Here is a 1,147,138-nt window from a genome sequence, read left to right as displayed (position 1 = left end):
AGTTAGCCATCAGCATTTTTCATTCTTTAGAGCCTCCAGAACTTTTCCATCCAGGTATATACAGGAAATTAGTACGTGTATAGCAAACTAAGTGAACAGCTCCAGCCGCCTTGCCCAGGGATGCCACCCTCTCCAGACCCTACCCAGCTGCTCTGCAGGCTGTCGGGAGGAGGACCTCACTCCACTTAACAGGACACTGGCTGGGAAAGTCTTCAGAGAAAGCAGATTATTCTCAAAGACTTGCAGTGATCCTCCAGAGGAGACTGTCCCTCTTTCTCTTCTTGTGTCTGAAAGTCAGTGACAAAGTCATATTCCCTTATCCAGAGAAAACTGAAAAAGTTCTAAACTGAGCATTCCCAAACCTTCACCTAACTCTGGGAGCCTCAGGAATCATGGGCAGCAAGATGATTTTTAAAAGGTGGGGGTATTAGGCCGAGGCGGGCGGATCACCTCAGGTCAGGAGCAAGACCAGCTTGGCCAACATGGTGAAACCCCGTCTCTACTAAAAATACAAAAATTAGCCGGGCTTGGTGATGGGCGCCTGTAGTCCCAGCTACTCAGGAGGCTGGGGCAGGAGGCGGAGGTTGCAGTGAGCCGAGATTGTGCTACTGCACTCCAGCCTGGCGACAGAGCGAGACTCCGTCTCAAAAAAAAAAAAAAGGGGGCAGGGGGGTATTGTTAAAACATGGTTCACGCAACCCTTCAAGGAACCAGACCTTCAGGTACATTCTGTTTGTCCAACACTGTGATGCTGGAGGACTTGGGAGAGTGGCAGGGAGGCTGCAGATTTGACAGTTTTGGGTGCAGGGATTGGAGACATTATTTGACAGATTTTGAAACACAATTGGCAGTTAGGAATGTTTTTCCTCAATGTATGGCTCTGTGGATGTGTCTCAGATTGCTTCAATAAGGAAAAAGAGGAACCAATCTAACTTAAAAGGTCTTAAGTTCTAAAATATTGTGAAGGAAATGTAGATACCGCTTTAAAGTTCTAGTGCAGGATAGTGGAGCCACAGGGACTTCCAGGACAGGTTGGAACCTTAATTTCACTGCTTAATACTAAGCTGTGTGATCTAGACCATGTTCCTTAACCTCTCTGAGTGCATCCCCTCACCTTGACAGCGCAGTCTCACCGTGTTGTCATCTGCGTTGAATGACATAATGCACTTTGCACAGAGCCAGGCACACATAGGAGGTTCTGGATACATGGATGGTGACAGTGAAACAAGGATGATGGGGAATGAAATTGATTTTGAGAAATTATGATGATGACTATGTTTGATTCTCCAAAATGCTGAGTGTACATACATCAGCACACAGATGGTCTCCACTGTGCATGGGCAGGAAGGCACATTACCACCACTTAGATCGGTGCTTCCCACCGTCCTGAGAGAGGCCGGCAGGACGTGGTCTTTATTTTATGAAGAGTAAAGTTGAGGTACAGGTGGCAAGGAGCATCTCTGAGGTCACGTTGGCAGAACTGGGAAAAAACCCATATTTCTTGATTCTCCGCTCACCAAGCCCCAGGGGCATTCTACAAAAATAATTTGGAAGGTGAATGTAACAAAAGTGAAACCCACGTTCTTGTGACTGGGTTTCACTTTTTAAGAGATGGAGCCCAGTTATTTCACAGGGTGGCTCTGAGTTGCCCCTAGGTTCTGTTAGGAAGGGTCCCTGCTGCCTGCCCCAGGGGAAGGGGGGTGTTGATGTCAACACAGCTCAAGACACTGGAAAAACTGGTCTGAGGGATGATTGCCTCAGAGGGATTTCTAGGTGAGACCTTCCTGATTGTGCCTGAATGGATACCCCAGTCCCTGTCAGGTTCCCTCCTGTGAGCTATTTCTCTAGTGAGATGGCGGCCTGGTCACAGGGACAATTAGTGCATGATAACTCCTCAGGGCTGTGCTCCGCAGTCCCACAAGAGAAAGCTGTGGGTTTTGAATGTATTTACATTAGATCTTTCTTACCACTTAGGTTCCCACAAAAAAGGGAGCTAGGAAGCTGGGGTGCAGGATTCAATCTAGCATTTCGCAAATATTTTGCCCTCAAGACTCCTTATTTATTTACATGCAGGGTACTGCTCTGCCGCCCAGGCTGGAGTGCAATGGTGTGATCACGGCTCACTGCAGCCTTGAACTCTTGAGCTCAAGTGATCCTCCTGCCTCAGCCTCCTGAGCAGCTAGGACTACAGCCACGCACCACCACACCTGCCTAATTTTGTTTGTTTTTGAGATGGAATCTCACTCTGTCGCCCAGGCTGGAGTGCAGTGGCGTGATCTTGGCTCACCGCAGCCTCTGCCTCCCAGGTTCAGGTGATTCTTGTGCCTCAGCCTCCAGAGTAGCTGAGATTACAGGTGCCCGCCACCATGCCCAGCTAATTTTTTTTTTTTTTTTTTTGTATTTTTAGTAGAGATGGGGTTTCACCATATCGGTCAGGCTGGTCTTGAACCCCTGACTTCAGGTAATCCACCTGCCTTGGCCTCCCAAAGTGCTGGGATTACAGGTGTGAGCCATCGTGCCCAGCCTGGCTTCTTTTAATTTTTTTGTAGAGATGAGGGTTTCACTGTGTTGCCCAGGCTGGTCTTGAACTCCTGGCCTTGAGCCATCCTCCCTCCTCAGCCTTCCGAAGTGCTGGGATTACAGGTGTTTGTCACTATGCCCAGCCGGGATCCTTTTATATTTTGAAATTTTTTTGAGGACACCGAAGAGCTCTTGTGTATACCTATCTTACCTATTGATATTTAGCATCTTAGGAGTCAAAACCAGGCTAGGCACGGTGGCTCACGCCTGTAATCCCAACACTTTGGGAGGCTGAGGTGGGAGGATGGCTTGAGGCCAGGAGTTCAAGACCAGCTTGGGCAATATAGTGAGACTGTTGTCTCTACAAACAATTTAAAAATTAAAAAAAAAAATAGCATTCAGACGCAGTGGCTCACACCTGTAATCCCAGCACTTTCGGAGGCTGAGGTGGGTAGATCACCTGAGGTCAGGAGTTTGAGACCAGCCTGACCAACATGGCAAAACCCTGTCTCTACTAAAAACATAAAAATTAGCTGGGCATGGTGGCATATACCTGTAATCCCAGCTACTCGGGAGGCTGAGGCAGGAGAATTACTTGAACCCAGGAGGTGCAGGATGCAGTGAGCCGAGATCATGCCACAGCACTCCAGCTTGCACCTGAGCGACAGAGCAAGACTCTGTCTCAAAAGAAAAAAAAAAAAAAAAAAAGCCAGGCATAGTGGTGCGTGTACCTGCAGTCTCAGCTACTCGGGAAGCTGAGGTGGGAGGTTCACTTCAGTCCAGGTCAAGGCTGCAGTGAGCCATGATCATACCACTGCACTCCCAGCTTGGGCAAGAGAGAGACCCAGTCTCAAAAACAAACAACAACGACAAATCAAAACTGTTCAAGTGGCATTGTTCCACATGTTTTTAGGTTTCTAATGTCTGGATTCGCATGTCAGCTCTGCATTTGGTCTGTTGTATCACATGTCATGTAGGCTCTGGCAAACACTGTACACTCATAAGCAAATGAAAGTGAAAAAGGCAAATCACATCTTAGTATTGTGAACATGTTTTGACTCTGAAGATCCTTTGAAAAGGTCTTAGGGAGCCCTGCGGGTCCTCAGACTACACTTGCAAAACCACTGATTTAATAATATAAAAGTTGAGTGAGAAAATTCCTGCTAAATGGTTTGGAGTCAGGAAGAAGCTGACCCTGAGTTAGACCCCAAGTTTGGCCCACACCCCAAAAAGTGAACTCAAGAGAGGGTTCAACTAATTGTATCTGACATTCTTTCTAACTCTCACACTGTGTGTGTGGCTTCACTTTAATTCAACAGGTATCAAGCACCTACCAGGCACTGGGTCTCCAGAGGATACAGATAAAGAGATGGTCCCTGGAATCATGGAACTTACATTCACTTGATTTCTGGGGGCTACATCAGGGCAGGGCAAGGCCCACTGCCAAGTCTCTTGGTGTGGCATCAGGCTTGCAGGTGTGGAAGAAAGGGCCCGTTTCCACTTCCATCAGAGGGAGACACCAGGCATCATATCATATCCTCTCTTCCTTCCCTCTTGGACCAGTATGCTGAGTGGTCCCCATCTTGCTCCTAATTTAAAGTCCCTGTCGGTCAGTTTACCTGCCTTCTCTGAGTTCTGATTCACCACCCACTGCTTCCTTCCTGGATGATCACAGCACACGTTCCCTCCCTTGCTACCTAGCACTCAGCAGCTTTGAAGTCCATGTTGCTGTCTGAAATAATGGATTTCACAGGTCCCTCCAACCTCCACTGCACTGGTCTTCATCCCTGACACTGCTATCCTTGAGGGCCTGAGGTCCCCCTCTCCTTTACCCACTTAGCCTTCTGGTTGGTGACACTTTACTTCCCAAAGCTCTTTGAAGTGCCCTTAGCTCATCTTCCCTCCAAATAATCACTCCTTATTATTCCCTGGCTGCTAATCCTCTGCTTCCACTATCCTGAAAAATACTTCATGAGCCCCACTGCTCTCACCACCAAGCATTGTTTCTCTTTTCGTCCACTGCCAAACTTCCTGCCACCTCTGTGGCTCCACTGCCTGCTTCTGCAAACCTCAGCGTGCTCCCTGCTTTACTTTTCTCCTTGGACATACTTGGTGCCTGTATTCTCTATCAGAATATAAGCTCTATGAAAGCTGGGATTTTAAAATTTTACTTACTGCTGAATCCTCAGCTCGTAGATCAATGTCTGGCATAGTAGGCCCTCAAGTATTTGTCGAATGAGTGAATGACTTGTTCCCCACTAAACTGTAAACTCTGTGAGGACAGGAGCTTTGTTTTGTTCATGTTCTAGCCTCTGTGCCCACTACAGTGCCTAACACCTAGTAACTGTGCAAATTTTTTTTTTTTTTTTGAGATGGAGTCTCGCTCTGTCACCCAGGCTGGAGTGCAATGATGCGATCTTGGCTCACTGCAACCTCCACCTCCCAGGTTCAAGTGATTCTCCTGCCTCAGCCTCCCGAGTAGCTGGGATTACAGGTGCCCGCCATCACACCCGGCTAATTTTTTTGTATTTTTATAGAGACGGTGTTTCACCATGTTAGCCAGGATGGTCTTGATCTTCTGACCTCATGATCCACTCGCCTTGGCCTCCCAAAGTGCTGGGATTACAGGCGTGAGCCACTGCACCTGGCCACTTAATATTTACTGAATTAAGGATGAATCCAGTTACCAGGTAAATTACGTGATTTTTTTTTTTTGGAAGCTGCTTTGTCTAGTTTATAAGTTTGCTTATTGTCTTTTGCATCTGTCCCTGCTGTTACCTTACACCCAGGCTTCAGCAATAACCTTTAAAGCTCTGCAGCTGAAATCCATCCTGCATACTCCTGCCAGATTACTTCACTAAAATATTTTGAGATTGCTTTTTTGCTCAAAAACTTTCAATGCCTCCTCATCGTATTAATAGTTTCTAATGTGCAAACAGGTGGTACTGCAAAAGTTCATCTGTAAGTTAGCTGTTCAGAGCAGTGGAACAAAGTTTCCCATTACTGGACACACTGATCCTTTAGGTCACACAAGTTTACATATGTATACAGTGAGAAGGAGAAAGCAAGCTTAACACAACTCATCATTGAACTGTAGTTTAAATAGATGTCTAACAATGTTTCCAGAAAAAAATGTCCTGAGAGATTCATTTTGAGATGCCAGGAACATACCCTGGCCTGCAGGGAATTCCCCTCCTAGCCAAATGATGATTCTCATAGACTGTGACAGGGACTATCTAAATAGACACTCAAAGCTCTCCTATTCCAGTGCCATCATGACATCTTTATGATAAAATCTTCTCCCCATCATTCTAACTAAAAGCTATAGCTTTCCTCCTCTGAAGTCTAGACTGCATATCTGACAGCTTTTCTATCTACTGTATTGTCTTATACTTTCAATTTCCTCATGAGTATGTCTTAACTCTGATGAGGCTGTAAACTGGTGAGAAAAGGCTCTGTTCCTTTTTTTTTTTTTTTTTTTTAAGACGGAATCTTGCTCTGTCGCCTAGGCTGGAGTGCAGTGGTGATCTCGGCAACCTCTGCCACCCAGGTTCAAGCAATTCTCCTGCCTTAGCCTCCCGAGTAGCTGGGATTACCGGCTCCTGACACCGTGCCCGGCTAATTTTTTTATTTTTAGTAGAGATGGGGTTTCACCATCTTGGCCAGGCTGGTCTTGAACTCCTGACCTCGTGATCCTCCTGCCTCAGCCTCCCAAAGTGCTGGGATTATGGGCGTGAGCCACAGCGCCCGGCCTAAGGCTCTCTTCTTATATCCTCTGCAATCCGTGGCACATAAACACTCATTAAATAGTTACCAAAGAAATGAAGGAATTTATGCCGATTGCTTTCCAGATGACACATGCAGGCAAAGTCAGGAATCTGGTTTTAATGGCCAATTTGGATTTATTTCCCAAAAATATCCTACAGCCTTATTATCAGGAAGCTGCCTTGAAAATGTGTGCTAGAGTCTACAGTAGGAAATGGCTCAAAGTATGAATCAATGCAAAATGACCTTGAGTAACATTGGTTACAGTCTGTCACATGCCTACATGTGCCAGGTAATTTACAAACATAACTCTAAAACAACCATTCTGTGAGGAAACGGGGGCTTTGAGATAGTGTGATGTGACTTACCTAAGATCACAAAGCTTTTAAGGGATGGAGGCCAGGATTCCAAAGCCAGCATTGGAACGAGTCTTCCCGACACCAGCCCAGGTTGTGAAGATGAGCTGGGAGGACCTACTGCCTTGCTGGCTGGTTAGGGCTGGGCGTGCCTCCCTGGTGGAAGGAAGGTACATACCTTCCTTCTCCCCCTCTATTTCCTAAAACTGCTGAGTCAGAGGACGGCCCTAACCTTCCCGACCAAGGGGGACTTTCTATCGGGAGCACATGAGCAGCTCTTCTCCCTAGCCAGTACCTTCAGATTCCAAGCTCATGTTCTTTCGATATCACCACACTGATTCTCAGCTCCCGGAAAAACAACTCAAGGCTTGAGTCAGACACTCCATGTGTTGTTCAATGATCCCGCCTGCAACAATGTTTATTATAACCAAAAAATATAAACAACATGAATGTCTATTAATAGCGGAGTGGTTAAATAATAGTACAACCATCGGATGGAGTACCATGCCACGCAGATGTTAAATGATAAAAGTGTACTGTTAAATAGAAAAAGCAAGGTATGTACATATATGTTTGTACAGGCAAAGGAAATTCACTGGGGGGCACTTATTCATTCAACAAATATGTGTGAAGCATTTTAAGGTTACCTGTGAAACTAACAGGGGTTACCTGTGAGGAGTGCTTCAGAAGGAAAAATAGTAACTTGTACTTTTCAGTAAATTTCTGCACATAATTTTAAGGACGAACATTGTTTTTTTTTTTTGAGACGGAGTTTCGCTCTTGTTGCCCAGAATGGAGTGCAATGGCGAGATCTCAGCTCACTGCAACCTCCGCCTCCCGCGTTCAAGCGATTCTCCTGCCTCAGCTTCCCGGCATTGCTTTTTATAAAGTCAAAAGGAAGTTTGATAAAACAAGTAGAAATATCCAATAAATACTCGCCTGGAAAGGGACAGGATTATAAGAAACAGGTAATAAGGAGCTTAAAACCCTCTGCAGTTCTGCAGTGAGGATGGTCGTGGGGGCATACAACTTTCCGTTTCAGGTCAGTTTAGGTAGGGCAGGTGGGAACTCACTCTAAAACGAGAAACCGGGGGCTGATGATAAAATGCACACGTTTAGCTTCTGGCGGCCCAGATCTTCCTAGCCGCAGATTCTGAGACGTGTATCTGCAGGTGGTGTGAAATTGAAGCCGGGGGAGCTGTTGCTTTCGGTCTCCGAGGTGCGCCTTGCACACTGGGTCATTCAGCTCCCAGGCTCGGCTCGGAGCTGGACCGCTCCCTCCCCTCCACCAAAGAGGCAATGTGGGCTCCAAGAGGTCACAGCGCTGGGATGGGATTTCGACCCCGCGCTGCCCTCAAAGGCCACCTCCTCGCAGCTCTGCTCCCGCCGGCAGCTCCCGTTCTGTCCAACTCGGAAGCCGCCCGCCGCCCTCGGCGTCCACTCCACAAGCCCGGGGCCGGGGCCAGCTCCGCGGGGGAGGGGTCGGTGCGGAAGGGGCGGGGTACCGGGCCTTCCCCGCGCGACTCTGCCTTCTACGGCCCCGGCCTCTGCCTCTGGAAACCCGGAGCTCGTGCGAGCCCCGCCCCACGGTCGCGGCGTGCCTGTCATTTCCTCTCCGCAGGGCGTGCGGGTCTCGAAGATGAGGGAGCAACAACGTCCACGACCGGGCTTCTCCGGCACCTTGGGCTTCTTTCCGCTGGGACTCGACAGCGGCTCGGCTCCGCAAGCTCTCAGCGCCCAGGGTAGCGGCGGCGACGCTCCCCGAGGAGAAGCGAGGAAGACGGGCCCGCGCTTGCCGGGACTCCGTCAGGGCGCGTGCGCCGGGCGCGTGCGCGGCCCGGGCGCGGCCGGCTCAGGCTGCGGCTGCGCAAGGCGGTGCCAGACGCTGCGCCTGCGCAGTGGTGGGGCGGGGCGGGAAGGAGGGAGGCGGTGGTAGCGGCGGCGGCTGCTGAGGAGGAGGAGGGGGAGCGGAGGGAGGTGTTTCTGTCAGTTCCGGCTGTTTGTTCGGGAAGTGGATCCGCCGCTGCCGGAGCAGCCCGGAGGGAGCTGCGGATCGCGAGGCCAGTACCGACCCCGCCCGCCCGCGCGCACCGCCCCCGCCCGCCATGGCCCGGGACTACGACCACCTCTTCAAGCTGCTCATCATCGGCGACAGCGGTGAGGGCCGCAGCGGCCGGAGGCGGCGCGGGCCCTGCCGGGCGCGGCCCGCGGGGGCCTCGGGGCGGCGGGCGGGCGGGGAGGTGCCGGCCCGTGCGGGGCTGGCGGGCGGGGCAGCCCGGCGGTCTGGGCCCCAGGGGTGCGCCGAGGGGCTCCGGACCGCGCCGAGGGGAGGTTGGGGCGCGGGGCGGAGGGGCCAAGCGCGCCGGGTCCAGTCATCGCGCCTGTTCCTGCCTCACGTGTGACCTTGGTCAAGTCGCGCGATCTCTGGAGTTGGAGAGACGTGGGTTCGAGTCTCAGGACTACCACCTGCCTCGCGCTGACCTTGGGCAAGTTGCTTCGCCGTCCTGAGCCTCAGTTCCCTCATCTGAGAAGTGGGGATGTGCCTTGCTGGGTGGTGTGAGGATTCGATGGGATAAAGTAGGAAAAGTGCGTAGCGCCCTACCCGGTAAAGTAAGCTCGAAGTAAATGTTCACTATTGTCATTATCATCAGTATCCTTTATAAGCGTCAGTTTCTTCTCATCTAAAATGAGGACGTTCTCAGAACCTGCCTCATGGGATTGCCGTGAGGTTTAAATGAGGTAAGTCGGATAAAGGGCTTTGCACAGGGTCTGGCATATTCCTGCTGAATTATTATATCTCTGCGTGGTTCAGTTTCCTCATCTGTAAGATGGAATGATAGTTGGATCTGCCTTATGGGGTTGATGTGAGTATTAAGTGAGATTCTGCAGTGTTGCTCACAGCTCCTGGCACATAGTGAGTTGTCACTGTTTGCTGTTACGCTACTATATACAGAGGGGTCCTGGGGATGGGACAGCCAAAATTATAAAAGTGCTTTGGCCACACACACACACTGCTTGAGGGCTCCTAGCTCTGATCACTGCTCTAGCTCCAGTGCCTAGAACAGTGCCTGGCACCCAGTACATGCTTAAGACATATTTGCAGAAGGAATTAATGAATATTAAGTGTCCTTCGAAAAGGTAGACTGGTTTCTGGGAAAAGGTGGAGGGTTTTAGAGCTGTTTGGAGTGTGGCAGGTGAGCAGGTTTATGGAGTGACCAAGAGGTCAGGAAGGCAGGCCCCAGAAGGTTTATGGGAGCGAAACTGAGGTGCTGGGGTTGTATGTTCATGAAAGAGTATTGGGAGCATGCTCATTTTGTAGACCAGACCTGAGCTGAGTGTGGGGAGGGATGTCTTATGATTGGAGGCAGAGGCCAGGCTGGTGGTAGAGCCCATGGACTGTTAAGGAAAGGGGATCAAATCAAGTGAGCGGTATGACTTGGGATGTAGGAGTGTTGGGTAGCGATGTCAGAGCTAGGTCAGGGAAGTGGGTGGTTTTGGCCTCCCTTGTAAAGCTGGATGGAGATGTGGTTGGTGGTTTGGATCAGGTGAAGGATGGCTGAGGTTTCCGTGGTTGCTGGAGGAGGGGAGAGGTAAGGGGGAAAGCTGGGGGCTAACCAGGGAGATGGAAGAGTAACTGAGGTTGGGGAAGGAGGTAGAAAGGTGGAGGACTGACTGTTTATGGTTTGAATGAAGGGAAACCAGGCAAGCTCTGGAGTGTTCTCTTGGAGATGGCCTTTGGTATTCTTCAGGGTCTTGAGGCTTCTTCCTTTACATGATTTCCTTGCAGCCCTGGCCTGGGTTCTGAGGGACTGGCACTGGGGCCATTTCTCTCTTTTTGGAGTGACAGCCCGCCGTGGTCAGGAGCCTTTATCCCTCTGCAAGACATCTGGACCTCTGCGTTGATATCCAACAGTGAAAAGCCTAAACTCAGTAGGAAGATGCAGCTTGTTGGCTTTTCTCCTCTGTAAAGCCCAGGGGATGGGTTTGGCCCGCTTTCTCACAGTACATTTTGTGTGATGAATTGATTTTTCTCTCCGAAGTCAGGTGTGGGAGAAGACTCATTGGGTCGAGATTTATGTGGTCTAGCTCCTAGGTCAGCCATGTAGGCGTAGGTTGTGCAGAGGAGATAGATGCTGTGCTCTTTGATTTCTCCCGACATTGAGATCCTCAAAGCTGGGAGATGGTAGCCATGGAAATCCAGACTAAGCTTTGGCAGCTGAGCCCAGAGACTGACATTACACACTCCCCTGAACTGGGCTCCTTGTGTGAATGCCTCCTTAAGATATATCGAACGATTTCACAGACGCTTATTCTCACCCGCAGCCTGTGTGATTTGTCAAATAAGGAAACTAAGGCTTAAGGCCGGGCGCGGTGGCTCACGCCTGTAATCCCATCACTTTGGGAGGCCGAGGCGGGCAGATCACCTGAAGACAGGAGTTTGAGACCAACTTGGGCAACATGATGAAACCTCGTCTCTACTAAAAATACAAAAGTAGCCGGGCATGGTGGAATGTGCCTGTAATCCCAGCTACTTGGGAGACTGAGGCAGGAGAATCGCCTGAACCTGGTAGGTGGAAGTTGCAGTGAACCAAGATCGCACTATTGCACTCCAGCCTGGGTGACAAGAATGAAACTCCGTCTTAAAAAAAGGAAACTGAGGCTCAGAGGAGGTGACTTACTTGCCCCAAATCACACAGCTCAGCAGGGGCAAAGCTGGGAGCTACTGCACCTCAGTGCTAATACGTGTGCGAGCAGCTCATGTCAGGGCTGGCAAACAATAGGCCCTCCATGAATGCTGGTTTCTTTCTTCATAAATCTAGAGTTCTGCCCACTCTGCACATTGTGGATGCTTCTGCAATGGATTCCCTCAATCTCTGCATCCCTTCGTTATGCCGGAGGTTCTATATTTTCTTTCCTTTTTTTTTTTTTCTTTTTTTTTTTGAGACGGAGTCTCGCTCTGTCGCCCAGGCTGGAGTGCAGTGGCGCGATCTCGGCTCACTGCCGGCTCCACCTCCCCGGTTCATGCCATTCTCCTGCCTCAGCCTCCCGAGTAGGTGGGACTACAGGCGCCCACCACCATGCCCGGCTAATCTTTTGTATTTTTAGTAGAGACAGGGTTTCACCATTTTAGCCAGTATGGTCTCTATCTCCTGACCTCGTGATCCGCCTGCCTCGGCCTCCCAAAGTGCTGGGATTACAGGCGTGAGCCACCACGCCCGGCCAGTTCTGTATTTTCTATACTTTCCCTTATACTCTCTGACACTGGCTTTGATTTGTAACAGCATGTCGTCTGCATCCCTCAGGCCAGCCATCCTCATTTGGAGATGGAGTTAGCCCTTCACTTGACAGATGAGTAAATTGAGGCTCAGAGAGGGGGCGTGACTTGTGTGAGGTTATACAGTGAGGTGGTGGCTGAGGCAGGTTTAAAATTGAGAACATGGCTGGGGGCAGTAGTTTGTCCTAGTGCTTTGGGAGGATGAGGCGGGAGGAACACTTGAACTCGAGACCATAGTGAGAGCAACATAGTGATAGTGAGACCCCATCTCTTAAAAAAAAAAAAAAAAAAAGGCCAGGCACAGTGGCTCACGCCTGTAATCCCAGCACTTTGGGAGGCCGAGGTGGGCAGATCACCTGAGGTCAGGAATTCGAGACCAGCCTGGCCAACATGGTGAAACCCTGTCTCTACTTAAAACACAAAAAATTAGTTGAGTGTGGTGGTACGCACCTGTAATCCCAGCTACTTGGGAGGCTGAGGCAGGAGAATCACTTGAACCCAGGAGGTGGATGTTGCAGTGAGCCAAGATCGTGCCACTGTACTCCAGCCTGGGGGACAAGAGCGAGACTTCATCTCAAAAAAAAAAAAAAAAAAAAAAATCAGTTGGGTGTGGTGGTGCACATCTATAGTCCCAGCTATGTGGGAGGCTGAGACAGGAAGATTGTTTTAACCCAGGAGTTCAAAGTTACAGGGAGTTAGGATCACACAACTGCACTCCAGCCTGGGTGACAGAATGAGACACTGTCTCAAAAAAAAAAAAGTTCCAGGCACAGTAGCTCACACCTGTAATCCCAGCACTTTGGGAGGCCGAGGTGGAGGATCGCTTGAGCCCAAGAGTTTGAGACCAGCCTGGGCAACATAGGGAGGCCCTGTCTCAACAAAAAATAAGAAAATTAGCAGGGCATGGTGGTGCACGCCTGTGGTTTCAGCTACTTGGGAGGCTGAGGTGGGTGGATCTCTTGAGTCTGGGAGGTTGAGACTGCAATGAGCTATGATCACGCTGCTGCACTTTAGCCTGAGCAACAGAGCAAGATCCTGTTTCAAAAAAAAAAAAAAAAAATCGAGAGCAGTTCACTGAAAGGTCAGGGCTCTTCAAGAGGTGGAACTGAAGCAGAGGAGTGAGGGGGCCATAGCCCAGGCAGGAGCAGGGGGAAGGGAAGACATGTGTGTGGCTTGCGTGGTGAGGACCGGATACAGCAGCCAGGGGTAAAAGGCCGGGAGCAGTAGCTCACTCCTATAATCCCAGCACTTTGGGAGGCCGAGGCAGGTGGATCACTTGAGGTCAGGAGCTCAAGACCAGCTTGGCCAACGTGGTGAAACCCTGTCCCTACTAACAATACAAAAAATTAGCTGTGCGTGATGGCGGGCGCCTGTAATCCTAGCTACTCCGGAGGCTGAGGCAAGAGAATCGCTTGAATCCGGGAGGTGGAGGTTGCAGCCAAGATCGTGCCATCGTACTCCAGCCTGGGCGACAGAGTGATACTCCATTTAAAAAAAAAAAAAAAGAGAGAATGACAGGCTGGACTGGTTGGGGTCACGCTTATGTGCCCTTGGGCAGCCTCGGGGGTGGCTGTGGTGAAGGTTGGTGGGTGCCCTCTGCTCCTGCCCTGACACTGATGGTGTGGGGTAATGGCTGCAGCTTGTGTTTCCGAGGAAGCCTCTTCCAGGGATATTTAGGAGGTAGTGTTTCTTGGGGTGGGTTTCTCTTCCTCTCAAAGGGAGAGCAGTGTCAGAGGTTGGTGTCAGGTCCAAAGCAGCAGATAATGTGGTGATGGTTGTGGTCTTTCTGCAGCCTAGTGGCTTTCTTTTTTTTTGAGATGGAGTCTCGCTCTGTCGCCCAGGCTGGAGTGCAGTGGCACGATCTCAGTTCGCTGCAACCTCCGCCTCCTGGGTTCAGGCGATTCTCCTGCCTCAGCCTCCCGAGTAGCTGGGATTACAGGCACGCACCACCACGCCCGGCTAATTTTTGTATTTTTACTAAGAGATGGGGTGTTCATCATGTTGGCCAGGATGGTCTTGATCTCTTGACCTTGTGATCTGCCCACCTCGGCCTCCCAAAGTGCTGCGATTACGGGTGTGAGCCACTGCGCCTGGCCAGCCTAGTGGCTTTTAACTGCTCTGCCGAGACACCTGGGGACAGTATGGGGACCTGGAGAGGCCAAGCTGGAGGGGTTACTGCTGTGTCATTGCAGAGAGAGCTGTTTTACACATGGGATTTGGGTAAAGCTTGGATGAAGAAAAGGATTTTGCTGCCCTGCAGAAGTTTGGAAACCCCTGCTTAGGCGCCTGCTGTGCTGCAGTGGGAGCACTGGATAGCAGAGCTGTCAGTGTGGCGGGCGTTCGTTTAGGCAGAAATTCATTAAGCAGTGTTTGGTTGGCACCTACTAAGTGCTGGGCCTGGCTTACAGCACTGTGAATGCACAGGGCGGGTGAGGCGAGGGCTCTGTCCTAGAGGAACTCCCAGACTCAAGCTTTTAGCTGAGTAAGCTGGACCCAGAAGGCTCCAGGAGGAAGCAGAGGAGGCGGCGAGGCCAGTGGGGTGCTGGTGTTGGGCACAGCGCCGTGAAGGACCCAACCCGGGACTCGGGCTCTCCTTGAGCTCAGCAGGAAGCCTCACGGCGGAGCAAGGAGGAAGTGGCCCTGAGCATGAGCCCTGCAGGCCCGGGCTGAGCAGTGTCTGCCTGCTCAGGAGAGCCTCACCCTGGCCTGTCTTTAGGAAAGTAGGACCCAGGCTTACTCAGTGAAACAAGTTCTTCTGGGCATCCCGGGGCAGCTCACTCACCAGGAGAAGCTCCCAGAAGAGATCTTTAGAGGATTGCCCAGAGAGGATGCTGGGGTTAGGCTTAGGGAAATACAACTGCGACAGTGGTTTTCCGCTTTGGTTACTTGGTAGAGTGCAGGTGGAGGCAGTGCCCTTCTTGAGAATCTAATAAAAGTTGTGGAGCCGAATGCAGTGGCTCAGGCCTGTTAGCCCAGCACCTTGGGAGGCAGAAGCGGGCAGATTGCTTGAGGCCAGGAGTTTGAGACCAGCCTGGGCAATATAGTGAGAGGCCATCTCTACAAAAAATTTTTAAAAAGTTTGCTGGGTGTGGTGGCGAACACCTGTAGTACTTGGGGATTTCAAGGTTAGAGTGAGTTATGATCGCACCACTGCACTCCAGCCTGAGAGACAGAGTAAGGCCCTATCTCTCAAAAAAAAAAAAAAAAAATGCTGTGGGCTTCTGCCATGAGCAGACACCTAGGCTCAAATCTGCACTTTGTTTCAGGAGGTTTCATAGCTTTCGTGGCATTTTCATTAAAAATCTAACAGGAGTGAGATGTTGGAGACCCCACAGGTCATTTTTTCCAAACTTCCTGAACCAGATGCAAGACTCCCAGCAATGTGTATTGGGAGGAGTGTTAGCACTCTGGAGGAGTCCGGCCTGGATGCAGATCTCAGCTTTACTGCTGCTGGCAGAGGCACTTAGGCCGGCCACTCTGGGCCTGAGCTTCCTCATCTCAAGAGATGTGGCCAGAACTATAATCAAAGAGGCATCCAAGGGCTCACCACATACACAGCCCGATGCATGTGAATTCTTTGTGGTCAATTAACTTGGCTGGCCTCAGGGGTGTTGGAGATTGGGGACAGGATAGGAGGACATGGAACAGGTGCACTTGGCAGGCTGAAAGCACTGTGAGTTGAAGTCAAGGGGAGAGGTCCAGGCGCAGTGGCTCATGCCTGTAATCCCAGCGCTTTGGGAGGCCCAGGCGGGAGGGTTGCTTGAGGCCAGAAGTTTGAGACCAACTTGGGCAACATAGCAAGACCTCGTCTCTATGAAAGATTAAAAAAAAAAAGCCTGGGCAACGTAGCAAGACTCTGTCCCTACTAAAAATAAAAAAATTAGCTGGGCATGATGGTATGCACATGTGGTCCCAGCTACTTGGGAGGCTGAGGCCAGAGGATCACTTGAGCCTAGGAGTTGGAGGCTGTGGTGAGACATGATTGCACCATTGTACTCCAGCCTGAGTGACTGAATGAAACCCCATTTTTTTTTTTTTTTTTTTTTTGAGACAGAGTTTCGCTCTGTTGCCCAGGCTGGAGTGCAATGGCACGATCTCAGCTCACTGCAACCTCCGCCTCCCGGGTTCAAGTGATTCTCCTGCCTCAGTCTCCCGAGTAGCTGGGATTACAGGCATGTGCCACCACGCCCGGCTAATTTTGTATTTTTAGTAGAGATGGGGTTTCTCCATATTGGTCAGGCTGGTCTTGAACTCCCGACCTCAGGTGATCCGCCTGCCTCGGCCTCCCAAAGTGCTGGGATTACAGGCGTGAGCCACCGCGCCCAGCCTGAAACCCCATTTCTTTACAAAAAAAGTGGGGAAGGCCAGATGTGTACCTGTTTGTGCTCTAAGCAGCCAGGAGCTGCTGTGGCTGGTGCATGGTCTGAGCACATGTGGGCTGTTGCCCTGATGGGTATAAGGCAGACCCTCCACTCCACCAGCCCACCTGGCGGGGACATCAGCCAGAAAGATGGTAGCCATTGAGTTCTAGCTATGTGGGCCTTGGTTTCCTCACCTGCAAAATAGCCCTGATGATCTCAAGGGTCCTTTCCCGCTCTACAGCTCTTCATTTTGGGCGGCTCCCTAACTGATGTGCTATAACGTGCTGTGCACTTTTCTAGGGACCATGTTGTAGACGCACTTGGGGGCCGTTTCGTGTGGTTGACCTTCATTCTGCTTTGTCGTCTGGCATCTCCCTTTGGGCCAGCCCTCAGCCCAGGGCCTGGGCACCAGTCCCTTTCTCATCTCTCCCCCAGGGGATTTGGGAGCAGCTTGTCTTACACAAGGACGAAGGAAAAGGTCAGGGATCGAGTGGAAGAGATGTTCTTGGTGTATGGCCGCTCAGGGAGGTGGAAAGAGCATTGAGAAGTGAGCTGGGTCCCACCGAGCTTCTTAAGAGTTGGGACTGAGGCATCCTCTCCCGGAAGAAGGGCTGGGGCTGCGGGGAGGGGACCCACCTGCCCCCCTCATCGCAGTGCTTTCTCTCTTGCAGGTGTGGGCAAGAGCAGTTTACTGTTGCGTTTTGCAGACAACACTTTCTCAGGTGAGTCCTCCCCTGCAGTGCTGCTGGGGTGTCGTTTTTGTTTGTTTGTTGACATCCCCTCCCTGGCACCGAACACAGTTGCCTCTGCCTAATGTTGGGAACTGTCTCATTCTGGTTGCCAGAGGAGGGAAGAAGATGGAGTGGGGCTTAGGACCTTGTGGCGCTTCTGTCAGAAGCCTCTGTGGTCTGTCTAATGCACCTGCTCACCAAAACCCTTTGGCTGGCCCATCATTTTCCCACCCATGGTCCAAACAGGAAGGTTCCCATAACAGCGTCTATGGTGCCACCCGGGACACAGTCCCTGCTCCTGCCCCCTATGCCTCCCTGGCAGCCTGTGGTCAGCGTGTGTCTTTCTGATTTCTTTCTGCGCTCCACATGCAGGCCTTTGTGGTTCATCTGAGTGCGGTGGGCTTTCTGTGCTTGAAGGCACCACATGGTGCACTGACACTGCTGTTACTTCGTGCCTGACTTCTGGTTGTGTTTTCAGTGATGCTTAGCTACTTGGGATATAGGCGATATTTATTCTTTTTTTTTTTTTTTTTTTTTTGAGATGGAGTCTTGCTCTGTCACCCAGGCTGGAGTGCAGTGGCGCGATTTCGGCTCACTGCAACCTCTGCCTCCTGGGTTCAAGCAATTCTCCTGTCTCAACCTCCCAAGTAGTTGGGACTACAGGCACCTGCCACCACGCCCGACTAATTTTTATATTTTTAATAGAGATGGGGTTTCACCATGTTGGTCAGGCTGGTCTAGAACTTCTGACCTCAGGTGATCCACCCACCTTGGCCTTCCAAAGTGCTGGGATTACAGGCGTGAGCCACTGCGCCCAGCTGATACTTATTCTTGTGCACGTGTTTCTGTAGAAGTGGGGTTACTGGCTTACAGGGTGTATGCACTGAGAATTTTCATAGGTACTGCCAACCTGCTTTTCAGAGAAGCTGGAGTCATTTAATCCAGTCCCACTGAAGGGTGGAAAGTGCCCCTTGTCAACCCTGGTCAGTGCTGGATCTTAGTAGCTGTCTTCATTCTTGTTGAGCTGATAGGCAAAAAGGGCTAACTTGTTTACATTTGTATTTCCCTAATCACTGGTAAGATGGAACACATTTTTGTTTGTTAAATACATCAGGTTCAGCCGGGTGCGGTGGCTCACGCCTGTAATCCCAGCACTTTGGGAGGCCGAGGTGGGTGGATCATGAGGTCAGGAGTTTGAGACCAGCCTGACCAACATGGTGAAACCCCATCTCTACTACAAATACAAAAATTAGCTGGGCGTGGTGGTGCACACCTATAATCCTAGTGACTCGGGAGGCTGAGGCAGGAGAGTTGCTTGAATCCGGGAGAGGGAGGTTGCAGTGAGCTGAGATGGCACCACTGCACTCCAGCCTGAGCGACAGAGCGAGACTCCATCTCAAAAAACAAAAAAAAAAATCAGGTTCATTACAGATGCTTTGGGTGGGGTTGACATCTCTGATTATCTTGTGGAGAATTCCCTCTGACATGGCTGGGCTGCCTTTAGAAAGTGATTCCGTTGGCCGGGCGCGGTGGCTCACGCCTGTAATCCCAGCACTTTGGGAGGCCGAGGCGCGTGGATCATGAGGTCAGGAGATTGAGACCATCCTGGCCAATATGGTGAAACTCTGTCTCTACTAAAAATAAAAAAAAAAAATGAGTTGGGTGTGGCGGTGCGTGCCTGTAATCCCGGCTACTCAGGAGGCTGAGGCAGGAGAATCGCTTGAACCAGGGAGTTGGTTGCAGTGAGCCGAGATCTTGTCACAGCACTCCAGCCTGGCGACAGAGTGAGACTCCGTCTCAAAAAAAAAAAAGAAAAAGAAAGTGATTCCATAGCTGATGTCTCTTGGTGGAGAAGTGGGTTTTGCCCCCTTTGTTTCCTTGACACTGTCCCTGCAATTTCGCTAGTGGTATGGTGTTAGAATGAGATGGCTTCTCTGTGTGACCTTAGCCAGATCATTTGTAAAATAGAAGCCTCAGTTCATGTGTAAAGTAGAAATCATAATGGTCCTTTCCCCATGGGGTTGTTATAGGATGACCTGAGATAGTGCAGGTTGCAGTGCCTGGGACTAAGTAATTGCTCAATAAATACCAGCTATTTGTTGCGACTGGCTGTTAACCTTCTGTTTAAGAATGATAGCTGATTAACAGCCTCTAATTATGCTAAAAAATGTTCCTCTTCCTCCTTAATGGCCTCCTCCCTCCGCATCCCAATCTGTGTTCAGTGCTTGGAGGGCTTGTTGTTGCAATCTCTTCCCACCTTTCCATTTCTACGACCAGCATCTCAGTTTACTGTTGGTTCTACCTGGAAGCATTACGGCAACCCCTACCCACCCTGAACTGCTCATGTGTGTGTCTGGCAGGGTCTTTTCTCTGTTTAAAAACCTCAGTGGCCCCTCTCACCTGCACAGAGTTTACAGTAAGATTTCTTCACTTGGACACTGTTGACCCTTTGGGCCCTGTGATTTTTTTTTTTTTTTTTTTTTTTGAGACGGAGTCTCACTCTGTCGCCCAGGCTGGAGTGCGGTGGTGTGATCTTGGCTCACTGCAAGCTCCGCCTCCCGGGTTCACGCCATTCTTCTGCCTCCCAAGTAGCTGGGACCACAGGTACCCGCCACCACGCCTGGCTAATTTTTTGTATTTTTAGTAGAGACGGGGTTTTACCATGTGAGCCAGGATGGTCTTGATCTCCTGACCTCGTGATCTGCCCACCTCGGCCTCCCAGAGTGCTGGGATTACAGGCGTGAGCCAGCGCGCCGGGTCTGGGCCCTGTGATTTTTGTTGTGGGGCTATCCTGCGTGTTGAAGGATGTTGAGCAGCATCCCTGGCCTCCACCCACTAAATGCCAGCAACACTTCCCCTCCCCCTGCTGTGACAACCAAAAATGCCTCCAGACATTGCTGAGTGTCCTTTGGAGGGACAGTCATCCCGGCTGAGAACCACTGCGCTTGTAGTCTGTTTTCAGTTCGCCTTTCTGGCTTCCTCCTACCCCCTGGTCATTCTTTTGTTCTTTGGCTTGCTTGATTCGTTAGCCACCAGCTGTTTCTGGGGAGCCTAACTGTGCTAGGCAGTGGGCCGCACTCCTTGGCGTTCCCCTGGCTGGAAGAGCCCGGGTGCTGGCCGCTTTTCTGAATGTGTTCTGGTTGCGTGTCATCCTCAGCTATTTGCTTTTGAGTGGGATGTCGTTCCCCTACCTAATCTCAACCTTTGAAATCTTACCTGTTCTTTCAAGCTAGGCCCAGATGTGACGTCCTCCCTGAAGCCTGCCTTGTTCCCCACCCCACCTTGGAATTTGACCTTTCCTACGCCCTTGCCACATTTCACATAATTGTGTGTGTGTGTGGTGTCTCCTGCACTGTTATAGCATAAGCCCCAAATGGAGTGAGAAGCTGTGCTCTTCCCAGTGTCAGGCTTTGGAAAGCTGGACTGGGCAATTACACCGGCTAGAAATTCTCCTCAAATCCATCTTTCAGGCTGGGCACGGTGGCTTGTGGCTGTAATCCCAGCACTTTGGGAGGCTGAGGCAGGCAGATCACTTGAGGTCAGGAGTTCGAGACCAGCCTGGGCAACATGGTGAAACCCCGTCTCTACTAAAAACACAAAAATTAGCCGGGCGTGGTGGCGTGTGCCTGTAGTCCCAGCTACTCAGGAGGCTGAGGTGGGAGGATTATCAGACCCTGGGGGAAGGTCAAGGGTGCAATCCCACTTCACTCCAGCCTGGGCAACAGAATGAGACGCTGTCCCCCCCCACCAAAAAAAATCCATTTTTCCCACAGATGCTGCAAGAGAGCTATTTAAAATGCAGCAGCTCATGCCCCTGATTAAAACCCTTTGGTGCCTCCCCAGCACACACGAGAGAAAGTCCACGTTCTTGGAAGTGGCACACAGGTCCAAGATCTGGCCTCGCCACGTTCTGCCTGCCTTGGGCGGCGGGCTTGACCTCACGTGACCGCCCCCACTCACGGCTGTTTTTGCTGCTGTCTCGCCTGCCTGGAGCAGTGGCTTTCAGACTGCAGCTCATGACCTATTTGTGTGTTTGGAAGTGAATTTTGAGGGCCCTAAATTTTTTTTGAATTGAATAGAAAAGAAAAACCCAGAGTGCCCGTAGGTCTACCATTCTCAGACATAGGTGGTGTGTCCCCACCTAGCCACTCTAAAGGAGCCTGTCCCACTCCCGCCAGTCCCATCCCGTGTTATTTCCTATGTGTCACTTTTCACTCTCAGAAATTGTCCTCTTTGTTTGTTTGCTTGCATCCTGTCTCCCTCCTTCACTTGTGTGTGGAGGGGCCTTGTGAACAAGGATGTTCAGGGCTGTGTCCCTGGGACCTAGAATGTACCAGGCACATGTAATGAGTCGGGAGGGTGGGGGAGCCTGGGGGTGTGTTGTGTGCAGTGTGGGGCTCGGGGCCTGGGAGGATACCGCGCTGGGCCTCATTAACTGCCCTGTGTGTGCAGGCAGCTACATCACCACGATCGGAGTGGATTTCAAGATCCGGACCGTGGAGATCAACGGGGAGAAGGTGAAGCTGCAGATCTGGGACACAGCGGGGCAGGAGCGCTTCCGCACCATCACCTCCACGTGAGTCCACCCGCCCACTCCCACCCAACCCGCGCCACTGACCTGTGGACACAGTTGAGCGACTGGTGCCTGGTCATGGTGGAAATGTCACTGGTGGGTCCCTGAGGCTGTCGGGAAGTGAGCCTGTTGTTGGCTGTAGTAGGTGGCGTTTGGCTGCACCCTTCCCGGTCCTGAAGATGTGAGGGGAGTGCTGTGGGGGAGTCGCTGAGCACCCTGGCTGGAGTCTGGCCGGACAGTGGCCATGTTCTGTCTCCTTGGAGAGTCAGCCGACCCTCCGGCCCACTGCGCCGTCACCTTACAGAGAGAGCAGAATAGCATTTGCCTCGCTAGGGGGTTGCGAAGTGCCTTGCCCACCCAGGACTTAGTCACTGACAATTCCTCTTGGTAGGTGTCAGTTATGGCAGCTGGAGTTGGCCTGTGCAGGCTCTCGTCACCTGCACTGATGCCTTGGAAGTGACGCTGTCTAGAGACGAACACGGTGCATGTCAGCAGGCCCTTCCCTACCCTTAAAGCTGTTCCTGGGAAATCCGGCCGCCCACCGGTTGCCCACCTTTGTGGCTGAGCTGCAGGCCGGGGGGAAGCTGGGCTCCTGCGCAGATGGGCAGTGTCCTTTGGAGCGGCTCCTGGTTATTGGGTTGTTAATGGAGCAGGTTTTAGGGAAGAGCAGGGTCTGAAGGGGCTGATTTGGAGCTGTTGGGCTGTGTGTCCTTAGGCAAGTTGCCGAAGCTCTCTGTGCTCGTTTCCTGGAGGGCCTGCCTCTGGGATTGGCTTCCATGTGGAGGGTGCCGGGTGCTCTGCTGCAGGCGTCAACGTGCGTGCCGGGGTGTGGTGTCTGGCAGCTCCGTGTGCTTGGTGCTGCTGTCATCCCATTTGACAGAGGGCGCCCTGGAGGGTCCCTCCCAGCGGCCGAGCCTGTGCTCCACACAGTGGCCTGTGCAGAGTGAGGGGCGGCTGTCTGGCTCCACGGGCACCTCTTTGGCTCTCTCGAGCAGCTCCTCTGGAAGTGACCTCAGGAAGGCGAATGAGGAAGTCCCAGCCAGCGGCCCCCTTCCTTCCCACAGCATGAAAGCCGGGCACTCCCCAGGCTGGCTGCCGCCCACCCCGGGCCCCTCAGCATCTCCCGAGGGTGGGAAGTGTGGGGTGCAGCGCCCCCACGGGTGGCTGGGAGTATGGGGGAGAGCAGGGCTGCTGGAGAGGGACAGGTGTGCTGGGCGAGCAGCTCCTGGGGCTGGAGCCAAGGCGGAGGGCTTGTCACTGGGTTCACCCTATGCTGAGCACATTTGTGCTGTGGCCCGTGATGCCCGGAATCCCTGGGAGCTCCCAGTCCCGGGGTCGCCCGAGTGTGGTGCTGTGTGGTGACCGTTGATGAGCCCTGTGAGCGAGGGCTCTGTGGCCTGCATTTCTTGGCAGCTGCCAGTGAGAACCTGCGGAGGACACTGGGGCAGGGCTGGCATCAGTGCTTTGGGCAGCCTGGGGCTGCAGGCCCAGGCGAGGCAAGCCCTCATGCCGTTGGCTGGTCTGGGCGCTGACCTCATGAATCCTTGCTCTGGGTTGGTCCTGTCGCTAGGATTTCAGCTGCTTGATTTTGGTTAATCCCGGTAGAGAGACCTGTAACTATCTCCATTTTATGGACAGGAAAAGAGGCCCAGGGAGGATGAAGCCTCGTAACTCAGTGGGGCAGAGGTTGGGGGCACTCAGGGTTGGCCCTGAGTCTGCCGAGGCCCTGCATCGACTGGGCAGGTGGCGCCCCTGCCTTCCTGCCCCGTCCTGTGCCTTAAAACCAGGCAGAGGTTCAGGGTGGCAGAGGTTCAGAGGCCCGTGGCCATGAGGAATGAATTCCTGGGCAGGGCAGTGGGGCCTGGGGGGTCCGAGGCTCTTTCAGCAGGAGGAGCCACAGCCCCTCCCTGCCACCATGCAGTCAGCTGCTTTCTGGGCTGGGCAGAGCGGGAAGAGGGTGAACTCGTTCCTCCATTCCGTGGGGAGGCGGGGAGGAGTCACTTGGCTTCCTGGGAGCAACATGGGTTTTTCCCCAGGGGCTTGGGAAGGGGCGGCCTGTGGGCAGCGGCTGGGCCCCTGCTGCCGTCCCACCTGTCTGGGGAAGCAGACAGATGGCTCCATCTTAGAGTCCCGCTCTGGCCCTCATGAGGCAGGAGGCCCAGCAGGGCGCCCTAAGGGGCCACTGGAAGTCTCAACACCCTTTGATGGTCACTGGCAAAGAAGGAAGGAGTTTTGGGGAGGTGAGGAGTTTTCAGGAATAGGGCAGTCAGGATGCAGTAGCGTGACTTTTTTCCGATGCAGGGCGTTCAGAGAGAAACTGAAACCGCATCCTGTTAGCCTGGCGAGAAAAAGCCTTGTGGTCACCCCCTCTCGGGTTCTTGCTCTCAGAAGCTGAGGTTTGCCGGCCCTGAGAGGTGCGGGTGGGATGGAGGTGAGGGGAGAAGTGACAAGGAAGGCAAGGCCCTGGCGTTGGGCCTGGGAGTCAGCCCTGGGCGCCAGGACTTCCAGCTGGCCGCTGCACTCAGCCTCACATCCTTGCTGGTCACATGGCCATCCTGAGGTCTGCTGGATCAGGTGGCTGCAGACATTAATAAGGTAATAGATACCAAGCCCCCAGCTCTGTGCCTGGCCTAGAGCAGAGTCCCTGCGAGTGAAGGTGATTCCTGGTGGCCATGGGAAGCGTCGGTGCTCCGGTTCCTCCTAGCCAGAGCTCTGAGCCCCTGACTTCATCCCCAGACAAATTCTCTGCTCTCAGATAAAGCCCCTTTCCTGGGCCCCGGATGAGGTGGAGGCGCCCAGGGAGCCACGGGGGCTGTGCGCCGGGGCCACGGCTGCAGGCGTTTCTTGGCATCTCTGATCATCTTCAGCAAAGGAGAGTCTGCAGAGCCATCCACTCCTTGGGCTTCCTCTGCTGGCAGGGGACAGTCGCCTGTTCCTGTGGCTCCGGCACGCCCTCGCTCTGGAAGGCGTCTGACACGCCGCGCCGTGTGCTGACCCGGTGCTCTCAGCAGCAGCTGCCAAGGCCAGAGCTAGTTCTTGGGCCCAGTGCCAAGACAGCTTGATCGTCACAGCTACCCCGAAGCCAAGGAGCGATGCTGCCCTGGAAGCAAAGCTGTGGGCAGAATGAAGCCCTGGGAAGAAATCCCAGCGGTCGTGTTGCGGATGTAGCAAGGATGGGGCAGGAGCAGTGGCAGGGGCAGGTTGGGCTTTGTCCCAGGGCTGGGCAGGAGCTCCTCTGGCTCTGCAGCATCAGGGAAGATGCTCAGGGCTGCCCCTAAGCTGCCTGTTGGTTTCCTTCCACCACCTCTGTCTGGGACCACAGATTGTCCTTGAAGGCACATTGATGATGCTGAAGAACGGATACCGACTGTTTACTGCTCCCCCGCCTTGGGGTAATGCTTAGCTCCTTTCTTCCTCATGACCACCCCAGTTAAGGACTAGCCACCTGTGTGCTGTAACTGTTGAAGCTGCAAGGTGTGGCAGGGTGAATGCAGGCACCCTCCCAAGGGCCAGCCTTTCAGAGATGGAGCCAGGGTTGGTCTTTGTCCTTAGATCGGGCCTCAGATGTGAAGCATTGGCCAGAGAGCTGATGGGCAGGTGGACAGGAATGGAGCCGCAGCCACAAGTCAGCCTGGCTGCCCCATTCTTGCTCAGCCTGCGCTGACTTGGGCTGTTCCTGAACTGGGGCTTGGGCTGTCCCCATGAACCTCACGGGGGTGGAGGTAATTAGGGCTGGGGCAGGTGGCAGCCAGAAAGCTGGGAGGAAGCGGCCTGTCCACTCATGGTTTGTGTGTGTACTGTCCTGAGGAGCCCTGGGGTGGAGGTCCCTGCGGCTTTGGGGAGAGGGGACAGAGGGACAGCTCTGGCTGATTGCACAGTGTAGGGTGGGGCTGCTGCCTGGCCTCCGGCTCTTCGACAGCTCTCGGGGAAGCGGAGGCTGTGGTCCCCCTCCTCCTCCAGGGATTGATGTCGTCCTGTGCCACTGGGATGAATGGGGACATGGGGTCTGGAGAGGAGAGTTGGGCCTCCCCTTCCTTCCGGTCTTCCTGGCTGGCCCTGGGCTCTGCATGTTTGGGGTGATGGCTTTGTTGGGTGCCCTCTCCCCAGCCATCCCTGGATGCTTGTGTGGCTTCCATGCTTTTCCTGCCACCTGCACACATGAGCCAAGAGTAGCAGGAAGGGAGGTGCCTACCTGCCCCAGGGGAGGGGCACAGACTTTGCCAGGGCGTCATGATGGTGTGGCTTCTTGGAAAGGTTCTCTAAAATAGGTTTGAGGAGCAAATATTTTTTTGAACGTTCAAAGATAGTGATAACATGATGTCAAATACAAAAACTGCCTGATTTCCCAAAATAAAGCAAGAACTTCAAAGATGTTTCAAGCCTGCAGCAGACTCTGAACAGCAGGAGGTGACTCCTCAGACCTGCTCTGCTGCCCAGGGGCTGGCCCTCCTGCCCTGTTGGTGCCCCGGGCGGGCAGGGGGAGCCAGGGCTGCCGCAGTAGCCTCTCCTGCTGGCCTGTTGTGGCTCGGGGGCGTCTGCCGAGGCTGAGTGAGAGCCCAGGTTCCAGGGCCACCCTCACCTTTTCCGGGTCACTGTCCTGACGTGGGCAGGTGGGTCCCGGCAAGGGGGTGACTCCTGTCGGGGTTGACATGCTGCCGCACACTCTGGCCCTGCAGGTATTATCGGGGGACCCACGGGGTCATTGTGGTTTACGACGTCACCAGTGCCGAGTCCTTTGTCAACGTCAAGCGGTGGCTTCACGAAATCAACCAGAACTGTGATGATGTGTGCCGAATATTAGGTGAGGCTGCACTCAGGGCCGGGTCGGGGTTGGGTGGGAGAGAGGCAGCCGGCTGCGCCCCTCAGGGCTGCGCTGACTCTGCCTTCATTTGAAGTGGGTAATAAGAATGACGACCCTGAGCGGAAGGTGGTGGAGACGGAAGATGCCTACAAATTCGCCGGGCAGATGGGCATCCAGTTGTTCGAGACCAGCGCCAAGGAGAATGTCAACGTGGAAGAGGTGAGGCCCTGGGCCACTGGCTCTGCCACACACCCGTGGTCGCCTTCTCCCTGCTGCTGGCCTGCTTGAGGCATCTAAATGACCGACAGAAAATGTCATAGTAACTGCCATTTATTGAGTGCCTACTATGTGCCAGGCCCTTTAACGATCTTAGTTCATAGTTCAACAGTCCTCTGAGGTAGGTACAATTATTCCCACATTTCAAATAGGGAAACTGAGCCTCCAAGTGTTGAAGTAACTCAAGGACCACCACCCGGCTAGTAAGAGACTGAGTAAACCTCTGTCCCACACCAAAGCCAAGCACAGTTTCCACTCCAGTCCTCTGCCTCATTGGCCGCCTTGTGGTGTGTGGAGCCCAGAGGCCTGTGGAAGTCGAGGATCCCACTGCTTCAGGGCACAGGGGCCACACAGCGGCGGGCAGCACAGGCTCCTTTGTAAGTCAGGCTGGTGTCCTGATGCTGGCGCATCCACCTGGGCCTGTGGGCAAGGCTGGTATGACCTTGGGCGGTGACTTCACCTCTCTGGGCCCCACATGCCATGAGGTGGTGTGGAGCAGGCAGACCCCGGGTCACCTATGTCCGTGAACAGCAGGGGCACTTTCATCTGTCATGTCATAAGATTCCAGCTGGGCCGGGCGCGGTGGCTTACGCCTGTAATCCCAGCACTTTGGGAGGCTGAGGCAGGCGGATCACGAGGTCAGGAGATCGAGACCATCCTGGCTAACATGGTGGAACCCCGTCTCTACTAAAAATACAAAAAAATTAGCCGGGCGTGGTGGCGGGCGCCTGTAGTCCCAGCTACTCGGGAGGCTGAGGCAGGAGAATGGTGTGAACCAGGGAGGCGGAGCTTGCAGTGAGCTGAGATCACACCACTGCACTCCAGCCTGGGCGACAGAGCGAGACTCCATCTCACAAAAAAAAAAAAAAAGATTCCAGCTAAAGGAAAGGGGTTGGTCTCTCTAAAAGAAGGACTGGAAAACCCCTGTGAGATTGACTTCCCCAAGTCCACACAGCTCATGGGCCTCTGATGGTGTTCCTTTTTTCAAACTTATTTATTTGTTGAGTCAGGGTCTAACTCTGTCATCCAGGCTGGAGTGCAGTGGTGTGTTCACAGCCCACTGTAGTCTCGATCTCCTGGGCTCAAGTGATCCTCCCACCTTAGCTTCTCAAGTAGCTGGGACTACAGGTGTGCACCACCACTCCCGGCTAATTTTTGTGTTTTTTGTAGAGGTGGGGTTTTAGCAATGTTGTTCCTTTTTGACCTTTAAATAAAATAATTCACCACCTCCTTCTAGAATAGGCTTTGAAAACATACATACCAAAAATGCACAGGTAGAAAGAGCTGGGCCCCGGAAGGCGGGGAGGCAGCCGTGCAGGCCCGCAGGGGCCTCCTGGCCAGGTCTGAGGCGGGCCCTTCCTCTTTCCTCTCCACAGATGTTCAACTGCATCACGGAGCTGGTCCTCCGAGCAAAGAAAGACAACCTGGCAAAACAGCAGCAGCAACAACAGAACGATGTGGTGAAGCTCACGAAGAACAGTAAACGAAAGAAACGCTGCTGCTAATGGCGCCCAGTCCACTGCAGAGACTGCACTGCGGTCCCTCCCCCAGCCCGAGGCCCGCGGAGGTTCCTCGGGGGACAGTCTCAGTTTCGTGCCGTTATTTAAAGAATTCTCTCCATGTTTTTGTATCGGGAGGTGCCATCGGCACTTCCTCCCCCGCCCTCCTCGAGTGCCAAGAAGGTGTTGGACCAGCCCGCCCTTCCCTACTGGTGCCCCCTCCTCCCCGGCCAAGGCGCCTGGACCTGGCGAAGACGCTGCCCGCCGAGCGGACTGATTCGCAGAGTCTGTACATAGTGTATATTGCTCTACCCGGCCACACACCACGTCCTGCTCTGGCTTTTGCCTTCTTGATGCCAGCCTGCTGCAACGGACCCTCCCCGCGCCCCTCCCCAGCCCATCTTACTGCAAGCAGCGTCCTGAGGAGACAGCGGCACGTTCTAGCTGCGTCTGCGGCCAGCCCGTGCCAGTGGAGTGGGCTCCGCGTTGCTCATTCTCTCCGACAGGTTGTCAGCCTCTGTCCCCGCTGCACAGGGTCTTGCCCCTTCTCCGGGGCCTGTGCCAGCTCCCTTCCTTCCCCGTTCTCCTGTCCCCACAGCCATTCTGGGAGCTGGGGAACCTGGTCTCGAGGCAGGCCCTGCAGTTCCACAGAGGTGGCAGGTCTTGCCCTTTGGCCAACAGATTTCTTGTCCTGCCTTCTAGATGCCTCTGAGCTCCAAACCCAGGGGAGCCATGGCTTCTCATTTACACCAACAGGTTTCAGTTCCAACAGAAAGGTCGGGGTAGGTTCGTGCAGAGATGGGGCTGGCAGGGGGGCTATGGGAGCATTATTTTAACAGATCAAGAAAATGAAGCCAAATCAAGTGAATTAAATTCCTCACAATTATTTTCTTTCCCTGAGGTTTGATTGGCACAGCAGCAAAAGTTGAGGCCACCCCACTTTGTGTCCACTGTTTTTAGAAAAAAATGAATGGCTTCCTGCCATTGTGGGGCTGGACTCTTGGGCTTTCTTGGTGGGAGCGGAGAAGGCCTCCCACCCTTGTCCGAGTTGCCTCCCACTGGAGGTCAGGAGTCTACGCTGCAGCCTCAGGCACTGGGGAGTGCATGCCTGGGGCCTCTGGGTGGGGACCATGGACAGGCCCTGGTCACTGTCCTAACCTTTGTCAGGACAAAGGTAGCAAGAGGATTTCCTGGCGGGTGGCAAGGAATGGCTGGGGCGGCCAGTTTTGACACGCCCCAGTGCCCTGGAGAAAAACCAGGGTCATCTGCACTTGATGACTGCTCCCCCACCCCCAGCCCAGACACCTCATTCCCCTCCCACTACAGGGATCAAGTGACCTGGGAAGAACCCGAGTTCAACACCAGGATGTGTTTCCTTAGATTTCCTTTCCTAGGCGATTTCCAGGGAGAGCCCTGATTGGACAATCACATCACAGATCACACTGCAGTTTCCATGTTAGCACTGTGGATGGGTTTTTAATCAATAAAAACTGGGGGTTTCTTCTCACCGACTCTCCACTTGCCCAAACTGCCAAAAGCCAGTGATTCTGGGACAGGCCTTCACTTTGGAGCCACGGGATGGGGTGGGGGAGCTCCATGGGCCTGGGAAGGAGGGTGCTGTGGAGGGGGCTGCAGGGCTGACCAGCAGGCAGCCTCATCTGGTCGGGGGCGGGGGCGGCAGGAGCAGAAGCGGGGTCTCCGTCCTTGGGACTGTCCTGGTTGGCCATGGGCCCTGAGGATGCCCGGTGCTTGGGGCTCCTGTGCCGGTGGGTGGGGGACATGCTGGCCTCTGAGCGATCAGGCAAGGCCAGCGAGGGTGTGCTTGCAAATTCAAGCAATAAGGGGGGGGGTTCCTGGGAGCTTCCAGCCCAGGCTAGAAGCCCCCATGGCTTCTGGCAGCTGGACATCAGCCCCAGGTATTGGGGTGATTTTGGTCATGACAGTGTACCTGTCCCACTGTTACACGCATGAATGGGGGTTATGGGGTGGGGGTGGGGACTCAGGGCTGGACCGACGTCCTAGTGGACCTGATGTGAAATTCCTGTCAAACAAACACCACTTTTAAATGGTTTGCTAGGAGTATTTCTGTATTGAAAGTTTCTAATTATGCTTTTTAAAAAAATACTAAAAATAAAGGTTCAAGCTGCCAAATTTTCTTCCAGGGTCTGTTTGCTCTCCCTCCAGAGATGTGCTGAGTGGCCGTGGCTTCTTCCCACCCACCGTGTCCTGCTCTTCCCTGTTCTTGGCCTAAGTCTTGCACAGGAGCCTGTCGAGGCCCTGGGACACTTCCAGAAGCCAGGTCCATTTTCTCCATGAACAGGTGGGCCAGGGTTGAGTTTCCCCCTAGTTGGACTGGGAGCACATGTGGTAAGATGCCAGGGGAAGCTCCGTGTTTATCCTCCACATGCCTGGGAGGATGCAGTGGAAGCCTTTGCCTGGCGTGGTTTCTTTCTGGCTTGAAGTTTCTGCCAAGCTTTAGGGCCCTGCTGGCCTGGGAAGCAGCGCTGGCAGGCCTGCCTTGCGGATGGCACGCTGCAGCACTGGCAGGGGGCAGTGCCAGGCGGGAGGGGCAGGGGAGGATGCCCTTCCTGGCCGAATCCCTTGGTTAAGTAAGTACCAGCATCTGAGGTGGCCCGGGTGCAGGGGAGCCACTATCGCTACCTCTCCAGCAGCCAGTGGTGAGTCTGACATGTCAGCTGCATTCAGACCAAACCCGCCCCCAGCAAATACCCAGAGACTGCGGCAGGAAGCTCTGTAGAAATTCATTTTATTCTTATTCAGACTATTTTCAAAAGAAGCAGTGGTGTGCTGTTTTTCTAAAAATATGCCTTTATAGATTTTTATATATGTATATTATAAAATCCATACATGTATTTACATGATTGCTACATATAAAATTACAGCACTGTGGTATGTACACATCTACAGGTACATTCTTGCCGCGCATCCCTGCTGTGCTTTCCCCACGTGAGGGAGGGAGACTGAATCAGTTGCGAGCAGCTGAGGGCTGGCCGGGCCGTGGAGCCTCTGAGTTGGGGCCTGGGTGGAGGAGGAGGGGCGGCTGCAGAGGCAGGAGCAGCAGCCGCTGCAGGCTTCTGCAGGCAGGCAGGCAGCATCTGGAGGCTTCCGGCAGCCTCCCCCTCCCCTCCACCCCGTGGTGCCTGTGCTGCCCTCAAGGTGGGGTGGCTGACCACAGACCCCTCTGGTGCCATTCAGTGGCCTGGACTTGTTTGGCTAGACCAAGAAATTATGTATGTATGTGAGGGGTGGAGGAGGGAGCTGTGGGAGGAGGAGACCCCGTCCAACCCCAGCCCTGAGCAGGGGAAAGGGCTGGATGGCTAAAGCCTGCAGATGACTGGTGATAACACTCTGCCTGGCCCGGCCCTGCTAAGGGGCAGAGACTGAAGGCTGGGAGGGAGAGCAGTGGCGACAGGGGGACAGGGCCTTCTTCCTCCCTGGGGCTCGGGTGGCCTCAGTTGAGCTCGGGTAAGCCCCGGCTCTTAGACCCTGCGGCCAGAGGCTTGGCCTCCTGCCAGCTGAGGTGCATGCATGCGGGGGAGGGGCTGCCATCTCCCCTTTGACCCTGGGCCAGGGGCTGGGGAAGGAATGGAGGCTTAGGCCTGGCCGGCTGCCCCCACAGGTCTAGGCCCCTGGGACTCAGGCCTCCTGAGGCATGCAGAGAAGGGCCTCCATTCCTTCTGTTCCCCATTTGCTAAAATCAAGGAGGCAGCAGTGCCTGGGGGTGGGCTGCAAAGCCCAACACCAAGGGGCCCCTCTGGGAGGTGGCCTAACCCTGCTCAAGCACGGGGTCCTGGAGAAGCCCAGGCGTGGGCTTGGCCAGGCGGTGGGCCGAGGGAAGCCTTCAGTGGCCAAGGCAGGCCCCCACCTCTAGGTCTCCATCCCCACCGACGAAAGGGAGCAGGCCCTCCCGGACCCATGGGGCCCTAGCATGAGGGGCAGGGCAGCTGCTGAGGTGCAAGCTGCAGGGGAGGCCTTGCCTGCACCGCCTTTCCAGCTGCCTCCAGTCCACCCATCTTTGGTGGCCTGACTCCTCCCAACTTAAATTTTCCTGAAGAATGAGAAGAGTCGTTTGCCTTCAGCGGTGCTGGGCTCATCCCCCCGCCCAGCGCTGTGGCCCCTGCAGAGGGCAGCAGCCGGCTGGCTCCGTTCTTTCAGGTGCGTGTCCATCAGCTGCCGGTCAATGACCCTGTGCATGTCATCCTGCAGAGGGGAGGGGACAGTAGCCAGGACTGAGTAGCTGCTCTCACCTAGCCCTGGGGGTGGACAGGGAGGTGGGAACATCAGACAGATGAGAGATGAGGATGTGATGAGTGAGAGGCTGCAGCCGGGACTGCCCTGACCAAGAAAGCGGTGAGCGTGGGCAAGACACCAGGCGCACGCAGGAGCCGTATGGCACCTGCAGCCTCCTCAGGCTTGGGCTGGGTTCTCCTCAACAGTGTTACTCCTGCTGGGCCGCCACGGTCCTCAGCTGATGGCTCGGGTGGTCTGTCCCTGCAGTCTCCACACTAGCACTCCACCTGCTCTGACCAGGCCTCATGGCTCTGCCTCCTGTGTCCTGTGGGCCTGGCTGGTGCCTCCGGTTTGGCTTGCCAACCCCCAGCCCCGGCAGGCCCTAGGGCCACCTCAGCTTAACAGCTCCCCAGCCCAATGGCCTGGCCTCAGGGGCTCCTCCTGCCCTTTTTTCCTTTACAATTATTCCAGCCTGAGCTACTGATGCCCAGGCACCAACGGCAGCCTCACATGGCAAGGATGCCCTGGGTGCTGCCCTAGACCCTGCTGCTGAGGCTCCCATCTGTGGCAGAGGCCAGGGGCCTCACGGTCTTCAGGGGCCTCACGGTCTTCAGGGGCCTCACGGTCTTCAGGGGCCTCACGGTCTTTAGGGGCTGTCCTGCACCAAATCAGGCCCATTTCTTTCAGCTTCCTCACTGGGGTAGGACCATCCCCCAACTCGAATTCGTTCATGTGGTCCAGAAAATGCCTTCCTCCCCACAGCCCGCCCCACCATGTTTTACAGAACAGTAGCCTTTTTCCCATAGAGAAGCCTGTGGACAGCACAGCTCCACTCCCTTCCCATTTTGGTGGCTAGATTCTGACTCTGGGTAAGACTCCATTTGACAAAAGTTCTGCCACTAACAAAGTTGGAAAACAACTGCTTTAGAAATATGAGCAGCCTGTGTAATTAGCATCATCAGTAAATGTAACATGCGTCTGCTCGATTCCTTCATGACTTGAACCTGGCAGGCTCTGCGGCATCCTGGTAAGACCCCAAGCTTTTCTGGCTAAACCCCTGAGTGAGTCAGCCTGTGGTGTCCGAGCACAGGACAGGTGAGGCCTGTGTTCAGGGCAGGCTTCCTGTGGCCAGGGCAGATGACCTCTTTGGTTCCAAGCAGCTGCTGACGAGATGAGGGCATGAAGTTGGGCTGGCTGGGCCCCTCCATCTGAGCAGCTTGTCCACTCCTCCTCCCTCCCACCCATGGGTGTCATTCTAATATCTCTGCAGGTTTCAGCATGAAACAAAGGGGCCTTCCTGAGTCATCGTGGGGTAGCAGTGAGTGTGGACCCCTCACGCGCTCTGGCTCAGGGCCTGCTCTCCAGCCTCCCTATCCTCTCAACCCTGTCTTTCAGACTCAGCTCATTCCTGGTCTTCTCCTTGCCCTTGTCTTCTTCCCTTCTCTTCCATCCCCTTTTCCACTTGCCCCTCAGAGCTGGCACTGCGCCAGGTATTTGCTAACACACGGTCCCTCCTTACAAGGTTCCAGTGTATGATCCTTGGCACAGTGCCCTGCACTTACGACGTGCTCAGTAAAATCTACGCTAAATCCAATGTAGGAATGCTAAAGGGTCTTTCAAAAACCAACCTTTCAAAGCTGCCAATGTTTTGTTTGGCACACTGAAAACTGCATTTTTTAACTTTAAGCAATCAGGTCTGTCCAGGTCGCCCTTTAGAGTTTCCCAGACACACGCTGCTCATCATTCCAGGCCTGTTGGTCCCTCAGTGGATGGAACAGCCATCTATGAGAAGATGGCACCAGCCGTTAGCACTGGGCCACACACTGCTGAAGAGCTCACTGGACACGACTGTGATGGAGGAGGGAGCTGGGACTTGAGGGCATGTCACACTGCACAGAGATGATGCCAGGCTCCAGCACACAGAACACAGTGGGCCATGAGGGGAGGCGGCGGGGCAGCACAGCAATGGCAGGGCGAGACGGTGGATGGGATGTAGGGCTCAGGCTCACCTCAAAGGCAGGAGGGGTGTACAACTAAAGCTGTTGATACGGGAACTGAGAAAGGCCACTAGATCAGAAACCAAAGGAGCCAGATAGTAAAAAGCCCTGAGGAAGCAAACTGTAGCCAGGAGAGAAGAGAGAGAGCAGCGGTCAGCCAGGGTGCGGCCAGCTGGCTGCCATGCAGGAGCCGAGGAGCCAGGGACGGGCACCCTGCGGTGGGGCCAGTGTTCTGGCTGCCAGCCCCATGGGGCCCTGGGAGGAATGGTCACCAACAACCTGCCCTCCACGGGGGGCTTACCTTGTAAAGCCACAGACGGCTTTTCATCTGTCTGGATGAGAATTCTTGGGGAGAAATATTAATGTTTATACCCATATCCTAAAACTGTGCTACCTCAACCTCACGAACAAAACCCAGCCAGCCACAGCCCGGTCCAGTGGGGAGCCATGCTGGACCCTGAAAACAGTGGGTCTAGAGAGGGACCCACTGACTCTTCCCCAGGGCCTGCGCCAGCACAGTGCTCTTTGGAAAATGGAGCCTGGCCCTTGAGAAGGGGAAGGGCAGCAGCTGCTGGCTGCAGGAGGGTTGCTGAGCCGCATCCTGCTGTGAATTTTCATGCAATTATACTGAGCTTCCTGGGCCTCCATGTTAACCAGTTGTTTCTTTCCAGCTTAAAGCCCAGACAACCAGCTGAAAGGGGGCCCCATTCCAAGTCTGGAGATCACTACATCTCCAGGCAGCAGCAGCCTGGGCACTGTCGCTCAAAAGCATCCTTAAGCATTCTTCCCCAAGGACTAGGGGACATGAGCTCTGGATCTTGCCAGGTGAAGACTGGGATGTGCTGTTCACCCAGTCACATGGGACCCTCCAGTGGCAAACTCTCCTTACACTCTGCCTGGGTTCAGAGATTCCTCCTGGAGTCTCCTCTCACCCTGGATCTCAGGCTCCGGTTTACCTGCCAAGCTTCCAGTTGCTGCGAGAGGTTCAGTTTCTGCTGAATGGCATCCAGCAACTGGCTGTTCAGAGACATCATATCCATCCTGCACTTGGCAAGTTCCAGCTCCACAGCGTTCTTCCTGAGAACAGACAAGCCAGGGTGAACATGGACACCTTGTGCCAGAGGCATCTTGGTCTTTACTTGGGGCACCTGGAGTCCCAGGATGAGGAAACAGGCTCTGACCCTGAACTCACAACAAATAGCAGCTGCAACAATAACTATGATGTTGCCTGCAGAGGGTTAGTTTGCAACATGTTTTCACATATATTCTCCCAGTTTTCATAACCAACCTGTAGGTGAAAGGAATATTTGTCATCCCCACCTCATGGATAAAGAAACAGAAGTTGAGGCCACGCGTGGTGGCTCATGCCTGTAATCCCAGCACTTTGGGAGGCTGAGGCGGGTGGATCACCTGAGATCGAGGGTTCGAGACCAGCCTGACCAACATGGAGAAACCCCGTCTCTACGAAAAATACAAAATTAGCCAGGCGTGGTGGCACATGCCTGTAATCCCAGTTACTCGGGCTGAGGCAGGAGAATTGCTTGAACCCGGGAGAAGGAGGTTGCAGTGAGCCGAGATTGCGCCATTGCACTCCATCGTGGGCAAAAAGAGCAGAACTCCGTCACACACACACACCACACACACACACCCACACAAGTTGAAAAAGGACAATACTAAAGGACTGGAACCCAGAGGGGATCAAAAGCCTCATACAGCATAAAGGAGCTACTCATCCTTTCCCAAAATGGCCCATTCCCCACTGGAAGGCAGGAACCTTGTCCTGCTGGTATAGAAGGGATTCCTTGTAGTTAGCAATCCCCCTTAGGGGAACTGTCCTGAAGATACAGAGGTGTGCGAAGGTAGCCACACAGTGGTGATCACTACAGCTTAGCTAGTCAGAGTAGCCAAGTGGTCATGAATGATAGGATGGAATACAGTCACCAGTAAAAACCATAAAGTAGGCCGGGCGCGGTGGCTCACCCCTGTAATTCCAGCACTTTGGGAGGCCGAGGTGGGCGGATCACGAGGTCAGGAGATCGAGACCATCCTGGCTAACACAGTGAAACCCCGTCTCTACTAAAAATACCAAAAATTAGCCAGGCATGGCGGCAGGGGCCTGTAGTCCCAGCTACTGGCGAGGCTGAGGCAGGAGAATGGCGTGAACCCGGGAGGTGGAGCTTGCAGTGAGCCCAGATCGCGCCACTGCACTCCAGCCTGGGTGACAGAACAAGACTCCGTCTCAAAAAAAAAAAAACCCATAAAGTGTGGCCAGGCTCGGTGGCTCGTGCCTGTAATCCCAGCACTTTGGGAGGCCAAGGTGGAAGGATCACCTGAGGTCAGGAGTTCGAGACCAGCCTGGCCAACATGGCGAAACCCCATCTCTGCTAAAAATACAAAAATTAGCTGGGTGTTGTGGCACATGCCTGTAATCCCAGCTACTCGGGAGGCTGAGGCAGGAGAATCGCTTGAACCTGGGAGGCGGAGCTTGCAGTGAGCCCAGATTGTGGCACTGCACTCCAGCCTGGGCAATAGAGCAAGACTCCGTCTCAAAAAAATAAAAACAAAACCCCACAAAAAACCATGAGGTAGAATATTTATTGACAGTTCATAACATATTGCTGAGTGGAAAAAGCACCAGAAAACAAGGTCTAGTATAATACTAGTTTTGTAAAACAAAAACTGCCTGTGTCCGCAGGGTGCGGTGGCTCACGCCTCTAATCCCCAGCACTTTGGGAGGCCAAGGTGGGCGGATCACCTGAGGTCGGGAGTTCGAGACCAGCCTGACCAACATGGAGAAACCCCTCCTCTACTAAAAATACAAAAATTTGCCGGGCGTGGGGGCGCATGCCTGTAATCCCAGCTACTCAGGAGGCTGAGGTAGGAGATCACTTGAATCCAGGAGGCGGAGGTTACAGTGAGCCAAGATCACGCCACTGCACTCCAGCCTGGGCAACAAGAGCGAAACTCTGTCTCAAAACAAAACAAAACAAAAAACTGCCTGTGTGTTCAACGATATGCACAAAAATGTCTAGTTGGTTATCTCTGGGTGATGATTACTGATGGGTAACTCCTCCGACATTATTTTGCATTTTTTATTTTCACATTTGTGTTTCACGTATTACTTTGTTCACCTTTCCCAACATTCCTAAATCACGGCTGTTCAATGCAAAAAAAATTAATTTTTTTCGAGGGCAGGGGAACGGGAATAAAGGTGGAAGGACCTCTGCAGAGGCAGCCCTGGTTGCCCAACTGCAGAAACGTGTATTATTTAGCCCTTGCCTTCATTAATCGCTCCCTTAAGCACTCAAAACAGCAAAGCTAACAAAAGCGTGCTCCTTGTACAGGGCCAGCGACTCATGTGCAGGGCTCAAGGGCAGCTAGAGGATCCGCCTGCAGAGGCCGCCTAGCTCGAGCTTCACAACACCGACCGCACTAACCGAAGTGCGGCCAGAAAAAGGAACAGGTGGATCCCACTTGCAAAGTGCTCAGGCCACTGCTGCGACCAGCACTTCTTCTTTGGCTTCAGGTCTACCGAGCAATTAGTCACCTGCGCCGACACCGCAATTGCGCCCCGCCCGCCGGCCCGCCTGCCTTCCCTAGAGAAACCGCTCCAGACAGCTCAGCCACCGCGTCAGCCCCGCCCACTGCGGCAGCGACGGGACCCGAGCCCGTCCAATGGATGCTGAGGACTCAGATGCCGAAGGCTGCCTCCGTCACACCCACTGCTATTGGCTGGCAGCAAACAGCGGAAATCCTCACGCGGCATCGGTTGCCATGGACACCCCTCCAGTAGCGTCAGAACCCGTGGTGCCCCACGACAGCCACAGCCTCCTGAGCTTCCGGCGTCCCCCGGCAGGTGGCGCCGAGAGCAGCGGGAGCCCCAGGAATGTGCTGACTAACGTTGCCGGCGAGGGACAGATGGGCCCAGGGCTACAGCGGCGGCGCAGCGCCGGGCATGGTGGGGTTCCCTTCCTTCCCAAAAACGCCCTGAGGCAGGGGCTGCCTGGACGACCTCCAATCCTGGCCACGCGCTGCACCCTTGGGACATTTGCTCACCAAGGAATAAGTGCTCGTCATTCATGGGAAACCCCAGACCAGGATCAACACATTAATCACGTTTTAAAAATAGGAATATTCCAAGGGCTCGAATAATTCCTTTTTACAAATGAAACCACTAGTAACTGACTTGTTTTTGTAAGGCAGATTGCTAGCCCAAGATTTATTTTTGGTTTTAGTGAAGGCCTTTCACCTGCAAGGAGATAAAAAAATTGCTACTTAATTTTCCTGAAACTCATTTACTGTATAGGAGAAGGTGCACCTTAAGGTTTCTGCAGCCCAGTGACGAGAAGGAAGTTATATTTCTTAGGGATTCTCACCCCTGACTACACATTAAAATCAAGGGGGAAAGAAGTGAGCCCCACCCAACTGACCCCACCCCGTGATTTCAACTGTATTGTTCTGGTGAGGTTCCTGGTGTCTGAGCGCTCCCCAGATGATTGTAATGTGCGGCCAGGATGGAGAATCAGAGATAACGTATATGGAAGAAGTATCTGGTAAAACTAAGTTACTATACAAATGGGGGGTGTGGTTTCCTCTTTAAATGATTCCTTAGGCTTGTCGTCTCAATTCTTGTATAACAAAAATTCATTTCTAAGGTATGGGAAAAGAACTATCCTCCCAGAGTAACCTAACTGCCCAGCCAGCCCTGTTCTATAGGAGTCCAGGAAGGACAGGACCCTTGCTCCAGAGTTCTCCCTACTGGGGGCATCCTTCCAGAGGGGAGAATTTGCAAGTCTAATCAGACTCCTGGATAGTAACTGGGCCTCCTTTGAAAGCAGGCAAGAGCACGCATTACAAGGTTTCATGTAGATTTGCTCACCCAGGTGGCAGAGCTAGGTTTTACTTTTTTTTTTTTTAAAGGGAGAAAGACTGGACAACTTGCTTCTTCTCTCCTGCACCCTGACACTTTCTCTGTTTGTATCCCCCACCTTCCATCCCACCTTCCATGCTGATGACAGAATATGATCTTAATGTTCAGCCTCTTGTCTGAGAGAAGGTAACCAACCCATGTGTACTTCTATCTTCATTCTGCCTTTTTTTTTTTTTTTTTTTTTTTGAGGCAGGATCTTGCTCTGTCATCCAGGCTGGAGTGCAGTGGCATGATCACAGCTCACTGCAGCCTCAACCTTCTGGGCTCAAGTGATCCTCCCACCTCTGCGACTCCAAGAATGTACCACCACACTCAGCTAATTTTTTATTTGTATTTTTAGTAGAGACAGGGTCTCACTATGTTGCCCAGGCTGGTCTTGAACCCCTAGGCTCAAGCAATCCTCCCATCTTGGCCTCCCAAAGTGCTAGGATTACAGGCGCCCTTGCCTGGCCTCCTTCTGCTTTTGATTTCTAATGGACTTCCACGATAAGCATCTTCATTTTACCATTTTATTCCATCACACAATTTCACTGTTATTCATAAAGGTATGCTGCCTCCTCTATCACACTGTTACTTTTTTTTGAGACAGGGCCTCACTCTGTCACCCAAGCTGGAGGGCAGTGGTGCAATCTTGGCTTACTGCAACCTCCGCCTCCTGAATTTGTGATCCTCCAACCTGGCTACTTCTTTTTTTTTTTTTTTGGGTAGAGATGGGGTTTCACCATGTTGGCCAGGTTGGTCTCGAACACCTGACCTCAAGTGATCCACCTGCCTCAGCCTCCCAAAGTGCTGGGATTGCAGGCCTGAGCCGCCGCACCCCAGCCTTATCACACTGTTACTTAAGTATCCATTAACTAAATATAGTGGAAATCCAAGCAGCAAAGATACATCGTTATGTGGGATTCACCAAGAATAATTTCTAAAATGAACTAGAAACTGACAGACACCATGACTTGAGGTTCTGACCAGAAAGAAAAGGGGACCCAAAGGTAAAACGGAAATAGAGATAATGAAAATGATGAAAGAGAACAGAAGGGAGGGGGAAAGTGTGTGTGGAAGTGAGGTTAGAGTATGAGTAATTTTTTTTTTTTTTTTTTTTTGAGACAGAGTCCCCGTTCTGTTGCCCAGGCTGGAGTGCAATGGCGCGATCTCAGCTCACTACAACTTCTGCCTCCCGGGTTCAAGTGATTCTCCTGCCTCAGCCTCCTGAGTAGCTGGGATTACAGGCTCCTGCCACCATGCTTGGCTAATTGTTGTATTTTTAGTAGAGACGGGGTTTCACCATGTTGGCCAGGCTGGCCTCAAACTCCTGACCTTAGGTAATCTGCCTGCCTCGGCCTCTCATAGTGCTGGGATTACAGGTGTGAGCCACCGCAACTGGCCTGAGTATGAGGAATTTTAAAGTCAGAAGTTAAAATGTGTGTCATATTATTTTTTTTACAAAAGCATACAGTATCTTATTTACACATTGTTTCCAAGTAGCTCATTTTAGCTTCCCAACAAGTAGCAGTGTAGCAAAGGGAAAAGGGTGTCAGGAAGACGGGAATCAGAAGACTTGAGGTGGAGGCTCATGAGTCACTGCTGGCTGTGGCCCTGGCAAAGTATTTCTTAGTTTCCTCATCTGTAAAATTGGGATTAAAAATTTTTACTTCTTACTGTGGCTGGGAGGATTAAAGAATAAAAGTGTTGGCCGGGTGTGGTGGCTCATGCCTGTAATCCCAGCACTTTGGGAGGCCAGGGCGGGTGGTTCACAAGGTCAGGAGATCGAGATCATCCTGACTAACACGGTGAAACCCTGTCTCTACTAAAAATACAAAAAATTAGCAGGGCATGGTGGCACATGCCTGTAGTCCCAGCTACTCGGGAGGCTGAGGCATGAGAATCGCTTGAACCTGGGAGGCGGAGTTTGCAGTGAGCCAAGATCATGCCACTGCACTCCACCTGGGCGACTGAGTGAGACTCCGTCTCAAAGAAAAGAAAAAAAAAAAACAATAAAAGTGCTTTGTAAACTATAAAGTGATGTATAAATATTACTATTGGCTGGGCACAGTGGCTCACACCTGTAATCCCAGCACTTTGGGAGGCTGAGGCAGGTGGATCACTTGAGGTCAGGAGTTTGAGACCAGCTTGACCAACACGGTGAAACCCCGTCTCTACTAACAGAAAAATTAGCCAAGCATGGGGGCGCATGCCTGTAATTCCAGCTACTTGGCTGAGGCAGGAGAATCGCTCGAACCTGGGAGGTGGAGGTTGCAGTGAGACGAGGTCGTGCCACTGCTCTCCAGCCTAGGCGACAGAGCAAGACTCCATCTCAATAAATAAATAAATAAATACTACTATTAATATTTTGTAAATGACCCCAAAGTAGACACATTTTTGGTAACTATCTCCTCACACTCCTTGAACAGGGTGGGGCTGGGCACGGTGGCTCTTGCTTATAATCTCAGCACTTTGGGCAGATCCCTGGAGCTCAGGAGCTCAAGACCAGTCTGAGCAACAGGACAAAACCTCGTCTCTACAAAAAACAAAAACAAAAACTAGCCAGGTGTGGTGGCATGCACCTGTAGTCCCAGCTACTCGGGAGGCTGAGAGGTGAGAGGGATTGCTCCAGCCCAGGAGGTCAAAGATGCAGTTAGCTGTGACTGGGCCACTATACTACAGCCTGGGTGGCAGAGTAAGACCCTGTCTCAAAAAAAAAATACATAAAAAGTAATTCACAGGGGAATAGGGGATATGTAAATATGTTTGTTTCCAAAGTTTCTGAATGTAAGACAATGTGTTTATGAAGAAAATGTGGCCAGGCTGGGCATGGTGGCTCATACCTGTAATCCTAACACTTTGGGAGGCCGAGGTGGGCAGATCACTTGAGGCCAGGAGTTTGAGAGTAGCCTGGCCAACATGGTGAAACCCCATCTCTACTAAAAATACAAAACTTAGCCAGGCGTGGTGGTGTGTGCCTGTAATCCCAGCTATTCGGGAGGCTGAGGCATGAGAATAGCTTGAACCCAAGAGGCGGAGGTTGCAGTGAGCTGTGGGCATGGGTGACAGAGTGAGAATTTCTCTCAAAAAAAATAAAGTAAAATAAAATAAACACGGCTGGGCGCAGTAGCTCACGCCTATAATCTCAGCACTTTGGGAGGCTAAGGTGGGTGGATCACTTGAGCCCAGGAGTTCAAGACCAGCCTGGGTAACATGGTGAAAACCCGTATCTACAAAAAATACAAAAATCTGCCCGGCATGGTGGCACAGCTACTTGGGAGGCTGAGGAGGGAAGATCACTTGAGCCCAGGAGGTGGAAGCTGCAGTGAGCTATGATTGTGTCACTGCACTCCAGCCTGGGTGACAAAGAGAGACCCTGTCTTAAACAAACAAACAAAAAAACACAAAACATTTTTAAAAAGACCTAGTTGGCTGGGCACAGTGGCTCATGCCTGTAATCCCAGGACTTTGGGAGACTGAGGTAGGAGGATCGCTTGAGCCCAGGGGTTTAAGACCAGCCCTAGCAACATGGCAAAACCCCGTCTCTAACAAAAATACAAAAAATTAGCCAGGTGTGGTAGTGTGTACCTGAGGTCCCAGCTACTCGGGAGGCTGAGGTGGGAGGATCGCTCAAGACCATGATGGGGAGGTTGCAGTGAGCCAAGATCATGCCACTGCACTCCAGCCTGGGTGACAGAGTGAGACTCTGTCTCCAAAAAAAAGACCTAGTTTATTGGAAATATAAGGGACAGAGGAAAATGCTAAATGACGCTATGGGATGCAATCAAACCCAGAATGCAGCAAATCTGTGAGAGAAATGATCCACTTTCTTCAACAAATAAATATAATATGAAAAAGAAGAAAGAGGAGATGTTACAGACTTTTGGGACACATCAGTTAAATGGAATATGTAGGCTTCGGAGTCTGATTCTAAATCAGTTATCAAAAGATATTTATGGGCCAATTGGGGAAATTCTAACATCAACTGGATTCTGATATTTTAAGAAATTATTTTTTTCAAGTGTGATCATTGTATTGTGTTTTTTTTTTTAAAAATTCTTTCTGGTAGAGATGTATACTGAAGTGTTTATGGAGATGACACTATGTCTTGTGATTTGTTTTAACATAATCCAACAGGGAGGTGGAGGAAGTGGGTGAGGATATAGATGAAATAACACTGACCATATGCTAATTAGTATTGAGGCTGAGAGATGAAGTCATCTTATATCTTCTATTTTTGTGTTTGCTTGAAAATGTCCATAATAAAAAAATAGAAACAAAAAACAAAAAAACTGAAAAAAAAAAGGTGAGGTAGATATATACATACGATAAAACTGGAGGCCGGGCGTGGTGGCTCATGCCTGTAATCCCAGCACTTTGGGAGGCCAAGGCAGGCAGATCACCTGAGGTCAGGAGTTGGAGACCAGCCTGGCCAATATGGTGAAACCCTGTCTCTACTAAAAATACAAAAATTAGCTGGGCATGGTGGCAGGCACCTGTAATCCCAGCTACTTGGGAGGCTGACAGGAGAATCGCTTAAACCCAGAGGCAGAGGTTGCAGGGAGCTGAGATCGCGCCATTGCACTCCAGCCTGGACAAGAAGGGCAAAACTCCGTCTCAAAAAAAAAAAAAAGGAAAGCTCTTTAAGATACAAGTGCAAAAGGGCAAGACATGTAGAGTATCATCCTATTGATGTCTAAAAACACATAATAACTACATTGCCTACACACCTACATATGCATAAGAAAAAGAGCTGCAAAAAATGCACAGCTAACTTTCAATACCAGCATGTGTCTGGGGAGGAGAATGGGAATGGGGGTTGGGGTGGGGGTGGGTAGCGGGGAAACTAACTTTTACCTTTGTATTCTTTTGTATGATTTAATTTAAAAAATTGAGCGTATGCTCAATTCTATCTACTCAACTTTATCTTAAGAATAAAGTGAAGCCATCCCTACTCACTTTGCAATGGCCTCGTCGCGGTCCCTGATGGCCTTCTGAAGCTGCTCCTTTGGCTCCTTGTCCTCAGAAGTGACTCTGAGTCGGTCTCTCTCTTCTTTTAGGGCAGTCATCTCCACACTCAGCAGTGTCACCTAACAGGAGAATGAATATGGTATCACTGCTGCTGTCCTGGGTGGTTTTCCCTCCAAGAGGGAAAAAGGAACAAAGAGACCCCAGGCAGGACCAGGGTACATGTGTCGGGGTGCAGGCTGGTAGCATTCCACTGCCATCCTGCTTCAAGGGAAGGCCTGTCTCTCTTGAAGAAAGGGTACCACATCACATGCTAGGCTTGAGCTCAGCAGCAAGGGAGGTGGGGGGAATTTAGCTCTGGACCTGCAGCCGTAGGCCAGATCCCCCTTGCACTCAGCACGGCATACTACCTCCTCCATCTCCAGGCACTCCAGGTAACAAGTGAATGAAGACCATAAGTCATCATGACACACAGTTTTTAGGGTAGGGAATCCCGTTCCCTTTCCCACCATCTCCCACTCAACATGGATGCTGCTATCAACAGAGCCCTGGATGGTTCCAAAGCTGGAGACCCTGCTCCCCCGTGACAGCCCTTGGCACAGCCCAGCTCGCTTTAGTTCCTCATTCAGCTCCCCAGGTGAAAGCCACAGGGAACTTAGACACCTAAGTGACATTATCATCTTCCACCTCAAACCTGTTACCTTTTCTGTGGCCCATGCTTCAGTAAAGGGCACCACCGCCTTCTCAGGTCCTTGTGCCCCAGCTGGGAGTCAACCTTTGGCAGTGAGGCACCCCTCCAGTGGCTCCGTCAGGGACCACAGCTTACCCTGCCCCACAGTATGGTAACCCTGTGTACACCATGATCTGTGTGATGGCAGGAAGCATGTCACATCCATCTGTGCATCCCAGAGCCTGGCTGTGTAGGGTGCTTAATCCCAAAGCAGTAGACAATTGTCATTTTTTGGCTAGTCATCATCCGAAATCTCTTCCCATTTTGGGGGCATTCCTGGTTGTGTGAGACTTGGTGTGACACAAGGCTCGACCTCCAACTAAAGAAGCCAACAGTGAATAGACATTTCCTTTCCCAGGCAGTCTGGGCGTGGGCCTGTGACCAAACTTGCCAGTTACAACCCCTTCCAGGGACTGCAGCTCTGAGCACAGCAAAGCCCCAGGCGAGGGAGGAATTAGTGACAAGGGTGGCAGTTTGTTTCTGTTGTCCCTTTTCCCATGGCCCTTTCTTGTTTTGGAACCGGGTTCTCCCACTTTCCTGTTGATTCTGTAAGCTTTCAGGTCGCATACATTCTCTTTCTGCTTACATTAAGCAGAGTACATGTTTTGCTGTTTGCAACCAGAAACCCTGCCTGGTAGAGCTTTCAATAAATATTTATTGAATAATGAAAGGGTGGGAGCCCCTTCTCAGTTGATAAGGTCAGATGTGAGTCAGGATGCCTAGCCCTGCCTTCATGTTAAATATTACACATACTTTGACATTTTTCCAAGGGAGGATCCATCCATACAGGTCTGCCTCCCTCCCACAAGGGGACAGATGCCACCTTTCAGCATACTCCTCTGTTCTTCAAGTCCCAGGTCTAATCCTCTTCAGCTAGAATGAAACTGAGCAAAGGCCCCAGGTGTAAGCCTGAAGATCAAGCTTCCCTTGATCTTGAAGTGTCTGAAAATCAATACATTTCAGACATTCTCCAGAATGAGACGGCAGAGCTGCCAGCCCCTGGGGTAGCAGCCACTCTGGAGGAATTCAGAGGACACCCAACAGTGAAGAGGGACAGAAGGACAATCTGTTGCCACCATAAGCAATGGGTTTTATACTCTGCAGAGTCTAGCAGGAAACATCAGGGCCGGGGGCTCTGTACTGAGAACAGCCCAAAGCAGCAGCTTTCCTGGTAGGGACAGCTGGGTGAGGAGGGCAGAAGCCTCGGGGAAGAATAGGCTGGAGCACCTGCGGCTACCCAGCACACACATGCATCTAGCCCCCAGGCAGACAAGGCACCAGGGCAGAGCCCAGCCTCCCCCTATTTAGCAGCAGACTCTGCAGCCTGGTAGGCCAGGACTCAAGACCCACAAAGCACCTGGAAGAGACAGCCAGACCTCCTCTTAGGCCAAATGAGCCCTGCCATGGCCTTGGGCCAGCTGTGGGCCAGTCGGACGTTCTGCCAGCAGAGTAAGGGACAGGTAAAACTACATGCTAGGCAGGAAAAGCCAACATTTAATATGCTCCAGATAAAACTTCAGAAGAACTTTTTGCTTTGGCCTAAAAAACCTGGTCGAGTTACAGCCTACCAGACATGTGCCTTAGGAAAGAGGTGACAAGGCACTTGCCCTCTTTGAGCTATACATACTTTTTATAATAAGCAGAAATAAAAATAACTATTTCTCACCAGTAAGTTGTCGTTGAGGATTATGAGATAAATGATATCAAGGGCTCAATGCAGTGCCTGGCATATGGTTGTAAGCTCTACTCTCTCCTCCCTCCTGCAAGGTGGGACCTAATCACTGCTGTCATGATAACTGATCTGGCTTGTTTATACAAAGACTCAGGTTACATCCACCCCCAAATCCACTTTTCCCAAATAAGGTGGGTGTCTCCGCAATTAAATAGCAAAGAAAACATTCAAAAGTCAGATATTGAAGGCTTAATTTGCTCTTTTGTTCAACAACATTTGAGTGCTTATTCTCAGCAAGGCACTGTGCTAGCTGCTTTAGGAGAGGACACAGCTAGATCAGACCTTGAGCTCATCCTCATGGGGTCTAGGGTTTGACTGAGAAGATGAGATGTGAGCAGGGTAACTGTGACAAGACAGAGACAGGGGTGCTCCATGAGGAAGGGAATCAAGAGGGTTTCAGGAGGAAGTGATGCTAGATTGGGAACTTGAAGGCTGAATAGCATGGAGATATGAGCAGGTGAGAGGGAAGGCCTTCTGGGCACAGAGAAAGCTGGGGAGAAGGCCCAGGTGTGGGTAGCATGGGGTGCATGTGCCACTGCCCTTTGTATCCTATGTTCAGTTCTGCTAAAGCAAAGAGGGCAAGAGGGAAACCAGAGGGACGCAGGCTGTGCGGCTGGAATGCAGCCAGACTGCACAGCCACAAGGGCTCAAGGCTTCCTGCCATTTGATAATGGGAACCCACCCAGAACTTGTAAGGGGCGTCCCACTTTTAAGTCACGCTTCAGGAAGATCAATCCAAAGCATGTGAGGGTGGGCGGGCTGGGGGAAGGCAGATAAATTGGGAAGTGGTGACCATAGCCAGGGTGTGAAAGGATGCAGGTCTTGAAATAGGGCAGGAGCTAGGAGGACGGAGGATGGAGGATGGAGGAGAGGGCCATGCTGAGATTTCAGAGGAGAGGCACCCAGATTTGGCGAGTGAAGCCCACAGGCTCCCAGCACTCTCTGCATGTTCATGCCCCTTCTGGAGTAACAAGTGTGCACTCGAGTCAAGCATGAAGGATCCAAACAACAGAAATGGGATGCTTCTAACTGAGCCTCCTGCCACCTGGGTGATAGGCCTGAGAACTGGCTGAGGGCCTCACCGATAACGTGTTCATATTCTACAGACTAATCGCAGAAGACCCCCCTGCATCCTAGCAGCTGCTCCACACACACCAGGGGTGAGGGGTGGGCCACTTGGGGAACAGAGGAGGAGGCAGTTCCTTGCCACTGATGGGAGTGGGGTAGGAGGGGGCACACCACCACATGAAGGACTTTGTTCCTTAAGCACAATAACAGGTGCCAGCAAGTCTTCAGGTCTGGGTATGGATTTTGCTTCTAAAAAATAATTACCAGTCAAATTAAACCTATGCTTTCCTTTATTTAGAAGTTTGGATAGGCTTCCAGCCCCCACACCTTTGACCTCTGGCCTAGTTTTCAAGAGAGAAAAGAACACTCTCAGGTAACAGGCTCAGAGGCTGGGTCAGCCATCAGATGAGGTTTGAGCCCAGTCCAGGAGCTGTGTGCTAGAACCTCAGTCCCACCTAACCATGTCTGGGCCTTGCCCCCAAAAGGGCTCAGAGATGGCTCTGACTGTCCTCTTGGCACTGTGGGGTCCTAGAGAGCAGGGACCCTGCACATCCATCTGGTGCCTCTCAGGGCCTAGTGCAGCACCAGGCACGCAGTGGGTGTCAGTGGATGTTGAACCAACCTTGCATGCAGAACGCCATGCCTGCTGTGATGGCTGCAATTTCTGCAGTCATTCTGGGATTCAATCTGCACCCTACCCCTGCCTTGGGAGGCCAGTGTTACTCCCCATGAGGTGGCTTTGCTACGTGCAGTGTGGCTGAGAGGTTTTCTGCTTTGACTGAGCATCTGGGAAGAGATGGCCTACAGAAGTCCAATTCTATACCCCGTGTGGGACATGAGTACAACCTTCCACTTGGTGAACCATTTGAAAGAGAATCCACAGCAATTGGCCTAAACCATTATCAGCTGAACTTCTAAGAAAAATTTCCAGGTGGAAATGGGTTCCTAAATATTCTACAATAGAATCTTGGCAACCCACAATTTGCTTATGTTTCTGAATAAAACAATGCCCCCCGCATCCACTGTGGAGTTCTAGTTTTATAATTCTGAGAAACAAAACAACAAAACCAGTTAATATTAAAGAACTCATAAACAGAAGCACCCTATGGAAATTTAAATAGGCTTTAAAATAAGCAAAACTTTTATTAATCCAAAGACCTTACAGATTCAACTTTCTCCTGCATTTTATTTTTCCAGTTTAGAAGATCTGTCTCTGAGTCTGAATCACTCTCTGGCCAAATTACCCGCTGAAGAACTTAGGTTTCAGGCGGGTGAATGTCTGTGGCTGCCTAACCCAAGTCTCTAGTGTTTGGCTGTGAGCAAGCTACAACTTTTTGAGACAGAGTCTCACTCTGTCATCCAGGCTCAAGTGTAGTGGCATGATCTCAACTCATTGCAACCTCTGCCTCCTGGTTTCAAGCAATTCTCCTGCCTCGGCCTCCCAAGTAGCTGGGATTATAGGCGTGTGCCATCACACTGGGCTAATTTTTCTACTTTTAGTAGAGATGGGGTTTCACCATGTTGGCCAGGCTGGTCTCGAACTGCCGATCTCAAGTGATCCACCTGCCTTGGCCTCCCAAAGTGCTGGGATTACAGGCGTGAGCCACCGTGCCTGGCCAAGCCACAGATTGAAATGGCATCTTTGTGTCCTTGTTATCTGGTCACTCACAGAAGGAAGAGGACAGTAGATGGCTGGAGGTAGGTCTCCCGATATTTTCCAAGAAAATATCAGGAAGACTAATGGGATGACTCCCAGAAAAGGGGAGTTTCTTTCTATAAAGATATTTCAAATGTAGGAAATACTGACTGGGGCCACATGTGGTGGGTCACACCTGTAATCCCAGCACTTTGAGAGTCTGTTGTGAGTGGTTCTCTTGAGCCCAGGAGTTCGAGACCAGCCTAGGCAACATGGCGAACCCTCATCTCTACAAAAAATTAGTTGGGCATGGTGGCGTACACCTGTAGTCCCAGCTACTTTGGCAGCTGAGGTGGAAGGATTGCTTGAGCCTAGAAATCAAGGCTGCAATGAGCTGTGACTGCGCCACTGTACTCCAGCCTGGGCAAGAGTGAAACCCTGTCTCAAAAAGAAATAAAAAAAAAAAAGAGGAAATACTGACTGAAGTGAAAGGCAGGCTTAAATTCCATCTCAAAGAAACCTCATGCAGCAGCAAGGCATGAACAGCTTTGAGCCAGGAAAGGAGAGGGGCAGGAGCAAGGTTTAGATGCTGCTTGCTTGGTGCTACCCCAGCCCCTACTCCCAAGCAGCACAGAACCTCTACACATGACCACAGTCAACAGGAAGAGCCTTTATCTATCTCCTAGGATAGGTTTTAGAAGCTCCTTTTTGGGTGGGGCTGCCTATAAGTCCTTTAAAGTGTCTCAGATCAGAATATAAATGTCTTCTTTCAGCGTTCTCTAGAGAGATGAAATCGTGATCAAATGAGAAAGGAACAGCAAGGGTAGCAGTAAGTTCTTCTAAAGCAGAAGAACAGGCTGAGAGAAGTGATGGCACTTACAAAAGGGAACTGTGGTGTAAAGATCAATTGTTCCTTGGTTTGCAAACTTCCCTGCCCAGCAACTGCTGGAAAAGCACCCATAAGTAGCCCGAGGGCTGTCAGCATCTACCAGTCAAATTAACTTTGGCTCTGTGTAAGGCAGAGTGTCACTGGAGAAAATGGAGGACCAGCCATTCTCATCCCTGCCAATTTTACTTTGGGCTAAAGGACTGGGTTCTTCTCTTGAAGACATTCAGTTTACCTCAACTTCAGGTCACCATTCCTTGATGATCTGATGAAGGAGAGCCACTTCTCACACGGAAATGGGAGAGAGAAACTCAAAAGGGTCCCAAGAGAGCCAGGGGCAGGTGCACATGCCCTGCACTGAACTGAAGGTCGGGGTGCTCACCTGACTGTGGAGTCGCTGCAGCTCTTCTAGGCTTTGCCTCAGTTTACCCCTCTCTCCCTCCATGAGCTCCCTTAGGGCTCTCGAGTCCTCACTGGTCTGCCTTATCTGTTCTTCTAAGGAGTCATCATCAAGTCTCCGGGAGCCCTGACAGTAAAAGAAAGACAGCCAGACAGATATGGTAAGGGTACAGGAGAGATAGGGAAGGGGGAGAGAGATGGTTAGTTGGGGAGAGAAGGAGAGGAGAAATGGGGGAGAGTGGAGGAATGATGTGGGGAAAGATAGTGGGGAAAGATAGTAGGGAAGATGAAGGGAAGGAGAAAAGGAGGAGGGAAGAGACAAAAGGTGGAAGGAAGAAGGGGTCAAGAAGAGAGATCGTGGCCGGGAGCAGTGGCTCACGCTGTAATCCCAGCACTTTGGGAGGCCGAGGCAGCAGATCACGAGGTCAGGATATCGAGACCATCCTGGCTAACATGGTGAAACCCTGTCTCTACTAAAAATACAAAAAATTAGCCGGGTGTGGTGGTGGGCGCCTGTAGTCTCAGCTACTTGGGAGGCAGGAGAATGGCGTGAACACGGGAGGCAGAGGTTGCAGTGAGCCAAGATGGCGCCACAGCACTCCAGCCTGGGCAACAGAGCGAGACTCCGTCTCAAAAAAACAAAAACAACAAAAAAAAAGAGACTGCTCAATTTCAACCTGCAAACAGATGTTCACTTTTGTTTCAGGCTTGGGGGAAAGGAAGCCGTGTGGTGGGAATAGCACACCACCACATTCTGACAGCTCTCTTCTCCCACAATGACCTGGCCTCATAGTATAATACCTCCCACAGATCAATACGGCATGGTCAGACAGAACAGCTGCCCTTCATATTACTTTACCCAATACAGGCAGAAAGACACAAGTTTTCTGTAGGAGGATGAAACGTGAAGAGAAATAATAGCCAAAAAGCTGAGAGCGTGAGTGGAGGGTAAGTCAGGGAGAAATGTGTCATGACGCTGGAAGAAATGCCAGACTGCCCAGGATGCCCACGGGAACAGTCCTCTCCTCCACAGGTGGCCACATCTAGGATTCTAAAAGGCCCTTAGAGCTGATCTTCCCAACTTCCTGTGCTCACTTACATTCTTTTGGCGGAAGCTTCAGATCTTTTACTTTTGCCAATTCACAGCTAACCCTACCACTAGGACCAAAGGGCTATAGAATAGCAACTTACAGTTTTTACTTGGATACCAACTTCTATATGCAAAGTTTCCAAGGAAAGCCCCTAAATTGGAAGCTGCCATTGTCTGTACATCACTACCTGGAGAAAAAGGCTCTATGTGTACCTGGTGTGTGCAGGAAGCTGCCTTTGGAGCCCTGACACTTGGCCCCTCTGCCTCATCACAGCAGTAGTTGGTGTTCTCAAATAAGGGCTCACGGTCTGGCGTGGTGGCTCACACCTGCAATCCCAGCACTTTAGGAGGCCGAGATGGGTGTATCACTTGAGGTCAAGAGTTAAAACTAGCCTGGCCAACATGGTAAAACCCTGTCTCTACTAAAAATGCAAAAACTAACTGGGTGTGGTTGGTGGTGCATGCCTGTAATCCCAGCTACTCAGGAAGCTGAGGCACGAGAATCACTTGGACCTGAGAGGCAGAGGTTGCAGTGAGCCGAGATTGTGCCGCCTCACTCCAGCCGGGGTAACAGAGCGAGACTCTGTCTCAAAAACAAAATCCAAAACAACCAATAAGGGCTCAGAAGAATTCTTGCAGATATTTTATAGGGCTCCAGTTCCATGGCTGACCTCACCCTACGCACTGGGTTCTAACCTCCCACCAGCCAGCTCCTGTGGGGTAAGGACCATCTCAGACTGGCCTCTTACCGTGGGCTCCATGCCATCCACAATGCTCTGTATCAGTCTCTTGAGCTCATTGAGGGCAGTGCGCAAGCTGCCGGCTGGCACATCCTTGGCGGACGAGGTTTCTGAAGACTCGTCCATGGAGGAGTCCGTGGAGACGGCTGAGTCAGCACTGTCATTGCCTCGAAGGTGTGAGCACAGATAGCGAACCTGGCAGTAGGCTTCCCAGAGCTGCAGTCTCAGCTGTTCCACAGAGAATTACTATTCATTTCAGACTCTAGAGAAGACTGCTACCTGGCCATCTTTTTCTAGCATGTGAACCCAAAATACTGATACCCAAGACACCAGTTCTAGAAGAAAGGGTTTTTTGTTCTGTGTTTTTTTTTTAACTCATTTGTCCCAAGAAATAATACTTATTCTGAACCAAGTACATTTATACAGACTCCAAATTCTTATTCTCCCTGTTCTCTAGCTTCTTCCGTTCACAATATAAAGCACTTCTTTATATAATCAGTTATTTTGGTGGGAGTCAGAAAACAATCAGGGGAATGAATGGTTCTGTATTATGAAAAGTGTGAAAAGAAACCAGTTAGATGGAGAAGATGGATCATGACTGCTCTGGAACTCTGTCAGTATAACAGGTATGGAGCTGATGGCACAAGCATTTCCTAAGAGGAACTGGGGTGACAATGAGTGGGAATTGGCTGTGCCTATGATACTCTGTCCTCTAGCAATTCTGCTCAATGCCTTAATGGATAAGGTGGGTGGAAAATGGAGGGCCAGGGACATACTCCATCAGGGCCTGCCTCATGACACTCTAGCCAGCAGGCCAAGGGGCTGACACAGGCACAGGGGCACAGCCTTGCCAGGATGGCAGCTGAGCACTAGGGAGGAGGACGAGCCCTAAGCAACCCCAGGTAGCCTCGCCTGTGGGGTGACAGGCAGGTCAGCACCTGCTCTCGCTCTTGCTCCAGCTCCTCAGCCTCCATGCTCTGCTCGATCTCTGACAGGAGGGATGTGCTGGTGGCGGCAGAGCTCTGCAGACTCCTCTCCTCAGTGAGTTCTTCCACCTTCACCTGCAGCTGTCGGCAGGAGAGACGCACCTCCTGAAGCTCCAGCTGGCTTTGGTGCAGCTTTCAAAGAAAGAGCAAATGGTTTGAGGTTTACCAAACACAAAAACCAAGACAAATTGACCCTCAACCTGATCATGCTTCTGGATCCAACCACCAATTTATAGAAAAATAAATAGCAGAGAAGAACATGTTAAACTACATCAGGAGATGCACTCAGCAAAATCCAGATCTAGAAAATTCTGACTGGGCGCGGTGGCTCACGCCTGTAATCCCAGCACTTTGGGAGGCCGAGGCGGGCAGATCACCTAAGGTCAGGAGTATGAGACCAGCCAGGCCAACATGATGAAACCCTGCCTCAACAAAAATACAAAAATTAGCTGGGCGTGGTGGTGGGCGCCTGAAATCCCAGCTACTTGGGGAATGAGGCAGGAGAATCGCTTGAACCCAGGAGGCAGAGGTTGCAATGAGCTAAGATCACGCCATTGCACTCCAGCCTGGGTGACAGTGCGAGACTCCACCTCAAAAAAGAAAAAAAGAAAAAAAGAAAATTCTATACAACAAACAACTCCATTTCCTTAACAAAAACATTGCAAGGGAAAAAACAGATAAAAGGAGGAACACAGAAATAAAAAAAGACTTGAGTTATACCAACCAGGCCGGGCGTGGTAGCTCACGCCTGTAACGCCAGCATTTTGGAAGGCCAAAGGGGGCGGATCATCTGAAATCAGGAGTTCGAGACCAGCCTGGCCAGCATGGTGAAATCTGTCTCTACTAAAATACAAAAATTAGCTGGGCATGGTGGCGGGCGCCTGTAATCCCAACTACTCGGGAGGCTGAGGCAGGAGAATCGCTTGAACCCAGGAGGCGGAGATTACAGTGAGCCGAGATTGCGCCATTGCACTCCAGCCTGGGCGACAAGAATGAAACTCCGTCTCAAAAAAAAAAAAAAAAAAGAGTTATACCAACCAATCGCACTATGTAGGCCCATTTTAATCTGTATCTTGATTCAAACAAAAATGTGAAAAAATTATGGACGTTTATAAGACAAGTGAAAATCTGAACACTCACTGGGCATTTTATGATATTAAGAAAATATGCTAATTTTTTTGGCATAATAGTACTGTAGTTGCATTTTTTAAAGTTCTTATCTTTTAGAGTTAGTACTTTTTATTTACAGATGAACTTATTAAATTCTGAGATTTACTTCAAAATAACGTGAGAGAAAAGGAAATGGATGTTATGAAGATGGGACAGCACTGGGCAGCGATTGGTGGTTTTCAGAGCTGGGCTTCATTACACTGTGCCACTGTGGAATGTTTGAAATCCTTTGCAATAAATAATCAAACACACACAGGCACACAAAGTGAGATACCATTAGAGTCTCACCCAAGATGGCTAATATAAATAATACAAATAATATCAAGTGTTGATGAAGATGTGGGGCAATGCTGGTGGGAGCAGAAAATGTACGAATACTTTGGAAAATAGGCAGTTTCTAATAAAGTTAAATAGAATCTATATTCTATGATCCAGCAATTCCACTTTTAGCTGTAGACTCAACAAAAATGAAATGTGTACAACAGACATACACAGGATGTTCAAATAACCACAAATGGGAAACAATCCAAATGCTAATAAAAATAAAATAAGTGAATTGCGGTATGTTCACATGTTAGAATACTATAGAGCAATGAAAGAATATACTGCTACTATATGCCACAACATGGTTAAATTTCATAGACACAATGTTGAACAAAAGCCAGACATAAAAAGTATACATGAGTCTATAAAACGTTCCCAAACTTCACTGAGGTAGAAAAACGTTGGAGTAGAGGTTTGCTTTTGAGGAAGCGGCAAGTATTCTTTTTAGGGTGCTGATCGTGGTCTGTATCTTGATCTCCATGGTGGTTACACAGGTATGTATTTGTAAAAATCAATTGGGCTGTCCCCTTAAGATCTGTATGCTTTACTATATATACATTTTCATGAAAAAAAAATTAAGGGGAAAAAGAGTAGCTTGGAAAGGAGCCGGAGGTGGAAACGGGAGTAGCATCTGGATAGCAATACCAAGAGTTTCTACCCCCACCCAACCATTAGAGGCAAGGCCCTAGGCTGGCCCCTCGCTTCCACATCAGGTAGTTGAGTCACAGGTGAAAAGTGACTTTCCGAAAACCCTTGTGAAGCAGAACTGGACTCATGACTCCCAGTCCAGGGTTCTTTCCAGTTTCCACATACCTCATTTGTCCCAGAGAGATATTAACAGATGAGATAGTAACTTATTTTGAAGATCTTTGAGGGAGGAACTCCCACAGCTTCAGTTCTAACTCTCACAGGCAGAAATGTCCACAGTTTTGCCATGTCTAACATCAGTCCTTCATCCTGCACGTTCACCTGTTTGTTCTCTCTCAGTCCTTTTCTGAAGACTTGAAAAGAGCTAATTACTTGGAGACATTCCTTTTCAATAGCTTTCCAAATTGCTCTATTCTGCAAGCCAAATATATATATTATATGCCCTTTAGACTTTTCCCAGCCTCTCTTGATTTTTAAATTATCTCAGAGATTTTCACATAAGCCTACATTTTTAGAGCTAGCACAGCGACAGAGATCAATGAGTCCAACTATGTCAGGATAAAACTGAAGCTTAGAAAAGGGGAATGACGCCAGTGGTAGAGAGGAGACAGCAGCGCAGGGGTCAGGAATTGTGGGCATTGCTCTTTCCTTCTCTCTCCATGCTGCTACTTCACCCCCTCTACCCCACTGCATTCTCCAAGGTCCCTTCTGCGTGCAGTTCCCAATAGGGTACAACTCTCTGGGGAGGTTACTACTGCTAAATGTAAGGGGATGACCCAACCACAGCTGCTAAATGCTATTTTTTTTGAGTCTCTGTCACCCAGGCTGGAGTGCAGTGGCGCGATCGTGGCTCACTGCAACCTCTGCCCCCTGGGTTCAAGCAATTCTCCTGCCTCAGCCTCCCTAGTAGCTGGGACCACAGGCATGCGCCGCCATGTCCAGCTAAATTTTGTATTTTTAGTAGAGACGGGGTTTCACCATATTGGCCAGGCTGGTCTCGAACTCCTGACCTCAAGTTATCTGCCCATCTCGGCTTCCCAAAGTGCTGGGATTACAGGCGTAAGCCACCACGCCCGGCCTAAATGCTATCTTCTTATCTGTGCACTCCATCACTAACTTGCTTTTAATACAGCAGACCCTAGTTGCAGAATTGTCATCAGTTTGCTAGAAGCTAGACACATGACCACATGCCACATGCCACATCTGCCCAGAAGCAATGCTTCCCACTCTTCATATCTGTGGACTGCAACTCCCCACTCCAGGTCCTTAGAAGACTTTCAGAAAGTGGTGGTGTGGGGGAGAACTTCTTGGGATTTAAATTAAGCTAATTTATTCTTTTATAAAACAGCATTTCTGGGGTCACCTCTGTTCCATTAAAAAGAAGGTAGACACTGCACTGGTCTTTTTCAGACCTGTGGCCGAGTTGGCTTGTGGCTCCTGCAGAAATGCAGACTGGGGTGGCTGGCAGCCACTTGGAGCTCTATAGTTCTCATGAAGGGAGAAAGCTGCCTTGCAGAGCCTTAGGGGCCCTGGGAGCCTCACCTTCACCGTCAGTACTTGGAAATGATTGGCTAATGGCACCAGTGATCTGGAATAGCCCTAATGAGGAAAGGTTTGGAGCCTGGCTGCCCAGAGAATGAAGAAAGGATTGGCAAGCCTGCTCTGTGTAGTTCTGGTGGATCAGCAATACCTGCTGGCCCAGTGGGAACTTCTCCAATCCCAGTTTTGAGGAGACTCAGAAAGAAAAACATCAGGGTTACAGGAAAAAACAGACATTCCTAGGAAGCATTTGGCACAATTACAAATGGCATATTAAACTGGCAAAATGCTTCACAATTATTTTTTAGACAACTCCACACACATCTCAGCAGGAGGAAGTTTGGCACAGACAAGTACAAGTTCTTATGTACTGGACAAAATTAGTTCAATTACTCATGCACACTCAAAGGTGCTTAATTAATGATAACAGCAAGGGAACAAAAGACCAGGAGAGGTCTGCACTCTCCAGTCAACAACTGATTCACCAACTGGACAGACACAGGCAGAAAAACCAACCAAACAAGAGAAGAGTCTATTACATTTAAGAGCCCTTTAAAATAAGAAACATCATCCTTTATATGACAAAGATGACACTAAGTATACTTGTATGTATGAATAAGAATGACACCAAGTGCTTTGTGTTTGTACAGTACACTACATTTACGCTCATCTAAGGGAACTGGGATGGTGTGATGTTACGTGATTTGCCTAATGGTACACAATCAGCATTAGAGCAAGGTCTAGGCTCCAGGTCACCTGCTTCCTGGGTTGCCCCACAGTGAGCAGGGCCTGTGCTCTGCTGATGGAATCCACCCAGTCGCTGGGACGAGGCCCTGCACACATCTGTAAGATGCCCAGCTGAGTATGAGACAGGGCAGTTAAGTGGCCCTTAGAGGGACAAATAGATTTCCTTTACTGGATAGTAAGAGTTTGGCAAAATACTTGCTATATACTGGGTGTTCAATGAGTAATAATTTTTATGCTTATTCTCAGGTCTGAAAAAATTCAGAGTTGGATTTGATCAGTTGTTTCAAAATCTGTTTTTGACAGCAGGACCCCAATTATATAGTGACAGAGATCAAAAGGGAGCTCCTCTGGTTGTGACAGGCCTGTTGCCTTGCCTGCTCAGCCATCCCTCACCCTTGTCTGAGGATTTAAAATCAAAGGATTAAGTACATTCCAAGGCCACTAGCTTTACATTTTACAAATATGGTTTAGGATCATTCAGCTGCTACCTGAGTAAGCTGGATTTTTTATTTCTGTATCAGTACAGGCCATTTTAGCAACAGAAAGGACTTTCTGGAGGACACTGGTAATTAGTGGCAACTGGAGAGTTTCACATGAACTGAAGGACTATAATGATAAATTGTTAGAGAAGATGAGAATTCAGCCTATAAATGCAGATTTTCCAAATCAGTTGAGTACTGCCTGACTTGCTGCAGGTCCTTAGGTGAATGACACCTTCTCAGTCTTGAAGTTCAACAGAAAGACAGTGGATGTGCACATGGTGAGCAAGTGCATGTGGCATGACGGGATTCTCGCTGCTAAAGAATGTACAGCCCACAGTGCTGGTCAGGCCCCTGAAGGCATACTACTCCTGCCTCTTTCCCCCAACCCAGGTCCCCAGTTCTTGATTTGAAATAAGGACTTTTCACTATAAATTCATGCTGAACTGAAAGTTTCTTTCAGGCAAGGGCCATTTTTCTCTTTCTCCATACTTATTTTCCTTCTCCTCCCATACTGTATGTCAGCAACCCTCAGGAGAGCAGCTTGATAGGATAATAAATGCTGGTCAGGAACTGACTTTCGGAGGCAAGTGATACCAAGAAGTTATCACTGAGCTACAGGTAAAGCAGGTGAGAGGGTTCCAGTCTCGATTCTACCAAAGACTCACTACATGACTTTGGATAAACGATTCAGTTTTTCTCAATTTCAGCTTTATGATGTATGCTAAAAGCACCCTGTATGCCAAAGAGGCACACAAATGTTCACTGCTATTATTATCATCAACCTTGAAAAATGAGCAAATTCTTTTCCATCTTGAAAACTGCTGTAAGGCTTTAGCCAGCACCATTTTCTACTCAACATTGACTGAGGTACTACTACTAATATATGGAAAGTTACTAGCTGAAGGTACTAAAAACATGGAGAGATAAAAGCCATTCATTTTCCCTCAAAGCGGTTAATCACTCAGGTGTCAGCTTAGCTGATGGTGCCAGGGACAAGTAATCTTAGTCCAAGACATTATATTTCCTTATCCCATACCCCAAGGCTTTCAAACAGCCTACCTATGAGCCCAGTCGGACCTTCTGTGGCCTAGCCTTTGGGCAGAGACCCACCTGGTGCTTGAGTACACCTGGCTGACCACCTCTGCACAAACATCACTGTTGCAATCCAGTGCACTCCCTGGCATGCACAGAGAATGCCAAAGGGAAGCAATGCACTCCTAGTTTCTGACCCCAATTCCTCCTAGGCCAGCCCAGCAAAGCATCTTGGTAGCAGATGCTGTACTCTATTTCTGGGAAGACTGGAGTGATGATATCTTTTTGTTTTGGGAGTTGTTTCCTGTCAAGTGTGAGCTTGGGGATTCAGCTGAGGCCCGGTAGCAGTTCCCAAATAAGAACAAATATGGCCATGAAGCAATTTCCTTCAGAAAGAAAAAAAGAGACTGATGAGGCTCACAAAGGGGTCAGTCTATGCCTTTTCTGGCAACTGGCAGAAGCAGCATATAAATATTGCTGTGTTCAGTGGGCAGCTTCAGGTTTCTGCTCCATGCCAGCCAACTAAATCCATGAGCTTGGGAAGACAGCAGCAGAGAGCATTATGAGCTGAGTTAGAGAGTCACAGGCTCCCTCTGAAACCTTCTAGCAGATTTCGCAAATGCTGAGGCCAGAATAGCACTCCTGGTGTTCCAGCCATGTTAAGAACCCAGAGAGAACTCTGTGAAACTGCTCCGTGGGCCAGTGGCTCAGAACACATTGTAGAAATGATCTGTGGGTAGCAGTGCACTTCCTTTAGGCAGAGTCGGAAGAGCCAAGTTAGTGAATGCCCCAGGCCCCACAGCGAGACCTCAGCATCATCCACTCCCAGCTTACCCCAGCAGTGATGCTGGCCTCCCAGCCTTTTCTTTTTGGCTAAGTGCTCCTTTTATCTGGCTCTAGTCCTGCAGGACAGCTTCTCTACCCCAGTACCTGTAGGTCCTTGTCATGGCCCTGCCTCTCCAGGATTAGCACCCGGTCCTGTAGCTCCTCCACGGTCCCTTGGAGCAGGTCATTTTCCTCTAAAGTAGCGCTGAGACGATGCTCCAGCTCCCGTTTCCGATCTGACAGCATCTTGATCTGAAAAGGGTGGAGAGCCACAGGGGTGGTGTGGAGTTACATCCGGGCTGACAAGTAGGAACTAGGGACTAGCCCCAAAACATGAAGGCAAGTATCTTTCAGTATTCTGCCCAATGTCACGGTACCCCCATCTCTGAGAGAATAGCTATGAAACCCTAAGCTGAAGAGAAAACCCCTCCCCTCTAGAAACCTGTCTGGGAAGGAGTAGGAGTTGAGCTCTGGGGAAGCTGGAATGTGGGATGCCAGGTAGAGGAAGGGAAGGCTAGTGCTCTGGAAATTCCAGAGATAAGATAAAAAAAAAAGGGCTCCACCTTGCCTGCCCTCAACTTTACCCCATCCTTACAACTGGCAGGAGGAGTGGAACCTAACCTGCTGCACTCCTTCTCCTCCTCAAGTCATGAGCACAAGAAAATGCCCAGGAAATCCTCTGGAGCGCCATGTTTTCACACCCCGGGATTCCCCTCCGTCTTCCTTTCCCCGCTCCTGGCCCCTCTGGCACTAGAGGTCACAGCTCAGGTCCAGTGCCTTGAGTTAAGGGAAGAGCTCCCAGGGTACAGAAAACAAAGTAGTGCCTGCATCAGCCTGTGTCCTGGGATGGAGCAGGACACAGATACAAGTGAATGCTGACTTTACTCAGAGTAACTTTTACCTGAGCGAGTCATTTGTGAAGAGGCGCAAATTCTTTTTATGAAACAGGTTGATATGTTCGTATACACTGAATACCTAGTCAGTCTCCACATAAGTAAATCTTCTTTTAGGAAGGTCTGTCTAATCTCTTCAGTGTCAGTGAGAAAACAGAGGCAAAGAGGGAAGAGATGCCAAGTCTCCTCTGGCCTCAAGGTTTGAAGGGTGAGAAGCTGAGCCAGTGCTCCCCAAGGCCAGGGATGCTTCACTCAAAAGATCACCACCCTGGCTCAGGGGCTCCAGAAAGCCCTGCCAATTGGATCTGACTCCTAGGGGACCTTCTGGAATCCTGGAGGTCCTCGTGGACCCTCCCATTTATTTAGCAGTGCCCTGCTGGACTGATTCTTAACCAGTTTCTTGCTTGTAAATATTTTCTTGACATGGTTAAAATATTCTCCAGGCTCTCTAGTCCAGCTTTGATAACAATTCCTTAAGGCTTTTACTTGTGCAAGTTTTGGGGACCAACCTTAGAACTTTTCCAGGGGAAATCCTGAAATGAATGTCTAGCTTGTTTCAAGTCCTACGAGATACACTTTTCCCTTTACTTTTTAGCTGTTCTCATTCTCTGAACTAGAATTCTGCTCACAGGGCACAGATCTTCTCTGGCCACCAATTCAATCAGATAGGATGTTGTCCTGGGGAAACAAAGTATGTGGCCTTTGTCCAGAGAGATCAGATATCTGGCCAAACAAAGAAATATTGTCTCTCAAGTGTGCACCTGGGTAGGGGACCAAAAGGAGCAAGCCCCTTTTGTGAATGGGTCCACTATTTCCTACACTGAAGCAAAGTTACGCATGTGAAGACAATTCTTACTCTAGTTGATTTTCATTTAAATACCCTCTGACCTTTAAATTTTCCTTCCCATGAATCATCTTTGTTTCCCAACTTTCAGTCAGTGAAGTGATGGGGTAATAAGATTCTGATACACAACTGACCCTAAAAAAACTTAGTTCGGAGCTACACAAAGTAACTTACTTGAAACAAACAATTTCATAGCTTGCCTTTTAAAGTTAGCAGTGTTCATGGACAAAGCAGGGAATCAGTGTTAGGCCACCAACTCCCTCACCCAGCCCTATACACCCTGAAACTTGTGAAAAAATCTGGCAATAAACATTCCTGGGGATGACCCGGTTCATGAGGGTCTAGAAAAAATGAACGGGTAAGGAAAGAGGAAGACAGGAAACGTGAAAGAGTCAGAGGCTGGCAGAGGCAGGTGAATGGCAAGTCATGCACACAAATGGTCACACACAGGCATGCCAAACCCCACTGGAACAAACTCTACTTACTTCAAGGACCTGCTGCTCAATACCAGTAGGCATTCCAAGGGAAAGGGGGAAGGAAGGGAATAGGAGGCAGGAGAAAAGAGAAGATATTGACAGACTTTAGGAAAAACATCCTCAGGTCATTTACCGAGCAGGGGAACAGGCTCTCTGGGTTTCTCTGGCCTGACCATGATGGCAGATCGCTTCGTCACAGTGGAAGGTTACTTGTTCAACCTGGCTCTAGACTGTCCTTCAAACTCTGACTTAGCAAAGGGGCTGCTACTTGGCCCCTTTAGCCAGATACTTGGCTAAAGGGTCCTCAAAAGCAGACCAGGTGGAAGCCTCCCCCAGGGGGAGGCCTGGTTTGGGCTGGTGATAAGATCCTTACCCTCTCTTCACCTTCCACAACCAGATTCTCACAGTATTGTTCCCCTGCCGATACTTTCTTTTTCCCCTCATCCTGGCCCTCACATTCTGGCCTCTCCTATGGTTCCAATAACATCACTGTGTTCCAGGTATCATATAAAGTGCCTTGTATGCATTAACCCATAACATCCTTGCAAAAACCTGTGAAGTAGAAACTTCTATTTCTCTCATTTTGCAGATGAGAATAACAGTACACCTTACTAAGTTGGACTGAACTGGGCCTAAATGGAATAGAGAAAGGCGAGATGCCCTTTCCCACCTCCTGTTTGGGATTTGCAAGGATATTTTTGAAGAGATCATCATATTCAGTAAAATGTAGGTCATTCGTGATTTCAACACACCCAGCAGTAACTCTGAGCAACTTCATTTTTCCAGACAACAGTCTACCCAGAGAAACAGATCAAATGTTTCCCATTTAGTTTCGCACAGAAATGTCTTTCTGTAGAGATTTTAGGCCCTTTTACATAGAGCAGTTTTTTGTCTCCCAGTGAGAAAAGCACTCCACCTTCCAGCACTGCTGTGTCGGGAGGCTCACCTCGGCCTGAAGGCTCTCCAGCCGGATGATGTGCTGGTTGGTTGACGAGTTTTTCTCCCGAAAGTCTTCTCTGAGGGCGTGGACCTGCATGGAGAGTTGTCTCTCAACTTCTGATGCCTGAAACAGAGGAGACCTGCAGAGCTGATTCGGAGGTTATGCAAAGGAAGTCTGTTAAGGTTTCTGCCTTTCATTTATCAAGCATCTCTTGGCACTTTCTATTCTTTAAGGAGCACTAGATGAGATGCTGGTTTCCCATCCATTTGTTCTCTAGTCCAAAACAGGACAAACTCCCACCCCCACCTCTACCATTAATGACCCTGTCTAGGTGCAAGACCACTTTACTGATCAAAGGAAACAGCCCTAGGAAATAGTATGCTCTCAAATGTTAGTTATCATTATTACTCTACATATAGCAGAAACTCAGCAAATATCTAATAAATTGAAAGTCTGAATATTTTACATAAAAGAGTAAGATGGTTATACCTACTGCCTTAGAAATTCCTTTACTTCTCCCATCAATTTCCTCAAGTGGGCTCAGTCAAATCACGTGCATCTGCATTTCTCTCCTCTACTTAACATGGACACTATTTGAAATTTCTTGTCATACCTGTTAAGATTTTTGCCACTCATTCCTCAAGGACATTTTTGCAACTTTTAATTTTTTGGGGAGTGCCAGCAGAGGTGCCTGTTTCCCACCTCAATCCATTTATGATCTAATGCTAAAATACAGCAAACACCAAATACCATCTGGTGTTGCAGGAGGCTCACTTGGTAACACAAACTCCAGCCCTCCTCCTGAGGGTCCCAGCCCAGACCCTACTGAGGGAGCCCTACCCACTGTCCTGTGGAGAGGAGAGCCACGGGACAAATTAAGTAATTGCCTCAACGCTTTTTTGAGGCCAAATGGGGTCAGTAAGCTTTATGGGTTCTCTCGGGAGAGATCACCGTGTGCTGGAACGGCCAGGAAAGGCTTTCCGAGGAGGTGGGATGGTGATAATGTTGAAGTGGTAGGCTAGCTGTTCAATGAGGCTCTCACAGTAATGGTTACATGTTCAGTAGTTCTTTTTATCTTCAAGTACTATATAATCAATTGTCCATCTTTTTTATTTTTGGTTCCACATATTCAACAAATGTTACCTCACTGGACTACAGAGCCACAGAAGATTCTTAACCTACAGTGCTATTTTAAAAACAATTACAAAACACAAAACAAAATAAAATCAAACCATACTCTAGTTGATTTTCATTTAAATACCCTCTAACCTTTAAATTTTCCTTCCTATGAATCATCTTTGTTTCCCAAGTTTCAGTCAGTGAAGTAATGAGCTAATAAGATTCTGATATACAACTGACTCCTTAAAAAACTTAGAAGTTCAGAGCTACATGAAGTAACTTATTTGAAATGAACAATTTCATAGCTTGGCTTTATGATGCAAGGAATCAGCATTAGGCTGCCAACTCCCTCACCCCACCCTACACACCCTGAAACCTGTGAACAATTCTGGCAATAAACATTCCTGGCAATATTTCCCCTATATTATTTCTCCTTCGTATTCTAAATTTAATTTCAGATACCCACTAGGCTGTTTTAGACTTCTCAATCACTTAAAAACACATTAGTCATTCACTTTTGCCTAAGAATCACATTAGTAATATTTACTGAGTACATACTATGTGTCAAGAACTGTGCTAATTGCTTTCCAATGCATTATCTTGATTGTTACCCCCAATTAACAAGGAAATCGGCTCAGGAAACTGAAGGAACTTGCCCAGCATTCAGTGACAGAATCAGGATGGTAAAAACTTTGGTCTGGGTTGGGTACGCTGGCTCATGCCTGTAATCCCAGCACTTTGGGAGGCTGAGGTGGGTGGACTGCTTAAGCCCAGGAGCTTGAGACCAGCCTGGCCAACATGGTGAAACCCAGTCTCTAGAAAAAATACAAAAATTAGCTAGGCATGGTGGTATGTGCCTGCAGTCCCAGCTACTCGGGAGGCTGAGGTGGGAGGATCACCTGAGCCTGGGGAGGTCGAGGCTACAGTGAGCCATGATTGTGCTGCCACTGCACTACAGCCTTGGCAACAGAGTGTGAAAGCCTGTCTCAAAAATAAATAAATAGGCTGGGCAGGGTAACTTACGTCTGTACTCCCAGCACTTTGGGAGCCTGAGGTGGCTGGATCACCTGAGGTCAGGAGTTCGAGACCAGCCTGGCCAACATGGCGAAACCCTATCTCTACTAAAAATACAAAAATTAGGCCAGGCATGGTGGCTCACACCTGTAATCCCAACACTTTGAGAGGCCGAGGTGGGCGGATCACAAGGTCAGGAGTTCAAGACCAGCTTGGCCAACATGGTGAAACCCTGTGTCTACTAAAAATACAAAAATTAGCTGGGCATGGCGGCATGCACCTGTAATCCCAGCTACTTGGGAGGCTGAGGCAGGAGAATTGCTTGAACCGGGACACGGGAGGTGGAGGTTGCAGTGAGTTGAGATTGAGCCACTGCACTCCAGCCCAGGCTACAGAGCGAGACTCAGTCTCAAAAAACAAACAAACAAACAAATTAACCGGGCATGGTGGTGCATGCCTATAGTACCAGCTATTGGGAGGTTGAGGCAGAATAATCACTTGAACCTGGGAGGCAGAAGTTGCAGTGAGCCAAGATCATGCCACTGCACTCCAGCCTGGGCAACAGAGCAAGACTACGTCTCAAAAAGAAAAAATTAAAAAAAATTAATAAATAAAAAACCAACTTTGGCTGTCTTACCCTCAAATTAGTACTGTAATACTATCTTCTTGTATTTTGAAATAATTTTTCATATTTCTATTGCTCACTACTAAAACCAAACTTTACACGAGTCCAATTTAGCAAGGCTTTTCTTCTTTCTTTTTTTTTAATGCTAGGCATTTCATTTGAGACTCTTAAAATTTCTTCTAAGGCCAGCTGCAGTGGCTCACGCCTCTAATCCCAGCACTTTGGGAGGCTGAGGTGGGTGGATCACCTGAGGTAAGGAGTTTGAGACCAGCCTGGCCAACATGGTAAAACCCAGTCTCTACTAAAAATACAAAAATTAGGCGGGCGTGGTGGCGGGTGCCTGTAGTCCCAGCCATTCAGGAGGCTGAGGCAGGAGAATCGCTTAAACCCAGGAGAGGGAGGTTGCAGTGAGCCAAGATCGCGCCACTGCACTCCAGCCTGGGCCACAGGGCAAGACTCTGTCTCAAAAAAAAAAAAAAATTTTAACAGAAGGTAGGGCTGGCCCATCAGGAAATCATATGCTGCAGTTTGAGTGCATATACTGAATTCAGTTGACTGTTGAGATTTCAAACATACTTAGATGTGCAGAGCACTGGGTAATTCAGGTAGCTGATCTTATTCCTACCATCACCACTTTGACATGAATCACTCAACAACGAAGCCGCAGAGATACACCGAGGGCTGCAAATCTAGTCCAGCTGGTATAAAATGCTCCTGCAGACTACCTCTTCTCAAAGCGATCTTCTTAGAATTAGAAATTTGTCTCTTCCTACCAGAAAGTTAAACTCTAGAGCCTAAGCTGTTAAGCACTAAGCTATAATGCTCCCTTTAAATGTCTGACTCCTCAACTATGCCCAGGGATATGCACAGCAAAAGCTTTTAAACTCCATTTCTCATCTCAATCTACAATAGCCTTAAGAAGCAGGAATCGGCCGGGCGCGGTGGCTCAGGCCTGTGGTCCCAGAACTTTGGGAGGCCGAGGCGGGTGGATCGCGAGGTCAGGAGATCGAGACCATTCTGGCTAACACGGTGAAACTCCGTCTCTTCTAAAAATACAAAAAAAAATTCTCCGGGCGTGGTGGCGGGCGCCTGTGGTCCCAGCTACTCGGGAGGCTGAGGCAGGAGAATGGCATGAGCCCGGGAGGCGGAGCTTGCAGCGTGCCAAGATCGCGCCACTGTGCTCCAGCCTGGGCGACAGAGCAAGACTCTGTCTCAAAAAAAAAAAAAAAAAAAAAAAAAAGCAGGAATCGCTGGCCTCCTTTTGCAGGCAGGGAGATAGAGGCTCCAAGGGTGTGTACTGCACTGGCCTTTGGCCACCACATCACAGCCACCTTCCAGCCAGGGGGGCCAATCAATTGCCTGTGATGGTGATGGAGGGAATAGATAATCTGAGTTATAAACCTACCCTTTGCAAGGAGCTAATGCACCTTCCAAAATAAGTTATTTTCTTCTTTTTCAGAGACAGAATCTGGTTCACACCTTGGACTTGACTAACACAATGAATATTAGCTATTTCTGCACATAAATTAAATAATAACCTCTTAAGTTTATACATAACTCTTATGTTCTAAATGCTTTCTGGAAGTTAAATGCTAAATAAGGAAGCCTTAGCTCTGGAATGAATTTCAGAGGTTCTTTGAAGAACCTTTGAAGAAGTGGGAGAGTTAGCCAGGGTAACAGCAGTCTCTCTGAAGGGATACACTGTGCTCCTGAGAGGAGGGGTATCGTGGAAAGACAAAAAATTGAGTCAAATGGGCCAGGCACGGTGTAATCCCAGCACGTTGGGAGGCCAAGGTGGAAGGACTGCTTGAGCTCAGGAGTTCGAGACCAGCCTGGACAATATGGTGAAACCCTGTCTCTACAAACTTACAAGTCCTAGTAGTACTTGTCCATGAAATTTCTCTGTAATAATTGGGAACCTGTCATCCATGATAATGTCCTCTAAATATACAACCACAGCATCAAATTCTGCATCAGAGGTGGAGGAGGACAGCCTGAAGCTCTCCTCCTCTAAGGTATCCATTGCTGTTACCATTCCCACCTGCGTGGGCGAGAGGACCACTGGGCTCCTATCCAACCCAGGGCTTGGCACAGGGCCCAGCCTCCCCTCTGCTCTGTAGAGCCCTAACCTGCATCAAGGGCAGGCGGTCGGCTGGGAGGAGGCATTGCTGACCAGGCCACAGACTGCTCACTCACTGCCCAGCAGGGTCAGTGCTCATGCTCGAGGCCTGGCCTCAGGTTCCCCAGCTGCAGCCACTCTCCTGCCAGGTCTCCACATCCATCTAGGACACTCTGCCCAAATCTTTCTTTCACTCTTTCTCTTTCACTTTTTTTTTTTTTTGGGACGGAGTCTCGCTCTGTCACCCAGGCTGGAGTGCAGTAGCGCGATCTCGGCTAACTGCAACCTCTGCCTCCCAGGTTCAAGCAATTCTCCTGCCTCAGCCTCCTGAGTAGCTGGGATTACAGGCGCACTACCACGCCCAGCTAATTTTTGTATTTTTAGTAGAGACGGGGTTTCACCACGTTGGTCAGGCTGGTCTCGAACTTCTGACCTCGTGATCCGCCCACCTTGGCCTCCCAAAGTGCTAGGATTACAGGCGTGAGCCACTGCGCCTGGCCTCAATTCATTCTTATAGCAGAAAATGGCAGACACAAGTCTTATAGTTTAGTTATCAAAATGATGAGTTTTGGCTACCATGCCTAACTAAGCAGCCAGTAATTACTTGTGGCAAAAAACATTTGAAATCATAGGTGAATATAAAATAGATGGCAAGACTTTAGTTAAAGCATTTTTCTTTCCATTTTAAACTCAGGTTTCTTTCTATGATAAAAGTTACAACTGTTCAGAGTAAAAAAAAGTAAAGAAAACTGAAGAATTAAAATGAAAGTTAAAATCTCTACTTACTCCTAGTATCAGTGCCACCCACCACAGGTAATCACTATTAGATCTTTCTTGGGAGTCCTTTTAGAAATTTTCTATTCATATATATGTATCTATGTAGATCTACCTTATTCTAATTTAACTAGTCCCTAATGATGAGCATTTCGAGTGTTCCAATTTTTTTTGCTATTATAAACATTGCTCCAAAAAATATCTTTGTTCACCCATCTTTGTGCTTGTGGGTAATTTTCCATAAGTGGAATCACTGGGTAAAAGAATATGCACATTCACTCTGAACAAGGTATTGCAAAACAGTCCTCTCAAAAGGTTGCATCAATTTATATCCCTATCAACAGTACAAATACACCTGATGCCTGTTTCTCAATACTCTGCCACCACTGGGTATTATGAAATGTTTTAATCTTTAGATACTTATTTTTTGTTTGTTTGTAGATACTTATTTCTAATATCTTCAAAACTTAAGTCTCTTTTACTTTCACTGAATACAGATTGCATGATGAAGCAAAAAACATTTGAAAAATATCTCTAGTTCTGTTACAGAATGCTAAAAATTTTAACGCACACTCCCAAAACTATCTGAAATAAACTCTTTTTATAATTTGCTTGGGTTACTATTATTTAATGAATCCTCAAGTTGGCAAAACAAAGTAACAGTGTGTTCCTTTTCCTGTTGGTCAGAGTACCATCTAGGACAGATTACTTCCTCCCCACTGAACAAAGCTGTTTCATCATTACTTTGTTTGTGGACATGATTAATAACATGAACATTTCCCCAAACTAGAACCTTTAGATTAAGCTTGTTTAAACTTGCCAAAGCAGAACTGTTCACTACACACTTTCTTGTTAAATGGAGGGAAGGAAATTGCATTATTTACACATGAGTATCCAGTTTACTTATTTGTTGAAAGAAAACAAATGAACTAATAAACTTAGAAATTATCATAGGAAAGATCTACTATTTTAATATTTTGCCTGAATAATTGAGTTTTACCTTAAGAGAGAAATTCTCAAACTTTCTTTTGCCAGGGCATGATGGATAATGGGCACCTTTTGGGGTGGCAGTGACAGTGACAATGAGGATGACGACATTTATTTTAAAATTTAAATGTAACAAAATCCCACTGCAGAATATGGGTATTTTAAAAATGCTGCTAGCATTTTATTTTTTCCCCAATCTTTCTACATATATGTGTGTGTACGATTACTTACAATCCTACTGTTATAATTTTTTACTTAGCATTGTATCAATAGCATTCCTACATTATTATTATTATTTGAGATGAAGTCTTGCTCTGCTGCCAAGACTGGAGTGCTGTCGTGCGATCTCGGCTCACTGCAACCTCCGCCTCCCAGGTTAAAGTGATTCTCCTGCCTCAGCCTTCTGAGTAGCTGGGACCACAGGTGTGTGCCACCACGCCCGGCTAATTTTTTTTGCATTTTTAGTAGAGATGGAGTTCCTTCATGTTGGCCAGGCTGGTCTCAAACTCCTGATCTCAAGTGATCCGCCCACCTCAGCCTCCCAAAGTGTTGGGATTAGGTGTGAGCCACCACACCCGGCCTATTATTAATCCTCATTTTATATGACTGTAATATTCCATCAAGTATTTCCTTTACCATTCCCTTATTATTAGGCACGTGGGATTTTCCCATATTTTGCAAATTATAATGCATTGATGAAGACATGTCACTGGCGTAGTGGTAGAAAAACTTACCTGAGTAGTAGACTGGACAAGCTTACTGTGTCAGCAAGGTAGATTAATACTCTTCAGAAAAGAAAACCTGGCCAGGTGGCTCATGCCTGTAATCCCAGCACCAATTTGGGAGGCTGAGGCAGGCAGATCACTTGAGGTCAGGAGTTCCAGACCACCCTGGCCAACATGCACAAACTCTCTCTCTACTAAAAATGCAATAAAATTAGCCGGGGGTGGTGGTGCACACCTGTGGTCCCAGCTACTCGGGAGGCTGAGGCAGGAGAATCGCTTGAACCTGGGAGGTGGAGGTTGCAGTGAGCTGAGATCACACAACTGCACTCCAGCCTGGGCGACAGAGCGAGACTCTGTCTCAAAAAAAAAAAAAAAAGTTACAATTTTTTTGGGATTATAGGTGCCCACCACCATGCCTGGCTTATTTTTTTTATATTTTTAGTAGAGACAGGTTTTCACCATGTTGGTCAGGCTGGTTTCAAACTCCTGACCTCAGGTGATCCGCCCACCTTGGCCCCCCAAAGTGCTGGGATTACAGGGGTGAGCCACTGCACCTGGCCTTACAGTTTTTTATATACACGAATGAGGAGTCTGATAAACATACATGTGTTTATGAGCATACATATACTTATTCCCTAGCTCTGTCCTCTGAGAGGACCTACATACAATGACACTCTAGTAGCAATACACGCATAGCACCCAAATCTTGCTTTCCAAATACCATTCTCTAATAAATGAACGAAGGCTCCTTGGAGAAAAGGCTAGTTTCAGGGTTGGGGCAGGAAAAATACAGGATGAGCCTGGAATATCTCATGGTACTGGAAAGTAAGAAGTGCTCAAAAAATGATGGTGGCACATGAAAAAATAATGGTTGACACAGGAGTCAATCTGAAGGAGCTCCTAATGGCTAAGGCAAGGACCATTTAATCAATAAACGAATAATGACAGTAATGGATTATAACCCATAGGATAAATATTCCTGAGTCTACACTGATAAACAATTCAATCAACAAACGGGGAAAGGGGCTCTTCTCCCTTACAGAATAAATGTAGAAGAAATGATGAAAATAGAAGGCGCAGTAGCTCACGCTCTAATCCCAGCACTTTGGAAGGCCGAGGCGGGTGGATCACCTGAGGTCAGGAGTTCGAGACCAGCCTGACCAATATGCAGAAACCCTGTCTCCACTAAAAATACAAAATTAGCCAGGCATGGTGGCACATGCCTGTAATCCCAGCTACTCGGGAGGCTGAGGCAGGAGAACTGCTTCGCTTGAACCCAGGAGGCAGAGGTTGTGGTGAGCCGAGATTGCGCCATTGTACTCTAGCCTGGGCAACAGGAACAAAACACCTCAAATAAAAGAATGAAAATCAGGCTGGCTGCGGTAGCTCACGCCTGTAATCCCAACACTTTGGGAGGCCAAGGTGGGTGGATCATTTGAGGTCAGGAGTTTGAGACCAGCCTGGCCAACATGGTGAAACCCCACCTCTACTAAAAATACAAAAATTAGCCAGGTGTGGTGGCAGGTGCCTGTAGTCCGTAGTGCCCAGCTACTCAGGAGGCTGAGGCAGGAGAATCGCTTGAACCTAGGAGGCAGAGGTTGCACTGAGCCAAGATTGTGCCCTGCACTCCAGCCTGGGTGACAAAGCGAGACTCTGTCTCAAAAAGAAAACAAAAGAAAATCATCATTAGGCAAGCATCACAGTAATTGCTGCAGGCAAGACCAGAGAATGAATGCTAAAATTTGTGGGCAAAAGTTTCATGAGAAACAGGATATTTTCATATCCTCAAAGTATCTCTTCATAAGATTTACTGATTTATTAATAACAAAGGGAAAAATCATTTATAGTGGGGAGCCTGGCAAACACTACCTTAACCAAGCAGTCAACATCACATGTCCTCCATATGATGTACTGAGAAGGGCCCAACCGTACTTTTGTGCTATTCTCGGCAAGACTGAATAACCTCAATCTAATTATGACAAAACATTAGACAAACCCAAATGAATGACTTTGTACCAAATAATTGATCAATAGTCTTCAAAAGTATCAAGTTCAAGAGAAACAAAGACTATTCAGAATGAACTGTCATCAATTAAAAGGAAAGAAAAAGAGAAACAGAGAAAGAGAGAGAGAAAGAGAGAAAGGAAGGAAGGAGAAAGAGAAAGAGAGAGAGAGAGAAGGGGAGGGGAGGGGAGGGGAGGGGAAAGAAAAACAAGGCATGCCTGTAATCCCAGCACTTTGGGAGGCCAAGGTGGGCAGATCACGAGGTCAGGAGTTCAAGACCAGCCTGGCCAACATAGTGAAAACCCGTCTCTACTAAAAATACAAAAAAAATTAGCTGGGTGTGGCGGCGGGCAACTGTAGTCCCAGCTACTTGGGAGGCTGAGGCAGGAGAATCACATGAACCGGGGAGGCAGAGGTTGCAGTGAGCCGAGATCATGCCACTGCACTCCAGCCTGGGCAACACAGCGAGACTCTGTCTCAAAACAACAACAACAACAACAAAGACTGAGAAACTGGCAGAGATTGGAGGAGAGAAAAGAAACATGACAACCAAGTGCAACATGGAAGCCTGAACCAGATTCTGGAGCAGAAAAAGAACTTTGTGGGAAAACTGACAAAATTCCAATAGGTATGTAGATTAGTTAATAGTAGTGTCTCAATATTAATTTTCTGGTTTTGATAACTGCACTGTGATTACAAAAGATGTTAACATTAGGGGGAGCTACATGAAGGGTATTTGAGAATCCATGTTGCTTTTGTAGCTTCTTTTTTAAGCCTAACTTTTTAAAATCCTAGACTAGTTGTGCCCCCAAGACACTTAACAGAAGAAAACGCAAATCCTCTTTGGAGGATGGTACCTTCAATCCAAAGATCAAATAATCTCCATAAATAGTTTTCTAATAAAAACAATATTATAGTAAAAAAAATAAAAAACAAACATGTACCCATGGAAACAACGACTCATTAGGAAGTACTGGTAGAAACAGATTCATAAAAACTTCACATCCTGATATTATCAGATATAGATTATAAGACAACGCTGCTATGTTTAGAGAAATAAAAGATTAAAAATATCTCCAGGGGGCTGGGCTCAGTGGCTCACGCCTGTAATCCTAGCACTTTGGGAGGCTGAGGCAGGTAGATCACAAAGTCAGGATTTTGAGACCAGTCTGGCCAACATGGTGAAATCCCGTCTCCACTAAAAATACAAAAATTAGCCAGGTGCGGTTGTGTGTGCCTGTAATCCCAACTACTTGGGAGGCTGAGGCAGGAGAATTGCTTGAACCCGGGTGGTGGAGGTTGCAGTGAGCCGAGATCGCGCCATTGCACTCCAGCTCTAGGCACTCCAGCTCTGGGCGACAGAGCAAGACTCTGTCTCGGGGGAAAAGAAAAAATTCTCCAGGGAAGAGGAAAATGTAAAGTACAACCTTCTCAGATTTGGAAGAGATCCAAGATATCTAGAAATACAAAATAATAACTTAAAATTAAAAACCCAGGCCAGGCGCAGTGGCTCACGTCTGTAATCCCAGCACTTTGGGAGGCCAAGGTGGGAAGATCACTTGAGGCCAGGAGTTCAAGACTAGCTGAGGCAACATTGAAGAATTCTGTCTCTAATAAAAAATAGCTGTGCGTAGCACACAACTGTTAATCCCAGCTACTTGGGAGGCTGAGGCATGAGAATTGCTTGAACCTGGGAGGCAGAGGTTGCAGTGAGCCAAGATCGTGCTGCTGCATTCCAGCCTGGGCAACAGAGTAAGACTCTGTCTCAAGCAAAAACAAAAAATGTCACAAAACCCATTGGGTAGTATCAAAATTAAAGACTTCTAAGCATTAGAAGACATCATTAAGAAAATAGATCTAGGCCAGGCGTGGTGGCTCACGCCTGTAATCCCAGCACTTTGGGAGGCTGAGGCAGGTGGATCACGAGGTCAGGAGATTGAGATCATCCTGGCTAACACGGTGAAACCCTGTCTCTACTAAAAACACAAAAAAATTAGCTGGGCGTGGTGGCAGGCACCTGTAGTCCCAACTACTTGGGAGGCTGAGGCAGGAGAATGGCGTGAACCCAGGAGGTGTAGCTTGCAGTGAGCCGAGATCACGCCACTGCACTCCAGCCTGGGCGACAGAGTGAGACTCCATCTCAAAAAAAGAAAAAAAAAAAAAAAAGAGAATAGATCTATAAAGCTCAGACTGGGAGAAAACGTTTATAACACATATATCTGACTTGTATTCAGAATATATAAAAATCTCTAACTCAATAAAAAGACGCGTAATTTTTTAAATGAGCAAAACATTCGAACAGATACTTCAAAGACAAAAATAAATGAATGGCCAATAGGCACATGAAGAAGTGTTCCACATCATTAGTGACCAGGGAAATGTAAATTAAAACCACAATGAGATACCACTACATACTCATAAGAAGGCTACAATTAAAAGGAACAACAACACAAAATACTGGGAATGTCAACAACTGGAATTCCCACACACTGTTGGTGGGAGTGTAAAATGGCATAACCTACTTTGGAGGAATAAAAAGCTTTCCAGTTTCTTCTTAACCTAATGGACAGAGTTTAAGAACACATGTGACAACTGAAGAGAAAATTACCAAATTGGAAGACTAGTCAGAAGGAATTATCTACACTACCATACAGAGATAAAGATGGAAAATAGAAGCGCTACGTTAGTATAGTCCCCATAAATTTAAACTGCAGTTCCAGAAAGGACAGAGTGAATGGGACCGAGGCAATACTTGATGAGATAATGGCTGATAATCTCCTAACAATGAAAGACACCAATTCACAAACTCAAGATGCCCAATGAAAACAAAGCAGAAGAAATAAAACGAAATCCACACCTAGATATATCATAAAGAAACTGCAGAGCGCCAGACTAAGTAAGATAATCTGAAAAAGAAGATAAAAGACAACCTTTCCAGAGAAAACACTTGGTTCCCCTAACGACCACGAATACGGCCCATGTTAGCAGATCTCTTTAAAATAAAAAGACACATATAAAAATGTAATATGAAAAGACATTTTCTTGCTGAAATCTTTTAGTACTTCCCTATTACAAACAGGCACAGAAAGCCTTCCAAGGCCAGTCACCTGCCAACCTTCTATCTCCTGTAACTCTGTCCCCTTTATCCTTGTTCTTTCCCTAGGCATGCTTCTTCCCTATTTTTCACAGGACTAACTCTGTCTTTCTAGACTTAGCTATAGCATCATCTCTTCCCAGAAGCTTTCTGTGCTCCTTGGCATTCCAGAGGGACCCTCCTTTGCGTTCTCATAGCACCCCAGGCACAAACTCTAGCAGAGGACATATTACATTTTATGAGTTATCTTCTTATGAGTCCTTCACCTCATTTGAAGCTTTTTAAGGACAGTGACAGCATCTAATTCATTTTTGCATTCCCAGTAGCTAGTCCAGTACCTGGCCAAGAAATGCCTGAACTGAACTGAATGAAGGATCTTTCAAGGCTGAAACAAACTGTCCTTGAGAAATAAAAGTTTAAAGGTACAGTAGGTAACTACAGAATGAAAATAAGAAAAAAATCTCCAAGAAACTAGAGTAGACACACAGACCCCAAATTTAAAAAAAATGTCAACAAAAGTTTAATAAGCCTTTCTGTGTGGCTAGATTTATCCTAGGTACTGGGGATGAAACAGAGAAGACAGATCTGGTACCATCTTAGATTTCAAGGATGTCAGAGCTGGACCTTACCAAAATAAAAGAAAATCAGTTATGTGAACTCCTTCATTACACAGATGAGGAAACTGAGGCCCAGAGGAGATGCCTTGGTCACAGAGTGAGTAAGGGATAGGTAACCAAATGAGATAGGGAAAAAATGGAAAAGCAAATCACAGGAAACAAGAACCTGTAATTTTTTTTTCCCACATCAGACAGGCAATGTGCTGACACTATAATAAGGTTTGAGGAAGACACACCTCAAACAAGTGTGAAAGCCCAATCATCATGTCTATGAACTACAAAAAGATCAAGGACCTGTAATTTTAACAGCAATGCACTTGACAGTGAAAGGCTAAAGGAGAAGAAACTAAAACAAAACTTAAGCTTAGCAGAATCCAGATGTTTGCAAATATGGAGGTTGTATTATCTTAACAATCAGGAGAAATAAAGCCTAAGAGTTCAAGGCTACGGCAAGCTATGATCGTGCCTGCAAATAGCTACTGTACTCCAGCCTGAGCGACACAGTGAGACCTCTCCCTCTTAAAAAAAAAAAAGGTAAATTCATAAGACATCAACGTCTAGGGAGAAAGGTGAAAGAAAAAAAACTGTGTTGGTAACATCAAACAAAGATCAGGAATTTCAGTAAAATGAGGCTGGGGAGAGTGATATAATAATCATAACAAATTTCAGAAAGTGTAAGCTTAGAAAGACTGAGGGAGGAAAGGAGTCATTTGCTGTTTTTTTTCATTTTATTTTTAAAAGACCTTCCATTTTGGAAATATACAAAGTTTCATGTCCCTATGAGAGATATAAACTATAAGACACAATCTTCATTCTTAAGTAGCTGAAGATGAGATGAACCCTTATGAAGCAGCCAATATAAAACACAGAATAAATATTTGTATAAACTGGCAGGTGACTTGAGAAGTACACAAATAAGGCAAAAATACAGTAATTACCTTAAGGGAAGAATAAACAAAGTACATAGCTGTATGACCTTCAAAAATTATCTAACCACTCTCTACCTCAGTTTCCTAATCTGAAAGATGGTGATTAAAAAAAAAACTACCTTTCAAGTTATGCTAGCATTAAAATGCAATAATATATATGAAATATTTAGCACAGGTTAAATATGTAATACACTATAGCTATAATTATTTATGATAAAGTGAAAATTCCAAATAGAATATTGGCTTTAGCTCAAAGGAAAACATGCAGTTTCAGAGTTGAAACTTCAGAGATAATCTGGTTCAAAACCCTAATTTTGCAGGTGATGAAATTGAGGCATGGGTCAACAAAGTTAGGCCCGTAAAGATACAATTTGCATGAAGATTCCTGCCCAAGATCACAGAACTTGTTAGCTTCTGACTCCCATTTCAGTTTCTTTCCATTTCATTACCCCTTTTTAAGTCAAAAACAAATAGTCAGATATTGGATGATTTCCAGGGATGACAAAAACTCATCCCCTGGAATGAGGAAGGTCTGATGCCCCTAACAATTGTGAGGGAATGCCTGATAAAGTCAATGCTTTCCTGGTCATACTGTTTATAGAAGGCATGTATAGAAGCCACTATGTGCCATTTAGAAGGTATACATCCACTAGATAGGGGCATGTTTAATTTTGTTTCATTTGAACTAATGTCTAAATTAGAGCACAATAAAAGTTTTGTTATTATCCTTTCGGTCACTATCAGAAACGTAATCCCTCAGCATCAAAGACCAGCAACTCCAGCAGCACCAGCTTTAATTGAAAAAGAAAAAAGGACAAATGTTAATACTGCTTTTGTTTCTGGAAGAGGACTATTATTCAATGTCAGATCCCTACTGCTGGTTAATAACATTTCAGAAGTCAGAACAGATCTTTTAATTTTATTTTAAAATGTTCTATGAGGACTCATAATAAAACAGGCCCCAGATACTCCCAATACACCACACTGTACTCGCAATTGGAGATTTTGATTCAGTCTTTTTTTCTTAACCTAAATGACACTATCCCCTATGCTAACTTGATGGCCTGGCACTTTGCACTAATTCCAACATGGATGGAACACTACTATGCTTTGAACTGGGGATACAGAGATAAATAAGACATAGTTCTTGTGGAAAACTCAAGGTCTAAAAATAACATAGTCTCTTCTCTATCAGTTACTGTACTGTGTGACCACAAGCAAACTGCTTAATTCTCTGTGTCTCAGGTTCTTCCCTTACATTTAGGAGAAAGTAGTACCTACCTCATAAGGTTGTATGACTGAAATAAATATATGTAAAGTGTTTGGAACAGTGTCTGGTACACAGTAGTCAGTACGTGTGTTAGCTGTTGCTGTTACTATATTCACCTTCATCATTATTATAAGCCAGCTCTAATAACCTGAAAGATCAACTCTCACTTTAGAGCTGATGTTTAAGTCACTGGCACAGAAAAGTCTAACAGATTAAATGTAAGTAAGAGCAGACCTTAAGAAAATCTGGCACAGGGACTGATGGAGGATGGAGAGGACACCCCTAACAGAGGCAGAGTTGTAGGGAATTTAGGCACTTGCTTTCATCCATGAATGGTAGTTAGTAATAACAGAGAGGACTTGAAAGGTCTTGCAGCTAAAGGGGGAGAGTGGATATGAAAATGCAGCCAAGCTAAAATAATTACCACCCAGCTAAACTGAGGCACTGCATAGTTCCTAAGAACATGTCCACCTTGGAACAGTCTTCTGTTTCTTCAAGGGCGGAAATACTATGACTATCTTGGGCTTCCTGGAATGTGAAATGTTTATACTTTCTTTTTATTATTATTATTATTATTATTATACTTTAAGTTTTAGGGTATATGTGCACAATGTGCAGGTTAGTTACATATGTATACATGTGCCATGCAGGTGTGCTGCACCCACTAACTCGTCATCTAGCATTAGGTATATCTCCCAATGCTATCCCTCCCCCCTCCCCCCACCCCACAACAGTCCTCAGAGTGTGATGTTCCCCTTCCTATGTCCATGTGTTCTCATTGTTCAATTCCCACCTATGAGTGAGAATATGCGGTGTCTGGTTTTTCGTTCTTGCGATAGTTTACTGAGAATGATGATTTCCAATTTCATCCATGTCCCTACAAAGGACGTGAATTCATCATTTTTTATGGCTGCATAGTATTCCATGGTGTATATGTGCCACATTTTCTTAATCCAGTCTATCATTGTTGGACATTTGGGTTGGTTCCAAATCTTCGCTATTGTGAATAATGCCACAATAAACATACGTGTGCATGTATCTTTAAAGCAGCATGATTTATAGTCCTTTGGGTATATACCCAGTAATGGGATGGCTGGGTCAAATGGTATTTCTAGTTCTAGATCCCTGAGGAATCGCCACACTGACTTCCACAATGGTTGAACTAGTTTACAGTCCCACCAACAGTGTAAAAGTGTTCCTATTTCTCCACATCCTCTCCAGCACCTGTTGTTTCCTGACTTTTTAATGATCGCCATTCTAACTGGTGTGAGATGGTATGTCATTGTGGTTTTGATTTGCATTTCTCTGATGGCCAGTGATGGTGAGCATTTTTTCATGTGTTTTTTGGCCGCATAAATGTCTTCTTTTGAGAAGTGTCTGTTCATGTCCTTTGCCCACTTTTTGATGGGGTTGTTTTTTTCTTGTAAATTTGTTTGAGTTCATTGTAGATTCTGGATATTAGCCCTTTGTCAGATGAGTAGATTGCGAAAATTTTCTCCCATTTTGTAGGTTGCCTGTTTCAATGTCATCCCCATCAAGCTACCAATGACTTTCTTCACAGAATTGGAAAAAACTACTTTAAAGTTCATATGGAACCAAAAAAGAGCCCGCATCGCCAAGTCAATCCTAAGCCAAAAGAACAAAGCTGGAGGCATCACACTACCTGACTTCAAACTATACTACAAGGCTACAGTAACCAAAACAGCATGGTACTGGTACCAAAACAGAGATATAGATCAATGGAACAGAACAGAGCCCTCAGAAATAACGCCTCATATCTACAACTATCTGATCTTTGACAAACCTGAGAAAAACAAGCAATGGGGAAAGGATTCCCTATTTAATAAATGGTGCTGCGAAAACTGGCTAGCCATATGTAGAAAGCTGAAATGTTTATACTTTCAAAAGGAAATTGCATGAAAATGCTTGGAAAAGAAATTGAGAACCTTTTCGTAATAAACAGGAAGGCTAGGGGAAGACGGGCAGTTGGAATGACATTCTACTCAGCAAACTTTAACTTAGAACAGGGATGGAAATGGGCTGGGGTGTACCCTAAGGAGCCCTTCACTGGAGACAAGTGGTGACACAGGGACACATTCAGGATTCTCTCAGGAAAGAGCAGTCACGTCTAATCCTAATAAAGAAAGAAAATTTTAGTGTTTTTCATACTTCCCCACCTCACCCCGCCAGCACCTGTTTTGGTCATATGGCTCACCAGGAGACTTCTTAGACCTAAAAAGAAGGTTACAAAGTTAAAGTGTTCTTGTTTGGAATTGGAGAAGGGTTAGGGAAAAACTGCTTTCCAAACTGGTGGTCACTTTCTTCCCACCACCATAAAAACGACTATTAATCACAGTATGGCTTTTTCTTCCCTGAACATGCCTCTTCGACTTTGTTCATGATATACCCTCTTTTGGAATGTCTTTCCTCAAATTTTCACCTGATAAATTCTTAACCTTAACAGCCCAGTTCAGACATAACTTCCATATTGCCATTATAAGATCCCCGGTTAAAATGACTACATTATTTGCAGTGCTGCAATACTCTTATTAGAGAACTTATCACTCACTCTGTTTACATATCTGTTTTCTCTTAGACTGGAAAAGACTTAAGGGCAGAAATTATATCTCCTATTTATCTTTGCTTCCCTAATAAAGTACATGGCACATGGCAGGTATTCAAATGCGTACTGTATGAGATAAAATCTGAACACCTTAAGTGAGGGCTTCTTGCAAAAGTCAAGCTATGACTGTAGAAAATAGAAGTGGGATTAACTTTAAGCCCACAAGTGCCCCTTTAGCAAGGTTCCACCAGGATCACCAGAGAATTAATGAGATAATTCCCTTTGATTTACATAGCCCATCCACAGGAAAGGGCACTATTTCCTCCTATAGGTCATCTCCATGGCTCAAGTAGATTTACTTAGCCTTTGATGTAAATTACGCATGACTGATCCATGGATTTGCTGCTCGGTGTTTCTACCTATACCCTCACCCTGCTTTTGCATGTGCAATCTTTTAATACTCAGAACCCATGACTATTTTCCCTGTTCCCTTTATAAACCTCACTCAAGTCTTTTCTTTTATAAAGTCATTCTCATTTGATAACAGATGGATTTGAAATCCTTTTTTTTTTTTTGGAGCTTGTCATTAAATAGGCACGCCCCAAAATATGTGTACTTGGGAATAGGCTGTAAATTCAGACTTCCTTCATCCTGGAAGAGAAGCTCTTCCGTTAGTCTGGGTTGAATTCAACAAACTAAATCCAAGGAAAAGGAAGATGAATATTATTTAGCATTTTCTAGGTTGGAGCACTGCTCTAGGTAACATACCTAGGCTACTTCATTTTATCTTAACAATGCTACACGATGAGCATTGTTAACCCCATTTCATCGATAAAGAAACTGAAGCTAGCCAAGATTAGGTCACATAATTGAGGTCACTTAGCTAGTAAATGGTAGAGCTAGGATTCAAATGCAGGTCTGATCCCAAAGCCAATGAGAGTGCTACTACACCACCACACCCAAGGGAAAACACACCCCTTGTGTCCACCTCTGGTTAGGTTTAGCAGAAAAATAGACACCAGGCTGGCACTTCTTCCTGAATGCTTTGAGATCTAGTTTGTAATTTATCTCCAGCCCTCAGCCCTGACCTCTCCTCTGACTTAGGTTCTTCGTCTTTTTTTTTTTTTTTTGAGGTGGAGTCTCGCTCTGTCGCCCAGGCTGGAGCGCAGTGGCACAATCTCGGCTCACTGCAACCTTCGCCTCCCGGGTTCAAATGATTCTCCTGCCTCAGTCTCCTGAGTAGCTGGGATTACAGGCACCCGCCACCAAACGCAGCTAATTTTTGTACTTTTAGTAGAGACAGGGTTTCATCATGTTGGCCAGGCTGGTCTCAAACTCCTGACCTCAGGTGACCCGCCTGCCTTGGCCTCCCAAAGTCCTGGGATTACAGACGTGAGCCACTGCGCCCGGCCTGACTTAGGTTCTTATATCTAACTGCCTACTTACCACATCCACTTGGAACACTAATGTGCATCACACTCAACATGTCCAAACCTGAACTCCTGATTTGAGGGCCTCCACCCAAACATGCTCCTCCTTGACTCCTCCCTTCTCAGGAGACGGCAACTTCATTCTTAGGAGTTTTGGGCCCCAAACAGGAATCATCTTTGATTTTCCCCTCACACCCCACATCCAACCCATCCACACATCCTGTGGACTCTACTGCTGAAATATACCTCAGAGGACTATTATGAGTATGAGATGAGCTGATATTTATAAAGCCATTGGAACACTGCCTGGCATATAATAGGTGCTATATGAGATTTATCGAGTAAAATTAATATCCAGGATGCTATCACTTCTTCCCGCCTCCACTCTCCCATCCTAGTCCCAGCCAGCATCGCCACCCACCAAGACTACTGACTGTGGTGCCACCTACTTGGTCTCCCTGCTCCTACCCTTGCCCTCCTACAGCCTACTCTCTGTAGCACAGCAATTCTCAGAAACCCAAGTCAGACTATGTCACTGCTCAAAACCCTCTAGAAGCTTTCTTACTCAGAATAAAACATAATAAAGTCCTTACCATGACTTCTAAGATTCTACAGGATTCCTCCCTGCATCCCAATCTTATCTCAGATCTCCTCTTTTCTCCGCTGCATTCTCTTTGTTCCACTCATACTGGCCTACTTGCTGCCCTCAGACCTGCTGAGCAGACTCTTATTTCAAAATCTGTGTATATGATTCCCCTCTGCCTGTAACATGCTTTCCTCAGACATTCACGAGGCCTGTTCCTGCACTCCACTCGGGTCTCTTCTCAAATGTCATCTTATCAGAGAGGCCTCCTTTGCTCACCCTAACCCTACCTGTGCCGCCCTCCATTCCTTTCCTCTGTTTAATTTTTCTCTGTAGCGCTTATTACACCCGACAGATAGTTCTTTGTTAATCGAGCTATTGCCCCCGCCCCCTGCCCTTGATGTAAGTTTCAAAAGGTCTGGGCCTTTGTTTGTTGCCATAACCCCAGTACTCGGAAGTGGGCCAGGCACATAGCAGACAAATTTGAATGCAGGGAAAACATGTCTATATTAACTCATTTTTGGCTTAAGGTTGTCTGTAACAGTGAACAAAACGGTCTGTAAAACCCCCATATTACATAATGAGTTCAGGTTTCAGAGGTAAAATTTAAATATTAAGAATTTTATCTTTCAATCTTCCCTTTAGAGTAAAACTGATAGAAGAGGAATCATGTTGATTTTTGGCCCTTGCCCCTAACTATTATCAATAGTCACAAATTCTACATAATTAGATATAAAATCTTTCTCCTCCCTCTCAGTTTTACCTTATTTGTTATATCCACTTTATACAAACTATTCAACAAGAATTCAAACATAATGCTATTTCCTTACAGAAAAAATTCATGGCAAGATTTTTTCTTAAAAGTATTTCCTGCTGGCTAGGAGCGGTGGCTCACACCTGTAATCTCAGCACTTTGGGAGGGTGAGACAGGTGGATGACTTGAGGTCAGGAGTTTGAGACCATCCTGGCCAACATGGCGAAACCCCTCCTCTACTAAAAATACAAAAATTAGCCACGTGTGGTGCACATGCCTGTAATCCAAGCTACTCGTGAGGCTGAGGCACAAGAATTGCTTGAAACTGGGAGACAGAGGTTGCAGTGAGCCGGGATCACGCCATTGCACTCCAATCTGAGCGACAGAGTGAGACTGTCTACAAAAAAAAAAAAAAAAAAAAAAAGTATTTCCTATTAAATGTTCCAACATGGAAATATAGAGCCAGGTGTGATGGTTCACACCTGTAATCCCAGCACTTTGGGAGACTGAGGCTGACAGATGGCTTGAGCTCAGGAGTTCAAGACCAACCTGGGCAACATGGTAAAACTGTCTCTACAAGAAATACAAAAAAATTAGCCGGGTGTGGTAGTGTATGCCTATAGTCTCAGCTACTCAGGAGGCTGAGGTAGGATGGCAGCTTGAGCCTGGGAGGTGAAGGCTGCAGTGAGCCAAGATGGCGCAGCCTGGGCGATAGAGCCAAACCTTGTCTCAAACAAACAAACAAAAAAAACGAAAAGAAAAGAAAAGAAAGAAAAGAAAAAGAAGGCTGGGCTCAGTGGCTCACGCTTGTTAATCTCAGCACTTTGGGAGGCCAAGATGGGCGGATCACCTGAGGTCAGGAGTTCAAGACCAGCCTGACCAACAGCGATTCTCTACTAAAAATACAAAAATTAGCCGGGCGTGGTGGTGCCTGTGATCCTAGCAACTCGATAGGCTGAGGCAGGAGAATGGCTTGAACCCAGGAGGTGGAGGCTGCAGTGAGCATAAATTGCACCACTGCACTCCAGTGTGGGTGACAGAATGAGATTCTATCTCAGAAGAAAAAAAAAGAAAAGAAAAAGAAATATGGAATAACAGAGTTTAGATTTTGGATATAGCAGCTAGGTAGTCTGGTAACATCCCAGTGGGACATTCTACCAGTAAAAGTGGGTATTTGTTGATGAAAGTGCTTCTTAAATTTTGCCTTACTATAAGGTTCTGGATTGGCTGATGGTTGCCATGGAAACAGTAGTAATGCTAATATGGATTAGCCCCATAGGGTTTTACCACACTGGTTACAGAATTATTTTCTGTAAAGTCACTGAAAAGGTAATACTGTACGTGGGGCTAAAAAACTGGTGACACTCCCTGAAAGTGGGGGAGGGTGGAAGAGCCCAAACTCCTCCTCCAGGCCAGAATCTGTCCATTCCTTATCGTTATAATACCTACAGTTTGATAATCTAAGTTCTAGAGCCTCTTTAAATCCTACATCCTCCATGAAGCCTTTTCTTTCTTTCTTTCTTTTTTTTTTTGAGATGGAGTCTCACTCTGTCACCCAGGCTGGAGTGCAGTGGCGCAATCTTGGCTCACTGCAACTTCCGCCTCCCGGGTTCAAGCAATTCCCCTGCCTCAGCCTCCTGAGTAGCTGGGATTACCGGCATGCACCACCACGCCCAGCTAATTTTTGTATTTTTAGTAGAGATGGGGTTTCACCATGTTGGTCAGGCTGGACTTGAACTCCTGACCTCATAATCCGCCCACCTTGGCCTCCCAAAATGCTGGGATTACAGGCGTGAACCACCACGCTCGGCCCATGAAGCCTTTTCTAATAAACTCCAGCTCTCAGTTCTTGTTTTCTTTTCTTTTGTTTTTGGAGACAGAGTCTCACTCTGTCGCCCAGGCTGAAGTGCAGTGGCGCTATCTTGGCTCACTGCAACCTCCGCCTCCCAGGTTCAAGTGATTCTCCTGCCTTAGCCTCACAAGTAGCTGGGACTATAGACATCCGCCACCATGCCTGGCTAATTTTTGTATTTTTAGTAGAGATGGGGTTTCACCATGTTGGCCAGGCTGGTCTCAAACTCCTGACCTCAGGTGATCAGCCCGCCTCTGCCTCCCAAAGTGCTGGGTTTACAGGCTGAGTCACCGCGCCCGGCCTTGTTTTTGTCTTCTAATTCATATTTTTAAAAGTAGCCTTCATGTATTTTAAGAATCTAATGACAGTCTCTTGCATGGTTCTCTAGATGCAAGTGGAATTAACAACTGTACTGAGTACCCACCCTGAACCAGGCACCCGTGCCAATTGGTGTCACATGAACTATTTCATTAAATCCTCAAAATAATCCCTGTTAGACAGGTATTATTAACCTACTCTTTAGATGAGGAAATTGAACTTCAAAGAGGTTGTCACTTTCCCAATACAGTAAGTTATCTCCCTAAAATAGGCCTTATTACTAGCATTAAACTATAGACTCCTCAAAGGAAAGGGTCGCTCAACTTCTGCAACCTCTCCAGCATTCGGAAAAGTCTTGGCTCACAACAGTCAATCAATCAAAACATGATTTAAAGAAAAAAATCAACATAATGATTTAAAGAAAACCAACAATGAAAAAAATTCACTACATTTAATGTGAGCAGGTGGGATGGGAGAGACTTTTTAAAAAAGAAATCAAATGTATTAAGAGACTTCTAACAATGTCCACATACTATTTTGAAAAAAAAAATACAAACACTTATATAAAGCTCTAACTATGAACACATTGATGTTTGGTCATAATCAACTGTAGGATGTGTTATAAGTCATTTCTTATTACTGATAAAGTAATAAAATAAATCCTTTACTTCAAAAAATATCACTAAGAGCAAATTCAAAATGCTCACTATGTTTTCTCAGGCGGAAGGGAAAAGTGTAGTTACGGCTAGCCCTTTGCGCAAACTGAAGGTAACAAGCATTTGAGCATGTGTCTTGACGGAAAACGGGTTAGGAACCACTCACTGCTTTAGGAATAAGTATTGGGACAGGGATCACCTATTTTTGGACTCCATTCCCAACTGCTGCTGGCTCACTGGATGGACATGAGCAATGCATGAAGAATCTGGCCTCTGTCTACCCAGGGCTTCAAAAGCATGGGACAAACTACCCACTTCCAGGTCACCCTTCAGGGGCAATTAGACACTGCTTAATGTTCTGAGCAGGCATCTGTTTTCTTGTTTCTCTAGGATAGTGAGGGAGCAAGAGTAGTTTGCTCCCTGCCAAGTGAATTGGCTTGTGGAAATGAAACCAGTAGACTCTGAAGTTGATTAACTCAGTTGCCTACTTCTGAGAAGGATGGAAGGTCAAAGGACGAGTCTGTTAAAACAAACTCATATTCACATCCCTTGTAAGTTGGATTCCTAGGTATTTTATTCTCTTTGAAGCAACTGTGAATGGGAGTTCACTCATGATTTGGCTCTCTGTCTGTCTGTTGTTGGTGTATAAGAATGCTTGTGATTTTTGTACATTGATTTTGTATCCTGAGACTTTGCTGAAGTTGCTTATCAGCTTAAGGAGATTTTGGGCTGAGACAATGGGGTTTTCTAGATAAACAATCATGTCGTCTGCAAACAGGGACAATTTGACTTCCTCTTTTCCTAATTGAATACCCTTTATTTCCTTCTCCTGCCTGATTGCCCTGGCCAGAACTTCCAACACTATGTTGAATAGGAGCGGTGAGAGAGGGCATCCCTGTCTTGTGCCAGTTTTCAAAGGGAATGCTTCCAGTTTTTGCCCATTCAGTATGATATTGGCTGTGGGTTTGTCATAGATAGCTCTTATTATTTTGAAATACGTCCCATCAATACCTAATTTATTGAGAGTTTTTAGCATGAAGGGTTGTTGAATTTTGTCAAAGGCTTTTTCTGCATCTATTGAGATAATCATGTGGTTTTTGTCTTTGGCTCTGTTTATATGCTGGATTACATTTATTGATTTGCGTATATTGAACCAGCCTTGCATCCCAGGGATGAAGCCCACTTGATCATGGTGGATAAGCTTTTTGATGTGCTGCTGGATTCGGTTTGCCAGTATTTTATTGAAGATTTTTGCATCAATGGACCTCTTCAAGGAGAACTACAAACCACTGCTCAAGGAAATAAAAGAGGATACAAACAAATGGAAGAACATTCCATGCTTATGGGTAGGAAGAATAAATATCGTGAAAATGGACATACTGCCCAAGGTCATTTACAGATTCAATGCCATCTCCATCAAGCTACCAATGACTTTCTTCACAGAATTGGAAAAAACTACTTTAAAGTTCATATGGAACCAAAAAAGAGCCCACATCGCCAAGTCAATCCTAAGCCAAAAGAACAAAGCTGGAGGCATCACACTACCTGACTTCAAACTATACTACAAGGCTACAGTAACCAAAACAGCATGGTACTGGTACCAAAACAGAGATATAGATCAATGGAACAGAACAGAGCCCTCAGAAATAACGCTGCATACCTACAACTATCTGATCTTTGACAAACCTGAGAAAAACAAGCAATGGGGAAAGGATTCCCTATTTAATAAATGGTGCTGGGAAAACTGGCTAGCCATATGTAGAAAGCTGAAACTGGATCCCTTCCTTACACCTTATACAAAAACCAATTCAAGATGGATTAAAGATTTAAACGTTAGACCTAAAACCATAAAAACCCTAGAAGAAAACCTAGGCATTACCATTCAGGACATAGGCATGGGCAAGGACTTCATGTCCAAAACACCAAAAGCAATGGCAACAAAAGACAAAATTGACAAATGGGATCTAATTAAACTAAAGAGCTTCTGCACAGCAAAAGAAACTACCATCAGAGTGAACAGGCAACCTACAACATGGGAGAAAATTTTCGCAACCTACTCATCTGACAAAGGGCTAATATCCAGAATCTACAATGAACTCAAACAAATTTACAAGAAAAAAACAAACAACCCCATCAAAAAGTGGGCGAAGGACATGAACAGACACTTCTCAAAAGAAGACATTTATGCAGCCAAAAAACACATGAAAAAATGCTCATCATCACTGGCCATCAGAGAAATGCAAATCAAAACCACTATGAGATATCATCTCACACCAGTTAGAATGGCAATCATTAAAAAGTCAGGAAACAACAGGTGCTGGAGAGGATGTGGAGAAATAGGAACACTTTTACACTGTTGGTGGGACTGTAAACTAGTTCAACCATTGTGGAAGTCAGTGTGGCGATTCCTCAGGGATCTAGAACTAGAAATACCATTTGACCCAGCAATCCCATTACTGGGTATATACCCAAAGGACTATAAATCATGCTGCTATAAAGACATGCACACGTATGTTTATCGCGGCATTATTCACAATAGCAAAGACTTGGAACCAACCCAAATGTCCAACAATGATAGACTGGATTAAGAAAATGTGGCACATATACACCATGGAATACTATGCAGCCATAAAAAATGATGAGTTCATGTCCTTTGTAGGGACATGGATGAAATTGGAAATCATTCTCAGTAAACTATGGCAAGAACAAAGAACCAAACACCGCATATTCTCACTCATAGGTGGGAATTGAACAATGAGATCACATGGACACAGGAAGGGGAATATCACACTCTGGGGACTGTTGTGGGGTGGGGGGAGGGGGGAGGGATAGCATTGGGAGATATACCTAATGCTAGATGACGAGTTAGTGGGTGCAGTGCACCAGAATGGCACATGTATACATATGTAACTAACCTGCACAATGTGCACACGTACCCTAAAACTTAAAGTATAATAAAAAAAAAAAAAAAACAGGTTACAGAACAATATATAATATGAAAAAAAAAAATTTAGAGCAATAAATCATCATCTGTAATCCTCACAGCACTTAGAGATTTGCAAGTAATAATTAAAGCATAATAAAATGTAAAAAAAAAAAACAAACTCATATTATAAAAAAGTAGGAATGTATTACGTAGACCAGGCTACAAAGAATGTCTTTATGATTTTAAACAAATATAGTTGCTTCTAAGTGAACATCACCATCTCAGGAAGAGTTAGGAGATTAAAAGCATATCTCATTTGCTCAGCTATTAAATACATAATAAAAATCAATTTCCTACTTCTCCAAGGTGTTGGAAATTGATTAATGTCTGTGGAAGCTTTCAGGTATAAAGTTCTCTCTCATTGCTGAGCACTATTCTATTTAAACTCCTCTCTGCTTCTTTACTGTCAGTCAACTTCTTATGTCTATCTGGGATGCCAGGATGGAGAATATTAATGAACTGCATGCAGTCTTACAAGCCTGAAAATTCTCGGGAGCAGGGAAGCTTAAAAAGACAGAAATGAATATGTGAAACCTCCAGACCAAGGCTTATTTAAATGCCAGAAAAATTATTTCAAGCAAAAAAGAACCAGTTCCAAATAACGTGTCTCCTCAGATCTCTAGGTGAGAGAGAAGGTGCTTTAGAAATCAAAATGAACATTTATTAATAAAACTAACATACCAGAGAAGAGCACAAATACAACAAAGGCAATAATTTCAAATAATGCTGTACCCATTTCATTCAACATACGATTACTGAACACCTACCACAGGCAAGACAACATGTTAGGCACTGAGTAACTTGTAGTACTGCATTCAAGCATGACATGAAACCCTAGTGAAACAAATTAGGTGTCACACTTGCTAATGTAAAAGCAACAACACAGAAACACATATATTAAAACACTCAACTGACAGAACTTAAGTTCTGGAAAGTGAATCCTCAAAGCATACTGATTTAATTCCTTCATCATAGATTTGATTTTGGTAAACTTTCATATATGTCTGTGTAATAAGATTCACCAACAGTTGTCTGTTTGTTTTGTTTTTTGAGACAAGTCTCACTCTGTCATCCAGGCTGGAGCACAGTGGCATGATCTTGGCTCACTGCAACCTCCACCTTCCGGGTTCAAGTGATTCTTCTGTCTCAGCCTCCCGAGTAGCTGGGACTACAGGCGCATGCCACCACGCCCGGCTAATTTTTGTATTTTTAGTAGAGATGGGGTTTCACTGTGTTGGCCAGGCTGGTCTTGAACTCCTGACCTCAGGTGATCCTCCCACCTCAGCCTTCCAGAGTGCTGGGATTACAGGCATGAGCCACTGTGCCTGACCTAAGATTCACCAATAGTTCTAAGCTTTCCAGCCAATCAGCCATAATCACTACCCAAACCCAAAAGAACAGGCTTTAGACCAGATGAAAGAAATACAATTCCAGACAAAATTAAGAGAAGTCTAAACAAGTCTAACGCTCCCAGTACAAGGAAATGGCTTACTGATTCTATAGCTTGTTTCCACAGACTGAACAAAGTATAGCTGGTTTACACTGCAGCAGAAAGAATTAAACTAGAATAAAGGCTATCCCATGGATAACTGAGTAAATTCATAAAAGTCTTGAAATCACCTTCCATGGTTACACCTTCTGATCCATTAATTTTACTGCTAGGAATCTATCCTTAGAAAATAATTGGAGAAGCTGTCAAAGATATACGTACCCAGCAATTCCCTAGGTGTATATCCCATAGTAATGTGTGCTTATGTGCACCAGACTGTATGTCCAAGACTGTTTATAGCAGCATTATTTGTTAATAGCTAAAACCTATAAACCATCACCAGTGAAACAGATCTGTGAATATTCATACAATGAAATATAATATACCAAAGCAAAATAATTTACTAAGCTACATGCATAAACATAAATTGTAAAAACTAAATGTTAAGTGAAAGAAGACAGAAAATAATTCACAATGTATGATTCCATTTATATAAAATTCCAGAAAGGCAAAACAAAATGGTATTATTTATGAACATATACTTAGCAGGTAAAACTCACTATAAAGCAAAGGAAAGGAATGATTATTATAAAAGTCAGGTTAGTGGTTCCTCTTGGGGGAAGAAGAGGTCGTGCTTATGGAGGGAAATAGAGTTGTGCTGGCAACACTATTTCTTAACCTGTGTGGTGGTTACATAGGTTTTCCTTTTATTATAACATTTCATTAATATGTATGTTTATGTTTTATACTCTGTATAGAGCATGGTTTTTTGAAAAAAAATTCTTAAAAAAAGATTTTGACACAAGGGCATTTCTCAGAGCTCCATTTACAGTAAGTAGTTTAGCAGGGGTTTAAGAGCAGGGTGTTAGAGTCAGCTGCCTTTGATGTGAATTCCAGTTCAGCCACTTGTTCACTATATGTGGTGACCTTAGGTGATAAATTTAGCATCTCTGAGCTTCATTTTTCTCATTTCAAAGAAATAAGATAAGGCTACGTATCACATAGGGTTAACACGGGATCAAATGAGAGAAAGTGGTATCTTACATAATGCTTGGTACACAATAAGCAGTCAATACTTTTTCTCTATTTATTTATTTATTGAGATGGAGTCTCACTCTGTTACCTAGGCTGGAATGTGGTGGCATGATCTCGGCTCACTGCCACCTCCACCTCCCGGGTTCCAGCAATTCTCCTGCCTCAGCCTCCCGAGTAGCTGGAATTACAGGCGTGCACCACCACACCCAGCTAATTTTTGTATTTTTAGTAGAGATGGGGTTTTGCCATGTTGGCCAGGCTGGTCTTGAACTCCTGACTTCAAGTGATCCACCCACCTTGGCCTCCCAAAAGTGCTGGGATTAGAGGTCTGAGCCACCATGCCCAGCCTCTCCTTTTATTCTTACTCTGGAGCAACAATTACAGAAACAACCTAACTCTAAGTATCTTCTTTGTGCATAACACAATTATACTAAGAGCTATGGGGGAAAAACACACAGCAAGTGGAGCTAAGACAGACAATCATAAAAAATAAAAATGTAAAGGTTACATAAAACAGAGACTGGAAGTGGCAGGCCTGCACTGCTGCTGGCCTTGAGGAGGCAATCAGCTGTGTTGTGAACTGCCTATGGACAGGGTCAACGTCTAGGAGCCACAGGCCTCAGTCCTGTCCTATAGCAACAAGAAATGGGATTTGGCCAACACCCTGAATGAGCTTAGAAGAGGACACGGAGCTCCAGATGAGAACCTGGCCTGGCCAACACCTTGAATGCAGAATTGTGAGACTCTGAGCAGAGAACCCAGTTAAGCCATGCTAACTCCTGATCCTTGGCAATGGTGAGATAATAGTTAGCTGACCCCTGCACCCCTCGAAAGAAACTGGCATGTGAAGCCAAATCCCAATAAGGGAATTTCTGGGATGATCTTACATCCCAAACCGGGTCATAAAGTCACATGTCCTGCCCTCTCCAGGGATTAACTGCCCAAGACCAGATGCCTCCGTTCAAGCTCAGTGCCCCACTCCAAGGAAGGAGACCCACTTGCTAGACAGCCGCTCTAAAACCCCTCTGTGTTAATTTTAGTATCATAATTTTAGTTATACAAGTAGTCCAGTCACGCCTTCTTGAGTTACATTCAAGTAACCTTGATTGTATTTTGCATGTTCCTAAATCTGTACTCATTAAAAGACAATTCTTAGTTTGTTATTTCTACAGATGGCAGATCTCATCCATATTTGCAGCCTTCCTAATTTCATTCGTAGGGATAAAGTATCATTTCTATTAGTCTATAACTAATACTAGTTCATCTTCCAAAATGAGAACAGCAAGTTTATGAACCAAAAACCATGTAGTGAAGTTACTTGTGAAAACTTTCATCAAAATGCTCGAGTACAAAAGATGAGAAAGTATGCCTGTATCTGGCTGTGTTGAAATAAGTTATCTTTCAAAAGCCAATGCCCGAACACTCCAAAGATTACTTTTCTTGTCAATATGGAGAAAAAACTGAACAAGGAGGATCTCACATCACCACCACAGTCCAGGGGTCTCAGCACTGGTGACAGAGGGATGCCAGCTATGTGTCATCTGATGTAATACATCAGAAGTGCACATCTTCTAGCCAAAAATGTTTGACCTAAATCTATCAAGCTTATATATATATACTCTCTCCAGTTAATACAAAATATCAGGGAATAGAAGAAGAAGCTAAACGTCATTATGAGGAAACAACCAGGTAAATTTAAAAGCAAGAACTCTCGGCCGGCCGCAGTGGCTCATGCCTGTAATCCCAGCACTTTGGGAGGCCAAGGCAGGCGGATCACAAGGTCAAGAGCAGGAGATGGAGACTATCCTGGCTAACACGGTGAAACCCCGTCTCTACTAAAAATACAAAAAACAAAATTAGCCAGGCGTGGAGGCGGGCGCCTGTAGCCCCAGCTACTTGGGAGGCTGAGGTGGGAGAATGGTGTGAACCCGGGAGGCAGAGTTTGCAGTGAGCCGAGATCATGCCAGTGCACTCCAGCCTGGACGACAGAGTGAGACTCCATCTCCCCCACACACACACACAAAAAAGCAAGAACTCTCCACAGGAAAACTGGCCCAGTTTCTTCAACATGTCATTGGCATAAAAAAGGAAAAGGATTATAATAAAATAAATAACACTTAAAAGACTAGGCATAATGCACCAGACATAGAACAGTTCTGGTTTGGGTCTTGGTATGTGAACCAGCTGTAAAGGACATCTTTTGAGGTCCACTGGGGAAATTTAAATTTGACTTGGAATTACAATAATGAAAAATTACTGAAGTGGAAAGGTGGAGATCACTGATCTAAAAAGCAGGTTACAAAGTAATACATGCAGCATATTATATGATTTTGGCTTAAAAAAAATTATAGGCCAGGCATGGTGGCTCACGCCTGTAATCCCAGCACTTTGGGAGGCTGAGGCCAGCAAATCAGGAGGTCAGGAGATAGAGATCATCCTGGCTAACATGGTGAAACCCTATCTCTACTAAAAATACAAAAAATTAGCCAGCATGGTGGTGCCCGCCTATAGTCCCAGCTACTTGGGAGGCTGAGGCAGGAGAATCACTTGAACCCAGGAGGCGGAGGTTGCAGTGAGCCAAGATCGTGCCACTGACTCCAGCCTGGGTGACAGAGCAAGACTCCATCTCAAAAAAAAAAAAAAAAAAAATTATAGATGTATTTAGGTATACCTAGAAGAAGGTCCCTAAAGATTTGTACTAAGCTGTTTTCAGTAGCAATCTCTGGAAGGTGGAAATATGATGTTTTAAAATTATTTGGCTTGCCTCTATTTTTAATTTTTCTTCAGTGCACATGTAATGCTTTTGTAATAAAAGGTTAAAAATAAGTTAAATAAAATTTCCCAAGGCAGTGCCACATAAATGATAGTGACTTCAGAAAGTGAAAGAATCACTGTGGGCTACAATGGTGAGAAAAGCCTTCATAGAATTAATTTATCATCTGGTCTTAGAAAATGGGACAGGCAGAAACTGTCAATTCTTTAACCCACCAGTCAGCTTAAAAGTGACAGGGCTATGACAACTTGGCTAGGCCATAAGATACTTAGGCCAAAAAATAAAAAAATTTAAAAAATCTCCCTTTAAATCCTAGCTAGCTGCTCCTTGTTTCTGTCATTCTTCAGGACCCCAAAGCTACCCAATTCATCACCACCAGGAAGAGGAGCACCAACTTATTCTGGACTCATTTTCTCAAAAAGATTCTTTCTTCCTGACTTCTGAGAATGGAATGTTCTAACACAGGTAGGTGTGAGGTCCTGTATACACATAATGGGGTGAAGGGAAGATACAGTGGGAAATATTTTCTTTTTGAAATAGGGTCTCACTCTATTGCCCAGGCTGGAGTGCAGTAGTGTGATCATAGCTCACTGCAGCCTCAAACTCCTGGGCTCAAGAAATCCTCCCACACCTAAGCCTCCCAAGTAGCTGGGACTACAGGTGCACACCACCATGCCCGGCTAATTTTTTTTATTTGTAGAGACAGGGTCTCATTATATTGCCCAAGCTGGTCTCAAACTCCTGGGCTCAAGCGATCCTCCTGCCTCGACCTTCTGAAGGCTGGGATTACAGGTGTGAGCCAATGCACCCAGCCAGGAATTTTGAGACTGTCAAGACAGCAGACATAAAATGGCCTTTTCAAATTACACAGGGATCTACCACTTTCATGAATGTGCAGACTCTAGTCTTGATTTTGTTTTTTGATCTGATTAAGCCATTTATGCTTTCAACACACATTTGATAAGTACCCATCAAGTGCTTGGTGCACAAAGAGCTACACACACAAAAAGGAAACTTAAGTGTGTAGGAATAAAGTATACTGATATCTTCAACTTACTCTGAAATAGATAAAAAAATAAAATGAAGTGATTGATGAATACAGATGGATAGATGTGTGATAAAAAATAATAAAGTAGCCTGTAATCCCAGCACTTTGGGAGGCTGAGGCGGGCGGATCACGAGGTCAGGAGATGGAGACCATCCTGGTTAACATGGTGAAACCCCATCTCTACTAAAAACACAAAAAAATTAGCCAGGCGTGGTGGTGGGCACCTGTCATCCCAGCTACTGAGGAGGCTGAGGCAGGAGAATGGCGTGAACCCAGGAGGCGGAGCTTGCAGTGAGCTGAGATTGCGCCACTGCACTCCAGCCTGGGCGACAGAGCAAGACTCTGTCTCAAAAAAAAAAAAAAAAGGAACATGTTAATTATAAAATACAGGTGATAGGTATATAGTGCTCACTGAATGATTCTTTCAACTTATGGAAAAGTTGCTTTTCCATATGCTTGAAAAATTTTTTAATAAAGTGTTGGGGAAAAATACGTATACCTTGGTGCCTTGCCTGTAGCTGGTGGTCAGTTCTTAATAATTGGTTGAATTTATGAAAACCAAAACAGGTTAAACACAGTAGGTTCTAAACTCATATCTAGAAACGTGTTCTATAAGAGAAATTTGAAATTTGGTCAAGTCCAAGGTTTTTGATCCTCTGAGGCCAAAACCCATGCCTTGAGGCAAACTGGTTATTTGTCATACCCAGGCTGTGCTCTTCACTCAGTTACTGTTGAAAGTAGCAAAGACAAAAAATAGCCCAGGGGTAGAAAAGCAACTTGAAGTATTGTAAGGAAGAAAAATAAAGTGAATATGAGATGTGTATATTTCTATAAAAGAAACACTCATTAGCATATAATTCTAGGCAACTACTTTAGTGATGTGGGTCATCCTGAACTTGCAACCTGAAGCCCAGGGTTCCAGACAACATCAGTCTTGCTACCTATCAATAATGTCATGTGACCTTGGGCAAGTCATTTAGTTTGAGGTTCCTATTTTGTAAAACAGGAGACAATATAAGCCTTTCTACCTCCTGGGGTTTTGATCATGGAAACGCACATTTTTTTATAAATCTTAAAGCATAATACAAGTGTGAGGTATCTTCATCAACCTACTAGCTCCAAGTGACGCAAGCCTGTCTCATTTTCCAAAATACACCCATCTCTTCAGGAAAATAGCGCAGATAGTCATTATTAGGCTCTTTCTTGGGTTTAATGAAGGGTTGACCTTTCCTCTAAATCATGGGGCTACATTAATAATCTACATCTCGCCTCATTTCCAGATCAATCCACTTGTTATATAGCTATTATTTCCAGAGTATGTTCTGCCCCAACAGTTGTTTACTAAATATAGTTACTAATACAGTATTGTTTACTTGAAATTTGCTTAGAGACAATTTTAAGTGTCCTCACCACTCACTCACACAAAGGGTAACCAAGTGTGGTGACAGATGTGTTAATTAGGTTGTGGTAATCATTTTGCAATGTATACATCTATTAACTCATCATGTTGTACACTGAATATATACAATTTTTGCCAGTTATCCTTCAATAAAACTGGAAGAAAAAATACTATTTTAAAAGAAGGTTGATGGGTATTAGCAACAAAAAACAAAATTCTGGGCCGGGCATGGTGGCTCACTCCTATAATCTCAGCACTTTGGGAGGCCAGGGCGGGCAGATCACCTGAGGTCAGGAGTTTGAGGCCTGCCTGGCCAATGTGGCGAAACCCCATCTGTACTAAAAATACAAAGATTACAGCTGATGGGTGCCTGTACTCCCAGCTACCTGGGAGGTTGAGGCAGGATAATTACTTGAACCGGGGGGTGGAGGCTGCAGTGAGATCGCGACACTGCACTCCAGCCTGGGCAACAAAGCAAGACTCTGTCTCAAAAATAATAATAATAATTCTGGGGTCAAAAAAATTTGGGAAACACTGGATTAAACAGATATCTTTACTGCTAAGACTTACAAAAGCTTTTAGTGTACTAACATATACTGCAAATCTTTAAGAGATCGATTTATTTGACCATAAGACATTTTTAATTCTGAGATACACTGCTTGACATTGATGCTATTAAAGAAAGCTGCTGTAAATACTTTTGAAAATTCTAAATAGATCTACATTTCAATTCAGGGTCCATAAATGGCAACCAAGTTAAAAATAAAAAAGAACACTAAGTTATAATAATCAAGAAGTCATAGACTGTGTTCTATAGAATGAAGCTGAAGGGTCTTTGTCCTATTGAGGGGGGAAAAATGGTGCTAACCTTTAGGTAAAATTATAGCCCTACAATTCAGGGCACAGAGCAGAATACCGCCCTGGGGTTGCATAGTACATTCTGTTCATACCTGTGGAGATCTCAACACGTCTTCCCTTGTATGACTTAGAACAGGGTACACTTTGGGCCTCTAACCACATGCATTAGAAGCCATGGGTCTAAAGGCCCTGCACCCTCAGCTCAGGGCCTGCTTTTGCTCAGCAGGCAACATTAAGAGGATCCTCACTGACTTCTTGGATCACCACCACCTCAATGATCATTGTTACCTGCCTGCTTTTTCCTAAGTTAGTTGCCCTCCAATTTGACTCTTTGCTTACCTGTAACTTAAGAGATCTGTAGATTCTGCCTAAATAGCTAGGTTTCTGGCCAGTCTTAACTCTTTGTGGCCTCCTTCATAAAATAATACATTTTCTTGGTTTTTTCTTTTTTGTTTAGAGACAGGGTTTCACTATGTTGTCCAGGCTAGGCTTGAACTCCTGGGCTCAATCAAGCCAGAAGCTCCTCTAGCCTAAGCCTTCCAAGTAGCTGGGAATACAAGTGTACAACAACACACTCAGCTATTTTCTTGCTAATTTTCAATATCTTTTCATCTTATTATTATTATTTTTGAGTCTGAGTCTTACTCTGTTGCCCAGGCTGGAGTGTGCAGTGGGCGATCTCGTCTCACTGCAACCTCCACCTTCTGGGTCAAGTGATTCTCCTGCCTCAGCCTCCAGAGTGGCTAGGATTACAGGCGCCTGCCACCACGCCCGGCTAATGTTTTGTACTTTTAGGAGATACAAGGTTTCAGCATGTTGGCCAGGCTGGTCTCACACTCCTGACCTCAAGTGATCTGCCTGCCTCGGCCTCCCAAGGTGCTGAGAGTACAGGCGTGAGCCACCACGCCCAGCCAATATCTATTTTTTTTTTTGGAAACCAGTTCTTGGATATGTGATTGACAATGGGCCTTTGTAAAGGCCAATGAAACAGAAGAGCCTAAGAAGTAGAGAACAAAACAAAATTAGACATATTTTCTTATTAAAACTCGAGTGAAAATGAAACTTGGAGAAGATCTACCAAACCAGTATTTCTAATAAAGTGTGTAGTCCCAGATAATGACAGAGCTACATTCCAATTCTAGATCCTTGATTAAATCGATAGTCATGACCCTGATGACCAGACATTGAGAGAAAAGCAAAGCCATTTAACAGCTAGCCTTCAAAACAGCCAATTTCCCAATGAATTCTGAATCATTAACAGCATAACGGTATGGTAATGCAGAGTGAGATTAATACCCACCATTACCTCAATTAAAACTCTGCCTTAAAAACACCCACTTAGGAACACAACAATCAACGTTGTGGTGCCTCTGGACTGAATCTTCTTGCTGTTGGCCTTTCTTGTACTGCACTATAATTGCAAATTAAGAGTAAACAGATCTGTTAATTAGGAATGATGGTGTTAAGTGATGTTAGCCTCTGTCTTAAGATGAAAATAGCTAACCTAGTTCTGTGGAGACCAAACATATTTTGGATGCTTACTACACTATACCCAAGAGAAAATTCTACGACATAAATTGTTCTACAAGAAAAGTCATATTTTCATCATCACCTGCAGAGTGCAAATTGGATTTTTAAAGATCTCAAAGAAATCTGAGGAAAAACAGCCATGACAGAACACAAGAAAGTGACAACAGTATGAGTTTGCGCAGGACCCGGATGATCAACTTTGGGCAAATCACAGCCTCTCTGGGTCTTGGTTTCCTAACCTGTAAAACCGGGATAACAACACCTAATTCAATCCCCTTACCTGTAGAAAAGGGTAATATCTAATACCACCATTTTCAATCTCAAATGATATTTAATATATTAAAAAAATGTTATTACTAAGCATTTTCAAGGTAAAGTGGTGCCTCAAGAGGTATAGGGCAAGATTCAACTTTATTTCACAAAAGGATGTGAAATTACACCATTATTCCCAGCTGGGTGTGGTGGCTCACACCTGTAATCCCAGCACTTTGGGAGGCCAAGGCAGGCGGATCATGAGTTCGAGACCAGCCTTGCCAACATAGTGAAACCCCATCTCTACTAAAAATACAAAAAATTAGCCGGGTGTGGTGGTGTGCGCCTGTAATCCCAGCTACTCGGGAGGCTGAGGCACGAGAATCACATGAACCCAGGAGGCGGAGGTTGCAGTGAGCCAAGATTGCGCCATTGCACTCCAGCCCTGGCAACAGTGCAAGAACCCATCTCAAAAAAAAAAAAAAAAAGAAATTACACCATTATTCTCGTTCTCATTTCAGGTACTGGAATAGCCAATAATTCATATTCTTTCTATGATCCCAGTTTTCCCATGGAATTCCCACCTCAGTTTAATACCAAGTCCAATTCAGTTGGATGTGCGGGTAGGGTGAACCAACTTCCTATACTGCCAAGTCTTTGTCATGCCACTGCACTGAGACCTCACAGTAATGCTGGGCAGGTTAGTGGAACACATCCACAGAGGCAGTAAAGAGAGCAAAAAAGATGGCTGACAAGCTACAGCCTATGACACTGCAGCAGAAAACCCCTGCTCACAATTCATGCCAACAAGTGCTGGGAAGTTGCATCAGGCAATGGTCCTTCTTGCCACAGAAACCCATAGAACCCTCTGAGCTGAAGCAGCCCTTTGCCTCCATCATTAGTGTATTTCCTTGTTATAGGTACTTTAAATCTTGTGTAGTTTTTGTCCTTTTCCCTCAAGAGTGATTAGCTCCTGTTGGTCTAGACTTGGCAAAGCCTTCTGTTCCATTTTATCTTCCATGTTCTTATCTACCTAGCTTCTCATCCACTGCTCTAAATGACAATATTATTTTTTTTAGAACTTCACTTAAAAACTTTTGTTAGGAAGAAAACTTAAGCCTACAGGAAAGTAAATATTATACTATACAAATGACCATCTGTCCCTCACCTACAACTGTTAATGTTAACATTTTCCTCCATTTGCTTTATAAATTTTTTCTAAAGTATTTAAAAATAAATCACAGACATTAGGATAATCTTCTCTATAAATGCATATTTATATGCATTTCCATGTAAATTTCAGAACAAATTGATGAACTGCACTTGTCGAATTCTACAAAAAATACTTCAATATGAAACTCTAAATAAATAAATGTGGGTCGGGCACAGTGGTTCATGCCTGTAATACCAGCACTTTGGGAGGCCGAGGTGGGTGGATTGCTTGAGGCCAGGAGTTCGAGACCAGCCTGGCCAACATGGCGAAACCCTATCTCTAATAAAAATACAAAAATTAGCTGGGCGTACTGGTGTACACCTGTAATCTCAGCTACTCAGGAGGCTGAGGCAGGAGAATCGCTTGAACCCTGGAGGTGGAGGTTGCAGTGAGCTGAGGCTGAGCCACTGCACTCCAGCCTAGGTGACAGAGCAAAACTCTGTCTCCAAAAAAAGAAAAAAAAAAAAGTGGTAAAAGGAATGTGGTATATATAGAAATATATACCACAATACTATTAATATTTCACATACAAAAATGAAAAATAATTCCTTAATACCTGATACCCAGTGAAGATTAAAATTCCAACTATACTACACCTTATTTTGAAAATAGCTTTACTGATGTATAATTGATATATGGTAACCTGTACATATTTAAAGCATACAGTCTGGAGTGAAGGTGATCAGCAGTCAATGCTATGTAGTAGGGAGTCTGAGTGCCAGTGGGAAAAGGAAGACTTCAGAGTGTAGGGTCATGTGGAAGCCGCGCAGGACAGGTTGAGCGAGCTGAAGAGAGAACACGGGTGCAAACACCACATAGGGACCATGTTCTGGGGCAGGCTCCATGGGATGTCCTCATACCCACAACTGTGACCCCTGGTCTACACCAGAAACAAGAGCTTCTGTCTCCTACACTGTCCCTCCAGTTCCCTGTACTAAGAAAGTATAATATCGACAAGGCGCGGTGTCTCACGCCTGTAATCCCAGCACTTTGGGAGGCCAAGGAGGGCGGATCACGAGGTCAGGAGATCAAGACCATCCTGGCTAACACGGTGAAACCCCATCTCTACTAAAAATACAAAAAATTAGCCGGGCGAGGTGGCGGGCGCCTGTAATCCCAGCCACGCGGGAGGCTGAGGCGGGAGAATGGCGTGAACCCCAGGGGGCGGAGCCTGCAGTGAGCTGAGATCGCGCCACTGCACTCCAGCCTGGGCGACAGAAAGACTCCTCCGTCTCAAAAAAAAAAAAAAAAAAAGAAAGTATAATATCACACACACTTTAAAGAAGAAGGACTTGGCTGGGTGCGGTGGCTCGTGCCTGTGATCCCAGTATTTTCGGAGGCCGAGGCGGGAAGATCATTTGAGGTCAGGAGTTCGAAACCAGTCTGGCCAACATGGTGAAAACCCGTCTTTACTAAAAATATACCAACAACAACAACAACAAAATGCCAGGTGTGGTGGTACACGCCTGTCAATCACTTGAACCTGGGAGGCAGAGGTTGCAGTGAGCCAAGATCGTGCCACTGCACTCCACCCTGGCCAATGGAGTGAGACTCTGTTAAAAAAAAGAAAGAAAGAAAGAGGACTTAAATAAATTACTATATTTGAGAGTACATACTGAAGGGTACACTGGATGGTGAGAAGCAATAAAATTAGATAAATGACAGTGTAGTTTTCTTCATGTTTCTTGTGTTTGGCATTCAATGAACTTCTTGGATCTGTGGGTTTATACTTATCTTTGGAAAATTTTCAGCCATTATTTGTTCAAAAGTTGTTCCATAGCTCACTGCTAGATGTTTTTTTACTTTTCTGTGTTTCATTGTGGATAATTTCTATCACTATGTCCTCAAATTCATGAAATCTTTTCTCTTGTAATGTCTAATCTGCTATTAATGACATTTAGTGCATTTTTCATCTCAGACATTGTCATTTTCATTTCTAGAATTTCGATTTAGGTCTGTGTTTTTTGTTTTGTTTTGTTTTGAGATGGAGTCTTGCTCTGTTGCCCCAGCTGGAGTGCACTGGTGCAATCTCAGCTCACTGCAACCTCTCCATCCCAGGTTCAAGTGATTCTCCTGTCTCAGTCCTGAGTAGCTGGGATTACAGGCGTGCACCACCATGCCCAGCTAATTTTTGTATTTTTAAGTAGAGACAGGGTTTCACCATGTTGTCCAGGCTAGTCTCGAACACCTGACCTCAGGTGATATGCCCGCTTTGGCCTCCCAAAGTGCTGGGATTACAGGTGTGAGCCACCGTGCCCAGCCTTAGGTCTGTGTTTTATATCTTCCATGTTTCTACTTAAGTTTTAAACATACAAAGTACAGTTATAAGAACTCTCCTGTTCTTCTATGCTAAGTCTAACGTGTGTCAGCTCTGCCTCACTTTCAACAGATTATTCTCTTTATTACAAACCATATTTTCCTGCCTCTTTGCATACCTGGGAATCTTTTTTTTTTCCTTTTTTTTTTTTGAGATGGAATTTTACTCTGTCACCCAGGCTGGAGTGCAGTGGTACGATCTCAGCTCACTGCAACCTCTGCCTCCCAGGCTCAAGCGATTCTCCTACCTCAGCCTCCTGAGTAGCTGGGATTACAGGTGCCTGCCAGCACGCTCAGCTAATTTTTTGTATTTTTAGTAGAGATGGGGTTCACCATTGTTGGCCAGGCTGGTCTTGAACTCCTGACCTCAAGTTATCCACCCAGGTTGGCCTCCCAAAGTGCTGGGATTACAGGCATGAGCCACTGTGTTGGGCCCATACTTGAGAATCTTTGATTGGATGTCAGACATTGTGAATTTACCTTGTTAGGTGTTCAATATTTTTGTGTTCCCATAGCCTTTTTTGATCTTTATTATGGGATAGAGTTAAACTACTTGGATATAGTTTGATCCTTTTGAATCTTGCTTTTAAGATTTGTTAGGTAGGCCCAGAGAAGTACTGTTTAGATGCAAGCTTGTCCAACCCATGGCCCACAGGCTGTGTGCAGCCCAGTATGGCTTTGAAAGTGGCCCAACACAAATTCATAAACTTTCTTAAAATATTGAGATCTTTTTGCAATTTTTTTATTTTTTATTTTTAGCTCATTAGCTATCATTAGTGTATTTCATATGTGGTCCTAGACAATTCTTCTTTTGATGTGGCCCAGGGAAGTCAAAAGATTGGATACCCCTGGTCCAGAGCTAATGATTCACTACTACTAAGGCAACACCTTCCCAAGTACTGGCTGGTAGTAACAAGCACTGTTGCAACTACTGTCTGAACATAGGACCCATTCCATCAAATCCCCAGTCCTGAATAGTTTGCTCCCATGTTTATGTTGATTGGTCTCTGATGAATACTCAAGAGACCTGCAGATCTCTGGGGTTCTCTCTGTATCTCTCTCTTCTTTCTGCTACTCCCTCCTATGAATGGTAGCTGCACTGGTCTCACTGGATTCACAGTACCATGTCAACTTACAGAGTTCACTGGGCTCTGCTTCATTTTCTGCTTCTGGTGCTACAGCTTTGAAAGTCAAGGCAGTCTGGGGGCAATTGTAGGCCTCACCTCTTTTGTTTCCCCATTTCTCGGGGATCACTCTCCTGCATTACCTGATATCTAGTCTCTTGAAAACATTGTTTCATATAGTTTGTGTATGTTTTTATAAGTGGGAAAGTAAACCTGGTCTCTGTTATGCCAGCTTCACTGGAAGCAGAAGTCCCCAATATACCTTATAAAGCTCATTTGTTCAAACTAAGATCCAAACATTGCATTTGTTTTTCATGCCTCTTAAGTCTCCTTTAATATATATATACACAAAAATATATAAAATATATATATAATATATAAAATACATATATTATATACAATATATAAAATACATATATTATATATAATATAAAATACATATGTTATATATAATATATAAAATACATATATTATATATAATATATAAAATACATATATTATATATAATATATAAAATACATATATTATATATAATATATAAAATACATATATTATATATAATATATAAAATACATATATATAATATATAAAATACATATATTATACATAATATATAAAATACATATATATAAATATATATTTTTAAGAGACAGGGTCTCACTCTGTTGCCTAGGGTGGTCTCGAACTCCTGAGCTCAAGCAATGCTCCTGCTTCAGCATCCCAAAGTGCAGAGATTACAGGCATGAGCCACTGTGCCCAGGCTCTTTTAATTTTTAACAAATTTCCATCCCATATATTTCTGCTTTTCTGTGAAGCTGAATAGACCTAGTTTTCCTACAGGTTGTCCACTTTCTGGATTTATCTGATATGGCTTCCTCATTAAGTCAATTAACTTGTTCCTCCAACCCAGAGGCTGACAAACTTTCTGTAAAGAGCCAGAAAGCAAAACTGTGGTTTTTGTGAGCCACATACTACCTCTGTCATATACTCTTCTTTGGTTTTTGGTTGTCTTTTTTTTTTTTTTTTTGGTAAAAGTCATTATTTTATTTTATTGTACTTTACTATGATATTTTTATTATTTTTTATATTTTATTTTATTTTTATTATTTTATTTTTTAATTTATTTTATTTTATTTATTTTATTTTATTTGAGACAGAGCCTCGCTCTGTTGCCCAGGCTAGAGTGCAGTGGTGCAATCTCGGTTCATTGCAACCTTCACCTCCCGGGTTCAAGCAAATCTCCTGCCTCAGCCTCCCGAGTAGCTGGGATTACAGGCATGCACCACCACGCACAGCTAATTTTAGTATTTTTAGTGGGGACAGGGTTTTACCATGTTAGCCAGGTTGATCTCCAACTGGAGACCTGACCTCAGGTGATCTGCCCACTTCGGCCTCCCAAAGTGCTGGGATTACAGGCATGAGCCACACCTGGCTGATTCTCTTTTTTTTTTTTTTTTTTTTTGAGACGGAGTCTCGTTCTGTCGCCCAGGCTGGAGTGCAGTGGCGCAATCTTGGCTCACTGCAACCTCTGCCTTCTGGGTTCAAGCGATTCTCCTGCCTCAGCCTCCCTAGCGGCTGGTACTACAGGCACGTGCCACCACGCCCAGCTAATTTTTGTATTTTTAGTAGAGATGGGGTTTCACCATGTTAGCCAGGCTGGTCTCCAACTCCTGACCTCAGGTGATCCACCCACCTTGGCCTCCCAAAGTGCTGGGATTACAGATGTTAGCCACCGTGCCCTGCCTATTCTCTCTTTTTTTTTTTGAGGTGGAGTCTTGCTCTGTCGCCCAGGCTGGAGTGCTCTGGTACCATCTCTGCTCACTGCAACCTCTGCCTTCTGGGTTCAAGCAATTCTTATGCTTCACCCTCCCAAGTAGCTGGGACTACGGGCACATGCCACCACACCTGGCTAATTTTTTGTATTTTTAGTAGAGACATGGTTTTGCCATGTTGGCCTGGCTGGTTTCAAACTCCTGGCCTCAGGTGATCTGCCTGCCTTGGCCTCCCAAAGTGTTGGGATTACAGGTGTGAGACACCACGAGACCAGTGTTTTTTTTGTAAAAGTCCTTTAGAAACATAAACACCATTCTTGGCTCAAGGGCCATACAAAGATGGCCAAATCCAGCACAAGGCCTGTCTAAAGCCTTGAATAGATTCAGGTGAAATAATTTTCACAAGAACACAGCATAGGTGAGCTGTTTACTTCATACTGCCTGGTTATCCCCACCATTCATGATGCCAAGATGGAGCACTTGTTAAAGTAAACCCCTCCCGTTGTAAAGCTGTGTCTTTCTCCTTGTAATCATCAAATAACCTGTGGGATGATATGTCCAGTTCTCCATCTACTGTTCACCTAATAGTTTTATCATCTGTAGATGATTTTTGCCTGAATCAGTTATTTTATTAGGAGTTGGAATGGTTATTCCCCAATTATATCATTACTTCTATAAATATGAGCAGGCATTCTTATGTAAAGATCATACCCTCATCACCTAGAGTTATTTGGTTACCTTAAAAAAAAAGGTTGCTCCTAGAAAAATGCTTAATTTTTTCTTTTTATCAATATTTAGAGTAAGGAGTTAATGTTTAAGTAATTTTTAGTTCTGACAACTGTTGGGGAAGCTTTCTCTTTTCTGAGTATTATTACAATATAACAGACTCTGACGTTTTATATATTCATGTGTTTAAATCAATTGCAGCCAACTCTTCAGCCGTCCCGCCTTTGGCCAATTAAGAGTCCCTTCCAACTGGCTTCTCTGTCCTTTTGACACAACTCCATTAGTTCATCTGTTTTAAACTGCGGTATAATTATTCCATTAGATTTTAATAGTGTTCTTATTTCTGGCACAAGATAATGTGTCAGGCTCACCCTATCAAGTTCCTGTTTCAGACCTGGAATTAGTCATTTCTCCAGAGAGCCCTGGTTATTCAGAAATTAAAATATGGGCACTGGGGGTGCTCATTACTACTAACTAGTATTTCATTGCTTCTAAGCCCTTTGAGGACAGAACTAAGAAAAAAAAGATATATGAACAGCACTTCCATATTCTGATTCTGGTTTGCCTATACATCCTAACCTCTTTTGACCTCTCTCTCATTGCTTGCCTGGTTCTTCATCACAGCTGCTCCTCAAACCCATTCCCTTGCTTATATCATACTTGCTATAATTACTGAAGCCTCTCTTGCTAAATACTAAGGTGCTACTATTTTTGTTCTTAGGTTGTATGATATTGCATGACTTTGACCATGAATCTCAGTAGACAAAAATGAAGGGATATTGCCATCAAAATAATGTGTCTGCCAGTTGCAGTGGTGGACACCTGTAGTACCAGCTACTTGGGAGGCTGAGGCAGGGGGATCTGTTGAACCCAGGAGTTCCAAGCCAGCCTGGGCAACACAGAGAGACTCCCAGACTCCGTCTCAAAAAAAACAAACTAACAAAAACGATGTGTAGCAAGATTTACTTGCTGAGCACTAATGATATAATGCCACATCTCTGTTATTTACCTATGAAATCAGCAAAATTTAAAAAAAAATTAAGTTTTCTATTTTCTGAATCATCAAACTTTATAACCTTCTGCACACAGGGCACTAGTATAGGCAATGGAAATATAAATGACTCTAAAATACAATCTCTAACTTCATAGTCCTTTCAGCTTTAATGCCCAGGTGATGAGACACAATATGAGTTACAGTAGAGTCAGAGGATAAAAAGAAATATAAAGATAAATAAATGAGTAACAGTACAAATGCAGTTACAATTCACTAAGCCAGATAGACTTTTTTTTTTTAAGAGACAGAGTCTCACTATGTTGCCCAGGTTGGAGTGCAGCAGCTTTTCATAGGCACAATCACATTACTAATCAGCACGCAAGTTTTGACCTGCTCTGTTTCTAACCTGGGCTGGTTCACTTCACCTTAAGCAAGCTGGCGGTCCCCCACTCCCGAGAAGTCACCATATTAAGGCCATGGACACAAGACACAGACTTTTTTTTTTTTTTTGAGATGAAGTCTTGCTCTGTCGACAGGCTGGAGTGCAGTGGTGTGATCTCAGCTCACCACAACCTCCGCCTCCCGGGTTCAAGTGATTCCCCTGCCTCAGCCTCCCAGGTAGCTGGGATTACAGGCACGCGCCACCAAGCCCAGCTAATTTTTTTGTATTTTAGTAGAGACGGTGTTTCACCACGTTGGCCAAGAAGGTCTTGATCTCCCGACCTCGTGATCCACCCGCCTCAGCCTCCCAAAGTGCTGGGATTACATGTGTGAGCCACCGCGCCTGGCCAACACAAGACTTTATATGTAGTCTACAACCCTAACAACCCCGTAAGGTATATATTATGATTTTTTTTTTTAACAATTCCTATTTTCCGGATGAGGAAAATGTGCAACTGCAAACTTTCTGAACCTCAACCAACACAACCGGTAATCAACAGAGCCAAAATAAACCCAGGTTCATCTAGTGCCAAAACCTGCATTCATTTCACTATAGCATACAGCCTCCTAGAAAGAGTGATGGATGAAATATAACCTGACTTCAAGATTTAAGGTTTTGCTTTCATTCCACACAATCTTTCTCAGACACTGACTGTGCTACTTAGGTGGAAGAAAGGCTTACCTGAAAGGTTCCTCCAGTGCCTTGGAACTCTCAGATTCTAACAGGGAATCTGAGAGAGTCCATTTTGTTCAATTTCCTTACCAATGAAGGAATTAAGTTGTAACATTGGCTACTGATACTAAATTAGGCAAGAACAGCTGTCTCCAATCCTGGTTTCACATTAGAATGGTAATTCTCATCTTTGCCTACACATTACAATCACCTGCTTTTAAAAATCTAGATGCCCAGATCACATCCCAGAGCAGTTAAGTCAAATCTCTGAGGGTGGGACCAAGACATCAGTATCCAGCGCAAAAGCTGCCCAGGTGATTCTAATATGCAATCAGGGATGAGAATTACAGCTTTAGAATACAGGAATAGCATTTACTAAATGACTTTGACAGATTGCTGGTGGGGAGAAGGTTCCTATCAAAAAAGATGAAACCAAAGGAAACGGGTAGATATAAACAGCAATCTGAAGTCAGCAAGAATCAAGCACGGAAACAGGTGTTTGCAAGTATCCATACAGTCCCCATTTCAAAAAAGTTTGTGAAAAGCAGACTACTATTAATCTCACCTAATTCAGGTTAAGTTAGAATTCTCAGCTGTTGGCTCCACAGCCTATACTCGATTAAATCATACTGCTTTCTACTAATACTAGCTGCCACTAATTGAGCAACTATTATGCGGCCAAATCTTGACACATTTTCTTTTTTTTTTCAGGCAGGGTCTCACTGTGTCACCCAGGCTGGAGTACAGTGGTGTAATCATAGCCTACTGCAACCTTGAACTCCTGGGCTCAAGTGATCCTCTTGCCTCAGTCACCCAAGTAGCTAACAACTATAGGCCTGTGCCACCATGCCCAGCTTATTTTTAAAAAAATTTTTGTAGAGACGGGTCTTGCTATGTTGCCCACGCTGTTCTCAAACTCCTGGGCTCAAGCAATCTTCCTGCCTTGGGATATATTTTCATTTAGTCTTCAAACAACTTTATGAGGCAGGTCTCCATTTTACAGATGATGCATAAAAAGACACAAAATAACTTAACATTTATTTCTAAACAAGTCATCTGGACCAGTGGCTCCCAACTTATAAACCATGAATCCTTTGGGGACACTGAGTTGCTTTAAGAGCACTGCCTCTATACTGAACACATCATGTTAATATATGCTGTTTTGATTCTAGAATATAAATCCTTTTAAAAGTATTACTCAATCCCTGTGTTGTTTTATCAATCTGCTGATATAAAACAACATCTAGGCTGGGCACGGTGGCTCACGCCTGTAATTCCAGCACTTTGGGAGGCCAGGGCAGGCGGATCACAAGGTCAGGAGATCTAGACCATCCTGGCTAACACAGTGAAACCCCGTCTCTACTAAAAATACAAAAAATTAGCCGGGTGTGGTGGCGGGTGCCTGTAGTCCCAGCTACTCGGGAGGCTGAGCTCAGCAGGAGAATGGCATGAACCCAGGAGGCAGAGCTTGCAGTGAGCTGAGATCGTGCCGCTGCACTCCAGACTGGGAGAGAGAGCGAGACTCCGTCTCAAAAAATAAAATAAAATAAAGTAAAATAAATCTATTACCATGTGAAGGTCTACATTTTTTTTTTTTTTTACATACTAAAAAGGAGTCCTCTTGTGGAGAAACTGGAACTCTCATGCATTGTTGGTAGGAATATAAACTGGTACAAGCTTCTTTGAAAATCAGTTTGGCAGTTTCTTAAAAAGTTACAGACAGGACAGGTGTGGTGGTTCACACCTGTAATCCTAGCACTTTGGGAGGCTAAGATGGACAAACTGCTTGAGCCCAAGAGTTCAAGACCAGCCTGGGCAAAATGGCAAAACTGTCTCTACAAAAAAAACAAAAATTAGCTGGGCATGGTGGCGCACGCCTGTAGTCCCAGCTACTTGGGAGACTGAAGTGGGAGAATCACCAGAGTAGTGAGGCATGATCACGCCACTGTACTCCAGCATGGGCGACAGAGTGAGACCCTGTCTCAAAAAAAAAAAAAAAAAAAAAGTTACAGACATACCATATAGCAATTCCACTCCTAAATATCTACCCAAAAGAAATGAAAGTATAAGTCCAAAGACTTGTACATGAATGTTCCTAACAGCACTATTCATAATAGTTGAAAACTGGAAACAATCCAAATCTCCATTAACTGGTTATGGATAAACAAAATGCAGTATATTCACACAATGGAATACTAAAAAAGGAACTATTATGTGCTATAACACGAGTGAACCTCACAGACGTGATGCTAAGTGAAAGAAGCCAGACACAAAAACTATATATTGCCTGATTCCATTTATATGAAATATCCAGAAAAGGAAAATCAATACAGACAGAAAACAGATCAGTGTTTTCCTGGGGCTGCGGGTGGGGACAGGAGTGAAGACTGAATGCAGAAAGATACGGGGGAACTTTTTGGGGTAGCAGAAATGTTCTAAAATTGGATTATGGTGATGGCTGCACAACTCTATACATATGCTAAAAATTGAATTATACATTTATAGTGGGTGAATTTATAAACTGTAAATTATACTTCAATAAGGCTGTTTCAAAATATTGTAGAAGGTCATTGGATTAGGTTTTAAAAAGGGGGTTCCTTACACTGAAAGACTGGGAACCAGTGATCTGGACAATGGAAAAGGAATTCAGCAAGATTAAGTATATATTAAGAGAAGTGAAATAATTCTCTGGGTGGGTTCAACCTTTTAGTAAATGGTCAAATTTGCTATACATTTGAACCACAGAACTAAGTAACATATGCTTAGCTGGCTTGTGAATCTAGTTCTAACACATACGAAGTTTCCAGATAAGGTGCTCAGCCCTGTGGGGGAGGTGCCCTGAGTGCACAGTCCTTGACTCAACGGAGTCAAATACATGAATTAACCGTAAGAGATGACAGAATGTAAATGACAAAAGAAAGGTACTAAAGCACTCTAGTTGGTAAGCAGGAGAGATCAAAGCTGGTGGGAGAAGAACAGCAAAGTTCTCATGAAGGAAGTGGCAACTGAGCCTGGCCTTCAGGACTGGGGGAAATTCCAACAGTGGTACAAATAGAAAGCAAGAGGCAGGGCTGGAAATGTGTGCTAGGTCCAGAAGGTACAGGGCTTTGAATGCCATGCCCTTTCTTATTTGTTATGCCAAGGGAGTCCCCTAAACGCAGTAAGAGTTGTTTAGAGCTTCCAAAGAGGAAGGTATCTGACAATGGGAAAAAATGGAGGAGCAGAGCTTAAAGGCAAGGGGATGTTTCAGGTTATTGCATAAAGTTAAGAAAGCTTCAACAAGCTTTCCCTTCCCACTGCAAGTGGGAAGGGGCAGACTCTTCAATTCTCTGGTCTTGGGGCAAGGGAGGGAAGATCCATCTTGAATTATGTGTCCTCTCTTGAGGGTTTCAGCTTTGTCACTTTCCCTGACTCTCACGAGATTTGTCTGTCTCTCCCACTGACAGTTAAAAGTCCATAACCTATAACTTTAGCAGGCTGTATTTTCAGAAGACATGTTTTCACTCATTTTTTTTTTTCAAACAAAGGATTCTATTTGGTAAATAAATTCCTTTCATTTTAGGGAAGTAACATGACATACAAAGAATTTTTTTATTTTTTAATTTTTTTTTAGAGATGGGGGTCTCACCATGTTGCCCAGGGTGGTCTCGAACTTCTGGGATCAATCCTCCCACCTTGGCCTCCCAAGTGTTGAGATTACAGGTGTAAGCCACCACACCCAGCCAAGAATGGTTTGCTTTTTTTTTTTTTTTTTGAGATGGAGTCTCGCTCTGTCACAGGCTGTAGTGCAGTGACGTGATCTCGGCTCACTGCAACCTCTGCCTCCTGGGTTCAAGCGATTCTCTTGCCTCAGCCTCCTGAGTAGCTGGGATGAAAGGCACGCGCCACCACACTTGGCTAATTTTTGTATTTTCAGTAGAGATGGGGTTTCACCATGTTTGCCAGGATGGTCTCGATCTCTTGACTTTGTGATCTGCCCGGCTCAGCCTCCCAAAGTGCTGAGATTACAGGCGTGAGCCACTGCGCCAGTGCAAGAATGGTTTTTTAATTCAAACTCTGCTGGTTTTCAAAATAGATGTTACTTTTGAAAGATGCCTCAATCCGATGCTACATTAAATTTTATTTTGGTTTTTGAGGAATAATTCAAATACTAAGCAGAATGCAAGGCTTCGAGTTGACTTGAAGTAACTGGTAGGTAGGTTCTATGTAGGGCTCCTTTTAAATATTGAAGTTCTTCTTTAATAATAGCTTTCTGTCTGCTAGGTTTTTAAGTAAACAGACTGCATAAAACAAAACACGATCGTTTAAGTAAACAGAATTACTTTGCAAAGATTTTTACACCTTGTTTTTCAAAGATTTTTTATAACACACATTTACCTAAACCACAGGTTTACTGGCTGTGACCTTAGATGAGTCACATCCTCCTACGGCCTTAGTGCTTTCTTCAACTGTGAGATCAAAGGGTCAGACTAGACAAGAGCTAAATAACATGGGTTAACCTTGCCCTTCAACAACTGTAATATGCGGGGGTTTCCACCATCTTAAAACACTATGCTAGAAATCTAAAGTCAAATTAGTTATTACCTACATTTCAGTCTTCAGAACAAATCAATGAGACTTTTCTGGATCCCTGCCATAATATGCATGGCACTAAGTGTTGTTGGGGATAAAAACTGGTTAAAGGCTGGACACTGTGGCTCACGCCTGTAATCCCAGCACTTTGGGAGGCTGAGGCAGGCGGATCACTTGAGGCCAGGAGTTCAAGACCAGCCTAATCAACACGGCAAAACCCTGTCTCTACTAAAAATACAAAAATTAGCCAGGCGTGGTGGTGGGCACCTGTAATCCCAGCTACTCAGGAGGCTGAGGCAGGAGAATCACTTGAACCCAGGAGGCGGAGGTTGCAGTGAGCCGAGATCGCGCCACTGCACTCCAGCCTGGGTGATAGAGTGAGACTCTAACACACACACACACACACACACACACACACACACACACACACATTAAAGACATAGTCCCTGCAATTCATGGTGTCTAAAACCTAGCAGGAGAAGAAACATAATCATGTGACATTAAATGACAATAAAATTTGGACCACAGGCTTTATTTTATTTTATTTTTTTTTGAGATGGAGTCGCTCTGTCCCCCAGGCTGGAGTGAAGAGGTGTGATCTTGGCTCATTGCAACCTCCACCTCCCATGTTCAAACGATTCTCCTGCCTCAGCCTTCTGAGTAGCTGGGACTACAGGCATATGCCACCAGACCCGGCTAATTTTTTTTGTATTTTTAGTAGAGACGGGGTTTCGCCATGTTGGCCAGGCTGGTCTTGAACTCCTGACCTTAGGTGATCCACCCGCCCTGGCCTCCCAAAGTGCTGGGATTACAGGCATGAGCCACCGTTACCGGCCCACAGGCTTTATAATTTAGATAAATTAAGAGTTTGACAAAAAGCATCCCCAAATGTCCCTACCACTGAAGGCAATGTAAAGGATAATGGTATTCCATGTATAGCCCACCCTGTAGGAGGTGGGGTGCTGGTCTGTGTAGGGAATGAGCTGGACACAGTATAGCAGATCTTATATTCATATTTTATAATCTGTTAGTTCCATTTCTGCAGAATTATAATGGAATAAAGGCTTTCCCCTTCCTTTCCCTTCCCTTTCCTTTAAAAAAGAAAAAAAATACATAATGGAATAAAGGTTCTAAGTGGTGGACTGTTTGAGGGATTCCGCTAATACCTCATGTCCTTAATTCATATATAAGAACACATAGAATTGATATCTATTACTTAGATCTTATCATTAATGTAAAGGGAAAGACATATGCTAAAACATCTCTGACATCATAGTTACGTCTTGCCCGCCCTCTGAGCCTGACCAGGACAGTGTCATAGGAGGAGGTATAACTGGTATCCATGGCAACATCACCAGACTGGGACAATGTGAAAAGCTGTAACCTAGCAACTGATGACGAGAGGTGTGTATAGGGGGAATTCTTACAGTTCTGCAAATGACAAACATGCAGCATTGAATGCAACTAATCATACCAGGGCAATGCAGAAAATCTGACTTATTCGTGGAGAATTACAGAATGTCAACCTCATAAAACCTTAGTACTATGATGCATAATTTTAAACAGGAAAATCACATAAACACCTCCTCATTCCCCACACCGTCAGTCGTGTGCAGGGAAAGTACCTTATGTGTCATGACTGGAATGGAAAATAAATTTTGTTGTGGCACCAATCATCTCAACCTCTCTCTATTTCTCACTACACAAAGGAGTAAATTTGGGTGAGAGGAGAAGCCGCCCTCGGTCCCAGAGAAGGATGAATATGTTCTGCATGCAAAGAAGGCAGCATTACAAAGTTACCAGACATGATATACCACATCATGTGAGACTATCTCTCTACTAATTTTCTTTCCAACAGAGATCGCATATGTACATGTGGACATTTAGAGAGCGAAGGAATCATCTCGTTCAATCTCCGTGTTTTACTGACAGAAATTGAAACCCAGAGTGAGGATTTATTCAAAGTCAGAAAAATTAGTGACAGAACATGGGCTAGAACCTAGGTCTTCTGTTTTCCCGGTCAATTCATTCCATTAAAGCACAATGCTATTCTTCCTCATGTTTAAACAGAAATGCTGTTGGACTTTATGGGAATGAGAAAAAAACCTCTATTATGTAAAGCCATTGAGAGCTTAGGGTTTATGTATTATAACAGTTAATGTTATTCTACCTAATATAACCATGAAAGGGTCTATCCCACCCTAAGGCAATCCCTGAAAAAGATACCAACTTTTTTTTATTTTGGGGATTCTGGATCAAGTTATAACCTCAAAGGAATTTACCCAACTCTGTGATTATCAAAGATATTACTTGAGTACAAAAAGACCAAACAGCTTCTCTATCTGGGATAGAATGGTGAATGTGTACCAAAAAAGGTGATACTGTTACAACTATATCTGCCTTGGAATCCTGCCTAGTTAGAATAGGAAGGATCTTAGCAATCAGCCACTCTAATCTCTTTAGAAAACTGAAGCCCAGGACTCTTTCTACTGACTCCATTATGGCTGACACTGGCTAGTTGTTCACCAACCCATTTCTTCTCCTCCCTGGGCAAAAAGCTGGTCTACATTTCCCAGGTTTTCTTGTAACCGAGTATGGCCATGTGACTGAGCTCTGACCAGCAAATGAGCGGAAGCAACAGGCACCATTTCCAGGCATAGCCCACAGAAATCTTCCAGGTTCTTTTCCTTCTGCTACGACCTTAGAAGTCACCTGTTGAAAACAGCCGAGTCACAAGATGGAAGATGGCTGGAGAACTGAATCACTGCCTGAACTAAGAGCCACTGACCACTCAGGAATACCAGCTTTTAATTCCTGTTAGGCTACTAAAAGTTGGTGACTGATCCATCACAACAACTTCAGTATTAACGAATAAAACTGTAACTAGGGTTACTCTTCTACAAATAATGAATACCACCCCTTTTTTTCTTAATCAGTAAATATCATTTATTATCAAAGAGATGGCTTGTTTTACTTGTTAAGCCAGTAAGAGCCCCACTGGAAGCAGCAGAGGACTGGGACTGCAGACTTGAGCAAATCACTTAACTTCCCCGGGCTCAGCTTCCTTAACTAGTCATAGATCAGTGACTGCACATCATTTTTCTTTAAACTCAGATAAAAAAAAAACACTTTTTCCCTCAAATAAAATATTAAATAGAACTTCAATACATAAAACATTAAAATGCTCAGGTTGAAGTGAAAATGGGGAAGGGGACAGGAATCCACCAGATTAACAATCCATTCAGCTCTTCCTTGCAGCTATTCCCTGAGGCACCTCTTAGAGACCTATGGCTCCTCAGAATAGTTTGAGAACCGCTGATTGAAACCAATGGCTTTCCAAATTATATGGGATTTTTTTGTTGGCACCCACAGCCCTTTTCCATATGAAATCTTATGTGAAGCCTCAATAAACAGAACAGATAAACAGAACAAAGTAATCTTTTATTAAGTATTTTATAATGTAGATGTATAAAATTTATAAACTCAATTAAGAAAAATTAGACCTTTTCAAAATAATTTGAAATTGGAGGATAAGGATGATGGTGGCAATCTTACTCAGTATTCATGTATTTGTGAATTTAGTTGATTTTAAATATTGAAAACAAATTGTTTTATTCACCCAGTGAAGCAGTTACAAGCGCAACCAGTTTTACTCAGTCCACCTTACAACTGCATAATACTCTTTAGTTAATAGAAGTGGCATGGAGGCTGCAGGCTGGCATCTCCACACATTCAGGCAAAGCTGGCAGCACAGGCTGAGGCACTGGTGGTCTTGCGTGTGTTCTACATGACATCTCAAGAGGGTTCATGATGGCTATTTTGGTAATGGTTCTTTGGAGTGTTACAAATTTTAAAAACACATTCAAGTTTGCAGAATCCCTGAAGAGCAAACATTTTACAAACCACTGGTCCAGATAGACCAGAAGTTCTCTTTTAGCTCTAAAACACTTATAATAGCACTGGACTATTGGCCCAGATGCTAATGTAGAGAAATGGAGAAGATGCTATCTGTGTCAAAACATTACTTGCTTTTTTGTTGATGGTTCATTCACTGGATACAGATATTTTGTTTTTCAAAGCAACAATACTTAGGAACCAGAACTATGGGCTAATCAGCATAAGTAACAAAAGAGTATATAGTATGCTGCCAACTTTTTGTCTGCCTGTCAACTCCAACTTTCCTACCATCTGCAACCTTCCTACCATTTACCAAGTACAAAATTTGGGGGCCCCACCTCACATCAGGCAAGGGCAGCTCATTTAAACTCTATTTTTATCTCTCCTACACAATATACCAAGCTGTCTGCAAGGATTGAGTGAATCCAGATTTCAAGGTAAAAAGAAAGACTAACTGCCACATTAAGCCAAATCTAGAAGCATGAAAAAGATCTACCCCTACAGTAATTAATCTGAATCTTGGGCCTTAAAACCTCCAAAATTTAGGCCCAATATACTAGAACTTTAGGCGTTCCTCTTTTGAAAAAGAAAACCAGAACTAGATACTTGTAGCCCACACAACCAACCTGAAGACTCTTGAATCAGGCATGGCTCTCTCGGTAAATAATTAAGAACAGGCTCAGCCAGGCGCAGTGGCTCATGCCTGTAATCCCAGCACTTTGGGAGGCCGAGGCGGGCAGATCACGAAGTCAGAAGATCGAGACCATCCTGGCCAACATGGTGAAACCCCATTTCTACTAAAAATACAAAAATTAGCTGGGTGTGGTGGCGTGTGCCTGTAATCCCAGCTACTCGGGACGCTGAGGCACGAGAATCACTTGAACCCAGGAGGTGGAGTTTGCAGTGAGCCGAGATTGCGCCACTGCACTCCAGCCTGGTGACAGAGGAAGACTCCATCTCAAAAAGAAAAGAACAGGCTCAACTAATCAATACAAGAATCTACCAAAAAAAAAAAAAAAACACCCCTATGCCGGAAGAATAAGCAATTACCACCTTAATGTGTTTAACCTACTAATTAGCAATAGCACAATCTGGAAATGCTGGAAAATCTGTCTTCACAGAAGAGAGCTCCTATGTAAAAGGCCCTTTTCTGTTTTAGCTGAAGTGGTCCTCTCAACACACCATTTTTAATCCTTCTAGTACATCCTTAATATAACAAACATTGCTAAGAATGAATTCCAAACCTTTGGATTCATTTTACCTAGTGATGTAAAAGGCATCCAAAACAATACCACCTAGCAAATATCAACCAAAAAATCAACCAAATCAATGAGATAGAAATACATATGAAGTGGTTTTTATTTCCAATTGACTACCCATCCTGGAAGATTTACAAAAAGCCAATCCTCAAGCCAGTGGTTAACATGTAACCTTTGCAAGGCCTTGAGCAAGTGTCACCAAACTTCTGTCTGACCCTCAGTTTCCTTATCTGCCAAATAAAGAGTAACTACTGGCTGGGCACAGTGGCTCATGCCTGTAATTCCAGCATTTTGGGAGGACGAGGCAGGTGGATCACTTGAACCCAGGAGTTCAAGACCAGCCCGGGCAGCATGGTGAAACTCATGTCTATAAAAAGTATAAAAAATTAGCCAAGAATGGTGGCTTACAGCTGTAGTCCCAGCCACCTGGGAGGCTGAGGTGGGAGGATCACCTGATCCCAGGAGGTCAAGGCTATAGTGAGCCATGATGGCGCTGCTGCACTCCAGCTTGGGCAACAGAGTGAGATCCTGTCTCAAAAAAAGAAAAAAAAAAGAGTAATTATCATGACTTCCATCACAGGCAGGAATGGGATCAGAAGAGGTCACATATGAGAACGTCCTTTGGAAATTTAAATTGCTGTTATTTGGTTGAGAAATTATCTTGTTTTCATAACTTCTTTCAAGAATAGGATGACTAAAAATTGCCAGCCTCTGTAAACGAAGCAGACTTTTAAGAAAAAAACAAATAATATAGCCCCCACCTCAAAAGGAACAAAAGCCCATTCAGCAATTAAAACTACTTCTGATAACCAGCTGTTGCTCACTGTAAAGTGTTCTAGAAACAAAAATGGTTCTGCATCACTCAACAGAGGCAGAGTGGTGGTGACACTTACGGACACTGTATTAATGTCTTTAACTCCAAGAAAGGAAACGGAGAAATGTGCTTCCAGAAGTGTACCAGACGCAGAGTTGCTAATCCAAAATGAGCTGTTTAAAGAACAAGGATCTGTTTACCCTTCAGAGGAAAATTAGTCTTTTCAGAGAAGATTAGTTTCAGCTAGTATGCAAACTGTATTCTTTGTGTGTGGATAAGGCATTAGAGGCTGACTGAGGAAAATAGCTCCAAACAGGCAGGAAACAGACAAAGCACTTGTTTGCATTAACTTCCTCCTACACATCTCACCTCACAGGCATGAACTCAGAAGGTGGTTCTTCTAGGAGCTGAGAGTGTGTACGTGGGGGGTGGGGGACACTCTTGTCTGAATTCAACTTCCGTCACTGTGAATGAGGAAATTCTTGGTGACAACCTCATGAAAGGTACTAGAACAGAATCTCAGGTCCTGAGAGAGCTCAGATGGCTGCGGAAATTTAACTCAGCATTTCACCTCAATACAACAGAATTCTCATTTGTTCCACTTATGTGACACTAACATGGATATGTAAAGGGCATCTCAACCTTAATTATCCACACAGTCTAAGATGAATTATTTGACTTTATATTCCAACCTATCCCTCTTTCCTTCCTCTAGCCTTTGGTCTCTCAAGTTAATGATGCCACTATTCCTCCAGTAGCTCAAGACAAAAACCTAGGAGTCATTTTTGATTATTTTTTTCTTTAACCTTCCTTCCCACAACCATTTATTCCATTAGTAAGTCTTGTCAGTTCTACCTTCAAAACATATATCCAACCTAACCCGTTTCAACACTTCCATAATCAAAGCTACCATCAACTCTACCTGGGGAGTCGCTTCTTCATCTATCTCTATCCCTCTACCCTCAGCCCGATAATCCATCCTCCTAGAGTAACTAGAGTAATCTTTTAAAAGTTGTTATCAATCAGGTCATGATGCTCCCCTGCCAAAAACATATCACTGGCTTCCCAGCACACTGACTAAAACCCCTGGTAGCTGGCAAGGCCCTATGAGATCTGGCTGCTGATTACCTCTCTGATCTCATCTCCTAACCCTTCCCAAGCTAACCACACCCCAGTCATAGCAGCCTTCTTTCCACTGTTCTTAGGCTTTTACATGTTTTTTTCTTTGCCAGGAATACTCTTTTGCTCCTTTTTATCCTGCTCAAACTTCACCTCCCCAAAGGTTCCTTCCTGAGAATCCTATCAAAAATTGAGTTGTCTCTACAGCTACCACTTTCTCCTCCTTACCTGGTTTTATTGTATTCATAGTACTATCACTAGCTGATTTGTCTGTTTATGTATTTCCTTCTTTACTGTCAACTTCCTGCATTATTTTCAGACAGGGAATGCACCTTGTTCACTGTAGTATCACTGTTACTCAGAACAGCGACTTCATACATAGTAGGTGCACATTATAAGTATTTGAATGAATGAATGAATGATTTTTTCAAATTGTGAAATACAACATATATAAAGATAAATACATAAAACAAATACGTCTTGCTTAACAAATAATTATAAAGCAAACACCCACATAATTCCCACCAAGGTCAAGAAACAGAACACTGCCAGCTTTCCAGAAGCCTCCTCTCCAGGCACCATTCCATCATGATGGGGATCCTCCCCACCAATCACACACATTCCCCAGGTAACCATTATCTTGACTTTTGTGATGATAATTACCTCAGTTTTCTTTATAGTTGTACTATGTATGCATACAGAATGATAGGTTTTGCACTCTTGATGAAGGTAGATATGAGGAGAGTATAGACTATTAAAACATTCTTGGAGCAATATGATAGTATCTATTAAAAATTTAAACGTACATACCTTTTGACCTAGCTATCCTGTTTGTAGGAATCTATCCTAGAAAAATGTGAAGAGTGCAAAAATGTATGAACAAGGATGTTCACTGCAGCAGTATTTGTAACACTAAATCACTATAACCAACACATATGCCCTTCAATGGCATAGCTGTTACATTAGCCGTGGTACCTCCATATGTGCTATATGGAATACTATATACAACCATTTAAAATACTTTAAAAAAAAGTCCAAGATATAGTAAGTGAAAGAATTTTAAGAAAACCATTTTGTTTAAAATGAAAGCAAAAACGGCTGGGCGTGGTGGCTCACACCTGTAATCCCAGTACTTTGGGAAGCCAAGGTGGATCACCTGAAGCCAGGAGTTTGAGACCAGCCTGCCAACATGGCAAAACCGCATCTCTACTAAAAATACAGAAATTGGGTAGGCATGGTGGCACTCGCCTGTAATTCCAGCTACTTGGGAGGCTGAGACACAAGAATCATTTAAACCCAGGAGGTGGAGGTTGCAGTGTGCCGAGATTGTGCCACTACACTCCAGCCACCGCACTCTGGGAGACAGAGCAAGACTCTCTCAAAAACAAACAAAAAGAAAGCAAAATAAGTAGAAAAGTTATGTACAACATGTGTGCATGTGTGTATCACATATGAAGAAATACAAAAAAAATTAACACCAAACTGTGGCTAGTATTTTCTTTGGAAGAGGACCATGGGAGATTTTCACTGTTTGTACTGAACATTTCTCTATTGTCTCAATATTATTTCACAGTGAACATGAATTCTTTTTGCCATCAGGAAACACAATAAACATTTTTAAAATTTAAAAATCTATAGGCCAGGTACGGTGGCTCATGCCTGTAATCCCAGCACTTTTCGAGGCCGAGGTGGGCGGATCACCTGAGGTCAAGGAGTTTGAGACTAGCCTGGCCAACATGGTGAAATCCCGCTTCTACTAAAAATACCAAAAATTAGCCGGATATAGTGGCAGGCGCCTGTAATCCCAGCTACTCAGGAGGCTCAGACAGGAGAATCCCTTGAACCTGGGAGGCGGAGGCTGCAGTGAGCTGAGATCGTGCCATTGCACTCCAGCCTGGGCAACAAGAGCGACACTACGTCTCAGAAACAAACAAACAAACAAATCTATAAAACTTAAACTTAGGATAGAGACAAAACTAGAATTTCTGAATATCTACTAAGGAATATTCAGTAAAGCTAAGTTCCTTAAGAAGCCGACCCTATCCTAGCCAGATAAATCAAAGTTCATAAAAATAACACCCCATTGGGAGCCAATCTTTCATAGACATAGATTTCAAACTTCCTGGCTTCAGCTGAACTATAATGGATCTTTGTTTCTTTATTTCAGTCTCTCCTTCACCAATCTTTAGACCATTCCTCCAGGTATCTCTTGGCCTAATCCCTTTTAGTTTAAAGTACAGGCTTTGGATTCTCCTGGCCTTGGACCTAGGCCTAACTTCCTGTTGAATGCTCTTTATCACCCTCCCTATCTCAGTGATTCTATATAGAAACCCATCTTGGCTTCATTCAGCCTTTGAAGCAGCCCTTTTTATACAATGCTCCCAAGAAGCAGCCCTTTTTATACAATGCTCCCAAAACAGCTTCTCCCTTTGGGTATTAGGAAGTAATACCCAAAGTCATAGTGACAAGGCACATGACCCCAATTCTGGATGTGAGAAACTGGGGAGAGGTTTGTTAGAGACACTTGTAGCACTGTGATGAGGGGAAAGGGATAAATGGAGGAGGCTCTGGGAAAACAAATGCAAAAAGAATATAGCACAATACCTAAATAAATCAAAGAAAAAATAATTATTTTAAGGTGAATTCTCGAGAGTTTTACTCTTGAAGAAGCCATCAGGGCTGCATAGTGAGCAATTATATATCCTACGTGAGGCTCTGCTCAGAAGCAATCACCATTCAGCTTTCCAAATGAGAACCTCTGGCTGCCTCCTTCTCCATACTACAGACCATGTGGAGCATGAGAACAGATGAGATGACACAGAGTTGCAGACAGGGAGTTCTTTTGTCTAGTGTACGCTCCCAAGAAGGACAGGAAAGCCATAACGATACCTAAACCCAAATAATGGCCAATCGTCCCATGAGACGAGAATTTTTTGTAAAAGCTAAAAGGCTCATTTCCATACCCATCAGTAGAGTCAGACAACTACAGAACCAATCGCTCTGTAACTGACCAACCTGCAGACCATGGAGAAGCACAGTGCAATGCAAAAGGACCTGCAGACTTTAAAACAATGCACAAAAGCTCTGTCCATTCTCATATGTAGTCACTCTTCTCAATTCATTGAAGACTGGCTTTTTATGCAATTCCAGGAGTATCTACGATAATAATATTAGGTGTCTAGGCAAGTGAGTCACCATTAGCTATAGGTTGCCTGTCAAAGCACTGATATCCATGGCACCTTTGACAACTGGTTTTCAAACAGCATACACGCAGTGTAAGAGTGAGTGTGAAAGTCAGGAGTGCACTTCTAAAGAGTACATGGAGGGGTAGTGTATTCTTGACAGTTATAGTTCTAATAATCTCCTTATTGGGTATTTTAGATAATCATTTAACAACAACAATAAAACCCAACCATCTTTTATTGAATGCCCACTCTGCTAGATACCTGTTTACAACAATAAACAAGACAGAAAGAGTCCCTGCTCTCATAGAGTTTACAGTCTAACAGTATTCATCAAAGAATGCTGTTCCCTTGGCTCTTCCACAGCTGGCTCCTCACCCTTGGGGTCTCATCTCAGATGTTGTCTCCCCACAGAAGCCTTCTCTACCGACTGTTTTTTTTTTTTTTAAAGATGGGGTCTTGCTCTGTTGCCCAGGCTGGAGTGCAGTGGCACAATTTCGGCTCACTGCAGCCTTTGCCTCCCAGGTTCCAGCGATTCTCCTGCATCAGACTCCCGGGTAGCTGGAGATTACAGGCTCACGATACCATGCCCAGCTAATTTATGTATTTTTAGTAGAGATGGGGTTTCACTATGTTGGCCAGGCTGGTCTCGAATGCCTGACCTCAGGTGATCTGCCCGCCTCAGCCTCTCAAAGTGCTGGGATTACAGGCGTGAGCCACCATGACCCGGCCCCCTACCGAGTCTTTCTAAGGTAGAAAAAGCTCCCTGCTTTCTAGTCAGTCTCCATCAAATCACCCTTCATAGTACCTACTGCAATCTGTATCTTGTGGATTGTTCATTTATTTATACATCTTCTCCTACTAGCTTCATAAAACAGAGGACTTGTGTTCTCCACTGTATTCCCAGTGCCTTGATCAATAAATATTTGCTGAATGTTGAATTAAAGAAGATCTAAAAAAATAATAAAGGCTTTCATATTTTACTCAAGGAATAGAATGCAGGTTAGTCTTTAGAGGAGGGTAATGAGAGAGGTGGATTGGGACTTTTTCAAAGAATAAAATTAAGGGTTCTAAGTATCTTCCCATGAACCATGGCAGCTCTTAGTTATACGGCCAAAGGCTTATGTATCTTTGGTATGTAAATATGTTATTAAGTATATGCAACCCCCCAGAAAAGTGACACTACTGTGAACACCTCCCACAGACAGCACTGATTAACATCCAAGAGTTGTATCTGTTGGTAAGAAAACCCCAACACGTTTCTTATGGGTTGAATTATGTTCCCCTTCCCCTATCCATATACTGAAGTTCAAAACCCAGTACCTCAGAATGTGACCTTATTTAGAGACAGGGTCTTTACATAGGTAATCAAATTAAAATGAGGTCATTAGGGTGGGTCTAATCCAATATGGTTGGCGTCCTTATAAGGTTAGGAGAAATGAGTGACTGCTATGGGTACAGGGTTTCTTTTGTGGAGGGTGACATGTTCTCTAATTAGATAATGGTGATGGTGGCACAGCTCTGTAAATAACTAAAAACTACCCAATTATACACTTAAAAAAATTTTTTTTTAAGAGACAAAGTCTCACTCTGTCACTCAGGCTGCAGTGCAGTGGTGTGATCATAGCTCACTGCAGCTTCAAATTCCTGGGCTCAAGCAATCAGCCAGGACTACAGGCATGCACCACTACACATGGAGAATTTAAGAACATTTTTTTTGTAAAGACAGGGTCTTACTGTATAGTTCAGGCTAGTCTCAAGCTCTTGGTCTCAAGTGATCCTCCTGCCTCAACCTCCTAAAGTGCTGGGATTACAGACATGAGCCACTGTGCTAAGCCCCAAATTGTACCCTTTTAAAGGGTAAACGTTATGGTATGTGAATTATATCTCAATAAAGCTGTTATTAATAAAGAGAAGAGCAGCCCTGGAGGCCAAGGAAGCCAATGAGATGTATGTAAACTCTGGACGAAGGTATCAAAGAAATACTGTACATTTTAGATATTATACATTTCATACTTATAAAAACACATTTTAAACACTATAAGAAAAGTACAGCCTTTGGCCAGGCGTGGTGGCTCATGCCTGTAATCCCAGCACTTTGGGAGGCTGAGGCGGGCAGATCACAAGGTCAGGAGATCGAGACCATCCTGGCTAACACGGTAAAACCCCGTCTCTACTAAAAATACAAAAAATTAGCCGGGCGAGGTGGCAGGCACCTGTAGTCCCAGCTACTTGGGAGGCTGAGGCAAGAGAACGTCATGAACCCGGGAGGCAGAGCTTGCAGTGAGCTGAGATTGTGCCACTGTACTCCAGCCTGGGTGACAAAGCAAGACTCTGTCTCAAAAAAAAAAATAAAAAGAAAAAGAAAAGTATGGCCTTCTACTACCTCTGTTGATTATCTTGTCCTAGGAGAATCTTAATTCACTTCAAAATATTTAACTCCTCTAGTTCCTGGATACTCAGTTAATAAAACGCTATCTAAACTTGCTGCTGATGGAAACCCCAGGGGCTGGTCCTGCTTGAAAAAAGGGAAAAAGCTATAAAACTCACCAAGGGCCTATATTCAAGGCCAGAAAGGATAACAAAAATCTAGATCTAGTAGAAATGTTATCTTCCTACGTTCTTTTAGGAGCAGCTTATCAGGATTTTCTATAAGAAATTAGGCAAAGTGAACAAATTATAAAGACACTGCTTTAGTAAAACAACCATCAACACTGAAACAAATCCTTACCTTCACACGCTGTTTAACATAAACACATTATCTCATTTTTCATTTCAATAATACTTGTATGAGGCATAATTTTTACACCCATTTTAAAGAAAAGGAAACTGAGGCACAAACAAGGTCCCCCAGTTAATGAGTAACAGAGTCAGATTCCAAGCTCCATGAGCTTTTGCTATGTCATGTTGAAATCTGCTTTTTCCCTTCGTCTCTCTTGGTCACCTATCTTTCACGGGGCAGAGTCTGCTTTAGCTCATGTTATTTTGTAACATGAACTTAGCCCCCAAGAAATCTTAATTTCCCCTTTAATTTTTCTGGTTTGTTGCATTCATTCTGTAAGTCTCCGTAAGAAACACTTACTCAAAGTATGTATTAAATGTTTTTGAACAAATAAATCAATCTAGCCAGGCCTCTCTGGTTGAATCTTTCATGAATAATGAATGAAAAGTCAAAAACATAAAAATTTTTATAAGGATAGATTCCATTCCCAGTTGCTGAAAAAAGGTTTTAGAACTGAATCAGAAATCCTGTTACTGAGCTGGCTCTGTGAAGTGACTTCCTGAACTGTCCAATTCCTACTTCCCAGACAATCAAATGGTGACTGGATTCTCCAGATGGGAAACCTGCAGGCAAGATCTTTAGCTCTACCTATTGCCTGAATCCTCAGCTCTCACAAACATTCTGATATTTCCCTGCAACTATTTTCCAAGTTACTAAGCATCATTTTCCTTCTTTCTTTCTCCTTCTCCTCTACCTTTCCTTCTTCTCCTCCCTTCCCCATTGGTGGCATTTTCTTCCCATATTCTTGTGAGACACGTTTTTTCACTGGTCTCAGAATAACCACAGGAAGCAACTACAACACAAACTAGTGAAATAACTTCATACAGCATCACCCATCAAATTAGTGGAAGATCCAGGAATTTATGAAATGCTGCCCTATTTACACTTTTCCCTAAGACCAAAGCACCAAACACTAACCATGCAGACACGGCACTGCTCCCATGAGAACATCAGTGCTGAGGGATGATATCAGAGAAGTTCTTTTTCCTCCGGTAACTGAAGAGTTGGTAGTTTTATTTTCAATATACAAGAAGGGCTGAGGTAGAATAGTAAATCCAAGTCTTAATTTTCTAAAATAGATGGATTTATAGACCAGGGCATTAATAACATTCCTGCGTTTGTTTAAAAGGTATGTTCTGTATTTAAATTAGATTTCCATCTATTTAGCCTCAACCTCCTTCCTTGAAATGATTTTACAGCCTTGACTTTGGTTAATACTTCCACGACACCACCTTAGAAAGGTACAAATAAAGAATGTTTACTAAATGTGGAAATAAAACAAATTTTCAATACAGATACACATTTCTTTTCATATTTAAACAATACAAAAAGTGTACATTCACAAATGCAACATCAATAAAAATCAGTTGCTCTAGAAATTTTCCCTAAGCTTAAAAAGTTTAAAGATAGTACCTTTTAATATTTGAACTAAATGAATTAACATAATTTTGCCGGTGATAGACTTTCGTAGGTAAAGTAATCACAGACTTTTAGAGCTATAAAAACGTCAGAAGTCATTAAGCACAACCCCTTCATTTTAAAAATGAGAAAACTCCCAAGTTAAGTGATTGTCAAAGTCTGTGGCTTGTTAATCACAAGCATGCATCTTGGCTCCTGACCCCTAGTTCAGTAATACCAAAGTTCTTGTAGACAGAAATACTGAACTTTGTTAAAAACGAAGGCATACAAAATCAGAATTGCTCTTGTCACCTATATGACTGACATTATACAGAAGCTCTATTTCAACTTTTTTTTTTTTTTTCGAGACAGGCTCTCACTCTGTCGCCTGGGCTGGAGTGCAGTGGCATGACTGATCACAGCTCACTGCAGCCTTGACCTCCTGGACTCAAGCGATCCCCCCCCACCCCACCTCAGCCTCCCAAGTAGCTGGGACCACAGGCAGGTGCCACCATGCCTGGCTAATTTTTAAAAAACTTCTGTAGAGATGAGGTCTCCCTGTGTTGCCCAGATTGGTCTGAAGTGCTTCTCCCACCTCGGCCTCCCAAAGTGCTGGGGTCACAGGCATGAGCCTCCATGCCCAGCCTATTTCAACTTTTAGTATCTTACATCTTAAATTCTTAATTTGTGACTCACCCTGCTGAGCTGATCCAATAGCCTTTGGTTCTGTTCCGACAGCTCCTGGACAGCCCGTGATTTTTCTCGATCTGCTTCCCGCAGATGAACCTGCTGCCTCTCCAACTCATCCTGTAGCTGCTTCACATCACTCTCCAGCTCTGACACTCGGCCTTCCCACTCCCCTTCTCGGTTCTCAAATCGTCTTCTCAATTCATGTTTCTCTTGCTCTAAGTGCTGGGTGAAAAGTGAAGAGGATTTAAACACTGATAAAAATTCCACGGCCTTTTATTTTTTCTCTCCGCGCTGTCCTAACTTTTCTTTTTCCTAGTCAGTAGACACAATAAAACACCCTACCACATAGGACAAGTTGCCCAATTCACAGCTACAAAAATATTCCTTCTTCCAGAGCAGGGAAGAAGTTGGTTTCACAAAGAGAACGCCATTCTTACTGAAAATACTTAAAGTTATTATGTTTATTCTTATCCTTAGGCATGAGGTTCTAGACTAGGGAGTTCACTTGAAATTTGCCAATCATCTAATTAATTGGTGAACTATACATTTAAACAACTAAAAATGAGTCCCACAACTAAAATCCTTTTCGATTTTTTGAGATGGAGTCTTGCTCTGTCGCCCAGGCTGGAGTGCAGTGGTAAGACTCCATCGCCCAGGCTGGAGCGCAGTGGTGCGATCTTGGCTCACCACAACCTCCGCCTCTCAGGTTCAAGCAATTCTCATGCCTCAGCTTCTCAAGCAGCTGGAATTACAGGAATGCGTCATGACACTGGGCTAATTTTTGTATTTTCAGTGGAGATGGGGTTTTACAATGTTGCCCAGGTTGGTCTCGATTTCTTGACCTCGTAATCCCCCCGGCCTGGCCTCCCAAAGTGCTGGGATTACAGGTGTGAGCCACCGTGCCCCACCCCCTCCTTACTTTTTTTTAAGGAGGCTTCCTTTGGAGTCACCTATTATCCATGGCATAATACCAGATTCTTACTATCACAGAATTTTTCAGAGATGAAAAGAACTCCAGAGATCTTTTCAATTAACCATCTCGTCTTAGAAATGAAGCAACAGAAGAGGTTAAGTGACAATCTCAAGGTCACTACTAGTAAACGGCAAAGCGGGGATTGTCTAAGTCAGTTGACTCTGGTTCTCTAAGTCACAGCTCCATAAATATTTGTTGCTATATGTAGCAATGTAATTCAAAATCATTAGGGCAAGTTGAGGTTCAGGGCCACTTTAAATCATGGCCCATTAAGCCTTGTATATTTATTTGATACATTCATTCATTCTTGAGCACCTACTATGAGCCAAGCACAGTCCTAGGGACATTCTAATGAGCAAAACAGACATGGTCCTTGCCGGTATGGAGTTTTCATTCTAGTGGAGAAGACTGATAAAACAAATTGCATATGAAAGATGGTATGCAGGAAAAGTGCATATGGTTTAATGTAGCAGCTCAATAAAACAAGATTCCTTTGGATTGAAGGAAATAAAAACATCTTTTTGTGGCCAGGCGCGGTGGCTCACGCCTGTAATCCCAGCACTTTGGGAGGCTAAGGAGGGCAGATCACGAGGTCAGGAGATCGAGACCATCCTGGTTAACACGGTGAAACCTGATCTCTACTAAAAATATAAAATTAGCCGGGCGAGGTGGCGAGGGCCTGTAGTCCCAGCTACCCAGGAGGCTGAGGCAGGAGAATGGCATGAACCCGGGAGGCGGAGCCTGCAGTGAGCCGAGATCGCGCCACTGCACTCTAGCCCGGATGACAGAGCGAGACTCCGTCTCAAAAAAAAAAAAAAAAAAAATCTTTTTGTTTCTGAGATAAATATGCATGTCTCTGAAAAGAGTACGTTCTCCTATTTAAAAAGCACAGTATGTACAACAGCCAAATCTATACTTCAAGGACTCTAGGAAATCTAAGTGAAAGTAATGGTCCTGAACTTTTGGTGCTCTCAGAAACATTCTGGTGTAACTATTCAAAATACACCCTGGACCGCAATTCCTGAGATTGTGATGCAGTTAAGAATAGACTGAAGTCTAAGGCATCTATGCGTGTGTGTGTGTGTATCTGTATATGTATATATACTGGGTTCTACAGGAAATTCTGACACACTGAAGGTTGACATCAAGCACTGAGACTGTCTGAATGAACTAAAATGCACATATGAATCTTCTCTTTCAGACTACTCAGTCATCTCCTTATCTTGAGAGGCTATACTCTTATTCACCTGAAGTTCTCACCATTCAAAATATCTTTCAGAATGCTTCTTTCGGAAAGCCTTAAGGGACAGCTTACAGTCATGCAAGAAAATAAGTTCTATTACTTCACATCTGGGGTGTGTCTAAAAAACGAGATTAGCCTCCTTCATCCTGCCATCTTATTCTCCTTACTTTGTTGAGTGACTTTTGAATGTTTCTGAAAGTCATTAACCCCAAAAAGATGAAAATTTACCATGATTGAGAGCAGTCAAAAGAATGTGCCAAAAGATAAAAACAGCAGTAGAAAATTAACATTCTGAGCACACTGGCAAAGGCAGTTTTCAACAAAAACTCCCAAGTTGACAACTTTAAGGAGACAACTTATTTGGAGATAGCCTCTCGAGTGTATCTGTTGAAAAAGACACATTATATTTTATACAGTCTGTTTGGGGCAATGTGGGAAAAGAAATGACACGGGAGGGCCTTCTCATCAGTATGAGAATTTTTTGCTCTATGCATCCCTTGTATTGCTTAACTTCCAAAAATGAGAATTTTTTTTTTTTTGAGACGGAGTCTTGCTCTGTCTCCCAGGCTGGAGTGCAGTGGCATGATCTCGGCTCACTGCAACCTCCGCCTCCCGGGTTTACGCCATTCTCCTGCCTCAGCCTCCCGAGTAGCTGGGACTACAGGCGCCCACCACCACGCCCAGCTAATTTTTTGTATTTTTAGTAGAGACAGGGTTTCACCGTGTTAGCCAGGATGGTCTCAATCTCCTGACCTCGTGATCCGCCTGCCTTGGCCTCCCAAAAGTGCTGGGATTACAGGCGTGAGCCACCGTGCCCGGCCAGAGAATGTTTTAGTCACTGTAGAAACTTCAGCAAGATGGAATGCAGAAACAAATGCTAATTGCAATCCTAAAATTGTGATACTTGCTTTTATTCAATTTTTTCAAAATGAAAAAGATTCAGCAGAAGGCAATGGCAAGAACTCAGTAATCACAGTGTTACTGAGAGGCCAGATAAATTAGGCTTGTGTTCTAAAAGAACAGAGTGACTTAAAAATATTCAGCAAACAGCTGTTAGTGAAGAGCCCAACCAAGCAACTGAAACAATCCAATCCACTTGGGGGCAGGGCTGAGGACAGGTGGTGCTGATCAGTCTATTCAGTCCTTGTATTTCTTTGGACATGAGACAAACTTCCTATTTCATATTTCCCAATCCTTTGACAAATTCCAGGCTTTCCTATTAATAAACATACAGAATTTACCATTTTGTACAGAATTTACCATTTTGTACAGAATTTAGCATCTGCTCTGAGAAAAGTTTCTCCTAGAATTATATTTTCAATTAAGTGCTAAATTAACCAGAAAACTCTAGGGAGACTGTCAGGAAGTGTGAAGGTCAAGTTCTGCTTATGCTCTCCTTCGTTTCTCAGGGTTATATAGTATTTTAGAAAGTTAATATCAAAATTGTCAAGGTCATCAAAAATAAGGTTAAGAAACTGCCAGTCACAGCTAAGAGGAGCCTAAAGTGACACGAAAACTAAATGTAGTGTGGTATCCTGGAACAGAAAAAGGTATTAGATAAATGCTTAGATAATCTGAATAAACTGAAGACTTTAGTTAGTAATCACATATGAGTACTGGTTCAATAATTATGGCAGATGTACCATACTATTGTAAGATGTTAATAAGAGGAAGCTGGGTGCAGGGTATATGCAAACTCTCTGTACTATCTTTCCAGCTCTTTTGGAAATCTAAAACCATTTTAAAAAATAGAGTCTATGGCTGGACACAGTGGCTCATGCCTGTAATCCCAGCACTTTGGGAGGCCTAGGTGGGCGGATCACGAGGTCAGGAGTTTAAGACCACCCTGACCAAGATGGTGAAACCCCGTCTCTACTAAAAATACAAAAATTAGCCGGGCATGGTGGTGTATACCTGTAGTCCCAGCTACTCAGGAGGCTGAGGCAGGAGAATTGTTTGAACCCGGGAGGCGGAGGTTGCAGTGAGCCAAGATGGCGCCACTGCACTCCAGCCTGGGTAACAAAGTGAGACTCCGTCTCGAAAAAAAAAAAAGAGTCTATTTAAAACTAAAAAAACCCCACCACCCAAAATTAAGATCATTAGCTTACATAAAACAGGTCTTTACAGAAATGGATTTCTGCCAAAAAAAAAAGAACCAAAAAACTGACAATATGCTCAGAAGTCCAGTGCATGGTTCTGAAAAAGTACTGTTCTTTAAAAGGTCCAAGAACTAAATGCAAATCAGAACCCCTGGGTTTTCTTCCCTAAATCCACTAGTGACTCCCATTATGTATTCATTTTCATCTTTTGTTCTTCCTCTTAAAAAAATAGTACTGGACTAATGAGAATTGGCCTGGCCTGGGGAAGGAGGAAAATATAACTGAGGGAAAAGAACAATCTCTGCAGTAAAGAGATAATCCACTCAGCCATGATGGAAAAAAGGGAGATACTGTACATTAACAACAAATATTTAATTCCTGAAGAAAAAAAGTGTATAAATACAAGTTACTGTCTTACTTCATATTCTGGGGAAAAAGCTAATGACATGACCAGATATAAGTTTTAAAGCAAAACGGCTAACTGTAGATGAAAAGAAATTTTTAAAAATGCCTTCAGAACTTTAAGCATCTGGGCTGGGTGCAGTGGCTCACGCCTGTAATCCCAGCACTTTGGGAGGCTGAGGCAGGAGGATCACCTGAGGTCAGGAGTTCAAGACCAGCCTGACCACCATGGTGAAACCCCATCTCTAAAAAATAGAAAACTTAGCCAGGCATGATGGTGGGTGTGTGTAATCCCAGCTACTCGGAAGGCTGAGGCAGGAGAATCGTTTGAAAGGAGGCAGAGAGGTTGCAGTGAGCTGGCATCACGCCACTGCACTCCAGCCTGGGCAACAGAGCAAGACTCTGTCTCAAAACAAAACAAAACAAAAAAAAAGAAACAACTTTAAGCATCTGATTCAGTGAATGAGTAATAAAATACAGAGTCAATTCAAGAGCGGAAAAAATGGCCCAAACCTTACAGTTTTTCCAATTAACCTGAATTTTCATTTTAACCCCAAGAGACATATAACTAAAAAACTTCTATGTTAACCTTTAAACCACTGAAGACTTTAAATATTAATAGTATGCCTTTAATGACACAATAGTGTAGCATCAAGTACTTTAATGTTTGAAATGAAAACAACAAAATCTTGGGCTTGGCACACAGAACCGGAGAGGTATTTAGTATTAACTAATGAATAGGTAGAAAAGATCTTGAAAATGCCTTGTTTGTCCCGACATTAGAAAGGTGCCGGCCCAGCGCAGTGGCTCATGCCTGTAATCCCAGCACTTTGGGAGGCCGAGGCAGGTGGATCACGAGGTCAGGAGCTCGAGAACATCTTGGCTAACATGGTGAAACCCCGTCTCTACTAAAAATACAAAAAAAAAAAAAAAATTAGCCAGGCGTGGTGGCGGGCGCCTGTAGTCCCAGCTGCTCAGGAGGCTGAGGCAGGAGAATGTCATGAACCTGGGAGGTGGAGCTTGCAGTGAGCTGAGATTGCGCCACTGCACTCCAGACTGGGCGACAGAGCGAGACTCCATCTGGGGGGCGGGGTGGGGGGGTGGAAGAAAGGTGCCAATTTTGAAGTAGTAGAGAAGATGGGATTAAAATAAAACCAGTCTCATTATTCAATAGTGAAAGTGGCATTCCCTCAGTCCACTCACATGTTTCTCTTTCAAACCACCCTGTAAGAAAATGTGTTTGACTCCAAATGTCCGACAGTTTGTGGAAGATTATAAATTTTTTTTTTCTGGTCAAGTTCTCTCATGAATAAATGCGTCTTAAAGTACTGGTTTTATACTCCCAAGTGTTTGATTTAATTGAAAATACAGGCCAGGCTCAATGGTTCACTCCTGTAATCCCACCATTTTGGAAAGCCAGGGCAGGAGGACTGCTTGAGCCCCGTAGTTTGAGACCAGCCTTGGCAACATAGTGAGACCCCATCTCTACAATACATTTTTACAAAGTTAGCCAGGTGTGTAGTAGGCGCCTGTAGTCCCAGCTACTCAGGAGGCTGAGTGGGAGGTTAACTTGAGGGTGCAGTAAGCCATGATCAGCCACTCCACTGCAGCCTGGGGGATAGAGTGAGATCTTGTCTAAAAAAAAAAAAAAAAAAAAGAAAGAAAAAAGTACAAAGTACAGCAGTTTGTACTGAACGTTAGAAAGTATTGTCTAAACAGACATTCTAAAACCTACGTTGTTCAAACAATGCACTGTGGGGAAAACTAAACCGGAGGTGTCAAATAAAACAGTACTCTGTAAGCCAGGTTTGTCACTCTCACATTAACACTAGAAAGATTAACAAGCAACTAATGGTACTCTCTTAATATCTTTAATGAACGTTTTTAAAACTTTAAAATTTTTTATAATTTTCAAACCTACCTAGAAGAAATAATATAACTGACTCCCCTCATCGAGTTTCAACAATGATCAATATTTGGCCTGTAAGTATATGTTAAGTATATGTTAGTTATATTCACATTGTTGTGCGACTATCTCCAGAACTTAAAATTGAACTTTTAAAACTAGAGTTCATATGCTGACCTGCAGAGGAATGAAGGTTTTAAAAAATAGTTTAAAGAGTTTTAAACTATTGTTGTCCATTAAGTAAATAACAAAATGTCAAAGATAATTTATTCTTTTACAATACAACCTTTTTTTGTTACAATTCTGAAATCTTTGCCCTATGTTGAAGAAGTGTATAAAGGCTCCACATGGAACCCAGAATGTATGTAATTGCACACTCAGGATTACTATGAAATCTGGCACTAATCAAACTGATACGGTGCTCCTTTCAAGTCAGCTGTCTCTTCAATCAAGTCCTTCACTGAAGAAATTTCAAATCACAAGTATAAATCTCTGTAGTTGTACTTCTTTACAAAGTCGTACAACTGAATCTCTTTACTAAAAAAAAAAAGAAGGCTTTTTATTTCTAGACCTCTACTTCAAGTGAAAATTAAACAATTCAATTCATTAGGCTGCTTTTTGGCAGTCTACCTATAGGTTTCACAAACGACTTTTCAGAGAGGTATCTCAGGAGTTCATCGACTGGCAGACCTAGTTAGCAGGCCAACCGAACTACAGGGCACTCACAGGTTTCCTTTTTTTCTCCCGGATTTACTTTTACGTCGCTGGACTATAGGCATACTTAAATCTTATTACAGAGTATTTCTGAATTTCCATTCTGACTGTTCAACCAGTAGCAGAGACACCGAACCTGACTAGGGTCAATTTCAAACCTCATTCAGGTCTGTACTATTCTCTTGCTGTAACTAAGAATGAAAAGAGCTGGCTGCAACCAAACTAGGTAACAATAATAGTAAATGCACAGGCAGGAAAGGTAAGTCACAGGTGACTCCCTCTCCCCATCCCCCTGCCCCTTTTTTTGCAATCTAATTTTTAGAAATGCTGGCATTCTGTACTGCATTCAAGGCCCTTTTCTAGCTAAGGGCAAGAAAACAAACAACTCTGAAAGACTGCCTAGAGAACTGGCAGAAATATTACGGATACCTTAAGAGATATTTTATAACAGAAGTTAAAGTAATATGGTTCTCATAGGTTGCATTTGGTCATTCAATTGCAAGCCTGAGACCCAGAACACAGAAAAGTACTGTTTAAATACACATAAATACTGAGGCCCAAATTAAATCCACTACCAGCGGTCACATGTTGAGCCCTGGCTCGCCTGATTTCTGCAATGGAACCACATTTCCTAATCCCTGAGCATTTGAAGGCTATATAAAGCTCCTTTAGGGGCACTTGTTTCCCACAACTCTGAGCTGCCAGGAAGTTAAGACAAGGGCATCTAAAGGCCTTAACGCCCAAACTGGAAGGCTTTAGGCTAACACCCTGATTAGAGATTAACTACTCTGAAAACCTGCAACATATTTTAAATGCTTCCCGACTTTCTCATTTCTCTGTATACAGACATCACCTCAGTGGTATATAGTCATACTGTAAGCTCTATTTTACATGCTGGGTACAGTACGTATATAGAACGGCCCACAGAGGCTGGAGCCACGCATGGACCCATTTGCTGTGAGCGGGGTGGGGAAGTCAAGTGGGTTCAACGAAATCTGATAATCCTCCATCCTCCCTCCCCCATTCATTCCAGATTTTCTGCGAGGTAGGGTGAGCAACGAAGTGGGGGTGAGTGGTTCCCCTAACTGCCCAGGGCCGGGCGCGTTCCTGGGCGGCCCCTGCTCCCCACCCATCCCTGGCGGGAGGTCCTCACCTCGAGCTTGTCTGTCAGCTCCTTATGCATCTGCTCGTACTGCCGGCTCATGTCCTGGTTCCTCTCGAGCAGCGCCTTACCCAGCCGGGCCGCCAACACCAGATCCTTCTCCTTCTGTCGGATCACCGACAGCAGCTCGGGGTCCTGGGAGGGCGGCGGCTGCGGTCCGGCCCCCTCGGCCAGAGACCCAGGCTCGGCCTGAGGGTGTTCCCCGGGGTCGGACGGCCGCTCCCCGGCCGCCAGCAGCGCCAGCTCCTCCTCTAACGCCAGTTCTAGCTCCCCGGAGCCCCCGGGGAAGATGAGGGCGGCGGCGGCGGCGGGACTCCGGACTGCGTCCCCGGCCGCGGCGGGCAGCTCCATGCAGCAGGCGCTGTCCGGCTCGGCGGGTGCTGAAGCGCGGCCGACCAAGCCCAGGCAGAAAGCGGACATGGCCCGCGCGCGCGGAGCCCGCAGCGGTGCGGCCCGGCCCGCGCGCGCCAGGCTGCAGGGGGGAGGGGCCCTGCCGCGCCGCCCCGCGTCCCGCGCCTCGCCTCGCGCCGCGGCACGCGCCCCCGGGTCCCCGCGAGCCCTGGGCGCGGCGCGCGCCGGCCCGCCCCTCCCCCGCGCCGGCGGCACGCGCCCCCTCCCCCGCCCCCGGGCTCAGCTGCTCAGGCGCGCGCGGGAGGAGGGGGTGGGGGTAGTGGCGGAGTAGGTGGTGGGAACGGGAAGGCTGGGGAAGGGAGGACTCAGGAACGGAGACTGAGGGTCGGCGAAGCGGGAGGGGAGGAAGCGAGGAGGAACGCCGCCGCCGGGTTCTCAGCCGCCCTGTTGCCGCTGCCGCTGCTGCTGCTGCTGCCGCCGCCGGCCGGGCAGCGCCTCACGGGGCGGGCTGCGCTCCGCTGTCGCCGCGACGCTCGCTGCTGCTGCTGCTGCTGCCGGCGGCCGCTCTCTGCAGCCGCACTCCATGACCCCCGGCTCGGCGGCAGCCCCAGCAGCAGCGGCGGCGACGGCGGCTGCTGCTGCAGGGGCCGAGGCGGCGGCTCCACATCGCGCGCCGCGCAACCCGGCGAGCTCCTTCCTGCCTTCCCCGGCTCCTCCCGGCTCACCGGGCCGGCAGCGCCCCGCCCCGGGCTTCCGGCCGCGTCCCCTCGCCCCGCCCCTTGCCGGCGCCTGACGCGCGCGGGCACCTGTTCGCCCCGCCCGCGCGGGATTCGCCGGCTCGCGGGTCTCCTCAGCGACGCCCAGGTGGCGCCGGCGGCCTTAACCCCTGCGCTGCCTCACGCCCTGCGGGCGGCTGGCGCATCCCTCACGGTCCTGGCTGCCTCACCGCGCGGCCACGCCCCCAGCCTTGCACCCACTTCGGGGTGCGGTTCCGCCCCCAGCCTCGCTCACAGCTGGGGTGTGGCCACGCCCTCAGCTCTCGTACCTCGGGGTGTGGCCTCGCACCCGGCCTCGCTCTCATCTCGGACGGAGCGCGGCCCCGCCCACCTCCTGCTGCTCACCTCCGGGCGCGGCCCCGCCCCCAGCTACTTGGAAGCCGGGGCGCGCCTCAGAGTTCTGTTGCCACATTTCTGGTGGTCTCTGGGGCAAAGGGGGCTGAGGACATTCCTCCAAGACTGGTGACCCGGCCCCGAGAAAGACATACCGTCACGAAATTTAGGTCTGGGCCCCCAGGAGAACTAAGCAGTCAGGAGAGGGAGCCCTAGAGAGCAGTAGGAGGAGGGAGGACTTCGGAAACCAGGCATCTTCATGCTGATGACTCAGGGATATGAAGGACCAGATGCTTCGCAGATCAGCAGCCCGGAGAGAAAGGGTTTCTGTGGAGAAATAACGGAAAAAAACTGCTCACAGATGGGAATACGAAGCAAAGAACCTCCCTAATAATAACTACCGTTTATTCGGCACTCAGTGTGTGCCATGTCCTGTATTAAGTGCTTGATAGTCATTATTTTAGATAATCCTCACAAGAACTTTATAAAATCAGTACTGCCGCTTGTCATTTTAACAGAGAAGGAAATTAAAGCCTGAGAGATGGCATCGTCTGCCCAGGTCATTACAACTGGTAGAGTCAGGATTGAGATCTAGCCAGGCCGACGCCAGGGATCACGTGAATCATTATTCTTTATTTTCTTCACATAGAAGCAGTCTTGAGGAAGATAAATGGTCCTTTGTGACTAAGATGGATTGGGTGGATATGGAAGGAACATTTCCGCAATGATTAAAGGAAGGTTTGGAGAGCCTACTGGGTGACTTTCAGCCATTCCTTGGTGTTGACCTCGTTGGTGGTGCTACGTGTCTCCTATTTCCAGAAACAATCCCATCTAAAGCTAGAATTCGTCCCTATGCTTCCTTTTCCTCTTGGACAGACAACCCATTTTTTACTTGGATCATGCCTTTCTTCTTTTCATCCCAGTGAGATGGAAATTTCAGAACATCAAGAGGCTGAAATGGGTCAAATAGTTTCTCATGGTTTTTATCGCTTATTAAATTCAGAGCCTAAACAATATTCAAGTTTTAACATCGTTACCCTTAGACTGAAGGCCAGAATCTGAAAAGCTCCTGGGCCTCAGGGCTGGCATTGTTCACTTGTTGACTGGAAAGGAGACAGACAGTTGAGGGATTCCCACATCAATCTTAGAGCTAAATTTCTGCAGTTGACCATGTTACCATTCCAGCAAGGAAATGTTCTAACACTTTTTATTATGACCTCCCACCTTGAGCTGGAATTGTGGGCCAGAGGTGAGATCCAATTGCCACTTCCTTTTGTCTTATTTGAATCACAGAAGGACAAATTTCTCCCTAATCTGTCTGGAGACACATCAAGAACAAACAGGGCCAGGCTCTGTGGCTCCTGCCTATAATCTCAGCACTTCAGGAGGCTGAGGCAGGAGGATTGCTTGAGCCCAGGAGTTCAAGACCAGCTTGGGCAATGTGGAAAGTAAAAAGTTTCCTCTTCAAAGCTTCCCTTCTTGTTAAAGAATGAATAATAAGTGTTAGAAATAATGGTTTCTTTTAAAGACTAACTTCCTTCAAGCCACCTTACTTTATGCTAATAACTCTCTGTTAAGCCCTTTCCTATGTAGCTGTTAGATCTAAGGGGATGAGTACATTCTATGTCCATGTACTTTAACCAAGATATCTGTGCTGGACATGCTCACTGGCATGTCCCAGCTTGCAGCCTATGCCCCTTCCTTATTTGGGAATGTTACTACTTTTCTAAGTCTTTTCATAAATAACTTCCTCTTTTCCTTTGTTCTCCATTGCTTTTACCTATTTAGAAAAGTTTTAAGTTGTTAGCCTATCAGGTTCAGTTTAAATTGTAAGGTCTGGCTCCAGCCAATGGAGACAAGGCACAGTAGCAGGGACAAACTGCGTAAGGGATAAAAATTGCTTCTTTCCTTTATTCAGGTGTGCTCTTGCCATTGTTCCAGCTGCAAGGAGCACCCTTTCTGCAGAAACTAAAATTGCCTTCCTGAGAAAACTTTCTGTCTAAATGCTGATTTTTCCTTGTGGTACCGAGGAACAAGCATTCTGTTTCTAAATAAACATTTTACTTATAACAGGCAACATGGCAAGATCCTGTCTCTCCACCAGTTGGGTGGCTCATGCCTATGACCCCAGCACTTTGGGAGGCCAAAGTGGGAGGGTCTTATAAGCCCAGGAGTTTGAGACTAGCCTGGACAACATGGCCAAAACCCCATCTCTACAAAAAATACAAAAAATTAGCCAGGCATGGTGGTGTGTGCCTATAGCCCCAGCTACTCAGGAGGCTGAGACGGGAGGATGAGTTGAGCCTGGAAGACCAAGGCTGCAGTGAGCCCTGATCATACTATTGCACTCCAGCCTGGGTGACAGAGCAAGAACTTGTCCAAAAAAAAAAAAAAAAAAAGAGTTTCAGCTCTTTTTCCTTAATGCAGACATGCAGCCTATCTTTCAGAAAATGACTTTGTTTGCCTTCCTTGAGCCCAGTGGTCCTAATCTGTTCCACTTATCTGTTACTGTGAAAATGAACTGTTACAATTCTAACTCCAGCTTCTGAATTTCCTTCCTAACAATGTTCCACTGCTGAACCTTACTAGGAAATGTTCACTTCTTACAGTAGGTTTGGCTCTAAGCACTGTCTTTCTGGGAGAACCAGCCCAACTTTGCAGAACTATTCAAAATAGTGGTTCTTAAACATTTTGGTCTCAGAATCTCATTACACTCTTGGGCCGGGTACGGTGGCTCATGCTTGTAATCCCAGCACTTTGGGAGGCCGAGGCAGGCAGATCACTTGGGGTAATGAGTTCAAGACCAGTCTGGCCAGCATGGCAAAACCCTGTCCCTACTAAAAATACAAAAATTAGCTGTGCATGGTGGCATGTGCCTGTAGTCCCAGCTACTCAGGAGGCTGAGGCAGGAGGACCGTTTGAACCTGGGAGGCGGACGTTGCAGTGAGCCAAGGTCACGCCACTGCACTCCAGCCTGCGTGACAGAGTGAGACTCCATCTCCAAAAAAAATGGTTTTTAAATAATTAATTCATTTTAAATATTTATGATAAACCTATTATATGCAACTATAATGAATTTTTATGAACAGTAACTATATGGTCCTAAATGTAAAAAAAACTAGTGAGAAGAATGGCATTATTCTTCATTTTTGTAAACCTCTGTAATGTATGGCTTAACAGTAGAAAAGTGAATTCTTGTATTTGGATATATCTATAATGTATGATATTTTGAAATATATGAAGAAAATTTGGACTCACAAAGATATGTGGTTGGGAAAAGGAGGAATATTTTAGTAGCCTTTTCATTTTGGATATTTTTCTTTGATATTACACCCAAACTTGACAAGTTATAGTTTCTTTCTTTCTCTCTCTCTCTCTCTCTTTCTTTCTTGAGATGGAGTCTCACTCTGTTGCCCAGGCTGGAGTGAGTGCAGTGGCGCAATCTTGGCTCACTGCATCCTCCACCTCCCAGGTCAAGTGATTCTCCTGCCTCAGCCTCCCAAGTAGCTGGGACTACAGGCATGTACCCCCACACTTGGCTAATTTTTGTATTTTTAGTAGAGACGGGGTTTCACTATGTTGGCCAGGCTGGTCTCGAACTCCTGACCTCAGGTGATCAGCCCACCTCAGCCTCCCAAAGTGCTGGGATTACAGGCGTGAGCCACTGCGCCCAGACGACAAGTTGTAGTTTCTTAAAGGTTAGTTGCAATGTGAAATCTAAAACCATGTCAAGGAAATCCCATTGATCTATTTTTCACTTTGAATGGATTTTTTACACATGTATGATTGATTGTATAACAGCATGTATTTTTATTTGGAAAATGTCTAAGTTATGCAGATCTTACAAATATTGTCACATGTCATTACACAATATCAGCCTAATCACATTCATTAATATCACCACCACTGATCTCATCATAAAAGTCTTTAAGTATTGAGAAGTTATTAAGCTTGAGTTTTATCATTAGTAACAAATATTTTGAGTTGTTTTCCTTGAAGTAACAGACTTACTTCATTAATTCTTGAGAAAATGTCTGCCAAATACCCAAATCTGAATACCACAGTTTGTGTCACTCATTCAGGTAAAAACAGTGTTCCGTGAAAAATGTGGCTAGTTAGTTCCCAACTCAAATGGAGGTACAAGTGCTTCACCTCAAGATAACCATCATACTTCAGTACACAGCAGAAGTGCTTTGTGGGTACTTCCCATTTCATCACATGAAATATTAAAAAGATGTGCACTCAAGGGTCTGGACTTAATAGAAGTACTGCTTCGTCAGGGACATTGGTTAATGAAACTAGCTTCTGTTTTTCCTATGAGCACATGAAAGTGAAGATTACCATGTGTACCAGCACAGCTGGGTAACACTGCCTTGACTCATGCTAAGGTATCAGTGGTGTTACCTACCATTGCTTTTGCACCATCAGTGCAAATGTCAACATAATTACAAACAAAAATAGTATTAGACAATTAGCATTATTATGAAATTAGTTTGCTATTGTTAATAACATTAGAATGATAATCCTTACACTTATTATGAAAATAGTTCTTTTCTTGGTAGCCCTCTGAAAGACTCTAGGACCTTTAGGAGCTGGTGCACCACACTCTGGGAACTGCTGATTCAAGTCCATTAGGTCAGCCTTGAGGTAACAGAATGAATATATACCTGCCTATATGGAAATTAGTGCCAGGATTTAAAACTCATTAAAGCCAAGTTATGAAAACCATCAGACTTCTAAGAAGCTTATTAAATTTATTCTTCTTCATGCTAGAACAATAGCAGCTAAAATGCATTTAGCACTGTGCTCCTTAAATCCTTTATGTAACACTCTCTCATTTAATCCTCACAATAACCCTATAATGGTAGTGTGTTACACCAACATATACTAGTACATGATACTATGATGCTAGTGTTTTAGAACTGTCTGTCTCTAATGGACTTGCTCTTAGTTACTCTACTGCACTTCACTTTTTATCACTTATGTATTCCTTTAAAATATATTTGCGTTAGTGTTAGTTTTAGTACCTGGATAGTCTGGTAAACTTGAGTATGAGCACAGTTTACATACTTAACATACTATGGGTGAATTTCCACATAAGTGCTATTACATCACTAACGGCAAAACATGACATTTTTCCTTCTTAGAGATCCTGATATCTACAAATATGACAACACTCATCCGATTTCCCCAAGTTGTTTACTTTTATTAACATCTTGGTCCGTGAAAACTGGAAAGTGTAAAAGACAAAACATGTCTCGAAAATTTGCTTTTGAAAAGCCAAGTGTTGAAGAAACATGAGGAACTGGCAAAATGTGTAATAAAGCTGTTCTATGCTTGATATTTTCATTTAACTATGATGTGTGTGTTTGTGTGCACCAGCAGATCACGCATGTTTTAAGTTGTATATTTTGTCTATGAAATAATCGTGGAAACATACAAGTCTTGGAAATTCATCAAATGTTACCCAAAGCACTTTATATTTTTTAGAGAGGAGTGATCTCAACATTTTGCAGAATGTGGTGTGTATACCCCTGGTGGTTCTCACGTTGGTTTTTAGGGGAGAAATGTTAACATCAGTGGCTGGTGCTCACCGGTGTCAGTCTTCAGCAGAGACCCTGCCCTGCCTGATGTCGGGAAGTTCCTTCTCTGCTACTCAGAAGGTAAATAGAAGCCTCATTTTGTCCCTATATGTATACACAGTGTGAGTTCCCAACTTCCTCTCCTCCAGCTTCTATCCTTTCCTACCAACATCCTTGCCCAACTTTTCCCTTCCAGATGAGAACTCCCCTCTCCCAAGGATTTGCCTAATACCCCAGGTCTAGCTGCCCTGTTACCTCTGCCAGTTATTTTCTGACCACCGTCATTTCCAGCTTCTGACCCATTTTTCCTCCCTTCTGATTAGGCATCTTCAGTCTTTCCCCTTAATGATCATGAACCAGACTTCCTGGGCTGCATCTAGTTCTGCCACTTAGGAGTTGGATGACTTTGGACCTCTATGCCTCAGTTTCTTCATTTATAAAATGGGGATAATGGTAGTACTTACCTGATAAATGTGGTCTTAAGACAGAAAGATTTCAGATACGTACAGCTCTTAAAAATGAAGCCTGACATGCCAGGTGTGGTGGCTCACACCTGTAATCCCAACACTTTCAGAGGCCGAGGTGAGTGAATTGCTTGAGCGCAGGAGTTCAAGACCAGCCTGGGTAACATAACAAAACCCTGTCCCTACAAAAAAAATGAAAAATAAATTAGCCAGGCATGGTGATGTGTGCCTTTCATCTCAGCTACTGGAGAGGCTGAGGTGGGAGGATCACCTGAGCCCAGGAGGTCGAGGCTTTAGTGAGCTATGCACCACTGCACTCCAGCCTGGATGACAGAGCAAGACCCTGTCTCCAATAATAATAATAATAAGAAGAAGAAGTAATACTTACTTAATAAGGTCAGTCTTAAGACAAGAATATTTCAGATATGTTTAAAATGGAGCCTGGCAGGCCAGGTGCAGTGGCTCACTCCTGTAATTTCAGCACTTTGGGAGGCCGAGGCTGGACGATCGCTTGAGGCCAGGAGTTTGAGACCACGTTGAGCAACACAGAGAGATCCTCTGTCTCCCACCTATAGTCTTAGCTACTCCTGAGGCTGAGACATGGAGTTTGAGGATGCAGCGAGGCGGTGAGCTATGATCGCGCCACTGCACGCCAGCCTGGGTCTCAGAGCGAGACCCTGTCTCTAAAAACCAACCAACAAACAAACAATCTGGGCTTTCTGAATTAGATCTGTCATTAACCAGCTGTGCAGCTATGTACAATTGAACAAGGCATTTAATGTGCCTAGGCTTTGGCTTCCTTATCTGTATGGTATGAAGTTGGCCTGGTAATCACCCCTTTATGCTCCAAACCAGTAGTTCTCAACTGGAGGTGATTTTTTTTTTTTAAGATGGCATCTCACTGTGTCACCCAGGCTGGAGTGCAGTGGCATGATCTCGGCTCACTGCAACCTCCAGCTCCTGGGTTCAAGCGATTCTCCTGCCTCAGCCTCTCTAGTAGCTGGGATTACAGGTACGTGCCACCATGCCCAGCTCATTTTTGTATTTTTAGTAGAGACAGGTTTCACCATGTTGGCTAAGCTGGTCTCAAACTGCTGACCTCACGTGATCCGCCTGCCTCGACTTCCCAAAGTGCTGGGATTACAAACATGAGCCACCGTGCTTGGTCTGGGGGTGATTTTGACCTCCTCCTAGGACCCTAGAGATATTGGGCAATGTCTGGAGACATTTTGGGTTGTCATAACTGGGAGGAAGGAGGTGTTATTGGCATCTAATGGATGGAGACTAGAGATGCTGCCAAACATATTTTAATGTCCAGGACAGCCTAGCTGGCCCCAAATGTCAATAGTGCTGAGTTGAGAAACCCTAGTTTAAAATGACAGGCTTCGGGACAGGCGCAGTGGCTTATGCTTGTAATCCCAGCACTTTGGGAGGCTGAGGTGGGCAGATCACTTAAGGTCAGGAGTTTGAGACCAGCCTGGCCAACATGAAAAAACCCCATATCTACTAAAAATACAGAAATTAGCCGGCGTGGTGGTATGCACCTTCAGTCTTAGCTACTTGGGAGGCTGAGGCAGGAGAATCATCTGAACCTGGTAGGTGGAAGTTGGCAGTGAGCCGAGGTTGGGCCACTGCACTCCAGCTTCGGTGACAAAGACTCTGTCTCAAAAAAAAAAAAAAAAAAAAAAAAAAGACAGAATGATAGGCTTTGACCTTGCGTGGTGGCTCACACCTGTAATCCTAGCACTTTGGGAGGTCGAGGTGAGTGGATCACTTAAGCCCAGGAGTTCAAGACCAGCCTGGGCAACATGGCGAAACCCCGTCTCTACAGAAAATCCAAAAATTAGTCAAGCACAGTGGCTCACGCCTATAGTCTCAGCTACTAGGGAGGCTGAGGTAGGAGGATCACGTGAGTATGGGGAGGTTGACGCTGAAGTGAGCTGTGATCACGCTATTGCACTTTAGCCTGGGTGACAGAGCAAGACCCTGTCTCAAATAAATAAAATAAAATAAAATAAAATAAAATAAAATAAAATAAAATAAAATAAAATGACAGTCTTCTACAACTTAACCATGAGGTTTGTTGCCTGAGAAAGATATAAATGGGTTACATGCATGATGGGCTCTGATGCGAGCCCAAGGGTGCTTTGGCTGCTTTTAGGGATTCTCTTCTGGAAAACCAGCCCATAACACAGCCATACCACTCAGGCAAATAAATAACCAAAAAGCTCCTCTGCTTTGAGGCAATTGCTCCCAACATTGACTAAATTGCTTTCTACTCTCCCCTACCCTCTTATAATGATTTGGCTGTCACTGTTGCCCAAACTCATCAGAAATTGACTGCTTTATGCTCAGGTTGGCTATTTTTGGTTCTTCCAATGCCCACATCTAGAAAGATTTGTGGTTTCATTTTCTATGTGCTCATATTTTCCTGCTTCTTTTCAATGATCTTGGCTCTAAACACATTGTTGCTGTGTTTTGCTACATATATCATTCATCTCGAGCTATTTTAAAACATTTCCTAGTTTTATTTCATCTCAAGAATTTGCCAAACATTTGTTATATCTTGTTCCTTCCGCATTACATTCTGGTTTAATCTGTTGGCAGGCAAGTTATTTATACCTATTGATACTGCTCATACTAAAACTGTTTCTTAAGTGAATTTCCTCCCATTAGTGTTCTTTGTCAATTTCAGAGTACACTGATTATGGAAATTGTATATCATCCAGTTTCCAGGATAACTAAAAACTTTTGCTGGTGGGTAGGTAAAATGTCCCGTGAATCTGTTTTCCATGGTTTGTGTTAGCATTGCTACTGCTACACTTCTCACTTTATGTAAAAAGCCTTTATGGATTTCTTGGTGCCTTCCTATGATCAGAGGAATAGTCATCTTCTAAAGGGTCAAAATTTAATCATGTCCTAGAAAATGTAGCTATGTTTGTGTGGGAGGCACATGTGTAGGTGTGGGATATATATGCATATTAAGTGTTCTGGGAAGATAGTTGGTGTAATGCAACTATCTTAATAGTTAATTTTTCCATTAAGTAATGTGTGTATATATATATACACACATTTTATATATTTATACAAATATATATATTTTTTCTTTTCTTTTCTTTTCTTTTTTCTTTTTTTTTTTTGAGATGGAGTCTTATTCTTATTGTTCAGGCTGGAGGGCAGTGGCACAATCTCAGCTCACTGCAACCTCCGCCTCCTGGGTTCAAGCGATTCTCCTGTCTCAGCCTCCCCAGTAGCTGGGATTACGGGCGCCTGCCACCACACCTGGCTAATTTTTGTATTTTTAGTGGAGATGGGGTTTCGCCATGTTGGCCATACTGGTCTCAAACTCCTGACCTCAGGTGATCCACCTGCCTTGGCCTCCCAAAGTGTTGGGATTACAGGCGTGAGCCACTGTGCCTGGCCTTTTTTTTTTTTTTTTTTTTTTTTAGACGGAGTCTTGCTCTGTCACCCAGGCTGGAGTGCAGTGGCATGATCTCGGCTCACTGCAGCCTCTGCCTCCTGGGTTCAAGCAATTCTCCTGCCTCAGCCTCGCGAGTAGCTGGGACTACAGGTGTGTGCCACCACACCTGGCTAATTTTTTGTATTTTTAGTAGAGACAGGGTTTCACCATGTTGGCCAGGTTGGTCTTGATCTCCTGACCTCGTGATCTGCCTGCCTCGGCCTCCCAAAGTGCTGGGATTACAGGTGTGAGCCACCGCGCCTGGCCTATACTTATATTTTTTAGAGACAGGGTCTTGCTCTGTTGCCCAGGCTGGAGTGTAGTAGCATAATCATAGCTCTCTGCAGCTGCGAACTTGTTGGCTCAACCAATCCTCCTGCCTTAGCCTCCCAAGAAGCTAAAACTGCAAGCATGTGCCACCATGCCCAGTTAATTTTAAAATATTTTTCGTAGAGACAGGGTCTCACTATGTTGACCAGGCAGGTCCCAAATGACTGGCTTCAAGCAATCTTCCCACTTTGGCCTCCCAAAGTGCTGGGATTACAGGCATGAGCCACCACACCCAGCCAGCAAAATAATTTTTTAAAGTTTCTAAACTATAAGGAAATCTATTGAATTACATAGTTACCAAGGCAGTTGGCCAGTATTTATTGAGACACAATTGATGGTTGGTGTGCGTTTGGTATTATTATCTCATTATATGAGAATTTCAGGATTTTAGAAAATTTTAGAAAACATGTCAGGCATGGTGGCTCATGCCTGTATCTCAGCACTTTGGGAGGCCAAGGCAGGCAGATCACTTGGGGTCAGGAGTTTGAGACCAGCCTGGTCAACATGGTGAAACTCGTCTTTACAAAAAATACAAAAATTAGCCAAGCGTGGTGGCTCATGACTGTAGTCCCAGCTATTCAGGAGGCTGAGGCAGGAGAATCACTTGAGCCTGGGAGGTGGAGGTTGCAGTGAGCCAAGATCACACCACTGCATTCCTGCCTGGGTGACAGAGTGAGTTTCCATCTCAAAAAAAAAAAAAAAAAAATTTAGAAAACGTGATTCTCATCCTCAAGGAGTATTCCATCAGTGTTTGTGTAAGAGTGTGGGCTGAGCACGGTGGCTCACTTTGGGAGGCCGAGGCAGGCGGATCACGAGGTCAGGAGATTGAGATCATCCTCTCTAACACGGTGAAACCCTGTCTCTACTGAAAATACAAAATATTAGCCGGGCATGGTGGCAGGCTCCTGTAGTCCCAGCTACTCGGGAGGCTGAGGCAGGAGAATTGTTTGAATCCAGGAGGTGGAGGTTGCAGTGAGCCAAGACCATGCCACTGCACTCCAGCCTGGGTGACAGAGCGAGACTGCGTCTCAAAAAAAAAAAAAAAAAAAATGGACATGGCCTCACCAAGGCATGTCCATAATTCACACCACAGGAAATTTAATATAGTGGTTAAGAACATGGTTTCTAGAGTAAGCTCTGGTTTCAAGTCAAGGCTCCCTCAGTTACTAGCCAAAATAACCCTAGGAAAGTTAGTTAACCTTTCTGTGCACTATGTAAGTAAATAATTTTGTCACTAGTGGGTCTTAAGGCCCAGCACAGTTTCTAACATATGATAGGAACTTGATACTTTTTTTTTCGAGATAGAGTCTTACTCTGCCATCTAGGCTGGAGTGCAGTGACACAATCATTTTTCGCTGCAACCTCTGCCTACCAGGCTCAAGCAATGCTCCCACCTCAGCCTCTTGAGTAGCTGGTACTAGAGACAGGCGCCATCACACCCAGCTAATTTTTGTATTTTTAGTAGAGATGGGGTTCACCATGTTTTCCAGGCTTGTAGGAACTTGATACATTTTTATAATGAATGAATAATGTGTCTAAAGCACTTAGTACATTGCTAAGACACAGTCAGAGTTTACTCAATAAGATGTTAAAGACAAAAAACCAACAAAAACTCTTGATCTCAGAATGCCAGATTTGTTACATATTAATATGGTCCACATGGTTTGTGTTAACCTCTATACTCATACAAAACATTTATCGCATAGAGGCTATTATGTGATAAGTTGGAGATTATGTGGGGGAAACAAATATGTATACGCTGTGATCCTTACCCTCAAAATGTTTATAACTTAATAAACAATAGAAAACATAAACCAGAATTAGTTGGCCATGGTGTGCACACCTGTAGTCCCAGCTACTTGGAGGCTGAGGCAGGAGGATCGCTTGAGCCCTGGAGGCAAAGGCTGCAGTGAGTCGAGATCACGCCACTGCACTCCAGAATGAGACCCTGTCTCAAAAAGAAAGAAGAAGAAAAAAAACATAAACAGGACTGGGTGCAATGGTTCGTGCTTGTAATCCCAGCACTTTGGGAGGCTGAGGCAGGAGGATTGCTTGAGCCCAGGAGTTCAAGACCAGCGTGGGCAAGAGGGCGACATCCCATGTCTTATTTATTTATTTATCTCTTTATTTATTTTTTGAGAGAGTCTCACTCTGTCACCCAGGCTGGAGTGCAGTGGTGCAATCTTGGCTCACTTCAAACTCTACTTCCCAAGTTCAAGCCATTCTCTTGCCTCAACCTCCTTAGTAGCTGGGATTACAGGTGCATGCCACTATGCCCAGCTAATTTTTGTATTTTTAGCAGAGACGGAGTTTCACCATGTTGGCCAGGTTGGTCTTGAACTCCTGACCTCAAGTGATCCACCTGCCTTGGCCTTCCGAAGTGCTGGGATTACAGGCGTAAGCCGCCACGCCCGGCCTGTGAAACCCTGTCTCTACCAAAAATACAAAAGTTAGTTGGGCGTGTGGCATGTGCCTGTAAGCTCAGCTATACAGGAGGCTGAGATGGGAGGAATGCTTGAGCCTGGGAGGTGGAGGTTGCCATGAGCTGAGATCGTGTCACTGCAATCCAGCCTGGAAGACAGAGTGAGACCCTTTCTCAAAATAAATAAATAAATAATAAAAAATTCAGAGAAGGGAGACAGTGCTAGATACAATGGGGAGCCACTGGACATGTTGAAACTGTGAGGAAATCTGAATAAATCTGTACTTCAGGAAGACTAACCTGGCACTGGTGTGAAAGATAGATTCAAGGTGAGAGTCAGGAGTTGGGGAGAACAATTACAATACTGCTGGAAGAATCTATATGGAAGTTCTGATGGAATGGAAAACAGAGGTCAGAGATGTTATAAACAAGAGAAATAATTGCTAAATTTGGAGTCTGATCAGCTATTAGAGAGTGAGAATGAAGAAAAAGGAGGGTTCAGAGATGCCTCTGAGGTTACCAATGTGGACAACAAACAGAATGATGGTGTCTTGCCAGAAACAGGAAAACTGGAAAAATAGCAAGAATCAGATAATTAGGCCCTTTGATTTGGCTATGGCCAAGGACCTCTCACCTATATAGGGAAAAAAAGGCAAGCGTGAAATCAATATACACAGCAATAATAAGAGCAAGTTGTTCAGACAGACGCGGTGGCTCATGCCTGTAATCCCAGTGCTTTGAGAAGCTGAGGTGGGAAGATCATTTGAGCCCAGGAGGTTGAGGCTGCAGTGAGCAGAGATTGCACCACTGCACTCCTGCCTGGGTGACAGAATGAGACCCTGTCTCAACAAAACAAAACAAAACAAACAAAAAAAGGGTGAGTTGATGACAAATGTATCAGTGGGATTGAAAATGCAAAGTTCTTCCTCATCCAGCAGAAAGCATCCTAGAGAAAACTACAATTGATGCAGGAGAAGAAATGAGAACACTTGACAGGAGGAGGAAGATCGTCCCGTGTTTGGAAAACCATTGGGGTAGATCTGGCGGTGGGACAGGGAACTGAACAGGGTTCTGTGCCTGTGGATCAAGTGACCATTTCCCCATTTTCCTCAACTCCCATCTACATCAAAGTGCATGGGACTCCTCTTCCTGACAGCCAACTTCTCCCACCCACTCCCTATCTAATAAAGGAAGGGATTATGGAAAGAAGCAGGCCTTCCTGATGGGTTTAGAAAATAATTGCATAGAACAAAGCTATATGCATGTTTTATTATGCATTTGCATTTACAGAAAATCAAAACTTTGAAAAGGCTTATATTCAAGAAGACATATGAAATCACCCAATTAAAAGAAAGATGGCAAAGACTCAAAAACTGATTATAGAATTTAATTTAAGAAAAATCAAGAAATACATCAAAGGTATAAATCTGCATTTCCCTGGGGTCTCTATTCAGTGATTCAGCTTCTTTTTAGTAAGTGGGTCAGAAAACTGCTAATCCTGTAATGATTTTGTTCAACTGCACCCAGCTGGTAGATTTATTTCTTGCAGATCTAAAAAAAACAAGTATGTTAAAATTGTCAAAGTTAATGTCAACCCAATATCCAATTGCTTTGTTTATCAGCCATGAAACTTGATTGAAAGTCTGTTCTCTTAATTGGCAAGTAGTAACAATGTTGTTTGTATTTTTGAGATGCTGTGTTCCGTGTTGCACATTTCTATGGTATAGCTGATACAATGACACCATATAATAGGGAGTCTCAGGCAGGGCGTGGTGGCTGACGCCTGTAATCCCAGGACTTTGGGAGGCCGAGGCGGGTGGATTACGAGGTCAGGAGTTCGACACCAGCCTGGCCAATATGGTGAAACCCCATCTCTACTAAAAATACAAAAATCAGCTGAGTGTGGTGGCGCACGCCTGTAGTCCCTAGTCCCTGGTGCTTGGGAGACTGAGGAAGGAGAATCACTTGAACCCGGGAGGCAGAGGTTGCAGTGAGCTGAGATCGCGCCACTGCACTCCAGCCTGGGTGACAGAATAAACTCCTCCTCAAAAAAAAAAAAAAATAGGGAGTCTCATACTGGATGAAATTCAACAGGACAAACCGGTTGCACTACAATATGAGGGCAAATATAGGAGCCGATGTATTGGCCTTGTGAAAACAGCTCAGGTTTAAAAACAAAAAACAAAAGGCATAAGTCAACATAGAGAAGCTTTTTTTTTTTTTTTCTGAGACGGAGTCTTGCTCTGTCGCCCAGACTGGAGTGCATTGGCCTGATCTCAGCTCACTGCAACCTCTGCCTCCCAGGTTCAGTGATTCTCCTGCCTCAGCCTCCCGAGTAGCTGGGATTACAGGCACGCACCACTATGTCCAGCTAATTTTTTTGTATTTTTGGTAGAGACGGGGTTTCACCATGTTGGCCAGGCTGGTTTTGAACTCCTGACCTCATGATCTGCCTGCCTCGAACTCCCAAAGTGCTGGAATTACAGGTGTGAGCCACCGCGCCTGGCCTTTTTTTTTTCCCCCTTCTTTCTTTCCCTTCCTTCCTTCTGGCCTTTTTTCCCCTTCCCTTCCCTCCCTCCCTCCCTCCCTCCCTCCCTCTCTCTCTCCTTTCCTCCCTTCCTTCATTCCTTTTTTTTTTTTTTTTGAGACGGAGTCTCACTCTGTTGCTCAGGCTGGAGTGCAATGGCGTGATCTCGGCTCACTACAACCTCCGCCTCCTGGGTTCAAGCAGTTCTCCTGCCTCAGCCTCCTGAGTAGCTGGGATTACAGGTGCGTGCCACCACACCCGGCTAATGTTTTTGTGTTTTTAGTAGAGACAGGGTTTCACCATGTTGATCAGGCTGGTCTCGAACTCCTGACCTCGTGATCTGCCTGCCTCGGCCTCCCTAAGTGCTGGGATTACAGGCATGAGCCACTGTGCCCAGCCCCTGTTTTTGTTTTTGAGATGAAGTCTCATTCTGTCACCGAGGCTGGAGTGCAGTGGCACAATCTCGACTCACTGAAGCCTCTGCCTCCCAGGTTCAAGCAATTCTCCTGCCTCAGTCTTCCCAGTAGCTGGGACTATAGGCATGTGCCACCATGCCCAGCTAATTTTTGTATTTTTGGCAGTGATGGTGTTTCACCATGTTGGCCAGGCTTGGTCTTGAACTCCTGAACTCAAGTGATCCACCTGCTCAGCCTCCCAAAGTGTTGGGATTACAGGCATGAGCCACCACACCTGGCCCCATCTTAAACATTTTTAAGTGTAGTTCATTAGTTAGGGATATTCATATTGTTGTGCTACCGTCACCAAAATTCATACACAGAACTCTTTTCATATTGCAAAACTGAAATTCTGGCCGGGCGCGGTGACTCACGCCTGTAATCCCAGCACTTTGGGAAGCTGAGGCGGTCGGATCATCTGAGGTCAGGAGTTCGTGACCAGCCTGGCCAACGTGGTGAAACCCTGTTTCTACTAAAAATACAAAAATTAGCCGGGCGTGGTGGTGTGTGCCTGTAGTCTCAGCTACTCGGGAGTCTGAGGCAGGAGAATCACCTGAACCCAGGAGGCGGAGGTTACAATGAGCTGAGATCATTCCATTGCACTTCAGCCTGGGCAACAAGAGTGAAACTCCATCTCAAAAAAAAAAAAAAAAAAAAGAAGAAACCTGAAATTCTGTCCCCATTAAACAATAACTCCCCTTTTCCTTTTCCCTCCAGCCCTGACAACCACCATTCTACTTTCTGTCTCTAGGAATTTGAGTCTAGGTACTTCAAATATAAGTGGAATTATACAGTATTTGCCCTTTTGTGACTGGCTTATTTCAATTAGCATAATGTCCTAGAGGTTCAACCATATTGCAGCATATGTCAGAATTTCCTTCCTTTTTAAGACTAAATAGTATTCCATTGTATGTGTATATCGTAGTTTGTTTATCAGTTTGTCTGTTGATGAACACTTGGGTTGCTTCTACTTCTTTTTTTTTTTTTTTTTTTTGAGATGGAGTCTCGCTCTGTCACCCAGGCTGGAGTGCAGTGGCGCAATATTGGCTCACTGCAAGCTCCACCTCATGGGTTCACGCCATTCTCCTGCCTCAGCCTCCCGAGTAGCTGGGACTACAGGCACCCACCACCATGCCTGGCTAATTTTTTTGTATTTTTAGTAGAGAGGGGGGTTTCACAGTGTTAGCCAGGATGGTCTCGATCTCCTGACCTCGTGATCCGCCCGCCTTGAGCTCCCAAAGTGCTGGGATTACAGGCATGAGCCACCCGCCCGGCCGCTTCTACGTTTTGACTAGTGTGAACAATACAGCTATGAACGTGGGTGTTCAGATATCTCTTGAGTCCTGCTTTCTATTGGTTTTATACTCAGAAGTAGAATAGCCAGATCATATGGTCATTCTACTTTTTATTTCTTTCTCTTTTGAGACAGGGTCTCACTCTGTCCCTCAGGCTGGACTGCAGTGATGCGATCATATCTCACTACAGCTTCTGCCTCCTGGACTTAAGTGATCCTCCCACCTCAGCCTCCCGAGTGGCTGGGACCACAGGCATGTGCTAGCAAATCAGATTTCATTTTTTTTTTTTTTTTTTGAGATGGAGTCTCACTCTGTTGCCCAGGCTGGAGTGCAGTGGCACACTGCAACCTCCACCTCCCGGGTTCAAGCAATTCTCCTGCCTCAGCCTCCCGAGTAGCTGGGATTACAGGTGCCTGCCATCACACCCGGCTAATTTTTTTGTATTTTCATAGAGACGGGGTTTCACTATGTTGGCTAGGCTGGTCTCGAACTCCTGACCTCATGATCCGCCTTCCTCAGCCTCCCGAAGTGCTGGGATTACAAGCGTGAGCCACCATGCCTGGCCCCAAAATCAGATTTCTAAGACTTTCAGACCATGGCCAGGCACATAACAACTACTATATAAATGTTGAATCTTGTTATTGATGACAAATTCTCCAAGGTATTATTACCTTATGAAATCTCTTAATAGGCAAAGTCTGACCTCATAGAGCACATAGGCAAGCTTCTTTTCTGTTGAAATCTGCATAATTCTCTGTGTGTGTGTGTGTGTGTGTGTGTGTGTGTGTGTGTGTGTGGTGGGGGAACGACAGGGTCTCATCATGTAGCCCAGGGTGGCCTCAAACTCCTGGGCTCAAGCAGTCCTCCTACCTCAGGCTCCCAAGTAGCTGAGACTATGGGCACACCACTATGCCCAGCTTGCACAACTTTTTTTCTTCTTTTAGACAGGGTCTCACTCTGTTGCCCAGGCTGAAGTGCAGTGGCACAAACGTGGCTCACTGCAGCCTCCTGCAGGCTCACTGCAGGACTCAAGCAGTTCTCCTGCCTTGGCCTCCCAAATTGCTGGGATTTATAGGCATAAGCCACTGCACCCGGCCCCAGCTTGCATAACTCTTATTCTCAAAGTATAAATAAAATTGTGAAGGATTCATCTGGGCATGGTGGCTCATGCCTGTAATCCCAACACTTTGGGAGGCCGAGACAGGTGGATCACCTGAGGTTAGGAGTTCGAGACCAGCCTGACCAACACAGCAAAACCCCATCTCTACTGAAAATACAAAAATTAGCTGGGTGTGTGGCGGGCACCTGTAGTCCAGCTACTTGGGAGGCTGAGGCAGGAGAATCGCTTGAACCTGGGAGGCAGAGGTTGCCGTGAGCCGAGATCATGTCACTGCACTCCAGCCTGGGTGACAGAGTGAGACTCTGTCTCAAAAAAAAAAAAAAACATTACAAAAGATTTATTTTGGTTGTCTTCTCACCTCTTCTTTTGGTGCCTCTTCCCCTGCTTCCAAGCACGCTACACCCTCCAGATTTTCTACTATGGTGAGACAAATCACCCCCAACCCCAGGTAGTACCCTAAGATCCGGGCTTCCCACAACCCAGTAGAGTTACTGTTTGAGAAATTTATGATGTCAATAAAGACATTTATGATGTCAATATGAGAAATTTATTGACGTCAATGCAGTCATTACTGATAACGGCTGTGGATTACATATCATATGTTTTAACCTTCCTAGAAATTTATTGTCAACATCCAAAGCAAAGCTCTTAAGTTGTAGAATTTAATTGACTGAGAGAGGCCAAAAGGGACAAAACTTTTAGGTCATACGAGGCCTGTTTGTTGTCACTTTGTCTGTTGTTTTCTCTATTGTCCCTTTTAATAATTCTGGGCCAAGAGTGAGCACGGTGGCTCATGCCTGTAATCCCAGCACTTTGGGAGGCCAAGGAGGGCGGATCACCTGAGGTCAGGAGTTCAAGACCAGCCTGGCCAACATGGTGAAATCCCATCTCTACTAAAAATACAAAAATTAGCCAGGCGTGGTGGTGCATGCCTGTAATCCCAACTACTCGGGAGGCTGAGGCAGGAGAATCACTTGAACCCAGCAGGCAGAGGTTGTAGTGAGCTGAGATCTTGCCACTGCACTCCAGCCTGGGAGACAGAGGGAGACTCCGTCTCAAAAAAAAAAAAAAAGAAAGAAAGAAAAAGAAAAGAAATTATAGGCCAATGACAGAAAGAGAATTTTATGCCATTTTCAGGAGTTTGGATGAGACTGGGGAAATTCTGGGGCTAAATTAGGGGATCAGGCATGGGTGATAACCACTATATAAGATATTTCAGGGCTTGGGGGGCAGAAATAATAACATGAAATGAAGCTGATCAAAGCCTGGGACAGGCACCGACTGAATGAATGAAGCTGATCAAAGCCTGGGACAGGCACTGACTGTTTCTACTGGAGCAAAATCAGGCTTGGCCCAGGGGAACCGAAGCAGGGAGCTGGACTAGTCGCCATTTATTTTGTTACTTTCTAATTATGTGTTAATACATGACACCAAAACCAGCCAATGGTTCAGAGACTCACAAAATATGGCTAAAAATTGCTAAATGGAACTTACAAAGAAAATGTGAGTGAATAGGATTATCTAACCTGAGAGAAGTAATAACATACTCTGTTATTTTATAGAAGGTGGTGATCAATTACTCTTTTCTTTTTTTTTTTTGAGATGAAGCCTTGCTCTGTCGCCCAAACTGGAATGCAGTGGCCCAAGCTCGGCTCACTGCAACCTCCACCTCCTGGGTTCAAGCAATTTGCAGCTAATTTTTTGTATTTTTAGTAGAGACAGGGTTTCACCATGTTGGCCAGGCAGGTCTCGAACTCCTGACCTCCAGTGATCCACCCGCTTCAGCCTCCCAAAGTGCTAGGATTACAGGTGTGAGTCACCGTGCCCAGCCTCAATTACTCTTTAATTGCACTGAAGGATTTTATTAAATATCAAAGAACATTCTCTGAAATGCTGGTTGCCAGACACTAGAATTATTATTTATTTTATTTTATTTATTTTTGAGGCAGGGTCTCACTCTGTCATTCAGGCTGGAGTGCAGTGGCACAATCATGGTTCACCACAGCCTTGACCTCCCGGGCTCAGGTGATCCTCCCACTTCAGCCTCCTAAGAAGCTAGGACTACAGGTGCCCACCACCACGCCTGGCTAATTTTTGTATTTTTTGTAGAGACCAGGTTTCACCATGTTGCCCAGGCTGGTCTTGAACTACTGGGTTCAAGCGATCCACCTACCTTGGCATCCCAGAGTGCTGGGATTACAGGCATGAGCCACTAAGCCCAGTCCAGACACTAGAATTATTTACCGACTTTACAGGCTCTGGGCTGCTTTTAAAAATTGGGGTGGTAGGCTAGAATGTGGTTTAAATAGGATGGTTTGGGTGTGGTTCTGATGAACGTCCAGATTTGAATAAATGATACACAAAGAAGCTTATCATTCTATTATAATTAACCATAAAAGCAGAATTGAATCTGTGATGACTTAAGCTTATCTGCTATATTGGTAATTTACGTCAACCTGTAGTAACAATATTTACAGAAAGTTCTTGCCTTTAATTTAACACTTAGGTTATTACGGTAACTGGGCTTCTTTGAGATGTCTAAAAATAAATCTGGATACTTTGTTTCAGTGAGAGGAAGTTTTGAAAGTGAAAAGTGAAGGATACAATTTTATATCAAAGACAGCTGCAACTTCCATGATAAAAATTACTTTTCTTTTTATACGAATGGAATTTGACTCAAAGGCTAAGATTAAGTCTGCAGGACTCAAGCTAGGTTGTGGAATCTCATTAGACTCTTGTGTAATACAGGTTCCAAATTTGGTGTGACCACAAACTGTTACTATAGGAAACCGACCTTTGACAATTTCCTAAGGAAGGAAGGAGCTTTTTGTTTGTTTGTTTGTTTTTGAGACAGGGTCTCATGCTGTCACCCAGCCTGTAGTAGTACAGTGGTGAGATCACAGCTCACTGCAGCCTCAACCTCCCAGGCTCAAGCGATCATCCCACCTCAGCTTCCGAGTAGCTGGGGCTACAGGTGCGAGGGGAAGCTTTTCTATTTTGAAGCTACCTGGAGAAGAGTGAAGAGTACATTACTTGTATGGGCCTGGGCTGCCAACCTCACTTGCTTTTTGTTCACTTTTCTCCTGAAGTTCTCCATGACTGGTACCCACTTTTGGGTGGTTGCAAATACAGGAATCAAAGGAGAAAGAGCAGAAAAATTCAATGAGGAAATTGTTTGAGTAGGCTGTCAAATCAGCAGCAACTGTCTCAGTAAGCCAGGAAGCTTTTACAAGATCAGAAACTGAGAAACCTAAATTTTTCAACCTGGCGTTTTTTTTTCTTGCTTTTGGTATTTCATTTGTTTATTGGAATATCTTCTTTTGAAAATGACAGATGATCTCACTTTTGCTAAAGGGAATGTTTTAAGTTTGTCGATGGTTAGGCCAATGTTGAAAGGGAGAACTGTGGAGAAAGTCAGAGATGTACTGGGTTTTCTTGTTTGTGTTCTATTATTATTTGCCAATTTCTTTTTCTTACTGAAATGAACCTCAGGCAAATCATCTAAGGTATAGAACCATAATACGAAACTGAGAACAGGTACAGCGGCACATACAATTGCTCTCACAAAAATGGATATCCCAAGAAGATAATTTTACCAAAGTTGGTATCCTACAGCTCACTAAAAATTGAAACCTAACAATGTAACCTTTAGGGTTGACTGATCTTTTCAGAACACATTCTTGACAGGTCCTGCATAATCATCTAGTATCATTACAAATGCTGGTTAAAAATTAGTCTTTTACCAGCCTCAGCAACATGGCAAAACTCTGTCTCTACAAAAAAATAGAAAAAATTAGCCAGGCATGCTGGTATGTACCTGTAGTTCCAGCTACTTTGGGGACTGAGGTGGGAGGACTGCTTGAGCTCAGGAGGTTGAGCCGGCAGTGAGCTGTGTTCGTGCCACTGCACTCCAGCCTGGGCAGCAAAGTGAGACCCTGTCTCACAAAATAAATTTGTTTTTTAGCTGGCTGGCTAAAAAAGCTGGTGGTTCACTGCTGTAATCCCAGCTATTTGGGAGGCTGAGGCAGGAGGATCACCTGAGGCCAGGAGTTTGAGACGATCCTGGGCAACATAATTAGACTCCTCATCTCAAAAAAAAAAAAAAAAGGTAAAAAACAATTATCCGGGAGAACTGCCATGCGCCTGTAGACCCAGCTACTCAGGAGGCTGAGGCAGGAGGATTGCATTACTGCATCCTAGCCTAGATGACAGAGTGACACCCTGTCTCTAAAAAAAATGAGTCTTTTGTGGTATGAAGATCTTTCTGTTATTTATTTTTTAGCCTTCTTCCCAACTACCCATGGTACAATTCTGCTATTTTAGGAAGCATGAATACGATTTTGCCATTAATATATTCAGTATCAATTATCCACTCGCACATAGCTCTGTGTGGGTGAATTTCCGAGTTAAGAATTTCCTTAAGGAAATGAATTCTAAGGTTTTAAGTTTACTTTGATCACTTTCCCATTCCAGCTGGCTACCTGCAGTGAAGTAAAGCTCAAAAGACCTGACACCTCTTTCAACTTTTGGCTTGAGTCATGCCGATTAGGTTTAACCTTAACAAAAACAGAAGAAATAAACCCTGAAGTGTATGTGTTCTTCCAAATTTATAGATCCTAGACCAGAAGCCTGAGTTATTTTTTTAAAATTCATAAGGAGCACACTTTTCATTTTTTTGCTGTTTGAAATCTGACGATGGCTGGGTGCAGTGGCTCACGCCTGTAATCCCAACACTTTGGGAGGCCAAGGCGAGTGGATCACTTGAGGTTAGGAGTTCGAAACCAGCCTGGCCAACATGGTAAAACCCCATCCCCACTAAAAATACAAAACTTAGCCAGGTGTGGTGGTGTGGGCCTGTAGTCCTGGCTACTTGGGAGATTGAGGCAGGAGAATCGCTTGAACCCGGGAGGCGGAGCTTGCAGTGACCGGAGATCATGCCACTGCATTCCAGCCTGGGTGACAGAGCAAGACTCTGTCTCAAAAAAAAAAAAAAAAAAAAAAAGAAAAGAAAAAAATCTAAGGCATTGCTTAGCCTAGGTCTACAACTGGGCAACAAAATGATGTACCATTAGATTCTTGGCAAAATGTTCTTAACTCTGCCCAACCTCCCCACCTAGCGTTTTTCTCTCCCTTGCCAGCTCCTGTTTTTCCCTCATCACTCCAAAGATACCCTCATTGGCTTCAGTATGATTTAGTGAGCTGGTCTGTCTCTTTTAATGTCTTTGTTTTTTTTTCGAGATGGAGTCTCGCTCTGTCACCAGGCTGGAGTGCAGTGGCGCGATCTCGGCTCATTGCAAACTCCGACTCCCAGGTTCGAGCAATTCTCTTGCCTCAGCCTCCTGAGTAGCTGGGATTACAGGCATGTGCCACCACGCCCAGCTAATTTTTGTATTTTTAGGAGAGATGGGGTTTCACCATGTTGGCCATGATGGTCTCGATCTCCTGACCTCGTGGTCTGCCTGCCTCGGCCTCCCACAGGGCTGGGATTACAGGCATGAGCCACCGAGCCTGGCATTTATTTATTTATCTATTTATTTTGAGACAGGGTCTTGCTCTGTTGCCCAGGCTAGAGTGCAGTGGTGCAATCTCAGCTCACTGCAGCCTGAACCTCCTGGGCTCAAGCAATCCTCCCACTTCAGCCTTTCAAGTAGCCGAGACTACAGGCTCATGCCAAAATGCCCAGCTAAGTTTTGTATTTTTTTGTAGAGATGGGGTTTCACTGTGTTGCCCAGACTCATCTTGAACTTCTGGGCTGAAGCGATCCACCAGTCTTGGCCTCCCAAAGTGCTGGGATTACAGGTGCGAGCCACTGTGCCCGGCCTAATGTCTCATTTAATGAGCCTGTCTCTTAGCCTTATTTTCTTTCATCATAAAGGCTGTTTCTCAAAGTCCTGTTTGTGATTAACTAACCTTGGGAGTTGGGATAACAAAAGGTGAAGCAGGTTCCCGCAGCACGTGGGAAATTTCCTTTACGGGTGGTTTCTTTTTCTTTGGTGGAAAAAACAGAAATTATTGGATGGCATATGATTGCTCAAAATTAATTATGAACCAGGTTTTATATTCATCAACCTGACCCAACCACAGTGTTCGCTTTTTCTGTAGAGACACAGTCTTGTTATGTTGTCCAGGCTGGTTTTGGACTCCTGGCCTTAAGTGATCCTTTTGCCTCAGCCTCCCAAATTGCTGGGATTACAGGTGTGAGCCACTGCGCCTAACCCAGAATGTTCTGATTTATCAGACTTGCCTCTCTATGGAGACAGTAGACAGTTCATCCTCACCTCTATCTGGGCCTAAAAGAAATTAAGCCAATGAGAGATAAGCGCATCTTGGATAAAAACATTGTTGATACAGGCATATCCAAAAGAGTTGAAAGCATGACCTGGAAGAGATATATACTCACGTTCATAGCAGCATTATTCACAGTAGCCAAAAGATGGAAGTGACCCAAGTGTCCCTCGATGGATAAGTGGATATACAAAATGGGGAGATATATACGTATATATATATATATATATATATATATATATATATATATATATAAAATATTCCATCTTAAATATAAGGCAAATTTTAACAAGCTACAATGTGGATGAAACTTCATGTCATTATGCAGAGGAAATAAGCCATTCTCAAAAATATTACTATAGCAGGATTCCACTTACACGAGGTATGAAGAGTGGTCAAAATCATAGAGACAGAAAGTAGAATGGCGGTTGCAGGAGTCTGGGGGAAGGGAGAACGGGGAATTCTTGTTAATGGGTGTGGAGTTTCAGATTTGCAAGATGAAAGCACTCTGAAGACTTGCTTCAAAGCAATGTGAATTCACATAACACCACTGAACCGTACACTTACAAATGGTTAAGATGGGCTGGGCATGGTGGCTCACACCTGCAATCCTAGCACTTTGGGAGGTCGAGGTGGAAGGATTGCTTGAGCCCAGGAGTTCAAGACCAGCCTGAGCAACATAGTGAGATCCTGTCTCTACAAAAAATACAAAAATTACCTGGGCGTGGTGGCTTGTGCCTGTAGTCCCAGCTACTTGGGAGGCTGAAGTGGGAGAATTGCTTGAGCCTGGGTGATTGAAGCTGCAAGGAGCTGTGATCATACCACTTCACTCCAGCCTGGGCAATAGGGGGAGACCCTGTCTCAAAAAAGTAAATAAGGCCAGGCGCTGTGGCTCATGCCTGTAATTCCAGCACTTTGGGAGGCCAAGGCGGTTGGATCACTTGAGGTCAGGAGTTCAAGACCAGCCTGGCCAACATGGTGAAACCCCGTTTGGTGAAATTCCAGCTACTCAGGAGGCTGAGGTGGGAGAATCGCTTGAACCTGGGAGTCAGAGGTTGCAGTGAGCCAAGATCATGTCACTGCACCCCAGCCTGGGTGACAGAGCAAGACCTTATCTCAGAAAAAAAGTAAATACATTTTTAAAAATGATTAAGATGGTACATTTTATGTTATGTGTATTTTACCACAATAAAAAAGAAGTCTGGAAAGAGGAGTTGGTGAGGGACAACTCCGATGAGGAGCTGGAGAGGCAAAGAGAGACAAGAATTGAGTCGTGGACACAGATGGGGTTTATTGTGGTTGGCGCCACTCCGATCTCCCCTTTAGGACTGAAGGACTTTTGCCCTAGCCTCTGGGAATGCTGCTGGCAGATGCCACAGTTGCCAGTCTCAGCTGTCAGCCCTTTCTGGAAATTGCCCTTGGCTGAAGAAAGGCATCACACCCAGCATCACATTCAATCTCCCATGGCAGCCTGTATTCAAGGAAAGGCTGATGCAGAGATAATCAAAGCCTGGTCCTCTTGTCCCAGCAGAGACAGCTCTGATAGATGAGCACAGCTTCAAAGCTCCCTGTGGCATCAGCTGAAATCTAGTTGTGATATATCCCAACTTCTCTTTCTGTCCAATCCTGCTTCCTTCACTTCCCCCACAGATGTTGATGCCTAGAATGCTCCCTAAAAAATGTCCTGCATGTTAAGCTCTAGAGATGAGAGTCCGAATCATATCACCAGCTAAGACACTAAAGCCAGCAAAGGTAGTAGCTGAGGCTTGGGGAGGCATCTAGAATGGGTAGTGGAGGAAAGGGAGGATGAGTGTGAATTGCAGCCTTGAGACCGATCGCAGTGGCAAAGGCTGTGGTTCATCCCAGTAATCTTCTTTCTCTGAGTTCTTCCTTAGGAAGAGGGGCCCATAGCTGGGTGCGGTGGCTCATGCCTGTAATCCCAGCACTTAGGGAGGCCGAGGCAGGTGGATCACTTGAGATCAGGAGTTAAGACCAGCCTGGCCAACATGGTGAAACCTCACCTCTACTAAAAACACAAAAATTAGCCGGGCATGGTGGCGTACACCTATAGTTTCAGCTACTCAGGATGCTGAGGCAGGAGAATCGCTTGAACCCGGGAGGCAGAGGTTGCAGTGAGCTGAGATTGTGCTACTGCACTCCAGCCCAGGTGACAGAGGGAGACTGTGTCTCAAAAAAAAAAAAAAAAGGAAGAAGGGCCCACTGGACCCATGGAAGGGAGGGGCTAGTCCCTGAAAGTGTATGGAAACCTGGATCTGTGCACAGCAAGAGGTGGACTCTGGTAGACGCAGACATGGGCTACTCAAATCCTTTAAGGAGGAACTTGCCACCCCGCTGTGGGGAGTGTGGTCAGGAGATGGCCTCCAGCTGGCAGCTCCTTTAGGGTCAGCCTCACTTAAGGTCAGACCCTTCCTAGGGCAGCCTGCATCTGGGCTGAAGGATGAGGGCATATAAAGAGATGGCTAGGCTGTGTGCAGTGGCTCATGCCTGTAATCCCAGCACTTTGGGAGGCCAAGGTGGGAAGATTGCTTGAGCCCAGGAGTTCAGAACCAGCCTGGGCAACATAATGATATCCTGTCACTACAAAAAATTTTAAAAATTAGCCGAGTGTGGAGGTGCACGCCTTAGTCCTAGCTACTCAAGAGGCTGAGGTGGGAGGATTGCTTGAACCCCAGAGTTCAAGGCTGCAGTGATCTGTGATCGTGCCACTGCATGCCAGCTTGGGCAACGGAGTGAAACCCTGTCTCAGAAAAACAAAAAAAGTTTAAAAAAAAAAAAAAGAGAGAGAGAGAGAGATGGCTATCTTGGCCCAGGAGCTTCCTGCTGGGTTGACCAATACTCTGTTAGGCTTGCATTGCAGACTGACTTCTGCCTTTTTCCATTCTTTAAACATCTTGCCCCCCAAACTCCTTCTGAGTGTCTGTGTTCTGAGACCCCAACCTGCAACACAGGACAGATACTTTAGTTGGTTTTTTTTTTTTTTTTGGTTTTGTTTTATTTTGTTTTGCATTACTATCTGAGGAAGCCAAGTTGATATTCTTTTTTTTTTTTTTGAGGCGGAGTCTCACTCTGTCACCCAGGCTGGAGTACAGTGGTATGATCTTGGCTCACTGCAACCTCTGCCTCCCGGGTTCTAGCAATTGTCCTGCCTCAGCCTCCCGAGTAGCTGAGATTACAGGCACATGCTGCCACACCTGGCTAATTTTTTGTATTTTACTAGAGACGGGGTTTCACCATGTTGCCCAGGCTGGTCTCGAACTCCTGAGCTCAGGCAATCCACCCGCCTTGGCCTCCAAAGCAAGTTGGTATTCTTAACCTATCTCATTGTCTATCACATTGTAGGAGTTCAATAAATGTTGAATAAATAAATCAAATTAAAAAATATTTATTGAGTAACCACTATGTAAAAGGCCATATGCTGGTTAAACAAAAAGAATAAGACATTATATCTTCAATGCGTCTGGCTGCCTGATGCCCTCACAGCTTGCAGTGTGGGGCCATGAACATAGTGGCCATGATGGGAGGGATGGAGACCATGTGTGGATCCAACAACATGGGCCCACCAAGGATGCTCTAGGTTTGCCGTTGCTAAGTATCCAGCTGCTGGCAGGAGGGATCAATATGGTACCAATCTTCAGAGAGATCAGCATGGCCACCAGGTGGTAGGTCCAGGACATCTGTCTGACCCCTCTCCTTGGAGAATTAGAAATTTATCCTTTTAAGCTTTAAATGTATCCTTTAAGCAGGTTTGCCTGCCCTTTCCAAGTGTCTCTACTAGCACCAGCATCTGGTGGACTGCAGATGTCATATAGTGGCATACTATCTGTATTAGTCTGTTCTCACGCTGCTAATAAAAACATACCCAAGATTGGGTGATTTATAAAGGAAAGAGGTTTAATGGACTCACAGTTCCACATGGCTGGGGAGGCCTCACAATCATGATGGAAGGCAAAGGAGGAGCAAAGTCACGTCTTACATGGTGGCAGGCAACAGAGAAAATGTGCAGGGGAACTCCCATTTATAAAACCATCAGATCAGCCAGGCGTGGTGGCTCATGCCTGTAATTACAGCACTTTGGGAGGCCAAGGTGGATGGATCACCATCTGGTCAGGAGTTCCAGATTAGCCTGGCCAACATGGAGAAACCCTGTCTCTACTAAAAATACACAATTAGCTGGGCGTGGTGGCGCATGCCTGTAATCCCAGCTACTCAGGAGGCTGAGGCAGGAGAATCACTTGAACCTGGGAGGTGGAGGTTGCAGTGAGCCGAGATCTTGCTACTGCACTCCAGACTGGACAATAGACCAAGACTCTGTCTCAAAAAAAAAAAAGGCCGGGTGCAGTGGCTCATGCCTGGAATCCCAGCACTTTGGGAGGCTGAAGCGGGTGGATCACCTGAAGTCGGGAGTTCGAGACCAGCCTGACCAATATGGAGAAACCCCATCTCTACAAAAAATACAAAAAAAATTAGCCGGCCGGGCCTGGTGGCACATGCCTCTAATCCCAGCTACTTGAGAGGCTGAGGCAGGAGAATTGCTTGAACCCAGGAGGCAGAGGTTGTGGTGAGCCGAGATTGTGCCATTGCACTCCAGCCTGGGCAACAAGAGCAAAACTCCGTCTCAAAAAATAAAAATGAAAATAAAAACAAACAAACAAAACCATCATATCTCATGAGACTTACTACCATGAGAACAGTGTGGGGGAAACTGCCCTCATGATTCAATTATTGCCACCTGCCCCTACCCTTGACACTTGGGGATTATTATAATTCAAGGTGAGATTTGGGTGGGAACACAGCCAAACCATATCACTATCACACACAATCTTGGGAACCAAGAGACCCCTTTTACAGCAAAGAAAGTGTGGTGTGATGTGATAATGGGCCTGTGGCCATGGGCTTCACTAGTCTTAACCATGTACCTATCACTCAGAAATAACTGGTCTGATAGAATAATGGGATGGCCTATTGTATTAACTGTATGTTTCTGATTTTTTTTTTTTTACGAGAGCACAAATCCACTTTTATTTATTTAGTTTTCATTAGTTTAAATATTTGAAGGGTACAGCATCACATGGATTCCATGTCTAGTGGCTTTAGCAGGAAGTTTGCTTTGGAATTTGGCACAAACCACGCCACTGTTTCCATAGGTCTGAGTTACCTTTCCCCAGATTACTCTGGTTTGGTTCGGTTTGCCACCAGGAGTCACTGTGTTATTCTTTGCTTTGTATAAATAAGCAGACCTCTTGCCCAAACAGAATTCAGTTTCATCTTGGGCATAAACATCTTCAATTTTAAGGAGAGCTGTGTGCTCCCTTTGGTTCCAGAGACCCTGCTTATAGCCAGCAAAAATGGCCTCAGGACCACAGCCTTCCAGGCATATTTGCCTTTTAGAAGTCCTATTCCCAGGTGGGGCACAGTGGCTCACGCCTGTAACCCCAGCACTTTGGGAAGCCGAGGCGGGCAGATCACCTGAGGTCAGGAGTTTGAGACCAGCCTGACCAACATGGAGAAACCCCGTGTCTACTAAAAATACAAAAATTAGCTGAGCGTGGTGGTGCTCGCCTGTAGTCCCAGGTACTTGGGAGCCTGAGGCAGGAGAATTGCTTGAACCCAGGGAGGCGGAGGTTGCAATGAGCTGAGATTGTGCCACTGCACTCCAGCCTGGGTGACAGAGTGAGACTGTCTCAAAAAAAAAAAAAAAAAGATTGAGTCACTCTGGTTCAAATGCCTCTGACACTGGTGCTTCCCCTATGTGGCCATGTGGCCATGTATGGCCTGGTGTGCCCCCTCCTCTTGGGCCTAGTGAGACACTATCTTTTCAATGTCAATTGCCTCCTATATTGGCCTCGCCGTATCTGCATAATAATAAAATCTACATTTAATAGCATCTGTTGAAGGCCCAATTAATGTGCTGGAGAAGTATATCTTGCAGGATAGGTGCTATCTTTTTTTTTTGACACAGCTTGGCTGATTTTTGTATTTTTAGTAAAGACGGGGTTTCACCATATTGGCCAACCTGGTCTCAAACTCCTGGCCTCAAGTGATCTCCCTGCCTTGGCTTCCCAACGTGTTGGGATTACAGGCGTGAGCCAATGCACCCAGCTATGGGCTATCTTGAAGGATGTGGCTTATTCCTTGAGCTAACAAGTAATATACTATACTATGCCTCTCTAGCTAGTATATTGGGGTTGGGAAACAGGGGCTGACCTTTCTCACAATTGCACCCAGTGACCCACTTGCAGATTTTGTGCTTCTCATCCCTGTAACCTTGGGCTCTGTAGGATAAGAGTTTCTAATTTCTGGAAGAACTCTTAGGCCTGGGGACACAGTAAGCATTCCACTGAATTGGATGCTGTGACTATATAGTACTTAGTTTGAGTTCCTCGTATTATTGAAGTGACAAGCAGAGAAGGGAGTTACTGCACTGCCTGGGATAATCATTTCTGATTGTTCTGGGGAATTAAGGTAGCTGCTTCACAACAGGGGCAGGAGACAAAATGTCTGGAACCCAGAAGATTCACTAGTATATCATTTGATATTTTCATGCTTGGGATGACTGTTAATGGGCAGTTACAACAACTGTGACCTCGCAAGGGTTCCTAAACACCTATACTCCTTGGGGATGAATGTCTGGGTAACCCCAGTTGGGTCATGGAAGACAGAGATGATAAATTTCAATTATGAAACACTTTTGCAAAAATTATAGCAGTGAGAAAATTGTGACAGTGAAAGAGATCTGATCTAACCAACCCCCATCTTGCCTTTAACCTCCGAACTGCCCTTAATCATTCCTGCGATTGGGTCAAGCTAACTTTGGGAGACATTTAGTTTATTGTTTACATGGCAATTGCCCTTCTCTCAAACTAAACCACTTTGTAAAGCTAATGAAAGACCACTAGAATAGGCGCATGAGGGGAGCCTGAATTCTGCTAAGATCTAGGTGTAAATGATTGCTGGCCATTATTCCAGAGGTCACAAGATTTGCCACTTCCCCAATGACTCCTGCAGATAACCTCACTATTGTGAACCTAAGATTGGCCTTTTGAGATGTCTTTTCAGGTTTTTGCATTTCTGGCAACAAACGGTTCCACCCAGACCTGCCAACGGGTCATGCGGCCCCACCCAGAAGTGGACTCAGCATGCACAAGGACCATTTTCCACACCCCTATGATTGCATCCCCAACTAATCAGTAGCATCCATTCCCTGGCCAACCAAACTATCCTTGAAAAGTCTTAACCTCCAAATCTTTGGAGAGATTGATTTGAGTAATAAAACTCTAGTCTCTCATTCAGCTGGCTCTGTGCGAATTAAACTCTTTCTCTATTGCAGTTCCCCTGTATTGATAAATTGGCTCTATTTGGGCAGAGGGTAAAATGAACCCATTGAGTGGTTACAATTGTGGCCCTAGAACTAGCTATAGCAGTAGAGACTGTGTATCAATTTCCTCTTGGTGCTATAACAAATTACCATAACTTAATGGCTTAAAACAATGCACATTAATTTTCTTCTAGTTCTATAGTCCAGAAGTTCAACATGGATTTCACTGGACTAAAATCAAGGTGCCACCAGGGCTGTATTTCTTTTTGGAGGCTCTAGTGGGGAATCCGTTTCCTTGCCTTTTCCAGCTTCTAAAGGCTGCCCCCATCCCTTGGCTAGTGGCCCCTTCTCCATCTGCAAAGCCAGCAATGAAGCATCACTCTGGCCCTTCTGTTGTCATGTCTGTCTCTGAACACATCTGGGAAAGATTCTCTGATTTTAGGGACTAATGTGATTAGATTGGGCCCACCTGGATAATTCAGAATATTCTTCCCTGGGTGCAGTGGCTTATGCCTGTAATCCCAGCACTTTGGGAGGCTGAGGTGGGCAAATCACCTGAGATCAGGAGTTCGAGACCAGCCTGACCAACATGGAGAAACCCTGTCTCTACTGAAAATACAAAATTAGCTGGGCATGGTGGCGCATGCCTGTAATCCCAGCAACTCAGGAGGCTGAGGCAGGAGAATCACTTGAACCCGGGAGGCAGAGGTTGCAGTGAGCTGAGATCGCACCAGTGCACTCCAGCCTGGCCAACAAGGGCGAGACTCTGTCAAAAAAAAAAAAAAGAAAAATAGAAAAAAAGAAAGAACTCTTCCCAGATTCCTTCGATTATCTTCTTTCTTCTCTACTAGTCAGCACCCTATCCACACTGAATTACCTCTCTACTTCTGGATGTAATGCCACGCCATTGGAATTTGCCAGCCTGCATGGCTGCAAGGTGCTAGGTTACACAACCAAAGAGTATAGGGGAGTTAGTTTCCCCAGGGATGAATCTTGGCCACTGAGAAACGGAAGATAGGAGAGAGCTAAGCAAATACATTCCTTCTCCTTTCTCACTTGTGAGGATCTGTTCCTAGATGTGGCTCCTCCTCGTGGTCTCTCTGGAAAAGACTATGCACCAAGCAAACAAGGCTGGTGAGTAACCTGCTGTGCAGGATTGGGATTGGTGGCCAGTACGGCAATATTATACGACCAACAGGCTCATGTGCCTGATGTACAGTAACATACTAATTACACTGAGACAGTAGGGCTTGCAGCAGAGAAAGAGTGTAATGGTTGCAGGGCAGCCAAGGAAGGAGATGAAAGGAGACAGTCAAATCCATCTCCTCAAGGAGTTCTGGGCTGGGGTTTTTAAGGGGATCATGGAATTTGGGGTCATTGATCAGGGTAAGGGGGATAAAATCATCAGGACATGGAAACTGAATTCTTTTGTGACTCAGTTCCAATGGGGTCCTTCAGTACAGCTGATGTTAGTAACTTCACTGGTATGCAGGACCTGAAAGAATACCTCAAAGGGAAAACTTAACATTTCATCATGTTCAAGTTGTTACCTGTAGAGCAGTTAAGGGGAACTATAATTTTTTTTGTTTGTTTTGAGACAGAGTCTCGCTCTGTTGGCCAGGCTGGAGTGCAGTGGCACGATCCTGGCTCATTGCAACCTCTGCCTCCCGGGCTCAAGTAATTCTCCTGCCTCAGCCTCCCAGTAGCTGGGATTACAGGTGTGCACCACCACTCCTGGCTAATTTTTTTATTTTTAGTAGAGACGGAATTTCATCACGTTGGCCAGGCTGGTCTCAAAATCCTGACCTCAGGTAATCCACCCACCTCGGCCTCCTAAAGTGCTGGGATTACAGGCATGAGTCACCGTGCCCAGCCGGGAACTATAATCTTTTAACTGGGTATATACGATTCTAGGACAATAGGAGACAAACAGCTATGAGGAAGCAGGTCAGAGACCAAGCTACCTAATGATTAGTGCTGAGCGTGCTGCAAACTTGGTTTATTTTCATCTCTCCTTCTCTCTCCCTGAATAAATCTTTTTTTTTTTTTTAATTGAGACGGAGTCTCGCTCTGTCGCCCAGGCTGGAGTGCAGTGGAGGAATCTCGGCTCACTGCAAGCTCCGACTCCCGGGTTCACGCCATTCTCCTGCCTCAGCCTCCCGCGTAGCTGGGACTACAGGTGCCCATCACCACGCCCAGCTAATTTTTTTTCGTATTTTTAGTAGAGACGGGGTTTCGCTATGTTAGCCAGGATGGTCTCAATCTCCTGACCTCATGATCCACCCACCTCAGCCTCCGAAAGTTTTGGGATTACAGGTGTGAGCCACTGTGCCCGGCCTGATTAAATCTTTTTTTTGGAACAGGGTCCCCCTCCATTACCCAGGCTGTAGTGCACCATCATGGCTTACTGCAGCCTTGACCTCCCAGGCTCAAGTGATCCTCCCACCTCAGCTTCCCAAGTAGCTGGGACTACAGGTGTGAGCCACCATGCTCAACTAATTTTTTTATTTGTTGTAGAGATGGAGTCTCCCTATTTGCCCAGGCTGGTTTTGAACTCTTGGGCTCAAGCAATTCTGTCTTGACCTCCCAAAGTGCTGGGATTATAGGTGTGAGCCACTCCATCTGGTCCCTTGATTAATTTTATAAAGTTCACAGGGAAAGTTTTGGAAACACATCTTTTTTTTTTTTTTTTTTTTTTTTTTTTTTTTTTTTTTGAGACAGAGTCTACCTCTGTCTCCCAGGCTGGAGTGCAGTGGCGCAATCTTGGCTCACTGCAACCTCTGCCTCCCGGGTTCAAGCTTTTTTCCTGCCTCAGACTCCTGAGTAGCTGGGATTACAGGCACATACCACCACACCCCCCTAATTTTTGTGTTATTAGTAGAGACAGGGTTTTACCATGTTGGTCAGGCTAGTTTCAAACTCCTGACCTGAAGTGATCCCTCGGCCTCAGCCTCCCAAAGTTCTGGGACTATAGGCATGAGCCACCATGCCTGGCCAACACATCACATTGATTTGTATTTCACCTCACCTCTTTCCTCTTTTCTTCCTCATTCTCACCTCTATAGGCTTTCAACTCCTAAATAAAGTGTTAGCACTTCAATCTTGTCTCAGGCTCTGTTTTCTAATCAGGCTAGCAAAGTAGGTCCGAGGAAAATAATTATTTGAGCATGATAAAGGAAAGGTCTATAGTATTAGGCCTCTAGATGCTTAGAAAGAGGGTTGTAAGATTGTAGAGCCACTAAAAAGAAAGGTCCTAAAGACATATCTCTGTGACCTAACACTTCTGTTGAAGTATGCCTCCAGAGTGGAGGTGAAAATGGGGATGTGGCTCAGTCATACGTGACAGTGACACAGAGAAAGTCAGGACAGTAGGAATTCAGAGCCTGGAGAGAGAAGTTCCATGAAGGCTTCCCTTCTATAAGCTACAGCTAGTTTTATTATTTTCTTTTTTTCCATTTATTCATCCATCCACTCATCCTTCCCTCCCTCCCTCCATCCCCTATTTGTTGGGATACCTTCTGTGTGCTGGGCACCACACTAGGTTCTAAAGACACAGCATGGAAGGATAAATGATGATCCTTTTCTTCCTGGAGCTCACTGTTTAGCAGAGAAGACAGAAAGGATGCATCTAAATGAGAAGTGCAGGATGTAAGGGGAGAGTTTGTTTTAGAAGTTTTTGGTGCCAAGAAACAGATGGTCTCCTATTACTGTAAGGATATTAATGGAAATAAGGAAGGCAGGGATTTCAAAAGGCTGCCAGTCCTCATGGGAACTCAGGTAAAAGTGTGCAATTCAGCCTCCCTCAGTGTATCAAACCTGAATCCTGCTGGGTTTCTGAATGACTACCTCCTGGGCAGGAACTATAAGGCCCTTCAGATCCAACACAGCAATCCCAGCTCTATTATTTCATAGATAAGCTACTGTAACAAACAGACTCCAAAATACAGGGGCTTAAACAAGTTAGAAATTTCTCTTTTTTATGTGCTAGTCCATAGATAGGGTTCAAGGAGATTAGGCTGCTTTTATGGTTTGAATATTTTTTCTCTTCAAAACTCATGTTGAAATTGAATCCCCAAAGTGGCAGTATTGAGAGTCTTTAAGAGATTCTTAGGTCAGATTAATCCTTTCACGGATTAATAAATTAATGGGTTAATGGGTTATCATGGGAGTGGAACTGATGACTTTATTTATTATTATTATTATTATTGAGATGGAGTCTCACTCTGTCGCTGAGGCTAGAGTGCAGTGGCACCATCTCGGCTCACTGCAACCTCCGCCTCTCGGGTTTAAGCGATTCTCCTGCCTCAGTCTCCTGAGTAGCTGGGATTACAGGCATGCGCCACCATGCCTGGCTAATTTTTTTTTTTTTTTTTTTTTTGAGACGGAGTCTCACTCTGTCACCCAGGCTGGAGTGCAATGGCGCGATCTCAGCTCACTGCAAGCTCTGCCTCCTGGGTTCATGCCATTCTCCCGCCTCAGCCTCCCGAGTAGCTGGGACTACAGGCGCCCGCCACCACTCCTGGCTAATTTTTTTTGTATTTTTAGTAGAAATGAGGTTTTGCCATGTTAGCCAGGATGGTCTCGATCTCCTGACCTTGTGATCCACCCACCTCGGCCTCCCCAAAGTGCTGGGATTACAGGCGTGAGCCACCGCGCCCAGCCTAATTTTTGTATTTTTACAAAATACAAAATTTCACCATGTTGGTCAGGCTGGTCTTGAACTCCTGACCTTGTGATCTGCCCACCTCAGCCTCCCAAAGTGCTGGGATTACAGGCGTGAGCCACCGCACCCGGCCTATTTATTTTATTACTATTTTTTTTTTTTTGAGGCAGAGTTTCACTCTGGATTCATCCAGGCTGGAGTGCAGTGGGATGATCTCTGTTCACCGCAACCTCTGCCTCCCAGGTTCAAGAGATTCTCCTACCTCAGCCTTCCGAGTAGCCGGGATTACAGGTACCCGCCACCATGCCTGGCTAATTTTTTTTTTTTGAGACGGAGTCTCGCTCTATCGCCTAGGCTGGAGTGCAGTGGCGTGATCTTGGCTTATGCAACCTCTGCCTCCTGGGTTCAAGTGACTCTCCTGCCTCAGCCTCCTCAGTAGCTGGGATTACAGGTGCGTGCCACCATGCCTGGCTAATTTTGTATTTTTAGTAGACACGGGGTTTCACTATGTTGGCCAGGCTGGTCTCGAACCCCTGACATCAGATGATCTGCCCGCCTCGGCCTCCCAAAATGCTAGGATTACAGGTATGAGCCACTGCGCCTGGCATGGTTTCTTCCTTTTCTAGGAAGGTTTAGTTATCCACCTCTTCCTTTGCTTCCATAAAATGCCTCCAACATCCTTTCATTAACTTCCTCCTTCCCTTCCCTCCCTTCTTCCTTCCCCTTCCTATTCCTCTCTCCTCCCCTCCCCTTCCCCCCCTCCCCCCCTCCCTTCTTCCTTCCCCTTCCTATTCCTCTCTCCTCCCCTCCCCTTCCCTCCCCTCCCCTCCCCTTCCCTCCCTTCTTCCTTCCCCTTCCTATTCCTCTCTCCTCCCCTCCCCTTCCCTCCCCTCCCCTTCCCTCCCTTCTTCCTTCCCCTTCCTATTCCTCTCTCCTCCCCTCCCCTTCCCCCCCTCCCCTTCCCTCCCTTCTTCCTTCCCCTTCCTATTCCTCTCTCCTTCCCTCCCCTTCCCTCCCCTCCCCTCCCCTTCCCTCCCTTCTTCCTTCCCCTTCCTATTCCTCTCTCCTCCCCTCCCCTTCCCCCCCCTCCCCTTCCCTTCCTTTCTCCTCCCTTTCTTTCCTTATGCTAGCCATAGGACATTCCCATTACTTGCAATCAAAAACTTGCAAACAAAACATTGCACACAGCCAAGTTTAACCTTGAAAGAGGCATAAATGACAGCAACTCTTTTGGGAATATGTGTTATTTCTTCTGAGGCATCTATAAAAGCCATCACTTTCATCAGCAACAGGATTGAATGTGCTACCATGGTTTGTATTTTATTGTTGTTCTTGTTTTTAAAGAAACTATCCAAGGCCTATGTTATGAATAAGCAAGAGAGGTATAGATTTATGCTGATAGCTCTCGCCTCAATATTAGAAAGGCAGATTTTTTTTTTTTGAGACACTGTCTCACTCTATCACTCAGGCTGGAGTGCAGTGGTGCTTTCTTGACTCACTGCAACCTCGGCCTCCTGGGTTCAAGTGATTACAGGTATGTGCCACCATATCCGCCTAATTTTTATATTTTTTAGTAAAGATGGGGTTTTGCCATGTTGCCCAGGCTGATCTTGAACTCTGAGCTCATGCAATCCACCCGCCTTGTCCTCCCAAAATGCTAGGATTACAGGTGTGAGCCACTGCTCCTGACCAGAAAGGCATAATTTGAATACATTTGTACTATTGGGCTGGCCAAGAAAAAAGTGGCCAATGGAAATTTTATTTTACTCTTCTCTCCAATCTGATAAAGGAGACAGCCCGGCACAGTGGCTCATGCCTGTAGTCCCAGCACTTTGGGAAGCCAAGGTGGGCGGATCTCTTGAGGTCAGGAGTTTGAGACCAGCCTGGCCAACGTGGTGAAACCATCTCTACTAAAAATACAAAAATTAGCCAGGTGTGGTGGCATGTGCCTGTAATCCCAGCTACTCGGGAGGCTGAGGCAGGAGAATCACTTGAACCCTGGAGGTAGAGGTTGCAGTGAGCTGAGATTGCACCACTGCACTCCAGCCTGGGCGACAGAGTGAGACTCCATCTCAAAAATAAAAATAAAAATGATAAAGTAGAGCGAGAGCGGAAAAAATGTAAAGGGCAAGCAAGAAAGACAAACGAGGAGAAATAGTCAGGCAATTTACAAACTGGATAATTCTTTTTTTTTCCTTTTTTTTTTTTGAGATGGAGTTTCGCTTTTGTTGCCCAGGCTGGAGTGCAATGGCGTGATCTCAGCTCATCGCAACCTCTGACTCCTGGGTTCAAGCAATTCACCTGCCTCAGCCTCCCGAGTAGCTGGGATTACAGGTGCCCGCCACCATGCCCAGCTAATTTTTGTAGTTTTAGTAAAGACAGGGTTTCTCCATGTTGGTCAGGCTGGTCTCAGGTAATCCACCCTCCTCCTTGGCCTCCCAAAGTGCTGAGATTACAGGCATGAGCCACTGCGCCCGGCCAAAAATTGGATAATTATATTGAGATGTAGAAGCATCAAAAATGAGAAAATACTAAAGAGTTATTTCCAAGTAAAAGGTCCTGACATTCAGGGAGCAGCCATCATTAAATGATATCCAAGTTAGCAGACAGGTTTGAAAGATCAGCTAATAGGAGAGGTTCTGATAAGACTTAGAGAAACACTTCTTGACACCTGAGAGGTACGATTCAGTGCAATGAGAAAACAAGGGCTGGTGTGGATCTTTATCTCTTGGGAGTTGAGAGAAAAGGGCAAATTGCTCTTATTCATCCGGGATGGACCAGGTGAGCTCATCAGATACTTCAGAGTCTAATGAATTATCCTTGGGGTTCTTAAGATTTGACATCCCTAATCATTTTAACTGCTCTTTTTATATGTCTTACTACCAGCATGGTCCCTCTGTGTGAGCTCATTCCTCTTCTCTTATTCTGCAACTCTCTAGAGGCGAGGGCTGCAGGGAAACATGATATGTCGCTTCTTGAGACACAGACCACTGGCTTCTTCTTTTTTTTTTTTTTTTTTTTTTGTAGAGACAGGGTCTCACCATGTTTCGAGGCTGGTCTCAACCTCCTGGGCTCAAGTGATTCTCCCACCTCAGCCTCCTGAGTAGCTGGGACTACAGGCATGTACCACCATGCCTGTCTAATTTTTTTGGTGAGATGGAGTCTCTCTATGTTGCCCAGCCTGGTCTTGAACCCCTGGGCTCCAGTGATCCTTCCACCTTGGCCTCCCAAAGTGCCGGGATTATAGGCGTGAGCCACTGCACCCGGTCCAGACCAGTAGCTTCTTGATGCTTCATTCCCTTCAGAAAAAACGATTACAGAATCACAACCTGCTCCGAAGTGTGGCAAACCCAACAATCTGTCACCCCAAACGTGCTAATCATGTGGAACAGTAGCAATCAGATTCATGGCTAGCTCCTGTGAAATAGAAACGTGACACTTCAGCGGCTGCCAGGTGGTGCTTAAATAAACTGGGACACTTCACCTTGAAAGCTTTTGGCAAGTGCTGGGAAGTCAAAACAGAAATAAATGATTTAAAAAGCTATACACGTTGCATAGGAATAGTCAAGTCACATGTCCTGTAACGCCATAGCCTAGTGCTATTGAGCACGTGGATTGTGGCTACAGTGTGACTGAGAAACTGAGGTTGGAATTTTATTTAAATTTTATTAATTTTAATTTTAATTTTATATATATACATATTTTGAGAAGGAGTCTCACTTTGTTGCCCCCAGGCTGGAGTGCAGTGGCGTGATCTCTGCTCACTGTAACCTCCACCTCCTGGGTTCAAGCAATTCTCCCACCTCAGCCTCCTGAGTAGCTGGGATTACAGGCACCCGCCAACATGCCCGGCTAATTTTTGTATGTTTAGTAGAGACGGGGTTTCAACATGTTGGCCAGGCTGGCCTCGAACTCCTGGCCTCAGGTGACCCGCCCACCTCGGCCTCCCAAAGTGCTGGGATTATAGGCGTGAACCACCAAGCCACCACACCCGGCCTATTTTTTATATTTTTTTAGAGACGGGGTCTCGCTCTGTCTCCCAGGCTGGAATGCAGTGGCGGATCAAGGCTTACTACAGCCTTGACGTCCCAGGCTCAAGTGATCCTCTGGCCTCAGCCTCCTGAGTAGCTGGGACTACAGGCATGCGCCATCATGGCCAGGCTAATTTTGGAATTTTTTTTCGTAGAGAGAGGGTCTTACTAAGTTTCTCAGGCTGGTCTTGAACTCCTGGGCTCCAGAGATCTTCCCACCTCAGGCTCCCAAATTGCGGGATTATAGGCCTAAGGCACATGCCTGGCCCAAAACAAACCATTTTTTATTATTTTATTTATATATTTTATTTTATTTTATTATTTTATTAACTTTCTGAGACAGTCTCACTCTGTCACCCAGGCTGGAGTGCAGTAGTGCAATCATGGCTCACTGCAACCTCTGTCTCCCAGGTTCAAGCAATGCTCGTGCCTCAGCCTCCCAAATAGCTGGGATTACAGGCACGTGCCACCATACCCAGCTAATTTTTGTATTTTTAGTAGAGAAGGGGTTTTGCCATGTTGGCCAGGCTGGTCTCAAACTCCTGACCTCAAGTGATCTGCCCTCCTTGGCCTCCCATAATGTTGGGATTACAAGCGTGAGCCACTACACCTGGCCACAAAATTAACCATTTTAAAATGAACAACTTTATGACATTTAGTACGTTCACAATGTCATGCAACCACCACCTTCGTCTAGTTCCAAAACATTTTTATCACCCCAAAAGAAAACCCCATACTCATTAAACAGTTGCTCCCCATTCTCCTCTCCTCCCAGCCCCTGGCAACCACCAATCTATATTTTGTCTCTATGGATTTACCTATTCTGGATATTTCACATAAATGAAATCACACAATATGTGGCATTTTGTATCTGGCATCTTAGGCTTAGCATATTGTAATTGATTTCCATTTTAAATTACAAAACCTAGGCTGGGCGTGGTGGCTCACGCCTGAGGTCAGGAGTTCGAGACCAGCCTGCCAACATGATGAAACCCCGTCTCTACTAAAAATACAAAAATTAGCTGGGTGTAGTGGCATGTGCCTATAGTCCCAGCTACTCTGGAGGCTGAGACAAGAGAATGGCTTGAACCCAGAAGGCAGAGGTTGCAGTGAGCTGAGATCATGCCATTGCACTCCAGCCTGGGCAACAGAGCGAGAGTCTGTCTCAAACAAACAAACAACAAACAAACCAAAAAAACCACCAAGACTTATTTGGCTAAGTTTGAATGAGTGATTTTTGAGGACAGTGGGGTAGCTATCACTCAGATTAATTATCAGGACCATTCCTTATTGCCTAACCCATGCTTGAGTTTTATGTGATTATGGCTGTAAGTAAAAATTAAAGGAACTTTAGGGGTTATTTAACGAAAACAGGATTGCTTAATGAAAACTACATTTTGGCCCCCAAGCAATGTTGTTCTGGCATCTTGTCCACATGGCAGAACACAGTGTGGGTACCCTCTACTGACCATCACCATTGAACGTCATATAGCTTTGGCATCTTGGGCCAGTTAGTACCCAATAAAAGCCAACAGTGCCTGATAGCAAAGATGGTACCCAATGGTACGAGGTGCAGATGTTCTTTGGATAAAGTGGAAGTCAACTGAGATAGTCAAAACCAGCAGAAATAGGCTGGGCATGGTGGCTCACACCTGTAATCCCAGCACTATGGGAGGCTGAGGTGGGCAGATCACTTGAGATCAGGAGCTCGAGGCCACCCTAGTGAAACACCATCTCTACTAAAAATACAAAAATTAGCAGTGCATGGTGGCAGACGCCGGTAATCCCAGCTACTCTGGACGCTGAGGCAGGAGAATCACTTGAACCTGGGAAGTGGAGGTTTCAGTGAGCCGAGATTGCACCACAGCACTCCAGCCTGGGTGACAGAGTGAGACTCTGTCTTAAAAAAATAAAAAACAAAACAAAATAACCAAATAAAAAAACACCCAGCAAAAATAGCAGCATGCCTGGTTAATGTCAGTGTATCCAGAACAGGAGGAAAGGAGGAAAAACCCACAAACCTGAGGTCAACAAGACTCGTTTCTATGTGTGATCCTCTCCTGGGCATTCCTGGAAATTCTGACAGGGAACAAACTTTGCAGGAGCCTGGAGTTCTACATTAAATAGCAGATGAAGGCATGGTGCATTGTCTTGGGTTGGGCTCCCCAAGAATCCTTGCTGAGACAATAATTCAATTACAGGCTGTTTATTTGAGAGGTGATCCCAGGAAACAACAGTGTGGGGACAGAGAAATGGAGACAGAGAAAGGAAGTCAGCCAATAAAAGGTCTGTTACCAAGCGGGTTACTACTGTGGGCAGCAGGAGCTCGGTCTCACTGGGGAGCCCTGGAAGACTGTATAGAACATGCCTCAGGGTTATCTCAATGGAGGATAAATATGGAACTGGTTTTTTTTTTTTTTTTTTTTAGTTTTTTGAGACAGAGTCTGGCTCTGTCACCCAGGCTGGAGTGCAATGGCACGATCTCAGCTCACTGCAACCTCCGCCTCCCGGATTCAAGCAATTTTCCTGCCTCAGCCTCCTGAGTAGCTGGGATTAAAGGCGTGCACCACCATGCCCGGCTAATTTTTGTAATTTTAGTAGAGATGGGGTTTCACCATGTTGGTCAGGCTGGTCTCAAACTCCTGACCTCAAGTGATCCACCCACCTTGGCCTCCCAAAGTGCTGGGATTACAGGTGTGAGCCACTGCACCTGGCCAGGAGCTGGGGTATTTATCTAACAACTCCCATCCCTCACTGGGTGAGGGCTATTTCTAGGGACTTGAACTTTCTGGGACTTCTAGGCTATCCTGCTTGCAGACCAGGTGTGCGTCCACAACCAGAACAAAGCCTTCGTTCAGAGAGTCACAAGGAACATTCTTTGGCATTTAGAAATGAGTGTTGAGGGTCTCTGGTCAGGGCCCCAATAGCATCCACCACACCTGTGATTGCACCAGGCTATGAGCACAGAGGAACTGATCATAGATCAGTTCACAGATGAACATAGATCACAGATGAACAGTCTCATCTCTGGCCCCATTTCAATCCTCACTCTTGTTTTGTTTTTCTTCTTCCTTCTCTCTTATGTATAATTTATGCTGTCTAGCTATGTTTTATGTATCCTTGTAAGCTGCCTTAAATCTTTTCTGGAACACAGCAGGGTATAAATAAATAAATACTAGTGAGGAGTAACATTTTACCTTTATTTTTGACCATTTCCCCCATTCTGTGTCTTCTTGGAACAGACCCTTATTCATCTGTGCCTAGCATTGTGTTGAGCACATCGAAAGCATTTGACTATTGTTCTGTAAAATAACAGGCAGCACAAAGACACAATAATGGTTTATAAACTGACTCTGTGACCAGACACAGATGCAGAGGCACAGTCCTCTCTGGCCTCTGACTTCTTAAACCCGGTGCCTAGAACAGTGTTTGCCACATAGTATAGGTGTCCAGAAAATTTGTGTTGAATGAATTAATGAGACTTATAGGGCCTACATTGTATTAGCCCATTTTCATACTGCTGTGAAGAAATGCCCACAACTGGGTAATCTGTAAAGAAAAAGAGGTTTAATGGACTCACAGTTCCACATGGCTGGGGAGGCCTCACAATCATGGCAGAAAGCGAAGGAGGAGCAAAGGCATGTCTTATATGATGGTTGGCAAGAGAGTGTGTGCAGGGCAACTGCCCTTTATAAACCCATCAGATGGTCTGGGTGCAGTGGCTCACACCTGTAATCCTAGCACTTTGGGAGGCCAAGGTGGGCAGATTGCCTGAGCTCAGGAGTTCGAGACCAGCCTGGGCAACGTGGCAAAACCCCATCTCTACTAAAAATACAAAAAATTTGTGGGGTATGGTGGCACATGCCTGTAATCCCAGCTACTCGGGAGGTTGAGGCACGAGAATCGCTTGAGCCTGGGAGGTGGAGGTTGCAGCGAGCTAAGATTGTGCTACTGCACTCCAGCCTGGGCGACAGAGTGAGACCCTGTATCAATCAATCAATCAATACATAAATAAAAATAATAAAACTATCAGATCTCATGAGACTTATTCACTATCATGAGAACAGCATGGGAAAAACCCGGCCCCATTATTCAATTACTTCTCACTGGGTCCCTCCCACGTCACATGGGGATTATGGGAGCTACAATTCAAGATGATATGTGGGTGGGGACAGAGCCAGACCATATCATACATACAGTAAGGCCTCCCTTAGACCACCAATTAGAAATCCATCAACATACTGGAATTGTGTTGCGTTTTTGTTTGTTTGTTTGATACAGGGTTTCACTCTATCACCCAGGCTGAAGGGTAGTGGCATGATCACAGCTCACTGCAGCCTTAACCTCCTGGGCTCAAGTGATCCTCCCACCTAAGCCTCCTGTGTAGCTGGGACAACAGGCATGTGCCACCACACCGATTTTTTTTGTGTGTGTGTTGAGACAAGGTCTCACTGTGTTGCCCAGGCTGGTCTCAAACTCCTTAGCTCAGATGATTCACCTGCCTTGGCCTCCCAAAGTGCTGGGACTATAAGCATGAGCCACAGTGCCTGGCCGGAATTGCATTTTTTGCAAGGTCAAGGTTGCCCTTGAAATTACTATCATGTGGATGTACTTAATTTCATGAGCACAAGCTGAGGGGTAGGGACTAAAGATAGAGCTAGAGATGGTGCTTCAAAATGTATACCCAGTAGGCTATGAGCGTCTAAGAACACCCAATGGCAATTCAGAGGCAGTCTGTTTATGAGCCTAATCTTTGCTTATAGATGTCCTGGCAAATTGTTCTTAATAACACCCCTATTGAGCAAAGAATTACCAGCAATGCTGGAAAGTGAGCTCCCCAGGAATCTCACATGCTAGAAATTGAGGGATTGCTTTACATCCCATGAATCTCTGAGGAACATGTTCTATTTAACTCCGTTTCCCCATAGGCATGGTTTGGGGCTAGGTTCTCTAGAAGCAGATGCTTACATGGAGTTTGGGGTACAAAATGCTCATTAGGAATCAATCAGCCAGGTGCAGTGGCTCACACCTGTAATCCCAGCACTTGGGGAGCCCGAATGGGGCGGATCTTTTTTTTTTTTTTGAGACGGAGTTTCGCTCTTGTTGCCCAGGCTGGAGTGCAGTGGCGCAATCTCTGCTCGCCGCACCCTCCACCTCCCCGGTTCAAGCGATTATCCTGCCTCAGCCTCCCGAGTAGCTGGGATTACAGGTACGCACCACCCTGCCCGGCTAATTTTGTATTTTTAATAGAGACGGGGTTTCTCCATGTGGGGGGTGGATCTCTTGAGTCCAGGAGTTCAAGAGCAGTCTGGACAACATGATGAGACCCTGTCTCTGCAAAAAATACAAAAATTAGCCAGGCATGGTGGTGTGCACCTGTAGTCCCAGCTACTTGGGAGGCAGAAGTGGGAGGATCACCTGAGCCTGGCAGATCAAGGCTGCAGTGAGTTGAGATCCCACCACTGCACTCCCGATCTCAAAAATAAATAAGTAAATAAAGGAATCAGTCCCTACGAAAAAAATGAGAAGAAGCAGGATTGGGCAGAGAGAAATATCCAGCCACAGTGCAGGCTTGACCCAGCTTTGGCTAACCCAGAGGGGAGCTCCAGAGCAACACTTTGACACTGCCTGTCAAAGTGTTCCAAGTCAGGTGGAATGGGCGACCTTTATAAATGACTTTCCTGGCTGGGTGTGGTGGCTCACACCTGTAATCCCAGCACTTTGGAAGGCCAAGGTGGTTGGATCACTTGAGGTGAGGAGTTCGAGACCAGCCTGGTCAACATGGGCGAAACCCCGTCTCTACTAAAAATACAAAATTAGCTGCACGTGGTGGTGAGTGCCTGTAATCCCAGCTACTCGGAGGCTGAGATAGGAGAATTGCTTGGATCTGGGATGCGGAGGTTGCAGTGAGCCGAGATCGCGCCACTGCACTCTAGCCTGCGTGACAGAGCGAGACTCCTCAAAAAACGAAACAAAACAAAACAGAACAAAACAAAACAGACTTTCCTTGCCCAGTCAACAGATGCAGGCTACCCTGGGAAGGGCATGGCCTTGGGCTGGGCAGGGCTGTACAGCTGAGGCTGACCTTGAAGGAGGTGACAGCTGCAGTCTGTCTGCTGACTGCACTCCCTGCAGTCCCTGGACAGCAAGTCCTCCCTTGAGGGGGCATGTGGGTGGCCCAGCTCTGTGGCCAGCACAGGGATCACGTGGCAGTTGCCCACAGTAACAGCTAGCTTGATAACACACTTTTTTGAGAGAGAGTTTCGCTCTTGTTGCCCAGGCTGGAGTGCAATGGTGCGATCTCAGCTCACCCCAACCTCTGCCTCCCGGGTTCAAGTGATTCTCCTGCCTTAGCCTCCTGAGTAGCTGGGATTACAGGCATGTGCCACCACACCCGGCTAATTTTTTTTATTTTTAGTAGAGACGGTGTTTCTCCATGTTGGTCAGGCTGGTCTCGAACTCCTGACCTCAGGTGATCTGCCCGCCTTGGCCTACCAAAGTGCTGGGACTACAGGCATGAGCCACACTCTTATCGGCTGCCTTTCTTTCCTTATCTTATTTTCCTACTCCCCTACAAGGTGCTTCCTTCACTTCCCAAATAAACTAACCCAAATCCTTGTCTCAGGATCTGCTTCTGGGGGAGCTAAAACCAAGACATATCCAACTTGCCTTCAGAATCATGTTCCCAGGGGCAGGGCTGTTGGTTTCTGGTTTTGTAAACTTACTTTTCCTGAGTTGCATAGACTTAGGGTAACTTAAGTCCTGTTTTGCTCAACACAATTCCTGTTTAATATGTGGCCTTGGTGTTCCATTCCCTAGATGTTCCCTTTTGTCTTAAGAGTATCCTGGTTTGGCTGGGCACGGTGGCTCATGCCTGTCATCCTATCACTTTGGGACGCTGAGGTGGGCGGATTGCTTGAGCTCAGGAGTTCAAGACTAGCACGGGCAACATGGTAAAACCCTATCTGTACAAAAAATACAAAAAAATTAGCCAGGCATGGTGGTGCACGCCTATGGTCCCAGCTACTTGGGAGTCTGAGGCAGGAGGATTGCTTGAGCCCAGGGGATCGAGGCTGCAGTAAGCCGAGATCATACCACTGCACTCCAGCCTGGGCAACATAGCAAGATGCTGTCTGAAAAAGAAAAAAAAAGTATCCTGGTCTGGATGACACATTTTTTCCCCCTTTCTTTCCACAGGTGTCGATGGATGACACTGATTTTTTTTTTTTAGACAGAGTTTTTGCTCTTGTTGCCCAGCCTGGAGTGCAGTGGGGCAATCTCGGCTGACGGCAACCTCTGCCTCCCGGGTTCAAGCAATTCTCCTGCCTCAGCCTCCCAAGTAGTTGGGATTACAGGGGCCTGCCACCACTCCTGGCTAATTTTTCTGTTTTTAGTAGAGATGGGGTTTCACCATGTTGGCCAGGCTGGTCTTGAACTCCTGACCTCAGGTGATCCATCTGCCTCAGCCTCCCAAAGTGGTGGGATTACAGGCATGAGCCACTGAGCCCGGCCCCGATGACACATTTTATAATCATCCTACAACTGTTTGAAGTGAGTGATCCTTGGTCAGATACATGGACAAGGAAAAGTGGTTAGTTTTGATTTGAATGCCATCAACTCATTGTTTACTTTGGGTGAATCATCCCATTGTAGAGCTGGAAGCAGCTTTTGGAACTGGCTATTCCATGGACTCTCCACCTTTTTTTCTGTTACGCTGCACATGGTCAGGCATTCATATGCATAACACTCCCAGGGGAAGTCTTAATATGCCAGCTGTAACTCTGCTCCTTTTTCTCCCAGTAGGGAAAGTATATTAAATGCTGGCAAGAATTAGGTTGGTATAGGGATAATGTATTATTTAAAAATATATGAATCATCCTCCAGCTAACGGTACTTTAACCATTAGCATCAGATCACTCATGGCACAGGTCATGACCGATCGAATTTGAGAACAGCTGATCTCTTCTCAAATCCTTGAATTACATGAAAAAAATCATCTAGCCTCATGGTGTCTTCATTTTCTCACCTGGAAATGGGGATGGTAAAATCTCCTTCTCTGTCTGGTTGGGATGTGGCAGAAGGCGAATGAGATAATGATTGTGAAAGCCTGGGGAAGTATAAAACCTTAAAGGAATGGAGGCGGTGTGGTGGCCACGAGGCAGCCGCATCTACTGAGTTTGCAAGCGTCACACCAGGATTTACACAGTAGGCTCGCAGGGTAATTGGATCCGTCTAGTTTGCACAGGGATTCTCTCCTCAAGACATTTACAAGTCAAAATTTTACCAGTGCTCCTGGTCATTACATAAATTCTCTACATCTTTGTCAAGATGTGTTAGTCAGCGGCCGAGCGCAGTGGCTCACGGCTGTAATCCCAGCACTTTGGGAGACAGAGGCAGGTGGATCACAAGGTGAAGAGATCGAGACCATCCTGGCCAACACGGTGAAACCCCGTCTCTATTAAAAATACAAAAATTAGCTGGGCGTGGTGGCGCGTGCCTGTAGTCCCAGCTACTCTGGAGGCTGAGGCAGGAGAATTGCTTGAACCCGGGAGGCAGAGATTGCAGTGAGCCAAGATCGCACCACTGTACTCCAGCCTAGCGGCAGAGCGAGATGCCGTCTCAAAAAAAAAAAAAAAAAAAAAAAAGATGTGTTAGTCAGAACCCTACAGTTGCAAGATACAGAAATCCAATATAAATTAGCTTGAATAAAAAGTGAGAATTGGGGCCAGGTGCAGTGGCTCATGCCTGTGATCCCAGCACTTTGGGAGGCCGAGGGGGAGGATTGCTGGAGGAGTTTGAGACCAACCTGGGCAACGTAGCAAGACCCCACCTCTACAAAAATTTTTTTTAATTAGCTAGGCATGGTGGCATGCACCTGCAATCCTAGCCACTAAGGAAGCTAAGGTGGGAGGATCACTTGAGCCCATGAGTTTGGGGCTTCAGTGAGCCATGATCGTGCCACTTCACTCCATCCTGGGTGACAGAGTGAGACCCTGTCTATTAACAAAAAGAGGAGGGGGGGTATTTATTGGCTCACACGAGGAAACTATGGGAATGTCCCGGTTGGAGCTAGCCACAGATGGCCAAACTCCAGACTTGAACATCACAAGGATTTTCTGTGCCGCTTACCCATCCTGCTGTCTGTATACTGGTTTCATTTTCCTTAGAACAACTTCTTTCTTAGGTGGGGGCATGGCTCTTTGATGCTGGGCTTCCATACTTACAGCCTTGTGACCAGGGAGAAAAGATACCCTTTTCTCTGACCCTGGCCCCTCAGTCAGTTAACCCGACCCCTCAGGTTAAACTAGAAGAACTCTAGAGAAGCACTCTGATAGGCTCATCTTTGAACCAATCACTGCAGTCTAAGCCAGGTGAGACTGATGCCCACACCTCAAATGAATTATCCGGTTTCTCATGTACGAAGCTACTTCGAGGACTGTTGGCAGCTGGCAGCCATCACATCTGTGTCTATTACTTGGGGAAACTACAGTCTTATATATCGTCAAACCTTTATTCCTAATGAATCTATTACACTTCCAGGGCTATAAATAATAAATTCTCTCCCATTCCTCCAATGCAAATATTTTGAATATTTTAATGATTGCTTTCCAAAGCCTACTTTCAAAATCACCCGTCTAAGATTTGTGCCAATATATACTCCCACAAACAGATGGTGGTGGGCATCCTTGAATTATAAGCTGTCATTGATCTATACTGGTGGTTCTCAACTGAGGATTTTGCCTCCCCAGGGGACAATGGCAATGACTGCAGACTTTTTTTTTTTTTTTTTTTTTTGGCAGAGTCTCTCTCCGTTGCCCAGGCTGGAGTGCAATGGCGCAATCTCGGCTCACTGCAACCTCCACCTCCTGGGTTCAAGCGATTCTCATGTCTCAGTCTCCTAAGTAGCTGGGATTATAGGTGTGCACCACCATGCCCAGCTCTTTTTTTTTTTTTTCAGACAGAGTCTCACTCTGTCACCCAGGCTGGAGTGCAGTGGTGCGACCTCACCTCACTGCAACCTCTGCCTCCCAGGTTCAAGTGATTCTTCTGCCTCAGCCTCCTGAGTAACTGGGATTGCATGCATGCACCATCATGCCCATCTAACTTTTGTATTTTTAGTAGAAATGGGGTTTTGCCATGTTAGCCAGGCTTGTCTTGAACTCCTGGCCTCAAGTGATCCGCCCGCATCAGCCTCCCAAAGTGTTGGGATTACAGGTGTAATCCCAGTTACTTGGGAGGCTGCGACAGGGGAATCGCTTGAATCCAGGAGGTGAAGGTTGCAGTGAGCCAGGATCAGGCTACTGCATTCCAGCCTGGGTGACAGAGCGAGACTCCATCTCAAAAAAAGAAAATGCCTCATTATTGGTAAAGGAATATAAAAATGTGAGAAATTATTTATAAGTTGCCTGGTACAGAACTTTGAACCCAGTAGGTGCCACATAATTGTTGGACAGAAGTTTTTCCTGTGAGAACTGCTCCAGTAACAGCCACCAGATGGCAGCAAAGAGCAAGTTTCCCCTCAGAAGTTCCCTCCGGTTAGCCTATGGGGTTTGAAAGGGAGAAGAAAATGGTTGATTTATTTTCTTTGCATTTTTTTTTGTTGTTGTTTGTTTGTTTTTGAGATAGCGTCTCGCTCTGTCGCCCAGGCTGGAGTACAGTGGCACGATCTGGGCTCACTGCAACCTCCGCCTCCTGGGCTCAAGCAATTCTCCTGCCTCAGCCTCCCGAGTAGCTGGGATTACAGGTGTGCGCCACCACGCCCAGCTATTTTGTATTTTTAGTAGGGATGGGTTTTCACCATGTTGGCCAGGCTGGCCTCGAACTCCTGACCTCAAGAGATCCACCCGCCTTGGCCTCCCAAAGTACTGGGATTACAGGCGTAAGCCACTGCACCCGGCCATAAATTTTTTGTAGAGAGGTGGTCTCCCTATGTTGCTCAGGCTGGTCACAAACTCCTGGGCTCAAGTGATTTTCTTGCCTCGGCCTCCCAAAGGGCTGGAATTACAGGCATGAGCCACCATGCCTGGCCCCTCCCTGATTGCTATCAAAGTGATTCCCCATCGCTAACTCCTCCCCTCCTCCTCAACACTTTCCTACCTCAAACCCACTCATGTGTGTTTTTTTTTTTCTTTCTCCCAATTTCTACCATGGGAATGATTTCTTTAAAATGCACTGAGGGGCAAATTGAAAGTGACAACAATCTTTGTGTTCAGAGCCTGAAGTTAATGTGTTCTGGCAATGGGGATTAAACCTGAGAAATTCACAAAACATGTTTCAGGCAAAATGAGTGAAAATGGATGAGGTGATGGGAAAGAATGAAAATATTTAAACAGATTACTTACACCGTAAGTGCCTGTCCCAAGTGGGCCTTCCATCCACCCATTGTCTATTCTGCAAATATTTATTCCTGACTTGGGAATACAGACACAGTCTTAATCCTCATGGAAAAAGGGAAGACAAATATTAGAGACGTAATTAATTACACATGTGATGTAGGCTAGGATGGGGAGGGGACCAGGACCATGGTGATGTGTAATGGGGTGACCTAATTTTTGGAAAGAGTCAAGACAGGCCTCTCTGGGAAAGTGATGTTTAAGGTGAGACTCAAGTATGAGTAAGAGTTGGCAAAGAAGGAAGGGGAGGGAGTGGGCTAAGCCCTCTAGGCTGAGGGAACAGGGTACTTGAAGGTCCAATGGTTTCCATGTAATTTTAGAGCACTCTGGTTGAGAAAATACATGACTAAAAGCTACCATGATTTAAGGACTCTTCAGATTCCTGTTTTATTTATTATAACATCATCTACACATTTTGAAAAATTCTTGGCTGGGTGCAGTGGCTCATGCATGCAATCATACTTTGGGAGGCCAAGGCTAGAGGACTGCTTGAGCCTAGGAGTTGGAGACCAGCCTGGGCAACATAGCAAGACCTTGTCTCTACTAAAAATAAAAAATTAGCCAGGTGTGATGACGTGGTCTTGTAGTCCCAACTACTCAGGAGGCTGAGGTGGGAAGATCATTCATGCCCAGGAGTTTGAGTTTGCAGTGAGCTGTGATCATGCTGCTGTACTCCATGCTGGGCAACAGAGTGAGATCCTTTCTCAAAAAAAAAAAAAAAAAAAAAAAAAGAAAGAAAAAGAAAAAAGTCTTATGTGGGTGTGCAGGAGGCAACATTTATTCAGTCTATAAATAAATGTGGTGATGGGTTGCATTAATTTCATAGAGTCCTTATGACTCTACAACCCCAGTCCATGGTATACATAGGACACAATCCCTGTCCTTAAGGGGCTGATAGTTTAGTCGGGACAATGGTTGCCCCTCCGTGCACTCCCTTTGTCTTAACACTTCAGGGCATCTCTTATGAAACATTTGCATGTTTGGTCACGTTTTTCTTGGATCTGTCCCTATTCCTCTGATCACTCTCTGTCACCTCATCTCCAACACTCATTAAACTAGAAGTTCCTAATTCAGATCCATGAACCCCCAAAAGGGGACAGTGGGTAGAACTCAGACATCCAGAGCCGGACGCGGTGGCTCACACCTGTAATCCCAACACTTTTGGAGGCCGAGGCGGGTGGATCACGGGGTCAGGAGATCGAGACCATCTGGAGTTTGCAGTGAGCCAAGATTGCGCCACTGCACTCTAGCCTGGGTGACAGAGCGAGACTCCATCTCAAAAAAATAAAAAAAATAAAAAAAATTCAGACATCCAAAAACGTGGGAAAATCACTTCTCTATTTTCACAAATTCTAGCTGAAAGACAGCATTTCTCCTTCCATTGTGAATGTAGACAACAAACCATGCCTGTGATTTTTTTTTTTTTTGACACAGGGTCTTTCTCTGTTGCCCAGGCTGAAGCGCAGTGGTGTGATCACAGGTCACTGCAGCCTCCACCCGCCGGGCTCAAGTGATCCTCCCACCTCAGCCTCCCAAGTAGCTCGGATCACAAGCACACACTACCACACACAACTAATGTTTTAACTTTTTGTAGAGTCAGGGGTCTCACTATGTTGCCAGGGCTGGTCTGGAACTCCTGGCAGTGCCTGTGATTTTGTCACCAGTAGAAGTCACAGATATTTGTACACTACATGTACAGCTGCTGCTGATGTCTCAAAATTAATGCTCATAGCTACTTTAAAATCATGGCAGTTTTTAGACTTGCTGCTAGATCTTATTATTTAGTTTGTTAATAGAGACACATATTGCTATAAAATGTGTTTATAGCAATTGTTTATAGCAATATAAAAACCATGTTGCTATATCCCAAGTTGGTTTTGTAAAGTATTTTGATAACTTGTATTTCAATATAATTGGTTCCTTTGTAACCCTGTGTGTTTTCTTTTTGGCATTTAAAGCTGTTATTCTGACCAGGAGCGGGTGCGGTGGCACATGCCTGTAATCCTAGCACTTTGGGAGGGCGAGGTGGGCTGATCATCTGAGATCAAGAGTTTAAGAACATCCTGGCCAACAGGGTGAAACCCCATCTCTAAAAAAAATACAAAAAATTAGCTGGGCGTCATGGCGTGTACCTGTAATCCCAGCTACTCGGAGGCTGAGGCAGCAGACTTGATTGAACCCGGAGGTGGAGTGTATTAGTCTGTTTTCATGCTGCTGATAAAGACATACCCGAAACTGGGAAGAAAAAGAGGTTTAATTGGACTTACAGTTCCCCATGGCTGGGGAGGCCTCAGAATCATGGCGGGAGGCAAAAGGTACTTCTTACATGGCAGTGACAAGTGAAAAATGAGGAAGAAGCAAAGGCGGAAACCCCTGATAAACTCATGGGATCTCGTGAGACTCAGTCACTATCACGAGAATAGCAGGGGAAAGACCAGCCCCCACGATTCAATTACCTCCTCCTGGGTCTCTCCCACAACACGTGGAAATTCTGGGAGATATAATTCAAGTTGAGATTTGGCTGGGGACACAGCCAAACCATATCACGGAGGTTGCAGTGAGCTGAGATCGCACCACTGCACTCCAGCCTGGGTGGCAGAGTGAGACTCCGTCTCAAAAAAACAAAAACAAAAACAAAAACAAAAAAACACAAAAAAACCCATTATTCTGAGAAGAGTCCTTCAGCTTCACAGGGTTGCCAAAGGGAATTCACACATAGAAAATGCGAAAAAAACCTGCGAAACTCAATAGTTCTTTGAGCTACGCTTTGATTCGTCTCTCTTTGGGTGGACTCAAGGCCACATTATGACTTTTGTGGGCCTGAAGCACTTTTGTTGCCTGTATGAACCCATCTTCTGTAAAAGATACTAAAAATTATATTTTGGCCAGACGAGGTGACTCACGCCTGTAATCCCAGCACTTTGAGAGGCCAAGGCAGGAGGATCACTTGACTCCAGGAGTTCAAGACCAGCCTGGGCAGCATAGTGAGACCCTGTCCCTATTGTTTTAAATAAAAATTAAAAAAAATAAGCCAGGTGGGGTGGCTCATCCCTATAATCCCAGCACTTTGGGAGATTGAGGCGGGCAGATCACTTGAGACCAGGAGTTTGAGACCAGCCTAGCCAATATGGTGAAACCCCGTCACTACTAAAAATACAAAAATTAGCCAGGTGTGGTGGTGGGTGCCTGTAATCCCAGCTACTCAGGAGGCTGAGGCAGGAGAATCCCTTGAACTCAGAAGGCAGAGGCTTCAGTGAGCCAAGATTGCACCACTGCACTCTAGCCTGGGCAACAGAGCAAGACTCGATATCAAAAAAAATTTTTTTAAATAATATTTTATGACTGCGTTGTAATCCAGACTCGATTCATTCTTCTTCTGTTTATTTGTGTTTTTTTCTGCTTTCAAAAGCAAAACATTTTTGTGCCAGGCACGGTGGCTCATGCCTGTAATCCCAGCACTCAAGGTGGGTAGGTCACTTCAGCCTAGGAATTTGAGACTAGCCTGGGCAACACAATGAGATCCTGTCTCTACAAAAAATACAAAAATTAGCCAGGCATTGTGGGGCGCGCCTGTAATCCCAGCTCCTTGGAAGGCTGAGTTGGGAGGATTTCTTGAGCCTGGGAGGTTGAGGCTGCAGTGAGCAATGATCTTGCCACTGTACTCCAGCCTGAGCAAGAGAGTGAGACCTTGCCTCAAAAAAAAAAAAAAACAAAAAACAAAAATACAGATTTCTGGGTCCCACTGCAGAGATGGGCTTTCCTCATTTACTGTCAGATGGAGAGATCTGCAGTCCAGGCTGGAGTGCTGTGGCGCAATCGTGGCTTAATGTAACCTTGAACTCCTGGGCTCAAGCAATCCTCCTGCCTCAGCCTCCTGAGTAGCTGGAATCACAGGCAGGCACCACCACTCCTGGCTAATTTTTTATTTTTAGTAGAGATGAGGTCACACTATGTTGCCCAGAGTGGTCTCAAACTTCTGGGCTCAAGTGATTCTCCCACCATGGCCTCCCAAAGTGCTGGAGTTACAGATGTGAGCCACCAGGCCCAGCCTGGAATGTGCCTTTTAAGCCAGCATCAGGTAATTCTTTGTTAGGTCATTCTTGGACCATGCGTTGAGAAACAGTGTAATACTGGCTAAATATAATGTGACATTCAATTTTCTTGCAGACCTGGCTGCAATCCACCTTTTAGACCTTTTTCTTGTCCCACACTGTAATGACATCATACTACCCACTACCTCGTCCCCACTGTTTACCCCCCTCTGTCTTTGCTCATTCTCCATGTCTAAAATGCCTTTATTTTCCCTGCCTAGTCAGAGCCGCTTATCTTTTGGGGGTTTACTTTAAGGCTACTTACTTTTCAAATCCTTCTTTGACCCCTCCAGGTAGAGTTAATCATTCTCTTCTCTATATTTTCATACTGCTGTGTGCAAACATCCAGCGTGAAAAATTTGTTACAGAGAGCAGTGGGTGGGATATGTTTTCTTTCTTTCTTTTTTTTTTTTTTGAGATGAAATCTCACTCTTGTCACCCAGGCTGGAGTGCAGTGGCACGATCACGACTCACTGAAGCCTCCAACTCCTGGGTTCAAGAGATCCTCCTGCCTCAGCCTCCTGAGTAGCTGGGACTACAGGTGTGTGCCACCACTCCCAGCAAATTAAAAACGATATTTTTTGTAGAGACAGGGTCTCACTGTGTTGCCCAGGCTGGTCTTCAAATCCTGGGATCAAGCTATCCTCCCACCTCAGCCTCCCTAAGTACTAGAATTGCAGGCATGAGCCACCACACCCGGCCAAGGGGTATTTATTTATTTATTTATTTGGAGATGGAGTCTCGCTCTGTCACCCAGGCTGGAATGCAGTGATCTTGGGTCACTGCAACCTCAGCCTCCCAAATAGCTGGAACTATAGGCGCAAGCCACCACACCCAGCTAATTTTTGTATTTTTAGTAGAGACTGGGTTTCTCCTTGTTGGCCAGGCTGGTCTCGAGCTCCTGGCCTCAAGTGACCCGCCTGCTTCACCCTCCCAAAGCACTGGGATTACAGGCATGAGCCACCGCGCCCAGCTTCAAGGGCTATTTAAAATATTTAACAACAGTATGGCTCATTGACCAGACCCATGAGAACTTAGAAGATTGAGATACTCTTGTGCCTGGTTTGTGGGGAGAGTCCTTCCACGGGGGAACTGAGTAGTCCTGGCATGGAAGTGGAGAGGGAGGAATAAGGTCTTGAAAGTAGCAGCTATTGGCCAGGTGCAGTGGCTCATGCCTGTAATCCCAGCACTTTGGGAGGCCGAGGCGGCCAGATCAGAGGTCGGGAGTTTGAATCCAGCCTGACCAACATGGAGAAACCCCGTCTCTACTAAAAATACAAAATTAGCTGGGCGTGGTGGCGCATGTCTGTAATCTCAGCTACTCAGGAGGCTGAGGCAGGATAATCACTTGAACCCGGGAGAAGGAGGTTGTGGTGAGCTGAGATCGCGCCATTGCACTCCAGCCTGGGCAACAAGAGCAAAACTCTGTCTCAAAAAAAAAAAAAAAAAAAAGTAGCAGCTATTTATTAGTTGGTATGGAAGTATTCCTGCATTTTAACAATCATCAGTACAAACATACTGGGTGAATGTAGCCATTCATGTAGAAGCGTGTGTGTGTCCATTTGTGTGTGTGTCCTGCTAGGTTGAGAGCACGGATAAGTGCGATCGTCCCATCCTCTTCATAGTCAATAGCTTCACCTAGCTCCCTCAATGTGTTTCGGCATGTCTGCAAAACTAATGGATTCAAATGTCAACTCCTTTTCCTCTCTGTTGCAACTATGACTCGGTACGTTAAAAAAACAAAAAACAAAACCTTAAAGTAACAGCAGAAGAGGGCGTGAGAATTATTTGGACTGGTCGTTTAAAATGCGTATTCCAGGGCTCCTACCCCAAACCCACCAAATTCGCCTCTCTGGGTGGGAACCAGAGCCTCGCATTAAAATTCCTCCAAAGGATCTGAATGCACATTAAAGTTTTCACATTAGAACTACCTAGAGAGTTTTAAAAAATACAGATTACTAGACCCCATTCAAACCACTTAAAGTAGAATCCTGTGAGTGCGGCTTAGGCATTTACAATTTTTTTTTTTTTTGAGACATGGTCTCAGTCTGTCACCCAGGTTGGAGTGCAGTGGCAATGATCTTGGCTCGCTGCAACCTCTCCCTTCCAGCCTCAAGTGATCCTCCCACCTCAGCCTCCCTAGTAGCTGGGACCACAGGTGCACACCTGTGTTGTATTTTTGGTAGAGATGGGGTTTCGCCATGTTGCCCTGGCTGGTCTCAAACTCCTGAGCTTAGGCTATACTCCCCCCTCGGCCTCCCAAAGTGCTGGGATCATAGGTGGGAGCCACCGCACCCAGCTGGCATGTATGTATTTTTTTGTTTGTTTGTCTGTTTGAGACGGAGATTTGCTCTCGTTGCCCAGGCTGGAGTGCAATGGCATGATCTTGGCTCACTGCAACCTCTGCCTCCCAGGTTCAAGCGATTCTCATGCCTCAACCTCTTAAGTAGCTAGGATCACAGGTGTGCACCACCATGTCCGGCCAATTTTTGTGTTTTTAGTAGAGATGGGGTTTCACCATGTTGGTCAGGCTAGTCTCGAACTCCTGAGCTTAGGCGATACACCCGCCTCGACCTCCCAAAGTGCTGGGATCATAGGCAGGAGCCACCACACCCAGCCGGCATCTACATTTTTAAAAACTTCCCTAGGTGATTCTAGTTTGCAATCACGTTTGAGAACTACTGGTTTAGGAAATTCTTAAACTGGTTAAACAGTCCCTGAACAATGGAGTAGAATGTTTACTGGAGTTAATAGGCAGTTTTCTCTCTGGAACCTGATCTCATATGTTGCTTTTTTGTTGGGAAGGAGGAGAATTCATTCTTATTTTTACTGCTATCAGTAGGAAACTGCATAGCCAGTCAAGTCACGCATTTCTATTCTGTGCTAGGCACGATGATTATTAAGGTCTTGAGATTGTCTTGAGTGTTGGCAGAGCTGGAGTCTGCGACTTAACATTCAGTGACTTCATGTTAATCAGGAGGGCAGATGGCTCTGAGCCTTTCTGCAGGGCCTGATGTGCACAGACTGCTTTGCACAGCCCCCTTGTGAAATAATATACCTCTTCTCCTGCACAGTTCATGAAAGAAAAACAAGGCACAGAAATTTAAGGGAGCTGCTCAAGGCCGCAAGTGCCATAGTGAAGGATAGTGTCTGATGTTAGGTTAGACAACACGAAATGGTGTGCTGATAAAATTCTAGGCAGCTGGGCATTCAGGATAGTATTTTGGGTGACACAGTCTCTTGCTTTCACCTGTTATCTCTGCTCCCTTTCAACGTTTTTATTATACAAGTTGAACTCATAGACAAATTCATTACTTGTTTGTTGCTCACTTTGTTAACATAGACCCAATTTAAGGAGAATAGGTTAAGTTCTCACCATCAGAAGTAGAATTTGGAGGCCGGATGCGGTGGCTCATGCCTGTAATCCCAGCACTTTGGGAGGCCAAGGCAGGAGGATCACTTGAGGTCAGGAGTTCGAAACCAGCCTGATCAACATGGTGAAATCCCTTCTCTACTAAAAATACAAAAATTAACTGGTGTGGTGGCAGGCGCCTGTAATCCCAGCTACTCAGGAGGCTAAGGCAGGAGAATCGCTTGAACCCAGGAGGCGGAGCTTGCAGTGAGCCGAGAACATGCCATTGCACTGCAGCCTGGGTGACAGAGTGAGACTCCATCTCCAAAAATAAAAAATAAAATAAAATAAAAACATAATCAAGCTCACTAACAATTAGAGAGATGAAGACTAGGGGCAGTGGCTCAAAAAAAATTAGGGAGATACCATAGAATATAATTTTTCACCTTTTAGATTAATGAATATTGAAAAAAATTTATACTACCCAGTGTTGACAAAACAGTAGAGAAATAGGCACTGTCATACTCTTGGTGAAAGTGAAAGCTGGCACCTGCTTTGGGAGGGCAATTTGGCAGTATCTAACAAAATTAAAAATATATTATGAAATTTGCATTTTATCAACTTATTAATTTTGTACCTAAAAATCTATAGATTTGCAAAGTATTCATAATTAAGTCAAAGGAGATATGCAATTTAAATTTTGGTAGATAGTGCCAGTTTTTTTTTTTTTTTTTTTTGAGATGGAGTCTCACTCTGTTACCGAGGCTGGAGTGCAGTGGTGTGATCTCGGCTCACTGCAACCTCCATCTCCCAGGTTCAAGCAATTCTCCTGCCTCAGCCTCCCGAGTAGCTGGCACTACAGGTGTGTAGTGCCACCACCAGGCCTGGCTAATTTTTGTATTTTTAGTAGAGATGGAGTTTCACCATGTTGGCCAGGCTGGTCTTGAACTCCTGACCTCAACTGATTTGCCTGCCTCGGTCTCCCAAAGTGCTGGGATTACAGGTGCAAGCCACCACGCCCAGCCAATATTGCCCAATTGATCATCTCCATATATATTATTACCTACAAATATATATGAAGAAACACACACACACACACACAGCACGTTACTATATGTGGGCACTGTTGTAAGCATTTTACAAGTTATATATATATATGTTTAATATATGTGTGTATATATAGAGATAGAGTGAGAGCGCAAACATTTCATCACTGTATGTAATATCAAAGAATTAAGAAATATGAATTTTTCATCAAGTTTCCAGGCATGGTGGTTCATATCCTGTAATTCCAGCAGTTTGGAAGGCTGAGGCAGGAGGATCACTTGAGCTCAGTTCAGGTCCAGATTGGCAACAAAGCAAGAGCCTGTCTCTATTTATAAAAAATAATGATAATAATAATAAAATATATTGCATACTTACATAACAGAACACCATACAGCCATAGAAAGATATTTACGATGTGTTGTTACATTAAATAATAAGTTGAACAATAGTATTGTGTGATTCCCTTTGTGTATATAAAAGCCTAGAATATTCTGGAAAGATGTACAATGCAAGAAACCTTTAGTGATAGAAGTGTTATGAAGTTTCTTTTTCCTTCCTGCTCTTCTGTTATGTAATATTTTTTACCATGATATTTTTATATAATTTAAAAGTATTTAACTAGATTATAATATATAAACACTTTATAGAATAATATTAAACAAATAATAATATCCATGATATGCCACTAAGTGAAAAATTCTACTCTGAAACATTTTATATGATACAAATTCATTTTTAAGGCATTCATAGAAATAGACTGGAAAGTACATGCATCAAAATATTTCACTGTTTGCAAGATTGGTGTTTCCTTTTGTGCTTGTCTCTATTTTCCAAATTTTCTGCAATGAGCTCATGATTCTTCTGAAATTAGAAATTCTAAAAACTTACAATAAATGTTATTTTCTTCCTGAAAGCACATCTACACATGACTACGAGGACATTGTGCATAGTTCCAACGTAGTAATGTGCAAAAATAATTTGGCCATTTGTACAATATTTTGCTAGGCATCTGCAGCGAGGTTGCAAAGCATATCAGCTGAAACAGTGACCCTGTAAGTCCTTTGTTAAAAATGGCACTTCCTCGCCACATGGCTGCCAGATGCACTTCATTTCTGGATCTATTGATTTCACGTGAAAATGTGGCTGCTGCAGAAATTGTTATCTTTAGTTTATAAAGAAGGTATTTTCCTCCCACAGAGCACAATGTCAATACCTCAAAAGAGAAGCAGAGCCCCGAGCCCTTCATTCAACGTACATTTATAGGGTGCAGATGTATGCTTCGGGCATTGTTCTAGGGGATTAGGTTCCAGGGATAAAGGAGACATATAAGGTCCCTTCTCTTAGGAAGATGGCATTCTACAGGCAGTGAACAAGACTTCCTGGTTCATAGACAGCCATCTTCTCACTGCATCCTCAGACGGTGGAAGGGGCAAGGGAGCTCTGTGGGGTTTGCTCCCCTCCCCTCCCCTCCCCTCTGCTCCCCTCCGCTCCTCTCTCTTCTTTTTCTTTTCTTTTTTTTTTTTTTTTGATTAAGTCTCACTCTTGTCCCCAGGCGTCCCCAGGGTGGAGTGCAATGGTGCGATCTTGGCTCACTGCAACCTCCACGTCCCAGATTCAAGTGATTCTTCTGCCTCAGCCTCCCAAGTAGCTGGGATTACAGGCTCTTGCCACCCCTCCCCACCCCCGCCCCTGGCTAATTTTTGTATTTTTAGTAGAGACGGGGTTTCACCAAGTTGGCCAGCCTGGTTTGGAGCTCCTGACCTCAATTGATCCTCCTGCCTGGGCCTCCCAAAGTGCTGGGATTACAGGCGTGAGCCACTGCACCCGGCCAGGGAGTCTCTTTTCTAAGGGCACTAATCCTAGGCTGGGCACAGTGGCTCACACCTGTAATCCCAGCACTTTGGTAGGCTGAGATGGGTGGATCACTTGAGGTCAAGAGTTGCAGACCAGCGTGGTCAACATGGTGAAACCCCGTCTCTACTAAAAATACAAAAAAAAAAAAAAAAAAAAAAAAATGAGCCGGGCATGGTGGTGGGCGCCTGTAGTTCCAGCTACTTGGAAGGCTGAGGAGGGAGAATCGCTTGAACCAGGTAGGCGGAGGCTGCAGGGAGCCAAGACTATGCCACTGCACTCCAGCCTGGGGCGACAGAGGTAGACTTTGTCTCAAAAAAAGAAAGAAAGAAAGAAAAGCCTCTTCATGAGAGCTCCATCCTCTGACCTAGTCACCTCCAGAGACCCCACCTCCAAATACCATCACATGGGGGATTAGGTTTCAACATATGGATTGAGGGGAAGAGGACCTTCAGCCTATAGCACAGAGAATGCTGAACCCCTTCTCTACAGTTCCTGATTCAGCAGGTTTGGGGTGGAGTCCAATAAATTACATTTCTAGCAAGTTCCTGGGTGCTGCTGCTGCTGCTAGTGCCAGTATAACACTTTGGGAATCACGACCTGGCCTACCCTTACCAATTCGGTATTATTCCAAGGGAATCAAAGCTTAGGCAAAGCTTGTTCCTTCCTTCATGCGCTCAGGGAATATTTATTTATTTATTATTTTTTAGACGGAGTCTTGCCCTGTCGCCCAGGCTGGAGTGCAGTGGTGTGAACTCGGCTCACTGCAACCTCTACCTTCTGGGCTGAATTGATTCTCATGCCTCAGCTTCCCAAGTAGCTGGAACTACAGGCACGTGCCACCATGCTGGCTAATTGTTGTAATTTTAGTAGAGACAGGGTTTTGCCATGTTGGCCAGGCTGGTCTCGAACTCTTGAGCTCAAGTGATCCACCCGCCTTGGCCTCCCAAAGTGCTAGGATTACAGATGTGAGCCACTGTGCCCAGCCAGGGGAATCTTTATTTAAAGCCTGCTTTGTGCAAGGAACTATCCTAGGTGCTCCATAATCAGTGATAAAGTTCTTGTCCCCATTCTTAGAGACTAGTGATTTGCTCGAGGTAGCACTAGCACTTGAATTTTCGGCTTCTTACTCAAAATCCAGCACTCATTCCATTATGCAACAAGCAGCATTAACAAACACCTTGGTTGCTATTAATTACTCCCTTTGGAATCACTTGAACTTGGGAGGTGGAGGTTGCAGTGAGCCAAGATTGCACTGCTGCACTCCAGCCTGAGCGAGAGAGCGAGACTCTGTCTCAAAATAAATAAATAAATAAATAAATAAATAAATAAATACTCCCTTTGATATCTTCTAAGTAGATGTCCTTGAAGGTGACCTCAGAGGTGGTGTGCAGGCATTTTCTTTGTAGATAGGTTTGCATTTGTAAGTTTGGAGAAAAAAGCTTCAATGGGAGCAAGGAATGTGAGGGTCCCTCAGCACTGTGAAGAGACAAGAGCAAAAGGGAACTCTCCTGACAACTGTGGGAGAGAAATGACTAAGAACAGAAGGAATGACTAAAGAGATGCTGAAGACACCATGGTGCCCTACCCAGATCCCCCTTCAAGGATGCAGGATTATTCTCCCAGATGCTGGGAGTGTTGCAGGCTGGTAGCCTCCTCTGGGGACTGCCTTTGCTAAAGAGAGTGGCTTCACTCAAGTTCACACCCCCTTCCTGGGAGGCCCACAACCAGTAATCAATGGGGGACATAAATCTCTCAGGTTCAAGTAATCCCCCTGCGTCAGCCCCCTGAGTAGCTAGGACTACAGGCGTGCGCCACCCAGTCCAGCTAATTTTTGTACTTTTTTTTTGTAAAGATGTGGGTCTTTCCATGTTGTCCAGGCTGGTGTTGAACTCCTGGACTCAAGTGATCCACCCGCCTCAGCCTCCCAAAGTGCTGGGATTACAGGCGTGGGCCACCATGCCCAGCCTTCCAGAGCTTTTTGAGGGGTCGTCTAAAGCCTTTGGTGCAGCTGCATCACAGCTCAACTTCCCCCTGTAAGTCCTGCTTCCTTCCTCAACCTTCGCAAGGACTGGGATTCCAGAGTACTCCCTAATAAACATCCTGCATGCTAATCTCCATCTCAGAGCCAGCTTCCGAGCAACCCAACCTGCAACAGGGATTTCAAGGTGTCTATGGTGGGTTGAGTAACCTCAACCTTCTCTTCCTTCCTTTCAAAAACTTCAGTGACATTAACATTGCTCACTCACATTTTGTGACACAGTATTTGTAGTGGATTAAATAGTGTCCACCTGGAACTCCGAAATATGGCCTTATTTGGAAGTAGGCTCTTGGTAAATGAAACTACTTAAGGATCTCAAGGTGAGATTATGACAGGGTCTCACTCTTTTACCCAGGCTGGAGGGCAGGGGCACAATCATGGCTCAGTGTAGCCTCAAACTCCCATGCTCAAGCAATCCTCCTGCCTCAGCCTCCTAAGCAGCTGGGACTACAGTCATGCACCACCATGCCTGGCTATTTTTTTTCCCTTTGTAGAGACAGGGTCTCAATATGTTGCCCAGACTGGTTTTGAACTCCTGGCCTCAAGTGGTCCTCCTGCCTTGGTCTCCCAAATTGCTGGGATTACAGATATGAGCCACCATGCCCAGCCCAGTATCTTATAAGGAGTGGAGAGACACACACAGATGATGATCATGTGAAGACATAAGAAGAGACTGAAGTGATGCAGACACAAGTTAAGGAACAGCTAGCACCACCAGAAGCTGGAAAAGCCAAGTAGCAATCCACCCTTAGAGCCTTCAGAGGAAGCCTCCCCTGCTGACACCTTGATTTGGGACTTCCAGCCTCCAGAACTGTGAGAGAATAAAATTCCATTATTTCAGCTACCCAGCTTGTGCTACTTTGTTATGGCAGCCTTAGGAAATGAATACAGTATTTTATTTGGAAGCGCTTAAAGGGGAAAATGAGGTGACAGCTGACCATCATGCAAATGGAAATGCAATGCCCGTTGCACGTCATGTAGCAAGCATTCAAAAAGTGCTTGTTGAACTCAACTGAACTGAATGCTAATAAAGGGAAAAGCAAAGTTTATTGGAAGTTATCTTAGGATAGCTGCTTGATTTATTTTCTTTAGACCCTGGGCCTGTGGGCACCTGCTAATTTGCATACTTACTCATGGTATTTGATTCTATGCGTGGAACTGTGGAGGGAACACTCTTCATTTTTGGACAATTTTAGTACTGCTTTAGAAGTCAGTCACTAATGAGGTCCCTGCACTGTATCACTATAATCCAAGTCCTGATCATTTAAACTAGATGTAAAATTTAAAAATGCTTCTGGCCTTTTTTCCTCTGTTTTGGGCTGCTCCTCTTGGCTTCTGAGGAGCCCCCATTTCTGTTTTTAGGTGTCTAGGTAGGTAAATAATACATGATTTACAAACGCGATTTAAGAGCTCAGCAGAGCATCAAATGTGAGTGCCCTTGCTAGTTATTTGTTTTTTCTTTCTTATAATTAAAAATTTTAATTTTCTTTTTTTTTTTTTGAGACAGAGTCTTGCTCTGTCGCCCAGGCTGGAGTGCAGTGGTGCGATTATAGCTCACTGCAGCCTCGAACTCCTGGGTTTAGCTGATCCTCCCACCTCAGTCTCCCAAGAAACTGGAACTACAGGCATGCACCACCATTCCTGGCTGGTATTTTTATTTTTTGTAGAGACAAGGGTCTCACCATATTGCCCAGGCTGGTCTCAAACTCCTGGCCTCGAGTGATCCTCCTGCCTCACCCTCCCAAAGTGCTGGGATTACAGGTGTGAGCCACTGCCTTTGCTAGTTCTTATCTTGTCACTGTAGCTGATAAATCACCACCATAAGCCTCAATTTGTCTTATCTATAAGATGGAGCTCTCATTGCTTTTTTTTAAGTTACCAATAGCAGGAGAATAAAGTGAGTTATCTGATCAACTCCCACAAGCTGAGGTGTTCCTCAGGTCACATTTGGAGGTCGAAAATCACTTTTGAATCCTGCAGGTTGAGCCTCTGGATCAACATTGTGCAGAGGAGGGTTGCATCTATCTTTTTTTTTTTTTTTGAGATGGAGTCTCACTCTGTCGCCAGGCTGGAGTACAGGGGTGTGATCTCGGCTCACTGCAACCTCTGCCTCCCAGATTCAAGCAGTTCTCCTGCCTCAGCCTCCTGAGTAGCTGGGATTACACGCCTGCCACCACTCCTGGCTAATCTTTGTATTTTTACTAGAGATGAGGTTTCACTAAGTTGGCCAGGATGGACTCGATCTCCTGACTTTGTGATCCACCTGCCTCGGCCTCCCAAAGTGGTGAGATTATAGGCGTGAGCCACCTCACCCGGCCGAAAGTTGTGTCTATCAATGGCCAGGGGTACAAAAAAAATGAGTTCTGAGCTTTATATGTTATTTTTTCTTTTGTTTCCTTTTTCTTTTTTTTTTTCTTTTTTTTTTTTTTGAGACAGGGTCTCAGTCTGTCACCCAGGCTGGAGTGCAGTGGCATGATCACGGTTCACTGCAACCTCTGCCTCCTGGTCTCAAGTGATTCTCATGCCTCAGCCCTCCCAAGTAGCTGGGACTACCATGTCAAGCTAATTTTTTGTAATTTTAATAGAGATGGGGTTTTGATATGTTGGCCAGGCTGGTCTTGAACTCCTGGCCTCACGTGATCCACCCACCTCAGCCTCCCCAGATGATGGGATTACAGGTGTGAGCCACCAAGCTCAGCTCTGGCCTCTCCATTCTAACTTCCATAGTATTCGCGTCATCTTCACAGTCCACCCAGTGGTCTTATGGCTGCTCCAGATTTTACTTTCTTTTTTTTTTTTTTTTTGAGATGGAGTTTCACTCTGTCACCCAGGCTGGAGTGCAGTGATGCAATCTTGGCTCACTTCAACCTCCGCCTCCTGGGTTCAAGAGATTCTGGTGTCTCAGCCTCCCGAGTAGCTGGGACTACAGGCACGCACCACCATATCCAGCTAAGTTTTTGTATTTTTAGTAGAGACAGGGTTTCACCATGTTGGCCAGGCTGGTCTCGAACTCCTGACCTCAGGTGATCCGCCTACTTCTACCAGACTAGCCAGGAGAAGAAATAATATGTTTTCTGATATCTCTTATGTTAGTCCTAGGATTCTCTCTCTCTTGTTGACCTGAATGCGGTCATTTGCTGATTCCTGAACCAATTGCTGTGGCCAGGAGACGAGAACTAGGGAACAGAAAGCTCTCAGGAGTAAACATCTCTCAGGTTTCCCTTTTTATTTTTATTTTATTTTATTATTATTATTATTTTGAGACAGAGCCTTGCTCTGTCACCCAGGCTGGAGTGCACTGATGCCATCTCGGCTCACTGCAACCTCTGCCCCCGAGGTTCAAGTGATTCTCCCGCCTCAGCCTCCCGAGTAGCTGGGATTACAGGCGTGTACCACCACACTCGGCTAATTTTTTGTATTTTTAGTAGAGATGAGTTTTTACCATGTTGACCAGGCTGGTCTCAAACTCCTGACCTCAAATGATCTGCCCGCCTTAGCCTCCCAAAGTGCTGGGATTACAGAGGTGAGCCACTGCGCCCGGCCAGGTTCTTAGATGCCACACCATCTCTCATCTCTATTCTCTCAGTATCTCTGCTCCTTCTTTCTGCACATCAACCATCTCTATTTTTCTCTGCATAGGGTGGAAGGTGACCATCCTCAGTCTTTGAGTTTATGTGGCCTCATTCAAGGGATAGTATAGTCTGACAGATTCTCATGTTCTGATTTTAAATCCTGGCAGAAATAATCTGATTGGGCTTAGTAGGATTAGTTTCTTTCTTTTTTTGAGACAGAGTCTCGCTCTGTCATCCAGGCTGGAGTGCAGTGGCATGATATCAGCTCACTGCAACTTCCGCCTTCTAGGTTCAAGCAATTCTCCTGCCTCAGCCTCCCTAGTAGCTGGGGTTACAGGAGTGCACCACCACGCCTGGATAATTTTTTGTATTTTTAGTAGAAGCAGGGTTTCACCATGTTGGCCAGGCTGGTCTCGAACTCCTGACCTCTGGTGATCTGACCACTTCAGCCTCCCAAAGTTCTGGGATTACAGGCATTCACCACTGGTCAGTAGGGTTAGTTTCAACTCTGGTCCCAACAAGTATGGTCAAGGAGTTGGGATTACATTGTCCAGACATGGCCAAAAGGAGCCACCACGGGAGTTGGGAATGGGGACAAGACAGGTCTCAGGGACTTGGTGTTGTTCCCTTATCACCAATGAGAAGAAGTAAATGTACACCCTGATATGCCAAAACCTGAGAAAGGCCTTCCACTCAATAGCCCTGATACATATATCAGTTAGGATATTTTGGTTGCAAGTGACACAGAAATCAACTCTGGCCAACTCAAACCAAACATTTATACATATATGTATATGTATAAATATACACATGAACACTCTTACACACACATATGTATCTGGAATCCCAAGAGACAGTGTCTAATTGGAGTGGCCTGGGTCACATGATGTGCTAGATCATTATAATAATGGCTCTCTGCAGTGGCTCACGCCTGTAATCTCAGCACTTTGGGAGGCCGAATCAGGAGGATTGCTTGAGCCCAGGAGTTCCAGACCAGCCTGGACAACATGGTGTAACCCGTTTCTACAAAAAATGCAAAAGTTGGCCAAGTGTGGTGGTGTGCACCTTTTAGTGCTGGATACCTGGGAGGCCGGGGTGGGAGGATCACTTGAGCCTGGGAGGTTGAGGCTGCAGTGAGCTTATGATTGCGTCACTGCACTGCAGTCTGGGAGACAGAGTGAGACCCTGCTCAAAAAGAAAAGTAAATAAATAATGGCCCTTTACCCACCCCTCTTTGCAATGTGGTGTTGCTGTTCCTCCCTTCAAGAGGTGGACTCTATTCTTCTGCTCGCTTGAATTGAAACTGGCCTCATGGCTCACATTGACCAACAGAACGTGGCAGACTTGATGCTGTGTGAGCTTCAGAGCTCAGGTTTTGAGAAACTTTGCAGCTTCTGCCTGGCCTCCTGGGGGACAAGCGGTCATATGGAGGAAAACTGAGGCTCCTCAGGGGACAGTCAGCACCCACTGCCAGATACTGAGGGAGGCTGTCTTGGATCTTCTAGCTCAGCCAAACTTCCGGTTGAATGTAGCCATGTGGATGAGCCCAGGCAAGATCAGCAGATTTGTCCAAATGGCCAACCCTAGAACCATAAGAAATTAACAATGATCATTTTAAGCCTCTGAGTTTGGTGTTGTTTGTTACACAGCATCAATAATTGGAACACATGCCCATCCCCCTGGGCCTGGAGAGAAAGGATCTACTAGGAGAAGCCTCTAGAAACCTCTTTTGGCTTCCACAGTGTGAGGGCTGCATACTTAGACTCTCTGCCCTGTGAATTTCCCACAGCCAGGGAGAAGCAGTTCTTCAAAATGCAAGCAGGGTGCTGTTTGGAAGAGAAAAATATATATACCTGGCAGCTCAAAAACAACAAATATCCACTCTATTTTGCTTTGAGCTTTTGTAAGCACAGCTGTATAAACACTCCAAATACCTATTACATGTTGTCTTAAACTCATACTTTTGAAAATAAATACGACCAGGATGGGCTGATTTGAATTAAATAGACAGAGACTACAGTTTGTACCATCTGCAGTCCCCCACTTCTCTTGGCCCAATTTGAGAACAAACACATACACACCGAACCACAAGAGAACGACTGATTTAGAACAAATTAAATAAAGTAACATGTAGGATGTCAACACCACGCGCTCCAAGACAGGACCCAGCACACCTACTCTGAGTGTGGAAGACAGGCCAAACCATGTGCTACACCACCAAGTACCCTGAGGTCAGAAGCAGGATTGGCAGCACTTCCACTTACCGAGTGAATTCAAACTCTGTTGATTCTCATCCAGGGGTGATTTTGCTCCCGAGGGGACATTTGACAATGTCTGAAGACATTTTTTTTTTTAAATTGTTTTTGGAGACGGAGTCTTGTTCTGTTGCCCAGGCTGGAGTGCAATGGCACGATCTTGGCTCACTGCAACCTCTGCCTCCCGGGTTCAAGTGATTCTCCTGCCTCAGCCTCCCGAGTAGCTGGGACTATAGGTGCCCGCCACCACACCCAACTAATTTTTGTATTTTTAGTAGAGGTGGAGTTTCACTATGTTGGCCAGGCTGGTCTTGAACTCTTGACCTCAGGTGATCCGCCCGCCTCAGCCTCCCAAAGTGCTGGGATTGCCGGCGTGAGCCACAGCGCCCGGCCTTAAGACAGTTTTGGTTGTCACAACTAGGCAGCGGGTGGGAGTGCTACTGGCATCTAGTGGGCTGAGGTCAGGGAGGTTCCTCAACGTCCAGGGCATCCCCCCACAACAAGGAATTATCTAGCTTAAAATAGCAATGGTACTGAGGTTGAGAAACCCTGATTTAATAGAAATAGAATTTCCAGAGGGAACAAGAATCATAACCACATCCCTGGACGTCAGAATAATCACGGATGAATACAAAGCCCCGTTATTCAACACAGCGTTGTATACAACACTCTACCAGGCTCTAGAATCTTGCTGCCCACCAGCGATCCCACTCTTAGGTATTTACCCAAGAGAAGTAAAAACATACCTCCATACAAAGCTTTGTGTGTGAATGTTCATAGCAACATTATTCATAATAGCCCATATGTGGAAGCAACTCAAAATGTTTACTGTGTAAACAAAATGTGGTCTATCGTTACTACTGAGCTATAAAAAGAAATGATGTACTGATATACGCTACGACGTGCCTGGGCCTCGAAAACGTTATGCTCAGTGAAAGGAGCCAGATGCAAAAGACCACATATTACATGATTGTTTTTATGTGACATACCCAGGAAAAGCAAATTATAAAGACAGAAAGTAGAGTCGTGGTTGCCTGGAGCTGGCGGTGGAAATGGCGATTAATTGTAAATGGGCATGAGAGACCTTATTGGGGTGATAAAAATATTCTGGCCGGGTGTGGTGGTTCACGCGTGTAATCCCAGCACTTGGGAGGCTGAGGTGAGCAGATCACTTGAGGTCAGGAGTTCGAGATCAGCCTGGCCAATATGGTGAAACTTCGTCTGTAATAAAAATAGAAAAAATTAGCCAGGCATGGTGGCATGCACCTGTAGTCCCAGCTACTCGGGAGGCTGAGGCATGAGAATCACTTGAACCTGGGAGGCAGAGGCTGCAGTGAGTGGAGATTGCACCGCTATACTCCAGCCTGGGAGACACAGCAAGGTTCCGTCTCAAAAAAATAAAATAAATAAATAAACCTGGTGATGATATGGTGATGATGCATAACTCAGCAAACTTTCCAAAATGTATTAAACTGTACACTCAGGATGGCCAGTTAATCTCTTGGTGTTCTTAGCTGCATCATCTATAAAATGGAATATATAGTACTTACCTCACAAGACCGTTTTAAGAAATAAATAAAATTTATTTTCCAAATATAAACATAATGGCCAAACTTTTTCTTCTTCTTCTTCTTCTTTTTTTTTTTTTCCTAGAGACAGGTTCTTGCTATATTGCCCAGGCTGGTCTTGAACTCCTGAGCTCAAGTAATCTGCCCGCCTTGGCCTCCCAAAATGCTGAGATTACAGATGTGAGCTACTGTACCTGGCCTGACCAACCCTTCTTCAATCTAAGTTTAAGTTGCATCAGAGATGCTCTCTTTCCACATTTTGCTGGGATCAGCAGGCAATACTCCAGGGTCCTATTACGATATGGATAGGAGTCATTTTTGCCCAAAGTTATGATTGGAATGGATTTGCTTCCACATACTTCAGCCAAAACAGAATTGAAAAAAAAAAATAAAAAGGAGTTTTTGGGAGGTTATATTCTGTAACAAAAACCCTCTCTCTAAACAGACCCGACTGATTTAGGTGACATTCCAGGACTTGATTACTTCCTAGAAGTGCCTCCTTGCATTTAGAGAATCTCTGCCATGTTCTACTGAGTATGGTAAGAAAGTTCTCTCAACTCTGTGTTGACAGAATTATTTGAGTAATTAGACACAGTTCTCAACACAGAGAGAACTGTGTCTAATTACTCAAATAATATATGCTCATTATTAAATAAATCAGGTGGGGCATGGAGGCTCATTCCTGTAATCCCAGCACTTTGGGAAGCCGAGGTGGGAGGACTGCTTGAGTCAAGAAGTTTGAGACAAGGCTGGGCAACACAGTGAGCCCTTGTTTTGTTTTGTTTTGTTTTGTGGGGGGTGGAGTCTGGCACTGTCGCCCAGGCTGGAGTGCAGTGGCGCTATCTTGGCTCACTGCAAGCTCCACCTCCCAGGTTCATGCCATTCTCCTGCCTCAGCCTCCCAAGTAGCTGGGACTACAGGCACCCGCCACCACACCCAGCTAATTTTTTGTATTTTTTAGTAGAGACAGGGTTTCACCATGTTAGCCAGGATGGTCTCGCTCTCCTGACCTCGTGATCCACCGGCCTCAGCCTCCCAAAGTGCTGGGATTACAGGGGTGAGCCACCGCGCCCGGCCTGAGTTACTTCTTAAACAATTACCAGCATACAACTGACTCACTCTGCAAGATGCACACCAAAGTCTTTTTTTCATTTCTGTGGAGAATGGGGTCTTGCTATGTTGTCCAGGCTGGACTCAAACTCCTGGGCTCAAGCTATCCTTTTGCCTCTGCATCTCTCAGTGTTGGGATTACAAGTGCGAGCCAATGCACCCCGCCCAAAGTTTTTACCTAACAAATAGGTCCTGTTCTGCAGAAGTCAGTGCCAGGGTCTTGGGTGGGGAATAATTTTTGATGCCAAACTGAAATAATCGGAAGCATCAGAATCTAGTCTTAAAGAGTTTATTCAAGCGAAGAGCTGGGAATAGCCAATCTGGGAGACAGACTCCAGAGAAATGAGGTGAGAGTTCGGAAGTTGAAAGTTAAGTTCTTGGTTATAAGCAGAAAACAGAGTCTAGTAGAATGGTAACATTTTCTACATAAGCCTGGTTTATGAGTTACAACAATTTAATTAGTTACAGTTTCTTTTCTTTTCCTTAAGGCTTGTTTTCTTTTCTTTACAGCTGGCTTGCATTTCCTTTCCAATTTAAAAGAGTATATTTAGCATTCCATCTTAAGACAATGTGATAGCTATGAAATGTTTGTGTGAGAAAGGTAAGCAGGAAGTTAATCTATAATGAAAATCAACAGTAAAGAGGCAAGGGGTCTTCTCTGGTGCCCTTTAGTCATTTGCAACATTTTACAAACAACATAGTTTAGGAAGATGGCTAATCTGGCTAGGCACCGGGGCGCGGTGGTTCACACCTGTAATCCCAGCACTTTGGGAGGCTGAGGTGGGCAGATCACAAGGTCAGGAGATCAAGACCATCCTGGCCAACATGGTAAAACCCCATCTCTACAAAAGTTAGCTGGATGTGGTGGTGTGCGCCTGTAGTCCCAGCTACTTGGGAGGCTGAGGCAGGAGAATCACTTGAATCCATGAGGCAGAGGTTGCAGTGAGCTGAGATTGCATCACTGCACTCCAGTCTGGTGACAGAGTGAGATTCCGTCTCAAAAACAAAACAAAAAGGCCGGGCCTGGTGGCTCATGCCTGTAATCCCAGCACTTTGGGAGGCCAAGGCGGGTGGATCACGAGGTTTGGAGATCCAGACCATCCTGGCTAACACGGTGAAACCCTGTCTCTACTAAAAATACAAAAAATTAGCTGGGCATGGTGGCAGGCGCCTGCAGTCCCAGCTACTCAGGAGGCTGAGGCAGGAGAATGGCGTGAACCCGGGAGGCGGAGCTTGCAGTGACCTGAGATCGTGCTACTGCACTCCAGCCTGGGTGACAAAGCGAGACTGTCTCAAAAAAAAAAAAAAAAGAAAAAAACTAAAAAAACAAAAACAAAAACAAAAAAAGAAGATGGCTAATTTATAATCAGAGAAACAAAGGTTACAGCTGTCTAGGTTACAGCTGCCTATCACATGACTCAGTCCCCATAATCACATTCCTTTAAGGCTCAAAATAGGGTTTCAATGGCTTAGATTTTGAATTACTTATTTTTACATTTTGTATATAATGGATAGAATGTAATCCTCATTTCTTTCCCATACCACAGTAGGCATTTCACCCAAGATAACCACTGATACATTTTATATATATTTCCCTAACTTTTCCCAAGCATATGTCAATAGATCTTTATCTTATTTGTATGGGATGGCACTGTACATCCCATAAGATGCCTTGGCATATGTATCTTAGATATTTTTCTTTGTACACACAGAGTCATTATTTATTTATTTATTGAGATAGAGTCTCGCTCTGTTGCCCAGGCTGGAGTACAGTGGCATGATCTTGGCCCAGTTATTATTATGATGTTAGGAAAAGTTTTTTACTGTAAGGCAAATTTCTAGAGGAAGAATTGTTGGGACAAAAGGTAAAAACATTTCTCATTTTCATAGATGTTGCCAGATTCCTCTCCAAAAAGGTTTGTGCCGATTTCAGTTTCTACCAACAGTGTATGATAAGAATTAAAATATATATATATATTTTAGGCCAGGTGTAGTGGCTCAGCCTGTGATCCCAGCCTTTTGGGAAGCTAAACAGAAGGACTGAGGCCAGGAGTTTGCGACAAGCCTGTACAACAAAGTGAGACCCCATCTCTAAAAAAATATTTTAAAAATGAGCTTCTAGATAAGATGTAATGTTCTAATTGCTGTTGGCAACCATAGCTGAGACTTAGTAGTGATGATGATTGATTTCCTCATGAGCCTTTTGTTCTCTTTCCCTGGTACCTTTATTTACATCATTATCTCTAAGTACATCCCACCAAGTCTTCCAGATTTATTATATCAGTACCTCCCAACAAGTCTTCCAGATTTATTACAAATACCACCTCTAGCCCAGTGGCTTTCAACTGGGGACAACTGGAAATATTTGAAGACCCCTTTGGTTGTCAGAACCAGAGGTAAAGGGTATTGCTGGCATCTAGTGGGTGGAGGCCAGGGATGTTGCTAAGCATCCCACAATGTGCAGGACAGCACCACAAGAAAGAATTATGCAGCTGAAAATGTCAAAAGTGCTAAGGTTGAGAAACCCTGCTACAATTTTTTTTTTAATAGAGATAGGACCTCGCTATGTTGCCCAGGCTAGTCTCAAGTTGATTTATCCTTTCTCTGCACACTTGATGCTTACTGTCCCTTCTTCAGTTTTGGCACATAATAAATTGCTTTATATCATCGATCACTCTCTGTGTCCGTTGAGATTCTTTTGTTGGAAGTGATAGGAATTTCAACTTGAATACATTTAAACAGTAAATTGAGCTTATTGGCTCGCATAACTGAGTTTCTGAGGTCATGCTGATTTCAAGTGAAGCTTGAGCCAATGACTCCAGTGATGTCAGTGAGGACCCAGTTCTTTTTTTTTCCTATTAGTTGTGGTCAGTTTCATCCTAAAATCCTCCTTTTCCACCTACTTGTGCTATGAGTAAAGCAGATCAAGTTTCATATCCTTATATTTTACTGTCCAGAGCTTCATAGTAGCCACTAGTCACACGTGGCTCTTGAGAAATCTGTTTAGGTCTGATTTGAGATGTGCTGAAGGTATAAAATACACATGTCAGATTTCAAAGACTCACTGTGAAAAAAAAGAATGTAAAATATTGATTTTTTTCTACTATTGACACACTGAAATGATAATATTTTGGTTATATTGGATTAAATAAAACATTATTAAAATTAATTTCACCTTTTCCTTTTCCTTTTTAAGCTGCAGCCAATAGAAAATTGAAATCTGAATATGAAGCTCACATTATATTTCTATTGGATAGCACTGGTGTAAGAGAAGAACCTCTTCTGAAATCTTCCTCAAGAGAGAGGAGACTTTTCTTTCCCAAAGACCACAGTAAGCATCTCCTTACCTATCGTTGACTTTGGTTGGATTTCTGCTTCAATTGTGAACCAATCATCAAAGGGAAAATGTACGGGATAAGTTGATTGGCTGATGCTGGATACAGGCCCACCCCTGGAGGAGGAGTTGGATCAATATCGCCTAAAGTTTATGGCTGACAAGATGAGGACTGAGAAGATGAGGGAGGGAGGGAGGGGGGTTTCACACAGGATTTTTTTTTTTTTTGAGATGAGTCTCTATCTGTCGCCCAGGCTAGAGTGCAGTGGCACGATCTCGGCCCACTGCAACCTCCACCTCCCGGGTTCAAGTGATTCTCCTGCCTCAGCCTCCTGAGTAGCTGGGACTGCAGGCGTGTGCCACCATGCCCGGCTAATTTTTGTATTTTTAGTAGAGACGGGGTTTCACCATGTTGGCCAGGCTGGTCTTGAACTCCCGACCTCAGGCGATCTGCCCACCTCCGCCTCCCAAAGTGCTAGGATTACAGGCGTGAGCCACTGCACTGGGCCCACACAGGATATTTTGGATTCTGTTTCAGAAGGTAGGATAAGGGACGTTGACTCTCAGCTCTTAGCTTATGCTCTCAGTTGCAAGTAATTTATAAAAAAAAAATGTGTTATTACACAAACGACATATGCGGATTATTTATAACTTTAAGAGCTGTCCACTGTGCCCTTTAGGTTGACAGTTCTCCCTTGGGTAAGACTTAAAGCAGTTTTCATCTGGATTGTATACATCTTGAGTACCATGCCTCATTATTCTTTGTGTCACAGTCCATGTCTGACACTGTGCTTTCGCCCGTGGAGCCAATGAACTGTAATGGTGATGACAGTGGCAATGGTGGGGACCTCCATCTACACAGTTACACTTCTAGAGATGGACGCACCTCCACTGGGAAGCATCCAAGCAATGCTCAGGGAGCTGTGCCCACCAGAGCAGCAGTGTGGATTCCTGGTATTTGGAGGGGAGGTAGACAAGGGAAGGAGAAAGAGGGAGCAGATAAGAAAATACAATCATCCAAGATCGTCCTCAATTTGGGGTAAATGCTATACTGGAATTAAAGGATTCACAGCAGAGGATGGTCAGCCATGGGATGGAGATCTTGATGTTTAAGCTAAAGTGATGTTAGCAACCAGTTTGGACAGTGCAGAGGACAGACTGTAAGGTGGCCAAGGTGGTCCCCATGATCTTCATCTCCTGGTGTTCATATCCTGTGTGATCCCTTTGCCTTGAGTGTGGGCAGGACCTGTGATTTGCTTCTAACCGGGTGACTATGGCAAAGATGATGGGTTACCACGTTACATAAGATTGTCGTGTGTGTCTTGCTGAGAGACTCTCTCCCTTGCAAGCTGCCATCTTGTGAGCTGCTCTGTGGACAGGGCCACGGGGCAAGGGAAACTGGGAGTGGTCTCCACTGACAGTGAGTAAGAAGCTACAGCTACAGCTTTCAAGGAACTGAATGTTGCCGGCAATCATGTGGGCTTAAAAGCAGATTCTTCCCCAGTCAGACCTTGGTATGAGATCCCACTGCCGTGGCTGGGACTTTGATTGCAGCTTTGCAGAGCACCTACCTAGGCTGTGCCTGGACTCCAGACTCACAGAAGCTATGAGATAATAAATGCAGGTCGTTTTATGCTGCTAAGTTTTGGCAGTATTGTTATATAGCAATAGATAATGAATACAGATAGATCTGGCTGGGAGTGGTGGCTCATGCCTGTAATCCCAGCACTTTGGGAGGCTGAGGTGGGAGAAGTGCTTGATCTCAGGAGTTCAAGACCAGCCGGGGCAACACAGCAAGACCCATCTCTTAAAAAAATTAAAAATTAGCCAGGCATGGTGGTGTGCACCTGTAGTCCCAGCTACTCAAGAGGCTGAGGTGGGAGGATGGCTTGACCCTAGAAGCTCGAGGTTACAGTTAGCTATGATCATGCCACTGCACTCCAGCCTGGGAAACAGGATGAGGCCCTGTCTAAAAACAACAACAAACAGACCTGAGTGATATGTCCATTTAATTTTCAGCAGGCATTCGGAGCAGCTTATAGGGTTGTTCTTGTTTTATTGACTAGTATCAGTGAATAGAGAGACACTTCAGTAGCTTAGAAAACACAAGACTCTCTCCATACATTATTTTATGATGGATAGACCTCAATTTCTGTCATTGATTGGCTGCCATAAATATTTCCAAAAAATGTTCAATCTTAATGATTTCTTGTTCCTTGAAGAATCTTAGTTACACAGGGTGAAAAACTGGTGGAGAATCTTAGGTGAATTACCCTTTTGTTAGTGCTAGAATTAGTTTTTACTTGGCAAAGGAAAGGGAGCTGGAAACTGTGCTCTTGAAGGCACAAAACCTGGATTTTCAAAGGCTGTTTTTTTAGACCGTGCTAATGGGGAACAGAGAGAAAACTGCCTTGGAAGGGCAATCATCTTCAAACCACACCACCCCTAAAGGACAAATTTCGGTTCTAAAAATACACTACCAAGCACGCCAGTTGAAAGAGAAATGCCTAATGGTTGTGGAAAATCTTTATGCCCAGAGAAATTGGTCACATGAAGGTCCTGTCTTGCTTTTATCTGCTGTGAACACAATGTATGTTGATGCATCAACCCATTGTTCTCCCTTTTCAGGAGTTTCATCTTAGATAACAGCAAACTGTGGGAGTTCGCAAAATCAATTCATTGCTGTTCTCTTATTTCCTGTTTAGCATGTGCCAGAATCTGCCCTACCGTCTAAGGTTCGCACATTTCTGCTTTTAAATTTTTAGAATTTATTTTGCCTTTTTTTTTTGAGATAGGATCTCACCCTGTTGCCCAGGCTGGAGTGCAATGGTGCGATTTCGGCTCACTGCAACCTCCCCCTCCAAGGTTCAAGCGATTCTCCTGCCTCAGCTCCCCGAGTAGCTGGGATTACAGACACCCACCAGCATGCCCGGCAAATTTTTGTATTTTTGGTAGAGATGGGGTTTCACCACGTTGGCCAGGCTGTTCTCGAACTCCTGACCTCAGGTGATCGACCTGCCTTGGCCTCCCAAAGTGCTGAGATCACAGGCATGAACCACCATGCCTGGCCTATTTAACTTTGTTTTTGTTTTACAGACAAAGTCTCGCTGTGTCACCCAGGCTGGAGTGCAGTGGCATGATCATAGCTCACTGCAGCCTTAAACTCCTAGGTTCATGCGCATACGATCCTCCCGACTCAGCCTCATGAATACCTGAGACTACAGGTGTGTACCACTAGGCCTAATTAATTAAAAAAAATTTTTTTTTTTTTTTTTTGTAGAGATAGGGTCTTGCTATGTTGCTCAAGCTGGTCTCAAACTCCCTGGCTCAAGTGATCCTCCTGCCTGGGCCCCCCAAAGCACTGGGATTACAGGTGTGAGCCACTGCAGCCGGTCCATGTTTTTATGCCATGAAATAATATATTCTTGAAGACCTCCATGATATAAGGTGCATGCCAAAGGAGTTTGATCCTTTTTCTTGCCTTTTGTCACAGAACAACTCTGGAGGAGGCAGCCAGGGCTCAAAAGCTGATAAAAATCTTCATGGACTCCATGGTCCAAAGAAAGAAGAAAATAACTGGAGTCCCCTCTTCTATTAAGAAGTAACCAAATAGGCTGGGCATGGTGGCTCATGCCTATAATCCTAGCACTTTGGGAGGCCGAGGCGGGCAGATCACTTGAGGTCAGGAGTTCAAGACCAGCCTGGCCAACATGGCGAAACCCCGTCTCTTCTAAAAACACAAAAAAATTAGCTGGGTGTGGTGGCATGCACCTGTAATCCCAGCTACTTGAGATGCTAGGCAGGAGAATCGCTTGAACCCAGGAGGTGGAGGTTACAGTGAGCCAAGATTGAGCCATTGCACACCAGCCTGGGCTACAGAGTGAGACTCAGTCTCAAAAAAAAAAAAAAAAGTAACCAAACTACTTTGCTATCCACAGCCTCACTCTATCCCATCCTGCATCCCAGCCTGTGTATTGGGGGAGGGAAGGTGTTAAACCGAACTGAGTTCTGCTCGCCTGGCACGGTAAGGCCAGATATCCACATGGAGATTTGCAGCAGGAGAAGGGAAGGTATTTATATGCAGGGTGCCAGGCAAGGAGAATTGGGCAGCTAATGCTTACGTCCTGACCTCCCTGATGGTTTTTAAAAGCAGGGGTAAATTTTAAGAAAGCAGAGTTATAGGCAAAATTGTAAATCAATACATGGAGGGTACACCTTGGTTTTTGGCCTAAAAGGGCAGGATACCTTGAAGTGGGGCCCCCAGGTTATAGGTGGATTCAAAGATTTTCTGATTTGCGTTGGTTAAGGAAGAGAAGCTTTGTTTAAAAATTTGGGGTCAGTAGAAAAGAACGTTAGCTCCTGGCTTCCTCCAGGCCCTTCAGGAACAAATTTAGAACAAAGAATGGTGGTCAGAGGTCGGTCATCAGTCTCCCCTCATCTGAGGTCTGTGCGCCCCTGGATGCCATTTGGTAGGGGTCTGGGTTTTTGAAAAACAACTTAGGGATGTATGTTTTTTTTACTTTTATTTTTTTCTGTTTTTGTTTTTGTTTTTTTGAGACAGGGTCTCACTCTGTCACCCAGGCTAGAGTGCAGTGGCGTGATCTTGGTTCACTGCAACCTCTGCCGCCGGGGTTCAAGTGATTCTCCCACCTCAGCCTCCTGAGTAGCTGGGATTACAAGAGTGAGCCACCATGCCCGGCTAATTTTGTATTTTTAGTAGAGACGAGGTTTTGCCATGTTGGCCAGGCTGGTCTCAAACTCCTGACCTCAGGTCATCCACTCTCCTCAGCCTCCCAAAGTGCTGGGATTACAAGCGTGAGCTAGAAGCTTTTCTTTGAGTTGGAGGGCACCCGGCAGAAGTGAGAACCAAAGGCATCTCATTCCTAGGGTGGCCAGAGTGGCTGCCTACTTGGGCTGCAGAATTGTCGATGGACTCTCTGGGCTCACGGTGTTTTTCTTGTCTGTTCTCATGCATTTATTCTTCCTGAAGAATTTCATTTTCAGTTCTCTTGTCTCTGCCATACCTCTCCCTGAAACCCTGAAGTTGGAATTCTTTTTATTTTTGTTTTTGAGACAGAATCTTGCTCTATCGCCCAGGTTGGAGTGCAATGGTGCTATCTCCGTTCACTCTCTCTGCCTCTCAGGCTCAAGTGATTCTCCCACCTCAGCCACCCAAGTAGCTTGGACTACAGGCACGGACCACCACACCTGGCTAGTTTTTGTATTTTTTAGCAGAGATAGGGTTTCATCATGTTGGCCAGGCTGGCCATGAACTCCTGACCTCAAGTGATCCACCCACCTTGGCCTCCCAAAGTGCTAGGATTACAGACATGAGCCACCACGTCCAGCCTGGAATTTTCTTTTTGAATTGCATTTCAATTTTTTCTTTTCTTTTCTTTTTTTTTTTTTTTGAGATGGAGTCTCGCTCTGTCACCCAGGCTGGAGTGCAGTGGCATGATCTCAGCTCACTGCACCCTCTGCCTCCTTCAAGCAATTCTCCTGCCTCAGCCTCCTGCGTAGCTGGGATTGTACGTGCATGCCATCATGCCTGGCTAATTTTTGTATTTTTAGCAGAGACGGGGTTTCATCATGTTGGTCAGGCTGGTCTTGAACTCCTGACCTCGTGATCTGCCCGCCTGGGCCTCCCTAAGTGCTGGGATTACAGGCTTGAGCCACTGAGCCTGGCCATTTTTTTTTTTTTTTAATTAAGATAGTGTCTCACTCTGTTGCCCAGGCTGGAGTGCAGTGGTACGATCTTGGCTCACTGCAACCTCCAGCTCCCGGGTTCAAGCGATTCTCATGCCTCCACCTCCTGAGTAGCTGGGACTACAGGCATGAGCTACCATGCTCAAGTAATTTTTGCATTTTTAGTAGAGATGAGGTTTCACCATGTTGGCCAGGCTGGTCTCGAACTCCTGACCCCAGGTGATCTGCCCACCTCAGCCTCCCAAAGTGCTGGGATTACAGGCATGAGCAACTATGCCTGCCCACATTTCAATTTGAATTACATTTTATTTTTTCCCACTTTATTGAGCCATAATTTACATACAATAAAATGGACCATTTTAGGGCTATATTTAGATGAGTTTTGACAAATGTATACACCATGTCACCGCCAATGCAATTAAGCTATAGAACATTCTTGTTAGACCCCCGGAGATCCTTTTGCAATTAATCCTTAACTTCATCCCCAACTCCAGCTGCCGTCATTTTTTCCCCTCTCTAGAATTTTATATAAATGCAATCATACAGCATGTATTCTTTTGTTGTTTGTTGCTGTTGTTTTTTTGAGACAGAGTCTCGCTTTGGTACCCAGGCTGGAGTGCAGTGGTATGATCATAGCTTACTGCAACCTCAGCCTCCCAGGCCCAAGGGATCCTCCTATCTCAGCCTCCCGAGTAGCTGGGACTACAAGTGCATGCCACCATGCCCAGCTAATTTTTATTTTATTTTTTGTAGATACGGGGTCTCACAATATTGCCCATGCTAGTCTCAAACTCCTGGGCTCAAGCAATCCTCCTGCCTTGGCCTCCCAAAGTGGTGGGATTACAAGCATGAGCCACTGCCTTCAGTTTTGTGCTCTCTTCTCAATCTGGCTTCTTTCACTCAGCCTAATGGTTTTGAGATTCATTTATTTTCATTTATTGTATTGTTTGTATCAATAGTACATACCTTCTTTTTTTTTTTTTTTTTTTTTGTGAGAGAATCTCACTCTGTCACCCAGGCTGGAGTACGGTGGCACGATCTCAGCTCACTGCAATCTGCACCTCCAGGGTTTATGTGATTCTTCTGCCTCAGCCTCCTGAGTAGCTGGGATTACAGGCGTGCACCACACGCCCGGCTAATTTTTGTATTTTTAGTAGAGATGGGGCTTCACCATGTTGGCCAGGCTGGTCTCGAACTCCTAATCTCGGGTGATCTGCCTGCCTTGGCCTCCGAAAGTGCTAGGATTACAGGCATGAGCAACCGTGCCTGGCCGCACATACCTTCTTAATGTTGAGTAGAACTGCACTGTATGGATGGACCACCATTTATTTATTCTGCTTTTCCTTTTTATGTTGAATTGGGAAGAAAAGGAATTCTTACAACATTGGCACTTCTTATTTAGGAACAGATCATCCCCGTCTTTTCTTACTCAGGCCTTGTTTGTAAGTCTGTAGTCAAGCTTTGCGGTTTTCTTTATGAGCCCCTTGCCCTTTTCTTATTGTGTTGATTTCTAGGAACTGGATAGTTTGTTGTTACTGGAGGAGAATAATTTCTCTTTAACATTAGCTCAATGGCTGTTACTAGTGTAATGGAAAGCTATTGATTTTGTGTGTATGTGCATTCATCTTATATTGGGCTATCATTTGGAACGCTTGGTCTACAAGTGCACGCCACCCCACCTGGCTAATTCTTAATTTTTTTGTAGAGAAGGTGGGGTCGGGGAGATGGTCTCACTTTGTTGCACAGGCTGGTCTCCAACTCCTGGACTCAAGCAATTCTCCTGCCTCAGCCTTCCCGGGCTGTGATCTCCTTTTCTAAGAGTGATACTTACTCCTTTTTCTTATACGTGTAATCTCTGAGGAAAGGGAGAAAAACGGGAGGGAGATGGTTGGGGTACAGGGGTAGAGAGACAGAGAGAGGAGGCGAAATGAGGCAGCTTGAACTCCTGATGTTGGGTGGGACAAGAATGAATTAAGTGGACTCCCTGGAGCTTAGCTGAGAGAAGGGTAATTGGAAAAGTCCAAGCAAGAGTCCATTTCCTATGTCAGAAAATTGTACAAGGTGTGGCCCTTTTCCTTTATTTCTAGTCTCTGCCCCAAGCATCAGAGGAGCTTTGAACGAAGGAGGGTGGGGCAGCATGTAAGAGCAGATCACTCCCCACGGATCATTCTTTCCCCCCACTCCAAAGCTGGGCTTATCGGGGAGGGGAGTAGGAGATGATGCATCAGACACACTATCAGAGCCTTTGGGGCTGGGGCGGTGGCTCATACCTGTAATCCCAGCACTTTGGGAGGCCAAGGCAGGAGGATCGCTTGAGTCCAGGAGTTCTAGATCAGCCTGGATAACAAAGGGAGATCCCATCTCTACAAAAAATATTTAAAAATTAGCTGGGAGTGGTGGTGTGTGCCTGTAGTCCCAGCTACTCGGGAGGCTGAGAGGAGAGAATTGTTTGAGCTTTGGGAGGTCGAGGCTGCAGTGAGCTGTGATCACACTGCTGCATTCCAACTTGGGCAACAGAGCAAGATCGTATCTCAAATAAAGGGGGTGGGGTGGGGGGACTTTGGGAAAGTTGAGGACATGAAAGCCACGGGGTTTGCTAGGGATGTCTCTTAAGGGTGGAAAAGGAAGGTTCCATAGAGAGTGGTTGAAGGAAGAGACTGGAAAAATAATAAATCGGGGGTTTTTTTGGACATAATATTTAACCAGTTGCTTTTACAATGTCAACTGTATTTCTATCATCCCTGTTTTAGGAATGGTGCAATTAAGACCAGAGAAGACATTGTCATTTGGGGCGAAAGCCCATCTATCTCATCCTTGTAGAGACATCCCTCTCTGAGTCAGACTTGGATCTTGACTTTCATGGCTCTACCAGATCAGCAGCACCAGATAAAGCATATCAAGGACCTTGTTACTAAGACAGGCACTAGTGAAAATGGGGGCTGCCCCTGCAGCTACTCTATTGGGCCACTAGATAGCGCTTCTGCTTCGAGGAGGTAAAATGCTAAACCAAGCAATGGTGCTTCAGATGGTTTAAAGATAAGGAAGCAACTAACGGAAGTAATTTCCAGGGCAGGACTCTAAAAAGCCTATTTGGAAGAGAAGTACAGGTGCTCATTAGGTAGTGTGGAATGAATGTGATCTAGAAAATTGCTTGCATTCCACAGGAAAAATTTACATTGCTAAACAAGGAAATTAAAAAGACACAATGAAATGCCACTTCATCCCTATTAGGATGGCTATTATATATAATATAATATAGATATTAAATGGAAAAATATATATTATTTATTTATAATATATAAGATATATAATTTATAATATATTATTATATAATGTAATTATATTATATATTATTTATATTTATTGTTTTATATATATATAAAATGGAAAATAATTTAAGTGTTGGTTAGAATGTGGAGAATTTGAAGCCCTGATTCATTGCTGGTGGGAATTTCAAATGGTGCAGCCACTTTGAGAAACAGTTTGGTGGTTCTTCAAAAAGTGAAACAGAAGTGATGTATGATCCACTCCTACGTATGTAAATATACCCCAGAGAATGGAAAGCAGGGACTCAGGTATTTGTACACCAACATTCTTTCAGAAAACAGAAGCAACCCACACGTTTACGAACAGATGAATGGATAAACAACATGTGGCATCTACATGCAATGGAATATTATTCAGTCATACATGGAATGAAGTTCTAATACATGTTACAACATGGATGAACCTTGAAAACATGCTAAGTGAAATCAGCCAGGCACGAAAGGCTGCTGTATGATATCATTCCACTTACATGAGGTGCCTAAAATGGGCAAATTCATAGATACAGAAAGTAGAATAGAGGTTAAGAAAGCAGAGGCTGGGTGCGGTGGCTCACGACTGTAATCTCAGCACTTTGGGAGGCCAAGGCAGGCAGATCACTTGAGGTCAGGAGTTCGAGACCAGCCTGGCCAACATGGTGAAACCCCGTCTCTACTAAAAATACAAAAATTAGCCGGGGGTGCTAGTGCACGCCTATAATCCCAGCTACTTGGGAGGCTGAGGCAGGAGAATCACTTGAACCCAGGAGGCACAGGTTGCAGTGAGCCAAGATTGTGACATTGCACTCCATCCTGGGTGACAGAGTGAGAGGGAGACTCAGTTTAAAAAACAAACAACAACAACAATAACAAAACAGAAAGCAGAATGGATGTTGCCGAGGGAAAATGAAAAGATGTAGTTTAATAGGTACAGAGTTTGTTTGGAATGATGACAAATTTCTGAAAATGGGCAGTGATCATGATTCATTGCACGTTATGAATGTACTTAATGCTACTGAATTGTATGCTAAAGAATAGTTAAATAGGCCAGGCACAGTGGCTCACGCCTGTAATCCCAGCACTTCGGGAGGCCGAGGCTGGCAGATCATCTGAAGTCAGAGTTCCAGACCAGCCTGGCAAAACTAATGTCTATACAAAAAATACAAAAATTAGCTGGGTGTGGTGGCGCCCGCCTGTAATCCCAGCCACTTGGGAGGCTGAGGCAGGAGAATCGCTTGAACCCGGGAGGCGGAGGTTGCAGTGAGCCGAGGTCGCGCCACTGCACTCCAGCCTGCGTGACAGAGCGAGACTCCGTCTCAAAAATAAAAGTAAAAAAATAAAGAATAGTTAAATGAAAAAATTATGCTGTGTATATTTTACCACAATAAAAATAAATAAATAGCTGGCCAACATGGTGAAACTCCGTCTCTACTGAAAAAAAAAAATACAGGCCCGGTGCGGTGGCTCACGCCTGTAATCCCAGCACTTTGGGAGGCTGAGGCGGGTGGATCACGAGGTCAGGAGATCGAGACCATCCTGACTAACATGGTGAAACCCCGTCTCTACTAAAAATACAAAAAATTAGGCCGGCACCTGTAGTCCCAGCTACTCAGGAGGCTAAGGCAGGAGAATGGGCGTGAACCTGGGAGGCGGAGCTTGCAGTGAGCCAAGATCGTGCCACTGCACTCCAGCCTGGGCGACAGAGAGAGACTCCGTCTGAAAACAAACAAACAAACAAACAAAAAACAAAAAAGAAAAAAAAAACAAACAAAAAACAAAAATTAGCCAGGTGTGGTGCCATGTGTCTGTAATCCCAGCTACTTGGGAGGCTGAGGCAGGAGAATCACTTGAACCTGGGCGGTGGAGGTTGCAGTGAGCCGAGATCGCGCCGCTGCTCTCCAGCCTGGGCAACAAGTAAGACTCCATCTAAAAAAAAAAAAAAAAAGAAAAAAAATTAATAAAGCTATGCCCTCTGATATTTGTTCTTGGCTAAGAAAGCTGCTCCTGACATTTTATTAGCTAACTTGCAGTTGGCTGTAAAAGCCTGTAATCAAAATACACCAAGGTGGGCAGATCGCTTGAGCCAGGAGTTTGAGACCAGCCTGGGCAATATGGTGAAACTCCATCTCTACAAAAAGTACAAAATTTAGCCGGCCATGGTGGTGCATGCCTGTAGTTCAAGCTACTCGGGAGGCTGAGGCATGAGGATCACCTGGGCGTGGGAAGTTGAGGCTGCAGTAAACTGAGATGGTGCCACTGCATTCCTGCCTGGGTGACAGACTGAGACCCTGTCTTGAAAAACAAACAAACAATCAAAACAATCAAAAACAAAGAGAAAAGAAATACAAATGGCTTTTAAATACATGAAAAGATGCTCAACTAAAACTATACTGAGATAGCATTTTTTTCATCTATCGCATAGCATAGACAACACATTTAAATAACATGCTGCATCAGTAAAGATGAATAAAAGGCAGCTTTGTACAACTCTAGTAGGGCTATAAACTAGTACTGCCCCTCTGGAGGTCATTTTCATCTACCAAACTAGGCTGAAGAGAACATTTGACCCAGCGAAATTGCACTTAAAAATTTATCATACAGGGTCGAATGGTATTTCTAGTTCTAGATCCCTGAGGAATCGCCACACTGACTTCCACAATGGTTGAACTAGTTTACAGTCCCACCAACAGTGTAAAAGTGTTCCTATTTCTCCGCATCCTCTCCAGCACCTGTTGTTTCCTGACTTTTTAAATACCATTCGACCCATCCATCCTATTACTGGGTATATACCCAAAGGATTATAAATCATGCTGCTGTAAAGACACACGCACACGTATGTTTATTGCGGCATTATTCACAATAGCAAAGACTTGGAACCAACCCAAATGTCCAACAATGATAGACTGGATTAAGAAAATATGGCACATATACACCATGGAATACTATGCAGCCATAAAAAATGATGAGTTCATGTCCTTTGTAGGGACATGGATGAAGCTGGAAACCATCATTCTCAGCAAACTATTGCAAGGACAAAAAACCAAATGCCACATGTTCTCACTCATTGGTGGGAATTGAACAATGAGAACACATGGACACAGGAAGGGGAACATCACACACTGGGGCCTGTTGTGGGGTGGGGGGAGGGGGGAGGGATAGCATTAGGAGATACACCTAATGCTAAATGATGAGTTAATGGGTGCAGCACACCAACATGGCACATGTATACATATGTAACTAACCTGCACATTGTGCACATGTACCCTAAAACTTAAAGTATAATAAAAAAAATTTATCATACAGATAAACTTGCACGTGTGAAACATACATAAAAGTCACTCTTTGCAGCACTGTTTGATGTAGCGATACATTAGAGACAACCTAAATGTCCATCATTTTTAGGCTGATTAAATAAAGTTTGATACAACCATTCCATGGAATGCTATGCAGCTATAAAAGATAAATAAATTGTAGCACTATCAGAGGCTGAGGCAGGAGGATCGCTTGAGCCCAGGAGTTCAAGACAAGCCTGGGTAACATAGCAAGACCACGCCTCAACAAAAAAACACAAAAATTATTTGGTTGTGGTGGCAGGTGCCTGAAGTCCCAGCTACTCAGGAGGCTAAGGTGGGTGGATTGCCTGAGCTCAGGAAGTCGCAGTGAGCCATGATCATGCCTCTGCACTCCAGCCTGGGTGACAGAGAGAGACTCTGACCCCCGCACCCCCCTCCAAAAAAAAGAAGGAAATAAAGCAGGAAGAAAGCTAGAAGCTCTTTATGTAGTAATAGAGTTGCCATATATATATATATATATATATTTTTTTTTTTTTTTTGAGTCAGAGTCTCACTCTGTTGCCCAGGTTGAAGTACAATGGCATGATCATAGCTCACCGCAGACTCCAACTCTTGGCTCAAGTGATCCTCCTCCACCTCAGCCTCCTGAGTAGCTGGGTCTACAGGCACACGCCACCATGCCTGGCTAATTTTTGTATTTTTAGTAGAGACAGGGTTTCATCATGTTATTTTTTTTTTTTTTGAGACAGAGTTTTGCTCTTGTCACTCAGGCTGGGGTGCAATGGTGCAATCTCGGCTCACTGAAACTTCTGCCTCCTAGGTTCAAGCGATTCTCCTGCCTCAGCCTCCTGAGTAGCTGGGATTATAGGCGAAAACCAACACGCCTGGCTAATTTTTTTTATTTTTAGTAGAGATGAGGTCTTGGTATATTGCCCAGGCTGGTCTCAAACTCCTAGACTCAAGCAGTCCTCCCTCCTCGGCCTCTCAAAGTGCTGGGATTACAGGCATGAGACACTGCGCCTGGTCAAATATGTGGTTTTTCTATGGAACGTAATTCTGGGAGGAATCACATAAAAGTTGTTCATTGATACCTCCATGAAGAGGAAATGGTAGTCTGGAGGGAGATATTCTCTTTGGATGTGCCTTTGGAGTTTGAACTATGTAAATGTACATATTGCCCAAAAATAAGTAAATAAATGAAAAAGCGGATGACTAATCCCTAAAATTTTGCTCAAGTCTAGTTGCGTGGAGTTAAGGTGAAAAGGCAAACAAGATATCTTAGATAGTAATGATTTTGACATTGGTAATGATACTAGTAGCCAATATTTATTCAATGCTCTCTGTATGCCAGGCCTTGATTATAAAATGCATTTTTTTGTGGTAGGCTGCAGAATAGTCCCTCAAAGGATGGCCATGTCCTAATCCCTGTAAATGTTACCTTATTTAGAAAAAGCCTCTTTGAATGGCCGGGCGCGGTGGTTTACGCCTATAATCCTAACACTCTGGGAGGCCGAGCCGGGTGGATTACCTGAGCTCAGGAGTCCAAGACCAATCTGGGCAACACGGTGAAACCCGTCTCTACTAAAAAATACAAAAAATTAGCCGGGCGTGGCGGTGCGCACCTATAGTCCCACCTATTCAGGAGGCTGAGGCAGGAGAATGGCTTGAACCCGGGAAGCGGAAGTTGCAGTGAACCTTGATCGTGCCACTGCACTCCAGACTGGGTGACAAGGCCAGACTCCATCTCCAAAAAAAAAGGAAGGAAAAGCTTTGAAGATGTGATTAAGGATCTTGAGATGGCCAGGTGCAGTGGCTCATGCCTGTAATCCCCACACTTTGGGAGGCCGAGGCGGGTGGCTCACCTAAGGTAAGGAGTTCAAGACAAGCCTAGCCAACATGGCAAAACCCTGTCTCTTTTAAAAATACAAAAATTAGCTGGGCGTGGTGGCAGGTGCCTGTAATCCCAGCTATTTAGGAGGCTGAGGCAGGAGAATGACTTGAACCTGGGAGGCGGAGGTTACAATGAGCTGAGATCTCACCACTGCATTCCAGCCTGGGCAACGAGCAAGACTCTGTCTCAAAAAAAAAAAAAAAAAAAAAAAGGGTCTTGAGGTGGAGAGATTGTTCTGGATTCTATCAAGTATTTTTTTTTCTTTTTTTGGGACAGAGCCTTGCTCAGCCATCCAGGCAGGAGTGCAGTGGTGCAATCGTGGCTCACTGCAGCCTCCACCTTCTGGGCTCAAGTAATCCTCCCACCTCAGCCTACTAAGTAGCTGGGACCACAGCATGCACCACCAAGCCCAGCTAATTTTTTGATTTTTTTGTAGACAAGGTCTCACTGTGTTGCCCAGGCTGGTCTCAAACTCCTGGGCTTAAGTGATCCTTCCAAAGTGCAGGATTAGAGGCGTGAACCACCGCGCCCAGTCACATATATTCTTTTAAGAGGGAGGCAGAGGGAGATTGGACAACATACAGAGAAGGTGACATGAAGACAGAGCAGAGGGAGACTTAAAGATGCTAGGCTTGAAGATTAGAGTGAAACAGCCACAAGCCAAGGAATGCTGGCAGCTACCAGAAGCTAAGTGAGGAAAGGCAAAGATTCTCCCGCTAGAGGCTCCCGAGGGAGTGTATCCCCTGCTGATGCGCTGATTTCAGTCCAGCAATAGTGATTTCATGTTCCTAGCCTCTAGAACTGTGAGGGAATAAATTTTGTTTGCTGTTAGCCACCATGTTGCTGAAAAATTGTTATAGCAGCCATTAGAAGTGGACACGCATTTCAAAACCAAAGTATTCAACTAAGCCCTCATCTTCATCCGTCACTGTGTTCACAGCTTCAGGGACACTGCTTTCTTTCAATTTGATACTCAAGGCTCTCTTGCCCCTCCTCCTCCACCTTTATTCAGGTATAATCAACAAATACACATTGTGTACATTTACAGTGTGCAACATGAGGTTTTGATGTACGTATACATGTGAAATGATTAAATCAAACTAATTAACATATTCATCACCTCACCTTTATTTGTAAGGAGAACATTTAACATCTACTCTTTTTTCTGTTTTTTTTTTTTTTGAGGCAGAGTCTCGCTCTGTCACCCAGGCTGGAGTGCAGTGGCACGATCTCAGCTCACTGCAACCTCCAACTCCCGGGTTCAAGCGATTCTCCTGCCTCAGCCTCCCAAGTAGCAGGGATTACAGGTGCCCACCACCATGCCCGGCTCATTTTTGTATTTTTTGTAGAGATGGGGTTTCACCAGGATGGACCAGGCTGGTCTCAAACTCCTGCCCTCGGCCTCCCAAAGCGATGGGATTACAGGCATGAGCCATCACGCCTAGCCAACATCTATTTTTTAGCCAATTTCAAGCATACAGTACATTGTTATGAACTAGAGTCACCATGCAGTACAATAGCTCTCCTGAATTGATTCATTCTATCAACTGAAACTTTGTACCTTTTGACCAACATCTTCCTGTCAGGGCTCCTTTTCACTGCTGGGTCTTTGAATGTGCTGTTCCCTCTGCCTGGAATATTTTCTCCCACTCTTTCCCTGGTTAACTCCCACCTTTCCTTCTGATATCAGCTCAGAGAGCACTTCCCCAGAAAAACTTTTACAGCTTCATTGCCTAGCTTCAGGTTTGTATACTTCCAGATGGACATTCTCTAAGATAAAGACCCCTGGAAGAAACCCAGGTCGGAGGCAAATTATGTAACATATTTCTTACAACAGCCCAGGGAGGTAGGTGTTATGTTCTTATTTTATAGATGACGAAATGGAGACAAAAAAGAGGTTACATAATTTGCCTACACACAGGTAATAAGGGGCATAGCTAGAAGTTAAACCCAGGTCTGCCAGCTTCAGAGATGTCTGTGTGTGTGTATATAGGTGTGTATGTATATTGTGTGTGTATATATATGTGTGTGTATGTATATATGTGTGTATATGTGTGTATGTATATATGTACAGATATGTTTGTATGTATATATGTATGTGTGTGTATATATGTATGTATATATCGTGTATGCATATGTGTGTATATTTGTGTACATATGTATGTATAAATATGTGTGTATACACGTGTGTATGTATATACATATGTATATGTGTATTCATGTGTATACGTGTGTATATGTGTATTCATGTGTATACGTGTGTATATATGTTTCTGTATATGTGTGTATGTGTGTATATGTGTATTATATAGGCATATATGTGTGCATATGCGTATGTGTGTATATGTGTGTATGTGTATGTGTGTGTGCATGTGTGTATACATATGTGTATTATATGTGTGCATGTGTCTAAGTATATGGATATGTATGTATGTGTGTGTGCATATGTATGTATGTATATATGGGTGTGTATGTATAATAGGTGTGTATGTATGCATATATATATCTTTGATTAGTTCTGCATCTCTGCATCTCTGGAGAATCCTGAATAATATAGTCTCAGTTTTTTTGTCATTTTAATTTCATTGCTTTTATGAAGTCATGATAACAGATGCTCTTTTAAAATTATTTGAACATTTAGAAATATTAAAATACATATAACTTTTAAATAAAATAAAATAATGGAACCAGGTGCTGTGACATGCATCTGTAGTCCCAGCTACTAGGGAGGCTGAGGCAGGAGGATTGCCCAGGGGTTCAAGGCTGCAGTGAGCTATGATCATTCCTGTGGATAGCCACCATACTCCAGCCTGGACAATATAGTGAGGCTCTGTCTTTAAATAAAACAGAATAAAATATTATAAAACAAAAATATTATAAAATAACATTAAACATTTTAAAAAATATTCTTATTTTGCAAAATAAGTTGTTGAAATCCTATGTCAGTCACACACACACACACACACACACACACACACACACATTTGGAAATTTGATCATCTGTAAAGTCTCCTAGCCTAGCTTGGGAATCAGCTGGCTTAAACCTATTTCCTTGTGCTTCATTTTGGAGAACATCACGACTCCTTCAGTTTCTGTCCAGTTCTCCCGGGGTGGACCAGGAAATGGAAGTCAGGAGTTCAGAATTAAGGCTATGGAGGGCATATGCTGGCACTCTCCCTTTATGTAATACGTGGGAAGTAAAGGGCTGATGTGACAGCTTCGAAGAACTATGCAAGGAGATGCCACTTCCCACCCATTAGGACGCCTACTGCCAAACAGAAAACAACAAGTGTTGACGAGGTGTAGAGAAATTGGAGCCCTGGTGCATTGCTGGGAATGTAAAATGATGCAGCTACTGTGGGAAACAGAATGGTGGTTCCTTAAATAACTCAAAATAGAATTTCCTTATGATCCAGCAATTCCACTTTGGGAGATATATCCAAAATAATTGAAATCAGGGATTCAAAGAGATATTTGTACATATTATTCACAATAGCCAAAAGGTAGAAGTAAACCCAAGTGCTCATCAACAGATGAATGGGGGCCGGGCACAGTGGCTCTTGCCTGTAATCCCAGCACTTTGGGAGGCCGAGGCGGGTGGATCACCTGAGGTCAGGAGTTCGAGACCAGCCTCGCCAACATGGTGAAACCCCCATCTCTACTAAAAATACAAAAATTAGCTGGGCATACTAGTGCACACCTGTAATCCCAGCTACTTGGGAGGCTGAGGCATGAGAATTGCTTGAACCTGGGAGGTGGAGGTTTCAGTGAGCCAAGATCACACCACCGCCCTTCAGCCTGGGCAACAGAACGAGACCTTGTCTCAAAAACAAAAACCAAACAAACAAACAAAAAACGATGTTGTGGTGCATGCCTGCCATTCCAGCTACTCAGGAGGCTGAGATGGAAGAATTGCTTGAGCCCAAGAGTTGGAGCTTGCAGTGAGCCCTGATCACACCCCTGCACTCCAGCCTGGGTGACAGAGCAACACCCTTTCTCAAAGCAAACAAACAACCCCCTTCCCAAAACAGATGAATGGATAAACAAAATGTGGTCTATCCATACAATAGACTATTATTCAGTCTTAAAAAGGAAGGAAATTCTGACACATGCTACAACATGGATGAACTTGTGTTAAGGGAAACAAACCAGTCACAGAAGAACAAATATTATATGATTCCACTTATATGAGATATCTAGAGTAGTCAAAATTTCAGAGAGAGAAAGTAGAACGGTGGTTTCCAGGGCTTTGGGGGAGTGGAGAATGGGGAGTTTGTGTTTAATGGGGATGGAGTTTTAGTTTTGCAGGATGAAAACCACCATATACATGTATGGATGTATGGATGGTGGTGATGGTCGCACAACCATGTGAACGCATTTACTACCACTGAACTGTACGCTTAAAAATGGTTAAGATGGCATGGCGTGGTGGCTCACACCCATAATCCCAGCACTTTGGGAGGCCGAGGCAGGTGGAGGACCTGAGGTCAGGAGTTTGAGATCAGCCTGGCCAACATGGCCAAACCCCATCTCTACTAAAAATACAAAAATCAGCCGGGCATGGTGGCGCATGCCTGTAATCCCAGCTACTAGGGGGGCTGAGGTAGGAAGATTGCTTGAACCTGGGAGGTGGAGGTTGCAGCGAGCCGAGATTGTGCCACTGCACTCCAGCCTGGGCAACAGAGCAAGACTCCGTCTCAAAAAAAAAAAAAAAAAAAAAAAAGGGTTAAGATGGGCTGAGAGTGGTGGCTCACACTTGTAATCCCAGAACTTTGAGGGGCTGATGCCAGCGGATCACCTGAAGTCAGGAGTTCAAGACCAGCCTGGCCAACATGGCAAAACCCCATCTCTACCAAAAATACAAAAATTAGCCAGGTGTGGTGGCAGGCGCCTATAATTCCAGCTACTTGGGAGGCTGAGGCAGGAGAATCACTTGAACCCAGAGGTGGAGGTTACAGTGAGCCGAGATCTCGCCATTGCACTCCAGCCTGGGCAACAAGAGTAAAACTCCGTCTCAAAAAAAAAAAAAAAAAGTTAAGATGGGCCCGGTGCAGTGGCTCACACTTCTAATTCCAGAATTTTGGGAGGCCCAGGTCAGCAGATCACCTGAGGTCAGAAGTTTGAGACCAGCCTGGCCAACATGGTGGCCCTCTCTACTAAAATGCAAAAATTAGCCGGGCATGGTGGTGCATGCCTGTGGTCCCAGCTACTCAGGAGGCTGAGGCAGGAGGATCACTTGAACCTGGGAGTTGGAGGTTGCAGTGAGCTGAGGTTGCACCATTGCACTTCAGCCTGGGCAGCAGAGTCAGACCCTGTCTCAAAAAAAAAATTAATTTAAGCAAAGAGCTATGCAAGGCTGGACAGTGTTTTTGCCAATATATACATGCCCCAAATAGAAATCTTTGGGTTCTGTAGATCTTTCTCACACAGAAAGCTGAACTAATGCATCTTGCAGTCAGCCTCTCCAAGTGTTTTCACTTTATTAGAAGTTGAAAAATAGAGAAAACATTACAAAAGCAGTCTAAAAGCAAAAGGAGTAGAAAAGTGCAACCCAATATTATTTATCATGGAAAAGGCCAATCCAGTTAGTCTTAAAGAATGAAACTGCAAACATAATTCTTTGTAATGGATAAGCGTTTAGTCATTAAAAAGGAATGTTTTTAAGGCTGGGCACGGTGGCTCATGCCTATAATCCCAGCACTTTGGGAGGCTGAGGCGGGCGGATCATGAGGTCAGGAGATCGAGACCATCCTGGCTAACATGGTGAAACCTCGTCTCTATTAAAAAATACAAAAAATTATCCAGGCGTGGTGGCGGGTGCCTGTAGTCCCAGCTACTTGGGAGGCTGAGGCAGGAGAATGGTGTGAACCCGGGAGGCAGAGCTTGCAGTGAGCTGAGATCGTGCCACTGCACTCTAGCCTGGGCAACAGAGTGAGACTCCATCTCAAAAAAAAAAAAAAAAGGAAAGTCTTTGACCTCACCTACCTATTCTTGCCTGCACTAACTTTTCTTCAACCTTTCCAGTAGGCCCAATATTAGTGCTTCAAAGATGTCCACATTCCATTCCCTAGAACCCATGGGTATATTACCTTATAACAAAAGGGATTTTTCAATTGTGATTAAATTTAAAATCTTGAGATGGTGGAGTTATTCGGGATTATCCAGATGAGATACAAGAGTCTTTATAAGAGGGAAGGAGGGACTGGGTGCAGTGGCTCACGCCTTTAATCCCAGCACTTTGGGAAGCTGAGGCCGGTGGATTACTTGAGGTCAGGAGTTCGAGACCAGCCTGGTCAATCACCTCTACTAAAAATACAAAAAATTAGCTGGGTATGGTGATGCATGCCTGTAATCACAGCTACTTGGGAGGCTGAGGCATAAGAATTGCTTGAACCCAGTAGGCAGAGGTTGCAGTGAGCTGACATAGTGCCACTGCACTCCAGCCTGGGTGACAGAGTGAGATTCTCAGAAAAAAAATAAAATAAATAAAATAAAAAATATTTTTAAGAAAGAAGAAAAGAGGAAGGCCAGAAAGATAAGGAAATAAGAATGTGACAAATAAAGGGGTCAGAAAGAGAGAGGGAATGGGAGAGAAGGAGAGAATCAAGATGCTCTATTTGCTACATTATTCGCTTTGAAGATGGCAAATGAAGCCATGAATCAAAGAACGTAGGTGGCTTCTAAAAGCTGAAAAAGGCAAGGATAAGGATTTTCTCTCAGAGACTCCAATACTTTGATCTTAGTATGTGATACCTGTGTTGGTCTTTTGACTTCTAGCACCATAAGAGAAGAAATTTGTATTCTTATAGGCTGGGCATGGTGGCTCATGCCTGTAATCCCAGCACTTTGGGAGGCCGAGGCAGGAGGATTACATGAAGCCAGGAGTTCAAGATCAGCCTGGGAAACATAGCAAGACCCTGTCTCTAAGGGAGGAGACCACCCGTCATACTGTCTTATGCCCAATTTCTGCCTCCAAAGAAAGAAGAAGTAAAAACTAAAAGGCAGAAATGAAATCCACAGGCAGATAGCCCTGCATGCCCTGGGCCTAGCAGTTAAAAATCAACCCCTGATCTGCTTGTGTTATCTATAGATTCCAGACATTGTATGGAAAAGCATCGTGAAAATCCCTGTCTTGTTCTGTTCTGTTCTAATTACCAGCGCATGCAGCCCCCAGCCACATACCCCCTGCTTGCTCAATCGATCACAGCCTTCTCATGTGGACCACCTTAGAGTTGTAAGCTCGGGGAGCTGGGCTTTTTGAGATGCAAGTCTGCTGAAGCTCCCGGCAGAATAAAGCTCCTTCCTTCTTTAACCTGGTGTCTGAGGAGTTTTGTCTGCAGCTCGTCCTGCTACATCTCTACAGGAAAAAAAATTAGCTGGGCATGGTGGCATGCACTATGATTTTGTCACTGCACTCCAGCCTCAGTGTCAATGTGAGACCTTGTCTCAAAAAAAAAAAAAAAAACCAACAAGGCCATGCGCCATGGCTCATGCCTATAATCCCAGCACTTTGGGAGGCTGAGGCAGGCGGATCACCTGAGGTCGGGAGTTTGAGACCAGCTTGACCGATATGGAGAAACCCTGTCTCTACTAAAAATGCAAAATTGGCTGGGCGTGGTGACGCGTGCCTGTAATCCCAGCTACTCGGGAGGATGATGCAGGAGAATTGCTTGAACCCCGGAGGCAGAGGTGAGCCAACATCGTGCCATTCATTGCACTCCAGCCTGGGTGACAAGAGTGAAACTCCCTCTCAAAAACAAAACAAACAAACAAACAAAACAACAAAAAAACTGTGTTGTTTTAAGCCACTAAATGCGTGGTCATTTGATACAGCAGCTATAGGAAGCAAATACACCCACCTCCTTACTGTTTCTTGAGTACATCAGCCTCCTTCCCACCTCGTGACCTTTGTCCTTGCTGATCCCGCTCTACCCCAGTTACCTGCATGGCTTTTTCCCACATTTGGGGTCTTTACTCCATCAAGCTGCTCCTGACCACTTTGTTTAAGATTGCAACCCTCCCCTGTATTCCAGGAGCTTTCTCCTGGTTCACTTTTCCCCCCATAACATATTTTACCTCTATTTAGTTTTTATTTTTTTTTGCAACAGGGTCTCAGTCTGTCCCGCATGCTGGAGTGCAATGGTGCAATCTTCAGCTCACTGCAACCTTCGCCTCCCAGGCTCAAGCACTCCTCCCACCTCAGCCTCTCAAGTAGCTGGGACCACAGGTGCACGCCACCATGCCCAGCTAATTTTTTGTATTTTTGGTAGAGATGGGGTTTCACCATGTTGCCCAGGCTGGTCTCAAACTCCTGACCTCAAGTGATCCACCTGCCTCAACCTCCCAAAATACTGAAATCACAGGCTATTTTACTTCTTAATCTTGCTTGCTGTCTGTCTCCACCCACTGGAACATGAGCTCCACAGGCCAGAGATGTTTGTGTGGTTTATCTCCTGCTGTCTTTCCAACACCAAAAAACAGTGTCAGCAAATAGTAGGCATCCAATAAATGTTTGTTGAGTGAGTGAATGGAGAAATGAATGATTGAAGTCTTACAAAGTCTTCCTATTCTTCCTACTAAATAAATAGTCCAGTTACTTTAATCCCTGTATTTTCTATTCATCTCTCTTTTTTTTTTTTTTTTTTCTTCTTTTTTTTGGGGACGGAGTCTCACTCTGTTGCCCAGGCTGGAGTGTAGTGGGGTGATCTTGGCTCAGGGCAACCTCTGCCTCGCAGATTCAAGTGATTCTCCTGCCTCAGCCTCCTGAGTAGCTCGGATTACAAGTGCCCACCAACATGCCCAGCTAATTTTTGTGGTTTTAGTGGAGACAGGGTTTCACCATGTTGGCCAGGCTGGTCTCAAGTGATCCGCCCACCTTGGCTTCCCAAAGTGCTGGGATTACAGGTGTGAGCCACCGTGCCTGGCTTCTACTCATCTCTTCAAGGGCTTTTACTGATGTCTTCCTGTGTTTTTTTGTTCTTCCCCAGGATGACAGCTTCTAGATATTTATTCCATGTTCCAATTCAAACCCATCAACAGTCACAAAATTCTTACATGAAAACTTAAAGCAGGGTGTCCTTTACACCTGACCTTTATATCTAGCACTTTATTGACTTATAGATGCATTGATTCATTTAGTCACACATTAATTCAGAGAATACAAATTTATTGAGAGACTACCAAAGGCCAGGCACTGTGTAAGATATTGAGGATTGTCGCCTGCACCAAGACAGGCATGATTCTTGCTCTTGGCTGGGCGAGGTGGCTCATGCCTGTAATCCTAGCACTTTGGGAGAATGAGGTGGGAGGATCACTTGAGCTCAGGAGTTTGACACCAGCTTGGGCAACATAGTGAGATCCTGTCTCTTAAAAAAAAAAAAAAGAAAAGAAAAGAAAAAAAGGATTCTCTCGTGCAGCTCGAGTGCGTGGGCATAGGAGAGGGACTTAAAAAATAAATATTAGATTGACAGGAAAGGTTAGGAGTCAGTTATATTAATTAATTAATTTATTTATTTTTGAGATGAAGTCTCACTCTGTCACCCAGGCTGGAGTGCAGTGGCACAATCTTGGCTTCCTGCAACCTCTGCCTCCTGGGTTCAAGTGATTCTCCTGCCTCAGCCTCCCGAGTAGCTGGGATTATAGGCGTCTGCCACCACACACAGCTAATTTTTTTTTTTTTTTTTTTGTATTTTAGTAAAGACCCCATGTTGGCCAGGCTGGTCTTGAACTCCTCACCTCAAGCGATCCACCCGCCCTGGCCTCCTAAAGTGCTGGGATTACAAGCATGAGCTACCATGCCTGACTGAGAGTCAATTTTATTAAAAAGTTATTATTATATGCAGGCCTAAGACAAGCCCAGATGAAAGATACAGGGCATATATATGTATACAATTAAAAAAATTTTTTTTTTAGACAGAGTCTTGCTTTGTCACCCAGGCTGGAGTGCAGCTCACTGCAGCCTCCACCTCTGGGGCTCAAGCAATACCTTCACCTCAGCCCCCCAAGCAGCTGGGACTACAGGCACACACCACCACGTCTGGCTAAATTTTGTGTTTTTTTTGTAGAGATGGGGTTTCGCCATGTTGCCCAGGCTGGTCTGAAGCTCCTTGCCTCAAGTGATCTGCCCACCTTGCCTTCCAAAGTGCTGAGATTACAGATGTGAGGCACCGTGCCCATCCAATGTAGGGCATGTTTAATCATATTCCTAGGACAAGATATTTGGCTTATTGGAGCTTAGCCAAGGTATGAGACACAGTTTCCAAAAAGTATATGCTTTGCATCAATTTTGAGAGATTGACATTAATCTAGTCTCTTTCTAGTAGATTAGACATCAGTAACAATTATGTTAAGTATACAGAGCGGGGACCCGGATCACTGTATGAATTTGATGACTTTTTTTTAAGCTGTCCTTAGAGAATAGTTGGCATGAATCAGGTGCCTGAGTTTCTTGCATTATAAATGGATTGGGAATTATAAAACACTCCTGAAGTCAGTGGGCTGAAGGATTAGAGATATGTTTTTATGTCTTATAACATTTGAAGAAACACAATTAATGAACATACCCAAGCACCATAGAAAAATTGCCTAAATCAAATGGCAGGGAGGCTAATTACCATTTAATTGAGTTTTGAAAATTTAGCTTTTCTCGTTAACAGCTTTGTCTCAGGTCAAAGAGGGAAAAACCCATCGGAAATCATTTGTTCAAACTTGGAGAAAACACTGGGAAAGTGATGGGATCAGAATGAAAGTTCTAATAATCAGTTAAAATTGTCATAATATTTAAAAACTGGGCAATGTATTTTGGTTGTTTTGTGAGCTCTGCTGGCTTAATTAAAGTATATTTAATGAATTCATTGAGAATGTTCACATCATACAGTTATAGCAGGTGCTTTTCAATCCAGGATGATTTTGTCCTCCAGGGGATATTTGACAATGTCTACAGACATCTTCGGTTGCCATGGCTGGGGTGTGTGTGCTAGTGGGCGGAGGCCAGGGATACTACAATGCACAGGACAGAGCCTCGACAACAAAGAATTATCTAGCCCCAAATATCAACAATCCTGGGACTGAGAAACCCTGAGTTAAAATGATGTTTCACATTTATATACTGGCATTAGAAATTTTTTTACATTAAAAAAATTGAGGCCAGGCACAGTGGCTCATGCCTGTAATCCCAATGTTCTGGGAGGCTGAGCTGGGAGGATTGCTTGAGGCCAGGAGTTCAAGACCAGCCTGGGCAACAAAGCCAGATCTTATCTCTACAAAAACAAACAAACTGGGTATAGTGGCATGCACTTGTAGTCCTAGCTATTTTGGAGGCCGAGGCGGGAAGATCACTTGAGCCCAGGAGTTCGAGGTCACAGTGAGCTATGATTGTGCCATTGCACTCCAGCCTGGGTGACAGAGTGAGACCCCATTCCTAAAAATATTTTCAAAATTGAGATATAATTCACATACCACAAATTTTACTCTCGAAAAGTGTACAATTCAGTGAGTTTTAGTATATTTACAAAGTTGTGTAATCATCACTACTATCTAATTCCAGAACATTTTTGTCACCCCAAAAAGAAACTCTGTACACACCTATTAGGATGGTCAAAATTCAGAACACTGACAATGTCAAGTGCTGACAAGGATGTGGAGCAACAGGAACTTTCATTCATTGCTCGTGGGAATGCAAAATGGTACAGCCACTTTGGAAGACAGTTATGTGTTTTCTTATTAAAAAATAGTGCCGGGCGCGGTGGCTCATGCCTGTAATCCCAGCACTTTGGGAGGCCGAGGCGGGTGGATCACGAGGTCAGGAGATCGAGACCATCCTGGCTAACACGGTGAAACCCCATCTCTACTAAAAAATATAAAAAAATTAGCCAGGCGTGGTGGCGGGCGCCTGTAGTCCCAGCTACTCAGGAGGCTGAGGCAGGAGAATGGCGTGACCCTGGGAGGTGGAGCTTGCAGTGAGCTGAGATCGTGCCACTGCATTCCAGCCTGGGCAACAGGGTGAGATTCCGTCTCAAAAAAAAAAAAAAAAAGTAAACATATTCGTACAATATAATCACACTCCTTGGTATTTACCCAGAGAAAATGAAAACATGTCCACACAAAAACTGGCACACGGCTGTCTATAACTGCTTTATTCACAGCTGCCAAAACTTGTAAGAAACCAAGAGGTCCTTCAGCAGGTCATGAATAAATAAATCGTGGTATATCCAGACAAAGGAATATTATTCAGTGTTAAAAAGAAACGAGGTATCATGTCATGTAAAAAACACAGAGGAAACTTAAAGGCGTATTCCTAAGTGAAAGACACCAATCTGAAAAGACTACATACTGATTCCAACTATATGACATTCTGGAAAAGGTAAAACTATGGAGACAGTAAAAATATCAGTGGTTGCCAGGGATTGGAGAAACGAAAGAATGAATAAATAGGCAAAGCACAGAGGATTTTTAGGGCAGTGAAAAGACTTTGTATGATACTATAATGGTGGATACATATCATTATACACCTGTTCAAACCCACAGAATGTATAATACCAAGAATGTAAACCATGGATTTTGAGTGATAATAATGTTTCTTCCTCTTTCTCTCCCTTCTTTCCTTTTCTCTCTTTTTTCTCTCTGTCTTTCTCTTTCTCCCTCTCCCTCTCTTTCTCCTTCTCTCTTTTCCTTCCTTCCTTCGTTCCTTCCTTCCTCTTTCCTCTCTCTTTCCTTCCTTCCTTCCTTCCTTCCTTCCTTCCTTCCTTCCTTCCTTCTTTCCCTCTCTTTCCTTTCTTTTTTGATCGGCTCCTGCTCTGTTGCCCAGGTTGGAGTGCAGTGATGCAATCATAGCTCACTGCAGTCTTGACCTCCCAGGCTCAAGCGATCCTCCCATCTCAGCCACCAGAGTAGCTGGGACTACAGGTGCGTGCCACCATGCCTCAGTTAATTAAAAAATTTTTTTTGTAGAGACACGGTCTTGCTATGTTGCCCAGGCTGGTTTTGAACTCCTGGGCTCAAGCAATCCTCCCACCTCAGCCTCCCAAATTGCTGGGAGATAATAATGTTTCATTCAATTAATCAGTTGTAACAAATGTACCACCCTGGTGGAGGATAATGATAATGGGGCAGGGTATGTATGTGTGGGGACGGGGGATGTAAGGGACATCTTTGTACCTTCTTCTCAATTTTGCTGTGAACCTAAAACTTCTCTAAAAAAATAAAATCTGAAAACAAAAACCACAGTGGATCCACTACACCACCTATTGAAGTCACTAAAATAAAATACGCTGACAATACAAGAAAAAAGATAGAAGGAAACTCTGTACCCAGTACCCATTAGTAAATCACTTCCTATTTCCCCATCTCCACAGCCTACTAATCTACCTTTCATCTCTACGGATTTACATATTCTTACATATTTCATGTAAATGGAATCTTACACTATGTGGCCTTTTGCACCTGCATTCTTTCACTGAGCATAATGTTTTTGAGGCTCATCCACATCTTAGCATGTTTAAGTGGTTCATTCCTTTTTATGGTCAAATAATATTCCATTGCGTGGTGATACCATCTTTTGTTTATCCATTCATCAGTTGACGGATATTTGGGTAGTTTCCACTTTGTGGCTATTGTGAATAGTGCTGTCAGGACCATTTGTATACAAGTGTTTGTGTAGATATATGTGTTTATTTCTTTCTTTTCTTTTTTTTTTTTTTGAGATGGAGTCTCGCTCTGTCGCCCAGGCTGGAGTACAGTGGCGTGATCTCGTCTCACTGCAAGCTCCGCCTTCAGGGTTCACGCCATTCTCCTGTCTCAGCCTCCCGAGTGGCTGGGACTACAGGTGCCCGCCATCACCCCTGGCTAATTTTTTGTATTTTTAGTAAAGACGGGGTTTCACTGTGTTAGCCAGGATGGTCTCGATCTCCTGACCTGGTGATCTGCCCGCCTCGGCCTCCCAAAGTGCTGGGATTACAGGCGTGAGCCACCGCGCCCGGCCATGTTTTTATTTCTTTTAGTTATATGCTTAGGGAGGAAATTGTTAGGTCATACTGTAGCTCTATGTTTAACTTTTTGAGGAACTGCCAAAATGTATTCCAAAGTGGCTACATCATTTTACATTCCCACCCGCAGTTTAGGAGGGATCCATTTTCTTACACCCTCACCAATACTTGTTATTGTCTTTCTGTTTATTTATAACTATCCTAGGGGACATGAAGTGTTATTGTGATTTTGATTTGCATTTCCCTAATGACTAATGTTGTTGGGCATCTTTTCACGTGCTTTTTGGCTATTGGCATATATTTTTTGGAGAATTGTCTCTTTAAATCTTTTGCTCGTTTTTAAATTGGGCTATTTGTTTTTTATTGTCAGACTGTAGGAATTCTTTGTACGTAATGGATGCTAGTTTCTCATTAGATATTTGATTTACACATTTTTCTCCCAGTTTGTGAGTGGCTGGCTTTAGATTTTACAAAGCGTTTCACATCTCTTAGCTTTTAAATCTCCCTATAGCTAGGCATAAATTTAGGCTCAGAGGTTAAATGATGTGTGCAGAATCAGAAGTTTGTTCATATGTGAATTCAATAAACTTTTATTGAGAGCCTACAAAGTTGACTGTTGCTAGGCTAGAAAGATCAAGTGTCTAGAATTTGATTTCCATTTCAGTTAATTTTTTAATTTTTTAATTTTATTTTTTGAGACAGAGTCTCACTGTGTCACCCAGGCTGGAGTGCAATGGTGAGATCTTGGCTCACTACAACCTCCGCATCCTGCGTTCAAATGATTCTCCTGCCTCAGCCTCCTGAGTAGCTGGGATTACAGGCATGTGCCACCCCGCCTGGCCGATTTTTTTGTATTTTTAGTAGAGATGGTGTTTCACCATGTTGGCCAGGTTGATCTTGAACTCCTGACCAACTTCAGGTGATCCTTATGCCTTGGCCAAAGTGCCAGGATTACAGGCATGAGCCACCATGCCCGGCCTCCATTTCAGTTTAAAACCTCAAATGGAACACCATTGGAATGAGAGAAAGTGAGGGGAAGGAAGAGAAAAGGACAGAAGAAAGAGGAGAGGAAATCAAGTTGTATGTCCTTTGCTTGTGTATAGTGCTTGGGAATCTCTTCCTTTTGTATACCCATCTTCACTTAAGGCTCCAAATATGAAAACACGAAACACTTATTTTAGAATTCAGTCCTTACTTAAGCTGAGTATAACCCATACGCCCCAGTCTCCTTCTGTTAAATTACTTAGCCATCACCCTCTTTGGTTTCACCATGGTGGATCACAGAGCAAGGACTGGAAGGCCCATTCTGAGGTCTCCGCTTTGCATCTGAGCCAGTGCTCAGATGCACTGGGTCCTCTCCATAGGGGCAGACTCTTGTTAACAAAGACTGATAATAAAGCCACATTGTCAGTTTATTAAATTACAATGAAAAATACACTTTGACATTTGGTTAGTAGTATATTTGCCCTTTCTAGGCAAGTGGTTCATGACATTGGCTGCACATTGGGGTCACTTGATGTATTAGTCTGTTTTCACACTGCTGAAAAGGACATACCTGAGACTGGGCATTTAAAAAAGAAAGAGGTTTAATGGACTTGCAGTTCCACATGGCTGGGGAAACCTCACAATCAAGGCAGAAGGCAAGGAGGAGCAACTCACATCTTATGTGGATGGCAGCAGACAAGAGAAGAGGGCTTGTGCAGGGAATCTCCCCCTTATAAAACCATCAGATCTCATAAGACTTATTCTCTATCACGAGAACACCACAGGAAAGACCTGCCACCATGATTCAATTACCTCCCACCAGGTCCCTCCCACAACACGTGGAATTCAAGATGAGATTTGGGTGGGGCCACAGCCAAACCATATCACTTGGGGAGCTTGATCAACTTCCAATTCCTAGGCTTGAGCCTGGAACAGTGAAATGAGGATATCCAAGGATGGGGCCCAGGTATCAATGTTATTTTAAAGCTTCCCAGGTGATCTCAATGTGAATGCAAGGTTGTGAACCACTGCTTCCAGAATACCTGCACCATGAGAAGGTATAATAAATGGTGTGTGTAGAATCAGAAGGCAATTCATTTGTAAATTCAGTACACTTCTATTGAGAGCCTGCAAAGTTGATTGTTGGTAGGCTGGAAAGAAGTAATTAAATTGTAATCAAATGGACATGGAGTTAGATTTCATCATTTAGTCCACAAATATTTATAAATATTATGTGCTAGGTGCTGGGATAAACATAAGTCAATACAGTTTAGTGGTTATCAAAATGGGCCTTAGAATGAAAGAACCAATTGATGTCCTGGCTCCACTGTTTACTAGTGTGTGACTTAATTTCTCTAAGCTTGAATTTCTCTGCTGGTAAAATGGGGTTGCTAACAATAGTGCCTACTTCAGAGGCTTGCTTAAGAATTATGTCAAATGATGCAGTGTTTCCCAAATTTCAAGATTTGTTCTAAAGCTATACCCATGTACAACCTGTACTACTGTTTACTTAATATTTCCTTTACTGGCTCATTTTTTCTTCTTAAATATTTACTTTGGTCTCACTCCAAGTGGTATCATCTATAAAATACTTGGTTTGATGGGCTAGCTATAGTTTTTCTAACATATAGTAAAATATATAATTTAACAAATAAGTGACTTTTTTTGCCACTTGAAAGTGTTGCTCATACCAGTTGTGGGGACACATCTTTGGGAAACAGGGAATATCTGGGATATTTGCATCTGAGCCAGCGTGAGAGTGGCTCCTTTCCATAGGGGTGGATGCTAATAATAGTGCCTACTTCAGGGGCTATTGAAGGCTTGCACCTAGAAACCTAGAAAGCACTCAGCTAATGATAATTCTTCTTTTTTTTTTTTTTTGACCGAGTCTCACTGTCTCACCCAGGCTGGAGTGCAGTGGCAAGTGACATCTCGGCTCACTGCAACCTCCGCCTCCCAGGTTCAAGTGATTCTCCTGCTTTACCCTCCTGAGTAGCTGGGATTACAGGCACCTGCCACCTCGCCAGGCTAATTTGTATTTTTAGTAGAGATGGGGTTTTAACCACATTGGCCAGTCTGGTCTCAAATTTCTGACCTCAAGTGATCTGCCAATCTTGGCCTCCCAAAGTGTTGGGATTACAGGCATGAGCCATTGGGTCTGGCCAGTTATTTTCTTTATATAGAAGTTTCTGGGCTGGGCACAGTTGCTCACACCTGTAATCCCAGCACTTTGGGAGGTCGGGGCAGGATGATTGCCTGAGTACAGGAATTTGAGATCAGCTTGGGTAGCATAGGGAGATCCCATCTCTACAAAAAACAAAAAAAAAAAACCCAAAAAAACAGCCAGGCATGGTGGTACATGCTTGTGGTCCCAGCTACTGGAAGGGCTGAGGTGGGATGATCACTTGAGCCTGGAGAGGTGGAAGCTGCAGTAAGCTGTGATTGTGCCACTGAACTCCAGCTTGGGTGACGGAGTGAGATTCTAAGAAAAAAAAAAAAAAAAAGAGGTGCTTGATAAATAGTAGCTATCCATTATTGGCCCAGGGAACAAGAAGTAAGTTATGTTTGGGGAAGGAAAAAAGAACAAATGTGTATTAAGCAAGCCTGTAGCTCTAATTATGTGCTGGTGTGCGTGTGTGTGTGTGTGTGTGAGAGAGAGAACACATCTCCAGTTCTGTCTACTGTAGAATTAGGAGAGTACAAAAAGGACTTTACATATATAAATAGAACATACACACACACACATGCGTGCACACATATACACACAATTTAATCATTATGAAACCACATCCATATTGTTGCTACCTAGTTTAAGAAATAGATCACAACAGCACCCCAACACCCTGAAAGGCCTCCATCCCAACCCCAGGTAACTACTATTCTGGCTGTTGCTTTCTTTATGGTTTTGTCATTACTTTAAACAATGACAAAAACTGCAATGATTTGCATCAACCTAATACATCCCTCCTTAAACAATGTTGCTTTGTTTTGTCCTGTTTTGGAACTTATATGAATGGAATCATAATGGAATCATATGTTATTGTCTTGCTTCCTTCATTAGGCCTTGTTTTGAGACTCATTATGTCATTGTGGTTAGTTGCAGTTTATTCTTTTTCATTGCTTGTGAAAACACTGCAATATACAATTTTGTCTTTTCTACTGCTGATGGACATTTATATTGCTTCCAGTTTTTTGCCAACACTATTTTGTATTCTTATACACATCTCTTGGTGTACTTAAGTAGGAGTTTCTCACCAGCGCGGTGGCTCAGGCCTGTAATCTCAGCACTTTGGGAGGCCGAGGTGGGCAGATCACTCGAGGTCAGGAGTTCAAGACCAGCCTGGCCAACATGGTGAAACCCCATCTCTAACTAAAAATACAAACAATTGGGCATGGTGGCATGCACCTGTAATCCCAGTTACTTGGGAGGCTGAGACAAGAGAATAGCTTGAACCTGGGAGGTGGAGGTTGCAGTGAGGCGAGATCGTGCCATTGCACTCCAGCCTGGGAGACAGAGCAAGACTCCATCTCAAAATAAATAAATAAATAGGAGTTTTTCTTAGGTAGAGAAACTACACCTAGCAATAGTCATAGAATGCAGAAATCTTCAATGTTAGCAAATAATGCCAAACTTTTTTTTCAAATTTCAAAGAGATTGTATCCATTTACACGCCTACGGGTACTGTATAAGTGTGTGTACTTCCACATGTTCGCAAACACTGTCACATCCTTTTTTGTTGTTGTTCTCGAATTTGAGTGTTATTCTTTCTCACTGTGACTTTATTTTTCATACTTTCTGATTATGAATGAGGTTGACAACTTTCACACATTTGTTGGTCATCTGGATTTCCTTTTTGGTGAAGTGCCTGTTTAAGTATCTCGTCTATAATTTATTTTAAAGTGTCCTTTCAGACAGTCTCAATGACTGTCACCAACTCCTTGCAGGGCAGTCAGCCCGGAGATAGAGTAATCAAGGTAGGTTGAAGTCAAGCTCAAAACATTCGCTGCCTCAGCTGTAGCAGAGGACCACTGGGCTTCCCCAGGTAACAAGTACTTCTACCTTAGCCACATGAGAGAGAAAGAAGACCAGGCAGAGCAGCCTGGCTGCCTTCCTCCTTGCAGGTGGCCGAGAGCAGGGGACAGCGCCCTGGCGACCTCCTCAGGCATCTTAGATTAACAGTCGCGTCCTCAAACGCAGCATCCTGCGTAACCGCCAATTTCAAACTTCCAAGACCTGCCCTGCTGATTTTGCCCTTCCCTTTTTCCCGTTGGTCGCGAGTCAAAGGAAGATGCAATTTGATTGGCTCTCCCCTTCACTTTCCTCCATGCCTTTAAGGACATGGGCGGGGCCTGGCTGAGACGTCCATGTCTATCATAGGAGCGGAGACGCTGATTGGTCCAAACACGGCTGAGACCCGCCCGCGCCGTTCTTCGGGTTCAAACGCGGCGGCGGGAGGCGCGGGGCGGAGCAGATCGCAGACCTGGGGGTCCGCAGAGCGTGAGTCTGATCCCCCAGACCCAATTCTACCGCACCCGGCTCTGCAAGGCCAGGGGAGGGCCGCCTCCACCCATACAAGTCCCGGGTTTCCCTCCCGCCGCGGGGAGGGCGGCGATTCCACCCCCAGGGCTGCGGGAGGCCTGGAGGGTCTTCCCAGGCTGGCTGTGCGCGCGCCCACCTTCCTTGGGAGCCGAGGGGTCAGACGAGTGGTGCTGGGGCAGGAGGCTTGCTCCTCCCCTAAACCAGGCGGAGTCCTATGTCTCTTCAGCTCTGCCTCCTGTCAGCACTAACTGCATTATTCTGCCCAGTGTAGTCGGCCGGTTCCTTATTATCTGCGTGAACTTAGCCATTTACTTAACCTCTCTGTTTCAGCGTATTCATACCCCGTGCCCACCCCATCACTTCATGATGCCCCCGCCTCTTTCGCTCTGCTCCAGTCCCTCTGGCCTCGGTGTTGCTGGAGAGGCCAGGTCCTGCCTCAGTGCTTTTGGCTTGGCTGTTTCGTTTGCCACGGATATCTTTCTTTCCCCAGATATCAACATGGCTTGCTGGTCACTCGCTTCAGGTCTTCAAGTCTTGGGTCAAATGGTGGCTTCTCAGTGAAGTCTTATTTGACCACACTAAAAATTGCACCATCTCACCCCCATTGTCCTTTTCTTGCTCGATTTTGTTTTTACCCCATAGCACTTAACACCTTACAACAAGCTATATATTTTGCTTATTTCAGTCATTCATTTAATAACTATTCGCACCTATTTATGTGCCAGGCTATGTGTGCCCCCACTTCATGGGGGCAAACATCTCTGCCCTTGTGGAGCTTCCATTCTAAGGGGGGAGATAATAAACACATTTATAAGTAAGAGAGTATGTCAGATAAGTGTATCATCTCCTGTCACAGTGAGTTAAAATCTGGTGTTTAATCTCCATGATTAGACTGAGCTTCCTAAAACTGGAGTGGTAGCTGATTTTCACCTCCTTGTCCCTGATATCTTGAGGGAGATCAGGATCTCTCAGGCCCTTCCTGCTCAAAACATAGGACACACTTGACTTTTCTGATATCCTTTCAGCACCAGTGGGGAGATGTTGAAGTTCAAATATGGAGCGCGGAATCCTTTGGATGCTGGTGCTGCTGAACCCATTGCCAGCCGGGCCTCCAGGCTGAATCTGTTCTTCCAGGTAACAGCCTACCCTGCCAACTTTGCTCACCTGTGTGTGTCCTTGGAATCTCCTTGTCACTCACCTTTGCTTTTATTTATTTGTTTATTTATTTAGAGTCTCACTCAGTCTCTCAGGCTGTAGTACAGTGGTGCAATCTCGGCTCACTGCAAACCTCCGCCTCCTGGGTTCAAGTGATTCTCCTGCCTCAGCCTCCAGAGTAGCTGGGACTACAGGCGCCTGCCACCACACCCGGCTAAATTTTGTATTTTTTTTTTTTAGTAGAGACGGGGTTTCACCATGTTGGCCAGGCTAGGGTCAAACTCCTGACCTCAAGTGATCCACCTGCCTTGGCCTCCTAAAGTGCTGGGATTACAGGCATGAACCGTGCCCGGCTTGCTTTTATTATAGGACCGGGGATAATATTTTAGGGGAAATTCTGTTTTGTTTTGTTTGAAACAAGGTCTTCTGTCGACTCTAGGCCTGTGCCACCATGCCTGGCTAATTTTTTAATTTTTTGTAGGGATGGGGTCTCACTGTGTTGCCCAGGCTGATATTGAACACCTGACTTCAAGTGAGCCTCTTGCCTTGGCCTCCCAAAGCACTGGGGTTATAGGTGTGAGCCACTGCACCTGGCCCTCTATTTAGAGTTTTATATGCACTGATTCTTTTGGAAAAAAGGCACTGTGCAGAAGTAGATAGCTGAACTTGCCTTAGAAGGGAGATCTTTTCATATTTCTCACACTTTACACTTCTGTACTAAAGTTTATTCATTCATTGATTGATTGGTTGATTGACAGGGTCTTGCTCTGTGGCTCAGGCTGGAGTGCATTGGCACAATCACAGCTTACTGCAGTCTTGACCTCCTGGGCTCAAACGATCCTCCCACTTCAGCTTCCCGAGTAGCTGGGACCACAGGTGTGTGCCACCATACCTGGCTAATTTTTGTATTTTTTGTAGAGATGAGGTTTCACCATGTTGCCCAGGCAGGTCTCGAATTCCTGGGCTCAAGTGATCTACTTGTCACAGCTTCTGAAAGTGTTGGGCTTACAGGCATAAGCCACTGTACCAGGGCAAGTTTGTCCTTTTATTGAAGAAAGAAAAATAAATGAACAAAGATGCTTTTTAAAACTACAATTTCTGTGGGTATAATCCTATTCATTTTCATTGCAGGGATGTTTATTTTTTAAGATTTTTTTTTTTTTTTTTTTTTTTGAGACAGAGTCTCGCTGTCGCCCAGGCTGGAGTGCAGGGGCATGATCTCGGCTCACTGCAGGCTCTGCCCCCCGGGGTTCACGCCATTCTCCTGCCTCATCCTCCTGCGTAGCTGGGACTACAGGCGCCCGTCACCTCGCCCGGCTAATTTTTTGTATTTTTAGTAGACACGGGGTTTCACTGTGTTAGCCAGGATGGTATTTTTTAAGATTTTAAAAAAAGTTTTGATGAATACCACACTTGTTTAACCCTCATTCCTCTCAAGATACACATTTCCGTCACCCCAGATGCGTTAAAACTTAATGTCATAAGATTACTTCCAAATAGATTTTTAATTTTTTTGTTTCTGATGTATGTGGAACACTGGTGAAGTAGAAATCCTTGTTTGATTTATGTATTTGTAAGTCAGGGGGACAATAGAGACCATGAAGATTTAGAATTGAATCCCAGTCCTAGCACTAGTTAGCTGCATTACTTTGGGTGAGTCAGTTACCTTTTCTGAGTCCATTTGCTATTCTTTAAAATAGGTTGTAGCCTGTAATCCCAGTATTTTCGGAGGCTGAGGCGGGCGGATTACTTGAGGTCACGAGTTCGAGACCAGCCTGGACAACGTGGTGAAACCCTGTCTCTACTAAAAATATAGAAAATTAGCTGGGCATGGTGGTTGCATGTACCTGTAATCCCAGCTACTTGAAAGGCTGAAGCAGGAGAATCATTTGAACCCAGGAGGCGGAGGTTGTCGTGAGCCGAGATGGTGCACTGCACTCCAGCCTGGGCGACAGAGTGGGTGAGACTCCATCTCAAAACAAAACAAAACAAAAGAAAACAAAAAAATAACATAGAGGTTGTAGTACCTAATTCACAGGGTTGTTGTGAGGATTAGATGAGATATTCCATTTAAAGCACTTAGCACCTTGCCTGGCTCTTAGTAAACCCCTTATAAAAAATGGTAATTATTGTTAATACTCAGCATAGAATAGTATTAGTTATAATATTAATACTAAATTTGTTTCCTTAATAGTAATTATATTTGGGAAGGTAGTTATGTAGGATACCTGTAAGATGATGAACAATGAATTATTCTTGATAACTTTTTTTTTCCCCCAAAATATTGGTATTGCGTGTTTAAACAGATGAGAATGGAAACAAATTGAAAGCTTAGGTTTTTCTGTGGGACCATCCCCATCAGCATTTTAAGTCTTGACATATTTTTCACAAATGAATAGTCTGTCTTTAACCTAGATGGCTGGAGTGCTGCCACTTTTCAGCCCCTTTATCATGCTATTTCAAAATATCTCCAACTTGCTGGGCGTGGTGGCTCATGCCTGTAATCCTAGCACTTTGGGAGGCTGAGGTGGGCAGATTGCTTGAGGTCAGGAGTTCGAGACCAGCCCGGGCAACATGGTGAGCCCCCCCCCCGTTTCTACTAAAAACACAAAAAATAGCTGACTGTGATGGTGTGTGTCTGTAGTCCCAGCTACTCGGGAGGCTGAGGCAGGAGGATCGCTTGAGCCCCAGAGGCAGAGGTTGCAGTGAGCTAAGGTTGTGCCACTGCACTTCAGCACTTCAGCCTGGGCGACAGAGCAAGACCCTGTAAATTTAAAAAAAAAAAAAAAAGGAAAAAAAATTTCCAACTTACTTATTAAGGGCTTATAATGTGCCGATTATGTAATAGTTACAGCTTCCAATGTGTCTGGCATAGAACTGGCATGTTTCTGAGTATCTCACTTCAGCCTCATGACAGAGGTAAGGACTATTTTTTATTTAAACTTTAAATAGGAGGCAACAGGCCAGGTGTGGTGGCTCACACCTGTAATCCCAGTACTTTGGGAGGCTGAGGCAGGTGGATTGCTTGAGTCCAAGAGTTCAAGACTAGCCTGGGCAAAATGGTGAAACCCCATCTCTACAAAAAATATAAATATTAGTCAGGCATGGTGGTGTGTGCCTGTAGTCCCAGCTACTCAGGAGGCTGAAGTGGGGGCATCTCTGGGGCCCTGGAGGCAGAGGTTGCAGTGAGCTGAGATTGCAACACTGCACTCCAGCCTGGGCAACAGAACGAGACCCTGTTTGTAAATAAATACATAAATAGGAGGCAACAGATATAGACAGATATGGAGGTAGGTAAGGCCTTGCCCAAGATCATACACGTTGGGTTTTGCAGATGAGGCCAAGATCAGACTCCGTCTTTGGTTGGTCTGACTCCAAAGGCTGACCACATAGCCATTGGGCCACAGTACCTGTGCACGTCAGAATTTATTAAGTATATCTTGTATTTAGTCATTATAACAGGAAGACTTATGGGTAAACCCTCAGTTCATCTCTTTTTAATGCTGAGTTCCCCCAGCCCAGTAAAGCTATTATTGCAGTATACCTATCATTTGCCTTGAGTGATCAGGTAAGGATGCTGTTTGTTCTTTTCCCATATAGTGCTGTTTGAATGAGGTTGAGATACAGTAGCAATTTTGTTTTCCATTCGGGTGAGTACCTTAGACTGAGTGTCATTTTGTCTTTTTTACTTCTACTCAACAGGATTTCCTGACATGTTCGAGGTCAGTGATTGTCAGACTTTCTGAGCCAGCAAAATTTCCCAAATTGCTGGGTAGACACAGGTTTTCCAACTTTTTATTTTGCCAAGTAAGGATATATTAAAAAAAAATAAAAAGAAAAACCTATTATTTTCTGGCCCTTTTATTTCATAAAGGGCATTTTAAGAAACAACAAGACAGGAAGAACATCATCTCAGAATAAAGGACCATTTTTAAATTTGAATACATTTTGTTTTATAAAAAAGATATCATGTGTTCATTTTTTCTCATTTCACTGCAGGCTGTTGGAAACTTTGTTAAGAACCAGCACTATATTTGGGAACCCCTGCTTTAATTGATCTAAACTCTTGAAGAATAGAAGAAACAAAGCGGTTTATTTTTCTGAGTTACTGGCAACTATTACTAAAGTGACAGATATGGTGGCCTTATGCAGTGCTTCCCAAACCTGATTGAGGTCTGACTCTCTTGGGGACCAGGGTCTCATTCTGTTGCCCAGGCTGGAGTGTGGCAGCACAATCTTGGCTCACTGCAGCCTTTACTTCTTGGGCTCAAGTGATCCTTCTACCTCAGTCTCACAAGTGGCTAGGACTACAGGACCATGGCACTACACCTGGCTAATTTTTGTTTGTTTGTTTGTTTGTAGAGATGGGGTCTCGCTGTGGTGCCCTGGCTGGTCTTGAACTCCTGGGCTCAAGTGATCCTCCCACCTTGGCCTCCCAAAGTGCTAGTATTCCAGGTGTGAGCCACCTCTCCCTGCTGGAGAACTTGTTAATAAAACAGATTCTAGGCTACAGTCTGGAAAATTCTAATTCATTTGGTTGTGGGGGAGGGGGGCATAAGACCAGAGAATGTGTTTGTTTGTTTTTTTTTTTTTTCTTAAATTCTCCAGTGCTGTTGTGATTCAAATGCAGCCGGTCTGTTTCTGTTACCAAGTGCTGTGTAACAAAGCACTCACAAAGTTTAAAGCAACAATGATTTATTTTTTCTTAGGATTCTGTGGGTTGGCTGGACTCAGCTAGGTAGTTCTGCTTCATCCTGTGATGTCAGCTGGGGTCACTTGTGGGGCTACATTCAGCTGGGATTATGTCTGGGACTGGAACATGTGGGTGCTGACTGCTGGCTGGGGCACCTTAGTGTTTCTCACATGGCCTCTCTTCTCCATGAGGTCTTTCAGTAGTGTAGCCCAGGACTCGTAACTTTTTTTTTATTTTTTAAGACAGACTGTCGCCCTGTCACCCAGGCTGGAGTGCAGTGGCACGATCTCTGCTCACTGCAACCTCCGCCTCCTGGGTTCAAGCAATTCTCCTGCCCCAGCCTCCCGAGTAGCTGGGATTACAGGCACGTGCCTCCATGCCTGGCTAATGTTTGCATTTTTAGTAGAGGTGGGGTTTCACCACGTTGGTCAGGCTGGTCTCGAACTTCTGACCTCGCGATCCGCCTGCCTCGGCCTCCCAAAGTGCTGAAATTACAGGTGTGAGCCACTGCACCTGGCTGACTCATAACTTTTTTTGTAAGTAATAAATATTTTAGGCTTTGTGGGTCCTGTAGTCTCTGTTGCAACCACTCAACTTGGCCATGGTAGCACAAAAGCAGCTAAAGACAATATGTAAATGATGGGTGTAGCTGTGTTCCAGTAAAACTTATAAAAAGTCCGTGGGCTGGATTTGGTCCAAGGGCTACAGATTGCACACCCCTGGTCTAGCCCAAGCATCTGTGCATGGTGGCTGGCTTCCCAAAAGTGGAAGCTGCTAAGCTGCCTTTTTTTTTTTTTTTTTTTTTGAAAGGGAGTCTCACTGTGTTGCCTAGGCTGGAGTGCGGTGGTGTGATCTCGGCTCACTGCAACCTCCATCTCCCGGGTTCAAGCAATTCTCATGCCTCAGCCTCCCAGGTAGCTGGGATTACAGGCGCCTACCACCACGCCTGGCTAATTTTTGTATTTTGGTAGAGACAGGGTTTCACCATGTTGGCCAGGCTGGTCTCAAACTCCTGACCTCAAGTGATCCACCCATCTTGGCCTCCCAAAGTGCTGGGATTACAGACGTGAGCCACCGTGCCTGGCCGCTTGACAAGCTTCTTAAAGGCACTGCCCTGAACTGGCACAGTGTCACTTGTGTCACATTCTTTTGGTTGAAGAGAGTCTCAGAGATGGCACAGATTCAAAGGCAGGAGAAATAGACTCCAGCGCTTAAAGGAAGGAGTAGCATGTGCCTACAGAATTGGAGGAACTGTTGGAGGCCATCTTTGAAGAGAGACCACCACTATCCATGGCTTGGCACGTGGGAATCACTGCTCTATACCAGGGTTGCAGACTCATGTCTGGGGGCCGGGCAGTGAGTATAAATGAGTCAAGTGGGCCAGTTGGAAGATGGAGTCAGACCTGCAGTGAACTCCCAAACACATCTGCTACCGGGAGGGGCAGCATTACTCAGCTCCAGCTCAGCGTCATCAGGCAGGAAGGCGAGGCAGTGTTGCCGGATGTGCCAGTGTTTCAAAAGAAGCCAGAGACTCCATTTTTATTTTTTTGTATGGAATCTCCTGATGTTGAAATATTGGCAGATAATTCAAATTATCTTAAACACTACAGGCCAAACAAAACATATCTGTGGGCTAGAGACAGTCTGCCAGTTTGTAACTATTTCTCCAGGTCATGAGTAAATTTGGCTTTATGATAGTCACTCAGTTCTTACTACTCTAGGTTGTTCAAATGAATTTAAAAAGCTGAAATTATATGAATAAACCCCTGGGCACACATGAAAGAAGTGAAAAACCCATTGTTTCCTATTGTAGAAACATGGAAGCATGTCAGAGCCAGAGGATCCAGAGGAAATATTCTCACTAGCCTCAGACCCTCAGGAGTGAGGGAGCTTTTCTTGTTAATGGCCACGCTTGTGCAGTTTTCCTTCCCAGGTGCTGGTGAAAGAAACCCACAGTCTTGGAATCATGGAAGTGATACCATAATGACTGTCAGTTGACGTTGCTTTAAAGAATGAAGCCACAGAATTGTGCTGTTAGCATGTCGTGAGCAGTTAGTTGAGTTGGTGGCTTGTAATTTACTCTGTGTGGATGTTATTGATCAAAGCTTTTCATTATTGACAGTGTCTCCATCTGCTGTTTGCTGTTTTTAGGGGAAACCACCCTTTATGACTCAACAGCAGATGTCTCCTCTTTCCCGAGAAGGGATATTAGATGCCCTCTTTGTTCTCTTTGAAGAATGCAGTCAGCCTGCTCTGATGAAGATTAAGCATGTGAGCAACTTTGTCCGGAAGTGTAAGTTTGGGGAACTTTTTCTTGAAAACTGTCCTGAGAGAGAAAACTAGAAAGATGCTTGAGGCAGAATGAGTTACTGGTTGATAGTAGTCGGTAAGAACTCTGGTTCTATATAAGACAGATCCAGGTTCAAATTCAGGCTGCACCTCTTATAGCTGGGAGACCAGGTAAGTTGGGCTTCTTGGTTGCAAGCGACAAACTTAATTCAAAGACTGAATTTAGGCCAGGTGCAATGGCTCATACCTATAATCTCAGCCCTTTGGGAAGCTGAGGTGGGTGAATCGCTTGAGCCCAGGAGTTCAAGACCAGCTTGGGCAACATGGTGAAACCCCATCTCTACAAAAAATACAAAAATTAGCTGGGTATGGTGGCTTGCACCCGTGGTCCCAGCTGCTGAGGAGGCTGAGGTGGGAGGATCACTGGAGCCCGGGAGGTTGAGGCTCAATGAGCCGTGATTGTGCCATTGCACTCCAGTCTGGGTGACAGAGTGAGACCCTGTGTGAATAAAAGAGTGAATTTATTGGCTCATGAAACTGAGAAATCCAGGAATGAGTTAAGTTTTAGCTTTAGGCATAGCTAGTTCCAGAGACCTCAATAATATCTCGTGGCCCTATCCTTATACTCACTCAGGGCTGACTTTCTATTAGGCAGAGTAGGCACGGTGCTTAGGATCTGTGATATTTAATTTTAATGAATTTAATTAGTTTTAATTAACTGAATTAAATTTTAATTTGTTTTAAAATTATAGGAAAAATGAATATAATAATGTATAATGATTCTGGATGACATTCATCTTTATACTAATGTAGTCATAAAATATAATTTTTGTTTTTTTTTGGAGACAGAGTCTTGCCCTATTACCCAGGCTGGATTGCAGTGGTATATCATGGCTCACTGCAGTTTCAACCTTCTAGGCTCAAGCAATCCTTCCACCCCAGTGGCTGGGACTACAGGCTCACACTACCACGCCCAGCTAATTTTTGCTTTTTTTTCTGTAGAGATAGGGTCTTACTATGTTACCCATGCTGGTCTCAAACTCCAGGCTTGAAGCAGTCTTCCTGCCTCAGCCTCCCAAAGCTTTGGGATTACAGGTGTGAGCCACCATGCCTGGCCCCATAAAATATAATTTTTGAATTCTTTTTTTTGTTTTTAATGGAGGAAGGGGCTGAGGAAGGCAAAAGTACCTAGGGCCTATGAAGTCATATATTGGCCTTGCCTTCACCCTGTTTCTGACTTTGCTTGACTTCCATGTGATGAGGCAGTTGGCTGTTAGTGTCCCAGTTTCATACTCTTACATTAGTGTTTTTCAACCAGTGGGTGATTTTGCCCCCTGGAGATGTTTTCGGTTGTCAGAGCTAGTTGGGGGTGGTGGTGTGTGAGTTTGGGGGGAAGGGTCCTACTGTCAGTTAATGGGTGAGGCCAGAGATGCCACCAAACACCTTACAGTGCACAAAGCAGCCCCCATAACACAGAATTATGTAGCCCACAATGCCAACAGTGCTGAATTTGAGAAACCCCACCTTGTACAACATTGCTGTGCAACCAACCACCCTAAATATTACTGACTTAAAACAATAGTCACTGTGGCCGGGCGCGGTGGCTCGTGTGTAAGCCCAGCGCTTTGGGAGGCTGAGGCGGCAGATCACTTGAGGTCAGGAGTTCCAGACCAGCCTGGCCAACATGGTGAAACCTTGTCTCTACTAAAAATACAAGAATTAGCTGAATGTGGCAGCGGGCGCCTGTAATCCCAGCCACTTGGGAGGCTGAGGCAGGAGAATCGCTTGAACCTGGGAGGTGGAGGTTGCAGTGAGCCAAGATCTCACCATTGCACTCCAGCTTGGGCAATGAGTGAGACTCTGTCTTAAAAAAAAAAAAAAAAGTTATCGTATTACCTCTTGTGTGTGTAGGTTGATTGGACTCAGCTGGGGATTCCTCTGCTCTGTATTACATTGGCCAGGATTGCAGTCACCTGGGGCTCTCCTGGGCTGGAATGTGTGAGAGGGCTTACTCAGTGTTTGGTGCCCTGGCTTGGAGGCTGGGCCCAGCTGGGCCTCTCTCTCTTCATGAAGTTTCAGGGCCTTTTGCTGTCCACATGGCACCTCTATGTGGTCTCCAAATCAGAAGTCAAGGAACTATAGCCTGTGATGCCTATTTTGTAAAGAAGGTTTTACTGGAACACAGCCCTACCCATGTGTTTGTACAGTGCCTATGGCTGCTTTCACATCATAACAGCATTTTATTTCATTTTATTTATTTTTTTTAGAGACAATGTCTCACTCTGGCTGGAGTGCAGCAGCACAATCATAGCTCACTGCAGCCTCCAACTCCTGGGCTCAAGCAATCCTCCTGTCTCAGCCTCCTCAGTAGCTAGGACTACAGGCCCATGCCACCACTAATGGCTAATTTTTTAATTTTATGTAGAGATGGGACCTTGTGAGATTGCCTAGGCTGGTCTTGAACTCCTGGCCTCAAGAAATCCTCCCACCTTGGCCTTCCAGAATGCTTGGATTACAGGCATGAGCCACTGTACACAACAGCATTTGAGTAGTTGTGATAGAGACCAAATGGCCTACAAAGCCCAAAATAGTTCCTGTTTGGCCCATTTCGAAAAGGCTTGCTGACCTCTGAGCTACATGGTCTCTCTAGCAGGACAGCCTCGACGGTAGCTCAGGTTTCCAAAACACAAAAGTGGAAGCTGCCAGGCTTTCTTAGGGGTTATCCTAGGAGGGACATAGGATCTCTTTGACTGCATTTTATTGTTTGATGCATGCTCTGGGGCTGCTCAAATTCCACCTGAGAGGAAACTACACAAGGTCATGAATCCCAAGAGGACTGGGGCATTGGGTGCTATTTTTGGAGACTGGCTACCACACCCTGCCCAATGGTAATCTTCCCTTATCTAGATTAATACAACCCCAGGGAAGATTCTAACTTGGCTCTGCTTTGGGTCATTTGCCTCCCTGGAGGTGAGGTGTTGTGATCGGTTTTGTTGGAATGCCCAAAGGGGTCAGGGCAGTGTGATTACCAGGACCTCATGGAATGGGGGATGCGTGGTTATGCAAAGGAGCCAGGGATGCTGAGTAGAAAAAAAATCAGCATATGTTCACTATAGTGCTCTTCAGTATTTTACATGTACTTTGTTCTCAGTTTTCTCATCTGTAAAATAAGAATAATGTATATCCTTTTTTTTTTTTTTTTTTTGGAGTCTTGCTCTGTTGTCCAGACTGGAGTACAGTGGCACAATCTCAGCTCACTGCAACCTCCGCATCCTGGGTTCAAGTGATTCTCCTGCCTCAGCCTCCTCAGTAGCTGGGACTACAGGCGTGCACCACCACACTCAGCTAGTTTTTGTATTTTTAGTAGAGATGGGGTTTCGCCATGTTGGCCAGGCTGGTCTCAAACTCCTGACCTCAAGTGATCTGCCTGCCTCGGCCTCCGAAAGTGCTGGAATTACAGGCATGAGCCACCACGCCCGTTGGGAATAATGTATATCTAATGAGGCTGTGTTGGGATTGAATGAGTTAATGCACAGACCAGATTTGTCATGTTGCCTGGCCCGTAGGAGACAATAAATGGTACCCAGTATTAATAACTGTGAACGTCAACAACATTTAATATATTGTATATCTTCAAAATGTACTTGAGGTATTTGTTCATCATTCTGTTTTTGTTTGAATAAGCTCCTGCCTTCTTTTTGTGAATATTTAAATTTATAAGTAGCGAGTGGGAGGGGAAGGAAATTATGTGATGAGGCTAGCTTACTGAGCCATCTGCAGGCACCTTCATCAGTCTTGAGACTGTCCTCTGGTTACTTAACAGCAGTGAATTATCTAGAACCATTTAGTGATCAGAAGACTTGGTTTAGTGGAATGTAGATTTTTTTCTAATAGAACCCTCTTCCAGGGAAATGTTTCATATTTTTGAAGAGGTTTCCTGGGGAGTGGTTAAGAGGCCATGATTGAAAATGGGTGATTACATTAGTATGTTTTCTATTCCTCACCTTTTTGAGTTTCTGTTTTGGAATGTAAGCTTTGTTTTTCTATGTGGAGAAGGGTCCGTCAGCTGCTTCTGCCCAGGTTTTTTGAATCTTCCTATAGGGATGGAGATTTTCTTTGGGGACTGTTAGAGAAAATGGAATAGAGTGTAGCTCTGAAGGAGAAGGATGTCTCCAGCAGAAGTACCCCTAGCCTTGGGCCAAGGGAGGGAAGGGAAGGGAACGAGCATCTGGGAACCAGGGAAGGGATTTTTGTCTTTCTTAATTACTCTTACATCCCCAGTGCCTAAAATAGTGTCTGGCATATGTTAAGTCCTTAGTAAATACTTGTTGAATGAGTGTATTGCTCAGTGAACAAAATAAATGGCAAACATTAAGCACAGTATCAGATAATTTGTGTAAAAAATATACAGCAGTGTTATACTAAAACTTGCACAGAGGCCAGGTGCAGTGGCTCACGCCTGTAATCCCAGCACTGGGAGGCCGAGGTGGGCAGATCTTTGAGCTCAGGAGTTTGAGACCAACCTGGGCAACATGCTGAAACCCTGTCTATACAAAAAATACAAAAAGTAGCCGGGGCATGGGGACGCACATCTGTGGTCCCAGCTACTTGGGAGGCTGAGGCTGGAGAATTGCTTGAAGCTGGGAGGTGGAGGTTGCGGTAAGCCAAGATTGTGCCACTGCACCCCAGCCTGGGTGACAGAGTAAGACCCTGTCTCAAAACACAAAACAACACCCCCTTCAAAAAAAATCCAAAACCACCACCACAACAAAAAAACTTACACAGAAAAGTGTTGATAATTGTCAAAATTGGGCTGTTATTGGCAATTTGACAGTAGCTGAATTACTACCATTTGAGCTATATTCACTATAGATAAGATCTTCAATATATTTACAACTTTAGTACTAATGGGCAAATGATAACTTTTGAAAAGTTTTTTTTTTTTCTGTCTTATTGCAAACAATACACAATACAATGTTAAATATAGAAGGTTAAACGTGCATCTGAGTCTGTTTGGGCTGCGATAATAGATACCTTAGACTTGGCAATTTATAAACAATAGAAATTCATTGCTGACAGTTGTGAAGATTGGGAAGTCCAAGATCAAGGCGCCAGCGAATCTGGTATCTGGTGATGGCTCCCTGCTTCAAAGATGGCGCCTTCTTGCTGCATCTTCACCTGGCAGAAGGGGCAAACATGATTCCTTCAGCTTCTTTTTTTTTTTTTTTTATGTTTAAAACTTTTGGTCCGGCGTGGTGGCTCATGCCTGTAATCCTAGCACTTTGGGAGGCCGAGGCAGGTGCATCATGAGGTCAAGAGATCGAGACCATCCTGGCCGACATGGTGAAACCCCCCATCTCTATACTAAAAATACAAAAATTAGCCAGGCATGGTGGTGTGCGCTTGTAGTCCCAGCTACTCAGGAGGCTGAGGCAGGAGAATTGCTTGAACCTGGGAGGCAGAGGTTGCAGTGAGCCAAGATTGCGCCACTGCACTCCAGCCTGGCAACAGAGTAAGACTCTGTCTCAAAACAAACAAACAAAAAAAACAAAAAAAACTTTTATTTTAGGTTCATGGGTAAATGTACAGGTTTGTTATGTAGGTAAACTTGTCTTGGGGTTTGTTATAGATTATTTCGTCACCCAGGTACTAAGCCTAGTAACCAATAGTTATTTTTTCAGATTGTCTCCCTCCTCCCACCCTCTGTCCTCTAGTAGGCTCCAGTGTCTGTTGTTCCCTTCTTTGTGTCCTTGTGTTCTCATCCTTTAGCTCCCATTTATATGTGAGAACATGTGGTATTTGGTTTTCTGTTCCTGCATTAGTTTGCTAAGGATAATGTCAGCCTCTTTTTTTTTTTTTTTTTTTTTTTTTGGATACAGAGTCTTGCTCTGTTGCCCAGGTTGGAGTGCAGTGGTGTGATCTTGGCTCACTGCAACCTCTGCCTCCCGGGTTCAAGTGATTCTCTTGCCTTAGCCTCCTGAGTAGCTGGGACTACAGGTGCGCACCACCATGCCAGGCTAATTTTTGTATTTTAGTAGAGATAGGGTTTCACCATACTGGCCATGCTGGTCTCCAACTCTTGACCTTGTGATCCGCCGGCCTCATCTTTTTCCCAAAGTGCTGAGATTACAGGTGTGGGTCACTGCACCCGGCCCAATGTCAGCCTCTTTTTTAGGGAAGTGATTTAATCACTTCCCTAAAAGTCCTACCTCGTTTTTTTTTTTTTTTTTTTTTTTTTTTTTTGAGGCAGAGTCTTGCTCTGTCACCCAGGCTGGAGTGCAGTGGTGCGATCTTGGCTCACTGCAACCTCCACCTCCTGAGTTCAAGCACTTCTCCTGCCTCAGCCTCCTGAGTAGCTGGGATTATAGGTGCCTGCCACCACGCCTGGCTAATTTTTTTGTATTTTTAGTAGAGTTGGAGTTTCACCATGTTGGCCAGGCTGGTCTTGAACTCCTGACCTCAAGTGATCTGCCCAAAATGCTGGGATTACAGGCGGGAGCCACTGTGGCCAGCCCCTGCAAGTCCTACCTCTTAATAGTATTACACTGGGGATTACATTTCAACATGAATTTAGTAGGGGCGAGGGGCACAAACATTTAGAATATAGCACATCACATACATAGTGAGAGAAAAATCCCTCAAAATCTTACCTGAGACAATCACTGCCAACAGATTGCTGTATAGTGTGCCAATTTTGTTTGTGTGTGTGTGTGTGTGTGTGTGTGTGCCTTAAAAATATTTATTATGGAAATTTAAAAACATACCCAAGGTGGCCAGGTGTAGTGGTTCACGCCTGTAATCCTGGCACTTTGGGAGCCCGAGGTGGGTGTATTACTTGAGGTCAGGAGTTTGAGACCAGCCTGGCCAAAATGGTGATACCAGTCTCCTAAAAATACAAAAATTAGCCGGGTGTGGTGGGCACCTGTAGTTCCAGCTACTCGGGAGACCAAGGCATGAGAATCGCTTGAACCCCGGAGGCAGAGGTTGCAGTGAGCCAAGACCATGCCACTGCACTCCAGCCAGGGTGACAGAGTGAGACTCCATCCTAGAAACAAACAAACAAAGAAACCAACCAACTAACCAACCAGAGAAAACTCCCTGTCTGTAAGGAGTATGTGTTCTAGTGGAGACTGAGCCATCTTGTTCTGTTTAACATGTGCCTAATGTTCTTTTATATGGGCGGACTTGTAGGTTGTTTCAACTTTTCTGTTGATGAACCTTTAGGTGGTTTCTGATTATTTTTGTGTTACAACAGTTTTCATCATTCACATCTTTGTATGCATCTTTTTTGAGCACATGTGCAAGTATTTCTGTGGACAATGGATGATTCCTAGAAATTGAAAGTTTGGATTACTGTGTTCCAAAAAAGGAAGCAATACACCCAGCTATGTTGGCTTTTGCTCTTGGGTCCAGATGATTATCTGACAAAGTTATTCTCTGATTGCATTTTCTTTTCTTTTCTTTTTTTTTTTCTGAGACGGAGTTTCGCTCTTGTTGCCCAGGTTGGAGTGCAATGGCGCGATCTCGGCTCACTGCAACCTCTGCCTCCCAGGTTCAAGCGATTCTCCTGCCTCAGCCTCCTAAGTAGCTGGCATTGCAGGCGTGCGCCACCACACCCGGCTAATTTTTTGTATTTTTAGTAGAGACGGGATTTCTCCATATTGGTCAGGCTGGTCTTGAACTCTTGACCTCAGGTGATCCACCCGCTTCAGCCTCCCAAAGTGCTGGGATTACAGGCGTGAGCCACAGTGCCTGGCCCTCTGACTGCATTTTTGCAGTGTTTTGGGTCCTTATCTCTACCTCAGTACCTCAATATTCAGTGCCCACTGGGCCCTTAGATACTGCAGCTAAAAGTGCACAGGGGTGGAGTGATGTGATGGTTTTGGGGTCACAGAAGCAGCTGGTATAGAGAGAAGTTGTGAAGTTTTTTTTTTTTTTTTTTCCTGAGACAGAGTCTCACTGTATCCCCTAGGATGGAGTGCAGTGGCTTGATCTCGGCTCACCGCAACCCCTGTCTCCCTGGTTCAAGTGATTCTTATGCCTCAGCCTCCCGAGTAGCTGGGATTATAGGCATGTGTCACCATACCCAGCTAATTTTTGTGTTTTTAGTAGAGATGGGGTTTCACCATGTTGGCCAGGCTGGTCTTGAGCTCCTGACCTCAGGTGATCCGCCCACCTGGCCCTCTCAAAGTGCTGGGATTACAGGCCTGAGCCATTGCGCCTGGTCTTTTTTTTTTTTTTAAGTAATCATAGGCTTGAATGTAGCCTCTCATCTGTTCACCTTAATAATCCAAAAGCCTTTAGATAAAGAAATGGAGATTTGGAATGGCTTCTCAGAATTCCAAGAGAGTATTGTCATGGTTTTGCCTGCAAAGCACCGTGGTCTGTCTCCTTGTGCAGTTGAGAAAGCTGGTGGTCGCCATTGACAGGCCCAGAGTTATTAAGTTGGACACTGCTTTAAGCAACTTTGTAAACAATCCAAGGCATAATAGAGAATTAGGAGAGATTGGCTTTGTGTATGAGCAATAACAAAATCAAGTTCAATCCAGCAAGTTTTTGGGGAATTATAATTCAAAACTCAAATACTTGACCTGGAAGAAACTTGGAAAGAGGGAAGGAAGACGGGCTTGTTACAGCATTGTCAGGGTAAAAGGAAAATACCGTGCAGCTTTTAATTTTGCTTCTTCATGGCATTCCCCATGTAGGTGCCCTAGATTTGTTTTTTACAGTGGTCACGACTTCATGCGGATCCACCCACCACTCTTGCCTGGTTCCCCAAGGGACCAAGGGAAGGTATATTCAGGATGATTGCTGAAGTGAGGGGTGGGGTCTGTGGCTGAGAAGACTCTCAATACCGCGGCACTCATTATAAGCCTCTGACACAGGAGATTTCAACTCCACCCGTGCAACAAAGGAACAGGGTGGGCAAGAGCAGTTACAGTTGCAGGCTGAGTGCGATGGTTCATGCCTGTAATCCCAGTGCTTTGGGAAGCCAAGGTGGGAGGATTGCTTGAGTCTAGGAGTTTGAGACCAGCCTGGGTGACATAATGAGACCCTACCTGTACAAAAAATTTTTAAAAATTAGCCAGATTGGTGGTGTGCGCCTATAGTCCCAGCTACTCTGGAGAATGAGGTGGGTGAGGGTCCCTTGAGTCCAGGAGTTCGAGGCTGCAGTGAGTTATGATTCTATGATTTCACCACTGCATTCCAGCCTGGGCAACAGAGCAAGATTGTGTTCTTTTTTTTTTTTTTGAGACGGAGTCTCACTCTGTCACCCAGGCTGAAGTGCAGTGGTACGATCTCTGCTCACTACAACCTGCACCTCCCAGGTTCAAGTGATTCTCTCCCTCAGCCTCCCGAGCAGCTGAGATTAAAAGCGGCCGCTTGTGTGCAGCTAATTTTTGTATTGTTAGTAGAGATGGGGTTTCATCATGTTGGTCAGGCTTGTCTTGAACTCCTGACCTCAGGTGATCCACCCACCTCGGCCTCCCAAAATGCTGGGATTACAGGTGTGAGCTACTGCGCCCAGCCATTTGTGTCTCTTAAAAAAAAAAAAATAAGAAAATGAAAAAAATGACATTGGCCAATTCATTAAAATGCCACTCACTGACTGTGGTATGAAATGGCTCTCCCTTTGATGGACCGAGTCTGTCTCATTGTGTGAGCCACTTGCAGGGCTGAGTATGACTCTAGAATGTAGCTCCTAACCTTATCTGCTGCCCAGCCATTGAAATGGCAATCCCTTCCAGTTCCCAGAAGATTCCAGTGTGTGTTTGGGATTTTAAGACAGTCTCTTGGTCTTCAGTGTGGCATCTTTCTGCCGGATTCTCCAGGATAATTTTGATTATAAGCATTGCATTGCCCTTGGTGTGTAATGCCTGTGTATGATGCTGTTCCCTTGTAACGTGCAGGATTAAATTTTTGGGTCAGCCACTGCTGCTCCCCTTCATTCCTGCAGGTCATTAGAGTCATCGTACATCTAGCAATGTCTCAGATCAGTGTATCTAGAGTGTTAATAAACATGTTAGATTCCAAATCTACTGTCCATTTAATCCATACTTCATACGTTGAGGATCTCTGACTGAAAGATTAGACTTGGAAAAAGAATAAGACTGTATGGTAAGAAAACTATAGTTGCAAATCCATTTGGACATGTAGTATGTCAGCCCTGCAGAGCAGATGTCAGAGCCCCATTTAGTTCTCTGAGTGCTAAGCCCTTCTGCCCACCACGCTGTTTTTTTTTTTTTTGAGATGGAGTCTTGCTCTGTCGCCCAGGCTGGAGTGCAGTGGCGCGATCTTGGCTCACTGCAAGCTCTGTCTCCCAGGTTCACGCCATTCTCCTGCCTCAGCCTCCCAAGTAGCTGGGACTACAGGTGCTTGCCACCATGCCCAGCTAATTTTTTGTATGTTTTTGGTAGAGACGGGGTTTCACTGTGTTAGCCAGGATGGTCTGGATCTCCTGACCTGGTGATCCACCCGCCTCAGCCTCCCAAAGTGCTGGGATTACAGGCGTGAGCCACTGCTCCCAGCCCCCACGCTTTTTTTTTTTGGAGACAGAGTTTCACTCTGTCACCCAGATTGGAGTGCTGTGGCACAATCTCAGCTCATTGTGTCCTCTGCCTCCCAGGTTCAAGTGATTCTTGTGCCTCAGCCTCCCGAGTAGGTGGAATTGCAGGCGCGCACCACCACACCTGGCTAATTTTTGTATTTTTAGTAGAGATGGGGTTTCACCATGTTGGCCAGGCTGGTCTCGATCTCCTGACCTCCAGTGATCCACTTGCCTAGGCCTCCCAAAGTGTTGGGATTACAGGCGTCAGCCACCATGCCTGGACCCCTCTGCCCCTTTAAGCACTGCCACATATTAGATCTACGAAGACTTTACGGATACAATCCAAGGAAGATGAACCTTGGGCTAGTGGGATAAAACTAAGCGCATATAGTTAGAATGGAATGATCTGGAAACCAGGTCCCAAGTTGGTCTAAATTAGACTCATGTTGACTATGTCACACTGTAAACCAGTCTAAATGCTAATAAGCATGCTTGACCAAACACTGCCCTGCAGCCTTCAGAGAGGAAGAAGGAAAACATAATTTGTATCCTCTCTCCCTGTTTTCTGAGTCTATGGGATTCAAATTGTAGCTGCCATGGAAACTGTACTTTGGAATTTCTGGAGCCCTTAATTTTAACTTAACATATAAAAACACTTTTGTACTGATTTTATAATTATTCATGATGGATGAGAAAGTGAATGTCTTTGACAGTGAGGGAAGCTATCCGAACGCTATTTTCTTTTTTTTTTTCTTTCATAAAGATGCATATATTTGCATGCTTTATTTACCTGGGGCTAACTCTTGCATCTTTTGCAGATTCCGACACCATAGCTGAGTTACAGGAGCTCCAGCCTTCGGCAAAGGACTTCGAAGTCAGAAGTCTTGTAGGTTGTGGTCACTTTGCTGAAGTGCAGGTGGTAAGAGAGAAAGCAACCGGGGACATCTATGCTATGAAAGTGATGAAGAAGAAGGCTTTATTGGCCCAGGAGCAGGTAGGAGGATTTTAACATCATGCTTTTCCACTTTCTGTACCGGAGTGTTCATTGCAAAGACGATAATCTGCTGCACTGGCGTCTAGGATCGAGCACGTTTTCCTCTGTGACTCTATATTTAATTATGGTTGGGGCAAAAAGGTCTCTCATGTTCTTAGCTCATCTTCTTGAACTGATGCTGGCTAATTTTGAAGGCTCACAAATTCCTCTTGATGTATCATGTTTCTATCGTTGTAATTTATTTCAGAACCAAGGTGGCCTTTTAACTAATGAATTTAAGATGATCTTTTATGACCATTAGCTGAGGACTCAGGATATACATATGGTGGGGTGAATCAGATTGCTTTTGTACACGCTTTAGGTATTTGTGTTGTGGGCATATGGATTTGGTTTTAAAACAGGCCTTTGAAGAAATCAAATAAAATTCTTTGTTATGTGGCTAGGGAGTTGCTTGTTTGAGAGCAGGTAGAACGTTATCTTTTTTGTTGTGGTATTTTTCTTTCTTTTAAACAAGGCTACTGTCTCTAGACATATTGATTCATTTGCTGTGTTTTAGAGAGATGGCCATCAGCCTTGGAATTCAGAGAGTAATTTATTACTTACAGACATTTTAGTGCACATGATATGTCTGATAATGTACCCAGCTCTGCAGGAAGCTTGCAAAAGGAATAGAAGTCCCGTGGTTGCTATTTTCAGTGTTTAAAAACAACCTTGGAAAGTGGAGGAAAAATGCAAATGTATAAAGCAGGTGCTTACCAGCTAAAGTATCACAGAAGTGGGAGAGCAATTAGCAAATTAATTAACGATGATGTGAGGGGAGATGTTGTGGGTGAGCAAGGGACAGTTAGGGACAGTTCTCACCGATGGGGGGAAATGTAGGTTCTCGGCAGAGAGAAGTGATGAGAACATGTTGGGTAGAAGTGTGACATTCTGGAGTACTAGAATGCTATGCAAGTGTGTGTGTGTGGGTGTGTGTGTGTGTTCAGTGGTTCAGAACAGACTGGGAAATGGCGAAATGAGGACATTTGGGTGGGGAGGGGGAAATGGGTGGGAAACTCAAGAACCTTTTTTTAAAAAATTGTGGTAAAATATATATAACATAAAGTGTACCATTTTAACCATTTTTAAATGTGCAACTGAGTGGTATTCAGTGCATTCATGATGTTGTACAACCATGACCGCTATCCATTTCTAGAACTTTTCTATCATCCCAAACAGAAACTCTATCCATTATACAATATCTCCCCATTCCCCCAAGAACCAGTTTTTGAATTGTAGTTTACTTTGTGAGGCTGGTGGGGATTATTTAGGCCTCTGGAAGGAGGAGGTTGGGATCAGAGTCTGGCCCTGTGGACTTCAATGACTTTGTGTGGCCTCCAATCAGAGAAGCAGCAGAGGGCAGGAAGCTGCTTGTCAGCATCTGAGAGTGATGTGGCTTCTTTGTTTAGCAATAAAATGTGAGCACATAATAGAAAGGAAAAGTGACAGGACATGGCAGATAATTTGGAAGAGAGGAGTGGAAGATGCTCACTCAGCCTCCCAGCTCCTGAGAAAGAACTGTGTCTCATCAGTTCACACTACCTGAGCATCTGTTGTATCTGGTGTGTTTCTAGGTCCTGGGGAAGAGGCATTACATGTAGCCCTGACCTTGTGATGCTTATGTTTTTGATGGGAAATAGTGCGTGTAAAAAGAAAATAATCCAACAGACCACACGGCAGGCAAACAATAGAGATATTCAAATAGGTATACCTTCCTCCAGGCGAATGGCCTGAAATGACCGTGTGGAAGTGTGGGCTGGGGGCTTATAAAATTATACACATACAGGCGCTAACTAAAGCCGCCTATTCATTCCTTAAGAGGATGCATAGAAAAGAAAAGTAGGGTCCTTAACTGAGCCATTTGGAATTTAAGGGCATGAGAGAAGCCAGCAGAAGGAGTGAAGGAAAAGAAGTGCCCGAGAGGAGGGAGGGATGCTGTTCTGCAGACAAGGCCTGCTGCCTGGGAGAGGCCCACACGCCCACCCAGGGTTCTCTGACAGCTGGAAGGGGTCCTCAGAGACTGTTTCTATTTTATTTATTTATTTATTTATTTTGAGACAGAGTCTCTGTCTCCCAGGCTGGAGTGCAGTGGCGCGATCTCAGCTCACTGCAAGCTCCGCCTCCCGGGTTCACACCATTCTCCTACCTCAGCCTCCTGAGTAGCTGGGACTACAGGCGCCTGCCACAACGCCCGGCTAATTTTTTTGTATTTTTAGTAGAGACGGGGTTTCACCTCGTTAGCCAGGATGGTCTTGATCTCCTGACCTCGTGATTCGCCCACCTCGGCCTCCCAAAGTGCTGGGATTACAGGCGTGAGCCACTGTGCCTGGCCGACTGTTTCTACTATTTTAGAGAGAGGGTCTCACTGTCATCTGTGCTGGAATGCAGTGATGCAGTCATAGCTCACTGCACCCTCAAACTCCTGGGCTTAAGCGACCCTCCCGCCTCAGCCTCTTAAGTAGCTGGGACCATAGGCATGTGCTGCCACACCCAGTTAACTTTATTATTTATTTATTTATTTATTTATTTATTTATTTAGAGAATGAGTCTCATTCTGTTGCCCAGGCTAGAGGTGCAGTGGCACGATCTCAGCTCACTGCAACCCCACCTCCCAGGTTCAAGCGATTCTTCTTGCTCAGCCTCCTGAGTAGCTGGGATTACAGGCACCTGCCACCACACCTGGCTAATTTTTGTATTTTTAGTGGAGAGGGGGTTTCACCATGTTGGTCAGGCTGGTCTCGAACTCCTGACCTTGTGATCTGCCTGCCTCGGCCTCCCAAAGTGCTGGGATTACGGGTGTGAGCCACTGTGCTCGGCCCACTTTATTATTTTAAAAACATTGTTTTATTTTTATTTTTTTGAGACAGAGTCCGCTGGAGTTCAGTGGCCGGATCTCACTCACTGCAACCTCTGCCTCCTGGGTTCAAGTGATTCTTGTGCTTCAGACTCTCTAGTAGCTGGGACTACAGCCGGGTGCCACCATGCCCGGCTAATGTTTTTTGTATCTTTTTAGTAGAGATGGGGTTTTGCCATGTTGGCCAGGCTGGTCTCGAACTCCTGACCTCAAGTGATCTGCCTACTTCAGCCTCTCAAAGTACTGGGATTACAGGCGTGAGCCACTGTGCCTAGCCCCCAGCTAACTTTAAAAAAAAATTGTGTGGGCTGGGCGCGGTGGCTCACGCCTGTAATCCCAGCACTTTGGAGGCCAAGCGGGGCGAATCACTTGGGGTTGGGAGTTTGAGACCAGCCTGACCAACATGGAGAAACCCTGTCTCTACTAAAAATACAAAAAATTAGCTGGGAGTGGTGGTGCATGCCTGTAATCCCAGCTACTTGGGAGCTGAGGCAGGAGAATTGCTTGAATCTGGGAGGCAGAGGTTGCAGTGAGCTTAGATCGTGCCACTGCACTACAGCCTGGGCAACAAGAGTGAACACTCCGTCTCAAAAAAAAAAATTATGTAGAGGTGGGATCTCCCTATGTTGCCCAGACTGGTCTTGAACTCCTGGCCTCAAGTGATCCTTCCATCTCCCCCTCCCAAAGTGTTGGGATTACGGGTATGAGCCACCCCTCCTGGCTGAGACTGCTTATTTTATTTATTTTTAATTTTTTTTGTTTTGAGACTGCTTATTTTAATGGAAGCTTCAGGGGTCAGACAGAGTCAGTGGTGAACAAGCAAAGGTGTAGACTGTTCAGTTCAGCCTTCCTTGGACACCCTTTATGTGCCAGACAAAAGAAGGATCAGCATATCAGGTGCAGTAAATTATTGGGGTTAGGTTGGTGTTTCCCAAATGTATTAGATTTATCCCTGGTAGTGTTAAATCTCATGATTTTAGGTAGTACATAGACAACCTATGTAAAAACATTTAATAGTTTAATATTAACTAGCATATCAAAACCTGTGACTTTGCTCACGCCTGTAATCCCAGCACTTTGGGAGGCCAAGGCGGGAGGATGGTTTGGGCCCAGGAGTTTGAGGCCAGCCTAGGTAACATGGTGAGACCCTGTCTCTAAAACAAAACAAAACCGAACAAACAAACAAATAAACAAATCCCCTGTAACTTGTTCTAACAATAACCTAAACAATTTTTTATTTAAAATTAAATAAAAAAAATTGAAACAGTAACCATTTTTTTTTTTTTTGGAGACAGAGTCTTGCTTTGTCACCTAGTCTAGAGTGCAGTGGCACAATCTCTGCTCACTGCAACCTCTGCCTTCAAACAATTCTCCTGCCTCAGCCTTCTAAGTAGGTGGGATTACAGGTGCACTCCACCATGCCCAACTAATTTTTGTATTTTTAGTAGAGACGGGGTTTCACCATGTTGGCTAGGCTAGTCTTGAACTCCTGACCTCCAGTAGTCCACATGCCTCGGCCTCCCAAAGTGCTGGGATTACAATCACAAATTTATAGAAAAGTTGCAAGTACCGTGTAGTCAGGGTTCTTAAGAGAAATGGAACCAGTAGGAGATAGATATATAATCATCTCCTAGGATTATAAGTTGACACATAAGACTAACCGTCACATACAGTATAAACAACTTTTTTTCTTGAACCATTTGATAGATACACACACACTGATATACATAGAATATATATATACACACACACAGAATGTATATACACATAGAATATATGTGCATACAGAATATATATACACAGAAATATATATGTACACATGCATAGAATATATTTACATATATATGCATATATATAATTTATTTATTTTAAGCAGTTGATTTACACAGTTTTTGTTTTTGTCTTTTTTTTGAGACAGAGTCTCACTCTGTCACCCAGGCTAGAGTGCAGTGGCGAGATCTCAGCTCACTGCAACCTCTGCCCCCGGGTTCCAGTGATTCTCCTGCCTCAGCCCCACAAGTAGCACACCACCATGCCCAGCTAATTTTTGTATTTTTTTAGTAGAGACGAGGTTTCATCATGTTGGCCAGGCTGGTCTCGAACTCCTGACCTCAAGTGATCCGCCCGCCTTGGCCTTCCAAAGTGCTGGGATTTCAGGCGTGAGCCACCACGCCTGGCTCCCATAATGTCTTTTAGAATAAAACGATCGAGTTGAGGATCACACGTGACACTTAATTATCCTGTCTCTTTAGTCTCCTTCAGTCTGGAGCAGTTCTTTGATTTTTCCTGGACTCTCATGACCTTGACAATTCTGATGATTATAGGCCAGTTATTTTGTAAAATTTGAATTTGTCTGATGTTGCTCATGTTTAGATTTAGGGTCTTGGTCTTTGGCCAGAATATCTCAGACAAGATGCTCTGTTTTTATTGCATCAGAGCAGAAGACTCTCTGTTTCAGTTGATCACATTTATGTTGATGCTCACTTTGATCACTTGATTAAGGTGGTGCCAGTTATGCCTTTCTACTTGTGGGGTTACTCCTTCCTCCTTCGTGATTTTATTTATTTTATTTTTCTTAGAGACAGGGTCTTGCTTGGTTGCCCAAGCTGGAGTGCAGTGGTGGGATCTTGGCTCACTGCAGCCTTGAACTCCTGGGCTCAAGTAATCCACCTGCCACAGCCTCCTGAGTAACTGGGAGTGTAAGCGAACACCACCACACCCAGCTACTTTTTGTATTGTAGAGATGGGGTCTCACTGTGTTGTCCAGCCTGGTCTGTAACTCCCGGCCTCAAGCAGTCTTCCGGCCTTGGCCTCCCGAAGTGCTGGGATTACAGGCATGAGCCACTGCACCCAGCCTCCTTTGTAATTAAAAAAGTATTTTATGGGGAGTTACTTTCAAGTGATGGAATTATTTTATATCTATGTGGACTTGCATTTTCCTATTTCATTCAGTGAGTTATAATCCATTTCTCTAGTTTTATACTTAAATTGTTCCCAACTTGGCCACTGAGAACCTTTTTAGGTTAGCTTTTGTGTCCTTTTCACATGTCTCCAAGATTCACTGAATACTTTCCTGCTTTCTGGTATAGCAAGATGTTCAGGTTCTTTTGGTACTTTTACTTTCTCTGCCCTGGCTCTGGCATCAGTCATTTCTCAGAGGAGCCCTGTTCCTTTCAGTGGACAATGGTGTTTAGAGGCCAAGATCTGGACATTGGGTGTTTTCATTGCTACCGGGGTGTCACTACTCCCAGACCCCTTTCAGTGGACAGCACTAAGGAATACACATATGTATATACAATATATCCACCCACACATGTGCGTGCACTCACACACACACATATACATTACATCTATATTTGTGTATCCATGTCTATATATTGAAAACTGTGGCTGGGCACAGTGGCTTATGCCTTTAATCTCAGCATTTTGGGAGGCTGAGGCAAGAGGATCACCTGAAGCCAGGAGTTCAAGACCAGCTTGGGAAACAGAGAGAGACTCTGTCTCTACAAAAATAAAAAGGGAAAACCATGAGTTCACACCAGTGCCCCCAGTTCCAATCCAACTTCACAGGGTTCATTTCAGTTTTAACCCTTTCCATGTTTGTAATTCTCTTCTCTGACATTATACCCTTAATATGTTTACTTATTTTATGCATCTGTATGCATCCAATCTACTGTCTTTGTTGGTATCCCACCTCCCCTTGGTGGGTCCAGATAATCTGCTCTGGGTTGCCCTTTCAAGTGGATGTCTTCCTCACCCTGTGTGGGCCTGTGATACTGGGCTGCCCCCACACATGAGTGCTGCCCTCCTCACGTTGCTTGGGACTGGCACTGTGTCCTGGGCCACCATGACTTTTCTCATAACCAGTGTGGATGCTTACCTTGTTCCACACCAGTGAATGGCTTCAGGAAGAGAAGAGGAAGAGAAAAATATTTACATTTAAAGAAAGGTAGTTTAAAGAAATATGTTAGGTAAAGAATTGAGCAGGTAATATACGGAGCTGGCAAAAATTGTGACCAAAGTAGGTGAATGATTGAGATTTATGCAATTCTGGGCTAAGTGACAGCCCCTTCCCTTTCCCTTCCCTTCCCCTTCCCTTCCCTTTCCTTCCCTTTCCCTCTTCTTCCTTCCTTCCTTCCTTCTTTTTTCTTTTCCCTTCTTTCCTTTGCTTTTTTTTTTTTTTTTTTTTTTAAAGCTAGAAACATCAGTTTAGGCATAAAGACAGAGGAAAAGGCTTCTTTTTCCTCTCACAGTTCTTTATAATTGTCTAAGCAGTTTCTTTTTTCCCTAGGTTTCATTTTTTGAGGAAGAGCGGAACATATTATCTCGAAGCACAAGCCCGTGGATCCCCCAATTACAGTATGCCTTTCAGGACAAAAATCACCTTTATCTGGTGAGTCTTTACATCTGTCTCTCTGGAATTAGCCTAGCACTCTGACACTCAGATGCCTGTGATAGAACTGAATGTTGTTCTTGCCCATGTGGTCTCATTCATGCAAAGACTTTCTTGCCTTACAGGTGTCTCCCTGGTTTCCTTGTTATAAAGATCAAGAGCTAACCCATTTAGAAACAGCCTCATTGGGCTGAACGTGGTGGCTCACGCCTGTAATCCCAGCATTTTGGGAGGCCGAGGCGGGTGGATCACGAGGTCAGGAGATCAAGACCATCCTGGCTAACACAGTGAAACCCCGTCTCTACTAAAAATACAAAAAAATTAGCCGGGCATGGTGTCGGGTGCCTGTAGTCCCAGCTACTCGGGTGGCTGAGGCAGGACAATTGCTTGAACCTGGGAAGCGGAGCTTGCAGTGAGCCGAGATTGCGCCACTGCACTCCAGCCTGGGTGACACAGCAAGACTCTGTCTCAAAAAAAAAAAAAGAGAAAAAAAAAGAAACAGCCTCATTGACGGTTGGATATTATAGCTGTGGCTTTCAGGCAATAATAGGGAATCATTTATTGGGGAATAGTCTGTCATTATGTATAAGATAATCTTGCTTTAATTTTTAAAAACTTCCTGTGTTAGCTTGCTTAGGATTAAAAAAATGATAATAATGCATGGTTGTTATAAGAAAATGCAAACACTGCAGACATGCATGAAGTTGAAGGGAAAGCCCCCCATTTTCTTTTCCTTTTCTTTTTTTTTGAGACAGAGTCTCGCTTTGTCACCCAGGCTGGAGTGCAGTGGCACTATCTCGGCTCACTGCAATCTCTGCCTCCCAGGTTCAAGAGATTCTTCTGCCTCAGCTTCCCTAGTAGCTGGGATTACAGGCACGTGTCACCACGCCCAACTAATTTTTGTATTTTTAGTAGAGACGGGGTTTTACCACGTTGGCCGGGCTGGCCGCAAACTCCTGACCTCAAATGATCCACCTGCCTCGGCCTCCCAAAGTGTTGTGATTACAGGAGTGAGCCACTGTGCCCAGCCCCTCCGTTTTATTTTCTAATCCTCCTCCCTAGGGGAAGAAATGTTAAATGGTTACATTAGCTTTCCCTTTCTGACCCTTAACTGTGCTCTGTAGGAGCATGGTGGGGGATGTTTCTTTTCTTCTCTTCTTTTTTTGAGACCAGGTCTCGCTTTGCCACCCAGGCTGGAGTTCAGTGGCATGAACATGGCTCACTGCAGCCTCGACTTCCTGGGCTCCAGCAAACCTCCCACCTCAGCCTCCTGGGCATACACCACTGTGCATGGCTAATTTTTGTATTTTTAGTAGAGACGGGGTTTTGCCATGTTGCCCAGGCTGGTTTCGAAGTCCTGAGCTCAAGTGATCTTCCTGCCTTGGCCTTCCAAAGTGCTGGGATTACAGGTGTGAGCCACCATGCCCAGCTCCGGTGGGGGATATTTCTATATCCACATGTGTATAGTTTACTTTATAAAAACGGTATGTTACTCTGTGCTTGGCTCTCCAGCTTGCTGTTGCCTTTCTCCAGTGTATCCCAGACATCCTTTCTTCCTTGTCAGTAACGCAGGTCTACTTTATTCTTTGAGCAGTGGCATAATTTTCCCTGATGTGTATATATCATAAGTTAGAGAATGCTAAAATTCATTTTGGGGCCTTGTTTAGGTTCTTGAGGGATTAAATTCCTAAATTTAAAAAGTGTATCCTAGAAACAATTTTTGTTCCTGATTCAGCCCTTAAAAGAGGACTATCACGTTACCTTGAATGGAGATAAACAGGCTCACGTAAGAGAAAAGGGTAAGAGGGATGAACTCCCACTTATCTTAAACTTCTACTGGCCAGTTTTTGGGGAATTTGCTGCTTTTATTTCTGACCTAAAATAAATAAGTTTATTTGTCTTGGTTTCATATTAGTTGAGAACCCAGTGCCTGGAGAGAAGTTTTCCTTGTCCTCTGAGTGAGGACATTCACATACGAATCTACTGGCAGACTGGCTTTGACTGACCACACGTGCCTTCAGAACCAATGCCACAGCTCTTAGGTTTATGGCCTGAAACACCCTTTCCTTACATATTGCCTTAGAAGCTTTCCTTCCTTGAGACATGGGGCATGGAACCCTCACCTTCACAGATGACCTTGGTGTGTTTCTAGGGTTGCTGGTGTTCCAGGACATCTGTTGCAGATGCAGTACTTACCTTGTGCTCTCTGCATCTTAAGCAGCTTCTCATGTTTGAATGTATTAACAGACTTTAAATTTTTTTTATTTTTGAGACAAAGTCTCAGTCTGTCACCCAGGCTAGTGTTACCCAGGCTGGAGTACAATGGCTGAATCTCAGCTCACTGCAACCTCTACCTCCTGGGTTCAAGCGATTCTCTTGCCTCAGCCTCCTGAGTAGCTGGGATTACAGGTGCATGACACCACGCCCTGCTAATTTTTGTATTTTCAGTAGAGACGGGGTTTCGCCATGTTGGTGGGGCTGGTCTCAAACTCCTGACCTCAGATGATCTGCCCGCCTTGGCCTCCCAAAGTGCTGGGATTACAGGCGTGAGCCACTGCGCCTTTTCTTTTCATTTTTTTTCTGAGATGGAGTCTTTCTCTGTCACCAGGCTGGAGTACAGTCATGCAATCTCAGCTCACTGCAACCTCCGCCTCCTGGGTTAAAGTGATTCTCCTGTCTTAGCCTCCTGTGTAGCTGGGACTACAGGCGCGTGCCACCGTGCCCAGCTAATTTTTATATTTTTAGTAGAGACGGGGTTTTGCCATGTGGGTTAGGCTGGTCTTGAACTCCTGACCTCAGGTGATCCACCCGTCTTGGCCTCCCAAAGTGCTGGGGTTATAGGCGTGAGCCACTGTGCCCAGCCTCAGGCTTCTTTATTAAGAAGAAGTTCGGTCCGGGCGTGGTGGCTTACACCTGTAATCCCAGCACTTTGGGAGGCGGAGGTGGGCAGATCACGAGGTCAGGAGATCGAGACCATCCTGGCTAACATGATGAAACCTCGTCTCTACTAAAAATATAAAAAATTAGGCAGGCATGGTGGCGGGTGCCTGTAGTCCCAGCTACTCGGGAGGCTGAGGGAGGAGAACGGTGTGAACCTGGGAGGCTGAGTTTGCAGTGAGCCCAGATTGTACCAGTGCACTCCAGCCTGGGTGACAGAGCGAGGCTCCGTCTCAAGAAAAAAAAAAAAAAGAAAAGACGTTCCCTTGAAACAACAGGGCTTTTGTTTGTTTTGGTTTGTGTTTGTTTGTTATTGTTTTAGATACGTATTTTTTTCTTTTTTTTTTTTAAGTGATGATGTCTCTGTTGCAGTGGCATGATCATAGCTCACTGTAACCTCAAATTGCAGGGCTCAAGTGATTCTCCTGCTTCACCTTCCTGATTAGCTGGGACAACAGGTACAAACCACCATGCCTAGCTAATTTTTAAATTTTTCATAGAGACTAGGGTCTCACTATGTTGCCTAGGCTGGTTTCGAACTCCTGGCCCCAAGTCATCTTCCTGCCTTGGCTTCCCAAATTGTTGGGATCACAGGCATGAACCACCACACCCAGCCTATTTTAGATATTTTAATTTGAGCTCTACAAGAGGTTTAGAACACTAGCTTGTGAAGATAAACTTCATTTTCAAGGCCACACAGAATCTAAGTGGTCCTGGAATTAGGAAGGGTTTTGATTTTTTGGACCAAAGTTGAGAGTCCACAGTTTTCTGGTCTACCTTGCACTGCTCTATAAACTCATATTTCTTTTCTCTGAGCTGAAGAGCTCCCCTTCTTGGTGTCTAGTCTCAGGCAGCTTATTCGTAAAAGTAAGCATTATTGAAATGCTTTGGGATTTTCACATCATCAAGGTCCATTTTGGTAGAGGCACTGACAGATTTTGAGTGTTCTGTGTGAAGGAACTCAGTTGAGGATTAAGTGGTCCATGTGGCAGGCTACTGCTCAGTAGCTTCAGGGAAACCACTGCTTGCCTCCCCTGTGGCCAGTGAGGATGATCAGAGGAGTCCCAGCAGGAATGCCCAAATGTAGTTTTCTTACATGTTGATGGGAGTGCATTGTTTCATGTCTAAACAGTTCTCAAATCACATCTTCAGGAGGGTACTATCTGGGCACTCTGATAATTTCTCACTTTGATGTCACTGTTCTTATTACCATCACCTAGTTTTGACATAGTAGAAATAACTTTCCTTTTTCTGTGTGTGTGTGTGTGTGTATGTGTGTGTGTGTGTGTGTGTGTGTGTGTGTGTGTGTGTGTTGAGATGGAGTCTTGCCGTGTTGCCCAGGCTGTAGTGCAGTGGCGTGTTCTCGGCTCACTGCAACCTCTGCCTCCCGGGTTCTCCTGCCTCAGCCTCCCGAGTAGTTGGGATTACAGGCGTGTGCTACCACGCCCGGCTCATTTTTGTATTTTTAGTAGAGATGGGGTTTCACCACTTTGGCCAGGCTGGTCTTGAACTCCTGACCTCGTGATCTGCCCGCCTTGTCCTCCCAAAGTGCTGGGATTGCAGGCGTGAGCCACCGCGCCTGGCTTTTTTTTTTTTTTTTTTGAGACAGAGTCTTGCTCTGTTGCCCAGGCTGGAGTGCAGTGGCGGGATCTTGGCTCACTGCAGCCTCCACCTCCTAGGTTCAAGCAATTCTTCTGCCTCAGCCTCCTGAGTAGCTGGGATTACAGGTGCCCACCACCATGTCCGGCAAATTTTTGTATTTTTAGTAGAAACAGGGTTTCACCATGTTGGCCAGGCTGGTTTCTAACTCCTGACCCCAGGTGATCCTCCCGCCTCAGCCTCCCAGAGTGCTGGGATTACAGGCATGAGCCACTGCGCCTGGCCACCTTTGTCTTCTTAGTTGTGGATTTAACTGCTGTGGACATCTGCTTGGGCATAGCCTTCCTGGAGTACCTCTTGGATTGGGACTGTCTGTGGGTTTCTGTGCTAGGACAGGCTCCCAGATGTAGGAGGCTTCTCCAATGATCTCACCACTGGCATCGGCATCCTTAGCTTCTACTCAGCTTTTCCATCTGCCATCTTGAAAGATGGAAGGTTGTTTTGTTTTTGTTTTTGTTTTTTGTTTTTTGTTTTTTGAGACAGAGTCTCGCTCTGTCGCCAAGGCTGGAGTTCAGTGGCACAATCTCGGCTCAGTGCAACCTCCACCTCCTGGGTTCAGGTGATTCACCTGCCTCAGCCTCTGGAGTAGCTGGGATTACAGGCGCGTGCCACCACGTTCGTTTAATTTTTTTGTATTTTTAGTAGAGACAGGGTTTCACCGTGTTAGCCAGGATGGTCTCGATCTTCTGACCTCATGATCCGCCTGCTTCGGCCTCCCAAAGTGCTGGGATTACAGGCGTGAACCACTGTGCCCAGCCTAGGAGGGTTCTTAATGCAGCTGTTTTTTGGAGTTCTGGTTGCCTCAGCACATTGCTACTTGGGTCAATGACATTTTTACTCCCTTGTTTTGTAGCTCAATTGGGTATTACTGATGGGATTTTGTAATTATTAATATTTTCTTGTCTCCATTTTCTTCTCAAGTACTTTGTTGCTTTTGAGTAAAATGCTTGCTAAGGGTATAGTTTTCACATAAAAGCTCAAATTTAGCATGGAAATTAAGATATGATCATACGTCTGCCATCCCTTATCTGTAATTCTGAAATACCTAGAGTTCTGAATAACCTCAAATTCTTTTGTTACTTGTTTATCAGCAAAACCTGATTTGAACTCAGTTTTTGGCAAAACTTGATCCAAGCTCTCTTAAGGCTCTTTTTAGTCTTTATTCATTCCCTTTAGTGTGACTTCCCATTTTGCTGTAAAATTATGAGTGTGTTTGATTACAAGGTGATGTCCCAGACCCTACTGAGGGTGTTACATAATATAAACTGTATGTATGGCCGGGCGCGGTGGCTTATACCTGTAATCCCAGCACTTTGGGAGGCTGAGGCGAGCGGATAACCTTAGTTCAGGAGTTCAAGCCCAGCCTGGCCAACATGGTGAAACCCCGTCTCTACTAAGAATACAAAAATTAGCCAGGCGTGATGGTGGGCGCCTGTAATCCCAGCTACTCCTTAGGCTGAGGCAGGAGAATCACTTGAACCCAGGAGGTGGAGGTTGCAGTGAGCCAAGGTCATGCCACTGCACTCCAGCCTGGGCGACAAAGCAAGAATCTGTCTCAAAAAAAAAAAAAAAAAAAAAGTGTATGTACCACTTTACCTTTCTAAAATCTGAAAAATTCTGAATCTGGAAACCCATTCTGCTTCAAGATAAAGGGATCCTAGATTTATATCGGTACCGTACAGTCCTGAAATTCCATCCTATCTATTGGCCACTTTTACATCAACAAACCTTTGAAGTTTGGGGAAACTTACATATCACGCTCCCTTGGCAGTTGAATATTATTTATTTATTTATTTATTTATTTTGAGCTGGAGTCTCGCTTTGCCTAGGCTGGAGTGCAGTGGCGCGATCTCGGCTCACTGCAACCTCTGCCTCCAGGGTTCAAGCAATTCTCCTGCCTCAGCCTCCTGAGTAGCTGGGATTACAGGCATGCAACACCATGCCCAGCTAATTTTTGTCTTTTTAGTAGAGACGGGGTTTCACTATGTTGACCGGGCTGTTCTCGAACTCCTGACCTTGTAATCTTCCCTCCTCGGCCTCCCAAAGTGCTGGAATTACAGGCGTGAACCACCACGCCTGGCCCTGAAGATACATTTTAAATCAATGAAAAAAACAGCAGGATTCTACCTCCTATGGTATATCCCTCCTGGCTGTCTCTTCTCTCCAGTCTTGCCTCTGCTGTGTGGGTTTCAGGCATCCATCTTCTCTACCCTGAATTACTGTGATAACCTCTGAAGTATTTTCCCTGCCATCTGTCTGGCCCTTCTCCCAGGTCTTCCACATACTGCAGCCAAGTCAACCCGCTGTTGAAACCCTTCAAGACTCCCTGCTGTCCTCTGGATCAAGTCCAGACTCTTCCACGTGACTTACCAGGCCTTTCTTGCACTTGCCCCCAGCCACTTACTGTTTCTCTCTTTCTACCTTAACATCCATCCTGAGCTTCCTTTGGTTCTTTGACCTTGCCTCTGACCTTTTTCCATGCTGTTCACTCTTTCCCTGTTCACCTTGCTAACTCCTCTTTCTCTTTCTGGGTTGGATCAGATTTCACTTCTTCCAGAAGCCCTTCCTAGACCCTATACTTCTGGAATGGCGCCTTTTGACTGTACGTACGCTCATTGCACCCTGTACTTCTCCTTTATGAGTGGGTGCTGGTCTGTCCCACTAGGCTACTTCATCCATAAAGGGAGAGTAGAGCTTTACCAAGTCAATGCTTAAGCAATATTTATTGGATGAATGTGTGATTAATTTCATAGAAATTTGATGTGCATTCAAATTTACTTATTGTATTACAGAACTTGCATTATATTCTCAGCGGAGTTATTTTCTTTCACATGTGTAATTCAAGATAGACTCAGTGAGATTTTCAAAATTTGGAATGCAGTGCAACGAAATTGAACTTGAGTTCTTTTGCATTTTGATGGTTAAAAATTTCCCATTTGTGGTGACATACCAGTGAATGTGGCTTATTGTTTTCTGGTCTATAGAAAATTGTCGCAAACTCTGTCATAATGTCTGGTTCTATATAACAAAGCTAGTCCTGTATTCTGCATGTGGCTGATGGAAACAGTGCTCTGTTGATCTGGTTCATGAAGAAATCTGTTCAATTCTGCATAACAGATGCCTTCATCAGTGTCCTTCCATGAAGGAGCTGATCTTCACAAAGAACACATAGTTTTGCATCCCAACACTTGCAGTATTGTTTTTTTTTTTGTTTTGTTTTGTTTTGTTTTGTTTTTTTTTTTTGAGATGCAGTCTCGCTCTGTCACCCAGGCTGGAGTGCAGTGGCATGATCTCAGCTCAGTGCAACCTCTACCTCCTGGGTTCAATTGATTCTCCTGCCTCAGCCTCCTGAGTAGCTGGGATTACAGGCGCACACCACCACGCCTGGCTAATTTTTGTAGTTTTAGTAGAGACGGAGTTTCACCATATTGGTCAGGCTGGTCTCAAACTCTTGACCTCATGATCCGCCTGCCTTGGCGTCCCAAAGTGTTGGGATTACAGGCGTAAGTAACTGTGCCCTGCCAGTATTGTTTTGTCTAAATTATTTGTGCTGATGTTTTTCCTACTGTGGTTTTCTTCAGATTACCCTTGCTCTGAGCCTGCAATTGACTCATGAACTTCTTTTCCATGTTCTGACTTTACAATGACTTCCTTGTGTTCACTCCAAATGTTTTTCCCTGGTTGCATGTAGAGATGTATTAGCTAAGGTACATGCTTAGCTGCTGTATCAAAGAGACCCTAATGTACAACCCAGGCTGGTAGAGCAGCTCTGCTGTATGTGTTAATTCAGGGACCCAGGTTCCTTCCATGTTGTGACTCCCCCCTTCCTTAGGATGTTGTCTTCTTTTACGTGGCTGAAGTTGGGCCATTTCATGTCTCTGTTCCAGCTGGCTGGTAGGAAAAAAGAACAGAAATTCAGAGTAAGCAAATTCTTTTTCTATAGATGGATGTGGAAGTTGGACACATCATTTCCTCTCACATTTTCTCGGCCAGAACGTAGTCATGTGACTGCACATCTAGCTGCTAAGGAGACTGGGAATTTACTGTCGGCTGTGTGGCCTCTGTCAAGCTGAAATTCTTATTACTGTGGAATAAGGGAAGGATGGATTTGGGGGCACGATTAATAGTCTGTCACAGAGGCTAAAACAGCTGCTTTTGGCTGGGCACGGTGGCTCACACATGTAATTTCAGCACTTTGGGAGGCCGAGGCAAGTGGATCACTTGAGATCAGGAATTTGAGACCAGCCTGGCCAACATGGTGAAACCCTGTCTCTCCTAAAAATACAGAAATTAGCCGGGCATGGTGGCGGGTACCTGTAATCCGAGATACTCCAGAGGTTGAGGCAGGAGAATTGCTTGAACCTGGAAGGCAGAGGTTGCAGTGAGCCAAGATGGTGCCACTGCACTCCAGCCTGGGCGACAGAGCAAGACTCCATCTCAAAAAAAAAAAAAAAAAAAAAAAAAAAGATTAAATAAACAGCTGCTTTTGTAGGTGATACAAGGTACAGCTACGCTTTGAAGGCAGGCCTGTAGTTTCACCTTCCATATTCTTACTCAAGGCATTATACTTCTGGATCTGAAACCACTGGATCTGATGCCCTGCTTGGGATGAGTTCTTTATATTATCTTGCTTTCAACCCACACCTGTGCAATTTTATGGGCAGCATTTGTTTCCTATATAGGAACAATTTGAAAGTGGGCTGTTTCTAGGCTTTCATGAATAGCAGCCTATGCTGTCATTGGGAATCTGGAGGGAGTTAATGAACACAACTTCATTGTTTACTTTAGTGAAATGTGGCAGCTTATGATAGTTTTGACAGTGAGACATGTGCTGTTTTGATCTCTCAGCTAAGATTATCTGATTTTTCAGGCATGTCTCAAAACTCACCAGGCCTGCTCACATGCTGCTGCTTCTGAAGCCAGGGTTTGGAAACCAGCTGCCCATCAGAATGAGGCTGTGACTTAGAATATTGGTTCTTGTTTTATTACCATTCCTTGTTTGGTCTCTCCAGAGTCACTGGCCTTTTCCGCTTCAATTTTCTTATCGGTGAAATGAGATATTAATTCCTCTTATTGACTTCAATTCAATTGCTGAGTGTATTGTTGCCTTTGGGAGGTTCTTTGAGTTTTCTGTGCCTTTGAAATAGTTGATTTTTTTTATTCTGGTGTTTTGAGGCATGTTTCAAGTGAGCGCATTTACACTTCTACCATTTTAGGAGCCACAATTCAATTACATTGTCCCAGCTTGCTTGGCCCCATCCCCAGAGTTTCTGATTCAGTAGGTCTGGGGTGGGGCCCAATAATTTGCATTTCTTCTTCTTTTTTCGAGACAGAGTCTGACTGTGTCATCCAAGCTGGAGTGCAGTGGCACGATCGTAGCTCATTGTAGCCTCAAACTCCTGGGCTCAAGCCGTCCTCCCACCTCACCCTCCTGAGTAGCTGGGACTACAGGCATATACTACCATGCCCTGCCACCTTTTTAATTTTTTGTAAGGATGGGGGTCTCACTGTGTTGCTCAGGCTGGTCTTGAATTCCCGGGCTGAAGTGATCCTCCTGCCTCCCCAAATGCCGGCATTCCTGGCATGAGCCACTGCACTTGGCCAAGACTTTGCATTTCTAACTAGTTTCCAGGTAATGCTGCTGCTGGTGTAGGGACCTCATTTTGAGAACCATTGTTCTATAGCTGTAGCTATAGTTAGTTTCTGGTTATAGCTTCTTCCTTTTGTCCCTTCAGTAATAGTGTACACATCCGAAATCCCTGTCCTTGCTCTTTCAGGCCCAGGCATGGTATCTGGTCCCCTTCTGTTGCTAGCCCTGGGGTGCTTCATCATCCCATGTTTATTTTTCTTCTCCTAACCCGAACCTTTGTAAAAGCCCCTTCCCTAATGAATGTCCTCAATTCCCTGGTTTGCGTGTCCTGTCTGTTTCTTGGCAAGACTCTGGATGATTCAGTACTCAATGAGGATTTTTTGCATAGATGGATGAAACAGGCTGGGTTTCATGTTTTCGAAGATAAAGGTGCTTCTCTCTTTTTCTCTTGGTCACTTTGACCAGGAAGAAAATAACAGAGTTTTTATTCTGAAGAAGAGTAATATCGGGGCCACTTTGCTCAGAGTGGCCTCAGAGGCCACTCTGCTTTGAGGACCCCTTCTCTCCTCCCTCATGCCAAAGATCAGGAACATTGGGCAGAGCGGATAACGATGCCGCCAGCGTCATTACATTTTCACGGCACTTTCAGTTGTGCTGAGCGTGCAAACATTTCAAGGAGACATTTCTAAGAGGTGGCTAGCACAGCATGCCTCTAATGCCCTATGTGAATTGGAATAGAGTACTAAAGAACTGTTCAATATTCACCCCATCCCCGCATATGCAAGCATGCACGTGGGTTCATTGTATATGTGTGTGTGCAGGTGTGCACACACACATTTGTCCTTCGTTTCAAATGCAGCACAATGGATGGAAATTGCCTTCCTGGTACTGGGGTATGGATGCAAACACCAACAGAGAAGCAGCGGCTACTTCCAAACTGAACACATGTGAGATTTGCCCTTTAATTAGCATCTGCAGCTGCTGCCATCAGAAGGGTCTGTCTCTGTTGGCCTGAAAGTCTTTGCTTTAAAAGAGCAAGTCCATTATAGCTCCAAGCCAGGCTCGTCTGTCAGCTGCTGTGCTTTCTCTGCCATCAGCGGGGTTGCCACATTGTTTTGGGCTGTTTCACTCTAGGACTCTTTCCTCCTCCTGTGCCCCCAGCCTTTGATTACCATGCCTTGGTGATCCTCATTTGGGTGACCTGCAGCTGCTCATTGTGTGTGCAGGAGACATCTCCAGTCCTCGTAAGGAGGGAAGATCACTGGCTTCAGTGCTGATGGACTGGTTATTTTCCAGCCCTTTGTCGTCAGTGATCTTGTCTTGATATGCAGAAAGGCTCCAGGTAGTCACTGAAAAAAATATAAGCAGCAGAGGTGATGGCTATGTGAAAGTCACGTTTCATCAAGGGCATTGCTGCTATGGAAACTTTAAATTCACTTGGAGTAGGGAGCCATATTGGTTCCACAGCCTCCTCAGCAGTGGGTCCCAACACAGTGCTGGGCTAGCTGCATCTGAATCACCGCAGTAGCTCCTTTTACTGTAGATTCCTGGGTCCCACCCATGGAATGTGATCCATGAAGTCTGGGGTTATTCCCTGGAATCCTTTAAGCTCCCTAAGTGGTTGGGATGGGAAAGAGATATGCTTTATGTTACTATACTGCTTATTATTATTATTTTAAAATTCTTGCCGGGCGCAGTGGCTCACACCTGTAATCCCAGCACATTGGGAGACCGAGGCGGGTGGATCACTTGAGGTCAGGAGTTCGAGACTGGCCTGGCCAACATGATGAAATCCCGTCTCTACTAAAAATACAAAAATTAGCTGGGCATGGTGGCGCATGCCTGTAGTCCCAGCCACTCTGGAGGCTGAGGCAGGAGAATTGCTTGAACCCTGGAGGCAGAGGTTGCAGTGAGCCGAGATCGTGGCACTGCACTCCAGCCTGGGCAACAGAGTGAGACTTCATCTCAAAAAAAACCCAAAAAAACAAAACTCTTTTTCATTATACCGGAACGTCAGCTGTATGGAGTCGGGGATTTTTCCTGTTTTATTCACTGCTGTTTCCCTAACATCTAGAATAGTGGCTGGCATGATAGGCACTCAAGTATTGATTTAGATGAGTCTATTTTATTTTCTTTTAAATTTTTAATTTTTATTAGAGGTGGGGTCTCGCTTTGTTGCCCAAGCTGGTCTCAAAACTCCTGGCCTCAAGCGATTGTACTGCCTCAGCCTCCCAAAGGGCTAGGATAGGCATGAGCCATCGTGCCTGGCTTGTCTTATTTTTAACAAGCACTTCTGATGATTCTGATGGACAATCAGGCTTGGGAAGTTCTAACCTAGAGGACCTACAGTTGTCTTGGGGTAGAAGCCAAGGCTATCCTGGTTTTTAGAATCAGTGCCTTACTGGGCATCTCTGAAGAGTAAAAGTCAGGGACAGAGTTACATTTTTGGACAAAACCAGATGCTGTGAATGGACTCTTGGTCACAACCTGGGTGGCGACTTGGTCCTTAACTTCTTCATCATTTTCTGCTGACCCTGTTCTTTGGTTCACAGCAAGTCACCTGATAAGAAGACTCGAAGACTCCTAGTTTGTTACTTTAGATGATGCTTTTGGAACCTCTTGGTACCATTTTAACAATCCAAACGTATTTTATGAAAGAGCTCAAGTCCTGGGTCTTTATTGTATCTTTAAGCTCTAACAGCATGATGATTGAATAAGCTGTGGTTGGCCACACACAAGCCATCTTCCCCATGGCCTCCATTCATACTAGAATGAGCAGCTATACCCCAGTAGTATAGTTTTGGGATATGGGTAACATCTTGGGATAGCCACATTTACTCAGTAAATGTCTGGCTTACATTCTCCTAATGGTGCACTGTTGGAATTTTTGGTGTGGTAACCTGGAATAGTGTTGGTGGGTCAAGTTTGATTAGCATCTTTGATAAGGACCCGGTCTATTTAGAGGTTTGTCATTGAGTGTGTCTGTTTTGGCCTCATGTTGTGCAGCGTGCTGTGTAGCAGCTGTTGTAATTTTTGTTGCTTGTTTTCTCAATCAACCCTGGTTTTGAAGAAATGGGAAGTTGTTCCACTCTTAGACTGATCTGATTTGGGAGGGGATTTTCAGTTCAGGAAGTTGGATCTTCTGAATGGAAGCAAAGAATACATGTCTTTTTGCCACTTTACAAGCTGGCTCTTGTTTTCTGAACTATTTTACTGGTCATTGCAAATAGAATGTCAGGAGTAGCTGCCAAATACTAAGTTGTGTTCAGTTTGTCAGTTCTTAAGAGTTGCCGGTGGCTGCTCTGCTATGCGTATGACTTTCTCAGCCTTAAACTTACAAGCCATACTGTTTTTTTCACATCTTTAATACAGCCATAGGAAATTTATAACTGTGGCGTGTCGTCATAAATATGCATTGTTCTTATTTTAAGACATTTCAGTACTAAAAGTATAAGTACTTCTGTTATTATCTGTGAATTTCTTTCCTTTTTCTTTTTTTGGATATTTAAGACCTTTTTAATGTCAATATATATTTAAAACAGACATATAAATTAGCATTCACCCACATACCCAGGGCCTATGGAGAACCAGGTTGGGATGAGTGGGTGAGCTACAGGCAGCCAGGTGGCTCCTGTGGGCTCCTCGAGGACTGGGGTGAGTAACTAATGTCTGCTAGGAACTTGGGGGAAAGAAGGTGTGTATGTTAGGTGCTGCCCCCTTCTAAGTGTTCCTCTTGTTCATAAATCTTTTTTTTTTTTTTTTTTTTTTAGATGGAGTCTCGCTCTGTTGCCAGGCTGGAGTGCAGTGGCGTGATCTCAGCTCACTGCAACCTCTGCCTCCCGGGTTCAAGCGATTCTCCTGCCTCAGCCTCCCGAGTAGCTGGGACTACAGGCATGCACCACCATGCCCAGCTAATTTTTGTATTTTTAGTAAAGACGGGGTTTCACCATGTTGGCCAGGGTGGTCTCGATCTCTTGACCTTGTGATCCGCCTGCCTCGGCCTCCCAAAGTGCTGGGATTACAGGTGTGAGCCACTGTGCCCAGCCCATAAATCAACATTTTTTCAGCAATTGTTATACAAATGGAACCTTACTCTTCAAATGCAATTGTCCAGTGTCTGGCTTAATGTCTGCTGTTGTCAGAAACCATGTGAATGGAGTAGATTCTCAGGTTATAAGGACCCCCCGGGGAGGATGCGCGAGTCACTGGCTTCTCCAGGGGTCTCTGGTTTGGGGTTGCCTTGGTGCTGGGCACATTTCCTGGAGATTTTACTGGACCAGCCTGAGGCCTTTGGGGCTCTGTGCAGATGCTCTACTTCTGACTTGTCTAGAGCTTTCTTCTAATTCTGGACTAAAAGCAAGCAGGAGTTTGGAGGATGATGGTGAGAATTCACATCCCCGAGTTGGCTTTTGGAATGCAGTAGTTTGTGAGATTTAGTGTTTTTTTTAAGAAGTATATTCAGATCTTGCCTTTTTCCCAGAAAGCATATGAGACAACTTCCAAGACATTTATAGCATGGCTAATAAAATGGGAAATCAGGGCGAAGGACAGGAGAACTCAATAAGGGTTAACATGGCTACAGCGATTGTCTAAATGGGTTCTTTTTGCTGGCCAGAGCAGAAAGGATCATGCAGTAAAGTTGGGGGGAGGAAAGGGAATTGAATGGTAGGTGAAGACTTCATGTTGGTGCCAGGCACTGTGCCAGGCCCTCCTAGGACCTTGTCTTACTCAATCCTCACACAGTGCTGCAAGAGGATTAGTCTTATCCCTGTTTTAGAGAGGATGAAACTGAAAGGCAGAGAGGTGAAGTCACCAGCAGGAGGCTGAAGCCACCCAGGCTAACTGGCCTTATAGCTACCTAGGGACTCAGGAATATCACACCTGTTTATCATCAAAAGGAGAAAGGATTTCAGTTCCTTGGGGTAGAAGAGTTTCTTTTTGCTAATCAAACATTTTACTTGAGGCTTCATATTCTTCTTCAAGATTTTTTTCCTGTGTATGTACCAACACATGTAATAATTCCTTATTTATTTCAAAAAAGGGGTTGTACTTTATTCTTTAGAAGATTTCACTTTATATTGTCGTGGACAATTTTCCATGGCAGTATGAATAAATGGAATCTGTTTGTTTTTAATATCTTTGTCTTATCCCGTTGTTTACATATGCCATATTTTAGCCAGTCTCTAACTGATGGATAGCTGAATGATTTCCATGTTTTTTCCCCCGTTACAAACAATACTGCAAGGAATCTATTTATCTTTCTATTTATCTGCAAACTATTGTAAGTACCTGTAAAGTAAATTGTTAGAAGTGGAATTACTAGGTCAAAGGGGATATTTTCACATTTAAATTTTGAATAGAGGCTGTCAGTTGCCTTCCACACTGACTATAAAAGGAAAAGATTGTATCACATTTATTGCAAGCCTTCTGTATTCTGCTGGGTGCTGAGGGGAATACAGAAAGGATATAAGAGAGTGGTTGCCCTCTAGGAATATCCATCTACACTGTACCTAATCCTAGGGAATGTCTGGGGTGTCAACTTGTGGGTGGGAAAGTGGGTGGATTTAATTCGACTGTTCAAGCTTGCCTTGCAAACACTGTGCATGGTGTCTGGGACTAGTCTTTCATTATATTGATTCCCCTGGGTAACAGATGTAATTTCCTTAGGGCAGGGACTTCATCCTACATGACTTACAGTGTGTCTTACACATCTTCTTTGCTTTGTGGATACCTTGTTATTGTAACACGTCGGGTGATATTCGAGGATCTAATTGAGGCATTCCCTATTTTTGGGTGTGTGAAGAATTAATAACTTTGGCATTCTATACAGGTCATGGAATATCAGCCTGGAGGGGACTTGCTGTCACTTTTGAATAGATATGAGGACCAGTTAGATGAAAACCTGATACAGTTTTACCTAGCTGAGCTGATTTTGGCTGTTCACAGCGTTCATCTGATGGGATACGTGCATCGGTAAGTGAGACTCTGGTAGCATTTTTATGCTGAGGATGTTCCTGTGTCGCATAAGAGTTCCTGCATGGAAATGAGTGGATGAGTGATTTCAAGATCAAGGTAACGCCCCATCCAGTTTTTAGCCAGTCTACCAATAACTGGCTGAAAGCAAACTTTCCAAGATGGAGGACATTTCAGCTTGCTTATCCAGCAGTGCAATAGATCTAGAATTGTAATGTGCTCAAGTTTGCTAGTAATATCTATTAATGTAGCTAAATAAGACTGGGAACTCTTGCATGGGTTCTTTGGGTTATATGATAGAAGAACTGAATTTGGTTTGCAGAAGGAAATGTCATACCACATAGTAGTGTAAGACCATGGAGCTGTACTTCTCTAACTCTGCCCGTTAGAATTTACAATTTTTTTTTTTTTTTTTTTTTTGAGACAGAGTCTAGCTCTGTTGCCAGGCTGGAGTGCAATGGCACCATATTGGCTCATGGCAACCTCCGTCTCCTGGGTTCAGGTGATTCTCCTGCCTCAGCCTCCCAAGTAGCTGGGATTACAGGCACGCACTGCCATGCCCAGCTAATTTTTGTATTTTTAGTAGAGATGGGGTTTCACCAGGTTGGCCAGGATGGTCTTGATCTCCTGACCTCATGATCCACCCACCTTGTCCTCCCAAATTGCTGGGATTACAGGCATGAGCTACCAGGCCTGGCCTACAAAATCCTCAGTTGATAAGTGGTTCTTCATGTCTTCATTCATCTGATGTTTTGTGTACATCTGAGAATGTTGTGGGAATACAATGATTGTCAGGCCAGGAATCACAAAATTTGAGATAGAGTCTCAGCTTTTCCATTGCCTAGCTACATGACCTTGGGAAAATTTCATAGCTCCTTTTGGCGTTAGTTTTCCTCATGTGAAATGTGTGTCTCTAGGAGAAATAATCCATTGAATAATATGTGTTTCATTTCTCTTCCTTTTCTTTCTCTCCTATCCTTCCTTGCTCCCTCTCGCCCTCTTTGTCTTTCCCCCTCTCTCCCTCCCTCTCTCCTTCCTTCCTTTCGGTTAAATTCGTTTTGCAAAATGTATGCTCATCATTTATATACACCAATAGAGGAGGTCTATATAACAGAATACATAAACAAAGATTTTTGGCTCAATTGAGATTCTAGGTTAGCACTTGCTTGCTGATTGGGATGGAGGAGGCAATTCATGGTCCTGATTTTCTTACAGAGACATCAAGCCTGAGAACATTCTCATTGACCGCACAGGACACATCAAGCTGGTGGATTTTGGATCTGCCGCGAAAATGAATTCAAACAAGATGGTAAAAAATGGAATAAGATAGCTTAATAGAGTTTATACTAAAAAGTATTCTTGGTCCTCCTAAGTTTGGGAAGTGTTGGGATAAAATGGTGAACAATGTTTTGGAGCCTTTGGCAGTGTATGGGGGTGGGGACAGGGACACAGAACCATTTCCCAGACCATGGCACCTTTTTATGTATAGTGCCTGTTAATACCCTCCAAGACATTTTTAGGAGCGTTGTTATAGTTTGGTTAGAAATAAAGGAAAATGCTTATTTTGTTTCTCTCTTCATTTTCCTTGCCTGTTATAGACTGTCTTTTGTTATATTACCTTTTTTACTTTAAAATATTTTGATGAAATGGAAACTCCTGCATGTCAAATCCTCTATTTCCTATGCAGCAAAATTGAAATTAATCACTGGAGCATTTGAACCAAATATCCTTAAGTGTTAAGAACCAAGTGCTCAAAATATCATTTTTAAGTCTTGGATCTTTGGTAGAAATTAAACTGTATTCCACATGCTAAGTAGGATGGCAGGAGGGTAGCTACTGAGATCAAGAGTGAGACTACTTTAGGAAAAAGATGACAAAGTAAAAAAAGATTAGAGTTTAAAAATCTTCTAATAAAGTTGGTATGTACTAAATATGAATTTGGAAGTCAACTCCGCAAAAAAGGATAGGTCTAAGAGAAAATCGACTTAGGTTTTAAGACTGATTTTACAACTGAGCCACTTGGTGACCTAGACAAATCCTTGGGAACTTGATCTTTTATACTTTCTCTAGAAAAAACTGATGCTAGTTAAAATGCATAATTTAAGAGGTTAGAGAAGCTGCTCTTCAAAATGCCCCCCAAGTCTGAGAGTTAAATCCTTTACATAAAGGACAATATGTAAAATTTTCTTTTTCTTTTTTCTTTTTTCTTTTTTTTGTTGAGACGGAGTCTCGCTCTGTCCCCCAGGCTGGAGTGCAGTGGCGCGATCTCGGCTCACTGCAAGCTCCGCCCCACTGGGTTCACGCCATTCTCCTGCCTCAGCCTCCCGAGTAGCTGGGACTACAGGCACCCGCCACCATGCCCAGCTAATTTTTTGTATTTTTAGTAGAGACGGGGTTTCACCGTGTTAGCCAGGATGGTCTCAATCTCCTGACCTCGTAATCCACCCGCTTCGGCCTCCCAAAGTGCTGGGATTACAGGCGTAAGCCACTGTGCCCGGCTCTTTTTTTTCTTAAACTGCTTCCAGAAAAGTGGAAATTATTAGGTTGATGTTAAGAAAAGGCTTGGAGTTGCATTAACTTTTTGCTTTCTAGCATCTGGCCTGTCTGTTCTGCAGACCTGAGACCTACTTGAGATAATTTTCTTGGTGTTCAGGCCCTTGGAAAAATAAGTTCCCTATGTTGTCCAGTGTCAGTTTCTCAACCTCAGCACTATTCTTTTTTTCAGGTTATTTTCTTGTAATCTGTTCACTTGATCATTACATTAAGAATTAGATTATATTGCTGTAACTACAAAGCATTTTATGTTTTAAAAAGTATTTACAATTTAGAAACAGGCATGAAAACTTAGGTATTAAATTTAGTGGAATAAAGCACAGAAAAAAAGTTAAAATAATGCAGTTTTATCACTTAGGATTAAACATTTATATGGGCCGGGTGTAGTGCCTCACACCTGTAATCCCAGCACGTTTGGAGGTTGAGGCGGGAGGATTGCTGGAGTTTGAGACCAGCCTGGGCAACGAAATGAGACTAGTCTCTACAAAAAATCAAAAAATTAGCCAGACATGGTAGTACATGCTTGTAGCTCCAGCCACATGGGAGGCCAAGACAGGAGGATCGCTGGAGCGAAGGAGGTTGAGGCTGCAATGACCATGTTTGCACCATTGCATTCCAGCCTGGGCGACAGAACAAGACCCTGTCTTAAAACAAATTTATATGCTGCATTCATGAAATTAAAAAAAAATCATGGATTTAGAAATAAATTGAAGCATAGGTACATTGACAATGTAACCTCAGCACTACTGACATTTTGATCTGAATAATTCTTTGTTGTGGGGGATGTACTGTATAAGATGTTTAGCTGCATCCCTGACTCCTACCTCCTAGATGCCATTAGCACCCTCCCCTCCAGATGTGATAACCAAAAATGTCTCTAGACATTGCCAGATGTGCCTGGGGTAGGAGGGTTGGGGGAAGTGGGGTTTGAGAACCCTTAGTTGATCATGCCTGCAGTAGGTTGAGAAGCGTCAGAAAGCTAATTAATTAGACAGGAATATGTGTTTGCAGTAAGAAAACCTCAGCAAACTAATCAAGTTCCAAAGTTACTGCTTGGTAAATAAATAGGAATCAAGAATAAGACCCTATCTCTGTGTCTGGGGTCATTCTCTTCGGAGCTCTTGGTGGAGAGACAGGGTTCCCAGTTTCTATTTTTTAGTGCTTCAGACTGCCCTTTTCAGTTATAATTGTAACCACCTTCACTCCAGGTGGGGAGCCTCCCAGGTTTATTTACAACAAGGCTCAATCTCTGATTATTTTGGTCAAGGAGATATGACACTCAATACCACACACTTGAGAATATTGCCTCTCTTTTTCTCTTGAGCTTTTAGGGTTGGAACGTGACAAGCAGATAAGGAATTTTTTGCATTAAGTGCAAAGTCCTTTTTCTTATAGAAGAGCAATAATCTGCACACTAGATCAAGTCAAGTGTGGATATAAAATTATAATTTTTGGGGGGATATTTTTAATAGTGGTTTTGGGTTAACGTATTTCCTTTAAATGAAACGTCTGTAGGCCTAAAGTAGGTTCTAAATGTTGCCTGTACTCATAGTATACCATATAAAATATAATCCACATTTACTGGAACTACCGTATATTATTTACCCCAAATCAATCAGTCCCTTCCCTATCACCCCCACATAATATCTTCGTATTTTGGATACCTGTGAATCTTAGATCTGTTCAGTTTTCCATTATCCATTGTCTTATTTCAAGCTTCTCATTCAGAATGTTGCTTTGGAGTATTTTCTGTTAGTAAACACAGGGCCTAGTGACTCTAGGACCTGCTGTGTGACTTAGGTCACCCACTTGACTTTATTAGAATCTCAAAGAATGGTGAACAGCTGAGTTCCAATCTGTCTCATTTGGCTCTCATGAAAACAGTCATAAGGAGATTGTAGATAAACCACATTATATAGCATAGTAAGTGATAATCAACCCCATTTGGCAGTTGCAACCCCACAAGAGATAGCCCTTTTTAGATTTATGTAGGAGTGAAAAGCTTTATTTTCCACAAGAGGAATGACGTAGTAAGAACTCCTTTTCCCCCTGCTTCTGCAGGTATATACTTATGCCCTAGGCAACTTGATGGGTAAAGTTAGGTTTAAATAGTTTTATTTGTAAGCTCTTCTCTTCTCTTCTCTTCTCTTCTCTTCTCTTCTCTTCTCTTCTTTTCTTTCAAGACAGAGTCTTGCTCTGTCACCCAGGCTGGAGTGCAGTGGGCGACCTTGGCTCACTGTAACCTCTGCCTCCTGGGTTCAAGAGATTCTCCTGCCTCAGCTCCCCGAGTAGCTGGGATTACAGGTGCCCGCCACCATGCCTGGCTAATTTTTGTATTTTTAGTAGAGATGGGGTTTCACCATGTTGAAGCATTTTATGGAAAGGGGTTAGGAGGAGGAAGACATTGGTTTTCTTTCTTCCTCATCTGCTTTTTGTTAGTGAAAGAACCTGCTAAGCTAACTCTTTTCTTTCTCCCTCCCTCTCTCCCTCTTTCAGTTCTTCCCCCCTTTCCTTCCTTCCTTCCTTTCTTTTCCTTCTCCCCCTTTCTCCCAAAATATGGCAGACTCTTCTGTCCGCTAGTCATTCTCATATAGTCTTCTGAACTTGTTTATTTTCTTTCCTGTTAATACAGTAAAAATTAACTAAGTTGGCCAGGAGTGGTGGCACATGCCTGTAATCCCAGCAGTTTGGGAGGCCGAGGCGAGCAGATCACCTGAGGTCAGGAGTTTGAGACCAGCCTGGCCAACATGGTGAAACCCTGTCTCTACTAAAAAAAAATTGTAAAAATTAGCTGGGTGTGGTGGTGCGCACCTGTAGTCCCAGCTATTCGGGAGGCTGAGGCAGGAGAATTGCTTGAACCCAGGGGCTGGAGGTTGCAGTGAGCCAAGATCGCGCCACTGCACTCTAGCCTGGGCGACAGAGCAGTCTTTAAAAAAATAAATAAATAAATAACTAAGTTAAGTAGTACTTGGGCCCTATCAGGTAGTGTCCTCCTGCAGGCAGGCTGGGCCCCTACTACAGTTTCACTTTTAATATCTCACCCAGATTAGCTGGCTGAATTGCCACCAGAGGAGAGTGAAAGCATATTGCAAAATCATAATCAGGACATGTGAGATTACGTGTTGAACAGGTTTAATGTGCTTGGGGGTCAGTGACTAATGGGAACTTAGCAGTCATTAACTGTCATTAAAAATGTTTGTTAATTACTATAACACACTTAGAGATTTGTTAATTAACAAAGAGTAATGCCTTTGCTAATCACTATTATGCACTTAAGAGGAAGCCAGTGGGTATTTTTCCCTTCATAGCTTTCTAGTACAAATTAATAAAATTTAGAAAATTAGAAAATGATTGTGCATAAATGTGTATAATCATGTGTCTGTTGGGGGCAAAAATTAGTTGGGGAATTATCTTTCTTTGATAAGTCTTATCATTAGTTTGAAAACGGGGCATTGGCAATTCATACTGTTTGGCTGGGTTGTCCTGAGAAACACTCCCCAGTCAATTCTGTTTTTGCAACTCTTTGGTTGTGAACAAGTGACTGCCCTGTGAGCTGCAAATAAGGAGAACTGAATATTCCTAAACAGTCTGTGGCAATAAAAACAAAATCCAATTAAATGCAAATGGTATGTATTCAACAATTGCGTAGTTAGGTCCTGCAAGGTAATTAGACATAAAGGATAAGTATTTAATCAACAATATAGTAGCATTTTCATTACCTAGTCAAATGAAGATGTTACAGTTTTCCTTCTCTTGTTTTGTTATTTAAAAAATATCTATTGTGGCCAGGCTCCATGGCTCACACTTGTAATCCCAGCACTTTGGGAGGCCAAGATGGGTGGATCACGAGGTCAAGAGATTGAGACCATCCTGGCCAAACATAGTGAAACCCCGTCTCTACTAAAAATACAAAAATTATCTGGGTGTGGTGGCATGCACCTGTAGTCCCAGCTACTCGAGAGGCTGAGGCAAGAGAATTGCTTGAACCTGGGAGGAGGAAGTTGCAGTGAGCTGAGATCGCAGCACTGCACTCCCGCCTGGTGACAGAGCGAGACTCCATCTCGAAAAAAAAAAAAAAATCTATTGGTTATTGTTGGTGCATTTTAACCAAAACCGTTTAGTTTAACCCTAACCTGTGCTGAGCTCTTTAACATTTACATACATATTAAAAAACAGAATCAGCCCAGATTTCCCAACATATTAAGTCTTCTCCTTGACTTAAGCTACTTTCAGTTCTTCAAGCTTAAGTCACCCTGTGGTTTTGTCTTAGGCCAAATATTTTCCCCTTTGTCTCCCCTTCTGTCCATCAAGCCAAGCCTGCCTGTGGGTTTTGGATGGTGTGACCATCTAGCTTTCTTGAAGGGGCACTTACAGGGGAAGTTTTATTGCCCAAACCGGTGGACAATCCATGTCAGGAATGATTGTATCACACTGCTTTCTGGGTTTAGGGCTTGGAAAAACCTGTATCAGAGCGTGGGCCCGAGGGAAGGGGTGAAAAGAGAGGAGAGGGAAGAATAGGTCTGTTTCATATAATGAGAAAGTCTCATGGCAGAGGAATGGATGAGATTCAAGTTACAGGCTGGAAGAGCTTCATCCAGAATCAGCCCCGGGGAGAGGAGACCTCATCACGTCCTCATTAAACATTCACTTTCCTCTCCACACCCAGTTAAAGTAAAGCAAATTTACTTTCTTGATGTAAAGCCCAGCCTTCAAGGTATGTGGACTTACCCACAAAATCTCTTGGCTCACTCAGGTTCACTTACCATCGTTTAATGAGGAAAAAGTTCTTTTCTACCATGTAACTGCTGACCTGAGAGAAGCCCATTATGATATAGAGTTATAGGACAGCTGGCCAGCACACTATATAGCTAAAATCAGGGCCTCTCTGTTTTGATGGGGAGAAAAGTTAGAGAAGAAATCTTTAGACTTCGAATTTCATGGCTCAGTAAAACGTCAAAATAATTTTGAAGACCAAAGGGGTTGCCAGCTTACTAGGCTGCCTAGACAGGGGTGGGTATGAGGGGAAGAAAGCCTGCTTCTTTCATCAACAGCATATCCAGAAACAAAGGACATTTAAACACTAAAAAAGTCAGAAGGACAAATTCTCAGAAAAAAAGGACAGTCCTTTAAATGGGTTACATTTAGCCTTATAAAATGCCCTCCTGTATTGTCCTAATCTTTCTTTGCCAAGGTCAAGTGCTTGGGTGCCATTGGATTATAAGCCGCTGGGTTTCTGAACGGTGGGGGAGGGAATCACAGGAACAAGGGTTAGGGGTGAGGAAAAAGAACTCATTAACCTTGGGCCCTGCATGGAAGTTAATTATCATGTCTTGCCCTGCGGGTGGGTTGAAGTAGGAACGTTAATTCCAAACGCAGTTTTCCAAATTTTTGAACTTGAGATTTGTAATATTATCTTGCCAGTTAGCCACCAGTTCTCTTCTCTTCTCTTCTCTTCTCTTTTTTCTTTTCTTTTCTTACAGTCTCGCTGTCACCCAGGCTGGAGTGTAATGGCGCAATCTTGGCTCACTGCAACCTCCGCCTCCCAGGTTCAAGCGATTCTTGTGCCTCAGCCTCCCGAGTAGCTGGGACCACAGGTGTGCACCACCATGCCTGACTAATTTTTGTATTTTTAGTAGAGATGGGGCTTCACCATGTTGGCCATGCTGGTCTCAAACTCCTGGCCTCAAATGATCCACCCACCTTGGCCTCCCAAAATGTTGGGATTACAGGCATGGGCCACTGCACCTGGCCAACTGCCAGTTTTCTAGTAATGGTTAGGTTGATATTTTAGATTCATTTTTAGAGTTTATTATCATTTTGCTGTTATCATAAGAGAAGTTCCATCATGTCAATAACTTGTATTAGGAAAGACATCTTCCATTCCCGGTATATCCAACTCATTCGTATAACCGAAGGCTGTGTGTATATCATCAACAACTCTTGCCCTTTTGCCCTTGGATTGCATTATATACTGTGTGCTTTTTTTTTTTTTTAAATTAGTAAAGCGTTTGCATTTCCTGACAGTGTGCCACTTGACAGCTGGTTTAAGTGCCTGGGAGAATAGTAATCAGTGGCAAATCAGCTTGTGTCTGAAATGTGGCTGTTGGCAGTCTGCTTGAGGATAATTGAAAGTTTGCTGTATTCGTTTTATTGATGGGATTCTAGGTGAATGCCAAACTCCCGATTGGGACCCCAGATTACATGGCTCCTGAAGTGCTGACTGTGATGAACGGGGATGGAAAAGGCACCTACGGCCTGGACTGTGACTGGTGGTCAGTGGGCGTGATTGCCTATGAGATGATTTATGGGAGATCCCCCTTCGCAGAGGGAACCTCTGCCAGAACCTTCAATAACATCATGAATTTCCAGGTAAAGAGTCCTTAGAAGATTTCGAAGTCACATTGAGAAACGTTATTTAAAAATTGTGCGAATGAGGCTGGGCGTGGTGGCTCATGCCTGTAATCCCGGCACTTTGGGAGGCCGAGGTGGGTGGATCACGAGGCCAGGAGATCGAGACCATCCTGGCTAACACGGTGAAATCCCATTTCTACTAAAAAATACAAAAAAATTAGCCAGTTGTGGTGGTGGGCGCCTGTAGTCCCAGCTACTCTGGAGGCTGAGGCAGGAGAATGGCATGAACCCGGGAGGCGGAGCTTGCAGTGAGCCAAGATCGTGCCGCTGTACTCCAGCAGCCTGGGCAACGGAGTGAGACTCCGTCTAAAAAACAAAACAAAACAAAACAAAAAAACAAAAAATTGTGTGAATGAATGTTTCTAGAATGTTGTTTAAAAATTGTGTGCATGAATATTTTATACGTGTTGTGTGAATGAATGTTTATAGAATGTTAGATGTTATTTAAAAATTGTGTGAATGAGTGTTTCAGCAGTGGTGGAAAATAATAATAGCAAATACTTATATGGCACTTAACTCTGTGCCAAAGGCTATTGTAAACATTTTATTAATTGTATTTCACGGAATCTCAGCTGCCAGTAATGATAAGACTACACCATTATTTTATGTACTGCTAAGGAAGAAAAACTGTTGCCAGTGAGTCTATGATATTTTTATTGATTATAGAATGCATCTTGATTTCAGTGCTGTTAACTGTGAATAACTGTGAGTCTTAGAATTGAGGAGATATAGTTTAGTCAGTTAGTTAATCTTCAAACAACCTTGTGAGGTAAGTATTATTATTTTCATTTAAAGATGAGGAAACCAAAGCACTGAAGGTGAAGTAACTGGCCTGAAATAACACAGGCAGTCTGGCCCTGAAGTCCATGCTCTTGATTTTTCGATATACTCCTTCTTAGTACTAACTGTTGAATATGGTATTACAATTGAATGAGGAAATGAATTAGAAATACAATTACATATAGATATGTGTTTTACTGTATAGGTATATATACAGTAAAACTATTTTCTAATAACTGTGCTTTCTACTACATTAAGCCTATTTTTTTTTTTTTTTTTGAGATGGAGTCTTGCTCTGTTACCCAGGCTGGAGTGCAGTGGCACAATATCGGCTCACTGCAACCCCTGCCTCCTGGGTTCAAGCGATTTTCCTGCCTCAGCCTCCTGAGTAGCTGGGATCACGGGTGCCCACCACCATGCCTGGCTAATTTTTGTATTTTTAGTAGAGATGGGATTTCACCATGTTGGCTAGGCTGGTCTTGAACTCTTGACCTCCGGTGATCCGTCTGCCTCGGCCTCCCAAAGTATTGGGATTACAGGCATGAGCCACTGTGCCTAGCCTGTGAAGCTCATTTCTTAAGGCTCTGATAAATGTATATGTTTTAGTTTCAACCAAAAGGAAAAGGAACGTATTTCCTAGATTTTTGTATCTCACCTAATTTTCATCTTTCTGGAATGCTTAATACATATTTTTATGTACATAACATTATTTGTTATTCTTGAGCCTCCTCTTGAGTGAAAATTTCCCCTTAGATGACTCTTGGAGCTAATTTATTTCCTTCCCTTTAGCTCACTCACTCATTCAATCATTCAATAACGAGTGCGTTATCATACCAGGCACTGTTAGGTAGCAGGTTTACAGGGATGAGCAGAAGAAGCAGGCCCTCTCTGCCTTCTTTCTTTTTCATCACACTGAAATCACAGCGCATTGTGTGTGTGCAAAAGTAGAGTGCAGAGGGAACATGCAGAAAGGAGTTATAGGATAGAAAAGGTAGCCAAGGAAAGCAGCAAGAACAGCGTGATTTGTTCAGGGATCTTAAAATAGCTCATCATTGTTGGACAGCAAAGGGAGAGATGGGGAGCGTGGCAAGATGAGATGAGAAGGGGAGCCGGGGTCAAGCCATGGAGGACGCTGAACCCCTACAAAGGAACTAAGCCTATTGATGTGAACAGGCCACTTATTTTGGGAACACGCCTTTGATCCAAAGGGAAGAGGGCACGAAACTTCCTTCTCTAAAAAACAAAAAAAAAAGAAACTTGCATATATGAGAAATACTTTCTTCACTTTGCGGCATGAGAAACGGAATCCCTGCTAAGGAAATAATTCTCTTATTTTTTTTGGAACAGCGGTTTTTGAAATTTCCAGATGACCCCAAAGTGAGCAGTGACTTTCTTGATCTGATTCAAAGCTTGTTGTGTGGCCAGAAAGAGAGACTGAAGTTTGAAGGTCTTTGCTGCCATCCTTTCTTCTCTAAAATCGACTGGAACAACATTCGTAACTGTAAGTAGGGCCGTTTTCTTTAATTTGGGATGTTGGGAGTATGAAACACTCAAGAGAGATGTGAGATTGTTCTGGCCCAAAGAAGCTTCTGTAGATTACATAAATAAAGGCTTTAATTATCTACAGGAGTAGTAAAGGCTAATGATGTAGCTGTCTTTGAGTAATAATTCTGCTTTAAAATTGTTTGTGTAGAACTGGGTCATTTATCAAACTCTGTGTTTATGTGGCCTTTAGAATATTATCCCTCAGTAAGTTAGAGGCACAGATTAATGGAGTTTGAAGGTTGTCACTTGGTTTGACACAGTTTCTTCCAAAAAAGTGGATCTAGGTATTTCATTCACATATCAGGAAAAAGACTCAGATTAGGCAACATGCCCAGGTTGTTCTGCTAATGGCTGAGTTTAAACAAAAACCATAAACACCTCCCTGTGTTTATTCATTTGTTTCCCTCGATAATATTTGTCTTTGCTCACAAGCATGTAAAACCTATAATGTATATGCACAGTAGATTCATTCATACATCACTTTTTATAATCAGTTAGTACAAACTGAATGAATTCATTAAAAACAAAGACCTGGTTTATTATCAACAGAAACCACACAATGCTCTTTTTTGTTTTACCAGTTGGTGATCTTTTAAAAATCCTTTTAATTCTTGGATGTGTTGTTCATTGAATGTGTTCTACTGAATGATCAGCACGGATTAGAGCCAGTAGGAAAGCAGTTATCCTGTTTGAGTATGTGTTTTGTTTTTGGTGATGGAGGGAGGTTGGGAAATGGAATCTGTTTCTAGGTGTCAAAACCAGGCTTCTGATTGGAGATGTGTTATAATTATAATTGCTTGCACCTTCAGCTAGGACATAGTATGGTAAAAAATCAGTATTGTCCAGTTGTAAACCATTTTGATGGTTTCTCTAACCTTCTGCTGAAATATTTAAGTAGGTCGCATTTCCATAAATCTTTCTTGGCAAATGTTTTTATTATTCGGGTGGCCACATTGCTTTATTTTTCTAAATAAATAGACATCTCCCCCCAAATCTTCAAGGTTCAGACCTTTTAATCAGTAATATATTTTCAGGGCATTCTTCCTTTTATGCTTTTAGAAAGATGTAATAGACTTTCTTTTAGATGCTGTTCAAGTACTTAATCTTTTCTTGTCTTGCCTTTTTATCTCTGTAATCTTCTTGAATAAGCAGTTAATTTTTTTTATTCATGAACCTGCTGATCATGCCTAAGAATGTATCTCCACTTAAGTAAGTCAGTGAATGGTGATTACCTGAGTAGAGTTAAAGTAGTCCCCCACCCTCCTATCTGTGGCACATATGTTCCAAGTCTCCCAGTGGATGTGTGAAACTGATGATAGTACTGAAACCCATCTACCTTTTTTCCTGTGCATACATACCTATGTTATATAAAGCTTAACTTATAAATTAGGCATAATATATTTGACTCCCAGCTCCCAGTGTAGTGGCTCTGAAGACTCACAAAATGTATTTGCTTTAAAAAATTCTTTTTTTTTTTGAGATGGAGTTTTGCTCTTGTTGCCCAGGCTGGAGTGCAGTGGTGCGACCTCAGCTCACTGCAACCTCCACCTCTTGGGTTCAAGCGATTCTCCTGCCTCAGCCTCCCAAGTAGCTGGGATTATAGGCATGCACCACCACACCCAGCTAATTTTCTATTTTTTGTAGAAACAGGGTTTCTCCATGTTGGTCAGGCTGGTCTTGAACTCCTGACCTCAGGTGATCTGCCTGCCTCGGCCTTCCAAAGTGCTGGGATTGCAGGTGTGAGCCACCACACCTGGCCAAAAAATTCTTTTAATTTAAATAAATCTTTATTTATTTACTTTTGAGACAGAGGCTTACTCTGTGGGCCAGGCAGGAATGCAGTGGTGTGATCATGGCTCACTGCAGCCTCGACCTCCCACGCTCAAGCAGTCCTCCCACCTCAGCCTCCTAAGTAGCTAGGACTACAGGTGTGTGCCATCACACTCTGCTAATTTTTTTGTATTTGTGGAGACGCGGTTTCACCAGGTTGCCCAGGCTGGTCTTGAACTCCTGAGCTCAAGTGATCCTCCTGCTTTGGCCTCCCAAAATACTGGGATTACAGGCGTGAGCCATTGCACCCAGCCCTAATTTTAATAAATCTTTTATTTTGGAATAGTATTAGATTTATAGAAAAGTTGCAAAGATAGTATGGAAGAGTTCCCACATACCCTTCACCCAGTTTTCCCCAACGTTAACTCTTTTTTATATTTATTTATTTATTTTTTGAGACACAGTCTTCCCGTCGCCCAGGCTGGAGTGTGGTGGCACGATCTCGGCTCACTGCAACCTCTGCCTCCTGGGTTCAAGTGATTCTTCTGCCTCAGCCTCCGAGTAGCTGGGACCACAGGTGTGGGCCACCATGCCCGGCTACTTTTTGTATTTTCAGTAGAGACAGGGTTTCACCATGTTGGTCAGGCTGATCTCAAGCTCCTGACCTCAGGTGATCTGCCTACCTTAGCCTCCCAAAGTGCTGGGATTACAGACATGAGCCACCGCACCCAGCCCCCAGTGTTAACTCTTACATAACAGTGTCACTGTCTAAGTGTTTGAAAAACCATTTGTCAAAACTAATATTGGTACATTATTGTTAACTACACTTCAGACTTTTTTTGGATTTTACCAATTCTCCCACTCATGTCCCGTTTCTGTTTCAGGAATCAATCCGTGGTACCATATTGCAGTTAGGGTGTTTATATTTGATGGGACTGGTCCTAGTTTAGACACTTAGTGTAGCTCAGCCAGCAGGTGGGATCTTCATGCCCACCGAGGATTGGTATTGTGTTTTCCTGGTGGTTTTATGGCATTTCCGACTGTGCAGAGAGGCATGGTATTAACTTCAGTGTCTCCTAGCAAATTTTCCTGTTTTTCACCAACCTCTGATCCCTGCATTATTTGCAATCAACTCAGAGATTTGTGATTGAAAACATTGCTTGACTCCATGCTCTTTAAGCTATTTTCTAACTAGGTAACTGTAACATAAATTATGCTTTTATCTAGCACTGTTTTTCATAAACACATGTTGAGTGATTTTCATCAACCGAAATACTTCGAATCATTAAGTTTCCCAAGTTCATGGATGCTGCTTAAATGCCTGGTGGTTCCAGGCTGTCGAATATTTCCGCCTTCTGCAATAAGAGATTGTCCCTTGTTAAAAGCAACATTAGCCTTTGTGCGGTTTCACCCCCAATTCTTCTTTTTCTTGTTGTAACCAATGAAAGGAAGTACTGCTTAACACAGCAGGTAATAATCTTCTAAAACTCGTTATCTCAAGAGGTGGTCCTGGCAGGATATATAAATGAAATTTAAGAAAGGTCTTGGCAAATTTATGAATGACAGAACTGGGAGTGGCTACCGAGAGAAACTAGGATGCGCCTTTGCTTTGACACTGAGGTCAGGCGTAGCTTCTGTACCCTCCTGGGTCCTGCCTCTTGGGGTTGCTGCAGGCAGCACCCCATGAACCAGGCATCTGACCCAGTTCCAGGATACTTATTCTTCCAGCAAGTCGAACACTCTGTGATGAGTGACTGCCATGCTCATGGGTCACCAGGCTCTCATTATTCTGTTTCATTTCCAGCCTCCCACAAGATTGGTTTTTCAGCTGCTTATTTATTATTATCATTATTTCAAGGCTGCTTTCCAAGTTTCAGTGGGGGGTTTCCTAAGCGTACCAGCTGCCCTGGTTGTGCAGTTCCGGCGATGTTTCAGATGCTGGGCCGGATTCTGGCTGTACCCAGCCTGATCTTTCTGGGCTTCAGGAAAGCTGAAGCCAATCAGAGCTCCTCTTTCATGCCTTTGGGATTGTGCTTACCTTGCCTGGCATCGTGTACCTGCTCCCATCCATGGGAAAGTTTTGCTGTCTGGTACTGTCTTCTATCAACATCTTTTAAGATATCTTCCCCCGAGGCATCGTGATGTCAATGGAACCAGCACACTTGTACCTTTTATCCAAGACTGCCATGTCTCAACAGTGAGAAATGCATAATGGAAGTGGTGATCACGGATTATTTCCTAGGACATTTATGGCTAATGCGCTAGAGAACTCGGATGGTCTGTTGCGTCTGACATGGGCTTTTTCTCTTGAGTTGTCTTTCTTTTGCTATTCTCTGAAAGAAACAATTCTTACCACATGATCCTGATTTTTCAGGTCCTCAGCATTTGTTAGCAGAAAGTACATTTTGTTTCCATCCGGCAGTGACTCAGTGGTGGTCCCATGCTGATGAAACGCTGAGATAGTCTTCTTCCAAATAGGTATCGTTTTGATTGTTGCTGCTTATTTGCTAGCTGGCCCTCAATAGTGACAATGAAACCTCAAGTGTATAATATGGTTGCTCAATAATCCTGAGGGAAGACAGTCTTTGGTTTGGGGGATAGGGATTCTGTGCCTACTTACTTAGCTTCAGGTGAAAGTCTTACAAATTTTTGTGTGTAGAAATAAGCACCATGTACCTCCTTGGGTTTTTTTTTTTCTAGTCCTTTAGTATGGTCAACAATATTGTTTAGGGAGTACCTATTCTGTGCTAACCACTAGGCATTCAAGTATATTACACTATGCTCCTTCAAAACACTTCTGTCAAATGTAAGGATTATTATACCCATTTTACAGATGTGGTTACCGTGGTAACTTGGCCAAGGTCATATGGCAAGTGAATAAGGGATTCTGGATTTGGGTGGAGGTCTGTGTGATTCCAAAGCCCATGCTCTTTCTACAATACTATATATGCCTTTGCATAAGTTATTGTTATTAGTAATAATATTTGTGATGATGGCAAATAATAAACCATGTCACACTAGAGAGTGATTTAATCTCTAGGTCTATTTAAGAACATTTGGAATTGCAGGAATTGGATTTTTTTTTTTTAAGTGATGGAGTCTTGCCATCTTTGCCCAGGCTGGTCTCAAACGTGTGGGCTCAAGTGATCATCCTCCCTCTGCCTCCCAAAGTGATGGGATTACAGGCATGAGCCACCATGCCCAGCCTAGAATTGCAGGAATTTTTGAATTGATGATTCATTCTGATATTTGAATTTCTACAGTATGTTAAGTGCAATGTCAGGTGCTGGTGCTGTGGCTCCATTGATGAACACATTTGGGTATGGCCCTACCTTCATTGAATTTAGAGTCTAAGAGCCTAACCGGTCATTTGCTGGAATAGAGCTGTAGTCCTGTTAATTTGCTGTACCTCCAAATGGTGGGAAGTTTAATGCTTCGTAGGCCTCCCCTCACTAGTTTACTGAACCACATGTGCTTGATTTTTTTTTGAGATGGCGTCTCGCTGTGTTGCCCAGGCCGGAGTGCAGTGGCGTGATCTCGGCTCACTGCAAGCTCCGCCTCCCAGGTTCACGCCATTCTCCTGCCTCAGCGTCCCGAGTAGCTGGGACTACAGGTGCCCGCCAACACGCCCGGCTAATTTTTTTGTATTTTTAGTAGAGACAGGGTTTTACCATGTTAGCCAGGATGGTCTCGGTCTCCTGACCTCATGATCCACCTGCCTCAGCCTCCCAAAGTGCTGGGATGATAGGCATGAGCCACTGTGCCTGGCCCCACATGTGCTTGATTTTAAGCAAAATACAGACTATAGGCTGTGACCTGGTGATCTCTTCCCCATATACAGCATCCTGCTAACCTATAACTCTCCCCATGTCTCAGATCTAGCCTGGGAAAGGACAATGTTGGATCGATGGCCCACTTCTAATCTTGGGATTTCTAATCTCAAGATGAGTTGAGAAGACTCAGGATGTGTCCTGTTTTCTGTTTATTTAGAACAGGGTTTCTCAGCCTTGGCACTGTTGACATTTGGGGCCAGATAATTCTTTGCTGTGGGGGCTGTTGTGTGAATTGCAGGATGTTGAACAGCATCACTGTGCTTTCTCCATGGATACCAGTAGCACCCTCCCCCTGCAGTTGCAACAAACAAAAATGACTCTAGACGTTGCCCAGTCTCCCCTTGGGGGCTACAGTCACCTTCAGTTGAGAACCATTGATTTAGAAGAATTGGCCAGGTTATTATCAGGAGAGGGAACATCACAGTAATCTGAATCTCTCAATACTGCCACTGTTACTGTTAACGAACAGCAAAACTATTACGTGGAGGCAGTAGGACCTTGCTACTCACAGTGTGGTCCGTGGACCAGCAGCATCGGAATCACCTAGGAGCTTGTTAGAGCTTCAGAGACTCAGGACTACTGAGTCAGAAGCTGCATTTTAATAAGGATCCCCAGGGGATTTCTGTGCATATTAGAGTTGTGAAGCCCTGCAAGAGGAAGAAATTAGATGCTAGCCTCAGAGTTTCTTGCTCATCTTTGTGGGTCTTCCTCATTTTGTCTTCGGGCTTAAGGTATGGGGAGGCCACTTTTTGGCTCAGGACTCCTATGGGTGAATGGGACTGCTTAGAACTGCTGGGTTTTAGGCCTTGCTTTGAGGAATTTAAAGCTTTTCTCTTAGATGGACATTACATCGTTCATATACTTCAAAATGGTGGTTTGACCTAATCTCTGCCTTCTGATAGCAAAAAGATATTTCCTTGACTCCCTGAACCCCACTTTACTGTTGTCCCATATTGGATTTTAATTAAGGGTGGAATAAGTATTCTTCACTAACATGTTTATACATGTATGATATTACCATGCCATTTATTGAGTGCCTACTATGTGCCAGGAGCTCTGCAAAGTGCTTTATGCTTATTATTGTTCCATTTATTCTTCCCCAAACCTCTATGAGGCAGGTCCTATCACTAGTCCACAATACAAATGAGGTCATGGAGCCCGAAGTTGGCAGTGGTAGGAATCAAACTCAGGTCTCCCTGACTCTAAATTCTCTTTGCCTTTGTTTTTTTGAAAAAGTGGTATAGCCCATAGCAGAAAATTCACATTATACAGAAGGTTATATGGTGAAGAATGCCTCCTTCCCACCCCACGCCCAACCCCTCTCCCTCAAGCAAACCACTATTGTCAGTTTCTCATAGAACTTTCCAGAATATTCTATGCTCCTATAACACTAGCACAACCTATCCTCTTAACAACATCTTTATGCTGCCTCCCAAGAATTCAGTAATTTTTTTTTTTTTGAGATGGAGTTTTGCTCTAGTTGCCCAGGCTGGAGTGCAATGGTGTGATCTCGGCTCATTGCAACCTCTGCCTCCCACGTTCAAGTGATTCTCTTGCCTCAGCCTCCCGAGTAGCTGGGATTACAGGCATGCGCCACTACGCTTGGCTAATTTTGTATTTTTAGTAGAGATGGGGTTTCTCCATGTTGGTCAGGCTGGTCTTGAACTCCCATCCTCAGGTAATCCGCCCACCTCGGCCTCCCAAAGTGTTGAGATTACAGGCGTGAGCCACCGCACCCGGCCAAATTCAGTAATTTTTATTGGCAGGTTATTTTCCCGCATCATTGAAATGAATGAAGCAATCTTTATACTTCATTCATTTAAGCATGGCCCTACCATGCTTATCCTTCGAATCTGCCACTCAGCCATTGGTTTCTGATAAGCAGTGTTCTTCTCAAATGAAAACCCCTTATGGCTTTTTTTTTTTTTTAAACAAGGCCACAGGTAATATCATGGTTTTGACATTATTTTTTCATTTATTTTGTTTAGTGTCCTGCCTTTAGAATCGCATTATCTCAATGGCTTGTGCATTTAGTGTGTGTGTGTGTGTGTGTGTGTTGTGTGTGTGTGTGTGTGGTATGTGAGCACGCATTTATTTGTTTTGGGCCTTTTTTTTTTTTTGAGACAGAGTCTTCCTCTGTCAGCCAGGCTGGAGTGCAGTGGCACGATCTCGGCTCACTGCAACTTCTGCCTCCTGGGTTCAAGCAATTCTCCTGCGTCAGCCTCCCGTGCAGCTGGGATTACAGGCATGCGCCACCACGCCTGGCTAATTTTTTTGTATTTTTAGTAGAGACGGGTTTCACCGGTGTTGGCCAGGCTGGTCTCGAACTCCTGACCTCAGGTAATCTGCCCGCCTCGGCCTCCCAAAGTGCTGGGATTACAGGCGTGATGTTTTGGGCCTTTTAAAGTTCATGTTGTTTGTGTATTCATTTGTTTGGGGCCTTTTAAAGTTCTTCTTGTTTGGGGCTTCCTGTCATTTGAAGGGTTATCTGGTCATGTTTTGTTTTCTAAGCTAGTTCCATGAGGATGGTAGATATGCTTCTCTGTTAGGCTTGGTTGGCGCTTAAATTTGTCTTCCTTTTGGACACTCACTTCAGGGGCAGGAGGAAGTGAGGAAGAGGAGTTGGGTCTGTTTGGAGTATCAGCATGGACGGGAAGGGGAGCAAGAGGGATGGGATGGTAAAGTAGTGATGGTAGAAATTCGACTTACTAGACCAGGAGCGTGTGGGCGCCACCTACTAAAACAAAAAAGGAATAATGAAGAGCTATAGTCAGTAGCTCTTATAATCTCTTATGGGATATGTAGGCAAATATTTATGTGTCTCTTGGGGGCTGTTCTGTTTTTAGAAGGTAAATGATTGGTAAGAAAAAATAGGCCAAAAAGAGCTAAATGCTTATGAATTAGGATTATAGGATTTTCCCCCGCTAGTCTGAATTTAGAAGCTACTTCCAGAGATGTCAAAAATATGTAATATTCTACCTTATTCCAAGATAAATTGAGGACAACTTATTCTAGAAATAATTGCAATATTAAAAATATAACAATGAATAAATAGAGAAATCTAGATGAAAGGAGTATGAGGATAGGGAAATAAAGTTAGGGTTGAAAGTAAAAACAAGGAGGTTCCTGTTAAGTTGCCAAAGGAAGAATGATTTGGGACTCTCAGTCTCCCAGTGACCAAAGCAGAAAGGAGAATATAAACAGTTACAAGAGCCCCAGTCACATGAAAAAAAAGTCCAGAATGCTCTGCTCAGAGGAGACCCAATTTTCTGAATACTGAGCCCTGGGGAATTTCACCACTGGGTTTCCCATAAATGAGACCCCCTGTGACCTGGTGGGCCCCATCCCTCGGAAATGTACCCTGGCATTTCCATAGGACTGCTTCCTTCTGGGCCTCTTAGTGCAAGCCAGCAGTGCAATGCCAAATCCAACTTTGGTAAATCAATTCTAAGTGAGATAAATTAATGCCTTTTTTGGGGGAAGATGGGAAACAGAGTGGGTTTGTTGGAGAGCCCATAAATTGGAGTCTTCAACCCTTAAATTCTCACTTGTGGGAAAACCTTTCACAACCAAGCAAACGTGGAAATGATTTGGCCAAAGATTCAAAATTATATTAAACATCTGGGACTATATTCAGCAGCCAACTTTCTAATCAATTCTATGAGTGTGGTGATTGCAGTTATGCTCATTTTCTGAGGGTGAAGTTTGGATAGAACTAAAAAGGGCGGTTGGCAGGAATCACAAGAGATGAAAGCCTCAGGACAAAGAGTTAGAGGCCCAGGTGGTTCATGACTGAGAGTTTGGAAATGATTTCTGGTGTCTCACTTCAGAGAAAATAAATATAGCCAACTCTGTTCATCCGTGGTGATGGAACATTCAACTACAGCACTGGCAGTTTGGGATCTAAGACCACCCTTCCAGCACTTCAAAATTCTGACTTATAAAGGACACACACAAAGAACAGATAGCCAGATAGAGACCAAAATACCCACTTTATTCTTGGCAGGGCAAGCACCCAGTAAGCTCTGATGCAGGGCTCTGGTAAATTTGCCCATCCTACCAACAGAGAAGAATGGTGGCCTCCCTTCGTGAACGGGGTCGGAGGGGGGCCTTGCCACAACAGGGGGCCTGATGGAAATAAGGGGGACAAGAGTGTTCGGTTGGTTGAGTGCCTGCAATGCCTGTGCCTAGGCAGTAAAAGGGGAAGTTTTAAGTTTGGCCCTTACTTTCAAGACATAGTAATTCTACCTTCTAGTAAAACATGGCCAAATAAATGTCTGCTTTTCATGAGCCAGATAACCTCCTTCTTCCTTATTGGAGGAGTGAGTAGAAGGGTGAGACTAGCCGGGTGCGATGTCTCCAACCTGGGAGAAAGAGCGAGACTCCATCTCAAAAAAAAAAAAAAAAAATTAAGAATAAATCTTTTCACTGTTGGAGAAAAGTTTTGAGAGGCCAAGGTGGGAGGATCATTTGAGGCCAGGAGTTCGAGACTAGCCTGGGCAACATAGCAAGACCCCTGTCTCTACCAAAAAATAATAATAAAAAAAGCTAGCTGGGTATGGTGGTGTGCACCTGTAATCCCAGCTAGTTGGGAGGCTGAGGTGGGAGGATTGCTTGAGCCCAGGAGTTCAAGCTTATAGTGAGCTATGATTGCACCCCTGCATTCCCTCCTGGGCATCAGAGTGAGACCCTGTCTCTAAAAAAAAAAAGTTGGAGAAAAGGATACTAAAGAGATAAAAGGGTACTAAAGAGATCGGGAAGGCAGCAAAGAATGAATCTAGTCTGATGTGTTATTGGGTGTAGGTAATTCATGGCAGAAGGTGCTGATAGGGAAGGTTGCCTGGGCCTACAGCAAGCAGGTGCTGATGAACTAGCTCCTTTGCTATTATTTAAATGTGTCCTGGTTGGGCCAGATGTGGTGGCTCACACCTGTAATCCCAGCACTTTGGGAGGCCAAGGCGGACGGATCACTTGAGGTCAGGAGTTCGAGACCAGCCTGGCCAACATGGTAAAACCCCGTCTCTACTAAAAATACAAAAAAAGTATCCAGGCTTGGTGGCAGGTGCTTGTAATCTCAGCTACTTGGGAGGCTGAAGCATGAGAATTCCTTGAACCCGGGAGGCGGAGGTTGCAGTGAGCCGAGATCATGCCACTGCACTCCAACCTGGGCAAAAGAGCGAGACTGAGTCTCAAAAAAAAAAAAAAAAAAAATTCCTGGGGAATATCCACCAGGGTGAAAAATTGGGTATATCCAAATTCAGCTTTGCAAAGAAATGCACTCATGACTAGTTGCAATTTGAAACGTTCCTCTTCTGAGTATTTCTAGCCTATGTAGGTGTTTCACAGATTGCTGAGTACCTAGACTGAGAGGGAGAGAAAAAAACAAAGTAAAGCTAAAATGTTGAGAAGTCTGGTTAAAGTGCAATCCAGAAGTGAGGGAAAGCATCTCTAAAAGTATGAATCTTTGGGGAAACATAACTTGATTACCAAAAACTTAATATTAAGCAGCCTCATAGGAACATGGCTTTTGGGTATGGTGAGAGCCAGCTAGAGCTCACATCTCCGTTGAAATCCACCACCAGAGAGGTTATCTGCTTAGTTGTTGGCAGCCAGACCCTGGCATTGTTTAGATTGATTGATGGAAGACTACTTTGGGAATGCTGGCTTCCTTATTCATTGACTTTAAAGACAGCATTGTAAAAATTGATCACCAGCCCAAATCAATGTTACCCTGAAGTATTTTTATGACTTTTTGGGGAGGCAAAGAGATGGGATAATTTTTGATTTATTTAAGTCTATTGCAAACAGGATCTCCTTTGTCTTCTTTTTGAACTACCTTTTTTGTTTTTTTGAGAGAGAGTCTTGCTTTGTTACCCAGACTAGAAAGCAGTGATGCAGTCATAGCTGACTGCAGCCTTGACCTCCCAGACTCTGATGATCCTCCCATCTCTCCCATGTGCATCACCACACCTGGCTAATTTTTTGTATTTTTTGTAGAGACAGGGTTTTGCCATGTTGCCCAGGCTGGTCTTGAACTCCTAGACTGAAGTGATCCACCTGCTTTGGCCTCCTAAAATGCTGGGATTACAAGTGTTAGCCACCAGGCCCGGTCTTGAACTTCGTATATACAGTGTGTTGTGTGGGCAAGTCATGCCTGACCACTTCCTAGTGGGAGGGGAGAAACTAGAGGGCTTGCCTGAGGCTTTAGGCAATGTAATCTGTTCTCTTGGGATCAATTACTTATGCATATTTAGTAGCCAGCTCTATTTGCTGATCCCCTAATCTGTTCTCTTCCTTCATTCCCATGAGACTTCGATATGGGATATCTTCCTCTTCTTCCCATTGCAGCCTTTTCTCTCAGAGTTGTTCCCATGATAAGAACTCCCATCAAAATCTCTGCTCTAACATCAGTTGTCAGATTTTGCCACTGTTTTTTTTTTTTTTTTTTGAGATGATGGAATCTCACTCTGCTGCCCAGGCTAGAGGCAGTGCCACCATCTCGGCTCATTGCAACCTCTGTCTCCCGGGTTCGAGGGATTCTTCTGCCTCAGCCTCCCGAGTAGCTGAGATTACAGGAGCACCCCACCACTCCAGGCTAATTTTTGTATTTTTTTTAGTAGAGATGGGCTTTCACCATGTTGTCCAGGTTGGTCTCAAACTCCTGACCTTAAATGATCTGCCTGTCTCTGCTTCCCAAAGTGCTGGGATTTACAGGTGTGAGCCACTATGCCCAGCCACATTTTGCCACTTCTTTCTGTAACCTGAATGTGGAAAAACTCAAACTGTCTTTCCTCCACTCTCACACCACAACTGTCAACACCACAGAAGACTTCTGTGACCAAATATGTGGTCACCACCAAGCAAGCAGTAAGTTCTGCAGTGGACCACTAGGCATCCTCCAGTTCAGTCCCGGCACTATCCGCCTGGAGATAGGGCTCAATCCCACAGGCGGAGGGCTCAGTCCCCAAGAATGTCCCCTCTTCAGGCACCAGTTGCAAGTCCAGGCCTCTGGAAATTCTCGCTGACTGGCTTCAAATTGGGGTTCCTGCAGCCCCCTCTTTGAGTTCAATTAATTGGCTAGAGCTGCTCACAGAACTTGGGAAAACACATTTACTGGTTTATTCTAAAGGACATTGCAAAGGATAAAGATGAAGAAATGCATAGGGCGAGGTATGGGGGAAGGGTTGCGAGCTTCCACGCCCTCCCTGGTCGCCCTCCAGGAACCTCCACGTGTTCAGCTATCCGGAAGCTCTCCAAACTCTGTCCTCTTGGGACCTTTCATGGAGACGCCATTGGATAGGCATGATCAGCAACCATGTAGAAATGGGATTGCACGAAAAGGCTATGATCTAATCCTCATAGGCTGAGTGGGGAATCCCAGCAAGGCCTGTTTGTTCAGATCCTTCTGTAGCATTCATTCCTCCAGGTTATGGGGCAGGACCCCTTTTGAAATGGGGTCTTCTGACCTACAATCAGACAAGGCAGAGGAAATTTCTTTATGGCCAGCTCCAAGTCAGAAAGGTGGGGGAAGATTAGAGTCCTGCCTTGAGCAGGTGAAAGGAGGGCTGGAGGAGGTCAGAGAGAGAGAGATTCTGTTTTTCAAGGCCTGCTTCTAAAGCCAAAGCACCCCTAAATAACAAAAGATTGTAACCAGGACTATGGGAGTCATGAGCCAGGAACTGTGGACGAAAACCTATATATATATATATATATATATCTCATAATATTTCAAACCTGTCTCCTGTTAATCCCATCCTCTCTGTTTCTGTTATCATTTCCTTAGTGTAGAATTTGTCATGTTGACTATTGTAGACTTGTCTTTTAGAGTTTCTAGCACTAGCCTCTTCCACCCATCACTATTGAGATGATTGTATCTGTCTCAGTACTGACACTAACCCAGCACTCTGGTTTTACATCTGTCAATCCATCAAGACTTCACTTTCACTTTCTTCCCTGCCTCATTATTCACTATGCTCTTGGGCCATTGCTCTGGCTTCTGGGGCTTTTCTAAAGTAGCACTTTTCCCCACTCCAGCCCATGAAGATACCTTTTAACCAGCTCTTGAGATTAAATCCCCTCCGTTACACTTTCCTGCAGGAACTTGCAAAAAAGTACTGCATTCCCCACTGGCAAAACTTGCCATCAGCCAGTTTATGTATTCTCTGCTTTTCACACCCATATCTTGACCTCTAAACAACACACATATTCTCCTCTTCATTTATTTCACAGTTCTGTCTTCATAACATTGATAAGTATGATCACATTAGTGCTCTAGATTTTAAGCAACTGGAAGATAGCTATTTTTTTGGTACTCTTCCTTTAAATTTGAACATAGCATCTAATTAGTCAATTAACATTTTTTTAAAAGGGTGAGGGACATCATGGTAGAGAGAACGAAGTTGAACATGTTTTTGCTTGAATATTAGCGTGTGCCCACTGTATTCTAGGCACAGTCCTGATTCATTATATCATCACACAATAATTATTTATGTGCCTTCATCCTTTATGACACAGTGCTGGCTCTTATTCATCTCCCATTTCTGCAATCCATGGTGATGATTAAAAGTCTTAGGAGTTTTACTAGGCTCAGTATTTTTTTTTTTTTAATATGCTAGTTCTTCATGAATACATTGGGTACTCTGAAGCATATCATTTCCTGGGTTTCCTGAAGTGGTATGTTGCGTGGAATGGCACATTAGGTCTAAATAATTATGCCCTATGTAAGGTTCTTGTTTTTCATTCATTCTCTTAAAAAATAGATATTAAACATTAAATAAGGACAGCCAGGTATTGTTTGAGGTGTTAGTGGGCCATGCTAAAAAATCAAAGGTGGGAATGAGGCAGCTGGAGCTCAAAGGAGCATGTTAGAAGGAGTCCCAAGAGGACAAATCCATTTGGTTCTTCTTTCCTTGTTTTTTTTCGAATATTTTTGAGGATGATAATTTTTCCCTCCCAAAAGCTTTTAATGAATGTTAGGATTAAAAAAGAGAGAGAGAGAATTTATAGAAGAGAAATTAACTATAGCTCCTAAAATAGCTCTTTGTTTCTGAAAGCCTTGATTCTGCTATCTATTTTATAACTGAAAAACAAAAACAAAAACAAAAAACGACCTCAAGAAGTTACTTGTATAGCCTCTGCCACTAAGGAGACTGTGTTCTGATGTTACCTCAAACAGGCTGATTTATTAAAATATTTAAAAATATATATGGAAATATTTTTTTCTATTTTTTTTTTAGTGGCTTTTCCCAGTGAACAATAGGTCTTACTATATGATTTCTTATTTGTCATTAGTGAATGTGGTGGGTATGTGGCAGCGGGGGGAGCTGATGATTTCATAATACTGTATCAGAAATGATTAGTGTAGGTACTTATTAACATATTTCTCAGACAGAACAATCTTGACTTTTAAAACCTCTTCATTTAATTCAAACATCAAGTACCCTGTTTGTGGCCTGTGTTATGTTAGGTGCTCTCTTTACAAGACCTATTTTCTTGCTATTTAATTATATATTTGCTTAGCAAATATTTACTCTGCACCTACTAGGTACCTGGCACTGTGCTGTGTACTGAGGTGCCGTGTGTACCTCCATCAACATAGACTCAAGATCAGTATGATTTCAGTGAACTAAAAATACCTTTATTGAAGCAAAAAAAAATCACATTTTGTAAGGATTAAAAAAGAGACATTTTATATAAGGTACAAGAAATAGAAGAATTATATCCCCAAGATATATGTGATCACATACTTGTTAGTTTTTGGACGTGACCAGATTTTACACAATCCTTAAAAAATGCAGCAACCAGATTTTAAAGTAGTTCTCTAATCTCTCTTTCTGTGCCCCATTAGATGTATATTGGATCTTCTCATTCTGTCTTTGTCTTTTGACCTCTCATGTTTTCCGTCTCTTTGTCTCTGTGTGTTGCATTGTACACAAATGCTTCTTGAACTGTGGTGTGCACATGAATCACCTGGGGACCTTGTTACAACGTAGGTTCTGATTCCATGGGTATGGGTCAGGGCCTGAGATTCTTAGAGAATTAAATTCTAACCAGCTCCTGAGTGATGGTGATAATGCCAGTGTGTAGACCATAGCTTAAGTATCAAGGTTCTATGTGATTCCCTCAGATCTAACTGCTAGTTCACTAAGTTTCTCTTCAGCTGTATCTAGTCTGCTATTTAACATATTCAGTGAATTTTTAACCTGAAATTCAAGAACAAGACTTTTTATTTCTGGAAGTTCAGTTTGGTTCCTTTCAAATGTACCTGGTTCTTTTTCAAAGTGTCATGTTCTTTGATAAGAATTTCTACTAATTTACCTTGATAATAAAAACTTGTTTTATGGCTCATTTTAGATTGTTCTTTTATCTGCAGTTTTTGGAGGGCTAATTCTCCCATTTCTTGTATCTGTTGTTGCACCCGTAAGGTGTAGTTGTTGATTTTTACTTTTTAATTGTGAATTTATTTCTGGTAGGGATTGGAAGGAGGTTGTTGGGGTGGGGGTGGGGTGGGGAGAAAATCCTGTGTGCCCTGGGTTGCAAAAACACCCCTACAAGTTGTTCTCCACTTGCATCTGCCAGTGCTCCAAGGGCTCAGTAATCCTGGACCAGTAGTCATGTTAATTTCTTGAATTGTAACAGGATACTGTAAATGTGGACACTCTACCTGAGGTTACTGCTTCTTCCTGTCTGCTTTATTTCCTTCCCACTGAAGGGCCCTGGACAAGGGTAAACATCTCATCACTTTCTGGATGGCAGAATATTTCCAGTTCCCCCACTTCTTTTTGGCTTAAGGCTGTGGCTTTTTCCTCTGCCTGAATGTGGCCCTAAGAAGCCCTTCTTTTCAAACTTTCCTCTTGTACTTGACCGACTAGCTGTCTAGAGGTTTATATCCCTAGCTTTTAATCTTTGCTGTGAATATCTTACCTGTTACCAGCTAGTATATTTCACATTGACTTCTCTTTCCCTTTTTTTTTTTTTTTGAGACGGAGTTTCGCTCTTGTTCCCCAGGCTGGAGTGCAATGGCACGATCTCGGCTCACTGCAACCTCCACCTCCCAGGTTCAAGCGATTATCTTGCCTCAGCCTCCCAAGTAGCTGGGACTACAGGCATGCACCATCACATCTGGCTAATTTTTTAATATTTTTAATAGAGATGGGGTTTTACCATGTTGGCCAGGCTGGCCCTGAACTCCTGACCTCAGGTGATCCACCTGGCTCGCCCTCCCAAGGTGCTGGGATTACAGGCATGAGCCACTGTGCCTGGCCTACTTCTTCTTCCTTTTAACTTGAAGATTATCTGCCCCTTTTTCTAATCTTAACCGCATTAAGCTGGCTTTGAGCATGGCAAGAGTTTTATAGATGAATCTTATTTTATAGTACAGGATTTCAAAATCATAATTATTTCACTGAGGGTGGCTTTTACCCTCCATTAATTATACTTCTCACTCAGAAATGGAATTCTATTTTGGTCTCCTAAAGATAAATTAGTATATAGTGGAAAGGAATTAAAGTTCTACTAGGAATTAAATGATATGATTAACACAAACATCCACATGAATGTGTCTCTGCCCTGTGCAGGAAAGAAGAACATTCAGTACAGATTCTGCTGTATGTCACTAGCCTTCAAGACCTGCAGGTTCTCTCCTAAGCATGCAATTCCTGTGAGCAGTAGCAATAATAGCAGGTCATCTTTGTGGAGTGATTACTGTATGCTAAGAACTGTGGTAAACACTTTTATATGGATTATTTTATTTAAACCTCCTAATAGTCCATTGAAATAGATATTGCCATGTTGAAAACTGAGGTTCAGAGAGGTTAAGTGACTTACCCAGTGTCACAGAACTAGTAAGTGGTGGAGCTGGGGTTTGAACTGAGATTCCAGAACAATTGCCATTAACCACTTTGCTTCCATATTAGTATCATCTGCAAATCTCTCTCCATAAATTTCCTCAGTCTTTATCTGAGTTTCCCTATTTCAGGAAGGAAAACTTCTCTTTTTGATCCTTATGAAATACAATTTCCATTAAAACTTTTTTTTGCCATTAAAAAATGTACCGGATAATTGAAATCAGATTGGATTTGAGCCTGTGTTGATGGAAGTACACATGGGATGTGGGCTGAAGTGTTCAATCTAATTTTTCTTTCCATCAGCTAATTTTTAAAGTATTAAGCAAGTAGATTCTGACACTAACAGGGAAGATTTAAATTCTCTTGAGAGACTGGAGGTGTTAAATAATTTTCTGGTAGTGCACATTTTACATCTTAAATCTTCCTCACTCTCCCACCTCATCTCAATGTACCTGAAGCTCTGGAAATGTTCTTTTGTACTTCTCAGGAACAGCCAGACCTCTGGCTTCATCTCCTCTCCCCTCCACATCCCTTTCCTGCTCCAATTACTTCCCAGCGCCACTTGGATGTTGTTGTCATCGGGGAACTTTGGAAACAGCCAGATTTTTTTGGAGTCTGTAAGCAGAAAACAGACTGCTTGCTGCTCATATCTGGCACCCAGCTTTGTCCAGAAAACGAGGAGTTAAAAAGAAGCCTGGGCTCTGAAGGGCTGTGACAACTGTCCTAGGGGGAGCTCTAGCGAGCCCTGGCGGGCAGTGACTCATGCTGCTCTGTCACTGGGATCAGCACTGGCCCCTGGCAGGCAGGCGGCAGCCAGGTGGGGTTACAGCCAGAGCACGCACGCACGGAGCCGGGAGCATGCAACCTGCACTGCGGGGTATGTGATGCTCGGCTCTAACTCGCCTGGCTGGCCCGCCACGGACGCCTCAGCTTGCAACCATGGTAACGCTTCTGGCGGGGGACACCCCCGGGAGCCCACCGCGATGGGCAGCCTCCTGGTGACTGATGGACGAGTGTCCACCTCCCTGACCGAGAGCGCTTAGTAGGTCGGAGGAAGTGGAGAGGATGTAACACGCCCCCAGCCGGGAGTGAAGCCCTAAGGAGGTAGGAGCCGCATATGTCCATCCGTGCATTCCCACCGTCAGCGCGCAGGGGTGCTGTAGATCACCGGTAGGAACTTTATTTGGCTGGTGCTTCATTATGCTGATTAAACTGCAGTGGATTTGATGGGCATGATTGCGCTGGGGAAGATGCATAATGAACTAAAAAAAAAAAAAAAAAGTGGTTAATAAGATCTTGGAGTCGACTTGTCCGGGTGTGAATGAAGTAGACTGCAGTGGTATCCTAACAGGAGTTCCAGAACCTCACACATCCCTTTTCCTGGTCCTTCCTCTCATCCCGGTTAATCCACGAAATGTAGAAGTTCCATCTTATTTCAACGATTAGTGCTAATCATTAATAATTTAGACCTGTCTGGAGGAGGGAATCCATAGGTTTAGGTCTCCTAGCATCCTGGCACTAGCCAGCAGCTGCTCTGTAGGAGCCTTCTGGAAACAGCAGGAAGGAGCGGCTTCCCCACGAGTTCCCCAAGTGCTTTCGTTGGCCCAAGTGCTTTCGTTGGCCCAAGTGACCTGTTTGAGTTTGCTCTTCAGTTTACCCCAGGCGGGAAGGCAGCCTGTCTGCGGGTTGGTGGCCATGTTGGCAGAGAAGGGGTTAATCTCTTGTTGCTGTAGGAGCCGAGGTTGCGAGCTAGATTGAAAGCAGGCGCTGCAGTGCCATCGCCAGCGCCGAAGGAGTAAGACGATCTTCTCCGCAACAGTGTTGAATCCGGCTGAAATTTTTTTTCCTCCCCGCCTCCTTTCTTGTTTTTCTTTAACCAGCTCCTCCCCCCTTCGTTCCCACCCTCAAGTCTGACGATGACACCTCCAATTTTGATGAACCAGAGAAGAATTCGTGGGTTTCATCCTCTCCGTGCCAGCTGAGCCCCTCAGGTTTCTCGGGTGAAGAACTGCCGTTTGTGGGGTTTTCGTACAGCAAGGCACTGGGGATTCTTGGTAGATCTGAGTAAGTGAAAATTTGACTTTCTAAAGGGACCTGCATTGATGCAAGGCTTTTGGAGCCAAAGGTGGTGGTGGGGGGGTGGGGGAATAGGTCGGGGGAGTGCAGTGGAGGGAAGCTGCTAGTCGCCTGCATTGGGAAAGCAGTCTACCTGTTAGGGCTTTGCGGGGGTAGCCTGTTAATATTCTCATTTTGCACTGTGTAAGGTACCTGTTCCTGTCTGTGGTATGATAATTGTCAATTGGGTACTTTGGGTTAGTTTTCCAATCTTTGGTCTTCTTTAAAGGGGAGAGAGTGGGAGATTTCCAGCAGTGCAGATACCCGGTCAAAGGAGAAATGTGCAGGAGTTAAGATGAGCTGCCCATCTATCTAACCATCTATGTATCTGTCTCTCAAGTGGGTGGATGGGGGTTGCTATCTTGGCTGTATAAAGAATCCTAAAAACCTTGTCTCATAAGCTAGAGGTTTCCTGATGGGTTTAACTGAGCTGCAAGTGGCTGAACCAGAGCTCTAACAGAGAGATGGTGCTCGGCTCCTCTCCAAGTATGCTGCAAGATCAGGGATCTGGCAGCTGAGCCTCTCTGAGCTGGTGGAGCGCTGGCGGCCAGAGAAAGCCCCGTTACTGTGAGCCACCAGGAGGGAGTGTGATGTAGCCGAGTCATTGATTCACAGAAACTGGGCTTCATAGGGGGAAAAAAACCAGGAGACTAGAAAATGGAAATATAAATATCACTGTAAACCTCTTGACCTGGTAGGTCTTTCTCCATTCTCATAAAAGCTATTGAAAAATGCATTAACAGAGCACTTGGAATTAGAGGGTCGAGGCTTCCAGGAGCCTCCTGGAATTTCTGTAAAATGCAGTAGCTTCTGTGGATGTGGGAGGTCAGTGTCTTGCCTCATTCTGTCATGATACAATGACATTCTGTTTTCAGAGGAGTGAGTTCCCCAGAAGATCTTGGACTGATGGTGTTATTTGCCAGCCACCCTGGTCCCTGCACTTTCAGGTTCTCAGAGGGTAATGTTGGGTTAGTTGCTGCCCACTTAGGAGACGAGCAGAATTTGATATTCTTCCTGGCAGCATCTTTCCCTCTTTGTGGTATTTGTAGCTTAGATATCGATTTATAGGGATGTTATGTTGGTTCCTGGATGGTGTCTCCCTATGGGTGCTATTTTGACAGTAACGTTCCTGAAAAGATTTCAGAGTGTTGTGGGGAATTGGGCATTTGATATGAAATAAGGTTGTGGGCTGTGATTGAATGTGAGGGAGGTTTTTATGTTGTAAGATGTTGAAGTGGTCTTTCTTGATCCCCTCTCTGGGGGCTGGGTTTCAAATTCGGGTTGGATTTTGGTAGTGTTAGATGTGCCTCTCTGTCTGATTTGCTCCACAACCCCAAAGCAATCTGGATGGTGGTGGGAGAGGCAGAGAGCTAACTAGCTGTTGAATGTGCCATCAGATGGGTTTGAAACGGCTCAGCAGGATTGGGAGGTTTTGCCATTGGCATCAAAGAGCAGGGCAGAAGCGGAGGCCTGATGTTGAAGGATGCATGGTTAGTGGGCAGTATAACCTTGACACACGCAGCACACTGAAGGTCACACGTCGGACTGGAAGGACATGTGTGGAGAGTTCTAGTTCTGGTTAGCAGCGGGCTGGCTGGGTCAGAATGCAAGCTTGCTTAGGGTGTTGGTCAGTGATCTGAAAGACCAGGGAGGATTCGAGGGAGTTAGATTTCAGGGGAAAAGGCAGAATGATATGGGAGATCTTAGGCATTGCAATTAATCTGAAGCAGTGTGTGATTAATTGCTTATTTTTCAGGAAGACTTGAATGACATCTTTCTGTTTTTCACAGAAAGCTCAGTTTAGGGAGCTCTCTGACAGGGACATCTCAGTATTAAGGCTGAGGCACTCGATAAATATTTGTTGATTTAATTTACCTATGATCCTTTCCTCCAGAAGTGTTTATATTGCTTATTGTATTTGAAGATGTGCTATCTCACCTCTGGTAGTTTAAACTATATCCTTAGAGCACAAAACGAGCTGCTGTTCCTGACCCAACAGAATGTTTAATAAGATTCTTATTTCAAAAAAGGTCCATGCAAATAAAACTGTGTATTTCTTATTTGGACGATGGCATCAGAGTATTCCTATCATTGGGGAACTTTAACGTTTTTTCAAAGCCTGGCAACGGGGTTGGAATCAGAAAGATTTTCTTTCATCTTGCGTCTTGTTATGTGATATTGCTATTGGACTTGGCTACTCTGCTGTAGGCAGCCCTGTGGGTGATACCTACAAGCATCATTTTAGAAATTCATCCACCTGTTGGATGTAGATGACCCTGGACATATCAGATTGTGATTAATTAGAAATCTAATAAAAGAGAGGCAGTGATGAAATTACTTAGCAGCTCCTGCAGTTTTATTGACAAAATTTACTTGGAGAGAGGGGGAGACATTTTCTGGGGGTACCACCTTTGCTGCCAGCGACCCTGTGTTTCTTCCTGAGTTTCTTTTTCTTTTCTCACCGTTTTCAGCAGCACAGGTTTTTATTTACACGCATTGATTACCTGTGCTGTTACTCATTCTTCACACCACTGAGGAAATTGCAGATGCTGCTGTACTGTGCTAGGTAAATTGACCTCAGATTTGTTACCAGTGAATTGAATGAAATGTTCAGAGGTGGAGCTGAATGAAAGAGGAGTTTTTGTGGAGAAATTGGCAGTGAGAATGATTTAAATTCTGTGATAGCTCCTCGTTTTTTGGGATCCTTATTTTGGGACCCCAGACTATTTTTAAGCCATTGAGTGCATCATTATTTTAGGCTGAGCAAGAATCTTGATGACAGCGTTTCAATGGCTGAGGCGTAGTGGGAGTTCCTTGCAGCTTGAGTTGGTGGGAGCTGGAGAGTTTCTAGAGAACTAGGTTTGGTTGTCTTTGGGGTGGGGTTATGGTGAAATTAGTCTTGGAGAGTGAGTAGCTGTCTGATGCTTCTTTTCCTTTTTAACCAGCAAGAACCCAAACCGAATCCCCAAGCTCTGAATGCCTGGCTGTTCCTCTCAGCCTTTCTTTGCTTGAACTTGACAATAGTAGGGTAGTAACAGGAAACAGCATGTTAAAGTTTTAAAAATAAAATAGGTCTCAGCTCTTTTCCTTCCCGTTAGCAAGGGGTACATTTAATTAGGTTTTTCCTTCTAGATTGAGGCACTGCCTCATTTAAGTTCTTGGTGAAGCCGTGCATTTCTGCAAACCATAAGTATAAACTCTAGAACAGGGGTGTCCAATCTTTTGGCTTCCTTGGGCCACATGGGAAGAAGAAGAATTGTCTTGAGGCACACATAAAATACACTAATGATAGCTGATGAGCTAAAAAAAAAAACTCATAAAGTTTTAAGAAAGCTTACAAACTTGTAAGTTTTGAGCCACATTAAAAACCATCCTGGGCTGCATGCAGCCCCCGGGGCCGTGGGTTGGACAAAGCTTGCTGTAGAAGGTAAAAATCAGTTGGTTTTATGTTTTTGTTTTAAACATGCTGGTTGTATGCTTTTGGAAGAGTTGGGGAACACTGAGGGTAATGGGATCTTGATGGGGCTGGAATTTGTGGGAAGATGGTGTCTGGGCAGGCTGTTTTTAGGAAGGGGCGCTCTCTTCCTTTTGATTCAGGGATTTTTCCTTTCTTTTCGGGTGGTTCTGAAAACACAGCGATGGATCCAGGAATTCAAACACCATGGAGGAAGGAAGAGTGGCTGTTGCCATTGCTTCCCAGATTTTCTGGGAACCAGTTTTTGGTGCCTCTTCCTTGCTCTACTGGGGCTTCTCTGCATGTCTGCCTCTTCAACTGCGAAGTGGAAGGACAGCGATACTTTTCTTACAGGACTTTTGCGGGGATGGATGAAATATGTAAAACACTTGGTCTAGTACCTGGCACATGGAAAAGCCTTGATAAATGTTCACTGTTGTTATTTTTGTTATTACTAATACACTAGTCCATGTATGTATAGTGTCCTCCTATACACACCAAGAGAATATGGAAAGGACTCAGCAATGATTAGGTAGTCCAAAGTCATACCAGATTGGAAACCAAGCTTCCCAGGCCCTGGGACTTTTCTGCTAGAGACACTTCACGGTTCTGACCAACTACAAACAATTAATATGCAGTTGCCAAATACCTGTTGGTAAAAGGTGGATGTTGGGGAGGAGTGGATTGGGGAACAGAATTAGAAGGTCCAGTCCCAGAATGGGTACCTTCCCATCAAGTTGAACAAGTCAAAGCAGGTTATGTTGAAACAACTGAGAGAAAGGAAAGCAAACACCATTGCTGCAGAATATCATGGTACAAATTGGACATCTTTGGGAGTTAGCAGAGTAAGGCAAAATCCAGTGAGGGACACTTAATGGGTAATGCCAATTCACAATTCTTGTTAAATTACATTGCTGATCTTCCTTGGAATGTCTGTCCATTCCCCCAAGTAGACTGTGATCTCAAGGCCAGGCTGGGTCTTATTCATCCTGGTTTTCCTGGAGCAGTAAATACTTGTGCTGGGACTGGGCTTATAAGCATACTAATGGAAAGTAAAATATTTGGGTTGGCTTTTTAAAAAGACAGTGGATTTGGATCAGTGGAGAGGAAGGTAGAGGGAATTTCAGGTGGGCAGGGTGCTAACAACAGCCCATCCTTACAGGGCATCAACTGTGTTCTAGGCTGTGTTCCAACCACTTTACACAGATTAATTCATTTAAATTGCACAACCAGCCCAAGAGGAAGGTACCATTATTATTCTCATTTTGAATGTGAGGAAACTGAGGTGTGGGGAGATCAAACAACTTGCCTAAAGTTATGTAGCTTTGAGTGGCTTAGCTGAGATTTGAACCCTGTGGGTATAAACGCCACAGACGGGAAATTTGTCTGGGGTACCCAGGTTCATGTGCTTGTCAGAAGTGGAAGCCATTTGTAGAGAATCACGAATGATGAGGTTGGGGCAGGGTGTGATGGGAGCTGACAGGCAGGTCTAAATGCTGGGATTCATTTTCAGTCTCTGTGTTTATTGAGTAGGTAGACTCTATAGCTCTTGGATTTCTCAGATTTTTTCCTCTTTTCATTTAGAGACTCTTATCTGGTGTGTGTGTGCCCACACACATACATAAACCCACGCGTATATACTCTTTCCCTGAATGTTCTTATTTGCTAAAGCTTAAGCTTGGCAAAGAGAGGAAACTGCACTGACCTTACTCTCCACCATATCTTCAGGCTGATCATACACAAGTTGCTTAATAAGCATTTGGTTAATCCATCTAAATCATTCTTATGGCTGCAACTCTCATTTTGTTGGTGACTATCTATGTCTATTCACATCTACATTTTGTACTTTTGTTTGCCTCCCATCTGTCCTGGGATGGCTGATACCAGTGGAAGACAGCCTGAACTCTCCAATCAGTCCTGTTTCCTTTTTATGAATACTTGGAGGTTGGAGGATCTTCCCTTAAAAAGTGTTTTCCTTTCTACATCCAGCCAAAGGCTCTTGGTCCTTGTGCTTGCTACCTAGATCCCTATTGGAAAGAGTCTTGCCTGCAATTTGATTTTTTAAATAGCAGCAATAACAGAGTCTTCTCTGCTACATGAAGACATGCATCTGCTGTATTTCCCAGACAAGTTCAAAAACCTTAACTAGCTTCTGCCCATGGTTATTGCTCTCAAGTGCCTTGTGTTGTTCCCATCCCCTCATTATCTGGATTAGATGTTTAACATTCGCCTGTGTGTGTTGTGTTGGATTTTCTCCTCTCCTCTTGCTCATTCAATTTCTTCCTTCTCTTAGCCAAGCACAGCTTGTTCTCCTACTTGCCTTATTCTGTTCTCTATTTAGACTGTGCGTGCCTGCCTTGCAGCCCTGGCAGGACCATTCCACCGCCTTCTCATTTGTCTTAAAGATACCTTTAGGAAATCTAATCCAGACAATCCTAGCCCAGTCCTGAAGATTAGGCTCCAGAAGATCTGTCAAGTGTGTTTTTTGCTGGCCTACACATGCAAATTTGCATGGTTGCCTGGGATCCCTTAAGAAGACAGTCATTGACTAAATGGCGCTACATGTTCCCAAGCTCTGCGCCAGTCTGGCAACTCTTCCTTTGCCTACGTGAATTTCTCCTAGTTCTTTTTGCTTTGCTTGCTGTTCATCTCCTGACCTCTCTCCGACAAACTTCCTGAAAGAAGAGCCTGCACTCAACACCTCTTTTTTTCCACCTCTTCAACAATATTGAAATGACTGTCTCAGAAGCCGTTGATTGTACCTAACCACCAAATCTGGTGATTTCCATCTCACCACGTGATACCATTAATATACATTTCTTCGAGACAACGTTCTACTTTCTTCTCTTCTGTATTATGGACACTTGGTTTCCCTCCTACCTCTCTGACTGTCATTCTCACTCTTTTGTGGCTGCCATCAGGCTCTTGCAATGTACGTACCATCTCCTCAAGTTCCATCCTCAGTTATCTTTCTAGTTGGTTCTTGGTGATCTCATTCAGTTCCTTGACTTTAGTTCTCACCTCCCCATGGCCTCCTCCCATCGTACACTGTGTTCCTCATCACCAGGATGTTTTACCAGTTTCTCACCATGCCATCCTCTGTTCCCTTCCTACATAGACAGACCCACTCGCTCACTCAGTAAGCCACTAGGTGCTAGTTTTGGCTTCTTCATTTTATGTAAGAAACTACCACCTTCCCTACCCTTCTAGGCAAGAAAGCTGAGTCATCGTAAATTCTTTTCTGCCTCCCCCGCCATCCCATCAGTTGCCAATTTCTCCAAGTAGTGCCTCTAGGATGCCTCTTGCATCCATGCCCATCTTTCTTCCTCATTGGCACCCATCATTGACTCTTGCTTGGACTGTTGCAGTAGCCTCCTCACTGATTCCCTTGCCTCTGGTTTTCCTGGCTGTAATCCATTCTCCACAAAGGGTGGAATTCTTCCAAAGCATAGGTTGGATGATGTCATTCGCCGGCTTACACCTTCAACAGCATCCCAGTGTGCTCAGAATTAATGGCTGCTCCTGAACTTGGTATTCAGTCTTGGTATGCCAAGACCCCAGCCTGCCGGCTCATTTGTGTCTCCTTCTCATCCCCTACTGAATCACTTCAATAGTGTTGTCTGGCCAAGCTGTTCAAGGCTCATTAAGGACAGGACCAGGTCTTCCTTCTTTTGCCTGAAACAGTGCCTTGCCCCTGGCAGGTCTTCAATGAACATTTGTTGAATTGAATTAGACTAAAATGGCCAGGGATTATACCAATTCCTTCTGCACAGTGTAGACAACTGCTAATGGAACCTGTTTTCTGTAGAGCACTTCTTGTGTTCCCAGAACTATGCGAGTACTTTATGTGCATTATCTCATTAAATCCTCACAATCTCACTGTAACTTTATGAGGTAGCTGGTATTATCCTCATTTTACAAATGAAGACACTGATTCAGGAAGATTAGATTATTTTCCTGAGGTTCTGAAGGTAGAAACACATTTAAGACTTGGAGCAATATCTGGTTGCCTCTAGACCAGTGTACTATCTACCCTGCCTCTAAGAGCCATGACTTTGCTAGATTATGCAGGAGTTATGGACTTGTCTAATAGTAAAGGTAAAAGAATTGGTTTTAATGAGAATCTACTCTTCCAGGTACTATTCTGAGTGCCTGACAAGCATTCTCATGTAGCCCCAGCAATAACTCATTATTTTACAGATAGAGAAAATGATGATCATGATGCTTGGGTTACTTCTTAGGTTCACTCAGCTCACACCTGGCAGAGGGTGGTCAACTTTTCCAAGTTTTAACTTATTTATTTATTTATTTTGAGACAGAGTCTCATTCTGTTGCCCACGCTGGAGTACGGTGATACAATCTCAGCTTATTGCAACCTCCGCCTCCCAGGTTCAAGCGATTCTTGTGCCTCAGCCTCCCGTGTAGCTGGGATTACAGGTGCCTGCCACCACGCCCAGCTAATTTTGTTTTTGTATTTTTAGTAGAGGCTGGGTTTCACCATGTTGGCCAGGCCTGTCTTGAACTCCTGACCTCAAGTGATCCGCCAGCCTCGGCCTCCCAAAGTGTTGTGATTACAAATGTGAGCCACCACGCCTGGCTCAACTTTTAACTTTAGAACTGATATATAAACATGCCTGTTTTTTTGGGACTGACTGTAGCATACCCATTCAAAGTCCAGGCTTTGGAATCAGACAGATGTGGGCTGAACTCAGGGTTTCACCCCTTGCTTATTGTGTGAATGAGACATTTCACTGCTTTCAGCCTCAATTCCCTCATCTATAAAGTGGAAGGTGTAAGGTCACCTATCTGATAGGTTTGCCATGGGGATATGAAGCACACTTAGTGTTGGTGCCATCAGCAGAATGAGTGTTCATTTCGTATTTGTTAATGTTATTTAGGTCCGAGGATGGGTATGGGGTGCTTTTGACTCTCTTTTTCTCCCTGCTTCCACCTTATAAAGACATCTTGCTGGTTTCTGCCCATTGAGAGAATCCAGCTCCACGTGGGGGGCCTGACAGATGTCCTAATATCTCCATCCAATTTTTTACTCTGAATGGAGTCTGTGATGTATCACTTCAACCTGCACTTTCTATAAAATGCTCTCCAGGCTTCTGGTAGGATCCAGTGCCAGTGGGAAGTGTGCATGTTCCCAGCCTAGATGTCACATGCTCCCACCCACCTGGAAGCACTTGGGTATCCCCTGGATGGGTAAGTCTGTGTGTCATTGTGCCATTCCTGTCTCAGAACCAATGCTGGGCATCTCTACTTGCAGGTGCTGGAAAGCTTTTTCATGCCAGCATACATGCAGCACACTTCTCATTTTGGATTCCTTTATCCCACGGTGACCTTTAAACTGGCTGCCTGGGGGCACAGAAGTACTAGCACACCATTCACTTATTCATTCATTCATTCATTCATTCATTCACTCAACAAATATATTGTTCTAGTCCTCACGGCACAACTCTGAGCAGGACAGGTAAGGTCTTTACTCTCAAGAAGCTAGCATTTGGTGGGGAGAAACAGAGGAGAAATAACTACTGTGCACATGTGAGGCAATTGCAGATGGTGGTCTGCAGAATTGGGATTGAGAGTGCCTGGGGGTGGCCACTTTAGACTGGGTCCGCAAGGAAAGGTTCTCTGAGCTGAGCATGGGTATTTGTTCAAGAAGGCTGAGTTGCATCCCAAGGTGACACAGCTTTTAAGCCCACACTGAGCAGCTCTGAGGTCCTAGGGGCTGTTCGAGAACCTGGGATATAGCACTGACTATGAGACAAAAATCCCTGTCTTCATGGAGCTTACATGATGGGGGCAGATTCACATTCATTCATTTGTTCATTCATTCATTAATTCATTCAGCTATTTGAGAGCCTACTATGTGCCAAGCACTTTCTAGGCACTGGAGAAGTAACAGTGAATGCAAAGGGGCAAGCATCCCTGCCCACACAGAGTGCATTCTTCCAGAATATCAATAAGGAGTCGGTTAGCAAAAATAAGTGGGAAGAGTATTCCAGAGAGAGGAAAAAAGGGCAAAGGCCCTGAGGCTGCCACTAACCTATGGGTGCTCAATGAACAGAAAGCATGTTTGGGTAGGGGGATCTTAAGGATACACAAGGAACATGGTCTGAGTTGAGGTCATCAGGGCCTTTAGGTATGGACTTTGCTCTAAATTGCTCTGAGTAGGAAGCTTTTGCAGGATTTTGAATAGGGTCATGGAATATCTGGGTCTTATTTCACAAAGTGTGCCTCTGACCATTGTGTGGAGGGTGGATAGTGAGGGACAAGAGTTGGATCCAGGGAGGTAAGTGTGGTTATTGCAGTCATCCAGGTGAGAGGCAATGAAATTAACCTGCAAAGTGAGGCACTGGCTTAGAGGTGGGAACTGAATTAAAAATCATGGGACTAGCTATTCTTTTATTAATAGCATGATTTTTGATAAATGATTCTGGAGCTACATATTAATCATTTCAAAGCAAGTGCTCTAATTTAACTAGAGACCACTGCTGGTTATGTGTGTGAGTGCATATGTGTGTATGTATATGAGTATGTGTGGTGTGTGTCAGTATGTATATGTGTGTGTGGTATATATATAAATATATATATTGTGTGTGTGGGGGGGGAGGGGAGGTGCCCCAAAGCTAGACAGACTCTGACTGTCTTTAGGGGAATAGTGTTTTTGATATTTCCAGGTGTTCCTGATGGGCACCATTGCTATTTTATTTTATTTTTATTTTATTTTTGAGATGGAGTCTCACTCTGTCGCCAGGCTGGAGTGCAGTGGCACTATCTCGGCTCACGACAACCTCCGCCTCCCAGGTTCAAGCAATTCTCCTGCCTCAGCCTCCCGAGTAGCTAGGACTACAGGTGCATGCCACCACACCCGGCCACCATTGTGTATTTTAAAGTGTGCTTATAAAATTAGTTCAGAGGCCAGATGTGGTGGCCCATGCCTGTAATCCAAGCACTTTGGGAGGCCGAGGCGGGTGGATCATGAGGTCAGGAGACCGAGACCATCCTTGCCAATGGGGTGGTGAAACCCCATCTCTACTAAAAATATAAAAAAATTAGCTGGGTACGGTGGCGCGTGCCTGTAGTCCCAACTACTCCGGAGGACAAGGCAGGAGAATTGCTTGAACCTGGGAGGTAGAGGTTGCAGTGAGCCGAGATCGCACCACTGCACTCCAGCCTGGTGACAGAACAAGACTCCATCTCTAAATAAATAAATAAAACAAGTTCACAAATTTCAGAATGCTCAATCTTAAAAGCCAGTATATTTTTGGAAACGGAATGCTGATGAGTTTTTTATTTTTTGCAGCATATTACATCTTGCAGTTGCATGTATTTTTAGTGCTGTTGGCCAGCGCTAAAGGTGGGGCCCTCAGCTGAGCTAATTTTGAGTCCCCTCATTTTGGCTTCAAGTATACTCATTCTTGGTTTTCCCAAGAATATCTGGGATTTGTGATCTGTGTTATCTGTGGTTTGGTGTCGTATTTTGCAGGCATAGGGTCCTATTCCTAAGGGAATAAATGGATGGCTTGATGCTTAAGCACAAACTTAATCATCACAGTAGTGATTAGAGAGTATTCAACATGTACACTTGCTTGTAGGAAGGAGTACACATTGTATTCTCTTTTGATATGCAATATTCTATTCATAGCCCTATTAAGTAATTTTTTTAACAAAGTTATATGGATTATTTACAGGTACATCATCGGGAAAACTGCATTTTATAATTTTTCACTGAAATGTTGAGGTTACATGTAAAGCAATTTTTGTGTCATATCTGATACATTTTAAGAAAACATGTCTTCCTGTTACAGCGGTAATGACCACGCCTGCTCTTTCTTCTGTGTCATATACCATTACCCCTATTAATACTCTTTGGGCTTCTATAATTATAAAGCAGATGTGTATATCAGGGAGAGATGTTGATTTCAGAGTAAGTTTTTCTAGAAAATAGAAGCTGGAAAAAAAAGGAAAACCCAAACTTGGCTTCGTGCTCGAAGAGACAGCACTGCTGTGTGTGGGCGGGTGGCTGCGTGCACTCGCTGCTCAGAAGTGCCTTTTCTCTCCATGGGGATAACTGGCTGTGTATCCGAGATGTGGCCAGGAGTAGGCAAGCAACGTGTGGGCAGGCTGCATGTTCTTTTATTAGCATCTTCATTGTACTGCATCTCGTCGAGCCCAGAGCATGAACTGGCCTGGGTTTCTAATATCTACCCTGCTTCCCACCTAATTACTCCCCTGAACCCTAAAGTGAGGGAGGGAGAGTTGCTCTTGTGGGGTGAGCTTTCCCTGGGGTGGCTGTGAACCAACCTGGCATGTGGATGTTCTTGGGTATCCAGAGCTGTCCTGGACTCAGGCTTGGAGTCAGCTTCTTAGCACCGAATGCAGCCAGTCATGGATGGAGGTCACTGTATCTCACATGTTCCGTTCTCCCTTTCCTCCATGACCTTGCACCTCTGAGCCTCTGTAGCACTTTTCTTGAGTGTGTCCAAGGCCATCTAGCCAAGAAGTAGCAGAAATGGGATTTGAAGCCATGACTGTTTGGTGATAGAGCCTCAGCTTTGAACTGGGGTTCTACTGCCTGGCACCCCTGCACAAATCATGGTAACGTGGTAGGAGAACATAGAGGTATAGGGCAAGCCCCTCCTTAATGCCATTAATAATACCCATCTTATAGGATTGTGGGGAGGACTCAGTGAAGTAACCCGTGAAGCACTAAACACGTGCCTGACACGTGCTCAATAAATGAGCACTTGTACTGATGTCAAAGGTCGTGGCATTAATTCTCTCTCCTAGATTGTTACTTCCTTGAGGACAGGAATTGTGGCTTCCTTAATAGCCCCTGCAGCAGAGTTTCTCAAGTTGGCACTGTTGACATTTTGGGCTGGATAATTCTTGTTGTGGGAGCTGTCCTGTGGATTGTAGGATGTTGAGCAGCATCTTTGGCCTCTACCCACTACATATTAATAGCACCCCTAGTCATGAAAATAAAATGTCTAGACATTGCCAAACTGCCCCTGTTGAGAACCACTGGTCTGCAGGTATCTGTCATGGGGATCACAGGGCTTTTATATTCTCTTCTCTGTCTCTCTCTCTCCCTCTCTGGGTGTCTCTCTCTCTCACACACACGCTTAGAGAAGGTGGTTAAAAATTTTTTTGTTGAAGTTTGAGAATTTTGAGAACAAAGGAAAAATTTTGGAAGGCATTTTAATGAACAGATAGACTCTGTCCCATTCCATGGTCAACAGAACTTCATAATTAGATAGTTTGTTTACTGCAACTCTGCACCCCATTGCCCATCATTTTAGAGTTCCAACCAGTTAGAGGATTTTTCTTGCAAACTTTCCTTAAAGCAGTGATAGTATCAGCTCTTTAAATAATACTATGCTTGATGAAGTGGTACTTTTCGGGATAATTTGAGACCAGCAGACTTGCTGCTTGAAGAGGACAGGGCTATATTTGGTAATAATATATATGTGATAATATGTATGTAATATTATTATAATGTAATATACAATAATATTTGGTGTAACTGGTGACTCTGAGGCCAGTCTTTGATCGAACCTCTCAAGCTATGATTTACATTATGGTCAATGTTAGCATAATGCAATTATCAGCAATCACTTGCTGTTGCTTTGAAAGTCAGAAGGATGGCTAATAAAAATCTTAGAAAAAGAAAACAGGCTGGGTGCAGTGGCTCACGCCTGTAATCCCAGCACTTTGGGAGGCTGAGGCGGGCAGATCATGAGGTCAGGAGATCGAGACCATCCTGGCCAACATGGTGAAACCCCATCTCTACTAGAATACAAAAAAAAAAAAAAAATTTGCTGGGCGTGGTGGCGTGGGCCTGTAGTCCCAGCTACTCGGGAGCTGAGTCAGGGGAATCGCTTGAACCCAGGAGGTGGAGGATGCAGTGAGCCGAGATTGTGCCACTGCCCTCCAGCCTGGTGACGGAGTGAGACTCCATCTCAAACAAAACAAAACAAAACAAAACAAAAAACAAAAAAAGAAAATCTTAGAAAAAGAAAATAAATTGTAATATTTCAGAATATTTGTTGGGGAGGATATGTGTGCTCAAGAAATACATACTGAGAACTTACCATTGATGCTAGAGATTGAATTGCCCCATGTCTACATGAAAAATGAATAGAATATAAACATTTTAAATTGAGCCATGTCTATCTGTATTATATTTCTTTTATAGAAATTCACGGAAATGGTATATTTTAACTGAATTATTAACACTGGGGACAATAGGCTTTAATCATTATCTAATACCTGTATGTTGTTTTGAAATTCATAGCCCACCACCATTAATTTCAAAATTGGGTTCTTACTCAAAGAGTGACGAAAAGGCACCAGTACCAAATGGTCTGGCCAAAATCCCACATGGAACTAAATGCTGGGGATGGTCATACAATGAGTTTTAAGTGGCTAGACCCTAAATCAGAAGCACTTTCTTCTAATTAGCACCATGGTTCTTAATCCTTTCTGTACATTACAATCACTCAGTAGCTTAATACAAATGTTGCTTCCCGGGGCCACACTCCACATCTTTCTGACTTTCTGATTTAATTGGTCTGAATGGGGCCTACACATCAGGTGTTTTTTAAAAGGTCTCCAAGTGATTCTAATGTGTACCTGCATTGAGGACCAGGGAAGGTGTAGGAAGCCTGATAAACTTTACTCTCCAGCCTCATCCTCCAATCCCATGATTGTTTATGGGATTGTTGCTACACACCCAGCTTAGTCATAGCATTCTTACTCTAGCTTTTTTTTAGATGCAGTTTTTATTTATTCTTAAAGAAAAAGATTTCTTTAGCACCTTTATTCTGAAGAGTTCTTAATTGCTGTGCTTAGAACTTCTAAACAGTGAGCATTTGTCAAACATGGAATAGCAGAATGAAGGGGTTGGACCTCGGGTGAGGAGGGCTGTCGCATGGTCTCCTTCGAGTGCCAGCGGGTGGGGGCTGCACATCTCCTCACTTCTGGGCCCATTGATAAGTGACCTAAAAGTGCCTTTCGTTTTTTTTGGTGGGGGGTGAAAAAGCAATCTGTTTGGTACCCACAGCAGTGCACTTTAAACAGGAAGCCCTACTGGGGCCAGCCTTCTATGTGTCATTAAGTTTTTCACGCCACATCCTACTTATCATCATGCACCCATGTCATCGTTCTTTTAAAGGGTGCCAGTTTTTTGCTTAAGCACAAGGAGGTGTGACCTGTGTTGTCATCCCTGATGCATGTCATGCATGTGACTTCATGACATGTGGGTGACTTTTGATCTCTGAAGGACCAGGGATCCAGTCTGTGGATCACCACTCTCTCCGTGGGTGGTTTGGGTCTTGTTCTCTAGCCCACCCAGCCAGGTGCAATTAGGAATAAAGGAAATAGCAAAGGAATTTTGCTCAAGGCCATGCCAAGCATTTCATCTTATATGAAGAGGAAAAGAGAGAGAGTGTGTGTGTTGGCTAGATTTAGGTAGAAAACAGGCTGGTGAGAAGCGTAGAACTTGGTTAAAATTTCTAGCCAAAAGTAAGATTTTTAAAAAGATTTATTTCTGGATCCAATCCCTGTTGCCCATTTCTATGAATAATCACCATTTGTTTTAATGTGAATAATAGCACACAGCAAATTCAGCCCCCTGAGTTTTACCATTTTAAGCAATTGCTTTAGGCCCGTGAGGCATGTACTATTTATGAAGTTGCATGGGTAGTAATGGAAAACACAACAATGACAGTAGTAACAGGTGACATTTGTCGAACACTTGCAGTGTGCCAGGCACTGTGCTGAGAGCATTACATGCATTATTTCATTTAATCCTTCCAAGAACTCTTTGAAGTAGGTTGGTAATTATGGCCATTTTACAATTGAGGAAACTGAGGTTCGGAGATGTCAAATAACTAGTCAGTGGTGGGGTCAGATTTTTCTTTTTTTTAAAATTTATTTGCTTTTTTTTTTTTTTTTTTTGAGACGGAGTCTCGCTCTGTTGCCCAGGCTGGAGTGCTGTGGTGCCATCTTGGCTCACTGCAAGCTCCGCCTCCCGGGTTCACGCCATTCTCCTGCCTCAGCCTCCGGAGTAGCTGGGACTACAGGCGCCCGCCACCAGGCCTGGCTAATTTTTTGTATTTTTAGTAGAGACAAGGTTTCACCGTGTTAGCCAGGATGGTCTGGATCTCCTGACCTCGTGATCCGCTCGTCTCGGCCCTGCAAAGTGCTGAGATTACAGGCATCAGCCACCGCGCCCGGCCTATTTGTTTTTTTTTTAAGAGACAAAGTCTTGCTGTGTTACCCAGACTGGAGTGCAGTGGTACAATCGTAGCTCACTGTAGCCTTGAACTCCTGGGCTCGAGTGATCCTCCCACCCCAGCCTCCCACGTAGCTGGGACTAGAGGCATGAGCCACTATGCCCGACTCATTTTTAAACATTTTTTATAGAGACGGCTGGGTGTGGTACCTGTAATCCCAGCACTTTGGGAGACTGAGGCAGGCGGATTGCTTGAGCCCAGGAATTCGAGACCAGCCTGGGCAACATGGAGAAACCCCGTGTCTACAAAAAATACAAAAATCAGCTGGGTGTGGTGGTGCGTGCCTATAGTTCCAGTTACTGGGGAGGCTGAGGTAAGAGAATCACTTGAGTCTGGGAAGTCGAGGCTGCGGTGACCTGGGACCACCACACTCCAGCCTGGGCATCGGAGTGAGACTGTCTTTCAAAAAATAATTTATTTATTTATTTTAAAAATAGAGACAGGGTATTGCTGTGTTGCCCCGGCCCGTCTTGAACTTCCGGCCTCAAGTGATCCTTCTGCCTCGGCCTCCCAAAGTGTTGAGATTATAGGCATGTGCCACTGTGCCCAGCCTGAGATTTTGAACAGAGGAGCATGATGCTGGGCGTTGACTCATTTGGCTGTGAGTGTGGAAAGCTGTCACTGGAGTACAGCAAGTCAGCACTATCAAGCCAGCCCTTGTCATTGCCAGGAGCTGCGGGGAGAGAGGTGTTTTGCATTGCTGTAGGGAACTGACCTCTTTTAGTCAGGGAAGTAGTTTGGGCAGCAGAAAGCAGAACTTGCACCTGCTGGTAAGATCTGAGTGGTCACTGACAACCAGCTCTGCAACCCTGTTACCAGGGCAACAAAGATGGGCCCAGGGGTAGTAGAGGGCTCTGCCACATCTCTCTGAGTGTAAGAACCTTTGGCCACTGTTGCTCTGGCCTTGTCTTTCACCAATCCCAGTGTTCATATCCAGTGTACCAACCACTGAGGGCAGCTGTCCTGGAATCTCTGTCTCATCTCTGCCCATAATTAACTGCTTCTGGGCACAGTGCATGAGTTACATAGATGAGTGTGGGTAAGTTTGCCCTTTCTGTGGGGGGAGCATCCTTTTGGTCCACTCTCAGGAGGGCATCCTATGTTATTTTTGTGATATTTTCCTAAGAGTTGTATAAGCAAGTGCATCAAGCCAACTTGTCTACCCCAGCTCCCTCTTGAGACCAGCAGAAACTATTTATCAACTGGCAGTTTACGTAACCTCTCTGGGCCTCAATTTCCTCATATAAAATGAGGATAATAAATCGTATCTGCTCATAGAGTTGCTGTGGGGAGTAAAGAGTTCAAATGTATCTGTCAGTGAAGGAAAAAAGAAAAAAAAACAAAAACAAAGAGTTCAAATATATCTAGCATTCAAACAGAACCAGGTATGCAGCCAGTGCCCAATAGGTGTATGAGTTTCCTATGGCCACTGTAACAAATGACCACAAACTTAGTGGCTTAAAACAACACACACTAATTATTTTACAGTTCTGGAGGCCAGAAGTCTAAGATGATGCCAGGCTTGGTGGCTCAAGCCTGTAATCCCAGCACTTTGGGAGACTGAGGTGGCAGGATCACTTGAGGTCAGGAGTTCCAGACCAGCCTAGCCAACATGGTGAAACCCCATCTCTACTAAAAATACAAAAATTAGTCAGGCACGGTCACGAGCACCTGTAATCCCAGCTACTCAGGAGGCTGAGGCAGGAGAATTGCTTGAACCCAGGAGGTGGAGGTTGCAGTGAGCCGAGGTTGCACCACTGTACTCCAGCCTGGGCAACAGAACGCGACCCTGTTTCCAAGAAAAAAAAAAAGTCTGGGATGAGTTTTACTGGGCTGAGATCAGTGTAGACAAGGCTGCACTCTCTCTGGAGGCTCTAGGGCAGAATCTGTTTCCTTGTCTTTTCCAGCTTCTAGAGGTTGCCTGCATTCCTTGGCTTGTGGCCCCTTCCTCCGTGTTCAAAGCCATTGGTGTAACATCTTCAGGTCTCTGTGACTCTGATCCTTGCTTCCATCTTATAAGGATCCTTGTGATTTCAATGTACCCATCCAGATATCCCAGGAGAATCTTTCCATCCCAAGATCCATAACTTAAATCCCATCTGCAAAGTCCCTTTTGCCATGTGTGGTAATATATTCACAGCTTGCAGAGATCAGGACATGGGCATCTTTGGGAAACGGGAAGGGGGCATTATTTGACCTAACATCAAGAGCATGAGATGTTTTTGTAAAATGAAACAAATGTTGCAGCTTCCTAATGCAGCTTCTTAGGCCCACCTGCAGGCCCCCTTGACGTTGGTTTTTCTCTCCCTAGGTCTGTTGTGTCGGGTCTGGACTCCCCTGTCAAGACTAGCTCCATGGAAAAGAAACTTCTCATCAAAAGCAAAGAGCTACAAGACTCTCAGGACAAGTGTCACAAGGTATTTATTTCCGCAGCCGGCCTCCTTCCTTGCTCCAGGATCCTCCCGTCCGTATATGCCAAGGGATCCGCCCGGGGCCGCTGCTGGCTCTGAGCCGCCTGATCCGTAGAGAGTGAGGCGCTCCTGCCCTCGCTGAAGTCGCGCCTCCAGCAGCTCAGAGGGAGATGAATTCAGGCCTTGCCGTTGCTGTAAATCCTTTAAATCTAAACCAGAGGAGGCCCTGGATTTAAACAGTCCGTTTCTCAGCATGACCCAGCCAGATGTCTGCTTCTTCCGGCAGGTGGCCTGGGTCCTCACCTGTGGCTGAGATACATCCCATCTGCTTTGAGTGATGCGAAGTCTCTCTTCCTAGTCTTTTAAAACTCCTGCTTATGTCACTGCGGCCACTGTGTTGATTACGCTCAACGTCTCTTAACATTCACTGTTCCTGCCCAGAGGCAACGCTCTGGAAACTAATAAGTCACTGCTTGCCTGGGACTCCTAAGAGTGCAGACGAATAAATATCTCCTTGCCCTGTCCTGGATTTGTCCTCTAGATCTTTGCAAGGAGATGGGGGGGGATCAAGATGGATTTGGGATAAAATTAAAGTGACGTCTGCAAAAACAAAACAAAAACAAAAGCAAACAGGTGAAAAATGATGATTGTGGCTTCCTTGCTAACTGGGTTAGAGAAGTGATCAAGTGTGAACCGGGACTTGAATGAGAGGAGTGACTTAGCATTTGGTGACTGTCCTTAACGAAGAACTGTGCGCTCCTGGGCGAAGAAACAATGGTATTTCCATCCCAACTTAACTTTTGGAGAATTAGCCTTAGCCCAGACCACCAGGTGGTTTCGGAGGCTACTTGAGATGTGATTGCTCCTAATGAATCTCCACGGGCCTTTTTAACCTGTCGATGTGTTTATTTCAGATGGAGCAGGAAATGACCCGGTTACATCGGAGAGTGTCAGAGGTGGAGGCTGTGCTTAGTCAGAAGGAGGTGGAGCTGAAGGCCTCTGAGACTCAGAGATCCCTCCTGGAGCAGGACCTTGCTACCTACATCACAGAATGCAGTGTGAGCCTTCCCTGAAGCCCCCTTCCCTTAGAGGTGGCACTTCCTGTTGTGTGTGTCTCATCCTGTTTCATGATGGCTCCATGAGGCACATCACAGCCAATGGCAGAGAGTAGAGAGAGGGAGAGCACAAAAGCAAGATCTGTGTTTTGCAGAGTAGTGAGAGCCAGGCGTAAGGTCCCCAAGAAATGAGACTGGACTCATTTCCAGCAGAAAGTGCAGGTAGACGGCTGGTACCACGGAGTCTGGAGATAGGAGTAATCCATCTTTGCTGCAAGTTGCAAAAGATCTTAACATCTCCCATCCCAGCCTCTGTGGTCTGCGTTGTGTCTGACATAAGCAGCCTTGAGAACCAGACTCCCAACTATGTACAAGAAAACTTACTTTCAATCTTCCTGACATCAAATTTTCCATTGGCCAGAACCAGTGTAGTGACAAGAAAATAGCCTTGAAAACTCAGACCCTCTGTCATTATTTACCATGTGACTTTCATTTTTTCTTTCCTTCACAAGAGTAGACTGTCTTCTTCTCCATTGTCTGTTAAATTTTTCATTCAGGTGTTTTTTTAATGTGCCCAATTAAACAGTCTTAAGAAGTTGAATCACACATTTCTAAAGTTTTTTTCACAAGGGAGAGGAAATCTATAGAACGTGGCTGATTAAGAATAACTGCTATGTTTCCATTCCAGACTTGGCTGCCTTTCAGTGGTGGGTGAAGTTATTCAGCTATGTATTTCAGATATAGATTTCAGTGCCATTGAAGCATTAAGGGATTCTTATGGATGAAAGGTGTCCAGGAAAAATAAGCCAGGAGGTAGAAATAGACCACTTGGAGTCTTAAATGACAACTGGGCAGAGGATATGAAGTCATTGCTACTTTGAAAGAGGCATATGTACTTTAGGGCCCACAAATAACTGTAGAAAACACTTTGTAGCCATCCACATGGTGGCTGTAATAGCTACTGGGTCTTAATAGGTTTTAGTCCTGAACATGCAAGTAAATATCTCCTAGGACAGGTAGATGGTGGCAGGAGACAGGCTGATGCAGTTTCCGGCTGGATCCCTAAGTTCACCAGGTTGAGATGATGAGATGATGTTTCTTGAACCAAGGGGTTTTACAGGATGGAAACCGGAATCGGCAACCAACTGGAAGTTGTGAACTGTGGTCCGTCACTCGAAACCGTCCTGGTGTCTGCGAAGCAGCTTGCAGCCCTCTTAATGAGTCTTTTCAAACAAAGCAGGATCCACAGGGCATCCCTATTAAAATTTTTGCTTTCTGCAGAGCTTAAAGCGAAGTTTGGAGCAAGCACGGATGGAGGTGTCCCAGGAGGATGACAAAGCACTGCAGCTTCTCCATGATATCAGAGAGCAGAGCCGGAAGCTCCAAGAAATCAAAGAGCAGGTAGGCCTGCTTGCCTGGGAGCACAGCAGCATCTCGGCTCGCTTGGACCTCTAATTTCAGGAGAGGCATGTTTGAGAGAGAAATAGGAAGAAAGGGAGAGAGAGAAAGGGTGGGGGCAGAGTGGAAGAGAGACAGGTATGTAGGTCATTCAGAAACTTCAGATTTCTCATAATTTATGTACATCATAGAATGCTTGTTCCAGCTCCTTTTGAAGCTGATACCCCATAATGTCTGCTTTTAAAAATAAAGATGTAGGTTTAGAGCAAGAGTGGGCAAACTTCAGCCTGTGGGGCAAAGCTGGTCCAACACCTATTTTCTATGGCCCACAAGCTAAGAATGGGGTTACGTTTTTAAACAGTTGGAAAAAAATCAAAAGTAAAACAATATTTCATGACATTTGAAATTTATATGAAATTCAAATTTCAGTCTCCATAAATAAAGTGTTTTTTTTTTTGGAACACAGCCATGCTTGGTAATTTGCATATCGGCCCTGGCTGCTTTCAGGCTACAGAGTCAGAGGTGAGTGGTTGTTACAGAGACCATGTGGCCTGCAAAGCTGAAACTACTTACTATCTGGCTTCTTACAGCAAAAGTTTGTCAATCCCTGCTTTAGATGGTTAAAAACAATTAAATGTTTTAATAGCTTCTCAGATGCACTTTTAAGTTTTTGAGTGAAGCCAGGCTAATTCATAGTTTTACTTATATAAAGAAATATTCTAGAAGAGAAATTTGAACCATTCTGGTCAAGGTCAAGTCAGGATTAACACTGCCTATCTGAGTGCAGAAGGCTGTCCCCTGTGTTTTCAGAAAGGAGAATCGAGACCTTTAAAAAGCCCACTCTTTTATTTTCTTTCTAAACGGGTTTTCTTTCTAAATGGCTCGTTTCTGTATTGCCTCATTGTTTCCTTTTTAGCATGGATTTTTGTGTCTTTTGAAAAACTGTAAATAGAGACTTTAATGAAGAGATGGCAGTGAGCAATTGGAGATCTGAACTATCAGCTGCCAGGCAACTCTCATTCACTTCAGAAAATCTAATGGAAACACTGATAGAAATGAACATTTCTGTCTCTGGGTAGCACAAACTTAGCCATCTGGCTGGAGCTAATGCAAGAAACTTCTGCAAATAACTCTATCCATTAATTACTCTTTAAAAAAAGAAGTACTGTCTTTGGAGTTTTGTTGGCATATTTATCATCTGAATATTTTAAAGTTGTGATCAGTTAATATTCTGTTGCTTGATAAAAACATTATAAATAAATGTGCATAGGACGGAAACCCTGTAAAGGATCATCAGATCTCTGAATAATGCAGTCTTAGAGGTTTTGAAGGCTGCACATTGGCTTTGAGAAATCTGCTTTGACAGCTGACTCATGCTCCTTTTATCAACATAGTTTTTCATCCTAAAAGTTTCAAGAGGTAGGAATCATTTTCTCCCATTAGTTCAACATACCTGGAAATTTACTTTTGGTGACATCCTGGGGAAATGAAAGCTGTGTTTGGCCACCAGAGGGAGCAGCTGGTGTCCATAGATTCCTTAGAAACGGAATTAACAGGACATTTTGAAAAGGTGTATGTTGGTGGCCGAGTTCAAAGACACGTCTTTTATGATTCATACCACAGTTGGCATGCATGTGGAGTCTTAGATTTAATGACTGCTAAAAGTTCCACTGTGGGGAAGAAACGTGGTTTCAGATTTGATTTTTCATTGGAACAAGGATTTATTTTATGACTTTTGGTCAGTTTTGTGAGAGCAGGATGTTTGCAGACTGGGAGAAAGCTTTTAATGCTTGCAGCAAACTTTCAGTATTTGGTTTGTGGCATATTGATTTTTTCTAGACTTGGGATTTATTCCCTGATCTTTCTCTTAAAAATCTAACTTTCTATATGGCTCTTTATTTTTTTGAGATGGAGTCTCGCTCTGTCACCCAGGCTGGAGTGCAGTGGTGCAGTTTCGGCTCACTGCAGCCTCCACCTCCTGGGTTCAAGTGATTCTCCTGCCTCAGCCTCCTGAGTAGCTGGGACTACAGGTGCACGCCGCCACACCCGGCTAATTTTTGTGTTTTTAGTAGAGATGGGGTTTCACCATGTTTGTCAGGCTGGTCTCGAACTCCTGACCTCCTGATCTGCCCGCCTTGGCCTCCTAAAGTGCTGAGATTACAGGCATGAGCCACTGCACCTGGCCGACTCTTCATTTTTTAAAAAAATATTTTACTTCCACCTAGCTACCCCCTCTAGAATATTTAGATTTGGTTTAAAAGAAAAACACCTCAGAGACTCATGTGAAATTTGATTCCTAGATCATTACTAGCAATTTCAGCTTCTTCCTTGCTCTCCTACTCAGGAAAGGAGACAAAAGTGTGGGTAACACAGAAGTCACTTGTGTTCCATGGTTTCTGAGTGAATTGCATCATACCTGATCCTTCCTCCCCACAAAATTCTGAAGCTCCATTCAGAAGACTTGCGTTAGGTGGGCCTTGAAACCTGTCTGCAGTTCCCCGTCCTGACCTGACTCACACCTACCAGTCTTTCATTCCATCCTGAGATACCACAGCCCTCTCTCAGCTGATCTTGCAAACAGACCCAATGATCACCTCTCAGGTTTTTCCTGAAGCAGGGATTTGGTTAGCTGCTAGATTTATAGGATTTCCTTGAAGTATCCAGCACAATATCAAAGGATCCACAAATGAGTTAGAATTTTCTTTTGATGCTTGTAGCAGACTGGGTGCCCCGAGAGCTTGGAGAGCTGACAGAGTGGTTGCCTGGTTCCTGCCTTCCTCCCTCTTATGTGCTGACAGCTCAGGGAAGAGAGATGTTGGGGGGAAGGAACAGACACTCTGTCCTCGCTCTTGACGAAACACAAAAATTACATTCCCTTCTCGCCGACATAAATTCAAGAAAGAAAAGTGAGCTTGAGGACAAAAGATGCTCAAGATTTGGTGTCCATGCCTGTAGCCAGGACTGGCTTTCCCATTAGCTCTAGCAGGCACGGTATCTAGGGACCACTTTACTTTTAGGGTCTCACAAAATGTTTTAATTTTTTCATCAGAAGAAAAAAGTTGGGCTTAGGTCAAAGACACTGTTTTCATAGATGATGTTAATATTTTTGTATTTATAGGAGCACAACTGTAAAATGCAATTTTTAATTTTGATTTTTATGGAGGAAGGCAAGACAGGCTCAGTGCTCACAGTTATGAAAGCCATAATATGGCTCTGCTTGAGGGAGTCCAGAAAAACCGATGTTCCATTTCACATACAGCTCATGTTCTGGCCTGTGAATTAATTAATTAATTAATTTGAGATAGAGTCTTGCTCTGTCACCCAGGCTGGAGGGCAGTGGTGTAGTCTCAGCTCACTGCAACCTCTGCCTCCGAGGTTCAAGCAATTCTCCTGTCTCAGCCTTCCAAGTAGCTGGGATTACAGGTGCCCACCACCATGTCTGGCTAATTTTTGTATATTTTGTAGAGATGGGGTTTCACTATGTTGGCCAGGCTGGTCTTGAACTCCTAACCTCAAGTGATCCGCCACCTCGGGCTCCCAAAGTGCTGGGATTACAGGCATGAACCACCGTGCCCGGCCTGCCCTGTGAGTTTAGATAATTGCGAGCAGGTTATAAAGACCTTTGCTTATATAATCCAGCATTGCCTGCTTAGTATGCATGACCCAGGAAACCTGTGTGCCCCATGATTCTGAGGATTGACCTTCAATAACAGTATGCTTTTGGGCGGGAGAGAGTGAAATGAGACCCGTGTTCCATTTTGGGCTGTTTTTTCCTTTCTCCTTTACAGACAATAGAGGGAGAGGTGTGCTTGCATGGAAACCATCCAATTTTCATAAGAGCAGCACATCCCCTTTAATATGCTCTGGGGGGGGGGGTCACCTGCTACAATGGGATAAAAGGTTTCCTTTATACCCTGTTATTCAAAAATTGCAATTTATCAGTTAAAAGAATATCCTTGCTCAATCGATTATTTCTTGGGAGAAATATTCAAATATTCCTCACCAATTATTTCTTGGGAGAGTGGATCTCAGAGATGTTACTGAATATCGTGATTTTCAAAGACATTCTTGATTCAATTCCTTGTTCATTTCGTTTTGTATCTCTCTCGTCCTCACCCCACAAGTCACCTTGGATTACATAAATGCTCATTCATAATCCTTATACTTAGCCTTGATTTTTGCTAACACAGAATATTTTTATACTTTGTCCAGAAGTTTTCAAAATCACCGGCCATTTCTTTTGGTGAGCCCAGTTCTGAGAAACTTCAATGTAAATGTTTTGATTTTAGAAATGCATTTTGGAAAAGGTTGGGCTGTTTGGATCACTTAAAGGGTTTGCTCAAGGGAACAGGAAGGTTCTTTCCTTGGAATTTTTCTCACAAGTTATTTTGACAGAAGCCAGTGTTTTGTGACTCTTCCAGATTTCAGGGTGACTTGCATTGCAGGAGTGATGTTACGGTCATCATTCAGTTTTGGGCCCAGAAAAATTAATGGTGAGAAACTGACTTGATGAGTTTCACCTCCAGAATTCTTTCCACTGAGATTTTCAATTACCCTCTTGTGCTGTCTGAAAGGTTAATTTTAAAACTAGTACCATATCCAATTTGTGTTAGGAGCACATGACTTCTAAAGGACAAGTCTATATAAATGATTACCCTTGGCGGAAAACTACATGTAAGCAGTTTATCCTTGTTGTTTAAAGAACATCCCTTTTGGCTCTCCTGTGTTAGGCCTTGAGGTTCTGTGCATATTGTATGGTGTGATTTGCATGTGTGTTCCCGGTGGTTTTGCTAATGACATATGCTCTACATTAAAAGTGTTTTTTTTTTTTTTTTTTTTGAGATGGAGTCTTGCTCTGTCACCCAGGCTGGAGTGCAGTGGCGCGATCTCGGCTCACTGTAACCTCCGCCTCCCGGGTCCAAGCGATTCTTCTGCCTCAGCCTCCTGAGTAGCTGGGATTACAGGTGTCCACCACCACGCCTGGCTAATTTTTGTATTTTTAGTAGAGACGGGATTTCACCATGTTGGCCATGCTGGTCTTGAATTCCTGACCTTGTGATCCGCCTGCCTCAGCCTCCCAAAGTTCTGGGATTACAGGCATGAGCCACAACACCCGGCCAAAACAGTTTTAAAGTTTAATATTTTTTTCTCCCTCATCTTCACCCCACACTTCTCACCTTTGCCTACTTGGTACCTCATTCTGGGTCCATCTTTCTACTCCCCTCGTCTCTAGGTTTGTAGGTCTTTTTTTTTTTTTTTTTTTTTTTTGAGACGGAGTCTTGCCCTGTCACCCAGGCTGGAGTGCAGTGGCGCGATCTCAGCTCACTGCAACCTCTGCCTCCTGGGTTCAAGCGATTCTCCTGCCTCAGCCTCCCAAGTAGCTGGGACTATAGGCACACACCACCACACCCAGCTAATTTTTGTATTTTTAGCAGAGACAGTGTTTCACCATGTTGGCCAGGCTGGTCTTGAACTCCTGACGTCAGGTGATCCACCTGCCTTGGCCTCCCAAAGTGCTGGGATTACAGGCGTGAGCCACTGCACCCGGCCAGGTCTTTTCTTTGCCAGTCTCTTCACTTTGCATCTTCCCTGTGTGGTTAATACTCTTCCATCCTCACTGCCTGTCTATTCTTTTCGGAGTTCTAAAGTTCTCTTTTATTTCATTGCCTGCTCTTTAGGAGTACCAGGCTCAAGTGGAAGAAATGAGGTTGATGATGAATCAGTTGGAAGAGGACCTTGTCTCAGCAAGAAGACGGAGTGATCTCTACGAATCTGAGCTGAGAGAGTCTCGGCTTGCTGCTGAAGAATTCAAGCGGAAAGCGACAGAATGTCAGCATAAACTGTTGAAGGTAGTCAGCCACCCTCCAGGAGGGTGCTTTTTGGGTAAAATCGTACATGATCTTAGCAAGAAAAAGGAGAACCTAGTTTAATGAGAAACAACCTAGTTTGAGAAATAGTAGGGATACCTTGGAAAACTCTTGGTCTTTATTTACAGAAGATAACATTATTCTTATTTACTATTATTATCTTGGTCACAGAGACCAAGAAAGTAGTCTACATGACTTTTTTAGGTTGTTGAGATTTCCCAATATGTTGTATCTTTTTAATTACAGGCTAAGGATCAAGGGAAGCCTGAAGTGGGAGAATATGCGAAACTGGAGAAGGTATACTTTCCATGATTGGTTTTGCTATTAATATTTTGGGTAGATAACTTTTTTCATGTTATTATCAGTGGCCCATCATTGATGAAGAGTGTTCTTCATCAATGAATAGAGACCTCTCTTCGAGGCTTATTTTGATAGTCCACCTCTGGGTGACCACATTTGACTTTATGGCTCTAAAAGAGGTAAAAGACAGCTCATTTTTGTCACGCCTGCCCACAGCAACAAACCCAGACACTTAGTAAAAAGTATAGGAAAATTTATTGTCTTAAAGGACTGAGCGACTTTCTCTTTTTGCCATTTGTATGTTGCTGGTCCTACATGCATCATCAACATGGAGCTTTGCACTAGGACAAAGTCTTCCCTGAGAGGCCACTGTTCTTCCTCTCCCTTAATAGGTTCTGGAAACCCAAAGAAAAAGACCCCATAGAAACCTCAAGAGAATAGGACTGCAATAAATGTAGCAAGATGTTAATACCAATTTGCCTTTTGCTTTATTTCCTGGGATTTTAATTATAGATCAATACTGAGCAGCAGCTCAAAATTCAGGAGCTCCAAGAGAAACTGGAGAAGGTAAGCCCAAGGTGATTTTTCAGGAACTTAACCCCCCCACCTCCTTTCCAAACATGTTTGCCTTGTCCCAGAGCACGAAAGATGAAAGAAACAGAATTAGTCACCCAGTGCTGAGGAAAATGAAGGGGGAGTGAGCGATTACCTGAAAATATCAGAGTTCTGAATATAGTTTTTCCTTTTGAGACATGTCAGCAGTGTTTATTTTTAAAAACCAAGCTGTGTGAGACTCTCAAGTAAAAGTTCTAATTATACTACGACAGAACCCAAGAGGCCTGCATCTCTCGCCTCAGGGGGCCTGGCACCTCATTTATGCACATTTGTAAGAGAAGTAGTTCCCCACCCAAACTGCTTTCTGCCAGCAGGAGGCCTGCCCTGCAGAAGGCTGGAGGAGCCATGGGGTTGTCACGTGATTGGGAAGGGGCGTGGATTTGGTTTATAGCATCCTGCAAAGTTTGTGCTAATGGCCCTTTTATTTCATTGTTTAATTATTTAATTAAAAAAAAATTTTTTTTTGAGATGGAGTCTTGCTCTGTTGTCCAGGCTGGAGTGCAGTGGTGCGATCTTGGCTCACTGCAACCTCTGCCTCCTGGGTTGAAGCGATTCTCCTGCCTCAGCCCCCTGAATAGCTGGGATTACAGGCATGTGCCACCACGCCTGGCTAATTTTTGTATTTTTAATAGACACGGGGTTTCACCATGTTGGTCAGGCTGGTCTCGAACTCCTGACCTCAGGTGATCTGCATGCCTCGGCCTCCCAAAGTGCTGGGATTACAGGCATGAGCCACTGCACCTGGCCAACTTATTTAACTTTTTTGAGACAGGGTCTCACTCTGTCACCCAGGCTGGAGTGCAGGGCATGATCATGGCTCACTGCAGCCTTGACTTCACAGGCTCAGGTGATCCTTCCACCTCCGCCTCCTGGGTAGCTGGGACTACAGGTGGGCACCACTACACCCAGCTGATTTTCTGTATTTTCTGTAGAGATAGGATTTTGCCATGTTGCCCAGGCTGGTCTCAAACACCTGGACTCAAGTGAACCACCTGCCATTGCTTCCCAAGATGCTGGGATTACAGGCATGAGCCACTGTACCTGACCATTTTATCTTGTTTTTAAAATTTTTATTAATTTTTTCCCTAGCTTCATTAAGGTATAATTGGCAAATAATAATTGCATGTACTTATAGTATGCAATGTGATGTATACACACACACACATATACATTGTGAAATGATTAAGTCAAGCCAGCTAACAGATCTATCACCTCACATTCTTCTTATATTTTTTGTGGTGAGAACATTTAAGAGCAATTTTCAAGCCCTTTCTTTAGTTGAACACTGGAAATGCTTAATGGAAGGGCCAGGATGAATGTGGTTGTGGGACGTACCTTTGGCATTGAGAATGTTTGTGAATGTGTTTGCTGGCTTGGTTTAATAGAGTTCCTCCTCCTCCTCCTCCTCCTCCTCCTTCTTTTTTAAAATTGTGGTAAAAAAAAAAAAACACATAACATTAAATTACCATCTTAACCATTTTTAAGTGTACAGTTCAGTTGTGCTAAGTTTATTCCCATTACTGGGCAATGGATCTCTGGAACGTTTTTGTCTGGTTACACTGAAACTCTATAACCACCAAATACGAATTCCTCTCATTCCCCTACCTTTCTGCTTTCTGTTTCTATGATTTTGACTACTTTATATACCTTATAAACTGGAATCATACAGTGTTTGTCCTTTTGTGACTGGCTTCTTTCATTTAGCGTAATGTCCTAAAGTTGCATTCATGTCTCATGTATCAGAATTTCCTTCCTTCTTAAGGCGGAATCATATTCCATTTTGTAGATATACTGCATTTTGCTTATCCACTATTTGCTCCCTGCTTCCTTATTCTTGAGCTCTCTAATGAAAGCCCTCATGGCCCTCTTTAGCTAAAAGCTTGTGAGAGGACACGTGTCTCCATCTAGAACTCTGCTCTCCAATCAAAGTGTGAGGGAGCCACAAATATTACTTACAGATGTAATTTAAAATTTTCTAGTAGCCACATTTAAAAGCAGCAAACACAGGCCGGGTATGGTGGCTCACGCCTGTAATCCCAGCACTTTGGGAGGCTGAGGCGAACTCCTGAGGTCAGGAGTTCGAGACCAGCCTGACCAACATGGTGAAACCCTGTCTTTACTAAAAATACAAAATTAGCTGGATGTGGTGGCGCATGCCTGTAATCCTAGCTACTCGGAAGGCTGAGGCAGGAGAATCACTTGAACCTCAGGAGGCGGAGGTTGCAGTGAGCCGAGATTGCGCCATTGCACTCCAGCCTGGGCAAGAAGAGCAAAACTCCGTCTCAAAAAAAAAGCAAAACAGGTGAAGTCATTTGAATGATATATTTGTTTTAACCCAGTATATCTCAATATTTCCCATAGGAAAATTAACAAATGAGATAGTTAAAATAAGGAAAAAATTAATGCTTAGAGGCAAATACATTGATACCTGGGTAGATCAATCCATTTAGATCTTTCTGTTTCCATTCATTACGTTGCATCGAATCGAAGATGCTAATGATGGTCAGATACACCATTATCTTATATACCCCAAGAAAGAAAAATGCATCAATTTTAATTGTGGGGTGGATTTCAAATTCAGTGATGTTAAAAAAAGTGCACCTTAGAATAATGAAATATAGAATTAAATGATTGTGTATTTGTTTTGACAAATGGTAAATTCAGTATTACCTGCTTTTTAAATTTAGGACACTGTCACTATCTTTTTTTTTTTTTTTTTTAGATTATACTTTAAGTTCTGGGATACATGTGCAGAACATACTGTCACCATCTTTTTATATGAATAAATTTGGCCACCTATCTCCTTTTCCTTCTCTCTTCCTAGGCTGTGAAAGCCAGCACAGAGGCCACCGAGCTGCTGCAGAATATCCGCCAGGCCAAGGAGCGAGCCGAGAGGGAGCTGGAGAAGCTGCAGAACCGAGAGGATTCTTCTGAAGGCATCAGAAAGAAGCTGGTGGAAGCTGAGGTGAGCAGGGAACCTCCAGCCCAGGCCCCAGCGGCCTCGGCCTTTGGCTGTGCCCAAGGAAAGAAACTGCCAGACCATCACTTGCTTATGTTTGACCAAAGCTGCTTTCCCTTCTGAAGATCCCTTTGAAACCTGAGAGGCTGGGAATCATTTCCTCCCAGGGGAAAGAAAGATTTGTCATAGCAGCTTCAAGTAGAAAGATGTCTTTATAGAAGCTTTTTCTTTCTGTTTATTTTCCTCTGACCTACCCACTAATCTGGGAGAATTTTGATTTTTATAGGTAAACCGAAGCTCCATCACTGGGTTTTTCTTTCTCTTCCCTCTGTTTTTTCCTTGCCTTTCCCCTCCATGATATTAATAGCATATTAATTTTCAAGGCTTCACCTATTACCTGCGTGTCAATGACTCTCAGATCTATATTTTTGGGCCTCTTCTCTACTTCAAATTCTTTGTTGTTGTTGTTGTTGAAATCATTTGTATAATTTTACCAGAACCACATGAGTGCCTTTTTGTTGTAAAAAACTTAAAACAGTACAGAAGAATATAGGATAAAAAGTGATTCTTCTCCTTTACTCGTATCTGCCTCCTCTGCCCCTTGGTGTTTGTCCCACAGAAGGGGTGTGCCGTAGTCGATTTCACCCTCCTCCTATTGCTGGGTCTTTTGCTTTTTCCTGTCACATTCTTGGTTTGAACCTTCTGGTACATGTCTCTTTTGGGCCATCCTCACCCACATTCATCTGCATTTCCCCCAGCTCCCCTAAATTCCAACTGAGTGTCTGAATGGTGCATCAGATTTAGAATGAGCTCAGTCTCTTCCCCGGCAAGCTGGTTTCCCTTCTCACTTTCCTCATGCCAGGCAGGGCCACCATCATTCATCTCGTCATTCCAGGCTTGAAACCTTGGTGTCATTTCGTTTTCTCTGGACCCCGCTATTCAGTGAGTCCCTCCATCCTATAAATGCAGCCATACATCTCCTGTTCATCTCCTGCTTCCCATTTCTGTAGCCCTCCTTGTAGTCCAAGCCCTCTCCTCTTGGCTGAGCAAATCTAATAATTTCTTGGCCATCTGCCTCCAGCTTCTCCTTCCTTCCAGCTAGTTCACACAGTGAAAGATTCATGGACCTCAAGGACCAGATTTCTCAGAATTCCCTGCCCCATCCCAAACCTTTCAGGGGTTCCATAATGCTCAGGTGCACCCCTGAGCCTGGTACCTGAAACCCTCAACCTTTGACCTTTCCGCTTTTCACCTGCCTTCCCCTTAACATGTGCTGTGCTGTAGCCATTCCAGGCTTCTCTTGGGGCCCAGACTGGCTCTTGACTACCGCTGTGTTTCTGCTAGTGTGTCTCCTTTTGTCTGAAACATCTTCCCTCTCCTCTCCTGTCCTTCCTCCTGCAAAACACCATATACCACCCCCCTCCAGAGCTCACACCTCTCTGATGTCTCTGCTCAACTGTCCAATTAAAAGTCCTCTTTCCTGCCTGCAACCTCCTGCAGCACTTTGTACCTCTTTGCTTTATGGTTCTTCCTCCTCTTAACCTATATTATGATTATTTGTGTTTATCTTATCTCCTCCAAAGGCAGGAATGATGCCATCTTTCTCTGTATTTTCCGTGATGCCTAGGTGGCACTTTGCAGATAGTAGGTGCTTGGTAAATATTTGAATGAATGAATGCACTCTTGTAACCTACACAACTGAGTACCTGGATTATAGAGTCTTATTTTCTCTGCTGTTGCTTTGGGTGCCTGAGACTTTTCTTCCTGACTCGAGTGTATGCTTCTTGAGGGCTCTTTCCCTCGGTGCAGGTGTTATGCCCATAGCGGTTACTCCATTAAAACTCTCTGATTGATTCATGATCTACAGGAACGCCGCCATTCTCTGGAGAACAAGGTAAAGAGACTAGAGACCATGGAGCGTAGAGAAAACAGACTGAAGGATGACATCCAGACAAAATCCCAACAGATCCAGCAGATGGCTGATAAAATTCTGGTGAGCAGGAATGAAAGTCGCAAAGTTAAAAGATAACAGGTTAGAGTTTGCGAAGGGAAGGGGGTAAGAAGAAGAATTAACCGCCACAATAAGGGAGGTATCTCCAAGTAGATGAATTAAGTGAGGTGGTTTCAGCATATGCCACATCGTAGAGTAGTATGAATAACCAAATAACGGACATTTCAGCACTGGTAACAGATCCGTAAATATCATTTTATGCTCTGTTTGCTACAGCCTGGCTTTTTTTTTTTTAGTGGAACGTGCATCTATCATTTTCAATACATTTTTAAAGGCGTGTTGACATACTTCTATCAGCAGAGCTTTGGATAGCTGTCAACTTCGCATTGCCAATTTAAAAAGCTGTAGGGGTTTAGACCTTTAAGACCGAAATTCAGATTCTTGCTTTTAGAGAAGAAAGCAATTAGTCATACAGAATTGTTTTGCTAGGAGTAGTATTTGTCATAGATCCATGTTCACCCACTCACTTTCTCTGCTACAGTTGGTTATTATTATTATTATTTTTTCAATTTCCTTAGATATAGCAGGTCTTTTTTTAGGGTCTGTAGTCATCCTGATTCTGTCTCAGGCTCTGATCACCAAATTAACTTGATCAAGGAAGGTTCGGGTGGTATTTGCAGATGTGTTGACGTTTTGCCCCTGCCAGGGTGGAAGACAGCACCTTTGAAGGGTTCTCCTTGGACCTCAGTCCCACAGCCAGAAATTTGACATCATGTTTGAGACTCAAGGATGACTTGGAGTCCATTCCTATCCCACCTGGGGAGAGTCTCTGAAGTCATTGGTCATTCCTCTCCACCCTAAGGAGGCAAGGTTGTGAGCAGGGCACTTCATCTCTCTCTCTTCACATCACTTCTGGGAAATGAGTCACCAGCAACTATTGGAATTCCAGAGTGGCCAACTTATAGGTCTATACTTAATACCAAATCAAACTGTTTACAACTTTGTATTTCTGTTTGTGTGTATTTATAAATATATGGATGTTCTTGAATCAACAGGTAAAAGAAAAATGGGTTAAATTGTTTTGCTAAGACACCCAGTCTTTGTATATATGTCTGCACACAAAGACAAATGTGACTGTTAGTCTACCCTTTCTGTTCTCTTGTTCCGTCATCAAAGTTTCTCTTGGCTATTGTCAAGTGTTTGAATTTTATCATGAGTATAAAATTAGATCCCACTGAGATCCCACCGCTGCTGTCCCTTGCTTGGTATAAACGGAGTGGTTAACTCTCTTGTGGTTGCAAAGTGTTTCTCTGTTTAATGGTGATGTGTTCATTCATTCATTCAACAAATATTTAATGAGCTTCTACTATGTGCCAGGCACTGTTCTAGGAGCTGGAAATTTAGCAGCAAACAACAGTATTTGCATAACAGGACTGAAGAGTTGATCCAATATATCTAGAAAATACCTGTTTAAAAAATGACAACAACAACAAAAAATGCCAAACCACCAAGGAGTCAGATTTTTAGAATATCTGCTCTTCCTAAGGTTCACTTACAATTAAAATGGAGGAGTAGAGAGTTCTGCATTCTTGGATTATGTGTTATAAACTCCCATTCACAAATAGACCAGAAATTTGGTCTTAAAGTTGTCAGTCTCAGATACCTGAGTTTTTTGATCTAATTTTAGATTCTGATTTCCATTCCTGTGCTATCTTATGAAGACCGAAACTGGAAAAAAAAAAAAAAGGATGATTATCAAATGATTTCTAACATAAAGGAAAAATAAGCGGATTTCTTCATCCGAGTGTATCTTGCCACCCGCCGGAGTACCTTTGTGGTTGTGACTTCATTTATTAGAAGGTGCCTTTTGCTCAAGAACCCTGTGCTTAGGCTGCAAAGTATCTAGGAGGTGGGCAAAGAGTGGTCCTTAGTACCATTATGTAATGATGATGCCTGAACATACATCGCCAAATGTCATTGGCTTTCAAATATTTGCTATTCTGATAAGAACTTTCAAAACAGATAATGGTACAGTCAGTACAGTAGAGTCCTTGGCCTTAGTAAAAGAAGTTACTGCAAGAGATCGTTTAGCCAAGTACATATAGAACCTTTTAAAATATGTTTTTATTAATCCTGTTTATTTTCAACTCTTCAAGATCACATCTATTGAATTGCGGTAGATCTTGTGCACCTGGTCTTAAGATTGAACTTTAATTGCCCTCAAAGCAAAGCCAATGCTTGGAGACTTTAGAATATCAAAAGCTTAATCACTAACATTTTAAGTGTGTGTGAATCTCAAAGTACTTTTTCACCCCCATTTTATGAACATATCCTATATAATTTCCTCATTCTTCAAAACCCTCATAATTGCTTCCACTTCAAAGAAAAATTTCATAATAGTATAAAGAGTTGAAAACTTGGAGTAATGACTTGATATTAGTAATTAACTGATGGGTCCAGATTCAAAAGAATTAATATAGATGCAGCTGTGCATTTACAGAATGTTTTAGTGAATTGAATGCTGCCTTTTATAAGGTCAGTTTATAAAACATTGGCAAATGAACTGCTGTAATTTTCAAGTGAATTACAGTTTTGTTTAAAAGCTGGAAACTTGGTCAGGCATGGTGGCTCATGCCTGTAATCCCAGCACTTTGGGAGGCTGAGGCGGGTGGATCACCTGAGGTCAGGAGTTTGAAACCAGCCTGACCAACATGGTGAAACCTCGCCTCTACTAAAAATACAAAAATTAGCCGGGCGTGGTGGCGCATGCCTATAATCCCAGCTACCTGGGAGACTGAGACATGAGAATTACTTGAACCTGGGAGGTGAAAGTTGCAGTGAGCCAAGATTGCGCCAGTGCACTCTAGCCTGGGCAACAAGAGTGAAACTCCGTCTAAAAAAAAAAAAAAAAAAAGCTGGAAACTTAATGATAAAAGAATTAAGAGAACATTAAATGTAGGCTATTTATATTACTCCAGATTCTCTTCTAATCTTTAATATGTCTGTACATTTTTATGTCATTATTATCAGTGTATTATATGTTTGTCTTTGTCCCCATTTGCATTGTATCATATGAACATTATATCACATGCACATCTACAGATAGTCATATATGCCACTTACCAGTCAGTTAAAATCATCATTCAAAACTTGAAGTGCTTGGATCATAACATTAGTTTTCCTTTTTAGCTAGGGTTCTTGAGCAATAATTCTGTTAATGAGGAAAATACAAAGTATTTTTTAAAATCATAATCATATATTAAAATGACTTTTCTCATTTAAGGCTCAAGATAGTGGTCAGGGCTTTGTCATGTACTAAACTTTCCAATGTTGCCTTGTTACTCTTATTTCTCTATGCAAAGATGAAGAGCTGCCTTTGTTCGACCTGTCACACTGACGTATTTGTGGTCTCAGGCCTTACAGCCCACCAGCTATGTGTGTATGTGTGTGCGAATACTTGGACTTGGAAAACCCAGGGCCAAGGCATGGTGGTGGTTTCCTTCCCAAGAGCCTTAGGCTAGTAATGGAGGACCAGATGCCCGTTACCGGTGGTACCTGTACCAAAGTCATGTTTCCTGTGAATGTCTAACGTGCATTGGCGGTGTCTTGCCCTCTGCACACCTGACTGTCTTTTCTTTTGTGTCTAGGAGCTCGAAGAGAAACATCGGGAGGCCCAAGTCTCAGCCCAGCATCTAGAAGTGCACCTGAAACAGAAAGAGCAGCACTATGAGGAAAAGATTAAAGTAAAGACATTTTCTGATCTTCCCTGGCCTTGCTCCTATAGTACCATGTAGCTTCCATCTCTTCCTGGGCCCTTGTGGCCATTTCTTGCTGGACCAAAGTACTGTTTGGGGTGAATAATATGCTTATTCCATGGTGAGAGATTTCAGGGTGTTACTTATGTGAAGGATTGGAAATCTGAAGTTCCAAAAAAAAACTTTTTTTTTTTTAAATGTGGTCATCATTTATCTCAATTTCATCTTTAAATTGATTTTTTAAACTCATTGTCATTTAATCCATGATCATTTCTATAATCCTTTTTCTTTTTTAATTTTTGTGGGTACATAGTAGGTGTATATATTTATGGGGTACATGAGATGTTTTGATACAGGCATGCAATGTGAAATAAGCACATCATAGAGAATGGGGTGTCCATCCCCTCAAGAATTTATCGTTTGAGTTACAAATAATCCAATTACATTCTTTAAGTTATTTTAAAATACACAATTAAGTTACTATTGACTATAGTCACCCTACTGTACTCTCAAATACTAGGTCTTGTTCATTCTATTTTTTTGCAGCCATTAACCATCCCTACCTTCCCTACAACCCCTTCTATGCTTCCCAACCTCTGTTAACCATCCTTCTATACTCTATGTCCATGAGTTTAATTAAGTTGATTTTTAGATCCCACAAATAAGTGAGAATATGTGATGTTTGTCCTTCTGTGCCTGGCTGATTTCAGTTAATATAATGATCTCCAATTCCATCCATGTTGTTGCAAATGACTGGATCCCATTCCATTTTATGGTTGAATAGTACTCCATTGTTGTATCTGTACCACATTTTCTTTCTTTTTTTTCCCCTTCAACTTTTAAGTTCTGGGGTACATGTGCAGGATGTGCAGGTTTGTTACATAGGTAAACAACGTGTGCCATGGTGATTGGCTGCACAGATCAACCCGTCACCTAGGTCTTAAGCCCAGCATGCATCAGCTATTCTTGCTGTCTTCCCGATGCTCTCCCCACCCCACCCCCGCTGACAGGGTTTGTGTTGTTCCCTGCCATGTGTCCGTATACCACATTTTCTTTATCCATTCATCCGCTGAGGGACACTTGGGTCATTTCCCAATCTTAGCTATTGTAAATAGTACTGCAGCAAACATGGGAGTGCAGATACCTCTTTGATATACTGATTTCCTTTTCTTTCCTTTCCAGCAGTGGGATTGCTGGATCATGTGACAGCTCGATTTTTCTTTGGCTTTTTCTTTACAATTTTACTTTGCCTTTAATTTTTCTGAGGCTTACTGTATTGTGTCTAAATGTGGATTTCTTGGCTAGGTGTGGTGGCTCATGCATATAATCCTAGCACTTTGGGAGGCCGAGATGGGTGAATCACTTGAGTCTAGGAATTCAAGACTAGCCTAGGCAACTTGACGAGACCCCTGGCTCTACAAAAAATACAAAAATTAGCTGGGTGTGGTGGCACGCACCTGTTGTCTCAGCTACTCAGGAGGCTGGGATGGGAGAATTGCTTGAACCTGGGAGGCGGAGGTTGCAGTGAGCTGAGATTGCACCACTTCACTCCAGCCTGGGTGACAGAGAGAGACCCTGTCTCAAAAAAAAAAAAAAAAAAAAAGTCTGTTTCTTTTTACTTATCTTATTCTGCTTGAGATTTACTGGGCTAAATATATATAATACGTATTATATATTATGTATAATATATAATACGTATTATATATTATATAATATATAATACGTATTATATATATGTATTATATATTATATAATATATGTATTATATATTATATAATATATGTATTATATATTATATAATATATGTATTATATATTATATAATATATGTATTATATATTATATAATATATGTATTATATATTATATATAATAATATATAATATATATAATATATATATTATATATATATTTAGAGACATGGTCTTGCTCAGTGCAGTAGGCTCAAGTGATCTTCCCTCCTCAGCCACCCAAGTAGCTGGGACTATAGGCATATGACACCATACCTGGCTATTTAAAAAATGTTTTTTGTAGAGATGGGGTCTCCCAGGCTTTTGAGTAGATTCATATCTTTTTATTTATTCTAGAAAGTTAGTGGTCATTATATCTCAAATATTGTCTCTTCTCCCTTCTCTCTTTTCCTTTTAAGAATTTGATTGGGGCTGGGCACGGTGGTTCACGCCTGTAATCCCAGCACTTGGGTGGCAGAGGCGGGTGGATCACCTGAGGTCAGGAGTTCAAGACCAGCCTGGCCAACATGGTGAAACCCCACCTCTACTAAAAATACAAAAAAATTAGCCAGGTGTGGTGGCGTGCACCTGTAGTCCCAGCTACTTGGGAGGCTGAGACACGAGAATCTCTTGAACCCAGTGAGCAGAGGTTGCAGTGAGCCAAGATTTCACCACTGCACTCCAGCCTAGGTGACGAGTGAGACTCTGTCTCAAAAAATAAAAAAATAAAAAAGAATTTGATTGGGCATCAGTTAGATCAGCTCCAATTTAGCCTTTTTAAATATTTTCTATTTCTTTGTTTCTTTGTGCTACATTTTGGGTAGGTTCTTCTGACATATTTTCCAATTTGCAAATTCTTTCTTAGCTGTGTCTAATCTGCTGTCCCATTGAGTTTTTTTCTTTTCTTTCTTTCTTTTTTTTTTTTTTTTGAGACAGGATCTCACTCTGTCACCCAGGCTGGAGTGCACTGGTGCAAGTCATAGCTCACTGCAACCTGGGCTTAAGCAATCCTCCTACCTCAGCCTCCTGAGTAGCTGGGACTATAGGTGCATGCCACCATGCCTGGGTAATTTTTAAATTTTCTGTTGAGTTTTAATTTCGGTTGTTATATTTTTTACTTCTAGACATTCTATTTGGGTCATTCCCAAGTTTGCTAGATTATTTAAGACAATCATCTTCTGTTCTGTGCATTCATTTTCAAGCCTAACTTTTCTTTCTTTAAATGTACTGAGCATAGTTATTTTATCATCTGTACCTGACAACTCCACTATGTGAAGTATTTGAAGGTCTGCTTCCGCTCTGTTGTTTCTCTTGGTTCTTTGTCATGGTGACTGTTTTATTTTCCTTGGAGAATTATTAATGGAAATTCTTTGAGGCCTTGGATGAAATGTGTGCCCACCTTGGCGGGTGATCAGGGGCTTTCATTTCTGCCTTTTCTTGACCACAGAGGCTATAAAAACTGAAACTCAAGTTAATTTGTTTCAGTAAAATATCTCAGGTTAAACCCTTCTTACCTCTCCCTGCTTCTGTTTTACTTAGTTTTTGGCAATTTCGTACTCTCTTGCCAACTTGTAGGTGCTTTTGGGAAAATGTTTTTTATATTTTATCTAGCATTTTAAATCATTTTCAAGAGAAGGGCTGGCCTGACATGTAGCCCACTATGCTATTAGAAATGGCTGCCGCTCTATCAATTTCCTTTAAAATCACATCCCATTTTCATGACGATTTGGATCAAGCCTTTAATTCATTCTTATGTCCTTGAGAATCAGATGCTGTTTATTATATCTTGAATATTGTCACTTCCCCTTTCCAACCAGACATTGCAGGGGGATTTCAATTTTTGTGATATCTTGTTATTGATTTGGTTGGTATTCTCAAAGAATTGAGTGGTCCTTTCTTGGAGAATCTAACACGTACATGCTCACACAGTATCATCACCATCACCACCCTGGCATCTTTTACCGCTGGCGTTATTTTTGGTCGTTTTTCAGTAAAAGAAATATAGGAGGCCAGGCACAGTGGTTCACATCTGTAATTTCAGCACTTTGGGGGGCCAAGGTGGGCAGATCGCTTGAGTCCAGGGATTGGAGACCAGTCTGTGTAACAAAGTGAGACGCCCTTCTCATCTTGTCTACAAAAAATACAAAAATTAGCCAGGCAGGTGGCACACATCTGTAGTCCCAGCTACTTGGGAGCCTGAGGTGGGAGGATCGCGTGTGATCAGGAGGTTGAGGCTGCAGTGAGCTGTGGAAAGACATATGGGAAAACAACCCAGAAATGACCTCAAAGTGTTCTCCTGTGACCCCTGGTACTTCAATTGTTAGAAAATTGTGAGAATGTATACAGTAGTCCACTGGCACCTTTGCATGATGAAAGTAACCCTTTGTGAAACATATTCTATGATTTGGTGATATATTGATGTTCCTACCAAAAGCCATATTCTATCTTAAATTGATTTAGATGTCTTTAGTGGAATCTCTTATTTCAAATAAACATTTTGCTCCCCTTCTTCCCCATACATCTTGTTCATCTTTCTGCCAGTTGAACCCTATGAAAGCTAAGAGAGATCCGTATGTTCTTTTATTTATCTGTTTATTGTTTTGAGACAGGTTCTTGCTCCATCACCCAGGGTAGAATGTGGTAGTGTGATCATAGCTCACTGAGGCTTCAAACTCCTGGGCTCAAGCAATCCTTGCATCTTATCCTCCTGAGTAGCTGGGATTACAGGTGTACAACACCATGCCCAGCTGATTACTATTTTTTATACTTTTTGTGGAAATGGGGTCTTGCTATGTTGCCCAGGCTGGTCTCAAACTTCTGTCCCCAAGCGATCTCCACCTGTGTCAGCCTCCCAAAGTGCTGGGGTTACAGGCATGAGCCACCATGCCTGGCCTAATGCGTACGTTCTTGATAGAGGCTTATCCCTTCTAGCTCATACTTACCTCTTATCGGTATCCTTCTTGACCAAAGTTGAGGTCTTATTTTGAGCAGAGGCATCCTGAAAATGTATTTCATTGCTTTAGCACCTCATAAAATATAAAGGGCATATGTGGTCTAGATATTATGTGGTCTCTGCTAACTTCTAGATGGAAAGAAATTTGTTTTATAGATCCCGAGGAATGTCAGGGAAAGATCTGTCTTTCTTCCCTACTGGAATCTTTATGAAACCATTTCTTTTTAGCCTGTTCTGCTTTGTGTTTCCTGTTCCAGCCTCTATCAGGCCATTTTAGTAATAATTATGATCATACCCTCGATTCTACCCTGTTCTTGCTCATAATTTTAGAATCATGCTCAGACATCCAAGAGAGTGGGCCATTTCTCATCCTTTTGAGCTTCTTCCTTTCTCTCATGACCCTGTTCCCACCTTTTGGTCTTCTCTTCCAACTTCCATTCTATTTTTTTTTCATCAGTCAGTTCTAGTTTAAAGACCTCTTTGAAATCTGTTCTTTCCTTTCTTTCTCCTGTGGACTCCCTCCCCGCTGACTGGCTCTTTTTAGGGACGTCGTCCCCATGAGCTGTGACAGTCCTTTCACAATAGACGTTGGAAAGGCAGATTTTAGCCCTCTCTGTGACCCCAGCTCTTTCAGCTTTATTCCCAGGATCCTGTTGTCCTCCTTGATGTCGTTGGTGTTCTTTGGAAAAGTCGAATGGAGCCTCTGTGGTGAGGAACGTAGGGTTGTGGTCAAAGGCTCGGGTATGTTATGATGTTGTCTTCTTTTTTCCTTCCTTTTTGCTTGTTGTTTTGGCAGCTCGTAGGGCTGTGTGTGCCCCAAAGAACATTAGATCAAGTTGGCGATTGGTGATACCATTACTGTTTTATGTTTCCTCTTGGGAACAGTAGGTGCTTACAGTGGCATTCTGAGCACTGAGAACACATGATCTCTCTTCCCCTGGGAAAGGTTTCTTTTCCCAGTGACTTTTTTTTTCTCCCCCTAGTTGGATCAGAGGAAAGAACCAGGGAAAGAGGCATTTTTTTCTTTCTTTTATGTTGTCTTTTTAATCTGTTGACCATCCATCTACGTTATTGGTGGCCAAAAGCCTCTTGTCCCTGGTTGTTTCTGAGCATCATCCTTGGTCACATAGACTTCCTCTGTCTTCGGCTTCTCTCCCTCTTGCACACAGCCCAGGAGTATCTAGAATTAATTTGTATAAATTGGGAGTGAGGAATATTCTGAAAACTACGGGTGCACTGGCGAAGAAAAAGTTGTCCCCAGGTAATATCTGCAGATTATAAGAAATTTATTCTCTAGGTCTGGATCTAGAGCAATCTTGTTTCCTCCTCCCTTCTCATTCTGGAGTCTGCCTCATTTTGAATATATCTCTCTGGTCTTTGGGCTGCTGATTTTAAAATAAGTTCTTGGTTCAAGTCAACCTGTTACTTGCCATTGGATGGTAATATTTGACGTTTTAATCTTATCCTGATTGATAAGCGGACTTCCAGTTTTTGCCTTCTCTTTGCCCCAGAATTTGGAGACCTCGGGCCTCTCCCCTGCTTTTCTCCTCTTTCCTAGATTTTCTCAAGTGTCCCCGTTTAGTCTTCCCTCCTCAGCTTGGCTCCTGAGAACATTTGCTGCTGCTTTTGTTTTTGTAGGTGTTGGACAATCAGATAAAGAAAGACCTGGCCGACAAGGAGACGCTGGAGAACATGATGCAGAGACACGAGGAGGAGGCCCATGAGAAGGGCAAAATTCTCAGCGAACAGAAGGCGGTAGGTAGAAGGAGTTGCCAAGCCAGTGTTCAAAGGAGGGTTTTTGAAATATGCCAAGAATCACCCCTGATAAGACTCTATTTCACCTGGTGAAATTCCTTCTGTTGAGTCCTGTGGAGTTGTTGGTAATAGGAGGCTTTCTCTGAAACTGTTTACTTTCCTAAAAGCAACTGAGGTGGTGGCTCTGGATGGCCAGTTTTGTGTTTTTCAAGAACTCATGCTGTTCTGCTATCTGCTAAAATACTGTCCTTCTAAATGCCCTTGACAAAATGGCCAGTGGCTCTTGGTCTTCCTGCTCTTTTTTTTTTTTTTTGAGGTGGGGTTTTGCTCTGAAGCCCAGGCTGCAATGTGGTGGTGCAATCATGGCTCACTGCAGCCTCCAACTCCTGGGCTTAAGTGATCCTTCCACCTCAGCCTCCCAAGTAACTGAGACTACAGGTGCATGCCCCCATGCTTACCTAATTTTTAAGTTTTCTGTAGAGACGAGATCTTGCTATGTTGCCCAGGCTGGTCTCAAACTTCTGGCCTCAAGCAATCCTCCCATCTTGGTCTCTCAAAGTGCTGGGATTACAGGCCACCACTCCTGTCCCTACACTTCTCTTCTTTTTACTTGCCTGTTTGTCTCTTTTCTAATCCACGTAGGCAGTTGTTTCAGAAACTTGTTGCCCCTAAGGTTTACCTGTGGTGCTTATTTATCTGCACCCCACCAAGACTTACCATATCAGAATCTCTTTTTTTTTTTTTTTTGAGATGGAGTCTCACTCTGTCACCCAGGCTGGAGTTTAGTGGCATGATTTCAGCTCACTGCAACCTCCGCCTCCCAGGTTCAAGTAATTTTCCTGCCTCAGCCTCCCGAGTAGCTTGGGATTACAGGCATGTGCCACCGTGCCCGGCTAATTTTTGTATTTTTAGTAGAGACAGGGTTTCACTATGTTGGCCAGGCCAGTCTTGAACTCTTGACCTCAAGTGATCTGCCCACCTCGGCCTCCCAAAGTGCTGGGATTACAGGTACGAGCCACCGTGCCCGACCCCACATCAGGATCTCTGAGGGGAGATCCTGGGAAATTAAATTTTTAGTTAGTACCCCCACACCCCAATTCTTATGATTTTTTGAGTTGGGGAAACTTTGCTGTAGAGAAGCTGTCCCCAACCTTTTTAGCACCAGGGACCGGTTTTGTGGAAGACAATTTTTCCACAGGGGTGGGGGGATGGTTTTGAGATAAAACTACCACCTCAGACTATCAGGCATTAAGGCATTAGATTTTTTTTTTGTTTTGTTTTGTTTTTGAGATAGAGTCTTGCTCTGTCACATAGGCTGGAGTGCAGTGGCGCAATATCGGCTCACTGCAACCTCCACCTCCCGAGTTCAAGTGATTCTCCTGCCTCGGCCTCCCGAGTAGCTGGGATTATAGTCATGTGCCACTGCACCCGGCTAATTTTTGTATTTTTAGTAAAGACAGCATTTCTCCATGTTGGCCAGGCTGGTCTGGAATTCCTGACCTCAGGTGACCCACCTGCCTTGGCCTCCCAAAGTGTTGGGATTACAGGCTAAGCCGCCGCGTCCGGCTGGTGGCATTCGATTCTTATTAGGAGCACGCAACCTCGATCCCTCGCTTGCGCAGGTCATGATTGGGTTCACACTCTGAGGAGAATCTAATGCCACTGATCCCACAGGAGGTAGAGCTCAGGCAGTAATGCTCGCTCGCTGGCCGCTCACCTCCTGCTGTGCGGCCTGGTTCATAACAGGTGGCAGACCGGTAATGGGGTACTGCTCTGTGGCCCTGGGGTTGGAGACCCCTGCTGTGGAGTCTAGAGCAATGGTGGCTGGGTGAGAAGGAATCACTCAGAAAATGACAACCCTCGAGGTGGTGATAAATGCGAATGTGCAGATTTGAGTTAAGAGACTCTTGCAGGCCCAGGTCACATGCAGATGAGATGGGGTTTAACAAGGCCTGATTACTCCCAGGATGTTAGGTTCTTGAATAGGTCCTTATGTCTGTTTTAAATGCAAGCCACTTAGCCAGTGTGGGGAGATTTCATCACTGAAAAAACAACCAAGTACCATCCATTTGAGTGGTACCATCTGTGATCCTCAGAGTACAGACTAGTTGAGTGCCTTGTTACCTCTAGCCAAATTGCCATCATTTCAGATGAAACTTTTACCCTGGCCCGCACTGCCCCTATTACTCCTGTTCTGGTGTGTGAAGTTTCATAGGTGCCCTGTGTTTCAGATGATCAATGCTATGGATTCCAAGATCAGATCCCTGGAACAGAGGATTGTGGAACTGTCTGAAGCCAATAAACTTGCAGCAAATAGCAGTCTTTTTACCCAAAGGAACATGTAAGTATTCAAATTCTAACTGCCCTACATTATTACACTTTGGTCTCCTCTCCTGTGGCATAAACTCCCTTCTTCTGTTTGATGGAGCTGGAGTGGATTGAATGACTTCTGTAGCTCAGCCCAGCCCTCAGATACTTACGTCATCTTGCCCTGTCTTAAGTGGTCTCACTCTGCCACTTTTGAGTCGGGTTTTCTTAAATGCCTTCAATTACCATCACATTACAGAGTGTTTTGCTCTCTCTAATGAGGCTATTTATAATTTGCTTGTGGAAAGCTGCAGTTCTTGTCCCCTAGACTTGCATCCTGTAATTAGTAAGAGGTAAAATTGTGTGTGCCCAGTTGGGCCATCCATTTAGTTGTCACTAGGTTAGACCCTAGGGAAGGAAGTTTGGGGTTCAGCAAGGGCTGTGTTCCAGGAGCACTTTGATCTGAATCTTTTCCCCCAGAGAATTACAATCTCCAGGATTTTTTTCCCCCTTAGGTTTCTCTCTTCAGAGATCTCCCAAAACAGTCCCATCTTAATCTAAACCAGCTTAGTAGGCTGTGTTTTGGGTCTTTGAGTCGTTCTAGGTTTTGATACTTCTAAGCAGTTTGCTGGAGAGGTGAAGGAGATCTACAGAGAAGTAGAAGGAATACCATTCTTTCTCCTTGGTCCTTTTTCTCCAGGGCCTGCCTTCATGAGTTACTGGGGTGCCCTTGTACAATAATCTAAGGAGGCCCCCTTCTGTCCCTACACAGACTCACAGAAGAAATAAACAGGCCTGTCAAAGGAGTGAAATGTTAGTATCTCTTGCATCCTCCTGGACCTTACTTAATCCCATATGTGAGGGACTGACACTGAGTGGTGATGAGTAAATGGTCCCCATGTTCGTCATGCCGGGATCATGCTTATGAGGCCAGATCAGGAGACAGCTAACCCAGGAATGGCCCTAGTCCACTTAGTGAGGAGACATGTCTAACTCCGCGTCCGTCTACCTCCCGTGGAAACGGGCTCAACCCTAATGAGACTGTGATTTTGTTTGGATCCTCCCACCACCCCCACCAGGAAGGCCCAAGAAGAGATGATTTCTGAACTCAGGCAACAGAAATTTTACCTGGAGACACAAGCTGGGAAGTTGGAGGCCCAGAACCGAAAACTGGAGGAGCAGCTGGAGAAGATCAGCCACCAAGACCACAGTGACAAGAATCGGCTGCTGGAACTGGAGACAAGATTGCGGGAGGTGAGAGCGAGGAGTGATCTCCTGGGAGGATTTGCTGGGCGATTCGGGCTCTGAACAAGCCAGCTTTTGAGCATAGATCAATATCTATGCAAGAGACATTGTGCTTGGTGGTTAAGGGGGCAGACTTGAGGCAGGAGAAAAGGGTCTGGAGGCAAGGAACCTAAGGCCAATTCATGCTGAATCAAGGAAAAACACCAAGGTTTATGGGCAGGGAATCTGAGGCCCTTGTGCTAACCTCTTTTTTTTTTTTTTTTTTAAGAGAGAGTCTTGCTTTGTTGTCCAGGCTGGAGTGCAGTGGTGCAATCTTGGTTCACTGCAGCCTCCGCCTCCTGGGTTCAAGTGATTCTCGTGCCTCAGCTTCTCGAGTAGCTGGGACTACAGGCGCCTGGCACCACACCCAGCCAATTTTTGTAGAGACAGGGTTTTGCCATGTTGACCAGACTGGTCTTGAACTTCTGATCTCAAGTGATCCACCCGCCTCAGCTTCCCAAAGTGCTGGGGTTACAGGCGTGAGCCACCATGCCTGGCCAATTTGTGCTAGCTTTCTAAAAGAGAAAACACCAGGTTCTGTGGGCAGGGAACCTAAAGCCCATTCCTGCTGACTTCCCAGAGCTGGATCGAAAGGAAAACACCTGGGGCTGGGGGGCAGGGAACCTGAGGCCAATTAACGCAAACTTCCTAAAGCTGAACCAAAAGGAAAATCCTCATCTTCCCACGCCCCAGTAGCGAAAGATGGAAGAGGCTACTCTCCCTGCAATGCTCCAAAAGATGGAAGACTACTCTCCCTGCAACCCCCTTCCCCCACCTTCCACCATTGCTCAGATGGAAAGGAAGAGCACCTTGGATGGGCGGTGGGCCAAGGAGGGACTATCCCTTCATCTGCATAGGGCACCAGTTCACCTCAGCCTGCAATTAGCCACAGACCAAATCCTTTATTCAGATAAGGAGTAACCAATAGGAACCCCAAAAGGAGTACTTAAAACCCAGAAAACTTTGTAACTGGGACCTTGAGCCACTTGCTGGGGCCACTGCCACCCTGTGGAGTATGTTCTTGCTTTAATAGATCCCTGCTTTCGCTGCTTCATTCCTGTGTTTCGTTCCTTTGTGACTTTGTGCGTTTTGTCCAATTCTTTGTTCAAAATAGACAACTTAGACCCCAGGCCCTCCTTCTGGTAACAGACTGGGCCATGGGGATCTGGGTTAGAATTCCACCTCCACTCCTTACTGGTTTTATGACTTCTTACTAGTTTTGCAAGCTGCCTCATCTCTCTGCTGGGCTTCAGTTTCTTCATCTGTAAAATGTCAGTGATAATGTATCTCCTTTATAGGGTCCTGAGGGGAGTGTGTCAATTTGTGCATCTGTCAAATGGGAGCAGAGCAATTCCTCCTTTATCAAGATGTAATGACAGCCCCGTGTCCTAGTCAGAGCTTAGCCATGGTGGCCCAGTGCTGGTGGCAGAGGTCTGTCTGTGGCACAGATGGTGGCACCATCTGTGACGGTGGAAGATTAAAAGACAAAACCAAATTTAGGTGTGATTGATGAAAGGTAGCTCTCTTCAAAAACATAAGGAAGCTGGGAAGAGTGGCCAGGTTTTGGGGAGGAAAATACAACAAATTGGGTTGTAGACATGTTGAGGTTGATTGAAGCCATAAGGTTACATTTATGTAGTCACTGTATATTTGTCAAATGCCTGCTGTATGCCAATTTGTAGCCTGGGTCTACAGTGGCGACAAGACAGACCTGTTCCTGACACGAGGGCTTTTAGCCTAGCAGCAGGGTTCGCTGGCACCAGCAGAGACACAACTGGAGTTCAGGATAGTGGTTGTTGGAAGCTGGACACCCAGGCTGGGAGGGAAGATACAGTGTCTCATGTAAAATAGTTGCTCAAATATTTGTGATGGAATTTTTCAAAAAGCAGATGATCTTTCTTAAGGAAGGGCCTGTTAAGCAGGCAGCGGTCTGAGGTCTAAGCCTTGGGTAGTACTCATGTTTATGCATGTCTTTATTTGTCTTGGAGTATTAAAATGAAGTCATTTCTCCAAGGGACAGTAACAATGTGTTATCTCATGTTTTTTAGGGGTTGTCAAGGTGTGAACTCCTCCATTAGGGTCACCTGGAGTGTCTGGTTTTATTTTCATTTTTTCTAGCAATGGGGTCTTGCTATGTTGCCCAGGCTGGTCTTGAGCTCCTGGCTTTATTTATTTATTTATTTTTCTTTTATTATTTCTTAGGTCAGGATTTCTCAGAAGGAGGATATCTGGCTTTAAGCAGTCCTCCCTCCTTGGCCTCCAAAGTGCTAGGATTACAGGCATGAGCCTTAAGCCTTAGGCGATGGTTTAACTTTTATTATCCAGGCTATGCTTTCACTCTTCTGTAAGTTTAACAGGAAGATCACGGGAGACTCGCCCTTAAGTTTGAGTCTAAACAATCCAGATGGACTTCTCTAGCTTGGGGGCCTTGACTGGCTGTCTCTTGCCTTCCCTTTGCACAAATGTTCCTCTTAGGAGCCTGTCCTGCTGCTGTAGCTCATCTGGGCTATTAAAGTGTCCCAGGGAAGCTGTTGTTTTTCACTTGAATCAGTAGAGCCAGCCCCTCAAGGATGGTGAGAGAAACTTCAAACGTTTCACGAGAGGTTCAGGCTCTATATTCTCCCTGGGAGTTTTGCAGTTTAGCTCTAAATATAACCAGATCAGTCCCTCTTCTTTTGGCCACATGCTGCTACTGAGATTGAGGGCAAAGGCCTCCACCTGGAGTTTGATCCGCCTTAAAGGACCTGGGCCTTCCCCCAACTTTGTGTGTGCAGCGTTAGCTCTTCTCTAGCCAGGTGTGTGGAGTCACAAAGATGCAGGCTCCTGGGTTCTTCCTTCATTGTATAGCATCCAGCTCCCGCTCCTCCCCTTGAGTCACTGTCACCTGCCTCTCTTGGTTTTGCCAAATGGCATCGGAAGCATTTTCAGGCTTGCTAGTAGAGGTCCACTCTGCTGTGACTGCTGGTGTTTTAGTAAGACAGAAGGGTACAGTGTTTACCCTGTACATGGTCAAGTGCAATGGTCAGGACACGTAGGGATGTTGCAGGAATACAGCAACATGTTACATGGACTCTTGAGCCAGACTTTCTGGGTTTGAATGCGAGTCCTGCCTTTTAAAAAGATTTTTATAGCTGTGTGACATTTGCTCAGTTACCTAATCTCTCAGTGCCACAGTTTGCTTATCTGTAAAATGGAGGTAATAGTAGTACCTTCCTCAGTGAGTTGTTCTGAAAATGAAATGAGTTAATTCAGGGCCCAGTGTGTTGTGAGGACCGTATTTGCTGCTGTGACATCATCGTCATCACCATCATCACTAGAGAGAGATAATAGCCATGGCTTCAGCTGTCACTGATTTGTTAAGGCCTCCCGGATCCAGGTTGCCAATCCAGACCTTTCTTTTGAGTTTCTGACCCATTGTCTTACTAGTAGACTACTTATTAGTAGACATTAGACATCTCCACTTGGATGTCTCCCACAGGGCTCAAGTTCAACATGTTAAGACTGAATTTCTTATCTTTTGCCTCAGACTGGCCCTTTCTCTCCTATTCTGTCACAGCAATGGTCTATTTGTGTAATTCACCTGTCCAGAAATGTGGGAGTCATCTTTTTTTCTTTTTTTTTTTTTTCTGAGGCAGAGTCTCACTCTGTCACCCAGGCTGGAGTACAATGGTGCAATCTTGGCCCACTGCAACCTCTGCCTGCCAGGTTCAAGTGATTCTCCTGCCTCAGCCTCCTGAGTAGCTGGTACTACAGGTGTGTGCCACCACACCCAGCTAATTTTTTGTTATTTTTAGTGGAGACGGGGTTTCACCATGCTGGCCAGACTGGTCTCGAACTCCTGACCTCGTGATCTGCCCACCTCGGCCTCCCAAAGTGCTGGGATTACAGGTGTGAGCCATTGCACCCGGCTGGGAGTCATCTTTGACTCCCTTATGTCCTTTGTTCTCTGCCCCACATCAAATTCACCACTAAATCCTGTTGGTTTTCCAGGTTACATCTTTTGCAAGTGTTTCTTCTCTTCACCCCTATGGGCGTCGGGATGTGGGTGCCACCTTTTCTAGGGAGGAGCCTTCTCTAACCCTCTGAAGCTGGGTTGGAGGTCCCCTTTTTATCCCCACAGCTTTCAGGGCACAGCTCATCACAGTGTGTTCTTCTTGGCAGTCCCCTTAGACAGCGGGCTGTCTGAGGGCAGCAAGCATCTCTGAGTTGCTTGACATTGATCTTTAGGACCACACTGTCCATGTTTGTCAGGTCAATAGATGTGTCGTGGTCTCCTTCACCCCCATACCTTTGGATGTCTTGCTTCCCCTGCCTGGAATTTTCTTTCACCTCTTACCTGCTTGTTTGACTCCTGCATATTCTTCAACAGAATTTAACAGATCCAGAGTTAGCTCCTCTACCCCTCTGCGGTATTCCTGCAACATCCCTACATGTCCTGACCATTGCACTTGACCATGATATATGGTCATGGTTGGTTTTCATTTTTCTCCCCACTTGAAGGCAGAGACTGTCTTTCATCTCCATATTCCATTTTCCACAGAAATTGCTGAGTAAATTTTTGTTAAATGAATGATGAAAGATTGAATAGATAGGTGGATGGATGAGCAGATGGAGGGAAGAATGATTAACTTCTAATGTGACATTAAAGCAGATTACCTAATAAGGACACATCAGAGAAAGCGTGTTTAAAATAAATAGAATTCAGTCTGTTGCTTCATTTACAATCAAATTGAAAAGATGTCCTTGTTACTAATATGTTGTTATTTATATCTGCTTAGCTTTAAATGTTTTTCTAATAAGAGTAATCATCATCATTTTCATTCATGATTCTTGCTGTGTGGCTTTTCCTTTTAAAGTCTTCCCAGGCATTTGAATATATGTAAGTAAGGGGTGGTTAGGAGATATAGCCCTTCCCTGTTCTTACTCCTGTTGAATTCAGAGATGCATGGAAGTCAGGCCCATTTTGTTGCATTTTCCTCTCCTCTATCGAGTGCCGAGAAGGTGGTTCCAAGACCAGGTTTCAGCTGCAGGTTGAGTAGCAGGTCATGTCTTCACTTTCTCTTTTGTTCAGACCAAGCAAGGGTTTATCTCTCTCTCTCTCAGGTCAGTCTAGAGCACGAGGAGCAGAAACTGGAGCTCAAGCGCCAGCTCACAGAGCTACAGCTCTCCCTGCAGGAGCGCGAGTCACAGTTGACAGCCCTGCAGGCTGCACGGGCGGCCCTGGAGAGCCAGCTTCGCCAGGCGAAGACAGAGCTGGAAGAGACCACAGCAGAAGCCGAAGAGGAGATCCAGGCGCTCACGGTAGGTCTGGGGAGCAACATCTTCAGGTTGCTAAAGGCCTCAGCTAGGATGAGTATGGAACTGGCACTGAGTATACTGGCTCACCCTTAGAAATTCCAGGAGGGAAAACATGATCCACAAAGATATTCAGTGGCTAGGAAATTGGCTTACATAGGCTGCTTCTTCACTGGAACTAGTAGATGAGCTTGGTTGGTTATATTCAAACTTTTCTTAGTATCTTGAAAAGTTCCTCCTTTACTTATATATTTTCCTTCTTTTGAAAAAATCATCATTATATTTTAAAGTTTGGTTTCAGTTTGTTTAAAAGTTTGTTTACCTTGGCCTTCTACTTTAGTTTTCAATAATCATTTAAAATAATAATAATAATCTTATATCTTATAGTAGTTTTTCTACCATATTTTTACTTTTTGTTTTAGTTAACCTTACTCATGTTACTTCTTTTTTTTTTTTTTCAAGCTGTAGATTCTGCTTCCTGTCTTTTGTGTGCATCTGGTATGAACTGGATGGGAAAAATTCTACTGAATGAAAGATTCTTTCTCTAAAAGGGACCTGGCTTCCTTGTTCTTTCTGAGAGACTAGTTTACTTAGCTGGAGAGTATTCTCAGGAGGTAGAACTTGGAGCGGGGGTGTTACTGCATTTAAACCTTAGTTCTTTTTAGAAGTCTGAAATGGATTTTTTGTGGGGCCATTTTCCCCACATTTGATCATTCCCACAGAGACTGACCCAGAATAACAAAACTCACAAAAATCTGATATGTGAAATGCCAACTTAACTTGAAGGGGGAAATGCAACTGCCAAGTTGACTAGGGTACTCTGGGTGGCCAATCTTCACATTTTCTTTTTCCCATTCAGGGAAGTATATTTAGAAAATCCCGTTAATCTTGGAAGGATCCCTGGAGGACCTAGACTGTGAGCATAGAAGGCCAAATGAATTTTAATGGCTGGTGTCAACCAAGCTCATACATTTCTCATAGTATCATACTGTACCTGCCAAGCAGACAGGCATACACCTGCCTGCTGGTCAGGGTGCCCTCTCCTGTGGGCCAGTCACAATACAGCTGATTGGGTTTAGTGTTTTTTTAATAAGCCACCTAAATAGGTACCTTATTCAGTCTGACTCAACTTAGATGCTGTCCCCATTTCCGTCAGTGAACATCTCTAAACCTCTCTTTGATTGGGGTTACTTCCGTGGAATGAATGGCCATGTACATTCATTGCTTACAATTTACCTAGATGTAATGCACGTGTACATCTCTATCTATCTATCTATCTATCTATCTATCTATCAATCGTCTATCTATCTATATCTATATATATTTAACGTAGTTTCATTCTTAGAAGTTATTGCCCATCGTTGGGTTTGGGGATCCCAGTAGCTGAACCAAACTGGGAATGTGATCTGACAGTGCCAGGGTCTGTATAGGACCAGTCCAAGGTTTAGTGGCTTCCAGTATGTTTGTGCATCCTAGATTTTCTAGGACTTACACCAAGTTCAGATATTGACTGCACATTTAGGTCCCATAGTCTCTATGAGAACACTCATTAAATGATGCCACATCATGCCCCCAAAATTTGCTTTGGCAGAAAATAACCACAGTATGTCTTTGTGTATACTGTCTTGTTTCACAGTGGACTGAAAACCGCTTGGAAAGATGCAACACAGTAAAACAGAACAAAATAAGAAACAAAAGGCAAAGAGAAAATAAGTCTGTAGAAGAAAAAATGGAGCTAGGAATGAAGTTGATATATAAGAGTTCATGCCAAGAAGGCTTATAGACTTGCTGGAGTTGGGAGTTGGGTGGGTGGAGAGAGAGAGAGAGACAGATAACATTTCTTAGCTTTTAAAGGGAGGCACCTAAATTTCAACCACTATTATATTTAACGCAATGTATATTAATATTTTCCTCCTGTACCTATACCCAACCTCTGAAAGAAAAAGAGACATCAGCAATTTAATCCATATTTAATAAGCCCTTGCTATGGGCCCAATGCTGTGTCTTTAGCTTTTTCTCCCCAGGAGATTGGTCTGTAATTCCTCAAATCCATTTATTTCAGAGCAGCCGAGAAGGACACATTTATCTTGCTGCTCTGTTGGAATTGGGAAGGAGGGGTGACTGTGTATCTTATCCTGGCCCTGTTTGGAAGGAAGAGGGCATAAAATAGAGCACGTGTCACTGCTCTTTATCTATGGGGAAATTAGTCCTTTAAATCCTTTCTTGCTGATGGTTGGAATGTGCTGTGTCTGATGGCTGCTGGAAGCTGAGCACAGCAGCAAGTCACGACTTAATTTAGTTAGATGAGATCACTGCCTCAAAGCATCTTCTTAAAAAAAAAATAAGGAAACAAACCTCCCTTGGTTTAGAAACTAGGGCTCTGTTGCTCTTGCAGATGAAGATGCTGTGGAAAAAACAGGGCTTCTTCAAATGATGGCAGAAGTGCCTTCCTCCAACAGCTGTTTGCAAACCCATCATACGGAAATCCAAACTCCATTTCCATTTGCTTCCGTTCAGTTTCAAGGCTGTGGGCTTTTCCTTCCCCCTTCTCTTGATTATGTTCCATAAACCTGGTTATGGACAGCATGTGTTTGTTGCCTGAATGGGTTAGTTGAATTTGTTCTGAAAAACGTCTTTTCCAAGAAAAAGCGAAAATGGTCCCAAAATGCCATACTTTCCAACTTTCTCATTGTTTGAGACCCAAGTGGAGACCCTGCACAAGGATCAGTCAAATGAAATCAGCTGGATCTAAAATGATCACCTAGGAGATTTGTGAGTTTCACAGCAGGCTGTTTTGTCAATAAAAGGGAATAGTCAAATGTGCTATGATTGTTTAATTGTAAGAGGCAGTCATCTCCTAGCCTGTGAAAGGGAGCAGTTACCTTGTTTGGCCTCCATCCCTGGGCCAAATGAGATGGAGCGCAGTTAAATTAAAGCTCTCAACTGAAGGGTCTTGGCGGTGCAGCTGGGAGGCCTTTGTTGCCGTTTCTAATGCTTGCCTCTTCTCCACTTTCACTTCACCCATCCTATCAAATTTAAACAGAAACATGCTTTTAAGATACTTCCGTACTTATTGCTGGAAAAGAGACATTTCAGCCTGAACTTGATATTTAAGACTCCATCTCAAGGGAGATAATTTGAGTCTGCACACCTTATAGCACACGATGTGTGATGTGGTATAAGCATCACTCTGAAGAGGACCACCAGGCAAGAGGCGTGCTGTGTGCTCTGTGTACACTGGCCAGGCCTCACGAACACATTTTGTGTTTTCGCTCCTCTGTTCTTCTACCGATTCTGTCAAGTGACTAATGTTGAATAATCAAGAGTTGAAAGCTAGAGACACTAATGAAAGGAATCCTTCTCCCTGCATAGCGTGATGATGGGATCCCAAAGTCATCCTCTTTGATTTGTTAAAATCATGAGTCAGTGCACATTCTCATTCTCGTACATAAATATCAAGCCCTCTGTTTAATTAATTAGTAAGCCATCGGCATGATAGCCAAGATGTGAAATCGGGGCACGTAAGGTGACATTCTTGCCTGGTGCCTGCCTTCACCCGGAAAGGGGGTGGGTGCACAGAAGCCTCACCGTTCTAGAATCCTGACTATGGATCCCAGAAGGTGGTCAGACATCTACACGCTTGTTTCCTTTCTTCAGTTCTGCAGATATTTTGCTCCCTCAAGGCTACATTGTAGTTTACTTTTCTTTCTTCTTCTTGTAACTTTCCTGAAAATTAAGGCATAAATACTTCCAAAAGAAAGTATCTCTCTGGTCTTAGGGGCAGACTGGCTGCAGCCTGTCCGTCCACATTTTTGCCACCCAGCTCCTAGGTTAGTGTTTCCCAAAGTGGATCTGTGGACTCCTGGGTTTCCCAAGATCAGATGGTTTTTTCCCTTTTTTTTTTTTTTTTTTTTGAGACAGGGTCTCACTCTGTCACCCAGGTTGGAGTGCAGTGGTGCAATGTCAGCACACTGCAGCCTTGACTCCCGGGCTCAAGAGTGATACTCCCTCCTCAGCCTCCCAAGTAGCTGGGACTATAGGTGCTCGCCACACACCTGGTTAACTTTTGTATTTTTTTGTAAAGAAGAGGTTTCACCATGTTTCCCAGGCTGGTCTTGAACTCCTGGGCTCAAGCAGTTCGCCTGCCTTGGTCTCTCAAAGTGCTGGGATTACAGACATGAGCCATTATGCCTGGCTGTCAGACTGTTTTCATAACAATACTAAGATGTCATTTGACACTTTTCACTGTGTTAATATTTGCACTGATGGTGCAAAAGCAATGTTAGTGTTATTTTAAAAGAAATAAAAAATAAATATTTGAAAAATATCTGTCTTAATTTTTTTTTTTTTTTTTTTTTTTTTTTGAGACGGAGTCTCACTCTCTTGCCAGGCTGGAGTGCAGTGGTGTGATCTCTGCTCACTGCAACTTCCACCTCCTGGGTTCAGGCGATTCTCCTGCCTCAGCCTCCCGAGTAGCTGGGACTACAGCTGCTCGCCCACCACGCCCAGTTAATTTTCGTATTTTTAGTGAGTCACGGGTTTCACCATGTTGGCCAGGATGGTCTCGGTCTCTTGACCTTGTGATCCACCCGCCTCTGCCTCCCAAAGTGCTGGGATTACAGGTTTGAGCCACTGCGCCAGGCCTAATTTTTTTTTTTTTTTGAGATGGAGTCTCCCTCTGTTGCCCAGGCTGGAGTGCAATGGCACGATCTCGGCTCACTGCAACCTCCACCTCCTGGGTTCAAGCGATTTTCCTACCTCAGCCTCCTGAGTAGCTGGGATTACAGGCGTGCGCCACCACTCCCAGCTAATTTTTAAATTTTTAGTAGAGAAGGGGTTTCACCGTGTTGGTCAGGCTGGTCTCGAACTCCTGACCTTGTGATCCACCTGCTTCAGCCTCCCAAAGTGCTGGAATTACAGGCGTGAGCCACTGTGCCTGGCCATCTCAGTCTTAATTTCTAATGTTGCAAGTGTGGGTGGATACTACATAAACAAGAGCTCTTTGGGGTCCTCAGTAATTTTTAAGAGTGTAGATATTTATTCTCTGTAGCACCTAATATCTAATTAACACTCACACATTTCATTGAGAGCATCCAAAGCTTGTCTTATGTGTTTTGCTGTCTTTATGTATATATTCTATTGCATGAGCTTTTGCCTTTTTGTGTATTTGTTTTATAACTTATTTCAAAAAACATAAAACATATGACTTACCATTTTCTTACTGTGACTAGTTCAGTAGTTAAGTGCTTACAGTGTGTCTAGCAACCACAACAGGGTCAGTTCTACATTTTGTGTTTATATTTCATAAACAGTAATAAATCAAAAGCCATAATGACTGTGGTTCATTATATTAACTTTCAGAGAGGATTGCTTGACATTATCCAAAGGCCCCATAATGGTTAATTTTAATGGAAATGGATCAGTATTAATGACTGAAATTTCAGACTCCAGTGGGAGAGTTAAATGAGTTTTTAATGGTGCTGTGTTATTTGAAACTTTGCTATTAATAAGAAAGTGGAATAGGGCTTCTGTCCCTTTGGATAAGCCAGTGAGCTTTTTTATGGTCACCACTTACGTTTTGAAGGAGCTAACTCCACTCTCAGCTTCCTGTTTCTGTTTTTGAGAGATTTCACACCAAATAGTCATTTAGAGCAGAGACTGGCAAATTACAGGCCAAATTTTAGTCTGTCACTGTTTTCTGTAAATAAAGTTTTATTAGAACACATTAGAAACAAGCATGTCCGTTTGTTTACATATCGTTTGTGGCTGCTTTTGCTCTAGAAGGGTAGAGTTAAGTAGTTCTAACCAAGACGATGCTCTGGAAATTTTATGGAAATTTCCTTATCTGGCATTTTAAGGAAAAAATTTGCCGATTCCTGACCAAGAGTCTGTTAACATTAAGGGCCTTATTCTTTCTCTAGGAAGAATCCTTGCCTTTGGTTTTTGGTGATCATGGAAGACACTAAAGGGGGCTGTGTGGTCCTTGGGTCTAGGCTGCTTCTTGGTCACAGATGAGATTTTGACATAGTGCAGATAGCCACAGTCTTACTTTGGATAAGCAGTATTCTTATCTTAACAAAGGAATAAATCTCTCATTATTGCTGGGCAAAAAGCAGGTAGATTTTTAGAAAAAAAATTAAGATCTGTTAAATTAGTCCATAGAATATAGGCTAGTTATTTAGAAAGTCAATTCTAAACAATAACTTTTTATTTATAAATCTGTCTGTGATTCTGTCTATGCAACTATCTATTTTTTGGTATTTTATACATTTTTTAATTGATATATCACAGTCGTACATATTTTTGAGATACATGTGACATTTTGATACATGCCTACAATGTGTAATGATCAAATCAGGGTAATTGGGATATCCATCACCTCAAACATTTATCTTTTCTTTGTATTGGGAATATTATAATTCTCTTCTGGCTATTTTCAGCAACTAATCTATTTTTGTTTTGTTTTGTTTTACCATCTCTCCAGGGCTCTTCATTCATTTGTGTAGATCCAAATTTCTGGTTGCCATTTTCCATCTGTCGGAGGGACTTTCTTTAACATTTTTTATAGCACAGGTCTGCTGGTGTCAAATTCCTTCAACTTTTGTATGTTTGAAAAAGTTTTTATATTACCTTCATTTTTTAAGAGGTATTTTTGCTGGGTATAGAATTCTGTGTGGACAGTTTTTTTTTTTTTTTTTTTTTTTTTTTTTTTTTTTGCTTGTTTCTTCTGTTTTTTATTTCAGCACTTTGAAGATATTGCTTTACTGTGTTCTGGCTTTTCATGCCCACTCCTTCTCCCCATCTTGGTGAGAAATCTGTCTTTCTCATTTTTGTTTCTCTTAATGTAACATGTATTTTTCTCTGGCTTTTTTTTTTTTTTAAGATTTTCTTTTTATTATTGGATTTAAACAGTTTCATTATAGTGTGCTTTAGGTTAATTTTCTTCACATTTCTTATGCTTGGTACTTACTTGTTGAATATTTTGCATCTGTGGGTTTATGGCTTTCATCAACTTTGGAAAATTTGTGTTTATTTCTTGAAATATTTTTTCTGTCTCCTGTACTCCTTCTGGGTCTCTAATTGCATGTATGTTAGGCTACTTGAAGTTGTCCACAACTCCCTGATGCTCTGCATTTTTTGAAAATGCCTTTTTCTTTTCTCATTGTGTTTCATTTTGGTTTCTACTTCTTGTCTTCTACTTCTTTGTTTCTATTTGTCTTCAAGTTCACTAATGTTTTCTTCTAAAGTATCTAATCTGCCATTATAAACTTACAACAGTATTTATGGAAAAATAGACATATTAGAAAAAACATCACAGCTCTAAAATTTTTGATTCAGTTATCTTATAGACTTTTTTTTTTTTTTTTTTGAGATGGAGTCTCGCCCTGTTGCCCAGGCTGGAGTGCGGTGGTGTGATCTCAGCTCACTGCAAGCTCTGCCTCCCAGTTCACACCATTCTCCTGCCTCAGCCTCCAGAGTAGCTGGGACTACAGGCACCTGCCACCACACCCGGCTAATTTTTTGTATTTTTTAGTAGAGACCATCCTGTTAGCCAGGATGGTCTTAATCTCCTCACCTCGTGATCTGCCCGCCTCGGCTCCCCAAAGTGCTGGGATTACAGGCGTGAGCCACTGCGCCTGGCCTCTTATAGACCTTCTTATGGAAACTTTTTTTTTTTAAATAATTAAATAGAAGGATCACTCTTACATCTGCCCTAAACTGGGTTCCGGGTTCTTATTTGGGTTTTCATACATAAGCAGATGGGACCATATCCACTTTGTCTATCAAGTGAAAAGTCTGTTAGGGCATCTTTGACTCCTCTCTCCTCTTGGCCACACATCTATCAGTAAGTCCTTTTCCTTATGTTTTCAAAGGAGATCTCAGTTTCATCCACTTTCTATTTGGTTTGTTTGTTTGTTTGTTTGTTTTTGCCACCATCCTTCTCCAAGCCACCATCATCTCTCGCTTGAATGACAGTAACAATACCTTCAGCGGTTTCCCTGCTACATTCTACCTTTGTTCTATTTTGATCCTCTTCTGCCTGTAATATCTACAGTGATCTTAAAACAACAGTAAAATCCGTCACTTTCTTTCTTAAAATTTTCCATTGGTTTTCAATTAATTGAATTTTGAATGAAACCTAAATTCTTTACTGGACCTTCAAGATTCTTGGTCTCTGCCTTGGTCCCTGTGATCATCTTGGGCTACTTTTTTTTCTTCTTTGCTGTGCTTTTTCAAAAGTTGACCACAACCCACAGAATACATTTTACTTGCAATCCAATAGAAGGGAGTATATATACTGTATTTCACTGTTTCTAAGGTATCTGAAATCAAGGTGCATATTACAGTCATATACAGACATAAACATGTCATAGTTTAACAGCACTTTTTCTTTCTTACTGTTACATAAAATTAGGTTTTACCATGGAAAGTACCTTAAATTTGATTAGTTATAGTATCTAAAGCAGAAGTTTCCTATAACAGACCTCATGTTTACTACTCAAGGCACATTCTGATGTTTTCAATTCTATCTTTTTTATTCTACTTCACTGGATACAACAAACCAAAAAACCCCACTTGCCATGCTTGCTATTGGGTCACAGCTTGCAGTTTGAAAAACTCTGCTCTAGCCACTCAGTTTTTTTGGTTGTTGTTGTTCATCAAATGCACCAGACCCTTTCCTGCCTCAGGGTCTTTGCAACTGCTGCTCCCTCTGCCGTCTCCTGTCCATTGCATGGCTGGCTCCTCATCATCCTATAGGTTTCAGCTTACATGCCACCTCCTCAGAGAAGCCCTCCTTGACCATCCCATCTAAGTAAGTTTCTACCTACCTTTCTTATTCCTTTTTTTTTTTTTAAACTGGTCCCTATTTGTTTTCTTTATAACATTTGTCCCAATCTCTAATCACGCACTTGTTCATTTCTGATCTTCCCTCACCAGAATGAAGGCATGGGTCATGGATGCCTATATCCTTCCACGGTGTCAAGCATATAGTATGCACTAAAAAAGTCCTTGTCAACTGAAAAAATGCTGCTGGTTTAAGGCAGCTTTGTCCTGGAGAAAGCCTATATATATTTATTTCAAGGCCGATGTAGAGTTTTCTGAATGTCCGCAGCTTTTAATGAAAAAACAACACACACACAAAGTCCCTTTGTCTTGGCTATTGTCCTGTGTGTGCGTTTCTGTGTGTATGTGTGTGTGTGTGTGTGTGTCAGGGAGTAGGCTGGGGAGGAGTCAGTTGGAGGGAAGAGGGAAAATACTCATCTTTTCAGAATGGGAATAGGACAAATGAAGGAGAGTAAAACTTCATCCTTTATTGCTTTTTTTCCCTTTTCTCCTAATAGTCTGTAGGTGTTAATATAAATGTTAAAAATATTTGTACAGGGTGTGCATGTGTGGTCTAAAGAATTAATTGTTATTAACACAGCATTGTGTATTCCTGTAACTTATTTCTGGTGTTGGGGATGATTTGATTAATTAGTTCTTAGAAAAACGGATGCTGGTGCCGCATTCTCAGCTTTCCAGGCAAATTGCTATTCTCTGTATTTGACCCGTAGCGTGTAGAATTGTATTCTACCCTATGAAAAATTTATAATCAACTTCTTACCTTTTAGGCACATAGAGATGAAATCCAGCGCAAATTTGATGCTCTTCGTAACAGCTGTACTGTGAGTATTAATTACCCAAAGATGATTAAAATAACATGAAACTAAAACAGAGAAGGAAAAGGGGACGTCTCTTTAAAATATTGGTGACTGAGTTTTGATACGAACTTGCAGCTTGAAGAAGATAATGCAATCAACCTTATTTGGAGTTTTTGAGCCCTAGATAACCTGTTTTTGGGGGTTCTTCCAGTTTTCAAAAACTGAAACCATTCTTCATGTTTTGGGGAAGAGGATAGTTGGAAGGGTCAAAATAATTCTATTAGTGGAACAACTAATAGGTTTCAGCAGCCGCAACAAAAATCCCAAGGCAGTTCCACCTCCTGCCCCAATGTAGAAGGTTCCATGGCTAGCCCAGGTCAGAGACTCCCCTGTCACCAGGGCAGTTGTATCTGTGAGACTTCTCCAGATTGCTGCCCCTGCGGAGGAAAGACCAATGAGCTCTTCTCCTGGAGACCTAGAAATTGTAACTTTCTACCAGGCAAAATTTGGCTTTCCAACATGCAAATTCAAAATCTAGGACTCTTTGGGAGATGTTATTTATATTGAGAGAAGTAAATTCTATGAGTGGATAAGCATCTTCCGTAGGTTATATAATAGAGTAGGGTCAGTGGGAATTCAGTCTATTTTTGATCAGAGTGAAGAACTGAAATAGGCCCCTTTCAGAAGATGGGGATGTTCTCCTTGTTCATGTGCCCTCTCTTTTCTTTGGCCTTTTTGTCACTTTATTACCTTCTTAGTCCTCAGTGATCTTGTCCTTGTTTGTATTATTTGCATTTGTGAATTTCCAGAGACACCTCCCAGCCTCCACACACGTACATATTTTATTTTCTTGTTATGAGCCGTTTCTTTCCTCTTTAGCTACTGTAAATGAAATATTAAGTCCTAATGGTATTTTTTTCTTAATTTAGATATAAAATGTATCTAGTAAAGCACATAATAATGTAGTAATTTTAAGTATACAGCTCAATAAATTTTTTACACAGATAGACAACTGGGTAACCCCAATGTAGATCCAGATACAGAACTTTCTTAGTCCCCAAAGGCTCCCTCATGTCCCCTTCCCATCATCATCCTTCACCCAAAGGGTAACCACTATGCTGACCTCTGATAACCATAGTTTTGTCTTGCCTGTTCTTGAATGTCATATAAATGGAATCACAGAGGATGTGCTCTCTGGGGCTTAGCTTTTTTTTTCGCTTAAGTGTTTTGTGAGGTTCCTCCATGTTGCTGTACCTATCAATAATTTGTTCTTTTTTTTTTTTATCACTGTGTGGTGTTTCTGGTGTATGAATAGAACTATAGTTTGTTTATCCATTCTCCTTGTTGGTAGACATTTGGATTGTTTCCATAATGGATCAAGCTGTTAGGAAACCCCGTTACACAAGGCCTTGGGTGGCTGTGAGCACTTACGTCTGGTGAACATATCCCCAAGAATTACTAGGTCATGAGATTTGCCTCTGTTTGACTTTAGTAGGGAACTGACAGACCAGTTTTTTGGTCTGTATTTCCTGATGTGATGGTGGATCGGGATGGGCCTGCCTTAAAATGTCTGTGGATTTCCTCCATCCCTCCTCCCTTCCTTGAGGAGTTGGGGGGTGACATTCTGGTAGTTTTCTGCCCTAGGATTTTAGTTTCTTGTTGTCTTCATTTCTTATTTTACACAAGAGTTATTTGCTTATATTACATACATGCACGTGAATGATCACTGAATAAAATGTAGATCATTTTATGACTATGGAATTTTTTATATTACTATTTTTTCCTTATATAAGCTTGGATTTTAAAAAATGTGTGCATTAGTAATCCTGTTCCATTCATCTGGAGTTCTTTTTTCCTTTTTTAGTCTTTTGGCATAAGAACTTTCTAAAAAACTTTTTTTTACAGTTTTATTGAGGTATAATTGGTGTACTATAATCTGATGCGTTTTAAAATGTGTGTATAACTGTGAAACAGCAAAACAATCAAAATAATGAATTTTGTTATTATTTTGGATAATAAGGTTATCCAAATTTTATCCTTGAGCGATAAAAACAAAATATTTATTGTATTCAAGACCCTCAAAAGTTTCCTTGTACCCCTTTGTAATTCATCTTGTCCCCCATTTTAAAAATTGGAAGTTCAGTTTTAGTGGAATACACTAGTATGTAGAATGCATTTGGTTACTTTCTCATGTAACTCTAATGCTCTCCAAATTTGCATTTCTGGAACGGTGACTTCTAATCTTTGCTTCATTTACCTCTGTGTTCTGTGGCGAAGCCTATGGGGGCCTTCCCAAGTGTGTGTGTGTGAACCTGAGAGAGATGCCCTTCACCCACATCTCAGCCAGAGGAGCTGGGTAACTTAGTAGTCTAAGTCATGGGCTCTGGAATCAGATAGAGTTCAGATTATAAATTGGCCTCTTAGAAACCTATGTGTATTATCCTACTAAGCCTCTGTTTCTTTGTCTGTAAAATGGAGATAACATTGCATACCCTCAGTTCCAATCAGTACGCTCATCGATTGTAGGATGCATAATTTATTTAATAACTGCTCTTTGGGGGCTGGGTGAGGGAAGAGAGAGAGCTGCTGGTTCCAGTATACCATGTATCCACATTTCAGAAACAATACAAGTTATGGAACACTGAGTCATGGGATTTGGTAGTAGTACCTCCCTCATAAGGTTGCTGCGAGAATTAAATGAGATACGTGCAAACTGCTTGCACAGGGCCTGATCCATAGAAAGTACTAAACAACATTGGTTACTACTATTATTTTATTCTCCTGGGCTTATAATATAATCTTTTGTTTGGAAAATGGCTCTGCTGCTACTTTAAAAAGTTTGAAAACCACTACTTTAGAACAACATTTGGCCACAATAGTAGGTCTCAATTATACTTTTGCAAGTTCAAGACCGCTTTAAAGACACTTCAAAGGAGTGTGTTGGAGGTTCCTTTCTTTTTTGGCATTGCCGAAGATTGTCTCTGCTAGGAAATGTCATCTTTGTCATTTAAAAATGAGTTATTATGGGAGTTCCCACAACTCCCATAATAACTCAATTGATAGGAGCTCTCTTCAGCTTTCAAAAAGCTCATGCACAGTAAGATTTTCAAGCTCAGACCATTTCTATATTTTGAAGACATTTAAAAAGGATTTGATTCAATCTGGCACCTAAAACCCTACCTAAGTCTGTTTTAGAGGGGAGTTGGTGGGCAAACATATGACACAGTTTTAATTATGAATCAATCTGTCAGCTATAAGATTAAAAATAAATAATATGCAAATAGCTGCCTTCAGAAGAGAGAGAACCAGGCATTAAAATAGGATTTCAGTCCTGTGTCTGTTTAGCCTGATGCTCATTATCTGACTGGTTTCTTCACCCCTAACATGCCATTGGACATTTACCTGGTAATTTTCCTCTCCTGGTCTTCCAGTTAGGTGTGAGAGGTTCACATCTTCTTCTCAGAACCATGATGGCACTGAAAAACAACAGATAAGCCCAAACAGAGTTCTTTTTTTTTCTTTTTGACACTGAGAGTAGATCTTTTTTTTTTTCTTTTTCTGGAGATAGACTTTCGCTCTTATTGCCCGGGCTGGGGTGCAATGGCGTGATCTTGGCTCACCACAACCTCTGCCTCCCGGGTTCAAGTGATTCTCCTGCCTCAGCCTCCTGGGTAGCTGGGATTATAGGCATGTGCCACCATGCCCAGCTAATTTTGTATTTTTAGTAGAGACGGGATTTCTCCATGTTTGTCAGGCTGGTCTTGAACTGTCAACATCAGGTGATCCACCCGCCTCAGCCTCCCAAAGTGCTGAGATTACAGGTGTGAGCCACTACGTCCAGCTTAGATCTTTTTTTTTTATATCTTCTGTCTTAGAACTGTACCAAGACCTCTCATCTGTAAAAACAGCATATAAGAAAGCTCTGCTGGCCCCTGCGTTGTGAAGATATTTTGCTCGTCTTTTTTTGCTGCTAAGATGGAATCAGCCTTTCAGTTTCTCTTTTTTACCCTCTATCTTTGGGGTTAAAAGGTTAGCAGACCCATAGTTAACAAATCATTTGTCCTTGGTGGGTAGAGAATATACCCAGGACCAGAAAGTGGACCTAATCATTTTCCTTGCACATTCCCTGGATCAAAATCAAGAGGGGTTGTCCTGAATGGTCAATATATCTTACCTCCATCATTTCAGTTTTCAAAGATCTGAATAAAAAAGTGAATAAACACTTCTATCCCTATTTTAGACAGGCAGTATGGTTCAGGGGGCAAGAATGTAGATTCTTGAGTTTTAGTGTTGGGTTCAAATTCTGGCTTTGTTATTTACTAGCAGTGACCTTGGGCAAGTTACCTAGCATCTCTGTTGCCCCAATTTCCCCATCTATAAAATAGAAATAAAATAATACCTACTTCAAAGGACAGTAGTGAACATTGCCTGTTGTTATGCTTTTTTTAAAAAAAACCACGAAGACCATTAATTTACTGCCTATGTCATAAGTCAGTTTAATATCTGTAAACTCAGTAACGTATATGTGTGTGTGTGGGTGTGTCCAACATTTAATATCATGACTCCAGCAACTTGAAACAAGGTCACAAGCTAAATGTGTTATGGCTTGGGTAGCTAGAATATGTGTATAAAAAGTCCAAATCAATTAAAATGCCTTAAATCTCGGCATGGGTACTTTACAAAAACATGTAACACTTCTCTTGTCAAATGGGCAAAATAGAGATGATGACCAAATATAGAACCAGCAATCACAAACCGGAAATATAATTAGAGGCGTGAGAACCCTTGAAAACTGGATGACAACAGGGAAATAGAAAGACCCTTCTTATTCCAATGGGCCCATCTCAATTGAGTGATACAAAATTGCCCTTTTTCAAGTGTTTCTTCTTTAGCATTTTATAATATAACTTTGGGAGAAAAAGAAGAGGTGGCAGAAGTGGGCTACCATCACAAATGATAAATTGCATTTTTTTCGTGAATCAAAGAAAGCAGGTACCCAAAGTCTTAAGTACATCCTTGAATGGCAAGTAAATTATTTTGGCAATGATGTATTTTCATGTGAGTAGACTTTCTATAGTCTAGTCTATTTATTCCCCAAGAGGCTTTTTTTTTTTTTTTTTTTTTTGAGATGGAATCTTGCTCTGTCACCCAGGCCGGAGTGCAGTGGCGCGATTGTGGCTCACTGCAAGCTCCGCCTCCCAGGTTCATGCCATTCTCCTGCCTCAGCCTCCCGAGTAGCTGGGACTACAGTTGCCTGCCACCACACCCTGCTAATTTTTTGTATTTTTAGTAAAAAAGGGGTTTCACCGTGTTAGCAGGGATGGTCTTGATCTCCTGACCTCATGTTTACATGATGCATTAAGGTCAAATAACATACAAGAAAATTAAAATAATTAAAAAGGTAAAAGCAGATGAGTAAATATAGTGTTCACTCCCATGTCACAGATGGAGAAACCAACCCAGCAAAGGTCAGATGGCTTATTGGGGGTTCCAGAATCCATTTTATATCTTCCAAGCCCCCTTGCCTGTCTTATTTTTCTTTGGGAAAGATGTAGGGGGAGGAATTAGTAGTTAAATGGAGACATTATGAAAAACATCTTAAGGAATGGGTTTACTACGTACAGGAAGGAGACCAGTTGAACTAGTGGGCATTGTTTATTCATTGTTTCTGGTTTTAGGAGATTTAACATGCCACAGAAAGGGAAAGGCAGGGACCCTGCAAGTCATAAGTGTCTGTTAGGAATGGCAAACGTACAGATTTTCCTTATTTGTCTTCCTTGATAAAGAATGTATCTGAGCTAAAAACCTGACCAGATAACTTTTATTCCCCCTCTTGTAGCTGACAGTGTACTTCAAAATCGTACATTAGGAATTAAGGTGGCTTTTGACATTAAAAAGCAAATTACTAGACCATTAGACCATACACTAAAAGGTTATCAGCTCAGTTAACAAAATGAAAAGTTGTATCTCCTCTGAGTACATTTGTGGACAAGTGTACTTAATTGATGTTCTTTAATTTCATGTGCGTGGGAAGATTTTTTTTTAAATTGATAATCAAAGAGGGTTAAAATACGGAATTAGTCATGAAAGCAATGGCAACATTTCATAAACGAAATCGACTCTAGGTTTGAAAATTGGAAACAATTAATAACTGTAGGCTTAATGGCATTTCCTTTTAATTTCCTTCTTTTTGTTATGTAAAATTTAATTTACTGCCTGTGTGCCTCAGTCCAACTATTATTAGAAAATTGCCCTTAAACTTCCAAAGTATTATACATAAAAGCTCTCTGCAAGCCGTAATACTAAATCTCAGCAAAGAGAATAAGAAAGCTAAATGTTCTGAAATTGAAGTCATTCTGCTACTGAGCAGGAGAGTAATTTAGCAAACCCCGATTAAATCTCTCTCAATAAAATAACAATTTCATATACATGGCTTCCCATTATCTGATAGCCAACTGTATAGTAAAATCCATTAAAGTCATGCTATAGTACAGTGTATTGTATTTTCAGGGTTTTTCTGAGTTTCCCTGAAGTTTTTTTCCTTTGTTGTATGAAATTAAATTTATTGCTTGTGATATTATCGAAATAACTCCTGGTGTCTTTCCCTGTCAGTCTTCCTTGATAAGAACTTCATTTTGCTTCCTAAGACTATGGCCATCTCCAATAATAAGGTCCTAGTGATAGTGTCATGGGCATTTTTAGCTTAATTAGTGGATGGTGATACCAGTCTATTCTTAATTTGCATTTTCTTTCCACATTATATTATTTCCGTCAATTTGATCTCATTCGAAGTCGTCCGTTTCATGCAGTGATTACTTTTGATTGCTTTTGCCATATTTTTTAGATGTGTCCTGAGTTAGAGAGAAACTGAGTCTTTTTCTTCCACTGCTCGTGTTTAGAGTTAAGTGGCTGGGCATAGGAGCTTGGACATGGCTCTCAAGGTCAGGTGGGCAAACTCATGAGCAGCACGTTGATTGCCAGTGTCACGTGGGTTCAGAAATCCATAGCCCTAGAAGCAATTTCTTATTTGAAATGAATGTGCTTGGTGTGTAACTGGATTCCTTTCCTCTTTTAGGTAATCACAGACCTGGAGGAGCAGCTAAACCAGCTGACCGAGGACAATGCTGAACTCAACAACCAAAACTTCTACTTGTCCAAACAACTCGATGAGGCTTCTGGCGCCAACGATGAGATTGTACAACTGCGAAGTGAAGTGGACCATCTCCGCCGGGAGATCACGGAACGAGAGATGCAGCTTACCAGCCAGAAGCAAGTAAGGAGGGTTAACAAGGTCGTGAGATCCCTGGAGGACTTTTAGAAGGATTTTAGGAGGAGTGCTTGGTGCATTCTCCCAAGGGTTCCAACACTGAACCTCATACAGTAATTGAGCTCTTTTTAAAATCATGTCTTGTTTCCAAGTCTTTAGGGTTTTAAAAATGTATTTTAAAAGTGTGTAGTTCTTATTAATTTTGATTTTAAAAAATAGGGCCAATGTGGCAGCTCTTCCCTGTCATCCCAGTACTTTGGGAGGCCGAGGCAGAAGGATCACTTGAGCCCAGGAGTTCAGGATCAGTCTGGGCAATATAGTGAGACCCCATCTCTTAAAAAAAATAAAAATAAAAAAGATAAAAATTAGCTGGGCTTTTGGTGGTGCATGCCAGTAGTTCCAGCTTTTCAGGAAGCTGAGGCGAGAGGAATGCTTGAACCCAGGAGCTCGAGGCTGCAGTGAACTGTGATCATGCCACTGTACTCCAGCCTGGGTGACAGAGCTGGACCCTGTCTTGAAAAAATAAAGATAGATAAAAACAAAATCACATGCTTTGGGGGATCAATGTAAATGGCTTGATTTTAAGCTTGGTCACTTCCCCTGGCTTTGCTTTGGGTCCTGCCTCTAAGGTGGCTGCAGAACTGACCCTTCATCCATTCTTGCTTGGTCCCCTTGGGCTGCAGAAGCAAAAGACAAACCGCATTTCAAACTGTAGTTAGAAACTTGTGCTTTTCTGAAACTGACCCGACCAAAGTAATCTCCAGGAAATCCTTGTTTAAAGACAAGGCACAAATCAGTGCTACTGATTTGCAGACGATGGAGGCTCTGAAGACCACGTGCACCATGCTGGAGGAACAGGTCATGGATTTGGAGGCCCTAAACGATGAGCTGCTAGAAAAAGAGCGGCAGTGGGAGGCCTGGAGGAGCGTCCTGGGTGATGAGAAATCCCAGTTTGAGTGTCGGGTTCGAGAGCTGCAGAGGATGCTGGACACCGAGAAACAGAGCAGGTGGGGCTTTGTGTTTGTGGAAAGCTCATGACAGGTGACCGCAAGAGGATCGGCCTGAGAGTTGTGGACAGGGTGATCAGCTATTCCCACCGAGACTGAGAAGTTTCCTGGGTCACAAGCCTCCTGGTGCTAAAAACCAGGAGACTCTTGGGCAAACCAGGATAGGGTGGTCACCCTGGTTGTAAACGTAGATAGTGTGAGTTGGATTCTGTGGCTATGACTGGTATCTGTTTTCCCCATGCAGAGGCCTGGGCATCAGGGCAAATACCTGTTTTCTGTGCAGAAAACTCTCATGAGGTTTCTTGTCAGAGTGACCATAGCAAGACCATAGCAAGACCATTACCATTTTAATCCTGGTCTTCCCTCCACCCCAGGGTTCCTCAACCTTGGCACTATTGACATGTCAGGCTGGGTCATTCTTTGTTATGGGGGCTGTCCTGTGCATTGTAGGACAGGACAGCATCCCTAGTCTCTACTCACTAGATGCCACCAACAACCCCCTTCCCACATTGTGACAACAAATATGTCTCTAGACATTGCCCCCAATATTCCCTGTGTCTCCATTGTCCCCAGTTGAGAACCACTGCTGTACAAGAATAGTTTAGTGGTTTTTTTTTTTTTTTTTTTTTTTTTGGTGACAGAGTCTCTGTCACCCAGGCTGGAGTGCAGTGGCACCATTGCAGTTCACTGCAACCTCCACCTCCAGGGTGGGAGGAATTCTCCTTCTTCAGCCTCCCAAGTAGCTGGGAATACAGGTGTGCGCCACTATGCCTGGCTAATTTTTTTTTGTATTTTTGTAGAGACGGGGTTTCACCGTGTTGGCCAGGCTGGTCTCAAACTCCTGACCTCAAGTGATCCACCTGCCTTGGTCTCCCAGAGTGCTGGGATTACAAGCGTGAGCCACCACACCTGGCTGGGTTTTTTTTTTTTTTCCTTTCTTAGTAGGAAATGATAATAATCAGTTCAGGCAGTATCGTTCCTCTGCTTTCTCACTTTTGTTTCCACCGTTCCCCTAGTATAGATTTCCCTTCCTGTGGGGCCACAGTGGCACAATTGCGTACTCCATAGCTCTAAGGGTTGCTGGTCACATTAAAGATGTCATAGACTGGAAGAGTTGTTATGACAGTTTTACACAGCTCATGGCAGAAAAGTGTTTTCTTTCTGACAAAATTGGTACGTTGTGACATTTCACAGATGGAAAGAAATGGTCTAGAAGGACGGGTGCCGCTTTCCAGTTTGTACAAAGGCACGATATGGGCTAGTGTGTGCCCCGTGACTTCCTGTCTGCATAGCTGAATCGGATCCATTTTTCATCAACTTGCTCATGTCACCTTCCTCTGAAACTTACCTTCCTGTGATTCTCTGAACTCCTTAAGCAAGATTAGCTATCCATAGAAATATCGATCAATGAATTAGTCTGTATTACACTCACTTGGGTATCTCTCACATTTGCTTGGCCATAGTAGACTTAACTAAATATGTCAGATGGATTATGCAAAGTTCAGTTGAGTTCCAAAAGTTTGGAGGTAAAAGATGAAAACCCTTACATTTCAAAAGAAATGGTAGAAATAGTTCTTTTTTGTAGATCCTCCCAGCTTCCCCACTCAGGGTATTTGTTGATGTGAGGGACTGCTGTTTAAGTCTCCTATTCCAGCTTCCTTCTGAATCCTTAGACTCCCCCATCCTCATTGTAAGTTCTGGTTGTTTTCCCACAGACCCCTTCCCTCCCACCCTCAAGTCCAGCTCCTATCCTAGCTGTTTCTAGGGACCTACAGAGATCATTTTTGGTGTAGGATCTGGCTTCAGCATCAAGAAATACACGACCATACATGGAAGGTGTAATTATGAACTGTTCTCAGGAAGACTAGCATTAGTCTGCTTTCATTTCATGTCTGCTTTCAGGGCAATTGTGGAAGATCGTGCCTTTCTTTTCCTTTTTTTTCTTTTTTCTGTTTTGGTATTATATGGGATACTGAGATGAGTAAAATATAATTGTTAATCTTTGTCCTCAAGAGCCTAAGAGTCTACTGGAGGAGATATGGATTCAGATATTTAGGAGAGATGGGGAGGCCGAAGTGGGTGGATCACTTGAGGTCAGGAGTTTGAGACCAGCCTGGCCAACATGGTGAAATCCTGTCTTTACAAAAAATACAAAAATTAGCCGGGTTTGGTGTCACGTGCCTGTAGTCTAAGCTACTTGGGAGGCTGAGGCAGGAGAATCGCTTGAATCTTGGAGGTGGAGGTTGCAGTGAGCTGAGATCGCGCCACTCAACTCCAGCCTGGGCAACAGAGTGGGACTCCATCTCAAAAAAAAAAAAAAAGTATATATATCTATATTTATTTAGGAGAGAAATACAGTTATGCTTTGGTTACAGAACAAGGTGAGGTTGCTCCTGAGAAGAGAAAGTGGGAATAGTTTTATGGAGATCATAGCATTTGAATTTATCCTTGAAGGCTGAGTAAGATTTGAGTTTGCAGAGTAGCAAAGGAGGGAATGGCCAGTGGAGGAGATTGTATAAGCCAAAGTGTGGAAGTAGGAAGCATGATACCTAAATGGGGAAAGGGAAGTGATTTTTTTTTCCTATTTTGCTTCTGGTTTTTCTATTCTTTAGCATTATTTATGGAGACACTCATCAGATTCAAGTTTCACTTTCGTTGTTTCTTTTTTTTTTTTTTGAGAATGGAGTCTTGCTTTGTTGCCCAGGCTGGAGTGCAGTGGTGCCATCTCGGCTCACTGCAACCTCTGCCTCCCGAGTTCAAGCAATTCTCCTGCCTCAGCCTCCTGAGTAGCTAGGATTACAGGCATGCGCCACTATGCCTGGCTAATTTTTTGTATCTTTTGTAGAGACGGGGTTTCACCATGTTGGCCAGGCTGGTCTCGAACTCTTGACCTCAGGTGATCTGCCCACCTCAGCCTCCCAAAATGTTGGGATTACAGGCGTGAGCCACCGCACCCAGCCTCAAGTTTCAGTTTCTTGATGAGTACCCAAAAACATTTAACTTTGTTTTTGTTTTTGTTTTTGTTTTGTTTTGAGACGGAGTCTTGCTCTATCGCCCAGGCTGGAGTGCGGTGGTGTGATCTCGGCTTACTGCAACTTCCACCTCCTGGGTTCAAGTGATTCTCCTGCCTCAGCCTCCCGAGTAGCTGGGTTTAGGGGCGCACGCCACCACACCCAGCTAATTTTGTATTTTTAGTAAAGATGGGATTTCACCACGTTGGCCAGGCTGGTCTTGAACTCCTGACCTCAGGTAATCCACCCACCTTGGCCTCCCAAACTGCTGGGATTACAGGCATGAGCCACCGTGCCTGGCCTGTTTTGTTTTTCCTTACCCAAGCCTAACATGGGTCAAATCTTTGCTTGGTAAGCTTTTGGAAAGGAAGACAGTTTGGAACTAAGAGTGAAGGTTGGGCATCTTTCTGGCCTGCAGCCTGTTTAGTTGCTCGTCAGGATTAGAGACGGACCAGCCTTCTTTCCGCAGGTCAGCTGTTGGGGGGCTACCAAAAGCTGACCTGTGTCTTTCTGGCAGGGCGAGAGCCGATCAGCGGATCACCGAGTCTCGCCAGGTGGTGGAGCTGGCAGTGAAGGAGCACAAGGCTGAGATTCTTGCTCTGCAGCAGGCTCTCAAAGAGCAGAAGCTGAAGGCCGAGAGCCTCTCTGACAAGGTCAGCGCCCACCCCTTCTGCTTTTTAGGAAAACATTTTCGTTTCCTTCTTTTAAAGGCACGCTTGATAAAAATTCAAATGCAATCCATGGCAAACATATTTCATAAACATATGTTCATGCACTCCAAAAATGTCCCATGGTTTTGCCTTGCCATGGGACATTTTTGGTTGGCAGTAGCGTGGGTGGGTGCGGTGGGTACCCAGTGATCACAGTCGGCCAGTGACTTTTTAAAATCTGTGTGTCTAGGCCCTTGAAGTTCGAATTTTGATCTGGGTGTTCTACTCTCTGGTTGTCTGGCATCTTATTTCCAGAAGGCTTTATGGATTGAGTGCTGTGCATCTTTGGGAAGTTCTTGGTGGCAGTGACTAATGCTCATCCCATTGCTGCAGTAATAGGCAGCTCAGCTTCTCCGTGTTCCAAGTTCAGGGTTGTGATAGGGTCTGATGACGCATGCTGGTTCTCAGTATTTCACATCGGAAATACACGTGTTCCATCCATGTGCCTCTCCATATTACATTTATAGTCATAAACGATGTTTTGGAGATTTTAGCTAATAATCTTGAGAGAGATACAGAATAGGCGCTTCAGTGTTACGGATCACCAAAGTGAAGATCAGAGGACTTTTAGGTATGAACACACAGATGCATACATAGACACTCTTTTTCATGCACATACACACACAAAATAAAATAACGATCTGATTTTATATTTTCTATAACTTTGTTATCTCATGATAGAAAAATAATTATTTGGGTCATTGTGGAAAATATAGAAACCACAGAAAAGTAAAAGAAATAATGGCTGGTCACCCATCACTGTTGTTTTATTGGTGTATTTATTTGCAGTCTCTGTGCTTATGTTTATGCATACACACATAAACATAGACATACGTATGTATTTTTATAAATTAGATTTTCATTATATATACAGCTTTACCTGTTTTTATTAAAAATCATTTAACTTCAGGTTTTTTCTGAGTTGAATATTTTTTGAATATGTGATTCTAAAAAAAATAAATTGCATGGAAGTACCTACTTGAATCATTATACTTGTATTGGAAATTTGAGCTTCCAGTATTTTACCATATAAATAACAATATGGTAAACATGAATCTTTATGGACATCAGTGATTATTTTCTTACCAGATACTTATATTAATAGAAGCAGAATTATTAGATTTAAGGCCAGAGATCTCTAGTCAGGAACACTCCTGAGTTCCCTGAAACTGGGTTACCATTTTTTTTAAGCATGAGGAAACTAGATTTATTAGAGCTATGTGAGGTCTTTTATGTTTAATGTGAAAAATATTTTTTTCTAGTTGACTGTTCTTAAAATGTTAAGCAGCAAAGTCCTTCATATCTTTTAAAGCTCCAGACTTTGCAATACCTTATTGTCTTGATCTTCTCCTAATTGGGTTGAATTTCTTTCCCAAGCCTTTCTTATCAAACTTATAATCTGACAGAGCAGTCATTATTTGCATACATGTCTAGTTATGGGCCTTTCTGACTTGACGTAAGATCCTTGAGAGCTTGGTTATCCTTTCATCCTAAAAGCTATAATGTAGGTAGTAAGCATTCAGCGTATGATTATTTAATTAAATTCAGCCAAAGCATGTCAGATAAATAAGTCCTTGAGCAGTTATCCTCCTAGAACTTGTCACAGCCATATTTAAGAGCCATCCCTTAGAAATAATTTCCATCCTCATATAATAACCTATGGAAGACTCACCAGTGACAGGGACTTCTGTATTTAGAAAAAAGCAACCTTTACGTTCTGACCTTTAGAACTCAATATTCTTTCTTCGTGAAGGTTCGTGGACATTCATAAACGTTGTCAGCATCTAACATTCCTAAGTGTGGCATTATGCCAATCTTTCCAAATGTCTAGCTCAATGACCTGGAGAAGAAGCATGCTATGCTTGAAATGAATGCCCGAAGCTTACAGCAGAAGCTGGAGACTGAACGAGAGCTCAAACAGAGGCTTCTGGAAGAGGTGAGTGTGAAACACCTGGGAGAAGGGCCAAGTGGATTTTTTTTTTCTTTTAATAGGCTTTTTTTTTTGGAGCAGCTTTAGGTTCACAGCAAAATTGAGCAGAAAGCACAGAAAGTTCCCACATACTCCCTGTCTCCTCCTCCCACAGTGTCCCCAGCTATCAACACCCTGTACCAGAGTGTCCGTTTGTTACAATCAATGGGCCTGCACTGACACATCGTCATCACCCCAAATGCATAGTTTAAATTAGGTTTGCTATTGGTGTTGTATGTTCTATGGGTTTTGACAAATGTGTAATGACAGTTATCCAACTTTACCGTATCATACAGGATAGTTTCACTGCCCTAAAAACCCTCTGTACTCTGTCTGTTCATCCCTCCTCACCCTCAACTCCTGGCAGCCACTGACAGCTCTTTTTGCTGTCTCCATAGTTTTCCCTTTTCCAGAATGTTGCATATCTGGAATCACACAGGATGTAGCCTTTCAGATCAGCTGCTTTCACTTAGTCATATGCATCCAGGTTTCCTCCATGTCTTTTCATAGCTGGTAGCTCATTTCTCTCTGGAGTCTTTTTTTTTTTTTGGTCTTGCTCTGTTGCCCAGGCTGGAATGCAGTGGAGCAATTACTACTCACTGCAGCCTTGACTTCCTGGGTTCAGGTCATCCTCCCACCTCAGCCTCCTGAGTAGCTGGGACTACAGGTATATGCCACCATGCTCGACTAATTTTTGTATTGTTTTGTAGAGATGGGGTTTCCCCATGTTGCTCAGACTGGCTGGTTTCAAACCCTTGGGCTCAAGTGATCTACCTGTCTTGGCCTCCCAAAGTGTTGGGGTTACAGGCATGAGTCCCCGTGCCCTGCCTGGACTTGTAAACAAATTTCTTTAAAATATTTTTTTATTTCAATAGCTTTAGGGGTACAAGTGTTTTTTTGGTGACATGGGTGAATTGTGTGGTGGTGAAGTCTGGGCTTTTCGTGTACCTGTCACGCAAATAGTGTATATCGTACCCGATAGGTAATTTTTCATCCCTCACTCCCCTCCTCGCCTTCCCCCTTCTGAATCCACAGTGTCTATTATACCACTTGTATGCCTTCATACTCATAGCTTAGCTCCCACTTGTAAGTGAGAATGTGCAGTAGTTAGCTTTCCGTTCCAGGTGGAATTTTGAAAGTGACAATTTGTCAGATCCAAATTAGATATTTTGAAATTAGAATTTTCAAGTAAGAGTATGGGGGTCATATAATACTTGTCTTAAGGTATTTAACACATTAAAAGACTATGTCATGAAGGCCAGAGGGTCTCTGTCATTTTTATCCTTCTATGTGATGCTTAATGGAGTGTCAAGCACATAGTGAGTGTGTGCCAAATAGAAGTTTATTAAATACATGGGCTAATGAATATTGAGTTAAATGGTTCTTTAGAGCTGATATCCAAAGTATATTAAGTTTCATGCCGATAGGACATCCATGCAAATTAGCTTCCTGCACAGGGCAGAATTTTATCAGATTATTCTGAGTACCAAATTTCATGAAGGTTTTTGAACATTGGGTAATTCAGTTAAAAATAATGTGTGCCCTGCTTTTGAAGCATAATAGACAAGCTCAGACTGATCTTCTAAACCCATCCCTTACGTGATGGCTGGTACCTTTTCACAGAACTCTGAGAATGGCTATTTAAATTGATGACTACCTCCCACTCCCCAACCAGAGCCCTCTGTGTTGAATCACTGATGATTCCGCTCTGTTCTTTAGGATTGACCTGCAAGGACAAATGCACTTTATAATGAAAAATTGGACTCCAAAGAGTATTCTGTTTAACCCTTAGTGAGCCTGACAGTTTAATTAACCAGAATGCCCTGTTCTGGCTGATGAGGTTTTGTCACGTGATACCCGTAGCTCCTGAGGCACTTTGCTGATAGAAATAATATTGTTATGCTGTTAAGTTTGAAAAGTATAGTGACATTTTTGCGGGTGAGTATAAAATATTTTATTGAATGATACTTTAAAAAATATGGGTAGCTGAGGCATGAGGATTGCTTGAGGCCGAGAGTTTGAGACCAGTCTAGGCAACATAGTGAGACCCTATCTCTACAAAAAAAAAAAAAAAAATTAGCCAAGTGTGGTGGTGTGCACTTCTAGTCCCAGCTACTCAGGAGGCTGAGGTGGGAGGATCACTTGAGCCCAGGTGTTTGAGGCTGCATTGAGCTCTGATGGTACCACTGCACTGTAGCCTGGGTGACAGAGTGAGAGCCTGTCTCAAAATAAAAATTAAAAATTAAAATGAAAAATATGGGTGGGAGTTTGGGAAAGTTCTAGAAATGGATGGTGGTGGTGGTTACACAATAACATGAGTGTACTTAATGCCACTGAACTATACACTTAAAAAATGGTTAAAATGGTAAATTTTATGTCATGTATTTTGCCTCTGTAAACAATTTAAAAAATAAAATTAATACTAAACACACACACACACACACACACACACACACGTATATTTGGTGAACACACATAGGAATTCACCCTGTGGCCTTAAGAACAACACTACAATGGAAATGTTAAATGTACCTCGTGGTCAAATAGAGAATTAGGGTCTTTTATCTGGAATGAATAGACAGTGTTCCCACTTAGGCACATCCTGGAAACAGAAAGAACAGAAATAATCAATGCTCTTGCCTGTCCTATTTTCCTTCTGAGAGGGCGAGTTGGCCCTGACAGCCCAGTACTTTGGTCCAAGGTTATGTGGTGAGTCAGTGACGACTCTAGGAATAGAGTGCCGGGATCCCAATTCAGTTCCCTCCTTCTCACTTCTAACCTATATGAGAAAATTTCCAGTTTCCCAGGATGTTCCTCACAGAAAGATATTTGAGCACAGACATCTGGCTGACATTGAGCCGGAGGCAGATTTCAGCGACAGTTGAAACCATTCTGGAACAAAGAATGCTCTTTATTGTCCACATTGTGATTGGGCCTCCTGGTTGGTGTGTGCTGTGTAAGCATATGTGCCCAAGGCTTCCACCTAAGTATCCTCTTTGTAGGTGCGGAGACTTTTATTTTTTTTTTTTATTTTTATTTTTTGAGACAGTCTTGCTCTCTCGCCCAGGCTGGAGTGCAGTGGCGTGATCTTGGCTCACTGCAACCTCCACCTCCGAGGGTCAAGCAATTCTCCTGCCTCAGCCTCCCGAGTAGCTGAGATTACAGGTATACACCAGCACTCCTGGCTAAATTTTTTTGTATTTTTCGTAGAGACGAGGTTTCACGATGTTGGCCCAGCTTGTCTCCAACTCCTGGCCTCAAATGATCCGCCCACCTCAGCCTCCCAGTGTGCTAGGATTATAGCATGAGCTACCATGCCTGGCCTATAAGGAGACTTTTAAATGGAGCCAGAATCAAAGTCTCAGAATTGAAAGAATTTTTATATCATTCAGTCTGAATTTCCAGCACTATTCCCTTTATCCTTGCTCCTGACAAACTTTACTAATGGATCTTTCACATTTTTCCTCCTGGGCCCAAAATGGTTTCAGAAGCTTTCTCAACATGACACTTTTTTTTTTTTTTTTGAGATGGAGTCTCGCTCTGTCGCCCAGGCTGGAGTGCAGTGAGCCGAGATCACTGCAAGCTCCGCCTCCCGGGTTCACGCCATTCTGCCTCAGCCTCCCGAGTAGCTGGGACTACAGGTGCCCGCTATCACGCCCGGTTAATTTTTTGTATTTTTATTAGAGACAGGGTTTCACCACGTTGGCCAGGATGGTCTCGATCTCTTGACCTCGTGATCCACCCACCTTGGCCTCCCAAAGTGCTGGGATTCCAGGTGTGAGCCACTGCACCTGGCCAGCATGACACTTTATAGCCACCATCTGTTCATTGGAAGTAATATCAGTGATCAAAGTCCATTTGCTAGTCCTGGTCAAATTCATCTCTCATCCAAGGTAGAAGATCCCTTCCCCAACACTCCTCATAGGTAGGCCCCGTTGAACCTTGGCCTAAATACTTACAATGACTTTGGACATCCCAACCCATTTTTCAGCAACTCTCATTCTTAGAACATTCTTATTTTGAACTAAAAACCTTCCACTTTTACCTATTGGTTCTATTACGTTAAAACACATGAAATTAGAAAGTAGTCTGATATCTCCAACCAAAATGGGAGATTAATATTGATTAATAGATTACTTGATTAATAATTAAAATAACTTCATGTTTAATTAGCACTTACCATGTGACTGACTCTCTGAGTACATGAATTAACTCTTACAGTCCTTGCAACGTTCCTGGGAGATAACTAGTTTTATTATCTCTGTGACAGTCAACTAGATATCCAAATAGCTCTCCCACTCCAAATTGCCTTCTCTTTTATTTTTTCAAGTATTTTTGTGGAGACGGCGTCTCCCTATGTTGCCCTCAAACTCCTGGGCTCAAGCGATCCTCCTGCCTTGGCCTCCCAAAGTGCTAGGATTACAAGAGTGAGCCACTGCACCCGGCCACCTTCTCTTTTTTAAGTGAAACATTTTAGATCCCCTCAAGCTTTGGATGTTCTTTTCTGGTAGATTTGTCTTTCCACAGAGAGTTTCTACAAGTCCATGTGGTCTGAATAGCACTGAATACATTGGGGTCTTTCTGTCTCCATACTGGGCTCTAAACCTCTGCCAATTACCTGTGCTCCTTGGGTGGTTTTGATCACATCATTGACACCACTGGTCTGTTAAATCACTACCTGCCCTTCCACAAGTTTGCTTTTTCTTAAAAACATCTGTATGTTCTAGATTTATTCCACTGACAATTTAAAAAATACCCCCCTACTGAAGTTTTTCTTGTTGGTCTTGATCCATTCTTCCAGCCCACGGGGGTTGTTTCATGCTCTTGTTCTATCATCCAGGCCCTTTCTTTTTCCTCCCAGTTTCCTGTCTTTTTCCTTACAGTTTCCTCGTGAAATTGTTGGACAGGTCTAAACACACAGCTAAGACTCCCCTTTCAGTCTAACACTGGCCCATGAATATACCTCTGTTCGCTTCTTTCTGGGAAGCAGGTAAATGCTTCTGAAAAACATTTCATAGAGTACAAATGCCCCGCTTACTTTTTTTTTTTATATATATATAGGGAATAACCAGCCTATTTCTTGGAAAGCTAATGGACAGTTGATGCATTTATTCTAGAAAAATATTTTGGGCTCGGCTGTCACCAAACAGATTCCCGTCTCCAGCACTTGTTTCTCTGGTTTCTGCCTAGTAATTAATGTTGTCCTAAAATAGTGGGAAGAAACTAAAGAGGGTAATTTGCAGAAGAAATCACTCATGCTGCGGAGGAGGGTATCTTAGCTGTTTCTTTCCTTTTTTCCTGTATTTTAGGGGGCTCTGTGGTTTGATTGAGAAATTCCAGGTTATGCACACGGGCCAAATGATTTTTTTTTTAATTTTCGTTTTTATTTTTTTAGAGACAGGGTCTTGCTCTGTCACCCAGGCTGGAATGCAGTGGCATAATCATAGCTCATTGCCACTTCGAACTCATGGGCTCAAGCGATCCTCCCACCTCAGCCTCCCAGAGTCCTGGGATTTCAGGTGTGAGCCACTGTGCCTGGCCCCAGGTGATCTTTAGTTGGTAGCTCTTCCTTTGTGGCAGTACTGTTAGGGAAAGGCAGACGGGAGGATGAGAGGGAGCACCTTAACTGAATGGAGGGAAGAAAGAAGGACAAAGGAGATGGAGAGGACAAACATTCAATAAGCACCTACTGTATACTGGGCACTTTGTTCAATATGTCATCCAATGAGGCAAGCTAGTATACCCACTTTCAGATGAAGAAACTGAGGCTCTGAGAGGTGATAAATACAGATTTTAACAGGTATCAGTGATATGATAAGTGTAAAAGTCAGGATTTAAACCAGGGTCTGTAAGAATCCAGCATCCAGGTCTTTCTACTGCAACACGATGCCTTAGGGAATCAGCTACATGTTAAGAGGAAGGGCAGGTGAGGAATATAAATGGAAAGAAAAACAGAGGTAGAGAGAAGCAAAGAGACAGAGAGGGCCAGGAAATGCTGAGATTATCAGTGGCTCTGGGCCTGCTGGGATGGAGGAGTTTGGGGGCTGCCATAGGCCTTTTGGAATCTCCAGTGATGATATTTATTGCTTTGAGTAGCTCTCTGTCCCTAAGTCTGCAGAGGACCCAGGCTACCAGGGAAGAGATTATTTGGGCCACACTAAGTGTAGTTAAGCTATAATCCAGGGTTTGGATAAAATCAAGCACTGTCTCATCAGGATGCCTGCTCTCTCCTGCTTTTTTAGAAACGGATGCATTTTAGGAAAAAGAACCACAAAACCAGCGTCTTTATAGCCTGTCCTATTTTCTGGTTAACTTCCATTTTAAAAATTGGAGCGAGATTTGCAGCACAAAACTATTTTCAATATACTTAATTGAATTTCTTTTCTGGGTTTTACCAACACTCTGTACTATAACTGGGATCTTCTTCTTTTCCCCCAATGTTGTAGAAATATGTCTCATGATTGTGGTTATTCATGTACTTGTTGGGGTCTCTTACCCTGATGGGACCTTTATTAAGTAAGGGATGGTATGATTTCTCTTTGTGTATCCCACACTGCCTGCATGGAGTAATTTCTCATAGCAACAATTAAGATCTTGAAAACAGAAAATAAAGATATTGGAACTTAGTTGTCATGGCACTGAGTCGAACTGCCTTAGATGTCAACTTGGATGGCTCATGCCATCCAAAATATCCTCACCTTAATGTACCAAAATATCTTCAATTGGAACGCTGTCTGGGAAGGCCATCCCTGTAGCCTGGACTTCCTGTAACAGTAGGGATCCTCGGACTTGTTGGCCGGCAGAGGTTTCTGTGCAAATTCATTTTAACTGTGCTTGCATCCTTTTGGAATAGATGACAATTGGTAATTCTGAATTGAGATGATTTCAAAAGCTGTACTTCTGGTGCCATGCCTGAAATTAGTTTGAAATAGGAACAGCAGGGGAACAAATTGTATTGTGTGCAGTATCAAGCATTTCCCTGGCCCTTCTCCCCACTAGCAAGCCAAATTACAGCAGCAGATGGACCTGCAGAAAAATCACATTTTCCGTCTGACTCAAGGACTGCAAGAAGCTCTAGATCGGGCTGATCTACTGAAGACAGAAAGAAGTGACTTGGAGTATCAGCTGGAAAACATTCAGGTGAGGACTGGCAGAGGGAATCTGCTTAAAAATGGTCTGCACGGCTGGGCGCAGTGGCTCATGCCTGTAATCCCAGCACTTCGGGAGGCTGAGGAGGGCAGATCATTTGAGGTCAGGAGTTCGAGACCAGCCTGGCCAACATGGTGAAACCCCATCTCTACTAAAAATACAAAAATTAGCCTGGCGTGGTGGCGGGTGCCTGTAGTCCCAGCTACTCGGGAGACTGAGGAAGGAGAATGGCTTGAACCCGGGAGGTGGAGGTTGCAGTGGGCTGAGATCACGCCACTGCACTCCAACCCGGGCAACAGAGCAAGACTCTGTCTCAAGAAAATAAATTAAATAAATAAATAAACAAATAAATAAATAAAATGGTCTGCAGAGGCAAAGCATGATTGTACAGTCATCTGGTAAAATGGTCAGTATCTTTGTGCTGCATATTGTGTGTATTTTCCCCAATATTTTGTTTTCAAAGATTGCAAACATTCAGAGAAGTTGGAAGATTTCTATAGTGACCATGACCTACAAGGAACCTGTTGCTATTTTTACTTTTTCACATATTTATCTATAAATATATCTTTTTTCTCTTTTGCAGTAAAATTGGACTAAATAAATACGGACTCAGTACTGTTTGTGTTGGATTTTCATATATTAGTGTCCTAACAACTTCACTTTTTAGTTTCTTAAAGTACCAACTTTAAAAGCATACTTCTGTCTGGGTTTGAGGTTAGTTTGTTTTCTTGAATTTTAGGTTCTCTATTCTCATGAAAAGGTGAAAATGGAAGGCACTATTTCTCAACAAACCAAACTCATTGATTTTCTGCAAGCCAAAATGGACCAACCTGCTAAAAAGAAAAAGGTGAGTCAAAGTGTTTGAAAAGTGGGAATTGTCAGTTTCACTCATCATTCATGGCTCAGTGGACACCACTGTGATATATAATCATAGGAACATAGAAGAAAACAAAGTATACTTTTTTTTGTTGTTTTATTTTGGGTTGAAAAATAGATTTTGAGATAATTATAATAGGTCTTACTGAAAGATATCAGTGATCAAGTCTAACAAACTACTTTTTGTTTATGACCATTCAAATCATAGTATCTTTGTTAAAGAAGTAATCCCTCCCCAGCCCACACACATAGCAGTTGGGGCAGAGGGATGTATGCAGAGAGAAAGATTTATACCTAAGTCATGCATACATGACTCTAGAGGGAGTTAGCAAGTCACAAGTATGGGGCTTCAGCAGTTCAGGTCTCTCGTACCACACTCCAGAAAGGACTTTAACAGTGATCTAGTCCAGTCCTTTTGATTGACTCACAAAGAGACTAGAACTCAGGGAGCTGGGGTGACCTGCCTGAAGTGTCTGACTGGACACTTCTCCCCTCTGCCAAGTACTGAACATCCCTTTTAGATTGCAGGAGACAAATTACAAACTAGGGGCAGGGTTATACATAGTGCATATGAGAAGATTGTTTTTCATAAGCCTGATCTATACGTGCTTTCCCAAACCACTAAAGCCTTCATACTAGGTTTGGCCAGGTGTTCTCAGTTCCAGAAAAGTCTTGAAGAAGCTTGCAGTTTCCTTCCAAATGCAGAAGCATACGATAGCGGCAGTGGCAGTGGTTTTGCAGGAGAGGCCTTGATGACTTAGAATACCTAGGAGGAAGGAGTGGAGGGCTGAAGTTGACAGTTGTCTCAATATTTCTGGTGCCATCTTCGCTGTAAGGGGATGAGCACAACATTCAGAGGCCGCCTCCCACTAGACGTTGGCTGCACGGGAAGGATTTTCTTGCATGCTGCGTGACTGTATATGGTTGTTATGCTTATGATATTTAATCTTTTTTATTTTAGCAGTGAACTGTTATCTGGTTATGTCACTTGATTTAGTTAGGGTGTTTCCATGTGTTATTTTTTTTTAGTTACCTTTTTTTTAAGTTGCATTATTCTGTTTTCCTTTTTTTCCATGTATAGTAAATATTTTCATTTGCATTTTTTTTGAGTAAGCCCCTTGTTTTGACCTCATTTTAGCATTCCTTTTAAAATTTTGCTTCCTTTTACAAAACACTCATCTCTGTGTCTTGTAACTGAGCATCATGAGATATATTCCAAGGCAAGAGTGACCTCTGAACCATCTCTCCTGACTCCATACTCCATACTCTCCTGATTCCATTTTTTGAATGGGAAAGACTCAGGACATGACTCTCCTGTCTTGGCAATGCTAGAGGAAGAGGTGGTGGCCATTCAAGCATCTTTAATCCTCTTGGTGAAAACTTCCGCACCCCTATTTTTTTCAGCCGGCTGGAAGGGGCTGTGGCTCAGCCTACCCTTCCCCCCCTTCACATGCCATTTTTACTAAATACACTTACAGTGAGTATGCTCCTGGCTTTTGTGGTTTGCTCCTCCCGAGTCAGATTTCCTTTAGCTAGTTTCAAGTGCCAGTTTCCAGGAGTTAGGAGATATCTCTGTTTCCATTGCTAGGGTTTATTTAGTCGACGGAAAGAGGACCCTGCTTTACCCACACAGGTTCCTCTGCAGTACAATGAGCTGAAGCTGGCCCTGGAGAAGGAGAAAGCTCGCTGTGCAGAGCTAGAGGAAGCCCTTCAGAAGACCCGCATCGAGCTCCGGTCCGCCCGGGAGGAAGGTAGGGGCTCACTCTCTCCAAAATGCTCAAGGATGTGGAAAAGGCAGAGGATTGATCTCAGTGAGATCAGCGAAGACTAACTAGCTCAGTGTCTTTGTTTATGGCCTATACGCTTTCAGACCAGACATCCCATGTCTGAAAAACGTATGGCCCCTGTGCATTGCCAAGTTGATGTGACGCATATTCTTTTGGTCTCGGGTCCTTGAAAGATAGCCCAGGGACAGTCGGCTTAGTTTGGTCCTCTAGGCGACCCAGCTAACCAAAAGGCATTGTCCTGGTCTCTCTGCAGCTGCCCACCGCAAAGCAACGGACCACCCACACCCATCCACTCCAGCCACCGCGAGGCAGCAGATCGCCATGTCCGCCATCGTGCGGTCGCCAGAGCACCAGCCCAGTGCCATGAGCCTGCTGGCCCCGCCATCCAGCCGCAGAAAGGAGTCTTCAACTCCAGAGGGTACGTTGGAGTTGTATGGGAATTTCTTTTAGTCAACTAAGACATGCGGGCATATGGTAAAAATTACAAGTAATACTAGGGGTTAAAGATTAAAAAGTCAGTCTTGGCCAGGTGCGGTGGCTCACACCTGTAACCCCAGCACTTTGGGAGGCCGAGGTGGGGAGATCACCTGAAGTTGGGAGCTCAAGACCAGCCTGACCAACATGGAGAAACCCCGTCTCTACTAAAAAAGCAAAATTAGCTGGGTATGGTGGTGTATGCCTGTAATCCTAGCTACTCGGGAGGCTGAGGCAGGAGAATTGCTTGAATCCGGGAGGCGGAGGTTGCGGTAGCCGAGACTGCACCGTTGCACTCCAGCCTGGGCAACAAGAGGGAAACTCCATCTCAAAAAAAAAAAGAAGAAGTCAGTCTCCTGGCTCCCCATCCTCAGATCCCTTACCCAGAGTCAACCATTGCTTTCAGCCATTGTATCCTTCCAGTGTTGGTTCATATATGTGACCACATGTCTATATCATTCATGTATCTTACATTGTGTGATTATATTTAAAGAATATGAGAAAATAGGCTGGGCGTGGTGGCTCACGCCAGTAATCCCAGCACTTTGGGACGCTGAGGCAGGCGGATCACCTGAGGTCAGGAGTTTCAGACCAGCCTGGCCAACATGGTGAAACCTCATTTCTACTAAAAATACAAAAATTAGCTGGGTGTGGTAGCATTCTCCTGAAGTCACAGCTACTTGGGAGGCTAAGGCAGTAGAATCATTTGAACCCAGGAGGTGGAGGTTGCAGTGAGCCGAGATCAGCCCACTGCACTCCAGCCTGGGTGATAAAGTGAGATTCCATCTCAAAAAAAAAAAGAAAAGAAAAAAGAATATGAAAAAATAAGCACATCTCTCTCTCAGGCCTTTTTTCTTTTATAAATATTATAGTGGTGGCTCACGCCTGTAATCCCAGCACTTTGGGAGGCTGAGGTGGGCGGATCACCTGAGGTTGGGAGTTCGAGACTAGCCTGACCAACATGGAGAAACCCTGTCTCTACTAAAAATACAAAATTAGCCGGGTGTGGTGGTGCGTGCCTGTAATCCCAGTTACCTGGGAGGCTGAGGCAGGAGAACTGTTTGAACCTGGGAGGCAGAGGTTGCAGTGAGCCAAGATAAAGCCATTGCACTCCAGTCTGAGCAACAAGACTGAAACTCTGTCTCAAAAACAAAAACAAGAAAACATAAGCATATCTCTCAGGCCTTTTTTCTCTTATAAATATCATAGCACACTACAGTATACACTGCAAGACACCTTCATTTCATTAAAGTGCTATCTTAGAGGTTTCACATTAGTACATAAGGACCTACCCCATTCTTTCAGAGAACCACACAGTATTCTGTGGTGTGAGCATGCAATTCACCTGTTAAGCCAGGCTCCTGTTGATGGCCATTTAGGTTGTTTCCAATCCCCTGTTACTGTAAACACCTTGCAGAGGCATCCTGTGCCTCTGTGGGTGTTGTGCCTGGAGAAATTCCTGGGAAATGAATCATTGGGTTAAAGGTCATGTACATTTTGAGTGCTGGTAGTTTGTGCCAATGTTTATTTCTACCAACAGTGTGAGGAGTTTTCTTGCTGGTCTCAAATGTACTCCATTTACCTAGAGATTAAAAGGACTTAAGAAAAGGCCAAGGAAGCTGTTTGGAATGTCTTAGGAACACTAGGGTAGAGCTGTGGTTTAGCATTCATGGCATTGCAATCAAACCTGTTTTGGCTGTAAACCAGATGGTGTTTTCTTGTTGCTGTTGTTTTTCTTTAGCCTGAAGTCATTTTCTTCCTCCTGTGTTTATATAACTCCTTGAATCAAAGAGCTTTACTTTTTTTTTTTTTTTTTTTTTTTTTGAGACAGAGTCTCGCTCTGTCGCCCAGGCTTGGAGAGCAGTGGTGCGATCTTGGCTCACTGCAACCTCTGACTCCCAGGCTCAAGTGATTCTCATGCCTCAGCTTCCTGAGTAGCTGGGATTATAGGCATGCGCCACCATGCCTGGCTAATATTTTTATTTTTAGTAGAGATAGGGTTTCACCATGTTGGCCAGGCTGGTCTTGAACTCCTGACCTCAAGCGATCCACTTGCCTTGGCCTCCCAGACTGCTGGCATTACAGGTTTGAGCCACTGTGCCCAGCCCGAGAGCTTTACTTTTAAACTCATTAAAATGGTGATGACAAGATAGAGGAAAGCATTGCTTCTGGCTGTGGTGTCCACTGAAATGTCCCTGAATAGTGATAGTACTACAGTATATTGCTCCGTTGTGTATACTGCACCACACAGTTTCAAAGTGCATTCCTGTTATTTATTCCTTGCACCTTTCCAAGAAAGGAAGGGGGGTGATGTTGTAAGGAGAGCCTACCGTATAGTCAGTCAATCTCCTACCAGTGACATGTTCTTAAAGACTGATTCCTAATCACTGGATAATGGAGATTTTAAGTTGAGTCTTATAAATCTAGATGCATCTGTTAGTGTTAATAGTTTCAAAATCTGTAACTAACCTGTTCTAATGGTTTTAACAGTTTCATTCAGATGTAATTTGCATACCGTACAGTTCGCTCATTAAAAATGTACAATTCAGTCTTTTTCAGTAAGTTTACAGGGTTGTGTAACCCTCATCACATTCTAATTTTTGAACAATTTTGACACCCCCCCACCCAAAAAATACTCCATACACATTATCAGTCCCCCGCCATTCTCCTTCCACTAATGTTCTTCTTAGCAACCACCAATCTACTTTCTGTCTCTGTCGATCTGCTCTCTTAGACATTTCATAAAGATGAATCATACTGCATGCGGCCTTTGTGTCTGGCTTCTTTCATGGAATGTAATGTTTTCAAGGTTCACCCATGTTGTAGCATGTATCAGAACTTCATTCCTTTCATGGCTGAATAATACTCCATTGTGTAGATGGCACATCTGATTATCCATTAATCCATTTTTATTAGTCCATTTTCACACTGCTGATAAAGACATGCCCAAGACTGGGTAATTTATAAAGAAAAAGAGGTGTAATAGACTCACAGTTCCATGTGGCTGGGGAGGCCTCACAATCATGGTGGAAGGCAAAAGGCATGTCTCATATAGCGGTGACAAAAGAGAATAAGAACCAAGCGAGAGGGGTTTCCCCTTATAAAACTATCAGATCTTATTCACTACCACAAGAACAGTATGGGGGAAACCACCCGCATGATTCAGTTATCTCCCACCGAGTCCCTCCCAACACATGGGAATTATGGCAGCTGCAATTCAAGATGAGATTTGGGTGGGGACGCAGCCAAACCATATCACCATTGATGGACATTTGTGTTGTTTTCACTTTGTAGTTGTCATAAATTATGCTGCTGTGAACACTTATGTACAGATTTTTGTGGGTACATATGTTTTCAGTCCCCTTGGATATATAGCCAGGAGCGGAATTGCTGGGTTCTGGGGTAACTATGTTTAACCTTTTACGGAACTACCAAACTGAGTTCCAAAGTGGCTGCACCATTTTTACATTCTCACCAGGAATGTGTGAGGGTTCCAGTTTCTCCACATCCTCGTCAACACTTATCTTCCTTTTTTTAGACTGTAGACATCCTAGTGGTTGTGAAGTGGTGTCTGCTTGGGGTTTTGATTCGCATCTCTCTAACGACTAATAATGTTGAGCATCTTTTCATTTGCTCGTTGGCCATTTATCTTCTTCGGGGAGGTGTCTATTTAAATTCTTGGCCCATTTTAAAGTTGGGTTGTCTTTTTATTATTGAGTTGTAAGAGTTCTTTATATATTCTAGATATGAGTCCCTTATCAGAGATTTGATTTGCAAGTATTTTTTCCCTTTCTGTGGGTTGTCTTTTCACTTTCCTGATGGGATCATTTGCAGTACTCTAATGATTTTTTAAAACATTTTCCTCCAGAATTTAGTCGGCGTCTTAAGGAACGCATGCACCACAATATTCCTCACCGATTCAACGTAGGACTGAACATGCGAGCCACAAAGTGTGCTGTGTGTCTGGATACCGTGCACTTTGGACGCCAGGCATCCAAATGTCTCGGTAAGATCAGTAGTTGTGCATCTGTGCTGGGCACCTGTGCATCTCCAGCTTAAAAAGTCTATCAGGTGGAGGTGATTTTTTTCTAACTCATCATATAGTGCATTCATTTTCGAGCTTCTTATTTCAGTAGGAGGATGCTATTTTTCCCCTGTTGAAGCTGTGAGTTTATATATGTCTGCAGCTCATGACTCCAGCCTGCTGCTCAAAGTGCCTTAGGCTTTGCTAATTTCCAGCCCCTTTTTGTCAGGCTGGTCTCTCCCTACCTTTCCGCTGACTCCAACTGAAACATGCAAACATGTTCTTTACACACCTGTTTGTGGGCGGCCTGGATTGAAGCCTGGAAAACTGGGTCAAGAGCACTTGGCACTTTTGTTTTCCCTTTCTGCAGGGGCCTGGCACCAGGGGAAGCTCAGGAGACTACCTGCAAGCCAGGGCCAGACTCTCTGGGCCCGGCTGGGGTAGAGAAGCCCAGGGGTTGGCTGGCAGAGGAAGGGAAGGGTCCGGGGTCGGCTGAGCATGCCCTCAGGTTGCTCACTGTTCTTCCCTAGAATGTCAGGTGATGTGTCACCCCAAGTGCTCCACGTGCTTGCCAGCCACCTGCGGCTTGCCTGCTGAATATGCCACACACTTCACCGAGGCCTTCTGCCGTGACAAAATGAACTCCCCAGGTCTCCAGACCAAGGAGCCCAGCAGCAGCTTGCACCTGGAAGGGTGGATGAAGGTGCCCAGGTACCATGGCAGGGTGGCTTGGGCTGGAGCAGGTGCTGGCACAAGCCACTCTGTCCCTGATGTTTTCTAGGGAAGTGTCTTTTCTAGGAACTCTGCCACCCCCTCATCCTATCCTCCAGCCGGATGTTTCTTCTGAGTTCAGACATTTTTCTTTTCCATCTTTCTTTCCCCAGGAATAACAAACGAGGACAGCAAGGCTGGGACAGGAAGTACATTGTCCTGGAGGGATCAAAAGTCCTCATTTATGACAATGAAGCCAGAGAAGGTAAATTAATAATTCAGGGGGAAGGTCATTGCACGTGGCTAACCCAGGTCTCCCCAGTGCTGGCGCGAAGGCTTTGTTTTTTGGACTGCCTTGCAAGCCTTCTACGCTTTTCCATTTTTGAAACTTACAAACCAAATGACTTCTCTAAAGGTTATTGGTGCGATACTCACATCTATAGGTCTCCCCCCTGAAGAACCCGCAGGGCGCTGCCCTGAAGATTCCACCTGCTAATACACCTTCCGAGAACTTCTGCCTCAGTCAACTAACCCATAAATCCGCATCGTCATCAGAAATTTGACTGTGCTACTCATCTGACACACTTTATTTTTTTTTATCTTCCCTCTCTGCCTTCTCTGCACACCTCTGTCCCTTCCTTGTTCTCGTGCGCCTCTCTTTACACACGTACCCTGTCTCTCTCTCCCTTGCTGTCTCTCTCGCTCTCTCTTCTCCTCTCTTCTCCCCTTGTTCTTGTTCCTGTTCTTTTGTTTTTCTTTCTGCCCTTCCTCTTTGCACCAAGCTGGACAGAGGCCGGTGGAAGAATTTGAGCTGTGCCTTCCCGACGGGGATGTATCTATTCATGGTGCCGTTGGTGCTTCCGAACTGGCAAATACAGCCAAAGCAGGTGAGGAGGAGCCGGAGGAGCCCCGCCCTGAAGGTGGGCCAGGCTTGGCCAATCAGCAGGGACAGAAGGGGTGGTACAGGGAAGATTGGCTCTGCAAAGGAGGCCCATCTTCCTCCGCTCCCCGCCTTGGCGGTAACTGGGATTTGCGTGGTTTGGTGGGCATCTTTGATCTCTCAGGCCCGTCCCTCCCAGTGGGAACGGGGGAAATCCACACCCAATGCTGTGCTCTCTGTGAAATCTCCTAGATGTCCCATACATACTGAAGATGGAATCTCACCCGCACACCACCTGCTGGCCCGGGAGAACCCTCTACTTGCTAGCTCCCAGCTTCCCTGACAAACAGCGCTGGGTCACCGCCTTAGAATCAGTTGTCGCAGGTGGGAGAGTTTCTAGGGAAAAAGCAGAAGCTGATGCTGTGAGTATGAAAACGGGCCCTGGAGGTTGTCTTTGTAAAGGGGGCTGACTTGGTAACTGGTGTTAACGACGAGAATCCCATTGGCCATTTTGATTCCCCTCAGGCTCTCTCTCTGAGGGCTGATGGCTCTAGACTGTGTCATGGCCAGGAGTCTGGTGGTGATGAAGGCACAAGCACCAAGGTAGCTTGTGTGGCATCATGATCCATTTAGAATGTGGGAATCAGGGATGCAGTGGCTCATGCCTGTGGTCCCAGTGACCCAGGAGGCCAAGGCAGGAGGATCACTTGAGCCCAGGAGTTTGAAACCAGACTGGGCAAGATAGCAAGATGCCATCTCTTTAAAAAAGAAAAAGAAAGAAAGAAAGTTAGCCAGGTGTGGTGACATGCACCTGTAGTTCCAGCTAGTAGGGAGGCTGAGGCCGGCGGATCGCCCAGGAGTTTGAGGCTGCAGTGAGCTACGATTGTGCCACTGTACTCCAGCCTGGGCAACAGAGCGAGGCATGGACTGTAAAAACAAAGGAAAAAGAATGGGGGAATCGGCATCAGTAGCCTGCTCTGGTGGCATTGTAGACCTTGGTTGTGGCGATGCAGCAGCAAATGTACTTATAAGGAAATCCTCTCTCCTGTTTACTCAAATGAGTTTGTCTGGTTTGAAGGCTTGAGTTAGAAGCACTTTGGCCACGAAGCAGCACAATAGGCTGCCGGCAGCTGCGTCCCCTCCAGGAAGGCTTTTCATAAGCATCTCAGTTGTTTTTGCAGTATTTGCTCTTCCGTAGGCAGGTTTGGAGTCCTACTTATCCTTAAGCTGTTAGAAACGTAGGTGTGCTGTGATTGGCATCACCCCACCTAAAATGTTCCAGGATACAAACAGTGCTCATTGCTCATTGACGTTTGCTCCAGCGAAGACCAAACAGCTCTTTTCAGACTCTTCACTCCTAATAAACACTTTATGTGTTAGCAATTGGCAGATTCTTAACCACAAGCCTCCTGAAAAGGGCTTTACTCAGTGGTTAGACCTGTTTGGATGACTTGTTGGTCGTTTCACACGTGAGCCTTTTACTGAAATCTTTGTTAATATGTGTACAATAGGCCCGCGACTGTGTTTCTTACGAGCTTCTGCCTGCCTGGGTTCAGGTAAAGAGATGCAGAGGCGTGCTGGCTCGCTGCTAACACGGCGCCTTTGCACTTCTGCTGCAGCCTTATGGTGGGAAGGAGTCTTTCATGTGTCTTATTAACCCTGCGCAGGTGAAATCTCCTTAGCTTCAGCTTATTTCTTATCACAGAATAGCTTTCCATGTCTACTACGCTCCCTTATTTCTGCATCCCAGCCAAGTTATAACTCAGATGCTAATTAACAGCTGCCCCAGAGATGCCAATAGCACTCACATTTTGCATTTGGAGCTCAGATCAAAGTACGGGCTGAGCTAAGAGCATATGTGCGTTTCTGAGCATTTCCAGGAATAACTTGGCCTTAACCTTCTCTTGGTTTCTCTGGATGGTTTGGTCATAAACAGATCAGCCTCACGATGTCTTCTGTTTTTCTTTTCTTTCACCTATGAAAAGAAACTGCTTGGAAACTCCCTGCTGAAACTGGAAGGTGATGACCGTCTAGACATGAACTGCACACTGCCCTTCAGTGACCAGGTAATGCTTGCATGGGCATGGCCAGCTGGTGTCTGGTTACAGCCACACCCCATCAAGAAAGAAAGGGCTGTGGAGGCCTTGTTGCTCTTACTAGAGATTGTTCTGGTGACGTGACCATGCTTATGTTCTGCCTTCGGACTTCTGCCCTTGCAGGTGGTGTTGGTGGGCACCGAGGAAGGGCTCTACGCCCTGAATGTCTTGAAAAACTCCCTAACCCATGTCCCAGGAATTGGAGCAGTCTTCCAAATTTATATTATCAAGGACCTGGAGAAGCTACTCATGATAGCAGGTGTGAGGCCAAGGACATGATGTTTTTTCTTTACTTTCAAGGGAGCCAATATGTTGAAGCCACATTTCATGCTCGTAAAGCACAAAATAGTAGAGAGGAGCCATTGTAGCTCTTATCTCTGTGTCCCCATAGATGCCCAAGCCTCAGCTAATGGACTCCCTCTGTCCAGATTCAGTTCCCTTCTAGTATCCAGTTTAGCACAGTCTGACATTCCCAAAGAACATCCCACTGTTAGGCCAAGTGAAGAGTGCTAAGCCTCAAAGACTCTCTAAAGCCAAACCCTTTGTCCTGATTGCAACGAAACCACTGTGGGCCCTGACCTTCTGAGAGCTTGCTTGCTCTGTTAACTCTGTGATCTCTCTCAAGTCACCATTTGCTAATATTTTGTCATAATTTTTTTCTCTGTCTTCTTAACACACACACACACACACACTCTCTCTCTCTCTCTCTCTTTCCTGAACCATTTGAGAGTTAGTTGCAGGTATGACGCCAAGTTCTTCAGTATAACAACCTAAGGATTGAAGACATTCTGTCACATAACCAGGGCACAATTTATTTCTCTCTGTCTGTGTTAGTGACATTATTTTTAAAGGGGAAAACAGTAATATATCGATTCAGTGTTCAAAACATCAACAGTTAGGTCTTGTTTCAGGCATGGCTGGATCCAGGGACTGACATACTATGGACAAGAACTGGCCTTTCTTAATCTCAGCTATTTTTCCTCCGTCTCTTCCTCTCTTCCTTATTTTATTCTTTAGAGCAGTTTTAGATTCACAGCAAAATTGAAAGGTACAGAGAGTTCCCATATACCCCCGTTCTCATATATGCATAGCCTCCCCCACTACCAACATCCCCCACCAGAGTGATACGTTTGTTAGAGTCAGTGAACCTACATTGACACATTGACAATGACACATTGTTGTCACCCCAAGTCTACAGTTTACATTATAGAGTTCTTTCTTGGTGGTATACATTCTATGGGTTTTGAAAAACATATAATGACATGTATCCACACATAGAGTATCATATAGAATAGTTTCACATACTATAATTTTTGCATTTAGGAAATTTACCCTTACTATAATGCAAGTATCCACTATGCTGCCCATAGTTGGATTTTACCTGTGGCTTCTATAATGTCCCAGAATTTGCATTGCATTTAATCATGTCTCTCTAGTCTCCTTTAATCTGAACGGTTCCTCAGCCTTTTGTCTCTCCTGACATCCACATATTTGGATAGTCTAAGTCTGTTTTTTCATAGAATGCCCCCTCATTCCTCCCTCACACATTCGTTCTTTACTTTGCTGGGGAGCATGTTTGAAAGTACAGTTCACATTCTCCAATTTTATGTCTGCAGAATTCCACCCTCCTCAGAATCTTGACTAAAAGGCCAAATGTTATTGTCTTAGATTTAAATCATGGACCTGGGCTGGGCATGGTGGCTCACGCCTGTAATCCCAGCACTTTGGGAGGCTGAGGCGGGCAGATCACAAAGTCAGGAGTTTGAGACCAGCCTGACCAACATGGTGAAACCCCGTCTCTACTAAAAATACAAAAAAAAAATTAGCCAGGCGTGGTAGCATGCACCTGTAATCCCAGCTACTCAGGAGGTTGAGGCAGGAGAATTGCTTGAACCCAGGAGGCAGAGGTTTTAGTGAGCCGAGATTGCAGCATTGCACTCCAGTGTGGGCAACAGAGCAAGACTCTGTCTCAAAAATTTAAAAAATAGATAAATAAATAAATCATGGACCTAAAATGTGTTTATATGGATTTGTGGAAAACTCAGATCATCTGTGTGGCCTCTTATGACTTTTACTTGTGACTAGAACTAGAACCACCATCCCGTACCTTTACTTAACGGCTTCACGCTGACGAGAGGTTGTTCCTTTTCCTGTTCAGGAGAAGAGCGGGCACTGTGTCTTGTGGACGTGAAGAAAGTGAAACAGTCCCTGGCGCAGTCCCACCTGCCCGCCCAGCCTGACATCTCACCCAACATTTTTGAAGCTGTCAAGGGCTGCCACTTGTTTGGGGCAGGCAAGGTAAGCTCCCCTCAGAGTCCTAGCTGGTGGAATGTTCTGGAAATTGACACTACTTCTCTTCCCACAGAGCTCATTGATTTGACCTTCAAGATAGTGTCAACTTAAATAACAAACAGAGAGGGGCTCTCTGAAAGAAAAGAGATTGATTTGGGAACAGGGCTTTGCAATGGGAATACACGTGCCATTGTAAACTATGTGGGTATCTAGGGAGATAAAGGAAGACAGAAGTTTGTAAGTGAGGATTCCATAGTCTTTTTGAAATAATTATCCTTGGCTTCAAAGATTAATAACAAGACTGACGCTTGTCTAAGGTTGGACAGGTAGTCACTGGGCGGATGTCCTTGCAGAAGTATTGTTTGTGTAAGATTGCAATGGCCTGGCCGGGCGCGGTGGCTCATGCCTGTAATCCCAGCACTTTGGGAGGCCGAGGCGGGTGGATCACGAGGTCAAGAGATCAAGACCATCCTGGCCAACATGGTGAAACCCCGTCTCTACTAAAAATACAAAAATTAGCTGGGCACGGTGGTGGGCGCCTGTAATCCCAGCTACTCGGGAGGCTGAGGGAGGAGAATGACTTGAACCCAGGAGGCGGAGGTTGCAGTGAGCCGAGATTGCGCCACCGCACTCCAGCCTGGTGACAGGGAAAAAAAAAACAGATTGCAATGGCCTTTGTGGTTTTCATCGAGTCTCTTTTTTATCAGGCACACAAGTGTGAGAATCCTCTCTTCATGGCCTCCTCCTGCTCTAATGTCAGGGTTTTGTTAACATTGGCAGCTCCATTTTGATTCTGACAACTTTCACAATTGTACATCCTCAAACTAGGTTAAATTTCTGTTGCCTCCTTTAGGCATGTGAAATAATTTGTGTAGCCATGAAATTTGTACAGGTTTTGAATCTAAAATAAATGTCTGAGAGCAAAATGGGAATAAAATTAACAAAACTAGAAGGATGATCCATAATTTAAAAATAAGTGTGTGTGCATGTGCGTGTGTATGTCTGCTGTGTCTGTGAGAGAGAGATGAACCTTAAAAAAAATCTAATGTGGATCTCCATGTCTGAACTAGATGAAAGTATGTTTCATTACTAGAAATTTAAAAATTCGAATTTATGACATTTACATAACAAAGTCAGTTCATGAGAACTCAAGTTAATTCATTTGTAGCTTCTGTCATATTGAAAAGTGGCACATAAAATACCTTTGTTTGCTTCTTTAATCAAAAAGTCAAAAAATAACAGATGCTGGTGAGGTCGTGGAGAAAAAGGAACACTTATACACTGTTGCTGGGAGTATAAATTAGTTCAACCATTGTGGAAGACAGTGTGGGGATCCTCAAAGACCTAAAAATGGAAATACCATTCAACCCAGCAATCCCATTACTGGGTATATACCCAAAGGAATATAAATCATTCTATTATAAAGTCACATGCATGTGTATGTTCATTGCAGCCTACTCATAATAGCAAAGACATGGAATCAACCTAAATGCCCATCAGTGGTAGACTGGATAAAGAAAATGTGGTACATATACACCATGGAATATTATGCAGCTCTAAAAAAGAATGAGATCATGTCCTTTGCAGGAACATGGATGGAGCTGTAGGCCATTATCCTAAGCAAACTAATGCAGGAACAGAAAAACAAATACCACATGTTTTCACTTATAAGTGGGAGCTGAATGATGAGAACACATGGACACATAGAGGGGAACACACACACTGGGGCCCATCAGAGGGTGGAGGGTGGGAGGAGGGAGGGGATCGGGAAAAATAACTAATGGATACTAGGCTTAATACACAGGTGATGAAATAACCTGTACAACAAACCCCCATGACATGAGTTTATTGATACAACAAACCTGCACATGTGCCTGTGAACTTAAAAGTTAAAGTAGAAAATAATAAAAAAGAGTGTTTGCGGGTATATATACATGTACATGTATAACTTTAATTAAGTCTGAATCAGGTGTTTATAGACCCCCTGAGGCTACTGGCGTTCTGCTGTTGAAAACCATCGCATTTTGACCCTCAGAAGAGAGCACACTGCACATTTGTTCATTCAGCCGCTCAATCAACATTTTTTTTTTTTTTTTTTTTGACACAGAGTCTTGCTCTGTCACCCAGGCTGGAGCACAGCGGCACGATCTTGGCTCACTGTAGCCTCCGCCTCCCGGCTTTAAGCGATTCGCCTGCTTCAGCCTCCCAAGTAGCTGGGACTACAGGCACGCACCATCACAGCAGGCCAATTTTTGTGTTTTTAGTAGAGACAGGGTTTGACCATGTTGGCCAGGCTAGTCTCGAACTCCTGGCCTCAAGTGATCCACCCACCTTGGCCTCCCAAAGTGCTGGGATTACAGGCATGAGCCACTGCACCTGGCCAAAAATTTTTTTTTTTTTTTTTTTTTTTGAGACAGAGTCTCACTCTGTCACCCAGGCTGGAATGCAGTGGTGTGATCTTGGCTCACTGCAGCCTCTGCCTCCCGGGTTCAAGTGATTCTCCTGCCTCAGCCTCCTGAGTAACTGGGATTACAGGCATGCCCACCATGCCCAGCTAATAAAAATTAGTTTTTTAAATTAGAAATTATTTTCATTCTAATATCTGAACTGTTCAAAAAATGTATGGAACATATATGTAAATCATAAAGCCTAATAATGTCATAAGCATCCACACACTCACTACCCAGTCCAAGAAATAGAACATTGCTAACAATTTCCCTTTTCTTGTGTGTTCCTCCCTTATCCCGGCCCATCTTCATTCACCCACTGTACCAGCTGCTGACCTTCGTGCCAGGACTGATTTGAGCAGTAAGCCTCATTTGGTGACTGATAAACATCTGGTTGTAGCGGGAGACGTAAAAGGGTTTCAGCTGTTTTAGAAAAAGAGCGTTTTGATGTAGAACTCTGCATGTGTATGAGTTCTTAGCTAAGAACTTTTCCTTTTGGATTGAAATTTTCTCTAAATGTGGGCCGGGTGTGGTGGTTCACACTTGTAATCCCAGCACTTTGGGAGGCCGAGGCAGGTGGATCACTTGAGGTCAGGAGTTCGAGACCAGCCTGGCCAACATGGCAAAACCCCATCTGTACTTAAAATACAAAAATCGGCCAGGCATGGTGGTGTGTACCTGTAGTCCCAGCTACTTGGGAGGCTGAGGTGGGAGAATGGCTTGAAGCCGGGAGGTGGAGGCTGCAGTGACCCGAGATCATGCCACTGCACTCCAGCCTGGGCGACAGAGTGAGACTCCGTCTCAGAAGAAAAGAAATTTTCTCTAAATTCGTTTAGCAGTCTCTACCACCTTTCCTCTCCCCTCCCTCTTTCTGTCTTCTCCCTCCTCACAAGGTAAGCTTGTCAAAAGATTCTGTCTCCAGCAGAAGGCACATGTGTGGGAAAGGTGTGTGGTGTCAGGTGCCTCCCTGAGGCCTTCTCTGGATCCCAGGTAAAGCCTTGGTTCTCAACCAGGGGTAATTCTGCCTTACCAGGGGACATTTGGTAATGGCTGGAGACATTTTTGATTGTCACACATTGAAGTGCTGCAGGCATCTAGTGGGTCAAGGCCAGGGATACTGCTCTTATCCTGCGATGCCCAGGACAGCCCTCCCCCCACCACACAGAATGATCTGGTCTGAATCATCAATGGCGCTGAGCCTGAGAGCTTTTCCTAGTTTTGCCCCACAGCCGGTATCACACTGGTGACAGTCTTTTTCTTTTCTTCGTTGCTTTTCAGATTGAGAATGGGCTCTGCATCTGTGCAGCCATGCCTAGCAAAGTCGTCATTCTCCGCTACAACGAAAACCTCAGCAAATACTGCATCCGGAAAGTGAGTCCTGGGCCTTGCCGTGGTTGAACGTGGGAAAGCCAGTCCTGCTCTCTCAGCGAGCCAGTGTGGAAAGTGCACTGTCCTGGGACGCAGCCTGTACTGGGTTCCTTCCACCCTGCAGGCCTTTAGCCTGGGGTGACCTCTGTCGTCAGCGAGATCCTTCCTTTATGGAGGATTCCCCAGGGCCACTAGTAGCTGCGGTTTCCCTCCTGCTTTTCTTCTCACATTTGCAAACTGCCTCCCCATCCAGCCCAGTGAATTCAGCCTTTTGTTAGAACAGAAAGTTGACTGATAGGAAAAACCAGTGGAAAAAAAAGGGGGGGCTCTTTCTAAGATCCTAGCAGCCCCAGGTAGCACTTATCAGAATCTTTCTCAAATTCTAGAGGTGTCTATTAATATAACCTTCTGCAATAACCAGTGCTAGCACTATTTTGATATGTAATTAGGGAGCTGCTGCTTCTCGGAGCAAAGTGAGCTGTGATGATGACTGCAATATGGACGAGATGTGTGTTAGATCCTTAAATCTGCCTGGCTTCTGGAGAATGCTGTCTGATGTCCCTACCTAGGAGTGTCCCACTCCTCCTAAGCCTGATATATTTCTGGTGCTTTCATGATTAGTCTCAAAAATGAAATGAGGCTGGGCATGTTGGCTCACGCCTATAATCCCAGCACTTTGGGAGGCCGAGGAGGGTGGATCACTTGAGGTCAGGAGTTTGAGACCAGCCTGGCCAACATGGTGAAACCCTGTCTCTACTAAAAATACAAAAATTAGCCGGGCATGGTGGCGGGTGCTTGTTATCTCAGCTACTTGGGAGGCAGAGGCAGGAGAATTGCATAAACGTGGGAGGTGGAAGTTGCAGTGAACCGAGATTGCACTACTGCATTCCAGCCTGGGCAACAGAGCAAGACTCCATCTCAAAAAAAAAAAAAAAAAAGTGAAATGAAGGGTGAATGATATATAAGGGTCATTACCTGTTAGAGAAACTGTTCCATTCTGGGCAGGGTGGTGTTAGTTTAGTTGGTGTGTTCATTGGGTGCCCACCCTATAAGGGACTGAACTGGCTGTTTTACAAGCACCTTTCACCACAGTTCTGAAAAGCAGAGACAGTTATTCCCAATTTTCAGGTAAGACAACTGAGGCTGGCAGAAAATCCTCAGTTACAAAGTTGAGACCAGAACTGAAGTTTGATTTTTTTTCCTACCATTTCACTATATCGTGCTTCCTCAAAGTTTTCCCATACTTAGTAGGTGACCAAGAAATATTCAGTGATGATGATAATGCTCACTAGAATTTGAACTGTTAGCTTCAGGAAAATTCTCAGAAATCATTGCTTCTTTATGATTCCCGGCCACACATTTTGAATAGGTGTGCCTGGTTTTTTGATGACATTAGGATTGGCCTAAAAACAACTAAAAATAATCAGGAAGCAGGTAATTAAGATGACAGTAATGATGATCATGATGATGACTGCATAGGTAATATAGGTTCAAACTAGAAACTTAGAAGCTAGCAAAAAGAAGGAAACCAAAACTATTGCTGCTGACCACCACTGTTAATAGTTGTTGTATTTTTCCTGTCTTTTTTTTTCCTCCGATAAGAATGTTGTATTGTTCAAGTTCTGTCTCTTCATTGGAATGCTGTTTCTTTCTTTTCTTTCTTTTTTTTTTTGAGACAGAGTTTTGCTCTTGTCGCCCAGGCTGTAGTGCAATGGCACTATCTCAGCCCACTGCAACCTCTGCTTCCCGGGTTTGAGCGATTCTCCTGCCTCAGCCTCCTGAGTAGCTGGGATCACAGGTGCACACCACCATACCTGGCTAATTTTTTGTATTTTTAGTAGAGACGGGGTTTCACCCTGTTGGCTACACTGGTCTCGAACTCCTGACCTCAGGTGATCCACCTGCCTCAGCCTCCCAAAGTGGTGGGATTACAGATGTGAGCTACTGCGCCCAGCCTGGAATGGTGTTTCTGATCCCACCTTTTTTTGGCTGCAGTTTGACCTTGTTTTCTTAGTTTTGGGTTGCATGGAATAATAGGAAGAGATAACAAATGGATCACTGTTCATCCTGAGAGGCATGAAAGGTGAATGGGGCGTGTGCAGTGGCTCAAGCTTGTAATTCTAATGCTTTGGGAGGCTGAGGTGGGAGGATTGCCTGAGCCCAGCAGTTTGAGGCTGCAGTGAGCTATGATCGCACCACTGCATTCTAACCTAGGTGACAGAGCGAGATCTTGTCTCCAAAAAAAAAAAGATGAATGGCTTTCTATGACAACGTGAACAAGCTTGGTGACAATGTTCTCCAGGGCTTGGCTAGATGCTGTAGGCAGAAGCAGAACAGCTGTGGACCTTGGCTGCCCTGTGTTACCTCTCACGTCCTTCTCTTCTGCTCTCATGTCTCAGGAGATAGAGACCTCAGAGCCCTGCAGCTGTATCCACTTCACCAATTACAGTATCCTCATTGGAACCAATAAATTCTATGAAATCGACATGAAGCAGTACACGCTCGAGGGTAGGACCCACCTCCTCTTTCCCACCCACCCATGGCTCAGGCCGCACTGAGACTCAGAACTCACTCCTGAAGTCCCGCTTCTCGCCTGCCTTTACAGAATTTCTGGATAAGAATGACCATTCCTTGGCACCTGCTGTGTTTGCCGCCTCTTCCAACAGCTTCCCTGTCTCAATCGTGCAGGTGAACAGTGCAGGGCAGCGAGAGGAGTACTTGCTGTGTTTCCACGGTGAGTCGTGGCTGCGCCCACTGCCCTTTTGGGTCCTCATGGACACTAGGGACCCATGAGGGGTTGGAGGAGGGTACATGGAGCTCTGGGGCAGGATAGGTTTGACTAGGGGTACAGAGAATGTCCTTCCAGCACCACCAAGTCCCCCTGGGGATGCTCCCCTCCATCACCAGATACTAGCGTGGTCTAACTCTATCACATTCTCTCCAAAGAGCAGGCAGTTTTTTCCTCATCCATCCCTTGCCTTTCTTTCTCTCCCTTTCCTTTCTCTTACTCTGTCCTCATTTCGTCCTCCCCTCCCTTCCCCTCCCTTTCCATCCTTCTATCTGTCTTTTTCTTTGTTTCATTCTTTCTTTTCTTTCTTTCTTGGGTCCTCCCCTCCCCCTCCCCATCCCATCCCCTCCCCTCCCTCCCCTCCCCCTTCCCTTCTTTCCTGAGTCTTTCCGTCTTTCCCTGTCTGTCCTCCTTCCTCCGGATCGCTTCATCCCCCTCTCTCTCTGTCTCTTTCTCTTTCCCTCTCCTCCTCTTATTCCTTTCCTTCTTTTCACTTGAGTTCTCTTTCTTTAATACAATTTAATAAATTAAAATAAATTAAATTTAAAAAGTCCCTCATTTTTAATAAAGCTGAGAGCTGGCTCAGCAGAGGGCCTCTGGTTTTCACAGTCAGTCCCATCTGGCCAGGGGTCCCTGGGCTCTGCTCCTCATTCTTCCATCACCATGTGTGTCGCTGATGCCCCTGCTCTTGGCTGTGCTAATGCCCGCGTGCTCTTGACACCTTGCAGAATTTGGAGTGTTTGTGGATTCTTACGGAAGACGTAGCCGCACAGACGATCTCAAGTGGAGTCGCTTACCTTTGGCCTTTGGTACGTGAGGCTCAGTGTGGGGGCTTCTCTTTTGCCAGCAGCTGGTGTCCTGGAAAAGAATTGCATCCGGGTGCGGTGGCTCACGCCTGTAATCCCAACACTTTGGGAGGCCGAGGCAGGTGGATCATGAGGTCAGGAGTTTGAGCCCAGCCTGACCAACATGGCGAAACCCCGTTTCTACTAAAAATACAAAAATTAGCCAGGCATGGTGGCATGTGCCTGTAGTCCCAGCTACTCAGGAAGCTGAGGCAGGAGAATTGCTTGAACCCAGGAGGCGGAGGTTGCAGTGAGCCGAGATCACACCACTGCACTCCAGCCTGGGTGACAAAGCGAGACTCTGTCTCAAAAAAACAACAAAAAAACCCGCAATTGCAAGTGGAAATTTTTTTCTTTTTTTGGCCTAAGCACTGTGCATGTGAATTCCATTAGATGCCAAGTGCCATGTGTAACAGTCACCCGGAGAACTGTTCATGGAAAGATTCTGAGGCTCGATGAAGAGCTGCCTACGCCAGATTCACCAGCCCACAGTCCCAGCCCTGGGAAATATTTGCTAGGCTCTCATGATAGAAAGGAGCCCAATTCCCTGTAGATTTATTTCAGTCATTTCCAAAGGCTGCAGAGTGTCCCATGGCATAGCTGAACACCTGTTCACTTAACCAGTTCTAATTAGGCAAAGCAGTAAGGCCATGCCCATTTTGTTTGTAAGTGTAAACAACACTACGATGAACATCCTTGTATAATCTTTTTGCACTTGTTAGATAGCACCCCCTGATTATAAGCCCCTAAAAGTGGAACTGTTGGATCAAAGACTAAACACACACATACATACAAGTATGTACATACGTATCTGTGTGAATGTTCTGAAATGCTGTCGTGGCCCAAATACCCTTCGAGGCTATTTTGTTTCTCTCTTGCTGCATAACAAGCCATCTGAAAGCTTAGTGACTTCAAACAACAGCTTATCATTGGCCCCAACTCCGTGGCTTGACTGGACAGTTCTGCTTCATGTGGTATCAGCAGGGCCACTGGGACAACTAGAAAGCCCAAGACAGGCTCACAAACATGGCACGCAATGAGTGCTGGCCATAATGTGGGCGCTCAGCTGCGGCTGGTGGCTGGAGGCCTTGTTGCTTTCCACGCTGGCTTCTTCCAAGAATATAGAAGCAGAAGCTGGCAAGCCTGCTCACTTCCACCACGCTGTACTGTTTAGAGCAGACCGCAGAGTCAGCCCAGATTCAAGGCCAGGGAACTGCACCAGGGCACGCATACCAGAACCCATGACTTTAAAAGTCTAATACCAAGTCTTGCCACAAGGAATAGTAGTGCTTTTTCCCTTTAAGGCAGAAAATATTTCCAGTCCTGTGTGCTCTAGTTTCAGTGACACTGTCATACAGAGATAGAGTATTAAGAAGATCAGCAATGTCTAAATATCTGTGAACCCAGTCTTTTTTTTAAAATGGAACCCAGTCTTTTTTTTTTTTTGAGTCGGATTTTCACTCTTGTTGCCCAGGCTGTAGTGCAATGGCACAATCTCAGCTTACTGCAACCTCTACCTCCCGGGTTCAAGTGATTCTCCTGCCTCAGCCTCCCAAGTAGCTGGGATTACAGGCGCCTGTCACCATACCCGGCTAATTTTTTCTATTTTTAGTAGAGACAGGGTTTCACCATGTTGGCCAGGCTGGTCTCGAACTCCTGATCTCAGGTGATCCACCCGCCTCAGCCTCCCGAAGTGCTGGGATTACAGGCGTGAGCCACCGTGCCCAGCCCGAACCCAGTCTTTTTTAAAATTGAATTCTTTGAAGATGTTTACAATCAGTTTTAAAAGGTATACAATGAAAAGTCTCACCCAGAGAGTCCATCTCCCAAATTCTCCATCGCTATTCCTCCAAAGAAAAAAAAGCTCATATGAGTTTCTTGTCCTTCCAGTACTTTATGCAAATACTAGCACATAAAATATATATATTCTTTTTCCCAGCTTTTTAAAAATCAGTAAGGCAGAATACTTCCCACATGATTCTGAACCTTGCTTTTTGCACTGAGCAGTGTACCTTGGGCGTTCTTTCATATCTGTACTAAGAGAGCCTTTTCATGCATGTTTATAGCTGCACAGAATTCCATAGATGTATTATAATTTTTTTTTTTTTTTTTTTTGAGACGGAGTCTCCCTCTGTTGCCCAGGTCGGAGTGCAGTGGTGCCATCTCAGCTCACTGCAACCTCTGCCTCTTGGGTTCAAGTGATTCTCCCGCCTCAGCCTCCTGAGTAGCTGGGATTACAGGTGTACACCACCATGCCTGGCTAATTTTTGTATTTTTAGTAGAGATGGGGTTTCACCATGTTGGCCAGGCTGGTCTCGAACTCCTGACTTCAGGTGATCCACCTGCCTTGGCCTCCCAAAGTGCTGGGATTACAGGCGTGAGCCACCACGCCCAGCCAGATGTATTATAATGTATTTAGCCAATCCCTACACTGTACACTTGAGTTGTTTTCCATCTTCTGCTGTAACAAACCACACGGCAGTGAATATCCTCGAACATGCGTGACTGTTCTGGCGCATAGATACGTATTTGTTGGGTGAGTTGCTTTACACAGGATTGCTGGGTCAAAGAATGCATTGCGGCTAGATTTTGATTTTCCCTCTTTTCACCATTCTTTGGCCCACACTGTGCCTGCATGGTGATCACACAGCCTACAGAGAACCCTATCTGTTTGTGACCCACTTCAACTCACTCGAAGTAATTGAGATCCAGGCACGCTCCTCAGCAGGGTAAGCATTGTCCTCCCATGCGTGGAAAACTTCAGCTGTTGGGGTAGGTGCTGGGGCCGGCCGCATGTTCCTTCCTAACTTGCCTAGCAATGGAGGTAGCCTGCAATGAAGGTAACTGGAACTCTGGGACTCTGCAGGACCCCTGCCCGAGCATACCTGGACATCCCAAACCCGCGCTACCTGGGCCCTGCCATTTCCTCAGGAGCGATTTACTTGGCGTCCTCATACCAGGATAAATTAAGGGTCATTTGCTGCAAGGGAAACCTCGTGAAGGAGTCCGGCACTGAACACCACCGGGGCCCGTCCACCTCCCGCAGGTAACCAGCTTCTCCTCTTCCTCAGTACCAGGGGCAATGTGCTTTTCTGCAAGGCAGAAGGAAATGATACTAAACCAGCAGAATGTTTCCCAATCTTCATTTTGTTCTTAAGCTCAAACCACTCATTTGTTTGCGATCTGCGGCACTGAAATAACACAGACCATTATGAGCATCAGGAGAATTAGAAAATACCACCTTGCAAAAGTCAGAGGGGAGAGGTCTGATCTTTCTCTCCTGGGTATTTTCATTGGCTTGGTGAGAAATGGAGCACAAATTAGGCATTTATTGCTTTAGCAGGTATTCTGCGGTGCTAGTTGTTGGGCTTGTGGGGGAGGGAGAATGGTGAATAAAGCAGACGTAGCCCCTCCCTGATGGCACTCACAGCCCAGTGGGAGAGATGCTGGCAATCAGAGATTAAGGTATGGAAGGATGAGGCCCTGGTGGGGTGGTTGAAAGCCTGGACGTGGAGGTGAGGGAGGATTTCCCATCAGATACGAGGTGGGGGCAGGGAGACCAGTGAGGGGTGCTCAGGCAGGAGGGAAGGCAAGCCATGCCTGGAGGTCCAGAGGTGTGAGGTCGTGAGAGCAGGTCAGGGACTCCTGGCTAGCCTCGTGCCTTCCCTGGAATGCGAGACCTCCTGAACAGGATTGGACTCAAACAGCCATTGATAAAGAAGCAGTTAAATAAATTAAAGTACAGCCCTGGGAAGGAATGTTGTGCAGGCATCTGGGGAAAAGAATGAAGAACTCACACTGACATGGAGCAATCGCCAAGACACATCAAGGTACAGGAGAGTATGCAGATATGCTGCCACTTGTATTAAAAAGGAGGGGAGGTGGTGCGGTGGCTCACACCTGTAATCCCAGCACTTTGGGAGGTGAGGGCCGGCAGGTCACTTGAGCCCAGGAGTTCAAGACCAGCCTGGGCAATGTGGTAAAACCCCATCTCTACAAAAAATACAAAAATTAGCCAGGTGTGGTGGTGTGTGCCTGTAATCCTGGCTACTCTGGAGGCTGAGGTGGCGGGGACTGCTTGAGCCCGGAAGGCGGAGGTTGCCATGAGCTGAGATCACGCCACTGTACTCCAGCCTGGGCACAGAGTGAGACCCTATCTCAAAACCAAAAAAGGATGGGAAGGGCACTTCCAGAATTTCAGAGTAAGGACCTCTGATAACCTGTTTCTCCATAAAAGCAACGGGACCACTGGCAATTATCAAAATCAACTTTTCAGAGCTCTGGAAATTAACCCTAGCCCTTTGAGTGGTCACTGTCAAGGCAGGGTCAAACCAAAAGAGTCAGGAGCACGTGGGTATTTGGCACCTCTGCTTTTCCAGCAAGTTCCTGGGATCAAAACCACATTGAATAAGCATGTTCCAAAAAAAGGCCTCTTCTTAAAAGGCATTCTTTTTAAATTTTACTTCTTTTTGAATTGATAATCTAACCACAGGGCACAGAATTCAAAGGATAAGAAAGGTGTACAGTACAGAGCCTCTCTTCTGGGTCTCTCTTGCCTCCTAACTCTCCTCACTCCCTCTCCCCAGGTCCCCACCTGGGAAGGAACCAATTTTTTGAAGTTTTTGTGTTTCCGTCTAGGGATCCTTTATGCCGATACAGCCAGCCCTCTGTGTCTATAGGTTATGCCTCTGTAGATTCAATAAGCCATGGATTGAAAATATTTGAAAAAATAATTGTGTTTGTACTGCACATGTTCAAGCTTTTACAAATTGTCTAAACAATTTGTATTCCCTAAACAATATAGTATAACAGCTATTTACAGAGCATTTACATTGTATTAGGTGTTATAAGTAATCTAGAGATGATTTAAAGTGTACAACAGGATGTGTGTAGGTTATATGCAAATACACTCCCCCTACTTTTTTTTTGGGACAGGGTCTCTGTCATCTAAGCTGGAATGCAGTGGTACCAGCTCACTGCAGCCTCGACCTCCCTGGGCTCAGGTGATCCTCCCACCTCAGCCTGATGAGTAGCTGGGATTACAGGTGTGCGCCACCACACCCAGCTAATTTTTGTATTTTTTGTAGAGATGGAGTTTTACCATGTTGCCCAGGCTGGTCTCAAACTCCTGGGCTCAAGTGATCTGCCCGCCTTGGCCTCCCAAAGTGCTAGGTTTATAGGCATGAAGCACTGCGTCTGGCCCTACACCATTTAATATAAGAGATGTGAACATCTATAGATTTTGGTACCCACAGGAAGTCCTGGAAGCAGTCCCCCAGGCCACCAAGGGACAACTGTACAACCAAATGTACAGTCAGATCCACTGCCCTGAGAATGGGTCTTTTCCATGGAGCGTCGCTAGGCAGGTCAGATAGTGACAGTTTTCTGGGGATGGGGCTTTTTGGGGAGCTTCAATCCTGATCTGCTCCCTCCAGTGGCTACTAGACTGCTGGTTTTCACAGCTACTGTGGTTCCAAGGACATTGGTTTCAACTCTTCCGCAGATCTGGGGAGAGGGGAGTGGGTATGGGGCAAGTTGAATGTCACAAAACATTCGGTTCTTGCTGAGATTCCTTTGTTTTTCTTGCATAAACACTCTTTGAATTGTTGCAGGCCTTTTTTGCAACATGCTTGTTCAGTGTGGTTTTGATCCCAGGAACTTGCTGGAAAAGCAGAGGTGCCAAATACCCATGTGCTCCTGACTCTTTTGGTTTGACCCTGCCTCGAGAGTGGCCACGCAAAGGGCTAGGGTTAATTTCTAGAGCTCTGAAAAGTTGATTTTGACAACTGCCAGTGATCTTGTTGCTTTTATGGAGAAACAGGTTGTGAGAGGTCCTTAGTCTGGCATTCTGGAAGTGCCCTTCCCCTCCTTGTTTATTTATTTTTTATTTTTATTTATTTATTTTTTTTCGAGGTAGGGTCTCACTCTGTGCCCAGGCTGGAGCACAGTGGTGTGATCTCAGCTCACTGCAACCTCCGCCTCCTGGGCTCAAGAGAGCCCCCGACTTCAGCCTCCCCTCGAGTAGCTGGGACTACAGGCGCCTGCCACCACACCTGGCTAATTTTTGTATTTTTTGTAGAGATAGGGTTTTACCACATTGCCCAGGCTGGTCTTGAACTCCTGGGCTCAAGCAATTTGCCTGCCCTGGCCTCCCAAAGTGCTGGGATTACAGGTGTGAGCCACTACACGCAACCACCCCTCCTTTTTAATACAAGGGGCAGCATATTCTGCATACTCTCCTGTACCTTGATGTGTCTTGGCGATTGCTCCGTGTCAGTGTGAGAAGTAGTTATTCATTCATTTCTCCCCAGATGCCTGCACAACCTTCCTTATCAGGGCTGTACCTTAATTGGTTTAACTGCTTCTTCATTAATGGCTGTTTGAGTTGTCTCCAATCTGTTGCTGCAATAAATGACTTTCTCCTTACGTCATTTTACATGCTGAGGAATCTATCTGTAGGATAAATTCCTAGAAAAGGAATGAATGGGTGACGGCTGATGTGGATTTGTAAATCTGATGGACAGTGTGGAGTTTTCTGCCCTGAAGGCTTCTCCCATTTGCCATCCCACCAGCTGCGTGTGGAAGTGGGACTGGCCTCGTCTTGACACAGTGCTAGGAGCTAGATCCAGCTCGAGGTGTAGGAAGTTTGAAACCCTGGCCTGCAAAGAAGGTCTGAGATTATTTAACCCAGGGAATAAATGACCTAAGATAATCTTCTGGATTATTATAAGGTGTGTCTACATTATAAATAGTTATGTGGACTCCATACCATGTGCCTGACATAATGTCTATGGCTGGGGACACAGAGATGTAGAAAGCATTGATTGTTCTTATATTCCAGGAGCCCATAATTTGGTGGAAGAACCACAACTAATATTACAAAATACCAAGATCTTGGGCAAGACTGTCCTAATGAATAATCTCTCTTTTGTTGATGTATAGGAGTTAATTAATCTGAAATGTTTGGTTAGTGTGGTTTTAACCTGAGGAACTTGCTGAAAAACCAGAAGTGCCAATAATTAAAAGCTCCTAACTCTTGGCTTGGCCCTGCTTCAAGAGTGACTGCTTAGTGCACCACAGTCCTCCCCTGAAAATGTCTAGATCTTTTTAAAGTAGTTCCCAAGTCATGCCAGAAACACATTGAAATATTGTAATTAGATTTTTTTCCTCCATTGCCTCACTGGATAGGTGGCCAGGCACCTTGCTTTTGAGATTATATAGTCTCTCAAAGGAGTTGCCTACTGTGCGATCAAAACAGTTCCAGTTCCTGAGAACGAGGGGCAGAAAAGTGTTTGCTTTCCTGTGGCATGTCTGGAAAATCAGTAGTTGGTTATCTCTTGGCTTATAGAACGATCTTTTGGTCGCTGACTTCTTTGGGCAGTTGAGAATGTAGAAGGTTGGCTTTCTGGGTCTGATTCACTGCAGGCTTCGTTGCCCTGGTCTGTTTAGCAGAGCAGGAAACGTAACTCCTTGCCAAAAAACCATAAAATTGATGTGGTAGATTATGGGTCATTAATGGATAAGGAGATGGAAGACTGCCCACTTGGCTTGGAATGACGGGTGTGTTCCTTCCTCCCGTTAATCTCAGCTGACGTCCTGAATGGCCTTCCCTTGAGCAATCCTTCTTCCCCTGGGCAGTGAGCACCTTCTCATTTGTTTTATGATAGTTCCTTGTGGACACATCTTATCATTTCTTTTCCATTACAAGTAGGCTTAATGTAGTTCTCCTACTCGGAATTTATTTTTTTGTTTATCTTCCAGATTTCAAAGCCATATGGCTAGAGATGAATATAAACCTTGATTTCAAGATGTTGAAATCTGGGTTATCTTAAATCTTACTGCTGCAGAGACAGGGGTTCCGGCCTTCTGAGCATTCGTTGTCTGAATCTCCAAACGTTACAGTTGCATGGGAAAGCAAGAGCATGGCATGAAACTATTCACTATGAACTGAGCCCTTATGAAATTATCTCTGCACACCAACTTCTCTGTTATATTGTAGAGGAGGAATTGGCAAACTTTTTCTGCACAGGTTTAGATGGTAAATATTTTCGGCTTTGTGAGCCATATGGTCTCTGTCTCAGCTGCTCAACCCTGTTGTGGTCATGCGGAAGCAGCTGTAAGACAATGCATAACCAGATGGGCATGTCTTCATTCCAATAAAACTTTATTTATAAAAACAAGCATCTTCCGGATTTGGCCCTCAAGCCTGTTCTAGAGTCTCTCCTTCCACAATAAACACTGTCTTTGCTGTTGCTTCTCAATTACGGACGTTGACAGAAGAGGTTCTGATACAGTTAGACCAATAATTGAAGAAAGAAATGAACAAGTTGATAAAATTATAGCCTCTTCCAACGAGAAGGATTTAAATATCAAGGATTAAGATAGTCCTTTGGAAAAACACTTTTCTTGTTTTAATTTTTAGTTTTAGTTTTTTAGAAGCGGGGTCTTGCCATATTGCCCGGGCTGGTCTTGAACTCCTGGGCTCAAGCAATTCTCCTTCCTTAGCCTTCCTGATAGCTAGGACTACAGGCATGCATCACTGTGCCCGGCTTTTTCAAATATTTTCGAAGAGCCTTCTTTAGGATCTCACTGCAAAAGTCCAATGTGTCCAACGTTGGTGTCAGAGCATGTTAGCAACAATTTTGTTGAGACAATTAGCACAAAACAAATCATTCTGTGATTCATGCTTGGTTCATTTTTGGAATCAGCATGTAATTGCATTGTAATTTAAATACTAAAAATATCTAGCATAAAATAAGTTTATATTCCAAGATAAAGCCTCAATCAAACAAAATATGTTTTCAAGTAATATTCACTGTAATTTTTTTCCCCCATTTTAAGTAGGGCCTTTTCCAAGCACAAATTATGCTGAGATAATAGGGACCCTAGTACTTTTAGAGCTGATCAAGGGTGGGAAAGAATTGACTCAGAAGGCCACATTTCAGTTCTCTCTGTGTTTGTAGGTCTTACTACATCTTCAGAGAGGGAGTTTGGCCCCTGGGTCTGCTGAAATCTTCATTTGAAATATCCAGGCCAGGAGTGGGTGGAGGATTGGGTTGGGTTGTACAAAAAGGCCCCAGTGTTTTCAACTGTTTGGTTACTAATTATCAACCTTTGAGGCCTGGGACGTTTTCTGAGCCCGCTCTACTGTTTTTGTCTGCCCTGCTCAGTTTCCTGACTCTATCAGGCCTGATCCCTACACCTCTCGGTCATCTTATTGTCATGACTGAGAACCATCCACCTTCTGAGCATCTGCATTTGCATCAGGTGTCAGAGACTCTTGGAAAGCCACATGGGGGCAGAGGTGACCAAACACCAGGCCCAGGAGTGGGACAGACATGGCAGTTGACAGTGATCAGTACAGGGTTTCTCCAAACTGCTTCCTTGCACTGAGGGCCTTTGTGGGTCCCTGACTTCTGGGTCTTAGTAGGCTGACCTCCTAGTTGAAGATTTCCTTTTGTGCCTTCTAGGCTCTGGGAAATAGTAGGTCAGTAGGATATTATATGGGGCTTATGACATCAAACTGGTCTTTTTTTTTTTTTTTTTTTGAGACGGAGTCTTGCTCTGTCACTTAGGCTGGAGTGCAGTGGTCCGATCTTGGCTCACTGCAACCTCCGCCTCCCCGGTTCAAGCAATTCTCCTGCCTCAGCCTCCTGAGTAGCTGGGACTACAGGCGCACGCCAACATGCCCGGCTAATTTTTGTATTTTTAGTAGAGACGGGGTTTCACCACGTTGGCCAGGCTGGCCTCGATCTCCTGACCTCGTGATCCACCTGCCTCGGCCTCCCAAAGTGCTGGGATTACAGGTGTGCGCCACTGCCCCCGGCCTATCAAACTGGTCTTTATTGGAATCCCAGCTCTACCACTCATTAGCTCAGGCAAGTCACCTAACTCCTGTCTGTCCCCATTTTCTTGCCTGTACAGTGAGGGTCATGCTTGTTCATAGCTCAAGAGCTGCTGTGATGATTTAATGAGATAATGAGAGATGGCAGGTGAAGAACTTAGCACAGGCCTGGCACACAGTAGGTGCTCAGTAAATGAAGGCCTGCACTGAGGAAGGTGGGTTGTCTTTTGTTGCCATCTTTGCTCTCTTCCCTGTCTTTGCTACCAAAATCAAATGCAGGCAAAGTCCAAAGAACTCCAGGTCTAATCTCTTGATAATCGGTGGTGAGGCTGGGTCAAGGAGGGGGTTGCTCAGGTAAGAAGGAAAATGCCCCTCTGGGGTTGTGGCCTCGCAGCTCCCTACGTTCGTCTTGTGTCGCCAGCAGCCCCAACAAGCGAGGCCCGCCCACGTACAACGAGCACATCACCAAGCGCGTGGCCTCCAGCCCAGCGCCGCCCGAAGGCCCCAGCCACCCGCGAGAGCCAAGCACACCCCACCGCTACCGCGAGGGGCGGACTGAGCTGCGCAGGGACAAGTCTCCTGGCCGCCCCCTGGAGCGAGAGAAGTCCCCGGGCCGGATGCTCAGCACGCGGAGAGAGCGGTCCCCCGGGAGGCTGTTTGAAGACAGCAGCAGGGGCCGGCTGCCTGCGGGAGCCGTGAGGACCCCGCTGTCCCAGGTGAACAAGGTGAGGCAGCATTCCGAGGCCTGTGTGTCTGTTGCGGAGGCCAGGAGTGACTTGGGGAACTGGGGCCCCCACGGGGCCACTGTTGTTTAAAAAAGGAACTCCATGACTGTAATTCAGACTTTGTGAGACACAGGAATTTAGGAAGAAAATGTACGTTAAGAAATAGCTTCCTGGCCGGGCGTGGTGGCTCACGCCTGCAATCCCAGCACTTTGGGAGGCCGAGGCGGGTGGATCACGAGGTCAGGAAATCGAGACCATCCTGGCTAATGTGGTGAAACCCCGTCTCTACTAAAAAAATACAAAAAATTAGCCGGGTGTGCTGGCGGGCGCCTGTAGTCCCAGCTACTTGGGAGGCTGAGGCAGGAGAATGGCGTGAACCCGGGAGGCGGAGATTGCAGTGAGCTGAGATCGCGCCACTGCACTCCAGCCCGGGTGACAGAGCGAGACTCCGTCTCAAAAAAAAAAAAAAAAAAAAAAAAAAAGAGCTTCCTAAGCAAATGGATAACGTGTGTGTAATTAAATAGGGAAATATGTATGCGTATAACTCAAAATATAATAGCTACCAAAAAATGTTTTGCCCTCTCCAGAGGCAAGTGGTAGCAGTTGCTAGAGATATTCTGTGCGTACCAGCAAATATATATGTGTGCTCTCCTTTTGAAACCCAAATGATAGCATCCTATATGAAATGTTCCATGCTTTTTTCAAACATACATGTAGATTCACACACATACACACATATGCTTTTTTTTTTTTTTTTCTTTTGAGAGACAGCGTCTTGCTCTGTTACCCAGGCTGGAGTGCAGTGGCGTGATTATAGCTCACGGCAGCCTCAAACTCCTGGGCTCAGGCGATCCTCTCACTTCAGCCTCCTGAGTAGCTGGGAATATGGGCTGTAGCTACCATGTCTGGCTAACTTTTTCCCCCACTTTTTGTTTGTTTGTTTGTTTGTTTTGTTTTGTTTTAGAGACAGGGTCTTACTATGTTGCCCAGGCTGGAGTGCAGTGGTGTGATCATAGCTCACCACGGCCTTGAACTTCTGGGCTCAAGTGATCCTCCAGCCTCAGCCTCCTGAATAGCTGGGACTACAGGCTCAAGCCACCATCTGTCTGATTCCCACCCCCACCCCCGGCCCTTTTTATTTTTTTTAGAGACAGAATGTCGCTATGTTGCCCAGGCTGGTCTTGAACTCCTGGGCTCAAGCAATCCTCCCACCTTGGCCTCCCAAAATGCTGGGATTACAGGCGTGAGTCACCACGCTCAGCCCACACATGTGTATATATAAATTGCTTTTCTGGAAGGCTACACAGAAAGTGTTCACAGTGGTTGCCTTCCAGAAGAACTTTGAACTTTTGGAAATGTTTAAATCGTGAGCATGAATGATCTGTGTAATTTTAGATTTGTGATTGAGGAGAGGGATGGGTGTTGAAGACCAGGGGCTCCCCCAGGCAGGGCATGGCTCAAGTGCTTGGTGCCTCCTTAGCAGGCTAAGCAGGTCAAGGAGCCACCTTTCTGCCATTTGGGGCTGATTTTCTGGGTGGCATTCTCCTTCTGATGCCACCTGCAGTTCACCTGCTGGTAAAGAAAGAAGGAAACACCATCCATATGGCTTCTTATCCCTCCCAATTGACCGATGAAACTGTGTATGTGCATGTGTGTGTATCACATGCTTACAGCATCGCAGGTACACACACGGCTTTGGGATTTTCCAGTGAGTTTCACTCCCTGGCTTCCCCAGGCTCTGGAGCGGGTGCTGCCCTGCCAAGCACTCACTGCTAGCTGCTGAAGGGGATAGCCCAGGGGCTGCAGATTCCCATTTGCATCATGCAAGGTGAGCACAGCAACTTCTGGCCTCGGATGGCTAACACTCCTCCTCCTTATTTCACTCCTAGGTCTGGGACCAGTCTTCAGTATAAATCTCAGCCAGAAAAACCAACTCCTCATCTTGATCTGCAGGAAAACACCAAACACACTATGGAACTCTGCTGATGGGGACCCAAGCGCCCATGTGCTCAGCCACCCTCTGGCTCAGCGGGGCCCAGACCCACCTCGGCACGGACACCCCTGTCTCCAGGAGGGGCAGGTGGCTGAGGCTCTTCGGAGCTGTCAGCGCCCGGTGCCTGCCCTGGGCACCTCCCTGCAGTCATCTCTTTGCACTTTGTTACTCTTTCAAAGCATTCACAAACTTTTGTACCTAGCTCTAGCCTGTACCAGTTAGTTCATCAAAGGAAACCAACCGGGATGCTAACTACAACATGGTTAGAATCCTAATTAGCTACTTTAAGATCCTAGGATTGGTTGGTTTTTCTTTTTTTTTCTCTTTGTTTCTTTCCTTTTTTTTTTTAAGACAACAGAATTCTTAATAGATTTGAATAGCGACGTATTTCCTGTTGTAGTCATTTTTAGCTCGACCACATCATCAGGTCTTTGCCACCGAGGCGTAGTGTAGAAGAGTCCCGGTCAGTTGGCCAACCTCCCGCAGCCAAGTAGGTTCATCCTTGTTCCTGTTCATTCTCATAGATGGCCCTGCTTTCCCCAGGGTGACATCGTAGCCAAATGTTTACTGTTTTCATTGCCTTTTATGGCCTTGACGACTTCCCCTCCCACCAGCTGAGAATGTATGGAGGTCATCGGGGCCTCAGCTCGGAGGCAGTGACTTGGGGCCAAGGGACCTCGAGACGCTTTTCTTCCCCACCCCCCAGCGTCATCTCCCCAGCCTGCTGTTCCCGCTTTCCATATAGCTTTGGCCAGGAAAGCATGCAATAGACTTGCTCGGAGCCCAGCACTCCTGGGTCTCGGGGTTGGGGAGGGGACGGGGGCACCCACCTCCTTGTCTGTGACGGCGTGTTGTTCCCCACTCTGGGATGGGGAAGAGGCCCGTCGGGAGTTCTGCATGGCAGTTCACTGCATGTGCTGCCCCCTTGGGTTGCTCTGCCAATGTATTAATACCATCCCATAGCTCCTGCCAAATCGAGACCCTCTGACGACTTGCCGACTAACTGGCCACCACAAGCTGCAGTCTGTAGCACTGAACAAACAAAAAACAAAACGCTCAAGCCTTACGACCAGAGAAGGATTTCAGCAAACCACCACCTCCCACTCAGTGTCCCCTCCAAACTTCACACTTCCCTGCCTGCAGAGGATGACTCTGTTCACACTCAATCCAGCGCGGTTCTACCCCACGAAACTGTGACTTTCCAAATGAGCCTTTCCCTAGGGCTAGACCTAAGACCAGGAAGTTTGAGAAAGCAGCCGCAGCTCAACTCTTCCAGCTCCGCCAGGGTTGGGAAGTCCTTAGGTGCAGTGCGGCTCCCACTGGGTCTGCGGACCATCCTATTAGAGTACGAAATTCCTGGCAACTGGTATAGAACCAACCTAGAGGCTTTGCAGTTGGCAAGCTAACTCGCGGCCTTATTTCTGCCTTTAATCTTCCACAAGACATCTGTTGCTTTGGGTCCTCCACGACTCTTAGGCCCGCCTCAACAACCCAGGCACCTCCTAGGTAGGCTCAAAGGTAGACCCGATTCCACCGCAGCAGGTGAACATGACCGTGTTTTCAACTGTGTCCACAGTTCAGATCCCTTTCCAGATTGCAACCTGGCCTGCATCCCAGCTCCTTCCTGCTCGTGTCTTAACCTAAGTGCTTTCTTGTTTGAAACGCCTACAAACCTCCATGTGGTAGCTCCTTTGGCAAATGTCCTGCTGTGGCGTTTTATGTGTTGCTTGGAGTCTGTGGGCTTGTACTCCCTCCCCTCCCATCCCCAGGGCAGATTTGATTGAATGTTTGCTGAAGTTTTTGTCTCCTGGTCCACAGTATTTGGAAAGGTCACTGAAAATGGGTCTTTCAGTCTTGGCATTTCATTTAGGATCTCCATGAGAAATGGGCTTCTTGAGCCCTGAAAATGTATATTGTGTGTCTCATCTGTGAACTGCTTTCTGCTATATAGAACTAGCTCAAAAGACTGTACATATTTACAAGAAACTTTATATTCGTAAAAAAAAAAAAAGAGGAAATTGAATTGGTTTCTACTTTTTTATTGTAAAAGGTGCATTTTTCAACACTTACTTTTGGTTTCAATGGTGGTAGTTGTGGACAGCCATCTTCACTGGAGGGTGGGGAGCTCCGTGTGACCACCAAGATGCCAGCAGGATATACCGTAACACGAAATTGCTGTCAAAAGCTTATTAGCATCAATCAAGATTCTAGGTCTCCAAAAGTACAGGCTTTTTCTTCATTACCTTTTTTATTCAGAACGAGGAAGAGAACACAAGGAATGATTCAAGATCCACCTTGAGAGGAATGAACTTTGTTGTTGAACAATTAGTGAAATAAAGCAATGATCTAAACTAATGTGTGCTTTAGTGCAATGACCTCTTCTTTTTTTGAGAGACTGAAAGAAAAACTACCACCAGTGTGTCAGTGTAGGTGTATTATCATGGATGGGACCTTCTTTACGTTGTGGGGAGGGTTTTCCTCTGGAGTGGGATAGAGGAAGCCACGTGGTGGTTAGGGCACACTGCTATCCTGGAATTAAGCGATTGGTGATATTCTCTGCCAAGAGTTTGACTGTGGAAATTTGGTCAATACTTCCAGTGAACCATGAACTGGCTATTAAGGTCATTTTATAGGACTGCAGAGCTGGAAAGCTCTTCAAGCAGTCACACAGGACATTTGGAAAGGATTACTGAAGAATGGATTACCCAGTTCTATAATCAGCCAACCAGGAACAGGTCAGCTCAAGATTTCTTTCATCTATTAAAAGGCCAACTACAATTTAATAATGTAGATTTCTTTGTAGAGAAGAATTCAAATCAAAGGTAGTTAAAAATGAAAATACTTCCATTTTTAACTACAGGAACTTTTACAGTCTGCAAGATAAATTTTTTCTCATTCTTTAGTTTGTTAGTATAAACTTGCTCGATCCAGACAAACAAGGGTTTTGGCAAATGGTGATGTTTTTGTTTTCATGGTTCCTGTGGGTTGTAGTCTTTGAATTTTTATTTTCTAATGAAGTCGTCTGACCACGGTCAAAATTGGACTCCCAGAGTCGTATCTGTCTTTGTTGCTTGTGATGGGAACCACAGATGCAATTCTGTTCTTTTCGATGTTACTGTTGGGCATGAAAATCTGCCACAAGGTCATAGTTGTAAGAATGAAAATAATTCAGAAGATGAAGAAGTGAAATGTGGAACCTTTCTTTCCTCGTAGCATTAGAAAAACATCTGTTAAATATCAACCAAGCATTTCAGTGATTGTCCAGAGGATTGTGGGAGGTCACAGAAAACTGCCAAAGCTAAGTCAACATAGTTTGGTTTCAAAAGGAAGTGCCAAGGAAGAGTGTTTGAACCCTAAGGAATAGCCCGAAAGAAACAACCAACCAATTCCACAGCCACACCGTAAAATGAGGCCTAACTCTTCATGCTGGCCACTCCTGTTTCATAAGCACAAAATTAGATGTCATGTTTTCTGCGCTTACAACTTAATTGTCACCAGACTAAAGAGGTTGATTGCATAGCAAATTCCATAACCATGGAACTTTAGGATTTGGAGGGTTAGGCCAAAAGAGAATTTGCTTAATAGGACTGCCTTCAGAATTGGACCTCTTGAATGTGATTTGCTATAGAAAGCATTCGTGGGGGCCAGCTCAGATTCCATTCTCAGAATACAGTGGTTACACTGGCTTGTTCCACTGGTTCTAAGCCATGGGGAGATTTTGCTTCCCTCCTCCCAGAGGACATTTGACAATGTCTGGAGACATTTTTGGTTGTCACAACTCCAGAGTACTACTGGTATCCAATGGGTGGAGGTCAGAGATGCTGCTCAACATCCTACAAGGCAAAGGACAGCCCCCACTGTAAAGCATTATCTGGCCCAAAGCCTCAATAGTGCCAAGGTTGAGAAACCTTGGTCTGTTCTAGTTTTAGTCCCATGTCTTCCTTGGCAATTTAAATACTGCTAATGATGTCTAAAGCATGTAGACCGTGGCTCTAGGCCTACGGTGTTAAATGAGAAAAATAGTTTCTTATTTGCCCACTCAAATGCTGAAGCTGTTTCCTGAAGCTGGGGAGGGTGGGGGTACTGGAAATAGAGTCCAGTGTTGATCACTTTGTTTTCCCTTGAGTCTGCTAATGATGAACGGAACTCTGTTTGCCCTAGAGAGATTGTTAGAGGTAGATGAAAGAGCCTTGAAAATGACTTTATTACTCTGCATAACTCAGGCTGTCTTTCAGAGAGCCACAAAAAAGGAAACATAAAATCGACCAAGGGTATACACATCTTGGCCTGTTCTCACTGGCCACTGAGTATTTCAGATGGGATGGGTGAATTCTTCTAGGGGGAGGTAGCAGTAAGAGCTGGCATCCTCATCTGGGGAAAGGCCCTTTAGTTGTATGAAAGACAAGACGACAATGTAGTTGTGGGAGCCCACCCTGAGGGCAGAGCCTGGTGGCTTGTTCTAGAGCCAGTGGCTGGGGTCCCAGAGACGGGGCTCCGGCTGCTGCTCCAGCTTTTGGGATCTTCTCCAAATGTCTGACTCACTATAGTGACGACGACTCTTAGGAGGACCCTGTGGATGTTTTTACAATTAATAGGGATGACTGGGGTTTTAGAAGAAATGTATGCGTATCTACAACTTCCATGTTTTCTCCTGAAGACAATTATAGTTGGCATACCAGGGCACAAGGCTCTAGTTTGTTTCTCCACTAACTTGCTGGCCAAGATAAGTGCTGAAGCTTTTATTCCTCAGAAACTTTGATTTGATGAGTGATCCATGTCTTGGGTCTTCATCAATTCATTCAAACCATTTGTAAACATTGGTGGAGGTCTTAGCCCATTTAGTGCTGCTTTAACAAAATACCTGAGAATGGGTAATTTATAAAGAACAAAAATTCATTTTCTCACAGTTCTGGAGGCTGGGAAGTCCAAGATTAAGGCATGGGCAGGTTTGCTTGTCTAGTGAGGGCTACTCTCTGCTTCCCAGATGGCGCCTTGTGCTTGCGTCCTCTGCAAGGGAGAGAAGCTGTGTGTCCTCACATGGCAGAAGGTGCCAGCGCACATGAGCTGAATGCTGCCTGAAGCCTCTCTGATAAGAACCTCAATTTCATTCATGAGAGGAGGGGCTCTCATGACCTAATCTCTTCTTAAAGGCCCTACCTCTTAATACTATCACATTGGGGACATTTGAATTTTGAAGGTGACACAATAGCAGAGGAGGATCAGATATGGGAAGTAAATGCTTGAAAGTGAAACTGTGCTCATACAAAAGGAACTGAATTAAAATGAAATTTTGTTCTTTCCTAGACTGGCTCGTTCAGTCTCTGACCTCAGCCACAGATCGTATCATGATGTTCCAGGTTTTTTCTCTCAGTCTTAGGAGCCTTGGAGGAGATTTCCTAATTGAGCTAGTTGAGGTGCAGGCACAATTTTCTTGTCTGGCCTTTTGACTTCCTGTTTGTGGCCTTAGCCCTGCAATACTGATTTACATTTTAGTAATTTTTAGGCTTTAATTTGGCTCTATAAATTCATCTGTATATCAGCTTCTAGAGGGAAAAATATATCTTCATTGAAAAGCAATTTGAGTTAAGCTTTAACTAACTCTAAGTCCTCACCCATAAAGGAAATGCTAATGAAGAAAGGATTACTTGGTCATAGGACACGATTTGACATATGGCTTTGCCCCTGTGATTTGGGCAAAACAAGGTCTCCTTTTCCACCTTTGTAAAATCACCATTAACCTTTAGCTTCTTGGGTATGGAGGCTTTCACTTGGTGGGCAGGCTTTCCGACTATAATGTGCTTTTTAAAGAAAATGAAATCCTTTAAATACGCACAGAGATGCGTTGTCTCTGACCATGTCCTCTTGTTTTGTGTCTCCTCCATCATCTCAGCAGTGACCTCACCTGGAAGTCCCCTGTGGCCCCAGGGCTTGGAGAACTCATGGGGTGACTGGCTCCAGTAAACCAGTCTTATTTTACATAGCATTTTCAGCTTGGGTTTTCTGCACCAGTGGGTAGAGCTCATTAGCATGCTTTTCTGCTAAATTTAAAATGTTTCCTGATACCTGAGAAGGCTTAAAGGGACACCCATAACCTTCCACCTTTTTGGAGGAGGGACACGGCCTCTTTTAGTGGATGAAAACAGCTCTGACTCCACAACGTCCTGCTCTCTCACACGCCAGGGTCACGATCCCAGGCTGTCCCACCGGGCTTGTTTAGGAGCAAAAGGAAACAAACCCTCTGGCCTGGGGACACCAACAACTGGCCGAAGCCAGGAGCCTCTGCTGTTACCCCTCTTCAGCTTCCCCTTGTGACTTGAGCTGTTCAGAGGGGCTCAGTTTTAGGGGTCCCTTAAGCTTCCAAACTGTGTGAATGGGTGTGAGTCACAGTAATGGTTCTCAGGCCTGGGCAGCTGGAGTAGCCCTGTCCGCTCAGAGCCACAAGAACGGTACTGAAACGCAACTCTCGAAGAGTTCCAGTCTCTTCTCCAAGGGACTGAATAAAATCAGAGCTCCTCCAGGCACATGTCCAATTATTTTTACAAAGTTTTATTGAAACTTGTACATCAAGGTGACAGGAATTCACTGTTTTGAAAACAGTCACAAAAAAGGGTACCCCCAAACTCAGGTATACCAAGTAAATACTGGAACCCAGGGAGCTCACTCCTCCCTCTCCCACCAGGAGCAAAGGGCATAACGGGAGCTTCCGCTGACTCACAGCAACCTGGGCTAGTGGGTACATCTGTGGCGACTCCCGGTAAACTGAGCTGCGTATAAAGAAGTCTGCTTTGGTCCAAAGGACATCTTCCTGACCCAGACTCAGAAGGCTGCTGTCAAGTTCTACATTCCTTTCAGAATAAGCAACAGCAACTGCTGCAGTCTTGCTAACTAGGGGCAGAGGTCCTGAGCAAGGTGCCACGAGACCTTGTAAAATCACGCTGTGTGATTTTATAGGGAAGAGGGCAGAGTGCCTCTCAAGTTTTCACGGTTAACACTGTCACCTATTATGACTGGAATAAAAAGCTGGACAACCTGCCAGCTAACTGGTCAGTCCTGAGGATCATCCAGCTGAATGGACAAATCCGGCAGCAGGTTGAAAAGTCTGTTCTGAGAACAGATTATTGCTGAGCAGAGTTCATGTGACTTCTAGTCGTGGTGACTTAAAAAATGGTCTTAAGGCTGCAGAGCCAGCCACCTCTGCTTACAAAGAGTACTTAGTGCACATGACTGTAAGAAACAATTGTAAAACTTCATCTAGAAATCAGAAAGTGTCTAATTTCTATAGAAATGACACCTCCCTGGAGCCGAGAGAGAATCTATTGTTGATTTTGAAGGAGAGGCAAGGCCGACACTGTATTTAGTTCCATAGCCAGGCCTCAACAGGGACAAGTGGCTGGCCTTAAAAACACACAGACGACTGGAAATGATGTGTGGCCTCAGTCCCCGTTTCCCAGAATTTTACTGGCAAAGGAGTTAGCATTCATTTTTGGCTTAAGAAAAATCGAGAATGTGGGTTTAGAACTGCACCCGGCCTCATGCACCGCGGGGCCAGGGCTGCAGATCCTCTGCCACCCCTCCCACTTTTCTTGGACTTGATGAGTCCCCGAGGCTCAAAGCCATGGGGGTGCTAGGAGGACTGTCACAGACCAAGGCGCTGCAGGAGCTGCTCTGCCTGGACAAACCTTCAAGCAGGACCAGGGCAGGTATGAAATGTCTTCTGAAGAGTGTGAAATGAGCAATGTACAGTCCATTCCCTCTTGGGGAAAGCATGCACGTGTGGAGCCTGGTGGTGCGCTGTCTCCTGGGCCACCATCGGCCCCCAGCTCTTCATATGGGCTTGTATAACAAGGTGGTGACGTACTTCTTCTTGTACCGGTGGGTTGCGCTGAGCACCATCACTCCATCCTAAGGAACAAGGTGGAAATGATCAAAGGCTGGACTAAGGGGCTCAAGCCTCAGAGTACATGAGAATCATTAAGGGCTTCATAAAACCACAAATTCCCGCGCCAGCTTCAGAACCTGAGCCTGATGGCCTGTGTCAGACCCTGGAAGCTGCCCTTTAAGTCAGTCCCGCCAGGTCATTCCACTGCTGGGGGTCCTCAGAGCACACACTGGGCAACACAGCTCTCACGGGGACAGACATGTCATTACCTTGATAGACAGCGCGTATAGGTGGTTCAGCATGACGTGATTGGGCTCAGGAAGCAAAGCTGGATCACACTGTGAGGGAACAAAGGCAGCGGTGAGCATTTGGGATTTGGAAACCAAGATTCTCCCCTTTACTTCCCAGTGCCAGACGTCAAAGGACAGGAGGCAGCGCTCAGGCCGACCTCTCTTCCCAAATCAGGCAGCGCAAGGGCTTGTCCAAGACGACAGGTGAGATGAAGGTCATGCCTTCTGACCTGAAGGGAGCTCCCTGCATGCCTGCTGGAGGCATCGGTGTGTGTCTCTGGCCAGGCATTTACCCCGGCCTCTTTCAAGTGTGGGCCACGGCCCTGTCCTCTTATGGAGGGAGGGGCAGGAAGAAAGCAGCTATTAAAAGCACTTTCAGAGAACACAGGAAGAGACCATCTGCACTAAACGCTCCTGAGCAATGGATTCAAAACTTTTATCTGTAAGACTCAATGAACCTGAAGAATGAAACGGATACCTGGGCAAGACACCACTACTCTGGAAAAGCTCCCACCGGGCTGGCACTCAGAGCTGCCCGCCGCACCTTCCTATGTTTTAAGAGAAGCCAGAAATCGGGATTTATTTTTTCATTGTATACCCCCAACTTTTATAAATGCAATTCAAATGGAAAAAAGTGTAGAACAACTGCTGTAGGCTTAGGATCCCAGAGGCTGGGCCAATCATTGTGTCAACAGATACTCAGCAAGCTCCCGCTGGGAGGCCGTTCAGGGTGGCTGCTGAGAGCACCAACTACCACGGATCTGGTACCAGCCAAGCCTGATGTGACTGCTGGCTCAGCCAGTTGCTGTGTGAGCCTAAGAGGGGTTTTTAAAAAATTAATCAATTTCAAAGATTGACAGATAAAATTATGTATATTTACCATGTACAATATGTTGTTTTGAAATATGGACACATTGTGGAATGGCTAAATCGAGCTCATCAACACACGCAGAACATGCTTACCATGTTTTTGTGGTGAGAACACTTAAAAGCTACTTTTAGTGCACTGCTGATGGGCATGTAAATTAGTACAACCATTATGGAAAATGGCATGAAGGTTCCTAAAAAGTTATAACTAAAATTACCACATGGTCTAGCAATCCCACTACAGGGTAGATATTCCAAAGAAATGAAATCAGCATGTCGAGATATCTGTACTCCCACGTGCACTGCAGCTCTATTCGTAACAGCCAAGACGTGGAATCAACGTAGGTGTCCACAATGGATGAATGGATAAAGAAATGAGGTACTGATACACAATGCGGTGCTGCTGAGCCTTACAAAAGGAATCCTGTCATCTGTGACAGCATGGATAAACCTGGAGGACATTAAGTGAAATGAGCCAGGCACAGAAAGACAAATCCCATGTGATGTCACTTATGTGGAATCCAAGAAAGTCGAACTCACAGAAGTAGAGAGTAGGGTGGTGGCTGCCAGCGGCTGGGAGTGGTGGGGGTAGGGAGATGCTGCTCGAAGAATACAACATTTCAGTTAGACAGGAGGAATACGTTCAAGAGATCCACTGTACAACACGGTGACTATTAGTAACAATGTATTCTTGGAAATCTCTAAGACAGTAGATTTTAAGTGTTCTCCCTACTACTCTGTGCCTCAGTTTCCCCATCCCTAAAATGGGGGTAATAATTGCACCTACTTCACATGGTTGTTGTGAGGCTTGAGTAAGAATACATGAAAAGCACTTAAGATTAGTTTGGGGCAAAATAAATGTTAACCCTTTAGTAGTGACAACTGTAACCACAGTTTACATTAGAGCTTAGTGCTACCTTGGACAGAGGGGTCCTGACATTCTCATATTCCCAGCCCCCTGGGCCACTCTCAGCTGGTCTATTCCCAGCAGCAGTCTCCATCAGAGAAGATGGCTAGTGATGCCTCCCTTTTCTAGAAAAAACAAAACCTGGCTGGGCACGGTGGTTCACGCCTGTAATCCCAGCACTTTGGGAGGCCGAGGCGGGTGGATCACGAGGCTAGGAGATCGAGACCATCTTGGCTAACATGGTGAAACCCCATCTTTACTAAAAATACAAAAAAATTTGCCGGGCGTGGTGGCGGGGGCCTGTAGTCCCAGCCACTCGGGAGGCTGAGGCAGGAGAATGGCGTGAACTCGGGAGGCGGAGCTTGCAGTGAGCCAAGATGGCACCACAGCACTCCAGCCTGGGCAACAGAGCAAGACTCCGTCTCAAAAAAAAAAAAAAAAAAACCTCACTAGCTTAGGAGGGCACTGAAAGTCATCTTACCCACCAACCTTTGTAAAGTTAGAGCTAAGGGAAGCACTGTCGACTAAGTGCTTCTAAGGCAGAAGCTACATGTCCTTGAAACTCTTCACCTGTGACCTATTTGAGACTGTTGCCAACTCAGTGCTGGAAAGATGGTGGGCCCTGCCAGCTGAGGCGTGCTGTCCTTACCACTGGCCTCTTCTGGGCCTATACCAGGATGGCTACCCAGCTGCAGGGGCACTCCCAGCACAGGAGGTGACCTGAGAAAGGCAAGCCCTGTTGGGTACCCTGTAGGGTAACAAGCACTGAGACCCTGTCCTGGCAGCCCGGCAGGGACCACTGCAGGGACACCTACATGTGTACACGTGCATTCCTCGTCTCAGCACACATGTCCTCCACTTCAGGGTGGGGTATTCAGTAGCAGCATGGTCACTTTAAGCACCTCATAAACAATGCCTCTTAAGAGGTAGCTTGGACCAAGCTGAGTTCCTGGATTCCCAAGAATTACGGCTGTGCCATGCATCCCAGAGCTAGGTGGACTGGGCAGGCAATCCAGGTTAGATGGAACAGAAAACAGAATCACAACAGAACTGGCTGTTCTTCAAGATCCAGGAGGACACACACTTCTTTTCTGCATGTAATAATTTCCCGGAGGAGAAATGTGTGTTACCTAGATATCCCAAATTTTGATCCAGGAGTACTGATATTTCTAAAAGCAATCGAATGATTAAAACTAGATTCTAAAATGTGGGGGCCAGAGCATGAGTTCCAATATGTAGCTTACTAAGAAGAGAAGGTGATACAGTTTGTCATGAAATGTAAATCGAACAGGGCTTAGACTGAGGCAGGCGTGAAGGACAAGGAAGAGAAGTGCAGAAAGGCTTTGCAAGACGAAGCAGCGGTGTCCACACTGGGAACCTCTTGTTACCAGCCCATCCCCGCAGCAGAGGTGAACGGCACAGTTCACACTAGGGGGTGACACTGAGCTTGCTCACTAGCTGCTTTGCAAGAGGTGGACACAGGAAAGAAAGCAACTGAACATGACCCACGGAGGATGGTCTGGGCAGATGCCCACATACTTACGGAAATGCCCGTGTCCTTGTTCAGGATGACCTGGAGGAGATGTGGGGGGAGAATAGGGGGTGCCCGAAAGCGCTCTTCGGGTTTGCAGACGTAGGGCTCCTGATGGTAGGGTCCTGGGGGGGAACTGGACAGCTCTGTTGGGAGATGGTAACAGGACATTTACTCTGAAAATCAGGCATTCTAGGAGCAGCCTTACTTATGTTGTCATCATCTCATTTTCCTTGTCTCTTGTTCCCTCAATGCAGATTTACATTCTCTTGAAGGATGCACTGGTTTCAAGAGCGCAGAACAGAGGAGAGGAGAAAACCCTTTTGGAATCTGGGTGACTAGCATACGACTCAGTAGTCAACTCAGATGCCCTGGTGGAAGACACGGCCCAGCCAGTGAGTCTGCGTCAGATCACAAGGAGGCTGTTCTCGATAACTTAATCCCACACGCACGGCAGAGTGAGACTTCCTTCTCCCTTCAGGCTGGGCTGGCAAAACCACAAAGAAGCTGGAGGCTAAGTGAGGATTAAGTAGCTAAGTCCAAGTTATGGGCACCCCCGGCCGCAATGCAACAGAAGATGAGGCAGTCTGTTTACACAGAGGCCGTGGAGAAAACAGGCTAAACGAGGCACATTTCAAAATGGGGGGGAAAACTGAAAGCCCAATATCTAAAGGCTCTTTAACTCCATTACACTCAAGTTCCTTCCAAACTCTTGCTTGAGTATCTGGATTATTCAGATACACTGAGAAGCTGCTACAAGAGCAGGATTTCATAATGCTAGAACACTAGATGGTGACGTTTGGCCAGCCAGAAGGTACCAAGCCATCATCCAAAGAACGCGTGGGATGGTTCTGGTCGCCAGATCCCGGGACTGGTCCAGGGAAAATCTGCTATGCCCCAGCTCTGCCAATTCCCTCAATGTCATTTTTTAGGGGACAAGCCCCGTTTATGTGACCCAACCACATCACAGCAAGAAACTGAGAAAAGCATGAAGTGCAGAAAACTGAGCCATAAGGAGTAAATAACATTTTGAGGAAGTAAGTGTTGAAACAGAAGTCTGTAGAGAACGTGGAATTAGCTTCGTATCAGTGAGGGGTCCGTTTTCTTTCCCTAGGTGGAAACTTGACTAAAAAGCTTGTAAGTGGCTTAAAATTACATGTATCAGTAAGTGATATATTTTGGAGGATATTTGGGCACACTTCCTCCATTCCCTGATTCTCAACTATCTGCAACACAACTAGATGCTATCTCTAAAAGACTAGTTACCCAGATAAAAGCACAGATTTTGGATTTCCAAGTCCTGCTCAACAAACTGTCAACCACAGTGAGCCCATTGTGATCATTTTACCGCTGTGATTTCTGAACTGGTAACAAGAAATCCTGGTGGCAGAACTTCCAGGCCTAACTAGACAATGATGAAGAACTGTCCTGTCAACGAACGGAATCTGTTTTCTTAGGGCGCCAGATATTCTCCCAGGGCATCTTTCCACTGCCTCCCTCAGAGTCCAGGAATTGTTAAGCCCCCGCCTCCAAGAAGGGGAACACTTTAGATCGCAACCCTTTTCCCCCGAACTGTATGAATCATGTTCCAGGTAGTTTCTTCCTGTGGGGCTTGGAGGGAAAGCAATTTATTGAAACCTCGATGCCTGAAAGGCTCTTACAAGATGGAGAAGTTTTACTGGGTCTGTATTTCTGTACCAAATAGCTTCCCATCAAGGAGAGTTGCGCTGTGCAGGCTGTTTCCCGTGGGGAGCCGCATCCTCCCCCAGTGGATTCTGACAAGGTGCTAATGTACCACACAAGTGACTGCTAAGGTCACTGAGGTGTCCATTTACACCTGTCAGGCTGAAATTCTTCAGGCACCACAAGTGGGATGAGACACAGGCTTCCCCAGTGCTGGGCTGTCACTGACTCAGTGCGACCCTCCAGGGCCTCTTCAGCCCTGCCCTTGGCACAAGATCAAGCTATGGTTCCATTTCTGCTGTCTGCGTTCTGTGGCCAAGCAGGCCTACTGAATACCTGAGATGACCAGGGAAATGACTTGTAGCTCCCTTAGGGCTAAATTTCAACAACCTGACAGGAATTAAGTTCTGTGGCCTTTAAGGGGGGGGGCTATAAATGCCTATCTGACTGGGCAGCTTCAGCTCAAGAGAGGCAAGAGAAACAAGAGTATGTCTAGACTGTACAGCCCCCACCTGCACGCATGTGGTATAAAATAACTGTGTTCATACCAGACACATCGGAGCACTTTTGGGAATCCACCATTAAAGCATCAAATACTTCAAAGTCAGTTTTCTTCACTTGAATGATGTTGTTAACTGTGCCAAGCTGGCTGGTTACTATGGGCTGGGAAGAGACAGACAGGCAGAAATCATAACGTGGAAGGTCTGCGGAGTTATTCTTCAGAGGACTTGGAATTCCTGGCTGGAAGGCCTCATCTCCTGGCTAGCCACCCTGCTCATCTTGGTCAAGTATGCCAACTGTCTGACAGGTAGTGCTGCTACTCAGCTCTGCCACACACGGGGACTTTTACTAGCTGGGCAAAGGGACCTGGCGGCAATCTCTTGGGAAGGTGATTTGTTTGGAATGTGCGGGCACCCAGAGGACCAGAGGTGGGAGGAAGATTACCTCGGAAGGGTCGTGGGTCCACTGACCATCCACAAAGAACTTGTACTGATGCTCTCCTTCCGGCAGATCCAGGATGGCTACAAAGTTATTGTGGCTGCAAGGAAAAAGGAAGCAGAGGACTTCCGTGGGGTGGGCTGCCCCCCGAGCTTACTTGCCAAACCAGCTACAGAACAAAACGTTTCCACATAAAACCAAGAGTTCAGCTGCAGGAGAACAAACATTTTTAGCCCATTTAGACAATTCAGCATAATGATCTCAATCTGACAAGGCTATAAGGAAGCAGCAGTGCGACACAGTTTCCTGAAAACTCACCTTACTCAAATACCAGGAAACCACATCCCTAATGTTAAAAGGTCAACAGTCAGGCATTTGTGCGTCTCAAGCTCGCAAGGCTCCTGGATGCCAAGGAGGATGACAACACAAGATAAACAGAAGCTGCCTCGTTTTACCCTTTGTCACTTTGCCTTGGGCAGGAGAAGGGATCAATTGAATAGGAAGCTCAAATGTTCTCTAAAGAAACTTGCCTAACGACTGAAAAACCAAACTCTGGAAGAGCCCTTTCACTGGGTTGTTTTGTCCCCTGGCTTGAACTGACCTGTGACTGCTGTGCTGAGTGGCTCCCTCCTTCTCCAATGGAACCGCTGGAAAGCAGGCAGCCCCTGACAATAGGCCTGACACTTTCTCCCTCATTTTATCAAGAATACTCACTAAAGGTGTTCTCTCACTGACAACTTAAGATAGAAGTCCATGCTGGGGTTCCTGGTAAAATGTCTTACTATAATCCTTGCTAATGACACCTACATAGTATGTATTTTTCTTTTCTTTTTGGAGACAAAGTCTTGCTCTGTTGCCCAGGCTGGAGTGCAGTGGTGCAACCACTGCTCACTACAGCACTGACCTCTCAGGCTCAAACAATCCTCCCATCTCAGCCTCCCGAGTAGCTGGGGATACAGGTGTGCACCACCATGCCCAGCTAATTTTTAATTTTTTTGTAGAGATGGGGGTCTCACTATGTTGCCCAGGCTGGTCTTGAACTCCTAGCCTCAAGCAATCCTCCTGCCTCAGCCCCCAAAAGTGCTGAGATCATAGGCATGAGCCCCCATGCCCAGCCAACATGTACTTTTCAAACAAAGTATTACGCAGAGTCAAAGTTAGATGAAACCTCAGAGATCATCTGGTCCAATATTCCCTCTTTACAGAAAGGAACGCTGAGGCTCAGGTTAACGTTAGGTGACTGACAGCATGGCCAATGTGGGCTCAAATGTGGGTTTCTAAGATTCCAGCCCAGTGCTCCCTTACTGCATTAAGACAGATTTTTGTGTTTCTGTGGAAAAGTCCTGACTGAACAGATAGCTGAGGATCTGAAGTGAAAGATGTCTGTGACACACAAATACTCTCTTTCTTCTGTACTCTAAACCTAGAGACCACCAAGGTTTAACATTTGAACCTTAAGACTTATTAAGCAAAATTATTTTTCCATTAGGCATCCATTTTATAGAAACATCCATTTACTGTTCTCTCTCAGAGATGTTTTAGAAAGAAGAGAATTTATGTTAAGACAAATATGTGAACACTCCCCAGGCAATTACCTTCTGGTGAGGGGAAGTTTACTCCAGTTGTTGAAGGACCCAGATAAGTAAACTTCCTTTCCGCCCCCCGTCCATCGAAACACCGTTGGCCGAGCCTGGGCGGGAGCTTTATCATTCACTTCCAGATCATGCTGCCAGGCCAGGAATTCCTCCTTCTCTGGTGCCTAGAAGCAGAGCAGTTTACTCAGAAAGCCATAAGCGAGCTCCCTACAACAGACAATATTGACAATTCATTCTAAAGAGGCAGCTGTTACTATCTTGGTTCATGGTTAGGATCGGAAACTTACTAGTGGTGCCTCAGTTTCCTTGCCTGCAAAATAGAAATATATTTTTTAAGGTTGTGAAGACTGAGACAGTCCATGTAAGTGCTCTATATAGTGTCTGACACAGTGAGTGCTAATTATTAGCTATTGTTGTCATTAAAGAAGTTGACATCAAAATTCTAGAAGCTATGAAACACACTTGGAAGGGGCTACTACGAATCCAAGACTAGCTTAATGTCATGTTCCTCCCTTAATCAAGCAAGATTTGAAGTACAGTCATGTGCATGATGTCTTAGTCAACGATGGACTGTGTATATGGTAGTCCCATAAGATTATACCATATTTTTATTGTATCTTTTCTACGTTTAGATACATTTAAATACACAAATCCTTAAATACACTTGTGGAATAAGTGTCTACAGTATTCAGTAGAATAACATGCTGTACAGGTTTATAGTCCATGAGCAACAGGTTACACCATATAGACTAGGTGATACGGTTTGGCTCTGCGTCCCCACCCAAATCTCACCTTGAATTGTAATCCCCATAATCCCCACGTGTCAAGGGCAGGACCAGGTGGAGGTAATCGATCATGGGGGCGGTTTCCCCATGCTGTTCTCTGACAGTGAGTGAGTCTCATGAGATCTGATGGTTTTATAAGCATCTGGCATTTCCCCTGCTTGCTCTCATTCTCTTCTGCCGCCCTGTGAAGAGGTGCCTTTTACCATGATTGTAAGTTTCCTAAGGCCTCCCCAGCCATGCGGAACTGAGTCAATTAAACCTCTTTTCTTTATAAATTACCCAGTCTTGGGTATTTCTACATAGTAGCATGAGAACAGACTAGGTTTGTGTAAGTACACTCTATGATGTTCACACAATGATAAAATCACCTAATGATGTATTTCTCAGAACATGTCCCTGTCATTAAGTGATGTATGACTGTACATGAAAATTTAAGAGGAACAATTCTAGAGCTGTCAACTTGAAAATAGGCAAATCCAGATTTTGAGGAAGGGAAAAACTACTCACAAAGTTCTGTCTAGGGACTGGGGAATAAAGCAAGACAAAGACTGAACCCTCATTAGGATAAATGATAACCTCCAGTGTGGTAAGCTCCGTATAACTGAGGTATTCCAGAATAAGAAATAAACTCATCCAAATCTATCTGGATGACATATGTAGTCATGCACCTTTTAGATTTTTTCCCAGTCAGAAGCCAAAGACTTAAACAGAGCAGAAGGTTCAGGCTGGAAAAGACTGTTCAGGGAGTTAAGCAGGCTTCTAGCACCTTCATTTCAAATACCGACCTCAGCTTATCCAAATGATGCATGTATTCTTTGAATTCTAACAAGATCTACATATTAAATAACAGACTGGAATCACTTCACACTAAGGATAACTAATTATACCCAAAATAGCACCCTAGTGTAGTTAAAAGAATTCACGACTTTTTTGGTATCTGGGGATTTCAGTAACTTCTAATGAAGTGAGAATGGACGCTGCTTGAAATCATTCCCATAGATTATGTGTGTGCTCAACATTTCCTGGAGGAGTTTTGGAATAGTAACAGAACAAATACTTCTGAAGAAAGTAGTTTTGATTCTTTTGGTGTCTTAAATAGCCTTCTTGGGACCAGGGACCAAAATTACCTCCTGGGGAAAGGACGTCAAGTCATTAGAGAAACATGATTCTAAAGTTCACTTTGCACACAGCTCTTCAAGAATGCAACAAATTCAGAGAGCAAGTTCAAACCACAGGTTGTAGGGCCACATAAAAGCAGGCTCTTTGTAGTCAGGCTCAAAACTAAGATCCAAAAGAAGGTGTGAGATGTGATCACCTCGCTCAACATGAGGACAAACACAGATGGAATGAGCTGCCAGGCAATTAAATGGATGATGATTAACATGAAATTGGATACTAACAGGGTATGTTGGGCAGAGGGCAGCTTTATCTTTCCTAAACCTACTTTGTTCCTTGAAACAATTAGTTCCTTTCGGACATAACACATAAATACCAGCTGCCAGAATCACTAAGTGTCCTTGGACTGAGCCCTGCTGCTGGAAATATCCACCATATGAAGGTGGTTAACAGGAGTGTGGTTGAAGCAGCAGTTAAGTCACCTGAGTTTTTGAATTTAAACAGGCTGCAGCAGGAAGAAAAATGTTTGCACTGGCCTGCTTAAGTGCGATTAAATCATATTTAAACAACACTAGAGAGAAGTTCAGTAGCTGCTGGCTGCCTCCTTCAGACAGACCCTCACCGCCCACTGACCTCTAGAAGCCGAAAGACTTTTCTATGTACGCTTTAAAAAAAAGCAGGGTGAGGCCGGGAGTGGTGGCTCATGCCTGTAATCGCAGCACTTTGGGCGGCCCAGGTGGGCGGATCACTTGAGGTCAGGAGTTCAAGACCAACCTAGGCAACATGGTGAAACCCCACCTCCACCAAAAATACACAAAATTAGCCAGGCATGGTGGCACACGCCTGTAGTCCCAGCCACTCAGGAGGCTGAGGCAGGATGGTTTGAGTCCGGGAGACGAAGGTTGCAGTGCCCCGAGATTGTGCTACTGCCCTCCAGCCTGGGCAATAGAGTGAGACTCCATCTCAAAGAAGGAAAAAAAAAAAAAAATAAGTAGGGTGGGTGCGGTGGCTCACGCCTGTAATCCCAGCACTTTGGGAGGCCGAGGCGGGTGGATCACGAGGTCAGGAGATCGAGACCATCCTGGCTAACACGGTGAAACCCCGTCTCTACTAAAAATACAAAAAATTAACCGGGCGTGGTGGCGGGCGCCTGTAGTCCCAGCTACTCGGGAGGCTGAGGCAGGAGAGTGGCGTGAACCCGGGAGGCGGAGCTTGCAGTGAGCCGAGATCGCGCCACTGCACTCCAGCCTGGGCGACAGAGCAAGACTCGGTCTCAAAAAAAAAAAAAAAAAAAAGTAGGCTGAACCGGCCAGCACCGTAGCTCACGCCTGCGATCCCAGCACTTTGGGAGGCCAAGGCATAAAGACTGCTTGAACCCGGGAGTTCGAGACCAGCCTGGAGAACATTGTGAGACCACCGTCTCTTTTATTTTTATTTATTTATTTTTTTGAGACGAAGTCTAGCTCTGTCGCCCAGGCTGGAGTGCAGTGGCGCGACCTCGGCTCACTGCAAGCTCCGCCTCCCGGGTTCACGCCACTCTCCTGCCTCAGCCTCCCGAGTAGCTGGGACCACAGGCGCCCGCCACCACGCCCGGCTAATTAGTGAGACCACCGTCTTTTAAAAAATAAGCAGGGTGAATCAAAAGTGTTGGGCAGAACTAAACACCTCTGGCAACTGCCGTCAGCTGTTCCGCTCTACTTTCAGCTTGTATATGTACCTGGTTTGCCTCCAAAATGGATAAATTCCCAAACTAACTTTTACAAAAGCTCCAGTTTGTGTAAAGGTGAGGGAATTTGTCTCAAAGCAGTGCAATTAATTACACCTAAGAGAAAAGCAGAAGCTGGGGCTCAATTACTGTTAGCTCGACTCTGAATTAATTAAGAATTTGAAACTCTGTCCCAGAGCTGCTTTCTCCTTAATGATGTTAAACCAAGTGAGCACCTCCTCCCTCAGGGTGACTTTCTTATATTGGTAATTAGACACAGGTTCTTGGACCGCTAAGAGAACTCTTACAGGACCATCTGGCTTTTAAGTGCACCGGGTAACGTACCACCCCCCTCCCCGTTCTGGTGTTTTTCGAAAGGATGTGACGGGAATCTAGTGGAGGGTTCCTCTCCTCAACATTAGTCAAGGGGAATCGGATTCCTCCACACCGCTCGCACCTTGATTTCCTCGGAGTGGAAGAGGTCGGCGTCTTCAGGGCTGTCCATCAGGATCTTGGGCCTGTCCCCGTCCTTGGTGCCCCCCGAGCTGTCCCTCCGGGGCGTCTTATGGCCACCATGCCGCTCCAGCGCGGCGCGCTCACTGCTGGTATTGCCCATGATGGGGGTCTGCGGGGACACAGGGAAGGCGGACGGCGCCTCACTGCAGGAAAGGGACCCTGAGCAAGGGACTCCCGGAACCGCGGGTCCCAAGGAGCCGGCGGAAGGAGTCGGAGCACCAGGATACCACGCCCCTCGGGCCGGGAGCCGGTTCCGGCTGAGTCGGCAGGGTTGCCGAGCTCTCGCAATCGCGCTTTACCTGCCCAGGCAAGCGGCGGCAAGAACGCAAGGGGCGCGAAGATAAACCGACACTTTCCCAACCGCTCCACCACCCCTCAGCGACTTCCGCTTCCGGCGACTCCGTAAGTCGGCCCGGCCTAGGGCGTGGAGGTGGCAGCGGCCGGCTAAACGCGCGAGGCTATCTCGATTCCATTTCCGCTTCCGGTCTTGAGCGGTGCGGTAACAGGTGCCCCGGGCTGTCTCTGCAGGCCTCGGAGCGCGCAGTCGCAGTCAGCAGCCGGCCGCCCAGGGCCAGGCCCAGGACGAAGCGCTGCCGAGGGCCGGCAGGGGGCACCCCAGCGCGCGGGCAATCTGAGCCGTTCATGCGCTGGGCTGAACAATGCCATTTAGCTATCTTTGCTCACTTCTAGTTGATTCTACACTCTGCAGCCAGAGGGATCTTTCTAAAATGCAAATCTGATTCAGAAACTCCTCTTCTTAAAGCCCTTTTAATGCACGTGTTCTCACGCTTTACAGTGCATTAGGTTAACCTGGAGCGCTTGTTAAATGCATCCCCCACTGCAGACCTGCAGAATCATGATTTCTGCAGATTAGGGTCGGGGGTGCAGGCAGTCTTGCAGGTATTTCAGAAAATGGCAGACCATAAGATCTCTGGAAATTTCTTATGTCTAGTAGGTTGGGGGTTGTAAAATGCTGGAGTTATTCGTGTATTTTTATTGAGTGTGCAATCTTTTGATAGGTAATTTTGCAAGATATCTTGTAATCACTTCGGAAACATCCTTCTGCATAAGATGCATTAGCGTTTGTCATTTACTCTGGTCAGTGCTTCAACAAGAAGTGCATACAAATACGGTAGTAAAATATTCTCATCTTCTCACTGTCAGTCATTGTCATATTTTGTGGGTTTTTTGGTGTGTGAATATCTCAAAATACTTTGCATTTGCCGGGTCAGGTCATGCATTTCACCCACTGAACATTTATTTAGTACCTAAAAAAGTACCAGACATTGTGCTAAGGAAATGAGGAACACAAGATGACTAAGATAAGCTTTCCTGGGGGGAATTCAGCACTATGCATCAAAATTTAAAAATGCACCTTCATTTTGACACACAATTTTACTCCTAGGAAACTTGTGCAGAAATACACACATGAAAATTATTTACAGGCATTATTTACAAAATATTTACATGCAAAAATATATTCTAAGATGCACTTGTCACCCCCCATACCCCCATATATTTTAATTTCTGAAATTGGATGCTTTTTACAATAATGGAATCTTACACTTGGTGAAATAAGGAAATGAAAAACTACAAAATCCTAAAAGTTGTTCAGTAGGAGAATGGCAAAATGAACGGAATACATTCATTTTGTAGAATACCAAGCAACTTTTAAAAAGGGAGAAACAATTTTTAGGTCACTATGGGGAAGTGTCTATGATATTGCAAGGTCTGGAAGCAAGTGAGAGAACAAGTTCAAGGGCAGGAGCTCTGATCAGCCTGGCCAGGTTCAGATTCTGGCTTTACCATTTAGTAACTGTCACCTTAGTCTCTTCTTTTGTGAAATGGGAATAAAAATAACACCTACTTCATAGGCTTGTTTTGTGAATTAATTGGGAATGTGCATAAAAATACTTAGCATAGCACTTGACTCTTAGTAAACACTCAATAACTGTTAACACTTTTATTAGCACTATTAGGCCAGCAAATGGAAAGTTCTGGAAGGGTATACAACACATTGTTAACAGTGGTCTTCTCGGGGGAGAGGAGGGAGATTGCAAATAGGAGCAGACAGAAAAGGGACTTTCACTTTTCATTTATGTAGGTCTGTATTTGAAAATTTTTCTATTGTGAGGATGTACTACTTTTTAATTAAAAAAAATAAGATATGGTTCCAGCCCCAAAGGAATTAATACAGTACAGGCTGGCACCGACCCACAGAAAAGCAATAGTATAGCTAGGTAAGGGATCCTGTGGGAGCCCAGAAGGGACTTAAGCCAGGCCAGGAAAAGGGATGGGAGCCAGGAGGGTCTTCCTGGAGCTGATGACTGATAATTTGAATGTATTCAATATAATCAGAAATGTTGAATGTGCTTGCTGAATTAAATAAGCTAAGATACTGTGGATGACCCAGGATATCTTCTTTGAGCTGCTTTTCTAATAGTGGCCCTGACTTGGTTACCTGAGACAGTGGGGTGTTGAGTTTTGAAATCTCTCCCAAACAGCCGGAGAGATAAGAAAGAACACATGAGCTGTGGATTCTTTATCTGAGCTATGCAGATGCTTTGATGCATGAAGAAAGTTTTAAGACATCTGCTCTAGCTTGAATAAGATAACAGTGAAAGCATGGGCGGCCCTTGATGTCAAATACAATCAACAATATCCTGAGGATGCCGCCAACTGCTGATTGGAAAGTCTTACCACATTGTATCAAGATTTCATGACAGAGAAACTAACATTGGTATCTATCAGCTATTGACCCCATATTGAAAATCATGGGTAGGGTAGACTCGCCAATTACAAGTGTCTACTTGGGTCCCAGCTGTGTCTCTCTTGGGTCATTTTGTGTTACTTATCTGTGTAACAATGGTTTGTGACTTTCCTAAGCATCAGAGCGTCCCATCTTTCTCTGATTCTCTGCTGATATGGATGTCAGACCATTCCATCTTGGGGGCTGGAGGTGTGCCAGGAAGTATAACTGTTAGCACATTGCTGTGTAAAAGGCATCATCTACTCACTGCTGTCTGTCTGGCACCAGGGCAAAGACAAGTGACAAATACCCTAGATTCTCCCCCAAACAAACCAGGGCAATTTTAACACAGCCACAGCCAGGAGCATCCCTCCCCCACCCCCGCAACCCTGACTTCAAATTCACTCCAGCTCCAAGCACAAAAAGAAATAGGTTTTCAAGTCCTTAAAAGTCACCCAGAGTGAGATAAAAATCTCATTTATCCTTAAATTTATAATGTTTTGGGGCCTCCTCCATAGGATGGATTAGAATCAGTATAGCACTTCTGAACTGACCAACCCATTTGTTTTATATAAGGAAGAGTCTAAGGCCCAGAGATCAAACAGTTTTGCCTGAGGTCACTCAGATGATCATAGGTCATACTGAGACTGAATTCTGGATCACCTGGCCACTCCCCACCACATCATGGTCATGGCACCTCATCAAAAAGACCTTTGGTTCCCCAGCTGGCCTGTCTACAAACATTTGTACTGTTCTGAAGAACCCTCCCCATCTAAGAACAGCCAGGGCTCTGATCACAAATAACTCAGTGGCAATATTGAGTGCCAATTATGAGCCAGGCACTGTTGTACACTCTTGGTTACAACAGTGAACAAAACCAAGTTCTTGCCCTCCAGAGGAAAGAGTCCACACACATATGCACATGTGGTGAGAACATGCAGTGTTCTCACTAAACGTCGGTAGCTGGAGGAAAAAATTTCGCATTTGGAGTATGCTGTAGACTAAATTGTATCCCCTTAAAATTCATACATTGGCACTCCCACTCCCAATTTGATAATGTTTGGAGGTGGGGCCTTCAAGGGGTAATTAGGGTTAGATGAGCTCATGAGGGTGGGGCCCCCATGATGAGATCAGGGTACTTATGGGAGGAAGAGACGCCGGAGAGCTTGCTCGCGTGCTGTCTATTCATGCCCATGCTCAATGGAAAGACCATGTGATGACAAAGCAAGAAGGTGGCCATCTGCAACTCAGGGAAAGAGCCCTCACCACACATCAACCATCCTGGCACCCTGATTGTATTAGGCCATTCTTGTATTGCTATAAAGAAATATTTGAGGTTGAGTAAGTTATAAAGAAAAGAGGTTTACTTGGCTTATGGTTCTGCAGGCTGTACAGCAAGCATGGCTCTGGGTATCTGCTTGGCTTCTGGTGAGGCCTCAGGAAGCCAAGGGGGAGCCAATGTATTGACGTATCACATGGCAAGAGTGGGAGTAAGAAAAAAAGTGGGAGGAGGTGCCGCACGCTTTTAAACAACCAGATCTTGTGAGGGCAGCAGCAAGACGATGGTGCTACACTATTCATGAGAAGTCCACCTCCATGATGCAGTCACCTCCCACCGTGTTGGAGGCCTCACCTCCAACATGGGATTACATTTCAATGTAAGGGGGAAAGGTATCCAAATTATATCACTGATATTAGACTTCCAGCTTTCAGACCTGGGAGAAGTAAATCTCTGTTGTTTAAGCCACCCAGTTGATGATTTGTTATAGCAGTCTGAGCTGACTAAGACAGACTCAAATGTGTGTGGGCTGCTAGGATAGAATTACAAGCTTACTTTTAGGGCTTAACCAGATTTCCACCAGGCCTTCTGAATTTTGCCTAGCCAATGTAAGTAACACTGTCAATGTTTGAGAGACTTGTCCATCTTTTCTTGCTAGACATTCTTGTGTTCTGTTCTTACTGAGATGCTAATATTGTGACAGAGAGTCATCAACATAGAAGTAAAAGAAGTTCATTCTACAGCATTTGGTCTACAACCTTAATTGGCAAATAGCCTCATTTTGTGACTTTTAGGTTGTCTGAGAAAATTCTGTTTCTTGACCTGGGTTGGTAATTATTAACATGTTTGCCTTGTAGTAACTTACTAAGCCATACATTTCTTTTGCGTAGTTTCCTGTATCTTTATTTTATTTTCAATAAAGTTTTTTTAAAATAAATAGCTTCACTCACAGGGTAAGCTGAAACCTAGAAGGGAGAAGTGCCCAGTTCAAGGTAACACAATGTTCTTAATAAAGTTCACCTCAAGTCTATCCTCTTTTTTTTTTTTTTTGAGATGGAGTTTCACTCTTTTCACTCAGGCTGGAGTGCAGTTGTGCAATGTCGGCTCACTGCAACCTCCGTCTCCCGGGTTCAAGCGATTCTTCTGCCTCAGCCTCCCAAGTAGCTGGGACCACAGGCGCACCCCACCACGCCTGGCTACTTTTTGTATTTTTAGTAGAGACGGGGTTTCACCGTGTTGGCCAGGCTGGTCTCAAACTCCTGACCTCAGGTGATCCGCCCTCCTCGGCCTCCCAAAGTGCTGGGATTACAGGTGTGAGCCACTGCACCTGGCATCTCTATCCTCTTTTAAGAGCTTTGGAGGAATGGAGGAGAAAAGGATGTACACTTTCTACCCCTTTTCTAGAGGACAAGTGACAAACTAAAGCAGTATCCAGGCAAAGATCGGCTGACAATGAGAGGAAGTCTGTCTCTGTCTCATCTCTTTAAAATGTAAGCTCCCAGGGATTTGAAGATCAAAGTTTCATAATCACTTTAACGTATGCTGTTGGGACCATCATACCCCATCTGCATGTGCCCTTCTGCGCATGCCCCAAACTTCCTAACTGTGAGCAGGTGCAACTCTGAGGGCCTTCTGGAGAAAGCTTGGTCGACACAAGTGGGAACCCAAGGGGACCAGAGAAGACACCCTGAGAGAAGCCCTCAGCCAACCACAGAGGAGCCAGTTCCCTTGCCCCTTGGATGTGCTAGCTCTAATGAAGCAGCGTCATTTTTCTGGGATAACACCCGAGGTTCGATGTCTCATGCTAAGGAAATTGAAGACATGGACATGCAAGGAGTGGGTTTAAGAGTGGAAAGTTAAATAGATGAAAGAAAGAAGAGAGCTTCCTCATGCAGAAGAAGGGGTCCTGAGTGGGTTTCCCTGGTTTGGGGCAAGGTGTGGTTGGTTTTAGGGATGAGCGTGAGGAGACGGTGTATGATTTACATGGGGCGTAGTGGATTGGTTGGACCAGATGTGCCATTTTCATAGCCCGTGAAGAGGCTGGTCATCCCACTCTAATCTTTTATTATGCAAATGGGATTTTAAAAAACCTGGCTGGTGCCATGTTATCTGCACACGTGGCAACAAAGAAAAGGGAAGAGGGAACCTCCATGTTGAGTATACCTGGTTTCCAGCTATCTGTTTTCTATTGGCACAGCTGCTGGTATTTACCTATGCAAGCCTCTAGCTTGCTTATCTATGCTTGCAGCTTGATTTTTCAGGCTGCTTTTTGTTAAAAAAGAAATGATTTGGAGGCTGCGTTTTTATTAAAAGAAAAACCTTACTGAGGACTCTCTTACCCTCACTAACTGTCTAAATAATTTCTTTTTAGCTCTCGTATAACTAAGATATATTCCCTACCGTGTCTCAGAGGTCCCCAGTGGAAATGCACTGTAGATGTCCACAGCAGTAACTGGATCAAGGAATTCATTGATTATCTTCCTTTCCTTTTCTTTTATCTCTTTTTAGGAGCATCTTCCAAATAAATACTCAGAAACACCTCCCAAGATAAACTAATTGCATGAAAATCCTAGTTCAACCACATAGGTTACAGATGAGGAGGGACAATAGCTTGCTGAATTACAGAAAAAGTTAGTGGTCATAGATCATAATTTGGATCTTGTGTCTTGGTTTCTGGTCCAGGGTACTGTGAGATTATCATTCTTCATGATATGATGAACCATGGAGACTTTTAAAAAACAGGGATCGGCAACATTATCATAATAGACAGAAGGTGGAAAGAATCCAAATGTCCACCAAGAGATGAGTTTGTAGGCTGGCACAGTGGCTCATACCTGTAATCCTAGCACTTTGGGAGGCCAAGGTGGATAGATCAACTTGGGGCCAGGAGTTCGAGACCGGCCTGGCTAACATGGTGAAACTCCATCTGTACTAAAAATACAAAAAATTAGTTGGTTGTAGTGGCGCACACCTGTAATCCCAGTTTACTGGGAGGCTGAGGCATGAGACTTGCTTCAGCCTGGGAGGCGAAGGTTGCAGTGAGCTGAGATTGTGCCACTGCACCCCAGCCTGGGCGACAGAGAAAGACTCTGTAACAACAATAACAAAATGAATGTATAAACAAATTGTGGTATGTTCATACAGTGGAATATTCTATCACAAAAAAGGAATAAAGTACTGTTACATGTTACAATGTGGATGACCTCAAAAATATTAACATTATGCTAAGTGAAATAAGCCAGACACAAAAGGTCGTATATTGTATGATTCCATTTATATGAAATATACAGAATAGATATATCCATGTCAATAGAAAGCAGATTGGTGGTGACCACGGGCTTGGCGGAAGAGGGAATGAGGGCTTTCTTTTGGAATGATGAAAATGTTTTAAGACTTGGCATAGATGGTGGTTGCACAACATTGCGAATGTACTAAATGCCTATGAATTGTTCACTTAAAAATGTCTACTTTAAAATTAACATTTATGTTGTATGAATTTTACCTCAAAGAAAATAGGGTTAGTCCTAGAACAAATGGTAGAGGTGTACAGCTTATCTTTTTTCCAATTTATTTTCTGCAACTGTCTTACAAAATAAACCTCTCTGCACCCTGTCCTTCCCTGTAAGTGTCTCATGACTCATGTCATCTAGCCCATCAGAGCCTAACTAGTTCATGGCACTTGTTCTAGTTAACATTGGTTTTTTCAGAGGGCTTCAGTTTTCTAACTGCGTTAATTCATTTCTTTATCAATAATTTTTTTATGGCAAAAACTCCTATCCACCGGGCACTGTGGTAGACACTGGGGAGAGAATTGTCGGCAAAATCAAACCCGGGCTCTGTCCTGAGTGTTTACGATCTAGTAGGGAAGAGAGAAATTAATCGAACAATCATCCAACAGTCTTCTGTGACAAACGCTAAGAAGGAGAAGTGTGACCTAGTGAGAAGGATGTGACCAAGTCCTGAGGTCAGAGGAGCCTTGCTGAAGGAAGTGACAATCAAGTTGAGATTTGGAGATTGTAGGTGTTAAAGTGAAAGTTGTTTATCAATCCTTATTATGCACCCGGCATTGTGTTTGATGTATGAACTCATGTAATGCCACCAACAGTCCTTTGAGGGATCTACTATTATTACCACTTGCATTTTTCAGAAGAAAATGAGGCTCGGAGAGATGAAGTGACTTATTCGAGGTCACACAACTAGAAAGTCATGAAACCAGCATTCAAATGCAGGCAACCAGACAGATGTCAACATATTAGCCACCATGGACAGATCACTGAGTGAGGGATGAAATCATTTTGGGTGGGCCAATGGATTGGGCTGATCTAGATTATAAGTATAAAGCTGGAATGGTCATTCAGAGAGGGAGAACAAACTAGGTGTTCAATTGTTTTAATATCTATTAAATTTTCTAGGCTAGATGCAGTGGCTCTCAGCAGCTTGGGAGGCTGAGGTGGGAGGATAGCTTGAGTCCGGGAGTTTAAGACCAGCCTCAGCAAGCTGACGAGACCCCATCTTTATTACATTTTAAAAAATAAAAATTAAAAAAATAAAAAATTTTCTAACTACGAATCCATGTTCGTTTTTTCTTTTCTTTTTTTTCAAAACAGCATCAATTTCTCAACCATGTTTCTTATTGTTACAAAACTCAATAAAAATCTGAAAGTTGGAAGCCATGACTTGCTGGGTGTAACGTACTAATCAAGAAGGTGGAATCAATTATTAAATAGTCAATAGGGGTAACAGCAATGAGTGATCATGGCAGGCAATGCCCCTAGCATCCCCTAGGTGGCAATAAAGAGCAACAAAGATTATTCCTATGGCCTTTCAAAAAATTAAATGTACGTATTTTATTTTTTTTATAGTTTTTAAAAATTTTTTTAATTAAAGTTTTAGGGTACATGTGCACATTGTGCAGGTTAGTTACATATGTATACATGTGCCATGCTGATGCGCTGCACCCACCAACTCGTCATCTAGCATTAGGTAAATCTCCCAATGCTATCCCTCCCCCCTCCCCCCACCCCACAACAGTCCCCAGAGTGTGATATTCCCCTTCCTGTGTCCATGTGATTTCATTGTTCAATTCCCACCTATGAGTGAGAATATGCCGTGTTTCGTTTTTTGTTCTTGCGATAGTTTACTGAGAATGATGACTTCCAATTTCATCCATGTCCCTACAAAAGACATGAACTCATCCTTTTTTATGGCTGCATAGTATTCCATGGTGTATATGTGCCACATTTTCTTAATCCAGTCTATCATTGTTGGACATTTGGGTTGGTTCCAAGTCTTTGCTATTGTGAATAATGCCGCAATAAACATACGTGTGCATGTGTCTTTATAGCAGCATGATTTATAGTCCTTTGGGTATATACCCAGTAATGGGATGGCTGGGTCAAATGGTACTTCCAGTTCTAGATCCCTGAGGAATCGCCACACTGACTTCCACAATGGTTGAACTAGTTTACAGTCCCACCAACAGTGTAAAAGTGTTCCTATTTCTCCACATCCTCTCCAGCACCTGTTGTTTCCTGACTTTTTAATGATTGCCATTCTAACTGGTGTGAGATGGTATCTCATTGTGGTTTTGATTTGCATTTCTCTGATGGCCAGTGATGATGAGCATTTTTTCATGTGTTTTTTGGCTGCATAAATGTCTTCTTTTGAGAAGTGTCTGTTCATGTCCTTCACCCACTTATTGATGGGGTTGTTTGTTTTTTTCTTGTAAATTTGTTTGAGTTCATTGTAGATTCTGGATATTAGCCCTTTGTCAGATGAGTAGGTTGCGAAAATTTTCTCCCATGTTGTAGGTTGCCTGTTCACTCTGATGGTAGTTTCTTTTGCTGTGCAGAAGCTCTTTAGTTTAATTAGATCCCATTTGTCAATTTTGTCTTTTGTTGCCATTGCTTTTGGTGTTTTAGACATGAAGTCCTTGCCCATGCCTATGTCCTGAATGGTACAGCCTAGGTTTTCTTCTAGGGTTTTTATGGTTTTAGGTCTAACGTTTAAGTCTTTAATCCATCTTGAATTGATTTTTGTATAAGGTGTAAGGAAGGGATCCAGTTTCAGCTTTCTACATATGGCTAGCCAGTTTTCCCAGCACCATTTATTAAACAGGGAATCCTTTCCCCATTGCTTGTTTTTCTCAGGTTTGTCAAAGATCAGATAGTTGTAGATATGCGGTGTTATTTCTGAGGGCTCTGTTCTGTTCCATTGATCTATATCTCTGTTTTGGTACCAGTACCACGCTGTTTTGGTTACTGTAGCCTTATAGTATAGTTTGAAGTCAGGTAGTGTGATGCCTCCAGCTTTGTTCTTTTGGCTTAGGATTGACTTGGCGATGCGGGCTCTTTTTTGGTTCCATATGAACTTTAAAGTAGTTTTTTCCAATTCTGTGAAGAAAGGCATTGGTAGCTTGATGGGGATGGCATTGAATCTGTAAATTACCTTGGGCAGTATGGGCTTTTTCACAATATTGATTCTTCCTGCCCATGAGCATGGAATGTTCTTCCATTTGTTTGTATCCTCTTTTATTTCCTTGAGCAGTGGTTTGTAGTTCTCCTTGAAGAGGTCCTTCACATCCCTTGTAAGTTGGATTCCTAGGTATTTTATTCTCTTTGAAGCAATTGTGAATGAGAGTTCACTCATGATTTGGCTCTCTGTTTGTCTGTTGTTTGTGTATAAGAATACTTGTGATTTTTGTACATTGATTTTGTATCCTGAGACTTTGCTGAAGTTGCTTATCAGCTTAAGGAGATTTTCGGCTGAGACAATGGGGTTTTCTAGATATACAATCATGTCGTCTGCAAACAGGGACAATTTGACTTCCTCTTTTCCTAACTGAATACCCTTTATTTCCTTCTCCTGCCTAATTGCCCTGGCCAGAACTTCCAACACTATGTTGAATAGGAGTGGTGAGAGAGGGCATCCCTGTCTTGTGCCAGTTTTCAAAGGGAATGCTTCCAATTTTTGCCCATTCAGTATGGTATTGGCTGTGGGTTTGTCATAGATAGCTCTTATTATTTTGAAATACGTCCCAACAATACCTAATTTATTGAGAGTTTTTAGCATGAAGCGTTGTTGAATTTTGTCAAAGGCCTTTTCTGCATCTATTGAGATAATCATGTAGTTTTTGTCTTTGGCTCTGTTTATATGCTGGATTACATTTATTGATTTGCGTATATTGAACCAGCCTTGCATCCCAGGGATGAAGCCCACTTGATCATGGTGGATAAGCTTTTTGATGTGCTGCTGGATTCGTTTTGCCAGTATTTATTGACGATTTTTGCATCAATGTTCATCAAGGATATTGGTCTAAAATTCTCTTTTTTTGTTGTGTCTCTGCCTGGCTTTGGTATCAGAATGATGCTGGCCTCATACAAAGAGTTAGGGAGGATTCCCTCTTTTTCTATTGATTGGAATAGTTTCAGAAGGAATGGTACCAGTTCCTCCTTGTACCTCTGGTAGAATTCGGCTGTGAATCCATCTGGTCCTGGACTCTTTTGGTTGGTAAGCTATTGATTATTGCCACAATTTCAGACCTGCCTTGCTAGATTGGGGAAGTTCTCCTGGATAATATCCTGCAGAGTGTTTTCCAACTTGGTTCCATTCTCCCCATCACTTTCAGGTACCCCAATCAGACGTAGACTTGGTCTTTTCACATAGTCCCATATTTCTTGGAGGCTTTGATCATTTCTTTTTATTCTTTTTTCCCTAAACTTCCCTTCTCGCTTCATTTCATTCATTTCATCTTCCATCGCTGATACCCTTTCTTCCAGTTGATCGCATTGGCTCCTGAGGCTTCTGCATTCTTCACATAGTTCTCGAGCCTTGGTTTTCAGCTCCATCAGCTCCTTTAAGCACTTCTCTGTATTGGTTATTCTAGTTATACATTCTTCTAAATTTTTTTCAAAGTTTTCAACTTCTTTGCCTTTGGTTTGAATGTCCTCCCGTAGCTCAGAGTAATTTGATTGTCTGAAGACTTCTTCTCTCAGCTCGTCAAAGTCATTCTCCATCCAGCTTTGTTCCGTTGCTGGTGAGGAACTGCGTTCCTTTGGAGGAGGAGAGGCGCTCTGCTTTTTAGAGTTTCCAGTTTTTCTGTTCTGTTTTTCCCCAATCTTTGTGGTTTTATCTACTTTTGGTCTTTGATGATGGTGATGTAGAGATGGGTTTTTGGTGTGGATGTCCTTTCTGTTTGTTAGTTTTCCTTCTAACAGACAGGACCCTCAGCTGCAGGTCTGTTGGAATACCCTGCCGTGTGAGATGTCAGTGTGCCCCTGCTGGGGGGTGCCTCCCAGTTAGGCTGTTCGGGGGTCAGGGGTCAGGGACCCACTTGAGGAGGCAGTCTGCCAGTTCTCAGATCTCCCGCTGCGTGCTGGGAGAACCACTACTCTCTTCAAAGCTGTCAGACAGGGACATTTAAGTCTGCAGAGGTTACTGCTGTCTTTTTGTTTGTCTGTGCCCTGCCCCCAGAGGTGGAGCCTACAGAGGCAGGCAGGCAGGCCTCCTTGAGCTGTGGTGGGCTCCACCCAGTTCGAGCTTCCCGGCTGCTTTGTTTACCTAAGCAAGCCTGGGCAATGGTGGGCGCCCCTCCGCCAGCCTCGCTGCCGCCTTGCAGTTTGATCTCAGACTGCTGTGCTAGCAATCAGCGAGACTCCGTGGGCGTAGGACCCTCCGAGCCAGGTGTGGGATATAATCTTGTGGTGCGCCGTTTTTCAAGCCCGTCGGAAAAGCGCAGTATTCGGGTGGGAGTGACCCGATTTTCCAGGTGCGTCCGTCACCCCTTTCTTTGACTCGGAAAGGGAACTCCCTGACCGCTTGCGCTTCCCCAGTGAGGCAGTGCCTCGCCCTGCTTCGGCTCGCGCACGGTGCGCGCACCCACTGACCTGCGCCCACGGTCTGGCACTCCCTAGTGAGATGAACCCGGTACCTCAGATGGAAATGCAGAAATCACCGTCTTCTGCGTCGCTCACGCTGGGAGCTGTAGACGGGAGCTGTTCCTATTCGGCCATCTTGGCTCCTCCTCCGAGCAAATGTATGTATTTTAAAGTATGGATGAACATGGTTAAAAACTTCAAGCAGTATGGGAGGGGGTACAGAATCAAAAACAAAAGTCTCCCTTACACCTTCTCCTACATCATTAATTCCTTTCCCTTCAAATAACCTGTTGAGAGTTTCTTGTATGCTTTTTGGGGGTATATTTTGTTACAATTATTATAAAATTTCCTATAATTATAACTATAGAAAAAGTACTTACATCGCTCTTCTTTAAAAATGGAAGCAATTAGTACTTTTTTCCTTAGCATATCTTTCCATATCAGTATATACAGCTCCACCTCATTTTAAAATTTTAATTAAAAAAATTTTTAAGTAAAAAAAAAAATTTCTTAAAAGAGACAGGGTCTTGCTATGCTGCCCAGGCTGGAGTGCAGGGGCTAGTCACAGGTGCAGTCATGGCTCACTGCAGCCTCAAAGTCCTGGGCTCAAGTGATCCTCCTGCCTCAGCCTCCTGAGTAGCTGGGACTACAGGTGTGTGCCACCATGTCCTGCCACCTCAGTTTTGTAATGACTGCAGATTTCATAACAAGAAGAGGTCTATGTATAGAGTGCTTACTGTACACCTGCCACTGTCCTAAGCACTTTCCTTGCTTTAAGCCATTTACTTCTTACAAAGCTTTAAGAGGTGCATTTTGTTATTATCCCCACTTTACATAAGAAAAAACTAAGGCACAAGTGGAGAAGTAACTTGTCCAATGGCACAAAGCTAGTAAGTGGTGAAGCCAGGATTTAGATACAGGAAATTTAATTCTTGAGTCTATGCTCTTAGCCACCATGCAAAACTACTGCTGCATAGATGTACTATATTGCAGTGGTCCCCAGTGTTTTCGGCACCAGGGACAGGTTTCGTGAAAGACAATTTTTCCATGGACTAGGGTTGGGGGAATGGTTTTGGGATGATTCAAGCACATTATATTTATTGTGTACTTTTCTATTATTATTGCATTGTAATATATAATGAAATAATTATACAGCTCACCATTATGTAGAAACAGTGGGAGCCCTGAGCTTGTTTTCCTGCAGCTAGATGGTTCCATCTAGGGGTGATGGGAGACAGTGACAGATTATCAGGCATTAGATTCTCATAAGGAGCATGCAGCCTAGATCCCTCGCATACGCAGTTCACAATACAGTTCGTGCTCCTGTGAGAATCTAATGCCACCACTGATCTGACAGGAGGCAGAGCTCAGGCAGTAATGTGAGCGATGGGGAGCAGCTGTAAATACAGATGAAGCCTTACTTGCTCACCTCCTGCTCACCTCCTGCTGTGCGGCCTGGTTCCTAACGTACCATGGTACTGGTCCGTGGCCTGGCAGTTGGGGACTGCTGCCTTAAGGTACTGAATCTATCATTTCCTTAATGTATTTTTTAAAATGTTGTAGGATATACTGTTCTAGAATGTACCTGGGACTTTGGGTTTATTCATGTATGGTAAGGGCAATGGATGGGAAGACCATTGCCATTAAAAATATAGTTTTATTGCTCATAGTTCCTGATATGCTTTGGCTGTGTCCCCACCCAAATCTCATCTTGAAGTGTAGGTCCCATAATTCCCACGTGTCGTGGGAGGAATTTGGCGGGGGCGGTCATTGAATCATGGAGCCGATTACCTCTATGCTCTTCTCCTGATAGTGAGTGAGTTCTTATGAGATCTGATGGTTTTATAAGGGGCTTTTCCCCCTTTGCTTGGCACTTCTCTCTCCTGCCTCCTTGTGAAGGATTTGTTTGCTTCTCCTTCTGCCGTGATTGTGTTTCCTGGGGCTTCCCAGCCATGGGGAACTGTGAGTCAATTAAACCCCTTTTCTTTATAAATTACCTAGTCTCAGGTATTTCTTCACAGCAGTGTGAGAACAGTCTAATACAGTTCCCAAGGGGCAGGAGCATGCCATGCCATGCAGAACCACAGGAGAGAACTTTGAGGTTGGTCACAGCCAGAGAGGATGAGAAGAAAGCCTAGGAAAAAGCCTTTATTGTGGTTTTTGCCAGGAGGAATGGGCGAGGCAAGGTAAGCAGCTGAACAGGCTTAGGATTGGATAGTCTGAATAATTCAGGCCAGCTGTGGGCTATAGGTGTAGTTCCCTAACTGTCTGACACCCGACCCTGGGATGATTAGGGCTTAGGATTGGATAGTTTGAATAATTCAGTCCAGCTGTGGGCTATGGGGGGGGGGGAGGCGTGGTAGTCTCTAAATGTCTGACACCTGACCCTCGGATGATTAGGGCTTAGGATTGGATAGTTTGAATAATTCAGGCCAGCTGTGGGCTATAGGGGTCGTCTCTAAATGTCTGATACCTGACCCTGGGATGATTAGGGCTTAGGATTGGATAGTTTGAATAATTCAGGCCAGCTGTGGGCTATAGGGGTAGTCTCTAACTGTCTGATACCTGACCCTGGGATGATTAGGGCAGAGGAAACTTGCCTCTCGGAGTGGAAAAGCCAGAGAGAGGAGGTGGTTCAGAGTATGGGCTCTGAATTGGTTGGACTGCATATTGCGGGAAGGTCATCTGCTATCTCTTGGAATGAGCTAACCCTGGGACAAACAGTCTCCTTCAGGTTGGTGAGTCCCCAAGATGTCAAGCCTCATAAGATATAGAAAATGAAAAATGTGATTAATACATATACATAGCATAAACTTTATTATTTTATCCATTTTAAAGTGTACAGTTCAGTGACATTAAGTACATTTACATTGTTTTGCAGCCATCATCACCATCCATCCGCAGAAGTTTTTTCATTTTGCAAAACTGATACTTTATGCCCATTAAACAGTAACTCCTCATTCCATCTTACCCTTGACCCCAGCAACCACAATTTTACTGTCTGTATAAATTTTGCTGCTGCAAGTATCTCAGATGTATGGAATCAAACAGTATTTGTGCTTCTGTAACTGGCTTATTTCACTTAGCATAATGTCTTTGAGTTTCATCTATGCTGTAGCATGTATCAGAATTTCCTTCCTTTTTAAGGCTGAATCATATTTTGTATGTATACACCACAGCTTGTTTATCCATTCATCTATTGATGGACAGTTGGGTTGCTTCTACCTTTTGGCTATTGTGAATAATGCTTCTAAGAAAACAGGTATACAAATATTTCTTCATGCCCCTTTGAGTTGTTTTGGGTATACAGAAATGGAATTGCCAGATCCTATGGTAATTCTATTTTTAATTTTTGGGGAATTGCCGTACTGTTTTTCATAGCTGCTGTACCATTTCCCACTAACAGTACACAAGAGTTCCAGTTTCTCCACATCCTCCTATATTTTCTTCAGAAATTGTATCATTTTAGGTTTTACACTTAGCTCTATGATCTATTTTGAATCAATTTTTATGTATGGTGTGAACTATGAGTTGAGTTCATCTGTGGGCACATGGACGTCCAATTATTCCAGCATCATTTGTTGAAAACACTATTCTTTCTCCATTGGATGACCTTTGCACCTTTGCCAAAAATCAATTTACAGCCAGGTGCCGTGGCTTATGCCTGTAATCCCAGCACTTTGGGAGGTCGAGGTGGGAGGATTGCTTGAGCCAAGGAGTTTGAGACCAGCCCTGAGCAACATAGTGAGACCCCATCTCTACAAAAAGTAAAAAAATTAGCTGGACATGGTGGCATGCACCTGTGGCCCCAGCTACTTGTGGGGCTGAGGCAGGAGGATCATGTGAGCCCAGGTGGTTGAGGCTTCAGTGAGCCATGATCGCACTGCACTCCAGCTGGGAGACAGAGAGACACCCTGTCTCAAAAAAAAAAAAAAAATCAATTGGCTTAGTCTAGTGGTGGCTCACACTTGTTGTCCCAGCTACCTGAGAGGCTGAGGTGGGAGCATCACTTGAGGCCAGGAGTTCAGACCAGCCTGGGCAACATAGGGAGGCTCTGTCTCAAAACAAACAAACAAACAAACAAACAAACAACCAAAAAACAATCTATTGACTTAATCTAGTGGTGGCTCATACTTGTTATCCCAGCTACCTGGGAGGCTGAGGTGGGAGGATCACTTGAGGCCAGGAGTTCAGACCAGCCTGGGCAACACAGGGAGACTGTCTCAAAACAAAACAAAACAAAAACAATTAACCATATATGTGTGGGTCTATTTGTGAAGTTTCTGTTTTGTTCCATTGATCTATGTGTCTGTCTTATCAATACCACACTGTCTTTTTTTTTTTTTTTTTGTGAGACAGCGTCTCGCTCTGTCACCCATGCTGGAGTGCAGTGCATGATCATAGTTCACTGTAACCTTGAACTCCTGGGCTCAAGCCTCCTAAGTGGCTAAGACTATATTCATGTACCACTATGTCTGGCTAATTAAAGAAAATTGTAGAGATGGAGTCTTGCTATGTTGTCTAGGCTGGTCTTAAACTCCTGGCCTCGTATAATCCTCCCACCTCAGCCTCCCGAAGCTTACAGGTGTGAGCCACTGTGCCCAGCCTCACACTGTCTCAATTACTGTAATTTTATGGCAAGTCTTGAAATCAGGCAATGTGACTTCTCCAACTTTGCTTTTCTTTGTCAATATTGTTTCAGCAATTCCAGTTCTTTTGCCTTTCTATATAACTTTTAGACCCCACTTGTCAGTTTCTACAAAAAGTCTTGCTGAGATTTTGATTAGACCATAGATTTATGATCTTTAATATTTATTCACAAATTTAATATTCCTACTACTTTTCTTTTTTTTCCTTTAAATACTAATTCCCATCTGGTTTCATTTCACTGTAGGCCAAAGGACTTCCTTTAGCATTTCTTGTAATGCAGATCTGCTGTCAACAAAGTCTCTAAGTTTTTAACTAAAAATATCTTTATTTTGCTTTCATTGTTGAAGAATATTTTCACTAGAGCTTGACACCTTTTTTCTTTCAGCATTTTAAAGTTGTCATTCTACTGTATTCTGTATTTAATTGTTTCTGATGAGAATCAAGTCTTGATTCCAAGACTCGAAAAAAAAGAGAAGTCAATTATCATTTTTACCTTTGTTTCCATGTATGTGATGTATCATTTTTCCCTCTGGCTGCCTTTTAGATCTTTTCTTTTTCCAGTAATTTGCCTAGGTGTGTTTTCCTTTGCATTTATCCTGATTGGGTTTTTTTTTTTTTTTTAAGTTTCTTGGATATGTAGGTTGATATTTTTAATACCATTTGGAAACATTTAAATAAATTTTTCTTAAGCAAACTTTTTAAATGCTCCATTCTTTCTCTCCTTTTATTTTTAGGACTCTAATTACATATATGGTAGAATGCTTGATACTTCTCTGCAAATCACTGAAGCTCTGCTTATTTTTTTCTTTAAATCTTTTTTCTTGCTGCTGCTTCAGTTTGGATAATTTTTATTTACCTGTCTTCAAGATCATTGCTCCTTTCTTCTGTATGTTTAATCCCATACAAATAATTTATTTCAGGATTTGTTTTCTTAGTTCTAGGATTTTCAGGGTTTTTAAAAAATTTTTTTAATTTTTTTTTACATTGCATAGCTTCATGAAACTCATCACCTCTTCACCTATTATATTAATCTATTCCTCTAGATTCTTTAACATATGTATTGGAGTTATTGTAAAATATTTGCCTACTTATTTCAACATCTGCATTGTCTTTGGGTCTGTTTCTATTAACTATTTTTTCTCTTGACTATCACAGTTTACTGCTCCTTCACATGTTTAGTGATTAAATTTTTTTTTTTTTTTTGAGGTGGCGTCTCACTCTGTCACCCAGGCTGGAGTGCAATGGTGTGATCTCGGCTCACTGCAACCTCTGCCTCCCAGGTTCACACCATTCTCCTGCCTCAGCCTCCCAAGCAGCTGGGAGTACAGATGCCCACCACCTTGCCTGGCTAATTTTTTGTATTTTTGATAGAGATGGGGTTTCTCCGTGTTAGCCAGATGGTCTCCATCTCCTGACCTCGTGATCCATCCACCTCGGCCTCCCAAAGTGCTGGGATTATAGGTGTGAGCCACTGTGCCTGGCCCAGTGATTTTAAAATTTTATACTGCACATTGTGGATAATATAGCAGAGGCTCTGGATTCTATTATCTTTCTCAGAAAATTGTTGAGTTTTGTTTTAACTGGTAGTGAAATTACTAGTGACTCGTTCTTATGTTACGAAGGTATGGTTTGGGACTTCTTTTGGGTGGATCCATTTTGGTTTTGTGCCTTCTACATACTAGTTCTTGGATGTGGTCTTTCTGACTAATTTGTGACCCCTCTGGGTTTCAACAGAAAGACTGAGGAGTTTAAGCTCCTCTAATTTGGTAGAACTTGAGCTCCAAACTCTGCCTCCCCAGCACTGATCAATGCAGTTCTTTGCATTCTCCTCCAGCTTTTTGGTTTGGTTTTGTTTTCTGTTGGGCTTCACAAATACAGTTTGAGTCAGCCAAGGATTTGAGGGAAGTTTATATTCAGATTTTTTAGGTCCCTTTTCTGTGGCTCTATCATTTCTGGGATTTCTCTCATCAAATTCCAGCCACCATGGGGGCCCCAAACTCTAACCTGTGATTCTGCCGCCTAATAAGACTATTGCTTTTGGCTTGAGCTCTGTTCTCTGTGTGCTATGCAGACTGGGTGACCCTTCAGAGGAAAAGCTGGGTAAATGTGGATGATTCCCATTTTATGAGGATTCTTACTGACCCTCCAGTTTTTGGTTGTTCTCAAGTGTCTTTAATTTGTAAAAATGTTTTGTTCAGAGTTTGTAGCTGTACTAGGCAGTGGAATTTGCCCAATATAAGTTACTCCTCCACTACTAAAATCCAGAAATCTAATTAGTCTCTATTGATGGACATTTTTGCTTCTCATTTTAAACTTTCACACATAACACTGCCTTGGTATATCCATACAATGTGACTGATTCACATATCCTGGCTCACATATCATAGTTTTCCGAGTAAAATAGTGGGAATAATTTCTAATATGGAATCACTAGGTCCAAGGGTACATACCTTTACACTTTTGCTAGAAATTGTCAAATTTCTCTCCAAAAGTGTTGCAGCAATGATGTTTGTGATATGTTTCTCACATCCTCCTCAACACTAAGCATTATTAATTTTTAAATTTTTTTGGTAGTCTGATTAATAAAAGTTGTATGCCATTGGTTTCCTATGCTTTTGTTGATTTATGAGTGAGGTGGACTAACTTTTCATTATTAGTCATTCTACTTATACTTTACTTGGGTACAGAAATTTTCATTTATTAGAATAAAAATTTCTAAGAGCTACTGTTTACCGAGCAATTCTTTTTTTTTTTTTTTTGAGACGGAGTCTCACTCTGTCGCCAGGCTGGACTGCAGTGGCATGATCTCAGCTCACTGCAACCTCCGACTCCCTGGTTCAGGTGATTTTCCTGCCTCAGCCTCCCGAGTAGCTGGGATTACAGGCACGTGCCACCACATCCAGCTAATTTTTTTTTTTTTGTATATTTAGTAGAGATGGGGTTTCACCATGTTGGCCAGGATGGTCTTGACCACCTAACCTCATGATCCACCCACCTCTGCCTCCCAAAGTGCTGGGATTATAGGCGTGAGCCACTGCACCTGGCCTACTGAGCAATTCTTAAGGCAGGTCCTGACTGGACAATCCTACCCTTCTTGCTGCAGTTTTTTTCGGAATGGGCACATAACCCAGACTGGAGCACTGGGTTCAGGAATGGTTGTATGACCTAACTGTTACAGTGAGAATACAGTGGGGCTTTTGTCTGAAGGTTTAGGGTAGAGAGGCCTTCCTTCTCTCAGGACATTGATGAGGAAGTTTGTAGCCTGAAGAGCTACTCCCATGAGAGAAACCAGTTTGAGGTCAAAGAATACACAAAAGTGGACAAAGCTGAGAAAATCAAAGGGAAACAGAGCCATAGCCTATTGAATTTGTGATGTGCTGAATCAAACCAACCTTGAAGTTTGTCTTCTATCTGAAATTTTCCATTGTGAGAACTGGTAACTGCCCTTATTAAAGCCAGTTGGATTTTCTGTTGCTTACAACCCAAAGCATCCTAAATCATATACTCGGATGGACTCATATCCTTCAACAGTAGAAATGTAGCTGTTTTTTCTTTCCTGTGTATATTAATTATTGTGCGTAGAAAATATATCTTAGACATTGAAGTGAAACCTCAGAGCTTCTTAAATATCGAATAAGCAGGCCGGGAGCAGTGGCTTGTGCCTGTAATCCCAGCACTTTAGGAGGTCAAAGTGGGGAGATGACTTGAGTTCAGGAGTTCAAGACCAGCCTGGCTAACATGACAAAACCCAATGGCTACTAAAAATACAAAAATTAGCTGGGCGTGGTGGCTCATGCCTGTAATCCCAGCTACTGGGAGGCTGAGGCAGGAGAATCACTTGAATCTGGGGGGTGAAGGTTGCAGTGAGCTGAGATTGTGCCACTGCACCCCAGCCTGGGCAACAGAGCGAGACTCCGTCTCAAAAACAACAACAACAACAACAAAATCAAATAACCAATCCCAAAAGGAATGTGTTATAATTAATGCAAATCGGCTGTAAAAGTTCATCTCACAGAAATTTATGTCAAGCTTGCAACGAATTAGGGACAATGGTATTAGGTCATTGCACGCTGTTATGCGTAGAAAGTAGTTCTGTTATTTTTGCTTAGTTATGAACTAAACTCTGAGAGTTAGTTTATCATTTATGGGAGTTAATTGAGTGTAATGATTAAGATCATGGATTTTAAAATCAAATGGCCCAACATTCAGCAGTTGTGCCTCAGACAAATTATTTAACTCTTCCATGACTCAGTTTCCTCAGATGCAAAGAGAAGTTAATGGTATTTATATCTAGGGTTGTTAATAATGATCAAATGAGAGATCATGTCAAAGGTTTAGCAGAATGCCTGGCAAATAGCAAGCCATAATGTTTGTTATTATAGTTACCCACTTTTTTTTTTTTTTTGAGATGGAGTCTTGCTCTATTGCCCAGGCTGGAGTGCAGTGGCGCCATCTCTGCTCACTGCAAACTCCGCCTCCCGGGTTCACGCCATTCTCCTGCCTCAGCCTCCTGAGTAGCTGGGAGTACAGGCGCCCGCCACCGCACCCGGCTAATTTTTTGTGTTTTTAGTAGAGACGGGGTTTCACCGTGTTAGCCAGGGTGGTCTTGATCTCCTGACCTCGTGATCCGCCCAACTCGGCCTCCCAAAGTGCTGGGATTACAGGCGTGAGCCACCGCGCCCGGCCCTTTTTTTTTTTTTTTTTTTTTTAAATAGTTAAACAACTACTTTGGGACAGAAGAGCTAAGTTTATAATTGTAGAATATAGAGACTGAAGAACAAGCCCCGCTGAGCCAGTGTTGGCATTTGATGATCTCATCCACCTTGAATTTCTAAGGAACAGAGGTGTGACTAATTGAATCTACATCATTTTTGAAAAGTTCCAGATCAGAAATAAGTCTTAGAGTGAGATAGCCCAAAAATTACCATCAGAGATCAGCCAAAAATCTGGTTCCAAAGCAACAGTTGCTCAGTTTTTGTTTTACTGGAAGTTTATTACTCTAGAACATCTTGCTTCTTTGCTTCATCAAAGCTGTGTGATTTTCTTCCAGTTTGTTTCTGGATCCTACACTAACTCAGAGAGTATAAAAAGCCAAGAAATATGATATTTGTCAATTTGTTAGGGAACACTCTAAATTGTCTTTCTCCATTTTTTCCACTAGGGGGCATCCCAGGCACAAAGGAGGCTGGGGTTCATTTGGGTCTCTATCTTTTCTTTTTCTCTTCTTTTCTCTTCTCCTTTTCTTTTTCTTTTCTTTTGTTTTTTTGAGACAGAGTTTTGCTCTTGTGGCCCAGGCTGGAGTGCAGTGGCACAATCTCGGCTCACTGCAACCTCCGCCACCTGGGTTCAGGCGATTCTCCTGCCTCAGCTTCCCGAGTGGCTGAGATTACAAGCATGCACCACCACGCTCGGCTAATTTTTGTATTTTTAGTAGACATTGGGTTTCGCCATGTTGGCTAGGCTGTTCTCGAAGTTCTGACCTCAGGTGATCCTCCTACCTCGGCCTCCCAAAGTGCTGGGATTACAGGCATGAGCCACCGCGCCCAGCCGGGTCTCTATCTTCTTGAAATTATTTTTTGGTATAAGTCGATTTTCATTTCTTCCTTTTTCTAAACCATCACGATAAGGAATATGTGAGAAAGTTTTGAGACAGGATTTACAGCCAATACCTTGGTTAGCTTCATCTTGCTTTAAAATTCAAGTTTAAATCTTGTCAGATAACAATGTAAAAATAAAGCTATGATGATGGAGGAAGCTTTGACTCAGTTTTCTTCTTCCATTTCTCTCTACCTCATTCATTCATTCGTTCATTCATTCATTAAATAACTATTGGAAACTTATGTGCCAGGTACCAAGCTAGGGACCAGGAAGACAGAGGTGAACAAGATGAACATGGTCCCTGCCCTCATGGGGGCTCATGATCTGCTGGGAAAGACAGATATTAAATGGTAATTGTGCAAACTGTATCTAACTACCATTGTGATATGACCTTGAGTGAAACCACGGGGAAGTGTGAGCGTGCAAAAGGGAGACCCTCATGTTCTTGAAATGTTGGCATATCAGAGAAGGCACCTCTGAACAAGAGGCACTTAATCTGAGATAAAGGAGTGGACATTAGCCAGGAGGAAGGGCACATGGGGAAAAGAACCTTTCACTCATTCAGCAAATAGCTATAGAGTATCTGCCATGGGCCAAGCCGTAGTCTAGATGCTGGGGACACATCAGTGAACAGAACAGACAAGGTCTCTGCCCTCACAAGGTCAACATCCTAGGGGGAGGAGATAGATAATAAAGAAGATAATAAATAAGTAAACAGTTAAATAAACAAAAATATTGTTAGTGGTGGCAAACCCCATGGAGGAAGTAAAACAGGGTGGTGTGATAGCAAGTGATGAGGGGTGGGGTGGCTGCCTTAGAGATGGGGGTTAGGTTGGTCCTCTCTGAGAAGCTGTGACCTAGAGCATGGGGAAGAAAGGACCAGCTATGTGAAAATCTGGAGAATGGTGTTATGAATGGAGGAAACAGTACACATAAGGCCTTGAGACCAGAATGATCTTGTCATGTTTGGGGCCAGTGTGTGGCTGCAGCTGAGTAGAGTGGGGGCGAGGTAGAAGATGAGATCTGAGAGGCAGCCAAGGGTCTGATCATGTAGGGCTTTGCGGGGTATCATTAAAAGTTTGGATTTTAAAACACCACATGTTCTCACTCATAAGTGGGAGTTGAACAATGAGAACACATGGACACAGGGAGGGGAACACCACACACTGGGGCCTGTCGGGGGGGGGGGGGTGTGGAGCGCAAAGGGAGGGAGAGCATTACGATAAGTACTTAATGCATGCAGGGCTTAAAACCTAGATAATAGGTTGATAGGTGCAGCAAACCACCATGGCACACATATACCTACGTAACAAACCTCCACGTTCTGCACATGTATCCCAGAACTTGAAGTTAAAAAATAAAAAAAGTTTGGATTTTAGTCCAGAAGAGTAGATGCTCCAGAATGAGCAGTCCTTTTGACACTGAAGAAGAGAACAGACTCGCTGGCACTAGAGCCCATATCTAGGGGACCATCAACTTGTTAATGTCCCTTGGTCTTTTACTCCGAAGACAAAAAAAATGAAGAATAAACAAAGTTGTGGAAAAGGTACTGATTTTACCTATCAAGGATGAAAGGGCAAAATTACAAGAACGGGTTCCTGATCACTGGTCAACGAGGGCAAATGCTTGTCTTAACTACAAAAGAGACACCAACTCAACTAAAAAGCCTGCTTGTCGAGGCAAAGTAGCATTTTGTGATTGGGGGTTAAAGACTGACCTTCCAGCTTTTAATAATAAAGACCTTTTTAAGGACACACAAAAAAAGTTTGGATTTTAAAGGCTGGGTATGGTGGCTTACACCTACGATCCCAGCACTTTCGGAGGCAGAGGTGGGAGGATTGCTTGAGGCCAGAAGTTTGAGACTAGCCTGGGCCACGTAGCAAGACTCCCATCTCTTCCAAAAAAAGAGAAAGTTTGAGTTTTAATTCCGTGGGTGGTCACTGGGTGTGTGGGTTGGGTTTCAGCAGAGGAATGATGTGATTAAGTCTAGGTTGTGAGATAACCCTGGCTGCTGTGTGTGTTTTTTAAGCGAATGGATGTCAAAGCAAGATGTAGTAGACAGAATAATGCTCGCCAAAAGATATCCCCATACAAACACCTGGAACTTGTGAATATGTTGGGTTACATGGTAAAGAGGAATTAAGGGAGCAGATGGAATTAAGGTTGCTAATCAGCTGACCTTAAAATAAGGAGATTATCCTGGATCATCCAGGTGGACCCAAAGTGATGACAAGGGTCCCTAAATGGGGAAGAGAGAGGAAAAGGAGTCAGAACAAAAGAGATGCAGTGTGAAAAAGGCATCTTAAGGGGAGGAGGTAGATAATAAAGAAGATAATAAATAAGTAAATGGTGACTTTGCTGCCTTTGAAGATGGAAGGAGGCCCTGAGTCAAGGCATGTGGATAGCTTCTAGAAGGTGGAAAAGGCAAGAAAAGGGATTCTCTCTACGAGCTTCCAGAAAGGAATCCAACCCTGCCGCCATCTTGATTTTGGTCCAGCAAGACCCGTTTTAGACTTCTGACCTCCAGAACTGCAAGATAATAAATTTGGGTTGCTTTAACTCACTAAGTTTGTAATAGTTGTTATACCAGAGAGCCCTGTAAGAAAGCTACTGTAGGACTGGCGCCGTGGCTCATGCCTTTAATCTTGGCACTTTGGGAAGCCGAGGTGGGCGGATCACTTGAGGCCAGGAGTTCGAGACCAGCCCGGCCAACATGGCGAAACTCCGTCTCTACTAAAAATACAAAAAATTAGCTGGGCATGGTGGTGCTAGCCTGTAGTCCCAGCTACTCGGGAGGCTGAGGCAGAAGAATTGCTTGAACCTGGGAGGCGGAGGTTGCAGTGAGCCAAGATCATGCCACTGTACTCCAGCCTGGGCAACAGAGCAAGACTCCATCTCAAAGAAAAAAAAAAAGCTACTGTAATTGTTTAGATGAGCTTTGGTAATGGCTCAAGAAATATTTATTTACCTTCCCTTCTAGGCGTGCGTTAGGTCCTCTTTCTTGGGGGTGATCAGGCAATTTCTATACAGGCAGAATTTGGCCTTTTATGAGTTCCTCCCAATACTTTCACTCCAACTAGTACAACTAGTACAACTAGTCCCCATGCATGGGATTCCACGTGACCTGGGGGAGTAAACACTTGGTCACAGTGCCAGGAGCAGACAGCTTGGGTGCATCAGTGAACCAGTGTGGGTGCAAACTGGGAAATTCTACACTGGGACAGGAAGAGAGATGAATGCCGTGACTGGGTCATTGCAGGTCTGACTGGCTGCTCACCCGAGGTTTGGAACAGGTACTTGAGATGAAACTCTCTGATGCCTCATGCAGGCAATGCACAGAGGCAACTTCGTACTTCCCTCTCCTGACCCCTGATAAATAGATGTCTACTGGAATGAATGAATGAATGTATTGGAAAGGGAATTCCTTCTTTCTGTGGCTTCTCCAGCAAGTGTAGGTGATGCCTGAGTCATCTTTATGCCTGCCTCTCTTTGTGCTTGTCCAAACCGGAATCCAAAGTGTTTTGGTGCAGGGACCTATTTTTATAGGGCAATTCCCCAGACTTAAATATTCAATATTCGTGAGTATTTTTTAAGAATTGGTTGTAACCCATGAGTATGAACGTTATCTTACAAGATTTTTTTTTTTTTTTTTTGGTAATTGGTGGCCCAGAACTGTCTCTTATATTTAGACGCCTGAATCTAGGGTTACGTATCAAGATACGTGCATCATGCTGTTTTGCTGAATGCAGCTGTCCTGCTGTAGGCCAAAGGTAATTTGCTGATCCAGGAGCTGAGGCCAGCGATTTTATATCTGCATCTGTTTCTGCCCATAACTTGTGGGCAGAGACAGGGCAACTTCAAGAGCTGTAGCCCTATCAGCCTCAGCAGTGCGAAGAATGGTAGGACAGGGACTGAGTCTTCCTTCCCTTCAGTACAGCCAGTGTGTTCTCCTGCAAAGTGACGGCATAATACTTTGTTTATGCCTCTGTCTGGGCACTCTCATGTTTCCTTCTCATTGTTTGTGTGTGTCTGTTCCCCCCACTAGACTACTGCCACCTTCTCAGGGGTCTGTCTTAAACATTCCGGAATTTCCACCAGCCCAGTTTCTGTGGTTGAGCAGGTGCTCTATAAATACTGGTCAGAGAAGGAGCTGGATGAAAGTGACAACACCACGGGGAAATTGAAAAGCTATGAGGAGGCTGGGCGTGGTGGCTCACACCTGTAATCCCAGCACTTTGGGAGGCCGAGGTGGGTGGATCACCTGAGGTCAGGAGTTCGAGACCAGTCTGGCCAACATGGTGAAACCCAGTCTGTACTAAAAATACAAAAAATTAGCCAGGTGTGGTGGTGCACACCTTTTGTAATCCCAGCTACTCAGGAAGCTGAAGCAGGAGAATCGCTTGAACCCGGGAGGTGGAGGTTGCAGTGAGCAGAGATCGTGCCATTGCACTCCAGCCTGGGCAATAAGAGTGAAACTCCATCTCAAAAAAAAAAAAAAAAAGAAAAAGAAAAAGAAAACTATTAGATTACTTTGCCCTGCATATGGAAGGTATAGTAAGAAGCAGCATGCTTAATGTGGACGCTGTGTTTTTTTGTTTTTTTTTTTTTTTGTTTTTTTTTGCCTAGCAAATTTCTCTCCTTCTTCTGGTAAGAGTACTTTGGTTTTCCTTTGGGGAACCACCCTTCCCGCACCCTCAATCTATAAGGTTTGAGTGGAGCTGACCTCACATTCAGTTCCAGTGATTGAATCCTGACTTCAAGCCTGGCCAATGAGGGCACCACACACCCCTGGCCACAGTATCCATTTATGTTGGTACAGTGGCCACACATGTTTGTTAATGACTGGTATCCATTTTGATAGGTCGGTTTCTGATTTGTATCAGTTGTTCATTATATTGAATTGAACCATTTTTCCCCCCTGGAACTATTAGGGAAGAAACACTGTCTTTCCACAGGCATTGCTAAGCTGGTAGGAAAAAGTCCAAAGCTGTTGGCAGTCGTCTTGTCCCTATTAAACTAAAATGAACTCAGCAAGTTGGGGCTGAGACATGGTAAGGGACACGTTCCCAAAAACCCTGTGCACCAGGATCCAGCTGCCTCTGAAGCTATCCCTGGAAGTTTCCGTCTTGTGAGGGTAAACTCTACTTTTTCTGCTCTATTTAGCCAGTTTTTGTAACTGGCTGATGAAGGAGTCTCTTGGTTGATAATACACCTTTTTTTTTTTTTTATACGGAATCTCACTCTGTCGCCCAGGCTGGAGCGCAGTGGTGTGATCTCGGCTCACCGCAACCTCTGCCTCCCGGATTCAAGTGATTCTCCTGCCTCAGCCTCCCGAGTAGCTGGGACTACAGGCGCCCGCCACCACGCCCGGCTAATTTTTTGTATTTTTAGTAGAGACTGGGTTTCACTGTGTTAGCCAGGATGGTCTCGCTAGCCTGACTTTATGATCCACCTGCCTCGGCCTCCCAAAGTGCTGGGATTACAGGCGTGAGCCACCGCACCCGGCCACCAATCTCTTTTTAAACTGTGCTTTTGCGAGTGGAGCAGGGGTAGTCTTAGCTTTGGAGGAAGCTCTGGACAAGCCCATCATCCCAACAAAGACCATTTTGTCGTTCTTAGAGCTTAGGACCTGGGGACGCCCAACAAAAATCAGTGGCCCTCTTGACCCCAAGGAGCACATTTTATGACAAGATTTTTCTTATTTTATTTTTTTACTTTAATGGGACCAACATTTTCAGTGCCTCATAGAGGGACATTTCTGGCCATAAATTAGTTCAGAGTGATGCCTCTCTAGCGCCACCTCTGGCCTCTCTGGGCTCTTCCCTGGGGACTGATGCTGGACTAGATGAGCTTATTTTGGTTACGGAAATCTCTGGAAGGTGGGAAACCCCAAGAAAACACAATTCACACACTGTGGTACACAGGCTTACTTAAAACCATTTTTATTCTGCCTCTCAGCAACACTTTTCATTTGATTTGGGTAAAAGACCAGGGACCTAAACACGCACAAACAAAAAACAGGATGTCAGAAACAGAAATCAGGATCCAATCTATTGGAATGATGCTAGAATCTCTGTGTGCTGAGATTTTGTGTCCCTGATTCAATGTCCTCCTGGGACAAGTGCTGGCTCATCACAACATCCGGGTAAAACGACAGGTAGAAGCTGATGTTCATCAGCATTTTTTTTTTTTTTTTTTGCTAGGGTTCAGTATATGAAAAAATGCTGAAATTTGTATTGGTATAGTACTTAGAATTCTCCCCGCCAATGGTTAGTCACAACTATTACAACAATTAATTCTCATAACAGCACTGTGAGGTAAGTAGGCAGACATTCTTATCCCCATTTTGCAGGTGAAGGAATTTTAGGCACAGAGAGGCTATGAAACTTGCCTAAAATCAGCTTGCATAGCTAGTTAGTGGCCAATAAAAACCCTGCAAAAACAAAAGGGCATTGGAACTCGGGTATTGACTCTCAGCCTCTTATTCATTCAATTAGAATAATCTGCCTTTCTTTTTTCTTTTTCTTTCATTTTCTTTTCTTTTTTTTTGAGATGGAGTCTTGCTCTGTCACCCCGGGCTGGAGTGTAGTGGCGCAGTCTCAGCTCACGGCAACCTCCGCCTTCTGGATTCAAGTGATTCTCCTGCCTCAGCCTCCCTATTAGCTGGGATTACAGGCATGCACCACCACGCCTGGCTAATTTTTGTATTTTTAGTAGAGATGGAGTTTCACCATGTTGGTCAGGCTGGTCTCAAACTCCTGACCTTAAGTGATCTCAGCCTCTCAAATTGCTGGGATTACAGGCGTGAGCCACCACGCCCGGCCAGCATAATCTGCCTTTCTTTTGCTTCATTATCACCATCTTTCTGACATTAATTCTTTGAAGTGGCTTTTGCCACATATACTTATCTGGTGTGTTAACTACTTGATATTTTCTTGAGTTCTCTTGTTTTTCTTAATTTATTTGAACAGAAACAATATGTCACATCCCCCACTGTGGGAAGCTGTAAATGGAAGGTAATAAATAAAATAAATACCATGACACAAAATAATATCATTAAATTCTATCTAGACAGAAGACTCTGAACCTGAGGCCTGCTCTTTCTTTGCTAAAAAGGGAAAAGAGCCATAGTGTCTGAAAGGTGTAAAGGACCTGCTAGCACTAAACAGAGACTTTTTCCTTGCTGTAATCAGGATGAAAAAAGAATAGAAAAGGGGAAACATTCTTTGTGATTTGGTATTACTTAATGTTGTTCCTAGAAACAACTTAAAAATTATCTTGGGTATCACCAGTGGCACACCCCTTGTGCTCTGTGAGACACTGGGTTACTGCGTTCTGGCAGGCAGAATAATGGCATCATTAAAGCAGTACATTCACATCTAAAGGGTTTACATTTGACAGAAAAGAAATACAATGGGTGGCATTTCCAGGTGGCATCCAGGAAAATCAAAGATCTTGCCTGAGACTTGCTAGAGATAGAGAGGAGAGAGTGAGAAATTGAAAAAAAAAAAAGCACATTCTATAAATACAGCCAGTTTATTCCCAAAACTGGGATACAGGAAGTGCTCATGTACCTAGAATTGACCACTAAGTCCATTCTCAGAGCCTGTTTGAGTGAAGAGTGAGGTTTTGGTCAAGTTGACCAACGTGGATGCAAGCAAGGGAGGGGGCCTATTTGGAAATATAAGGATCAAGACAAAAGGCCAGAAAAGCCCCTTCTTTGAGTGTTTGATGACCAGATGGGTGAACTCGGCATGGGAGTGCCGACTCCCAGAGGAGGAGTTACTGAAGGTTATAAGAATAAAAGGAAAAGCAAATCCACAACTTGAACTCTACTAGACAATTTTAAACATGCTGCAAATGTTTGTGCTCAACATTGTAAATACCAGCACCTGCTGCTCTTCCTAGAAACCTCCATCTCCCCCTATATGGAGACCCCCTGGATCCCCTCAGTGAAAAGTTATGTGATTTCCTGAGGCTCGCCTCTGGAGGACAGGAGCGGACACAACGGGATTCGCTAAACTGAGACAGTGAGACTTCATTTTTCTTTTTTCTGTTTTCTTTTCATTTTTACAAATCAATGACTTTGGCTGATCCGGCTGTGCAGCTTGGATTGCCTAAATTTTGGAATTTTTTTTTTTTTTCTCGTTCATTTGCCAGGGACCTGCCTCTGGAGAGTCCTGGAGGAAAACATCTCACAGTCTGAAGTCAAGGATCCATTCCTTAGAAACTCCTTTGGGGTGTGTGTGGATGAGGTCCATCCTCCATGCTCACAGCCCACTGACCGCTGGTTCCTCAGGCACTGTGTGGTACAGACAGAGAGAGAAAGAGAGAAAGACCGTGGGCTGAGCTTCTGTGGTTGGCTTTCCCAGCTCGATGCCTTCCTTATTTGATGACGATGACTCTGGTTAAACACATGTTGAAATGTACCAGCCTGCGTGCACACTTTTGACTCTAAGCAGGGGCTTCCTTTTGAGAAACATATTCTATTTGTAAACTTATTTTATCTTACATATGGTACATGCAAAAAAACAAAAACAAAAACAGGCCGGGCATGGTGGCTCACGCCTGTAATCCCAGCACTTTGGGAGGCTGAGGCGGGTGGATCACGAGGTCAGGAGATCGAGACCATCCTGGCTAACATGGTGAAACCGCATCTCTACTAAAAATACAAAAAAAATTAGCCGGGCATGGTGGCGGGTGCCTGTAGTCCCAGCTACTCGGGAGGCTGAGGCAGGAGAATGGCATGAATCCGGGAGGCGGAGCTTGCAGTGAGCCGAGATTGTGCCACTGCACTTCAGCCTGGGTGACTGAGCAAGACTCCATCTCAAAAACAAAACAAAACAAAACAAAACAACAACAACAACAACAAACAAAAGGCGGATATGGAAAAATGCCTCTTGAGCATTTCCGAACCTCACTCTCCTCCCCAAGGGTTAGTATAGTAGTGCTGTTAGCAGTTTGGTGTAAGTTCTCCAGGCGTTTTTCTCTGCATTGAAACTGATCAATAAGCATGTAGAAATTATATACTCATCATGTGTATGCATTTACATAATGTGATCATGCTGCAATTTCTTTTTTTGTTTTACTCATTCATTTATTCAATGCATATTTACATGCTGGGCACTGCTTTAGGTGCTGATGATAGTAATAATACCCAACAGTTACCTAGTGAGTACAGTGTGCCAGGCCCTGTAGTTTGTGCAATTTAACCCTCACAGCCCTATGAGATAGGCACTGTTGTTATCCCCATTTTATGTATGAGAAAACAGAGGCACAGACTGCTTAAAAGATATACCCAAGGGCACACAGCTACTTAGAGGAAGCACCTGGACTGGAACTCCAGCAGTCTAGCTTGTAAATAGGTCCTCTTTTTCTTTTTTTCTTTTTTTGAGATGGAGTCTCGCTCTGTTGCCCAGGCTGGAGTGCAGTGCCGTGATCTCGGCTCACTGCAACCTCCGCCTACTGGGTTCATGCCATTCTCCTGCCTCGGCCTCCCAAGTAGCTGGGACTACAGGCGCCTGCCACCACGCCCGGCTAATTTTTTTTTTTTTTTTGTATTTTTAGTAGAGACGGGGTTTCACCGTGTTAGCCAGGATGGTATCAATCTCATGACCTTGTGATCCACCCGCCTCAGCCTCCCAAAGTGCTGGGATTACAGGTGTGAGTCACCACACCTGGCCATAAATAGGCACTCTTAAGGGCTGTGCTCTATTATTATGGGCAGTAACAGAAATGAAAATGTCCCTGGAGTTCTCATGCCAGTAGGGGGGAAACAGACATAGATATATAATTTGTCAGGGAGTGGTAAGGAAGAGAAGTAAAACTGGCTAAAGGGATAGTCTCTTTGCTAATGTAATATATGAACAAGTACCAGAAGGAGAAATGGGAACCAGCTGTTTGGCTTTTAGAAGGAAGAGAGTTCCAGGCAGAGGGAACGGCAAGTGCAGAGGCCCTGCCTGAGGCAGGAATATGCTTGCATTGCTCAGAGAGGACTCTGATGTGGCTGAAGTGGAGGGAGTGAAAGGGAGAGAGAGGGGAGATGAGGATGTGGGATGGGAGATGAGGATGGGGAGGCGGCAGCCAGATCATGCAGGGCTTGTAAAGTCATAGTAAGAAGGATGTCTCCACCTGTATACTTAAAAAAAAAATAGAGACGGGATCTCAGTATATCGCCCAGGCTGGTCTTGAACTCCTGGGCTCAAGTGATCCTCCCACCTCGGCCTCCCAAAGTGCTGGGATTACAGGTATGAACCAGGGCACCTGGCCCTGTCTCCATGTTTAAACTGCAGTGTGGCGTCCCATCATATGAATACATCACTCCTAATTTAACCTGCCTACTGATGGACATTTAGGTTGTTTCAAGGTTTCTCCTATTGCAAACAAAGCTGCAATGAACATCGTTGCGCGTCCGTGGTTCCCAACCCTGGCTGCACATTAGAGTTACCTGGAGAGCCCCACAGTCTACCAATTCCTGGCCCTATTACTGGAGATTCTAATTTAATTGGTCCAGGGTGGGCCCTGGGCATTGTTTTTAAAAATTTTTTTGTTTTAATTTTTTGAGACAGGGTCTTGCTCTGTCACCCAGGCTGGAGTACAGTGGCACAATTATAGCGGACTGCAGCCTCGACCTCTTGGGCTCAAGCTGGCCTCACACCTGAGCCTCCCAAGTAGCTGGGACTATAGATGCATGCCACCAAGCCCAGATATATTTTTTTAAATTTTTAGTAGAGATGAGATCTTGCTATGTTGCCCAGGCTGGCCTCCAGCTCCTGAGCTCTAGTGATCCTCCTGTTTCTGCCTCCCAAAGTGCTGGGATTTCAGGCATGAACCACAGTGCCCAGTGGCATTGGCATATGCTTAAAGCTCCCCAGGTGATTCTAACACATAGCTAGGGTGAAGCATTACTGTGTTACATGCATTTCTGTGCACCTGTCTCTAAGGTGGATACTGAGCAGTGGAATTGCTGGGTTGGTAGGTGCCTGGATTTTACGTTAGATACATCCAAATTGACTTTCCAAAAGACTGTCCCAATTTTCTCTTTCACCACCAGTATAGTGTCCAATTTTTCATATCCTGGCCAACCTTGATATTACCCATCTTTTTAATTGTTGCAATCTGCCAGACAAAAATATGTAGGATTTTTGTTGTTGTTGCTTTAATTTGTGCTTTCTTGATTACCAGTGAGGTTGAACATCTTTTTAATGTTCATTCTGATTTCTTCATCAATGTGCTGCTAGCTTATATCCTTTTCAAAGCAAAAATTCTTCCATTGTTGCTGGCAACTTAGGTCTGATTTGTCTCTACCTGAACTTATCTGAACCAACAGAGAAAGACCCTTCTAACCTTCTAGAAATAGGTAATGATTCCCATTTTTCATTATGGAATCACAAAAATTCTCTGATCAAAACAATTCCCAGAAAGCCTTTCCCCAGGCAACAATATAGAAAAGAAGAGGGATTTGCTTTTAAGCTTTTGCAACAAGGTCAAGTTCCACCTTGATATGTATGTCTCCTTCCAATTCTGATGCAACTGAAGGATATTTTGAGACCAGGAAAGGATTCATTTCCATTTGCTTATGAGAGAGACGCTTTCCCAGTACAGAGTGGGTCAAGATCTTCTAACTCTGTGCCTGCTAATGAGACACAGTCATGGGACCCTAACCCCTGTTTAGAGGTAAGTTTTTCCTTAATGAAAACCTTGGAGCACAAAGGCTGTTGTTGTTAAGAATGGCAAACAAGCATTTTTAACACACAGGTGTGTACCTGGCTGTTTACACCTCAACAAGACCACTCAGACATGTACCTTCAGGGGAGTTACATTGTATGTGCATTTAACATATGGCAGATCAACTATTTTTGTTCCTCAAAAAGAAAAAAAGCAACTGTTTAAATAGAGCTGGAGTTTCTGACTGCCGCCCCGCTCAATGATCATGAGCACGGATGGGGATGTCATATCTATTCCTTCTATGTGAGCCCAGAGTGTGGTTCCAGTGTTGAAACAGATGCCGTGAACCCTAAACCCAGCCACATACTTCAGTGGGCTCTTAACCCAAGGAACAGTCACCTGTTCCAACACTGGAAACACTCACTGGCTATGATGGGCTGATCAAGATACCATGTGTGAGTCTCCAGTAGGGCGCCCTCCTTGGATACTTCCAAGATTAAGTTTGATTATACTCAAAGCTCACCTTGTGCCCTGACATGAGAACCTTACTCCTGAGTAACATGAAGCTCCACAGTATTAGCAGGGTCATCTGAGAATGTCATATTTGTCACAGAGGACATTTGTCTCATACCCAAATGTTGTCGTGGTCAACTCTTTCTGCTGCTAAGGACGTTCCGCCGAATTCCACAGAGCATCAGATAAGTGACCATGAGCCTAATCTCAATGAGAGATGAAAAGAGCTGGGTGTGGTGGCTCAACCCTGTAATCCCAGCTAACTCAGGAGGCTGAGGTGGGAGGATCACTTGAGGCTGGGAGTTCAAGACCAGCCTGGGCAACATAATGAGACCCCTGTCTCAAAAACAAAAACAAAAAACAAAAGGGAGGGAGGAAGAGAAAATTTGGGAGGTGTGTAAACTTTCCAGGGAAGCAGCAATAACTGAAGCTTCTACCAGGTACCTTAGGCGTGATATTGTGCTATAATAAGAATAAGAAATATCTGATCCCTGCATCTGGTTCCTGACACAGAGCTCCTAACACCCTTGTAGACTGGGTACTAGGAGAATCTTTTGTTTTGATGTTTTGTCTTTGACTCCAGTTTCTGACACAGAGCTCCCCAATTTCTTGGAATTTCCTGGGTGATAGGACTACATTTGTTCTAATGAGGCAACTGTTGGTGGGCTCCTGGATAGCCTCAGGTTGGGAGTGGGTTGCCAGGGGAACCAGCCATGTAATTAGAAGGTTGGAACTTCCAGTCCCACCCCCTGGACTCCAGGGAGGAGAAATGGCCTGAAGGTTGATTTTGAGTTGGGCACCAATGGCCAATATGTAATTGATCATGCCTATGTAATGAAGCCCCCATGCAAACCCAAAAGGACAGGGTTGGGAGAGCTTTTAGATTGCTGAATGTGTGGTGGGACCTGGAAGGTGGCACACATGGAAACACCACGCCCCTTCCTCTATACCTTGCCCTATGCATCTCTTCCATCTGACTGTTCATCTGTATCCTTTGTAATATCCTTTGTAATAAATGGGTAAACATAAGTAAGTGTTGCCTTGAGTTCTGTGAGCCACTTTAGCCCATTAATAGAAACTGAGAAGAGGGTGGTGAAAATCTCCAACTAAGAGCCAGCCAGTCAGAAGCGCAGGTCACAACCTGGGGCTTGCAATTAGCATCTGAAATGGGAGGCAGTCTTGGGGGACCAAACCATTAACCTGTGGGATCTGACTCTAACTCCCAGTAGATGGTGTCATAATTGGGCTAAATTACAGAATACCTAGTTGGTAGTCACTGGACAATTGCTTGGTGTGTGGGGGAAACAAAACACACCTGGTCACAGCTGTGTGTTGTGTTGAGTGTATAAGAGAAGAATGTTTATCTTTTATCTTAGGGATGCAAAAAAGTCTTGTTTGTTGGCACATGTCCACACAGGCAAGAATGTTCTTCATTAAATGCAAGGCCCTAGGATAGTAGTTCTGCAACTTTAGAATATTTAGAATTATTTTTGGGGGAAGGTGGCTTGTCATGTTTCCAGGCTACTCAGGAAATGGGGTCCAGGAACTTGCATTTTTATAAACATCCCAGATGAATCTGTCATAGGTGGCTCTGAGATTTGTGCTTTGAGAAGCATCACTAGAATAACCTAACCTTGCTTGAGTCCTCAAGGTATTAGCAGGAAGCAAAAGCCTGCAAATAGGTTGGTTTTGACTAGGGGTTTGAATTACTAGGATTGATAAATGGACAGCTACTATATTTAAACCTTTCACCTGTGTGATTTATTTCTTCACTTTCCCTAGCAGCTTGAGGGCAGAGAGTTTTCTGACTTTGAAAGACTGCAAGTTCATGATTCTGTCTGGACAAGAACAATTCCCTGCTGTCAATGCAGGATTCTATCCAAAATGGTTTAATATTTCAGTTGAATAATTCCGAGCTCTTAGGAATTTGATGTCATGAAACCCCGTGTTTCATTGCCCCAGCCACCATGTGGCTTACGTAGATATCCTGTAAAATAGGACGAATAAGAGCTTTTTATGAGTTTGGGTAAAGACTATCATGATCTGAGACTACGCCAAGGAAGTAAACTACCCGGGATTTCAACCATTTGAGATTTCAGTCTGTTCTCTAACACATTGGTTACAGCTTTCTTGATAAGGATAAAGAATGATTTTTTTTAAAGACAGGGAATTTACAATTTTTAAAAGGCAGTAATTTACTTCGGACACTTTTTTTTTTTTTCTTTTTTTTTTGAGACAGGGTCTCACTCTGTTGCTTAGGCTGCAGTGCAGTGGTGTGATCACAGCTCACTGCAGCCTCAATCTCCTGGGCTCAAAAGATCCTCCTGCTTCCGCCTCCCAAATAGCTAGGGTGACAGGTATGCACCACCAAATCCAGCTAATTTAAAATAAATATTTTTTGGAGCGACAGGGTCTTGCTATGTTGCCCAGGCTGGTCCTAAACTCCTGGCCTCAAGAGATCCTCCCACCTCAGCCCAAGGTATTGGATTACAGGTGTGAGCCACCACACCCAGCCCCTAGACAGCATTTTGGAATGAATACATTCAGAAAACTCACAGATTCATGGGTTTTGGGCTCATCTTCAGGCTTCGACTCCTCTAATGTCAGATTTTCCAGTCCCTCTGTGGAAATAGATTGTTACAAAGGAGACTCCCTGTGGGTAGACCTGCTAGGTGGCTACTTCATTCCCCTCCCTAGCCTTGGGTTAGACATAGCAGATTAGGATGATGAGTTTGCTGTAAATGAAAACTGACCAGTCCATGAATGGCCACCATTCGCACGTTCTTCCTTGTGGACTTTGGTGGCAGGATATTTGCCAAGGTTTGGCAAAGACCGTTCTGCCCGCCACCTGCATCTGAATCCTCAGGTTGGGAGCAGGGGCAGCTGAAAGATGCAGATGTTCTTGAACCCCACTTCTGATTTAGCAGGTTGGAATCTTTGGAGGTGAGGCTTGGATGCTAACTTTTTTAAAACCTCTCCAGGTAACTCTTATGGAGTCTAAAGCTTGGGTACTTTTGCCTTAAAAGTTTCATATTGCCATTTAGTTACTCCTGTAAATGAGGGCTGGGAGATTTAATTTCAAAGGATTACTGAGAAATTGGCCATGTTACCTGGAAGAGAGAATTGATTTCATTCTCTAACAGCTAGTTCTTTTCTGCCTCTTTACTTCTTTCTCTCTGTCTCTCTCTCTCTTGCCCATACATGCATATGACAAAGCCTTTAAATTTGGGTCTCTTTTAAAATTTATTTATTTATTTTTTGAGACAGGGTCTCACTCTGTCATGCAGGCTAGAGTGCGATGGCGTGACCATAGCTCACTGCAGCCTTGAATTCCTGGGCTCAAGTGATCCTCCCATCTCAGCCTTCCAAATAGCTGGGAATACAGGTGTGTGCCACCACGTCCAGCTAATTAAAAAAAATTTTTTTTTGTAGAGATGGGGTCTAGCTATGTTGCCCAGGCTGGTCAAGGAACTCCTGGCCTCAAGAGATCCTCCCATCTTTGCCTCTCAAAGTGCTAGAATTATAGGCATCAGCCACTGTGCCTGGCCTGTTTTCTTTAATAACAGAGGGAAAGGCATCTAGAATGAATTTGACCTTACAGATGGGGAAATAGTTCAATTCTCATTTTATAGTTAGGGAAATTGAGGCACAGAGAGTTTAATAATTTGCCCAGATAGCCTGTGTGGTAGAAGTAGGATCTGAATCCTGATAAAGCTGGTATTAAATCATAGGCTCTAACCTTTGTGAACAGTGCCTTTTAGGAAGAAGGATCAAAGGGGCAACTCCTTCTCATACCTTTTATTCCTAACGAAGCTTCAATCACAAGCAGAGACATCAACACTTCATCCCCAGATAAAAACACTTATATTAAGGCTGGAGAAAGTCTAACACACGAATGCTTCTAGATCCCTTCCAACACTTCTTGGATGGAGTTGCCATGAGCAAACTGATCTTTGAAAGCAAACTGTCCACTAGAGACTGCGAAGTAGATAGTGTCTAGGCTGCAAATATTGTTTTTGTGTTTTAGTAATGTGAATTGCTCACCATGTGTTTTAGTAATGTGAATTGGTTGTCAACATCTAAAAATCTGGAGATTTTACATAAAATCCCAGATTTCCAACATCTCTTGAAAAATGAGCCCCATGAGGCCTGCATACTAAGTGGTTACAATTGGAGCAGAGTGGTGGCTGCTTCCTTTAAATGGTGCTTTTGAAATTACCATGGTCCCCACCACTTCCTATTGTCCTATAACCAGGCTACCTCATGTATGTCCTTCCCCTGACCCCTGTACTCCTTTGATTTTGTGAACCTTAGCCCTGACTCATCACACATTTCTGTAGGATGAAACCTCACCATACCATTCCCCCGTAAATCAATCCTGGAGTTAGCCACAAAGCAAGTACCACTTACTGGCCTTTGTTACTGGGTGTACTAGCAGGAACATATTGACTTAGCGGCAGTGCGGAGTTTGGCTAAGAACACAGCGTGAAGAGCGACACTATCCTGGTTTTAAATCCTCCCTTTTCCACTAACTAGCTGTGAGGCTTTGGGCAAGTCACTTTACCTCTCTGAGTCTCGGTTTCCTCATCTACAAAATAGGGATAATAATACCTATCTACCTCTTTGGGTTGCTGTGAAGACTCAATGAGGATTAATTAATGTTAAGAGCTTAGAACAGTACCTGGCATATGTCAAGGTCTATGTTAGTGTCAGCTGCTATTATTATAACCCACTTAGCTCAAACACTAATCTAGGCAGTATGCATTTTCCCAAGTTCCCAGGAGTCAAGCCAAGGCTTGGTCTCATTCCCTTAGAACACTGTCCTTTGTTTGGCTCATAAATATAAAGCCTTGAATTCTATTTAATGGCATCTTGAATTCTGAGGTCCTTTCTCAGTAACATTGATAATATTAGTAATAATGGGATTAATAAATGGTTTACATTTTTGTGCAGCCACTAAAGAACAGAGACACCAACCTACACATTCTGTGGGTCATCCAGTTAACCTTTACAATAGCTTTATGAAATGGGTTCTACTATTATTCTCATTTTACAGGTGAGGCAACTGAGGTTCAGGAATGTTAAACAATTGGCTGAAGGTCTCACAGTGAATAAGTGGTGACTGGGACCTGGGTCCAGGCAGTCTGGTGCCAAAACTGCACCATTAAACCCACACTCTGTGGCTCCCCTGCTCACAAGTTCACAAGCACCTTACACCTTCTCTTAAGAATATAGTCAGGTTCATTCATGTGTATTCTCTAACCATCTTCCTCTTCATAGGCCAACATCAAATTTGCCATCCTGCAGGCAAGAAACCTTGAGTTTCCTTTCATGTTTGAGTGTCCTTTTCTCTTTTATTTGGCCAAAGCCATTTAATTTTCTTTTGCGACACTTCTGTTTTGACATCTTCCCCTCTACCCAGCTGCCGCTGGTTGTTCCTGGGCCTGCCTTCTTTGATAGGAAGTGGATCTACCATGACATCTGCTACCGTCTTGGTTGCCAAGGTTGGGTTGGCTGATCTGGAATGTCAAAAGAGGTCTCCTTCCTCCCTCACCCATCTGGGTGAGCCTCCTTTGTCAACCAAGAGAAAGAGGTTGACCTTCTCAGCTCGATGGGTGTAGGACTTTGGTCAAGGGTATAGGAGTAGCCATGCCGCTCTGGCAGAAAAGTGAAAGAATTTCTCAGCATTCTTATCTGTCTTACCAGAAATTACACAGCAAGACAGAGATGGATCTGGACTTGTCATTTCTGGGTCTGGGTTGTCTATCACATGACCTTGCTGTCTGTCAAACCTCTGATGGAAAGTGTTATTGAGTCTAGCAGATGGAGCCCATCTGAGCTGGTTAGAGAAATCAGAATAAATTTGTCCCAGTCCAGAGGGACAACACATCAGCAGCATCCATCTCTTCATGAGATGAGAGCTCCTTGTCAATACCAAAAATATGTGGTGACCCTTCTGCCCTTAAACTAAAACAGTTATGCTAGATTGATGCAAGTAGGAGTTTATTTAGCAGATGATGTGCTAGGGCAGAGCAAATAGCAATCCTAAATATCCCATTTACTCTCCCACATTTCCTACCCTCTTACAGTTAGGTGGGATTACGTGACTGATTTCAGTCAATGTGAGCCTAAGCGACATTTGTCGCTAGGCAGTAAAAAGCCCATGTGGGATTCTCCAGTCTTCCTCTCCCCCGCCTTTGCCTGAGGACACCTCATGTTCTAGATCTGAAGTTGGCAAACTACAGCCCACAGACAGATGCCTGTTTTTGTAAATAAAGTTTTATTGGAACACAGCCACGCCTGTTCATTTCTATATTGTCTATGGCTGCTTTTGTGCTAAAATGGCAGAGCTAAGTAGCTGTGCCAGAGACCATGATCGGGACCATATGGCCTGCAAGGCATAAAAGATTTACTATCTGGCCCTTTACAGACAAAGTTTGTTGACTTCTATTCTAGATAGAGCAGCTACAAGGTGGTGGAGCTTTGTATAGCGTGGGACCCTGCATGACTGTGTGGAGGAGAGACCTTCCACTGACCTATATGATCCATGTAATGGATCCATATTGTTGATCTGATCCAAAGAAGCATCCAAACCTTCTTTTTTTATAAATCACTCAGTCTGAGGTATTTCTTCATAGCAATGCAGAATGGACTAACACACTACTTTTGTGCTACAAAGACTGAGTTGAGTAGTTGGGACTATGTCCCTCTGTCCAGAGGATGTACGGCCTGTAAGGCCAGAAATATTAACTATTTGGTCATTTACCAAAGAAGTTCACCTGCTCCTGCACTAGAAGATCCACACTGTTGATGTGTCCCTCTGGACTGGGACAAATTTATTCTGAGAAGAAAACATGAAAACCCTTTGGCTTGGGGTTGTTACTGGAGCATAACCTAATCTACCCTAACAGATTCCAACGGGCATTCGAGAAAGGGCGTTTGACATGGGGAGGGATTCAAAAAGCCTACTTACTTCCTTGTGAAGTGAACTGCACAAGAAATGCCGATGATGAGAAGGCCAATGATGATGGAGGCGATGGCTACCCACTTAGCATTCCGCCCAAGCCGCCTGGCTCCTTCGTAGTCTCCGTCGTTGTAGCTGTTCAGAGACTGGGGGAAACAAGGGAAGAGCTGGTGATGACAGATAACCCACAGGGAAAGGGATGGAGGTCCTCAGGCTGTCCTGATGAAAAGGCTCCAAGAGCTCTCTGGTGACTTTGCTCATCTCACTGACAGGCTGCTAAGCAAACAACACAGTCATCCCCTCCTCCAGGAATCCTTCCCTAAACTCTAAGAATGAGTTATCTGCCCCCTCTGTATTTCCTGATGACTTTTGTCTTAGCATTTACATAACAAGATTTTATCTCTCCCACCAGCATGTAAGTGCAACGTGGGCAGGGGTCATCGTCTGTCTTTTATCTTTTCTTTTTTTTTTGAGACAGAGTCTCACTCTGTCACCCAGGCTGAAGTGCAGTGGCACAATCTTGGCTCATGGCAACCTCCACCTCCCGGGTTCAAGCAATTCTCCTGCCTCAGCCTCCCAAGTAGCTGGGATTACAGGTGCCTGCCACCACGCCTGGCTAATTTTTGTATTTTTAGTAGAGACAGGGTTTTATACCACATTGGCCAGGCTGGTCTCAAACTCCTGACCTCAAGTAATCCATCCACCTTGGTCTCCCAGAGTGCTGGGATTACAGGCATGAGCCACCACGCCCGGCCTTCTGTCTTGTTTGGCATACCAGTGTCCAGTGCAATACTTGCCATGTAGAAGATGCTGGATAAGTATTTGCAGCATAAAAAGACAAATGAGTATGTCTGTCTTGTTCACTAGAACGGGGTTTGCAAATCATGGCCCATGGGCCAAATCCAGCCTGCTGCCTGTTTTTGTAAATAAAGCTTATTTGGAACATAGTCACATTCATTTGTTTACTGTTGTCTGTGGCTATTTGATATAGTTTTGTTGTAGGGCAGGTGAGCCCCAGAACTGGGGCCTAGCCTGGGAAGGTTTTTGACCTCTCTCAGGAAAGAATTTAAGAGTGAGCTGGTGGGCCGGGCGTGGTGGCTCACACCTGTAATCCCAGCACTTTGGGAGGATGAGATTGGCAGATCACGAGGTCAGGAGATCAAGACCATCCTGGCTAACACAGTGAAACCCCGTCTCTACTAAAAATACAAAAAAATTAGCCGGGTGTGGTGGCGGGCGCCTATAGTCCCAGCTACTTGGGAGGCTGAGGCAAGAGAATGGCGTGAACCTGGGAGGCGGAGCTTGCAGTGAGCCGAGATCGTGCCACTGCACTCCAGCCTGGGCGACTGAGCAAGACTCCGTCTCAAAAAAACAAAAAGAGTGAGCTGGTGGTAGAAGAAAGCAGCTTTAGGCCGGGCGTGCTGGCTCACGCCTGTAATCCCAGCACTTTGGGAGGTCGAGGCAGGTGGATCACCTGAGGTCAGGAGTTCAAGACCATCCTGGCCAACATGGTAAAACTCTGTCTCTAATGAAAATACAAAAAATTAGCCGGGTGTGATGGCAGGCACCTATAATCCCAGCTACTCGGGAAGCTGAGGCAGGAGAATTGCTTGAACCTGGGAGGCAGAGGTTGCAGTGAGCCGAGATTTTTGCCATTGCACTCCAGCCTGGGCAACAAGAGTGAAACTCCGTCTCAAAAAAAAAAAAATAAAAAAAAATAAAATATAAAAGCAGCTTGATTGAGGCAGCAGCATTAGAGCCCTGGTTGAGTTACAGCTCCATGACTGCTCCTGCAGAGCAAGGCTACCCCATAGGCAGCGTGTTGAGAGCAGCAGCTCAGGGCAGTGCTGCAGTCAGATTTATACTCACTTTTAACTATATGTAAATTAAGGGGCAGGTTGTTAAGAAATTTTTAGATAAGGGGTAGTAACTTCTGGGTCGTGGCCCTGAAAAGGGGTGACAACTTCCAGGTCATTGCCCTGGAAAGGGATGGTAGCTTCTGGGTGTTGCCATAGCAATGGTAAACTGTCATGGCACTGGTGAGCATGTCTTATGGAGAGGAGCTTTGAGTGCCTTTTCCCTGTTTCAGCCGGTCTTCGATCTGGTCTGGAGTCAAGTCCCGCCTCCTACCTCAGTTTGGATGTTTGTTCCCTCCAAATCTCATGTGGAAACGTGATCCCCAGTGTTGGAGGTGGGGCCTGGTGGGAGATGTTGTGGTCAGGGGGCAGACCCTCATTAATGGCTTGGTGCCCTCCCTGCAGTAATGAGTTCTCACTCTGTTAGTTCATGTGAGAGCTGGTTGTTTAAAAGAGCCTGGCATCGTTCTCTTGCTCTCTCTCTCTGTCTCGCCACATGACACAATTGTTTTCCCCTTGCTTTCCACGATGAGTAAAGGCTTCCTGAGTCCTCACCGGAAGAAGATACTGGCGCCATGTTTGTTTAGCCTGCAGAACCATGCACCAAACAAACCTCCTTTCTTTATAAATCATTCAGTGTTAGGTATTTCTTTATAGCAGTGCAAAATGGACTGACACACTACTTTTGTGCTACAAAGACAGAGTTGAGTAGTTGGGACTTTGCCTCTCTGTCCAGAGAATGTAGGGCCTGCAAGGCCAAAAATATTTACTATTTGGTCATTTAGCAAAGAAGTTCGCCCACTCCTGCACTAGAAGGTCAATCCATGAGGTCGGGGACCTTGGCTGAATTTTTCATCTCCATGCCCAAGCCACGGCTGTCATTCCCAGCTGCTAAAATGTTGAAATACTCTGTACTCATTGATAAATAGCAGCTACTCTGAAGCTTGTCCGCCTTCCCCAATATCCCAGCCATCCCACTTGCTCCTCTGCATTTTCCCCAGTTTCCCCATGATCCAGCAACTTAAGGGTTATTGGGCTCAGCAGAGCATCTTCTCTGATTCTGTGCTCATGCCAAACTTGTTAAATATTTAAATATCATCCTGTTTCTAGTACTTAGAGTGGTGTCTGGCACATTGTTGGAGCTCAAGAAATATGTTATTGACTGAATGAGTGCATGAATATTTCTGTTTCCCCACAGAATGTGAAGTTTTTGAGGGCATCTTTGAGGTCTGCAGGACATAGCACACTGCCAGGCAAAGAAGAGGTATTCAGAGACTGCTTGCTGCTGAAATGAAGGCCAGATACTGTTCTTCTCCCTTTAATAATAAGAGACCGAATGACATCATGTGTCTTCTGATAAAATACCCTACCAGGGACATTTTACCTGTGTAGTTTTCTTTTCTTTTCTTTTTTTCTCTTCTCTTCTCTTTTCCCTTCTCCTCCTCCTCCTCCTCCTCCTCCTCCTTCTCCTTCTTCTTCTTCTTCTTTTTTTTTTTTTTTCCGGAGACAGAGTCTTGCTTTGTTGCCCAGGCTGGAGTGCAGTGACGTGATCTCAGCTCACTGCAACCTCTGCCTCCTGGGTTCAAGCCATTCTCCCGCCTCAGCCTCCTGAGTAGCTGAGACTAAAGGTGCCTGCCACCACGTGTGGCAGATTTTTGTATTTTTAGCAGGGAGAGTTTCACCATGTTGGCCAGGCTGGTCTCGAACTTCCAGCCTCAAGCAATCCACTTGCCTTGGCCTCTCAGAGTGTTGGGATTACAGGCATGAGCCACTGCACCTGGCCCTATGTAGTTTTCTCAATATACCTAGCTTTTTTTAATTAAGAGGGAATAATAGGGTAAATTCTATTTGAGCAACTTTCTGCAAGACAAATGGCTTGAAATTATTTTTAAAAAGTCAATGTCGTGAAAGACATGCACACCCACCCACCCACACACATCAGGAGACTCTCCTAGATTAAAGAAAACTAGATGAACCTAACAATTATATGCAATGTATGATCCTTGATCGTGTCTAGGATTAATAAATAAGTAGCAATTACAGATATCTTCAGGATAATTGGGGAAATTCGAGTGTAGAGTAAATGTTAGATAATAGTAATGTTAAATTTCTTGAGTGTGATATTTGTATTTTAGTTACACAAGAGAATTTTTTTTTCTACAGAAGATACAAGCTACATTATCTAGAACTGATATTATTGCAACCTGTACCTAAATTTTCAGCAAAATAAGAATAAAAATGGCAAAAAATGTTAACTATTGATGCATTTTGGTGATTATATAGGTCTTTGTGTTATTTGCTCATTTATATTTGAGGCCTGCAATTTTTCAAAATAAAAAGAACACACAGTTTTGAAAAATAAGCTCTCTTTATCATCCCATGGCTAAGAGTCACCCAACGGTTGTGCTGTAGCCCAAAGAAGACTGGAAATATTTATTTAAAAGTTATGTATGCGCACACCTGTAGTCTAAGTTACTCGGGAGGCTGAGGTGGCAGGATCACCTGAGCCGACGAGTTTGAGGCTGCAGTGAGCTATGATCGTGCCACTGCACTCCAGCCTGGATGACAGAGTGAGACCTTGTATCAAAGGAAAAAAAAAAAAAAGAAGAAGTTATGTACAGAAGGACTCCATCAGTGCTGTGAATTACAGATTTCACTGAGAACCTCTTCCTTGATTCTGAAATCACAGCACTTCAGTAATAATTGCTCCTTTTCCTGGACTATTAAGGGGGATTAGACATATGCAGACAATTACAAGCCAGAGAAATACCCAGTATACCACAGAGCTTTCTGCTTCCGGAACCTTCCATTAATTCTTGGATCTGGGCCACCTTAGCCAGCAACAGGTGGGAAGACTCAACAATGAAGAGGAATTGCTTTTACGCCTCTTGTGTGAATGAGAGAGCGAGAACTAAAAACAATGTTAGGGACTTCCAGCAAGGTGAGTTCCCGAATTCTAAGTCATGAATTCTGGAGTTCTCCATCTTGGGTGTTCATTAGAACCACCTGGGTAGTAAAAAAAAAATACAGAGAACCAGGCTCTATCATGGAGAGATTCTGATTTAACTGATGTGGCGACCAGGTGGCACATGTTTTTTGTGTGTGATTTTTTTGTTGTGGTAAAATATGCCTACAATTTAATCTTTTAATCATTTTTAAGTATACTGTTTAGTGGCATTATGTACATTTGCACTGCTGTGCAACCATGACCCACCATCTATCTCTGGAATTTTCATCTTCCCCAATGGAAACTCCATACCTGTAAAATACTCACTCCCATTCATCCTCTCCCCAGCCCCTGACAACCACAATTCCTTCTGACTCTATAAATTTGACTATTCTGAGTACCTCATGCAAGTGAAATTATGCAGTATTTGTTTTTTGGGGGGACTGGATTCTTTTACTTAGACATAATAATGTCTTCAAAGTTCATCCATGTTATAGCATGTGTCAGAATTTTTTTCCCCTTTTAAGGATGAGCAATACTCCATTGTAGGGATATATATAATATTCCATTGTAAGGATACATTGCATTTTGTTTATCCCTTCAGCTGTTGATAGATGGTTGAGTTGCTCTTGCATTATTATTATCATTAAATTTTTTTTTTTTGTTTTGAGATGAGGTCTCATTCTGTCACCCAGGTTGGAGTGGAGTGGTACAATCTTGGCTCACTGCAGCCTCGACCTCCTGGGCTCAAGTAATCCTTCCACTTCAGCCTCCTGAGTAGCTGGGACTACAGGTGCATACCACCACACCCAGCTAATTTTTGTTTTTTTGATTTTTGGTAGAGATGAGGTTTTGCCATGTTGCCCAGGCTGGTTTCAAACTCCTGACCTCAAGCAATCCACCTGCCAGAGCCTCCCAAAGTGCTGGGATTACAGGCATGAGCCACCTTACCCAGCCTATTAGTATAATTTTTAAGCTTCACAGGATTGAAAACTTCTGGTCTATGTAACTATCCTTAATGTCCTTCAAGGTCAAGATGCCCACCGTCTTTAAATTTATTCCAAGGAAGTATGTAATAGACCATGGGCTTGAAATTCAGAGATCTGAGTTCAAATTCCATGTCTTATCATCTGCAAGAGCTAAGGCAAGTTTTCAACTTTCCTAAGCCTTAGTGCCCTCATCTGTAAATTGGGGGCAATAGTAATAGCACCCACTTCACATTGAATTAATGTGTGTCAAGTGGTTGGTATTGGCTCCGCACATAGTGTGTGCTCAATAAATGTTAGCTTTTGCTGTGAATTGCCACTTCCTGCCTTGCTCTTATTCTAAATCTGCAATCTTTGGGGTGTACCAGAATCTTCTCTACCCTTGCTGGATCTTTGGGGAGAGTAATCCTTCCACCTCAGCCTCCTGAGTAGCTGGGACTACAGGTGCATACCACCACAACCAGCTAATTTTTTTTTTTTTGTATTTTTGGTAGAGATGGGGTTTTGCCATGTTGCCCAGGCTGGTGTCAAACTCCTGACCTCAAGCAATCCACCTGCCTCAGCCTCCCAAACTGCTGAGAAGCTGTTTTAGAGGCTTTACAATCAAAATCACTGCATAGAATATTAGAACCCTAAATTCTGAGCTCATAATCCAGTTTAGAATTATATAAATTCAGACCTTCCCAAACCGACCTATTGTGCTGCCTTGGAAAACACAGTTCTGAGATGATAGCTATGATGATGCATTCATGTTGCTGTAACCATAGGAAAAATAATGAAGTCCCCTCTCTTTTCTAAATGGCAACTCCTGGCTGTTTGGATGAAAAAACAGTTTCGTGTTCTCAGTAGCAGTGACCAAAAAAGTGGGAAGAACAGCCAGTCTGTCACGTAGAAGGGTACATCTATCACCTGTGCATTGCCCATGAGCACAGGTGAAATGAGGGTCCCTGGCCATTTGAGTTGTTTGATACAAGGCAGAGAGGCTGTGCTTGGTGACCTGGCTGAAGCCAGGTGCAAGCCACAGGTGAATCCTGCCCCACCTTCATCACCTGCTGCCACTCTGGCATCTTGTATGTGACCCTCCTTCTTTCCAGGGACATGTAAGGGAGACCTTGAGTGAATCTAGGAATGGGGCTGCTGTTGGCTTGAAAAACAGATGAAAAGCCTCTTTCAGTATTAAGTGTGGAAGCTCCTCTCCCCACAAATCCTTTTCTGAATCCATTTTCTCCCCTGGTACTTGGGAAAAGGGCTGCCCACGGGTAGATCTGCTGGGTAAAAGTAAGAAGATGCGGGGAGGGACGAGAGTGGGAGACTTCAACTCTGAGATTTCATTGGCTGGGGAAATCTGAGATTTCCATGGCTGGGGGGTCTTGGGCTTAAGGGTAGAGAACTAACAGTGAAGCAGAAATAATTCTTTCCCTGCCTCCCCAACATGTCACTGTAATTCTTTTCCTCTTTTAATTGGAATTTTATACTGAGGTTCTCCTGGCAGATGTGACAGACTGAAGCGGTGGAAATGGATTTTAGAGAAAATGCATGGTTTATAAATCTTTTTCTGAAGAGCTTAGAATGTAAACTGTTCCATCTGGTGTGGAAGAACTAGGAAGAAACAGGGCAGCTTTAGATACTCAAAATTTATATGACCTTATTTGTTCTTTTAAAAATTACTAATGCAATTTGTGAACATGTAAAACATTTGGATGCTACAGAAGCACATACAGTCAATAGTAAATCTCTTTCCCTAATCTTACTTCCCAGAGATAACCCTTATTAGCAGTTTGGTGCATCTGATTCTAGATTTTTCCCCCGCATGAATAATATGAAAAGAAAACTGACACTTTCTCCTGCTTCCATTATGACTAAGCACATCATGTATCACAGTCAGGAGAGAGAAACAGCACTTTTCACCCTGAGGTAAACCAAGAATAACAGAGTCAGTCTGTCTAGTCCTGATCCCTAAAATATTAAAACCTTGAGTACTTCCCATACATTTTGGCAAAGACAACTTCATCACTACCTTTTGCAACTATGATGTCTAAACACGGGTTACTTCCTTTGTGGATATTGTAATATCTTCAGAAAGATACTGTTTTGTTTTCCAGAAACAGATTAATATAAAACAACTCAGTCACCTTGGCAACTTTGCATCTGTTTTCTTTTAAATACTTGTGTTTTGCTTTGGCTAGCTGGTCTTTTTGAAGGTGGATTCTCTTGTATTTCTTTTGAAGTAAAATCTTTTCTTCTCTAAATGTTTTGGCCTTAAGTCTTTCTTTGACAAAATAACAATGATAACAGATAATATTTATGAGGCATTTCGTATATGCCAGACACTGTGTTAAATGTTTTTCAAGGATTATGGTATTGCTCCTCACAACACTATGAGCTAAGTGCTTTGTGGTTTCCATTTTACAGATGGGAAAACTGAGGCACAAAGAAGTCAAAGCAATTTGTCCATAGTCACGTGGCTAGTTTGGTACAGTGATTGTACACGCACACAGGCACAGACACACAGAAGTTTGTGTTTTTTTTTTCTCTCTTTGTTCTAAGCATATGAATAGGCCAGGTGCAGTGGCTCATACCTGTAATCCCAGCACTTTGGGAGGCTGAGGCAGGAGGATCGCTTGAGTCCAGGAGTTCAAGACCAGCCTGGGCAACATAGCAAGACCCTTGTCTCTACAAAAAAATTTAAAAATTAGCTGGATGCCAGGTGTAGTGATTCATGCCTGTAATCCCAACACTTTGGGAGGCCAAGGCAGGGGATCACTTGAGTCCAGGAGTTCAAGACCAACCTGGGCAAGATAGGGAGACCCTGTATCTACAAAAAATTAGCTGGCATGGTGGCACATGCTTGTAGTCCCAGCTACTTGGGGATGCTGAGGTGGGAGGATTGCTTGAGTCCCAGTGTTCAAGGCTGCGGTGAGCTATGATTGTGCCACTGTACTCCAGCCTGAGTGATAGAGAAAGACCCTGTTTCAGGAAAAAAAAAAAAAAAAAAGCCAGGTATGGTGGCATGTACCTGTAGTCCCAGCTACTCAGGAGGCTGAGGCGAGAGGATTGCTTGAGCGCAGGAGTTTGAGGTTACAGTGAGCTATGGTTGAACCACTGCACTGTAGCCTGGGTGACAGAGCAAGACCCTGTATCTGAAAAAATAAAAAATATAAAAATACAAACAGTATCATACTACATGTGTTCTGCAATTTGCTTTTTTTTCCACTTAATATAGGGTGGGCAACTTCCCAAGCTAGTGTGTCCAGGTCTATCTTATTCTTGTTTCCTTTCCCCCTTCGTGATTAAAATAATGAGTTATATTGATAGACTTCCTGATGTTACATCATCCTTGTATTCTTGGGGAAAGTCTTGATTTGTTATGGTGCAATCTTTCCTTTGTAACTTTTTATTTTCAAATAGCTTCAAACTTATAGAAACACTGTGAGTTCTATAAACATTGTGAGTATGGTTCTCTTATTCTTTTTAAGGCTTCCTATTAGTTCATTTAAATGGTCATGCCTCACCTATAACTATAGACATTTAGTTATTTAAAATTTGTTGAGATTGCATAATATGCTGCAGTGGACATTCTAATTCATACATTTTTGCATACGTTTGAGCCTCTGCTTTTGGTGAATTTCTAGGAATGGAATTGTTGTGTCAAAGGGTATATGGATTTACATTTGGAGAGATAGAGCCAAATTGCCCTGCAAAAAGGTTATCCAAATCTATGCTCCCACTGATTGTATTTAAGTGCTCTTTCCCCGACATCATTGCCAATACTGTATATTATCAATCTATTGTTTCCCCATTCTGATGGGTGAAGAAGAATCTCAAGATAAGATTCCATTAATTAATGGTGAGGTTGAGCCATCTTTTCACACGTCAGATCTTAGCTCCAGTGTTATCTCCTCACAGAGAACTTTTCAGACCAGTTTATCTAAAACTGGCCAGCTCTCCCTGGTGACCCACACAGTGCCTGGAACATAGAAGGAGAGCAATAAGTATGTGTTGAATTAACAAATGTATGTATAAATGAATATTTATTGATCCTATGTATTTCTTCTTGATGAGTTTTGTACCCATACCCTTTGTCTAGTTTTCTGTCGGTTTGTGTTTTCTTACTGAGCTGTGGGAAACTTTTACATATTATGGACCAGCACTGTGCAACAGAAATATAATGAGAGACACACAGGTGATTTTAAATTTTCTAGTAACCACATCAAAAAAGTAAAAATAAGTAGGTGAAATTAACTTCAATAATATATATTTTATTCAATCCAACATGTCCAAAATGTTATTCAAAGCTGTAGTACTAGCCATTTTTCAAGTGCTCCATAGTCAAATGTGGCTAGTGGCAACTGTACTGAATAACTGAATAATATTCCTTGATCTGTTACATATTTTGCAAAATTTTCTCCCACTTTCTCCTGGTCTGTCTTCAAAAAATATTTTAAAATATTATTATAGTGATATTATATTAATATAACTCCTGAGTGAATAGATGTGTACCAGTGTCAGTGTTTTTTTTTTTTTTTCTTGAGACAGGATCTTGCTCTGTCACCCAGGCTGGAGTGCAATGGCATGATCTTGGCTCACTGCAACCTCAACTTCCCTGGCTGAAGTGATCTTCCCACCTCAGCCTCCCAAGTATCTGGGACTACAGGTGAGTGCTACCACTACCAGGTAATTTTTGTATTTTTTGTAGAGATGAGGTTTTGCCATGTTTCCCAGGCTGGTCTTGAACTTCAGAGCTCAAATTATCTGCCTGCCTCGGCCTGCGAAACTGTTGGTATTATAGACATGAGCCACCATGCCTAGCCTACTCTTTTTTCATATGTGTATGCTTCTGTGGAATTTTGTCCCATTGTATTCGTCCATTCTTATGCTGCTAATAAAGACATACTTGAGACCGGGCAATTTATAAAGGAAGGAGGTTTAATTGACTCACAGTTCAGCATGGCTGGGGAGGCCTCAGGAAACTTACAGTTGTGGTGGAAAGGGAAGCAAACATGTCCTTCTTCACATGGCAGCAGGAGAGGGAAGAATGAGTGCTGAGTGAAGGAGGAAGCCCGTTATAAAACCATCAGATCTTGTGAGAACTTACTCACTATCACATGAATAGCATGGGGGAAACTGGCCACATGATTCAGTTACTTCCTACCAGGTCCCTCCCGTGACATGTGGGGATTATGAGAACTACAATTAAAGATGAGATTTGGGTGAGGACACTGCCAAACCATATCATTGCACTCCTGGCCCCTCTCAAATCTCATGTCCTCACATTTCAAGACAAAATCATGCCTTTCCAACAGTCCCCCTAAGTCTCAGCTCATTCCAGCATTAACCCAAAAGTCCAAGTCCAAGGTCTCATCTGAGACAAGACAAATCCCTTCCGCCTATGACCTTGCAAAACCAAAAGCAAGTTAGTCACTTCCTAGATACAATGGGGGTACAGGCATTGGGCAAATACATCTGTTCCACAAGGGAGAAATTGGCCAAAACAAAGTGGCTACAGGCCCCATGCAAGTCCAAAATCCAATAGGGCAGTCATTAAACCTTAAATTTCCAAAATGATCCCCTTTGACTCCATGTCTCACATCCAGGTCACACTGATGTAAGAGGTGGGTTCCCATGGCCTTGAACAACTCCACCCCTGTGGCTTTGTAGGGTACAGCCCCCTTCCCTAGCTGCTTTCACAGGCTGGCATTGAGTGCCTGTGGCTTTTCCAGGTGCATGGTGCAAGCTGTTGATGGATCTACCATTCTGGGTTCTGGAGGACAGTGGCCCTCTTCTCACAGCTCCACTAGGCAGTGCCCCAGTGGGGACCTTGTGTGGAGGCTACTACTGCATATTTCCCTTCCATACTTCCCTAGCAGAGGTTTTCCATGAGGGCTCTGCCCCTGCAGCAAATTTCTGCCTGGACATCCAGGCATTTCCATACATCCTCTGAAATCTAGGTGGAGGTTCCCAAACCTCAGTTATTGTCTTCTGCACACCCTCAGGACTAACACCACATGGAAGCTGCCAAGACTTGGGACTTGCACCCTCTGAGACAATGGTCCAAGCTGCACCTTGGCTCCTTTTAGCCACAGTTGGGGCTGAAACAGCTGGGATGCAGGGCACCATGTCCAGAGGCTGCACACAGCAGGGGGGCCCTGGGCCTGGCCCATGAAACAATTTTCCCTCCTAGGCCTCCAGGCCTGTGATGGGAGGGGCTGCCTTCAAAGTCTCTAACATGCCATGGAGACATTTTTCCCATTGTCTTGGTGATTAACATTTGATTTCTGCAGCTGGCTTGAATTTCTCCCCAGAAAATGGGGTTTCTTTCTTTCTTTTTGTTTTTTTGAGATGGAGTTTCGCTCTTGTTGCCCAGGTTGGAGTGCAATGGCGCGATCTTGGTTCACTGCAACCTCCACCTCCCAGATTCAAGCGGTTCTCTTGCCTCAGCCTCCCTAGTAGCTGGGATTACAGGCATGCACCACCATGCCTGGCTAATTTTGTATTTTTATTAGAGACAGGGTTTCTCTATTTTGGTCAGGCTGGTCTCGAACTCCTGACCTCAGGTAATCTGCCCGCCTTGGCCTCTCAGAGTGCTGGGATTACAGGCATGAGCCACCGTGCCCGGTTGGGGTTTTCTTTTCTATCACATCATCGGGCTGCAAATTTTTCAAACTTTTATGATCTGCTTCCTCTTGAGCGCTTTGCCATGTAGAAATTTCTTCTGCCAGATCCCCTAAATCATTTGTCTCAAGTTCAATGTTCCATAGATCTCTGGGGCAGGGGCAAAATGTCGCCAGTCTGTTTGCATAGCAAGAGTGACCTTTACTCTAGTTCCCAACAAGTCCCTCATCTCCATCTGAGACCACCTTAGCCTGGACTTCATTGTCCATATTACTATCAGCATTTTGGTCAAAGCCATTCAACAAGTCTCTAAGAAGTTCTAAACTTTCCTACATCTTCCTGTCTTCTGAGGCCTCCAAGTCTCTAGGAAGTTCCAGACTTTCCCACATTTTCTTGTCTTCTTCTGAGCCCTCCAAACTGTTCCAACCTCTGTCTGTTACCCAGTTCCAAAGTTGCTTCCACATTTTCTGGTATCTTTATAGCAGCTCTCCACTCTCTGTGGTACCAATTTACTGTAATTGTCTGTTCTCACGCTGCTAATAAAGACATACCTGAGACCGGGTAATTTATAAAGGAAAGAGGTTTAATTGACTCACAGTTCCACAGGGCTGGGGAGGCCTCAGGAAACTTATAATCATGGCAGAAGGAGAAGTAAACATGTCCTTCTTCACATGGTGGCAAGAGAGAAAAGAATGAGTGCCGAGCGAAGGGGGAACCCCCTTACAGAACCATCAGATCTTGTGAGAACTCACCCACTATCACAAGAACGGCATGGGGGAAACTGGCCCCATGATTCAATTACCTCCCACTGGGTTCCTCCCATGACACATGGGGATTATGGGAGCTACAATTCAAGATTGAGATTTGGGTGGGGACACAGCCAAACAATATCACCCATGTAGATTTTAATAACCATGACTACAATCAGGAAACAGAATTGCTCCATCACCACAGAGAAATTCTCCCTGTGACTCCTTGTAAGTCGCACCTTTCCTCCATGTCCATTGTCTGTTCACTTATATTTGTGGTGTTTGGACATTGTTGAGTTCTTTCCTATGATATAGAGCTCATAATTTCATAAGCCAACCACCCGTATTTGAGGGTGCTAAGCAGCCAGTTGCTGTCTCTCTTCATCCTGCAAAGTATTTTAAAAAGAAGGGACTTTAGTTTCTTTCTGGTTTTAATTTTCCTCTGTTATCCAAATGGACCTTAGAGTATAGAACAAGAGCATAGTCTAATGTTCTAAGAATTCATGACACTTCACTCTTAGAATATAGAACGCATGGGTTCTCATCACGTATTTCATAAGGCATGCAGGAGTCTCCTGCAGTGACTCTTCTCTTTGCTCTGGGCCTAGGCTCATGTTGGCAAAACGGAATAACAGTGTTCAGGTCTTGACCAGATGCCTTGAACCAGTGAAAGCCACACTTTGATAGAAGAGTGAGCAAGGTCCTCTCTCCTGTAGTAAATGCTAATGATCTCACGGTCACTGCAGCTGGTTATTTCAAACTTATTTATACACCCCTTCCCTGGATGGACACATGATACCTAAATACCCACGGGGGGGAAAGCTGGGCAGAAGTCAGAAGTGACGGTGACCGTTTCTGTGCTGAACCTCAAAAAGGTTGCTGTGGGGGACAGCAAGACAGTCATGAGGCTGTGCAGTGGAGACTCCCAGGCACCTGTCAGAAGGCACAGGCAACTCCTGGCATCCACACCTCAAAGAAAAAGAGTCCAGAGTAACCCCATAAATTTTGATAACTGGCACTGAATACCGGTAGGTCTAATGTTCTGAGAGTTCATGACACTTCACAGCAGACGGCAAAGCTACTCCACTGCCCTAAGCCAGGAAAATGTGGAAAGTACTTTGTCCTTTCCTTCTGGTCTTCAGATCAGAACTCTTGCTACATCCCACATGATACCCTGGATGAGACAGCAGTACCTATGGGATTGCTGCCAGTGAAGACCGGAGATGAAACTCTCCAAAGTTATATTTTTATATCTCCCTGTATTCATGGTTCCCAATTCTAGCTGCAACTTAGAATTACCTGGGGTGGGAAGCTTAAAAAATTCCTATACCCAAGTTCCTTCCCAAACCAACTGAATCAGGCTCTCTGGGGGTGGGACCTCAGCATCAGAATTTTTTTTGAAAGTTTTTCAGGTTATCCTGAGTGCAGCTAGAATTGAGAACCACTGTCCTAGATAGACAGCCATTCATTAATTCATTTATTTGAAAACTACTTCTTGAGTATTACCTGTGTGGCTGGCACTGCTCCCTGCCCTCATGAGGCTTACTTTCTGGTGGAGATAAAAAATAAGTAAACATGCAAATAAATAAGATGAATACAGAATATTATTAAGGCAAAGAAAGTGGGGTGGAGGAGGCAGTTTTTTTTTCTTTTTTTTTTTAGCAGAAAGCGGGTAGACTGAGACCTGAAGGCTTGAGAAGAAGCCAGGCCTGCAGAGAGCAGTGGGGAGAGGATGCCTGGCAGGGAGGATGGCAATTGTAAAGGTCTGGAGGGGGGAAAGAACTTTTTTATTGAAGGTTCCCCCAAAAATGCAGTGTGGCTGAGCTGTAGGAGTGAAAGAGAGAGGAGAGGGTACAAGAAAGGGAAGAAAAGAGAGGAGAGAGGAGAGAGAGATGAGATAAGGCCAAAGGGGAAGCCAGGAGCTATATTAGTCATAATAATGAATCATCATATTAAAATTATAGTTAATATTTATTGAATATTCTGTGCCAGGCCCTGGACTAACCACTATATGTACATCATATAATTGATTCCTTACAATAACCCCCATGGGGATAGAAGTAATCTTATCCCCCATTTTACAGATGAGAAAACTGAGACTCAGAGAGTGGGACACCAACAGTCAAACAGTGTTTCTGTGTTCAAAAGCAACTTTCTGAGGGGACTACAAACGTAACCAAAAGTTAGTGCATCCGTCCACAAAGCCCTTAGGATAATTATTTTATTATGCCCAAAAGAAATTAAGAGCAAGATTTGATGCACTGTTTGATGCACAGCACCAGGTAGATGACTTGACTTATATTTAATAAAAATTTGGTTACTGATAGAGAACAGAGGGCAAGTATATCTAAGCTGTGCTACTAATTTTACTGTCAAAAATTCATTTTCTTTGTTCTTGCCTCTCTCTCTCTCTTTCTCGTTGAGATGGAGTCTCACTCTCTCACCCAGGCTGGAGTGCAGTGGTGCAATCTTGGCTCACTGAAGCCTCCGCCTCCCACGTTCAAGCGATTCTCCCACCTCAGCCTGCCAAGTAGCTGGGATTACAGATGCACGCCACCATACCCAGCAAATTTTTGTATTTTTATTAGAGATGGGCTTTCACATGTTGGCCAGGCTGGTCTTGAACTCCTGACCTCAGGTGATCCGCCTGCCTCAGCCTCCCAAAATACTCCCTGCTGGGATTACTGGTGGGTAGATGGGATTGAAACATTGTGCTTCCTCAGCTCTAAAACCTTCCATGGCTCCCTATTTCCCTGGGAGAAGCTCACATTCTTCATTCTGCCCTTCCCAGCTGTGCAGGAGTGGCCCCTGCAGGCTCTCCTATCTCGTTTGGAGCCTTTTCCCTTGCTCAGTGTCTCCCCGTTTCCTGCCCCCATCTGTGTCCAGGTCATCTCCTCTCTACTCGTGGCCCTCTTCTCTCTCTGTCTCATGTGGCCAGCATCTGCTCATTCTGGTCTTGGCTGACCTGTTGGCACCTTCAGGGCAGACTTCTCAGGCCTCCTCATCTCTTCATGTTTTATTTTTTGAAACAAGGTTTTACTCTGTTGCCCAGTGGTGCAATCATAGCTCAGTGCAGCCTCAAACTCTTGGGCTTAAGCAATTCTCCAGCCTCAGCCTCCAGAGTAGCTGGGACCACAGGTGCATGCCATCACGCCCGACTAATTTTTTCATTTTCTGGTAGAGACAGGGTCTTGCTATGTTGCCCAGGCTGGTCTCAGACTCTTGTGCTCAAGTGATCATCCTGCCTCAGCCTCCGAAAGTGCTGGGATTACAGGCATGAGCCACTGTACTCAGCCATGTCCCCACATCTTAAGTAGGTCCTGTGACCATAGTCAGTGGGTTCTGACTCAGCTCCTGATTTATTTCCTTTGTGCTCTTCACGTGAGTCACAGTCATTTGATTCAGCGGCCTGTTGACTTTTGAGTGTTTGTTCTGCCACCTGACTGTGAGCTCCGTGAAGGCACAGACCATATCTCAATGTATTCATTGCTCAGGTGCCTAATGGAGGGTCTGACACCTAGCATTCCCTTAATATATATTCCTAATAAAAAAGAAAAAATTCATACAGCTAGGTTTTCATTTTTCAACCTGTAGCCCTTTTTTTTTTTTTTTGGAACAGGCTTCTTAGGAATTTGCCCAAATATCTAGCCATTTGGACAGTTGATGATTACTGGTATGTAAAAAGAATGCTTGGTTGACCAAACAACTGGGGGGCTAGGGGAGGCATAGCATTAGGAGAAATACCTAATGTAAATGACGAGTTGATGGGTGCAGCAAACCAACATGGCACATGTATACCTATATAACAAGCCTGCACGTTGTGCACATGTACCCTAGAACTTAAAGTATAATAATAAAAAAACAAAAACAAAAAAACCCTTTAGTTTTCCTCTTTTTTTTTTTTTTGACAGGGTCTCATTACATCACCTGGAATGCAGTGGTGCGATCATGGCTCACTGCAGCCTTGACCTCCTGTGCTCTAGTGATCCTGCCACCTCAGTCTCCTAAGTAGCTGGGACTACAGGCGCACACCACCACGCCTGGCTAATTTTTTTTTTTTTTTTTTTTTTTTTTTTGAGATGGAGTCTCGCTCTGTCGCCCAGGCTGGAGTGCAGTGGTGTGATCTTGGCTCACTGCAACCTCCGCCTCCCGGTTCACGCCATTCTCCTGCCTCAGCCTCCCAAGTAGCTGGGACTACAGGTGCCCGCCACCACGCCTGGCTAATTTTGTTTCTGTATTTTTAGTAGAGATGGGGTTTCACCGTGTTAGCCAGGATGGTCTTGATCTCCTGACCTCATGATCCACCCGCCTCAGCCTCCCAAAGTGCTGGGATTATAGGCATGAACCACTTCGCCCAGCCAATTTTTTGTATTTTTTGAAGACGGGGTTTTGCCATGTTGCCCAGGCTGGTCTGGAACTCCTGAGCTCAAGCAATCCACCTGCCTTGGCCCCCAAAGTGCTGGGATTACAGGTGCGAGTCACTGCACCTGGCCTCCTCATTTGTAAAATGGGGATAAGAATATCTATGCACAGGGCTGGGCGCAGTGGCTCACGCCTGTAATCCCAGCACTTTGGGAGTGCGAGGTGGGGGAATCACAGGGTCAGGAGATTAAGACTATCCTGGCTAACAAGGTGAAACCTCATCTCTACTAAAAATGCAAAAAATTAGCCGGGCATGGTGCCACGTGCCTGTAGTCCCAGCTACTCAGGAGGCTGAGGCAGGAGAGTCACTTGAACCTGGGAGGTGGAGGTTGCAGTGAGCTGAGACCACACCACTGCACTCCAGCCTGGGTGACAGAGCGAGACTCTGTCTCAAAAAAAAAAAAAAAAAAGAATATCTATGCACAGGTTGGTTGTGAGGCTTAAGTGAGATGATGGTGGTAAAGGGGCCCGACACTATCTCACTTAATTTTGAAAACTGAAAGAGAGGTTGGCATTAATATTCCCATCGTATAGGTGGGAAAACCTAGGCTCAGAGAAGCTAGGATAAGAGCAGAGCTGGGATTCAGACTTAGGAGTTGAGTTCAGAGCCTAGCCCAACATGATGTTTGCCTTTGAATCTGTACCCCCTCCCAGTGTTCATGTTGGGAGCCAAAGGAGAAGATACAAGCAAAAATGGAAAGCAGTTTTGTGAAAAACTCTGGGATACATAAACAGACCTCTCAAAAAAGGTTCACAAAGCAGCGAAAGAAGCAAGGGCCAGAAAACCCACAAAAAGGAGAGAAAATATTTGCAATTCACATATCTGATGAAGTATTTGTATCTAGAATATATATATATATATATATCTTAAACTCAACAATAAAAAGACAACCCAGTTAAAGAGGGGCAAAGTCTCTGAATGGACATTTCTTTGAAGAAAATATACAAATTGCCAGTAAGCACAGGAAATGCTCAACATCATTAGTCACTGGGGAAATGCAAATTAAAACCTCAAAAATATACCACTTTGCATCTACTGGGATAGCCACAGTAAAAAAGATAATAACATGTGTTATTGAGGATATAGAGCAACTGGAACCCTTGTACAGGGCTGGTGGGATTGCAAAATTGTGTGGGTGCTTTGGAAATGGTCTAGCAGTTCCTCAACAAGTTAAACATATCGTTATCATACCACCCAACAATTCCACTCCTAGCTCTACACCAAAGAAAATTGAAAACATAAGTTCAAACAAAAAAGTTGTGCATGAATATTCATAGCAGCATATTTTTAAGAGCCAAAAAATGGAATCAATCCAATGTCCATCAATGAATGAATAGAAAAACACAATAGAGAATATCCATACAACAGAATATTATTCAGCCTTAAAAAGAAGGAAGTACTGATTAATGCTACAACATGGATGAACCCTGAAAACAGGATGCTAAGTGAAAGAGGACATATGTGAAAGATCACATATTGTATGATTTCATTTATAAGAAATATCCAGAATAGGTAAATCCGTAGAGATAGACAGTAGATTAGAGATTGCCAGGGGTTGCGGGGATGAGTAGTGACTGCTAATGGGTTGTATTAGTCCATTCTCACGCTGCTATAAAGAAATACCTGAGACTGGTTAATTTATAAGAAAAGAGGTTTAATTGACTCACAGCTCCACATGGCTGGGGAAGCCTCAGGAAACTTACAATCATGGTGGAAAGCACCTCTTTACAGGACAGCAGGAGAGAGAATGAGTGCTAAGTGAATTGGGGAAGAGCCCCTTATAAAACCATCATAATGTCGTGAGAACTCACTCACTATCATGGGAACAGCATGGGGGAAACCACCCCCATGATTCAATTACCTCCCACCAGGTCCCTCCCATGACAGGTGGGGCTTGTGGAAACTGCAATTCAAGATGAGATTTGGGTGAGGACACAGCTAAACCACAACATTCCATCCATGGCCCCTCCCAAATCTCATGTCCTCACATTTCAAGACACAAAAATCATGCCCTTCCAACAGTCACCCAAAGTCTTAACTCATCCAGCATTAACCCCAAAGTCCAGATCCAAAGTCTCATTGAAGACAAGGCAAGTCCCTTCTGCCTGCGAGCCTGTAAAATCAAAAGCAAGTAAGTCACTTCCTAGATACAATGGGAGTACAGGCATTGGGTAAATACACCCATTTTAAATGGGAGAAATTGACCAAAACAAAGGATGCGAGTCCAAAATCCAATAGGGCAGTCATTAAACCTTAACGTTTCAAAATAATCTCCTTTGACTCCATGTCTCACATCCAGGTAATGCTGATACAAGAGGTGGGCTCCCATAGCCTTGGGCAGCTCTGCCTCTGTGGCTTTGCAGGGTATAGTCCCCGCCCTGGTTGCTTCCATGGCTGGTGTTGAGCGTCTGTGGGTTGCACCAAGTGCATGGTGTAAGCTATTGATGGATCTACCATTCTGGGGTCTAGAGGATAGTGGGCCTCTTCTCATAGCTCCACTAGGCAGTGCCCCCATGGGGACTCTGTGGGGGGCTCTGACCCCACATTTTCCTTCCACACTGCCCTAGCAGAGGTTCTTCATGAGGACTCCACTCCTGCAGCAAACCTCTGCCTGGACATCCAGGCATTTCCATACATCCTCTGAAATCTAGGCAGAGGTTCCCAAACCTCAATTCTTGACTTCTGTGCACCCTCAGGCCCAACACGATGTGGGAGCCCCCAAGGCTTGAGGCTTGCATCCTCTGAAGCAATGGCCCAAGCTGTACTTTGGCCCCTTTTGGTCATGGCTGGAGCTGAAGCAGCTGGGATGCAGGGCATCACGTCTGAGGCTGCACACAGCAGGGGGCCCTGGGCCCATAAAACCATTTTTCCCTCCTAAGCCTCCAGGCCTGTGATAAAAGGGGCTGCCTTGAAGGTCTCTGATATGCCCTGGAGACATTTTGCCCATTGTCTTGGTGATTAACATTTGGCTCCTGGTTACTTATGCAAATTTTTGTAGCCAGCTTGAATTCCTCCCCAGAAAATAGCTTTCTCTTTTCTGTTGCATTGCTGGGCTGCAAATTTTCCAAACTTTCATGCTCTACTTCCTTCTGAATGCTTTACTGCTTAGAAATTTCTTCTGCCAGATACCCTAAATCATCTCTCTCAAGTTCAAAGTTCCACAGATCTCTAGGGCAGAGGTAAAATGCATCCGGTCTCTTTGCATAGCAAGAGTGACCTTTACTCCAGTTCCCAAAAAGTTTCTCATCTCCATCTGAGACCACCTCAGCCTGGACCATATTGTTCATATCACTATCAGCATTTTGGTCATTCAGCAAGTCTCTAGGAAGTTCCAAACTTTCCCACATTTTCCTGTCTTCTTCTGAGACCTCCAAACTGTTCCAACCTCTGCCTGTTATCCATTTCCAAAGTCGCTTCCACATTTTCGCGTATCCTTATAGCAGTGCCCCACTCCCTCAGTACCAATTTACTCTATTAATTCATTCTCATGCTGCTATGAAGAAATACCCAAGAAAGGCAGGCATTTATCTGCAGGGCTGCCATCGTGTTTGGCATATAGCAGGTATTCAAACATTTTTGAGTGAATAAATGAATGTAGGAGAACGTCCCTCCCTGATTTCTACCCTTGAAGGATGGCAGTAGAAAGTTTCCCACATGCTGTGGAACCTTCTCTGGGGACCAAGCACCCTGTTGCACACTCAAGTGACGCTTCTTCATGTTGACTTTAAGCTCTTCCCCCTCATCTGAATTCCCTCTACCAGCTTTGCTCTTTAAATATAAGAGTCAACTGCCACCCCAACCAGCTTCTTAACCATGGCGGCAGGGGCTAGAGATTGCCATCATTGGAAGAGAAGGCTGGAGGCCCAGGCTTTCTCTGTCTTTGGCCTTGCAGATTTCTATTTGCCACTCCCTCAGCCTCCTTCATTTCCCTTCTCAGTGAAAATGAGCCTTGGACTTTGCTATAATCAAACATGAATGTGGACAAGAAATCTGGGGGGATGTTTGAAGTGATGGAGACATTGTCGCTGCTGTCTGCCATTTCCTCCTTTTGGTAGATACTTTCTACAGAATAGTGAGTAAAGGGAATCTTTTCAAGGGAAAAGATCATGGGCCACATGTCTTTCAAAAACATGAAGAATTTATCTCAGGAGCAACAGGTGCCCTCTGGCTGGGAGATAGATCCAAAAAATGGGCTTATATTAGAGTGAGCTTCTACTTGGGTAGAGAAAGAGCTACTTCTTACCATTGCAGGCTAAAAAACCCCACTGGAATTGGAACAAAACAAAAACAACAGCAAAACTTCTGTTAACTCTCCAAGCATTAACTTTGGGGCAGGAGTTGTGCTAAGCTGTAGTTTCTCTGTCCTCAATGATCTTCAAGACTAGAATAAAATATCAGAATAAAAGCGTTTTTCTTAACTAGAGAGCTGACCATTTCAGCTCTGGAATGATATATGATTTAGAGCAAGAATCACCTTTTGGGGTGGATAAGAATGCATCTAATTACTAGTTGGGCATGGTGGCTCACGCCTGTAATCCCTACGCTTTCAGAGGCCGAGGTGGGAGAATCTCCTGAGCTCAGGAGTTTGGAGACCAGCAAGAAATACAAAGATTAGTCGGGTGTGGTGATGCATGCCTGTAGTCTCAGCTACTTGGGGGCCTGAGGATGGGGCAGGAGGGTCGCTTGGGCCCGGGAGGTGGGGGCTGCAGTGAACCATTTTTGCACCACTGCACTTGAGCCTGGGAGCCAGGGTGACAAAGCGAGACTCTGTCTCAAAAAAAAAAAAAAAATTGCATCTAATTACTAACCTTGTTCTCCTTGTTGAATTCCTTTTTATCTTTAGAAAAATACTCATTTCAGACTAGAAATGAGGTCTACATACTTTTTACGGAAACTTTGGAAAATATTAAAACTTTTGATAGGAATATTTGAAATGATAATAGGCAAGATTCGTCAAGAACTTTGCATATATTATCCCATTTAATTCAGACAACAATCCCTTGGAGGTAGGTGATGTTGTATAAGTACCGCGCGCTAACCGATTGCGCCACTGGAGCTCTGAGGTAGGTGATGTTGTTTCCAATTTACAGATGAGGAAATAGAGACTCACAGAGGTTAAATAATTCAATGAATTTCACCTAACAATAAACAGTAGTGCCAAGATTAAAACCCTGGTGGGTCTGATGATAGAGTTTGTGCTCTACATATTATAACTCTTTATACTGTAACTGTCCAGAATCCTGCTACTTAGAGGAAATCATTGTAGACAGTTTGAAATACTTTCCAGCCTTTTCTTCCCCCATGCACGTTCATGCTTTTAAGGGTAAATGTATGGGTATATGGCTACTTTTAATTGATAAAGAATGAAGGATCTCTTTGCACAGACAATTTTGTATTTTATCCTGTTTTTCCACTTGGCCCTTCACCCAGGCATTTCCCTGTATCATAAAAATTCTTCAAAAGCACTATCCTAACTGTGCTGTAACACTCTATGTTATAAATAGACAGATTATTATTTGGTTTGCCAATCTCCTATTTTGCAATCAATATTTATGTCTCTTTTACATTTATAGCAACAATAATGAATATTAAGCAGTTACTCTGTGCTAGGCACCATGCTTTATGTTTAGGAACTCATTTTATAATTTATTTCATAACTAATGCTGGATGCACATCTAATATGTAAATACTATACTCCATTTAGCTCATGGTTTTTCATTTTAATCTCTTGGGGAGGCTTTCTTTGTATAAACCTTGTGTGTTTCCTAAATTTTTTCGGGAACTTTAAATTTTGTTTGCTATTGCTAATGCCAATATTCTGATCTGTTGAGTTCAGTCAATACTGAAATCCTAATTTTAGAACAAATTTTTTTTAGAACCTTTTTTCTTCAAACAACGTCTTCTAATTCTTCAAATTTTAGACATGTCTTTTTTTTAGAACATGTTTTTTATTCTTCAAACCACATCTTCTCTCTTTCAAAACCATCCTCATCGTCTTCATTCCTTTATGTCTAGCACATATTTGGTTAGTGAGAAGTGAGTTTTCTCCCTCTCTCTGTCTCTGTTTCTTTCTTTCCCAGTGTCCCCTCCTTATACTCCCCTCCATCTGTAGACTTACATAAATTTCTGAACATAGTCTGATACTTTTTTCCAGGTGCAAGAAACTCTTTTTAAGTAGATCAATATTGTTTTAAATTCCAAACTCCTAGATAGCAGGCTCCTATCAAAATAGCTTGATGTATGTGGGCACTTAGTAAATATTTTTAGGAATAACATCTGAATTTTTAGATGACTTTGGGATTTCTAGTTTAGATTTTGCTTGCTCCTGTTTCTACACCTAAAAGTCGTGCTGGGCATTCTGAGACTGGGCTTCCAGACTACAAGGTGCATTTCCTCTTCAGCACCGTTAATTCATTCATGCTCGTCTCTCTTCTTCTTGGGCTTTTGGGCTTTTTCTCTCCATAAATATTTTCGGGACAAGTGAGAATTGTCCTTTTGGCTGTCTATGGTTAGAGCCAAAAGCTAGGGAGGAATTCTGCCAGGCTTGATTGAGAGTATTGTATGATGCTTCTTATATTGATGGGGGTAAATCTGTTAAAAGAGAAAGCTTCCAGAACAATCAAAGCTGTTTCCTATCAAAGGATAAGGCAGGGCCAGACGTGGTGGCTCACGCCTCTAATCCCAGCACTTCGGGAGGCTGAGGGGGGTAGATCCCTTGAGCACAGGAGTTCAAGACCAGCCTGGGCAACATGGTGAACCATCTATACAATAAATACAAAAAAGTTTAGCTGGGCATGGTGGTACATGCCTATAGTTCCAGCTGCCTGGGAGGCTGAACCGGGAGGATCAACTGAGCCTGGGGAGGTCAAGGCTGCAGTGACCTGTGGTTGTACCACTGCACTCCAGCCTGTGCAACAGAGTGAGACCCTGTCTCAAAAAAAAAAAAAAAAAAAAAAAGGAAAGGCATAGCTGTCTGATTATAATGCTTCATGGGGGTAAGGACTGTCATGGTTGATTTTGTTGGAGAGGCTTACCACATTTCTGATCCTCAGTTTTCTTAAGGATAAATAAGGAGGAGAGCTTTCTTATGTCCCTTGCTGGGATTTTTGCAAGGAACAAGTGAAACTGTGTCAATATGAAATGCTTTAAAAAGTAAAGACAAATGTATAAATGTTATAATAACAATAGTAATAGGAATACTAAACTACTATAAAAATTACCCACAGCAAAGAACAAATAAAGTTATCAAAAGAGGGAGTAAAATAGAGAAAGTCTCCTTTAGTTGGGGGAATAGAAGATATGATACAAAGGGTAAAGGAAACAGAAAGACAAGTTTCTGAATTTCACCCGTGGCAGAAAAAAAAGAGAGTGAGGGAAGAAGGAAATTAGCAAAAGTTTGGCTAGGGAGACTCATTAAAAACACCTAACTTAGCCAGGCATGGTGTCTCATGCCTGTAATCCCAGCACTTTGGAGGCTGAGGCAGGAAGATCACTTGAGGCCAGGAGTTTGAGACCAGCTTGGGCAACACAGGGAGACCCTGTTTCTAAAAAAATAATTAAAAAATTAGCCAGGCATAGTGGCTCATGTCTGTAATTCCAGCACTTTGGAGACTGAAGTGTGAGGATTGCTTGAGCCAGAGACTGAGGCTGGAGTGAGCCATGATTGCACCATTGCACTCCAGTCTGGGTGACAGAGTAAGACCCTGTCTCAAAAACAAAAACAAAACAAAAAAACAACAAAAACCAACCAAACCAAAAAACACGCAAGTTGGAAGAAAGGGGGAGAGGTGGGTCTACAATGCAAGAATGTTAAGGATGGAGTACCATGCAATCTTCCCATATCAATAGCAGCTGTACTCATTAAAGTGAGACTCAAGGTATTATTAAGAACAGTATTTCCCAAAATGTGTGCTGTGGCATATTAGCCTTACGATCCAAGAATCCAGGAAAATGCTTAGTAAATGCCCCATACTATATTATTCCATTAAAGAGCCATAATGCACAGGGGTTTGCCAAAGGCTCCAAAAAGCTCCAAAGGAAAGAAAAGACTTAACTTTTGCTCAACTCAGCATTTGGTTTCTCAATTTAATCCTCTCCTGCACCTGTACCTTTTTTGGTAAAATTTGTTATCACCACACACAACTAGTTTTCTGAGAAGCACCATGTTGGAAAGTCTGGCTTAATTCTTGAACTTGAAGACCTGGACGTTCTCAGGTATGTTCAGGCTCACATTTTTGGATGAGGGGCTTTGAGCTGAAGAGTGTCCTGCCCTGAACTAACGAGCTGAGAATAAAGACAAATTTCTAAACATGGACCAACTGGTCTGCAGTGTGAGCATATTGGTGAGCTCTGGACCAGCCAGGAAAATTATCCTTGTGAACCAAGACTTGGCCAACCTCTCAGTGACCCTTGGCATTTGCCTGAGTCTCCTGGATATTTTCCAAAAAAGGTTTTGGCAGGAATGCAGAACACAGTTGGGGAAGGGAAGCAAACCCTCAGAGATAAAGGTAGGAGCGGACTTTGGCCTATGTAGTCATTCATTCATTAATTCATTTATTCATTCATCAAATGTTTGTTACATGTGGACTTCATGCTTGACATTGTGCTAGGTGCTGGGGCTAACAGTGTAATCTTAAGGGGCTCACATACATAAATCAGTGCAAGGAAGTAAAGATGATCCAAGAGGAAATCTGTTTAGAGTAAAGAGGGCACAACCTTCAGTGAAAGAGAGGAGGCAATCAAAAAAGGCTTCATGGAGGAGGTGATTTTCTAGCTGAGCCTTGAAAGAGGAGTGGAGTCTGCATTTTAACAAGATCCTTAGGTGATTAAAGTTCTAGGATGTGAGTCCTACCTGGGCTCACCTTGATGATTATTTGAAGGTATTCTTCAAAGTCATCATTGACATTCACACATAAGCCAGAAATAGTTTTCTTACTATTTAATGACAAGCTCTACCTCAACCACAGCCTTTTTGGCCAACTCATTTAATAGCTGCTGTCTTGTTATCTTATCTGCCACTCATCTGGGCAGATAATGACTTAGGAGGGGAGGTTCTATCTGAATTTCTTTCTTTTTACTTTTTTTGTTTGTTTGTTTTGAGACAGGGTCTCGTTCTGTTGCCCAGGCTAGAGTGCAGTGGCGTGATCTCGGCTCCCTGCAACCTCTGCCTCCTGGGCTCAAGTGATTTTCCTGCCTCTGCCTTTTGGGTAGCTTGGATTACAGGCACTCACTGCTGTGCCCAGCTAATTTTTTATTTTTATTTTTATTTTTGTAGGGACTGGGTTTTATCATGTTGTCCAGGTTTGTCTCGAGCTTCTGCGCTCAGGTGGTCCACCCACCTCAGCCTCCTAAAGTGCTGGGATTACAGGCATGAGCTTCTGTGCCTGGCCCTCTTTTTACTTCTTATTATGGAAAGCTTTAAATGTATACACAGTTTGACAGGGTAATATAATAAATCCCCATGTTCCCTTAACCCAGCTTCCACTGTCATGCATTAGTGGCCAATCTTGTTTTATCTCTGTCCCCACATATTATGTTACAACAAACCCAGCCATTACAGCATGTCATCAGTAAATTTAAGTGGCTCTTAAAATGTATTTTTTAAAATTAGGAGCACACAGATTTACATCTTGAAATAGACATAGTCTGTACTGCTAATGATCTGAAAGGACTCTAAAAACAGTTTAAATTCTAGGTTCCTAAATACCAAATGTCAGTGGCCACCAAGTGGCAAAACTTATGAAAGTAACTGATGAGGCAGGGCTGCTGGGGAAATGTGCATATTTGCAAAATCTGTGGGTATCTGGAATGCGGCCTTCCCATGATGACACACTTCAGACAGGGTCTTCATCATCTGGAACCATCTGAATGCTCTTCAGAGCTTCAAGCAAGAAATTCACAAGAAATAATTCACAGGGGTCTGTAATTTTAATACGCCATTTCTCAGGTGACAATCTCAGCTGTGGAAAGAGCCAGAGAACACTGGGAGAAGTGACAGGGAGAGATCCAATGAATCAGCATTTGGTGCTCCAACTAGTGGGCAGCGTCAAGCTCTCTGGATCAGTTGCCTGCACCAAGACCTGTTATTTCCAAGTTCACAGACACACATGATCTTCTCCCTACACCTAGCTGAAGTCCACTTGAAGCAGTTTTGACGTGTGAGCAGTCAAAACTATGTTTCAAGCTCTGGTGGAGCTCCGGTCAGATGGAAAAAACATGTGGTTTGTTTTGTTTTTCATCCTGTGAGTATTTACTGACCACTGACCTTATCATCCACAGCAGGTATGGTCAGACTTGGGGCATGGCTGTGGCTTACAGTGCCAGACCACAACCAGATAATGGGTTGTGATAAAGCCTTCAGGCCAACCATCCACTATCAACTGCATCTTCTGTGGGGGTGAGAGACTGGTTGCCTTGTTTTCAGGAGCATTTCTCTGTCTCTTTTCTATGTTGAATCCCTTTTCGGGATCCTGTGTCCTTTTCTTGACTTACTCCCTTCTTTTTGGGAGGCACATTCGCCCATGACTTTCTGAGAAAAGATGTATGCAAGGCAACTTATTTGAGATCTTAAATGTCTGGAAATGTCTTTATTTTTCTCTCTCCCTTGAATGATTATTTAGATGTGTCTAGAATTGAAGTTGCAAATAATTTTCTTTCAGGATTTTTGAAGTCATCTTTTCACTATTTTTTTTTTTTTTTTTGAGACAGTCTCGCTCTGTCGCCCAGGCTGGAGTGCAGTGGCGCGATCTCGGCTCACTGCAAGCTCCGGCTCTCAGGTTCACGCCATTCTCCTGCCTCAGCCTCCCGAGTAGCTGGGACTACAGGCACCTGCCACCACGCCTGGCTAATTTTTTTTGCATTTTTAGTAGAGACAGGGTTTCACCGTGTTAGCCAGGATGGTCTCAATCTCCTGACCTCGTGATCCGCCCGCCTCGGCCTCCCAAAGTGCTGGGATTACAGGCTTGAGCCACCGCGCCCGGCCTTCACTATTGTTTAGCCTTCAGTATTCCTGATCAGAATTCTGAAGCCATTGTTAATCCATATGTGGATTAATAATGTTTCCTTTCTTTCAAAGTTTACAGAATTGGAGAGAAATTTTACCCTTGAACCTCTGAAATTTCACCAAGATGTGCCTTGGTATGTCTCGCTTCATTCACTTTATTGAGTATTGGGGGATTCTTTTAATCTGGAAATTCATGCGTTCAGTTCTGGGAATTTTTTCTATATTACTTATTTGATAATTTCCTCTCTTTAATTCTCTTTGTCCTTTCCTTTTTGTGGAACTTTCCTTTTAGATGTTAGATTTCTGGGAATGAGTATCAAATTTTATTATATATATTCTTGGCTATTTTTATCTTTTTTGGAGAATATTTCCCTCCTTTATTTTTTATTGTGGTAAAATATGCACAACATAAAATTTACCATTTTAACTATTTTTAAGTATACAGTTCAATGGCATTAAATACATTCACATTGTTGTACAACCATCACCACCGTCCATTCCCAGAACTTTTCTATCTTCAGAATTGAAACTCCATACCCATTAAACAGTAACTCCCCATTTCCCTCTCCCCATAGTCTCTGGCAACCATCATTCTACTTTCTGTCTCAAGAATTAGACCACTCTAGGTATTTCATATAAGTGGAATCATATAATATTTGTCCTTTTGTGACTGGCTTCTTGTATTTAGCCTAGTATTTTCAAGGTTCATCCAGGTTGTAGCCCATGTCAGAATTTCCTTCCTTTTTAAGACTGAATAATATTCATTATGTATGTAACACACTTTGTTTACCTATTCATCCATCGATGGACCCTTGGGTGACTTCCATATTTTCCATCTTTTTGATTTTTGCATTACTTCTTCAGCCTCCCTCAACATTAACTTGCAATCTTTCTCTATTTTTATTTTATTTTTTCAGCTCCAGCTCAAAGGAGCTTCTGCTGGTTTTTTTTTAATCTACCCACATGTTTTTTAATTCCCAAGAGCTCTGTTTTGCTTCTCTGGCTGTTTTATTTTTTTCAGCCCGTTCTTGTCTTGTGGACACAATATAGTTTCTTATTCTCTGGGGATGCTACTCACCTATTGTTGAAGTTTTCTTCTACATCTTGTATTATTTGTTACCTTACATTTCATTTTTTTTTTTGGTAAACTGCAGGTCTTTTATTTCAGAAGAGTTTTTCATATGTCTGATAATCTTTAGTTGACTCATCATATTTGAAAGTGAGACACTGAAAAGCTGCTTGGAAGTTTTTTGCATGAGGATGGAGCTTGTTAATGGGTGGGTGGATTGCATCCTCTCTCTGGAGGACTCCTAAAGATTTTTTCTTTTGGACTGGTCACATCCTTGGAGAGAAATTCTCCGATTTCTGTCCAGGAAACCAAGTTGGGGAAGGAGCTTCCTTGTTCAACATTGCAGCTTTCCATTAATCTCGTTTTCAGCTTGGCACCTAAACCCTTCTCTCAGCTGTGCCTGGTGTCTAGAGTCATTCTGTTTAATCTTACCAGAGAGAAAATCTCTAATCTTCTGTCTGAGTTGGTGAGGAAGTGGGGGCCTGGCTGTGTGGGGTGGTAGGTGATCTCTGGCAGTTCCACGACTTCATAAACAGACTTTCAAAGATTTTCCCTACCCTTTATTCCTAACATCAAAGGCAGTATCTTCAGCTAGTACCTCCAATTTCTGAGCTTTCCTAGAGTTTTGCAGAGAAAATTGACTTTCTTCTTGTTGGCTACTATTTGTGCAGGATTTAGATTTCAGTGTCATGTACTACGTAAAATTAGTTGATGCCCAGCCAGCTATTTTCCATCGTCTAAGATTTTGTCACCATCTCATTTCTTCTTCTGTTTTCCTAATTTGTTCTTGAGTGTTTATATCCTTTTAAATTCATTTACTACGATTTTTTTTTTAAATTCTGGGCACATAGTAAGTGTATACATTTATGGGGTACATGAGATGTTTTGATACAGGCATGCAATGTGAAATAGGCACATCATGGAGAATGGAGTATCCATCCTCTCAAGCATTTATCCTTTATGTTACAGACAATGCAATTACACTCTTTAAGTTATTTAAAAATTACAATTAAGTTATTATTGACTACAGTCACCCTATTGTGCTACCAAATAGCACTTACTATCATTTTAAGTGGTCTTAGAAGGGGTGGGAGCAAAACAGGTATGTTCAATATTTCACGATTAATCAAAAGTCCTCTTTGCTTATTTGTATGTGTTTCAGTTTGGCATTAATATTTACCTTTATGCTGCAACAAATTTTTATTCCAGTGACATGTCTACTACTGATCATTGTTTTATTCTTATCAAATTTGCTAGTCTCAGTAACAACAGAAAAACTGGGAAAGATAATGGCTTGTATCTCTAGAACAGACACGTCTTCCATCATCTACATCACCATCATCAACATCAATACTTATTGAATTCTAGCTGTGTTCTAAGCAGTGACCTGAAAACTTTTAACTTTTATTATCTAATCTCCACAATTGCACTTGGGTAAATACTATCACAACCCCCATTTACAAGGTGGAAAGACCAAGCTTCAGAAAGATCGAGGCACTTGCATAAAATCATAAGCACATCAAAGAAAAGGATTTGAACCTTAATGGTTGGTCTCTAGACAGGTTCTCTAGACAGGTATGTGTGTAAGACATCTCAGGCAATGGTGTGCTTGAGAATCTCGACTAGGGGTTGCACCATTCCCCTTGAAGGCATTTAGAAATGTGGGAGCATCTGTGGTGGTCTCAATGATTTTGGGATGCTACTGGCATTTGGTGGAAAGACTCAAAGTACTACTGTCCTGCCATGCCATGAATTGTCCCCCAATAAAGGGTAAATCCCCACACACCTATTGGTAGGTGTGAGACAGATGTGCTAATGAAAAGCTTATAAGCCATCCAGTCAAAAGTCATTGGTTATTGTGTATCCATAATTAGAGTGACCAGTTGGTTCAGTTTTGCAAATGATTACATCATGATGTCATCAAGAATTGAGGGTGGGCACAAACTCGTCTTCTGAGTCAGGTAGCAAATTCCAGCTACAAAACCAATAGACAGTGAACTAACCCTAAATTTGCTAACACTCTTGCAACTTGCCTAGAGCCCCACTTCTTTGAGATCCAGGAGGGCAGAGACCTTGCTGATCTTATTTGCCACTTGATAGAGATAAAGGAATAGCTGGAATAGAGCCTGGCACATAATAGATGCTCAATAAGTATGTGTTGAATAACAAATAAATATTCTTTCTCCAGGGTTGAGGGCCACATTAGGAAATTATAGGGTTCTTTCACATGGAATAAACAGATAGCCAGGGATGGGTGGGATCATGGTGAATGAGGCCTGAAAGCCAGCTTGTGCTCCTCACCAAGCTATGTGCCCTGGTGGAGGGCTGTGTCTGCATGGAGAAAATGTGCCATATTCAGATTCACACAAAGATGCAATATGAGCTACCAGGAACCCTGTCTAGGGGGAAATTCTTGAGACATGCGTACCTCAAATTGAGGTTAAGTATGCTTTCAATAAATAGACTTTCAATATATAGAGGAAGAAACACTTCTGTGTCCCTGACAATGCTTGACCCATCAACTTCCAATACCACATGACATGTTGGACTAGAGCTCGTCTGTAGTGTGCCACCTCCTAACCCCCAGGACCCCAGGACTCCCCTGGATCTACATGGGGTGGTAGAAAGAACACAGAAATCCACAACTTGAAGAACACTCTTCTTGAATGTGTATTTTTCCAAAGTAGTTTTCTTTGCCAGCACCTACTCTAATTTGGTGATTTTATAGAAAGCTTCTCAGGCTTGGTGTAATAAATATTTAAGCATTGATTGTTTTGAGATTGTTGGCTCTTTTTTTTTACCACTCTGGAAACTAATTATTTTGAGCCTTGTCAATATGTTACACACATCCATGTTTATATCAATTTGCATCATCCTACAGTGCTTCTTCATTGGGATGGTCTTGGTATTGGGAATGTGCCCATTCTTCACTGGGGGACAGCCCCTAGCATGGCAGACATTAGTACTTTGGCTCTTTCCACCAAATGCCAGTAACACCCCAAATCATTGAGGGCACCACAAATCATAAATTACAGAGAAGTGACAGTTGAAAATTGCCAGGACTGAACATCACAAGAGACCCTAGGGGAAGCAAACGCCTGGCAGAATTGGTCTCCCACCTTCCTACTGCACATCCTTCCTCTTCCTCTTTGTCCTTTGTCCTTTGGAGTCCTTGTGATGAAACTGATCAAGCCCAGAGCTGCACTATATATCAATGGGAAAAGACTTCCAGTGCAACAGGAAGGGTGTAGGACACACTGTTTAGAATTTCTGTTTGTTTTTATATGTAACATGATGTCTCCAGGTTCCAAATCTGTACATCTGTCTGACAATTATTGCATGTACCTAGCATAGTGCTAAGAACTAGAATGCTTTGTTTTGTTTCATCCTTAAAACAGTTTTGCTCAACTTAAAACAGCTTTCACATTCCCATATTATAGATGAAGAAACCAAGGGTTTAAAAAGGTACAAAACTTGGCCAGGCGCAGTGGCTCACCCATGTAATCCCAGCACTCTGGGAGGCTGAGGCGGGCAGATCACTTGAGGTCAGGAGTTTGAGATCAGCCTGGGCAACATGGTCAAACCCTGTCTCTACTAAAAATACAAAAATTAGTCGGGCGTGGTGGCCGGCGTCTGTAGTCCCAGCTGGTTGGGGTGGCTGGGGTGGAAGGATCGCTTGAACCCGGGAGGTGGAGGTTGCAGTGAGCCGAGATTGTGCCACTGCACTCCAGCCTGGGTGACAGAGCAAGACTCCGTCTCAAAAAAAAAAAAAAAAAAAAAAGATACAAACTTGTCCATAGTAAAATGTCTCCAGTGGGGGAGGGAATGGGGAAGAGGGGATTAGAAAAGGAAGTTTCAATTCAAAGCATGTGCAAACCTCATCTCCCAGGGCATACCAAGCAGCATCATTAATATCTGACCTGTCACTACCAGCTGGAGTGCCAGTTCATTTCAGACCAGTGAGGGAAAAAGCCTTTGCAGGCAGTTTTCTAAGTGGCACTGGGAAAGGAGTGAATTGGCTGCTTCATTAATAAACCAGGACAGAATGTGGGCACCAGTGCCAGCCAGACAGTCTGCTGCTGCCTGGAGAATTTGGCTGCAGCATTGTTTCCAGACTCTCGGCAAAAAAAGTCAAGACCGGATATATGGGGAGAGGAAGGAAGGGAGGAAATTGGCTGGTTGGTCGGAAGGAACCGGATGCGACGGCTTCCGGGCCTCCAGGATGGGAAAAAAAGGTTAATGATTCATCCACACCATTCATTCATGCATGCATTCATTTCATGATACTTATTAAGCATCTACCACGTGCCAGATTTTCTTCTAGATGCTGAAGATACAGGAACCAACAAATATTCCTGCCCTTATGGAGCTTATATTCTAATGAGAGGGACACAGACTGTAAACATACAAATAATTAAAATACTATATCAGATGGAGAGAAGTAATTTGGTCAAAAGGTAGCAGGGAAGGAAGAACAGAGCTTGCGCGGGGTGGGTGGATGGGGGTCCTGATTTTAAACAGTAATCACAGAAGGCCTCATGAAGTGAAATTTGAGTAAAGATTTTGTAAAGATACCGTGCTGGTCACTGTTCTAAGCACTTTACAATTATTTATGTCATGAATGCTCCCAACAACCCCAAGAAACATGGCTATGATTATTCTGGTTTTACAAAGAGACTGAGGTTCAGAGATGCAGTGACTTCAGAGATCACACAGCTAGAAAGTGGGAGAATTGGGATTTGAATACAGACTTGTCTGAACTTCAGCGGCTGCACGCTTTCATATCGGTGCAGACGCCGTCCACAAACCGGGTTTGGGAAAGGGCAAGTTACGGGTGCAAATGGAACCTTGCAGGTGCCTACGAATCGAATATGGTGCCACCACCCGTGGGCAAGTGTGGGCGGACTTGATGGGGGACGGGTGGCTCGCGATTTTCACCGCGCTGAATCAGGGCTCTGCGTCTGTGGCCCGGGAGTTCCGTGGCCCAGCTGCAGGCGAGGTGAGCCGGTGGGGGAGGGAGCGCAACTGCAAGGGTTGTCCCGGGACAGTGCCGGTACGAACCTCACCCCGCCGCCACCCCCGGGCCAGCTGCTGCAGTCAATAAGGCGAGGGCCTAGCAGGCGCTCGTCGCCCTCCTGGTGGGGTTCGCTCGGGTGTTCCTACCAGGGTTGAAGAGGGCTAGGGAGCTGAGCTCCGGAAGGGCGGACTAGAGGCCCCAGCGGCCACTCCTAGAGAGGCGGGCAGCTCGGGAGGTCTGAGCGCAGAGGGCGGGCGGAGCCGCACGTTGCGTGGAATCCCCTAGTTCATTCCCGGGAGAGCCCCGGGCGCAGGACAGAGCAGTGGAGGGGCGCCTGGGAGCTCTGGGGGACACCAAGAGAGGCGAGGTTAGGGCCAGTGCGCAGCAAACGGGGAGGAACTACGACGCGCTGGGTAGAAAGAGTAAGAGAGACGCACCCACTTTGCTGGTGAGGGGGGCACACGGGGAGCCCAAGAAAGGCCTAAAGAGGTAGTGGGTGTGAGCCAGCCTCGGGCGCGTTAAAAAGCGTGTGCCGGAGGGAGGCAAGGAGAGGAAGTTGGGTGTAGGAAGAAGCGAGAGGAAACTGTTGCCTGGACAGAGCGTGCCGTGCCAAAGCGCGGAAACGGGATCAAGGAGGGGGCATCAGGAGTCGCCTGGGGACCCCCCGGAGAGTGGCGGAAGCGGTGCCCTTGGGCGCAGCAAAGAGAGAAGGGAGCACAGGCTGAGATAGAGACAGTCCTGGGCGCTGGAGAGCAGGAGCCCCCGGAGCGGCAGGGAAAGGAACGTAGAGCCTGCACGCTCGGGGAATGAGCTTACTGCGCTCGCTAGGGTGGCGCGCACTGGGGCTCTAGAAAAGAGGGTTGAGAAGCCCCGGGCAAGTGCCTAGGAAGGTCAGAGGAGTCAGCAAAGTCCACGGAAAAACTTACCCGGGTTGGAGAGGAAACGCACCCTGGGAGCTGGAAAGAAGAGGAAAGCTAGCCTGGGGGAAGCTTGATCAGGGCTCTGAGTACCACGAGGAGTGCAGAGGAGGTGCTGATGATTGCGGGGAGAGCTCTGAGAGCCCGAGAAAGGTGAGGAGGAGGTGCGAGGACAAAGAACACCTAGCACGGGCGGGGCCGTGAGGAAGGGAGCCGCAGAGAGCGCGCAGACTCCCCTGCAGGGGCTCAAAGCCGCCCGGGTCTCTCCTCCCAGGCTGCCTCTGGCCGTGATTCACTCACCATGATGGAAAAGACCAAAGCCACGATGTTGATGGGGTACGCAGGGCAAAAACACGAGACGATGGTGAGCCACAGGTAGTTCTTGGGCATGGGCACGTCCTCCTCGGTCTTGTCATCTTCAGTGTTGGCCTCGGGACTGCTGTCCAAAGCCCTCTTGAAGTCCGGGCTGGGGGCGTACTGAGACATGGGCGAGGCCGGCAGCGCCGGGAGGGCGGAGGAGCGCACGGTCTGTGTGGTCTGGGGCTCTGGCCGCCGGCTTGTGGCGAGGCTCTGAAAAGCCAGCGGCTCGGGGCTCAAGGGAGACGTGACCTCACCCCTTCTGCGTCCTCTGCCAGCACCCGCCCGGGCTCAGGGACCCTGGCCAAGAGCCTCCCCACAAGGAGGAAGGGAGGGAGAAAAGGAGTGAGGGGAGGCGGGGAGGACAGCGGGAGCGTCAGCCTGAGGAACAGGGAACAGGCAGATGAAGGCACCCCACTCCCTGAGATCGTCGGAGGGACGCACAGACTCACACTGAGAAGTCTGGAATAAAAGGAGGCTCAGGGAAGGAGGACTCATAGGCCCATTAAGTTACAAATTGGCCAGCCCGTGGGCTGAAGATGACCAGCTCATTTTTAAAAGCCACTTAATTCTAATACATTTAGATGGGACAGGACCAACCCTATCCAGTTGGCAACAGACTCACTACTTCCTCTTGACTTCAACGTTTTACCTTAACTGTCTGGTACCTTGGCATTTGATTTGTCTCCTGTGCCTCAGACCTTGAACACTGAGCCCCAGGAATTTCTCCTCCCCCCGACCCCCTCCCCCAGGTGGGGTGGGAACCAGGTGCCCAGCTTTGGCCTCAAAGCTTTCCACATTCTACTTGGGGCTCAAGAGACTGGAGTCCAGTATAGTCAGTCAGTGGGCACTGCCCGGTCCATGCCCGTCCAGGTGCCCTCCCCAGTGTGGAAACAAGGAATTCTTCTTTCCACTTTTCCACCTGCAGGACCCCTGGGGAGAAATGCAGGTAGATCAGGCTGGCCTAGGCAACCTAGATGGATGAGTGGGCTGGGAAGAAGAACAAGGTATCCACTCTGGGGACTAGTGTGAGAAAAGCAATTGTATCAGTGTCTAAGCTATTCATGAGAGGGCCTTATGGGCCAGAACTGAAGCTTGAATCCAGACAGAACTCGGAAATTGTCACTTCAGGAAAGCCCCTTCATCTTGCTAAGCCCCTATTTCTCCATCTGAAAAAGGGGAAATAATAATAGTCCCTGCCTCATAAAGTCGTAGTGACTCTTCTATGAGATGGTACATTATCCAGGTCAATCCATGTGCTCAATAAATATTAGCTATTATTAGCATACCATTTCTCCTTATATTCTGAAACATAGTGCATTATACAGTATCCTAAACCTGATATCCCTTGCAAATATTTCACCAAAAATCCAGGTATTCTGGGCTGCAGGACCACAAAGAAATGAAAATAATTTGATCATGCAGTGTCAAAAGCAATTGCTCACATCATCATACTCGAAACTATTAATCATCTTCTTGGCTTTCTCAGAATATGAGCTGATTGCCTGGGAGATTCTCACTTATCTCATGAGCCATACTTATTTTGTTATCTGCCTCCCTCATTGGACTGCACACTCCCCGAGAGAAGGGGTCATCTGGCTCATCTTTGTGTCAGCATCTGGCACAGTTCCTGGTACAAGGGATGTGCTTAGTATAGCTTGCTGGGTGAACACACAAAGATGAAATAGTACATTCTCTGCCATGCCTTCTTTCTCATTTTGATGGATTAATGGAATGGGAGTAACTAAAAGATTAGATTCATCTACTGAATTCTCAACCAAGTCTTTGCATTGGCTGTTCCCTCTGCCTCGGCTGCTTTTCCCTGGCTGTCACATGGCTCCTCCTTCTTTTTTTTTTTTTTTTTACTTTGAGTTGGAGTCTCACTCTGTCACCCAGGCTGGAGTGCAGTGATGTGATCTCGGCTCACTGCAACCTCCACCTCCTGGGTTCAAGCAATTCTCTGCCTCAGCCTCCCGAGTAGCTGGGATTACAGGTATCCGCCACCACGCCCAGCTAATTTTTGTATTTTTAGTAGACACAGGGTTTCACCATCTTGGCCAGGCTGGTCTTGAACTCCTGACCTCATGATCCACCCGCTTTAGCCTCCCAAAGTGCTGGGAGACTCCTCCTTCTTATTCCTCAGGTGACAGGTCAAGTCACTTCCTCAAAGAGAGGTCTTCTTGTAGATTATCTAGTGTAGGTCTCCATCCTTATTTTATTCTTGCCAGTTTATTATTTTTTTTGTGTGTAGTGTGTCACAATTGTAATTTATTTCTTTACTTGTTCACTGTCTGTTCTATCTCTAGACTATAGCCTGTCCAACCTGTTCAGAACTATATTTCCAGCACTTAAGAATTGTCTTGGTGCATAGTAGGAATGCAAGAAATGTTTCTTGAATGAATTGACCAAAATTACCTGGATGTATTGAAAAAAATAATTTTCAGGTTTTGATCAAGACCTACTTGGATTAGAATTTCTCAGGTAGCACCCCAGAAATCTGTACCTTTTTTTTTTTTTTTTTTTTTTTTTTTTTTGAGATGGAGTCTCGCTCTGTCACCCAGGCTGGAGTGCAGTGGCGCAATCTCGGCTCACTGCAAGCTCTGCCTCCCAGGTTCACGCCATTCTCCTGCCTCAGCCTCCCGAGTAGCTGGGACTACAGGCACCCACCACCATGCCTGGCTAATTTTTTTGTATTTTTAGTAGAGACGGGGTTTCACCGTGTTAGCCAGGATGGTCTCCATCTCCTGCCCCGTGATCTGCCTGCCTCGGCCTCCCGAAGTGCTGGGATTATAGGCATGAGCCACCACGCCCGGCCAGAAATCTGTACTTTTAATGACTGAGAAAACTGTATTTTTAGAATACTCCCTGGTGATTCTGATGCAACTGAGCAATTTCTCAGATCCCAGTTCTGTCTCTAATTCTTAGGACACAGTCCAGGATCTTTAGCTTGGAGATCCTCTCAGGTGTCCCAAACTCAATGTGTCAAAGAAGAACTCATTGTCTTCCCTAAGAACTTGCTTCTCAAGGCTTGGTCCTTGGTCAATGAGCACTGCTCACTTTTCCAATCTCTTCTGCCAAGTATCTCCTTTCTTATTTATTTATTTACTATTTATTTTTTAGAGACAGCCTTGCTCTGTCACCCAGGCTGGAGTGCAGTTGTGCAGTCATAGCTCACTGCAACCTCGAGCTCCTGGCCTCAAGCGATCCTCCCGCCTCAGCCTCCCAAAGTGCTGGGATTACAGGCATGCACCACCATGCCCAGAATTCTCTCCTTTCTTACTGCACTTCAATTACATAGACATTTTTCCCCGTTTCTCTAACATACCTAACCTTTTCCCACCCCAAAGTCTCTGTACCTACTGTTCCTTCCTCCTGGAATGCTTCCTCTCCTCTCTAACTATTGGTTCCTTCTCATCTTCCAGGACCCACTAACTCACATGTTACCGCCTGACAGAGGCCTTCCCTGACCATCATATATAAAGTGGACCCCATCCTCTTATTCTCCATCCCATTACCTTGTTTATTTTCTATGTCAGACATGGTCTTTTTTATTTATTTGTATTCTTATTTACTGTCTTTCCCACTAGAAAGGAAGCTCCACAAGGGCAGATATTTTTTTCCATTTTGTTTGCTGTGTTGTCCCAAACACCCAGAACTGTGCCTGGCCATTAGCAGGTGCTCAACAGATAATTCATTGAATGAATAAATTGTGAATTTAGTCCTCCAAGTTAGGTAGTTGGCAGCATTCGTCTTCTCTTTCTTTCAGCCTCTCCATGAACTATTCATCAAACTATTGATTCATTCTCAAATGTGACTCTTCATTCCATGTCTTCTTTTTCCCGTCCTCCTGGGCTTCCAATTCTGGCTCTTATTCACAATGAAAAAGTGCTCTCTGAATCATATTTGTGATCTGAGCCTAATTTATTTTAAAAATATTTGTATTTTTATTTTTCCCCCTTCTTTTCACAGGTGTTGTTGAGGCTAGTTAATTTCGTTGGTGCCAGTAGCCCAAGGTTTGGGTACCAAATGAAATTTTGCTTTTCAAAGTTTTGAACTATATTGTTCACTGTAACCCACTAGTGTCATCTAGGGAAAGCCAAAAGAAGGGATTGTTGACTCATTGTAGACTGTTTCTTCTGCCAGGAAAACAACTGCTTAACATGAGCCGAGCACTCTAGAATCGCCAAACATTGACCGAGCACCACTGTTGCACTAAGTGCATTCCCTGTGTGTATCATCTCATTTAATTCCTACAGCAAATTTTCTGAGGGAGGTGATGAGGTTTTCTTTTTCCCAAATGCGGAAACCTAGGAACAGATAGGTAAAGGGACTTGTGTAAAGTCTTCTGGCTAAGAGGAGGTGCCAGAATTTGAACTCGGTCTGAGATATTTGTTCAGCTGGCAGGTCCAGGCCAGAAAGTTAAATGGATATCTCTGACGTTCATTGGAGTTATTATGCTCTGCTCAGGGAAGATGGATTAATAGCTTGTTGACTGGTCTAAGATGTAGCAGTGAAATTGCCATCACTTGAAACTTTTCAAATTAAATTGAAAAGAAAGTGCCTACACCAGAAAGTGTAATGTATATGGTGCTGATTCTTGAGGGATGCATTAGATCACTCAGTGGGGGTTTCCAGCTCTAATTTCCTGAGCTTCACTAATTTTCTCTTGAGAGGTCAGTTTACAGTTCTTGGATGAACCCTACTGGCTGATTGCTTAATAATGTGGCAATACCTACCCTCTTTCAAATGAGACAGAGGAGAAAGCAACTTTCTAATAGCCAGCCTAGGAGAGGGGAAAGGCTTACTGTAGCTTTCTGGATTCTAGTGTAGCAACTTGCCTTTTTGATCTTTGAAACAAGTTTATTTCCAAATGTAAAAGTAATACGTATTCATTTAAGAAAATTGAGAAAATGAAGAAAAACATAAACAGAAAGAGGTGTCATCCAAGTAACCACTACAAACAGAAGGAACTATTTCCTTCTGGTCTTCTTTGTATACGTATATATCATTTTCCACTAAAATGGAATTATATACAGTTTTGTTTCCTCTTTTTCTCACTCAACATTATATGATGGTTAACATCCTTTGCAGATATTTTCATGGTCTCAGTAATTTCCCATTGATTAAAAGAATTATTATTTATGTCACCATGCCCTGATCACTAAGTATTGAAGTTATTTTTAGTGTTTATACACTGTTATTTTAAAAATTGCTGTGATGAATCTCTTTTGTATCTGAGTGTCTGCATTCATGATCTTTTCTTTGTGAATTGTGATCTTACAGGGTAGATATCAGTCTTTGAAAGAGCAGAGAAACAATTCAGATTGGCTGGTTGAGAAGTTGTATCATAAGATATGTATGAAAGGTAAAATTAAAATTTAGGCCAAGGAAACAACTATAGATTCAATAGACTACAGACATGAGATGCTTCATAAGAGATGAAATGAGATGGATTCAAAGAACAACTTCCCAATGCCAAATGGATCCCCGAATTTATAACATTCAATGGCAATGGATTGGTGTTGAATCTATGAATGTGTGCTGGAAATCTGTGCATTTGATCTTAGCTATGTCTAGGATTCCAAAATAAAAGTGGGCTGGGGTGGAGGGGTAGGGGGTGGGGGAGGGAGGAGGAGGAGGAGAGAGAGAGAGAGAGAGAGAGAGAGAGAGAGAGAGAGAGAGATTCTGCTGATCTGTGAGAATATAAGAGAGAGAGTCCAGATCTTTAGGAAATGGTAAGAGGTTGAAAGCATTTGCTGCCAAATTTCGCATTAGTCTCAAGTGCCGGCCGTTAGTAGTCATAAAGTCATAAAGTAACTGCTGTGGTCTCAGGGGTTTGCTACAAAATAACAGTGTCTTTTTGGCTAATATTATTAGAAAACCATGTACCTTTCCACTTTCCAACAACTTTGGTCCTCTCACAAAAAAAAAAAAAAAAAAAAGGAAAAACAGAGGAGAGGAAGTATAGGGGGAAACAGATTTGGTTTCCTTCCTTCCTTCCTTCCTTCTTTCCTTTCTTTTTTTCTTTTTTCTTTTTGAGTCAGAGTTGCCCAGGCTGGAGTGCAGTGGTGCGATCTCAGCTCACTGCAGCCTCCTCCTCCCGGGTTCAAGTGATTCTCCTGCCTCAGCCTCCTGAGTATCTGGGATTACAGGCGCCTGCCACCATGCCTGGCTAATTTCTATATTTTCAGTAGAGATGGGGTTCTACCATGTTGGCCAGGCTGGTCTTGAACTCCTGACTTTAGGTGATCCACATGCCTTGGCCTACCAAAGTGTTGTGATTACAGGCATGAGCCACCACACCTGGTCTCGTTAATTTCTTAAGCCATACCTTTTAATGAAACTACTTCTGGACAGAGGACCGTATTAAATAAAACTCAGCCTTTCAGGCTTAAAATGCAATTCTTTCCCTATTTGTCCTTCATTGTGCCAGATACTAAGAAAGCGTCCACCTGTCACTCTTCTTGCTGAATTGATGATACAAAATGCTGTGTATTGGACCATACTCTGTAGCTCATGGATGAGCTGCTTATAATAATTAGCAAATATAGCAGTGGTAATGGAAATCAGAGGGAAACCACCCATACTCTAATATACTAGCATTGACATTCCTCATACTCTCTTCTAGTCCTTGGATCCAGGTGCAATTTTCATACACTTGCAATAAAAGTACATACACAATTTGGTATCTTGATTTTTTAAAAACTTAATGCTCTATACTAAACCCTTTGCAAATTGTGATTCTCTTTTTGATTGCTTTAAAAATTGATGATAATCATTTTTGATCGCTTTAAAAATTGTATGATAATTTAATTGTTTTCCTTTTGTTGGATACTTTTGGGGAATTTGTCATCTTTTGTATGAAAAATAAGAAAGCATGGCTGGGCACAGTGGCTCATGCCTGTAATCCCAGCACTTTGGGAGGCTGAGGTGGGAGGATTGCTTGAGCCCAGGAGTTTGCGACCAGCCTGAGCAACATGGCAAAACCCCGTTTCTACAGAAAATACCAACAAAATTAACTGGGCTTGGTGGTGTGTTCCTGTAGTCCTAGCTAGTCAGGAGGCTAAGGTGGGAGAATTGATTGTGTCCAGGAGGTTGAGGCTGCAGTGAGCCATTTTTGTGCCATTGCACTCCAGCCTGGGTGACAGAGTGAGACCCTGACACACACACACACACACACACACACACACACACACACACACACACACACACACACACACACACACACACACACACACACAGAGCAGGAATTTTAGAGAGGCTTCTAAGCCCTATTTCCTTTCTCTCTTCCCTCACCACCTACCCAGGAAAGTACTGTGGCATCATCAGATGAAATGGAGACACTGAAAGCAAGTCTGTCTATGCTGGGAGGATTCGGGAGAGGTCTCATGAAGCAGAATTATTTCCAAAGACTCTGAACTCCAAACCACTTAGGGCTTGAAGGACTGAAAGTTGGGCAGGGAATTGCAACCAGAGTGATGGATGGTGGAGGCACTGAGAGTGGTGGATGAGCAGAGTTGGTCTGGAGAGGGTGCTAGGAAGACTGGGAGTAGACGAGAACTGCACTTTGGTGTGGCCTCGAGAGGGAGAACAGAGTTCCTATTTGGAGCACACTATCTGGTGCACCTAACTTAAGGAGAACAGATATTCTGGATTTTTTGTCAGCCTGTATCGTACTTTATTAGTTACATGTTATTATTCATTAAAAAATATTTATTTGAGGCCGGGCGCAGTGGCTCACGCCTGTAATCCCAGCACTTTGGGAGGCTGAGGCGAGTGGATCACGATGTCAGGAGTTCGAGACCAGCCTGGCCAATATGGTCTCTACTAAAAACTACAAAAATTAGCCAGGCGTGGTGGCACGCGCCTGTAGTCCCAGCTACTCAGGAGGCTGAGGCAGGAGAATTGCTGGAACCCGGGAGGCAGAGGTTGCAGTAAGCCAAGATCGTGCCACTGCACTCCAGCCTGGGCGACAGAGCAAGACTCCATCTCAAAAAAAAAAAAAAAATGTATTTGGCTACCCTGTGTCAGGCAGTATTTGGGTTGGGTGCCAGAGATAGCGTGATAAGCAAGAAAGCCATGATTCCTACCCTTATGGACAAATAAGATAATTTGTGATGAAGGAAATAAAATAGGATAATGGCCGGGCGTGGTGGTTCACACCTGTAATCCCGGCACTTTGGGAGGCTGAGGCAGGCAGATCACGAGGTCAGGAGTTCGAGACCAGCCTGACCAACATGGTGAAACTCTGTCCTTACTAAAAATACAAAAATTAGCCAGGCATGGTGGCGTGTGCCTGTAGTCCCAGCTACTCAGGAGGCTGAGGCAGAATAATTGCTGGAACCCGGGAGGCAGAGGTTTCAGTGAGCCAAGATCACACCATTGCACTCCAGCCTGGGCGACAGAGCAAAACTCCGTCTCAAAAAAAAAAAAAAAAAAAGGGATAATGTGATAGTGACTTGGGATGCCCAGCAAGGGATGCTAGGCAAATTCTGTTTAACCTGAGGGCTATGCTCCACCTTTCTCTACCTTGTCCTCTGCCCCAGAAGACCATCATGAATATTCTACATCAAGGACCAGTAAATGATGGCCTGCTGCCTGTTTTTGTAAATAAAGTTTTATTGGAACACAGCCACACTCATTTATTTATGTATGGTCTACGCTACGATGGCAGAATTGAGTAGTTATGACAGAGACTGCATGACTTGAAAAGCTGAAAATACTTACTAGAAAACATTTGTCAACCCCTATTCTACATCAACAAGCTTTCTTGCCTTCTAGTGTCGGATGGGTTTGGCCAACACAGAGTCCTCGAGAATGGAGAAGAATGGAGGGAGGGTGGAGAGTGATGTCAGGGTGCTTTCCTCCTTGGCCCCCTCCTTTCTGAGTTGCCTTGAGCTGGGTGAATCACTGGGTTGAAGGCCACACATCCTCTAAGGGCAGCTGTCTTCATAGAGCTCTCCTTTCGTATTCTGGAATGCTCCTGCCCTCTTCGCTTCAGGCCTAACAGGGGTAACAGCCCCTCTCTTGCTCCTGGGGTGCTTCACTATTCCTTATGGTTCCCCCGCTTTTGTAAATAGTCCTTCCTCTAACATTCCTATTGTGAATGTGCCGACTGAATCCTGCTGGGTGCAGGACTGCTTGAGAATGCCTGCCTGGGGATGTAGTATTTGAGCAGAGATCTGGTGACTAAGGAGAAGCCAGACATTTGAAGAGCTGAGGAAATAGCATTCCAGGCAATGGGAATGGGATGTGCAAAGGCTCTGGGGTGGAAAAGAACTCAGAGTACTTAAGAAACAGAAAGAAAGCCATCGAGGGTAGGAGATAAGATAGAAGAGGTAAGTACAACCAGGCCATGTAGGGCCTTTCCAGCACCAGTAGAGTCTGGATTTTATTCTAAGAACAGGAAACATGGAAACATTTTATTTTAATTTGTTTATTAAAAAAATTTTTTTAGAGTCTCACTATGTTGCTCAGGCTGGTCTTGAACTCTTGGCTTCAAGCAATCCTCCCAAATTAGCCTCCCAAGTAGCTGCGATTACAGGCATGTGCCGTTGCACCTGCCCTTGAAGCATTTTAAACCAGATTTGGATGTGAGCTGATTAATGTTCTTTTTTGCTAATCAGTTGCATTAATCAATTGCCAGATATAGAGAGTAATTAAAACCGACCTCGGGAAATTTATGGGAAGGAAGCTTTATTTCATCAGCTCCTAGAAGAGTTAGACTACTAGGCACTGGGACAGGCAGGAATGAGACAGGGCAGATGTGGGGACCTCACCATAAAAGTTCGTCTCTTCTCATCTGGCTCCCAATCACTAATCTGTATCTATGGATAAAACTCCAAACTCAAGTCTAGTGTCCCTTGGATTCCAATCAATTGGTAGTCAGCATGTGAAGTGAAGGGATCATCTATTCCTTGATTTGTTCACAAATGCTGTGTGAATGCATGCCTTGCACTAGGTGCTGGGGATGCATATGATGATGAACTAAACAAACCTTGCTCATGCTCTTTGTGGAGCTTATATTCTAGGGGTAAGTGAGTCCCTCCCTCAAAAAAAAAAAAAAAGCAAACAAAAATTAAGTTATTTCAAGATGTACAAACAAGTAATTTCAAAATGCTCCTCAAGGACGGGGTCACAGTTGTATGTCCTAAGACTGAACAGTGCCTGGCACATAGTAGGTATTCAACTAAGATTAGTGGACTGACAGCCTGAGACAGATGACAGTAGCAAGGTACTTAGATAGAATGGTAAGGGAAGACCTCACTAAGATGTTAACATTTAACCAGAGATCTGTGGCATGAAAAGAAGAAGACATGTGAAAAGTAGGGATTTAAGCCTGTTAGGCAGGAGGAATAGAATGACCAGAGGTTTTGAAGTGAGAACGTGCTTAACGATGCATAAGGCATGCACATATATCTTAGGGAAAGCGGAATTGATGTCAACTAGACATATCCCCTCCAATAAGGTGTAATTCCACAGGCATTTCTGGAAGTGGCTGTGGCATCCTTTAATTCAGAACCTCAAGTGGACTAACTGTAAAGTGAGTTGCCTTGTGAATGACTAAATTGCAGTAACCCTAAAAATGGGGCTTTCACAATGGATTTTAGTGCTTCAGAGTTGAAGAAGGTGGAACGTTTTTTCTTCCCACACTCACTCTTACGGTTTCTGAAATATTTCAGAGCAAAAGCACCTAATCTTGAGGTCATATGAAGTCGAGGAGCCCTTTTGGGCTGGATCTCTGCTATCCTGTAACCACAGGGAAGAGCGTAGTCTTTCATTCTTTCTGGCTGGCTTTGCTCTTTGGTTCCCTGAAGCCTCACCTTTCTGCCCTCTTTCTTTGCCTCTAATTTCTTACACCATCTTCCACTGGTCAAAGTGATGATGGGCACTTTCCATAAAGCATCAACTTTCCTCTCAGAGCTTGTGCCTTATACACCTGTCATCTGCTTCTCTAAATATGACACACAAATCTCTTTACCCCCTAATTGTTCTCTGGCATTATTTGTGCATTGTCAAGGTTTACAACATGTAAATTTTGTTTTCTATGATATAGAGAATGTAATTCTTTTGGGCTTTGTCCAAAGGTGGTATCACCAATGGATAGTTTCAATAGTGTTACCTAAGTATGATTTACTGCAGAATCAAGTAGCATGATTGAATTTATAGAGAAGAACCTAATCCTATTTCATTACAGTTGAGTCTTTTAGAGGAGAATATAATTAATAAAAATTGGGAGGAAGGATCATTGGGAGAGCAGAAGTGTATTAGTTCATTTTCATGCTGCTGATAAAGACATACCTGAGACTGGCTGATTTATAAAGAAAAACAGGTTTAATGGACTCACAGTTCCATGTGGCTGGAGAGGCCTCACAATCATGGTGGAAGGCGAAAGCCACATCTTACATGGTGACATGCAAGACAGAATGAGAGCCAAGTAAGAGGGGAAACCCCTTATAAAGCCATCAGATCTCGTGAGACTTATTCACTACCACAAGAACATTATGGGGGAAACTGCCCCCATGATTCAGTTAACTCCCACCAGGTCCCTCCCATACACATGGGAATTATGGGAGCTACAATTCAAGATGAGATTTGGGTGGGGACACAGCCAAACCATATCAAGAGGATACAGCATATTGTAACCATATAGCTATTGTTATTTCTATTATATGCCATTCAATTTCATCAAGTTAATCTAGATTATTTGTAAATATATAATTTATCTATTTTGTTTTTAGAGTTCTCTAACATTGTGATCTAATTTAGACCATTTTTTTCATGCCCACTGCGTACGTGTCATCCTGAGACTTGATTTTATTGCACTCCTGTCTTAATTTCTATAGCTTTACTAAAAGCCTTGATATTTGATAGGACAAATCCAACCCCGTGCTTGCTTTCTTCGTATCCTTTTGGCTATTCTTGGCCCTTTGTTCTTCTTTGTGACGTGCATTTTTTTTTAATCTCAGGTGCAAAGGGCTGGTTAATGGTATTCCTCACTTCATTTTACATACTGTCATTGGTCCATTCGAGGCTCTGGCCTTGTTTTGCTTGATTCTTTTTATCCCCTGCATACCCCAATCTCAGGCACCCACTTAAATGTCTTTGGTGTATGTATCTGGATACATGTGTATCACAATACATTATTTTATGTGTATATGTGCTTAAGTGATACAAACAGTGTTTTGTAACAGAGACCATTGTTTCTTACCTTTTAAAAGCAATATGATTTTCAGATGTATTTTTGCTGCTATATGTACATCTAGTTAATTCCTTTTAACAGTTGCATAGTATTTCAAAGCACGCATCTATTACAACTTACTGTTAGATTTCTTCAGTAATGGACATCTAGTGGTCTTTAGCTCCCTATAGCACAAACACTGTTGCAATTCACATTCTTATAAATGCCACGTTAGAGTTCTGTGTGAGAGTTTCTATAGAGTACATATGTTCAGGGGCAGGGTTGCTAAGTCCTAGGGTATACACAGATTTTCTTTCACTAACTATTGATGGATTGTTTTCTAGAATGACTGTACTTGTTTACATGCCCATCAGAATGCATGGAGATTCCTGTTATTAGCTTGCTTTCCAGCTTTTGCCAGTTTTATGGGAGTAAATCAGTATCTAATTGTTTTAATTTGCATTTCTTTGATTACTAGTGAGATTGAACATTTATTCATTTACTTTTCAGCCATTCAGATTTCCCTATATGTAAATTCTCTGTCAATATATTCTTCTGAATTTTTCTATTTCTATTGGGGCTTTCTTCTTTTCTTGTTGTTTTTGTTTCTTTTATTTTCTAGATGTTAATTTCTTGTTTTTTTAAAATTTTTTTTGTTATACTTTAAGTTCTGGGTTACATGTGCAGAATGTGCAGTTTTTTATATGTTGCAAATACCTTCTTTCAGGCTATCATTTATCTGTTAACTATGTGATATTTCTTTAAACAGGGAACATTAATTTTGATGTACCACCAGTTTTCCACCTATGGTATAGGTTTTAAATTTTATTTAATAAGTCATTCTTCATTTAGAAGTCACAAAAATATTCTCTGACAATTGCTTCTATTAGATTTCTGGTTTCACATTTTACATTTACATCCTCAAGGAATTTGGAGCTCATCTTTGTAAAGGTGTGAGTCAGGGATCCACTTTCAGTTTTGTTCAAACAATGAGTTATTAGGTTGGAACAAAAGTAATTGCAGTTTCACATTACTTTCAATGGCAAAAACCACAATTACTTTTGAACCAACCTAATAGTTTCCTCCAAACCATCCATGATTATACATGGCTCTAGTAGCCACTTCCCACACCACTACTGCATGTTTTTTTTTATTGCTATGCATTTGTATGATGTATTAATATCTGATAGGGTGAACCCTACTTTTCTTCTTCAACTTTTAAGTTTAGGGGTACCTGTGCAGGATGTGCAGGTTTGTTACGTAGGTAAACATGTGTCACGGTGGTTTGCTGCACAGATCAACCCATGACCCAGGTATTAAGCCCAGTGTATATTAGCTGTTCTTCCTGATGCTCTCCCTCCCCCCACCCCAAAACCCCCACCCTCCCACCCCACCTCTAGGCCCCAGTGTGTGTTGTTCCCCATTGCTTTTATTTAAAAAACTAGCATAGACAATTCATATTGTCTTTAAATAAGTTTCGTGAAGCACAAACATGTGTATTCCATGGATGGAAAAAAAATGGAAAAGTTATTAAGTCTTCCCAAATTTGTCTGTATTTATTCAAGGCTTCATCTATGTATTTCAATAATGTTTTATAATTTTCTTCATAATTATAGTCATTGTAGTTTTTCTTGCTGTTTAAGTGGGATTTTTTTTTCTATTACATTTTCTAACTGGTAGTTCTTAGAATGTCGAAATTATACTGATATTTGTATGTTGTTATTCTGGATACGCTTATTGGTTCTAACAGTTTGTCTATAGATTCTCTTATGTTTTCTGTATAGCTAATCATATTGGTTGAAGAAGCTTCTTTTCCTATTCTTAAACAACATTTATTCTTCTTAATTATAATTTTTATAATGTTAAGCAAATATTATTTTCTTGTTACTGACTTTAATGAGGATGCTTCTAAAGTTTCACCAGTAAATCTATTTGTGATAGATTTTTAAAGAAAATGTTAATTTACTTTTTAATTGAAGTTTTGTTATAATTTTAAAATATAGCTTTACATGAATATCATTCACATTTGGCCAGAATAGACATAAGTAAACCTAGGTGATTCAGAGTGAGGTCTTATAATCAGTTGTTGTAGTTGTTTTGGCTTTTCTAAAATCATATTAAGAAAGTTTCCATTAGCTTATTAATGTAAAAATTATTTATAACTGTTGGATTTTGTTATCTTTTCTGCATGAGTTGAGAATTATTCTATTATTTGGTAATTATTTTTATCACTTCTATTTTCTGTTCCTCTTTTTCTGGGTCTCTTATTAAATAAATTTTGAATCTGCTGGATTGTCTTTTGTGTCTCTTAGTGTTTATATTTTGCATGTCTTTTCCCCTTAGGTTCTTGACAATTTTCCAGGCTGTGCACCAAATTAAAAATTTAGGTAGTATAACTTTTAATTTTTTAGAGGGCCTTCCTATTTTCTGATAATGTCTTTTCTGTAGACCTTATAATTGTCAACACTAATTATTATTTTAAAATGAATGTCTTGGCCGGGCGCGGTGGCTCACGTCTATAATCCCAGCACTTTGGGAGGCTGAGGCAGGCCGATCACGAGGTCAGGAGATCGAGACAATTCTGGCTAACACGGTGAAACCCGGTCTCTACTAAAAATAATAAAAAATGAGCCAGACATGGTGGCGGGCGCCTGTAGTCCCAGCTACTCAGGAGGCTGAGGCGGGAGAATGGCATGAACCTGGGAGGTGGAGCTTGCAGTGAGCTGAGATCACACCACTGCACTCCAGCCTGGGCAACAGAATGACAGAATGAGACTCCATCTCAAAAACAAAAACAAAAACAAAAAGAATATCTTCTTGGTTTTCTCTGAAGACACTACTAACTATAATTAAAAAAAATTTTCTTGGCTGGGTGTGGTGGCTCATGCCTGTAATCCCAGCACTTTGGGAGGGTGAGGTGAGATGATCACTTGATCCCAGGAGTTTAAGACCAGCTTGGGCAACATAGTGAGACCCTATCTCTACAAAAAAACTAAAAATTAGCTGGGCATGGTGGTGCAGCTGTAGTCCCAGCTACTTGGGAGGCCGAGATGGGAGGATCAGTTGAGCCCAGGAGGTCGAGGCTATCATGAGCCATGATTGAGCCACTGTACTCCAGCCTGGGCAGCAAGGTGAGACCCTGTCTCAAAGAAAAACATTATTTGTTTTCTTTTATACCTTCTCTTTTTTTGGTTGAAGTTCAGTTGTGTTATTTGTTCATCTTAGTTCACAAATGTCTGAGGATCCTTGGTTGTCCATTCATATTCATAGTGGAATTCATTGATTAATACTAGCAGCTATTGTGGATTTTCTCCACATCGTATAATGGTGTTTCCAGTATGACTTTTCCTTTGAATGGGGGGCCATTATCTTGTATAACCTTCACAGTAGCTACATTAGTTATCTATTGCTGCATAACCAATTATCCCCAAACTTAGCAGCTTGAAACAACCAATATGTATCATCTCACATGTAGGTAATGTCTCATAGTTTCTGTGAGTCAGAAATCTGGGCACAGCTTAGATCGATATCTCTGACTCAGGATCTCTCACAAGGCTGGAGCTGCAGCCATTGCAAAGCTTGATTGGGTGGTGTGGGTGGCAGATCCACGTCCAAGCTTACTCACATAGCTGTGGTTGGCCTCATGTTCTTGGTGACTTTTGGCTGGAGACTTTAATTCCTTGCTATGTGGGCCTCTATAAGGGTACTCACAGCATGGCAGCTTGCTTTTGCAGAACCAGAGCAGACAGAAAGAGAGAGAGGAGTGAAAGAGAGAGAGAGAGAGAGAGAGAGAGATTCTTTTGCAACCTAATTTCAGAAGTGGCATCCCATCATTATTGCTGTATTCTATTGGTTACAAGCAAATCAGTAAGTGCTAAGTCCAGCACACCCTCAAGGGGACTCAAGGGAAGGGGATTATGCAAGGGCATGAATGTCTGAAGGTGGGGATCACTGGGGCCATCTCAGTGGCTGTCGTATTACTAACTCCCAATGAGAAACTGGGGCTTACCAAGGTTAAATCACTTGCCTAGTATCCAACAGCCAATGAGTGGTGGAGCTGAGTCTTGGACCCAAATGGATCTGTTCCAAAGTTTGCCCACTCAATCTCCATACCGTGATTTTCCAAAGGGTAGATGCATCCCACTGATGGAATGTAAGACCATTTAAGGTGGTACAGAAAGTCTCAAGTTGGTGCAAATATACCTTTAGCCTTCTAACCTTCATTCATCTCCTTTTGATCAAGAGGGGGCTGGCCTGAGTCTCAAAGTCTTGGGGGACAATGTTACCTAGCTAGAATTTAATAACATGGATGTCTATTAATTGTGTTTACTTCCAGTTTTGTGAAGTAGAAGTGGCTTTAAACTAATGGCAGTGACATAAAATTTTCTCTTAAAATACAGTTTAAAAACACGAAATAGTTAAAGTAAAACCTTAACTAACAGAGATGGCACTCAGATATGGAAAACATAGTGAAGGTGATCTATAGATTACTCAAGTTTGCAAAAGACTACCTAAATTATAATGCGTCTATCCCGAAAAGAACCTTGTAGATAGTAATTCTTTTTGGCTCAATTTTATTTTTCCCCTTCATTTTATAAATGTGTAAAATGAAATCAAGAAAGGGTAAGTGACTTCCTTATGGGTACACAACTTCCATGATCACAGCCCAATTCCATGACTTGCTATTACTTCTATTATTTAGCAGGTTGAAGCAATTTCTCTTTACTCTCCCTACTCCCAACCCACTATTTCCCATTCACTTTCCCTCACACCGCACGATTTCCCATTCACTTTCCTCTAAATCAGGGTTTCTCCACCTCAAGACTGTTGACATTTGGGGGCAGGAGAATTATTTATTGTGGGGGCCTGTCTTGTGCCTTGTAGGAGGCTGAGTGGCATTCCTGGCCTCTACCCACTTCATGCCAGTAGCACCCCCATCCTCAGTTGAGACAACCAAATATGTCTCCAGACATTGCCCAATGTCCCCTAAGGGGCAAAATCACCCTTGTTGGGCATCACTGCTCTAAAGCAGCATTTTGTATTTCTGCAAGCTCTCAGGTGCCACTGGTCTGTGGACCACACTTTGAATAACTACTTTAAACTATGCAACCTAAAAAGGTAACTGTTCCTGCCTTCCCTCCCCACTCCCCCATTGTTTGGAGACGGTGTATATCACAGTTGTAATGCAAAATAACACTCCAGTGCAGTATTTGCTATGAATTAAATTAGGTTTCCTACATGGAAGATGGGGATTCTAGCATTAAACTTTTAGAAGCAAATTGTTCCCGAAGGGTAGGGAACACACATAATCTAGTTTTATTTCCTATACTTGGTAAATTAGAAACCAACTGGACAAATTAAGAGGAAATGCTTATCAAAAACAATCATTGTGTTATTTGGGAAAAAAGATGACCCTAACCTACATATTTAGCAAGTGTGGTTTGGGAACAGTTTGAAGAATGAGCATGCTTGAAGTGAATGATTCCTGAATGTGTTGTGCCGATCACGCAGAGGCTGGGATGAGCTCAGACTCTTGCTCGGCAGCAGAATGGACCATTTTTAATTGCTTAAGAGAGCTTCCTGGGAGCGCTGCACATTAGCCAGGGATGGGGGGCAGATCCGTGTATAAGCAGGAAGGGTTGTAATGTCATCCTAAATGTCTTCAATTATACATGAAGGAGTGGGCTTTCTATCACAATCCAGCAAGAAAGCTCTTCTTGGGCTCCTAGGGAATTTTTGTGCATTAAGAATTAAAACTTTCCTGCATCTTTTTGGCCAAGGAAGGTTTGACATGATTTTGCTAAGGGATGATTCTTTCTCTTGTTCTTTTGTGAAAGATTGAAAGTGGGTTTTTAAAAGAGCCACAGATCCCAATATTTAACCCATTCTCCCTCTCATTTCTTTCTATCATAGTCAACTACCTCCTTCTCCAGCCTCCCTTTTCACATCTCTGTTCTTTCTGTCTCTTTGATCTTTTTGCACAGTGAATCTGACGAGGGACAACAAGTGTGTTTCTTTATGACTCGCACTCTGAGGTGCTGGGTTGGTTGGTTTGTGTTCCTTACAAAAACCAAAACCAAACATCAGTTTCAGGAAATAGGATGTGAAATTGTTTATAGTTATAAGAATTTTCAATCTTATGGCCTTGGATGACTTCCGTTTCTTTTTAGGCAGCCCAAGTTTGAGAAGAGCAGAGTTCAGGCAACGAAGAAAGAAGTTTCCAATATTAAGGCTAAAATTGGAATGTGATGAATTCCCGGTCTCTGAAAGGTTTTCTGAAGATGTTGTGTAGGCTAGGGAGGTCGGGTTAGATGGGCCAGTGCTCTTCCTGGCTGCTCACCAAAGTCACCTGGGGGAGCTTTTCAAAAGGGGAAGATGTATTTTTAGCCTGGGTTCTAATCCTAGGATCTTTGTTTATTAAAATCCTCCCTTGTGATTCAGATGGAGCCAACCTGGGTCTGGTCCCAAATGGCTTTTAGGAACAGTATCAGCAGAACTGTAAGGTACCTTAGAAAGGCCTGAGGACTCCCTGGGATCCTCCATGATTTTAGAAACTAACTTAGGTCAAAGGTCACCTACTCGTGTCTGGGATAATGGTAGCCAAAAATGGCAGGGCACATGCCTGGATAAGTCAAATCCCCATCCCCTCACTTCTCATTTGGGTGACCTCGGACAAGTCAATCTGTGAGAGCCTCAGTTTTCTTGCCTATAAAATGGGGACAATAATGCCAATTCTAATGCAGTTGTTGTGATGATTAAAGGAGACAGTGCATGTAAATTGCTTATCACAGTGCCTGGCACCTGATAAGCACTCAGTAAGTGTTAGTTGTTGGAGTCTTTAAAAGGACAAAGTGACTTTTATCAAGAGGATTTGAGGTGGCATGAGGTAAGCCAGAGCCATCGGGATGCTTCAAATTAGAGGGTGGAAACTTGAGAATAGTTGCTATCAAAACCTGAACTCATGAAAAGAATAATGGAGAAGGTGTTGTGTTTACAAGAATGAATGCCCTTTCCTAATTCCCAAACACTTGGGAGAATTCAGCTTAAACCATGAGACAGAAAATATTATTCTGGACACTTAGTGAACTTTTGATATTGGGAGACATACTGGTCTTTTTTTTTTTTTTCCTTCTGTTCCTCTAAATACCCTTGTTGCCACCACAGGGCCTTTGCATATGCTCTTTCCGCCATCTGGAATACCATCCTTCTGATTCTTTATGTGGTTGGCTCCTTTTTGATATTCAGGCCTCAGCTCCCATGTTGCCTGCTCAGCTAAGCCTCCTGTTAGCACATGAGCTAATGTTGCCACTAAGTCACTATCACATCATCTCTCTCCCAGGCACTTAATATTGTTTGAAATAATATTTTCCAACTATTATCCTCCTCCTCATCAACAATCATCATCATCATCATCACCATCACCATCATCATCATCATCATCATCATCATCATCATCATCATCACCATCATCACTATTATTTACCCAGCATCCGTCTTCCTCACTAATATGTAAGCCTCACAAAGCAGAAACCTTCCTTTACTATTGTATCCCAGGAATTAGAACAGTGCCTGGCATGTAGTAAACACCCACTTAATATCAAGCAAATGAATGAGTGAATGAATAAAGTGACGTATAAATGTCAAAGACATAATTGTTTATTAAGAAATCAGGGTGTCTAAAGACAAGCAGTCTTAGGAGTTGAAGGAACCATTCAGATGATTAACCTCAAAGCATTCTTTTTTATAGGTAATGGCACTTTTTTTTTTTTTTTGTTGAGGTGGAGTCTTGCTCTGTCTCCCAGGCTGGAGTGCAGTGGTGCAATCTTGGCTCACTGCAAGTTCTGCCTCCCGGGTTCATGCCATTCCCCTGCCTCAGCCTCCTGAGTAGCTGGGACTACAGGCGCCCGCCACCACGCCCGGCTGATTTTTTGTATTTTTAGTAGAGATGGGGTTTCACCGTGTTAGCCAGGATGGTCTCGATCCCCTGACCTCGTGATCCACCTGCCTCGGCCTCCCAAAGTGCTGGGATTACAGGTGTGAGCCACCATGCCCGGCCTATAGGTAATGGCGTTTTTAGAGATTGGGGCCGGGCTTAGTATTCTGGTGTCCAGATTTGGGCAAGTATACATAGGAAGACAAGGGAACTACATATCTGAAATTAGGACTCTGGCCACAGTGGTTGTATTGACATGGAAAAATTGAGAATAAATGGCCATAGGTTTTGGACCAGATAAACTCTCTACAACATATCCCGACAATGAAAGCCTTCCTTAGGGTGATGGTTGTCTGTGCTTAAATACCTTCTCTGACATTTAGGGATCAGTAAGGGTTAGTTTCAAAAGGTGACTGAATTTGACTGGGGGAGGCTCCTTGGCACTTGGAGAATTGACCTCAATGTTTAGTGCTAGAAGATTGAATATATCAGAGCACTAGCAATAAGTAGATTGTATTAGCACTTAGCTTGGCTCCCTGGTGTCCCACTGGGAATGGCCATACCCTACACTTTGCTTCACTGGTTTAATGGGAGGAGTTCAGGACAATAAAAAAGCCCACATATCCTCATCTCAGGCATCTGGGATTCACATCTCCTTTCACAAAAGACATGTTATAATGGAGGCTTCAACCATTCACTCATTCATTCATTCATTCATTTATTTAGCATATAGTCATCTAATGCCTACGTTATGGGCTGAACTGTGTCTCCCCAGAATTTATATGTAGGAGTCCTAGTCTCTGTATCCCAGAACGTGACTCTATTTGGAGATAGGGCCCTTAAATAGGGAATTACATTCAAATGAGGTCAGTGGGATGGGCCCTAATCTATTGCTATGCTAGAACTTAAGTCTGCCATTTTATTATTTGTTTTGTTTGTTTCCTCTTCTTTTCCCTTCCTTCCTTCCTTGTTTCCTTCCTTCCTTCCTTCTTTCCTCCTCTCCTCTCCTCTCCTCTCCTCTCCTTCCTTTTCCTTTCCTTCCCAGTCTTGCTCTTGTTCCCCAGGCTGGAGTGCGATGGCGCGATTTCGGCTCACTGCAACCTCTGCCTTCCGGGTTCAAGCAATTCTCTTGCCTCAGCCTCTCGAGTAGCTGGGATTACATGCGCCTGCCACCATGCCCGGCTAATTTTTGTATTTTTAATAGAGACGGGGTTTTATCATGTTGGCCAGGCTGGTCTAGAACTCCTGACCTCAGGTGATCCACCCGCTTCAGCCTCCCAAAGTGCTGGGATTACAGGCGTGAGCCACCGCGCCCAGCCTCCTCTGTTTTTCTTTACTTGCCTTCCTATAGGTTACTTGAATACTTTTTGAGATTCCATTTTGATTTATTTCTAGTATTTTTCAATATCTCTCTGTATAGTTTTTGTAGTGGTTTCTCTGGGTAGTGATGTACATGTATTATTAATGTATAAATATATATTATATATGCATATCTCCACACACATACATGCATATATTATAAATTACATATATATTTATTATAAATTTCCTGATATAAAGGATGTGTAACATTCAACTTGCAAATAATTAAAAATATACAATATTTTAGTAGCAAATTTCAAATACCCAGTTCTTACAGAATTCTTATTGATTTTTATCAAATTCTTTTATCTTTAGCCAACCTAGGGTTGCATTGATGAATGAGTGTAGTTTTGACATGAATGTTAGTTGATATTTTTATTTAGGTTAATGAGAAAGGCAAAAATGAAACAATGAAGACATGGGAATTTCACTTATTTGTCAATGATATGAGCAACTTTTTTGCTAAGCTGGATAATAGTTTCAATACTGGAAGAGTATTTCTTCTTTTTTGTTATTCATAATGTGATGACTCCTTTTAAGTTTAATCTACATTGTTAATATTTTATGTATCACTTTTAAAAGTCTAGATCTGGGTTGGCAAATTACAGCTGTGGGTCAAATCTGCCTGCCATATGCCTGCACCCATTTGTTTACATCTTGTTTATGGCTGCTTTTGTACTGCAGTGGTAGAGTTGTATAGTTGTGACAGAGACTGTGTGGCTTACAAAACTGCAAATATGTATTGCCTGGCCCTTTACAGAAACAATTTGCTGGTCCCTGGCTTAGACAATCAACAAAACAGTTAATCAAGGTATTATTTGTAATGTTACCAATTTCTGTGGTGTAAATATTCTCACCAACCTGAGGTCACTAAGTGTGATGTTGGAAAGAGATGTATAGTTAGCACACCATTATATAGTGTTTCTACCATATATATGCTATAGAAAGAAATAACCTCAAAGCATCAATAATAATAAAATATTGTAAAATAATTAGAAAACATTGAATTTTTATTATCTTTGATATATATATATATATTTATTTATTTTTGAGTCGGAGTCTCACTCTGTTGCCCAGGCTGCAGTGCAGTGGCACAATCTTAGCTCACTGCAAACTCTGCCTCCCAGGCTCAAGTGATCCTCCCACCTCAGCTTCCTGAGTAGCTGGGATTACAGGTATGTGTCACCACACTTGGTTAATTTTTGTATTTTTAGTAGAGACAGAGTTTCACCATGTCAGCCAGGCTGGTCTAGAACTCAAGCGATCCACCCACGTTCGCCTCCCAAGGTGCTGGGATTACAGGCAGGAGCCATAGTGCCTGGTCATCATCTTTGTTTTAAATATAATTTATTTAATTGTAAGTTCATATAATCATTTTAAATAATGGCTGCATTTAACAGGTAGTTCACAGAATTAATGTAAATTTAACAACTGGCTCCTCAGAAGTTGATATGAGCCAGCTCTGGCACATCACTGGGTTCAGTCTTCATGAGGGTTGTGTTATTTCTGGTTTGCCCTCACTTTTGGCGTCTTATTTCCGGTTTGCCCTCACTTTTGGCCTATAGCCCTTTTCAGTGAAAGGGACAGCCCTTTCATTGAAATTCAAGTGAAAGCCTGGGTGTGCTTTCCTGTGATATGGTTTGGCTCTGTGTCCCCACCCAAATCCCATCTCGAACTGTAATCCTCACGTGTGGAGGAGGGGAAGTGATTGGATCACGGAGCGGTTTCCCCCATGCTGTTCTTGTGATAGGAAATTCTCACAAGATCTGATGGTTTTAAAAGCAGCAGTTTTTCCTGTGCTCTCACTTCTCTCTCCTGCTGCCACGTAAGATGTGCCTTTGCTTCTCCTTTACCTTCTACCATGATTGTAAGTTTCCTGAGGCCTCCCCGGCCACTCGGAACTGTGAGTCAATTAAATCTCTTTCCTTTATAAATTACCCGGTCTAGGGTAGTTCTTTATATCAGTGTGAAAACAGACTAATACAACCTGTGACCTTTCTCCTTGTTAGATCCTGAGCTCTTATTTTGATTCTCCAGTCCTGTTGTGATGGTGGAAAGCTTTGCTAAACTTCTCAACCTCTTATATCCACTTTCTTCTCAGTTTCTTAGCTTGGTGCTATTGACAAGTTGGCAGAAGATGGCATAGAATGTCAGACTAACCTCGGTGGGCTCAGAGAACTTTAACCTCTTAAGCCCTGGCTGCTTTGATATCTTTGCAATGCCTTCAGATAGATTTTTTGGGCATTTATTAATCTTTTAAAATTGCTTTTGCCAGGAACATTCTGATACAGGCTAGTTCATCAGAACCAGAAGTGAAGTCCCCTGTTTATGATGTTGTAAGTAGAAGTTTTTATATTGCCAAATATATCTGAGCATAGAACTCAGTTTTCCTTTATGATAACTCGTTTAGAAATCCTTTATTAAACTCAAGGTCATTCATATTTTCTTCAAAAATTTAGACTTTTATTTTCACATTTAAGTCTTTTTTTTTTTTTTTTTTGAGACGGAGTCTCATCATCCAGGCTGGAGTGCAGTGGTGTGATCTCAGCTCACTACATCCTCCGCCTCATGAGTTCAAGTGATTCTCCTGCCTCAGTCTCCTGAGTAGCTGGGATTACAGGTGCACACCACCAAGCCCAGCTAATTTTTGTATTTTTAGTAGAGATGGGGTTTGGCCATGTTGGCCAGGCTGGTCTTGAACTCCTGACCTCAAGTGATCCACCTGCCTCGGTCTCTCAAAATGCTGGGATTACAGGTGTGAGCCACCATGCCCGGTCTCACATTTAAGTCTTTAATCCATTTGGAGCTGTTTTTTTTAATAGTGTGAAGTAGAAATCAAATTAAAATTTTTTTTTTTACAGATAGCTTATTGTCCTAGTGGTGTTTATAGAGTAGGGGTATACTTTTCCTAGTGACCTGTGATATTTCTTTTGTCGTATGTCTAGTACTGTGTCTGCACTCTCTACTCTGTTTAATTAAACTATTTTTAATTTTTTTGCACCAATAAAGTACTATCTTAATTGCTATAGTTTTCTAAGGTAAGTCTTGATTTCTTTTTCTTTTCCAAAAAATGTCGTGGCTGTCTTTGGCTTTTTTCTCTTTTGGAATTAGCTTTTCAAGTTTCACAAAAATCTTTATTAGAAATTCATTTGAAATTTTATGACTTTATATAATCAATTTGGGGAGAAATATCTTTCTTGATATAAATATGTCTTTAATGTCTTTCAAGGGAGTTGTATAGTTGTATAATTTTCCACTTGAGGCTCTGCTTATTTTTAAAATATCCGTATTTCTGGCTACCAGTTTATTTTGCCATCATCATTGAGTATTTTATTTTATTATTTATTATTTTTTAAGAAGGAGTCTCGCTCTGTCACCCAGGCTGGAGTGCAGTGGCATGATCTCGGCTCACTGCAACCTCTGCCTCCTGGGTTCAAACCCAGCTAATTTTTGTATTTTTAGTAGAGATGCGGTTTCACCGTGTTGGTCAGGCTGGTCTCGAACTCCTGACCTCAAGTGATCCGCCCGTCTTGGCCTCCCAAAGTACTGCTATTACAGGCGTGAGCCACTGTGCCTGGCCTGTTGAGTATTTTAAATGTTATATTTCTGTTTGTTGTTGATGCAGAAAAATAGTTAAATTTTTTATCACTATTATATTCAATTACCTTGCTAAATTGCCTAATTTATTCTAATAATTTATAGAGTCTTTGCAGTTTCTATGTGAATAATCACATTCATTGCAAATAATTCATTTTGTTGCCATATTTTAATCATTCTACCTTGGTTTAATTCATCTCATATTATTGCATTGGCTGGGGTATCCAGTACAATTTTGAATGGAAGAAGTGAGAATGAGCACCCTTCTTTTGTTCCCTCCTCTAAAGGGAATGCTTCTAAATTTTACCTGCAATTATGATTTCTGTTACAGGTTTTAGGTAGACACGTTTATCAAGTTAACTATTTTTTTCTCCTATTCCTAGTTTGCTAAGTGTGCTCTGTTTTTTAAAACAAATTACAAATGAACGTTGAATTCTATCCAATGCCTTTTCTTCATCCATTGACAAGATCATATAGTTTTTTTCCTTTGATCTGAAAATGTGACAATTTACATTAAAGGATTTTTAAAGGTTAAGCTAATCTTACGTTCTTGGTATAAGCCAAATTGGCCATGAAGGATTTTATTATATGATATAGTTTACGATACGATATATGAATGATATATTTCATGAACATATAGCTAGGTTTTGCTTTCCGATATTTAGGATTTTTGCACATATATTTATTTGCAAGATTATCCTGTAACTTTCCTTTTTCATTTTCTGTCTGGTTTTGGTATCGGAATTATATTAGATTAACGGGTACATTTCCTCTCAGGAATTCTTCAGAAGCACTTGTATAAAATTGGAATTATCTGTTTCTTGAAAATTTGCTGTAAGTTTTTACAATTCTATCTAGATCTTTTTCTTTCCTTTGAGGAAATATTTTAAATTACTGACAAATTTTCTTCGTTTTAGAACTATTCTTGTTTTCTGTTTCTTTCTGAGCCAGTTTTGTAAAATATATAATTTTCCATATATAATTATCCATGTAGTCTAAACTGTCAAATTTATTGTCATAAAGTTTTTCATAGTATTTCATTATCTTTTAAAATCTCTCTTTTAGGTATTTTTAGACATATTCTCCATTTGTGCTTTTTCTCTCTCTTTACTAGATCAATCTCACCAGAGACCTGCATCTATTATTATTTTTTCTTGAAGAACCAACATTTGGTTTTTTAAAAAATCATTTTTTTATTTATATATATAATATATATAATATATAATATTATATATTATATATATTTTTGAGATGGAGTTTTTGCTCTTGTCGCCCAGGCTGGAGTACAATGGCATGATCTTGGCTCACCGCAACCTCCACCTCAAAGGGTTCAAGTGATTTTCCTGACTCAGGCTCCCGAGCAGCTAGGATTACAGGTGTGTGCCACCATGCCCGGCCAATGTTTTATATTTTTAGTAGAGACAGGGTTTTACCAGGTGGGCCAGGTTGGTCTTGAACTCCTGATCTCAGGTGATCCACCTGCCTTGGCCTCCCAAAGTGCTGGGATTACAGGCATGAGCTGCTGCACCCGGCCTATTAATTTATATTCTTTTTACTATTACTATTGCCTTCTTTCTTTGAGCTTACTTTGTTATATTTATAACTTCCTAACCTGGATACTTAGTTCACTAATTTTTAGCCTTTATTTTTAATATAAAAATTTAAGAATATACATTTTTTGAAGTACTTCACTAGATGCATCCCATAAACTTTAATTTATAGCATTTTCATTATTTTCAATTGTAAGTATTTGTACATTTTCATTATGATTTTTCTTGGATTCATGTTATATAGAAGCATGTTCTTCTTTTTAAAATTGAGAAGCACATTCTCTAAGGTCAGCATTTTTTGTTTTCTTTTTGTTATCGACTCCATTACATTGTGATCAGAGATCATAATCTGTATGACATTAATTCTTTGAAAGTTGTTGAAACACTTTACTGCCTGAAATGTGGTCAATTTTTGTAACTGACATATGTAATTGAGAAGAATGTGTGTTCTCTAATTGTTGGGTACTGGGTTCTGTATATATCTATTAAATCAGATTTTTAAATTGTGTTGTTCAAAGACTCAGTTACTGCAAGGTATGTGTTGAAATCTTCCATTTTGAACACCTGGATCCTGCTATGGCTGAAACTTCTGTCTTTGGATTTCCTTTTTTTCATTTGAGCCAATGAATTTTTGTTTTTTTGCTTGAGTGGGCTTGGATTGGGTTTTGTTCCACAAACCTAAATGGCTGTCGGTGGACAGTTCGGTTGCTTCCACCTTTTGGCTGTTGTGAATAATGCTGTGAAAATAGGTATACAAGTCTTTTTTTGAGACCCTGCTTTCAACTCTCTTTTTAATGTTTTGAAGAACTGCCATACTGTTTTCTGTAACAGCTACACTATTTTACATTCTCACCAATGGTACACAAGGGTTCCAGTTTCTCCCTATCATCACTAATATTTGTTATTTTCAATTTCTTTTGACTATAGCCATCCTCATGGGTGTGAGGTGATATCTCATGTGGTCAACAGGTTTTTATCATGCATCTGGCACTGTGCTAAGTGGATTACAGCACAGCAAACACACTTACAGAACTTGAAGCCGTGTGGGTATAAAATATACACACATACCGAATTACAGTTTTGCAAATTGCTCTAAGGGAGAACTTCTCCACGGGAGAAGTTACAGGGAATGGGGTCGAGGGCGTGACTTACTCCTAGAGGAGGAGCATCTCTTAAAGAGATATGTGGTAGGCTGGGCTTGGTTGCTCACGCCTGTAATCTCAGCACTTTGGGAGGCTGAGGCGGGTGGATCATCTGAGGCTGGGAGTTTGAGACCAGCCTGGCCAACATGGAGAAACTCCATCTCTACTAAAAATACAAATTAGCCATGCATAGTGGTGCGTGCCTATAATCCCAGCTACTCAGGAAGGCTGAGGCAGGAGAATCGCTTGAACCTGGGAGGCGGAGGTTGCAGTGAGCTGAGATGGTGACACTGCACTCTAGCCTGGGCAATAAGAGCGAAACTCGGTCTCAAAAAAAAAAAAAAAAACAAAAAAAAAACATGGTAGCTCGCTCCCATGCATCCTCCTGGGATGGAGAACTTTTCATGCTGTTTCCTTAACAGGCTTCTGGGGAGGTGACCTTTTAGCTGCTAAGTTTTCAGAGGCCCACAGGTCCTTTCTTAGCACACAGTAGCCTTTGGGACTGGGGCTTGCCAAACATCTTCAGAAGTCCCCAAAGAGCTGTTACTCTGGCAAACAGTTTGCCATCAATAAACAGGGCAGTGCTTCCTGCCCAGATGCCTGTTAAACTTGCCTCTCTGCCACAGTGAGTCACTCTTAGCAAAGGTTGCCTTGTTGGGCGGGATGGTCTGGTGACCCAAGGCCACTTGGTTTTCTGTGATCCCTTTTGCCAATTTGTGACCAGAAGTTAGATGGTCACTGGGGCAAGGGGAACTGGTGGTAAATGGAGTCACCAGAGGTGGCAGGATGGTTGCTATGTTTGGGTGCATTTTCCATTAATTCTGTCTAAATAGGTTTTTTAAAACATATATATATTTATTTATTTATTTTTATTTTTTTGAGACAGAGTCTCACTCTGTCTCCAAGGCTGGAGTGCAATGGTGCGATCTCAGCTCACTGAAACCTCCACCTTCTGGGTTCAAGCTATTCTCCTGCCTCAACCTCCTGAGTAGCTGGGATTACAGGTACGCACCACCACGCCTGGCTAATTTTTTTTTTCTTTTTTTTTTGAGACGGAGTCTTGCTCTGTCGCCCAAGCTTGAGTGCAGTGGCGCAATCTTGGCTCACTGCAAGCTCCGCCTCCCGGGTTCACGCATTCTCCTGCCTCAGCCTCCCAAGTAGCTGGGACTACAGGCGCCCACCACCACACCCGGCTAATTTTTTGTATTTTTTAGTAGAGACGGGGTTTCACCATGTTAGCCAGGATGGTCTCAATCTCCTGACCTCGTGATCCACCCTCCTCGGCCTCCCAAAGTGCTGGGATTACAGGTGTGAGCCACTGCGCCTGGCCTAATTTTTGTATTTTTAGTAGAGACTGGGTTTCACCATGTTGGCCAGGCTGGTCTCCAACTCTGGACCTCAGGTGATCTGCCTGCCTTGGCCTCCCAAAGTGCTGGGGTTACAGGTGTGAGCCACTGTGCCCAGCCACTAAATAGTTTTTAAAATATATATAGAGAGAGTGGCAAGATTGGACCCAATGATCCTTTCTTGCTTGGCATTTGGAGAGCTTGAGAGGAGGTGCCCAGGGCAGTCATTTTGACATTTTCTTTGAAGAGACAGGATGACACCACCCAGTTATGCTAAATTCTTGGAAAATTAGTGCAATACCCCTCTCTTCTTTCTCACTCAAGAAAGTCCAGAAGAAAGCCAAATTATAGGCTGGGTGCAGTGGCTCATGCCTGTAATCTCAGTGCTTTGGAAGGCTGAGGTGGGAGGATTGCTCGAGGCAAGGAGTTCAAGACCAGCCTGGGCAACATAGTCAGACCTCATCTCTACAAAAAATTTAAACAAATCAGCTGGGTATGGTGGCATCTGCCAGTAGCCCCAGCTACTTAGGAGGCTGAGGTGGGAGGATCGCTTGAGCCCAGGAGTTCAGGGTTACAGTGAGCTCTAATTGTGCCATTGCACTCCAGCCTGAGTGACGGAGCTCTAAAAAAAATTCCAAATTATAAGTGTAATATCATTATAGCAAAGCATACTTGGCATAGCACCTGGCACTTAGACCTGTGCTCAAGACCATAAGCTATTATTATTATTATTATTATTATTATTATTTTTGAGATAGAGTCTTGCTCTGTCACCCAGGCTGGAGTGCAGTTGTGCGATCTTGGCTCACTGCAATCTCTGCCTCCCTGGTTCAAGTGATTCTCTGCCTCAGCCTCCCAAGTAGCTGGGATTACAGGCACTTGTCACCACGCCCAGCTAATTTTTGTATTTTTAGTAGAGACGGGGTTTCGCCATGTTGGCCAGGCTGGTCTCGAACTCCTGACCTTAGGTGATCCACCCACCTCAGCCTCCTAAAGTGCTGGGATTACAGATGTGAATCACTGTGCCCAGCTTATTTTCAATTAATTATTATTATGTATGTTTTAGGCCTAACCTTCAACCAGGAGTAGCCAAACCACACCCCATGGTCCAAATCCATCCTGCCACCTGTTTTTGTATGACCTGAGAACTAAGAATAATTTTTGCATTTTTAAGTAGCTAAAAAAGAGAATAATAGTCTCTGACATGTGAAAATTGTATGAAATTCAAATTGCAGTATCCTTAAATAAAGCTTAATTGGAACACAGCATTGCCTGTTTGTTTATGCATTGTCTGTGACTGCTTTCACACCACCATGGCCGAGTTCGGCAGAGACCGTGTGACCCACAAAGTCTCAAATATTTATTTTCTGTTCCTTTACAGAAAAAGTTTGCCAAAACTCTTACTAGACTGTCACATCCATTGGAATCCACAAGTACATACTTGTTGAATATTTGTTTTATCTGTGAGGTTCAAGACCATGTCCATCTTGCTCACCATTGTCTTTCTCTCTCTCTCTCTTTTTTTTTTTGAGATGGAGTTTTGCTCTTTCGCCCAGGCTGGAGTGCAGTGGGTGATCTCGGCTCACTGCAACCTCTGCCTTCCGGTTTCAAGCAATTCTCCTGCCTCAGCCTCCCCGGTAGCTGGGATTACAGGCGTCCACCAACATGCCCGGCTAATTTTTGTATTTTTAATAGAGATGGGGTTTCACCATGTTGGCCAGGCTGGTCTTGAACTCCTGACCTTGTGATCCACCCTCCTTGGCCTCCCAAAGTGCTGGGATTACAGGCATGAGCCACTGCGCCCGGCCTCATCATTGTCTTTCTATTTCTGAATACAGAATTGATCTCAGTCGTTTCTGTGGAGTTCATTGTAACCCAGATGTCTTGGGATTTTCCGGCTTTCATGGGTCATCTTCCGTTACAGTTGTTATATAATTGTTTGAGCTCTGTTTTGCGTTGATCGAAAAAAATTGCAGTTTTGTACCAGGCAGTCCTCCCTGGGCATTTCTGGGGGTCCTTGAGGAATGCTTTCATGTTCCCACATTTGTTTTAAGAGTATTCCCCTGGAGCCTCCTCCTAAGTTCTCTGCTAGACACCTTTCATAGCCCTAATTAGCCCCACTTCTTTTACTGGAGATCTGGAGGTGAGAGCAGAAAAACATCATAGGAAAACCTGGACCCTAAATCCCGGACTTCACATATTTTAGAGCTCATGCATCGTGCTCATGAGCACCCCAACTGGTGAACCTTTTTCTCCTGCCGTGGTGTTGTGGGCTCATCCTGTTTCCCATGTCGGTGGTGTCTTTACTATCTCTCCTCCAAATCACAACTTCTGCTTTGTTCCAGAGAGAGAGAAGGAGAAGCCTTTCCTCTCCGTCACACAAAGTATTCTTTAGAGAGATGCATTTCTTCCCTCCATGACCTTTTCAGAAGAGGAGATTGCGGGCAGGTGCGGTGGCTCACACCTGTAATCCCAGCATTTTGGGAGGCCGAGGTAGGCCAATTGCTTGAGGTCAGGAGTTCCAGACCAGGCTGGCCAACGTGGTGAAACCCCATCTACTAAAAATACAAAAATTTAGCCAGGCATGATGTTGAGCACCTATAATCCTAGCTACTCAGGAGGCTGAGACACGAGAATCACTTGAGCCGGGAGGTGGAGGTTGCAGTGAGCTGACATTGCGCCACTGTACTTCAGCCTGGGTGACAGAGCGAGACTCCATCTCAAAAAAAAAAAAAAAAAAAGAAAAAAAAAGAGGAGATTGTTTACCCTTTGCTTAACTGAAATGCCTCCAGGAGTCCAAGAGTGTTCTCCCAAAACAAAACAGAAATTTTCCTTCCTCTTCTCTTCAGACCCACTGTGATGAACTCAATCTCTGTCTGATGGGTAGCTGAAAAAAATGCTGGTGGCTTTAAAATACCTGTTTGTCCCCCACTTTGAGCCTATAAGATAGTATAAAATATCAGAATTCAGTTTCACAGCACAAATGAATAAATGAATGAACCTCCTCTGTCTACATTTATATATATATATGTATATGGTAAATACAATGTTCTGTATTTACATTGTAAATACATTTTATATAGCACATATATGTAGTATATAAATACATGTACTTTTCTCTATATAGCATATCATACAGTAAAATATTATAGGGTCAGGCACGGTGGCTCATGCCTGCAATCCCAGTGCTTTGGGAGGCCAAGGCAGGAGGATCGCTTGAGGCCTGAAGTTCAAGACCAGCTTGGGCAACGTAGGGAGACCCTGTCTCTACAAAGCATTTTAAAAAGTTAGTCAGGTGTGGTGGTGCACACCTGTGGTCCTAGTTGCTTGGGAGACTGAGGCAAGAGGATTGCTTGAGCCCAGGAGTTGGAGGCTGCAGTGAGCTATGATTGTGCCACTGTACTCCAGCCTGAATGACAGAGCGAGACTCTGTCTCAAAAAATAAATAAATAAATAAAATAATATATTAAATTACCTAAAAACATGGATACTTTATTATTAGTGGCTCATGTCTTTCTTCATAGGGATTCAGACCCAGCCTTGGTTAATCTCTGGTTAAGAAACACTGGGCCTAACAGCCAGGTGCTGATGCCTGAAATTATGAGATGAATTTCTGATTGGGCTTCTTGGCTTCACTCGTACTTTTCCATGCCCACAGCCTGGTATCCTCCTCCAATGTTAGCCAGCTCTGGTGTTTAAAAATGATCTCCAAAGTCCCCAGGACTGGGGGCAAGGGAGGTGAGAAGAGAGGATGGGACAAGCATGGGCATTGATCGATGACCTCCTCTTCCTGGAAGAGTCTTCCAAGTATCTGCCCTACCGGTAGCAGGTTATTCTAGGCTCCTAAGTCTGTGGGGGTGCGATGGTGTTAATAACATCCTGTGCTGAGTGGGCACAGGTGGAGGAAGTGGATACCCAGGAAGCTGGAGGAAGGGAAGAGAGGCAGTGAGTGGGTTCACAGGCTGAGAAAAGCACTTTGATGTGCTAGTGGGGTCTGGTGTTAGAATCTGGCTTTGAGGTTCTTTTAGGGGTAACAGCTGTGATCAAAGAACCAGTGCCATTGTGATGGTGGTGAGAATAATGCCTGTTTATGTCTCTTCTTTTTGCTACTTTTTTTATGACAAAAGTCATAGATTCCTTTTTTACATTTAAAAAATATATGTAAGAGAATAAAAATGGATCCCATCACTAAAAGATTTCATCAAAAAATATCCATGGAGCTTCACCTGTGGCTAGATTCCAGGTTCTGGGAATAGAGAGAGAACAAAACAGATACCCTCCCTCCTTCCTGGAATTTATGAACAGATGAACAAATGAATAAGATATTTTCAGATAGAGATAAAGGCAAGGAAGAAAATAAAAGAGAACATACAAGTATCTTGGTGGGAGGTTAGTTTAGCAAGAGGTGATCATTTTTCACATTTGCGTGTGTGGTGTTCAAGGTCTTTTTTACCTTTAGTGTCTGTCCTTCTCTTTGCATTCTGATCTAATTATGCATCATCTATCTAAAAATGGGATCATGATGTACACGCTGTGTTGTAACCTTATTTTTTTCATTTACTTGGAAACATCTGTTTCATTTATTCATCGGCATCATTATTTTTACAGATGCAGAGCAATTCATCACATAGGCTATACCATGCTTACATAACCAGCCCTTTATGATTGCATATAGGTTGCTTCCATTGTGTTGAAAAGATGATGTGTCTGGAAACTGTCCCTTTCCTTATATTGCCACTACCACCTCCCTGGCTCAAGCTTGGGAGGTGGCAGGTCCCTTGCTTGGACCATTGAAGTAGCCTCTTAACTAGTCCTCTGGCTTCATTTTATACTCCTCTGCCAAGATTTTATATTTCTGGTCATGCCACTCTTCGGCTTCCAAACTATCATTGGCTCCCTACTGCCTACACAATGAAACCTAAACATCTTGGATTTATGATGGTTGGTTGTGCACTCGTAAAACTGGATGGCTTGAATAAGCATGTGAAAAGATGCTAAATACCCTTAGTCATTACAAAAAATGCAAATCGAAACCACAACTAGATACTACTTCACCTTTATTAGAATGGCTGTTAAAAGCAACAATAACAACAATGGAATATAATAAGTGTTGGCAAGGATGCAGAGAAATTGAAACCCTTGTACATTGCTGGTGGGAATGTAAAATGCTGCAGCCACTACAGAAAACAATACGATGGTTCCTCAAAAAGCTAAACAGAATTACTATACAGCCCAGCAATTTCAATTCTAGGTAGATAACCAAAAGAATTGAAAACAAGGACTTGAACAGATACTTGCTCATCAGTGTTCACTGCAGCATTAGTCACAATAGCTAAAAGGTGGAAACAAACCAAATGTCCATCCACCAATGAAACGATAAAGGGAATGTGGAATATTCATATGATGGGATATTATTTAGGTGTACAAAGGAATGAAGATACAGTACATCCCTCAGCATGGATGAAACTTGAAGGCATTATGCTAAATGATATAAGCCAAACACAAAGTGATCAATGTTGTATAATTCCACTTACAGTAAATATATAGATTAGGTAAATTTAAGGAGACAGAAAGTAGATTAGAGATTACCATGTTCCTGGGAATGGGGAGTTATTGCTTAATGGGTATGGAGTTTCTGCGAGGGTGATGGAAGAGTTTTGGAAGATGGAAGAGTTTCAAGATAGTGATGATAGTTGTACAGCAATATGAATGTAATTAATGCCATTGATGTCAACTTAAAAATGATTAAAATGGCAAATTTTATGTTATGTATATTTTAGTACAATTAAAAAAAAACCTGGATGATATGTCCATCCCTGCCTCCATGCCTTTGCTCACATGGCTTTGCTCTTGCTGGGGAACACTTTTCTTACATTTTTGTCTATTGAAATCTCATTCTGTTTTCAAGGCCGATCTCAAATAGGACCTCCTTCCTTGATGACTTTTCTAACTTATTGTCTCCCTATGTGTTCTCAAACCCATGTGATCTTCCATTTGTTTGAGCTCTCAGACTATGTTCTATGTCCCTTTGGGGCTGTTTCTTTGCCTTCATCACTTACTAGGCTGTAAGTTCTTTGAGTAGAGGGACCTTGCCTTATTCATCTTTGCATTATTCATCCAACAAATATTTACTGAGACCATACTATGTGGTAGCCTGGAATATAATGCCAGTACACTGTAAAAAGTCAATTAATGTTCAATTGAGTTGGCATGCCATATGTGGTCTGGACCTCGAATTTTTGGAGGACTTTCAGAGTGTGTAACCTTAAGGAGGAGTCAGTTTTCCTCCCTACTTAATAGTCTTGTTGGTGCTCATTCTTGGAAGTAGTGGACTATGATAGGTAGTTTTCTCTTTCTTCTGGGAACATATATCATTCTTCTTTTTGGGAAATCATTTTCTTTCTTCTTCCCTGACTCCAACCCATGTGATTTGAGTGAACTGCCATGTTTTCACATGATCTTGCTCTCTTGGTTGCTGTTGATTGGTTCAAGGTGAACACCTGACCCAAGATGGACCAATCACAGCTTTGCCCTCGGATTTTTGAAACCAGAACAGAGAGGAGAGCCTGGGGAGTTGAGAAGCCACATTGCCACGTGTGTTAGAAGCTGGCATGCAGCAGGATGTGGCTGATGCACAGAGAGAAGAAGAGAGGAGCAGAGAGAAAAAAACCCTGGTTCCAGTTGCATCAAAGATCCATCTGTATCTTTATCCCTTTCAGAGCTTGATGTTTCAACACTTCATTGTATTCCTCAAGGCAACAAATTCCCCTTTAGTCTAAGTTAGTTTGAGTTTAGACTCTGTCACTTGCAACCAAATTGCTGCACCTCTCTGAGCCTCAGTTTCCTCATTATAAAGTATTGATAATGACCCCTTCCTCATATTTTAAAAATTTGATGCATATAAAATGCTTATGATGGTTCCTGGCACATAACACACACCCAATAAATGTTAACAATGATTACTATTGGAATTAGCATTCATAGTGCCTGCAGACGATGTGAATTCTGAGAACATAAGTCTATCAAATAAGAATAGAGATGGCTCTGATTTTTCTTTAGGCTCTATCCAAGACAGAAGGGCCATTTTTTTTTCATGACTTTAGTACCTCTTTGCTTAATGTCCTTGTAAGGCCCGGACATGCCTCCTTCATTGATGACAAGGAGTTCTCACCACCGTTAGCCAGTTCTCATTAAGGTGTCTCCACTATGGGGGTCTGAGACACAGATGGGCTTGTTCCATACTCTGAAAGGAGCCTCGCTTCACTACATTCCCCTTTGGCTCCAGCTGATAGACACTCAGTACACAGTTCCAAGACTTAATTGCATTCTGCTTGTATGTTGCCAAACACTAAAACCTTGTTGTTGGAGTTAAGTGTTTTGGGAAATGGTCTGTAATATTTCACCAACCGAGACTTCAAAAAGTTGGAATTGCTGAATGAGCTGCCAGATCTGAACTTGATCTCCAATTGGCCCACCTGTGCTCACTGGAGAGGACGTGTTGAAACCTTTCCTGTGAGCTCTGTGAATTCATTTAAGAAATATTCTGTCCCTGCAGTGGCATTTAGTGGCACATAGTAGACTCTCAATTGTGGATTTTAAATATATTATGCATTTTAAAGACACTAAAAATATAATAACTTCAAGTACTTAAATCATGGTTACACTGTGTCAGACACTCTTTCAAGCGTCTACATATACTAATGCAGTGGTTCATGAACTCTCCTGCACATTAGAATCACGTGGGTAATTTAAAATAGTCCCGATGCTCAGGCCACACCCTACACCAATGAAATCAGACTCTCCTAAATTGAGTTTTAAACACTCCCCAGGTGACTCACATATGTAGTCAACTGTGAGAATCAGGGAATCAACTCATTTAATCTTCATAACACCTTATAAAGCAGGTTGCTGCTACTACTCATGTTGCATAAGTGAGGAAACTCAGGCACAAGAGACAGGTTAAGTAAGTGACTTGCCCAAGGTCACACAGCTGACAGATGTCAGAGCCAAGTGTCGAACCAGGCTGTATGGTCCCAGAATGCCTTTAATCACCAAAACCTATAACCAGAGGCCCGCATATTCTTTTTATTTGAAGAAATTTATCTTAAAAGTATTTGTTTACACACACACACACACACACACACACCACGTGTTTACGTTATACAGATTAATTGTATAATGAAAATCTGTGGCCCCATCAACCAAAGAACTAGGGCATTGCCAATAAGGCATACACCTGATGCTCTTTCCCAGTCCAGGGCCCCAGGTCCCCTCCACAGAGGTCATTGTTATCCTGAGTTTGGGAGTGTATCACTGCTTTGCATATATAAAGTCATACCTACACAGCATGTGCTTTACTCTTGCTTATTCTTGTTTTATAAAAATGAGATCATGCTATTATATGTAGTCTTCTGGTTTTAATTTTTTTCCTACTATTTCCCAAATTTTATTTTTTTTTTTAATTTTTATTTTAGGTTCAGGGGTACATGTGCAGGTTTGTTGCACATTAATAGGTAAACTTGTGTCTTGGGGGTTTGTGGTACAGGTTATTTCATCACCCAGGTATTAAGTACCCAGTAGTTATTTTTTCTGCTCCTCTCCCTCCTCCCACCCTCCATCCTCAGGTAGGCTCCAGTGTCTGTGGTTCTCTTCTTTGTGTCTACGAGTTCTCGTCATTCAGCTCCCACTTATCAGTGAGAACATGCAGTATTTGGTTTTCTGTTTCTGTGTTAGTTTGCCAAGGATAATGGGCCTCCAGCTCCATCTATGTTCCTGCAAAAGACATGATCTCATTCTTTTTTATGACTGCATAGTATGCCATGGTGTATGTGTACCACATTTTCTTTATCCAATCTGTCATTGAGAAGCTTGCGTATTCTCTTATTCTTATTCTCTGTCCCCATCCCACTGTCTGGTTCAAACTCCCATGCTCTCATAATGTCTCCTGGACATTTCGAAGTCTCCTCATTGGTCTTCTTTCTTGAGTCTCAGGCTCTCTAACTCAGCTCTGTCCAATGGAATTATAATGCGAGCCACATATGTAATTTTAAATTTTCCACTGGCCACATTAAACAAGTAAAAAGCAGGATAAATTAATTTTAATACCATATTTTATTTAACCCAATATATTCCAAATATCCTTTTGACACATAATCAATATTAAACAATATTAACGAGATAGTGTACATTCCTTTTTTCAAACTCAGTGTTCAAAGTCCTGTGTGTATTTTATACTTATAGTTGTTGAAAAATCACAAAATCCATGCATTTAGATAAAGAGACTTTATTTTTTTAAAAAGGGTTACAGTCTACAAGGTGGCCATCCCACAGGCTGGGAACCATACTTCTGGCCAAAGTCATTAGCAGGCATTTTGAAGGAGGTGGGGTTGGTTTTTTTTTGTTTTTTTTTTTTTGTTGTTGCCCAGGCTGAAGTGCAGTGGCGTGATCTCAGCTCACTGCAAGCTTCACCTCCCGGGTTCATGCCATTCTTCTGCCTCAGCCTCCCTAATAGCTGGGACTACAGGTGCCCGCCACCACGCCTGGCTAATTTTTGTATTTGTAGTAGAGACGGGGTTTCACCTTGTTGGCCAGGATAGCCTCGATCTCCTGACCTCATGATCTGCCCATCTTGGCCTCCCAAAGTGCTGGGATTACAGGCGTGAGCCACTGGGCCTGGCCAGGAGGAGGAGGGGTTGGACAGGAATTTTAGCTCACTGGGGTGGCCAAGTATGCGTATTCAACAGGTTATGAGAGGGGTTATGAATATTTACGAAGGCAGTTATGACACGTGTATTGAACAAATATGCATGTGACATGTGACGTATCACCCCACCTTGGGGTGGGGCTTGATATTTAAATGTATTATAATTAGATCCTATATGTCAAAAGGTCTTTTTAGAATGAAGGCACTCATGTGCACAGCCTCTGTAAACTGGCCAGAATCAGTCCATGGTCAATGGTCTTTTTTATTAGGAGAAAGTTATTGAAATCAATCTCTTGCCTAATCAAAGCTGTAGTTACGGCTGGTGGAAAGGGAACGGTGCGGGGGAGGATCAGTTAGTCAGTGTCTGGTGGTTGGTTCGTTGCAGTTGCTTTAACACTGCTTATCTCAAGGCCAGCACTTGTTTAGCTGCTAGAGAAAAAGAAAAACCTTGTGGCAGTTAGAATATAGTTTATTCTTTAAGTGAAGGAGTGTGTGACTTAACCCTTTCCTGGCATGGCCTTAGGACCTGTTTATAACTTGGTATCTTATTACTACGAAGAGTTCATTTTGTCGGTCTTGTGATCTCTATTTTAACATTAACGCTGGTCAGTTGTCTGTAAACTACACAAAAGAGGGGGTATAACGAGGTGTGTCGGACCTCCGGTTCTTGTCATTGTCATGAACTCAGTTTTTAAGGTTTTTCTGGGGGTCTCTTTGGCCAAGAGGGGGTCTGTTCTGTCAGTGGAGCAGGGGGCTTAAGATTTTATTTTTAGTTACATAGCACATCTCAATTTGGACTGGCCATGTGTCCAGTGCTCAATAGCCACACGTGGCTAATGACCCTCATATTGGATGGTGCAGCTCTAACCCATTCCCCACCCTGCAGACAGAGCAAACTTTCTAAAATGGAAATATCACCAGTTTTCTCAGCAATTTAGAACATATCCCTGGCTTCCTATTACTCTCAAGACAAATTCCTCAAGGTTCTTTGTGATTTATTTCCAACTCACCCTTCTAGGCTATTTTTCTGTAACTTCACATAGGGACCTTCCAGCCCTATCAAACTTCATTTTTCTCCCCGAATACGTAATTGTTTTTCAGGTCACCGTGACTTTGCACAGGCGGTTTTCTCCACCTGAAAGGTCATTCCTGTTCTCTTGTTCTTTCCACTTCTTCACCTACAACACTCCTCTTCCCCTCAAATGCCTTCTCGTTTATTTAAAAAATCTTCGAGGATTCATCTGGGGTGGATTAGTCCAACCCTCCTGTGCATTCATATGGAACCTTGAATACAGCTTTTATCATATTTGTTGGTAGCTGCCTATGTGCTCACATCTCTCACAAGGCCAAGTGCTTCACCAGAGCAGGGATCATGGCTTGTCTCCCTTTCTGCTCCCAGTACCTTTCTCTCTCAGTGCCTGTCAAATATTCGGCACATAATATTAGACCCCATTCCCTCCATTCATTCGTATTACTTGCCTGGTCTTGGTTGAAATGTAGATTTGGGACCCTCATAATCTAGCTCTCTGATTTTACAGATGGGGAGACTGAAGCCCTAGAGGAAAAGAAGACTAAATGTATCACCATCTGACCCACTTCCTGGCCAGCCTGTTCACCTGTCTGCTGTTCTTCATTGGTGAGTTTTCTGCAAAGGTAAAATGGCATTAAATTGAAGACGAGAGGAGGAGGCCAGTTGGCCTGCTTTATGCAATCAGTGGTTCATGAAATCATGAAGTGTAAACAAAATGTTTGTAAATGAGACCGCATTTCAGATGCCCTAGAGTTGCTAGACCTGTAATGCAATCCTCTTACAAGTTCTGGTATAATGAGAAAAGGGTGTTAAATTTATTGTCTTTGTAAATTTGTATCCCTTTCCTCCTCTATTGGAACTGCTTTACAAGTGAGATCCAGCTGCTGTTTTAGCAAAGTTGGATGGCGACGTTTCTGTGTCACCCCAAGTAAAAATGGTTTGGGGTGGGTGATCTGTTTCTTTGATCCCTTGAAGCCTCAGCTCTCTTTTTTTTATCATGGGGTCGGGGTGGGGAGAAAGAGAGAGAGAGATTTAGAATGTGCTCAGAACAGCCAGTTTGTGGGGTGAACTAAAGAACATTGCAGAGCATTATTTCATGCTCCTTGATTTAGGCACTTGGCCATTTGACTCCCATTAACCTGGAAATTGCATGTTTAAAAAAACCTCTTTGTAAAGTTAAGTTTTCTATGCACAAGTTAGGTGCACTGTTTCTCTTGGCAAACTCGCTTTTGTTGGGAGAGAAGCTAGAGAACCAAGGAGGAGATAGAGGAGGGGTTAATTAGGATATCAGTTGCCTGGGGTCATTTAATGCAAGGGAAGATAACTAATCTTTCAGTATCTGAGAGCATCACTGGGGTACAGAGAGAGGCATGCCAATTCACAGGTACCCTTGATGCTCTAGAATTAATATTAGGAGATTTAAAGAAGAGGCATTGGAAGCTTATCAGAAGTAACACTGGGGATGAGAAGACAAGAATGCCACTATTATCCCTTTCATATTGTGGAATGCCCAACTTCTCCTGGGTTTCTTAGCTTGCCTGATGCCAGACACCTGGTCTCTTTCTCAGTATAGACTGAATGAGGGTGCCAGGGTCAATCCACGCCCAAACTACTTGTAAAACTTCAAATAGACTTTTGCTAAGATAGCTATAAATATAAGTTCTAATATTTTTTTCTGCTCCCTAATGGATCATCTTGTGCAGCCCTTCCACTTTGAAGACCATTGAGCTAGGAAATATACTTACCCAGCGCCTCTTTTCGCAGTGGTAGAGACATGAGGGTTGGCTCTGATAACAGTCCCCACCTTGCATTTGTTTCATGCTCTTTTAAATCCAAATTGGCACTTTCACACCTGCTGCAAAACGGAGTGATAAAACATCTGGTTCTTAGTCTTTCCGTTTTCTGTTGATTGATGTTGTGAATTTAACTCAGGATTTCGTCTTAGCATTACCTGCATGATATATCCCATAGCAGTGCCTTTCTCTACGACCTCACTCGCCCTCTTAGAGGAAGAGGTGTCTAGAATTTGACTATGCTTATATACAGATCTCTTTTCTTTCTCCTGCTGCATTAATTGGGAATCAGTTTGTTGCAAGTGAAGGAAATCAAATTAAATCTGGCTTCCGAAGAAAAAGAAGCTGTTAGCCACCATAACCAAAAGTTCAAAGATCTGGCTAGAGAGCCAGGGGCCCGAATGATGCGACCAATATTTGATCTCTCTTTTGCTGCATTTCTTGGCTTTGTTTTCCTCCCTTTGTTGGCAATTTCTCTCTGTGTGTTGGTTCCCAGAAGCTGTAGGCTTGTTTTATCCTTAGTGTCAACAGTTCCAGAAAAAAGAGGGCTTCTTGTTCTCTCTTCCAGTTCCAACATAAGTTCGGGAATTGAGCTTTATTGGATTACTTTGGGTGTCTACCCTGAGCCATTTGCTATGATTAGGGAAATGTCATGCTTGCATTATCCAGGTCTTGGTCACATGCCCACACCTGGCACTGGATTGAAGCACTGCTCAATCCACAATGAATGAGAGTCAGGAGGAAGGGGTTGCTGCCTAAAGAAGAGGGAGTGGGTAGACACAAGCTACACATGTGTTCCACCTTTGAGTGAGGACTTTCCTTGACAGAGGCTCAACCACAGGGTTGGAACAATACAGTCCTTTGCCTGAATCACAGCTTTCATTTTGCTATGCAATTGTGACGCCAACTATCCGGAGGTAGGTCAAAACTTTCAGATTAAGGGTACACAAGAATGTCTTCAATTAAGACACCATTCATAGTGGTCCCAGGCCACCTATACTTCTGACCAGCTGGCTACAATTTGAGGGTTCCCACTAGCCCCTCTGGTCCATTAATTCACTATCATATATATCATACTTTGTTGAGTTCTTATCTGTTTATAAGACAGAACAACCCACAGAACTCAACAAAATATGATATAGATGATTACAATTTTATTATGAAGGATATAAATCAAAATGATCCAAATGAAGAGTGACACAGGGTGAAGTCTGGGAGGGTCCAAGATGCGGCATTTCCATGTCTTCAGGATATCGATATATGATTATCGAATAGGGAAACTCACTGGAATGTCGGATGTTCAGAATTTTTATTAGGGCTTCATCATGTAGACATGCTTGGTTGAATCAATGACCATGTGATTGAACCCCACCTCCAACCCTCCTTCTGTCCCCAGAGCATAGGAAGATGAAAGGATATAACGTGGTTCAAAACCCCAACCCTCTAATCACATTGTTGGTGTTTCTGGCATGACCACCTTCCAGCCAAAAACTATCTAGGGACCCACTGTGGATCACCTCATTAGCATAAACTCAGGGGTGATCTGTGGGGCCCACTATGAATAACAAAGAAACTCTTCTCACTCAGGAACTTCTAAGGGTTTAGAGGCTCCCTCCCAGAAACTGGGGATAAAGACCAAACCAATTCCTTATGATACACCACTCCTCTATGCTGGATCCCAAACTCTTCCCAGGCCTGGAAACTAACACTGTCCAATATTCACTGTCTCCTCTGCTGCCACCACTTCTGGACCCAACACCAACTCTGGCTGAGGCTTTCAGCCTCTTCCTCCCTCAGCTCATCAGAGATCTCCTTTGGGGTCTCCTCCTGAACCCTACTGTCCCCTATTCCAAGCCCTTCTTTCTTTTCCTCCCAAAGCTAGTGACTTTGGAAGAGTCCACCTATCTGTGTCTCAGTTTCTTCATTGGTAAATGTAGGATGTGGATTGGTTTCAACTCAGCTGTTACTTCTTCCAGTAAGCCTTCTCTAGAGGACACTTTTGTTTTTTTGTGAGTAGCATCTGAGTCCTTTTCCTTTTCTTGGGGAACTTTCACTCTATGAGATTAATATTTCTTCTATTATGAAAGTCAAACAATCCAGATACTTGCTTTCTCAGCTTTTTTTGTCAACTAGGATATAATCATGTGACTTAGGCTTTGCAATCGGATTTTTATGTTTTCAGAGGCAGTAATGTAAAGACCCAGAGTTAAATTAGCCAGAATCAGATTCTATTGCTTGCATATAAAGACATTGGCTGATGTACCTTTTTTGACTTGCCAGACTCGGGTGGTGGCTTTCTGTGTGCTCCATCTTTCTCTGACATTGTTGTCATAGCTAAGGTGTGTTGAGTCTTTACTGTAAGCTGGATGCTTTACACAGCCTATCTCACTGAATTTTTTTTTTTTTGAGATGGAGTCTCATTCTGTCATCCAGGCTGGAGTGCAGTGGCGTGATCTCGGCTCACTACAACCTCTGTCTCCCGGGTTCAAGCGATTCTTCTGCCTCAGCCTCCAGAGTAGCTGGGATAACAGGTGCCTGCCACCACTCCTGGCTAATTTTTATATTTTTAGTAGAGAGGGGTTTCCCCATGTTGGCCAGGCTGGTGGTCTCGAACTCCTGACCTCAAGTGATCTGCCCACCTTGGCCTCCCATAGTGTTGGGATTACAGGTGTGAGCCACCAAGACTGGCCCAGGCTATCTCATTGACTCTTTAGTGGTGTTCTCATTTTACAGATGAGATATATAGAAGTGAAGATACCTCTCAAGGTCATACAGCCAATGACAACACAACTAGGATCTGAACTTTCTCAGTCTGACACCTGAACGTTCTGTTTTAACCATCACACTATAACACCACTATTTAACCTTTGGAGGACACAGGCTCTCTTTATACCTCTGGCGTCTCTCAAATAGCCTGGAGCATGGTAGGTACTCAATGATATGCAAGCTCAGGTTGATGACAAGGTCTCACCTGGCTCAAACATTCTATGAGTTTCCTACCTCCACCTGTCAAACTGCAGCCCTTCTTCTTTCAGCCCCCTTCTCCCACTTGTTACCTCCAGGACTTACCATCTAATCAATATAAACTATTCTTCACCTCCTTCACGCCCCTGTTCCCGTGAACACCTTAAAATGATTGTTGAAAATCTTCCCCAGTCACCAGTTTTTCATTTTCACCCCTGTTCCTAGATTATTTTGACTTTGGGGATGAAGATGTCTCTGCCATGTGAAGGGCTTTGTACTGTGTCATATGTTCTCTGCCTTACCCCCAGCTCCTTAGTGACCCCTGAGTTTCACATCTTTGGGAAGGTTTTAGCAGAGTTAATGTTGCCATTTGCAAGACACACTGCAGCCTTTTTGTGGAGTCCCAAGTATAACAAATCTGGGTTCTCTTTGGCATGATGACATCTTGCTTGAAAGAGTCAAAGGCTTTCTCTGAGATTTGCAGACGAGGGAGTTATCATTCGAACAGCTATGAAAAGAGCAGATGTTAGTTAAGGGCGAGGCGTGAGAATGATATTGTTATTGGTTTATGCAACTGAGTATTTTCAGCTTCAAGTAGCAGAAAACCCAGACTCAGCTGCTTTGGGCAATGAAGGTTGTATCAACTCACTTCAAAATGTTCCAACCAAGGTGATTCTCTTGAATCTGCCCCTTGTTGGCAGCAAGGTGCCTGCACAATTTAGTGAAGACATGATAACTTCCAGGAAAGGACTGTTTTCCTCTGTGCTCTGTGTGTTTTTTTTTTTTTTTTGAGATGGAGTCTTGTTCTGTCACCCAGGCTGAAGTGCAATGGCGTGATCTCGGCTCACTGCAACCTCTGCCTCCCGGGTTCAAGTGATTCTCCTGCCTCAGCCTCCTGAGTAGCTGGGATTACAGGTGCCCACCACACCCAGCTAATTTTTGTATTTTTAGTAGCGATGGGGTTTCACCAGGTTGGCCGGGCTGGTCTCGAACTTCTGACCTCAGGTGATCCACCTGCCTTGGCCTCCCTAAGTGCTGGGATTAAGTGATTGCGTGAGCCATCGTGCCCGGCCTCCTCTGTGTTTGTTTTAAGAAGAAACAAACCTTTCTCAGGAGCCTCCTCTTGCAAACCTGGGGTAACATGACCACCTATAAATCAACCCTAGCATGGGGAATGGAATTGCCAATATAGATTTAGACCAATCAAGATTTATCCTGATTCACATGGGAAGGGGTAGACACTTGAACAAAATCAGGACTCCTAGCAAAAGAAGAATGGGAAATGGCGGTTGAATAGCATCCGTGGTGATAGATACAATCCCAAAAGGCAAGTGGGAGAGACTTTTCATCAGAACATTAAAAGTGAATTGGGACAAAGGATGGGGGTATTTCTGGCTTAAGTCATGTGATGGAAGGGACTAGCTCTGTGATGTTTAATAGAAAACCTGCCCCAAGCTCTGAAAGTAGACTTTTTACTTTTAAAAGTCTAAGGTCAAAGGAATGCCTCAGCTCTATTCTCGCCAACCTGTTGGGTCATTGAGAGAACTGTTTGTGCTGGCCTTGCCTTAGGACACTGAGCTGTGAGCTTATTTCTTATACTATCAGGCTCCACCTTTGCCAGGATGGGCAGTCTCACATCTAAGCCAGCCTCCTGGACATCTCTATTTCCTAGAAGGCAGTGGGGATCTGAGGAATCCTGATGAGTCTAACCCTGATGATGGCTTCTTTTAGTTTCTCTCAGTCATCCGTCCGTCCATCCATCCATCCATCTATCCATCCATCCACTCAAGTATTCATCCATTTATCCACTCAACTGTTCATCCATCCATGCATCCATCCATCCATCCATCCATCCATCCATCCATCCATCCATCCATCCATCCACTTAACCATTTTTCCATCCATCCATCCATCCATCCATCCATCCATCCATCCATCTATCCATCCATCCATCCATTCAGTTGATGCCAGAAATGTTATGAGAAATTCTGGGAATACAATAACAAATAAAGCAGATGTAGTCCTTGCCCTCATGAAGGCTAAATCTAGTTGGGAAGACAGATAATAAGTAAACAAACATAAAAAAATTCAGAGCTATTTTGAGACTAGGCCAGAAAGGAATTTGTCCCCTCTCCACTTTTCACTAGTGTGGTTCCTTTGCCCCAGGGTAGTGTGGTGGAGAGAGCTACAGAGTTAAATAGCCAGACCCAAATCTCAAATTACTTGGTGTGTCATGTCTTCAAAATGTGGGTGAGATTTGCTTTGCACATCTCAGAGGATTGCTTTGAAGATCACATGGTGCTAATGGATGTGAACACCCCTCAAAAATGTAAATGGTTTCTAAATTTTATTATCACTAAAGCTCGAGCTCTGATTCCCCCCAAAAGATGACCAATTTGAACCCCAAGACAAGATCCTTTAAGTAGAGAGGCAGTGTAATGTGGTTAAAACAATATTGCAAAATTTCAAGACGACCACGATTTGAACTCTTGATTAATTGCTTGAAGGCGTGTGACTTGGGCAAGCCACTTCACCTCCTTTAGCTTCAATTTTCTGTCATCTGTAAATGTGAATAAGCATAATAATGCTAGCTTCACAGGATAATTACAAGGAATCAACCAGCAAATGCATATGAATTACATAGTGCCTAGCATAAGGCACTTAGAAAATTTTCATGTTTATTAAATTCTTACTCTACATTATCTTTATCTGACTTCCCCTGGCTACCTCCAGATCCCAAAACAGGGAAGGACACTCAACCTCAGCCATGCAGGTGAAGCTCAGGGACTGAAATGAGCAGTATTGGGTAAAGAGGAAGTGATGCAGGCGTTGTTTTAACATTAGCTTGGGCTTTTATTTTGATATAGTTCTTTACAATTGGTCATAGCTTTTGGTCCAGGTCCTCCCTTACCTGCAAACCTTTAAATGAAATGCCAAGGCAGGGTGGTGACAAGAGTCTGGGTATTGGTTTTAATGCACTGGTGTGAACCTTCAGCCTCTTTCCTCCTTCATATAAAGTAGGAAGATAGGAAGTGAAATGACCACCAACATAGCAAATTAATGCAGAAGTTTGTATACTAAGTTCACTATGTCTGTTAAAAAGAAAAAAGGTTACCTACCCCAATTATGTAGCTTTGGGCAGGTTTCCCAACTTTCTGCACACCAGTTTCCTCCACAACAAAGTGGGGGTCAGAGTGATATCTACCTCATAAAGCTGTGGTGAGGATAAACTATAATTGAATGCAAAGCACTTAGAACAATGCGTGGTATACAGTAAGCACACAATGAACACTTCATTTTAGTTAATTAATTAAAAATGTTTTGCTTATACATGCGGAGAATATCCCTGGAAAGTAATACAAGTTACTGGATAGAGTGTGAGTGCCTCTGTAAACCGGAATGGGGGTCTGAGAGTTGGAGGGGGAGGAATACTCACTACTTAGTGGAGATCCTTTTGCACTGCTAAGATTTTTACCCTACGCATACATTCCTTTTCCACAAAAATGACAAAAACTATTCTGAGTAGTGCCAACCCCCCGTTCATCTACATATTTACCATATTACGTTCACCAGTCCTCCCTGTCTCTGTTTTTTGGGGAAGACTAGAACATTCCTCTTCACTCTTAAATTTATCCTCAAGCGGGATCAGCAAACGATGACTGACGGCCCCAATCTGGTCTATGGTCTCTTTTTGTGTGACCTCTAATTTACAGTTAAAAGTTTAAAGGTGTAAAAAAACAGTTTTTACACCTTTAAAGGACTATATAAATAAAAAGAACATGCAACAGATATTTAATATCCAGTCCTTTACAGAAAAAAGCTTCTCTAGCGCACATATAGTTTAAAAAGCTCTCATGTTAACCACTTAGATGGCTTGGTCAGAGCTGTGGGACAGTGACTCCTGGGGACCCAACACCTAGTAGTTGTTCAATTAAGATTATGATGGAGAGGCTAACAAGCCAAAAAATTTCTTCCTGTGGCTCTTCTTAGAACCTGGAAGCTGGGAGGGGATGTGTTGCCTCGTCCTGGTCCCCAATCTATTTTAGTAGTAAAAGGTCTTCCTTTGTTTGAGTAAACACTCTTTGTCTAAGCAGAAGAGGTCTTGTTGCTGCTGTTTAATACTTGCCTTTTTTTTTTGGCAGGAAAGTGACATTCTGCTGGAGGGCAGGGTGGGAGAGTAATACTGATAAAGGCCACTAGATGGAGCTACAGCTCTGAGAAACAGGCTCAGAAACTGCCAAGCGGGAGGGCGGAGTGAGTCTTGCAATTTCAGATTGCCCCTGACTGGGACAGACAGACTTCAATTTAGGCTTGGCTCTCCCACTTACCTGCTATGTGACTATTGGACAATCTTAAGTCTCGATATCCTTCTTTGCAAAATGGGGATTATAATAATGCCCACCTCAGAGGGATGCTGTGAGCATCGAATAAGATAATACTGGAGAAGGCACTCTGGAAACAGTGGAATACAGTACAAATGTGAGCTAATACAATTCATGAAAGCCTCCTCATTAGATGAGCTCAATTCCAAAAGCGCAATAACTCTCGTGACCTCCTTGTTTCATAGCAGAGGGGGCTGGAGGTCGGAGGGTAGGGATGGGGAGGGGGTTCATAGTCAGCTGGACATGCGTACAAAACATTTCTCAGAGCCTCTATTCCATCATCTGCAAAACAGGAAGGATATAAGAGCCCTTCTTTGCAGGCTTGTGAAGATGGAATGAGATCATATATGCCAAGCATTTTGCATGAGGTCTGGAACTAAGCAGCCCTTCAGTAAATGTTATTTAAAAATTTTTTTTTAATTTCTTTTGAGACGGAGTCTCACACTGTCACCCAGGCTGGAGTGCAATGCCATGATTTTGGCTCACTGTAACCTCTACCTCCCGGGTTCAAGTGATTCTCCTGCCTCAGCCTCCTGAGTACCTGAGATTACAGGCATGCACCACCACACCTGGCTAATTTTTGTATTTTTAATAGAGACTGGGTTTCACCATGTTGGTCACGCTGCTCTTGAACTCCTGACATCAGGTGATCCGCCCACCTTGGCCTCCCAAAATGCTGGGATCACAAGCTTGAGCCACTGCGTCCAGTCAGTAAATGTTATTTTCTGAGTAGGCTTCTTGATGCTTTTCGTTATTCTGTCCTCAAGACCCCTCTCTCCTCTCCTCTTCTTGCCTCTCTTCCCATTTCTTCCTTTGACCGTCTTGACCTGTGGGATGTTGCTGCTATGTTTCTGTCTCCAGTGCAACCTCCTTTCCTGAGTTATGCATCCCCCCACCTGACTGTCCCTCAGGCATCTCCAACTCAATATGCTTAAAACATAACTCCTCACCTTCTCATTATGAATTTCTTTTCTTCCTGTTCTCCTGGTACATTTAAGGCATCACCTTCCACTCGTGATTCCTGATATTCCTGCCCTCCCACCCCTTACTTATAATCCATCACACCAAGTTCTGTTGATTCTTCTGTTTAAATATCTTTCCAATGAATGTCTTCACCCCTTCTCCACCACCATTGTTCTCCCCACAATCATTGCCATAGCCTCATCTTAGCTCCTTGTTCCTTGTGAGTGCCATTTTTCTCCCTTGAAAGCAAATGCAATTATTCCCTTCCTCAAAATCCTTCCATGGATTCCTATTTCCAGGCAGATAAAGCCCAAACTTCCTAACATGGCTTATAAGGCATCTGAAAGATCTGGCTTCTACTTCCCTCCCCAACCCCCCTCCTCCCTTTCTCTGTGCTGCACTCCCAATTCGAAATATGGCCCAGCTGGACTTACGTTTAGGTCCTCAAATGACAAATTAAGCTTCTTTTTTTCCTCTCGGCCTTTGCACATGCTGTTCCTTCTGCCTGGAACATTCTTTCTTCCCTCCTTATCTGCCTACCCATCTCTCTATGGCTAACTCTAGCTCAACTTACAGGTATCAATCACCTCTTCTCAAAAGCCTTTCCTGACATCTCAGGTATGAGTTAGTGCTCCCCTCCCTCATGTCTACTGGGACCTTTTTGTGCTTGCTTTAATTTGGCACCATTGCACTGATTATCTTGTGTAATTAAATGTCAGCTGTGATGGTCACCTGACATTTGAGATATACATCAATTTGGCTGGGTTCCTGTCCCATGTCTAGTGAGAAGCCAAATGTCCGTTTAAGATTTCTATAAACCTAGAGAGCTCATGTAATAGTAGTCTCTCTAACTTTGACTTCCTGTTCCTACTATACTCTTTTATTTTTGAGACAGGATCTCGCTCTGTTGCTCAGGCTGGGGTACAGTGGCATGATCATGGCTCACTGCAGTCTTGACCTCCTGGGCTCGAGGGATCCTCCTGCCTCAGCCTTCCGAGTAGCTAGGACTACAGATGGTGCCATCAGCTTTTTTTTTTTTTTTTTTTTTTTTTTTGAGACGGAGTTTAATTTTGTCACCCAAGCCGGAGTACAGTGGTGCGATCTTGGCTCACTGCAACCTCAGCCTCCGGGTTCAAGCGATTCTCCTGCCTCAGCCTCCTGAGTAGCTGGGACTACAGGGGCGTGCCACCATGCCTGGCTATTTATTTATATTTTTAGTAGAGACAGGGTTTCACCATATTGGCCAGGCTGGTCTCGAACTCCACCAGCTAATTTTAAGAACAATTATATTCTGTAGAAATGGGGTCTCACTATGTTGCCCAGGCTGGTGTTGAATTCCTGGCCTCAAAGGATTCTCTCACCTTGGCCTCCCAAAACACTGGCATTACAGGCCTGAGCCACCTTGCCAGGCCCTGAACTCTTTATTGTGTTGAGGGTCTGAGTACCTCAAGCTCTTTTTTTTGCCCCCAAGCAGCCCAGATGTAGAACACAGCGCCTTTTCTTTATTTCTTCAAAACATGGCTCACAGAAGACAGTTGGGTATGTAACAGAAACTACTAAAGGTCCAGAGGGATGAAGAGGGTTGTTTGCATTGTAGTTCTTAGGGATCCACCAGCCAGCCCTGCCCTGTTTTATCCCCCCGATTGGTTTTCTCCTGAAGTCCCTTCTCACGCTCCTGTTACTCAGCTCCCTTTTCCTCCTCTACCTCCTTTGTCCTTTTTCTTCTTCTTTATTGGCAGCTCCCTCTTTCTTCTCTGCTCCTCCCTCACTCGAATTCCTATTTAATACAGAGACCTGTAGGGTCTCTTAATTTTGTAGTTTCTCTGTGGAGTGTATCTTACCTTTGCACCCCAAATAGCTTTTCAAGGTTTACTGTTAAACATAGGGTATCTCTGTGGAGGGACATGGGATGTTACATAATGCCTCTGACCTCCCTGTTGCGTTTTATTGACTTCTCTGTTTTTATGTGAACTCCATGATCTCATCTTGGACCATGTGTCAAAAAAGAAGAAATTTTAAAAAATGACAAACTCCATGAGAACAGAGACCTTGTCTGCCTTGTTCATTGCTGTATCCTTAACACCTAGAACTTGGTTGGTGCATATTGGGCTCTTAATAAATATTCATTAAATGAATAAATGACTGAATAGGTGAATGGATGAGTGTAAGATTGCTTAGACTAAAGAATAATTCGAATTTAACTCTCCTTCCCACTTTTAGATTGCCAGAGGGAGAGATTCAAGCCTAGTCTACATAAATGCTCTGATAATCCAGGCACAAGAGCAAATCAAGTCCAGTTGTCCAATTGTTAATTCAGTGTGGCCATCACTAAGGGAGTTAAAATGCCTACAGTTCCTATAACTTAGTGAGAATGTGGGTGAGCATAAGACCAATATGAGAGAAGAGGTTATGAGAGTCTACACACATTTTGAGATGACAGGAAGATAAGCTTCCTTCTATAACTAAGACCCACAGAAAATATACGAGGATTCAAGGCTAAAATTTTTTTGCATACCATTGCCTTGTTGGGGAATGTGCCATCTGTCCATTCATCCATCCATCATTCATCCATCCATCTATCCATCCATCCATCCATCCACCATCCATTCATTCATCCATCCATCCATTCATCCAACCATGCAACCATCCAACCATGCAACTATGCAAACCATCCATCCATCCATACATACATACATACATACATCTACCCACCCACCCATCCACCCATCTGCCCATCTGTCCACCCACCCACCCACCCAACCATCCATCCAAAGCAATATATATATAATATTGATAAATATGCTGTAGCTTAATTGGTGTGAAATTAAGTTAATATCAGTGCCTACTTAACCAAGTTATCATGAGATTGAAATAACATTATCTAGGTAAAGCACTCAGCACTGGATCTATTGCATAATAGAAACTCAATAAATAGTAACTATTGTTATTAGGATCTAAATACCACACCTGAATTCCACGGCCCCAGCTCTTTCCCAGACAGACATCAAACATTCAGTTCAATTTTATTCTCCAGTATTTGAGGAAGGTAAATAGGGTGAAGGAATCTGAAGAGGAAGTAGGTAGAGTCAGGCTGGATCATTGAAGAACAGAGACTGGTAGGTTGGGTCTGGGGTGTGGAATTGAGGGGAGGGCCACCTGGGACCATCCCCCTCTAAAAATGTTGCTGGAAGTCAGTCTCCAGGTGACCCTACTGTAAAGGGTCATCCATAAAGAGCATCCATGAGGGTAGTCAGGAGGCAGGAACACAGGCAGGATACAGGAACATGATATAGGCAAACACTCCTCCACTGAGATAGCTGGTCAACCCAGGCCCAGCCTACCTCAGGGCGCTGTAGGGCCCAATGGGTATGTTGATCCGGCTCTGCAGCCAGCTGATGTAATCCTCTTGAGGCATATGGATGATGTGTTCTCGCACAAACTGTGAGGCAGACACAGTGGCAATCTCAGAATTTGCTCTGAAAAGTAGACTCCACCTTCTCTCCCTCCCCTCAAGATCCTGGAAGATTTGTGACTGAGACTGGTGGCCCCAGGAATACCATTTGGGCATTCATAATCTTGAAGCATCAGATTGGGGTGGTCCTTTGGTGAAGAGGACCCCTTTCCAGCTTCCTGGCTCAGCAGGCTAATGTTAAGCCCCTTCTTGTTGCTATTGATGCAAGGAAATTTGGGGAGGACAGGAAGTCCCAGCTATCTGCATTTTTCTTTCTTTTCTACTGCTTAATATCTTTTCAAACAGTCATTTGTCGTTAAACGTTTTTGGTTTGTAAATCCGTTTCAGAATTGATGACAGCTATGGGCTTAATTTCCTGGAAAGGGTTTAAGACACACAAAAGGAAGAGTTTCATGTAGACCCCCACATCCAGATTATTAGAAATTCTGTGATGTTGGGTGGCTAGCAAGATGGCTGAATAGGAACAGCTCCAGTCTGCAGCTCCCAGTGAGATCAACACAGAAGGTGGGTGATTTCTGCATTTCCAGCTGAGGTACCTGGCTCATCTCATTGGGACTGGTTAGACAGTGGGTGCAGCACAGAGGGCAAGCTGAAGCAGGGTGGGGTGTTGCCTCACCCAGGAAGCACAAGGGGTCAGATAATTCTCTCCCCTAGCCAAGGGAAGCCGTGACGGACTGTGCTGTGAGGAACAGTGCATTCTGGCCCAGATACTACGCTTTTCCCATGGTCTCCACAACCCGTAGACCAGGAGATTCCCTTAGGTGCCTACACAACCAGGACCCTGGGTTTTAAGCACAAAACTGGGTGGCCATTTGGGCAGACACCAAGCTAGCTGCAGGAGTTTTTTTCTTATACCCCTGTGGCACCTGGAATGCCAGTGAGAGACAACTGCCACTCCCCTGGAAAGGGGGCTGAAGCCAGGGAGCCAAGTGGTCTAGCTCACTGGATCCCACTTCCACAGAGCCCAGCAAGCTAAGATCCACTGGCTTGAAATTCCTGCCGCCAGCACAGCAGTCTGAAGTCGACCTGGGTTGTTGGAGTTTGGTGGGGGGAGGGGCGTCCACCATTATGGAGGTTTGGGTAGGCAGTTTTCCCCTCACAGTGTAAACAAAGCCACCAGAAAGTTCAAACTGGGCAGAGCCCACAGCAAAGCCACTGTAGCCAAACTGCCTCTCTAGATTCCTCCTTTCTGGGCAGGGCATCTCTGAAAGAAAGGCAGCAGCCCCAGTCAGGGACTTATAGATAAAACTCCCATCTCCCTGGGACAGAGCACCTGGGAGAAGGGGCGGTTGTGGGTGCAGCTTCAGCAGACTTAAACATTCCTGCCTGCCAGCTCTGAAGAGAGCAGTGGATCTCCCAGCACAGCGCTCAAGCTCTGCTAAAGGACAGACTGCCTCAAGTGGGTCCCTGACCGCCATGTCTCCTGACTGGGAGACACCTCCCAGGAGGGGTTGACAGACACCTCATATGGGAGAGCTCTGGCTGGCATCAGGCTGGTGCCCCTCTGAGATGAAGCTTCCAGAGGAAGGAACAGGCAGCAATCTTTGCTGTTCTGCAGCCTCCACTGGTGATACCCAGGAAAACAGGGTCTGGAGTGGACCTCCAGCAAACTCCAGCAGACCTGAAGCAGAGGGGGCTGACTGTTAGAAGGAAAACTAACAAACAGAAAGGAATAGCATCAACATCAACAAAAAGCACATCCACACAAAAACCCCATTTGATGGTCACCAACATCAGAGACCAAAAGTAGATAAATCCATGAAGATGAGGAAAAACCAGCACAAAAAGGCTGAAAATTCCCAAAACCAGAACGCTTCTTCTCCTCCAAAGGATCACAGCTCCTCACCAGCAAGGGAACAAAACTGGGCAGAGAATGAGTTTGACAAATTGACAGAAGTAGGCTTCAGAAGATGGATGATAACAAACTCCTCTGAGCTAAAGGAGCATGTTCTAACCCAATGCAAGGAAGCCAAGAACCTCTAAAAAAGGTTAGAGGAATTGCTAACTAGAATAACCAGTTTAGGAGTCTGTTCCAAGATGGCCGAATAGGAACAGCTCCAGTCTGCAGCTCCCAGCATGATCGACGCAGAAGACAGGTGATTTCTGCATTTCCAACTGAGGTACCTGGTTCATCTCATTGGGACTGGTTGGAAAGTGGGTGCAGCCCATGGAGGGCAAGCCGAAACAGGGCAGGGTATCGCCTCACCCAGGAAGTGCAAGGGGTTGGGGGTTTTCCCTTTCCTAGCCAAGGGAAGCCGGGACAGACTGTACCTGGAAAATCAGGACACTTCTGCCCAAATACTGTGCTTTTCCAATGGTCTTAGGAAATGGCACACCAGGAGATTATATCCTGCGCATGGCTCGGCAGGTCCCATGCCCATGGAGCATTGCTCACTGCTAGTGCAGCAGTCTGAGATCGACCTGTGAGGCAGCAGCCTGGCAGGGGGAGGGGCATCCGCCATTGCTGAGGCTTGAGTAGGTAAACAAAGTGGCCGTGGAAGCTCGAACTGGGTGGAGTCCACCACAGCTCAGCAAGGCCTGTTGCCTCTGTAGATTCCACCTCTGGGGGCAGGGCATAGCTGAACAAAAGGCAGCAGATACTTCTGCAAACTTAAACGTCCCTGTCTGACAGCTCTGAAGAGAGTACTGGTTCTCCCAGCATGATGTTTGAGCTCTGAGAACAGACAGACTGCCTCCTCAAGTGGGTCCCTGACCCCCATGTAGCTTCACTGGGAGACACCTCCCAGTAGGGGCCAACTGACACCTCATACAGGCGGGCGCCCCTTTGGGACGAAGCTTCCGGAGGAAGGATCTAGCAGCAATATTTGCTATTCTGCAATATTTGCTGTTCTACAGCCTCCGCTGGTGATACCCAGGCAAACAGGGTCTGGAGTGGACCTCCAGCAGACTCCAACAGACCTGCAGCTGAGAGACCTGACTGTGAGATGGAAAACTAACAAACAGAAAGGAATAGCATCAACATCAACAAAAAGGACATCCACACCAAAACCCCATCTGTAGGTCACCAACAACAAAGACCAAAGGTAGATAAAACCACAAAGGTGGGGAGAAACCAGAGCAGAAAAGCTGAAAATTCTAAAAACTGGAGCACCTCTTCTCCTCCAAAGGATTGCAACTCCTTGCCAGCAATGGAACAAAGCGGGATGGAGAATGACTTTGACGAGCTGACAGAAGTAGGCTTCAGAAGGTCGGTAATAACAAACTTCTCCAAGCTAAAGGAGGATGTTTGAACCCATTGCAAGGAAGCTAAAAACCTTGAAAAAAGATTAGACGAATGGCGAACTAGAATAAACAGTGAAGAGAAGACCTTAAATGACCTGATGGAGCTGAAAACCAAGGCACAAGAACTACGTGAAGAATTCACAAGCTTCAGTAGCCGATTCAATCTAGTGGAAGAAAGGGTATCAGTGGTTGAAGATCAAATTAATGAAATAAAGTGAGAAGAGAAGTTTAGAGAAAAGAGTAAAAAGAAATGAACAAAGCCTCCAAGAAATATGGGACTATGTGAAAAGACCAAAACTATGTTTGATTGGTGTACCTGAAAGTGATGGGGAGAATGGAACCAAGTTGGAAAACACTCTGCAGGATATTATCCAGGAGAACTTCCCCAACCCAGCAAGGCAGGCCAACATTCAAATTCACAAAATACAGAGAACACCACAAAGATACTCCTTGAGAAGAGCAAGCCCAAGACACATAATTGTCAGATTCACCAAGGTTGAAATGAAGGAAAAAATGTTAAGGGCAGTCAGAAAGTTCAGGTTACCCACAAAGGAAGCCCATCAGACTAACAGTGGATCTCTCAGCAGAAACTCTACAAGCCAGAAGAGAGTAAGGGCCAATATTCAGCATTCTTAAAGAAAAGGATTTTCAAGCCAGAATTTCATATCCAGCCAAACTAAGCTTCATAAGTGAAGGAGAAATAAAATCCTTTACAGACAAGCAAATGGTGAGAGATTTTTGTCACCACCAGGCCTGCCTTACAACAGTGCCTGAAGGAAGCACTAAACATAAAAAGGAACAACCGGTACCAGCCACTGCAAAAACATGCCAAATTGTAAAGACCATCGATGCTAGGAAGAAACTGCATCAGCTAATGGGCAAAATAACCAGCTAACATCATAATGACGGGATCAAATTCACACATAGCAATATTAACCTTAAACGTAAATGGGCTAAATACCCCAATTAAAAGACACAGACTGGCAAATTGGATGAAGAGTCAAGATCCATCACTATGCTGTATTCAGTAGACCCATCTCACGTGCAGAGACACACATAGGCTCAAAATAAAGGGATGGAGGAAGATGTACCAAGCAAATGGAAAGCAAAAAATGGAGGGGTTGCAATCCTAGTCTCTGGTAAAACAGACTTCAAATCAACAAAGATCAAAAGAGACAAAGAAGGCCATTACATAATGGTAAAGGGATCAATTCAACAGGAAGAGCTAACTATCCTAAATATAGATGCACCAAATACAGGAGCACCCAGATTCAAAAAGCAAGGCCTTAGAGACCTACAAAGAGACTTAGACTCCTACACAATAATAACGGGAGACTTTAACACCCCACTGTCAATATTAGACAGATCAAGGAGGCAGAAGTTTAACAAGGATATCCAGGACTTGAACTCAGCTCTGCACCAAGCAGACCTAATAGACATCTACAGAACTCTCCACCCCAAATCAACAGAATAGACATTCTTCTTAGCACCACATTGCACTTATTCCAAAACTGACCACATAGTTGGAAGTAAAGCTCTCCTCAGCAAATGTAAAAGAGCAGAAATTATAACAAACTGTCTCTCAGACCACAGTGCAATCAAATTAGAACTCAGGATTAAGAAACTCACTCAAAACTGCACAACTACATGGAAACTGAACATCCTGCTCCTGAATGACTACTGGGTACATAACGAAATGAAGGCAGAAATAAAGATGTTCTTTGAAACCAATGAAAACAAAGACACAACGTGCCTGAATCTCTGGGACACACTTAAAGCAGTGTGTAGAGGGAAATTTATAGCACTAAATGCCCACAAGAGAAAGCAAGAAAGATCTAAAATCAACACCCTAACATCACAATGAAAAGAACTAGAGAAGCAAGAGCAAACAAATTCAAAACTAGCAGAAGACAAGAAATAACTAAGATTAGAGCAGAACTGAAGGAGATAGAGACACAAAAAACCCTTCAAAAAATCAATGAATCCAGGAGCTGGTTTTTTGAAAAGATCAACAAAAGTGATAGACTGCTAGCAAGAGTAACAAAGAAGAAAAGAGAGAAGAATCAAATAGACGCAATAAAAAATGATAAAGGGAATATCACCACCGATCCCACAGAAATACAAACTACCATCAGAGAATACAATAAACACCTCTGCACAAATAAACTAGAAGATCTAGAAAAAATGGATAAATTCCTGGACACATACACCCTGTCAAGACTAAACCAGGAAGAAATTGAATCTGAATAGACTGATAACAGGCTCTGAAATTGAGGCAGTAATTAATAGCCTACCAAGAAAAAAAGTCCAGGACCATACGGATTCACAGCCAAATTCTACCAGAGGTACAAAGAGGAGCTGGTACCATTCCTTCTGAAACTATTCCAGTCAATAGAAAAAGAGGGAATCCTCCCCAACTCATTTTATGAGGCCAACATCATCCTGATACCAAAGCCTGACAGAGACAAAACAAAAAAAGAGAATTTTTAGACCAATATCCCTGATGAACATCGATGTGAAAGTCCTCAATAAAATACTGGCAAACCGAATCCAGCAGCAAATCAAAAAGCTTATCCACCACGATCAAGTCAGCTTCATCCCTGGGATGCAAGGCTGGTTCAACATATGCAAATCAATAAACATAATCCATCACATAAACAGAACCATCGACAAAAACCACATGATTATCTCAATAGATGCAGAAAAGGCCTTTGACAAAATTCAACAGCCCTTCATGCTAAAAACTCTCAATAAACTATGTATTGATGGAATGTATCTCAAAATAATGAGAGCTATTTATGACAAACCCACAGCCAATATCATACTGAATGGGCAAAAATGGGAAGCATTCCCTTTGAAAACTGGCACAAGACAGGGATGCCGTCTCTCACCACTCCTATTCAACATAGTGTTGGAAGTTCTGGCTAGGTCAATCAGGCAAGAGAAAGAAATAAAGGGTATTCACTTAGGAAAAGAGGAAGTCAAAATGTCCCTATTTGCAGATGACATGATTGTATATTTAGAAAACCCCATTGTCTCAGCCCAAAATCTCCTTAAGCTGATAAGCAACTTCAGCAAAGTCTCAAGATACAAAATCAATGTGGAAAAATCACAAGCATTCCTATATACCAATAACAGACAGAGAGCCAAATCATGAGTGAACTCCCATTCACAATTGCTACAAAGAGAATAAAATACCTAGGAAACCAACTTACAAGGGATGTGAAGGACCTCTTCAAGGAGAACTACAAACCACTGCTCAACGAAATAAAAGAGGACACAAACAAATGGAAAAACATTCCATGCTCATGGATAGGAAGAATCAATATTGTGAAAATGGCCGTACTCCCCAAGGTAATTTATAGATTCAATGCTATCCCCATCAAGCTACCAATGACTTTCTTCACAAAATTGGAAAAAACTACTTTAAAATTCATATGGAACCAAAAAAGAGCCCGTATTGTCAAGTCAATCCTAAGCAAAAAGAACAAAGCTGGAGGCATCACACTACCTGACTTCAAACTGTACTACAAGGCTACAGTAACCAGAACTGCATGGTACTGGTACCAAAACAGACTTATAGACCAATGGAACAGAACAGAGGCCTCAGAAAAAACACCACACATCTACAACCATCTGATCTTTGACAAACCTGACAAAAACAAGCAATGGGGAAAGGATTCCCTGTTTAATAAATGGTGATGGGAAAACTGGCTAGTCTTATGTAGAAAGCTGAAACTGGATCCCTTCCTTACAACTTATACAAAAATTAATTCAAGATGGATTAAAGACTTAAACGTTAGACCTAAAACCATAAAAACCCTAGAAGAAAACCTAGGCAGTACCATTCAGGACATAGGCATGGGCAAAGACTTCATGACTAAAACACCAAAAGCAATGGCAACAAAAGCCAAAATAGACAAATGGGATCTGATTAAACTAAAGAGCTTCTGCACAGCAAAAGAAACTATCATCATAGTGAACAGGCAACCTACAGAATGGGAGAAAATTTTTGCAATCTACCCATCTGACAAAGGGCTAATATCTAGGATCTACAAGGAACTTAAACAAATTTAGAAGAAAAAATAACCCCATCAAAAAGTAGGTGAAGGATATGAATAGACACTTCTCAAAAGAAGACATTTATGCAGCCAACAAACAAATGAAAAAAAGCTCATCATCACTGGTCATTAGATAATTGCAAATCAAAACCACAATGGGATACCATCTCATGCCAGTTAGAATGGTGATCATTAAAAAGTCAGGAAACAATAAATGCTGGAGAGGATGTGGAGAAATAGGAATGCTTTTACACTATTGATGGGAGTGTAAATTAGTTCAACCATTTTGGAAGACAGCGTGGTGATTCCTCAAGGATCTAGAACTAGAAATACCATTTGATCCAGCAATCCCATTACTGGATGTATACCCAAAGGATTATAAATCTTTCTACTCTAAAGACACATGTACACATATGTTTACTGCAGCACTATTCACAATAGCAAAGACTTGGAACCAACCCAAATGCCCATCAATGATAGACTGGATAAAGAAAATGTTGCACATATACACCATAGAATACTATGCAGCCATAAAAAAGGATGAGTTCATGTCCTTTGCAGGGACATAGATGAAGCTGGAAATCATCATTCTCAGCAAATTAACACAGGAACAGAAAACAAAACACACGTTCTCACTCATAAGTGGGAGTTGAACAATGAGAACACATGGACACAGGAAGGGGAACATCACAAGCTGGGGCCTGTCAGGGGATGGGGGTCTAGGGGAGGGATAGCATTAGGAGAAATACCTAATGTAGATGATGGGTTGATGGGTGCAGAAAACCACCATGACACATGTATACCTATGTAACAAACCTTCACGTTACGCACATGTATCCCAGAACTTAAAGTATAATGATAATAATAATAATAATAATAATAATAATAGTTCTGTGATGTTCTCACTAGGAAAAGAGCTTGCTAAATTTTATTAGTCAGGGCTGTGAACTCACCTCAAATAAAAGAGGAGCCCCTAGTACTCCCTCTTCTTACCCATGCAGGGACTAGCTTTTCCAAGTCCTCCATAACTTCAAGTGGAAGTTGGACCCCATAACTGGTAAGTAGAAGGTGGAAGTTGCCCTAGAGTTAGTTTTGGCCAAACCTGCTAGAATCTTTCCTGAAGGAGCCTCACGGGTCATGGGAAGTAGAGTCTTGGCATTTGAATTTGTCTACAAGGTCATCCCCCTCCTTCCACTCCTAACCTTGCCCTCATTAACACACCCAGGTCATTCTGTGGAAGGGCCCTCCTGGTATGAAAATGTCAAACGCTCCATAGCCTGTCAAGGCCTGGGAATTTGACCTTTTGAGTCACTTCTTTACCAGGAGGGAGGCGTTGAAGGCCCTGTTAAAATGCACATATGCTGTCTGATAAAATTAAAGAAGTGACTTCATTAACCTCTGCTAACACCTTACTGTGGAGTCCTTGTATTGCTGATGCATTTTGACAAACACCAGGAACTTCTTCTGGTGATGGTGGTGAATGACAATGGAAAACTGTTTAGTGGCTCCTAAATTTTTATCTTGACCTTCAAAGGTTTGCACAGACTGACCTCTCCAATCCCCTGGGAACTATGCACTCCTTGCCTGCTTCCTTCCATACTCACTGACTGCCAGTGAGTTCTTCCAACAAGTCAAGTCGTGTGCTGCTTTGGGATCTTTGCACACACTGTCTTCTCTTCTTGATCTGCTCTTTCCCTTACTCTTCATGGTGCCGTCTTCTCATGATTCTGGTCTTGCCTTAAAAGTCACCTTCCCAGTTGCCTGAGTTAAGGTAGATCCCTTCTAACTTACATACGGGGCTTCTCAAACTGTATTGTGCATACAAGACACCTGGAATCCCATTAAAATATAAACTTGGAGTTGGCAGATTGACTTGAAACCTGCAATTCTGCGTTTCTAACAAGCACCCAGGTGAGGTCCATGCTGCTGGTCCATGGAGTACACTTTTAGTAGCAAGATAAAGGACTCCTTATTACTGCCCATTTTTTATGCCACCCCAAAGCCTCTGAGTTTCCAGGGGGTACCATTTATATAGAATATAATGTCCCTTGCAGTTGGAGTTGGGCAACCAGGTAATGGGACAATCCCTCTACTATTAGAATATGAGCTCCATAAAGGCAGGGGACTTTGTGTCCCCAGCACTTAAACAGTGCCTGAATGTTGAGAGGTGATTGAATGAGGACACCTGAAACACTGTGGAGGGGAAGGAGGTGGTGTTTACCTCAATAGCCACAGCGATGTCAGGGGAGCACAGTTCCCAAATCCTCAGATCCTGCAGCACCTTCAGGAGGACATGGGGTCGAATCCGCAAGTCCAGGTTTTCTCCAAACTTCTGCAGTTTCACCAGGATCTTTTTGGCGGGGCGGAAGTTCTTTAGATCCTCTGGCAGTTTGGACAACAGATCAAAGTACCTTCAATTCCAAAAGGAGAGGACAAGTTAGGAAGCTGCTGGAAGATCTGAGCACCTCTGGCCATCCATTTCCACTTTCTCTTTCTGCTCTCTGTGATGTCTCCAGGGCAGCAGTATTCTTTATCTAGGGACCTTTCCTCTGTGACCCACAGATCAGGCATGTCTTTACTTTTAGGGATAGAAAAAGATGGAGAATGACTTGCATTTCATTAAAAAATAAAACAAAGGTATGATTTCAAGGGATGTATTTGTAATTTTTCTGTCAGACAATGTGAAATGTTAGAAGAAAGGAATGGACTTTGGGATCTGAAACTTCTCTTCTGAGGGTTAATCAGGTCGGAGTTGATGTACGCACATCTGTGGGATGTCTACTAGGATGCCGGAGGCTGTCACTCACAAGACGGTGTGTGTGTGTGTATTTTCTATCTCTTTGATTAATGAGCAAGGTTGGGTCAAAGCTTTGTGTATTTCAGTGTTATGTGAATGTGAGAGTAGTTTTGGAATCCATCCTTGAAGAACCTACTTGGTCTAATCTACCTTAGGTCTAACCTAAGGAGATGGTTCAGATGTGATCAGGTTTAAGGCTGGTAGATCTCTTAAAAAAAAAAACTCCCTCACCCCTTGCTGTATATGTGCCCATTGTGGAAAATTTTGAAGATGTAACTGATCATCCATTATATGTTTTGGGCTTCTCATACTGCTTTATATTCTAGGATATATATTTATTATATTGATTCCTGTCTCCTTGTTTAGAATAAAGTCTCGTTGAGGAGAAGAGGAAACTTGTCTGAGTTATTCAGTATTCAGACTGCTAGAATACTGCCTAACTCATAGTAGGTGCTCAATAACTATCATTTGAAAAACTGAATGAGTAATTGGATGAATGAACAACTACAACTCAACATCATCCTTACGACGCTGTGGTTTGTTTGACTTGATTTTAATGTTACTATGGAGGGCAATTACTTCCCCCATAATAATGACAGAAATTCCACCATTAGATTTGTGGGCTGAATCTCACTGTGGGAGGACCAGCATTAATTTCCTTCTCTAATACCTTTATGTGAGTTAGTTCATAACAACCTTTCCTCCTCCCCCCAACTACCCTCCCACAGAGGGAAGAGGGTTTGCAGAAGACCCTTTTCTCCCTTTCATAAGAGGGTCCCTCTTAAAAGACTCATGTATCTTCAGGGCCAGACATTGCTTGTGAGAAATTGATGTTCTGGGATGTGAGGATGTGTAGAAGTTCCAACAACTCTGCAAAGACTCCAGGGACCTGCTTGTAAGTTCCTGTTTCACATTATAAAACTCATGGAAGGGATTCTGGGTACATTTTTTACTTTCTCATCTTACTCTTAAATCTTAGTGTATTCACCCTGCTAGGATGGGGTTCGGGACACCACAGTTCAGTAGATTCCAATTCTGTATTGCAAATGAGCACACAGACTGAGGTTAGACAGGAGTTCGAATCCTAAATTCACCAGTTAACTGATGGTGTGACCTTTGACAAGTGAATTTACCCCTCTGAGTCTCTGTTTCCTTGTTTGTGAAATGGGGGTTAATATGTATCTTTCAGGATTATTTTGTTGGGGGGGATACAATGGACAATTTATGAAAATTGCTTATGTAGTGACTGCCATCCAGTAATCACTCAATTCATGTTGCTTTTTTTGTTGTTACTTATCATCACCCTTATGCTGTGGCACAGTGTTTCTAGGATATAACTGCCTGGTTTTGCACTTTTTAGGGATTACGTTACTTGGGGTGATGCAGTGATCACCCCCATAGACCTCAGAATCTGTAGAAATTTTCAGGTTGATATGCCTCATCTGCCTGTCCCACAGGGCCTGGCAAGGTTGTCCTTATTTGCAAGTCTGAATCAAACAGCAGGTAAATATGGAGAACGCAATGGGTTGGATTATCTGTGATTTCAGAAACCAGGAGTTTTGGGCCTGATTGTGCTCTGGATTTAGTGTGTCTGGGGGGTGGGGGATCCTGTTGATGGCCAATGACAGTTTTGGAGTAATGCCTCTCTATGCCTTGAAGGACAGTGGAATCAATAGTGATCTTGTAATAACAACACCCTGTTCTCTTCCAGGGACCATCTTATCTGGTTCTTAGGATATTTACCAGTGGTCTGCAATTTCTTCTGCATCTCCTTTTACTACAGATATGTGATGTCTCATTTTTGCTATGTCCTTTTGAAAATTTGAGACAAGGACAAAAGCACGGAACTTCTGGATACCTCTCTCTTCTTGGCGCCTACAAGGTTGTATGAGAAAGAGAGAGAAGAATGAGATCCCCTCCTCCTGTAACCATCTTAGCTGCCCTTTGAGATCTGACTTAAACACCTTTTCCTTCATGAGGCTTTTCTTAACCCTGTCAGCTAGTCTTTAACTTAGGCTCTGGCTTTTGCCACAAGAGGATACAGCTCTCTCCGAGGTCCTGAAGCACTATTTAAGCACAGTTAAATCTAGTCACTTTTTATTAGCTTTCATTCTCTTCCTACTTCTGATTGTATTTACATAGCTTTTCAGTCTCTAAGATGGGGAATAATAATGATTCCTATTTGCCAGAGGTGAGGATTAAATGATATAATGTGTGTAAACTGTTGAGATTCATGCCAGACACACAGTAGGTGTTAACTTGTGCTGGTTCCTCTCTTCCCCACTCCCCTTATCATCTTGTGCCTATGTTCTGTCTCTCCAATGAGACTTTATATTATACATATCACCATGTCACCATGCATACAGCTTTCAATGGCTTTTCAGTTTACTCAGAATAAATTCTTCTCTAAGGCTCTAAATTATTCAGCCCCCACATTTTCCAGCTTTATCCTCATCCTTTCCATCCCTTCTCTTCCAGAATTTTATCCTTTGGGTCATGATCAAAGTCTCTGAGATGCCGGGCGCAGTGGCTCATGCCTGTAATCCCAGCACTTTGGGAGGGTGGATCATGAGGTCAGGAGATCGAGACCATCCTGGCTAACATGGTGAAACCCCGTCTCTACTAAAAAAATACAAAAAAAAATTAGCCGGGCGTGGTGGTGGGCGCCTGTAGTCCCAGCTACTCGGGAGACTGAGGCGGGAGAATGGCATGAACTCAGGAGGCGGAGCTTGCAGTGAGCCGAGATTGCACCACTGCCCTCTAGCCTGGGCGACAGAGCGAGACTCCATCTCAAAAAAAAAAAAAAAAAAAAAAAAGAAAGAAAGAAAGAAAGAAAAAACAAAGTCTCTGAGATAAAGCTCAACCTCCACAGCTGGGCTGTCACAGCCTTTTATAATCTGGCTTCTCTAGCTCTCTGATCACCTTGCAAACACTGTATGCCCCAGCCACACCTGACTACTGGCAGTTCCCTGGCTCTCTGTGCCCCTCTGACTTCTGGGACCTATCTGTTGCTTTTCCTTGAAACTCCCTTCCACCCTACTTTTCCAGCATGACTTTTAAAAAATTTGTTTTAGATTTGGGGCTACATGTGAAGATTTGTTACATAGATAAACATGTGTCACGGGGGTTTGTTGTACATATTACTACATCACCCAGGTATTAAGCTCTGTACCCAATAGTTATTTTTTTGCTCCTCCCCCTCCTCCCACCATCCCCCCTCAAGGTAGACTCCAGTGTCTGTTGTTTCCTTCTTTGTGTTCATAAATTCTTATCATTTAGCTTCCACTTATAAGTGAGAACATGTGGTATTTGGTTTTCTGTTCCTGTGTTAGTTTGCCAGGATCATAGCCTTCAGCTCCATCTATGTTCCCCCAAAATACATGATCTCATTCTTTTTTATGGCTGCATAATATTCCGTGGTATGTATGTACCACAATTTTTTATCCAGTCTGTCATTGATGGGCATTTAGATTGATTCTGTGTCCTTTCTATTGTGAATAGTGCTGCAGTGGACATTCACATGCATGTGTCTTTATGGTAGGATGATTTATATTCCTTTGGGTAGTATATACCCAGTAATGGGATTGCTGGATTAAATGGAAGTTCTGCTTTTAGCTCTTTAAGGGATAGCCATACTGCTTTCCACAATGGTTGAACTAATTTACACTCCCACCAACAGTGTATAAGGATTCCTTTTTCTCCGTGACCTCACCAGCATCTGTTATTTTTTGACTTTTTAATAATAGTCATTCTGATTGGTGTGAGATGGTATCTCATTGTGGTTTTGATTTGCATTTCTCTAATGATCAGTGATGCTGAGCTTTTTAAAATATGCTTCTTGGCCACAATGTATGCCTTCTTTTAAGAAAGTGTCTGTTCATGTCCTTTGCCCACTTTTCAATGGGTTGTTTTTCTCTTGTAAATTTCTTTAAGTTCCTTATAGATGCTGGATATTAGACTTTTGTCAGATGCATAGTTTGCAAATATTTTCTCCCATTCTGTGGGGTGTCAGTTTACTCGGTTGATAGCATCTTTTGCTGGGCGGAAGCTCTTAAGTTCAATTAGATCCCATTTGTCAATTTTTGCTTTTGTTGCAATTGCTTTTGGTGTCTTTGTCATAAAATCTTTGCCCATTCCTAGGTCCAGGATGGTATTGCCTAGGTTGTCTTCCAGGGATTTTATAGTTTTGGGTTTTACATTTAAGTCTTTAATCCATCTTGAGTTGATTTTTATTTACGGTGTAAGGGAGGGGTCTAGCTTCAATCTTCTGCATATGGCTAGCCAGTTATCCCAGCACCATTTATTGAATAGAGAGTTTTTTCCCCATTGCTTGTTTTTGTCACCTTTGTCAAAGATCAGATGGCCATACATGTGCAGCCTTACTCTGGGCTCTCTGTTCTGTTCTATCAGTCTATGTGCCTGTTTTTGTACCAGTATCATGCTGTTTTGGTCACTGTCACCTTGTAGTGTAGTTTGAGGTCAGGTGACGTGATTCCTCCAGTTTTGTTCTTTTTGCTTAAGATTGCCTTGGTTATTCAGGCTCTTTTTTGGTTCCATATAATTTTTAAAATATTTTTTTCTAGTTCTGTGAAGAATATCTTTTTGGTAGTTTGATAGGAATATAATTGAATCTATAAATTGCTTTGGGTAGTATAGCCATCTTAGTGATATTGATTCTTCCTACTCATGAGCATGGGATGTTTTTCCATTTGTTTGTGTCTTTGATTTCTTTGAGCAGTGTTTTGTAATTCTCATTGTAGAGATCTTTCACTTCCCTAGGTATTTTTGTGTGTATTTGTATTAGCTGATAGCAGTCTTTCCTTTCTATATTTAGTGCTCCTTTCAAGATTTCTTGGAAGGCAAGTTTGGTGGTGATTAAGTCCCTCAACATTTGCTTATCTGAAAAGGATCTTATTTCTTTTTCACATAGGAAGCTTAGTTTGTCTGGATATGAAATTCTTTGTTGAAGATGTTTTTCTTTAAGAATGTTGAATATAGCCCCCCAGTCTCTTCTGGCTTACAGGGTTTCAGCTGAGAGGTCTGCTGTTAGCCACATGGGGATCCCTTTTTTGGTGATCTGCCCTTTCTCTCTAGCTGCCTTTAACATTCTTCATTATGACCTTGGAAAACCTGATGATTATGTGTCTTGGGGATGATCTTCTTGTATAGAATCTTGCAGGAGTTGTCTGTATTTCCTGAATTTGACTATTGGCTTCTCTAGCAAGGTTGAAGAAGTTTTCATGGATGACATCCTGAAATATATTTTCCAAGTTGTTCAGCATGACTCTTTGGGTTTGAATTCTAGCTTTACTACTTAGCCATTGGAGAACCTTTGACAAGAGGCATCTCTGAGCTCACTTTTATCATCTACAAAATAAGTTAATGATAGCACCTACCTCATAGGATTGTTGTGAGCATTAAATGATACATAAATACAAAGCTCTTACATCCATGATTGGTACATAGTAAGTGCCCTGGAAATATCATCTATGTTTATTAAACTGAAAATATTGTTTCCAGCTGTGTGTGGTGGCTCATGCTTGCAAACCCAGCATTTTGGGAGGCCAAGGTGAGAGGACTGCTTGAGGCCAGGAGTTTGACACCAGCCTGGAAAATATAGCAAGACCCTATCTGTAAAAATACCCCAAAAACCAAAAACCAAAAAACTTATCACTCGAGGCTGCAGTAAGGTGTGATCATGCCACTGAACTCCAGCCTGGGTAACAGAGCAAAACCCTGTCTCAAAAAAAAAAAAAAAAAAGGAAAGAAACTGCTGTTTCCTCCAAGGAAACCTTTCTGAGGGCTGTCCTGGGCCAGGTGGGGCATCCCTTTTGTGTTCAGGCTGCTTCCTCCCACAACATCCAGACCCCTGTGTGCTAATTTCCTGTTTACCTTTCCATCTTCCCTACCGGACTGTTAGCTCCCAGAAGGAAAGGGCAAGGATTAGTCTTCTCCAACCCTAGCCCCAGAGCATTCAGCCCATCAGTGCTGTGAGAATGAGAGTGCAACGGGCCATCATGCAAACTTTGTTGTATAGATGCATTCATCGGGATGGATGGTCTCTGGAGTCAAGGAGTAAGCTAGAAAGGGCAGAAGTTATTGGGTTATCAGAACAGGGAAGGAAAACTTTCAGTGGCTTTCTGGTGCTCTTAAGATCAAATCCCGCATCATAACTCTGGCATTTGTGGCTTGCATGATGCAGCCCTCATCTACCACTTGTCCATCCTCTTCAAATTCTCCATGTCCCTTCTGGACTTGGGACTTTGCATGCACTTTTCCTTCTACCTGGAATGTCATTCCACCTTCTCATCGCACTGCTGGCTCTTCCTCATCCTTCAGGACTCATCTAAAAGTCACCTCCTCAGAGAGGTCTTCCCAGATTTCCCCATCTAGATTAGGTACCTATGCTCTCTATCTCTGTCTCATAGCACCCTGTTCTCTTACTGTAGGACAGTGATTAGAATTTGTACCTATATATTTATGGATGCAGTTATTTTGTTTCTGCCCATATTTTCCAGAAGACTGTGAGCTCCCTGAGGACAGAGAACAAGTTCTTCTTGTTTGTGATATAGCCCCAGCACCTGGCACCTGGCAGGCATATAGTAGGTACCCAGTGAATGCTGTTTGAATGAATGGATATATATGTGTGCTTACTTCATGAGGATTTCCATCTTGTCCTGCAGGCAGAAGCCAGCCTCCTGGGCTACGCTGTAAAACTTGGCCCTCATGGTGTTACACACCCCACTCTTGTAGTGGATGTTGATGTCACAATTAGTGCGGCTGTGGACACAGATAAGAAGGGCTTGGGGAATGGAGCCCAGGGATGTCCCCTAGTAACCTGGGTCCCACTCTGGCCCCCCTTGGCCCCAAGGTGCTCTGCATGGGGAACTCCCTGTAGCCACCTGGGTTCTCTGCCCTCACCTGGAGCCTCCCTAAGCATCTCCCTGGATGTAGAAAGGACAGATCTTCCCAATAGCTTCAGGATGGTCGTTCAGACCCTATTAAATGAGCCCACAGTGAGACAACTGGTCACTGGAGCCCAGCAAATGTTAAGGACGGGAGATGGAATTTGGAGCTGGGAGATTCAGGCTCAAAGTCCAGCTTCACCACTTCTTAGCTGTGTGGCCTCAGGCAAGACATTTCACGTGGCCAGGTTTCAGCCTGCTCCTTTGTAAGATGGGTTAGTCCTCCTGCCTCATAGGATTGGTTTTGAGGAACAAGCAAGGTAATGAAGACAGAATGCTTTTCATGGTGCCTGGCACAGTGGAGGAGTTTCTTGCCATTGTCTGCATTGCTGCTCAGCTTCTTGACTATAAGTCCCTAAACCTGGGGGATCCCTTGTCCTTCAGCATCATCTACAGCTTTAGGGAGTCTGGTCTGCATTGGGTCATTTCTACACCCCTGGGAAGATAGAGGGTGTGGTCACCACATTCCCTCTTGCGTGGTTCCTTCCATTGCCCTCCTGGCTTACTTTTTAGACTTCTTCTGGACTGGTTGGATGTGGCTTTCTGCACTTGTACTGCTGGATCTCTCACTGAAACACAAAAGGATGGTTTCAAGTTGCTCAGAGTCTGCTTTTCAAGAAAAGGGTGCCCCCAGTGCTCCATGGCACCTGCTAGCTTCCAGGATTCAGACATGGGAGGTGGTTCTAATCAAGGCACCAGTCACAGAACTCTATGAATTTCTTCCCACCTCTTGGCCTTTCCTCCTGCCATATCCCTGCCTGGAGGGTCCTCTTTGTTTCTTTTCTACCTATTTAAATCCTACCCTGCCTTATGGTCCACAGCAAGTCCTGTATATCTGAACTCTCCTGTGTCTAACTTTGACCTTCCGCCTCTGCATATTGTCGGGATTACATCTTTTCTGGATCTCAGTTTCATTTGTGTAAAACTGTTCTCTTTGTCTGGAGGGTGAATTGACTTAGGACCTTTCCACACTCCTCTCCATGCCCAACACTTAACACTGGGCCAGGTGCAGTTTAGTGAAGCCCAACACCCATTTTACCCCTTGTCAGTCTGTGAGCAAGCAGCTACCTTCTGGATGGTCAGTTTCCTCATCTGTGACCCATCAACTCATCATGCCATCCAACCATTTCTAGGTGTGGATGACTGAATCCTCGTATGGATACCCCCTCCTGTGACTCTGCCTGGGCAAGCTTCCTAGAGGGGGATGAAGAGCCCCTACCCCTGCCCACCACCCCCTTCATGCCTTTCTCCAGGATCCTTGTTTAGGGACTTGGGCTTTCAGCACCATTGTCTAGCACCTTCTCTCTGACCCTGTTTCCCCTTCTTTCTTCCAAATGCTTGGAAAACTGTCTGACCACTTTATCTGTGGCTCTGAGGGAGGGAGTGGTAAGACCGTTTTCCTTTTTAATATGATGTGTGGGTAACCCTTTGCTTCTAGCCCTGTGGCATTTGGGACTTCTTTAGGCAGGCAGGCCTGGCCATTTTCCAGACCCCTCCCCATAGAAAAGGTCCTGCCTTTGCTGGTTTCCCCAGAAGCTCACAGGACTAGACCTGGAGGTCTTAGGCCTAGTAGGCAAATCCTCATCCTACTTGGGTAAGAAGCAGGCCCCCATTAACAATATCCAGATAGCCTTGATTTTGGATTCCAACCAGCTGCCCTAATCCCTGCAGATGAATCCTTTGGGGGAGCGTGGTGGCCCTGACCTTCCTCCTGTACATGGCTCTCTTCTTTTCAAGAGCTTTGACAGTGATTCAGGGAGGAGGTGGGAGGTAAAGAAAGTGGTGTTATTAGGGAGTGATAAGCAAGAGACAGAAATAACCAACAAAAAACCCTTCTGCCTGTCTCACTCTGTGCCCCCCACCTGGCCCTCTTTGAGTTTCAGCTGCACTGGTCTTTGCTTGGTGCCCCTGAGCCTAAGCTTCCTCCTGCCGCAGGACCTTTGCACACACTATTCCCCCTGCTTGGAACAGCATTCCCACCTTTTCCACCTCATAGCCTAGTCAATTCTCCTTTGTCCTGAAGTTCTCAGCTTAAACATCAGACTCAGTGTTGGTTAGCACCCAACACCCCTACTTCTTTTTCAGAACACTTCACAGTCATGATGTTATGGCTAGCTGTAGGATTATCTGAGAAATGCTTGACTCTCCCATTAAATCAGCAATTCTTAAGCATGGGTAGAATTCCAGGGGTCCATGAATGCAGATGGGAAAAAAGTTGCATCTTTAGTTGAACTAACTTTCAACCAAAATGGAAATTGCAGATATTTGCCTATCACATTACAATTGTGAGAGATAATTTGAAAAATCATTTATACTCAACACTAATCCAAAATTACAGGAGTTAAGTCTTGTTATATAACACATTGTGAAAGACACGCATAGATTACCATATTCCAAATTTGATTGTAATATAGCAATCTAGATTACTACAAATTTCTTAGTGATCTTTTGTACTGTATAGTATGCATTTAAAAGCATTTTTCTTAAAGGAGTCCATAGATTTTCTCAGACTACCAAGGAGTCTATGGCACATAAAAGTTTATAACCCCAGCCCAGACACAGAGATCCATGAGGGCAGGCTGTGTTTGTTTGTGTTTGTTTCATTTGCTACTGAATCCCCCAAACCTAGCACAGTTACTGACACAGATGGGGAATCTAAGAATATTCTCTAAATGGGCTGGGCTCATGCCTGTAATTCCAGCATTTAGAAGGCCGAGGGAGGCGGATCACTTGAGGTCAGGCGTTTGAGACCAGCCTGGCCAACATGGTGAAACCCTGTCTCTACTAAAAATACAAAAATTAGCAGGGCATGGTGGTGCGTGCCTGTAATCCCAGCTGCTTGGGAGGCTGAGGCAGGAGAATCACTTGAACCCAAGAGGTGGAGGTTGCAGTCAGCCGAGATCACACCACTGCACTCCAGCCTGGGTGACAGAGTGAGAGTCCATCTCAAAAAAAAAAAAAAAAAAAAGAATATTCTCTAAATGAACAAATAAATTGGGGTAAGATCTCCACCTCCTCCATTATAAATTACCCAAGTAGAGAGAAAGAGACATAGTCTTGTACCGCGTCCTCCCCACCTCACTTCTCCATGACTAGAAGATTTTAACTTGATGGTATATAATTGTTGGGGAGAAATACCTGAATTCCCACGCCTGGCCCTGCAGTAAAGGGGCTTGTTTCTAGTGAGGTCATAAGAAGGAAAAAGTTCCCTCTTTCCTGTCCCACTTTCCATAGTCTGGGGAGGAGCGTCCCTGCGGTGGCCCCTGTAAGTGTGGGCTGCCTTCGGAGGCACCTGCTGCAGGCTCCAGGCTTTCCTACCTTGATTTGAGAGTGGTCTGCATTTCCTTATAAGCAGAATTACTCTTGTTTTGTTTCAGCACTGACAAGATGCTGCAAGGCAAAAGGAGTCCTTTAACAAGGCGCTGAATTCATGAAGATTTTGTGCAGTAACTACGTGTGGGAGGAGGGGGATTTCTCTTTCTAGAGCAAGAATCTTCAGACTCTACTGAGCACAGCACTCACCTGGAGAGTTTGCTATGAATACAGATTCCTCGGCCACATTTCCTGGGACTTGAATACATTGGGCCTGGAGGGGGGCCCCAGAAGCTGCATTTAGATCACACACATAGGTACACACACACACACACACACTCTCTCTCTCTCTCCTAAAATTCCCCACCATACAGCAAAATACTGCGACATAATGCCCACCTGAAGTGCTTGTTAAAAAAATACAGCTACTGGCCAGGCGTCGTGGTTCACACCTGTGATCCCAGCACTTTGGGAGGGCAAGGCAAGCGGATCACTTGAGGTCAGGAGTTCCAGACCAGCCTGGCCAACATTGCGAAACCCTGTCTCTACTAAAAATACAAAAATTAGCCGAGTGTGGTGGTGCATGTCTGTAATCCCACCTACTCGGGAGGCTGAGGTGGGAGAATCGCTTGAACCAGGGAGGCAGAGTTTGCAGTGATCCGAGATCGCGCCACTGCACTCCAGCCTGGGTAACAGAGCATGACTCTGTCAAAAAAAAAAAAAAAAAAAAAAAAAATATATATATATATATCTCACTACCTCTGCATATTCTGATTCAGTGGGTTCTGGGATGAAGAGGCATAGAAATTTGTATTTTTCACAAGTACCCTAACTGCTTCTAATCGTCAGGGACACTGCTACCAGATTTTAAGAAAAGCTGTATTTTTAGATGGCTAGGGGGCAGCCTGGCCTTGAGGCTGGGGGCTGGATGTGCTGGCTTGTAGGGATTTCTGCAGGCCCCTCAGTTCGATGTCAGCCTTGATGGGAGCAGATTTGCGATCTAAAGTGAGGAAGGAATCCAGCTTCTAAAGTGAGGGGCAAAAGAGTATCTGCAGCTTTTCCAGCTTTTCCTAGCTGTCTGTCTGTAGCTCTGCATTGAAGCTTTAATGTCTGCTGCCTTAGCAAAAGATTAGGGAGATTTTTTTCCCAGAGGAATTAATGAGGAAGGGAAACTTCAACACATTCTTGCTCTGTAACCATGGTTATTTTATCATTAAATTGAAAGCAGAGGCCATGTGATGGTCTCATGAGAACCATGGTCTAGAGTGGTTTTGTCTTTGAAGACCTTATGGAAGTCACTGCTTGTTGCTCTTTGACATATATGGGATGGGGTGATGGTAATGGTGAATGTACCTGTCTCAGCAGGAGAAGATTCCGTGGGGCAACATGTGTGAGATAAAAGTAACAACCGTCCTCACCACCATCCCCACCACCAACCTCACTGCCATTTATTGAATACTTACTCTATGCCAGGCACATGCTAATATGTTAAATAAATGCATTATCTGATTAAGTGCTTAAAATGTTTCATTGAACTAGATGTTATTTCCATAACATTAGTAATATTTTACAGGGATAATATTATCTAATTCTCACTACAACCCTTTGGGATAGGCTGCTAATGAGCCTCATTTTACAGAATGAGAATCAGACTCAGAGAGGTGAAGCAACTTGCCCAACATCACCCGACAATTAGTCATGGCCATGGAGCCTGACCTTAGTTTGTCTGGTTCCAAAGCCAAGCTTTGATGCGACACAATCTCATTTTACAGATGAGAAAACAGAGGGTTAGAGAAAGGCTAGATGGCTTGTCCAAGGGCAGCAGGTTTTGGATCCACATCAGTCTGACTCCAAAGCCAGTGCTTGTGCTGTGAGTTCTTACAAAGGAAGGAGCCTCATTGAGCTGATGCTTCATTATTATTGTCTGTCTCTAATGCTTATAAATCAGGCACAGCAGTGGGGGCCTTATGGGTCAACGTTGTCTCTGAGTGCCTCCAAGTGCCACCTTCCAGAGCAGCCCCAATGAGAGTCGAGGCAGCAGCCAGCGAATTCATCATTCACAAGCAGAGGCGAGGTGTGATGCATGTGAAAGTGCGCAGTGAACTGTAATTGTGGTAATAACAATAACCAACAAGTCATAGTTGGCATCCCAGTGGGCTGAAGGCGATGATGAACCTCTTCTAGTGCCTCATTTATTTTCAGGAAGGAATTTGCTTACTCAAAGGAATCCACACCTGGGAAGGGAGCTCTGGCTCTAGGCTGTGTGCTCTCTGGGGCTTTTAGAGGTCAGAAGTCTGTGGACGAGGCTTCCCACCAGAAAGCGGATGTCTTAGGTTCAAGTCTGATAGTACCTCCTTACGAGCTAATCATATCGGTTGCCGGCTTGAAACTTCAAAGGATTCCCGCTGCTCTTAGAATAAAAACCCGAATCCTTGAGTTTCATCCCTTTTTGGCTGCATTTCAGTTCCCTGAAGGTGTTGTGGTCCCTTTTGACCACGTTTGCACATGTGCTGCCTATAATTCTTCCCCACCTCCCTACCCGCCCATGCCAGCCTCATCAGTCTGGCTCATTTACATGCTTTATCCAAATCTCAGCTTAAAGCTTCTTCCTTGGAGGAAACTTCTCTGATCCCCATCCCCAACCCAGACTAGGTCAAATGCCATTATTATTTGTTCTCACAGTTTCAAGCTTTCCTTTAATGGACACTTCTCACAATAATAATGAGTACACAGCCCATACATGTTCATAAGTATTCACTCAAAGGAGGAATGAATAACCAGAAGATTCCTGAGGAGCAGTGTGGCAGAATGGCAAAGAGAATGGTTTTTGGAATTAGAAATGTCTGGATTTGCCAGGTATGGTGATTCACATCTGTAATCCCAGCATTTTGGGAGGCTGAGGTGGGAGGATCACTTAAGCCATGAGTTTGAGGCCAGCCCGGGCAGTATAGCGAGACCCTGTCTCTACAAAATAATAAAAAAAAAATTAGCCAGATGTGGTGGTGTGTGCCTGTAGTCCCCGCTACCTAGGAGGCTGAGTTGGGAGGATCACTTGAGTCCAGGAGTTGGAGGCTGCAGTGAGCTATGATTGTGCCACTGCACTTCGGCTTGGGCAACAGAGCGAGACCCTGTCTCAGAGACAAAAATAAATTGGTAAGAAAGGTCTAGATTAGAGTCATGGCCTTATCATTCACTAGCTGAGTGACCTTGAACTAGTCACATAGGCTCTCTGAGCCTCATTTCTTGATTTGTAAAATAAAGATAATAGTACCTACCTTGTAGGATTATTGTAAGAACTCAGAGAGGTGATACACATAAACAACACAGCTCAGTGCCTGTCACAGAGAAAATGCTCAACAGTTGGCAACTACTACTGTTAATGTGATTGCCATTATTCTAAGCTTTATTTGCCCCAGGAGTCAAGAGCACATACCTGGGTGCTTTTCTTTGCATCCCATTTTCTATTGTGACTGTCCTCCGGGCATCTTCCCGAACCATCTCCAGGAGCTTCTGCAGATCTGATGAGAATATGAGAGGTCACCCTTGACCAGAAGCCACCCCTGAGACAGGATTGTGCAGAACAGGGTGCAGCCCCCAAACTGGGGTCACCTCTGCTCCTGAGGGTTGGGGATCTGAAGAGGGATTCCACTGGGGTCCGGAAGAGGTGGCTGATAGTGTTGGGCATGTTGCAAATCTGACCATGCCACGCCCCTGCTTAAAACCCATCAGTGGTTCTGTGTTACGTTTGGCTAATGCCTGTAATGCCAGTACTTTGAGAGGTCAAGGCAGGTGGATCACTTGAGGCCAGGAGTTTGAAACCAGCCTGGCCAACATGGTGAAACCCTACCTCTACAAAAAATACAAAAATTAGCTGGGCGTGGTGGTGGATGTCTGTAATCTCAGCTTCTCAGGTGGCTGAGGCATGAAAATTGCTTGAACCTGAGAGGCAGAGGTTGCAGCGAGCCGAGATCGTGCCACTGCACTCCAGCCTGGGTGATACAGTTAGACTCTGAATCAAAATAATAACAATAATAATAAAATAAAAAATAAAACATAAATAAATTCTTTCAACACGGCCTGTGAGGCCTGCCAGGATCCAGCTGCTCTTTTTATCCCCCGTTTCATCTCCCTTCCCTTCCCCACCTTAAACTCTACTGCAGCCAGAGAGAACTGTTTCCAAAGCTGAGAATAAATCATCTTGCTCAGGAAACCTTCTCTGATCTCCATAGGCCTGAAGTTTTAAACAAGCAATCCACAGGCTGAATTCAGCTTACAAATGTGTTTTATTTGATTCCATGTGGATGCCAACCTTTTAACACTGGAAGATTTCACATGAAAATCCAGACCTCCAGCTTCCCTAGAAAGGAGTCTGAGATGGGAGTACACTGCCCCCATTCCTGCTGCATGCTGGACGTGCCTTTAGATAGGCGACTGTTCTCCAGCTCCCCACAGCTCCCACCACCCCTCCTTGCCTTGGCCTAGCTTTTATTTTCATACTTAATATTGATTTTGGCTGGGTGCAGTGGCTCACACCTATAATCTCAGCACTTTGGGAGGCCGGGGTGGGAGGATTGCTTGAGTTCAGGAGTTCGAGGCCAGCCTGGGCAACATGGAGAAACCACCATTTCTACTAAAACAAAAATATAAAAAAATTAGCTAGGCATGGTGGGGTAAACTTGTATTCCCAGCTACTCAGGAGGCTGAGGTGGGAGAATCACCTAAGCCTGGGAAGTCAAGGCTGCAGTGAGCCAAGATCACACCACTGCTCTCCAGCCTGGACGACAGAGTGAGACTCTGTCTCAGAAAAAAAGAATATTGTTGATTTTTGTATAGTATAGAAATATTTATTCATACCTGACTGTTATGGGTTGAATTGTGTGACCCTCTCTACCAAGATATGCTGAAGTCCTAATCACCAGGACCTCAGTCGATGACCTTATTTGGAAATAGGGTCACTGCAGATGTAATGACCATTGTGTCATTTAACAATGGGGACCCATCTTGAGAAATGCATCATTAGGCGATTTTGTCATTGTGTGAACATTATAGAGTGCACTCATACAAACCTAGATGGCATAGCTTACTATACACCTGGGCATAGCTTACTATACACCTGGTATATACAGCTTATTGTTCCCAGGCCACAAACCTGTACAGCATGTTACTGTACTGAAGGCAATTATAACACAATGTTCAGTATTTGTGTATCTAGGGATAACAGAAAAGGTACAGCCAAAATAGGGTATGAGATAAAAAATAGTACACCTATATAGGGTACTTATCATAAATGGAGCTTCCAGGACTGAAAATTGCTCTAGGTGAGTCAGTGAGTGAGTGCTCAGTGAATTCGAAGGCCTAGGACATTACTGTGGACTTTATAAACACTGTACACTTAGGCTACAGTAAATTTACTAAAAATATTTTTCTTTCTTCAATAATAAATTAAACTTAGCTTACTGTACTTTTTTACTTTATAAGCTTTACATTTTTTAAATTTCTTGACTCTTTTGTAATAACACTTAGCGTAAAACAAACACATTGTATATCTGTAAAAAATGTTTTTTAATATCCTTGTTCTATAAGCATTTTTCTATTTTTTAAAATTTTTTACTTTTAAAACATTTTTGTTAAAAACTAAGGGCAGATGCGGTGGCTTATGCCTGTAATCCCAGCACTTTGGGAGGCTGAGGTGGGTGGATCACCTGATGATGGGAGTTCAAGATCAGCCTGGCTAACATGGTGAAATCCTGTCTCTACTAAAAATACAAAAAAAAAAAAATAGCCAGATGTGGTGGCAGGTGCCTGTAATCCCAGCTGCTTGGGAGGCTGAGGCAGGAAAATCACCTAAACCTGGGAGGTGGAGGTTGCAGTGAACCGAGATTGTGCCACTGCACTCCAGCCTGGGCAACATGAGCGAAACTTTGTCTCAGGAAAAAAAAAAAAAAAAGAAAAAAGAAAAGGAAACTAAGCCACAAACACACACATTAGCCTAGGCCTACGCATGGTCAGGATTATCAATACTGCTGTCTTTCACCTCTACATCTTGTCCCCTGTAAGGTCTTCAGAGGCAGTAACAAGTAACACACATGGAGCTGTCATCTCCCATGATAACAATGCCTTCTTCTGGCATATCTCCTGAAGGATCTACCTAGGGCTGTTTTACAATTCGCTTTCTTTTTATAAGTAGAAGGAATACACTCTAAAATTACAATAGAAAATAAAGTGTAGTACTTATATAAACCAGTACCATAGTCATTTTATCGTTATCAAGTACAGTACTGTGTACTGTATATAATTGTGTTATACTTTTATATGCAGTATAAAATGCAGTAGGTTTATTGACACCAGCATCATTACAGACCTGTGGGTAACATAGTGTGCTATGATATCATGATGGCTAAGATATATTAGGCAATAGGAATTTTTCAGCTTCACTCTAATCTTATGGGACCACTGTCGTATATGTGGTCCATTGTTGACTGAAACATTGTTATGTGACACGTGATTGTAGTTAAGTCATGTTGACGTCATATTGGGGTATGATGAACCCTCTATCCAATGACTAGTGTCCTTATAAATAGGAAAGAGAGATATATAGGGAAAAGGTGGCTATGTGATGACAGGGGCTCTAGATTCAAGTGATGCATTTATGAACCAAGGAATGCCAAGGATTGCCAGCACCCACCAGAAAAGGAGAGAACTATTCTCTCCTATGGATTTCGGAAGATGCATGGCCCTATGGACATGTTGGTTTGGATGTTTAGTATCCAGAACTGTGAGACAATAAGTTTCTGTTGTCAGAAATTTTACAGCAGCTGTAGGAAACGCACACACTGACACTCCAAAAAGTTGGAAAATGAAATAGAGATGGAGTAAGTTACGTGCCTCAAGAAAAGTGGGAGAGTGGAAGTGAATGGTCCTGTCTTATGTGGATACATATTTGCAAATCCCTGGATATCTCAATTCTTCCCACTCCCTAAGGTGGAATCTGCTTTGATACAAAACCACTAGCTTTGGGACCGCTTTTTCCTAATGTTTGTAGCTGTCCACGGTGCTGAAACATCACAGTGTGAGGTTGTCCCTTGATGACTATGACTACACCAGAATTTCTCCCCAGATTTATGAACAAGAATTGGGAAGAAGGGACTTGGAGTGAGAAGAGGAGAAAATACACAGACAGAGAGCCATTGGAGATCAGAGATATGTCAAGAAATAAAAGAGGGGAGACTTTTGAGATGGTTTTTAAATAATCCCAGGAACTAAGAAGAAAACTACGACAGCCAACTACTGGAACGTGAGCAACCAAAGGGAGAGCCTTAAACACATATTCTTAGCGGTGCAACCTGATTGCATCTCGAAATGAACAAATATGCTAGATGGCTGTCTCCACTGGATAAAATAATTTTTGATTTTTATTTTCTGTCTTTGTGGGAAATATTGGTGGCTTGCACCATCTCAGAACAGAGAGCAGTGTGGCTGATGTTGGTTTCATGCACTTTTGATAGATCTATCACATTTTCCTCCCTCCTCTGGGGTTCTGGAAGAATGCTATCTTCCCATCTCCGTCCATTGCACCTGGTAGGGTGCCCACCTGTGGATTCCTGCAGCACACTGTCCTTCTGACCCCCATCACAGCATTGATTTCATGTGATAGCCATTTTCTGTTCACTTGCAGGTCTTCTCCTCAGGCTGTGAGTTCCTTGATGTCAGGGGCCACATTTTATTTGTCTTTTTATTGATAGCACCTGGCAGCATGCTTAGCACATGGGGTCTCAGTCAATAGTTGGCTAAACGTAAAAGTGAACAACTAGGGAGGAAATGGAAGGATTTGGGACTATGAGTTAGATTTGGATATCGATGAACGATGGCAATACCAGTGCAGACACCTCATTCCTTAGTGGGTACCTGCAGTTGGCTCAAGCTCAGGCGTCAAAAGCCATACCTGGAAGGGAGGCGTGAAGCCCAGTGCTTCCCAAGACCATTTGTGTGTTGTGTACATCCAGCTTTGCATATTAATGCAATTACTGGATGCTAGGGAAAGAATGCCTTTCCTTAGTGACTTTGGAGCCATCTAGGCTGTGATAAATGTCAGCATTAAGCCATTTTCTACTCCAGCTCTCAATTTGTGGGCATGATTCCATTTAACCTGAACTTGACCTTTATTTTTGTCTTGTCATGCCAACCTTCCCTAAAGCCACAGATCCTAGAGTCCTTGGAGTGTGTCCAGAAGCCTATTAGCAAGGGAGCTGTGATTGGTTCTCCAAGTTTCTTCCCTTCTCTTTAGAACCAAGCAGCAACATCTGACTGCTCCACCACTCCTACCCCCAACTCATAAGCAAACAAGCCTAAGGGTGGGTGGATATGGATATCAGCAAATGACTACAGCGACCTGACACATCAAGCTGCCCTTCTAGAGCACCAAATGTCAAATTATACCCCCAGAGAAAAAAATCCTGACTTCCTTTCTCCATCTTCCATGCCCAGCCTGTCTAAGAATCTCACCCTTGAATGCCTAAATCCATTTCTTCTTTTTGGGGAGGGGGAATAGAGGAAGTCTTTTTGTTGTACGGGGCTGGTTTGAAGGGAAACATGAGATGGCATAGGACTCATGTTTTTGAGTTGTTATTTAAGTGAGTTTCTCCTCTAATAGTTCCAAGACTCAGAGCTTCAAGACCAGCAGGAGGAGTAGCCTGGGCTTTTGTTTCTTGGGAATCTCCCTGCCATTGATTTGGGGAGGGGATCATTCCCCAGAGAGGCTGCAACCTGCTGTCTCCAGTGATTTGCATCCACAAAGACTTCATTATGCAGAAACCTTGGAAATTAGACCTTGGTCAAATAGTATGTCTCTTAGAATAGGACTCCTGAATTCAGAATCAATTTGAGGAGGTTTTAGAAGGCAAGAGAGGCTGGGAAATTAATCTACTTTTGTCAAGGCTGTGACAAATTGGATGGAGGTTAAGGTATAAATGGAGGAAAAGGTTTGGGAGGCTAAAGTAGCAAACTTTTCCTCCCAGAGGAAATTCATTTTTTTTCAGTCATTTTTGTGTTCCTACTGTGTGCTAGGATGAAGGTAAATAAGATGTTACTGTTGCACACTTGCGGGGAGCTCACATTCCTTTTCCCCTTCTTTCTTAGTAATTGAACTGTGATTCTTTCTATGCATACAAGGGGAAGCATTTGCTAGCTCATTTTTTCAACATCCTTTGCAGCTGGGCGTAGCCCTCTGACTAAGTTCTAGGCAATGAGATTTTAGTAGAAGTGTGGTATGGGGCTCCTGAGAGGATTGCTTAAACTCAGCTGGGAATGGGCACTTTCGTACTTTGCTTACTTCCTTTTTCTTCCATCCTAGAATGTGAGTGTGATGGCTGGAGTTCTGGCAGCCATGGTGGATTATGAAGTGATGTTAAGGATGACACAGAAGAAAGAGGGGGAAGTAGGATTCCTGATGATCTATGGAAGCCACCTTACCAGCCCTGGACTGATCTTCTTTAATCTGTACAAAAAATAAGCTTTTATCTTTTTTTAAGCCACTGCTTTTTAGGTCTCTGTACTGAGCCATGAGAAGGGCCTACTGGATACAGTGAGATGCATTTTAAGTTAAAATTAATAATTCAATAAAAGCAAATACCAACTACTAAGAGACAAGAGAAGAGGAAACCTGGGTGAATCAGAGAAGGCTTCACAGAGGAGGGAACATTTGAACTGGGTCTTGAAGGTTCAGCAGGAGTCCACCAGACTGAAGGGTCAAGCATGAACAGGCATTTCAAGTAGAGAAAGTCATACAAGAGTGTGCATTGTTTAAAAAGAAGAAAGTGTTTTGATGAGGTTGGAGTGCCCCACCTAAGGTGTGAACTAGCAAGAGCTGACCTGAGCAGCCTGGGGCAAGATCAGAGGTAATGTATTAGAGAAAAGGCAGAGTCATTGAAAGATGTTGAGCTAGAGAGAACTATATCAGATTTTTCATTTAGAAAGTCCCTTCTGACGCAACATGGAGAAAAGTAAGTGGGTAAAGGCAGGACAAGAAGCAGGGAAACTAGTTAGGAGGCTGTTGTTTTCTAGGTGAGAAGTGAAGAGATTCTAGACCAGAGGTCCAAAACTCAGATGGCCTTCAGGGGCCAGGTACCAAAAATGAGTGACACAAGTTGATGTAAAAAAAAATCAATTTGCTCTCTTGGTCCATCGTTTATTTTTTATTTTTTCCTGAAGACTTGGGTAAAGCGGAGCAATCAAGTCTGACTTGAGGGCCAGATTTCCTCGGTTCAAATTATGTCTTCATCACTCACTAGCTTTGTGACTTAGGGCAAATAACTTAACCTCTCTGTGCCCCAATGTTCTCATCAGCAGAATAGGCATGAAGAAGTTCTTGTGAGGATTAAATGAATTAATGTACATACAAAGGAGCTGATACAAAAATACTTTTAAGTGTTAGTTATAGTTTTATCATCACCATCATCATCATCGTCATCATCATCATTCTAAAGAAAACAATAGGGCAAATGTGATAGTAAATGGTCACACACTCAGCCAACCAGAGCAATTAGTGGGGCAATAGGGAGTGATGAAGACTGTGGAAAACTGGAGAACACAAACCCCACTTAAAGGGACCAAGCTCCAGTTGATCGTTGTCATTCAGGGTTGCAGGCCCACTGTTACCACAAGGAGTAATTTATTTTATCTGTAGAGATGGGGTCTGGCTATGTCAGCCAGGCTAATCTCGAACTCCTGGCCTCAAGTGGTCCTCCTGTCTTGACCTCTCAAAGTGCCAGGATTACGAGTGTGAGCTGCCATATCTGGCCAAGAGTGTTTTGTTTGTAAAAAGTAAGATGTTTTAGGTAAAACATCTTAATCTTTAAAAGTCACAGCTACTTTTCAAAAAAACACAAATTTTTGTGTATGCTAAACAAAACATAAGTGTCAGGATCTCCGTATGTGCCCCTAGTTTTCTATCTTCAAGACAAAAGCAATAGGTGTGAAGAGGGTAGGATTTGAGGGACTTTTAGGAGACAGCACTGATCAGAGCAGGTGAGTGATTGGATGTGAGAGGAAGGTGGCCACTGGGGACAGGCCTGCAGTGTTGCAGGTGCCTAGAGAGATGCTCCATTTACCCCTCCCCTCATTGCAAAGTCTCCTTCCTCTGCTACTCCCTTCTGCCACCAGCGCCAGTGTTCTGTTTGCCCCAGGAGAACCATGGGCAAGCTCTGGGACTGGGGTGGGGCCTTGAAGCTGGGCTATCACTCTACTTTTCTTATTTAAGAGCAAAGCTTTTAGAGTTGAAAAAGAAAATGAAGACATGGATATAACACCAATAACCACAAAAACACCTTGGAAAAGTAGATCAGGTCTAGTCCCTCCTGTACTGAAAACTTTCCAGATACTTCCTCTTGCACCTGGAATAATTCTGAAGTCTTACTTGCTCCACAAAGGCCCTGCGTGCTCTGACCCCTGCCTCCCTCCTCAGCTTCAGGTCTTCAAGTCTCAGTTCAAACATCAGACCTGAGAGAGGCTCCCTTGATCACCCTTGCTAATTTAGCTCCATGCCCACTAACGGTCTCTCTCTATCCCAGCATTCTGTTTTGTTCTCTTCCCAGCTCATACTATATGCAACTGCCTTGCTAGTTACAATTTCCTTTTCTTTTTTTTTTTGAGACAGAGTCTTGCTTTGTTGCCAGGCTGGAGTGCAGTGGTGTGATTTCAGCTCACTACAACCTCTGCCTCCAGGGTTCAAGCGATTCTCCTGCCTCAGCCTCCTGAGTAGCTGGGACTACAGGCACGTGCCACCACGCCCAGCTAATTTTTGTATTTTTAGTAGAGACGGGATTTCACCCCATTGGCCAGGATGGTCTTGATCTCTTGACCTTGTGATAAGCCCACCTCAGACTCCCAAAGTGCTGGGATTACAGGCGTGAGCTACCATGCCATGCCATGACTTTCTTCTTTATTACTTTATTTTTATAGACATGGTCTCACTCTGTTGCCCAGGCTGGAATGCAGTGGCACAACCATAGTTCACTGCAATCTTGAAATCCTGGACTCAAGTGATCCCCCTACCTCAGCCTCCCAAGTAGCTAGGGCTACAGGCATGTGCCACCATGCCTGGCTAATTTTTAAAATTTTCCATGTAGAGATGGGGTCTCACTATTTTGCCCAGACTGGTCTCAAATTCCTGGACTCAAGCCATCCTCCTGCCTTGGCCTCCCAAAATATTGGAATGACAGGCATGAGCCACTGTACCCAGCCTAGGGATTTCTTATTTATCATTTGTCTCTTCTAAAATTTAAGTTTGGGAAGGGCAGGTACTCAAGTAACTCAGTTTTCGGTGCACAGTAGGTGCTCAAAAAGTATGTGTTAAATGAAAGAAGAATCAAGAAATCCGTAAGTGGCCAGGAAGCTGAGGTGGGAGGGTTGTTTGAGCCCAGGAGTTTGAGGCTGCAGTGAGCCATGATTGTGCCACTGCATTCCAGCCTGGGCAACAGAGTGAGACCCTGTCTCTAGGAAAAAAAAAAAAATATATATATATATATGTATATATATGTGTATATATATGTATATATATGTGTATATATGTATATATATGTGTATATATGTATATATGTGTGTATATATGTATATATATGTGTATATATGTATATATATGTGTATATGTGTATATATATGTGTATATGTGTATATATATATATGCGTATATATATATAAGAATCGCATATCTGCTGATGGTCTATCTTAGTTTCTTCCCATCTCAGATACTACTACTTCTGTTCAGAAAACAGCTTTTCGGGGCTTGGGACCTTTCCCAGCCCTGTTGACAGGCAGGGGCGGTGGGGATTTTTCCTGTTGGCAGTCATTACGCTGAACCCTGACCACCCAGTGGACTTTTGCACTTCTGCTCACTTCCATCTTTGACCATCAGGGCCCCACACAGATTCTTGGTCTGCCTTGACCTCCTTTTTCGCCTCCTCGAATCTATGCGACACACAATCCTTGTCACTCAGCCCAGCCTTGGCTGCCACAGGCATTCCAGATGGTGTGAGAGAGAACACTGGCCACCAGTGTTGTCTCAGTTCTGTCTCTGGACACCACTGAGGGGACACAGCAGATGGGGAGAAAACAGGAAGATATCCCATGCATCAGAGTCAAGAATTTTGTGGTGGGCCATTCCTCCTTCATGTCCCTGTCTTACCCTCTCTTCTTTCTACCTTCTCCATCTTTCTGTGTGAATCCTTCTGGATCCTTCTCTTGCTTTTCCTATCTCCTTTTACTATACAAGCTCAAGCCAGAAAGTTCTGAAAATGAATGTTTTATATGACTTATGGAATCCAGTCATGATTCTATCTAGTGGAGATCCACAGCACCCCACTCAAAATATTGTGCAAAATTGTGTATATGTGTGTGTTTGAATTTTTTTCTTGTGTGAGGGCTCATAGCTTTCAATGAATTTTCCTATTTTCCTTCCCTTCCCCATTCCCCCTTCCCTTCTTCTCTTCTTTTCTCTTTTTGAGACAGGGTCTTGCACCATTGCCCAGGCTGGAGTGAAGAAGCAAATCACAGCTCACGTCAGCCCGTACGTCCAAGGCTCAAGCGATCCTCCCACCTCAGCCTCCTGAGTAGTTGGAACCACAGGCACACACCACCATGCATGGCTAATTTTTTTTTTTTTTTTTGAGAGATGAGGTTTCACCACGTTGCCCAAGCTGATCTCAAACTCCTGAACTCAAGCGATCTGCCCACCTCCATCTCCCTAAGTTCTGGGATTACAGACATGAGCCACCATGCCTGGCCTAATTGGATATTTTTAAGGGACTTGTCTCCCTAATATTTTGAGCCACTGAAAAGACTTTTTCAGGGTGAAGATCACAGAGTGATACAACTTCCATCTATAAAATGTTCAGAAAAGACAAATCAGTAGAGACAGAAAGCAAGTTTGTGGTTGCCTGGGGGCTCTGGGTAAGAAGGGCAGAAGGTTTTCTTTCAGGTGGTTGGAAATGTTCTGAAATTAGATTGTGGTGATGGTTACACAACTCCAAGTTTACTAAAAATCACTGAATTGCACATTTAAAATAAGCGAATTTTATGGTATGTAAATTATATCTCAATAATAAAGCTGTTTAAAAAAGTAGACACCGAATTTCAAAGACTTAGTATAAAAGAGGATATAAAATATCTCATTAATAATTTTTACATTGGTTACACATTGAAATGATAATGTTCTGTGTAAACTGAGCTAAATTTAAAAAAATGCTTTTTTTGAGATGGAGTCTTCCTCTGTGGCCCAGGCTGGAGTGCAGTGGCATGATCTCGGCTCACTGCAACCTCGCCTCCCAGGTTAAAGTGATTCTCCTGCCTCAGCCTTCCAAGTAGCTTGGATTGCAGATGTATGCCATCATGCCCAGCCGATTTTTGCATTTGCAGTAGAGACAGGGTTTCACCATGTTGGCCAGGCTGGTCTCAAACTCCTGACCTCAAATGATCTGCCTGCCTCAGCTTCCCAAAGTGCTGGGATTACAGGCATGAGCCACAGTGCCCAGCCTAAATAAAAATATTTTTAAAATTAGAAAAGGGCAGTTGGTGACCACAGGCTGTCTCTGTAGGAGAAATGGCTTGGGGCAACCCAAGTTATGGAGTATATTTCTGATCTCCACTGGGGAAAACAAAGAGGTCCAAGGACATTGAACAAGGATGCGGGATCCCATGTCACCTTTAAATGAGTGGAGGTGGACTTGAGGCAGGAGGGTTTCTTGATGTCTGGCTTAAAGGCAAAGGGTCAGGGTAGATGAGTCAGATCTCAGGTAGGACTTACTCATATACAGAGGTTCTTCATCTAGCTTGGTTGAAGATGACTCATTGTCCTCAATGTCCTTGCTGCTGGTCACCTGGGTGTTCACACTTGGGGGCTCATCTGAGCCAGGGTTCACAGAGATCATGCTGCTCTGGGGAGAGGACCCCCCACTGGCCCGACTCAGACTGAGTGTGGAGCCTCGCCGGCTTGGTTTGCGGTTGGTGACTCGCATTGTGGGAATTTTGAATTTCTTGGTCTAAAGGAAAGAGAAGAAAGAGTGGTTTCAGGAAGGAGGGGGAAAAAGATGGAAGAAAGAAAGAAAGGAGGGAAGGAGGAAGGTGGGGAGGGACAGCAGACAAAAGCAAAGCCTGGGTCTGACTGTGAATTCCTTCTGGCTCTTTCCAAACACCATGAGATATATTCTGGATCTGGAGTGACCTTTTGTCACAAATCGAGATAATGTTAAAATGTGTATTATTTGAAGCAAATGTGGTGGAGTATATTCTATTGAACAAGCTCATGGTTGCCCAAGAAGTCACCATAGGAAGCCAAACGTGTTTTCCATGATGATGTCAAGGCCCAGAACAGGTTTTGGCTTTTCTTTTGTAATAACTATTGGAGTTGATTTTCAAACTGTATATGAGGATGGGTCTAATTTTTTAACCACATCTTGGTTTTGGCTCCAAATTCCATGTGTACACTTCCTAGTCCCCCAGTTGACACCTGGGCCTCAAAGAATAATTTGTAATCATGGAGGTTTTCTAAAGAACACAGAATAGGGAAATTGTAGGCCTGACATTTAGGATGTGAGTGGGAGGAAGCAGATTTGTCTGGTGCAGTGGCATTCTTGGGGGAGGAGCCATGGTTGTAGTGGGCTAGGAGAATTGGATGATAAGTTCTGGAAGGAATTGAGAGGTAGGTAGGGAAAGTCCTGTGGATTTTTAGAAGGAAAGGAGTAAGAAAGAGTACACACAGACTGTCTGTGTGTGTGTCTGTGTGTACCTTCCTGTGAGATTGGTGTCACTTCAGAATGCACTGTTTGGGGTTATGTCCTCGTATAACTCATGATCCAAGTTTCAGCAAGGCTTCCTAACCTCCTCAAGGGCACAGCAATAAAATAGCAGAACCAGAATTCAGACCTAAGTCAGGTTAATGCCAAACCTCATTACTATGCCTGGCTTCAAAATACTTCAAAAGTTTTTTTTCAGTGGCATCGAAAATGCCCTTTATCCCATGCTAATGATTCTTTATGACATCTAAAATGCCAGGTTTACAAGGGGGAAGAATAGGCTCTCAGATGCCCCAGAGAAAGAGCTCAACACAGAGTGGGCTATAGTTTATATTCACTTAATAGAAATAATTTTATCTGAGCACATTTACAATGAAAGCTCTTGACGGATAGACTGGTGTTTTCTTTAGATGAAATTCATAGTGTTTGACACCCTGGGAAAGGTGATAGGGAGAAGAGACAGCATTGAAGACCACACCAACATTTAATACACATTGTGCAGGGTGGAGAGAATTGTATTCAGCAGAATTCATTTCAGGGAGTCCACTGTATGTGATCAGAAGCAATATTTTGAATGGCTACCTTGTAGGGCACTGAATATGGGTGGAACCTTCTTGCACTAGAAGAGGGGAGGGATTTCTTGGTTGCACAGGAGAGGGAGAAGTTTGGGGAAGAGGAGGGAGAGGCTGTGGGCCTTAACATATGATCTCTCCCTGTGCCTGCCTCATCTCTCTCAAATCTTCAGTGAAATTCTATACAAACGACAGAATGCTTCAGAATATGATAGACTGGAGAAATGGAATTTGAACTGGATTTGACCAGATCTTCAAGAGGCCATGCAAGTTACAAAATGACTGATCAAGAAATGCCAAGCACCCAAAGCAGGCATGTCCTCTCCTTTGATAAATTAGGAGCTTGGTACAATGATCCTGTTGTCCTGACACTGCAACTGGTCAAGAGCTTGCAAAACTGACAGAAGGCCCCTCTACTCTTTGTCATTCTGGGGAGAGATGATATCAGAGCTCAGGGATGAAACATGTAGAAGTTGCCTCTTTCCATTTTATCTAGAACAATATGAATTCCTGACTCTAGGAACCAGGCTCTTCAGATCAACGTAATTTTTTTATTTTTATTTTTATTTGACAGGGTCTGACTCTGTTGCCCAGGCTGGAGTGCAGTGGCGCAATCTTGGCTCACTGCAACCTCTGCCTCCCAGGTTTGAGCTATTCTCCTGCCTTGGCCTCCCAAGTAGCTGGTATTACAGGTGCCCACCACCATACCTGGCCAATTTGTTGTTGTTATTTTTGGTAGAGATGGGGTTTCACCATGTTGCCCAGGCTGGTCTTGAACTCCTGAGCTCAAGCAATCTGCCCACCTTGGTCTCCCAAAGTGCTGGGATCATAGGTGTAAGCCACTGTGCCTAGTAAAATCAACGTAATTTTTGAAGGGTGGACAGATGGTGGCATGAGGCAGCTTGGAATCTTGCAGTGAGCACTGGAGTCAGAGTCAGGGCACCTCAGGGGGGCCTTGAATATGTCACTCTGCCCTGCCTCAGTTTCCTCATTTATAAAACCTAGGGGATAGCCTGGGACAATTTCAGAAGAGCCTTCCATATCCAGGGGTGTCTTCCTTGAGCTAGGATTTCATCTTATGCTCCCAAAGTTGCCATTAATTAAAATTTAATTAACCATCCTAGCCAGGAAATCCAAAGTGAAGGGCTGACACTTGTGATTAATTGAAACTGGCAGAAAAATAAAATGTAGGGGGAAGATGTGACAGGCACTGGCTTGCCTTTTATTGAACTGAACCTCTCTGAATTGACTTAAATCCCTAAATGCTGCTTCTCTATTTTTTATATTTCACTTAGCAGTTGTGTTAACCAGTTGCTATGTTCCATCTCAGTAGGGATTGATTTTTGGCAACGGAGGAAAAGAATTTGCTGAAAGGTTCCTTACACTTTCTGTGAAGTAGGGGTTGCAGACTGGTGGCCCATGGGGAGACATGTTTAGCTACCCAGGATTTTACAAATTGGGAGACTTTTATATAAAAATGTAAGTTTTTTGTTTCTTTTGAAAATGATAAGCTCTGGGCTCCCATTCTCACAAGGCAAAATGAGCTAAAGCTGCACAAAGGTTCTTCCCTTTAGCTGTGCAGGAGTGCTCCAGTTTGCCACAGACTCCACCACTCCCTACTGTATCACACTCAGCCTGATCTTTTCTTTTATTAATAACACAATTTGCCTGGCCCCTATGAACACTGCCTAGACATACAGAAGAGTATCAGGGGAAAATAAGAGTATTGTGGGAGCTGGTTGGATTCCCTCCTTCAAAGTCCTCATTTTATAGGTAGACAAACTGAGGCCCAGGACAGGGGAAAGGATTTGTCTGAGGTCACACAGTGAACTGAGTCAGCATGGCTGAGCCAGGTCTCCTGCAGCCTAATTGAGTGCTCCCCCATGCCCAGAGTGGAACGTGCTGCAGCCCAGGATTTGACCCACAAACTTGAATTCAGTTTTGCAAGAGTTCAAGCACAGCTATTCATTCTCCCCCTCCCCTCCTCCAATTTTAGTGGTGAATATCCCTGAAGGACTTTTTTTAAAGGTTTGTAGCTCCCGCTGCTTTTTCTGTGCATTTCTGAAGACGGATGCACACTGTATCTCCATAGCAACTTTCTGCCATAAAAACCAAGGCTCTTCTTAAATCTACCCTGATGAAAGAGTAAGAAAATGGTGAAATTCTTCATGAGGGGCAACTATAATCATGGGGTCAGGAAGACCAGGCATTGGATGTTTATATGTTTAATAAACCTATTGATGTTTATATGTTTAATAAACTATGTTTAATAAACAGACCCAGAATTAACTTCTGGCTCTGCCAGTACCCAGCTGGGTAACCTTACGTAAGTTACTTAACCTCTCTGAGCCCCCAAATACCTCCTCTCTCACCTGGGGGTAAGAATAGTGCCCCATAGGGTTATTAAGAGGGCATAACTGGATAATATTCCTACAGAAGCTTCCTTAGCACAGAACCTAGCCCATTTACAATTATGTTGAATAGTGGCCTCTAAAATTTACATAACCACAGTAATGCTAAGCATTCTCACATTTTCAAAGTGTGTTTGCCTTATATTTATTTCCTGGGATTCTTCACTAAAGTTGTGAGGTAGGCAGGAAAGGGCATTATATCCATTTCATGGGTTAGGGGACAGGTTCAGCAAACGCTCTAGTTGTGTGCTCTATTACCTTTACCTATCTCAATATTACCTTTTGCCATTATTATTATTATGATTATTAGGCTTGTTTATTGAGTAGATGAGTTTGGGAGGTCCTGGGTTTGGAATACTTTTGGGTAAAAAGAATCTGTATCTTGGTGTCCTCTTAATAACTGCACAATCTAGTTTGTAGAAAATCTTTGTTGAATCACTCACTTTGTCTTTTCTTTTTCTTAGAGACAGGATCTCACTCTCTTGCCCAGGTGGGAGGCTGGAGTGCAGTGGTGGGATCATAGCTCACTGCAGCCTCCAATTCCTGGGCTTAAATGATCCTCTCACTTCAGCCTCCCTAATACCTGGGACTACAGGTGCACACCACTATGCCCAGCTAATTTTTAAATTTTTTGTGAAGACGGGGTCTTGCTATGTTGCCCAGGCTGGTCTCAAACTCCTGGGCTCAAGCGATCCTCCTGCCTTGGCCTCCCAATCCTTTGGGATTACAAGCATGAGCTAGTGTGCCTGGCTTTTATTTTCTGACTGGGTTAAAGCGGGGTAGGGGGCGGGGGCGGTGAGGGAGGAAGCGAGGGAGGGAGGGAGAAGGAGAAAGAAATGACTGTTATTGATTTAGAAGATAGAGTGAGGTGAGTCCATTTCCTTCTGGTGACATCTTGTTAAGCAGCTGCTTAGCACCCCCTCCTGTCCCCATTATGTAGTGTCCAGCCAAATGTCGTTTCTCCTATAATCCCTAGATAACTGTTTTAATTAAAATTTACAAAAACCATCCAACAGCCTGTGGCTCTGACTTCCCTTCACTCTGAGAACCAACTAGGAAAAAAAAAATCCCATCAGAGAAAAGACTGGCAAAAATACTCCTCAACACAAGCTGGGACCTAGGAGCCAGAGGGTTGAGTCGCGTGTGGTTGGTTACCTTTGGCGCTGTGACGAAATGCTCCCATTTCTGTCCCATGGACTTGTCCTTATTGATTTTTTTAATGGTGCTCTTGCTTCCACCCGGGTCCCTGAGTGAGAAACAGCTTAATGAGTTTTCCGTTTCCAGAGCCTTGGTTTATTACAAGTTCTTTTAAGAAATGCAATACATAGAGGAGGAATGGTGGCTGGGCTCTGTTAGGGTTTCCTCCCTCACTCCTGTACTTGTGAAGAAATGGGAGGGATAGTTCTCCATAGCTGGCTCTTTTGAGTGAAATCGAGGTTTGGAGAGACTTTTGCTTACTGGGTGGAGGAGGGAGGTGGTATATATTTGCATGTTTTTTGCATCTATTTGTATTTTAGACTCGGTCCTCTCCTAGAATCCTGGGCAGGTCTGCGATTACTCCTGGGGGGTGAATTGAAAAGCATGTTCATTTCTAAATCTTTGCTTTTTATGTTGCCCTAGGGGTCCACCATCAGGGACATTTCTGAGAGACACACAGAGAATATTACTGGGTGGGATCGAGGGTGGGGCTGATGGGGGTGGATTGCACAATGAAAATCACTGATTGGAGGTTGACTGGGCAAAAGTTCTCTACGACACTATGTGCAACACCTTTCTGTGCCTTCTCTCTGTATCATCTCAATCACTATAACCTTGTGATGTAGTCATTGTCATCCCGTTTTCAGATGAGAAAACAAACTAAGGGAGTTTAAGTCACTTACTTACAGTGGAACGAATGAAGCTAAAGCTTCAGGGCTCCTCACTTGTGTGGGTCCCTCTTCCAGGATCCTGTACCTAATTTTGTATTGTAATTTTGTATTTTTTTTTCTTAAAATGCCCTCTCCCCAGTTAAATAAGCTTCAGGCTCCACAAAACCTGGATCCTCCTGTCATGGGTTGGGAATTTTCTGGATAGGAGACTGAAGCCCAGTAGGTTCTGTTGGTGACACACCCGTAATCCCTTGTATGAAATCTGTGGGACCAGGTTTGTTGCCAAATTAATAATTTTGGCATTTTGGAAAGGAAACATGCTGCATATACTGTATGTTAACATAATCCCTCTGAGGGGGCTAAGGGGACAGCATCCTGTAACCAAATACATGAATATTTCTGCAATGAAACACATGGATATTTACACTAGGTGGGAGAAATAAAGACCAGAAGTAGCTTCAAGTCAAATTTTGCTGCCAACTTCGATTGGTTCCTGTCAGATTTTGCTGCCAAATGAGTTATGAAAAAACTGAGTTTTCAGAGCTTGTGGATTTTGGACTTGTGGCTATGGGGCAGTGGGTCTCTACTGATAAGAAAGCAGGGAGTCTCAACGTGTGATCTCTCAACTACCTTTACATATCCATTGATCGACTGATTGGTCTATCAATCTCTCTGTCCATATATATCTTTTCATCCATTCATCCATCCACCTATCTGTTTCTTTATTCCCTTTTTCTTTGCAGAAAGAATTTTATATCACAAGGATCCTTTTAATTATTTGTCTAGCTCTCGCCTAGCAGAGAGCAGGAACTTGAAATAAGAAGACGAACCGGGCTCATGCCTGTAATCCCAGCACTTTGGGAGGCCAAGGCAGGCAGATCAACTGAGATGAGAAGTTCGACACCAGCCTGGCCAACATGGTGAAACCCTGTCTCTACTAAAAATACACACAAAAAAATTAGCCAGGTGTGGTGGCGCACACCTGTAATCCCAGCTGCTCTGGAGGCTGAGGCAGCAGAATCGCTTGAACCTGGGAGGCGGAGGTTGCAGTGAGCTGAGATCGCACCATTGCACTCCAGCCTGGGGGACAAGAGTGAAACTCCTTCTCAAAAAAAGAGAAAAAAAAAGAGGATGAACAGAACTGCTTTGGTTTAGGGAGACAATGACACGGGTCTAGGCTTGTTAGGGGCTGCTGAGTGCTGGTGGTTGTGGGTAGAAGGGAGGTGCTCAGATATAGAAGGCAAAAGGTGATCAAGATAAACCTAACTTAAGGCTGACTTCTCATGGCATGGAGATCTGAGTAGCAGAATCAAAGGCTTTTCCCAGTCCAGATAAGGAGTTGGGGGTGTCCTCTCTTCACCAGTGGGACTTTGCTGAAGATCTACCAGCGAACAGCCACCACACAAGAAATGCACACAGACCCAAAGTGGAAGTCGGGCTGGTGAGGTGGGGTGAGAATGTGCCTCTAAGCTTTTTGTAAGACTTTATGTTTGATTACACAATAAAAAGCCCTCTGAATAATTAACAGTGAAGCTCATTTAAGTTGGTTCTGCCTGCCTCTCCCCCGAGTAATCAAATTAGGGGATATTTAAAATCCAGCCAGAAGAAGGAGCAATACTTCAGTCCTATAAACAATATTTAAACTAGCAGTGCTTTTGAAGTCTGATTTAAGGTTCACCCACTGGAAGCTTTAGTGTTTTTTTTTTTTCACTTTGGAGCATTTCTTTCAAGACCACAGGGCTTTTCGCATTTCCCTTTGCTAATGCAGCCCCTGCTGAGCCTCCAGCCTTCTTCTTGAAGTTCAAAAGCAACCCCCTTTCCCCTTTTAAAATTAAATCTGGTCCCAGCAAAGCTTTCCAAATCTTAACTATTCAGGTCCAATCGGGAAGATGGAAGTTTTCCACTAATGCTGACTTCCAAGATGACCTGAAATCTATTGCGACTTCAAGCAGCAGGCTAAATGAGTTCAAAATGCAGCAAGATTCCCACAGACCTTAAAAAGCTCGGAGCCCTTGCTCTTGCAAACCCATTGATAAAGAAAAGGCCTGGTTAGACAGAATCGGTCTTTCTGATGTTTCATTTTCAGTAGCGAATAACCCAAAAAGGAAGATCAGTAGGGGAAGGAAGAAAAAAATAAAACCACCTAAGCTGCATCATCCATTGCATACTTTGTGGAGGAGGGCAGAGCGGGTTGGTGGTCATTCCCCCTGGCCTGGTGGGGTAAGCATTAGTGCCATCCACCAAATAGTTCCAGGCCTTCTCTGCTCTCTGAAGGCAAGTGTAGCACTGTGACTTGCTTTGTTCAAAAATACATGAGTGAAAGTGACATGTGGGACTTTGGGTAGATGATTTAATAGCTAGTCCTGAAGTCATCAGATTCCTTTTTCTGCCTCGTTGATGGTGGAAGCTTCTATCAGCATGAGTCCCTGAGTAACTACAGAGAGTAGAGCCTCCCTGTTGGATTTGAAAGGTGAGCCAAGGAACAAGCTTCTTTTGCCTTAAACTGCTGAGATTTGGGGGTTGTTCATTATGGCAGCCTAACTTACTTAGCTCACCCATTTAATATCCTTGTGATTTACTGTCTGTGTGACCTCGGGCAAGTCTCTGAGTATCAAGGCCAGAAAAGTGTTATCTTAGTGGTTAAGAGTGAATTTAACAATAGGTTGGACCAGCTGTTCGAGTCCTCTGTCTTCCCCACTGCTTCCTACATGTGTGACTTGGTGTAAGTAATTTAGTCTCTCTGAACCTCACTGTCCTCATCTGTAAAATGGGGGAATAATAGCAGCTATGACAAAGGATTGCTGTGAAAATGAAAAGAAATGGGGCTTATTAAGGGCTTCATGGGTGCTGTGTACAGAGAGCTGAATACAGTTCAGCTATTAACAACAATAACCTTCTCTTTTCAACAGAGATTTACTGTGGCTTAGAGGAGGAGCTGATGGTGGACAACAGGGTACTAGGGCAGATCCTTGGGGGAGATGGAGCTATAACTTTCAGACCGTAATTTTCCCCTGCCGAAGCTTCCTAGGGGATCCTATTTGCCAGAAATCAAGGGAATAGGGCGCTGAGCACTGTCAAATCTCTTTTAACTATATCCGCCAAGCACATTTTGTTCCAGGCTGTCACTTGAAGATGTCTATCCACAGTGGCAATTCAGAGCAATTTTCTCAAATACTTCGTGCTCTCTTTCTGAACTCCCATCTGGGGTAAAACATCTGCTTCCCAGGGTGGAAAGCTGTAGGCTAGGTTAGGACGTGCTCATATGTCCATGACGGAGGGGAAGAGCTGCTGATTCTGCAGCAGGGAGGGGGCAGAGGTCAAAGCTCTGGGGACTTCCTGGACCAGGTGGTTCCATCCTACCTCCTGAGTGATGATCTGATCCTCCTGCCACATTCTCCCACTCCGTAGAGATGTCCACTGGAGTACCACAGTGGAGGAGCCATGCAATTAAATCAGTGCAAAGAGGAGAGCAGGGGAAATCAGAGATTTCACTCATATGTCACCGTCTGAGTGAGTCTTTCCTTGATGATCCAATTTAATACTCCCTGCCCATCACTAGCACATCACCCATCAATTTCTTCATGACACATTGCTATCTCAAAGTATCTTGATTATTGCATGTTTATCATCTGTTGCTTCCCTCACCCCCTGTAGAATGGAAGCTCCTGAGAGCCGGGGTGTTGTCTGTTTTCTTCACAGCAGTATTCCCACTACTGCCTGGAAAAGGCAGGTTTGAGGAAAATGAGATTTTCTTGGTTGTGGGGGAAGGAGTACCACAAGATAAGGGGAAACTAATTTAAACATAAACAATTTAAATTTTAAAAATGCTATTATGAGTGTTGCTCAGAACGATTGCGACAGTATTTCATGGAAGCAAAAACTTGGGAAAGAGGTAAAGGTCTTGGAATATTGGTTAAATATGTTTCAGTACATTCGTATGCTGACAAACGCCACAGCAGAGGTTCAGATCTGGAGAGATGCTCCTTATATACTAAGGCAAACAGCAAAAATTTAGTTTCAAAACAGTGTGTGCAAAATGGCACTTGAAATTATTTTATAAAAGAAAATTGCAGTTTATATGTGATAACATCTTGGTAAGTCGAGTCCCTTTTGTATCCTGGGGCCTCCCAGAAAGTACCACATTGTAATAAGATCTTCTTTTCTTCGAGGCGGGGCATCAGATTATTCTCTAAATTGATTAAAGACTTTGGGATTTACCTACCGAGAAACAACCATTTGGGGGTGAAGCACCCATACTTTGCAGCAAGGTTACCTGGGTTCAAATCCTGCCTCACCTTTTGCTAGCTGTGCAACTTTGAGCAAATTAATTTTCTATGCCTCAGTTTCCTTATTGGTAAATTGGAATGAGGCTTAAATGAGGTAATACACCCAGAGCTGTGCTTGACATAGAAAGCACTCAAGTGCCAGCCATTTTCATCATAAAACAGTAGATGGATTTTGATGTTTGTGTCATATTTGAGACGGAGATTTGCTTTTGTTGCCCAGGCTGGAGTGCAATGGCGTGATCTCGGCTCACCGCAACTTCCACCTCCCAGGTTCAAGAGATTCTCTTGCCTCAGCCTTCCCAAGTAGCTGGGATTATAGGCATGCGCCACCAAGCCTGGCTAATTTTGTGTTTTTAGTAGAGATGGGGTTTCTCTGTGTGGGTCAGGCTGGTCTTGAACTCCTGTCCTCAGGTGATCTGCCCACCTCGGCCTCCCAAAGTGCTGGGATTACAGGCGTGAGCCACCACGCCTGGCTGATGTTTGTGTCATATTTGAAACCTCAAAGTGTGGTTGGTTGCCTTTTACTCATATGTGTATTTCTAAAGGAAGGGTGGATTTTTTGTGCCTGGACAGCCCAGCCCTTGAATGTCTGGTGTCTCTTAAGAGTAAGGATTACAAGAGTCAGGATTATAAGAATCAGGATTGTAAGCGTAGGGATTACACCCACTTGGTCTCCCCACTAAACAGTGGGCCCAGTGGTGTCTCTCTGGACAGCCTGAAGCAATAAGACGTAGACAACTGTACTGCCCCTGTGGCACCAGGGGAGAGCACAGGACTCTGGGGACTCGAGCCTGTTGGAACAACTCCTTTGAGGTGTGTGCTGTACCTGCTGGAAGGTTAGTAGGTAACTCTTCACTCCCTTCTTTGGCCAGGGGTCTGGCCTGTTTCTTCTCCACTGTAACTAGGGAAGATGGCCACAGGGGTAGGGGAGGCAGCATTAGAGCTTGTCAAATTTCCCCACAGCTGATGTCTGTGACTCTGTAAAAGTCTACACATTTCTAGGTAGGTCTTCTGGTTGGTTCTTGGAAATTTGGTCTCTAATAAGAATAAAATCAATACAGGTTCACAACCACTTAACCAATTCCAAAATCCAAAGAGTCTTTAAACCAAAACAATTTAAATGGCTTATTTGGTAGCAAAGCATGACAAAAACTGATGGGAGGCTGTTAGTGGCCTTTTTTTGACCTTTGTTATGCACTTAAGATAAATATTCACTTATTTGTTTTCTGCAGAAATATTGTGCTTGATGACAGGCCCCTCTGGGAGTGTGATGTTCTATATGGCACATGTATCATATTTCCTTTTTAAAATGCAAAAACAAAACAAAACAAAACAAAAAAAACCCCTCAGAATTCTGAAATGCAGTTGGCCCTAAGGGTTTGAATAAATACTTATGGGCATTCATGAAAAAAATCAGATCCTACTTTGCCTAAAAAGAGGCTTATATCTCTTGGAGAAACGTAATTGGCACATTCATTATTGAAGGGTTGGTTTCAATTTCTATTGTGGACCCGATCATCTTGTCAATTGAAATAAACTCTCTTGTTAGCAGTGGAATTAACAAGGATGCTGAGAAATGATAATGATAATGTGTTTAAATTGCCACATGATGAAATTGGGAAGTTGAGGAGTTTTTTTTTTCTCAATAAAGCGGAGACTCAGATGCAACTCATAATGACACCCTAAAATCTGTCATCTGTCCATTCACCCAAACATCCACCGATCCATCCAAATATGAGATCATCCTGCAACTAACAAAGATTGTTCTTCTGCTTGCAGCACAGTAACTGCCAGTTAGTGAAATTTTGCTGCCTGTAGAAAGCCCTCATTGAGGTATCGAACCACTCCGACTTTCTTCCTATAAAATCCATAAGGGGGAGGAATTGGGTCTACAGCTGTCATTATGCCTAATTGAAATGGAGCCTCTGGGATCTACAGGTCCCCAAGGATGGATATCTCCTTTTGGAAAATGCATGGTGGGTGTCAGTGCTCAGGGTTTAAGTGTCAAAATGCTTTAGTAACAGGAGATACTGGTTGCTGATGATGGAGACTCAGAAAAGCACAGTCAGGAGAACTGGAGATTAGGTATTACCTTCTTGGGCTCATTACCTGGGTTGTTTATCTTTGCAACTAGGTTTTGGGCGACCTTCTGTAGCCTTTTTTCCCTGTTTGCATACTTGTCTGTTCACCCAGTGAACATAGATCTCACCTGTTGGTAAAATTCTGCTCAGAAGTTCCTTTCTTTCCTAGCCTTCAGTCTCAATGGTACTGATAATCATACACCTAACTTCTCTTTAAAATAGGGATTTTTACATTTTATAGCTGTTATTTAATGAACATTCATTGTGTTCCCAGATATTAGGCTAAATCCTCTATGGACTTGATTTTGCTTAATTCTTACAATAACTTCTGAGGCAGGAACACATTTAACCAATGAAGAAACAGAGGGCCAGAGATGTCAAGTGACTTGCCCAAGGTCACACAGCTATTAAGTGGCAGAGCTTTGACTCATCTGGGTTCATCTGATGCTAAACCCTTTGCTCTTAATCACTCTAATCCCTCTGGGTTTAAAAAAATGCACTTGAAGATTTGGGGAAATTCACACTGCTGCATAAGGGTGAAACGTCATAAATAGGGATTAAGCATTGAAGAGAAGAGCTCTTTCTGCTTTCTTATAACTGAAAAGGTGTTTTCTTATACTTTATAGGGAACTTAAACTGCCCCCCAGATTCATAATTTTTAAAAATGAATCCCGAACAGTGGTGTGCTGGAGCTGGCTCATACTGGCTCATAAGAACGGATTCTGTACATCTCTTCCCAACTCCAGGTTCAGTGATACCATGTTGGTAAGATTGAAATCAGCCATGGTGGGAGTATTTACACCATGGAAATTGGCATTGTCACAAATCATCGTTCTTCACCTCCTAGAGAACTGGTTGTTAAAACATTTACCAGCATTGTCATTGACCCTAAACTAAAATGCCCACCAGGAAGAAATGGTCAGCTAGAAAAAACAAACCCCAACAAATACCCTGACTTCCTATGTTAATCTTCCTGGACTGCATTTTTTACCTCAGGTGGCTAGGTCTGGTTCAGGTTCTGATTTTATAGAGCTGGGCATCCTCGGAGCGCTGATAGAATTCTGCCACTACAAGTCATGGTAGAACATCTGCTACTCTCAATGTGACCACTACGTCTTTTTACTGCAGTTAACAATTTTTGGTCATGTTCTGAGCACATTTCTAAAACCAACCAAAGGAAAGAAGCGTGGCCCTTTTTCTCTTCTCATTCCAAATTCCACATGATGTTCTTTTCTCAGTTTTGGAGAATGGGTGCCCACATGTAGGAGGAAAGTGTTGCTGTTGGTGGTTTGTTTAGGGAGACGAAATGCTGTCAGGAGCCCTCTGGCTCAGAGGCCTTTTTCTTAGAATGTAAGCAATCAAGTAAGGAAAAAAAAAAAGATATTGCTTTTACCTAGTGATTCTCCTTCCTGGAATCCAGCTAACAGAAACACTTGTAACTGGGCATAAAAGATATGTGTAAGGGGCTGGGCACAGTGGCTCATGCCTGTAATCCCAGCACTTTGGGAGGCTGAGGTGGGCAGATCACGAGGTCAGGAGATGGAGACCATCCTGGCTAACATGGTGAAACCCTGTCTCCACTAAAAATACAAAAAATTAGCCGGGCGTGGTGGCGGGCACCTGTAGTCCCAGCTGCTTGGGAGGCTGAGGCAGGAGAATGGCGTGAACCCAGGAGGCGGAGGTTGCAGTGAGCCGGGATCGCACCATTGTACTCCAGCCTGGGCGACAGAGCGAGACTCCATCTCAAAAACAAAAACAAAAACAAAAACAAAAACAAACAAACAAACAAAAAGAGATGTGTAAGGATATTCCACACAGTACTACTTGAAATGTCAAAAATTTGGAAATGACCTCAGTGTCTGTTAATAAAGAAATGGTGTATACTCCATCCATGTGATAGAATATTCTGCTGCCATTGAAAGAATGTGTAAACCTGTGTGTACCATCATGGAAAGATGCCCATTAGTTATTGTAAAGGGGAACATCATGTAGAGAACAATATGCAGATATGATCCTATTTCTGTTAAAAAATGTGACTGCGTATGTTTATAAAAGGAAGGCATTAGAAAGATTTGGAAGGACATATCATAGACTTTTAAAAGGAGTTTTCTTTAAGAAGGGGATTTCAGGGAGGGAATAAAGGCTTTCATACTTTATATACTTATACATTTTTTGAAAGATTTCCATAAGCATAAATTGTATTCACTTACTACTTGAGCAGTTTTATTTTAGAGAAAAATAAATAGCCTGTAATCCCAGCTACTTGGGATGCTGAGGCAGGAGGATTGCTTGAGGCCATGAGCTAGACACCAGCCTGGGCAACATAGCAAGACACCATCTCTAAAAAACTTAAAAAACAATTAGCCAGGTATGATGGCAGGTGTGGTGGCATTCACCTGTAGTACTAGCTATCTGGGAGGCTGAGGCAGGAGGATTGCTTGAGCCCAGGAGTTCGAGGCTGTGGTGAGCCATGATTGTGACACTGTACTCTAGCCTGGGCAACAGAGCAAGACCCTCATCTCTTTAAAAAAAAAAAAAAGAAGAAGGCATGAAAAATGTTTTAAGGCTGTGGTTTTCAAGGAAATTCTGGAAGCCACAAAGACATTTTGGAAATAACTAGGGTGCTGTGATGGGGATAGAAGTAAGTTGGAGGGGTCCTAGGTCTCCCAGGCTCCCAAACCTCTTGCTTCATGAAGAACTTCCATTTAGAAAAGTCTGTTTTACATTACAGAGGCTTCTATTTAAAAAAAAATGAGGTCTGCTGCTTAAAAAAATAAAGTCTGTCAACCACTTGTATCAAAAGAGACTATAGTTTAAAAATTATCCCAACCAAAAACACTGAATTGATTGGAGTTACTGATCTATCAATGGATGCATGATTTATATTGCTGGTTGCATTTGAGGTTAGTTTCTCTGGGTCCTGGTGTAAGAGATGACTTGGGGGTGGAGGAGATCTAGGGGATGGGTAATAAATGTCTTCAAGAGGAAGAAGTTAATTAAGACTTAACGTTTGGCCGGGCGCGGTGGCTCACGCCTGTAATCCCAATACTTTCGGAGGCCGAGGCAGGTGGATCATGAGGTCAAGAGATTGAGACCATCCTGGCCAACATGGTGAAACCCCGTCTCTACTAAAAATACAAAAATTAGCTGGGCATGGTGGTGCGCGTCTGTAGTCCCAGCTACTCGGGAGGCTGAGAAAGGAGAATCGCTTGAACCCGGGAGATGGAGGTTGCAGTGAGCCGAGATTGCGTCACCGTACTCTGGCCTGGCGACAGAGCGAGACTCTGTCTAAAAAAAAAAAGACTCAGGTTTTGGGAAGAGGAAGACTGGATCCACCTGGGAGGCAGGACTATGAGAGGGCATGGGTTAGCACGGCTGGTGGGGAACTATTTTATTTAACTCAGCCTCTGATTTTCACAGTGAAAAACTGATTCTTCAAGTCAGGGTTCTTTACTTTTGTTTGTCCTCTTCTTGCAAACAACCTGACCCTTCTTAAAGAACCAATGCCTTTACATGCCTGTCTGTTCTTTGTTCTGCCCTGTGTGTACAATGCTGTTCCTGCAACAGTGGCCTCCAAGCTTTTGTGTGAGCTCTCTCCTCTGGTGCGGACACCTAACGCTTCTCTTGACCTAGACAACATGTTCTGGAGCTTCTGCCTGTACAAACCCAGCTGCTCCAGGGAACCGAATACCAAATATTCCCTTGGGTCCAAGTGGAAAAGTAGCCACCAATGTATATTAAGCAACAAAAAGACCAAAGCAAAACAAAACACAACCTTGAAAGAAAGGATAAAAACAAAAACAAAAAGAAAAGAAAGATTAAAAGGGAGGGAAAGGAGGAGGAAAAGGAAGAAGAATAAAGAATAGTGTAGGGAGACGCAGTCCAAGAAGAGAGTTGGAGAGCAGTCAAGCTGTGGATCCAGTGATGTGCTTCCATAGCTTGTCAATTTCTGTGGTGTAAATACTCCCATGTGGCTGGCTGATTTCAGGCTACCCATGTGATGTCACTGAATGTGGAGTTGGGAAGAGATGTGGGAAGGAGATGCACACAACCGGCTCCCACGAATCTGCATAAGCTGTCTCTAGTTCTCCCCTGTTCAGATCCCACAGAGCACATAGAAGAGGAACTGAAACAGCCCACCTACCAAAAACAGCAAAGGGAGTGGAAGAACATACAGGAATCTCTTCCCCACTGCCCAGCCTACTGCTAGTCTAAGACAAGTTGAAGGGCTGAGGCATACTTTGGGTTCCAGCAGGTGATCACAGGCTTCATGGTGTGGTGGGTGTGGTCAATAGTCAGGGCCTCCAGAAGCCAGTGGAGAGCACAGAGCTGGCGGAAGAGGGGCTCGCTGCAAAGACAGAGAGAGGGAACACAGTGGGATCCTGTTAGAACAACTTTCTTCGCAAAAATAGCCACAGAAATAGTAGTGGTACTTGCTCCCAGTGAGGGAGGAGGCACCATGCTCCAGGCATGCGTAAGTATTTTGCATGTATCATCTCATTTGGCCTTTGCAATGGGCCCATGAAATATTCTGTAGCCCATTTTACAGATGAGGAATCAGAGGCTCACAGGACTTAAGGAAGTTGTGCCAGATCACCAAGCCAGTAGGTGATAGAGCCCATTTGAAATGAGATTATCCAATGCCAGTTACTGAGAATTTGTGTATATAGCAGGGAGAGAAACAAGGAGGGGTCCCCCAGCTGGAAGTCTTGACTCAGGCAAATGAGAGGCTTCAAGGAAATCAGCATCCTATGTATGTCCAATTGTTAATCTGATAAAAGTACAATAAATAAACTAAGAGTGTGTAAGAAGTCTGGAAACTCAGGGAAACTAGTGTATTAATTGTTCTTCTCCCCTCAGATTAAAAATGGGATGTATTGCTTTACATTTATGAGTCCTTTGCCTGAAAATGTAGCTGGGTTTTGAAGAAAAACACAAAGAGCATATTACTTGAAAATGTTCACTAAAACACTGTTTAAAAATATGTCTCAGGCTGGGAATGATGGCGCATTTGTGTAATCCCAGCACTTTGAGAGGCTGAGGCGGGTGGGTTGCTTGATCTCAGGAGTTTGAGACTAGCCTACAAAAAATACAAAAATGAGCTGGGTGTGGTGGCATGCACCTGTGATCCCTGCTACTTGGGAGGCTGGGGTAAGAGGATTGCTTGAGCCAGGGAGGTCAAGGCTGTAGTGAGCCAAGGTCACACCACTGCATGCCAGTCTGGGTGACAGAGTGAGACTGTCTTAAACAACAACAACCACATATGTCTCACCTACATTTTCTGATTTTTTGGACACTTTGTATTAAACACCTACAAGGAGGCAGGTATTGATGGGGGCACTTTATACACATTACTTAATTCTTCCTACAACCTGCTGGGGTATGAATTATTATGCACATTTTAGAGAAGGGGAAACTGAGGCTCAGAGAGGTGCCATCACTTTGCTTAAGGTCACAGAGCCTGTTGGTGACTGAGATGGTTCTCAGTATCTCATTTAAAGCTCACAACGAGGCCAGGCACGGTGGCTCACTCTTGTAATCCCAGCACTTTGGGAAGCTGAGGCAGGTGGATTACTAGGTCAGGAGTTCAAGACCAGCCTGGCCAACATGGTGAAACCCCCATCTCTATTAAAAATACAAAAATTAGCTGTGCACGGTGGCAGGCCCCTGTAATCCCAGCTACTCGGGAGGCTAAGGCAGGAGAATTGCTTGAGCCTGGGAGGCGGAGGTGGCAGTGAGCCGAGATCATGCCACTGCACTCCAGCCTGGGTGACAGAGCAAGACTTCATCTAGGAAAAAAAAAAAAAAGCTCACAACAATCCTTTAGGTAATATACCGCTCCCACCTCCTCTTTACAATGGGGGATGGGAGGCTCAGAGAGGGGCAATGAGTGACTTGAGGTCACACTGCTAGGATTAGTGAGAATTTGAACCAGTGTCAATTTAACTCCATGTCTGTGCTCTCACGGGCCTGGGCTCTGAGGAGGTGCTGATGAAGCTGATGCAGTGGTCACCCCAAGAGCGAGGTCAGGAGAGGGTTAACCTGCTGCCTGCCTTTTTCCTGGAAACAAGGTGGAGTCCTGGCCAGCCACCCCCTCCCCGCAAGATTTCTCCTCTTAACACTAATGGGCCAGATGCCTCCATTAAGAACCTGTGTAATTGCTCTTCTCTGAAACTGCATCCTGCCCTCATCAACACTCCCCAGGGTTCCTAGGCCTGGTGTTTTCAGGGTCAGGAAGGTATCTCTACTCTCTGTTTCCAGGAAGGCACCACTTCAGAAGGTGATACCCAATCCTTGGGCTCAAGTGTGGAGCTGGCCCAGGGTTATCCCGGCTAATCCTTGAGAGGCATGCATTTGCTTAGCTTGAAGGGGAACAGCCCTGCCCTACCCCATTCCCTCACCTCTGTGTACTAGGGTGGCTGTATCCACCAGGTCTTTGGAAAACTACCATGAGAAACTCTCTTTCCTTTCTTCCCTGGAGTCTTTTCCTTCTACAGATTATCTACTAAGCGCCTACTATTCCTTTACTTCTAATTTAAAGGACTTGTAAGCCCACAGCTTTTTCAATTTTTTTATTAAATAAAACATTTGTTTAAGAGACAGTCTCTCATTCTGTCACCAGGCTGCAGCCTCCAACTCCTGGGCTTAAGTGATCCTCCTGCCTCAGTTTCCAGAGTAGCTGGGACTACAGACATGCATCACCATGCCCAGCTAATTTTTATTTTTATTTTGTAGAGATGGGGTCTTCCTATGTTGCCCAGGCTAGCGTCAAACTCCTGGCCTCCAGCGGTCCTCCTGCCTTGGCCTCCCAAAGCTCTGGGATTATAGGTATGAGCTATTGCACCTGACCCCTTTTCAGTTATTGTCTCTTTCTTCTCCCGTAACACCTTCTTGGGCCCTACAGGTGACAGAATTTTGGTAGGTCTGGGCACATAGGCCATGTCCAGCATTTAGCAATAGCGGCAGCTAGCTGTGCCACATGCCTGGCACTGGGCCATGAGCACCTCACTATACCCTCCCCATAACCCTAGGAGGTTGCGAGAGGCCGGGGGAGAGGCCTATGGGTTCTTCTGTTTTGCAACTTGGAGCCCCTGCAGGCCTGGGCTTTGGGATACGTGGGTGGGGAGGGAAATGAACAAAGGAAGTGAATTGGTGAGATGGAGTCTGCTTGGTCACAAGGTGGTGGAGGGGATGTGGGGCATGTGAGCATCAGATTCATTTCTGCAGATGACAACAACAGATGCAGACCTGACCCTCTCCCTCTCTTGCTTAAAATCTTCAAACTTCCTAAATAATTTGTAATTGGCTGAATTGTGGACATACCAGATTCATTTGTTGAAGTTCTAACCTCTGTACCTCAGGGTGTGACTGTGTTCGGAGATGGGACCTTTAAAGAGTGGATTCACTTAAAAATGAAGCCATTATGGTGGTCCCTAATCTAATCTGACTGGTGTCCTTATAAGAGGAGGAAATTTGGACGCCTAAAGAGACGCCAGGGCTGTGAGCACTGAGAAAAAGACCATATGAGGACACAGAGAAGACAGGGAGAGAGCGATCCTCCAACCTCGAGAGGGTTGGGAGGAACCAACCCTGACAGCACCTTGATCTTGGGCTTTCAGCCTCCAGAACCGTGAGGAAATACGTTTCTGTTCTTTAAGCCGCCTAGTCTAGTAGTTTACTGTGGCAGCCCCAGCAAACGAATGCACTGACACACATGAGGCCCCGTCCGCCTCTCCAGCCTGGAGTTGTCCTGTCTGTTCCTTGTGCTACCACCTGCAGCCTGGCAAAAATCCACTCAGTCACTCAAGCTCACCATGCTCGCTCTTTGCACCATCCATGTTAAACTTCTAGCTTTGCCATCTACTGGCCCTGTGGCCTTGGCCAAATTACTTAACTTCTTTGAGCCTCAGTTTTCTTATCTGTAAAATGGTGGTAATTGCAGTACCTCTCTTAAAAGGTGAGCGTGAGGGTGAGGTGATGTGCTTAGCACTGTTCCCTGCTCCTGATACATATTCCTGCTCCCCTTCCTTCTTGACTGTCAGTGATTGGGCTTCAGCTCTCATCTCCATCTGGAAGCCTTCCTTGATTGCTCTGGGTCTGGGCTGGGCTCACTCTAAGGAGGTTCTAAAGCATCCCCATCCCTACAATATGTCCTCCCTGTCCTCACCTTTGGGTTCCTGCTCTGCTGTAACTACCTGATTACTTGACTTTCCAGACCGTGAGCCTACAACCTACAGAGTCCTGTCCACCACAGGGTGCTCTGTGCTCTGCACAGAGTCAGCTCAATAGATTTTCAGTTACTGATGGAAAATGGTGGGAATGAATTGGTTCAGATCTGATATTTTTCTGAACTGATAACTTGAGCACAATTCTTTTTTTTTTTATTTTTTTTGAGACAGGGTCTCACTCTGTTGCCCAGGATGGAGTGCAGTGGTGTGATCTTGGCTCACTGCAGCCTCTGCCTCCTGGGCACAAGCGATCCTCCTACTTCAGTCTTCTGAGTAGCTGGGACTACAGGCGTGTGACACCTGCCCAGATAGTTTTTGTATTCTGTAGAGATGGGGTTTTGCCATGTTGCCCAGGCTGGTCTCAAACTCCTGGGTTCAAGTGATCCACCTGCCTCAGTTTCCCAAAGTGCTGGGATTACAGACGTGAGCCACTGCACCTGTACTTGAGCACAATTCTTATACACAGAACCATTGAGATAATAAAGAGTAGTAACAAAAACAACAACAGAACAACGAAGTAATACTAATGGTAAATATTTCCCATAAGAGTCCTTACTCTATGCCAGACACTGTTCTAAGTGCCCAATATCCATTAACTAAGTTCATTCTTATAAAATCCTGTGAAGAAGGTACTATTATTATCCCTGTTTTGCAGATGAGGAAACTGAGGCATAAAGGGCCTCAGTGACTTATCCAAGGTCACAAAAGACAGCAAATGGCAGAGTTGGAATGTGAGCCCAGGCAGTCTGGCTTCTGAATTCGTGCTCTTAATGACAATGTGGATGTTGTCTCTTGTTACAGGGTAGAGACTCCCTTTTCATCAGAATAGGGTTTCATCTGATAGATCTGGTCCTTTTTCTCTGTTTATAAAAAGTGCCCCAAACCTGATGATTGCTCTTCTAATCTGCAGTGAAACAAACTTTAAAAAAAAAAGTCCCCAGAAGCATGCTTGATAGAAATCGGTCTTTTCTCATAATGATCATGTGTCAGGTCATAGCATAGTATCTTGGATTTTATCAAATTAGAAGAGAGAACATTTATTTTTTTAAATGCAGGGAATAAGAGGTGAAAATGCTGAACAGGGATACACAAAGCCTGCTTCTGAAGTCCCTGAGCTCAGAACTCCGGGCGAGTGCCAGCGGTCAGCACACCTGAATAGCTCACTCTATTAAAACTGCTGTACCAACCAGAATCCTAGTGGGCATAAACATCTCTGAGAAGAAAGCATTTTTTTTCTTTTACAAGAGAAATTGGAAAATGCATTCAAAGCCATTCCAAGCACCCCGTGCTGATTGCCAAGAGCAAATCTGGACACAGGTTGCAGGCATTGCCCTTGCTGCCCAGTCACTCATTAAAGGCTGTGGGGCACAGCCCAGTCATCTAAGAGGGAAAAAACGAGAGGCTGCTTCTCATTCCTAGAGACCGCTCCCTTCCCTTTTTAAAGATAAAGGTCAGTCTCTTGTTACATGATTGAATTGATCCCTACACAGTCGATTTGGAATTATCAGCCACTTTTGGGATCGATCACACAGGGATTGAAGGGACTGCCCAGGCTCTGATCCGCATTGGCTGACGTGACAACTGAAAATTCAGGAATTACCAGGCAGGGCCAGCCCTGGTGCCTTTTGGTAGACTGATTACAACAATGCCATCCCTCTCTGCTTTGCACACTTTGGGATGTGACTTTGCTGCTTCCCCCCCACAAGAAGGGAAGTCTTTCCCCATACTTCTTGTATCTAGGCTGGCCTGGTGACTTGCTTTGGCCAGTGGAATGTGGTGAGAGGGTAACTGTGTTCATTCTGAGCCTAGTTCACAGATGGAAAATGCAATAATCATCACCAGCACCATCATCATCACTGTCATTGCCCTCAAGGGGCTTTGGGTACTTAGGATCTTGTTCTTGGAACCCTTTCTGCTTGCCGTGTGAACAAGTCTGAGTTTGCTTGCTGGGTATTGAGAGACATTCAGCATCTCACCCATGTCACCCTGGCCACCGACCAACTAACCAAGACTTATGAATGAGACCATTCGAGATCAGCCAACCTCCAGCTCACCCATCAGCTGGGTGTACACACATAAGCACATCCAGCCAAGATCAGCCGAGCCAACCTGACCAGCAGAACCACCCAGCTGACATGTAGACTTAGGAGCAATACTAAATCGTTGTTTTAAGCCACTCCATGTTGAGGTGATCTGTAATACAGCCATAGCTTACTAATAAAGTCATCAAATGCAGCCAGAGCCTTTGAACAGCTGAGGATAAGAAAAGGCAGCCTTCAGTGCTGGACAGGGACTACAGCAAACTACAGCCTGTGGGCCTGCCACTTTGGTTTTGTAATTAAAACTTTATTGGAACATAGCCACATCCATTGTTGTAGTTTTCATGCTGCAACAGCAAAGTTAAGTGGTTGCAAGGAATACCACCTGGTCAGAAAAGCCTAAAATTTTTACTGTCTGGCCCTTTAAAGAAAAGTTTGCTGACCCCTGGTCCAATACGAATATGAACCACATCCACTGTGATAATAATAATAATAATAGTAATAGCCTATGTAACAAACCTGGTGTAAAGATCTGACTTAGCTGTCAGGAGATCAAGATTCCTGTTGTGAATTTGCAATTGCAAAAATGTGGAACCAACCCAAATGGCCATCAATCAATGAGTGGATAAAGAAGCTGTGGCATATATATATACATATATATATATATGTGTGTGTGTGTGTGTGTGTGTGTATATGTGTATATATATGTATATATGTGTATATGTATGTATATATATGTGTGTATATATATGTGTATATATATATGGATGAGTAGTATTCCATCATATATATATACACATATATATACATATATATACTATATATATATATGATGGAATATTACTCATCCATATATATATGTGTATATATATATGGATGAGTAGTATTCCATCATATATATACACATATATATATACATATATATATACTATATATATATATATGATGGAGTACTACTCATCCATAAAAAGGAGTGAATTTATGGTATTTGCAGCAATTTGGATGAGGTTGAAGACTATTATTCTAAGTGAAGTAACTCAGGAATGGAAAACCAAACAGTGTGTTCTCACTCATAAGTAGAGCTAAGGTATGACGATGCAAACGCATAAGAATGACACAGTGGACTTTGGAGACTCAAGGGAAAGGGGTGGGAAGGAGGTGAGGGATAAAAGACTACAAATTGGGTGCAGTGTATATGGCCCAGGTGATGGTTGCACCAAAATCTCACAAATCACCACTAAAGAAATGATGTAACCAAACACCACCTGTTCCCCAAAAACCTATGGAAATAAAAAAATTTAAAAAAAAGATTCCTGTTGTCAGACTTTTGGCAGGTTCTTCCCCCTTTCTGGGCTTTAGTTTTCCCATATGACATTGACAGAAGATGGGTAAGAAACTCTCTTCATAGCTGATTTAAGTAAGCCTCAATGGCTCAGACCAAATAAATTGTGGATGGGGCTCAGGAATTTGCATTCTCGGAAACATTTCCTCCCTGCTCTCCCCCACCCCCAGACGATTCAGATGCAAGTGAAAGCCCACTGGTTCTATACCAATTGGTTTCAGAAGTCTTGTCCATGGGAGAGATGGGCAGAAGTGCAAGTGTATTCAAGAGACATCATGAGAAATTGCAAGGCCTATTTTTGCAAGGAGATGCTTTAAGAACATCAAGCTTAGGCTGCCGGCTGGAATATTATAATCATAATACCAATCAAAGAGAGGTAGGGGGACAGTGGGATGGGATGGAGTGGGATAGGGCTCATTAATGACTGAAATATTAGGGAGGGATAAGGATGTGTCCAACACAATGTGATGATGATGATGGTGATGATGATGACGGTGATGATGATGGTGGTGAGGATGATGGTGATGATGATGGTGGTGATGATGGTGGTGGTGAAGATGATGGTGATGATGATGATGGTGGTGAAGATGATGGTGATGATGGTGGTGAGGATGATGGTGATGATGATGATGCTGGTGATGATGATGGTGATAATGATGGTGATGGTGATGATGGTGATGATGATGATGGTGGTGATGATGATGGTGATGGTGGTGATGATGGTGGTGATGGTGGTGATGATGGTGGTGAGGATGATGGTGATGATGATGGTGGTGGTGAGGATGATGGTGGTGATGATGATGGTGATGATGATGATGGTGATGGTGATGATGATGGTGGTGATGATGATGGTGATGGTGATGATGATGGTGATGATAATGATGGTGGTGAGGATGATGGTGGTGAGGATGATGGTGATGATGATGGTGGTGGTGAGGATGATGGTGGTGATGATGATGGTGTTGGTGATGGTTTTTGCATCTTCCATTCATGAACTAAGTACTCTTATTAGTGATTTTCTTTTGTTTGCCATCTTATCCTATGATTTCACTCTTGTATTCTTTTACTCTTCATGTATAGGAAACTTGGCTTGCCAAATATATTATGAGCTCCTTAAAGACAAGGCTTTGGGATATATGTTCTATGTAGTGTGTGGCGATGAAAGCTTGGGCTTTGCAGTCAGACCGACCTGACTCAGCAACACACTGACCTCTGTGTCCCTGAATAGGTGAGTATATGTCTCTGAGCTTCTGCTTTCCCATCTGCAGAGAGGGGATAATGATACACCTACACAACAGGGAGGCTGAGAGGACTGAGTGAGATAATGCTACAGAGTGATGAGGAGTGGCCATTATTACTGCGAACACTGTAGAAGCCTAATAAATATTTGACAAATGAGCAGACAGAGAAGTCTGGAATCATTGTATCACAGCTCTAAATGAATCCATTGCCCTAAAGCAGTGGTTCTCAATGTGGAGTGTGTGTGTGTGTGTGTGTATGATGTGGGGTGGGGGCTCTTGCACTTTTGCTCCCAGGGGACATTTGGTAATGTCTGGAGACATTTTTGGTTGTCAACACTGGTATCTAGTGGGTAGAGGCCATGGATGCGGCTAAACATCCTACAATACACAGGACAGCCTTTCACAACAAAGAATTAATTATTTCTCTCAAAATGTCAGCGGTGTCAAGGCTGAAAAACCCTGCCCTAAAGTCAAAAGCTTGTATCCCTGTGCCTGAAATCTTCCAGCTGAAAAGTGCTAACTGGTGAAAAAGAAAAAGTTGGGCTTGAGATTTGGAATAGACACAAGGGGAACAAGACGTCAAGACTTTAGAAAGCAAGAGTGTTCTTTGGAAGGTTGATTAGTTCCTATTGCACCACGCAATGATGAGTTCATGCCTCGGGTCAGAAAACTGGAGGGGCTTCTCTGGGAAACAGCTCCTTGAGTCTTGGGGAAAACATGCCCCTGAGCACAGGCTGAGATGTTCTCACACACACTCGATGAGGGCTGTAGACAGATTTTATCAGGCTTTGCAAACTATTTGACATTAGAGCTTCTGGCTTGGCAAGAAATGAAATGACTCAGTCCCAGCTGATTTGCCACTTAGCTGTAAACCACTGTGTCTACTTTCTGTTATTTTTATATGCCAAATAGCTTTGCCAGCTCCAGGCTCCATGTCCCTTTCAAGAGGACAAAGGAACAGCTACTGACATGACAGCTTGTTGAGTCATTTCAGTTCGGCTTCAATTTATAAGCTAGCAAAGCAAATGAGCCGGAGGTGAGACTACTTACACGTGAGCCTCGGGTAGCGAGGCAGAAATGATGCAGCTGTGGATGGGAGTGAATGGGCGATGTGTGACTCTAGCTCCCAGTGTCTTCAACTTCTCATCATCATATGTGCTGAAGGACAAGCAGACAGAGAAACAATGTGAACAATGAGCAGTAGCTTTGAACACCTTCTTCTCTTGCCACGGTCTATTTGGCAGATATGACTGGACACTTACTATGTATCAGGCAAATAATTTCTGCTGGAGGGATGAGGGTTTCAGATGCAGTTCCTTAACAGAGCATATAAAAGTCCCTGCCCTCGGTCGGGTGCGGTGGCTTATGCCTGTAATCCCAGCACTTTGGGAAGCCAAGGCGGGTGGATCACAAGGTCAGGAGATCAAGACCATCCTGGCTAACACGGTGAAACCCTGTCTCTACTAAAAATACAAAAACAGCTGGGCGTGGTGGCACGTGCCTGTAGTCCCAGCTACTCGGGAGGCTGAGGCAGGAGAATCTCTTGAACCCGGGAGGCAGAGGTTGCAGTGAGCTGAGATCGTGCCATTGCACTCCAGCCTGGGTGACAGAGCGAGACTCTGTCTCAAAAAAAAAAAAAAAAAAAAAAGTCCCTGCCTCATGGAGTATATAATCTGCTAGAAGAGCCAAGAGAATAAACAAGATAAATCATGCGGTATACTAGTATATTATACTAGGGTTGGAAATGTTTGCTTTAAGGGCCAGACAAGGTATACTTTCAGCTGTGTTCTGGAAACAGCAATTTAATACCATATTGAGGTGTTTTTTCTTTCACCACTACAGCAGAGCAAATCATTTCCGTTATAGAAAATAGGATTTTTTTTGGGGGGGGGGGTTGTTGTCATGCTTGAGTCATATGATATATATAGTTTGTTTGTTTGAGACAGAATCTCACTGTCACCCAGGCTGGAGTGCAGTGGCGTGATCTTGGCTCACTGCAACCTCTGCCTCCTAGGTTCAAGCAGTTCTCGTGCCTCAGCCTCCCGAGTAGCTGGGATTACAGGTATGTGCCACCATGCCTGGCTACTTTTTTGTATTTTAAGTAGAGATGGGGTTTTGCTATGTTGGCCAGGCTGGTCTTGAACTCCTGTCCTCAAGTGATCCACCTGCCTTGGCCTCCCAAAGTGCTGGGATTACAGGCGTGAGACATCGCACCTGGCTGTGGGGTATATATATTTTTGTCCATGGCCAAATTCAGCCCACAGACATATTTTAATTAATCCACTCTCTTTTTCTCTCTCTTTCTTTCTCTCTCTCTGGGTGTGTGTGTGTGTGTGTGTGTGTGTGTGTGCAATTGAATCAATTGTCTGTATTTTAAAATTGGGAGATGTCACATAAAAATGAAAAAACTTTGGCCTTCAAAAAATTGAAAGCTCTGGCCACTCGGGACCTGTGTTTCTACACAAGAATGATGGGCCACAGACTGCTTTGAATGAGGTGTGTGCTTCTTCAGTTACCCCAAACACAAGCATCCCTGTTCTCACTCTCTGCCTTTCTTTCTAATTCATGCCATCTGCCTGTTACCTGAAGGCCTTTTAGTTTCTGAGCTGCAGTGTAAGTACTTTCATTGATTGGATCATTGATAGGTTCCCTGATTCATTCATTTCTACCAATGATTATTGAACCTCTTCTCTGAGCTGGGGGCTGCCAATACAGCAATGTATGAAACAGATGCAGCCTCTCCTCTTCCGAAGCTGAGTCTAGTGGGGGAGATGGGTACAACCAAACACACAGTTGTGATAAGTGTCCCAATAGAAAGTGCTTTAATAGCCTAGAATCGTAAATTTGACTGAAATGGAAGCCAGGGAATACTGTACTTCCTTGAGGAAGTTGTGGAAATTTCAAAACATGTCCCCCAAATTCTTTGAAACTTCTCCAATCGAGAGGTAGGTCTATGTTCATTTGGCTCTGTGACCAGCTGACCTAATAGAATATGTCAGAAGTCATGTGATTCTGGGCACCAGGAATAGGCAACCTCTCCTTCCTGTGTCCTGGGATGCTCACTCAGCATTCAGCTGCCATGCTGTGGGGAAGCTGGCAGCCTGTGAGGAGGCCCACAGGGAAAGGAACCAAGCTCACGAACTGACAGCCAAATACAACTTGCCACCAATGTGAGTGAGCTGTCTTGGAAATGGGTCCTGTGAGTTGCCTCTCTGAGCCTTACTCAAATTGCAGATTTATGAGAGAAAGAAGTTCTGATTATCTTGAGTTAATAAGTTTTAGAGTGGGTGTTCATGGCAATAGTAACTGTAGCAGAAGTAAATATTGAGCTGAAATCTGAAGGTTGAATGGAAATTAACTGGGTAAATGGAGGAGGGAAAGACCTTCCAGCCAGAGGGAACAGCATGTGTAAAGACTCTGTAGAGGAGGCCATGTCATGAGTAAGAAAGCAGGAGAGTGTGGCTGGGGTAGAGGGAGTAAAAGGAGGCTATGAGCTGGGGTTGGAGAGGCAAGCCACAGGCTAGACCATCCAGGGCCTTGGAACCCCTGCTGAGACTTTTGTGTTTACCCTGTGAGGAATGGCAACCATGGAGGGTGTTAGGCTGTGTGCAATTTATATTTTGAAAAGATCACTTAGCTTGGGGCTTAGTGTGGGGAATGGGATGGAGGGGGCCAGTGATGATGCTGGGACACAAGTTAGGCGTTTACCTTCCTCCTGGGAATGTGAGGATAATTCTGGAATCACAGAGTTAACAAGAATTAGGACCAGAATCTAGGTCCTCCAATGTTCACTTCCACTGACTCTTTATTCAACCCTAGAGCTGAGAAAACCACAGCAAATGCCTTGCTGTGACCTTTTCTTACTGGCTCAACCATGCTTCCAGTGGTTTAGGATATGTGGAAATTAACCCAGCTTTTACATCCCTAATCTCTGGTTTTATGTCTTCTCTCAACCGCAATAATAAAACAAATTTTACCCATCACTTTTTTTCCCACCTTTTCAGCTGAATCTGCAGCTGAGAAATGAGGTCACTGAGCACAGTGGGAAAGACTGCTTGCAGGCAGAAATCTTTGGGGATGTGCTTGATTTTTTTTTTCCCTGCATAGTTTGTCAGACTTAAAACTTTTGTCTAAAAGAATGTATTCTATGGTCTTAGATCCAGAGAGGAGAAAATAATTCCTTTCACTTTTATGATGCACAAGATCAAATACTTTGTTTAAAAAGTATTTATAAATGAAACTTGTATTTTTTATACTTTTGTGATTGGATTTTTATCTATAGAAGCATTGCTGTTAGATGTGAGATGCTTTTCAGCTTTCATGGAAATTAAGATTTTTAGCCATACATTTAAGGATTTTAGGTAACTGAGGCTCAGAGAGCTCAAACTCACTTTATTGCATCATAATAGGAACAATTACTGAGCATGTCTTATACGTAGACTCTAGGCTAAGTATCATTTCATTTAATCCTCATAATAAGCTTGGGAGTTTGGTACCATTTATTTATGTACGTGAAGAAAAGGAGACTCAGAGAGGTACAGGGATTTGTTCAAAGTTAAACAGTTGTATGGGGGAAGTCCTAACTGGTTCCAAGGCTTGTGTGCTTCACCACCACTACCCTGTCTGGGTGTAGACAATCTCCTAATGCTGTTTTATAACACCCTCCCACCCGTGCATTTGATGGCTACATTGCCGTAATGACTTCCAGTTTTTTTTAATAACCAGCCTTGTATAACTCATAGAACCTACCAGATAAGACATAACCAGACCAAAGTCTACAAGAGGAGCGATCTCATGCATATTTAAACTTATTAAACTTTAAATAAATCATGTCTCACACACTGAAACATGGATTGGAGAGGGGAGAATTGCGTTCTACGACCATGGATGAGAAACTCCATCCAAACAAGTGGAACAAGACACCCAAGCCATTTAAACAGGCACAGGAGTGTCTTTCATAGACACCATCTTTCCCCAGTGCTTTTTGGGTTTGCCTGTCAATCTGAGCATAGCTCCTGAAAAAAGAGCCATGAGTTCATGCCTTCTCTTTATTCCAGGGAAAGGCTGCCAGTCTGTCACTAGGAGTATCAGAATCTATGGGTGCCATTGAGTTCGGTCAGGAAGGCACAATTTGTGCTGATCCCAGGGTCTACACCAATGAGGAGTCAAAGAAGAGACCCTTTCCACAATATTCTGGGATCCCAACAGCCATGATTCTAGGGGAGGTGACTGGAAATATACCAGCTCCATCAGGTCTTGCAGTCTGGGTTTTCATCCATCACCTGGAACCCTGGGCTTTAAAGAGGTCCTGTTCTCCTCTGACTAGATACCCCAGGCCTCACAGACAAGAACCCTTGTTCTACTTGAAAAAATTGTATATATTTTTCTTTTTTTTCCTTAAAGAGAGATGGAGTCTCTCTATGTTGCCCAAGCTGGTGTTGAACTCCTGGGCTCAAGTGATCTTCCTGCCTCAGCCTTCCTAAGTGCTGGGATTACAGGTGTGAGCCACCATGCCTGGCCTGAAGAAAAATTTATTAAGGTGAAAGTCACAGAACATAAAATTAACTGTTTTAAAGAGTAGAATGTAGTGGTATTTAGTACATTGCACCATGTTGTACAACCATAACCTCTTGTTACAAAACATTTTCATCACTCCCAAAAGGGGACTCCAGACCCATGTGGTCACTTCCCATTCCCCCTGCCCCCAGCATCTGGCAGTCAACAATCTGCTCTCTGTTTCGGATGAACCTCAAATGCACTATAAGTGAAAGAAGCCAGACACAGAAGAGTCACATAATATATGATTCCATTGACAGGACCCTTGTTTATAAGAAGCACACATTCACATTCTGTAAATTAACATTCTCAAGAACAGAATTTGGGAAATGGTGCAGAGGAAAGTGGGTATCTGTCGTGGCTTCCATTTCATTTTCGGCAAATGACCTGGCAGTTTGGATTCCTGAAGGCAGCCTTAGCCTAACGGCTCTCAACCGTGGCTTCCACTGGATTCGCTTAGGGAAACTTAAAAAAATTCTGTGAATATCCAAGCCAACACCTATTCCTTTTTATATTATGGCCGTTCTTTGCAGGAGTAAGGTGGTATTGCGTTGTGGTTTTGATTTGCATTTCTCTGATAATTAGCGATGTTGAGCACTTTTTTTCGGGAATGTAAACTAGTACAACCACTGTGGAAAACAGTATGGAGTTTCCTTAAAGAACTAAAAGTAGAACTACCATTTGATCCAGCAATCCCACTACTCAGTATCTACTCAGAGGAAAAGAAGTCATTGTCTGAAAAAGACACTTGCGCATGCATGTTTATAGCAGCACAATTCACAATTGCAAAAATATAGAACCAGTCCAAATGCCCATCAATCAATGAGTGGATAAAGAAAATGTGGTATGTATATACTTATATGTATACACCATGGAATACTACTCAGCCATAAAAAGAAACAAAATAATGGCCTTTTCAGCAATCTGGATGGAGTTGGAGACCATTATTCTAAGTAAAGTAACTCAGGAATGGAAAACCAAACATCATATATTCTCATTCATAAGTGGGAGCTAAGCTATGAGGATGCAAAGGCAAAAGAATGATATAATGGACTCTGGGGACTCCTGGGGGAAGGGTGGGAGGAGGGTGAGGGATAAAAGACTGCACATTGGGTACAGTGCACCCTGCTTGGGTGATGGGTGCACCATAATCTCAGAAATCACCACTGGAGAACTTATTCATGTAACCAAACACCACCTGTTCCCCAAAAACTATTGAAATAAAAAAAATTAATCTATGAACAGCTAACGTACATTAGAGAGCCTAATGTAACTGACCTGGACAGTGGTGTTTTTAAAAACTTGCCAGATGATTCTAATATGTAGCTAGGGTTGCAACAGCTGCGCTCACAGGAGAGTGGCTACAGCTGCAGGCCATTTTTCTACCCTGCATTTCCTCCCTGGCTGCTTTCCTTTCCATCCTTGGTTTGTGCCTCATTCAGTCTGCACAAGCTCAAAGTATCCCAGGATTTTGTCCACGCCAAATGGTGCAGTTGATGGATTTTGGTGCCACTAAGTTTGGGACTCAGAGCTGCTTTCTAACTACTGACCTTGGGGGAGATTAGTTAACTTCTAAGCCTCATTTCTCCATCTCTAAAATGGGGCCAATGATAGCACCTATCTCAGGAATGTTTTGAAATTTAGCCGAATAGGTGTGCATAAAGCACACAGTAAACATCATCATCTGTTTTTATTGTTATTTTGGTTATTACTATTATTATATGCATGGGCATTTCATAATGGACCAGTCTATTGATAGTCCTTTTCCAACCAGGGGAAAGTCCTTTACAAAAAAAGAAGGCCGGGCGTGGTGGCTCACACTTGTAATCCCAGCACTTTGGGAAGCTCAGGTGGGCAGACCACAAGGTCAGCAGTTCGAGACCAGCCTGGCCAACACAGTGAAACCCCGTCTCTATTAAAAATACAAAAAAATTAGCCAGGCGTGGTGGTGGGCACCTGTAATCCCAGCTACTTGGGAGGCTGAGGCAGGAGAATCGCTTGAACCTGGGAGGCAGAGGTTGCAGTGAGCCAAGATCGCGCCACTGCACTCCAGCCTGGGCAACAGAGCGAGATTCCATATCAAAAAAAAAAAAAAAAAAAAAGGAGGCATTTTTTATGCACCTGGTTTCTGTGGACAATGAGCCAGGCCCTGGGGCTGCCACTGAAGGTATGGAACAGAGATACTGATGTGGACTAAAACTAGCATATAAACACGTATTATGGGGACCTGGAGTGCAAATGGGTGCAGGAGGTGGTTGGACTGAAATCCAGGAAGTATTCGGAGAGAGCAGCATTTAAGCTGGGTGGTTAGTGATAAGTGGAAGATATTCCAGCGAATACCAGAAAGCGAGGCTATCAAGGTTGGTTGGACCACACTAAAGAAGGTGTTAGATGCCAGGCTGAGAAGGGGCACGTGCTCTGAGATAGCTGCCCTCGCTTGACCTTACCAGGCAGGGTTCACTCTCAATGGTCGTTCCCAAAACCTTCAGTGCCACAGCTACTGCATCCACTTACCTCAATAAGGTGTCCCCATAGTGGATTTCTGAGATCTTTTCGGCTGGCTGGAATTTATTTCTTTCCTCCTCTTTCAGTTTCTGAAGTTGTTGTTGCTTCTTTTTCTTTGCAGTCTCTTCCCTCAGAATAGCAAAATATCCATGGCCTATCTTCACAGACTGGATCAAAAAGCTGGAGACATGCAGGGAGGAAGAGGGAGAGAGGGAGGAAGGTGGGAGGGTGGAGAGAGAGAGAGAAGGAAGGAGAAGGAGAGAAAGAAAAAGAGAAAAAGAGAGGAAAGAGAAAAGAGAGATAAAGAGGGATAGAGAGAAGGAAACAGGTAGAAATAGAGAAAGAGAGAGAGAGAGTGAGAGAGGGAGAGGGAAGGAAAGAGAGAGAGAGGGAGGGAGGAGAGGGAGACACAAATTTAAAAAAAAGATGAGTTGACTCTTATTGTCTTGGGAACAATAATCTCTGAGTGTGCCCTCGTGCCTGCAGGGCAGGAGCCTTCCCACCTGTAGATTTCCAGACTCAGCCAGACCTGAGTTTGAATTCTGGATCCACCTTGTACTAAAGACCTTGGCCAAGTCCTTGAATCTCTCTGAGCCTCATTTCCTTCATCATCCCATCACTCAACAAATGTTTATGGAGTGCCCACTTACAGCACCAGGCACTCTGCTAGGTGCTGTGGAATGAACATAACAATTCACAGCCTGCAGGATCAGATACCATCATGCATGGGAAGGGGTCAGCAGTGAAGTGGCTGGCACAGAAGATGGGCTCTTCCATGAAAATCAATGGCATAGCAGGCACTAAAGGGCCTCGGCTCCTGGCTAAGGCTGCCCTCTCTTTGATTTGCCTAAATGCTCACATCTATGAGCATGACTGCTACAGAAGTTCAAGTACTAGTGTGTGGGTTCTTGCTGTGTCAAGTAACATATGTTGGGACTTCATTATTCTTTTCATGCCAACTCAACCACTATTTCCTAATCAGATGTCTTGATGCTGGCTTGATGTGAAGACATTCTCAGCCCTGATGGGCTACACACCTCCCTGCGCTTTGCCAGTCTTCACCTTGGGGTTGGAGTTAGCAGCCCTGTGGTGGAGAAGGAGTGATGCAGAGGTGTCTACATGTTTCTTTCTGTCTGCCCACTTTGTTCCTAGATGTAAATGTTGGTTCTCAAATTCAGTTTTATTTGTTCTCCAAATTCCTAATAAGCAACCATCAATTTTATTTGTTCTCCAAATTCCTAGTAAGCAAGCAATGTGTGTTGGGTATTGTACTGACTGTTGGGGATACAGTGATGAACAAGACATTGGGTCCCTCAGGGTTCATGGTTCAGTAGGAGAGAGAGAGAGAGAGAGAGAGAGAGAGAGAGAGAGATACATGAAGTCAATAATAGCACAGGGTAATGGGAGAGGAAGGACTCCGGGCTTTGGGGAAGGGGGCACCTAATTGAGACTAGGGGGAGGCTGGAGACCTCTTCCTGGAGAAAGTAGGATTTTCTTTCCCTGTTTGAAGGTGGCCTCTTCCTCTCCTCTGGTGTCTCTCGTGCTCAGTTTTGCATGGGAATATTCCCAGCCAGCTGTCATGGCCAGACTCATATGATTAGTTGACCCCTGCTTATTTGCTAAGACGAGCTAAGGTGTTATGAAGGGCATTTCATTTCATCGGGGGACTCTTACAAATGTCCATTGGGAATATGCTGGGAGGCGGGAGGTCGGGATTTTCCAGCATTTTTCAAATCACATCACATGGGTGGCAGCTAAGTGATAACATTTCATTCATTCATTCCTCTGGCTGACCTTGGCTGAGAACCTGCTATTCCAGGGACCAGTTCAGGGGACTGGGGCTGCACAAAGCAATAAGATAAAACATTTACCCCCCAAGGAGTTCACAGTGTCATGGAGGAAGAACACCCACAAACAGATACTCTCAACCTAATGTACCAAAGGGCTATAGGAACCTAGAGAAATCTTGGAAGGCTTTCTGGAGGAGGTAGTATTTAGGCTAAGTAGGAATTCACCAGTAGAACAAAGTGGGACATGGCATACCAGTGGACGGAATATCAGGTGTAAATGCAAAAAGGTGAGTCTGATGATGGCCTCTTTAGGGAACTATAACTATCTTTAAAACACTGGAGCACAGAAGAGTGGCTAGAGCTAAAGCCGACAGTGAAGGCAGGAAACATGGTGCAGGGCGTTGGGTTCTTAAGTGAGCCTGGATTTGGGAATTGCTTGGACTGTACGTAAAAATGCTTCAGGAATCTGCAAATGTCTGAGTTTTCATTAACAGCTTTTAAAGCTATTAACAACACCCACAACACAAAACATTCTGTTATATACTAGATCAATTCATTTTGTACATTTCTATTGCATCGGTCTGTGTTCACTAATTCTGAAAGGCCCATTTTTTCGCATCTCAACTTCCCTGACGTGAAACTGCGTCTTACAATCATTGGCCATTCACAATCACTGCCAGCTACGTGGCAGTTGCTTTGCAGTTGTTGTGGCCTCTATAGGTTTAAATTTGGTTGTTACTCCTGGTAGCCTGACTGCACAATTGCCCCCGCTGGGCAATAAATCACTGGACCAGGAGTTTGAAGTCTGAAAAGTCTTTTTCTTTGACATATTCTTGTAAAATCAAGAAAGTAGGCTTGGTGTGGTGGCTCATGCCTATAATCTCAGCACTTTGGGAGGCCGGGGCGGGTGGATCACTTGAGGTCAGGAGTTTGAGACCAGCCTGGCCAACATGATGAAACCCCGTTTCTACTGAAAATACAAAAATTAGCCAGGGTGGTGGCGGGTGCCTCTAATCCCAGCTACTCGGGAGGCTGAGGGAGAATCACTGGAACCCGGGAGGCAGAGTTTGCAGGGAGGCGGAGGTTGCAGTTAGCTGAGATCACGCCACTGCACTCCAGCCTGAGTGACAGAGTGAGACTCCATCTCAAAAAATTTTTTGAAGAAGCAAGAAAGTGCCATTATAAAAACTTTCAGACTTGGGTCTGCAGCTGGGAAGAAATCTTGGAGACAACAGAGGAGCATCCTCTTAAGAAATGTTCCGCAGGACATTGTCGACTCTGAGTGGAAGAGTGATTCTGAAGAGTTGGGCTTTGAATGTGAAGAAGTTTGAGGAATACCTTAACCAATGTATTTGACCTGTGTTTTCCTTTTGGTTTGAACAGAATATACAAATATAAATGGAATATTAAAAAATTATTTAAGTAGGTAAAAAAGGAGCTTTTCTTAAAAATTAGGAAATAATATATATATTTTTTAATTTTTAAAAAAATTTTAATTTTTGTAGAGATGGGGGTCTCACTGTGTTGCCCAAGCTGGTCTCACATTCCTGGCCTCAAGTGATCATCTTGCCTCAGCCTCCAAAATGCTGGGATTACAAGCATGAGCCACTGCACCTGGCCTAAAATATTTTTACAAAATAAAAATTCTAAGTGATAAGAAAGAACCATCTTATTTTAATTGGCAGTGTTTTCATTTTGTTATGTTAAATCTTTTAAATAAAAAATTCTTTTCATTGTTTAATTTTTCTTTTTAGTGGCATATCTTAGATGTGATGGTGGTTTAGACTCAATAAAATGCTGTATTTTTGCTCTTTATGAATGTGCTCCTGGAAGATTACCACTGAATGTTTTCTAAATTTAAATCCTGCTTCTCAGCTCATGTAAAACTTTTTGAATGTTTATGCCACATGTCATATATCCATCCCAGACAGTCAGTTGCAGGCAAGGATCAGTCATATCTGCTCAGCTCATGTTCTTGTCATTGCAAAATAATCTCTCAGTTTCCTTATGTATAAAATTGTGCAAAAGCAAATGAGTGGGTAACCTGTTATCACTTAGTAATGCCATATTGTCAGTTATAGGTGCTTTTGCCTGGCTTTTTTTTTTTTTTAATTTTTATTTTTTAAGACAGCGTCTTGCTCTATCACCCAGGCTGGAGTGTAGTGGTGCAATCTCGGCTCACTGCAACCTCCACCTCTTGGGTTCAAGCAATTCTCCTGCCTCAGCCTCCTGAGTAGCTGGGATTACAGGCATGTGCCACCACGCCCGGCTAATTTATTTATTTATTTATTTTATTTTTATTTTTAGTAGAGACGAAGTTTCACTATATTGGCCAGGCTGGTCTTGAACTCCTGATCTTACGATCCACCCGCCTCGGCCTCCCAAAGTGCTGGGATTACAGGCGTGAGCCACCGTGCCTGGCTGCTGGCTTTTATATTTAAGTTTAGGAATGTGAGCAGTTAATATGAGGTGGAATTCATGTTTGAAACAAAAATATGCTTCCATTTTGCTTTCAAGCTTCTGAATCGGTGAGAGTCCTGAAGCTGCAAGGGAACTTGATAAAAAGAAAACCGTTAGCGTTTGCAACCTCTTAACTTCACACATGAGGATTTTTCTCTGTGTAGCACAAACAAAGCAAATGCGGAAATAACCTGGGAGGTGAGACTGATGTGACAGCAACTGCTTTTCATTGTCGTGCCACTTTACAGAGATGGGATGGACTCTGTTTCAGTCTGCTTTGGCTGCTGCTACAAAAATACCATAGACTGGGTGGCTTAAACAACAGAAACTTCTTTCTCACAGTTCTGGAGGCTGGAAGCCCAAGATCAGGGTGCCAGCATGATTGGGTTCTGGTGAGGTCCCTCTTCCAGGTTGGAGACTGCCATTTTCTCACTGAAGCCTCACATGGAGGGAAGAGAGCTAGAGAGCTCTCCAGAGTCTCTTTCATAGGGGCACTAATTGCATTCACAAAGGTGGAGGCTAATCACCTCCCAAAGGCCTCAACTCCTAATATCATATTGGGAGGTGGGTAAGGATTTCAACATATGAATTTGGTGGGGGGACACAAACATTCAATCTGTAACAGACCCTTCACTGAAAATTTGTTCAGAAGTCAAGACTGATACTGATGCAGGGCAGGCATGCCCAAAATTGGGGCTTAGCCTAGGAGGGTGCTTGGCTTCACCCAGGAAAGAATCAAGGGTGAGCTGGTGGTAGAAGAAAACAGCTTTATTGAAGAGGCGGTGTTACTGCTCCATGACTGCACCTGCAGAGCAGGGCCACCCCACAGGCAGTGTGCTGAGAGCAGCAACTCAGGGCAGTTTTGCAGTCGTATTTATACCCACTTTTAATTACATGTAGGATAAGTGGTAGTTTATGCAGGAATTTCTAGGGAAAAGGTGGTAACTTTTGGGTCATTGTGTCATTGCCATAGAAAGGGGCAGTAACTCCCAGAGTGTTGCCATGGCAATGGTAAACTGATGGACGTATCTTATGGAAAGGTGCTCCTTCCCTGTCCCTGTTTTAGCTAGTTCTCACTTTGGTCCGGTGTCCAAGGCCCACCTCTGGTGTTAAGTCCCACCTCCTACCTCAACACAATGCACACACCAAGAGAGTATGAAATGGGTTATTACTCACATAACTATATTTTCTGGGGAGAGCAGGGAAGTCTCCCAAGCAGGTCTTCAAACTGCCTGAAAGAGCAGGAAGGGACCAGTGGCTTGGGGTTTTATGGTGGTTAGGGGGTGAGGTAGTGGTTCCACATTTGGAGATGATTTGAACTTCCCACCAGCATCAAAGGAGGGTGCACCTGGGCTTTCTTATCAACTTGCCCAGATATAGGGCAGAAGGGAATGGTGTGGTGGGTGAGGATGGAGTGTTGGAGCTTGAAATCCATCAGTAGTCAAATATCAAGAATGGAGTCAGATTCTTTATTACACGGATTAATCCCAATTTCCAATTTGTGTGTTTGCCTAAATAACTGCGCCATTATCAACCATTCAATGAAAATGTTCAACAAATATTTGGTGAATGCTTATTACATACCAAGCACTATGTGTTGAGGATGCAGCAGTAAACAAAATAGCTGCAGAGTTCTGGCCCTCATGAAGCTCGTATTCCAGAGGGTGGAGACACATTGAAAACTAAGAAGTAAATGGTACCCAAAGTGCCAACTGCTATGGAGGAACAGAGCAGGCAAGTGGGACGAGATGCCAGGGATGAGGGGTGTCAGTGCATTTAGAAAAAGATGGTCAGTGAAACCCTCACTCAGAAGGTGATGTTTGCAGAAAGATGTGAAGGAGGTAAGGGAGTAAACCATGCAGATACTTGTTGGGGGAAGAGTATTCCAGTAGCAGGAACAACATGTGCAAAGGCTCTGAGCAAGTACGATTTTAAACCAAGAAAAGTTTAGTTTCCATTGAATAAAATGTTATATGACATCATATAATACGATGTGTGCTACCAAAATGTTGGCTTTGCATGTTTTAGAAATTGGTGTTGTTGATGGAAATAAAACCAAACTCTGTAAAATATTCCAAAGAGGTTTATGCCAGTATGAGTGGCCATGGTCTGGAGAAAACACAAGCCCAAGGAGCCTTGAGTAAGTGGCCCAGAGGCAGTCAGAATGCAGCTCTGTTTTATACATTTTTTTTTTTTTGAGATGAAGTCTCCTTCTGTCACTGAGGCTGGAGTGCAGTGGCACCGTGTCAGCTCACACTAACCTCCATCTCCTGGGTTCAAGCAATTCTCCTGCCTCAGCCTCCTGAGTAGCTGGGATTAGAGGTGCCCACTACCACGCCTGGCTAGTTTTTATATTTTTAGTAGAGACGGGGTTTCACCATGTTATCAAGGCTGGTCTTGAACTTCTGACTTGAGGTGATCCACCTGCCTCGGCCTCCCAGAGTGCTGGGATTACAGGTGTGAACCATCTCGCCCGGTCTGTTTTATACATTTTAGAGAAGTAGAAGTTACAGTCAAAGTCATAAATCAATACATAGAGGTTTTACATTGGTTTCACCCAAAAAAATGTGGGATATCTTGAAGCTGAGGCTTATAGGTCATAGGTGGGTTCAGAGATTTATTTTTTTTTATTTTTATTTTTTTGAGATGGAGTCTCACTCTGTTGCCCAGGCTGGAGTGCAGTGGTGCGATCTAGGCTCACTGCAACCTCCGCCTCCCGGGTTCCACGCCATTCTCCTGCCTCAGCCTCCTGACTAGGTGGGACTACAGGCACCCGCCACCAGGGCTGGCTAATTTTTTTTGTATTTTTAGTAGAGACGGGGTTTCACCATGTTAGCCAGGATGGTCTCGATCTCCTGACCTCGTGATCCACCCGCCTCAGCCTCCCAAAGTCCTGGGATTACAGGCATGAGCCACCGTGCCTGGCCCAGAGATTTATTTAATTCGTAATTGGTTAAAGGAGCAAGAACTTTATTCAAACACTTGGAATCAGCAGAAAGGAAAGTTGAAGTTCCTGGGGGTTGGACTTCAGTGTATGAATTTGGGGAGGACACAATTGAATCCATAGCACACACATTTCAGGATCCAGTAGGTTGCAGTTTCTGCACATCATCATGTAATATTTTGCCAGAGTTGGGTTGCAAGAGCAAGACATAATACATTGGATCGGAGTGACCTGTAGTTCCGCATGACTTAATCCTTGTCCAGTGTAGCTTTAGGTCCTGTTTATAATTTGGTATCTTATTGTCACAGTCAGTTTCATCAGTCTTCTGATCTCTATTTTAACATTAATGCTGGGCAGCTGTTGTGGCTAATTTCCAAAAGGGACCGAGTATAATGAGGTGTGTCTGACCTCCCATCTTGTCATGGCCAAGAAGTCAGTTTTTAAGGTTTTTCTGGGGTTCCCTTGGCCAAGAGGGGGTCTATTCAGCTGGTTGGAGGGGGCTTAGGATTTTATTTTTAGTTTACAGTGTTCTACTTAAGACTTTTGTTTGACAGAAACGTTCTTCTCTGGAAAAAGAAGAAAGGAAAGATGGAAGGGAGGGAGGGAGGAAGAGGAAAGGGGAGGGAAGGAAGGAGGGAGGAAGGGAAAAAGGGAGGGAGGGAAGAAATAAGGAAGAAGGAAGGAAAGAGGAAGTAAGGAAGGGTGGGGGGGGGTTGCTCTTGCAACCCAAGTCTGGCAAAATATTACATGATGATGTGCAGAAACTGCAGCCTACTGGATCCTGAAATGTGTGTGCTATGGATTCAGTTGTGTCCTCCCCAAATTCATACATTGAAGTCCAACCCCCAGGAACTTCAGCTTTCCTTTCTGCTGATTCCAAGTGTTTGAATAAAGTTCTTGCTCCTTTAACCAATTACGAATTAAATAAATCTCTGGGCCAGGCGCAGAGGAAGGAAGGGAAAAAGGGAGGGAGGGAAGAAAAAAGGAAGAAGGAAGGAAAGAGGAAGTAAGGAAGGGAGGGAGGAAAAAAGAAAGGAAGAGAGGAAAGAAGGAAGGGTGGGCTGTGTCCTAAGCTGGAAACGTAGGGAGAACCAGGTAACAGTGATGGTCTGGGCACCTGCCTCTCGACTCCTTTACTCCAGGGTCCTACTCCAGGAGGCCATAGACTTTACCATTTGAATTAAGAAGCTCATTTCTAATAACTCAGTCTAACATCTTCATGTGCAGGGCCATAAGAACAGAGCTGTGGAGGTCTCTCTCTGCCACTGGATTTCAATGAGACTTCTCAAGTGTTTCCAGTGTACACTTGAGATGCTGCAAAGCATTCACATAAGAGCCCTTTTTAAGGTGAACTCGGCACTGTTGGGATTTCGCGTCTGCGGTAGACCTTAGTGCTTCTTACCAGCAGTTTTGTGCCTCACTCTCCTGATCTCTCCATTCTTGGGCACGTGTGTTAATGTGTTTGTCCTCACAATGACTCTGTGTTTTAGGTGCTATTATTATCACTTCCATTTGAAGATAAGGAAACTGTGGTCAGGAAAGACAAGGTCACAGAGCTGGAAAGAAGCAGAGCTGAGGTCCGAACCCAAGTGGTGAGTTCACTGTAGAGCCCAGCTGTGCACTGCGCTGGTTGGTAGATGGTCAGGATGTTTCTGGATGTGGCTGGTCACTCTGTCCTTTCGGAAGTCCCACCAGCATGGGCCTTGATCTTGAAGTTTCCATGAGCCACTGGGTCAAGGACTAACTTGGGTGGTTTATCACTGACTGGTAGGTGCCAGGGATTTGCTGTTGTCCAGATTCTCTCATGGATTGGAAGGCTGTCAGAGTGACCTGTTGGATCCTGAGACAGACTGTGGTCTGTAGGGGCAGAGAACAGAACAGGCACTGAGGCTAGGCGTGGCGGCTCATGCCTGTAATCCCAGCACTTTGGGAGGCCAAGGCGGGTGGATCACTTGAGGTCAGGAGTTCGAGACCAGCCTGGCCAACATGGCGAAACCCTGTCTCTACTAAAAATACAAATATTAGCTGGGCGTGGTGGCAAGCGCCTGTAGTACCAGCTATTCAGGAGACTGAGGCACAAGAATCACTTGAACCTGGGAGGCGGAGGTTGTAGAGAGCTGACATTGCATCACTGCACTACAGCCTGGGCAAGAGAGCAAGACTCTGTCTCAAAAATAAATAAATAAATAAATATATAAATAAATTAAATAAATAAATGAAGTTAGTTGGGCATGGTAGCATATGCCAATGGTCCCAGCTACTTGAAAGGCTGAGGCAGGAGGATCACTTAAGCCAGGAGTTTGAGGATGCAGTAAGCTATGACCGTGCCATTGCATTCCAGCCTGGGTGACAGTGAAATCCTGTCTCTAAAAAAATTATCAGTCTTTACCTCTGTATCTCAGTCATTTACCTTTTTGTAGTAATTAACAAGTTGGTAAGAGATTTTTTTCAACTTATTCATGCTCTTATTCTAAAAAGAATTAGAAACAAGAAAATTTTTTTTTAAGTGAGACAGGCAGAAGGCAGAAAAAAACAAGAAAACCAAAATCAGGTAAGACAGGTAGCAAAACCCATGCCACATAATCTGGTGCATAAATTTGGCCCTGAGCATCCTAGTGGCTGAGGCAAAGAGGTAAACACAATCCTAATGTGATTCCTAATGGCTGAAGATTTTTAAAAAGCTGTTTAGGAGATGCTGGGCTGTTCCTGGTGCTGCATCTAGGAAGAGACTTCTTTCAAGGAGCTGTACAGGGAGCATACTGTAAAAAGCCAAGTCTGTAGCAAACCCCTAGATACAAATAGAGTGATAAATGCTTGTCTTATCAATTAACTCCACAGAAAGAGACAGGGCAGTCACTGTTGGACAATTTGAGAAACCTAGCAAGCAAATCTTCTGGTGGAATTTCAGCCCCTCTTCAAGCAAGGCAGTCAGATGTCCAGCTGCCAGATCTTCTGGAAAGGCCCGAGTGACAGATGAATGTGGTTAGGGGGAGGGTCTGGGCCTTCATGTCAGACACACCAGTCTATTCTGGGAACTTCAGACTGCAGGATGTTCATTCAACGAGCTTGGGAAGTGCTCCCTTGATACCGCGGAGGCCCATTTAAAAACGCTTAATATTTTAGCAAATTCTCATTTAATTCCCTGTGTGTTCCCTACATTTTCTTCATCATTATTGCTGATTACCAGGCTATTTGTGTGAAGGGAGCTATTTGCAGGGAAGAGCAGTTTTCGCCTTTGAATCCACTCACCCGGGGCCTCCTGCTCACTGCTTTGTGCGATGTAAAACTCCCCTGGCTAACATCACAAGAGGAACGATGGGGAGTAAAATAATTAACTGCATCAGGCAAGAGGAGGAAAAAGCGGATTATAAAATGGAAAGTTTTCTCTATCCAATACAATTTCTTCTCAACCAGTGCATGGGAGACGGTGGGTTGTTATTATTAAGGGACATATGTTCTCTGTATGGGAGTCTGTGTGTGAGCTGATGAGAGGATGCTTACTGCAGCAATAGGAGTATTCTCAGCAGGGCTCGGCCAAGACAGACCAAAGGGACAGAAGGAAGGAAGCCTAGGTTCCATTTCTAAGCAACTGTGGACTTGAGGAGCACTGTGGGCGATGGGAAGGTGTTAGAGGGGATTGCCTCTGGCTGGACTCTACTTTTTCATTCCCTTAGGGTGGTTTTAAACCTCTCTGAATCACAACCCCTTCATCTTCAAATGGGGAAAATATTAGTTCCTCCCTCAAAGGGCTATTGGGAGGATTAAATGAGACAGTAAAGATAATGAGTTTACTGTAGTGCCTGGTACATAGGGCTCCATAATGGGAAGCAGTTGTTATTATCGTCAGCTTGCTTAACAGTCCTGAGAACTTGGAGTGATTTACAGATGAGAAAACAGAGAAAAGGTTAGGTAAATGATGATCATAACAGCTGGAATGTGGCCAAGCAGAGATTGGAAGCCAGTAGGGTTGATTCCAGAATTTCTCTCTCTCTAATTGCATGCTCCAAGCATAGGTATGTTCAGTAGAAAGCTTTGAGGCTTTGAGTTTATGTACCTCTGGGCTGTTTGTTTTGCAGATTTCATCTCTAGGTCTGTAGAATAGGAACAAATGGCTTACCTTTTCCCCCTTTAGACCATGTTTTTACCCAATCCAAAGCACCATCTGTGGCAGATTAGGTCATTATTGAGCAAATACTCTCTTCCTCTCCCATCCCCTACATTCAGGGTTGGGATGTATTTTCTCAGTGTCCAGAATTGGACTTGGACATGTGTCTCCTTTGGTCGATGGGATATTAGCAGATATGAATTGAATGAACACATAAAATGAGCTTTCTCAGCTGGGTCCGTGTGAACAAAATCCACGACGGACCCAGAAGAGTAAGAAAGACATGGAACAGACCTTTCTGAACCCAGCAATTCTAGCCTAGCTCAGTGAAGGCTGGAGCAAGAAAGAAATATGTGTTGAAAGTCATTGAGTTTGGGGGCAGCTTGTTACACAGCATCATGATGAAAATAGCTGACTGGTGCCTCATCCATTGTAAAATGCACCATTATTTTATGAACCACAAAGAAGAAAACACAAAAACACATGTCAATTAAATTAAGACATGATTGTACATTGCATTCCAAGTTCAGAGATGATAAAATGTGCAAAAAATGTGCTTCTTAGACATGATAAAATATAGTATTAAGAAAGAAGTTGCCTCAGACCTAAGAAAGATGGCCTGGAGTAGGACCTGGAGCATGATGTAGTGAACAGCTCCTTCTGAGAAGTATCTAGCAATTGTGATAAAATATCTGAGCAATTTTCTGATATTCTCTGTGAGATTAAGAGTCTTTTCTGCAGCATTGGATTTACCCGTGGTGCTGGCCCGACAGACTTACAACAAGACTATTAACTATTAACTAACCACTCCTACTTCAGGTGATGCTATCTAGTTCCTTACAAATCAAAGTGTGGTCCAGCAGCATCAGCATCACGTGAGAGCTTGTTGTGTAATTGCCCCATGGGTTCATCTTACCCACTGCACAGATAAAGCCACTTTACTGAGATAGCATTATTGCAATAGAGAAAAAGTTGAATAAATGCAGTCAGCTAAGTGGAAGGACAGCACAGTAATTTATTATTAGTCAAATCAGCCTCCCTGAAAATTCAGAGTCTAGGATTTCTTAATGATAGCTTGGTGGGCAGGGGCTTAAGAATGGGGAATGCTAATTGGTTGGGTCTAAGATGAAACCATAGGGAGTTGAAGCTTATCTTCTTGCACTGAGTCAGTTCCTGGTTGGGGGACACAAGACCAGATGAACCAGTTTACTGGTCTGGGTAGTGCAAGCAGGGCCATCAGAATGCATGGTCTGTAAAATACCTTGAACACCTGTCTTAGGTTTTACAATAGAGTTGTTATCTATAGGAGCAATGGGGGTGGTTAGGAATCTTGTGGCCTCTGGCTGTATGACTCCAGAGCCATAATTTCTAATCTTGTGGCTAATTTGCTAGTTTTCCAAATCATCTTTGTTTTAAACTAAATTCCTACTATGGTTACCTAGATCCATCCCCAGGAATGAACAAGGGCATCTTGGAGGTTAGAAGCAAGAAGGAATCAGTCAGGTCAAATTTCTTTTATTGTCATAATTTTCCTATGTCAGATTTTTCTCACTGTCATAATTTTCACAAAGGCAGTTTGGGTTAGAATTGCAGAATCTTGGGCCCCACCCCAGACCTCTTGAATCTGAATCTGCATTTTAACAGGATCCTCGGGTAATTCATGTACACACTGAAGTTTGAGATGCACTTGTCTGGATACCTTTTCCCCCCTATTGAAAGGAACTCTTTCCAGAAAAAAAATCTTCCAGTTGGCTTTACTAGAAGGCTAGTCCCCTTCCTGCAAGTCTGAACTAAAACTCTGCCACATGCTAGCAATCAATTAATCTCAGAAGTTCTCTAAGAATCTCTTGGCCGGGCGTGGTGGTTCACGCCTGTAATCCACTTTGGTTCACTTTGGGAGGCCGACGGAGGTGGATTACCTGAGGTCAGGAATTCGAGACCAGCCTGACCAACATGGTGAAACTCTGTCTCTACTAAAAATACAAAAATTAGCTGGGCATGGTGGTGGGTGCCTTTAATTCCAGCTACTCGGGGGGCTGAGGCAAGAGAATCGCTTGAACCCAGGAGGTGGAGGTTACTGTGAGCCGAGATCATGCCATTGCACTCTAGCCTGGGTGACAGAGTGAGATTCTGTCTCAAAAACAAAAACAAAAACAAAAACAAAAATAAATCTCTCTATTGGACATTCTTATCTTGAGGGCACTCTGCCTGAATACATCTCCCATGACCCGAATCGGCCTCCCTCCCAAGGGCCCTAAAGAAAACTAGGATTGAACATCACCCAAACAGACCTTCCCAGCCCTCTTCTCAGGAACCTCACAAGAAGCTGCAGAGTATTGAAGATTTGGGAGGCAGTGAGGGAAACTCATGTTCAGCCTTTCTATTATGGGGGGCATGGGATTAACTAACCACAAATCACTGTGTTAAAAACTAGTAGCCCAGATGTACTTAAAAAAAAAACAAAAAACTTTTAATGGTATTATGGCTCTATATCCAGCTGGTTTTCACTTACATTTTCCAGCTCTGCCTACAAGAAATATGGGGCTATAAAGCCAGGAGTGCTTTGACGGGAAAGGCAGAATGACATTAAGATGAACAAACACTCTTGGCAATCTGATTTCAGGGATGTCCTGCTCTTGCAGAAGGGAATTGCCTACATGGGAAATTTTCACTTAACAAATTTTACTGTTTTCAAATAATAGCAAATAAATCAGTTTATTCCCAATTGGTTGAGGCTGGAGGCTTGGGGAGCCCACTTCATCTGGCTGGCTCAGGCCTTGCTCTGTCAGCCCACCCAGCCATATTGATTTCAGAGGAAGAGAGGGCAAAAATGATGGAATGAAGGGATCTGAAACACCATCCTTAAGTTCTTGAATTTTCAGGCAACCCATAGAGGCAAATTAATAACGCAGCCCCAGTTCAAAAGCACCAAGCAAATATTTTGCATTTAAATTCCTGCATTTGAATGCCCTGTTTATACAATAACTTAATAAATCTAGCCTGGCTGCCAAATTGACAAGAAGGTGAGAATCATTCATTAAAATGCAAATGCAATTGAGGTGAAATTTGGAATACATTTATTACAGTAATTGAACTTCAGTCAACTGTAGTCACAACACAGATTTTAAACTGCCTTTCAGACAAAAGGACGTGTTGTATTATTCTCCCCCCGCCCACCACCAAGTTAATATCTTTGTCAGCATGCAAATTAAAGCTATTTCCTGAGTGCTAATGATTTGCAATGGAGGATTTCACTCTTCTTTATAGGACAAGATTGCCAGAGATAAAGGTCAACTACATACACAAAAGATTGCTCTGGTAGCATATTGTGTATACAGCAAATTGATTGCAAACATATTCTGAGTGCTTATTGCAACCACATTCTTATAAAATCACATCCAAACATCTCCTTGCTAGCCCTGGGTCATTTGCTAATTGTAATGCCCAACAATGGGAAATTTGCTGAGTCAGGATTTCACCTCTCAGATCAAGTTTCAGATGGATTTCTCTCCTTTCTGAATGACTCAGCCCAAAGAGAAAGACCCGTTAATGGGTTCTTTTTGATCATAAATTGGATGGAAGAAAGATGCTACTGGAACTTTTATAATGGCTCAGAAAATTTGACTCTCAGTGGAGGAGAAGTCCCTTTAGTTGCTGCAGTTTTATTCTCTCTGGCACTTTTGCAAAACTCTTGGGTCTGAGCAAAGTGCTCACATGCACCTAGCAGACTTCGTTTGAGTTGGAAGAACATAAGGTGTTTCTTTGGCTAAGGGTAAGTGTGCTGTTTAGAAATCACTCTAGGGTGGTAAAAACGAGTTTGTTCCAAATGTAGAACAGAAAGATTGCTTGTGTCAGAGGTGTATAAACCAGAGCAACTCCATCTTGAATGGGGCTAGGTAAAATGATGCTGAGACCTACTGGGCTGCATTCCCAGACAGTTAAAGCATTCTAAGTCACTGGATGAGATAGGAGGTAGGCACAAAATACAGATCATAAAGACCTTGCGGATAAAACAGGTTGCAGTAAAGAAGCCAGCTAAATCTCACCAAAACCAAGATGGCGACAAGAGTGACCTCTGGTCGTCCTCACTGCTACACTCCCTTCAGCGCCATGACAGTTTACCAATGCCATGGCAATGTCAGGAAGTTACCCTATATGGTCTAAAAAGGGGAGGCATCAATAATCCACCCCTTGTTTAGCATATCATCAGGAAATAACCATAAAAATGGGCAACCATTAGCCCTTGGGGCTTTACTTTTATTTCTTTACTTTATTAATAAACTTGCTTTCACTTTATGCTATGGACTTGCCCTGAATTCTTTCTTGAGCAAGATCCAAGAACCTTCTCTTGGGGTCTGGATCGGGACCCCTTTCATGTAACATCTTTCTAGTGACCATGAAGGGACTGTAGTGCAGAAACCCCCAGGAAGTGTTGGGGTCCTGTAACACTTGTGTCTTTTGACCCCTTTCATATCCAGTTAATTGATCATGAAGTGATGTCAACTCTATTTTCTGAATATTAGTTGACTCTCTTCCTTAACCTAGCCAGAAACCATCATTTACTTTAGGTAGTTTCCCACCAGGTCTTTTCCTTCCTATTGGCCACCTGGCTGCCCCAGGGCTTTTTTGAAAAGGCAAATCTCATCATTCCTATCTTAACGCTCAAAATCCTCTAATGGCTTCCTACTGTTCTCAGGGTGAAGTCCTGAGTCCTTCCTTCTCCTCCTAGCAATGTCCTCTAAGATCTGGGATTTATCTCTAACCATTCACCCTGCCATTCCTTTTATCTCTCTACCCCCTTGAAATTGCACATGCTTTTCTTTCTTTCTTTCTTTCTTTCTTTCTTTCTTTCTTTCTTTCTTTCTTTCTTTCTTTTCTTTCTTTCTTTCTTTCTTTTTCTTTCTTTCTTTCCTTCTTTCTTTCTCTCTTTCTCTCTCCCTCCCTCCCTCCCCTCCCTCCTTCCTTCCTCTCTCTTTCTTTTTCTTTCTTTCTTTCTTCCTTCCTTCCTCCCTCCTTCTCTCTTTCTTTCCTTTCTTTTCCTTCCTTCCCTCCCTCCCTTTTCCTTCCTTCCTTCTTCTTCTCCTTCCTCCTCCTTTTCTTCTTCTTCTGTTTTTCTTCTTCTTTTTCTTTCTTTCACTCTTTCTTTCTTTTCTTTTTTCTTTTCTTTCCTTCTTTCTTTCTTTTTCAGAGACAGAGTCTTGCTCTGTTGTCCATACTGGAGTGCAGTGGTGCCATCATAGCTCACTGCAGCCTCAAACTCCTGAGCTCAAGTGATCCTCCTTCCTTGGCCTCCCAAAAATTTAGGATTATAAGCATGAACCACTGTGCCCCGCCTGCACATGCTTTTCTTTCTCTCTGCAGCATCTTCTCCATTGTCTTCACTTGGCTTGATTTCTATTTGTCCTTCAAGGTTTGGGTAAAACTATCAACTGTTGGTCATTCAATACCTCTTCCCTTCTCTCCTCTCAGTTCCAGGCTACGTCAAGTGCACCCACAGCTCCTTGTACCTATGTACTTCCTATTATTGCACTCAGCACACTACATGGTGATTGCTGATTGACTTGTCTGCTTTTCCTACTGTCTGTGGGCTCCTTGAAGTAAGACTCTGGCATGTAGAAGGCTATCAGCACTTGGTTTTCCTTCCCTACTTCTCTCTATTGTTCCCAATGACAGAAAGTGCCAGTTGCCTACCAAGTATCAACTTGCCTAGCCTCTTTAGTAATAGACCACATTATCTTGGGCATCAATATGCCTAGATTAACAACCAGCAAAGCAAAGCAAAATCAAACAACAACCACCACAAACAAAAACTATATTTCCCAGCTGCCTTTCCAGATAGGCTAGGCCAATGAGGTACAAGTGGAAGTCATTTAAAGAGGCTTCTGGGAAAATTCTTTAAAGGAAATTGGCAAGCTGGGTAACATATGCCCGTTAGCCCCTTTTTCAGTTCCTTTCTGTTGCCTGAAGCTGCTCCAGCAGCCATTTTCTGAGCATGAGGAATTCTGGCAGATGGAAGCAAATACGGAGAATGGTGGATAAAACCTAGAAGGAACCCAGGTACTGGATGACCAGGAAGCTGCCATACCAGTACTAGATCACCTTCATCCAAATGTAAACCCTTTTTATGTGAGGGAGGTAATTCTTTATTTTGTTTAAGCCGTAGTGATTTCAGGGCTCTGCTATCATGCAGCAGAATACAGTTCCAAGAGACAATATCTCTTTCTCTGCCTCTTTCTTTTTTCTTGACCAAACTATCACAATTCACACATTTAAAATGCTATTGTCCTTGGCTAAATCAATGGCCATGGACCAGAAAAGGATATTGGGAGAGGCTGGTTTAGATAATTGGGTAGTAACAAGGAAACTTAGAAACATGAAACTCTGTCAAGAGAATTTGGCCTGGGAGAGTCTCCACTGAGGGTGTCCAGGGCAGCTGGTAAATAGGCAACAGGTGAGTCTGAGCCTGTAAGAAATGAGGGCTGGGACAGGAGGGGGTGGTGGCAGTTAGAGAGAAACAGGAGGTTTCTCTCTATAGTGATGGCTTGAGTGAGGCACTGAGCTAAGCACTTTATATGCATTATCTCATCAAACTCTCACAACATCCTATGAAGTAAGTACTATTATCCCCGTTTTGCTGATGAGGAAACTAAGGCTCAAAGAAGTCAAATAGTCTGACCATAGGGTTAGTAAGAGGTGGCACTGGAATTTAAACACAGGCAGGCTAATTCCAAAGTATTACATGAGAAAAATACACTGGTTTTGGAAATGGTCTGTTCTAGGTTTAACTGGCCATGATTTCCTTATCACTCAATGTCTGTGAGTCATCTTACCTCTTTGAGATGTCCTTTCCTTACCTTTAAAATTTGGATACATTAATACCCATCCTGGGACATTGTTGAAAATCATATATGAGAGGCAATTAGTATGGTGCCTAGCACACTGGAGCTGTTCAATACATGGTAACATCATCAATTTTTTCTTCTTATTTTTCATCATCATCATCATCATCATCACAATCATCAAATTATCATCGACTTCTCTTTCTCCTTCTTCCCCTTTCCCTTCTTCTCCTCCTCCTCTTCCTCTTCCTTCTCCTCCTCCTCCTCCTCTCCTCTTCCCTCTCCTCTTTCTCATTCTTCTTTCTTCTTCTTCTTCATTGTAGTCATCACCATGAATGCCTTCTGGTACAACTTTCTTGCTTTGCACACGACCAGGATGGTGGTTTGGCTGTAAGCCCCACAGACTTCTGGGAAGTGGCACTTAGTTCAAGTGGTGAGCCTAGGAGGTTCTCTTTTCTGGGGGTGATGGGAAGAACAGTCTAATTAGATTACAATTATTTGGGGATTTAGTAAATTGCATTATGAAGTAATTCACAAAGGTCTGTGAGTCCACTGTGCCTAGTGGTGGTAGGACAAATGCTTGGTTATCATGTAAGTAATGAAATGTATTAAGCTAAGGGGCCCAGGAATTAACCTCTGCTTTGCTGGATAGGAAATGGCATGCAGAAGCCTTCTAATTATTTTAAATGGTTTTCTTTTCTTAATTCTTCTTTGATTTAATCTCTATCTCAGATCTTCATTAAAAAAATGACGATGGAAGAAAAGGAGGAGGAGGGAAGAGGGGAGGATAAAGAAATGGAAAGAAGAAACTGAAGATCCCATATCACAGCCTGTGAACACACAGGATGTTTCACAGGAAGACATTGCTGATAACAGTAAATTACAGTCAAATCTAAGGGTTTAGGCCAAAGTGGGATATACATTAATGTCAGTTAAAAAGCCAAGTTCTGGCTGGGTATGGTGGCTCACACCTGTAATCCCAAAACTTTGGGAGGCTGAGGTGGGCAGATTGCCTGAGATCAGGAGTTGGAGACCAGTCTGGCCAACATGGTGAAACCCAGTCTCTACTAAAAATACAAAATAAAATTAGCTGGGCATGGTGGTGCGTGCCTGTAATCCCAGCTACTCTGGAGGTTGAGGCAGGGGAATTGCTTGAACCAGGGAGGTGGAGGTTGCAGTGAGCCGAGATCACGTCACTGGACTCCAGCCTGGGTGACAGAGTGAGGGTCCATCTAAAAAAAAAAACAAAAAAAAAAAACCAAGCCAAATTCTAACTCTAACTCTACCAAAAAATTGCTGTGGGATTTAGACAGATTCGTGAACCACTCTGTTCTGTTATCTAGGAATGAATAACTATTACTACTACCATCTCCACCATCACCACCACTATCGCCATTTCCACCACCATCATCACAACTAGAATATGACTCATTACCATGTGCCAGTAACTGTGAGAAAGCTTTTGCAGCTACTGATTTCTTTAACTTCTGAAAACAATCCTTCAAGGCAACCCTCAGTAGTGTTGCTAGCCTCATTTCATTGAGTGGAAACTGAAATGCCAAGAGGTTCAGTGACTTGATCAATGCAAAGGTACCCAGTCTGGGTGGAGCAGAGTCTGGACTGGTTCTCGGGCCTAAGCCTGTCTTGCTCAGCCATTCTTCAAGACAATATTGTCTTATCTGAGTAGTTGTGAAAGACAAAAAAATCAGAAAATAGATGCAAAAGCAGTTTGGAAGGTCTTAAAACATGCCATGCAAAGAGAAAGTACAATTCTAAATTGGATATTCAAAACTGCTTTATAAAGAGGGAGGACTGGTTCTTTTCACCTAATCACATTATTGCTAATTGTCAGGGCAGCAATTAGAAAAGCAAGCCCTCCCGTCAGTGTAGGATATGCCCATAGATGAGTAGGTGATGAGTGAAATTAAGATGCCAAAAAACTATATCTCTATGCAAAGCAGCTTCAGAGTTTTGGCTAAACGAATCTCTAGAAATTACATTCCTTGGAGGCAGACACCATATTATACTCATTCTTCCACCCCTCTCCTCATCCCTTTGGCACATCGTGGGGACCTAATGCTATTTTTGATCAAATGGCTAGTTGATTCAGTGAAGAAGAAAAGATGATGTTGGTAATTTGATCTCTTGGTGAGGGCCAGTTCTATTCTTATCTATCTCTAAACTTAGGGACCAACATCTTCAGGCAACATTTCTCATGATTCACAAATGTACTCTCAGTAAGTATTTATCTAATCTAAATCTCTTCACTGCTTGCCAATCCCATTTCCATGTGTTCTGCCTAATTTTGAATGCAATTCATTTAATTCCTTCCTTCCTGATATCTTTATTGGACACTGACTGTGTAAAAGGTGCTGTGCCATGCTGAGGAAAGATACAAAAGTTGAGAGGATTTGGACTTTGCCGCCAAAGAATCTACATTCTAGATGGCATTTGAGGGCCGGAGACTTCCACTCCTGATGTCCATGGCTTGGCATTAGGGATTATTTTTCTGACCTGAATCATAAGCTAGACTGAGAATTTTGGAGTGAAAAGACCCTTCGGGAAAGCCCCAAGCCCCCATTTTGCAGATGGGGAAACTGAGGCCCAGAGAGGTGACATATCACATGACAAATTACAGGCAGACCTAGGACAATAATGGTGCAGGGGTTGGGGTGGGGCTGGGTGGGGGTCTCTGGATTCCCAGTGCAAGGCACTTTGTTCTAAACCCCCTATCACCCTACACACCTCTTAAGGAACTGAACAGCTAAACAGGTATGTTTAGCTGGGGCTTTGGAATTCAAAACTCTTGGCAATGTAATGGCCAAAATGATTTTGCTCTTCCACCTTGCACCAATTATCTCCCTAAAGGTGCAGATGTACATCTTGTGAAAAAATGCATCCCTGTTTTAAGTCCTTCAGTGGTTCCCCTCCCTTCATGTTGGCTGGACCTTGCTTTGTTTCAGGACTCTGCCCACCATGGGGCTGAGTGACAAAAGTTTTCAATTCAGTTTGCCTTGCTCGAAAATCAAGCTGTCATCATCTCTCCCCTGCACAAGGGCCACTCCCTCTTAATTGTTCTCCCTGCCTCAGACTTCTTTCTCCCAATGATGCTTCCCTATATAGTACACACCCTTTCCAGACTCTGCAGTCCAGGCTGCAGGGCTCTGTGAGAGCTGGATTTGTCTTATCTCTCTCTCTCTTTCTTTTTTTTTTTTTTTTTTTTTTTGAGATGGAGTCTTGCTCTGTCGCCAGGCTGGAGTGCAGTCGCGTGAACTCAGCTCACCGCAACCTCCGCCTCCTGGGTTCAAGTGATTCTCCTGCTTCAGCCTCCCAAGTAGCTGGGATTACAGGCACGCACCACCAAGCCTAGCTAATTTTTGTATTTTTAGTAGAGGTGGGGTTTCACCATGTTGCACAAGATGGTCTCCATCTCTTGACCTTGTGATCCGCCCACCTCGGCCTCCCAAAGTGCTGGGATTACAGGCGTGAGCCACTGCGCCCAGCCTCTCATGTCTTTAACCTCTTGAGGCTCTAGCGATACCAGATATTCTGCTGCACAGCCATGCGCTGCTTCATCTCAGTGCCTTTGCTTGTCCTGCCTAGAATGCTCTGCTCTTCTCCACCTGGCAAACTTCTACTCATCCTTTATTTTTAAAATTTTTTAAAAATTTGAATGGATTTAGGGGGTAGAAGTATCATTTTGTTACATGGGTGTATTGCATATATATCAATGAAGTCTGGGCTTTTAATGTAGCCATCACTGAATAATGCACATTGTACCCAGTAATTTCTCATCCCTAGCCCTCCTGCCACCCTCCCACCCTTCCTGGTCTCCAATGCCCATTATTCTGCTCTCTATGTACATGTGTGCACATTGTTTAGCTTAATGTAAATAAGAACACGCAATAATTCACTTTCTGTTTCTGAGTTATTTCACTTAAGATAATGGCCTCCAGTTCCATTCATGTTGCTGCAAAAGACATGATTCCATTCTTTTTTATGGCTAAGTAGTATACCACATTTTCTTGGTCCAATCATCTGTTGATGGACACTAGGTTGATTCCTTGACTTTGTTATTGGGAATAGTGCTGCAATAAACATATGAGTGCAGGTATCTTTTTAAAATAATGATTTATTTTTCTTTGGGTGTATACCCAGTAGTGGGATTGCTGGATTGAATGGTAGATCTATTTTTAGTTCTTCCCAACTCATCCTTTAGAACTTGATTAGGTATGAGCCTTACCTGCCCGCCCCCACCACCAGAAGTTACTTCTGCTTTTCCTGGGCTAGGTTAGACACCCCTGGTCTCTCCCATGAACCTGCTGATTGACCTGTCTGGCCATGCACTCTCCGTTCCCACACCCACCACTAGACTGAGCTCCTTAAATGCAGGGCAATTTCTCAGTCTTTCCTGCGTCCTCAGAACCTGGCACAGTGACTAGCACATAGAGACTACTTAAAGATTATCTATTGCACGATTAACTAAACCATTTGAAATTCTTGAATTTAATGCTAATTAAATGCACGCCTTTTTTTTTGGCATGTAATAATGGCACCTTCTTACACTGATGTGGTGTATTCGCATTTTCTTTGGATGGAGCAGGTTATAGGACTGTATGTGCAGAAGCTGAATGATCCAAACACGATAGAGATAAATGGATGCCTTTGAAATATATATATTTTTTCCAGCTAGGAACCAGAATATAGCTGTGTTCTGGAAGAAGTGATCAAATGAAACAAGCTCCCTACATGCCTCTCAGGAAAGTTATTTCTTTCATTTGTAATGCAGTCTCTGACCTACCTTATGCCACATGACTAGGAGTGGTGTTTAAACCCCCCAAAGGGAAGGCAGATCTGGCATTTAATATCAAGTTACACAAGTGTGCACATGTTGTGCTTTGATTGACGGTAGAATCTCATGGACTTGGCAAGCTTTTGTGACCTGTTCACATATACACACACATACACATAGACCCTCAGGCCACAGAGCATCCTGCCTGCCCCCAAAAAAGTCACCCCATACCTTGGGAACACAGTGACAGCAACCTAAAATGGTCAATGGATTACAGGATGCTGACCAGGCTGCAATCCCCACCGCCTGACTTCTATGTGGTTAAAAGGTGCCTTGGCTCAGGGCTTCTGTTTAATTAATGTGAGTCAGCGTTTGTGTAACGCTGTGTAAGAGGACTGCATTTCTTCTGGAAGAAGAGGGATAAAAACCTGCCAAGTGTCAACAAACAGTTCTATATGCATCCCAATTAGGGTGATTTCTGGAAGGCAGCAGAAGCCCACCACAGCTCTGGTTTCTAGGCAACTGCTATTAGGAGTTCTGAAGCTCACTGGAAAGAGAATATTGCCAAGTCTGCCTTGTTAAGGAACGTAATGCGCCTCTTCCTGACCCCCTCACCTCCCCACCGCCATTCTTGTCTATTTACCCCATCATATTTAGAAGCAAATTATGTCTTAGAGGGGTGTAGAAGAAGCTAAATATCTTCGAGGGCAAAAGCCCTGGGGAAAGCTCAGGCTTGGAAAATCATGCTCTTGATAGTTACTGTTTCTAGCTCACTCTCTGTGTGTCAGGCAGGTCTCTGAAGCCTCACATGGGTTACATCATGTAATTCCTACAAGAGCCCTACAGGTAGATACTATCATTTCAAAGATGGAGAAACTGAGGCTCACAGATTGAAGTCACTTGCCCAAAGTCACACTATGAGAAGGTGGCAATGCCAGGATTTGGATTTTGGTCTGTCTGAATCCTGGAGTCATCGCCTCTTTAAAATAAATTTGTTTATATTTAAGATATACCACTTGACGACTTCATATGTGTATACATTGTGACATTATCACCACAATCAAGATAATTAATATATCCATCACCTGTCATTGTTACCTTTTTTTTTTGGTGATAAGAGCACATAGAATCTACCTGCTAAGCAAATGTCAAGTATACAGTAAAGTATTATTACTATAGGCATCATGCTGTACATTAGAGCTCCAGAACTTATTCATCTTGCATAAGTGAAAATGTGTACCCTTGACAAACATGTCCCCATTCCACTCCATCCCTCCCCCACCCCACCCCTGGCAACCATTCTTATACTCTCTGCCTCGATGAGTTTGCCTGTTTGCCTCTATTAGATTCAGTAGCCACTTTCTTTTCTTTCTTTTTTTTTTTGAGACAGAGTTTCACTTGTTGCCCAGGCTGGAGTGCAATGGCGCGATCTGGGCTCACTGCAACCTCCACCTCCCGGGTTCAAGCGATTCTCAGGAGCCAGTTTCTTAGCCACCTGTCAGCACCCAGGCAGCTACCCTACATGAGAAAACAGAAGCAAAGTATTGTGCATAGTGGTGGTTCAGCAGTCAGTTTTCAGTTCTGAGATAAACCGGTTCAATATGTTTTTTTCGAGAATGCAAGCTCCACCCTGCCATCCCTGTTATTACCTATTGTGCTTAATGACTAAATGGAATGGGAGGGATTGCTCTTATGGACCTGCCATTGTGGATATAGAAAAATGCATTAGCAGGGAGAGAGGCTTTTTCCAGGGCACACCAATAATTTCCAAATTACCCCCTGGTTTATAATTTCAGGACAAACAACAGACAATGGAATAAGGCACAAGACCACCAGCCTGTGATGGTTCGATCGGTGTTCTTCTGCCTGATTGATGGCAGGGACTGCTCACTGGAGACCCACAACTCCTTAGGAATTCACAATGGCTCCTTCACTAAGCATCAGTACAAGGGGAAGTGGGAGGGGTCTGAGGCGCAATGCAGTTGCAAGGAGGTGTTGTCAAAGCTTCCCTTTTGAGTTTACAACTTGAGTCTTGCCTGTCACCGTGCAAAGAGGGCTTTTGATTGCCTCCTGGACATGGGGTGTTTACCTGACACTTGTCCTCACTGCAATATATTCAGAGGGATCCCAGCAGATGTAAAACCTCCTTCCAGGACCACGGGCCAGCTCTCTTCCCTTCTTCCAGAGTTTGCTGAGCTGTGTCAGTATGAAAGCTATTCCCTTAACTGCCTGATCCCCAGGATTAAGCTATCGCCTCTCATCTTCTTCTCACATTTGAGATGACTTTACATCAATCCTAGCCCAGTGCCTGACTCACAGCAGGAGCTTAGTAGAAGGCACCCAGCCTTCCAGGTCCTTGCCTGTGATCATGTGCAGATTGCTTTCTCCGTCTGGGATATCTCCACCAACTCCCTGTGACTTTTTAAAAATCTGATTATTGCCTATTATCTTTTCTAGACCAAAAATATCCAAAGGGTACAAATTAAAAAAAAAAAAACAAAAAACTTACAGGGGTCATGCAGGTAAAAGGTGAATGAACCCAAACACACACATCCACACAGGCACACACAGCTTTTAAAGCTATATCCAGTGAACCATCATAGACACTCTGACTCATAATTTGGCCTGTGATTCATTCTCTCTGTCTCCCGCCCTCCCTCTCCCTCTCCCTTTTTTTCTTCCTGTATCCTTCCTTCCACATCCTTCTGTAATCCCCCCAACCCAGCTCTTTAAGCTTTTATTTTTATCTTTGTGTAGCTACCAATAAAGGGCTGCTCAGTTGTACGGCCCCAGGGGCATCATTGACACTGTACTCTACAAATTGTGGCGACATTCACCCTTGAGCATATATTGTGAATGATGCCCCCTGGAACTGTGCAAAAGGGCAGTCTTGCCCTGAACATATACTGCTCCCATCTCCACCCAATCCTTGTGCTTGTGTAATAGTAGACCTTCAGGAAAGGTTCATGAGATTTAGGAATTGCTCTTCAGTTAATGTGCATTTTGAGCTGTCTCAGAGTAAGGATAGAGATTCAGATTCCTGTTTTAACTAGTTGTTTAGATATGGCTTTATTTAATGGACTCCTATATAAGCTTTTTTTTTTGAGACTGTCTTGCAAAACAATGCTCTATTTGGTTTCTTTAACTTTGCACCCATATTCTGCCAGGAAACACTATTTATTTATTATTTTTAAATTTTTCCATAAGTTATTAGGGTACAGGTGGTGTTTGGTTACATGAGTAAGTTCTTTAGTGGCGATCTGTGAGATTTTGGTGCATCCATCACCTAAGCAGTATACACTGTACCATATTTGTAGTCTTTTGTCCCTCACCCCCGTCTCCCCATCCCTCCAAGTCCCCAAAGTCCATTGTATCGTTCTTATGCCTTTGCGTCCTCATAGCTTAGCTTGAGAACATACGATATTTGGTTTTCCATTCCTGAGTTACTCCACTTAGAAGAATAGTCCCAAATCTCATCCAGGTTGCTGCAAATGCCATTAATTCATTCCTTTTTATGGCTGAGTAGTATTCCAGGAAACACTCTTTCGAAGCTAATCCAACCCTGAATAATTTCTAAAGCTTAACACATAGTCATAGATGCTGAAGGGTCAGGCCATTCACTATTAAAAAATGGGACACTGCAGGCACGATGACATCAGAATTTCCTGACCCCCAAACTCTGTCTGCCTCAGATGCAACCTTCGGGAACTTGTTGAAGAATTGTTCTCAACACTTTGCAGCCTGTTTGATTTGGTTGTCCTGCATTTTTTTTTTTTTTTTTTTTTTTTTTAGCTCAGGGCAGAAAAATGCTTCTCAGAGCATTCCTTTTTTTTTTTTTTTTTTTTTTGAGATGGAGTCTCGCTGTGTCACTCAGGCTGGAGTGCAGTGGTGTGATCCCGGCTCACTGCGACCTCTGCCTCCCAGGTTCAAGCGATTCTCCCACCTCAGCCTCCCGAGTAGCTGGGACTACAGGCATTTGCCACCATACCCGGCTAATTTTTGTATTTTTAGTAGAGACGGGGTTTCACCATGTTGACCAGGCTGGTCTCAAACTCCTGGACTCAAGTGATCCACCCACCTCGGCCTCCCAAATTGCTGGGATTAGAGGCGTGAGCCACCGCGCCTGGCCTCAGGGCATTCTTATTGACTTTGTTCTCATTTTCATGGGAAATTTAGGGAAGATAAAGTTCAGGTATATTTTTAAGGGATCTTTCTATTCCAGTTGTATGGTAAAGTGCAGCTGTGGTGAGGTTGAGGGTATTTTCACTTTGGGGAAACATTGCCTTCCACATCACTGTTCATCTATTAAAATGCTTTATGTACTATATCTGGGCACCTAATAGAAAAAAAAAAAGCCATTTTGCTCTTCCTGTAAGTTTTTCAGCAAGAAAGGGCCAGAAAATTTCTTTGGTTAGACATTAGAGCAACTTCCCTTAGATCGAGCAGGGATAAGGTATCCCATAGCTCCTAAAGGTAGCCTCCCTTGTCCAGGTAGCCTGGTTGTCTGGGGGAAGGTATTTAATCAAACAAACGCTCTGGGTTCTGAGAGCGATGATGGTGTGGATCAGCGAGATGTCAGAGAAGAGTGGCCAGCGTGGTCTCTAAGACCTTGGAGGACCTGTTTTTGTACAGCGCCACCTTGTGGCCGTGAGAAGCAATGGCAGTGGAGGACACAGCGCCAACTTTCTGTGGGATAACAAACTTCAGCTTATTAGATAATTCAAGGGAAAGATGAGGCTCCTAGAGGGAGACTCTAGACTTCCCATGAATAATTCACGTAATGGCCTATGGCTAACTGGAAAAATAAAAGAAGCGAGACTTGAATTTGTAGCTCAGTTCATGTTACAAAAGAAATGGCCCTTATGATGTTCTTATTCACTTTTCTCCCAGTGACGAGACTATGAGAAAGGAAAGGAATTAACTCTTATCTAGCCTTTTCTTTTCCCATTGATTCAAGCCATTGGCTCTACTTCTAATAAATAGTAATAAGAAGAACTCTGATGATGACAAGAGCCAACACGTACTGTGACAACTCTATTCTAAACGCTTTCATTGTGTTAACTAACGTTATCCTGAAAACGATGTCTGAAAAGTATCTAGCTGTTTGTCTTTCAAGGCAAAGAACAAACTATAGAACCTTAAGTTTCTTAGCTGTATGCTTTCTGGCATCTGATTGTCCCATCAGACAGGAATGAGACAACTTTGAGTCCCTGCACAGATAATAAGAAAATCTCACCTGCAGAGTGGACAGAGTCCTGATGGTATAGTTAAGCAGCTGGAATTGAGCCTTCAGAGATATTGGTGTATGTGTGTGTGTATGTGTGCCTGTGTGTAACACTTATGTCATCTATGTGCCAGGTATGTGCATGTTAACTCATTTAATTCACAACCCTGTGAGGCAGACTTTATTATTGTCCCCATTTCATAGATGAGGGCAGTGAGACTCAGAGAGATTAGGTAACTCATCCATACTCAAAAAGCTAGTAGGTGGTAGAGCCAGGATTCATGCTGGCTCCAAAAGCCATGTTTTGTTCTATTGCCCGTGAATACATTAGATCAGGTAGGTGATTGGGAAGCTGGTTTTAAAGACAGTTTTTGTTTTCATACACTTTGGAATAGAGCCGTGAGGAAATTAATACCTGTTGAAATATATTTATTTGTAAGCAATATGTTGGAAACAATGGGGTTCAAACTGCCTGCTGTTTTATTATTATTATTATCATGACTTTGAACTCTTGTAGGTTGCGGGTTGGAAAAGTGACAGACGTGTCCCTTTCCCCACAGTGGGCTGCAAGGCCATTTCCCGTGTAGCATCCCAGTTGTTACTCCTGAGAACTTATACAGGTGTTCTGAGGTTAGCTTGGTGAGCTTGTGAGATTTCTGGCTTTTTAATATAACTTTATTTTATTTTACTTTTAAGCAAAATCATGACTGCAAAATATCAGTTAATATGACAGAGAAGACCCAGACAAAGAGGTATTCAAAGGCTACAGTCTTTTCAGGAAAAATAGAAGTTTCCACCTGCATTGAAAAAGGCAAATAGATTGGAGACATTGGCAATTAGCTCAATGGAGTAAAAAACCATCAGAACAATCATTAATGAAGTTGCTGGTATTAAAGAAAAGGCTGAGCCTAGGATGTTACTGAGTAGGACAAAGACTTTAAATAAAGAATCCTACAGGTAGAAAGTGATATTCCTGATGCACGTTGGCACTGTCTGTGTGGCTCAGCTGGGCATTGCCAGTAAATTTAGGGGGAGAGTTACTTTCATGAACACTGTCTCTTTTCATTTTGCTTTCCATAAACTGCTTACTTGCTGCTGATGACTATACTAAAGTCAGAAGAGCAAAAAGTCAAGTCTGAAGTACTTTCAGCTTCTTTACACCGTATTTCTGGCTTTTCTTTCATTTCTTATGAGAAAAGTTTATTTTGTTTCAGGCATTTATGAAGTTGTCAGCAATGGAAGCACCGTGTAAATTTAGACAACTTCAGTTAAGTATTGAGAGTCTTAAAGCTGCATGCTTAAAAATTTAAACTGGTTAGGTAAATAATGCTACGTTCTTACAATGAAATAGAATGCATCCATGCAAAGATAGTTATTATGTTTGCATGGATATTGGATAGTAAAGAATTTTTTTAGATATAATAATGTTATTGTCGTTATGGTTTTAAACAGTCCTTATCTTCTCTAAATAGTTGTTTAAAATGTTTACAGATAAAATGATATAATGCTTCAAAATAATGAGAGAGAGGATAATGCATAAATGAAATCAGATTGGCTATGATATGATTATTGATCTGAGCAATGGGTGCATAGGAGTTTGTTATATTATTCTTTTTCATAGAGACGTGGTTTTGCCATGTTGCCCAGGCTGGTCTCGAACTTCTGGGCTCAAGGCGATCCACCCCCCTCTGCCTCCCAAAGTGCTGGGATTACAGGCATGAGCCACCGCACCTGGCCCATTTGTTATATTATTGTCTGCCTTCGTAGATATTTGAACATTTTTATACTAAAGAGTTGAAAGAAATGAAGTCACATATAGCTGTACATTTATTGAGGTTGTGAAAAATGCTTATAATCTTTTGCTATAGAAAAGCAAGTAGTCTATACGGAATGATTTTTTTTCTGTAAAAAATACACGTGGATCCATGAATGCACAGAAAATTGTTGAAAGTTGAGATGCCAAAATAGGGGCTATTCCTGCCTGGGGTAATTATGGATAGTTTTATTACTTATTTATACATATTAATTGATATTTTCTAGCTTTTCTAGATTGTATTATTTGTGCGTTTTAAACTTTAAAAAAAATGGGCTTGGAAAACTGGCAGTATCTTCTACAGCTGAGCATATGCAAACTCTATGAGCCAATTATTTCACTTTTAGGTATCTTCTGAAAAGAAGTATGTACATATGTTCAGCAAAAAAAAAGTATAAGAGTGTTCATAGCAGCTTTATTCATAATGGCTTTAAAGTGGAAATGACCCAAATGTCCATCAATACTAGAGTGGATAAGTTGTGCTATCCTCACGCAATAAATACTACGCAGATACTGAGAGAGAACAGACTCCAAGTAATAGAGACAATATGGATAAATCTCAGAAAGACAATATTGAGTGAAAGAAACCAGGTATAATAAGAGTGCTAACTGAATAATTCCATTGATTTAAAGCTCAAGACAAGAGGAACAAATCTAAATGTTAGAAGTCAGGAGAGTGATTTTCTTTGGGGTGTTAGAGACTGGAAGGGGACATGAGGAGGTTGCCTGGGAGGCCTTCGTAATGTTCCTTCTTCTGATGCTGATGTGGGTTACATGGGTGTGTTTGTTTCATGAAAATGTATTGGGCTGGATGCTGAATGATTTGTGTGCTTTCCTGCATTATGTTATATTTCAATTAAAAGTTCAAAAAAATTATAGAGCTTATTGCATGTAGTGTCCACTCTAAGTGGTGAACTGGTGCTTTACCGTGCAAGCCTGTGGTTACATCCATTAGTGTAATGTCTTGTTCAACAATCCCAACAGGAAGAGATTTAAAATTAAATATGGAAATCCCAGATGAACAGCTGCATTTGCACAGCTTCCGCTTATGAACATCCTGACTCCCCCCGCCCTGTATCATGTTTGCTCCAGCTGTCCCTAAAACATGGACCTCCAAGTTTCAGAATATGGGGTATCTGGTGAATACACTGGACCTGGTGCTGAGCTCTGCCTGCAGCCCCACAGCTGGGGTCAGGGAGAAATTAATGAGATCATGATCATATTGTAAAATAGTTGCAGCCACTCAGGGAACGTGAATGATGTAATACACAGAGCCACCATTTACCAAGCGCTTACCGTGTGTCAGACATTGTTCCAAGTGCTTTGCATGTATTAGCTTATTTAATCCTCATCACAGCCTTGGGAGAGAGAGTGCTTTGCATTCTCCACTTTGGAGATCAGAGAAATTAGGCAGCTTTTTCATTGCTGTGTCTCAGTGTGGTACACCTCTAAAGGGCAATCCAGCTTCAGAGCTGCCCTTGAGATTGGCCAAGGTCTCTTTGTGGCTCCATCACAGTTTACCTTCTCCTTCTTCCCCACTCTGTATTCCCACTCCCTCACAGGTGTCGATCCTGAGATTACTTCCCGGTAAACCCCTGCACACAAACTTCCATCTCAGATGCCGTTTCCCTGGGAACCCATCCTACAACACATACTTAATGTCAATGGATTTTATATTCAGATTTTATTTTATTTTACATTTATTTATTAATTTATTTATTTTGAGATGGAGTCTCACTCTGTCACCCAGGCTGGAGTGCAGTGGCGCGATCTCAGCTCACTGCAAGCTCCACTTCCCGGGTTAACGCCATTCTCCTGCCTCAGCCTCCCAAGTAGCTGGGACTACAGGTGCCCGCCACCATGCCCCGCTAATGTTTTGTATTTTTAGTAGAGACTGGGTTTCGCCATGTTAGGCAGGATGGTCTTGATCTCCTGACCTCATGATCTGCCCGCCTCGGCCTCCCAAAGTGCTGGGATTACAGACGGGAGCCACCGTGCCCGGCCGGATTTTATTTTTTATTTTAATTTTATTTTCAGTTCTGGGTTACATGTGCAGAACATGCAGGTTACATAGGTATACATGTGCCATGGTGGTTTGCTGCACCTATCAACCCGTCATCTAGGTTTTAAGTCCTGCATGCGTTAGGTATTTGTCCTAATGCTCTCCATCCCCGGCCCCCTACCCCCCGACAGGCCCCGGTGTGTGATGTTCGCCTCCCTGTGTCCATGTGTTCTCATTGTTCAACTCCCTCTTACAAGTGAGAACATGCGGTGTTTGGCTTTCTGTTCCTGTGTTTGCTGAGAATGATGGCTTCCAGCTTCATCCATGTCCCTGTAGTTATTTTTCCCTCATTGGGAGAATCATCCAAGGTGTCTAGTCGGCTATTTGGCCAGAAATGGAGGTCATGCCTTAATGACTAGGAAATGCTGGACTACCTATATTTAAGTAGGCTTCTTTGCTATTGGACTTTACTGAGCTTGAAAATATCACTGTGCACTAAGAGTCTCTGGGATGGGGGTGCAGTTCACAGCATTTCTTAAACATCTGTGACTACAGAACACTTTTCTTCATGGTGCATTTTGTAGGACAGGTGCCCTGCTCAGTATATACTGGGAAACTTTGAGCAAGATGACCTGTTTGCTTATGGAACTAAAATCTAATTGGTCTCTTTAAATCATTGGCTCTCTCTGTTCATGACTTGGGAGAACAGAGGTCAGCATTGTTGCAACAGTATTGAAAATGATAGAAGAGGGATAATTGCCATTCTCTGTCAGCATTTTATCTCCTGAAATTTCCTTTCTGACGGTAGCTGATCTGGACTCTCCCACTGGTAAATTAAGGATGTAAATGAATCAAATTCTGACCTGGGTACTCCCTTCTCCCCTCCAGGTCTAGGGGAGTTACATATAGTGTGGAGTCTACTTTGGATAACACACACACTCTGTCTCTCACATGTGTGTGTATGCATGCATGTGCACACACACACAAGTTTGATCAACAGAATAAATTCACCTAAGGACCCATGTAGCTAAGTGTTTCCTAGGGCAATGCAGGGACTGAGCTAACTTTTTTTTTTCCCAGAAAAGGGATGTATATACTGTTTGTACTCTACAGAGTAAGATCTCATCCTGCATCTTCAGTGATGAGGAGCATGTATTCTCATGGTCCAGGACCATGGAAGCCTGGAGAGCAGAAGATGCTGGAGTGATGTCCTTTAGTTAATTAAAGATAGGTGGGGCTACTGGGCTCTGAATTCCTTGGCCTCATCTCTGTTCTCCAGGCATTGTAGGATCTAAGAAAGGGAAGCAGAACGGGGGTTTTTATGTACATAATCTCATTCTGTCCTTATTCATACACAAAAATCCCTGTAGGAAGGCACAGTCCCATCCCAAGAGGAGAAACTAAGGCTCAGAGAGGTGAAATGACCAGCCCAAGGTCACCCAGCTGACAGGAGTCTGGTTGAGTCTCTCTGTCTGCATAGCTCATGTTCTTTGTTGCCACCCATGAATATTTTCAGATACTTTCAAGACAGCTAGCATAAAAAAGACAGCGACTTCCTTTTATTGGTCTAGTCATATATTCCTCATCCATATTGTTCTCAAAAATCCCAACAGTAGTGTGGAATGATCTTGTTATCTCTCTCTCCCATAACATAGATAAAGTAACTGAGGTCTAGAGAAGTGAATTCATTTGTGTACAGCCACCCAGCTAATAACTGGTAGAGTTAGGATTTGAACCCACAGCTGACTCCAGTGCCAGAAGACTTTTGACTATGCTCTGTGAGCCTGCCAAGCCTGGCTATAAAACTGAGCACATTGCTTGTCATCTGGAAAAGAATTTTGGAAAACAAAGTTTTGTGCAAAGCCCTGTGTAACAAAAGGTTCAGAAGTTCAAAATATTTTTGATGGTTAAATTTGAAAGCATGGTCTTCTAGTTAAATTCTCTTTTACTGGGGTCTCCAAGGCAGACTTTGACACAAGTAAAGGAATAAAAAAGATATTTACCCTCAGGAGAGAGTAGTGTAAGAAAGGCAGAGAAAAAAAACTCACCCTAAAACTATGGTTAACTACAGGTGTCAAAGATACATGAAGATACCAGAAACAGAGAAAAATAGGTAGGGCCTCTGGGTCACATCCAAGATGATAAAGCCGCAATTAACTTGAGACAGGTCCCTCCAACCCATAGCAGCAACCTACCCATGGGGTGTGCAGTTGTGTTTACCAGTTCTGGGCTAAGAACATGAGGTCAAGTGTTTGTCCTTATGGGACAAACTAGTGACTTGTTAATGGCCACTTGCTGTCTGCAGGGTGTGAGGAAGATGTGACTCAAGAGGACTAAGGTCTTCTTTGAATGATTCACAAGATACATTTCAGGAGCCTTAACCATGCCTGCTTCCAAGATACTGAACAACTTATAAATCCATGATCTTAAACAATCCTGGGGCTTTGAGGCAAGGTCTCAAGTCTAGGGGAGGGAATGGTGGGAAGAACCAGGGTTGAACTTCTAAATGAAGTTCTGGGCTACTGGCTATGGATGTGCGCATCCTGAGTGTTGAACGATGAGATGCAGAAGCGACCGAGAGCAGTCAGTAAATGCCTGAGATCAACAATAATTTTTCCAACTACTTAAATTCACTTAAAAGCAGCCTCATTCATAAAGGGATTTGGGTGAGGTCTGTTCCTCCTGCTGGTCCCTCATACTCCAAGCCTCAATTTAAGTTAATAAGATGCCATTATAGATATCAAAGTTTCCTTTCGAGATTTCTAATTTGGAGATGACAAATTAAATCCCATGTAACCATTCTACTCCATGGTGGTAGCTGCCTGGAATGCTAGGCTGAGAAGGTTTTTAGAAAATCTGGGTTCAAATAAAAGAGTGCTGTGATCCATTAGCGATGTCTGCCCTGGGCACAGGAGAGAGAAGTGGGGTACATGTGCCACATGACTGTCATTGAACTTGCATTGTTTCAATGCAATTATTAGTTTTTTCCCTTCTTATTTCAAAAAAAGTTAGGAGAAGCTCACCCTACCTGCCAGCCAAGACACAAACCATATCTCAAAGTGACCATGATTAACACTGTTAAACACTATTAATGCAAAAAGAAGGCCAAGAAATAGGGCTGTTGGGATGATAAAAGTGCCACATGTCCTCTTGATTTCTCTGCACTTTATGAACAAGGAAATCATTTTTGTTGGGCTCCTTGGTTGGCAAACTAGCCTACTGGAGAGGTGATTATTTTAAGAGTACATAATGGAGTCATAAGGGATATGAAAGGTCTCATGGAAATCCAAGATCAGAAATTCACAGAGAGAAGAACTGGAGATTTTCTATAGAAGATAGCTTCAGGGACCTGAGTAATGCAGTTAAAAGTATTGGCATCACTCAGCCGGGCACAGTGGCTCACGCCTGTAATCCCAGCACTCTGGGAGGCCGAGGCAGGTAGATCACCTGAGGTCAGGAGTTCAAGACCAGCCTGGCCATGGTGAAACCCCATCTCTACTAAAAATACAAAAAATTAGCTGGGCAAGGTGGTGCACACCTGTAATCCCAGCTACTTGGGAGGCTGAGGCAGGAGAATCACTTGAACCTGGGAGGCGGAGGTTGCAGTGAGCCGAGATCGTGCCATTGCACTCCAGCCTGGGCAACAGGAGAGAAACTCTGTCTCAAAAAAAAAAAAGTATTGGCATCACTCAAGGGGACTCGCTTGCTTCTCTTTGCTTGCTGTGTTCTCTAATTTCCTAGTTGGCTTCTTCTCCATCTTTCCTTAATTTAAAGCATCTGCTCACCTATAGTCATTGTTCCCTGGAACCTCTGGCTCCAAACAGCTCACCATGGACCCTCTGGCATCCCTTTCTCTTAGTGTTTCAACCTCTGTGCCCACTGCTGGCTGCTTAAATGATGTGCTTTCCACTTTACATTCCCAAGAGTGAGACTCTGATTTGTACAGATTATCTAATGATGCTAGCTCATGTCTCCAAGGCCAGTGCAGAATTAGCTGTATGATTATGGTAGGCTGAAAAAATGGCCCCAAATCTCCATCATTTGTAGTCTGAATTTGCAGCTGTTCCCATTGAGAAGTAGAATCTATTTTTCCACCTTTAACTTGGTCTGGATTTGTGACTTGCTTTGGCCACAAGAATATGGCAGAAGTGACGTTTTGCCAGTTCCTAACTTAAAGCTCAAAAGGTCTCACATACTTTCATTCTTTCTTAGGACTACAAGTCCTAGCTTACCTACCTGAGAGCAAGAGACCATGTTGCTCTGCCCAAGACTATCCTAGACCTGCCTAGAGCCAGCTGACCTCCAAACATATGAGAGAATCCAGCCAAGATCAGCAAAACCACCTCCCCGATCCTCAGCTGATTACAGGTGCACAAGGGAGCCCATCTGAGGCTGGAGAACCTCCCAGTGGAACCATAGCCCCATAATCACTAATAAATGCTCATTGCTTTAAGTTACTGAGTTTTGGGGGTAGTTTGTTATGCAGCAACAGCTGACCGATACAATGACTTTGAGTAGATCTCTGAACTTCTCTGAATCTTAATTTTCTCATTTGAGGAATTAATCAACAAGACTTTTCCTGCCTGCCTTGGGGAAGATTGTAAGATGCTATGTAAATATAAACTTCAGAATATTTACTTAGTGCCCACTCTGTGCCAAGCACTGAGCTAGACCCTGGGGATTTGCAAGACAGGTTAATTCTTTTGTAGGGCAACATTACTACCTCCTCCTTCCAGCCATAGACCAGTCATCGAAAAGTCAAAGTGGACACTCCTGTTTGAATGGCAGTGGAAAAGGCAGAAGTTATCAGGCTCACCTGGAAGGCCTAAAGCAATGGGCTAGCTATCTTATCTCTTGATTAACCCACAATTTAATTTATAAGCCCTCTCACTTATTCACTTTCCCTACTAAGTTAATAAGCCTTCCCCCTTATTTCAACTGATAAATTCTAGAGATGGACAAGATAATTAATTCATCCCATCAATAAACACTTTCTTGGGACCATGACAGTGGACATGACATGGTGCCTACTGTGAGATCGCTCACATGCTAGTGTGAGAGATGGAAACAGGTCATTGTAGAATGTGGATGCACAATGCAGCCTTTTCCTTAGGCTCCCACATCCAATCCATTAGCCAGTCCTGTGGCTCTACCTCCAAAGGAATCCTGAATCCATCCACTTCTCCCCAGTTCATTGCCGTTTCCCTCATTGAAGCCATTGTCATCTTTCACCATAGCCTCTATGCAGTGGATGTGATGCTCTTTTAAAAAATCAGATTATATCCATCTCTTGCTCAGAATGCTCCTATGGTTCTTGTGGCACTTAGATTCAAACCCATACTTTTCATTCGCAGCCTACAAGGCAGCGTGTGGGCCAGCTCTTACCCAACTCTTCAATTTTATCTCTTGTCTCTCTTATCCTCTCTCACTCTGCTCTGGCCACCCAGCTCACCTCAGTTCTTCCAGCATTTCCAGCTTGTTCTGACTTTGGTACCCATTCATTTGTTGTTCTCTGAAATACACCACCTTTCACCCTGCTATGTCTTTATTGGGATGGTTCTTTCTCACTATTCAGGTATTGGGCCCAGGGTTCCCTTTATAAACAACTCTTGTCTGACGGCCGTAGCTAAAGCAGCAGCTTCTTCATCACCACTATTTATACATCATCTGGTTTTAGATCCGCACCTTCAAATTCTGCTTATTTACTTGTTAATTTGATTGTTGTTTTTACCTCATTATAATGCAAGTCGTCATCTCTTATTCATCAAAGACAGGAGTCTTGTCTGTTTTGTTCATCTCCAATATATACAGCAGTGCCTGGTGTACACCTGGTGATACCTCATACTCAATAATCATTTGTCAAAAAAAATGAATGAGTACAGGCTAAAGAAGTACCAAGAAGAAGTGCCTAACCCCCCCGCCAAAAAAAAAAAAAGAATAGCTTCTTTCTCTGCCCCAAATTCCACCTTTGTTATTTCTAATTACTTTGCTTCAGCTGTCTACCAAACACAGCTGGAAAGCAAAGTCTCAGACCCTTTAAACACGTGCATCACCTGGACCCTGCTGGGGGTAGGGGAGAGTGGATAATTCATCATTGTTTATTTACAGTTGCCTGGACCTAACTAAACTTTGCCAATCACGGCTTCATGTTCAACATTGCAGTTGTTTTCATTGCAGAGATGTTTATTTTCCTTAAAACATTCACAATAAAAAGCGCTGGCACCTTTGCAGGAAGGTACGTCATCGCACTTCAAGAGTCAGCCAAGAACTGGGCACATGCAAAGAGACCCTGATTGTCAACTTCCGCTAGAAATTCGGCAAGTTTGTGCCTAGGGTGCTGCTTAGTGCCGCTGAACATCTGACGGAACAGGCGAGGAGGAAAGCAGTTAGAATCTTATTCTTTTTAGCATCAGGTTAAATTGGCCATGAAACCAGGGACGGTGCCATTGAATTACAAGAGGGCTAAAATATTAAACAAAAATCCAGGAGACAGTAAAATAGTTTGGCTCAAGGTGAGCTAGTGTCTAACAGGAGGGGAAACAAAGTTAAGAAACAATGGATGGAAAAGTCAACATCATCTTTGTTAACAATTCGCCTCATTTAATACTGGGATATGGGGTCAGGGAGTTTGCGTCACTTGGAGAGATGACTTCCCTTGGAAAACATGGTGTTTCCTTCTGAAGGGGAATCCTGATTCCTTCCTTAATGTTGGTGGGATCCAGAATTGTGGCCAGATGGAACATCTCGTTGTCGTTTCTTTCTTGCTTGCTTGTGGCTTTTCTGTTTGGCCTTTTCCCCATTCTCCTTTGTGTCTGGCAGTGGGAGAGGCTAAGGGTGTCCGAGCAGAACGTTAAATCTCAGCTTTAACATTTAATGCGTCTGTTGGGAGTGACAGACTCAGCTGACCAACTGAAGAGTGGCAGAACAACTGTTGCCTGTATCATCTTTTATTAATAATTAATCCCCTCTATTCTACTGGGTTTGTGGGAAGTGGAACCTTTGTCGTTCTTGGGGCACGTCCCCCGTGGTGTGCTGGTGAATGTTTAACAACCGACTCTCTGTCGGGGGAGGTGAGCCCTGATTTGTAGTGTTTGCTGATTTCCACGGTGCAAATATTGTCACCGTGGTGCAGATATTCCCACCAGTTGCTTTCGAGCTACCAAAGTGGTGACGTCAGTGAACACAGAGCTGGGAAGAGATTTGTTGTAGCACTCCTTATATACTATTTCCACCACATAGATATTACAGCCATTGATAGCCTCTAGGGCATAGATATTAGCAAACTGTATAAAACAATTAGGAAGGGATGTGTTCTAAGTATTTATTACCTGTGCTTTAATAGAATTTATTTAATTGTATTTAATTGTAAATTCATGTAATTAATTTCTAATAATAGCTGTGTTTAACGATCGGTTTGCAATTATAGATATACATTTATATAATTAATCTTTAACAATAGCTGTGTTTAATAATTGGTTCAATAATTTTCCACTGAAAATTTAGTAGTGGGCTCTAGTTACAAGCTGGCACGCCACTGCTTTGTCGCCCTCCTTAGGCTGAGTCAAGTCTAGGTCAAGGCATCTATTGGCGTCTATCTCATCAACAGCCATTTGTCCACAGTGTACAGATTCTTGTGGAGACCCTCATTCCTCAGGCTCTAGAGATTCTGATATGTCTTTGCATCTGGGGCTCTTGGTTGGCCTCATCTGCCTGGAGGCTGATAATATTCAGCTAGTAAGAACTAACATGGTCATGATGGTTGGGTATGGCCAGTGTCTGTTATGACTGATTGATGCCCATGAAATTCTGTATTTGGAACCTCTCTTCTGATCCAATGTCCCTGCTGCACCATTCCTTGTGAAGCCTGGAACATCTCTGGGCAAAGCTGTGGAACAGAGTGCAATTCCCTTTTGGGAGGCTCATCCCTCGCCATGCCATCTTCTTTCTCAGCTGCCTGCCACAGTTGCTGTCCCTGCTCAGATGGCTCTTGGCTTCTTGATCCTACATGTCACAGTCCCTGGGGCTCCAAGGTTCCCAAGGCATCAGCCTCAAAAGCCCTCTAACTTGGGTTCAAACACTGTAGATGAAACTGTCATTGCAAAATTGTAACAGACAATGAAAGCTATCTCACTTAATGAACTCCATCTTGCTTCTAACCTCCAAGCTGTCCTTGTTCATTCCTGGGCATAAGCTGAACTAACTTTGGAGGAACTTAGTTTATGGTTTAAAAACAAAGGGCCGGGCATGGTGGCTTACACCTGTAATCCCAGCACTTTGGGAGGCCGAGGCGGGCAGATCATGAGGTCAGGAGATCGAGATCATCCTGGCTAACATGGTGAAACCCCGTCTCTACTAAAAATACAAAAAAATTAGCCAGGCATGGTGGCGGGCTCCTGTAGTCCCAGCTACTCAGGAGGCTGAGGCAGGAGAATGGCGTGAACCCGGGAGGCGGAGGTTGCAGTGAGCTGAGACTGTGCCACTGCACTCCAGCCTGGGCAACAGAGCGAGACTCTGTCTCAAAACAAACAAACAAACAAACAAACAAACAAAAACACACAGAAAAACAAAAAACAACGATGATAACAGCCCTCTCTCAAAACAAACCTCTTTTTTGCCTGGGGACTAGATTGCCTTTGTAGGACTAAAAAACTAGCCAGAAGATTAGAAATTATGGTTTAGGAGTCATGCAGCTGGAGACTACAAGATTCTGACCCTCCCTAAGCCACTTCTAAGATCAGTGCTTGAGATATTTTGCAGACCCTGTACTTGATGGATCAGCTGGCACCATGCAGATAGATAAACTGGCTCATCTAATCTTGTGGTCCCCACCCAAGAACTGACTCAGCACAAGAGAATAGCTTCAGTTCCCTATGACTTCATCTCTGACCCAGCCAATCAGCACTCCTGACTCACTGGCCTTCCTCCACCCTCCAAATTATCCTTAAAAACTCTGACTCCCTTATGCTCGGGGATACTGATTTCAGTTATAATAAAACTTTAATCTCTCACGCAGCCGGCTCTGCGTGAATTACTCTTTCTCTATTGCAATTCCCCTGTCTTGATAAATCGGCTCTGTCTAGGCAGCAGGCAAGGTGAACCCACTGGGCAGTTACAAATTCGGGTAAGGTAAATCCACTGGGCAGTTACAGAGAGGCCAGTATGTTTGAAACTAACAGAGGATCCTTGTGGCTCTAGGCCCTCAATTTGGAGATCCAAGTTCAAATGCTGCCTTTGAGCTCAGCTCTGCAAAGGAATATGAGACTGAGCCCCGCTGGCCTCTTTGAGCTGGATCATTCTCTGAAAGAACATCCCAGCATTGACTCTTATGTATTGTCTCTTATGTATTAGTCTGCTGGAGCCACCCTAACAGAATACCACACCCTGAGCAGCTTAAACAACAGACATTTATTTTCTCACAGTTCTAGAGGCTGGAAGCTGAAGGTGCAGGTGCCAGCAGGGTTGGTTTCTCCTGAGGTCTCTCTCCTAGGCTTGCAGACGGCTGAGTTCCTGCTATGTCCTCATGTGACTTTTTTTTTTTTTTTTTTGGAGACAGAGTCTTGCTGTGTTGCCCAGGCTGGAGTGCAGTGGCATGATCCCGGCTCAAAGCAAGCTCCGCCTCCCGGGTTCACACAATTCTCCTGCCTCAGCCTCCCGAGTAGCTGGGACTACAGGTGCCCGCCACCATGCCCGGCTAATTTTTTTATGTTTTTAGTAGAGACAGGGTTGCACCATGTTAGCCAGGATGGTCTCGATTTCCTGACCTTGTGATCCGCCCGCCTCGGCCTCCCAAAGTGCTGGGATTACAGGCTTGAGCCACCGCACCTGGTCTCATGTGACCTTTTCTCTGTGTGCTTATGCCTGATGTCGCTTCCTCTTTCACCAATCACATTGGATTAAGGCTCCACCCTTTGACTTCCTTTAGCCTTACTTGTTTCTTTAACGGTTGTATCTCCGAAAAAATTACATTGGGGCTTAGGGTTTCAACATATTAATATGTGTGTGTGTGTGTATGTGTGTGTGTGTGTGTGTGTATGTGTGTGGCAGGGGCACAATTTAGTCCATGACAATTACTGGGCACTTGAAATGTTACTGGTCCAAATTGACATGTGTTCTAAGTATGAAATACATCCCAGATCTTTCATCATTCATTATTTTTCATCCCTTCATTACTTTTCATCATGTATGAAAAAACATAATGAAAAGCACCTCATCAATACATTTTTAATACTGATTACATGTTGAGTGATAATATTTTGGAGATACTGAGTTAAAAATATTATTAGAATTACTTTCACCTGTTTCTATTTACTTTTTCTAGTGTGGCTACTCAGAAGCTTAAAATTACACACAAGGCTCAAATTATATTTCACTAGACAGTGTCTAGAGACCCTCCGATAGCCGACACAGCCACCCCCTGCAGTCAGTGGGGCCCTCTCTTCACCTCTCCCCTAGGCCCTTTAACTCCTTTCCCTTCCTCTACCTTCCAGGAGTCCTCTTGGGCTCAGTCATCAGTTCCATGAAGTTGTGCTGCTGGAAGGGGCAGGGTGGAGATTCCGGTAGTGGTGGAGAAGGGTGGCTTTCAGAAGATGGAGGTAAAGGGAGAGGGTGTCTCACTTTGCCTCTCACTGCATCTGGCTCAGAGTGGGAGACGTCTAAGATCAATAGAACTTCCCCGCTACCTAGATTACCCCTCTCAGCACGCGTCTTACGTGTTTTGTGCTAAAAGAGTCTTCATCTCTTACTCTGTCTTGAGTTGCTTTACCAAAAGTCTCATTTTAGGATCCTACCTTGGGATGTTCCAGGTCTCAGGAAACAGTTAAGGGGTAAGGGAAAAAAATTCCATCTCACTAGACAGAGATGGCTGAAACATGGTCCTGGGCCTCAGTCATCAGGGAGGAAAGGAATAGGGAGTGAGGAGAGGAAAGATAGGAACAGCCCTGTATTCAAGGCCATATGAGGGACACTTTATCTGCTTTATTTCCCTCGGTTCTTCTAACAGCCTCCTATTATTCTCATTTTACAGATAGGGAAAAAGAGTCCCAGAGAGTTTAAATAACTCCTCCAGCATCCCAGCTAGCAGGTAACAGGACCAGAATTTGAGAACGACTCTGACTCCATGGTATCATCATGTGTGTCTGGAGTAAAAAAGGGAAGGTTTTCTGGAGCATGGGGACACTCTCTTGAGTTGGATTCAGGTCCAGGAAGAAAAGCAGAGGGAATTCTAGACAGGCGGCTGGAGGCTGGCATGGCATGGGTACTCCCTGGAAAGTCCAGCCGAGAAAGCGATCTTGCCCTCTGCTCCTCCCAGGGTTACCCTCCTGTAAGTCTTCTGCTTAGTGTTCAGAATTGGGGGATGCTGGGACTGGGCAAGGACTTGTAGGCAACACCCCATAGCCTGCTCATGCCTGTTGGGTTGTCTATGGATCATTCCCTGCTGGGCTCACTCACCGGCTTCGTATAAGGTTCTTTTTGAGGTTTATTATTTCCTTGTCCATATACTTGATGCTCTTCATTGGCTTGTCTGGGACCTGATGAGAAGACAAGGGGTGAAAATAAAAGGAGTGTTAATACAACACTTCCAAATGGAGATAGGCACAGGAAGCTCATGGGTTTATCTGAGACGTATGGCTAGGTTTAAGGAGTCCTGGGCAGCACAGAGTCTACCTTGACACCAAAGAGGGGGCTGCTGTGTGATACAGTGGACATGGTAAGGGTTTTGGGGACAGGTGGACCTGAGCCCTGACCCTGGTTCTGTCTGGTGACCAGCTGTGTGACCTTGAACAAATTACTCAACCTCTCTGAAGAATTTGGGCTTCAATTTCTTCAGTAGAATGGGGAATCACTCCTACTCTGTTTTGAGGATTAAATTAATTGCTAAATTCCTCACTGATAGCAAGCATTAGATAAATGGAAGCTACTACTATTAGCATTACACTTTAGAGCAAAAAATTAGGCATTAAAAATAATTATTATTGGTGGTTTTAGCAGTTGATCTGGAGAGCTGAATCTTGTCAATGTAAAGATGCAAATGTACTTCCCCTCTCTTCCTGCTCCCATAGCGGAGGTTTATGAATGAATTATCCAGATAATTGTTCGTGGGTTTTTCTTTCTCCCTATTAATTTGCCTTGTCTATGCCTAGAGGAAATCTCACATTACTCAGAAGTTGATACATGCTCAATATAAAGAAGAGAGATAAATTAACTATATTATATTTTTATTTATTTATTTTTTTTAGAGACAGGATCACACTGTCACTGAGGCTGGAGTGCAGCTCACTGCAGCCTCGAGCTCCTCGGCCCAAGTGATCCTCTTGCTTCAGTCTCCCAAGTAAGGTTAGGATTACAGGTTCAAGCCATCATACTTGGCAAATTATATTTTAGTATAAAAGTCATTTTTCTCAACCTGCAGTTTGGAGAAACAATAATCAGAATATTACCTGGATTATCTTGTCTTGAAATTTTCCTGCACCTTAGGATTTTTTTTAAATAAAAAAATACTTAGAAATTATGGGAAAATGGGTGCTCTCAGATAAATCTGGTAAATACTTTGTGCTGGCATTTCAGAAGGGCAATTGTCAATGCATACCAGATGCTTTAGAAATGAGCATGTCCTTAGATCCAACAACTCTGCTGTCAAGAATCCTAAGGAAATATCCTTTCATGGACATAGAGATTCATCAACAAAACTGTTCACTAGCATGCTGCTTGTAATAGCAAACTATTGGAAAACAACTTTACATCTCACAATAGAAGACAGGTTAAATAATTATGGTGTATCTACACAATGGAATACAATGCAGCAATTAAGTATAAAGGCAACATAATGTAAGTATGTTTATTGATATATAAAGATGTTTGATTTTTTTGAGTCAAAAGACATGTTACAAAGTAATATTTATAGCATGATTCTATTTTTGTTTTTGAAAAATGATCTATGTGGATATACACATATCAAAGATATGAAATGACATAGCTCCAAAATGCAGTGATTTTCTCTGGGGGTGAGATTATGGCAGGTTTTATTTCTTTTTCTTAGCTGATGTGCATTTCCTATAACTTTGCAATAAATATTAATTAGTTACAAAATGAAAGAGAAAAGATTTAAAAAGTAAACGGCAAAGTGAAATTTGACAAAGGCTGGTTGGTAGTACTGTACTGAGAGTGTTTTTTGAAGGCAGGGTGAGAACAGGTTGGCTGCTCACTAACAGAAATCCCAATATCGATGTGTGGGAGGAGGCAAAGTGTTTTCTCTGCAGTCACCATCAATGAAATTGGGCTATGGTGCCTACTGCTCTGAGGCTTTGAAGTGTAAAGTGAAAGTTGAGAAGCATTGTTGTTTCAAAGTTGAATGATGCTTGTGGAAGAGTTGGGTGGGAGGCAGAGTGGGAGATGAAGTGGAGGAAGGAACTGCTTCTGGCCTGCTTGATTCCATTTTTCTCCTGGGTTGGCCAATACATGTTCCCATGTAAGGCAGCACAGATGAAGGGTGAAGAGTCTATGGCAATTCTACAAAGTATTTGTAACTGCAGCTATTACTTGCCCACTTGACAAAGTGGGGCCAGGCGCGGTGGCTCATGTCCGTAATCCTAGGATTTTGGGAGGTTGAGGCGGGAGGATGGCTTGAGCTCAGGAATTTGAGACCAGACTGGGCAACATGACAAAACCCTGTCTCTACAAAAAATACGAAAAAATTAGCCAAGCATGTGTGGTGCATGCCTGTAATCCCAGCTGCTCAGGAAGCTGAGGTAGGAGGATCGCTTGAGCCCAGGAGGTCAAGGCTGCTGTGACCTGAGATCGCACCACTGCAGTGCAGCCTGGTGACAGAGCGAGACCCTCTCTCAAAAAAACAAACAAACAAAAATAAATAAAAATAAAAGAAAAAAGAAAAGAAAGCAAAATATAAAGGATGCAAAACAAAACAAAACATATGGATGGCTTTGAATCAGGCCAATTGGATAGGAAACAATGAAATAATTTAAAAACTGTCTCTTTGGCTATTCTTGGTAATGAATTACAGGTACTTTATCATGCTCATTTCAGTATACCAGGGGGCCTCAACTCCTTGGCTGGAAATTGATGGCAGACCCATCAGTGTTCATCTTGAGGGATGGGTGAAGCGGGTGGAGAGACCACCCTCTGATGAGGCATGTAAGGAACTCTAGGAGTACTTTCCCATGCTTTTGCATAATGAACATTCGTTTGTCTCACACATACAACATCTGTTCACCCTCCCTGTTAATACCAGTTAGTTCCCCGGTTAGGCCCTTTGCCTTTCCTTCACTGGGCACTTGCATCTTGGGAGATGCTCATGGTTATCAGCAGCAGGGGAGGCCCTGAATGACTGAAGCCAAACAGCACAAACCATCCCCTGTCAAAGTGGTTAGTTTATGGATGGTCATGTGACCCAGTTTGGGCAAATGAGATGCAAGCATTTTCTAGGGGCTTCTGAGAAGCACAGGCAGAGATGTTCTCTTTCCTTACTGACTAGAAATGCGGAAGCAGAGAGCCCCTGGGAGTTGCTTGCAGCCATTTCGTGCCCATGAGGGTAGCCAGCCTTGGGCAAAGATGATATGGAGGAAAGGCAGAGAAAAGAGTCAGAGAAAAACTCGTTCCACGGTGCCTTGTTGAACTGATCAAGCTTCACTGGAATCTTGACTTTTCATGAACATTTCCTTTATTATTTATAACAGCTTAAATTAGGTTTTCTGTTACCTGCAGCCACAAAATTCTATCTGAAATACGTCCCTCTCTTGGGAGTGGCAAAACAGCTAAGAGACTGAGACTTCTTTTAACTAGTTCTTCTTCTTTTCCCAACACTGCTTTTGAGGTATCAAGATCAGATGACCCCCATTCTGTTGTATTTTATAGTGAAAGCAATGAGATTGGCCATGTTGAGATCAAATATTTGAAAACAAGGTTGCCTGTCTTTCTAATCCCACTTATTTTGGAGAACCTCATTATATATTTCCTGCAGGCCCAAAGTAACTTTCCAAAAAGATGCTGTGAACTAAGCATATTTATAAATGAAGGAAAAATAAGCACATCAGAAATTTTCCTGCCAGATAACTTGAAAACACATGATTGAAACCCTGTTTTATGCCACGGTCATGTCTTTACCACTCTCCTAAACATCCTAAATTTTACCTTCTTCATGAAACAACTATGATAATGTCCAACATTCAAGCATTTTTTTTTTTTCAAATGTCACCTAATGATAGCTGCCTGTGCACCAGGAATTCACATCATTGTGTAAGAGTGGCTTTGTGTTGACTGGGATTGGTACTGAATTGCGTCCTCAACTTGACACCGACTTTAGCAGCATGGGATGCACGCACCCCCCAAGCCTCACAACTATGTCAGCATTTCAATGGATTCTCAGGAAACCATTTTTGTCAAAGTATAATTTTATAATTATAAAGGTAAGTTTATGATTATAACTTTATAATTATAGTTTTGTTTAATTAAAATTATAATAAGCCAGCAGAAATAACAAGTTCTCAGGACATTTACAAACATCATTTGATATTAAGTGAAAAATAATAAGTTAAATTAAAAGTTAATAAGTTAAATAGTAGGTTAAAAAGTTTATAAAACATTCAAAAATCACTCTCTCTACAACCTTTCTAGAGGGCAATTTAGACATATGTGTGACAAGCTTTAGAAATACATATCCTCTTGCCCCAGCCAAGGAAATTATGTCGCCAGGATGAAGAGATTTATCCCCGAGGATGTTTATCACAGCAGTGTGAATAATAGTGAAAAATACCTAAATGTCCCACCGTAGGCATTGTGGGGATAAATCATGGTCTATCCAGACAGTGGTATGTGATGCATTTGAGTCTTGGTGCTACCACTTAGTGTTGCTATGGCTGTTTATTCACTAATGTGGGAAGGTGGTAATGGAATGTAATTTCAGATGAAAATGCATGCTACAAAACGTAAAGATAGTAGATCATAGAGAAGCTCTAAGATTTATGCTTATAAAATCTATAGACATTTCCAGAAATGCATGTGATCTGATACAAATTAGGTTTTAAAATATTGACATATGACAAGGCATATATGTACTAATATAACAAGCTGGAAGTAAATACAATAAATTGTTAATAGAGATGTTATCTCAGGGCATTTGAATTATAGGCAATTAAACAGTAATTTTTTGTTTTGGTTATCTTTTTTCCTAATTTTTCTACAATTCACATAGATTAATTTTAATAAAATAATAGCGTTTTTCATGTTTGTAAAGCAATTTTGACTAATTCTCTCAAGGCAGGCAAAGTAGAAATGTTTAATGCCAATTTAAATTGAGTCATCTAAGAGTCTGGAATGATGTAAGCTAATAGTTTATTTTAACATACTGGATCAGGCAGGGTCTAGGCAGGAAATCAGAGCTCATGACAGGTAGTTCAGCAAAGGGAATTTAATACAGGGGAGCGGTTACAAAAGTGCTGGAAGAGCTCAAAAGTCACATAAGGAATGATGAGGCAAGCTAGAGATTAGCAAAAGGAAACCTCTACCATCTCCAGGGCTGGAGGAATTAAGGGAAGAAGAGGTGGCCTTCAGAAGCCCTGGAATAGGGCCACTTGGCATAAGCTAGACTCATGGAGGAGATGTAGTTTTAGCTAGAGGTGCCACCATAAGCCGAATGAGAGAAGGGATGAAATGCCCTGGCTTCTGTTTAACTCTCACCCTTCAGTTCCTGATGGTGCCTGCTATTGGCTGAACCTACTTGGAAGCCAGCTGCAAGGGCCCCTGGGAAATGTAGTTTGCAAGGATCAGCCCCCCCCCCCAGTGGGAGCAGGAAATGGAAATAAGAGTGAAAGCAAGTAATTATCGGTACACCTTATGCAAATGTCTTGGCCCCAGGCCACTTTGGGACTATAAAGCAGGTCCTCCCCTTAATTTAATCAAGGATCCCTTTACAGATGATAACTTTGGATACTCCTTTTGATCTTATGCCTGAGGTTCCCAGAGTTTTCCATGGCTAAAATGCATATCCAGAATTGTGGTCATGCACCTCGCCCCCCCAAAAATTATCAAAAATCACGATTCTAGGGTATTCAGAACCCTCCTACTTCTCCAAATTTCTCCAGATCTTTGTAGATCAACTCCCTTCCCATCAAAACTTACCTGCTCTACTTCCCACACTGTTAGGTCTTTATACTCCTTACTGACACTCATTCATGTGTCTCCCTACTCCGGTAACATATTTGTAATACAACCTCACATTTAATATTTTAATCTGGTTTTGACATTAATGAACATTGTATTATGTTGTGTTGGTGCAAAAGTAATTGCGGTTTTTGCCATTGAAATTCACTTGCCATTGAATGAATGCCGAAAATTCATTTGCCATTAAAATGGCAAAAACTAATTAGTTTTGCACCAACCTAATAGAAAATCAGGAAAAGATAAAAAAAAATAGGAGAAAATAAAAACCAAGCAAAACCCCATCACCATCTGATACGGTTTGGATCTGTGTCTCCACCCAAATCTCATGTTGAAATGTAATTCCTAATGCTGGAGGTGGGTCCTTGTGGGAGGTGATTGGATCATGGGGGTGGTTTCTCATGGTTTAACACCATGCCCCCTTGGTGCTGTCCTTTCAATAGTGATTTCTTGTGAGATCTGGTTGTTTAAAAGTTTGTGGCACCTCTCCCATCTCCCTCTTGGTCCTGCTCCTGCCATGTAAGATGCCTGCTCACACTTTGCCTTCTGCCATGAGTAAAAGCTCCCTGAGGCCTCCCCAGCACCAGATGCCAGCATCATGCTTCCTGTGCAGCCTGCGAAACTGTGAGCCAATTAAACCTCTTTTCTGTATAAATTACCCAGTCTCAGGTATTTCTTTGGAGCAGTGTGAGAATGGACTAATACACCGTCTCTGCAGATATCCTTTGTTTTGTGCTCTGTGATGATTCCCAGCCTGGTTGCATAAAAGCCATCTTGGGGACAGTTGATTTTGATTTTCTGTCTTTGCTTCCCTTGGATGTGCCATTGGCTTCAGAGCTTTCAGTGTTTCCATTGCTCTGCAGAGCACCGGTGATGACTCCGTTCTTTGTTTCCTAGAAAACAAAGTCAAGTCTCTGCCCTGCCCACCTTTCCTACAGCATGTGTGAACAGCATCCTTTCTCTTATCGACCCAATGAGTTTTTGAGAGCAAGATCGTCAGAAACACCATGTGATGTCGTGTAATGTACCAGGTTAAAAGGTGGTAAATGGAGGTGGGGTTCTGGGAGGGGTGGAGCACGCATGGACTCACAGTGGACTCTTAGATGGGGATGGTTTTCTTGGCAGATATACTCATATTTAATATTCATGTGCTGGGGCTGTTTAAATAGTAACATCGGGAAGTGGTGTGGTTTAACCTGACAGCTGAGAAGTGAAGTGTGGCAAGAATGGATGGAAAGATGTTTGCTGTCAGAAAGACCTAGGTTTGAGTCCTGGCCCTGTCACTCAGGAGTTCAGTGACCTTGAGTGAGGTACCTTTACTCCCCAGTCTCAGTTTCCCCATCTGTGAAATGGAACTAATGCCAGTCCTACCAGAACGAATGCCAATCCCCATCTGTGAAATGGGACTAATGCCAATCTCCTATGTGCTCTGCACTGTCCCAAGTGCATTCTTATATGAAATAGATGAGTCCATTGAGTCCTTGCCATATTATTATTCCCATTCTATAGGACAGCAAATGGAGGCTTAAAAAGGTGAAACTGACTTGCTATTAAGTGGCAAAGCCTGGATTTGAACTCATGTTCAAGTGACATTGAAGACTGTGTTCTTATTCACTATTCCATTCTGCACCCCCATCCCACTTTGCCCTATTTTGCATAGTGGGAACTACCTGAGGGGTAGCGATTGCTAGCTATTGATTTACAGATACTACCTCCAAAACTCTTCCACTGAATTTTGTTAGATTTCATCATAAAGAATTTAATATGGCAGAAAATCAGAATGATTTGTTGAAGGTCACGGCCGGAAAGCCAATTTTCTAAATATCTGTTGTTCTCTGTGTTTTATGAAAGAATGTTCTGAACTCATCTTTGTTATTCCTTAAAATATGATCTACTTCCTAGAATAAGATTAAGATGGAAATGAATTCCTGTTAAATGTGCCCGGGCTGATACAGACATCAGGGAAACAGCTGGGATGCTCTGTCGAGGGGTGAGGGGGAAGGGAGACTGAAAAGACAGCACTGAGAAGCGAGCACGCTGATTAACAAATTTCAGACTCATTATGGAGAAGCTGTAAAGAACAGAGTAGGCGGGATCATGGCAGGAGTACACACATGAATCCGGAGACCTTAGCTTGCACACAGATGTTTAAGTTTTTGGTGGTTTTAATATTTTATTTTTTATTTTTGTGGGTACATAATAAGTGCATATATTTACGGAATACATGAGATGTTTTGATACAGGCATGTAATGTGAAATAAGCACATCATGGAGAATGGGGCATCTATCCCCTCAAGCATTTATCCTTTGAGTTACAAACAATCCAATTATACACTTAGTTATTTAAAAAGTGAGTTATTATTGACTATAGTCAACCTGTTGTGCTATCAAATAGCAGGTCTTATTCATTCTTTCTATTTTTTTTGTACCCATTAACCATTCCCACCTTCTGCCCCCCATCCCCCACTATCCTTCCCAGCCTCTAATAACCATCCTTCTACTATCTATGTCCATTAGTTCAATTGTTTTGATTTTTAGATCCCACAAATAAGTAAGAACATGTGATGTTTGTCTTTCTGTGTCTGGCTTGTTTCACTTAACACACTTAACATAATGATCTCCAGTTCCATCCATGTTGTTGCAAATAACTGGATCTCACTCTTTTTTTGTAGCTGAATAATACTCCATTTTGGTGGTTTTATGGTGATGATAGGCAGTTCCTTTTGGGGAGAGTGAGGTATTTTTTTTGTCATAAGAATGTAAGATGTGTACCTACCTACATAGAGATACCCAGAATTAGTGACCTCATCCACACACAGATCCTTCAAACTGAAATAGGAAATATACTATAGAATTACTTAACAGGCCGGGCACGGTGGCTCACGCCTGTAATCCCAGCACTTTGGGAGGCCGAGGCGGGTGGATCACGAGGTCAGGAGTTCGAGACCATCCCAGCTAACACGGTGAAACCCTATCTCTACTAAAAATACAAAAAATTACCTGGGTGTGGTGGTGGGTGCCTGTAGTCCCAGCTACTCGGGAGGCTGAGGCAGGAGAATGGCGTGAACCCGGGAGGCGGAGGTTGCAGTGAGCCGAGATCGTGCCACTGCACTCCAGCCTGGGGCGACAGAGCGAGACTCTGTCTCCAAAAAAAAAAAAAAAAAAAGAATTATTTAACAGCTCTCCTTGTTGAAGACAGGTTGCATCTTTTATAGGAAATTTTGATTGTCGGGGAGAGGTGGTGGAAGAAGAGACTGTCATCTGGGGAGACGAGCAAGTCCTCTACTGAGAACTTAGGGGAGACAAAGCAGCAGGAGTCCTCTGGGAAGAAGAGGAGAAGGAACAATGATCCCTGGGAAGGAAGCTTCTGATACTCAGCACCTGGTACAGGTGCTGGCTCTGCATTCTTTCTGTCATTGCTGAATGAATGAGAAGATGAATGCATCACAGTCTCAAGGTTTAACCCCACAGGTTAATGATTCGTTACAAAGGAAACGAGATACCCATATAACGGTGAGGTCTGGTGGACACCACTTTAACCATCATGGCTATGCTTAGCATCACCAATGACAGGACAAACTCTTATCAGGTGAACCTGAAGTGATGCACTGGGAAGGGCACAGCATCGCCTACATGGTTACATCACCTACATACATGTCCTGCCCGAGAGGTCCAATCTGAATCTAATCATGAGAAAGCAATCAGAAAAATAAAAAGTGAAGGTCATTTTACAAAATAGGTGATCTGGACTCTTAAAAGATGTCAATGTCTGTGTCTGTTGGGGCCTCTGGGAAGCAGACACGGAGAAAGGAGTACAAAATGCTCATTGCGGGTAAGCCCATGAAAGAGAAAAGGAGGAGGAAGTGGGATTTGGCAGGGGAGCCCTAGACCATGATGCAGATCTGACAGAGTCCAGCCAATGCAACAGGGAGATCCAGAGCAAAGATTGCTTGATTGAGCCCAAGCACAAGGCAGAAATGGCCAGTGCCCACTGATGGGGAATTTCTGGGGAAGCTTCTGACTTCCGCTGCATGAAAGCTGCTGTGGATGCTGGCAGTGTCAACAGCTGGAGACTCTCAGCTACCTGTGCCGCCTGCTGGCAAGTTCTTTCTTGGAGAGAAATCCAAGGGATACACCTCTTTGTGTTCTAACAATGTCATAAAAGAGGAAGAAGGCAGAAGATCTGTTTCTCTAGGACACCAAGGGGACACAACAACTAAATGCAATGCATGGTCCCTTGATTGAATGCTGGACTGGAGACAAGGCTATAAAGGGCATGACAGGGATAACTAGGGACATCTGCACATGAACTTTATGTTAGATAATAGCATTGGGGCTCATGCCTGTAATCCCAGCACTTTGGGAGGTTGAGGTGGGTGGATCACCTGAGGTCAGGAGTTGGAGACCAGCCTGACCAACATGGTGAAATCCCGTCTCTATTGAAAATACAAAAATTAGCTGGGTGTGGTGGCATGCACCTGTAGTCCCAGCTACTCAGGAGGCTGAGGCAGGAGAATCACTTGAACCCAGGAGGCAGAGGCTGCAGTGAACTGAGATTGTGCCACTGCACTCCAGCCTGGAGAACAGAGTGAGACCCCGTCTCAAAAAAAAAAAAAAAAAAAAAAAGAAAAAGAAAGAAAGAAAAGGAAAAAGAAAGAAAAAGATAATAGCATTGGGTTAATGTGAAATTTCTGTGTTAACTGTATTGTGACTATGAAGGAGAATGTCCTTCGGTAATACATGCTGAAGTGTTTAGGTGTGAAGTGTCTGTAACTGACTTTCAAGAGGCTCAGCTTAAAAAATTGTAAATATACACACATATTATATATATAGTACACACATACATATATACACACATGTATGCATACACACACACATATGCATACATACATACACACGCATGCATACACACATGTATGCATACATACATATGAAAAATATCATGGCAACATGTTGAAACCATGGCAAAAAGATAACATTGTGAATTTAAGTTAAGGGTATTTGACTGCCTGTTGTACTATTTTTGCAAACTTTCTGTAGGTTTGGAATCTTCTACAATCTTTTACAAGTTGGGGAAAAAATATGAAGTGACTGAAACCCCAGTTTCAGGTTTTCCTTTGCTGCAGTTAATTTGCTTGGGTCTTCCGTAAATGTCAGTGAAGCAGGACTGCCTTATGGAAGCCGTGCTTTGGGAATAAAGGAAGGGTCTGGGCTTCTTGCTGACATTCAGGGTGGGAGCTTGGATGAAGTTGGGAAACAAAGGTAGGACCCATGCCCCTGAGGCTGGAGAAATTGTGGCCCAGCAGAACCTACAAGTCACCACCTGTCATAGTTTTTTGGTTGATTTGTTTGTTTTGGCTAAGTGTTGAGGCCCTGGCTATGTCAGTACCTCTTCTTGAGGACTTAATTAAGGTCACACCTTAACCACTTCCTTTACTGGGCTCTCTGGGGCCACTATGCACCTGCTCAGGACCAGGTACTAGTTAAATAACTAGGGGGACAGAGCCTGATTGTATCTAATAGAGCAGAAGTAACTCCATAAAAGGAAATTGGGTGCTCTGGGAAGGAGGATTGTATGCCTGTCAGCCAAAAGCCAATAAAAGAGATAAAGTAAGAGAAAAAGGAAAAAGGGGGATAGAAAGAAAAATCTTGCTGATGTATTCCAAAAAGTAAAGACAAACCATTTCCTCCTCCAGGCAACATCCCAGGCTGGTTAACAAGATCTCTCTTCCTCAGGATGACTGAAGTTTGGGACCAAATCGCTATTTGTTGTGGGGGATTTTCTTGTACATCATACAATGTAGCATCTCTCCTGCAAGTTACAACAATAAAAATGTCTCCAGACATTGCCAAGTGTCCTCTGGGAAGCAGAACCACCCTCAATTGAGAACACTACTGAGTTAAACTTTGATGAGGGGAGGGGTGGGAATGTTCTTTTTTTTTTTTTTTTTTTTTAGACAGAGTTCCGCTCTTGTTGCCCAGGCTGGAGTGCAATGGCGCGATCTTGGCTCACTGCAACCTCTGCCTCCAGGTTTAAGCAATTCTCCTGCCTCAGCCTCCCAAGTAGCTAGGATTACAGGCATGTGCCACCATGCCTGAATAATTTTGTATTTTTTTGTATAGATGGGGTTTCACCATGTTGGTCAGGCTGGTCTCAAACTCCTGACCTCAGGTGATCTGCCCATCTCAGCCTCCCAAAGTGCTGGGATTACAGGCATGAGCCACGTCGACCGGCCAGGAATCTCTTTATAAAGACTCCATTCTAAATCCTGGCCCAACCCTTGATTTGTGGGGAAATTTTTGAAAAAACTCAGGGCACCTGAAAGAAAAAGATAACCAGCAAAATAAGCATTCTATTTAATGCCATGCAATTGATCTGTTCTTCAGTCCTGCTTCAGGCTGGAGCCCTCTTCCCACCTACAGAGTTGTTTTGAAGTAAAAAAAAGTCTATTGAGCTGTGTGAGGAAAGTTGTAATCAGCAGGGATTTTTTTCCCCTTCGTAAAGATTCCAATTTTTCTGTGTAAGTTCTGTTTGTTCTTTGTGTAAGGGCCTCCGTAATAAAGAACTTCATTTTCTACCCTCGATGGCCATTTTGAATGTAGCTGGATATTCCTCACTGGAGTGTGTTCATGAATGAGACCTCCCTGTTTGTCCCACAGCAGACACTGCCTTATTATTATTATCATTATTATTTGAGACAGTCTTGCTCTTGTTTCCCAGGCTGGAGTGCAATGGTGTGATCTCGGCTCACTGTAACCTCTGCCTCCTGGGTTCAAGCAATTCTCCTGCCTCAGCCTCCTGAGTAGCTGGGATTACAGGCATGCAACACCTCGCCCGGCTAATTTGTATTTTTAGTAGAGATGGGTTTCTCCATGTTGGTCAGGCTGGTCTCGAACTCCTGACCTCAGGTGATCCGCCTGCCTTGGCCTCCTAGAATGCTGGGATTACAGGCGTGAACCACTACGCCTCGCCAACACTGCCTTATTTAATCCTCATGCCAACCCTATGAGGAATCCTTATTCCTGTTTTCCTGGAAAGGAAACCCAGTATCTGAGAGGTTAAGTCAATTATTCAAGGTCACAGAGACAGGAAGTGGGAGAACTCAGTACCCTCCAATCCTTGATACCCTCCCCTACCCTTATCTAATCCAGGGATCAGCAAACTACAGCCTGCAGCTGGCTTTTGTATATTACAGTTTTATTGGGCACAGTCACACCCATGTGCTTATTATTGTCTTTGGATGTTTTCCTGTTATAACAGCGAAGTTTAGTAGTTATTTCAGAGGCTGCACAGCCTAGAATGTTACCATCTGGCCCTTTCCAGAAAAAGTTTACTAAGCCCTGAGCTAATTTACCAAGTTGTTGACTTTGCTTCCTAGAGAGCTCTCCAGTCTTTTCCCTCCATTGTCTTCCCACCAGTGTCATTCCCACGCTGCTGCAAGCCACCTGGACAACAGACACAGCTTCTGATGACCTCTCTCCTCCATTCTTGTTTTCCTTGTCCATTGTCCACATAGCTGACCCTTCCAAAATGCACACCCAATCCCATGACTCCATTGCCTAAAATTTTCCTTATTGTTTTTAGACTAAAGTCCAAAATCCTTGCTGGGAACTACACAGCTCTGTGATCTAGCTCCTGCCTTCAGTGTGATCTTGCATTGCTCCGCTGTCCTGAACTCTATGGTCTAGCCAGTGAGCCTCCCTTAAGTGTCTTGCTCATTCTGATCACAGGGTCTTTGCACCTGCTGCCCTCTCCTAGGATGCTTTTGTGCTATCCATTCACTTTCAATTTGTTAGCTGTGGTTTATCCTTTAACTCTTTGCTTGGATGCATTCCTTGGTCTCTGTAAGCCTGGCAGGCTGTCATATAAGGATGCACAGGTTGGACGCTGCACAACTCTGGAGAGATACACTATTTGCATTTTAGTCTAAGTGAATGGAATCTCCCTTTAATCAGTGAGTGGAAAAAAGGGTGAGGCTAAGTCACCGAAACTGACAAATTATTGAAGAATTGCTACACATCAGCACTGTGCTAAGCATTTTGCATTATCAATCTCATTTACTTCTTCCAACAAACCAATGAGATGGTTATTAAAAAATAACTGTCCCTTTTACAGAAGGAGAAATGGAAGAACAGATGAAGTTGTTCAAGGTTACACAATTGGTCAGTGGTCAGAACCAGGATGAGAACCCTGGTCTTCCTGCATTTGAAACTAGGTTTCAGGCCAGGTGTGGTGGCTCACGCCTGTAATCCCAGAACTTTGGGAGGGCAAGATGGGAGGATCAGTTGAGGCCAGGCGTTTGAGACCAGCCTGGGCAACATAGTGAGACCTCCCTCTCTACAAAAAACAAAACAATTAGCTGGACATGGTGGCATGAACCTGTAGCCCTTGCTACTCAGGAGGCTGAGGCAGGAGGATCACTTAAGCTCGAGAGTTTGAGGTTGTGGTGAGCTATGATTGCACCATTGCACTCCAGCCTGGGCAACAGAGTAAAACCTTGTCTCTAAAAACAAAACAAAATGAAATAAAAACAAAAACCAAAACAAGACAAAAAACTTGAGTCCTCAGCCATTAAGCCTCCCTGAAAATTCAGTCTTCCCATCCTTTGAACTGGAAGGAAAGACATTATTCCACTATTTTCTTTCTTAAATCCTTCCTGTTTTTAAAGAAGTTTTGCTGAGAAGGAAGGTGAGTATGAAGAGGGTTGAGGGAGACACACAGTGAGGATGGCTCCAGCTAATAAAGACAAGAGTGGCCGGGCGTGGTGGCTCACACCTGTAATCCCAGCACTTTGGGAGGCTGCGGCGGGCAGATCTCTTGAGGTCAGGAGTTAGAGACCGGCTTGGCAACACGGTGAAATCCCCTCTCTTCTACAAAGAAAAAAAGTAGCTGGGTGTGGTGGTGCGTGCCTGTAATCCCAGGTGCTTGGGAGGCTGAGGGGGAAGAATCGCTTGAACCCAGGAGGCAGGGGTTGCGGTTAGCCAAGTTCGCACCACTGCACTCCAGCCTGGGTGACAGAGTGAGATACCATCTTAAAAAAAGCAAACCAGAGTGATAGACAGTGCAGGGTTAGGAGGGGGCCTGGGAGAAGAGGTGAGGGAGGGGGAACTGACATCCAGAAAAGAACCCACAAGCTGCTAAAGGACTGTATTATTGTTTTTTCCTGTGTGAGGTGCAATGTAACCTTCTCCCTCTCTTCTGTGAACCCTTCAGTAAAATCCCCATTATGCACTGGCACATACGGAGTGGGGACTGCTCTCTGAGGGGCTTGATGAGCCAGGCCCTAAGGTGGGCTGGGGGAGCAGAGGTGGACAAGGGACGGATTCAGGAGAAAAGAATGTGGAGTCGGAATCCCCTCTCCATGCACCACACCTGCGTGACCCGAAGAAAGTCATCTCTTGTGTACCTCCGGGCTCCCACCTGGCACTGCCTAATCTTCATGCAAGGGCCATGAGGATGCTGAGAGGCCCACTTGGTACACAGGGCTTTGTGAACCAAAACAAGCCAAGGAAATGTCACTATTACTCTCACTATACCAGGAGTACCTGCAGTTTATACACATTGAATCAATTATGAGCTATGAATGAAAAATATAACTTGCGTGAGATCACGAAAATGTTCCCCCCACAATGCCTTAAGGGCCGAGCAAGACTGTCAGTGACCCGATTGTCAGCAAAAGTAGCGATGCAGCGATATAACAGTAGGTGGCGCTAGATGCCATAGCTTTCAATCAAGTCCTGGTTTCTTTTAATCTCTTTCTCTGCCTCCCTCTTCTCTCACTTGATTGAAATGGAAATTGGCTGCCAGCATCAATGAGCCCCCAGCAGCCCTGGGACTGAGCTGGCATGCCAACAGCCAATGTGTTATCCACCCAGTTAAAAAAATTAATCAAATGCATTAATCTCATAAGCTCTTTTGAAAGACTAGGTATGAGGGGCCAGCAGTCCAGCTGTCAGACCCTGGGAGCTAATGGGAATCTGTACGATGGGCTAGGGGCTGCTGTTCAAAGTCCTGGAGGAGCTTCAGGAAACAGGAGCCCCGGGATGTGACAACCACTCTATTTTGTATCGTGAACCTTGCAAATGGCGTGTCTGGAAATGCGGGAGGCTTGAGATGGCAAATGGGCTCCAATCTGAGCGCTAGCTTCAATCTACCCATGAGTAGTCATTCTGTCTGGAGTGTCCTCCAGTCCAGTCTTATCAGAAGAAATATCTGTGATTGATTAGCAATGTCTGCCACAGACCCAGTAAGGAACAGCAGCATCAATGATGCCCCATTACCATTCCTGCAAGGGGGGGGGGGGGGGGGGTGGGGGGCTTTACCTGTCTTTTCTCATTATTCACAGCCACTCCAAAAGTTGGTAGCATGATTATTATTATCTCTATTTTCTGATTAAGAGAACCGAGACCCAGAGAAGTTAAATAACTTGCCAGAGGTCACCCAGCGAGTGAGTGAGGGCTAGAACCAGAAGTTCAAACGTATCCTGTTGGCTGCAGGGCTCCGTTTATTGCATATTACACCACAGTTTACTTCCTTTCTTGGAAATGAAAAAATTTATTTGGCAATTCATCCTGGATAAATGAAACAAAGAGTGACCTAAGAAAGTATCCTTTCATATTGCCAATGTCCTGATAAGAAGGATGTGTGTTGGTGGTTAAGCCCCCACGTGGCTTCCATCTGTTTTCTCTCTCCCTGGAAGAAGATAAAGTTGACATCTCTGCAACAATCAAGTGAACCCCCTGAAGGTCCAAAGAAACACAGCCTCCCATTGGCTAATAACTTTTAACCTCATTTTTTTTTTTTTTTTTTTTTTAATGTGAAGAGCAGAAGCAGAGCTGAGCTTAAGCCACTGGTGAAAGAGAAAAGAGCCAAGATTCAGGAGAGCTGCTTGGGGCTGGATGAAGCTTGACTCTTGGGCTGAGCTTTAGTGTTACACCAGAGATGCTGGGATATGAACTCTACAATGCTGTCCCCTGGATGCCATTTGATGGAAATTTACATGGATTACCTTTTGAGGCTCAGTGAGGGGCAAGAGCAGCTCACATATTTCTTAAATATCTGTTAGGAGTTAGAAAATATCTGAGGATGTGGTGCTGAACAAGGGGCCATCCTTTCCTCAGGGATCTGGTGGTCTAGTAGGAGACACTTAACTACAATGTAGGAAAGTGCAGGCATCAAACAGTGTGGGGGCTGGAAGGGTTGTTGGCAGGGATTCAGACTGTGCTGAACACAAAACTTGGGGGAAAGGGTGTATCGGGGCTCAGAATATGATACCCCAAAACATGGTGCCTTGGCATGCTAAGTATTTTGGATGGAAAGAGATGGGGAGGGGCTCAGAAACAAGGTCTCTCTGACTTTCTTTCCACCTCTCCTCTTTCTCTCCCGAGAAGGTCATAGAAACTAGAATTTCTCACCCCCAAGGTGAGAACCAGCTCTGTCTGGTTCCTTCTGTCTGAAAAACCTATAGGGCAGAAAAAGTAAAACCTTTTACCTCACCCATCACAAGGGTCTTGGATGACATCCCCATAACAAAAGACATATTAATGAGAGAAAAGCATCACAATTTTTTTCTTTTTTTGAGATGGAGTCTCGCTCTGTCGCCCAGGCTGGAGTCCAGTGGTGTGATCTCGGCTCACTGCAGCCTCCGCCTCCCGGGTTCAGAACATGAACGAGGCTTTTCACCCCCAAGCTGGCTCACAGAAACTAGAACTTCGCTCTCCCAAAGCAAGCCATAAAACCTAGAAAGGCTACTGTCTGGCCTCCTCCCTTCCACCCTGATGGTTCTATGTGACATGTTTCTGGTCCCATACCTGGGGGAAAAACGTCTCACAGAGACACAGAAAAGAATCTGAACAAACATGCCTTCCTAAGCACACCTCCCTTTAGGTTTACTACCTTTAGATCACACCCCTTTTTGTCCAATCATGTTTCTCTACCACTATCCACTCTTCTCATCAGACTTAGCATAAAAACACACAGTTTTCCCTTGGTCTTTGGGTCTCCATTTCTGAAGGCTCCCATGTTATGTAAAACTTCGGTTAAAAAAATAAATGTGGCCGGGCGCAGTGGCTCACGCCAGTAATCCCAGCACTTTGGGAGGCTGAGGTGTGGGGATCACTTGAGGCCAGCCTAGCCAACATGGCAAAACCCTGTCTCTACTAAAAAAAAATACAAAAATTAGCTGAGTGTAGTGGCGCGCGCCTGTAGTCCCAGCTACTCAGGAGGCTGAGGCAGGAGAATTGCTTGAACTGGGGAGGCAGAGGCTGCAGTGAGCTGAGATCGCGCCACTGCACTGCAGCCCGAGTGACAGAGTGAGACTCCGTCTCAAAAAAAATTGTTATGCTTTTCTTTCATTAATACGTCTTTTGTTATGGGGATGTCATCCAAGAACTGTGATGGGTGAGGTAAAGGGTTTTACTTTTTCTGCCCTATAGGTGTTTCAGACAGAAGGAACCAGAAGGAGCTGGAATGGTTGGAATGCAGAGTATGGGATGTGTGTGTGTGCCTGTGTGCCTGTGTGTGTGTGTGTGTGTGTGTGTGTATTGGGGTGTGGTGATGAAGGTTTTCCTGATGTCACGAGGCAGGAGAGAACATTCCTGAAGCTGGTAATGCTGTTGAGAAGCCATTTCGGCAAAATCAGCTTAAGGGTGAGGGCCCAGTGAAGGACTGAAGATGGAGCATTGAGTTTTATGTCATTTCATTTTTTATTACTTTAGATTTTTTTAAAGCAAGTAGTATTTTCAAATGGTTTAAAAAACATATCAAAAGGTACATCACTTTTAAAAATGTATTACTTCCACCTTGTCCTCAAACCATTCATTTCCCTCCCTGGAAATTATTAGTGTTATCAAGTTCTTGTGTATCCTTCCAGAGAGATTTGGAAACCACACACACACACACACACACACACACACACACACACACACTTTCCAACACTAGCATCTACCTTTCACACAAATACACATGGTAGCACTGTTTGTGCCCTGATTTCCCCCGACATAACAATGTATCTTGGAGAGTGTCAGAGTATTGAGTATCGCGGGACTATAAGGAGGCTGGGGCAGGTTGATGCCAAACTCTTGAGTCTTTGGAGCTGAATCTGGGAACAAGAGTGGTGGCTAAGAAGCTGTCATTAATGCATGGATTGGAGCTCTGAGAAGAGGATGGAATTGGAAGTTAAGGTAAGGAGTGTTGAATTAACTGTCAGAGAGGGAGGTGGGAAAAGGGGGCAGAGAGAGAGAAAGAGTGAGAAGGAGACATACAGAGAGAGGCAGACAGACAGAGACAGAGAGGGGGGCCTTGGAGGGAGGAGGGGAGAAGAGGATACTAAGATTATGAAGATTAGAAGGCCAAAGACTGACACAGGGGGAAACTGTCAAGGAATACAGAGGACCAAGAAGATACAGAAAAGCCTGCCTGTTTCTGTAAATAAAGTTTTATTAGAACACAGAAAATGGATATTGAGTGAAATCCCAGTCTTCTATGTTTGCAAAATCTCAAATCATTTATCTTTTTGCATTTCTTAATTGTTTGTTGGTGTGAGGGCTGGAGTACATTTTGGGGACAATAAAGATGTCATTCATTAAGGTCTTGCTGCTGCCTAGTAGCTGCAATACCTCCTCTTCCTCATTGCAAGGGAGACCGTCAGTAGAGAACCAGGCAACTTCCCAAGGTGTTACAGAAGTTCTTTTTGGCTGTCACAACTTGCTGGGGGTTGGGGGTGGTGCATCTAGTTAGTAGATGCCCATGACGCTGCTAAACATCCTACAATATACAGGACAGTCCTTCTTCCCCCACAAAGCCGTATCAGCTCCAAACTTTCAAGAGTGCTGAGGTTGAGCACCACTGTTGCTAAGACAAGTGCTGTGTTTTTATTTTGCCTGGAGATCCCGGGGCACCCAGCACCTAGGTTGGCGGTGATCAGGATCTAGGTTTTGCTTTCCCCTACACCGGAGTCTGTGGTAGGCAGCCTCTTAGGATATCCCCCAAGATACCCACCTCCTGGTACTCACACTCTTGTATAATCTCCTCCCCTGGAGGTTGGGCTGAACCTAGTAACTCACTTCTAATGACTAGAATATGGCAAACGTGATGCAATGTCCCTTCTGAGATGAGGTTACAGGATAAACATGGCTTCTGTCTTGGGCACCTGCTCTTGATCTGGGGAAGACCAGCTTCCAAGTTGTGAGCTTCTCTTTGGGAGAGGTCTTCTCTTTGGGAGAGGTCCACATAGCAAGAAACTTATTAGGTTGGTGCCAATGTCATTGCGGTTATTGCTATTACTCTTTTTTTTTTTTGAGACGGAGTCTCGCTCTGTCGCCCAGGCTGGAGTGCAGTGGCGTGATCTCAGCTCACTGCAAGCTCCGCCTCCCAGGTTCACGCCATTCTCCTGCCTCAGCCTCCCAAGTAGCTGGGACTACAGGTGCCCGCCACCACGCCTGGCTAATTTTTTGTATTTTTTTAGTAGAGACAGGGTTTCACCGTGTTAGCCAGGATGGTCTCGATCTCCTGACCTCGTGATCCACCCGCCTCGGCCTCCCAAAGTGCTGAGATTACAGGTGTGAGCCACTGCGCCCGGCCCTTGCTATTACTTTTAAATGGCAGAAACCACAACTACGTTTGCACCAGCCTAATACATCTCTAGCCTACAGCCAGAAAGCACCTGATAACCAGCCAATAGCCAAGTGTATGAGCTCAGGAGTGAGCCGTCTCCCTGTTGAGTCTTGAAATAACTGTAGGCCCAGCTGCCATCTTCATTGTGGCCTCAGGAGATCCTGAAGCAGAGGCTCCCAGCTAAGCCATGCCTAGATTCCCGACCCACAGAGATTGTGAGATAATCAATGTTTGTTGCCTTTAGCTGCTAAGGTTTAGAGTAATTTGTCACATAGAAATATGTAACTGAAATACAGCTATACAGGAATAAACTCTCCACAAGAAACAGTTGATGATTTGGGTTACATAAACTCATTTACTTTCTCTTTAGGGGCTAGTCACAAAATTAATAGCTCTTCTTTGACTATAACAGTCTCCCCTATTGGCAAGAAAAATGTGTTGGTCTGTTTCAGGGTGTGAGCCATTAGCTGGCTCCCATATGCATTTAAAAAAAACCTTTTTATTTTTAATAAAATAAAGCAGAGAAACCCTTTTTATTTTTAATTTAATTTAATTTTTTGTCCACGGCCTGGGCATGACTTGGTTGTAAACAAGATCATTCCATAACTGAACTACCACAGGAGACAGTAGATTGTAGTATTGAAAAGCACAGACTTAATCAGACAGACTTGGTTTTAAATCCCAGCTCTGCCATTTGCTAACTGTTTGGGCAAGAGCCATAAGAAATACACCTTCTGGAGTGCCCATTTTATAGGTTAAAAAAAAGCCACTACCAAGGCATGGAGGGGCAGAGTGACTGCATATAACTACAGAGTCAGGAAATGAACCCAGTGGTGATCATTAAGTGAAGAAACTACTGGGTCGTTTCCAAGGTAAGCAAGTAGAACAGCAATCTCGGGCTTTCTTAATTGGTACATATGCATGCATGTGTGCTTGGATAGATACAACATATTTTTAGTAATTAATTATTTTTGAGACAGGGTCTTGCTCTGTCACCCAGACTGGAGTGCAGTGGCATGATCATAGCTCGCTGCAGTCTCGAACTCTCGGGCTCAAGTGCTCCTCCTTCCTGAGGCTCCCAAGTAGCTGGGACCACAGGCACGTGACACCATGCCTGGCTAATTAAATTTCTTTTTCTTTTCTTTCTTTTTTTTTTTTTTTTTGTAGAGGTGAGTTGTCACTATGTTGCCGAGGCTGATGTTGAACTCCTAGCCTCAAGTAATTGTCCCGCCTTGGCCTCCCAAAGTGCTGGGATTATAGGTGTGAGCCACAGTGCCTGGCCAGATACATCATCTTATAATTTTAATTTTCCTACTGCACTTGGCCACCTGGCTTCTAGTGTTATGCTCCATTTACGTACACACACCCCACCTGGATGGGACATTCATGCCAAGGGCAGTCAGAATATACCCCTCTATGGCCCTGCATGTCCCCTCGGTGTTCTCTGCTGACCCCACTGGCATTGTGGTGATTGTTCTGGCACCTCTTATGACAAGAAGATATTTGTCCTTAGCTGTCCTTAAAGTGGTATTTCCAGCCAGCGTGTTATGAACACTGAATGCTGTAAAGACTCACTGCTGATGAAGGAAATTTACAAACGTGAAACCAAAATGCAGCCGTGATGCCTGTCACCATCTCTCAGTCCCTGGAGGAAGTAGAGAAACCCTAGTGTATTGCATCCTCTGGTGCTCCGGCTTCAGCCTGAAGATCAGTGGGGGTATGTAGGTAAGTGAGTGGGGCTGGAGCACCAAGACTTGGCTTATATTCATGAAGTAAAAAGAAAACCAAGCAGCTCCAATTTAAAACCTTTTTCTTTTTTGCTATATTCAGCTTACCTTTTTATTATGTTTTGTATTCATATTTTAAACATATTCAAAACCACTGATTTAAGCAGCTATTCCTCTTACATTGTAAATGCTGTTTTCTCTCTCCTCCTCTGGATTCTAGCATTGCAATGTATGCGAGGAGTATGACCTTGTCACATTGTGTTTTTGGTTTCAGGCACAATGCCAAACAAAGAGTGGCTTCTTGGCAGTTATTTGTTCAGTGAGTGGATGAAGGGATGAAAATAAAACTTCAATATGTGTTGATTTTTCAACTTTTAGACAACTCAGAGACAAAGCCTGGGAAACTGAATTATGGGTATGGAATGTGAATGCTATTGATCTTGACAATGTAAAAATAGTAGTAAAGACGCAAGGGGAGCTGATGAGACCCTCATCTCTTCCACAAAGTAAGGAGTCAAAGACACTCTCTAGGGTGAATGGGGCAAGAAGACCCCAACTCACTCTCTCTCTCTCTCTCTATATATATATATATATATATTTTTTTTTTTTTGAGACAGAATTTCCCTCTTGTTGCCCGGGCTGGAGTGCAATGGCACGATCTCTGCTCACCACAATCTCCACCTCCCGGGTTCAAGCAATTGTCCTGCCTCAGCCTCCTGAATAGCTGGGATTACAGGCATGTGCCACCACTCCCAGCTAATTTTGTATTTTTAGTAAGGGCGGAGTTTCTCTATGTTGGTCAGGCTGGTCTCAAACTCCTGATCTCTGGGGATCCGCCTGCCTTGGCCTCCCAGAGTGCTGGGATTACAGGCATGAGCCACCACACCCGGCCTCATCTATATTTTTTAATTACAGAATTAAACACTAGGGGAGCTGAAGATAAGGCTACTTTTGGAGGGTGGGAGTTAGGGGTGGGGAGTGGTGTGGGGATGCGGGAACTAGATCCTCATCTTTCACAGCAGAAAATTATTCAAGTTTTAAATGCATAAACTAAGAAATACAGGTAAAACTTATATTAGAGGCACGGGTCATTGGAGGAAGTAGCAAAAAGTGTTAGACATGGCTGCCCTGAGGGATGGCATCAAGGATGAGAAGAGGGCAGGGAAGAGGGACTCCTGCTTTACAGCAGAAGATTTTTGATGATATTTGTTTTGTTTTTTTTTAAATCTCAGAATGTTTTACATTAATTTTCTAAAAACTAACAGAGTTTGAGAGCCCTAGTTGGAGTTAAAATACAGAGCCCGACTTTGTTCCCGTGAAAATCAACAAGCACAACAAGCCTTGTAATATCCATGCTCATTTCAGAGTCAAGACAAAATTAATTTGGAAAAGAAAATACAGCCGGGGACCAGAGTTAGCAACCTCAGGAAATTCAGGGAAATGTAATTGAGTAAGAATTATCTCCTTAATTACTTCTGACCAAATCAATAACAACGCTGGATGAGAAACCACAGTTGCCACCAGTAAGGATCAAGTCGCTGAGAAACCAACTGGGGTTCAGGCTTGTTTGAAAAGCAAAACACCTTCCTCTTCATTGTTAGCAAACACGGTTCCTGGGGGTGTGCGCGGAGACAGGAGAAGGCTGCAGTTTGCAGCCTGGGGTGGAGAAATGAGCTGAACTTGCTTATTATTTTCAAACGTGAAAGCCTGAATAGAGGAGCTCCTTTCTCCAAAGAGGAGCAAGCATGGATACCCTTGATGATGTCAAATGCTCATTTTCATGCTTTCCTGGGGTTAATCAGAGACCCAAGCAGGTTCATCACGCAAATTTGAAGGAGATGAGCCAAATGCCTCAAAGGTAGGTGAGGGAGCATTTTTGTTTGCAGAGCACAAGCTTTTTGTGGGAACTGCAAAGATTTCTTTCAAACCATCTCCATGTGCCTTTGGGGAGGGAGTGGTGAGGATCTTTGTCTCTAAGGGGCCCTGCTGGGCACGACCCTCTAGATCTGTCATGGTTTTGGAGCTGGGTTAAGATCTTATCTAGAGCTGAGATTCAAGAGTGCCCTATCTGCCTAACCTCTGACAGACCTACCTGTCCTCATCCCTGTTGGGGTCTTTGGCAACTAACCAGGACCTTCTCAAGTCCATCTCACACTTGGTGCCTTGCTCCTTGCTCTTCTGACCTGTGGACTTGTCAATAAATCATCCTCACTGTCCAGATATTTCTCCATTCCAAAAGGTCTTCCTGAGCCCCTCTGGGGGTCCCAGCTCAGAGCTAGGAAACACACACCCACCCCAAAACTCCCTCTCAGAGTCTCATTGATGGCAGGGTGGCTGGGGGGAGGTAGGCGGATAATTAAGCAGTTATGATATCATATGATGTAGCTGTGGTGGGAGTGAGGGAGCTGGGGGTGTGAGCACACAACTGACCCAGCAAGGGTGGAGGACAGTCAGAAGGATAAACAAAATGACTTTTTTTTTTTTTTGGAGACAGAATCTCACTCTGTCAACAAGGCTGGAGTGCAGTGGCGTGATCTTGGCTCACTGCAACCTCAGCCTCCCGGGTTCAAGTGATTCTCCTGCCTCAGCCTCCCAAGTAGCTGAGATTACAGGCATATGCAACCATGCCCAGCTAACTTTTTTGTATTTTTAGTAGAGACAGAGTTTTGCCATGTTGGCCAGGCTGTTCTCGAACTCCTGACCTCAAGTGATCTGCCCAACTCGGCCTCCAAAAGTGCTGGGATTCTAGGCATGAGCCACCGCGCCCGGCCTAAAGGAAATGACTTCTGAGTACAGTTCTAAAGGATGAGGAATGATTAGTATGTGAGGTGATGGATATGTTAATTAGCTTGATTCAGTCATCCCACAATGTATACATACATCAAAACATCACGTTGTATGCCATAAATATATACAATTTTTCATTTTTCAATTGAAAAAATAAAAGAAGAGGAAGGAGGAAGATGTGCCAGGCAGAGGGGACAGCATTTGCAAAGATCGGGATGGAGGTGAGTGAGAACTTGATAGTGAAGGTGGCTCAGTCCAGCTGGAGCATAGCAATAGGGTTGGTGGAGGGGAGGGGTGAGGAACGAGGGAGCGGTAGAAAGGGCCAGTCATGATCGTGACAGCAGCTGGGATCTGGGATTTTATGCAGAGGGCACAGGGGGAAGATGGGGCTGAGGGGTTTGAGTGTGGCTGCTGGGACTCTCCCCAGGCCACTGTGATTGGGAGTGGGACACCAATTTGTAGCTGGGTGATTAAAGCCCAATGTTACGCTCTTAGACTGCAAGCCCAGGAAATTTGCAACTTGGTGATTAAAGCTCGACGTTATGCTCCTAGACTCCAAGCCCAGGAAATCTGCAGACTGGCAGCTAGACGGTACTAGTTTCCTCCGAGGCATAGATGCTCCAGTCAACTCCCCATGGGAGCCTTCCTCTCTCACCTTCCATCCATGTGGCTTCGGAGGTGAACACGGGATGCAGGCCCAGCCAATCAAAATATTCCACCTCCCTGGCTGCAGGGAGGATCTTATTTTTTCATGAGTCTGAGACCCAAAGAAAAACCAAGGTATTTAGTCTCAGGACATTTGCTGCTGCTCTTGGGAAAGAGAAGATCTCTTTCTGCTGGGGTTGCTCCCATGGAAGAATGTGAGCCTAGAGCTCTTGGCGACTATCTTGGCCATCAACTTGGTAAAGCCTGCCTGAGAATGAAGGCAACACAGAAGAAAGAAGAGTATGTATCTGGAGATAATGTTTGAACACTTGGAACTCATTATTCCTAAAGCTAGGTTTATTTGTGGACTTTTTGTTAATCTTAGATAATTAGTTTTCTCTTTTGCGTAGGCCACATTGAATTGGGGTTTTCTATCATTTGCAACTAGCAGGATCTTGATTTGACCACAATTTTGTTAGCATATTGCAAATATTTTTGTCAAGACAACCCCAAACTACACCCCTGGAGAGTTACACTAGTTCTCTGTGGCTAAACCAAAATCCATGGGAGATCTTTCATTTAAAAATTATCAGAGATCATCAGCGTTGAGAGATTACCCAACACAACACCTCCATCACATGACAGACACACTAAAAACAGCTGCCATTTACCTACTAAGTGTCTAAGTGCATACTATGTGCTACCCACTTAGTTTTACACATATTATTTCCATTTACCCTTGCAATATATTTTGTGGGATAGGACTGCTATTATCTCCATTTTACAGATGAGAAAACAGGTCCAGAGAGGTTAATTTCCAGTTACATGACCGAGTAAGGAACAGAGGTGGGGTTCAAACACAAACTGCACTTTGGCTCCAAAGCTTGTACTCTCTCTGCTTCACCAACAGATGTGCAATCTAAGACTCAGAGAAGCTGGAGAATTTTCCTAACGTCACACATCAAAGAAATGGAGGACTCAGGACAAGAATACACGATCCTCTCCTTCCAACATGTCACCCAGCAGGTGCAATAAGTCAAAGGGCAGGGTATGGGATTTGGAGTCATACAGACCTGAGTTCACCAGCCAGGGTCTTTGGCAGATAAGATTACTCTTTGAGCCTCAGTTTCCTTGTGTGCAAGGTGAGAATAATCACAAAGCCTACTTCATAGGCTTGTGATGGAGAATCAACACAACATCACATGCAGGCCCAGCCAATCAGAATATTCCACCTCCCTGGCTGCAGGGAGGATCTTATTTTTTCATGAGTCTGAGGAAGGAACATGAGGCTGCACCTCCTGTGATGGACGTGATGTGTGTATAAAGTTCTTAGGACAGAGCCAGGTTTATGGGGGCTCTCAATAAATGTTAATTGTGAATGTAATTGTTACAATTAATAAGCTGTGCTGTTAATGAAGGTATAAAATGCAGGTGATCTGCCACATGACCACAGGCTAGTTGCTGAATTACAGCGGCCATTGGTCCCACTGGTAAAATAGGGTTATTATCCACCTTTTGCTCATGACACCAGGGCGTTACAAGAATTAATTAGCAGCTTTACAATGTACTGTGCACTTTGATGCTCTATAAACAGAGAAATGTGATGGTTGAATATTTGTATGATATTCATTATTGAGGATATCTTGAATTGGTTTACTGATGTTAAAATAAATTCAACCTTCCAAAAGTGGATAAATCTATCTGAGTCAAACAAAAGAAGACTGGGTTTTTTATTATCTGCCAACACCTTAGAAACCTACAACAACTGGACATCTGGACATCCATAGGCTGAGCTCAGTGCCCCGTGTCTTGAACATAGAAAGAGATGCTGAGATTGTCGGGCTGTCTCTTCCTCTAGATCTGAGCTCCGTCGGGGCCAAGATTGCGTCTTGTCTTGCAGTAGATCCCCAGCCTTGAGTACAGGATTTGATACGCAGCAAGTGCTGGATAAATGCTTGATGAATGAAAGGATGGATGGATGGACAGATGGATGGACAGTTGGATGGATGAATGGGATCCTGAACCTCTTGGTGATAGGAGATTAGATGGGTCTGGTCTCAAATGCTTGTGCCAAAGTAGATGGGGAGTCACATCAGGTATTGGGAGAGAAAACCTCTCAGGCAGTGTGGTAAATTGGAAGGACACTTGACATCACACGGACCTGGGTAACCAGCTCTGTGACCATGGGCCTTGGACCAAGCCCCTCTTTCTTCATCTGAGAATGTTGATAATGTCTTTGAGCTGAAAGTAACAGGAAACTCCACTCACTGTTGCTTACACATAAGGAAATTTATTACTCCATGTAAGAAGTACAGAGTAGGATTTGGGATTTCAGGGTTGACTTTGAAGGTCTGTCATGTCACTGAGCTCTGCACAGAGTGAATTGCCCACAGAATCAGCCTCATCTTTAGACATCTTCCCCTCATGGTTGTAAAGTGGCTTCTGGCAGAAACCAGGGTCAAGGTTTCTTTCCCGCACCCATTGGCCCAAATGGGCTCCGGGATGGCCATTATTCGAACCAGTTGTTGGTGAAGCAAATAAGATAGCTATGACTGGCCAAATCCAGTGCTGCTCAAGCCGTGGTCCATGAACCAATGCCAGCAGCATCATTTGGGAGCTTATTATGCCTGCAGATTCATGGACTACATTCTGACCAGGTGAACCAGAACCTCTGGTGTGGACCAAGGAATCTCCACTTTCAGGCATTCCTATGGCTGTTAAAGTCTGAGAACCACTGGATTAAACTCAACTGGGAGGGGAGGGACAACTACAAAATACAGGTGATAATGCCAACGTTAGAGGGTTGCTAAGAAAACAAATAATATCACATATGTGAAAGACTATCACACAGTAGGTGCTTAATACATGTTGGTTTCCTTCATTTCTTTCCCTTTTTAGCGATATTGAAATATTTACTCGTCTCCATCAATTATCTTCCTCCACCCAGTGCTAAATATCCTCATGCTGCTCTGACCTATGGAAACCAACTGGGCCGGGTGCAGTGGCTCACGCCTGTAATCCCGGCACTTTGGGAGGCCAAGGTGGGTGGATCATGAGGTCAGGAGAGCGAGACCATCCTGGCTAATATGGTGAAACCCCGTCTCTACTAAAAATACAAAAAATTAGCCAGGCGCGGTGGCGGGCGCTTGTAGTCCCAGCTACTCGGGAGGCTGAGGCAGGAGAATGGCGTGAACCCGGGAGGCGGAGGTTGCAGTGAGCTGAGATCGCACCACTGTACTCCAGCCTGGGCGACAGAGTGAGACTCCGTCTCAAAAAAAAAAAAAAAAAGGAAACCAACCTGTAGGCTAACTTATACTAAGGTGGGAGTGACACATAGCATCACTAGCTTAGTAGCATTTTCACCTTGAAAATGCAGAGCATGGAGTGCACGATACTTAATCTAAAAGGCTGCTTGGCAAGTGGTGTAATATTAGGCATGTAGCAAGTTTTGGTGTGTAGGGGTATGTTTTAGTGTGGACTATGCTGCTCCATCCTCAGATCATACCCCATAGGTAATTTCCTACTCTGGCCACACTGAAGGGACTAGTTGGCTAAGCTGGATGCCCAGTGGCAGCCACATGAACACAGGGTGCGATGTGGGAGGGCTGAGGTTAGCCAGGCTGATGGCATCACATACATCCTTCTCTTCCCCCTGTCTTCAGAGCCCTGTTGGGGACTGTTACGGAGAACGTAGCCCCTCTTGAGGCTTTGATCTTTGGCTCTGCAAGTTCCAGATTCCCTTTGAAGTATAATTATAATTAAAAGGAAAATCCCAAGCAGACACCAGATGAGGTCTGCACCCGACATGCACTGTTGGCAGAGTTTCCTAAGTCAACAGCTGGCTCCGCATGTCAGGCTCAAAGGAAAAAAAGAAATTGGCCACTCATTTGAAGGAACTTTATTCTGAATGAGCTGGAACTGTAAAGGTCCCTTAATCCCTGGAGAAAAGAACAGATGGGAGGGCAAGGGAAATGTTGGCAGTGAGAAGATGATTAATTAAGTTGGATCCCAGGTCCCTCTTTCAACAGGAGGATGCCCATCTGGGTCCTGGGTGCATCTCCTTTTGAGCACCCCATGAACTAAGAGGGTGACTCCAGTTTGTCATCCAGGCTTCCAGAGCTGGTTCTTTATCCTAAGCTAGGGACACAAAGACTTCTTCCTTGGGATCAAGATAAACTGGGGCCTCTTGAATTGATGAAATATTCATACCCCACTGCCCTTCATCCTATATTTTTTTTCTCCATAGTTTTTGTTTGAAAAACTTCCTTTGGCATTGCATGGCCCTAAATTGCAGGTCAGTATCATCACTGTGTGACTCTGGGCAAGTTAGAACCTCCCCATGCATCAATTTCCTCATCTGTAAAAAGGAGACATTCATAATATTGCCTTTCTTTTTAGAGATATGAGAATTACAGCTAATAAATTCTAGGTACCTCACATAGTACCTGGCATTTAGTGTGTGCTTAATAAATGTTGTCTATTAAGACAATTCTGGGCTCTGCAATAAACTCCTTAGCTCTTGAAGGCCTAAACTAAACCTTACTACAAAGAGTCAGTATGCATTAAACAATCTTAAGACTATAAAGGGATCCTCAAGACAGATTATCTAATTGTAAAATGCTAGTTTCACCACTTAATAGTGTGTCCATGACCACTTTTATCAGTGAAAAGGAAAAGTGAGCAATTTGATTTTTTTAAAGGAATGGAGTTTTGCTCTGCTGACCAGGATAGAGAGCAGTGGTGCTGAGAGGTGACAAGGTGCTAGCAGCCCTCACTCTTGGCGCCTCCTCGGCCTTGGTGCCTACTCTGGCCGTGCTTGAGGAGCCCTTCAGCCTAAGCTGCACTGTGGGAGCCCCTCTCAGGGCTGGCCGAGGCTGGAGCTGGCTCCCTCTGCTTGCGGGGAGGCGTGCAGGGAGAGGCACGGTTGGGAACTGAGTCTGCATGCCATGCTCCCAGGCCAGCACGAGTTCCAGGTGGGGGTGAGCTCGGAGGGCCACGCATTAGGAGCGGCTGGCCGGTGCCGGTGCCTGGCAGTGATGGGCTTAGCATCCGGGCCAGGAGCTGCAGAGGGTGCGCTGGGTCCCCCAGCACTGCCGGCCTGCCCGCACCACACTCAAATTCTTGCCAGGCCTCAGCCACCTCCCCGCAGGGCAGGGCTCGGACCTGCAGCCCGCCATGCCTGAGCCCCCTGCCTTCCTCCTCCCCTCCGCTGCCCCTTCCTTCCCCCAGGCCACCCCCTTCCTCCCCCCCGCTGCCCCTTCCTCTCCCCCACCCCCTTCCTCCCCCTGCGCTGCCCCCTTCCTCCCCCCTCCTGCAGCCCCCTTCCTCCCCCCCTGCTGCCCCGTCCTTCCCCCTGCCACCCCCTTCCTCCCATCCCCCCCCACACTGCCCCTTCCTCCCACTCCCCACGCCACCCCCTTCCTCCCCCTCCCATGCAGCCCACTTCCTTCCTCCCCCACCCCCTTCCTCCCTGCCCCACTTTCTGCCCCCTGCCCCCCACTTCCCCTCCCCGCCCCCCTCCCTCCCCTCTCCCCCACCCTGCCCCCCCCCAGCCTCCCTGACGGGTGCTGCCCCCTGCTCCGTGGTACCCGGTCCCATTGACTGCCCAAGGGCTGAGGAGTGCAGGCAGCGGGGTGGGACTGGCCGGCAACTCCGTCCCTGCCCCACTTGCGAGATCCACCAGGCGAAGCCAGCTGGGCTCCTGAGTTGAGTGGGGACTTGGAGAACTTTTATGTCTAGCTGGAAGATTTTATATGCAACAATCAGCACTCTGTGTCTAGCTCTGGGTTCATGGATGCACCAATCAGCTCTCTGTATCTAGCTAATCTGGTGAGGACTTGGAGAACTTTTATGTCTAGCTAGAGGATTGCAAATGCACCAATCAGCACTCTGTGTCTAACTCAGGGATTGTAAATGCACCAATCAGCACTCTATCAAAATGGACCAATCAGCTCTCTGTAAAACGGACCAATCAGCTCTCTGTAAAATGGGCCAATCAGCAGGGTGTGGGTAGGGCCAGATAAGGGAATAAAAGCAGGCTGCCAGAGCCAGTAGAGGCAACTGGCTCAGGTCCCTTTTCAGATCATGGAAGTGTTGTTTTTTTGCTGTTGGCAATAACTCTTGCTGTTGCTCACTCTTTGGGTTTGCACCACCTTTATGAGCTGTAATGCTCACCATGAAGGTCTGCAGCTTCACTCCTGAAGCCAGCGAGAGCATGAACTCACAGGGAGGAATGAACAACTCCAGATGTGCTGCCTTTAAGAGCTGTAACATGCACTGTGAAGGTCTGCAGCTTCACTCCTGAAGCCAGCGAGACCACGAACCCACTAGAAAGAAGAAACTCTGGACACATCTGAACATCTGAAGGAACAAACTCCGGACACACCATCTTTAAGAAATGTAACACCCACTGCGAGGGTCCATGACTTCATTCTTGAAGTCTGCGAGACCAAGAACCTACCAATTCTAGACACAGTGTTATCACAGCTCACTGCAGCCTGGAGCTGCTGGGCTCAAGTGATCCTCCCGCCTCAGCATCTTGAGTAGCTAGGACCACAGGCACACACCAGACACTTGTCTAATTATTTAAATTTTTTTGTAGAGACTGGGTCTTGCTATATTGTCTAGGCTGGTCTTGAACTCTTGGCCTCAAGTGATCCTCCTGCCTTGGCCTCTCAAAGTGCTGGGATTACAGGTATCAGCTCCTGTGTCTGGCCCAATTTGATCTTTGAGGTCTCTTCCAATGGGACTCACTGTGTCATTATGACCCCCTTCTTTCTGGGAAAGGGCCCACACCAAAGCCCTTGTTGTGATAGTGGGTCCCTGTTCCACTGCTGCATCCATGACCCATTCCCCCTCTTTTGGGATGGCTTTCTGGCTGGTCTCCTAGGTTCCCACTGCCACTCTCACCTCTATACAATCTGGAGTGGGTTGAATAGTGTCCTTCTGAAACTCACATCCACCCAGAATGGGACCTTATATGTTACCTTTGCAGATATAATTAGTCAAGATAAAGTCATACTAACTTAGGCCCTAAGTCCAATGGCTGGTGTCTTTATAAGAAAAGGAGAGGATAAGGCCAGGTTTGATGGCTCACGCTTGTAGTCCCAGCATTTTAGGAGGCTGAGGCGGGAGAATCACTTGAGGTCAGGAGTTCGACACCAGCCTGGCCAACATGGTGAGACTCAGTCTCTACTAAAAATACAAAAATTAGCCAGGCGAGGCAGTGGGCGCCTGTAATCCTAGCTACTTGGGAGGCTGAGGCAGAGGAATCGCTTGAACCCGGGAGGCAGAGGTTGCAGTGAGCTGAGATCAAGCCATTGCACTTCAGCCTGGGCAACAACAGAGCGAGACTCCATCTAAAAAAGAAAGAAAAGGATGCATGATGGAGGAGAATGCCATGTGAAGATGGAAGTGGAGACTGGAGTGATGAGGCTAAGATGGAAGTGGAGACTGGAGTGATGAGGCTACAAGCCAACAAACACCAAGGATTGCAGGAGCCACCAGAAGCTGGGAGAGAGACATGGAACATGAGAGCTTCCAGAAGAAACTAACCCTGCTGACATCTTGGTTTTGGACTTCTCACCTCCTGAGCTGGGAGAGAATAAATGTCTGTTGTTTTGAGCCACCCATTTGTGATCATTGGTTATGGCAGCCCTAAAAACTAATGTACCATCTTTCTATAGAGTGAAACTCATTACCGTGCTGATATGGTTTGGGTCTTTGTCCCTGCCCAAATTTCATGTCAAATTGTAATCCTCAATGTTGTTGGGTCCTAGTGGGAGGTGATTGGTTCATGAGGGTGGATTGCCCCTCTGGTGCCGTTCTCATGATAGTGAGTTACCACAAGATCTGGTCTTTTAAAAGTGTGTGGCACTTCCACTCTTTCTCTCTCTTCCCCATTTAGTAAGACGGGCCTGCTTCCCCTTTGCCTTCCGCCATGGTTATAAGTTTCCTGAGGCCTCCCCAGAAGCCAGCATCATGCTTCCTGTACAGCCTGTGGAACTGTGAGCCAGGTAAACCACCTTTCTTTGTAAATTACCCAGTCTCAGGTATTTCTTTATAGTGGTGCAATAATGCACTAATACACATGCTCTTGCTCAAGACCCTTCAGTGGCTTCCATGGATCACAAAGGAAAGCCTCAATTCTTCAGGGTGTTCTATAGAGTCATTCATGACTTTGCATCTGTTGGTTGCACCTCTGCCCAGATACACTCTTTTCTGCAGCCACTCTGAGTACTTCTGAAACACGCTGAACTCCTGGAAACACATTATACCTTCTGTAGGCAATGCTGTTTCTCTCTTCTCTCACTTGGAAAACTACTCATCCTTCAAGACCCAACTTAAGTATCATCACCATTATGAAGCCTTCGTAAGCACCCCCTTCTTCAATTCTCCCTCCACTGGCTGAGTTAGTCATGCTTCTCTGTGTTTCCAGAGCATATTGATCAAGTCTCTTTTCTTGGAACACTGAGCTCATGCACTAAAGTTACTTGTTTTATGCATCTGCCCCTATTCAGGTAGGGGTCTGATCCTGAGATCAGAGCTGACCTTGTAAGGGATCAGTGAGTGTTTGTTGCTTGACTAAATGAAAGTTGGAGGAAAGTGACATTATTTAACAGGAGATGCAACAGCTGGAAGGTGGCAAGGACAAAAAGGACATGAAGGACAAAGATATTCAATTTTCCCATTCAGTCTTGGGGAGACCAGTTGCCCATATGGTCGTGCATGCCATGCCTTGGTCACCCATGAGAATTACTGTTTTCTGTGCATCAACGGGGGTATTCATTCTGGGAGTAACTAGAAAGTGCAACTGTGCTTTTAGGGGATGCCTGGGGGGGCAGTGAGAGGTCTCCTTGGGCTTTGCCAGAGGCACGGAGTATGTCCTTGCCTGGACTACCACATGGTGGGTGGACGCTAAGCATGTAGATCTCTTGAAGCATGAAATTACCCCGTTTCCTTTGTAACAGGTAGAAGGAACTAGGGAAAATGCGTTTAAGAAGAAAAAGGAGAGACGTTGGGGAGACAAGAGACAGTAATGCGGATTTTAGTATCAGACAGACATAGGTTTCAAATCCTCAAGCTTCTGCTTCCCAGTGGAGTGACCTTGGACAAGTCCTTTATCTTCTCTGAGCCTCTGTGTTCTCATTTCTACCATGGTGAAGGTGCTTATAACAATACTTGCTTTGCGGTACAGTTGTAACAATTAAACTTAGTGAACACAGAATGCCTGGCATGTAGCAAGCTATTGGTAAATGGAATCTGTCATTTTTTATCTAGCATGATGATTATTAGTTCCACAAATATTTTCTGGGGGCCTATCAAGGGCCTGTCATAGTTCCAGCATCTTGAGACTCTAAAATGCTTAAGCTCAAGATGATCAGGGCTGTTAAACACTGTTTTACAACACCAAACATGGCGTGTGTACGTGCTCACTTCCTGAAGGTGCTGGTTAAAGTCTGATGGCTTCATTGTAGCCCTGTTGCACCAGAAGAGGTCATCTGACCTTGTGTCATTTATTAAATGAATCCTTATTTCCTTGCTCTATCCCTTCACTGAAAACGTCACACAAAAGCAGGAAGCTCCAGACTGATATTTCTTTCCTCTTGAAGCCTGTCCAGGTGTGGGCACGAGTTGCCACTTTGAAGGCTCTTTTCTAAGCCACTGGGAGAAAATTTCATTTGCAAAGCTTTCCCTGTGTCTTGCTCTCCAAGGGCGAGTTGATTAAGCATGTTTGTCTGCATTTATTCCATGTACATTTCAAAAGTTGTTTACTGCAGCTACATTTTAAAAATATAAACATGCTCCCTGTTTAATGCAGGTACAAATCTCCAGGATGTGCATTTTTGAGCCTAGGGCGTAGGTGGAGATGCAGACAAAATAAATACAATTCGGGAGCAGCGAAAGCAAAACAAGGAATCATTTGTGAAAGAGAGAATGACTGCAGGAAGTATAAAATCAGAAATACGCTTTGGAACTCTTGGATGCTATTGTGAAATGCATTTTCCCCCTCCTCCCTTTCCAAGGAAAACTTAAACCATATTTCCTGCACGATGAAATCTTTGAAATGGCCCAAATCTCATTTTAACAAAAACACATGATTGAGTTTGTCTAATTAGAGATTTAATGAGCTGTAAAATGTATGGTGAGTACCTGACAACCCTCAGAATTCTTTCTTTTTTGTGACAGGATCTTGCTCTGTCACCCAGGCTGGAGTGCAGTGGTGCAATTACAACTCACTGCAGCCTCAATCTCATGGGCTCAAGTGATTCTCTCACCTCAGCCTCCTAAGTAACTGGGACCATAGGCGTGTGCCACCATGACTGTCTGATGTTTTAATTTTTTGTATTTTTGTAGTGATGGATTCTTGCCATGTTGCCCAGGGTGGTCTCAAACTCCTTGTCTCAAGCAGTCCTCCTGCTTTGGCTTCCCAAAGTTCTGGGATTACAGGCGTAAGCCACTGCACCTGGCCACAAAACTGTTATATAGCACTTGCACCTCACAAACTCGAGACCCAGGGTCAGGATGTTCAACCTGGTTTCGTTTAGGAGGCAAAGTCCTCTGTTCTCCAGAGAGAGGTTTTGTACAAACATGTGGTTCATGCATTGCCATGGCTGAGCATCAACTAGCATGGCTGACTGCAGCCTATGGCATTCCCTGATTGATTGATTCATTCATCCCGTAAATATTTATTGAGCACCACTTTGTGCTAGGCCTTATGCTATGGTGTTTGGTATTGGGGATAACCATGATCATAACAGTCGTTTTATTGAGTGCTTATTATGCACCCTGCGTTGGGTAAGAACTTGGCATGGCATCTCTCATTTGATCTCCACCACAACTCTACTAGGCAAATGTTACTATTATTATCACCATTTTACAGATGAGAAAACCAGCCAGGACTAATTCAGCCATAATTCCAAACTCTCAGGAAGAACCTTATTGGTCTAGCTTGGGTTAAGTGTCCACTTCTCCTCACAGCAGAGGTGAAGAGAGTGGAGCTGTGTCACTTAGTTCAAAGCTGGCTACAGTCCAACAGGAGGCAGTTCTCAGAGAAACAGGGTCTCTGTGAGTAGCTGCCTTCTTCCATGTCTGCTGGGCTGCAGAGGGTGGATTTTGGGGAAGATGAAGTGATGGATATCCTAGACCAGTGATATCCTAGGTCTTGGGACCACTACACTGGGAAGTTTCACAGCATCTCCTACATCTGAACTCCACAGGACACCTCTTTCTCTAGAATAAATCACCCTCTCTTGATCTCTGAAAGGGTTTATGTTACTTATGATTGAGGGGGGCCTGAGTTAGCTGGTCTTGTAATCACAGATTGCTGAATACTTCCAGAGCCCTCTCCTGGGTTTTGGCCCCTGACCTCTGCAATATTGCACACCGAATTGCACAGTGGAGCAAAGCAGTAGAATGAACAGCTGTCTCGAGCACTCAGACGTGCCACACACTGGTATGCTGCGGGACCCCATTGCAGAAAGCTTCCAGAAGGTGGCCACTTCAGACCAAGCATTTTTGCAGGGCTCAGAAGGAATAAAAAGGCACTGGACCTTCGCTAATCCTAATACAGAAAAGCCCTGTCAACCTACACAACAAAATTCTTTTAGCTTTCTCTAGGAGTACCAACAACAACAGTAATAACAGCGCTAACGATAGCTCTCATTTGCTAGGTGCCAGACACCGCAGCATCACATGACATGCACATTACTCTGCAGCATGCACATTACATGCACTTTTCTGTTTGACATTCACAACAGCCCTTTCTGGTAGAGGTTATTATTGGTGTCATTGTGCAGAGGCAGAAACTGAGGCCCAAGAGGGCCAAGTAACTTGCCCAAAGGCACATGGCTATGAGGTATGGGTGGTGACTCTCCAATCCAGATCAGTCTGAGGCTAGAGCTCAAGTTCTAACATTATATCCATGCCTAAGACATTAAGGTATTGTCTGGTATTTCAGCAATTTGATGGTTATTGTTGAAGTCCTCAGGATCTGCAGCTCAGAATATCCTCTATAAGTCCTGAAAGCACCCAGACGTGGATGGCATTTTAAGAAAAGACACACACACACATACACATAGACACATACTTGGAAAAAGAAGTCACACTGGCATGAATGGTGACAGTAGGTGCTGCTGGTCCTACTGTAGCTTAGAGGAGCTCAGAGTAGCCACAGAGACGTGTGGGTAACAGTCCATTTTCTGATGCTTCTTGACTTTGGTTCATCTCAGCATCCTCAAATCCTCCCCTCACATTTTATAAAAAGTAAAGTCATGCAGAACTGGGTGCTTCATTGAGGAACGTGGTTAAGACCTAATCTAAAATGAGAAATGGCATCACACAAAATCCTGAATGTGTATTGAGGTCTGACTAGTTGGCCTGAGGTTAAACAGCAGGAAATTAAGCCAAGTGGCATGGCTGCCCCGCCTGGAAGCACTGCTGCTTTTTAGAACTTTTGTAAAAATAAATGTCAATGAGGGCAAAAGGAATGAGCTCTTTAAAAATAAATGCACCTGCCACTGTTCTTGCTTAAGATCATCTAACTCCTTGCTACTCAAAGTGTGGCTCGGGAACTAGAAGCATCTGTGTCACCTGGGGGCATGTCAGAAAAGCAAGTCTCAGCCCTACTCTGAGCTGCTGAATTCAAATCTGCATTTCCACAAGGATCTCCAAGTGATTCCTCGCAGATTAGAATTTGAGAAGCAGAGAGCTTCCTTTGGTCATCAAAGAACTCATCTTGGCATCATTATACTGAAAGAATAACCACTGGATTCTCTGAGGGGTCCATCCACATTCATTCATTTGTCCATTCATTCATTCATTCATTCACCCATTCACTGATTCATCTATTTAAAAAATATATTGATTATCCACTAAATGTCAAGCACTGGGGCTGTGACTGTAAACAGGAGAGATGTGATGTATAGAATGGTGGGAGAGAAAGACACTAAACAAACATTTATTTAGTTATTATAGTAAGTACCAGGATAAATTTAGTAAGCACAACAAACACAGTGGTTTAGGGCCCTGATCTGCTTACTGACAGGGAGCACCTGCAGGGAGGATTAGGGAAGGTGTCTTTGGGAAGTAGTATCTAAACAGACCCAAAGAAGGACAAAAGTGTGTTTATTAAGGGAATGTTCTGGGCAGCAGGAATGGCTTGTGCAAATGCCTGGAGGTGGGAAGATGTGAGGTATATTGAAGCCTTGTCTTTTACGATTTGAGAATGGCATTATGGTAGCATTACATGTAATAGTGAGATGTTAGGAGCCCTTCCCCCCTTAGGAGAGAGATTTGATGACCTATTTATTTTATGCATGAAAATATGCATCATTACAGACTAAACAGACATATTTCCCTCTGGAGAAAGTCTACTTCTTTCATGTGGCCACACACTGACCAGGAGTCAGGGTGTCTTCCTGATGCAGAGAAGAGAAAGTCATCTTTGTCTTCCATTTGCATTTTCCATTTAGTTTTCAATTCATCAGCCACTAATGGTAATGTGTGCAAAGCCACTACCCAAATGAATGGCAAGCTTGCTCTGTGTATGTGTGTGTGTGTGCATGCCTGTGTGTTGGTGGTGATTTGTGGAAGTGATGGGAGGTGGGTAGGGGGGCTAACCCTAAAGATGCCTTGGGTCTGGGGCTCAGGGGCTCAGACTTACCATGATCGACAATCCCCTGCCATTTCCCACTCTACTTGCTTCTTTTCTAAGCCTGTCTAGTATGTTACAGCTTTGTGAGCACAAGTAGTGTATTTGGGAGGTGATCCTGGGAAACCCCCCTAGGAGACTGGGACAAGGAGAGGAAGGTATGTTAATGAGCAAGCAGGTGACCATTGTGGGCAACTTGGGGCTCAACCCTGCTGGCACCACAGGGGAATAATATAGAGTTGGAGTCAGCAAACTTGTCTAGAAAGGGCCACACCATAAATACTAGGCTTTTGGGGGTATACAGTCTCTTGTACAACTCTGCCCTTGTAGTATGAAGGCAACCGTAGACCATATGTAAAGAAATGGGCGTGGCTGTGTTCCAGTATAACTTTATTTATAAAAACAAGTGGTGGGCCAGATTTGGCTGGTGAACTGTAGTTTGTTGACTCTTGATATAGAAGATGTCTCAGAATTGTTGCATCTGAAGGCAAGACAACTGAGGTACTTATCTGTTATCATTTGTCTGCCATTGGTAAAGGGATGCTCCTTAAGGCATTGCCTTCTTGTCCCTTCTGAACTGCCCCAGACCACAGACAGAGAGCCAGCCACAGGTGCTACTGTGGGAAGCCATGAATGTGCATGAGCATGGGAAGAGCCAAGAAAGGGGACTATTTTATAATGAGTGAAGACTCAGAGAGGGCAAATGATGGTATGAGATCACAAGAAAGGTAGTGGTCATGATCAAAACAGAGCTGATCCCTATGCTGTTTGTACATGGTGATACTCTAAAAGTAGGAAATTTTGTGCAGTGTTTTCCAGTTGCATTTTAATATCTGTCTAGGAACTTTTGTTCTGAAGCACACCATTTAGAAAGCATGTCACCATAACCTATTCCACGAAATGGATTTTCTTCTGCTCCCCAAACTGTTATAGAAGCATTTGAGAATCAAAGTAAGAACAAAGATACATAATTTAAGTGTTTATTCTTAAGAACCTTTTAAAATGTCTTGATTATATGTGTTTCCAAGATGTACATATAGAAACTTTGCAAATCAATGAAAAGACAGCAAACTACCTAGTAGAAAATAGGGCAAATAATACAAATAAGGTAATTCTCCAAAGAGAAAATATAAATAAACAATGAATATATAGATGATCCTCAATCTTGACAATCAGGTAGGTACAAGAAAACAACAACATGTCCTCTTTGCCCATCACACTGGCAGAAACTGAAATGCCTTATTAAAGGGTGGATGAAGATGCGAAGTAACTGGTACTTGGATATTCAAGTAGGCTGTGATTTGGTACAAATTTTCTGGAGGTTTATTTGATTAATAAAATCTGTTTCCTCTCACTTTCTTCTTCCAAGAACAAGAGAAGGAATCACAATTGGTCCATGACAGTCACGGTCATCTCATTCCTCTTGCCAGTGGCAGGTGTATGTGTGTTTGCAGCTCAATCCTGTCCAAGGGGATCCAAGGACTGCTGAAGAGGCATGTCTGCACATGTCACCTAGAACATCTCCAGCCATCATGTGATCTCTGGGGGAGGCATTCCCAACTCTCTGAGAGAAGCAGACCAGAAAGATGGAAAGAAAGCGCCTGGCTCCAGGATGATGACATTGAGCCGATGAATTAACCACCTTTGTGCTGCTCTAACCTTCAGAGTTCACCTTAACATGAGAAAATAAAACCCTTATTGCTTAGCCACTGGGATCTTCTTTTATTTGCAGCCAAAAGTATCTTAACTGATATAATTATCTCTCCCATATAGAAATGGGGGCTTATGTGTCCAAATAGGCAATGTACAAGTATTTTATTATAGCATTGCATGTAATCGTGAGACATTAAGAGTAACCTGAAATGTGCGTCAGAGGGGACCTAGGGAAATCAACTGTGATTCAGTAACACTATGGAATTTGAGGCAGCCGTTAAAAGCAATTAGGTAAATTTTTATGTGCTGATCCCAACATCTCCAAGATCTCTAAGACATTTAAGTTTTAAGAAGTTGTGAAATAAATACATATGGTATAATCCCATTTATGAAAAACAAAATAATCCTTAAAATAAAATGTGTAAAGATTCATATATATACACATTCATACCTATAGAAAAAGGGGGTGGGAGGAATCACATCATATACATAAAAGCATTTACCTCTGGAGCTGGGAGATGGGCAGGGGGTGAGAGTTAAGAGAAACTTGTGCTTTTTTATGTACGGCATTTGTCCTTTTAGCAACACAAATGAGTGAATTTAGGGCTTTGTCATAAAAAGATAATGTTTGGAAAATAGCCCACATGCTCATTTTAGAAAAATCTAGCAAATACTAGAATGCACAGATGTAAGTTTTGTTCAAACCGTGCAAGACAGGTTTTCTGTTGTTGTTGTTGTTGTTTAGAAAAACACAATATTTCAGGTTTCCTGGGGGCAAAGAGGAACTTCTCTTCAGATCCTCAAATGATTTTCATGTGTGTGGCACAATTACTCGGGCAGAGTTCAGTGTTTTTAATCAAAAGCTACTTGTCAAGTAGGCAATGTCACTTTGCCTAGCCTGCGTAAACAAAGCTTTGTGAGGACTGGGTTTGGAAAGTGGAAGAGCTGAAACATTTAAATTGGAGTGTGTGTGTGTGTGTGTGTGTGAGAGAGAGAAAGAGAGAGAGACAGAGGGGGAGGGAGGGAGAAAGAGAGAGTTGAGGGGGAAGAGGGGAGGAGGATGGAGTACTCTGTGTGATGTACACAATTCTGGAGAATTCTCCATAGAAATATCCACCCTGTGTTTTCCAGCACCGGCTCTGCTCCTAATCACTTGGAACCATAAGAATTTGACCTTCCAAAGGAGAGAGGCTTCCTCGCAATGCTCGGTTGGTAATGACTGAGTTGTAGGCACGGACTGTTTCGTAATTGCCTTCCAGTTGTCTCCTACATTTTTCTGAGTTGGGTACCATTAGTCTTAAGGCTCCTGTCATGTGGCCATTAAATCATTGTTTTCTCTGACAGCGTCATTTCTGCAAAACCCTGGAGAGAAAATACTACACATTTTCCAGGACTGGAATGCTGCCACCTGGTCATTATGCCCAGCAGCCCTCAGACGGCTACCCCTAAAGATGTGCACCTTTGGTGCGACCGCACCATGGCTCCCCAGACTAAACAGCTCACTGTTACTGGTTGTTTTTGTTTTGTTTTGTTTTGTTTTTTTTAGAGTGGAATTACCCTGGTCAGCAAGCACCCTCTAGCACTAATTTAGGAGACTGAGTCTGACAAATGGGTGTAAAGAAAAGAAGAATGGCAGGAAAAATATTGGTTTTCAGAAATCAAAAAGGATGCTTCTCTAAGGGTATCACTTATTTTTCCCTCCACCCCTGCAACCTACCCAGGGCAAGAGCAGAAGAAAAATTTTTCCAATAGGGTCTAATTGTTGTCTGAAATAAATGAGAACAGGGAGGTTTGAGGACTGCTGAACATGGACAGATGAGGTGGGAGGAATGGTCTTCATGACTGATTTCCAACAGCCGAGCTGCAAGGCTGAATAAAGAGGATGCCAGTGAGTCCTTAACAAAACAACAAAAAACCAAGGCTTGCCGCCTTCAGGGATCATAATTTATTCATTCAACAAATAAATGGTTGAATGGTTAGTGGTTGTTCTGTGCTGGAAATTCTTCTAGGAGCTGGGGACACAGCAATGAACCAAGCAATGTCTCTATATCTTAACTGGGCACTGAGTAGGAAAGAGATGGTGCACTCAAATTGGGAACTGGAGGAGGAGTTGAATAAAGGGACTATTTGCACAGACTGTTTGCATAGATCCCCCTACAAGGGATGGTGCAGTCCCCTGGGGCTAGCAACAGCAGGGAGCTGTTACCACCCTGAAGGGGCACAGAGGGGGAGCAGCGACTGGCAGCGAAGAGGTTAGTGGTAGGGAGAGGCCGTGTGACAGGAGCCAGGACCAGAGAATCACAACCAACCAAGTCCATGTAGCAAAAATGAGACTGGGAACAGAGACTCCAACCTTTCTATCTCCCTGCCCTTTTGTATTAGTCTGTTTTCAGGCTATTTATAAAGACATACCTGAAACTAGGTAATTTATTTTTTAAAAAAGAGGTTTAATGGACTCATAGTTCCACATGACTGGGCCTCACAATCATGGTGGAAGGCAAAAGGCACGTCTCACGTGGCAGCAGGCAAGAAAGAATGCGAGCCAAGTGAAAGGGGGAAACCCTTTATAAAACCATCAGATCTCGTGAGACTTATGCACTATCACAATAACAGTATGGGGGAAACTGCCCCCATGATTCGATTATCTTCCATCAAGTCCCTCCCACCACATATGGGAATTATGGGAGCTACAATTCAAGATGAGATGTGGGTGGGGACACAGCCAAACCATATCACCTTTGATCTCCCAGCAGTGCTTTCTATTGGCTGAATCCAACTGGAGGCTGGAGAGCAAGGGAGGTCATTAAGTTGTCATTCTCCTGGGGCACAGAGCAGGGAGGAGAAGGGTGGCAAGTGGTTCTGGAGAGGCAAATGGTATATTTCCAGCACAGTCCTTGTCCTCAAGGAGTCAATATTCTACCTATGGGACACAGACCATAAACAAATAAGCCCATAGCTCTATAACACAATGTTGCCAGGACTTCATTAATCTAAGCAGCACCTCTGTGCAAATTAGAAAAAGCCACCCTCTCTCCAAATGGATGCAGCCCCGTGCCAGGGCACATGGTTTCGCCAGTGAAGCAAGGGCTGGATATCAGCCCCCCCACTCAATGTTTGGTCAGGAGCTTGTGCAGAACTCAACCCACAAAATACAATATCCTTCATGGCCAAGTGGTCAAGGTGTCATAAAGAAAATTGAGAATCCACGACTTGGAATGAGCTGGTGACAGGTGATGCCCAGAAATAGCTTTTCTAGGGCATTAGGCTTGGTCATACCAGTGACATGGTGACATGCTGCAAACACAGTGTCATTAAGGGGCCCCAAGGATGTCCAACAAGTTGCTCTCCCAGGACCAGCCCCTTGCAGCTCTCTGCAGACTTCACAGGTAGGCAGAAGCCAGGATGGGTCCCTTGTAAAGTTAGCCACCAGTGGGAGCTGCCCGGAGCTCGCAGGGAATGGCAGGTCTGTCTTCTCCCAGCTCCGGCTCCCTGAACTGTGATGAGCAATTTGTCTTTCAGCCTTGATCTGCTGTCAGTGGGGCTGACACTGACTCCAAGTATTAATTTCTTCTTGAGCTGTCTTACATTGCAGTCGACAGAGGGATGGAAAATGAAGTAGATTTGCCAGATACAGAAACTCATCACCCAGCTGCCTTTATTAGTGGTGAAGCTGCAGGGAGGAAGAAGGCCTGAGCTGTGCTCCTCTTCTTTTCTTAAGAAGCAGATGCCAAACCCCTAATGAAGCATCTTTCATTTTGCAGCCCTGTGCTTTGACACCTTTCTGCCTTCACTCTCCCTTGGCTGCACAATATCTTAGCTCTGTCTCTCTCTCTTTCTTTTTTTTTTGAGATGGAGTCTTGCTCTGTCCCCTAGGCTGGAGTGTAGTGGCACGATGTCAGCTCACTGCAAGCTCCACCTCCCGGGTCATGACCATTCTCCTGCCTCAGCCTCCCAAGTAGTTGGGACTATAGGCGCCCGCCACCACACCCGGCTAATTTTTTGTGTTTTTAATAGAGATGGGGTTTCACCGTGTTAGCCAGGATGGTCTTGATCTCCTGACCTCATGATCCGCCCGCCTCGGCCTCTCAAAGTGCTGGGATTACAGGCGTGAGCCACCGCGCCCGGCCTAGCTCTGTCTCTTTAAAGTGGCTAGGCAGAGATATTACAAAGAAACCCATGGACACCCCAAGTCTTTTCATCAGCTTATAACATGCTCACCCATCTCATGAACATGCCCTCTTGAAGGTCTCTTGTGTTGTCTAGATTGCGTTTTATTCAGGCATCTGTGGTGGGCAGAAAGAAACAGGTTCATTCAGCTCAAGTTTTTAAAAATGTAGGAAATCTCATGGTATCCAATGACAGGACGGCTCAGCTACTTGCTGTGTCTCTTGAGCTCTCAAAAGGCATGAATGCTCAGATATGCTACTTTCTGCACACTCGTTTCTTTATTCTTTCTCTCTTTATCCTGGCTCCTTCTGCTCTCGCACACAGCCCATCACAGCTGTCCCGGCCCTAGAGTTTATGGGGCCCTCATCTCCATACTCTGTGGCTATCTGGATCCGTCTTTCAGTGTCTAAAGTCCAAGTTCCAGATAAGGAAATCTGATTGGTTCAGCTTGTATCAGGTGTTTCCCTTTGGTCCAATCATCTGTAGCCTGGAGGGTGGGACCATGTGGTCGGTATAGCTTCCTGTCTCTGAAATAGGAAATATGGGTGGGGCGAGAAGACTTCTCTAGAACATCCAGAAAGAGATGCTATAGAAGCAAAAGCAGATCTGGATAATATATTTTTTATTTTATTTTTGTAGAGATAGAATCTCACTATGTTGCCCAGGTTGGTCTTGAACTCCTGGGCTCAAGTAATTCTCCCGTCTTGGCTTCCCAAAGTGCTGGGATTATAGGTGTGGGCCACTGATCCCAGCCCAGATCTGGATTTAAATCTCTATTCATCCAATCACTTCCAGACCTTTGATCAATTATTTAATTTCTTTAATTAATTTAATTTCCAGTGCAGTGGCCACCCAGGGTTATGCCTGCAAGACCAGCTTCAAGAACATGGCTAACAGGCAAGCACAGAGGTTCCGCCATCAGTAGATCTCCAATTACCCTGGGTCTGCTGCATTTTCAGCACCTCATCTCTTTGGGAGCAAAGGAGAGAAGTAAAGCTTTGTATTCACATTGACTGTATTGGGATGGGTGGGTGGTGAGATAGTCACAGCTTGGTGGCCCGGCATGTTTGGGGAAACATGAAACATAATCACATCACTATTGTGTAGAATGCGTCCATGGCCTCCCCTCACAGTTAGGCTCAAGGTCAAAATTCCTCATAACAGACTTCAAAGACTTCATGAATCAGCCTAAGTGTATATCTCCATCCTCATCTCCCAGTGTGCCCCATTACACTCTGCTCATTCATTCATTCATTCATTCATTCATTCCCACTGTTCTGAATGCCTGTGATGGGCCAGCCCAGTAGTACAGGCCATACTGGGCCTCCTTGAGCTCCTGCTGTCTCATGACTCAGGGCCTTCACGGATGCTCTTCCCCCTGTTATGAATACTTTTCCCTCCACCCCTTCATCAGTTAGGTGCTCCCACAGAACTTTTGTACCCTGTTCCCCCCTTCTGTGTCAGGACTTATTGGGATGAAGACAGAGGGCAGAAATGGTGCTCATCTTGCTTCCCTGTACCCGCAGTGACCAGTGCGCTGGCTGTCACACAGCCGAGCATCAGGCCAAGTCTGCTGAATGGATTAATGTCAAAAAAAGGCCTGGAAGACGTATCTCTGCCTCATGGTAAAACGCTAAAGACTGCTGTGAAGCTCATTTGCAGGTTTTGAGAAAATTTTAATTACTGAACATTGACAAGGGAAAGAGTTTTTGTGGCTAAAAGTTTTGTGGCTAAAGCACATGAAAATCAGCTTCATGTTTGTGGAAGGAGAAGAGAGGTATGCATTTGCCTGGATGGGGTCAAGTAGGGTTTCTCCCTGGCTCTGCCCCTGCCCCGCCTTATCTCTCTCTCTCAAGCACTAACGATAAAGATAGGAAGGTCATGAGAAGGTGTCAGATGCCTGCAAAGAGCCAGCCTGCTTTGTGCTCACTTACTGCACATTCCTCTGACTTTAGAAAACAATAATTTTCCTTAAAGGGTCTCTGGTTGTAGCACAGGCACCTCCCCATGTCACCTGCTTCAACTTTCCATTGTAGATCTTAGGGTCTGAGATAAGAAATCCTTTTCATAAGTTTGGAGCACTGAGACTTTGGGGCCACAGATCTAAGAGTCCAGACTCCACTGCTTGCTGGCCAGGAGACCTTGAGTGACTTCGACTCTCTGAGCTCCAGCTTCCTCGTCCTTAGAATGGGGTGGCAATAGCAGTGCCACTGGGGTTGTCATGAGGTGTAAGTGAGAGAATGCATGGGAAGCTGTCAGTTTGGTGCCTGGTGCACAGGAAGGCCACAGTAGGGAGCAGTGATTACTACCACTGAGTCTGAGTATCACGATATCACACTGAGGATCTGGTTTTCCAAAGGACAAAGATAGGGAGCTAGAGACAGTAATTCCAGAGATTTAAGGCACAGAAACAAATTATCCTGCCACGTTTGCTTGGCAACTACAGACTCCAATTCCTCTTGTATAGGGAGAACAGCTTCAACTGGAGAAATGTTGACACATCAAGGACAGAATTCGACTTTAAAGGTCATCATGGCTCAGTTCATCATAAAGACCCTAAGCCCATGACAATTAATGGAGATATTGAGCCAAAGGCAAACCAAGAATAGAAACTGGAAACCTTGCAGACTGAGTAGTTTTGGCCCAATATAAGAATATTGTAGGAAATACACCTAATTTAAATATGGTGGTGGTCATGGGGAGGAAGAAACAAAAGTCCCTGTTAATTCAAATGAAGTGTTTCACTGATTACCGTAACAGAAGTGCCTTACCGAGTGGTGACCTCCCTGTCACTGGGCATATTCAGGTAAAGTCTGCCTGATCTAGGGTACGTCTGTGTTCCAGACGCGTTGGTCATTCACAAACCACCTTCAGGATATTTGCCATCTCTCTACACTGCTTTTATTATAATTTACTTAACATTTGTCTCTAATTGAGCTCATTTTAGAAACGTGATAAAAAGTAAACTTACTACTATCACTGTAAGAAGAAAGCCATTCCTGCATGTCACAAATAGAAAGTAACTATAAAAGTAAATACAATAAAAACAAAAGAAGCTATTCAATTACAGCTAGGCACTAATCTTCACAAGGCTCTGAGCCTGAGGCCTGCCCTTTCTGTTAAAAGGAAGAGCAACAAGTCCTTAGAGAGGTGTTAAAAATTGAATAGCACTAAATTGAGACTTTCTCCTTTGCATAATAAAAAAGGACAAAAGAGAATTTAAAAACAAGTACCTTTTCTGCTATGCGATTTCATGTTAATGTCTATGTAACACTGAAAAATCATTTCATCATCTGCTGTTAGTAACTGCCCCATCCTCAGAGAAACTCCTGGGAGAAGAATTCTAGCACCAAATCTGGGGTTGGGTAAGAGAAGACCTAAAATCCCTTCCAACTCTGAGATATTACGACGTCAGGTTCTCACTATACTTTCTTGATATTCATTTCCCACCAAACGCTGGCAAATGCTTAACAATCTGCTCTCCAGGGGAGAAGGAAACGCCCTGATTTACAGTGTTTGCCAATTCCCATGGTGTAAATATTCCCATCATGGCTGATTTTACTCTACCAATATGAGATCACCAAATTCCAACCAAGAGTTGGAAGGAGATGAATACAATAGGTTCAGTATGAGCTGCTTCTAGCACACATGACTGTTCCCACCCAACTGTGGTTGTCCTCTTAAGAACATAAAACAAAACTGCATCCAAGGGATTTATATCTAATACTGAAAAATCTTGAAAAAGCCTCTGAGACACTTGGCCATCTCCTAGAGAATGTGTGTGTGAGGGATGAACTAGAAGACTTCTTGCAGTCCCGCTCCACAATCTGATTCCATTTGTGCCCATTTCAGAGATAGAGGCATTGAGATACTTTCTTGCCTGCACCCCCACACAAACACTTTAGTAACCACTGAGTTGGGCTTGACCTTCAATTGTCCACTGTACACATCTGTATGTATATGCACATCTATATTTAATTAACATCTGCATTTGGCCTGCTGGGTATTCTCAATGGTAGCTTTGCTTTATATCCAAGCAGGGTGTTCAGGCTTCTGCTTACTTAACTTTTAAGTCATGGCCAAAGGGCTACCCTACCTCCAGCAGCTTCCCTGGATCAGTTCAAACCAGTCATCACCTTTCCATATTTAGCATCTCCCACACATCAGTTACCATCTGCAGGTGAATTACTGCACATGACTATGGCAATTAAATCTTCATCTGATCTGTTTGCACATTTAACCATACATACTTTCAAGAAAGCCCTGGGTCTAAGTAACATTGCATTGAGACCCATTATGTGCCAGGCATTATATGATTATTAGAGTGTCTATTTCAGAGTTGCTATGAGGATTAGATAAGAAGCTTACCCACCTCTGCCATGCCATGGCATGCTTCCTTTTTGTTCCTGTAACCCAACAAAGTGCAGAACAGTGTTGTGGACCTCGTGGGTACCCAGTCAACTTCATGGATGGCGGTATGGCTGCCCATGGCTCCAGATGCAAGCCCTGGCTTCAGTCCAGTCTAGCCCTTTCAACATCTCCTGGGTGTCCAGGCCACAAAACATTTGAGTGTCCTCCACCTGGAAAATGATGTTCTATATATCATCACTTAAGCTTAATTGTGAGTGGTTTGGAGGACACCCCACATGGGGTGATTTTATACACGGTTATTATGTTGGCATATGTGTTTCATGATCTGTGGCCTTCTGCAGCAACAACTATTTTTAGCTTCCTAGCAAAGGTCTGGCATGAGCTTCTAGTGTTTTCTTTTTTTCTTCTCCTCTTCAATGCTGGAATTGGCCTCTGTCTGGTAAAACCAAGCCAGGCCGAGCTGGGGGCTTCCAGAATGAGTGGAGAACTACTGAATAAAGCTGTCGTCTGATGACCTTGCCCTCTTGTCCCAGACCCACCAGAATGTGTTGGCCCTGGGCTGAGCATTGATTGTTATCAACATCTTAGATGGGTGGCTTACCCACCATGTACAGAGGGAAGATTCGTCTGTGGGTCTGGCTCTCTGCACATGTCCAACAGGCTCACTGCCTGCTGTCTTGACAAGCCTGTGTCAATCTTGGCCTGTGCATAGGGCTTTGCCTGTGATACTATATAGGCTTGTGCCTTGAGGATCTTCGCAAAAACAAAAACAAAAACAATTTCACCAATCCACTTACAACTGTTGGAGGGACAGCAAATTTCAGCTGTGTCTGGGGAGGCAGGCACCATGTTTGTTAAGAGCATGGACAGACCTGGGTTCCAATCCTATCCCTGATGCTTATTAGCTCTATGACCAGTTACCTAATTTTCTTGAGCCTCAGTCTGTGGACCTGCAAAAATGGAACCAATTACACTGGCCCTCATGATGTTGCTGTAAAGATTAATTGAGGTTCTTGGTTTAGTGCTGATACAGGAGCTAGAAAGAAATTATTTAGGCAGATAGTGAGGGTAAGAGAGTCCTTGGTAAGGTTTCCCTTTTAATAAAAGGCAGCCCCCAAATCATTTCCTTTCTAACAAAGAGAAGCCTGTAAAATCAAGCTGCAGACATAGAAAGGCAAGCTAGAAGCTTGCACGGGTGAATGCCAGCAGCTGTGTCAATAGGAAAAGGCTACCTGAGGGCCAGGCATGTTCAACATGGGGGCTCCATCTTCCCTTTTCTTTGTCAACCACGTGTACAGTAAGGAACAGACAACACGGCACCCGCCAGGTAGAGAGCCGATCTGCTAGTAAGAGATTAGGGTGGGATGGCCAGCTTCTTTGCATACTATGCAAACGTCATACCTGGTCCGACTGATCTCTCGGGCTCTATGTGAATCAGACACCGCCTCCTCAAGCTCTTCTATAAAACCCTGTGCATTTCACCATGGAGCCGGAAGTCCCACTCGGGAGCTCCTCTCTCTCTGCAAGAGAGAGAGCTATTCTCTTTTCTCTTTCTTTCGCCTATGAAACCTCTGCTCTTAAACTCACTTCTTGTGTGTCTGCATCCTCGATTTCCCTGGCGTGAGACAGCAAACCTCGAGTATTTACCCCAGACAACGATGCCACGTCTGTGCCTGGCATACCGCAAGCACTTCCTTATGCTCCTTGGCAAAGGGTTTAAGAGCCTGTGTTCACACAGCGGTTAAATTTGGTGTAGAAAAAAATGTGTAGAGGTAAAATGAAAAGACTTTGAAACGAAATTTTCCTGGATTTGATTCCAAATTTTTTCATTTGCTAGTTGTGCGTAGAAGTGGGAATATGGAAGGACTCACACTAAATAGTTAATAACTGTTTTGTAACTAACTATTTTGTTAGTTATTAACTATCTAGTTATTAACTATTTAGTTAGTTTAGTTAATAACTATATAGTGACCAGTTGTTACTTCTGGAGTAAAACTGGTTTGGGATGATGGTGAATGATACTTTTAACCTTATTTATAATATTGTAACTGTTTACAGAGTTAATGTAGTGATGTTATTACTTGTGCATGTAAACACTGAGAATAAAAAGAAAACAACTGATTATTTGAATTTACCAGATTTTTGTGGTTACAGAGACAAGGCTTTACAACAATTGGAAGATATTTCTTATTTTACTTCTCCGTCTCTTGAGACTTGGGTTGGAATTTTTTCTTTCTTTCTTTTCTTTTTTTTTTTTTTTGAGATGGAGTGTTGCTCTGTCGCCCAGACAGGAGTGCAGTTGCACGATCTCAGCTCGCCGCAACCTCTGCCTCCCAGGCTCAAGCGACTCTCATACTTCAGCCTCCCAAGTAGCTGGGATTACAGGCACGTGCCACCACACCCAGCTAATTTTTGTATTTTTAGTAGAGATGGGATTTCACCATGTTGGCCAGGCTGGTCTCGAACTCCTGGCCTCAAGTAATCTGCCCGCCTTGGCCTCCCAAAGTGCTGGGTTTACAGGTGTGAGCCACTGTGTCTGGCCTGAGTTGGAATATTGAGGGCTTAGTCTCCATCCACATTGTCTAGTGGAAGCTTGCAAATACTATCCAGCCCAGAGAAAGACAAGGCCTTTCTCTAGCCCTAAATCCCTGCAGCTACAGAACATCCCCCAATATTCCAAAATGGGTAAATGACCCCAGCCCCAACTACTCATACCATTGCCTATAAAGTAGCCACACTGTTGGAAATATATAGGGGCATACTGTTTAAAGGATATAGGAGCCGAAGGGAGGTTTGGGAATGAAACAGACGAAGCCAGCATCCTGAGATTACCACTGTGTACTTAGGACCATCCCCTGAGTTTTGTTTTATTTTATTTTATTTTATTTTATTTTTTTGAGACAAAGTCTTACTCTGTTGCCCAGCCTGCAGTGCTGTGGCTCAATTTTGGCTCACTGCAACCTTCATTTCCTAGGTTCAAGCGATCCTCCCACCTCAGCTTCCCAAGTAGCTGGGACTACAGGTGCGTGCCACCATGCCTGGCAAATTTTTGTATTTTTTGTAGAGACGGGGTTTCACCATGTTTCCCAGGCTGGTTTCAAACTCCTGGACTCAAGCGATCTGCCCGCCTTGGCTTCCCAAAGTGCTGCGATTACAGGCATGAGCCACTGCCCTCGGCCCTGTTTCTTCATTCTGGTTAATTGGAGACCTGCAGGTATTCCTGGAAAGGTAGGACAGGAGGGATCAAAGTGATCAAGGATGAGCCTTGTAGTGTAAGGCAGTTTTTGGCAAACCTCAATCTTCAGCTCAGAGAGGGGTGCCTCTGCTGTTCCAATTGAGTGGCCTAAGCTTCACTGGGGTATTAGCAAGTGGGTTTTTCTGAAGGTGGCCATGCTTTCTTTGTTATTAATGAAATACAAGAAGAAAACATGTCCAACACACAAATCCAGATGGGCGTGGGTGTGCGGGCTCTCTTCCAACAGCCACATTTCTTGGTATAATGTGACCTTTCTGTCTGATTACCACTCTGCTCTTTTCCCCAGAGGAACGTCAGGAGAGGAGGTCTTTTAAAGAGACAACGGGCAAGTTGATTGGGCGGCTCCACGTTTGTCTGACTTTATACTAAGAGCTTCAAGGGAGGGGCTGGTTGTTGCAGGAAGAAGCTGAGGACTTGATTCATTTCGAAAACTGTCCCCAGGGCCTTCTGGCTCACCCACTTCCCCACACTGCATCCTGCATGCATCAGAAACACATGAAATTTTCATGACATCCAACCACTTCCCTCCACGGCTCTATTTCTGTTCATTCTGCTGAAAACTGTCTTTGTCATATACAGGGAGCAGTTTAGGTGGAGGAAGGACTCTGGTCTCTCAGTCCCTGACTCCACACCCCATTATTTTGATTGATTAAATAAAACACAGCCATCAGTGAGCTATTCATAGAGATAGTTGGGGGGAGGGGCTCATGGACACATTTTATTTGTATGGGGACATTCTCTGATGGGTCAGTAGCTAGGGTGGAGGCATGTGGCCCAGCAAAGACAGCTCAGAGGCATCTTTCAAGTCCAGTGTGGAGAAAGCAATGGTGTACTAGCTGGTGAGGGTGATTGCGTGAGAGCTGATTGTATACATCTGCTTCCCAATTCTTTGTTCAGTGATCGATAGCTTGAAATTGGCCACAGTGGGAATATTTACACCACGGAAATTGGCAAACAAACATTACAAATTAGGATTTTTTGCTTGCTTGTTTGTTTTTTCCAGAAAGCTGGTTGTTGAACATTTACCAGCACATCAATGGGGCAAAAGTTTCTGTCCATATGGATACATTCTTGAGACACGTTGTCCCTAAACCCCACTGTCAGAGGCGCTGGAAACAGAGCAACTCTATTTTGAATAGGGACTGGGTAAAATGAGGCTGAGACCAACTGGGCTGCATTTCCAGGAGGTTAGGCATTCCTAGTCACAGAATGAGATAGGCGGTTGGCAGGACTGGTATCACAAGATATGGGTCACAAAGATCCTGCTGATAAAACAGGATGCGGTAAAGAAGCCAGCCAAAACCCACCAAAACCAAGATGGCAATGAAAGTAACCTCTAGTCGTCCTCACTGCTCATAATTATAATGCAGTATGCTAAAAGACACTCCCACCAGTGCCAGGACAGTTTACAAATGCCAAGGCAACAACCAGAAATGACCCTTATATGGTCTAAAAGGAGGAGGAACCCTCAGCTCTGGGAATTGCCTGCCCCTTTCCCAGAAAACTCATGAAAAACCCACCCCTTGTTTAGCATATAATCAAGAACTAACTATAAATACACTCAGTTAAGCAGCCCATGCCACTGCTCTGCCTATGGAGTAGCCACTCTTTTGTTTCTTTACTTCTCTAATAAACTTGGTTTCACTTTACTCTATGGACTTGCCCCGTATTCTTTCTTATGTGCGGTCCAAGAATCCTCTCCTGGGGTCTCGATCAAGACCCCTTTCCAGGAACACCACCACCCCTCTATAGCATCTCTCATCATACCCTTTCCCGTCCAGATTGTAACTATCTATGTATTTGTCTTTATTATTTCTATAAGGTTTCCTTTCCTAGCTTCATACTTACTACCTCTGAAGTTGAGCAAGTCAGTTAACTTCTCTGTGCCTTAGTTTTCTCATCTTTAAAAAGGAGGAGAGTAATAGCATTGACCCTTATAGGTAATTTCTTCATGGCTGCCATGGATGAGTGGTGTAATACATTATATTTAATATTTTAATCTATTTAATCCTCACAATAACCCAGTGACAAAGGTATTATTATCCATCTAAGGACGAGAAGGCCCTCAGATCTTAAGTCTCTAGATGAAAGTCTAACAGCCATTAAGTGGCAGAGCTGGGATTAGAACCCACAGCTTTTGGAATTTCAAAGTCTGTGTACCTAACCAGCACAGAAAACTGCCTCTTCAGCATAGGTTTTCTCCCTCTGGCAAGTTGGCTTCCTACTACTCAGCCCCTGGGCAAGAGCTGGTGTTCTGTCAGGAGCAGAAAAAAAAAAAAAAAAAAGATAAAGTTCTCTTCATTTCCTTCAAAGAAAACTTTCTTGCCTCAAAGAGAGAGTGAGAAAGGAATTGGCTCAAGTTCATTTGAAATTCCGGGTTCATTATCCACCTACTTAAAGCCTGTCTAGATAACAAATGAAACGTGAAAAATGTAGTCAATCATCCACATGTTTGGTCTCTGCCATGTCAGAACTGGTGTATTTTAGAAACACCTGGATGGCTAGAAAAGAGGCTAAGCCAAGCTTCCATTAATGAGAACTTGTGGAAATGAAGAGGGACGGCCCCCCATCTCATTTTACAGATAAGGGAACTGAGACCCCCCCGAGAGAAAGTAACTTGCCTAAGTTTGCACAGATTTTTGGTGGCAAAACTAAAGCATAAACTTTCACCAGTGCAGTTTCAAGTCCACCACGCTGCTCCTATTTGCTGAAATTGCTCACCACGGTGACAGACATGGTCCCACACTCAGAGGCATGTAGTAAGTGGTTTGGCAGCAAGCTTCTATTGACAGTGCCTCAATTGTGATAAGCAGGGTTAGACTGATGAAAACCCCTATTTGCAAATGAGGAAACTGAGGCTCAGAGAGGTTAAGTAACTGGCTCAGAGTCACATAGCTGCCGGTGGGGTTTAGAGTGATTGGAGCCAGCTTTTCTTTAGGTCAATCAGTGTTCTCTTAAGCACTACCAAAAGAATCACAGATTATTTATTGAGTAAATGCTATGTGCTAGGCATTTTATGACCGTAAGGGAATTGGAGTTATATTCTGAGCTCCCCATTTAGCATCAGGAAGTTAAAGTTGCTCCAGGGTTAGATCCAGGTCAGCCAGCTTGACTGCATTTCAGTACTTTGTAAAGGAGACGCCACCCACTCTGCAGCTTAAACCTGACATTGCCCCCTCCTCCTGATTCCACGTTTTCCAAAATTCAAACTTTCACCTACAATCATCATAATCTATTGTGGTACTCATGCACTGCCACTTTTACTATTAATATTTTTCTTTACTGTAACGTTAAACAAAAAACCTTAAGTATCTACTTTAGTTCTCTCCTAAGCAATAATATCCACGACATTATGCTTTTGAAAGGGCTTGTTAGAGTTTTCCTAATGCACTATTGAAATGAACACATCATAAACAATGAAGAGTGAAAGTGACTGTCCATTTAAAATTATGCTGCATGTCACCATGGCGTGTGTAGCAACCTCTAAGGCCCAGGCACTGTGGCTTGTTTAGTGGGTTATGCAACCATCTCTAGGGCCCAGGTGTTGTGTGAAATCTATGTCATGCCTGCTGATAAGGCGGGGGGACTCAAGCACCAAGATATCTCTCTGAGTGGGGATTCGTAGGTGGAGGCTGAACACTGAAGCATTTTCCAGAAGCAGCTTTGGACTACGGCACTGCCTGACTTCCATAATGTGGAGGATTTTTATGTGTCAATCAAATCTCTGAGATTTTGCCCAGTGATTGTCTCTGTCTTGATTTATGTCACCCTGGGACCCTGGAGGCCATGCTATGGGAGGGTGGTTCCTAGTTACCAGGGTTCTATACATCAGCTCTAAACCTCACAGTCTCTTGAAAGATTAACATTATGCCCCAGTTTTGCAGATGAGAGCTCAGAGAGGCAAGGTGGCACAGCCATTAAGTAGAGAAGCCTAGCTTCAAGCCCAGGCTAGCCTAACTCTTAAAGATCATGCTTACCTGCCATTCTTATTTTTTATTTTTGAGACACAGTCTTGCTCTGTCACCCAGGCTGGAGTGCGGTGGTGTGATCTCAGCTCACTGCAACCTCTGCCTCCTGGGCTTTAGCAATTCTCCTGCCTCAGCCTCCCGAGTAGCTGGGAATTCAGGCACGATCCGCCACACCTGGCTAATTTTTTTGTATTTTTAGTAGAGACGGGGTTTCACCATGTTGGGCCAGCTGGTCTCAAACTCCTGACATCAAGTGATCCACCCGCCTTGGCCTCCCAAAGTGCTGGGATTACAGGGGTGAGCCACTGCGCCCGGCCTAAGATCATGCTTACCTGCCATTCTAACCTCTGTCCTAGTGCCACCTCCCACCTGGGATCACCAGATTGAGAGAGTCCTTAGGTGGCATCATCACAGAGACTCAGCACAAGCCCCTTTTAATAATGGATGTAGGCTCTAGTGGATGGGCTCTTCCCAGAGCCAGGGAGGGGAATTCCTGGCCAGGCTCTGCAGAAAGAATTCCAAGCTGGTTTGTTTCTTGAAGCCTGGAGAAAAGCCTATTCCTAAAGAAATGAACAACTCTGGGGTTAGGAAACACAGCTGCCTGGAGAACTGGATGGATGCTGTGGTTTGTTTTAGAAAATTGAAACAGCAACTTGGGAGCGCTTCTGACATCCCACCAATGGGAAAACCTCAGGCTCAGAAAAGAGAAGTGTCTTGACCAAGATGTGATGGCCTTTAAGCGGTAGACATGGGATTCTAACCCAGCTCTGACTATAAGGATAGTTGTTTTTTTCTGACACAAAGCAGACCGAGTCATTCATTCACTCATTCATTCCACAACTATTTATTGAGCCACTGCTCTATCCAGGCCTTGGGAATAGGATGGGAACTATGAGATTTGGGCTCTGGAGAAAAATCCCTGAAATTTTCTGGCTTTAAGCCCCTCCTCCCCTCTCTCCTATTGAACATGGGTACCACTTGGGGTGGGGGCAGTGTCTTGCATTTTTTATTAATTATCTCAAGTATCTATTTTGCTGATGGAGACACAACGTCATGATCTGATCTTGTTCTCCTATAGAAGGAATCAAGTCCCCAGTGATGGTGGTTTAATGAAGAAACACAAGGCTGTCTCAAGAAATGGAATCAGGTAGAGAGAACCAACCTATCCAATCGCTGAGGCATTAGGGTCCAGGGCCCAGGGTGGTTAAAAAGCTACTATTTTATTTTATTTTTTAAAATAGAGACAGTGTCTCACTTTGTCACCCAGGCTGGAGTGCAGTGCTATGGTCATGGCTCACTGCAGCCTCAACCTCCTGGGCTCAAAGGATCCTCTCACCTCAGCCTCTTAAGTGCCTGGGACTACAGGGGTGTGCCACTATACCTGGCTAAGTTTTTTGAAAATATTTTGTAGAGATGGGGTCTCACTATGTTGCCCAGGCTGGTCTCAAACTCCTGGGCTCAAGTGATCCTCCTGCCTCAGCTTCCCCAAGTGTTGAGATTACAGGCATGAGCCACTATGCCTGCCTCATATTCTAAACCAAACTGTTGAAGAGTAAGTGTTTTTGATGAATGCCCCCACCACTTCCAGGCTTAAATTATTACGGAACTTCTGCATTTCAGCCTTCAAGGCCTAGGTTGTTGGTGAGATGTCAGAGCTGTTTCTGAGATGAGCAGGGAGGAGTGGACTGCTCCATCCACGTGACTCCTTCACATAGACTTCAGGCCCTCAAGTACAGTTTTAAAGAGCTGTGTTGAAAATAACCTTCTCTCATCCATCCATACCTGTGACGTGTGTTTGGGATTGGTGCCTTGCAAATGAGGTATAAGGTGTCACCTTTGCGAGGCACTTCTTTTCTCAACTCGACATGATATTCTGGATCTATTCCCAAGCCTAAGTGAGCACGGCAATTCATTATCATGACAACTTAAGCCGTAGTCCCTGATGTGGAATGCACCACGGGGCGCACTGTCTGCCTGACATTTGGCAACTTTGCCAAGAACTTAACAATAGTGCATGATTATATTTGATATGCTTTCCTTAATTCATTATGGATTCTGTGGGTTGGAGAGAAATGGAACTTTAAAAATGGATTGCGTTGTTTGGAATTGTCTAAGTGCAGGGTTGGGCTTATGGGACTGAATCAGGCATTGGACAGGTTCAGGCATGTTGGAACACGTTAAGTGACCACCTTTCCTGAAGCGGCCTCAAAGCTGGTCTGGCCTGGTCTCTTCTTGTGTTTGATAGGGAGGTATACGTCCTTATCCCCAAGCTGAATTTACTCATTTGTATTTCCTGCCTGGGTCTTGAAGACATTTACATTTGAAATCCCTGATTTTAGGTGGTGGATTGAAAGGCAAAATTCTGAATAATTGGGGCACTTACTGATGCCCTTGGCAAGCCTCTGAACCCCCATTTCACCACATTCATTCATTCAACAACCATTTACTGGCTCCTGCTCCATGCCAGGCCCCGTGCTAGGTACTGGGAGGCAGCAGGCAATAGTAATTAACAAACACAACATACGGGATGCTGCTTCAACACATTAACCTCCTAACAACCCCACGAGCTAATTACATCCTCCTAACATCCTCCCAACAACCCCACAAGCTAAGTACTATTATTTTCTCCATTTGTAGATGGAGACTGTGGGGCTCAGAGAGGCAAAGTAACTTGCCTATGGCTGCACAGCTAGTGAGCAAGTCCATATTCTTAACCACCGTGCATCACTGTTTCTCTGGCAAGATGATTTCCAGGGAGCTTACATTAGCTTTCAAGGATTCAGCGGGCTTTAAAGTTCTGCAGCCCTCTGAATCTCTGGCACTCTGCAGATTTAAGAAATTTAATGCAATACAAGTGTTTTTTCTAACCCAATAAAACTAGAAAGCTTCCCCCATCCCCCAGGAATGCTGTTTGTCAGCTCTCCACTTGCAGTGTTCACCCTTTTCTGGGCTGAAAGGGGAGACTTCCTTGGAGATGAGCTTGGTGCTTTGTGCATTGTAAATCTTTTTAAAACCTACATTGCGAGCGTCTTTCTCTCCAAATATGGCTACTTCTCAGGCCCGGATTTAGCGTTCATTCCTCCAGCACAGGCAAGGAAGGCCTCGTATAAGGTCATGCTTGTGTTATTTTCTTCTCTTGTACCAACCTGCCTGCCTGCTTTTACCTCCTGTATCCCTAGTTCTGCAGCCTTGAGTTCTACCAGCTGAGACCTCACTGTGTGGTTGGATATTGAGACTCTTATCTTTCCACAATTCTTCCTCTGTCACCAAAGAGAATAGGCATTGTCTGTCCCCACCCACTCCTCTTTCTTCATCCTCTCTAGATGATAGTTCAGAAAAACAAGAGGAAAGGGGAAAAAGAACTACGAAACCATCAGGTTATCACCAGCATAGAAAGAGAAATAATTAGCACCAATTAAATTTGGGGTATTACAGATAAAGTGGCGACTAAGTGGAGGTTGGCCTGAACCGAAGCACAGAGATGCAACCGGGCCACGTTAATTACGAGCAGGGATTGTCATGGAAACCCAAGGTGGGCACATTCATGAACTTGTGTTAATTACATGGAAATAGCTGCACTGCAAAATGGTGCTGAGGGCAAAAGGGCATGTATTTGAAAGTTGAGGCCACTGGTACAACCTTTAGAAGCTGCTGATGACAAACCCAATTTCAGATGGTTTCCCCCACGGTTGCAAATTCTCAGCTCAGAAGTCAGAAGGCGTAATTCTTTATTGTGAGGCTGAGAGTACCGCCCTGTGTTCCCCTGACCACTCCAGTCCCTCTCCAGCAAGCTCCTTGGACTTTCACATGATCCAGCAACAAAAGAGTTAATGGCGGGTCCGGTGTCCTAGCCATACTGATTGCTAAACATTTTAATATCATTTACTATCATTCTCAGCTAATATTTATTAGACAAGAAAAATGAGGTTTGGGCCAGTAGCTCAAGGTTGTACAGCTATAAAATGGCAGCTCTGGGGCTTGAACCCAGGAATTCTTTCATCAGAGCCGTCTTCTTTTCTTCCTTCTCCTCCCCCTCCTCCTCCTCCTCCTCTTCCTCCCCCTCCTCCTCCTGCCCTTCCCCCTCCTTTTTCTCCTCCTCCCCTTCCTCCTCCTCCTTCTTTTCTTCTCCTCTCCCCTTCTTCCTTCTTCCTTCTTTCCTTCTCCTCCTCCCCTTCCCTCCTCCTCCCCCTCCTCCTTCTTCTTCTTTTTTTCTTCAGAAAAACAGATTTATTGACATATAATTCACACACAATACAACTCACCCATTTAAAGTGTACAGTTCAACAGTTTTTAATAGACTCACAGATATGTGCAACCATCACCATGATCAATTCTGGAAACTTTTCATCAGCTCAAAAAAAAAACCCCTTTATATATTACCCCATTATCCTCCCAGGCTTCTGAGCCCCTGGAAACCCCAAATCTACTTTCTGTCTCTATAGATTTCCCTGGTTTGTACTTTCATAAAAATGGATCATGTCATATGCATCCTTTTGTGACCAGCTTCTTTCATTTTGCATAACGTTTTCAAGGTTCTTCCATGTTGCAGGTTGCATTAGTATTTCATTCCTTCTCATGGCTGAATAATATTCCACTGTATGGATAGGCTGTATCTTGTTTATCTGTTTGTCACTTCACGGACTTTTGGGCAGAGCTGTCATGTTGACCTCTACATTGTGCTAAGCTTACCCAAGGTCACAGCTAAGGGCAAACCTGGGACTCAGACCTCCATAACTCAGGCACACGAACACTAAAATAGATATCTCATTCTATACTTTTAAATAAATATGTGAAGATCCTATAATATTTCAAATGCAGAGTTTGGGGGACTTGGAGGATATAGGCAGTGGAATGATCATGTAGGGAAGGAAAGCTATGAGTGACTTCGAAGAAACAAGAAAAGGAGACTCGAGGGCTCTTTCTGGAGAGGGTTTAACTTACTTCAGAGGGTAGGACTATAGCCCTCCATGACCTTGCACAAGTCCTCTTAATCTCTCTGTGCTTCAGTTTCTTTGGCTGTAAAATGCAGGAAATAATCATACCTACTTTTTAGGATTGTTTGAAGGCTGAGTTAATCTGTGGAAAAGTGGTTAGAATTGTGTCTGGCACATAGCGAGTATGATATGTGTTTTCAGGCCAGGTGCGGTGGCTCACGCCTGTAATCCCAGCACTTTGGGAGGCCGGGGTGGGTGGATCACTTGAGGTCAGGAGTTTGAGACCAGCCTGGCCAACATGGTGAAACCTCGTCTGTATTAAAAATACAAAAATTAGCCAGGCATGGTGGCAGGTGCCTGTAATCCCAGCTACTCGGGAGGGTGAGGCAGGAGAATCGCTTGAACCTGGGAGGCGGAAGTTGCAGTGAGCCGAGACTGTGCCACTGCACTCCAGCCTGGGCAACAGAGCGAGATTCTGTCACAACAACAACAACAAACCCTAAGTGTTTTCTGTTCCTACTTAGGAGGTATCCTCTGGCTCGTCTTGATCCCACGGGTACATGGGGTGGGTCCCTGAAGGCGGTACTCATTCTAAGAGACCCTCACTGTCTCACTGCCCTTGCCCTGGATCTCAGTTTTCTCATCCATTAAATCAGGAGAACAGGCACATGCCATCTAAGCATGTTAAGACTCTCTCTTGCTACTTGATTTTCTCATGAAGCCCCACACCCCCACCCAGGGCACAGTTTTCTGTGTGTGTGTGAAAGTGGAGTTTCTTAGGCCCTCCAGTCAGAGAGTCAGCCATCCTGTGCCCTATCCCATCTCCACCTTGCTCCTCCTTCAGGAGAAGTGTGGATTCAGGAGAGAGCAAAGGTTCAAATCAAGGGCTTTGGTGGAAAGCAGAAGAGTCTCCTAAACATGAGTTTTGGAGACAGACAGAGCTGGGCTCGAATCCTGCTATGACCGCTAATACGGTCACCTGGGACATGTTATCTCGTCTCCTTGACTCTGATTCCTCATTCATAAAATGGAGCTTAGTATATTTAGTATACTTCTCACAGGTGCTCTGAGGATTAAATGGAATATTTTTAAGAAATGTCTATCACAACATCTACGTCACTGTGTAGATCTTCAGTGACGTACTAATTGGAGTTTTCTTATCTCTAAAATGGTGATAAATCATCTACCCTGTGGTTGTTTGAGGGTGAAATGAGGGAGTTCATGTGAAGCATCTTAGCGCAGTGTGTGTATGTGTGTATATCTATCTGTCTATTTATATAGTTAGGTCTAGATATATCTCAGTACATCTTTATTCTTATTATTACTGTGAGGCCAGGACTCCAGGTGGGAAGCCTGGATGTTTTCAACATTGTAATCTTGGCCCCATTGCCCTTTTACTTATTAAGCAGATCATGGTCCCCACAATTTGTGAGTTTACTGGAGAGAAACTGTCCTGATCTCCATAAGCTGTTAGGCACCTGCCTGTGTGTCTCCTATCAAAGAGAGCTTCCACTGGTATTCTAATCACATTCCTCTGTTAATACCACATATTTCTATGTAAAAGGAAACAAATTACATGCAGACAACGGCAAATATGAAAGCTTGCAGCAACACTTTCATTGTTCAGGCAGCGTTCTTTGCGCACTGCTTCTGAGAATATAAAGTTAATTGGCAGTTCTATTTATCTTGCTTTGGTTAACTGATAGATCCCTTTGCCCTTTAGTCAGTAAATACCTCTTTGTATTTCTCTGATCTTGCTTTCTTTTAGCCCTTGCCTCTGACCGCAAAACAAAACAAAACACACACACACACACAAAAGTCTACATTTGTATAATGTGACAATTTCCGGGTAGACTGCATAGGATTTAATAAATTTGTCAGTCATCAGTGTCTTTATTTTTAATTTAAACAATGAACTAAATACAAACGCGGAAACACAGACAATATGCTAAAGGATTTCCTTTCCTTGGATATTTATTCATTCAATAAATAGAACTTTTTTTTAGTGTTCATTACTACCAGGAACATGTTGATCCTTCTTGAATCTGTCCCTTTTGTTCCATCTCCTTTGCAATCAGTCTAACCAGGGTTCGTCTCAGGACAGGGAGGAAGCATGAGTTTTGAGGCCAGATAGAGCTGGGTTCGAATCCTGCTATGGCCACTAATGCTGTCACCTGGGACACGTTATCTCATTTCCTTGAATCTGATTCATCGTTCATAAAATGGAGCTTAGTATACTTCTCACAGGTGTTCTGAGGATTAAATGGAACAATATTTTTAAGAAATGTCTATCACAACATCTGCCTCACCGTGTAGATGCTCGGTGATGTACTAATTTCCATCTGCCTTCCATGTCCACTGAGTTTTCTATACACCTCAGAGCCTGTCTCCATCTTCACATCATTCACTCCCAGTCATCCTTGGCTCTCATCTCAAATGCTTTTTCAGGGAGCTTTTCCTGAATCCCCGGACAAAACGAGGTCTTCCTGCTGTTTGCTCCTGTGACAGCCTGTGCTTGCCTTTCTGCAGCACTCATCATGCTTGCGGTTGTCCAAAGGGAGATCGCCCCGTGGATCTCCTCTGTGCTCTGTTACCAGCGGAGTCTGTGCTCTGTTACCAGTGTGGGCATCAATTATAAGATGCACCGGCAAATTACTTTTATCTTCTCAGATTTTTAAAAGAAAAACTGGAACTGACCCAACTGTGCATCAACAGGTGAATGGATAAACTCTGTTATATTCATACGATTCATATTATTATTCAGTAATAAAAGAGAGCAGGCCACTGATATGTCCAACAACATGATGAGTCTCAAAAATATGTTGGATGAAAGAAGCTAGACACGGAAGAGCATATACTATGTGATTCAATTTATAGGAAATTAGAAAACAGAAAAAAAGAAATTAACTTATAGTGATAGAGTATAGATGAGGAGTTGCCTGGGTTTTAGGGTAGGAGGAGGGGATTGACTTCAAATGGGTATGAGAGGTCTGTTGGGGACTATAAAAATGCTCTATATCTTGATTAGGATGGTGGTTACGTGGGTGCATACAATTGTCAAATCTCATTGAACTGTAGACTTAAAATGTGTGCATTTGGTTGTATGTAAATTACACCTCAAAAAGTTGATTAAAAATAAATGAGTATATCAAAGTCAAAACAAAGAAGGAAGGAAGGAGAGAAGAAGGAAGGGAAGCAAATATCCTAGCTCGAAACCGCCCCAAATTAAAGCTTGTTTTCAATTTCTGAGTAGGTTGTGGCAGTTAGTGAAAGCCTATTGTTTTCATTGCAACAACAAGATTACAAGGATCATATTTTCGAAGGCACTGGAGAGCCACGGAAGCAAAAGAAGAACTAAAATTTCAGAGAGTGAAGAGTGCTGCTTAGAAATTATGAAAGACATAAAACAACAGAATGACATATTTAAAGTGCTAAAAAATGAAAATCCCAAACCCCAAACAACCAACCAAACACCAAAACCCAAGAATCTGCTCACCTACAATTCTGTCTCCAATAAAAGTATTTTTCAAAAATGGTAGCAAAATAAAGGTATTTTTGCACCTACAAAAGCTCAGGAAATTCCTCACCACTAGCAGGTCTGCACTACAAGAAATACTAAAGCAGCTCTCCAGGCTGCAGGAAGTCAATCCCAGATGGAAACAAGTACCCACAGAATAGAACAAAGACACCAGATGGAGCAAATGTATGAATGCCTGGATAGAATACTGACTGTTTAAAGCAATATTAATAGCTATGTCTTGTGGCTTTCTAATAAATACAGAAAAAAAAGCTCCAACTATAATAAAAAGAATGGATAAATTTGACTTTGTTAAATTTAAGAATTTCTGCTTATAGAAGGCACCATTAAAGGAATAAAAAGGCACTTCGTGAATACACACACACACACACACACACACACACACACAGAGGACTCATACCTAGATTATATAAAGAACTCTCACAAGTCAATAATAAAGGACAAAATTTTGCAAAGACAGCAGACTCAAACAGGCATTCACAAAAGAGGAATCCAAATGATCCGTAACAACCTGAAAAGTTGTCCAATATCATTACTCATCAGGAAAATTCAGGTTAAAAGCACAATGAGGTATCACTACACACTCACCAGAGAGGCTAAAATAAGGAAGACTAAATTTTGATGAGGATATGGAGCAACTGGAGCTCTCATACATGGCTGACACCTTGGAATGCTGGAATCCTGCCAATTTCTTTCTTTTTTATTTTTATTTTTATTTTTGAGAGGGAGACTGGCTCTCTCGCCCAGGCTGGGGTGCAGTGGTGCAGTCTCAGCTCACTGCAACCTCTGCCTTCTGCATTCAAGCGATTCTCCTGCCCCAGCCTCCTGAGTAGCTGGGATTACAGGCATGTGCCACCACATCCACTAATTTTTATATTTTTAGTAGAGATGGGGTTTTGCCATGTTGGCCAAGCTGGTCTCGAACTCCTGGCCTCAAGTGATCTGCCCACCTAGCCCTCCCAAAGTGCTGGGATTATAGGCCTGAGCCATCTTGTGGGCCAGTTTCTGATTAAACTAAACATATTCCTATTCTATGACCCAGCTAAGAAAATCTAGTGTATATGTTCACCCAAAAGACATGTAAAAGAATGTCCAAGAAGATTTACTCATAATAGTCCTAATAGGAAACACTCCATATGTCTATCAATGAGAGGGTAAAGAAATAAATTGTGGTATATTCATACAAGAAAATACTATTTACCAATGAAAAATAATAAACTACTGATATGTGCAACACTGTGGATTAAATCACCCAGATGTAATGGTGAGCAAAAGAAGCCAGAGGTAAAAGAGAATATATACCCTATGATTTCATTACATGAAGATCAAGAATGGACACAACTCAATATTGTAAGTTAGAATACTGGTTACATCTGTGGTGGGTGTAGTATTTATTTATTTATTTATTTATTGATTGCAGGGAGAAGTGGGTGCAGTATTGATTAGGAAGAGATGAGAGAATCTTCTGGAATGTTTTATATATTTATTAAGGTCATGGTTAACAGGTATATAGATATGTAAAATTTAATTGAGCTGTAACTTAAGTTTTAAACATTTTATGGCATGTAATTTACACCTCAAATTTAAAAGGGGCTGAGTCTCCCCTAAGTCCCTTCTCATGCATCCTAGAATCAACCTCCAAGTCTTAAATAAAAACAAATTATGAATACATACAAGTAGGTAAATAGATAGATATAGACACAGCTATAGGTATAAGATAGATGTTTAAATAAAAATGGGATTAGAATTCTGGCCACAATACATATGTGTTTGCCCAGGACAATCTTAATTTATATGTATTTTTCCAGGATAACTGATGATGCACCTCATTTTACTCTGAAAAGTGTCCAAGTTGGGCAATAAATTATATGGCCATACTCATAGTGTACATACAATGATCACTGCCCTCATTAAACTATGCACAATGGCCATCTTTCCATGTCTATATGTACGGACTTAACCTTGTTCATTTTAGTGGCTGCATAATATTCCACAGTATGCATGGACATGACTTATTATTTGATTCTCTTATTGGTGCACATTTTGGGCTGTTGCCAGTTTTTTGAAAATATGATTAATGCTGATGGAATAGACACTAACTGTTTTTGTCTTGTCAACAGTTGGGCTGCCTTCTTTTGATCAAAGCACCTGGATTTTCATCTCGGGACTTATCCCTTCTCCATCCTCAGTACATGTTGCTCAAATGTGGGTAACCCTGGTCTCTGGGCTCGAAGTGAATAACTCAGGGGTGATTCTTTTGCGACCTTTGATGCTTCTTTACAGAAAGAGAAGCTTATTTTTTTTTTCCCTGCTGTTCCTAAGCCAGAAGAATTTAAACCTGGAGCTGCTGGTGGCCATTTTGACACTCAATAAAGAGCTCTTGCCTGAGAATGAAACCATCACAAATGGAAATAGAGACAATGAATATAAGCAGATTCTTGATGACTTTGTCTAAACTCTTGGATCTAGCTATGCCTGAAACCTTAGAGTTTCTGTAATGTGAACCTCTGATTCCAATATTTTTTGCTTGTGTAAATTTGAGAGGGTTTTCTGTTACTTGCAACTAAAAGATTTTTGATAAAATAGACCTGTGATAAGCATCTATCTATATATTTAAAAATATATGTATAAGTACTCAATATTCTCAATATTTATTCTTGAGGACAGTACTTAATAGGAATATTTCCATGCAATCAACACCTAAAAGTGAAATGACTACATAAAGGGTCTTGGTGTATTTAAAACCATGTTCCAAGAATGTACAGATTTTCACTCTCACCTACACCAGTGCTTGTTTCCCCACATCTGGAAGTAGATCTGAGATGTGTATAACAATGGAAAAATGAACAAGAGACTTGAACTGGCATTTCATGAAAGAATATATCCAAATGGCCAATAAACCTAAAAAAACATGCTCAACCTCATTAGGCATTAAGGAAATGCAAATTAAAGCATTTCCACAATACGATACTACTAAGCACCCACCAGAATAGCTGACATTAAAAACACTCACAATACCAAGATTGTTGAGGATGTGGGGCAACTGGAAATTTCCTTCACTGCTGGTGGTAGTATAAATTGAACCACCCCTATGGATAACTGTTTGGCAGCATATAAAGCTTATAAGGCTGAACATATGCATTTCCTCTGGACAGCAATTCCACTCATGGGAAATCTACATTTATTCACCAAAAGGCATTGCACAAAAAACATTCATAGCATTTTGTAATAGCTCCACTCCCATCTTCTCCCTGAAAAAAAACACAACCCAAAAGTCCTTCAAGAAGTAAACAGATAAATAAATTGTGGTACATTCATATTGTAGAATACTATATAGCAATGATAATGAACAAATGACAGTTATGCACAAAAATATAAGTGAATCCCATAAACATAACATTGTGCAAATGAATCCAGATCCAAAAGAGTATACCCCATATTATTCATTTATATGATATTCAAGAAACAGGCAAAAATAATTGATGGTGATAGAGGTCAGGATGGTGGTTACCATTGGGGAGAAGGAGGACCATGTCTGGGAGGATGTTTTAGGGGGTTTTTTGGGTTCTGGTTGTCTTAGTCTGTTTTGTGCTGCTATAACAGACTACTTGAGACTGGGTAATTTATAATGAACAGAAATGTATTGGCTCAAAATGGAGACTGGGAAGTCCAAGATTGAGGGGCTGGCGTGGCATCTTGTGGGAACCTTCTTGCTGTGTCATCCCATGGTGGAAGGTGGAAGGGCAAGAGAGGGGTGAGAAAGGACAAAACTCACCCTTTTATAATAGCAATAATCCCATCCATGAGGGTGGAGCCTTTCTGGTCTAATCACCTTATAGGGAACTAGAGGTCATTATAGTAAGTGAAATAAGCCAGCCACAGGAAGACAAATATTGCATGTAATCACTTGACATGGTTTGGATCTGTGTCCCACCCAAATCTCATGTCGAATTGTAATCCCCAGTGTTGGAGGTGGGGCCTGGTGGGAGGTGATTGGATTGTGGAGGTGGATCCTCCATGAATGGTCTAGCACCATCCCCCTTGGTACTGTCCTCATGATAGTGAGTGCTCATGAGATCTGGTTGTTTAGAAGTGTGTAGCTCGCCTTGCCCCCCACTTTCTTTTGTTCTTGCTCCTGCTGTGTAAGACATGCTTGCTTCCTCTTCACCTTTAGCCATGATTGTAAGTTTCCTGAGGTCTCCCCAGAAGCTGAGCAGATGCCAGCATAATGCTTCCTGCACAGCTTGCAGAACCATGAGCCAATTAAACCACTTTCCTTTGTAAATTATTCAGTCTCAGGTATTTCTTTACAGCAATGTGAGAAAGGACTAATATATCTCTCATACATATTTGGGATCTAAAAAAGCTGATCTCGGCCAGGCACAGTGGCTCACCCCTGTAATCCCAGCACTTTGGGAGGCCGAGGTGGGTGGATCACCTGAGGTCAGGAGTTTGAGAGCAGCCTGACCAACATGGAGAAAAACCGTATCTACTAAAAATACAAAATTAGCCAGGTGTGGTGGCACATGCCTGTAATCCCAGCTACTTGGGAGGCTGAGGCAGGAGAATCGCTTAAACTTGAGAGGGGAGGTTGCGGTGAGCCAATATCATGCTATTGCACTCCAGCCTGGGCAACAAGAGTGAAACACCATCTCAAAAAAAAAAAAAAAAAGCTGATCTCATGAAGTAGAGAATAAAATGATAGCAGAGCCTGGGAAAGATATGGGTGTGGGTGTTGGGAATGGAGAGAGGTTGGTGAATGGGTATAAACATATAGTTAGATGGAAGAAATAAGTTCTAATGTTGGATAGCAGAGTAGTGTAATAATAGTTATCAACAATGTATTGTACATTTAAAAATAGCTTGAAGTGAGGACTTGAAATGTTCTCAAAACAGAAATGATAAATGGTCCTAGTGACAGGTATCCTAAGTACCCTCACTTGATCATTACACATACTATGCATATAACAAAATATCACCTGTACCCATCGACATATTTACAAATATTACATTTCAATAAAAAAGGCCCCCATCTCTTAATGGTGCTACAATGGCAATTAAATTTCAACATGAGTTTTGGAGAGGGCAAAGGTTGAAACAACAGCACTGGTAATGGTCCGTATCTTGATTTTGGTGAAGAGGTTGCATGGATCTTTTCACTGTGTAAAAACTTATAAAACTATATACTTACATTTGTGTGCTTTTCTCTATGTATGTTATACTTTAATAAAATTGTTTTTTAAAGCATTTGGGTGAGAATAAAATAATTTAGAAAAATTCTACTAGTGGAAAAGAACTTCAGAACACAGAGAGAAATGCAAGACATTGCAAAATTGGTCCTGATGCAAGATACTGCAATGATGAAAGGCCAATTTTTCAGGCCTTTGTTGCAAACCTGAAGTGAAACATCTGATATATTTCTCATTTGCATTGCTAGGAATTTTATCTTTGGACAAACACAGGAATAAAGTGAAAAATGGACCAAGAGCCAATAAAGGAAGAAAACTGGATGGAAACTTTGGGGAAAGTTCACCGCAGTGCCTGTATCTGGGGACTGATATTGTATTGGGAAGGAGATAATTCTGGTCATATTCTGCACTAGATTTTGGAAGGAAATGGTCTGAACAATCTCATAAAGGATTGACATGAGTTCTTTGCTAAAGTCTCTAGAAAGAAATACGGCATTAGATGGGTGAGGAACTCTAGAAAATGAAATAAATATGAGTGAATGAATGAATATGAATATAAATGAAATGAATGAAATAAAATGAAATGGATAACTATGTATCATTCTAATAACAAAGCAAAAGGTGCAGTACCTAGGGAAACTTGATTTCCACGGAACACCTCATCTCAGATATTCAAAGAGATTTCACTGAAGATGGCTGGTTCCAGGAGTAAATGGCCCTCTAGAATATTCTGGAATTATCCAGAAAATCTTAAGAATGAGTGGAAACTTAAAAAGAACAATACATTTTAAATAGAGTTTGTACTGTTTAGAGCAAGTAGCTGTACAAGGAGATAATAGGTCCACTATTTGCAGAAGATGTTGCATTAATTTGTTCAACAAATATTTATTATGTTTTTTTCCATGGGGCTTAACTGGTACTGAGGTAGGAGGCAGGACTTGACTGAGGAGGTGGGACTTGGACACTGGAGTAAATTGAGGACTAGCTAAAACAGGGACAAGGCGGAAGCAGTTTTTTCTGAGCCACATCCACCAGCATGCCATGTCAGCTTACCACTGCCATGGCAACAACTGGAAGTTACCCTTTCCATGGCAACAACCTGACAACCTGGAAATTACCACCCTTTTTCTAGAAAATTCCACATATTCTGCCCCTTAATTTGCATATAATTAAAAATGGGTATAAATATGACTGCAGAACTGCCTCTGAGCTGCTACTCGTGGCACACTACCTATGGGGCAGCCCTGCTCTGCAAGGAGCAGCAGTTCTGCTGCTGCTGTACACTGCCACTTCAATAAAAATTGTTGTCTAACATTACCAGCTTGACCTTGAATTCTTTCCTGGGCAAAGCCAAGAACCCTCCTGGGCTAAGCCCCAATTTTGAGGCTCGTCTGCCCTGCGTCAGTACATAGTAGGTGTGCTGCAAAGGGTTTTTGAATAAATGAATGAATTCAAAGATCATTAATGGCTCTTCCTGCTCTGATGAATCTGCTGCTGGTGGTGACACAGACGTATCAGCAGTTGCATGATGAAGGCTCTGACTGTGGAGCCCCACAGAGTTAGGGAGGAAGAAAACAAGGAGAGAGTTACAGAAAGCTTCTTAAAGGGAGGAACTTCCTAATCTGTCTGGTTTTAATGAGCTCTGAGTATGTGCCTGAACCCAGGCCAACAATTTTACCAACAAATAGGAAGACAATGTAGAAGATCAGACCACCTATTAGTACTGTGCCCACCTCAGGCCAGCCCTCTCTCAGGGAGACCAAGTCACCCTGGTTACCCAAGTTTCAAGACTTTTAAAAGTAGACACTGTCTTTATCTCCATTTTGTGGATAAGGAAACTGAGGCTTGGCATGAGAGGTGATTTGTTCAAGGGTCAAACAGGAAGGAAATAGGAGAGCCATGGCTCATACTGTGCCTGATAGCCAGAAACATTACATATCCTCCCATTTTGGATAGGAAGCTGGTTAGATGCCCTGCAAGGTTACTCTATGATTCTGTGGCTCTAGATGATGAGGCCCCATCTTCAGAACTGGGAGAATCTATTGGTTTGGATTGTTCTGCCTCTTTAACCCAAGAAGAGATTTCTTTGGCTTGGTCTCTGTTAGCCTGAATTCTACTGCTACTAGAACATAAAGACAGTGTCTGAGTGCTCTGTGACCCTGGTTGGAGCAGCAGCAAAGGCTGAGAACCAGCCTTTGCAAAATGAAGAAATTATTTGTAAAAACATTTTGTGGTCTACATTTATGAGCAGTAACTTGATATCAAGTTCTTTATCCAAACAAACCCACATCCATTTGCCTGGAGCCCCGTGCACTGTGCTGTAGCTGGAAAGAAAGTCTTCCCGTTTCTTTGCTAAAGCAGAAAGAAGAACCTTCAGAAAATGGCGATTTATGCTGAAAAACCCTGACAGACCCTTAAGTGAAACTGTATGAATTGTGGTCCTGTCATTTACAGCTGGAGACACCCTGATGATTTTCTGCTTTTGGTTTAAAACATTACCTAAGCCACTCTGTTATCAATCTTATCTGATGATCTATTTACTTAAAGCACACAATTACAGATAGACAACCATTACAATCCAGGCAGACGAAAGCACATTAATGAAACAAGGAGTCTGTGGGATTGGATTGCCTAGCAATTGGTCTGAAAGTCTGCTTTCCTTGATGTCCAAATGAACAGGCTGTCTAGGGTTTTTCTGTTCACTTTTTAAACAGATAAAATTGTTACAATTATTTAAAAAGCTAAAAGGAAGCATAGGAAGAACTAAGAAATATTGTTAGGTGTCATGATGGAGGGTAGACAGAGAAAGAGAGAGAGAGAAATGGAGAAGAAGGGAAAGAGGTAGGAGAGAGACAAGAGAAAGAGAGACAGAATGAGAGAGAGCAAGCAGGGAGAGAGCAGATAGCTAGAAAGAGGGTGAGAGAGAGTGAGAAAGACAGAGAAGAGAGAGCAAGAGAGCAGGGAGAGAGAGAGCAGATAGCCAGGAAGCGGGTGAGCACCACACCCAGCTAATTTTTTGTATTTTTAATAGAGACGGGGTTTCACCACGTTGGCCAGGCTGGTCTCAAACTCCAGACCTCAGGCAATCCACTCGCCTTGGCATGCCAAAGTGCTGGGATTACAGGCGTAAGCCACTGCGCCCAGCCACACCCCTTTTTCTCACCCTCTGGGTGTGGTGGTGGGCACCTGTAATCCCAGCTACTTGGGAGGCTGAGGCAGGAGAATTGCTTGAACCCTGGAGGCAGAGGTTGCAGTAAGCTGAGATCGCGCCTCTGCACTCCAGCCTGGGCAACAAGAGTGAAACTCCGTCTCAAAAAACAAAAAAAAAAAACAAAAAAAAAAAAAAAAAAAAAGAAGAAGAAGAAGGAGGAGAGAGGGGAGAGAGAAGGAGAGAAACATAGAGAGACAAAGAATGAGAGAGAGCAAGAGAGAAATACAGACAGAGAGACAGAGAGAGAGACAGAGACTGAGAGAGATGGACAGAGTGAGAGAGAGAGAAAGAGAGAGACAGAGAGAGAGAGATTTTGAGAGATTTGTTTAATGCACAGTTTCCAAACCTTTGGTGAAATTAAAACTGCTTTCTGGAGAGTGACATTATTTGATTTCCTTTGGATCTGTGTTGGCTACTTAGGGGCCATCTGACCTCTGATCAACATCCCCAGCCATTTCATGAAGTTCCCTATCACGGATTAAGGTCCTTTAAGTGCTGAAAGAGGCTATCTTCCTTCACAGGCAGACAAGGAACAGTGGAATCTGGCTTCCTTTCAAGTCAATTTGCAGGAGGACCATGTTCTTATATTAAAAAAAAAAAAAAAAAAAAAAGGAGAAAAGGGACACTTTGTTTTGTGAGTGATCCTGAGACAGCGGCATCTGAGGTGAACAGTGTCATAACCCCCTCACCCCCACTCCACCCTCTCAAATGCTCCTGTAACTTCTCCTGAGCTTAAGAGTCTTTGGTAGCAAGTAGGGCTCATAAAAGCTGTATGAGCATCATCTGGAAGTGAATTTATTTATTTTTTTTAATTTTAATTTTAATTATTGAGACAGAGTCTCACTCTGTTACCCAGGCTGGAGTACAGTGGCACAATCTTGGCTCACTATAACCTCCGCCTCCCTGGTTCAAGTGATTCTCCTGCTTCAGCCTCCCAAGTAGCTTGGATCACAGGTACCTACCACCACCACATCCGGCTAATTTTTATATTTTTAGTAGAGACGGGGTTTCACCATGTTGGCCAGGCTGGTCTCGAATTCCTGACCTTCAGTGATCCACCTGTTTTGGCCTCCCAAAGTGCTGGGATTACAGGCATGAGCCACCATGTCTGGCTGGGAAGTGGATTTTGAGAAACTTGAGAATGAAGCCAAGACTCCATCCCAGCAATTATTAGCAGCTCTGGTCATGTTGCAGAGGGAAATGTTGGGACTTTTGGGCCAGACTGGGCTGGTTTTCAGGGTTAGCTTCTCCATCCATTAGCAGTGCAACATCTTATAAACATATTTAAATTCTGAGCCTTGGTTTTCTTATCTGTAAAAAAGAGGTGATAACACCTTCCTCACAAAGTTGTCCTCAGGTTTCAAAACACTGTTTGTAAATCACCTGGCACACAGTGAACCCTAAGTAAATGGTAGGATAACAGGATAGACTAACAGGCAGGATAGCAATATGGTTTGGACCCATGTCCCCATTCAAATCTCAGGTCGAATTGTAATCCCCAGTGTTGGAGGTGGGGTCTGGTAGGAGGCGATTGGATCATGTGGGTGGATTTCCCCCTTGCTGTTCTCACAATAGTGAATGAATTCTCATGATCTCTAGTTGTTTTGAAAGTGTGTAGCTCTTTCCCCCTTCACTTTCTCTCTCTCCTACTGGCCATGTGAAGATGTGCTTGCTTCCCCTTGGCCCTTTTGCCATGATTGTAAGTTTCCTGAGGCCTACCCAACTGTGCTTCCTGAGAGTCAATTAAACCTCTTTTCCTCATAAATTAATCTCAGGTAGTTCTTTATAGCAGTGTGAGAACTGACTAATACAGAAAATTGATACTGGGAGTGAGGCATTGCTATAAAGATACCTGAAAATGTGGAGGTGACTTTGGAACTAGGTAATAGGCAGAGTTTGGAACAGTTTGGAGGGCTCAGAACAAGACAGAAAGATGAGGGAAAGTTTGGAACTTCCTAGAGACTTGCCAAACGGTTGTGACCAAAACGCTGATAGTAATATGGACAATGAAGTCCAGGCTGAGGTGGTCTCAGGTGGAAACAAGGAACTTACTGGGAACTGGAGTAAAGGTCACTCTTGCTATGCTTTAGCAAAGAGTGGTTCTTTCATGAATGGTTTAGCACTAACCTCTTGGTTCTGTTCTTACAATAAAGTTCTTACAAGATCTGGTTGTTTAAAAGTCTGTAGCATCTCCCCTGCTCTCTCTGGGTCCTGCTCCTGCCATGTAAGGCTCTCACTCCCACTTTGCCTTCCACCCTGAGTAAAAACTTCCTGAGGCCTCTCCAGAAGTAGATGCTGCCATGTTTCCTGTGCAGCCTGCAGAGCCATGAGCCAATTAAACCTCTTGTCTTTATAAGTTACCCAGACTCAGGTATTTTTTTATAGCAATGTGAGAATGGACTAATACAGATAGTATAGACTGAGGGCTCAAGATAGGCATCAGACACCAACTGAAAGTGAGAAAGACCACCCTGAAGGCATCTTCAAGGTAGCTATGGGAGAATGAATCTCTCAATTCTTACCCACTTTGAGAATACAAAACTAGAGAGTGGAAGGGGAGAGAGGCACTTATGAAGCAATTTCATCAACAGCTTCTGTGATGCTTTGAATCCTGACCCCAAAGGGAAGAGGATGCTTTATCCTTCACCTCAAAATGAATGAGGGAGAAGCCCTCAAGAGCTGAAGATGAGATCCCTGCAGCTGGGGACTGGTGAGCTGGTCTCTGACACCCTCCTGGAAAATCCAGAGAACAGAGGCAGGCTGGCAAGTGCTTCTGGGGCAAGGAAGGTAGAGAGATGGAGAATAGCTGCTGCGTCAGGAAGTGGTGCTTGTCTTCAGTGGTATGTCAGGGGTGTGTGAAACCTGGGGATCAGATGTGACACCAAAGGCAGAAACAGCAACCTGGGATCCTGCCTATAATGACTCCCACCAGTAATGTAGGACACCCCAATATCATGAGTCTGAATGGGGTGGACTTCTGAAAAACTAGGATCTGAGGGGAGTGTACAGCTGGTAGAAAATATGTTGAGAGCGGGAACCAGAGCACTGTAGTAGAGAACTTTGAAAAAATTACCTTCAGCCAACAAAATTACCTTCAGAATGAGCCAGTTTTAGGCATCTGCTGGACCCAGAGAGGATAGAACCATTTTATGGCAGTGCTTATAAGAGCTTTCCCATGTCTTCTATTTTCTTTTCCAGCCAATACAGTTAGAAAGCAAAGGAGAGGCTGGGCATGGTGGCTCACATCTGTAATCCCAGCACTTTGGGAGGCCGAGGCAGGCAGATCACTTGAGGTAAGGAGTTTGAGACCAGCCTGGCCAACATGGAAAAACCCTGTCTCTACTAAAAATACAGCATGATGAAACTGCGTGTCTACTAAAAATACAAAAAAATTAGCTGGGTGTTGTGGTATGCGCCTATAGTCCCAGCTACTTGGGAGGCTGAGGCGAAAGAAATGCTTGAACCCAGGAGGCGGTGGTTGCAGTGAGCCGAGATCATGCTACTGCACTCCAACCTGGGTGACAGAGCGAGACTCTGTCTCAAAAAATAAATAAATAAATAAATAAATAAATAAATAAATAAATAATAAAGCAAAGAAGAGCTGGGGATCTCCCTGGTTCAAGATAGGGGCACACCCCACATCTCCCTCCTGGGTGGCCTGCCTGAAACCATCCTTAATAGGGAAGAGAACAGGACCACTCTTCTCCTTGAGGGAAGGTTGAAATGTTGCTTAGTATCTTATGTCAATGCTTTTGGTTTTTGAATTGTGCCTGTGTTTTGTGACTTAAAGAGACTACTAGAGTGGCTGTCACCCAAGGGTGAGCAGAAAAGGCACTGGGTACACCATTTTTATGCAGGCTCCAGAGAAGAGCTTCCTGCACTGAAAATATCTGAAGGGAGTAATGAGAGGCAAAGATAAAGTTGTGTTGATTAGATAATCCCAGGCTTCATTCAATGAACAGGGTATATTCGTGATTACCGACATTACAAAAGATGGGATGGAGACTTCACGGGGTTCTTGGAGGGGATGGAGTGGATTGAGAGTCCTGTGGAATGTCTGTCCGTTGTCAACTTCAGGGACTACTGGGGTGAACAGGGTGTCCTTGAAACACGCCCTGGGCCAGGCGCAGTGGCTCACGCCTATAATCCAAGCACGTTGGGAGGCTGAGATGGGCGGATCATCTGAGGTCAGGAGTTTGAGACCAGCCTGGCCAACATGGTGAAACCCTGTCCCTACTAAAAATACAAAAAAATTAGGTGGTACACACCTGTAATCCTAGTTATTCAGGAGGCTGAGACATGAGAGTTGCTTGAACCTGGGAGGCAGAGGTTGCAGTGAGCCCAGATTGTGCCACTGCACTCTAGCCTGGGCAACAGAGAGAGACTCTGTCTCAGAAAAAAAAAAAAAAAAAAGGAACACGCCGTGGACCTTGGCCTTGGTGGGTGAAGAGAAGCCAGAAGTGAACAGTTATAAGATGCAGTCAATGTTTTTTCTATCCCCCAAAGCTTCTCAAAGTGGGTGGTTTTCCCTCCTTCTGCTCTTCTTTTGAGAGTGGGGGCATATTTTCTCTCAACCCACCCACCCCCAGTAAAAAGTCAAGTTTATCTTGTTGAGAAATACAGCATAATGGTTAAAAATGATGGATGGTCCACTAACCAGCAGCTGTATGACCCTTGTTGACAGGCTTCCTCATCTGTAAAATGGAATTAATAATGCCTGCCTCTTAGCACTGTAGACCGCATGGAATTGCATAACTCACATAAGCGGTTTGCATGGCACAAGGCACACAATTAAGTACTCAGCCAATAACATGAGTTACTTCTATTATCATGATCATGGCTATATAATGTACCATTTACTTATTCTTAAAACATTGACATCATTTTTAACCTCATGGAGAATACAAAAATATACCTCCAGGACGACCTTGAGAGAATGATGATTTATCAGGAGGAGATTTCTTTTCTCAATACTATGCCATCTTTTTCTGGACAAAAGAGCCTGGCATTACATATACCAGAACATGGAGATGGCTGGGATGCACATAAAACATCAAGAGCATTGAAAAATGTCAATCACAAATCAACCTTAGCTATTATTTTGGACTCAGTCCTTATGAACATTATCTTGAATCTTTACGAGATTCTATTACAGGTGAGAGCTTTCAGCATCAGAGAAGTGAAATGGGTAGTGTAAGGTCACAGAGCAGGCAAACAGCATCAGAATTGGGACTCAAAACCTAGAATGAGCCCGTGACCCAGATGCTAACTCAATCAGCTCTGGCTAGAGTTTGTTTAGTGAAGGAGACTCAAATGTGCTTTTACTGAGGCAATTTAAATCCTGAACCATAGAACACAAGGAACAGGGGACTGGGAAGGCTGTTTGTTGGTTGGGGCAGGAAGTGAAAAGGTGAGGAGGCTAGTTAGGGTTAAAGAAGCATCCAAACTGCTTACTCTGGTTCTAAAAGACCCTGCAGAATGCTCTCACCATTCTCACATTCCCTATGAGAATGCCATATTCACGGTGTCTCAAATTCTTTGGTACCTGCCAACAAGCATTGCTTCCTGAGTATTGAGAAGCCTCTTTTAAAAGGTCTAAAAATATCAAAGAAGCAGTTTGATTAGCAGAGGATGGGATCAGCTACTGAGTAATAGCAACACAGGCGACAGTCATGTGCTAATTGCCTTTTGGGCATTTTCTTCAAGGGCTCTTAGAAGTGAAACATTTTAGTCATGTTATCCTTTTGGCTGCCTTTTCCTGAATGCATAAAAATGATCAGCACAAAAATCGTCATCTCTGGAAATGTCAGTATTTAAATATTTTAATTCTTGATATTTGGGAGCCATTGGCTTTGATTTTGAAGGAGAATATTAAGAGATAACATTTTGTGAGCACTGACTACGTGTCTGGGGCTGTCCCTGATCCTCTCAACAACCCGATGAGGCAGGAACTGTTATTATTTTTGTATGGAGGAGAGGGAAACTGAGGCACAGAGAGTAACTTGCCCAAGGTTACATAGTAAGTATTAAAATGGTATTCATATATATGGAGCACCCAGCATGTACTGGGAATATAGTAATAAAACATTTGTAGGTCTTGTCCAAATGGAATTTCCAGTTGCCTAAGGAATGTGTTGCCTCACTATGTGGAGCTACCCTTGGTCCTGAGAATAGAGACGAGAATATTGAACATTTTGCCAGTATCAGCCCCTGTGCTAGGCTCTAGGATAGAATCATGAACAACGCATGGTGTCACCTTCCTCAAGGAGCTACAAGTCTAGTGGTGAGATCAGAAAAATAAACAGGCAATTATGATACAGAATTTTCTTTGGAGAAAATAAAAATTTCAGTGGGTCAGAGCTTGGATTCAGAGTGAATCCATTTAACTTGATATTTACTCAAAGTATTCAACCCAATTAAGCTGTTTACGATTATCAACATTTCAGCCACACACACCCCAGAGCCTCATCTCTCATTAGTTGCGCCTGTCTTCCTCTCCATTTTTTCTAGCAGGTCTTGGCAGTATATTGATCCAGTATCAAAATATGCCTTTTTTAGAAATGTGACTCTAATTAGAAATGGCTTATACATCTTCATTGAAATGAACATTATTTAGAAAGATGAGTCTAGGCCGGGCACGTGGCTTATGACTGTAATCCCAGCACTTTCAGAGGCTGAGGTGGGTGGATCACGAGGTCAGGAGTTTGAGACCAGCTTGACCAAGATGGTGAAACCCCATCTCTATTAAAAATACAAAAGTTAGCCGGGCATGGTGGCACACGCCTGTAACCCCAGCTACTCAGGAGGCTGAGGCAGGAGAATCGCTTGAACCCAGGAGGCAGAGGCTGCAGTGAGCCCAGATCACGCCATTGCACTCCAGCCTCGGTGACAGAGCAAGACTCTGTCTCAAAAAAAAAAAAAAAGAAAGAAAGAAAGATGAGTCTAAGCCACATGCAGGTTTTTCCTCCCTCTTCTTCTCATCCTTAGCTGTGTTTTTTTCTGGCAGAAACCTGCTAGCATATTTTAGCAAAAGCTCAAGAAAATGCAAATATCCTTGTCTGTGGTCACGGGCACAGTCACATTCTTGTTTGCATTGCCTACAGCTAAAATTGGCACTTTCCCCTTTCTTCCAGAGGCTTTTTAAATATATTCTTTAAAAATTGCACCAATAGTTGCCCCTTTTAGAGAGATATTTGCCCCTTCTTACTGCAACCTACCAGGCTCATCTTAAGAGCACAGGCTTTCTGTAGTTACTTGGTTCTGGATTCAAATCCTAACTCCATCACCTGCTTCTCTGGTGTCTCTGGACAGGTTGCAAAACTTCTTCAAGCCTCAGTTTCCTCATCTTTACAAGTAGAGGTTAGATGTCATGATAGCACCTGCCACACTGGATTGAAGAGTTCATTTTAATAATATAGGCAAAGAATTTGGTGCAAAATAGATGCTCAGTAAGTGGTAGCCATTTTTTTTTCAAGTGCCATCAAGGGAGCCTAGCAATTTCCAGGTTAAGATTCCCTGTTTCTTCAGATGAAGACAAAGAAATCAAAGAGGTTAAGTGATTTGTCCAAAGTCATACAGCCAGGCCAGGTGCAGTGGCTCACACCTGTAATCCCAGCACTTTGGGAGGCCGAGGTGGGTAGATCTCTTGAGCCCAGGAGTTCGGGATCAGCCCGGGCAATATGGCAAAACCCCATCTCTACTAAAAAAAAAAAAAAAAAAAAAAATCAGCTGGGTATGGTGGCATGTGCCTGTAAACCCAGCTATTTGGGAGGCTGAGAAAAGAATCCCTTGAACCTGGGAGGTGGAGATTGAATTGAGCTGAGATCGCGCCACTGCACTCCAGCCAGGGTGACAGAGTGAGACTGTCTCAAAACAAACAAACAAACAAAACAACAAAAAACAAACAAACAAAAACAAAAGTCATACAGCCAGATAGTGAGAGAGCTGGGACCCAGGCCTCTTAATTCCAGGTAAGGGCTATGCCTGCTCCACCACCATTCAAATTTCTGGAAAGATATTGCCATGAAAAACCATAAGGATTTGGCTGTTTGAGGGGAGGTCTTGAGAGGCAGCTCCGTTTCTATGTCCCATCTAAACTGACTGTTTGAGGAGAGGTCTTGAGAGGTACCTCCCTTTCTATGTCCCATCTAAACTGCAGGCCCCATTTGCTGTCTCTCTCTTATTTATTTATTTATTTATTTATTTATTTATTTTGAGATGGAGTCTCACTCTGTCACCAAGGCTGGAGTGCAGTGGCATGATCTGGGCTCACTGCAACCTCCGCCTCCCGGGTTCAAGTGATTCTCCTGCCTCAGCCTCCTGAGTAGCTGGGATTATAGGCACATGCCACCACACCTGGCTAATTTTTGTATTTTTAGTAAAGACGGGGCTTCACCATGTTGATCAGGCTGGTCTCGAAATGCTGACCTCATGATCCACCTGCTTTGGCTTCCCAAGGTGCTGGGATTACGGGCATGAGCCACCGTGCCCAGCCTCCTTTTTCTGTCTTAAGCAGGGTTGGTTTGGCTTTAATATTATACTTATGAGACAAGAGAGCACTAGAAAGATCCTACTCATCTAAGTCTTGATTGTATGTCTACCATGTGGCAGGTCCTGTGGGATACCAAAGTGGTGGCAACAAAAAAGCCACCATGTTTCTTGCTCTGGAGGAGCTTACAGTTTCCTAGGGAAGATAGTATTACAAAGGGGAATTTTATGGTGCAAAAGAAGCGTGTGACCTGGATGGGGAGGTGGTGGCCAGGGAAGGCTTGTCAAAAGAAATTACATTAAAGCTGACATTGAAAGAAGTAGAAGAGATTGTGTGTGTGTGTGTGTGTGTGTGTGTGTGTGAGAGAGAGAGAGAGAGAGAGAGAGAGAGAAAGAGAGAGAGAGACAGAGAGAATGTTCTAAGAGGAGGAAGAAGATATAAGGCAGAAATTCCAAAACTAGTGTGGCTCCTTAGTGGTGACCAAGTGAAGAAAGATGAGGCTGAAGAACCTGCCATGGGCCAGATCATGCAGAGACTTTTAAACTTCATTAAAGATATTCGTCTTCATTTTCAGGACAATAGAGGGTCATTGAATTGTTTTAACAAGGGGAATGACAGTATCACACTTGCATTGAAAGACAATGGATCAGATGGAAGGTAAAAAGTACAGTAATGGGGCCAATGGGATTGTCCAGGCAAGAAATAATGGTGCTATGGACCAGGTAGTAACCTTGGGGAAGGAGGCAGCATCCACTGAACACCCACCCTGTGGTAGTTAATTGGACATACGGGGTGATGAAGAGGCAGAGGTCATAGATGAAGCTTGGGTTTCTACTTGAACAACTGGGTACATGACGGCATCATTTATTTAGACGGGGAAGGTTTTACCATCAGATAGGCATTCGACTGGGGAAGGGTAGTCAAGACTTTAGTATCCTTCTGCTGGTGATTCTCAACTGTGGATGGTCTTGCCCCCTGAGGACATTTGGCAATATTGAGATGTTTTTGGTTGTCACCATGGGGAGGCTGCAACTGTCATCTAATAGGGAGAGGTCAGGAATGCTGCTTCACACCCTGCAATGCAAGGGACAGCCTATCTGGCCTAAAATGTTCAATAGTGCCAAATTTGAGAAACTCTGCTGAAACGTAAAGCCTGGAGAGAAGTAACACACTAGATATTTCCAATTATTTAAAGCTTTAGTGGGAGTTCATGGGGCAAAGTCCTCCCTAATTTGACAACCCTTTGGGACAGAAACTTGGGTAACTTTGGGTATGGAGAGGGAGAGTATGAAAAGAGTGATCTGCTGGAGCTCTGTGAGGCAGCATTTTGTCAGACAGGATACCAAGAAAGAAGTTGTTTTTTGCAGGAGAATGGTAATACGCCCCCTCCCTTCCTCCCTGATGTATTAGAAAATGAGTTCTAGGTTTGGCTCAGTGTCTAGTACCACCCAAGTCTATATCCAGCCAACGTTCAAGATTCAGATGGCTTCACTGCACCTGTCTTTCCATGATAGAACTTGTTTCTACCTCAAGCTTATATATACATACATATATATATAATATATATATTATATATAAAATATATATATTATATATATAAAATATATATATTATATATATATATAGTTTGCCTTTCTTTTGGTACTTGTTATTCACTATCTTGATTCATAGTTATTTATAAATGTTCTTTCCAACAGCACTGTGGGTTCCTTGGGAGAAGACCACAAGTCTGCTGCATTTTAGCACCCTCAAAACATCTGTCACATGGTAGGTGCTCAATATATATCTCAAAAGATGACCCTGATCATGTACCAGGCTGCAGTGGGGGATAGTCTCTGTCTGTTCTGCCCCTGATCTACAGCCCACTATGAAACCCCTGACAATGCTGAACCTATCCCAGAATCTGTCCCAGTTGTATAATCTCCCCACTTAGTGAAATCCAGAAACCCCGAGGCATTTCCAAGCTTGCAAGCCGATTGCCAGACGCGGCTAATTTTCAAGTTATTAAATAAAACTACAGATTGCATAAATTCCAATTTAGGCAGAAATACATTAGATCAAAATTGAGCCCCGCAAGAAATTTTCTCAGCAGAGTTTGAAAACAGGAATTTAGAAGGGAAAATGCCACCATCTCATGATAGAAGGTATCCCATTATGATGATTATGATTTTGAATTTAGCTGTCAGAAATATCTCTGAGAAAAAATATGTTGGTTTATTCAGTCCAAGAAAGGTTTAATTGGCTTCTGTCAGATTTTATGTAAGTGCTATTTGCCACTGAACCCCATATGAATTTTTGCAGCTTTTGAATTTAACAGCTGATGGCTGAGTCTTTGGAGGCTGTGGGGATGTTGAAAGGAAGTCAAGAATAAGTTTCTTTCCACTGTTGTGCAAAGACTTATCTAACCAGAATTTCCTTAAGCCTCACCAAACAGTGGAAACAGATGGGGGTCACAGGAATAAAGATGGCACACATTCCATTTGTTTAGATCCATGCTCGTGTTATTCTCCCTACATTTTTCAGAGTGTCCAGAGTGTCTCATTTGATTTTCTTTATTCACTTCTGTGTCCCCACCACCTGTAACCATGCTTGGCCTATCCTTGGAACTCAGTACATGTTAGTTGAGTGAATAAATGTTCCCACTGGGGGAACCCTACTTTTTCCCTCACCCCCGCAGCTCTTTGATGGGTACTACTATGGACAAGTGCCCTTGAGATTCCTAAGCAGTTGTTGTGTAGGGTAGGGGATAGGGATGACTCCTTTTTTGGGTTACCCTCTGTCAATGCATGGCTTGGGATCACTATTATTTGAGTTTTTGTGAAATCATTTGTGCAAGTCACTGCTGAATAGTCAATCCAGTACTCATCTTCAATATCACCATTGCTTCCTTGCTCCTGCTTTCTATACTCATGTTAGATGCATACTTTCCCAGCCATTCTTACTACTAGAAAAGAGAGGTGACACTGTTCTGGAAAATTAGAAATAGAGAAAATAGGTCAGGAAGGTTCTTGGAAAGCGTCTGTTTCCCTCATAAAAGGGACAAACATAGCTTTTCCTCTCTGCTTTTTCCTCTTTCTGCTGGAATATGGATGTGGGACAGCCATTTTGTGACCTGGGACAGCCATTTTGTGACCATGAGGGAAAGGGCCTTGCCAGCCTGATGCTAGTGAGCTCTCGAGCCAATGCCAACAGCTATCCACCTCCAGACTTCTCACATGAGAAAAATAAATTCCTATTTGTTTACTTCGCTGCTTTTCAGTTTTTCTCTTACTTGCAGCCAAAAACAACCCTAATTGATATATGGTGTTTTCCTTTTATTTTTCCTCATTACCCTTTGGCTCTTTATGGGATTAAAAGATGAATAATGGGACTGAGCTGAGAAGTAAATCCAAGGAACTCAAACCATGCTCAGGAGCACCCCCTTCTCTACAACTAACACATTGCATCTCTCATGCAAATATATTCTCATACCAACTCTAAAAATATCTTTGGACCTGCTTCTTCCCTTCTACCCTTAAGCTGAGGCCTGGCCTCATTAATGATGGACCTCACTATGTGACTTTACAGTTAATACTCAGTTTCCTCTAGACTTCATCTCTGGGTTGGCCGTATCTTCAAAACAGTCATGGTAGCACTCATGTCCAATCAGAGAAGGGAGAGGAGCACAAGTAACAATAATGACCATGTCACCACTTAGTGGAGGCTAACTGGGTATCGTGCTCAGTATTTCACATGCATTATTTTATTTAATCCTTCCAAAACATCTATGCCATAGATCTTATTGTTCTTCAACCCCATTTACCAGAAACTCACACTAGAGTGTCAAAAAGAGGATTTGAACCCACCTTTGCCTGACTTCAAAGGCAGAGCTTCTAACTAATTACAAAGCTTATTATCCCATCAACAAGACTCTTGGATCATTTCTTCACTCCTCTCCCACCCTCCCCTCCCCCCGCAGAGCAGCTGCCTCTTTGCAGATGGGACAAATAGCCTGCTTCATTTTGTCCAGCATGAAGAGTGCCGATCGCTCTTCCCGTGTCAGGAGGTAATGAACACACTCCTTCCCTGCATCCTGATTTATCATGGAAAAGAGCCGACTGCCACATGCCCATGCAATTAGACACAGCAAGATTCGCTAAGGCAAGCATTGCCTGTCCAAAGCATTAGGCCATAAAGATAACAAAACAAAACAAAAAACCAAACAAACCACCTAAACAAAAAACATGAATTCTGCAATTTATCTCATGCAGTAGCAATGGAGCTAGAAGAACCCCTTGGAGAGAGAAAAGAGTCCCTTCTCCCTCATTGCTCTTTTCCTGGCTTAAGTCATGAGTGATATAAAAATGGAACAGCCAGCTGAGATTCTTTAGAATTGAATCTCAAGTGGTTGTTAGATATTTTGTTTTATTTTTTTCAGGGTAATCAGTGATTCCATGCAGGGGGCGTGGTCTCAGTGATTAGAGGCCAGAGAGATCACTGAGCGCTGACGTCACCTTTAACAAAAACCAATGACTCACTACAGCCCGCCATTTCTCTCTTCAGGTCACAATTTCTTCTATTTGGACAAGGAGGAAAATCGTTTTATGTTTGCCGTGGAAACGTATTGTGCTGGGAGTCCAGGTTTCTCTTGTTGGGGAAAATGTTTCTCAAATATGTTGGTTCTCCTTTTCCGACTCCAGGCAGCCCAGCTGGGTATATGCTGGATTGGGCTTCTAAGGCTGTCTCTGGAGACATCCATCCTCATCACTTGGTGGTGGGGGACAGGGGGTGGGGCGGCAGGAAGGATGGAGACCGTCAGGCCCAGGTCTTTTCCATACCTGGGTTTGCCCCCTTCTTCAGGTACCTGCCAACTTACCTCTCAGCAGAGAACTAGACCCTGGGGATCTTCAAGCCCCAGTCTACCTAGGTACTAAAGCTTGTTAACAATACCTCTATTATAGAGTTGTTGAAAGGATTAAACAACGCCGTAATGGTGGCTACCATTTAATGGTATTTACTCTATGCCAGGCTCTGTTCTAACAGCATTACCCACATTAAGTCATCTAATTCCCACAACACCCCTTTGATGGGGAAGCATTTTTACATGTATTTCATCTATCCTAAGATGCACCTTTTCTTTCTGCATTTTAATACCTCTGAAACTGGGACACATAATTGAAACAGGTGATAGTTGAATTTGTTAAGTTTTCTTTTTCAGCAGCACAAGAAATGGTGATGCATCTGGAAATGGAAGGCTTCTTGGATTAGATAAAACGTGATAACGCTTGTTTCACAGAGCAGCAAACTGAGGCACAGAGAGGAATTGAGTAACCCAAGATCACACAACCTAGTAAGTGGCAGTGTTGGGGTTCGAACCCACAGAGTTTGTCGAAGAATCTACTCTTTTATTGGTTGGTTGATTTACTGAGACAGGATCTCGCTCTGACACCCCGGCTGGAGCACAGAGTTTGCGAAGAATCTGCTCTTTTATTGGTTGGTTGATTTACTGAGACAGGATCTCGCTCTGTCACCCCGGCTGGAGTACAGTGGCACAATCACAGTTCACTGCAGCCTTGACCTCCTGGGCTCAAGCAAGCCTCCTGCCTCAGCCTCCCAAGAAGCTGTGACCATAGGCATATGCCACCACACCTGGCTAGTTCTTTTTTTTTTTTTTTTTTTTTACTTTTTGTGGAGATGGGGTCTCACTATAGTGCCCAGGCTTGTCTCAAACTCCTGGGCTCAAGTGATCCTCCTGCCTCGGCCCCCCAAAGTGTTCAGATTATAGGCATGAGCCACTGCGCCTGGCAGAATCTGCTCCTTTAATCACTAAAAGCTAGGATATGAGCAAGGCACCCAGAATGGTTCCTGGAAGTTTTAGGATCTGCCCAAATTAGGGATGCTGCTTTTCTCTCTGGGTTTTTAATGACAATGAGGTGGAAAGTTCAGACACTAAGAGACAGAGCTTGTATAAAGGATTGCAAACCTTTACAGTTTTTGCCAAATGCTACTTTTGAGTTTTCATTCTAGAACATAAAGGGGGATGTTCTAAGCACCTCTCTTTTTCAGCCTTTTCCAAGGCAGAAATCGTGGGTCCGTGGTAATCCTATACACGATCTGCTTCTCCCCTCCCCCATGTCTGATCCCATTAGACTTCTTCTGCTTCCTTAGGAAACAAAGGGAAAAGGGACTCCCTAAGCAGATTAGGGAACCCAACATAAGGGCAAGCTAGACGGTTTCTTTAACAAAAGACTTTCAAACAGAGGATTTGCATATGTTATTTATATTCCCTCAGTTAAAAAAAAAAAAAAATAAAAACCATGAAGAGCCTGTACAAGGCAGTTGCCAGTGGAACATTCGTTATGATATAGCAATGTCCAACCCTGTGAGAAAGGAAAACGGCCAGTTCAGAGGGCTTCGAGACCCTTTTGAGGTTTTTTCCAACAGTCGTTCATTATACTAGTATGCAGGGGACTCTTAATATTACCACACAGCCAGTGTGGCCATACCTTCCCCCAGGAGAGGCCACTCCTCATATTCCTCCTCATTAGACACTTACCGGGCCGCCTGGCATTTTGTGATTCTACTTTTAGGTGTCGTTCACCTTTCCTCCTCCAAACAAACCTGGAAGCTATTTGAAGCCAATGATTGTGTCTTACACCTTATTTTTGTAGCCCCTGTGGTGCTGGGCACATTGAACAGAACAACCATTTATCACAGCTTGACTAGAATGGTGAGATGGAGAGGACTTGTGCTCAGAGCCAGACAGATATGAATTCAAATCCCAGTTCTGTTCCTTGCCCGTTGGGTGCCCTTGGGTAAGGGACCTGTCCTCTCTGAGGCTCAGTGTTGCCATCTCGTGAAGAGGTAACAGTTCATAGCTTGAAGTATTGTAGAAGGTTCTGAAAATATCACACTTAAGAGTTTTTTGAGTTCAATACGTGGCACATGATGCATGCATACTCAATACATGCCAACTATCATCATGATCATGATCATGACTGCAATTATTATTCATTTGATTTACCCCAGACATCAATCCTGATCTCTACATATTTCCTTGTGGCTTGTCACTTTCTATTGATGCTAGATTAGGTTAATTAATGCTTTACTATAACTCTAAAACCTTGAAATTCCTAAGGGCATGATCTTTTGAATGTGAGCTAGGAACCCCCTGGGGTCTTCATTATTTCCTAGAAAGTAGAGAGGGGTGCAAAGGATTTCAATGAGGCTTTCGGGCCGGAAGTCTTGGTCTATCCAACAGTTCCCCGGAAGCCTTCTTCCCATCGCTTGACATCCCTGAGTCCCACTACCCTCCTCCCAAGAAAGAGATGATCATTTCATCTTCTACATCTTCCTCCACTCTCTACATCTCTCTATGGTAGGATGAAAAACTCTATTGCATTTATTTGAGTACATGGCTTGTTTCTTCCCAAAATCCAACATGCAGACACACACACACGCACACACACACACAAATACACACACACATGCGTGAATCTAAATTAGCTGTCCCTTTTCTTTGCTCCCGCAACACCCTCTGATACTTCCTCAACACATCATTAATCAACCTGCATTATAACAATGTTTCTTATCTCTTTTACTCCCCATCCCAAGCATACACACTATAGATTGTAAGATTCTTGAAGGCGAGTCTCATTTTTAACTAGAGCAAGTGTTTAGCACCTAACAGCAGTTCAATAAATCTTTACTAAATAAATGAAATAACAATAGAACTAAAACCTAAAGTGTGCTTACTATATGTCAGGAACTCTGCTCGTAGCTTTTGGCATACGTTAACTCATTTAATGCTCACAGCAATCCCATGAGGAAGCTCTATGACATTCCCGTTTTGCAGATGGCAGCACTGAAGCGGAGCAGCTCTGCAGCTTGCCCAAGGCCACAGGGCTGCGAAGAGGCAGATCCAAACCCAGGGTGATTCTGTCTGCTGCTCCCGCTCTGATGCTCACCCTCGCTATTGAAGTGTTCATTTCCCTCTTCATTCTTTCCCTCATTCATTCTCCCACCGCTATGCTGGGAAGTTCAGTCCCAGAGCGGGCTGCTCTGGATTGAACATCCTTTTGTGTGGTATTTTGAGATGAAAGGAGATGGAAAAAGGCTCTATCTTGCAGAGTGGTCTTGCTAAGAGGGCTGAGTAATGAGGAGTGCACAGAGATGGGTTAAGCCTTAGAGAAGTGCAGCTTGGGAACATTTTGGACCACATGGAGAGCCCTTGTGAGTTTTAAGCTCTCCTTCACAGACTGACCACCTGCCAGGCCCTCCTTCCTGGGGCATGATTGTGAGCCACAACTGTGCCTTGTGGATGCACTAGAGTGGACCAGCATTGCTGACCTTGGCCAGTCCATGCAAAGCGGGGTTTGAGGATACAATAACAAATGCACACTTACAGTTGTGCTCATCCAGTTATGATCATTTAAAAAACAGGAACCATTAACTCCAGTCATTCAGCACGTATCGATTTTTCTTTGTTTTTCAAATCAACAACACTGTTTCATGTCCCATAAACACATTACCCAGCGTTAACATCACAGTGGACAATTTTCATAGCTTATTCCATTTAGTCCTCACACTGCTTCTGCCTAGTTGATGTTCCTGTTCTAAATTCATAGACACAAGGAAATAAAGCCTCAGAGATGCTAAGCAATTAACCTGTCTAAAGTCACACAGCTGGTGTGTGGCAAACCTAGCCTTTGAACCCCAAAAGTTGACCCTCTGCAGCCTCTCCATAGAGAGAGGGGATATGCCTGTTTCTGGAGACCAGCAGATCTCTGAGAGTAAGTCCTGCAGACGGCAAACCTACAATTCATCTTAATTTTTTTCTGATGTTCTACAGTGTCATTGCTGATTTCTTCCATCATTTTGGAATTACTGGCTAATAGGATGGCCCAGCTCACTGATCTGGTTCGCGTTTTCATTCTTTAAGAGAAACCAACCATTGATAGCAACGGGAATGTGTCTCGACAATTTAATTACACCATGACTCTCCTCTCTCTCCCTCTCCCTTGTTGGTTTCGAGGCTAATTCCTTTTATTTTTTTATTATTATACCTTAAGTTTTAGGGTACATGTGCACATTGTGCAGGTTAGTTACATATGTATACATGTGCCATGCTGGTGCGCTGCACCCACTAACTCGTCATCTAGCATTAGGTATACCTCCCAAAGCTATCCCTCCCCCCTCCCCCCACCCCACAACAGTCCCCAGAGTGTGATGTTCCCCTTCCTGTGTCCATGTGATCTCATTGTTCAGTTCCCACCTATGAGTGAGAATATGCGGTGTTTGGTTTTTTGTTCTTGCGATAGTTTACTGAGAATGATGATTTCCAATTTCATCCATGTCCCTACAAAGGACATGAAAAGCATAAAAACCCTAGAAGAAAACCAAGGCAATACCATTCAGGACATAGGCATGGGCAAGGACTTCATGTCTAAAACACCAAAAGCAATGGCAACAAAAGCCAAAATTGACAAATGGGATCTAATTAAAGAGCTTCTGTACAGCAAAAGAAACTACCATCAGAGTGAACAGGCAACCTACAAAATGGGAGAAAATTTTCGCAACCTACTCATCTGACAAAGGGCTAATATCCAGAATCTACAATGAACTTAAACAAATTTACAAGAAAAAAACAAACAACCCCATCAAAAAGTAGGCAAAGGACATGAACAGACACTTCTCAAAAGAAGACATTTATGCAGCCAAAAAACACATGAAAAAATGCTCATCATCACTGGCCATCAGAGAAATGCAAATCAAAACCACAATGAGATACCATCTCACACCAGTTAGAATGGCAGTCATTAAAAAGTCAGGAAACAACAGGTGCTGGAGAGGATGTGGAGAAATAGGAACACTTTTACACTGTTGGTGGGACTGTAAACTAGTTCAACCATTGTGGAAGTCAGTGTGGCGATTCCTCAGGGATCTAGAACTAGAAATACCATTTGACCCAGCTAATTCCTATTTCACTTGTTCTCGAAAACATGATTGGTTTCAGCAGAGGGGAGACTTACCTGCCTTAGGTTCTCCGAGGCATAAAACGGCCGGACAGCCCCCGCGTTGGGGGAACTCTGAAGCTTCTTGGTGGCTGGAACCTTGGTCATCTTAAAAATCCTTCAGGTTTTAGCCTGTGCCCCCAAGACAAGGATTTTTCCAGAATCTTCTACTTCAGTAGTTACTGGTATGAGAGGTTTCGGCAACTTCTCCCTGATCCCCAAGTCCCAATTACACGAACTCCAAAGCGGTTTCCTTCTGAGGAGTAATGAGAAAGCACCTGGGTCTCCCACAGACGGGATAAGGAAGTCCGGGTAGGGCAGAATCAGGCAAGCCTGGACTTATTTACTTTTTGAAAGGTTATAAACTTCTGTAAGCTTCCTCCTCTTCGGAAGGGATATCTTTCTCTTCTATAAGCAAAATAAAATATGAACTAAAAAATAAATAAAATTCCAGTGACAAAGTGTGAGAGGGGTCCCATGGAGGGGCTCCCAGATCGCCATCCTCCGAGAGCGGCCGAGAACTAAGGCGGCCCCAACGAGGGGTTTATCGCACTGCGGGGAAAGTAGGCAACTGCTAACCCCTGGGCGGGGTGGGGGTGGGGGGGGAACCCGGTTGCTTGGCAACGGGACGCCGAGGAGGGCTTCCTCATTGGCTGGAATTGGTGGGGGCGGGGTCATGGGGGTCGTGAACTCTCCCAGGTTGCTGGGACGCCGGCTCAGAGCAGCCGGCTGCCACCGGAGCTGCATTCTCTAAACAAATTGGTTTCTGTTTTTAGGCCTGAGGACCATACCCTTTCTCTCTGCCTGACTACAAGCGAATCCTTCCTTTCAAACTCTGCTCTGTACTGCTGCTAACCCACTAGTAATTTTTTGTGCCTTGGGGTGGGTGGCCTGTAGTCCTGCAATTCTTAACCTGAGATGCCTATTTCTCCCGTTTTTCCACCTGACAAACTCCTGCTCATCCTTCAAAACCCTTCATTTCATAAAATGAAATATTGTTATTCCATTTATTTAGCAAAGATTTATTGACTCTGCTAAAATAAAATATAATAAAGTAAAAATGAAATTTAAAAAAATGAGACCTTCAGGACTTCACAATCTGTAGTGTGTATGTTAGGGATGGGGAGCAAAAGATAAGAAACATTGTTATAAGGCAGGATGATTTATGATGTGCTGGGAAAGTATCATAGGGTATTGTGGGAGCAAAGAAAAGGGACAGCTGTATATAGATATAGATATATGCACACACATACATATACACATATATAAATATATATATGTAGACATGTATATATATGTGTGTATATACGTATTTGTGTGTGTGGGCATGTATGCATATGACATTTATTGAGTGCTCAGGATGTGCTAGACACTGTTCTAAGTGTCACATATTGACTCAATCCATACAGCACCTCTTTAAAGAAGGTGTTTTATTACCCCATTGTACAGCCTAAGCAACTGAAGCACAGAGACATTAAATGACAAGTTTAAAGTCACACATGTGCTGCAGCTGAAATTCAAAGCCAGAACTGTTTGAGTCTAAAGAGCAAGCTTTTAACCACTTAGATGCCTAACTTTGCTGAGTTTGGCTTTTATGTCTTTAAAATGGGGATAATAGCTTTGCCACAGGTTGTTAAGAATTGAAGTGGATGATGCATATGAAGGCTGAGCCCATGGGGAGTCCTAGCTAAGTGGTACTATTATTATTCCCTGACATCACTTCCCGAGGAAGAATCAGGCATTCTCACCGTACTGGGTTCATTTCACAGCAGATGTTAGTACTAACTGATATTTATTGATCACTTGCTCTGTGCTAGGTACTGTACTAAGCACTTCGCATACATTAATTCATTTAATCCTTCCAATAACCCTACGGGGTAGGTTCCCAGCCTGCAGCAGATTTATTTTGTATGTTTGTTTGGATTTGAATGCCTTATCCTTGGCATTGTTTCACACTGGATCAATCTGATTCCTGTTTTATCCAACAACCTTGAGCAGCTGGGGATTATGATATCATTATGGCTGCATCTTCTCTGTTTCTTTTTTTTTTTCTTTCTTTTCTTTTTTTTTTTTTTTTTTGAGGCAGACTCTTGCTGTGTTGCCCAGGCTGGAGTGCAGTGGCGTGATCTCAGCTCACTGCAACCTCCGCCTCCCGGGTTCAAGCGATTCTCCTGCATCAGCCTTCTGAGTAGCTGGGATTACAGGGGCATGCCACCAGGCAGGCCAGGCTAATTTTTGTATTTTTAGTAGAGACGGGGTTTCACCATGTTGGCCAGGCTGGTCTCAAACTCCTGAACCCAAGTTATCTGCTGGGATTACAGGTGTGAGCCATAGCGCCCAGCTCATCTTCTCTTTAGAAGGCATCTACTGCAAGATGACACTCTACAGAATGCAAAATACCTAGCCAAGTAACTCTAGATGCTGATGCCTGAAAGTCATTATTTTCTCATCATTGCCTAAAGACTGACCCTGACCTTCCCTTTCACAGGAAGTTTTGGTTCTCCGGCTTCTTTTGTGGGCAGCATTAAGCAATCGGCAGACACTTTCAGAATGAAGCAGATAAAGGGAATCATGTTTGGGAGATAGGGCTGCGGATGAGGGGACGAGAAAACAAGGCAGGATGGGAAATGTTCAGCCCTGAGCAGAACAGACAAAAGCTGTCTTCATATGATTTTGTAGAACAGGCTTGGTAAAGAGGAACTCAACTAGTTCTGTATTAGCTCAAAGAATAGGAGGAGGTTTGGGCTCAATAGGAAGAAATGTGTACACAGCAGAACATAATTTTAAAAGGTGTGACCTCTGGAATCCAACTGAATTAGCCACTGAGCAGCTTCAATAATAATTCTCATAGGACTGTGATGAAAACCAAATGGGATAACTCACGCAAAGCACAATGCCTAGCACGGAGGAAGTGCTCAATAAATATTAGCCCTTATTTCCTTTGTTGTTTTTATAATACTCACCTGTCAGAGCCATGTAAGAACTGGAAATAGGAAGGGCTCTAGAACTGAAAAGACATGCGTTCAATTCCTGGCTCTGCCATTTGTTACCAATAAGACCTGGGTCAAGTTCACTTCTCCAAGCTTCAATTTTTCACGTGTATAAAACTCATGTGTAGTGAATGGTTATGCCAGTTTTATACCTGCTACCAGGATGATGAAGCAAAATAACGAATTTCCCTTCTCTGTCTAGGAAGGGGTATATTCCTTAGAGAGGGAACGAACTACCCAGCACTAGAGGTGTTCAACTAAATGCTATATGGCTTCTTGGATTTTTGATCACTTGGGGGTGTCAGACTAGATGATATTTAAGGCTCTTTCCAAACCGATATTGAGAGACTATACGGAGTACTAGTTGAGCTGGTGTCTAAATCCCAACTCAGCCATTTACCAGCTGTGTGACTTTAACTAAGTAACTTATCTGCTCAAAGCTTTGGTTTTCTCATTACAGAGTGAAGATAATAGTACATTCGTGAAAATGGTATCATGTACATAAAACATTTAGTACAGTTGGCACATAATACATGCTCAATAAATGCTAGCTGTTGTTTTTTTTAATCGTATGAACAGAAATATTTTCTAGAACGATTTAGTGCTTTGGGGGGCCAACTAGAGTTAGTAAGAAAAGCTCTTTGGTCTTATGGCATCTCCCAATCTACCTCTAGCTGGGTGGAGAAGAATCTCTCTCTCTCTCTCTCTCTCTCTCACACACACACACACACACACACACACTGAAACAGTATATAAGGTGTTAATTGGGATCCTCCAAGAAGATGACAGAATAAGATTACATGTGCTAGGGATTTATAGAGGAAAATGGTTGTGAAGGATAAAGGGGAAGGAAGAAGGAGTACATAAGGAGAGTCTGTTGAAGAGGAGAAGGAAGAAAGGATTGGGTAGGAAAAGCCATGCACTGAGACACAGCTCTGAGAAAGTCTCAGCCAGGCTGACAGGGAGACCCTGAGCCAAAGTTGCCCAGTGGATGAATCTCCCATCGCACAGGAAAGTCCTGGTTCTAGGACCCCTATTCTGCTCAGTGATTTTCTAGGAACAGCTGGGTGTAGGATGTACACAGTAGATTCAAAATGCAGCATCTGTCAGTCAACTATGCTCCCTGCAGTTTTCTCTTGGTGAGGCATCTCAGCTGCAGACCTCCATGGCCCTACCAGGTCATCTTTTAAGCTGCACAGATTCACTTTAGAATGCATGCCCAAGGAACAGTCCCTCCCTCCTGGCTCCTGTGGATATCCTTTCCTGACAGAAAACTTAGAAAAGGGAAATTAGTGGGACCAACTATAGCCTCCATCATTGCAACTGGCATTGGGGGCTGAAATTGGTGTTTGTTCTTTTCCTTCTTCACTATACATTCTAAATTCCCCCTCATGCTTAGCTCTTCCCTCTCTAGGTCTAGGCTTAGGTAGTGGAGTGACCAAAATCTTTATTCCTGAGAATTCTGAGCCTTTAAGTAAATCTACTCTCCTCATTGTCTCAGGGTTGCTGCATGTATCCATTCCTAGTTAAAACTGATCAAGAGAGTACTTATTAGGAGGCACCCAAGTGGATCACTCAGTTTCCATATATGTTCCGTCCTGCCCCTATCTGTATAATCACTGATCAGGGTCAATTGTCCTTGCTAAAATTGTGACTCCTCTTCTCACCTGCTGGTTCCTGGGCACAAAGTGTCTGGTGGCAGCTATAGCTAAGAGTTAATACAATCCGTGCTGTGTCCCCTGGCAAGAGTGTACCCACTTTGGGAACCTGGACCTCTCACCCTGCATAGCCCAGAGTTGCAGAAATGGAAAGAACGCACTCCCTCAGTGCCTCACTGGGCATGAGGGCAGTGGGAACCACTCTTGGTTCCACTTATTGGCTCCTGGATCTATGGGGTTCCCAGATCTTGGTTCCCATTGGGAACACAAAGTTGTATAGAAGTCTGATTTGATGCATATGCTTCAAACTATAGGATAGCCCATTCTTGCTTTAATAGACTGATCTAGAACTCTGTGACACCAGCTGCTTCTGGGTGGGGTGATATGTGATACTGCTGGATCCCATGACCACTGTGAAGGTGGTTTCTAGTTCCTTGAGTTTCCATGGGCATAGAGGGGCAGTGATGGTGGCAGACATTGTCAGAACCTGGCCCATTCTCCCTTGACACTCATAGTTCCTAAGGACAGCTCCTTGCTGCCATTTTGCCTGAGACATTCCTCTCTGGCTACAGCAGAAGTTCCCAAACGTTTGTGGCTCTTGGTACCCTTTACTTCCCAGTAATTTTTTTCATGACACCTCCAAGCTAAAAGAAACATGTTGAGAATCCCACTTATGAAGTCCTTAGGCCTGCACAACTTAGTATTTACATCCTAATCACGTGAAAACTAACACATATAAATGGAAAGAAAATAGTATTTGTATTTGATTCTTCCACTTTTAGTATATGTGCTGCTGAAGTGAGCACAGTATTTGCTTCTTAAATAGCCACCATTGCTTACCAGTGGGTCATGTGCCTCTGGTGGCCACTGTGCAGCTTCTCAAACCTTGGAATCAGTTTGGATACCATCACCTTCATTTTCTGTAGGACATTAATTTTTGTGCAGTTCTCACTTTTTATCACAGCAACTGCCCCAAATCCAGCTTTTTCAAAGATATTTCATGAAAGGAATGTCGTGGAATCTACTGTTGAAACTGAGTGCACTAGTCAGCTCAGGCTGCAGTAACAAAGCACTGCAGACTGGGAGGCTTAAACAATGGGCATTTATTTTCTCACAGTTTTGTGGCAGAAGTTTGGGATCAAGGTATCAGCAGGCTTGGTTCCTTCTCAGGCCTCTCTCCTTGGCTTGCAGACGGCAGCCCTCTCCCTGCGTCTTCACATGGTCTTTCCTCTGCACCCTTCTGTGTCCAGATCTCCCCTTCTTCTAAGGACTCCAGTCCTGATCAAGAGAGTACTTACTAGGAAGCACCCAAGTGGATCACTCAGGTTCCATATGTGTTCCTTCCTGCTTCTATCTGTGTAACCGCTGATCAGGGTCAATTGTCCTTGCCAAAATTGTGACTCCTCTTCTCACCTGCTGGTTCCTGGACACAAGGAGTTCAAAGTGTCTGGTGGCAGCTGTAACTAAGAGTTAATAGAATCCATGCTGTGTCCCCTGGCAAGAGTGTACCCACTTTGGGAACCTGGACCTCTCACCCTGCAGAGCCCAGATGAGGGCCCACCTCATGATCTCGTTTTAATGTCATGACATCTGTAAAGACCCTGTCTCCAAATAAGGCCACCTTCTGAGGTATTAGGGGTTAGAACTTCAACACGTAAATCTTAGAGGGGCACAGTGTAGCCTTCAAAATTGAACTATGTGTCACTAGTAGTTCATATGGCATTCAATAGATGTTGCCGTGTTTCCCTTAAAAATTAAAAATACATGTAGCCTCTTCTGTGAATTTGCTGTGGCACTCTGGGGCACTTTGGTACACAGTTTGGGAACCACAGGGCTATAGGAATGCATTCTGCCTTTTTTTTTTTTTTTTTTTTTTTTTTTTAGATGGAGTCTTGCTGTGTCAACCAAGCTGGAGTGCAGTGGCACCATCTTGGCTCACTGCAACCTCCACCTCCCAGGTTCAAGTGATTCTCCTGCCTCAGCCTCCCGAGTAGCTGGGATTTCAGGCACATGCCACCACGCCTGGCTAATTTTTTGTATTTTTAGTAGAGAAGGGGTTTCACTGTGTTAGCCAGGATGGTCTCGATCTCCTGACCTTGTGATCCGCCTGCCTTGGCCTCCCAAAGTGCTGGGATTACAGGCGTGAACCACAGCACCCGGTCCATTCTGCCTTTAAGCAGAGCAGGCTAGAAGTGCAAGAAGTTAACACCCATGGGGATAGCCATAAAGCAACGACTAATGGGAATTAGTGGATAAATACTCTGCCTCCTCACCCCTTGGGTAGGACAAGTCTGGAGTATGGTCTACACTGCCCCCAGTGGTCTCCTGCAGGACTGACTTATAGGAAACACCACTGCCTACGGTCACTGCCTGCTCCACCCAAACAACCCACACTGGCTTTTTTCCCTTTCCTGTCTCATTTTCCCACTCCCCTTCTGGTACTTCCTGGATAGCCTCCCAATAAACTACTTATATCCAAGCTGTTTCCCTGGGTCTGCTCCTGGGGAACCAACCTAGGTTAGTGTTGACTGAAATAATCTGGGGAGGTCAGACTTGAATCAGGCTCTGACACTGAGCCACAGCGCGTTGTCAGGACACCTGAATTTTTTCCTCTCCCTCATCTCATTACATGGGGTTCCTATCTCCTTTGATCACCTCGTCCCATAATCTCCTTCTTACCATTGCTCTCAAGTTTATCATAAAGAGTTTCTTGATATTCTCCACCTCCCTTAAACACGGAGAGGCCAACATGTTTTCAGATACGTAAATACATCCCCCAACGGTGAAATATTTGACAACCGAGATATGAAGTGATTGTTTAATGCTTAATTCCTGACTGATTTATGCAAAATATTAACTGAAGGACGTGAAGTGACAGGCATTCTCTCCTCCCGATTTGCCAAAAGAAAAGTGTCTGAAAGGATTAAAAATAGACATATCAAGCAGAAGAAAAATTTTGGAATGTGTCAGACGCCAGCTGGGGTAGCTGAAGAGAAAGCTTGAAATCTGGTAAACACTTGAATTTCAGTCAGTAATACATATGTTTGGCATTAAAAACCTATTGAAAAAGTCATCATTTTTGGAATATCTTTAATATGCTTTTTTTGTGTGTTGCATCTAGCACCCAGAAAACTCCTTCTGGGTATTTTTACTGAAATGTCAGCACTGGATTTACAAATTATGGGGCCCAGGGCAAGAGTACAACTTGGGGCTCCCTTGACACCTGGTAGCTGGCAATCTATTGAAGAATTGTTTCCAGGTTGAAATACCACTGGATAATGTATATTTGTACCACCTCGTGGATTCCTGTCTTTTGTTAGATTAAAGAATTACTGCATGCTACAGTGCCCTTGTGGGGTCTCTGGCCCCACATCCCATTCCTACTCTATCCTCCAAACCACAGCCCCAGGCGAGAGGTGAATTTGGATCTCTGAGACCGAAGAGAAGAAAATGTAATGTTAACCTGCTTCTACTCTCCTTTCTTTTTAACTTTGGTATGTCCGGTGTATTAGTCAGTTTTCACACTGCTATAAATAAATACCTGAGACTGGGTAACTTATATTAAAAATAAGAAGAGGTTTGTTTAATTGCCTCACAGTTCTGCAGGCTGTACAGGAAGCTTGGCAGCATTTGCTTCTGGGGAGGCCTCAGGAAGCTTTTACTCATGGTGGAAGGCAAAGTGGGAGTGGGTGTCTTACATGGTGGGAGCAGGACCAAGGTGGGGGGTGATGCCACACACCTTTAAACAACCAGGTCTCATGAGAACTCACTATTGCGATGCGATGACAGCACCAAGAAGGGATGGTGTTAAACCATGAAAAACCTCCCCCATGATCCAGTCACCTCCCACCAGGCCCCACCTCCAACAGTGGGGATTCTAATTCGACATGAGATGTGGGTGGGGACACAGATCCAAACCATATCACCTGGCCTAGTAGCAGAGGAAGAAGTGTGGCCCCAGGACTATTCTTAGCGAATATGGAGTCCTACTGGAGTCCTAGGATGGGATCCAAGCTACCTCCATGAGTGATGTTTTCCATTTGTGTATGTTTCATGCCACAGTGTCCTGGGAGGTAGGCCAGATTGGATTTATGAAACCATTAATCCCATTTCACAAATGTAGACATTGAAGCAAGCTCTGGCATGTAGTAATTTGTTAGTGGTGGAGGTTGTCCAAGAACCTGTTTTTTCAATTCCAAACTTAGTGATTTATTTCAGCACTCTGTCACACTGTCTTAATGTTCTTTTACTTAAAGGTAAGTGTGTATTTGTGTGTGTATGTGTTGTTCAGCAGAACAACCTGAGGTTACTTCTGCAAGTAATCAAGAAACAAAGACAATTGGGATTTCTAAGCCGTCTGGAAGATGGTCTTCTACAGCTTTCTGGAGGAAGTCTTGACTTCAACATCCAAATAAGACACCTCAAGCCCCAGTCCCAGGTAGGAAGGCACCTCCCTCCAAGTATTCCCATGAATTTCCAAGTAGCTCACAATTTCTTGTTCAGTATACCCTACAGCCAGTTTCCTAACTGCATAGGTAGAATGATATCACCCGGAAAAAGACATGTTTGAGTCTTCAGCCCCAGGATCTGTGCACGTGACCTTATTTGGAAATAGGATTTTTGCAGATGATCCAGTTAAGATGACGTTATCCTGGATTAAGATGGCCCCCAGCCCAATGACTTACGTCTTTATAAGGAAAGGGAAATTTAGATATAGAGACAGAAGACACACAAGGAGAATGACAAGGAGAATGCCAAGTGACGATGGAGGCAGAGATTGGAGTGATACATCTACAAGCCAACAAACAAACAAATAAAACAACACTAACAAAAAACAGTAACAGGCTGGGCACAGTGGCTCACACCTGTAATTCCAGCACTTTGGGAGGCCAAGGTGAGCAGATCACTTGAGGTCAGGAGTTTGAGGCCAGCTTGACCAACATGGTGAAACCCCATCTCTACTAAAAATACAAAAATTAGCTGGGCGTGGAAAATACAAAAATTAGCTGGGCGTGGTGGTGCGTGCCTGTAGTCCCAGCTACTCAGTAGAGTGAGGTGTGAGTAATCGCCTGAAACTGGGAGGCAGAGATTGCAGTGAGCTGAGATCGCGCCACTGCACTCCAACCTGGGTGACAGAGATAGATTCAGTCTCAAAAAAAATAATAATAAATAATAAACAAACGAACAAAAACAGTAAGAAAACCCCACCAAAGATTGCCAAGAAATACCAAAAGCAAGGAACAGGCAAAGGAATCCTTCCCTAGAGCCTTCAGAGAGAGAGAGTATGGCCCTGCTGATGTCTTGATTTTGGATTTCTAGCTTCAGAACCGAGACAAGAAATACTGTTGTTTTAATCCACATCGTTTGTGCCAATTTGTTACAACAGCTCCAAGAAACGAATACACCACCCCTCTTGGCTGCAGATTCATTTCCCTGTCCATCCCAATTTATTTATGCCCTCAAAATGCTATTTTCCAAAGGCGGTGTATAGTAGGACTTTAGTGGAGGTTTGGGATAACAGAGGAAAACTGCAGCACAGCTCTGCAGAGTCAGTAACTTAAAATTAGATATTAGGCATCACTGGATTTTCAATGACATAAAAATAAAGTTCCTGGGGGAGTCTAACACACAGTTAGGGGTAAGCACCTTTGTCAAACATGCTGTTTGTAACCTGCTTTTTCACATAATAAGATAAAAACACCTTCCATTTCTATAGATGTATTTTACATTTGGTTCTTAAATGGATGCTTGCTAGAATGGAGTTCCAGTTTGTGACTGTCCGACAGCTTGTTCAACTGGCTTCTTATTACTGGACAGAAAATGGTGTGTTTTTATCCCGACTCTACAACTGGGCAGTATCTTGAAGGTATGGTGATATTTTGTTGGTTTTGGAGCCTTGAGCTAGACTTTAGCTCAATGTCTACACCTGTGGACATTGTGGGTGCCTAGTGCCAGCACATAGGCAAGACCTCATGTAGTTGTCATTGACCACTTTTGCTCTTCAGAATCTACACTTCCACTGGGGAACTGGTCCCATTCTACTCCTATCCTGGGATTCTTGTGAGGTTCTACCTAAGCCCATAGACTAGAAAACCCTATTTCTTCCTGACTACAGTGACTGGATCAGGAGTAAGAATGTCACCCAAATTGGGTCTATCAGAATTGTCTTCCAGAGTATTTTTTTGTCAGACATTCGAGGAAAGGGGACTTCCTTTCAGGTCATGGAACTAGAAAGATATGCTCTGCCTGAGGGCATTCTGTGTGTGTGCCACAAAGAGAAGGCTTTCTGTTAGAGAGAAAGCAGATTGAAGAGAGAGACTGAATTCTAATGAAATGTGTTTGTGTGCCTGAATCCAGGTGGGCTTGAGGCTAGTGCTATCCTCAAATTCTATTTATGTGAGTCCATGAACGCCATTTTGTTATTGTTGCAGCTGTGGTTGGTTTTACTGTCCTCCTTCAATTGCTTTGAGTTGAAATTTTTGTCATCTGCATTGGAAACAGTTGACTAGCTTAACTCTTTTCTACCCAGTTTCCTGCCCCAGACTCTGAAAATCCTATTTGGGATTTTAAAATAGACTCTCACATAAGAGGTAGGCCACCTTGACTGTAGAATCAAGAGAGCTAGACTTGAGGGTGTGCGTGCATTAGGCTGAAAGGCACTATGGGTGTGGAGGAAAAGCCTGGGATTTAAGCCAAACAGAATTGAATTCAAATTCTGCTTTTTCATCACATACGTTGTCCCTGTTACCTTGGGTAAATTTCTTAACTTATACAAGCTTCAATCTCTCCATTATGAAGACTAAAAATTAAAATTTCCACCAAACTTGTAGGGCCACTGGGGGGTTAAATGACATAATTATCTATCTATCTGTCTGTGTACCTGTCTCTATCATCTACATATATTAGATATAAAACATATATTAAAACATATATTACGTATAAAATATGTTAATACATGTATTAGGTATAAAACATAACATAAAATAGGTACAAAAAAATTGTAGCTATCATTATTAGTTTCCAAGTCTTTTGTCCTCCGGAAGTGCCTCCCTTCCTCCTTCCCTCCCTTCCTTCTTTCCTTCCAGGTAGAATCCACTGATGGGCTCTACTCTAAGAACGAAGGTGAACAGGGAATAGACCAGCCTTTGTAAAGACTAAAACTCAACTTTAATTCAACTCAATCCCTGACTAAATTAAGGTGATCCTCTCTTCCATAACTGACTGTCAGAAATCAAAATTGTTCCTTTATGAAAGGTGATAATACTATTCAGAGCTTCAAAATAAATATGTACATTTTTTCATGCACATTGTCTGGCAGTCAGTAAAAAAATACCAGTATGCTAGGAGATATGCCCAGATAACAGAAAATCAAGAGCAATAAGAAACAATAGAAACAAACCCCCAAAGATCCAGGTATTAGAGTTATCAGACACAGACTTTAAAATAACTGGGACTAACATGTTCAAGAAAATAGATATTTCTATGTCATCAAGTTCATTAATCTTTCCCTCTTTAATATTTATCAATCCCATTCAGTGTATTTTTATCTCAGATGCTGTAGTTTTCTCTCTAGAGGTGCAATTTGAGTCTTCTTTTTAACTTGCATGACTCTACTTAACATGTTCAATCTTTCTTCTCGCTACTTAATAGTTTTAATGTACTCATCTGTTAACAGCTGTCATTTCAGAGTCAGTTTTCATTGTTTGACTTTTATATTATTATGGATTATATTTTCCTAACTTTTTTGTATGCCTGGTAATTTTTTATCATATGCCAGACATTGAAACTTTTACCTTGTTAGGTGCTGGATATTTTTGTATGCTTATGAGCTTTATTCTGGGACATAGTTAAGTTTGATCCTTTCAAGTCTTGTTTTTAAGCCCTTTTAGGCAGATTTAATTTAGGACTCATCTTGCCCCGTTATTGAGACAAGCCTTTATGATGCCTCATAAGTTGTGAGCTTTTCCAGTCTGGAGAGCTGGAACAGACACTCCTCCTGGCCCTACATGAGATCTGGATATTGCTTTCTGTAATCTCTTTGGATGGCTCTTCTGTGGCCGCCGTTAATTTGCTCACATGCATGCGCTGGTCAGTACTTAGCTGGAGACTCAAGAGGAACCTTCTGAGGATTGCCTTTTGCTGTGCAACCCTATCCTCTTTAGTACTTTTTCCTGTGACTTCTAGAGGTCTTGGCCTCCCTGAACTCCCTGAACTCCTCAGCCCAGAGACTGTTGTTCTCTCTTCCTGTGCTGCAGTCTGGAAACCCTCCAGCCTGTAAACCAGAGAAACTGCAGGGCTCGCTGCACTTGTTTTTTTTCTGTCTCTCAGAGATTACGGTCCTTCACTGGCTGATGTCCAATGCCTTAAAAACTCTTTTTTTTTTTTTTTTTTGAGACAGAGTCTCAACTTATTGCCCAGGATGAAGTTCAGTGGTGCAATCTTGGTTCACTGCAACCTCTGCCTACCGGGTCCAAGCGATTCTCCTGCCTCAGCCTCCTGGGTAGCTGGGATTACAGGTGTCTGCCACCACACCCAGCTAATTTTTGTATTTTCAGTAGAGATGGGGTTTCACCATGTTGGTCAGACCGGTCTCAAACTCTTGACTTCAGGTGATCCACCTGCCACAGCCTCCCAAAGTGCTGGGATTACAGGCATGAGCCACCAAGCCTGGCTAAAAACTCTTATTTAACATAAATATTGTTTGATTTTTTAGTATTTTGGGTAGAAGGGTATATTCAATCTCTATTACTCCATCCAGGCCAGAAAGTCTATAATTATATAGTGTACTAACTAAAGTTAAGTACTCAGTAGATAGATGTAACATTATATTAAACCAAGAAGAAAAGAGAATAGATATGACCTTTGGGAAAGGGGGTGATGGTAACTGAGAGGGGGACCCTGGGAGTGTCTGTGCTGCTGATAATGTTCTGTCTCTTGCTTGGGGTGGTGATTCTATGAGTGTGTTCATTTTGTGAACATTAAATGTTGTAGATTCTGATTTGTGTACTTTTCTGTACATATGTATGTGACCCTTTAATAATTAAGTTTATTTTAAAATACATTAAAGCTATAAAAATAAAACAAATGGCAACATTTGTTACTGAGGGCAAGTCTTAAGATTTATACCAGGATCCAGTATCCCACGGGCTTTGGATTCCGGTCTGCTTGAATCAAATGCTGGGTTTAAATTCTGCATCTACATTTACTACATATATAATCTTGAGCCCTTTCATTGCCTTGCTGAACCTCAGTTCCCTCTTCTCATAAATGGATATAATGGTATTACCTATCCCACAGCCTGGATGTGAGGGCCAAATGAGATATTTTATGTAAAAATACACCTGGCACTTAGTAGGTTGTGAAAAAGTACTCCTTCCAACTTGAAATATCCATTAATAGAGAACTGGTTAAATAAATTATGTTATAGTCTTACAACAGAATACCACTCAGTTGTTAAAATTATCATGAAGTCATGCTCTATGTATGGCTGTGAGATGATCTAGATGTCAATCAGGGCACCAGAAGGAGACATGATGTAGTCATAAAGAAATAATTGAAGAGAGTTTAAGTGATGGGTTACTTACAAAGGTGTAGGCAGAATGAACAGATTGGGCAGTATTTCAAGGCTGGCAACAGTGGGAAGCTGTTACCACCCCTAGACCTGAAGGGACAAAGGAAAGGAAGAGTTAGCAGAATGAGAACCTGTAGAATAAGCTGCCAACAGAAGCAGGAGCCTTCTGAAGAGGAAAGCAGCCATCCATGACCACCTGGCAGGGAGGGAGAAGAAATCCACAACCCAGGCTCACTTTTCTCCTGACTTCTTGTCTATTGTGAGTTCCTTCCCTTGCCAATGGGCCTCCAATCATCAAAGCCCAACTAGATGCCACAGGGCAAGGGATTCCAGTGACAAAGTCCATACAGGTCAGCCTCCAGAAACACAGAGCAAGGTGGAGAAAAGTGGGAGCGGATTGGGCAGAAGTTGTGCAAATAGGTATGCAAAAAGTATTCAGCACAATCTGCAAGATATATTAAGTTTTTCTTAAAAGAGGATATAAATAGGCCAGGTGCGGTGGCTCATGCCTGTAATCCCAGCACTTTAGGAGGTCAAGGCTGGTGGATCACCTGAGGTCAGGAGTTTGAGACGAGCCTGGCCAACATGGTGAAATCCTGTCTCCACTAAAAATACAAAAATTAGCCAGGCATGGTGGCGGGCACCTATAATCCCAGCTACTTGAGAGGCTGAGGTAGGAGAATGGCTGGAACCCAGGGGGCATAGGTTGCAGTGACCCGAGATCACACCACTGCACTCCAGCCTGGGCAAAAGAGTGAAACTCTGCCTCAAAAAAAAAAAAAAAAAAGATATAAATAAAGTATATCATACATTAGCATTAGAGAAAGAGATTTCGAAGGATAGAAGGATACACAAGAAATTGTACCAGTGGTTACCTTAAAGTGGGGAACAGTCGCACTGAGGAAGGATGAGGAATGAGAGGGTATGTCGGTCAGGGCACCATCAGGACACAAATGGCAGACTTATATTAAGATGATATGAGGAGGGATCATTTACAAAGGGGCCATTTACACAAGTATGGGTGCAGTGGAACACAGGAGACAGTGAAGTAACCCAGGGATAGAATCAGTGAAGCTGTGGCCATTCCTAATCCTCATGGGACAAGGAGAGGGAGTGGTTACCAGCACCACGCAGGAGAAAGATCACGTGAGGGCTCCTGGAGAGAAGCAGTAATCTCTAGTTGAAGGATTCAGCTGGTCTGAGGCAACCCTGCAGGAAGAATGCCAGAGAAATAAATGCCCAGGACACTTCCTGATCCTTTCCTCTAATCTCCTGCCAGTGCCTCATATTGACTCAACCCACATAGAAGCCAGGGGGCATGTGAGCCTGGTTGGTGCCATAGAGGTAGAAAGTAGATTTGGGAGCAAGCAGAAAATGTCTAGCATAGAATGTAACTTACTTTAAACTAGTTGCCTTTCATACTGTTTGATTTTTTTTTCTAACCCACATGTGTGCATTATTTTAAAAATACTCAAAAATAAATGTCAGTTCTATTCATTTTGCACACAGAAGCGAGAGAAGTGTTATCCTCAGACATGAAGAGGTAAGAACAAATGACTTAGTCCAGGCACAAAGCTTGGGCACAACCGTTTCTTCCCCAGAGGGCTGAGTGTTCTAGGTGAGGCTGCTGTATTGATCACCAAGACAAGGTTGGAATGTTCACATTTGTGTGTTTCTGTCCCAAATGCATCTCTTTTCTTTGATACTTTTCTTCCTCCTCTTCTGAAAACGTGACAGGCAAGAATTTAGTTTACGACTATTGGTTTCTTTTTATCTCTCTCCCTTCTTTCTCTCTCCCTCCCATTTTTTCCTTCTAATTTATTTTTATAACTTACGATTTTGAGCTCACAATTGGATGAACTATTGGGGTGGCAACACTTTCACTTTTACCTTGTTTCAGGCATCATTGTTGAGATAATCTGGATGGGGTGGTGCCATTTTTCAATTTCCTGACAATATCTTCCTTGGAGTGCCTCTCTCTGCCCCCTCTTTTGGTTCGTCCTCTGTCGCTGTCTGGATTCTGCTCAAGGACAGTCTCAGAGGCACACCACTGTTTCCAGCCTAGCTGTCGCCAGACTTGGGGCACTTGGGTAGAAACTGTCTTTCTCTGAGCTTCAGTGACACTTCTTTCTCAATAAATTATGCTCTTTCAAACAGATGTTGAGGAATATGACATTTGGAATATATAATAGTACATTGTCACATATACCTTCATCAGATAGTAGCTAAAAGGAGAAAAGGAACTCACTGATGTGGAAAATCAATGCAAAAGATTTGCATATCCTCCTACCCCACCCTCCCCACCCAGCTCCACCCAGCCTTTCTTTCCCTTCACTGTGTTTTCTGAATTTTCCTTTTTTTTTCTTTTCTTTCTTTTTTTTTGAGATGAAGTCTCACTCTGCCACCCAGGTGGGAGTGCAATGGTGTGATCTCGGCTCACTGCAACCTCCTCCTCCTCCTGGTTCAAGTGATTCTCCTGCCTCAGTCTCCCCAATAGCTGGGATTACAGGCACCCACCATCATGCCCAGCTAATTTTTTGTATTTTTGTGGAGACGGGGTTTTGCCATGTTGGCCAGGCTGGTCTTGAACTCCTGACTTCAGATGATCCACCCACCTTGGCCTCGCAAAGTGTTGGGATTACAGGTGTGAGCCACCGCACCCAGCCTGTTTTCTGAATTTTCAAGATTTGTTTGCAAACCTCTTTCTCCTACTGAAGAATCTTGGAATTAAAACAAAACAAAACACACTTTTCCCCGTTACTTTTACAATAACACTTGTTTATCTTGAGAAATGTAGAAAATACAAACAGTTAACAAAAGAGAAAAATACAAAAATAAAAAACATCTAGAAATTGGCACTGTTAATATTTGTGTATATTTCTTTCAGATGCTCTTCTTAGATGGTTTTTAGAAGTGTAGTCATGCATTGCAAATGATGTTTCATCCATAATAAACCATATATTCCACAGCGGTCTCCTAAGATTAGAATGAAGCTGAAAAATTCCTATCACCTAGTGATGTCATAGTCATCAAATGTTTCAGCACAAGGCATTGCTCACATGTTTGTGGTGATGTCGGTGTAAACAATATCATTGCCATTCATATAAAAGTATAGTACATACAACTATGTACAGTACATAATACTTGATAATGGTAGTAAATGACTATGTTACTGGTTTATATGTTTACTATAATATATTTTATTATAAAAAAAAGTTACCTGTAAAACAGCCTCAGGCAGGTCTTTCAGGAGGTATCCAGAAGAAGGCATTGTCATCATAGGAGATGACAGCTCCCTGCATGTCATTGCCCCTGAAGACCTCCCAATGGGATGGGATGTGGAGGTGGGAGACAGTGATGTTGAGGAGCCTGACCCCGTGTAGTCCTAGCCTAATGTGTGTGTTTGTATCTTAGTTTTTAACGAAAAAGGTTTAAAAGGTAGGCCGGGTGCAGTGGCTCACGCCTGCAATCCCAGCACTTTGGGAGGCCAAGGCGGGTGGATCACGAGGTCAGGAGATCAAGACCTTCCTGGCTAACACGGTGAAACCCTGTCTCTACTAAAAATAAAAAAAATTAGCCGGTCGTGGTGGCATACGCCTGTAATCTCAGCTACTCGGGAGACTGAGGCAGGAGAATAGCTTGAACTCAGGAGGCAGAAGTTGCAGTGAGCCGAGATCACGCCATTGCACTCCAGCCTGAGCGACAGAGCGAGACTCCATCTCAAAAAAAAAAAAAAAAAAAAAGGCTTAAAAAGTAAAAATCAAAAATTTTTAAGCTTAAAAAAGCTTACAGAATAAGGATATAAAGAAAGTAAATATTTTTGTATCGTGAAATAGGTTGTACAGAGGTGAAAGTTATTTGTTTTAAGTTAAATGTTATTACAAGAGTGAAAAAATGAATAGCTTATAAAGTTAAAAAGTTACGATAAGCTAAACCTAATTTATTATTGAAGAAAAAATAAGCACACGGTGTTTATAAAGTTTTAGTAGCGTACACGAATGTCCTAGTCCTTCACATTCACTCACCACTCACTGACTCACCCAGAGCAACTCTAGTCCTGCAAGTTCCGTACATGGTAAGTATCCTATGCAGGTGTACCGTTTTTATGTTTTATACCATATTTTCTATGTGTAGATACACAAATACTTACCATTGTATTCCAATTGCCTATAGTATCCAGTACAATAACATGCTGTATGCAGGTTTGTAGCCCAGGAGTAATGGGCTGTGCTATATATTCTGTATGGAGTGGCCTATGCGTTTGGGCTTATGTCAGTATACTCTATGATGTTCACACAATGATTAAATTACGTAAGGACACATTTCCCAGAATGCGTTCCTGTCATTAAACAATACGTGACTAAATACTTATCTTTCAAAATGAAAACAAGCTTTAAATATTTTTTGACTGTAGAAGTAAAATATGTCTTTAAAAAAATCAGATTGGCAAGGTGCAGTGGCTCACGACTGTAATCCCAGCACTTTGGGAGGCTGAGGCAAGTGGATCCTGAGCTCACAAGTTTGAGACCATCCTGGGCAACATGGCAAAACCCCGCCATCTTTACAAAAAAAAATAAAATTAGATAACCCCAAAAATATTCATATGAAAAGGAAAAATACCATAATTCCCCTCCTCCTGAAGGCGTAATAATTTAGCTTTTTGTTATATATAATTCCATATTTTTTCAGGTATTTCTATATCTAATGTATAGCTTAGCCTTTGTGTTTTTTTTTTTTAAACAAAACTTGCATCACATTAAGTATATTACTCTTTAACTTAATGACATCTTTCCCTCAGTGAGTGCTGATTTACCCCATTGGCTTTCAAAATTGTTGTACACACTGTGAGAAATACATTTTAAACTATGATCCAGTACAGTGTATGTACAGTGCATATATATTTATAACCAAAATAAAAGTTTCACGAACCAATTCTCACTTCCATTATGTATGATATACTCTGTTATTTTCTATTTTATTCTCTTTCATTTAAAAAAAATGCTGGTTATGAGCCAGTAAATTGATTTCAAGACCCATTAATGGATTGTGACTTGCATTTTGGAAAACATTCTCCTATGTCACAATTTTAATGGCTTTATTATATTTTGAACTCCAGAGTTTTGAAGTTGTGTGGAGTCATAGAGGAGGTCTTGTCCAGGCCTCTTCATTTTATATGCAGAGAAGTGAAAATTTAACTTTAGCAATAGCTGGTATGGGAATTCCCTGCAGGGAGGGAATTTTCTTTGTTTAGGGAAATATCTTCATAAATGCTTATCGAAAGGGGTGCTGCTGAGGAGGGAGTAATTGAACTAAGCTATAGAAGGAATAAACAGGAATTTGGAATAGACAGCATTGAGCCAAGTAGCACAGGGGGAGGGCAGAACCTGAGTTAACAAGACAAAGGGCTTTAGAAACAAGAATATGTAATATTGAATTTATATTATTTGCTGTGCTGTAAATGTATCTGTCCACTGAATTTTCAGTAATTTTCAGTAAGGTTTAACATTTAGTGAGGTCTCTTTCAGGAGCAAGTGATAGAAAAATGACTCAAATTGGATTAAGAACAAATAAGTTAGGAATGTTTGTTTGCTTGTGAAATTGAGTACAACAGGGATGGCTGGATCCAGGGCCCTAATTAATGGCATAGAAACTTAGCATCCCTCATCACAGCACTATTCACAATAGCAAAGATAAGGAATCAACCCAGGTGCCCATCAGTGGTGGATTGGATAAAGAAAATGTGGTACGTATACACCATGGGATACTATACAGACATGAAAAAGGACAAAATCATGTCATTTGCAGCAACATGGATGCAGCTGGAGGCCACTATCCAAAGCAAATTAACACAGGAACAGAAAGCCAAATATCTCATGTTCTCACATATAAATGGGAGCCAAATGTTGGGTACACATGGACATAAAGATGGCAACAATAGACATTGGGGACTATTAGGTGGGGGGAAGGAGGAAGAGGGGCAAGGATTGAAAAACTAGCTATTGGGTACTATGCTCAGTACCTGGGGATGGGATCAATGGTACCCCAAACCTCAGCATCATGCAATATACCCACGTGACAAACCTGAACGTGTCCCTGAATATAAAATAAAAGTTAAAATTATTTAAAAATAAATAAACAAAATACACACACGAAAAAGAAACTTTATGTAGCTTTATATAGCTTCCTCTTTTTTTTTTTTTTTTTGAGACAGTCTTAACTCTGTTGCTCAGGCTGGAGTGCAGTGGTGCGATCTCGGCTCACTGCAATCTCTGCCTCCTGGGTTCAAGCGATTCTCGTGCCTCAGCCTCCTGTGTAACTGGGATTACAGGCACATGCCACCACGTCCAGCTAATTTTTGTATTTTTAGTAGAGATGGGGTTTGGCCATGTTGGCCAGGCTGGTCGCCAACGCCCGACCTCAGTTGATCCGCACAGCTCAGCCTCTCAAAGTGCTAGGATTATAGATGTGAGCCACCATATCCGGCCACCTTATATATCTTCTATTTTGACTTCGCTTTGTATTGATTCCCAATACATAGTTTCTTTCCAGAAAGACCAGTAGTAATTGTCATTTGATTGCCTAGGATCACATGACCATCTTTGAGCCAATCCTTGTGGCCAGGGGGATGGAAGGCTCTGATTGGCCAGGAGTGTATCATGTGTTCACCTTTGGAATTAACCATGGGGTCACCTCCACCTCCACTTGGGTTGAAGTGGACAGGAAGGAGTGGTTACTGGAAAAGTGGGTTCACATGAGGAGACTCAGTGGTGGGCAGCACGCACAGTATGTGACCACAACACGCCCATTCACACAGATACCTTATGCGAGTGGTTAGCTTGGTGGAGATTAAGAAAGAAACTGGATTCCTCCTCTGCCTTCCCCAGTGCAGAATCGGACCCCACGGGTGAGACAGAAAGATGATCCCTAAATAGAAGTAAGACCAAAAGAAGAGCTGTAAAGCTGAGAGTGCACAGAATTCTTGCCGAAGGTGCCAGATTTTCTATGATTTATACGAAGTGTATCTATCCATTTTACCTAGATCTTAAGGGAAAGAGGATCCCTGTGGCTATCTGGGCTGCATAAATGGGTGAACCGAGGCTTAAAGAGGTTCTGAGCTGTGCCTGCAGTCACACAGCTAATTATTATTAGAGCCAGGTCTGAACACCATGTCTTGCCCAGGTCTCAGGAGTTTTCTCTGCCTGGCTCTGGTAGCATTCCCTTTCTTTTGCCGCTTCTATGAAACCTGGAAACATCCAAAGTCTTCTTTCCCTGAACTTGCCCTTGCAAGCCCTTCGTCCTATCCATGGGGCTGCCTGGGAGCTCTGCATGGAGCCAGAAGGAGGAGCTTACATGGGCATGGAGGGGTCAGACTCCAGCCTCTTTAGGAGACTAGAATCTCAGGTGTCTGGAAGAGAAGCCCAGGATGCAGCAAGAGAAGAAAACCCAAGGGCAAGAACAGCAGAACAAGAAGAAACAATTGAGAGAGAATAAACAGCTAAGAAAAGGGATGGGTATTTGTTGCTGAGTTCCTACTTACCAGGCTTTTGCATATTTTATTTAATCTTTACAAAAATTTTAGTTTCAGGGAAGACAAAGTAGCTCAGTGAGGGGAAAGAAAGGGAGTTGGAGGTGAAAGTGGGGATTGGCAGAGGCTGTGCTGTGAAGGGCCTTGAATCTGGCTGAATGAGTGAGTGAGTGAACAAATGAACGGAGCTAACACCTTATGAAAGTTGTCAGAATCAACAGGGAGTCACTAGTGTTAAGATAATTCTGACAAATAGAGCCCAGGAAGGCCATGAAGAGAGAGTTCTCAAGTGTGTATGCCTGATAACAAAAACCATCACAAAAGACTATAAAAACCACAACCTCACACAAAAGCCACTGCAACCTTACATGAAAAAATATTTTGAAAGGACATCTGCTCAGCCATTACCTGTCCAACCTTGGACTTTGTAGCCAAAGACAATTATTTCTTTTTTCTCTTTCTTTCCTTTCCTTTCTTTCTTTCCTTTTTTGTTTTCTTTTCTTTTCTCTTTTTTTCTTTTCTTTTCTTTTCTTTCCTTCCTTCCTTCCTTCCTTCCTTCCTTCCTTCCTTCCTTTCTTTCTTTCTTTCTTTCTTTCTATCTTTCTTTCTTTCTCTTTCTCTCTCTCTCTTTCTTTCTCTCTCTCTCCCCTCCCTCCCTCCCTCCTTCCTTCCTTCCTTCCCTCCTTCCCTCCTCTCTCTCTCTCTGTTTCCTTTTTTTTGACAAGGTCTCACTCTGTCACCCAGGTTGGAGTGCAGTGACACAATCACAGCTCACTGTAGCTTCAACCTCCCTAGCTTAAGTGATCCTCCCACCTAGGCCTCCCAGAATGCTGGGATTATAGGCATAAACCACCACACTGGCCAAGGATAATTATTTCTAAACAGTTATGTGATCCTCTTCATTTTTTTTCCTTTAAAAAGTCTTTCTCTTCTTTTACCTCCCTGAATATGCACATAGTTTACTATGATATATGTATTCCCTTTGCTGTGCTATATTCCCAAGTAAACATCTTTTCTTTTAGAAAGCCTCTTTCTGTTTGTTATTCAGTCTGACAACTCGTATTCAGTTGCTCAGGCTGCTGCAACAAGATACCACTAACTAGGTAGCTTAAACAACAGAAGTGTATTGTCTTACAGTTCTAGAGGCCAGAAATCCAAGATTAAGGTGTTGGCAGGGCTGGTTTCTTTTGAGGGCTGAGAGGGAAGGATTTGTTCCAAGCCTTTCTCCTTGCATCTGGGGATTTGCTGGCAATCTCTGGTGTACCTTGACTTGTAAAAGCATAAACCCAATCTCTGCCTTCTCTTTTTATGGTGTCTTTCCAGTGGGCATGTCTGTTTAAATTTCCCCTTTTTAGAAGGACACCATCATATTGATTGAGGTCCCCACTCCACTCTAGGGCGACCTCACCTTAACTATTTAATCTGTGACCACCCTATTTCCAAAATAGCTCACGTTCTGAGTTACTGTGGGTTAAGACTTTAACATACGGATTTTGAGAGAGGACACAATTCAACCCATAACAACACCTAAGTGAAATCTTGAGAAAAGCTGAGTTAAGCAAAATTCAACAGATTTCTTTACTTCAGGGCCTCTGTGGCAGTTTTACCATGTGGCTACAAATCTGTTACACTCTTCCGATTGAGAGATGGGGTCTCTGTCCCCTCCCTTGAATCTGGGACTGATAGAATATGGTGGAAATGAGGCTATGTGACTTTTAAGGCAGGGTCCTAAAAGGCCATTCCACTTCTGCCTTGTTTGCTGGAACATTGAGCTGTCATATGAGAGATTTCAATACCAAGAGGCCATCCCCCTGAGAGGCACATGTAAAGTCTCTAGGCTGCAGTCCCAGCTAAGCCCAGCCTTTCAGCTATGCTGCCAAACTGCCAGACGGGTGCATTAAAAAGCTACCTAGCTGAGCCAGGTGCGGTGGCTCACGCCTGTAATTCCATCACTTTGGGAGGCCAAGGTGGGAGGATCACTTGAGGTCAGCAGTTCGAGACCAGCCTGGCCAACATGGTGAAACCTTGTCTCTACTAAAAACACAAAAATTAGCTGGGCATGGTGGTGGAGCCTATAATCCCAGCTACTCAGGAGGCTGAGGCAGGAGAATTGCTTGAACCCAGGAGGCGGAGGTTGCAGTGAGTAGAGATGGTATTATGCACTCTAGCCTGGGTGAAAAGAAAAAAAAAAAAGTTACCTAGCCAAGCATGATGGCTCACGCCTATAATGACAGCACTTTGGGAGGCTGAGGTGGGAGGATCGCTTGAGCTCAGGAGTTTGAGACCAGCCTGAACAACATGGCGAAACTCTGTCTCTACAAAAAATACAAAAATTAGCCAGGCAACGTGGTGTGTGTCTGTAATCCCAGCTACTCTGGAGGCTGAGGTGGGAGGATCGCTGGAGCCCATGGAGGTCGAGGCTGCAGTGAGCTGTGATCACTCCGTTGCACTCCAGCCTGGGCAACAGAGTGAGACCCTGCCTCAAAAAATAAATAAGTAATAAATAAATAAAAATAAAAAATTAACAAGTTATAATACCAGCGACTTGAACCCTTCAGTCCAGCCTTTCTAGACCCAGCCATTTGAGGCTTCCCAGTTGAAATTCCAGATATCCTAGAGCAAAGGCAAGAGGTCCCCACAGTGCCTTCCTTGAGTCCTGAGTCATAGAATTAATGAACATCATAAAATGATGTTGTTTTAAGCCACTAAGTTAAGGCTGTCAATTTATCAGGGTTCACCAGACAAGCAGACCAATAGAATATCATCTATATCTGTATCTATATATATATAGATTATAGATCTATATATATATAGATCTATAGATCTATACATAATTTGATATAGGTCTATAGATATCAATCTATGTATAATTTGATATAGAGCTATATCAAATTCCGTCTATATGTAGAGTCTCTACAGGATTTACATATTCAATAGAATATATGTATCTCCTATTGTTCTCTTTCTTTGGAGAATCCCTTCCACCCCACCATATAGAAAGATTTATTTTAAGGAACTGGCTCACACAATTCTGGAGGCTGGCAGTAGCTCCAGTCTGAAGGCAGACTGCAGGCAGAATTCCCTCTTCTTCCAGAGAGTCAGTCTTTTTCCTCTGTAGGCCTTCAACTGATTGGATAAGGCCCACTCACATTATGGAGAATAATCTACTTTACTCAAAGTCTACGGATTTAAGTGTTAACCTCATCTAAAAAGATACCTGAGAGCAACATCTAGACTAATGTTTGACCAAATATCTGAGCACCATGGTCTAGCCAAGTTGACATGAAATTAACCCTTGCAGGCTGGTTGGTTATGCAGTAGCAGGTAACCAAGATAGCTTCTCATAGCTGCTGTGTGTGTCGTGACTTTCCAAGTGTATAGTAATATGCCTCATTTTCCAATTCTATTTGGAACTGAAATGAGGAGAAAGGGAGGTGGGAGATCCTCATCTCCTTTTCTCCCCATCCCCTGCTTTTTTAATACGGAGACCTTTTGGGTTTGGTGTTCTGCAGAACACCTCTTAAGAAGCTCGGGCCCAGGGTTGGAGTCACACACAACCAAGTCTAACTTGTGACGGTACCAACTCCTAGCTATGTGACCTGGGGCTATTTATGTCGACTCTCTGAGCCTCAATATCCGCATGTATATGGTGAAGTAATCATACTGGGCTCAGTGATGTTGCAAGGTACAAAATAATTGAGCCATGGAGAGGACTCAGTCCAGTACCTGGGCAAATGGTTTTTATTCTTATTTTATTTATTTATTTATTTTTATTATTTACCGGTAGACCTCAAATTTTACCCATCTGTGGTGCTGCTCTCTCTCTCTTTTTTTTGGGGGGGGGGGGGGGGACAAGATCTGGCTCTGTTGCCCAGGCTGGAGTGCAGTGGCTCACTGCAACCTCTGCCTCCTGGGCTCAAGCCATCCTCCCACCTCAGCCTCCCTAATAGCTGGGACTATAGGCGTTCACCACCACACCTGACTAATTTTCGCATTTTTTGAAGAGATGGGGTTTCGCCATGTTGCCCAAGCTGGTCTCAAACTCCTGAGCTCAAGCGATTCTCCTGCCTTCGCCTTCCATAATGCTGAGATTACAGGCGTGAGCCACGGCGCCCGGCCTGCTCTCTCTTTTAAGACCTTAATTGTGATGTTCAGCCTCCCATCCCACTCGATTTCCAGAAGATTCTCTCCATTCCCCTTTCCCTTTCTTCCTTTCCTTTTGCTTTTTTTTGTTTTGTTCTGGTTTTCGTTTTTTTCTCCTTTTCACTTTCCTTTGTACGACCAGGTTTCCCTCGCTGGGGAGCACGGGCATGCTCCGCAGATCCATCTTGCCTGTCACTCTAGCCAGCTGCGCTCTCTGGACCGCTGCCTCACATTTCCCACGAGGCGCGGCTCTCTCCCTGCTTCTGCTCCCCTCCTTCTGCCTCCAGCTGCTGCTGCTCCACCAGGTGCACCTTCCCCTCCCCTCGGACCCAGAACAGACCCTCTCCTCATTGTCTACAGCATCAGCAAAGAACAGGCCGCAGCTTTTATGCTGAGTCTACTGAAAGTTCCAGGATGATAGAAGGGAAGGAGGCATGAAGTGTTGCTCCCAACTACTCCTGCAGGCAATGTGCTCAGAGCCCAGGGCCCTCACTGGACACACACATTCACAGAGCATGCGCCTGGGTGGTCAGGGCAACGAATTTCTTGGAACCCATGCCCACCGTGGCCCAGTCGAAGGTCTGCCTCTCCACAGCCTCATTGTCTGACCTCATTCCAGAATGCTGGCAGTGGAAATTTCCACTCCCTTCGGGAAAAATCTGGCCGTATTGTCAGGGGGTATGCTGCCCTGGGGCCCTTTGTACTAGTCAGGGTTTTTCAGAGAAACAGAAGATATGCAGTCTCTCTCTCTCTCTCTCTCTATGTGTGTGTGTGTGTGTGTGTGTGTGTGTGTGTGTATCTCCATATGTAGATTTATAATAAGGAATTGGCTTACATGATTATGAAGCCGAGAAGTCCAGACTCAGAAAGACTGATGGTATAATCCCATAGTTCCAGTCTGAGTCCAAAGGCCTGAGTACCAGGAGAGCTGATGGTGTAAGTTCCAGTCTACATCCCAGTTTGAAGGCAAAAGAAAACTGATGTCCCATCTTAGAGACAATCAGGGAGGGAGGGAGAGAGAGATAATTCTTTCTTTCTCAGCCTTTTTTTTTTTGAAAAACTTTATTTTTATTTATTTATTTATTTATTTATTTATTTATTTATTTATTTGAGATGGGGTCTCACTTTGTTGCCCAGGCGGAGTGCAGTGACACAATCATGGCTCACTGCAGCCTCTACCTCCCCGGCTCAAGTGATCCTCCTGCCTCAGCTTACCACGTAGCTGGGACTACAGGTGCACATCACCACGCTTGTCTGATTTTAAAATTTTTTTGTAGAGACAAGTTCTCTTTATGATGCCCACATTGATCTCAAATTTCTGAGGTCAAGTTATCCTCCCACCTCGGCCTTCCAAAGTTTTGGGATTACAGGTGTGAGCCACCACACTGGGCCTCAGCCTTTTATTCTATTCAGGCCTTCAGTGGATTAGAGAAAGCTCACCCACGTTGGGGAGGGCTTTCTTACTCAGTCTGCTGATTCAAATGTTAAGCTCATTCAGAAACACTCTCACAGACATACCCAGCAATAATGTTCAACCAAATATCTGGGCACCCTGTGGCCCAGTTAAACTGACACAGGAAATTAACCATCACAGCCTCATTTGTAATCTGAGCCCAGCTTCCCATCACTGGCACATGGCTCACTCCTTCTCTTTTTTTTTTTAGAGTCACCCCCACTTTCTTTTCCTCCAAGAGTCATTTTCTGACTCCCTCACCCTTGCTAAAAAATGTCATCTCCAAAGTGCTCATTCCCATGTAACTGCCACCACCTGACCCTGCTATTTTCTTTTTTGTTTGTTTGAGATGGAGAGTCTCACTCTGTCACCCAGGCTGGAGTGCAGTGGTGCCATCTCAGCTCACTGCAACCTCCGCCTCCTGGGTTCAAGCGATTCTCCTGCCTCAGCCTCCTGAGTAGCTGGGATTACAGGACCCTGCCACCATGCCTGGCTAATTTTTTTTTGTATTTTTAGTAGAGAAGAGGTTTCACCATGTTGGCCAGGCTGGTCTCAAACTCCTCACCTCAAGTGATCCACCCCCTTGGGCCTCCCAAAGTGCTGGGATTATAGGCATGAGCCACCATGCCTGGCCCCCAACCCTGCTATTTTCTTCATGACACTTAGTACAATCTGGAATGTTCTTGCTTATTTTTCCTGTTTATCATCTGTGTTTCCAACTAAAATATAAGTTCTGTGAGGACAGGGGTCTTGTCTATTTTGTTCTTCACTGCGTCTTCTCATGCCTCAGTGATGGCACAAAGTGGGTTTCAATAAACATTTTTTTTTTTTTGCCAGCTTGGGCAACATGGCAAAACCCCGTCTCTAAAAAAAAATACAAAAATTAGTTGGGCATGGTGGCACACTCCTGTAGTCCCAGCTACTCAGGAGGCTGAGGCAGGAGTATCACCTGAGCCTGGGAGTTTGAGGCTGCAGTAAGCACTGATCACACCACTATGCTCCAGACTGGGTAACAGAGCAAGACCCTGTCTCAGATAAATAAATAAATAAATAAATACTTTTTTTTATGAATGAATGAATGAACATGGATTCTTATCGTTCAATTTCGTAGCTTCATGTGAACTTGCTATTTAACCTCCTCCTCTCCCTAATCCAACAGACTTCAGCAAAGTGCACAGACATGTCTTGGATGAATGGATTCTTTTTCTGGGTGGCAGTTACGGGAAAGGGCTGAATATCATATTCAAATCAATGGTGATTAACAGAGAAAACCCATATGGAAACAGGAGCCTGTAACCAGGAGGGACCATGGTGGCATAACCCCCCAGGGATTTACAGGAATCCCGGTGGAGCTTTGGAATCTCCCAGGGCATGGAGTGAGGCTTGAGCCAGGCTCTCGAGGAACCTGAACACTTCACCTCACTTCTTCCTCAAAGGATGCCGTATTACTTTGGGCTGCTTGGGTAACAAAATACCACAACTGGATAGCGTATGCAACAGAAACTTACTGTCTCACAGTTCTGGAGGCTTGAGGTCCAAGATCAAGGTGTTGGTAGGGTTGGTTCCTTCTGAGAGCTGTCAGGGAATAACCTGTTTCAGGCTCGTCTACTTGGCTTGTAGAATGCCATCGTCATGTCCACATGACATTTTCCCTGTATGCATATCTGTGTTCAAATACCCCCTTCTTAAACAGACACCAGTCATATTGGATTAGGACCTATTCTAATGACCTTATTTTAACTTGATTATCTATTTTTTTTTTTTTTTGAAACAGAGTCTCATTCTGTTGCCCAGGCTGGAGTGCAGTGGCACAGTCTTGGATCACTGCAACCTATACCTCCCAGGTTCAAGTGATCCTCCCGCCTCAGCCTCCCAAATACCTGGGATTACAGGCATGTGCCACCACGCCCAGCTAATTTTTGTGTTTTGAGTAGAGATGGAGTTTTGCCATGTTGGCCAGGCTGGTCTCGAACTCCTGAGTTCAAGAAGTCTGCCTGCCTCAGCCTCCCAAAGTGCTGAGATAATAGGTGTGAGCCACTGCACCAGGACTTAACTTGATTCTCTCTTTAAAGACCTAAGGGTCACTGTATTTGTCAGAGTTCTTCAGAGAGACAGAACCAATAGGATGGATGGATGGATAGATAGACAGATAGATAGATGAGAGGGAATTTATTAGGGGAATTGGCTCACACAATTATGGAGACTGAGAGGTCTCACGACAAGCTGTCTGCAAGCTGGAGACCCTGGGATTCTGGTAGCATGGCTCAGTCCAAGTCTGAAGGCCTCAGAACCAGGGAAGCCGATTATGTGACTCACAGTCTGAGGTCAAAGGCTTGAGAACCTGAGATCCGAGGGGAGAGGTGCTGGTTTAAGTCCTGGAGTCCAAAGGCTGGGGAACTTAGAGTTGCCCAAAGACAGGAGAAAAGGAGTGGATCTAAGTCCAGCAGACAGATAGACATATTTGCCTTTCTCTGGTTTTGTTCTCTCTGGGCCCCTAGCAGATTGGATGGTGCCTGCCCACACTGAGGATGGCTTTTCCCCATCTAGTTCACACTGACTCACATGCTAATTTCCTCTAGAAATATCTCCACAGACATACCCCAAAATAATGCTTCACCAGGTTTCTAGTTATTCCTTAATGCAGCCAAGTTGACCCCTGTGGTGTTATGATATGTACTGGTTTTCGTCCACGGTTCCTGGCTCATAACTCCCACAGCCCTTGTTACAGGCTGTTTTAAGAATGGTGTGTGTCAGCCTCGTGGGTAGCCTCGTGGGTGGGCCTCTGACTTTCTCCTGCCCTCTTTTCACTCTAATGTTCCCCCACCTTTCTGACTGTGGATCTTAAGACCCTCCCATTAGAGGGTCCCACCCTATATCCTAGGGGAAGGAATGGTGATATCATGAAGCTTCCAGAAAACCCAAGAGGGACAGGGTTTGGGGAGCTTCCAGATAATTGAACATGTGAAAAGAAAATATCTTGGGCCCCTCAAAAACCACTAAGCTAAAGGGAAAAGTCAAGCTGGGAACTGCTTACAGCAAACCTGCCTCTCATTCTATTCAAAGTCACCCTTCTGCTCACTGAAATAAATATATATCTGATGGCCTCCTTTGGAGAGGCTCCTCAGAAACCTAAAAGAATGCGACCATTTGTCTCTTATCTACCTATGATCTGGAAGCCCCCTTCCCACTTCGAGTTGTTCCACCTCTCCAGAAGGAAGCAATGTTCATCTTACAACATATGTTGATTGATGTTTCATGTCTCCCTAAAATGTATAAACCAAACTGTGCTCTGACCACCTTGGACACATGTTGTCAGGACCTCCTGAGGCTGTGTCACAGGCGCGAGTCCTCAACCTTGGCAAAATAAAATTTCTCAATTAACTGACACCTGTCTGAAAGTTTCGGGGTTCACAAACACATGGAGGCTCCCAGAGGGTGGTGCCCAGAGGGCACGGAAGCTCTGCACCACTACCCCTACCTCGCCCTATACAGCTCTTCATCTGAATCCTTTGCAATATCCTTTATAATAAATTGGTAAACGCAAGTAGGTGTTTCCCTGAGTTTTGTGAGCCACTCCAGCAGACTAATCAAATCCAAAGTGGGGGTTGAAGCCGGTCTGCCAGAAGTTCCAAACTTGCAACTGGTGTGTGTGTGTAGAAAGGCAGTCTTGGGGACTGAGCCCTCAACCTTTGGGATATGATACTATCTCCAGGTAGATGGTGTCAGAACTGAATTAGAGGACACCCAGCTGGTGTCCGCTGCTTGGTATGTGGGGAAACCGCCCCCCACATTTGGTCACAGAAGCCTTCTGTGTTGATGATTGTTGTAGTGTGAGAATAGAGGAAAAACGCAGTTTGAGGAGAGTTTTCCCCTACACATCACCTAAAATTAACCGTCACAGTCACACTCTGAAGTACTGTGGGTTACGATGTTAAGCTATACATTTAGGGGGAGAAAACAATTTAACCCCTAACAGATGCTAAAATGGCCACTTCCAAGCTGCTCCAGGAAGAGTGTGGGGTGTCCTGTAACCCCTAACCCAGAGGAATACTACGATGGGTAGATAAAAGCAAAGTATTTCATTGCCTTTATCTGCTCAGCATCCGTCTCCCTTTTCCTGGGTACACACCCTGACTTTTCTTTGAGGACTCACCCCATGATGCCCTTAGCCCATATGGTTCAGATAGAGTTGGTCCCACCGCAGATACAAGATAGGGTATGCTTGCTGGGCACGGTGGCTCACGCCTGTAATCCCAGCACTTTGGGAGGCCTAGGGGGCAGATCACTTGAGGTCAGGAGATCCAGACCAATCTGGCCAACTTGGTGAGACTCTGTCTTTACTAAAAATACAAAAACATTAGCCGGGCTGATGGTGCAGGCACATTTAATCACAGCTACTCGGGAGACTGAGATGGGAGGATCACTTGAACCCTGGAGGTGGAGGTTGCAGTGAGCCATGATCCTGCCACTGCACTCCTGCCTGGGCAACAGAGTGGGACTCCATCTCAAAAAAAAAAAAAAAAAAAAATTGAGCACATGACCCAGGTCTAGCCAATCAGCATATTTCATCCTCCAGCCACAGTGATTGGTTCCCTCTGGGCACGTGACCAAAACTGAGCCAATGAGACTTAATTCTAGGAGCTGATAGGTTGGAAGCTTAGGAGGGCTGGGGACCATTTTTCCCATGAGAAAGAAGCCAATGACCTAGAGGCAAACAGGTGAGAGATGTAGAGAGAGACTGAGCCCACTGGCGTAGTGATAGCCCCTGAATTGAGCTGTGCCTGAAGGTAACTTTAATGCTGTACTTTTCAGTTACAATACAGTCCCTTTCTGGTTTAATGCCAGTTCGATGTGGGGTTAAGTGATTTGTAACCCAAAGTGTTCTAATCAATGTAATTATGCCTCCTCCTCCCTCCTGTTTGTGTACCTCCGTCATTCCAGGAAGCCGCCAGTAGGAAAACTTCACCAAGGAAAAGAGAATTTCTTTCAGCCTTCCTGCATTGTCTCAAAAGAGCCCGGTTTAAAGCCCCAGTGGAGATGCCTGTAATTGGCCAATGAGAGCCAGCGGCCGGGTTGGGGATGCGTGCCAATAACTAATTCAAGCAGGCAAAACTCTCGGGGTTTTATAATTATGTGAAAAGACCTAAGATTTCTGTAAGCCAGGGGTCAGCAAATTAAAATTCTCCCAGGAGCTAAGGGCTTCTGAATGCCTGTTTCTGATAATCTTGTTTATGTCCTGGGGTAAATAAATCTGTCTTTTGTTCTGTGTTATTCAACTCTCAGCACTGTTTGTAATTAAAGGGGTGGAGGGTGGAGAAATGAGTGAGTTCTTTAATGGGCTCTGTTCTGGGTCACATGGAGTAAGAAAGAAAAGGCCCTCGTGAGCAGGGGTTGGGGTGGCCTGCTCTGCCCTGAGAAATGGTGATAAAGCACTGGGCAGCTGTTGATCAAGTGCCAAAGGGGAGGAAATCCATCATCATTAGCGTAATCAATGAGCACAGGCTGAGCCCCCACTGCCTTGTGCTAGGGTTCCCCTGAGATATGGAAAGAAGCAGATGGAATGTCTGGTTTCAGAAGTTACCTCATGTCAAGAATCTCCAGGCAGAAGGGTCACTCACCCTCTCCTTTCCCTCACCTGCGACTCTGGGGGTTGAGGAGAGGACAAAATAGAGCAAACAGAATCCTTCCAGATGGTCAGATGATCCTGGCTTATAACAGGGTAGGATAGAATTAGGTTAATGAACACAGAACACAAATAATAACAATAACAGATACCACAGCTAACACATGTTGAGCCAGGCACTGTGTTAAGTGCAATATATACATGATTTCTTTCTTTCTTTTTCTTTCTTTCTTTCTTTTTCTTTCTTTCTTCTTTTTTTCTTTTTTTTTTTTTTTTTGACAGGGTCTCACTCTGTTGCCTAGGCTGGAGTACAGTGGCAAGATCTCGGCTCACTGCAACCTTCGCCTCCCGGGTTCAAGCTAGTCTCCTGCCTCAGCCTTCTGAGTAGCTGGGACTACAGGCACATGTTACCATGCCCAGCTAATTTTTGTATTTTTAGTAGAGACAGGTTTTCACCATGTTGACCAGGCTGGTCTCGAACTCATGGCCTCAAATGATCCACCCATCTTGGCCTCCCAAAGTGCTGGGGTTATGGGTGTGAGCCACCACGCCTGGCCTATACATGATTTCTTTTAATACTCTCAAGAATTGCTTGTTACAGGCACAGTAGCCTGAATTTTATGGATGAAGAAATGGAGACCCGTTTCTTTATGGATGAAGAAACGGAGAGAAGTTAAGCAACTTTCCAGAGGCCCCCCTGGCGGGTAAGTGATGAAGCCGGCCCTCATATCCAAGTTCCTGATTACAAAACTGCACTTCTGCCAACTGCATCATGCCGCCTGCGTTGTGCCTCCTGCAGCTTTCCTCTGCCCTTTGTAGCTTTTCTACTCTTCCACCTAGTCTTGTCTCGCTGAGTCTCAGGGTTTTGTTTTGTTTTGTTTTTAATCTGTAAAATGGGGATAACAACACTTTTTTTGTAGCAGGGTGCTTGGATGCTAACAACAGAAATAGACTTTGGTGAATGTAAGCAAAATAGAATGTAGAAATGAGCCATCAAGCCATGAAAAGATGTGGAGGAAACTTAATGGAATGCACATTGCTAAGAGGAAGAAGCCAACTGAAAAGGCCACACATGGTATGATTTCAGTGATGTGACATTTTGCAAAAGGCAAAATGATGGGGACAGTAAAAGGATTAGGGGTTGCCAGGTGTTAGGGCGGAGGAAGGGTTGAGTAGGTGGGATTTTCAGGGCAGCAAAACGACTCTGCATGAGACTGTACTGGTGGGCACATGTTATTACGGACTTTGGGTGATGATGTGTCAATGTAGGTTCGTCATTTGTAACAGATGGACCACTCTGTGTGGGATGTTGACAGTGGGGGAGGATGTTGGGGAAAGGGGATATATGGGAAATCTGTATCTTCCTCTCAATTTTGTTGTGAATTTAAAAGTCTATTTTTTTAGAAATGAAATATATTGAAAGGATCATGGGGAGCTCACGGATTTCTAACCTCTTTTGCTCTTGTGGAGGGAGACAGGTCCAGCTCCTACCAAGAACTGCCCAGCGGGGGATTTTCCTCCTACAGAGGAAGGGTGTTCAGACGCTGAGTACCCAAAAATATCCCCCCAACCCCATCCCAGTAAGGTTTTGTGGTGATGGATGTTTTCAGCACCAGACATGACACACAGTAAAAGCCCAGTAAATGGTAATTATTCTTATTCTTATTAATAATAATATCCAGGAAGAGGCTGCTCAGCCTGTCTCCATGCCTGTGGTATAAATTCTAGGCCACTCTTCCTGTGGGATGATTTAGACTTCCTTTATGAACAGAGACACGAACTAAGCCAACATACCCTCAGGACAGAAGGATACTGGCATGTCTGCAGATTGGTCACTAAAGCGTGTCCTAAATTGCAAAGAAATCAAAACAGATTGCATCTAATTTCTCACTGTTCCAAGCAAGAAATTACCTTTTTAAGTGGAACACCATGACTTTCAAGCTGTTTGCAAACACAGTTTGTTTTTTTTTGTTTTTTTTTTGGAGTGTTCGTCTTGGGCTTGGGTTGGCTTTCTTAAGTGGATTGTTTGTTTCTATGGGGTTAACTGGGTTTTCAGAGAGAAGAGGCACAAGAATCCACTTCTCTCACTTCTTCTTCAAGCTGTTAGGAGCCTGGTGGGTCCTATTTCTCTTACAGGTTGTTGAGTGGGTTATGATAGGCAAAACATAGGCTTTGGAGCCACACAGACCTGGGTTTGAATCCTGACTCTACTGTTTGCTGCTGTACAGTAGTTCCCCTTTATTTGCGTTTTTACTTTTCGCAGGTTCAGTTACCTGTGGTCTGCTGCCGTCTGAACAGAGATGAGTACGGTACAGTGAGATATTTAGAAGAGAGACCACATTCACATAACTTATTGCAGTACATTGTTATAATTGTTCTATTTTATTATTAGTTACTGTACCTAATTTATAAATTAAATTTTATCATAGGTTTGCATTATAGGAAAAAATATATATGTATGTAGGGTTCAGTATTATCCATGGTTTCAGGCATCTACTGGGGATTCAGAATAAGGAGAGACTCCTGTAAAGCCTTGGGTGATTCACTTGGCCTCTGTGAGCTCTGTTTTCTCACCTTAAAAATGGGATAATCATTATTTACTTCCTAGGGACTGCAGTGTCTTTCAGTAGCTGTTGCTTTTTCCTTGGGCTAATGCTAGCCTGCATGACACCATGTTATGATTTAGAACAATTCTAGCAGATGTACCTGGGGCCAGCGTTTATGGCTTGCTCTGTAAGCAGGGCACAGGCAGGATTTTTATCCCTTCCTTATCCACACAGCTGGTGGTGCCCTTGTGCAGCATGCAACCTGCACAACTGTTCATAGTGGCCCTGATTTGTAACTGACTGTTAAGCTTTCTAAACCTTTCTTTTATTGGTAGACACAGACCCCTTGGCCAAAAAAGATGGGAATATAGCTGAATTCTGACCAAATTATGTGACAATAAACAGTGATTGGTCCAAAGAATGGCCATATGACCCAAACAGTCCAATCAGAGTTTTCACCTGGGACTGATAAACACATGTTGGGAAAAGTTAGCACTCCATGCAGTGGGAAAACAGCAACCATGTTCCTCTTCATATGGGAGAGGTCTGTTTGTAGTATGAGCGTCTTAATCTGTTTTGTGTTGCTATAACAATACCACAGACCAGGTAATTTATAAAGAAAAGAAACGTATTTCTTACAGTTCTGGAGGCTGAGAAGTCCAAAGTAGTGGGGCCTATATCTGGCAAGGGCCTTTGTGCTGTGTCTTCCCATGAAAGAAGGGTAATTAAGTGCAAGAGCAAGAGGGACTGGAACTTGATATAATAAAGCCACTCGGCCGGGCACGGTGGCTCACACCTGTAATCACAGCACTTTAGGAGGCTGAGGTGGGCAGATCACGAAGTCAAGAGATCGAGACCATCCTGGCCAACATGGTGAAACCCTGTCTGTACTAAAAACACAAAAATTAGCTGGGCGTGGTGGTGCTCGCCTGTAGTCCCACTACTTGGGAGGCTGAGGCAGGAGAATCACTTGAACCTGGGAGGTGGAGTTTGCAGTGAGCTGAGATTGCGCCATTGCACTCCAGCCTGGCAATAGAGTGAGACTCCGTCACAAGAAAGAAAAACAAAAGCAAACAAACCAAAAAAAAAAGCCACTCTTGAAATAACAACCTTAATCCATTCATGAGGTCACAGCCCTCATGACCCAATTGCCTCTTATTAGGCCCCACCTCCCAACATTGCTGCATTTGAGATCAAGTTTCTAACACATGAACTTTGGGGGACACCTTCAAACCATAGCAAAGATGAAATGAGAGATCAACACGCAAATACAGAGATAAGATAAAGAGAAGTCGTTTCTGGAACCCGTCACTGATGTCAGTCCTAAAGCTCTTGCTGTGATTTTAAGCTCTAACTCAGTTCTCCTCTCAGTTACATGAGCCCGAACACACCCTTTTTGCTTGAGCTAGTGTGAGTTGGCTGTCTGACACTTGTAACCAAAACTGTCCTGATAACTGGGGAGTTGCTATAAGATGTAGTAGGTGTGGAAAATCCTTTGCTCAAAGTGGCACTCCAATACAAAAAAAATAACTGGGCCTGGTGGCAGGTGCCTGTAATCCAGGCTACTTGGGAGGCTGAGGAAGGAGAATCACTTGAACCCAGGAGGTGGAGGTTGCAGTGAGCCGAGATCATACCACTGCACTCCAGCCTGGGATGACACAGCAAGACTCCATCTCAAAAAAAAAAAAAAAATTAAAAAAGAAATCAAAGTGGCACTCCACAAATAATAGCTGTATTATTGCCACACTCTACCATGTGGGAGTCCTACCAGTTTGCTTCTTTGGAGTGAAAGGAGGACGTGTTTTATTAGATTTGGGATATCAGATATGCCAATAGCCCTTGATTTCATGCCATGGCAGACATCAGTAATCCATTAGCAGAAAACATTAATTCATAAAGGCTATGGTGTATGGTGTTTTTTTTTTTTTTTTTTTTTTTTTTTTTTTTTTTTTTTGAGACAGTCTTGCTCTGTGACCCAGGCTGGAGTGCAGTGGGGCAATCTCGGCTCACTGCAACCTTTGCCTCCCGATTCAAGCAATTCTCCTGCCTCAGCCTCCCGAGTAGCTGGGATTACAGGCACCCGCCACCACACCCGGCTGATTTTGTATTTTTAGTAAAGACAGGATTTCACCATGTTGGCCAGGCTGGTCTTGAACTCCTGACCTTAAGTGATCCACCTGCCTTGGCATCCCAAAGTGCTGGGATTACAGGCGAGCCACCATGCCTGGCAGGTGTTTTTAAATTCTTGCCATTTGATTGTTTTTGCTCTACCTGGGAATGGTCTCAGGGTCCTTCCTACTAAGTGCTACAGGCAGTTGCTACTAATCATTTGGAAATGAAATAGGAGATGAAACCAGACATTTTGATTTTCGGCAATTTTTGACAAAATCCATTGCAGTCTATTTTTTAAGCCTCTAACTCATGGAAGCATGCCTACAGAGGTAAGACAACGTTGCTTCAAATTAATGCCAGAAGATAAGGTACTCAGAATAGCACCACAGCAGCCTAAATGGCTAATGAAGTTTGGCAGAAGGTTTTTGTGAGCATATGTAGAGCATCCGGGTCAAACAGCAAGCAAATTCCCAAAGACACAAGAAAAGATTAGCTGGACTCCACCATTGTATCTGGAATGAAGCTCACTTCCTTGTAATCTTTTGGGGCTGGGGAGAGGGTCTTCGTGAATATTCCATCCAGAGGAACACTTTTTGGTGGAATAGAAAAAGAAGAAAATAAATTTGAACTAAAAAGAAAGTGTAAAACATTTCAAAAGTAACACAAAAATGAAGAATGAACACAAAGCTTTAAAAAAGCCTTCTTAATTAATTAGGTTTTCCCATTTTCATTTCCCAGAGGTAATCTATAGTGGGATGTGTGTCTTTCAAGATCTCGGTGCCACAAATAGTACATGCTCAACATAGAAAAATCAGAAAATTCAGATAAGCAAATGGAAAGATAAAGTTCCACAGCTCGGAGATAACCAGGGAGAACATGCTGATGTATTTCCTTTCTGCTGTGTGTGTGTTTGTATGTGTGCGTGTGTGTGTGTGTATGTTTTCAGAAGAAATATTTATTCAATGCCTGTCGTCATGTGACCGGCCTTCTGGGAAAAAACGGTGAGCAAAATCCAACCTTGGCTGCCAGGTCTCACTGTCTGGTTGTTGCAAACAGTTGTGGCCTTTTCTTCACCATTCCAGGGTCTGCTCAGCTTTGTTTTTCCAATGGAACAGTGAGGATGGTGTAGGAGACTCCTAAGAGGGATGGATCATCTCCAGTGTGCACATTTCCTATGCACAAAGTCCTGTGTAAGTGCTCACAAGAACTCTAGGATATAGTTCCTATTGTACAGATGAGGAGACTGAGGCTCCGGGAGGTGAAGTCACTTTCTCAAGGTCACCTAGCTCATAAGGGGCAGGGCTACCATGCTGGTTTTCCTGCCATAGCCCTCTTAGGAGTAGGCCAACCTGTGTCCGTAGAGAAGTGGGGTGAGCTCACAGTTGCAGGACGGTGGGAGGGATGGCATAGCACAGGGGTTCAGAAAAAGCCTTCAGAGTTTGATAAATCTGGATTTGAATCTTGACTCTGCCACTTCCAAGTCCCGAACCTCGTTTAGCTCATCTGTGAAATGGGGGATCATTAACCTATTTACCTCATAGAGTGAGGGTTAAATGGGCTCATGTGTGTGAAATGCCTATAAGAGCTCAGGACAAGGTAAATTGCTCAGTAAGTGTTACTGGCTGTTGTCACCATGACTGTTTCTGGAAAACCACGATTTAGGGAGACTTATATCTTCCTGGTGGGATTAGGTGACACCTGCTCCCCCCAGGGACTGTGGCTCTGTTTCTGTTTCTGATTGACTTGGGCACGGGTTGCTGGCACCATTGTTCCTGGAACTTTGGAAAAAAAGCAAAAGTTGCTCCATAACCCCACAGGCTTCTCTTGTTGCTGTGACAACGGAACTGGGGAGGAGGTGGGACTACAGGGAAAATTTCCCTGAGGAACATTCTAGGTGGGTCTGACCTTCTTGCTTCCTAGCATGCTAAGCACCTTCTGAATTCCAAAACTGTCCTGCGTTCTGGCTTTGTGCTCTGTTCACCCCTTTACCCTTTGTCTGAAATTCTTTTCCTCTCTTCTCTCTGCTTACCTGATTGGAACCCTTCTAGTGCCTGGCACAGAGCCTAACACTCAGTCGGTGATGGTTGAAGATTGAATTAATGATGGAAACATTAAAGGCCTGGCAGATAGAGTGAGCTGGGGAATGTCGAGGAAGGCACTTCTCTGGGTCTCAGTTACCATCTCTGTATAAAAAGCATAATAATAATACCAACCTCTTGGGTTATTGGGAGGATTAAATATATACTCTATGTAAGGCGCCTAGCACAGTGCTCAGTAAGTGATATCTGCAATGGCTGTTCCCGCTCACCTCTCCTTTTTCCTTTTTTGGGGACCTTCCACACCAGAAATCCAGTTTTCCATGTGTGGTCACTTGATGGAGTCAGACAAGAGAAAGATACTCTTTTCGGTTCTGATTCCTGCCCCGGTCCTGGTGCCTAGGGCATGATATTTAGACACCTCCACTTGCAGCTTCTTCACCCTCACAGTCCTGTCTTGCTTCCTTTCAGCCTTGTCTCTAACCACGGCCACTCACAAACCCTGCGACGGGTCCCTCCATTCCCCCTGAAACACTCTCCTCTCTCCTATGTCTTCTGTAGCTTATAGAGTTCCAAAACAGTTAAACAGTAAGAACACAGCAGGACCCTGTAGCTACGCTGGGTGGGGCATTTGATCAGAATTCATGAAAAGTGTCCTAGAGTTGGTTCCTTTTGCTCAGCAGAGCAAATCTGATCAAGCTCAGCCTGGACATAATGTTGGCCAGCAGCCGGGAAGGACAGACCCACTGATTTCCTCCCCTGGTACAGTGGGGATGGATGAAAGTGGCTATGTAAGTAAGCTGAGTTCTCTGGCCACCCATCCATCTTCAGAGCATTCCTGTGTGAGGATAGTGTTTTTAGATCACTTTACAGATCCATTTTACAGGTTGAGCAACTGAATCTCAGATAAATTACTGAGTAGAAAACTGATTTGGAGGAAACTGGCATGAAACAAAAGGGGCAGCTATTCTCTTTGACGTTTTGGAAATATGTGAAAATGCTACACTTGCCCCATTGGGAACTGGGATGCCAAATTTGATTTCAGATATAAAGCTCACATGTCACGCAAGATTACCTTTCTCAGGACCCACTGGGGGCAGAACTAGAGCATGAGGAGACAGCAGAAAGGACAAGAAAGGAATCTTCTTATCCGATAATGAAAAAGTATTTTCAGCTCTGACTATGTTTACAGACTGTGTAACTAAGGATTTGTGCCAAAATTCAGAGGTGTCTTCAGTATATAAATGATCTGGCAATGTTTGCAGTAAATTCTGTAAGAGAACCAGAGCCGTCTGAACATAACTGCGGAATTGAGAGGATGTCAAAGGAAAATAATGATGATGATGATGATGGTGATAATTACTATTTTTCCGGGGGCCAGTTATCATAATCAGCATATTTAATTTAAATGTAGTTCTGCTTCTCCAAAACTTGAAGGTAGATATTTTTATTTCCATGTTTCAGATGAGGAAATTGAACTTCAGAGAGGTGAAGCGACCTGCCTGAGGTCACACAGCTAGTAAGCAACAGAGCTGCAATTCAAACCCTAATTTGTATGAGCTTAAAGCCCACCCACCTTCTGTTATATTACCCAGGCCTTGGGTTAGGTCCTAGGGATTCAAAGATGAGTCGAGACACAGTCCCTGCTCTCAAGGAGCTCTGTGTTTTACAGAAAAAGGAGCTAGCTCAAGAGTTCCCTATTGAAATGTGAATCAGGTATAAATAAAACAGCTCATCTCCATTACCCTTCGGTAAAGAAAGAAACCAGTGAATGCGTGGGTTGTGTGTGGATATCCCTTCATCTTAGTTCTGATTTTATTTTTTTGGCATCTGCATGAGGCGTTCCAGGGCACTTTCCCTAAACCCCAAAGAAACAGAAGTTCTACCTGTGTCTGTACTGTGCCTGGGACCTGAGCTCTGGGTGAGCAATCCTCTTTGCATTATGATGCTGGTGCAGGCAGCAGACAGTCTTGACTCCCATCCCAACTTCCCTCCCCAACCCACCCTGATGTTTAGCTTCAGAAGGACAAATTAGCAAATCTCCCTCTCGAATTGCTGTCCAATGGGGACAAGAAAGATGCTCTCCCAGGAGCCAGCATCGTGATCACAACATATGCAGTTTTCCTGTGGCTGATGACCCAGCAGTGGTGGTGTGGAGGGGCCCCTCATGCTCCACTCTGGTATGTAGACCTTGCTCTCAGCCACTCATTTTCTCCTCCTGAACTGTCCCGCTCAGGGCTGATAATCAAGTGCAACCCCCTTGGCATTTAGCTCTGAAAGTCTGGTTTAACCTTCACCTGCACAACAGCTCATAATAACAAGAGCAACCACTTATTGAGTGTCTTTTGGAGGCTTTCCGTATACAATGCTTATTGTATGCTTTCTCTAAATAGCCCGTATATTGAAAGAGCAGGGCTGTGGGATACAATCATAAAGCCACTTTTATTGCCCCCTCCCCTATTGTTGTGTAATCTGAGGACCGGTCCTCTCTGCCTCCGAATGAATGTCAGCCAGGCCCCTTTGCTACAAATTTGTTATGTGTAGGTAATAAAAATGTCATTGGCATCTGTGGTCCCCCAAACCACTTTAGTTCAGTGATTAATGTGTCCAGTCCAGTGCAGGGTCACGCCTCTGACTTCATTTTCTCAGACTTGCTGCAGGCAGAAGCTGCAGTGGGAAATGGGAACCATCAGCTTCGTGAGTTTTCTCTAAAAGAGTGGTAATTTTGCCCTCCAATCTCTTCCTCAGCCAGGCTGCCCTTGACCCTTTAAGGTTGGTGAGGGCACAGTGGGAAGAGACAAGGGGTAGAAAAAGGTCTCGCTTAACTGGGACTGCTGCTGTGAGCTGGGTCCTACAGGATGCCACTCTCTCATGGGGAGTTCGTGTGAACTTTGAAACTCTGTCTCCATTGGCTTTGAAACACAAGATCTTTGTAGGGCTTAGAAAAAAGGAATCAGACACAGCCTCATGTATGCTCAGCTTGGCAAATGGATGCTGTCTTGTGCAAGTTAGAAAAAACCTTTCCCAGTTGGGCACTGTGGCTCACGCCTGTAATCCCAGCACTTTGGGAGGCTGAGGCAGGTGGATCACGAGGTCAGGAGATCTGACCTCATCCTGACTAACAGGATGACCTGTTAGTCATCCTGGCTAACACGGTGAAACCCCGTCTCTACTAAAAATACAAAAAATTAGCTGGGCGCAGTGGCGGGCGCCTGCAGTCCCAGCTACTTGGGAGGCTGAGGCAGGAGAATGGCGTGAACCCGGGAGGCAGAGCTTGCAGTGAGCCGAGATCGCCCCATTGCTCTCCAGCCTGGGCGACAGAGCGAGACTGTCTCAAAAAAAAAAAAAAAGAAAAGAAAAGAAAAAGGCTTTCTCTTTCTCTAGGTTTCTGCAAGCCTGCGTGGGTATGTACATCCTAAGAGCAGAACATGGCTGGATGTATGCAACACTCTTGAGCGAGATCTTTTGTTCAGTGCACTGAGGACACGTTCATCTTCAGGAACCCTGTATGCACATCTCTTACCTGTAGTTCTCTGGCACTGGAGCTGCACAAGCTTCACATTCCAACTGTCCAGTCATGCTTGACATCCCCTCTGGCCTTGGTCCTTCATGGCCCACCTTCACAGAGGCTCATCATACCTGAGAAGATCAGGCAAAATATCTTTCAAATATCCCTAGGTCAGCTTGTTTGTGCATGCTCTCTCTCTGTCCCCTGCCCCCCACAGAAAACACTGGCCTTTGGTGGAAGTGCAGTTGCTTGCCAAATTGAAGCCCTCTTCAGCTATCCCTGGGCCCCTTAGATTTCTCAGGTATGAGTCAGACTCCAGTCCACAGGTTTCCCCAATCATTAGGGGACAGAAATCAAGCTCTCCAAGGCCTCTTTGCAAAGCCCCTTTCATTAGGCTTCAGGTGGGAGGAGTGCACCCCTTCTCTCCCCTGAGAGATGACAGTTGGCCTTTCTGCACTGATATGGTGAATGCTGACGGGGCACTGACCACTTCTACTGCTGGTATTAAAATGGGACACATTGTCTCAGTTTGGACTGAGTCCTGTAAGACAGCCATCCCCAGACTTTTTGACATCAGGGACTGGTTTCGTGGAAGACAATTTTTCCACAGACGGGGTCAGGGGATGGTTTCAGGATGATTCAAGCACATTATTTTATCGTGCACTTTATTGCTATTATTACATTTTAATATATAATGAAATTATTATATGACTCACCATAATGCAGAGTCCGTGGGAGCCCTGAGTTTGTTTTCCTACAACTAGACAGTCTGATCTGGGGGTGATGGGAGACGGTGACAGATCATCCGGCACTAGATTCTCATAAGGAGCATACAACCTAGATCCCTCTCATGCACAGTTCACAATAGGGTCTGTGCTTCTGTGAGAATCTAATGTTGCGGCTGATCTGACAGGAGGTGGAGCTCAGGCAGTAATGAGAGGGATGCAGAGCAGCTGTAAATACAGATGAAGCTTTGCTCGCTGTCCCCCTTCCCACTTCCTGCTGTGTGGCCCTGTTCCTAACAGGCCATGGACCATTACCAGACTGTGGCCTAGGGCTTGGGGACCCCGCTGTAAGAAAGCCAAGAACAAAAGAGTAAATGCCAACTCACCCAATGCTCCAAAGTGAGGTCCAAGACTTTCAACATAACCAGCAAATGAGGTGGCCAGAACTTGTTTCATGTCCCTTTAGCCTTTCCTCTAATTTGAGAGCATAAGAGGGTTCATGTTGAAGTGTGGAGAGGGGAAGAAATTGGAAGGGAGATTTTTTAGATAGAATTGATGGAGTTCTGTGACATGTTCTCTCCCAAAACTGGCAGTAGAAGTGGTCAGTGCCCCATCAGAATTTATCATAGCAACCCTGAAAGGGCAAATGCCATCTTTCAGTATTGCCATCTCTGTGCTTGGGGGCTTTCTCTGAAGATGAGGAAGACCAGTCTGCCCATTCCCAAGGAGACCAGAAGTGCCAGGGAATTAACATCCTCTGGGAGAAGCCATCAGCCAATGACTGATGGGAGTTGGTATATAAAGCTCCGAGATCCCTCACTGCTGAGTTGGAAGCACATTGAGGCATGTATTCTGCATGGTTTCCCAGAGTTCCTAGGAAGTTATTTTTGATGCCCACCAAAATGGTAGTTGGCTTGATTTTACAAACCTTTTATAGGTTTTTTTCCTCTTCCCTGACTCTTTTCCCCCATGATATGGTTTGGCTCTCTGTCCCCACCCAGATCTCATCTTGAATTGTACTCTCATAACTCCCATGTGTTGTGGGAGGGACCCGGTGGGAGATCATTGAATCACGGGGACAGTTTCCCCTATACTGTTCTCATGTCTGGGAATAAGTCTCATGAGATCTGATGGTTTTATAAGGGGTTTCCGCTTTCGGTTCTGCCTCATTTTCTCTTTTTGCCACCATGTAAGAAGTGCCTTTTGCCTTCCGCCATGATTGTGAGGCCTCCCCAGCCACGTGGAACTATGAGTCCATTAAACCTATTTTTCTTCCTAGTCTCAGGTATGTCTTTATCAGCAGTGTGAAAACAGACTAATACATCCCACTCTCCTCCGAAATAAAGTACTCGTACTCAAATCCTGATCTCAGGATCCCTGATATGGTCTGGCTGTGTCCCCACCCAAATCTCATCTTGAATTGTAGTTCCCATAATCCCCACGTGTCATGGGAGGGAACTGGTGGGAAGTAATTGCATCATGGGGTGGTTACCCTCATACTGTTCTCATGACAGTGAGTGAGTTGTCACAAGTTCTGATGGTTTTATAAGGGGCTTCCCCCTTTGCACGACACTCACCTCTCTTACCTGCCACCATGTAAGAGATGCCTGTTTCACCTTCTGCCATGATTGCAAGTTCCCTGAGGCCTTTCCAGCCATAAGGGACTGTGAGTCAATTAAACCTCTTTCCTTTATAAATTACCCAGTCTTGGGTATTTCTTCATAGCAGTGTGAGAATGGATGAATACAGTCCCTTTCTGGTGGAACTCAAACTAAGACAAAGCCCTGTTATTCAGATAATACCTTTATTCCTAGCACATCTCTAATCCTTTCCTAACTTTGCAATATGGGTTTCTTTTTTTCTCCAATGAGGAAGCAGAAGATCCATATGACTCCGAAAATATGCTCTTTTCCTCACACCACTCTGCTCCCTAGCAGTTGTAAGCCATTCCCTCCAGCCAGCAGAATACAATTCTTTAATTGGCCACCCATAGCCTCTGTTTAATCTAGCACTTTCTTGATGTTCAGAAGCTTGGTTCTGAATCATTTACTCAATGCTATTCCTCACTGTCCGCTGCATCCTGCCTTTAATACCCCCAACATCTAGTTTCTGTTAGCCCTCTGGATGCAACGCTGGATGCTGTCTCCCTGGCCCTTGACTTTGACTCACCATCCAGCTCCATTGCCCTAGACTTGTCTTGAGAAATACTCTTCCTAGCTGGACTGAGTTCCAGGACTCCTGGTCTTGATACTATCCACTATGGATGATGTTCTGGTTGGTTCGTATCATGGCTGTCCCTCTATGTGCTAACAATTCCTATTCTCAGCTGGAGCAAAATGAATTTTTATCCATTGCTTAAAATTTGAAAGCACATCCAGGAAGTTGGGCATACTAGCTGAGCAAGCCGAGTGCCTATCAGGAGAACTTGGACACCACTGCTGGGAATTGGCTAAGTGGGAAGATTTTAATTGTTCCCAGGCTTGTCGCATCCACGTAATTTTCTCTAACGAGCACACACAAAGCAACAAGGAGAGATGCGGGATTGGATGGCAATTCAATGCCTCATAATGCCAGATGAATTGCAGTGCCTGCTCCACAGTATTGCATTTGCCGATGTCTGGGAGACAGTCTCCATGGATGCTAATTCAATTATGCTGAAACATAGAAGGAAATTGTCAGCCAAATTGCTGCCACGCTGCCGAGCTGTACCTCGCTCTTGCCCCCCGTGCTGTTTCCTGCTGATTCAGCAGCACATGGCAGCTCGTCTAGTCTGGGAATGACCAGGGGCTGTGTTCCACTTGATATGGTTCTTCAGGCAGACTTCCCATCTTAGACCTCCAAATAGAGAAATGATTCCTTATTAAACTTTTCCTTCCCTTCTTTCACTCTGGCAACACCTCTTGTTACTTATTCATCATCAACAATAAAAATATATGATAAGCTTAAGAGAACTATGTTGTTCAACTAGTAAATCTTGATCAAGCATCATTTAAAGACTGAGAACACAGCAGGGAACAAAACTGGGCATAAATCCATTACTTTAGGAGTTTATGGTCCTGTCTCACTTTCCAAGGAGGGAAGATTATTGGGTCAGTTTGAAGGCTTTCTTTGCTTTCTAGAATCTGGATAATGGATAAATGTGAAAACTCAAAAGAGATAGAAAGGCTCAGTAGATTCATAGGAGAAATTGCTGCATGGGAAGAGAAGACTAGGGAACAAGCCAGGGGACATGGCTAGGTTTGGAGATTTTAGGGAGTTCATAAAAGAGAAGAGAAGAATGTAGTGGAGCGTTCTGTGGGGAACACAATGAGAAGAAGGAAGTGCATTTTAAGCTTTGCTCTGTTGTGTGAATGGAATGCCTCTGTGCTCTGTGATATTTTTTAAGAGACTTCAGTAATTGCAGTTTTGTGGTATTTTTTTATTTTTTATTTTTTTAGATGGAGTCTCACTCTGTTGTCCAGGCTGGAGTGCAGTGGCATGATCTCTGCTCACTGCATCCTCCACCTCCCGAGTTCAAGCGATTCTCCTACCTCAGCCTCCTGAGTAGCTGGGATTACAGGCGCGCACCACCATGGCCAGCTAATTTTTATATTTTTAGTAGAGATGGGGTTTCACCATGTTGGTCAGGCTGGTCTTGAACTCCTGGTCTTGTGATCCACCCACCTCAGCCTCCCAAAGTGCTGGGATTACAGGCATGAGCCACCGTGCCCTGCTGTAATTGCAGTTTTAAACTTGCTTAAAAAAAAACAGACAAAAAATATTTATTGAATGCCTACTATGTTCCAGGTACAAGACAGATGCAATCTTTTCCTTATCTGGCATGTCGTTCCAAGTGAAAGAGGACTGAATACATGATAGGTACACATATGAGAAGGATGGAACTTCACAGGAAGGCAGAGAAGCCTTCGCTGAGCAAATGAGATTTCTGTTGAACTCTGAAGGATTAGGAGTTTGTCAGGCAAAGAGACGCGGGTGGGGAGTATGGACAGTTTCAGACACAGATAATGGCTTTTGAGAGGGATTCATGGAATGAAAGAATCCAGTTTATTGGCCAAAGCTGTCCTATCAAAAGTAACAATGCTGCGAACTTCTCCACCAGACTCTTCTCAATATCTAGTTTCTAGTTTCAGTGAAATTGAATATTCTCAGGTGAGTTCCTGTAATGTGGGCATGAATCTGTCTTGCTCCCAACCTCTGCAGCTGATTCTACCCCTGCCACTATTGCCAAGAAAACAAGTTGAGATAAAGCTGATGGTAGATGGGGCAGCGGGCGGAAATTGTTTTTCACACTGACTGTCTGGCTGCCATAATGGACGTTTCTTTAAATAAGGTTCTGTGCTATGGTGGCTTCAAGGCTTTATATTTATTAGGCACCTATTGTGTACCCAGTTCTGTGTCAAGTCACAGGAAACAAAAATGAATAGAAGACGTGGTTTGGTTCTTGCTAACTTCTGTCACAACTGTAAAAAAGGCTTTCACAGTGTCTTAATGTCCTAAGACTATGACAGTGTTACTTGGTAGGTGACTTTCAGAGCCCCTTGGAGAGGTCAGACAGACCTGAGTTGGAATATAGGTTCTACCCAATAATAGCTGTATGACTTTAGGCGAGTTAATTCTCCTATGTTTAAGTTTTTCATCTGTTAAAATGAGGATTATAACACCCACCCAAAGGACTGTAGTGAGGCTTAGAGATAGCCTGTGTGTCACTCACCTGGTGAGTAAGTGGGACTCTGTTGAGTGTGAGAAGACACCCTCACTGTTTTCTCCACTGTCCATTGGCAAGGCTTTGATGAGTTGAAGCTTCCTCTGCCCGTGGGTAAAATTTTGAGCATCCCCCATCACTTTGCTGGTGATTCCTGGATAATAAAATGTCCTGAAGTCATTTTTCTCACAGAATAGTTCTGTGTCAGTAACTAAAATGCCTGCTCTTAAGTAATGGTTAAAACTCCAAGTTTCATTTAAAGTTAAAGCTTCTTTCAAACAAACCGTTTTTTTTTTAAGACATTTCTGAAATAATGGGAGAAATTTGAACAGTAACTGAATAGTAGATGACATTAAGGTATTCTTAATTGAGTAATGGTACATATGATATGTGGATATTTACACTGAATTACTAAAGATGAAGTAAGGTGGTGTCTGAGATTTGCTTTTCAATAACTAGTGGTTTGGGGGTAAAGGGTTGGGGTATAAGTGAAACAAGAACGATCATGTTTATTTTATTATTTTTTTGTTATCCTATCCCCTACTTTTATAAGTGCTTGAAAACTTATACAATAAAAGTTTGAAAAAGATTTTAAAGCATCTTTCCTAAACAACCTTATATAATTGGCATGTTATATAGCACATAAGTCTAGTGGGTATTGTTTATATAATATACATTGTCAATCTATGTATTTATTATAACAGTTCTTTGGCCAATGGCAGTGGTCTGTTGCTTTAATAAAATCAGCATATTTATTATATTGGTAGATGAACTTCTATGATAACCCCCTAATTATCTTCTCCTCCTGGTATTCACATCCTGTGTAATCACACCCCCTTGGGGCTGGACCTAGTGACTTTGTTCTGATGAATAGAATACGGTAAAAATGATGGAATGTCACTTCCAATATTAGATTATAAAAGACTGTCTTTTGTCTGGCACTACCTCTCTCCAGCTTTTCTCTCTTGCTTATTCTGAAGAAACTAGCTGCCTTGTTGTGAGTTACTCTGTGGAGAGACCCACATATTAAGGAACTGAGAGCATGACCACTGGCCAACAGCCCTGGAGTGATTGAATATTTCCAAAAACCACTCACATGAGCTTGGAAGAGGATCATTCCCCGTTCAAACCTTCAGCTGAGACTGCAGCCCTGCCGATACCTTGATTGCAACCTGGTGAGAGGTCCTGAGCCTGTGGACTCAGCTCAGCTGTGCCTGGATTCCTGACCCACAGAAACTGTCAGATAATAGCTGTTTTAAACTACCAAGTTTTGGGGAAATTTGTTATGCAGTAATAGACAACAAATAGATTATATAATGACAAACTTCAGATAAATGGAGGTACAGTACTTGGAGGGGGCACTTTTTTTTCTAGTTCAAACAAAGAAGTAGTATCAGTGTGGGTTAGCAATATCCCTGGTCACCCCTCTCTCAGCTCAGATGTTGGGGAAGGGGTTTGTGGTTGGCTTCCCTAGGTCCTCACCTTTTCTCTGATTGCTAGCCAAAGGCCCAAGGGAGCAGAGGGAGGAGAGGTGAGGGCAGATAAGGGCTCTCTTGACCAGTAGTGTCACAGTTTGGCATTGGTGCTCTCTGCCTGGCAGGTATTTAAACTTCCTTCAGATTTGGCAAGTGATCAAAGCTGAGTCAATTCTTTGAGGTGTATTGTGGATTCTTTGAGGTCCCTGTTAGTGGCGTCCACGCTGCACAGTCCCCCAATTGTTCACCTGAGAACTGTGTTCAGGTGGGGATTCTTCAGCTCCCTTCTTGGGGTGCCTCTTTCCCAGATCCCATGCCAGGTGGTAGCTGTGAGTACCTCTTTCTACTCCTTTTGGGTGGGATGCTTCTAAGACACCTCCATTTCAGTTTCTGCACATCCGCTTGACTCATGGGAAGCTCATGCATCCTTGGCACCTGGATCAGGGTAAGTCCTGCTTCTAGTGCTATCCTCAATCCTCATCCTGAGATCTTGATAGACCCCAGCCATGGTCTGACTAATCTATACATTTTTCAGGCCTCAACCAGATGCCAGTCTCCCCAGACTTCAGGGAATTCACAGCAAACTAGAGATATTTCCTGTAAGTTCCTCTCACCAGGCAAGGCTGTGGTCAGGAGTCACTGCCTCTCTCCTCTTCCAAGGGGACTGAGACTAACTTCATACTGGACTACTTTCTCCAGAAAAATCCTCTCCCCAGTTTCCAACTTCAGCCTTTTCAGAGGTGGCCGTTGGACCAGGAGTCAGAAAACTATTTCCATTTAGACCCTTTGCAAGGTTGGAAATGTCAGGTATTTGAACATTTCGTTTTGTTTTTGGCCCATGGAGCCTCAACTGAAACCAAGACCCAAATATTCCATTTTCGCATCCTGTTATATGCATACAGTTGCTGTTCAGTCCATGGTATTTTGTAACTTTTACGTTGTTGTGGGAGATTTACTGCACTGATGGACCTCATCAATGGTATCCACACTCTTTGCCATGGCTTGTTAGCCCCTCTCATCAAGGGTTGAAGTCTATTTCCCAATCCTTGGATTTGGGCTAGTCTTGTGATTGCTTTGACCAACAGAATGTGGCAGAAAGAACATTATACTTTTTCTGAGCCTGGGAACAAGAGACCCTGAATGATTTTGGCCTGTCTCTTGGAGTTCTCCTGCTGTCCTGTGAATAAACCCGTGGGCGGAATGACAGACTATGTGAATAAGAGCAGAATCAGCTCAGTTGTCCCAGATATGTGAGAAAGCCCCACCAAGATTGGCAGAGCCACCTAGCCTCACCACAGAAATATATGCAAACCCCACCAAGCTCAGCTCAGATGATCAGAACTGCCCAGCTGACCCACTGACTTGTGAGTGAAAATAATCGATGGTTACCGTATGCGCTGAGGCTTTGTGGTTGTTTGTTATGCAGCATTATGGTAACTGATACATTGTACTGGGTAGCTAATGAGGGAGTGTTTTTTGAGCAGAGGAACCTCTTAAATATCAGGCGACAAAGCTGACTGCTGGCTTGGCCTTGTCATCCATGCACATCCCTTCCGGAGGAAGACTGTTTTTCTTTTCCTTAGGCACCCTCAGCTTCAGCCTGGATAGATTCCTCCTGGGCTTGTCAAAACTTTCCAGAATGCAGTACAGCAAACAGGGATTCCTCTGGCAGCTTGTTAGGATAATTGAAATGTGGGTGGAAGCTCATTAAGCTCCCCTTTGTCAACATTCTTCCTTCCAGGCCTGGAGAAGCTGTGAGTTCTGTCACATCCCATTAGCACTGTGTCTGGGTGGTTTCCACACCTTTCCAAGCAAATCAAACACACGGGGTCCACATTCAGGGGAGAAATAAATTTATTCCCATGGAGAGGGGTGTGCTTACGGAAATGTGAAGACATGTGCACATCAGGCTGGGGTGGATGATGAGAAAGAGAATGAGAAGAGCTAAGAATGCTTTGGAAGTATAATATATACAGTAGCTTGCTGCTCTATGTATTAAAAATCTAGCATTTGAAGTCTGTTCTGAACATCCTCAAGTTCCCTTCTATTCCTATCTCAGCGGGCCCCCTACAAAACGCTATCTTTATGGAAAAGATTTTGGAGTCAAAAAGACTTTTGTTCAAATCCCAACTGGGCCGTAGAAATAATACTACTAATAATGTTAACTTGTATTGGGCATGTTTTGTTTGCCAGGCTCTGTGCTGTGAGTTTTATATAGAAAAAATCTCATTTAATCCTAGACAGGAAGCTCCCTAAGATCAGGGGTGATGCTTGTTTTTTTTTTTTTTTTTTTTTTAATTTTTGAGACAAGGTTTTGTTCTGTTGCCCAGACTGGATTGCAGTAGTGCGATCATGGCTCACTGCAGCCTTGACCTCCCAGGCTCAAGCCATCCTCCTGTGTCAGCCTCTCGAGCAGCTGAGATTAGAGGTGTGTGCCACCACACCTGGCTACTTTTTAAATTTTATTTATTTATTTATTTATTTATTTATTTATTTATTTATTTATTTATTTTTGAGACGGAGTTTCGCTCTTGTTGCCCTGGCTGGAGTGCAATGGGGTGATTTCGGCTCACCGCAACCTCTGCTTCCCGGGTGCGAGCGATTCTTCTGCCTCAGGCTCCCAAGTAGCTGGGATTACAGGCATGCGCCACCACGTCCCGCTAATTTTGTATTTTTAGTACAGATGGGGTTTCTCCACGTTGGTCAGGTTGGTTTCAAACTCCCTACCTCAGGTGATCCACCCTCCTCGGCCTCCCAAATTGCTGAGATTACAGGCGTGAGCCACCACGCCCAGCCACCTGGCTAATTTTTTATATTTTATGGAGATGGGGCTTCACTATGTTGCCCAGGCTGGTCTCAAACTCCTGGGCTCAAGTGATCCTCCTACTTTGGCCTCCCAAAGTGCTGGGATTACAGGGATGAGCCACCATGTCTGGCCATGATGCCCATTTTGGTTTCCAGTGTAGATCCAGTATACAGCACAATTTTTTGCATTAGACATTCAATAAATGTTTAGTGAACAAATGAATGAATGACAGTCCTGTGAGGTGGAGCTAACTACTCTTCAAGATACAGAAACAGAGGTTCTGTAACTGACCTACGTTTCCACAGCTAGTGAGTGGCAGGAGGCGCTTTAAGCTAAAAACGCTGTTTACAGGTGCCATTATTTCGTTTAGTCCTCGGAGTGTCTCTAGGATTCCTGGAAAATGGGAATACTAACAATACCTATCTCACAGGGCTGTTGTGACAATCACATAAGTCAGGGAAGTAAACATGTAAGAGATTACCTGGCACACAATAACAGCACACATGCTGGCTTTGTTTATCTTATGGTTGTGTCTTTGTTTCCTAATAAAGTGTCGAGGGGGTGGGTGGAGAGGGAGAGTAGTGAAAAAGGGACCAGGGGAGGCCTCATGGTGCATGGAACCGAAACAAGTTCAAATCTTGACTCTGCCATGTAATTGTTGCACCACCTGTTTAAAGCCATGTACAATTAACGTTGTCATATTTACCACGTAATATTCTTCTATCATGGGGCTGTGGCTTCCGGATCGTGTGGGCATGGGAACGAAACCAACTTCTCATTAAATGCTTTTCTATCAGCAAACACCATGTACTTGTGCAAATCAATCAACAACAATTGGTTTAACAATTTTAATAACACAAAACGTACCTCATAGGATTGTTTTCAAGACACAATTAATGCTCAATGAAGCGTAGCACTTGGTAAGTGCTTAATAATAATAGCTAATAATTAGAGCTTACTGAGCAGATGCCATGGGCCCGCGCTTTCCACATAATATCTCATCTGGTGTTCTTATCAACCCTGTGAGGCAGATACTGTTAATTGCTCCATTTTACAGTTGAGGAAACCGAGGCACAGAGTTTAAGCAACTTGTCTAAGGTCAAACATCTAGTAGAAAAGGCGAATTTCACATAAGACTGAACACATTCTCTAGAGGAGGAGAGGAAGGGCAGAACATAAGGACACTTGGATTCCGCTGAAACAAAACCCCTGTCCTTTATAAACCCAATTTGGGGTGATTTCCAGCTTGAGGGGTATGTGGCATTTCCTGATATGTATAAGAAGCTACTTCTGCAGCCATGGGTTATGAGGTCACTTTTACATGGGTTGTTTTGATGACCTTCAGTGCAGAGGAAATGGTACTTCTATAACATTGTCTTTAAAGGGGCATTGTGTTTTAGCAACTACAGGAAGAAAATTACCTGAGGATAATTATTGAAAATAATTGTGCTCTGATGGACTAAATCTGGGATTGGCTAGTCGTCACATTAGTCAACCCTGTTCTGTTGGTTTTAACTGGCTGAAATTCCTTTAGAAGGATTTCAGCAAAGATCGACATGTTTGATTAGCAATGTCTGCTGTGGGTGAGGGCAGGATGACAGAGGCATGTGTGACATGAATTATTGACCCTGCCTTATTTATATGCTTTGAAGAGTTACTCTGGGAGGGCAATCACACTTCCCTTTGTCAAAGTTTTTGGGGTGCACCTCATGGGTGTCTCTATAAATCACGCACAATTACACATTTGAACAAAGAAGTGTTGCTGTGTCATTTGTCATTGAACCTCTACTGTGTGACCAGGCCTTTCTCCAGATTCTCCAGTAATTATCCAGGAGAAGAAACAAAGGCTCAGAGAGGTGAACTAATTTGCTCAAAGCTGCACAGCACCTAGTGCAGTGTCTGACATCTAGTAGGCAACTAATAAGTTAGGTGTTAATTGATCAGATAGTAAGTGACCTACTGTGATTCCAGCCTAGGTTTTAAGCTTTGAGATGAATGCCTATTCTATGGCTCAGTTGCTGCCTCTGGAGAGGGCCTCATTCTGTGCTAGGTGCTCTGCTGCATACAGAAATAAGTAGTGATCTGAATGCTCAAGGAATCTACAATCTTATTTCCTCCCTCTACTCTTTATCAACCCTCAGAGAAGATTCCAAATCTTCTGGAAAGACAAAGAAAGGGTCACTGCATTTTATTTGGTTACAAAGCACTAAATGGAAAATTGCCTTTATGTTTTGAATCGCTGGCACCATCAGATTCATTATGAATACAACTGCATCTTTTTGGGGTAACAGCCATTTTTATGTTGCTGATATAGAAAAAGGAAATATGGCCCAGACAGCAGTCTGACGAAGGGCTCGGTAGCAGTCCTGAGGCTCATGGCGCCTAGAGAAAGCCACCGAGTCTCTCTGGACTTGTTTCCTCCTTAAGAAATTTTGTTCGATCTGTGTCTTGGTAACCACAGCAGGGGACAGTTAAGGAAACCTAATACAAAGTCTCAGGGCAAACCTAAAGTTCTGTGCAAAAACAAAATAATGAGAATACTGCATGAGAAATTTGCTTTGTGTTAGCGATAAGTCCCTTCTGTTTGTTCAGCCCTTAAAGCCCTCTCAAATCTAGTGTCTCATGTGATCATCACAATAAACCTGGAGGCTGGTGAGCTGGTAGTAGCAGGGTCTCAGGGAAGTGAAGTGACTTGCCAAAAATCACACAGGCTAAAGAGGAGCAGAGCCAGACCGCCCGGTACAGATCTAGCTGGGTCCCAGTTGCATCATTGCATGACTATGCTGAGGAAAAAGAAGGTTAGAAGCCTCTCCTAACAAAGAAAATGTTTGTTGAATGAATGCAAGTGACTGGGTAAGATGGTGAGTGAATAAACTCCCGTAATCCTTTCCAGGAGTGATTTTACTGAGAGTGTCAAGAGCTTTAAAAATGTAAATTTTTTCTGATCTCACTCTTTCCCCTTCTTAAGAATTTATCCCAAGGAAATAATCAGATAAGATGTAAAGATGTGGTATCTAGGCATTCATATTATTATTTATGAAAGCCAAAAGAATTGTATATAATCTAAATATCCAGCAGTAGGACACTGGTTTAAATAAATGAATAGATAAATAAATAAATTATGACATTCCTGCATTCTGGGCATTAAAACAGTATCTTTGATGAATACAAAGAAAAATGTGCTTAGCTACAGGGGTGTTTACTGCAGCTTTCTTTACAAGAGCAAAAAGAATATAAACGTAAATATCCAACAACAAAGGTTTGGATTTGTAAACACACCAGAATACTATAGAGTTTCTTTTTATTTTTTTGAGTGGGGGATGGATTTTCCGTCTTGTGGCCGAGGCTGGAGTGCAATGGCACGATCTTGGCTCACTGTAACCTCCACCTCCCGGGTTCAAGAGATTCTCCTGCCTCAGCCTCCCAAGTAGCTGGGATTACAGGCATGCACCACCACGCCTGGCTAATTTTTTTGTATTTAGTAGAGACGGGGTTTTGCCATGTTGGCCAGGATGGTCTCGAACTCCTGACTTCAAATGATCCGCCCACCTCAGCCTCCCAAAGTGCTGGGATTACAGGTGTGAGCCACCGTGCCCAGCCAGAATTTCTTAAAGCAACAATGTAGCTGCATATTTATACACAGGAAAAAATTCACAATGCAAATTAAGTGGGTGAAGTAAGGAAGAGAATATGTGTAACATGGTATCTCTCACTCAGTATATCTGCAAGGATATATTGGAAAATGTTAACAGGGATTATCTTTGGATGATAGGGGTATATTTTTAAACAATGATAATTAGAATAATTCTTATTATAGGTGTCACTATTCATTGTGCTCTATGAGCTCTGTATGTGTCTGTGCTAGGCTCACAGACCTGCACCCATTCTGAACACAGTGCAGCTCCATGAGGCAGGTATTACTGCATGATTAGGACTTCAAGCATGGGGTTGACCTGGAAAGAACGATGGAGGAAACAGGAAGGTGCATAACTTTGATAAATACCCACTCTGTGCCAGACACTTAATGGACATCATCACACTGAATCTTGCACTAATTATTCAGAAAAAAAATTACCTCTCATTCATACGTGTGAAAATTGGAGCTCAGAGAGGTTGAACAACTTGCTCAAGGCCACCCAGCTTGCAAATGGGACCTGTCTGATTCCAAAATGCACATACTCCCCACCTTGCTCTATTGCCAGGAGTGTCTACTTCTCATAAGCAACGAGGCCATGTCCAAACCCACCGACAAGCAAAGATTGCAGTAGTTTTGAGGGGCTTTTAATCATCTAGTCCAGCCTAACCTTACAGTGAAGTTGGAGGCAGAGTCCAGGACCTTCTTAGCCTTGCTCCAAGCTCTGCTTCTGTCCTGTGGGATAGTAGTGATCCCCATCCCTGCCTCTGACTTTGGAAATAGATACATGGAAGTCATACCAACTTTACATAGCTGTGAAACTGACTCTAGACCTCCATTTTGCAAGTCGCTTCCCCCCTTGATGTCTCAGTTTCCTTGCTCACAAAGTGGAGTTAATAGTAACACCCACCTTTATGGGGTTTTCAACGTTTATAAATAATATTTGCAAAACACTTGGCACAGAGTAGGCACTCATCATATAAAGAGAGTTTCTTCTGTTTTGTTTACTCATCCTGAAAATACAGGAGTGATAACATGAAGGGAATATATACTCTTAGTGAAGCAAGTGGCACAGGCTAGGCCAATATGCATGCATTTTGGAGCCCCAAGGAAAAGCGCTTCAGGTTTTCTTTGTCAAATTAAAATCAGTTCCACCTTAAAATTCCCCTCTGCAAACATTTGGAAAGATGGTATTTAATTGATCATAACATCCTCAGACTCTCAGGCAGGCTCTTTCCTCCTCTTGCTCATCACCACTGATTACTCAAGGTATTTTTATGTAAACAGAAAATGGCTCCTGCATAATTAGACCCATCCACTTCCACACTCCCTGCTCTTTCTTTGCTTCTAGCCTCTTGGAGCCGCCCAGCCACCTCTGAGGCTAATCAGCTGAAGGTCTATGCATCTGCTGAGCTCTGAAGGGTCCAAGAGGGCTGTAGAGGGGCCATAGACAATGACTGCAGAGGCTGTCATCTGGGGCTGTAAAGGCTGCTGAGAAAAACACATAGCCCTGCAACTCTGATTTTTCCCTCTTGGTTCCCTCCAGTATATCCCCCTGTTCCCAGTGCCCTGTGCTACCTGTTGCACACATCAGGGAGACATTCTTTTTCCAAATTTAGCAGCCTTGTCTCCCATCCCTGACTTTCTGTTAGCTAACTCCAGACAAGAAAGGGTTAATCTTAAAATAATCAAATCTCTGTATATGGATGACATCTATGTAATGTGTGCCTTCCATGGTAGCTTCCTGGGTATATGCAGGACTGGAATTCTTCGTTTCCATCTTGTTCTTCCTGCACACCCTCCACCCCCTGACCCTGATGGACCACATCATAGCTCTCAATGACATCACTGAAGGCAGGGAGTGTATCGTATCATATTGTCTTCTCATCCCCCATGTTTGGCATGGTTCTGAGAGTTAGTAGGTGCTCTGTTTGGGAACTTCAGGTTCAGCTGAGAAGGCATGGGAATGCTGAGAAATAAGTCCACAGAGGTAAGTGAAGTTAGAGCATTGAAAGGTTTGGACTTTATCTTGCAGGCACTGAGGAGTTTTAAGGGTGAAATAATCAGATTTGTGTTTCAGCAAGCTCACTTTGGCTGCCAAGTGGAGAGCAGACAAAGGGGAACAGGAAGACTATTAGAAGGCTGTTAAAATAATTCCAGAGACCTGCAGCCTAAACTAGAGAGTGGGAGCTTTCCTTCATCCCCCCAAGGTTTTTGCAGCCACATGTGCCTACTCCAGGCAGATGCTGTTGGGAGGTGCAGTTGGTACTCAACCTGCACTCCCTAGGCCTCAATTGTCTGCCGCAGTTCTTGGATGATCTGATGACTTCCAGTATGCTGTGATGCTTTCCAGTATCTCTCAGCCTAAGGGTGTCCATGGGCCGTGGTAGTGTGCTTGATACCTCTCAGAGCAGGTAGGAGGCACCGGAGGAGTGACACTTCATGAGTGTTCCTCAACCCGTGAGGACAAATACCCCAGCTTCCTTGATCCTTGGAGGGACAATTCTGAAGCATATTCTACATTGTCTACTAGAAGTATCCTGAAGGATTAAACCCCAACAGTCCATGGAGAGTGACCAGCTCATGAAGATATCCTGGATTGCCATCTTCCCTTCTCTGTCTGACTTCCCCACTTCTTCACAATGCTTCCTGGGATCACTCCCAAAAAAACTCTTTGAACCCAAATCCTTGTCTCAGAGTCTGTTTTTAAAGGAACCCGAACTATGACAGTAGCATTTTACTATAATTTCGTATTACATGGATAAATGGATAAATACACAAACGTTGTCCGGGTGTGGTGGCTCACGCCTGTAATCCCAGCACTTTGGGAGGCCAAGGCAGGCGGATCACGAGGTCAGGAGATCGAGACCACCCTGGCTAACACAGGTGAAACCCTGTCTCTACTAAAAATACAAAAAAATTAGTCCCAGCTACTCGAGAGGCTGAGGCAGGAGAATGGCGTGAACCTGGGAGGCAGAGCTTGCAGTGAGCCGAGATCATGCCACGGCACTCCAGCCTGGGTGATAGGGCGAGACTCCGTCTTAAAAAAAGAAAAAAAAATACACACACATTTTCATTCATTCATTCATTCATTGATGCTATCCCTTTTACTTGACTTTTTAACATCAACGATTCCTTTAAGAATGGCACATTTGCTTTCTGGGGCACTAAGTTCTGCTCAAACTTGTTCAGGCACAGCATTTAGTCAGTGACACTATTGCCATGCATGGACCCCAAATATTAAAATGAGGCATGGAAATGCACCTGGTTTTAAATGTCCAAAGTCAAGGTGCAAGGGGTTATGAGAAAATGGAATGCCCACTTCAGCAGGTGCCATGTATTGGCTCTGCTCAGTAATATTAAGACAGGACCCAGCAGTGGGCAAATGTAAGGGACCGATTGAAGATGCTATCACTTAAGCTTCCTTCACCTGGGAGAGTGTACGTGAATTGTCTAAAAAGAGTAAACTTTATGGCTGGTGGAGAGTTCATATTATTTCTTTTTTTCTTGGAAAATATTCTTGTCTTAGAAAAAAAAGTGATCTCAAATTACCTCAACTGTAGTGGCAAAGGACTGCTCTGTATTTAAAGTTTATTGTGAAAATTTGGAGGGCTGGGATAGGAACCTGCCAGCCATGAGTAAGCCCATGGTTTTTGACCAGGGGTGACTTTGCTTCCAGGGAACACTTGACAATGTCTAGAGAAATTTCTGGTTGTTACAACTTGTGTGTGGGGGATGTGTTACTGGCATCTCATGAGTAGAGGCCAGGGATGCTGCTCAACATCTGCAGAGCAGCTAGATTATCTCGTCTCAAAGGTCAATAGTGTTGAGACTGAGAAACCCTGCTTTAGAGGAATCACTTATCCTAGCTTCTGTTTTTTCCCCTAGGCTTGGGGAGGGAAGGACCTGAATCATGGGGGCATATCTGGGGATTCCAGCATGGGGCAGTAGAGGATGGTGTATAAATCCCTGTGCCTGCCTTTGCCTGGGGGTAAAGTGGTAGTGGTGAAACAGGAAAAATTCCCTTATCCCCCTCTCAGGGTGTGCGATGGGGTTGTGGCTCTCTTCTTCAGTGCCCCACAGCTTAAACCCCTAGAGGGAGCATGCAGATGAGCAGGTCATGGGGAGCGCGGGCTCCGACCCCACAGCAGCATCTAGGGTTGAATGTTTATAGCTCCCGAAGCCCCCGTGGGCTTGTGGTACAGTGTGCTCTTTCAGCGTAGCCATCCACAGGCAGCTTGTGTTAATCAGCTCAATTAGACCCTCTGCCTTATCACAAGGACAGAGGGCTTTCTTTACCCTAGGTTCTTGCCCCAGTGTCCTGGAAGAATCAGATCACACTTGGGCTTGGATAATGGGTGCAAGGTTTTATTGGGTGAAGGTAGCTCTCAGCAGATGAATGGAGAGCCAGCAGCGGGTGGTGTGGAAAGGTGGTCTTCCCCTGGAGTCAGAATGCTCAGCAACTGGACTCCCCTCCGACCGCCCCCAACTGAATTCTGCATTGTCCCACCGTAGATGGCCTGCCGGCGTCTACCGGTGTCTGCTGGTGTGTGCTTCTGCCAGTGTGCTCCTCTCGACCTCCAGCTGTTTGTGTCTGTGTCTGCTAGGGTCTCCGGGTTTTTATAGTTACAGGATGGGGCGTTTGGCAGGTTAGAGTGGTCTTAGAAAATGCACCATTTGGGCGCGAAAACAGGAGTGCCTGTCCTCACCCAGGTCCGTGGGCACAGGCCCAAGGGTGAATCCTTTGCCAGGGACCCTGCCCTTCTTTACCCAGCACTTCCCTGCCCCAACTCCCATATCAGTGGTGGGAACACAGGGCCATTGGCATTGCTAAGGGCCTTATTTCAAATTGGTCTCAACAATGGGATGGTTTAAAAGCAACCAAAGCTTACTTAAAAAGGAAACTTGATATCATTACCATAAATAAGAAAAACCCAGAGTCACTTGCCTTAATTAGAAGGTAATCACAAAATAAATCCAATGAAAGTAATAAAATATTATTGAATACGGGGGAGTTGAGCAGGCTGGAAATCAGGAAGCCTTAGGAGAGTCCCATTATCTCTCCAGGCTTCGATTTGCTCAGCTATCAAATGAGATTTGGTTAAAATAGTGTTTCTCAAAGAGTGGTAAGGGCAGTACATTTTGTGCAAAGGAGGTAATATATGGTTGTGTGCAGAGGCAGCATTAAGTAACAGTGAAATACTTGGTGAGAAATTGATCCCTTTTTTCAATGTTCTTTTAGTCCCTCCAAACATAACAAGGAGAAAGTCTCAGTTGGGGTGCTAACGTGTCTTTAACACCTTTTGGACACTTGCTAATTTCCCTTTTGGCAAAAGACAGAGAGTCCACAGGGTCAGGGCATTTGTCAGGTCACCATTCTCAGTATTTAGTAACATTCTATAATTTCATTGTACTTATTTTATGATTGCCTTCTATTCATGTAAAGTGGTACTAGTTTTCCATTTTAGTGGTATTATAGAAATTTTGTCTTGAAATGCATCTATGTAAGTTCTATAAGTGAATCAATTTAATAATATTAAATAAAAATGAACAGGTAGTATGTAAAAATGGTAAAGATTATGACATTAGCAGATATTATAATGCAAGGAAGTCAGGTTGTCCTTCTTCCAGGGATAACCTTAAAATCACTGTATTTTTTTTTACTTGCAAAGTTAATAATTTGCAAATAAATTGCAAATATCTATGCTTTAAATATTACCTTAAAATTACACAGGACTCTCTTAAAGTGAGCCAGTTGACATGTCTAAATGCTTCCAGCTCTATTAACCACTCATCCCCCCTCTGACTCATTTTACAGTATCTTTTGTGAGAAGCACTATATCTACACCTAACTCAGTACTTGATACAAAGTAGGCACTTAATAGGTGCTTGTTGAAGAAATATATGCAGCCAAGTAATAAAAAAGGAAGTTTTCAGTTGCTGTTGACAGAAAATCGAACTCAGACTGGCTTAACAACAACAAAAAGACAGAGAAATGTTCAGAGGTAAGGGGGGTTGTAGCATTGGTCCAGAGGTGTATGATATGATCTTGGCTGTGACTTCATTTCTCTAGTCTTCTCAGATCTGCCATTCTTTGTGTCCTTGTCCTCTGGGGGAGATTTGCATTATGGTAGAAAAAATAGCTGCTGAGATCTCATTCTCAGACACCACAAATCCAGAGGAAGAGAGCATCTTGTCTCCAATATTCCAAGGAATTGTTTTGAGATTCACTCCAATTGGACCATTTTGGGTCACATGTCAACCCCAGAACCAATCACTGAGGCCAGAGGGATGAAATCCATTGATTGGTTTCTCCTGGGTTACACGTCCCATGCCTGCATCCAGGGATGGTACCATCTTCCCCAGAGTAACATGAGTTCTCAGATGGGAATTGAGAGCTGTTAGGAAGGTTAAGTTGGGAGGGGAGGGAATAGATGCTAGAAAGCATGAACACGTGATGGATGCCCCCTCCATCCATGAATGACAGCTGACATTGATAGAGCCCATGCTAGTTCATGAACCATTTGTTATTTTCCAGGATGAGATGAAAAGAGTAATTGAGGGTAAGCATTTAGAAACTTTGTGAGAAGTTCAATATTTGTACAACATCCAAGTGTGTGATGAGTGGACTCATCTTGTTGAACAGGGTTTAGACCACAAGCATTGGCTTATGAAGCACGGGAAAAAATTAGTCTTTCATAATAGATTATTTGAGAAGTGCAGGTGTAGAAGCTGCGTCTTGCAGCTTGTCCACTGTTAGAAGATTGGTTTCCATGTTCAGCTGGAATGGGGATAAGGTGTGTCTGGTTGAAAGGAGAGCTGAAAATAGTAATAATAGCTACATTGGTGAGAAATTGATCATTTCAATTACAAATGGAAATCACCATAGCCCGTCATCCAGTCTCTCTGCACAAAGATTAAAAGTGAAGGCTTTGGAATAAGAGAGACTCAGGTTCAAACCTTACTTCCAACATTTTCTAGCTGTGCCATAAAGTACTAGGATAAAGTACTAGGAGTGTTGGAGCCTCAGTTTTCTCCTCTGTAAAATGGAACTAACACTCAGGTTGCTGTACAGACTAGTGCCTGATTAGTGGTCACTCTTTCATAGGAACTTTCTTGAGCTGTAGATAGAGGTAAGGGGGATGATATCACTCCTGTTTTATGATTAAAGAATCGAAGAACTGAGAGGCTGTTTGTTCCTAATAATCTATTTTCCATTCACTTTTTTTTTTTTGAGACAGGGTCTCGCTCTGTCACCCAAGGTTGGAGTGCAATAGTATAATCAGGGCTTACTGCAGCCTTGGCCTCCCAGGCTCAGGTGATCCTCCCACCTCAGCCTCCCAATTAGCTGGGATCACAGGTGCCCGCCACCATGCGTGGCTAATTTTTAAATTTTTTGTAGAGATGGGGTTTCACCATGTTGCCCAGGCTGCTCTCAAACCCCCGAGCTCAAGCAATCCACCCTCCTCGGCCTCCCAAAGTGTTGGAATTACAGGCGTGAACCCCTGTGCCCTGCCTCCACTCACTTTTATCTTAGGCTTTTGTGATTGGGATGTAGATAGAAAGTCTGAACTAAATTCCTTAGATTTATGCATGACTACTGGGTTCATTGAGAAATTTGGGTGTGAATTGGCCTGATGTCAAGATATTATGAGCATCCTGATTTATCTGGAGATGCTTCCAAACACTAACAGGTGATTATTACAGATCGCAAGATGCCAAGTAACTATAAGAAGAAAACATATAAGGATTGAGAATGAATAGGGGTGAAGTCAACATTTGTAGGCCTCTTGTCTCTTATGATAATGCCTTTACTACTTATTATGGAATGTGGGTTGCTATCATGACAAAAGAGGTAACGGGGATTGTGCAAAGTGAGCTTGTAGATTAAGCTTCACAAAACTTGGTTTAAGTTTCTTCCTGGGAGTTTAGCTTGAAACATCTCACTGACAGTTATCCTGATAGCAGAGATTTTCCTGAGGGCTATAGAGGTTTTAAAAGTTTTTGCTACCAGGATTGCCCTTTGTCCTTAATATCCATACCTGGTGAGAATAGGTCCCGATTCTTCTGAAACTGATTATTATTTTCTTGGGACTAATATTTCAAAGAACATTCCATGGTCAGGCCTGAAATCACTGCAGGGAGCATTATAGAGAAAGACTAAGAGCTACTCCTGGAACCAGGGGTGATATGGTCTGTGTCCACCCCAAATCTCATCTTGAATTCCCATGTGTTGTGGGAGGGACCCAGTGGGAGATAATTGAATCACGGGGGCACATCTTTCCCACGCTGTTCTTGTGACAGTGAATAAGTCTCATGAGATCTGGTGGTTTTATAAAGGGGAGTTTCCCTGCACATGCTCTCTTTTTTTGCCTCCTGCCATCCATGTAAGACGTGACTTGCTTCTCCTTGCTTTCCACCATGATTGCGAGGCCTCCCCAGCCATGTGGAACTGTAAGTCCATTAAACCTCTTTCTTTTGTAAATTGCCCAGTCTCGGGTATGTCTTTATCAGCAGCATGAAAATGGACTAATATAAGGGGTAACTGAAGAATAAAAGTCACCGCAGTCTTGTGTTCCAACCAGAGATATTCCTCTCGTACGCAAAGGCAAGAGGTCAAAAAGGGCTTTCTTTTTCTTTTCTTTTCTTTTTTTTCTTTTTTTTTTTGAGACAGGGTCTCACTCTGTTGCCCATGCTGGACTGCAGTGGCATGATAATGGCTCACTGCAGCCTTGACCCCCTGGTCTCAGGTGATCCTCCCACCTTGGCCTCCTGAAGTGCTGGGATTACAGGCATGAGCAACATGGCTGGCCAAAATGGGCTTCCTTTTTGATGGAGTGATCTGCTGTCAGAGGTTTACTTTAAAATACTCTCAAGAGTGGGATACTGACAAAGCAAGCTTGGCCAAATGTGATGGGTACATGAGACTATGCTTTTTTGTGTTTGAGATTTTCATGAATACAAAGTTAGAAAATAGGCTACAGAGTTTCAATTTTCCACTGTATAAACAACACAGCATTAAATATCAGTTGTTCAGTAAATAATTGTGGAGAATCAACTATATACTCTTTGGTGCTGACCTTTGGGTGACCCACCAAAGAAGATGGGACAGATTCCTATCTAGTCACCCTTAATTAAGAGATCCATTGGTTGAAGTATCCTGCTTGTAGGTAAAACATTCCAATTAGCTTTCTAGTTTTTAAATCTATTCATATGTCTGGACATATTAGGACTGGACAAGACTTAAGTAAATTGTAACATGAAAATACAGATACCAAAGTTAACAAACAGAAATGAGAAACTTGGAGAAAGCAGAGATGACATAGGAACAGAAAATAAAGTAAAATAGAAACAAAAAAAATACTTAATATCCTTGTAGAGTTAAGAGAAGATATTACATCCATGAAATAAGAAAAGAATATCACCAAACGGACAATGAGAGTTAAGAATGAGTTACTGAAATAATTTAAAAGAACACGAGTGTTTGTTTTACTATAAATAATTCAGGTTACATATTTGTTCTGTGCACTTTTCTGTGTGTATGTTTACAACCTACAATGATTAAAAGTAGAATAAAATGAATTATACTGCTAAAAAAATCAATAGAAATGTTGTAAAGTTGAAGAAATCTCCCATAAAGTAGAACAAAAAATGAAGAGCTGGAAAATAAAAGGGAAGAAGTAAGAAAATTAGAGACTTAGTCTGAGATTCAAAACAGGAGTAAATGAGTCATAGAGTTAGAAAACAGAAAAAAAAAGTGGAGAGAATGAGATAATCAAAGTACAAGAGAATATCCAAGAACTACAGCATATGAGACTACAGATTAGGAGGGTCTATTGAGTAATCTGCATCCTAAAGGGGAAAAAATATCCACACAAAGGCACAACATTATGATATTTTTAAAACAGAGGGGATAAAAGGAAAATCTTAAAAGTGACTAGAAGCCAGGCATGCCTATAATCTCAGCACTTTGGGAGGCTGAAGCAAGAGGATTGCATGAGGCCAGGAGTATGGGACCAGCCTGGGCAGCATAGTGAGACCCCCATCTCTATAAAAAATTAAAAATTAGCGAGTTGTGGTGGCACGCACCTGTAGTCCCAGTTACTCAGGAGGCTGAGGCAGAGGATTGCTTGAGCCCAGGAAGTTGAGGCTGTAGTGAGCCATTATCATGTCACTGTACTTCAGCCTGGGTGACAGAATGAGACCCTGTCTCAAAAAGAAACCAAAAAAGGTGACCAGAAATGAAATTTTAAAATAGCGTAGGTCACATACATTGTGTGTTAGTCTATTCTCACACTGCTATAAAGAACTACCTCAGACTGGGTAATTTGTGAAGAAAAGAGGTTTAATTGACTCACAGTTCCACAGGCTGTACAGGAAGCATGATTGGAGAGGCCTCAGGAACTTACAATCATGGCAAATGGGCGAAGGGGAAGCAAGCACATGTTCACATGGCCAGCAGGAGAGACAGAAAGTGAAGGGGGGAAGTGCTACACACTTTCAAAACAACCAGATCTCATGATAACTCATTCACTATTGTGAGAACAGCAAGGGGAAAATCTGCCCACATGATCCAATCACCTCCCACGAGGTCCTTCCCCCAACATTGGGGATTACAATTCAACATGAGATTTGGGTGGGAACACAGAGCCAAATCATATCATTCCACCCCTGGCCCCTCCCAAATCAATCTCCTGCCCTTCTCATATTTTAAAACACAGTCCTGCTTTCCAAACAGTCCCCCGAAGTCTTAACTCATTTCAGCATTAGGTCAAATGTCCTAGTCCAAAGTCTCATCTGAGACAAGGCAAGTCCCTTCTACCTATGAGCCTATAAAATCGAAAACAAGTTAGTTACTTTCAAGATACAATAGAGGTACAGGGATTGAGTGAATATTCCTGTTCCAAAGGGAGTAGCTGGCCAAAACCAAGCAGCTACAGGCCCCATGCAAGTCCAAAACGCAGCAGGGCTGTCATTAAGCCTTAAAGCTCTGAAATCATCTCCTTTGACTTTGTGTCTCACATCCAGGGCATGCTGATGCAAGGGGTGGACTCCCAAGGCCCTGGGCAGCTCTGCCCTGTGGCTCTGCAGGGTGCAACCCCCATGGCTGCTTTCATGGGCTGGCACTGAGTACCTGTGGTTTTAACAGGTACACAGTGCAAGCTGTTGGTGAATCTACCATTCCGGGGTCTGAAGGATGGTGACCCTCTTTCCACAGCTCCACTAGACAGTGCCTCAGTAAGGACTCTGTGTGGGTGCTCCAACCCCACATTTCCCCACTGCACTGCCCTAGTAGATGTTCTCCATGAAGGCTCTGCCCCTGTAGCAGACTTCTGCCTGAACATCCAGGCATTTCTATACATCCTCTGAAATCTAGGCAGTCTCCCAAGCCTCAACTCTTGCCTTCTGTGCACCTGCAGGCCCAACACCACATGGAAGCTGCCAAGACTTGGGGCTTGCACCCTCTGAAGCAACGGCCTGAGCTGTACCTTGGCTCCTTTTAGCCACAGCTGGAGCTGGAGCAGCTTGGATGCAGAGCATCCTGACCTGAGGTGGCACAGAGCAGAGGGGCCCTGAGCCCAGCCCACAAAACTATTTTTCCCTCCTAGGCCTCCAGGCCTGTGACAGGAGGGGCTGCCATGAAGGTCTCTGAAAGGCCTTGTTGGCATTTTCCCCATTGTCTTGGCTATTAACATTTGGCTTCTCTTTACTTATGCAAATTTATGCAGCCTTGAACTCCTCCCCAGAAAATGATTTTTTCTTTTCTACCACATGGTCAGGCTGTAAATTTGCCAAACTTTTATGTTCTTCTTCCCATTTAAATATAAGTTCCAATTTCAGACCATCTCTTTGTGAACACATATGAGCATATGCTATTAGAAGCAGCAAGCACATGGCCAGCAGGAGAGAGGGGAAGTGAAGGGGGGAAGAGCTACACACTTTCAAAACAACCAGATCTCATGAGAACTCACTATCATGAGAACAGCAAGGGGGAAATCTGCCCCCATGATCACTTCCCATCAGGTCCTGCCCCCAACATTGGTGATTATAATTCAACACGAGACTTGGGTGGGGACACAGAGCCAAACCATATCACCTTGGTATGTGAGAATAAAAATTTTACTGGCATCAGTAATATTCAAAGATTGAAGTAAATGCATCAATGCTTTCAGTATTCATAGTAAATGTTATTTTCAATGTTCAATTATATATCTAGGGAAATTGTCTGTCGAGTTCAAGGATGGAAGAAGGATATTTTCAGATCTGCAAAGTATCCAATATTTCCTAAGTACCTTTCTCAAAATGTTGCTAAAGGAAGTGTTCCAGGAAAACAAGTGGGAAATCCAAAAAAGTGACAGGATATTTGGATAGGAGATCCAGGAGAGAAGTGAAAGCCTCAGGACAATTACAAAGGAAAATCCCAAGACAATAGTCATGCTTCAGGCCTTAAATGAAACCAGTTCATTTTGAAGCAGGAGAATGGAGAGTCCAGGAAAAGAGAAGGAGAGCAAGAGGAATAAGGGACACTGAGGAGAAGGAGGAAGAGGAGGAGAAAGGAAAAAAGAAAAGGAAAGAAGAAGAATGAGGAAAGAAAGACAAAGAGGTAGGGAAGATGTGAGAAACGGAGGAAGAGAGAAGGGGATGGGGCAGGGTGAAGAGAAAGGAAGGAAGGATGGCAAGAAGGGAGGGAGGAAAGTAGGAGCTGGTAGATTTTATGATGCTTTTGAGCAGGTGGAAAAACAGTATTAAGATTTTTGCATTGGAGATTTTAGGAGTAACTAATAATAAGTACATAGTAAATAAAAGTAAGAGGAAATTATTATTATTGTTTTAGATTCAGGGAGTACATGTGCAGGTTTGTTACATGAGTATATCGTGCAATGCTAAAGTTTGGGCTTCTAATGATCCCAGCATCCACATAGTGAACATAGTGCCCAATAGGTAGTATTTTTGGCCCTTGCCTCCCTCTCTGCCTCCCAACTTTTGGCATCCCCAGGGTTTATTGTTCCCACCTTTACGTCTGTGTGTACCCAATGTGTAGCTCCCATTTTTAAGTGAGAACATGTAGCATTTGGTTTTCTGTTCTTCTGTGAATTTGCTTAGGACAATGGCCTCCAGCTGTACCCATACTGCTGCAAACGACATGATTTCATTCTTTTTTTATGGCTGCATAGTATTCCATGGTGTGTGTGTGCCACATTTTCTTTATTCAATCTATCATTGATGGGCACCTGGATTGATTCCATGTCTTTGCTATTGTGAATAGTGCCATGATAAACATGTGGGTACAAGTGTCTTTTTGGTAGAATAGTTTATTTTCCTTTGGATATATACTCAGTAATGGGATTGCTGGGTTGAATGGTAATTCTATTTTTAGCCCTTTGAGAACTCTCCAACTGCTTTCCACAGTGGTCGAACTAATTTGCATTCTCACCAACAGGTATAAGCCTTCTCTTTTCTCTGCAACCTCATCAACATCTGTTATTTTTTTAGTTTTTGATGCTAGCCATTCTGACTGGCATGAGATGGTATCTCATTGTGGTTTTGAGGCAATTATTATCACTAGAAAAAACAAACAAACAAAAGACAAGAAAAGACATGTAATCATAGTACAATACTTACCTAAGGAATTAACATTATTTACTTGATTCTAATAATAACACTGTTTATTAGTTTAAACAAAAATTGAGATATTATGAGGAAGAATTTGGGGTGGGGGAGAGAAAGAGAGAGAGAGTTAGATTATGTGAGTGAGGGGTCATGATGTAAAATAATTAAAATTTTTCTTCCATAGAAAAATAGAAAATATAATAGATGATGCTTACAGTTGATAACTCAATAAATAGTAGTATCAGTGTGTTACTTAAAATGTGGAAATGAATACCAGAAAAGGCAGCCTAAAATACTGAATGTGGTTGCCTCTGTGGAGCAAGATTAGGGGCTGATGTTGCATAGGGACATACATGAGATTGCTGAAATTTTGTTATACTTTTTTTTTCTTTGAGATGGAGTCATGCTCGGTCACCAGGCTGGAGTGCAGTGGCGCAATCTCAGCTCATTGCAACCTCCGCCTCCCAGGTTCAAGCGATTCTCCTGCCTCAGCCTCCTGAGTAGCTGGGACTACAGGCGTGCACCACCACATCCACTAATTTTTGTATTTTCAGTAGAGACGGGGTTTCACCATATTGGCCAGGATGGTCTCAATCTCTTGACCTCATGTTCTGCCCACCTCGGCCTCCCAAAGCACTGGGATTACAGGCGTGAGCCACCGCACCCAGGCTGTTATAAGTTTTATAACAAAATTGCAATCAGTCTAGACAAAAGCTTGCCCCATTACTCCTTTCTTCCCTCCCTCCTACCTTTTCTCCCCACTTCCCAGAGGAACTTGATTAATCCATTAGATTTCACCTCTCTTTAACTTCCTGATTAGTTACATTTATAAACTCCATTTGTTTTTGCTTTCTCGTCAAGCCAAACCAACAGCCCCAGAAAAAAAAAATACGTGTACATAGCTTCCTACTATGTACATGTATTAGTCTTGTTAAAATAAAATTATTTAAAAGTTTAAATATCCTACATCACAGACTACAGGGAGAAAATGGAAGCAAGGAAATATCTTGAGTATTTCACTTTGCCGATAAAAACATATGATCCCTTAGCTTCAGCTTTTACTTTTTTGTTGTTAGCTTTGTTACTCAACTAAGAGATGGAAATTACAGAATTTATTAATCTGCTTCATTAACAGGCTTGGTATTTTGCCACTTTGGCCAAATTTGGGATCCTGCCATCACTGAGTTTTCTCTCTTTCTGTTAAAGCTTCTCTTCCATTCACAAAGATACCTGCAATGTGAAAAGGGGGAGTTGAAATTCTAGTCATGTTTCTCCTCGGTTCGGTCTGATTTTCAGAAATTGCAGTAAATCAGTGTCACTGAAAATTGGCCTTTTTTTTTCTGGGGGTGTTGGTCTGGCTTGATGAGAAAGCAAAAACAAATGGAGTTTATAAATGTAACTAATCAGGAAGTTAAATAGAGGTTAAACCTAATGGATTAATCAAGTTCCTCTGGGAAGTGGGGAGAAAAGATGGGAGGGAGGGAAGAAAGGAGTAATGGGGCAGGCTTTTGTCTAGACTGATGGAATAAGCCCTTCCGTGGAGTCAGCTCTGAGCGTCTGGGTTTTTTTTGTTCCCTCTCTCTTCTTGTCTATCCTTTCTTGTGAGGGCATGGAGAGCCACCCAAAAGTAGCAGCCTGCTGTGCTGAGTGGAGAGAAGGTACCAGTTGCTAGAAGACGTTGGCTTTGATTTCTACTCTGCCTCTTACTATAGTTGTGTAACCTTAGAGAAGTGCCTTTACTCTTTGAGCTGATGTCATGCCCATCTATAAAACTGGGGTGAAGATTCCAATTTTCCAACATTCTAAAGCTTTTAAAGGCCAACAGAGATCATATTGCAGAATGCAGAGCTGGAGGTGGAGATGGAGAGGGAAGATTGGCCAGCACCTGCAAAGGCCTTGAAGTGAGATGGGCAAAGGTGATAGTGAGTTTAGATGAAACGGGTAATCTGGGGTCAAAATAATGAAAATCAGTGTAGTTCACATTAGGGATTTTCATCTTTATCTTGAGAGCTGTAAGAAGACCTTGAACTACTTAAAAAATGACAAAGAGGCTTGAGATCATCACGTTTGTGTTTTGAGATCATTCTTGTGAAGAAAAGTTCCAGGGTTCCATGTGTCCTTTGTATCTTAGTGGCTCTCACATTTTTAGCTCTGGCTCACACCTTTATTCCAAGTTTCATACATGTTTATTCAACTTTCTATAGGACAACTGTCACAAATGTTTCCTAAGCACTCAAACCCAGCATGTATCAAACTGAGCTCTTGATCTTCCTCCCCAATCCTGACTCTCCTCCACTGTCCTCTCCACACTGTATTTCTTTTAAATGGAAACTGTAGCAGAAACTGCTAGTTGCCTCTTCCTTCTTCTTAGTAATAGAATCTTGGGCAATATGCCTAGCAAAACACTATGTTTCTACATTTCCCAGACTGTCCCACAGCTGGAAGTGACTGAGTTCTAGCTGATGAGATGTAAGTGGAAGCTTTGCTTCCAGGAAAGCTCTTTAAAGGAGCTCCATTTTGCACTTCCACTTATTCTCTTTCTTATACCCTGAAACATAGGTGTGATGGCTGGAACTCCTGTAGCCACCTTGGACCCTGAGGATAGAACAAATGTGGCAGAGTAGTTAATAGATAGAACCAAGTATTGAAGAGCTTCTAAACAGGCTTGGACTATCTACCGTCAGATGACTTTCACCTGAGGAAAAACAAATTCTTCTTGCTGTTTAAGTCATTATAATTGGATTTATTGTTCCTCACAGATAAAACGAATCCTAAGTGATAGGATTCTGGAAATCTTCCCCTAAATCTACTCTTATATAAAGTTCTGCATTCTGGCTATTTCTTCAGTACATCTCCTTCTTTTATCCTTGTCTGAGCCACATCATCTTTTGCTGGGGTGATTGTAACAACCTCCTTACTGTCCCTCAGCTTTCAAGCCCCTCCCCACTAATGCCCATGCTCAAAGAATTTCTACCTTTTAGGTAAAAAGACATTCTAGAACTCAATTATGACTCTGCTACTTCTAGGGGAATCGTGGAATTATGGACACAGAAAATGTAGAGCTTACAGGGCCCTTAAAGTTCATTTAATTTTGAATTTCTTACTTGTTGGTTTGGCTTGATTAAAAAAAAAGCAAATGGAGTTTTCCATGGGCCTCTTGTGATTGTATATCAATTATTCAATATATAAAATACAGAAGGCTGTGCACAGTGGCTCACACATGGAAGCCTAGCACTTTCAGAGGCTGAGGTGGGAGGATTGCTTGAAGTCAGGAGTTCGAGACCAGCCTGGCCAATATGGCGAAATCCCGTCTCTACTAAAAATACAAAAATTAGCTGGGAGTGGTGGTGGGTGCCTGTAATCCCAGGTCCTCAGGAAGCTGAGGCAGGAGAATCGCTTGAACCCAGGAGGCAGAGATTGCAGTGAGCTGAGATTGTGGCACTGCCCTCTAGCCTGGTCCACAGAGCGAGACTCTGTCTCAAAAATATATATCTATATCTATAGATATAGATTATATAGAGAAATGGACCTCTCTGGAGAAGATGCAGAGTTTTCAGCAGATTCTCATAGGCATTCAACAAAAATTAAGAATCTGGCAAGTCTATCCTCCTCATTTTATAGATGGGGAAACTGAGGCACACAGCAGTTAAGTGACGTGTCCAAGGTCACAAAGAGACTCAGTGGCAGAGCTGGAACACAGACTAGTGCTCTCTTCTCCACAAAAGTGCGGCCAACTGACAGTCAAGGCAGATGCTGAGACCTCATATTTCTCTCGAGGACTGAGTGTCTGTTTTCACTCAGCCTACTCTGGTTGGACTCACACTGATGAGGACTGGAATGTAATTAGTACCAGTGAATACCAAAAGCCTTAAGAGAGTTATTAATTATATACATTTCTGTTTACAGGAGAATAATACTGTTAGCTTCATTAAGCACCATTATCAGTGCATGATCTAATAGTTTCAACATAATGAAACTGATACATTTCAGAGGAATGGAAGGAAATATTACACATCTGTAAATTGGATTATTCTGAGCTAGGAAGTCTTTGAGGTGGTGATAATAACTGTTCTGATAATCCTCACATCTAATTGGTACTGTGATTTACAGTTTACATATCTGTGAAGGTTGAATCAAATGCTAATCTGCCATGTTAGCTTCTGATTAACCCGTTCTGGGAAGGCCTCTGAGATTTCCAGTTTATCTGTTGTTCGTCGTGTAAGAGGACTGTACTTCCTGCAAATCCTGCCCTCAGGGCAATTTCCTACCTATCCTCTGTGAAACATGTATGCCTCTCCCCTACAGTATATAATCTCTGGGTCTGGAGGCTATTGGTGCCGCAGGGATCCACCATCTTGTCTTTCCACCACCCAAGACACAGGCATGGTTTCTGTTCCTAAGCCCCTATTAAATATTTCTTCCTAAGAAACTGGATTTGTCAGCCTCTTTCTTCAGCTTCTCAGCTTCCTCAGACTTTGGGGTAGGTTTGCATAGGCCTGCCCAAGGCAAAACAGTATTATTTTCACATACCTTGTTATCTTATTTTATTCTTCCAGAAGTTTGGAGAGGACAGAGAAAACAGTGTACTAGTTAGGAATATTTTGGTTGCAAGCAACAGAAAAATCCAACTTAAAATACTGAGGAAAAAAGAAATGGGGAGAGGGGTCAATGAGAAGATTTTTGGCTCACATAACTGAATTGCCCTGTAATATTCTGATTCAGGAATGGTTTGATCCAGGGGTTCATGCTACCATTGAGGCTCTGGCTTTGTTCCTGGATGATTCTTTCAGCTGCCTTGTTGGCTTCCTCTTCAAGTTGACTCTTCCATAGTACAATATTTCTGGCCTCCTATTCTCATAGCCTCACATCACACTGCACAAAAAGCAGACAGATGCTTCTGGTAGGTCTTTTGGAAGATGGAGCACTTGTCTGTCCCAGAAACCTCAGAAAACCTTTTCACATGTCACATTAGTGTGAACTAGGTCAGATGCCCATCCTTCAACCAAACTACAGTGAACAAGGGATAGTAGGCACTTATTGGCTTAAGCCAATCCGGACCTACTCTAGAGCTGGGGTTGAGATCAATCTCGGTGAAAACAACAGAGCTGAAGATGGTGAGTAGTTACCTACGGAACCTACATCAAATCCTTAATTAATGTAGTTACCTACGGAAAACGTAAGTGCGTGGTAGGAAGGGGGGAAGTGATCCGGGGGAACAACCCAATATTCCATCACACGGTGGTTCAGAAAGGTTACGAGACATGTCAAAGTCACACAAATTATGACTGGTGGGATGAAAATAGAAAATTTTTGTCTCAAATCTTCTACCATAAACATGAGCCTTCCTTAGAAAACTGAAGGATTTTCCCACCATCCTCATACTTATCTACCATCTCTGTTCTTAGAAAAGCACTGGAAAACCCCTGGTATCATTCTGAGCCAGGAAATTCCTGTCCACGCCTACTGAAGACACAGAGCCCAAACTCCAGATAATAGAGGCAGTGAGACTTGTTGACATTGTCCTTCATGCATAGAAATTCCCTCCAAGGCCAGGCATCGTGGCTCACACCTGTAATCCCAGCACTTTGGGAGGCCAAGGTGGGCAGATCCCTTGAGCTCAAGAGTTCAGGACCACCCTGGCCAACATGACAAAATCCTGTCTCTACAAAAATTAGCCAGGTGCAGTGGTGTGTGCCTGTAGTCCCAGCTACTTGGGAGGCTGACGTGGGAGAATCACTTGAGTTTAGGAGGCAGAGGTTGCAGTGAGCTGAGATTGCGCCCATTGCAGCCTGCCTGGGCTGTGGGAGTGAAAACCTGTCTCAAAAAAAAAAAAAAAAAGAAAGAAAGAAAGAAAGAAATTAATTCCCTCTAATGTTGTCACAGGAAGTAGCTTGACAGAAGCAAGTCTCAGTTATTTTTTCACAGATCCATACCCTTCCAAGTCAAGTTGAGATTTAAAGTAGGCAAGTCCATTCCTCACATCACAAATCAAATCACCATGACGATGAGCTCCCCAATCATGCTGCTTTCCCCAAGATTCCAATTCACTTTAATAAGAGTCATCTCCTACCACGATGCCTGGAACTGGCCAACAGTACCTCTAGCTACCATGTCCTGAGTTCCTCTGAGCTATGGGCCGTGTACCAAAGTTCTTCCAACAATTTAAGCCAGGAATTGCCCCACTGTTTCCCAGGTGATGAGAGCCTCTGAGAGGTGAGATTCCACATCCCAAGTTGCACAGCTGGGGAGAGACAGTGTCAGGACAGTATCGCCTGTGCTGAGGTCTAGCTCCCCAGCTAGACTGAAGCTTTATGAGGATTTTATTCATTTCAAGTCTGGATCTCCTGGGGCAACCAGATTGTGCCCTTGATGTGTGATTGTTGTCAAAACAAGAGCGATCATTTATTGAGAACTTACCGGGTGTGAAGCCTTGTGCTAAAAGGATTTTATGTGCTTCGGGTGATTTAATTATTTTTCCCAGCCACCCCATGAGGTAGGTAATATGAGTATCTCTATTTTATGAATGAGGATACTGACTCAGAAAACTACAGTCGCTCCTCCAAAAATCACTCAAGTGGCAAATGTTGCAGGTGGGATTTCAGTCCATGTCTGTGATTCTCACCTGCCATACTGCTAAGCTAACCAGGTGCCCCATGCAAGAAGAACACACCTCGGTCGCATGTGGAAGCATGGGGAAGACAGTAGGTTGCACCATTCTCTGCTGCCTGGATCTGACAGCAGAACTCCCTTTCCTGTAGCCCGTCACTCATATCCAGGAATGAAAGCCTTGATTGAAAGGCTTGTCCAACAACACAGCTTTAACAGGGCCACCTGCTCAGGACACAGTAAGTAGCGACAGGAAACATCTGCTTTGGAAACGCTGGTGCTTCAGTTGATTGAAATGTACACACAGGAAAGCCGTCTTCCAGTCCGGGGGAAATTCTGAGCTGAAGAGATTGTGGTATTATTGGCCACACCAAGAAGAGCTGGAAATGGGAGAACTCTTGGGTGGCAGAGGAGCAGATCCCAGGCCAGCGGGGGGGGTCCTCTTGGTAATAATAACAATTGCTGATAAATATTGTTTCATGAAGAAGCTTGGAAGGACCTCTGGGGTGTTGTTTCAAATGGGTAATTGAATTCCCCGCTGGGAGGGAACAAGGATGGCTTGGTTCACCCCACTTTGGGGAGTGGTCTCGATGTAAATTTAATGTGGAAATGCCAAACCCATAAGGCATTTTTTTTTTTTTTTTTTTTTTTTGCCACAGAGTCTTGCTCTGTTGCCCAGGCTGGAGTATAGTGGCTCGATCTTGGCTCACTGTAACCTCCGCTTCCTGTGCTCAAGTGATTCTGCCTCAGCCTCCTGAGTAGCTGGGATTACAGGTGGGCACCACCACGTCTGGCTAATTTTTGTATTTTTAGTATAGATGAGGTTTCACCATGTTGGCCAGGCTGGTCTTGAACTCTTGGTCTCAAGTGATCTACCTACCTCGGCCTCCCAAAGTGCTGGGATGACAGGCATGAGCCACGGTGCCCAGCCCCACAGGGCATTTTCATTTGTGTGTGTGCATGCAGATGTGCAGATGTATGTGTTCATATCAGAAAGACTGCTCATTTAATGTACGAATTTATCACATGATTCCCTGAAGCCCTGATTTCCACCCCAGGTAGTTCAAATAGAATTTGGGTTACAAAATCCATTTAGGTTGATTTATCTATAAGCTTTCCATAATATACATACCGGGTGAACTTAGGCCTTCTTCCCTCCCCTTCCCCCTCCTTTTCTTTCTTTTCCTGTATCTTTTCTTTTCTTTCCTCCTTTCTTCCATTTTATTATTAAATAAACTTTAGTTGAGCTACAGTGCTGGGTACCAGGTACACAAAGATAGACAAGAAACAGTCTGGAGGTGAGCTGGCATCTACAACAGTGGTTTTCAAATAGGAGTGATTTCCTTTTACCCCTAAGGGGACACTGGGCAATGTCTGGAGACATGTTTGGTTGTCACAAGAGGAGTAGGTGCTGCTGGCATTTAGTGGGTGGAGTTCAGTGAATTAGTCTGTTCTCACACTGCTAATAAAGACGTACCTGGGACTGGGTAATTTATAAAGGGAATAAGTTTAATTAACTCACAGTTCCACATGGCTGGGGAAGCCTCACAATCATGGTAGATGGCGAAGAGGAAGCAAGACACGTCTTACATGGTGGCAGACAAGAGAGCATGTGCAGGGGAACTGCCCTTTGTAAAACCATCAGATCTTGTGAGATTTATTCACTATCACAAGAACAGCACAGGAAAGACAGGCCGTCCCTATGATTCAATTACCTCCCACTGGGTGCCTCCCACAACACATGGGAATTATGGGAGCCACAATTCAAGATGAGATTTGGGTGGGGACACAGCCAAACCATATCAGTCAGGGATGCTTCTCAGCATCCTGCAGTGTCCAGGATAGTCCCACCACTCGCTACGAAGAGTTATCTGGCCTACAATGCCAGTAAATGTTGAGGATGAGAAATCTGATCTCGAATATGGTAGAAAGAATTGGACTTAACTGGATTCAGTCCTGGCTCTCTCTGTCTCAGGCAGAAGACCTCGAGTAAGTCCCCCAATCTTTCTGAGTCTCAGTTTTCCATGTGTGAGAAGGGACAAAGAATGATTACTGTTTTGTAACGATGGAAAGAAGTTTGGGCATAAATCATGCCATTTAGTACCTGGTGGATATTCAAGAAACAGTAGCCATTGAGCTTATCTAAGCCTAGGCTTCTAGGGTCTAAAAGCTACCACTGGGTTCTCCTGAAGATAAATTCCAAATAAATTCCTCTTATTCTGAGAGGAAGCCTGAAGATAATCTTATACCCTCTTCCCTTCCGGGCATCATCACAACCTGTAGCTATAGATTTATTTGTGCATTTAATGAATGCCTCTCTCCCTGATCTACCATAGACCATAAGGTCTTTGAGGGCAGGGGCTATGTCTTCTGTTGTCCCTTCCTATATTCCCAGCACCCAGCACAGTGCCTAGCCATAGTATCAGCTCGAGATAATTGAAGCCAGACTGCCTGAGTTGAAATCTTAGCTTCTTTCACTCACTAGCTGGGTGACCTCAGGCAAGTTACTCCAATTTTCTGTGTGTCATTTTCTTCATCGACAAAGTGGGGAATATTATGTACTGCAAAAGGTTGTGGTGCGAGCCAAATAAGCTACTATATGTCTGGAGTCTGGCACCTAGTATGTGCTTATAAGGGTTAGCTATTATTATTGGCGTTATTCCTTTATTATTTTTACTTTAATTACTGAATGCTGCTCTGCTGCAGGATGCCAGCACAAGGGGATGGGCCTGTTTTTGCCTTTGGGGAGAATCATTTCTGCGAATTATTTGGAGAAAGATCCAAGTTTGCAGAGAAGCTGGCAGCTCATCTAAGCAGAAAAGTAGAAGTCAAAGTGATTTCTTGGAGGAGACTCATGGGGGCCTCCTGGGTCACCAAACAGCCATCGCTCTCACCTGGAAGAAATAGGAACTGATTTGAAGCTTGTCCCATCTGAAAAGGTCTGTCGGGAGCCAGAACCAGCGCATGTTGTCAAGGATGCTTTTGGTCTTTGGTCCAGAGAGGAAGTGATTCATGATGATTTGCTCTTCCAGGGAGTCAGGGAGACCCAGTGGAGATGCAGGCTGGGGTCCCAGGGGACTGCTGGATTAGATTGTTTCCCTGAGCAGCAGGAAGGGAGGAGAATCAAGGAGCCGGTAGGAGCTGATGAATGAGGATAGGAGACCCAGGGAAAGCCAAAGTGGGGAGTCAGTGGGGTTGGGAATAAAGTGCAAGAAATGAGAGAGGATCAGAGAGAGGTTTATTTCTTCATTTTATATTTTTATTATTTTTGAGAGAGACCCTCGCTCTGTCACCCAGGCTGGAGTGCAGTGGTGCGATCTCAGCTCACCGCAACATCCGCCTCCCAGGCTCAAGTGATTCTCCTGCCTCAGCCTCACAAGTAGCTGGGATTACAGGTGTGCACCACTATGCCCAGCTAACTTTTGTATTTTGGATAGAGCTGGGGTTTCACCATGTTCGCCAGGCTGGTCTTGAACTCCTCGCCTCAAGTGATCCACCTGCCTTGGCCTCCCAAAGTGCTGGGGTTACAGGTGTGAAACACTGTGCCCTGCCTCTGACACAGAGAGGTTTAGAGCTAAGAAGATCAAAAGCAACAACAACAATAGCAACCATAATGACAGCTACCACCAATAGAGCTTTGCTGTGGAAGACGTATTTGTGTCCTCCCCAAATCCATATGTTGAAATCCTAACCCCCAAGGTGATGGTATTAGCAGTCAGAACTTTTGAGAGGTGATTAGGTTATGAGAGCAGGACCTTCATGAATGGGATTAGTGCCCTTATAAAAGATGCCCAAGAGAGGTCCCTTGCCCCCTTCTGCCATGTGAGGACCCAGCAAGAAGATGGCTGTCCATCTATGAACCAGAAGTGGGCCCTCACCTGACACCAAATCTACCAATGCCCTGATTTGGACTTTCCAGCCTCCAAAACTGTGAGCCTGAACAGACTAAGAAAAGTGCCTACTATGTGCCAGATACTTTATACACCAAAGCCCATTTAGCGCTCATCGTGACCCTCTGAGGCAGCATGACACATGCATGTCAGGCCTCATCAACCTGTGGATGCTTTAAGAAAAAAAAGGTTGTGGCGGGCTTCGGTGGCTCACGCCTGTAATCCCAGCACTTTGGGAGGCTGAGGTGGGCCAGTCATGTGGGCCCAGGAGTTTAAGACCAGCCTGGCCAGCATGGCAAAACCTCATCTCTACAAAAAAATACAAAAATTAGCCAGGTGTGGTGGCGCATGCCTGTGGTCCCAGCTACTTGGGAAGATAAAGTGGGAGTATCACTTGAGGCTAAGAGGTTGAGGCCCTGATTGCAGCATTGCACTCCAGCCTGGGCAACAGAGTGAGACTTTGTCTCAAAAAAAATAAATGAGTACAAAATAAAAAAGGGTCGGGCCGGGCGCGGTGGCTCATGCCTGTAATCCCAGCACTTTGGGAGGCCGAGGAGGGTGGATCACAAGGTCAAGAGATCGAGACCATCCTGGCCAACATAGTGAAACTCTGTCTCTCAAAAAAAAAAAATTAGCTGGGTGTGGTGGCACATGCCTGTAGTCCCAGCTACTCAGGAGGCTAAGGCAGGAGAATTGCTTGAATCAGGAAGGCGGAGGTTGCAGTGAGCCAAAATCGTGCCATTGCACCCCAGCCTGGGCAGCAAGAGCGAAACTCTGTCTAAATAAATAAATAAATAAATAAACAAATAAATAAATAAATTTATAAATAAATAAGAAAGGGTCACACTGCCTATATTCATTAATTCAGTCATTCAACAAATATTTTTTGAATGGAACATCTGACATCTGGCAGGCACTATTCTAGGCACTAGGGATGTAGCAGAAAAGGAGACAGACAACGAGTCCATATTCCCTGCCTTCAAGGAGCTGACATGCTAGTGGGCTGTGGTTAGGACAACAGCAAATTAACACTATGTCTGGGATGTCAGATGGGGAGGAGTGCTATGTGGAAACCAAAGCATGGAATGGGGATGGCGAGTGCAGGGTAGAGTGAGGTTGCAGCTTTGAGAAATATGGTCAAGAAAAGTCTCCCTGGGTTGGGTGTGGTGGCTCATGCCTGTAATCCCAGCTCTTAGGGAAGCAGAGGCTGGAGGATAGCTTGAGCCCAGGAGTTCAAGACCAACCTGGGCAATATGGCAAGACCCTGTTCTCCACAAAAGAGGGGGGAGAAAAAAAGAAAAGTCTCCCTGAAGAGGTAACATTTGAGTGAAGATCTGAAAAAGGCAGAAAGTAAGCCATCTGCATGTTTTGGAGAAAAGTACAATTGCAAGAGAGAGCGGCTAGTGCCAAGGCCCTGGGGCAGGAGCATGTCTGCTATGTTTGGGGAAACAAGGAGGCTGGTGTGCAGCAGCAGAGGGAATGAGGCAGGAGAGTAATTGGAGGTGGGACAGAGAGGCAGGAGAGTAATTGGAGGTGAGATGGAGAAGGTCCAGGGTGTTGGGTCCTGTGGGCCTATGGCCATTGTAAGGAGTCAGCTTTGATTCTGAATGTGGATTCACTATAGAATCTTGAGCAGGGAAGTGATGTGATCTGACTTCGGTTTTAATAATCTCTGTGGCTGCTGTGTTGAAAACAGTTTGTGAGGGGCAAGGGAGATGTTAGGAAGCTCCTGCAAGGATCCAGGTGAGAGACAATGGCAGCTCAGACCAGGTAGTAAGAGTGGGGCTGGTGAGAAGTAGTGGATTCTGTATCCAGGGTGGGTTGGCCTGAGTCCCAACCTGATTATGCAGGAAGGAAAGCTCCTATCCTGCCCCATCCATGTTCCCTCCAGCTCTCACCCATGCCCAGAAGCCTGAAAGGCAGGTGCATTCACTCACAGCATCCGGCTGTCCTGTTCTTCTCTTCTGGATCCATATCTTCAACCAGTGAAGTCACTTGGAGTGATGACACTGTCACCACTGAGCTCATTGTGATAACAGCAATGTCCATGCCAGGAAGCTACCTCCTGGTGCTTCAAAGCTTCTGGTCTTGGGGCTGCCAGGATGGCACTGTGCCCATGCATGGTGAGAAGAAAGTCTACTCCTTCTCTGGACCATACTTTGCACCTGGGCCCCAAGTCTATCCTGCTTGTGCCCCACACAGCTCAAAGACTTTCATGAGCATTTCCATCAGCTTCTGATCCTCACTCCCTCTTGCCATAGGAGCTCACTCCAACCTCAGTTTCCTTGGGGAACCAGACCCCTGGCCATCTTCTTCCTCCTCCATATTAAACCTCATCCTGCTTCCCAGGCTGTAAAACGAAAAATGTCCAGAGACAGCCCTGAGTGTGTGCGTGCGTATGTGAGAGTGTGTGTGCACAAACGTGTGTGAGTGTGTGTGTGTGTGAGACGCTGAAGGAAGCAGGTGTGAGGGTGTGAAGGGAACCAGCTTAGGTTGGTGTTATCACCCCAGTTTTCCTGGTGAATCGATGGAAACTCCAAAAGGTTAAGTGATTTGTCCAAGGCCATCTCTTTTGCATTAAAATCCCCTAGTAGTCTCTTTTCTTCTACAATGTGAAGACCCCAGGCCCTTTCCACCTTTTTTAAAATACAAAATGATTTGATAGTGAAACAAAAATTTCAAAATTGGAATATTTGTATTTAAAATCTTGGATCTACAGTGGCTGTATCTGTAGTAGCCAATCAAGCAGTCATTCAACAAACATTTACTGAGTGACTAATAGATATCAGGCCAAGAAGCTCAAGTAAGCATAAGCAGGTAAGTCCTATTTCACTTTGGCTATTTGGAGAGAATTCTAGACTACTCCTTAAGAGGAAGGAACAGAACCAGAAATGGGACTTAATCCTCGCCTCATTGGTGTGAATGGTAGAATGATAGCAGGAAGGCACTGTTGCAAGGTCAGGCAAAGTGGGTTCAAATCTCATGTTCACCAGTGACAACCTGGGTGACCCCTAGAACCTCAGGTCCCTTTAGCACTGGACAGATGCGGCCAGGGTTTGACACAGGGTAAACACTTGACAGATGATCGCTACCATTGCTGGGCAGGCAATGGAGCTTAAATACAGACAGAAACAAACGGGAAAATTCTGCCCTGTGTCCTTTTTGCCTGCAGTGTTAGTTTTGGGAGAGAAAAGAAACTTGTAAGTATCTGGATAAGAAATGGCCATTGGTCCCCAAAGAGTTAACAGAGTTCCTCAAATCACCTGCTTCCTTCAGCTTGCCAAAGTTTCTCCAATTGTAGAAAGGTAAAACCTTTCATGTTTGCCAAAGACTTGCAATTTCATTTTTCCATGGCTTCCAACAAAGGCAAAACCTGCTCTTCACCCTCAATGCCTATGGATGATGAAGTCTAACACTGTAGATAGTTTTCTGGGTGATTAGATAGATCATGTTTTCCAAAATAAGGAATTAAGATCCATGGTAAGGGTAGGGGGAGGAGGGTGTTGGTGGGTATGTTAGATGAGAGGGTAAAATAATATTTGAAATCCTGGGAAACTGGGAAGGAATATTTGGTCACCAGCCTTTTGTCCACTTATTAGATTGCCTGGAAATTTGGAGATCTTGGTCTGTTATCTCAGTAGACTGTAAGCTCTATTGAAGGTGAGGATCATGCCTCGGAAACTTTTCCCCATAGGACTTTGGAAATAGTAAGAAGCTTTATACAGGGGGCAGATTGCTGTTAATACTAACAGCTAGTGTTTATTGAGTACTTGCCCCATCCGAGGAACCACAATAAGTGTTTCATAATTACCTTAGTAAATTCTCAAAAGAAAAAAAAAACAACTATCAATAGACAGCTGTGCTATTATTATCTATTCTTTTAAGATTTTTATTACCATTTTACAGAAGATAAAATTGAGGCTCAAAGACATTGAATAATAAGCCCAGAATCACAGAGCTCATTTTTTCTTCTTTGAGACAGGATCTTGCTTGTTGCCCAGGCTGGAGTGCAGTGGCGCGATCTTGGCTAACAGAGCCTAGATCTCCTGGGCTCATGTAATCTTCCTTCCTTGGCCTCCCAAGTAGCTGGGACTACAGGCATGCACCACTATGCCTGGCTAATTAAAAAAAATTTTTTTTTTGTAGTGACAGGGTCTTCCTACGTTTCTCAGGCTGGTCTTGAACTCCTGGGCTCCAGCGTTCCTTAGGCCTCAGCCTCCGAAAGTGCTAGGATTACAGGCATGAGCCACTGCACCCAGCCTCACAGAGCTCCTAAATTATAAGAGTGGGGATTTGAACCCAGGTACATAAGATTTCATTCTGCTACACTGACCTCAGAATCAATTAGGTTTGGGTCAAAACTTCAGCCTTTTCTAACCAGCTGTGTGACCTTGAGCAAGTCACTTACACTTTCTGAGCCGTAATCTCATCTTTGAAACAAGAATAAGAAGAAAATTCTCATAGAGTTGTTGCGAGATTGAAAAAGAATTATAAAAAGTGCCTGGCATTGTGTGGGCAACTCCAAAATATGAGATCCTTTCTAACTCTTAATAAAAGTTTATTGAAAGAGTAAAAGATTTCTCTCCCTCTCAGCCTGCAGTGGGTTAACTTAGAACCTCAGGGTGTCAGCATTTCTCTGATCTTGGCACTAATTATGTACAGAAATCATTTTGCCTCTGACACATATAATGAAAACGATTGTACAGAAATGGAATTTATCATGCTATATATTACGAGAGGCTTTTTTAAAAGACTACTTCAATTTCCCCCACTTTTCTTTTATTCCCCCCCTTCTTGCCAGATAATCAAATACAAAAGTTATATTAACCTCCAAACCACTTCAATTAAAATGCTCATCCAAAATTTGAAAACAATTAAAAAACCCATTATCTCAGATTTAACGTTCTCTGATTTTGTGTCTATTTTCTGCCGCAGCATAAATGGCAGGTAACATTATCGCAGTAGGTGCCTTCTAGAAAGCAATGTCTCATTCTCTGCCCGTCGGTCCCGCGGCTGCTCTCTCGGCACCGGCCTTATTAAAAATCCACACACCCTGGTGTACTTTCGTCATGTCCAAATGCACTGAAATAATTGATTGTTTTAATGAGCTCTCCATCTGTCTCATTTTCTTCTGTCTTTCTCTACTCAGTAACTGGTTTTAGTGAGAGAAAAGAACAGACTCCACTCTTGGGAGGTCACAGATTGAAAGAGGGGAGGATCTCTGGCTTGGATCTGCTGCCCAGGGGTTCTGCATTCCTTGGTGAAATTAGAAATGATTTTCCCAGGCTGGCATGGTGGCTCATGCCTGTAATACCAGCATTTTGGGAGGCCAAGGCAGATGAATCATTTGAGGTCAGGAGTTCAAGACCAGCCTGGCCAACATGGTGAAAACCCATCTCTACTGAAAATACAAAAATTAGCCATGAGTGGTGGCACACCCCTGTAGTACCAGCTACTCAGGAGGCTGAGGCAGGAGAATCGCTTGAACCCAGGAGGCGGAGGTTGCAGTGAGCTGAGATCATGCCACTGCACTCCAGCCTGGGCAACAGAGTGAGACTCCATCTCAAAAAAAAAAAAAAAAGAAAGAAAAAAGAAAAAAGAAATGATTTTCCCAAAGAAGAGCATGCAGGGAAAAGTGTTAGGTGCTGTGGTGGCTGCAAGGAGCACAGGTCCCTCAACTTAGCCCAAGAGAAAGAAAACTCTCTAGTCACTCCTTGAGATAGAAGGAGGACACCTAGCCACTTCAGTTTGGGTCAACAAACAGGTATTGAGTGCCTACTGTATACCAGACATATAGCAGATGGTAGAAATGTGGTCTCCAATGTCTGGCAGAATCAGTAAAAAAACTCCTTGGGTCAGATGCATTCATATGCTACTGGTAGGAATATAAATTTTTACAGCTTTCCTGGAGCATAATTGAACAATATGTATAAGAGATTTAAGAGATGTGCATGGCCATTGACCCAACAATTGGCCTTCTAATAATTTATGATAAGGGGATAATCACTTGTGTGTGCAAAGATTTAGCTGCAGCTGTGTTCATTGCAACATTATTTACAAAAGCAAAGAAAAAATCATTGAAAAACCTAATTGTTCAATGACAAGGAATTATATAAATTCGTGATGACATATCCTTAGGATGGCATACTAGAAAATCATTTAAAAGAATATTAGAAGAGAATATTTATTGACATGGGGAACAGTTAATTATACATTTTTTTTTTGAGGTGGAGTCTCGCTCTGTTGCCCAGGCTGGAGTGCAGTGGCATGATCTCGGCTCACTGCAACTTCTGTCTCCTGGGTTCAAGCGATTCTCCTGCCTCAGTCTCAGCGAGTAGCTAGGATTACAGGTGCCTGCCACCATGCCCAGCTAATTTTTGTATTTTCAGTGGAGGCGAGGTTTCACCATGTTGGTCAGGCTGGTCTTGAACTCCCAACTTCAAGTGATCCTACCACCTTGGCCTCCTAAAGTGGTGGGAAATGATACATTGTTAAGTTACAGTAAACAAATAAAATGTCTAATAAATAGTATGATCTAAATTTTCTGAAAAAAAAAAGTCTGCAATTGCATGGAAAAAAGATGGGAAGGAAATGCACTATTCTGGGAAGATGAGAATTTGTGTTACATTTAGATTCTTCTCTGGGGTTCTTCTGATTTTTTTTCCCAGTGATAATGTGTTACCTGTTATTTTCAAAACAGAAAAAGCTGCTTTGAAAAGAGATAGCTGTGAACAGGAGCCAGAAATGAAATGGAAACTGTTGGGAATTAAGCAGGCTTGGGGACTAGCTGGGCTCTAGCCTGGCATATTTCCTCTGTGGGTTCATTCTACTCTCTCTACTTACTGGGTGTGTTAGGCCATTCTTGTGTTGCTATAAAGGAATGCCTGAATCTGAGTAACTTATAAAGAAAAGAGGTTTAATTGGCTCACAGTTCTGCAGGCTGTACATACAGGAAGCATGGCTGGCATCTGCTCAGCTTTTGGATGACCTCAGGAAGCTTACAATCATGGCAGAAGGTGAAGGGGGAGCTGATGTATCACGTGGTGAGAGCAGGAGCAAGAGAACAAGGGGAGGTGCCACACACTTTTAAACAACCGGATCTCACAAGAACTCACTCACTATTGCAAAGAAGGCACCAAGGGGATGGTGTTAAAAGTCCATCCCCATGATCCACTCACCCTGCACCAGGCCACACCTCCAACATTGGGGATTACCTTTCAGTCTGAGATTTGGGGGCACAAACATCCAAACCCTTTCATTGCTTACCCATGGTTCTGCTGCCTCCAAACCTCTGCCTGCTTCTGGTCTATCAGAGCGTCTCCAGCCAGAAGTCAACCTCATGACTTTGCTACTTCAGTGCCAAAGTATGACTATTTTGGTCTCCGGGTATATTTAGTTCTCTGGATATACTATACATAGTCCAAATTTCCAGAAGAGAGAGACTCCTCTCTTCTTTACGAGGCCAAGGCCTATGTCACTGACTGGATCAGACCTGATCTGGTGGCTCATATCTAATCAGGTGTGGTCCAATCAGCAGTGGGCCAGAGTCAAGGGTTACTGGGCTCATATCTTAACCAGGGCATGGAGGTGGGGCATTTCCCTTTAGGATGCTGTGTGGTTGGACAGTCCCAGTGATAGACATCTTAAGCACAACAGTCCAATCAAATAATTTAAATAATGCAGGGCCCAAATATCTGCATGGAAACCAGATCCCAAGTCTTTGTTCTCAGCTTTGATCAACTAAATTAAGCCACTGTTGATTCTTACTGATTTTGGGGCTGACATCACAGCTCACACAATTTTTGGGGACAGGGTATTAGGCCTATCCAACTCAAATAGATAATGAATCTAAGCTTTTTTAGGGTTATAGATGCAGACAAGGCAAAATCAAAGTTAGATCATTGTCAAAAGGGTTGGATCTGTATAGCATAGCATGTTAATGATAATAACAGCTATCATTTTTCTTACAATAGTATATAATTTACTACCTGCCAGGCACTGAGCTTCACAGGTATCATTCTAGTGACTCCTCAAAAAATCTCGTTATCAGTAAGGTACGGTTATAATTAATTCCCATCTCATAGATAAGGAAACTGAAGATCAGGGAATTTAAGTAACTTTTTCCCAGGTCACACATGACTAGAAGGTCACTGGGTTAGAATTCAAACCCAAGCCTTTTGTAATTCCAGATTCTGTGGGCTTTACCACCTCTCAATACCACCCAAATACTTTCTGTCCAAACCCCTTATTCTGGAATAATTAAAAAGAATTACCATCACTTCTGGCCATTCTCTGGCATTTTATCTAGAGCAGGATAAGACTCTGGCTCAATCTTTCCCAGGCCAGACAGGTTATGTGACTATAATAATTGGAATGTTTTTGCTAGCAACAATGGGAATCCCAACACAAACTGGGAATATGTTAGTTCAACAATTGAACAAACTTCTGCTTCTCATGAGAAGGGAGCAGCAGAAATGAGATTTTTTTCCCTCCTGCTTAAAACAACCAAAAAATAGATACAATGTATGATGCAATGGTTTTTAAACTTTGGATCTTAGGAAACAGAGGACAGTTAACCGTGAAAGACAGGAAACAAAGTGAGCCCTGGGTTTGCTCCAGCATACTGCTTTGAGAGACTTTCCACGCTGCAGCCTAGGAGGATTCGAGGAGACTCCCTAAATTAAGGAGACAGAAGTGAAAGTTTGGGGAGGCCAAGCTGTCTGGAGGAACCAGATTGGAATAGTGGAGAGAAGAGAGTTGCATAGAGGGAGAAAGCCAAAGATTGGCCAGAGAGTATCCTTGGATTTTCAAGACAGGAGGGATCAGCCTGCACATTTGAGGAAATGACCCAAGTTCGGGGAAAGAATTATCAGAAAGGATTAGAAATAACAGTGTTGGCATTTACATAGGACCAAGAACAGTGTCTGTTCCCATTTGCCAGACTGGAAAACCTCATGGATCTCAGGGCATTGAATAGACTACAGACGGGTCTTACTCATTGGTGGGGAATAATTATCCCTAGACTCAACACTAAACAAATCTTAAAGGGGATTCCCACAGTTAACAATATACTTAATGGTTAAAACTAGATACTATCTCCTAAGATCAGAGTAAGACAAGGATATACTACCACGTCTTCTATTTAACAATATGCTGGAGGTCCTCACTGGTGAAATAAGGCAAGACAAAGAAACAAAAGGCATCCAGATTGGAAAGTAAAACTATCTTTATTTGAAGACAGCATGATTATTTATGTAGAAAATCCTATGTAATCTACATAAAACTACCATATCTAATTAATGAGTTTAGCAAATTTGCAGGACACAAGATCAATACACAAAAATCAATTTTATTTCTATACACTAGCAACAAACAATTGGAAATTGAAATTTAAAATACCCTTTACAACAAATTCCATACTTAGGGATAAATCTGACCAAAAAAGGTGAAAGAACTATACATTGAAAGCTACAAAACATTTAAAGAAAAAATTAAAGAAGACTTAAATAAATGGAGAAATATATCATGTTCATAGGTGAGAAGCCTCAATTTTGATAAGATGTCTGTTCTCCCCAAATTGATCTATGCAATCCCAATCAAAATCCCAGTTGGCTTTATTTTTGGTAGAAATTGTCAAACTGATTCTAAAATTCATATGAAATGCAAAATATCTACAATGGCCACAACAACTTTGATAAAGAAGAATCAAGTTCAAGACTCCTACAGTTATAGTAACCAAATAGTATGGCATTGGCAAAAAAAAAAAAATAGAGCAACATATTAATCACTGATGGGACAGAATAGAGAGTCCAGAAATACACAAATGCATATATAAAAAATTGAGTCTTGACAAAGGTGTAAAGATAATTCAGTTGTAAAAGGAAGTCCTCTCATCAAATGGTGCTGGAAGAATTAGATATCTGGATGCCAAAAAAACCACCCCAAAAAACAAAACAGCACTTGGATCCATACCTTGTATGAAATGCAAATTGAACTCAAAATGGATCATAGATCTAAATGCAAAACTTAAAACTATAAAAATCCTAGAATAGTAATTCTTAATGGGGGCAATTTGACACCCCCTACCCCACAACCCAGGAAATATATGGCAATGTCTAGGGATATTTTTGGTTGTCATAAGTGGAGGGGGCATGCTATAGGCGTCTAGTGGGTAGAGGCCAGAGGCACTGCTAAACATTTTATAATGTGTGTAAAGACCCCCACAGCAAAGAATTATCTAAAATAATGTGTCAAGAGTACCAAGGTTGAGAAACTCTGTTCTAGAAAAAAATATAGAAGAAAACTTTTGTGATCTTGGTATAGGCAAACATTTCTTAGATCTGACACCAAAAGTACAATCTATAAAAGAACAAATTGACAAATTCAACTTTATTAAAATTAAAACTTTTTGCTCTTCAAACACATTGTGAAGAACATGAAAAGACAAGCCAAGGGCTGGAAGACAATATTTGTAAATCATACATCTGACAAAGGATCTGCATCTAGAATATGTAAAGAGCTCTCAAAATTCAATAATAAGTAAATAAATAACCCAGTTAAAAACTGGGCAAAATATTTGAACAGATAATTCATCAGAGAAGCTATAAAGATGACAAATAAGCACATCAAAATGTGCTCACTCTCCTTAGTCATTAGGAAAATGCAAACTAAAACAACAATGAGATACCACTACACACCTGTTTTAGAATGGCTAAAATTAAAAGGACTTACCATATTGAGTGTTGGCAAGGATGTGGAAGAACTGAAACTCTTTTTTCTTTTTTTGAGACAGCCTCAGTCTGTTGCCGAGGCTGGAGTGCAATGGCATGATCACAGCTCACTGGAGCCTCAACGTCCCAGGCTAAAGCCATCCTCCCACCTCAGCCTCCTGAGTAGCTGGAACTAGAGGCATGCACCACTGCACCAGGCTAATTTCTTTTTTTTTTAATTTTTAGTAGAGATGAAGTTTCACCATGTTTCCCAGGCCACTCTTGAACTTCTGGGCTCATGTAATCTGCCTGCTTTGGCCTCCCAAAGTGCTGAGATTACAGGCAGGAGCCACTGCGCCCAGCTGGGAGAAATGACACTCTTACATACTGCTGGTAGAAATGTAATATTGTAGAACTATTTTGGAAACCAGTTTGACATTTCTTTAAAAAAGTAAACTAGGCCGGGTGCAGTGGTTCATGCCTGTAATCCCAGCACTTTGGGAGGCCAAGGCGGGCAGATCGCCTGAGGTCAGGAGTTTGAGACCAGCCTGGCCAACATGGTGAAACACTGCCTCTACTAAAAATACATAAATTAGCTGGGTATGGTGGCACGCACCTGTAATCCCAGCTACTTGGGAGGCTGAGGCAGGAGAATAGCTTGAACCTCAGAGGCGGAGGTTTCAGTGAGCCGAGATTGCGCCATTGCACTCCATTCTGGGCAACAGAGCAAGATTCTGTCTCAAAAAAAAAAAAAAAATGTAAACTATGTCTGCCATCAGATTCATCTTGTCCGCTCCTAGGTATATACCAAGGAGAAATAAAAGCATGTGTTCCTGTAAAGACTTACACACAATGCTTATAGCAGCCTTGTTTGTAATAGCCCCAAACTGGAAACAATCCAAATATCCATCAACAGGTGAATGGATAAACAAACTGATATATCCATCTGATAGAATACTACTTAACAATAGAAATGAATGAACTGTTGATACACATAACATGGATGCATCTCAAAATAATTATGCTGAATGAGAGAAGTCAGACAAAAAAAGGTATATACTGTATGATTCCATTGATATGAAATTCTAGAAATGAAAACATCCACAGTGACAGAAATCAGATTGCCCAAGGCAGGGGTTGAGAGAGAAGGAGTAAAAGAGGCAGGAGGAAACTCAGAAGGTGATGGATATGTTCTTTATCTTGATTGTAGAGATGGTTTTACTGGTGTATACATATGTCAAAACATCAAGTTGCAGACTTTAAGTCTGTGCTGTTTGTTGCATATTATACCTCCATAAAGCTCTTAAATTTTTTTAAATGAAAAGTTGGAATACACAGATTTTTCAAAGTTAAAGTGTCACGAGAGTAATCCTGGCTTCAAGCATGTCTGAGGAAAAAGAGTTCAAATGATATGTTGATGTGCAACTTCTCTTTCTCCAATTGTGGAGCTCTCTTCCTGTGATCAATGGTGCTGCCTCGACTCCTGAATTTCTTTTTCTTTTCTTTCTTTCTTTCTTTTTTTTTTTTTTTGAGACGGAGTCTCCTTCTGGAGTGCAGTGGCAATTCTCGACTCACTGCAACCTCCGCTTCCCGGGTTCAAGCGATTCTCCCGCCTCAGCCTCTGGAGTAGCTGGGACTACAGGTGCCCGCCACCATGCCCGGCTAATTTTTAAATTTTTAGTACAGGGGGGTTCACCATATTAGCCAGGCTGGTTTCAAACTCCTGACCTCAAGTGATCCGCCTGCCTCGGCCTCCCAAAGTGCTGGGATTATGGGCGTGAGCTGCCCTCCCCGGCGACTCCTGAATTTCATCCTTCCAAGTTCAAATCCAGAGAAAAGATAGGAACATCTTTTCCCCAATGCACCTCTTAACCCTCTGAATTCTCTCTGATTGGATCAGCTTAGGTTATGTGTCTGTGAATGCACCAGTGGCTGCACCTAGGGCACTGTGATGCTCTGATTGGCTCAGGCCTGGGCATGAGGACTGAGAGCAGGAAAGGAGCAGATTCCTAAACAAAAATCAAGAAGGGTACTGGATACTGTCGCAACTGTGAACATGCACCTCTCAGATCTCTGCTGCAGGGAGCATGATGGATCTAGGGCTTCAGCTGCTGTGCTCTGAAATCCATCATTGCATTTATGCAACGGCCACACGTCCCCCCCGGGGCTGCTTCCAGCCGGTGGCTGAGTGCAACAGGAATACTAAGGCAGTCCCATTCTGGAGAGACACGACTCCCCTGACAGGTGACTTTGGCTCAAGGACTCCCTACTGGCCTTGCTGAACAACCTTGCATTGCAGTCCAAGATGCCTGTACCCACTCTTCCTTCTCGCTGTCTACCCCTCACTTGGGATTAGAACTGCATCGGGTGGTGAATGTCCCAGCTCCCCTCTCCCCCTGGCTCCCTTCCCATTTTCCCTCACAGGCATTTTCCCCTAATAAACTTCTTGCATGTTTAACCTCATTTGGGCATCTGCCTCTTGGAAGACCCAGATTAACACAAATACTGGAAATGCAACTAGCAAATCTCTAACTCTCATCAAAAGTTTTAGGGTTTGCCAAATAAGTTCTTACCCCATATCTTATTTGACTCGTGGTTTTGGTTAGAGGAACTTCTGGGGATGAAAGCCTTGAAGTTGATATAATAATATTGACTTATTGGTTAATAACCCTACCTTCTGTTTGCCAAGCACTCAATGACTTACAAAGCACTTTGAGGTGCATAACTTCAGCTGGTCTTCACAAAAACTCCGTGAAGCAGGTGGAGATATTTTTCGATGTTAGTCATAAAGAGACTGAGATTCAGAGAGGTTAAAATAAATTCTTTAAAATCCCCAGATTCGTGTCACTGCTGTGCCTAAAATTTTTTCAGTGGCTTTCCATTTCCTTCAAGATAAAGACCAAACCATTAATGTAACAGGAAAGGGACCCATGGTTTGGCCCTGGAAATACTGAGCTACGTTCAACGTTCTGATAAGGCCACGCGCTATTTGGCCTCAAAGACTTTGCATATGCTTTTCCCACTTCCTGAAACACCCTTTCCATGCTCTCTTTTGGACATCAACCACTCCTTCTGCTCTCCTCCTATAAGAAGCTATTCTTTAAGATTGAGTCACATGCTTCTTTGGGCCCCAAACCCCCATTCTTACCCATTTCATAGCACATTGCAAGCTGTATTGTAATTTATGCCATAACTGCTTGTCCTCACAACAACCCGTGAAGTAAGAAAGATTCTCATCAGTTTCCAGATGAGGAAACAGAATTAGGACAGTGGAGTGTATTAGTCAGAGTGCTCCACAGAAACATAACTAATTGAGAGAAAAGATTTATTAATTTATTACAAAGAAGTGGCTCCCATGATTATGGAGGTGAAGAAGTCCCAAGATCTTGGCAAGCTGGAGACCCAAGAGAGCGGAAGCATAGTTCCAGTCTGAGTCCAAATGTTTGAGAACCAGGAGGGCTGATGGAGTAAGCTCCAGTCTGGAAGCCAGCATGCTTGAGATGCAAGAAGAGCCTATGTTTCAGTTGAAGTTCAAAGCCAGAAAAGATGGATAGCCCAGCTCAAGCAGTCATGGAGGAGAAGTTCCCTCTTACTCAGCCTTTTTGTTCTATTCAGGTCTTCAATTTTTGGATTCGGTTGGATTGGATTTGTCCAATTGATTGGATGAGACTTACCCATATTAGAGAGTGTACTCTACTCAATCTACCAGTGAAAATGTTAACCTCGGGCAGGGTGCAGTGGCTCACGCCTGTAATCCTAGCACTTTGGGAGGCCAAGGTGGGCAGATTGCCTGATTTCAGGAGTTTGAGACTAGCCTGGGCAACATGGTGAAACCCTGTCTCTACTAAAATACAAAAATTAGCCGGGCATGGTGGCACATGCCTGTAATCCCAGCTACTCGGGAGGTTGAGGCATGGGACTTGCTTGAACCTGGGAGGCAGAGGTTGCAGTGAGCGGAGATCACGACACTACACTCCAGCCTGAGTGACCAAGCAAGAGTCCATCTCAAAAAATAAAATAAAAATAAATAAATAAATAAAATGTTAATCTTATCCAGAAATAATCTTCACAGGTCCATTAAGAATAATATTAGGCCAAATGTCTGGGTACCCCATGGACCAATCAAGTTGACACACAAAATTACCCATCACATGGATTAACTACCCAAGATTGCATGACAGCATTTGCAGGTAGGCTAGAGAATAAACTCTGTCTCTGAAGCCCATTTTACACAGCCATGTCACCATCTTTATGGACAGGGCAGCTATGGGGGTGGTGGCACCTGCATATGCATCAGGAGTTTCTGTACTTCTTGAGGACATTTGATGTGTCAGGCTCTATGTTTGGCATTTTATTTGCATCCTTATGACTCTGTATTGTCATAATCTCCAGGCGTATGAACATTTGTTGAGTGCAGAAATCCCCATTTGCTAGAGAGGATAACCCCCTTATTATGGATTATTACGAATTTATTATTATGGATTTGAATCCAGAACTATCTGACTCCACAGCCAGGACTCCTTACATAGCATTGCCCTTCTCAAAAAGGACAGTTTTGTTGTCCCAACCTCTTTATCACTCTCCAGAAACATGCCTTCCTGGAGCTTGACTCTAGTCCTCTAGGGGGCTGTGGGCTGGGCAGGACCTGCGAGCAGGCTGAGAAATCTAGAATCTCAGCTCCCCAAGGAGCACTCCTGGCAAGGAGGCATCGTCCCCTTGCCAGAGCAGACTTGCCCAGCTTAGCAAGCTCTCCAGGGCGCTGCTGAGCAGACCCCGGGTTCAGGAGCCCAGCCAAGCACCTTGTAGGTCTGCTGGCCTCTGATCTAGCTGCTTCTACTGCAGTGTCTCCAGATGTACAGGGGTTTGCTGGGCCTGCGGTTCTAAGTAGTAGCTTTGTTAAGGGGATTTGTGTTTTTTCTCTTCCTTTCTCTTTTAAATCTTAGCAGCATCTGCTCTTCCATCCGTGGCAGGTTCCCAGTGTCTCAGACAGACGTCAATATTGACAGAAGAGGCCCCTGGGCCCAGCAGGGTATGCTGTTTCAGAAGAGTAGCTGAACAAGTTCATTAGGGGGACTTCTCGGCACCCTTTGGCAGCCCCAATTACTTGGTTCTGAGCAGCATGAATATTGAAGTGGGATGAGGGGTCTCATCTGGGTTAGGATTTTTTTCTTTTTCAGAGGAAGTATAGAGGAGGGTTTTAAGGTCACGGGTTCTGGAGTCAGAAAGGTCTGGCTTCCCATTCTACCTCTGCCCTTGGCTACCTATGTGACCTTGGGAAAGGGTAATCACCATGCTGAACCTCAGTTTTCTTATCTGTAAAATGGACATCATGATACTGTGTACTACAAAAGCTTGCTGTTGAGAATCACACAACTTAATGCATTTAGCACAGGGCCAGGCACACAGCAAGTGCTCAGTAAATGCACCAGTCCCTGTTGTCTCATCGGGAAATGGCCACATCCAGAGGAACTGGTCTCTTTTCTAAGACTGAGGAAGCCTTTCCCAAAAAGCTCCCGGCAGAGTTGGGTGACGTGTTCACTCCTAAGCCAATCAATGGCTAGGGGACTAGAACTGTTACTGTCCTGTGTCCGTGTTTCATTAGCCAGAATTAGGTCATGTGACCAGCTCCTGGTTAGCATTAAATCAAAGATTATCAAGCATGAGAAGAAGCAGGAAAACATGACTCCTAAGGAGGAGTAAAATCAACCCATTGAAACCAGCCTAGAACAGACACAGATGTTAGAAGTAACTGACAAGGACATTAAAACAGTTATTCTAACCGTATTCCATAGGTTTAAAAAAATGTTCTGTAGAACTATAGAAAACATAAAAAATACCCAATTGAACTTCTAGAGATGAAGACTACAATGTGTGAGATGAAGACTACAATGTGTGAGATGAAAACTACACAGAAGTGTATTAACAGCAGATTAGATATTCCAAAGAAAAAATGAGTAAATTCAAAGACTTAGTAATAGAAACTATCCAAAGTGTAACACACAAAGGAAACATATTTTTTAAATGAACAGAGCATCAATGAGATGTGGGACAAATTCAAGCAGTCTATTAATAATGTATGTGTAATTGAAGACACCAAGGGAGAGGAGACAGACGTGGGATCAAAAAAATATTTAGCTGGGCACAGTGGTTCATGCCTGTAATCTCAGCACTTTGGGAGGCCAAGGCAGGAGGATGGCTTGAGACCAGGGGTTTGAGACCAGCAGTTTGAGACCAGCCTGGGTGACATAGCAAGACGAGACCTCATCTCTACAAAAACATTTTTTTTTAAATTAGACAGGTGTGGTGGCACACGCCTGTAGTGTCAGCTACTCAGGATGCTGAGGTGGGAGGATCACTTGAGCCCAGGAGGTTGAGACTGCAGTGAGCTATGATTGCACTACTGTACTCCAGCCTGGTGACAGAGCAAGACCCAAGACCCTGTAAAAAATAAATAAATAAATAAATAAAGAATGGCTAGAAAGGCTGAAAATTCCCATATTAGATAAAAATCTTTGGCATCAGGTAGAGCCTGGTTTAAGCCCTGGCTATGCCATTTACCACCTCTGTGAACTTGGGGACATTACTCACCTGCTCTGGTCTTTATTGGTAAATCAGGGAAAACAACACTAACATCATAGGATTACTGTGAGGAGATGCTACTTATAAAGCACTTGGCACAGTGTCTGGTGCATGGTGAGCCCCGATACAGGTCTGCTGTTATTTTTATTAGTCTTTTCCAGCTTTGGCCTTCTGTGGTTTGCAGAGATTCTAATGTTCACCCTTTGGTTTGTTAAATAATCACTAACCTTTATCGAGTGCTTATAGTACCCCGGATTCTGTGCTAATTCTTTATTTGTATTAACTTATTAAGTCCTTAAACCAACCCTTTGAGGAATGTATAACATTTTATACCTCTCCCTATTTTATAGATGAGAAAACTGAGGCACATAGGGTTAAGTAGATTGTCCAGGGTCGCTGCTGATAACTGCAGCACTGGGATTTGAAGCACTGAGCTCTGCTGACTCCTGGGAAGGTATCTGATTATATCTAGTTCAGTCTCATTGTTTTATAGCTCATGAAACTGAGGCCAAGAGAGACTGAGGGTTTTGCAGAGAGATTACACAGCAGGTCAGTGGCAGAGCCAGGGCTAGAACCTGATGCCGAGCTCTTTTCATTCTCCTACAGCACATCTCTAACAGCTGAGATTTCCAAGGCTTTTTGGCCAATGTGTTTGTCAACATCTGCAACAAATTTCCAGAACTCAGGCCAGAGCCCTGGACAAAGCCTCCTTTTTTGTCTCCTCTTTTTATCTCCCAGTGCAGGTGAGCAGCTTGCTTCAGTCCTGTTCTCTCCAGCCAGCTCCTAAGAACTCTGATGGAATTATTCATGCAAACATCTTACTCCCAGGGCCATTGGAATTCAAAGGAGCTGCTGGGAACAGGCAATGCTTAACCCAAAGGGGTGAATTTCTAGTGGCAGGATTTGCTACATTTGTACTGGAAATGTTTCCTGGTGGCAGTGGAATCTCACTGGCACCCCTAAAGCACACTAACCATTTTTTCCTCTTGCATTATTCATTCGTTTTTTTGATCAACTTGCTGAACCGGGGACCTTGCTTGGTGATAGCAATACAAAAGTAAAAATGGATAAGGCATTGTCCCTGTCCTTGGGGAAGACATAGAAGTGAATGGATGACTACAATTGCTGTGATAAGTGTTATGACACAGGCATGGAATAGAATGCATATCTTACTACCTGGGCCCATCAGGGCAGGCTTCCTGGAGGAGGTGACATGAGTTGAGTTTTGAAAGACTAATACCATGTCACCTCTTTCCACTAGAAGGTGAGCTCCACGAGAGTAGAGGGTTTGTGTGTTTCATTTACTGCTGGATTCCCAGTTGTCAGAACAATGCCAAGCATTGTAGGTGCTCAATAAATATTTACTGAATGAATGCACAGAAAAAAAAAAAGATCCAGGAAGGGGTTCCAGGCAGAAGGAACAGCATATGCAAAGGCACAGAGGAGCAAAAGGACATGGCACATTTGAGAACTGTGGCTTTAGCATAGGGTACATGGTGGGTGATAAATGAGCCAAGGCTGAGGATAAGAACATGAAAGTCCTTCCTTGAGCCATAGGCTTAGTTTGGACGTGGCTCCAATAGCAATGGGAAATTATACACAGGTTTCAAGCAGAGTCATGATATGAGTAGCTTTGTGCTTTAAGAAGATTATCCTGTCTGTTACGTGGACAAGAAAATAGGGGTGAACGAGAGACGAGGGGCTGTGTGCCTACAGCATCAGTTCAACTAGTTTGTACAAGGACCCCTAGCAAGAAAGCCAGGCTTGACTGAGGGGGCACAGGGTGGGGTGGCTATGGAGGCTTGAGGGAAATCTGTCCCCTGATTCATCTTCCCTGGCCTCCTGCTGGCAGGCATGTGGTCATGCAGAAAGCCCATTACCATCTCACCAGGAGAAGCTTTCCCTTGTTAAAATTCTGGGCCATGGTGTCTTGTATTAAAGCTGATATTAAGCCATAAAATGTAATATGTTATGACACCATAAAATGCAATGTAATTGCTATAAAACCATAAAATGTAATGTAACAGGCGCAACGTCCATTATGCAGCATCACAGTCTAAAACAGTTAGCTTCCACTCTGCGTTTAGACAAACAAACAATTCCTATTCATTGCTACCTCTGGAGAAAGGTATAGGAAAATCATCCTGGATGAGCATGAATTGTAACACAAACAGCCAGGGAGGATGCAGTGTGGTGTGGAGGAACCTCCCTGGGCTTTGTAGTTAGATAGAACCCATGCTCCAATTCTGATGCAATGATGTCTAGATCGGGTTCCCAAACAACAGAGCCAAAGACAAGGATTCAGACTAGATTGCTCCTGAAATCCCATTAGTCTAACTCCTCCTTCCGCCTGAACATATTTCTCTCACCTTCTCCTGGAAGGCAAGAACTGGTGGGCTCTTTGCCTCCACATCAGTGAGACATTAGCCCAGGGTGTCTCCTGCGAAGGGATGTGAACTTCCGGGTGACTGTGAGCAAGGCGTGCAGGTGTGACCTCTTAGCAGCCTCCATTTGCAGTGGCTAGGTGACAGGTGCACTTGCTAAGGGCGTGAGGGTGAGAAAGGGGTGGCACCAACAGCATCTGCAACAAATAACTTAAAGCCGTGTCACTGTAGCCAAAGGACTTTCCCCTCTAAGCCTGAATGTTCTCATTATAAATGCAGATAATGCTACCTATGTTTATATAAATTAAATGAGATCAAAATCTACAGAAAACACTTGAATATACAGATATTCTCTTATAAATGTATTCGCACACAACATTGCACACATACTCAATGTATTAAAAAATGACAGAATATATATATATATAGCATATATATATATATGCTATAGGAAACACCAATGCATATGTGTACAGAATTAAACTTGCATATAGAAATGAAGATGCATATAAATGTGCATATAGAAATTATGTTGGGCATATAATAAAGCTGTACTAACCAAATAATATAACTGGAGGCAGAGAAAGAGGCTGGGACTCCCCTGGCTTGTCATGCTAACAGCATGGCTGAGTGGTGGGCTCAGTCATATTGAATTTTCTCCATCCAGAAGCCAAGCTACAGTAAAGGCAGCATGTGGTGAGTCACAAGCACTTGTGAGCAGTGCCAGAGACAATGTGCAGGTGTGTAGTGAGGGACCAATGTCATCTGCTACAGGGAGAAGAGAGGGACACTGAGTGAGCGAGAGAGAGAGCTGAGCGAGAGAGCACCAAGATGGTGATGGGGAACTGATGAGTCTAGAATAAAGGTCTCACGCCTTTTAGAGAGCTGGGGAACAATCTAAACAACGGAGAGTAGCCACTCCCATCTCCCTACCCTGGGGAGACTGTACAAGTGGAAATGCATGGCTTAAACTTAAGGAAAAAGACCATTGCATATTTTAATTTGGATTCAGACCATGTGCGCAACTAACTCAAGGGAAGACATTTCGATCAAATACTGTATATCCCTCTTTTTGGACTCTTAATAGTGTAATATGATGATGCCGGTTTTGTCACTTAGCATTATATTCTGCTGCAAGTTACAGAGACACAGAAATATGGGCTAGCACAAGTAGTTTATTCTTTTCCACGACAAAGAAGCCAGAGGTAGAACAGTTCAAACTCAAAGTTCTAGAGGGGACAGAAAGGAATGTAAATGAAGGGACTGGGTGGGGTGGGAAGCAGAGGGCACAAGTCCCATGAAAAGGGTACATCAGTTCTCCATCTTTACACAGTTATTGCCATGGAGAAAGTCGGCTCCATGTTGCTTGAGCTATTGATTTTTTTTGAGACAGGGTCTTGCTCTGTCACTGAGGCTGGCGTCCAGTGCTGCAATCATGACTCACTGCAACCTCCACCTGCCGGTCTCAAGCTATTCTCCCACCTCATCCCCCTGAGTAGCTGATACTACAGGCATGTGCCACCCCACCCAGTTAAATTTTGTATCTTTTGTAGAGACAGGGTCTCACCATATTGCCCAGGTTTCTCTCGAACTCCTAGACTCAAGCGATCCACCCACCTCAGCCTCCCAAAGTGCTGGAACTACAGGTGTGAGCCACTGCACCTGGCCCAATTTTGTAAAGAAAAGTTTAAAACCTGGATTTTGTATGTGAAATTTGACTTCTAAATGTTACAACTAATTCAAAAATTTAAAAGCCCTCTGGACCAAGGATAACCTATAAGTAGGACATATTTGATCCAGGGCTGCCAATATGAGATCCACTGCCAGTTCTTATGACAGCTGATCTCATAAGAACTATAGAAATGCCTAGGTGTGCACTCATGTGCATAGATCACCAGGCGAGTACATCAATGTTGTGGTTGAGTGTAGGGCATTCTTATGGGGCTATTTCCAAGTGGTGGGTGAATTCTCAATTCTGGGAATTCAACAGTGAACAATCATGTTAATTTGCGAGTTGAGTTGAAATCCTGTCCTCTGGGAGGTTTTAGGCTGTTTATCAGGTCAAAGAAGCAGAACCAGTATGAGTGATATAAGGGGTTTATGATAGGGCTGGGCCTTATGTGACTGTGCCGGTTGGTGGTGCTGCTTATGTAAGCCTATTGCCCTGCATTGGATGCTGAACCTACATTCAGCAGGGCTGTGCATTGGTAAGTGATTACGGACATGAAATGGGAGAGAGCAAGAACAACATGGAACCCATGAGGATGAGCTGGAACACACCAAGGAAAACTGGAACCTGCCTTTGTCCCTCCCTGGGAACTGTCAGTCTCTCAGTGCCTCCAGACTTCTAATCTTAGTGATGCCGTGAGCTTTGGAAGGACCATGGAGCTGCACCCAAATCTGGCACAGACATTAGAAAAAGTAAAAGAGGAGATCGGCAGGAGGTGGAGGAGCCCCAGCCCTGCCTGCTGTCTGCAATCTCCCAACAAGATGAGCCATCAAATCCATGACAATAAGTGTGAGATGCAGCAGAGCCTCAGCTCACATTGAGCCCTGGAACATAAACACAACTGCTGCTTCACACCCACTTTCCAAGGCTCACCCAAGTTGGTTGGCCCACTTTAACACAGAACACTGCAGGAAAGGGAATTTGGGGAAATGCTTTCAATTTAACTAAGATGACACAATGCAAGGCCACTGTGGCCAGGGAAGACACAGTGAACTAGGGAGTGGCAGTACAATTGGTGGGAGTTCCAAACGGGGAAGGGAGGCACTGGTGGGTGCTTACCCAGCAGGAACAGTTACCATCTAGGGGCTCAGGCCAGAAGAAGTGATGGCCATGCTGAGGGGTGAAGGGGGGCTTCGTCAGGTGAGGTGAGTGTGGAAGGAGGAAAGAAAATAGTATGTGGAAGTGACAGGGCAGGGAGGGGAGAGGAAGAAGGGGGAGGAAGAGGAAGAAGAAGGAGTAGAAGGAGGAAGATGAGGAGGATGGAGAGGAGGGAAAGGGATAGAGAGGAGGAAGAAGAAGAAAGAAGGAGGAAGAAGGAGGAGGAGAATGAGAAGAAGAAGGAAGATGACAAGGAGAAGGAGGGGGAGGAGGGAGAGGCAGGTGAGATAAAGGAACGGAGCTAACGGAGTCGAAGAAAAATGCAAAGACAGTGTCAGAGGGAGGGACAGAGTGATTGGAGAGAAGTAAGGAATTTAAGAAGAGCCTATGTTTAGAAGACAGAATGGTGTGAGATGGGCTAGAGAAATAAGCAGGGAACAATGAAATGTGAACACATACCCACAGAGAACGAGATCAACGCCCTGACATTAACATATATAGACAATCCAGACTTGTATGCACTTAACAATTCATCGAGTCAACACACAATATGCATACACATCTATCCCTACAGGGACACAAGAAACCACATATAATTAATTCCTCACTGATTCTCCCTGACTCCCTCCACACCCCAGGGAGGCAGCAGAAGGGGTTAATTCTGATCAGATCACCTGAGCAGGGCCTTGGAGGACATTCTCCAAGATCCCATGAAGCTTTGTCCCGATGCACTTCCTTGGTGGTGTGAACACTCAGCCGGTCACAGCTATCCCATGAGTAGGTAGCCCTATTAGATGTCTCATCTTGTTCAGGGGAGAAATATGACCCCTTCTGTCATGAGGGCAAAGCCTGACTGTGCCACACCTGGGCTTGGCTTCTCAGGTCCTCCAGAGGAGACCTTGTTTCTGATGCATTTTACAAGCCGCTTCATAGTGTTACTGATGAATAGGACAGACCATAAAAGCAGGGAGGAAATGAGCCAGCATAACGTTCCCACTGTGAATTTTGGTGAGAAACCCAAAGAATCAACCAGTGGAAAGGACACAGAGGTGCGGTCTTGGGAAGTGTTGTTGAAGGCTGGGGTTTGAAGGCAGAAAAGAACAGAATGGACAACTAGGGACCTTCCAGCATGACTCAGCTGTCTGTGTGTCTGCGTGTGCCTGAGTGTGTGTCTATAAGAAGGAACCATGTGGATGCATATATAGGGGTGCCTGTCGTATAAATATCTGGGTCTGAGTAAATGGGAGAAAGCATCATCTAAAACCCCAGGAGCAAACGCTAAGGTTTGGTCAGGTTAGAGGAAAATATGTTTCCCCTCCTTCTCCACTTCTACTTCTTGAGAGTATTTTTAGGGAAGGAGGAAGTGCTGAAAAGCTTACTGTAAAGCAAATGAGAGGAAAACTGTTGATAACAAAGTTTCGGCTATTAGGTGGCACAAATGTAATTGAGGTTTTTGCCATTACTTTCAATAATTATTCGTGTCAAGATGTTCACCTGGGTTAGGTGCACCACCAAATCTTTTGAGTAATGCAAAGGAAGTTCCTGGAGTTTGTGATAGAGATTCAGAAAATATTCATTTGCTTAATAAAATGAAAGAAAATTTTGCAGATGTCCCCAGGCCCTGGGAAGTTGGAGAAATACATGTATCAGAGAAGTAAAAGACAGTCTGAAAAATTCCCTGCAGGGTTTGGTTAAGGAGCTTTAAGGATAGAGGCCATGAGTATTACACTGTAGGTTGTTTCCTATTCTACACTGTGCTGTAATTCACTTCTGATGTTGCTAAACCTTCCATAAAATTCTGTGTATTAGTTGAGGTAAAGGTTAAGCTGATGTAACAAAGAATGCCAAAATACAGTGGATTATAGAAGACAGATATTTATTTCTTATTCATGAGATGGTCCTGAGGTGAACAGCCTAGGAGTATATTAGACTTTGCTCCACACCTTCACACAGGGACGCAGCTTCCTTCTGTTGTTCTCATCGGCATGATTCAGCTGCATCCAGGCACCTTCCTGTGCCTTTGTATAAACGAGCAGGGGGCAAAAGCACACGACCCACCATTTTTTTCAAGCAAGTGAGGCAGTGTTGCACACGTCTCTTTTGTTTATATTTCATTGGTTAGAACTTAGTCACATGATTTGACCTTGCCCCAGGGGAGGCTGGGAAATGTAGTCCCCTGTTGAGCAGCAACGGTTCACTTACGGCTATGGAAGAGAGAATGGAATTTGTTGGAAAACTGGTGGTTTTTATTGTGGTCTTGGACCTATTCTCTCACGTGGATTATTGTAATAATCTGTCAATTGTACCCTTGCTCTAATCCAGCGATGTCCAAACTTTTGGCTTCCCTGAGCCACATTGGAAGAAGAGGAATTGTCTTGGGCCACACAATATAAAATATACTAATGCTAGCTGATGAGCAAAAAAAAAAAAAAAAAAAAGAAAGAAAGAAAAAGAAATCCAAAGAAAATCTCATAATGTTTTAAGGAAGTTTATGAATTTGTGTTGGGCTGCATTCAAAGCTGTCCTGGGCTGCATGTGGCCCACGGGCTGCGGGTTGGACAAACTTGCAGTCTAATCAGTGTATTTTGAAAACAATACTGCTGCTAAAATGTGATTCTCTCCTCAGAACTCCCCAGTGGCCTCTGGTGTGCTCTTGGAGTAAAAGCCAATGTCTTTGGAACTGCTTATGAAGCCCCACATGACCCAACCCACCACCCAGTTCTAATCTCATCCCCTCCCACTCACCTCCTTGCTCATTCCCTCCAGCCACACTGTCTTGTTTGCCTTCTTCAAACATGTCAGGCAACTACCTACCTCAGGGCTTTTGCACTGTTGAACCTTCTTCCTGAAGCACTCTTTCTCAGTTAGCCATTATTTCCTCACCTCCTTCAAGTCTTTATTCAAATGCCGCCTTCTCATCCAGGCCTTCTCTGACCCCAACCATTTAAAAAGGCAACTCCAACCCCTGATACTCTCTGACTTCCTTCCCCTGATTTTTCTCCATAGTATATATTACCAACATATATACATATACATAGGTATACATGTTTATATATGTATACATGTTTATACATGTATATAATTTTGATGTAATAATTAGTAGTCAATAAAATACATCAGATATTCAACCCTTTATTATAATATAGACTTTGTGTTAGATGATTTTGCCCCACTATAGGCTAAGTAAATGTTCTGAGCACGTTAAATTTAGGCTAGGCTAAGCTAGGATGTTCAGTAAGTTAGGTGTATTTATGCGGGGTTTTTTTTGTTTTTGTTTTTGTTTGTTTTGAGATGGAGTCTCCCTTTTGTTGCCCAGGCTGTAGTGCAGTGGCGCGATCTCAACTCACTGCAACCTCCGCCTCCCGGGGTCAAGCGATTCTCCTGCCTCAGCCCCCCAAGTAGCTGGGATTACAGGCACCCGCCACCACGCCTGGCTAATTTTTGTATTTTTAGTAGAGATGGGGTTTCGCCATGTTGGCCAGGCTGGTCTCGAAGTCCTGACCTCAGGTGATCTGCCAGCCTTGGCCTCCCAAAGTGCTGGGATTACAGGCGTGAGCCACCATGCCCAACCTATTTATGCGTTTTTGACTTGCAATATTTTCAACTTATGATGGATTTATTGTAAATCAAGGAGCATCTGTGTATATGTGTGTATGCCTGGGTGTGTGTGTGTGTGTGTGTGTGTATATACGACTTATTGTCCTTCTCCTCCATTAGAGGGTAAGCTTCATGAGAGCAGGGGTTTCTGTTGGATCCGTGTGTGTGCACATGCGTACACGTGTATGGGACATATATGTGTATGTGCACAAACTGTTAATCTCCTAATGGCAGTAGTCTGTCATATATAATTATATATCAAGCAAAGATTATAATAAAGCACACAGGAGAAAGTTATGGAATTTTATCTCTGAAGTTTGTTTTTTTAGCATGGTAATGTATTACATTTAATTAATAAAACATCAAATGTATGACTCAAGAACATAAATACTATGGAGATAGAGGTAAATCAGCCATCCAGCAGTTGGTAGTAAAAGGCAAAGGAGAGTATGGAGTTATTATGCCCTGGGTAAGTGCTACAATAGAGATAACTAGAAGAGAAGATGACAACACTGATATATCCGGTAGATAATTGGAAACTGGAGGTGAGAGTCAGTGGCTAGAGATAAATATGTGGGAGTCATTGGGTTATAGGTGATATTTTGAGGAAATAAGAATGAGTGAACTCTGTGATGAATACCCAGTAAATACTGAATCTTGTGTTAGCTGACTGCACATGCCTGGTATTTCAGACACTAGATTATCTGTGATTATAAAAAGAAGTTTCTCCCCCAGCAAACCCATATATGCAAATATTGTAGATGTGTATTTTATTTTTAATGTATGCTTTCTTAGTTTTTTGTGCATTAATAAGTATTAAGAGATAAGAGATAGTGCTAATGACAAACTCTGTCCTCGGCCCAAAAAGGGATGCAGAATGAATAAACAGACTCAAATCTCTGGGGCTCACTTTTTGGTAGAGGAAGACAGGCAATAAAATACATGAAAAAATAGTAAATAAGATCATTTCAGAAGGTGATACATGCTATGTGGACATTATCTTGGCATGAGTCATTGATGAATGATGTTGGGGGAGGGGGACTTCTTTAGATGGAGTTTTCAGGAACAGCCTCTTGGAAGACGTTGCATTTGAGTGGAGACTTGAGTACACGAAGGAGCCAGCTGTGCAAAGTGCTGGGAACATAGTATTTCAGGTGGAGGAAATAGCAGGTGCAAAGTCCCCGAGGCATCAATGGGATTGGGGTATTCAAGGAACTGAAAGAAAAGCAGGAAGTCTCAAACACAGAGAGCAGCAGTGACTGTAGTAGAGATGAGGGTGAGAAGAAGGCAGGCACCAGGTCATTGAGAGCTTCCCTGTCCCCTTCAGGAGCCATTAATCATGTGTGGCCATCAAGCACTTAAAATGCATCGAGTCCAAGCTGGGCATGGTGGCTCACGCCTGTAATCCCAGCACTTTGGGAGGCCGAGGTGGGGAGATCACCTGAGGTCAGGAGTTGGAGACCAGCCTGACAAACATGGAGAAACCCCATTTCTACTAAAAATACAAAATTAGCCGGGTGTGGTGGCGTGCACCTGTAATCCCAGCTACTCGGGAGACTGAGGCAGGAGAATTGCTTGAATCTGGGAGGCAGAGGTTGCAGTGAGCTGAGATCACGCCACTGCGCTCTAGCTTGGGTGACAGAATGAGATTCTGTCTCAAAAAAAAAAAAAAAATGCATGGAGTCCCAGTTGAGATGTGCTGTAATTGTAAATCTGCACCAGATTGCACAGACCTAGAATGAAAAATGAAGAATGTAAAAGATTCATATTTTATATTGAACACACTTTAAAATGATCATATGTTTGATTTTGGGGTTAAACAAAATATATATTTATATATATATAAATATATATTTATATATTAAACAAAACATTATTGAAGTTAATTTCATCTGATTTTTTTTTTTTACTTTCTAAATGTGCTACCTACCTATGTGTATTGCTATTAGGCAGCCTTGACCTGGAGCCCTACAATCTTCATGAGCAGTCTGAATTTTATTCCAAGTGCAGTAGGAAGCCATCAGATGATTTTAAATGGAGAAGTAAGACACTTGGATCTGTGCCTAAAAGAATCACTCTGCTGTTGAGTTCCTGAGAAGCAGACTCTGAGATAGAGGTCATTTTGTGGGAAGCTTATTGGGAGGTGCTCTTGGGATCCACACCTGTAGAAGGTAAGTGAAAGAAGCAGCATTGAGCAGAAGGAAGTCGGGCTGTGATGCATTGCAAGGAAGAGCTCAGTCAATGCCACGGGGAGCTTGGAGCCTGGGATGGCCCTTCGGAGTTACCCCAAATTGAGCAAGGAGGCTGGGCCTTTCTGCTTCTGCAATGACCAGTCTTTATACAACCTGTCTTGGAAAGAGAATGTGACCTTGGAAAGGGCAGCTTGGGAAATGAGTTATTCATGCTTGAAGGAAGATTTGGTCAATGCATCCATCATCCACTACTGGTGTCATTCTACGAATTAAGGAAGGAGGGGCTCAGAGTGGAAGCAGAGAGACAAGTTAGAAAGATCTAGCAAGGGATGACCCTCAAGGTGGGGGGACCTTAGTGGGCAAAGGTGCAGAGGTGGGATTACACAAGTAATCGTGAGAGAATATGGAGAGCCAGGCTTCACTGGAGGGAGATGAGTGCAAATGAGGGATTAGGGGTTTTGCTGTTAGTTGGAGACAAGGTGCCCTACTCAGGGAATGGAAGCCTCTTTGCTCCCCACACTTCAGGACTGGCTCTTTAAGATCCAAAGGAGAAGCCAACCAAATGAAAGCATTCTTGGCAACAAGGTATTCCTGACCAGTCCCCGGGTCTCTGACAAGCTGTGTCACAATATTGATCCAGTGATTAAATTTCATGCTGAACTGACTCAAGTCCTAAATAATGTCCCTGTTAGAGAACTACTGTCTGAGAGGCTGACTCCACATGCCTGGTGGTTCATTAGTGCCTCAAGAGGCAGACAAGAGCCAAGGAAGTGAAAGGAGGTCGTGGTTTCTGCACTTTGTGTCCTGCAAGAGGGGCTCTTGTTTGGGTAACAAAAAAAGGCACTGGATTGAGGCTTCAAAAACTGAGCTTCCAGACATGAGTAGCAAGTCACTTTGTGACTATGGGCAAGGTATTTCCTTTCTGAGCCTTTGCCACCCCAAACACAAGCCAGTTTGGCGGGGAGAAGGGGTGGACTCGATGGTCCTTGAAGATTCACAACAGCTGCTCTTTATGGAGGGCTTCTGATGTGCTAAGCACTCTACATGAATTATCTCCTTTAATTCCTACCAGAATCCTTTGAGGTGAGCATTATTATGCCCATTTTATAACTGAGGAAACTAAGCCTCAGAGAGGTTAAGTAACTTGCTCCAGGTAACACAGCTACTAAACGTTGGAAGCATTTAAATGCCAGCAGTGGAACCTACAGTATTTTAGATTTCTTATATTTATTAACCGTACAACTTGGGGGAAGATTATTTATCCATGGTCATATACAGTTAGATCTGCAACTCCAGCAGAGTCAGTCTGACTCCCAGCCTCTCTCCTAACCTCTGGCTGTCTTGATCTTGGGCTGGAATCGAGTGTGAGGCTCTGTAGAATTGACTTTGGCATTATCTCAAGGGAACCAGAGTTTGGGGCAGGCATAGGGGAACGAGACTTGATCCTGACAAGACTGCAACAGCTTTATTGACAAATCTCATCCTGGCAAAAAGCCAGATCTCATCCTGCCTCCGGGGCCTTTCAGCCTCCACTCCTTGCATTCTCTGCAGCAGAGACAGCCAGTCCTGGGGCTCAAACATGCAGCCAAGGCAAAAGCCATCTCCTCCTTCCCAGCACAGCGAGGTATGGTGGGCAGCAGAGGGGCATCCCTGAGCACCTTCTCACCTGCCGTGGGAAATAAAACAAACATAAGAAGCCAAGTGGTTTCGTATGAACCTGGCTGGGGTTCCAGTGTTGGTCAGGGTGCAGGAAGAAGGGCACTGGTGCTTTATGTGGGTGGTGGAAATCCATACCTCTGTGCAGGAAAATTTGTGTATTTTTACTGAGTCTCTTAAAAATGTGCATGCCTTGTTGAGGATGCTCTCACTTAATTAAATAGGAATATATTTGCATGGAAACAAGACTAGAAGTTTCACCACTAAATAGTGATTGTTTCTGTGCAGTGGTTTTTAAAAGATATATATTTTTTAATTCCTATTTATATGATGTATATATTTGTATTTAATGAATAGACCATTTTTGAGCAGTTTTAGGTTTATGAAAAACTTGAGCAGCAAATGCAGAGCTCCCACTCCCCATCCCAAACCCCCCCACGCAGTTTCCCCACGCATTAACGTGGTGCATTTATTACAATGGATGAATCAACATTGGGACATTATTATCAACTAAAGCCTGTAGTTTACATTTGGATTCACTCTCAGAGTTATACATTCTATGGGTTTGGACAAATGTATAAGGATGTGTATCCCCCATTATAGCATCATACAAAGTAGTTTCATTGCCCTAAAAATCCTAGTCATGAATTATTTGCCTATACCAATGTCCAGAAGAGTTTTTCTGATGTTATCTTCTAGAGCTTTTATAGTTTCAGGTCTTAGATTTAAGTCTTTGATACACCATGGAATACTACTTAGCCATATAAAGGAAAAAGAATGTCTTTTGTAGCAACTTAGATGGAGCTGGAGACCATTATCCTAAGTGAAGTAACACAGGAATAGAAAATCAAACACCATATGTTCTCACTTACAAGTGGGAGCTAAGCTATGAGGATGCAAAGTCATACAGAATGATATAATGGACCTTGGGGACTCAGGGCAGGGAGAGGAGGGTGAGGGATAAAAGACCACCTATTGGGTACAGTGCACACTGTTTTGGTGTTGGATGGACTAAAATCTCAGAAATTGCCACTAAAGAACTCGCCAGGTAACCAAAAACCACCTGTACCCTCAAAAACTATTGAAATAAAATAAAACAAGAAAAAACATCCTCTGCTCTCTACTTATTCATCCCTTTCTCCCTGCAACCCCTGGCAACCCCTGATCATCTTATTGTCCCCAAAGTTTTGTCTTTTCCAGAATGTCATGTATTATAATTAGAATCATGTAACCTTTTCAGATTGACTCCTTTCTCTTAGCAGTATAGATTTAAGGTTCCTGCATGTCTTTTTATGGCTCAATAACTCATTTCTTTTTAGCCCTGAATAATATTCCATTGTCTAGATGTACCACAACTTACTTATCCATTCACCTGTTAAAGGGCATCTTAATTGCTTCTAACTTTTGGCAGTTATATACTGTCTCTCACTAAGTTTTCCTCCAGAATTAAAACAGATGGCTGTTCCTTGGGTTTGTGTTTAGGGATCATGTTGAGTTATATCTATTGTGTGCTCTCTCTCTCTCTCTGTCTCTCATCTGTCTATCTAAATATTTATATGTAGGCTGGGCATGGTGGCTCACACCTGTAATACCAGCACTTTGGGAGACCGAGGTGGGAGCATAGCCTAAGCCTAGGAGTTCAAGACCAGCCTGGGAAACATAACGAGACCCTCTCTCAATTTAAAAAAGTAAAAATTCGCTTGGCGTGGTGGCACGTGCCTGGAGTCCCAGTTACTCGGGAGGCTGAGGCAGGAGGATTGCTTGAGCCCAGGAGTTTGAGGCTGCAGTGAGCCGTGATCGTACCACTGCATCTCAGTCTGGGTGACAGAGTGAGATCTTGTCTCTAAAAAAAATGAAAATAAATAAATAGTTATATGTAACTGTATCTTTAAATTCTAGAACCACTCTCTATGTGGCCGAGATGCCCTCTCTTTGCAAGTGGGAAATGGCGTCAGCTGAGAGTTGGACAGACCTATTTGTCCTATCTCATGCCTGTCATGGGACACACATTTACCAAGTGGAAGAAGGAAGCATAATTGCCCACATATTTATACTGAAATTCCTCCCTTTTTTATCTTAACTTTTTGAAGCTTCCCTAATGACATTTCATCAATTTTAATATGCACACTTTTTCTAATTTTCACATCCCTGAAATTGAGATGTATTTTACAATTTGCTATCAGCCAGCCAGCAGGCATGATATAGTTTCATTCCCTGCGCCCAAGCAAACTTGGTCCTAGCTGCTCACATTGTCATCACTTCAACTGAGTTATGCACATTACAAGTACTTCACATGTTGATTTTAATTGCCACTTAAAATGTCTTCAAAAAGATTACACTGATATGATGTGGCACTGGAATGGAAAGCGTGTGTATATACAGAAAGGTCCCCAAACAGAGCAGTGGTGTGGAAATTTGATATTAGTGAATCACATTCTTGTGTTTGGGGGAATGACTCCAGTTTCATATTTTCCTGCAAAGCAACAATCAAATCTTTGCTGAACCCCTAAAAAGGAAGAAACCACAAGTAGAGGAAGCTATGGTACATCATGTCACTGAAATATGTGCAAAAGGGTTTCTTTTTATACACCAAGCCAGGCAACTAGAGGCAATCCCTTAGAATAGATGAACAGAATTTCAAAGGAAGAATGCTGTGATCAATCAATGTGTGGCGTTGGACTATAAGGCGTTGGGTCATAGTTTAATTGAAAGAGCTTTTAATTTTCTTTCTTAATTTTACATAAAATAATAGTATATCTTAAAGTTGATGATGTTTTACATTTAGTGAGACAGTTGAACTCAAGTTAGTTAAATATATGCGATGCAACTCCAATTTAATGATCAATTAACTCTCAGAGTATAATGTTGATGTGTCATTGATATGGTTTGGCTGTGTCCTCACCCAAATCTCATCTTGAATTGTAGCTCCCATAATCCCCACGTGTCGTGGGAGGGACCCAGTGGGAGGTAATTGAATCATGGGGGCAGGTTTTCCTGTGCTGTTCTCGTGATAGTGAATAAGTCTCACGAGATCTGATGGTTTTATAAATGGTAGTTCCCCTGCACATGCTCTCTTGCCTGCCACCATGTAAGACATGCCTTTGCTCCTCCTTTGTCTTCCACCATGATTGTGAGGCCTCCCCAGCCACGTGGAACTATGAGTCCATTAAACCTCCTTTCCTTTATAAATTACCCAGTCTCAGGTATGTCTTTATTAGCATCGTGATAACAGACTACTACAGTTATTATGTTTTTAAAAACTTCTGACTTTTCAGAGATGTTTCCCAACAATGAAAAAGGAAAGGGAGAAATGAAAACTCTCCAGTGTGATATATATATGTGTGTATATATATTTTTTATGGGCATGCAAAAATACAGTACCAGCAAAACTATGTATATCTATTTATTTGGAAATACTACTTCTAGGAATTTATCTTAAGAAAGAAAGCATGAATGAGTACAGATATTTAGCTGCCAGGATGCTTATCTCAGCTTGGTTTATAAGAATGAAAACTTAGAAACAATCTAAAGATGCATCAATAGGACTGTTCTTAAATAAATTATAAGACATCCATACAACAGAATTTAATAGTAGGCAGCCATTAAACATTAACTCAATCCATATTTATTAGCAAGGAAAGACACTCATGATATGTACTAATAAAGAGGAGGAAATACACCAAGTTTGATACCATTTCTGTAAAATAATATTAAAAACAATACTCTCTATATGTTGGTGCATGTGAAAGTTGATGGGAAAAAAGCAATGAAAATGTAATAGTCATAGCCTTCTCTGAAAGGAGGGAATGTGAATGATTTTCATTTTCTTCTGGGTTTTCGGGTTTTCTGGTTTTCCTGTAACAAAATGTTTTATGTAGTTAAAAATAATAGAATTAAGGAAGGGAAAAAAGGAATTGATATAGATCCTGTCAGAAAAAATGAGAAAAAGATGGCAGTATAGGCTTCCTCTGTGGTATTTCTTCAGATGTCCACAGCCTCCTACTCTAGTAACGATTTTGTCTGTGGAAAAAAAATAATAATCCTAATCACACTACTAATAAAAACCTTGTGCTGGCAAATATTTTTAGCACAATAAACTGAGACAACAGTAAGCCTCCGGTGTCTGTGTTTGTGTGGGAAGTTGGGGAAGGTTTTGGCAAGTTTGTAAATATTTGCTGCTTGGGTGAATCGTTCTTTTGCCTTTACTGTCTCTCCCCTTTAGGAGTGAGGAGGCTTTTGTTTTCACTGCTAGCAGTTTCTCTCTCAGTGGGGTGTGAATAGTAGAATTCAGAGCAGGGAGGTGGGGGTAACTGGAAATGACCCTGACTGAGTGTTTGTGTCCCACCAAAATTCAGCTGCTAATGTGGCTGTATTTGGAGATGGGACCTCTAAGGAAGTAATTAAGATTAGATGAAGTCATGAGCATGAGGCCCTGATCCAATGGGATTAGTAGGCTTATAAGAAGAGAATCTCTCTCTCTCTATCTCTCTCTCTCCCTCTGAGAGCAAGAAGGTGGCTGTCTGCAAGCCAGGAAGGGAGCCCTCACCAGAAGCTGAATTTACCAGTACCTCAATCTTGGACTTTCAGCTCCAGAAATGTGAGAAAATAAATTTCAGTTGTGTTTAAACCAAACCATTTGGAGTATTTTGTTACGGCAGCCAGAGCTGACTAATACAGACTCCCTCCATAATGAGGGGCTCTGAGCTTCCCACCTGCTACACAACAATGAGAAGCCTCCCTTATGTGTTTTCTGACCTGAAGAAGGGAATCAGATGGACCTGGGTTGAAATCCTACCTCTGTTGCTGCCTGGCTGTGTGATCTTGGAAAGCCCCTTCACATCTCTGAGCCTCAGTTTTCTCATCTTTTCAGTAGTGGTAACAGTTGCCTATTTCCCTCCTCAGGACATGGTAAGAATTAAATGAAGTAATGCATCTGCACGCAACCTGACTGATCATTCCCCTGCTTAAAAATCTCTTTGGATGAGGCCACATTACATAGATGAAAGGATGCCTGCAAAGGGCCTGGTGCACAGTGGGGGCTCGCCATAGATCAGTTTTCTCATTTCTAAGGATTCATTTATTCATTTGTTGTGGGAAGTCAGGGACCCCGAACGGAGGGACTGGCTGAAGCCATGGCAGAAAAACATAAATTGTGAAGATTTCATGGACATTTATTAGTTCCCCAAATTAATACTTTTATAATTTCTTACACCTATCTTTACTACAATCTCTGAACATAAATTGTAAAGATTTAATGGACACTCATCACTTCCCCAATCAATACTCTTGTGATTTCCTATGCCTGTCTTTACTTTAATCTCTTAATCCCATCATCTTCACAAGCTGAGGATGACCCTATGATAATTGCATTAACTGCACAAATTGTTTAAACAATATGAAATCTGGGCACCTTGAAAAAAGAACAGGATAACAGCAATGTTCAGGCAACAAGGGAGATAACCTTAAAATCTGGCTGCCTGTGGGCCGGGCAGAACAGAGCCATATTTCTCTTCTTTCAAAAGCAAATAGGAGAAATATTGCTGAATTCTTTTTCTCAGCAAGGAACATCCCTGAGAAAGAGAACATGTCCCTAAGGGGAGGCCTCTGAAATGGCTGCTTTGGGGGTGGCTGTCTTTTACGGTTGTTAATAAGGGATGAAATAAGCCCCGGTCTCCTGTAGCGCTTCCAGGCTTATTAGAACAAGGAAATTCCCGCCTAATAAATTTTGGTCAGACTGGTTGTCTGCTCTCAAACCCTGTCTCTGGATAAGATGTTATCAATGACAATGCATGCCCGAAACTTCATTAGCAATTTTAATTTTGCCCGGGTCCTGTGGTCCTGTGATCTCACCCTGCCTCCATTTGCCTTGTGATATTTTATTACCTTGTGAAGCATGTGATCTCTGTGACCCACACCCTATTCATCCACTCCCCCCCTTTTGAAAATCACTAATAAAAACTTGCTGGTTTTGCTGCTTGGGGGCCATCACAGAACCTGCTGACATGTGATGTCTCCCCCAGACACCCAGCTTTAAAATTTCTGTCTTCTGTACTCTTTCCCTTTATTTCTCAGACCAGCTGACACTTAGGGAAAGTAGAAAAGAACCTATGTGAAATATCGGGGGTGAATTTCCCCCGATATTCATTCATTTGTTCATTACTCATCAAATAATTGTCTTTTAGTGCCTCAATTTTCTCATCTGTCAAATGGGGGCACTAAAAGATATTTGATTGAACCACAGGAAATTGTTAATATTGGACTGTTTTAACCTACAAAAAATGGCAGTTTCATAGAGTGTGACCTAATACCACCTGGGTATTGTGATAATGATTAAAAGAGTTAAGTTTTATGAGTTCAGATCTATAAAATGTTTAGCACGTGGTGACAGTGCAAAAAAAAAAAAACATGAACCCAAATGATGGCTTTAATAACGATGAAGGCAATGATGCTGCTGCCGATGATGCTTATTGTATACAAGTTCTGAGCTATTCCCCACAAGTATGATGGGGACAGAGTGCCATTTTATTCTTTAAGAAACTTACAGTCTAAAGGGCCAGGTGCAGTGGATTGTGCCTGTTAATCCCAGCACTTTGGGAGGCCGAGGAGGGCAGACCACTTGAGGTTGGGAGTTCGAGACCAGCCTGGCCAACATGTGAAACCCTTTTTCTACAAAAAATACAAAAATTAGCCTGGCATTGTGGTGCACGCCTATAATTCCAGCTACTCAGGAGGCTGAGGCACAAGAATTGCTTGAACCCAGGAGGTGGAGATTGCAGTAAGCTGAGACTGTGCCACTGCACCCCAGCCTGGGCAACAGAGAGAGACTCTGTCTAAAAAAAAAAAAAAAGAAAAGAAAAGAAAAGAAAGAAAGAAAAAAAGAAACTTACAGTCTAGTAAGGGAGGGAAGTAGGTGTGGATGATCCAGTGACAGGTGCACTGATGGTTATGCAGTCTGTCTTGGGAGCCCTGGGTATAAGAGGAGACAGCTAGAAGAAGCAGAGTGCTAAAGGTAGGAGCATTGGCCACCTGAAGAAAACTGAGGACAGGCCATAATGTTACAGGCAGAAAGAAGCACACGTATGAACAGCTGCAAGACAGAACATCAGATGTCTCCTAGGTAACCCATGTCTGTTGTGGCTGTCTCTCTCTGAGGTGCTGTTCTCACCCAGCTCAAAGACAGAGGTCATCATTCCTGAATCACAGTCCAAGATGTTTGAACCCTCAACCCCTGTGTGCCTCTCTGAGCCCCACCTTGATTCCTTGCCCGAATTTCCCTCTCAGTTCCAAGCGCATTCCTGCAAATGTGATTGAGAATTCTTTGCTAACACTCCTTGCCTGTGGTGTCATCTTGTTCCTGCCACCCTACTTCTAAGCTCACACCAGCCTGTCTTCCTCTTGCCTCATAAGGACTATCATCGGGTTTGTGTGTCTATATCACTCAATGAACAAGTATGTTCATGTATTCCCTACCAGAAACTGTGTCTTTTCCTCCATTATACCTCCAGCAACTTGCAAAGTGCCTGGCACGTAGGAAGTACTCCTTAAATGTCTGTTGCAGTATGAATAAATGAATGAAGATGAATGAGCAACATATATTGGGGGCCTGGCATGTAACAACCCCAGACTCTTGGACCTATTGAAATAATCTAATCTAGTAATTCTCAAACGTATTGATCTCTGGACACTTTAGACTCTTAAAAATTACTGAAGACCCCAAATAATGTGTTTGTATAGATATAGCTATCATTATTTACTACTTTAGAAATCAAAACTGACACATTTTTAAAATATTTATTTATAAATCCATTTAAAAACAATAGGCAACCCATGTGATGTTAACAAAAATATCATATTTTTATGAAAAATAACTATATTTTCCAAAAAACCGAGAAGAAGTACATTGCTTTACATTTTTGCAAATCTCTCAGATGTTCAACATTCAATGATGACTGGATTCTCATTGCTGCTCCTGCCTTCATTCTATTGTGATATCACTGGTCATGTTGACTATGCAAAATTCTTCTCTCTACTCATGAGAGTATGAGAGTGAAAAAGGCAAATAACACCTTAGTAGTGTTACAAAAAATAGTTTTGATCTCGTGGACCCCCTGAAAGTGTAGTGGGAGCCCTCTGGAAGCCTCTCATCTCTCTTTGAGAAGGATGGATCTAGTCTGCCTTTACCATTTTAAATTTTACAGAGAAGGAAACCAAAGACTAGAGACATGAAGGGATTTCCCTAAAACTAGAAGCAAATTTCTCAGATTACAACAATAATGTCAATGAGAGCTATCATGCATTGAGCTCTTACTATGTGCCAGGCACTGTGCTCAGCACTTTAAGGGCCGATCTCATGAAATCCTTGATGCATTTCTCTAGAGTTGGAACTATTTTCACCTTGGTTTACAGAAGAAACTAAAGCCCAGAGAGGTTATGTCAGTTACCTAAGATCACACAGCCAGTCAGCAGCAGAAATAGGATTCAAACTCAGAGTTACGTATTTGAGTTTTGGCTCTTAGTCCATGATCCACATTCCTGGAGCATAAATACATACTTGAGGGCTGGGTGCGGTGGCTCACGCCTGTAATCCCAGCACTTTGGGAGGCTGAGATGGGCAGATCATTTGAGGTCAGGAGTTCGAGACTAACTTGGTCAACATGGTGAAACCCCATCTCTACTAAAAACACAAAAAGTTAGCTGGGCATGGTGGCGGGCGCTTGTAATCCCAGCTACTCAGAAGGCTGAGGTAGGAGAATGGCTTGAACCCGGGAGGCAGAGGTTGCAGTAAGCCGAGATAGCACCACTGCATTCCAGCCTGGGCAACAGAGTGACATTCCATCTCAAAAAGAAAAAATACATACTTGTATGTGGAAGCTAATAAAGAGGACAGGGCCCTCTTAAAATGTGGGTGGCCTTCAGTGCCCAGAGAGAGTAGGGGTGCTCCAGAGAGTTGGAGTAGAGCTGGAGGGTTAGGGCTTTGGCCGATGTTGAGCACAAAGGAAGGTGGAGGTGAATCTTTGTGGACCTCCCCGCAGACCTCACAGGGGGCACTCTGTTTGTCTGCCCCAGCAGTTCACAGTCAATTTGGCCAATTTATCAAAAATCAACTCCATGATCAGTATTCCCTAAAATAATCAAGACGCTTGAAATCAATCGATCCAATCGGTCAAATTTGCCAGTTTTCCAAAACTGTATTTTAAGGAAAACTCTTATCAAATATAATTACTGAAGACGAACATCCTGCTCTTGAACATAGTCAATGACTACATTCTCGTAATATGCTCTGTTAATCAGTTCAATGGTAATTCTCAGTGAATTTATGCTTCTTGAATACTCTTATCCAAAAATGTAGCCAGGATATTTTAATTATATTCAAGACTGTTTAAGATATTCAATAATCTATTCTTCATTAGAAGATAGTCATAAGAAAGCTAAACAGCCCCCATGATATTTAGTGTTAGACAAATTAAGCTTAAAATGCTGCTGAGAAGGATATGTTCTCTGAATATGTTCAAGACTAATATATTAAGAAGACCATATTAATATTCATTGGATATATTCAGGAAGGCTAGTCTTCAAGAACATTTTTGGCAAATTCAGAAATTGGTAGACTGGTGGTCTGCCTGGCTTTCGGCCAGTCTGAGGACAGGCATCCTGCAATCACCGTGGGAGTCATGAGATGACAACCCTATTCAAAGGCTATGAGTTGCATTAGAAGCCTCGGAGAGTAAGAAAGCACTGTTGTGTCCCCAAACACCATTTTGACCCTTTGGGCACCTTCATGAGAGGAAACAAAAAAGCAGAAGAGAAAAGAGAGAGAGGGGTTCATGTTGCCTGCCATTCACTGCCATGTCCCAAAGACACTGTGAGCATTATCTCCCTTAGTCAACCCGAGGGGTTGGTAATGAAAATTACCCCTTTACTAATGAGGATGCTGAGGTTTGGATAGGTGAAATGACTTGCCTAAGATCCTCTAGTTAGTTGAGGGCAGAGTGGGGATTTGCACTCAGGCAGGGTTGGAAATTGCACTCAGGCAGGGTAACGATTTGGACTCTGACAGAGTGGAGATGTGAACTCAGGCAGAGTGGAGATTTGCATTCAGGCAGAGTAGACATTTGAACTCAGGCAGAGTAGACATTTGAACTCAGGCAGAGTGGAGAGTTGAACTCAGGCAGAGTGGAGATTTCAACCCAGGCAGAGTGTAGATTTGAACTCAGGCTGAGTGTAGATTTGAACTCAGGCAGAGTGGAGGTTTGTGCTAAGGCCGAGTGGGGATTTGGACTCAGATAGAGTGGGGATTTGCATTCAGGTAGAGTAAATATTTGAACTCAGGCAGAGTGGGGATTTGAACTCAGGCAGGGTAGAGATTTGCACTCAGGCAGAGTAAAGATTTGAACTCAGGCAGAGTAGAGATTTGAACTCTGGCAGAGTGGAGATTTGTGCTAAGGCCAAGTGGGGATTTGAACTCAGGTAGAGTGGGATTTGCTTTCAGGTAGAGTAGATATTTGAACTCGGGCAGAGTGGGGATTTGAACTCAGGCAGAGTAGAGATTTGCACTCAGGCAGAGTAGAGATTTGAACTCAGGTAGAGTAGAGATTTGAACTCTGGCAGAGTGGTGATTTGAACTCAGGTAGAGTGGGATTTGCTTTCAGGTAGAGTAGATATTTGAACTCAGGGAGAGAGGAGATTTGAACTCAGGCAGAGTGAGGATTTGAACTCTGGCATATGAACTTCACCGAATCAATGAAAAAAGAAATGAAAGGTGAGGTGGTGCCCTGTTAGTGGGAACTGAATGGATGAGGGCTGGATGTGAAGGAGCCTGGGGAGTTCTGAGGCGCTTGACAGGATTTCCTTTTGGACATTAGAGGAACCAGGCGATGCAGTGGGAGGAAATTTTGAGTCAAAAGCACAGGCCCCTTTCTTTTTTCTGTGCCTCATAGAAACAAACACAGTAGAAATCCTGATGACCTACTTGCCTATTTACTTGTTCCCTCATCACGTGTTCGCTTAAGCTTAGATCCAGTTGTATTATGTTCCCTGAAACATAAAATAAATAAATAAATAAATAAATAAATAAATAAATAAATAAATAAATAAAAGTACGAAGCACGAAGAACTGTGGAAGAACAAGTCTGGCCACTGGTGTAGATGTTTGCACTGTTTCCCTGCAGCAGCTTTATACAGGTTCCAAGGTATTTATTTCATTCTTTCTTTTGAGAAAAAAAACAACCTTTTATTTTGTTGTTTATTATTCAATTAAGACACAACCCACATGTACCTTGCTGATAAATTAGAAAATTATAGATAAGCTAAACTAATAAAATAAAAATCACCAATACATCTGCTCTCCCTTATTCCAAAAAAAAATCATTGTTAATATTGGGTATATTTCTTTCCAGCACATTAATTCTTATGCAATTTTTAAATGGTATTCCTATTGTACCTGCTATTTTGTAAGCTGATCCTTTCAATGTATTGTGATGATATAAATAAAGACAATTTCACAACTTGATTTTTACAACTGCAGATTTCTGATGGTTGGTTATTTCTTGTTTTCAAAGAGGTGAGAGGTGGAGAAGTGTTTTGTGGCTGACTGGGCCATTGGCTATAGGGCCCGGGGTCTTTCCACAGGATGTAGGAGGGCTTGGAATAAGTTGGAAACTTCTGATGGCAAACATTTTGGGACTTCGAAATAACACCCCTCTATCGGCCAAGTGCCCTCCTTTGTCAAATGGGTCATTTTAAGAATTGAATGAAAGAAGTATGCTAATGCCTAGACAGCATCTCCTTCTTCTCCTCCTTCACTCCATTTATCTAACACATGTCTCCATAGACACCAGGAGTGTTCTGCCAACCCCTCCCAAAGATAATAGATTTTTGATAGCTTTACTTCCCAAGACAATAATTTTTGGGCAGGGCACAGCAGAACTTGGTGGGACATTGTGACCAGGTTCCTCTGTATGGCAAGAACTTGGTTCCTAAGTTTCTGAGCTTCAACTTTCTTTATCTCCCCAAGAGCTGGGCTTTTCCAGTTCCAGTTCCTTCTCTCCCACCTCCCACTGGTCTCCTTTCGCTATCCTCTGTTGTCTCCTTTTGGGAGTCTAATCAGAGAGAGGAGGCTTGGAGTGGTGGTGGTTACTGCTGCTGGTGATAGTGGGAACTTAGGGAAGTTCTTGGAAGTTAAGCTCTGACCTGGAGCTGGACCACCTCTCTTAGATATCACTCAGTGTTTGGGAATCATTGTAAAGAATAGACAACCTCAAAGGAGTCATTTTCCTATGCAGCAGAGACTCAACATTTTAGCCAGTTAGGGAGATAATGTATATTTTTTAAAATCACAATGCCTGGCACATAGTAAGCACTCAATACACGCTACTTATGATGATGATGATGGTTATTATTATTTTAAAAGGCATAGAAAGCATCAGGCCCCTGAATCAGGGGGACTGTGGGAAGTTTAAGATGAACACAGTTCTTGGAAGGAGATGCTCTTCCCACTCCCGCCACCCATGCCGCGGAACCAACCTCGGGCGGAGTGCATGCTGAGGAGTATTTTCATAGCCCCTCACAGCCTGAAGACATCCAGCGTGTCGCCAAGCAGATAAATGCACTCATCATCTCCTGCTGAAATTGGCACGTCCAGTGTAGAGCTTCGATGATTTATTTACCAGTGACAATTCTGCTCTGGGGTGGAAGTGCCCTGGTTTGCTGAGTGGTTCATTCATTTATCTTGGTTGACAACGCAGGCCCATGGGATCCCCATCCCAGCTCCCACCCATGCCTTCTCCTTTTGCATCCTGCTGCTCGCACTGAGGGCACAGGCGTGAGGGTTGGTGTTGTGTTTACCTTCCCGCCTACAGAAGCACCATCTTGGGTCTGCTTTGGGTGGGGAGGTCCTTGGGTGTGGTCATGGAGGTGGGGGACATACATAGCATTAGAGAAACCATATTCCTATGATCATCCCTTGTTAAGATGCCATCGGAGTCAGATTGCTATGGGCTCAGATGCTGTCTCTGCTATTTATTAGCTGTGTAGCCTCAAGTCAGTGGCCTGACCTCTCTGAGCCTCAGGTTCTCCATCATCTGTTACGAGGGAATAATAATAATACCTATTCCCTGCTTTCTTGTGAGGGGAGATATGGAAAGCACCTGGCACCTAGAAAAGTGAGCCTGACATATGTACGAAGCTCTTAATAAAAGGTGGTTATTGTTCATAGCTTCATTCTTATTATTCTCCTGGGTCCAGCACTGTTCCCTGGTGAAGAAGGAGTTTGCTCTCAGGCTTATGAAATAACAGAGCTGGACTCAACTTACAGAAAAAGCCCTAGGCCAGGCACGGTGGCCCACGCCTGTAATCCCAGCACTTTGGGAGGCCAAGGCAGACGGGTCACGAGGTCAGGAGATCGAGATCATCCTGGCTAATACAGTGAAAACCCTTCTCTACTTACTAAAAATACAAAAAATTAGCCGGGCGTGGTGGCGGGCACCTGTAGTCCCAGCTACTCAGGAGGCTGAGGCAGGAGAATGGCATGAACCCGGGAGGCAGAGCTTGCAGTGAGCTGAGATCTTGCCACGGACTCCAGCCTGGGTGACAGAGCGAGACTGCATCTCAAAAAAAAAAAAAAAAGAAAGAAAAGAAAACAAAGAAAAAGCCCGGAAGCTGTGTTGAAGCTCAGACTCCCCCACACTTACACACTGTGATGTCAGGACAAGTTAATTCACCTTTCTGAGCCTCAGTCTCCTCATCTGTAAAATGGCAATAATGAAATGAGAAACATGGAAAGTATCTGACATCAAGGGTACTCAATGAAGATCAGTTTTCCTCCACCCTCTCTTACTTGCATAATACCTTATGATGTACGAAGGGTGGTAACAATCGCTATCTATCTTGATTCCCACCCTAACACCCACTGCTCCAGGGACAGATTGTAATCCCTAATTCACAGATACAGGGGCCCAGAGAAGTGCAGCAACTCGTCCCAACTTATATTTATTAACTCAACAAATATTTCTACTGAGTGCCTCCTGGATATTAGCCATTGTCTTCAGTGCTTCAGACACATCGATGAATGGAACAGGTGAAAAATCCCTGCCCTTGTAGAACTTACATTCTAGAAGTGGAGGGAGATAATAAACAATGGAAGTCATGAATAGATAAATTATAGAATATGTCAGAAAGTGGCAAGTGGTGTGAAAAAAACAGATCTGATAAGGGAGATCAGGAATGATAAACAAGGGGGAACAGCTACAGTTTCAAATGGGGTGTTCAGGCTGAGCCTCACTGAGATTATATTTGAGCAAATATTTGATGGAAATGAGGGGCTCAGCCATGCAGATGTCTTGAGGAAGAGCACATGCAGGATGTTCAAAGGCCCTGGGGTGGTGGTGTTCCAGGGGCATTCATGGAGCAGCAAGGAGTGGAGTGGGGATGGGGAGGAGGGAAAGTGATGAGGCTGAAGGGGCACAAAGGGAACAGGGTGTACATGCAAGTTTGTGTGCATGTGTGCATGCGTGCATGTGTGTGTGTGCCTGTGTATGTGTAGGCGTGTGTGTGTATGTGTGTAGGGAGAATCCTTTAGGGCTTTGTAGCCATGATAAGGACTATGGATTTTGCTGAATAGAGGAGCCTTAAGAGGCTTTGATCTGAGTCATATTTGAACTGAGTAATATTTTACCAAGGTCAATCCAGCTTTAGTGTTCAAACTGACTGCAGGGTATACATCAACAGATACGTGTATGCACAGCATGTCATATCCATACAATGTCATATCCACACAATGTGGAATATTACTCAGTCATAAAAAGAAATGATGTTTCAATATATGCTATAACATGGAAGAACCTTGAAAACATTAAGCTAAGTGAAAGAAGCCTGACACAAAAGAACAAATATGGTATGATTTTACTGATATGAAATGTCTAGAGCAGGCAAATTTAGAGACAGAAAGTAGATTAGAAGTTCCCAGGGGCTGGGTGCAGAGAGAAATGAGGAAGTTGTTGCTTAATGCTTACAGAGATTTTTTTTTTTTTGGACGATGAAAAGTTTGGAACATAGTGGTGGTGGTTGGACAGCATTTTGAATGTACTTAATGCCACTGAGTTGTTCGCTTGTGAAAATTATTTAAATCGTATATTGCATGTTACGTATTTTACTACAATAAAAGTTAAAAAAAAAATTGACCAGGCATGGTGGCTCATGCCTGTAATCCCAGCACTGTGGGAAGCCGAGGAGGGCGGATCACTTGAGGCCGGGAGTTCAAGACCAGCTTGACCAACATGGCAAAACCCCATCTCTACTAAAAATACAAAAAAATTATCTGGGTGCAGTGGCACATGTCTGTAGTCCCCGCTACTCAGGAGGTTGAGACATGAGAATCGCTTGAGCCTGCGAGGCAGAGGCTGCAGTGAGTTGAGACTGCACCACTGCCCTTCAGCCTGGGTGACAGAGCGAGACTCTGTCTCAGAAAAAAAAATTGACTGTAGGGACAAGTGTGGAAACAACCTTTGTTGTAACATAGGCTTGGATCAAGGTGGAGGAAGGGGAGGTGGTGAGAAGTGTTTGGACACTGGATACATTTGGCAGCGAAGGATTTCCTGATGAATTGTATGCAGAGTTAGTAATTCTTGGGGCAAGACACAAAATGTGGGTCTCTTGAACCCTCCCCTGTACCCCAGGATGCACAATGAGTGTTTTGTGATGACTGCAGGTCACGAGCCTCCCCATGTTTCCAGCCTCTGTTGTCCTTGCCAGGACTGGGTTTTGGATTCCTCTGGCTCATCAGGGGCACATGGTGCTAATTCCACAGAGGGGGCATTCTGGGCTGGAGCCCTTGAACGTCAGCCACGGTCCTGGGCTTGCACCAATCCTGCCTGGGCAGCTCCTCTGTTTGTTGCATCACTCTGGTTGCCTGGGAGATGAATTCCCAGGTCATGAGCCCGGATTAGGGCTGGGTGGAGCAAGATGGAGCAGATGAGCTCATGAACAACACTGTTGCTGTTTGCACCGTGGACCTTAGTAACCTGCCAGAGAGAGACGGGCTTAGATCTTGCTCCTCCTGCATTCAGGCACCATGGACAGAGGAGGTCCTGGAGGGACCAGCATGGGTTTTAGGCTCAGTCATCTCTAGGTTCAAACCCCAGCTCTACTTTCTAATTCCTGTGTGACCCTAAGCAGATGGCTTTCCTTTTCTGATCCTCCGTTTCCTTAAATTGAGATGATACCATCCATCCACCTCCTCGACTTGTTGTAAGGGTTAAGTCATAAATGGATGACTGGATTTTGTAAAGTGACAATTGCTGGACAACAGAACTCCTATGGCAGAGGACAGTATTGGCAGATACAGATCACAGAGTATGGGCAGCACCTTGGTGACAGCTGACAAGGAGAGAAGTCTAGAAGAGCTCTGGGGTTTCTGCAGGGAAGGTGTTAGTGCTGAGTACTAACTTGGGGGAAGGAAGGGAAGGGAGCAGTTTGCAGGGAGAGATAGTGGATTCTGCTTTGGAGATGTGCAGTTTGAGAATCCTGTGAGTGGTGATGTCTAGGAGCCACCTGAAGCCTCAGAGAGCTGATCTGGAAGGGACTTGGGTGTGTCAGCTTAGAGAAGGCTGTGGAATGTGTGGGATACTCCCAGGAAAATGCGCAGGGGCCTTAGGAGGGGACTCCAGCACAACTGCATTTACGGGACACTTCTAGGAAGAGAACTCTGCAAAGGAGAATGGGGGTTGGGGGAAGAGGGGGAGAGGTGAAACGACTTGGCCAGGGTCACAGAAGGAGTTAGTAGTTTGGCTGGTTTAGAACTCAGATGTCACCTTACAGGTAGCATGGGAGATGCTATGCTGCCCAGCCTGACATTTCTCTCTCTCTCTCATTCCCTCTCTCCCAGTGTACTTACTATAGCTTAGCAGCTGGTATTCTTTGTTTTTAAGTGAAAGAAACAGACTTTACGTAATTTGGGGAGAAAGGGATGTGGGATTGTTCATTTAATTGAAAAGAAAAGTTGAACACTATTTAGATGTCAGGAAGGACAGAATGGGGCCACTCTGGGGATCTGGAGCAAGGAAAATGGACATCTCAGGACACTGTCTCTGGAATGAATCAGCTTCAACTATTTCCCATCCTCAAGTCTCTCTGCATGAGGTTCAAATTCCCAGGAGAGAGGCTCTGCTTAGCTTAGCTTGGGCCATGTGCCCACCCCTAGTGAAGGAAGGTTGACGTCCTTTGATGGACATTCCCAGTGAATCTGCACAAAGTGGTGAGAAAGATGTCCCAAAGAAGTATCGAGGGACTATGACCAGAGTAAAGACACATAAATGCTGCCAGGCAGAAGCCACAGGTGCCTACCCCCCCACCCCACTCCACCCCAGGCCTGTACAGGGCTCTCTGGAGCCTTCAAAACTGGGTTAGAGGGCATTCCCTGGAGGAGGTAAGATCTGAACATAGATGAATGTGATTGGCCAACCTGATTAATTCATCACTACCCACTTATACCTGGCAGGATCCCCAAGGAATGCAACAGAAGGTGGAACAGGGTAGCTTTAATGAGAAGGAAAAGAGAGGAAAAAAAGGCCTTAGCCATTTAGACTAATTAGAGATGAGGGAAGGGTGGGGGAAGGTAGGTCTGTGCTGCCAAAGTGCTTTTTATTTGCCAGCAATTGCTCTAAGTATTTTACATATCTTAACTCATTTATTCCTTTCCACAACTCTACAAGGTACTCCATCATCACTCCTATGCTATTGCCAAGGAGCCTGAGGCACAAAGAAGTTAAGAAATCTGCTCAGGGTCACCCAGCTAATAAATGATAGCACAGAATTCAAACTAGGGCCGTCTTGCTCTGGAGTGTGTATGGATAACCTCACATGGCTACACCAATGCCATGTTCTAGGACAGGAAATAAAATTTGCATCAGGTGATATATTAAATCAAAGATTTCCTTATGAGAATCTCTTAGACCTAACAGCTGGGTTTAATTTTCTTGTTTGAAATGCAATCCATTCTCTATGAAGAATATTTGAAAAACACAGAAAAGCACTGCTCCTAGTTCGGGCTGTTATAATAAAGCACCACAGACTGGGTGGTTTATAAACAGTAGAAATTTATTCCTCACTGTTCTGGAGGCTGAAAGCCCATGGCCAGGCTGCCAGCATGGTCGGGTGGTGGTGAGGGCCCTCTTCAGGTTGCACACTGCCAGCTTCTTGTTGTGCCCTCACATGGGAGAAAGAGGATGAGAGTGCTCTCTGGAGCCCCCTTTATAAAGGCGCTAATCCCATTCACGAGGGCTGCATTCTTATGGCCTAATCACCTCCCAAAGACCCAACTCCTAAAATGATCACATTGGGAGTTAGGATTTCAACATGTGATTTTTGGTGGGACATAAAACACACAGTCCATAACAAGCACAAAGGAAAAAGTAATGTGAACACTCAACTTCTTTAAAGAAATAGTGGATTTTAAAACAAAATAGAAAGCAAAATTGTATTTATTTTAAATTTAAAAATTTTTTTAGAAATGTAGTCTCACTTTGTCGTCTAGGCTGGAGTGCAGTGGCATGATCTCGGCTCACTGCAACCTCTGTCTCCTGAGTTCAAGTGATTCTCCTGCCTCAGCCTCCCGAGTAGCTGGGATTACAGGTGCCTGCCACCACGCCTGGCTAATTACTATTACTATTATTATTATTTTGACACAGAGTCTCACTCTGTCACCCAGGCTGGAGTGCAGTGTCATGATCTCGGCTAAGTGTAACCTCTGCCACCCAGATTCAAGGGATTCTCCTGCCTCAGCCTCCCGAGTAGCTGGGATTATAGGCACCCACCACCGTACCCCATTAATTTTTGTATTTTTAGCAGAGACAGGGTTTCACCATCTTGGCCGGGCTGGTCTTAAACTCCTGACCTCGTGATCCACCTGCCTCGACCTCCCAAAGTGCTGGGATTACAGGCGTGAGCCACCGCGCCTGGCTAATTTTTGTGTTTTTAGTAGAGATGAGGTTTCACCATGTGTGCCAGGCTGGTCTTGAACTCCTGACCTTAAGTGATTTGCCCGCCTCGGCCTCCCAAAGTGCTGGAATTACAGGCATCAGCCACCGTGCTCGGCCAAGAAATAGTGGTATTTTAAAACAAAATAGAAATGCAAAGTTAAATTTATTTATTTTAAATGGAATATCATACATACTGATTATTTGAGGCTGGCTCTTCCCATATGTTATTTCTGTGACAATAAATCATCTTCAGGAGCATGATATTTAGTGGTTGCATACTGTTTCAGCCATTTGTCCAACTGATGCCCGGCAACTGAACCACTTCTGACTTCCACTTATTCATGCATATAAAAGCAGCAGACAGGGCAGTCCGCATCCCCCAGCTCCCTTTTACTGTTTCTGTATATGCCTCCCCTGGCCTTTGGGTGCTTTTTTTTCCATGAGTTTGCACCTGTGACTCTTCTGTGGAGGACTTCCCTGGGGCTACTAGAGCCATTTTAGGCACAGGGTCAAAGGATGTGATGTTTATGTCCTGACTGGGAGTTTACAGCCCCACTTCCACCCCAGGGAGACACTAGACAATGGGTGTTGGGTGCAGAAGCATTAAAGCCCAGCTCTCTTGCCTTAGGTTGGAACAAATTCACATTCACTCTGGGGTTTCTTTATAGTGGTGCTGTCCAAAAGCATATAGCAGGCGTAATGCTAGCCACTTTTGAGGACAGATCACAAAAGACACGTTGGGCTTCTGCCTCATTCTCTGTTGGCTCACTTGCTCTAAGAGAGGTCAGCTGCCATATCATGAGGATTCTAACGCATCCCCATGGAGAGCCCCACGTGGTAAGGAACTGAGGCCTCCAGCCAACAGCCACAAGAGTGAACTTAAAGGCAGACCGTCCAGCCCTGGTCTAGCCTTCAGATGCCTGCAGTCCCTGCTAACATCTTGACTGCAGTCTCATTTAAACCAAGCTCATCCAGCTGAGCCTCAGCTGAATTCCTGAACCTCAGAAACTGCAATCATAGCTGTTTACTGTTTCAAGTCACTAAATTTTAGGGTAATCTCTTATGCAATGACAGCTACCAGCTGTATCTTCCTCTTGGAGGTCCACAATGCACATCACCAGACTAAAGAGGAGTATTTAACTTTGTCTAACCTAGCACCTCCCAAACTTATTTGACTGCGGAACTCTTCCCATCTCCTTTTCTGCTGATAGCATCCACTCTAGGAACTGCTGATCTAGCATGAAATCTTGGACACAGCCAGAAAGTCTCCATTTCTGTCCCTTCTGCAAAGACATTCTTTGTTCTGCAACAACTGTGTCTGTGCTGGCTTAGATCTGAGGTGTGCATGGGCCTGTGTGTGTGTGTGTGTGTGTGTGTGCATACATGCCTGCCTATTGGCAGTAAGCTCTGTCATTGTGTCTGCTGTGGATTTTGTAAGCTGTCACTGTCAGATCCAGAACAAGCTGGTGTGTCATGCAGGCACAGGAAAAATGAAATTGTCCCATATCAGGTCACTAGGCAACGTTTCCAAGACAGCTGGTCCTTGTCATTCCTCTGCTCTCTCTGCTTCTCTCAGCTGCTGGGATGGTGATAATAACTAAGCAATAGCCCTGTTTATTTTACAAACTTGCGATCATCCCAGCAATTCTTTGGGGGATATTAAACGTGATTATTAATTATTCCCATTTTATGGATAAATAAACTGAAGCTCTGAGTGGGAATTAAGGGTTTTGTTTATTTTAAAAAACACACACCTACTAAATCCACGCATTATCATTCCCTCTGCCAGAAACTCTTAACCCTTCTTTTCACCCTCCCCGCTCCCTGGCCTAGCTAACACATTGGTCTGGAACAAGCCTGCTATAGTTTAAAACTGGCTCATCTCTTCCAGGCTGTGGGATCTTGGGCACATTTCTGGATCAACTGCCTTCCAGGGTTGACTACAGATTAAATGAGTGTGAAGAGCATAGACAGTGCTTTGCAGCTAATAACATTCAATAACATTATTATTAATACTCCCCCTTCAGGTTTCAACTGGACATCATTTCTTCCATTTCTTCCTAGAAGCTCCCAGTAACTACCACATCCGGGCTGGGTGCAGGCAGAGGCCCATGTGTGTGTTCCCCAAGGCCCAGTGCTATAGCTGCCACATAGTAGGCCAGTGTGTGTGTGTGTGTGTGTGTGTGTGTGTGTGTGTGTGTTCGTGTGATATTCAAAATCTTTAGCTGGTAGGACACGGCACTGATCTTTCAGAACAGCCACTCGTCCAAAGGCCTCCTGCTGAAGAGATATTAACACTTCAGCTGTTGATTCTTAGAGGCAGTTGGAGGTGATGGGGGCGGTGGCTATATTTGAAATTGTAGCCAGGCGTGGTGGCTCATGCCTGTAATCCCAGCACTTTGGAAGGTCAAGTTGGGTGGATCACCTGAGGTCAGGAGTTCGAGACCAGCCTGACCAATATGACGAAACCCTGTCTCTACTAAAAATACAAAAATTTGCCGGGTGTGTTGGTGGGCATCTGTAGTCCCTGTTACTCAGGAGGCTGAGGCAGGAGAATTGCTTGAACCTGGGAGGCGGAGGTTGCAGTGAGTCAAGATCATACCACTGCACTCCAGCCTGCGCAACAAAGTGAGATTGTCTCAAAAAAAAAAAAAAAGGATAAAACAAAATTGTAGGTACTATCATTATTTAGATGTGGACAACAGAAAAGGGGAAGATTGCCATTGAAAACATAGCTTGTTACACTCAAAGATTCTAAGAAGTGGGGGCACCCCACGCCACAGGAAGCCACAAAGGGAAACTCCAGGGTCCCTCAGGAGGCAGAGGGAGTAAGAAGAAAATGTGAGCAAGAGCCTTTATTATGGCTTCTGCAGGAAGGAAAGGGTGAAGCAGGGTATGCAGGTTTTGAATTGGCTCGTTTGAATAATTGCAGCAGGCTCTGGGACATAGGAGCTGTCTCTGCTTCTCTGGTTCCTGGCCCTGGGTGATTAGGGCAGGTGGAGAGTGACCCAAGGGCTGAAAAGCACAATAAAGGAGATGGTTGGGGGTCTGGGTTCTGGAGGGTTTGGTTTGCATATGAAAAATGTGCTCCTCTCCCAGAGAGTCCTTTTCTATCTCCAGAAATTGGCTGGCCCTGGGACAGGTGGTCCCTCCAGGGTTAGCCAAAATCCAAATGCCAAAGCATTAGAATAAGAAAACATGCTTAATACAGACCAGAACCCTGGGGGTCCTGAGAGGCTCAGGCAGTGCTATTCACCAAGCGGTAATGAGGTATTTCATTATTTGAACACTGGCATACTGTACCTGGGCATACCAGTTGAATTTAGTGCCAAGCACAAGTGCTCAGTAAATATACAGTGAATTGCTGAGTTGGGTAGTGAGACTTGGAGTCTCTGTTGCCCCGCCCCCCATATCCAAGTCGTCCTTAGAGAACAGCAATGGCAATGCCCTTCCACATGGCTGCCTTCCTCCTTCCCAAGGGAGCCACCAGGTAACCCACATCTGCTTATACCTGGGAGGCCTTCCAGCTATGGGACAGGTGGGTTTGCTCAGCCAGCCTTCAGCAACCTGAGAGCTGGACCCACAGCAGGCCTTGAGACTCCCACTGCTTCTAACAACTCCTAGGCCCAGGACACTGGGTGGGAGGGGACCTCCAGGCAGCCCCACATCCTGCCAGCTCCAGGTGTTGGCTCATTTAAGAGACAGTATCGATTTTCACATTATGACACACTACCCGTGAAGCGCTGAAGGGAGGGGCTGGAGGAGAAGCCAGCCACTGATTCCCGGAATTTATTTTGAGACACATTAATTTGTTTCTTCCCTTCAAGGTCAAATCAAGTCATCTCTATACATCATCATTGGCAGCCAGCTGGCTAGAAGGCAGTTGGGAGGGGGTGGAGGTGTGCTGCGGATAAAGCTCTATCAGAGCTGGGTCAAGGCAGGGGGCTGCAAGAAGGTTCTGGGCATCTCCTCTCCCAGTATCATCAAAGTGAGAGCTCAGGAACAATACTTCTCTGTCATTTGATTGGAGATCTCCAGGGAAGGGTCAGGTCGTCTATTTTGATGCCGAGTCTTGTGTCTTTGAGCTTGAACCTCTCAGAATGGAAATGAGCCAGGTTTCTGGGTTTTGAAATCACGCCTTTAGCCTAATTTCCCAGGGTGACCCACACTCACCATTTATTTGTTCATCCATCCATTTAATAAATATTTATTGTTTCTGATGTGCCGAGCATTACATTTAGCATAAAAGACAGTAGCGGACAAGACAGACAAATAAAATGCCTACTCTTTTGGAGTTTCCATTCCAGGGTATATCTATGCAAGTGATGTGTGTTGAGGGTAGCTTACGTTTTAATAGGCACGTGTGTTTCCAACCAAGCAAGCACAATTCTCAGAAGTGCTTTGATGGAAATAAAGCAATGTGATCTATGTAATAGTCAGTGATTGGAGGTGGTGATTATGAGGCCTCTCACAATATCGTGAGACTTGAGCAAGCAGGGGTAGGGTTGGGGAGGGGAGATCTGAGGAAATTAGGATAAGAATAAGGCAGTCAAAGAGCTGGGGGCCGAGTGTTCACAACCTAAGGAAAGGAGAATGCAAAGGCCCTGGGGTGAGAAGGACCATGGTGTCTGAGGAGCAGAAAGGTGGCCAAGAGATGAAGTTGGAGACCGGACAGGGGCCAGATCATGTGGGACTTTGAAGGCAGTAGAATGGAGTTTGGATTTTATTTGTTCAATCAATCCGTTCATGTATCCATCTGGCAAGTATGAAATGCTTCCTCTGCACCAGGCACAGTGTTATGAGATAGGGATACTGGAAAGAAGCACCAACCTGTGTTCTCTGTCTGTAGTCTACCAGGGGAACTGTCTGGGTGTCAGGGAAAAATCATACTCTTTTGAGATATTTAAATAAAAATGACTCATACTCCTATCAAGTACCCTCTCCAAGAGCCTCTCAGGAGACCATTCTTGTGGTTCCGTCTCCAAGTTCCTGCCCATGAAGAATTCTCTCCATTTACCTTGCTCTGGACTATCCTTGACCTTGATCCATCCTCACACACCAAGACCACTCATACAAAGCACCTAAGGGTGTGTAAGACTTCCCTAAAAGTGGTACTGGCATATGAGTTTTATACCACAATGCAAAGAATTTAAAATTAAATATTGTGCACCATATTTTAGTTTCTGATTCCCCCCACCACCTGGCCTTCCTCACTGATCACCTCTCACTGAAACTGCCTTTGCAAAATTATAACTGAGGAAATTGTGACAGTGAAAGAAATCAGACCTAACCGACTCTGTCTTGCTTCTAACCCTAAAGTTGCCCTTGTTCATTCCTGGGTGTAAGGCCGAACTAACTTTGGGAAGGAATTCAGTTCATGGTTTGACTCTGACACAAAATTGACAACAGCCCTTTCCTGAAAAGACCCCCTTCTTGCTTGGGGACCAGTCTGCCTTTGTAGGACTAACAAATTAGCTACAAGATTAGAAATTACAGTTTAGGGTCATGCAGCCTCTGGTTCCAAGAGTCTGAACCTCCCCAAATTGCTCCTGGGGGTAACATCACTATTGTAAAACCTAAGATCAGTGCTTGAGATATTTTGCAGACCTTGCCCTGGATGGATCAGCTGACACCACCCAGACGGTAATCTGGCCCAACCAGTTCTGCCATCCCACCCAGGAACAGAAGACATTAAGAAAACCTCGGCTGGGTGCGGTGGCTCACGCCTGTAATCCCAGCACTTTGGGAGGCCAGGGTGGGTGGATCACGAGGTCAGGAGTTAAAGACCAGCCTGGCCACCATGGTGAAACCCTGCCTCTACTAAAAATACAAAAATTAGCTGGGCACAGTGGCAGGCGCCTGTAATCCCAGCTACTCAGGAGGCTGAGGCAGGAGAATCACTTGAACCTGGGGGGCGGAAGTTGCAGTGTACCTGCACTCCAGCCTGGGTGACAGACAGAGGGTCCTTCTAAAAAAAAGAAAGAAAGAAAGAAAGGAAAGAAGGAAGGAAGGAAGAAAGGAAGGGACGGAGGGAGGGAGGGAAGGAGGAAGGAAGGAAGGAAGGAAGGAAGGAAGGAAGGAAGGAAGGAAGGAAGGAAAGAAGGAAGGAAAGAAAACCTCACTTCGGCACCCTGTGATTCCATTTCCAACCTGACCAATCAGTACTCCCCGAATCCCAAGTCCCTACCCACCAAACTATCTTTAAAAACTCTGATTCTCGAATGCTCAGAGAGACTGATGTGAGTTGTCCTGCACAGCCGGCTCTGCGTGAACTACTCTTTCACTACCGCAATTCCCCTGTCTTGATAAATCAGCTGTATCTAGGCAGCAGGCAAGGTGAACCCACTGGGCAGTTACATCACTACAGTCCAGCCATCCAACACGTTGCCAGGCCCCCTTGCTTTAGAGCCCTTGCTCACTTGCTTGGGAGGATCTGTGTGGTTCTCTATGCCCTTGGCTCTGGAACCCTCTCATGGATGGGCTTCTACTCTACCTGCTTGGGGTCTCACCATTCAGTGGTCTAGAACTAGAGAACTTGGAAATAACAATCATCTTACTTTCCTCCTCTCACCAGGCTCTTAAAGTGGGAAGAAACAGTATCTAACACCCAGCCCAGTGCCTTGCACATGGTAGGTGTCCAGTAAATGTTTGTTGAACAAATATCAGATGGGTAAGGATTTTCCCCTAGGCTTGAAATGATTCCTCCTCCCTTCCTTGAAAGCAGAGTAGCTAGGATCAGTTTTGATCTTTGTTATTGCTATTATTATTTATCTGCTACACAAATACCTAGGCTGTTACAATATGATGTGTTGTGCTGGGATAAGGGTAAGTGAGAGGGGGCTCTGGCCAGCCTGATAGGAGACCCAGCAGAGACCCCAAAGAATTAGCCAATGAAGAGGGTGGGACAGTAATCCTTGGAAGAGAGAGAGTAGTGTATTCAAAGTCCTGGTAGCAAGAAAGCACCTGTCTGGTTGGAGGAACAGAGGGAAGTTAGGTGGGGCAGGAGGGAGAGAGTAGGGGTTTGACCTGTAGTGGAAAAAGTTCACCCAGGGACTGATCCAGCAGCCTAATAAGTCTTGCAAAGAAGTCTGCACTCAATCCTGTAAACAATGGGGAACCATGAAAGGATTTTGAAAGGAACATGCCTTTTGCCTTGGCTCATGTGTTTTCTTCTGCCTGTGAGGCACCTCCCTACCCCAAACCCTGCTTGCTCAAGTCCTATATCTGTGCCTGATCCTCAAGCCTGCCACAAGTGAACCCTCCTCTAAGAAGACACCCCTGATCCCCCTGTGCTCCGCAAAGCCCCAATCTGAAACACCTCTTTTCTCTTCCCATAATTTGGATGGACTCACTTAAGGCACACATATTTTGCTTTGTTAGGAGAAAGTCAGAACAGAGTAATAGTGAAGAGTGAAGGTCCTGAAGTCAGGCTGCCTGGGCCAGTTGCTTACCAGGTATATGATTTGGGGCAGGGCACTTTTGCTTATCTGAAAAATGGAGATAAATGCTGGACCTACCTCGGCTGGGTGCAGTGGCTCACCCCTGTAATCCCAGCATTTTGGGAGGCCAAGGCGGGTGGATCACTTGATGTCAGGAGTTAGAGACCAGCCTGGCCAAATGGTGAAAATGTTGTCTCTACTAAAAATACAAAAATTAGCTAGGCGTGGTGGCGGGCACCTGTAATCCCAGCTACTGGGGAGGCTGAGACATGAGAATCACTTGAACCTGGGAGGTGGAGGGTGCAGTGAGCTAAGATTGTGCCACTGCCCTCCAGCCTGGGTGACAGAGTGAGACTCCCTCTCAAAAAAAAAAAAAAAAGAGAGAGAGAGAAAAGAAAAGAAAATTGGACCTACCTCGTATGATTGTAGTGCAATTAAATGTATTAAATATACATAAAGCACCCGGCATGGTGTCTGCATAAATCAAAGATTCAGTGAGGGCCATTCTTTATTTGCCCGTCTCTGCTACTGAACTGACAGCGCTTTGCAGGCTGGGATTGCGACTCATGGTTTGCTATGCCCTTGGCTCCTAGTACAGGACCCAGCAGAGTGGGTGTTCAGTCACTTATTTTGCTGTCTTTTGGGGGTTTTGGAGGTGTCCTTGAGAAGCAGCCCAGTAGCTCCTTATTGACCTTCCAAAATAAAACATATAAGTTCAAGTTTTGCTGTCATCACGTGACTTACCCAAGCCACTTCTCTCTTGGCCTCAAGCTTTTTCATTGCAAAAATAACAACATCTACTTCCCAGAATGTTGTGGGATTAAATGGGATTGACTGCAGGGATGGAGCATGTGACCCAGGCCTGGCCAATCAAAGCACTGATTTCTTGACCTACGCTTGGCTCAGGGATGATCATATGATCAGGCTGGTCCACTAAGAATGACTCTGGAATAAGTAGCAGGGCGCAGTGGCTCACGCCTGTAATCCCAGCACTTTGGGAGGCTGAGGCAGGTGGATCACTTGAGGTCAGGAGTTCCAGACCAGCCTAGCCAACACGGTGAAACCCTGTCTCTACTAAAAATGCAAAAATTAGCTGGGCGTGGTATTGGGTGCTTGTAGTCCCAGCTACTTGGGAGGCTGAGGCAGGAGAATCAATCACTTAAATCTGGAAGGCAGAGCTTTCAGTGAACTAGAGATAGCTCCACTGCACTCCAGCCTGTGCGACAAAATGTAAGACTCTGTCTAAAAAAAAAAAAAAGTAAAAAAAGAATCACTGTCCAAAATGGCAGACGCTGTGGGAGAAGACTGGCTTTTCTCCCTCAGGACTGGAATGTGGATTGTGGAGTTGTAGTGACTGCAGCTACCTTGTGGCCCCGATGAGAGGACATGGGGCATGGAGGGCTGAGAGCATGGGAAGCGGGGGCAACTGGGAGAGTGGGAATGAAGCCACTACTGCAGGGCCACGTCAGATGGAGGGAAACAATTCTGTTGATAGCATTAGTGCCCCGAATCCAGCTCTCCCAGCAAGCAGCTCTTATCCCAGACTTCTCAGCTGTGTGCACCAATAAATACCCCTTTTGGCTTAAATTAGTTTGAGTTGGGTCTCCTGGCACTTACCACAGCAGCCCTTCTCCCTCCCATCCTACAGTCAGGGATCTCTGTTCCTGGCACATCCAAACCCATGGCAGCCACAGCACTGTTAACTGCCTTCAGAGCTGCTAGGCCTCTTTCCTCCTTCCTAGCAGAACCTTGTTTTGTTCAGGCAGCAATGTTCCTGGCCTCAGAAGATGTTGATCCAAGCCTGTCATGACCATCCTTTTCCCTTTTGGCAGAAATTGGTCTCAGGGTAGGCATGTGACCCACTTTTGGCCAATGAGATAGAAAAAGAAGTCTGCTGGGAGGTTCTGGACGATATCCTGCTCACTGATAAAAGAAGCTAGGTGATAATACCTTTTTATGACTTCCTTCTATTCCCATACATTGTCATATGAGGATGAGATGCCTGGAGCTGCTGCAGCCATCTTATAACCATGAGGATAGACTGTGACTATGTACACTTGTCAGAGATGGCAGAGAAAAAAATGGAAATATCCTGGGCTCTTGGTGGCATAACAGCTGAAAAAAAAACTGTGTATCTACTTACCTCTAAACTTTTTGTGAAGTTAGAAAACAGCTATTTATATCATTTAAGCCACTGTTCATCAGGCACAATTACTTTATTTTTTTTTATGTTTTTTATTTTTATTTTTTTACGATAATGTCAAGTTTAATCTGCCAAATATACAAGTTGAACTTGTGGAACATGTTTTGCCTGGGTGCCACACAGTAAACAGAGGTTTCTTGAAATGATCAATGGGTAGGGTTAAAAATGGGCACTGGCCTTAGCCAGGTGGGTAGGAACTGGGCAGGGAGGAGCAGAGAGGTGAGGCCTCGATCAGACAGGACTGACCAGGGACAAGCTGTAACCCTCGAGGACCCAGAGGCACAGGCTCCCGGATGACAGCCCCTCTCTGAATGAGCACCCAGGCAACACAGTCCGGGGCTGGGTGTAGCAAACCTGTCAGCAGCTGCCTCCTGGGACAACCACCCCCTTACATGCTATCTACCAGACAAATGAAAGCTCTTCTTACCCCATCTCCCAGGCACCCCCCAGCAAGGGCTCTGAATTCTAAAAACAGCAAAAACATTCAAATGGTTACATATGAAATGCTGTCCTGCATCTTTCTGTCTCAAAGATAGCAGCTGCCCCTCCCCCAGCTCCCCCCACATCCCCCAAACAATTTCTGTGCCAAAATGAAGAGGAGGCCCCAGGCCATGGGGGGCTCCTGGCCACGAGGGGCTGTTGCAGCGGCGCCAGGGCACAGGGTGGGCGGGACACAGCAGAGGTCCTGGCAGCGCGGCCCAGGTCCCCGGCATCTCCTCCCATGGGTCGCAGTTACTTATACAGGGAGAGGGACTGCATTCGTTTTCCTGACAATGTGGCATCATCTTTTGCTTTCCTTTCCTCTTCCTTCTTCCGGGCAGCCTCCTCCCGCTGTTTCCGGATGATGGCCAGCGGGCCAGGTCAGCCTTGGCTTGCTCTGTCTTCCCGGCCAAGTGCATTTTCATGTAACGCTCTTTTGCCTTCTGCATCTCAATCTCTTCTCGTTCTTTCCTCGAAAGCGCCTTTGGCCCATCCAGATCCAGTTGTGTGACCTTTTGGTTGTCTGTACCCGGTTGGGGTTCTCGATGTCGAAGAGCCCTTCAAGGCGTTTGCGGTTTTGCTGGTAGTCATCTTCTTCATCCTCACTCTCATCTGAGTCTAGAGATTTCTTCTCCTTTTTGGGGTTACCTGCAGCCCCATCTCCACCTTCTTTTTGCTCCTCTTCTTCCCTGGCCTTCTGCTTCTCAGCCTGCAGCTGTACGTCGATCTCCTCAGGGCTCCTATACTGCCTCGCCCGGCCTTTGTGGCCTCCCTTTCTCCCTCCTTTAGGCATCGCGGCTCCGCGCAACATTACTTTAAGCCACAGCATTGCTAACTGATGTTGTATATCTAGGTGGTATTACATTTAGTTCCTCATTAAAAGAACCACACAAGGCTAAGAACGTCAGCTCCTTTATTATTATTATTATTAATTATTTACTGTTATTTCCCCCTAAACAACAGCATAACTCAAATAATAATGACACACACGTCCCGCCCATATACACAATACCACTAGCCTATCTGTCAGGCTATCTGGCCTTTGCTTGGTTCCTGATGGAGCTGTCTGGAGACAGCTCCCTCTGTAAAAATCCCGACTTAAACACAGGGGACAGAAGAAAGGGGGGACCTAGGCCAGATCATAAACTGACAGGCTCCCAGTGTCCTTAGGGAGTGCTAATGTGGAAACTTTGAGAACGTGCTGGACACATCTGGGCAGAGGGCAGAAGGCACTGTTTGTTTTTATGTGGTTGATGGATAAATTCCATATGGGGATATAAGACCTGTATATCACCCTTTGTAGGCCAGGCATGTGGAAGCACAGTGGGGTTAGCTACTGGGTTTCATTAACCAAACCATGCGGCATGGTTTGGGAGCCATGGGAATCGGGAGCCCAGAGTAGGAACCTGGGTGATGGGGGAGGTCCCCAGAGAAAAGTAACGCTTGCATTCACTGCAAGTAAGATACAACGTGAAATGCTAAGTCCCCTTTTATGTGTTTTGCAACTATAGAATGTGCAACATTTTCATCAAGATAGAAAAGGTAAAGAAAGCAAAACTAGTATTTTGGCCTAACACAACCAAGCATGATTTGCCAATTGCGCTATGTTGTGGAGAAATCTACCACTACACTATCCAGGGAATCTGTGGTCAGTCCTCACCCGCGCACCCTCTAACATTTTACTTGCACTAAATCTGAGTTCAGCTAAAGTAATGTATCCTGGAATCAGAGAAGCCCTAGGGTTGGGGACAAAACAAGGATGGGCCAGTACTGGCATCTCAGGTACAGGTGACTTCCTGGCTGTCCTGGGGAAGCTCGTTGTTGAAACTGCTCTCTCCAAATGTTGAGTAAGGAGGGACCTGGGGAGCTTCGATGATCAGCAGACCTTCTGGGGAAAGTGAGGCAAATACTGTCACAGGATCCACCTCTGCAGGAAGCCTAGGAGAAACACACGATTTTATTCATTTATTGTTGTTAATATTGCTTAAACATTCTTTTATTCACTTGAGAGGAAATATTTTTGATAAGAGCTTAGGCTTTGGGAACATACAATGTTGGGTTTGAATCCTGGCTCTACCCCTTTCTAGCTGTGTGGTCTTGGGAAGATTATTCAATTGCTCTGAGCTTGTTTTCTCATCTGCAAAATGAGGATAATAATACTGAACTTGTAGAGTATTTGAACTTCAGAGTCTGAGTATGCTTTGCAAATGGTAAAATGCTGTTTGAACAGTAGTTCTTAACTTAAAAGAGAGCTGTGGCCCACATATTTGGTCCCAGGTTGAAGTCATCACCTTAATACCCACTACTGACCACAATTACTAGCAGAAATGGCACCACTACCATCCCTTTATAGAGCACAAGTAAGGTGTTATCATAACAGGCAACACATTTTCATCTGACATGTGCTTGCTGGAGAGTGCTTCACTACAAAATGCATTAATGGTGATGCAAGCACTAGGTACCTTGGCGGATAAAAGGGGCCAGGCTGGCCACATGTAGATTTCAGATGGCAACATACTCGATGGTATTCAAAATAAGCCTTGATTTTGTTCATACCCTAAGTATCTATGATGTGGTTTGGCTGTGTCCACCCAAATCACATATTGAATTGTAGCTCCCATAATTCCCATATGTTGTGGGAGGGGCCTGATGGGAGATAATTGAATCATGGGTAGGGGGCAGTTTCCTCCATACTGTTCTCATGGTAGGGAATAAGTCTCACAAGATCTGACGGTTTTATAAGATTTTTTGCTTGGTTCTCATTTTCTCTCTTGTCTGCTGCCATGTAAGACATGGCTTTCACCTTTTGCCATGATTGTGAGGCCTCCCCAGCCACGTGGAACTGTGAGTCCATTAAACCTCTTTTTTTAAAATATATATCAATTACGTAGTCTCAGGTATGTCTTTATCAGCAGTGTGAAAACAGACTAATACAATCATTTAGCAGATCATTATTATCTTGTTCTTCCTTTTTTTTTTTTTTTGAGACAGAGTCTCACTCTGTCACCTAGGCTGGAGTTCAGTGGCGCGATCTTGGTTCACTGCAAGTTCTGCCTCCCAGGTTCAAGCAATTCTCCTGCCTCAGCCTCCTGAGTAGCGTGGATTACAGACACCCACCACCACGCCTGGCTAATTTTTGTATTTTTAGTAGAGATGGGGTTTCACCATGTTGGCCAGGCTGGTCTCGAACTCCTGACCTTGTGATCCACCCACCTCAGCCTCCCAAAGTGCTGAGATAACAGGCGTGAGCCACCGAGCCCAGCCAATTATCTTGTTCTTAAAACTCAGTTATAGACAATACCTGGTTGGAGTATTATAACAGGATGATTAAGAGTTAAGAATTAATATGCCCATTCTGCAGATCACTAAACAGAGACTTGGGGGAAATCAAATGACAAGCTCAGCAAGTGAGAAAGCATCGAAGATGGAATTTCTAAACCTAAATCTGGTCCAACTTCTAATAAGGTATTTTTATGATTTTTTTATTGCTTTGGGTGAATGAGACTATTGAGAATTTGGTTTCTTCAACAAACTATTAAAACTGTGAGGACATATTAGTGATCTCATTGGGGTGCCATTATTTTTTTAACCACGAAATCCATGACCTTCTGAGTACTTTCTATCTGCCAGGTACTTTAGCTGAATCATATCATTTTGGTGTTAACAATAATCCCGCCAGGCAGATTCCATTGCTATCCCCATTTTACAGATGAGGTAATTGAGGCTCAGAGAAGTGAACTGCTTTGCCCAAGGTCGCTCAGCTGGCAAATGGCAGATAGGAAATGGAATTGGAATCCTGGTCTCCAAACTCAGAGTATCTGACCTTGATGCTCTCCTGCCTCCCCCAGCACCAGACAGTTGAAAGAAGGACTATGGCAGGAAGGACCGGAAGTTCAATCAAAATCTTTCCACTGGTCCCTGCTGGCTCTGCCTATTGTAAATACAAGGGTCTTGATGAAAGAACCAAGGCATGAGGTAAGCCCATTCCTGATCATAGGCAGGACTCCTTCTGGAGGGGCTGGGGAGTTTTTTTTTTTTCTTTTTTTTTTTTGTGGGTACAACAACCTGTAGCCACATGAGCCATATCTACCCAGGAGATTCCTTGCCAGATTGGAACCATGGAGATGAACAAGGCTGCTTCTGGGAAGCCCATTTGGAAGAAAAAGAGGGAACTAGAAAGCTGCCAAGTCAAGCTTTTGAAGCGGAGACAAAGTCAAAAGTTTAGACCTCTCTCCCAATGCTGGGGATGGGCTGACTGTTTAACCATGTGCACACCAACCCAGTGCACACCAGGTACAGTGTGACAGGGTGGCTATGGCCTAGAGCATGGGTTTTGCAGGCAGGCCGACCTGCATTCAAATGCTGACTCTTCCTGACCACACAACATGGGGCTGGTGATCTTGCCTCTTTGAACCTGTTTCTTTGCAGAAAAAAGGGGGCAATAATAGTACCCACCTCTTAGGGTGGAGTGAGAATTACGTTGCAGTGTTTGACCTTACATGTTGGCATCTTGACAGCAAGATGGAGTATCATACAAATTGCAGGATCATTGAACCACAGAGTATCAGGGCCCCAAAGGATCTTCCTGATTGTCCATGACAATGTTCTCATATTACTTATGGGGAAATTGAAACTCAGACAGATAGACAAGTCCAAGGTCTCTAACCAGGTGACTTGTATTCAAACCCATTTGGTGGGAAAGTAATTCCTCTTCAGTTCTCTTTCAGTGCTTCTACTTACATCTGAAGGAATGTCTCTGCTAAGTACTAACATGTCTTTAACGCCTTTAGCCTCTATCACTTGCTACCTTCCCTTTTTAACAATGAGAGAGCTGAGGCCCTTAGGCAGGCAATATTATCTAGTTAGAATTTAACCACAGTTTGCTTTCATTGGATTTATTTCATGATTGCTTTCCTCAGTGAACATTTCAGTGATGAGAATTTAACTTTATCAAAAATGAGATGATCTAAAAGAAAAAAAAAACCTTTAGTAAATCATGGTACAGCAATGTAAGCACATAAGGCAAAAAATAGTGAAGATGGGATGTGAATGACGGTATTGCAAATGACTGTAATTTGGTTTCCCCTAACCAAATAGGAAGATCACGGACTTTGAAAGCTGAGACCCAAGCCCTCTCCCTCTCCTCCTTATTCAGTCCAAATGGGGCTTTTCACACAGAGATGGATGTGTTGGGATGAATTTCCTTGCCATGGTTAAGGCAAACAGCTGCAGCATCCTGCCTGGGTGGAAATCTCCAAGGATCTCAGCCTGGCTGAAGGAATCTCCCTGTCCTCTAATGACTGGAGTTTTCCCTGGGAGAGGAGGCAACGAGGCCTCCTGAGATTGGTCCAGAGGTGTCCCAGACCCCAGTTCGACTCCTAGGTGTCTAGAGTCTGGGCAGAGCCCGGAGCTCCCAGGAGTCCCAGCTGCTGGAGTGTGAGTCCAGCCTTGTGAAGCCTTTTCATAATATTAATTCCCATGGACCAAGCCCTGAGTCTGTATTCCATGCTTAATGCGTTATACACATCCTCTCACTCCCATCACAACCCTTCCATGCAGGGATGCGGGAATGGAAGGTCAGAGCAGTTAAGCAAGTTTCCCCAAGTTACCCAGTCACTTTCTCATGGAGCCAGGACCCCCTGCACCCGGAGCTGAGATTCAAAATATTTAACAACTGGTACAGGTGGGCACTGACCATTCAGAAGGGATGGGTGCATGTCATAGTGATGGAGGAGGGTCCTGGGACCCTTTAGTTGTTGAAAGGTGGAGAGGTTTAGAGGGTCCTGGGGACAGGATCAGAGTGACTAGGGTTGGCTAGGGAGGGCTCAGGGCAATAGCTAGCCAATATTCAGGGGTCCCCATCCCCCGGATCATAGACCAGCACCCATCTGTGGCCTGTTAGGAACCAGGCCTCACATCAGGAGGTGAGCAGCAGTTCAGCCAGCATTACTGCCTGAGCTCCGCCTCCTGTCAGATCAGCAGTGGCATTAGTTCTCATAGGAGCTTGAACCCTGTTGTGAACTGTGCATGCGAGGGATCTAGGTTGCATGCTTCTTATGAGAATCTAATGCCCGATGATCTGAGGTGGAACAGTTTCATTCCCCAGTCCGTGGAAAAACTGCCTTCTATGAAACTGGTCCCTGGTGCCAAAGGTTGGGGACCGCTGAATATTTTAACAACTAGCCCAGCTCAGCAGCTGAGCACCAGCCTGGAGCAATTTCAGGCATTTCTCATCAGGTTACTTCCAGCAAGCTATCTCCCCTAAGGCCTTGGAGCATGTGAAATACGCACACACACACACACACACACACACACACACCCCTTTAAGATGATTAATTCACTTCTTTCTTACTCAGTCCCTTTTACAGCTATGCCCTGCTTGTGACTCCACCCTGAGACCTCATTTGAGCCTTGACATCAGCTTCCCCCCACCCCCTGCCTTCCTTCCTCTCCCTCAGCAATGTTTAATCTGCTTGCTAAACCAGGGAGAGGTGTGGGGCATGGAGATGCCAGGCAAGCCAGCGAACATGAAGAACAAATGGTTTGGCTTTTGCCTTATCAGGAAGTGTCCACGGGCTTCCAAGAACTGCAGAGGCTGTGGGAGGGCCAGGGACGGACACGTGGGGGAAGAGACAGGAATGTAGAATCCCAAAGCTGGAAGAAGCCTCAGAATTCAGCTAGTGTAATCTCTCCACACACAGAATTTCTTTGCAAAGGCTGATGGAAAAGTTAAGAGTCAACAATAACAATAGTAATAATGAACTCCCACTTATGAGGACCTATGCTGGGCCATGACCTTATGTCACTTTCAGCCAGGAACTCTGCAAGGCTGCAATCAGCATCCCTTTCACAGATGAGGAAACAGCATTCCTTGCTCAAGGACTGAGCATGGAACTCAGAGGTCAGGGATCTATTCTGGGCCCTTCTAAATTCTAGTTGTAAAGAGCTTGGGTATGTCCTTTCACCTGTGGGAGACTTAGTTTCCCTGTATTGCAAGGAGGGTCATGTCTCTTCTCTCCGATGCACACTTTTGCTGCAAAGGCTAAATGCAACGATGGCTTGGAAAAGAGTTTAGGGGCCAGGCGTGGTGGCTCACACCTGTAATCCCAGCACTTTGGGAGGCAGAGGCAGGCGGATCACTTGAAGTCAGGAGATCGAGACCAGGCTGGCCAAACATGGTGAAACCCTGTCTCTACTAAAAATACAAAAATTAGCCAGGCATGGTGGCGTGCACCTGTAATCCCAGCTACTTGGGAGGTTGAGGCTGGAGAATTGCTTGAACCCAGGAGGCGGAGGTTGCAGTGAGTTGAGATCGTGCTGCTGCACTCCAGCCTGGGCAACAGAGTGAGACTCCATCTCAAAAAAAAAAAAAAAAAAAAAAGAGAAAGAGAGAGAGTTTAGGGGCCAGAAACGCACATAGTGGAGTGACGCCGATTGCTGATTAGAGAGAAGGTGTGTAGGAAGCACCTGGCAGTTGTTTAAGTGCAGCCATCGTGACCACACTGTGCAACTCCGCTCCCTATAGGTACTGCCAGCTAGGGGCTCATGGTGGCTTTGGTTCATGGCCTCAGCCTGATTGTCCTTGGCTGCTCTCATGGTTCCCCCAGGCTCCCTTTCCCTGTTAAACATGAATCCCTTCTACTCCCCTCAGCAAAATAGCTCTTCCGCTGTCCCAACGTCTCAGCCTCCAAACCTCTCTGGGTAGTATGCAGTAGTGCTCTCAGGACACTTTCCAACTTCATTTTTGTGGATGCCCTAGAGAAGGTGCTCATTCTCCTGGCAGGGCAGAGCCTGAGCAAGCAGCCTGCAAGATATTCTGCTGGGGCATTTGGGGAATCAGGGGATGGTCTTTCTGGATGGTGACAGGGGTCCTCCCTCAGCTATGCCCCATGGGTAGGGGCTGTGTGATTGTGGACAAGTCATTGTCTTGCTTACCCTCAGATGCTTAGTCTATAAAAGGGAGTTGTTCCCCAGGTGCAGTGGCTCAAGCCTCTAATCCCAGCACTTTGAGAGGCTGAGGTGGGTGGATCGCTTGAGCCCAGGAGTTCAAGACCAGTGTGGGCAACATGGCGAAACCCCATCTCTACTAAACAAATACAAAAAATTAGCCGGACATGGTGGCACATGCCTGTAATCCCAACTACTCAGGAGGCTGAGGCACACGGTCCGCTTGAACCCAGGAGGTGGAGGTTGCAGTGAGCTGGGATCACACCACTGCACTCCAGACTGGGTGACAGAGTGAGACTCGGTCTCAAGATAAATAAATAAATAATAAATACATAAAATGGGGTTTTTAATACCCACCTCACAGGGCACCGAGCAGATGAGATGATGCAATCTATGTGCTCCCCCTTCTGGGATCCTATTACAGGTCTGCTGGGACATTTTCTCCTCTTTAGGGGTGAGGGTTCAATTCCCTGCCCCAAGGAGGTGTCTTAAAAGAGAGATGCCCAAGAGGGAGAGACCCCAGATCATGGGTCCCAGGTGTGCCCCCTCCTCCACTCCCACCCTGAGCTCCACGACTCTGGGTTACTTACTGGATTTTCTTTGTGAAGTTCTTAGAAACGATGCCACCTTCTTGCTGTTTCTCTTCGTGTTTGCCTGGAAGGAAGAGAAGTGTAGCGTGTCAGCATCTATGTTCCTTGGGCATCCTTCAGGACTGAGGCTTGGATTCAAATCCTGGCCCTGGACCTGCCTTGCTGTGTGGCTTAGGCCTACCCTAGAGACTCCAGTTATCTAAGCCTCAAGGACCTTATCTGCCATACAGACCCACCTAAGTCCATTTCCAAGGCTGGCTATGAAGGTGAAATAAGATAATTGATGGAAAGGAGGTGTAGACCGTGGTTTGTAGGTAATTAAGGGTTAGTCTGAGGAAATCGCAGAAACTTCTGTGTTGCACCAAATCTTCCATGCGTTGTACCAAATCTTCCAAGTCTCCCAGCTGACTCCTCTTCTCTAACCTGCCAGTAGAACCCTGGGTCTGACATCCCAGACTGGATGGCAGGCTTGAAGCGGGGTCACGTGCTGAGGGCGACTCTGCCATGTAGCTTGCTTTATAGCTAACAGAGTGCTTTCCTAACTCTGAGCCCAGACATCGTTCTCCCTTTGTTTCTGACATGGAAACTGAGGCCTGGTGATGGATCCAGGGTCGCCCAGCAGGTCCCTGGTGGCTCTGAGCTTTGAATCAGCTCTCTCTGAGTCTAGGCCAAGTTCTAGGGCCTGATGCCTCTCTGCTCTTGAATTTCTGTCTGTTCCAGCTCCCGATTAGCTGTTTAAGCCACATTATCTGTACCCAGTAGTGAAAGCACAGCCTGGAAAAAGAATGCTTCAATCTGCCAAAAACACCCAGCTTTTCCTAAGGGCACTGTGGATGTGAAATTCCACCAGACCTCTTGCCTCTTAACCTGTGGTAAGAGAGGGCTTCCCAACTGCCTCAGGGAGGAAAAAGATGAAATTACAAGAAGACTTGGGCCTAAACTGGTTTTGATCTTGTAATGTATATAGCACATTCTAATTCTCTCGGTCTCTCCTCATTCTTTTTTTCTTTAATAGAGAGAGTGTCTGTAGTTTCTCTTTAAACAAACAAGATTGGTACAACAGTGGGGCCATTCGGCTGTTACTTTTCACTCCTCATTTGTGGGGCCACCTTCTGGAGGCAAGAACTCTCATTTACACAGGGAGGTGCTTCTGAGGGGCCTTGAAATCTGGAATGTAAACAACTTTGTTGAATATAGCAGTCCAGATTTTTTTAAACTGACAACTTATAGCTAATTCCTTTTATTTATTTCTTTGTTAATAGCTTTCTTTGTGCTTTAAGATAGTGCATGTGTATGTTAGAAAATGCAGAAAATAGGCCGGGCATAGTGGCTCACTCCTATAATGTCTGCACTTTGGGAGACTGAGACAGGAGGATGACTCGAGGCCGGGAGTTTGAGACCAGCCTGGACAACATAGAGAGGCGCTGTTTCTAAAAGTAATAATAATAATAGGCAGGGCGTGGTGACTTATGCCTGTAATCCCAGCACTTTGGGAGGCCGAGGTAGGTGGATCACGAGGTCAAGAGATCGAGACCTTCCTGGCCAACACGGTGAAACTCCGTCTCTACTAAAAATACAAAAATTAGCTGGACATGGTGGCACGTGCCTATAGTCCCAGCTACTTGGGAGGCTGAGGCAGGAGAATTGCTTGAACCTGGGAGGCAGAGATTGCTGTAAGGCGAGATCGCGCCACTGCGCTCCAGCCCAGCAAAAGGGTGAGACTCTGTCTCAAAATAATAATAATAATTACTATTATTATTATTATCCAGGTGTGATGGTGCGTGCCTGTAGTCCTAGCTATTTGGGAGGCTGAGGTGGGAAGATTGCTTGAGCCCAGGAGTTTGAGGTTACAGTAAGCTATAATGCACCACTGCACTCCAGCCTGGGCAACAGAGTGAGATCTGGTCTCTAAATTTAAAAAAAACCAACAATAACAAAAGAAAAAATTTTTTAAAAAAGCCATCAAAACTACTCATAATCCTGTCACCCCAAGGAAGCTACTAATAATATCTTTTATATGTTCTGACTTTTCTGTGTTTCTCAGAAATGTGTAAATGTTACATAGTATCCATGTATATCAGTATTCTATCAAATGGGATAGTTCTCTGCATTATGTTTGGAACTTATTTTTCTCTCTCGCTAACACATTATAATTACTTTTCCATATTACCAAATATTCTTTGACAACATAATTTTTAATGGCTGCAGTGTTCTATTGAGGAATATATAAGAGCTAATTTAACCAATCCCCTACTTTGGGGCACTGAAGGGTTTCCAACGTTGGAGAGAACTTCATGGCCCTGAACATTCTTGTAGCTAGAACTTCACACCAGGCCCTATGACTTCTTTAGGATTAACTGAGGACTAATGCAACTTCCAGAATTTCTAAGGCTTAATCTATGTTCCTAAATTGCTCTCAGCAAAAGAAATTCATTTTAAACTGGAGTCTCTGGCTAACCAGAACATGCTATCCTGTGAATGTGTGGCCGCTTAAAGAGTCTATCCTGTGCTGCCAACTGCGTGACCACCAACCGCCTGGCTCTAGCACAGGCCTGTGCCCAGAAGAGCACTGTCTGTTCTTTGGTACCCTCCCCATAGCCAGGGCGCCGGGAGACCTGCTTCCCCTGCAGGCCAGTGCCTCTGACTCAGCCCTTTTGCATCCTAGAATCCTCCTGCATGCTGGTGTCCTGGGAATAAAAACTGATAATATAAATAATAATAGCAAGTAATACAGTGCTTCCTTGGTGTCAGCCACTGTTCTAAGCACCTTATCTGTATCAACTCCTTTAATTTTTGCAACAACCTTAAATAATAATAGTAAAATAATAATATAAGCAGGCATTTTCATTATTGTCATTTTGTAGATAGGAAACCCGAAGTTCAGAGAGGTTAAGTGCTGTACCCAAGGTCACACAGCTTGGAAGTGACTGGTGCAAAGATTCAAAAGCAGGCAGACAGGTTCTGGAATATTGGGTTTTGGACTTAAGTCTCTACTCTGACATTTCCTGGCACATCTCTAAGTTTCTCTGAGCCTCAGTTTATTCTTCTCTGAAATGGGAATGACGACACCTGTCTTACTGGGTTACCGTAGGAAGCAAATGAAAGTGAGTCACAGAATGGCTTTGGAAGTTGTAAAAGTACCATGTGAAGGTAAACACTTGTGGTTTATTTTGATGTTTGGGGAAAAGACTGCTTCTCAGAAACTAGGTGCCTCTGTCCGCTCTGAAAATAGGGTATTGGGGTGAGGGAAGGGAGGATCTCTGAGCAGAGAAAGCTCCAAGATTTCCAAAAGAGGGGCCTGGAGGTGGGGTTAACCTCATTTAAAGAGAGTATTGCTAGAAGGATCATCTTGAAACTCAATTTGCTTATTATTTGCCTACTTAGATTGGGGCAGCTTAAGGATTATGAGTGATTTTTAATTTCTTATTTTGCTTTCCTAACTACATATTCTATCATGAAGACATTTTATTTTTGTAAACTGAAAAAAGTAATTATTATGATTTTTAGAAATCCATCCAGAGGCTAGGAGAAGTCAGAAACCCCTTGCAGACATGCTTTTTTCAACATGCCTCAGAGAAATGTAGGTGGAACACTATTGGCCCAGCTAAAGAAAGAAAGTGCTGTTTCCAGGGAAGGCAGAGTCCCTGGGACTAAGGAGAAGAGGTGGAAATAAGGCCTTGGGGCTTTCCAGTCTCTATCTTAGCCAGGGTCTGGCCCAGTGGCCCATGAAGGGAACATTTCTTGGCTGGTGGTTGCAGGATGGGGGTAGGGGAATCTGAGGCTTGCTGGAAATTGTCTAGTCCAGCATTTTCCAAACACTTCCTTGAATGAGACACTCATACGTGGTCAGATAAGATAGGGCTGCCTCTTAGAGATTCATAAACTACATTACTGACTTAAAGGCTCTTATAAGTCCTGCAGTGAGAAGACCTGTTTATAATTTTGTTTTTACTGGCACCATACAAGACCTTGAACTCTCCTGTTCCTGTTTCTAGATGCCTAGTAACAGCTTGAAGTACATTGGTAAATTCTGATCTTGTCTACCTCTTCATAAGACCAACAGTAAAATTGAGGCTCCAGAGGCTGTGGGATTTGCTCAGGGCCACACCGCCAGATGTAGATCCAGCCATCCTGACTCAGAACCAGCCAGAGAGGCCTGACATTGAATGTCAGACACTGCCAGGGAGAAGTGAGTGATCTCAGGTGAGTTACTTTCTCTGGGCCTCGGCTTCCTTATCTGTATAATGGGGTTAACAAACCTACCCACACTTCCTGGGAGGTCCTTGTGAGGAACCACTGAGCCACCACATGTAGGCCTTTAGCACGTGCTTATGGAGGAACGGATTTGTCATTTTGTGGTATAGGGTGGGAAACTGGATCTGACTTCCAACTTCCCTTGAAAATTGCTTTTTATTTATTTTTATTTTTTATTTTTTTTGAGACAGAATTTCTTTCTTGTTGCCCAGGCTGGAATGCAGTGGCACGGTCTCAGCTCACTGCAACCTCCACCTCCCAGGTTCAAGCGATTCTCCTGCCTCAGACTCCTGAGTAGCTGGGATTACAGGCGCTCGCCACCACGCCCGGCTAATTTTTGTATTTTTAGTAGAACAGGGTTTTGCCATGTTGTCCAGACTGGTCTCAGACTCCTGACCTTAAGTGATCCTCCCGCCTTGGCCTCCCAAAATGCTAGGATTACAGGCATGAGCCACCGCACCCGGCCCGAAAGTTGCTTCTTAAATAGAGCTCCTGATATCAATTTTATTTTTAAACCCCTTTTATGAAAGCCCTTGTATGGACTCTCAGGGAATTTGGATTTTGTCTAGCTGATGTCACTAATTGCACGTCTGAAAAGCTTTGTCTTTGTCTTATTTAAGCTCCCGATGACCCCATTTTACAGACGTGGAAATTGAGACTGCATGACTCACCCAAAGCCTCTGGATTAGTAAGATACTTAGCTGAGATCTCAACATGGAGCTGCCAGACCCCACCTGTTATGAAGCACCTACAAAAGAGGATGGTGAAAAGCCCTCCAGGCTGGACAGAGGGTCTCCTAGAGGGACCACAGGGTGGAGTAGACCCTTGGACTTGGGCTAGAAGCATCTAAGGCCCTAATTAAAACAAGGACAGAAGGAATGGTAATAATCGTTCTGTTTACAGAGTGCCAGGCAAGCACTATTATTAGCTCCATTTTATAGACACCCTGCATATATTATCATAGATAGTCTGCATATGTTTAATCTTTCCTACACTCTTGCAGGACAGATATTATTATGGTCCCCATTCTGCAAATAGGAGAAATGAGGCTCAGAGGGATGAAGACTTTCTCGTCCACATCCACCATGCTAGTGAACAGCAGTGCTGGGATCTGAACCCAGGTTTCAAAGAGCATCTATTATTCATTATTTATTGGGGCCTTCCTGGATGCCTGGCACTATAACAATAATGACGGCAATAATAATACTAATTCCTTGTGTTCCAGGTCATAGAATGCGAAAGGAAAATAAATCTTGGGACCCCCAAATCACTAAGCTAAAGGGAAAAGTCAAGATGGGAACTGTTTAGGGCCAACCTACCCCCCATTCTATTCAAAGGCAGCCCTCTGCTCACTGACATAGATGCATATCTGTTTGCCTCCTTTGGAAAGGCTAATCAGAAACTCAAAAGAATGCGACCATTTTTCTCTCACCTACCTGTGACCTGGAAAACCGCCCCCTGCTTCAAGTCTTCCTGCCTTTGCTTCAAGTTGTCCTGCCTTTCTAGATCGAACCAATGTACTTCTTACGTATATTGATTGATGTCTCATGTCTCTCTAAAATGTATAAAATTAAGCTGTGCCCAGACCACCTTGGGCATGTGACAGGAGGACTTCCTGAGGCTGTGTCATGGGAGTGTCCTCAACCTTGGCAAAATAAACTTCCTAAATGAACTGAGATCTGTCTCAGATTTTCTGGGTTCACAGGTATGTACACATTTTACAGCATCACCTCACTTAAAACAACAATCCTTACGGTATAACCATTTGAACCCTAATTTCCAGATGAGGAAACAAAACAGAAGCACAAAGTGAAGTAATTTGTACATCCTGCTGGTTAGAGTTGGAGCCAGTTTTGGAACTCATGCCCTGCTCCCCAGCCAACTCAGAAATCTGGCTGACCCTGTCATCAGCACGTGGCCCCAGCGTGTCTCCCAGTCCACCACACCCGCTGGAGCCTCTGATGTTTATAATTCTACCATGACTGGCTTGAAACTCCCCCTGAACGCTGCTGGGGCTTGTTCCTGCCCAGCCTGTGTTTGCAATGGCTTTGACTGATTTTCTGGAAGGCAAGCCTCTGCCGGGAACACATTCTTTTTAATGGAGCGTTTATCAGGAGGGAAGGAAAAGAAAGATTTTTCTACTGCCCAGCTTAACAGGGGCTGAGCTTCCTGTCTTCTCTCATTTTCCCCCCAGTATGTTTATTTCTCCCAGGGTGGGATGCGGCAGTGAGAGCCCTGGGCCTAAAGCTGTGCATAGGCCCAGTCCCTACTCCACTCCTATTGCTGACTCATGGCATGACTGTGAACGAGTCCCACCTAGGCCTCAGCCTCCTCAGCTGCAAGATGGGCCTACCCTGCTACTCTGGAGTGGACTGAGGATGATTTTGGAGAATTATAAGAACGTCAGCCCACCCTTGGCACCTAGTAGGTGCTCAGTAAATCATCACTTCTTCTTTCTGGCCTCCTAATTCCCAGACAACCTGGGTCTGACTCCTTGGTGGCCTTGAACAAGTTACTTTAATCTCTCCATGCCTCAGTTTCCTCATCTGAAAAAAAGAAGATAAACAGTACCCACCTCCTCTGGTTGTGGTATTAGCTGAGATATTATAGGCAACAGCAGTTAGCAAAGTGCTGAGCGAATAGTTAGCACTCAGAGTTACCAGTTAGTGTTACTACAATTACTGGTAAGCCTCAGTTTCCCTGTCTGGGACAAGGAGAGGTGTTTCACCGGAAACCAGTTGCGGTTATTAACACTATCATTGTTCAGCCTTAACGTGCACTTCTAGACTCTGTGTTATGATGCTGGAGTGCACAAAATCCCGTTTCTTCTTTGTTTTTTAATTCTTTGATATCTGCTTAACCTATTCTTTATATTAAATGCCCTCTGTCAAAATATCCAACATGGTTTCTATTTTCCTGTCTGTACCCTGATTGATGAGCACCCAGAGGCCCCAATAGCTGAGTCAGGCAGGTTAAGATCTCTGCTGGGAGCCGGGAGAGAAGTTTTCCGTAAAGATAACTTTGCAGGCTGCATTCCTGAGCCCTGAGGTCACCTGTGTCACACTGTCCCAATGTCAGCTCCCAGGAAACTTTCTCCTGGCTATTCCCAGGGCTGAGGGCTACATCCCTGCCTCCCCATTCTCTCTCCCTCCTGCCCCTGACTTACCAGACACCTCCACGTATCCATCTTTGGTCTTCACCATCAACTCCTCTGGCTTGAAGCTGTGCACATTCACACACACTTTCCAGGGCTCCCCAGGGAAGGGTGGGGGGGTCCTGCCCTCGGCAGGCACCCCAAACCTGGCGGTGGCAGTGGGGCCCCGGGGCACCATGCCCGACCTTAGGGTGCCTGGCCAGGCGGAGGAGAGACGAGGCAGAGCCCAGTCGGGCCAAGAGGCTGTCAAGTCGTCTGGGAAGGGGTCCATGCCAAAGCCATCATCCAGCAGGCGAGAGGAGAGGGGAGAGTCCCGGAAGGGGTCTCGGCGCAGGCGGCTTGGGTAGTGGCAGGAGAAGGGCATCTGACCGTCAGCCATGGTGGCTGCTGAACTCAGAGGGAAACAGAGGCGCAGAGAGACAGAACCACCTGCCCAAGGTCACACAACAAGGTGGTGTGGCTGGGCTAGCTTATTCTTCAGCTTCCGAAAATGCTGCTTTTCTGCAGGGAGAAGCAGAACCAACCACTGCCAGGGACGGTTGTGTCCCCTCGACTGGGGTCCCAGCCCCCAAAGGTAACCCCCGGGCAGATCCAGCAGAATCCCAGAGGGTCCCCGTCCGCACTGCCTCACGACAGACCGGCAAGCCACCGTCCTCCCAGGCTGCCCAGGCTGGCAGCCGGAGCCGCTGAGGTCTAGAGCGGAGCCAGGAGCTTAATAAACCCAGGGCACGCGCGCCTAGAAACTTCTTCTGGCTCCTCCTGGGCTGCAAGCCTTCTATTTATTTGCTGCTGGAGGCTGGAGGCGGGTTTTGCAAGCGTCTCCTGTCACAGGAATATTCGGAGGTGATGAACCAGCCCCGGAGAATCCGCGGAGGGAACAGCTGGGCTGTGGGGGGAGCTGGGAGGGGCCGCGTCCAAGTTCAGCCGGCCTCTCCGGACACTCTCTCCTCCCTTGGCCACTCCGCTCAGCTCCGCCCTCCTCTTGCTCCGGGAGCTGGAGCCGCCCTCCCAGAGCGGGGCACTAAGGCCTGGCTATTAATAACCCCGAGCCTGGCTGAGGGCTCAGGTCACCCTCTGGAAATACCTTCCCCAGAACGTGTCGTATCCTGCCTTTCCCCTGGGGACCTGCAGAAAGGGAAGAGAGAGACAGGAGCCCAGTGGATTTGAAGGATGGCCCTGGGTTGCAATCCCCACTTACAAGGTAGCCAAGCTCCTAGAGCCTCAATGCCCTCTGGGGAGAGTGGTAAAGGAAAAAAAAAATTTTTTTTAATGTGTATATATATATTCATATGACGCTTGTTAAAGTATGACAAGCAAGACTTTACTGGGCAGGGAAACTTTCTCCATAGATGTAGGGACCCCTGCAATGGGATTTTGCAGTGAGGGAGAAAGATTAGACTTGATTCCCAGTAGGTCATGGGTAAGTGTGAATTTGTAGCCAAGAAGCAGGTGGGGGGTCAGCGAATGGAAATTTACTAGGAGGGAAGTCCAGGAGTCAGAGGGATTCGGGCTCAGCTAACCTAAGAGGATTCTTGCTGAAGACAGGCCAGGGTGCTCAGACATCACCTGGGGGACCGTGGAGGATGAGGAAACTAATCAGATATCAAGGGTGATCAGAAATCGAAGATGGGTGGTTGCTACTAAACAGACTTAGCAGAGTTCATGCCAAAACTGAATTTTTCTTTCTTTCTTTTTTTTTTTTTTTTTTTTTTGAGACAGAGTCTCACTCTGTCCTCCAGGCTAGAGAGCAGTTGCGCCATCTCCGCTCACTGCAACCTCCGCCTTCCAGGTTCAAGCGATTCTCCTGCCTCAGACTCCCGAGTAGCTGGGATTACAGGCACCCGCCATCGTGCCCGGCTAATTTTTGTATTTTTTAGTAGAGTTGGATTTCACCATCTTGGCCAGGCTGGTCTTGAACTCCTGACCTCATGATCCACCTGCCTCCGCCTCCCAAAGTGCTGGGATTACAGACGTGAGCCACCTTGCCTGGCCCAAAACTGAATTTTTATAAGGAACCTCACTGATGGGCTTAGGAGAAGATTCAAAAATCCGATTAATGTTTGGTCAAGCAAAGCATCTTTATAGGCAGTAACATTATTCCCAGGCACCTCCAGGTTGTTAGTTTTCCTCCTTATAAATGGACATAACAGTAGCCAACTCACAGATGTACCATGAGGAATACATGAGGTAATTCTCTTTCTCTTTGTATTTTCAATTTCGAGTTATCAATTACATAATGTTTGCTATATGCCACGCCCCGCTCTATGGGCTTTATAAATACAAATTCATTTAACCCTCACCAGCAATCCTGTGAGGTAAGAGTACCAGTATTATCCCATTTTACAGATAAGAAAACTACCATAGAAGTGTTCATGAATAGTAGCTTCTATTATTATTATGACTGTTAATACTGATAATTATTGAAAGATGTTACACTCAGGCAGCATGTCTGGTCTGAAACTCAAAGCCCCAAATCTAGACTTTCCTGCTCTTCCCATGCAGCTGGAAGAATGAATTTACAAATCCTCCTTTGGCCTGGAGGCCTCTTCGGCTTGGGTTCTAATCTTTGATCTGTCCGCAACAGGCAGAAAATTTTAGGCATGTCGTTTTCCCTGTGTGGTCTTTCGGATCTCAGCCCTGCCTTCTTCACGAGATGAGGGTAAATTGAGGATATTAAGGAATTCAGTGAGTCATAGGTTGAGAAATTGTTTTGATATTAAACAGTGAGTGCATGAGGCAGTTTGCTAAAAATAATAATACGGAGAAAAACAATCACTGTCGCCCATTGCCTCCTGTGCGTCTGCTTTTAGAGTTAGTACTTTTCAGACATTACTGAGTTAAATCCTGACTCGATAGTTAAACGTCACTATTATCATCACCCCCATTTTGCAGGTGAAAAAACAGAGGCACAGAGGTTTGGCCCTTGCACGCAGATATGGAGTGGCAGAGCCTGGGTGGGAACCTGGGTTGTTCTGAATCCCGGATCTGCGCTTAACCGACAGACAGAGACCCCTGCCCTCCTCCCCAGCTGAGAAAGAATGGTGGGGACCCCACGGCATGACATGTCTCGAGTGACTGGGCCCCCACTGGATGTAGAGTGAGCTCATCAGGCTAGAAGCTTCGGGCTGACGTCATGGCTGGGCACAGAAGCTTCAGCTCTCTCTGTAATTACAGCTGGGCGGGGCTGGCTGAGTTGGAAACCAGTTGTGGGGAGAATCACTGCAAGCCGCATGACGCGCCGGAGAAACCTGGCGCTGCCTGGGACCTGGGCAGGGGCTGGGGTGAGGTTTCTGAGTGGGTGGGACAGGGTGGAATGAGTTTGTGTGCGGATTTGAGTGGGTGCAGGAGTGAGTCTGTGTTTATGCGCCGATAGGGCTGTGTTTGTTTATCGCCGAGTCTGCTGGTGGGTATGTTCAGGAAGAAACTCCCCTCCTTTTCCCTTCCCAGGCCATCCCCAAACCTCCAGAGGACCCCTGTGCCTCAAACGAGGCTCAGTTGGGACCAGGGGACCTGGAAGGAGGGGAAGCCTGGCGAAGGAGCAGGGAACTGAGCTGTGATGACCTAATCCACCTTCTCATTTCAAGGATGAGGGGGACGAAAGGAAGGATGCAAAGGTAGAAAATAGAAATAACAATCATTGGCATTTACGGGGCACTTGCCCCGTGCCAGCTTCTGTTCTGAGCACTTTAAATGTATGTGCGTAAACTCTTTTACTTCTCCCCACAATCCTATTAGGAAGGATGTTTTTTATTTATTTATTTATTTTGAGATGGAGTTTCACTCTTGTTGCCCAGGCTGGAGTGCAACGGCATGATCTTGGCTCACTGCAACCTCTGCTTCCCGGGTTCAAGTGATTCTCATGCCTCAGCCTCCAGAGCAGCTGGAATTACAGGCATCTGCCACCACGCCTGGCTAATTTTTGTATTTTTAGTAGAGACGGGTTTTCACCATGTTTGTCAGGCTGGTCTCGAACTCCTGACCTCAGGAGATCCACCCACCTCGGCCTCCCAAAGTGCTGGGATTACGGGCATGAGCCACCATGCCCATCAGGAAGGATGGTTTATTAAACTCATTTTAGAGATGAGGAAACTGAGGCACAGAGAGATTACCTGACATGCCTATGTCAGTGGCAGAGCTGGGATTCGAACCCGGGCAGTTTGATTCTTGTCTCATCTGCTACACTGCCTCTGAAGTCAAAGTCATGGCTCACATTTATTGAACACTAACCATGTACCCGGCCCTGTGGTCAACAGTTTTATCCATGACCTCATGGAATCCTTGTGGTTCAGAGAGGTCAAGCCACCTGCCCTGGACCACACAGCTGACCAAGGATTGGAATCCAAGCCAGGGCGCACTTGGGAGTGCACGGTAATAACCACTATGGGACAATATTGGCCCAGCCTTGCCCAGCGAGCCTTCCACACTGCCTGGTGTCCTGTTCCCCCTTGGGCTCTCATTGCATTTCTGGATCTGGCCAGCCCTTCATTTCAGGAAGCTGAGGAGGGAGGCAGCTGCTCCTGCTAACTCAGCCACCTGGTGAGGAGTTAGCTAACACACGAGGAAAGCGGTCACTAAACCCCATGGGCTGTCACCAATCAGGTGAAAATATGACGCCAGGCTCAGGGGAGGCCCGGGAGAAGAAGGGGCCTCCAAGCTGGTTCCGCCAGGGAAGAAGAGACCTTAGAGGGGACTGTGGTACAGGGGAAGGATGTTAGATCCCGGGAACCAGAGCAACGTTTCTCTTGGCTGCCATCCTCATAGAGCTTTCGTACGGGGCATACCACTATTAATTCTCAAAACAGCCCAGGAGGTAGGTGAGATCACCCTGCATGCCTGAAACTGGGGACCAGCTGGTGGGGACATAGTGGTCTGAAGCCACACAGGTAGTGCTGGGACCAAGTAGGACAAAGACATAGCTGCCAGATTCTGTGCCTTTTCTTTTCAATGTAGTAAGAAACAAAAGTTCCCACCCTCCCTTAGGGGATTCCCAGCCCCCAGCCCCTCCCCAGGGTCTGAAGACCCATCTCAGAGTTAGTTCTTTTGGATGGCTCTGGATCCCAGCACATCCTCCAGAAAATAGGAAGTAAGCATGCTCACGTCTTTTTATTTCTTTCGTTTCTCAGACCCCCCTACAATGACACTAATGGAATTCCCAGCACACTCGGCTCCATGAAAGCAGGACCCTTGGGAGTCCTGCTCATAGTGGCATCCCCAGCGCCTAGAGGGAGCCTGCTGCACTGTAGAAGCCCAGCATATTTTGGATGAGTAGATGATGTTGTATCAGCAACCCTGGGTCTGAATTGCCAACTCCCACTGGGTAGACTCTACATGCAGTAACAACATCAGAATATTAACTAATTTCTGCAGTCCATAGAAGGTGCCGGGCACCAAGGCTTCCCAAGCGTGCTCTTTTTAATTTTCATCACAGCCCCCTGGAGGTTTTATGCTATCATTATTCCCTTTTTACAGATGAGGAAACTGAGGCAAAAGACATGAGGTGACCTGCCTGAGGCCACCAGCTTATGGATTCTGAACCCAGGTCTGTCTGAACTTTAAGCCCAGGCCTCTTTTCTCTGCCACACACCCCAGCAAGAATGAATAAATAAACAAAATAAAACAAACAGCCTGCACTGGGTCCCTCCCTAAATGAGCCTATGCCCTCACAATCCTGGGAAAGTAACACTTACTTATTGGAGCTCTAGCTTTCTTCTATTATTTTCTCCAAAATTCTTTCCAGGAATTGCCTTCCCTGACCACCTCTGCAAATAATAATAATAGCGGTAGTAATAATAATAGTAAGTGCATATTTAACATTTAGTACCAATTGTAAGTGCTTTGCATATATCAAATTATTTAATCCTCACCTGAATTGCTCTAAGGTAGGTATTATTATCCCCATTCACAGATGACAACATCAAGGCACAGAATGGTTAAATAACTTGCCCAAGGTCACACAGCTACCAAGTGGCAAGTAGCTGTGTCTAGGCAATCCGGCTCCAGAGTCTGTTCTTAACCACTATGTGATTCTGTTGTTGTGAATAACAACAACAAAATGACAGTAATGATACCCATCACTATTTGAGAACTATCACATCCCAAGCTCTGCTAAATGCCCTATATGTTGTGCCTCTTTTAATCGTCATAACAATCCTTGGAGGTAGAAGTCCTATTGTTAACCACATTTTACGGTTGAACAACCTAAGGCCCAGGGTCAGATCCAGGATTACTGGCTGCAAAGCCTGTACCTTCAGCAGCCCAGGGAGCCTGTGCCACCTGAACCCTGGTGTATGCCCAGCCAGAGCACTGGCCTTCCAAACCCAGATCTACCGGCAGAACACAGCTGAACTTCAGGTCACTGGACCACCTCTTCCCTCACCTTCTTGCTGGGCTTCTCTCTCTGAAACCTTCTTCAGCCCTTCCAAACTTTCTCAGCAGAACAAATGACACCAGGAACACGCTGACATTTGGGAGAGTGACGACTGCCTGGAAGGAGCTATCACACATCGAGCAGAGGATCCTTACATGTTATTAATGTGAAAGCCACTTGGAGCTAGGGCAGGGGTGGGGGCCCTGCAAGCTCAATGGGAGCTCCTCTCTGCTGCAGGTGCGGCCAACAGAAGGGAGTCAGGGCTCAGCTATGGGACAGAGAGGATCATCCTGCCCTCTCTCCACCCATCCTCAAGGAGGGACATCCCCAGCCGGGCTCTCAGGGGCTCTATTTCTTATACCTGAGCCTAAATCAAGGCCTCTGAGATCTTTCATGGTCCAAATACTTATTCTGGGTTCGGGGAACCAATATCTCAACTAACCAGAATTTTCAGGAACTCGACCAGATATGGATTTGAATCCCATTAGCTCTGCTGCTCTCTGAACCTCTGTCTTGTCATCTGTAAAATGGAGACGACCTCAAGACCTATCTCCTTGAGAAATTGTCAGCATAGATTATCAGGGAAAATGGTCTGGGAGGTGGGTGTGCCCTTGATCACATTGGACCTTGCAGACTCCATTAAGAGGTTAGACTTTGTCCTGAGCACATTGAAGAACCATTGAACTGTTTGGAGGAGGAGAGTGCTGTGATGAGAACTGAGTTCCAGGAAAATCATCGTCTGCTTTTGGAGAAGATCTTATGGGGGCTTTAGGGAGACCAGCTAGGAGGCTGTTGTAGTGGTCCCAGTGAAATGGCAACCTTGGTTGTGTTGTTGGCTGAGAAGCGGTAAAGCATGGATAAAATCATGATCTATTAAAGAAGCAGGAGCATTTTGACTGCTGATTGCGATGAGAGGGGGAGAGAAGTTTGGATCAAATGAATGTCTCGGTTTTCAGACCTTTCAACGGGGTGAATTGTGGTGCCACTCAGGGAACATGTGAGGAGGAGCAGATGCGGGGAGTGGGAGACACAGTCTGTTCATTTACTCACGGATTCATTCATTCCATAATTGTTACGTTCTCACTTAGAAAGCACTAGCCCAGGGGCTAGAAATGAAGCAGTAAATGAGGCAAAAGTCCCTGCTTTCATGTGTATCAATAAAAGGATTGTAAAAGGAAAATAAATCTCGGGTCCCGCAAATCACTAAGCTAAAGGGAAAAGTCAAGCTGTGAACAGCTGAGGGCAAACCTGCCTTCCATTCTATTCGAAGTCACCCCTCTGCTCACTGAGATATATGCATATCTGATTGCCTTCTTTGGAGAGGCTAATCAGAAACTGGAAGGAATGCAACAATTTGTCTCTTATCTACCTATGACCTGGAAGCCCTTGCCCTGCTTTGAGTTGTCCCGCCTTGTCCTCTGGTTGTCCCACCTTTCCGGACTGAACAAATGTACGTCTTACACATATTGATTGATGTCTCCTGTCTCCCTAAAATGTATACAACCAAGCTGTGCCCCTACCACCTTGGGCACATGTCCGCCCGAAGCTGTATCACAGGCGTGTCCTCAACCTTGGTAAAATAAACTTTCTAAATTAACTGAGACATGTCTCAGATTTTTGGGGTTCACAAAATAAATAAACAATAGAAAGAATTTCAGATACCGTCAGTGGCATGTGAACCAGAGCAACTCCATGGTGAATGGGGGCTGGGTAAAATAAGGCTGAGACCTGCTGGTCTGCATTCCCAGTAAGTTAGGCATTCTGTCACAGGATGAGGTAGGAGGTTGGCACGAGGTACAGGTCACAAAGACCTTGGGTCACAAGGTCTTTGAGATGAGATAGGAGATCGGCACAAGATACAGGTCACAAAGTTCCAGGTTGCTGTAAAGAAGCCGGCTAAAACCCACCAGAATCAAGATGGCAATGAGAGTGACCTCTGGTCATCGCAGCTCATTATTCGCTAAGTATAATGCATTAGCATGCTAAAAGACGCTCCCACGAGCGCCATCACACTTTACAGATGCCATGTCAACGTAAGGAACTTATATTTACACCTACATGGTCTATAAAGGGGAGGAAACCTCAGTTCCAGAAATTGCCCTTCCCCCCCACTTCCGGGAAAACTCATGAATAATCTACCCCTTGTTTGGCATATAATTAAGAAATAACCATAAAAATGGGCACCCAGCGGCTCTCAGGGCTGCTCTGCCTATGGAATAGCCATTCTTTTATTCCTTTTCTTTCTTTTTTTTTTTTTTTTTGAGGCGGAGTCTCGCTCTGTCGCCCAGGCTGGAGTGCAGTGGCGCTATCTCGGCTCACTGCAAGCTCCGCCTCCCGGGTTCACGCCACTCTCCTGCCTCAGCCTCCTGAGTAGCTGGGACTACAGGCGCCTGCCACCATGCCCGGCTAATTTTTTGTATTTTTAGTAGAGACAGGGTTTCATCTTGTTAGCCAGGATGGTCTCGATCTCCTGACCTTGTGATCCGCCCGCCTGGGCCTCCCAAAGCGCTGGGATTACAGGCGTGAGCCACCATGCCCGGCCCCTTTACTTTCTTAATAAACTTGCTTTTGCTTCACTGTATGGACTCTCCTGGAATTCTTTCTTGTGTGAGATCCAAGAACCCTCTCTTGGAATCTGGATCAGGACCCATTTCTGGTGACAATACTACAAAATTTTATGAAGAAAAAGGGAAGGCTCCTGGTTACCCTTCTCATTGGATTTCCTGCTAATACCCACTCCCTGGTCACGGGCTTCAATCATAGGGTCCCCATTTCTGACCCTCAGATGGAAGAGTCAAGCATGTTCCTGCCTGAAGGTCTTCCTGCCTGCTGTTCCCACAGACTGGAACACTCTTCCCCCTCCATAAGGCAGGTCTCTTCATTCATTTGTGTCTCTACTTAAATTTCAACTGCTCGGAGAAATCTTCTCTAACTACTTAGTAAGTCACACTCTCACATTAGCTGGTTTACTTTTCTTCACAGCACTTGCCATTAACTGATAGTTACATTTTACATCTCTAGTTATTTGTTTCTCTACTTCCTCCATTAGAACGTAAGCTCCATGTGGGCAGAGGGCAGGGACTTGTATCTGACTGTTCACGGCTGTATCATTGCCACCTAGAGCAGTACCTGACCCATAGTCAGGATTCAATGAAATGGGTGGTTTGAGGTTGTAACTAGTGCTGTTTGCCAAACATTTCTGGTTTCTCTTCCTCCTCCTGCTTTCTGGGCACCTGTGAGGTAGCAATGCACTTCCTGATGCCACCGTGGTTGGATGGGGCCATATAACTAGTTGTGGCCGAGGAGTTGTGAGCAGAAGTGATGTCTGTCACTGCCAGTTCAAAGCACCTTGGGAGCCCATGGGAGCGTCTTGGCTGTGTGTTGGCAGGACCCTTGGGTGAGTTCTTTTTCTCTCTGCCCTATGATCATCAATATCACAGTCATCAACATCAGTAACAAGTAGACTGACCCTGCTGGCCCACAATGGACACGGGTGAGAAAGAGGTCTTTGCTCTTTCAAGGCATTGAAATTTTGGACTTATTTGTTATTGCAGCATAACCTGGCTTATTCTGATGGAGAGTCTTCCTAATTCTGTAATTTTGTGGTTGTTGGTATTGCTTTAAAAGAACTTTCCCAGTGCTAAAATTATATTAAGGGGTAAATCATTCTGCCTCCTCTGTCTAGAGCCTAGCTGGGAAACTGGTACATGCTCCTCTCCGTTTGGAGCATTTATGAAGAATTCCAACATGAGCCCCTTATACAGAGGGTGGCTCTGAGATCTTTGCAAAAGGGAGAGCTGGAAGGTCTGTAATCTTGAGGCCCCTTTCCCAGAAACCTCTGCAGTCAGAGCAGAATCTGGTTTGACCAGTTGGTGACTTTGCTGCCAGACAACTGCTTTGAAAACAGCTTCTTCTAGGTCTGGGAGTGACAGCTCTTAGGAGCGTTCAGCTGAGAGCATTCTCAAGCTTTGTTCTGGGAGCAGGAGGAAGACTGGAGGAGCTGGGGAGGATGTATAGAGATGGAGAAGGAGAGATGAACAAGATATTCCTTCTGGGGACTGTCTTAGCTTCACCCAGAATTTGAGTTGTGAGTAGCTTTAGCTGTGAACAACAGACAGTCAAAATAACAGTGGCTGAAACAAGAGAATAAATTTATTTCTTCTTAACATTGAAGTCCGGAGAGATTCTGTCTGAGGCTAGCTAATATGTGTCCCTGCTCCACCATGTCCTTAAGCTGGAGACCGCTTCTATCTTAGTGCTTTATCCATATGGACTCTATTCCCAAAGCCACCTCATGAATCAGGGAGTCGCATGCATTCCAGCAATAATGTCCACATTCCAGCCAGCAAGAAAAAGGAAGGGATGAAGAAGGAAAAAGCACATGACAAATCTCTTTCATAAAAATTTCTGGACACTACCACCAAGAATTCTGTCTATAGCTCAGACATCTTGCAGCTATGGCCATCCCTAGCTGCAAAGGAGGCTGGGAGATGCAGTCTTTATTCTGGGTGGCTATAATCCCAGTTATAAATTGGGGTTTTTTATTACCATGGATGAAGAGGGAATGGCTATTGGGAGGCAACTAGAAACTCCACCACATCTGGAGAGAATGAAGATAGGTTTTGCAGAAGCATCCTCAAGGTTTCATTGAGTTGAATCCCTTGGAAAACTGGTGGAAATATATACCTCCTCTGCACTGAAATGCTGATATTTTAATACAGAAAACTTGGCTTGGAATTTCAAATGATTCACAGACTCTATGAAGCCCAAGCGCAGGAGGGCATGGTTTTCTTTAGATTAAGATACCTTGATCTAGAAATAGGTTTTGAGGTGAGAGAGACTGAAGGGAAGAAACAAATCCTCTCTCTTTCTCTCACTCGGTGTATGTGTGTGTGTGTGTGTGTGTACATCTATTCCAACCCCTTTCCATTTGGCAATATGACTCTATTTGATGTGATTTGTGTTATTTTAGTTTTCAATTTGAGAGTGTATTAAGGGACATGGTGTTATACCTTCAGAAAACATTTGACAAGTTTCCATGGCAAAGGGGGAAAAAAAAAGACCAAAAGAAAAATTTCCATGAGTCATCCGGCTATAGGTTGGCCATAGCTATACAATGGTGGAGTGACAGCGTTCCAAGGGAGTGGTAAACCTGTTTTGTAAACCCACTATGGGTGGAAAGGCCTGAACAGTGCCCCAGTGTCTTCCCACTGATGGATTCATGCTAGAGCAACTTGGGTGGAAGATGTTGATGAAAGATCAGGGTGGGGATCTACATAGGGAGATTGCCAAGTTCTCCGGAGGCTTTAGATCCTTCTGAGAGGAAGAGATCCTTATGGAGGGTGGCAGGTGGGAGTGTGCCTCTCTTGAGAATCTGGTGTTGTCGGTGATGAAAGGTAGGAAAAGACACTGTTCTATCTTTTGCCAAGGTGACCTGAAATCCTCCAAGAAATTATCATGAGCTTACATAGGCGACTGAGCATCTACCCCTACACCCCACCCTTTTTTTTTTTTTTTTTTGAGATGGAGTTTCGCTCTTGTTGCCCAGGCTGAAGTGCCGTGGCATGATCTCGGGGCACGGCAACCTCCGCCTCCCGGATTCAAGCGATTCTCCTGCCTCAGCCTCCCAAGTGGCTGGGATTACAGGCATGTGCCCAGCTAATTTTGTATTTTTAGTAGAGACAGGGTTTTTCCATGTTGGTCAGGCAGGTCTCGAACTCCCGATCTCAGGTGATCTGCCCGCCTCAGCCTCCCAAAGTGCTGGGATTACAGGCGTGAGCCACCGCGCCCACCCGTCCCTTTTTTTTAAATGATCAGTAACAATGGAACTAACACTCAGTGAGACACTTTGCTAAGTTGTTTCCAGGCATCACCTCTACCAATCTTCACAGCAGTCTTATAAGATTGGTCCTTTTACTATTCCCATTGGAAAGATAAGCAACCTGAGGCTCAGAGAGGTTAGGTCACTACACAAAGACACACAGTGAGGAAGTAGCAGAGTTAGGCTACAATCCAGGTCTGTCTGATTCGCAAGTCCTTGCTTTCAGCCACTGCCTTTTAAAAATTGTGCCATTTTCTCATCTAAGGGTATATATCCAGTGCTTCCAACAATGCTGGACAAACAATATGTGCTCATGTCTACCTTACCATGCGTGCTGCCTTCTCTCATTCCCAGGGTGGGAAGAGAATGTGCATGAGAGATCCTTAGAGTCCCTGTATGGGGCATGTCACAACCTTGCCACAGTCCTCCTAGTACCACTCCCCGTCTCCGACATAAGCTAAAAATTAACCAGCTCAGGAATGAATGGGTATTGGAAGGAAGCGGGGCTGGCACTCCAGGCAAATTCAATCATTTGACAGCTGGCCACATGCTGCTGGGTGTACAGAGATGAATGAGGTGGACAAGACTCCTGTCCTCATGGAGGTGGGCAGTAAACAAGTAAACAAGTAAGCAAACTGGTTATAGGTGGTAATAAGCCTCATGGAAGGAATATGCTGGGGAGGTGGGGGAAGCAGGTGGGTGTCATTGACTCTGGCCCTGTACACACTCAATTTCCCCTGTCTGAGATGACTCCATTCCCTCCTCTTTCTCTCTTTTTCTTTCTTTCTTTCTTCTTTCTTTCTTTCCTTCTTTCTTTTCCTTCCTTCCTTCCTTCCTTCTTTTTTCTGATTCTTTTTTTTGACATAGTCTTGCTCTGTCACCCAGGGTGGAGTACAGTGGCGCTATCTTGGCTCACTGCAATCTCTTCCTTCCAGGTTCAAGCAATTCTCCTGCCTCAGCCTCTGGAGTAGCTGGGATTACAGGTATGCACCACCACACCCAGCTAATTTTTGTATTTTTAGTAGAGATGGGGTTTCACCATGTTGGTCAGGCTAATCCTGAACTCCTGACGTCAAGTGATCTGTCTGCCTCGGCCTCCCAAAGAGGTGGCATTACAGGCATGAGCCACTGTGCCTGCCCCTTTCCCTCCTCTTTTTTAACCCTTCCTTTGCTTGACCAACACCTACTCATCTCCCAGGATCAACCTAGAGGTCAGTTTTTTTCTGTGATGCCTTCTTTGACCCCACAAGGCTGTTTCACGTGCCTCTTTGGACTCACTTTTACCCTAGCATTCAGCTGTTACCACTTACTATCTGTGTGACCTGGGGAAAACTGTCTGTGCCTCAGTTTCTGCATCTGCAAAATAGGCATCAAAAATTGTATCTATCTACCTTATAAGGATGTCGTGGCAGTGAATATATAATTTATGTTCATATATGTGAAGCACTTAGAAGCATGCTTAGCACATAGCAGGCTCTATATGTGTTGGGTGCTTTTTGTGCTGGTTTTATTGTCCCCTTTATGACATCCAGTAGCACACCTAGGACACCACACCTGGACGGCATTTCAGGTGCCATCTAATTCAGTGACTCTCAATCCTGGCTTCATATCAGAATGCTCTAGGGAGCCTTTTAGAAACATCAATGTCAACCTCAGAGATTTTTGTTATTTGGGGTGGGGTGGAACTCCAGCATATGTGATTTTGTAAAGTTCACAGATGATTTTAATGTCTGGCCAGGATTGTGGACCACTGGTCTAGCGCATTCCCTTTTAACAGGTAGAGTAACTAGGTCCTAGAGAGGGGCTTGATTAACTTAGGGCCATGCCACAAGTCTTGGTCCCTGCCTCTCGGGAGGATTTTTCTCATATTCCTCCCGCCCCTCTGCTTATGCCTTTGCTTTCACCCCATGGAAGGGCTGTGTGTGTCCCCAGGGCTGCCCAGGCGGTGGTGTTGAATGCATGCCACCTCCGCTCCATCGTTGGGCAGCTGTTAATCTGGCCTGAGAGAGAGATATCTCCAGAAGGATGTGTCTCTCCTCTGCAGCCCAGACACCTGAGCTGGGAGAAGTGCCTGTTGAGAGTAATTGCTGGAGAAACAAACACATGGATTCCGGTAACTGGGGGCTGGAGCAGGAGATAGAAAGGTGAAGGCATCCTCCAGTCTCCTGGCAGCCACAATTTATGGGAAGAAGTTACCAGGGGCCCTTAACGATGGCTAGCTCTGAGTTGATAGAGATCCCCCCTCAGGGGGTAAAGAGGTGTAGCAGAAACAGCCCTGGAGCCCACAGACCTAAGTTTAAACACCTACTAGCTATGTGGTCTTCCCTCCATAAGCCTCAATTTTGTCCTCTGTCAAATGGGGCTAAATGATGTTGTTATGAGAATGAAATAAGTCTATGTACCCCCCAAAAATTAAAAGTAAAAAAATTAGGTAACCCTCCCCAAAGGAGGTAAGTTAATGCACGCAAAGGGCATGGCAGGTGATAACTGATCCATAAATGTTTATTACTATTAATTACCATTATTTATTGATGGAACCTCAGAGGAGGACACTGGTTGTTGCTTTATCCAAACCTATTTGGGAAGAAAGAAATCAGTGTGTCTGGGGGGACTTGGGGAGGGTGGTATACAGTCATGGATTTACTCAAAGGAGGTTATCCCATCCAATGACTCCTAAGGGAAATTTCTGCTGGGCAGGATACAAGGGGAGCAGTGGCAGTCACCTGTTTTCTTTGATCTTTCTCCCCAGTTGATAATCAACTCAGTTGTGGACTGTGTGTGTGTGTGTGTGTGTGTGTATGTGTGTGTGTGTGTGTGTAATTTTTTGGACCCACGTAGTGTTTGAAAAAGCAATAAGTTATAAATATTTTAAAATCAGATTTTAAAATGGATAAATTCAGGCTCTCTTGAAAAATGGGAAGATTTGGCAACTCTGAGCGGAGATTTCTGTCTGGCATTGGTCTACTGAGTTCTCCAGTTCCCCACAGTTCTAACCTTGTCTTCTTCCTTCACCTGCCCGTCCCTGGGGGTGTTTTCAGTCCCTGCTCTGGAGGGAAAGAAACAATTTAATTCCACACTGAGGACATTTCCACAGGGCCTTGCAGGGCTCCTGCAGATCCAAGTTGGCTACTTTGGGCTGTCTACTTAATCTTCACCACCACAGATCAGTCTCAGTTGAGGAAATAGTCATGTTGCTCATTAACAGTCACTGACTACTTTTGCTGCCTCATTGTTTTTTAAAGCCACCATCTCATTTAGTTCTCACAGCAGCCCAGGGAGGTGGCTGTTGCTATCCCATTTTACAGATGAGCAAACCAACCAAGCACCAACAAGGTATATAGTGCTTTCCCAATACCACCTAGCTGGTAATGGCAGGGTCTAGATTTGAATCTAGGTCTTTGGACTCCAAAATCTGTGTCCTTCCTTCCAACCATGAAGAAGATCTCAGAAAAAAAGAGTTCCACCAAAGAACTCTGGTTACTCATTACACATACTGGAGTGCTACAGAGCAAAGAAGTTGACAACCTGGGCTTTGGAGTTAGCCTGCCTGGATACTATCATCAATTCTGGATTCTGTGGTCCCTGGGCAAGTGACTTTGCTTTTCTTGTTTTCTTTTTATTTTGTTGAGATGGGTTTTCTCTCTGTGGCCCAGGCTGAAGTGCAGTGGCATGAACTCAGCTCATTGCAACCTCTGCCTCCCAGGTTTAAGTGATTCTTGTATCTCAGGTGCCTGAGTAGCTGGGACTACAGGTGCCCACCACCATGCCCAGCTAATTTTTGTATTTTTAGTAGGGGTTTAGATGGGGTTTCACCACATTGGCCAGGCTGGTCTCAAACTCCTGACCTCAGGTAATCTGCCCACCTCAGCCTCCCAAAGTGCTGGGATTACAGGCGTGAGCCACTGTGCCTGGGTGACTTTACTTTTCTAAGACTCAGTTTCCTTATTTGTAAGAAGAAGTTCCAAATATCTACTTCATAGGGTTGGTTGTTGCTGAAGACTAAGATAACACATATAAAATGCTTCCAAAAAGATTGCCTAAGGCACTCCATAGCTGCTACTAACACACACATACACACACACACACACACACACACATATATATATATAACGTGTATATATTTGGTATATATGCTGTATATATAACCAAAAACCCAAAATACATACAGGTTTGTTTGGAAGATTAAAGATGTGAGCTGAGTAGTGTGAACATGTATGACACGCAGCAGGTGCTACTTAAGTCTTCTCTAGCTCCTTGTCTCCCTCCCCATTTTTTAATTCTGGGTACCCCATATAAACAGAGAACACCAAGCCATATATGAGAACACCATACCATGGGACCTTTAATTAGAACAGAGACATGTTTCGTACAGGCTGAAAAACCAGAAACCCCGGGAAGGTTATGCTTAGCTTTGGAGACCAGAAATCAAGCAAGCCATGGCTGCTGTGTCACTGGGCAGAGGACAGGGTCCCAGGATGCTGGAGGACACAGCAGCTTCTTTCCATCTGATGTGGATGCTCCAGGCAGAGGCTGTCTGGTCAGGCTGAGCTGGGCTCATGGTGGGTCCTCGGGTTGGGAATTTTCCAGAGGAGATTCGCAGCCTCCAATGCAGAGAAATGGCCTTGGGGTGCACCACGTCCCCTTGGCCAATGTCGTGGATTATGCTAGGTCCTTGGCCAATCATTGCTTGAGGAAATAGCTAAGAATTGGGAGAAAAAAAAATACAGTGCAGAGAGAAGTTCTTATAGCACAGGACCCCAGAGAAAAAGCTACCAAGGGAACGTTGGACATTGAGTCAAGCCCATCTGAGCTCAAGGGAGCTTGGGCATGTCAACTCCCCCTCCTGGGCCTCAGTTTCCTCCTCTGAAAAGTGGTAATATGACCTATGTCACTGGGTTATTTGAATGATTGTACAAAAATATAGCCTGACAATGAACAGTGGTTAAATCCAGAGCAGGGCAAGGTAAGCCCATCTTGGTCTCTCCCGTGATGACTTTGGACCACGGGGCTTAGAGAGAAGTTCAAACTAAATACAGAGGGCTTTAACCCAGGATACAAGAGTTATCAAGGTGACAGCAACTTGAGGTCTCCCATATATGACTGTGGGACTCAACGACTGTGACCTCACTCTGCAAATGAAGTCCAGGCCCTACTTTTTTGTTTCCTTCCTTGGTTGACACCCTTTAATCTGCAGTCAGCAGAAGACACAAGGGACAATATATCCAACAGTATGGAGTCCATAGCATCAGGGCTTGAGCCCCCATTTCCCACATCTTGCAGATAATATATAGGACAAGCCCCATTTTACAGATGACAAGACTGAAGCTAGAGACCCATTCCGTTTCATTCAGACTGATACACAGGCCAAAGAAACACATAGGAATACCATTGCAGTCTTTTTGGCTTGGCTTGTTAGAAGATGAGGCATAGCTTTCCTTGGCCAGAAAAAAAAAAAGAGTTTACAATTTTTCTTTATTTTTTTTTCAAGGAGTTGTGACTTTTTAATAGAAGTTGGTTCATGTGTAGGCATTCTATTCTTCAATTAATTTCCATCTAAATGAGGTTTTCCTGGAGATAACCAGTGTTTTAGTTCCATTTGAGTCTAATTTGTATGACTGAAGCCTCCATTTCTGCCAATTTCAATTTGCTTGGTGATTCTAGCACTCCTTACCTGGGCAGTAATGCCCTTGCTGCAGACAGCAGCACCTGGAGCTGGGAGATGGACCAATTCTCAATAGCAATTCAGGGAAAGAGGTGGTCCTTCTCTTTTCCCAATATTACTCAATAAATAGGAAATAAATTATTAAATAAGCCATGTTCTGATGGGGGTCCCCCAGCATGGTATTTACAATGCAAAACAGCAGCCATCAAAAGAACTAAAAAAACACACACAGAAACTTTTACTCCAAAAACAGCAACCACAGATAGAGGAGAGATGACATTTCTGTCAGTATCATTGGCTCACTGGTGCAGAAGTGAGAAGAACGAGATTTCAATAAAGCATTGCTCAATGACATCGAATCTAGCATAAGTTTCTCAGCTGGACTCGGCTGGCCAGTGCGGGAGGAGGCATGTTTGGAGGAATCCTGTTTTTTGACTTCGTTTTACTGAGACAAAATTTTCTGTTCAGCTAAAGGGGAAAGCGGGGCAAGACACATGTGCATGTGACCATTTTGAACATTTGTGAAAAAGAAGAGGGGAAAAGAAAACAGCAGAAGAAAAGATGAAAGTTGGACTGGAGAAGGAAAACAATGTGCTTTCTTTGCCTTTGAGAGCACCCTGAATTTTGGCCTCTCCAAGCAGACCCTTTTGCAAAAGAGGATGGGTCTGAGCAAATGAAGTGATGCGGTTCTCTGAGACTGAGACCTTTGTTCTAACATCTTAATTTTATTCTGCTTCTGAAAGATCAGCTGTCCTTCAAAGAAGGGAAGGAATGCAGATAGGAATATGATCAAACCTCAGTGAACCAGAATGTTACTAATACGGGGCTTTGAGTTACTTAGCCTTGCCTAATTAACTGAAGGGAGATCAAATCTTGCTTTTCGTTTTTACTTTCATGATGGAGAACCTCCTAAAAATGTTTGAGGCTCTTTTCCTTTTCCCTCTGAGTCTCGGTGAAGCTCCCTCTGTCTTTGGTGACACTCTCAGGCCTCAGGCCAACATTTTGAATTTTTATCTCACAAATCCCTCCACTTAACAGAGGTGGGAACTTTGCCCTAGGGAAAGGGAGCAATGTATTCAGTTTCTGTCATCCAGTGCACTTCCATAGCGGGAAGGTCAAAGGCTTGGGATGCATGGTGCTTGACCTCAAGCCACATCTCCCTCCCATTTTGGATGTTGGTTTTTGAGATAAATCCTCACGACGAGCAGCATCCTGGTGATCTGTCATATTCCTTGGAAGCAGAAGGTAATGAGGGTGAAATGGGAGTAGGAACAGCGATACTGGGAATGGGAGGTTCTGGTTAATCAGGGTTACCAGTGCCTCAACAAGCACATTGTTTTTGGATAGAAAGAAAGGAAATGTAAAAGAAAGTAGAGAAATACACTGAGAGAGAGAGAGAGAGAGACAGAGAGAGAGAGAGAGGCAGAGATTTCCCCGAAGCAGGCATTTAAGCAGCCTTCTTGTAAACTTCCCCCAGGAAAGGGGCACTCCCTTGCTTTGGGTTAGGGCTGGATAGTCACATTGCCAGGGAAACAACCAGGGATGTTGCAAAAGTCTCACCAAACCCAAAGCTGGACCAGAAAAGCTGGCAATTGCAAGGCAGTGGACAGTGACTTTGGAAAGGGCAAGAGCTGTCTCTGGCCAGCAGCCAGAAGACACTGCCAGTTGGTCAGATAAGCAGGACTGATGACCTTTGGATCCTGGGCCCTTCCAGGATGGGTTTGGAAATGACCTTCTTGGTGGGGTCCTGTGGAACATCTGGCTGCTCCTTCCACCTTTTTTTTTCTTTTTTCCTAATTTCAGAAATAGCTTTGTGCTTTCCCCTGATGGAACAGCAAGAGATCATAGATAAAAACTTTTGCTTTTGGCTTGGTGGTTCTCAAGCAAGATGGCTGATGCCTCTTCCCAAGGTAGCCTTCAGATCTCAGGGGACAGAGAGAAATTAGGTACTGTGGAGTGGAAGCATGTGTAACATACATGAAACCAACTAGGTGTGCTCAGAGAAGCTAGGGAGTGATCCTGCTATGTGCCTTGGAGTGAGGGTGAGATCAATGTGCATCTTCCCTCAGTCAGCTCAATTCCTGCCTCCATTCTCATGGTGTGAGCACCTTGTCAACCCCAAGTGCAATTCCAGTACTAAACCAGACATCATTTTCATCCACCATGGCCCTCAAAATACAAGGCAACTACTTCAGTAAGTACTCAACTGAAGCCTCATCACTCTGCTAGGAGATAGCACATCTGTCTCCAATCTGGTGCCTCCCTAAGGGACATTCACAAGGGATTTCGACTTTATGCAGCCTTGGCCCCATTTGCCAACTTTCGACTCCAACCCCCACCTAAGTTGCAACTCCACTGTGTCAATTCATCACTGTAGCTCATAAGCCTCTGGGCTGTTTACATCTTTTTGATACCCCTGTGAGGTTCCTGGGGGACAGGAGGCTGGGGTACAGGCCTGACCCTCCCGGACGCTGGGTTAAGTGATGAATTTTGGGATTGATGTGCCTCCTTCTGGGCCAACCCCAGGGTGTTCCAGGCTTAGAGCCTTCAGGGAGAAGGCCAATAGCCCACTCACCTTTGGCCTCTCAAATCCCATCCATAAAAAACAGCAGAAAAAAAAGGAGATGCACAAAAAATAATTTAGGAGATCCCCCCAACACACACACACACACACACACAAAACCTCTGTATAAATAAATAAATAATTCAATACTGCTAATGGCGAGAGAGACAGTCATCACATAAATAAATAAATAAACAGATAAATAAATAAAATAAATAAAAAGGTTTGCTAGGAGCCCCAGGCAAAATGGTCCCCTAGAGTTGTCTTGATGAAGGCAGTCCGAACGTGAGGCTCTGATGCCTCTCACAGCTGTCCTGCTAAGAAGGTTTTTGGTGGCTCTGGGAAGCCTTTGTCTCCATGGAGGGAGACTGAAGTCCAGTCTGGGTTCCTGGGCAGGGACGAGGGTTATTTACAGTGGCTGTACTTGCCCTCCCTGGGGCACCTGCCCCTGTCCCAGGCACCTGCCATCTGGCCTTCTGCAGTGACAGTACTGGCATCCATTAGTCTTTGTGGGCAGGGCTTAGGTCTGGGCCAGAGGCCCGGTATGGGGAGGCTGGGTCGTCCACTGCTGCCCGGGGCCCTCGCTCCTGTCTTCTGATGGAGGAAGGGCTGTCGTGGTGGTGGTTGCATGACAGTCTCTAGCCTCATGGGTTGATAGGATGGAAAGATTGGGTAGGGAGACGTCACTGCTTCCAAGAAAAAGGACTATTTTCCAAATGTTTTCCCTGGGGTGGGAGGGATAAAGAATGTTTGGCCCCTGCTTCCCCATAACCCAAAATATCCAAAAGCTGGGACCAGTCCTCTCTCCCTCGCTCCCTCCGTGCCCTGTCCTGCTGCTGTTGCCACCACAAACTTGAAACTCACCCACAAGCCTCCGGAAAGCCAGTCAGCTGGTGAGGGGGATGCCCAAGAGTTTATTTTAAGGATCTTATTCCTCACCTCCCTGTTCTTAGCGCCTTCTGTGGATGAAGCAGCTGGTGGTATTTGTGTATCGGAGATCAGCTTACCCTCTCTGCCCAGCCCCAGCCAGGGGGGACTTGGGGTGAGGGCAAAAATAAAGGTGGGTCTTTCCCAAGCTGACAAGAAACCCCAGAAGCCAGCAGGAGCCCAAGACATGGCATATCCAAGCCCCTCTCCCCTGCACTCTGGATTCGGGTCTTTTCCCCCAAACCTGAGCCGCTGTGCCCCATCCTGGCAAAATTCCTGAGAGGCAAGGGGAGTGGCTTAAGCTGAAGGGTGGGTGGGTAGGTGCCAGGCTGCACTGGGTGGCATCCAGGGCGTGGCAGCCTGGGCAGAGAGGAGGGGGCTGGCAGGCGCCAACCGGAGGGTAAGGCCAGACTGGCTGGCGCTGGGGCCTGGCAACTGGCCATGGCACTGGGGAATGTTCAGCAGATGGTCCCGTGGAATTAAGTTGGTGCCAGCTAGTGGGGCTGAGGCATATTTGGGAAGTGGGGCTGGAGACCAACCTGTCCTGACTCTTCCACTATCTCCTTTCTCGTGAGGTTGCAGGGCCCCTGTGAATGGCCAAGAGGTGTTTTGTGTCAGCCGTGCAGTGGCCTCTCCACAGCTGGGATCTGCTGGGCTCTGTCCCCTTACCATGCTGAGATATTGGGAGCAGCAGCTGAACCCTTCCTTTTTTCTATCTATCATCTTAACCAACTCCTATCTCCTGACACCTCCCACCAAGTCAAATGTCCACATCTGGTATTCAAGGATATCCCTTCTTCTAGGAGCCAAGTGTCTTCCAGCCTTTGCTTGGGCCTGTTTGAGGAAGTTAAAGGCCTGACCCCGTTATCTTGAACCTGAACTGCCATTGGTCTCCTCTTTTCACCTCTCTCAGACATGGGGGTCCATCCACGTGCAGCCATGAAGTTGGACTAGGGGAGCATCCGGGGAGGTGGGGAGAATTACCACAGGTCTCCTGTGAGCAGTGGAGGAGAAGAACTGTCTCCACATTTTCCTGGCCAGGGCTCAATTTTTGAGTCACAGACCCATTGCTTCTCACAAAACCTTGAGGTTTTCTTTTCTTTCTTCTTTTTTTGTGCCACAAGATGATGGTTCTTTCCATATGCCCAGGCCTGAGCTGGGCCCCAGGATGATGCTGGTAGAGGCTCCTAGCAGGTTGATCTAGAGAGTGAAGCCCCCTTACCCTCTTCTCCTCTTCCCCTAGGCAAGCAGGAAGGACAAGGTATAGGAGCCCTCACTATCTGTCACCAAGAAGGCGGGGAGGGCAGGTGGTTGGGGGAGGCTGGCAGCGCGAAGGGGCCCCCACGGGCAGCTGGCTCAGGGGCACTTAGCGCCTCGTGCTGGAGTAGCTGTCTGCTGAGCTGTAGCTCCGGCTCCGGCTCCTGCTCCGGCTCCGGCTCCGGCTCCTGCTCCGGCTCCGGCTGCGGGAGCCCGGGCTAGGGCTGCGGGAGCTAGAGCTGCTGCTCGTGCGGGTCCGGCTCCGTCTCCGGCTCCGGCTCCGGCTCCGACTCCGGCTCCGGGAGTAGCTGCGGCTGGCCGAGCGGCTACTGCTGCTGCTGTACCAGGAGGAGGTGCTGCTGAGGCTGCCGGATGAAGAGGGGCTGGGCCGATAGTAGGGGATGGGGCGTTTCCGGGCACTGCAGAGACCAGAGAGAGGAGGGATGAGGGCCGGTCCCTCCGTGCCTCCCCGCAGCGAGCCCCAGTCTTGTCCCAAGGGAAACCAATATCCTCCCTTTTCCCAGTCCCTTAGGAAAAAATACTCCCTTTCCACTTCTCTTGCAGTGCTGAGAACACATCAAAGTAAAAGTCTCAGCTTAGTGCTAATATGTCTTGAAAAATGATTATCTCACTTTTTTCTTCCCCCCATGAAGCAAGCCTGGAGCTCAGAGCCTTCAGCTTGCAACAGAATCTACATAAACTTTAATCATAGTTTTGTTTTTCTATTTTTACTTTTACTAGAACCATCTATTTATGGCAAAAGAGGCTAATTTTCCATTTACTGTACTGTATCAAGTTTCCTTTAGAAATAAATGTATGAACCTTTGAAAAGAGTCATATCTATTTAAAGAAAATTAAGAATAGTACAGTTGATAAACAGACAAGGCATATGTGGTCAAGATACTGGTGAATGACTAAAGATTGGGAAACACTGAATGGGTTAATCAAGATGAATTATTTGAGATTGACTAAAGAAACTAGACAGCCATTTGGAAATGCCACTCTCTATCTTAGCTTTCCTCTAGGTTGACCCCAAAGATAATAATAATACCAACAACTTCTATTTTGTGCTTATTATCCTGGCCACTTAATAGCTGTGTGACGTTGGATCAAGGGAGTGGGTTTAGAAATTATGCTAGGAATTATATTGTATTATATTATATTATATTAATTACATTTTTTCAGACAGGGTCTCGCTCTGTCACCCAGGTTGGAATGCAGTGGTGCGATCTCAGCTCACTGCAACCTCCACCCCACTCCGGGCTCAAATGATCCTCCCACCTCAGCCTCCCAAGTAGATGGGACCACAGGTGCACACCATCATGCCTGGCTAGTGTTTTGTATTTTTGGTAGAGACAGGGTCTTGTCGTATTGCCTAGGCAGGTCTCAAACTCCTGAGATCCAGCAATCCGCCCGCCTTGGCCTCCCAAGGGTTTAGGAATTCTTTACAAGCTGAGGCAGGGTGCCCTGTGGGATATTTGAGAAGGGGACCCATCACCCCAGTCTTGCTATCTGGGACACACATTCTTTTTCCTCCTCCAGGTCATCTCCAGGGAGAATCCCTGATTCCTCAGTCCAGTGTCTGGACTGAGTGGCAGATGCCTGGAAGGCCAGCAGGAAGATCCCAACCCAATCTTAGGGCAGCATTCAATCATTCTCCCAGCTTTCAAGGCCTGAGAAATTTGCTTGCACTCAGACTTCTCTGCTAGAGCTTTTCTCTTCTGAGGCCTTACCTGTTCCAGGAACGGTATCCACCTATTCTGACCATTCAATCAACAATGGCACATTGTGTGCTCTGCATTCAAGTTTACAAAGCACGTTCACATCTTTTTGCCCCTTTTCATTTCATCCTCATGCTTCTGGGAGTTATTTCTTCCAATATCTCATGGGTGAGAAAACTGAGGCTCAGGAAGGTAAGAGCCTTTCCTAGGTCACCTGCAAAGTGGTACATTCAGGATTCCAATCCACATCCAGTGCTCTCCGGCTTATCCACCGTGGCTCCCTCTAGGTCCCTTTGGGAACTAAGCAATCCTGTTTGTCCTTTCCACACTTGGTTCAAGGTATAATTACATATAGGTTTATTTAAGCCTGACAGCTGAGTGTACAGGTCTGAGGGTAGAGGTCTGTCTCCGCTGCTCGGGATCCACCACCAGGCCAAGGTCCTGCCCCATTGCTTTGGCCTCCATTCCCTGGCCTGACGCCACTCTCTCCCCCAGCTCCGCCTCCCCGGCCCCAGCTCCACCTCCCCGGCCCCAGCTCCACCCTCAGGCTTTGGCCACTCCCCCAGGCCACACCCGATTCTTCAGGCTGGCCCCGCCCCCTTCTTGCAGGCCCTGCTGGTTGAGCTGGGAGACTCAGTCCCAAGGCTTTGAACAGACACGTAATTTCAATGATGTTGGGGTTGGGGGGACCATAAGCTCGCACAATCCTAAATCCCAGCCCCAAGGAGGCCTAGGGAGAGCCTGAGGCTCGAATGAGTAAGAATGGGAGTGGGAACGAGGGTGAAGGTGGGTCCCCCTTGCCCCCTGGCCTCACCTGGTTATCCTCCGGGCCTCCAGGTGGCTCGGGGAGTCTCTCCGGCGCTTTCTCATAGGCGAGTAGGACCGACGTCTCCGACGCGCTCGCTCGCGCTCCCGCTGCTGGGAGTCCTTCTCACTGTATTTGGGATCCCGCTCCCTGAAGGGGCGCGGGGGGTTACTGGGGAGCTGGGGCTGGGCTGGATTTTCTGCGTGAGCGCGTGGGAGAGGGACACTCCCTTTCTTTCCCATCCCACTGGGTCAGGGGATGGGGTCTGCACGTTGCCGCAAGGGAGACCGGAGGGAGGATGACGGGGCTGCGGGAAGAGTCTGCGAGGGTTGTTAGTACCGTAGGGGTGGGGGCTGGGCTTGTGCAGGGGTGCCAGCATTTGCAGGTGGGCATCATAGCAGGGCAGGTGCTGCAGGGGTGAGGACGTGAATGTTACGCAGGCCCTGGTGCGTGGGTAAGAACTGGGGGCTCTGAATATGGGGATGGTCGGTAGAGGCTGAGGGCTGGGGATGTGAATTCTGGGTTATGTCTGTGGGACTGTTTGGGCCGGAGACATTAGGAAACAAGGGTGTTAGATGCCTCGCTGCCACTCCTGATTGGACAAAGGGAACTGTAAGAATGCTGAGTCAGGGTCAGACCTAAGAGGAAGAAGGTCCGAGAACGGGGAGGCGGGGCCAGAGAGGAGGATCAGAGCAAAGGGGTGGGGCCTAGGACGGGCCTAGTTTGAGGGGCGGGGCCGGTACCTGCTGGGGCTGTAGCGGGAGTAGCTAGGGCTGCGGCGGGACCGAGAGCTTCTGCTGGGCGGGCTCCTCTTGCCAGACTTGGAGGAGTAACTGGGAGAGCGGGAGTAGGACCTGGGGGAGAGGTAACAGCCTCTGAGGAGCCTGCTGAGTGTCCGCCTGGGTTATCCAAGACGGCTTGCGCTTTATTCAGCGGGTCCCTGGGCAGTGACCTTTTTCTTTCTGGAAGCCAGGCGGAGGAACTGGGCCCCGATCAAAGAATGAAAGCCCCTCCCCACCGGGTGGTTAATAATAATACCAACAACTTCTATTTTGTGCCTACTATCCTGGCCACTTACTAGCTGTGTGACCTTGGCAGATGATTTCGTTTCCCTGGGCCGTTTTCTTGTCTATAAAATGCAGGTAATAATAGTCCTTACCCTAGACAATTGTAAATTGAATGAGTGAATTCGGGTAAATCACATAGCATATTGGCACCTATGCTAAGTATCCATTAGACAGGACATAGGAAATGTTAGCTATGACTATGACATATTTTATTATGTGCCAGACATTGAACCAGTGCTTTGTGTGTATTATTTAATCCTCAACACATCTTAGGGTTAGGTACTATTATCAATTTCATTTTATAGATGGGGAAACAGAGGCACAGAGAGATGATGCGCTTCGCTAAACACAGCTGGTAAGAGATGTGAACCCAGGCCTGTTTGCCTCTAAGCCAAATTTAATTCACGTCTGTTTGGTTTCAAAGTGCTCTTGATTTTTGTAGACTATATTGTTGTGCATCTACATGACTTATCCTTATGCTCCTCCCAGTCTTCTTTGCTTTCTGTTAGTGCCTCCCACTTTTAGAGAACAGGGGCAGGAATAGCTCTTCCATTCTCAGTGCCCTCAGCAGTGTCCAGCTATGGTCACTGGAAAAATGTGCTTTTGCCAACTTATGCTTTGGCTATGCATTGAGAGATATAAGAAAGAGTCAAGATGAAACCTGTTTTTGGATACTTTGCAAGGATATTATCAGAATTTCCATTCACTGCACCATATAGAGTCCCTTTTCTGTGGAGCCATCTGAGTCATTTTTCATAGAATTAAAAACCTGAAATAGCTGCTCTTCTGAGCAACTGGTTCAATTCTTATCTTTTTTTTGTTAATAATGTAGTAAATGATGGAGTAATTTTCCTCTTTGCTTTGTCTGTCAGGGAGCTCAGACGTCATATTTGCAGCTTACCTCCATAGCAACTTAACAGAATGGTAGGACGTGCTTTTGGGACTGTCTCCTGACTTAATTTTATATTTCTTTCCTTAATTTTTCTTTTAGCCTGATTTGCTCTTCTATTTATGTCACTCTATCATGTTGAATATTTTCGTCAGTTGCCTTGTCTCATTTTTTGGAATGGACCAGTCTTGAGATGACCAGCTAAATAAGCAACTGTTTTTTGATTGTATAGTTGCAAAAGAGGAACAGTCAGGCTCCTATTGGGAATTTCTTTTTGCAGAGGAAAGCTGGACTCCCTGAATTTAGAGGTTGATTCGTTTGCATAGAATCTTCCGATTTCTAAGATTTCATGTCTCATTCTGCTACATTATTATTCTACATGAGGCAAACAAGCAATTACCAATAGCTATTGAAACTGGGTAGCAGAATGCAAAAATGGCCATAATTTTTCTTCTCCCAGTGTCCACATCCCCTGCAATGTGACTTTGCAGCTCCTTTCACTGAGAGGAGTACCCTTGAATCTGTACTGGTCTTGTGACTTGCTATGGCTAATAGAATAGCAGAAGGGATGCTAATTACTTCCAAGCCTAGAAGCCTTGCACAATACTGTGCTCTCTCTTGGAATTCTGCCATCACCATGTGAACAAACCAAGACAGGCCTGCTGGAGGAGGAGAGACCTCATGGAGTAGAGAGATGAGTCAGCTGGGGTCTTTCAAACTCTCCAGCCCCCAGCCAACCCACCAGTCAATCAAAGGCATATGAGTGAGCCCAATGAGGTCAGAAGAACGACCCAGCTGAGCCCAGCCCAATTGCTGATCCACAGGATCAGGAACTAAGTAGCACTTGTTTTAAAGATGCTAAGTTTGGGGATAATTTTCTATGCAGAAGTTAATTGATACACATTAGCTCATTCTCATGCCAATAGCAGCAATAATAACTGATATTCATTATGTTCTGTGTACTGTTCTAAGTGCCTTATAGCCCTCAGAACAATCCTTTCTGGTAAGAATTGCTATTTTTTCATATTGCAGATGGGAAAACTCAGGTTCAGAGAAATTAACTGACTTTCCCAAGGCCACCAGCTCGAAATGGGCAAAACGAGTATTCAAACCTAAGTCCGTCTGACTTCTCTCCCCCGTGGGTCAAAGGACATCTGCAATTAACTAATTTCTTAAGGAGAAAGGTGCTGCAGAGCAAAGGTCAAAACCACACTCACCTTTTTTCAGAAGAGGTGGATCGGCTTTGGGTGTACCTGGGGGAAGCCCTGGGATTTGGGGATCGGGATGAGTGACTGGAGGATCGGGTGCTGGCATAGGAGGAGCTGCGGGAGCACCCTTTCATGGGTGAGCTCCGGGCTGTGGATGGGACCAAACTGGACTTCTTCACTTCGGCACATTCCAGACACGGTGACTGAAATCCCCTGCAGGTGGGAAAATGTCCATGAGCACCAACTGCCCACTACTCTGGGAGCATCTTGTTTGAATACCTCCCTACCTTGGCCTAGGCTGTGGTGCTCTCATAGAACCCTCTTTGCCCCTTTTCCCATCCTATTCTCTCGGAAAGACTTCCCAGGCCACATATGTTAGAGGAGTAGAGACAGAAGATACCTTAAAAGTAGACAATTCAGATTAGCATTTCCTCAAGTGTGAAACACATACCACTGGGGCCACAGTGGAGTATTTTAGGATGTCATCAGGCATGGGCATGATGGTAAGTAACATCAAATTACATGGTGAGAAATTTATTCCCTGTCTAGTCTTTTTCTGTCCTTCTGATTACATTAATGAGGAAGCCACCATTGGGTGCTAGTTGGTTTGTAACACCTCTCTAACACTTTGTAATCTCTCTAAGAGAGAGGAGCACACCTCAGACTCAGCCTTGGGTAGGCAACTGCAACTAGTAGGATTAAATCCATTGTTTTAATCATATGTGTTTTTGTAGGTACCTTTTATTTAGGACATGTGATTCTTTTTTTGAGACAGAGTCTCACTCTGTTACCCAGGCTGTAGTGCAGTGGCTGACTGCAACCTCCGCCTTCAGGGGTCAAGCAATTCTCCTGCCTCAGCCTCCCGAGTAGCTGAGATTACAGGTGCATGCCACCACACCCAGCCAATTTTTGTATTTTTAGTAGAGATGGGGTTTCACTATGTTGGCCAGACTGGTCTCAAACTCCTGACCTCAAATGATCCACCCGCCTTGGCCTCCCAAAGTGCTGGGATTACAGATGTGAGCCCCTGTGCCCGGCCAAGGACATTTGATTCTAATTTTCTATTTCAGATAGTACTGTAATTTTCCTTTTACTTATATATTAAAAAATGAGTTTATTAAAGTAAACAGAAATATCAGTAGTACATGGATATGGTAAAAATCAAGATGACCTGTTGTTGGTTTAGTTTTGGGAAATTTTGATGTAACCCATTTTGCAGTTGGAGGAATTGAGACCTCCCAAAAGACAGAGGCTTCAGGATTATCAGAAGGCTAGAGTGCTGTCTTCTGTACTCCCACCCTGCCTAGGGCCAGGCTGACCTCTGTTAGGTGCTCAGTGAAGGCATATTTATTTGGATTGGGCCAAGAATCAAGTTCAAATCACATTAATATGGTTTTCAAGGCTCACGATGGCCTGGCACCTGCTCACCCCTCCAATCTCAGGTCTTGACTCTTTCCTCTCCTGACTCCAGCTGTCATAGACTACTTATTCCTCCTGAAATATCCCTATTCTCTTCCTTGTCTCCAGGCCTCAGAACATTCTGGCTGTCTGCAAACCCTCTCCATTCCCTCTTCATCTGGCAACTCCTACTTATGATTCTGGCTTTAGCTTGACCTCACCCTTTCTGGAAAACCTTCCTTGACACCCCCTGTCCCCTGTCTGGGTTGGGTGACCTCCAGTGTGTTACCACAGACCTTAGTTCTATGTTTCGCCTATCCCTATATGGCTTACTTAGTCTTATACTTGTAGGCTGTCTCTTCTGTCCCAGATATTGAGCTCCCTGGAGACAGCTCCCTGGGGACCTTTTCAATGTTCTGAGAATTTCACAAGCATCATTTCATTCCCAACAACCTTCTGAAGCCGACATCATTATTTATTTATTTTTTGAGACAGTCTCGCTCTGTCGCCAGGCTGGAGTGCAGTGACGTGATCTTGGCTGACTGCAACCTCCACCTCCCAGGTTCAAGCGATTCTCCTGCCTCAGCCTCCCGAGTGGCTGGGACTGCAGGTGCGCACCACCACACTCAGCTAGTTTTTGCATTTTTAGTAGAAATGGGGTTTCACCATGTTGGCCAGGATGGCTTTGATCTCTTGACCTCATGATCCACCTGCCTTGGCCTCCCAAAGTGCTGGGATTACAGGCGTGAGCCACTGCGCCCAGCTGCCAATGTTATTATTACCCCCAGATTTACAGAGAAGTCTCAGAAGGGTTTGTTATTTCCTCAAAACCACCCAGAGCCCCAAACCCTGATCTGTGCAGCTCCAGAGCCCCCACCCCTCCCACCTCACCAGCTCCCCACCTTCAGTGTCTATGGTTCCTTTGATTTAGAGCTGATGTCTCTTCCACTCAGCCCATATTTATTGAGCCCTCTCTGCTCCTAAGTGGCATGACATGAACAGTCATGGACTCAACCATCATTTATATTTCAAAGTGAAAGGCTGGGTCTAAATTACTTAATTTGGCTGTCCATGGAGATCAAATTAAACAGGTAACTGCTAGATGTCTCTCAGGCTTTAGTTCCTGTTTGGGGGACATATTTGTATTTGAATTCTGGTGCTGCCACTTATTAACTGAGTTTCTCAACCACTCTGAGCCTCAGTTTCCCCATCAGGTAAAAAAGGGTTACAAATAGTACTATCCTATAAAGGTTTTGAGGAGCTCAGGAAGATTATTTCTGGAAAGCATTTGGCAGTGTACCTAGCATGTGATTTGGGCTCAACGAATATGAACTGCCGTTATTATTGCTGTTGTTATTGCTATTTCAATTTTTCCTGCGTAATAGCACTGCTGTATATCAGTAAACATGTGTCCTCCTCCTCCCTTATGGGAACTTCACTGCCTGTTCTTGGAGACACTGACATTGGCTCTGGCCCAGCTCAGGTTCTCAGCCAAGCTTGGGTGTGAGCTGAGGCCAGGGATGACCTGGGGCAGGCAAATTGGAAGGCAGTTCTGCATGTGGATGTCAAGCTGTTTGTCCAGGACTGAAATGGGGTATGTGTTAGGGACAAAGAGTGCTCTGTCTTTGAAGAAGCTGTTAGCTGCTTCAGTGCTAAGGCATTAGTCATCTTTTGAAAATTTTGGCTACATGGAACAAAGGCAAACTCCCACCCTCAGAAGTAGAAAAACCTCACTGTTAGCATGATAGAGGGCACCAGCAAAGCTTTTCCACCCATCCCGCAACTGTGCATCTGCCTCATTAATTATAAGCTCCTGAGAAAAAGGACTGTTCCATTTTTAAATCCCCAGCACCAGGCTGAGTGTCTGGCAGAGAGGACTTGCCTGATAAACAAGTTGAGGAATAAACAACAGAATGAATGGTACAGACTAAGTGATCAGTAAATTTTAGTAGCTATTATGATGACAGTACCCTCAGTGATTAGCATTTTGTTGTGATTTCTTGAGTGAGAGAGTTAAGCGGATGACGAAGTAGAATTACAACTGGCTCATATGCATCTGTGTGGAAGAGTTTTCTGCAGGAAAACTGCATCTAGTGAGTGTGTTAAGATGGGTAAAAAAAGAGAAGTCTCGATGTTCTCTGATATGTTGATAAATTATACTATGGTATATCTGTATCTATAATTAATAAACTTTATTTTTTAGAGCAGTTTTAGTTTCATAGCATGATTAAATGGAAAGCACAGGGAGCTCCCATATACTTCTTGCTGCTACACACGCACAGCCTTATTCCCCACTATCAGCATCCTCCACCAATGTGGTCCATTTGCTACAATCGATGAACCTCCGTTGACACATCATTATCACCCAGAGTCTATAGTTTACATCACAGTACCCTCTTAGTGTTATACATTCTATGGATTTGGACAAATGTATAATGACAGTTATCCACCATTGTAGTGTCACACAGAGCAGTTCCATTGCCCTAAAAATCCTCTGTGCTCTGCCTATTCATCCCTCTGTCCCCTCACCCTCTGGCAACCACTTATCTTTGTACTTTCTCCATAGTTTTGCCTTTTCCAGAATGTCATACAGTTGGAGCCATGCAGTGTGTGACCTTTTCACATTGGCTTCTTTCACTTAGTAATATGCATTTACGTTTCCTCCATGTCTTTTCATAGCGTGGTACCTCATACCTTCCGAGCACTGAATAGCATTCCATTGTCTGGACGTATCACAATTTATGTATTCATTCACGTACTGAAGGATATTCTGGTTGCTTCCAAGTTTTAGCAATTACGAATAAAGCTGTTGTAGCACCCAAGTGCAGGTTTTTATGTAGAGATAAGTTTTCAATTCATTTGGGTAAATACCGTGATATGTTCTTTTTTTTTTTTTTTTTTTTTTTTTTTGAGATGGAGTCTGGCTCTGTCGCCCAGGCTGGAGTGCACTGGCACAATCTCGGCTCACTGCAAGCTCCACCTCCCAGGTTTATGCCATTCTCCTGCCTCAGCCTCCCGAGTAGCTGGGACTACAGGCGCCCGCCACTATGCCTGGCTAAATTTTTGTGTTTTTAGTAGAGATGGGGTTTCACTGTGTTAGCCAGGATGGTCTCAATCTCCTGACCTCGTGATCCACCCGCCTCGGCCTCCCAAAGTGCTGGGATTACAGGCTTGAGCCACCACGCCCGGCCTGTGATATGTTCTTAAATGACAGTGACTTACAATTAATTTAATGTTAGACTTTCTTTCATTTTTTTTTTCTTTTGAGATGGAGTTTCACTCTTGTTGCCCAGGCTGGAGTGCAATGGTACAATCTCGGCTCACTGCCACCTCTGCCTCCAGGGTTCAAGCAATTTTCCTGCCTCACCCTCCCAAGTAGCTGGGATTACAGGCATGTACCACCACACCCGGCTAATTTTGTATTTTTAGTAGAGACAGGGTTTCTCCATGTTGGTCATGCCGGTCTCGAACTCCTGACCTCAGGTGATCCACCCGCCTCAGCCTCCCAAAGTGCTGGGATTACAGGTATGAGCCACCACGCCCGGTCAATGTTAGACTTCCTTCTAAGATTATTGGTAAAATTGTCATCTGTTTTTTTGCCTGCCTAGCCTCCATCTCTCCTGATACCAATAACCTGGCTTTTCCTGTAGAGAAGTGCGGGAAGGTTTGACTCATTAGCCCTAGTGATGGCATCTGACACATTCTGGCCAACAGCATAGCATCCCCTGGGACAGTGATGGGCAGATGACCTAAGCTGGGCCAAACAGAACCAATAAGCACCTGCCTTGGTGTTTGGCTGAAATCTTTGAGAAAGAAGCATTGTTTTCCTGTTGGCTGGCTAAACCAATAGAATGTTAGCTGCTTGGCATATTTGACAATGCTTTGGGAGGATCTGCTTGGGAATAAGGCCAGTAGAATGAGGAAGCAGAATAAGAGATGTAATGAGAAAGACGGATTTCCAGCAACATATTTTTGAACCCCTGAATCCAGCTGTACCTGAAGCTAGTGCCACTAGTGTTTTAAAACAATTAAGCCAGTCTGAGTTGAGTTTCATCTCTCTTACAAATAAAATAATCTTGGGGGTGGAGTGGGGGAGGCTGGGATGAGAGCATGAGAAGGTGGAGCTAAGGTGGGAGACCCTCTACCCCCGACCCTGTGTGGTGCACTGACCTTGACTCTCTGCCCCTGCTGGTGGGGGAGAGATTCTCCAACATGGCCCCCTTGTTCTGGGGTGAGGAGGTGGTGAAGGAGTTCCCTGAATCAGAGGTGTTGCCACTGTTGAGCTCCCGGCTCTTGCTCAAGCCCCCACTGGGGCTCCCCTTCTCCTGGCCCCGAGACCTGGCTGAGCTGGTTTGCGTGGAGGGTGGCGAGGACGTGTCATTTCCTGAGTCGTACTCCTGGGAACGTCCTCGCGAGGTGGTGAGCGGGCTGGCTGTTTTGGTAAAGAGGTCAGCAGCAGACCCCGACCCAGTGATCTGAAAGCAAAAAGACCCGTTGGACACTGCTGAGCACTGGGCCCATGGGCTGTTTCTAAATAACCAAGAAATGTTTACCGTCATGATGCACTGTAACGAAAGGAAAGAGAGAGAGAGGAGAAGAAAGAAGAGACGCCAAAAAACAAAAGCACAAATTCCTGAAGGAATACCACAGAAAGGAGATTTTTTTTTACCCCCTGCTAGGATAACTGGAAGATTTAGGTATCATGCAGAGAAAAAGCATGCGATTCAGATTAAACAAAAGAAAAAGGAAATTATACAAAATTTAATTTCTAATGAATTAAACAAAAGAGTCAACTCAATAGAAAGGGGGTGTAAACACCCTTAACCTAAAACAATAATAAAAAATAAAGGAAGGGAAAGGGGAAAAAGAAATGGAACTATGGGCCTGAAAAAATATATCTTGGAAATTAAAAATAAAAGCAGATAAAGCCAAAATTTTAAACTTCAACCAAATCCTCAATTAATTTAACAATTCTTTTTGAAAAGAAAAAGTTGCCTGAATAGAAACCTAAACAAATATCACATGGGGAAAAGAAATGAAATAAAGATGAGAGTTTGTTTTTGTTTTTTTTAAATATAAAGTCAAGGTCGCAAACTGACATTTTAGCAGTTTTCAACTAAAGGGGAAAAGAAAGGAGGGGACAAAAAAAATGGAAGTTAAATAGTCTGACCAAAAATAAACGAAAAAAAGGGTCGCTATAGATATTTGTGTGTGTCCTTTTCCCCTTGTAGAAGGTAGCTAAGGCTCTTGAGTGGCTTCTAATAAATTCTCTCATGTCTTTGCGGATTATATCCACTTACCAAGCAAGAACTCCTCCTTTAGTAGGTAGGTAAGGTGTAAGAGAAAGGGAAGAGCGGGCAACGTGAGTCCATCATTAGAGTCGCAATTGACAAGAAAAAACACACACCTTTCTGCACATCCTCAAACTTGGCCCTGAACTTTGAGTTTTGGTTTTTTAAGTGCCCTTGACAGGTGGGGGCATCAATTCTGTTTTGGTTTTGTCATAAAGGGGACCTAACCTAGCCAACCTAATCAATCCCTTAGGGCCCAAGTTGGAGCAGGAAACCCTTGTGGAATATGCCAGTGGCAGCTAGAGTATTGCATCTACTACCTAGGTGTGAATATTGAGGGGGCACAAGGGAGGGAGGATGCGCTTGCAACAGAGGGCTTTGGAAGGGGCTTGGAAATTGGGCTTTGGGGTGACTGGGAATAAAGAGGGGCCCCGAGAACCCTGTCTAGGGCTGATCTAGGACCAATGAAGGAGTAAAGGAGGCGATGGAAAGCCAGCACTTGGGAAGGCGGGCACGCGTTTAGAAGCAGGATGGCGGGGGGTTTCTTTAAATATTCAGACCTGTTGTGGCTGGGATGACACAGTAAGTTTGATGCTGGCCTCTGCCAGCAGTACCATGCTTAGCTGTGGATGGAGGGGACCCCTGCCCTGGGCCTTCTCCAGAGATAACCATCCCTATGGGATGAGAAATCTGGGGGACCAAGAAGGCACCCCCTTAAGACTGCTGCCTGCCTTAACCACTCTCTGGGTACCTGAGATCCCAGAATTCTCTGTTTAAATGACTCCTATGCCACTTTCCAGGTCTCTGTAGACCTCATCCGTGGATCCATTCTCCTGCAGGTAGACCATGCTTCAAGTGTCCACACTTCTAGGTCCAAGGGTAGCTATTTGGACAGAACTTGGATGTTCAGGCTGAGGGGTCTATATGCATGTGTGTAAGCCCCATCATGGTGTTGCATGTGCCAGATGCAGGGAGAGAAAGGGATGGTTCCAGGGCCAGATTCTCCCGCCACTGCCATGTCATATCCTGGCACTCTGAAATGGTCCAAGAGTCTAAATTCATAACTAACTTTCAGATCATTTTGAAGGTATGTTGACCAAGATAAGAGAACATATTAAGTTTGCTGACTTATTTATACACATTTAGACATCTAATTTGTGGGTCTTCTTCTATACCTTTGCTCTGACCCACAAATGTTAGGGCAGCTTTCACCATAAAAAGCCTACTCTTTTCCCCAACTTTATCTTGTGCATCTTGGCCCTAAAGGAGGGGGGACTTCTACTTCTGGAATTTCTTAAGAACCATTTCTGCCTTCTCAGCAATTGGTCATGAGGGTGAAACACAGACACATTGGAACTGTGAGAATAGCATAACTCCTGCGGTCAGGATGTCAGCTCCTGGGGCCGGGGAGGCAGGAATTCCTTTGTAGATTCTCCCAGGAGGCTTTGCATACAGGCAAGGTGATAGTCTAGCTTTAGCAAGTTCTGTCCAGCACAGCTGCCACTTTACCTGCATGGCACACAGGATAGCTTTGCTTTGGGAGAAGGGACCTCAAAATAAGGTTGCTCTGGTGGAGTTTTCTAGAGTGAGACTTTTAAAACAGGAATGTAAAGGCCCTGTTCCCATTCAGTCCTCCTATTTATTTATCTTCTTGTTTTGCATTTTAGATGCCACATCTTTCTCAACTCTGGAGTTCAATGGTAACACATGTATCTCCACCACCTCTGTCAGGAATGTATCATGCCAGGCAACTAGACCCTGAGATCTGCGATCTCTGGCTTGGGCTTGGTACAAGGATGGGATCATGGAATCTTTGCCCCAGAGATGGTGAACGGTTGGTAGCCAGTGTATTACAAGTGAATCCAGCAAGCCCATCTTGGAGGGAGCTAGGCTGGAAGAACTCAAGGACAGGGGCCTGTGAGTACAATAATTTTCATTATCTTGTGGTTTGCTACCTGCAGGCTGCCAGGCTGGGCCTTTCTCTCCCAAGTACTTGTTCCTAGTCTTGACTACGAATTTCATTTTTCCTGGTGCACCATGGATCCCCGTAGGCAAGGATTTCTTGAATGTGAGGCCCCTCTGGGCTAGTGGATATAGAAGTGGATCTAGCCTTGTTCATCTTCTCAACCCAACACTCTGAGCTCACAGGGATACTTTCAGAGTATCACCACCTGGCTCTGACTTATCCACATGTAACTTGTGTGGTCAGAACTGAGAAATCTACAAGGCATTATGCTTTTCCATCATCACCAGAAAACAGGGATAAAGGCACTATTGAAATGTTCTCACTGGGTTAAATTTGGTGCCTGAAAATACCAACCTCTCCTGCATGTTTAAAAGTCCCATTTCTTTGAATGGATCTAAGCTCTTTGACATGGATGACAGTGTTTTTTACACCCCGGTCCTGCCTACTTCACAAATAGCATCTCTTCCACACCATCCCACCCTGGCCCCCACAGCCTAAGCTGACTGATTCAGATTCGAGTTTTCTTGGTTCTGTCATCCCATCTTGTTCTAACCCCAGGCCATTTGCACATGCCATTTCCTCTGCCTAGAATACTCCTCTCTTCCCCACTTCACATGGCTAAATTTATTCATCCTCCAGGTGTCCTATCACCTCTTCTAGAAAGCCTTCTCTCATCCTCCAGACCAGGATAGCACAATACACTGTACTTCATTCATTCACTGAATCTTGAATTCACTCACTCATTCAAAAATGAGTGTCATTTGTTTGCCACAGCCCTGTTCCTCAGTAGAGTAGTTGCTTATTTTATTGGCCGTCTCTCTGACTGGGTTTGGAGCTTGCTGAGGGCAGGGCCATGACTGGTTCAATGTTGCACCCCAGCATTCACCAATGCCTGGCACAGAGTAGGCACTCAGTAAATTTTGCCTAATGAACAAGTTTGCTCTCCGGTCCCTTGGAAGCCTCTGTGGGCCTGCCTGACTTCATTTATTATAGAGACAACTGGGTGATCAGGCCCAGGTGGGATCCAGCTGGGTGTCTGACAGCTTTGGGAATTTGAGAAGAAACCAGCCTCCATCACACTGAGAATCGTTCTAGGAAACTTGGAGACCCCTGGCTGAAGCTTGGGGTCTCAAGACCGGCTCGGCTGGGTGTGTGAGCTCGAGAGAACCTCTAGAATCAAATATTTATTTTTATTGATATATAATAGATGTACATATTTTTGGAATATATGTGATATTTCGATACATTCACATAACGTGTAATGATCAGATCAGGGTAATATAGAGATAGAGATCCATCACCTTAAACATTTATCTTTTCTTTATGCTGGGAGCATTCAAATTATTCTCTTCTAAGACCGAGCATGGTGGCTCACGCCTGTAATCCCAACACTCTGGGAGGCCGAAGTGGGTGGATTACTTGAGGTCAGGAGTTCGAGACCAGGCTGGCCAACATGGCGAAACCCTGTCTCTACCAAAAACTACAAAAATTAGCCGGGTGTGGTGGCATGTGCCTGTAGTCCTAGCTACTTGGGAGGCTGAGGTGGGAGAGTTGCTTGAACCTGGGAGGTGGAGGCTACAGTGAACCAAGATCACACCACTGCACTCCAGCCTGAGCCAAAAAAAAATTATTCTCTTCTAGTTACTTTGAAATATAAAATAGATTATTGTTTACTAGAGCCACTCTACTGTGCTATTGAACAGAAGGTCTTAGAAGAAAGTTTGAGGTCCAGACCCCTGGCAGAGAGAAAGAAAGCCCTCTGTTCTTTCTCTCATTCCCCCTGATACCCCTCAGACCCAGGACCCTGGGAGAAAGCACCCAGAGGCTCTGCACAGATTCTCAACAGCATAAGCTGCAGGCTTCAGGTGAGAAGTTTCCGACCTGCAAAACCTTTCAGATGAAACCAGCTGTGCTGGGTCTTCTTACTTCTTATTCCACTCTCTGCTGCTATGGGAGCTCAAGTTCAAAGATGGACTCAGTTCAGTCATTTGCATGCAGCAAGGCTGCCAGCCTGCATAGTGACTTTGTTCCTATTAGGAAAAGGTACTCCTACAGAGAATGGAATGATGGTTACTAGAGACTGGGAAGGGTAGTGGGAAGTGGAGTATAAAGGAGGCATGGTTACTGGGTACAAAAATGCAATTAGAGAGAATAAATGAGATCTAGTATTTGGTAGCACATCAGGACGACTATAGTTAACAATAATTTTTTTTTTTTGAGACAGAGTCTCGCTCTGTTGCCCAGGCTGGAGTGCAATGGCATGATCTCGGCTCACTGCAGCCTTCGCCTCCTGGGTTCAAGCGATTCTCCAGCTTCAGCCTCCCGGGTAGCTGGGATTACGGGTGCCTGCCACCACGCCCAGGTAATTTTTTTTGTATTTTTAGTAGAGACAGGGTTTTGCCATGTTGGCCAGGCTGGTCTCAAACTCCTGATTTCAGGTGATCTGTTCCGCCTCAGCCTCCCAAAGTGCTGGGATTACAGGCGTGAGCCACCGCACCCTGCAGAATTAGCAATAATTTATCTTATATTTTAAAATAACTAAAAGAGTGTAATTGGAATGTTTCTAACACAAAGAAATGATACATGCTTGAGGTGATGGATGCACAATTACCCTGATTTGATTCTTACACAGTGTATGCCTGTATGGAAACATCACATATACCCTGTAAATATACACAACTATTATGTAGCCATAATAATTAAATTTTTTAAATGAAAAATAAAAGGTGCTCCTTATGGGTCAAGAATTAGAAAAAGGTGCCCTTTCTGGCCAGAAAGATTAGCAAAGAGATAGTACACCTTTTTCTGGGCTGAAGCAGTCCTGCATCCGTATTCAGAGCTTAGTAAATGGAGGGCAGGAGGGTTTTGATCTGCCAGTTGCTCTCCATGCTGGTCACACTCTCAAAGGGGACAACCAGCATGACATCATGTCCCTAGCGGGTATATCTGGAGTGAGTAAATTGTCTTACTCCATCTGGCCTACTTAGAAGATTCCTCTGGCAGAGAGGCGGTGGTAACCTGAAGACATTCATTCCTGCTTCTTTTCAGCTGAACTCTACTTGGTATTGTCTTTACAAATCTTGATGTGCTCTGTTTATCCTTCCAGGTGGTAGGAGCGTTTTCACAAAGTCATCATCAGAGATATTCAGATAGTTTAATGGTCTCCTAAACCCCAGACTCCACCTTCTGCAGAGCTCTCCATTCACTCCACACGAAGAGGAGGAAAGAAGACACAATTGAGGGAAGCCCAAGACAGGATGGGTGAGGTCTGACCGTGGAAGTGCAGAGGAGACATTAGAGTTGTGAGCATCTGATGGGCAGACAAAGGGGCCTCCCATGGTCTTGCCTCTGCCCTTCCATCCCTGGGTATTGCCTTCCTAGTCAGCTACTCTCTCTGGCACATAAGGTGCAAACAGTCACCCCCCTCCGACATTGATACAACAGGATGGTTCTCCTTTGCTTCTTTTTGCCTCCTTATTTATATAATAGGCCTCTCATAATTCATCTTTGAAGAGCTCCTCTTCATGCATTGGGAGTTTCTCTCTGTGCATGCAACTGCTCTTTGTCCCAAGATACTTGTTAGCAAGAGCCACTCCAGATCCTCTGTCATCTGGTAATAATGCCCTCCAGGTACCCAGGACCCCCTTTTAAGAGCTGGAACCCTCACACCAGGGTTCTCTTCTTTGGTCCAATTTTACCTCTTCTTCCATCTCAGCCCTCACCCTCCATGATGTCTACATAAAAGCCTACTTTCGGGGTATGGCATGAAAATCCAGCTTCCACAAGATCTACTTAATGACCAAATGAAATAATGCCTGTCTAATCTGGATTCTTAGAAGTCGAGATGGAAAATGAGTGCTAATAATTTGAGAGGGCAAGGAACCTCTGTAATGGAGTGTGGAAATGATGTAGAGGAGAGAGGGAGACAATAAAAGATGCATTATCAAACCAGCTATTACAGTGGGCAGCCGATGCTTAATCTCAGTGAGGACACCCTGGGAACCAGTGTAGAACATGCACCCCAGAGTTAACCTCAAACAAGGAGTGAGGGAGCTGGGATATTTATACACCAGTTCCCCATCACTCAAGGCTGAACACTGGAGCATCAATTCTCTAGTATGTCCAGACTGCCAAACAGGCAGAGAAAATAGGTTTTGGCACCAGAGAATACTATCTGGAAGCTGGAAGTCAGCCATGCGCCCCGAAGTGCAGAGGGTGAGGATCTATATATGGACACTATCTGCTTCAGTACCCCAGGTCAACACTGGAAAACCGATGAGCCGAGTTATGCTTTGTTTCAGACATGCTTTCGTTAGCTCCCTTAGTATGTCAGGAAGTAAACTGGAATTAACTGCCAACGTTGGCAGAATGGGAGGTTTCACGTAACAACCCCATTTCCAGTTTCTGTTGAAAAATAAGATCTGGCAACACTAGGCCCAAATCCCTGCCTGGCAAGAATCAGCTGAGAGCAATTACAGCTGCCCCTTTTAGATGGGGCATGAGCTCTCCTGACCCCAAACCCCACGAGATCATTGTTACTCATATCTATTAGCTGGCCACCGAGACCTCTAAGTTGGAGACCCTCTGTTCTAAAAGTTTGTTGCTACTCTGATCCCTCTGTAACTAACATAAACCTGGTACATCTTGTATGTTTCATCTCTTCCTTCCAGATCTGTGAAGTGTATTGCTCCATCTCTCCCATCTCAAACTTTTTAATCCCTCTTGGACTTTTGTCAATGAAAGGAACCAGGAGACCGGATCCATTAAACCATATCCAGACATCAGAGTTATTATAAACTCTTTCTCTCTGGGTCAGGGTAGTCAATCTCAGACTTTTTAAAATTTAATTTAAAAAATTTTAAATACAAAATGTTTTTCATGAACTCAAGGCCATTGGGGGGAAGTGAACTATTTCCCTTTTCACTCCCTCAACCCCCTCCAATGTGAAGCTCCAGTATCTCCTCTCTTTCTCTCTCTCTCTCCACTCCAAACCTCGCCTCATCTCCTTGTTCCTTAATATACTCAGTGTTCACATTCAGGTTTTTCTAATAAGTAGTTAAATCCCCCCACCACGAACTCCAGCTCCCTGGCGTTTCACTGGGAGTCTCTCTCAGCCCTCCAGGGAAGCCGGCACTGTTATTTATTGTTTTTGTTTCAAATCATTATTTAATCAAGAACGGGGAAAAAAGGCAACCTCTCACTTACACTTCAAAATTTAATTTCAGCTGAATTCTAAGATCAAGAGGCAGCATGGCCTAATAGGTTACAAAAATACAATCAAGAAGAGAATTCCAATTAAACTGAACAAGTCCATTTACTGAGCTTCAAATGGCCCCATAGAGAGAGACGGCTATAAATTTTTTTTTTCTTCCCTGCCATATGGGGGACTGGAAATTCTCACGTGAGTGTGGAGCTGTATGGTAGAGCTTTTAGCTAGAGGGTTCTGGTTATTCCTTAAAAAAAAAAAAAAAGCTTTTGTTTCACAAAGACATTAAGTTTATTTTCCTTTCTGTTGTTCATCTTCCTTAGTGCACTAATTAGGAAGACAGCAAAAGAATGGATTCATTGACCTGGTGGGAGTTCATTTGGGAGGAGGAGGAGATGGAGAAAGAGAAGGGAGATGTGCCGGGCATTGTGGGAAGATGACGAAGTCCTTTAGGGCTGGGGCTATCCCATGGGGCTGTGCACTGCATTGAACCTTTGGTAGGCAGAGGTGGTCTGGCCTCCTTATTCTTTTCCTTAAGCAAGAGCCAGAGGGAATGACAGCTTCAGGCTCACCGTTTCTTTGCAGCCTCTCCTGAGGTCCCCCTGCCCACCTGTTCTCAGAAATCCCCACCGGGACCCAGTTAGATACATTATCACCAGCCCAAATTGAAACAAGAAAAAATAAGTTCAATGTAATTAGTTTTTCATCCTGCTAAATACTTTCGATTTGAAGACTAATTTTCTCTGCCAAGGTCATGTCTTTCCTACTTCTTCTGATGGTAAAATCTCCCTTTAGTGATAGAAAATGGTGGTTTTCTTTTTTCTGTTCTTCCTTAGCAAAAGTAAAAGTTGACAATGCTATGTCACCTCCCATTAAACAAAACAAAACAAAACAAAACAAACAAAAACCAATGGCCCAGAAAATCCCCAAATCTCATTTCATCCACCTTCTGTACTTTGGTTCCTCTCTTCTCTCAACTATGATGATGGTATTGAATGTTGGATATTGAGTCTCCCAGTTGAGCAAGAGCTCAAAGGCTTTGCAGAATGTGCAAGCACCTGGACTAGGGGTCAGAAGGCCTGAGCCATCCAGATTCTCCCTCAGCCCTATTTTCCCTATCTACAAAGGGGGAAGCATATTCCCATCTCGCCTTTCTCTTGGGGTTGTTGTGAAGTTCACCTGCGATCTTGGATGGATTCAGCTTTTTGAGGCTAGAGATACTCCGAGAACATCATATCTGGGTTTATTTGGGATAAGTTTAGTAAAGCTGCTCTGATGACAAAAAATATTATGGCAACTAGGATACTTTGAGGGTTATGTCCCAAGCATTGGGATACGTTTTTTCACACAGAGCATAAGCTACATGAGGGCAGGAGAGTAGATGCTTAATGTTTATTTTTGAAATGAATGGATACCTTATCTTACTCTATCCTCATAACAATCCTATAAGTAGATATGATTATTATTAGCCCAAGGCACAGATAAGGATATGAGGCCCAAAGACGTGAAATGGCACAGAGGAGGTCATGTAATTAAACATGTGGACTCTGAGGTCAGACTCCCTGGATTCAAACCCTAGCTTCTCTGTTGAATAAGCTGCCTTTTACTTATTTTTTCTTGGCTGGGTTTCCTTATCATAAAGTGGACATATTCATGGAAGCTCCATTGAAAAGCTATTATAAAAATAAATGCAATGATGATGATACATGTAAAGAATTGGCCTAGCACCTGGTGCATAGTAGGTGCTCAGTAAACACCTGGTTCATGGCAGGTGCTCAACAGGCATTAGTTATTGCTGTCACCCAGGGTCTCACAGGGAGAGATCAAGAACTCCAGGGTGCCCAGATCCCTTCCAAAGTTCATGTCTTAATCATATTGCCTCTTCCAGTTTACAAATTTCATGAGATCCTCTTTTATGGACTACGAGTTCTGCTTTTATTATTATTGTTTTTGGTTTTGACATTTGTACAGGTTTTTGTTGACAAGGATTAGCAACTATTGGCCCAGGCTGGAGGCAAGAAGAGGAAACAAGAAACCTGCCATTATCTTTGGCCCAGCTCCAGTCTTGATCAGTCTCCTTCTAGATTTCCTCTCTGGTTATGATAGACTTGATAGAGAGCCCCATATCACAGGGAAAGGGCTTGGCTAATCCTTGGAGCCATGAGCCTCTCCATCATCCAATCCACCTTCCCATCATCCAGCCCACCCTCCATGCCAGCTATCAGGGTAAGCTTTCAAGGCACAAACCACAACTCATAACAGTTCCCCTTTCTCCCAATTTGGTTACATTCCTAGGTACCAACACCTCACAGGGCCTATTTTCCCATCTTCGAAATGGTGATAATAATTGCACCTACTTCAAATAACTGTTTTAGGTACCAAATGAGGCAAAAATTATGTAAAGTATGTGACAGTGCCTGACACATAGTGGTGTTTTCCCCTCCTTCTGTCCATCAACCATTGCAACCCAATGAACTCCTATGCATCCTTCAAAGCCCAGCTCAAATGATCCTTTATTGGTAAAGCCTTCTCAGACATCAAGACAACATTGTCTGGCCCTTACTCTGTGCTTCCATTACACATTGCAGTTGCTTTCATCACTGCCAGGAGTGACATTCACAATATTCAATAACTAGTTCGTTGTGGGTACTGCCACACCACAAAGGAAGCTGGCTTTGACGCTGAAGGGAAGTAAGTGTCACTTTTCTGTTTCAGGATTTTGAGAAGATCCAGAAAGTGCCAAGGGAGAGAAGGGATGGCTAGGTTGACTGGGGTTGGGTGAGGTAATGACAGGGCCTATTTACCAACTGGCATGAAAGTATTTGAATATTTTAACAACTGGAGAAAGTACTGGTGCTCCTGACTCAATCCCAGCCCTGATTACAAAATGATCACACTATATTGCAGCATTCTTCTGACTACTAGACTGTGAGCCCCTGGAGTTCAGGAAGAGGGTTTTTTTTTTTTCTTTTCTTCTTTTTTCTTTTTTACAATCTCTCTGCCTCCCCAGTGCCTTGAACAGAGATGGTGGAGTGAAGATAAGGACCATGTGTGAGGTAAACTGTCTTGGGATCTTCTATTTGGATTTGGGTGCTGACCAAGCAAGAGAGCCTCAGGTTAGCTTTAGCTCACCAACTAAGATTTCCGTTAAGAACCAACCCCAACATTTGCATATTCATATATGCAAATAAGCCCCTTGATATTATGCAACTGTCCTTGAGTTTTTAAAAAAGCTGTGCATGTGAAATATCTGTAACCAAATATGGCATAGAAAATCCTTCATGCTTGGGCTCCTCTTTACCTCCAGAGCCCATATCTTGCCGTGGAATTTTATCTCAACCCTCAACTCTAGTCTTTATTTTCCCCCTTCATTGGCTCACCCTTAGCTTTTCAGGTAATTGTTACCTTCTCTGCCCAACCCTAACCCTAATCCCAGTCCCCTCCCCTGTCTGCTAACCTTGCACCCCAACTAAGCATCTGAGCACCAATTGTTGTGCATTGCCTTTAACTGTTTTTAACTTGTCTGTCTCACTTCATTAGAAGGCACAGGCTATTTCTTTCTTAGTAATTGGATCCTGAGATAAGTCAGAGCCTGACCCTTTGTAGATGCTCCATAGGTGTTTGTAGACTTAAATGAATGATCAGACAGGTGATTCAATGAAAATGACCCTGCTGTTAGCTTTAACAGAGAGAAAAACTTGGGGCTAGGACCCTTGGAAAACCTTTGATCCAATCTGGAAACTTCTTCCATCTCTGCTTTTGTAATAGAGAAGGTGAGAAAGGGCCATGCATGAGGAGCACTCAAAGAACCAGATCTGGGGCCATGTGATTCTTCCAGGAGCCAGGCAACCTTAAGTGGGGCAGAGTAGCCATGTGGGCTGCAGCTACCATTTAGGATGGAAAGAAATTGGTCTGGGAAGCAGGGGTCTTGGCTCTAGTCCCAGCCCAGCCTATGCCTGGAACAATACTACTATTACTACTACTACTACCACTGCTATTACCACTGCTACTACTATTGTGGCTACCACTATCACCACTACTATTACCACCACTACTATCACCACTGCTATCACCACTATTCTACTGCTGTTACTATCACAAGCAGTAAGTATTATGCAGCATTTACTTCTTGCCTGTTATACTCTATAACTTTTACTTACATTGTGTCATTGAATTCTCATAACAATCTTATGAGGTAGGTCTTATTGCTATCCTTGTTTTGCAGTTTTTGAGGAAACTGAGACACAGAAACTTGCTCAAGGAGTCACAGCTGGTAAGTGCAGAGCCAGGATCTGGAATGTTGTCATCATATTATTTGTCAAGTTTTGCACCTGTATCAAGTACTGGGCTCAACAGCTGCCTTCTGAAGAAGAGACTGTTATTATCTATATTATTATTATTATTATTTCTTACAGATGAGGAAACTACAGCTCAGAAACATTTAAGTAATTACTACTATCTCAGGGACATGATGTGACCACGAATTAATAATTCCATGTTTTTAAACAACTCTGCCTTGCCATGGCCCATGTAAATCATTTCTCTTCTGTGAATCTCAGTTTCCTTTCTTAGTAATCAGAGCATTAGGCTAGCTGAGCTCTTAAGGCCTCTCTTATAGGTACAGGTGAACCCTGGTTTTTAGCTCTTCTGATAGGGCCAGGCTCATGAAGAACAGTGAGGCATTGTACCTCAAAGCCATTAAGAACCCATGTGTTTTAGGAAAGCAAACTACCAATAGCCAATCTGGTAACCTCCCCAGCTTGTGTGGGAGGACAGACCCAGCTTTTTGTAACATCTTGACAGACATATCTTGTTGGAAAACCATCCCAGACATGTAAGAATGTATAAGCCAGTTGCTTCCAATGGCACTTTTTAGCTAGGGTCAATTGGGACCTCCAGATGGACCACCACAAATACCATGACCAGAGCGATTAGGCATCCTTTACTAACTTAAAAACATTCCTCTACCTCTTAATGCTCATATTTCAAATTTATCTTTACCTTTGCCACAATCCTCCTGGGAGACAAGCGGGATAATCATGCCCATTTCTCAGGTGAGAAAGCTGAGGTTGAGAGGGGTAAAATGACAAGTCCAGCCAAAACAAGACTCAAATCTAGGCCTCTAGACTTTCTATCTTGCTGGGAAGACCCCTTTTTGGATATTTGTGAGAGAGAGAGTACGCAGGTGGGCATTTGCCATCTGCAAGGACTCAGTAACCACAGACATCTCTACCAAGAAGGAGTCTGGGGACAGTTGCAGATGGTTCCAGGTAGGCAGAGGATTTGGGTAAAATTAGACCTTGGTTATGCTGGGTGCCTTGACTGGTAAAGAAGATTCCTGGAATGCACTGCAGATAATTATTGTGTCAACCAGGCCCAACTGTTGTCATTGCTTTCCCTTTCTTGACATCCCCACAAGCGCCCCTGAACTTTTCCTTGCTTCCACCTCATCCTTCCTTAGGGAACATCTACCTGAAATTTTCAAGTTCACATGTAGCTAGAGAAGACAGTCCCTTTCACAGCTGTCTGCTGCAATTGTAGACCCTATCAATGTTACTCTCTTCCTGTTCGTCTGTCTCTTTACAGTCTACAAAAGGCCTTCACGTGCTTTATCTTATTGGATATTCCCAACAATTCCATACGGAAGTGGTATTTACTTCAAGTTTACCAATGAGAAAATGGAGATTAAGTAATTTGCCCAAAGCCACACAGCTAGGAAGTGGCCAAGCTAGGACTGAATTCAGATCCATTTCTAAGTCTCTTGCTCATGGTGTCAAACTATGTGAAGTCAAATTCCAGCTTGTCCTTGTTGACTTGGGGCAGCACTGCTTAATTCTATTCAATGCTGGGTTGCTAAATTGGATTAACTCTTGCCTTGCTCTGGGGCTTTACCCCAGCCCTTAACCTCTCTGAGCCTTGATTCTTCTTTCCTATCTGTAGAAGGGACTAGTGAGAACAGCTGTGCCCTCAACTCCCAAGACCTTGTGTGGCTACATGAGAGGATGTAGTCAAGAGCTATGACCTCCTTGGAAGAAAATTCTCATATAAATTCAAGGTCATGTTTATAGGTGAAATGAAATCCCAGCTGCCAACCAATGCTGCCAGCCAGCTGGCATAAAAGATGCAGACTTCATATAAAAGCTGGAGTGCCTCTGTTATGTCAAAGAGCCCTTCTTTTCCTTTCTCTCCCAAAAACAAACAAACAAACAAAAAATCCTCCTATGGTATCTTAAACATGTCTTCCTGCAGATATCACTCTGGAGACAAGTATTTATTTGTCAACATTCCCCTGATAAAAAGACTGGGTATTTAGTTTTTCTCCCCCGCCCCCGAAAATCCCCAAGCCAGTGTTGCCAAAGTCTGGTGAATGATCATTTGGTTCATCATTAATGAGGTCTGGAGCCAGTGGGATATTTTGTCAGAAATTGAATTAAAGTGTATCATACACTGCCCTGAACTTGTGCCTCCACATCCCCCAAGTGTTGTGGCCAAGGCTGGCAGAGGAGGCTGTGAAGAATACTTACTACACCCCTGGCTGACAGGTAGCCAAGCATCTGGAGGGGTTGACTGGGTGGGCGACTGGACTGGGCCTCAGGGCTGTCCTTGCAGAGGGTCTTGGAGCAGCGGCGGGAGTGCCTTCGGCGGGACTTCTGCCCTTCCTCAGGGGACCGGCCGCGGTGCCTGGGGATGGGGGAGAGAGACCTGAGGGTCTTTTGAAGGGGAGCATGGTAGGGAGATGGATGCAGCACCAACAGGATCTGAGGATGATAAAGTGTGTTTGGGGGTGTTTGTATATGTTCATATGTGATATTGTTCCTAGGTATTTCTGCATGTGTGTGTATGAAAGCTGGACTGTGTGTATATTCATTTATTTATTCATTCATCCATTTAACCATCCATTCATCCATTTAACCATCCATCCATCCATCCACCCATCCATCTAAGCAACCATCTATTCATCCATCTAACTAGCCATCTCTCAATCATCCATCCATCAATCCAACCAATCATGTATCCATCCATCCCTCCATCTAACCATCCATCCATCCTTTCATTTGTCTTAGAAACCATCTATCCATCCATCTAACCATCCATCCACCCATCCATCCATCCATCCATCCATCTGTCTAAGCAACCATCTATCCATCATCCACCCATCCAACCATTCATTCATCTATCCATCCATCCATCCGTTCATCCACTCATCCATCCATCCATCTAACTATTCATCTATTCATCCGTCCATCCAATCATCCAACCATCCATCCATCCATCCATCCATCCATCCATCCATCCATCCATCCGTTTATCCATCCAACTAACCAACCAACCACTCAGCCAACCATCTATCCATCCATCCATCCATCCACCCATCCATCCATCCATCCATCCATCCATCTGTCCTTCCTTCCATCTGTTCATCCATCCAACTAACCACTTAACCATGCATCCATCCATCCATCCATCCATCCATTTGTCCAACTAACCATTCATCCATTCATCCATCTAACCATTCAGCCATTCATCCATCCATCTACCTAACCAACAGTCTATTCATCCATTCATCCACCTATCCATCCATCTATTCATTCCTTTATTTATTCATTCTCTTACTTGTTCATTTGACAAATACTACTTCATGTACCTGGAACTGCTTTAGGTTCTGAGGATGCAGCTTTAAAAACAGAAAAGGTCCCCATCCAGATTCAGTTATTCAGTTTAATGTCACTTGTGTACCTCTTTGATTGTCTGTCACGTGACTATGTGTATGTCTGCGTGTGTCCATCTGTGTTTCCATGTGTTTGTCTATAAATGTAACTGTGTATAACTGTGTGTCTTTGTGTATGTGACTTTGCCATCTGTGAAATAAAGACATCCTGTTGACTGTCACCCAAAACTTTAGTGAAAAAAAATGGCTGACACAAATGACAGAGATGCCTTCTGCAAGTTTGTCACGTCTAGATCTGGCTGCTTGGTCTGCAGTAAAAACCAGAGGCATGTCTGACTTCTTAGAAAGGGCATGCTCAGACTCTGCATATCTCATTAGTTATCTGAGCCACCGAAGTAATAAAAATAGCACATTATGGATTTGCACGGTATGTATACACCTCTCTTGAAGCACTTTCACAGTTTTCCCTACAACTTGAAGACATAGACAGGGCAAGGTATTACTTTCCCATTTTACAGATGAGGGAGCCGAAGCTCAGAGATGTTTAGGGATCTTCCTGAGGTCAAACAGCCTGAAAGTGGCAGAGCAAGGGCCAGGGCAGTTTTTTGCCCCTCTAGGAACTAGCGCCTGGGATTCATGCCCTGGAGTGCCCCTGACTGCTCTGTGGCTTGAAAATCATGTTTCTACTGAATGTGTAACCTGTGTGCCAGCTCTCAGTTTGCTTCCATTTCTGCTAGGAAGCTCCTCAGCTCAGTAGGCACTGGGAGCTCAGATGCCGACACCATCAGGAGGAGATGGGACAGCAGAGGAGGCCCGGGGTAGTGTTTGTGATAACCATTTATTTAACAGGTAAGTTGCTAAAGCCTTGTACGATTCTCTGGCCCAGGCCAGTAGGGCTTAGCTGCCAAGAGATAATTCAGCCTGGGGTGTAGGTGAAGTGCTCAGGCTGAGTCACACTAACCTGGTGCCTATTCCAGCTCTGCCAGACACTTCCTAGCTATGTGACCTCGCTCAGATCCCTTTGCCCACCAAAAGGCAGTTGTCTCTGCTTTAACAGATCAGAGATGTGGTTTAGCTCATTTGGCCAACGTCCTCCAGAAAAAGGCCACCAGGAGTCCACCTGGGGTTGAACAAACATTGTTGTCACTCCTTGATACCATAGGGAAGTTTCAGGCGTCTCTGTAAGAGGGTGTTAAAAAAGAACCTATTATAGGCTTTGGGCTGGTGATAGGTGGTTTGGGGAGCATTTACAGATCTGGAGCTTTGTTCAGAATTGGATGCTGCCAGGAAGTGGGGGTAATTCTGACTGGGTGTCTTCATCAGTCTTATTTAGAAAGACGGAGGACTAGACCGAGGCTAAGGCTGACTGCCGAGGAAGCAGCAGTCACTCATATTAGGCAGGGTAGAGAGATGCTTTGTCACTTTTGTGTTTTGCGGTGTTCTCATCTGGGTTCAGACTTGATTACAGAGGGGGCTTAGTTTTGTCTTGAGCAATCAGGGCTGCAGAGTGGCCTTATTGGATGGTGATATTCTTGGAAATTATTGATGTTCAGCAGAAACACCAAGGCCTAATTGTGATAGTAGGTACCAAGGGCCTCTTCCTCAAATGCTTCCCACACATCACCTGGGGAGATTTAAAAATCTCACTGTTCTGGTCTCATCTCATCTGGATTAAATCAGAATGTTTAGAGGGTGGGATCCAGGCATTGGCATCTTTTAAAACTTCCCAAGTGACTGAAAAGGGCAGCCGAAGTAGACAAGCACCAGCATAGCACGTAGTGTCATCAGAATGATGAGAGAGAAAATGTACTGAAAATCTTAGCACAGTGTCTGACACAGAGCAGGATTTGGGTAAATATTCCTCTCCTGCCTCCTCTTTCTCCTTCTCCCCCTTCTACCTTCTCCTTCTCCCTTTTTCTTCTTTTCTTTTCTATTTTTTTTTTTGAGACAGACTTTCACTTTTGTCACCCAGGCTGGAGTGCAATGGTACAATCTTGGCTCACTGCAACCTCCGTCTCCTGGGTTCAAGTGATTCTCCTGCCTCAGCCTCCCGAGTAGCTGGGATTACAGGTTCCCACCACCACACCTGGCTAATTTTTGTATTTTTAATAGAGACGAGGTTTCACTATGTTGTCCAGGGTGATCACTAACTCCTGACCTCAGGTGATCTGCCCACCTCTGCCCCACAAAGTGCTAGGATTACAGGCGCGAGACATTGTACCTGGCTCCTCCTCCCTTTTCCTATAGATATTCTGCTTTATTTGGGAAAAGTGGGGCCAGGGCAATGAAATTTTAAAATCTACCCTTGTGATGTGAATGGAGAGTCAAGTGTGAGATGCATTTCAGAAAGAAAAAAGCAGCTCCTCACATCTGGAAGCTGGAGGTCTCAGTGTCCCCATTGAACATCAACGATTCCAAACACCAATAAAGCCCCAGTTCTTTTTTTTAAATTTATTTATTATTATTATACTTTAAGTTTTAGGGTACATGTGTACAATGTGCAGGTTAGTTACATATGTATACATGTGCCATGCTGGTGTGCTGCACCCACTAACTCATCATCTAGCATTAGGTATATCTCCCAATGCTATCCCTCCCCCCTCCCCCCACCGCACAACAGTCCCCAGAGTATGATGTTCCCCTTCCTGTGTCCATGTGTTCTCACTGTTCAGTTCCCACCTATGAGTGAGAATATGCGGTGTTTGTTTTTTTGTTCTTGCGATAGTTTACTGAGAATGATGATTTCCAATTTCATCCATGTCCCTACAAAGGACATGAACTCATCATTTTTTATGGCTGCATAGTATTCCATGGTGTATATGTGCCACATTTTCTTAATCCAGTCTATCATTGTTGGACATTTAGGTTGGTTCCAAGTCTTTGCTATTGTGAATAATGCCGCAATAAACATACGTGTGCATGTGTCTTTATAGCAGGATGATTTATAGTTAAAGCCCCAGTTCTTATTCTTGCTCTTCTCCTTCCCTTCCTCCTTCTTCTCATCAACAAGATGCCTTCTCAGGTTGGGACAACCAATGTATTAGCATAGAGAGAGTCCAGGTTAGGAGAAAACTGACTTGAAAAGGCATTAGAGTGAACTTTCTACTTTGCACTGTTTGGGTTTACATAGTTTGCTTAGCTTCTCTGTGCTTAGAGTGGTCCCTTAGTGAAGTCTAGAGCCACGTACCCTGATTTCAATCCTGACTGTCACTTAGTTGCTAAGAGACTAGTAAAGTCCTTAACCCCCCCATGCCTCAGTTTTCTCATATTTAAAATGGGGATAACAATAATGCCCACTTGTTATGGTTGTAGAGAGGATCCTGCAAGTGGATGTACAAAGAGCAGCTAGGGCTGGGGGCGGTGGCTCACACCTGTAATTCTAACACTTTGGGAGGCCGAGACGGTTGGATGACTTGAGGTCAGTAGTTTGAGACTAGCCTGGCCAACATGGTGAAACCCTGTCTCTACTACAAATACAGAAATTAGCCAGGTGTGGTGGCGGGCGCCTGTAGTCCCAGCTACTCTGGAGGCTGAGGCAGGAGAATCGCTTGAACCCAGGAGGTGGAAGTTGCAGTGAGCCAAGATCACCCCCACTGCACTCCAGACTGGGCTATAGGGTGAGACTCTGTCTCAAAAAAAAAAAAAAAAAAAGCAGCTAGTATGGTGTTGTCATTCCTATAAGTGATGGCAGCAAGACCTTTTGGTCTCCAGCCCTTTCTCTTGTTTTTGTTTTTGTTTTTGTTTTGAGATGGAGTCTTGCTCTGTCACCCAGGCTGGAGTGCAATGGCGTGATCTCGGCTCACCACAACCACCATCTCCCGGGTTCAAGCGATTCTCCTGTCTCAGCCTCCAGAGTAGCTGGAATTAAAGGTGCCCACCACTACGCCCAGCTAATTTTTTGTATTTTTAGTAGAGACAGGGTTTCACCATATTGGCCAGGCTGGTCTTGAACTCCTGATCTCATAATTTGCCCACCTTGGCCTCCCAAAGTGCTAGGATTACAGGCGTAGCCACCGCACCCAGGCTCTCCAGCCCTTTCTCTACAGGGAAGTGGTGCCAGCTGCTGAGTCTGAGGAAGGGGGCCAAACCCTGTGCTGGAAGTGTGGAGGCGAAGCTAGTGTTAACAGTGTCTTAGCCTGGGCTCGGCCGTGGCTGACAGAAGACGATCCTGGGGCAAGGGGTTACCTGCTCTCACAGCTTGAGGGGCGGGACTCCGAGCTCTGGGACCGCGAGGGGCAGCGGTGATGGCGGTGGCGGTGAGACTTTCGGGGCCGGCTTCGAGATCTTGGGGGGATGAGAAGGAACGAGTCAGAGGAGAGGAGAGAGAGAGTAAAAAAGGGAGAGTGAGAGATTTGATCTTGTGACACCCGTTTTTCCTTTGCACTCGTCACCATCCCTCCCGAAGTTCTCCATCTCCCTCAACCCCATGCCTTAGTCCATCTTCCTGCCTGGGTATTGGGTGGAGGGTTCCGTAACCAATGGTACTGAATATGGGTGAGCAGAAAGGGGTCCTCTGGAGGGAGTGTGGATGACTCAGGGCCCTCCCTGCTCCCCAGATGACACCCTAGGCAGAAAGTCACTTCCCCATGTCTCCTCTGCATCACTCAAGGCAGGCGCCTCAATGTCACAGAGCTTCAGGGGCCATTCAGGGAGCATAAATATGTGGATCAGCCAAGCACTAACACAATATCAACCGGAGGCCCGAGTTAAAACAGAAGGTGCTGCTTTGCCTCCAGAATATTTGTGTGGTGATCCTCTAATTTTTCAAGTGAGTGTGGAAATACAGATTCTTAGGTAAAATATTCTTATTTTAAACGGAAGCTCATTTTTTTTAAAGGCACCTTTTTGGGCAAATGAAACACATTTGCAGAGTAAATTAGGCCTTTGGGCTGCCAATTTACAACCTCAGACCTGGAAAATTAAGTCCAGGTTCTTAGCATGGAGTCAAAAGCCTTTCAGGATGGGCTACAAACCTCATTAAAAACAAAAATTAGAACAACACCAATTACTACCACTACCACTAACAGTGGTGTTACTGCAGGTTACTTCAGCTACTTCTAAGTAATAATAATTCAGAAATAGTAGTGGCAGCTGCAGTGGTAATTGAGGATATACAAAGGATGTCAATGGTTTGGGCCAAACGAGAAAGCCAGTGGGAGTTAGAGATGATTCTGTTGGGAGGTAACTTGGTTATCTCAACAAAGGACTCAGGGATTCTTCTAATGTAATCATCAGACCATATCCCTTCCCTGCTTAAAACTTTCCCATTGCTCTCATATCAAGTTCAAACTCTGATCCTGAACCTCAGGCAGCTTCAGGAGCTAGCCCTTGCCTAGTTCTCCGGCCTCACTGCTTGTCTTCTTCTGCCCTGGCCTGGTGGGCTAAAGCAGCTCTGAACTGTATGTATGCTGGCTCACACATTTCCCAGTTCATGATGTCTTAGGGATGATGATGATAACAATGGTGATGATGACAGGTAACCCACATCTAACACATACTTCATGCCAGGCACTGTATTCTAAGCATTTTTCTTAAAGGGATTCATCTATTCTTCATAACAACCTATGAAATAGATTCTCTTATTATTCCCATCTTACAGATGAAGAAACTGAGGCACAGAGAGTTTAAACCACCTGCTTAACTTGCAGCCTGGAATGGTTACTTCGCATCCTCACCTGTGGCTTAGCTGCTGCCTCCTGCGGGAGGCCACCAAGCCCTTTTCCCAGTGCCTGTGTTCCCACAATGCCCAGGGTTTCGTCTGCTGTTCTGTGACCAGCCCTATGTCTGGCTCCTGTGAGCTCTTCAAGGCCAGGACAGTGTCTGGCTCATCTCTGTCCTTGGGCCCAGCGCAAGGCCAGTCACATAGTAGGGCCTCATTAAGGGATGTTGAATGAAAGGAGGCTAACTCACTCCAGCAGCCACTTGCCTAGAAGCAGCCCTGACTGTGGACTTGGTAAGAATAAGCCATCGTTTATCTTGAATCCTCAAGATTCCTAGCCTTATTCTTCTTGTTTTTTTTCTCTCTTGCCTCTTGTCTTTTGGCTTGCACAAGCTTTCTGATGCCCTGCTAGCAATTTCTGGGGTTCATCCAGCTCTTGCCACCGGGGAGGGTGGCCATCTTGCTCCCCTTACGCAGGCAGTCCTTATCTCAGTGATGGTCCTTCCTAGCGCTGTTGAGGTCTGGGCCTACCCCCTGACTCTGTGGCTGCCTACCCTGGGGCCCCACTGGTCAAGTGACACCGAGATTGCTGAGAACGTGTACTCTATCTGTGCTTAGTGTGAAAGCACATTCAATACATGTGACCAATAATTGTCTCTTGACTTGAGCTGAACAAATTCGATGATAAGGAAGTTCTTCCCTTAGCTAACTCAAGGCTCTACTGCTTTCTTCTGGAGCATTCCCCAGGCCTCTGTGGTGGTGGCTGAAATGCCCTTCTTCATCCTGACCTTGGGTGAAAAGACCGTTTGGGGCAGCAAAGCTGGGCACCCTCCCTCTGCATCCCTGCCTCCTCTTTTTCCTCCCTGGCAGTCGACTACCTTTCATCTTATTGTCTTTGATCCTCTCTGTAGAAGCTTCTTGGCAGGAGATAAAATATTAGTTGATTGGAAAACACACGCACTAACATTTGCAGGATATAAAGTAGGTAGGTTGTAACCAAATTTACTTTTAATTTGGCTGGGAACTGAACTCCACAGGCAGCAGTGGCTGATTTGAATTTCTACTACCAGCTATAAACTGTGAAACAGCTGGGGCCCCAAGACTGGAGCTAGGAGCTTCACTGACATCTCCACACTGTAAATCCAACAGTCAGCACATGAATTCATACACATGCTCACACACGTGCACCCATGTGATCACACCCCCATGACCACCCATGCACAGGTAAAAACCACCATACAACCCCTGTGCACAAAATATACACAGGTACTTACACAGGGCACACACACAGTGCATAGAATTTAGTTTGCCCTATGTATACCATTCACATTCATGCTCACACAAGCACAGACACACAAATGCGTTGGTGTAGGCACAAATATAGACCACACAATGTTCCCATATTATATACATTTGTACACACAGTGTACAAAAATGTAAAAATGTACAGACATCTACAATGCATACACTAGATATACACATACTATGTATAAATATACACACAAGGTATACTCACAAGGGACACACCAGGCACACACATGCACCCTTTCATGCAACATAAACAAGCGTGCATACACATACACATCATATACACACGACCCGGTGCATTCATACATTCCTAAACCTACAACACACGCAGTTATGCCTTTCTGTCCCTCCCTCTCCCCTTCCTTCCTTCCTTCCTCCCTTCCTTCCTTCCTTCCTTCCTGCCTTCCTGCCTTCCTGCCTTCCTCTCACCCGCTCACCTTCTCCTCCCTTTCCCTGTTTATTTGGCAACTCTAAGACTCTGGCTTTTAAGAAGCCAGATGCCCCAACTCCTCAAACTGATGAGTACATTCCAGGTAGTATCTACTTACTGTTTCTTGTGCCTCTTCTCATCTCTTCTTTTGCTTTTTGGGCTAGAGGAGCTAAACAAGAAATGGTCAATTAATTGAAAGATGCAAAATTATAGTTAAAGATAAACAAGTAGTTAAAATGCTTAACACACAGTGTGAGATCCAGGCAGTTTTGGAATGGACACCGATCATTGCCTCAGACTGGAAAATTCACTGCCAACATTTTCATGCAGCAAATTCGGCTAGGGATACTGACGCACACACATATGTTGAGAATGGAGTGTGGAGGATGCCAAGTTCAGCTTTGCTAGGTTAATAATAATGGCAGCAATAAAGGTAGTAATAACAATGTCTGCCATTTTTTGAGACTTTAATTACAGGCTAGGCACTCTGATGAATACTTTCGTCAACAACTTCATTTTATTCTCTCCACAACCTATGGGTGGAGGCACAATTTAACAAGTGCTCATTCTAAGCTGAACCTCAGATGGGCAAAGAAACTTGGTTAGGATTGCACAGGTGAGCTAGGATGTGGCCGTGGATCTGAGACCATGGATCCCCAGAGCCCATGCTCTTGACTGCTGTTCAATCAATTTATAAGAGAAGCAAATGGAATATCCAGGAAGATATTTGAACTCTCATGAAGCTCGGTAGATTCTGAAATGGTCTGCCCATTCATATTCAAGTATCTGCGTTTAAATTATTTTTTGAGTCATAGGGCTGGGGTCTGAGTACAATGGATAAGAATGACTTGGGGTCTCAGTGTAATCAAATAGAGATCAGGGAGGATGAACACACTATTTGGTAGTTTAAGCTAGACTGGTTGCAGAGGGTCACCAAGAACCTATTACTGGCCTAGGACCTGGGAAGGGGCAATTTTATTTCATCTAACTATCTTACACCTTGAAGCCAGCCACAGGATCTATCTTCATGTTGAGACTCACCCTAGGCAGTGGGAGAGCCCAGGACCTTGCTGACAGATCCAAATTCAACTGGACCCAAGATCCGCCTCTGCTTCTTAGCTGCTGTGTGACATCAGGGTAGTTACCCATCCCTTTAAAACCTGGTTTCTTCAACCGTGAAATGGGGCCATTACTCAAGCTGCAGAGCTGAGTGGACAGAGGACATTGGCAACCAATATCTACTTATTAAGTGAACAAATGACACGGCTTTGCATTTTGCAGATTGCTCTAGATGTGGTTATTGTTATTTAAGAAGCCATCGTCACTCCCCTTACCCTCTGTCTACAGATTTGGGTTTGAATTTCGGCTCCGATACCTTCTGGTTCTATCTGTGGACATTCCTGTTACATTCTGTCTTAGTCTCAGTTTCCTCATCTGTAAAATGGGAACAATAAACATATCCACTGTGCAAGGTTGTGGTAGGGATTAATGAGAATTAAAAACATCTACACATGGAAGGGACTTAGCTCAGGATCCAGTTTGGAGTGGGGACCCCGTAAGTAATAACTATTTGTGTTCACCCAGTGTGTCCAGTATACGAGGACTTGGCCCTGTTCCTTGGCCAGATCTGGGAAGGTTTTGGTGGTGTGACAGGACTGTTTCCCTATGTGCCCCAGTTCAAGATTCCAACCAGTGGCAGGGGTAATGAGACATTCTGGGGTCGAGACATCGATAGGGCTGGTCCAAGATCAACCCCCTGGCCTGATGGAAGTCAAAAGCTGGCTTGGAATGCTCAGAAAAAACAGCCCAGACCTTCATTTTGGAGGAAACTGAGGCCCAGGAAGATGAAGGGGTCATGCCTAAGAGCACAGATGGAAACTGAGGGCTGACCTAGAAGCTGCCCCAAGCTGGCTGAGAAAGCAGAAAGTTGAACAGGCAGTCAGAGAACAAGAGTCTTACCTGTGCCTTCTCTTCTTGGAGAATGACCTGAAAAGAAAGAAAGAAAAAAAATGAAAAGAAGAATCAAAGAAAAAAAAGGCAGAGAAAGAGAGGGAGAGAGAGAGAGATGGAGAGAGGAAGAGAAGGAGAGAAAGGAGGAAGGAAGAAAGGGAGGGAGGGTGAAGGAAGGGAGGGAGGGGAAAACGTAAATATAGGTGAGTTTGAAAGTTTTTTTTTTCCTGGTATGAAGGTATCAGCATGTTTGTGATCATGCTACAGGGGGTCGGGACACCTAGCTAATCCTCCTCCGCTCTTAGATTTCAGAGACTATGAAAATTGTATGGGAGATACTGGTTTGATTCTGAATTTCCAGATCAAAGCCTACCGGTGCTCCAATCCTCCCCCAAAACTGTCAGTAAATCTGTCCTGGATGAGGCTGGATAAGGAGAACGTAGAGAGAGTCTTCTGCCTTTCCCCTCCTCCATTCTCCATCTCATCTTCTCTCTCCCTTGTTGTGCATTCCTCCTCCTCCTCATCCTCATCATCACCGTCATCATCCTGAGACAGCCAGCTTCCACATGTGGAACTCTTACTGTGTGCCAGGTTCTGTACTTAGCACCTGTCACGTACAATCTCATTCAATCTTCCCCAAGCCCTGTGGAGTACTATTAACAACCATTTTACAAAGACACTGACGATCAGAGAAGTTGATTAAGTTGCTCAAACAGCATCACCCATGTAGCTTCTTCTCATTCTTCAGTGCTCCAGTTGGAGGCCGTCTTCTCCTTGTAACATTTTCTGAGTCCCTCAGGCTGGTTGGATGCCTCCCGTCTACTCCCCCAAGCTCTGGGTGAGCCTCTGAGCTTATCATCATCAGGGTACAGACTTCTCCATATTAGAATGATCGATTTTCCCCACTAGAATGTGAGAATTGGAGGGCAGGGACTGGGTTTTGGTTTCTTTTCTGGGACTCAGAATCCTCATTCATGATACATAATGGGTGTTCAATAGATATATGTGAAAAATCATTTTTTAAAAATTTTAATTTTTATTCTAAGTTCTGGGGTACATACGCAGGATGTGCTTGTTTGTTACATGTAATGTGTGCCATGGTGGTTGGCTGCACCTATCAACCCATCACCTAGGTATTAAGTGCAGCATGCATTAGCTAGAAAAATGAAAACTTTTTAAAAACTCAGAAGCCTTGCTAACTGAGGAGAGACAAAAAAAAAAAAAATCTCAGTGCTTTCGCTACCTCTAGGTCCCATCTCCAAAAGCGTCAGCTATCATTCACCAAACATTTCAAGAGCTTGGAGAGGCTGGACCAGGAGTAGGATGGTGCTCGGGAGGTCAGGGTTTGGGAAGGAACAGCAACATAATTTCCACTCCTAATCATCTCACTCATATGAACCTCCTAATCTGTAAAGCTCTAAGACCTGGGCTGACCGGGCAGGAAAAGCCTGTTTCTGACTGTCTGTCAGTGTCTTTCTCATGAGAAGGAATCTGTGAGTGAGAAACCACCTGGCTTCCAGAGCCCAAATATGGGAAAGTTGTTCTCCCTTCCCCCAGCGAACCCCCAAATTGGGAGGAGCTGCTCAGCAAAGGGAGGTGATAAGGTGGCCATCTAGAATCATAAATGTGGGCCATTGCCTCTACAAAGGACTCCACTTGGGGAAAGATTTCTGACACCAAATTAACAACATTTCACTAATTAGTTTGCCCATGCCTTGTAGTAAACACAAACTCAGATAACATCAGTCAGGAAGTCTGGGCAGGTGGTTGACATAACCAGTGAGAGCAAACTGAGTTTGAGGCCACTCTAGCAACCAGCACTGAGATGTGGTCATATCCCTGGATTGCACACTGGTGCAACTTTGAACTGGACTTGAGATGCAGGGGGAAGCCCCAAACAACCTCTTACCTCTCATTCATTCTGTTGTTAATTGCACAAGTAATCTACTATTGATGTAGGAAAATTGGATGATACGGATAAGCAAAAGTAATATATAAATCACTCTTTTCCCATTATCTGCAGCTCACTACAGCAAATAACTTGTATAGGGAGCTTCAAACTTCCTGCCTTCAGGGGCCAAGCAGGCTTTGTATGTGGGTAGAGCAGGCTGGACAGGTCCTAAGGCCAACTGGAGCACAGGTACCCACTCTGTCTAAATGCATGGCAACTCCTCAGCTCCAGGCGATGGTTGCTCGTGGGAAAATAGGCCCAGAGAAGACAGACCTTCTGACTCTACAGAGGAACTAGAAAACTGTATTTCTGTATTGCAGAATCTTCCAATTATAAAATGTTGGTTTGGGCCATAAACCACAAACCTGAGCCCTCTGTTGTATATCCTTTGTTTGTTTGTTTGTTTTTTAGACAGAGTCTCACTCTGCTGCCAGGCTGGAGTGCAGTGGAGCGATCTCGGCTCACTGCAACCTCTGACTCCCCGGTTCAAGTGATTCTCCTGCCTCAGCCTCCCAAATAGCTGGGATTATAGGCACGTGCCGCCACACCAGGCTAATTTTTGTATTTTTAGTAGAGACTGGGTTTCACCATGTTGGGCAGGATGGTCTCGACCTCCTGACCTCGTGATCTGCCCGCCTTGGTCTCCCAAAGTGCCGGGACTACAGTATCCTTTTAGTCTTTTCCTTCCCCTGTAAACATACACGTGTGTGTGTGTGTGTGTGTGTGTGTGTGTGTGTGCACAGTGAACACCAGGAACATGGGCCCAGTTCGTAATGTGCTGTAACTACCGTCACTGCATCCCCATGCACCAGCATGGGAAATCTCAGCACAGCCATGTTTTTCAACATGATCTCATTCTCTAGCATGCAATGGACTGACAAGAGGGGCCTTTCCTTGGGAATTTGGAATAAGGAACAAGACAGAGAGATTCAGTGTCTCCTTGCAACTTGGCCTGCAACATGGAGAGATGGGGCAGGGTGCAGCCATGTCCCCCATGGGGACCAGGAGACAGCGGGCACTTCAGGTCCCAAGTGGGTCCTATCAGCTTTCCACTCCTTGTTCTAGCCCCTTGCTCAGGCCTGGCTGATCCCTGAGTCACTCCTGCTTCTTTATAATCAAGTCCTCCTCTGGCCTCAGTTAGCATGTGTGGACCTCTAGTCTTCGCAGCCACAGTCCCAGCTTACACAAGACACAAATACGTAAAAAGACATAGATAATTATTTTACGTAAATGACATGATATGCTTCCAGATGACCTTTTGGTGCCATCAACTGTCCTCCCCACCCCACCTGGGGAGGTCTTCTTTGCAGAGAAAAAGGACAATACCTGCGTCGCTTGTGTTTCTTGGAACTTTTCTTCTTCTTCTTCTTGACAGGTGATGGGCTATAGGATGAGGACCTGCCAGGGCCGAGAAGACACACTTCAGAAGGAGGCTCTTAAAGGCCAAGGTTGGTTTCAAAAAGAACCTTCCCCAGTCCTTATACAGGGTTTTAGCTCTCGCAGGAACACACATCAAGGATAATATCCATGCTGATACTAGCTTGCATTTGTAAGCAATTTTTAATTGCTCACAAATTTAATTTTACTTTTCATTTGATTTTAATTTTTAACAAGTTAATGTAAACCATTACCGTGTGTTTTGTAAGCATTATCTCATTCAATCCTTCCACACACTTCTTAGGTAGGTACAATTGCTACCCTCCCTTTTCAGACAAAGAAAATGAAGTTCAGAGAGGTGAAGTGACCGGCCCAAAGACACACAGCTAGGAAGTAGATGAGCTGGGATCCCATTGGTTTTTGCTCTCAGTCACCATAGCACCTCACAGCTGCCTGCCTGGTCAAGCTGGAAAGGCTTCCTTCTGTCTGCTGTTCTCCCTTCAAGCTGCAACCCTCCTCTCAAAGTCTCAGGGTTTCTCCTTTGCCCCATCCTTTGTCTCCCTGGTAAGACTGAGCCCCTGAAGGATATCTTGCCAGGCTGCGGCTGCATGGATAGTGCCATCAAAGTGTTACCTGAGCAACAGAGCTACTCTGAGTCCATGGTGATGACTCAAGACTGAGGCTCAGGTGACCTAAGTTCCAATCTTGACTCTACTACCAACTCACAGAGCCACCTTGGGCATGTCAAGGCTCATCTCTAAGTCTCTTATTTCCCCGCTGACAGAAGACCAGGGTTGAAACAGATGAGAGGTTACAAATTCAATGCTAACATGGCCGTCTCAGGTAACATGAATGGATGAAGCAGGCTGGGTGGAAGACAGTAGGGAGTAGTGGGAACTGTGGGGAACCAGAGAGGTTCTGGCTGGAGGGGGGTCTGCTTCTCAGATTAGCCGAAGATCCTGTGTAGGAATGCAGGTCTCGGCTTCTACAGCACCTGCCTTTTCTAAAGGAGCCTCCAAAACTCCACATTTTCATATGAAATCTCCCGATTTGGAAATGTTGACCACCAATTAAAAAAAAAATCAAATCACTTTGCAGGTCAAACAAAACATGTCTGCAGAAGGGAATGGCTGAGAAACAATTCAGCCTTCAAGGAATCATAACATTTGCCCCCAGACACATGCTCAGTGAATATTCATTGGATGAACGAGTCAATTAGTGAATCTTAATATCTGAGGTTTCCTTTTTTAGAGTATTCTCTGGCCCACCCCTCAAATTAGGAAATCCAAAGCACTTGCCCCAATTTCATCTCCTACCCTACAATGGCTAGGACTCAGAGTCTTCATCCATATTTCCCCCTGGCTCCTCTTTGAGCCTGTCCTTTTAGAATGAGGCTAAGGGGTGTCTGTGAAACAAGGTTCCAGAAAACCTGGAGTTGAAGCCCAAGTCATCAGATGCTGCTCTCTGCTGCCCCCTACAGGTTTCTATAAAACTGCCTCAGAAGTTTGCTGTGATTCTCAGTTGGCAGCCTTAAGGGTTAATTTAAGCCTGCCCCTCTGGAGTTGGCACACTAGAGATGCTTTCAGTCTAGTTAGTGGCAGCCTACAAGCAAATCTGGAAATCATTTTAAATATAAAAAAATTTTAAAGGAATTGGACATAGAAAAAATGCATAGGATACCAAAGAGTCAATAGCTGGCAAACAAACAAACAGCACCCCTCCCCTCCAAAACCCACCTATTATCCTAGACATTTAACTAGCTAGGTGGGTGTAGTAGAACCAACTGAGGACCTGGCATCAAGCCCCTGTAGATCCTGTCACCACCTCTGTGAGCCTTTATTTTCTCATCTCTAAAATGGGAATAATAAGGCTTTCCTGGTAGACAACGGTCAGGGATAAAAGAGATAATGAAGACCACGGTGCCTAGTGTAGTCCTCTGCATCTAGTAAGCTCTCAAAAAATAATTCAATATTCATGCTAAAGACTATGCTTCTGGCCGGGCGCGGTGGTTCACGCTTGTAATCCCAGCACTTTGGAAGGCCGAGGCAGGCAGATTACAAGGTCAGGAGATCGAGACCATCCTGGCTAACAGTGAAATCCTGTCTCTACTAAAAATACAAAAAAGTAGCCGGGCATGGTGGCGGGCGCCTGTAGTCACAGCTACTCGGGAGGCTGAGGCAGGAGAATGGAGTGAACCTGGGAGGCGGAGCTTGCAGTGAGCCGAGATCATGCCAGTGCACTCCAGCCTGGGTGACAGAGCGAGACTCCGTCTCAAAAAAAAAAAAAAAAAAAAAAGACTATGCTTCCTATTAATTAGTCATTTACCATGTGCCAGGTACCGTGACAGCCGCTTCCACATTAATTTTTCATGTAATTTCCATGAAATCTCAAAAGGTAGATATTATCACCATTTTGGAGAAGTATAATAAAAACAGGAATAGAGATGTAAAGTGACTTGCCCAAGGTCACACAGCTAGTTAAGCATCAGAGAGGGGATTTGAACCCAAGAGGGAGCCACTGTCTGACTTTGAAACCCATATTTTGTCCCTGCCTGCATCTTACAGGTTTTATCTCCCTCTTGGTGCTCTTACCTCCTTCTCTTCTTCCGAGTGGATTTCTTCTTTTTCTTCTTTCCCCTGGAGGAAGGTGGTGGTGTCAAGTCTTTGTCATGAGAGGCACTGTGAGGAGCAAAGAGAGGAGCATTAGATAACTCATTGTTCCCCAACTCCCCAACCAGAGCTGGTGCAGCCAGGGAAGGACCCAGGTCCTTGGATGATCAAGGACCCATAGCCAGTGCCTCATTACCACCTCATGGCTGATTGGGTCACACTTCAGACTAAGTACCTAAATAAGGACTTAATGCCGAGTTAATGAGACAGACGTTGTACGTTACCCAAACAGCAACTGATTATTAAAAACAGAGTTATAGAGGTTAACTACTCCTAAATAGATTTATTATTGAATTTGCAAATGGCTTGCCTTGGTAAATAAATCACTTTTTAAATAACTCATCAGCTGTTCAGCCCCCTCCCTCCCCAATATATTGTGTCCGTAGTTCCTGCTGGAAATTTAATAGGAGGCGGAAGGTATGTTAAGTAGCAGCTGATTATTAAAAGTATATTTGCCAAGGTCTAATGTAACAAGATACGTATCTTATATTGCCTCGCAGAGCCTCAAAAACCTCCGCTCTTCAAGAATAATTATTTCCTGTTCAATTAAATTCAAATGCTGAGGCTGCAGTTAAATGAAGTCAAGTTATCTTCTTTTATAATTGGGGCAGGCTCCAGGGATTTCTTTAAAAACACTATCCCATGGCAAAGGAAGATGGTTTTAGATGAAAAACTGCTTGGGAATTGGAACATGCCAACCTAGTGGAACCTCACAGGGAAAACATAATCTTACTACTAATATTATTGTCATTATTTCAGCAGTGACACAACTAGCATTTATGCGCTTGTTATGTGCCAAGTTTTTTTATATATCAGGATACAAACACTTTGAGAATGGTATGACTTTTACTGTCTTGAGCCTCAGAAAGGTTAATTAACTTGCTGATGGCTAGACAATTAGAATGTGTCCGGGCTAGGATTTGAATCAAGGCCTGTGTGATTCCTACCCTGAGATTTTCCCCACAAAACCAGCTGCCTTCTCAAACTTGTTTGTGTGGCCAATCATCTGGAAATTACCCAACTTTTTATACAATATCATAAAGTACTGCTGTATTTAATTCCATTTTAAGAATCTGGATCATTGTGATTAGTAGAAAGAATGATAAAATGGTTAGAATATATGACAGGGTCTCTATCTCCAGCAAATAAGAATCATATAGCTATATTTATAATATTTTCAAGAGAGCCGCTTTTTAAAAATTATCAGATGTCATTTTATTTAAACAGCTGGAGGAGAGACTATTTATCTTATTGAGCTTTTCTACTAATTTGCTTTCCTGAATGTGGAACTTTTGATGTGCTATGTTTTTTTTTAATTTTAATTTTAAATTTGTACATTCCGGGCTACATTTGCAGGATGTGCAGGTTTGTTACATAGATAAATGTGTGCCATGGTGGTTTGCTGCACCTATCAACCCGTCACCTAGGTATTAAGCCCAGCATGCATTTGCTCTTTTCCCTAATGCTCTTCCTCAGCCCCCACTCTCCCCCAACAGGCCCCAGTGTGTGATGTTCCCCTTCCTGTGTCCATGTGTTCTCAATGTTCAGCTCCCACTTATAAGTGAGATAATGCAGTGTTTGGTTTTCTGTTCTTGCATTGGTTTGCAGAGGATAATAGCTTCCAGCTTCATCCTTGTGCCTGCAAAGGACATGATCTTGTTCATAGTATGGAATACTGCATAGTATTCCATGGTATATGTGTACCACATTTTCTTTATCCAGCCTATCATTGATGGGCATTTGGGTTCATTTCATGTCTTTGCTATTGTGAATAGTGCTGCAATGAACATATGCGTGTATGTATCTTTATAATAGAATGACATATATTCCTTTGGGTATATACCCAGTAATGGGATTGCTGGGTCAAATGGTATTTCTGGTTCTAGGTCTTTGAGGAACCACCATCTTCCACAATGATTGAGCTAATTTACATTCCCACTAATAGTGTAAAAGCATTCCTATTTCTGTACAACCTCGCCAGCATCTGTTGTTTCTTGACTTTTTAATAATTGCCATTCTGACTGGCGTGAGATGGCATCTCATTGTGGTTTTGATTTGCATTTCTAAGAGGGTCCCTTTTAGTAGGTTAAAAATAAGTATCACAGGAATTAAGTACCTAACTACTTAACTACACTTATATGTTATAAAGCACAAGGCACAGTATGCATGTCCAGGAAACAAACAGGATGCTTGTGTAAACAGGATGGGCTACTTCCAAATTCTTTTTTTTTTTTTTTTTGAGACACAGTTTCACTCTCTTGCCTAGGCTGGAGTGCAGTGGCATGATCTCAGCTCACTGCAACCTCCATCTCCTGGGTTGAAGCGATTCTCCTGCCTCAGCCTTCCTAGTAGCTGGGATTACAGGCCCCCACCACCAAGCCAGGCTGATTTTTGTATTTTTAAAGTAGAGACAGGGTTTCACCATGTTGGCCAGGCTGGTCTCAAACTCCTGACCCCAGGTGATCCACCTGCTTTGGCCTCCCATAGTGCTGGGATTACAGGCATGAGCCACGGTGCCCGGCCACCAAATTATTTCCTTAAAGAGTGCTTGTCACAGGGCAAAAGCCTAATCAATATTTGTTGGGTGACCAAAAGAGAGAATAAATGAATGAAATAATTGAGCTTCTTGTTAAATCATCTTGTTTCGTAGAAACACTTCCCAGTGCAACAGCTACTGGGAATTTGAGTGGGAAAAAAATAAAAGGAGAAAAACTTGAGAGAAAAAAAAATCTTTTAGAGTGTGTCTTACAAAATGAGGAAAGAGCCTATTGTTTCAGTCAGCTATAACTTCTGGAATCCCAGGGTCCCAGGGGAGCATGATTTGAGAACTTCGTCCTTGATTTGCATTTAAGTAATGGGGTAAAACTCAGAAAGCCCTTGAATTTGGAGTCATTTGAGGTGTGTGAGATGGGGATCATCAACTCCCTCAATAAATCCCAAATGCCTTTACCCTGGTAGATCTACATTTCTTCTACCCCCTATTTTTCCCTACACTAGTTCTACTTGTACCATCATAGAGGGTCAGGAAGGGGCAGAATAGTTGTTAAGTATACCCTGGTTACAGGTGCAGGGGTTAAGTACATAATGCTTGTGTATGCTGTGGTTACATATGCATGGCTAAATACAGTGATGAAATATATGACAGTTCAATAAGTATCAGTTGAGTATGCAGTGGTTACATGTGCAGCAGTTAAGTCTGTAGTGGTTAAACAAGTGGTAGTTAAGCACACCTTGGGGAAGTAGCAGAGGTTAACTATCCAGTGGTTAAGTGCTCAGCAGTTTGTACACAGTAGTTAAACATGCATCAATTAAATATGCAGTGGTGAGGAGGTTCCAAGATGGCCGAATAGGAAGAGCTCCAGTCTACAGCTCCCAGCGTGAGTGATGCAGAAGATGGGTGATTTCTGCATTTCCAACTAAGGTACCAGGTTCATCTCACAGGGGCTTGTCGGACAGTGGGTGCAGCCCACGGAGCATGAGCCGAAGCAGGGCGGGGCATCGCCTCACCTGGGAAGTGCAAGGGGTCAGGGAATTCCCTTTCCTAGCCAAGGGAAGCTGTGACAGAGGGTACCTGGAAAATTGGGACACTCCCACCCTAATATTGCACCTCTCCAATGGTCTTAGCAAATGGCACACCAGGAGATTATATCCCACATGTGGCTTGGATGGTCCCATGCCCACGGAGCCTCACTCACTGCAAGCACAGCAGTCTGAGATCAAACTGCAAGGCGGCAGCGAGGCTGGGGCAGGGGCATCCGCCATTGCTGAGGCTTGAGTAGGTAAACAAAGTGGTCAGGAAGCTCAAACTAGGTGGAGCCTACTACAGCTCAAGGAGGCCTGCCTGCCTCTGTAGACTCCACCTCTGGGGGCAGGGCATAGCTGAACAAAAGGCAGCAGAAACTTCTGCAGACTTAAATGTCCCTGTCTGACAGTTTTGAAGAGAGTAGTGGTTCTCCCAGCACAGAGTTTGAGATCTGCAAACGGACAGACTGCCTCCTCAAATGCGTCCCTGACCCCCAACTAGCCTAACTGGGAGGCACCTCCCAGTAGGGGCTGACTGACACCTCATATGGCCAGGTGCCCCTCTGAGACGAAGATTCCAGAGGAAGGATCAGGCAGCAACATTTGCCATTCTGCAATATTTGCTGTTCTGCAGCCTCCGCTGGTGATACCCAGGCAAACAGTGTCTGGAGTGGACCTCCAGCAAACTCCAACAGACCTGCAGCTGAGGGTCCTGACTGTTAGAAGGAAAACTAACAAACAGAAAGGACATCCACACCAAAACCCCATCTGTACATCACTATCATCAAAGACCACAGGCTGATAAAACCACAAAGATGGGGAGAAACCAGAGCAGAAAAGCTAAAATTCTAAAAACCAGAGTGCCTCTTCTCCTCCAAAGGAACGCAGCTCCTTGCCAACAATGGAACAAAGCCGGACGGAGAATGACTTTGACAAGTTGAGGGAAGAAGCCTTCAGATGATCAGCAATTACAAACTTCTCTGCGCTAAAGGAGGATGTTTGAACCCATCGCAAAGAGGCTAAAAACCTTGAAAAAAGATTAGACGAATGGCTAACTAGAATAAACAGTGTAGAGAAGACCTTAAATGACCTGATGGAGCTGAAAATCATGACACAAGAACTACATGATGCATGCACAAGCTTCAGTAGCCAATTCAATCAAGTGGAAGAAAGGGTATCAGTGATTGAAGATCAAATGAATGAAATGAAGTGAGAAGAGAAGTTTAGAGAAAAAAGAGTAAAAAGAAATGAACAAAGCCTCCAAGAAATATGGGACTATGTGAAAAGACCAAATCTATGTCTGATTGGTGTACCTGAAAGTGACAGGGAGAATGGAACCAAGTTGGAAAACACTCTTCAGGATATTATCCAGAACTTCCCAAACCTAGCGGGGCAGGCCAACATTCAAATTCAGGAAATACAGAGAATGCCACAAGATACTCCTCGAGAAGAGCAACTCCAAGACACATAACTGTCAGAGTCACCAAAGTTGAAATGAAGGAAAAAATGTTAAGGGCAGCCAGAGAGAAAGGTTGGGTTACCCACAAAGGGAAGCCCATCAGACTAACAGCTGATCTCTCGGCAGAAACTCTACAAGCCAGAAGAGAGTGGGGGCCAATATTCAACATTCTTAAAGGAAGAATTTTCAACCCAGAATTTCATATCCAGCCAAACTAGTCTTCATAAGTGAAGGAGAAATAAAATCCTTTACAGACAAGCAAATGCTGAGAGACTTTGTCACCACCAGGCCTGCCTTACAAGAGCTCCTGAAGGAAGCACTAAACATGGAAAGGAACAACTGATACTAGCCACTGCAAAAACATGCCAAATTGTAAAGACCATCAATACTAGGAAGAAATTGCATCAACTAACGAGCAAAATAACCAGCTAACATCATAATGACAGGATCAAATTCACACATAACAATGTTAACCTTAAAATGTAAATGGGCTAAATGCTCCAATTAAAAGACACAGACTGGCAAATTGGATAAAGAGTCAAGACCCATCAACGTGCTGTATTCAAGAGACCCATCTCACCTGCAGAGACACACATAGGCTCAAAATAAAGGGATGGAGGAAGATCTACCAAGCAAATGGAAAACAAAAAAAAAAGCAGGGGTTGCAATCCTAGTCTCTGATAAAACAGACTCTAAACCAACAAAGATCAAAAGAGACAAACAAGGCCATTACATTATGGTAAAGGGATCAATTCAAGAAGAAGAGCCAACTATCCTAAGTATATATGCACCCAATTCAGGAGCACCCAGATTCAAAAAGCAAGTCCTTAGAGACATACAATGAGACTTAGACTCCCACACAATAGTAATGGGAGACTTTAACACCCCACTGTCAACATTAGACAGATCAATGAGACAGAAAGTTAACAAGGATATCCAGGAATTGAACTCAGCTCTGCACCAAGTGGACCTAATACACATCTACAGAACTCTCCACCCCAAATCAACAGAATATACATTCTTCTCAGCACCACATCACACTTATTCCAAAATTGACCACATGGTTGGAAGTAAAGCACTCCTCAGAAAATGTAAAAGAACAGAAATCACAACAAACTGTCTCTCAGACCACAGTGCAATCAAATTAGAACTCAGGATTAAGAGACACACTCAAAACTGCACAACTACATGGAAACTGAACAACCTGCTCCTGAATGACTACTGGGTACATAACGAAATGAAGGCAGAAATAAAGATGTTCTTTGAAACCAACGAGAACAAAGACACAACATACCGGAATCTCTGGGACACATTTAAAGCAGTGTGTAGAGGGAAATTTATAGCACTAAATGCCCACAATAGAAAGCAGGAAAGATCTAAAATTGACACCCTAACATCACAATTAAAAGAACTAGAGAAGCAAGAGCAAACACATTCAAAAGCTAGAAGAAGGCAAGAAATAACTAAGATCAGAGCAGAACTGAAGGAGATACACAAAAAACCCTTCCAAAAATCAATGAATCCAGGAGCTGGTTTTTTGAAAAGATCAACAAAATTGATAGACCACTAGCAAGACTAATATAGAAGAAAAGAGAGAAGAATCAAATACATGCAATAAAAAATGGTAAAGGGGATATCACCACTGATCCCACAGAAATACAAACTACCATCAGAGAATACTATAAACACTCTACACAAATAAACTAGAAAATCTAGAAGAAATGGATAAATTCCTGGACACATAGACCCTCCCAAGACTAAACCAGGAAGAAGTTGAATCCCCAAATAGACCAATAACAGGCTCTGAAATTGAGGCAATAATTAATAACCTAGCAACCAAAAAAAGTCCAGGACCAGATGGATTCACAGCCGAATTCTACTAGAGGTACAAAGAGGAGTTGGTACCATTTCTTCTGTAACTATTCCAATCAATAGAAAAAGAGGGAATCCTCCCTAACTCATTTTATGAAGCCAGCATCATCCTGATAACAAAGCCTGGCAGAGACACAACAAAAAAAGAGAATTTTAGACCCAATATCCCTGATGAACATTGATGCGAAAATCCTCAATAAAATACTGGCAAACCATTATTTTAAATCCAGCAGCACATCATAAAGCTTATCCACCATGATCAAGTTGGCTTCATCCCTGGGATGCAAGGCTGGTTCAACATATGCAAATCAATAAATGTAATTCATCATATAAACAGAACCAAAGACAAAAACCTCAGGATTATCTCAATAGATGCAGAAAAGGCCTTTGACAAAATTCAACCACGCTTCATGCTAAAAACTCTCAATAAACTAGGTATGGATGGGACATATCTCAAAATAATGAGAGCTATTTATGACAAACCCACAGCCAATATCATACTGAATGGGCAAAAACTGGAAGCATTCCCTTTGAAAACTGGCACAAGACAGGGATGCCCTCTCTCACCACTCCTGTTCAACATACTGTTGCAAGTTCTGGCCAGGGCAATCAGGCAGGAGAAAGAAATAAAGGGTATTCACTTAGGAAAAGAGGAAGTCAAAATGTCCCTGTTTGCAGATGACATGATTGTCTATTTATGAAACCCCATTGTCTCAGCTCAAAATCTCCTTAAGCTGATAAGCAACTTTAGCAAAGTCTCAGGATACAAAATCAATGTGCAAAAATCACAAGCATTCCTATACACCAATAACAGACAAACACAGAGCCAAATCATGAGTGAACTCCCATTCACAATTGCTTCAAAGAGAATAAAATATCTAGGAATCCAACTTACAAAGGATGTGAAGGACCTCTTCAAGGAGAACTACAAACCACTGCTCAATGAAATAGAAGAGGACACAAACAAATGGAAGAACATTCCATGCTCATGGATAGGAAGAATCAATATCATGAAAATGGCCATACTGCCCAAGGTAATTTATAGATTCAATGCCATCCCCATCAAGCTACCAATGACTTTCTCCACAGAACTGGAAACAACTACTTTAAAGTTCATATGGAACCAAAAAAAGAGCCCGCATTGCCAAGACAATCCTAAGCCAAAAGAACAAAGCTGGAGGCATCACGCTACCTGACTTCAAACTATACTACAAGGCTACAGTAACCAAAACAGCATGGTACTGGTACCAAAACAGAGATATAGACCAATGGAATAGAACAGAGCCCTCAGAAATAACACCACACATCTACAACCATCTGATCTTTGACAAACCTGACAAAAACAAGACATGGGGAATGGATTCCCTATTTAACAAGTGGTGCTGGGAAAACTGGCTAGCCCTATGTAGAAAGCTGAAACTGGATCCCTTCCTTACACCTTATACAAAAATTAATTCAAGATGGATTAAAGACTTAAATGTTAGACTTAAAACCATAAAAAACCTAGGCAATACCATTCAGGACATAGGCATGGGCAAGGACTTCATGACTAAAACACCAAAAGCAATGGCAACAAAAGCCAAAATTGACAAATGGGATCTAATTAAACTAAAGAGCTTCTGCACAGCAAAAGAAACTACCATCAGAGTGAACAGGCAACCTACAGAATGGGAGAAAATTTTTACAATCTACCTATCTGACAAAGGGCTAATATCCAGAATCTACAAAGAACTTAAACAAATTTACAAGAAAAAAATCAAACAACCCCATCAAAAAGCGGGCAAAGGATATGAACAGACACTTCTCAAAAGAAGACATTTATGCAGCCAACAGACACATGAAAAAATGTTCATCATCACGGGCCATCAGAGAAATGCAAATCAAAACTACAATGAGATACCATCTCACACCAGTGAGAATGGCGATCATTAAGAAGTCAGGAAACAACAGATGCTGGAGAGGATATGGAGAAATAGGAACACTTTTACACTGTTGGTGGGAGTGTAAACTAGTTCATCCATTGTGGAAGACAGTGTGGTGATTCCTCAAGGATCTAAAACTAGAAATATCATTTGACGCAGCCATCCGATTACTGGGTATATAACCAAAGGATTATAAATCATGCTGCTATAAAGACACATGCACGTGTATGTTTACTGCGGCACTATTCACAATAGCAAAGACTTGGAACCAACCCAAATGTCCATCAATGATAGACTGGATTAGGAAAGTGTGGCACATATACACCATGGAATACTATGCATCCATGAAAAAGGATGAGTTCATGTCCTTTGTAAGGACGTGGATGAAGCTGGAAACCATTATTCTGAACAAATTATCGCAAGGACAGAAAACCAAACACCGCATGTTCTCACTCATAGGTGGGAATTGAACAATGAGAACACTTGGACACAGGATGGGGAACATCACACAGTGGGGCCTGTTGTGGGGTGGGGGGAGGGGGGAGGGATTGCATTAGGAGAAATGCCTAATGTAAATGATGAGTTAATGGGTGCAGCACACCAACATGGCACATGTATACATATGTAACAAACCTGCATGTTGTGCACATGTACCCTAGAACTTAAAGTATAACAAAAAAAATTAAAAAAAAAGCAGTGGTTAAGTATGCAGTGGTTCCAACACAGCGGTTACATATGCAGAAGTTACATATGCAGTAAAGTATGCAGCAGTAAGGAATGCTGGTCCAGAAGCTGACAAACCTAGATTTAAAGTCTAACTCTCTTACTTCCAACAGGGCTCAGAGACCTCTCTGAGTCTCATCTTGATCATCATCAACAAGATGGGAAGAAACATGGTACCTGTGTCCTAAGTTTGCTTCCAGGAATAAAGGAGCTGACTTAGGTTATGTGCCCTGGTCTGGCATAGAGTAAGAGGACAGTATAAGGGGTTTCTGTTATTATAATTATAATTAATTATTAAATAATAAATGTATTATATAATATAATTATGATTACTTTTATTATCACTGTTATTATTATTATCATCATTATTGTGGTTTTGTCACATCAGAGGGTCAGTCACAGATAGAAGGGAGTGAGAGGCCCAGATGCTGTACACTAGAGTACAACAGCTCTACAATAGAGATGCTGTATGACATGGCATCACTTTTTTCAGATTTTCATAACCAGAATCTTCTCTTCTGGCTTCATGAAACTCTCACTAACATATCTCAGGATTTCCTCTGCTCTAGTCTCGCTGCCACAATCTGTACATGCCTAGTCTAACTTAATCCTCATCCTGACCTTGAGAATTACATCTCAACATTCCCATTTTATAGCTGTGAACACTGAGGCCCATGGAGGAAAAGAAACTTGCCCAAGGTTGCTCAGTTCGTAAGTGACAGGGTCAAGATTTGTACACTCAGATTCCATCTAGGAGACAATATTTTTTATTTTTTATTTTTAGACGGAGTCTCACTCTGTCGCCCAGGCTGAAGTGCAGTGGTGCGATCTCGGCTCACTGCAACCTCCTCCTCCTGGGTACAAGCAATTCTTCTGCCTCAGCCTCCAGAGTGCTGGGATTACAGGTGTGCACCATCACACCTGGCTAATTTTTGTATTTTTAGCAGAGACAAGGGTTTCACCATGTTGGCCAGGCTGGTCTCCAACTCCTGACCTCAAGTGATCCTCCCACCTCGGCCTTCCAAAGTGTTGGGATTACAAGTGTGAGCCAGCATGCCTGGCCCAAAGTTTTAAAAGTAGGGAAATTCCCTTCCTTCTCACTTCTCTCTTTATCTCCCTCTGCCTGTCATGGTAACAACTTTCTTCCTGTTTCCTTGGGAGAACTCTCCAGACATGAGGTTGAACTTCAATTCTCCAAGTTGATAGGGCTTAACTGTTTCTCTCTCTTTGAAATTGCAGCGTAACTAAAGCCTGTAGCTGAGAGGGCAGCCTAGGTGGTGGGGTAGACTTTATTTTTGAAAATTACTCCACTTAATTCCCACTTATAAGAATTTATGAACACAAAGAAGGAAACAACTTGACCAGAGAGGGTGGATGGAGGGAGAGGAGCAGAAAAGATAACTATTGTGTAATGGGTTTGATACTTGGGTAATAAAATAATATATACAACAAATCTCTATGACACATGTTTACCTACGCAACAAACATTCACATGTAGCCCCAAACCTAAAATAAAAGTTAAAAAATAATAATGAAATAAAAATTAAAAAGAAAAAAAATGACTCTAGTTTCCCCAGCCACTTCTCCAAAATTCAGTGATCACATCTTCTAGAAATAGATTTCCGAGAGGCCAAAGATGGGCCAGACTTTATAAGCATATGCTGAAAACAGGAGGCAGGGGATAATTTTTTTTTGTTTTTCAGTAGCATCCATAGGATAATGGAGTGGGTTTTAGTCAAGGATTTAAGATCAGAGAGACTGGAGTTCAAAACTTCACTCTGCCACTTAGTGGCTGTCATATTCTGGGGAACTCACTTTACTTCTCCCAGCCTCAGTAAAATGCTGAGTATACAGTATTTTTATGGAGTATGTGTATACAGTGCTCTCTGTATATGTGTGCTAGTACAGTGCCCATCACACAGTGGGTGCTCAAAAAGTACTGGTTAAACAACTGAGTAAAAGAAAACATGCAGAGACCTGAAACTCCTGAGACAGGTCTGGGCTGAAACTATGATTTGGGAGTCAGTGGCTCATAGAGCCATTAAAATGCAAAGGAACTCTATCATTTAAGGTAGGACTTGCTGAACTACAGCCAGTGCGCCAATTTAGCCTGCCTCCTGCTTTTATAAATACAATTTTATTGGAACACAGATATGCTTTTTGTTTGCATAATGCCTATGGCTGTTTTTTGCACTGCAATGGCTGAGTTGAGTAGTTGTGACAGAAACCACTGGGTCTACAAACTTAAAATATTTATGATTTGTTCCTCTGTGGTAAATATTTACTAACCCTTGATTTAAGGGTTTGAAAGAGGAACTTGCATAAGAGAGGGGTGAGCCATGGCCAGAGAGGCAGACTTTATTTCTGTATCTTCAACTTGAACGTCCTCATTGGATCTCACCTGTGTCCTCTAGTGGCACCCAATTCCCGACAGGTCTTGTCTCTCTCCCAGCTGTTGGTGCCCAAGGGCTCGGTGGCCAGATGCTGACCCAGATTTTCTGAGGGTCCATCCTGAGCTGGGACAATGGGGCTATTCTGGGGCTCTGTCCTACAGAGGAAGAAATAAGGACACAAAAGTGTTAGAATATACAGAGACACTTAATGTTCATTAAATATTCATAGAATTACTAGTATTTCCCAGCTTCCCTTACAGTTAGGTTGAGCCCATGAGATTATCTTTGGCCAATGGTCTCTAAGCAGGGGGGAACACATGTAATTTCCAGTTCAAGGCAATCAAGATCTCTGTACCTTCTCCAGCTCCCCCTTCCTCTGTCATAGCGACTTTAGAGTCCGCACATTCTGAAAGGTGAAACTATTTGATGAAGGAAAGATGCCTTCACCACATCAGACTTTGCAAGAGAGAAATAACTGAAATTAGATTAAACCACTTTGATGTAGGTTTATTTGTCACAGCAGCATAGCTTATTCTATTTGGACTAGATCAAAGAGAGATGCTGGAAACCAGCATTTCATTTCTTTTCTCAAGACATAATGGGAGGCCAAAGCATGATAGGATTAGTGTAAATCCCCCTTTGCCATTTCTATTCCATTTCTCTGCCTTATTTCTGTATGGACTACATATATGCAGATTCAAATGGTCTTAACTATTTAGTAGCTATAGTATCTGGGTCCAGTCACAACATCTCTGAGTTGCAGTTTCTTCAGTTATAAAATAGTGAATAGTATCAATTCATGTGTTTCTGAGCTATTGTGAAGATAAAATGAGATAAAATATACAAGCAGAAAGGCCTCAAAAGTCAGTTTTCTTTGGTTTTACTTCCTTGTAAACCAAATCTCCAATCTGATGTCCTTAATTGGTATGAGCCACCCACTTGGGACAGCAGTTCCCATGAAGGCCTGCAGTCCTGCAGCCCCCAACTCTGCCAATGACACAGGCTGCAGAGAATACTGAGGCGTCGCCTGTGAGTCCCACCTCTTTATGGGAGTTCCTGAGAGGGCAAAGAAGTTGCCTGGTTACTCAGCTTTTGAAGAGACTGTCACCCAAGTTCCTGGCTCTTAACTAGGAAGAGTCAGGAGTTTGAGAGTCACAGGCGTATTTGGTGACACGCAGAGAGCATCCCTCCCTGCTCACCCTGCCTTCAGACCCCATGTCAAGCATTGATCAAAGGCATTAGCATGTCTCATGCACCAGGCTCCCGCATCAGTGCATCCAGATTGGTTTTATGACTCAGGATGAATGCATCTGATAAGCCCCCTGCTCCTTAGGGCTTCTAAGAGAGCAAGTCAAGCCCAGTCAATATTGAAGGAAGGGCAGCAAAACACATCCATCTCTGTCAGCCACTTATGAGTGCATCTTTAGAAGCTGAGCTGGTAGATACTGCAAGCCCTGGAGGGATGGAGATTCTAATTTGGGCTTCTCAGCCCTTCTCACTGCCAACTCTGTGCTTCCAGAACTCCCTTCCATCCTGCTCAGCCTCAGTTTTCCCTAAACCTCCCTCCTATGGGGGTTACCTTTCCATGTCTTTACTTCTGCCCATTTATCTCTGAGGAATGCTGCCCTGTCTGCTGTCTGACAACAAAGCTTCTATTTTCTGCCTAACACCCAGCAAGGCTTGCCTCTTCCCATACTTGTCCTGGCCTAGGGTAACCTGCATTCCTTAACTTCAATTTCCTGAGTGCCTAAATTGTATCCAGGTCAGTTTCAGGTGTGGAGACACAGTGAACAAGACGGAGATGTCTCCTGTGATTATGGAATGTTTACATTCTAGATGGAGGAATAGATACATAAGCAAGTAAAAATAGGGCTTGTTGAATGGTAACACATTTTTTTTTTTTTGAGACAGAGTCTCACTGTGTTGTCCAGGATGGAGTGCAGTGACACAATCACAGCTCACTGCAGCCTTGAACTCCCTGGCTCAAGTGATCCTCTGACCTCAGCCTCCTAAGTAGCTGGGACCACAGGTACACACCACCACACCCAGATTTTTTTTTTTTTTTTGTAGAGACAGGGTCCCACTGTATTGTTCAAACTGGTCTTGAACTCCTGGGCTCAAGCAATCCTCCTGACTTGGCCTCCCAAAGTGCTGGGATTACAGGTATGAGCCACCATTTTCAGCTGAATGGTAATAAATTTTGGTGTGACTAAAGCAGCATACAGAGCTAAGAAATGGGAGGAGTGGCTGCTACTTTGTATATAATAATCAGAGAAGTCCTTCCTGAGAAGTAACAAGGGAGTAGAGACTTGAAGGATTCAGGACTAATCTTAAAATTTGGGTGGTTTAGAATGTGTTCTTAGATTCTTTGACACTCTTGTCATCAAAAGAACAAAAGATGGAACTTAATTTATCTCCCTTTGAATATCGGATGGGCTTAGTGACTCACATTCAATGAAAAGAATGTAGTAGAAGTAATAATGTATGACCTTCAAGACTTGGTCACAAAAGGTAGCTTCTGCCTTCCTCTCTTGGGTTGATGATTCTGGTGGAAGCCATGTTGTGAGGACACTCAAGCAGCCATATGGAGAGGCCTATGTGAAGAAGAACTGAGGCCTCCTGCCAACAGTCAGCACCAACTTGTTAGCCCTATGAGTGAGCCACCTTGGAAGAGGATTCTTCAGCTCCAGTCAAGCCTTATGATGAGACTGCAAACCTGGTTGACATCTGACCACAGCTTCATGAGAGATGATGAGTTAGAACCACTCAGCCAAATTCCTGAGTCACAGAAACTATGAACCATAATAACTGTTTGTTGTTGTTTTCAGCCAAAAGATTTGGAATAATTTGTTACACAGTTATATATAGCTTCTATACAGGTATCTGCTCGAAGTGAGAAGTGTGCCCTAGGCAGAAGGAATAGCAAGTTCAAAAATTGTTAACATATTATAAGGAAGAGCGGCCAGGCACAGTCACTCATGCCTGTAATCCCAGCACTTCGGGAGGCCGAGGCAAGTGGATAACTTGAGGTCAGGAGTTTGAGACCAGACTGGCCAATATGGCAGAACCCTTTCTCTACTAAAAATAAAAGAATTAGCTGGTGTGGTGTTGCACATCTGTAATCCCAGCTACTCAGGAGGCTGAGGCAGGAGAATTGCTTGAACCCAGGAAGCAGAGGTTGCAGTGAGCTGAGATCATGCCACTGCACTCCACCCTGGGTGACAGAATGAGCCTCTGCCTATAACAATAGTAATAATAATAATAATAAGGAACAGCAAGCAAGGACTAGAGTGGCAAGAGGTGAGATCAGAGATCAGGTCATGGGAAGACCTTTGGGGCTCTCTGTAGCTGAGATGGGAGAAGAGTCTTTGGAACAGGAGTGATGGGGACTGGGTTACCTTTGAGAACGATCACTCTAGTGATTGAGGGACACAAGGCTGAAGGGAGAAAAGGGCAGAGATGGGGAAATGGTTGCAATAGTCCAAGCTCCAATCAGTGTAGTAGCAATGGAGTGGGGGATAAGATGTGGTCTGATTCTAAGAAATTTTGAAAGTAGTACTGACATGATTTACTGCTGGCTAAATGTGAGAAGTAAGAGAGTAAGACAGGAGAAGGAGTCAAGGATGACTCCAAGGTTTTGAGCCTGAGCAACTGGAAGGATGGCATCAACATTGAGGAGATGGAGAAGGTAGAGTAGGGAGCAAGCTTTTGGGAAGATCTATCCCCTTTTCTAGGATGTGGTATGCCTTTGCTCCCTTGCCAGCAACTCTTAATAATATGTTGTCATTTAATTGTCTTCTATCAAATTGGACTATGAGCTCCCTGCGAGCAAGACTGCGTCTTTCTGCCTCAGAGCCTGCTGCTTAGGGAATATCAGGCAATATTTTTTCAATGAATCAATAAAAGCAGTAAAAAATTGGCCAAAGAGAACATTGTTTCAAAAAGTTAGAAAGTGCTTTTGAGATGCGTTGGACTAATTTCCTGATGTTATAGTTGGTGGGAATGGAATCTTAGAAAGGGTCAGTAACTCAGCCAATGCCTCAGTCTACTCAGACTGCTCAATCCATGTCTTCTCTGTTCAACCTCATATTTCTTTTAGAAAAGATCAGTGAGCTTATTGATTTGTGTGTATTGTCCAGCAAAGCCCTGACACATAAGATATTTCACTTCCAAGGTGGCTCACTCATATGGCTGGCAAGCTGGTGCTGGCTGTTGGCAGAAGGCCTTAGTTCTTCACATGGGCCTCTCCATGTGGCTGCTTGAGTATCCTCACAACATGGCGGCTGGCTTCCCCGACAATAATCATTCCAAGAGAGCAAGGCAGAAGCTGCCCTTTGTAACCAATTCTTGCAAGTCACACATTATTACTATGTCAAGATGGAGACACATAAGAATATAATTCTGAACTCTTTGGGACATTGTAGAAAATAAATCGATACCACAAGCAATCCCATGATAGGCAAAAGCTGAGAGCTGTGAGGAATTTGGCATTGAATAAACACATGGTGAGTGTGCTGGCATTGGGTGGGAAGTCTCAGTGACTTGTCTAATGGAGAGAGTAGAGGCGTGAGTTATCTGAAGTACAGGGGAAGCTGGTGGATGCTACTGCCAGAGCCCTGGGGTGTAAGGCTTAGGGTGAGGACAGTGCCTCATCCATCATTGTCAGCAACAGGGGTCAGGAATCAGATATGGGGAAATCTTGAAGATGATTTGGTGAGGAAAGACACAATGGAGTTGCAGGAATTTATGTAACTTTATACCCTCTGATGTGGTAGATTTTTCTTTTTCTCCAATAGCACTGATTTCACCTTCCTGGTGTTGGGTATCCCACCTGGAATTTTGCAATAAAACCAACAGAAATAAAATGAATTCTGCCAGGCAGAGAGGAAATGCTGAGGGGAGGAAGAAGGAAACCGTCATGTAGCTTCCTGCTCAATGAACATTCATTGAATGAACAAATGAATAAATGGATGGGTGAACAAATGAATTGTGATTACCGATCTCATGTGGGAACCACAGATCGGATCCTAACTCTCCTTACAAATAAAGAAGCAGAGGTACAAATAAAGAGTCTGAGGTCACTCAACGCTGCAGTGGAATCAGGCTTCAGCCACAGCCCTCAGCCCTCCACAGCCCCACCTATCTCCCTTCCCTACCTCCAGCCTTGCATCTTTGCAGGTCCTTATGAAAAATTCTGTGTTCCATCTTTGCTGAGAAGTACTGGCAGTTGCCTCATTTTCCTTCTATATCGCATTTAAAAAATACTTAAAAGAAGCCGAAATCTTTGGGGACAGCTAAAACAGTGGAGTCAAGGGCCGGCACACTCCACTTCACAGACGGAGGGAGGGAGCCACGAGTGCCGAATTCCTCAAGGCCTCCCGGCGGCTCTGTTCCTGCTAATCAGAGACCTGGAGCTTAGATGCTGTCTCTGTAGTCATGGCAACCGGCAGATTCCAAGGCTCTGATAAGAGTCAGGGCTGAACTTTTCTGCAAAACTCCTCAAGAGGCCTGGCTCCCTAGCTGCTTCCCTGCTTCCCATCAAAGCTCTTGCTCACTGAGCCAATCAGCCAGCTGCTCCCAACAAAGTGCTCATTTGGCCCAGCATTGGGTGCAGATCCTCATGCCCCAAGCACTAGATTGAGTTAAACACTGTTTGGGGAATCAGAGACCAACAATGGTAGAGCGGGAAGAACCCCAGATCCAGCTCAGCCCTGTACAGAGTGGAGAAACGGAGGCCCAAGAGGCAAGGGGACTTGCCCAAGGCAAATAGTGACTCATATCACAGCTCTGGCTAGTAGAGTTGCCACCTTTTGACTCCCAGCCCAGCGTTCTCTCCACATCACTTGATCATCACAGCAGCTAGTATTTATCAAGCACCTCCTGCACACCAGACACTGAGCTAACTAAGCACTTCTCACTCATCTTCTCATTGAAGTTTTCAAAGAAACCCATGAGCCAGCATTACCATCCCTACTGTGAAGAACAAACTGAGACCCTGAGATATTAACTGGCAAGAACATCAGCAGCTGTCCTGCCTGTTTGTAATAATCAACTGAGAGGCCGGGCGTGGTGGCTCACGCCTGTAATCCCAGCACTTTGGGAGGCTGAGGTGGGCGGATTACAAGGTCAGGAAGATTGAGACCATCCTGGCTAACACAGTGAAACCCGGTCACTACTAAAAATACAAAAAAAAAAAAAAATTAGCTGGGCGTGGTGGCGGGCACCTGTACTCCCAGCTCCTCAGGAGGCTGAGGCAGGAGAATGACATGAACCTGGAAGGCAGAGCTTGCAGTGAGCTGAGATCACGCCACTGCACTCCAGCCTGGGCCACAGAGCAAGACTCCATAAAAAAAAAAAAAAAAAAAATCAACTGAGAACAAAAAGGAGAAGACTCTGGAAAACATTTTCTTTTTTTTTTTTTTTTTGAGACCGAGGCTCAATCTATCGCCCAGGCTGGAGTGCAGTGGCATGATCTCGGCTCACTGCAACATCCGCCTCCCGGGTTCAAGTGATTCTCCTGCTTCAGCTTCTTGAGTAGCTGGGATTACAGGCACCTGCCACCACGCTTGGCTAATTTCTGTATTTTTAGTAGAAAACATTTTGAAAATATAGGAAAGGATAAGTGGAGGTACAGGGGGAATCTTGGTAATTACGTTGTAAGATAGGACTGGTCTTATGTGTTTGGAGAGGCTCTGTATCTCAAGGTTTGGCCTGAATCTTATATTCCACAAACAGAAATGGCAGTTGGCCAGGAGGTTGCAGACATTGCTGACATTTATTGCCTCCATTCCACAAATAGCTCCTTCTGTGTATAGAGGACTTACTAATCCAGTGTCTCAATTGATTCCTATAACCCTCTGCACACCTCTGTGGGGTGTGCAGCAGCAGCATGGTGAACCTCCTTCCCTTGCATAGCTGAAGGCACTGAAACCTGGAGAGGCAAAAGTACTTGCTTCCTTCCAGAGATCATGGCCCAGGTACTTGTTCTACCCGTGCATCCAGGGCTGTGAAAGGTCCATCCTTTTTCCCACACTTGCCAGACACCCACACTCTGCCTGTTTTGATAGAGAATGTAGGCCTAGACTCTCATGCTTAAATGCTCTCCAGAAAGCCCAAGAGTTATCATGGGGCTGACCTAGCCCAGAGACAAGATGAAGTTGGCCAATTTGTGCCTTGGCTCCTGGGACCTCAGTCTGGGCTGTGTTAATAATGTCCTGGCCTGAGGTCTTGGCATTCCGAGTCGTTTTCAAGGTGAATCCAGTTCATTAAGCCTGGATGGGGGTAATCTTCAGGAGCTGTGACCCTTTGAGCTTTGCCATTGTGGCTGGAAAAAGCAATAGAGCTTAGAGGAAAACTGGGGATTGCACAGCACTGCTGTGGGAGACATCATTTGGATATAGGGGCAGTAATGTTCATTTTAGTAGAAATCGAATAAAAAATGAAAGGAAGTTTTATGAGGATGTCATTTCTCTCATTATTTCATTCATTACTCAACAGTTGTTTACTGAACACCTACTTAGTATCAGATTTCAAGGATCCAAAAGTAACCAAGACATTGTTTCTGCCCTGCAGGACTTCTCACCCTGGAAGGGGAGACAGATCCCTAAACTGGGAATTGCAATATGGTATATAAGAAGTTCTCTGATAGAGAGAGGCTTACGGGGGCAGTGGACCCACAGAGAGGGCACCTAACCCCTCCTGGGGAATGTGGGCAGGTGGTCATGGAATGTGTTTCTAGCAGATGAATAGAAATTGGTCAGGAAAGTGGAGCAAAAAGGAGGAAGAGCAAGTGCAAAGGTCCAGCACCAAGACAAAGCAGTGGACCTTTGTGTGACTGCAGGGGATGCAGTAAGTTAGAACAGACAGTGAAGGTGGAGGGTGGGAGGCAAGACTTGAGTCTAGGAAGGAAGAAAGGGGCTGGATTCTTCAGGGCCATGTAGACAGGTGCTTTTCAAGCCTTCATGTGCATGGGTCACCTGGGGATCTTGTCAGACTGCAGATGCTGATTCTTCAGTAGGTCTGGGGGAGGGCCTGAGTTTCTGCATTTCTAACCAATTCCCAGGTGAGGCTGTTGCTCCAGAAACTACACTCTGAGTAGCCATGTTGTAGATTCTACAAGGAGTTTGAACTTGATCCTGAGGGATGAGCAACATAGACAAGCACAGCTCCCCACCACTCCCTCTCCACAGGCAATGGATGAGAATGGCTTAGTCCAGTTGTCAGGGCTGAGAGCAAGTGTGTAAGAGTGTGGACATGTGTGAGTGTGTGTGCTTATGAGTGTGTGGCAAACACTCTTATATATCAATAATTGCTTGGTTCTCAAGTTCAGGTCAAAGGACAAAACAATCATGTGGAGAAAAATCAGCTCAGCATTTCTTGCCCAACTCAGCCAAGCAGGTCAGGCACCCAACCTGACCGGGTTTTGAACTCATCACAGAACACATCCATCCACTGCCCTCCAATCAACCCCACATCCACCCAGTCATTTCTCCCTCCACAGGCTGGCCTGTCCATTGCCTATTTGCTTCATGAGAGATAAAACTGCTGAGAAGTGGATTGGATTTGATTGTTGAGACTGCCTAAAATGCAGGCTGCCTCCAACTAGGGAAGGGACTGAATTCCAAAATGTCATAGTTTTCCACTTGAGCAGGGTGTTCAAAAGGTAATTAGGTGATGCTGAGAAAATGCATGGGACCTGGAGTCCTGCTGACCTGGATTCAAGTCCTGATTCTGCTAAGTTGTGTCACCATGGGCAAGAATATCATCTCTTCTTCCAGCCCAGGGTCCCCTGGGGATCAGCTGGAATTGCAGACACATTTAGGATTTCTCCGGGGAGGGCGAGTTGCTAATTAAGTTTTCTTGCCATGGGAGGGACAGGACAAGTGAGTCCCTTTTGGGGATCATCACAGCCACTATTAGAAGAAAGACTAAGCAAACAAGAGGGAACTGGGAAGTGGAAAGAAGCCCTAAGCTTAAGAGGAAACCCCCAACCCTGGAAAGGAGGAGCCTTGGTACAAGATCTAGGAGAGTGTAAACTGCTCCCAAGAGGTGCTTCCAAGGACCGTTCACTTATTCTTCATTCAACAAATATTTATTGAGCATCTATTATGTGCAGGCACTGGGAACAAGATAGAGAAAAAAAACCTTGCTTGGTGGAGCTCGCATTGTACTGCAATGGGTGGAGGTAGGAAGACAGCAGAAAATAAACATAATTAAGTGGTAAATATTAGAAGGTAATAAGTGCTAGGGGGGAGATGGAATACTACTGCAAGGGGCTTGCAATTTTAAACTGGGTAATCAGAGAAGCCCTCATTGAGAAGGTGAGATTTGAGCAAAGACTTGAAAGTGATGAGGGAGTGAGCCTTGAGCATGCCCAGGAGAACATAACAGGCAGAGTGGAGCCAGTGCAAAGGCCCTGAGGCAGGAACATATGGAATGCAGTGAAGAATTAGCAGTGTGGCTGGAGCTGAGGGAGCAAGGGGGAGATTAGTAGGAGGTAAAGTCAGAGAGGTAATGGGGGATCAGGTATAAGAATCTGGTGGGCTTTCACAGGGACTTGGCTCTTCTTTCCTCTCGGTGAGATGAGATGCCATTGGAGGCTTCATTGGATAGATATGTTCTGACTTAGGTTTTAAAGGATCCCTCTGGCATCTTGCTGAGCCTATATGGCCAGGGATCTGGAATAGATATGGGAGACCAGTGAAGAAATGACTACAATAATCCATATGAAGAAGACGGTGGCTGGGGTCAGTGTTTTTTCTGCAGTAGTGGTGAGAGGCGGCCAGATTATGGACTTTTATTGAAGGTAGAATCAACAGAGTTTTTGCATGGATTGGCTATGGAGTGTGAAAGAGAGGGGCCAAGGATGACTCCAAGGTTTTAGGTCTGAGCAACTGGGAGGATCTTGCTGCCAATCACTGAGCTGGAACAACTGCAGATGGGGAAGCATGTTTTGGAAGAGTCTTCTAAAGCTCAGTTTTTGAGATGCCAGTTAGATTTTGAGATGTCAACTAGACATCTATGTTGAGATGGCAAGTGGGCAAGTGGGTACATGAGCCTGGAGTTCAGAGAAGAGATCGGAGCTAGGGAAATGCATTTGAAAGATGATAGCATTTGGATAGTGTTTAAAGCCAGGAGACTGGATCTTCTGGGAGTAAGATGGAACGAACACCAGGCTAGCAACTAACTAGATTAAGGGTGAAAGTTGAGGAGGGAGGTAAGCTCCAGTGGCATTCTACCAGTGGGGTTTTAAATAAGAAGATGGCTCAATAGAAGTGCCCCAGCCTGGTGGACTGGTTCTTAAAATATAAAGTGACTGACAGCTCCAAGTTATTCATTTAGACACAGTGATTCATTTATTGTTTGTGCGTTTATTCATCCAGTCATTCCTCAGCTATTCATTCACTCATTCATCTGCTAAGCATCATTTTACTCCTGAGGAGGCTTGTTTCAAGATGATCCAAACATAAGCCTCTCCCTCAAGTGCACAGTCCAGAGGAAGGGATGCAGCAGGTACATTAGAAACTCTCATATAGGGGTATGGGGTGGAAGTGGCTGAGAAAGGAGACATCCTGACTGGGGAAAGGCATGTGTGCTCAGAGGATACAAGGCAAGCTGCACAGAGGGGACAGAGTTACTAACTAGGTAGAGTTGGGAGTGCATAGTGAGTAGACCCATCGGATAGACTCTGCCTGACCACTCACCAGCTGGGTGACCTTGGGCAAGTCCTTTCACCTCCCTGGTCAAACCGCAAATTGCAATCACTTTACAAGGTTGCTGCAAGAATGAAATGAGATGATGCATGTCCAGCACTTAGACAGTATCTGGCACATGGTGGTACTTTGAATATCAGCCACATTTTCCAGGAACAGACGACACTGGTCTCCAGCCTCACTTGCAAAGATTGCCTCTGGGGACCCACTCACTGTGACTCTGACTACCTTTCCTCAAACAGCCAAGGCAAGGGATTCTGGGAAGGAGAGGGATGGGAGGTTGAAGTGCTCTTGAGGGTCCCAGGAGATCCTCCTACACTGAGGCCTTGGCTTCCTACCACCAAGCTGAGTGGCTACTTCAGAGCGTAGAAATGCTGCTGGAACCTAGAAATGCTACAGAAACCCAATTCCTGCTGAGTTCAGGCTTCTCTCTCTACAGTCCAGGGATAAATTTGTCTCTCCCTCCACTGCAGGTCACTCACAGGATCCTGTCATCAGCTAGAACTGCAGACAGGGGGCTTCTGAGAGGATGGCTCAGTTAGGACTTTCTGCTCTGCAGACACACACACACTCGTGCCAGAGGCTGAGGCTTGGGAGAAAATTCCTAACAAGCAGACAGTAAGCCGCTGCTGAAATCTGCAGAGAGGACAGACCAGACAAGCCACAAATCTCCATGGCAGGCTGTGAGCTCCTGCGGTCTGGGCTCGTTAGTTTTAAAATAACACAGCAAGAAGTGAGATAAAGGGCTTCAGTGGGAGAAGCTGTCAGACACCTTGCTTCACACTTTTGGGGCCACCAGAGGGGTCTCCTTGTCTCTCCTCCTGGGTTACAGAAACTGAGATTGCCAGCTTGGTCAGTTGCATTGTTGCCAGATCAGAGTGAGAACTTGTCAGAGCTGGGCCAGCCCTTGGGGAGCATTGAGTCCAAGCCTGGAGAAACTGAGGTCCAGTAGGGGTGAGTGCTACACTCAAGGACACTTGGTGAGTTAGGGGCTAAGAAAGGACCATCAGCTCTGTTTGTCTGCAGCACAGTGGATGCTGTTGGTCAGATCCTAGATCTCTTTCCAGATAGGTGGGAATGTTGGCTGCAAATGTCTCAGGGATGCCCCTTCCAGAAGATTTTGCCCACCCCTGGTGGGATGTGGGGAGGAAGGCCCATAGCCAATGACTAGCTGACGTAGGAGTACAAAAGACCTGCCCCCTTGCCTCAAGGTCAGACCAATTCTATGGTGGAATCCACATTCCAGAGCTCCCCTTAGGATCAGGCTGAGGCTTGAGTCCAGTTGAAACTATATCTTTTCTTAGCTTTCTTCCCCTGTCCTATCCTGCTTCCTCACTGCCTTTCTCCTGTCTCAATAAGTCACATGCACCCAGACCTCTATCTCAGGCTTTCTTTCTTGTGAGTTCCATCTAAGACATAGACCCACACCATGTTTTCCTCTATCAAACTATTAATACTAAATGCAAAATGATGGTTAAGTATTTAACTATCACTTGCAGAAGACAGATGAAGTGACTCACCCAAGATCACTGCTTGAAAACAGCAGAATCAACATTTCAGCTCGAGTCTGCCTGATTCCTAAGCTTCCGGGGTCTCCTAGTTATTCGGCCCCTGCCCCTTGTCAACAGAGAAACCAGATTGTATTGACTGGAGTCAAATAGACCTGGGTTTGAATCTGCTTTGCTACTTCCTGGCTGTGTGACCCACAGGAAGTTCTTTAATATTATCGAGACTTAGTTTTCCCATCTGAGAATGGGAAATGTTATCAGAGATGTTAATATTACCTGCTTCATAAGGCAGTTATAAAATGCGTATTTCCCTGTTGCCTAATAAATGTTCAATATATGTTTGATGATGATGATGGTGATAGTGATGATGGTGATAATGTTACTGATGATCACAGTCATGGTGATAATGGTGAGGATGATGATGATAATATTGAGGATGATGGCAGGATGAATAGAGAGGGTGGTCTATACCAACTCCACCAATCAGCACAGAGTTCTCAGAAGACTCCAACTCTGCAGCTCCAGCACCAATCATCAGCAAACTCTCAAATCCACCCTTTCCATTCAACCTCCTTTAGGCTTATTCCGTAGGCTCCATCCTTTGTCATTATCATTCTTCTCTGACAAAGGATTCTCCATGGGAGAGAGGGAGCTCTGGAGAGAGGAGATGTCTGGCTTTATGCAAAAGTGGCCATTTCTCAATGCCAACCCAGGCATCCAGCTGTTCCCACCTGTAGGAAATGCCTCCTCCACAGTGATTCTCAATAAGGAGTTGATAGGAAATGTCTGTCCTTCCGTTGGGACTTTTATCTGCCTTTTAAAAGTCAAACCCATTACCTCAGGATTGTGGGTTTATTAGAGAGCTTTATCTTTATTAGGCAGTCAGCTTCATGATTATCTCCTACCAGTTGGGGGGTTCCCCGTGGCTCCAAAAGGACTTGGGGTGGTGCAGTGGGTTGTGGCAAAAACAGACTAGGTCATCTTGGCACAGCACCCTCCCGACCACATGGCAGAGGGTCTGTGCTAAGATGGGCTCTCATATGGGCTCTCTTTAAACTGCATGGCTTCTCTGTTGACGAGGGGCAGGGACTGAACAACCAGGAGACACCGGGGGCTTGGGAATCAGGCAGACTCGAGCTGAAAAGCTGATCCAGCCACTTTCAAGCTGTGATCCCGGGCGAGTCACTTCATCTCTCTTCTGCAAAACTGGGATAACGATAGTGTCCAGCTCTTGGAGATGATGCACGCAAAGTGCTTAACACCATTGCTTGTGCAGAGTAAGCACTTAATCAATGTTAGCTGTCACTGTAATTGTAATTATTCATTGTAAATAGCCTTTGGGACCTAGTCTTCCAACCTCTCTGGCTTTGTTCAAGCTGATCCCTCTGCCCAGAGTGACTTCTCTACCCTTGCCTGTCAGGAGAAGCCTTACTCATCCTCATATCTCAGCTTAACTATCCCAACCTCCTTTTGTGGCCCCCCACTTATTACCCACCCCCACGCCCCCCAACTGGAATCAATTCTTTACTGTACTATGTTCCAGCATCTCTTTGTGAATCCCTCTAAGACATCATTGGTGGCCTTGGGCAAAGTCCTTCAACTATTTAAGCCTCGGTTTTCTCATTTTAAAGATGAGGATGATAATACCTTATGTATTGCAGTAGCTATGGGAAATATACATTAAACTAAGCACAATGTTTTATTATTATAATTATCATTGCAATTATTATTGAAAGAGGCTCAGTAACTTCAATATAAGAAATAATTTCTGCTTGGTGAGGAGCCCTGTGGATTATTCTTTCCCAATCATCGTTGAGGGGGTGCATGACTTTTAATTTGCCTGGAATCCTTAGCGGAACCTGAAGTCAGGGGACTGGCCCCAGTGACCTCTGATGAAGCTGTCCAATTCCAGGACTTTTGTAAGTCAGATTCTTCTCTGGATGGAAGTCATCCCCATCATTTTATCTCCTTCTGAATATTGTGGGGCAGCACAGTAGGGCCCAGAACCTACCAATGTGGCCCATAATCGCCCAATTTAAGGATGAGAGCTATCATCTCCAAACACAGCAATTACGTTCAAAGGCTGAAGCATGGGTCTACCAACTTCCCCAACTCATTGTGTCAGAGTAAAGGGACCTCACATTTATTGAGGACCTAGTATGTACTAAGCACCTCATCAGACAATTAAAACCCATTATTTCATTTAAGTCCCATAGTAAACTCTTGAGGTGGGTATTGTAAGAGTCATTTTTAGATGAGAAAACAGGCTCAGAGAGGTGCAGTGGCTTGCCTGAGGACACGCAGTGAGCAAGTGAGGGAGCCCAGTGTTCTCAAGGAAAGGTGGCTGGGTGTGCCTGGTCTCCAGACTGAGCATGGGCCCCACTCCAGACAGACCTATGTCTACACAGTTTTTGGTGTAATTATGTCTCTTTCCACTGCGGATCATGTCTCTGCATCCCCCATGCTGACTGCTATTCCATCTTCTCCCTATTTCCTCTCCTACGCCCAGTTCCCTGGCTGCTGTCTGCACAGTCTATAGACTGAGACACTCAATCAATCAGCCAGCTTCCTCCGACAGCTAAAAAACACCCCATCGACCAATATTCCCTCCAGCGCCTTTCTGGGGACCATGAAACCTCACTAATTTGGAATTTGCAATGATTTCTGACACAGAACTTTCATTTCTCATTCCAATAAAAAAAGTCTGAATGAAATGTCATTACATGGACCTCTGGGAGCTTCTGAGCCAGGCCCTGGCAGGCAAAAGGCCCTGTTTCCACTCCTTTTTCCTCCTTGTTCCTTCTCCTGGCTTCTTTCACCTGCATCTATCTCTATGGTTGGATTTTATGACTGACAGCACCATTGTCAATGCTGTTATTACCACTAGTTACAGTGGATATTCGTGGAGCACCAGCTATGTGCTGGGTACTGTTCTAAGTGCTTTGCATATGTTTGATCTTGTCATTCTTATGACAATTATTAGAGGCTGGTACAATGATCAATCCTGTTTTACCAATGAAGAAACTGAGGTCATAGGAGATCCCATTAAAAGGTGGTAGAGAAGGAATTTGAACCCAGACGATCTGACTCCAGAGTCCATGGTTTTAACCCTTTCACCATAGTACACCTCTTGGGCTGGACACCATGGGAACCACGCGTAGATCCTCCAGCCCCAGCACTGCCTCCCACCTTGGGCATCTGAGAGCATCACATAATGGGGCAAGAAAGCTTTGTATCCTTCTACAGCTGTGAGATTGGTGTTTAGAGTCAGGGTTTGGAAATCTACCTCCAGACTTCAGTCACAATGGACACTGCTGAGTGAGATCCTTCAAAAGAAATCAGTGGCAAGGACTTTGAGAAGGATCTTTTCTAGGCTCAAAACTCTGGGGGTATTCGTTGCCCTTAGGGATCAACCATCTAGCCAAAGCTCTGGCTTCTTCCTACAGCTATTTTGATCTATGTGGCTGATACAGATAAGAAACGCACAACCAGAAAGCTATGCACCAGCCCACTCCCTCTTCCCCATGAAGGGGCCCTGCTGCATCCTTCTGCATAAGCCCAGAGTGCAATTGCCTCTGTGGATGTACACTATGGCGTCCTCCTTTTCAGGGAGCAAAACATCAACCACTCTGGTTGCTCTAGAGTATAGTTTGAGTAGAAGAGGCCATAACATTCAGAAAAATTCATGGCTATGGCTTGGTTCCACCGGTTACCTATTTGGCTGGTGGGGTGAAGACAGAGTCTTGTTTCCCTGTACAAATATTTCTCAGCCCATGGTGGTGGGACCTGTGGCTGAGACAAGGATTGGGAACAGGATGGAAGCAAAGCACTTTAGATGGATCAGACATCTCTCAGCCACAATGAAACTGCCTCTCTAGGAACTGCATATTCATAACCATATTTTTACTTGTGCCAAACTAAGAATATCCAAATAAATATATAGGGTGTATCCTTTTGTGTGTGTGTATGAGGGAGGTGGAGCCTGGACCCAGATGTTTCCAATATCCAGATGTGTCATACAGGCAGGTTAGTTATGCTGAGGGTGGCCCTGTAATCCATTGTTCAAACTGGGATGCTTTGGGGGAACAAAAAGGATGTTAACAATAAGTGCCTAGGTGTTTGGACCTCCTGGTCATCTCTTTTTCCTAAAGAGGCTCGAGTGTTCTTTCTACCTCTCCACATGAAAGTCCCACAGGCACCTCAAACTTAATGTGACCAAACGTCAACGTGTTACCTCCCTTACAAAGTGCCCTCTAGCTCTACCGGCTTCCTACTCATCCAAGCAGCAGCCTGGCCACCACCCTCCATCCTCTTTCTCTCACTTTCTTGCCCATTCTGACTCCAAAGCATCTCAGCCTCCATCTCCATTGCCACCTCCTGGTCCAAGCCACCACCGTCTCTCACCCAGGCAACAGCAGCAGCCTCCAGTGCAGCTTTTAGCTTTCACCCTGACCCTGGCCAGCCTGATGTCCATGCAGGAGACAAAGCTGTTTTTCCAAAATGCAGATTGGATCATGTTATTCTCTTGTGCAGAGCCCCCAAAAGCAGGTCCAAACTTCTCAACATGGCTCTCATGCGTCTTCAATTTCTGGCCCCACCTACTTCTCTAGGTTTGTCATTCTCAGCTGCTTCTCACTCACCATACTCAAACCATCTGAAGGCCTTGCAGTACTCTGAAAAGCCCCAGCATCTTGGCTGTCTTTGTTCTTTCTGCTAGATGCAGCAGAACATGAAACTCAAGGGCATGGCCTGGAGCCAGACTGCTGGGTTCAAACCCCAGTGCTGCCACTCTGTGACCTTGAGCAATTGACTACCTTTCTGGGCTTCAGGTCATCGTATGTAAGATGAGGGTAATAATAGCACCTACCTCACAGGGTTATTGCAAGGATTAATGGTGAAAATATGTAAAGCTGTTGGAATAGTGCCTGAAATAGTAAGTGCTCTGCGTTTGCTAATTAAAATATGGCATTGGCCAGGCTCAGTGGCTCACGCCTGTAATCCCAGCACTTTGGGAGGCCAAGGCAGGTGGATCACCTGAGGTCTGGAGTTCGAGACCAGCCTGGCCAACATGGTGAAACCTCATCTCTACTAAAAATACAAAAATTAGCCCGGCGAGGTGGTGGGCAGCTGTAATCCCAGCTACTTGGGAGGCTGAGACAGGAGAGTCGCTTGAACCCAGGAGGCAAAGGTTGCAGTGAGCCAAGATCGCACCACTGCATTCCAGCCTGGGCAACAAAGAGCAAACCTCTGTCTCAAATAAATAAATAAATAAATATTTTTAAAAACTGGCATCATTCACCTTGCCTCCTTCAACTTGATCATCTCCTGCCCATTTTTCAGATTTCAATTCAGATGTCACCTCTTTCAGGAAGCCTCCCCTGACTATTCGGCCTGTTGTGTCCCTTCTTTGTGTGCACAATCCCCCTCCATTGCAATTCTCTATTTTCCCCCACCGGACTATGAGAATTTTGAGGCATAGCCTGAGACTTCTGCTCCATTTTATCCTCAGCACCTAAGAAAATGATGGGCCCTCCATCCGTCTTCAGTAAACATTGGTTGAATGAGAGAACCAACTAGAGAAATAGCCCAATCAAGCCAGCAAGGGAGAGGTTAACTAAGGGGGCAGGCAGCAGATGGCAGTGTATCTCACTATCAATGTAGCTACAGATAGTCCACTGGAGGCAATTCCTGAATCTCAGTACACTGGGATCTGTAATACATATTTCTTCAAGATAGGCAGGTACTGAAGGGCAGATGGGTTTCCCCAGAGGATGCTGCACACAGAAATAGTGCATGACTCTAGTCCTCATACCCTGCTGTGGTGTCCAGTTGTTTGCCTGCCTTCCCCTCTCACGTTCCAGAAGAGGTAGCTCCTCAGTTCCAGGGTGCAGAGGACAATAGAATCCCGCTGTTTGGTGTTCAGTTCTCTTCCCCTGCTCTCTTCCCTCTCCTCTCCTCCAATATTCACCTTCTACAGCAGTCAGACTGTCTGATCTCAGAGGGCTGGGTTCAAATTCCAGCTGTGCCACAGACTTGCTATGTGATCTCAGGCAAATGAATTTCCCTCTCTTTGCCTCAGTTCCTGCACCTGTAAAATGGGAAGTGTAATAGCGCTTGCTGTGTAGGGCCGTAGTGAGGATTCAATGAGGTGATGCACTTTGTAATGTGCATGGCTTATGGCAATAGCTCAGTGATGCTTTGCAGGACATAAAAAATAATAACCCCAAATTCTACATCTTGTCTGTGCTGTTCTGCCCACTTCAAATGCCTTCTCCCTATGTCTCTGCATGGCCAAGTCCTATTGATTGGATCTTCTCTGTGTATTTAGATGCCCAGCTGCTGTTATCTCCTCTAGCACAAATCCAAGCTCACTGTAGGCACCTAGCAATGTTCTGGGCAGCTGCACTGTCAGCTCAGCTCTGAGCACAATAGTTCTGAGTCCATTTTCCAAAGCACCAGCTGACCAGCAGATGTCCCTGGCCATCTTGGGAATGGGACCATTCCCTCATATGCCGCATTAGACATAAGAATTCTGGGGCAAGTAATTTATTTGTGACATGATCCTAGGATGCTCTGGTAAGGACATTGGGAAGGGAAACAGGGAAGAAAGCCAGTTACCGCTGCAGGTGGCTGGAGCTTAATATCTCTGGGGAATCCTGGGAACCCGTGCAGGCTATAGACCTCAGAATTGTTCCACCTAAGCACCAGGGAGCTGGGATATTTATCCACCAGCTCCCATCAGTCATTGGTTGAAGGCTGCTCCAAAGAGACATTAATTCCTGCCTTGTGTATGGCAGAAATCAGGGAAGGCTTCCTGGAAGAAGTGATGCCTATATTAAAATCTGAAAAATGGACAGGAGGTGATCAAGCTGAATGAGGCAAAATGAAAATGCTCCATGACCAGAGTACACTCAGGTAAGGAATCGCAGGTCCCATGAGTTAGAAGTCAAGCTGGTGTGCTCAGAAATGGTGGGTGGTTGGGGGGAATGGGCAGGTCAGTGACAACACTGGCTACTTTGGCTGTGCCTAGGAACTGAGTAGGGTCTGAAGGGCTGCAGCACATGGCTGTGCTCCAGAAAAAAGATCAACTGCCCAACTGCCCTGGAGCTTTCACAAGGGGGTCCTGAATTCAAGGAAACACCAGACTTCACTCCCCTTATCAAATCCTCCTCTCCTTCCCCACTTTCCTTTCTATGTTCTTTCTCTCCTTCCTCAGATCTTTCTTGAGCTTCTGCTCTGCTAAGCAGTCTTAGGGCATAAAGATCAGGCAGAATGCTAAAGTCCCCAAGTCCAAACTCTTCTCCATATAAGGCTCAGAGAAGGGACCTGACCTGCTCTGGGTCATATAGCCAGTGAGTGGCAAAGCAGCAAGCAGACCCCTGCTTTTCTGACATCTTGTGCTTCAGGCTACACTGGAGGGCTCTTCTGGAAACTCTGTCACTGCTCACTCTGCCAGAACTGCTTCCCCTGGCTGGAGGCCCAGGGTGGGGCTGGCTCCAGGATGAGGAGGTCAAACGGGGCTGCTGGGTGCAGCACTGGCAGCAAGTGAAGCCTTCATCTCATCACAGCACCCGCGGGGCTGAATCACCAGCTAGGCTGGCTTGGCTCAGCATTCAAATGCATCCTTATGCACTGCAATAGTCTGAGGAAGAAAATAGGATTTTGCCTTTTGTTGCAATTTAAAAGAAGGGGGGGAAATCATGAGCACATTCTCCTCGCTAGAGAGCAGCCCATTTGAGAAGATCAGTCAAAGGTTTTCTGCCAAAGCCCCTACAGGTCCACATTTTCCCAAATTACACTGGCTGAAAGGAAGACGGGAGATGCTAAGAAAGAAATGATGAGGCCAGCGTGGTGGAGGCGGGGATGGGGGGTGGCTTTACATCTAATGGAAGAGGAGGAGGGACAGAGGCTGGACAGGGTGTGGGACTTCTCTTTGTGGAGGGTCTTGGCTCTTGTTCAAAGGAGCGGCTGAGCCCTTTAGAGGCCCCTGCTGGGAGTTCAGCCCACTCTCTGTAACTCCTGCTGAATAATGAGGCTGATCCTGGGACCCACAAGTCTGAGCCAGGAATGCTACAAACTCGAGAAACAATCTCTCCCTGCAGAACAACCCAGTGGCTGTCAGCTACTGTGTGGCATGCTGATCCGTCATGATCAACTGTAAGCTCTGTCATGGCTTTGCTACTAATGATTATTAAAGACTAAAATTTGAGAATGGTTTCCAATTAAAGTAAAGGTATACATTCATGAATCTTCATCATCTCCGTTAATGGCAGCTCCTGTTAGCTGTTCTGGTGGTAACCTTGGCGTTGTCCTTGACTTCTCTCTTTCAGACCCCAGTTCTGACCTATCAGCAAATCTAGATACTAACTTCAAAGTACATTCGGAATCCAATCACTTCTCTCCTGTACATGGCTAGCGCCCTGGTCCAGGCCCTCATCATCTTGCACCTGCATTATTGCAAAGGCCTCCTAATGGGTCTCCCTGCTTCTTGCCTTCCTGCATCCTGTTCCCCAGAAGGCGGCTGGCGGGATCCTACTCAAATTAAGCCATATCATGGTGCTGCTCCAGTCAAAGCCCTCTGATCACTTCCCTAAAGGCAAAGTAACTGCAAGGTCTACACAGTCTGGCCCCTGTTACCACTCTGACCTCACTTCCTGCTCCTTTCCCCTTGTTCTCTCCACTCTGGTCCCACAGTTCTCTTTGCTATTCCCTGATGCACCAGTTACACTCCTGCCTCAGGAGTTTTGCACGGGCTGTTCTCACTGCCTAGAACACTCTTTCTCCAAATAGCTACAACTTCCTTACTTTCTTCAAGTCTTTGCTCAAATATGACCTTTTTAGTGATACGTCTTCCCTGACAACCCTATACAAACGTGATTTAAAATGGTACTCCCTCCCCAATGTATGTTTCTCTCCTCCTGCTTTATTTCTGTCTATAGTATTTATTACCCTGTAATATAATATGATCATTTACATATTTATGCTGTTTATTGGACGAGCCCCTTACTCCCACTAGAATCTAAGTTTCATTAGGGTAGGGGTTTTTGGTCTGTTTCATTCATAGCTATTTCTCGGATCTTTGAATAGTGCCTGGTATACAGTAAAGGCTCAATTAATATTTGTTAAATGAACAAGCAAATGGATTCCAAATTCCTTCTATGATAAAGCTCCTCACCCTCAGTTGTGTTCTGTTATGCTTTCTTAAACAGGAAAGAAAGGTGCGGATTGGGGCTTGTGTGCTCAGAATGTTAACATCATGTGACCTTGGGTTTATGCATGGGGCTATGTTATGTATGTAAATATCACCTGTTATACGTCTGGACTCTTGAAAAAAAAAAGATTGAGGACTAACGAATGAGTAGATTTAGGGCACTTCACAGCCTTCGTTGCTGTGTGGCTTTGAAGCTGTTGCCTGCTCTCTCTCTCAGAGATAGCTGAGAAATAATGCAATGGTAATTGCTCCCAGAATGACTTTGGTTCAGGTCCTGGCTCTGCCACCCCTAGCTGAGTGATTTTGACTAAGGAACTTAACTTCAGAAACTTCTGTTTTTCCCACGTGCAACGTGGGAAGAAGGAGCCACATGGTGGGAGAGATGACACACATGAGTGTGAGCTTTGGAATTAACATCAGGACTTGAGTCGAGCCACTTACTATCTGTGAGTTTCTCTTTCATAACCTTAAATGTTTATAACCTAAGACCATTGTTGTGAGGATTAAATGAGTTATCACATAGACAATGGTGTGGAAATAATAACGGGTAATACCTTAGTACTTATATTCTAGTCATTGTTCTAAGTGCAATATATATATGTTAATTATATAATTATACATAATTTAGTGCTCACCACAATGCTATGAGGACAATATTTTTCCTCCTATTTTAAAGAAGAGGAAACTGAGGCACAGTGTGGTTAAGGAATTCACCTGAGGTCACACAGCAAAGCCAGGTTTCAAAGATGTAAAACCAACCCTTCCTCCTTCCTCCCTGAGTAGAACCACCAAGGTCCCAGAGATCCCGACACCTGTCATGCCAGCTAAAAAAGGTTAGGGGTTAAGACAGGATGACACCCCACGTTTTCCAGGTATGGATGTACATCTTTAAGAATCAGAGTTCTCCTGAGCATTTGAGTGGAGAGGGGCACGGGTAGCTGAATTCGGGTTGATTAAATCAAGGAGAAAATCAATTAAATTTAAATAAAGAAAAAGATTGGAAATCAGGCACAATGCCTTCTTAATTACAATGTCCAATCACTGGCTGAAAAAAAGTAACTTCAGAATATTTCATTTCGTATACGGCCTTGTGTATCTGAAATGAGAGGCTTCTAATGAAATGCACGTTACCTCACTCGACTAGTAATTGACTAGGCGATCCCAACAGTTTCATGGGTGGAAAGGATCGGGCATAATAGCCAGCACTTTTTAAGGATGTGACAATATAGGATGCTTTGGGGGTTTACAGAGGGGTAGCTGACCCCCAAGGTCCTCTTTCCTTTGCAGTACAACTCACAACTCTCCCGACAGAGTGTGCGACCACAGGGCAAGGCTAAGTGTGCAATGCGGCAGGTGAACATGATTAAATGGCTTTTCTCTGCAGTTTAGAGTCATTGCAAACACACGAGGCTGGGGAAGATCACCAGCAATCAGAGACCAAATGCCTCAAAGAAATTGCTCTGACAAGTATCCCTGCTATTCAGATCTTGGACTGTAGCCTTCTAATTGGTCTCTCTGTCTCCCATCTCTCTCCTGCCAATCTTTCTTGTCCACTGCAGCTAGGACCGTCTTTATAAAGCATACCTCACTGAGTCACTTTCATGATTAAAATCCTTTGGATTCCTCTTGAGATTAGAAGAGTTTAGACTCCCGACTGTGGCTCAGGAGGCCAGACAGGATCCAGTCTCAGCCCATCATTTCTGAAGTCCTCGTTTCCTCCTTCTGTATTCTTGGTTCCAAGAATACCAACCCGATGGTGCCACCCCAAATCTTTCTTGCTGTCATGATTTCATGTCTTCACATATGAAGTTCCCTCCACCTGCAACACCTTTCTCTCCCATCCCTAATTCACTCACACCTGCATCACATCCTCCTGGACCACCCCCTCACCTGGCTGGGTGTGCAGGCCCTCTCCTATGCTTTTGGTATGTTTTGTCCACAGAATCTAACACAGCATCCAGCCCAGAGTGCGTCCTTAAAGATGTGCTTTGGTTTTCACCTTTTTATTTTTTATTTTTTTGATACAAGTCTCGCTCTGTTGCCCTGGCTGGAGCACAGTGGTGTGGTCATAACTTAATGCAGTCTTAAACTCCTGGGCTTGAGTGATCCTCCTGCCTCAGCCTCCTGAGTAGCTGGGACTACAGGCACATGCCACTACACTTGGCTAAATTTTGAATTTTAAATTTTTTTTGTAGAGACGGGGTCACACTACATTGCCCAGACTTGCCTCAAACTTCTGGGCTCAAGCAATCCTCCTGCCTTGGCCTCCCAAAGTGCTGGGATTACAGGCATGAGCCATCATGCCCAGCTTAAAGCCTTTGTGGAATGAATGACTGTAGATTTGCCAGTGATACTGGATGACGTATAGCCTCCCCCTTGCAAGATGAGGCATCAGCAACACCATCTTTCTCTCAGGATGCTTTCTTGCCTTTTTTGACTATGAATGAGTGTGATTAGGCTCACTGTCTCCTTATTCTGGCCCTTTAAGGATATGTGCAGCAGTGACTAGGGCTCTTAGAAATGAACACCATTGATTCAGTTGTCCAGTCATTCAGACATCCTACCCCCATTAATTGTGCACCTGTAATTTCCCAGCATCAAACTGGGCACTTGAGCTTCAGGAAGTTGACTAAGGTGGTATCTCTGCCCCATGATAAGTTATAGCTCAGTACACAACTAGTGGGCAAATGGATGCTTATAATACCAGGACATAAGGGATGAATAGAGTCCCTCATTGATTCCTTTTATAGAGGAGGGAGCTGAGGCTATATGCTATGGTTTTCCCAAAGTCATGAAAATGATATCCAGTAGACACGTGAATAACGTACATCCCACCTGCCACTCCTCAAGCTGCTTATGTTGTCTTTGGGTAGAGGAGGGTCTTCAGAACCACCAACAGGCAGACCCAGTGAATAAGACCTCAGCTGGATATGCCTAGATGCATTTGAGCATGGTTGAGGCTAGGATTTGAGCTAGTGAGAGGCAAAGTGACTCCATGAAGTGAAGATTGAGAGATCAAGAACCCTATATGTGGGGCATCTGGAAAAGGTCCACTTTATAGTGTTGGGGAGAGAGAAAGTTCCCCTAAAATCACTCTTATTGTCTGTAGTTTATGGAAGGTAATTGTTGGACCACTCATTAAATTCATTCCTTCATTTGTTCATTCATTGAACAAATACTTATGGGATAGCTACTGTGTGCCAGATAGGGTACTAAGAGCTTTGTAGACATTTTCTCACTTAATACATAACCCTTGAATTAAAGTTGATTTTAAGATATTATTATAATTGCTACCATGTTGCAGATGCGGAACCAGAAGTCAGAAAGGAAAATAACTTGCCCAGCTAGTTATAATTAATAATAATGATAATAGTTGACATTTTGGGGTCATTTATTACATGCCCAGCACTGTGCTAAGCTAATATGACAAATTTAATCCTCTCAGTGAAGTTATGAGGTAGGTACCATTAATTTCCCACCTTACAGATGAGATGATTGATGTTCAAAAAGATAAAATAACTTGCCCAAGGTCAACAGCTGGTACGTGATGGAGCCAGAATCGTAAGTGTGTTAATTCCAAGTCTAGTATTTCTCAGTGTGGCCCATGGATCACTTATATCAAAATCACCTAGGACAGTTGTGTGAAATGAAAACTTCTGGGCCCACATCAGACCCCAGGATTTGAAGGCAAGGCACAGGAATCTGCATTTATACAACGTTCCCAGGTGATTCTTACACTTTCTAAAGTTTGAGAATTTTATTGCCATTCTGTAGGTAGGGACCCAGTAGCTTTCAACATAAAATAAATATCCCATTTGACTTTATCACTCAACTGATTTGGAAAAGCATACGGAAGGGAAGAAAATCAGTGAAACTCTCCCTCGGTCTCAGGAGAACTGCAAGAGATATACAACAAAGACTCCAAAGGCATTTTGATGCCAGTACTCCAGCAGATGTGTTTACGCAAGTCAGTTTGATTACAGGTGCTAAAAATACCCCCTTTAAATTTAGGAGCCCAGAACATTTCCCAGTGCTTTACCAAAAAGCAGTTTTTAAAAATTCTTAATTCTTTCCTAACCCCCACCTCCTACAAGTTATTAGTATTGATGCTGGAGCCCCAGAGTTTGCTATCGAGAATTATAATGGCAAATCATGGAGACATTTTCTCTGATTACAGAGATTCTGTGTGTTTGGCTTCCACCTCCCTGAGAGCGGTTCCTCTGAATCAGCAAAGCGCCAGCTGTACTCTTGCACTTCCTTGGGGTGGTTGAATTTCAGATCTCGACAACTTCCCAAAATAAATTTTCTATTCAGTGTGACCAGCCCTTACTTCTTTCTCCTCAAATGCTTTTATTACATTTCTTACTTTACAACTTTGATATCATTTTAATATATGAGAAGTTCAAAGACTTAATTCGCAGATGAGGAACTGAAGCAGAGAGAGGAGAGTAACTTGCCTGAAGTGACAAAGCCACGTGAACGGCAGGAAGGAGCCCAGGCATCCTGTGTCTGAATGCAGGGTTCTCCTGATACCACGCTTCCATCTCCTGGAATTCTGATCCCCATCACCTATTAGCTTACAAGTTTAGGCAAATAACCCTCTCAAAGCCATTTTTTTTTCCATCTGTAAAGTGGGTATAACAATACTGTCCACTTCAAAGGGTGATTGTGAGAATTAAATGAGTTAATCCATGCAAAATGCTAAGCACAGTGGCTGGTATGTAGTAAACCCTCAATAAATGGCAGCTGTCATTGTCATCACTGTCATTATCATCATCATTGTCATCATCATCATCATTATTCCCATTGTCATAATCATCATTCATTGTCACTATCCTCATCACCATTGTTATCATCAACATCATTATTATCATTACCATTACTACCATCACCATCATCACTATCATCATCACCATCACCACCATCATCAGCACCATCATCACCATCACCATCACCACCATCATCATTACCACCATCATCATCACCATCACCACCATCATCAACATCATCATCACCATCATCACCATCATCACCACCATCATCATCACTACCACCATCATCATCACCATCACCACCATCATCAACATCATCATCATCATCACCATCACCATCATCACCATTGTCATCACCATCATCATCACCATCATCGCTACCATCATCACCATCATCATTACCACCATCATCATCACCATCACCACCATCATCAACAACATCACCATCAGCACCATCTTCATCATCACCACCATCACCATCATCATCACCATCATCGCTACCATCATCATCATCATTACCACTATCATCATCACCATCACCACCATCATCATCATCATCACCATCATCACCATCATCACCATTATCATTACCATCATCATCACCATCATTGCTACCATCATCACCATCATCATTACCACCATCATCATCACCATCACCACCATTATCATCACCATCAGCACCATCATCATCACCATCATCACCATCATCATCACCATCATCATCATTACCGTCATCATCACCATCATTATTATGATCATCATCATCACCCTCACCATCATTACCATCATAATCGTCATCATCATCATCCAGTCCAGATCCCATGCTGATGCAATAAGTAGTTATTAATATCAGAAAATTAATTTTTTTTACTTTGCTCATTTTTTTAAATAAGGAGAAACAATATCTGGCACATTGTGTCAGAATATTTGTTAGATGTTTTGTGAATGAATAAGAGAGATCCAAAATGATGAACCTCATTCAAAGTTTTGAACCAATTAACATTTATTTCAATTGGAGCTTAGGGATGGTGACCACTGGTTTTTTGACTTTCACCTGATCCATCAGACCTTACAGAAGGGACACTGGCCTCTATCACTGCTTATCCATCAGGGCTCACTCAAATCCCCGTTCCCTTGGAGTCCTCAATCCCACCTTCTGTGAGTGTCTTCCACATTCTTTGGCCTCATAGATTTTCTCTTCCATCTCACAGGAATTCATTTTTCTCACCAAGAAAGGTGATGCACAAGAAAGTGTCTAATATATCATGAGGGCAAGGACTGCAACTTGCCTTGTAGCTAGTGTGTCATATGTATGTGATGGGGTGAATTCATTGGCTTATTTGTAGGGTTGTGTAGGGCTTTTAAATAATCTCCTAAGCCCCTAGACAAGTGGCTTCTATAAGAATCACAGGGTCGGGGGTGTGGTGGTTTAAAAAATGTCATTGTGTAGGCTGTCTTTGATCGATGTCATCTCAGATTAACAAAATGGAATCTCTAGGGCAAGGAATAAGGTGCTGGTACTTTTTAAAAGCATCTCCTTTCTCCCAGCAATTTATTCTAATATAGAGCCAGAGGTGATACCTACTCTTTTACTCTTCATATGTATATGTGATTTTCAAGCCCACCTGACTGGAAGCCCACTGGGTACAGGTCATATACTTGTCTTTGCATCTGTAGCCTTACCACAAGGCTTATAGGCACTTAATAAACATTTATTAAGTTGGGCAATAATCTTTTATACTAAACACCGTGACCCTTGTTGGCTCACAAAGATGGTGCTTCTGCCCCGTTTAACCTCTCAGAGTCTCAGTTGCTCTGTCCATACACTGAAAAGAACATCTATTATTTGGAGCTATTTATGGTAAGCATTGAATGAGATAATGTGGGTAAAGGGGACTGCATGGGGACAGGAACATCAGAAATACCCAGTAAATGTGATTTTTTTTTCACCATTTCCCTTTCCTAAGTCCATTGGCAAGCATTCAGAGGAAGGGAAGATAAGAAAGAGTATTAAGCCTAAGCAGGAGATTTTCATAATACCTGAAACTGCCATCCCCTTGCCATCACCACCACCACCATTGGCAACAGCATTATTAATAATGAGCTCAAACTCTGTGCCAGGCTCTTTTAAAAACACTTTACATATATTATTTAAGTCCATGGAAACCCTTTCAGGTAGGTATTATAATGCAGTTTTCAGATGAGAAGTAGAGGCTCTGGCTGGGTGCAGTGACTCTTGCCTATAATCCCAGCACTTTGGGAGGCCAAGGAAGGCAGTAGAGTTTCTTGAGCCCAAGAGTTAGAAACCAGCCTGGGCAACATAGCAAGACCTATGTCTATTTATCTATTAAAAATTTAAAAAACTAGCAGGGCACAGAGGCTATGACTGTGGTCTCAGCTACTCTGGAGGCTGAGGTAGGAGGGTTGCTTGAGTCCAGGAGTTCAAGGCTGCAGTAAGCTATGATGGTGTCACTATACTCCAGCCTGAGCAACAGAGTGAGACTTTGTCTCAAAAAAGAGAGAGAGGCTGGGTGCCGTCGCTCACTCCTGGAATCCCAGAACTTTGGGAAGCCGAGGTGGGTAGATCACTTGAAGTAAGGAGTTAGAGATGAGGCTAGCCAACATGGCTAAACCCCATCTCTACTAAAAATACAAAAATTAGCTGGGCATGGCAGGTGCCTGTAATCTCAGCTACTCGGGAGGCTCAGAAAGAAGAATCGCTTGAATCCAGGAGGTGGAGGTTGCAGTGAGCCATGATCTTGCCACTGCACTGCACTCCAGCCTGGGCAACAGAGTGAGACTCCGTCTCAAACAAACAAACAAACAAAAAAAAAAAAAGAGGAGAGAGAGAGAGAAATAGAGACTCCAAGAAGTTATGTCACTTGTTCAAGGTCACACAGCAAGTAAGAAGTAGTGCCAGGATCAAACCAAATATTCTTAACCTCTTGCCTCACACATCACTGCACTTCCCTGCTTTCCCCCAGACCAGGCAATTCATTTGACAATCTAGTTCCCAGACTCAATTATTTCCTTAGAGTGTCACATTTTTTTTTTTTTTTCCTTTTCATGTGTTACACATGCCTCTTGTCTTGCCTGCTCACTCAGATCACCCAGTAGTGGACAACTTGGCTGTTAGCTGTTCATCCTATCTCATTTCTCTGTTCTCTTTTGGAGGCAATGATGATTGTGAGCACTTTTGAATTCACCTGATCTAAATTCAGATCTGAGCTTTGACAGACTGTGTGACCTTTGGACAGACATCTTAAAGTATTGAGACCCAGTTATTCCTTCTGTACAATGGGGGTAGGAATCATGGCCAACTCACAGGGCAATTGTGAGAATGCATGCATGTGAAGTGCCTGGAATCTCAGGGAGGCTCAAAAACAAGCTAGTTAGTAGTGGTAGCAACAGAAGTTGTTCCTATTTGGAGAAGATAGCCTATCAGCCCAGAGGCCAGCCACCTGCCTATAACCGGAGCAGGCTGGCTGGCTGGCTAGGACCTGGTGGTGTCCGACATCTCTGTTCAATTACCTCCATCTGCGGGTAAAACAGCCCCTGCGTAATGGACTGATTAATCTCCTTATCTCACGGAGCACACAGTGTAATTACATCAGAGAATTTAGATCCCCAAGCGCAACATCAATCAACTCAGAGAGAGCAGCTTCACCCTCCCTTCCCTAACAGCCTGGGGAAAAAAATAGATCCTCCCTCCCTGCTCCCTTTCCTCATCCTTCCCTCAAATGAGAGATCAGGACTAATAGTGCCTGGGCAAATGGCTGCCTGGGGAGCAGGTAGGGAAGGAAGGAGAGAGGAAGGGGCTATTTTTAGGTCAGCTACCTCCGAGGTTCTATGACAGCTGCTACACCCCCTTCCCCTTATAAGTCTGGTTTCTACTTGAGTTTGGAGTGAATAAGTAGGGGGAAAGGAATCCCATTTATTAAAATAGGATGGCCAGACAGAACAGCAATACCCAATATTCACAGTCATCTTTCACTGAATTCTTACTATTGTGTCTGCAAAGGCATTATCTCCTTTTGTCCTCATGACAGCCCTATGATGAAGGTAGTACTATTATTAGTATCTATTATACAGATGAAGAAACTGAGCCTTGGAGAAGCTGACAACGTCCCATTTGGTAAGTGGCAGAGGCAATGATCAAATGCTGCAGAGCTTTACTCTGAAACATGAACTCTATTTCTCACCTAAGACTCAGCCATTCACTTATCAAATAATTCATGGGCATGGACTGTGTGCCAGACACTGACTAGGTTCCAGGAAGGCAAAGTCCTAAACACATGCAGCCCACCCTCAGAGATTTCAAAGTCTGATGGAGCAGATGTGTGCCAAGACCTTTGTTGAAAAATAACAACAGTGACAACGGTGTGCGGCATGATGAATCTCACAGCTGCCATGCTGTGCAAAAGAAGCCACACATAAGAGGTGGGATTCCATTTTTGTGAAGTTCTAAAACAGGCAACAGTCATTAGTTCTGGGGACTGGGGACTGATTAAGGAGAGGCCTGAAGGAATTCTTTCAGGTGACAAAGTGTCTTGTGTCTTAATGGAGGGTGAGTTCCAGGGGCTTGCATTTGTGCAAACTCATGGTATTGGTATTGTATACTTATTTTATCGTATGTAAATTACCCCTAAAATGTTGCAAAAAAATTAGAAAGCAAACAAATTACAATGATGGCAGCTGTTTACTGTGTGCTTCGTATGTGCTGAGTTGTTACAGGCATAGACAGATTTAATTTTCACAACCTCATTATTGGAGCTCAGAGAGGGTAAGCAACTTGCCCAAGATTGCACAGCTAGGAAAGGCCAAAGCTAAGATTCCAACACACATCTGTGTCTTACACGAAAATCTGTGCTCCCAACCACTGCTGTATCCTGCCTTCTGTTTTTTATTGTTCTCATACTAAGATTCATTTATATTCGTTTATTTATCTCTCAGGCATTCAATGTTTGGTCGTGATGGGCACTAGGGCTACATTTGGAATCATATGATTGAAACATACCCCAGAGTTTGAGCTAAAGAAGCTACCAGGCTTGTGGGAGGACAAACATGTAAGTGATTGATCATATCACAGTGTAATATGGCCTGCCACGGAAAACCTGAGTCCTAGGGAGGACACACCTAAGCCCCCGTGGGAGAGGTCATACCCAAACATCCATCTTCATCAGCTCATAGCCAGTCCTGGTACCTCCCCACTGTGTTTAATCTCTGAGCCTCAGAGGCAGTGGAGTAAAGATGGGGCAGATCTGGCATTTCTGAAATCAGGCCAGTGAGGACAAGTCCTAGGACCCTCACCACGAAGTCTGCTGTCATCTGGTTTTCATTCCAGGTGTCAGGGAAGCATGGCCCAGTCAGACTCCAGGGGAATAGTGGAACGGTGGACTTTAGACCATAAAACGGGATGAACTGAATAGATATGAAAGCAGCAGTTTCTTAGTCCATTCTATCTTTTATGAAGCCAGGAAAATGGTTTCTTATGCTGGTTTGGTGACCAACCACTTGTATGTGACCTAGGACATATCATGCCACCTTCTTGGCCTTAGTTTTCCTATTTATAGACTTGGTGGTCGCCTAAAACCTCCCCATATTAGACAGATAAAAATAGAGCTCTTCTGTGTGCGGCAGGGGGTGGTAATTTGGAGATCTGGGCACTCAACCTTCTCTTTGCTCCTCAAGGCAAAAGCTGAAATAGCTCCACAGAATATAGTTTGGAAACTGCAGACACGGGTGAACTCTAAGATGCCCCTACTCTAAAATCCAGGGATCTATAACTTAGAGGGCTGTGATCTGTGGTCTGTCCTATTCACAACTGAATCCCTCATGCTTAGAACAGTGCTTGGCCCAATAAATAGACATTGAATGAACGTATGCTTGAAAGGCCTGTTCATTTAGTGGACAGGTAGAAAGTGGCTAGTTTTTTTTTTTTCTCACCTGTGTGAAGAAGCTTCTGGAAGGAAGGTGGCTGCAAACACATTGGCTTATACTGTAGAGTACTTTTCATAAACTCAAATTCGTTGCCAACATTTCAAAATCAGGTACTTCATGCACAAATTTTAAGAAGGATCAAGATTGGAAGCAAGGGACCTGCATTCCTCTCCCAAGGCAACCATCGGCTGGATCTGGTTAGCAGTGCCCCCGGCCCCTAACACCTCCCCGCAATTCACAACTCACGTTAGTCCCCACCTGGCTCACTCTACCCATTTATGGTATCTATATGACCCTGGTAGGTATTTAATTTTGAGATTCCCTGGTTTAAAGGCTAGTTTCTTCTGTTATCCTCCAAAGTGTTGGAAATGCACAGAGCTAGCCATGCCTGGGTCTACGCTTGCCATGAGCCATAGCTTAAGTGATAGTGGGTAACCTGATGGTGGTTTTCTGATTCCAGGCACCATCTAAGAAATAAGGTGGCCTCCATGAAACTGGCCCAGAAAATGGAAACATTCATTCTTTTCTCTTACTTTCAGCCAAGAAGCAAGAGCATGGATTTACATCTCATTGGCTGAGGGTGCTCCAGGAATTTCTCACACAGGTCAGCACCCACATCCTCTAGTGGCTTGTAGGGAGGATGCACCCAGCCACCCATTTTCTCCTTTTGTACACAGGGGTCTTTGTTCCCAGGTTCTAAAATGTTGGCTCAGCTCCAGCCAGATTTAGAGAGTGCCATGTAGCTGATGCTGTGGCCTCCAGCTGCTAGGATTATATTTTAATCATCTAAATCCACGGCCTCCCAACGTGTGTCCACACCCCATGCTGGTCGAGCTACTTCAGAATCACGGAAGGCACTTCCCATAAACATGAATTCCTTGGCCCCACCCTTGGGGATTCTGATCTAATTGGTCATCGTGAAGGAGGGGTGGACTCCAGCATCTGTATTTATAAAAAGGTCTCCCGGCAGTTCTCATGCCCAGCCAGGGGCGGGAACCCGCGGTAACATGCTAAACCACTCACTTTGTCCCACTGTTTGCTTTCCATTCCCTTAATTGTTGACTTTACTATTTAGGGCTCTCCCGTTTCTATTTTTGCCTTACCTTGAGCTTCCTTCAAGGATATCTCCCTAAGCCTGATGGCTTTTTTCTTGATTCTCTCTCTCAGCCACCTTGGATTAGATCTGTGGGCTTAGTGCAGAATCCCAAATTCCCTGTTCCCTGGAGCTACACAGGCAGGAAAAAGGACACCCCAGAACAGTATTTTTGGGGAATGGGTTTAAAATAAGAATGAGATAAACCCCAAATCATCGCTCGTCGCCCTCCCCTCCCAACGCCCTGTGTAGGGATTCCTCCCAGACTCTAGACCTTCTTGTTTCTTTCTCCTTGCCATCCCCCTCCTCTCTGTTTCTAAGCCTCACCTTCCTTTTAAGATCAATTAATGGGAACAAGTGTGGTTTTATCTCTTGGCTTTGGAAATCCATCACCTGTTTCTGACACCATGATGGAGGGTGTTGGAAAGAATGAGTCCTGAGCAGGAGCAATAGAAGCTCTGTGGCATGCCAGTGTGGATTCCCGTGCCCAGGGGTCTGCGGCATGGGAGATAAATATCTAAAACTCCCCAAGCCATGGAAACAGCGGCTCTTCAAGGTGATTTTGCATATGCACAGAAGGAGAAGAAAGTGGAGTTTGGATGAGACGCCCCCACCCTCTCTGCAGCTGCCCAACTCTTCTCTTTGCTTGCTGAAGGGACCAAGTTAGAAAGAGAGAGAGGAGAAAGAAATTAGGCTGGTGGCGGAAGCAGTCTGCACGAAGACTGCCTTGGCTCCCTTTTTGTCCTGCAGCTCCTAGGCTGGGTCACAGTAGTGATGATGATGGCTATGACAGTGATGACAGCTAACAGGTGTTCAGTGACTGCCACATGCTGGCTCCAGCTGAACATGGTTCTACGTGCTTTCCATGCATTTGAGTCTCACAACAGCTATGACACAGGCCCTAGGTTACCACTGCTATTACAGATGAGAAAAATGAAGCATAGGGAAGGTCGGAAACTTGTCCAAGCTCACAAAGCCAAGACGAGAAGGGGCCAGATAATTCTCAGTCTGAACCTGAAGCCCAGTATTTAAACACCAGGTTATGCTGCCACAGTCCTGGGCTCTGTCCCCACTTGGACATTCCTAGTGGACTTGCATTCTGTGAACATCTGCTAGGTAAGGTGTGTGCCACCAACCATTTGAAGAACTTGCAATATAGATGGGGAGGCCAGATTTAATAAAAACAAATCATTAGCCCTAACATGCCAGCCAAAGTGCTAAGAGCTTTACATGCATTATCTAATTTAATCTCTCCACCCACTGTATTACCTCCATTTTACAGATAAGGAAACTGAGGTTCAGACAGATTAAATCACACGCCCAAGGCCACATAATGTGTAGGTGGAGGAGCTGGGATTCCATTCCAGGCTTGTTGACCTCTTCTTCTTTTTTTATTTTTATTTTTATTTATTTATTTATTTTTGAGATGAAATCTCATTATGTCACCCAGGCTGGAGTGCAGTGGCACGATCTTGCCTCACCGCAACCTCCACCTCCCGGGTTCAAGTGATTCTCCTGCCTGAACCTCCCGAGTAGCTGGGATTACAGGCACACACCACTGTACCTGGCTAATTTTTTGTATTTTTAGTAAAGACGGGGTTTCACCATGTTGGCCAGGCTGGTCTTGAACTCCTGACCTCAGGTGATCCACCCGCCTCGGCCTCCCAAAGTGCTAGGATTGCAGGCATGGACCACTGCACCCTGCCAAGGCTTATTGACTTTTAGAGCCCAAGATCTGACCTGATAGACTCATGAAAAGGTAACGGACCATACTAGGGTTGTTACAATAAGAAATATGATAAGAAGCAATGGGCTCCCAGGTCTTATTTGCAGAAATGCTTATTGAGCACTTACTTTGTGTCAGACATGGTGCTAGGCACTGGGGATATGATGTTAAGAAAAACAGATATGGTTTCTGCCCTCGTAAAAGTTTTAATTTGATGGAGATATACAAGGTGCATGACTATACAAAAAAAAAATGAAGGAAAGTGGATAATTTGGGGTGGACACGCAAAAGCAGTGACTGGAGCAGAAAAGAGTGAGTGAGTGACAGAATTGTGAGATGAGACTAGAAGGGCAGAGCCTGGAGGCCATGCATAGGTGATTAGACTTTACCTGAGAGAAGCAGGGAGCCTTTGATGGTTATTAGGCAGGAGAGTGAAATACTGAGGTCCACTCTTTGGAAAGAGTCCTGGCTTTAGTAAATTTATGGATAGAATGAATGGATGTGTGTGTGCACATAAGAATCATGTGGGGGAGGGGGAGCTAGAGCCAGTAGCAGGAAGACAGGTAGGAGGCTTTTGCAGGAATTCATCATCGTGACAAGAGATGATGGTGGATTTACAAAAGAGGGAGGAACTATGTAACTCGTTCTCCAGCACAAGTTCCCTTCCTTACTCCAGGCAATGCTTCTGGTAACAAGGAACATCAGGTGAAGGGCTGTAGATGATTTAGTATAAACGCATCCTTGAAACCTAAGGAAGCAACATTTCTAGACTAGAGCAGTGGTTGTCAAACCAGAATGTGCATCAGAAACACCTAGAGGGCTTGTTATATGGCACAGATTGCCCAGCCCCACTTCCGAAGTTTCTGATTTGGTGTGTCTGGGCTGGGAACCAAGGATTCACATTTCTAACAAGCTCCCAAATGATGCTGATTCTGCTGACATGGGGGCCACATTTTCAGACCCAGTAGTGTAAAATAAAACATACTCAATTTGCAACCACATTCACTGAGAGCTGAATCCAGTTTCTTTCCCTCTTTAAGCTGGGCAGAATTAGATGACCTCATTCAGGTTTTTTCTTTCCATCTATAAATGGGATTGGTAATGTCAACACTGTGAGTTTGTTGTGTATTTACAGTAAATCAAGTACAAGGTTTATTACAGTACTTGGCACATAGAAGAAGCTCAATAAATAATAGCTATTGTTATTATTACCCAGAGAAGAAGCTTAAACCAGCACTTGGCCAATGACACATCAGGACTGAGACTAAAAGTGATATCTTCAATGAGCACACAAAGCCTGAAACCAGTAAAGTGACAAGTAGCTAATATTGGTGAATAATAATAAAAATTCCGTAAGGCATATTGAGGGGTTACTCTTTGTCAGGCGAGACTTCAAAGGCAGACTGGAATTGAAGACTATTTTTTTCATGGCTGCTAAATCACCTTGTCTATTTATTCTTCTATTAAGTGGAAAATACCTTCATTAATTCACCCACTTACCATTTTTTCATCTATCCACTCACCAACCCATCCACCCATCCACGCATTTATGCATCCATCCATCCACTCATCCATCTATCTGTCCATCCATCCATCCATCCATGCATCCATTCAACCACTCACCCATGGATTATTTTATTTTATTTTATTTTGAGTTGGAGTCTTGCTCTGTTGCCCAAGCTGGAGTGCAGTGGCACAATCTCAGCTCACTGCAACCTCTGCCTCCCTGCAACCTCCTCCTTATGGGTTCAAGCGATTCTCCTGCTTCAGTCTCCTAAGTAGCTGGGACTACAGGCACATGCCACCACGCCGGGCTAATTTTTGTATTTTTAGTAGAGACGGGGTTTCACTATGTTGGCCAGGCTGGTCTTAAATGCCTGACCTTGTGATCTTCCCGCTTCAGCCTCCCAAAGTGCTGGGATTACAAGCATGAACCACCACACCTGGCCACCCATGGATTTTTTTAAACTCCTACTCTGGGCTGTCAACTGTGTTAGGTCCTACATAGTACAATGGAAACAACCTTTAGTCAAGTGGGCCTGGTATTCAAATTGGCTGATATTTCCCTGTTGCAGTCAGGGGATCTGACTCACTTGGAGCTGTCTACATTTTTGATGGAGGGCAGGGGTCAACTCAGAACAGTGTGTTCCCAACCAATGTGAGAACCAAAGGAGACAGGAGATTTAGAATTGAGGCTCTGGAGCTGGACAGATCTGAGGTAGGTTCTTGATTGCTGGTCCTACCCCTTATTAGCTGGGTGGCCTTGGACAAGTAACCTACTTCTGTGAGCCTCAATTTTCTTCTCTAGAAAATGAGAATGTTAATAGTACCCACCTCATTGAAGTGGTTGTGAGATAATACATAATATATATAAAGAGGTTAACATGATTCCTAGTATATGTTGGTTAAATGCTAAGCAAATCATAACTCGTATTGTTATCAGTAAAGCAGGGGAATTAAGGATTCATGGGGGCAGTTTGCTCATATTAATGTCTTCATTATCAACTGAAGCTGAACTTTGCTTGTGTTTTTTCCTGACAATACACATCCAAAAAAATGCTAGAGAAAACCATTTTTTCCCCCTTTTCCACAAATTTATGCCTGGTAAATTGGTGTCTGGTTTGAGGAGCAAGGAGGAAAAGCACTTATCAATATAAGACATGTATAAAACACTTTCTGCATTCCAAAGTACGTTTATATCTTTTCTCTCAGTTTATCCCGACAAACCCCTAAGCTTTAAATAAGCAAGGTTTTTCTTAGCCTCATTTTGAAAAGAAGAAAATGAGGTTAAGTGGCTTGCCTAAGGTCACACAGCAGGTTAAGAGCAGAGTTATAGCTAGTTTTCTGAAGTGTTCTTTCCACTACACCACATGCCAACCTAAGTTCAAGTTTTTGGTTTTCCTCTTTTAATAAACAGGAAACCAGAGGACTTTGGCTGACTCCTCTGGCTTTCCATACTCCAATGCCATCACTAAAAAAAATTATATGTGTACATTTTTTGGCTATTGTAAATTATTAATGACAATCTCTTTAGTGTGTCAATTTCATTCCTTTGTTTGAAACATTCCTTTTGGCATTGGCAACAGCACTGAAATAAATAGTTTATTTGCCAATAACATAGCTTATTAAATTTTAATCAAATAGAGTATTGTAAGCACGTAGTTACCAGGCTATACCCCTTGGGAATGAGAGAGATCACTTTAGAAATGAATTAATAATGGGGATTTTGGAAGCCAAAATGAAATGGCCAATGAAGCCTTGATGTGGATTATTCATTGCTATTTGAGTTGTAAATCAATGGAGTTGCTCTCACCCTGCTCCCATTAAAATTTTCTTGTTAATTATTTTCAGAAGATAAAAAGATCAACCAGATATGGGGGTATTTTTTGCTTCTTGTTTTCTTTTTGAAAGTATGAGCTCTTCTTATGTTGTTAGTATATAGCCCAGGATCATGGTATGTTAAAGCCTGGGGCTCTTACATGGGTTTAGGAATGGAGATGAGAGGCTCCACTGATCTCAATTTCCCCATCTCTCTCTGTTTCTGTCTCTCCCATCTTCATTCACAAGAGAATAGATACTATATTTTGTGTTTGATGGTATTCCTTACTCATTATCAGAGGATGAAACTACTGAATTGTTTCTATTAGTGGGAAGGGTTTTACTCTTACTCACAAGATTCACTCTTTCACTCTTACTCATAATATTTCACAGAGACCAATGTCTAGCATTTGTGAAATTGTTGTGTGGTAGTTATTAAGGCTGTTAATTAATACCTTGGTTCTTCTTGCAGGCACAAAATAGGATTGCATTTACTCTTCCCCTTGAATTTAGGTACCATGGTGCCATGGCTCTCTTTGACAAGTGAAGTGTGGATGTAATTGATGTGTGAAAATTCTGGCTAGAAGCTTTAAGGCAAGAGTGATTCGCCTTTTCCCCCTTTCCTCTGCCTTAGTAACTACAGACATTCTAGATGATTCATTCAGTTTTGGCTCCTGAGAGAGGAAAACATGGAGGAGGGCCTCTGGTCAGCCCATGACAAACATGTAGTATAAACATGAAAAGGAACCTTTGTTGTTCTAAGCCCCTGACATTTTGGGGCTGGTTGTTACTATAGCACAACCAAGCCTATCCTTACTAATAAATGCACAATAAAGTCTCATGCATACATGGCCATGGGAGTCATGTGCATTGATAACCATGACATTAAATCTGGAACTTACTAATTATTTAGGGAAAGAGACTGTGGCTTGTTCATCTTTGAACATCTATTGCCTAGCAGAATGCCAAGTATTTAGTAGATACCAGTAATGTTTTCTAAATGAATTATTTAGAAATGTGACAACGTAAACCATTGAAGTTAAATGGCTGAGATGATAATGATCATGAGGATGACAAAAACAACCTTATTCATGACACTGGCATCTATTGAAGGCTTACTATGTGTCTAGCACTTTGCTAAATAAGTTGACAAACAATATCTTATTCAGTCCACACAGTAACCCCATAAGGTAATATTAATGTTATCCTCATTTTGCATACAAGAAACTAAAGCCATGAATCAGGTAGGCCCATTGCCTAGGGCCACTAATAAGTGGCAGAGCCAGGATTCAAATCCAGGTATGGCTGTGCACTGCATAACAGTCTTTCGGTTAATGGCAAGCTATACATAGATGGTGGTCCCATGTGATTATAATGTAGATGAAAAATTCTTATCACCTAGTGATATCTTGATATCCTGACCTTAGGCTAAAGTGTGTGTTTGTGTCTTAGTTTTTAAGACAGTTTGAAAGTTTAAAACAGTTTAAAGGTTTAACTTGTTTAAACTGAAAAAAGTTTAAAAAGTAAAAAGAAATTTTTTTAATCAAAAAAAGCTAGTAGAATAAGGATATAAAGATATTTTTTTTTTGTACAGCTGCACAGTGTGTTTGCATTTAAGTGCTAATGTAAAATAATGAAAAGCTTAAATAAATGAAAAAGTTTATACAGTCCAAAAAGCACAAGTAAGCTCAGGTTAATCTATTATTGAAGAAAGAAACTTATTTAAAAAATAAATTGAGTGTAGCTTAAGTTTACAGTGTTTATCAAGTCTACAGTAGTGCACAGTAATGTCCTAGTTCTTCACATTCACTCACCATTCTCTCCCTGGCTCACCAGGAGCAACTCCCAGCCCTGAAATCTCCAGCAAGTGCCCTATACAGATAAACCACTTTTAAAATCTTTTATACTGTATTTTAATGTACCTTTTCTGCATTTAGATGTGCTTATATACACAAACACTTACCATTGTGTTACAGTTGCCTACAGAATTCAGTATAGTAACATGCTGTGCAGGTTGGTAGCCTAGGTGCAGCAAGCTGTACCATACAGCCTAGGTGTGAAGTAGGCTATCCCATCTAGATTGGTGTAAGTACACTCTATGATGTTTGCATAACAATGCATACTTCAGAATGTATTCCCATTTATAAGTGACGCATGACTGCATATCTATCCATAGATTTTCAATGGAGGTGGGATATTTTTTCCCTCTGGGGACATTTAAAAATGTCTGGAGACACTTTTGGTTGTCACAACTGGGGAAATACAATAAGAATCTAGTGTGTGGAGGCCAGGGAAGCTGCAAGTGTCTTATCATGCACAGAGCAGTCACCCAAATAATTATCCAGCCCCATATGTCAATAATGCCAAGAAATTCTGGTATATCCTATCACACTTTTAACTACTAAGTTATAGGACACATCTATCTTTTCAGAAATGAGGGGGACAAAATCTTCTAGCTTCCTGCCTCAACCCCTTGGAAGATTGTTTGGAAATAAGTAAATGTGTTTCATGATTGATCACATTATAAAATATAGATTTACACAGAACTTTTCAATAGCACGCATTCCGTAAAAGTGAGAGACACCTGAAAAGTAATGTAACTAGTAGGTTCAATAGGCAAGGACGGCTGCAACAGCCAGGTAGTGCTTTCACGGTTGGATTCATTGCAGCCTGTTATTTAATCAGCGGTCGCTGTCCCTGGTGCTGAACCGCCGTCAGGCTCTAGGAAACATGAATCAGCAAAGCCCCTGGATTTGAGCGGAAGTTCTGCCAACACACCCAAGTGCACACGCAGGGCTACACCTTTTTTTCTTTTCTAACCACATCTCAAGGACACTCTGCCCCCACCGTTGGAACAAGATAATTAACATGCGGGAAACACTGCTATTTTTGAGTCCATCTTGAAGAATTTTCGGTCTGGGGCTTGACAGGGTGGCGATTGTCTTCCTTCCATTATTCATTCCTTCAACCTTCAAGGACTTTTCTGCTGCTGAGTACACAGGCTTGTCACACATGCTGTTGCATGTGCACATGCGCACGCATGCACACACACACACACATTCCATACTAAGAGGTGCACGGAGGGAGTAGGCATGCTCAGATGAGAACAGAAAGTAACACTCCAGTGTCCTACAGGAGGAGGTGGGAAAGGGACGTGGTATCGTTTAGGGCTACATTCTTAAAGCAAACTAGCCAGTGACCAGGATTTAATTGGCAAGTAGGGATTGTGTTCCTCCTTTCATCTCACACTATGAGTTAGGTTGATAAGATGTTTGATAAGAGCGGGCGCGAGCTGATCTCATCCCAGAAGCTGTCTTCAGAGGTCATTATGTCCTTTGGGAATTGGAAAGCCTGGAATGTAAAATACAGAGGATCCAGCATATGAGAGAAATTCTCCAGGGCTAAAGATAGAATGAGAAGCTGACTGTTACACGGTTGAAGTCCCGGGCCTCATTCTTTTGTTCTTTTGGGCCATACTTGGGAGGGGGTCTTGTGAAAGAAATTACAAATAATACACAAACTCTACTAATTCCTACAGAACACTCAGAGACCTGACTCCCATAAGGAACACTTAAGATACTGAAAGCCCTCAGTGCATTTGGGTAAATGGATGAGGGTGTAAATGAGTGTGAATGTGTACATGCATGCATGTTAATGTACACACAGGTAGTTATCCACGTCACGTAAATGTGTGGGAGTGCTCACATGGATGCATGTGAAAATGCCCATCCATGTTCAACAGTGTGGGATAGGAGTGGCATATCAATAGACATTTCCACTTTGGATCCATGGCTCTCCTGGACACTTTATTTTATTTTCTCCTATTTTGTTCATCTGTCCACTGAAGTGAGTAATTCCAAGGAGAAGAGTTTGTGCATCATATATTAATATGCAGGTATTTTCAGGTAATTGTTTCCTCAGATATCATTTTGCTCTTCCTGGATACCCATTAGTTCATGAAATATCAAAGCTGAAAGAGCCTCTAATTACTTCGTTTAATAGATGGAGAGACTGAGATCTGGAAAAGTGGGTTAAATCTACACAAAGTCAGGGCAGTGCCTAGTCCAGGCTTTCAACTTCCACCCTAGGGCTTTCACTCTACTAATCATGTTTCCTCAGCATACAGAAGATTGGATTGACATGACCAGAGAACTGGCTGATGAACCAGTCAACACAAATCTTCTACTGACCTCCAACATGAAGGGACTCTGCACCCTCTCTCCTTTCCCCAGAGATTCTGGACATTTCAGTCTTGAAATCTGGTTTGCTTGAGGGATAGATAGTCCTGGGCTAACAGGGTATGACTTGGTAATGGATAAAAATTTCTCGGTAGAAAGATATAGAAGAGTAGTCAAGAGCCAGGGTAGCAGCGACATGAGATGTGGAGAAGATGCAACTGCCTAAAACCTTGTGTGGCTCCCACTGCCTTTAAGATAAGATCATGTCCCTTATGTTGCACAGCGGAATCCAATCCCTTTCCACCTCCCCAGCTTCCACTCTCTCAATTCTCAACTTTCACCCTACACTGTAGCCAGGGAGACATTTCCCTAATGTGGGCCAGGCCCTTTTTCACATCACTCTTGGCACATAGTGGGGACACATGCACTGCTCCTCTCTTCTTTCCTGGTCATGGCCAATGATTGCATATGCCTTAAGTTTTATCCTAATCAGTACTTCCTCTGTAAGCTTCCTCTGGCTCCTCAAGTCCTTGATAAATGTGCCTTTTCTGTAACCCCACTACATAGCGAGAAACAAACAGGTATGCTATTAACTGGTACCTGTATCTGGTTGGCACAGCACCTGTCACACATACAAAATGAACAAATGAACAAATGAATGAATGAATGAATAAAAACAGCATTCTGAGTCTTTTCAACATAGTTGTCAAGGGGTTGAATGTCAAGTAGAAAGGGACAGGGTGGGTAGGGAAGGGGATGTTTAATTGGTAGAATCAATATTTCCTAATCCAAGACCAAAATAGAAGTGGTTACAGGGCTGATGACTGCTCTGGAGGCCCTGAATTGCTGCTCTGTTGTTCACAGACCTTGAGCTTGCTGGGCACAGAGGAGGGCTGGGCGGAGGTGTCTCCAGCTAAATAGCTGCAATCTAAGGAGAGGTAATTGCAGGATTTGAAGGCAACTTTTTCTGTCTGGTTCTGCTGCGGGTGGGATGGTGATCACAGACCTCTTCACTGCAGGACTCACACACACCATTGCAAGATGGGGTGGAAGACACCAAATATAGCTGCTATTGGCAGGGGAAGCCTTAGAGGGAAGGCAAAACATGTTAAGAGAACAATGGCTCTGAAAGAAAAAGGGAGGAGAAAGAGGAAGAGAGGTAGGGGAATGGAGCTGGAGTGTGTCTTCTAGGGAGACCAGACAGTAACTGGCTTGTCTCCACTCCAGGAAGCATCAGAAGAAGTGGGGAGGGGGGAAAGATTTCTGATAGTAGCTGACACTTCTAAGGAATGCTCGTGTCATTTTCATTAGAAATATTTTATAATATGCTAGACTCTGTACCAGAGAAGAGCTATAGGAAGAGCAAGGTGACCAATAGATTGTGAACTTGGACTTTTGACTCAAAGTACCTAAATTCCATTTCCAGCTTTGCCACCTTTGGGCTGAGTAATACGAGAAAGCTATTTAACCTGTTCAAGCCTCAGTCTACCTTTCTGTAAATTGGGGACAACTCCCATCAGTCTCAGGGAATATCTATCTCATTGTTATAAGGCACTGAATACAGTGTCTGGGGTACAATATGAACTCAGTAAAGATTGACTAATTATTGTTAATCTTTACTATTTGTTAACTACATGTTAATCCTTTTTATTTATTAATGACTTCATTAATACTTAGTATTATTAGTGTTAAATGTTATTATTTGTGTATGTATTTTAGTACATCCCAAAATGCATAATACCTAGCAGATATAGAATAAATTTCATATAAATAAATGAATGAACAAATGAGCAAATCAAGAAAAGATTTATTATATGCCCAGTGCTTGCAATGAGGCAGTTACATGCTTTGCACCTACTGTTCCCTCTTCCAGGAACTCCCTTCCCCATCTTCTTTCCCAGTAATTTTTTAAATCTGTAGGTCAAGAATCAGCCCAGAGAGTCTATTTTCCAGGAGATGTCCTTCCTGGCATCCCTTGGGGACTTTGTTCTGAAAGCATCTGTGAGGGATAGAAAAAACCCTGGACCAACGGCAATTATTAAAAGTCTAGAAACAACAGATGTTGACAAGGTTGCAGAGAAAAAGGAACACTTTTACATTGTTGATGAGAGTATAAATTAGTTCAGCCATTGTGGAAGACAGTATGGTGATTCCTCAAAGATCTAGAAACAGAAATACCATTTGGCCTAGCAATCCTATTACTGGGTATATAGCCAAAGGAGTATAAATCATTCTGTTATAAAGATGCATGCACACGTATGTTCACTGCAGCACTGTTCACAATAGCAAAGACGTGGAATGAACCCAAATGCCCATCAATGATAGACTGGATAAAGAAAATGTGGTATATATACACCCTGGAATACTATGTAGCCATAAAATGGAACAAGATAATGTCCTTTGCAGGGACACGGTTGGAGCTGGAAGCTGTTATCCTCAGCAAACTAATGCAGGAACAGAAAACCAAACACCGCATGTTCTCACTTCTAAGTGGGAGCTGAATGATAACAACACATGGACATGGGGAGGGGAACAACACATGGTGGGGCCTGTCAGGGGGCTGGGAGAGGGAGAGCATCAGGAAGAATAGCTAGTGGATGCTGGGCGCTGGGGTTAATACCTAGGTGATGAGTTGATCTTTGTAGCAAACCACCATGGCACACATTTACCTATGTAACAAACCTGCGCATCCTGCACATGTATTCCAAAACTTAAAATAAAAATTGAAGAAAAAAACCCAACTATTTCTTTCTTCACCTAATTAAAAAAAGAAAGAATAAAAACCATGGACCAAGTGTCTGAGGATGCGGGTTTCATTTCTTTTATGTTCTTAGCCTTGAGGTGATCTAGGAAAATCCCCGGATATTCTGTGCCTATATCTTATCATCTGTTGAATGGGAGTAATGTTGCTTACCAAATAACATTGTTGCAAACCTATCTCTCCTTCCTTCAAAAATATTTACTGCCAGAAAGATTCCAAGATTTAGGTACTGTAGTGGGCTCTGCAGAAACTTAATGAACAAGACAGGTGGGTCTCTGCTATAATGGAGCTCACAATTTAGCATGGGAGACAGACATTAAATAAATAAGTGTTCTGGGAAAAAATATGTGTAATTATATTTGTGATATGTGCAACAAAGGAAGAAGGGTTGAGCAACTGGGAGGGAATTGCTTGAAATCTGAATGGCAAGAAAAAAATAGCCATGCATGCAAAAGAAGGCTGAGTGAGAACAAGTGAGGCCGAGAGAACAGCATGTGCAAAGGCCCTGAGGTGGGACAGATAGCTTAGTGGGTTTGAAAAACTGAAAAGAGGTGAGAAAGACTTGAGAAAAATGGGAAAGGAGAAGAGAGGCAGAAGATAAGATCAGAGAGGTGGGCAGGCACCAGGTTTTGAATGCCTTGCAGGTCACAGCAAAGAGATTCCAAGTGAGACAGAAATGTGAGCTCTCTTAATCAATGGTAAAGCTTCACCGGAATGTTACATAAGACCGTCATGATGGACCTGTCACTAATCTTTTGGTTTCTCCATCAGCAAAGTGAGATAACATCATCTTTCCTGCCTCCCCAACCACCCAGGTAAAATGATGAGGTGACATCTCCTTGTAGCTGACATCAAATGACATCTCTATATGATAGCATAGCATACTTAAGCCTCATTGTGGCTGCACAAGGCACTGTGGTCCTGGAGATGCCAGAACTTAGACAAAGCTGAGCTATTATCAAAGGGGAGGGAGCATCATGCAGGCTGTTTTGGAGCCAGGATGTACATGGCTATTCTGGGCCTTGTGGGAGGGAGGCTGAGAGGGGGGCTGGCCGGAAGAGCAGAGTTATTTCAAGACATTGCAGCAGGCAATTGTAGCCAGGGTGTACACAGCAAATCTGGAGAGACTGGAGGGGCCCAGAGACCCTGCAATTGCTGGAAGCTAAAGGACGTCCCTACATGGCCCCAGAAGAGATTTGGTTCTATTGTTAGGCAGTACAGCATGGGTTCTGGAAGCAGAAAGGGCAGGCACCTACGCCTGCTCTGTGACCTTGGGCAGATGCCCACTACATGTATTAGCTCCTTGTATCCTCCCAACAACTTTATGACATAACCTCTGTTTTGCTCCCATTTCACAGGTGAGGAAACTGAAGTTCAGAGAGGTTAAGTGACTTGCCATGGTCCTGCTGCTATTCGAGGCAGAATCAGGATTTGAACTCAGCTCTCCAGAGCTAATTGTCCTGTGTTATTCTCTCTCCCTCTTATTACTCATGACAGAACAGGGTCATCTGACAACTAAATGAGGTGGCATATAAAAATATCCAGCACAGTGCTTGGCACATAGCATGCCCTCTTTGAAACTGCTATTGAGTCCATACCAAATGTGCGGCATTTCAGTCTTGCGGGGAGGAATAAAGGCAGGTCTTCAAAATCCAGCAGAGGCTGACTACATTGGGATTTTGAGAGTGGTACTTGCCACTTGGAAAAAAACCCTGAACTAAAATATGCTTCTTATGGAAACCCTGGAGGGGAAAAAAGCCACGATGTTAATTACATTTATAAATAACATCATTGCATGTGCTTTTAGGCACGTGGGGAAGGAGTTACTGGCCCCATGTAGCAACTGAAGACACTGAGACCCACTAGAGTTTATTTGGTTGTCTGTCACAGAGCAAACCAGTAGGAGAGAAGTGACGAAACTCCAGTCTGTTCCCTCCTGTGTAGCCCATAAATCTTCTCAATGAAGATTAAAAATAAGATTTCACAGAGGGCATAAATTTCCCTGCTGAGCATCTGTTCTCTCTTGTTATGATGAGCAGCAGATTCTTCTCTGAGGGACAAGCCCCTTCTCTACTTTCAGTCTATCTGATGCAAGCAGAGGTGGCTTCACCCCAGCTCCAGAAAGGGGGCATGACCCCACCCTGGTCATTTTAAGCATCACATGTCCCTGGCCACAGTGGTTGGTTCAAAGATGAGCACCTATCAAAGCCAGGACAATCAGAGCCAGTGAGACTCAATTCTGGAACTTGTGTTGAAACCATTAGGAAGAAACTGTCCTTTGCTAGAGGTTGCTAAAAAAGGATAAAAGTGTGGCCCTCTGGTAGCACTCTTGACACCCCAAGGGACAGCTGCATAAGAATGGAATCAACACCATGGAGAATAGTGTCAAGAAATGAATACAGGGATGACATTGCTCAAGCTCCTGGATCTATCTGGAACTGAAGCCATTCAACTTTTCATGTATGAGAGCCAATATGTCCCCTTTATTATTAGATCCAGCTTTGTGTGGCTTATATCTCTTGTATATAAAGGACTCCTAACTAATACAATCACCCTAATCATCAACAACAAAACTTTGCTGTAGGTCCACAAAATGTAGGAAAGTCTGGTTTCTGAGAATGGTTAAGTGCACGCACACTGGAATTAGGCTGACTGAATTTGAGGTCTGCCTTTTCCACTTTCTAGTTGTTTGGTTTTGGTAAGTTACCCTACTTCCCTGTGCCTCATCCGTGAAGTGGGATAATAATATTCCCCACCTCACTGAATCACTGAGGATGTTAAATGAGATAATATACATATCTAAGGATTATAACAGCATCTGGCACAGTGAGTGCTCAAAAAGTGTTACTGTTACATGGATGGATAAATAAAATGTGGTACATATACACAAAGGAATACTATTAAGCCATAAAAAGAATGAGATCCCATCATTTGCAACAACATAAATGGAACTGGAGATCATTACGTTAAGTGAAATAAGCCAGGCACAGAAAGACAAACTGCATGTTCTCACTTGTTTGTGGAATCTAAAAATAAACACAATTGAACTCATGGACATAGAGAGTAGAAGGATGGTTACCAGCCGATGGGAAAGGTAGTGGGGAGGTTGGTGGGGGGAGGTGGGGATGGTTTATGGGTAAAGAAAATGGAAAGAATGAATAAGATCTACTATTTGGCAGCACAAGGGGGTAACTATAGCCAATATTAACCTAATGGTACATTTTAAAATAAAAGAGTATAATTGGATTGTCTGTAACACAAAGCATAAATGCTTAGGGGGATGGATACTGCATTCTCCATGATGTGATAATTACACTTTGCATGCCTGTATCAAAATATCTCATAAACATATACTCCTACTACATACCCACAAAATTAAAAAAAAAAACTACTGTTGGGATTTTGATCACAAGGAAGGTTGTTTTACCCCAAACGTGGGACCCTTAGAGATGCCACATGTACAAATTGGTATGTTAGTCACAAAATACACACAGCAGGTGTTTCCACTTGTTGAGTCCCTACTATGTGCTTTATATAATTATTTCACATTGACTATGTGATAAGATAGGAAATTTATTATCTGCATTTAATTGACACCAAAACAGACTCAGAGAGTCACAAACCTTTCTAAAGGCAACACAGTGCATGATGGAGCTGGCTCTTAACCTAGGTTTCCTTCCTCCTAAGCCACGTCTCCCATAGAATGTTTCTTAAGCCTCAGCTGCCCACACAAGACCAATAATGATTGCTGTCCATTTATGCCTGTGTTTCCTATACTATTATTTGCTTATCATTATTTTTGCAATTGGCTTACTTTTTAACTTGATACATGCAATTAAAAAGGAAACTTCATATTACAATTGTAAATGGAAAATAAGTGTCCTGTTTATAAATAGAAGAAGGCCTTAAAATAGATACAAATGAAAACAAGAGAACATTATTAAATTCCAGCTATACACTGCTACTCGCCCCAGGCTCTGAGCCTGACACCTGCTCCTTCTTTTGTTAAAAAAAGGGAAGATTAGCAAGTGTTGAGAGGTGTTAAAAACATAGTAGCTCCAAACTGAGACAACTCTCTGAAAATTGGAAGGAGAGAAAGTGAATTGAAAGCACAATCACTTTCTCACCATGAGATTCCATGAAATTTCATTCTGCTTCTATGCAGCCACCTCAAATCTCTCAGGCAAATAATAATTTGGGTACAGAAATTTGAAAAACATAGCACTCCAATCTCCAATTTATTTATTACCGAAGGACCTTCCTCTCCTATGCCACACCACGTCCTCTCTGTCTCTCAACAGTTAAACATCTTAGGCCAGGTGTGGTAGCTCACGCCTGTAATCCCAGCACTTTGGGAGGCTGAGGTGGGCAGATCACGAGGTCAGGAGATCGAGACCATTCTGGCTAACACGGTGAAACCCCATCTCTACTAAAAATACAAAAAATTAGTCCGGGGTGGTGGCGGGTGCCTGTAGTCCCAGCTACTCCGGAGGCTGAGGCAGGAGAATGGTGTGAACCCGGGAGGCAGAGCTTGCGGTAAGCCAAGATCGCGCTATTACACTCCAGCCTGGGCAACAGAGAGAGACTCCGTCTCAAAAAAAAAATAAATAAGCAAACAAAACAACAACAACAACAACAACAACAAAAAAGCAGTTAAACATCCTAGGTAATCTCTATGCCAGTACTTGGTTGGAATTAAACTAAGCTATAAAAGAAAGTTTACAGTTTAAACATCTCTTCCCCAGGTGAGTCTTGGAAACACCAAATTGGATGTTGACATATCCACACACCCAGTTATCACCAGACAGACATACATGAAACCTAAGGGTCCTTAGCAGTGGAAACTCATTACCTGTCCCTCTCTTTCGTATGAGCCAGCACCCATCACTGCTACATGGGAACAGTCCACATTCACGAGAGCAGCCACAGTTGCCACGGTGATTATTCTAAACACAGCAGGTGATGTAATTCCCCCTGGGAGTGTGGCATCAAGCAGATGAATTGGGCGCATTGCATCTGATTCAGCCTCTTGAGGAGAAAGACTTCATACTGATCCAAATAGACTCCCGAGAGGCAGAAAGAGGAAAATGATAAATAAATGCCAGCCAAGCTCTAAAATGGAACACTCTAGCTGTGTGGCCACGGGTAAGTCATTTAGCTCAAATCCAGACACTCTAAATGTTTCTCACCAAATACCAAAACTTGCCCATGGTTACCTAGGTAGTAATAGAAGTGCAGATGGGCCCAGAAGACAGAAAGATTGTTTGATATTACCTATCATGTTTGACGATGCTGTAAAGCAGCATTCACCAAAATGTGCTCCACCAAACATCAGTTCTACCATACATTAATCGTTGCTTGCTCCTCTAAAATGGAGTGGAGATGGGATTGTGTACTCAAATGAGATTAAGAAACAAGAGATTAAACAAAAGAACCAGACTTTGTTGCTGCAGGACTTATCAGTGCCTTTAATATGTTCAGTGCAACGTGAAGGCCAAGGAAGGGAAAGTATTGTGTAGTCTTTCTTAGAAATTTGGGGTTATCAAATTTTCTTCTGTAGTCTAGTGGGTACTTCGAGAAATACAGCCCCATGGAGTAATCTTAGGGTACTTTCAATAAGAGAAGATTCATTCCCTCCACTTTCAGAAACCTCTAATATTTGGAAAAAATCTTCCTTAACTAAGAAAAAAAGCAGCTTCCCTGTAACTTGCATGCTTGGGTTCCATTTCAGTGCCTTCTAAGACACATCTCTGAGCCTTGTTTTTTTCCCCCAGTAGGGTAGGAGTTTACTTTTCTCCCAGTGTTGGGAGGATTACATTGGATGGCTCAACTTTGTGAACTGTTGAGTGTTGTAAATATGTGAGCTGTCACCCACACAACAGCATCACAATCTTATGTAAATGCACACTGCTTCAGGTAGAAATCTTTGGGCTCTCCTGGGGGCTGATAACCTACAACATGGTTTTCCAACCATGACACTATTGGGGGTCTGTCCTCTGCACTGTAGATGTTTAGTAGCATCCCTAGCTTCTATCCAACAGACACCAGTAGCAATCCCTCAGTTGTGACAACCAAAAACACCTCCAACCACTACCAAATTCTCTTGGAGGAAAAAATTGCTCCTGATTGAGAACCACTGTTCTGGCTCTGCAAACTTTCTATGATGACAGAGATGGTCTACATCTTGTATCTCTCTGTCCAATATGGGAGCCACAGGTGGCTACTGAGCACTTGGGATGTGGCTAGGGTGACTTAGAAAATTAATTTTTAATTTTAATAATAAATTAATATTAAATAAATAATACATTTAATAATAAACTTTTAATTTATAAATAGCCACAGATGGCTAGTGGCTACCATATTGGACAGCACAGTTCTAGATAACATAGTTTGAAGTCCATCTATTCAGTCAACAAATATTTGTTGAATACCTATTAGGTGCCAACCAAGATGTCACACACTGGATATATAGTGGAAAATGGCAGACATGGCTCTTGTTCTCACCGAACTGTTAGACACTAACAAGTAAGCTAGGATACAAGGCAATGTGTGCTTTGAGCTTTCATGACAAAAGATAACTCCCCTAAAGGTCTGTCACTCTGCTGCAAGTTCCACCATGTGCACCCCATTGAACTGCAAGGTCTCTAAAAGCACACGCATTACCTCAAGAGGAAAATTTATGAACACCTACTGATGCATCAGGATGAATTTGTTTATGCGATTAGCTATGCTGAGCAAAATCCCCAAGAGGCCCTTGAAAGCAGAGCCCTGTCTTGTTCATCATTATCATCACTAGAACCTGGCACATGTAGGTGATCACAACTACTTCTTGAAAGGAGATCAAACAAATCCAGAACAGATCCAGAACTCTGTTAAAGATGGTGAAGGTGTTGAAAACCATGTTATGTCTAGAACAAGTGAGCGCCCTTGCTGTCCTTTCTCAGTACCTGGCACAGAGTATGTGCTTAATAAATAATTGTTGACTAAAGATTGTGGGAGAGGGTTGCTGTCACCGTCCTGGAGGTATTGCTCAGGTATGAAGAGTGCACCATTGGCCCAGACAAGAGAGCTCCTAGATGAAGCATAAAGACAATAATGACAATAATAATTAGATTACTACTTGTTTGAGGCTGAATTGTGTCTCTCCAAAATTCATATATTGAAGTCCTAACCCTCAGTACCTCAGAATGTGATTGCATTTGAAAATAGGACCTTTTAAAATGTGATTGCGTTTGAAAATAGGACCTTTTAAAAGGTAATTAAGGTATAATGAGGTCCTATGGGTGGGCCCTAATCCAGTAGGAGATTAGGACACAGATATGTATAAAAAGAAGATGATGTAAAGACCTAGAGTGAGGCAGCCATCTGTAAGCCAAAGAGAGAGACCTCAGAAGAAACCAAACCTGCTGACACCTTGATCTTGAACTTCCAGCCTTCAAAACAATGAGAAAATAAATTATTACTGTTTAAGACACTCAGTCTGTGGCATTTTGTCATGGTAGTTCTAGAAAACTGATACACTACTGATCAGGCTCCGTATTAAGAGCTCCACATGCATTATCTCATTAAATTCGTACCCTAGTTCCCTTAAAGCTACTCTCTGCCCCATAGCCAGAGTGATCCTTTCAAATGGAAGTCAGATCATGTCAGTCGTCTTCTCAAACCAATGCTTCCTATCTCACTCAAATTATAAAGCCAAGTCCTGCTAATAACGAAAAAAATTGTCATACAAATTGGCTCCCTGTTATTTCTCTAATTTCATTTTATCACTTTCCTCTTCTCTCAAATTGCTCCAATGACACTGGCCAAGCATACACCCACCACCAGCTTTTGTATGTGCCTGGGATACACTTTGCCCAGATGTCTCCTGGATTGTTTCCACACTTCTTTTGACTCTTTGCCCAAGTGTGACTTCATCAGTGAGATTCTTAAACACCAGATGTAAAAAACAACCTGGGACCCCTGTCCAATGCCAGGCTTTCCCTATCCCCCTTACCATGTGTCATTTTTCTCCTTCACACTGTGTATTTACTTGTGTATCTGTCTATAGCCAGTCTTCTTCCACAAAAATTTAAGCTTCATAAGGGCAAAGGCTTTCCTGTATTTATTGCTACATCTCTAGCACCTAGAACAGTGTCTGGCACACAGTAGGTATCCAATAAAGATGTCTTGAATGAATGAATCTGTCCTCACAACTTCTTGATGCAATTGCTGTTATTATTGTTATTGAGAGAGAGTCTCACTCTGTTGCCCAGGCTGGAGCACAGTAGTGTGATCTCAGCTCACTGCAGCCTCTGCCTCCTGGGTTCAAGTGATTCTCCTGCCTCAGCCTCCTGAGTACTCGGACTATAGGCAAGTGCTACCATGCCAGACTAATTTTTGTATTTTTAGTAGAGAAAGGGTTTCTCCATGTTGGCCAGGCTGCTCTTGAACTCCTGACCTCAAGTGATCAGCCCACCTTGGCCTCCCAAAGTGCTGGGATTACAGGCCACTGCACCCAGCCCGCAATTGCTATTATTATTATCCTTATTTTACAGGTAAGGAGACCAAGGCTCAGAGAATTCAAACGTCCAGGTGTAAATAAAGAATGGGAGCTGGTGGCAGGATTTGAACCCGATTTTCCCTGCCTCAGGTTCCCCATGCTCTTAAACACTAGGAGGGACTTGGAAAACTCTATCCCAGGCAAGTGATGAGAATATCTCCCAGAGCTCACAATTCATGTTTATTCTTAGTGTGTTATCTAGCTCCTTCACCTCCATCACATGGGCTCGCTAAATATGTCTTGATGATTTGATTTTAGGAAAAAGAAGAAAGGTAAAGGCCACTGGGAATTATTTCCTTTCATTTGCACTCATGGGCTCACCCCTGATTTGGGACTGGGTTAGGGAGACCCAGAGCTGGTCTTGGCTTTACCGCCCTCTCCAGCTGCGGTCTGGGGCAAGCTGCATTATCACCCTGAGATCCAGTGTCCCCACTGTAAAACAGGGGTTCTAATTCTTGTTTCACAGGGTTTGTAAAACAGGGGTTCTAATTCTTGTTTCACAGGGTTGCAGTGGGGGCAACATAAAAGAATATTTGAGACAGTGAAACTCTGAAAACTGCAAAGTAACATGCACACAGAAGGCAGAATTATATCTCAAGATCTAGAATTGCAACATTTGTCTCTTATAAGAACTGCTAGCATCGATTGTGTATTGTAGCAGGTTGCATTATGGTTCTCTGTTCTGCTTCCTTGTCATGTGTCTTCCATGCCCTTTGTCATATGACTTTGCAGTTCTTCCTACTAGGGGTGGGCTTATTTGTCCACCTATCAGTATTGGGGTTGATCATGTGACCTGCTCCAGCCAATGGAGTAGGGAAAGAATGACAGTGTACCAGCTCCAGGCTTAGGCCTTAAGAAGGATTGTGTTTTCCCACTTGCCTCTCTTGCACTTCTACTATCACGTTGGAACTTGTCTAGGTGACCACTGGTCCAGGGAAATGAGTGCATGTGAAACAGATCTAAACCCAAGCCCAGCTGGGTTCAGCATTGATAAACTAACTGCAGTTGCACAAGTGAGAATAAACGATTAATGTTTTAACTCACAAATGCGAGCTTAACTATGAGGACACAAAGGGATAAGAATGATACAGTGGACTTTGGGGACTTGGGGAAAAAGGGTGGGAGGAGGGTGAGGGATAAAAGACTACACATTGGGTGCAGTGTACACTGCTCCAGTGATGGGTGCACCAAAATCTTGGAAATCACTACTAAAGAACTTATTCATGTAAAAAAACCACCTGTTCCCCAAAAACCTATTGAAATTAAAAAAAATTAAAAAGTTAATAATAAAAGAAACGATTAATCTTTTAGAACATTGAGTTTGGATGTAGTTTGTTACACAGCATTATTGTGGCATTAGCTGACAAATGTACATGCTTGTTAAATGTCACTTTATGCTCATTATCTTATAAAATTTGTGGTAAATTTCATTATTGTTTCTATTCTAAAGATAAGGAAACTGAGCACAGTTTCAGAGATTTTCCCAGGATTATCCAGCAAAGAAATGGTGTAGCTAAGCCATAAAACATTGAACTGTGTGAAGACAGAGTCCACACTTTTTTTTTTTTTTTTTTTTTTTAGACGGAATCTCGCTCTGTCACCCAGGCTAGAGTGCAGTGGCGAGATCTCAGCTCACTGCAAGCTCCGCCTCCCGGGTTCACGCCATTCTCCTCCCTCAGCCTCCGGAGTACCTGGGACTACAGGTGTCTGCCAAGATGCTTGGCTAATTTTTTTGTATTTTTAGTAGAGACGGGGTTTCACCAGAGTCCACACATTTTTATGTTCCAGACTGTGCTGCTTCCTTACACCTGTGAAATAGAAGACCAAATTGTATCCAGATAATTCAGACTAAATAAGGGCCATATCATCAGCGTTCAAGATGTTTCAGAGAGATTGGATAATGGAGAGTTCACCATGGTGAAATTAGAAGCAAACATACAAACACAAAACAGCAACAGAGAGGCCTGGAAAGACCTGGGTTCTGATTCTGGTTTTGCTGCCAACTGTGTGTCCTTAGTTAAATGCTCTCCCTCCTCTGGGCATTTTTGATGATGTTGAACTGTGAATCATGTATAAAAATTATTTACGAGATGTCTCCATTAAGCTCTAGATGTTTCTTTCACAGGTTGTCTCATTTAATCCATACAAAATCCTTCTAGGGCCCGCTAACAACCCAAAATGCAGAGATGTTAAGGTTAGATAGTTGGAATCCAAACCCAGACTGCCAGACTTATTTCAGAGCTCCGGAGTCCCTTCTAGCTCCCAGATTCTCTGGGTGAGTTTCATGTGGATAGAGGCCAAGAGATCTCTTTTTCTTGGCTGAGGTCAGACTTGGACTTTCCTCCTCCTGCTCCCTGGGGCCCATTGCAAAAGCTCTTTGATGAGGGTGAAGATAGGACCGCTGCTCCCCTTCACTCTGCTCAGTCCCAGGCTGAGAAGAGATCAAGAGGTTCTGAAAACCAGCCCTGGGATATAATGGTGCCCAAAGCACGCCTCCTTTCCCCATTGGTGGGTCGCTGGGATTGTTAATAATAATAATTATTATTATTTTTAATTTTATTGTTATTATTTTGAGATGGAATCTCGCTCTGTCGCCAGGCTGGAGTGCAGTGGAGCAATCTCGGCTCACTGCAACCTCTGCCTCCCGGGTTCAAGCAATTCCCCTGCCTCAGCCTCCTGAGTAGCTGGGACTACAGGCGCACACCACCACGCCTGGCTAATTTTTTTGTATTTTAGTACAGATGGGGTTTTACCATATTGGCCAGGCTGGTCTCGAACTCCTGACCTCAGGTGATCCGCCCACCTTGGCCTCCCAAAGTGCTGGGATTACAGGCTTGAGCCACCATGCCTGGCCTAATTATTTTCTTTATAAAAATAATTAGTCCCAATCAAGGCAGAAGCTCTTCAGAATTACAGCTCATTAGCTGTGCCATGCATCTTACGGTTCCATAAAAAGTCACACGGTGCTGATGAAAATTACAGGTCCCTGGAATCGACATTAGAGACAAATCTAGCCAGGGTTCCCAACCGATTACCACCAGCCACATGGAGTTGGCTTCTGTAATCACAGACCAAAGACGGAGAAGCAGGGTGTGTCTCTGTGTGTGTTTTGGGGCCGGGGGTGGGGAGCGGGGGAGTGGGGGAAGCGGAATGTGGGGCATAGGGGGCAGAGACAAAGCCCTGGGAGTTCCTAAGTCTTGATTATAACACACTCTGCCCTTTCTCCTTATGGAAGGGAGAGGTTTTCATCGAAGATACGGTTAAAATTTAAGTCAGAAGGAACAAGACATGTGTTGCTGGCTGTGGGGAAGGGGCGGGGGTGGGTCTTCCTCTTTGGAAAGCGTGGCAATGTGGAAAGATTTCTGAACAGGGATTCTGGAGTCTTGGGAAGTCTTGAGCCTGCAAGCATATCTGGGTTCAAAACCCAGCTTTGCACTAACTGCATGTGACCGTGGGTGTGTCCACCTTTTGGATCTCAGTCCCCACATCCGTATAGCTGAGCCCAGCGTTGATACTAACAATGAGAGCTACCATGTCTCTAACATCTTCTATGGGTCAGACCCTGTTCTAAGTACTTGTATTAATTGATTCTCGTGAACAGTCCAATGAGGTAGGAATTAGCTTCATTTCACAGTTGAAGAAACTGAGGCACAGCAAAGTAATTAACTTGTTCAAGGTCACTCAGTGGCAGAGCTGGGAACCAAACCCAGGCATTCTGATGCATAGAGTTCACATTCATACCCACTATGCCCCCATTGCCCTTCTCAAATTTTGGCTGAGGAGAAACCCCCTACAACTCTGCTGGGGGTCTCAGGTGCCTTCTTTTATTAATAGTAAAAATCATAATATATCAAGCACTTTGTATGTGCCAGGCTTTTTTTTCTAGATATTTTCCATATATTTTTATCTCCCTGGTTCCTCCCAGCAGCCCTATGACCTAGGAATTGTCTCAATCCACATTTTGCAGAAAATGAGGCTCAGGGAGGCTAAAGGACTTGGCCAAGTCTACACAGCTGGGTCTGTTTGGGTCTAAAGCTTGTGCCCATAACCATGGCATGGCACTGTACCAACAGCTTGCTGTGGGGGCTCTGGGAGGCAGGACATGCGGCTTAGGAAGCTCTGCTTCTGACTCCATTCTCCTGCCTGGAGTCCTGTCTCCCCATCTGTGAAAGGAAGAGGATTAGCTTTAATAAAAACTCTGGGCCTGTGCAGCTCTGAAATGCTACTGTCTGTACCTGCCCAAGCCCACCCTCCTCATCTCCCAAGGTACCCACCAGGAGCTGCATCTAAGGGCAAGAGCTGCACCTAGGGGCCGCCGCTGTCACCAGAAGGCTTGGGGAGGGACTAGCACCACTGACATAGAAAGTCTTCCTGGGTTGGAAAATGGCCTGGAGGGTGGCTGGGTCCTGGTGCCACCCTAGTGTTAGAAGTACAGGAAATAGGCTGGGCGCAGCGGCTCACGCCTGTAATCCCAGCACTTCGGGAGGCCGAGGCGGGTGGATCACCTGAGGTCAGGAGTTCGAGACCAGCCTGACCAACATGGAGAAACCCCATTGCTTCTAAAAAATACAAAATTAGCTGGGTGTGGTGGTGGGCAGCTGTAATCCCAGCTACTTGGGAGGTTGAGGCAGGAAAATCACTTGAAAACCGGAAGGCGGAGGTTGTGGTGAGCTGAGATCGCGCCATTGCAGTCCAGCCTGGGCAACAAGAGCGAAACTCCGTCTCAAAAAACAAAAAACAAAAGTCCAGGGATTGTCTAGCCAATGGGTCCTCAAGGGCATCAGGAGATGCCCAAGACTCTGTGCGTGTGTGTGTGTGTGTGTGTGTGTGTATGCGTGTACGTGTGCATGTGTATGTGTTTGTAACTCACTGTTCCCCTACGCCCTTTTCTTCTCTCCCCATGCCCTTTCTTTTTTCTTTGTCCTTTCTTTGTTTTTGTCTCTCATTGTCTCTCCACATCTATTGCTCTGTGTCCTGCTGACTTCCTTGGTCTCCTAGGACTTCCTAAACTTCTTTTTGCTGTATGCATGTATTTATTTATTTTTCAATTTCATTTTATTTTATTAAGTTCTAGGATACATGTGCAGGATGTGCAGGTTTGTTACATAGGTAAATGTGTGCCATGGTGGTTTGCTGCAAAGATCAACTCATCACCTAGGTATTAAGCCCCACATGCATTAGCTATTTTTCCTGATGCTCTCCCTCCCCCACCCCAACAGGCCCCAGGTGTATGTTGTTCCCCTCCCTGTGTCCAGGTGTTCTAATTGTTCAGCTCCCACTTAGAAGTGAGAACATGAGGTGTTTAGTTTTCTGTTCTTGTGTGAGTTTGCTGAGGATAATGGCTCCCAGCTCCATCCATGGCCCTGCAAAAGACATGATCTCATTCCATTTTATGGCTGCATAGTGTTCTATGGTGTATATGTACCACATTTGCTTTATCCAGTCTATCATTGATGGGCATTTGGGTTCATTCCGTCTTTGCTATTGTGAATAGTGCTGCAATGAACATACACATGCATGTATCTTCATAATAGAATGATTTATATTCCTCTGGATATATACCCAGTAATGAGATTGCTGGGTCAAATGGTATTTCTGTCTCTAGATCTTCGAGGAATTGCCACACTGTCTCCCACAATGGTGGAACTAATTTACACTCCCACCAACAGTGTAAAAGCATTTCTATTTCTCCGCAGCCTTGCCAGCCTCTTTGCTGTATTTATACTTTCCCTCACCTCTCTTGATCTCTCCTGGCCCTTGCTTTCCCTTTCATGCCTCTCATAGTCACTCTATCACATGCCCCCATCTCTGGCTCTCTTTCTTGTTTCTTATCTGCTTTCTCTCCTCATTTCTTTCTCTTCTCTTCTCTGCCTCCATCTCCAATCTCCCCTCCACCACTCTCAGTTCCTTCCTCCCTCTTCCTGCCCTTCTTTCCTCTTCTCCTTTCTTTTCTCTTCCTTTCCCTCTCCTCCTCTCATCCCCTCTTGCTCTCTCCTCTTTTCACCTTCTCTTTCATCTTCCATTGTCTACCACCCCCTGTTCCTCTCAGATCTGCCTTTTGCTGCTGCTTGTGTAAGGCTGGCAGTGTCCTTGGTGGATGGTGGATCACACACATCAGAAGTTTGAATCAAATCAAACTGCAACTGAATTACACTAATAAACCAATTAAATACCATTCAAAAAGTAATTTCCTTAGCATCTCTCCTATTTATTGCAAGTCTTGTTTCTCTGTCGCTGCCTCTCCGTTCCTTCCACATGTCTCTTCTTTCTCCGCTTTTTCTTTCTTGCCCACCCTCTGACCCTTCCTCCTTTCCTCTCCCACCAGGCCTGCTTGCAGCTCTCTTTAGCCCCCCCCACCTCACTGTACAACCTGCTTCCCCAACCTGGGATTCAAACTGCATTATAGGGCAGTTAGTCAGATGAAAAGACCACTGACCTGGGAGTCAGGAGACTTGAGTTCTTCTTCTTAGCTCTGCCACTGACTGCGTGTTCTTGGGAAAGTCTTGGAGTCTTTCTAAGACTCTTGTCATCCGCCAAATGAAGGCATTGGACTGAGTGATTTCCAAGGTCATTCTTAGCTCGTGAAGTTGGTTCCATGACCACAAATGACATTAAAGTTTCCAAGAGATACAGGGTCCTGGAAAGATTTGTTACCACCCTCTCCCCACCGCCTTAAAGCAAGGCCCCTGGTAGGACCAAGCCATGCTGAGAAAATTGAGCTCAGATTGCTATTTGTAGACAGTAGGCATTCTCCCGCTTTCACTGAGAATGCTCATCACCCTCTGACCACCATCCAGAGAATCTAATCACCTCTGTCCCACTGTTCCCTCTCTAAAAATAGGAGTCTCAACACTACCTGATTTCCAATCAAGAATCAAGTGGGGCACTGGTTGTTCTCCATTTGTACCCAGTCCGCAGCAGATCTCTCTAAAAATACAAAGGCATCCTACAAAAGCTAAAGAAATCAGAGATCTTGGTCTGGAAACAGGCTTCACCTTATCACCTGACTCTGCTTTTCAACACAGAGTGCAACTTTGAAATGTCCATGGGATCCATATTGCAGGGCTGTCATTTAAACCTGTAGGGTTCATCGTGTTATTCTTGAAATTGAAATGCCATTGGTATTACGTAAGTTATGTAAAAAATAATTTATATGGGTAAGTTGTGAAAAGTACTTTCCTACTCACCATTTCACTGGATCTTCAGAATATCTCTGTAAGATTAATCAAGGCATATTATCCTCATTGGACAAATGAGGAAACTGAGGCATCCACAAGTTAAGAGGCCCAATCAAAATCATATTAATTTAGAGGTGTGACTCCAACCTTCCATCTAATTAGACCCACATGCAACTGGATTTTAATCATAGCTCTGCACTTATTAGCTGGGTGTCTTAGGCAAATGGCTTGACCTCTCTGTGCCTTGGTTTCCTCATTTGAAGGACAGGGGTAATATGAGTACCTTTCATAGAATTATTAACAATCAAATAAACTTATATATGTAAGAAACTTAACATGATGCCTGGATATACCGAGTAGTCAATAAAGTAGTCAACCACCAGGCATGGTGACTCATGCCTGTAATCCTAGCACTTTGGGAGGCTGAGGCGAGTGGATCACTTGAGGTCAGGAGTTCAAGACCGGCCTGGCCAACATGGTGAAACCCCACCTTTACTTAAAAAAAAAAACAAAAATTAGCCGAGCATTGTGGCACTTGCCTGTAATCCCAGCTTCTCAGGAGGCTGAGGCAGGAGAATTGCTTGAACCCGGGAGGAAGAAGTTGCAGTGAGCTGAGATCATGCCATGCACTCCAGCCTGGGCAACAGAGTGAGTGAGACTCCATACCCCCAAAATAAAAATAAAAATAAAGGTTAGCTCATTTGATCCAACAATCCCACTACTGGGTATCTACCCTGCAGAAAAGAAGTCATTATTCGAAAAAGATACTTGCACACACATGTTTATAGCAGCACAATTCACAATTGCAAATCATAGAACCAACCCAAATCAAGTCAACGAATGGATAAAGAAACTGTGGTATATATACACAATGGAATACTACTCAGTCATAAAAAGGAATGAATTAACAGCATTTGCAATGACCTGGATGAGACTGGAGACTATCATTCTAAGTGAAGTAACTCAGGAATGGAAAACTAAACATCATATATTCTCACTGATATGTGGGAGCTAAGCTATGAGGGTGCAAAGGCATAAGAATGATACAATGGACTTTGGGGACTTGGGGGTAAGAGGGGAAGGGAGATAAGGGATAACAGACAACAAATATGGTGCAGTGTATACTGCTTGGGTGATGGGTGCACCAGGATCTCACAAATCACCACTAAAGAACTTACTCATGTAACCAAATACCACCTGTACCCCAATAAATTATGGAAAAATAAAATAAAATAAAATAAAAGGTAACTGCTATTATTATTATTGTTCTTATTGTTATTAATGTTGGAACAGGTGCCTTTTTTTCTCCTTTCCTCACATACATGTCTTGTCCCTTAGGGGAGGTGACTTCTATCCACTCTTTCTCCATATTGGGAAAGTTACATATAACTAACATTTCTGATCTTCTGCCCTCCCCATATTCACTCCCCTCTATGTGAAAGTTGGCATCCAAGTAGTCAGAGAACGGAAATAATTGGGACAGGCTTTATTGGTGTCTGGGGCAATGCATGTGCTTCACCTGCTGTTTCCTGCCCTGGTATATGGGTAGGTATATGGGCTGAGAAAAGCTCTCTCTCTCTCTCTTCAGCCACATCTGCAAATGTGGGTCTCAGGTTTCAGGATTTAGCCTAGGTATCAAAGGCAAATGTCCTCATTCAGCCTCAGAATCAGGTCACATTTTCTACTGCAGCCTTCTCAAGTTCAGTGCTGGATATTTATGATAATACTTTGTGTTTTTTGTTTGGTTATTAATCTGCCATGTGGTTTATATACCACCTTTGTAAGGTGTCCAACAATCTTAGTTTATCTAAGACTGAGGGGCATCCTGGGACGCGGAACTTTCAGTGACAAAACTGGGGAAGTCCTACACCAACAGGGTCACCCTGCATATTGGTTCAAACTTTGAAGTGATGAGTGATTTACTAAACTCCTTAAACAAACAAATAATAACAGTATAGAAATAGTAATGCTAGTGGAAAAATGTGAAAATAATAGGACATTTGAAATACCCAGGAATAAAATAGAGAAGAAAACAGTTGATGTCACCTATAATTCCATCATTCAGGGACCACCCTAGCCAGGCCCTCCAGGAGACACCCTTGTGTGTACTCAAGAGCATGCCATTTACATAGGCTGTCACATACATGGTGCTTTCTTGGTGTGCTGCGCAGTGTGTCAACCCTGACTGCAACGTCACTGAGCTTGGCTTGTAATCTTTTCCGCTAGGAAAGCAGGGGTACGCCCTATGGCAGGACATGGGGTGTTGGTGCCCCAGTTTGGTGATGAGAGCTGATTTGATCCAACTCTTAGCATATTCCAAAAAGTAAGAGCTGAGATGATGCTTGCTGTGTTTGAACCCAGTCCCATCCCAGATTTTCTTTATTTCTTCAGCTCCCTGTTCAGTACTTGCATTTTGAGCGTTGAAATGTGGAGCTGAAGTAGACAAGATCTGCTCTTAGTAGGTGGTGTTCCACCTCAAGGGATCAGCTAGACCTCTTCAGGCCAGTTCAGCTCCTCAATTGCATCCCTCTGGCTCCCGTAATAACAGTATGTGTTTTGGAGGATGAGGAACAGTGAGGGAGGATCATAACAGCTTTCTACAAATAGCTGATAACACGTCGGATCTAACTGGGCAGCAGGAATACCACCAGCAAATTCCTGAGGACAGAACCCCCTTGTAGCACCCCATGAAGACATGAAAATGAAGAGGAAACATGAAAAAACGTGGAGCATGAATCCAGAACACTTGATACTGTCTGATAAGAAGGAAACAAAAGAGCACACAGAAATGATGAAGCAAACTTTGCTGAGTTGAGAACAACTATCTGCAAGTCAAACAGACGTAGCAAGTTCCAGGAACAAATAATGAGAAAAGACAAACACCTAGAAATCTTGGTAAAAGTTTTTAATTTCGGCCGGGTGCGGTGGCTCACGCCTGTAATCCCAGCACTTTGGGAGGCCGAGGTGGGTGGATCACGAGGTCAGGAGATCGAGACCATCCTGGCTAACACGGTGAAACCCTGTCTCTACTAAAAATACAAAAAATTAGCCGGGCATGGTGGCGGGTGCCTGTAGTCCCAGCTACTCGGGAGGCTGAGGCAGGAGAATGGCATGAACCCGGGAGGCGGAGCTTGCAGTGAGCCGTGAGCTGAGATGGCGCCACTGCACTCCAGCCTGGGCGACAGACAGAGACTCTGTCTCAAAAAAAAAAAAAAAAAAAAAAAGTTTTTAATTTCAAGGATAAAGAATCAAGTGTATTAGCAAGGCAGAGGAGGATTACTTATCTGTGTTGCTACTGGACTGTCAACACAAAGAAGGCAGAGGCCGTGCCTACTTGATCTTTGCTGTGTCCCCAGCACCTAGCAAAGTGCATGGCCCATAGTAGTTGCTCAATAAGTGCTTGTTGAATGACCAAATAAATAGATATAATAGCATTATTAATCCCTACCCAAGTTAGTCATTCCTATAGTATTTCAGCCACCGTCATACTTCATTGACCTGCTGGCTCAGCAGAGAATATTACTATCCTCATTTTACAGTTGAGGAAACTGAAATTCAGCAAGGTGATGCTATTATTCAAATTTACGTATCCAGCAATCAATGGAATTAGAATGAGAACCCCGATATTTCAAGTCCTAAATCTGGGCTCTGGCCTTGACTGCTTAGAAGCAGCCCAAATACATTTCCATGCCTTCCTTCCCCTTCTCTTCGGTGAATGTTCAGCTTCAGTTCCACCACATGCCCAGCAACACATATATATAAGCCAGCTGTCCCCACAGTGATCACAGTCTGGGAGGCCTAATAGACACCCACAGGGTACACACATAAATAAATCAGCCATGTTGACCCACAAAGAAATTCCATGTGATAACCTGGCCCTTGGCAATGAAATCTTGATTCACGCAGATCTATTTTCCTTAGTGGATAATTTTTCATCCAGACTATAATGTGATGGGGAGGCTTACAGGCATCCATAAAAAAATTCAACAGAAATCCAATCCTCATTCTGAAGGGCTGGTGACACCCTGTTTCTCCCCCTGCTTCCCAGCCTCCCCACCAGCTCCACCCACATGGCCCCGCAATCTGTTTGCATTCTGGATTGGAAAATCTATTTTCTGATGATGATCCTTAACTCCTGGGGCATTTTCCGCCTCACATGGTATGGTATTCTGCAGTCTGGGTGTCATTTATTCTGGTAGATCTCTCTCTCTTTCTCCCACGGACTCCCTATCCCCCAAACCCCCATCACCATTTGAGCAAAACAGACCAAACGAAGACCCACCCACCCAAGAACTGGGGGGAACCACGCCCAGGAAAAATGGTGGAGCTATTTATTGTTTTCACCAGCAGGGGGCGTGGACCTCTCTTGGTCTTGTGTTTGATATCGCCTCGTTTCCACCACAATCCGTTTCTAAGACCTTTCGGGAATGGGACAGAAATTTCTTTGTGTGTCCTCTTTCCTCAGAAGCGTGAGTGGCTGAAACGAAGAGAATGGACATGGAGCCCACCCGGAAGAGCACCCTTAACATCATCATATCCCTGAAGCACGAGTCGGGGTGGTGGGACTGCCCTGGAAACCCTGCACACAGCTGGCTTGAGCAGTGGGTATTTTCATAAGCCACATATGGGCATCACAGAACACTTGGAGGTACCGTTTTCCTTTCTGTCCAGGGTCTTCTTTCTTTGTCTTTTCTGCATTCACTGCATCTTTTCCTCTTTCCTTCTCCCTTAAACCTGGACCATTATTTTCTGGGACATTATTTGCAATCTAACTGGCAAGCAAGAACTCCTCAGGGATGTCATCCATCTCCCTCCACTGGTGGTCCTCAAACTGCCACTGAGACGATGAGTGAAATACACACATTGAGGGAAACCTGTCTTATTCCTTTATTCAACCTCAAGACACTCTGTTTCTGCTGGAAGCTGAGGAAGGGAAACTCTCACAGCCAAAGACACACTGGAAAATAGCAGCAGGATATGGGGTTGTCAGAGTGAGTGTGGAAGGAGGCCCAAGCTCAGCTGCAAGCCACCGTATGCTCAGAACGATGGGCCTGGAAGCAAATGGAAGAGACCCTGGCTGAGCCTTACAAACACCTGCCTGGAAGCCAGAGCGGGCTATCAAAGACATTGAGATCAAATTTTGGAATCCACCGGTATCTTTGGAAAGCAAAGCGGAGGCAATGGCCACACCAAGTGGAGCCTGTGGCACTGGTTCATAGAGTACTTGAAGTGTGAAGACGTGGGACACTGCTGAAATTTTGCTGACTGAAGTCTGACACCACTTCTAGCTTCCCCAAAAACAAGAAAAAGAAATTTTTCCATGCAGGCAAAACTCCTTGTCAAAGATATCATTGGCTCCGTCTATCTCTTATCTCTCCAAGCACCTGACTCTTTGAAAAGGAAAAGGAAAAGGAAAATGACAATAAGAATTTTCCCTTTTCCCTTCATGTGGCCTGAAATATCCAATCAGAGATCGACTAAGCCCCTCTTAGAACATATGTAGGCCTCCAATTTATTAGAAGCAAGGACTTCACTCTGTAAGCCAGGGGCCAGCAGATAAAGACATTTAGCCATATGAAAAGACTCAAAGTACAGAAGAAGGGGATAAAGAAAGAGACTCAACAATATAGAGTTACTGCAAGCAGAAAGGTTTAGAAATGTTCCTGATAAGATGGAAACAGAACATCACATCTCTGTAACTAGAGGGGATAATCAGAGAGGGGCACCTATGAAATCTGGAAAATGCCAAGGAAATGAAAAACAACTTGACCCAATTAAAAATAAAATTGCAATTGAAGCATGAAACAGTAGATTGAAAATGATAAAGGATCAATTTTTAAAAAATAAAGATAAGGTTAAGAAAACTTAGAAACATGGAAATGGAAAAGTAAAAGATACAGAGCATGGATTCACAACACCCAAAATTGTAGAATGGGAAGGAGAGGCAACAGTACCAAGAAGTAGTGAAGAAAACTTTGCTTGGCTGAATAATTACTTCTATCTGCAAACTAAATGCACCTACTAAGTTCAAGGAAAAAATGGTGAGAAGCAACAAATGCTTAAACACATTGGTCAAACTTTTCCAGTTTCAATAACAAAGAAGCAATTCTACCAGCAAAGCAGGGGAGAATTACTACTGCTAAGAAACAGAAAACTAGGCAGGCCCCAGATTTCTTCTCTACAATAAAAACAGTGCAGTTTTCAGGGGAAAAAAATTGTGACCCATGAATTATATAGTTAATGAAGGTAATATTCCAATTGAAGAGGAGAAAAGTCAATTTTTTTTTATGCAAGGGTTAATTTTTTAATTTATACACCCTGAAAAAAATTATTCAAGAATATACTGTGGCCAAGTAAGAAATTAGTCAAAATAAAGGATTGTATAGTTCATATAGTGAGAGACAGGGAATGAAGCAAAATTTAAAGAAGCCTGAAAATTTTGCCTCATAAAACAAGATGTTATATTGGTTATGACTGTAATTGTAAAAGGGCTAAATTTCAGTGCTAATCACCCAAATTCTCAGTTGTGAGTAAAAAATAAAAATCCAAGTCTATTATATGAATTTTATAAGGGATATGACAAAAAAATGATTAGGAATAAAAGTATGGCTAAAGATTCATCAGACACACCAGAAGAACCAGGGACGAAAGTGTCCACAAGCAAATAATTCAAGGCAAGAGAAAACAATATTCAGAGAGGGTGTTTTGCAGGGGCAGCAGATTTAAGCCATAAGGAAGATGCAATACTGTAGACATTTCTGTATTGAATGGCACAGCTTCAAAAGGTATAAAGGAAAAACTACGAAAAATAAAAATACAAGGAGAAACAGCCAAATCATAATTTTATTAGACTACTTTAACATTCTTCAGTAAACCAAGTAGGTAAAATTAGTGAGTTTGAGTAATATGCATGCATTAGAGTTTTAGACTGCTGAAGAATGAACATGGTTCTTGAACACTGAACAAACAAATCCCCAAACTTAGAAATTCTGCAACTGTGATGGAGACTGGGATGCCCCACCCAGAGTCATCTTCAACAAGGAAGAGTGGATCCTCCTAGCCACTGAGAGTCCTTCCAGCAGACAGCACTCAGCTTTCAGCCCTCTCCAGAGGCTGTTCCCACTGAAGAGGCCAAAGCCATGTCCCCTTCCTGGGGCAGCCTGTTTTCAATGATTGGTGTGGGGAATAAAACCCTGTCCTCTTGTTCTCAGCTCCAGACAACTTGAAAAGAGCCTTCAGAGCTCTCTGTGGTGTGAGCTGAGGCCTCCACTGAGACCTCCTTGCAGCTCAACTTCTCCCTCTGCCCAGTCCTACTCCGTTTCCTTTCTTTCCACAAGTGTCACTTGACCCCAAGGCCCCTTGCTCCTAAGTTGCCTGTATGCTAATTTCCATCTCAGACCCCACTGTCCAGACAACCCAATCTGTGAAACAAACCAATGTTAGAGTTTTTTCCAAAATACTTAAGCAAAAACACCAGAAGGATATATATGAATATATGTGTTTCTTCTATATAGTTACTAGAACAAGACTGAAAAATTTAACTGTAGCCAACTTTGAACATATTGACATTGGGAAAATTACATATCAAGTTTATTAATATGTGCTGCTAATTCTACACTCAGTAGAAAATTCATAGTGTTAAATACTTTTTTATTACAAAAGAAAGAATGAAAAATCAATAAACCAAGAAAAATCAATCCAGTAAGGTGGAGAAAGAAACACGAAACATGTCTAAAGATGAGAAAAGTATTTTTTTTTTTTTGAGATGGAGTCTCATTCTGTCACCAGGCTGGACTGCAGTGGAATATTCTCTGCTCACTGCGACCTCCGCCTCTTGGGTTCAAGCGATTCTCCTGTCTCAGCCCCCGGAGTAGCTGGGACCATAGGCGCACGCCACCACGCCCAGCTAATTTTTGTATTTTTAGTAGAGACGAGATTTCACCATGTGGGCCAGGATGGCCTCCATATCTTGACCTCGTGATCTGCCCACCTCCGTCTCCCTAAGTGCTGGGATTACAGGTGTGAGCCACCGCACCCGGCTGAGAAAAATATTTTTTAGAGATGTACTCTGAGGTGTGTAGGGGTGAAATAACATAATCTCTAGGGTTTTATTTAAAACATTTCAGCAAATAATACAAAGAAAAGAGAAAAAGATGAAGCAAATTGGGAAAATTTTGGTATTTGTTGTATATTGCTCATGGATCTGTAAGGAAGCATACATTATATCATTTGCCCTAATTTTTAGCATGAACATTTTCATAAAAAATTAAAACAAAGGAGGAAGGAATAATAAAAATAAGTGAAGACATTAATGAAGTTTTTAAAAATTGAAAGCCAATGGGATGGATATATACATATAAAAACTGGATCTTGAAAAAAGTCAACAATAAAATAGGTAATTCATCATATCTAACCAAGGATAAAGCAGGAAAAAAGAATACATATCATTAGGAATATAATTATAGATCAAAAGTTATATTTAAATATTATGGGACTATTATAACTTTTAGCTGATAAATTTTAAATTCTCAACAAAATGGACAATTTGCAGGGAAACATAAATTACCATATTAACATAAGAGACAGAAAATTGGTGAGACTATTAATGATAAAGAATCTGAAGGATTGTTACATGGTTAACTCTGTTAAAAGTCTTGGGCCTTGGCCACTCTAGAGTAAGATCTTTCCAACCTCCAAGAACCAGCAATATCATACTTCATAAATTATATCAAGACATAGAGAAGGGAGAAAGCTTCCCAAAGTATTTGAGATTAGCATAACCCTAATCTTGATAAATAAGAAATCAATCTCACTTTAAATACAAATGTCAAAATTATTAATAAACATTACCAAATGGAAAACAGAAGTTTTTAAGAGAGAAATGGGCCACAACCAGTGAGATTTATTCCAAAAAGTCAAATAAGAAAAAATATTGGGATCATTTAAATTAATACTCTCCTCTCCAAAGTCAATACTCATTACAGATGTATTTGAAATGTCTCTGCACAAAAAATAAATTTGATCAAGGACATATATTACATAGAACACCATGCTTAGTTGTGAAACACTGGGGACATTCTTGAAAAAGACACTCACTACTGTCTTTTTTATCTTACAATTTCTCTCGGAAGTTCTAATTAATGCAGAAAACTGAAATAACACGATTGGTATTTCCACACACCATCCTTCCCTTCCATACCAACAAGAGAGATTCTAATACCCCTTCTTGGGAAGGGACCCTTCATTCCCAGTCAGGATACACACTATGAGATATTATTATACCATCACTCATTGCTCAGGTGAGAAGAGTGAGGAAAAGATGAACTGTGGATTAAAGAGTTAAAGATAAATAATGAAACAACAAAATTTCTAATTACTATCAAAAATGAACTTTAGATCGTAATCTATCTAATTTGGGGTGATGGGCTTTTTAGGAAAAAACGCAAAAGAAGAAATTATAAAGTAAATATTGCTGGGTTTGACCATTTAAAAATTAAATATTTTTGTAAATTTTGCAACCAAGACTTTAAAACAAATGGTAAAATCAGAAAAAATGTCTAAGATATGCATTAAAGACAAATGGTTAATAAAATCTTTATTCTATTAAAACTTTGAACAGCTTTTTTTAATGGGCAAAAATTATGAATTAGCAATTTGCAAAGGAAAAAATAAATGAGCTCTCAAAGAAATGCAAATAAAAACAGGATATCATGGTTTTCCTATCAAATTGAAAAGACTTTAAAAATGATGAACCTTTAGGCAGCTAGGTTTTTTCATGTACTCCTAGAGGGAAGACTAACTTATGTGGCTATCCCAGGGGTCAATTTATTAGTAAATCTCAAAACCCTAAAAATGTTCACATCATTTTGTCTAGCAATTCCACTTCTAGAATGTAGTAGGCATACTCCAAGATGATCCCTAATAATCCCTTCTTTCTGGTGTTCACATTCTTATATAATCCCCTCCTCTTGAGTGTGGGCAAGACCTAGAGCTTCCTTCTAACCAATAGAATATGGCAAGGGTGATGGTCTATCATGTCTTAGTTAAGTTACATAAGATTGCAACATTCATCTTATTATCTGACTCTTTCCATTGCTTGCTTTAATGAAGACAGCTGCCATTCTGTGAGCTGTTCTATGAAGGAGCCCACTTGGCAAGGAATTGGGGGAGGTCTCAGATTAACAGCCAGCAAGAAGCTGAATCCTGCTAACAACCACCTGAATGAACATGAAAGCAGACCCTTCCCCAACTGAGTCTTCAGATGAGACCCAGTGCTCACCTGCACCTAGGTTGGAGCCGTAAGAGAAACCTTGAAGCAGAGGAACCAGCTTAACCTGATCCATGGAAACTATAAAATAAAATGTGTGTTGTTTAAACTGCTAAATTTCTGGAAACTTACTGCCCAGCAGTACATATCTAGTGTATAAGGATTTACCAGAAGAAAATAATCATGGATGTATGCAAAGATCTAAACACAATGACGTTCACTGCAAATTTTTTAATAATTGAGAACATTTGGAAACAGTGTAAATGTCAATGAATATAAGGCTGGAGAAATCAATTATAATATAGGTGAACCATATGAAATCATTTTTGCAGGTTAAAAAAGGTCGAATAGCACTAATTTTATGTGTTTCAACCTAATGCATTCATATGATATGGACATGAAAATAGTATTTATGAAAAATACAATATGGGTGAACATCATAAAATTTCATGATATATTGTTAAGTGAGAAAAATGGTTTATAAAACAATGAAAATATGATTGTAATTTTGCAAGAGAGATATACAGATATGCATAGAGAAAAAGACTGCAGATATACCAATAAAAAGTGAATAATGTTTACCTTCAAATTATAGAATTTGGGGTGATTTTTATATTCTTTTTTTCTGTACTTCTGACAACAGACTTTTTTTATAATCAAAAAGCAAGATTAATTAACACAAGTCAACAATGGAATAAATTCCTAAGCCAGAACTAAACTCTCTGTTTAGAACACTGTCCTTTGTTGCTCACAAATCACTCTGCCTGATTTCCTGGGCTTACAGAATCCCTGAGAGTGTGTTTAGAGGTGCCCTGTGATATCATCAACAGCTCTACCGGATTACTTCTTTGCCTTACGGAAATCTGTTATCTTCCCTTGTGGGGAGGTTCTTCCCATCCTGTGTCATACCCTTGGTTCTTTGAGTTGCTCTCTCCAAATCCCTTGGTTCCTGACATTTCATAATGCTGGGCAGTAGAGGGGATTTTGAGGAAAACATGTGTGCTGAAAGAATGTGGAAAATCACTATGCATTTTTCTCTCGCATTTCAGTTACCTCTGCCCTTCTGTTGCTGTTCCGTTTCATTTGTTACCCAGCTAATAACCCTATTAGAAAGCTGAAATGTTCCCCAGCTTAGTCAAGAATGGCTGATGGATTTTCTCTCTCAGACTCCAGAAATGCCTTGGGACAGCTGCATGGGTCCCCAGGTATGGGCCATTAGCTGGAAGGTCATCCTCACCGAGAAACCTATTCCCCTACATTAGAATTCGCTCCTACCAGATTTACCTGGTGCTGTCTGCCTACTGTGTCTCTGACCCTGCCATGTCTGCATTTAATCCAAGGCTCCCATTACCTGGAGGAGAAGGGGATCTGTGTGATGTGATTTTGGCATATTTGGCAAGTTCCATCACAATCAAAACATGTTTTATCACTGCAGGAAGAAACAAACGTGTAGGAGAAGAGTGAGTTGGTGACTCTCTACATTTTCTTTCACTGAGAAAGGTCTTAAAATACTTCAACTTCAAAGCTAAGTCTAGGTTGTAACAAGATGGATTTAGGCCAACCAGAAAGACAAGGATCACTTCTGTTTGACTCACCAGGCATCTATGACAGTCCCTGGCACAGAGAGGGCTCCTAATGAATGGTTGTTGAATGCCTCAGTGGTTGTTGAATGACTCATTGGTTGTTGAATGGATGACATGAAAAATTTCTAGCACATTATTAGCTTGGAATTTTCACCTATTGGTCCAAATTCTTATCTTGGCAATCACACAGCACAAACCTTCTCTCCTCTGTTTGCTCACATGCTTGCATCTTCATGTCTTCATCAGGGCTTAGCATACCCAGCGCCTTCAATCACTCTTAGAATAGTATCATTTTCCGCTCAGTGACAAAGGAGAAATCACTGTCCTTGTCCTTTGCTTTGATTAAGGAAATTAGAGTGGGAATAAGGGAGCAGGTTCTGGTGGGAGTATATGTAAGCCATGCTCCTCCTTCTTCCTTGAGGGAATGGGGATGGTGTAATGCCTACCCATCCCTCTCATGAAAAAAGATATTGTAAGTTATTTCTCACCTTTGCATATGGGGCACAGTATTTTCCCACCTGTGTGCTTTTTGCAGTGGTGGCCTTCTTCGTTGTCCCTTTCTGTCTCTAAGATCCCTGCTATTTTCCTGCTCCTTTTTATGGAGCAATCCTCACTGTGTGTCCTCACCATAATCCCTCCTGCTATGTTGAAACCCCAGGCAAAGTGTCTATCAGCTATAACTTGGCAAGTCCAGTGTTTCTCTCATCTTGGCTATAGACTGGGATCACCGATTCAAATTTATTTTCCTTCAAGGCCTTTTCTTCCAAAAAGTCTCTCCTGCATGTGCAGCCCACTGTTGTCTCTCCTCCCGAATTTGTGGTGCATTTATATCTGGGGACAGCATGGTACAATAAACACAGCATGGCCTTTGGAGCCAGGGTGACCCAGGTTCAAATCCTGGCTCTGGAATTTGTCCATTGTAGGTATGTACAGATGAGTTGCTGTACTAGTCCATTTTCATGCTGCTGATAAAGATATACCTGAGCCTGAGGAATTTACAAAAGAAAGAGACTTAATGCACTCAAGTTCTGTGTGGCTGGGGAGGCCTCACAATCATGGCAGAGGTGAAAGGCATGTCTCACATGGTGGCAGACAAGAGAAGAGAACTTGTGCAGGGGAACTGCCCTTTATAAAACCATCAGATCTTGTGAGGCTTATTCACTATCATAAGACTAGCACGAAAAGACCTGCCCCTATGATTCAATTACCTCTCACAGGGTCCCTCCCACAATACATGGGAATTGTGGGAGCTGCAATTCAAGATGAGATTTGGGTGGGGACACAGTCAAACCATATCAGCTGCCTACACTAAGCCACTTTTCACATCTGTTCAATGGGGGTAGTCACCCTTCCTTCACAGAGTTATTATAAGGCATTGGCTCTCAAAATGTGATTCCCCAGAACAAATACCACCTGAGAACTTGTTAGAAATGCAAATCCTAAGACCACCACCCCAAATCTGCTGGAAAGTCTAGGGGTGGTGCCCAGCAATCTGTGCTTTAACAAGCCCTCCAGGTGATTCCGATTCATGCTGAAGTTTGAGACCCACTAAGTACTAGCAACAACACGTGCAAAGCAACTGCATGCATATGTTTAAGAATCTTTGCTATTATTATCCTGTGCATACTCCACTCGGGTTGATGCTGTCTTGCATTAATTAATCTCTATATGGGGATGCAAAAGACCACAGTGGTTATAAAAGTACAGGCCCCGAAGTCAGACTCAGACTGCTGTAAATTCCATTTATACCAGCTTTGTGGTCTCGGGAGGGTTCATATCCTTTCTGTGTCTACATACCTGTAATATGGAGACAGGGATCGTAATAATAAATACTCTGTTGTTTGTTGTGGGGAGTAAAGCCTAATAAGACATGTAGAATACTTGCCCACTGTCTAGTGTATAATAAGTGCCCCCCAGGTTATCTATTATTATAGTCTCCAATTGTGTTCATCTCACCTCAGTTATATCATAAACTCTTCATGAGCAGGGCTGATATGTAGCTCATTTGCATCATGCAGGGTATACAGCAAAGGCACAATAAATGCTTGTAGATTTGACTCATTGTGCCATATATTAATATATTATAAGATAAGATTACTAGCATTCTCATGGTCAGGTGACTTGAGTTGACATCACGAAGGAAAACTGCCATTGAAAAAGGGACGTGATCTTTCAAGAATACTAGGATTTTGTCCCTCCGCTGCCACCTACCCATTCTGTGACTTTAAGATTCCATTTCTTTGTCTATAAAACAGGGGTGATACTTTATATGAGTTTAGAGACAGAAAGCCCTAACTCACATTGGTGCAAACCATAGAGAAATACAGGATCGCAATTCCCAGGAGTCTGGTTGGGTGGGTGGGTAGTCCAGTGTTGGTCTAGTTGGTGCTCCATGATGTCATTTGGGGCCCATCTTTTTTTCTCTCCTGTTCTTGATGGAGAGCTGTGCTCTCAGCTGCTCCCCTTGGGATTCCAAGATGCCAGGCAGTCCCAGACATCACTCCCAGACATCAGCGTCCAGAGGAATAAAGGAAGCGTCTAAATGTGACTCCTTCTTGAGAAGGAGAAATTTTTCCCCAAAGCCTCTTGAGCAGACTTCTCCCATTCCTAAAACATTTGCAGGTGTGAGAATGGGATTACCATGATTAGTTTACACTGATCACCCGAGGTGTTGTGGATAAACTGGGGGTTCTCCAATGCTATGCCTAGAACAAAATTTAAAGGATCATTGTGGGCCCAGCAAAGTGGCTCATGCCAGTAATCCCAGCACTTTGGGAGGCTGAGGTGGGTGGATCACTTGAGGTCAGCCTGGCTAACCTCTGTTGAAACCCTGTCTCTACAAAAAAAAGCAAAAATTAGCCGGGTGAGGTGGTGCACGCTGGTAATCCCAGCTACTCGAGAGGCTGAGGCACGAGAATCACTTGAACCTGGGAGGCGGAGGTTGTGGTGAGCCAACGTCGCGCCATTGCACTCTAGCTGGGGCAACAGAGCGAGAGTCCATCTCAAAAATAAATAAATAAATAAAAATAAAAATTAAAAACATTAATTAATTTAGAAAAAGGATATTTGTGGTGATAAAATGAGATCACTGTACATACACTGTGTCTAGCACACAAGTGACACTTATAGATGTGGCCCTTGTCCTCTGTTACTTCCTCTTTGAGTCCTTTTTCTTACCGCTCACATACAGGAACCAAGTTCTGTGCATTTTGCCTCCTTAATATAACTTCAAATTGTCCATTTCTCTATGTGATCCTGTCACCTTCCAAGTCTAGGTCAATATTATCTCTTTCCTGAACCTCTCCAGCAGCTCCACCTCACATTTCTTTTTTTAATTTCATTATTGAACCGTTCCTACTTATCTCCTCCACAGCCACAGAGTGATTTTTTTCATGACATAAATTGCTTAAAATATTCTGTGGCTTTCCATTCTCTCTAGAATAAAACCAAACCCAGATGTGGTGGCCATGAGAATCTACCTCCCAGATCTTCAACCACAGAGGGCACCAGGACCTCCAATGTGGAGCCCTGACCTTGTGGAAGATCAAACCTCCCACAGGTTGCTTCCAGCCAATGGCTCGGTGGCCGTGACTCTAAGGCAGGGACACATAGGACTCCACTGATGGCCAACTTTGGTTTAAGGGCTTCCAAAGTGCCTTGCCAAACCTTTCTCAAACTGCACAGCAGGCTAAGATGCTTTTGCCCAATCTTTCTTTCTCCCCTTTTTCCTTGGCTCAAGGTCTGATCATTTTCATGGAGGTCTGATGCTTTCTAAGCCTCCCTCCCCATTTCTCCTTTGGGCAGTTCCCCTAGTAAAATCCGTATATGAGACCGGCACAGTGGCTCATGCCTGTGATCCCAGCACTTTGGGAGTCCAAGGCAGGTGGATCACCTGAGGTCGGGAGTTTGAGACCAGCCTGACCAACATGGGGAAACCCTGTCTGTATAAAAATACAAAATTAGCTGGTCATGGTGGCACATGCCTGTAATCCCAGCTACTCGGGAGGCTGAGGCAGGAGAATCGCTTGAACCCGGGAGGCAGAGGTTGCGGTGAGCCAAGATCATGCCATTGCCCTCCAGCCTGGGCAACAAGAGTGAAAGTCTCAAAAACAAACAAACAAACAAACAAACAAAAACTCCATATATGAGCAGTCTTATCTCGACACCCACATCTAAGCAGGCCTGGATTAACAAACTTCCATGATCTGGACTCTGCCTGACTGTCCAGCCTCATGTCCCATGCATACTCCTTGCACCATATACTCCAGCCCCCCTGAAATGCAGACAGCCTCCCCTTACATACTGGTGTTTGCACTGCCCGATCCTCTGCCCCAGTACCATTGCCCCCTACACTCCATGTTTGGCTAACATCTCAATGTAAATGTTCTTTCTCCTGGAATTGTTTATTCTCCCTTTCCCTACACACAAATACACACACACACACACACACACACTCCCTAACACACACCCACCAGGGTTACATGTCTCTGCACTGAATGCCCAGAACATTCTTCCAACCTCCATCAAAGCACCCATCCATCTATGCTGCAATTTCTGACTTGAGTGCTTCCCCACATAGAATGAGGCTCTATGTAGGGCAGCACCGTATCCTCTCACTCCCCATTTGTCCAATCCCCAGAACAGACCCTGGCACACAGTGAGTGCTTATGGCCCAATGGTCTCCTTCTCCTCCTATTGTCGCCATACATGGCTAGGGAGACACAGAGAATCCTTGTTTTTCAGGATAGAGTGTCCTGAAAAACACTCATGTTACACTCACTCCCAGCATCAGCCTGGGTTGGACGTAAAGGGATTGGAAAAGATCCTAAGGCACTAAGATCAAGCTTAGAGGCCTGGTTAGCCTGGCCATCCTTGGGTTTAGACAGGAGCAGTTCTTAGCCCCAGGGAAGCTCAGTTTAAATGTACATCAATCATGCTTTGGAGAAACCTGGATTAAAAGATCAAAGCTGACAAGCTGTCTGTTAGGGGAGGGGGCACCCAGGACATACAGGAGATACGTTGAGTAGAATAGACACAGAGAATGGGCTTATGAGGAGCAGCACTTCTATGTGTGTGTGTTGCTGAGTTACACAAAGGGGCCCAGCCGAGGGGGCTTGCAGGGGCTGAAACCCAGCCCACATTCCCTCTGCCACCCTGCGTGCAGTGGCAGTGAGACTGCATCAGCTAGAATTCAACAACACAGAGAGAGCACCTTTGGTAACTACACAGAGATACGCTGCAAGGTAGCACTGAGCTTGGGTGAGGACAGGCTGGACTTGGGAAAAATTTGGAGCTGGGGGTCAGCAGAGTTTGAGTTCTGGCCCTTGTCAGCCTCAACATGTTGGATGACTTCGGGCAGAGCACCTCCTTCTTGGGGCTTCAGGTACAATTTTTGAGCCCCCATGATGGGCCAGGAGCTGGGTTTAGACACTGCATATATAGCTGAGGACAAGAGAGAAAGTCAAACAGTCCTCTTGAAATACATGAATAGATGGGGAAAGTAGGCATTCAACAAATAATCACATAAATAAATAAAAATAAATGTGATACGTAACATGCAGAAAAGCCAAGAGTACAATGAGAGAATTACAGGAAGGGTCTCATCTGCAAGAAGAGGAAGTCTTGTTAAGGTCAAAGCATGAGAAGGAGTTAATTAAAATGCGGGGTGTAGGGGAAGGGGTAAGTAAAATATTTGGCTGAGGAACAGTATTTATCTATTGGAATACGTATTGAGCACCTATTATATGTTGGATCTGAAACAATGAAGACAAAGAAAGGGCTCATTGAGGCAGGAACAAAGAAATGGGAGGGAAAATGGGATGAGTTTATGTAGAAGGTGGAGGCAGTGAGCAGATCATTCAAGACCTTGGATAGCAAGATAAGAATTTGTAGTTTTCTCCTGAGAGTAATGAAAAGATGTTGGAAGGTTTTAAGCAGCTGTGTGACATAATCTGGTTTGCATGTTGGGAAGGTCACACTGGCTGCTTTCAGTCAGGAGACCAGAGCCTGATGGTAAGGACTGCTCAAGCTCTGCTGGCCTAGGACACAACTAACAGCCCTTAGCCATGTGACTGGAGACCTGCAACCTCTTTCTTTATCATTTGGCTCTTGATAGGGATCAAAGGAATTGCTGTGTCTTTTGGGAGCTTGGCTTCCATAGTCACCCTCACCTAAGGGAAACTAGGTCGAGGAGGAAGAAAGGATAAACAGAACTAACTGTCCCACTCAGGTACTAAGCTGTTCCCAGTGCTCACCTCTATGCAAAATCACCCAGTTTCATCTCCATTTTGTGACCTAGGGATTAGTTCATGGTTTCTAATTTGTCACTGAGACACACCATTATCCACCCAGCAGATACTTTCTTCTGCAAAGGGAGCAAGGAATTGCTAACCACTATCCTGCTCCTGTTCAAGCATTTGGATTGGGGGAAAGACAGTGTATCTCATCAGAGGAGACTGAGCTCTCAGCCTCAGAGAATGAATTGATGGAAGCCAATCATGGAAAGTACATTCTTCTTACCGTGACGGGTGTAGGTAAAAGTACGGAGTATAATTCTGGGGGGCTTCAAGAGAGGGCTTTGTTTGTTCTCAAAAAGACACAAAAAGAGATGCTCTGCTCATTGTGTCTTCATGCAATGGCTGGAGACACTGCAGCCCTCTTGCAGTGGTGAGGGGAAACATCATTAACACCCTGAGAATGGCAGAGCCAAACCTGAAGTCTAGTTGAGTTGCTGAATTAACCAACTCTGCCTCTGGACTTCTATGAAGTAGGAGAATGCATTTCCCTGATTATTATGTTTTCTGAAAACTGCAGCTGAAAAAACTTCAATTGATAAAGGTTCTCTGGGCCTCAGTTTGAGACATATGTGACCATGCTCAGTTTGAGATATATGTGATAATGCTGAGATATATGTGACCATGTGACAAAACTTCACAATCCCTCTGCAAATGTTAGATAATATATGACTAGAAACTCAGCTCCAGGGTACATGAAATCTATGTCTAGTAAAGCTTCCTTCCTTCACATCAGGTAGACAGTCAACTAACATTGCAGTCAGAAAGTTCTTCTTGGCATCTGGCTTACATTTCTATTGCTGCTTCGTGGATGATTTGCCTGTGAAGGAAGGCTGGTGGAGATCATCTCTTTGCCTTGAATCACTACCTAGAATTTTGGCCCCACCGGGTAATAACCATGGTTGTGACTGAATCCTTAGCATCTAGACCAGTGCTGAGCACAGAGTGGGTCTTGACAAAAGGTTTTTGTTTGTTTGAAGTAACCAAAAAATGTGAAATCATCGGAGTCAAGTGTAGGCTTGTCTATCAGAGAAAGAAAATAAGCATTCTCCTCTTTCTTTTTTTTAAATTTTATTTTATTTTATTTTATTTTAAATTTTATTAAATTTTATTTTATTTTAAGTTCCAGGATATGGGCAGAATGTGCAGGTTTGTTATATAGGTAACAGGTGGTTTGCTGCACCTATCAACCCATCACCTAGGTATTAAGCCCCACATGCATTAACTATTTATCCTGATGCTTTGCCCTCCCCCACCAACAGGCCCCAATGTGTGTTGTTCCCCTCCCTGTGTCAAGGATCTAGAACAAGAAATACCATTTGACCCAGCAATCCCATTACTGGGTATATACCCAAAGGAATATAAATCATATAAATATAAAGTTACATGCACATGTATGTTTATTGCAGCACTATTTACAATAGCAAAGACATAGAATCAACCCAAACGCCCATCAATGATAGACTAGATAAAGAAAATGTAATACATATACACCATGGAATACTATGCAGCCACAAAAAGGAACGAGACCATGTCTTTGGCAGAGACATGGATGAAGTTGGAAGCCTCATCCTCAGCAAGCATTCTTCTCTTTCAATGAAGTCGCAAGCACATCTATTTCTGCTAACTTTAGTTCAGGGGTGGGGTCCCTAGTGGGAGGGGACAAAAGCTGGAATTTTCAGCCATTTATGAGAAGGCACCTCCTCAAAATGCACGTCTGGCAATAATGACCAATGGGGTAGTTGGTGCACACTGGTGTGCACACAGACATCTTGGGTCCTTGGAAAGTTCTAGTATGCTCAAGTTCCTGCCTGCCTATCTGACTCAAGGAGTCCTATGTGTTCTTATTCTCTGAACCCCTACCCTGATGAAAGCTCAGCCTTCCATAGCTTCAAGTCATCCAATCTCTTCTGTTAGTCATTCTGCCTCTTTTCCATGTGGTTTTATCTTCTGCCTTGAACTACAGGTTTCATCTCTTCTGAGACACTATGACCATAGGATCACTTCTTTTTTTTCTTAAGTAAACTTTTAAATAAACTAGAATATACTTACAGAAGAGTGTCCAAATGATCAAGGTAGAACTGCATCAATTTCTACCAGATTGCAAAACAGAATATTCCCAATCTCCAGAAGCACCCCCTCACCCTTCTCACACTCACTTCCAGTGATTCTCTCACCTCCTTTCCCTGACTTACCTGACGTCTAGATGTGTTTTGTCTGGGTTTTGAGGAAACTAAGGCTCAGAAAGAGGAATCACAGGTAAAGTCACCCAGAGAACCAGCAGAACACAGCGCCTCCCCACCACCGTCTCTAGGAATCACTTTCCCGCTGCCTCTACAGCGCCCTCTACGGGCGAGAAGGCATCTCCTTTTCCTGTCTACCCATTAGGGCTATTCTCTCGTTGGAAGAGAACACACCCTCTCCCAGCTTTCTTTGTAAAAGTCCTTCCTCATTCTGGGTTCCAAATAAAATCCTCTTTATTTCCCCAGCTCTTTCCTTTCTGTGATTTTGATATAAAACATCTCGCCAGCTCCTCTTGTAATTACCACGGAAAGAAATCTCATCTATTTTGAGCGATTCATTTGCGCTTTCACACCGGGCCTGTCTTTAACACACGTGAATGATCGTCTTCAGGACAGCCTGCTGGCTCTGAGCTACACCTTTTCAATGCCACCAGCTCCGACTCACTCCCCCTCCGTCAGGACTCTTATCCTTTTCATGATTTCATTCCTTGCGCAGTTTGAAATGGATCATTCTACCCAGACAGTTACTGATAAGACGAATAGCTCCTCCCTGCCCGGCGCCACTGGGTTTACCAACACTTGGATGTAAGCATCTTTCTTCTACAAGGATTTAATTCAGATATTTAGACAACAGATTTTTATCTACCATACTGGCCGTATTGCCTTTTAGTACGGTGAGCATAATCAATGGGCTATTTAATGAGGAGGCAGGTGAGAGGGTCTGTGTATGTTGGGTACAGGGAAATAAAATAGCAAGGACAAATTACACACTTTGCAACCTTGAGAGTGTGACTTCCCCCCTCTGGGCTTCAGGGTCCCATCAGTATGATAAAGGGGATGTGAACTAAGTCAGAGAGGGGAGAACTTGTGGGGGCCCCATGCAGCACCACCACCCTGGTGGTGCAATTTTTGATGCGCACGAGGGTGCCCTGTTGAGAAGGAAAGTGAGGGCTGGAGTTTACCCTACTCCATTGACCACACTGTGCCACCCAGAGAAAGCAAATCTCTTCCCTAATTCATACAAAGGTGCTGTACGGTTAAGCAGCAGCCTGGGTGCTGTTGCATGTGTGTGATTTTTTTTCGGGGGGGGGGGCGGGGGGAACTGTCCAGAGCTTTCCAGCTTCTCAAAGCATCTAAGTCCCCATGAAGGCTTCAAAGCCAGTAGTTTATGAGATCTCTCAGGCTTCTCTGCCACTCTGTAAGTTTTCTTGGTGTTTCCTTTCCCTTCAAACATCCTCCTTCTACCTTTCAAGTGATCAATAACCACAGAGCCCTACTCCTCAAATAAAATAGCAGGAAAGGGGATGTTGGGCTGGGCAATGGTTTCATTTCTTAGAGAAGCAGTTTAATCCCAGGGAGCCCGTGGCAGGATGTTCATGAGCAGAGAAGGGAGTTCTTATGAAGGGTAGTGTAGGTTAGGGTAACAAGTTAATAAACTATGTAATTTCAGAAGGTAACAGGGTGCATGAGCAGTTGCCAGCAGAGAAGGCAAGGAACTGCTGTTGTCTGAGGTGTCAGGCTGAGAGCAAAAAATTAAAACAAACACAGCTGGAGTGAGTGGGTGGAGGGGAAATGCTTGAGGGGGGGAATTCAAGCCCTGGGAAGCTTCAGGGAGTTACTAAAATCCCATTTCTACCCATGTTGACTAGAGGAAATGAGGCAGCAGGCTCAGATTTGTAGGCAGCCCCCATCTGCCGAACACCCATTATTTCAACCCGGGGGATGGTTGACGTGTCTTTGATTAGGATTTGATTGTTCACATTGCATAAAGGATTTGGGGCTCAACTTTTTAAAGCCTCCATTAAATATTTAAGTAGCTGGCCCCCAGAGCATTTGAATTAGAATTTGATTTATGTCACATTGATTTACACATCACCTTTACCAATCAGATCCTCTCTGCAGGGAAGGTGGCACTGTGGCAAGGAGATTCAGTCTGTCAGCTTTGGGGAGCGGACCAGGAAGGTTATGAAGGGTTGGGGACCATACCTGTCATTCTGGAGCAGTTCAGTTCTGGGAAAGTTCCCTGTGATAAATCTCTTTCTTTTCACTTGAGCTTCATTAAGTTTGAGATTTTTGCAACCAAATCATTCTGAAGGAGACTCACAAATTTCAGCCACTCCTGGGGGTGAGTGATTGCAGATTTGATTCCCTAGAATTTTCAGTGGGGTCTTTATGATTCCTAGGGTACTTGACAGTAGGGATACCCTACTTTTTAAAAAACTGAGGATACAAAATTTCTAACTTACAACAAAACAAATTAGGTAGAGTAATTCTTTCCATTACTCTAGGGTACCAGGCATTGGATTCTTTCTAAATACGAGTGGCCACCCAGCATTCTCAATTAAATCCATTTCTTCCTGTTCTTTTTCTTCAGGTATCTGAACAAATGCTTTTCTCTCTACCTCTCTCTTTTCTCTTTTTCTTGTAATAATTGCAATAGCTGTAAAGTTTTGAACTCATACTACATCCTAACACTGAAACTGTGACCCAAAGAGTTAAAGAAACCAACGACTAACAAAAAAATTCTTGAGTTTGCAAGATGACAGTTAAGAAAAGGAACAACTTGCTGAAACACTGAAACTTCCTTCGTTAATGAGATTAAAAAAAATGGCTGAAGTCAGTTGGAACCAAGATGGCCGACTGGAGTCCATGCTGAATTTCCTCAGCATGTTTCATACTAATTCCCCTCAAATTTGCACAAGGAATCCATGAAATAGCACACAGAGATAACTGTGCATGCCCAAGGACTTTCCAAAACCCCCCTTTTCTTCCACCAATCACCTACTCGTTTCAGAATCTATCCTCATAGCCTTTTCTAATGCAAATATTGCCTTAAAGCCAGCACAGAGAGACAGATTTGAGTTTGACTCCTGTCTCCTTGGGAGTTGACTTTCAATGTAAAGCTTTTCTTTTCTCAAAAACCCAGTGTCATAGTACTGGCTCATAGCACATGGCGGCAGTGAGCGCCTTTTGCTTGACAACAACTCTGTGTCAATCCTTTTATTGACATTGTTTTATTTAATATTCACAATGATCCTGCTAAATTATTCTGCCTCACATTAGTGATGAGGAAGTTGGGGTTCAGATGGGTTAACTAACCTGCCCAAGTCAACATATCCCATATGTGGCAGAGTCAGGCTTGAACTCAGGTCAGCCTGAATTTAGAAGATGGGCAGCGTGGAGCTACCAGCTTGCAGGTGGGTGGGAGCAGATAAGCTGAGAGGAGTGAGGCAGAATGAGTTCACTGTGGTGTAATGAGCCTATAGAAGGTTCAAAGTGAGTGAGGGAGGGTCTCTGCTAGAGCAAAGATGAGACGGACCCCTCCCCCAAAGGATGCCACAAACCTTCACTCTTAACTGCTCCCACAATGGACTCCACTCTTTGTTTGTTATTCCTCTTCTAGTCCCCAAGATACTAGTCTTCCACTTTCATCTGCATAGCCACACCCACCCACGTCTCCTCCCCTGCTCCCACTCCTGCCACCCCCTTACACTCTTCCCCAGCCTTCTCCTGCTTCCCATCTTCCTCAGCCCAGGGAATGCAGCAGCCATCTGCCCGCTTAGTGTATGCTGAGTCCTCAGCCCAGACACACAAGCCCACAGTCTTGAGGGGGCTTAGTCAAAGCTCCAGAGGTAAATATCCAGAAAGAAGGAAATGCCTAGTCCAAGCAAACGGGATGCTGATGTGCCTTTCCAGGCATAGCATCGGGGAATTTTAGAATTGGAAGAAATTATAAATGTGTGTCAGTTTCAAGATGGGAACAGTAAAGTCCAAAAAGGGAGAGTGACTTTTCTACCACCATGCACTTGATGGGTTTCATTCATTCACTCATCTAAGGAAGACTTATCAATCAGCTACCCTGTGCCAATCATAGAAGCTGGAGATTAAAAATGGAATAAAACAACCTCAGGGGATTTATAGACTAGGCTGTGGTGATATGAACTCCATCTTAAAAAGTCTTATAATCCATGCGGATATTAAAGTTTGCTGTTTATTTAACAAGCATGATAGTACTTTTCACATTCCAGACCCCATAGTATTTACAAATATCATCTCATTTAATTATCACAACAATACTATGAAGTAGGTAGTATTTAATCCCCATTCTACAGATGAGAAAACTGAGGTGCAGAAACATGAAGTGACTGGACTAAGGTTGCACAGCCAGGAACTGGCAGAGCTGGGGTTCAGAGTTAGCCTGCCTTGTCTGCAGTATGCTACCCTGTCTTTCCCAAGCACTTCCATAGCATGATATTGTAAAGGAAAAATGAAAACTACCAATAAGCCCCTCAAAACATAGTAAAAGAGGTAAAAATACAAACAAACAATGCAAAGTCAGAATTAAGAAAAAGTAAATGGCACTCAGTGGCCAAGGTGATGGAGGAGAACATGGAACAGGGATCTGCAAGGTCTAACCTTTCCCAGGGTAACGAGTGTTGAACCATAAATTTGTATTTGAGTTTCCTGGTAGACAAAGGGAAAATACAAAGTCTATGTTATATGGTTTTCATAATTCTTGATTAGAAATTGGGCTGGGGAAATGCAGCAGTCTATTTTTTCTTTTTTTAAATTACATCGTATTGAATTCTGAACTCTGGAGGGCAAAAATCACACCTTGCTCATTTCCAGGAAGAGTCCCCCTCATAGAGTGTGATGTGAAAGATGGCTACTGAATGGGGCTGGGGGGAGTGTGTTCATTTTCTAGGACTACCATAATAAGGCACCACATGCTGAGTGGCTTAAAACAACTGACATGCATTCTCTCACAGTTATGGAGGCTAGAAATCCAAAATCAAGGTGTTGTTAGGACCACGCTTCCCCCAAAGACTCTAGAAAAAGATACCGCTTTGCTTCTTCCAGCTTTTGGTGGCTCTGGCATTCCTAGGTTTGTGGCAGCATCATTCCAACCTCTGCCTTCACCTTCATCTTCCCTGTGCATCTGTGTCTTCTCCCCTCATCATAAGGATACCAGTTGTATTGGATTAAGTGCTCATCCTATTCTAGTGTGACCTCATCTTAACTAATGACATCCGCAGTGACGCTGTTTCCAAATAAGATCGCATTCAAAGGTTCTTGGTGGGCATGAATATGCAAGGCGTGTATTTACATGGTCTGATGACCACTACAGGTCATCAGAGATGGCCTTTCCAAGAACATAATAATTGTGCTGAAATATGAAGAACGAGGAGGACTTGACCATGCAGAAATCAGGGGGAAGGACAGTCCAGGGTGAAGTGCGAGGACTCTAAGCCTGGGATGAGGATAACGTGTCCGAGGAATTTGCGTATTGTTTGTTATAGCAAAAATCCTGAAAACAACCTGATTACAAATCAATAGGATATTGATTAAATAAATGATGCATCTATACAATCAAATACGATGCAGCCATTAAAAAAATAACAGGGTAGTTCTAAATGCAGTCATATATTTAAAAAATTCAAAATACAAAGTTAAGAAGAAAAGGCAACAGCATGTAGAAGGGTGAGTGAGGGCCAAAAGAGGAAGGAAAGTGGGGGCTGGGGCTTTGACAGGAGCTTGGGGTTTTATTCAGAGCACAGCAGCACAGGTTTTGAGCAGAGGAGTGATATGGAACTGGTTTGGTTTATAATTGATCACTGTAGCTATTGCATGCAGCGCAGCTTGGAGGGGAGTAAGCAATGTCAATAGCAGTGGGGTTTATGAAAGACGGTCCCTGTAAGTCTGGTTGAAGAGGTGATGGCTGCTCTGACTAGTTCGCTAGCACTGGAGATGGAGAAAAAGGGATTCTGGCTTTATTTCTAAGTGATAGACCTGCTGGCGGGTTGATTATATGCTGGGGAGGCAGAGGAGGATGCTGGACTCCTCAGTGTTATACTGTCTCCATATCTACCTGCGGCTGCCATTTTTCACTCAACAAACACCTTGGTCAACTTCTCATATCCACACCTATAGTTCAGCCTCATTCATTTTGACTGCTTCATTGCATTCCATCTTTTTGGCAGATCACAATCGAGTATTTATTAATTCCCCTTTTGTTGGATACTTAAGTTGTTTCTAATTTCTCACAATTACAGCAATGCTGCCATAAACATCAATCCAATCACTCAATTCTTCCACAAATTTCTTGAACAGCATTTGGGCACATGTGAGGGTTTCTCCAAGCTAGAAGGGGTGTAGTTGGGTTGCAGGGTACTTTCGCTTTAACAAAATTGTATGTAATCATAAGATATTCTCATGGTTTCAGGGGCCAGGGATGAGCTGGTCTCTCATGAAGCAGAAAAAGCCATCCCCTCCCAACCCTCTGAAGCTAAACAGCCCCAGAGGAGCCCACTGTACCTCCCTTCTTACCTCCTCACTTCCTGTGCCTTCCTAAATTTAAAAATTGCAGGGTTCCTGTAGGCCATATGCTACCTTGTGTCTAGTCTTTAAAAACATGGAGTGGCATTTTGGGAATGGGGATCAGGTTGCCAACTGCAGCTTGGATCTGGGAAATAGCCCAAGCCTCCTTGCAGACAGTTTTTCTTTCCTCTAATACCTGCCTTCCTTTGAACCCAGGTCCGGCAGGAGGAGAGATTAGAGCATCATACCTGTTCTGACTCATAGCTCTCCATCTGTTACAGCAAGTCATTCTTGGTAGAGAGGTGGGGGGTGGGGATCGGGGAAGGAGATAAAATCCCATTTTAATTCCTATCCCTTCTCCAAAAGCTACCTATAATTTTTTTTGTCTGTTCTAAATCTCTGTACTCATCAGAAACAAACAGAAAGTTTGAGGCAACACATATGACAGAAGAATAATTCCTTTAATATGCAAAGAATTCTTACAAATTAAAAAAAAGAATAATCAAATTCTATTAAACGGATGAAAGACATGAAAAGGTAATCATAGCAAAATATAAGATTATCAACAAACATGCAAAGACGTGTGGCCTCACTCATTAAAGAAAGGAAGAAAAACAAGTATACGCTACTTTCTAACTCTCAGAATGGATAGATGAAAGAGCTTGATAATTCTCCAACTTATCAAGTAATGATCAAGTAATGGTCAAGTACTTTGACCATCAAGTAATGGTCAAATAAAATGATTCTTATACCCTGGGTTGGGAAGAAGGGGAGGGTAGCATGCACACTTTGGGGTGGGCAATGAGACAGTATCATTTCCGGAAATTTCTAACAATTCAATTTCTAGGAATTTATAGTATAGCTATACCCTCCAAGGTGGGCCAAAATAAATGTACCAAAACGTTTACAGTAGTATTGTTTGTTACAGCAAAAATCCTGAAAACAACCTGATTATAAATCAATAGGATATTGATTAAATAAATGATACATCTATACAATCAAATACAATGCAGCCATTAAAAAAATAACAGGGTAGTTCTAAATGCAGTCATATATTTTAAAAATCCAAAATACAAAGTTAAGAAGAAAAGGCAAGTTTCCCAGCATAATACATTGTATTTTCACATAAAATATTTCTGGAAGAATACATCAGAAAGCACAATAGTAGTTGTGTCTAAAAGAAAGGAGTACAAAGTTAAGATGAAGGAAATTTTGGGGTTTTTTTAATACTTCTGCAGTACTTCTTATAAACCATTGTCATGTGTAACTTTTATGATTAAAACTCATTTACAAAATATTTAGAAGAAAGCAGATCATTCAGTACTGAACTTAAAATCTGAAAATCATATCATTTGAATCTTAACCCTGGTTCATGTTTTGTTTTGGCTGTGTTGCACTGGGTTAATTGCTCAGCCTCTCTGGGCCTGATTTTCTCATCTCTGAACTGGAAATGCTACAGATTTGTTGTTGTTGACATTCTTTATGCTACAGGAGGGGCAAAATGGTACAGAAAGGAAACAGCCTGATTGACTCCAAAATTTTGTTTGTTACTCATGTGCAAACATTGATCTAGTATTCTTGAAGATCATGTCACTTAACTTAGTTAAGGAAACAATAATGATGTTTTCCCACTGTGAAGGCATATCTGGAGATGCTAGAGGGTGATCCAGCATTCACTTTCCTTCTGCTAATTCCACCTGTGGCCTAGTGCGTGCTGAGAGTAAATAGCATTACCTCCCAGGTTGATGTAAAACACCTGGTGAAATTTTTCTTTGGTGCCTTCCCTAAGGTTTAGAAGGTAATTGGGTCTGTCTATGTCTTGGGTAGGAGTCAATGAAGATGTAGTAAATATCAACAGAGAAAATCACCAAACAGAGGAAGTATCAATAGGGACAAGAAAAGCAGAAATGCACAAGTGAGAAGTATCTGACCACATAAAAATAAAGGAACATTGTAGGGTCTTTGCAGAGAAATATCAAAGAATCATGGGTTAAAGAACAAGGATAGAGTCCACATGTGGCTGAAGGAAGAAGTTGGCTCAGAGAGCAGGAGTGCCCTTGAAGAAAGACAGCAGGACTCAGTGGTAGACAAAGATCATCTTGGGGGAGTCTTAGTTGAGAAAGAAAAGAACAGACAGGTAGAAGAATGAGAACAACAAGAGAAAACTGTGTTCTTATAATTGTTATAAATTTGCCCTACAATTCCAAAGTGGGGAAAGGCTGAGTATGGGGGCAAGGATTGTGGCCAGGAGAGAAGAATTCACAGAGTTCACAGAAAGCTTTGTCTCTGAGGAATGTTGCTAAGTCAGGGGATATCCTCTCAGGAGATATATCATGGCAACCTTGATGAAAAAGACACCCAGGTGAGTCCAGTTCAGATGCCAGGTCATGATGCAGCGTTTCCATCCCCCCATGGGCAGGACTCATTCATCTCTATCTTAAGGAAGTGGCCCTTGGTCAGCAAATTATAAACCCTTGCTGCACGAATGAATGAATGGTGCCCTTTCACTTTAGGGCAGACATCTGAATTCCCAGATGATGATCCCAGGGAGGTGAAAAAGAAAAACTCTGGTCCTCTTTTTCCATGTAAAAACTATTGATTTATATCAGGACACTGTCTAATATACAATTTACAAACATTGTCACCAAGAGCATTATGGCAACCATTTACTGAGCACTTAACTAGATATCAGGACAGTGCTAAATGCTTGCAGATGTTACCTTACTTAATCCTCAAATTCAACCTATGAGGTGGACACTACCATCATCCCCATTTTACAGCTTAGAGCTGAGGAAGGCAAAGTGGCCTGCTCAATGTTGCCCAGCTGAGATTGGCAACCAGGTCTTCCAATTCCAATGCTCAAGCTGTGTGCACTAAGATGCCCACAACTGACACTTGGCAATGGCACTAGTCTCCCTATTTTGTAGAAGGGACAGACTCAGGGAGCTTAGCACTGTCAGACTCCAATCACATGCTCCTCCTTTCACTGTGCAGCTCTGCCACACCCCAAACCCATGGGAAGGCAGGAGACACAAACCAATGTGGCTTTTATTTTATTTTTTTAATTTCCAAAGTCTTAGACATCTCTTGATTTGCAAACGTTGTCTTAATGGTCCTGAGGTCTTCAGCATTTCAGATTTTTCTGACTAGATCATCTAGGGGTAGATGGAAATGTATCTCTAGATGAGTGATTCTCAACCAGTGGCAACTTTGCTCCCCAGGGGACATTTGGCAAGGTCTAGAGACATGTTTGATTGTCACAGCCCAAAGGGAGGGTGGTGCTAATGACATCTAGTGGGTAGAGGCCAGAGATGCTGCTAAACATCCTGCAGTGCACAGGACAGCTCCCAACAAGGAAGTATTATCTGGCTGGCCCTAAATGTCAGTAGTGCCAAGGTTGAAAAACCTGACTATAGAAATCTAATCTTCTTCATAGTACTTTGTTTATTTGTTTTTTGCCATGTATGTGTCTTCCACCTATTCTTCCTTTTTTTTTCAAATTCATGTTTATATACATAACTAACACAGGAGGAAAGCTTGCAAATGATGAAAACATTTTTTATTAAATATGTAGTCACAGAGATAAAGCTAAAATATCCCCCTCTTCTTCATATGTGATGCTGTCATTGACAGTTTGGTGTACATCCTTTGAAGCATTTCTCTACACATATATATTTATATAGAGTACATAGTGTTCTTTTGTATACATAGGTAGATGCTTTTTTCTACATATATTATATAAAATAACATTGCAACTTGTGTGTCATCCCACAGTTTGCTTTTTCCTGTCACAGTCTCTTAGAGATCTATGTTTAATACACATGAATTTACTGCACTTTTTCAACTGTTGTATTGTATTCCATAAGTATGCGTATTTCATAATTTAGCCATTTTCCTAATTAAGAGCATCTGGGCTGTTTGCAGATTCTTCTTGATAACAAACATGGCTGCAATAAACACTCTTGAACTCACCTCCTTTTTCCTTTAGTATTGACATCAAGAGCTGGTCATGGAGTAGGCAGATTTTTAAAAATTGTTGATAAATGCTGAAATATCATATTCCCAAAAGGCTGCAACAGTTTACACTCCTAACAGCAATGTATGAGTGTACGTATTCCCAGATATCTTCGCCAAAATGTGATATTACCACACTGTTTTTAGTTTTAATCGATCTGGAGGGTACAAAATGTGTAGTTTAAACCCGGATTGAACAAAGAGAACTCTCAAAGTGGACACACCCCTTGTTGGCCTCCCATGTAAGGGCTGACACTTTTCATCTTCAACCACTTAATATATGTGGGGTTCACAATGATTCATCTCAGAAAACATTTTCTGAGGCTGGGCACAGTGGCTCATGCCTGTACTCCCAGCACTCTGGGAGGCTGAGGCGGGTGGATTACTTGAGGCCAGGAGTTCACAATCAGCCTGGCCAACATGGCGAAACCCCGTGTCTACTAAAGATACGAAAATTAGCCGGGCGTGGTGGTGGGCGCTTGTAGTCCCGGCTACTCGGGAGGCTGAGGCCGGAGAATTGCTTGAACCTGGGAGGCAGAGGTTGCAGAGAGCCAAGATCGCACCATTGCACTCCAGCCTGGGTGACAGAGCGAGACTCGGTCTCAGGAAAGAAAATATTTTCTGAGAGCCTACTATGTGCCAAGCACTGAGCTTCCCATACAAAGAAAATACACTCCTGCTGGTAAACACTCATGGAATATTATGGGATCCAGTTACAGCAGTAAAGAACATCAGCTAGGGAATTAAGGAAGAAAGGAGAAAAATTGTTCTGACAGGAGTCGAAGGGGGAACATCTGAAAAAGTTGCTTGAAGCAATTGGTATTTGGGCCCTAAGCACAATACCCTTTTTGTAGTTAGTTGGTTCCCTTGTTTATTGTCTGCACTCCCACCCCACATCATATGTTCTCTTGTATCCCTGACTCCTAGCACAGTGCCTGTATACAGCAGGCACTCAGTGGACATTTGCTGTTTGAATGAATGATATTAACTGATTTGGCAACCCGGTGAGTAGGTATTGCTGTGATTTCCATTTTGCACAGAAGAACTCCAAGCCTCAGAGAGGTGAAGTAGTTGGCCCAAGGTCACACAGCTGGCAAGAAGCAAAACTAAATTAGACCCAGATGTGCAGAGATCAAAGCCTTGCTCTTGATGCCAAGCTTTTAGAAGGCAACTCTGATGGCTGAGGCAGAGAAAGTAATGTGGGGTAACCCCAGTCAGAAAAGGAGAAGAAAGTGGTCATTTTCCCAAGTCTTGTCTTCAGTCCCTGGGTGGGAGAGATCTGGCCCTCTGAGACAGGGAGCAGAGGTGAACCTCTACCATCTCTTCCCCAACGGCTTGTGCGTCCCATCCCTTTCTTGCCCTGGATTCTCTACTTTAATTGTCTTTCTCTCCCCTACTCTCTTCCCTCTTCCCGATCTCCTCCAGTCCCCGGGGTCTGCCCAAGATGCCATTCGGTGGGATAATTAAAGTTCCCCTCCTGTTAGCATCTCGCTCCGGAGCCCTCCCAGCAGCTGTTCAGCTGCAGCGGGCCTGGGAGGGCCGCACAAAAGCTTTGCTAATGATTGTGTCTACAAGCTGCGTGTGCGAGCGAGTGTGTGTATGTGAGTATGTGTGTGCGCGTGTGTGTAGACCGCCAGCGTGTGACCGGTCTTACCCCACCCCTTTGGGCGGGGGGCCACGGATTCATTACAGATTTCCCTCGGTGGCAATGAGAGGAGGGAGGGGAAGGGGACCAGATGGCAGACAGGCGGGTGGCGGTCGGCCCTGCCTCCTCCTCCTCTCACCAAGCAGATGCCCTAGGAACAAGGGCCCCAGGCAGAGGCAGGATTAGAGGGGGAAACTCCGTATCAATTAGTGTCAAAGGCCGGAGAGCTGGTGGAGGAAGGGGCGGCCCGTTGGCTCTGGCTGGTGGGGGAGGGGAAAGACAGCACTGATGAGGGAGGGGTTTCAAGGGCAGGCCTGTGCCCGTCAGGAGATAAACATGCGTTCTCACCGGGAGCTGGAGGTGAGGAAAAGAATCACCTTCAGAAATAATCAAAGGCAGTAGCCTACTTTCACAGATGGGTAAACTGAGGCATGGTGAGGCGACTTGTTAAGGACTGGGGCTACTACTACCTTTAGAGCTCCAACATGATTAGGTGTTACATAACATTAGATAAGAGTAGAGATCAGAAAATATGAATAGATATTAGATAACATTAATCTTTTTATTCATTTTTTTTTTGAGACAGGATCTCACTGTGGCTGGAGTGCAGTGGTGCAATCTCAGTTCACTGTAGCCTCGATTTCCTGGATTCAGCCTCCCAAGTAGCTGGGACTACAGGCATGCACCACCACACCTGGCTAATTTTTGTATTTTTTGTAGAGATGAGGCTTTTGTCATGTCTTGAACTCCTGGGCTCAAGCAACCTGCCCACCTCAGCCTCCCAAAGTGCTGGGATTACAGGCATGAGCCACTGCTCCAGGCCTATTCATATTCTTATAATACCAAAACTTCTAGCAGCAATGGAAGGGTATTAGCCTCACCGCTGAGCATCCACTATGTGCCACATACCTGGACAATTTCTCCTCTAAAAAATCCCCTTAATGGCCTGACAAGTTAGATCTTAATAGCCTCATTTTATGGAAGAAGAAATTGAGGCTCCAGAGAGGCCTCCCCACTAGAGAGGGGAGTCAGGCTACCCAAAAGCACACAGCCAATCAAGATGGGGCTCATATTCAAACCCAGAACTGAGCCAAACAACCACCAAAAAGCAACACTCGTCTGAGCCCCTCTTGGAGTGGGATTGGTCCGTACTGGTTTACAGGAGGAGTGCTGCTAAAACCTCACTCCCTCTAACCAAAAAAGAGAACCGTATTTCAAGTCCCAAGACCAAAATTCAAGTTCTGGTTGTTATTTCTAAGCTGTGTGACCTTGGGCAAGTCACTGAACCTCTCTGAGTATGTTTCCTCATTCTCTAATGGTATCATCCAACAACAGCAGATGGGTGAATTTCTTTTGATAGATGCCTATAATAGAACATTATAAAGGCATTAAAAATGATGAGATGGATGGATATTTACATGGCAAGGTACTCAGACTATATTGCTAAATTTGTTAAAAAATCTGGAATAAAAAAAACATGTCCAACATTATCTCATATTGGTAAAGGGAAAGAGAGGGGGAGAGACGAGAAAAAAGAGAGAGAAAATAAGAGTAAGTTAGTGAGTCTAGAAGGATAAACTCCAAAATATTTATGTTTGTTATCCTGCGCAGTAATATTTTATTTTTTGTACATCAGTATTTATAAAACTGGTATTAATACAAGCGATGAATATTAAAAGGATATTCTCTCCTCAATCTTGCCCAGCTCTGAGTGTCATGAGGTTTCAGAATTTGACTCTGCACACTTTTAAATTGCACTCCATGTGCAATGGATGGTTTGTGTCTTCAGAGAGGGCTGGGAAGTGATAAGATGTGGGCCAGGGTCTAGTCTACAGCTCAGTTAGGCCAAAGTCAAAAAGAACCAGCAGCTAAGGGGCTGCTGGGGAGGGAAGAGTTAACGTGCAAATCCATAAAGCTGACCCTGAGGTGGCCCACTTAGGAGACCATCTGCCAGCAGGCCCGCAGCTGCCAATCCCAAGCAGGCCCTGCCTTCTCACGGGCTCCTCCCAGCCCACACAGCTCAGAGCAGCCCAGATGCCTCTGCCTTGGCCTCGGTCTCCAGCCAGGAGAGATCAGCCTGGCAGATTCAACCCACCTCCATGCCCATCTCCAGCAGGAGCATTGGCATTTCAGGCAATAGAAGTTGCAAACTCTTTCTTGCTTATGGTCGCATTTGACCAATAGAATCAGTGGTGGTATTTCCCATTGCACAGCAGAGGAAACTGAGTCTTGCAGAAGCTCTATGATCTGGCCAAGGACACAAATTCTCCTTGGGAGACAGCCCAGGCTCCTGAAGGAAGCAGCAATCCTCCGTGTCCTGATATTCTCCCACAGGCAGTAACTTCTCCAAGAGAAAGTGAGGAGCCAGAAGGGATCCCATATTGCAGAACCCATTCCCAAGAGCTCAGGGCAATGGGGTGGAGTGGGGAGTGGGGAGCAGAAGGGCACTATCTGGGAGTCCAGGAAGCTGGGTTCAAATCCTGGCTCTACCTCCCACTCTACCTCATCTCCTGGTCTACCTAAAAGGTTTCATAGGGACTTTTCAATTTTTCCATGGTGGCAAATCCAAGATCACTGACCACTTCCTGACCCCAGGAAAAGAAGGAGTAGTTGCCCCCTAGTGTCTCTTCTCACACACCATCGCCTCACACCCTAACATCAGATCCTGGTAGACCAAAAGAGGGGAGAGAAAGAGTTAAGATGAGAGCAGATGGAAAAGGGACAGAATCCTCCCTGGAAACTGCCCAAATGTCAGACAGAGCAGCTCAGGACTGGCGGCCAAAGGAGGCAGAGAGAGAACGGAAAGCTCCCAGAACAGATGGGCCAGCCAGGGCACAAGGGGGATGCAATGGGCGTCATAATCATAATATCTCAAATTCCTCTGGTGCATTCCTGTTTTCAAATCTCATTCAAATCCATTATCTTATTGGAATCTCACAGCTTCCTGGACAATAGATGGCCAGGGGCTGTGAGACCCATATGGCAAGATGTGGTGACTAAACTCAGAGAGGTTAAGAGCTTTGCACAAGGTCACACAGCTTGTTTGTTGTCAGAACAGTCAAAAAGGAAATCCGATCTCCTGAATCCTAATTCAACCATCAATGGATGTGGGGACTGTATTCCCCCATTTCCCATCCCGAGACCTTGAAATGATGACATTAGTGATAGTAACAACAGTAACATCAGTAACAATAATGCAAACATGTATTGATCGATTACTCTGTGATAGGCACTGCTTTAAGCAATTAATGCATATAATTTCATTTAATTCCCACTTGGACCTGGAGGTAGGTTTCACCGTTAGCTCTAATTTACAGAAGAAGGAGACTGAAGCCCACGTGACTGCTGAAGGACACAGTTAAAAAACAGAGATGTAAATATACACCTCCCTGTCCCTTCTCTACCACACCAGTGGTTTCCAGCAGTGGTGCACATTAGGATCACCTAGGGAGTGGTTAAGAAAATCCCAATGTCCAGGTCTCTTCCCAAATTAATTAAATAAGAATGTCTGGAGGTGGGGCCCAGGTGTCAGTACTTTTTAAAGATTCCCAGTTGATTCCCATGAGCCTCCAAGTTCGAGAACCACTGCACCACATGCTCCTCAAAGACTTCCATTTATCGTCTCAGAGGAGCTGTGGGACAGCTGAGTTTCCCTCAGTTTCCCTGTCTATAAAATGGGGCCCCTTCCGTTTTGACAGACTAGAATCCATCCTCTCCAGGGTTGGGACAGGAAAGGGTTAATCCCTGAATGCTTTGAGCTGAGAGCTCCAGAAGCAGTCTGTTCCTGACTGTCCTTTCTCCTCCTTTCCCCCAGAGTCAGCCAGAGTTTAGGGGCCTACAGTGAGCCTGTTGTAAAAGTTTTATTATGTTTATTTCAAATAGGTTTTTGTGGTATCAGAAACACTGAAATCTGAAGCCACAGGAACTGTGATGCTGCTAGCAGCCTGTTTTAATCTTCTCTGGGTGAACCAGTTGGGTGCCCCTGAAATACAGTGAAATAATAGTGGAGCGGGGAGCCTTGGTTCCGCCAAGGGAACAAAGGAAAATGGATCCTGGAAGAAGGGTCTGTGGTTTGGTGGCAATGGGGACATTTTTATTTTTCAGACACTGGACATCGTCTTCACTTCTGCCTTTAAAATCACTCCCTACTTCTTCTTCGGCAGGAAGTAAAGTGCCTTCTTAGTGCTTGTCCTCTTTTCTGAGTCTGGGGGAGCCGAGAGGAGAGAAAAGGAGTCCTAGCTATCAGCCGGGCTGACTTGTTGAATGGGCTGCCATACTCTGATCAATTTCCTTGCCTGTAAAAGAAGGGGGTTGGAGCCCTGATTCTGACCCACCCTTTGTTAGCAGGAGGCTAGTTCTCTCAATCCATCTGTGAGCTGCAGGATGGAAAATGGAGGAATCCTAATGAATGGAGAAATCTGAACAAAACTAGGCCTCCTCAGAAGCTCTCTGCTGTAGGCTCCCCTCCCCCTCTCAGGAGCAGCTTCCTTCAGAAGCCACTGTACTTTCTTAAACCCCTTGGACCTTGCAGTCCTAGTCTTCAAATGTTTGGGAGACAGACAGAAAACTTCCAGGACTGTGAAGTCTAGGAATCAGATGTTCTCATGAAAAATATCCCACAGGACGCAAGGAGCAGAATGGTTGTGACCCTAAAGGGATCAGGAGATGACAAACCTTGGATCTGGGGAATATATAAACCATGAATCTTATGGTCTCAGAATCTTAGAACCAGGGGCATAACCAGGTGTGTGGGACCTGCAGCTTACACAATTTTGGAGGCCTCTTTGAGAAAAAGAAGATCAAATTTTCAAAAAGAGTTTGGTACCAAGGTGGATATTTAGAATAAGATGATAATAACACATGACTCATTTTTAGAAGCTGAGAAAAACCACAAACATCCAAAATCTACACTAGAACATAATTTTTATTAATTAAATAACTGATCAATGAACAATTCATTAATAATTAACAGCCTGAAACATCTCTATCATACTCTATTCCCTGTACTTTCTGCCTGCATATTCTGATCATCTCTTCACATGACAATTTAGTAGTATCATCTATAGAGAGAAGAAAAGAATAATTCAGCGTTTTCTCTATGATGGTTTGCTTAAGAGAACTTTGGGGAAAAAAGAGGCCATGAAGATAAGAGGTCTAAAGCATTCACTGAGATATGAAGGTGGAGGAGATACATGGAAAGGACTGAGCTCAAGCCACTGCAGCAAGCCCTTGGGGAGCTGGGGGTGACAAGACCTTCCAGTGTCCCTCTGATCTTTCTGCTGCCCATCGGGAGGGTTTCCTTCTGAAGCTGATCTGGGTGTGGTATCTTAGCCATGTGTAGTTATCTCTATCTGGCAGATGCCTCATTTCCAGTTGGTGACCTCCCCTCGGAACCTCTACCAGCTCTCCTGCTTAACAATCTCAAATCCTTGGAGGAAAGCAAGGAGGGGAAATAGGAACTGAAAACATGTATAAAATTGCCCTCATTTTTGACAGCAATCTACGCAGTTGCCGACTTCAATCTTTTATAGCATGTCCCTGAGAGAATAAAAACTCAAGGATGCTACAGAGCCCTGGGGGCTGAGGCTCAGGATATGCCGGAAGCTGTGAAGGCTCACAGCTATTCAGTTTGGGTCTTAGATTGGATGACGCTGGTGGCGGGGGATGGGGTGGGGGTAGACAGAGCACAGTCCAAATGGCTGGGTTAAATCAACTTGCCCCTGGTCTTCGAACATAGGTTGCAGCCCAAGCCTAGCCATCTTCCCATATGCCCTTCCTTGCTGGGACCCAGAGGTAGCTACATAGAGATAACTGGTAGCAGTGTGGTATGGTGACTGTGAGCACATGGTGTGGGATTCAAACCCCTGCTTGATCCCTTACTAGCTGTGGGACATTGAATGAGTGTTGTCACCCCTCTGAGCTCCAGGTTTCTCAACTGTAAAATAAGGATAATGAAAATGTGCCCGCCTTAAAGGGTGGTTGCGAGGTTGAAGCAATTTCATTCAAATGCAGTGTTCAGCAGCATGGTGTAAACACTGGCCTTGGTGTAGACGCCTAATAGATGCTGGGTGTTACTGTGATCCTTCCTGTCCAGCATGGCCTTTGTCACCACCAGAGCCCAGTGAAAGTCACTCTCCTCGTACTTAGCCCCAGGGAAGGGCTGAGATTGGCTCTCCTAGTATCATATGCTAGTCCTGCACCAAACACGGTACCTAGGGTAACCGAGAACTGTAATGGTGTCTATTGTGGCCCTAAGTTGGATAGAGATAAGGCTGTATCAGACAGGAAAAACTTTCTGGAGAGAACTAAATAAAAATATTATAGTTCCTTATATCTACCTTCTTACTTGTTTGCCCCACAAATGGGAAATAAACACTTCAAATCAATTAGATTTTCATCCTGTCCCAAATGTCCAACCAGGCCCCAGGTTTCTGACAACGCCAGTGCCATTTCTCAGAATCCCCAAGAATTTGGAGAGAATGAATCCATCCCACACCTTCACTCTATTCCTTGAGTGGAGGGACCATATCTGGCTCATCTTCATATACCAAGTGCCTAGCACTATGATAAGCCCATGGAACACGTTCAGTAGATACATTAACTCAATGTGCAAATGAATAAATGGGATACCAGTTTGCAAGGGAAAAAAACCATCAGAGCAGATAACTCCTCAAAGATCAAAGAGAAACTTGAAAACAATTTTTTTTTTTTTTTTTGCTTCTTTTCTTTTCGTAATCAGCATCTAATGAGGACTAATGGCATGGCAGGCAACTGGGCTAAGCACTTCGTCTATCGTCATGTTTAATCCCTCAGGGTCACACTGAAAGCTGTATTTCACATAGGCAGTGTGGTCTAATGGGTAAGGACACAGGCTATAGAATCAGACCTGGAATCAAAATCAGAATAGATCATGGCTCCAGCATTTTCTAGCTGTGTGATTTTTTTTTTTTTTTTTTGAGACATGTTCTCACTCTGTCACCCAGGCTGGAGTGGAGTGGTGTGATCACAGCTCACTGCAACCTCCACCTCCCAGGATCGAGGGATCCTCCTATCTTAGCCTCCCAAGTAGCTGGGACTACAGACATGAGCCATCACACCTGGTTAATTTTTGTTTATTTTATAGAGGCAGGGTTTCCTCATGTTGCCCAGGCTGGTTTCAAACTCCTGGGCTCAAGCGATCTGCCTGCCTCGTCCTCCCAAAGTGCTGGGATTACAGGTAGAAGCCACCACTCCCACCTAGCTGTGTGATGTTGATCAAGTTACTTTCTCTCATGGGGGTTTTCCTTATCTATAATATAGAAATAACAATACATACATGACAGGGTTCATATATGAAACATAGTAAGGCTTGGGAAAATTTAACATAGTGCGTGGTCCATAGTAATTGTTCAATAAATAGTAACTGTTATTTTTCCTGCCCTCTTCCACTCATACAGAGAAAGAACTGATCAGAGAAGCCTGAGATGCTCACCTTAATATGTGTTTCCTGGCCTGAAGGGCAATTCCTACCTTGAGAGAGGTTGGTACTAAGCTTCCTTCACTTCCCACTCAGACATGCTACGAGACTGCCCTTCCCAGTTATCTTAGCACCCAGGGGACCTTGTGACAAGCTTTTACCAATGAAATTTAAAGAGGAGTGTTGAATCACTTCCAGCAGAGACAGTCAAGAGTAGGTGGGGCCTCTACAACGTTGTTCACTTTCCTCATCTTCCAGCTGCACCACCACGTCACATAACTTTGAAGTCATGCCATAAGGGTGGGTCCCTGTATGCCACGAGAAGCAAAGCTCTCCTTCAACCAACATAGGAAGGACTAAGACAAGAGCAAGAAATGAATGTATCAGTGAAGCCACTTAGATCCCAGAGCTCATCTGTTTTAGCTGATAATCTTGCCTACCCTAACTATGCCACCCTCGTTTAATGGCCTTTTTGTAACAATCCAATATGGCGCTATTCTGCTTACTCTTTGAGCCCAAATGGTGTGTGCAGCCAATAGACACTTCCTCATGGCCAGAGACCACTTTCCTTGGCAGAAAAATGGTGCTGGTCTGAGAGATTCATTGGAAAGAGGATAGGAAATGAAAGAAAATCCTTACCTGCCTCCCAGGTTCCCCCATTGGCCAAATGATCCCATGACTATGAACAGTGATAAGCTTCCATTTAGGTTAGGCTCTGGCAAAATGCCTCCCTCTCTAGCTGTTTCTTGAGAAAACTCGGAATGAATATAATTATAGCCCAAGGACAGGGCTGTGCATGGCTAGATGACTTGTACTCACAAAATCTATGTTCCAATGGTAAATATATTTTCTCTGTCCTTTTGCCCTCTCTTTTCCCAGAGATGCCTCTTGCACCTGGAAATAGTTTAAACCAATTCTGACTAAAGCTCTGGTCTGACCTTGCCTAAATGGAGACCAAGAACACTGAGGTCTTTAGTACAGGGCCAGTCACAAGAAACACAGGGTTCACTGGGGTCAAATGTATTGGAAAGTTCACGGGTCCTTGGTCTGAGTCCTTTCTTTTCCAGTGGCTGGGAGTGCAAAGGGGATGCTAAGAATAAACTTGTGTTATGCCTCAGTTACAGATGACTAGGCTTATTTTAGCCAGTCACCTTGTTCACTTCAGCAAGAGAAGTATTTGCTCACTCCTGTAAAACAACTCCGAGGTGTGTGGCTGGGCAGCTACAGCATATTGCACTGCTTTGATGTGTGAGGTGTGCCGGGCTCTTTTCCCATTTATCATCTTCAGTGGTCACAGGCCTTGGGAAAAAGTTATTTCCCCCATTTTATAGATGACAAAATTGAGGCTTGGGGAAGTGAAATATAGTGTAGCACAGGGGTTACTTTGCTGTATTGTACAAAGTAGCATATTGTGTAGTGCGTTCTGTACAAAATACAAAATATCATGTATCATAATACAGTACAAAGTACAGTGTAGAGCAGTAAGTACCTCCCCAGCTCCTGGCATTATTTTTGATGTGTCAAAGGATGTGAACAAAACATAGTACTTCTTCTACTTAGTGCCTAGTATTAGAGCACCACTCTAAGGCACAAATATACATAAAGTGTTTGGGAAATTTAAAACACCGTATATATGCAAAGTATTAACAAGTTAATTAGTTGATTGACACAGAGGTAGCATAGGATAGAGGTTAAGACTATGGGCTCTGGAATCAGATGGGACCGGGTTTGATAAAGTTTTGACCTCTCTGAGCTTCAATTTCCTCAGCTGCAAAATAGCTATAAGAATATTCCCTGTCTTACAGGGCATTATAAGGCTTTAATAAGTTACAGTATACGAAATGCTTAGTGTAATGCCTAACATGCACTGTTGTTACTGTTGTTATTTTAAATAACTCTGTTAGTTTTAGTTGTTTCATCTATGAAATGGAAAAAAATAATTCTTCCAATCTCACAGTGATTTCATAATTTGAGACGCTTTAAAATGCAATATGTCAATGCTGCAGATAAGATAAATCACCCTCAAACTTAACACAGGTGGGACACAGCTGGGAAAAGATGCACGGAATAAGATTGGGCTCCCTGAGGCCGCCCCTCCCTGCTGCCTTCCCCTCCTGCCATGACATTCAGGTGCCCCTGGCAAGGCAAAGCTGGCGTTGTCCCGACTCTGAGTTCCAGAGCCCTAGCAGCAGATCCGGCTCCTGCAGCCTCCCAGCACACTGCTGGCAGAACATATGGCCAGAAATAGCTCCCCAGGTGCAGGACTCTCCCTCCTGGACTTGCCTGATGGTACCATGAAATGTGCCTGCATAGCCTGGTATCCTAGGAATCAGCAGTGTGGGGGCTGGGTCCTTGGATCCCTAACATCCTTCCAGATAGGATAAAGAATACCTTTGCCCTGTCTTCACCAAGATTGTCTTCATTTTGTCTTCCTGATCCCACCCAGTAGCCAACTCCTCTATCACTCTTGGATTATACAAATATTTATTGTGTACTTAGTCATGCCCAGCCTTAAACTCGACACTTTGCCATTATATGCATAACAAAATCTCTTTACACCCTGAACCACTGTCTTGCGCAGTGCCTGTTCACAGTTCTACATAAATATGAATTGGGCATCACCTGTGTCCAGAGCCCTATGCTAGTCACTGGGAATAGAGAGATAAATAAGACAAAGCCCTCTGGCCAAATATATACATTCAAACACCAATTAACAGGTTCTGGGATTGTTTCTCTATTGACATTTCTACTGATCAACCTAATTGTTTATGTATTTCACAGTAATTATCATAGCTGGTTAGCCATGGACCAGCTTCTTTAGCCTTGGGCAAGTAACTTCACCTTTCTGACATTCTGTTTTCTCCTTTGCAAAATGTGTTAGGAGAGGGAATCCAGTGATAACATTAAATGAAATAGTGAATGTGATGAGCACGGCACCAACAGCGTAGTAAATGTTCAATAGTTAGCACTTGATCTGATTCTTCCAAAAGCTGTAGCATCCCCTTCCAGGTGGGGGAAAGATAAATACATAGTATGCATGCTACAACCTCTGTTTCCTGCAAGGATGACAGACATTACTAATTGATCCAAGCACTCTTTTCTACTGATCTCAGATATAGCCCTAGAGTCCATCTCAATACAGTGCTCCAGACCACCACTACCAATTGGTTAGAGATGTTGACACTCTCTGTGATTTTTTTTTTTTTTTTTTTTTTGCCATATTGCTCTTATCCACTCAGTTGCACAGTTCTGAAGCTTGGCTGGCACTCTAAGAAATATCTCTTTCCTTTCTGAACACTTTTCTTGGGTGTTGAATGTAGCCTCCTCAGAGACCAAGCTACATGACCCTTTGACCCAGATGTATGCAAATAGTGTCCATTAAATATAGATCCTGATTGATGTGCCTCTGACCAGCAAACTTGGCTCCCATTCTACTGACTTGCTGAACAATCTTGGGCAAGTCAATTTTCCTTAGGGAACAATTTTGATACATATTTTTTCCACACAGGTAGTGTGTCAGTAGGATGTGGTAGTTAAAAACTTGACAATTAGTGCCTTACAAGCTTGAGTTTGAATCCTGGATCCACTTCCTAGCTGTGTCACCTTGAAGAAGGCACATAGTGTCCCCATACTTCAGCTTCGTCCTCTGTAAACTGGAGATAATGACAGTATCCACCTCAAAAGCTTAAGCAGCTTAAAGGAGATGTTGCGTGTGCAATGGGACAATATTTTGAGATATTGATCTATGTGGATTTTTTCCCTCTCTCTATATTTTCCCCTGTTCTTTTTTACCATTTAAGCAGGCCATGGGTTCTACTCTTATTGCCTCAGGGAGACATGTGTCAAGCTGAAAACAGAAAGAATATGAGAGTGTTTTCGTGTTTGCTTTTTGGAAAAGTCAAAGCCCTTAAGGAAAAGGATTTATGGATTCAGAAAAGAATCATGAAGAAACACAAAGGAAGAAAGATTTCTCCAGAACAGAAAGAGATTGCCTCCAGGCTGGGGAGAAGGGAGAGAGAGAGAGAGATCCCTAAGACCAGAAAGGTGCCACATGGCAAGGATGATGGACGCGTCCACAGTAACGTGTGTGGACTGATGGCCAATAGAAAGAGCTCTGCCAAGTTGGGCAGCCCTGGGTAAATACAACAACCTCACTGGGCTTGTGTTCTCCTTTACATTACAAGGCTCTTTTCAATCACTCCACAAGTGAGTATAAGGAAGTGGAAATCCCTACCAAATTTGGTGCTTAGAGAATGTTTACCCCACTCCTCCCAACACCTTCCTCATTACTAGCGACTCAGTTCATGCCCCTCTGGGGTGCCATCTTTGAGTTGAGCTGTGGTCAAGAGCATGTATGGTTAACTAATATCTCTTGTTTCCTTGTCTTGAAGGGTTTTTCTTCTTCATGGATAACCTTCTTGCTGAGAAGACACTTCCTGGCTGGTTGATTCTTCTGAGCGATTGCCCAGTGCAGACTGGGACCATCGCTACTCCACCCCTGCCTCATTCAGCCCCATGAGGTTCACCTCATCTCTGTGCAGAGCCTTCCTCCTCTATCTGAACCCAGTCTTGGAATGGACTTCCACTGAAGTAATCACCTAGAAACTCAGAAGCAGGAAAACAGTTGGACCTCACAAGTGACATTTTTTGCTCCATACCTTGACTCTGGGAAAAGTTTTATGAAAGAGAAAACTGTGGAAGCAAGCATGCCTGGGCTAACTCTGGCCCTTACCAAGTGATAACCTTGACCAAGTTGCTTAGACTCTCTGAGTCTCACATCTACCATCCATAAAATGGAGACAATGATACCTGTTACACAGAGTTGGGGTGAGGATTCAGTGAAATCTGTCTATAAATTGCCTAACACAGAGCTTAGTTTAGGAATCGAAGTAATTACACAGCATTTGTATTAACTTGCGTGACCTTGGGCAAGTCACTTTACCTGCCTTGGCCTTAATTTTCTTTTTGATACTATTAACTCCTGCCCTGCTTTCTAGTCACTAGTTATTCATAAACATGTCTCCCATACTAAAATGTAAGCAACTTGAGAATAGAGAAAATTTTATTTTTTTGTTTTTTGCATACGTGAAATCTTTTTGCACAAGTGAAAAAGGGTCATAGCATTTGTTGTGATCCTTTGTTTCTGATATAAATGAATATGCATGATTATTTAAATATGCACAGCAAAAGACCTCAGAGAAGAAAAACAAACCCAAGATGCCTGTGATTCTTTGGACCCACAATGTTTTATAGGTGTTTTGGAGAGAACTAGGACTGGAAGATCAGGTTTAACTTTATTCCTGTGTGGTCTTGAAAAAAATAATTTGAGCTGGTAGTTAGTTCCCACTGTCAGTTGAATGAAATAAATAAATCTCACTTTACCATAAATGTGGGGAAATGGTGAAGAAAGGCACAAATTAGATGCTGCATAAATGTTGGTTAGATGCAGAGGCGGATGGATGGGTAGATGGACAGGTAGATCAATGGGAAAAGAAAAAAGAAAATAGTTGTAGAATGGATGAATAGAGAAACTGCTGGAAAATAGATGGATGGGTGAATGAAATAATAAATGCATCAATTGTTGCTTGACTGACAGGTGGATAAAGGGTGGACGGATGGATGAATAGGTGGTGGTGGATAAATAAATGGATGCAGGAATAGATGATGAGTAAATGCATGATAAACGGATGGGTGGATGGGTAGATGCATGAATCAAGTTCTCAGCAAGCATAAAGTATTGTGCATCTGAAGAATAACCATGATTGCATAATGGCTGCACCTAACTGGGTCAGCTTGGGGTAAGCATTGCAATTAGAAGTCCCAAATTTCTCACTCAACAAAGACTTATTCTCCTTGTCTGTTTCTCATTCCTAGGGAAACTGGTTTCCGGAAAGCATTCTACATTAATGTAGCATCAAACTGGCAAGTCCCAAAATAGAACTATGGGGCAGTGCAGGTGGACAGATATCCTGAGCCACATTCTCTCTGATGCACCACTGTGGCACTGGGATGGAGCAGAATGGAGCCACATATTGGAAGATGTAAACAGCTTGTCAAGAACTTCCTAGTTTCCATATGGTGCTCCTAAGTTTTCTCATCTTTCCTTATCTCAGGAGATTGGCAGAACAGGTGTTCCCAATAAGAGTTAGTGAGAGTTAGCAGCACAGGATTCAAATTCTGGCTCTGACATTACCTAGCTGTGTAAGTTAGACAAATCACTTACCTCTCTGATCCTTAATTTTCTCATCTACAAAATGGAAATTGTCACAGTATCTACCTCAAAAAGCAGTTAAGCATATTAAGTGACATATTGCAGATAAAGCACTTTTCTCAGTGCTGGTTGTATAGTAAGTAGTCAGAAACTATTATTAGTAACTATTATTAAACCTTTTGACATATGAAGAAGTTTTAAAATTGACATTTATGAAGTCACTGAGGCAGAGAAGTGAACTCTAGGGGTAAGGAGACCTGGATTCCCATTCACTGTATGACTTTGGGTAAATGCCTTTCCCTCTCTGAGGCTTACTTTCTCCATCTGCATAATAGAGAATGGAACCCATGAACTGTGAGGTTTAGCATTCTTGATCAGGGGTATAATCCCAGTGTCTTTTCTCACTCCACCACCACCATCAAACTGACTCGCTTTTGAACATAAGCCGAATGGCCAAAGGCAACCATTGCAAATACTCAGTCATACCAGGAATCAGCAACCACTCGAGTTAAGGATTTTTGGCCCCATATTACAGATGAGGGCACTGAGGCTCAGGGTAGTGAAGGGATTTGCTGAAGGTCACACAGCTACTAGGTGGTGGAGTAGAATTCAAGCCCAAGCACATTAACTGCAAAGCTAGAACTCTTCTAACTATACAATACCCCTTCCTTGGCATGCGTCAGAACTGACATTTGCTTGGTGACTGGGAGTTGATGCTTTCCTTAGGTTGGAGGATTGGAGGGGTGGGAATGCAGAGCACACTATTTTCCAGTGAGAGGAAAGGCAAAAGGCTTTTAAGAACTAGAGTAGGGGTAGTAAACATCAGGGTGGCTGAAATGGCATCTTGCCCAAGTTGCAAGCCGGGAGTCTCTGTGGTGGAAGCCTCAGCCTGAGCTTCTCTGGAAAACATTAAAAGCATCTAGGAGCACTTAGACCGTAGCCTCTAGCTCCTGAATTCAAACCACTACGTGGGGACAGTTTGAGAGTTGGCTTGTTAATAGGACATAAATGCTATAGAGCCAAGGTGGAACAGCCAGTGTTCTGGGGTGTGGATAGGAGTGGTGAGTGGAAAGCAATCATTTTTATTTTTTATTTATTTTTACCAATTTTTTTAGAGTTGGGGTCTTGCTATGTTGCCCAGGCTGGAATGCAGTAGCTATTCACAGGCACGATCCCACTACTGATCAGCATGGGAGTTTAGATCTGTTCTGCTTCTGACCTAGGCCGGTTTACCCTCCCTTAGGCAACCTGGTGGTTCCCAGCTCCTGGGAGGTCGCCATATTGATGCTCAACTTAGTGCAGACAACCCATTGGCATAGCGCACTTCAACCCAGAACTCCTGGGCTTAAGGGATGGATCCTCCTGCATCAACCTCTCGAGTAGCTGGGGCTGCAGGCATGTGTTATAGCACCCAGCAGAAAGCAATCATGTTAGTTTTTCTCTTTCCAAAAGCCCACAAGTGCCCTACAATGAACCCATTGTCAATGGCATTGATTGCTTGTGAGACTTTAGGCAAGTGACTTGACTACTCTGTGCCAGATTCCTTCTGTAAAATGAAGAGTTAGGGAGGGTTGGGCTACAGCAATCTTGAGGCCACCCCTACTTCTTCTGGTTGTCAAGGTGTCTTTTCTTTGGGAGCCATGTATAACCAGGACCCACCATGGAAAGAAGGTTTCATGACCCACATGCACTCTTCCCACTGCAGTTTGGGGCCTGTTCCCCTTCAGTCTGGTCCCTGCTATAATGGGGTACATGGTGTTTCTTCCTAAGGCTACTGATATCTGGGTTCCCCTTTCAATTTTGGGGGCCCACTCCAATCCCTCCATGCCCCCAAGGCCATTAAGAGGAATGTCATTCTAAGAGACTCTCCATGCAGGAAAAAGATACAGTATATACAGAGCAGTTGAAGAAGGCATGATGCTGGCACACTCTGTGGGTGAACAGAATGAGAGGAATTGAATGGGAATGCTTAGGCAGTGCAGCCTGGGTCAGTGATTAAAGGCGGTCACACCATTCCCACCCTTGCCTGGTGATCCCTGCTCAGTGAACAACCTCTTTGGGGTCAGAAATCTTTCCCCACAGTGGCATGAGGGCATTAAACTTGGAGTCAAGAGATCTGGAGCTTATTCCAGGTCTTTATAAGACCTCGAGCCTCAGTTTCTTCATCTTTAAAATGGATATAACACTGGTACTTACTGTAGTGAGGATCAAACAAGATCAATAGTAACAGTTTAACAGTGACGATAATAATGATATATCATTATTTCATGATGTGACTTTAGGAAAATCATTTCACATCTCTTAGCTTCATTAGTCCGTTTGTAAAATGTGAATACATTGATTTTTCTGTCTTCTTCCCCCAAGGAATTCTGAGCAGTGTGGTGTCTTGGGACTGGGTGCCAAGCAGCCCATATTTTAGCTACAGTTTTGGCACTAATTTTCTGATGCAATATGGAATGCCCTGTGCTCTTTCTGTGCCTCAGTCTCCCCATCTATCAAATGAAGAGGCTATATTTGAGTTCTGAAGGTCCCCCGGCTGCCCTCTCATCCTGACAGTAGACTAAGTGCCCCAGTGAGGCAATGAGGATTTATAAAGAACAGACCATTGAAAGATGCTATAATGATGATGGCCTCTCGTTCCTGCAGCAAACAACCATCCATATGATAAATCCTGCACCACTGCTCAGATACCTGCCCCTTCCGGATGTGGGTTGGGTCCCAGAATCACCTGCCACCTGGCTGTGGACAGGAGGCTGGGGCAAAACACTGGCCAAACAAAAGCCTTTATCAGCTGGAAGTTCTGAAATCTGATTCCAGAAACACCCAGAGCTGCTCACCTGCTCTGCTAGGCACAGGCTGGGTGCAGATGGACATCTTGTCAGGATCCCCAGACGAGTGGGTGGGCAGCAGGTGCCACAGGAGACCCTGAGGGGGCGGGATGTCATGTCTCACAGCGTGGGTGGGGTCACCAGAGAGAACTGGTGTCTGCTCACCTGGTTGCAGCAGAGAAGTTCAAACAAGAGCCCTGACGTTGGGCAAACATCACTTCTCTGAACCCAGAGCTCACCTGCAGGCTACAGACCTTAGGCAAATCTCTCTCTTTTTGCAGGCTTCAGTGTCTCTTTCTGCTAAAAGAGGAGCTGAATTAGATCAATGGACCCCAAAGTTTCTTTTATCTCATATCTCTCTCAGTGAGAAATGCTGAGAACAAAACCCCAATATACGTGTATTTATTTACAAATTACACATGCTCACTATGGTTCCAATATGTTAAGCACGTTATCAACCCTATCCCTCAGCCCTCCACGTGTAAAATGAGATCGGGTGATCCCTAAGGTCCTGTTAGCTCTATCTAATACTACACCTCTGTAGGTCTCTGAGTTTTCTCATCTGTACAGTGTGCTTATGGTTGTATTGTCCTCATTAACAATTTATTCAACAAATATTTAAAGATGACCAACCTTGAGCCACTGTACTAGGTGCTGGGATACCGCAAAGAATGAGACAGGCATAGTCCCCATCCCCAGTGGTTCAAATAATTCTCCTATGAATCAGAGGAAATAACATTACTGGTTTTGAATATTGGCAATTCCATATGGTTCAGACTATTAGGTGTGAAAGTGATTCGATGAGGGGAAAGTGCTATAGTTCATGCATTCTACCAACATGTGTTTGGTCCCTGCTGTGTATCTGGGGAAAGAGGTTCGTTCAACAAGGAGCTCATAGTCACAGTCCCTCTCCTCATGAGGCCTCAACCGTTAGGAGAGGTGTGCTTTAGCCAATGATCGCCCAAATCCATATACAATTACAAATGTGTTGAAAACAGTGATAAGAAAATAATGTCTGTAATGAGGGGTATGACTTAGTCTGCAGCATTCTGGAAGGATCCCCGAGGAAACAGCACTTCCTCTGAGCTCTGGAAAGTGGAGTAGGTATAAATCAGGCATCAGGGGAGAGGAAGAGCTTTCCTAGCAGCATGTGCAAAGGCTCCATGGCAGGAAGGAGCCTGGAAAATGTGAGTAACTAAAAGGAATAAGATGCAACTAAACAGAGGAAGTGAGAGGTGGCGTTTTAGAAATGGTCTCAGGGAGGTGGGCAGGAAGGTAGACCATGAAGAGGCTAGAGGCCATGGCAGGGAGCTGGCTCTGTATACTTAAAAAAGCATGGGGCCAGGCATGGTGGCTCACACCTGTAATCCCAGTACTTTGGAAGGCTGAGGAGGGTGGATCACCTGAGGTCAGGAGTTCGAGACCAGCCTGGCCAAAATGGTGAAACCCTGTCTCTACTAAAAAAATACAAAAATTAGCTGGGTGCGGGGTGGGTACTTGGGAGGCTGAGGCAGGAGAATTCCTTGAGCCTGGGAGGCAGAGGTTGCAGTGAGCTGAGTTCGCACCACTGCACTCCAGCCTGGGTGACAGAGCGAGACTCCGTCTCAAAACAAAAACAAACCAAAAAAACACAAACAAGAGAAAGTGATAGAGGGCTTTAGATGGAGGGAGATAGGGCTTACATGGTCTGATGTGCTTTTCAAAGAGGTTCTTTTGGGTCTATGTGGATAATGGATAAGAGGGGCAAGGAGAGAGGAAAGCAGTATTGCTGCAAGTGGTATGAGATGGGATTATAACAATGGCAATTACTAAACTGATTGAACATAAAACAAGATGAGCAAAACAAAACAAAAACACCCCCAACCTTAAAACCCAAACGAGAATGACAGGAAGTCCAGCCAGCAGAGAAGAATATACTAGCAATCAGACAGACCTGAATTTATCTCCTGCTTTCATCACTTACACACCGTGTGATCGTGGGCACACTGAATTAAGATGACGTAGAGACAAAGCCGAACCAAATAGGACAATGCGGAACCCTGAAACAGTCATTAAGCAATTCACGTCTACGTGTGTCTGTTAAAAACAAATAGTAAGATCCTCCGGACACAAAGGTTTCTCATCTAGAGACTCCCCTGGTTGCTGGATTCCCAGGGCTTACCTCCCCTCTGTGATACCATTTTTTCCTCCTCTGCAAAGTGTCTTATCCTATAAACATGTTGGTTAAGAGCTCTGGGTTCTCATTCCAATTCTGACTCTTACCAGCCATGTGTCTGTGAGCAGATCATTTCTATTCTCAGAGCCTCTGTTTTCTCATCTGTAAAATAGGGTTTTGAAGACACCTCTCTTCTGGAATTATTATAAGTACAGAACTGGATAAGAAATGAAATGTGTTCGGCACAGGGCAAGGCACATAGTAACACAAGGCTCTTAGCACACACATTCCCACCACAAGTGAGCGCGCACACACACCATGAAGATGCACGCTTCAGGCCCAAATGGCACCTCTCTTTCTGCAGAAGTGGCAACTGTCTTCTAAATTCCTGCTCAGTTGCCTAAGCTTAAATTTTAATGAAGCCAGAGAACAGTGATCTGTTGGTGTTTGTACTCAGCAAAGCTGTCCGACAGCGGCATCTAAGCTCTGGGAATCCAGCAACCAGAGGATTCTCCGGATGAGAAATATTTGCGTCCAGAGGATCTTAATATTTGTTTTGAACAGACACATGTAGACATGAATTACTTAATGACTGTTTTAGGGTTCGGCATTGTTCCTGTATTTGGTTTGGCTTTGTCTCTATGACATCTTAATTCAGTGTTCTATTTCACAGAGCTCCGCACACAGGCTGTAGCATATGGGAGCTCCCTCAGCAAAATTTCAAATGGAGTGGAGGGCTGGAAGGTGTGGGGGTACAGGTGCCGGGAGAGATACACAGAGGGAGAGAGAGAGAAAGGGCAGACTGTAGCTTCAAGAGTGGGCAGTGGAGGGGGCTACTGGGTTCAAGGGATAGTCTAGGTTTGCATGCATGAATATGAGAGACCAAACCCTTGCACTGTGGGAACAAAATCTATCACTGCTATTTGGAAGTCTAAACAGCATCTTTAAAGTTTCCTGATGTGATTGTTCACAATCAAAGGGACTGTAAATTGCATGCTTGTCCATAACACATGGAGGGACCCAGCCAATCTTCTGATATTGCTGTTCAAAGTCATCACTGGCTGCATCAGAGTCAGGAAAGAGGAGTCAACAGAAGCAGATCAGATCTGGAACTCTGCCTGAGAAGGCAAGAACCCCCCTGGGACCACCTCCTGCCCCCAGCCTAGGACCTAGGAATTTCCTGAACTGGCTTACAAGGCCCCACTTGATCTGTTTTCTGCCTGCATCCTGGGAATCATCTTCTGTCACTCTCCCATTCACTCATTCTGCTCTAGCCACACTGACCTCCTTGCTATTTCTCAAATACACCAAGCATCCTTCTACCTCAGGGCCTTTGCACTTGCTGTTCCCTCTGCCTCAAACACTTTTCTCTCACTTATCCTCACAGCTCACCTCTCCCTTCACTCAGGGATCATGCTGTCCAACAAAGCAGCTCATTCCCTCACCCTGTATTCCTTTCCTTGGCTTTATTGTTCTTTACAGAATGCATTACCACCAGCTCTCATTTATTTATCTGGTTCTTCATCCATTGTCTTTCTCCTCCACGGGAACAGGGAGTTCCTGTGTTCATTCACTGTTATGTTGAGTAGTGGTTCAATAAAAATGTTGAATGACTGAATAAATGAATGAAAGTACAACTTAATTTTTTTTAGCCGACGTGCAGCTTCTTCCACTTTGTGTATTCATTCCCCTGTGATTAATTTTATCTTCCACATTTGCAGGCTCGCTATAATCCCCCCATCACTGGTGGTTGTTCATGGAATGCAGACTAGATTTCCTGTTAGCTAGAGCTGGTCCATGAAGGACAAGAAGCCTAATAGCCCACGCCAGAGACTGCATCCTTGAGCTGGAAAATGTATATTATATGAGCAGCTCCCTTCCACGGCTCCCCTCCACTAGCGTTGACTATTCCCCCACAGTTAATGTTCCCCTCAGAGAATTTAGCCTGCTTTTTCTCCTAGGAAAAGAAATGGTCTTTGACACCCTGCTGGGGGCAAAGGTCTGATTTTCTCTGATCATTCCTTGTATTTGTAGATAACGTTGATGAAATAGAAGAATCATCCCCATTTTGCAGATCAGATAACTAAAAATAACTGTGTGACTATAAGCAAGGGACTCCATGCTTCATTAAGGGTCTCTCCCTTCGCTGTTTTTTTTTTTACATTCCTCTGTCTCTATTTCTCCCTACATTATCGTGCTTAAGACAATAATATGTTTTACAGTTTCAAATAGCTAGAAGAAAAATACTGAATGTTTCTAATAAAAGAAATTATAAATGTTTAAGATGATGGATATTTTAATTACACTGGTCTGATCACTGTACATTATATGTATCACAACACCACTATGTACCCCCCAAATATGTACAGTTATTATGTGAAAACAAATTTTAAAAATTAAAAAGACTGTCTCCCTTATGAAATATGTACTTACGTTGTGTCTACCTTTGCTACTAAACTCTGAGGCCCTCACAAGAGGACATTCAACTTTTTTCTCCCCAATGGGCCTGGCAAATAGTAATGAAAAAACCTATCATTTATTATTAATAGCAAGAGCCAACACTGATGGAGCTCTGACTGGGTGCCAAGTAGCACTTTCCATAAATTAGCTCATCCAGTCCTCACAGCAGCTCTTGGAGGGAGCTGCTATTATTAGCCCCATTTTATGGATGAGAAAACTGAGATTGAGAAGGTCAAGCTGCTTGCCAAGTCTCATAGCCCGTAAGCATTTGCAACCAATAAAATAAAACACTTCCTTTGATTAGCGTGCCCTTGAGGTCCATCAAATGTTTTAAACAGCTCTACAGATCTCCAGTGGCTCTTTAGGGAGCACCAAAGCCACATTTAAAAGTGAATACAGAGCATTGGAGCTGCTCAGGAGTCCAGTCCACAGAACCCAAGCATCACTACTGAACAAGCGCAGCCCAGGTAGTAAGGGGCTTTAGCATCCCCTCTCTCTGCATCTTGTTGGGTAGCCCCTGGCATAGTACACAAGAGCATCTGCTTCATGGAGATCTGGGTTTGTACCAGGCACAGTGCCATGCTCTTTATATAAATTATCTCATTCACTCCTCACTACAACCCCAACAGAGGAGTATTTCACAGATGGGGAGGCTGAGGCACAAAGAGGTGAAGTGACTAACGGGTCCTGCAGCTTGCACATAGCAAAGAAAGATTTGAGCCTGGATAGATCTGACTTCAGAGCTCAAACTCTTCATCATTCTACTTCCTCCACCTCAGAAATATTCTCTCACACTTCAGCGAAAGTCTTAGGAACAAGCAATTAAAGAGCTCTAGTTTTGCTAAGCCCCTGTGAATTCTTCCACTTCACAGGAAGGTAAATCCAGCCACTCTGAAAAATAAAAAATAAAAAAAAAGAGATTTTTTTTTAATGTATTGCGCTTCTGCAGCATGCCTGAAGTGTTCATGGAGAAGAAGGCATGTGACCCAGGCTTCTTTCCCTATTAAAGGAGTTAGGGTTTTAGGGATGTTCCCTTTTTTTGGTGGCCTGGAGCAGTGGTGGAGGTAATGGAGACTTACAGGCCTAGGAAGCACATCCAAGTGGCATTTAGTCCAACCTCCTGCCCCCATACTGGCTAACATGTCTACTTGCCCAGACAGACAGATGTCTCTATCTAGGGAACCTCATTCTGACACCAGGGAGAGTCAAGTCTATTTGCAGTGTGTGTGTCTTTCAAGTTGCATTGATCAGAAGCCTCAGCATCTCAGAACTGGAGGTGGGGTGGGGAGACAGCTAATCTGTTGCTGGGTTTGAACCATGCACATTCATCTAATTAATGCATCCAACATTCACTGAACATCTACCACATCCTGGTTCTCTAAGATAGCACGTTTGCCAGGTGAACACAGCAGAATGTCAGAAATGACCCCCTGCAACCAACCCCTGTATCCCATTCAACAAATTTCGCCTTTCAAAAGGAGAAAGGTTTGACCCACACAATAATGCTCCCTTCCTAGAGAAAAACGCTCATTCACCGCCAGGGCAAGCATTTTCTGTGACCCTCAGCGCATTGGCTCTTAACCACAGGCTGCTGCCAGAAAATCGCCTCTCAACAGCCCCTCACCCGGCTCCTGATGATCAAGTCAGCACAAACTGCTAACTGATCTCTTGGCACCGAGGGGAGTCTTGAATTAAATGGTTCAAAGGCATTTTTTTTTCTGCCTTACAATTTCCCTTTATGCAGTAAAATCTCTAATAGTTTGGAATTTATGGCCTTTTGGACAGGGCCTGGGCTGAAGTCTACTTCTGGTCTATTCTGCGTAGAAAGGATTTTTGAAGAAAATTAATAGCTTGCTAAAAGAATTGTAAGGAAAATGTGTATTCTACTTAAGGGGATATCTTTTCTAGCCCTTTACTAACACTCATGCATCCATAAACAATTGATATGCAAATTTCAAATGATTTTTACATGTTCATTAAGCCTTTAGCTGCTACTATTGGTCGATATGGTGATATGAAATCATACTGTGGCTTGATCTAGCCTTAAGCACTAGGTTTTCACCGAGCTGAAACTTCTTAGGTACAAACTTTTCTAGGCTAAGCAATTAAAAAAGAGAATTAAGTTAATGCCAGGCAAAATGACTACCCTTCTTGGGTGGGGATAAAAGGGAGGTGGCTCTCTACACTTTAGAGATTCACATATCTTATTGATTCATGCTGGTTCCCTTCCGGCTGGTAGATAAAGTTTGACAAGGACCACTGTACATTCTGGTTTGCCTGGGATGATCTCTGTTAGATCTTCCATCCTAGAATAATTACTAACGACACCTTCTTTCATTCTTAAAGACATTTTGATATAAACTATAAATCACATAGTCACTGTAGATTTGATGAAACCGTGGGATTAAAATTGTGATTTTTCAAGAAGTTTGAGCTTTCTTTAGACTGACAGTACCTGGTCTTCTCTATACAAACCAACAGAATGCTCCATGGAAATGTTATACCAATCAATTCTGAATCCAGATAATTATTTATTATCCCCAACCCCCTAACTGAAACAGTCAGATCAGAAAGCAGCTAGCCTCTTCTCAGAGACGAGGATTATGGAACCACTCTCTACCCTGCCTCATGTGTGTTAACTTCATCTGAATGTAGTTGTCCATCAGGAGTTGAAATCCCAATAAAAATGGTCAGCATTACTTGGGGGAGAAATGGGTAGGCATGGAGAACACAATGATGAGGAGTTGTTGCTTTCCTTTTGGCCACTATAAGCTTTGTTCCAGAGTCAATGTCTACTAAACAACACCATGCACCACACACAGGGGTAGAGCTTTACCTAACTCAATCCTTACAACCTGTTGTCTGAGGGGTTACTGTTATTATTTCTATTTTCAAGCTCAGCGTGGTAAAACTATTTGTTCAGGATACACAGCTAGTAAATGATAGAACCAGGACAGGAATCCAGGTTGTCTCATGCTCAAGTCTGAGCTCTTAACCACTATGATGTACTGCTTCCCACTCTGCTATACTGTTCTGACATTTGAGGCAGACGTCTGGTTGCAATTTGATACATTATAAAGCTATTGCCTCATCAAGTATGCCCCACAGAGGGGGAGAGGAGAAAGAGAGACTAAGCAGGGGGTTGCTTAGATTGCAGTTGCATGATGTATGCATATTGCTATGAAATCAATGAATTGAATATATGTTTCTATCCTGGTACTAAATTACCTTGAGAGATAGACTTAAAATATCCTGAGGAAGTTTATTCAGAGGGGTGGCCTTCATCTATAAACAAATATTAAGTGTGACACCAACAGGACTGACTAGTGGTTCCTCCACCCACTCCCTGCCATCCCCCTGCAGACTGCTACATGTGCTGGTCTGCCGACTGTGATCTGGGCTTGACTCATGGAACTAAACGACATTTCTGATGAGACCAAGTCCCCAGATTGCCTCTAGAGGAAGCCACCCAAACCCAGCTGATATTGTGCCAATGCCTCTGTCTTCTTTCCTCTTGAGAACTCAGCTTTGGAAACATGGTACTTTCACCCTTAAGTAAGTGTAGAATGTTGAAAAGGAAGTGGAAATTGAATGTCACTGGATGTGGCTGGCTTGGGTGAGAATGGGGATGATTCAGGTTTTATCCAGTCTGTTAAAAGACAACTCCAATCCAACCTTTCCTGAGGACTTGGAAACAAATGTTCCCTTCTCACTCTCTACCCCAAACCAGGAGTAACAGTTATAAAACTGGAATCTGTTCTACAGAGAGGCCACGCCTATTACAGAAGTATTACACAGGATTCTCCTAGCGTGACATAAATCCAGGGCTTATGGTTCAGGCTTTCACCTCAGGGGTGGTTTCTAGGGCAAAGGAGACCCATGACATTAAAAGGCACCAAGAGTGAAATGATACTGGTTGCAGAGGGGGAGTGGAGTATTATAAAAGTCTCAGAAGGATTACATTAGAATTAGCAAAAAGCTGCAGAAAGGATGAGGGTTGAAAGACCTTGTGGGCCATTCATGTGATTGCAAATATGACCAAGAAAAGGGCAGGACAGTAACAGACAGACAGACAAAAGTGGAAAGTACCAAGCAAGGCAGATAATAGGTGTGATTTCCTGAATCAAAACACCACCAAGAATCCGCTTTCCTCTCCCTGCACCCCTAAAATAGATGGAAGACTCCGGACTAAATGCCATACTTCTAGTTTCCTGTGAAATTTCCTCTAGTTCCTTCTACAAGGGCATTTTCTTTGGCCAGTGCAGCACCTGATTAGCCAACAGTAGGTACGTTCCAAAGGTGGAATAGATAGCAGAAACCCAGGAAGATAAAAACCACTGACGTCAAAAATCTATACAGAGAACCTCCTTCAGAGCAGAGAAGCATCAGCCTTTAATGGCATTTAGTATTATTGTTCCCCTTCTCCAGCCTGTGTCAGTGGGTGGGTGGGTGTCCCCTCCTTCCCGTCTGCAAACACTGGCTGGTGCTGCTTCAGCTTGAAGCCTGCTACACCCTACTGGCCTGTTGTGATGCTTGTCCACCCATTCCTAAATGGGACACCTATTTCTCTAAAGACCTGTATGATCCTCAATAAGACAGTGAAGAGGAAAACTTCTCCAATCTGGCTTTGATTCTTCAGACATAATTTCCCATACGTCTTCCACCTCACACTCACTGGAAAGTTCAGAATCAGTTGTGCCAGAACAGACGTTCAGTCTGTCCTAAGCACTTTTGCAGACATGTTTTCAATCTGCTCCCTAATGCAGACTGCCAGGATTAATAAATCCTCCAAGTGGTCCCCCTGGTCCACTTCTTTCTTTTCTCCTACTAAACCACTCATCCAACACCAGCAAAAGATGAGTTTTCATACTACCTTGATTTTCCCTGACAGAGGGCACAGCCTTCTTCCCTTCATTCTTAACCTCCTCTAAATTGAATGATTTATGAAAAGAATTGGATTTTTCTCTGCCTTGGAATGCTTCCATTTTCCCCCAATCTCCTCTCCCTCTCACCCCACCTCCTGTTCCCCTGTTTCTTTCATTTCTTCCCTTATTCTTCCTTCCATCAGCACCATGTCTACCACCATCCAAGGATCTGTTCTCATCCCTGAGTTCAAAGCAATCAGATTCTTTTTGAAAAAAACAAAAAACAAAATAAAACTCTTCCAAGATCATCTTCACGATCTTGGAAGGCTCCTCCCTGACTCCTGAGCTCAGAGTCTTGGTTTTGGATGCTGGAGAGGAGAGAATTCAGCAGCAGCGGCAGCAGCCGCCAGAAAGGCGTGGAGGAGGGTGCTGTTTTGGGTGTATTTGAGGGAACAGCATATGGGCTTTTGTCAAAAATGTTCAAAGCTCGCTAGTTTCCGAGCTGAGGATGGAAATGTGTGCTATCTCTGAACGCTGCTTGAGCTGGCTCAATTCTCCTTTTCTGGTACAACACCCCCCAAACATCTCAAATCCACCATTCCTTGGCCCACCTGCCCTCTGGACTCTGTGACACCAAGAAAAGTTTTTCAGTCAAGTCGTACCCCACCTGCACCGCCCACCCTCAGGTAGCAAAACCTCTGGAATAAGAGCTACGGGGGTCCAATAAGCGTTGCTTTCCCCAAAGAATTCCTGTCCCTTCTCACCATCTTCCACCTCACACAAGCAATGAGTTCCCATGTTTCAGCGGGAGCCGCCGAGTAGTGACGGGAAAAGACAGGCGCCCTGGCCCGGCTGCCTGCATCCATCCCTCCGGGCTCTGGGGCACAGGCCAGAAAGGCGGACCTTCAGGATCCCCCCTTCTAAGAAGGAGATCATTACCTTGGCAGCGGCTTGCGGGCCGTGATACTGGCGACAATGATGCTCTCGGGACGGGGGGTGGCTACCGCTTTGAAGGTTCCTCGCCAGAACTTCTCAAAAAGCTGCTTCTCGCCTTGCTGAACGCTCGCCATCGCCAACCCAAAGGGGCCGGGGCGTCCGGGGCGCTGTCCAAAGTGCTGAAACGTGGATTCCAAACGGGGGCGACACCCAGCTCCGGGCTCTGTCCGGGTGAAACCCAGAGAGGGGTGGGGTGGGAGAGATCGGAGTTCAGGGCGGGGGATGGGACGCCCCAGCCCGGGCAGGCAGCAGAGAAAGGAGGCTCGTCCGCCGTGCTTTCTTCGCCCTTCTGGGTCGGCTCCAGGCTGCGCTCTGAGCTGGCTGAGCCTCTGCGCCCCAAGAAGGGAAGGGAGGGCTGGCTTTCTGGGCAGCACCAGGAGAGAAGAGGCGACGGGGTCGGATGTGTGTGCGTGCGCGTGTGAGCTCCGGCGCGCCCGGGTTTTGTCTCTCGCACAATGTGACGTTGGAAGAGGAGGCTGGTCGCGCGAGCTGCACTTTCCTCCCCCCTCTCCGTCTCTCCTCCTCCCCACCAACCCCCTCCTCCTCAGGCTCAGCCTCCTGCCGCCATCTGCATAACAAAAGCCCGCAGGTCTTGGGAGGAGAAAGGGCGGGGCGTGCGCCTGTCACCAGGGCCCCGCGGCGACCGAGTAGCAGCGCTGATCCCTCTGAGAAACCATCCTGGCACCCCAATCTGCGCCAGGCAGGAGATCCTGCTTCCCAGGCCCCTCTCCTCTCCCATCATCGCTGGCCTTCCTCAGCCCTTTCCTGGGTGCCCCCTTGGGGCCAGGCCACCTTTCTTTCCAGCCCCTTCGCAAGTCTTGTAGCTGATCTTCTGCGGGGGGGCGGGGGGGGGAGGGGGGGGTTGGGGGGTCGCGTAAAAAACTTAATCTATCCACCCCAGCCGGCCTCCCCCAGACCCTCACTTTTGGGAGACACGGCCTAGGCCGGTACAGAGGGTCCCCTGCGTTCCTCTTTGCGCCGGGGTTTAGCGAGGTCTCCACCACCCAGAAAGTGCCATTTGATCGACAATCCCTCACCAATTCGGCTTCTCGCCATCTGCCGAGCAGGGCCCCCGCCCGCCAAGGGGCGCAGCGTTACATCTGTGCATGCGGAGCTGTCAAGGGTATCTCTTTTGTGTCTCACAGCCGGCCTGCCCAGCGTCCCCGCCGCCAACCCCGTCCAGAGGAAAGAGTTCCCATCTCACCCCACCCCACCCCCATCCACTCCTGGGGAATCCGCCTGCAGCCACTTTTCCTAATGCCGCTAGTCTCGGGAAAGGAGTACGTTTTGGAAAAGAAAGCGCTTAGTGGGAGGGTTGGAGAGGAAAATCTCGAGGATTAGCAGGGGGATAGTTACTTTTCGGTCTCTCCTC

General features: G+C 44.1%; 8 protein-coding genes, 5 long non-coding RNA genes, 1 other non-coding gene and 2 pseudogenes across 39 annotated transcripts; 6 read left to right on the top strand and 10 right to left on the bottom strand.

The window, feature by feature from the left end:
* The first annotated feature begins 8,535 nt into the window (after window positions 1-8,535).
* Window positions 8,536-30,308, top strand: RAB35 (RAB35, member RAS oncogene family). Of its 3 annotated transcripts, XM_031016614.3 has the most exons (6): window positions 8,536-8,798; window positions 16,949-16,999; window positions 21,461-21,584; window positions 26,258-26,382; window positions 26,477-26,601; window positions 28,035-30,308. In XM_031016614.3, exons 1-6 carry the CDS (start codon window positions 8,747-8,749, stop codon window positions 28,161-28,163), a joined length of 606 nt encoding a protein of 201 aa, XP_030872474.1. In that variant the 5' UTR covers window positions 8,536-8,746; the 3' UTR covers window positions 28,164-30,308. The 3 variants fall into 3 exon arrangements, with proteins under 3 accessions (XP_030872474.1, XP_030872475.1, XP_055214165.1); XM_031016615.3 differs by lacking the exon at window positions 26,477-26,601 and having other exon boundaries at window positions 8,543-8,798; window positions 28,035-28,141; XM_055358190.2 differs by lacking the exons at window positions 8,536-8,798; window positions 16,949-16,999; window positions 21,461-21,584; window positions 26,258-26,382 and having other exon boundaries at window positions 26,478-26,601.
* Window positions 30,309-30,907: 599 nt separating this feature from the next.
* On the bottom strand, window positions 30,908-139,159 carry BICDL1 (BICD family like cargo adaptor 1). 4 transcript variants are annotated; one of them, XR_004071933.3, is made up of 12 exons: window positions 137,735-139,159; window positions 129,251-129,466; window positions 63,476-63,592; window positions 62,539-62,550; window positions 60,422-60,568; window positions 53,502-53,681; window positions 52,573-52,791; window positions 50,717-50,860; window positions 44,274-44,404; window positions 35,362-35,482; window positions 34,418-34,526; window positions 32,291-32,378 (listed from the first exon to the last, which is right to left on the bottom strand). XR_004071933.3 is itself a non-coding variant. In XM_019038139.4 (11 exons), the coding sequence occupies exons 1-11, from the start codon at window positions 138,161-138,163 to the stop codon at window positions 32,217-32,219; spliced, it is 1,878 nt and encodes a 625-aa protein (XP_018893684.3). In that variant the 5' UTR covers window positions 138,164-139,158; the 3' UTR covers window positions 30,908-32,216. The 4 variants fall into 4 exon arrangements, 3 of the variants coding, with proteins under 3 accessions (XP_018893684.3, XP_018893685.3, XP_004054033.2); XM_019038139.4 differs by lacking the exon at window positions 34,418-34,526 and having other exon boundaries at window positions 30,908-32,378; window positions 137,735-139,158; XM_019038140.4 differs by lacking the exons at window positions 34,418-34,526; window positions 62,539-62,550 and having other exon boundaries at window positions 30,908-32,378; window positions 137,735-139,151.
* Window positions 76,733-76,834, bottom strand: LOC115930363 (small nucleolar RNA U13). The gene has a single exon (XR_004066998.1). It is a non-coding gene; the product is annotated as a small nucleolar RNA U13 (small nucleolar RNA).
* A 13,673-nt stretch (window positions 139,160-152,832) lies between the features above and the next one.
* LOC129525887 (uncharacterized) lies at window positions 152,833-188,404 on the bottom strand. Its single transcript, XR_008670427.1, has 2 exons — window positions 188,303-188,404; window positions 152,833-153,012 (listed from the first exon to the last, which is right to left on the bottom strand). It is a non-coding gene; the product is annotated as an uncharacterized lncRNA (long non-coding RNA).
* Window positions 168,206-168,539, bottom strand: LOC101141226 (large ribosomal subunit protein eL33-like; annotated as a pseudogene).
* Window positions 188,405-248,361: 59,957 nt separating the features above from the next.
* Window positions 248,362-440,120, top strand: CIT (citron rho-interacting serine/threonine kinase). 14 transcript variants are annotated; one of them, XM_063694392.1, is made up of 49 exons: window positions 248,378-248,443; window positions 249,511-249,619; window positions 256,485-256,626; window positions 267,990-268,165; window positions 275,350-275,451; window positions 291,468-291,610; window positions 292,826-292,919; window positions 300,329-300,532; window positions 302,702-302,855; window positions 322,229-322,412; window positions 340,537-340,642; window positions 341,551-341,694; window positions 342,973-343,092; window positions 348,768-348,938; window positions 349,203-349,253; window positions 349,770-349,823; window positions 352,696-352,836; window positions 354,698-354,823; window positions 358,429-358,524; window positions 364,856-364,972; window positions 367,204-367,313; window positions 368,359-368,533; window positions 373,667-373,864; window positions 383,473-383,526; window positions 390,578-390,775; window positions 391,583-391,776; window positions 395,305-395,440; window positions 397,329-397,433; window positions 404,466-404,606; window positions 405,355-405,462; window positions 407,125-407,242; window positions 407,532-407,696; window positions 411,621-411,758; window positions 412,307-412,487; window positions 412,661-412,752; window positions 413,270-413,374; window positions 413,620-413,789; window positions 414,879-414,923; window positions 415,353-415,433; window positions 415,587-415,722; window positions 417,622-417,761; window positions 421,481-421,573; window positions 423,970-424,078; window positions 424,176-424,304; window positions 425,087-425,167; window positions 427,854-427,932; window positions 428,070-428,249; window positions 435,469-435,772; window positions 437,662-440,120. In XM_063694392.1, exons 2-49 carry the CDS (start codon window positions 249,524-249,526, stop codon window positions 437,683-437,685), a joined length of 6,210 nt encoding a protein of 2,069 aa, XP_063550462.1. In that variant the 5' UTR covers window positions 248,378-248,443; window positions 249,511-249,523; the 3' UTR covers window positions 437,686-440,120. The 14 variants fall into 14 exon arrangements, with proteins under 14 accessions (XP_018894376.1, XP_004054031.1, XP_004054032.1 ...); XM_063694391.1 differs by having other exon boundaries at window positions 435,442-435,772; XM_055358144.2 differs by having other exon boundaries at window positions 407,080-407,242; window positions 435,442-435,772.
* Window positions 440,121-444,290: 4,170 nt separating this feature from the next.
* PRKAB1 (protein kinase AMP-activated non-catalytic subunit beta 1) lies at window positions 444,291-458,185 on the bottom strand. 3 transcript variants are annotated; one of them, XM_019038828.4, is made up of 8 exons: window positions 457,878-458,062; window positions 457,520-457,687; window positions 453,457-453,620; window positions 451,868-451,961; window positions 451,471-451,585; window positions 449,252-449,385; window positions 445,914-445,982; window positions 444,291-445,667 (listed from the first exon to the last, which is right to left on the bottom strand). In XM_019038828.4, the coding sequence occupies exons 2-8, from the start codon at window positions 457,676-457,678 to the stop codon at window positions 445,590-445,592; spliced, it is 813 nt and encodes a 270-aa protein (XP_018894373.1). In that variant the 5' UTR covers window positions 457,679-457,687; window positions 457,878-458,062; the 3' UTR covers window positions 444,291-445,589. The 3 variants fall into 3 exon arrangements, with proteins under 3 accessions (XP_018894373.1, XP_055214129.1, XP_004054030.1); XM_055358154.2 differs by lacking the exon at window positions 457,878-458,062 and adding an exon at window positions 454,249-454,423 and having other exon boundaries at window positions 457,520-457,658; XM_004053982.5 differs by having other exon boundaries at window positions 457,520-458,185.
* LOC109028980 (uncharacterized) lies at window positions 457,904-741,784 on the top strand. Of its 3 annotated transcripts, none has more exons than XR_010129434.1 (4): window positions 457,904-457,980; window positions 576,162-576,259; window positions 734,334-734,442; window positions 741,448-741,784. It is a non-coding gene; the product is annotated as an uncharacterized lncRNA (long non-coding RNA). The 3 variants fall into 3 exon arrangements; XR_008670425.2 differs by lacking the exon at window positions 457,904-457,980 and adding an exon at window positions 534,555-535,605; XR_008670426.2 differs by lacking the exon at window positions 457,904-457,980 and adding an exon at window positions 535,612-535,816.
* On the bottom strand, window positions 486,657-536,339 carry TMEM233 (transmembrane protein 233). 2 transcript variants are annotated; one of them, XM_063694394.1, is made up of 4 exons: window positions 535,753-536,203; window positions 499,884-500,020; window positions 495,467-495,531; window positions 486,657-489,032 (listed from the first exon to the last, which is right to left on the bottom strand). In XM_063694394.1, exons 1-3 carry the CDS (start codon window positions 535,936-535,938, stop codon window positions 495,492-495,494), a joined length of 363 nt encoding a protein of 120 aa, XP_063550464.1. In that variant the 5' UTR covers window positions 535,939-536,203; the 3' UTR covers window positions 486,657-489,032; window positions 495,467-495,491. The 2 variants fall into 2 exon arrangements, with proteins under 2 accessions (XP_063550464.1, XP_004054029.1); XM_004053981.4 differs by lacking the exon at window positions 495,467-495,531 and having other exon boundaries at window positions 535,753-536,339.
* On the bottom strand, window positions 588,762-793,429 carry CCDC60 (coiled-coil domain containing 60). 3 transcript variants are annotated; one of them, XM_004053980.4, is made up of 14 exons: window positions 792,864-793,428; window positions 700,934-701,013; window positions 657,526-657,696; window positions 650,506-650,613; window positions 640,846-640,953; window positions 629,526-629,616; window positions 624,400-624,634; window positions 613,039-613,123; window positions 609,612-609,683; window positions 606,800-606,862; window positions 605,983-606,108; window positions 601,072-601,203; window positions 598,753-598,942; window positions 588,762-589,194 (listed from the first exon to the last, which is right to left on the bottom strand). In XM_004053980.4, exons 1-14 carry the CDS (start codon window positions 792,951-792,953, stop codon window positions 589,093-589,095), a joined length of 1,653 nt encoding a protein of 550 aa, XP_004054028.3. In that variant the 5' UTR covers window positions 792,954-793,428; the 3' UTR covers window positions 588,762-589,092. The 3 variants fall into 3 exon arrangements, with proteins under 3 accessions (XP_004054028.3, XP_055214127.1, XP_055214128.1); XM_055358152.2 differs by lacking the exon at window positions 640,846-640,953 and having other exon boundaries at window positions 792,864-793,429; XM_055358153.2 differs by lacking the exons at window positions 650,506-650,613; window positions 657,526-657,696 and having other exon boundaries at window positions 792,864-793,429.
* Window positions 723,262-728,622, top strand: LOC134756595 (uncharacterized). The gene is made up of 3 exons (XR_010129435.1): window positions 723,262-726,003; window positions 726,335-726,727; window positions 727,338-728,622. It is a non-coding gene; the product is annotated as an uncharacterized lncRNA (long non-coding RNA).
* A 139,167-nt stretch (window positions 793,430-932,596) lies between the features above and the next one.
* LOC101125167 (28 kDa heat- and acid-stable phosphoprotein-like) lies at window positions 932,597-933,325 on the bottom strand (annotated as a pseudogene).
* Window positions 933,326-933,392: 67 nt separating this feature from the next.
* On the bottom strand, window positions 933,393-949,432 carry HSPB8 (heat shock protein family B (small) member 8). The gene is made up of 3 exons (XM_004053979.5): window positions 948,454-949,432; window positions 941,034-941,097; window positions 933,393-934,434 (listed from the first exon to the last, which is right to left on the bottom strand). Exons 1-3 carry the CDS (start codon window positions 948,818-948,820, stop codon window positions 934,275-934,277), a joined length of 591 nt encoding a protein of 196 aa, XP_004054027.1. The 5' UTR covers window positions 948,821-949,432; the 3' UTR covers window positions 933,393-934,274.
* Window positions 936,454-946,020, top strand: LOC129525885 (uncharacterized). The gene is made up of 3 exons (XR_008670421.2): window positions 936,454-936,471; window positions 945,029-945,236; window positions 945,908-946,020. It is a non-coding gene; the product is annotated as an uncharacterized lncRNA (long non-coding RNA).
* Window positions 949,433-951,644: 2,212 nt separating the features above from the next.
* LOC134756528 (uncharacterized) lies at window positions 951,645-954,062 on the top strand. Its single transcript, XR_010129275.1, has 2 exons — window positions 951,645-951,722; window positions 953,565-954,062. It is a non-coding gene; the product is annotated as an uncharacterized lncRNA (long non-coding RNA).
* Window positions 954,063-964,945: 10,883 nt separating this feature from the next.
* Window positions 964,946-1,146,394, bottom strand: SRRM4 (serine/arginine repetitive matrix 4). The gene is made up of 13 exons (XM_019038900.4): window positions 1,145,710-1,146,394; window positions 1,025,502-1,025,648; window positions 1,013,525-1,013,611; window positions 1,010,883-1,010,954; window positions 1,007,615-1,007,641; window positions 1,005,774-1,005,824; window positions 1,002,444-1,002,542; window positions 997,114-997,270; window positions 982,297-982,601; window positions 976,738-976,941; window positions 974,308-974,418; window positions 973,574-973,714; window positions 964,946-971,457 (listed from the first exon to the last, which is right to left on the bottom strand). The coding sequence occupies exons 1-13, from the start codon at window positions 1,145,838-1,145,840 to the stop codon at window positions 971,148-971,150; spliced, it is 1,842 nt and encodes a 613-aa protein (XP_018894445.2). The 5' UTR covers window positions 1,145,841-1,146,394; the 3' UTR covers window positions 964,946-971,147.
* Window positions 1,146,395-1,147,138: the final 744 nt, after the last annotated feature.

This window comes from Gorilla gorilla, chromosome 10, assembly GCF_029281585.2.
Source record: "Gorilla gorilla gorilla isolate KB3781 chromosome 10, NHGRI_mGorGor1-v2.1_pri, whole genome shotgun sequence".
Taxonomy (NCBI): Eukaryota; Metazoa; Chordata; class Mammalia; order Primates; family Hominidae; genus Gorilla; species Gorilla gorilla.
This window is presented reverse-complemented; position numbering and strand designations above follow the sequence as displayed.

What these genes read in the sequence shown, in the direction of transcription:
- BICDL1 (XM_019038139.4), bottom strand. Translation starts at nt 138,163, where the DNA reads ATGTCCGCTTTCTGCCTGGGCTTGGTCGGCCGCGCTTCAGCACCCGCC. An exon ending in AGCTGACAGACAAGCTCGAG is followed by an intron (nt 129,467 to 137,734) that starts GTGAGGACCTCC and finishes CTTTTCACCCAG; the next exon opens with CACTTAGAGCAAGAGAAACA. An exon ending in TGCAGCGACTCCACAGTCAG is followed by an intron (nt 44,405 to 50,716) that starts GTGAGCACCCCG and finishes TTCTCCTGTTAG; the next exon opens with GTGACACTGCTGAGTGTGGA.
- PRKAB1 (XM_004053982.5), bottom strand. Translation starts at nt 457,678, where the DNA reads ATGGGCAATACCAGCAGTGAGCGCGCCGCGCTGGAGCGGCATGGTGGC. An exon ending in AAACTTCCCCTCACCAGAAG is followed by an intron (nt 451,962 to 453,456) that starts GTAATTGCCTGG and finishes TTTTCCTTGCAG; the next exon opens with CCACAATAACTTTGTAGCCA. An exon ending in AAAGTGCTCCGATGTGTCTG is followed by an intron (nt 449,386 to 451,470) that starts GTATGAACACAG and finishes ATCTCCCAACAG; the next exon opens with AGCTGTCCAGTTCCCCCCCA.
- CCDC60 (XM_004053980.4), bottom strand. Translation starts at nt 792,953, where the DNA reads ATGACCAAGGTTCCAGCCACCAAGAAGCTTCAGAGTTCCCCCAACGCG. An exon ending in TATGGGGACACCTTATTGAG is followed by an intron (nt 650,614 to 657,525) that starts GTAAGTGGATGC and finishes CTTGTCCTTCAG; the next exon opens with CACATATGATGATGAGAAGT. An exon ending in GAAGAAATTGCAGACCACTG is followed by an intron (nt 598,943 to 601,071) that starts GTAAATATCCTA and finishes TTGGAATTGAAG; the next exon opens with GTACTTTGATCTGTTGTCCA.
- RAB35 (XM_055358190.2), top strand. Translation starts at nt 28,163, where the DNA reads ATGGCGCCCAGTCCACTGCAGAGACTGCACTGCGGTCCCTCCCCCAGC.
- SRRM4 (XM_019038900.4), bottom strand. Translation starts at nt 1,145,840, where the DNA reads ATGGCGAGCGTTCAGCAAGGCGAGAAGCAGCTTTTTGAGAAGTTCTGG. An exon ending in GCCCGCAAGCCGCTGCCAAG is followed by an intron (nt 1,025,649 to 1,145,709) that starts GTAATGATCTCC and finishes CTTCCTCTGTAG; the next exon opens with GACAGAGCCCCAGAATAGCC. An exon ending in TCCCGCTACAGCCCCAGCAG is followed by an intron (nt 973,715 to 974,307) that starts GTACCGGCCCCG and finishes GCGCCCCTTCAG; the next exon opens with GGAGCGGGATCCCAAATACA.
- TMEM233 (XM_063694394.1), bottom strand. Translation starts at nt 535,938, where the DNA reads ATGTCTCAGTACGCCCCCAGCCCGGACTTCAAGAGGGCTTTGGACAGC. An exon ending in CTTTGGTCTTTTCCATCATG is followed by an intron (nt 500,021 to 535,752) that starts GTGAGTGAATCA and finishes TGTTTCCCCCAG; the next exon opens with TCTCTGAACAGCTACAACGA. An exon ending in GCAGTTCACTTCACAAGGAA is followed by an intron (nt 495,532 to 499,883) that starts GTAAGTAGGCTT and finishes CTATTTCCACAG; the next exon opens with AGGGACTGGAAAATCTGACA.
- CIT (XM_055358144.2), top strand. Translation starts at nt 249,524, where the DNA reads ATGTTGAAGTTCAAATATGGAGCGCGGAATCCTTTGGATGCTGGTGCT. An exon ending in CTGATGGGATACGTGCATCG is followed by an intron (nt 291,611 to 292,825) that starts GTAAGTGAGACT and finishes ATTTTCTTACAG; the next exon opens with AGACATCAAGCCTGAGAACA. An exon ending in ATCAGCTGGAAAACATTCAG is followed by an intron (nt 404,607 to 405,354) that starts GTGAGGACTGGC and finishes CTTGAATTTTAG; the next exon opens with GTTCTCTATTCTCATGAAAA.
- HSPB8 (XM_004053979.5), bottom strand. Translation starts at nt 948,820, where the DNA reads ATGGCTGACGGTCAGATGCCCTTCTCCTGCCACTACCCAAGCCGCCTG. An exon ending in TGGATACGTGGAGGTGTCTG is followed by an intron (nt 941,098 to 948,453) that starts GTAAGTCAGGGG and finishes TCTTCCTTCCAG; the next exon opens with GCAAACACGAAGAGAAACAG. An exon ending in AACTTCACAAAGAAAATCCA is followed by an intron (nt 934,435 to 941,033) that starts GTAAGTAACCCA and finishes TGTTTCTCCTAG; the next exon opens with GCTTCCTGCAGAGGTGGATC.